This window comes from Rhyacophila brunnea, unplaced genomic scaffold (assembly GCF_057557595.1).
Source record: "Rhyacophila brunnea isolate RB1 unplaced genomic scaffold, BYU_Rbru_1.0 scaffold_4, whole genome shotgun sequence".
Classification (NCBI taxonomy): domain Eukaryota; kingdom Metazoa; phylum Arthropoda; class Insecta; order Trichoptera; family Rhyacophilidae; genus Rhyacophila; species Rhyacophila brunnea.
Window position 1 is genome coordinate 8828377 of NW_028233068.1, and position 1094305 is coordinate 9922681.

Genomic DNA, 1094305 nt, shown 5'->3' on the forward strand with positions numbered 1-1094305 from the left:
CATGCATAATTTATCTTCTGTCCATTAAATATCTAAAACCATGCCATTCAACCATACATTTAATTAAACCATATTTTTATTGATTATGGGGTTTGGTTCGGTAGGGTTTATTGAATGTTAAAAATCTAACCAACACCATCTGTAATATGTATTATTAGTTCAATGAAAATAAATATGATAAAAATAACTGAAGTTTAGTGTGCACTAGTCATGCCGAATCATAATAACCTACGTACACCCCTCGCACTGGCGAACACTTACCCATATGTGATTAATATTAATGAATTACTGTTATTTTACTAAATTTACAGATGTGCAGTGATCAAGCCAACAGGACCTCATTGAGACTGTTTCCAAACATAATAGCTTTCACCTTCGAGCTAAGACAGTGCTGGATGGGCCTCGTTTGGAGAGGTTTATATGACACCATCATCATAATATTTGTAATAGTCCGCGCAACTTTATCTGCATGAAATAGATGAACAGAATGAAGAAGTGTACACTGTTTGGTTTTGATTTTTTTTAAATAAATGAGATAGACAACAGTTGGATCCAGGCGCACGTCCATCTACCCACACCTCACCTCACGGCTACATCATTGCTATTTTAGGTACCACTGTACATAGTGAACCCTCTGTCCTATAACTTTGAAATCCTTTGAGATATCGAGATGAACTCTACTCTACTATTAGTACAAACAATGTAGTCCATACGATATGCAAATTTCCTCAATAGGTCTAGTGGTTTTTCTAATGAAAAAATAGGCAGACGGTAAAATAACAAAAAATCACAAACAACTACCTATATTGTGTGCTTATGTATCAGGCAAATAATTTGTATAAGTACCTATATGCATCAAGACATGTCTTGACATGTAAAAAACTTTCGTTTAATATGGGTGGTAATTGTTACCTGTAACTCATCAACTCAGAATATTAAAGCAAACATTAGATAGTTGCACCAATTTGTGTAGTAGGTATGCATTTTGTTATGTTGTATCATTACAATTAGGAAGCACACTGGTATGTTTTGCCCCAGAATATTTGATGATATATTCAAGTCATCCCTTTTAAGTATCAGCCAAGACATAATGAGTCAAACTACTAGTATTGTATTCAAGATACAGTTTCAACTATTTCCGTAGGTCGCAGTAACAACTCTCTGCACTATAACGAGTGCCATGCTGAGATTGAAGAGTCCCTCATGCGTCTATGCTTCGCCAGAAACGCCGGTGAAAGATTCATGTTGTTCAAGAAATGTCGGAAAGGCAACAGAAACTTCGTGATGGGGCACAACACTACCATGCGGCCGAAGAAGTTGAGTCTCTCTATCATGGTGGAATCGTTGGAAGCTGCCGCCATTGACAGGTTGCAGGAAAGGCTAGCGAAGGCTTACCGCGCTTCCTTCCCCCAATACGAAGAAATTGAATCTGATGACATAAGCATGCAGATTGATTTTTCTTGCCCGGCTGCTATAGATTGGGGTTGCGACAGAGTATTCGAGTACAAAGTCAACTAGGGTGGTCAAAATATATTCGTTCGATAAGCTATTAAACGTATTAAATTTTGCTGCAATTGCGGTTGGGAGATGAAAATTGCAAAACTTGACATTAAGGCTGGCCGCGCACTAGACAGCCAACATGATCTGCAAATTTGTATTAAAATGTGAAGCGCCTAGTTTCAAAAGTCCCTAAAACGATTTTAGGTAGTTCTGAGAAAAATGATAAAAACCGATTTTACGTAGTTTTGAGAAAAATGAGAAAAAATCATATCTATTAAATCTGTGAACTGCATGTATTTATTTTTAATTTGTTACATTCTAAAGAGTATTTTCGCTGTCCATTTTAGGGGTATTTGAAAAGCACACCCAACCATTTTAGCGGGTTTTGAAATTTACCCCAATTTTTGATCATACGTATTGACGGTTTTTTGGCGTTTTTTAAAGTTCAATCGTTGGCCATCGTAAAGGTTACAAAAATATCCATCTAAATACATATCTAACTCAAAATTTTTCAAAAACCGTTTTAGGGGCTTTTGAAACTAGGCGCTTCGTGTATTCAAGTGAACACACTAACTAGGCAGCCAAATATCGTCGGCTGCCGGAGCCAGTCGAAACATGCCGATTATACAGGCAGCCACGGCTGCGTGCAGCCAATACAATACGGTAAAATATATGTGACTGCCTCAATCTTCGCGCACATGACGTCATAGCCAGGGCTAGAAATGAACCGGAGCGCCGTTCCGGTTCGTGATATCGGTAAAATTATCGCTCCGTCTCGTGGAAAAAAATATTTTGACGTCTGAGCTAGATAGGCCATATTATAATAGAAAATCTAACACATTTATTTTTATAAAATACACATAAAATGTGATAACGATGTAAATATCTTCAGAATACTGTCGAGCGCTCCGGTTCGTAAACTTGTCCATTTCGAGCGCTGGTGACAGCAAGGTGTTTATCGTATAAGTGGAATATCGGGATATATACAATTTGTAAAATGATTAAAAAAAATCAAAGATATAAAATTTCATTTTATGTAAATAAATCTCAATGTGACAAATATTTTTTCTTCGGGAAAAAATATACAAGCTCGCACTCGAGTTATCAGTTCCTATGATTGATTTTCGAACAGTATCCAACAGCTTGTTACGACTGCACTGACATTATTGCATAGTTAAAAAAAGATTCTGGATGTTTTTTTAAGATCTTTAATGTAACTTTTGAACACACCTTTTGAGTGCCGTTCGAAAAGCGGGGGGTGAATCCAATAACGTTTCGTTTTTCTTCATTTTCCCCATATGTGAAGAGATAAATAATAACTGCATCTTCTATGTCCATCTCTCTCTTAGTGAATCAGTGCAAACTGGTGACATTGGCTTCTGGCTGCTTCAACTGCCACAATAAGCCCCTTATTGTGGCTGCTGCAGCCAGGCTTCCGCAGCCTGGCTGCCTAGTGCGCGGCCAGCCTAAATGAATGACTAACACTTGGTTTTGCCACCCGCGTTATTACATTATTTTGCACATATGGGAAGTGCCGGCTAGTTTGTTGCCAAAAGTGAAAGAGCGCAAGTCATGTAAATGTAATGTCTTTTTGTGTAATGTACAATTTTAACTTTTTTATATAAATGGAAATTTAAAGCAGTTTTGTGAATTTTATAATGTTTCAAAATTTTAATAAAAACAGATTAGAATAAAACCTTGACCTCTTTTTTTACTAAGTTATATTTACAAACGATTATGAGCTCTAAGCACATAGATAGATGAATCTATGGGAGAATTGATGCAACGGCATCTACTCACTTTATCAAGAAGTTCCAAATTCTTGTTATTTTTTTATCCTAACACACGTATATTAAAAAAAAATAGTAGGTACCTTGTGACTACTTGTCACAGTGTCTACATTCTACAAGAGTCCTCAAAATCAGTCAGTGCCTGGAGCTTTGATGTACCATAAACCGAAACTGGATGGATGCATACATATATAATATATATATATTATGGAATCAAGGGTTGAAATTTCAAAACCAGAATCACTTGAACAAAGTTTATACCCATTTCAATTAGTAAAAACCCACTCAGATACATTATTTTCGACTCGAGCAACGCTGGGTATATCTGCTAGTAATTAATAATATAAATTCTAATTAATGAGAGTTTTGTTTTATTCTATAGAAATCTTTGATCGTCTTTAGAATCTTTAGATACTATTTATTATTTGTTTATGTATTACTGAATAAGCTAACTAAACTAGCCTAAATGAAACATTAGCAGTCCCGTAAGGGTAAGTAGACCACGTACTGTTTACGAGCATCAGATAATATTATAAAATAAGATTTTTTAACCTGCGTCGCTGACAATCTTTGCCTACCATAATACGAGGGTGGGTCAATAATTCCTTAGAAAAAAGCATTAAAACAGTTTTTATTTTTGTATTTTTTTTTTATTTCTCAACATAATCTCCTTGGAGCTCAATACACTTGGTTAGACGTTTCTCAATTTTTTTTAAACCGTCAGAAAAATAAGTTTTCGGAAGGTCCTCAAAATAAGCATTTGTCCGATCGATGACTTCTTCATTTGAAAAAAAACGTTGTCCACTTAGCCATTTTTTTAAGTTTGGGAAAAGGAAAAAGTCACTGGGGGCTAAATCTGGCGAATACGGTGGGTGGTCGACCAATTCGAACTTCAATTCTTCAATTTTAGCCATTGATCGTAAACATGTGTGAACACGGGCATTGTCCTGATGAAAGAGGATTTTTTTCCTGTTTAAATGAGGCCGTTTTTCTTCAATTTCGTTTTTTAGCTGGTCCAATAAAGATGCATAATAATCCCCTGTTATTGTTTTTCCTTTTTCCAAATAGTCAACGAAAATAATTCCACGTGCATCCCAAAATACAGTAGCCATAACCTTACCAGCTGATTTTACGGTTTTCGCCTTCTTTGGACATGGTTCGCCTTTCGCAATCCACTGCTTTGACTGTTCTTTCGTCTCGGGAGTATAGTGGTGTATCCATGTTTCATCTACAGTCACAAAGCGACGAAAAAATTCATCCGGATTGCGTTGCATGAGCGACAACAGGGCTTTAGAGGCCACCACCCTATTGCGTTTATTGTCGACTGTGAGCAAACGCGGCACCCATCTTGCAGAAACTTTTTTCATGCCCAATTTGTCATGTAAAATAGAAATGACGCTACCTTTTGAGATCCCTGTAACCTCAATTATCTCACTCAACTTTAATCTTCGGTCAGTTAACACCATATCGTGGATTTTATTGATCATTTCTGGTGTAGTCACCTCTACAGGACGTCCTGAGCGTGGTTCATCCTTCGTTGACCACGTTTAAATTCATTTAACCAGTTATAAATAGTTGCAAGTGAAGGAGCAGATATGCTGTGAACTAAATCCAACTCATTTTTTATTTCCTTTGCTGTTAACCCTTTTATATTAAAATGTTTAATAACAGCTCTAAGCTCAATTTTCTCCATTTTTGTAAACAAGCAAATTTTTTTTTTAAATGTACGAAAATAAAAAACAACAACCCAACCAATCTGATTGAAACTTCGCAGCATACTGAATCGGTAGTGCCGCTGCATGAAAACAAACCGCTTACAGTACTAGTCGCGCCACCTGTCGGCTTTTCTAAGGACTTATTGACCCACCCTCGTACCATACATTGTAACGTTATTATTCACAATCTTGTGGATAATATACGTTTTTAAACACTAGCAACATTCGATGAGGATTTTTGAGACGTCGTTAAATTGGCGGTACTGCGCGGAGATTTTTTAAGTTGGCAGCTTGCCTACGCGTGATTAAAAGGCGTACGGATTACTGTGAAGTCAGTTCAGTGTGGATCGCAAAGAAGCCAGCACGCTTATCGGCAGGCCGATCGGCCAGCCGGCCAGCAAGAAGACGCCATGACTCTACGGTATTTATTGTATCGATTTGTGTTTAAAGGACTAGATTCCTGACTATTAAATTTGTATTAACCTTCCCCCCTTATTAGTACTAATAAATATGCTTAGTGTCCATTTTGGACCATCCTCAAATGATTTTATTATTTTTCTTGTCCTGATTTGTTCCTTATATAGAAATATGCCAGGAGAGGAGTCAGGCAAGATGGCGCCCTCTGAATTTGTAATTAATTGATTATTTTTCTTAATCCTAAATGCTGAAACCTGGAAGATTTATAACCAAAAGACCACGTGGAAGTCCACGACCTACTGTTTGTAGGAATTATAAACCTACGGGGATGGGATCCTCGTGTTTTACCGCTGTTTTGTATTGAGCTATTCCGGATGTTTTAAGCGAATGATCTATATCTATTTTAGCCATGGTAGATTCGAATCGGCAATCGTTACAACATGCATGACTGAATAGTCCAGTCATTTCATGTCAAAAAAGGGGTTTACCTTGAAAGTTTCGCGGGAAATCTTAAGCCTAGTACCCACGCACGTTCTTGCTCGACGGTTTTGCTCGATCGAGCATGTTGACTTGGAAGCATGCTCGTCGTTGCGTCCACACTGTCGAGCAACTCGACACAAGACGCTGTGAGGTCACCGTCGAACCGCCACGACTTCGACCACGACTGAGAGCGAGGCCACACGAGCCTTGCCGGTGCGTCCTCACTTCCTCACTCAATCTGCATCGAGCAAGAATTACGGACCTTCAATCTTTTTCAGATCGTGCAATCTGTTCGATGTCGAACAAAACACCATCGAGCCAGATGGTACACACGTTGAGACATGTTGGAATGAGAATAAAACCATCGAGCAAGAACGTGCGTGTGTATTTACTATTATACTTTACATTTTTATGTATTTAGGAGTGGTATTTTCAAATTATCAATTGCCATCTTGATTTTTTTCTGCTCACGCCATTATTGGATAAAAAGTTGGAAATAAATACTTTAAAACAGTTTTCTGATTATAATCAATGTTATATTATAAATTTTTTAAAAAATACATCCACTAAAGTAAAATGCAGGCATCATTTTTTTTAAATTTGATATCCTTATTTATTTATTATAATATATTCGACCATCACCGATCCTAATAAGATCATATTCGACTGCTCCATGTAAGACGGAAGTAACTCCCTTTTTTTGGGTTTTTGAGTAAGGTCCACTTTCTTATGCAACTTAGTCAACAGTGGTGACTCTAACGTAAATAGATTGTCTTTAAATTCAATTTAAAAATAGTCGTATGTCAAATACTAATATGTTTTCCATGTATTACAGAAGTAAGTTGAATTCCTGCCGTTTTCATGGGATATCATTTTTATGTACCGGCTGTAAGTCAGACATACGTCTGTTTTCACCGGAAGTATTATGTCTATGGGGCAAAACTTGTTGATTGACATTTCTTGAAGTGCGTACGTATCACTGCGATAATCAAGCGATATCATACCTTTCTATCAACAGTGAGTCTACTGACCGAGACAGACGTATCGTGCTAACAATTTATTTACTGCAAAGCGAATTAATTTGTTAACTAACGCTAACTACCAGACTAATTAATTTGTCGGACACGGCGGACCGTTATAATAATTTATTTATAATTTTTAATTAATTAACGCGTGCAAATAAAGTCAGTGCGAAAAAATAAAACAAAAAACTATTAGCATTTAAACTAAAATATTTATCAACTAAAAATAATATGGAGTGCTCCCGGTGCAATGAAATAATCGGAGAAACCGATGCTATTCAGTGTGCAATGTGCTTAAAATTCTCGCACATAAACTGTGTGGGAATTTCGGAGGCGAAATTTAGGAAGATTTCAAAGCCCAATAAAAGCCAATGGCAATATCGAAAAGTGGGACCGTCTTGAAAGTGTAGAAATTCTTGGAGTGCCCGAAGGAAAGTCAGAGGACCTCTCTGCCATAATCAGTAAACTGGGTAACGAGGTAGGAGTCAAAATTAGTGCCAGCGATATAGTTTTCGCGACGAGGGTGGCCCAACGCTCACCGACCCCCAGCCAGCCGACCTATTGTGGCGAAACTAGCCTGCAGGCAGCTGAAAACTGATCTTATCTCTGGCATGCGCAGATTGGCCTCTCAAAAGGGTGGTTGCCAATCATCAGCTCTAAAAATTCTAGGCCCATCGTTCCCGGTGTACGTGAACGAGCACCTCACGCAAAAAACTAAGGGTTTCCTCAGCAAAACCAAAGTCATCACGAAAGACCTGGGGTTCCGTTTTACTTGGGTGAGAAACAGGAACATATTCGTAAGGTAGCTGGAAACGTCTCCAACTATCCTTATAAATTCGAAGGGGGACCTAGAAAAGCTGGCCAAAGGATAACGGCGATTTTATGGACATGCATTTTTTTTCACTTATAATAATCATTTATGTTTTCTGTTTGCTTCATATTACGTTTCACATAACACACACATCAACACAACGATGTTATTACCCATTTAGTAAATATACCATTATAGATATTATCGTAAGCAACTTAGTGTCACTAATTATTATCTTTACATCAAATACTTATAATCCAATACTAATAAAACTAAACTTTAATGCTCATATTGATCACATTGCACAAAAATCCACAAAAGCATTAGGTTTTATTTTGCATACAGGTAAGCCATTCACCAACACACACGTCATAAAACTACTTTATTTCTCCTACGTACGCAGCATCTTAGAGTTCGCTTCTACTATTTGGTCACCCACCTATAAATCACAAAAAATCAAACTTGAAAAAGTACAAAAACGATTCATCAAGTACCTAAGATATCACAAATCATCACCTCCAACCCAAGTAACACAACATAATTCCATCAGCACACATAACTACAACATCAACTCCTAGGAATCACGACGCACTGTCCACGACATTAAATTCCTACACCAAATCATACATAACGCCATTGACTCTATCGAAATAGTGCAGTCCAGCATAATAATATGTTTAAATGTACCCCAGAAACGCACGCGCTATCAAAAATTATTCCATATACCTAAACACAACACTAAGGCTGCGGTTAGCGTACAGACGCTCATGCGACTCGCGTTGAAGTCTAGACTAATTATCCGCTCCAAATGTTTTGCCTGTCCAACGTAGGAGCGTCTTTTACCAGCGGCTTGAGCCAGTGGCACTTCACCTTTTCAATATAAATATTTATTTAATATATTTAATGAAATTGAGAACCTGAACAGACTTATTTGGATTATAACCAGAAGGTATTGTATGATCTTTTTGTAGAATACCCACTTTGTTTGTAAACTTATATCGCTTAACAAATGCACGTTACAAACATTTGGAAGTCTACGCACGTATTCACCTGCACACATTGTTATCAATTAAATGTAGTCTGGGCAGCCCGTATCATACAAATGTATGAGATTTAACCAAAACAACATTCGTCGAGACCACACGGCGTTACTTTTAGTGAAACAACATCTATAGACACGTCCACGCTCGCATGTTTCTTTGTGCGTTTGCATACGTTTTCTATTCGTGGCGAAATACAAAAAAGTGGACATTTGTTTAAAATATTATCTATGAATTATTGTTTTTATACAAATGTTTGCAAAGAATTGATATGCAACTTTAAAACTGTTTATATATTGTTTTTTTTTATTTATCTTGATTTGAGACTTGGCATAACTCGGCACTTGATGGCGGTTCCACAACGTTTTTAGTATTTGTGAATTTGTTATCAAGTAAGAATTATTGCACCATCCATTCTGCCCTGAGAGAAGCTGAAGATCGAGAAGGATGAAAAGTCTTGGTCGCTCAAAGGATGACGAAATTCAAATTTGGTCACGATCAAGAAGAAGAATTATTGAGACCATGTCGGCATATTGAAAGATCTCGACTATACACACGCCTACGTAAACAAGTGTAATTTTATAAAGTGTTCATTTTATTATACACGCAAAGTTAAATATTAAAAATATTATGTAAATAAACATAAATAATTTACATAGCCCGACAGTCACTAGATCAAAAGTGATATACAAAATAAGGTTAAAGTATATAATTTCCCACACAGAAGCCGGATTTTTTTTATTGTGTATGTAAAAATCCCGTATTTCACAAAAACAGTGAATTTTCAGCATACCAAACCAAACCAAACCATAAAAATGCCGAACTACTAAAAAAACAATAAGAATTGAAAATTTTGAAATGTTTAGTAACGCACAAGCGCATTTTTTGAAACGTGAATTATAATATTGTATGAAATCTGGTATAAGTTAATTAAATATTATTTTATTCAGAATTAAATAATATAATAAAATAATAAAAGGTTTCATAGAACTGACCACATATGGTTTTGAAAAGAAATATGACGCGCCGTGCAATAAAATAAGAAATTTATCGACGTGCCGCGTATTATTATTAGTCTGTATTATTATTATTTTATCCGTAACACAATAATTTTGTCGCGAACAATATAAAAAAATAATAATATTTCATTGTTTGTTCCGCATAATTAAAAAAATACACTGGATGAGGTAATATGATAATAATAATGTCTTCAATAACTTAATTATAGTAGGTAAGTATTTGTATTTACTAAAAAATAAACTTTTTCCGAGACCATTCAAAATCACAGTATTTTGGACGTACCTACTATACCTATAGACATTTTTTATATCGTACATAGTGCGCGGACCAAATACGCCAAATAGTTCGGCTGGCAAAGAAACTTGGTTACCTACGAGGAACGGTTATCAGCCATTCGCCGAATTTATTGGAACCTTGCTCTGTTAAATGTTTTACCTTGTTATCAGCTCGCATCCAATCATAAACATTTAAGTTATTAGCAGTTACTTATTTTTCGTTCTATTTCGCTCAGAATAGGTCAAATTTATTCAGAGATGCGAACGAACGACATATATTTTTAATTTACCACCAATTTCGTCCGATATTTGAAAACATGTCTCACAATAACTTTGTATTTTGTTGTTTTTCAAGAATATATTGCATTTTTATAATATTAAAAAGTTTTAACACTATTGTCTACACAGTTGTGGTCTGTGATACCAAACATTAGTTATAATATTTTTTCTTATGTTGGATGACGTTCCTATTATGTATGTATGTATGTGCCTACCTATGTGAAAAAGTGACGTCGAGACAGCCGTGTTTTCAGTTAGTATACATAATGACTTCAAACTAGAACTACGTATTTTCAGTACCTACCCAGTTAATAATATTAAATAGTATGTCTTTATCAAATCATTCTCGGATGTTATGTCATCTCGAAAGGAGTTCGTTTTTCACGTATGATATCTTAATGAACAGAACAAACATTCACGATTTGAACTGTGAAAGAAAAAGTGTAACATAAATACGTACCTACTTATGTACTTCCATAGTTACCTAGTATTTGAAGATTATTTGAATATCGAGCGTATTTTTTGCACTTCGTTCTTCCGTATTTTTTGATATAACTATACGAATGAAATCATAGTATATGTGCATACCTACTGTTATAACATTCCTTTGTATTTTTAATAATAATTCATTATACATATTGGAAACAATATGCACCACATACAATAAAATATGTTTTATTCAATTAATAATACACCTACACAAAGCGGTTGGACCGGGGATGATGGCGATGGGGCGAGGGAAATGGCGCGACCTTGTGCTTTCCTTGCACTACGATGATTGAGCCTGATAGTGTTAAAGTAAGAAATATTTATCACAGTTCAAAAACATAAAAAAATATATTTATTGGGAATTCTGTGCTCCGTGGCCATAACTCAAAAACTCCTGGATGGTGTAATGATTGATGAAAATCTTATAGAACACAACTTATAGAACAGCAGCTTATTGGTACCAATGTACTAAAGTTTCGTCTTCTTTTTGTGCTCCGAACATGTGGTCCCCAACCAACCTTCTTCCAAAAAACAACTTTATGTTTTTCATGCTTTGAAATCGTCTTCATAACATAAATAGATTTTTTGTACTAGTCAGTTTCCAGATATGAATTTCAAAAAACGATATTACGATTATTATTTCAATATAAATCAAATCAAGGTTAATGTGTATTTTAAATCTAAAACTAACTTAAATAAATTTCATCAGTCTACCTATATCAGTGGCGGGTTTAGAGACTTGAAAGGCCGATTCACTGACTGATGTTGAGGTCCCCCCACAATAAAGAATACTACCAACGTACCTAATAAAAATAACAATATATCTATTTCCCTATCCAATTATTATTGAAGATAACAGTGATGACACATACTATTAGTGGTTTATTTTTTGTATGTACAAGTACATGTGAGTTGGAGGAATTCTGCATCTCTGCATTCAACATCTTCAGGCAATATGTAGGTAATCTTGACTCAATAGGTAGGTAATAAGCTTTTTACCTACTTTGTTGTATTAATTTTATTAAGTATATAAGATATAATTAACTGCATTTGTTGATAATGTTTATTTACCTTTGGTGAGTGTGCATAGTACCTGAAGATGCCGTAAGTCAAAAACCGGGTCGCACAAAACGACTCAAATGGAATACATAGTACAAAACTTAAATGGATTAGATTATTTATACCTGTACATATTTAAAAAAAAAACTTAAAGTATAGGTACATGCTAGTGTAATTTATAATACTATGGGTTTAGTAGGTATTTTCCTTCAAATAAAAATGAATAGCAAACTAAGACGCGCGTAAAACACAAAATGTTTTGTGATCCGAATTAAATATAGCAGCGGCTTCCCAACGCTACCGATTGCAGACGTTTTTGGAAGTCGGGCAAACGAAGGGCGAGGGGAACAGTCAATTTTGTTTGACACACCGCTTATAAGCCGCTGGAAACGCTGCAAATTCGACGAGCGGCCAGACCGTCTACCGCTCACTCTCCGCGCTTTCATGGTGGTCCCCATACATTTTTCGGCTCCGCTCGACCTGGCCGCTTGTAGGCTAACCAAGGGCTAACTACGCTAGTAATGCTGTATTCGTTAGAATGATGACTACGTACAATAATCTTTTCAGCGATACAGACATTTTACACCTAACATTTGACACATTCACAAAATAAATTTGTGATAAATAGGGCCCGGATTTATATGCTAGTGCATGTTTTGTTAGGGTGTATACACAGCTATGAGAGTTGCACAGAAATCCATTTTGAAACACACAGAATCCAAAAATAAAATTTTATTGTGCATATAAATGCATATTTGAGACGTTAGAGCATATTTCGGAGATTAGTGCATATTTCACCAATAAATGCATATTTTAGGGCTTTTGCATTTAAATTTTTAGTTTCTTTAAAATATTATTATCGGAAACTAGGTAGGTAGGTAGTTTAGATGCACTTTTTTAATGGGATCCCCGAGTTTGTTCAGACAATAGACTCTACGGAATCAAACTGATAGCCGACAACATCGTCACATTATATTAGTCTATGATCGTCATTGTTTACGTATCAAAAGTGAGATTATACACAGTCGGCAAAGTTAAATCCCTACATTATTTGAAAATGCCAAAAGGGAAATCTAGTACTTGTGTTCTTTTAAGATAGTGGGTGGAAAATGAACAAGACTTATCTATTGATAGTGGATTTGTGTTTTGCAAGCCGTGTGGAAAACGAATAACATGTGAGAAAAAATTTCAAATCTCACAACACGTGAAAACCGCATTGCATTTGGATGCAAAACGACATTTGGATGCAAAAGTGTTCATTAAGGCACCACTTTGAGTCCAAGTTTATAAAAGAAGACCAGCCTAATCTACCACTCCCCCCAGAACCTGTGCTGACTAGTTGGGGAACGTGGCTGAACGCAGCTCATTTTTATTCAAAGAATTTTGAAGCAATAAAAAACAGTAAAAAAAGATTCAGTGTCCATAGAAATATGCCAAAACATAGTAGATTGCCCGACGATAGAACGGGACTTGGCTGTGATCGAGACTCATTTCTCTTTCTTACCTGAAGCAATCACAAAACTGGAGACACGAGGACTTCGTTTAACAGAGTCACTGAAAATGGTGGAAGATGACGTTAAAAGACGATTGTCTTCTATCCCAAGTGAGATGGGAGACATAAACGAAAAATTCACAAATATTTTATTGCAAATATTCAAAATCCTGATATAGAGAATCTATACAAAATTGATGCTTATATTAATGGAAAAGGCCTGGATTTACCAGAAAATATCAAGTCAACACACGCACCTTTATTTAAATTTTGCCCAATCACCTCTGTGGATGTTGAGAGGTCATTTTCTGCATTTAAACAAATACTGACAGATATGAGGAAAAGTTTTACGCCAGAACACATTGAAAAAAATATTATAACTTATTGTTTTGGACAAAAACAGCAATAAATAGTATTTAAGAATTAATTAAGTGTGTCGTTTCTGTTTTTGTTTTTGTAGTTTATATTGCATTTCTTATTCAATTGTAGGTAGGTACTTGTAAAAAAACTATTTTGAAAAGTAAGTAAGTTTAAAATTGTATGTAACTTTATATTGATTATTTGTGTTTTTTTTTGTTATTGTATATTATTTATAAAATTATTAATTTGTTATTCGATTTTTATCAGTAATATTGGGTATAGATAGAGGGTATCTAGAATTTTTTTCCATAAATAACTGACAATTTTTAAGTGCATATTTTTTAGTTTTTAGTGCATATTTTAATGGTTTTAAGCGCATATGTGCATGCATATATTCATGTTTTTTGGTGCATATAAATCCGGGCCCTAGTGTTAAAACATACAAAACTAACTTCACACTACCGCAATAAATTCTAAAGCCTACTCCCACGCACTCTCACCCACATATTATACACACGCACGCAAACACCTACCTTATATTATATACTTATTTTAAAGTTGTTTCTTCTCTCTCACTTTGTTTTAATTTAATATAAATGTAATAATAAATGTGGTAACCCATTATTGGTCCTTGTATATTATGTAAAATGTTGTAATATGTACGTGCATTTAAAACAAATCGCTCTCATTTACAGAGCTAAGAAGGGCGAGGAGGGCCTCGCAGGTTTTCTGGTGGACTATAAAAGGCTGCCACACCCGGCTAGACTATTTTCTGAAGTGGTTTCTTATCCTGCAACGTTGGAAAGCAACGAATGCAATAACATGCCGATTTTCACGGATGGGGGCAAAATTGATGGCGGTACGGGTGCAGATTTGTGGCATACATTAATGGCGGCGAGATAGCCGCTCGTAAGTACCGCCTTACCAGCTATTGTACGGTAATGCTCTATGCCATCCAATGCGCTCTGGAGTGGACAGGCTCAGATCCAATCCAACGAAAGCTCACCGAAAACCATAGTATTTGTATTTATTCGGACTCCAAAAGCTCAATCGAAACAATTGGAGATCCCTTGTCTACTAATCCGATTGTCTTTTCTATTCACAGTGAGTCCGCAATACTGAGACGGCGCCACCCCGAGGGGCACTTCAAGTGGATAAGGGGACACACCGGGATAGAAGGAAATGAAAGAGCCGACAAATTGACTCGGCATGGTGCCTCTGAACCCAAGACCGCGATAGCTTATGACAAATTTCCTCTGAGCTACGCGAAAATTACAATTTCAGATATGGTGAAAAACGAATGGAACTCACGATACATAAACTCATCGACAGGGGAGTTGACCCAAAAGTTTTTACCTTCAATTTTAGCAGCACGAGACTTCAGGGTGCATAAGGGGCTGTGTTTTGAGATGACTGAGATTCTTACAGGTCACGGAGTCATGCGAGCATACCTGCACCGGTTTAAAATACCATGCGACGACGGAAGCGACCAGGACGTCCTACATTTACTCCTAGATTGTCAAATCTTTAGCAAGGAGCGGCACAACCTGAAATTTTTATTACAGATGGCAGATGCGGACATTCGAGACCTTCCGGGGACCATGGCAAACGAGGCCAGAAGAGATGCACTTTTTAATTTCTGTATTGATGTAATAAAAAGAATAAAAATAATAAATGGTGACATGTAATGATGATTCATGCCTTTCAGATCCAGTGACTGCAATAATATAAGATAGGATAAGTATATGCTCAGAATATCAGTCCTATGCGACATTTCTTTTACCACGGGAAAAAACTCGACTACAAATCGCAGTCCTCAGTTCCCGATGAATACGACAAAATATTCATCAGAATCACCTCCGCCTTGCGCTACTAAGAATTTTCCAGGGTTTTTGCAGGGCGGTTTCGTAGGCCCTGGCCGAATTCAAATTAGCAATACCCGATGCGGGTAGAAGAATAGTTTTCAATAAGGCATATTCTCTCAGCCGGCACAATTTTCATTTGACTAGCATCAAGTAGAGTAGTTTGCGTGCCAAAGTCCTTAAGAAACCTCGATAGTAAATGCGAGGTATCCATAAAGGCATCTAGGGAAAATATATATATATGTACTTGCAATGTCGACTGTGAGGTTTCCCAAATAAAATAAAAATAAAATATAAAATAAAATATAAGTACTATTATACTATGCGATATAAATCAAAATGATATCTAACAGAACAAAAAAATAATAATAATGGAAATGGTAAGCGGGGGATCTTTGCCTACAGTGGATACTAGTAAATAGATTAATAAATCGAGCAATCACATTACAAAAAAATATAAGACACAAATGTATGCGACGAAGCACGAAGCTTTGCGGAAATTACCAGATCATGAAAAAACAGTGGAAATTTATCACTCAGTACGTAAAATTTGTTCCGAAGAAGCAAATAAGAGCTTCCGATGCCAGTAATAATTCTAGGCGAACCGTCTCACGACAATATTTCCTAAAAAATGTGAATAATGATTGTAATATTGCTGAGATGCGTGTTTGTCAAAAGATGTTAATAGAGACATTGGGAATCTCTGACAAAATGGTATCTACTGCGTGTAAAAAAAATTGATGAAGGAGGGTGCAATGGTGGCAGATATGCGAGGAAAACATGTAAACAGGGTAAATAAAGATTCTTCAGAAATTATAGAAACGGTTCGAGACCACATACTAAGTTTTCCAGTAGTCGAGTCTCATTATACCCGAAAATCGTCTAAAAAACTATACTTGGATAGCGACTTTTCGATTGCTAAAATGCATAGGCTCTATATAGAATGGCTGAAAGAAGACAACACCAAAACACCTGCCACTTTACGTTAGTACTCAGATGTTTTTAATAGTGAGTTCAACAATGCGTTCCAGAAACCGAAGAAGGACCAGTGTGAGATATGCGAGAAATATGTATAAAGTCGCAACAGAAAATGAAAAAGTAATTTTAAAAAAATGAGTAGGTATGAAACCCATTTAACCAATAAAACCGAAGTAAGAGCATTAAAAATGGTGACAAAGAGATATGCGTGACCGACCAACACAAAGAGATTGAAGACTGAGGAGTCCAATCTCTTTGGACCAACATCTTTGTGTGGCTGTATTCGACCTGCAGAAAGTTTTGCAGACCCTGCAGGCAGATGTTAATAGTTTTTACTATAAGAGAAAATATGCAACATACAACTTTACTGTGTATGATATTGGGAAGAAGTAGGGCTATTGTTTTATTTTGCATCAGTCAGAGGCAAAAATGGGAGCAAATGAAATTGCAACATACCTCTTAAAATTTGTACGTGCCGCACATGAAACAGGCATAAAAAATATTTTATATTCTGATAACTGCGGGGGGCAAACTCGGAACCGCATTGTATTCGCTATGTTAGAATATGCAGCAAACACTCTAAAGATTGACATTACCAATCGCTTTTTAGAGAAAGGACATAGTATTACACAAAATGAGAAAATGCGAGAAAACACAAAATTATCTATGTCCCTGAACAATGGGTCATGTTAATTCGCTGTGCAAAAGTGAAAGGTCACCCAAACAAAATAAATGAAAATAATGTCTTATGAAGACTGGACTTTAAGCCATTAGTTACAGCAAGAAATTGGAAAACGGCTAGTGATAATTCCACAGTGAACTGGAATAAAGTTCGCGAGGTGTCGGTGCAATATAAAAAACGGTCCGAAGTGTGTATTAATACACATACACGTAGGATCCATTGACCATCTTACTTCAAAGCGAACAAGACTGAAAGATTTGTCATCGTTATGCGAAAACTCTCATTCCGAAAGCTTGCCATATTTTTTATCGGTCACTTACTTTCAAACGATACTTTTCTTGAACATTCGTCATCGGATGAGTTAGAAAGTGATTAAACGATATTTTTTATTAATTTCACTATCATTTCCATAGTATCCTTTGAAGTAAGTGATCGTATATTAATTCAACAACTTGGTATTGATTTTGTTCTTCTATTTTGTATTGATATCCAATTCTCCGGCGGCTTATTCTGAGGATGGGATGGCTACACGAAACAGCTGTCACCAACATTGTTCTTTACCATTATTTGGTTTTGTCTTTTTTATTGATTTGTTTGCATTAACTGTGTATTGTGTTAATTAATATGGAAAAACCTATTGTTTGTGTTATTCTGGACTTTTTGCATGTATACATTAGGTATATTAATTGCCTTAATGTTTTCTTCTCATTTTTTTTATAATAATTGTGTCAATTTATTGATAAGTATTTTCTTTAATAAATATTTTTTTTTTCAATTCTTAGTTGTTTACATTTATTTAAAAATTATCAGGGAATAAGGAAGTAACTCAACATACTGCCTTGATATATTTAACTTATACTACCTTTATAATACCTTAGTATGAATACTTTTTTGGGGGCTCACATAGTCAAAATTCATAGTCATGTCGATAGATGGCGCCAAATATAAGGGGCATCCTCTTGTATCGAACTTACGAATCTATAATAGCAACACTGTGTCTTTAATTTTTTTGTAGGTACCTACTAGAGGTGAGTTGGAAATACTGTCATCAGTTTGTGTACTCAAGTCTCGGATGAAACTACCCATACTCAGTATGTGTGACCCAATAAACTTGTTCCTAAAAACTTGTGATGATATCATTGCGAGTCGCTCGCCAGTTGAACAATAGGTCATAAATTTTGTGTCGCAGCACATTACCTCATGGTGAGATGACGCACAGGCTTGTTATGAGTGTTATGACCGCTTAAAACATATTGTTTAAAATAAAAAAAAGCAGTGTTATTCATTTTATGAACAAGAATATTATAACGTAACAGAAAAAAACAACTCATAAATTTAAAATGTGTTAAAATTTTATAAATGGGACATTTCGAAAAGCAGAGCTTAGAGTATTTTTAGCGATTCTATTGAAGCTGATATTTCAAATACTAATTATTGGAGTTGGTTTTAGTTCCAGTTGAGTATGATATTTATGTCGCATACGCACGCCATACACTCTATATAGTATTCCAAATACTAGTACCTAAGTATTTTGGAACAAGTTTCGATACTAAGTATTTTTATACTGGTAGTAAATATACTAAAGCCGGCGCTCCATTGGCACGCAAGTCAGACGATTTACAGTCTTCGTAATTTTTTTTCGCGTGGAGCACCCCATATCTGCGGACTTTTTAATCCGCAGACCAGGCTCGTTGGATTTCAAACATGTTTGATATTTTTACTCTCCGAGTTGCCAGACTTCATCCGTCGATCGCTATAATACGCAATCATTCGGACCGCAAAAAACTGTAATTATTTAAAAAAATTTCATTGATTAATTTGTTAATTTACACGTCATTAGAAAATGAGAGATTTACCAATTATTTTTTTATTTGTATTTATGAAATTCATAAAAGAAAACGTAAAACTTATGTTGTTTTCGCTGCTATATTATTTTATGCAAGTCTACATCTAAAGAACACAAAATTATAGGATTATCGGAAGACATTACGATAATCGCAACTTTTGACTTTTGATAGCTCGACTTTTTTATTCGTTCGTTGATCAGTAGCAGAGCATAGACAAATCGGACGATTTATTGGCTCGCCAATGGAGCTCTGGCATTAGTTTTTAAAATCAACCAATTTTTCCACTTCTAGTAACTACACTATTTATTACCTTTGAATGATTCAAAATACATTTTTGGGATTAAATTTATAATCTAATTTAACGTGTAAGAGATATAAACTTAGCTTATTATTTTGATTGGACTAGTTCTAGTATCATATTGGGTCGAGTAATAAGAATACCAATCACTTTCATAAATAAGCCAAACGGGAGGTCTTGACAGCCATAAATTTACAAATGGGCGAAAATTGAAAAGTTGTTGGTTAAGTAAGGGAAAAGGAAAAGTGTGAAGAGGCGTCCTGTGGTTACATTATTCATACTAATTTTTGATCAATTTTGTCGATAAACGAACAAAAATAGCATTAAACGTTTCTCAAAATGATGAGCGGATTGTCTGGCGTGGTAAGCAAATGATTTTTTGTCATATTTAACGGATATTCACAGATTTTATATTTTGACATTTGAGATGCGTGATAAATTTGTCAACATGAGTGGCTCAAATTAAGCGTATTTATGAAGTTTTCATTTACTTTGAATGATAATAAAGACCTAGAACCTCACGAAAAGAAAATGCATTTTAAATTAGAGATTTAAGAGTTATGAATAAGTTAGTAGATATAATGTTTCTGTATTGAGCGTCGTTTGGTTCCCTAATATTTGACGTTAAAAATACCGCGCAACATGCCGGTTGCTGAGCGCGTTATGCTTCATTTTTTGGATACTCCTAATCAATCGCTTCTTCCTCATTGAGCTGAAGTGTTTCTTTCAGTATTCATTGTCACATAATATTGACAGCTGCATAAAAATTGAATGTTAATAGCTTGGTCTGGCAGCAGGTCTATTTCTAGCCATAACTGCTATCAACAAACATCCTCAATTGAAATGATACTAAAGGCCTTTAGGCAAGGCAATGGCTTTGCAAACCTGACCATATGATGCTGAAAAAAGACCATATAGGATGCAGATAGAGATACCAGCAGCAACGGCACAATATCAATCACATTGACTGCTGACGAGATAATTACTAATTAATTACCACATTTAAATAGCATGCTAATTATATCTAATGGCCACCCAATGGTGTTAACCTTTGCTTCTGCTGATGTACGTTGATATCGATTTCATTGTCCTTTCAATAAAATAATATAACCATTACTGCTATTTAGCCGCCAGAGCCGCCAGTAGCGTACGGTCCATAGATGCTGTAGATGCAGAGCACCCCCAGAAATAAATGACTCAGTAATATGTAATAATTTTGCAAAATTTTACTTCTTCTAAAGGTTGACGCCCACAATGACCGAGCGGCTAACGCATCAGCATAATTATAATGTGGGTCCCAGGTTCGAATCCTGGGTCTGGCAAATACACATATTGTTTATCAATGTGTGTATGGAGTCAGAGCATGGATCTAATAGGTTGAGCAAGTGGCTAACATTCATTTCTCGTAAAAACAATAATAATACAAACCTCCACTCTGTGTAGTCCCATATGATCTTCTTAGGATCGGACATGGTAAACAAAAAGGTTATATACTATAAATAGTGAGTATGTAAATATTTTTATAACAGCAATGCTATCATTTTGCAATACAAGTGACCATACTACGTCATTGGTCACCCGCTAAGATTCAATTAGTTACATACATTAAATGCCCTCTAAAATCAGGTATAATGCTAATTTCTTTGCGCTTTATATGCATGTGTTTATATATTGGATGGCCTTGATTTTTTTATGTAGCCTAGGTAGTACATATTTATATATAGACACATAATCCGTTGTTAACTCTAAATATCTATATTATCGACTTACCAAGTTTTGGCAGCAACCCCATGATGTAACAGGTAGTAACAGCATCCCCATAACCAAAAGTCACCTGACATCACTAGTAACAGCATACCACTGGGGTACAATCAACTTCTAGAAGTGAGGTTATCAATGTATACTACTTATTAACTTCTTTTTGATTTTTTTCTTCTTTAAAACCTATTGTGTAAATTTTGTTACTTCTTCAGTGAATTTGCCACACATTCATTAGTGAGGCTTTTCTTCAGACCATTTTCGTAGGCACCACAGTCGTAGTGAATGCAAATTCTGTACACCTCAGAGACATACGTATTAGAAAAAATATTGATGCCATGCGTGACTACAATAAAGAATGTTACATTTTTACTGAATTCAAACTTCCAACTGAAATTCTATGAAATAATATGGGATTATAATCCCATGGACACAACAGATTAATAAATAGAATTCCGCAGGGTTTTGAATGTGTGAGTGTCCTACGATAGTGAACCACACATTATAGACGTGCAATAGTGTGTGTTGCAATTTTCAAACACACCAATATTGAATGAGTGTCAGTGCATAAACCAAGAACAGTTGTCAGAACGAAATACAAGCATATTCTTGACACGTGTTCAAGTTCATCCCATATTCTTCCACACTCAAGATCGGCTGCCTGTTACTCCACACCCGTTAGGTATTTCAGTTCCCATTATTTCTGAGTTCCCTGCCCATGGACACTGGAGTTTCAGTATAGTCCAGCCGTGGGCAAATGCGGCTTCCAATATCTCTTGATAAAAATATAGGTATTTTCTTTTCCCATTAGGTATATTCGCGAGTTTTCCTTTCTAAATGTTATAAGTGATAAGATACGCGTATTAAATTTGAATTTGTGTATTTAATACACGTGAGAACGTGACTATGGTGTGGCTCTTAATATATAATATGAAAATCCAGAATGTGGCTCTCTTTGACCTCATGCATGCCCATCCCTGGTAGAGTCGATGGATATGGTGTATAAAATGTCATTTTTATTTTCATAACGTGTTTAATTTGTTTTGGATGACTTATTCTCTTTTAAACATTAATGAAAAAAGAATACCATTTCTTTCTTGAAGTAGTAATAATGGACCATTTGAAAACAACACCTCAGTTATAGTTGAATACATCTTATTTAGAATTTCACTTTGAAGTTGATTTACTCAACTCGGTCGCCGGTGCATTTGTATTCGTTGCGTCCTCAGCACCTCGATTATACTTGTACAATTGATCTTTTTGCAGATACCTGTTACAGAAGTGAACATGGCTGAGATGCAGTTGCCGGAACACCCACCGCCGCTTCCCGTGGAAATGAAAAATGATCTGGTGCCAGCCGAAGGTATCATTGGACGATGATTATTTGCTTAATATTTTTCCTCAAATGTTTTTTGTCTCAATTGACATATTTTGTTTATTTCACTCAACTTGTATCTGTTGTGAATGATGATAAAGGGCGTATCTTATGTACTCAAACACCCAAGTTGCATATGGAATGCACTTGATTAGGTTTCAATTGAATTATGGTCGATTAATTAATATAAATGGAGTATCATTGAAGTTATATGCATGACTGACAAATCAGGTCGGGTGTGCACCCACCATTAAATTAAAAAAAATAACAGTTAGGTACTCGTATCTTTTTCTGTTTCAAGAAAGTTACTCTGATGTATGAAAAATGGAAGATAGAACACATCCGTATGTTTTTTTTTTACAATGTTTCAATGTTTGCTAATAAATACCTTACCATATTGTACTTTGGTTGGCCATAATATATTAATTTTCTGTGTAAATGAAAATCAATCAAATTGTAGTTTTTTTAAAATTTTATTTACAGTTAATCCAAAGCAAGTCAACGATTTGTTTATACATTTGTTTTGATTCAATTTTTGTATTATTTATGCAGTATGTCCGCCGAATTCAGTAAAATATTGTCTCAAATGTCAAATAGTTAATACATTACACTCGTCTTTCAGTGTGTACTTAATTTGGTGTTGTTTTCATTGTTTATCTGGTGATGTTCGAGAGGTGTAATACTATTACTTAAGTTGGTATATTATAGATTTTAGTGAATGATTGTGGCTAGTTTTTAATACAGGCACTTTGTCCCGTCTGCTTGAGATGTTACAGCGAGTCCAGCCGCCCGCTTAGAGCCCGTCCCGGGGCCGCACCGGATTCCAAATCGACTGACACCATTATCTCACTTCACATCAATCTATCTTAAGACGAAAGCGTTTACAATTGTTTCCGTGTCTTCGTACTACAACTGGTCAATTTTTTACCGTCCTTGTATCGGTTAATTCATTCCCTGAGAAAGGTCATTTGATTTTTCAGATTTGTCGCCCCAAAGTAAAAAATCAATATCTCTTACACCAACACTACTTATTTGTATTATATAACTTTGTTTAATAATTATGTGTCTTGGCTACTGTAGTAATGTAATATACAAAAGACATAGTACAATCAAAAGTAGAAGTTGCACATGTACCTAACTCGTAACCAATTATCAAAGTTGTACTTGTCGATGTTAAGTTCAATGACTAGGTGGATAGACTCAATACTAGCGGTTATGTAATGTTTTCATTGATTAAAAATAATTTGAATATGGGAATTTTCTGAACTTGCAACAGCGCATGTCATGAATACAGTGAATTGATTTATTATTCAAACCGCTAGTAATGAAATTAAAACGTTAAAAACCAGCAATACCTTTAAATAACATGCAATCGTAAATAATACCCCGTTTACTCGTGCATGGATTTACTGCTGATAGTACGTAATCGCGGCTGTAACAGTAAAATGCACGTATTATCGTGCATATTGCAAGATTGCATGCATGGATTAAAAAAGTTCAGAAGCTTTTACACTAAAATTGGACTGTGCGATATCTGCGCTTACGCAGTAGAAAGATAGTGATGATCTGACGGTAAAAACCAAAGACTCATTTTGAGGTTACCCGATTTTCACAACCTGTCAAAAAGTATCTTACAATGACAACGTCGCATCTCGCTTACTCTTGAAGACTGCGATTGACGAGACAGTCAGCACTTTTATGTGTAAGTGTAAAATACACACTATTGGTGCAAGTAAATCCATGCACGTGTACAGGCGCCATGGTCCCCACATCCAGAAGCGGGCCCCCACACCAGGATGTTTGGTGGGCCTCCCTACCTATCGTTACGGTGAAAGGCAGTCTGATTTTTTACATTAGTATTCCCCAAATGGCATTCCGCGGAAACCCAGGGTTTGGGGTAAAATTAAGGGTGTTTCGTGAATTTTTAGCGATTTTTTTATTTTTAAATAAATCCAGTTGATTTATTGAGTTCTGGACATTTAGCATCATATTATGAAGCACTAATCGCGACCCCCTGTGTGTTGGCCAAGTAACCCTTCGACATATTGGATAAATAGCCATTTTTATAGTCAGGAAAGGAAACACACTAAAAATAATTATAAAATAAAATTATACACATGATTTATCATTTAACTACAGTCAAACTCGGTTATTACGATCACGGATATAGCGAGATCTCGGATGTAATGAAGGAACATTCCTTGACATTTTAGTTTATGATTTTCTCCATACATTTATTCACTGTTATAACGAGCAAAATTATCTTATCTTAAAACTGTTAGTTCAAAAACATTTTCCACCCTGAGCAATAAAATCCGGCCGTAGACGATGCCGCCGGGATGATTATTGGTGTTTTTGCCAACATCATTGAAAAAGTATCCACGCATTTGGTTGAAATTCCACGCATATGGTAAAAAATCCAAGCTGAAGTCAATAGGTACCTACCAACGTTCATTATAATAAACAACTTCTTTTGTAGATTATGAATGCCATGCTTGTTTCGGGGAATAATTCTAATTGTGTATTTTTGTTTGAATTGTGACTTTTTGTGTTGTGACCGCTCATTTAAAAATACCTATTCTCTGATATAACGAGTAATGCTTATAACAAGCAAATTCAGTCGGTCCCATCTTCCTCGTAATAACCAAGTTAGACTGTATTAATCTTCATATTATATCAAATTGCTTTGCACATTATTAGCGCCGCAGGTGAATTTTTTACTATTAAAGCAAATTTGTGGTGTATGTATATCTCACTTAACTTGCCAAGTCGGGCCCCCAGGCTAGAGCCCTGTCAGTCCCCCCCTTGTGTGGGCCATTTCAGGCGCTATAATATTATTTGTGTTAGCATAGATAATTAGTATCACATTTCGAAGAAATAAGAAACATTAATCCATTATTATATTATCCAAATAATAATGTTTAAAATAATCTATTGATTTAAAAATGTTTTATGTCCTTGTATTCACCACACAAGCTCATCGAAACATGCATATTTTTATACGTGGTGAATACCAACTGATAATAATTAATATTATGTTATTCACTATGTGAATTTGATATTGAATTTCTCTTGAAAAGATTGAATATACCTATTCAGTTTATTTTAAAATTTTGATGACACAAATCACCGCACGTTACTTGGCGTCACAGTATACTGCAGGTATAAATATCATAATACGTTGATCACATCGTGTTTACTGTTATTCTTTTCATTTGTGATAATTGTTTGTGTCCGCCCATCAGGGCACTTGTACGACTAATATACTTCCGTTTTATCTGGAAATGGTTAATAATACAATTGTAAAAATTAAACCTCTTAGTGGGTTACATACAACACTGTCATTTTTTATTCAATATTGCAAAACTATTTCTTAATAATTTAATGTAAAATATGATTCACGATATGTAAGGTTTGCAGATTTTGCATTCCACCTACCCAGACAAGTGTAATTTTATTTGTTATTGCTTCCAGTGGTGTATTTCATGATCATTGTGCTTTTCAATTCTGCGTCGTCCTTCTAAGCCGAGAGACGGCGATGCAGAGATCTTCAAACGTGACAGCTGCACCCCTGACATTTCATAATGCCCTATAATTATCTTCAATGTGGTTACGTGTCACATGAATTCATTGGAGCTATGACAAAAAAAGAGGCCTCTTTTGTTTAATGCGAATGCATCGCTGAGTAATTAATCAATTATGTACCGATTGATATAATTTGCAGTGGTTCATTTCAATTCTACGATATGTATAACTTGTACGCTTCCCGATGAATTTTATTTTTCTGTACAATCTCATCAAACATCATCACGATTATTCCAGAATATCAATTAAAACATTCAAAACTATGCAGTTATCAAAGTTTACAGATTACAATCATGCTGACATAATAGGAGTGATCTGTAAAAATAAAATAATAATTGTGGATCGCTTTTATAAATGTCAATTCACTGCCCAGTTAATTGTCATCATTAGGCCGGCTTGCTTCACAGCTGGATAAAGGCATCTTCTAGCTGATTCTATTTTACCCGGTCTTATGCGTTGCCACGTACTTCCACTGTACTTAACTATTTCATTAATCCAGTGGGCTTTAGGTCCAACTTTTGGACATTTTTTACATCGTGGGTACGATTTACCTCTATAGCCCTGTTGATTCGGCCCCAATAAATCATCGGTCCACTGTGTTCATATTATATACACATTGCTCGAGCTTTCTGCATATAATTTAATATATTTTGAGCTATCGTAACATATAATATATATATATGAGGCCTCTTTTACGTTGATCGCTTTAATTATCGTGTGATAGCTTTGAGTAATATGATATAAACGGATCCGTAATAAGTTTTAAGTTGAGAGTCATATTAAAATAGCTGCCCTAATAGTTGCTCTGAGTGATTGCAACAAAATCCTTGTATAATATTGCTCAAGGTGATAAAGTAACCACAATAGATGTACGGCTACAATGTAGCCATGGTCTGCTTTCTGTTTCAGGTTCACGTCGTAATAATTTAAAAAAAAATGTATTAACGTCTGAACTTTCTGTTAGATTTTTGTTTTGGTAACCCCATGATTATATTTTGGATGCAATACGTATGTTGTAGTTATCCATTGAGTATTGTCACGGTCATAACATTTTTGAAAAAATTTAACGCAAGTTCCAATGTATCATAATAATAATCAAAAGCCCTGATTAGTGTTCTTCCATGTCTTTTGCTTTCTGTTACAGGTTTTATTCTTAATCTTATGGTTAAGCTTATAAGTTTGTCTGTTTGTGACAAAATGCATTCAAACTAATTATGTTACGGTCCCATTAAACATTAAACCTATCAACATTACAATTTTAAAGAGATTTTTTTGTATTTAACACATTCTTCGATCTCAAGATGAAATGATCGACCTCAGAATTGATTTTGTCGGTCTCAATAAATGAATGTTTGGCTGGCAATTGATGGGTTAAAACTAAAAAAAAAATGTCTATTAGTAAAAGTCCACTGTATCATATCAAGAATAAATCAATCTACATATTGTACCTATTAACTAACTGTCAGATCAATTTTGGGTAACAGTAAATATGTCGAATAGACTGTTCTGTAGCATTGAAAGCAGTAATATTAATTATTGTATGTTGATAGTTTCTCAACAATTCGTAGACACTAGAATATTTTTTTTTATAAAATTACCGTAAATCATATCACATAATATGGAAATTTTGTAAATGTCTTCAACCGAAATGTAGTTTATAATTTTTCATAGTTTCTTTATAGCGTAAATACTATTAGTATTTTAAAATACTTTTGTTTGATCCTCCTTTAATTTTGAGCGTATTGGATGAACAATTGACCATGTTCAACAGTTCTGGTATCTCTCAACTTTATTATGAGCTACGTATTCGGAACGAAAGAATTATTTATTAATTATCTTTATTACATGTTTCCAAGTTTTAACATAACCTTTAATTGAACATTTTTTGAATTAGTACACTTACAGTTAGTAGACATTGTATAATATTATAATGATAGCCAACTGAAATAAAATATATATATGATAAAATCGCAGAAGTAAAATAGTTTTCTTGATAAATAAATTTGAAATGCGACCATTTTTTTGTAAAAAATGATCGTTCCTGAATCAAAGTTGTCTATCCTTATTCTGTTATGTCTCTTTCCTTTCACTAAACAGATGAAATTGTTTTGTCAACAAATTATTGATCAAACTTCCTTCCGCCTCTGCTCTTGTGTTGGTAGGCCCGTTGGTTGCTAGGCGACCGCTGCAACGCGCCGCAGACGAGGCCCGCGCTCTGGATCCGAATACATCGATCAAAAAAAATGTACAGACGATTTAACGCACGCTCAAAGATATACTGAACCGCCTTCAGCTGGTGCAAATTCATTGCCATTAGTTAGAAGGACGGGATGATTCGGCGCAGACCAACTTTGACAGCGCGTTTCTGTGAAACTTAGATTCTGAAAAAATATCTACATAATAAATACTTATAAAATCAGGCAATCCTGTTCCATATTCAACTTAATACAATAATCATTATACTGTTAAGAACTTTCAATTTGTAATCCTACGCCTCGCCTCACTCATAAAGTAAGAATAAAAAGAGATTTAGTTTATTATGTTTCTTGAATTTGAATGGTGAATTTTAAGTACAGACTGATTGTGCACGGGTTGGACAAAACAGTGTACTTGCGAACCTATGTTGTTTCATCAGACAACTTCTAAAATAAACCTGCTTTGTTTCCAATTTTTGCTATTACCATTTTATGTTATTCAAAATGTTGGTGCATTTTGAAATCATTTTTTTTTTCATTTAGTTTCGTCAATAATCAATAAATCACTAGAAAAATATATCTACCTTTTTTCTTGTGCACTGCAGATAGATGTCCACTCCAGCGGCCATGTTCTAATTATCACGGTTACTGTTAAAGTAGAATTTACTACCTGCACATAACTTCATAGAAAATAAAGTGGACATATTTCAGGAGTACGTCCACATGTGCTTAATTCTGGTTTAACAGTAAACACGGCTCTTAGAATAGGCACTGGGATGGAGTATATTTTCTTCATACCATATAATTTTATTTAGCAATCTTGCATTGAAACGTTTATTAAATTGCAAAGTCGGGTCAAAGTTGGTAGTGTGCACTGTTTCATCGGAATCAGACCGTTCTTAATTACATTTCCTTTTTGAAAAGTCATCATGTGAATAAATCCGCGCATGCCCAAGTTGCACGCTTGCTAACCGGTAGTTTGATTATTGTAGGTGGTGCCGGCGACGTGTTGGTCAATCACGGACTGACACCATTTGTGACCACACCCATCTATGACATCCAGCAGATAGGGGATGTTTACACTGGTAATATTTTATCTAATTATTGTACTCTTATGAAACTGACATTTATTTAAATATCTTTTTATAGAGATCAAACATAAAGTATATTATTATTTAGGTATGTTAATTCTAAAATTTGTTTTTATTAAAGAACCTTGTGAAACTGACTACAAATCATCAGTTAAAAAAAACCATGATTTCAATACACTATTATTATCGAAGGATGTTGTAATTATTGATAATACAGGAGGACCTCGACTTTCACAAATCATCAGTTAAAAAATACTATGATTTCAATACACTATTATTATCGAAGGATGTTGTAATTATTGATAATACAGGAGGACCTCGACTTTCGCACATAATTGGTTCCTGAAAATGTGTGCGATTGTTGAATGTTCGAAAGTAGAGGGAAGTAAATTTTTTTTTAAAATTGTGTGTATTTTAAAATATGTATTTATCAAGTAAATATAACATGTTTAAAAGGCGTTTAAGAGACATGTTTAAGTGGGGTTTGCGGGTGTTCCCTCAAAAAGTTATCAAGAGTTAACTGTTTGCCACTCTTCTTTTTCTTTTCTTCGTATAGTATTTTATAACATGCTATGTCTTTATTAATCGCCCTACGCACTTGAGATATGCGTTCTCCATTGGGATCACAATCTTTCATAATATTTAAAAATTTGTCAAGATGCATGAAGGCTTCATTCATATTTTTCATTGTTAAAGTCTTGATGATTTTATCAGCTTCTTCTTCCTCACTTTCATTATATATTTCATTTTCGTACACTTGTTGCTCAATTAAATATTCATTTGTTAGGGGTTCTGAGTGAGATTCTATCATCTCATTAACATCTTCATTGTTAACATCTAAGTTTAGTTCATTCATTAGGCGGACTATATCAATTGTGATAGTTTCTGGAGTTTCATCATAATTTATAAAATCACTCAATCATTTGTGGGCATAATTGTTTCCATGAACCTTTCATGGTTGACTCTTTTATTTCAGCCCACGCGTCTCCAATATTGTTTATTGCGTTCCATATATTATAGTTCTTCCAGAAATCTTTTAATGTAGGCCCACCTTCCCTGTCAGTTGCCTTGATAGCCTGAGTCATTATTGACCTCATAATATCGTTTAAACGTAGCTATCACCGTTTGGTCCATAGGCTGTATTGATTGGGAGGAAGAAATACAACATTGATTTCCGGGTATAAATTCTGTATAGATTTTGGGTGTCCTGGAGCAAAAGATTCGCCACTATCAGAAGTCTAATAATTTCCATCTTTGCCTGGATCGTGAGAAGTTTATGAGTCCTTGATTTCTTTTTGTTCGTATCAACACTGCAGTTTTTCCGTTTCTCACTCATGTTTATAAATTTTTAGGGTGAAATATTTCAAATGAATAAAATTAGCAAAACGCACAACATGACACGCCCGCACGCGCTCCTGCGCAAGACTAAACCTATCCTAGCTAGCTCACAAGCAAAGTGACGGGTGCGAGCAGGATGCAAGTGACGCAAGAAATGCACTTGCTTGTGAGCGAGTGAGAAGGGGATATCTTAACCCCACGGCCAGCGCGACGTTTTAAAAAAACAATTTTTTTTGAAATATGCGAAATAGCGAATTGTGCGAAAGTCGAACGTTCGTAAGTCGAGGTCCGCCTGTACATACAGCAGAACCACAATTATCCGCAGTGTTGCCAACCGTACTATAATTATAGTATTCGTACTATAATGTTGGCCTGCGTCAGTGTTGCCATCTTTTTCTATGCTGATAATAGTACAAAGGCGTAAAAATTATAGTATTTCTAAAAAATACAAAAAAACACGTAAATCATCTTCTTGTTTTCATAATGAAGCTAAAAGATTCTTTGTCAGTATTGTCAAAATATTTGAATAATAATTGAAAGGAATATGTTAGGTCCTGGAGCGAAATGTCCCACCCTACCGGCGATACTGGGCGGGTCTCTTCCGCGGCTGGGGTCGGAGCAGGGCGACTGCGTCTCCCGCGCCAAGAAGTATGCCATGGAGCAGAGCATCAAGATGGTGCTGATGAAGCAGACCCTTGCCCACCAGCAGCAGCAGATGGCCAGCCAGAGGACACAGGTGCAGCGGCAACAGGCTTTGGCTCTCATGTGCAGGTCCTGACCCTTCAGCATAAATTCAGTCAAATTTCAATTTTTAATGTACTGGTATTCAAAGTATGCATAATCCCAAAACAGTAATAATTACAGACAATGATAATTCAATGCACTGAAGCTGATGCACGATTCCAATAATAGATTTGCATGCTTCGGTGGTTGTTTTCATCAATTTAAAATAAAATGTAATGTCAACTGCTTTTCCCTTATTGCCATATATTGCAGCCTCGCAATTAAACCGCCACAAGTCAAAATTTACGTGTTTTGAGTTAATTACTACGTTTCATTGTCTATCGTTCATAGTATTTGTACCGAAAATTTCATATCTCTAAGTCATCAAATTCAAGTCAAAACTTCATTCAATATCTAAACATATTTCAAAAACACAGTACAAAAATGCGAAAGGTAAAAACTTCAAAGCTGATTTTGTTTTTTGGATTGTGGCAGTTTAGTTGCGATGGTGCGATATGTCCAGTTTAGTATGTTTTGAGTAAATCGAAAATTTGAGATGCATGAGAAATGGACATAATATGTATTGTGTATTTGAATGATATGATTGAAAGTATCTTCTAAAATATCCTATTTGGACGTATAATATTTTTACAGCATAAAGATATGGTGCAGACGAACATTTTGTGTATGTTAACTCAATTTCGACAAAAACTGGACATACAATATCATATTGACGACATCATATCATACGACATATAATATTCCATCCACGTGAGGATGAGTATAGGTGGAAATTATTTTATAAATTCTTAAAATAGGGTCTTCTTAACTCATCTGGTGTACTTCCTTGTACCTATATAATTTTTTGTATTTACACATTTATACTGTAGAATCTATCTCTTTTATTATGTACCTAATATTGTTTTAATAATATTTCGTTGTTTCTAAATGTCATGTTGTGAACGTCTTAAACTTATAATTTGTAATGTCCACAATATGTAAAATAAATGAATTGAATTGAATTGAATTGAATTTGCGAATTTGTTCTTTATTTTAAATGACAGTTCTTTTTTAGCGCTTTGTCCTTCAGATTTATTTCAAAAACCCACATCCTTCATATGCATATTTTATTTTTGTTGTAATATTGAGAAATGAAAAGTACATAACACCCAAAAAAATACTGTGCATAGTTTGACGGATAAAAAACATGCTACCTAATTCTGACACTTTCCATTGGTAGATCGGAAAGCGTTTATAACAAGATATGTTAACGTTGCAGGGTGTATGTTGGCAGCATCTCTTTCGAGCTGAAAGAAGATACAATCCGCCAATCATTCCTCCCATTCGGTCCCATCAAATCCATCAACATGTCGTGGGATCAAGTGACACAGAAGCACAAGGGTTTCGCGTTTGTGGAGTATGAGATCCCGGAGGCGGCTCAACTCAGTCTTGAACAAATGAACGGCGTGATGATCGGAGGCAGGAACATCAAAGTGGTCGGGCGGCCTTCCAACATGCCGCAGGCCCAGGCTGTCATCGACGAAATTCAGGAGGAGGCCAAAAACTACAACAGGATCTACATCGCCAGCGTGCATTCCGATCTCACTGAGGACGATATTAAAAGGTAACATTACTCCACGTTTGCTCCTAGAATCCCAGTCGATCTTGTGCCTTCCTAGGCTTTGCCAGCATCCACAACTAAGTCTTATACACTCAAGAAGAAGATAAAATGCTGACCTCTACAGTCTATATAAAGATTGCAGCGCAGTTCATCAATTGAGATTGGGAGACTGCATTGTCCAGGTTACATACACCATATGAACATCGATTAATAATTCAGATGATACTGTGTTCCTGCCATGTCCTGCATAAGGTTTTATTTCATTTCAGGTTGATTGATAGCATTATCTCACTGTTAGGTAGCAAACGATTAGTAAGAAAATATTGTATCTGCAAGCTTCAATGATGTGAAACCACGTTTACGTGAGCCCGAGCAGCACGTAGAGACGCCGGAGCATTTAACTGAGGCAGTTCTCCGTGTTGGCAGGCCGTGATGCACGTATCGTGTTTGCTGATAAGATCTGAGAAGCTTTTACTATAACATTTCATAATATATAATAACTATGTAATTTTGAATTTAAAATGAATGTCAAGTTTTTGTACAAGCATAGCGGACTCCAAACCATGATATAGCTTTACCATAAGTTAGTCAATATTTTCCCCTTGTTTTGAGATGCTCGAGATGAGATCGAAGAATTTTTTAAGCAAATACTATTTGCTACAAATGGATGTGTGTTATTGTTTTATTTAATTACTACATACAATTCAGTGGTTTCCAAACTTCATGTTTAAAATATTTAAAAAAAATATCTTGTATTAACAAATTTAGTTAACCACTTGCTCAACCTATTAGGTCCATACTCTTGACTCTAAACACATACTGAAAAATAATATGTGTTTTTGCTAGACCCAGGATTCCAACCTGGGACCCACGATATTATAAGCCAACGTGTAAGCCGCTCGGCCATCGTGGGTAGTTTCCAAACTTTACGTAGCTATGCTCCATACTTTCAAATATATAAAAATTTCATGTAAAAAATGTATTTAAATATATGACACAATTAAGGATCAAAGAAAATCAGACACATTATAATATATCTCAATCAACAATATTTCTGTGCATTACCCATCGATATATCTGAATGCAAGTTGAATATGAATACTTATAGTATTTGGTATTAAGAAATGTTTAATTGTAATTTGTAACGTTTTATCCTTTTTTGACAGTGTTTTTGAAGCATTTGGCCCCATCACATACTGCAAGCTTGCGTACGGTACATCGGCCCACAAGCACAAGGGATACGGCTTCATTGAGTACGACACGTTGCAGTCTGCCCTCGAGGCCATAGCATCTATGAATTTATTCGATCTTGGAGGGCAGTATCTCAGGTATTTACAACTATTCGTAGGCACTCTTATGTGTTTTAGATTTGTAATACATATTTTTGACTGTTCCCGCTATAACTTCAATGCAGTTGCATGGATTTGTATTTCGAAAATAGAATTCTCTTTTGATTAATTTGTATGACTGTATTGTTTTACATATTCAGCCAGTCTCAGAATAAAAAAAATGTATTCCAAATATAAATATTTAGATTCAAAACATCCATAAAACAGTAATAATTACAGACCCACAAACTTATTTGAAGAATGGGATGGGAGAGCCACTGTCGAAAACTACCCAATCAAAACTCATAACTGGACAGAATCTGACATTCGATTTTCAGAATGGCATCCTATGGTTGTTCATAGTTCCATTTTTGGCCATTCTACAGATAAGTTTGTAGGTCTGTACACAAATCTACCATAGACAAGGCAAACAATATCAATCACAAACAATCATTACATTACACAAAAAAATAGGGAAAAAAGTAAATAATATTAAAAATACTGCAGTATATATTATGTAAACTGGATATGTACCAAGTTTGTTCTTCTATTTTAGTGCAAGCACTGGGAGTATGTATTAATTTTGATTACATGTTGCAGAGTGGGCAGAGCGATTACACCACCCAATGCGCTGATGGGACCTTCCACTAATTCTATGATGCCGACAGCGGCTGCAGTAGCTGCTGCGGCAGCCACAGCTAAGATTCAGGCCATGGATGCTGTCGCTAGCAACGCAATGGCACTAGGCAAGTTATATTTCAATCTTTATGTACATTATGTAATACAAATACGTACATTCAAGAATGCCTTCCCTCTGAAACGGAGCCGATTGACTCGAATCCTAGGTATAAGGGCTTGAACAGACAGAGCGGTCAGGCTATCTGCATTCCGCGTTCAGAGTTCAGCGTTCTTTGTAGTTTGTGGACCGGCGCGGTCTGACTGTATGCTGTGTGCACAGTTTTGATGAAGTCCATACACTACAAAGAACTCTGAACGTGGAACGCAGAACGCCTGACCGGTCTCTGTTTGTTCAAGCCCTAATGTCTGATGTGTTTTCAAATTATGTATGTTCAATATAAAAACTTACATTTTCAAATCTTGTGAATTATTCATTGAAAAAAAAAATTTGACATAATTCCTTGTTTTTCGTCATGTCAAGTTGTGAATGTCTTGAATCTATAATTTGTAAAGTTCACTACATATCGTCGGTGTTTTGTAAAAAGGGCGAATTAACCAAAATGCTACTATACAGGAGGAGGATTTTTAACTTTTGACATTTATTTGTTTTTTACCTGTAGATGATTATAAATATCTAACAAGTTTATAATAAAGCTTAGAAAGAATACTGTCATTATAATACGAGGGTGGGTCAATAAGTCCTTAGAAAAGCCGACAGGTGGCGCGACTAGTACTGTAAGCGGTTTGTTTTCATGCAGCGGCACTACCGATTCAGTATACTGCGAAGTTTCAATCAGATTGGTCGGGTTGTTGTGTGTTTCTCGTACATTTAAAAAAAAAATTTGCTTGTGGAAAATGGAAAAATGGAAAATGGAGAAAATTGAGTTTAGAGCTGTTATTAAACATTTTAATATAAAAGGGTTAACAGCAAAGGAAATAAAAAATGAGTTGGATTTAGTTCACGGCATATCTGCTCCTTCACTTGCAACTATTTATAACTGGTTAAATTAATTTAAACGTGGTCGTACATCAACAAAGGATGAACCACGCTCAGGACGTCCTGTAGAGGTGACTACACCAGAAATGATCAATAAAATCCACGATATGGTGTTAAGTGACCGAAGATTAAAGTTGAGTGAGATAATTGAGGTTACAGGGATCTCAAAAGGTAGCGTCATTTCTATTTTACATGACAAATTGGGCATGAAAAAAATTTCTGCAAGATGGGTGCCGCGTTTGCTCACAGTCGACAATAAACGCAATAGGGTGGTGGCCTCTAAAGCCCTGTTGTCGCTCATGCAACGCAATCCGGATGAATTTTTTCGTCGCTTTGTGACTGTAGATGAAACATGGATACACCACTATACTCCCGAGACGAAAGAACAGTCAAAGCAGTGGATTGCGAAGGCAAACCATGTCCAAAGAAAGCGAAAACCGTAAAATCAGCTGGTAAGGTTATGGCTACTGTATTTTGGGATGCACGTGAAATTATTTTTGTTGACTATTTGGAAAAAGGAAAAACAATAACAGGGGATTATTATGCATCTTTATTGGACCAGCTAAAAAACAAAATTGAAGAAAAACGGCCTCATTTAAACAGGAAAAAAATCCTCTTTCATCAGGACAATGCCCGTGTTCACACATGTTTACGATCAATGGCTAAAATTGAAGAATTGAAGTTCGAATTGGTCGACCACCCACCGTATTCGCCAGATTTAGCCCCCAGTGACTTTTTCCTTTTCCCAAACTTAAAAAAATGGCTAAGTGGACAACGTTTTTTTTCAAATGAAGAAGTCATCGAAAAAAAATTGAGAAACGTCTAACCAAGTGTATTGAGCTCCAAGGAGATTATGTTGAGAAATAAAAAAAAAATACAAAAATAAAAACTGTTTTAATGCTTTTTTCTAAGGAATTATTGACCCACCCTCGTAGGTATTATTATATAATATTTTAAAAGGCTTAATATGTCACATTTGCTTTTTATTTCGTAATTTTAATTAATTATTAGTCGATTATCGTTTTTAAGTACTTTCCTGTGGAGATAAAAAATCGCCGTTTTTACACAACAAAGCTAGTGGGGTACATATTGTATTTTCATTAAAATCTCGATTTCGCGAAAATGGTTGATTCGCCCTTTTTACAAAACACCGACGATATATGCAAAAATAAATAAATTTTAATTTGAATTTGCTATGTCAGACCTGCAACAAATAGTAAGTAAAAATTTTAATATGCATTTTCAAATTATAGGTTTGACGAAATTAGTTAGCGCTACGCATCCTGGGATTGCGTCGATGCCGGTCGGTCTCGCCACATCTTTGCCCGCTTCTGTTGGACTACCAGTTGTGGCCAATATGGTAGGAATCCTACCAACCATTGCCACAATGCCCCTGGTATTGAGTAACCCCGTCACAACGACTGCCGGATTGCCACCGCCAGGTCTTGCCGGTAAGATTAATAGTGATTAACCCTTAACACTCGAGTGCCGCCATATCGGCGGCATTAGAAGCTTCCCGTATTACTCGAGTGCCGCCGTAGCGGCGGCACGCCTATAAAGTAATTTTTTGTAATATTTTCAGCAATTTTTATAATGCGATTTCAATCAACTTAGAATGAATAATAATAGGATATTACATTTATCTGAGAAAGAAGTCGGCAAAAGAATACTGCGTGCGTAATTTCAACATAGTATTTTTATCGGAATCTTTTTTTTTTTTTATTCGTAGGTCGTCGCTTGCAAGCAATGTTTTTTTGTCACATAAATTTTATTTATTGAACGTTCCCAGACTAGAATGAACTGAAGTGTTTGTCACGCATGATTTTGAAGTGTGTTTATATTTTTTATTGGTTTTCGCTTGCGCAAGGGCGTCTCGTATAGTTTACAGTTTTATATTTGAATAGACTGTTTTTGATGACAATACTTACTAGTAACGGAAAAAAGAGTTACGGAACCTTACAAATATAATGTGAAATACTCTAATGAGTCAAATGAAAATTATTACGTATCGATTTATTATTTTTTGAGAAATCTTTTGATAATGTGTACCGCACTGGGAATGAGTTGTTATGAGCCCGAAACTAATTTAGGAAATTTACGAGACGGCCGCTTATATTACAACTGTATCTGAAGGCAATTCATTTGGATCATATTTACAGTCATAACTATATGTATATATTACACGTGTAATTGAAGGCAATTCATTTGGATCATATTTACAGTCATAACTATATATATGGACGATTTACACTTTATATCCACTTCTCTACATACCGCTATTTCATTACGATTCTGTGATAAGCCAGGATTACATATTGGAGATTGCTTTGTGAAATACCACACAATGAAGAATTATAAATAAACTAAAAATAAGTACAGTATATTCATTATAAATCTATTTTACAGAAATAATAAAAAAAAAAAAAAAAAATTTTTACATTTTTTTTCACCAATTAAATGTTTTATATTGAAATTATGCTTTTTACGGAAAAAAGTCTCGAGTGGGTGGTATGTACCTATAAAAAAAATTTCGAGTGGAAAAGGTTAAAATACCTACAGTCGAACTTGGTTATTATGATCTCGGATATAATGAAGAAACATTCATTGACATTTTAGTTTATGATTTTCTCCATACATTTAATCACTTATAACGAGCTACATCTCGGGTATACCAAGCAAAACTGTTAATATGTCGATCGTTTAAAAACATTTTCGACCCTAAGCAATAAGATCCGACCGGGCAGTAAAATAGACCGATGCCGCTGGGCACTAGTTAAGTGTCTAAATACCTAATTGGTGTTTTCGCCGACAACATTGAAAAAGTATCTACGCATATGGTTGAAATTGCATGTAAAAAATCCAAGCTTTGTGAAGTCAGTAGGTACCTACCAGCGCCGGCGACTCAGCACTTCATTACAATAAACAACTTCTTTTGTAGTTTATGAATGCCATGCTATTTCGGTATACGCTGTGTCGGGGATTTTTACGATGGTTTTCAGATTTTTTATGTTCTATGCTTAAATAGAACGTGGCGCGAAAAATGTTATATAACGAGTAATGCTTATAACGAGCAAATTCAGTCGGTCCCATCTTCCTCGTAATAACGAAGTTCGACTGTATATTAGTATTAATTTTAATTTTTGTTTATGATTAATGATCCTATTGATCTGATACCTTCATTAAGACGATACATCAGTGAAACGGCAAATAATTTTCAACTATAGGCGCGATGAAATTTTGGACTCGCTGGCATTCGGAGAGAGAACGTCGAGCTGGGAACACGTCAATTTGTTTTGTGACGGCGACGGGGATATTAATTCTTAAATCGTGTAAAGATAACTAAAAACGTTACCTATTTACTTGAAAAAAGAAAACATGTCAATGAATATATTATTATTGTTACTAATAGAACAATAAACAGAACATTAAATGGACGCCTGTTGGATTTATATGACAAATGATATTTTGTACGGCATGCGTCATTTGCACCTGCGATCCTCAATCCGCGCATTGCCTAGCCACGATCTTTTTAGACCGTGCCTCAACTGAGGTATTGCTTTCTCGTGGACAGTTTTCAGATGGAAATGTAAAATACATGGGTATCAGCGATTTACTTTTCATGATAATGGAAGTTGAATAATGAATGCATTGTGCACTGAATTAATATTATTTCTGATTGTTTTTAGTATGGCGAAGACTGGTTTTTCGTCTGATGACATTTTGTTCAATGATTTTTATTTAACCAGTTTGAGTCGATATTGATCTACGCAATAAATCACGTTTGCGTGCGAGATCGGGAGAGTAATTAACCGCGAACTTTTCTGAGTTAATATTAATACGAGGTCACTGCAGTTTCTTTTGAGGATTTTGTCATTATGTATCTCTTTCTGTAAGATATATTGGAAAATACGTGATATTAACTTTTTGAAAATTCTTTACAGTTCCTGGGATTCTTCCATCAGTAGCACCGATAATACCTCCGCCAGGAATAGTAGTACCTGTAAGTATCCTCGGTTATTCTGTTTCAACATGTATCTCTGAACATCGAAAGGATATGGGCTAATACCTTCAGGAATTCGTATGAACCTTTTTGTACTACAGTACTTGATTGCGATTCTGGTGTAGAATTATATAATTATATATTATGTAGAAGAAAATAGTGGCTTGCTTTTGACATCTCCATTCGGTTACTATGTACTGTTATTTGTGAGTCGTGTAGTTTGACATTTTCATCTCTGCCGTGGCAAAATAAATGAAAATGTGATATCTGTGACGCTACATCAGCTGAATCTGATCTGATGCCATCAGTGGCGCACCCAGGATTTATTATTGGGGGGGGCCCAAGCAGGAGAATGTAAATTAGTCCCATAGGCTCTTTTTCTTCTTCACAGCCTAATTTCTCGTTTATCGGTCTTTTGTCTATTGCATTCGGTGTACCTACACTTATTGGCGATTTTTAATACATCTACTTTAATAATGGAGCTGTCGAGTATTGACACATAATAATCAAAAAATATATTGCACAAGTAATTGAAAATGTTCATGGGCATGAAGTATAATAGCGCCGCAGGCGACTTTTTTTTACTATTAAAGCTAATTTATGATGTGTGTTTATCTCACTTATCTGGTCAACCCGACACGCCAGGCCCCCCACAGCCCGGGCCCCCAGATTAGAGCCCTGTCAGCCCTCCCCAGTCATGACCTACACCACTTCGGAATTCGGGTGGACACCGAGAATTTTTTGACAGTTCCATTCGGGATTGAGTTTTTAAAAAAACCTGACATTAGCGTTTCGAAATGTTAGGAATTAAAATCTAAGAAATTTTTCAAAAAAGGGTGCTGGAGAATTGTTACAAATCATTTTTTGCCGTGTTTTTATTTGTGTAAGCCCAAAGGTATAGTTTATTGGCTTTCAATTTCAATGTTTAAAATCATTCAGATAATTTTCATTTTTGGGGGGTGCCAGGGCCCCTTGGCCCCCCCCCCTGGGTGCGCCACTGGATGCCATATCCATAATGGATGATAAGGAGAAAAACAGCTTTTTTGTTTCCTCGTGTACATGGTCATGAAGTTTATATTATTGCGATTATAGAATGTTTTAAATTAATAAGATCCACATTATTAGTCTTCATGTAATTTTCATAGATTCTTCAAAAAATGGATTTTTTATATGTTAGTTTGTCACAAAATAAACCAAGTCCGCATGGACTTGGTTTATTTTGATATTTCCGTGGCAGCCATTTTACTAGCTATAATAGTGTCATTCTTCTGGGCTGGACTTAGGAAATGAAAAAGGGCGAAATTATAAATAAATGTTGATGATAATTTATTTTTAGAAAATTTTCTCAATATAATATTGTTAACTTACCCTTAGAATGCTACGCAACGATATATCGTTGTTTTCGATTATGGCGAGGAATGCTAACAACGGTCGTCGTTTTGCTTTTGATGCCTGCAATGTAAAGTTAATTTGGGAACATACTACTGCCTCAGTGGTACGAAACATTCTATCTATTTAGTTTTATTGTTGTGCAATATACCCTAATTGATATATTATGTTTTGTGACTGGATAGGTTTAAAAATGATACTACTGTATTTTTTTCATAGCATCTGCATCTTTTTAATAAAAACATAAAGTTTCAAATACAAATTTCTATTACAATTACAATATAAACGTATTTCATTTTGTTTGCAGTCAAATTTTTGGTGGAAGGATATTGTTTTATTTTATTTTATACATTTGAAACAGTGGGAAAAGTATTTTAGAGCAATGTTCCCCTGAAAATACTAAAGATTATACTAACTTACTTATTTCATTTTATATATATATATATTTCTAATTTTACTATCCACAAATTCACTATCAGAATCGGTAGAGCTGCTAATTCTTCGAGTTTCTCTAAAAGCTGCCATTATTTCGCTCACTCTCTCATCACCCGTCCGTAATCATTTTGCAGGAATTAAAATTATAATCCAAATGAGGAATTATTTTCTCAATAAGATGTTATGGGGAGTACGTGTTGTTAGCTAATACAATCGAATGGAATTAAAATAATATTTTGAAGTAACAGATTGTTTCCAATAGCTGTTAAAAATCAAAACTAGATAGTTGGTTTCGCTCGCACATGTGATCGTCAGTATGATAGAGCGAGAACGAGAAGTTCAATTAATTTTAACAGCACATGAAGCGGGGGATATCTAATTGCCTCATTATCTATTCAAAACGTAAAATTAATTACAAAACGTGTTGTCATAATATTCCGATTTCGCAGAATCAATTAGAGTGGTAAGGTGTCTAAAAATAATACATTACTTTAATTTATCGACAATTATTGGTAAATGACGAGTGCCGAACAAAATATAATTTGTCGTAAAAATCCAACATGCGTCCATTTAATGTTTTGTTTATTGTTATATTACTAATAATAATAGTATATACACTGACTTCTTTTTTAAGTACACAAGTAAAGTTTTTTATTCATCTTTACATGATTTAAGAATATTTTCATCCGACGCCATGGCAAAACAAATCGACGTGCGGACACATCGCTGTCCGTCTCCGATTGGCGACTAGTGAGAAATTTTGTCGCACCTACTGTTGAAAATTATTTGCCATTTCACTGAAGTACGCTCTTAAATAAACATGCACGAATAATTATTATTAAAATCTTTAAATTAATTAAGGAGTAGGTACAAAGGGTTCTATAAGTCTACTAATATAGAATTGTATAAAACCAAATTTATATTCTCAGTACCATGACTAAAAATGTCAAATGCGACCCTGCTTGGGACCGGACGCTTTTTAGGATGCAGGTTAGATGGAATAAAACTTACCGATTTTCCCTATCTTTGGCGCGTTTTGTCGATTCTGCCTTAATTATTCGTTTTTTCGCCTTAGGGGGTGGGGTCACTTCTGATATTTGAAACATTATTTTTATTAATTATTTCTATTAAAAAATGTCGAAAAAGACCCTATTGACACTCACTCACTCAACGGTTCGTAAACAACTGACGGCCATGTTGTTGTAATCGCCTTCACTGATTGGCCTGAATGGACATGGTTGAGTGTGATATAATTACTTCAGTGGATATGGGTGAGTTTGAAAAAACTGTTCATCTTTAGCTTCCATTTACTTGTTATACAGACGGATTTGGATGGTTTTGATAATGCAGAAATGTTAAAATGCATTAGTTCTTCCGCAAATCACAAAAAAGTCAAAAATACCTAAAGGTGGACTTGGCTGATTTTGAAATCTAGCGACACATTTATAAATACACTATTATATTGTTTGCAGCAAATATCTCAGCCAATGCAAAACGTAAGTATGCTGGGCATGGCTCCGCAGTTACCACAGCAGCCCCCCGCGCTACCTCCCTCCCCGCCGCACCACAGCCCCGCCCACCAGAACCTTGGCCATCAGCAAATGCAGAACAATCAGCTAGCGCAGAATTCCATGCCTGTTCCCAGTTCAAACGGCGGACAGCAAGAGGCGCTTAGGTAATATTCACTGAGATAAATCCTTCTTTACTACAAAGCGATGGGTAAATTACCATTTTCGCTCAGGCCACGGCTTCAGAGACCTCTACCAACTACATCTTTAGAGGATAACACTTACAGTAAAACCTCGTTAATACAAATTCCATGGGACCGAAAATCAAAAAAAAAATTCGAATTACGAAATATGAAATATATGGGGAAAAATATTAAAATTTTGAAAATATTTATTTTTTTGATTTTCATTAATTTTGTTTGCGATAATAGATTTGCCTACCTAATTTGCGATACAATTCTTTAAAATTAAAATCTGTGTAAATAATTGTTTGGGATTAGTTCTCTAGTAGTCAAGTATATATATAAATGTTTAAAAAGACCGGGCAGAGTCTGGCCGTGTCTCGAAGGTGGTACGTTTCATGAACCACAAAATCTGTGTGACTTAAGGCAGAAATACACTATTATCACGTCACGAGCACACACGAGTTTATGGTAAGCTCGCACCACCGGAAAAGGGTTTCAATGTCATTTTACTTAGTATTTAAATGTATCAAAACCACACTAAAGTCACCACAATTTCAATTTTTGTTATTTTCTGCAAATTTACACATTGTCATCATGATGTAAGAACACATATCTTAATTTTTAGTGGTTTGGAAAAAAACTACAATTGATCGGTACGTAATTGACAGATGTTTTCGTAGTTAGGGCGAATCAACTATTTTGGAGAAATCGAGATTTTAATGAAAATACAATGTGTACCCCACTAGCGTTGTTCTGTAAAAACGGCGAATTTGTATCTCCACAGGAAAGTACTTAAAAACGATAATCGACTAAAATTAAATAAAATAAAATTACGAATAAAAAGCGAATGTGACATATTAGGCCTTTTAAAATATTATATAATAATGCCTATTATAATGACAGTATTCTTTCTAAGCTTTATTAAACTTGTTAGATATTTATAATCATCCACGGGTAATAAACAAATAAATGTCAAAAGTTAAAAATCCTCCTCCTGTAAAATAGCATTTTGGTTAATTTGCCATTTTTACAAAACACCGACGATATTTGCTACAATAAGCTACGATAAGTTTGTTACAAAAAAACAGGCCATCGCATATCTAAAGGATTTATTAATTTTGTAGACGAATGGAAGCAGCCAAGCAACAAGAACAACTGCAACTGAAATTGCTGGCTGGCGGAGAACCACAGACTCTGCAACAACAGGAACACATGAGCATCAAGGGGCAGAGCGCCCGTCACCTCGTCATGCAGAGACTCATGCGGGCCAAGGAGTCCAGGGTCGTTATACTTAACAATATGGTGAGTAGTGTAGTGGGACCGGAGCAAAGACTTTTCAGGCCAGTGTGCGCTCCGTCCTTCTTCAACAGTTCTCTTAAATATTATTTTACACATGGTAATTTTAAATCACTTGAATATAGGAAGCAGTCATTATTTTTAAAATCAAGTACATACCTAATGATGTAGGTATATTTGAAAGACAGAAGCTATTACAGTCAATTCGGGTAACTTTGGACAACTTTTAGGTGTTTTTAGTGATTGATTGGTTTATGGAAATAGTCAGCTACATCTATTTAGATTATTAGGTGTTCTTATAAGTTCGTTGAACTAATTTTTATATCAAAATTTTTCAAAATATAGAAAAACATAACGTCGCTTAAGAAACAACACCGCGGAAGTCAATGAATTAAAATTTTCAGGGGAAACAAAAAACGTCTCAAAAAATTGAAAATTGATACCTTTTAACTTTTTTTTTGTGTTTAGTTAAAAAAAAAACATTTTTTCATTGAAAAAGAATTTTTCCATAGAAGGAACACGGTGTACGATTTTTTTACCTACCGAATGTTATTCAAGACTCAAAACCGCCAAATGGGGACTTACGCAGAGACGATAACTAAAATGCTGTTTTTATGGGTGGTCCATTGTTAAATGAATAATTGGGTAACTTTGGTAATTTTCGATGATCAAATTCCCTGATTTTTAGCTGAATACGCTATCTGGGTAACATTAGAATGTATTTTATTTTATGTAAAAACTCTAGTCTAATAGAAAACATCAAAATGTCACAACTTAGTACCATACTTACTATAACAAGAGTGATGATGAATTGAAAATGACTTTTCAAAAAAGGAATACTGCTCTTGCTACAATAACGTTTGTTTTAAAATAGTTGGACATGTTAGTGTGGTTTGTTATGATATCCATAGAAAGAAAGTAGATTAGGTGTGGTTTTTCTGTCAATTGTATTAATGTCTCCTAATGCCGGCCACTAGAAAATAAATAAAATGCAGTTACTTAGGTTTTGTCCAATGTTACCCCAAATGACTGTAGTCAGTCCAATTATGAAATAATGAGAGAATGTATGCTAAATTTGAGATTTTTGGCTGCCTACCTGAATATTGAAGACAGCTTTTGAAAAATTGAGTTCGGGGAGTTATTAAGTGTCCTGGCACACCATTGCTAAGCATCTCGACATGTCTGATCTTCAGCACCTCAATTTGATCATGCGGAAGGTCGACAATTTGAAAATCCACACCGAGGTTCCTGTGATGTTAATTGATCATTCTTTGTGTCTTCTCAGTATGTACAGTCGAACTTGGTTATTACGCGGAAGATGGGACCGACTGAATTTCTTCGTTATAAGCATTACTTGTTATATCAGAGAATAGGTATTTTTAAATGAGCGGTCACATAACACAAAAAGTCGCAATTCAAACAAAAATACACGATTAGAATTTTTCTCCGAAACAAGCATGGCATTCATATACTACAAAAGAAGTTGTTTATTATAATGAAGGCTGGTAGGTACCTACTGACTTCAGCTTGGATTTTTTACTGAAATTTCAACCATATCCGTGGATACTTTTTCAATGAAGTCGGCGAAAACACCAATTAGGTACTTAGACACTTAACTAGTGTCATAAACATAATCCGATCCCGGTCTAAAGTCGGATTTTATTGCTTATGATATTTTTCCTCGGTATATCCGATAAGTAGCTCGTTATGAAAGTGAATAAATATATCGTCTCTGTTCTGGCGGAACACACTAACTGGAGAATACTAGTTTTGACTTTAAAGTTGTTAAAATGTTTGAAATGGTCTATCATGTGAGTTTATTAAGTAATCGTAAAAAGGATGACTTTAAAATAAAGACTGTTTATTTATTAAGAAGGTTTCCAGACGGTAAAGTTTGAAATAAGGAACATTTTGGCATAACTAACTCAATATGTAATTTTTTCGAATTAGTGTCTTCTGCCAGAACAATGACGATATGGAGAAAATCAAAAACTAAAATGTCAACGAATGTTTCCTCATTACATCCGAGATCTCGCTCTGTCCGTGATCGGAATAACCGAGTTCGACTCTATGTATATTATTGGTTTCAACTAACAACCAATTTTCGTAAACAAATCTGGTGAAAATTGTGGTATCCTTATATTTTGCTTGTAGCACACAGATTAATAAGGTATTCATGTGAAAACCATCGCCATAGACCGAGGTTTTAAAGATGGGTACTTTATGACGGTCAGGCCATAAATCGTAAGTAACATAGCGCGCCCGCCCGACTTTCGCATTGAAGAAATATTGAATGCGTGTTTCATTTACATGAGAAACTTTAATGCATATTATGATACAATTAAAAATAACATATTCGTTAACACGTGTTTAAGTTTTTTCCATCACCACACGACATCCGGTAGGTAAGCCATGGGTTGAAGCTAATATGGAGGAAAAAATACTTAACTGTTATGTTATTTTTGCTTCTCAGGTGGGCCCAGAAGATGTCGACCAAAGTCTCCAAGAAGAGATTCAGGAGGAGTGTGGCAAATTTGGCAACGTAGACAGAGTCATCATTTACAATGAGAGACAGGCACCAGACCCTCGGCACAGCAGTGAGCCTATCGTGATTGTCAAGATTTTTGTTGAATTTACGTCTATGGCTGGTGAGTAAAACTCACATTAATTATTTCTCATAGTCTGAAGTGACAAGATTATAAGACAAAAATTATGTATGCCAACAACATAATAATATGTTGGCATACTTAATTTTTGCAATCATCACAGTCATCACTAAAACCCAACATTGGTCATGGCCGCCCTCTAGCCTCAAGGATGCGTCTGGAGGCCCCGAGTTCGATCTCGGTGAGGTCGCAATATTTTTATGTGATTTTCTCAACGCCTGGATGTTTGTGGTTGTTTCTCTGCTTTTTCTAAATACATTACTGTTATTGGGCCTCTTGGCCCTGTTCTGGTGATTGGGTGTCTGATTGGAATTGCCCCACTTTCACATGTATCTACATGACTATCTTCCTCATCGTATACCATCTTCCACATATAGCCTTCCTTCTCAATATCTTCATTCCTAAGCGACGCAGGTGCGATTGATTTCTTTTTGCGTTTATTGTCTATGGTTACTATCGTCTTCTAGCAGCTGTGTCTAGATTGTGCCTGTTGTATCGCGTTTTGTCTCATTTAGGGCATCTCTCAATCTTTCTTGTTATCCGCCCTAACTATCGAACCTTACGGTAATGCGGCACGTTTATAAAAAACCTCATAATTGAGATCATTTTTGAATGCCTGGAAACAGTCACACCTGAGCTTTGATGAAAGGATAGTTGATTGTATTGGCAGCCACGGTGCTGATATAGAGAAGAATGTTTCGCTTAGGCCCTTCGCTCATGGAGAAACTAAAATCCGACAAACTGGTTGCTGATAGAACTTATAAACTACCCAATGACTGATGCTTCGCACACGGAGCTACTGAAACCCACTTACAATAATAATCTCATAACCTCAAACTGTCGAGCCAATTGACTTTCCTACTTCATTCTAAGCTCTTTCCGCAAAATCTTTACAGGAATATTCTGGCAGCCTGTAATTATACAGGCAGGAGTATTTTTCAACATCTGCCACATATTTTAAATTAAAAATCGGTTCGCATCACATCTTTAACTTTTGACGTCATCACTTGTTATTGCTTGTTCAGTTCAGTTCAGTGCTACCAATTTTGGTAAGAAATTTTTCATCGAATCTACTGATATTAGTACCACTGTTTTGTGTGTGACTGGAAACTGGGAGACTAGCATGTCGTGTCTCTTCGGTTTCTGTTTTTGAAACAGAGATTCCAGTCTAACCGTCAGCGAGCCGCCATTGAAGTACATTAGCTAGATACTGGCTGGAATTTTAGTTTCAGTCGCGTCTTTTTTGAGTATTCTCGTGAGCGGAAGGAAGGCCTTACAATTTGCATGGTTACATTTAGCTGAGTATTTAAACTCACAGCATGCGCACTATGCCTACAACGGGGGCACAATATTCAGCCCCCAACTAAACTAGGGCTTGCGACACTGTGCATATGAGTATGTAAGGCACTTCCTTACATTGTTCCTGTTATTTAATATTGATGTCAATTTACTCGAACTGGTCACCCCCCCACTTGGATCTCTTGTGTTACCTCCTCTGCGATTAGTTATGTATAATGAAATTGGCTGATATTTATTCGTAATACATTTAATTCAGTTCAGTAATGTATGCAAACATTTTTTACAGAGGCCGAGTCTGCAGTGGAGGCACTCAACGGGCGATATTTTGGAGGGCGAACCGTACGGGCGGCCATTTACGATCAGGACCTGTTTGATCACGGCGATCTCAGTGGATAAGCATCGCCCGCTCGGAAAATGGGACTCGTCAAGAGAAGAGATTAAAAATTGTGGTTTAATTTTATATACGTGACTGACAGCTATTATTAAGTGGACATTTAAAAATTTGTATTGTAAGTATTTTTTATAGGTTCTGTTCAACATCGCAAGTTGTTTTTTTTTTTTTTCGTAATATATACACTTGACTCTCGGTTAATGGAATTACTATACAAAACTCGATGTAAAGATTTATCTAAGGAGTCGTCCTTATAATGACATCATGTCACCTTTATGGGAGGAGGGGGTCTGATATAATGTGATGATTTGTGACAAAGGCGTTAGGAATAGTTGTAGAATATACAGTAAAACCCCGTTAATATGAACACGGATAATTCAAAATTCGCCGTAAATGAAAATTTTCGCGTGAATTCCTGAAGACTGTTTTTAGTGATTTTGAAATTAGAACAAAATTTACTTTGTGTTTGCTGTACATTTTTTATTTCGTAAATAATTTTTTTTTTTTATTTTCTGTCCTATCGATTTCGAATTAACGGAGTTTACTGTATGTCATTATTTTTTATGGATATGTGAAATGTGGACTAATATAGAAATTAGAAGGAATCAGAGATATATTTCGATTTACAGTTCAGTTTTCGCGAAACAAAATTTCACTTAAACGAGTGTTAGCTGTAATAGTTTCATGAAGATTGTGTGTGCATACGGACGGCATCCAACTATATCGGTTGAATAATAAAATATTTTATTACATTATTCTTGTGTTCATATTCTGAGTTGTATAGTTCTTATTGATCATACATGTCCAATTTATTTATATTATAATGTTATTAAAATTGAGCCATTCTCTGGAAAAAAAAGTGTTATCGTGATTACCCTAGTTTTCGGTAAATCAATTGAAATGACGCGTCATACATGTGTCTATGTACTGGTCAAAGAATATTAATTATAATTAACTATTTTTTTTATTCAACAAATAATTTACAAGATTTAAGAATGTAACATTCTGTTTTTGAACATACAAAAACCGATTGCGAAATAGTATCTCAATTTGGGAAGCGCTTCAGTGAGTATTAAAAAAGACCAATAGTTAAAAATTTTCATAATTAAGTACGACTCCTTTAACATAGTGGACTATGTGCGTGGGCGCGATACCCAAGAGATGCACGTTCGATTCTTTCCCTTCTTACTTTTTTCAAAAAGATTTTTTCTATTGGTCATATCATATCATATATTTTCTTAGAAGTGTTTTCAAAATTATGTATGTTGAATATTATTTAATTTCGACAACAGATGGCGATGGAAGTATTAAGTTAGCTGTTTGAATACCGCGATAAAGGACTGCATGCAGGGACAATATACAGTATTGCATAGAAATGTATGCTCAACCGGATACGTTGTGGTGCGAAATTCGACATCACTCCTCTGAGTGCAGTAATGCCATCTGTATCTGTCGCTGGGTTCGAAAAGCTAACTTTACTTTAGTTACTAAAACAAATATTTCGAGAGGGACTCGATTATAATAAGTAATTAAGATAGCATCTTTTATATTTAAACATGACATATTGGGTCCGGATACCGTTATGTCCACATTTTAATATGGTTAATTTTAACACACATAATTTACAATATCTCAAATATTTGTACAGTAAAACCTCGTTAATATGAATTCGACGGGACCGAAAATCGAAAAAAAATTCGAGTTACAAATTATGAAATGTATGGGGGGAAAATATTAAAGTTTAAAAGTTTTTTTTTTTGATTTTCTTCAATATCGTACCAAATTTACGGTTCCGTGTGTGTTAATGGGTCATAAAATGTCAGGATTATTTTTATTACCTTCTTAAAATAAGTAATTTATTATGTTTTACGAAAAGTCTCACAATTTTCAATGACTGGCTCATGAAATAATGTACTTTATTACGATTTATTGAATATTTTTATATGCCAGGACTCTGAAATAATTTTGAATTACGAAATTCGAATTAAAGGTATGGTTTTATATGAAAATAATGTTCAAGGGATTTTTTTTTCGCGAAAATTTCGAATTATCCGTGTTCTTATTAACGAGGTTCTACTGTATTAAACTAGATATGAATCTGCATTAATCACATTCCAGGCAGTGTGCTTTACCAATAATTATGCAATTGATCTAATATCAATCACTCCGAAATATCTTTACGTAATCTCAAATTTCATTTATATTAGCGACCATCTTTGTAATATATTGAATGAAGGTATTATTAACAATGAGTAATTATCTTGATTCCTGGATGGCGTCAGGATCTCTGATTTTTTTTTAGTGTCAACGCATTTGCGCTTGTTGATAATTTTTAATGAATAAGAATTATGCAAGATTTATGTTTTTTTGTATCATATTTTCGAATTAGAACAATATACCTATCCATTTATTATGAGTAAATTTTTGTGAGCGAAAGGAAGAGTGCAAATCGAGGGCTTAGTGTCAAACAACACTATCTACAAAAGTGCAACTTTACAGGAGAGCCAAAAATCGTTATTTTAGATTCTTGTAACTCAACAAGGGAAATGTTTATTTAAAACCTAATGTTAATATTTTATAATTTATTGTGTATTGTACATTTATCATGCTTATGATGATGTTAAAATTTATAGGGATAGTTTTAAAAAAATATGAAAACAAGGGTAACTTACGTAGTTAGCGTTAAACTTTACTGACGATTTAATAAGAAATTAGAAAAGATTGACATAACGTTGTTTGACTATCATGTAGCCGTAAATGTAAAATAACGTTATCTCAAAAAAAAAAAAAACACTTTTTTGTAGATAACGTTGTCTGACTTTAAGCACTCGAAATATTCTTATAAATTGAAAAATTATTTAAATAATATGTTATATTAACCATTAATGTTTACATTTATATGCACAAGTGTGAAAACGTCTCTGAATCACTGAATTCCACACAGAAACATTGCAATTTGACCCATTCAAAATGGTTCAAAAATCAATCTTCTTTTGACTCTTTGAAAAGTAGCTCATTTAGACCTAACGCCTACTTCGTTTCGCACATAGCTTTACTCATACTTATGTTTTTATCGTATAACAGATTCTATAAGAAAATAAATTCATAGAAAACAATGATACTGAATGTATTTTTTTGAATATGAATTTTCAAATAGAGACATGAAAATTATCATCATTCAATTAGACTGTATTTTAAAAATATTTTTGTATAATATCTTTGTCTAATTTCTGTGAATAATTTTTATGCATCGTATTTTAATTGTTATGAATAAACCTAGGATCAAATAAATAAATAAACACCTTGTGATATTAGAAATTTTCTTTTATTTTCAATGATTTGGTGACAAGTCCCCTAAGCTCTTAATGTTTCTAGCAGCGACCCTAAGGCATAAAGCCCATTGACGCAGCGAGTGCGGCGCTCGCACAAAATTTCTACAAGTGGCGCGTAAATCATCGAAAATACAACGTAATCAAATACGCGAGCGCACATTGGACTTGACGATGCCTTGTGCCCCGCCTGCCGCATGAGTCACCGTTTTTCGCTTCTCGGCGATACGATTTAATGAAAATACAAAGAAGTCCATTCATTGAACACGGCTACCAAAATCACGCTGCTCGAAGCGTCGTCGTTCGACGGGCGAGAAGTCATTATTTAATAACAGAGAAGTCATTGTTTAATTTTATTCCGTGTCCTATATTTCGCTGGTTGAATAATGTCGTCGTATATATTAATTACAAGCCCCGAAATAATATAATATTTTTATTGCTTTGTTATGAGAGACGCTGTAATAATAATTATTTTGTGCTGCTTGGGCCGCTTATTACATAGGTGAAGGGTAAAGCGCGGCAAGAGACGTGTGATTATGGTTATGTATAAACGCTTCATACGCCGACTTCGCCCGCTCGACGCGTTCTATGGGCACTATCGCTAAGCTCTGATTTGATTTTCGTCACAGCCTGATAACTATTTTTTTTTTGTTTTGACATGTCACTCTGCTTGTCATATTGTTTTCATAGAAAGAAAAGGTTGTCTAAACGGTTTGGAGCAGTGACGAATGGTGGAGGTAGGCTGGATCTGACATAAATAGTGCACACTAAATTTTGTCAGTCATATGTATTTATTTTCATTGAACTAAGACCACAAAATAAGAAAACAAGTCATAATAGATTTGTATCTATCAAATGTCGAAAATATCATACATAATTTTAGATATTAGTACATAGCAGTGGCGAAGGGTGGAGGTAGGCTGTTAAGATCCGCCATAAATAGTGCACATTAAACTTTTTCAGACATACATATTTGTTTTCATTGAAATAAGACTACAATTTACAGAAAGTGTTGGTTAGTTTTTAAAATTCAATTAAACCCTAAGAAACCAAGCCATAATAGATAATAGTCAAAAAATACATGTCTATCTATAAAATATCTAAAATTATGCAATTAAATCATACATAACTTTGAATATTTTATAGATAGAATAATATTTTTCATTTATTATAGTTTGGTTTAGGCAGGGCTTAATGCAATAAAAAAATGAACCAACAATATGTGTAATATGTACTTTTAATCCAACGAAAACAAATAACTATGAATGAAAAAGTGTGCACAATTTTGTCGTATCGCCCAAATTAGACCAAAACTATTATGGTTTCGTTTAGGCAGGGTTTAATAGATTTTTAAAAACTAACTAACACCATCTGTAAATTGTAGTCTTAGTTCAATAAAAACAAATACATATGACTAACAAAGTTTAGTGTGCACTATTTATAGCGAATCTTAACAGCCTACCTCCACCCTTCGCCACTGGTACATAGAAGGATATTTTTTATCTATTGTGGTTTGGCTTAGGCAGGGCTCCATCTGTATTATGTAGATAGAAGGTTTTCATCAACATCTTTGATTTTTATACATAATATACCTACTACTTTGGTATATCAACGGTGGAAAGTTAAGAATTATACAGTAAATTATTTCATGCAGTGAACGCAGGTGTGATATTGTCAAACTGTAAAACCAGCAGACTTGCACTCAAATCAAAATGAATTGATGCTATAATGTTGAGATAAATCTCATTTAATAGCCAGCAATGCGGAATGAGTCAATGGTTTCCCATTGCACGTTACTAAACTGACACGGAAGAATTATGTCACATGCAAGGAATAGATGTAGATGGTTAGGCCGGTAAACTGATGTGAAGGCTGTATGTATAAATTGTTTCATTATTGCATTAGGCCAGTTTACAAGCCTGTAGAGTCAAATGGCTAAGTTGGGAAGGTAATGAGGCCTGATCGTTAATTAAAAGTCAGTATTGCGGAAGAAAGGATCACAATAAGTGTTAAAAGGTAGAGTTACAGAGGAACTGCTGCGGCTATTGCCTGATTTCCACCTCCCTTTATAATTCGTTCGCGGGCTTGGTTGAGGGAAAAGCTGATTGTGAGTGGGAGGCAGCTGCTGTCTGTTTGTTCTATTATAACTTAAAAACCACTGGACCAATATTGATGATGCCGGTACATCTTATAGACTACATTGTTGGTACTGATTTAGTAAAGCTTCATCTCGATAGGTTCCAAAGTTAAAAACATGTACTTTCTAAGAATTCATGACTAGTAGGGAAAAGGTCAGGCTGTAGCGGAGTGGTGAGGTTCAGGTAGTGCGGCATGCATCTTGACCCAACTTTTGTCTATCTTATTGATTTAAAAAAAATCGATTGATTTATTTCCGCGTGGACTGTCAATAATACAAAATAAGGGCTAATGATTTTATGTAGGTACAACTGGATATAATATTGTCTAGAGTAGGTTCAAGTCGCAATATGGGGGATGGTAAGTTATGAACATGTCATTAGGCAGGTAATGCACTGCTAAGGGGCGGCAAATTAAAGAAGGAATGGGAATATTATAATTTTTGGCGTGAAGAACAGGCTGATGCTTTCGATGGATAGTGGGTATGGTATGACTTTCAGAAATGACAATATGATGGACAGCAGATCATGACACATCGCGACATTGGACCTGGGCCCGAAATGTATTACGAATTAATTTCTAGAGATTCTCAAAGTGACCTGCTTTTTATCCAAGCCAACTGTATTCCGGTGTCCTGTAGGGTTGCTAAATTCCAGAGCATTGGAGCAGAACCCCATTGCTCCACTGCTCTGCATTCCAGCTCCGATCTCTGCTCGAATACTCTGCTAAATATCAACCACAGAGTGTATGTGGTGGAGCTTCGGGATGCTGAGATGATTGCCTGGGAAGAAACAAGAAAATTGGAAAGCAACTGGGATTCTTGGAGGATTCTCTCCACCTGAAAAGCAGACACAAAACGAAGGTTTTGTGCTAATTTTTTCATCAGGGGAGCTGACATAGTGTCCATCCGCTCCGTGGGTGTTCCTGGTCTAGACTCCGGCCAGGAACGACGAAAAAAATAGAAATTATTTATGTGAATGGAATATTACTTCTTCGTCACGACCTCATGACCAGGATTATTTTGGTGCAACCATATAAGGCACCCATTGTTTGCTTTAATATTCTGACGCGGCATGTTTAAAATACAAGATAGCGCAGATGACACTAATAATTATATTATTGTAAGCGCATTCGACAAGCACACGGCAGGTCGCAATAGCTCGTAGGTGAGCACTTGTCGTTATAGCTGCAGGCCAGATCTTCTTCGCTATGCTTAAAACGCGGGTGTGTCTTGGTATTGGGAATGTACCTGAAAAAGTGCGAAGGTCCTCGGAGGTTGAAGCGACGAGAAGCTATAAGCAGTAGGTACATATGCAGGATAAATTTGGTAGTCAGTGATACATGCTTGATTTAGTTAAGAGCATACTTCAGTGAAACGGAAAATAATTTTCAACTATTATAGATGCGACGAAATTTCGGACTGGCTGCCAATCGGACAGCGAAAGCGAGCTGGGAACACGTCAATTTGTTTTGTGATGGCGTCGAGGGAATTAATTCTTAAATCTTTAAATCGATTAAAAGATGACTAAAAACGTTACCCATTTACTTGAAAAAGAAAACATGTCAATCAAAATATTATTATTATTACAAATAGAACAAAAAACATAACACTAAATGGACGCGTGTTGAATTTTATGACAAATTGTGTTTTGTTCTGCACGCGTCGTTTGCACATTCTTCGTTTCATCCATCGTTTTAGACCGTGCCCCAGCTGAAGTATAGCCTTAAGGCGAAGTCTTCACTGAGCCTTTTTTAAAGAGGCACCTAGCGGAAAAATACGAAGCTTGCAATTTGAGACATTTTTTTGATAATTTACAATTTCAACTGTATTAATGAATAAATATATATCTGAAAACATTAAAAAGAAAAATATTTTTTATTTTAAGTCAAAGATAAACTTACAATTGTAAATAATGTAATAAAATGTGAATTTGTTGAATCGGACTGCACCGTATTATTACATATATTTTATGGTCATATTTATTATTAAAATTTAGTTTATTAAGTTTTCTAAGCATCATCATCACCAGATTTTTGACTAATTTATAGTTTTAATATTTTTTATTTCTATTTTAAAAAACATCGATTTTTATAAACTGAAATCTGTATAACTTGAAATCATTTTTATTTATATCAAATTTTATTTATGTATGGTGCTAATATTGAAGCAAAAATTAGGTGATGCTTAGAAAACTTAATAAACTAAATTTTAATAGTAAATATAACCATAAAATATATGTAATAATAGTGCGGTCCGATTCAACAAATTCACATTTTATTACATTTTTTACAATTGTAAGTTTATCTTTGACTTAAAATAAAAAATATTTTTCTTTTTAGTGTTTTCAGATACATATTTATTCATTGATACAGTTGAAATTGTAAATTATCAAAAAAATGTCTCAAAATGCAAGCTTCGCATTTTTCCGCTAGGTGCCTCTTTAAAAAAGGCTCAGTGAAGACTTCGTCTTAACCCCGCCCCCTCGTGCCGCCTAAAATGTTGAAAATATATTATTATTACCGCAACCTAACCATTTTACTGTGTGCGCGCCTACCCTTAAGCAATGCATTGCATGCCTATCCCCACGGAACATTCACTGAAGAAGACACGTTCGACAAACCTCGAGTAGACTAGGTTTTGTGCATAGCTGACCTATTTTGATTTTGTGTTTATTATTAGTTTGTAGTCGTGAGAAAATTTCCTTATCGACTTCAATGTCAAACCAATTAAACGTGTGAAACCAGTTTGTCGGTGTAAAAATGGGAAAATTGCACACGTCCTCCCACTACTGCTGCTGTCATTGTTAGAAAATTATTCGTAACGATTTAATCGTCTAATGCAGTGTTTCCCAATCTTTCGACATCTATATACCCTTCTATAATTTTTGTAATACTGAGTACCCCTCGTCAAAAAAAATTGTATATTTACTTTGATAACAATCAAAATATATTTATTTTTTCCTTTTTTAGTAGGTAGGTACATAAACAAAATAATAATGAACGAAAAATAAAATTCATGCATAATAATATAAATAAAAGTTATATTTATAAATAACATTCATTATAATCAATTAGAATGATTTTATGTTGAGACAGATCATCATAATTTGGTTCCCTGGTTGATAATTTTAATCTGAGATGCGGATCCACATCCAAAAGCCTGATAATTTTTTAACATATATTTATAAAAAGCTGAAAAAGCAACTTCACATAGATATGAAGTTGGAAAAGGCAAGATGTATTTCAGGACTTTCTCTGTTAAAACTGGATACACATATTGCATTTGCAATCAGAATGATGTTAAAGTACACTCCTTATATTTATTTTTCAAGAATTCGTCTGAAGCTAATTCCAACAATAATTGCTCTTCTTCCGCATGCGATAAACCTTCTAGCATGAATGAGGTATTGATGACGTATTAGCTTGTTGCACCAGGCGCGGCCAAAGCCCGGCGCAGTACGTACCCCCACCAAATTCTTCCCGTACCCCAGGGGGTACGCGTACCACACTTTGGGAAACTCTAATGGTTTAAAAGTTAAAAATAATATGTGACAGCATTGAGGTTGTACAACATGCAATAATATCGCAGCACCATCCGAACTATGAACGAGAACACGTTTGTAAATACATAATAAATTAAATGAATGGGTACATACTCGACTAACAATGATTTGAGTTGCCCCATCTCCACCCGCCATGTAGGTATATGCAGCCACGGTTTGTGCACGGCCGCCTTCCATGACGCTATAAACGTGTCAGAATGAAAATATTTTAGTGCCACACTTCCTTGTCCCGAAGCGATGCTGCACGGGACTGATGTAGCAACCATGCACCTTAGTGCTTAAAGAAAGAGTTTTAGAAAATAAAAAGAATCTTGACTTGCTCTGCCGTCATTTATCTTTAATGACATGAAGTGTCCTCTGTACCCGTGTACTGAAACTCTGCCGAAACAGAGAAGTCAGGAGTTGAAAGTGATGAAGCTAAGGAGGGATCGGAATTATTCCGTCCTCCATATTATGACGCAGCAAATTCTTCAAATGCCTCAAAGTTGGGCTTGGTTGATATCAAGTCGGCGTGGCCAATCGGGTCCACGTGTGGACGGACCCTGGCAAACAGCTTCGCTCGGTCAGATCCCATCAACGGGTAGTCCCAGAGGACGTGTTCAACGTCTTGATGGTCATGTCCGCATGTGCATTCCCGCCCAAACGAAAACCATGCAGTTTGGCTGCGAAGTCACCATGGCTGGTTAGGAACTGGCTTACCAAAAAACAAAAAAAACAGATACGTTTGTCGTCCCTTTTTGGAAGCCTACCACCTCGACTGCCATGTGTCGAGTGCTATCTTGTAGACTAACGTGCTGTAAGGTACGTCTTCAGATCTCGGCGGAGGCGTCAGATGGACGCCCTCAAGAGAAGGGTGATCGATCGCCGTACTTGGACGTACAGGGCGAGGGGCAGCATCCCTGATAGTTGACCATCAATTAAATTAAGTTCATTCGTAGACTTGATGTCGGAGACCTATTCTTAATTTTACAATTACTACACTATAGCCCCTCCTACAGCCATTGTTAAATTAGGTAGAACCCACCGAATAATGGATGAACAATATTGAAATTATTATGAACCAGCAGTGACGTCCTTAGACAAAATGCCGCCCCTTTTTATACAGTATTTTTTACCACCCGTGCACGTGTCGTTACTGGTCACCATGGACGTCGAAGGGCAACGAAAGTAAACTGGACATCGCAAACCCGACAAAAAAAATACAGCCCTTGTAAATCTTTTATGGTAATTAATATATTTTGTTTCCAACTAAATAATATTTTTGTTACTAGGTACTAAGTTTCGGCAGCTATTTCTATATATACCAAATGATTCTCCTCGATTTGCCGCCCTTCGAGTAACTGCCGCCCCCAAGCGACGCTCAATCTGCCTACCCTTACGGGACATCACTGTGAACCAGCATAAAGCTGACATCTATATTATATACGGACGTGTCTAATGTAAAATAATAGATATTCATTGCCTAAAGAGTTTTTTTACCACTCCCAAGGAAAATTCCTTGCATGTGTAAAACTATTATTTCCACAATAATTATTTATAACTAAGTAAAGAAGTAGATATCCAATACCCATAATGTCTTTTAAAATCTTCCAAAAAAACTTTTTCATTCTTTGCAAAATGCTCCCCATTATTTTATGGAACTATTATTTTTTTTTCAGTGCTTCATTTTTTATTTACAGACCAATATGAGATTCTATCTAAAACGAAAATTAGACGGTTTTCACTGTATCCTGAAAAATAGAATATTATTTTGGACATACGAGGTTTACAAGATTAAACGACAATAATATAATTTAAACCTACATACCTCACTTATTTTACATTATTATTGCAATTTGCAATCGTACCGTTTTTGCACTTATGTCATTTCATATTCTATTCATTTATAAAAAGTATCGAAGGGAATAAATTTATTCATAAGAATGACATCATAATATCTGAATGCATTTTAATTATTGTTTATGTCTTATAGTCTATATCAATTTTACAATTTATTATGCATTGTTTACACCAACTTTATAAAGATTATTACAAAACATGTAATTGATGACTCAATATCACTTAAAAATCATACACCTGGAAATTAATTAAAATTAATTAAATTAATTAATCCTCGTATTAACACAGGGTGTTTAAGGGAGAACTAGTATTTTTTTAGTAAGTTAATATAATATTATAGCTGAATCTATAAAAATCCATTTACACAATATATACTCAGAACACGAAGAGTTGATGCCTTCGAGATGTGGTTGTATTGATGTATCCTCATTCATTGAACGGACATGATGTCAAATTGAATGTTGACGTCCTCGAACGAATGGGAAATGAGTCCAGCATTCGAAATGGAAAATTTTACAAACCGGAGCGCTTGTTAATTTTCTGAAAATATTAAAATAGTTATCTAATTTTATGTGTGATTTATAAAAATAAGTGTGTTTTATTTTTTGTTATCCATTGTCCATTGACGGAACGACAATGTAACCGATTTCACGACCCGGAACGGCGCTCCGGTTCATTTCGAGCCCTGGCAACACTCGAAATGGAAAATTTTACGAACCGGAGCGCTCGATAATTTTACGAAAATATTTACATTATATAAATATTATATACATACTTACCTAGTTTTCTAATTTTATGTGTGGAACGTTTTGATCCCTGCGTAGGCGAGGTAAATGCGGAAGTCAGTGGCACTTGGTGAATTTTGTTACCATGTTGCTTAAAAAATATTATGGAGGTTTTTTGGAAATGGACCTCAATTTCATTTTTGTGTGATTGCGCCTGTGTTATTATTATGCCTTCTCTTTTCTCATTTAAGAAACAAACATTTAATGGTCATAAAAGATAATACCTACCATAAGAGGGTATTAGACCCGTTTCACATCGGACACCTGTGTTCAGCCACCGGTGTGTCGAGATGCCGCATTTACACATAAATGAATGTGCGCGTTCAGACGGAGACACACGAGTGTCGCGTTCATTTATATGTAAATGCGGCATCTCGACACACCGGTGGCTGGACAGCTGTCCCGTGTAAAACGGTTCTTATCGTAAACGTCGTTAGTTGTCCGTGGCTATATAATAGTTACAGAAGTTAGAAACACACTTAATTACTGCATATCGAATTAAATACTTGGTCACTCAAAATGGATTTCAATTATTTTAAAATGTTTATGTTTTTCTGCAGAGATTATCTTTGTTAGTTTTATGGCTCTCTATAATTATATATGAGACTCAATTAGAAGCGCTATGTACTTGGGTATAATAAAGTATGTACCTCTATCTACAGATCTACACATATTGTTGATATTTGCATAGATTGTGACAACTATTAGTTAACACAATAAAATAAACTATAAGTGGTTTAACCGGTGGGGTAATGGGAAACATTTGTGTCTATTACACTGATGTTAGTAAAGCATTATCATATTTATCAATGAATCATTTTTTTGCGACTAGCATTTCGCCAATGATAATTGAAAATACATTGTAAAATATAAGCACCGGAAGAATTCTGGGTACTGTTCGGTTATCAGGAATACAGCGGAAAACACATTTTGAAAATAGCCGATAAACTGGATTATTTGTTAGGTTAACCTAACCAAACCAAACCTAACCTAACCTAACCCAACCCAACCTAAACTAACCCAAACTAACAAATAATCCAGTATATCGGGTATTTTCAAAATGTGTTTTCCGCTGTATTCCTGATAACCGAACAGTACCGAATTTTGAATGATAAGTAGGAATCGGAACTATTATACAATAATAAATTACTTCAAATTTTCTATTTCAATTTAATCGGAATGTCCTGAAAAACTAAGTATCTCAAGTACCTACCTATATAGCACGTGTTTGGAAAATTCGTACAAATGACCATTCAGGAAAATGTCATTCGTATTGATATTCTGCTATATATTGGAGTTTATATAAATGTTTTCGGCCATAATGTATTATTCTATCTTAAATATAATATGACGATTTTTCTTTCATTGGTTTAAATGTAAACTTTCGGTGATCTACAATGAATAATGTTGAATAGGTACTCAAATTAAGTTTAATAAAATCGACCAATGAACACATAAACTAGGTACATTTATACATTTAGTACAGTTTAAAATACTATACGTATATAGGCAGTTCATTCTTTGCTTAGTGGCGGCATAGGGCTCCAAGTGAAGGAATAAAATAAGATCATTAGAACTTTTACAAGCAGGTTGCTGTTTTCCATAAAGCGGACGATGCGATCACAAGGTGGCCTCCAAAATTTGGACGGGAAAAAATCCTGAAGTAAATGTACCGTAAAAATAAATTTGTCAACAATCAAATATTCTCAAATTCTCCAGAATCGAGAATCTAAAAAAGTCAAGAAATCACAAGCTATATATACACAATGATATGAACAGGGAGCACAAAATTAATGGGAACTGCCTGACCCTACTGGGTGTGGTATAACAGGGTAAATATCTCGAGTGTGGAAAAATATGGGATACACTTAAACAATATAAACGGGTGATTGGAAAAAGGATAATATTCCAAAAGAAAAATTAACTGAGATAGCCATTTTGTAGGTATTTGTATACCCTTTCTAATGAGTGTAAAACGGAGAATATTCCAGCCTCACTCCATTGTAAAAATCTACCACAAAATTTCAGATGAGTAGAAAAAGGATAATTTTCCGGGAATGTTACCATTTGACGACTACTACCCACGCTGGAGACAGTGACTCTTGACTTGTATTTTGTATTTTGTATTATTTTAATATTTTTTTTTGTAGTTTTGACTCATTAATAAATATGTTTTGTTATTATTAATGATATTTTATCCATTGTGAAGGCGTTTAGTAGAAAAAGGGTAACATTCCAGCACCTTCAATTAATAATACTTGATAAACTATTGACTATTTTAACTTATTTTTTGTAAGTATAATTAAATATTTATAGATTAGGCTTACAATTAAGTAACAGTAGCTTTTAAAAAAAAACTTTAAAAAAAGAGTTTTTTTTTTTTTTTACCAAAAACTAGGGTAACTGGAACATTATCCTTTTTACAATCACCCGTTCATATGTTCTGTGGATACGAACTTACGCTTCTTATGGCATTGGGGTAGTTAATTTCGGAGACTTTTAAAAATATGATTTCAGAATATTTTTTTTAATAATGCTTTTTGTTTTTTGTACGTAAAATCATGTACCATAGTAACTGAACTTAATTGATATCGGTAAATGGGGTTGCATAACTTTTTTTTAATTTTAGATACTCTGGAAATCAACCTTTTGGTAGAAAATTAAATTAACTCACAAGGTAGGGAAAGCGATTCGAACGTTTGGTAAGGTATTTAGAGTTAATGATTTTCTATCTTCTCTAGTCCTAGAAGTTCGCACACTTTTACAATTTTTCAAATAACTCAATAATACAATAACTAAGTAAGTATACTGCCAGGATTTGATGTTTAAATTATCTTAAACAATGATGTCGATTGTCTGCTTTGTGGAAAACCGCACTGCTTTCAAAAGTTGTAATATATTTTGTAATCGTTCCCTCGTCGCCGCTCTTTATAATGTGCCGCCCCTATACAGCACATGGCCTACCTAACCCCATGAGCATGGCCCCCACATCCTGAAGCACCCCACTAACATACCTACCCATGTATTCCATACCTATACATGGTAGGTATTTTTAGCAATTTTTTGTATTTTTTAAATAAATTCACTTGAATTATTGAGTTCTCGGCACTCATCATGTTATGGAGTATACATAATTTTGGAAAACACTTCTGAGAAAATATATTATAACCAATAGAAAAAATCTTTTTGAAAAACGTAAGCCATCCGGCAGGAATCGAACCTGCATCTCTTGGGTTTACGTCCCGTCCGCGCATTATCCTCTATGCTACGAGGTGACATATTATACCAAAGAAAAGATTTCAAAAAGATTTTTTCTATTGGCTATAATATATTTTCTCAGAAGTGTTTTTCAATATTGTGTATGTTCAATAATTGGAATGGTACATTCTTAAATCTTATATTAGTCAGGAAACATTAAAAACAATAATTACAAAATAAAATTCTATTGGTACATGCCTTGCGATTTAATTAAGTATATTAATCATCATATTATCACATCAAATTATATCGCATAGCCACATATTTTAAAATGTTAATATTCTGAAAGTATAATAACAGGCGACTTTTTATAACTATTAGACCAAATTTGTGGTGTTTGTTTATCTCACTTAACTGCTCGACCCAGTGACGTCCCGTGGGGGTGGCAGTTACTCGAAGGGCGTCAAATCGATGAGAATCGTCTGGTATATAATATAGAAATAGCAACCTAAACTTAGTAAAAACGAAAATATCGTGACACCGCTTGTGCTAAACAGTGACGTCGCTTGGGGGCGGCAGTTACTCGAAGGGCGGCAAATCGATGAGAATCGTCTGGTATATAATATAGAAATAGCAACCTAAACTTAGTAAAAACGAAAATATCGTGACACCGCTTGTGCTAAACAGTGACGTCGCTTGGGGGCGGCAGTTACTCGAAGGGCGGCAAATCGATGAGAATCGTCTGGTATATAATATAGAAATAGCAACCTAAACTTAGTAAAAACGAAAATATCGTGACACCGCTTGTGCTAAACAGTGACGTCGCTTGGGGGCGGCAGTTACTCGAAGGGCGGCAAATCGATGAGAATCGTCTGGTATATAATATAGAAATAGCAACCTAAACTTAGTAAAAACGAAAATATCGTGACACCGCTTGTGCTAAACAGTGACGTCGCTTGGGGGCGGCAGTTACTCGAAGGGCGGCAAATCGATGAGAATCGTCTGGTATATAATATAGAAATAGCAACCTAAACTTAGTAAAAACGAAAATATCGTGACACCGCTTGTGCTAAACAGTGACGTCGCTTGGGGGCGGCAGTTACTCGAAGGGCGGCAAATCGATGAGAATCGTCTGGTATATAATATAGAAATAGCAACCTAAACTTAGTAAAAACGAAAATATCGTGACACCGCTTGTGCTAAACAGTGACGTCGCTTGGGGGCGGCAGTTACTCGAAGGGCGGCAAATCGATGAGAATCGTCTGGTATATAATATAGAAATAGCAACCTAAACTTAGTAAAAACGAAAATATCTTTCCATTCAAAAAATTCAGCTCACTGGTTGGAAACAAAATGTATTAATTGACATAAAAGGTTTAACAGGACTGTAATTTTTTGTCGAGTTCGCGATGTCTAGTTTACTTCCGTTGCCCTTCGACGTCCTTGGTGACCGACGTATATTCATATGAAATGACACATGCACGGATGATTAAAAATACTGTATACAAAAATGGGGCGGCATTTTGGCGCTGTACAGGGGCGGCATTTTGTTTAGGGACGTCACTGGCTCGACCCACCACGCCGGGCCCCCAGGCTAGAGCCCTGTCAGCCCCCCCCTTGTATGGGCCATGGCCACTGGACGTCACTGGCTACCGAGTTCATATCGTCACTGTTCTGGCAGAAGACACTAATTCGAAAAAATGACATATTGAGTTAGTTATACCAAAATGTTCCTTATTTCAAACCTTACCGTCTGGAAACCTTCTTAATAAATAAACAGTCTTTATTTTAAAGTCATCCTTTTTACGATTACTTAAAAAACTCACATGATAGACCATTTCAAACATTTTAACAACTTCAAAGTCAAATTACTCAAAACTAGTATTCTCCAGTTAGTGTGTTCTGCCAGAACAGAGACGATATCATTCCCTTCATAGTAAATAATATATCAAATCATGAGTGTCCATGTTCATACTTTTGTAACATTGGAAAACGTAACAACTCACTGGAGACTCACTGATTAGTAGTTAGTAAGTACGTTCCACTGATTATGGAACAGGACAATTAATACTCATTCATAACAGCAATTTACTATAATTATCCTTTATCGCTAATTTGTTGTAAAGAAAACATCATTTTTTATTACTATTATTATGATATGACACGTAACTAAATAACTAACTATTTAACTCGAGAAGTGCCGAGTTTATATCGATTAGATAAATACAGTCAATTTTTAAAAATGGAACTACGAACTACCATATGGACGCCATTTTGAAATGTCAGATTCTGTCCAGTTAGTGACGTCCCTAGACAAAATGTCGCCTAATTTATATACAGTATTTTTTATCATACTTTCATGACTAAAATATTTAAGAAATGTGTTGTATGGATGCATTTATTAACAATAATAATATATACCATTAAATCTAATTTAACTGCCATCTCTGCTTCAATAAATATTGCGAGTCCACGGTTTCAGATACATTTAAGACTGGCAAAAATATTTAGATAAATTTTAAATTAGGTACTACCTACTTAAGTATGTACCTACCTATAATTCAAAAATCTGCACATGTCATTGCTGGTCATCGAGGACGTAATCTCCAAGGACAACGAAAGTAAAATATACATCGTGAACCCCACAAAAAATACAGTCCTGTTAAATTTAAACCTTGCATGTGAATTAATAAGTACATTTTGTTTCCAACCAGTGAGCTGATGTTTTAAATGGAAAGATATTTCCGTTATTACTAAGTTTAGGTAGCTATTTCTATATATTATGTATACCTAATGATTCTCCTCGATTTGCCGCCCTTCGAGTAACTGCCGCCCCCAAGCGACGCTCAATCTGCCTACCCCCACGGGACGTTACTGTGTCCAGTTGCGAGTCTTGATTGGGTAGTTTTCGACTGTGGCTCCTCCATCCATTCTTAAGATAATTTTGTAGGTCTGTAAGCAGTTAGCCGTAGCACAGTTCACCGTGAGCTGTCATATTGGAAAGTTAATATGGCCATATAGCAAAAAATTACGCGTTGTTCGCAGTGCAATGCAGACAGTAATATTCCAATTTTATTAGATTCAATAATAACATTAAATTGATTTTGATTGATGTCAAATATCTGATGCTAATACTGTCATTATTATCATCAGACACGACACGATATATACGACGTGATAGGTGCAAGCACCTACTTGCCAACCTACTTTTGAATCATTATAAATATAATATTACAAGATGATTCTGTTTTGCTTCTTCTTCTTCTTCTTCCACCCTGTCACGTCCCAACATTGGGGCATAGGGCAAGCACAAGTTGGCGCCACTTGGTCCATTGCTGCGCCTCCCGCCATGTCAGACCTGCAGCACGTAGGTCGCTTTTGTAGCACCGCTGCAGGGTGAGGGAGGGCCGGCCACGGCGACGGAACCCTTGATGCTGTGCCACAAGGGTACGAAGTGCCGCACTCTTTGGCGGCATCCGGAATACGTGTCCCAGCCACGTAAATCATCTCTTCGTGATAACTTTTTTTTCAATTCAATTTCAATTTAAATTTATTTATTTTTAACATATTGTAGACATTACAAATTATAAGTTTAAGACGTTCACAACATGACATTTAGAAACAAAGAAATATAAAACAGTATTACATAAAAAAAAGATAGATCAGTATAATAATAGAGATACATTAGATATATTATTAAACAGTAGAAATGTGTAAATACAAAAAAATATTGATTAGATAGGTACAAGAAAGTACACCGGATGAGTTAAGCAGACCATATTTTAAGAATTTATTAAACAACGTCCACCTATACCTACTCATCCTCACGTATGTGGGATATATCAACACCCGAAGCAATTTCGTTGAACATAGTTATCGCCCTCCCAATGGGCATTACCAGTGGCACTGAAGGCTGTTGTGTCTGCTCATGAACTCGGGTGTTTCCGTGCAGTGCTGCATGCATCCATGTGCATATCCATGTAATATATCATGCACATCCATGTGCAGTGCTGCATGCATCGACGCCGACACTCCTCTCCGGGTTTCCGGTCTGCCCGTCGAGCTGGTGTCCAGATTCAAATACTTGGGTGCCACGGTTTCCGATGATGGTGGTATTTCTGGTGAGCTTGGAATCCGCATGGGTGTGGCGGGCTCTTGGAGCTCGCGCTCGCGCGGCTCGAGCGGCTTGGAGTCGCATGGAGGTCAAGGCTGTATTCTGTGAGGACCAAATGTCGTTTTTTTAACGCGTGCGTGCTACCTGTGCTCCTGTATGGCTGTGAGACATGGCATCTTACTAAGCTTCAAGAGTCTCGGCTTTTGAGCTTTGGGAATCGATGTCTCCGCCGAATCTTAGTGGTACATTAGTACGATCGCGTCTATTTTACTTACATAATTATTTTATTCTGTTTTTCTATGTATTCCATTCAAATACACCAATATTGAATGAGCGTCAGAGCATAAACCGAAAGCAATAAAGTTGTCAGAACGAAGGACAGGCTTAGAATGACATATTCTTGACACGTTTTCCGTCTCATGGAAAATTATTTTGACTATCTGAGCTTGTTTAGCCATATATCACAAAATCGAACACACTTATTGTCATAAAACATATATAAAATTAGATAAATATGTTTTTTTTCTAGATGCCTTTATGGATACCTTGCATTTACTATCGAGGTTTCTTTAAGGACTTGGCACGCAAACTACTCTACTTGATGCTAGTTAAATGAAAATTGTGCCGGCTGAGATAATATGCCTTATTGAAAACTATTCTTCTACCCGCATCGGGTATTGCTAATTTGAATTCGGCCAGGGCCTATGAAACCGCCTTGCAAAAACCCTGGAAAAGTCTTTGTAGCGCAAGGCGGTGGTGATTCTGTAGACACTGGTATACTGGTTTGTATACATCAGTATATAGGTATGTGTCGGATTATGTTAATGAAATAGTTATATTCTGTTTCTGCCTGAAAAGTTGATTCGGCCCCAAAGGGTTACTAAAATGACGTGCATTAGTCATCAGATGCATACATATATAGGGTTAACTCTTTTGTTACATTGCAGTTTGATACTAGAACTAGTATTAACATAAGTTTTTCTAGTGTTGTTAATCTCTCGGTAAGTGTCAATACGTTAATATTATATTACAACGTTTCTATTTGCTCGTATTCTTATTTGTCCGGTGGTTGTTTGTCCGGTACAAATCTTGCAATCGATTTTTAACTAACTTCCCGACTATCTAGACATGTGAAACTTTTAGAATATATCAGAACACGATGCCAATGCATTCTTTTAATACTTTTAGCCATCTTTAAGTAGAATTGAATTCATTTTCAGTTAATTCTGTTTTGTATGAAAAGTTATTTCGGAAGAAATCCGTAATCCAATCCACTATTATTGGTTGCTAAGGGGGTGGTGCTAGCAACTAAATTATTAATATATACGTGCGTTACTATGGTAATCAATATGAAATGTCAAAATGACATTTCAGTATTATTTCTATCAAGTACAATTTTTTTTGATCGTTTAATATTATCTCATTCGACGCGGATGACACGGCTGCCGTGTCCCCGTTAAGCGGCCGATCGATCCAATTAGCATGTTATTTAAATACGGTAATTAAAAAGTAATTAAAATGTCCGCAGCGATTGTGTTAAGCTAGTCAAGTCAAGTGTATATGATTCAACAGAAATTTTAAAAACGTTGTAAGTAAAAAGTTCTTTTTATCTTATAATTATTTTCATACAAATAGCTTTAGCAAATAATAGCAAATGGCAAATAGCTTTATTGATAATTGGTCAAGTTTATGTATTCACAAGTTTATTAAAACAAAAAGCTATTATCTATTCACTGTCGTATAGGATAAAATTAATTCTCCGCAAAACAATATTAAATGCATACGTACCTACTTATAAACGATATTACTTCGTCAGAAGTAACGTTTAAGAATGCAGTTTTGGGTGTCATCTTTAACTTTTAAAAAGTCTAGTTTAGAACTTGCGCCCACTACGACGACTACGATGCAGCGGCGGGCAGGTACACATTGTTACTAGCACTATCATCGTAATTCGCAATTCGGTTGGAACGGCCTGAATATAGTCGGCCTTGCGATAACGTCTGGTCTACCAGTTGCCAAATTAATACATTTTCCGAAGCCATGCCCGAACAAGTAATTTACTTTGGTACTGTTCGGTTATACGGAATACAGCGGAAAACGCATTTTGAAAATAGCCGATAAACTGGATTATTTGTTAGTTTGGGTTAGGTTAGGTTAGGTTGGGTTAGGTTAGGTTAGGTTAGGTTAGGTTAGGTTAGGTTAGGTTAGGTTAGGTTTGGTTAGGTTAACCTAACAAATAATCCAGTTTATCGGCTATTTTCAAAATGTGTTTTCCGCTATATTCCGTCTAACCGAACAGTACCATTACTTTTAGCCATTATATAGATAGATCATAATATATGATTCTGGCATACTACGAGTACATTATTTACTTGCTTTTAAAATCACAATTTGCAAGGTTAGGTATATAGTACATAAATACACTTGTAAACAATGCTAATTGCTCGTTACCTTGGAAAAAGTTTCTGTCTACAAGTCTTATTTAATAAAATTACTGTAGGTATGTAGGTACTTATTGTATCACCTGTCTGTCTTTCCGTTTACGTTTGTTCCGTTATAATCAGAGCGTTGGAGTGGACCTCGGAGCAGGAGCATGGAGGAGTGGAGCAATGGGGTTTTACCCGGAGCACCGAAAATCTATAGTGTTCCACTGCTCCGGATGTTTTTTTAATATTATTAAATTTTCGTTCTAAAATCTTATGAAAATTTATTATACGTATTTGACACTTTACAACACTGGAAGTGAGAAAAGGTAGATAATGAGAGACGATTTGTTATCGGGTTTTCTTTAAGGCTATATACTTCAGCTTTTGACACCCACAGTGGCCGCGTGGCTTAAGCGTTGGACTATCACGCCGTGGGTCTCAGGTTCGAATCCTGGATCTGGCAAGTACACATATTGTTTTTCAATTTGTGTGTGAGTCAGGGTATGGACCTGATAGGTTGAGCAAGTGGCTGACATCCATTTCTCGTAAAAAACAAAAATCGCATATTATTATATTGTCTTTCAATGTGTATTTGGAGTCAGAATATGGACCTAATAGGTTGAACAAGTGGCTAACATCCATTTCTCGTAAAAACAGGAGGCCCATAATATTATGATCTTCTTAAGATTGGACATGGTCAAAAAAAGCGTAAAGCGGTCAGATAGTAGGGGTAAGGTGGTGAGGCAGGGTGCGGATATATCGCGGGCCAAGATCCAACCGTTGTCTATCATAAGATCAATGATGATTTGAAAAATTCAAACCTAATTAGTTTCTTTATTCCGTTTTAAATCTATATTTTACGCGGACCAAGGCGCAGTTTATTGATAGTGTTGCATACAATCAATATCATCAATATCAACAGTGTAATTTACCTTTCATTAATAGATTGCACTTTTTAAGTTTCAGATGATGTCTCGACTATTTCTCGTATTTTTGGTAGCAAGTCTTGCAGTCATGGCTAACGGAAAGCCAGCTGGTAAGTTCAGAAATCATACTTTTAAATATAGGAAGAAGTTTACACAAGTTGAAACGATGCTGGACGCAATGATGTAGCAATCATGTACATCGGTGCCTAAAGAAAGAGTTTTATAAAATAAAAAAGAATCTTGACTTGCTCTGTCGTCATTTATCTTTAATGATATGAGGTATCTTCTTTACCCGTTTACTTAAACTCTGCCAAAACAAAGGAGTCAAGAGTTGAAAGTTATGAATACAAAGAGGGATCGGAATTATTCCGTCCTCAATATGACGCAGCAACTTTTTCAAATGCCTCAAAGTTGGCCTTGGTCGATGTCAAGTCGGCGTGGCCAATCGGGCCCGTATGTGGACGGACCCTGGCAAACAGCTTCGCTCGGTTGGATCCCATCAGGGGGCAGAGGACGTGTTCAGCGTCTTGATATCTTGAAGTCCTAGATATGTATTAATATTTTAATTATCCAATGCGACTAATCTCGGTGGCGCCGCAGGCTTTTAGAAAAGTAGTCCCAGACAGTTATTTAATACGCTGATGAATGATAAAAATGTTAGATTTATATGTTTGGATACACGTTTTCGTCCAACAATAACATGATATAAACTGCTCTCGTACGCCAATTTGTGTCTGCGGGCGCACTCCTGATATACCAATACCTAAATACAATTATTTACAGATACTGAGAAAGCTGGAGCTGTTCCTGCAAAGACTCCAGCCTCGTCGAAGGAAAAGATGGAGACAGCAGAGACTAGCTGGGCCAACCCGCCTCAGGAGGACACGACGTTCGTCAATGGCCACGGGAGATACGAACTTCCAGGAGGAAATCCTTCTGCTCAACCTCCGACTGGAGGTGCAGGTCAGGATGCCCCGACTTTCGTGAACGCCCACGGCAGATACAAACTCTCCGAGGAAGAGTTGGCGAAATTTCAATTTTAAATGATTTTATACAAACCTAACACTTTTTGTAGAGCAATGTTTTAATATCCATGTCACCTGTGGAAAATATTTTTGAACTAATTTTCATGAAATAAACAAACACATTTTCAGAGTTTCTGTGTATTCATTTTAATTCAAGTATCTGATAGTATGTCAATTCACCTACAACCTGTCGTTAAACAAGTAACAGAGTTTACTGTGTATACATTAATTAAAAACTAGTACACGAAGTAAAAAACCCGCAGTGACAAAATAAAAAAAAAAACAATCGAAGGTACATTATGTAAGATTATTAAAAATAAACAAAAGAGAATCACAATCTGTAAAGCTGTATTGCGAATTCTAAACTTTCATATTGGTACACAATGTCGATTGTTTTAATTTACATTCGTATTTTTACCACGTTTTTACGATCTCGTATTCTTGTTTGTCCAGTAAATTTTTTTTCTTGTTTGTCCAAATCTTGCAATCGATTTTTAACTAACTTCCCGACTAGATAGACATTTGAAACTTTTAGAATATATCAGAACACGATGACAATGCATTCTTTTACTACTTTTAGCCAACGTTAAGCAGAATTGAATTCATTTTCAGTTAATTCTGTTTTGTATGGAAAGTTATTTCGGAAAAAAATCGTAAAAAGTAAAACACTATTATTGGTTGCTGAAGGGGTCCTAGCAACTAAATTATTAATATATACGTGCGTTACTATGGAAATCAATATGATATGTCAAAATGACATTTCAGTATTCTATATTTATTCAGTATTTCTATCAAGTACAAAAAAAGTATTTATTAATTACATAGAATTGTCAAGTTTATAATTGATTCAACAGAAAATTTAAAAAACGTGGTTTATAAAAAGTTCTTTTTATCTTGTAATTATTACGTATTTATCCAAAGCTGTTCCGCGTACATTTTTAAAGACAAAGTTTAGCATGGTATTTACTGTTATTTTACACGACGATATAAAATATGTAAGTTTAAAAATACGGATATAAAATAAGATTTTTCAGATACCTACTGACATAACTGACATACGAGTGGTTCGACAGCCAAGTGAACCAAGTCCATTCTGATTAGTTTTGAGTAAACTAGGTTTAAACATAATATTTTAGTATGATATGATTTATGTATTGAGGTATTATAATTGTTATAATAAGTCAGCCGTGTAAACTATTAAAACTATTTATCTAGCTTTATAAGTTAACACAGCCAAGAGAGGGACTGTAAAAACTTAGCACTTTTTGACAGTTTAGACCAGGGGCACCCAGTGCAAATCGTTTGGTGGGCAAAAAAAAAACATTACTGAGCTTAGGTGGGCCACACATATAAAAAAAATAAAACAAAGATTTTATATCTTGATACATTCTGTTGTTAATTTATTTTCACCTTGTACTTCTTAGCGTAGCTTCTATTTTAGCTTGATTTCGTTGTTATGTCTGTCAGAAAACATAAATCTAGAAACCATTGATCATCGTAAAATTCACATATATTATTGCCACTTTTGTTCATAAAAAATCGAATTTCTTCCCTCAATTTCCAAATCTTAATAAGCAGTTTCCACGACTCAGCCATCGAATTTTGGTATAAAAAATGAGATCGCCGTATTCAAATTCGAGTTCGCAAAGATATTCTTGAAATTGACGATGCTTCGAAAATACAGAAAGCTGCAAACTTCAAATGGACCTTGGGCCGCAAAAAGTCTTCATTTGGGCTTTAGGTTGCCCATGCGTGGTTTAGAACGTTAACTTAATTGTATCAATTAACCGCCTCAATACATAAATAAGATAAACTACCATCGATAGCCGCCGATTGCCGCCTTGTGCATTGAATAAACTCACAGGTTGGCAATATTCTGCGATATTGTGACAAATGATAACACCCTGACCAATACTCACATTGATTCAGTCCGGTGAACATACACGCCATAGGACATCGTCATAGGGGGTGGATTTAACCCTACTGGGTGTCATATATTTTTTTTTTTATATAGATGCAGTGATTTCATTCTTTCATTCTTTGAAAAGGATGGTTCTATTATTGTAAAAAACAGTATTTTCAGATAATGTTTGAGGCTTTCATGGCTGTTTGATATCGTAATATATTTTTGGGTTTTCACCACGTGTTCTTCCTAATATTTTCAGATCCTTCAGTCTCATCTCAGGATAAGATGGAGACAGATCAGCCAGATCACAAGATTTCTCAGGACCGCCGGCCGTTTGTCAACGGCCATGGGAGATACAAACTTTCCAAGGAAAAGTTGGCAAACTTTCAATTTTAAATGATTTTATACAAACCTAAAACTTTGTTTAAAGTCTATGTCACCGACTTTTGTGAAATGTTTTTTATTGAAATAAAAATGTTTGCAGAGTTTTATGTGCAATTCATTTTAACTCAACATATCTAGTACCTATTTATTACATATAAATGTAATTGTAGACACGAAGATAAAACATTAGGGTTCGTTTCTAGTTAGCGCAGTGGATGGTGTTAGGACCACTCATTCTATCGCAGGTGGGCTTGGCTTGCTGACCATTTTCGGTAGAAAGAATCGGACACAATCCTTTACTTAGTTCAACTATAATGTTGAATGTTCGAAGAAATCGAAAGGAATGTTTCCACATATCTACCACAAATACACAGACCTCATCAGGCGACGAGGAAACCGCGCCGTCACACTCGACCAATCGACCAATCGGGCAATTAAAAATAAAGACATTCAACCAACAAACCTTATGAAATTTATCGGCAGTCATTCAAAAAATTTAAACAGCTGCTTGTTATTTTGCGTCAAACATACGTAATTGCTAAAGATGGAAAACCGTTTAGTGATGGGAATATAATATTATTATGAAGAAATCGTGGTTGAAATGCTTCCACGATCTCTTTGAAGATTTTGAAAACAAGGAAAAAAATATTCAAAGAATAAAATATATGCTTTCTGCTAGAAACAGGGTGAACAATAAAATCACAAGAACTCAATTGTAATTTTAAACTTTTTAATAGCATTATCAAAAACTATTTTTTCACTTTTTCCCATGAAAACTGCACGTCAGACAGTCGAAAAATAATATTTGAGAAATTTTGGCACGCGTACTTAAAAAGGTTCGCTAACCCAGCGCAACTATTCAATACACAAGGCTGCTATCGGCGGCTATCGACAGTAGCTTATCATATTTATGTATTGAGGCGGTTAATTGTTATAATAAGTTAAACGTCTCAACTGTCAAAAAGTGCTATGTTTTAACTTCCCCTCTTTTGGCTGTGTTAACTTTTAGAGCGAGATAGACATTTTTGTGGCACAGCCTCAAGGGTTCCGTCGTCGTCGTCGGCCCTCCCTCATCCTGGAGCGATGCGATACGCGCTGCAGGTCTGGAATGACGAGAGGCACAAGAGTTGGCGATGGATCGAGGGAAGTGGTGCGAACTTGTGCTTGCCCTGTGGCCTAAGCACTAGTGCTAACAATGCTGGGTCATGACAGGGTGAAAGAAGAAGAAGAATATTGATAGACCAGAGAATCTGGAGTATAGTTGCTTTGAGTAATTTGTCCTCACCTCAGACGATGGCTGCATTTTGAAGTGGTCACGTTCATCAGATTTGAGAGAACGACCAAAAAGTATTCTCAATTTCTAATTGCAAAAAATGTCACCTTATCGCTATAGTCCGACAACATAAACGTTAACTTTTTGATGTTTGGTTGGATTCGGCCAATGACATTAACATGGACGAAGCATCTGGGAAAAAAAATGACACTCACTTTTTTGTCGGGTCTGCCGAATGGCATAATCTGTTCTAACGCCATTACAATAAAGGTTATATTGCTATAAATTCCCGATGATTTTTTTTGGGTCTGCCGAATGGTTCGGTTCGAACGGGTTCGCTCAAACGAACATTGATACTAGAAACACTGTTCTAACGCCATTACAATAAAGGTGATATTGCTATAAATTCCCGGTGCGTGATATCGCATAATGGATATTGCGTGACGTCTACCTTTGCACGTGCGAATGTCACTATGAGTGAATTTACTTGCTATCTACTGTACTGAGTGCGTCGTCCATTAATAATGTCATTGGATTCGGCGGTATTCGGCCAGCACGGCGGCAACTAAGACGGTAACGGCCCGTATTACAAGTAGCAAATCGTCAAAGTCAAATTAAATAATTGTAGTATTTTTTCACCATTTTTAAATAAGCTGTCACATTAAAAACCATAATTTTTGTGCTTGTCTTTGTAAAGGTTTTTGTAATACCCCGATCGAGATGGGGTACTCATTGTAAAACTGTAAATATACTGTTAATAGTATCGTATAAAACAGACTTTTCACACAGTGACGCAGCGTTTACACACCTACTTGATAGAGTCCGATTTCTATAAGCTGGCGTACACGTTATCACGGTTCTTTTATAAACTAGTGAAACTAAATTTCTAAATTCTCCCCGCTGCAGCATCTTAAGGCTATACCTCAGTTGAGGCATGGTCTAAAAAGATCGTGGCTAGTATCGTATGCGCGGATTGCGAGTCGCGGGTGCAAATGACACAAGCCGAACGAAATATATTTGTCATATAAATCCAACATGCGTCCATTTAATGTTCTGTTTATTGTTCTATCAGTAACAATAATAATATATTCATTGACATGTTTTCTTTTTAATGTAAATGGGTAACGGTTTTAGTCATCTTTATACGATTTAAGAATTAATACCCCCGTCGCCATTACGAAACAAATTGACCTATTCACACCTCGACGTTCGGTCTCCGAGTGCCAGCGAGTCGAAAATTTCGTCGCTTGAAAATTATTTGCCGTTTCACTGAAGTATCGCCTTAACACTGCATTACGTCCACCCCCCACCAACTCCATCGTCAATGCGACGCTAGCGACGCGATGACGTGTACGCCAGCTTATAGAAATCGGAGTCGATATGCGCACGAAATTAAGTCGTTTAGCTACAGTATGCAGCACGAATTTAATCTGCCAAAGCCATGGCAAAAGCAAATAATATCCTATTGGTTATAAATCATGCATGATTATTTCATACTACCGTTCATAAATAACTGATTAAAATCGCAATTTGCAAGATTCCTTACCGAGTACTCGTAATGCACACTGGTACAAAAGTAATTATTTGTTGTGACTTATAAACTAGTCGATGCATTGCTTAGATATATCGAGAGTATAATTAGTTTATTTTTCAGATGATGTCTCGACTGTTTCTTGTATTTTTGGTGGTAACTCTTGCAGTCGTGGCGAACGGAAATCCAGCTGGTAAGTTTAGTGTTTACACAGGCCGAGCCAGAGCCAGATAAATCTGACCTTATTTTGTAAACGTAATTACTCAGTTATTAATATAAAAAATACAATTTATTATTAAACAGAGATTTTAATGCCAGTCATTCATTCACTTTGTAAACACTTTTCCTATCTAATGTTTGAGGCTTTCACGGTTGTTTTTTTATCGTAATAGATTTTTGGGTTTCCACCGTGTGTTCATCTCTTGCTAATGGCCTCTGCAACGTGCCCGAAACGTCAAGGAAAGAAGGAAGAAGTACACACGCTGGAAACCCAAAAATCTATTACTATACACTTCCTATCTCCTTTCCAGCACATTTCGCGCAGTAACATTCGTTCTGGAATCAATTTTCTCCCGTATATATTGCTTCAATGGGTCTATTCTATACAAAAAGCTGCTATCGGCGGCTATCGATGGTAGTTTATCATATGTATGTATTGAGGTATTATAAAAGTTACAATAAGCTAGTAAACAATACTAATAAACACAGCCAAGGTAGGGGTTGTTAAAACATTTTTTGACAGTTTAGAGTGTTTAGAGTGTTTAGACCCATCCGGTATGTTTAGTGTATGTTTATACGTAGGTACAGGGTAAGCAAGAGAAACCTCACCTGATGTTACAACTATTATACAGAGACTTCAATGCCACCTCACTCTGTAAAAAATACATTTCCTATCTGTTTTCCAGATATCACATTTCTTGCAGTAACATTCGTTCTGGAATCGCATCAATTTCCTCCCGTATACTTACATTGTTTCAGTTTGTCAATATTATGCGATCTTGTCATGCGACGAGCTTAACCGTACTGCGTGTTATAATATGTATTATTTTGTTTTTATATTACGTAGGTGCAGAGCTTACTTGCAGTGGTACATACTGCGATTGTTCTTTGAAAAATATGGTCCTATACAGGGCTCGAAATAGACCAGAGCGCACCGGAGCGCCGTTCCGGTTCATAACCCCAAATTACCCTAAATTATCTATACATTAATTAAAAAAATAATTTGACCGTTTGAGTTAGATATGCCATATTAAAACAAAAAATCTAACACACTTTTTTTGGAAAATACACATAAAATTAGATACCTACTTACTTAACTATGTTAATATTTTCGTAATATTATCGAGCGCTCCGGTTCGTAAAAATTTCCATTTCGAGCGCTGGTCCTATATTAATGTAAAAATAGTATTGTTATAGTTTTGAAACTCTGTTTGTTGAAAATTTTGAATTCGGGGCTGTCCTCGTCACCGCGGGGCCCTACTCTTGCAGTGGGTACTAATAAATCACCGCCCTGATCGTCATTCTCTGAAATCTAGGGCTCGAAATGGACCGGAGCGCCGTTATTGTTCGTGAAATGCGTAAAGTTATCGCTCCGTCTCGTGGAAAAAATAATTTGACCATCTGAGCTAGATATTCCATATATAACAAAAAATCTAACACAACTATTTTTATAAAATACACATAAAATTTGATAACTATGTTAATATCTTTAGAAAATTGTCGAACGTTCCGGTTCTGGTTCTAACTCACATTTAACTCACAACTCAATGACCTACTTCGATTATTTATTATGTATATAAATAAATTTAATGTACTTATACATTTAGTACAACTGTTGATGAAAAACATGATGTATAAATTTGTGTATATGTTACACCGAATGTGTGAAATTGCATATTACACGAATATTATTCATGAATTAAGCAATTTATCTGCCGAGTGCGTGAATTTGGCAGAGTATGGAATTCTTAAATTTTCAACATGACAGTAGAAAAAGTAAATTTAATACAGATGGTTTTATTAGTTATAATTGGACATAATATAATGTTATTATTATTAGGTTAGGTTAGGTTATGTTTTTTAATTCTGAATTCTGAAGTGTCAACCAACTATCAAATTATACTATCACAAACAAACAATCGACCATTGCCTGATACCCAAGCACTGATCAAATCGCGAAAATACCTTTTAATAAAACTCTTCCGTTATCATATTATAGTTCTAGATTTTTTTTGGGCATAGTAAATAGATATGAACGTCATTGTAGTTATTGATCGGTATATTTATATACAAGTAATCAATGACATTTGACACATTTGGTTAGTTTGATTAGTTGCAAAAAAACACCACCGGAGCGCGACCATCTATTTTGACCAATGCATGAGCATTTGACACATTTAGTTTAGTTGCAAAAAACACCACCGTAGCGCTACTATTTAATTTGTCCAATGCATGAACTAGGCAGAAAAATTACTGCCGAATTCACACACTCGGCAGATATTTTGTCTAATTCATGAATGAGACAACGGGCTTGCATTTTTCATGAAATAGGCAAAATTTTGCCGATTTTATGTAATACGCAATTTCACACATTCGGTGTAACATATATAAGTAATAATTAACTTAAGTAGGCTGTTTCTTCTGTAAAATATTTCAAATGTGAGCTAGAACAGTTCTGCATTCAACTGAGTAATTGTTGAAAAACAGCCATTGTCACTATTATTGATGTAATATGGGAATTCGCCTATATTACCACGTCAATTATTTACTACCGACGTAAATGTGGTTCTGGAAAATTACGTTGCATTTCCACGTCGTGTGACTGCTGAAAAACATAAGACCGATTACTACAAACTGCGTTGCTCCGCACTAGTTACCTTTGTACTAAAGATGGGAAAACTGGTCGATTTTGAAGACTAAGTATATTTACTACCAGTATAAAAAAATACTTAGTATAAAAACTTGTTCCATAATACTTACTAGTATTTGGAATACTATATATAGCGTTTGGCGTGCGTATGTGACAAAAGTTTCATACTCAACTGAAACTAAAACCAACTCCATATTAGAATTTGAAATACGTGTCGGCTCAAGAAACTCAGACTGTGTATCGGCTTCAATAAAATCGCTAAAAATACGCTGAGCTCTGCTTGTCAAAAAGTCCCATTTATTATAAAAATTTAAACACATTTTAAAGTTATGAGTTGTTTTTTCTGTTTGGTTACAATATTCTTGTTAAAAAATGAATAACAGTGATTTTTTTTTAAATTTTAAACATGTTTTGAGCGGTCATATAACAAGCGTAAGCCTGTGCGTCATCTCACCACTATGCAGTGACACAAAATTTATGACATATTATTCATACATTCGAACGTAATAGACTAATAAATTAAAATATACCTATATTCAAGTGCTATCTTGTTCGCGCGTATTTAATGTCAATAGTGTTGAAAGTCTACCAACTGGCAAGTGCACAGAACAGAGATTCGCGTTGATATCATCACAAGTTTATTGGGCCACATATACTGAGTATGGGTAGTGTCATCCGAAACTTGAGTACACAAACTGGTGACAGTATTTCCAACTCACCCCTACGTTGTACTGTACATCATTCTTAGTTCTCTTGGGTTTTCAACAGACCGATAGTAAAAGTTTTGTTTATGTACGAAGCCAGACAACTCAATATTAGCTACATCCGACACAATAAAAAAAAATTGAGGACATGACATTTCCTGATATTAAGAAGCCGATGAGACAAGTTAAACCGAGTTATTATTGGTATAGGTTATCTTCGCGACCTCTCGAGAAAAAAATATAATAAAAGATGATTCTCGATTCAAGAGAAATAAAATTTCAGAAATCTTGGGAAAAAGTCAATGAGAATCTCTTGAATAATTTCGAGGCTTAAAAAAATGGGTTAGAATAGCATAAATAAACTTAAAATTTGGACAAGAACAGTTGAAAAGGCTCTCAAGTTTGATTACAAATGGAATTTGTTAAATACGTCAATATTTTCTCCAAAAAGCTAATCCAAAAAATTGAGTGATGACGTCATATTAAAAATTATTATAATAAAATGTATTTCCTTCCACACAGCACCTCCTTCAACACACACATGTGATGTTTGCATATACATTTATAAGTACCTACCTACAGTAGATACTAATTTGATTCAAGAACTTTTTATTGAATCATTATTTTCAAGCCCTCCGCAATAGCCGCTTTTAGTGAGTCATGTTTTAGCAAGTGCATAGCCAACACGCCACAAAAACGGCAGTCAGTCGATAAACTGACATTGTGCCGACAACATCCACACAAAAATCTGAAAATATGCCGTCTTGTTCTATAAAACGATGTCAAAACACATCTAGGAACCAAAAAAGGGAACATGGGATTACTTTTCACTTATAAGTACTTCATAAACAGTGATTAATCTATATTAATCTGTAATCTGAAATCATTTCCTTGCTTAGGTAACATTTCGTTGCGTACACGCCAGAATTCTGCAAGTGTGGGTAAAAATGTTGCCAGATTTGTGATTTTTGATTTCATCTGTTTTAAAATAATATTGCACATTTTACGATATTATACACATATTTTAATATTTCGTATTCAAGCTTATCTGTTGTATGAATAAATCAGCTACGGCTGCTGGTGTATAAAATATAGCGGTAGTTTTTAAATATCATTTATCACTTATTTATCGGATTCGTATCACCGTAATTAAGTACCACACTATATTTCGAAACGTCAGAGTTTGTTGAAAAACTTGTATACAAAACGACAATTTAAAAAAAAAACTAATCCAAAACCAAGGGCTATAGTTTCTTATTCCTTGAATGTCTATATGAATTTTCGTTTTATATTAAAATTCATGTTTAATTTTTAGAATTATTTTCTTAGCAAATTCCAGTACATATTTTATTCGCATTTAAACTAAATTTAGTCTCATTTTTAGTTTTAGCTACTCATAACGTGTTCTCCAGCATTTATCGAACGCGATACTTGCCTCTTTAAAACGCGCCATCTCCGATGTACCTACTATATGATTGTAAATTTACGTAAATGTGAATTATTGATTTTGTTTTATGTGTCTGATTTGACTAGGTTATTTTTTTAGATTTACTAGATTTGTGTAAACGTCCTTGTTCTTTCCGAATAGTATGTGGCGCATGGAGATAACCAAAAGACTCCAGACCATTGGACTTCTTAGTTCTTAACCGGTCACGGAGGCTTCGTCAACGAGCTCTGTCAGGTTGGCTTAATAAAATTCGATACATGCTTATGTGGCAAATCGCAGGGTGCCAATCACATCCTCTAGTAGTGTTCCCATTCATCGGTTGAAAGGGAATGCTCCCAGCACAATTTTGAAGGACGCTTCTCGTTCGTTACGCCATGGTATATGCCTGAAAGGGTGTTGAGACGTGGCGGGTGGTGGAGGGGAAAGCATGTATCCATAGATTTGTAATTCTTTTTTTTCCTAATATAATCATTACCTAATGTTTCGATATTTAAAATTCAGAATAAACCGATTTTTATCATAATGGATCTATTTTTAAAATCTTCATAAATTCTGGTATTTTGTGTTTACTTATGCGTTAATTTCATTGAGCTACTTTACGAGCTGCTTGTTGCCGAATTTACATTCTGCCTGTAAAGTCGCTTAGTGTCATCATCGAACAAGCAGATTGTAAACAATCTACCGAGAAAAGTTGAAAGCCGGTCAACTTTACACGCTACACGCCGGCGTGTGGGCCTACTGCGTCTGCGCAGTAGCAACCTCCCGGTGAAAAAACGAACTACGTTCTGTCAAAATAGTCGCTGGCTTGTGGCTTCTCAGCGAATGGAAAGTTTTGTCACAATCTCAGTAGCTGAATCACCCGCTTTTAAATTTGTTAACAAACAGCTCGTAAAGTAGCTCAATGTAATTGACGCTTTATATTTTTCTTTACTTATACTTCTAAGTAGGTAGGTACCTGCTACATAATTTATATAGCAAATATGTTTGAATCGTTAATTGAATGTATTATTTGATTAATAATAAATAAAATTTTATGAAAACATGTTTTTTTTATTTCTTCGAACACTATGGGAATGTAATAAATATTAATCGTATTTTTGAGATTGTGTGTTACCTAAATATATTTCGTATTACCAAAATTCACTCTGCTAATATTTATTAATATAATATAAAAATAAATCGCCTGTAAAATCATTCGAAATCTGGCAACACTACGCCAAGCTAATGTTCACGCACACTGTCACGTATTTCCGAAAAACCCTTGAAAGGGGCGTGAAGGACGCGTGGTGGGGTCGACCCAAGCGCGAGAAAAATTTCGTCATCTGTTCAGGAACAAACACTCACTGTCGCTCTATCTATATTTTTCTATAATCTAAGATTATTTTACAGTTTGACGTACGCAAATTTGTGTCCGCGCCAACTCCGCGGGTACATCGTTGATAGTTGTTGATAGATGATAATAGCAATGTATACCTAAGTAATATTATATTTTTTCAGTCTCGTCACAGGATAAGATGAATCCCGATAAGCCAGATCACAAGACTTCTCAGGGCCAGGAAAATGGCCCAAGTTTTGTGAACGCCCACGGGAGATACAAACTCTCCAAGGAAGAGATGGCAAAATTTCAATTTTAAATGATTTTATACAAATCTAAACCTTTTTTAGAGCAATGTTTTAAAATCCATGTCGCCGACGTGTTGTGAATTTTTTTTATTGAAATAAAAACGTTTGCAGGGCTATTTTGTGCAATTCATTTTAAATCAAAATATCTAGTACCTATTTATTACATATAAATGTTATTGTAGACACGAAGATAAAATATAAGGGTTCGTTTCTAGTTAACGCAGTGTATGGTGTTAGGACCACTCATTCTATCAGAGATAGGCTTGATATGCTGACCATTTTTGGTACAAAAAATCGGACGCAATTCTCTATAATTACATATTATTTGTTATTCAGACCGTTACCTACCAACAGTCCCCGATCCTTCACGTGGTCCAGTGGAAGGTGTATTTCAGTAATAAGGATGTTAATCTTCAGAGATGTTTATTCGTTATGCCTCAATAATTTACAGTTACATGGTGTATAAATAAAAGGGAACGAACTCAGAAGAGTTCGATCCGCTGTGAGACAACTCGGCGAGCAGAGCTGAGTACCTACAAGTTAAATGGTCCGAGTTGAATGATATTAGAATCATTTACAATTGTATACAATATGAAATAGTAAGTAAATAATATTAGTGACGCTTAGTTCACGTACAAGGGTTTATATTATGTCTGCTAAACACAGCTAGATAGGGTAGATAAGTTATTGGGGTTGATCAATAATATAATATTGAGTAGGTACATTGCAATAGTCGAAATCACACCGATTGGATATTATTAACAAGGTACATAATTAATTAGTAACTTAGGGTGCCGATGAATTAAACAAAAGACAATTTATTGTCATTGGGGAGATATCATAGAGAGGGAAGTTAATGATATATGACAAGACAGTGCAATTAAATTCACCCATATAATAATAATATATGTATATATAATATACACATTTATAACTTGTTCAGCGCTCGAAATGGAAAAGTTTACGAACCGGAGCGCTCTACCGTTTTCTGAAGATATTTACATATGTATCAAATTTTATGTGTATTTCATAAAAATAAGTGTGTTAGATTTTCTATTAAATGGCCTACTAGCTCAGATGGTCAATTATTTTTTTCCACGAGACGGAGCGATAATTTTACTGATATCACAAACAGGAACGGCGCTCCGATGCAATTTGTGTTTTATACCGCGTTCTCATGTGGCGATTTCTGTCATTCTGTTTGTTGAATATTGAACAAGAATGAAATGTTCCCACGTATCGATTTACTTTGATCCGATAGTGGTAATCAAGAGGGACATCACGTGAGTTATTTTGTTAGTTCGTGTGTTTCCTTAATTTCAGGAATTCAAGTAACGAATTAAAGAAAATTGTGTTGACAATGGTGACGTAGCATAAAAACGTATATAAACTAGGTACAACAGTGTGTGTATGCGTATGGAGGTATGTTTGTTTTTTTCAGCGAGTCTTAATAATAAGAGGCGTCTAATTACAAAAAGCGACAAGTCCACAATTCAATATTTTCGGGAAACAACGTTTTTATGTTTCAAGCTTCAATTATTTGTTTTAACGTGAGATTTTTTTTTCGGTTGTATTCTATGTCGAAATTAGAACCACATGGCAATTTGTTTCAGCCGATAAACTCTTAAATGTAATAAATATAGGCAAAATAAAATTGGACGTAGCGCTACTTGTACCTCACTTTTTAATTTATTCCGCATAAGGCACATATTTCCGTGGCACTGTCATGAGTTTACCAGATGCTACAGCATGGGAGACGCCCTTTTCAATATTGAATGTTCCTTTATTGGTTGACTTTAAAACGCGCGAAATCAACCAAGCTTTAAATATTGTGAAACACGGACTTGGCGCTTTTTATTCATGTCGGGGTTACTATTACGGGATCGGTTTAATATTTCACCAGTGAAACACGTGTTGATGCCTGATATCGTTTATTTGTGTTGATAGGTAAATATGAGGAGTCAATAAATGCATAGAAACGTCACAACTTATTATTATTTACATACCTATCGGTAATTAGATAGGCACTGATGACAATAATATCATATTGTAGTCAGTAAAAAAAGATAAATACGTACAAATAATATTAAACTTATTTATACCTCCCCTCCATCCTGAATTTAAATTCAAACTCCATCAAGTACCCTCGGTCGATAGTATTGATCAGACAAAGTTTATGATGATACATAATAGGCACAATAATAGGTAATTTTCAAAACGCTTTCGATATAAAACAGTCCAGCTCCAAAAGAAGCAATAGTGGGAAAATAAATGTAGGTATAATGCAGACATAGTCCAAATAAGCATTAAGCATTCAAGTGAATCTTTCTGTTTGCAAACAATTCATCATGATTGGGTTTTATTTTTACACTGCCCAGACACGTGGTATGACTTAGATGGTAACCGGACAAAACAGGACATGACAAAACAGAACATGACAAAACAAAACAACAACAATACAGAACATGATAAAACAGAACAGCCAGGTTTTTTCCGGGTGTTCTGTTTTGTCACATATTATAAATAAACATTTGAAATATCTCCCTTAAAATCTGTTCATCTAGATGATCTATATATATATACACTAAAATGTAAACGGGTACCAATAATAATATATTGTAGTGAGAATAATGAATACCTACCTACTACTATTGATAGGTATGTGCCTATGTACTTGTATAGGTATATGTATGTTTTTTAGTTTAGTTTAGTTTACCTTCTAGTTATGGCGAGCCTTTCTTCTGATGAAATACTTCTTCTCATAGCTGTGCTGTGTCAAAACTTTTTATTTTATTTTGTAAAACTGTTTACCTACCGAATGTATTAATAGTATTTACAACAAGTTTTTAGAAACAATGCAAGTATTCAAATTATTCACAATATTATGTTTTTATACTTCATCCTTTACTTAGTGGGTATCTAGGTAATAAGGTTTTTACCCTTTCTTCGTGTATTAACTTATAATCTTTTTTTTTATTGTATTAATAAATAATAATAGTACAAAACTTAAATCAATTAGAATTTAAATTCAAACTCCATCAAGTACCCTCGGTCGATAGTATTGATCAGACAAAGTTTATGATGATACATAATAGGCACAATAATAGGTAATTTTCAAAACGCTATCGATATAAAACAGTCCAGCTCCAAAAGAAGCAATAGTGGGAAAATAAATGTAGGTATAATGCAATATTATGTACTGATTTTATATTGATTTATTTACCCTTGTACACCACTGTAATGAGAGATAAATACTCTTGCAGCAGGGTGCAGTTTCAAAAAAGGCGTTTATGAATCTCCTTGAAAACTGTGTTTTCTCTGTCCAGATGTTTGGACAGCATCGTCGATATATCGCCGTAAACGAAACGCAAACAAAACGCATTCGACCCGAAAACGACGTTTGGCGGATGAATCCGAAACTTCGCTTTGCCGTGTGCGCGCAGCCTAATGTGTATATTTAGTGTTTTTTTGTATAGTTTAATACAGTCATTTGAATTATGGAGTTGTTGAGTATTGATACACAATTAAAAATTGTATCGAAGAACCACATACCTAATTTTAAATAGTAATACTAGGTATTGACTTTTGTTTACTAGTGAAGCAAATTTGTGATGTGTGTTTCTCTCACTTATCTGGCCGACCCACCTCGCTAGGGCGCCAGCGGCCCTGTTAGCCCCCTGTTATGGTCATGCCTACATATATCCGCGTACGGTAGATAACCATCAATAATTACAAAGGTATGAAACCATACTATAAATACGTGACAATAGATAATTTATAAGTACATAATCGCAAATCTAATACAAATACATCGTCGAAAAATAATGTTTTTATCATAAATGAAATTCTTAATTTAAATGATACTACTGAAAATCTAGAATATTTCGGTAGCTGTCTACAGGAAAACTGAAGCAGATATCACAATATTGAGATCAGAATAGTGGATTAAGAATTGGCAATAGGCACATTTGAAAAGGTTTTTTTTGTGATTTTACCGAGGCTTTGACTGCGACTCGCTGATATCGCCTCTTCTCTTCTAGAAGGGGATCCGTCGATCAGGTCCTCACTGTATAATATGTTGTGTCGGATGTAGCTAATATTGAGTTGTCTGGCTTCGTAAATAAACAAAACTTTTACTATCGGTCTGTTGAAAACCCAAGATAACTAAGAATGATGTACAGTACAAAGTAGAGGTGAGTTGGAAATACTGTCACCAGTTTGTGTACTCAAGTTTCGGATGAAACTACCCATACTCAGTATATGTGGCTCAATAAACTTGTGATGCATCACTAGTCTCTGTTCTGTGCACTTGCCAGTTGGTAGACTTTCAACACTATTGACATTAAATACGCGCCAACAAGATAGCACTTGAATATAGGTATATTTTAATTTATTAGTCTATTACGTATATTGTAATATAAATAATAATGTGTATTTAATAGGAGATTGCTGTTTCTGATAGTAAAGACTTAATGAATTGATTAGCGACATTTAAAATAGTAAAGCAAATAATCATGGCGTACGTATGGCCTTTCCGCTTCATAAATCTAATTAGTCAGCCAAATATGAAACTGCCGTAAAACGTATGATATCATGGTGGAATTACTTTGTTAAAAGTGCGAAGCATTGTTTTTTCCAATCTTTCCATTTTTAATAATTTATGTAAAAAAAATAAAACTAATCGGCAACCTACACATGGGTATAAATCAAACTTCATTCAAACTCAGTTTATTTCTAATATACTTAGTTATTTTTTATTAAAAGTATTTTATCTGTTATATTTTCGCTTTTATTTTATTTTCCATAAAAAATGATAAAAAAATCAATCCCGAAATTCCGGGATTATGTTTATCAATCCCAAATTACAACATTAAGTTTTTTACTTAACTAAAAATTTAAATTTATTAAAAATGTATCGCATAAAGTCACCAAGTTCGAAATTTGAAAAATAAAAATAATTACAAGATAAAAAGAACTTTTTATAAACCACGTTTTTAAATTTTCTGTTGAATCATAATATAAACTTGACAATTCTATGTATTAATAAAAACTTTTTATTGTACTTGATAGAAATACTGAATAAATATAGTATACTGAAATATCATTTTGACATTTCATATTGATTTCCATAGTAACGCACGTATATATTAATAATTTAGTTGCTAGGACCCCATAGCAACCAACAATAATAACTTTCCATACAAAACAGAATTAACTGAAAATGAATTCAATTCTGCTTAAAAATGGCTAAAAGTATTAAAATAATGTATTATCGTCGTGTTCTGATATATTCTAAAAGTTTCAAATGACTAGCTAGTCGGGAAGTTAGTTAACAATCTTCAATCGTCCAATACAAATCTTGGACAAACAAATGTACTGGATACACAAGAAAAAAATAGTACTGGACAAACAAGAATACGAGCTAATAAAAACGTGGTAATAAAACAAACCCTGCAAAATTATTATACAAATTTTATTTGGAAGCTTTTATTAATTTTACTGTCATCTGCTCACAAATTGTATGGATTTTTTTATTGATTGATTCTAAAATTATTATTCATAAACGTGTTAGGGGTGCAATAATAAATTATACACAGAAGCATTTTCGACTTTAGGGACATGGGGTGACCCGATTCACTGATTGATTTTGAAACACAACCATTACGATAAAAAATTAATAACCATAAATCACACCATTGAATAAAAACTAATTATAATTGAGGATTTCAGTTGAAGTTCGGCCAATAGAAATTAAATTTATTTATTTTACATAAATTATATTTGATTTTATGTGGTTGCAGAGATTTCGTTATGCTTTGACTAAAATGTTATAATTAAGTAGGTAGGTATTCAATTTATGAGAAATAAATTAAGAATACAATATTATTACAAATGATCTTGGTTAGTTTTTGTTTAATTCATTAAGCTCTGCCTAAATCAAACCATAATCGATAAAAAAATCTTCTATCTATGTATGAAAAAATGTAAAATTTTATAAGATTATTTAATGTCATAATTTTATTAAGTATATTTTTATAGATAAACAAATATTTTTTTACTGTTATCTACTTTGGCTTGGATTAGGCACGATTTAATTTAATTTTAGAAAGTAACAAATACCATCTACACATTGTACGTTTGACTGACAAAGTTTAGTGTGCACTATTTATATCATATATATATATAACAGTCCACCTGTACCCTTCGCCACTGGTACCTAACGAATTGTTAGACAATTTGAAACTAAACATTAAAGGGAACGAAATTCTAAGTTTAATTAAGGGCGCCACTTTGCCTAGGGACGTCACTGATTGTGACTAAAAAGTACCACGAAAAAATACCTTCATTATCACTTCGAAAAAAATATCGAATCAAATTTGACGTAGAAAATCTATTAACTATAATTATGCACGATTCTGGAATACTACCATCGCTAAAATTACCAAATTGGAAAGCGGCCACACTGGATAGGGACAGGTGGAGGGAGCTGTTGGAGGAGGCCAGGACCCACACCGGGTTGTCGCGCCCCTGATGATGATGATGACCATCGCTAAAATGTCGTATACAAATTGCAATTTCCGAGGTGAGGCATATGAGTACATAATACACTATGACGTACGCCGGTGCTCAATGCTAATTAGTTAAATTGTTACAATTGTGGCAAAGGTGATGTTTACATCAATCGACAGTTTGACCATTTTATTACTTATTTAATTAACATAGTGCACTTTTTAAGTTTCAGGTGATGTCTCGACTCTCTTGTATTTTTGGTAGTAACCCTTGCAGTCATGGCGGCCGGAAAGCCAGCTGGTATGTATATTGTTCATTCGTGATTAGGGATTGCAATACCGGTTTTTCTGTATTTATTATTGAATACCGGTATTAATACCAGTATTTCTTAAACATTAAAAAAACAAAAGTAGGTGCTTATCAATAAATATAGCTATTAAAATATTTTTAAAATACTATTTTATAGCAAAAACCTACATTCCTACATTTATTATGTTGATATTTAAAAATATGTGTTGATCATAATTGTAGAACTTACTTGTGAATTTTACAAATAATTTGAATATATTGATAATTTTAACTAAAGCCCTCAAAAGTTCATCAAATGCAAATAAGTCTCGGCTGCAGAAAAAGCTTCTTAAATTCAACGCTTGTAAAGTCATCAATAATTATTATAAAATAATTGAAAATTTTTGTCACGGATGTTTTCTATTTCGAAATAATATTATGATAATTAATTGCGACAATTACTTATATAAATATATTTGATGAAATTTGTTTTATTATTTTTTCACCTCTGTTGGATTCACTCAATATATTTGCATTTTAGCAGCACATAACTTATAATAAATTCATTTTCAAAAACGTAAACGAGTGTGCTCTCTAATATCGAAAATTCCGGTATTTTTGGTTTTTAAAACCGGTATTTCGGTATTGATAAATACTGGAACACCGGTTTTGAAATACCGGTATTGCAATCCCTATTCATGATGAGCCAGAGAGACTTTACACAGAGAAACGTAATGCATAGCTCAATGCTACATAATATGGCATTTTTTGTATGAAGGAATAGTCTGAATTTGACAGCTTAATAACTAGAATGTACCTACCTAGGTATATTTAGAAATAACACTGGTAGGAAAGTAATAATACATTTGATTTGGGATTTTTTTAGAATTCAAATCAAAACGAGAAAGGGCTTATAACTATGTGGTTTGCGAATCAATAATATGTCAGGCAATCTGATATCTGATTTTGACAGTAGGACCACTCGTTTGAAAAATATGTGTGCAAAAAGATATGCACAGGCTTTGTATCTAAAGATGGCGCTGAATTCATCACAGCATCCCTGTTATTATATAATTAAATTTCTATAATCATCTGATATAGTAAACACCTAAATAACATTATTTACAGATACCGATCAGCAGCCAGAAACCAAGACATCTCAGGAACGCGAGACTTTCGTAAACGCTCACGGGCCACGCTTACATACAGACCCTCCCCCCCAACCTACTGCAGACGATGCAGCTCAAGAAGGTCCGACTTTCATGAACGGCCACGGGAGATACGAGCTATCCAAGGAAGAGTTGGCGAAATTTCAGTTTTAAAAGATTCCATATAAATCTAAAATGTTTTTATCCATGTAGCCTGTGGAGATATTTTGTGAAATCATTTTATTGAAATAAATACATATTCAGGGTTTCTGTGTACCTAATCATTTTAATTTAAATATCTGTTAATAATATATGTCAATAAACTGTCGCCTATAACCTGCCGTCATATGAGTAAATTAATGTTATTAATTGAGTTAGTAGCATTTACTTGGTAGAATTCCATTTTACAAGAAATGAAAATGGTAAAATAGTATATATGCTAGTCTTGATAATGGTGTTACAACCGAAATAGATATCGACAAACCTTTTTAAAAACCTGTAGAATTTAATATTAATACATTTTCATTTCTTGTAAATTAATGTTGTCAATTAAAGCACTACAATAAGCAACAGCAGGGTTTCCGAAATTTGACGGTTGGCAATACTGCGAAGGACTGTGCGCATTTTTAACTTTCAAACTGCGTCATAACCTAAATATTTCAGTTATTATCGGCATACATTAAATACGACTAATATTTTTTATAAATATTATAAATAAATAATATCTCATCGCGATAATAATATATACATTTTACATATTATATTATAATATGTAATAGTAAGTCATCAGTCATCACTTATCAAACAGATATTATGGCGTGCTTTAAAAGGATCACGGAAAAAAATATATTACTAAAATAAAATTCTAGAAACAAAGTTGGTCTGAGTGAGACTCAAACTCACGTTTTTCATTTTCAGAGTACTTTCGCCTTTCAACTATTGATCCGTCATTGGTACATGACAGATGTGCACACAAGGTGGAGTTTAAACAAAAAATTACAAGATAAAAAGAACTTTTTATATACCACGTTTTTAAATTTTCTATTGAATCATATAAACTTGACAATTCTATGTATTAATAATTTGGGACAAATAATGCAATTGTCAACAAATCATTTTTTTGCTATTTTGCAACAAACAAACAAATATAGAATACTGAAATGTCATTTTGATTTCCATAGTAACGCACGTATATATTAATAATTCAGTTGTTAGGACCACTCCCTTAGCAATCAATAATAGTGGATTGGATTACGGATTTCTACCGAAATAACTTTTCATACAAAACAGAATTAACTGAAAATGAATTCAATTCTACTTAAAGATGGCTAAAAGTATTAAAATAATGCATTGACATTGTGTTCTAGTATATTCTAAAAGTTTCACATGTCTAGATAGTCGGGAAGTTAGTTAAAAATCGATTGCAAGATTTGTACCGGATAAACAACCACCGGACAAACAAGAATACGAGCTAAGAAAAACGCGGTAAAATACAAATCATATAGGTAAATATTTTTTTTCCGACCATGTCCGATCCTAATAAGATCAAATCGGCCTCCGCAGGGTGGAGGTTTGTATTAATAGATTTTGTTTTTACGAGAAAAGATGTCAGCCACTTGCTTAACCTATTAGGTCCATATTCTGGATACTAAGATTCTAGATACATAAGGACCCACGACGCTATAAGTCAACGCTTAAGCCGCGCGGCCATCGTGGGTGTTAAATATTACTTCTTCTTCTACATCATCAGGGCTTCATGACTGAGGATCGTAACGCGGTTGATTTGGCTGTTCGGCATTCTACGACGCGCAAGGGCGGTGGCCACTAGAAGACCCGACGCACTTAATTATGAATGCATCTATATGGGCCAGGCAATGTTTGCTTATTAGGATGAGGCATGAAAAACATGACGGCGCGGACGACACAAACTTACACTAACGATGGTAATAATTATGATCGTTACGCCAGGTGCATTCGATAACCATTTGTGAATGCTACAGCTCAACATAACTTGTAGGTGAATACCCTAAGTGGCCTAAGTTATACCTACAGGCTAGGTGTTTATAGACAAACTCAAAGTACGGAGAGTCTGGGTATGGAGCATATACCTGGGAAGTGCGAGGGTCGCATAACGGAATAAATGGTAAAGTCAGTAGCACCTGTTAGATTTTTTAACCCCACCCCTCTAGCCGCCTCTTAAATCTATAAAAAATATTATACCTAGATATTTAAAAAAAAAAATGGACCTCCCCAAACCATTTTTACATGACGTATGCGACTGATACAAGAGAATTATTTCTTATAACTACGTTTTAATTGAAGTAGTACTGTTAACTCGTCTTAGCAGGTCTTTCATTTTATTTTACGATTTCAGTAAAGGGTTGGGGTGTCGTTTGCAGGGATTTGGATCACATTGTTATTTTTCAGTAAAAGTGGAGAAAACTCGTAACTTGAAATTCGATACGTACCTTTACCCAAAGTTAGATTTATTATTATTAACATAATAACATTAAGGGTGCATTATTTTTTTATTATATCATCACCTTACTATTAAGACCTCGTAAGTCCGATATTATGGAAAAATGAAGTTTGTTCTAGACCAGTATGTTGTCCATCTATTGACAAATAAAAATAAAAAACTCGTAGGTCTCTTTATTTCAAACATGGAATTTAAACCACGTATTTCACAACCAGTATTGGCAGGTTCATCGATTATAGAGGTGTATAAAATATTGTTTTTTTTTTACGTTTTTTCCTTCCCCTCAACATTCTTCTCAAACCAGACTTATGAGGTTTTAATAGTAAGGTGACGAATTATTTATAATCAGACAATTAATTCCACTACAGACTTGGTATACTGTCGTAAGAGGTTATTACAGGGCCCTGGACTACAAGATATTTTGATGTTTACACTTTGATAATGTATCACTCTCTGAAAAAATTGTTAGTAGTTCGTATTGTTATTGTTTTTATATTAACAGTGCTTGAAATGGAAAATTTTACGAACCGGAGCGGTAAATAATTTTTCGAAAATATTAACATAGTTAGGTATCTAATTTTACGTAGGTATAAAAATAACTGACTGAATAATTGACGCTCACGGTGGCCGCGCGGCTTAAGCGTTGGACTATAACGCCGTGGGTCCCAGGTTCGAATCCTGGGTCTGGCAAGTGCACATATTGTTTTTCAATTTGTGTGTGTCAGGGTATGGACCTAATAGGTTGAGCAAGTGGCTGACATCCATTTCTCGTAAAAACCAAAATCTGTCAGTACAAACCTCTACTTTGTGGAGGCCCATATGATCCTATTAGGATCGGACATGGTCAAAAGAAAAGAAGATAAAAATAAGTGTTAGATTTTTAATTATAGTATGTCTTATCTAGCTCAGATGGTGAATTTAATATTTCCTCGAGAACTTCTAAGCAAAAACTAAACGAAGACACAATAGAGCTATGGAACCACAGATACACTACATCCGCCACAAGATCAATAACACAGCATAAAAATATCACACGAACTCACACAGATACTAACAGGCCACGGAGCGGTGCGAGCTTATCTAAAAAGATTTAAATTGAGGGATAATGACTGTTGTCCATGTGACGGCAACACATCTCAAACTGTGTGGCATGTCATCCTTGACTGCCATATACTAGAAAAGGAGCGATGTACTCTCAAGACTTGGTGTAGACAGCATAATCATGAAATTGACCTACAAAAACCTCACGAAGAACTAAGCATTAGAAACACCACAATAACACTACACAACATATTTAATCCTGGCCATAAAGAAAATTAAAGATATAAATGGAGGAACCTAATTAGCCCCACATCAATGCAACTAGCCCACCCAACTACCTTGAACGAAAAAAACAAAGATAAGGTTATTAATAAAAAAAAAAAAATATTCCTCGAGACGGAGCGACAATTTTGGGGATTTCATATAGGAACCAAAACGGCGCTGTAGCATTATAATAACGGTATTTTGGCGAAATAGCCACTGTGGGCGGTGCCGTTGGCCACCTTCGTTGTTCGGGGTGAATTTACAACTTACTGTTTTGTCATAAATAATATTCTATTGCATCCTTGATGCATCTTTTGTGGCCGTAGTGTGGGGAGGGGTAGCTTTCTAGAATCTTCTCTGACGTCCGTCATAAAATACCGTCAGGTGCAAGGCCTGAACAAAAACGATGCATGAGTGCGAGTGAGAAAGTATTCGGCACCCTTATAATCTCTTCGACTCGCGCTAGAGTAAGATAAAAGGTCTACATATTTTTAAGTTGGTTTCCAAAAATATCGCCGGCAAATCGTGCTGAATCGCTTCACGTAGCGTGTTGTTCGTGTTGCTAAATTTGCTATTTTTTGTGTTAAATATTTTTAGTGAATTAAGTAGGAAAGGTGGTTCTGCGTGTTGTATTAAAATATGGTAGCCGTACTGATAAGCAAGAAGATGGTATTACGTTTCATAGGTAAGTTGATACATGTTCGTGACAATTTATTTGTATATTATTATTTATTTTAATATCAGTGACCTAGTGTTTCTTTAAAATAACTTAAATTATGGATATATTTACCTAATTGGTTGCACTTTGACCGCTTAAAAATACTATATAACGTAAAAAAACAGAAAATTATATTTTAATTCTGAGCGTCTAGTGCGAGGATCTTGCGAGGACTTTGGGCGAGCACTAGCGAAATGGTCTATGGTCTCGAACATTTATAGGCGAATGCGTTCGCTCGCCCACAAACCAAACGCACGGCACGTAGCTTCATTTAGCAATGCAACGGGTGGCGTCTATATGTATCTATAGTCTATGGTCAGGTGCTAATTTTGAGCACGAGGGATTGTCATTGCATGAAGTCGGAATAATTTAGAGATTTGTATTATATTTTTTTGGCACTGTTCGGTTATACGGAATACAGCGGAAAACGCATTTTGAAAATAGCCGATAAACTGGATTATTTGTTAGTTTGGGTTAGTTTAGGTTGGGTTAGGTTAGGTTAGGTAAGGTTAGGTTAGGTTAGGTTTGGTTAGGTTAACCTAACAAATAATCCAGTTTATCGGCTATTTTCAAAATGCGTTTTCCGCTGTATTCCGTATAACCGAACAGTACCATTTTTTTTTACTTTGGTTGTAATTATTTTTAGGTTTATGATTGAGACTTTGGCATTAATTATAGAGTAGGATAGATTTGGTGTCAGTACCTACTTCAAATTCCACCAATCAGGAGGTACATGATAGATTTTTATCTAATAGTGTTTCTCAAATCTTTTGTACCTAGGTACATAATATCGTCATTGTTCTGGCAGAAGACACTAATTCGAAAAAATTACATATTGAGTTAGTTATACAGAAATGTTCCTTATTTCATCGTCTGGAAACCTTCTTAATAAATAAACAGTCTTTATTTTAAAGTCATCCTTTTTACGATTACTTAATTAACTCACATGATAGACCATTTCAAACATTTTAACAACTTAAAAGTCAAATTACTCAAAACTACTATTCTCCAGTTAGTGTCTTCTCCCAGAACAGAGACGATAATATGTTCAGTATCAAATAATAAAAAAATAACAATTTTATGACTAGTAGGTAAGGTATAAAAACGTCTGTTATGATTAAATTTGTAATTTCATCAACCACAAATCAGGTTTACGAGAATTCTCGAGACAAAAAATCTCTAGTGTTGATTATTATTCAAAATTAAATTTACATTATTCAAATTTATTCATTTTTAGATAGGTACAGTGACCATTACAAATTATAATTTTAAGACGTTCACAACATGACATTGAAAAACAAAGAAACAGTGTTAAGAAGAAATAAATATATGCAGAACTTATCACAAAAACAGTATGAAAAGTAAACACCGAATGAGCTATGTGGACCCTATTTTAAGAATTTATAAAACACACCTATTCTGATACTCACACTTTTATCGCCCACGGTGGTCGCGCGGCTTAAGCGTTGGACTTTAACGCCGTGGGTCCCAGGTTCGAATTCTGGGTCTGGCATTACACATATTGTTTTTCAATTTGTGTGTGAGTCAGGGTATGGACCTAATAGGTTGAGCAAGTGGCTGACATCAATTTCTCGTAAAAAACAAAATCTGTTAATACAAACCTCTACTCTGTGGAGGCCTATATGATCCTATTAGGATCGGACATGGTCGGAATGAATACTCATGTATGTACTCACGTATGTAGAATATATCAATATCCGAAGCGATTCGGTTGAACAGAGTTATTGCCCTCCCAATTGGCATCACCAATAGCAGGTTAGTTATGTTCCTCGGGAGACATTTAATGACATATGAACAAGCGAAGAAATACTTTAATATTACGTACAGTCAAATAGGTATTCAATTTGCTACTGCACGTCACTGATTTTGAACCCGACAAAAAATCGTATAATCAGCTCTAAAAAAATAGAAGATGGCTGGGTAGTTAGGTACATAATAATCTTTGGAAGTGTATAATTAAAATATTATACGTCTCTGACTAGGCAACGGAGTAACACGAAAAGGTATGTAATAAAAAAGATTTTTTTAAATTAAAATTTAATTTAAAAGAATCAATTTTTTTTTTGATGATCGCTGTAATTCGCCAATCAATCCCGAAATTTATAAGAAACCAGTGAAATTATCAGTGGCGAAGGGTGGAGGTAGGCTGTTGAGATCCTGCATAAATAGTGTGCATTAAACTTTATTATATTATAGTGTTAACTGTCAATTCATGGTAGAACTGTATTGTAGTTTGATTAATATTTTTTTGTTCATTTAAATAATTAATCGTACGTATTTGTTTTTATTAAACTAAGATTACAATTATTACAAATGTTGTAGGCTAGTTTTTAAAAATCAATTGAACCTTGCCTAAACGAAACCACAATAGTTTTGGTATATTTTGGCCAATCCGAAAAAATAATTGTGCACACTTTTTCATTCACACTTATTTGCCTTCGTTGAATTAAAAATACATATAATTACACATGTTGTTGGTTATTTTTTTAAATTCATTAAGCCCTGCCTAAACCAAACTACATTAGAAAAAATATTATTCCATCTATAAAATATCTAAAATTATGTATAATTTATTGGCATAATTTTAGATATTTAGAGTATTTTTTTTACTATTATCTATTATTTAATAGAATTTTAAAAGCTAACCAACACCATCTGTAAACTGAAGTTCAGCGAAAACAAACACGTATGACTGAGCAAGTTTAGTGTCCACTATTTATGGCGGATATTAACAGACTACCTCCACACTTCACCACTGGATAAGTTATATTTTTATCAACATAATTTATGAATTTATCCTAAACTGAAAACAATCAAAAGAATTAAATCATTTCGAAACGCATGTCCTTGTATAAGTAGGTAAATTTTCTTGCACTACCTATACGAATATGTTCGATTTTTACTTACGTAACGATTTTTAAATTCTCTTTTCAAATTCAAATAGGTATGTGATGTAATTTATATCTCTATAAACTTTTATTTAAGTATATAAAAAAATGCACTATTCTTAAAGTAATGGTTTTATAAAAAACATGTGAGAGTTTTTTTATTAGTATTCTTACAATGTCTTGTTTTTTTTCGTTCATAATCATTTCTAATGTATGGATATTTTTTCTAATATCATAATTATTTATATTCACATTTTATATGTTTAATATTCGTATATTACCATTATTCTTTGAACAAATTTTCAAACATTCTTATAAAAAGTAATACCTAAATCCCAGGGTCCATCATTTTATTTGCAATGATCCAAGAGGAATTATAATCCATTTTGGATCCATAATTCATGATAGATTTTCTAGCACTTATTATTCGACATATATAATAAATTATTTAATACAACACGTGCTTCACAAGTTGTTTAAGTATTGCCGATTTTTGAGTGGGGGGTCAGTGGCGAAGGGTGGAGATAGGCTGTTAAGATCAGCCATTCGAAGCAATCCAACACCATAAATAACTAATTTTCGGTATCACTCGGTATTTAATATAAAAACTTTATACGACACGTGTTTCCAATATTTTTGTAAACCTCTGTATCGAAAATAACCATAACATTAAATACAGTACTTTTGAAATTCTTCATTTCACCAATATAATATATTCATTGATTCTCCAATCCGGTGTAGATCACCCCAAGAAGAGGTTTTGTAACGCATTCTTTTTACGAGAAATGGGTGTTCACTTGGTCAACCTGCTAGGTCCAAAAACACATGTCCAGACCCGGGATTCTAACCCGAGACCCTCGACTTACCTACCACACAGCCATACTGGGCACTCAACCCCTGACATACAGCTTTGTATTGTTAGATCCACGATTGGCGAGCGGTAACGTGCCTTCAAAAATAATGTAGTGTGTCCCAGGTTCGAATCTGGCAAATTTAAATGTCATTTTTTGAATTTATACTTCATTAGGCGCGTTTGGAAAATCAGATCAGAGTGTATTTTTGGCGTGTGACATGTAACACATAATTTATTTTTTCACACGAAAAAAAATGCACTCGATTGGATTCGAACCACGACTGTTCGGTTATCAGCCGAACGCACTACGTTTACGCCACAGTATGATAATGCAATCGTGACGATTATACAGTATAAAACTATAGTTTAGAATTGTTCCGTTGCCTTGGCAGTGAATTTATTATTGTCGGCCATTTGCAATCCCTTACGTTAACAAACTATTAGACGTCATAGTGCCAGTTGTTACTTTAAAAATAAAAACAACGATAAATAATTACATGATTTAGTAATATAAGTTAAAATGTATAGAAATAATCTAACGGCGTTCCAATAAACGGTCCTTTTTCTTGAGTGTGTAATTTAACAAGATATATAAGAGTTAGTCGAAGAATCTAGGTTATCACAAGTTTTGTTTTTCTTTTGTTACGCCAAAGAAGTATAACTTCTAACGCGCGTACAATAAGTACACACACTGATTTTTTTACTTATTTTATTTTTGACTCATCATTCGTTTGTCCACCAAGTTCCTAACCGTTTATTTGTTATTTAATGTATAACTCAGAGTATGGACCTAATAAGCTGAGTAAGTGGCGTAGAGGGCTCGCACATCAGAACTCGCCGCATGCGTCTTACGACGAATTCGTCGATGTGACGTCATCGTAAACCAAGAAACAAACGTTATCAAATGGAGCTTCGCAGATTGGCCGATGCAACTGCAACTCTGCGACCCTGCGACATTCGTCTAGTTGCATTGGCCAAAGCCTGCATGTCGATGTCCGGCCAATATCGACTCCGCGCATGCACACAGCTGCAGAATCGGGCGAATCGGCCATTTCTCTCCAGACTGTCGCTGCGTTTGGTAGAGCTAGAGCTAGCAGCGCTTGGCAGATGTGCGAGGTTGTGATCGTGCAACATTCGCCGGCAGTCTCGAAGGTTTTAATTTATGGCCGTCAGGCACACAAGGCGAGTTGTGATGTGCGAGCCGGCTAACGTCTATTTCTCGTAAAACAAAAATCTGGTAATATTACGTGGATGCGTAAATGATCCTCTTAGAATTGAACATTGAGATGTAATTATTTTTCTTTTCCAGATGAAAGCCTTTGTGGTATTCCTTCTATTGGCAGCCCTGACCTTAAATGAAGTTTCGGCTCAGGTACAATGTGGTCTGGCGACGGATTTCCGTGGATATAGCCAATGCGTTGGTCAACAAACCTACGGGCCGATGTGCTCCGGAATAAGCTGTGCCCAAACGAGGCAACTGATTCAGCAACCCCAAATCATTAGCCAGCCCCAGCAAATAAGGTTGGCACCACAGCCACTCATCAGACAGCCGGTGCAGACCATGTCAATGCCGGTACAGACTGTCACAGCACCTGTCCAACAGCAGGCAATATATCAACAGCCAATACAGACTATTCAGATGCCAGTTCAACAACGGATGCAGACTATTCAAATGCCTGTTCAACAACCAATACAGACTATTCAAATGCCAGTCCAACAACCAATACAGACTATTCAGATGCCAGTCCAACAACCAATACAGACTATTCAGATGCCAGTCCAACAACCAATACAGACTATTCAGATGCCAGTCCAACAACCAATACAGACTATTCAGATGCCAGTCCAACAACCAATACAGACAATTCAGATGCAGATGCCAGTTCAACCACGGGTACAGACTATTGAAATGCCAGTTCAACAACCAGTTGTATATCAGCAACAACAGCCTGTTGTATACCAACAGCCACAGCAAGTTGTCTATCAGCAACCACAACCACAGATTATTTATCAGCAGCCACAGCAGATGATGACCGCTCCCGTGCAATCATGTGGGTGTGCAGCCACCAGTAAGTAGTATTTATTAAATCAATAAGTAAAGGTAAATAATTACAAGATAAAAAGAACTTTTTATGTACAACGTTTTTAAGTTTTCTGTTGAATCATATAAACTTGACTTGACTAGCTTAAACGATCAAAAAAATTTGTACTTGATAAAAATAATACTGAATTGTCATAATGATTTCCATAGTAACGCACGTATATATTAATATTAATAATTTAGCTGTAAGGACCCACTTAGCAACCAATAATAGTTTTACTTTTTACGGATTTCTTCCGAAATAACTTTCCATACAAAACAGAATTAACTGAAAATGAAATCAATTCTACTTAAAAATGGCTAAACGTATAGCACACGGTTCGAAATCGCATACGGCTTAGTCCATGGATGGCCTATAAAAGTATTAAAAATGCATTGGCATCGTGTTCTGATATATTCTAAAAGTTTCAAATGTCTAGCTAGTCGGGAAGTTAGTTACAAATCGATTGCAAGATATGTACCGGAAAAATAACCACCGGACAAATAAGAATACGAGCTAAGAAAAACGTTGTTAAATATACATAAATATTTATTGAAATGAAATTTGTCTCTCTTATACTCGTACCTATCAGCTGTGTGTAATTTTATTATAAGATAAAAAATAACATGACGTTTTCTGCTTCCGTGTCCGAAAAATTATATGTATACTGTTGACCGTATTACATTTCCCTGTGAGATGATGTATCAGAAAACGATGGCCGTGTAACATTGAGATCAAATTCATATCTAAATAAAACAAAAATACGTAATAAACCCACAGAAATACAGGGGAAAGAAGCTGAATTAGAAATACAATCATATTATATCAGATACCCTTTATAATATGTATCTATAAAATATTCTGAATAGGTGTCCATATACAACGTTATTATCGGATGTTTGATACTAATTAATTTCATATTATTGTTTTTATTGAATCTAACAAAATTTGAATATCACTACTTGCAATACTCCACGAACAACACGTCATTTTGTGATCTAAATGCTATACGGCCATCTCCTTACAATAAGGCCAACTATCAGTGGTGAAGGCTGGAGGTAGGCTGTTAAGATCCGACATAAATAGTGCACATACAATTATGTCAGTCATACGTATTTGTTTTTATTGGACCAAAACTACAATTTACAGATGGTTTTGATTAGTTTTTAAAAATCAAATAAGCCCTGCCTAACCAAACCATAATTGTCTTGGTATGTCATGGGCTATCCGACAAAATAGTGCACATTTTTTGGTTCACACTTGTTTGTTTTCTTTTAAAATTAGTTAGTTTTTTAAAATTCATTAAGCCCTGCCTAAAAAATAAAAAATATTATTGTATCTATAAAATATTTAAAATAAGTTATGATTTAACTACATAATTTTATATATTTTATAGATAGACGAATATTTTTCGAATATTGTCTATTATGGCTTGGTTTCGCAGAGTTTAATTAAATTTTAAAAGTAACAAACGCCATCGGTAAATTATAGTCTTTATTGACTGACAAAGTTTAGTGTGCACTATTTGTGTTGGATCTTAACAGCCTACCTCCACCCTTCACCACTTCCAACTACCTATATACAAGCCGTGTCACTGAATCTCGAATCACAATGGTAGTGTTAGTCATGGCCTCCACAAGGTGGGGTCTGACAGGGCTCTAGTCTGGGGGCCCGGCGAGGCGAGTCCACTAAATAATTAGTGAGATAAAAAGACATCACAAATTTGCTTTAATAGTAAAAAAGGTCGCCTGTTTCCTTCAATAATGTTATTATTTAAAATTATGTGGTTGTACGATACAATTTTTAATTGTGTATCGATACTCGACAACTCCATGATTCAAATGGATGAATTAAAATAAGCAAAAAAAAACACTAAATATACACATTAATTTTATCGCGTACACCATTTGGAAAACGCTACTGTAGAGCGTCACACCGCGTTTATCCTTAGCGATAGGTAGGGGGGCCCGCCATAGATCCTAGCCTGGGGGCCCGGTTCAGGATGTGGGGGTCATGGTGTTAGTTATTGATTATCATCGAATGCAGTGCGGTAACCTGTTTGCAATAAATAAAGATTTTCGATTGCATATTTTAGATTAGTACTTAATATTCGTCTTTGTTCTGGCAGAACACACTAACTGGAGAATACTAGTTTTAAGTAATTTGACTTTTAAGTTGTTAAAATGTTTGAAATGGTCTATCATGTGAGTTTATTAAGTAATCGTAAAAAGGACGACTTTAAAATAAAGACTGTTTATTTATTAAGAAGGTTTCCAGACGGTAAAGTTTGAAATAAGGAACATTTTGGTATAACTAACTCAATATGTAATTTTTTCGAATTAGTGTCTTCTGCCATAACAGTGACGATATTATGTACTTGAAAATTGCGATTTTAATAACGAATGATCTATCTATATATATACATAATGTCAAATGATAAATTATTTGTTTCGGGCATGGCTTCGGTAAATCTACTAATTTGGCAACTGGTAGCCCAGAAGTTATTGCAAGACCGTTTATATTCAAACCGTAGCGCTGAATTATGAATTACCATAGTAATGTTTGTTACTGATTATCTTCGAATGCACTGTGTTAACTTTTTCGCAATAAATGAAGATTTTCGATTGCATATTTCGTTCAAATTATTCTCATTTTTTGAATATGCAAAAACATCATTTTATACGAACAGTTAAGGATACACTTGAGCTGGGGCACGGTCTAAAACGATCGTGACTACGCGACGCGAAGATTGTGAAAACGACGCGTGCAGAACAAAACATAATTTGTCATAAAAAGTCAACATGCGTCCATTTAACGCTATGTTTATTGTTCTATTAGTAATAATAATAATAATATATTCATTGACATGTTTTCTTTTTCAAGTAAATGGGTAACGTTTTTTAGTCATCTTTAAACGATTTAACAATTAATTCCCCCGTCGCCGTCGCCAAATTGACGTGTTTACAGCTCGACGTTCGGTCTCCGATTGCCCACGAGTCCGAAATTTTGTCGCACCTATGGTTGAAAATTATTTAGTTAGGCACCTATTGTAGACGTAACCTTGCCATTGTACACAGTGACAATGAATAAATGTATTAGTAAAAGCCGGGCACCCGATTGGTTTACACACGTACGCCGTATAATTGTATTAGTAAATTCCAAGCATTCGATTGGTTTATTCACGTTTTCATTCAAAAACATCTATTCCAAATGGCAAGGTTACGTGACAGAGAGTCTAAGGACTTACGCGCCTAAATATGGTTGTGCATCGCGCTCTTAGTTTTGACTGACTTCCCGTTCCCGATCACCACTGTCGGTCCTGTAAGCTCCTTTCATACCTTCTACATCAATTATATTACAATAACATCTTTCATAAACTATACTTAATCTAGTTTTTAATTTGGTTTCTTCATATTTTTTTCAGATTGTATCTGCTGAGGATGGCTCTCACTCAATCGAACGAGATGAACAATTAACACAATCTACTTAAATTCTTGTATTTATTTTGGTTTTGCCAATTCAAATTTTAGGAATATTAAAAACAAACCAAAAAAAAAAAGTTTTTCATTTTCAATCAAAACATTGTAATGTATTTCCGACGTGTCCGATCTAAATAGGATCATATGGGCCTCCACATGGTAGAGGTTTGTATTAACAGATTTTGTTTTTTACGAGAAATGGATGTCAGCCACTTGCTCAACCTATTAGGTTCATACCCTGACTCACACACAAATTGAAAAATAATATGTGTACTTGCCAGATCCAGGATTCGAACCTGAGACCCACGGTGTGATAGTCCAACGCATAAGCCACGCGGCCACCGTGGGTGGGTGTGTAAAATATAATGTATTACCTACCCATTAATTTTAGGTAAACAATTAAACAATCTACCAATGAAATGTGTCGGAAAATATTTGAGAAATACAGTCGCACTTGGTTATTCCGATCACGGATATAGCGACATCTTGGATGTAACGAGGAAACATTCGTTAACATTTTAGTTTATGATTTTCTCCATATACTTATTCACTTTAATAACTAGCTACTTATCAGTTATACCGAGCTAAAATATCTCAAAAATTTTCTTAAAACTGTTAATGTGTCGATCGTTGAAAAACATTTCGACCCAAAGCAATAAAATCCGACCGGACAGGATGCCGCCGGAATCGGATTACGTTTATGACACTAGTTAAGTGTCTAATTACCTAATTGATGTTTTCGCCGACTACATTGAAAAAGTATCCACGGATATGGTTGAAATTATAGTAAAAAATCCAAGCTGAAGTCAGTAGGTACCTACCAGCCTTCATTACAATAAACAACTTCTTTTGTAGTTTATGAATGCCATGCTTGTTTCGGGAAAAATTCTAATCGTGTATTTTTGTTTGAATTGTGACTTTTTGTGTTATGTGACCGCCTCATTTAAAAATACCTATTCTCTGATATAACAAGTAATGATTATAACGAGCAAATTCAGTCGGTCCCATCTTCCGCGTAATAACCAAGTTCGACCGTACATACTGAGAAGACACAAAGAATGATCAATTAACATCACAGGAACCTCGGTGTGGATTTTCAAATTGTCGACCTTCCGCATGATCAAATTGAGGTGCTGAAAATCAGGCATGTCGAGATGCTTAGAAATGGTGTGCCAGAACACTTAATAACTCCCCAAACCCAATTTTTCAAAAGCTGTCTTCAATATTTAGGTAGGCAGCCAAAAATCTCAAATTTAGCATAAATTCTCTCATTATTTCATAATTTGACTGACTACAGTCATTTGGGGTCATTGGGCAAAACCTAAGCAACTGCATTTTATTTATTTTCTAGTGGCCGGCATTAGGAGACATTAAAATACAATTGATAGAAAAAGCACATCTAATCTACTTTCTTTCCATGGATATCATAACAAACCACACTAACCTCGCAACTATTTTAAAACAAACGTTATTGTAGCAAGAGCAGTATTCTGTTTTCGAAAGGTCATTTTCAATTCATCATCACTCTTGTTATAGGTACCTTCGCCTAAACCAGACATTAAGTATGGGTAATAGATAGGTACTAAGTTGTGACATTTTGATGTTTTCTATTAGATTAGAGATTTACATAAAAATACATTCCAATGTTACCCAGATATAGATTTTTGTTTGAATTGCAACTTTTTATGTTATGTAACCTCTCATTTAAAAATACCTAATCTCTTATATAACGAGCAAATTCAGTCGGTCCCATCTTCCACGTAATAACCGAGTTCGGCTGTATCTAGTTAACCTAACCAAGTTAGTTATCGATATGAAAATAATTCGACTGTAACTTTTACTATAATAATGAATTATTTAACAATTTTCTAGACAGAGGTCAGAAACCTTTTCCCCCATAGATAACGCAATACAATATTTGAAAATTAATTAACAAGCCTCGTACACGAAGGGGGGTTCAGGTCTGGACCCCTCTCCAGAAATAAAAAAAAATACAAATTATTTAGGTGTGTCTGTGTAAAATGCGGCGTATTTGGGTATGGGAAATATACACGGAAAGTGTGGTACTCCGCAAATGAAGCGACAAGAAGTTATAAGCCTAGTACCCACGCACGTTCTTACTCGACGGTTTTACTCGATCGAGCATGTTGACTTGGAAGCATGCTCGTCGTTGCGTCCACACAGTCGAGCAACTCGACAGAAGGCGCTGTGAGGCTATCGTCACACCGCCACGACTTCGACCACGAGTGAAAGCGAGGCCACAGTAGCCTTGCCGGTGCGTCCTCACTCTGTCACTCAAATCTCTTCGCGCAAGAATTGCAGACCTTCAACCTTTTTTGGATAGCGCAATTTGTTAGATGTCGAACAAAAAACCATCGAGCCAGATGGTACACACGTTGAGATATGTTGGAATCAGCGTAAAACCATCGAGCAAGAACGTGCGTGTGTACTTACTAATAAATTAGTAGGTAGGATAAGCAGCGGGGTAAATGTGGCAAGTCAGTGGCAGTCGTTAAAGAGAGTAGACATCACTGGTGAGGGCTTATCAAAATATTCTCCGAGGTTTTTGCTACTTTCTAGGACAATTACCAGGCGGAAAAAATGCGCTCCCCATATAAAAATAAAGTTCTTCAAATAAAATTTCATGGACAAAATTTGACAAAATAAATGATTTAAAAAGAATTTGATAATTTTTTTGAAATTGAATTTGAAATTGATTAAAAAAAATCGGTGTGTGTACTTATGTACACGCGTTAGAAGTTATATTTCCTTGGCGTAACAAAACTTGTGATAAACTATATTCTTTGACTAGCTCTTAATTATCTTGTTAAATTACACAGTCAAGAAAAAGGACCGCTTATTGGAACGCCGTTGGTTTATTTCTATACACTGTAACTTACATTACTAAATTATATAATGGTTTCTCGTTGTTTTTATTTTTAAAGTACTAAATGTCTCTCTGACATTTAATCCTTTGTTTACATAAGGAATTGCAAATGGCCGACAATAATAAATTGGCTGCCTAGGCAACGGAACAATTCTAAACTATAATATTATACTGCATAATCGTCACGATTGCAGTATCATACTGTGGCGTAAAGGTAGTGCGTTCGGCTGATAACCGGACAATCGGTGGTTTGAATCCAATCGAGTGCGTTTTTTTTCGTGTGAAAAAATAAATTATGTGTTAGATGTCACACGTGTTACATCCATTAAAACATTATGAATCACCTTAAACAACCGGTACGTTTCTTCAAATGTTTTTATTCCTATAATATGGCAATAAATACGCCAATTAAAAATAATTGACATATCTGTTGGCTGTTGGTCGCCACTGTTGAGGTCACTCGTGTGTGGTGTTCGATGCGTAGGTAGAGGATGAGAGTAATGACGAAGTCTTCGATGTCGTATGGTGAGATTTATTTAGCAGCGTATTTATACAATGATAGTTACTTGCTAATTACTCTGAGTCGAGTGACATTGAGTTGAATTGTCTTTCCTTATTTATACAATACAAAAGTAATACGTCAACACAAAATTACACAAGACACAATATAATAGGTATACAATTACATTAGATTAATTATTAGCATCAGCGTTTTAAATTGAATAGTGAAATGAAATATTATTTGTTATAAAATATGACACTACGAGAAAAATGATTATTCAACTAATATAGTAATGGTATAATGCGCTATGATATTATGTTATTATAGTTGTAAGCAAATACTATGGAAAACGTTTACTCGGCTCAATACGCCGTAATACTAACTAAGTATTGTTATATGTAATACTACACCGTCTCTAATTTCGCTGAAGATATGTATGTTGTTTACTAGAAAATACATTCAGTGGGAATGTATCGCTGCAAAGTAACTTGATATTTTTATAAACAATAGATGAATTTGATAGTTATTATTCGGCCACTACATATCTATTATCGATCAAAGAAACAAACTAAAAATAGAATCGAGTGTTGAATTAAGCTGTTATTGTTATTATTACATTATTTGAACATTATTTGAATAGTCAATTAGTATAACTTTTATTGATGGCAAGTCCATTAAGATTAATAACATCAGTGTTTTAGGCAATAGTTAGGCCCGTTTCAGACGGGACACCGGTGTCGCGGTCGATATAATATAGGAGGCCTTTGTATTTGAATAAAAGGCCTTTGTATTATTTTTATGAACGACTCAGAGCTAATGAGTCAACGCATAATTTTGCGTTATAAATTAGAACATAAAACTGGCTGCGGTAATAAAAACAAGTATATCGGCGGGCTGAAAATGTAGCGGCCGACGGAAAAGTGTACAAAACACGCGTTAGCTACATTAGCTCTGGGGCGTTCATAAACATAATAAAAAGGCCCTTTTATTCGAATACAAAGGCTTCCTTTATTAATACGAGCGCGACACCGGTGTCCCGTCTGAAACGGGCCTTATTGTGTCATCATATTACATTTCATATTTTATGGCTTCATACTAATTTAAGCATAAAATTGAGTCCACACTGGTTGAAAATATTATAAAAATTTTCTTTTTTTTTTATTTATTTATTTATTTTAAAAGTATTCTTTCTGTTATATTTTTTTCTTATTTTATTTTCCATAAAAATTTATAAAGTTTCCGGACTATGTTTACTAATCCCGGGATTCATAGGTATCGAAAATAGTTCGAGATCCCGGGATTGGAATCACTACTCTACAGTGCATTTTTACTAAAGGTTCATTCAAAAAACTTAGGATCAATGCAAGTATTTTAAGAATTTTGTGTGGTTTAATTTACGAGATAAATATGATCATTTAACATTTTACATACATTATCAAAAATTGAATTTATATACATTAATTAAATTAATTTTGTTGGTAATGTTATTTCAAGGTGATCACGATACTTAGCTAGAAGTCAACGACCAGGAAGAGAAGATAAATATAATATTAAAAAATACGCACAAAATCTTTAAAATTATATCGCTAACCAAAGTAAGAACATCGTTATTTCTGTTATTTTATTGCTAAATGATAAATAAACATTTACAAAATCTGTTAGTTTTAAAAAATAAAATAAATTATGACAATAACAATAACAATAAATTCAGTGGCGGTTTTTTTCATGAAGCAAATAATGAGGCAGAATAACAATACTCAATATTGGTAGCGAAGGGTGGCGGTAGGCTGTTAAGATTCGACATAAATAGTGCATACTAAGCTTTGTCAGTCATACGTATTTGTTTTCATTGAACTAAGACTACAATTTGCAGATTGTGCTGGTAAGGTGTTTAAAATTCAATGAAACCCTGTCTAAACTAAACTATAATAGTTTTGGTATGCTATTGGCGATCCGACGAAAATAGTGCACAATTTGCACAATTTATTTGTTTTCGTTAAATAGAATACATATTTATTTAAGAAAACAAAACATTGTAGTCATAACAAATCAAACTAAATCATAATAGATTAAAAAAATCTTCTATCCATAAAATATCCAAAATTATGTATCATTTAATGGCATAATTTTAGATAATTTATGGTTTAGGCAGGGTTTAATTGAATTTTAAATACTAACCAACGCTTAGTAGGTATCTGCAAATAATTGTAGTCTTAGTTCAATGAAAACAAATACGTATGACTTACAATGTTTAGTATGCACTATTTATGTCGGATCTTGTATTTTCTTTCATTTATATTTATTATATTTTTTTTATTTTAATTATTTATTTTAATTCAATAAATTGACATTTTTAATACCCATTCCATTATATCCATAAAAAACACGGTCTAGTCCCAGTCAATAATGGTAACATTGGAATATAAATTAAAACCGACCACCCACAGATGAAAGTTTGATTAACAATGCTCTATATTTTTAATATTACAAGTAAATGATGGCAATGATAATATTTTTATTGTATTTCTGAATATTTAGTTACTAATTTTGTACTAGATGTCATTTAGACAATGCTCGTGTACCTACGTCACTGATTTGACACTGAAAAACATATTTTATAATCAATGAATTATTGAAAAAAAGATAAGTGGTTACATAATATTTTTTTGGAAATATATAATATAAAATGAAATAAAGATTTGTTACATTTTAATTGAAGTCGCCAAGTCGATATCAGCAAGATAAGGTCAGTAAAGATATTTTACAAAGTTGAATAAAATTAGCACGTATGTAACTACATAACTACACAAGAAAAATAGAAAAGTATTGATTTATAATAAATATAATTTAATTCCAAATATTGATAATTTTAATCAATAAAATGTGACACAATATATTTGGTAATGTGATTAGTGAGTACTGTATTGCTGTATTTTAATTTTAGTATATTCTTATGTAATATGCTTGTTAAGTAGATAATCATAAAATACGTCTATAAATATAATGTTTTATTATTCATAACACTACATTTTTAAATAACTAAAAGCTAACTAGGTCACTGTTTTATTATTATTTGATATATTGAAAAACTGAATAATTGTAGACAATCGGCGCCAGTTTGGCGCCGCTGTTACAGGGCGCAGGACATGGTGAAAATCAAATAATTTTAATCATATTTTGATTTTTTTTAAAGTTGAAGTTACTTAATAATATATATAGCCATCATTTTATTGTGTTAGTTATACAAAGTCCCATATATTTTTAAATAATTATTAGAGTTATAAAATCTATTTTTATTTAAAATGTGTTATGTCAAAATAATGACCAGTTTGGTAGGTACGAGGTTTTTGAGTGAGTAAAAAACATATAACGGCCCTCCATCCTATAAATATCTTGAAGAGTATTATATTTAGCTCCAGTTTTAGTATATCGTTATTTTGTCATTTAATTCTATCATAGACTTTTTACCTTTGTCATTTTGTATAAAAAAAAAGCTAAAACAACACAAAAACCTATATTTGACATGTTTTCTTGATTCCACTGATACACAAAACTAACGAAGAATTCAATACCTACACATATTTAAAGGATTTATTTGAAATAAATGAATAATATTAATTTTAGTAATCAGTGTGAATTTTAAGTGATACTTCTGTATCTATTGTCTAAGGTGATACTCAAAAATTAACTGTCTCCAATGGGTAAATAATTTTCCTATTCTACGGCCCTATCCGCCCCTTGGAGCATATGGACACCACGCGGCGCTTCCAAGAATCCCTGTCGCTAGCCAGTCTTCTTGCGTCGTTCCAGGTCATCCCAACATCCCGCAGCTCCGCCGTATACACTCTACAATCACTAAGTTAAAATATAACTATTCTAAATAATCACTGATACTAATATGAAAAACTAACTCTTATTTCCAGATGAAGGCCTTCGTAGTATTCCTTTTATTTACAGCCTTGATCATAAATGAGGCTTCAGCGCAGATCCCATGCAGCCTGGCGACGGATTACCGAGGGTACAGCCAATGTATCGGCCGACAATCCTACGGGTCGATGTGCGTTGGCGTAAACTGCGTCCAACCGAAGCCCCTGATGCCGATTATTCGTCCACCCCTGCAGTTACGGATGCCTCCACAACCACTCATCAGTAAAATGGCGGTGCAGAGAATGCCAGTGCAGACCATGTCGATGCAGACAATGCCAGTGCAGACCATGTCGATGCAGACAATGCCAGTGCAGACAATGCCAGTGCAGACCATGTCGATGCAGACAATGCCAATGCAGACAATGCCAGTGCAGACAATGCCAGTGCAGACAATGCCAGTGCAGACCATGTCGATGCAGACAATGCCAGTGCAGACAATGCCAGTTCAGACAATGCCAGTGCAGACAATGCCAGTGCAGACCATGTCAGTACAGACCATGCCAGAACCGGTACAATCGGTCATCTATCAACAATCGCAGCCTATTGTGATGGAACAGCCACAGTCAGTTGTATTGGAACAACCACAGTCTGTTATATTAGAACAACCACAGTCAATTGTGTACCAACAACCACAACCAGTCGTCTATCAGCAACCACAAGCACAAATTATTTACCAGCAGCCCCCCCAAATCATCAGCGCCCCCATGCAATCATCCTGTGGGTGCGTCACCTCTGGTAAGAAGTATTAAATTTCTTAAATAGTGTTGTTATACCTGTCTATATTTAATAACTGTGGTAAGATGGAAAAACACGTAAGTATGTCCGTTTTTTTTTCTAAATTGTTCAGGAGAACAATTTTAAACTTCGATAGACATTTGAGCAATGGACATATCACATATTGACACAGCTTATTTCTCCCAACCTATAAGACCTAGACATAATTTGGTATCTTGTAGATCTCATTGAGATGAGGGATAATGGACATAACATAATATTTTGTCATCTTACTACAGATATTATGATTAAAGATTCTATAATACTTATTGGTATTAAATTTTTATTTCACACGTCATTATTATGACGTGTTATTATTTAGAAGCGTCTAATAATGAAAACCGATATGTCCACATAATAGCCAAAATTTGACAAAACATAACATGTCCATATTATTCAATGTGCAATTTCACACAATGTGTAATCGTCTATAACAAACGTCTAAAATACCCCGAAATCATACAAAAAAAATGTTTGATAACACCGATAATTTTAAGTGATATAATAATTATTTGACGTTGACACGTCTGATTTTATTTTTCATGGCTGTATTGCAAATATAGGTTAATAAGCTAATTGAAATATTATACATAATCTTCTAATTTGAAAATAAAATAGAATAGAAAAAAAAATTAAAATCAACTAGTCACGTCTGTCGCACAAAAACGTAATTTCCCACTAATATAGAATTGTGGTCTTATCAGTTTTTGTTATTAGACACCTATTATATAAAACCATGACATCGTGGAGTAATTTTATCCACCCCTCTCTCGTCACATCAAAGAAATACAATAGAACTATGAATTTTTCAAACATTATAATAATAATTGAACATACGATAGCCAAAATAGTAATTCAATTTAGAAACCCTTTCAGTGAGTATTAAAAGCCATTAGTTAAAATTTGTCATAATTAAGTATGACTCCTTTAGCATTGTGGTCAATGTGCGTGAGCGCGGTACCCGAGAGATGCAGGTTCGATTCCTGCGGGGTGTCTTAATTTTTTCAAAAATATTTTTTCTATTGGTTATAATATATTTCTCGCATGTTCACGTTTTTATTAGCTCGTATTCTTGTTTGTCCAGTACAAATTTTTCTTTGTTTGTCCAATACAAATCTTGCAATCGATTTTTAACTTCCCGACTAGCTGGACATTTGAAACTTTTATTTGTCCCAGAACACGATGACAATGCATTCTTTTAATACTTTTAGCCATCTTTAAGCAGAGTTGAATTCATTTCCAGTTAATTCTGTTTTGTATGGAAAGTTATTTCGGAAAAAAAATCGTAAAAAGTAAAACACTATTATTGGTTGCTAAGGGTGTCCTAGCAACTAAATTAATAATATATACGTGCGTTACTATGGAAATCAATATGAAGTGTCAAAATGACATTTCAGTATTCTATAATATTTATTCAGTATTTCTATCAAGTACAAAAAAAGTATTTATTAATACATAGTATAATTGTCAAGTTTATTTAACGTAGTTAACGTGGTTTATAAAAAGTTCTTTTTATCTTATAATTATTATATTACCAACATCGTTATCAGCCGAGGTGTATCCACTGGTGGATGAAGAGGTCCGTAGCTCCATCCACTTGTATCGGTACCTTTCTTCACTGCATCGTACATCCGTCTAGGCGAGTTCGTCGATCCGTGGGGTTTTAGGACGCCCTCGTTTTATGCACATTGGGTGCCACTGTATATGTATTTTTTCCATCGGTTATATTATTATACCGGCCGAGCGTCATGCCGTTCCATTTTCATTTCATCACCTTATTCCTTATTAACAAATACGTTTTTCACTTGGCATGTTTTTATCTTTTTCAGGCTGTATCTGCTAAGTGGTTACAATATGTAAATTGTACGTAAAACATTTCACCGTGGCACAGTTCGCCGTGAGCTTTCTTATCGGAAAGAGATGGCCATATCGTCGGTGTTTTGTAAAAAGGGCGAATTAACCAAAATGCTATTTTACAGGAGGAGGATTTTTAACTTTTGACATTTATTTGTTTATTACCTGTGGATGATTTCATAAATATCTAACAAGTTTATAATAAAGCTTAGAAAGAATACTGTCATTATAATAGGCATTATTATATAATATTTTAAAAGGCCTAATATGTCACATTCGGCCTTTTAATTTAATTTTAGTCGATTATCGTTTTTAAGTATTTTCCTGTAGAGATACAAATTCGCCGTTTTTACACAACAAAGCTAGTGGGGTACATATTGTATTTTCATTAAAATCTCGATTTCGCCAAAATGGTTGATTTGCCCTTTTTACAAAACACCGACGATATACTATACCGTCTTCAATTTTATTAGATTCGATATGAACATTGATTCAATTTTCATAGCTGATTTTAGCAAACTTCGTGAATTCAGGAATGAAAACCTAATCTAACTTAACCTAACAAATAATCCAGTCTATCGGCTATTTTCAAAATTTGTTTGCTGCTGGCTTCCTGTGAAGTGTAAACTGACAAGAACCGTGTTTTGTTTAGACATGCGTTGTATGTCAGTACTCTACGACCCAAAGAGGTTGGACGGTCTTTAATGCATTAAATATTTCACGGTGAAGTGTGATACGGCGAACTGCATACGTACTAATTTCCGGACACGCTGCTAAGAAAGGATCTCATCCGGGCAAGATGCAGAATCAATAAAATAATATTACATTTTGATGTCCCACTTAAAATTGTAGAAATATATTAATAAAATCATTCAAATATTATACTTTTTCTTTCATTTTATCAGAATCATTACTGTATTGTACCTATACTATTATCCACATATACCTACGCGATATTTTCACTCCTCTGGAGGATGCGGCGAAACGAATAAATCTGAAGTGATCAAGAGCTGACTAAGTGAACTAATCAGATGACCAAGTATTGTAAGTAAGAAGTGTTGAGAAAGAATGGACAGGAAACATTTTGATAGTACCTATTTGGGAACCAGCATCTCTCAAAAGAACGAGATGAACCTAAGGATTGCAATACCGAATGAACATTTCAATACCGGTTTCTCGGTATTTCTTATTGAATACCGGTATTTCTTAAAAAGTAAAAAAAACAGAACTAGGTGATTATCAATAAATATAGCTATTGAAATATTATTTTATAGCAAAAACCTACATTTATTATGTTGACATTTAAAAATATAGTATTGATCATAATAATGGTAGAACTAGTGATTTTTTACAAAAAAAATGAATATATTGATAATTTTAACTAAAGTCCTCAAAAGTTCATCAAATGCAAAAATGTCCGGCTGCAGGAAAAGCTTCTTAAATTTAACGCTTGTACAGTCATCAATAATTATAGAATAATTGAATATTTTTGTCACGGATGTTTTCTATTTCGAAAGAATATTATGATAATCTGTAAAATATATTTGAAGAAATTTGTTTTATTATTTTTAAACCTCTGTCGGATTCACTCAATATATTTGCATTTTAACAGCACATAACTTATAAGTCATTATCAAAAACGTAAACGAGTGTGCTTTCTTAAAACCTAAAATTCCGGTATTGATAAATACTGGAATACCGGTTTTGAAATACCGGTGTTGCAATCCCTAGATGAACCCATCATCAGCCAGCAGATGCATTCAGCAGACTGAAAAGTGGAAATGCAGCGTTCTTCGCACAAAAGAATCGACAAAGACGGAAAAGACAAAATTACGGGTATACAACGTGACCATGAAACCAATCGCTCCGTATAGCCAAGTTACAGTGGCGAAGGGTGTAGGTAGGCTGTTAACATCTAACATAAATAGTGCACACTAAGCTTTGTAAATCAAATATTGATACTCTAAAGCCCGTGTCAGACGGGATAGAAGGCCTTTGTATTCGAATAAACGGGCCTTTGTATTATGTTTATGGACGCCCCTGAGCTCATGGGTATAATAATAATAATAACGCATGGTACAGTTAGGTTATGAGGAATACAGCGGCAAACACATTTTGAAAATAGCCGATATACTGGATTATTTGTTAGTTTGGGTTAGTATAGGTTAGGTTAGGTTAGGTTTGGTTAGCCTAAGTTAACCTAACAAATAATCCAGTATATCGGCTATTTTCAATATGTGTTTGCCGCTGTATTCCTCATAACCGAACTGTGCCGAAATTATAAACCGCGTTATAAACTAGAACATAAAACTGGCTGCGGTAATATAAACAAGTGTATCGGCGGCTTGAGAATGTAGCGGCCGACGAAAAAGTGTACCGGACACGCGTTGATTCATTAGCTCTGGGGCGTTCATAAATATAATGCAATGGCCCCTTTATTCGAATACAAAGACCTCCTTATTATATACGAGCGCGACACCGGTGTCCCGTCTGAAACGGGCCTAATCGTCTAATCACCAATGGATATGTGCAAGTATATTTGCATAATACCTACATGACATTATTTATTGTAATGGAAATAACGAATGAATGGCATTCTATAAAATATTTTACCATCATTTTGTAATATAATAATTACTACATCATTTATTTGTATTAATTTTTTTTTTTTGGAAAATCGTTGAAGTAATTGTAGATTTATTTTTTTGTTTGTGTTTACTGTAAATTCTAGGTGAAAATACAGTGTATTAATTAAAATAATACCTACACAACGTGTCGTACGTATATCATAATATGTAGTTTAATATTAATTATGACCGGTTTTGTCCATTTCAATGGGATACAAAATATACAAACTTTGTTAGTATAAATAAGTGGCGAAGGGTGGAGCTAGGATGTTAAGATTCGACATAAATAGTGCACACTAAATTTTGTCAGCCATACGTATTTGTTTTCATTGAACTAAGATTACAACGTGTAGATAGTGTTTGTTAGTTTTTAAAATTCAATTAAACACTGCCTATTCCAAGCCATAGTGGATGATAGACAAAAAGTATTCTATTATCTATAAAATATCGAAAATTATGCAGATAGAGGCAGCGAGAAAGCTACCGATGAGTGAGAAGAGTGATGCTTTCATAGGTTACACGTAAATTGTTCGAATTACATTTCAATGTATCATAGTTCACCGTGAGCGGTTGTACCGTAAAAAAAGTTAGTTCTATAGCATTGACATCAAAAAATGACACATTGTTCGTAAATAATTGCAGGCAGTAAGTTACAATTTTATTAAATTCAATAAGAACAATAATTTGATACTTATTCCTACCAAATATCTGATAATTAGGTTGTCATTATCATCAGATTATTATCGCTGCTGATGAAAAAGAACTCACAGAGCTGCTACACCGGATAGAGGAAGAGAGTCGCAAATACGGCCTCCTTATTAATAGGAATAAGACCAAGTTAATGGTTAACCTTCTACCAACACCAAGTACACTCCAAAACCTCGAAACAGTCAACGAGTTTGTATATATTGGATCGACCATCAGTGGAAAGAGCGGATGCGAAGCGGAAATAAGAAGGCGCACACAGATTGCAAAAAGTGCGATGACACGCCTTACCACTACATGGAAGGATCGGGGAATTTCGATTGCCACAAAAATGATGCTTGTGCAAACATTAGTGTTCTCGATATTTCTATACGGAGTCGAGTCGTGGACCCTGAAGGCAAGAGAACGGAAGGCAATTGATGCCTTTGAGATGTGGTGTTGGCGCCGAATGCTTCGTATTTCTTGGACGGAGCACAGGACGAACCAGTCAATCATCCAGATACTGAAGATAAAGGAACGGCTCTCGACGATATGTCTGAGAAGAATTCTGCAATTTTTTGGACATATTGTCAGGCGCGGACCGGACAACCTGGAGAGACTGGTAGTTTTAAGTAGCCTCCAGGGAAGGCGAAGCAGAGGAAGAGCGTCTGCGCGTGATGGAGCGACCAAGTGAAAGCGCTGACTGGGGGGGGTACCATCTATTCTGCCCTGAGAGAAGCGGAATATCGGGAAGGATGGAAAGTCTTGGTCGCTCAAAGGATGGCGAAATTTAAACGTGGTCACAATCCTCAGCCATGAGTGCACGACCAAGAAGAGAGAGAGATCATCAGAAATTTGATAGATTCGAATTGATACTTACGAATACCTACTTGCTAACCCTTTTTGCTAACTTTTGAATCATTAATTTTTTTTTGTATGATATTTTTTCGGTTCTTCTGTTTGTATTCCGGTTCTTTTTATTGCGTAGTTTTATTTAGACTTGAATTTGATTTCAATACTATATGGCCGTGAGCCGTAATACGGCCAACTGCATACGTACAATTTTCCGGAATACTTATTGTCCTCACTTACCACCCAGTCACCGCCGCAGGTAACGTGTCAGACGGATCCTGTCTGATCTAAGCTATACGTATTGAGATAGCTGTAATTCCAAATATCATATTCCAAGCATATTAATATAATAATATGTGTAATATGTGGTATAATACACACTTACACATTATCAACAAATTGTGTGCAGAGTTGTTATGTTAGATTAGGTTAGGTTAGGTTAGGTTAGGTTAGGTTAGGTTAGGTTAGGTTAGGTTAGGTTAGGTTAAACTGTTAAACAGACAAATTAATGTACCAGAAATCTTAAAAAAATACGTATTACCTACTCAGGACTAAAGCATTTAGATCCACGGAGGTCTGCGGCATGGCCCCCACATTTTGAAGCGGGCCCCCAGGCCAGGATCTTAAGCGCCCCCCCCCTACCCATCGCTAGGGTTAATGGCAGTGGGACTTTTTACAGAATGTTTATTGTTAATGTACATGTTGTTTCAGGTAAAATTAAGGGTATTCGGTGTATTTTCAGCGATATTTTGTATTGAATAAATCCGTTTGAATTATGGAGTTGTCGAATATCGACACACAGTAATCAAAAGTTGCATCACACAACTAGACATTTTAAAATGTTAAGACTCCACAAATAAAGAAGCGCCAAAGGCGAGTTTTTTTCCCCATTAGGCCAAATTTGTGATGGGTGTTTATCTCACTTATCGGGTCGACCTGCCACGCAGGCCCGCCCCAAAACCCTGGCCCTCAGGCTAGAGCCCTGTGACCCCCCCCCTTTGTGGGGGCCATGGTATGCGGTGATAAGTTTGGAGGCCCCCTTGCGATTTAAAAATAACTAAAATGTCAGTAGGTACTTTCTAACGAAGTGACCGTATCGTCTACCGCTGCCTTCAACGAAAACGATCGTCACATCATTTGCCACACCTGAGCAACACATGATATTCCTACCCACACGGGACATCACTGGGTGTGTATTCGACATAAATAGTGCACACTAGGCCTTGTCAGTCACACGTATTTGTTTCCATTGAACTAAGAATACAATTTGCAGATGGTGCTGGTTAGTTTTTAAAAATCAATTAAATCCTGCTTAACCAAACCATAAATAGTTTAGGTAGGTATGCTATGGGCATGGCCCCCACATCCTGAAGCGGGCCCCTAGACCACGATATTTGGTGCCCCCCCCCCCCAACCTATCGCTAAGGTTAAGGTCACTGTAGTGTTTCCCAAATGATATTCCGCGGAACTCCAAGGTTCCGTGTAAAATAAATGGTATTCTGTGTATTGTTTTACCGATTTCTGGTATTTTTAAATAAATTAGCTTGAATTTTTGGCACTCAGCATCATACTATCAAGCACTGATCGCGACCCTCTTTTGTGATAAAAAAGTTACATGTGACCTTTCGCCATGTTAGATAATTTGTAATTTTGCTTAGCCGGGAAACACACTAAAAATAATTATAAAATAAAATTCTATTTGTCTTTATCATACTTAACTGGTTGATCTGCCACGCTGGGCCCATCCTAAGCCCGGGCCCCCAGGCTAGAGCCCTGTCAGCCCCCCCTTTGTGGGGGCCATGACTATGGCTGATCTGGAAAAATAGTGTACACCCAATTTAATATAACTACTACGCAAGTAATCGTCTTTTTTATATAAATACCTTGACATCTCAAGCTATTGTTTATTCAAATAGAATTCCGATAGGCTATATACCAATACAGTAAATTTTGACGCAGGGTTTTGAATGTGTCCTACGAAAATGAACCACGCATTATAGACGTGGAATAGTGTGCGTAATACATCAATATTAAATGAGCGTCAATGCATAAACCGAGAGCAGTTGTCAGTATTCGACGTATGACGTTGCATCTTGTTGCAGCGGCTGTGTATCGTAATGGAGATAGGCTCTAATCTCGACAGCCTCTGTTCAGCATTCCAAGCTCAATCATAACTAGACCATACCTAATATTCATTTCTCTAACCAGGACAAGCTCGAGAGTTTGCTCGAAATGAAACACACATTATAGACGAGCAATAGTCTGTGTTGCAACCCTAAAACTCATTTAGTGCTAACACTGCGACTGGCGCGTTTGGAGTACTTGGCCATTAGATATAATTAACGTGGTAATTAAAAGGTCAGCAGTGATTGTGTTAAAATACACCAATATTGAATAAGCGTGAGTTCGTAAACCGAGAGCAGTTGTCAGAAAGAATGTCATGCTTAGAATGACGTGTTCCTGACACGTGTTTAAATTTATCCCGTATTCTTCCTTATTCGAGATCGGTTGCCTGCTTCTCTTTACCTGTTAGGTATTTCAGTTCCCATTATTTCTGAGTTTCCCATGTTTATTGGATTCGCCACCCGCCAGCCTTAAAATGGCGTACCTATATAATATAATATATTATTAAATATTTCATGGCATACACTTTTTCGTATATATTAATAAACATATCTGCCAAAACAAAAGTTAATTTCCGTGAGTAAAAATAACCTTTTATCGAAATTAAATAATAATGTTGATAAAAAACCGAATAATGTTTTTTTTGTGATAGCTTGACATACTGTCGGTGTCAAAGTGCCGTAGGTTCAAGGCAATTAGATAATATTTATATAGATACAGACACTCAGGATATGCCATGGTTGGCTGCCGCACGGGTTCCAGTCCAAAATTGCCGCAATCCGCGCGTCGCCTAGCAACGATCTTTTTAGACCGTGCCTCAACTGATGTACGGCCAATAATATTTTCATAATATTTACATACAGTACACTACCGATTATCCGGGCTAATGGTGGGGAGAGGTGGCACGGATAAACGAAAATCACGGATAATCCGTATTATGTTTTTTTTCTTTTTAAAATACTACAAATAATACATTTTTCAAAGCAGACAATTATTATTTTAACATGTTTAAGGTAATGTAGCGAGCATAGAGGCATTAAATAAAAAGAGAGGCAAGAAATCGGCTTTTTCATACAACTGAATGAAGCAAGCCAACAATAGCTGACAACTTACGAGAAATAGCGACGCGATAAAAAAAATGCAGGGCATCACTGAGGATTTACTTTGGTCATTATAAAGTACCCATATAATACACTGTTAACGTGGAAATTTTGCCAAAATTGATTACCAGCCTGCCTCACCATACTTTTTCACCATACTTGCCTGCTTCACCATACTTTCATATAACCTGCCGGCCCTAGGTAGCAAGGCTCCTAGCGGAAAAATACGAAGCTTACAATTTGAGATATTTTTTGATAATTTACAATTTCAACTATCTGAAAACATTAAAAAGAATTTTTTTTTTTATTTTAAGTCAAACAACACCGGGAAACAATGCCGGCATCACCGATTAGACTCCCGTTTAATTAGGACTGTACTTCAGTGAAACGGCAAATAATTTTCAACTATAGGTGCGACGAAATTTTGTTCTCGCTGGCAATCGGAGAGCGAAAGTCTGGCTGTGGACAGGTCAATTTGTTTCGTGATGGCGACGGGGGTATTAATTCTTAAATCGTGTAAAGATGACTAAAAAACGTTACCCATTTAGGTACTTGAAAAAGAAAACATGTCAATGAATATATTATTATTGTTACTAATAGAACAACAAACAGAACATTAAATGGACGCATGTTGGATTTATATGACAAATTATATTTCTTTCAGCACGCGTCATTTGCACAATTCGTGCATCGCCCAGCCACGATCTTCTTAGACCATGCCTCAACTGAGGTATAGCCTTAAGGCTTTCCAACGATTAGGAATGCAGAAATTATATCATTTGATTTTTTTTACGGCGTATTGAAAACCGGTGTTATTAAAAATCTATACAACGTAATATAGAGATGGGTAGGTACACGACAATTTCAATATTAAATCTTATTTTTTCCTGAAATGTCATAGTTCTGTTTATTAGTGATTTGTTTTGTCACCGTTATATTTATTCGTGTTCTGTACCAGTACTGAAATAAAATGAATAGAAATAAGCTGCATTTTGGGTAAATAAATAAAGTCGTATTATATGGATATATCTACTGTGAATTAATTTTAATAAAAAATATTATAATCATGATAAAATCTATTTTTTATTATAAATAGGTTGATACATCGTATTTAATTTTAAATCATCACATACACTCTTTACTTTATTTTTGTTACAATTTAATGCTACGGGTATATTGTGAGCATAATAATTGAATAATAATAATTACTTAGTCACTATTATTAAATATTATAATATACATAATTATATTAAATCACCTTAATTAGGTACTTTTTTAGATATTTAATTTATAAAAAAAACTATATTATCTTTTACACACGGTTAGGGGCTGTTAGATTTTTTGTTATATGGAATATCTAGCTCAGATGGCCAAGTTATTTTTTCCAGGTGACGGAACGATAGTTTTGGGTATTTCATGAACCGGAACGGCACTCCGGTGCGCTTCGTTCCATTTCGAGCCCTGTGTAAAAGCTGAAAAGGGCGGACTATTTTAAATCCACGTATACATTACTTTATTATATGCTTTAGTATGCTCACGACAGGGGGTCTTGTGGATGCACCGAATTGCACCTATGAGATATTATGCTGATCTGTAACATAGTACAAGATAATTTTAATACACGGAATTACATGTGCGATAAATCAAATCAAAATCAAATTTAAAACATTTAAAAATGATGAAACGACAATAATATCTACTCTATTATAATAATAATAATAAAACTGACACAACTGGTTTGGCGAACATTGGTGAAATCCTTCATGTACCTATGTTTCCTTATTTATTTATTCTCTCCAGTATTATATCTTACTATATGGCCTAAATCGGCTGGTAACATGTAGAAGCCGATGTAAATCTATTTGCACCAGCGTATTTTGCAAATAATAATTGGACCTACTATGTGACTATACAGTTGTCAAAATCATATCCCAAATACTGTGACGTCCCTAGACAAAATGCCGCCCATAGGCAGCGCCAAAATGCAACCCCATTTTTATACAGTATTTTTCATTATCTTTTCATGACTAAAATATCTAAGAAATGTATTGTATAGATACATTACCGACAAAATATATACTACTTAATCCAATTTAAATCCTATGTCCACTTCAATAGAAATATTGTGCGTCAACGGTTTCAGATAGATTTAAAAATACACCTGGCAACTTCCGAAACTCGCGAGTGACTGGCAAAAATATTTGGATAAATTTTAATTTAGGCAAGTATGTACCTACCTATAATTCAAAGATCTGCACGTATCATTGCTGGTCATCAAGGACTGACCTCCAAGAACAACGGAAGTAAACTAGACATCGCGAACCCGACAAAAAATACAACCCTGTTAAACCTTGTATGTTAATTAATACATTTTGTTTCGAACCAGTGAAATGCTTTTTGAATGGAAAGATATTTCCATCATTATTAAGTTTAGGTAGCTATTTCTATATATACCTAATGATTCTAATCGATTTGCCGCCCTTCAAGTAACTGCCGCCCCCAAGCGACGCTCAATCTGCCTACCCCCACGGGACGCCACTGCCCAAATACAAGACCACTTCACATATAGATTTACAAAATTACATAATAAGAAACTTTCCCTGATTTGAAATTAATTATCAAACATTTCTCAAATTAAATACAATGTATTAGTTATCAGTGTTCAAGCCACCTGTCAAAATTAGACCATTTACGCATACAATGGCCGTTGGAAATATCGATTATTAAATGTTTTCTCATAGAGGTTGGTATTTATTTAAGAAAACAAAAAAAATGTTGACATAACAAATCTAAATTCAAGACGTACAAAACATGAGATTTACATTATAACAAATATTACCCTCACAAGAAAGAAGAAGACAATATATAAAATAATAAGAATAATAATAAAAAGTAAAAATAAAAACATAATTAGAGTCTGTCTTCTATAAGCTGGCGTGCGGTTCCCCCCCCCCCCCGCTTCAGCATTCAGCACTGCATTCCCTCTCATTCCCTCCCATTGAAAACTTGCAACAGTCGAACGCGATGGCACAATGCTTTCCGTCGTGACGTGAACGCCAGATTATAGATTAAAGACTCTAAGTACAATTTTATACAGAAAAAAAATTGAAAACACACAATTTTCGAATACAAAATACACAGCACGTCACCGAAAATGTCTACGTCTTTGGGGAGCGCATTGACTATTTTTGCACCCCTCGCTAATGGTGCCTGATAGGCTTGACACAAGGAGACGGTTTCGATCCAGAATAAATCATGGCTGCGACCATGTAGCTAATTGACAGGATGATGTAAATTCAAATTCATTAGGACACCAGGATTGGAAACCATCCCTCGCGATAACAGGCAAAAGTGTTTCAAGACCAAAAGAGACCTACGAGATTCAAGGGAGTGAAAAGTAAGCATGCCTTGTACTCTTGAATGGTTTGGATTGTCGCATGATGAATCCTAGAAGTTTACTCGCACGTAGAGCTGTAGAAGTTGTATGCGAGTGAAAAGATAATGAAGAATCAAAAATTATCCCAAGATCCTTCGCTTTAGATTACAAAAATGCATGATCGTGTTATTTATGTGCCAAAGTCAAACCATTCTGTACGTACAAGACAGCTGGAGATATCTATTTAAAATAGTATTTAATAAAAATCATTTTTTTTTATTACAAAACAAACGTAAGTACCTTAGTATTCTTATTTATAGTGTGTAGAAATAAATTGCTCTTTTGTGAATAGACTGGCTTATAAGATAATGAATGAAACCATAGATAATAATATAAAACTGAAAGCAAGACCATTATTATATTTGAAAAAAAATCTTCACATTTTCTCATTATTCCTAGTCCAGTGGCGAAGGGTGGAGATAAGCCGTTAACCGCCGTTAAACATAAATAGTACACATCAAACTTTGTTAGTCCAACGTATTTATTTTCATTGAACTAATACAGTTTACAGATGGTGGTTGTTAGTTTTTAAAATTCCATATTAAGGCGATGTCTTTACCTACCAGAGGCATCTAGCGGAAAAACACGAAGCTTGCAATTTGATACATTTTTCCGATCATTCCTTAGATTCATCACTTTCAACTCCTGACTCCTCTGTTTCGGCAGAGTTTCAGCACATGAGGACACCTTCATGTCATTAACTACTGACTACCCGTTGATGGGATCTGACCGAGCGAAGCTGTTTGCCAGGGTCCGTCCACACACGGACCCGATTGGCCACGCCGACTTGATATCAACCAAGCCCAACTTTGAGGCATTTGAAGAATTTGCTGCGTCATAATATGGAGGACGGAATAATTCCGATCCCTCCTTAGCTTCATCACTTTCAACTCCTGACTTCTCTGTTTCGGCAGAGTTTCAGTACACGGGTACAGAGGACACTTCATGTCATTAAAGATAAATGACGGCAGAGCAAGTCAAGATTCTTTTTATTTTCTAAAACTTTTTGTTTAAGCACTAAGGTGCACGGTTGCTACATCATTCCCGTGCAGCATCGTTTCGGGACAAGGAAGTGTGGCACTAAAATCTTTTTCATTCTGACACGTTTATAGCGTCATGGAAGGCAGCCGTGCACAAACCGCGGCTGCATATACATGGTGGGTGGAGATGGGGAAACTCAAATCATTGTATTAATTAATAAATATGTAAGTAGTATCTCAAAAAAAACATTAAAAATAAAAATATTTTTTTTTTCATTTTTAGTCAAAGATAAACTTAGAATTGTAAAAAAATGTGAATTTGTCGCACCCCTTCTTATTATTACATTATATTTTATGGTCATATTTATTATTAAAATTTAGTTTAGTAAGTTTTCTAAGCTTAATCTAAGAGATTGTTGACTAATTCATAGTTTTAATATTTTATATATTTATTTTAAAAACATCATTTTTTATAAAATTATAAATTTGAATAACTTGAAATCCATTTTAAAATTCTTAATAATACTACAGACGGCGATGGTTAGTTTTTTACAATTCGTTAAGCTCTGCGTAAGCCAAACCACAATCGATAAAAAAAATATGTATTCTTCTATCTATAAAATATTTAAAATAAAGCTCGATTATAAAAAATATATAAAAAAGCTTGATTTGATATAAATAAAAAGGATTTCAAGTTATACACATTTATACTTTTATAAAAATCGATGTTTTTAAAATAAATAAAAAATAATAAAACTATGAATTAGTCAAAAATCTCTTAGGAGATGCTTAGAAAACTTAATAAACTATATTTTAATAATAAATATGATCATAAAATATATTATGTAATTATAAGATAGGGTCCAATTCAACAAATTCACATTTGATTACATTTTTTACAATTGTAAGTTTATCTTTGACTTAAAATAAAAAATATTTTTCTTTTTAAGGTTTTCCGATACATATTTATTAATTAACACAATACACCCTCCTTCAACCGCCGTGTCTGTACAGCCGTGGATTATGCACGACCGCCTTCCACATCGCTGTGTTGCGACATAATGAATATGTAATTGCTCACATTTCGTCCCGAACGTAGCCGCACGGAACCGATTATTTGCAAACATGCACGTGAAATTGTAAATTATCAAAAAAAAATCTCAAATTGCTAGCTTCGTACTTTTCCGCTAGGTGCCTCCGGTAGGTAAAGACATCGCCTTAAATAATAATATGGAAAAATATACCTAGAATTGATAATACATTCCTAAATCTGGTTTCGACATAAGTATGATAAATAAAACTTACTTTAATATCAGGTGGGGTACGGCTGTTGCTTTGGAGATTGTAGTTTGAAGTTCCGCTCTCTTCCGTCTGCGACTTTATTTTTATGGCCAGACAATACTCTCAATCCACGGGATGTAGTGATCAACCCTTGTATAGACTGCTGGAAAGTTTGAGATTCCGCAGTCTACCCCTAACGATACAATTGCTACGACTGAGTATGTGCAGTATACAATATGATTGTTGTGGACTACGAGTGGCCCACCAGAATCACCCTAAATTCGAAAAAAAATATTGTTGTATGTATGGAACGCCATATTATTATGTAATACTAAATATTTATCAGCATATAGTGCACAGGTTACGTCAGCGTTCGAAATGGACAGAAACGCACCGGAGCGTAGCTGGGGCCCTATGTTAGAACTTGCGAGTGCCAGCTGCCCGGTCGACATGGCGTCATATGACATCATTGTGACGTACTACCGGAGTGATAATAGCATTCAAGAAAATAACGCTACTCAGACAGTGGCGCTATTCATTGTCACCATACACATATAGGTGTTTCATCGTAATAATATCTATGGGCGCTGGGCGGCATGCCTCGAGCATGTATTGGCTGACGTCGCAATTACGTCATGTCGTGTGGCACCAGACGACATGACGTAATTGTGACGTCGGCCAATACATGCTGCCCGCTCGAGCGTGTATTGGCTGACGTCACAATTACGTCATGTCGTCTGGTGCCACACGAGACGATAGTTTGGAAATCGCGGTGCTGTTCGTGTTTTTTTGTTATATTTATCGTACGCCAGGTGACGTCAATATTTTCATACATGCGCAATATATTACCGTATTAATTATTCCATATACCTAGCATAATACCTTTGTATTTATTAATAATGAACAATAGTTACCCAGCAGGAGTCATTTGTATCAGTACTGCCATAGCAGACTTGCCTGTCGTCCAAAATACCATAGGGCGCATTGAATTTGTCTATCTTATGATGTCGACTGCACACGTCGAATTGAAATAAATTCAATCTTGCCTGGTGGAAAAGGTATACAATAACAAAATATCAATGTCTGCCCTCAATTTTTAAAAAAAAATGCGATAGATGTCTTCTTTATCATTAGTCCATGTATGCTCTATGCGGCGCCCCGATGGCACCTTTGCGATGGACAGCGAAGAGTGTGCATCCATACTGCTGGAAGCTCTAATTCCACAGGACATACCTACGGCACATGAAGATGACAGAATCTGTCAACTAAGACTATCTGCAATCTTGCCGTTGGAGACTCACCATTCTCCTGAGCTTACCCAGTCGGAGGTGGGATTAATTTTTGATGGCCTCAGGGCAGGCAAAGCCCCCGGACCTGATGGGATCAGCAATAACAGTGGCTTCGAGCACCTCATGAGATAGTCGGGCTGTATGCTGACTGCATGAGCAGGGGCATCTTCCCGGACTGTTGGAAGAAGGGTCTCCTTAGGATTATACCAAAGATGAGCACACGACCACCACATGACCCAAAGGCGTACCGTCCAATCACTCTTCTGCCAGTGCTGGTTAAGATATTGGAGCGGTTAATCAGCAGAAGGCTGGAGGACCACCTTGAGAGAATCTACCCTATCTCGGAGAGGCAATTTGGTTTCAGACCCGGCAAGTCTACTGAGGACGCCATCAGATTTGCACAGAAATTTGTTGAGGACTCAGAAGGAGTCATTGTGGCAGGCTTCTTTTTGGACATAGCCGGTGCCTTCGACACCGCATGGTGGCCATTAATTCTATCTAAGCTTCGGCTCCGACAGATCCCGGGGGACCTCTTTGCCCTAGTGCAAAGCTATTTTAATAAAAGGGAAGTTATATACGACTCTAGCACTGAATTGATTTACAGGGAGACCACCATGGGGTGTCCGCAGGGTTCCGTGCTTGGCCCCTTGCTATGGAATATACTTTTTGACGATGTTTTGACGTTACCTCTGCCACCGGGCTGCGCGCTCGTCGCGTACGCTGATGACCTTCTTTTACTAGTTGGCTCGTCGAGCCGTCCGACACTCGAGCGCGTAGCTAAGGACGCATTATCGAGAATCCTTAACTGGGGTAAGCTTAATAAGCTTGCATTTGCACCTGGCAAAACGGAAGCTATCCTCCTCAAGGGCAGCTCAAGGATAAACATAAATAAGCGATCATCCGCAGTGCGCTTCGGCGACTCTGCTAGGTGACCTACTTGGGGGTCGTTCTGGACGAGAAGCAGGCCAACTCAGCCTATCAGAAGGTTGCTCGCCTGGCGGGCAACACTTGGGGCCTAAAGCCTCGGGCCCTGAGAATCGCCTACGAGGCTATATTCATGGGCATCGCTGGCTATGCCTTCAGCGTGTGGCAGACCAAAGCCTCGCTGACAATTGTGAAGAGGGCTCTGCTTAGCGGACAGAGGGCTGCTCTGATTGGCCTTACTAAGGCCTATAGGACCACATCTTCGGATGCCCTGGCGGTCTTTTCGGGGGTCTTTCCCCTCGACTTGCACGTTCAAATTAGAGGATCGATCACTCTCCTTATGAGGAGGATCAATACAACTCTTGCCGGTGTCCCTCTGATACCGCCATCGAGAGTGGAAGGCGTGAGCTACAAAATGACTGTATCTGAGCTGGTCTACAAGACCGCATATGCGGCATGGCAGGCGAGATGGGTGGCCTCCTCTAAGGGCCGCCAGACTTTTCTATACTTTCCAGATGTCTCGGTGAGACACATGACGAGGAAACTGGTGCCGACCCACTGGACTAGTCAATTCATGACTGGTCATGGAAACTTTGCGGCCAAACTGCAGGGGTTTGGTTTGGCAGGGCATGGGTCGGGTTGCTCATGTGGACACGACCAGCAGGACGCAGAGCACGTCCTGTGGGACTGTCCACTTATGGGCCCCAAACGAGCGGAGTTTTTTGCCCGGGTCCAACCCCATTCGGGCCCAATAGGACACGCGGACATGGTGGCAACCGAGGCCAATTTTGCGGCCTTTACTAAATTCGCCAGAGCGTACGGGGGGCGGGACATTCTCGACTCCCCTTGCGACTCTTCAAATTAAAGTCACTGATAGTTGCCATATAAATTAACATCATGCATTTCTTGCACTTCGGTGCAAGGTTGCATCACCAGTCCCGTGCGGCTCTGCTCGGGACAAAATGAGGGCTTAAATTCTTTGATCTGGCACACGTAAGGGTTATGTTAGCCGGCCGCGTATGACGTGGCTGCATATACATAACGGGAGCGGAGGTGGGAATTTACACACCATGTTCTAGTCCATGTATGCTCCTAAGTTGGAGCTTATTGACAAAATGCCCACGCGCCTCCAAAAATCCACTCGCCAGTTTTCTTGTGACTTCCCAGGTCATGCCATGCCAGCATTCCATGCATACCCTTGATGGTATTTTGCGGACTTCCAGGATGCTGGTATTCGATTGGCTTATAGTCAGTTAGGCTAGGTCCAGCGTCACTTCTTCTCTCCCAATGTGATGAGATGCTGCTTAGAGAAACTCAGTATATCACACTGAGCTTTCGTAACGTGGCGCAGAGAGATATCTAAATCTCTTAGATACAGGGCTAGTGCAAGTAAATCCTCTCAAATTAATGTAATTGGTGATCTACAGAACATTATAATTTAATACAATTAAAATGTGGAAGTCAGTCGCCATGAGCTAAGGCTCTGAAGCACGGTACGCTTTATTACTTTATGACGATCATGTTATAAAACCTGAATAACACAAAGTGCGACGAGTATTGCACCAATATGACTGTAATGCACAAACATGGCAAACTTGAACGCATATTATGATACAGACTTACCTGACTACTGAAAATAACATATTCATTATGAATAATATAAATGAATACGACAGTAATTAAATTTGTGTTATTCAAGACGACGAGCTATATGAGGTTAGAATTTCTTTACAAGTTGACATTTCAAAAATAATGTGTTGCTGTTTTAGAGACAAATACATAATATCTAATTGAATTATTTTTCTCCCAAATGGTCCAAGATCCAACCGTCCGGCTTGATTTGTTTGATTCAGTTTGGTTCGATTAGCTGTAACATAGCTTTTATAATATTATTATCCTCCTTTTAATAACTAGAGGTTCCGTACGAGAAATCTTGTCTTGAGAATTCTCGAGAAATTACCACATAATAAAAGAAAATTGCTACCTACCAGAAAATAAATATAACAAAAAATATCAAAAGTAATTTGAAACGGAAAAAGAAAGCCGCTGGTCCGCCGACTTTGATCTGAAATGGGAACTCTTAATTTTCCTGAGGAAAAAACATACGGGACTTTGAACCGGAGCGGAATTTTCTAAAATCTAAAATGTTCTTTAATTCGAGAATCCTCGAATCTCGATAAACGAAAAACATCGAGAAATCAAAAGATCTACTTTCAGGTCATATACTCAGCTTGCATGCGAAAATACTATCGTATGTGTGTATGTTTTTACCTTTTGTAGACGATTACTGGTCTTCTCTCCTCTTGGATGAGCAGCAGTTTTTTTACGAGTTTCACCCCATCCAGTTACAGTTACTGTGTCAAAATTCTTTTTTTCTACCTGAAGACATGCCGGAAATATTGAATTATCGAAGCGTACTCTGAAAACAACAAGAAAAACTGTTAAAAAAAAATTGTGAAACGTACATACCAGAGGCTGAACTGGGCAGGCCATGTCCAGCGCAAGCCTGAGTCACGGATACCGAATAAGATCCTCGAAGTTAATACAGGGGGAAAAAGGCCAGTGGGAAAGCCACGCACACGATAGGATGACAACATTACAAAGGATGCCAACCAGCTGCTAAAAACCATGAACTGGAAAAGACGTGCGGAGGACCGTTCCGGCTGGAGGACGGTGGTGGAGGGGGACAGGGCTCGACTTGAGCTGTAGCGCCATCGAAGAAGAAGAAACGTACATATCGCCAACATCTGATTAGCTCCACGTGGGCAGATTGATGCCAGTGCCCATAGCTAAATAACTGACCTTCTTAGCTCAGGGTTAACGAACTTTTTAACGTACACGTGCCAAAATTTCCCAAATATTATTTTAAAAATGAAAAACATGGTTTTAAAAAATTCTATTAAAAAAGTTTAAATGAGTTCTTGAGGTTCTATCTTTCACCGTGTTTCCAGCCGAAGGAATATCTTTTATTGTTTGAATAATTTTTTCCTGGTTTTCAAATGGTTTTGTGAATAACGATGACGCCACATCGACGTATTCGACACATTGCAGACGAGACGAGTTTTGATGTGTGAGCCGGCTAACGTAACTTAACGCAACCAATTCGTGAGAAAATTTAAAAGGGGGCCTCCGAAAAATTAAAACATGCCACTCAGTTTAGACTATGTATATTGAAATTTTAAAAAAAAGATACATATTTCTCACAAACTGAGTGGAACATAGGTATTGCCGGGTTTAGGTCGAAATCCCGAAGGCCGAAATCCCGAATGCTGAAATCCCGAATGGCCGAAATCCCGAAAGCCTAAATCCCGAAAGCCGAAATCCAGAAAGCCGAAATCCCGAATACCGAAATCCCGAACGCTGAAATCCCGAATGGCCGAAATCCCGAATGGCTGGAAGAACCGGAAAGACAGAATAATTAGACAGAAATGACAAATTTTACTCACATCTTTGATGCATTATGAAAATAGCCGATAAACTGGATTATTTGTTAGGTTAACCTAACCAAACCTAACCTAACCCAACCTAACCTAACCTAACCCAAACTAACAAATAATCCAGTTTATCGGCTATTTTCAAAATGCGTTTTCCGCTGTATTCCGTATAACCGAACAGTACCGTCCTAGTATTTTACGATACCGAAATATCGGTTTTAAAAATCAGACAATACCGATTAGGTATTGAAAGAGGAAACAAAATATATCAATTAACATAAAAGGCTTAACAGGACTGTATTTTTTTGTCGGGTTACGCGATTTCTGGTTTCCTTCCGTGGGCCTTCATCGTCCTTGGTGACCAACAATGACACATGCTATAATATATTAATATTTTAAAGAGATTTTCACATTATATATTATATTAATTGGTAGATCCTTCTGTTTTTTACAATTATTTTATGAATACCGGTATTCAATAGTAAATACCGAAATACCGGTGTTGGCATTATCAATGGGCATTGCAATCCCTAATGCTATCGAAGGCGCCTATGATGAGAATCACCTTCAAAATTTCATGATAATATATAAACAATATAACAAGTGTATACTTACTCTCTGTCAAGTTGCCACAGTGCAATGTCATGGTATTTCATACCACTATAATCTGGATGCCTACTGATGTTCGTAACACTGAACATATTCCGTGGATTGATAGGATCGTCAAGTGCAGGTGATCCTAGCAGCACCAGATAATTCACATTTCTGTAAGTAATGGAAACAAAATATAATAACTACGTAAAAATTAGTTTTGGTGACTGACTTTAATAATAATTTGCTGTCACCAAAGCTTATGTAGGTAGATCATCTCAGTAATGAAAACAAATATTACTGTATATAAATATGTATTAGGTATTGATACCAAAATAATACCACTTCGTAATTGCTTGTGAAGCGAATCTGTATGGTTTTTGATAGTATGAAACTGTCCGCTTGATTTTAATTGTATACAGTCGAACTTGGTTATTACGAGGAAGATGGGACCGACTGAATTTGCTCATTATAAGCGTTACTCTTATATCAGAGAATAGATACAGTCGAACTAGGTTATTACGATCACGGAAATAACGAGATCTCGGGTGTAATGAGGAAACATTCGTTGACATTTTAGTTTATGATTTTCTCCATACATTTATTCATTTTTATAACTAGCTACTTCTCGGGTATACCGAGCAAAACTGTTGATGTGTCGATCGTTTAAAAACAACATTTTCGACCCTAAGCAATAAAATCCGATCGATGCCGCCAGGATTGGATTATGTTTATGACCAGGGGCGGCTCTACCTTAAGGGTTCGTAGGGACCATCCCCACATCGTTATCATATCAAAATATAATATTGTCATAATATACCTACCTTCTTAATTACATAATTAAATGTACTATTTAATTTATTTTATCTATCTAAACCTGTCGCAATTTTATACATATATGTGTTGTTGGTATACAAATAAATTAAGTTATGATTGTTAATTATATAATAACTCAATGATGATGATTACATGGTATTAAAACAGTTAATTAATTTAAATCCGCTCTATTTCACCACGGTGCCACATATGTACAAATTAAAAAAGTTATGGCGTCTATTTTTCGATGACCGGGGTCACTCAGTCCCATCCCGTCGCCACGGTACAAATCCCGTTCTACAAAGAATGTGAATGCATTAGCGTTAGTATACGCATACTAGGGAGCGAATCAAATAACCCCTAGGTGAGTAAAAATTCTTGCCGTATGTGGTTGTTCAAAACTGATAATGATAAGTCTATAATAATAATTAAGTTTACATTTTTAAGCACGCTTTTTAGATGTGATTAGGTAACGACTCAGATAATCATATTATTTATTCTGAAAAATTACTCATTTCCTCATTTATAAAATTATATTATTATAAGTAGCTTGGTGCATAATGTATAATATGAAAAAGTAGGTAGGTATGTATATTAATAATGGCTAAACCCCACCACCTAGAAAGTCGTCGAGCCGCCACTGTTTATGACACTAGTTAAGTGTCTAAGTACCTAATTGGTGTTTTCGCCGACAACATTGAAAAAGTATCCACGCATATGGTTGAAATAGCATCTAAAAATTCAAGCTTTGTGAAGTCAGCAGGTACCTACCAGCGTCGACGGCTCAGCACTTCATTACAATAAACAACTTATTTTGTAGTTTATGAATGCCATGCTTGTTTCGGGGATTTTTACGATGTTTTTAGATGTTTTATGTTCTATGCTTAAATAGAACGTGGCGCGAAAAATGCTATATAAAGAGTAATGCTTATAACGAGCAAATTCAGTCGGTTCCATCTTCCTCGTAATAATCAAGTTCGACTGTATTTTTAAATGAGCCATTACATAACACAAAAAGTAAAAAAAAGTCAAAAATAACAAATCTGAAAACATAGTAAAAATCCCCGAAACAAGCATGTCATTCAGAAACGACAAAGGAAGTTGTTTATTGTACCTACTGACTTGACACAAACCTTGGATTTTTTACTTATTTCAACCATATGCGTGGATACCTTTTTCAATATTGTTGGCAAAACACCAATTAGGTAGGTACTTAGCACTTAACTAGTGTCATAAACGTAATCAGATTCCAGCGGCATCCTGTCCGGTTGGATTTTATTGCTTAGGGCGAAATGTTTTTAAACGATCGACATTTTAGCTCGGTGTAACCGATAAGTAGCTCGTTATAAAAGTGAATAAATGTATGGAGAAAATCATAAACTAAAATGTCAACGAATGTTTCCTCGTTACATCCGAGATCTCGCTTTATCCGTGATCGTAATAACCGAGTGCGACTATATTTCATATGGTTTTAGGACAATCAAGGTTTACTGTTTAATTGAAATCCAACATAATATGCCTCACTGATTACAGAGCGATTTATGGTGAAGAATGTAATTTTTTACCATTTATAACATTATATTGTAAATTTTATAAACAAATTATCAATCAAAATGTATCGTGTTATTAAATATTATTGACTACCTAATCAAATTTGAAATATTATATGGTGATATATTATTAAAATGTGTTAAACCTAATTTATTGTATTGATTTATTATATACGTTAGAGTTGAGAGTGTCCGTTGTCAGTGTGTGTTTGCCTTTGGTGAGTATACACAGCGCCTGAAGATACCAAAAGGCGAAACCCGGGTCGCAAAAAGCGACTCAAATGGAATAGTGCAAAAATAAATCCCATTAGAATTTATTTCATTTTTAATGTTAAAACTATCGACCGAATGTACTTGATGGAATTTGAATATAAATTCTAATATATTTAAGTTTTGTACTATTCCATGTGAGTCATTTTTTGCGACCCGGGTTTCACTTTACGGCATCTTCCAAGCACTATGTGCATTCGTCAAAAGATATATCATTAAAAATGTCTACGTCTCTCGGGAGTCGGGAGTGCATTGACCAGCGCCCAGCAGTACTGCCCTCGCTATTGGTGCTTAATAAGCCTGACATGAGGGAAACCGTTTTAATCCAAAAGAGGTTATGGCTGCGACCAACTATCTAATTGCTGGGTGCATATAATTTCAAATTTATAGAATATCAGGATTGGAAAGTATACCACGTGAGAGCAGAGAAAATGCTTTTAGAGCATAATAGCGCCTGTACACGTGCAAGGATTTACTGGCAGCAATAGTGCTTCTTTAAAACTATCATGCCAATAGGTAACTGTTTACACATAACAGTGCTGACTGTCTCTCCAATTCATTCTTTAAGAGTAAGCGAGACGAGATGTTGTAATTTTTATGATACTATTTTGACAGCTAGTGAAAATCGGTCAACCTGAAAATTCGTTTTTTTGCCGACAGGTTCGCCACTATCGTTCTACCGCGCAGAATTGTCACATGAAAATTCAGAAGCTTCCAATCTTCATGCATTCAAAGATTCGTGCATGCAATCTTGCCAACTGCAGGATAATACATGTTTACCCATACATTTTCTTACTGTCAACAGTAAATCCATGCATGTGTAAAGGAGGTTTAAGTGACCTACGAACTTCGATAGAACGAAAGGCGAGCAAGTCTTGAAGAAAGTTAGTTGGAAAATACATTATACACATTGAAATCAAGATGTGGATATTACCTCCTAATACAATGAGCTGCGGTAAGCACCCAACGTTCGTTGATGAGTGTGCCACCGCAAAGCAATTGCATTGCGCGATCTTGCATGTAACCCAGGATCGCCTACAAATAATAAAATATTATTTTTTATTATCGGCTATAATCTAGATCAGTGGTCTAAAAACTCAATAAGGATGAGAGCTACTTTCAGAAATTGAAATTGTCTGGTGAGCTACTTATACATTGTTGTTTTTATTTAATAAAACGCAATTTTTGTTGTACTTATTCCACTTTTAATCAAGAGATTAGGACCGGTTTCGTCCGCTTCAGAAGGACATTTTCAACTGAATACATTTTTTTAAAACAATATTTATCAAACAAAATTCAAAGCGATAGAAATAATATAACAATAGGTACATAAATAATTATCCGTCCAATAATACCTTCCCAATAACAGATTAATTTAAAACTAATGAGGTTGGACATTAATACGGACGAAACCGGCCCTAATCTCTTGATTAAAAGTGGAATAACTACTACAAAAATTGCGTTTTATTAAATAAAAACAACAATACAATGCAGTTCCACCATGAATTGACAGTTAACAAAATAAAAGAAACTACTTATACATATTCCTTTATATTTTTTATCATCGTCCTTTATCGTACCATACGTCATAATATTATTATATTACTTAAAATAAATTAGGACATCAGACTTCCAATAAAACATAAAATGCGTAAGTAATTTAATTATTTATTTATAGACAAATAATGATTGAAATTGAATTGAATTATCTTGAAATATGTGAGTAAAGGTAAAAATAATTTTTAAATAGAATGGCATTCCCCTTTCTCCACATTTGTTTCAATTATCGGTGAGTACCTTGTCACACCCTTCTGAGTGCAATTATCAAAATGTACCGACATCTGTGAGTCGGTTTCTACATTTAATTTTAACCACCTTCATAGTGGAAAACGTTGATTCACATAAGTAGGTGGAACAAAACAATGCCTTCATTTTGAGCGCAATTCTGACTAAAATTGGACACTAGGACGTAAGGCCATACAGATTTTACAGTTGACGCAACACTAAGCGACAAATCACATTTAAATTTACAAATATGATAAAATATCCTACGCGAGCTACCAAAAATGGCGCCGCTAGCGACCGTTTGGCGATCACTGATCTAGATGAAGATGTTATATCAGACCACGCGCACACGGTATATGTGCGTATGTACTGATGCGACAGGTCATAATAATCGGAAATTGACCACTACACCAGTAGTTTTAACCACAGGGCAGTTGTATAATTACTAGAATCAGGCGCACACACAAGGGTCCGGTCGCTAGTCTACTTGCATCTTCTCGGGTCATGTCAGCAACACGTATGTACTATTTAGTGGTCTTGGCTTGAAGAAAGGTTAGGTTAGGTTGAAACTATTTTAAGACATTCTTCACATGTGACCGATCAAGGTCCATTGTTGATTCTTCATCGTCTGTTCTTGAGGCTATACAGTCGCTGTTTCTCTTCGTAAGGTCACAGCCGTACTCCGAACATTACCATTCGGATTGCAAGTGCCAGCTTCCGTGGTATGTACCCTGGGTAATAAAGTTGTCGATGATCACTAATCAGACAGAAATCTGGACATTGCACAACACATTTCTTTTCTTCGTGTTTATCTTCAAGCCAAAGCAACACGACTTGTTATGCAGCCTGTTGATTCTCTGCAGTGTTTCCCAAACTTTCGACATCTGTGTACCAATAATTCTATAATTTTCGTAACACTACTCAGTGTCCTTAGCCAAAAAAAAAATCATATACTACTTACTTAACAATCAAAATATTTTTTTCCTTTTTTAGTAAGTACATAAACAAAATACCTAATAATAAACGAAAAATTAAATTCATTCATAATAAAATATAAATAAAAGTTATATTATAAAAATAACATTCACTATAATCAATGAGAAGAATGAAATTGTTTATATTGAGACAGATCATCACAATTTGGTTCCAGGTTGTTAATTTTAATATGAGGTGCGGTTCCACATCCAAAAGCCTGTTCCTTTTTTTGACTTAATATCTACAAATAATGCTGAAAAAGCAACTTCAACTGAAGTTGGAAAAGGCAAGATGTATTTCAGGACTTTTTGTGTTAAAACTGGATACATATGTTGCATTTGCAACCAGAATGATATTAAAGTACACTCCTTATATTTATTTTTCAAGAATCCGTCTGAAGCTTATTCCAACAATTGCTCTTCTTCCGCATGTGATAAACCTTCTAGCATGGATTTTGTATTGATGTCGTATTAATGCTTGTTGCACCAGGCGCAGCCAAAGCCGCTGCAGCGTGTACTCCCACCAAACTCTTCCCGTAACTTAGGGGGTACGCGTACCACACTTTGGGAAACACTGCCCATTGTATGCCCCGATTGATTTGTCACTTGTACTGTAGATCTCAAAGCTTCACCCTGAAGTTGACAGTTGTAACTGGAAGTCGAAGGGGAGGAAGTGGGTTGAAGAGAAACGAAACAAGAAACGCAATCCCGCGTAATTCCAGTCGTGGTTCCAAAAAATTTTATGGTAATGTCAACAATTCTGACACAACATTATTTGTTGTTACTTGATATTCTATACAAAAACATTGATGGTCAATATATGACGGGCCACATTCTGTATGTGGATTGCGCAATTATTTAAATATTGTACGTCCAATAGCCAAGTCAACACTCGGGACTTTTCCGTACGTCTCACGAATTGAACACAGGGCATGTGTCGTCGGCTCTCAAATCGGTTTCAAAATGGCCGCCATTTTGTGATGAAAGTACTAGCGCACCGCTATCCGACCGTTTTGGATTTCTGTTCAACACTCCAGCGACTTTGTATTTTTTCGGGAAGATTCGGGTTGTTCGTGGAGTTGCTAGTCGATTGATATATATTTTATTTTAGTCTGTAGGTAGTCGAAATAGACAATGGTTGATCATATTATATTATTGGTAATAAAATAATTTTTTTTTCGAATTTCAAAATGTCATCTGAGATGACATTATCTTTTATTGAACGAATGTCGACAGTAAAAGGGATTCATCTAATCTGCGTATGCACAAAACTTCTCGGTGTAAAACCAGAATTTAAAAGTTGAAGAGGAATTGGGTGATGAAATGACTAAATGTGGACTTAGCTATTGGCGCATTTAGTGATGTAGAGGCCCGACGCAACCCATGCGCTCACTCTTGGTGCATCAACATGCAGCATGTCCCGCGTCACGCAGAAATGCTGCGCTATGTTTCGGCGTCACGTAGACTCTATGTTGCGCGTCATGAAGCGGGACATTTTGTCCCCTAGTGAGTACGAGGCACAAGCGAAGTGACAACGTGCAACATGTCCCGCGTCACGTTGAAAAACCTCATATGTTGCGTGCAACGTTGGGAGACACCGCGAAACGCTGCGGCGGCATGTAGACTCAATGTTGCACGTCATGTTGCAGGAAATTTTGTCCCCTAGTGAGTACGAGGCACGAGCAAAGCGACAACGTGCAACATGTGCCGCGTCACGTTGAAAAGACGCATATGTTGCGCGGAACGTTGGGGGAGAGCACGCAACGTTGCGGCGGCATATACACTCAATGTTGCGCGTCATGTTGTAGGACATTTTGTTCCCTAGTGAATCCAAGGCGTAGAGCTTATTTTATTAGGGCCACTGCCATCAGGTATAAAATAAATAGCATCACTAACCATGTATGGGAATTCATTTTCCTCGGCGTCCACCCCATTAATCACAAGTGTGTTACCAGTACGAGTGCACGTGTCTTGTCGTTCTCTAGCAAAGTCCAGAATTTGCGGTGCGCATTTAAATATTTTATTTGCGAGGTCTATGCAATCTATAAAAAAACATTAAATCAATGAGTAATTAGTACCTACTATATTGGTTATATTGGTGAAAAAGTAAAACTATCGGGTGTGTTGGGTGTGCAACTACACTGGGAAGAAAGAAAGGAATGGCATTTTATTAAACAAATTGTTAACATAACCCAGCACAAATGTGCGAGAGAAGACAACAGTGGCGAAGAGTGGAGGTAGGCTATTAATATCCGATATAAATAGTGCACATTAAACTTTGTCAATTACACGTTTTTGTTTTCACTGAATTAACACTACAATTATTTACAGATGGTGTCGGTTAGTTTTTAAAATTAAATTATACCCTGTGAAAATCAAGCCATAATAGATAATAGTCAAAAAATATCCATAATTATGACATTAAATCATACATAATTTTGGATATTTTATAGATAGAATACTTAATATTTTTATATATGGCTTCGTTTAAGCAGGGTTTAATGGATTTTAAAAACTGACTAACAACATGTGTAATAATATTAAATTACTTAATTAAGAATATATATTTTATATTCTTAATTCAACGAAAACAAATAAATACGAATGAAAAAGTGTGCACAATTATGTCGGATTGCCCAAAGCATACCAAAACTATAATGGTTTGACTTAGGCAGGGCTTAATAATTGATGTTTTTAAATTAACCAACTCCATCTCTAAATTACTGTAGTCTTAGTTGAATAAAAACAAATACGTATAACTGACAAAGTTTAATATGCACTATTTATGTCAAATCTTAACATTCACTGGAAGACACCCATATGTCAGTAGCGAAGGATGGAGGTAGGCTGTTAAGATCCGTCATAAATAGTGCATTTAACACGCCATTGTATTGACATACATACACGCAATTAACATGCATATCGACAAGCCATTAATAATACACATTAAACTTTGTTAGGAATATGTATTTGTTTTTATTGAACATAGACTACAATTTACAGATGATGTTGGTTAGTTTTTAAAAATCTATTAAACCCTGCCTCACCCAACCCATAATAGTTTAGTGCACTTTGGGAGATACAACAAAATTGTGCACACTTTTTCATTCATAATTATTTGTTTGAATACATATTATTACACATATTGTTGGTTCATTTTTTTAATTCATTAAAACTCTGCCAAACTATAATAGATAAAAAATATTATTCTATCTATAAAAAATCCAAAGTTCTGTATGACTTAATTACATAATTTTAGATATTTTATAGATAGATGAGTATTTTTTGACTACTATTTATTATGGCTTGGTTTCGCAGGGTCTAATTGAATTTTAAAACCTAGCCTACACCTTTTATAAATTGTTGTCTTATTTCAATGAAATCAAATATGTATGGCTGACAAAGTTTAGTATGCACTAATTATGGCGGATCTTAATAGCTTACCTCCACCCTTTGTCACTGCTATATGTACATATACCGGTGCAACCACATGACGTCCCGTGAGGGTAGGCAGGTCATGCGTCATATAAGGTCGACGCGTTTGAAAGGGCGGTGAATAAAGTAACGAGTAATGGCGGTTTTCTTTGAAGCAGACAACATGGTCACTTTATTAAGCTCAAATTACACCAACAAACACTCAAGTCGATCGTCTGCGCCGATCGCCACCAATCATGAAATGTAAAAATGAAAACAGAGTAATAATATAAAGAGAGTGGGTATTTTTCGGCAAAATGAAGCCGTGTTTCTCGCGTTTAACGCACAGTAGAACCTTAATTTTATTATTATTAACTTAATTGTGGAACGTTATACCATCATGTTACTTCTCAGTACGGCTACCAAATTTAAACACAACATAGTTAAATATATATATTTTTTTACTAAATTAACTAAAAGTAATTAGGCACAAAAACAATAAATTTCAGCAAAACATGCTCGCAGTTTTTAAATGAATGTAATCATTCAAATCGATATTTACCGACAACGTTTATAAAAAATATTTAATTCAGCCGTAGAAATAATTCTATCTTAGGTACCTACTGTAACGCATCTTGCGGAGATATAAGCGTGCCGAATGCTTTCTCATTCGTACTTATGGTTTGTTTTTGTTCAGGCCTTGAATAATTCATATTTTTTGCTAACAACTCAATAGATCAGCGATTTCCAAACTGAGAGGCGCGAAAAGTTTAACACAATTAATGTAGCCACAGGTTTGCAGTTTGCAAATGCATAGTTTTTTAAACGGCCGCTAGTTATAAACTACATAAAAAAACAGTCATATGAAAGGTTGTTTGCAAACCTGTCTGAAAATATGGAGACAAATTTTATAACACCTCACTTCAATAATATTGTGAAGCGCGTTGGCTATCTCGTGAAAAAATTAAATAAAATGGTCAAATCATAATGTTAATAAATGTTGAAATTTGAGGCAAATTTGTTTAGGAACGACAATTTTGTTGTTAAACTTGTCTATTTGGTTGAAATTTCAAAAAAAAATGAGTGAATTAATTAATGCAAAGACCACTAATGCATTCACTGATTTAAAAAGACAAAGTGAAGGCATTCATAAAAATTGGAGCTTTGGAAAAAATTAGCTCGCCATGTTTCCACTTATGATTTCTGCGCCAGATATATTGAAGCAAACAAAAATATATTTACTGAGTTCTTGGTTAGTTGTAAAAAAAGTCGCCATCGGCGCTGCTTTGTTTCAGAATTAATAAATATTTTAAATATGTGGTTGTGCGTTGCAATTTGACGTGATACCTATATGATGATAACTCCCGTGTATAATGTGGGAAACACTACATTAGAGCACCATAGTGCCCTTAACCTCAGCGATAAGTAGGTGGGCCCACCAAAGTTCCTGGCCTGGGGGCCGGCTTCAGGATGTGGGGCCCATGATAGAATCCATTTGTCAATGAACGATGATGAATTTGGATTGACTACTATTGAAATTGATTGTGCTAATAAACAAGCACATTCATCGCATGAAAAACAAATTAATTTAAAAATGAATATACATAATATAAGTAGTTATTCAGTAAACCTTGTTTATTTTAATTTTTTATATATTTTTTTACATTAGTACATTGTTGACTATTTAAAAAGGTGACTGTATTATTTATTGAAATAAAGGGGGGGAGGCGCTTTAGATTTTTTTTTTAAAGGGAGGCGTAGTAACATAAAGTTTGGAAACCACTGCAATAGATGATGATCAGCGTGAGTATCTGCCAGTGTAATGAGACCATAGACCAGCGATTTCCAAACTGGAAGGCGCGCCTCCCTGGGGAGCTGCGGAGGGTTGCAAAGGGAAGCGCGAAAAGTACACAAAACACAATAATTAATGTAGCCACAGGTTTGCAGTTTGCAAATGCATAGTTTATAAAACGGCCGCTAGCTATAGACTACATAAAAAAGCAGTCCTATAAAAGGTTGTTTTCATTTTAGTATTAGTACATTGTTAACTATTTAAAAGGGAGTCTGTATTATTTATTGAAATAAATGTGGGGGAGGCGCCAAGATTATATATAATTTGAAGGGAGGCGTGGTAACATAAAGTTTGGGAACCACTGCAATAGATTATAATTGTTGATCGGCGTGAGTGTCTGCCAGTGTAATTTGACCTTTATCGGCGCGATTAAAAGATGTATAAGTCAGAGACATTGACTGATTTGGAGGCCTACCACGATTAAAAAAAATAATTTTCCAAATAAATTCAAATGATTTGATTTTTTATCTATAAATTACATACCTACTTACATGCATTACTTGATTGCATTTAACTGAATTTATTCGCGTATGTAAACTCATTTTTCACAAATAATCACAATACACACATACATCAGTATATATGCCAACTACAATTTGACAAATAGCCTTCATGAATAATTTATATTCTTTGGATAAATATGGTAAGTATATATATTGCTATTATTTAATAACTGTATTACTGTTATGAACTATTTATTTGGATGCTACCTTATTTTTTTCTGAAAGATTACCTACGTCATTTGCGTAAAAGAAAATCGCTGATAAACAAATGCATAGTAAGAGGGGTTGCGAATTCCAATATGGAGAAGTCGAAATACATAAAAATGTCATAGACAAAACCCTGGAAAATCTGAGTACAATCAGTGACGTCCTTAGATAAAATTCCGCCCCTGGGCAGCACCAACATTTCGCCCCATTTCTTTATACAGTATTTTGTATCATCCGTGCGCGGTGTCGTTTTTCGTCACCATGGATGTCGAAGAGCAACGGAAGTAAACTAGACATCGCGAACTCGACAACAGTCCTGTTAAACCTTTTATGTTAATTAATACATTTTTTTTCAACCTTTGTGTTGAATTTTTGAATGGAAAGATATTTTCGTTTTTACTAAGTTTATGTAGTTATTTCTATATATACCAAATGATACTCCTCGACTTGCCGCCCTTCGAGTAACTGCCGCCCCCAAGCGACGCTCAATCAGCCTACCCCCACGGGACGTCACTGGGTACAATCTCTAATATGCAATAAAAATCATTAAAATTCTTCATGAATATTATTATCTAATGAGTCGGACAGCGTCAGAGGTGAATCTCATTTTGAAGAGTTGTATTTTTTCATCCATTATTTACCAGCTTTCAGTATTGCATGGCTTGCTCACCCTCACCAAATATTTCTGTGTACAGGTGAGTATCTACTATAACTATCTAGTAGGTAAATGAAAATATATGGTGCAATTTGAAAATAGTAATCTTACAATCCCATGCTTTTCCACCACCCTTAGTCACTTTAACAGCATAGTCTGGTAGTGGCTGGCAGTTATCTTCCGGCACTGGTGCGTATCCACCGCCACCTCGAGGGCAGCATACAATGGGAGCATCACCGCAGAACTAGCATAAAAGGAAATTAATTTTATTATAAATGTATCACAAAAACCAAGCTAAATAATACGGACATACAAAAACAATTTGAAGAGATCTTAACGTTGCATTTTTTAAAAGCTATAAAGTTGGCCTTTGTGGCGACCACGTCGGATGGCCCGATAACATCAACAGCTGGTTGGATCGACTTGAGGATCTCTTCCCTCTCGGTGTACATTCTCGGATATTCCCAAAGGATGTGGCTTGCATCCTGTAGTTCGACTACACCAGTCAGTTTTTAACTGGCTACGGTGTATTCGCTGCCAAGTTCTTAGAGCTTGGACTTGTCACCCGACCAACATGTCTAAGGTAAAGACAGAAGAAAGTAAAGTGGGAGGGGCGTAGTAAAGTTGATAGTAGACGCAGAGGGGGGCAAACTTTTTGGATGGAGGGCCAAATTCAAGAATTCAAAATGAGCGGCGGGCCGCAAGTAAAATACCATATTTAGATATACACTATTTTTTATCACGAAAAATAAGCATTACAAAAAAAATAATGATAAGAATGAAACTGTTGTACATTTTTTTAATATTTTTTTTAAATTCAGGTGTTAATTTTGTAATTGATATTCTCAAAACTGCTTGTAAACGGGCATCGGAGATATTTGATCGTAAAGAATTTTTATTGAGGTTCATGATCGAAAATGTTTGTTCACATATATAGGTTGATCCAAAAATAACGAACATTTTTCTTGCATAATCTTTAAGTTGGTCGAATTTGTCTGAATTAAGTGCATTGTAAAATTTGGATATTTCTTCACGACGATGCAATTATCTTAAATCAGTGTCACACTGCAGATTAATAATCTCAAGTTGTAGCTCTGTCGGTACATTATCAATATCTATTGAAAATGGTTCACGTACTATTGCTAAACAAATTTTAATCTATTGTCAATATTTTTTAAAAATTTATAAAAAAGTTGTTCGTTATCAGAAGTACAATAATTAATAATGGCGGGCCGCAAAAAAATACCCGGCGGGCCACATGCGGCCCGCGGGCCGCAGTTTGCCCCCCTCTGTAGTAGAGTATATGCTTCATAACTTTGCACTCCGGCTCTCGGATGAAAATGATGTTATATATCTATTCTAAAAACATTTTTTACATATTATATTATCGACAGTCGAATTTGGTTATTACGAAGAAGATGGGACCGACTGAATTTGCTTGTTATAAGCATTACTCGTTATATCGTTATAAAACATTTTTCGCCCCACGTTCTATTTAAGCATAGAACATAAAACATCTGAAAACCATCGTAAAAATCCCCGAAACAAGCATGGCATTCATAAACTACAAAAGAAGTTGTTTATAAATTATAATGAAGTGCTGAGCCGCCGGCGCTGGTAGGTACCTGCTGACATCACAAAGCTTGGATTTTTTACATGCAATTTCAACCATATGCGTGGATACTTTTTCAATGTTGTCGGCGAAAACACCAATTAGGTACTTAGGCACTTAACTAGTGTCATAAACGTAATCCGATCCCGGTCTAGTTAACTGCCCGGTCGGATTCTATTGCTTAGGGTCTACTATATAGATGTCTGATTTTGTGTTGTTTGGTGTGAGTATCCAACATCTATTAATTTATGCAGAAGGTTGCGTTGTCTGTGTGTGATATTATTATTCTTCGGGACACGGTTGATAAAAGACGCAGCGTTGATATTGTTTGTTTTATATTGTGGTAAAACATTTAAGATTAGCACGGCATTAAGGAAAACTGTCACATTGATATTGATGATTGTTACGCAAGATTTACATTATGATTTTAATAATTGTATTGGATATTCACGGAGTTGCGCGTGAATATTTGACTGTACAGTTCAAGGCCGAAAATGCAACTGAATTGTTGACTGTCATTTTCGCATAGTATTATCGTATGTTCTACAAATGAACATAGACAATAATACCTCGGTTGTAGAGTTAGGTAAACCTTTACAGGTCAAAAATGTTGTTTTTAAACGATCGACACATTAACAGTTTTGCTCGGGATACCCGAGAAATAGCTCGTTATAAAAGTGAATAAATGTATGAAGAAAATCATAAACTAAAATGTCAACGAATGTTTCCTCATTACATCCAAGTTCGACTGTATTTATTTTCTTATTACTACATATATTATTATACAAGTGAATATCACTTGATCTAATTTTATGCAAGGTAATCAGGCAAGGAGGCGTATCAGTGTAGTAAAAAGTGCAAAGTTATAAAACGTATACTCTACCACCGCTGATGTAAGTGAAGGCTGATAATATTATCTGCTGAGATCTTCTTCGTCAACTATTGAATAAAGACGGATTTACAGAGAGAAGGGTGTATTTTATTTTCCAGATTATCTACTTAGATTACCATACTTTTAGTATACATGAATACGTGTATTTATTAAGGCGCTAAGTACCAAAAACATAAAAACTGTCATTTTTATAGAAAAATGTTCTACATACCAACACCAATAACGTCAACTATGGTCTAAGTGCCTCAAGCAAGTCAAAAAAATACAGCAAAATATTTAAATCTGGTGACGTTGTAAGTCCGTTGGCGTGTTTTATTTATAATGGTGTAAGTACCACTGCAGTGATCAACGGCATTCAATATAAAATGGCTGATGATGGTGTGTTGACACTTGCTAGTTCTTAATTCCTAAAATTATGGAAGCTGCCGAGATTGCTTCACACTGTGAAACCAAATTTTTCAAAATGTCTGCTTCATGCAATTTTACTGCAATGACTCAGTATTTTTTAACCACAGGCAATACTACTTTTTGGTACTTAGTGCCTTAATTAATACACGTATTCACATGTTAAAGTGTATAGGTACATGAATAAATACTTATAATCCAGCTTAAAATATAATACTAATAAACCGGCGAGCAGCCGTCCTGCCGAGGGACAGAAAATCGAATGTTATAACTAGGCTTAAGATTTTTAGGTGCTAAAAAATGAATAATAGGTAAATACCTAAAATATGTAGATATAATTGGAAAATATGTTATTAAAATTTCATAATTATGTGCTAAAAAACCAAAAACAGATGCTAAAACTTTAAGTATTACAATAAATTATGTATATTTCAACAGTTTAATTTATTATTTATTCACAAACAGAAAACGCTTTATTACGATAAAAAATAAAATAATGCTTCAAACTTTCGAAAGTGAACCTTTGACGATTTGATCTTAGCAAATTTTTATATATGGAAAAAACTTCTTTCCACTTCTACAGCTGATGTTATTATTGCGTATGTAAATGAAACTATTTCTGAAGTAGAAAAATTGAAACATCTGAGGCATCTGATGGATTTTCCTGGACAGCTTTAATATTCTGCAGCGTTTGAAGTCCAGTATTTTTTATTTAAAACACTATTTAATTTTGTACTTATTTTTATTCCAATTGGTCCAGGAACATTTTCTTATTTTAGCAGCAGTATTGTTTAAAATACTAATTTACTCCACTAGTGACTTTGTAGATGATTCTAACATTTCAATTGTGTTTACTAGAGTTATTGTGTTAATTAATTCTGTGTTTATGTGAAAATATGTGCTTAAATCTAAAATATGTAGTTATCCAAAAGTATTTAAAAATAGGGCTTAAATGTTTCAAAATTGTCTGTAACAGATGGATATTTTTTTGTGGGGCCATTCAAAAAAAGTATTTAAATAGGTACCTAAAAATCCTAAGCCTAGTTATAACTATAATAACAAGACAACATAAAGCATGACGTTTTTAAAGGGTCTATTCTATATCAAAGGCTGATTTCGTCCGCTAAAACCGCTAACTAGGATATGTTTGTATCAAATTATTAACACGTATTGTAACAATTATAATAAGCCGGTATTAATGGTTGCAATAAATGATATATGTTAACGGCATGCCCCCTGCCGGTGCTAAAATTTAGAGCATGAGCGATAGAGAGAGAGACAGTTTCGACTGATTAACTGATTACAATACAATTACAATTATAATATTTCAATATAAAATGTATGTAACAAATACTAACACATTATCACATTAGCACGTTAGCGGTCGATAGTCGCCTTTTGTATAGAATAGACCCGCAGGTGGATTCGCAAGTTTTCGGCCCATATTACAAGTAGCAATTCGTTAAAATTACTTTCAATATGAACTATTAAATTACTTACAATATAAATCGCGTATTACTAAGATACCTCATCTGATTTACTGTTTTGTTTTGAACATAATAATTATCGCTGTCATCCAATACCTCAACAATGTTTATTATCAAGTTTTTCATGTGTGTATATACCTAAATCACTTGCTCTATTATAGACTTATAAGAATCTTCGATTTTTATATTGTGTTTTTATTTGGAATGTAATTAAAGAAAAAACGAACAAAATTTTGATGTTTATGCCATATCTATCGATTCTTTGTCTTCCCGCATTTCTCTCTGAATGGTGCTAATAGGTACGTCAGTGGCTTCGTTTGCCGATTTAACTATATTATATTTCAAATTTTACTGTTTTTCATCAACAAACAAATATTTTAAATAAACATAAGCAAATATTTTATTTACAAGTCGTCAGATGAATGCAGAACTATTCTAACTTACATTTGAAATTTTTGAGGAGAGAGTTTTTTGAAACAAATAACTGAAATTATTTATTATCTTTATGGATAAATGGATGCACCATATTTTAGTAGGATTATTGATGAAAAAAATTGTTGCATACGCACCGACTGATTCTGACTACGGAGGCTACTTAGGCCCCCTACGATAAAAATTCAACAATCTAATTTCAATTTTTCAAATAAATCAATGCATTCAAACAATTTAAAAAAAAAATTATCTACGCGAATTGCTTAATATTTATCGGTAAATTCATATATACGTACCTGTCTAAATAACTAGAATTTAATTGCAAAGAAATCGATAGTAAAGATACAAATTTACATAGGGGGAGCTTTTTTTGTTTTGTTTACTATTCGTAGGTATCTTCCTACTTAATTAACCTTTTTTAAATTTTAATCATGGGCTATTAGAGCCCCTAATTTTATGCAGGGATTATGTTACACTTTGGGAAATACCTATTTTCAACTCGGTTTGTGAGTAATATGCTTCTTTTTATCAAATTTCAATATAATTTAATAACTGAGTGGCAGATTTTAACTATTCTATGGCCCCTTTGATTTTTTCTCATGAATCGGTTGCCTCATGTTACGTTAGGGAAACGCGCCTCTGACTCACAATCAGTGCTGTCTACATACTTACAGTTTAATCAATAGTACGTTACACGCAACAGTTTTGAGTCTCGTGAATAAAAAGAAATGTGTCGATGTTATTTTTAACTTCCAGTCGGTGATGAAGGTCCTAAAAAAGACTAAGAAGAACCAATTCCTTTTACCTGATTCATTTGTATTTATCCATTTCTGAGGGGGGGGGTTCAATTTCAATTTATTTATTTTTAACATATTGTGGACATTACAAATTATAAGTTTAAGACGTTCACAACATGACATTTAGAAACAAAGAAATATAAAACAGTATTACATAAAAAAAGAGATAGATCAGTATAGAGATAGATAGTATGTTATTAAACAGTAGAAATGTGTAAATACAACAAATATAAATTAGATAGGTACAAGGAAGTACACCGGATGAGTTAAGCAGACCCTATTTTAAGAATTTATAAAACAACGTACACCTATTCTCATCCTCACGTAGGTGGAATATATCAACACCCGAAGCAATTTCGTTGAACATAGTTATCACCCTCCCAATTGGAATTACCAGTGGCAGGTTGGTTCTGCACCTTGGCAGAATAAATAACTGATGGTCTCTATTTAAGATAGTTATCAGCGACACACAGGTCAACAAGGTTCCAAAATCGAAACCCTCCCTTGTACCTAATAACAATAAACACTGCCTAAATCAAACCATCGTAGCTTAGATATGATATGGGCGATCTAACAAAAATAATGCACACTTTTCCAGTCATACTTATTGATGTTTTACTTGAATTAATAATAAATATTACAGATGCTCCTGGTTAGTATTTTAAAATTCATTAAGCCCTGCCTAAAACTAAACCATAATCGATACAAAATAATCTTCTATCTATAAAATAACAAATTATTAAAACGAATATTTTTTTACTATTATATAATATGGCTTGGATTTGAATTTTAATAACTTACAAATACTATCTACACATTTTAGCCTAAGTTCAATGAAAACAAATAGGTATTCAGTGTGCACTATTTATGTCGGCTCTTAACAGCCTACCTCCACCCTCCGCCACTGATAATTTAGTATATGGTATAGAGCAGGGGTTCAGAAAGTGTGTCCCGCGTGATTTTTTGATGTATGCCTCAAAATTTATTTTAAATCTGTATTAATTTCAATATTTTTCAAGATCCCTTTTCATGAAAACCGGTCGCTGTTCCCGTAAATATGCAGTTTGAATCAATAGATTTTCAAACTTAAAAATAAAAAAAATATTACGAACGTGGAAACAAAAACATCTTATCGTGATAAAAATTTAATTCAATTCTGCGAAGGACTTTTACTTGAGGTATATCAAATACAGTTAAACATGCTCATCAAAATCTATCGACTGCTTAATCTCCAAACCAGCTAACTGCACTTTTGACCAAAAATTAGATTTTTGATGGCATGTTGTTATAAAGCAGGGGTGGCGAAACTATAGCACGTGTGCCACTGGTGGCACGCAAGATGATTTTGCATGGCACGCTTTTGATGAGAAAAAATACCTATAATAATAACAAATGACAGATCGCATTGTATAAAAAATAGCAGGTAAATACTCTTCAAGAATAAGCATTACGTTTAATGTAAATATATAATTGCATAAGTTGGTCCTTAGATTTTATGTGTCACAGATAATATTATCACACTAGCCTCATCAGGCCGCAGAGGATTTACGACGCTTTCTTTAGACAACTCTAACGAGAGAATGCCTCATCTGATCGGACCAATTCTCAATCTCAATGTCAATTTATGCGATAAGAACAAACCAATTAATACATTAACAAAAAAAATATTTCTATCACCAAATAAGAAACAAAAACTTGGTGAAGCAAGTAGTAGTAATTCTGGCAGACAGCTTCAAAATTGATGGACCGAAATGTATGGCGTAATTGAAAAAACGTGATAAAGCTATACGTTTGCTATGTTCTGCGAGTGTATCTATTTACTAGAATTGTTAAAAACTATTTTCCTCATGAAAAACTGCTCGGCACGTCAGACAGTTGAAAAATAATATTTGGGAAATTTTGGCACGCGTACTGTTATAAAGCATGTTTTCTATGCTCACACAAAATTACAAACTTATAAACCTATAAATAAATGCGCTATCGTTCTTAACACAAAACAGTTCAACATCGTTCAATTATTAAGTTTTCTTCCTGAATAATGGAGTTAGCCGGTTTATAGATTGAGCAGTCGCTATGTTGCTCGCCAGTCTACATACGTCTTGCTATGGCATACCAGCATCCATGAGTTTCGCATACACTCTGAATTGCCGTACAGAATTTACACAAATAAAATATAGTCACCAGACCAGGTGTCACTAGCCTCCCTTAATAGTTATTCTCTCAGGTAAGTTTAATTAATTTTCCTTACCTGATTCTCGTTTTCAAATTATTAAATATAAAAATAATTTCTCAGACGTCAATGAAACAGTTTAAAAAAGGTAATGAAGAAAGTTTTATCCAATCAAAAACAACAACGAATAGATCTCATTTCTCATTACGGGTAAGTTAGCAGCGCACCGTCAAAATTGATATCCAAAAAAATCACCGGTCACCACTGGTCTCGACATTCGATCTTGGCGGAAAATCTTCGAATTGTAGCACAGTATAGTCATCAGACTGCTACTAGCCTTCTCAGGTAAAATTATTAGTTATGCGGTTAATTAATTTCCCTTACCTGAACATCATTTCCTTTTTGCAATTCCATCTGAGCGTGTATGCAGTTTCTTATATGGACGCAGATTCCAGGTGATCGAGATCGCCTAAAAGTGCAGGTATTACCTGTAGATAGGTATCATAAAGAAGATATTTAATATTTGCGGTACTTAATTAATACAAAATTATGATAGGAACGATAATTGTATTCTTCTTGAAGTATGTGGGAATTACACTAAATTTAGTGTATTTGTATTATGCTTCCAAAACGCAAATACATTGACTGAAACCAACAAAATTTAAAAAACAAAATAAAATCCATCAAATATACTTATAGAATTGTCGCGATAAATTCGCATAATATGTTAATATAACAAATATTATTTCGAAAAAGAAAACATTCCTGGCAAATATTTCGAATTATTATATAAATATTGATCCAATGTAGCGCATCCAACAAGCGTTGAATTTTACAGAGATTTTCCTGCACCTGGACTTATAGTATTTGTGAAGATTGGCAGTTCTAAAATATTATGATCTATACATATTTATAAAGATCAACATAATAAATGTAGGTAGATACTTTCAGTTGCTATAAAATAATATATTAATATTCTTATGTACTACTTTTTCCATATGTTTTAATGAATACAGGTATCATGGCCCCCACAAAGGAGAGGCTGACAGGGCTTTAGTCTGGGGCCCGGCGTGGCAGGTTGACCAGATTAATGAGATAAAAACACATCATAAATTTGCTTTAATAGTAAAAAAAAGTCGCCTGCGGCGCTATTATACCTCGTGATCATTAATATTTAAAATTACATATATGATTGTGTGATGTCATTTTTGATTATTGTATGTCAATACTCCTCCATAATTCGAGGGCTTAGTGTCAAACAACACTATCTACAAAAGTGCAACTTTACAGGAGAGCCAAAAGTCGTTATTTTAGATTCTTGTAACTCAACAAGGGAAATGTTTATTTAAAACCTAATGTTAATATTTTATTGTACATTTATCCTGCTTATGATGATGTAAAAATTTATACGGATAGTTTTAAAAAAAATATGAAAACAAGGGTAACTTATATGTAGTTAGCGTTAAACTTTACTGACGATTTAATAAGAAATTAGAAAAGATTGACATAACGTTGTTTGACTATCGTGTAGCCGTAAATGTAAAATAACGTTATCTCAACAAAAAAAAACACTTTTTTGTAGATAACGTTGTCTGATTTTTTTTTTTTTTTCCACTCGAATTAAAGTAATATGTACTTATTAAAAATACAAAATATCGCTAGTAATACACTAAATAGGTAGTACCCTAAAACACAATTTGAAAATGTTTATGTAATACGTCACATTGCCTAGATAGCGATAGATAGGGGGGCCGCTAAAGATCCTAGCCTGAAGGCCCGCTTCAGGATGTGGGTGTTATGACAGGTATTCAATAAGAAATACCGAAATACCAGTATTGATATATTTATTCGGTATTGCAATCCCTAAGGTATATGATAGGTATATTAATTATTGTATTACCTTCATGTTGCGCCAATGTCAACGATATCATTAAAATGACAAAACAGAAAACCGTTTCTTTTACTTTCCCCATTTTACTTGAACCGATCGAAAATTAATTATATTGAAAACACACGCCTGACTATTTTTACAATAAAATGACGTCACTGTAAACCCAATATCTGATTTTTTTTTAAAAAAAAAACAGGTAGTAATGGCAACACATGGATATCATCTAGCAACTAGCTAGAAGACATCCGCACGACGCTACCTATTATGAATAAATGAATGACAACCGACTTTAAGGAAATAATTATAGAAAACTAATTACTAAATCAGTCATTTTTATTACACCTATACTGGGTATTGGCAAAGAATAAAACAATGTCAATATGTAGGGTTACCATATTATAATTATTATTCTCTTTTCTCCGGACACATTTTATGTTTTGGTTTATTTTACGTAACGTAAAGAAGCGAAAAAACGAAGAATAAGATCGGCGAGACAGTGAGCACTTTTACGTGTATACAGTTATTATCGCGATAGTTTAAAATACACACTATTGCTGCAAGTAAATCCATGCACGTTTACAGGCGCTATAAGGTTACAGTAGGTTACAGCACCATATACCAGTGGCGAAGACTCCATACTAGACGATTATTTAAAGCTTACCTTCTTAAGAAAAATATTTTTTATTTTCATTCTATTCATAATATATTGTGACGTTGCAGACGTCACCAACGGGCTAATTAACCATTGTAATTAGTGGAGAGGTTTTTCTCTCGCGGGCAACACAAAAATCCTGCGGTTGGTACTTCAAGCTTCCGGGTTGGATAAGTGGTGGGGGGAATCGATGTTAGGCGATCGAATTTTGTTTGGATCCATTCCCTTTCTGGTTGACCCTTGACACGAGTGGACGTGGGAGGAGTATATCCCGCATAGCGGAATCGCTATGCGGCTGTAAATACATTTCATTTTTATTATTAATTAATCTTAAGTATTTGTTATAATTATAACCTCACTCACATGTGGATATTTTGGTTTAAGTTTAAGTTAGTTGCTGAGAACTTATTGTGTTAAAATTTTAGTTTGCAGACGCTGATATTGTGTCTTTTGTATAACGTAAATATTTATGTATTATAACCTCGTCGTTTGTGAACGGTGGTGATTTTTCTATGGCGTCATGTCGCCATTTATGTACCATTGACTTTTAATTGCATTTTCTTTAAATACAGTGAGGTTAAAATTTATCACGGTGTTTCATTTAATTTAATTGTATCCCGTAATATTATGTTCTTTTATGTTCTTTTCTTTCATAGAAAAGGCTTTGGCGTCCAATAGAGTCAAGTTTTCAGTGCTCGCAATTGACTCCTGCAGCGGTATGGTAAACATTATCCATCGAATACCAATTGATTTCGATGGTCCTTTCCGTAACAGGATTGGAATTCATCAGAGAGATAGTGTGGAAACCCAGTACCCTGAGCTAGCGGTGTCTGTTATCCACATAGCTTGGATAACAGTGTTAAATGATGGTCGGATGTTATATTTTTCATTTAACAATATTCAATATGCCCAAAGACATCTATCGTATAATTGTCATAATTTTACGATCTTTTCCCATGTTTCAATAAGCACCGTCAATGGCATCTCTCGAAAATTTAAAAAAATAAAACAAACCGCGTTTCGCTTCACATATTGTATGGGATTATTTTTGCGCGAATCGTCGGGTTTTTTAATACTTTTTTATTTCTCATAATTTCAAAATGTCTGGCGTCCCGCATACAAATCCACAAGTTGTTTCGTTAGCGCTTACATCGCTAGAGCACTTTTATTCAAAATAATTAATAAAAAGATAATTTAAAAAGAAATTTCTATGGGATTCAATCATATAAATAATATGTATTGATTGTTGTTAAAATATAAAATAATTCTCGGGATTTTTATTTATCTATTAATTCACTCATTAGACAATTTAGATATCTGATATTGTACCTACTGTCTGTGTTTTAAATATAGTTTTAAAATTTCTAGTTTTACGGGTCAAATTATAAATTGTTATGAACATATTATTATTATACACAACAACGAACATATTCAAAGATGATAGGTAATATTATATTTTGAGCGTATGTTACGTTTATAAATGTTTAGGAAAATACATAAGTAATTCAAACTAATTGCTTATTTTTATAAACTAATTATAACAAACCAATTAAGCTTTTGAAATTTCTTCGATTTAGCGTACCTATTCATCAGTAGTAATATTGGGTTATCTTCTTATTTCCCGTAAATATATATGACAAGCATGGTTACTCCCACAGCCTACCTCTTTCCAAAAGTCACCCTTCGCCACTGCCATAATTATAATTAAACTTAAATCTCTTGGATAACACATTTTTTATTTGATACTTAAATCACTCGATATGATATTATCGTACTGTGCATCTCTCAAGCTATTGTCAGAGTTTCATTTGTTTTCTTTTATGACCTGATTAAAATATGTACACGATTCCTATTGAGATTCAAATTGAGATTTTTTATACGTGTATGTATGTTACGTCTTCTTCCCGTTTCTCTCTCTCTCTCTTAGATAATTACAGTAGAACCTCGATTATCCGGACTAATTAGGGATGAAGATCGTCCGGATAAGGAAAAATCCGGATAATCGAAAAAAACCATAATTGACAGGGAAAGACAATTTATATTTGTCTAGATTTACATATACATACATACACATAATAAATTATTTTTTATTTAAAAAATCAATTATCGATTTTCGTACTTCAGTGAAACGGCATTTTCAACAGTAGGTGCGACGAAATTTCTCACTAGTCGCCAATCGGAGATAGACAGTCGAGGTGTCCGCACGTCGATTTGTTTTGTCATGGCGTCGGATGAAAATATTCTTAAATCGTGTAAAGATGACTAAAAGACTTTACGTATGTAGCTACTTAAAAAAGAAAACGAGTCATTAATACTATTATTATTAGTAATACAACAATAAACATAGCATTAAATGGACGCATGTTGGATTTTTATGACAAATTATATTTCTTTCAGCACACGTCATTTGCACAATCCGCGCATCGCCTAGCCACGATCTTTTTAGAGCATGCCTCAACTGAAGTATAGCCTTAACGCTTAAAGCAGGTTCTACCGGGTTACTGGAACTTGTCTTTAATGGTCTTTTCAAAATTTTGTTCCATGATTTTTTCAAAGTTGACAAAAAGAATTCCAACTATCTGCTGCCAAGTAGCAACAATCTTTTAGCCGGCTCGCACATCACAACTCGCCTTGTGTGCCTGACGGCCATAAATCAAAACTTCCGAGACCGCCGCCGAATGTTGGATGCTACAACTTTGCACATCTGCCTAGCGGCAAACGTCGAACGTGAAAAAGGAGAAGTCTCTCGTCTGCAATTTTTATTGTGTTGATTGTATGAACAAACGTCAAACGCGGTGACCAGCGATGAGCGAGCAATGACAGTGTAGACAGAGACAGAGACAGAAATGGCCGATTGTGAAGCTGTGCGCATGCGCGGAGTCGACATTTTTCGAAATCGACATGCAGGCTCTAGCAAACGCAATTCGTCGCATGCAGGACCGTCGCAGTTGCATCGGCCAATCTGCGAAGCTCCATTTGATAACGTTTGTTTCTTGGTTTACGATGACGTCATATCGACGAATTCGTCTTAAGACGCATGCGGCGAGTTCTGATGTGCGAGCCTTCTTAGATTTATTTTCTTGTAGAAGCTGATAACTGTTTCTTCATTATTTTCGTCTGCTAGCAATAATCGTCGAAGCATATGTTTTCTATATAAACGTTTGTATGTTTCCATTACACCCTGATCCATCACTTGTAATAACTATTACCGACGTCACTCTTTCGTCTTTGTTTGAACCACATAAAAATACACTCTTAATTACTTCTTTATTTCCTGATTTTTTCATAACTTCCCGCGCTGAGCTTCCATCTTCTAGCATTAAACAATTAGTAAACTTCATAATAGTATCACTTTGTTTTTTTTATATCCGAGATATTAGTTGATGTTCCGACACCATATTTATTAGATAGATAACGTCCCGAGTTACCGCGTTCCAAAGCATCGATATCCATTTTATCTTTTAATAAAAATAGTCCGGATAATCGAGGCTCTACAGTAATATTATGTTATCTCTCTTACGGTAATTCTCATTGGATATGTACAAACATGGCCCCTAGGCTAGGATCTTTGGCGGACCCCCTACCTATCGTTAAGGATAAAGGCAGTGTTAACTCTACAGTTATATTAATATATTTAGTGTTTTTTGTATATTTTATTACCTACATCCATTTGAATTATGGAGTTGTCGGGTATCGATACACAATTAAAAATTGTATTGTCCAACCACATATTTTTTTTACTATTAGAGCAAATTTGTGATGTGTCTTTATCTTACTTATTTGGTTGACTTGCCACGCCGGGCCCTGTTAACTCCCCCCCCCCCCCCTTGTGGGGGCAATGAGTACGTACCCACACATATTTATTTAAGTCTAAAAACTCAATAAGTATATCATTAACCATGATGGATGTTCTTTTTAATTTATGACCAGAATATGGTTACCCTACATAAGGTAGATATTCTATCGTTATATTATTATAACTTGTGAGTAATCCAAATCAGGGATCGGCAACCTTTTCAAATCTATGTGCCACATTCAACTGTTAGTTTTTCGATTTGGCCGCTAGGGGGGACATGCTCGTCGAAGGTCAAAATTGAGTTTTTATTGTATTTTCAAACCATGATCCTGGACACTCCTTAAACGTTGTAGATAATCTATTTATATAATTTTGAAGCCTTATTATCCTTTATAGTTATTTTAAACATTTGATGACAGCATGAAGTATTTTTGTTACATAAAATAGTATTCTTTTAAACCTCTCGCTCTAATGTTTTAGAATATAGTCATATTTCGGTACATAACTGTGCAGTGGTGTTAAGATTTTTTACATTTATTAATTTTTAAACGCATTTACAAAACCATTATTATAATTTATTACGAGATAATTTTTGTAAAATATTCACGATAAAAAATTATTTTGATAATCTCTGTGATCCCAAATTTGACAAGAATTAGGCATTTTATTATTCAAAAAATCGGCAAGATTAACACATTTGAAGATGATTCTAAAGATACTTATTATAAGCTATGTCTTTGACCATTCAAGTGTGATAAAAATCTTATGAATAATGATTGCTTTATAATAATTATTGACATAAGAAGAAGGTAGTGTTTTTTTGAAATACGCCATTTCTTTTGTCATTCCCTAGTGGTTAAGCTACAACATACGGCCGTAGCCATAAAATGACAAACTATAATTAAAGTAGGGAGTAAAATTATGTTAACGCGCGTGTTTGACCATGTACCTAACCGAATTTTTTTTTTAATTTTTTTTAAACGGTACATGTTCAAACACGCGCGTCAATATTATTTTACTCCCTACTTCAATTATAGTTTGTCAATTTATGGCTACGGCCGTATGTTGTAGCTTAACCACTGGGGAATGACAAAAGAAATGGCGTATTTCAAAAAAACACTACCTTATTCTTAGGTCAATAATTATTATAAAGCAATCATTATTCATAAGATGTTTATCACACTTGAATGGTCAAAGACATAGTTTATAATAAGTATCTTTAGAATCATCTTCAAATGTGTTAATCTTGCCGATTTTTTGAATAATAAAATGCCTAATTCTTGTCAAATTTGGGATCACAGAGATTATCAATATAATTTTTTATCGTGAATATAATACAAAAATTATCTCGTAATAAATTATGCTAATTGTTTTATAAATGCGTTTAAAAATTAATAAATGTAAAAAATCTTAACACCACTGCACAGTTGTGTACCGAAATATGACTATATTCTAAAACATTAGAGCGAGAGGTTTAAAAGAATACTATTTTATGTAACAAAAATACTTCATGCAGTCATCAAATGTTTAAAATAACTATAAAGGATAATAAGGCTTCAAAATTATATAAATAGATCATCTACAACGTTTAAGGAGTGTCCAGAATCATGGTTTAAAAATACAATAAAAACTCAATTTTGACCTTCGACGAGCATGTCCCCCCTTAAGAGAAAATACTGAGTGGTAAAAATTCATAGTTAAATCAAACATATTTTATTAATATAATTTAACAAACGTATTCTTAATACTTGGCTCCGCTCCAGGGTCTGCTCCGCTCCAGGATTTGCTCCGCTCCGGGTTAAAAGTTTTAATAAGTATTATATGCATACAAATGTTAAAAAATTAAAAATAATTAGTTTTAAAATAATCGTCAATTTCATTATTAATTCTATTAAACAAAACCCACAGCAAATCGTCTCTCATTATTTTCCTCTTCTGTAAAAAAAAAAAAGTTATTTATCACTCGGCAGTGTTGCCATGTTTCAAATAACTCCAGTGTTGCAAAGTGTCAAAATACGCTATTTTAATTGGATTTTAGGACGCAAATTTAATAATAAAAAAACATCCGGAGCAGTGGAGCACTACAAATTTTCGGTGCTCCGGCTCCGCTCCTGCTCCAGGTAAAATCCCATTGCTCCAGTGCTCCGTGCTCCTGCTCCGTGCTCCTGCTCCGTGCTCCTGCTCCGAGCTCGGCTCCAACGCTCTGGCACTGATTACACTTTTATTAAATTCACAAAATTGTGAATGTTTTTGTCTTCTTTTCAATTGTTTAGTACTTAATGTAGGTATGTTTGTTTTATATTCTTTTAGTTGAAAATGTCCCTCTGAGGCGGACGAAACATGTCCACTTATATTTATTAAAAGTGGAATCAATACGATACAAGTTGAGTTTTAATTTTTTAGTTTTAAATAAATAATACTTCCATAAATAAAAATTATATTATGTATTAAGCTAAACATGAATATCAGGAAACTCAGAAATAATGGTAACTGAAATACCTAACGGGTGTGGAGAAGCAGGCAACCGATTTCGAGTGTGGAAGAATACGGGATAAACTTAAACACGATGTATCAAGAATATGTCATACGTCGAATACTAATAACTTACTGCTCTCGGTTTATGCAACGACGCTCATTGAATATTGGTGTGTTTGAAGGTTGCAACACACACTATTGCACGTATATAATGCGTGCTTTATTTTCGTAGGACACTCACACATTCAAAACCCTGCGTCAAAAAGTAGTGTATTGGGATATATTTTATATAGCCTATCGGAATTCTATTTATTAATCTATTCTGTGATGAATACAGCCTATGTATGAATCACTGATACATGTGACTTATATGATTCTGTTCTTTTACTAGGTAGATGTGCGCGGTCTTCACAAGCAACACTGGATCTCAGTTATCGGAAGCTTTGTTCGGCACACGAGACGAGTTTTAATGAGAGAGTCGGCTAAGATTCGGCGGAGACATCGATTCTCAAAGCTCAAAAGCCGAGACCTTTGAAGCTTAGTAAGATGCCATGTCCCACAGCCATACAGGAGCACAGGTAGCACGCACGCGTTTAACAAACGACATTTGGTTCTCACAGAATACAGCCTTGTACTCCAAACTACTCCCATGTACATTATAAGTTGTATCATAATATTATAATATTAAAAGAGTGTAGTGAACTACTTTGACCATTGTAGAAATTTAAAATTATTTGGTCCAATCTGAACATTCTAATGAGAGACTGTACTGCATTAAAAGAAATGGAGAGAAGCCCTTTGCTTCTTAGCTACTCAAATATTGTCGACCGTGTTTAGGAAAAAAAAGGCGTAACCCACACAAAACAAATTTTACAGGAGAGGCAAAATACGTTTTTTGAATGATTTTGGTTCAATATTAATAAAAAAAAAACACAGACATTGGGTGCATGATGATTGATGATTTGGTGTAATATATTTTTGATCTACCTATAATTAAATAAGTTATTACAGAAAAATCTTTGAAATTGAGGGTAAATGCTTTTTTCCTTAAATTAAAACCTTAATTTAGATAATAAATCAGCATTTGCGGATTACTTCTTTTTTACACAACGTGTATTTAGTTGTATACATTGTTAATATCTAATAAAAGCACTTTTCGAAAAATCGAGGGTTACGTCCTTTTTCCCAAACACACTCGTTGTACTACCAACATTTTTATAACTAGTTAGTTTAATGTGTCATCAAAAGGGTTTGAGTATCTACATAGTTCAGTATTTTTTTACCGAAAATCCATAAATCTAACTGCAGATAAATTTTTTTAACAATTACAACACCATGTAGATTATCTTATGAAAATATTATCGAAATAATTCCACATTACGTTGTGTGATCACTGATCTAAACTATTCTAGAATCAAGTTAAACTGGAATCTAGTCACTAGATTGTGATAATTATGTAAAATATAAAAAAAAAAATACATAACATCTGCGAAGAATGCAATTCTACACTAAGAATAAAAAAGTTTTCAAATAAATAACGGCCTAAGCGCCAAATGCATTACTTTAAGGAAAATACGGTTAAATAAATAACCACAAGTTTTTTTCAATGTCAGTTGGTATGAATAATATTAACATCAAATAATATAAACATTAAAACGAGTTTCTGAACGTTCTGTTGACTGTAAAACGAAATGTATCATTTGTTATTTATTTCGATATTATAGCAGTGGCGAAGGGTGGAGGTAAGCTGTTAAAATCTTGTAAAAATAGTTAGCTATTTTCATTGATTTAGTGTGACGTTGACATTAGTGTGTAGGTACCTATTCATCAGTAGTAATATCGTATTATCGTCTTATTTCCCGTGAGTATACCTGACAAGTGTGCTCTTTTTCTTTGATCTCCACAGCCTACCTCTTTCCAAAAGTTACCATTCGCCACTGGAGACCACTAGATTTTGTTTCAGATAAATTTAATTGTAGAAATAAACATGTTTTCATCACAACCGGTGATAGCGAAGAATAACTGATTATTATTAACTCTTCGATTGGTTAGTAGCTGCATAAGCCCGTATATCGTCTTGAAAAGAGAGATTAATAATAATATCGAAAAATAATTGTTCAATCATATAAGACAATTCTATGTATTTAATCATAGCAAACCTAGATTAGATAAAAAATAAAAAAAGATTTCAAGTCTTATACGTTTTTATTTTTTAGATAAAATCATATTTTTTTACATAAAATAGGTACTTTATTAAAAGTATGAATTATTAAAAAATCTTTTTGATATATTGGAATAAACTTATTAGATTTAATTTTAATTATAAACCTAACTATAAACTACGTAATAATAACATTATCCATTTTTGAAATGTACCTATGTTTATCTTTGACATAAAAATAGTTTTCTTTTAAATTTTTAATTGTAATGTTTCAATGACATTAATATGGACTAATCATCTGGAAAAAAAATGACACTCACTTTATTGTCGGGTCTGCCGAATGGCATAATCTGTTCTAACGCCATTACAATAAAGGTGATATTGCTATAAATTCCTGATGCTTTTTGTTGGGTCTGCCGAATGGTTCGGTTCGAACGGGTTCGCTCAAATGAACATTGACATTAGAAACACTGCTCTAACGCCATTACAATAAAGGTCATATTGCTATAAATTCCCGATGCGTGATATCGCATAATGGAAATTGCGCGACGTCTACCTACACATGCGAATTTATTTGCTAGCTACTGTATTGAGTGCGTCGTCCATTAATAATGTCATTGGATTGTTTATAATATTATATTGATTTATATAAACACTTAATATAAAATAAAATATAAATTACCAAAAATTTTATAAAATAACAAACTTTCTATTCTGCCGAGAAGTATTACATTGGCAGCGAGGGGTTATATTAAAAAATATTTTTGACAATTGGCACAATGTCACCTAATAATTAAAATTAGTAAGTACGTAAACAATAAGGTTAGAAACCAATTTATAAAATATTTTCTACGCATTTTTTTTTTTATTATTATTAGTATTACAAAAAAGTAGTAAACATCATATCTTTTTTACAACTGTGGCATGTTTACCTACGAAAATATTATTATTAGTGCTACTGGTGCTAGAGTTAATAGAAAAAAGAGAAACACCATGAAAACACAATCACTACTTACACAAAAACCATGTCAGTCAACGCAGTCAGGATCACGCGGTTATGTCACCGATAGAGCAACCAATCGACTACGTAATTAATCTGCAAACCAGTTAACTCCATTTGGGAAAATTGTTCAGGAAGGAGAAAAAACTTAATAATTTAACTATCGAGCAGAATTTAACTATTCCAAAAATACACTCGGATAGTTTTTGTTACTAATATACTGCACTATGAATTAATACACTATTTGAGCGTCCCTTTTATAATACATAAAGTGCTGAGTTGTTTCATTTACGATATTGAAAATTTGGCACCTGCAGTTAGTTGTTTTGTGTGAAGAATGTTAACGCGTTTATTTATAGGTCTAGGAGTTTTAAATTTTGTATGAGCATAGAAAACATTATTTATAACAAAATGCCATCAAAATATCATTGTTGGTCAAAAGTGCAGTTAGTTGGTTTACAGTTAAGCAGTTGCAATGTTATGCTCACAACAAGACGTATATCCCGAATACTGGACTTCGTAATAATATGCTGACCTGTAAAATGGTACAAAATAATTAGTTTAATATAATAATTTAGATAAGTAATTAATAACAATTGGAGTTACGTGAACAACGGGAACTATGGTTTTTGTCTGTTTAGTGGAAGCCAACGGCAAACAAATTTCGAAAATAGCCGATATACTGGATTATTTGTTAGGTTATGTTATATTAGGTTAAGTGAATTCATGAATTTTGCCAAAATCGGCTACGAAAATTGCCGCTGTTCCCGCCTGGCTTTCAGTAAGCAGACTTGCACCGAATCTACTCCTGTTCATAGTATAGTACCGTATAGGGCGTATAGTATACGGTCATCTCTTTCCTCAAAAGCTCTAAGCTCTAAGCTCTAAGCTCACGGCGAACTGTGCTACGGTGAAATGTAATACGTATAATTTACATGTAACCCACGCGGTTAGTCGAAACGAATGAAAAAATAGTATCTTCAAATGGGTCGATGCAACATTTTGATATTCTACCTGCGACCCATGTCGAGTGAAATATCGACGTTCGAAAAGATTGTGTGGGAATTTGAGTAACATTATTGCAGATTACACGTATAACGTAATGAAACTCCGGATACTTTTAATTCATTTAAAAGATATTTCCTCCTACTCGAACATGTTTGATCTTAATAAGATCATATTATGGGCCTCCACAGAGTGGAGGTTTGTATTAACAGATTTTGTTTTTACAAGAAATGGATGGTAGCCACTTTCTCAACCTATTATGTCCATACTCTACACAAATTGAAAAACAATATGTGTACTTGCTAGACTCAGAATTCGATCCCGGGACCCACGACGTCATAGGCCGACGCTTAAGCCGCGCGGCCATCGTGGGTTAACTAAAAGTAAACTTAGCTAAAAGATATATTACATCACACCAATATTCTAACTATCTTTTTATAATCATACATAATATATAGGTACAACTGAGACGGACTATTTTCAACCATGTATTATTTAAAATGCAAGGTAAAACATCGTTTAACTGAAACATAATAATATATAGGATTAAACTCCTTCAATATTAAGCCGTGAATAAAAAATTGACATAGAAAAACAATAAATATCTCACTAAATTGTGTAAAATATACAATTAAAAAAAAGCGATGTTGTCATGGTACGAATTTTGACAGGGGGATTTAGGAAGGATGGGATGGGGATGTAGGGAATAGGTGGGAATGGTGACAATTGATCGGATTGTCACGTAGGGAAAAGAGGAGTGGATATGGGATATGGAATGGGATAGGATAGGGATGAGCATGAGACTCGGGGAAAGGATGCAGGGTCGTGGGTAGATTGACTTTTACCTCTAGGACCTCAGTTACCTGTCCGGTTACTTCGCTCATTCGTGTGATGTTCCTAGATTAATAAAAAGGCATAATAAATGGAATAAATATAAATATCTCGGATTTGAGCGCCACTCTATGATGATGCATAGAGACAATAGTGACAAGGATAATTAAATGAAAAGCAAGTAGAGAAATTTCAACAAATGTATATTAATAAATGAGATAACTTGCGGGCTACAGTGTATAAAGATGTATAATTACTTAAGTGAATCACGAGCACCTAATGCGATATAATATTTAAACAAATAAGAACAAAAACCCAAAAGCTAGTTCGGTGGACCGTAGCATAAAAGAACAATGAATACCAATTACACAAAAGGCTCTTCAGCCTTTTCGCTGCCCTCGATTCCTTCCAGGACGGAATCGAGGAGTGCGTCTTCAAACGTGTGGGGACCGTTGAGTTCCTCCGATCTCCTGGCGTGGGGGGGACGTCCTTCGGATGGCCATCGCCCTCGTCTCCAAAACGTCAGGAAATCGAAAGCCCTGTGCCTCGGGTCCGAGGCTCGGAACTGGCCAAGACGTCTGCTTCCTTCGAACGATCAAGACTGAGAGATCGACTCCTGCTTCACCTTCATGTACAAAGCCCGCTATCTCGTTTAGCGCCGGAAATCGTATCACGAACTCCGTACAAACTATCCCGTGCGCAGGCGTGATCTGGTCGATCTTTTGCGTAGTGTTGCCTTTGTAAAAATAGTGTGTAATGTTATAAAATAACATGACAATGTGTGTACTTATGTACGCGCGTTAGCAGTTATACTTGTTTGGCGTAACAAAACAAAAACAAAACTTGTAATAACCTAAATTCTTCGACTAGCTCTTAATTATCTTGTTAAATTATACACTCAAGATAAATGGCCGGTTATTGGAGCGCCGTTGGTTTATTTCTATACACTTTAACTTATATTACTAAATTATATAATTATCTCTCGTTGTTTTAATTATTAAAGTAACAACTGTCACTCTGACTTTAATAGTTTGTTTACGTAAGGAATTGCAAATGGCCGACAATAATAAATTTGTTGCCTAGGCAACGGAACAATTCTACTAACAAACTTGCGTTTGTATACAGCTGACTAATTCGCAGCTAACTTCATACTGTCGCGCACTTTCGTAAAGGTGTGCGCGCGCAGTTCTCAATTTCACACTCTACCAAACGCCCCAGAAGTATAACTTCAAAAATGTATACTTACTACATGAAAATTTACAATGTGTAAAATTGTGTAAAACGAAAATATTTTGTAAGTATTTATTATTATTTTTCTGACACGCGACTATTTGTTTCAAGATTTTTGTATATAATTTGACACACATATAAAAAAAGGTTCGCCATCGCATTTGACATATAAATGTGCTAGTATTTTACAGTTAGATAACATCTACACAGCTCTTGCATGCATATGGACACGAAGGGGTTCCTCTGGAGTTTATGTCATTCGATATGGAGAACTTTTGTCGTAATAATGATAATGTGTTTTAGTCATGGTTACAATGTTTATACTTTATACAGGTACAGCATATATACCTATAAATATTTTTTTTATATAACAACCAGGAATTGCAATCTCAGTATTAAATTTGCATACATATACCATCATAAATCGTTAGGTGTTCGAATTTAGAACTAAGCTCACCACAGTACAAAAAGTATTGAATGATAATTTGTAAAATAATGTTAGCATGTGGCGCCTTCACTCAGCGGATACTGGTGGATCTATACCAGTGGTTCTTACGAGAAATTTAGGGCTTGCGCAGACAGAGAGCGGTCGGAGTTCTGCGTTCAACCGACCGTTGACCGCTAGCGTTCAGGGACAGCAGACAGGTGGCGGTCAACAATAAGCGTTCCATTTGTTTACAAACGTTGTAGTGACACAGGCGCTGCATAATGCGAGACCGCTATATTCCAACTGCGAGTGGAAGTGAGAAATAACCGCTGTTGCGTACTCACTCCCCCGTGTGGTTTCGCTCTATGTTGTGTGACTGCTCAAATTCCTATGACGGGACTGGACGGGAAGTACGGCGTTCTTTGTAATTCCGGGAATAGAACTCTAGAACGCTAGCGTTCCAATTGACCGGCGCGGTCTGACCGCCGGCTGTGTACCCATACAGTATGAAGTCCATACAGTACAAAGAACGCAGAACTCCGAACGCGGAACGCAGACCGCCTGACCGCTCTCTGTCTGCGCAAGCCCTTAACTGTGGCCACACAATTGACATCGACAGTTCTATGGTAACGTCTGGTGGCCGCACCAAACTTCACTTTTGTAATGATTGAAAAAATTGAAGCTAAATTTTATTTATTAAAAAAATAGATCAATTTATTTCAATACAAGTCCATTTAATAAAATACATTTTAACAGATTAGTCCATATCTATTTATTTATCAAATAATGCAAATGGAAATTCCTCAATACTCCTTTTTTCAATGAGAGCCGCATGGCTGCTTTTAAGTTTACATCTGTCAACTGGCTTCGATATATGTTTTTTTTATAAAGAGCATTACACTGAATGATATTTCACAGTATACAGTAGTAGGAAAAATCGACAATATTGATAAAGCAATTGTTGCCAATTCTTTGAATTGACTTGATTATTGGTCAACGTATAACTTCGACTAAAATTTTTCAACCGTCGTATTATTAAAATGGTTCTTAAGTACTTGGTCATGACTCATTTCCAATAACGCATATTTGACGTTAGCCCAGTTAATTAAATAAATACTGAAAATGATGTTGGTGGCCGCAGCAAAATCCTCTGGTGGCCGTACACGAGAACCACTGATCTATCTCTATATATATAAAAATCTCGTGTCACGATGTTTGTGGTCGAACTCCTCCGAAATGGCTCGACCGATTTTTATGATTTTTTTAATGTATATTTCATAGGTATGAGAATAGGTCAACAAGTATATTTCATACCGCTAGGTGATTAGGGTATCTCTATCCAGAAAAATTTTCTTTAATTTTTTTGAAAATTTTTTTTTGTATTTTTTTTATTATTTGGCATAAAAAATACATATAACCCCAAATTTTCACTCTCCTACCTCCACCCTCCCATTTTTTAATCGCGATTTTATTATTTTTGTATGAACAAATTTAACCGTCGTTCGTATTTCAAACAGAACGAAATTATTTATGTTGTTGAAAGACAGATGGCGCTACGTCCGAGAAGAATTCAAGAGAAGCGTCGCGTCATTTTGACATTTCATTCGGCATATCACAACGCAGTGCGTGCAAAATTTTGTACGATTTATTTTAATTTATATATTTTTATGTGCGTGTATTACAGTGCACAATTCCAGCAAGACGCAAGAGGGGCCATTTGAGCCGTCGAACGAATAAAGCAACAAACATGCAAAATAGTAGAGCAGAAAGAACAGACGAACAAATCCAACAAGATAACAAAAACGTGCGTGTAAGCATGTTGCAATTGCGTGCATCTCAATCACAAGAGGCACGAGCTGAACGAAATCAACAACGACAATTGGAACGGAGCCAAGCGCGCCGGTTCGTAGTTAAGACACGCAGAGCAAATGACCGACAACGCCAACAAGTACATCGAACATTTACATCCGCTTCCTTCCTTCGTCTCGCATTCGAGTACGAGCCAGACATTGAATATTCCGCTCATCCGAAAGTGCTGATTGGTGCTATGGACAAAGAATGTCCACATTGTCATGCGCTCAAATTCAAACATGAGTCAGCCGGGATGTGTTGCGCATCAGGAAACGTGCGACTACCAGAAATTGAGATACCACCAGAACCATTGAACGGCTTGCTCATCGGCACGGTTCCAGATTCAAACCTGTTCCTGAAGTCCATTCGCCCATTCGATTCATGCTTCCAAATGACTTCGTCCGGAGCAACAGAAATAGTTCACAATACTGGGGCAAATGGTCAACAATTCCATTCTTCGTTCAAAATCAAAAGACAAGTATACCACAAAGTAGGCTCATTGCTGCCAATGCCAAACGAACCACATACATTTTTACAAATCTACTTCATGGGCGCGGTGAGGACATCAATCATGTGGATGCACGTTGCGGCTACAATAGCCTCATTTCGCATAATGCCAGGCGCATCGTCGGCGAACTGGACGCCCTATTGAATGAGCACAATGAATTATTGAAATTCTTCTTAGCACACATGCACGAATTGCAAAGTGACAATCACTGAGATCCTGTCACAGGTAATTCATTCATTATGAACATCATTACTCATTTTGAATTGAGAAAATGAATGGTTGATGTTTTTTTGTTTTTAACGGCGGTCATCGTCTACAGCGCTCTATTCCTCTTTCTGTCATAGATCCCATCCCCACACACTTACGATAAATTCGTTATTTTTTATTTACCAACCAAAATATTCACTAGAAATAATTTATATGGCAGAACAACGTTTGCCGGGTCAGCTAGTACTACTTATATGGAATTTTAAATAGCGGTGTAGCAAAAACTAAAACATTCTGGAAATCTAATATAAGTAGTAGATCTCTCTTGATTTACGATGTAGTTTATTTCATTGTATTATAATAATAAGTATGGATTTATGCATATTATTTCCACAGTGAGGTCCCGTGGGGGTATGCAGGTAGTGCGTCGTTTAGGGGTGACAAATTATAAAGGGCGATAAATGAAAGAACTAAAGCAGTGGCTGTTTTCCACGAATTCGTTTCATGGAAAACAGTCACTTCGTAAGAAAGTATCGACATATTAGTTTTTTTAAACCATAATACAGCGATTTCCAAACTGGGAGGCGCGGAGTGTTGCAAAGGGAGGCGCGAAAAGTTTAACACAATTAATGTAGCCACAGGTTTGCAGTTTGCAAATGCATAATTTATAAAACGGCTGCTAGTTATAAACTACACAAAAAACTACATATAATAGGTTGTTTGCAAACCTGTCTGAAAATATGGAGACTAATTTTATAATACATACCTCACTTCTATACTATTGTGAAGCGCGCTGGCAAATGAAATAAAAGGGTCAAATCATAATGTTGAAATTTGAGGCAAATTTATTTAGGAACGATAATTTTGTTGTAAAGCTTGTCTATTTGGTTGAAATTAAAAAAAAAACTGACTGAATAAATCAATGCAAGGGTCACTAATCCATTCACTGATTTAAAAAGAAAAAGTGAAGACATTCATAAAAAAAATTGTGCTTTGGAAATCAAAATTATAAAAAAATAAGTTTGCCATGTCTCCACTTTTAAATGATTTCTACGCCAGATACAAAAATCTATTTCCTATGTTCTTGGTTAGTTTGCTAATGCACTTTTCACATTATTTTATTAATAGTAAAAAAAGTCGCCTACGGCGCTGCTTGGTTTCAGGACTGTTAAATATTTTAAATATGTGGTTGAAAGATCCTGGCCTGGTGGCTCGCTTCAGGATGTGGGGCCCATGATAGAATCCATTTGTCAATGAACGATGATGAATTTGATAGACTACTGTTGAAATGGATTGTGATAATAATCAAGCACATTCGTCGCATGAAAAATGTTTTTTTTTAAAAAGTAGTAAAACCTTGTTTATTTTTTAATTTTTGTATTAGTACATTGTTGACTATTTAAAAAGGTGTAAAAAATTATTTAATGAAATAAAAGGGGGGGAGGCGCCAAGATTAGATTTTTTTAAAAGGAAGGCGTAGTAACATAAAGTTTGGAAACCACTGCCATAAGAGGAGCATACAAACTTGTTAGTGCCAAGCGTATTTAAAACCATATGTATTGTAGAGAAGGTTTCATAGAAATGTTTTAATCCTCACTTGATGAAAATATACATTTTTTTTAAAATTTACAATTTCACCTGTATTAATTGATAAATAAATATCTGAAAACAATAAAAAGAAAAATATTTTTTATTTTAAGTCAAAGTTTGTCTAACTCTGTTTGTTAATCTTTGACTTAAAATAAAAAATATTCTTCTTTTTAATCTTTTCAGATGCATATTTATTAATAGAGGTGAAATTGTAAATTATCAAAAAAAAAATGTCTCAAATTGCAAGCTTCGTATTTTTCCGCTAGGTGCCTCTGGTAGGTAAACACACCGCCTTAAGAATATAGGTTAATAAAATGAATACGTATGCACGTAACAATTTGCATAGATTTATTTGAGAAAAGCATTAAAGGGGTAGCCGTTAAGTCTGCCTAGGGGCGTCACTGTATTTCCAATAAAGTCAATCACGAAGATAAATTATATATTATTAATAACCATGTCCTTGCTTTTTAGTACAAGGTGGTTGTTAGTAATTTTGAACAATCACAATTCACATAAATATATTGTTTCCCCATCGGGATCGAAACCAGATCTCCGGGATAGAAGGCAGGCGCATTACGCACTGCACCACGAGAGCCGCCCAATCGGGAAGATTGTAATGATTGAATAACCGTAAAATCAATAGAATTTTTTATAACTTTACTGTGAAAGCGTACTCAATGATTACAATTTAAGTTTTACTGGTTTGTATAAATCTTTCACATTTTTTACGTTTCGGTTCTACTATAAAAACGAAATGGGGTTCGGTTTCAGGGTTCTGTTCTATCAAGTCGAAAACCGGAACCCAAACTCCACGGTTCATATTCAAGTAGGTGTATAATAATAATTCATTTTTTATTTCCAATCTCAAAAGATTTATTATGTCTTCACTATTATTATTTTGATACCAAAAAAATAATGAAACTTCCAGAAGCACGTCATTTTTCCAGTTCCAGGTTTCGGTTAAAAGTTTGCAAGAGTTTCGGTCCAGATTCCGAAATAATTAATGGGTTCTTAGGGTTCACGGGCTCGGTTTCGGCTCAATTTCCTACTACACACGGCAGTGGGTGGTGTAGTGGGGACGCGAGGGGTCGGCGCTCCCACACTTTTTTCCAGACGATTTGGAAATGTTGCGTAATACAAATTGTACAATTTTTTATGACTCAAAAATGTAGGTATTCTCTTGAAAATATTGTTTATTTGAAACGTCCCAATTTTCATAATCATTTTTCAAATCACCAGTTAAGAACTCCCGCAGAAACATTTCACAATCTAACTGGGCGTCTAACGTGGGCGAAGTCGATGCGAATGCGTCGCGACGCGGCGCGGCAAGAAAATATCAAACACTCAAGGCTACAGGGCGGGGCTTCAGCGACGCGATCAGTACAGTTGGTTTGATATGTTTGCGCGAAGTGGACGCGGTAAAAGTGACGTTTATCATACATTCATCATCCAAGATGTAGAAATTTTAATCAGTTCCATTCAAGAACGTCCTGCATCGTAAGACAAAAGAAACAAAGATATCATAATCGTTTATTATCTCACCGTGAATGGGAGACAGTTGCGGACATAAGTGGTTCTACAAGTAATTACTTTTATTATATAATTTACATTTCGTTGTATAGGAAATTTCTCTCGATTAGCATTATTAACGCATATTATATCGAAAATATTTAAAACATAACAATTAACTAATTGTATTTAATATATATGAGTTTTCAAATAAAAAGCCCTTTCGTCCGTTCATGGCGAATGTGCGATGCCGACTAGTGACACGTACTGGCAACGTAGGATGACGTTGCCGCTTCGCATCGTATTGCTTTATATCGCTTCAAACCGCTTCGCGATTGCGTTCGCATCGACTTCGCCCACGTAAGACGCCTCATAACAAAATATGAAAAATTCGTAAAACTATATTATGTAAATTTGTTAAATAAAGCTTACTTTATTATGAAGTGGAGTATGGCTGTTGCTATGGTAATTGTAGTTTTGAGTTCCGCTGTCTTCCGTCTGCAACTACTATTTTATGGCCAGACGTGTTCCTCAATCCACTTGGTGTAGTGAGCAACCCTCGTATAGACTGCTGGAGTGTCTTGGTCTCCGCAGTCTATTCCGTACGATACAATCCCTACGATTGTGTATGTGCACTTCACTGCATTATTATACACTACGATTGGACCACCAGAATCACCCTAAGCATTTAAACAAAATATTAAAAATATTACTCACTTAAAATTTACAATTTTTCAGAGTTTTTCATCCAAGGACTCGGAGCCGCCTGCTGAGGAAAGATTGGCTTTGTGGAGCGAGTGTTAAGCTGCCATCTGACCAGACCACGCAAGACTTGGTGCCCAACTTTTGAACGAAGCACTACGAAACCCGCTGCGCGGCTACTTCGATTAAAGTACGTGGAATTTTTAGTATACAGCTTCGAATGGTATCGAGCCATGAACAAAAACAAACCATAAGTGCGAGTGACTAAGCATTCGGCACTCTTATATCTCAGATCTATGCGTTAGGCCCCGTACAGCGTAGGCGCGTTCGGCGGAGCGTTGAGCGGCGCGCGCAACTCAAACGTATAAACGTATAACCAAAAAAAAGACATTGTCTACGAACATTTTCACACACGGTTATACGTTTGGTCCGTCCTTGGTGACTGCGCATCAGTGGTGAAGACTCCATACTAGGCGATTATTTAAAGCCTCCATTCTTAAGAAAAATATTTTTTTATTTTTATATTGACATTAAATAATATAATCTCATAATAATATATTCAATATGCCCAACGACATCTATCGTATAATTGTCATAATAATTTTACGATCTTTTCCCCTATTTCAATAAGCACCATTTATGGCATATCTCGAAAGTTTTAAAAAAATAAGCGACATCTCGTTTCGCTTCACATATTGTATGGATTATGTTCGCGTGAATCGAAAATTTTGATATATGAAGTTTGTTTCTCATAATTTCAAGACGTCTGCGGCGGCCCATACAAATCGGTAAGCTATTTAAGGAGCGCTTAAATATTACGTAAGTGCACATTTTTTCCAAATAATTAAGATAATTTAAAAAATATATTTTCTATGGGATTCAATCACTTATAAATATTGATTGTTGTTAAAAATATAAACTAATTTATCACGTCATTTTTATTTATCAGTTAGTTAAGTTCATTCATGGACTAAGATAATTTATTCGGTCAGTTATGTCAGTTGAAATCTGATATTGTACACAAGTCTGTGTTTTTAATATAGAAGTATTTTAAAATGTCTAGTTTTACGGGTTAAATTATAAATTGGTATCTTGCTTTTATAAATGCTTAGGAAAATACGTAATTCAAATAAAATGCTTAATTTTATACCATCAGTGAGCTATCGAAATTTCATCGATTTTTGTGTACCTACCTATTCATCAGAAGTAATGTCGTATTATCTTCTTAATTACCGTAAATATATCTAACAAGTATGCTTTCTCCACAGCCTACCTGGTTCCAAAAGTCACTCTTCGCTACTGCTGCGCATAGTGCCTAATTATGTCTAAAGCCGAAACCCAGGTCGACACATATAATTCAAATGGAATATTACAAAAATGAAATCAATAAGAATATTAATAATTAACAATTGATACCTGGCAGGAGTCTTTTGAATCATCTTTACTGCCGTAGCAGACTTGTATGTTGTCCCAGAGACCGTATGGTGCTGAAATGGGATGTCTAGGATGTTTTTCAGTGCAGATGGAAAATGGATATCTTTCCAGTTTTGCCTGGTGGAAGAAAGTAAACAATAAAAAATAAAGTCATTCCCTCAAACTATTTTTGAAGTTATACTTCTTTATGCGCGTTTGGGAAAACAGATCAGAGTGTATTTTTGGCGTGTGACGAAGTTGCGCGCGCAAATGTAACACATTAATTTGGCATGGGACGGAAGTTTTGCCCGCCGATGCAACATAATTTATTTTGGGCGGCGACATTCGGGTGTTCTAAATGCTGGAGGTTTGTAATTTTCAGCTGTGATATTGAGGGCTGTGACTTGGGCCGGTTGGGTAAATACTGAATTTTGCAACTTTTATTATGATTATTCATTTTTCGTTTCTCTCTCAAGCGTACATTCGCATGCGCATGCGCATAGTCTTTCAATACAAGCAAGTAAACAGCACGTGTTGTAAACGTAACCAATATTGTGTCATAATAAATATATGTATATGTTTATAAACAAATTTCTGGAGACTAACATTTTACACCGTTAATTTATATGCATAACACTTTATTTATAGTATATATTTATATGTTTATATATTTATATGAGTGTATATTTATTTTTCATTGTAAAGATTGTGCATCAAGATTTGAGGCTATATTTATGTAACTAAGTATTATTTATGAGTAAAATTATATACTTACCTATCAATAAATAAATAAATTTTGTGAATGTTGAGTTGGTAATTAATTCAAAAAATATATTAAAATATGATTTTTTATTAATTCATCATTGGGACATCGGAATCGATTATAACCGCTGTATGGCAAAGATGAGTTTTGGTCCAATACAATAATTAAATTACAATTAGCATGTGCTATATAAGACACAGATGAATCGCGTACGTTTTCATCAACCTAATCCACTGTAATATTAATAGACGCAGGTAACGGCTTATTTTGTTTTGTTATGCCAAAGAAGTATAACTTCTAACGCGCGTACATAAGTACACACACCGATTTTTTTAATATGCGTAACATACGCGTGTGGCAGAAGTAAAACTTATTTGTTACGAAACAATCGGTTTATGACAACTCAAATATAATACACATAATATTCAATTTAATAATTGAAATTAATCCAAATGTCTCCGAAATTAATGGTTGCGCGCAACCTCGTTATCTAAAATTAACAGACGGGATAAGTCAGACGGATAAACGAATCAGACAACACATTTTATTTAGATCATTAAAATTTTGGCCACCATCTTGGAAGTTAGAGCACCTGCGGGTCTATTCTATACAAAAGGCGACTATCGACCGCTAAAGTGCTAACGTGATAATGTGTTTTTATATAATTATAATTTATTGCAACAATTAATACCGGCTTATTATAATTGTTACAATATGTGTTAATAATTTGATACAAACATACCCTAGTTAGCGGTTTTAGCGGATGAAAGCAGCCTTTTGTATAGAATAGACCTGCTGATTGAAATGAACCTGGCGAAAATTTTGAAGTGGCTCAATATCTTAAAAATGACTATCATTAGAAGTCTATCGAAACTATATTATATAGTCTATAGAAAAGGGAGAATGAAATAAAATACAGTGACGAAAACCAAACAGGTACATTAAATGTGTTAATTTAAGAATTAGAAAAAGAGACTTGTTCGTTTCTGACGCAAAAATGAGACTATATATTATAACAGTGGCAAAGGGTGGAGGTAGGCTTTTAAGATCCGCCATAAATAGTGCACATTAAACATTGTCAATCATATGTATGTGTTTTCATTGGTGTTTTCATTCGATTTTTCGATGGTGTTAGTTAGTTTTTAAAATTCAATCAAACCCTGCGAAACCAAGCTATATACTAGATAATAGTCAAAAAATACTCGTCTATCTAAAAATATATGCAATTAAATCATACATTCCTTTGGATATTTTATATGTTTTATCGTTTACTAAAGCCTCACGAGTATTGTTTTTTCCAGTATTCGATGCATGACAGAGTTTTCTCCCGAATATCATCTGTAAGAGATCTTGGCATTACGTTTCACAGTAAACTGACGTTTAGTGGTCATATAGATACCATTTGTAAAAAGGCGCTAGAGATGTTGAGGTTTGTCTTGCGTACTTCCCGGGTCTTTTCGGATGTTACGGTACTAAAAATTCTCTATAACTCCTTAGTTAGAAGTAGACTTGAGAGTGGGTCTATCGTTTGGGCCCCGCATCAGTTGAAGTACGGCCTTATAGTGGAGAGAGTCCAAAAGAAATTTTTGAGACTCCTTTACTATCGGCTGTATGGATATTATCCGTGGCTCTATCCGACTGACTTTCTCTTAGGTATGCTTACATACTGTAGCTTAAAATTTAGAAGGGATCTTTATTTAGCTACATATTTTTTCAGACTTATACGCGGCGTAAATGTGAACTCTGCAATTCTTGGTGGTGTTGGCTTGTGTGTCTCTAATAATTGCCTTAGGAATCGAGGGCATCCGTTATTTGTTCTCCCAAGGTGCAGAACTAACCTGCCATTAGTAATGCCAATTGGGAGGGAAATAACCATGTTTAATAAAATCGCTTCGGATATTGATATATTTCACTTACGTGAGGGTGAATTTAGGTGGACGTTGTTTTAAAAGTTTTTAAGATAGGGTCTATCAAAGTTTACTCTGTGTGCTTCCATCTACTTTTATTTTTATTTTATTTTATTTTTTTTCTTAGTATTATCAACTTAGTATTATCAACTCACATTTCTCTGTATTTTTATTTCAAAAATTGTTAACACTTATTTTATGTCATGTCGTGAACGCTTTAAATTTATAATTTGTTTTGTTCATTATATGTGAAATAAATAAATTTGAATTTGAAATTTGAATATTTATAGATAGAATAATATTTTTTTATTGGTTTAGGCAGGACTTAATGGATTTAAAAAAATGAACCAACAATATGTGCTATATGTATTCTTAATCCAACGAAAACAAATGCGTATGAATGAAAAAGTGTGCACAATTTTATCTTATCGCTCAAAATATACCAAAACTATTATGGCTTGGTTTAGGCAGTGTTTAATTGATTTTTAAAAACTAACCAACACCATCTGTAAATTGTAGTCTTAGTTGCATTATTAATGGCGTGTCTTAATAACCTACCTCCACCCTTCGCCACTGATATATAATTATGTCTGTCTGTTTTTTTACCTTTTGTAGACGATTACTAAGGACTTGAGATTTCGATTTGGTTCTTCCCCATCCGGCAACAATCACTTTTTCGAAATTCTCTTTTACTACCTGAAGACATGCTGGAATTATAGAAACACCAAAGCGTACACTGAAAAAAAACAAAGACAACAAACGCATTCATAATCATTCGTATTCTTACTTATGTGGAAATTCATATATGTATATGTTACGTCGAATGTGCGAAATTGACTATTACATGAAATGTGCAAAATTTTGCCTAAATCATGAAAAAAGCAAGCCCGTTGCCTTATTCATGAATTAGGCAAAATATCTGCCAACTGCGTGAATTCGTTAGTAATTTTTCTGCCTAGTTCATGCATTGGGAAAATTAGATAGTAGCGGTACGGTGGTGTTTTTTGCAACTAAACCAAATGTGTCAAATGCTCATGCATTGGTCAAAATAGATGGTCGCGCTCCGGTGGTATTTTTTGCAACTAATCAAACTAACCAAATGTGTCAAATGTCATTGATTATATAAAAATATACCAATCAATAACTACAATGACGTTCATATCCATTTACTATGTCCAAAAAAATCTAGAACTATAATATGATAACGGAAGAATTTTATTAAAAGGTATTTTCGCGATTTGATTCGTGATTGGCTGGAATATTGCCAGTCTATGGTTTCAGATAGGTACGTACATTTAAAAATACACCCGATAACTTCCAAAACTCGCTAGTGACTGGCAAACATATTTGGATAAATTTTAAATTAGGTATGCACGTGTCATTGATGTTCACCAAGAACGTGACGTCCAAGGACAACGGAAGTAAACTAGATATCGCGAACCGTAAAAAAAATAAAGTCCTTGTTGTTTTTATTTAATAAAACGCAATTTTTTTTATAGTACTTATTCCACTTTTAATTAATATATTAGGACCGGTTTCGTCCGCTTCAGTGGGACATTTTCATTTCAGTCGAAAATGTCCCACTGAAGCGGACGAAACCGGTCCTAATATATTAATTAAAAGTGGAATAAGTACTATAAAAAAAATTGCGTTTTATTAAATAAAAACAACAATACAATGCAGTTCCACCATGAATTGACAGTTAACAAAATAAAGGAAAATAAAGTCCTGTTAAAACTTTTATAGTACCTAATTAATATATTTTGTTTCCAACCAGTGAGCTGATTTTTTTAATGGAAAGATATTTCCGTTATTACTAAGTTTAGATAGCTTTCTATGTATACCTAATGATTCTCCTCGATTTGCCGCCCTTTGGGTAATTGCCGCCCCCGAGCGATGCTCACTATGCCTACCCCCACGGGACGTCTGTGACTCTATGTATCCTTGTAAATTATACCTATACTATTTTTTAACGTTTATATTAATAAAGAAGTTATGTATATTATAAGGGTAGATGTAGGTACTTCCTTAATAAATAAATTCGTAAGGGTTCGTTGTGTTGTTGAAGGCGAAACTATGGCAAAACCTGAGCTCGTACCTGGCTCACCACAATAGCTCACTGTACACTGATAGGGTTACGGGAAGACGTGTATACCATTTTCAGTGCAAGCAAGACTACTGTGTTGAGCAGGGTTTAGCAAGAATAGCTCACTATGGTCTGATAGAATTACGGAAAGCCGCATATATCGTTTTCAGACCAAGCAAGACTACTCTGCTGAGTCAAGGCCAAGCTGGCTTAATGTTAACTGATTTATTCAAGGCCGTGTGGCGCCTTATATTCCCAACCAGGCGACCCTCTCCTCGCCGTCCAGCTGACACGGCCGATGCGCGACGGTGGGGAACGCCTCGATAGCGGGGACGCGCTGTGGTGGGGGGCGCCCGCGTTGACTGTAGGCGACGGCCGCGGTGCGAGTGAGAAAATATTCGGAGGTCCCGCGCTATAATCTCCCCCTCTGGATCTGATAAGCGTCCCGCTGATGATCCAGAATCTGACTCTTAATGTTTGTTCTAAGCTGATCCTTTCTTCGGTCTTCCCCGTTTTCGTAGAGGAATTATACTGGTCCTGGTAATGGGGTTGCCGTCCCGTCATGGAGCAAGCTTGGACCTGAAGCCTTTTGATGCGTTGCTGAGTACATGCGACGCAATTCGTACGGCGTCTTCCGGGTGTGGGTCAGGGTCTGGCCTACGTTTGTGGTCGGCATATTGCTTCCTGATATCATGCTGATTGTGATGCACTGCCCTAGTGCGTCTAGGACTTCCGGTGAGTTGGAGTAGATTCGGCGTTATCTCGGGTATAACATTCTCTGACTCCGTTATCGAGTAGTTTCTCTCTGTGTGTGTGAGTAGACAACCAGCATATTCTACCGGTTGCTCTTCCTTACCCTCCCCCTGGAGTGAAACAGCCCCTGATGCATTTGATGTAACCAGTTTGGTGGTGGTGTTGAGGCAGTGTTCTGTTTGTCTGGCAGGTTGTGGACTGGCCTCAAATACCAACTTGTGATCTTTTAATAATTTTCCCAGACTTTCTTGCTGGTCGTTTGAGAGATTTCCTGTGGAAACCATTGCCAGGTCTATGCTTGAGAATCTCCTTCTATTAGCTTGTTGTGGAGTACCGATTATCGGGCTCAGGAGAATGTCCGGTCCGTTTACTCCAAACTCTTCACTCGGTATTGGTTGCTCTGTTGAGAGGTCGGCCATCGCCATCTGAGTGTCTGCGGTTGTTGGTCGGTAGCGGGCCTTGGTGTCACATGGTACTTGTACATTAACTGCACAAAAACTTAGCTTTATCGCTGATAATGGTTGCTTTTTTGGGCAACTCGGGCAGTTGGATCTCATTACGCCAGGCTTGCCGCATCCGTAACATGCAAACTTGTCGGCTATGCGTGTCTCGATGTTCTGTTCGGTTGGGTTACTGTTATGTTGTACCTTTTTCTGGCATGCCTCAGTTTGGTGTCCCTTCCTGTAGCATAACGAACAGAATAGAGCTGGCGTGTGGTGATTCTCATCCGGTTGCATTTTGTATGATTTTTCTCTCAGCTTGTCCTCGATCTCTTGACCCCTTTTGATGAGATCGTCGAAACTTTTGATAGTGTTTCGCGGCATTCCATCGCGTATTTGTATGTGCAGTTGACCAAATATCATGTCAATCTGCACTGATTCCGCGTGTGCCGGGGCTGGGAGTTCTGCTAACAGAGCTCTTTTCTGGTTGATAAATAAATCAGTCAGTTCGTTTGTTTTCTGACTGATTGTGCATAACTCCGTATACACCTTGTACGCATGCCTTTTGGGTGCAAAAGCGTGCTCACACCCCGCCATTGCATCCTCCCAAGAAGTGATGGTATCCTTCACTCCTATCCACCATGTAGCAGCATGGTTTTCCAATAGAAGCTGTAATCCTGTCAGTGAATCATTCTCGCTGATGTGTTCGATCGTCCTGAACACAGTCGCAGTTGCGATGAATGCTTCCACTTGGCTGTTATCGTATCTTGCCGTACATTGCGCAAAACTTCCATGTTTTACGTCTTTTATCAGCTCCTTTATCAAATATTTAAACTGTGCGTTTGTCAGATTCACGGTTGCCATTGTCACTTTCAGCCACTAGTTGGGGCGCCAATTTATAAGGGTGAAGTAGGTACTTCCTTAATAAATAAATTCGTAAGGGTTCGTTGTGTTGTTGAAGGCGAAACTATGGCGAAACCTGAGCTCGTACCTGGCTCACCACAATAGCTCACTGTACACTGATAGGGTTACAGGAAGCCGTGTATACCATTTTCAGTGCAAGCAAGACTACTGTGTTGAGCAGGGTTTAGCAAGAATTGCTCACTATAGTCTGATAGAGTTACGGAAAGCCGCGTATATCGTTTTCAGACCAAGCAAGACCTACTCTGCTGAGTCAAGGCCAAGCTGGCTTAATGTTAACTGATTTGTTCAAGGCCGTGTGGCGCCTTATATTCCCAACCAGGCGACCCTCTCCTCGCCGTCCAGCTGACACGGCCGATGCGCGACGGTGGGGAACGCCTCGATAGCGGGGACGCGCTGTGGTGGGGTCGCCCGCATTGACTGTAGGCGACGGCTGCGGTGCGAGTGAGAAAGTATTCGGAGGTCCCACGCTATAATATTTAATTTTTGGGGGGATATTTATTTGGTGTGCCACGACATAAATTCCAATTCCCCAGTGTGCCGTCAAATTAGAAAGTTTAGCAAATTCTGCTTTAAATGAAGAAATGAGACATCGGGAGCGCCTAGGATGGCTTTAAACATTACACAACAAAAATATTTTACTGTACTGTAATATTATGTACTTACTCTCGGTCAAGTTTCAACAATGCAATGTCATTGTATTTCATATTCGTGGCATATTTTGGATGCTTATTGACTTCCGTAACATTAAACATATTCTCTGGAATGATAGGATCGTCAAGTGCTGGTGATCCAAGACGCACAATATAATCCTGATCTCTGTAATGGAAACAAACATTATTACTACGTATTTACGACATTGAAGTTAAGCGCCCTCCACCGAAAGCCGCCCCGCACCACACTTGATCTTAGAGCAAAGCCACACAAGCGCTGCGTCCGTGTGGCTCGTGTGGGACCCTTCAATTGGTGATGTGAAGCATCTAAAACAATTGTACTGGGAGTGTCCTGGGAGAAGATGCCCAAGACTTAGTTTGCTTCGCTCAAAGTGAGCTCTGACTGAGTTTAATGAGCTTATTTTAATGCAAAGTCCCAGGAAAAGAAAAGCACACTAGGGAAATTACGAAAAAAAAATGAAGTTACGTTGTGTATATAGCAAAGAAAACGAAGCTAATCATACGGACAACAAAAATTATGTCGCCCGCAGTAAGACACCGCATTTTTTTAAAAGCAAGATAATTGGCCTTAGTAGCAACTAGGGAATCCAATCCCTAGCCAAATTTCGGGATTACAATTTGACGATCCCGGGATTGGCATTTTTTCCATTGTTAACATAAAATTTTTATATTTACAAAAAACATTGATAAAATAGGTCAAAAATAAATCTAGTATAATTTATACTATTTAAAACATTTATTGTTAATATTGTATACGTTCAATCTTGGAAATACGTAAGTTTAATGGAGTAAATAATATTGTAATATAAATAATAATGTGAATTTAATATGAAATTGCTGTTTCTGATAGTAAAAACTTAATGAATGGGTTAGCGAGATTTTAAATAGTAAAGCAAATCATGGTGTACTTATGGCCTTTCCGCTTCATAAATCTAATTAGTCAGCCAAATATGAAACTGCCGTAAAACGTATAAGATCATGGTGGAATTACTTTGTTAAAAGTGCGAAGCATTGTTTTTCCCAATCTTTCTCATTTTTATTAATTTATGTGAAAAAATAAAATGAATCGGCAACTTACACATGGGTATAAATCAAATTTTATTCAAACTCAGTTTATTTCTAATGTAGTTATTTGTTATTAAAAGTATTTTTTCTGTTGTACTTTCGTTTTTATTTTATTTACCATAAAAATTGATAAAAAAAAATAATCCCGAAAGCTTCGGGATTATGTTTATCAATCCCGGGATTCATAGGTATCAAAAATAGCTCGGGATTCTGGGATTGGAATCCCTAGTAGCAACCAAGTAGGACGGGCCGATGGGCCCAACAGCTGGTTGGACCGACTTGAGCATTTTCTGTCGTTCGGAGCACATACTAAGATACTCCCAGTGGATGTGGTTGGCATCCTGTATGTTCCCTCCGCATGGACATGTCACACGGCTTGTCAGTCCAAGCTCGAAGTGCTTGCCAGTGAAACCACCGCGTCCAGTCATAAATTGACCGGTGTGATGGTCAGGAGTCCGATATTTGGTTATCTCCAATCGCCATTTAATATTTGGAAAAAAAACACATATGTGTTCCAGCCCTTGGTTGATTCATCCCACCGTCGCTGCCAGGTCTTCCACACCGCGTCAAGCGTCATGAGACGTATTGTCCGCTTCAACGAGGATACTTTTTCAGCAACAAGCCGAGGAGGGAGCTAGGTGAAAGTCACCAACAACGGCCTCCTCGCCTTTGAAGAGCATCGTTGACATGCCGCTGACCTGTATGTGCAGATCTAGTGGGAGAATGCCGGCCAAGACCGGGAGCGCGACCGTAGAAGTTGTTCGGTAGGCCTTGGTTATGGAAAGCAGCGCCCTGCGCTGTCCGCTTAAAAGAGTGCTTCTAAGTATGACACTTTTCGGGATACGCAAGCACCACGCACTAGCAGCATAGGTTGGCGATCCCCATATAAATGGCGTCGTAGGCGATCTTAAGCGCTCTTATTTTTAAGCCCCATCCATCACCAGCCAGCCATACGGCCCACAATTGAAATTACCCCGGTGAAAGTCACAAACACAATTTGTAGTAAGCAGTTTAAGAGGGTTCGATGGTCCATTTAAGAACATGTCCGGTAAATGTTTGATAATAAACATTATCGCCGCGACCTTTTATACTGGTAAAAGATGGCTGTATAGCATTAAGACCAAACGACGCGTTGTTTGTGAGACTTTTGACCGAATAGAAATTTTGTACGCACGTGCATTTTTTCAGGTACAGCGTTTATTTAAGTGAGATGACTGATGCTCCAATTGAATTGAAATAAATAATTCCACATTCACTTTTAACAAACCTTCACAAACAACAATTTCAACGTGACGCGTCAAATCCTGGCGAGTGTAGACGAGTATGCAACATGTCGCTTAACATGAGTCACTTGCAATCTTTTCTTTCTCTTACGTTTCAATAAACTATTCATTAAAATACATAATATGAGTCGCTTAGAATCATAACTCACATTTTGCAATTTTGTCGTTTTTGAGTTAAATATGCCAAGTGATTTTAAATGCAGTAATCTATATACAGAAAATAGTTGGGTATCAAAAAACACTTAAATCTATGTGAAAATCGTTGACAAAGTTCACTGTTGGAGTCAAAACTCACATAATTCAAAGAATAATGTGAGTTTTGACTCCAAGGCCTTTCTAACCAATCAGAGAGCTCTATTCCTCAAAGTGTCATGGCGGATTTCGCATCTCAATAAGAAGTTGCTGTTCACTTGTGTAGTCATTGTGTTTGATAATTTCGGCGTTGTTTGTTAAAAATTGACTAAAAATAATATAGAAATATTCAATATGGATATAAGTGTATCCACAGTCACATGTGGAGTCGTAAGAAAGTGAGGAAAGTACATGAAAACTGAAAGAAAAATAAATCCAAGACTGACAGGTCAGTACCAAAATGTGATATTGAATTTCCATTGATAATAACTTGTATTTTGTCATTGTCATTACTTATACCTTCTGTATAAAATATAATGTTAAATAATTATTCTTAGCAGTCTCAGTAACTTAATTAAGCCTTTTAAAGAATTTGTCATTGGCTGTTGCCAGTCAATTTGCTCTGGATCTATAGGCTCTATTGTTTGACATGACATTACTCACATGAGTTTGTAAAAGTTGTTTTCAACTAGTATACACATTGAATGAAGTTATAATATTATGTTAAAATAATTTGGTATGTATTATTAGTTATTTTATTACTTTGCACAATGACACTATCAAATAAATTCAGCTCAGTGCTTTATTGATATATTATATATAGCCATGAATACCTATAAAAGATTCCATTGAGTTATCAAAATAAACTTTACAATGAGTGGACTTATTTTTTCCAAGAGCTAATAATATTTTAGTAGGTATCTACGTATTCCTTTTGTTCCACAATATAGGGCAAATACTTCCAAGGGTTTATTAAGTTGGTTTGTTTTATTTTGGTTTCAGATACAAGGCAAGTGGAATGTCTATAATATCCCTTATGTACACATCAGAAAGGAGCTAATCTTTGCAAATCGTTATCAATCATAAGAATGCAAGAATTTGATCATAAAAAAATGTAATATCAATAAAATTCAGTGTCTGGAGTCACATTAGGAAGATGATCTAATATTATTCAAAAAACAATTTATAATTACTGCTAATAATTACGTAAGAACAAAATAAAATATGACAGAATGTCCTACAATAATTAGTTTTTTTTCAAAATTCCAATCATTCCTACCAAATTTGTATAAAAACATGATGCATCTACAATCTACATGTATTAATATTTATGTAGCTTGGTATCAAAACTCACATTATTCCTACACATTGGGATCATAACTCACATATTCACAAAGTTGGTGTCAAAACTCACATTATAAAAATTTGAAATGCTTCCCGTAACCTTAGGAGTATTATATATATAAAAAAAATTATGTCAATCGACTCACTCACTCATTAATATTTAATGGTGTTCAATACTTTTCTTCTAATTACTAAAAATAGTGCTCTGGTGGTTTTTTGCGATTATCTCAAAACTCGATTTTTGGAATATGTGAGTTATGATTCTAGGCGACTCATATGTTCGCAGCACTGACCAACACATCCTCCTCTGGCAATATTCTTGTGACAACTGATGTGAGTCAGTGTTGCGTGTTGCCAACTAAAATTTTCAAAATTCAGTAGATTTTTTGATTTTTTCTTCAAAATATCAGTAGATTGACAAAAATGTATGAAATTCAACGATTGTGTTTGGTGAAAGCGTGCATATTGACATAATCTCACAAGTGTCTTTTAAAAAATCATGTAAAAAGTGACTTTTATTCATCACAAATATCATAATTTCTTCTTTTCTATCTACTGAAATTTCAGTAGACATGAACACTGATGTGAGTCCTTGTCGTGGTGTGTACTAGCAAAATGTTCAGCGTCTTTATTTCCAAGACATCGACGTAGATTTTGAGCGTCATGTCCCGCGACATGTTGCTCCGTTTATCCCCTAGTCATTAACACATGGTTTACCTCATCTAAACAATAAATAATTGTATTATTAGTTTACCCCACAACACAATGTGATGCAGTAAGCACCCAACGCTGGCTGATGAGAGTGCCACCGCAAGTATATTCCAATCTGCCGTCACTTTGGATGTAACCCAGAAGCGCCTAAAAATAATAAAATATTATTTTTTCTTATCGGCTAGGACTAGAATCTAGATGAAGATATTATATTAGACCACGCGCACGTGGTACATGGGCGCATGTGCTGATGCGACAGGTCATAACTATCAAAAATTGACCACCTAACCAGTAGTTCTAGCCAAGGGCAGTTGTCCATTACTAGAACAAGGCGCACACACAAGGGCGGAGGGGTTGGGTCCGTTCGCCACTCCGTTGTCCGTCTCTAGCATATTCTATTCCCGAAGCTCAAAATCAGCCGAACCGAAAACTGGTAATTTTGTCGGAATGAAAACCAGAACGGAATCGAAAAAAATATCGGTTTTTAGGTTAGGTACATATTGTAAAAACACGCGCGTTAATATGATCTTACTCCCCACTTCAGTTGTCGTTGTCATAGGCGCAGCACGTCTTGGGTCTTGGCCCTTGCACTCTTAGATTCTTGGGTCACTTACTACCATCCACTTGGAGCTGAACCGAAAACAGGAAAAATCGTTATTTTTTTCGGAACGAAAACCGGAGCCGCACCGATATATAGTTTTTTACTTGAATCGAAACAAAAAAATAATGTTTCGAAGCCCTGCTCAATATACAATTGCTAGATAAATCTATTTCATTCTCGCTCTGCTCCATACATGCGTCTCTGTTTGACCTCACCCCAGCGCTCGAAATGGAAAAGTTTACGAACCGGAGCGCTCGACAATTAGGATATTTACATCGAATTAAGTAACAAATTTTATGTGTACTTAATAAAAGTTATGTAGCCTTTATAGCTCAAACGGTCAAATTGTTTTTTCCACGAGACGGAGCAATAATTTTACCGAGTTCACGAACCGGAACGGCGCTCCGGTGCGCTCCAGTACATTTCGAGCCCTGCCTCACCCCTAGCAACAACAAAACATTGTGGTGACAGGCGATTCGACAATACCTACCTATTATAATTTTTCGATGTGTCGTTAATTATTATGGTATTATTTTATTACTAATCGTCAATTCATGTTTACGCAGTTACGTCAATGAATAAGTGGTCCAACGACAAGGTATTGAAGCTGATTAATGAGGTTTATTTATTTACATCCTGAGTTATGGAACGTGAAGCCAAACTATAGCATCATCATCATCATCATCATCATCATCATCATCATCATCATCATCATCATCATCATCTTGAACCTATTCACTGCTGGATGAAAGCCTCTTCAAGATACTTCCACTTCTCTCGGTCCTGTACATTGCATTGCCACGTACTTCCTCAGAACTTTATCATTTCATCGATCCAGCGGCCTCTAGGTCTACCTAGCGGACGTTTTGTACTTCTTGGATACCACTGGATGACTAGATTTGTCAAATGATTGTCTCTTCTTCGAGCTATGTGTCCAGCCCATCTCCATTTAAGGCTTTTAATAAACTCTATTACATCGCAAACCCTTGTCTGCTTCCTTATCCACTCATTCCTCTTTATGTCCTTTCGCGTTATGCCCAGCATGCACCTCTCCATACCACGTTGTGCTACTCTAAGTTTCTGGATCTCTCTTTTACTTAGGGTCCATGTTTCACACGCATATGTGATCACGGGAAGCACACACTGGTTGAACACTTTGCGCTTTAGGCACAGTGGAAGGTCACTTTTGAAGACATTATTCAGGCGGCCAAAAGCACTCCAGCCTAGCTTTACTCTGCGAACAATTTCATATAATGATACAAAATATGAAAAGGCTAACTATCAAAGCGGCACAAACCTCTGGAACTGGAACAATGCGAGCAATAATTGAAAAGTTAATTATTAATTAATTATTAGTTAGCAAAAATCAAAGAGTGATTGGCAGTATAGTAGTAATCGGTGTTGCTTTCTTCATAACTGTATTTACTTTTTTTCATTGCACTAATTATATTTAACAAATATTTTTGACATTCTTGTAAAGTTTTTAAATAAATAATTATTATTATCAATAACTAATTCCTGGTTTATATTACTTATTGTTTCACATTTGTTTAAGTAGGGCCCGATCAAAATCCTTCTTTTATTTTGGATTTGTTTATGTGATTATTTAGGACGAGATATCATACAGAAACATTATTGTCGACCGTTGTTGCTTTATCTCTAGTCATGTGTACGCACAAAATACATCGACACTGATGTCAGGCCAAACATTGCCCAGCAATTGGGCAATAGTTGCACCATTTTCTTGACAATTATATCGTCAATCAGCAATTTTCGATGCTCTTTTACGGGCCCCTTTATATAACACAGGAGCGCCTACAAAAACAATGTTATTATTTATCCATTGCACCAGTAGTTTTAATCGTAAGCCTTGGTTTGGTTTCCACTATCGTTTGTCCGTAGTGTGAATTGAAGATTAGTAATAACCCCACAATAATATTAAAAACGACTCAGCGAAAAATTATATTAATGTATTGCCGAATCGGCTGTCACTACGATGTTATTTTTGTTGCTAGAAGTGAGGCTGGCCGACGGCAGGTCAAACAGAGACGCACATATGGAGCAGAACGAGAAGGAAATAGATATATCTAGGAAATATTGCCGTTTTTTCGATTGCGTTCGATATGACCAATGATATTATTAATGGACAACGCACTCAATACAGTAGCTAGCAAGTAAATTCACGCACAGTGACATTCGCACATGTATAGGTAGACGTCACGCAGTTTCCATTATGCGATATCACGCATCGGGAATTTATAGCAATATTACTTTTATTGTAATGGCGTTATAACGGTGTGTCTAGTGTCAATGTTCATTTGAGCGAACCCGTTCGAGCCGAACCGTTGGGCAGAGCTGACAAAAAGCATCGGGAATTAATAGCAATATCACCTTTATTGTCATGGCGTTAGAACAGATTATGCCATTCGGCAGACCCGACAAAAAAGTGAGTGTCATTTTTATTCCTAGATGCTTCGTCCATATTATTGTCATTGGATATGACCAACCATTCTGCCAGAAAACATGGGCAATATGTGGAAAGTTTCGGCAACGTCGATTACTATTTTCATGTTTTACAAACGGCAGTACAATTTCTGTATCATATTGCCGTTAAAATGCTCGTTTTCGAGCCTTTTTACATTCATTGTTCAAATCAAACCACATGTCTGGGCATAGGGAATGCAAGAGGCGGGATACGAGCAGCAATCCATAGAAACAGCTGGCTATATATGCTTTGAAAGCCGTGGCAAGTTGCATCTGGTGAACACGCGGCTTGTGCGAACCTTGCATTTATGATATGTAATGTGTGTAATCCATTTATATAAACGGTGGCTCAGTTAATAAATAATGTGTAATTATTAACCGGTTATATGCCTTCAGTGAGTTATCTCGCTCTATGAGACCGTGATCGACAGGCCGCACATAAAAATGTTGCAAGTTTTCTTGCCCGACTTTAAACACCGATTATTAGCCACTGTCGATTGATTTGCATAATCTAAATAATTCAACACACAGTGACATCTGACATATGAAATACTAAGCCACACATTATCGGTATTACAGCGGTTGTAGTAAGCGCTTCGCTCTACATTCAACGCGTGTTGTTATACATCTGCAGCCTGGTTGAAAAGGTTTATATACTTTAATTACATAATATATAATACATAATCACTCACCATGTGGGGAAATTCATTTGTGTCAGCGTCTTCACCATTAATGACAAGTGGTGTACCCGTGTGTGAGCATAAGTTCTGTCGCTCTCGAGGAAGTCCTGGCAAACGCTCCTGTGTACATGTATGTATAGTCTTGGCCAAATCTATGCAATCTTTAAAAAAAATCAAATAAGTATGTGATTTATAATTAACTATTTCTTTTATTCAACGAATAATTCACAAGATTTAAGAATATATCATTCTGATTATTGAACATATATTATTTTGAAAAAAACACTTTCTGATAGAGTATATGATAACCAATAGAAAAAATCTTTTTTTGAAAAAAGTAAGTCACCCCGACGGGGAATCGAACCCTGTATCTCCCGAGTATACGCCTCATCCGTCGCATTACCATTATGCTACGGCGTGACATACTAATAGCGAACAAATTTTAACTATTTGTAGTCTTAGGACATCTTTCGGCAGCAGCCTCAAAATGATTCCATGTTCTAATTCGAAAGAGAGGTGATCTTCCTGTAACTCCTTTGATGTAGTTTGAGAAAATCGCTTCCTAAAAGGGTTCGGCATTACTCATACGGCATAAATCGACACTAATCCGCAGCAACTAAAGCCCACTGCAATAATCTCGATTGACATTTTGGCAATCATGCAGCTGCTAGATTTACCGTAGGTTAACACCATTTACTGTAAAACTACTCAAATGATTTAATTTGGGAAAATACAAGTTATGCAACGGATTATAAAATGCATTTATTTAATGGCATGCAAATAATTTGTATCCGCAAACTAAGCATAATAAAATTGTATATAATTATCTTTTTTGTCCATATTCAACGGAAAACCTGCTAAGGATTAAATTATCCATCCCTTTATATATGGAAACGTTTAATTACTCTATATATAAAAAAAATTATGTACGCGCGTTAGAAGTTATACTTCTTTGGCGTAACAAAACAAAAACAAAACTTGTGATAAACTAGATTCTTTGACTGGCTCTTAATTATCTTGTTAAATTACACACTCAAGAAAAAGGACCGCTTATTGGAACACCGTTGGTTTATTTCTATATACTTAACTTATATTACTAAAGTATATAATGGTTTCTCATTGTTTTTTTTAAAGTACCAACTGTCACACTGACTTTAATCGTTTGTTTACGTAAGGAATTGCAAATGGCCGACAATAATCAATTCGCTGCCTAGGCAACGGAAAAATTCTAAACTATAATATTATACTGTATAATCGTCACGATTGCAGTATCATTCTGTGGCGTAAAGGTAGTGCGTTGGGCTGATAACCGAACAATGTGTTACATGTCACACGCCAAAATACTGATTTTCCCAAACGCGCCAAAAGAAGTATTACTTCAAAAATGTATTATTTTCAAAATAACGGTATTTTTAAAAAATGTATATATACCTAATAAACATTCACTATTCAGTAAAACAAATATAATATAATAAAACAATACACTAAAAAATTGAAAAATTTTAAAACGTTAAATATTTATGTATATATTATTTAGTTTATAAACTTAAGTTTTATAATTAATTAATTAATAAATAGATTCCACAAAAATGAATGTTTTATTTTTCCCCTGGCTGTTCTGTTTTGTCATGGAACTAGAATTTTTTGGTCTGTCTTATTTCGTCTCATAATCTTACGAGTATTAAGCCGTATATTCATACATTTCTCTCATAAAGTTAATTTTTATATCTAAAACATCTCCTTTATGGGGGTTGTTCATCGCCAGACTCGTAGAAAGTGTGGAGTGTCTAGATATAGAGAATGCACCCAGATGCACAGCCATTACAACAGGGCTCGAAATGGAACGACACGCACCGGAGCGCCGTTCCGGCTCGTGAAATCTGTAAAATTATCGCTCCGTCTCGTGGAAAAAATATGTTGACCGTCTGAGCTAGATAGGCCATAGAATAGAAAATCTCACACACTTATTTTTATAAAATACACACGATTTGATGACTATGTAAATATCTTCAGAAAATTTGTCGAGCGCTCCGGTTCGTAAACTTTTCCATTTCGAGCGCTGCATTACAATCAATAGCAAAATGCCATATTATGGATATTTTTTGAAATGGACCCTCCCCCATACCATTTTTTTGTTAACGTATTAAGTGCATAATACGTATTTACCGACAGTACCAGAGGTAAAAAAAATCTCCTTTCAATTTCGTAATAATTCTACCATCAAAGGTTATATTATAATATTGGTTCATCCCTATATTTGCCATTGTTCAGCATTGTACATATTATAAAGGGGGTAAGTACCTATGTACCTACTGAAATGAAAATATTTGGTGCAATTTAAAAATAGTATTCTTACAATCCCATGCTTTTCTGCCATCCTTAGTCGCGTTAACAGCGTATCCTGGCAGTGGTTCGCAGTTAGCTTCTGGATCATCCACAATGTGGGGGCTTCGAATGGTTGTAGTTTTTGGGCGCAGTGGTGCATATCCACTACTACCTCGAGGGCAGCATACAATCGCAGTACTACCTTTGAATTCGCAGAACTGTAAAATAATAAAATTATTTATTAATAATTAATTCATTATTAAAAGAATTCATAATGATTCAAAAGTAAGTTAGCGAGTAAGTGCTCGTAATTATAAATTCGTGCCTCAAATATCTGATAATAATGACTGATGAAAATATCATGTAGCCACGACCTAAACCTGAGAATAAGAAAGGTTAGATGATAAAAAATATCGTTTAACTTCTGTTATATGGGAATGGGACAACTTGGCGTCAGGACAATTGGGCGCCGCACTGTCGAATGAAATAAATAGAAGGTCGTTGCGATTTCATACAGAAAATATATGAGGATTTTCAATCAGTTTCTATCTACTACTTGATGGTTTTAATTCATTTTGCTCTTAACATAATGTTTTTTATTGCGGATTGAAAATTATAATGCCTGAGATTTTATTTGAAACTAAAAGAACACTCTCTTCCGTTGGAACATAAACATATGCACAATGTAATCATTATTTACGTGTGAATATTTAAATTCTTCATAATAATATAATAACTTAAATATAAATAATAATATTAAATAGATATCTTAAAAATACCTATAACAAACACGTGGCGCCCAGTTGTCCCGGCGCCGAATCGTCTTAGACCAGGGTTCGCAAACCTTTTTACGTGCGCGTGATTTCCCAAATATTAATTTTCGACTGTCTGACGTGCCGAGCAGTTTTTCACGGGGGGAGGGAAGAGTTTTTAAAAATTCTATTAAAAAAATGATGATGTTCTAGATACTCGTACCACTCACAGAACATATAGCTTTATCACTTTTTTCAATTATGCCATACATTTCGGTCCCTCCAATTTTGAAAGTTTCTGCCGGAATTACTACTACAAGCTTCACCGAGTTTTTGTTTCTTATTTGGTGCAGTCATTTTGTTGTGGATAGAAATGAGATTTTTTATTAATGTATTAATTAGTTTAGTTATTTACGCACAAATTGACACCAGAATTGCTCCGATCATATGCATCTTAAAATGACGCCCGATTTTCAGCGACTCGGCCAGTGTTAAAACTTACTGTTTTAATATCAGCGGACTTAACTCGATATAAGCTCACTTAATATTTGTCTCGAAAACGACCTGGCAATAATTATGAGTAAGCCCGATCTAGCTTGCATCTTACTCTAACTAATAGTCAGCGCATGACGACTTGCTCTGTCCGCTCAGACATGAATTTTTGGTAGCTTGCAAGCTTTGGGTTGCAGCACCCTTAGAGTCACTATTCCAAGAACTTCAAATTTAGTTTTACAGCCAGGGCAATACGGTTGAATTTCGGGAATCCATGTTAACGGTCTTAACGCATTATACCTACAAGGAAATATTATAAGACGATATTCGTAATATCTTCTTTTGTGGTACATTTTTAAAATGACACTTGTATGGGAACTCCTCATCTAGTAGTATATAAATGATCACACGTAATGCTTATTTTTGAAGAGTACCTATTTGCCTGCTAATTTTTATACAATGCCATCTATCATTTATTATTATTATAGGTATTTTTTTTTCTCTTCCAACGCGTGCCATGCAAAATCATCTCACGTGCCACTGGTGGCCCGCGTGCTATAGGTTCGCCACCACTGTCCTTGACCCTGTTATAAAGTGGAAGCGTAAACAGAAACAACGCTCAGCATGCTCCGTGTTAGCCGGAAAGACAAAGTTACAAATGTCGAGGTTGAAAAAGTTACCAAAGTAACAATCAGAGAAACAATATCAAGAAAGTTGGTTGGTATACTTTGGTCACGTCATGCGTCATCCCGGAAGATATCAACATCTGCATCTTATCATTGTAGGGTCACCACTGGTCTCGACATTCGATCTCACCGGAAAATCTTTGAATTGTCGCACAGTATAGTCACCAGACTTATACTACGTGTTACCAGCCTTCTCAGGTAAAATTGTTAATTAGTTATATGCGGTTAATTAATGTCGTTTGTTTAACGCGTGCGTGCTACATGTGCTCCTGTATGGCTGTGAGACATGGCATCTTACTTACTAAGCTTCAAGAGTCTCGGCTTTTGAGCTTTGAAAATCGATGTCTCCGCCGAATCTTAGGGGTACATTACACGAGTTCGTGAGCAGACACAACAGCTTTTGGTGATTGAAGTTATCACGAAGAGACGATTAACGTGGCTGGGAAACGTATTCCGGATGCCGCCAAAGAGTGCGGCACTTCGTACCCTTGTGGCACAGCCTCAAGGGTTCCGTCGCCGTGGCCGGCCCTCCCTCACCCTGCAGCGGTGCTACAAAAGCGACCTACGTGCTGCAGGTCTGACATGGTGGGAGGCGCAGGAGTTGGCGATGGACCGAGGGAAGTGGCGCCAACTTGTGCTTGCCCTATGCCCCAATGTTGGGACGTGACAGGGTGGAAGAAGAAGAAGAAGAATTAATTTCTCTTACCTGAGGATCATTTCTTTTATTCAATTCCATCTGAGCGTGTATGCAGTTTCCTAGCGGAACACAGGTTCCAGCTGATCGAGATCGCATAAAAATGCACGCATCACCTGTGGATATGTAGCAGAAAGAAGATATTTTAGTATCTCGAATAATTTATACAAAATTCTTCTGTATAGCTCATGAGTCAAAAGAAGTACAGCCTGTTTTATTCTTTAATAACTTCTGTTTAGGCGTTGGTTAAATCACTAATCAAATCATACACTCTTTGTTTGCATTATTACCAAATTACACACGATGATTGGCCGAATGGTTCACACACACACTCAACGAACGCCACGTCGATGGGGTTTGCACGCTATATTATGTACAGGTAGTGTGTTCCGAAACTTTTGTTTTGTGCTGTTTTATTTTGTTGACTTTTTAAATAATTATTGGTACTAGTCGGTTATCCTGGATACAGCGGCAAACACATTTTGAAAATTGCCGATATACTGGATTATTTGTTAGGATAAACTAACTTAACCTAACCTAAACTAACCCAAACTAACAAATAATCCAGTTTATCGGCTATCTTCAAAATGTGTTTGCCGCTGTATCCAGGATAAACGTATTATAACCTAATTATTAAATCTACCTAAAAGCTGTTTTAATACAATGGTTTAATTTTTAATGTTTAATTATACATAAGTTTCTTTTTGTTTACTAAATACTCTTTTTACTTGTTTTATATTATAATCAATGACATTAATATGGACGAAGCATCTGGAAAAAAATGACACTCACTTTTTTTGTCGGGTCTGCCGAATGGCATAACCTGTTCTAACGCCATTACAATAAAGGTTATATTGCTATAAATTCCCGATGATTTTTTTAGGTCTGCCAAATGGTTCGGTTCGAACGGGTTCGCTCAAACGAACATTGATACTAGAAACACTGTTCTAACGCCATTACAATAAAGGTGATATTGCTATAAATTCCCGATGCGTGATATCGCATAATGGATATTGCGTGGCGTCTACCTATGCACGTACGAATGTCACTATGGGCGAATTTACTTGCTAGCTACTGTACTGAGTGCGTCGTCCATTAATAATGTCATTGATTATAATAGATACCTATAATAAATTTATTAATTTGATTTTTGTAAAAGCTAAACTTTTTTTACATACTTATTATATACATTATAGTGACATATTTTGATTTATTACCTATTATTATTGAATTAATAAATTAAATGAATGTTTAATGAATAAAATACATCTGCATAATATTTTCTTTCGAAACATCCAGTCACTAATGCACAAACAAAAGTTATTAAAGGCGTGAACAGGCTGTACTTACTGCAAATTCTGTGCCCATCTCTGTTGCAAAAAAACAACAAATAGTAGGTTACTACAGATTTAATTTACAATTTGAACAATATTTTTAAGGAAATATATGAACACGGGACGGGGCATATCGAAGACGTCAAAATATCAATTAAGTATCTGTGGGTCATAAACGTGACTACAAACAAAAAAAAACTCGATATTCCTGCGATTTAAAACATTTTGAGTATGCGCGGAAGAGATAGGTCGCCCACATGATGGTCCAACTCGTGTCCGGAAGCTTGTACGAATGCAGTTCACCGTATCACACTTCACCGTGAATATGAATATTATGGCCGTATATTAAAGACCGTCCAACCTCTTTGGGTCGTATAGCACCTACTGACATAAAAATTCATATCTAAATAAAAAACAGTTCTTGTCGATTTACAATTTACAGGAAGCCAGCAGCAAATATATTTTTTAAATAGCCGATATACTGCATTATTTGTTAGATTGGGTAAGGTTTACATTCTTGAATTCATGAATTTTGCCAAGATCAGCTATGAAAATTGAATTAATTTCCATGCTTAATCTAATAAAATTGGAGACCGTATAGTATACGGTCATCTCTTTCCGATAAGAAAGCTCACGAGGAATTGTGCTACGGTGAAATGTTGTGAAACGTACAATTTACATGTTATTGGTCGAACCAAGTAGATTTATTTATTTATTTAAAAACGACACGTTGAGTACATACATAACAAATTATTAATTCAGGACGTTCACAACATGACATTTAGAAAAAAAGTACAAGTAATCAGTTAGAGAAAAAAAAACAAAGCAAACAATTAATAGTTCTATACAAAACAAATAAAATAAAAAAACAACAATTTTTTTTTTTTAAATATAGATTAAACAATAAAATAGAATTTAAAAAACAGAATACATGACGCGTCGCTAAAAATATCTATATCTCTAGGGAGTGCATTGACCAGCCGCACAGCCCTCGCTATTGGTGCCTGATGAGCCTGACATGAGGAAACAGCTTTCACCCAAAATAGGCCATGGGTCCATATGATTGACGGGTGCATAAAAATTTAAATTTTCTAGAATACCGGGATTGGAAACTATACCACGCGAGAGCAGGGAAAAATGCTTTAAGAGCAGAAGTGACCTACGAGCTTCAAGAGAATGAAAGGCGAGCATGCCTTGAAGAAAGTTAGTCGGAAAATACTTGTTTCAGACGCTGTCAAAAGGAAAATAATTTTAAACTTTAAAATAAAGATGTCGAAGAATTTTTACGGATCTCTCAATAACTCTCACAAGGGGGGGTCTGACAGAGCTCTGGCCAGAGGGCCCAGTGTGGCGAGTCGACCAGATAAGTAGATAAATAATAATAATAAGGAGATAAACACACCACAAACTTCATTTAACAACAAAAAAAGTTGCCTGCGGCGTATTTTCCTATAACATTTTAAAACAAGACGTGGTCGTGCGATGATATTTTTGATAATTGTGCGTCGATACTTGACAACTCCATAATTCGAATGGATGTATTAAAAACACAGAAATTCGCTAAAAATACACTGAAAACCCTTAATTTTACATCAATCACCATTTGGAAAATGCTACTACGCCTTTATGCTTAGCAATAGGTAGGGGGGCGCCAAAGATAAGCTTGGGGGTCCGCTTCAGGATATGGGGGCCATGCCTTCAGGTATGCGGGTAGTGGAAAGCAGTAATCACTGGAGAGATAAAACTATGACATTTCACAATCATCCTCAACAGTGATGGATACGAAAACTGAGAATATGAACGAAAATTATTATTGGATAAAATATTTTTTTAAATTGAATTGCAACACAATATATTATAATATCTGTCAGTGGAGGTTTTCCATAAAGTAGCAAAGTCTTTACAATAGGTATTTTTTCGATTCGATTGTAAAATATCAATCAAAATATCCCCTTGTGATACCTATTTCTGACAGATACTTTTATTGGTATATTCTATTCAATAGATTAGATTTAAAAAGCAAGGAACTGTAGAGCAACAAATTCACAGATCTGACAAGCCGCTTGGAAGAACTCGAAAGAGATAAATCCAATTTAATTTCTCAGCACATGTGGACATCTATAAAACAATTGCCTAAAATAGAAACAATAATATTTGATACATGGAATAGGTAGCTTGCCTGAAACATATGACGCGTTAAAAAAAACTATTTTTTGGTATTCTCACAATCTTTGGCTCTACATATGCGAACAAACATTCTCATCTACGAACCAAATAAAAAATAATTACAAGATAAAAAGAACTTTTTATATACCCACCACTTTTTTAAATTTTTGAATTGTTGAATCATATAAACTTGACTTGACTAGCTTAAACGATCAAAAAAAATGTATTTGATAGAAATAATACTGAAATATCATTTTGGCACTCATATTGATTTCCATAGTAACGCACGTATGTAGTTTAGTTGTTAGGACCCTAGCAACCAGTAATAGTGAATTGGATTACGGATTTCTTCCGAAATAACTTTTCATACAAAACAGAATTTACTAAAAATGAATTTAATTCTACTTAAAAATGGCTTAAAAGTGTTTGAAAAAAATGCATTGGCATTGTGTTCTGATATATTCTAAAAGTTTCAGATGTCTAGCTAGTCGGGAAGTTAGTAAAAAATCGATTACGAGATTTGTACCGGACAAACAACCACCGGACAAATAAGAATACGACCTAATAAAAACGTTGTAATAAACTTTGAAGCAGAATAACGGAAGAAAATTGACAATCATGTATACAATTAAAAATAAGTAACTATTTGCCAGAAAAAGTAAAGTTATCAAAAGCGATGCACGGACGCCGTTCTCATTATTTTTTTTAATAAAAAATCTTGAACTTTTTTCCTCTAAAATCCATATACATAATTCAGTGGCGAAGGGTGGAGGTAGGCTGTTAAGATCTGATATAAATAGTGCACATTAAACTTTGTTGGTTGAGTTAGGGATACATATGTAGCTGCAGAATAATAAGCGATCAGATATCTATTGTTTATAAAAATATCAAATTACTTTGCAGTAAAATATTCCCAATCCATTTCCAGTAAACAACCCAGCTAGACCAGCAAGTCGATTAGGCGAAATAAGAGACGGTGTATTATTACATCATTACGGTGTATGAGCTGAATAAACATTTCTCATAGTATTTCCTTACAACTGTATTAACAAATAATATTTCTTTTCGCTACTCAATTTAAAACGCTGATTCTATATTTAGTTTAATATGATTATGTAACAGAATTTAATGTTAATGTACTAACTTTTATTGTATAAATAACGAAGAACAATTTATCTCAATGTCACTCGAATCAGAGTACTTAGCTAGTAACTACTCGTATCATGTATAGTATACTATTGTACCGATACGCTGCTAATAAATCTCACCCCGCTACATCGTAGACTTCGTCATTATCATCATCCTCTACCTACACATCGAACACCACACTAGAGGGACCCCAACACATATTATACATATTGTTGGTTCATTTTTTTAAATTCATTAAGCCCTGCCAAAACCAAACTATATTATTCTATCTATAAAATATCCAAAACTATTTATGATTTAATTGCAAAATTTAAGATATTTTATAGATAGACAAGTATTTTTTGACTATTATCTAATGGCAGGGTTTAGTTGAATTTTAAATACTAACCAACACCGTCTGTAAATTGTAGTATTATTATATCAATGAAAACAAATATTTATGAATGACAAAGTTTAATGTGCACTATGTATGGCCCTCCACCCTTCGCCACTGATACATATTATGTATACTACATAATATTATATGCGGCTCTCTGGTACTTTTGTTATCCTGTTTCCTTGACTCTTTTCACTTGCCAAACTGCCGACCCCTGGTCTATTGGACTCGTATAAGTATACCATAAGGTAAGACTTGTCAGTATGTTTAATAAACAAAATAAAAATTACATAGTTACATAGTCACAGAGGCATGGAAAAATGCCAGCATTGTCATTCTTCACAAAAAAGGTGACAGAGAAGACCTAGCAAATTATTGTCCAATAATTCTACTCCTTATTCTCTACAAGACGTTCACAAAAATTCTCTCAAACCGTCTGCAAAATGTACTAGACGATAACCAACCGAGAGAACAAGCTGGATTTAGAGGAGGATACAGCACTATGGACCATATCCTAAATATTTTGAAATTAAGAAATTAAGATAAAAGATAAAAGATTGCTTATGATAAAGGAACCTATTTATCCAAATATTCAGGTGGACAATATATTAATTATTATTGAATTACCTTCGTGTTGCGCCAATGTCGACGATATCATTAAGATGACAAAACAGAAAAACTTTTCTTTTGCTTGCCCCATTTTAGTTGCACCGATCTAAAATAAATTTTATTAAAAACACACGTCTGTCTATTTTGACAAAAAATGGCGTCACTGTAGATTCAATTTCTTATTAAAAGAAATAAAATGGGTGGTAATGGCAACTGATGGATATCATCTAGCTAGAAGACATCCACCCGATGCTATTATGAATAAATGAATGACGACCACCAACGTAAGTAACTATAAGGAAATAAATACGGAAAACTAACTACATAATCAAAGTCATTTTTAATACACCTCTACTAGGTATAAATAAAGAATAAAATAATGTCATTATGTAGGGTTACCATACATCCTCTTTAACCCGGATACATTTTATGTTTGGCTCATAAATTTTTGTCATCCGAATTTTTTTTAAATATTATGTAAAGACGTAGTATGTAACAAAAAATCTTGGAGTGATCCGTGACGTCGGTTAGTAATTAAAGTAATACCTACTTTGATTTAAAATACAAACACCGAGCTCAATAATTTAGAAAGCGCTTAAAAGAGTATTAAAAGCCATTAGTTAAAATTTGACGCCTTTAGCATAGTGGTCTATGCGCATGGGCACGATACCCGAGAGATGCCGGTTCGATTCCTGCTAAAAAGATATTTTCTATTGGTTATAATATATTTTCTCAAAATTATGTATGTATGTAAAGATGTTTAGATTTTTACTTTCCGCTTTGTTATTTGTAGTATAGACATCATGGCCCTCACATCCTGAAGCGAGACACCAGGCCAGAATCTTTGGCCGCCCCACTACTTATCACTAATGTAAAGTGTGACGCTCTATAGTATCATTTTCCAAATAATGTACCATATAAAGTTAAGGGTAAGTAATGTATTTATAGCGATTTTTATTGGGTATTTAATACACTCTCTTGACAACATCCAATATCAAAAATTTCAGCACCGCATGCGACTTTTCGTTATATACTAGTAGAACAAATTTATGATGTATGTTTAGCTCACTTATCTGGCCGACTTGCCACGCCGGGCCCCAGGCTAGAGCCCTGTGAGTCCCCCCTCCCCGTGTGGGGGCAATTATCTCAAAACCTGGGTGTTTTTGATTGTTCCAAATTACTAACAACCACCTTGGAAAAAGCAAGGATATGGTTATTCCAATATCTAAAACTTATTTTATAAATATTATATATTAAACAAACCTCTTGAAAGTTTTCGTGTCCGGAAACTTGTACGTATGCAGTTCGCCGTATCACACTTCACCGTGAAATATTGCATCGGAAATAATATATGGCCGTATATTAAAGACCGTCCAACTTCTTTGGGTCGTATATTACTGAGATAAATAAAACACGGTTCTTGTCGGTTTACAGGAAGACAGCGGCAAACAAATTTTGAAAATAACCGATCTACTGGTTGTTAGGTTCGGTTAGGTTGGGTTAGGTTTCCATTATTGTATTCACGAATTTTGCCAAAATCTGCGATGAAAATTGGCGCGGTTCCCGTCTGGCTTCCTGTAAACCGACTTGTTCGAAAAGATATTTTCGAAATAATTCCACATTACTGTTTAGTAAGATATTATATTCATATTATGTAAAATCAAGTTTAACTGGAATCTAGTCACTGGATTGTGATTTCATTGCAAAATAATTTAAAATACCTTATGTATCTACGCAGTACCTACGTAGAATATAATTCTGCAGTAAGAATAATTAAGTTTTATATAAACAAGGGCATAAGCGCCAAATGTATCACTTTAAGGAAAATGTAGCTAAATGAATTTATCTTTTCTTAATATCAGTTGGTACGAAGAACACGATATATTTTCATAATAACATCTATATCTATCTATTATAATAATATAAATTTATAATATCCAGCTGTCTCGCTAGGTCTTGCAGACAAATTGGCTTCCTAACAATGTAGTGGTGGATTTTATTATAATTTTGAAATAAATCTAAAAAAATATATATATATTTTGTGCGTTGATGGCACCGTAGTTCTTCCTTCGGGATGGACATTTACTTACCTCAGACAGTTAAACATTTGTCACTTTTAAGATTTGCAATATTTGTTACTGTCAATATCAATTTGGGGTCATTTATGCATAGTCATAGCGGGATTTTGACCTTCGGGATGTCGTCGGACTGTCGTAGGTTGCCAGGCCTAGCAGAACCGCTGGCAATTTCCCGTAGCTACCACTACTATGTTGATACAATTTATGTATAGCTACATAAATCTGTCGTTAAATCACGCCCATTTAATAAAGAAATAAATGTAATATGTAAATTAAAACATTTAATTTTGTAACACAATTTTAGTTTTATGTAAGTCAGTGAATTGGTCCACCGTGATTATCAAAAAATTACCAATTCGGATAAATATAGCAAATTCATAGGACTATGAAGAGTGGAATCATCCTAGAGAGGCTTTTTGTATAAAAAAAATATACAAATTTATATAATCGAGAGGAGCAGAAACAGGTTGGGCGGTAGGGTAAAAGTGTGGAAACGGACACGAGCTAAGCAAATGTAATCGTTAGCTGTTCAACACACATTTTAATCTTTTTTACTTGGGTATGACGTGCGGACGTCTTGCGGTGTAAATTATGAATAAATCTGTCAAATCCGTCGCAATATCTGTGTATTCTGATTTTTCAAACGCATGAGGTGCACAGAATAGGTATGTGGAAATATGGTGTTATAATATTTCTATTGTATATATTATATGCAACCAAAATTTCTTGGTAAAGCTTATAGAGTTTTTACATAATATTCAATGTAAACACATTATTTCAGCATTCTGTCACTCACTTTGATGCTTATTGCGACATCTCCTTTTTTTAATTCCCGACTATTTTTGTTTTTATTGCTTATACAGGGGATACGGACACGTTGCTTGGGGGCAAATGGACAGACGTATTAATTACTATTTCCAATTATTGTCTTACTTAGTAATGGTAAGAAATCGACTTAAAACAACGGATAATGTAACTGGAGTGAAGAAAATAGGATAAAACTATAGAAGCAGTGAAAAAAAAACAATTTTCCGATACTTTCATTTGTAAAATTATTTCTTATGCCATGAAATGAAAATATTTACAAGCCGGGTGAGGAATGGGTTCAATAGTTCAATGCGTTACATGCATAAAATGGTTTCAAAATGTTATTACTACGACATTAATGCTGACGATTCTGCACCACACCTGCGGGGCAAACGGACACATCAACCTTAGTGTATTTTTTCCTTAATAAGAGGTTTTTATTTTTTTCACGTTTTTTTGTCCGGATTCTATTAACTAATAATTAAGCTACTGAATGAAGTAAAATAATTTGATCCATCATTTCGTTTGAATTAAATATATCATAAAAACCCACTAGGGTGTCCGTTTGCCACACTATCACCCCATGCCTTCATCCAGCAGTGGATTAATCCAGGTTAAAATGCCTATAAATCATCAAGAAAAGAGAGATCAATGTCCAATCGTGTAAAAGATAACATGTCGAAAAATACTAGTTGAAACACACAAGTCAATAATCATTATAACCATACCGAATCTAAATTCGATTAAAATAAAACAGATTTCAAGTCTTTCAGGTTTATTTTTAAATTGATACATTAAACATAATATGAATAATTATTCAAAAATCTTTTTGACATCTTGAAATAAACTAGCGTGCGTTTTAATGACAAACATAACCATAAACTACCATGTAATGACAAGATTATAATAAGTACAAAAAATAAAAATAAATATATCTTTAGTTTTTAATTGTAATGTTTTTATAATATTATACCTATTGATTTATACAAACACTTTAAAATAAAGATTATCAATCAATTTTATAAAATTACAAGCTTTATATTCTGCCGAGAATAATATTTCCCAACCTTATTTCTGCCAAGCCCCATTTCAACCCTTCAAAAATCTCCATGTCCCCTATACAAATTTTATAGTTACCTAACTAATTCTGAAAAAAATGAATTGCTTCAAATAAAAAATGCACATTGATAATACTATTTTACCACGTTTTTATTAGCTCGTATTATTGTTTGTCCGGTACAGATTTTTTCTTGTGCAGTACAAATTTTTTCTTGTTTGTCCAAGATTTTTAACTAACTACCCGACTAGCTAGACATTTGAAACTTTTAGAATATATCATAACACGACGACAATGCATTCTTTTAATATTTTTGGCCATCTTTAAGCAGAATTGAATTCATTTTCAGTTAATTCTGTTTTGTATGTTTCGGAAAAAATTCGTTTAAAAGTAATATTTACTACTTACTATTATTGGTTGCTAAGTGGGTCATAGCGACTAAATTATTAATTTATACGTGCGTTACTATGGAAATCAATATGAAATGTAAAAATGACATTTCAGTATTCTATAATATTTATTCAGTATTTGTATCAAGTACAATAAAAAGTTTTTGTTAATTCATAGAATTCTCAAGTTTATATGATTCAACAGAAAATTTAAAAACGTGGTAAGTATTTACAAAAAATTTTATCTTGTAATTATTTAATTTTACTTTTGTAAGTAAATATGTATATTACGTTATATGTACAACTTTAAAAAAAATAGTGCGATATTTGTGCTATGCTTCGTCTTCAAATGATTTTCAAAATGATCTTTTTGCCCTCCCCAAAACATTCAAATTGCCCCCCGGTGGGACGTACGCCCCACGTTGGGAATCACTGGCCTAGAAGGACATTGGCAGCGAGGCACAATACCACCACGTTATTAAAATTAATACCTATGTTTCCGGAGCACCAGGACGCATCATCCAGCATGGGCGAGTTATCAATATAATAATAATTATAATATGTATTAAATATGAACCAGGAATTTCAATCTCAGGATTAAGAAAGTAAGGATTAAGAAAAAACAATACATGAATTTCGACGATGTTTCGAAATAATTAATGGGTGCTGAAGGTCAGCGGGCACGTGGTCGTAATGCCCCGTTTACACGTGCAAGGATTTACTGTTGACAGTTAGAAAATGTATGGGTAAACATGTATTATCCTGCAGTTGGCAAGATTGCATGCCCATCCATATCAAACAAGTTTGAAAGCTTCTGAAATTTCATGTGACAGTAAGATTATTTTCGATCTGCGTCTGTGCAGTAGAACGATAGTGGCGTGGCGGACCTGCCGGCAAAAAACGAATTTTCAGGATGACCGATTTTCAGTGGCTGTGAAATAGTCGGTGACGTCCCGTGTGGGTAGGCAGATTGAGCGTCGCTTGGGGGCGGCAGTTACTCGAAGGGCGGCAAATCGAGGAGAATCATTAGGTATAGGTATATAGAAATAGCTACCTAAACTTGGTAATAACGAAAATATATTTCCATTAGAAGAAAAGCAACACGGATCGCCCTTAATTCCTCATGACATAGCAAATTAATGTACAGCAAAAATGAAATGTAAGAAACTACCTACTGTATTAACAACGTCAAAAAATCCCCACTTTTAGGGGAAAATATTTATAAATTTAATTTTGTTAGTTTTAAGCGTCAATTACATTGAGCTTTTTTACGAGCTGATTATTGGCAAATTTATAATCTGCCTGTAAATTCGCCCAGTGTAATCATCGAACAAGCTAATAAGCAGGTTGTAAACACTCCACCGAGAAAAGTTGAAAGCCGGTCAACTTTATAAGCTACACGCCGGCTTGTGGGCGTATCGCGTCTGCGCAGTAGAGCGTGGTGGTGGAAAAACGAACTACTCATTTTGAAATTTACCTTTTTGACGTTTAATGGAAACATTATTATGGAGCGTAGCGACCTCCCGGCAAAAAAAAAGAACTACGTTCCGTCAAAATCGCTCGCTGGCTTGTGGGTTATCAGCGAATGGAAAATTTTGTGTGTAATCATGAAATCGCAGTAGCTGAACCGCCCGCTTTTAAATTTGCCAATAATCAGCTCATAAAAAAGCTCAATGTAATTGACGCTTTAGTGGTAGGTATATATTTTGTTAATAATGTACCCATACAATATATTTCTTAGATATTGGAGACATGAAAGGACGATAAAAATACTGTATAAAAAATGGGGCGGCATTTTGTCTAGGGACGCACTGGAAATAGTAACATAAAATGACAACATCGCGTCTCGCTCATTCACACAAAGAATGAATTGAAGAGACAGTCAGTACTTTTACGTGTTAACAGTTATTGTCACGATAGTTTAAAATAACCCCTATTGCCGCCGGTAAATCCATGCACGTGTACAGGCGCTATAACACTCGTATGCATGGCCCCCACAATTGGCGCGACAGGACTTGGGGGCCCTGATTCAGGAGAGGGTGGTGGGTCAACCAGATAAGTGAGATAAACACACATAATATCACAAATTTGCTGTAATAATAAAAAGTAGCCTGCGGCTACATACTATTATTATTATTAATATTAAAAAAATAAGTTGTTGTGCGATACAATTTTTGATAATTGTGCGTCGATATCCGATAATTTCATAATTCAAGTGAATGTATTAAAAATCACTAAAATTACACTGAATATCCTTAATTTTACATCGAACACCATTTGGAAAACGCCACTGTGATGCATCACGCCGCCTTTAACATTAGTGATAGGTAAGGGGACCTCCCAAAAATTCTAGCCTTAGAGCCCGCTTCAGGATGTGGGGGCCATGCTTGTAAACATGCGCTTGGACGCAGTCAAACAGACTCACAGAAACACGTTTTGTCGCTTCAATTGAAAGTATACGTCGGCTCGCACATCGGAACTCGTCATCGGCATTCGACATGTTGCATCCTTCTCGGGGTCCTAGTCGGAGGGTCGAAGTCACAAAGAAACACCTACGAATTGGTCATTCCTATACCGGCTCGCCGATCACCGCATTGAAATATCGATACGTTTCGAAGGCTACGTGCGACTGCCGCTAGATAGATGTGCGAGGTTGTGTCATGCAACACTGGCCAGCCGGTCTTGGAAGTTTTGGTTTATGGCTGTCAGGCACACGAGGCGAGTTGTGATGTGCGAGCCGGCTTAGCACCTAAACGCATTGACGCAATGACGTCCCGTAGATGTAGGCAGGTCATGCGTTGCATATGGGCGACACATCATAAAGGGCGGCGAATAAAGAAACAAATAAGTAAGAATATTATAAATTTTTGAGAGTAGTGGTGGTTTTCCATGAAGCAGACGATGCGGTCGCTTATCTTAAAAATAGTCGAAGCATAAAAAATCCTGACAACATAATTATTGTTGTATTATAATAAAATACCCTAGCAATATAATATAATATGCTGATGGCGGTTTATCGCCCAGGCTATTTTTACAAGGATGCCTCCAAACCTGTCAGCGCCACAGACCACCATTTACCTCAAACTACCACTGTTTAAGCGTATGTTTCGTGGAAATGGTCTAATTATCAGTACCTAGATAGTGTGTAGTATGTCATTTTAAGAAATTTGGTGTAGGTATTTGTCTGTTAAAGATGGCCGAAACTAAATAATCAAATAGATAAGTAGGTAGGTAGGTACCTACTTCAAATTTTCAGACAATTTGAAACTAAAAATAAAAGGGGGCGGCATTCTAAGTCTGCATAAGGGTTGAATTTTGTTTAGGGACGGCATTGCATTGACGTTCAACTTTTCATTATAATTATTTATGAAATTTTCACTTAAAAATATGGAAAAGTATGCTAATAGCTACGAATAAAAAAAAGAAGGAACGAGCACATGTACAAATCACTGGCAATTAGAAAGGCCGGCAAATATGGCCGACATTGCGTGATACACAAACATAAAATACACAACATTACAAACACATACGAAGTTTCTACGAACACGTACAGACCACGTGATATTTAGTTTACGCAAAATCGTCGCTCTCCAAAATGGCGAATTTGGTTGCCCGTTTTTATACTGCAATGAATCAATAATGTTCCTTCTTTTCTTTTTTTGTTCGTTGGCTAGTAGTTAAATAAATTCACAAAACTGGCTTCAAAATAAGTTTGTTAAATCAATCTTACTTTAATGTAAAGTGGAGTATGGTTGTTGCTTTGGTAAGTGTAGTTTTGAGTTACGCTGTCTTCAACTATATTTTATGTCCAGACGATACTCTCAATCCACTCGGTGTAGTAAGCAACCCTCGTATAGACTGCTGGAGTGTCTTGGTCTCCGCAGTCAAATCCGTACGATACAATCCCTACGATTGTGTATGTGCACTGCACTGCTTTATTATACACTACGATTGGACCACCAGAATCACCCTAAACATTTAAACAAAATATTAAAAATATTAATCACTTAAAATTTACAATACTTCTGAGTTTCTCATCCAAGGAGCTTTCGGAGCTGCCTGCGGTGGAAAGAATGCAGAGATAGAGCAGTAGATACTACTACGCAACCTTACTATTTAACCGACACCCACGGTGGCCGCTCGGCTTAAGCGTTGGACTATCACGCCGTGGGTCCCAGGTTCAAACCCGAGGTCTGGCAAGTACACATATTGTTTTCCAATTTGTGTGTGAGTCATGGTATGGACCTAATAGGATGAGCAAGTGGCTGACATCCATTTCTCGTAAAAAACAAAATCTCTTAATATAAACCTCTACTCTGTGGAGGGCCATATGATCCTATTAGGATCGGACATGGTCGGATGATGAACCTTCTTAATGGTGCCCTACGAGGAGCTGCCATCTGTGGGACCACGCAGGACTTGAAAAGATAATCCTGCAAACTTCGAATATGGTGCCGAGGAAACTACGAAAAATGTAATGGTCTGTCCGGTCTATGCAACCAGCTGCACTATGGATTATACAGGGTATTCGCCGGAAAGGTTTTTTACTTTGTTTGGCCGCCATTTTGATAAAAATTAATTTTGACAGTTCATATTTAGAAATAGAGAGGTATAAACGTGGAAAATTTATTATGGAAAAATATTCGCTAAACCAATGTGTTTTAATCGTAAAAATATTTTATGAAAATCAATCATCGATTATTGTGACGACTAGAAAATTATGTACTTACTTAATATTTTGAGTAGAAATAATGTGCCATCAAAACCAACTTTTTATCGTTTAGTGAATGATTTTGAAGAAAGAAGCTCTATAGCAGATAATTACATGCCAAATTATTCATTAGTCACCTTTGAATTCATTAAAAATGACTGTATGGTGCGCATCGCCTCCACATGCTGAAGCGCGCCCCCAGGCCAGGAATTTTGGTGGGCCCCCATACCTATCGTTAAGGTTAAGGACAGTGTAATGCTCTACATACACTTTATTGTTCCCTAAATTGTATCCTTAATGGAACCACAGGGTTCCGCAAGGTAAAATTTTTAACGATTTTTCTTACTTTCATATAAACACAATTGAATTATTGAGTTGTCGGCGCACTCGGCATTCAATTATGATGCATCGCGAGTCGCGACCATCTTTTGTGGTAGTCAGGTAACATGACACCCTTCAATATATTTGATAAATAGCCATTTCAGTAAGCACACACAATAATTAAAATAAATTTCTACATGTGAAATATCCTTTAATATCATATCACATAACATCACATAGCCACATATATGTAAATGTTAACATTTTTAAGTAAAATAGTTCCGCAGGCGACTTTTTTTACTATCAGAGAAAATATCTGGTGTGTGTTTATTTTACATAACTAGTCACTCTGCCACACCGGGCCCCCAGGCTAGAGCCCTGTCAGCCCCCCCCCCCCCCCCTTGTGGGGCCATGATGGTGCGCTATGTGGTCTGGATGAATCATTATCTAAACGTTTTTAAAGATGAACGTGGCGTTATGAGAACGTTATAGAAACATGATTGACAACTTTTTGACATCAGAATCTAATGCTCTGGGCTTGGTTGACATATTGTGGTTCCAACATAATGGTACAACTTTACATTCAGCCAATATTACAATGGCATTACTGAGAGATCTGTTTCCACAATAAATTGTCTCAAGAGATGGTGATGTCGATTGGCTTTCACGGTCGCTGGATTTAACAGCCCTGAACTTCTTTTTGTGAAGATATCTAAAGAGCAAAGTTTATCCCAAGAAACCAGAAACACTTAAAAAAAAATTCGTAGCTAAATTAATAGAACACTGGTTGAAATGACGTGTGCAAATGTGATGAAAAATGTTGTAAAAAGAACCAGCATTTTTGTGAGGAACATAGGTGTACATTTAGATGAAATTCTCTTCCATACGTAATTCCCAATATTTCATAAAACATTTATCAGCATTAAACCATTTTGTTTTCATTTTCCATAAAGTTATACAAAATTAAAGTAGTAAACCTTCCTGGCGATAACCCTGTATGTTTGAAGTCAACGACGCGGCCAAGGAACTCAGAAATAATTGGAACTAAAATACCTAACGGGTAAGGCGATAGCAGGTAACCGACTCGAGTAAGGAAGAATCCAGGTGAAACTTACACACGTGTTAAGAATACCTGAAGATCCTGGCAGCCTATATAGATATTTGAAAATGAAATGTAACAAATCATTGATTTTTTTATCGTGTCGTTAAAGGACACAATTTAACTGAAATATTACTCATGAGTTGATAGATAATTAACAGTACAGTGTAAATCAGATTATTTAATTTAATTAGTGGTGAAATATGGATTTATTTAAGGGTCTACGCCTATATCACGATTCAATTTTTGAATGATTTGCTCGAATGAAGGGCCATAATATAGAGAGTATTAAACGAAATTACAATTTATTAGTAACTGACGGAAAGGTATCAATAAGTATGATGCCAGATAGGAAACACCGTCTTAAAAATGATATATATTATCAAATGTCTGAAAATGATAATTTCTTTATGAATATGCTAGATTTAAATTTAATCCATTTCGGGGGTTCATAAATCGAAGTGGTGGTGGTAAAAATCAACAAATTGGCAATGATATTAGCACTCAATATAGTAGCTAGCAAGTAAATTCGTGCATAGCGATATTCGCACATGTATAGATAGACGTCACGCAATTTACGCATCGGGAATTTATAGCAATATCACCTTTATTGTAATGGCGTTAGAACAGTGTTTCTAGTGTCAATGTTCATTTGAGCGAACCCGTTCGAACCGAACCATTCGGCAGACCCGACAAAGAGCATCGGGAATTTATAGCAATATCACCTTTATTGTAATGGCGTTAGAACAGATTATGCCATTCGGCAGCCCCGACAAAAAAGTGAGTGTCATTTTTTTGTCTAGATGCTTCGTCCATATTAATGTCATTGTTTACGCTCATTTAATGTTGGTGTATTACACACACTATTGCACGTACATAATGCGTGCTTCATTTCCGTAGAACACTCGCACATTCAAAAACCCTGCATCAACATGCGGCGTATTGAATATAGCCTATCGGTACTCTATTTATTATCTGTTCTGTGGTCGCGGCCATCACGGTGGCCAAGGCATAGTTGGGAAGAAGGAGGGTTTCTACTACAAATTACTTATTACTTAATAATAATGTTTATCCAATATTTGAATGTATTATTTTTGGAATATAAACGAAAACAAACTATATTCTATTTCAGTGTGCAATAACTGAAACCCAGGTCGCAACAAATGACTCAAATAGAATATTACAAAAATTAAATCAATTAGAACAGTGGTTCCCAAAGTTGACTGGGCTCCGACTCATCTAACAAAAATTTCCAATCTTGGGACCCACCTCTTAGCTGTCTTAGAGAAAAGAGGGCATAAATATTGGTAATGCTCAGATTCCCCAGTGGCGAGTCGTGGAACTACTTAATGCTGTCTTATTTGTTTTAATTGAAATAAAAAAAATATTTTTTAAAAGTGTTACCAATATGAATGAAAGACTGTTGAAATAAGAAACACAACTTAAATAAAAAAAAATATTACTTAAATACCTACACCTGCAAGGTTTTTTTACAAAGTTATTTCAATGGGAAGGATGTAGGTATTTGTTTCTTATTTTTTTTTCATTACAGTTTTAGCATCAACTTCAACTTTAGTTACTTTTAATCGCAGTGAGTTTGATATATCCAATTTATTTCGGTATTTAGTTATAATGTTAACCATAGCCGAAAATCCGACCTCACATAGATATGAGGTAGTAAAGAGGAGGAGGACTTACATAGCTTCATCGAACAGGCAAGGATAATTATCAGCAACTGAGAGCCAGAATTTCGTTAACTGTTTACGATTGAAACTATTTTTCAGTGACGTATCTTCTGATAAACCAATGAGTTCTTCACTTGCTTTTGTTGACATACTAGTTGGTAAGTCGTCTTGAAATGGGTTACAAATCCAACGCTAAATAATATTTTCCGTAACTTAAGTTTATTTCAATTTTTAGGAATCATAAATAGCTGAATGAAATATCAAATTTATCACTTCCTATTTTTTTAAATTCATGTATACAGTGGCGAGGGCCCACTCAATATTCGCTCACCACCCACTAGTGGGTCGCGACCCATAGTTTGGGAAACCATGAATTAGAATATTAATAATTAACAATATATACCTGGCAGGAGTCTTTTGAATCATTTTTACTGCCGTAGCAAACTTGTATGTTGTCCCAGAGACCATGTGGTGCTGAAATGGGATGTCTAGGATTTTTTTCAGTGCAGATGGAAAATGGATATCTTTCCAATGTTGCCTGGTAAACAATAAAATAAAGTCATTCCCTCAAACATTTTTTTTAATATGCGAAACATGCATTGGAATAGGATCAAACACCTGGCTAGTCATGATGCCGCCCTGCAGCCCGATTTCCTAACTATCGTCTGGTGCCACACGAGACGATAGTTAGGAAATCGCGGTGCTGGGGCCTTAATATGTTCTAACTTGTGACATTAATTCACCCAACGACATGACGTAATTGTGACGTAAGCCAATACACGGTCGAGGCAAGCCGCCTAACGCACACGGCTCAAACATGCTAAAACACCTATTTGTGAATGGGGACAATGGATAACGCCCGTGTTTGAGCAGCGTTAATTTCTCGAATGCTATTATCACTCCGGTAGTACGTCACGATGATGTCATATGATGTCATATGACGTCATGTCGACCGGGCGACTGGGACTCGCAAGTTCTAACATAAGGCCCCTGATATTAGGTTCGTTGAACCGTGGTATCATTGAACCTGAATTGAACGAATCAAATGGCATCGGTGGATTTGTTTGATTTGGAACCGTTTGGTAGAATGTCCACGGAAACGCTTTTCTGATGACTAATTAGTATTGCCAGTACTTAAAATTAATTCATAACATATTAGTCTCTAAAACAGAAACATATTTATTGAAACGTCAACTTGTTATGAAATTCTAACCTCCTATCGTCGTCTACAATAATAAAAATTTAACAAACTGTCGTATTCATTCATTTTAAATGTACAAAATATAAAGAATTCTTCATGAATAGGTAGCCATCTAGTTAATTTATAAGATTTATAGGTACCTATGACAAAAGTTTTTAAAAATTACTTTTGATTAAAGATTTTCATAATTGACCACTTGTTTGATTGTTTTCATGTCGACAGTATGATATTGTGACTTAGACGACAATCGAACATATTAAATTGATAAAATTCGTTAGGTAATGTAAAGATCATTCCGGGTTGATTTAACACAGTTTGTAGCTTAGAATCTGCGTTACAAAATATAAATAAAATGAAAAAAAATCTTGGTCTGACATAATAACTATAGTAATGATATTAAATCGAACTCTTTGCATAGAAAGTATGGCTGAATTTTGGGATAATAAGACCAAAAGCGGCTTCTTGTCCGCGTATGGTTACTTATGAATAATAGGTATTGATTATTAATCTATAATATACAAAATTCAAGTAAACTCCTATGGTGTAAATGTCTAACATATTAATATGAACATCTCACGAAATATAAATGCCGAATAATGCTTATCAACACTTTGACAGAGATTGCCATTTATTAGTCTATGGATCGTCCGAATTGGTTTGACGTTATGTCAAACCATTTCTGATGATCCGAGAACGGTTTGTTTTTCAATGATACACTGAACCATACGTCAAATCTCAAACCATTTCCGGTCTACTTTCTACTCATACAATTTGTACGTATATTGTCTATGGTTTAATTTGATTTGTTTGATTCAGGTTGAAAGATACGCACCTATTATTTATGATGTTTTGGTTCCCTTCTTTCAGACGATTTTGCACTATGTAGGCTTAGAGATTGCAATACCGGTATTTCAAAATCGGTATTCCAGTATTTTTCAATACCGAAATACCGGTTTTAAAAATCAGACAATACCGATATATTCGGTATTGGAAGTAGAGAGATTTCACTTTGAAATAATAATCATATACTATAATTTAATGGACTTGCGTAAGTATCTAATTTTTTGATGTTTTCTACTGAAGAAATAGCTTATACAATAATGGAGAAATATATTTTTTTGAACAAATGGCATACCACAACGCAGTGCGTGCAAAATTTTGTACGATTTATTTTATTCATCTATTTTTATGTGCGTGTATTACAGTGCACAATGCCAGCAAGACGAAAAGGGGGCCATTTGGGCCGTAGAACGAATAAAGCAACAAACATGCGAAATAGTAGAGCAGAAAGAACAGACGAACAAATCCAACAAGATAACAAAAACGTGCGTGTAAGCATGTTGCAATTGCGTGCATCTCAATCACAAGAGGCACGAGCTGAACGAAATCAACAACGACAATTGGAACGGAGCCAAGCGCGCCGGTTCGTAGTTAACACACGCAGAGTAAATGACCGACAACGCCAACAAGTACATATTTTTTTACATCCGCTTCGTTCCTTCGTCTCACTTTCGAGTACGAGCCAGATATTGAATATTCCGCTCATCCGAAAGTGCTGATTGATGCTATGGACAAAGAATGTCCCCATTGTCATGCGCTCAAATTCAAACATGAGTCAGCCGGGATGTGTTGCGCATGAGGAAAAGTGCAACTACCAGAAATTGAGATACCACCAGAACCATTGAACGGCTTGCTCATCGGCACGGTTCCAGATTCAAACCTGTTCCTGAAGTCCATTCGCACATTCAATTCATGCTTCCAAATGACTTCGTCCAGAGCAACAGAAATAGTTCACAATACTGCGGCAAATGGTCAACAATTCCATTGTACGTTTAAAATCAAAGGCCAAGTATACCACAAAGTAGGCTCATTGCTGCCAATGCCAAACGAACCACATACATTTTTAAAAATCTACTTCATGGGCGCGGCGGTGAGGACATCAATCATGTGGATGCACGTTGCGGCTACAATAGCCTCAATTCGCCTAATGCCAGGCGCATCGTCGGCGAACTGGACGCCCTGTTGAATGAGCACAATGAATTATTGAAATTCTTCAAAGCACACATGCACGAATTGCAAAGTGATAATCACGCTATTGTCATCAATCCTGATAAAACACCAGCTGGAGAGCACGTACGTCGATTCAATGCGACTTTTGTTGACGACATTGCTGGAATCATGGTTGGCGACCGCACATCGACGCGAGAAATCATGATTCGAAGAAGGAACAATAATCTGGATTTCATCGCTGACACACACCGTTCATAGGACGCTCTCCAATATCCACTAATTTTCTGGAAGGGACAAGACGGATATTGCATAAACATTAAACAACGAGATCCTATCACAGGTAATTAATTCATTATGAACATCATTACTCATTTTGAATTGAGAAAATGAATGGTTGATGTTTTTTTTGTTTTTATCGGCGGTCATCGTCTACAGCGCTCTATTCCTCTTTCTGTCATAGATCTCATCTCCACACACTTATGATACATTCGTTATTTTTTTATTTAACAACCAAAATATTCACTAGAAATAATTTACATGGCAGAACAACGTTTGCCGGGTCAGCTAGTTATTATATAATACTAGCTGACCCGGCGAACTTCGTACCGCCTCAGAATCAATAATCTTGTGTTAACTTATTAGCTGAATTAAATTCATTTTTTTATTAAGTTAAAATGAATATTCAAAATGAATTAAGTTCAATAAATGTGCAAAAATCAAACCAAAATGAAATGGATTACATAGTTTTGGTTGGTAAAGATTTCGAAGCATGATGACTACCGAGCCAACCTTCAGTTGTAAATTATGCGGTGGCAAGCCAGGAAGATCTAATGAGTTTAAAAATTCAGTTGGCTAGTTGGTTGCTTCGTCTTCGTTTGTTAGTGCAAGAACGTAGTGGTCACGCGGGGGTGACGCGCCGGCATCTTGCGAAACTCAAACGTATAACCGTGTGTAAAATGTTCTTAGACAGTGTCTTTTTTCGGGCATAATACACATGGCTATACGTGTGAGTTTCGCAAGACGCCGCCGCACCACGCCCGCCAAATTACTACGGCCGAGCACTTACACAGTCGATAGATTTGAAGGAATGCAGTAGACCAACGATTTGATTTTGAATTGTGAAGTTTAAGTGATCCACATCTTTGTTCTTTGCCGCAAGAATTGCTCGTTCACTCAACCAATTGTTGACACAAAATTGCAAAAATTCAGCGGAAACGAAATCAATCCGTTTGATTCGTCGACAGGAACACGGCCGTTACCGATAGTCAGAAATTGCTTAGAGAAATTTTCGGCAGACGGATCGTTTAGCAATATAACTCGCATGTTTGTCGTCAGCTGAAGGTTCTTTACATAGCGCCACAGAGTCAATGATTTGAGGCAAGCATTTATTTCAACGGCAGCGGTCGATCTTGGAATGACTGGTAGTGTTTGGCAGAAATCGCCAGATAGTAGAATCATTTCGCCTCCAAAACATCTCTCACAATGCGCGTTTGTGCGCCATTCTAAATTCATCCCAGGTGATGATTTTACTTGCTACCAAAACTGTGGCCATTGCTGAATGTTTCGCAATATTGCATATCGGTTTTTCAGTCGTTTGAAGGTTTAACGGCAATTTCAACGCTGAATGAGCCGTTCGGCATCCTTTTAGCAACGTGGCCGCTATCCCGGAAGAAGCAACTGCTACAGCAATTTCGGATCTCGCACGAACAGTGGCCAAAATCAATGACATGAGGAATGTCTTTCCAGTTCCACTGGGCGCATCGAGGAAAAATAAGCCACCTTTTCCATCATCAATTGCCTTCATTAACGTATCGTGCACTACCTTCTGTTGGGGGTTCAACATTAGTACATTTGTTCGAACTAATTAGTTAAATGCATCTCGATCATTTTCACGTTCACGTTCCAATTCTAGATTGAAAGCGTAATTCACTCCACGATGTGGCATTGACATTCCTAACTTGACTAACAAACTGCCGCACATGAGGTAACACATATCTTCGATCAAAAGGAAAACCTGGTTATGTATCTCCTTATTCACCTCGAGATCAGGATTCCCTGAAATGACACGAATTCGATGTAAAATGTCTTCTGACATGTCATCCTTGTAGTTTTTCTACAGTTCAGGTGGATTCGATGGGAAGCATGTCGAAATAATGATAGCAAATAATGTGCGTATCTGACTTGGAGATGCAGAAACAAATGCTTTAGCGATTGTCATGTCCCAATGAGTATCATTTTCAAGCAAATTGAGCTTTTGACATGCAGCACGAAATGTTGGGCACACTAAACCATTGACAGTTCGAAGTGATTCAAATGATGTCGGCCCACGAACATTTACCAGCAACAACCGCAAGTTGAATCATTCGCCATTCTTCGGATGAACTGTGTAAATGCGACCAAGAGCATCAGTAGACTGCACATCCGGATGATCAGGAACCGCATCGCCTTACTTCCGACGTTGAAATTTCTACGATGAAGCGTTCCAAGTGTAATATCGTGGCATCTTAGAGTAGAACAACGTTCGTGCAAACGGATCGCTTTGGCAAATCGAAAAGAAACTGGTCAATGTTGGCGCTGGAGATATTTCAGCACGTTGAGCAACATTCGATGCGTTGCAATAAACTTGTTGACCATTCTTCAGATGCACCGCCAAATGTACAGCAGTGGGATGACGTTCATGAATGGGAAATGAGAGAATACGCCAAATTGCTTCATTGCAGCTCACATATCGACCAACTTGATAGTGCGTGATTTCATCGTTGGTATTGGGAGTTTGAACGCCAAAAACTACAATATCGCTGCCTTTGCTGACATATTTTCAGATGTATTTGATGGATTTCACTGAATTGCAAAACTCCACGTTGCAATTCGCCTTGAATGTTTTGGAAAAAAGTGGCGAATACGGAACAATCCAAGTGTTGTCGACCACGATATCGTTTCACTTCATTTTCGTTGTGATAGTTCTACCGTTATCATTGGGTGATCGACGCCGTTACAGTGGATAACCATAATTGGCAGTGATAGTCTCCGCCGATAAACTTCATGGATAACGCTTGGAACACTTGCCGTCGACCATGCACGCTGATTGGGGGGGGGGGGGGTTGATGGCGCCACACTGTCCATGAATCATTTAAGTAATTACAACATCATGCAGGTCTGGATCGGTTTCGGGATCAGGAATCTCGGCACATATGATGTCATCTTTTTGGTCTGGTCGAATTCTTTCGACTAACCAAATAAGAATGTGTGCATGCGGCAAGCTTCGTTTTTGTCATTCAATCGAATACATCCAGCATCGAGTTTCCCAAAGACGCGATGCTTAACAATGTAGTTTATCAGCGACAGGATTTTTTGTTTGAAGACACGTGCCGATCACTTGATGTTTGTCCGGGGAGTAGCAGTTGAACAATTTCTATTCATTTCGGATTTCATGTAAAGGTGATGAATAGATCTGGACGACCGTAATGACGAACATATTTCATTGCATCTAGCGCATATTCATGCGTATGACGTGGGCTGCCAATGTACATCGCCGATAAAATAGTCAATCGACCAACATTAGCTGCATATCCTACGGTGCTGATTGCATCGCGTAAATGAATATACTCCTCCGATCGCAGTTTGGCTTGGTTCAACCGAATGAAAGTGAGGCGCTCCGTCTCGATTTTAAGCAATCAACAAAATCGCAGCAAATAGTTGTCAGCATTTTGACGAATCATCAAATGATAAACACTGGAAAATTAATCACATAATTCAAAATTACATAATGAAGCAGTTATCGATGCACACACAATCACAAATTTGATAACCTCACAAAGTGACCATCTTCGAAGGCAACTTACCGTTTTAAAATCACGATCGAAATAGCTATTTGCGCACCTAGCTGGTAATCGGTTCGATTATTCACGTAGATCGATTGTCGAATGAAGTTCGAAGGATGGATTTTGAAATTGGTAGGTAAATAATGAGCAATACCAGCAATGAGATCATGTAATTTTATCCTTGGCTTTATTTTTGGACGCTGTCGAAGAAGTAAAAAAGATTCAGGCAGGACAACTTCCTCCAAAATTCACCGGGGTATACAACAAAGTCTTTCGGGATTATCTGAGGCTGAACTTAATCAACTGTCAAAGGATAGATAATGCACACAACGCCTTTCATTTGTTTCTTGTTTATTCTTTCTGTCATGTATCGTTGTATATGGATTAAAATTGTTTGTGATTTTCTTTTATTTTCGAATGCGCGAGGTCATTTTTCAAAATGTCAAAATGTATGAGAAAATGAATTGTCTTCATAATGTATTTTTTCGGTGATTTAACCGATATTTTAATAGTTATTCTGCTATTCCGAGCGGAGAAAAATCTAACAAATCAAAGATCATAAAAATCGGTCCAGCCGTTCTCGAGTTATAAATGGTGTAACTAACCCGACTTTGTTTTATATATATAGATTTAATAGACTATCTTTTCTCAAGTTTCAAAAAGATTCCTTATTTAAAATAAATTATCGTTTTCGCTACTCCTATGATTTAAGAATTCTCGAGATGAGATTTCTCGATCACAACCTCAGTTTTGGAGGATTATCTGATTTAAAGAGACGTGTTCACTCCTCAAAAGTGTAAATATGAGTAATATAATATGTAGGTACTCTAAGTGTAAATCAGTGTTGCCATGTTTCCAAAGTGGAGCCTACCGAGCCTCCAAAATTATAGTATTTCGGCAAAAAATATAGTACGCGTTGCAGTTATTGGTCACTTTTCTACATTTTTTTTTTTGACTAAAATTCAAATGTAAGGTAATTAACGTCTCATTTTGTTTAGACAAAATTTCAAAAGGTAGGTATTTTAGTTCTCCGGAGCAGCTTCAGAGCTATTTATTATCTATTGTCAACTTTTTTTCCGAATTTTGAAAATTATAGTAATTGAGCGAACTATACCTGTTTTATATCATACATAGTACTCAAACGAAAATTATAGTACAAATAATATAATTATAGTATGGTTGGCAACACTACTAAATTGTCAATGCCCGAAACTGGCGAAGGCCACATCTAGGGAACTCAGAAATAATGGGAACTGAAATACCTAACGGGTCTGGAGAAGCAGGCAACCGATCTCGAGTGTGGAAGAATACGGGATAAACTTAAACACGTGTCAAGAATGGGTCATACGTCGAATACTGATAACTCTATTGACGCTCATTTAATATTGGTGTATTGAAGGTTGCAACACGAATTATTGCACGTCTAAAATGCGGGGTTCATTTTCGTAGGACACTCACACATTCAAAACTCAAATGTCAAAATGTAGTGTATTGGAATGTAGCCTGTCGGAGTTCTATTATTTATTAATCTGTTCTGTGGACACATCAGACATTGTATGTTGTTTTTATTTTCAGGGCTTGAAACCCACTAAGCCCATCACAGCCATTAAAATCATATACGGGAAAGTCCCTCAAAATTAGATTGAAAATATGCTATAATTGCTAAATGAATCAGATAATATGTACTGGCAGACAATTAAAGAATTATTGCTTATCACACTGAGGTTTCCTTACCAAAATGAATTAAAAAAATAAACCACACATTGAAAGTGGTTTGTAAAGGTACACGAGTAAAATCAATATCTACCTAGGTATATCCTGTCTCCAATAATCAATAATATATAATTATTTATGATATTAAATAATTTATTTATTTATGTTCAAACATGAGATAAGATATAAACGGATTCTATATAGACCACAATAAAACCACAAAAACGTCGTATAAATATAAAAATAATTATAATATTATATCAGCATTTAAATAGGTAGATAATGAATGATATATTTATATGACTAAAAACCACTTAATATAATTCAACGTAATAAAACAGAGATCTGTTTATAAACAACAGGTAGGGGAAGATTGGGTATTACGAACACGTAAGGGCGATCAATAAGATCAAGTTTTAATAGGAAATAATTATATTTTGGATCAATATGTAACTACTAACCTAACCTAACCTAACCTAACCATTTTTTTTTATTAACTAAACCCTTATGCTGTTCTATAAAATAATGGATTTTTCCGTTTCACCGAATCATGATCATCGTCATTAAACAAATAGGTACACAAGTAACCTAACAATTTTTCTTACATTTTGAGACTGAAAGTGAAAGGGGTGGCATTTTAAGTCTGCCTAAAGACTTCCTGTCACTCCTCTTATAACTTTTCGATTCCATTTTTTATAAAATATTGTCAGTTTCGAAGTAAAACACCCAATTGAGGAAATTCTTCTTTTGGCGCGTTTGGGAAAACAGATCAGAGTGTATTTTTCGCGTGTGACCGGCCGCGATGTAACACATAATTTTTTATAATTTATATTGCATTCGGGTTGCGTAATACTTTAACATATTTATCGTTGTGTTAGGCTGATTCAAATTTGCTTCTGTTAACTTTCCTAATTAATAATTACGGAATGAAGCAATAACATAATTTTAAACCAGCGGAGCCTAAATTAGCGGCCCTTATTCTGAGGCGTAATTTAACAAGATAATTAAAATAGTAATAGTAAATAATATTAATAAATACGGAATGAAGCAACAAGATAATTTGAAACCAGCGGCACTCGATTTCAACTTCCTACCATTAGGAAAACAAATATTTTGGATAGTTCGATGAACCAAAGAAACACTTTTACTTATTTTGTGAACCTAATTCTAAATCACCACACCAGAGCTAGCCGAAGAATCTAGGTTATCACAAGTTTTGTTTTGTTACGCCAAAGAAGTATAACTTCTAACGCGCGTAGATAAGTACACACACCGATTTTTTTTTTAAATTGTCCACTTAACGTGTGTTCTTAAGACCTAAATAGAAAATAAGCCTAATGAACTTTATCGGGGTAACATGAAGGGTGTTATACAACCTATCATAACTTGATGAAGAATTATCCCATTCCAATTAATTATACATGACAATCTTTATAAGTTACTAAACTGAGAACTTCTATAATAATTCAACTATTGTTTGGTGCAGATCTGATTAATTTAGCGATTTTAGCATGTCGTCCTCTAATTTTGTGGACCGTTCACACTTCCTCATATACTTAGATTTTTAATGGACCTATGTCGATCTTACTGACTTCCACGTAGGGAATCCAATCCCGAGCCAAAATTCTGATCCCGGGATTTCGGGATTACAATTTGACAATCCCGGGATCCCGGGATCCCGGGACTGGTCCCGGGATCGGCATTTTTTCCATTGTTAATATAAAATTTTTATATTTACAAATAACATTGATAAAATCGGTCAAAAATAAATCTAGTATAATTTATACCATTTAAGACATTCTTATTATTGTATACGTTCAATCTTGGAAATACACAAGTTTAACGGAGTAAATAATATTGTAAATTTATTAAGAGATTTGCTGTTTCTGATAGTAAAGACTTAATGAATGGATTAGCGAGATTTAAAATAGTACAGCAAATAATCATGGCGTACTTATGGCCTTTTCGCTTCATAAATCTAATTAGTCTGACAAATATGAAACTGCCGTAAAACATATGATATCATGGTGGAATTACTTTGTTAAAAGTGCGAAGCATTGTTTTTTTCCAATCTTTCCATTTTTAATAATTAATGTTAAAAAATAAATAAATCGGCAACCTACACATGGGTATAAATCAAACTTCATTCAAACTCAGTTTATTTCTAATGTAGTTATTTTTTATTAAAAGTATTTTTTCTGTTATATTTTCGCTTTTATTTTATTTTCCATAAAAATTGATAAAAAAAATCAATCCCGAAATCCCGGGATTATGTTTATCAATCCCGGGATTCATAGGTATCGAAAATAGCTCGGGATCCCGGGATTGGAATCCCTACTTCCACGCCTTGATAAAAAAAACTCTCCAAAATACGTTCAAAAGCTCCGAAAATATTTTCAAATAATCAAGTATTTAAACTTTTGGGAGGAAAACGTGTCTTTTTAAATCAGATAATTCTCCAATACTCATTCTCAATTTTATTCATAATTAAATTAAAATAAGCAAGCATCTTCGAATGTATTTCACACAGAAGAGTATTTCATAAAGAATAATAATATCGACACCTATAATTGAAACTTCAATGCCATATAAGTAACAACTGATTTAAAAAATATATTATTAGTAATACAAAAACCTATTGAGTAATGTATTTCTTACAAAAATGTAAGTTTTCATTGTAAAAAAATATATTTAGGTATAATCTCTGTGATCCCAAATTTGACAAGAATTACGCATTTTATTATTCAAAAAATGGGCACGATTAACACATTTGAAGATAATTCTAAAGATACTGATTATAAGATATGTCTTTAACCATTCAAATGTGATAAAATAAAATATCCTACGAATAATGATTGTTTTTTTTTGTGATTTTACCGAGGCTTTGACTGCGTGAAATGATTGTTTTATAATAATTATTGACCTAAGAATAAGGTAGTATTTTTTTGAAATACGCCATTTCTATTGGCATTTCTCAGCACCCATGAATTATTGTCAAACGATAACTGAAGTAGGGAGTAAGATCATATTAACGGGCTTGTTTGAACATGTACCTAACCGAAAAAAACAATTTGGGATCACAGAGAATATAAATATATTTTTTTTTTATCGTAAATATTTCACTATATAATGTTAACAACAATTTTACTAATGGTTTTATAAGTGCGTTTAAAAATTAATAAATCTAAAAAATCTCCACACCATTGCACATGGATGTACTGAAACATGACTATATTCTAAAACATTAGATCGAGAGGTTTAAAAGAATACTATTTTATGTAATAAAAACACTTTATGCAGTCATCAAATGTTTAAAATAAATGTAAAGGATAATAAGGCTTCAAAAGTATATAAATAGATTATCTACAACGTTTAAAGAATGTCCAGGCTTATGCTCTGAAAATACCAAAAAATCTCCATTTTGACCTACGTGGCGCATGTGGGCCCTAAAACATTTCACGACATTGAAATAATTTATTAAATGTATAGATACTTGTCTTACTCTCTGTTAAGTTCCAACAGTGCAATATCATGGTATGTCACACCACTCTTAAAACATGGATGCTGTTTGACTTTCGCAACATTAAAAACATTCTGTTGAATGATAGGATCGTCACGTGCATGTGTTCCAAGACGCACCATATAATTCATATTTCTGAAATGGAAACAAAATAATATAATAACTACGTAAAATTTTAGTTTCGGTGACTGACTTTAATAACAATTTATTTGTCTATGAAAGCATTGACATCTTATGTAGGTAAATTATGCTCCTTTAAATTAGCTTGATTCCGCCATCTAATTCGATTTTTAAATAAATCCAGTTATTGAGTTATCGCACTTATTGTCACAGTGGCGCACCCAGGGGGGGCAAGGGGCCCTGGCACCCCCCAAAAATAAAAATTATCAGAATGATTTTAAACATTGAAATTGAAAGCCAATAAACTATACCTTTGGGCTTAGACAAATAAAGACACGGCAAAAAAATGATTTGTAATAATTCTCCAGCACCCTTTTTGGAAAAATTTCTTAGATTTTAATTTCTAACACAAAAATTTCGAAACACTTATGTCAGGTTTTTTTAGAAACACAATCCCTAATGGAACTGTTAAAAAATTCTCGGTGTCCACCCGAATTCCGGAGTAGTGTAGGTCATGGCTGGGGAGGGCTGACAGAGCTCTAGCCTGGGTGCTACTCAAAAATTATGTTTGAACCAAGCTTACTCAAAAATAACCAGAATGGACTTGGTTCAATATGCTTGTGAACCACTCAAATGTTAATAGTTTTAAGGTAAATAGCACCGCAAGTGACTTTTTTTTACTATTAATATGTGGTGTGTGTTTTTCTCACTTAACTAGTCGACCCGTCGCGCCGGGCCCCATTTCAGCTCCCCCTCCTTGTGGGGGCCATAGTTATAGGCTCAAGTCCCGGCGGGTTTCCTATTTTTTTCATAAAGATTTTTTCTAGTGGATATAGGCCAGAATAGGTATCATAGCCCTCACAAGGTGGGGGCCGACGAGGCGGTCACCAGATAAATGAGATAAACACACATCTTAAATTTGCTCTAAAAAGTAGTAAAAAAGTCGCCTGCGGCGCTATGTTACTTCGGATTTATTCCCATTTTAAAATATCTGGTTATACGATAGAACTGTTCGTTGTTGTGTGTTAAAAAATCTGCACAGAATTTTATTTGACCTCGAACACCATTTGGAAAACGCAACTGTAGAGCATCAGACTGCCTTTGACCTTATCAATAGGTGGGGGGGCTGCCAATGATCGAATGATCCTGGTCTGGGGACCGCTTCAGGATGTGGGGGCCATGATAGGTATACATGAGATGTTTTCAAATTATGTACGTTCTATATTTCCATTAGTGCCAATTCCATTTTCTCCCAACATTTCGATAATTTTGCGTCGCTTCGCTTTACGTTGTAAAATAATATTATATTTCAAATGAATATTATAGGTAGTGTATAAAATACTGGATAATTTTTCATTCATAATAAATTTTCATTGACAAACATTTAATGTCAATTAAATATTTTTAATTGGGGGGGGGGCGGCAAAAATTGGGCTCGGCTCTGGTTGACTCAACTTAATAAACCATCAATTATATTACCCGTTAATAACACAATGAGCTGCAGTAAGCACCCAACGCTGGCTGATAAGTGTACCAGCACAATTCCATTCCACGTTGCAGCTGCTTGTCCCATTACCCAGGAGCGCCTACAAAAATAATATACAGTCGAACTTGGTTATTACGATCACGGAAATAGCGTAATCTCGGATGTAATGAGGAAATATTTGTTGACATTTTAGTTTATGATTTTCTCCATACATTATTCACTTATATAACGAGCTACTTCTCGGGTATACCGAGCAAAACTGTTAATGTGTCGATCGTTTAAAAACAACATTTTCGACCCTAAGCAATAACATCCTACCGGACAGTTAACTAGACCGATGCTGCTGGAATCGGATTACGTTTATGACACTAGTTAAGTGTCGAAGTAGGTACCTAATTAATGTTTTCGCCGACAACACTGAAAAAGTATCCATGCATATGGTTGAAATTGCATGTAAAAATTCAAGCTTTGTGAAGCCAGTAGTTACCTACCAGTACCGGCGGCTCAGCGCTTCATTACAATAAACAACTTCTTTTGTAGTTTATGAATGCCATGCAATGACATTAATATGGACGAAGCATCTGGAAAAAAAATGACAATCACTTTTTTGTCGGGTCTGCCGAATGGCATAATCTGTTCTAACGCCATTACAATAAAAGTGATATTGCTATAAATTCCCAATGCTTGTTGTCGGGTCTGCCGCATGGTTCGGTTCTAACGGGTTCGCTCAAATGTACATTGATACTAGAAACACTGTTCTAACGCCATTACAATAAAGGTGATATTGCTATAAATTCCCGATGCGTGATATCGCATAATGGATGTTGCGTGACCTCTACATATGCACGTGCGAATGTTGCTATGGGCGAATTTATTTGCTATCTACTGTACTGAGTGCGTCGTCCATTAATAATGTCATTGATGCCATGCTTGTTTCGGGTATTTTTACGATGATTTTCAGATTTTTTATGTTCTATGCTTAAATAGAACGTGGCGCGAAAAATGTTATATAACGATATAACTAGTAATGCTTATAACGAACAAATTCAGTCGGTTTCATCATCCTCGTAATAACCAAGTTCGACTGTATTATTTTTCATTACTGGCTATATGAGTATATTAGGCCACTCTTACACGGTATGAGTATCTACATGGGCCCATTTACGGGCTTGGCGGGTCGTAACAATCTGAAACTGAACACCCACCAGTAGTTTTGACCGCAAGCTACTTGTTCATCGCTCGGATCAATAATCATGTAATGTCTGGACCATGGCCCCCCACAAAGGGGGGGCTGACAGGACTCTAGCCGGGGGGCTCGGGCTCAGGAAGGGCCCGGCGTGGCGAGTCGACAAGATAATTGAAATAAACACACATCACAAATTCCCTCTAATAGTAATGAAAAAGTCGCCTGCGGCGCTATTTTTCTTCAATAATGTTATTACATATTTAACATTATGTGGTTTTACAATACAATTTTTAATTGTGTATCTATACTCGACAACTCCATAATTCAAATGGATGTATTAAAATATATAAAAAAAACACACTAAATATAAACATTAATTTTACCGCGTACACCATTTGGAAAACGCTACTGTAGAGCGTCACACTGCCTTTGTCTGTAGCGATAGGTAGAGGGGCCCGCCAAAAATCTTAGCCTGGGGGCCCGCTTCAGGATGTGGGTCCATGGTCTGGACATATGGAATGCAAGAGTCGTGATGGTACGAGCAACAGTCCATGGAATCACAAAATTTTCCCCGTGGCAATTTAAATTTCAGAAAATATACTATTTTTATCGCCCTCGCATAAGTTTAGTTCACGTTACGTAAGTGAAACTAAAAAAATGGCGTTATAGTGCGACCGCAGACTAGATAGATAGATTTAACTTAACTACAGTAAGTTGTTTTATAAAGATTCATTATGCCAAACTTAGCGAAAGTCTGACATAAAGTATTTGGTAGGTAAGTAATTATTATTATATGCTTCAATTTGCTGTAACTCTGCTTTATAAATATTATAAAGTAAAGTTATTTCCTTACTTTATAAATCACCATTACTGTGGAACCAGTGGGCGGTTAGAAAATTTGACTACTAACAGAGATACACAAGTGGGCGGCGGGTATAAAAAGGTTGAGTACCTCTGATCTAGACTCTAGAGCAGTGATCGCCAAAAGGTAGCTCGCGTAGGATATTTTATCATATTTATAAATTTGACATGACATTGAAAAACTATCTATCTATCTATCTATCGTCGAAAATTTTCAAAAAGATGGAATTCCATCAGAAATAGAATTGATAGAATTTCAATATGATTTGTCACTTCATACTGTTACCTCAATTATAGAATCTGTATGGCCTTTCGTCCTAACAGGAAAGTATCCAATTTTAGTTCGAATTGCGCTCAAAATGAAGGCATTGTTTTGTTCTTCCTACTTTGTGAATCAACGTTTTCCACTATAAAGGTAAATAATATATAAAAGAAACGGACTCACAGATGTATATCTTGATAATTACATTCGGATGGGAGTTGCAAGGTGCTCAACGATAATTGAAAAAAATGTGGAGAAAAGTGAATGGCATTCTTTTCACTAATTATTTTAACTTTTACTCGCGCTTATTTCAAGATATTTTTCAATAATTATTTTATTTATAAATAAATAATTAAAGTACGCATTATATGTTTTATTGGAAGTCCAATGTCCTAATATATTTTAAGTAATATAATAATAGTATGTAGGTGTGGTACGATAAAGGACGATGATAAAAAAGTATAAAGAAGGAATATGTATAAGTAGCTCACCAGACAATTTCAATTTCTGAAAGTAGCTCACATTCTTATTGAGTTTGGAGACCACTGCTCTATAGTCTACACATTGTAATTTAGTCACAAAATCCGTAATCACTCACCAAGTGTGGAAATTCATTTTTATCAGCTTCCTCACCTTGAATGATAAGTTTTGTACTCATGTGTAAGCATGAGTTCTTTATTATCTGGCGATTAAGTCCTGGCAAATGCTCCAAATCTTTGCAATCTTTAAAAAAATCAAATATCTGTGAATGCTCTCTCGCGGTTTTGTGCCATGACATTTTTTTTCAACCATGTCCGATCCTAATAGGATCATATGGGCCTCTACAGAGTGGAGGTTTGTATTAACAGATTTTATTTTTACGAGAAATGGATGTCGGCCACTTGCTCAACCTATTAGGTCTATACTCTGACTCATACACAGATTGAAAAACAATATGTGTACTTACCAGACCCAAGTGGCTGACATCCATTTCTCGTGAAAAACAAAATCTGTTAATACAAACCTCTACTCTGTGGAGGCCCATATGATCCTATTAGGACCAGACATGGTCGAAGAAGAAGAAAAAGATATTCATAAAATAATATTGTTTATCAACAATTATAGTTTGGTTAGGCAGGGCTTAATGAATTTAAACAAATTAACCAACAACATGTGTAATATTAGATATGTATTCCCGAATCAACGAAAACAAAGTAGGTATGAATGGAAAAGTGTGCACAATTTTATCGGATCGCCCAAAGTGCATCAAAACTATTGTGGTTTGGTTTAGGCAGAATTTAATTGATTTTTAAAAACTAACCAATACCATATTAAATTGTAGTCTTAGTTAAATGAAAACAAATACGTATGACTGACAAAGTTTATTGTGCACTATTTATGGCAGATCTTAACAGCTTACCTCCACCATTCGCCACTTAATTTGACACAGTGTCGGTATTTCAACACGCATCAATGGGCGCCAACATTTGACTGACTGAACCATTGTGAAGCAGAATGATTGATTTTAATTTCAAATTAAATTCATGTAAATTCAGTCAAAGCACACTTGGGTGCATGGCGACTTACGTCTTGGTTAACTACTCCTGAGACATTCTCACACATAATGTGGCAACTCCGTCATTCTTGGTAGTATTGTGTGTCTCTGATATGTCCTTAGAAATAGGGAGCATCCGTTTTTTGTTCTGCCAAGATGCACAACTAACCTGCCGTTAGTTATGCCAATTGGGAGGGCAATAACTATATTCAATCAATTCGATTCGTTTATTGATATAATTGTTTATTAATCGAGCGTATCACGAGGCCATACGTTCGGATGTAAAGCACCAGCAGTTTTTTATGCGTGGGAACAGTGACATCTCTAGATAAAATGCCGCCCCTAAGCATCGCCAAAATGCCGCCTCATTTTTTTATACATTATTTTTATCATGCTTTCATGAGTCCAATATCTAAGAAATGTGTTGTATAAATACATTACTAATAAAATATCAGAATATGCACGTGTCGTTTCTGGTCACCAAGGACGTCGCATGGCAACGGAAGTAAACTAGACATCGCGAACCCGACAAAACCAGTGTGTTGATTTTTTTAATGGAAAGATATTTTCTTTATTACAAAGTTTAGGTAGCTATTTCAATATTTTCCAAATGATTTTCCTCGATTTGCCGCCCTTAGAGTAACTGCCGCCCCCAAGCGACGCTCAATCTGTCTACCCCCACGGCATGTCACTGCGTGGGAACGTCTCAGGAGGAGATACCTAATTACTGAGGTCGCCACGCACTCAAGTGTGCTTTGAGTTTACAGAGACTTTCTAATAAAAAGGGAGATAGGAGCATGGTGGGCTAACAAAAATAAAATATTCTAATTAATAAATATAAAGTACAAAAAAACAAAGCTAAAACAATACGGACATACAAAAGAAATCCTTACGTCCGCAATAGGACGCCGCAAGTTTTGACTGGTAATGCCACATACCCCTAAGTACCTAAAACCACCACTGTTTGAGGGTAGGTTTTGTGGACATGCTAAGTTCTCAGTAGCTGGTATGAAAACGGGAGGTGTTCTAAGTTTGTTTAAGTGCGGCACTTTGTCCAGGGACGTCACAGCTAGTACGCAAATGAAAATATTTAGTGCAATAATAATCTTACAATCCAATGCTTTTCTTCCTTTCTTGGCCACGTTACCCGCGTAGCTTGGTGAGCAGTCAGCATCTGGATCCCTCACAATGTAGGGGCTTCGACTGCTTGTAGTTATTGGTTGCAGTGGTGCACCTTTGAATCCGCAGGACTGAAAAATAATTCAATTCCAAATCACACTTTTTGTTTACAATCATAAGGAAAACCATTCTTTGGACTATACCTACTAGATCTGATAACTCGATAGTAAGCAATCAGTTAGCGTTTACCGTCACTTGTAACAATATTTGAAATGAATAGAGTAAACATGTGTAGATCGCAGAATTTCAAATCTTGGGTCTTAAAATTGATACTGAAGTAACATGTCAATTAATGTATAACGTACATAATAACAATTATTATAATAATAACTAATAATATGTAGGTATGTATACGCAGAGTCATTTTAAGTGATTCGTAGGCCCTATTATACCTGTATGTGTATATGTATGTATGTATATGTTACGCCGAATGTGCGAAATTGACTATTACATGAAATGGGCAAAATTTTGCCTAAATCATGAAAATGTAAGCCCGTTGCCTTATTCATGAATTAGGCCAAATGTCTGCCGAGTGCGTGAATTCGGCAGTAATTTTTCTGCCTAGTTCATGCATTGGGCAAATTAGATAGTAGCGGTACGGTGGTGTTTTTTGCAACTAAACCAAATGTGTCAAATGCTCATGCACTGGTCAAAATAAATGGTCGCGCTCCGGTGGTGTATTTGCAACTAACCAAATGTGTCAAATGTCATTGATTATATAAAAAATATACCAATCAATAACTACAATGACGTTCATATAAATTTACTATGCCCAAAAAAAATCTAGAACTATGATATGATTACGGAAGAATTTTATTAAAAGGTATTTTCGCGATTTGATTCGTGCTTGGGTATGAATCGTGCAATGGTCGATTATTTGTTTGTGATAGTATGATTTGATAGTTTGTTGACACTTGAATACGTGTATTAAATAAGGCTCTAAGTACCAAAAAGTAGTATTGCCTGTAGTTACAAAATACCGAATCATTGCAGTAAAATTTCATGAAGCAGAACTTTTGAAAAATGTAGTTTTACAGTGTGAAGCAATCACGGCAGCTTCTATAATTTTGGTATTAAGAACTCGCAAGTGTCAACACACCATCGTCAGCTATTTTATATTGAATGCCGTTGACCACTGCATTGCTATTTACACCATTATAAATAAAACACGCCAACGGACTTACAACGTCGACAGGTTTAATTATTTTGCTGTATTTTTTTGACTTGCTTGAGGCACTTAGACTTTAGTTGAAGTTATTGGCGTTGGTATGTAGAACATTTTTCTATAAAAATGTCAGTTTTTATTATTTTGGTACTTAGCGCCTTAATTAATACACGTATTCACTTGTTAGCTAACCTCAAAATGGACATTCAGTTGAATTCAGAATTAAAAAACCTAACCTAACCTAATAATAATAATATTATATTATGTCCAATTATAACTAATAAAACCATCCGTATTCAATTAACTTTTTCTACTATCATGTTGACAGTTTAAGAATTCCATACCCTGGCGAATTCATGCACTCGCCAGATAATTTAGCTAATTCATGAATAAGGCAACGGGCTTGACTATTTCATGAATTAGCTAAAATTTTGCCCATTTCATGTAACAGTCAATTTCGCACATTCGGCGTAACATATTTATGTATATGTACGAGAAATATTTTTAAAAAAATTATTAAATATATTGGTCACCAGAAAGTATACTCCTTGTCAATATCTCAATTAGCATTGTTAATAGTTATTTTATTAGTGTAAATATTAGTTATGATGCTAATTTAATGTATTTAACCTGAATATCGTTTTTCTTTTTCCAGTCCACCAGATCGTGTTTGAAGTTTCTCGATTCAGCACAGGTTTCAGGTGCAGGCAAAATGCAGGTATCGCCTGTTGATAGAGCAGTGGTTCTCACGTGAAATTTAACTGTGGCCGCACAATTGACATTGACAGTTCTGTGGAAACGTCTGGTGGCCGCACCAATTTTCACTTTCGTTGTGATTGTAAAAATTAAAGCTATTTTTTTTATAGACAAGTCCATTTAATAAAAGACATTATTAAAAATTTTAGTAAGTACATAATTAATATTATTTATTTATTTAAGAATGATGCAAATGGATTTTCTCCAATACTCCTTTTTTCAATGCGAGCCGCATCGCTGCTTCTAAGTCAACTAACTGGCTTCGATATTTATTTTTTATGAAGTGCATTATACTTAATGATCTTTCACAGTATACAGTAAAAGGAAAAACAACATCCATCCAGTATAATAACTAGACAAAAGTAATAAACAATAATTAAAAAAATAGATAATTAACACCAAAGCCATTTGCGTCACAGGCGAATTTTTTAAGCAATTCAACAACATTTTGTTTTTTGTATTTACAGAATTTACTATATTAAATTATGACTAGTTTTCAACATACGAAAATTTGCAATTTATATTTGAACGTTTGATGAAGCTCCATTTCTGCGCCCCCACCCGCACTACACCCGGAGCGGCCGCCTCGTTAGCCTGCCCCTTGCTATGATTGCCCTAAGTAAGCGTGTCCGGAAATGTGTACGAATTCAGTTCGCCGTATCACACTTCACCGTTAAATGTTGTATCGGAAATATTATGGTCGTATATTAAAGACCGTCCAACCTCATCACTGAGTTCCCTGGCTCTAATCCTCAGTAGATGTGTATTTAATTTAAAATAAATAAATAAAAGATTTTTGTTGCACCTATTGTCTGTTCAGGTAGGCAGCAAATGTTGATACAATATGAAACTAAAAATGAAAGGGGGCGGCGGATATGAAAACTCTTAAAGAATGGATTTCGGTATTTTACATCGTTACAACGTTTTTCTTAGCTCGTATTCTAATTTGTCCGGTAGTTCTTTGTCCGGAACAAATCTTGCAATCGATTTTTAACTAACTTCCCGACTAGCTAGACATTTGAAACTTTTAGAATATATCAGAACACGATGCCAATGCATTTTTTAATACTTTTAGCATATCTTTAAGTAGAATTGAATTCATTTTCAGTTAATTCTGTTTTGTATGAAAAGTTATTTTGACACCATTATTGGTTGCTAAGCGGATTGTTCTAGCAACTAAATTATTAATATATACGTGCGTTACTATGGAAATCAAAATGAAATGTCAACATGACATTTCAGTATTCTATGATCGTTTAAGATAGTCAAGTCAAGTTTATATGATTCAACAGAAAATTTAAAAACTGTATATAAAAAGTTCTTTTTATCTTGTAATTATTTTTATACAACTATGATGTACCATGAAATAAAATAATACAAGTACCTAATATTAATTAATATTCGATTTACTGCCTTGTGATAAGTACCGTACTTCGACAGTTAGGTGGCAACATACTAGGCAGGTTTTGCATAATATATTTTATCATGTTATTCAAGAACGTACATTTTTAATGGAATCATTATAAATGTTTTTTATGACTTTTTCCGCCCCCCCCCCCCCCCCGAATCCTGCCGTCCTGGTAGGTCACACCCCTAGCACCACCATGCGTCACTGATTGTCACTTAACTCCACGTATTGTTCAATATAAACGTTTTCGTCGTGAAGATGGGACATTTTTGTTTCGGCCACAGAACAGATTAATAAGTAAATAGAAATGTAAAAGGCATTACAATGGACCAAAGTTCTGAAGCAGGGTAGCTTATGGTCTGACCACCAAAAGATTAAATCCCAAAGATTAAAAGGACGTTATATCAACGTGACACACTAAAACACATTCGACTGTGGCAAGAAAAAAGGGCGTAATCCACACAACACAAATTTTACAGGAGGCACAAAAACGTTTTATAACATTAATATAACATTGAAGTGCATGGTAATTAATAATTTGGTTTTTATATACTTAATATTATTTTAATAATTATTGAATTATTAAAAAAAACCCCCTACAAAAGTGATGGTTAAGTCGTTTTTCCCACATCAATAAAATTTCTCCTCTTTCTTTAAAAAATGATAGTTAAATTAAGATAATAAATCGGCATATTTGTAGCTTACATTATTTGGATACAGCGTGTATTTAGTTAAGTACAACGTTATTATGCAATAAGACCTATTTTGAAAAACTGAGGGTTTCGCCCTTTTTCTTCTCTAAAGTCGATAATATTATTAACTATTAAAAATACCATATGCACGTGTTTAAGTTTATACCATATTTTTCCACACTAGACATATTTAGCCTGTTATACCACACCCAGTAGGGTGAGCCGGTTCTCATTGATTTTGTGCTCCCTGGTTCCGGCATTTGACATGCAATATTGTTTTAACTATGGTTGTAGTATTCAGATTGTTTATTACCTTCGTCTAGCGCCAATGTCGACGATATCATTAAAATGACAAAACACAAGAACATTTCTTTTACACCCCCCATTTCAGTTGGCCCCCCACTCGATATAAAATTTGACCAAAACCCGCGTCAGTCTATATTTACTTAAAATACAATTTCTGATTTTTAAATAATCCACATTAATGGCTAAATAACCAATGACAAGTTTAATTGACGGATATCATCTAACTAGAAGACATCTGTCCGATACTATTATGAATATTTGAATGGCCTATTTATGAGGAAATAATTATAGAAAATTAACTAATCAAAGTATTTTAATATTACACTATTTATAGTTAGGGTTACCATAAGTCAGTAGTGGCGAACCTATGGCACGCGTGCGACCAGTGGCACGCGAGATAATTTTGCATGTTAACGCGTTTGAAGGGGAAAAAATACTAATAATAATAATAAATGACAGATCGCATTGTATAACAAATAACACGCAAAAACTCTTCAAGAATAAGCATTACTTTTAATGTAAATATATAATTGCATAGGTCGTTCTTTAGGCTTTATGCGTCACATAAATTATTATCGCACTAACGTCATCAGGCAGTGGGGGATGTCGCGAACCGCTATTTTTGATCGATTAACAATGGCTTGAGACCACTGTAGCGAGAAAATGTCTAACCTGATCGGAGCAATTCTGGTGTCAATTTGTACGTAAAGAACTAAACTGATTTATTCATTAACAGAATGTTTCATTTTTACCAACAAAAAATGGCTGCACCAAATAAGAAACAAAGACGTGGTGGAGCTAGTAGTAATAATTTTGGCAGAGTTTAGAAATTGGTGGACCAAAATGTATGGCGTATATTGAAAAAGGCGATAACGCTATATGTGTGCTATGGTCTGTCAGTGGTATTTAGGAAATCATCATTTTATTAAATAGAATTCTTAAAAACTAGTTATTCCCCAGTTGAAAAATAATATTTGGGACATTTTGGCACGCGTATGTAAAAAATTTGGCCAACCCTGTACGTCGTCTTTTCTCAAATTGCTGCCTTTATCAGTGCATTTTCACAAATCTTCGCCCCGGGTGCAGCTCTAGTAGAAGCGCAGAATTGGAGTGTCATTGAATGTGCAAGAATTGAAAGTGAACGGAAAAGTTCACCCTAATATGACCAAATAATGCGGAAACGGTCCCTCTTAATCGGATTATATGTTTGATTCTTGACGGTTTAGGGAAGCCAGCGGCAAACAAAATTTGAAAATAGCCAATATAACTACTAGTATTTGTTAGGTTAGGTTAGGTTAGGTTAGGTTAGGTTAGGTTAGGTTAGGTTTTCATTCTTAAATTCATGATTTTTTCCAAAATCCACATCTAATGCACACTCGTTATAATAACACCATCATAGAACATTTATTTTAACTAATATTATTTTAAGATTTTACGGTTTAAATTTAAATTTTAAAATAAAAGTTATTTTTTGAAAACTTTCGGTATTGATACTTCACATAGCGAATGCACGCTTAGATAAAATGCACATAAAATCAGAGCGTTGGATCGGAGCTCGGAACAGGAGCACGGAGCAGTGGAGCAATGGGGTTTTACCCGGAGCACCAAAATTTGCAGTGCTCCTCTGCTTATGTAAAACTGCCATTGAAGTTTGATTAACAACAGTATTTTGAATAAGGACGTTCCCATTATATTTCAACATGTCATGCATTCACGTTATGTAATTACATTTTAATACTTATATTTTTTTTATAATTGACATAAAAAAATATTTGTTATTCGGATATTTTGCCGCCCCTAAATCCTACCGCTCGGCTGCTGTGCATTCATATGACGCCCCCTTCAAGTATAAGTACATATTTCATAGGCTGGCTGGTGGATGGGTGCATATTTTCTGGTTATGAAGAATGGGGAAGGAAACAAAATAATGGTGGGGGAGTTACCGCTGCGAAAGTAAAAAGGTGAGGTATTCGTAAGGTATGCATGAGAGTAAATGAGAGCGATGTTGACCCAGGTTCGGCCACGTGTTGCGGACGCCAGAAGATAACTAAACTTCTACCTGACGTGCCTGTTCTTCAAGCCAACCTGAGTGCTGGATTGACGCTAAATACTAACTTGAATGTATACGGCAGAGTTACAGGATGCTGTTATGACGCAAGAAGACTGGCGAATGACAGGGATTCTTGGAGGCGTCTTGTGGTGTCCACATCGGACATGGCCGAAGAAATCACAAATAAGATCGCACAGTGGTAAGAGGGGATCACTGTGTATTGACAACGTCTGGTGTTATCTGCATCTAGATGTAACGGCTGAGTATCGTAATGGAGACAGGCTCTAATCTCGACAGCCTCTGTACAGCATTCCAAGCTCAATCATAACTAGACCATAATATTTATTTCTCAAACCAGGAAAATTTCGCGAATTTGCTCGATATGAAACACACATTATAGAATAGTGTGTGTTATAACTATAGACCGAATTTATGCAACATAAAAAGCTTGAGATATGCATGAAAAATGCTTAAAATATGCGTGAAAAGTGTCAAAAACATTAAATAATAAAAAGATACTAATTTTTAGTTTTTTTATTTCAAAATCAAATCGAAGATAATTATTAATTACCAATTAACAATTATTTAACATTTTGTTACCCTTGTAAACGTTAACAATCAGGTACTGTTCCAAATGTTCGGTAGTAAGATTGTGTCTTCGATCACTCAAAATATGTTTATAAGTGGAAAAGGACCGTTCCACATCCACTGAGGTAACTGGGCAGTATTTGAATTTGGGTGCTATGTTAGCACTTATTGTTTCTGCCAAAAATTCACCCGTTCCATTAATAAAACTCTCAATTTGACACAAAGGCTTAAATTAAGTTATTGTTCAAAATGTTTTCAAACCTTTCTTTAAGTTTACGCGGGAATACCTCGGGCAATGCGGAGTTCATTCGGCGGATTTTATTCATTAACTGAATAGATTCAGTCAATGCCAAACCTTGAGTTTCTAGCTTTTTAATACTCGCAAGTATGCGGGAAAAATAAGTACTAATCACAGCTATGTTTTTTTATATAAGTACTAGAATCGTTAAATGCTTCCTTGGACTGAAAAAATGCCATAGCTTCTGCACTATCGAAATCATTTTACTACACCTTTGATGGCCTCGAAATATAAAATATAGCGATAATATTCATCATCACTAGATTTTAGGTAAAATATGCAATAACCAGTTGCAAATGCATATAATCCGGTCTCTAGTTATAACCTTCAAATACAACAATATTTAATAAGCGTCAGTGCATAAACCGAGAGCAATTGTCAGAACGAAAGACATGCTTAGAATGACGTATTTTTGACACGTGTTTAAGTTTATCCCATATTCTTCCACACTCGAGATCGGTTGCCTGTTCTCCACACCCGTAAGGTATTTCAGTTCCCATTATTTCTGAGTTCTCTGTCTAATTCCAATAGGATTATATCGGTCTCCACAGAGTGGAGATTTATATTATTAACATACTTTTTTTTGTTTTTATTAGAAAAAAATGATGTTTGCCACTTACTCAACCTATTGGGTCCAAACTCCGACTCCAAACATAAATTGAAAAATGACATTATAAGCATATGCGTAAGCCGCTCACCCATCGTGGGCGATATTATATTCGTGTACATTCTGTACTTTTTAATTTTTACTAAATAACCGGGACAAAATGATAAACTGACCATAACTTCAAACAGGGACGTGTGGTAAGCCTAACTATAACCATAAGTACTCGTACCTACATATAGTATCTAAAATAGTAAAAAATAATGTGCATTAACCATATAAATATATATCAGATAGCCAAGACAGCATTGTGGCTTTACAAAACCTTCATGTGGATGATATGACCTCTGATATGAACGAAAATATTATAAAAAATCTATGCACCCACATAAGGATAACCTGTGTCAGTGGTCAGATAACAACAAACATTATTCTTTTGGATACGTACAAAGCCACACTGGTATGACAAAAACAAAATGGCAGATAATCTGGATAAATAAGCCACAACACTTTAGTTACCTATGTCAAATTAGCGAATTCCTCACTGTGCCAAAGGGAACAAAGAAGATACTGGATTTGAATACCCATGGCACAAAATATACGGAAAGGCTACGTCGGTTCCCATGGCCCACATACCCTGAAGCGGGCCCCCAGGCTAGAATCTTAACGGGGCCCCCTACCTATCGCTAAAGTTAAAGGCAGAGTGACTATCTACAGTTGTGTATTCCAAATAGTGTTCGAGGTAAAAATTAGGGTATTTTTAGCGTTTTTTTTGTATTCTTAATACACTCATTTGAATTATGGAGTTATCGAATATTGACAAACAATAATCAAAAATTGCATCGCACAACCACATACGCGGGCGACATTTTTTTACAATTATTGCAATTTTGTGATGTGTGTCAATTCGCCAGGTCGGGCCCCCTTAAGCCAGGGCCCCCAGGCTAGAGCCCTGTCAGCCCCCCCCTTGTGAGGCTATGTCGGGTTCCATCAGTAAAATGTATGTCTCCAGTATTCACGCAACCAAATGCAGCCGATTTGGCGCTTTCATTCTGACGGTGCTGCCTTACGGTAGCGGGTCAGACATGTAGGATCTAAAACTCGGAGTAACCGTATACCGAGCTTCGACAACAGATGCTTGCGGCGGATACTGGGTATCGGAGGTAGAGGTTAACAACATCTAGTAGGGTCTACTACTTATAGCTTCTCGCCACTTCAATCTCAGACCCTTGCACTTTGTTGGTTACATTCCCCATACCCATACACCATAATTTTGTAGTCTAGGGATTAATATAATATGGCCTGCATCTGTAACTACGGGTGCTGACTTACAAGTTATTGCGACATGTCGCATCCGTAAGTGGCTATCGAATGCGCTTCATAATTATTAGTAAGTATCATTATTATTAGTGTGACATGCCGCGTCAGAATATTTTGCGTTTCGTAGAATGCCAATAGGAGAGGAGTCAACAAGTTGACAAGGCTATTCCACAGTCAAATCTACCAGGCCACGATCCTGTCATGAAGTCCTGACGAAAATTAGTAATGTTCCCGTAATCTAAATAATTTGTATTTTATCGCTCCTGCGTTAGTATCCGATGTTATAACCGGGACGCGCCAAGTGGGGGTGTTGGGGGTGCAAAGTACCAAGGCGGTGGGTTTTAGGGGGTGGCAAAATTCCCGGAATAAACATTTTTTAATAATATTAGGTACATAATATTAAAAAAATTAATTACAAGATGTGAATTTATGTTGAAATACATAAAGTACAACGAAGATCCGTGTCCGGAAATTTGTACGTATGCAGTTCGCCGTATCATACTTCACACCGTGAAAATAAATGTTGTATTAGAAATATATTATGGTCGTATATTAAAGACCGTCCGACCTCTTGGGTCGTATAGTACTGAGATTCAATACATGTCTAAATAAAACACGGTTCTTTTCAGTTTACAGGAAGCCAGCGGCAAGCAAATTTTGAAAACAGCCCATATACTGGATTATTTATTAGGGTAGGTTAGGTTTTCATTCTTTCGGCTATGAAAATGCTCCACGAACAACGAGTAATTTTTCCATCTTGGTGCTATAAAGAGCTATAATAGTATACGGCCATCTTTTTCCGATAGAAAGCTCTCTATAACAACGAAGGGCGGCACTTACCAAAAAGGTTGGGAAAAGTATTTCCAAAAATGTAATTATTTATACACCAAAAAAGACACGAAGAATTGGATGAATCATAAAGCTGAACCTAGAAGGAGCATTTTTTCTCACGATTTGGTTTCATGGTCAGACATTTCAAACACACCTATTTCATACATATGGCATTTACAAGATATTGTTTGTTAAAACTTATTTGATGAAAATACAACAAGTACCTATGTACCTATGTCATTTTTGTACATGTTTTATATTTTCCTTAAAAGATATTTATAATTTTGGAGGGCGGCAATTTTGGGTTGGCATTAGTGGTGTAGTGCTATATAAAAAAGTCTTGGAGCGCTGATTAACTATAATATTTTAATATTCCCTACCCGCAGTGATTTCATTTCCGCATCAACACATTTCCAATACAACGTTCTTCCAACACATAGTAGATAAAATCATTTTATTATATCACGCAAAATTTCCAAATCATCCAAAAAAAGTGTGGGAGGGCCGACCTCACGCACCCCCGCTCCACTACACCACTTGTAGGCACCCGGGCGGTAACCACCCTTCACGCGGACCAGGTTTCACCTCTGCTGTGTGATAAGACTGATAAGTCACCACTTAACATTTAGGCAATATTATACTAACAGACAAGGGTTTACGATATAATAGAGTCCGGTATAAACCTCAAAAGGAAATGGGCTGGACACATAGCTCGAAAAAGGGACAATCTGTGGATAAATCTAGTACGCAAGAGGTACAAACCGTCGGCAAGGTAGACCTAGAGGCCGCTGGATCGATGAAATGGTGAGTTCTGCGGAATTACGTGGCAACGCACAGGACCGAGAGAAGTGGAATCAGCTTGGATAGGTCTTCATCCAGCAGTGGATTACAGGCTGATTATGATGATGGTAGTTGTGCATACCTGTTACCCCCACGGTGAAGCTATGCGACCTAGAATACGCCGATGACGCTGTCCTATTCTACAACTCAATCGAGGGCATTCAAGAGACAAGAGAGGTTGCATAACAACTCCTCTCGCGTTGGTTTGAAAATCAACGCGAAGAAAACCAATGTCTTGTGTAATAGCACTTGTCCTGATCCAGATTTCCCTCTGATTAGCGACGGACAAAACATCGAGAGCGTCGACAGCTTCAAGTACCTGGGGGTACACATCACGGGAGATGGCATTTTGGAGAAAGAGCTCGCTATCCGAATGGGAATGGCTGGAGCAACATTCATCTCGATGCGGAATGTCTGGGACTCACGATTGTACTCGGTCAAAACCAGGGCTCGAAATGGAACGGAACGCACCGGAGCGCCGTTCCGGCTCGTGAAATTTGTAAAATTATCGCTCCGTCTCGTGGAAAAAATATGTTGACCGTCTGAGCTAGATAGGCCATAGAATAGAAAATCTGACACACTTATTTTTATAAAATACACATACGATTTGATGACTATGTAAATATCTTCAGAAAATTTGTCGAGCGCTCCGGTTCGTAAACTTTTCCATTTCAGCAAAACCAAATGCCGCCTATTCGACGCTTGCATTCTGACGGTGCTGCTTTACGGTAGCGAATCATGGCACCTTACGAAGGCTCAGAGCAACCGTATACTGAGCTTCGAAAACAGATGTTTGCGACGAATACTGGGTGTGCGGTGGTATGAGTTTAGGAGCAACGAGGAGATAATAGAACGCACCAAGCAGCCTCTCATCACGCTGAAAGTGAAGAGGCGACGTTGGACCTGGCTCGGCCATGTGCTGCGGTTGCCAGACGAGAACTTCAACCTGGCTTGCCTGTTCTTCAAGCCGACCGGATTCCGGCGTCCTGGAAGGCCGCTAAATACAATCTACAGAGCATATACGGCGGAGCTACGGGATGCTGGTTTGACCTGGAACGAAGCAAGAAGACTGGCGAGCGACAGGGATTCTTGGAGGCGCCGCGTGGTGTCCATATGCTCCAGTTAAGGGGCGGATATGGCAAAAGAAGAAGTTGTGCTGCAATATTTTTCCGGCTGGAATTCTTGGAGGTGGCCCGTGCCACGTGGTCTCCGCATACTCTAACTAGTCTAAACTCTAACTAAAGACGCGTATCCACTACGTTCACGAACGAGTAGCGCTCCGCGATCGTATCTAATGCGTCAATTACATTGAGCTACTTTACGAGCTGTTTTTTGGCGAAATTAAAAGCGGGCGATTCAGCTACTGCGATTGTGATGATGACACACAAAACTTTCCATTCGTTGAGAAGCCAATAAGCTAGCGACTATTTTGACAGAACGTAGTTCGTTTTTTATCGGGAGGTCGCTACTACGCTCTACTGCGCAGACGCAGTAGGCCCACACGCCGGCGTGTAGCGTGTAAAGTTGACCGGCTTTCAACTTTTCTCGGTAAATTGTTTACAATCTGCTTATTAGCTTGTTCGATGATAACACTGGGCGACTTTACAGGCAGATTTTAAATTCACCAACAAGCAGCTCGTAAAGTAGCTCAATGTCATTGACGCATAATGGATACGTCGCCGTGCTCGGAGCGTGTACAACGTGAAAAAAATAATTCTGTTATCGCAGCATTAAGAGCTTTTTCTTAGAAAGACTAACGTCGCTTTCCTGTTTCTGAATTCCTAAAACCTGTTGAGAAAAGCTTCCCTCTTATTTAAAATTTTGTTTTGAAATAGCAAATTTAATGTCAACATCAGAATGACTTTCTTGGCGATGTTTCAGCAGGCTTAGTTAGCAAAGATTCTCTTTCGAAATCTTGATTAAAAGGGGATTATTTGTTTTCGAATGAAATAACTTCTTCTACCATCGAAAAAAAGTGCTTTCTTCCCCCCGCAGTTTACGATTAAGCTGATTTAGATGAGACGTAACGTCTACCATGAAATATTTTTTTTGGGTCAACTGATCGTCCGTTATTTCTGGATAGTGAACATCCTTCTCAAGGAGAAATGCTTTAATTTTAATTTATGTTAATAAGAAAGCGAAACGTTGTAAAACGTTTCCTCTTGATAGCCAACGTACCTTGTTATGCAACAGAAGATCTGCGTACTCTCCGTACTCTCCGTTTCAACTAAAAAAAAACTTTAAATTGGCGATGATTAAGAGCTTTAGCTCTATATTGGAGTCGATAATCTTAATCACAAATTCTATAACTTTGCAAATTTCTTCTGAAAATGTTTGGGCACAAAGAGCTTCTTGGCGAATGATGCAATGGTAAGCAAGTATCTCGTGATTATTTTTTTCTTTCAAAACAATAACAAACTCTTTTCTTACGCCGGTCATACTTTTCGCCCTGTCTGTTGAAATTGACATAATCTTATCGAGTGGAATATGATGTTTTTCCATGCACTGAATTACAGCATTTGCAATAACCTCTCCACATGCTTGATCTTTGAGTGGCAATAATCCTAAGAGTTATTTTTCTTTTCTTAGTTCTTTTTACCAGTAGGTGAAAAGAATCGTACAAATTTGTGCTGTATCATTTATGTCACAAGACTCGTCAACTGCTATTGATAAAGCTCATACCAATTTAAAATCTTCGGCTTGCTGGTTGGTTATATTCGAGGACATTTTGACTATTCTATCTTTCACTGTTTTAGTCCGTACGTAGTCATTTGTGGTAGAGCCACATTCAAGTAGCCAAAGAGCCACATGTGGCTCGCGAGCCGCGGTTTGCCGACCACTGGCCTATCGGAATAATTTATTTTATTATTTGTCGCCCTTCCAATTTGGGGGAACTGGGCATATGGCCCCTTTGGTCCTTCAGTAAATTCAACCCTGGATTTCATTTTTATTTTTAGCTACCTATTTAGTTACATAATGTATATGTGTTTTTACAAAGTAGGCTTGAAAATAAATGTAACAAAGACGAAAGTTGTGTTCAACTGCTTTGCGGGCCAAAAAGAGATCCTGATCAATGGTACTCAGCTCGAACAGGTTAAAAACTACATCTAACTGGAACAACAAGTGTCTACAGATGGATGTATATTTGATGAAATTGTTCGCAGAGTAAAGCTAGGCTGGAGTGTTTTTGGCCGCCTGTATAGTGTCTTCAAAAGTGACCTTCCACTGTGCCTAAAGCGCATAGTGTTCAACCAGCATGTGCTTCCCGTAATCACATATGCGTGTGACTGGACACATTGTTAGAAGAAGAGACAATCGTTGGACGAATTTAGTCATCCAGTGGTACCTAAGAGGTACAAAACGTCCGCAAGGTAGACCTAGAGGCCGCTGGATCGATGAAATGATAAATTTCTGCGGAAGTACGTGGCAACGCAACGCACAGGACCGAGAGAAGTGGAAGCAGCTTGAAGAGGCCTTCATCCAGCAGTGGATAGATTCAGGCTGATGATGATCATGATATATGTTTTTATACGTTCGATTTAATTTATTGTCATTATGCAATGATAATTAAAACTTATCAATGTTGATAAATTAATTATCATTATATTGCAATAAAATAATAAATTAATTAATAATAATGAATTCATCGTAAATTTATGATTATGTACAACGGCATCTATTAATATTTTTTAAATTTAATATCATTATTTATTTTTGTTTCTAGCATTTCAAAACAAACTTCATAACTTATTTTCTGATAATAATATAGATGGCGGTAACCAGTAGTTTATAATAATATTTGTAGTGTAGTGATGAAGGGCATAGGTGACCAAATTCAATATCAATGTTGGTAATATTATTATCGGATCACAAACTAATGGGAACACCCACTGGGTGTGGTATAACTAGCTACCTACCGATCTCGAGTGTGGAAAAATATGGGATAAACTTAAATAGTTACGTTCCTATGTGTCATAATAATAATATTATGCATTAAAGTCTGTCGCGTAAATTTAACACTCATTCAATATTTGAGGGAAGTCGGCGCGCTTTGTTATACTTGGGTTTTATGGCCTTACCGTCATGAAGTACAGACCTACAAACATATCTGCCAGGGCTCGAAATGGACCGGAGCGCACCGGAGCGCCGTTCCGGTTCGTGGAATCTGTAAAGTTATCGCTCCGTCTCGTGGTTAAAATATGTTGACCGTCTGAGCTAGATATGCCATATAACAAAAAATCTAGCACACTTATGTTTATAAAATACCCATTAAATTTTATAACCATGTTAACATCCTCAGAAAATTTTCGAGCGCTCCGGTTCGTAATCTTTTCCATTTCGAGCGCTAATATCTGCAGAATGGCCAAAAATGGAGCTACGAACTACCATACAATGGTCCTATTAAGACGCCATTTTGAAAATGTCATTAGAATGTCAGATTTTATCCAGTTACGAGTCTTGATTGGGTAGTTTCGACAGTGGGGCTCCCCCATCCCATTTTTCAGATAAATATCTCTTTAATCTATTTCGATTCGGTGGTATATTTCACAGAATTTGCATCATGTGAAATAGGTGCTGGATGTAGGTATCTATAGTCTAAGTGCTGGATAAACAGTAGCGTCCTTAAGTGCCGCCCATAAACCCTCTTTCATTTTTCAGTCTCAAATCTGAATCAAACATCTGGAAACTACATGATTTCTCAGTGCCGCGGGCCAAAAAATATATTTTTCACATATTCTTAGGTTTTAATATTCGTATTCATTCCTTTTGATCGCCGCTAAGCAACGAATTGCCTGCCTCCATGGGACGTCACTGCCTGTAAATATTGTTTTATTTTATTTCATTAAACCTTTCCCTTAACAAGTTTAGTCATAAAATTCGTTAATGTTCATCTAAGAATGACATAAAATCACCGACCATATGGTTTTCACAAAGCCTGATTTGTACGAGTATGTTACCAAACATCCCACGTAATAATATTGAAACTGCGGTTTGGAAGTAGGTACTTATTAGTCAGAAAAACCTCTCTGGTGGGTAACCAGTTCAATGAAAGTGGATGCAGTCTGTCCTTTTAAGGATAAGCGAGAGACACCTATACGCTAGGTCAGCGATGGCTTTACTATGGCACGCGTACCTCCTTTGGCACGAGAAAGGTTTTTATTGTAGACATAATATGCAAAACCTCAACTATTAGCACGCAGAACGTCCCGGTCGATATTGATCGCGCATCTATTCTAAACACAAGACTGCTTTCAGCCTTTACGGCAGCTAACTATGGTAGGAATGTATCGAAATATTAATACTTTATTGTAACAGTTACTTACAATAAGTTAGCCGTCTGAACTGTTAAAACTATCTATCTCACTCTAAAATGTATCTCAGCCAAGAGAGGTGCTGTTAAAACATAGCACTTATTGTAACAATTGCAACTAACTTATTGTAATAATTGTTACAATGTAAGTGCTAATACTTGGATACTTTCCTACCTTAGATAGCGACCGAAAGGTGTCTTGTGTATACCTAACTAGAATAGATGCGCTTGTGAAGTGGACAACTTTGATAGATTTATGTTTGAAAAGAGCAAAAAAAGCTCGATCGATGTTAAAAATCTTTAGGTAGGTAAATACAATATTTTATTATTATCACAATTAATATTTTAGCTGTTTGACTTGTAATCATGAAAAGGTTCCAAACTCGTTAGAAATTATTTGTGTTCTATCGGACACGAAATCAATCAGCGTTCCGGAACCAATTTGTACTATTTTCCGGATAACCCTAAACACCCACGCTTATGAACGACTCGGCCTTGTATGTAATAATATTATTATCTCGTACATCCAACTAGAGGTTGTAATCGATACTCGTCTCATCGATAAATAATCAGAAAAGGGCAATGTCGAATCTCGAGAAATGAATTTTCAGAAGTTTCAATAGGTACCTACCTAATTCTCTTTGAGGAATTGTTACTAGGTAAAAATATCAATGGAAAAATTGAAACGGAAAAAGAGAGCTGTTGACCGCAATCGGAATTTAAAGCCCGTCGTTAAGAAAAACGATAAACTAATCTCAAATTCTCGAGAATAGAAATATTCTAGAAACTCGAGATATTATGTAAAAAGTCGCGAAATCACAAGCTCTACTGCTTCCGTCGCGGGCTGAATTTTGGCCAATGGTGGCAGCACCGTAGACAATGTTCTCAACTTTACTGTCAATGACAAAAAAAAAAAAAATGCGGAAAGAAAATAATTACTGCATGGCCAAGGCAGAAAAAAATGCTTGGTTTCCTCAAAATTGTCTAAAAACTACTATTTTTTCAAAAAAGTATTTGGAAAATATTGAAATCACTACGAATCAACTGTAATAAACACAATTATGAAACATGTACCTACGAATTAGTTTTTCGAAATTTTCTTTTGGTTTATTTTTGCTTCCACCGTCCCTTTATATAGATTCCCAAATTGAAATTACACCCAAGCTACTGCCGGCCCATGAATCGTTCCAGCGTCCCCAGAAGGCGACATCACCACTTTGGGAATCACTTACTGTCTAGTTTAGACCATAAAGATTATTAAAAAATATTTAACATTTACGTGAACCAGCATTAAGTTTTTCTCGGGTTCCGAACGAGTATTAGTCCATCCCTTCACTGATTTAATCTGTTGATTACATAGACTATAGATACATTGATTACGTAATAATTCTGCAAGATGCGAACGAGATTATTACCTACCTACTAAAAAAGGACACGTCTGCCACCATAGTAGCCATTGCAGTCGAACAACATTCGACCCATAGATTAATATTGTGGGCACGTTAAATATATTATTTTTATCGCGTTGCATCCTACTCAACACACTCAAACATCACTAATAATATAATTAATAATCATCTCTTGAAAATTTTGTATAAATTATATCGTCAATATTCTGGCAGAAGACACTAATTCGAATAAATGACATATTGAGTTAGTTATACCAAAATGTTCCTTATTTCCAATTTTACCGTCTGGAAACCTTCTTAATAAATAAACAGTCTTTATTTTAAAGTCATCCTTTTTACGATTACTTAATAAACTCACGTGATAGACCATTTCAAACATTTTAACAACTTCAAAGTCAAATTACTCAAAACTAGTATTCTCCAGTTAGTGTGTTCTGCTAGAACAGAGACGATATTTTGTGCCAGGGTGTGAAGGGCGAAAAATAAAAAAAAATGGGATAACTTCGTGTGTACCTACCTAACGGCCTGCTCAGCCTCACACAAGGGAGGGAGCTTTCGTGTCTAGACACCCCACCCCCTCCAGGAACGGAAAAAAAACAAATTATTTAGGCGAATGGAAAATTCATATTTTTTTCTACTACTACGTCAGTCGTCAGGACCTTGTGACCTTTTAATAATTGAGCTGTCAAGCAATGTTCTTAACGGGTTGACCCACTCCTCTCGGCATCATAATACATACGAAAACTCGGCATTCTACGACCCGCAAGGCTTGTGGGCACTGGAATACACGTGGCACTCCTGACAAATAGGTGCACCTACCTGCAACATCCAATGTTTGCATTAATACTCTGATGCGGCCAGGCACACAGAAATATGATTTTGAGGTGATCATTTTGTGTCACTCACTTCCACATTTACCTGCTAACTACTTATAGGTTCTCATCGCTTCTATCGCAGAATACTGCGCGTTTCCAGATTAATTCCCCATACCCAGACACTCCACACTTCGAGTATAGCTATAAACACCTGGCCTGCAGGTATAATGAAGGGTGTTCACTTACGGGTCATTGCGAATTGTCACATCCACAAGTGATTATCGATGAATGTTACCGGAAAAGTATGGGGTTTGTGAAGTGACGAAAGGCTATGTAGTAAATGTGGAAGTCAGTGGCGCCTGCTAGATTTGTTAACTCCACCCCTCCCCTCCTGCTGCTTTAAAAATCAATTAAATATTTTTATAAATGGACCACCCCGCACACATTTAAGGTGAAGCCTACTCTCTAGGTATAGGTAAAGTTGTTTTCATAACATAAAAGAAATAGGTACATACTAATAACATTAGTAACCACTCCAAAAAACATGTACCTATTACTTCTTCCAAGTTTTTTTAATTCAAAAAGTTCAAATTATATTCATAATTCAAAAAAATTCAGCACTCAAAAATAATAAGCACCCCAGAGGTTTTCTAAAATATAAAAAACAACAAAACTATGAATTGAATTAGCAGAAAATCTTTTCTATAGGTAGACTTAAGTTTTTCTTTATTCTAATAATTATCGAAACTAAACAAAACCATGTTTTTTTTTAATTAAGCACCTAGTTCATAATCTATTCAACAGCAATTATACTTACTTAAGACAATATCACTTATTCCATGTCACCATTACCAGTAAGCTGCATTCATATACTGCGTAATTGAAAATAAATCAAGCTTAGATCATACCCTGTAAGTCAGGAAACAAAAATCAATGCTTAATTTTGATGCTACTTTTAACATTTACAATATAAGTAATTTTGACCATAAGATCAAATTGGTTGTATACAATCATCAGTTAAGCTGGACTAAGGCATGAGAAATAAATGAAAGACATATTAGGTATCACGAATCGTTTATTTTTAATTTCCGTTCATTTCAGTCAAAATTGTTATTTCTTGTCGCTGGAATGTTTTCAAATAAATTATTTTTTCAGCATAAAAAAATTACAAAATATATATCAGCCTTAAAAATTGAGACTAAAAGAAAAATGCAGAGATTCAGACACGATTCGGTAGCAAAGCAGGCTGAGAAATTAATATTCCTCTGCGCCTTCACCTTCACCCTCTCCAGAGTCCATGCCGACTTCTTCGTAATCCTTCTCGAGAGCAGCGAGATCCTCACGAGCTTCGGAGAACTCTCCCTCCTCCATACCTTCTCCCACATACCAGTGGACGAAAGCACGTTTGGCATACATCAAGTCGAACTTGTGGTCCAACCTAGCCCAGGCTTCAGCGATGGCGGTGGTGTTAGACAACATGCACACGGCTCTTTGCACCTTGGCGAGATCTCCGCCGGGTACGACAGTTGGGGGCTGGTAGTTAATGCCGACCTTGAAACCGGTGGGGCACCAGTCCACGAACTGGATGGTGCGCTTGGTCTTGATGGTAGCAATGGCGGCGTTCACGTCCTTGGGGACGACATCACCTCGGTACAGCATGCAACAAGCCATGTACTTTCCGTGACGGGGATCGCACTTGACCATCTGGTTCGCAGGCTCAAAGCAGGCGTTGGTGATCTCAGCAACGGAGAGCTGTTCATGGTAAGCCTTCTCGGCAGAGATGACCGGAGCGTAGGTGACGAGGGGGAAGTGAATACGGGGGTAGGGCACCAAGTTGGTCTGGAACTCAGTAAGATCGACATTGAGGGCGCCGTCGAAACGCAGAGAGGCAGTGATGGAGGACACAATCTGGCCGATGAGTCTGTTGAGATTGGTGTAAGTGGGCCTTTCGATATCAAGGTTACGTCTGCAGATGTCATAGATGGCTTCATTGTCGACCATGAATGCGCAGTCGGAGTGTTCCAGAGTGGTGTGGGTGGTGAGGATTGAGTTGTAAGGCTCGACGACGGCGGTGGAAACCTGGGGGGCAGGGTAGATGGCGAACTCCAGCTTGGACTTCTTTCCGTAGTCCACGGAGAGACGCTCCATGAGCAGAGAGGTGAATCCTGAGCCGGTGCCTCCTCCGAAGGAGTGGAAGATGAGGAATCCTTGCAGACCGGTGCACTGGTCAGCCAATTTACGGATCCTGTCGAGGACAAGGTCCACGATTTCCTTTCCTATTGTGTAGTGACCGCGGGCGTAGTTGTTGGCGGCGTCTTCCTTGCCAGTGATAAGTTGTTCCGGATGAAACAACTGACGGTATGTTCCAGTACGTACCTCATCTGTGAAAAAAGAAAAGGTAGATAAATTAAAATGATTACCCAGTCATTATTCTTATAAATATTAAACTCAATTAGCCCATTCACTGACGACCCACCCTTTAATAACATGCTAATTATATCTAGTGGCCACCTGATAAGCAGCGCACCAGTCGAACGCAGTGAATGGGTTAAAATATATATTTTCTCATCGGTGAAACAGTGCATTTCTAGATTTCACCCATTAATATGTTAAGAAATATTGTTATTCTGTACTGACCTACGACAGTGGGTTCAAGATCAACGAAGACAGCCCTGGGCACGTGTTTGCCAGCGCCGGTCTCGCTGAAGAAGGTGTTGAAGGAATCATCTCCGCTTCCGATGCTCTTGTCTGACGGCATCTGACCGTCGGGCTGGATGCCATGTTCCAGGCAGTACAGTTCCCAGCAGGCGTTACCGATCTGGACTCCAGCCTGTCCAACATGTATGGAGATGCACTCACGCTGAAGAAAACAAAAATACATGATTACATTAACACTGAAATTTGAGTAAATTTAATCTGACAAGGATAAAACAGCGTTGACACGATCATGATGACTCATGAGACAGCTTCATACTAATTAGTCCTATACGAGCTAAAACATTAAAATGACCTTGATAACTACAAAAAGATGATACCATTCTTCTTTAGTTTAGTTAGTTTAATACCTATAAGGCCAGAAATCATTCAGATTGGAAACAATTTTAGTCATTTTTTACAAATAAAAATTTTGGTAAGGGAAAATTATTGAATAAATAATTAAACACACGTACCTACCTATGTATTGAGAATAAACAGATGGTAAAAAAAAATCGCTACAGGTACGCGCATGCAAACGATTGTCATTTTTCAAAAAGCCGTTGAAATGTTTGAAATAAAAACCGTTGTGACGTCTCGCAAATCAGCCAACGTGGCACGGTGAACTTTCAGAATAAATAAATTCAACGCACGAAATAATTTATGTATTAATTAATTGAGAAGAGACATCGATAATAATTGATCTGGAACATTCTTTGCGATGACGCCATCCCGTATGCAAAAACCGATCCGAATATTACAATATTCGAAACAATTGACATTGGTTTGCACGAAATTTTACATCAGAACTAGTTCTCGGCCTAGATATATAAAACTACATTTAAGGGCAAACAGTTTATAATAATTGGAAGAGAAATTTAGAAAGTTATCGAGAAAAATCTAGGTGCGGCCGGCATGACATGTTGCCGGTCCAACCTTGACACGGCGTCACCCATTTTACGAAACATGGCGCCGGTGCATCATGAAAATAACGGTACCGGGGAAGAAAATAATATTATCATAACCGAGAAGCATGTCAGAAACAGTAAATAAAACATGCATCGTTCGTATTCAGCTATTATAACTGCAACGGAATAATCGAATCAGCAAAATGGCGTCATCGTGCAGACGCCTGACTCACCGGGCGGAAACAAGATGAATCAACGAATCAATCTTAAATATAAAAATGATTCACGATAAAAATGGACATAACTAGGAACATCATACTATCAATCAAAATTTACTCACCATTTTGATAAACGAGGTTTTCTTTCACAAAAGTAAAAAGGCAAATGGTAGACTTTATAGCCGTTTAGCGGACCGACGAAGAGGGTTGCCAAACTAACAATGAAAAATGGCGGCCGTTTTCTCGTTATATATGAGACGTGACGTCATGGCTCCACGCCTAAACTACGAGCTTTGATTGGCTGATCGTCTGCCGCAGCAAGAGCTGCAACATTACTATTACAACGTTCTACTACGTATCAAGTTTATTTTATAAAATAGTCTACTAAAAATAATGTTCATACTCATTTGATGAATCTAAAACATGCCAACCTTTAGTATAGATTAATAGAACTTTGGGCATATACATAATAAGTCTGCATATATAAAAGATATCCAGATATTTTGTTTACGTACCATTATAATATGGAAACATAGAAGAAAGCATACGTAGGTAGGTACCCAATGTATTGAAAAAGAGCTCCTATAATTGGCATCTTGAAAATAGTTAATATTGATTAATATAGGTAATATTATACAGCAAAAAAATCTACCAAAAATATAGCTTTATAATACAAAATTAATGTGTCTGAAACCTATGCTATTTTGCTTGCAATTTATAAACAATATTGATCATTAATTTATGAATAATATTCTTACAATTATTGTTAATGCATTTTACATATTTATCACAAAATATCATATAAAACATTAATCGTTCTAGGTACCTACCTATTTTAATAAATGCCACACAGATGGTGGACATATTTCCGAGCGTAAAACTGACAAGATATTATCTGGATGGCATTGATCTATGCCAGAATCATTTTCTAAAGAAAACAATTGTATACATAATATTATATCAGATTTATTAGACATACTGAATTTATGCCGTTCAGAACCGATTTACATTTTTTAAATAAATATTTCTCAAATGTATTTTTGTATCAGTAATCACAAACCCAAAAAGTAACCCTTGTTACAACGTGCGTTCTATGCCAAAACATTTCGTTCATTTGGTCGAAAGCTTGATTGCAAATTTTAAAAACATTATTCTATAAAACTTTGTGTTTGCGCCTGAAATTCAAATTACAAACTCATTACAAATAATATCTGTCCCAGCACGCAACCGGTTCTGATCGCTGTCGATTTGTATGTTTCATTTACCTACTATATTATAAAATTAGAGTGAATAACAATATTTATCTTATTGCAATAACATTCTCAATCATTTATTTTAATTTTATTATTTTTACACAATAAATGAGCATTCAAGACCAGCTAATATTGAGGCATAATACTTACACCAATTTCCAAAAATATTCCAAAGCTTAAGATTTTATTGCGAATGAATGATTGCTTTAATGAACTCTCGTATGAAAAAATTAAACCGACTAGTGAATTGAGACATACCTATTTATATAAACATATTGTAATTAATCGATTAAATAATAGTTTTTCCTCTACTTAGTATTTATTTATATTTACTATTAATAATAATACGTTCATTCCCGTAAATATGAATTTGGAAAAATATATATTGATCCACAGACTTGCATTTGTAAGTTTTGTGGGATTTTTGAAGTAGAAGATTATTTAATAGTAAGCAGCTCGCTAAATGTATTGCATTTATGTTTTATTGTATCTATTTTGAGTACCCACATAGTATGGAAATATTTTGAGGAAAATACGTTATTTTATCATTATGTTTGTATAAAAATCACTTGCAACCAAATTATACCCAGTACGCCTACGTTCGCAGTTGCCAGTGTTGGCATGCTGGTTCGATGCGCAGTGGAGCGAGTGAGATGGAAATATTTTGTAGCCGGTCATTCGTTTTTTAAATTTAAATGTAAAAATTCAATTTTAAGTCTGATTGTGACCATATTTGTGATTAATATGGCAAATAATTTGAAATTATATCATTATGCGTGTTTATTCCGGATTAATTAATGTAAATACATATATTATATGTAGCGGGAATTATGCGATAGCGTGCGTTTTTCTATAATATAGACAGAAAGAGAGAGACATAGATATTGCAAGTGGTGTAGCTGAGCTCAAAAAATGTCTTTTTATGGTTGTTAAATTTTATTTATGTAAAATAATTTTCAACTTCCTCTGCTCATTTACTGGCCATGCGAATAAAATAATGTAGGTAGGTATCTAGGTAGATACTGTAGACATGCGATGACGTCATCATCGTTCAATAAATTTGATAACATATACCTACCTCAATAACACTGCCTTACATATTATTATTATTTATTTTATAATCAACCTTTTGAAATAAAGATTATCGAAACATCGAAACTTATCTATTCATAGATTATACACTCAGATTATAGGTAGGTACCTATGTACTTACATTCGGTACTTAAAAACTTTGAGCACCGTCCAACCATCCTGGATTATTTATTATTATTTATTACCTATGTACATACGTACCTAGGTACTTCATAAATAAACTCAGTAGGAAATCAAACTTACCTATAAATAAGGGCGTGGGGGAGCCAAGGGGTATTATTATCTAGCTGTTAAAACTCAGGAAGAGACTAAAAACTACGTAGGTAGGTACTTCCATTCAGGGCACGAAATGAAAAAGAGCGCACCGCAACGTAGCACTGGTTCATGAAATCCCCGAAATTATCGCTGTCTCGTGAAAAACATAAATATCGCGTTCCGTTTCGTGAATTCTTGAAAAGTAATTAAATTCACTTAATTTATACACCTATACTAACATAATATGTACTTAAAGTCTAATACAAAACTAGTCAGATATGGTAAAAAAAAACATATTTATGGCATAATCTCCGTTTTTCTTCTGACAACATTATTTGCATACCATATGTAATTTAAATACTTACTGGTATTCTTAACTAGGTAGATATATTATAACAAAACAATATGATAATGTTAACATTTTTCGGAAAATTATCGAGCGAATTTTTTATTTCGATTGCTGGTAGGAGCCCACCAAAGGTTTGAAACAACTAATGCCAATTTGGTACCAACCAAACTCTCTGCTTCTAAAAGGTCTACCTAGTATAATATTACATGAACCATGAACGAGATCATAATATCGTCGCTATAGGATTTGTTTCCCGAATATCCATTTTTGTCGAAATCGACATTTTAATGCAGTTCAATTTCTTTTATCGAACTATATCGAAATCATTTATAAAAAAAATATTTTTTTATCTAGGAACAGAGATATATTTTTGAAAAACCCGAATACGCCATGTTAAGTTACAATTACTCCGTGTTATTCTCCCGAATGTCCAACTATTCGTACCTGAATATCCAAGTTAATTTCGGTCGAAATAAATCTCTGGCTGAGTTTTTATTTCCCGAATATGACTTTTAGCCAATCAAACCGCGCTGACGCCATGCATCTCGCTCCCACATTCACGCTGTCTAGCTCTAAAACAATCACGCCCACTTTCATATTTTTCAGCCGTCTGGAATCCTCTTTCAAATTTCGTCTTATTGATATTGTTTTTAAAGTTACTATTGTTTTAATAGTGAATTCATCTAATTTGAAGAGATCGTTTATAGCTGATACATCACCAGTTTGCCCTGAACTTATAGTAAAGTTATGGAAGTGAGTATTTTAACCTAAATAACTGCATTTTGTTTTGATAAATGACACAAAATCCCAACGGTTATATGAATTCTACAGTATGACCCGGCAACTACTATGACGTAAAAAATAATTATTATTTCAAATATTATTAATCAAACATTGTTTGTCTTTATTTTACTTTTAATCTAGGTATTTCTATGAAAATAAAGGCGATGCTATGATTTATTTTTGAATGCGCTGATAGTTAATTTAATTTAATATGTATGTTAGTAACTATTTATTTGGTGAATATTATATACTTAGGATATTGGTACCTACCTAATATTAGCAGCCAATGGTAATTAATTTATAGATGCTATTATTTTGTGTTGTCATTCCAATAGTAAATATATAATATTTATTTGGTGGTTTGTAATAAGTTTAATTGTTAATTATAGAAATATATAGGTATAATAATATACAGATATATATGCATAGTTTTTTTTTTTTTTGAAAAAGTATTAATATAAAATTGTTAGCAAGTACGAGTAAGTAGGTACCATCATAAAATATTGGAGAAATCCGTGACGTCGGTTAGTAATTGAAGTAGTAGATACCTACTTTTATTTAATAAACAAAAACCGATCGCCAATAGTCGCTTGATTTTGAAGAATACTGATGAGCAGGTATTAACAGGCCAATAGTTAAAGTTTGTCGTCATAAGTATGTCACCTCGTAGCATAGTGGTTAATTCGTGGACTTGGTCGTAAACCCAGGAGATGCAGGGACGATTCCTGCCGGGTGTCTTACTTTTTTCAAAAAGATTTTTTCTATTGGTTTTAATATATTTTCTCAGAAGTGATTTTCAAAATTATGTAAGTATGTTCAATAATTAGAATGGTACATTCTTAAATCTTGTGAATTATTCGTTGAATAAAAAAAAAAGATTATTAAAAACTATTTTATTACTTATTACGAAAAAAACCGAAAAAAGCGAATGCTGCATGTTATTATTACCTACGAACTTGGGTTATTACGATCATTAGGTATTTAAATAGTAAAAGTAATCATTACCAATTATCGTGTAAATAAATATAACATTTGAGGTGCATACTTTTTAACCACTCAGTAATCCGTGGGCCGTGCAGCAATACGCTACGGTCTTAAGTCCCGAACGTCCATGTTTTGTCCCGAATATCCATTATTCTGAGAGAGCGCTAAAAATTTCCCGAATATCCACAACGAGTACTTGTAAATAAAACGCATTTTCTGTGCATTTACTGATTTATACCAGTATATTATTCTTGGAATCTATTGTTAGATAATGTTGCAATCATACAGTGTAGAAAGAATGATTGATACATCTACTGATATTTCAATATACGACAATGAAATTTGTTTTTCGTCTCCTGAAAAATTGACATTTGGTCTATTCGGGAAACAAATCCTATAGCGACGATATGTCATTGGTGTAGGCACATAGATGGGAGATGGCTGTATTTCATAGTATCATCCTCAAATTCTTTGAACTGGCAGTGTAGCCTGTAGGTGTAGGTAGTAACTAAAATATTGACATATCTACTCAAGCAATTGGAAAATGACCGAGAAGTTAAATAAATCAATAATTTCAACATAATAAACCTCGATCACACTATAAAAAAATGACAAATGAACCACAGCATACTCCAAATCAGAAGGCGCCGCTTTTTGCTGCTTACGAACCTCAGTGATGGTACGAATAGAGTTGGGTATTTCATGAGAAAATCCCAATCTCGAGATTCGGGATTTCCAGAAAAGAGTTCTCGAGATATCGGGAAATTAAAAAAAAACTGTAAAATTCTAAAATCAGTGTAAAAACAGACGGATTCCAAAAAATATGATTTTTAAATTCATATAAGAAGACAAACAAAACAGAAGTAGGAAAACAAAAATAAGTCAAAGCATTACTTATTAAAATAGGATTTTAAAAAGCACAGCCTGTCAATCGCTGCGTCTGGGTACGCTTTTGAGACACAAAATTCCCTGATGTTACAAAAGTTGCGATCATTTTGAGTCGACGTTGGCTTAATTGTGAAATGCCCCGATCAGTCTTTGAACGTTTTGTGTTTTTTGTCCACTTTTTACATATAATATATAAATATTTTTTTCAATTAATATTTGATCATACAGAAATCCCGAATCCCGAGAAAAGATTCTCGAGATCCGGAATTTCCCGAAATGTTAAAAATTTCAATTCTCGAGATTCAGGATGAAAAATCTCGAAAATTACTCGAGAATTCCCGTCGGGAAATTCCCGAAACCCAACTCTAGGTACGAGTAAAGTTTCACCGAAATATTCCGAGTTACAGATGATTTCCCTGATAGTGGGTGGCATAAGAAGAAGATGAACATTTATAGGTATATATGTGGGTCTATTCTATACTTATCGAACACTAAATTGATAAATATTATCAAACTTAGGGTAGGTTTGTATCAAAATATTAGCACTTATTGTAACAATTACACGAAGCCGGTTTTTATTGTTGCAATAAGTGCGATATTTTAACAGCAGCAAGATAGGTGCTGTTAAAATATAGCACTTATTGCAACAATAAAAACCGGCTTCGTGTAATTGTTACAATACGTGCTAATATTTTGATACAAACCTACCCTAAGTTTGATAATATTTTTCACTTTATCACTTTAGCGGTCGATAAGCATAGAATAGACCCAATGGTACCTATATTTAGGTACAATTCCGTCAATTCCTTTAACCCCATGAAGGCGCTTAACAGTTAGGTACTAGGTATATTGCCAACATGTCGCATCGGCATACGTGCAGAAGCTGCTATTTCATTCGTTTCGGCTAGCCGCGTGACGTCACTATCCGAGCATGACAGTTGCAACATTATACCCGATTTTGATTATCCCAGTTCAGAAGATTTCAATTTGCGACCGGGCTTACATCAACAACATTACATCGCTTTTCTCGCTCGGCGTCCCACTGAGAACATAATAATATACCTACTTACCTAGTTTTTTGTCAAAACTATCAAACATTTCGTTAGTTGTGTGGTATTTTCATAACGCCACAGCGAAATATACATACAATATTATTATGTATTATCATACCGCAGGCATTTTTTGACATCATTCCTCATTCCTCTACCTACTGCAATACCTAATTGCTTTGTCATGATAATATTCCTTAGAATTTGTGAATGCACGCCGATTGACTGACCACATTTTATTATTATTTTGTATTATTCACAAACCCAAGCCCGATGCTATACACCAGTACTTCTCAAACTGGAAGCGCGGCCTCCCAGGTGGCCCTGGAGCTCCTGCCAGAGAGCCGCAAAATATTTCAGTATTTGAAAAAAAAATCATAAAAACGTGATCACTCGACGATACCTGATACAAATTAGTCAAAATCTCGAGGTCTGTAATAAATTTGAAGTTAAGTATTTTTTTTTTATTTTTGCTTTACAAGCAAGTAGGTACTTAAATGAAATGCAATATTTTTTTAATACAATTTCTTAATACAAACTTCCACTCTGGAGGTCCATACGATCCTATTAGGATTGGACATGGTCGAAAGAAGAAAAGAAAAATACTGCATATAATAACTTCCTCCATATTTTTATAAATACCTACAGAGTTGGTATTTCATTTCCAAACATAACTTGCTTTACATTATTTCCTCTCTGTCTGTTCAGCATTCGTTGGTTCAACGAACGTTTCTTTGGTTTTCTTTTTTTATTATCTGGTCCTAAAATAAGATCTTCCGACTCAGTATAGCTACTCTTGCATTCAGTGATCAGTCCCACCGAGCAGTAGGCAACTACCTACCAATGGTAATTATTATAGCTGTATTAACAGTGGTGTACGTAAAAGATTATTCACTTTGTACAAGTAGAATAAAATGTGACTTGATAAGTCAATCTAATTTAGTTTTTTTTTTAAATGGTATCTCAAAATGTTCTCAAGATTCTAATATTATGTACATCATAAATTAATTAGTGGTATCCATACGGAAGCTCGATTCGATATTAAAAAAGGATGTCAAAGGATTGAAACGCATTTTATGTTATAGGTCGAATATTATTAACTTATGATTGTCAAGTAAATAACAAATACAATACATACAACTAATACAAGTATTGTATTTGATCCTTCATTTTGTCACTGCGTGTTCTTCCTTCTTCAACTTTCTTAATTCAACCTATTTCAACATTTTAATAAACATCAAACTCAAACTCAACCTCAACGAACGCACATTCTAATAATATTTCGTACAAGATTATCTTTGAATTTAACGAATACCTACCTATTTATTTTCTTTTAAATGTTTTAAGATTGGTACGTATGATGTACGTAAAACCGTGTCCGGAAACTTGTACGCATTCAGTTCGCCGTATCACACTTTACCGTGAAATGTTGTATCGGAAATATAATATGGCCGTATATTAAAGACCGTCCAACCGCTTCGGGTCGTATAGTACCTACTGAGATAAAATTCATGTCTAAATAAAACACGGTTCTTGTCGGTTTACACTTTACAGGAAGCCAGCAGCAAACAATTTTTGAAAATAACCTGATATAAGTACTGGATCTTAGGTTAGTTAGGTTAGGTTTTCATTCTTGAACTCGTGAATTTCGTGAAAATCGGATTAATGTTCATATTATTGAAACTAATAAAATTGGAGACCGTATAGTATACGGTCGTCTCTTTCCGATAAGGAACCTCACGGCGAACTGTGTCACGGTGAAATGTTTTACGTACAATTTATATGTAACCACGTAAAACAGCTGAACATGTAAATTATCAGTAAATTTGCATTCTTTGTATTAATATGTCACCGTAATGTCACTTGCTTTGAGATCATTAAGATTGTGACGGATAACGAGGAGATAAAAAGGCAGATCATGCATAAGAAGCGTTGGACATAGCTTGGCCACGTGCTACGACTGCTTCAAGAGAGTCTCAACCTGGCATGCCCTGTCAAGACGACAGAAAAGAAGAAGACTGCACTTTGCATTTATTCCCAATTATTAGAATATAGTCATTATTCATTAAATAAAATAAAACAAAATAATAATATAGGCAGGTATTAGATTGTATAAGTAAAATGTAAAAGTAAAGTATAGTAAGTATTGATAGTACACAAATTAGTAATGTGTTTCTTCCTTTCAGAGCATACCTGGTTATGGATTGAGGATTCAAATATTGATCATCCAATTCGAAACAACAAGTGCTAAAATCGCGATGTTCTGTTTTAAATAATGTAAAATAATTATAGGATAAAAAGAACTTTTTATATACAACGTTTTTAAATTTTCTGATGAATCATATAAACTTGACTTGACTAGCTTAAACGATCAAAAAAAAATTGTACTTGATAGAAATACTTACTAAATAATGAAATGTCATTTCATATTGATTTTCATAGTAACGCACGTATATATTAATAATTTAGTTGCTAGGACCCCCTAGCAACCAATAGTTTTATCGAAATAACTTTTCATACAAAACAGAATTAACTGAAAATGAATTATATTCTACTTAAATATGGCTAAAAGTATTAAAAAAATGCATTGTTATCGTGTTCTAATATATTCTAAAAGTTTCAAATGTCTAGCTAGTCGGGAAGTTAGTTAAAAATCGATTGCAAGATTTGTATCAGACAAATAAGAATACGACCTAAGAAAAACGATGTAAAATTGCGGCAATTTTAAATGATTGTACTGTGAAAACCTAGGAATAAAAAAAAAACTTCACATCACATAAATACAAATTTTGTAGGTCGTATGATGCCATCACAGCGATAGGTTGGTTTGTTTTTAATGAATTCAAAATATTTTAAATTTAAAATCAACACAACACATAGTGTAATATAATACAATAAATATAATTAAAGTGATACTGATATTATTTTCAATTAGATATTGTGTGCCTACGTCGCTGGTCTGCCATTTAAAATGTGCACCGAACCATTTTGATCCGGCCGTTAATAATTCTCAAGAAACTAATAAACTTCTGGCCTAGAAACTCAATTCACGACCGAAAACGATATCATACATATTGCCGATGTAATACAAAAGCAAGTAGGTATAGGTATTGTCAGATAGTGGAATAATAATTTAACCTTGAAGTTGCGCAGATTGCGATGTCTTCTAGTGCGCACGAATTGCACAGAGAACTTCGTGCTTGGATGGGATGCGCCAAGCGGGGGTGTTAAGGGTGCATAACACCCGGGCGGCAGTTTTCAGGGGGTAGCAAAGGTGCGACAAAACATTTGTATGACAATATTAAAAATATATGGTACTTATATCTTATATGTTATTTAATTAAGTAGGTAAAGATCTACCATCGTAAGTTGGCAGCCGGTCGAATTTGAAACTAAAATTGTCTATCGAGGATAAATTTGTTACAAATGCAATTTAATTTTACAACATGTTTCTCGAATTATGGATTGCATAATATTTGTACAGAAATCTACTACCAATAAATAATTATAAATTACCATTTTTTTGTTAGTTATGGTAATATTCTCAATGTCATACTAGCGCCCTCGCTGAAATGCCAATTTATGATGGTAGATCTATACCTATATAAATAATTAGCTCTATGATGAAAAAAGTTCTTTCATGTCATTGAATATTCATTTATAAAAATAATGCTTCCGTGCTCCAACGATACATATCTATTGATTTTTGATATAAATTCTTAAAATAAGGTCTCCTTAGCAAACTTGGTGTACTTCTTTGAACTTCTATAGATGTATAATAATTGTATTTTTACTGCTTTTGTATGTTTTTATTATGTTTTCTTTTTATATTTTCATTTTTATCGTTTTTATTAGGTACTTTCCTTCTTTATAATAATATTTCATGACATGTGGTGAACGTCTTAAACTTATAATTTGTAATGTCTACAATATGTTAAAAAAAATAATTAATTGAAATTGAAAAATTATTAAGCAATTAATAGGTAAAATAAGTCAATATTTTGATGACGATCAAAATAATAATTATTTTTTTATTTCTATCAAATTTCCAATAAAAAATAGTTGTTGTTTTGGAGGGAAGGCAGGGGGGAATTTAGAACAGGTTGCCGGGCGGCAGCACAGGGGCGAACGAGTTAGTTAGGGAGGGTCTGCCAGTAGGTACCTATACTTTTATTAGATTTAGACAATTTGCACTATTTACACTTTTTACAGCAGTATCTAGTAGGTAGCAAACAGAAAATTTTGCTGGAACTACCACAATGTAATGAATAACAATTACTAATAAAAACATGGTTTTAACACCTACTACATACGGCGTTTTGTGTATTTTTTCAAGACATTTAAGGCCATAGCTAAAAATAATATCGGCATTGACCAAACAATACACCGCCTTCGTGTTTTTTTATAAGGAGCGTGCAGAATAAGTGCAGATAGTTTATAATATAAATAGGTAGGTACCTACATAATATAATATCATAATATCTGTGTGCGACAGGAAGAAGGCACGAGTCTAAAATCGCTACTTTTCAGGAGAGCCAAAATATCCAAAAGAGAGTAAGAAATACACACATACACAATTGCATTGATTTGACTCGTCCCTTTTTTTCTTCATGGATTATGCATCAATTTTGGCATAAGTATTTGAATCCAGGCGCGCACTCAGAAAAAAGACCCATCGTGGAGTTGTGTAACAATGTAACATTTTTGTCCCCCGGAGAAGCTTCAACGATACACCAGGCCAAATCGGAAGCTATTGTGTGGATGTCTTGCTGATTTCAATGTGACCCTTTATATTACCAGTGTGACTTTGTTTTCAATGACTTTTTGAGCAAAATGTTTTACTTACTTATTTTTAATTTTTTACCTTTGCTATATGAATATATTTATATTATTATAATGATTAGGTTAAAATCAAAAGGATTTCTCTCCGTCACTAAGGTACACATTGAAAAAATATACGCAAGAAAATAATGACACAATTTCGAGGGGTTTCAGGTACATTATAAATTTTATAATCTTAGAGTGTACTGAGCTACTTTGACCATAATGGTAAAATTAAAAATAAAAAGTTATTTGGTCTAATTTCAACATATCAAAGCGTATTTAAAAAATAGAGAGAGCCCTTTTGCTATAACATTCTTAAATGACATCACTATCGCGTAATGTTTATGGATATTATCGTTAAAAACTAAAATCGTTGAAAATGATTGATATCAGTGTATTGCCATCTCGAAATATTTTATTTATTATTATAGTTTAAGTATGTTATTTGTTGGTATTGTGACGTGACATTTTTTACACCTTCCTAACCCTTTCGTCTTATATTGACTAATTTTACCAGATCCTCTCCCAGGGATCGAAATGGACCGGAGCGCCGTTCTGGTCCGTTAAATTGGTAAAAGTGTCGCTCCGTCTCGTGGAAAAGATATTTTGACCATCTTATACGACATTTAATACAAAATTTGGTACTGTTCGGTTATACCGGAGGCAGCGGAAAACGCATTTTGAAAATAGCCGATAAACTGGATTATTTGTTAGTTTGGGTTAGTTTAGGTTCGGTTAGGTTGGGTTAGGTTAGGTTAGGTTAGGTTAGGTTAGGTTTGGTTAGGTAAACCTAACAAATAATCCAGTTTATCGGCTATTTTCAAAATGCGTTTTCCGCTGCCTCCGGTATAACCGAACAGTACCCAAAATTTGATAAATATATAAATATCTTCAGAAAATTGTCGAGCGCTCCCGTTCGTAAAGTATTCCATTTCGAGCGCTGTCAGACCCCTCCCACATTAGGATGTAACGTCATAATATATAGACGACCCGTTATATTCCTTAATCATAAGTACCTACATAAAATGAATTATGAAGAATTTTAGGATTATTCCAACGACGAAAAAATTATGTAGGTAATATTTTAAAGCAGCCTATTTTATAGGAAAGTCTCTAAAGCCTTTATAATACGGATGCTACGTGGTTCGTGTGAGTCACGCGACACGCCATACTACCTAGTCATAAATACAACGGTATAATAAGTACACCCTACCCTCCCTGTCTGCGAGGGTGTTTCCCGTTGTTAGGGTATGACGTGGCCGTCGTAACCTTCTGCATAAATAACAATAATTCTTTAATTAAAATTCAATATTACAAAGTTTTTACAGTAAACCGGGCGATGGATAATCTGTAATGAATAGCATGCAAAAATAATACATGTTAATTATATTATATTATTCATAGTTGATACTTCGAATGATTAAGTTTGCGGTATAATAATAATTATGTATGAAATATACTATATTTCCGTGGTGGAAATAGTGGGCATACAGTACACTCTCAGTAATCCGCCGATCGATTATTCGACAACTACTATAATCAGCCGTTATTTTTACTAGTTGAAAGCACAACATCGAGCTCTATAATTCGCCGGAATAGTCAAATTCAATAGTCCGCCGCGCAGTGGCGCACCCAGGGGGGGGCAAGGGGCCCTGGCACCCCCCAAAAATGAAAATTATCAGAATGATTTTAAACATTGAAATTGAAAGCCAATAAACTATACCTTTGGGCTTAGACAAATAAAAACACGGCAAAAAAATGATTTGTAAAATTCTCCAGCACCCTTTTTAGAAAAATTTCTTAGATTTTAATTTCTAACACAAAAATTTCGAAACACTAATGTCAGGTTTTTTTAGAAACACAATCCCTAATGGAACTGTCAAATATTCTCGGTATCCACCCGAATTCCAGAGTGGTATAGGTCATGGCTGGGGAGGGCTGACAGAGCTCTAGCCTGGGGGCCCGGGCTGTGGGGGGCCCGGCGTGTCGGGTTGACCAGATAAGTGAGTTAAACACACATCATAAATTAGCTTTAATAGTAAAAAAAGTCGCCTGCGGCGGTATTAAACCTCATGGCCATGAACATTTTCAATTACTTATATAATTGTGCAATATATTTTTTGAATATTATGTGTCGATACTCAACAGCTCCATTAATAAAGTAGATTTATTACAAATCGCCAATAATTCACTGTATAAGTACCCTTAATTTGAACTGAAAAACAATATGAAAAACGTTAATGTAGTGTTTTACACTGCCTTTAATCTTAGCGGTAGGTAGGGAGCCCGCCAAATATCGTAGCCTGAGGGCCCGTTTCAGGATGTGTGGACCATGGTGTAGGTACACCGAGTGCAATAGACAAAAGACAGATAAACGAGAAATTAGGCTGTGAAGAAGAAAAAGATCATATGGGACTAATTTGCATTCTCCTCCTTGGGCCCCCCCAATATTAAATCCTGGGTGCGCCACTGCCGCCGCGTACGTAACGCAGATGAGACGGGCTTATTCTGTAAACTTCTCCTTCATAAAACGTATGTTCATCGCGAAGAAAGTAATGTACCTACACGGGAGGAAAGGAACCGCATCACAATAATTATGCCGTGCTCCAATGCAACCGGGACACACAAACTGAACCTTTTGGTCATACGGAAAGCCAGGAATCCTAAGCCATTCAAGAATATCTCCCTCACTGAACAACTGGTTGTGTCAAGTGATTTACTGTTTAATATTTAGTTATTACATGGTTTTAATTATAAATAAAACCGTAATTTGCTAGTAACAATTTCTTAAACCTGTTTTAATTCTTACCATATTTTGTATGTATGCACTATAATCCGCCGCTTTCACTAATTGGACACTTGTCTGGTTTTTGGGGTGGTGGATTACTGAGAGATTGGGTATTAGTATTGGGTTTTTAAATATTTTCTTAATTGTTTGTACGATTGTAAATTTTGAAATCTTAAATCTGAATAATTAGAATTTGAAATCGGAGTTGTTTTTATTCTTCTTCTTCACACATATTATTTCACGTACGTTTTGCCAAAAAGTGATGAGATGGATACGGCGGGATTGTGACAATAAATTAATAGTGTTCGCTATTGATTTTGTGGGCTGCATTGCTAGTGCCTCTGGAAACGTATCAAAACCCAACCAGGTACGACACGCAACACGTTCAGTGGACCGGAACAGTTAAATACATGTAAATTGTTCGTAAAATATTTCACCGTGGCACAGTTCGCCGTGAGCTTTCTTATCAGAAAGAGATGACCGTATACTATACGGTCTCCAATTTTATTAGATTCAATATGAACATTAATTCAATATTCATAGCTGATTTTGGCAAAATTCATGAATTCAAGAATGAAAACCTTACCTAACATAACAAATAATCCAGTAAGTATATAGGCTATCAAATTTTGTCTGCTGCTGGCTTCCTTTAATGTGTAAACCGACAAGAACTGTGCTTTATTTAGACATGTATTTTATATCAGTACTATACGACTCAAAGAGGTTGGACGGTCTTTCATATACGGCCATATATTTCCGATACAACATTTCACGGTGAAGTATGATTACGGCGAACTGCATACGTACAAGTTTCCGGACCCGAAGAAAAATTGAGTGCGGAACGACCGGAAGAAACATCTGCGAAACATAAAGATTTGCGAGCGCTGGGAGTAGGTAATCAACTTGAGTAGGAAAGAGGAAGACCGATAAGAATGGAGCAGTCTGCTTGAGGCGTCAATGGCCACTTGGACTGTAGCGACCAAGGCCTGAACAAAAACGATGCATGAGTGCGAGTGAGAAAGTATTCGGCACCCTTACAATATTTGCGACACGCGCTAGAGTAAGATAAAAGGTCTACATATCTGTGGGCTAGTTTCCAAAAGTATCGCCATCAAATCGGGGCGAAACGCGTCACATAGCGTCGATAACTTGCGAGCTCGAGTTGCTAAAAGTGGGGCCACACCGAAAACCAGTCGCGCGACAACTCGTTAAATTTTACGATAAACATGATAATTATCGTAAAATTTCTTAAGCAATTATGATAATTATCGTCAAATTTAACGAGTTGTCGCGCGACTTGTTGCCGGTGTGGCCCCACTTTAAAATTGATATTTTTTGTGTTAAACATAAAGTCAATGGTAAATATTTTTAGTTAATTAAGTAGAAAAGATGGTTATGTGTGTTGTCTTAAAATGTGGTATCCGTACTGATAAGCAAGAAGATGGTATTACGTTTCATAGGTAAGTTGATACCTGTTCGTGATAATTTATTTGTATTTTATTATATATTTTAATATCAGTGACCTAGTGATTCTTTAAAATAAGTTAAATTATGGATATCTTTACCTAATGGTTGCATTTTGACCGCTTAAAAATACTATATAACGTAAAAAAATAGAAAATTATATTTTAATTCTGAGCGTCTAGTGCGAGCACTAGCGAAATGGTCTATGGTCTCGAACATTTGTAGACGAATGCGTTCGCTCGCCCACAAACCAAACGCAAGGCACACGGCTTCATTTAGCAATGCAACGGGTGGCGTCTAGATGTATATATAGTCTAAGGCCTAAGGTAGCGACAGAAAAGATGAATGCTTTCGTGTACCTCCAAATGTTACCATAACAATAATACATCGGTAACATGTCATTGTGTGTACCGATTATTGTAGTCGTGCCTCGTGATTGATTGATCGAAGCAAAGCCAGTTTGTTTGAAATTCGCGCCTTTTGCAAGATGCGGTGTCGTACGGCGAAAGGGACGTAGGCACTTCCGATGTCATATTACACTTACCCGAGAAGAAAAGTGTGCAAAAAAAGAAGATAAATACACTGCCTTCTACATTTACCTCGCTTACAATTTATAGTTTGTCGTCGCTTCATGCGTGGGATAGTGCACTTTTCCCAATACATTCCCCATACCCAGACACTCCGAGTTCTGAGTCCAGCTATGAATATCTAGCCTGCCGCTATAACTACGCGTGCTCACTTAAGAGTTATCGCGACCCTTTCACATCTAGTGAATAGTGTGAGCGTTCAAGGGGCTATCGAATGCGTGTGGAGGTCCGGGTTCAATTCCCGGTGAGAACTATATATTTAGGTACCTAAGTAGGTATGTGATTTTCTCAAAGCTTGGGTGTTGATTGTTTCACTTATATTACTAAATACACTACTGTCATTGAGCTGTAGTGTTAAAAATATATATGAATATTTATTATGTCATAATTATTAGGATCGTTATTGACTTATTGTCCGTATTTGTCGTCCGCGCTGTCTTGTCCTACATGCCGCATTAGAATATAAAGCAAACATTGGATGCCCCAATAATGGTTGTACCAATTCATGAGTGTCACTGGCACGCGTTGTGTGTTGTAGAATGCCGAGAGGAGTGGGAATTAAACAATTCCAAAAATACACAAATAAGTTGCACTATGAATTAATTAATTAATACTTACACCATTTTGGCTTCCGTTTTATATTATATAAAGTAAATTTAGGTAGGTATATTATCAGGGAACTCAGGAATAATGGGAACTGAAATACTACATAACGGGTAAGGCGATAGCAGGTAACCGACTCAAGTAAGGAAGAATCCGGGTTAAACTTACACAATTAGTGTCAAGAATACGTTTTATGTCGAATACTGAAAACTGCTTTCGGTTTATGCATTTACGCTCATTTAATGTTGGTGTATTACACACACTATTGCACGTGCACAATGCGTGCTTCATTTTTTTGTAGGACTCTCACACATTCAAATCCTGCATCAAGATGCGGCGTATTGAATATAGCCTATCGGTATTCTATTTATTATTATTATCTGTTCTGTGTATATTATAAAGAGCGAAGTTATTCCATTATTTACGATATTGGAAATCGGTACCTGCGTTGGCTGTTGTGTTTTAAGAACAATAACGCATTTATTTATAGGTGTTTGAATTTTTTTCTGAGCATAGAAAACAATTGTCATGCTTTATAACAAAATGTTATCAAAATCTCATTTTTGGTGAAAAATGCAGGTAGCTGGATTGCAGATTATGCAGTCGATTTACCTAAATAATTTGTATTTTTCCAACCCCTGTGCGCGCGCCTGTTTTTGTCATATAGGTATACACAGGGAACTCAGAAATGATGGGAACTCAAATACATAACGGATAAGGCGATAGCAGGTAACCGACTCGAGTAAGGAAGAATCCGTGTTAAACTTACACACGTGGCAAGATAACGTTTTACGTCGAATACTGAAAACTGCTCTTGGTTTGACTTTTGAAATTGACTATTACATGAAATGGGCTAAATTTTGCCTAAATCATGAAAAAAGCAAGCCCGTTGCCTTATTCATGAATTAGACAAAATATCTGGTGAGTGCATGAATTCCGCAGTAATTTTTCTGCCTTGTTCATGCATTGGACAAATTAGATAGTAGCGCTACGGTGGTATTTTTTGCAACTAAACTAAATGTGTGAAATGCTCGTGGATTGGTCAAAATATACGTATATTATCTATGGTCAAAATAGGTGGTCGCGCTCCGGTGGTATTTTTTGCAACTAATCAAACTAACCAAATGAAATGTGTCAGATGTCATTGATTATAATATAAAAATATACCAATCAATAACTAAAATGACGTTCATATCCATTTACTATGCGCAAAAAAACTAGAACTATAATATGATAACGGATGAATTTTATTAAAAGGTATTTTCGCGATTTGATTCGTGCTTGGGTATCGTATGTTATGTGCCATTCAAATTTGTACCGTTAGTTAGTCACCCAGCGGGTTCGAGCGGCTGAAACATGTCGCATCTTGTTCATTTCTTTTGTTTGTTTTTATTGTTTCCTTCCTAGAAGTATTCCAGAATAACAAACCACTCGACAGCTGGACGTCTCACAAGAAAGACGCATTGTGTACCTTGTAATATTCAACTTTGTATTAAAACTTCAGTAATAATAATTGTATGTGATTTTGTGTTATAAATCGGAATAAAAGAAAACGTTAAATATAATTAATAATATCTTTTAATAAAACCAACCCATAACATAAAATTGGTGTCAGGAAGTGTGGATAAAGCTAAATAACGTGAAATAAATTAACGGTGAATTCAAATTCTTTAAAAATAGCAAGAATCCTAAAAATAAAACAAATAATAATATTACGTATAAACTAATTGTTTTTTAAAGTACATCGTTGTGAAAAACGAACGGAAATTAAAAATCTAATTAATAATATAAAGTTGTATATTCTCCTAAATCTTCAAAATCATTAAATCAAGAGTCTTTAAATATCTTCAAATTCCTAAATTCGACGAATAATCTCCAATTCTTCAAAATCAAAACTCGAATTCGTCGAACTCCAATCTCGAATTCTTCAAGCTCCAACTCCTTTTCTACAAGCTCCAACTCCAATTCTTCAAGCTCCAGCTTCAAATGCTTCAAGCTACAGCTTCATATTCTTCAAGCGTCCATCAGATCTTCAAGTCTCCAAGTTTTCAAATCTCCAATATCATCAAGACATAATCTCCGAGTGTCAAGTGCTTAGTGTATATAACAGTGACAGTGTAAAGTGTAGGTATTTATTCTCCACAACAGAACGGTAAATTAATTATTCATTCATTTATATGAAAATTATCAATAACTACAATAATACTATGTCGTCACTAAGCTTAGATACCCTGATGAAATTTATTTCAACCTTCGATGGAGAAAGGAAAAATCTATACCCATTTCTTAATGACTGTGATACGGCTTTTGAAATATGTCCGAATGAATTAAAACCCGTCCTGTTAAAATACATGATTCACTGCGTAGTAGGCAACGCCAAATATACAATTTCGAATTATAAATTTGAATCTTATGACAATTTCAAATCTTTTCTAAATACTACTTACGGTGAAAATAAACATACGTCTCAATTAGAATTAGAACTCAGAAATTGCAAACAGGATTATAAAGAACCTATTATCAAATTTATTCAGCGTGTAGAGAATTGCAGAAATAACCTCATCAATGCAATCAGACTTATACATAAAAATGACGACGAGTTAAAAGGTCGGATTAAACAAATCGAGGATAGTGCTCTAAATACCTTCATGCTAGGAATCCATCCTCAAACGTCTATGGTAGTTCGATTGTCTAAGCCAACAACATTAACAGAAGCAGCAAACGTGGCTATAGACGAGGATAAGATTTTAAATGATTTCAAAGGTATGCACATAAACTATAAAAATAATAATCATAATCAGTCACATCATTTCAATTACAACAATCAAAATATAAATCAGTTCAAAACTTCAGTAAATAAAGTGTGCAGGTATTGCAAAAAATCAGGACACTTAATCGAAGAGTGCAGAAAACGACAGTACAATAATCGTTTTAAAAATAATTCGAATCCTTCTCAGCTTCAAACTAATCAAACAAATCCAAATGTTTCTTTCGATCAATCTCCGCAAAATTCACAAAATTCGCAAAATTATCCAAACACTTTAAACTTCCAGCACTCCAGGAGACCTGCCTCCTCCCGGAACGTGCAAAGCATTCAGGCAGAATATTTTCATTAGAACCAAGTACAGCGTATGTTGAATTTCCATATACAGAAAAAAAAAATCTAAAATTATTGATTGATACTGGCGCCGACATCTCATTAGTAAAAATAAGTTCCCTAGATGGAAACGAACTTGTTAATGAAACTGAACTCGTCACGCTCAAAGGTATCGATAACTCTCCGAATCCAGTAAAAACTATCGGAACAGTTAATTTAACATTTCCTTTAAAATATATGCAAATTCGTCATACTATTCACATTATTCCAAACCATGTCACTAATGTTCCTTTAGACGGATTACTAGGTCATGACTTTTTCGTCAATAATAATGCGAAAATTGACTATGAAACTAATACATTACATATACACGATGAAATTATTCCTATATTTAATAAAATCAATAATCCTATGTATACCTTAAAGCCTAGATCTGAAACACTTATAGAATTAGTTGTTCGAAATCCTGAAATTAACCAAGGTATAATACCAGATGTTCAAATTCTTCCAGATGTATTCCTATCACGTGCTCTAACTAAGGTACGTCCTGGAAACAAGGTATATGCGACCGTTCTTAATAATAGTGAAAAGTCGGTTAATATATTGTCTAATCACATATACCTCGAACCTTTTAATGAACACGAAAGTTTTCTTTACTTTGCAAATACTTTAGAATCTTTAGATAATAATCCATCGCGCAATCAACGAATTCAAAATGAATTACGATTATCCCATTTAAATACGGAAGAAGCCAATTCAGTTTTAACATTATGTCAAGAATTCAATAATATATTTCATTTAGATGGTGATTTATTAACCCATACAAACACTACGCATCATGAAATACCTGTGACATCTCAAGTACCAATATATACTAAATCGTACAGGTATCCGGAAGTACATAAGACAGAAGTTAAAAATCAAATCGAGAAAATGCTTTCGCAAAATATAATAGAACACTCCAATTCACCATGGTCCTCGCCTCTTTGGATTGTACCTAAAAAAAATGACGCATCAGGTAAAAAGAAATGGAGAATCGTTATCGATTATAGAAAGCTTAATGACGTAACTGTTAATGATAGTTATCCGATTCCTAATATTACCGAAATATTAGATCAGTTGGGTCACTCGAAATATTTCACAATTCTAGATTTAGCCTCCGGTTTCCACCAAATCCCCATGTCTCCTAAAGATTCAGCTAAAACTGCTTTTTCCACTGATCAAGGACATTATCAGTTTTCTAAAATGGCTTTTGGGCTTAAAAATGCGGTATCGTGTTTTCAGAGACTAATGAATAATGTTCTCTCTGGTTTACAAGGAATTAAATGCTTTGTTTACTTGGATGATATTGTAATATACGCTGACTCCATAGAATCCCATTCTCAGAAACTACGCGAAATCTTTCAACGCCTTAACCAGCACAATCTTAAACTGCAACCGGATAAATGCGAATTTATGCGTCACGAAGTTGCGTACTTAGGACATATCATTTCCGAAGATGGAGTTAAACCAAACCCCTCAAAAGTCTTATCAATTACAAACTATCCCAAGCCTAAAAATACCAAAGATATAAAATCATTTCTTGGTCTCGTAGGATATTACAGAAAATTTATTCCAGAGTTTTCAAAAATTTCTCAAAATCTTACTTGTTTATTAAAAAAAGGATGTAATTTTCAAATGGACTAAGGTTCAAGATGATGCTTTCGAAACATTAAAAAATAAATTACTTACTGAACCAGTCTTACAATTTCCAGACTTCACGCAACCGTTTAACCTTACAACGGATGCTTCAAACTTTGCTATAGGGGCCGTATTATCACAAGGACCTATATCCAGAGATCTTCCTATAGCATATGCATCTCGTACACTAAATAGGGCTGAAACAAATTACTCTACGACTGAACGGGAGTTACTCGGGATCGTTTGGTCTTGTAAACACTTCAGACCCTATCTCTATGGCCGAAAATTTAAAATAATCACGGATCATCGTCCTCTCACATGGCTTTTTAATGTTAAGGATCCCGGTTCTAGACTCATTAGATGGCGATTAAAATTAGAGGAATACGATTACGAAATCATTTATAAACCAGGTAAATTAAACTCTAATGCTGACGCTTTGTCCCGAATCGAAAATCAAAATACTGTTCTTGTAAATAATCTTTTTACCGATAATCCTTCATATTCATACAATGACTTTCTCGAGAAACAAAATGAACGTTTCAATGTCAACTTAAATGAAATCGACGAATCCCTTCTAAATCAAAAACAATCAATTGCGCACTGTATTTCAAATGATAAATCAATGTCCAAAGGGATAGCTTTAGAAATAAGTACAATCATTACCAATCATGATGAATTAGTTAGTACGCATTCGAGAATAGGAGATGTACTCGAATCAAAATTTCGTAAAAATAATATTTACCACTTAATCACAAAACAAAATTTTTGGGAAAAACCAAACTATAATTCCGTTTTTCTGGCATTATCAAATTTAAAAAATATTCTTAAAAATAACAAAGAACCAAATATTTCATTTCCACGACTCGGTTGTGGTTTGGATAACCTCAATTGGGAAAAAATTAAAAAGATTATTCAATATGTTTTCAATAACTCAAATATAAATATCACTATTTGTCATAATACAATAATTAACCCTAATCACAATGAAATTCCACAAATACTTAAGGAATACCATGATTCTCCTTTAAGCGGACATTCAGGATATCACAGGACCTTGAACCGTATACGACTTAAATATCGATGGACTAATATGCAAAAGGATATTAAAATGTATATTAAACAATGTGAATCATGCCAAAAAAATAAAATATCCCGAAAAAACTTAAAACAACCCATAGAAATTACTACCACCAGTCTAAAACCATTTGAACGTATTGCTTTAGATATAGTAGGTCCTCTACCTTTAACCGAAAGTGGAAACAAATATATATTAACCCTCCAAGACGATTTAACAAAATACTCTCAATGTTACCCAATCCCGAATCATGAAGCAGTAACCATTGCAAAGGAACTAACTTCAAAATTTATTTGTCAATATGGAATTCCAGATAAAATACTTACCGATCAAGGAAAGGATTTTACTTCAAATATTCTCAAGGAAGTAGCCAAACTTTTTAAAATCGAACAGATACAAACTAGCGCATATACGCCTACCAGTAATGGATCCCTAGAACGAAGTCACGCTACTTTAGCTGATTATCTAAAACATTATATCTCTCCGAATCAAACCGATTGGGATGAATGGCTTCCATTCTCCATGTTTAGTTATAACACTACTCCGCATACCGCCACAAAATTTACACCATTCGAATTAGTTTTTGGAAATCCACCAAGTTTGCCGACAGCTCTAAAAACATCTGAATTCAAGTACACATACGATTCATTTATCGATAATCTTAAACTTAAATTAACGAAATCACATGAAATAGCTAGAAACAATTTGATAAAAGGAAAAGAAAAAACTCAGATAAGGTATAACAAGGACAAAACATTAAGAACATTTGAAATCGGTGATAAAATATACTTAACCAATAACGCCTCTAAAATAAATAAATCAAAAAAATTATCTCCTAATTTCCAAGGACCTTACGAAATTGTCAAGGTTAACAGTCCGTTAAATGTTACAATTAAGGTTCAGAATAAGTTAGTTAAGGTTCACACAAATAGAATTAAGCAAGCTAATTTAGATCCCTCACAGTAAATAATCTCATTCAAAGGATTATGTTATTATTTACTTTATTATAATATGTACTAATATTAAGAATTTTATTGTCTTTCTAAATGTAAAAAAAAATAAAAATATATATATATATATATATACCTGTATGTAATATGACTTCAATTGTTCTAAATCTATTTGTCACACATCACAATCTATTGTTCACAACAAAATCTATTTTCGAAAACCAATGTATTAATATGATTATAATTTCTTTAACCAAACTCATGGTAAAAAAATTGTGTACCATAAGTTTATTCTTTTGAAGGGAGGTGTTATGTGCCATTCAAATTTGTACCGTTAGTTAGTCACCCAGCGGGTTCGAGCGGCTGAAACATGTCGCATCTTGTTCATTTCTTTTGTTTGTTTTTATTGTTTCCTTCCTAGAAGTATTCCAGAATAACAAACCACTCGACAGCTGGACGTCTCACAAGAAAGACGCATTGTGTACCTTGTAATATTCAACTTTGTATTAAAACTTCAGTAATAATAATTGTATGTGATTTTGTGTTATAAATCGGAATAAAAGAAAACGTTAAATATAATTAATAATATCTTTTAATAAAAAAACCAACCCATAACACGTACATGCAATGGTCGATTGTACGTTTTTGATAGTTTGTTGACACTTGTTAGCTAACCTCAAAATGGACATTCAGTTGAATAATTCAGAATTTCAAAACCTAACCTAACCTAACCTAACCCAACCCAACCTAACCTAATAATATTATATTATGTCCAATTATAACTAATAAAATCATCCGTATTAAATTTACTTTTTCTGCTGTCATGTAGACAGTTTAAGAATTCCATGCCCTGGCGACTTCATGTACTCGGCAGAAAATTTACCTTATTCATGAATAAGGCAACAGGCTTGACTATTACATGAATTAGCCAAAATTTAGCCCATTTCATGTAATAGTCAAATTCGCACATTTGGCGTAACATATACATTTACGCTCATTTAATGTTGGTATATTACACACACTATTGCACGTGCATAATGCGTGCTTCATTTTCGTAGGACACTCAACAGTCAAAAGCCTGCATCAACATGCGGCGTATTGAATATAGCATATCGGTATTCTATTTATTATCTGTTCTGTGGGTATACATAACAGTTGATAATTAATATTCTGGATTCCTTGGTTAAGTTAACTTCGGCTGCTTAGCCTCTGATCGGATAAATCCTTTTTTGAATCAGAGCAGCCCACTTTAAGTCGAGTCATCAGTCGTCAGCCGTGGGAGGTATTCATGGATGTACCTTCAAAAGTAGGTGGGAGGTAATAACACAACATTGATATTCTCAGTGTGTATCTATTATAAAATCTCTTCGGGCACTGAGAGGAAACCCACGCTCACTTGACTATAGCATTGAATAATGAATGAATTACCTTCGCCAGTGTTACTCAAAAGTAATAATGTCTGTTAACATTGACAATAAACAAAAATCACCAGGCATCAGCGCTCGAAATGAAAAAGTGTACGAACCGGAGCGCTCGACAGTTTTCTGAAGATATTTACATATAGTGCGAAAACATCTTTTGGGCTACGTGTTAAAACTGTGAACTAACATGCTCCGCCTATTTTTAACCGCACTTCCTTTATAAACTAACAAGCTCCTCCCATTTAGTAAACAACCTAGAAGCGTAGCCAAGAAGATGTTTTCGCACAATAGTTACCAAATTTTATGTGTATTTCATAAAAATAAGTGTGTTAGATTTTCTATTATTATATGGCATATCTAGCTCAGATGGTCAAATTATTTTTTCCACGAGACGGAGCGATAATTTTACCGATTTCACGAACAGGAACGGCCCTCCGGTGTGCTCCAGCTATTTCGAGCCATGCCAAGCAAACACAAAAACAAGGGAAATTGGTTACTTTCTGGGTGTAGCTGTATGAAGATACCTACGATTTTCGAATGTGGATAAATATAGGATAAACACACAAAAATATATTTTCAATAATAATTATTAGAGTCTGTATTATAATATTATGCATTAGGTATATTATATAGTTTATTTTTATTATATTAATATATTTAACATTACAACAGTAGTATATTTAGTACCTAATAAATGTGAAACAATCACAGACACCCAGGCTTTAAGAAAATCACATGTCCTCATCAGGATCAAACCCGCAGCTCCTGGATAAAAGACCAGCTCATCATGCAATGCACCACGAGAGCCGCGTCACAACACGTTGGACAAATGTCTTCATCTATCGGTACCCAAGGGGACACTAAACCAGCGACGTCCCGTGGGGGTAGGCAGATTGAGCGTCGCTTGGGGGCGGCAAATTGAGAAGAATCATTACGAGGTATACGTAGAAATAGCTACCAAAACTTAGTAATAACGGAAATCTTTCCATTGAAAAAATCAACTCACTGGTTGGAAACAAAATGTATTAATTAACATAAATGGTTTAACAGGACTGTATTTTTTGTCAGGTTCGCGATGTCAAGTTTACTTCAGTTTTCCTTGGACGTAAGGCCCTTGATGACCAGCAATGACAAGTGCAAATTTGAGAATTATATTTGAATTATAGGTAGGTACATACTTACCTAATTTTAAATATACCCAAAGATATTTTTGCCAGTCACTCGCGAGTTTTTGATGTTATCAGGTGAATTTTTAAATCCATCTGAAACCGTGGACTCGCAATATTGTCTATTGAAGCAGAGATGGCATTTAAATAAAATTAGATTTAGTGGTAATTATATTTTCCTAATATTGTATCCATACAACAGACAACTTTGATATTCGAGTCATTCAAGGATGACATAAAATGGGGTGGCATTTTGGCCTTGCCTAGGGGCGGCATTTTGTCTAGGGACGTCACTGCACTAAACGACCACAAAGATGCCCTGAAACTCGCTGAATAGACGGACTCTTTCAGTTTGGTCTATGCACATGACAGCCAAATAACTAGGTACCGAGAAAAATGGAATAAACTAGGGTAGGCCTTCATCCAGTACTACTGGACTAGTTGTAAATCGACTCCAGCTGTGACTTCACGTAAGTAAACGAAACGCGCAATAAATATTCGTTTCTAATCAAAGGAATCAAAAATGTGGCTTGTATTGCTTGCATTTTTTTTTGCTTGACCGTCATTAAGTTATAAATCAAACAGGATTCAAAGTCTTGTGATATGACAGTGATGCACAATCTGCGGCCCAGATTACGTAAGTATACTTTTAAATTAAAAATAATTAAAAGGTAGTATAATACGTATGTATATCATTATTTTTCAACACTCGCACCCACTGCGGCCCTTCTGGCAAATTAGTTGTGTACCACTGGGCTATGGCAACTAGCTTTCGCATTTCTATCTTATTAATTTGATGTTCTTTCCGCCTCGTATGGTCGTATGGCCGTAAGTCGACTTGATAAGAACGAGGACACATTTTTTCTCTCAAGGCAATAAATGAATTCATGAATAATTTACTATTCGCTCTCCCATATTCCGGCGTTTTGTCAGATCAGTAAATTAATGTAAATACTATAATCTAAAGTAAATACCTATCATCTGCGGCCATATGTTAGAACTTGCGAGTGCAAGCTTCCCGGTCGACATGACGTCATATGACATCATTGTGACGTACTACCGGAGTGATAATAGCACTCGAGAAAATAACGCTACTCAGACAGCGGCGCTATTCATTGTCACCATACACATATAGGTGTTTCATCGTAATAATATCTACGGTGAGCACTGCGCGCTGGGCGGCATGCCTCGACCGTGTATTGGCTGACGTCACAATTACGTCATGTCATCTGGTGCCACACGAGTCGATAGTTACGAAATCGCGGTGCTGAAAAGTGTATACGGGGTAGGCCGTAGCCAGTCGCCATAGGAGATATTATTATAGGCTAGGGCAGGGTTCGGAAAACTCTTGGACCAAAAGAGCCAAATTAATATGAGTATCACATGTATTTTTATAAATATGATTTATTTAAGGGGGAGAGGCATGCCAGCAGGGAACCTAGCGGAAAATACGAAGCTTGCAATTTGAGATTTTTTTGATAATTAAACTCAATGACCTTCCTTGCATTTCTTTGGAGAGTTTCTGTATGTTTGGTATGTAGGTAACTTGTAGTTATATAGTTAATTTCAGGCGCGACTCCAAATTCTCATCGGTTATTTGGCTTCTCTAAATGCTATTTATATTGTTCATGTTTGAAAACGATTGTTCACATACACATTATGTATCTCGAATATGAGTTCGGAAAGCTATCCCATGTATTAAAAATCGTAGTATCTACCTTATTATTTAGATCTTTTAAAGCGCTCCGCTGTATTGTGAAATTAAATTGCATTTTTCTCTTTCCAAATCCTCAGTTTTGGTGGCGAGACCTACAAATTTATACTTAACTCTTTGCTTGTTAAATCTACCAAAAAAATGTATTTCAAAAGAGCTGGTGTCAATATGAAATGTAGAAAAATTTTATTTGTCGACTTTTGCAATGGGCGGATCTAAAACAACAACAATGATACATTTTTTTTGTAAAAATTGTGAATTTGGCAAAGAGACTCGCGAGCCGTGGTTTGCCGACCCCTGGGCTAGGGCATAGAGATAGACCAAGGGTTTGAAGCCAGATTCGGCTTATTGCAAAGCGCACCGAGTGTTCTCAAATATTACCAATATCGAATGTGCATTATTTAATTTGCGTGACAAATTTTGACGCATATTATGATACCGATATTTTTAACATAAAATTAAGTTTATCCAATATTTCTACACACTCGTTAAATTTAATATACTTACCTTGTTAAAACCTTACCCAGAAGGCAACCCACTTCACGTTATGTTTGATTAGCCAGAATGACACACTCGGGATCCAGTTATTATTTTTCGCATTCGGCGAAAGACCCAGTATTCGTACACTACCAAGGCCGTCTATTATCAAGCAGCGGCACTAAATGACGAGCTCCGATGGTAGTGCTAGTTATTGCTTAACTTCGAATGCGGTGCGGTAACTTTGAATGCGATTTAGATTTTATTGCATATTTCCGATTTTGTTCATATTAATTAGGTACCACGTATTAAGTACAACTTACGATTTTTTCAACATGAAATAATCATCATTTTCTACAAACACTTTACTGAGGTAGGTACGAGTAGGTACCATATTGCATTCAAAGAATAAGTACCTAATAAACAACACTACACTCAAAATTCACAGTGTTGTGCCGCGGCCCGCGACCTGAATTTAGTGAGCATTTTACCTATTATTGACACTTAACTTATCTACACGAAATCAGAATTCGAGTTTCGAAATGAAGCAATAATACCCTGAACATACCCTGAATTTATAATAATAATAAATTTGGAATTTATTCATAAAAGTACCTATTATTGGTGGGCCTCTTTCATATAATTCCAAGAAGGTGACACGGTTGGTCGGTTGGTCCTTAGTACCGATGTGTTTACATGGCAGTGGCATGATCATTGAACGACGATTAAAATTATTGAACGACGTAATAAGAAACCATTTGATGACAACCAACCTCAAACCTACTATAACTCGATTTCGTTATTTCAGATTATTTAGAAATAGTTGTAGATAACTACATAATTAATTATTGAATCAATTAATTTAGTTATTCACCTTGAATTTATCGTCGAAAGTTAAAGATCAAAAATTCGGTAAGAATAATTTCTACTAATCTCAATGCCCAAAATCTAGATAATAATAATATAATATCTGTATTTTTGTGATTGCGATAACGGATAAACGAATGCAAAAACCGAATAACAAAAAATAATAATATATTTTAAAAACTAGCATAGACATCTGTGAACATTTTTTAAAAATATATTTTATTATTTAAAGAAATCTTTACGTTATAAATGTTAGAGTTCGCTAAATAACCTTATTTTGAAATAAAATAACAATATGTTCAAATCAATGACATTAATATGGACGAATCATCTGGGGAAAAAATGACACTCACTTTATTGTCGGGTCTGCTGAATGGCATAATCTGTTCTAACGCCATTAGAATAAAGGTGATATTGCTATAAATTCCTGATGCTTTTTGTTGGGTCTGCCGAATGGTTCGGTTCGAACGGGTTCGCTCAAATGAACATTGACTTTAGAAACACTGCTCTAACGCCATTACAATAAAGGTCAGATTGCTATAAATTCCCGATGCGTGATATCGCATAATGGTATTAAATTCGCTACCTATACATGCGAATTTACTTGCTAGCTACTGTATTGTCATTGGTTCAAATAAATAAAAAAAATTATGGCTACCTCAGCTGAGGCATGGTAACTCATGGCACTCTAAAAAGATCGTGACTAGGGGATGCGCGGATTGTGCAAATGACGGGAGCCGAACGAAATATAATTTGTCATAAAAATACAACATGCGTCCATTTAATGTTATGTTTATTGTTATATTACTAATAATAATAGTATATTCATTGCCATGTTTTCTTTTTCAAGTACATGCGGAACGTTTTTTAGTCATCTTTACACGATTTAAGAATATATTCCTCCGACGCCATCACAAAACAAATTGACATGCTCACAGGTCGACTATCGCTCTCCGACTGGCAACGCGGCCGAAATTACGTCCCACATACTGTTGAAAAATATTTGCCGTTTCACTTATGTACGCTCTTAAAAGTATGTTACTGAGGATATAATATTGAAATATATTATTTGAAGTGTTTTAATAACCAAAATTCAATAATAACTATCCAAATAATTGATGATCGTTCATAGCCGGCTGAATACGTCGATGTGACATCATCGTTATTTACAAAATCCATGTTGCCAAAATAAATGGAGCTCCGCAACAATTTAGTTTGAAAACAATATCTAATACAAGTTGCATGCGATTCACGCTGCGAGTCGAAGCCGAGTGTTGCAGTCACGCATGCGCACAGGCTACGAATCGGTCATTTCTATACTGACGTCGAGCTCGCCGGTCACTAGTCAGAGTATATTTTGACTTTTTGAGAGGTTATGCGTGACTGTCGCCAAGTGCCTATGTGCGCGGTTTAATATGAAACATCGGTGCGATGTTCCTAGAAGGCGATGTCGAATTTAGATGTGCGAGCTGGCATAAAGTCAACCATCAAGTGCAGAAGTCACCCTTTTTAGTTTAAAATATATTATATAGATTTAATCATACCAGCAGACTCGCAGAGCCAACCAGATTCAACGATTGTCGTGAGCAATCGTCAAATTTAAAAAGAAATTACACGTGAAGATTCAGCTACCAACTCGATCGTGTTGACGCTTGATTTGATCGGTTCATAATATATGCTCAGTTGCTAGTGTTATTAATTATAAGTACCTAGATACAAAAAAATGTCTATTGGTCAGGTTGGCCTTGGTTGCTTGGTTTGCCCTTCATTAAGTCAATAGCCAAAGTTGTGGTCAATGTCTTGATCGATGGTAATAATTGGCTTTTGCATATTAATCTGTTCTATGGTTGGTACCAGCTATGTTTCAAAACCTTGATGTTAATTCTGTGCTTATTTAATTTTCTTAAATAATACGAAAGAATGGCACAAAATCCAATTCATTGATATTCAGCAAAAATCTGAGCGATCCGTTAGCAACAGTGAGGAACAAGCAACCAATAATTGGAGCCGCTAGTAGAGGATTAGGAGGTAGCACAATTCAAAACCTATTTCATGGACATGGGAGAGAACCCACGTAAGAAGGGATCAGATTCAATTTTCAGGCAAATTGAAAAAGAAGAAATCATCCAATGGCGAAAATCGTTAGGTGCTGTATCATCGTCTCTTTGGCACGGCATTATAGAATAGAAAGTTAATGCAAGGAAACGAAAGTGCTTAAAATTAGAAGACAAACATCATATTATTATGATTATTTTAATTGACTTCAAAATATTATATTTAAAATTTGTGAAATATTTATCAATCATCTTTCAAAAAATTATTCACTAAAAGATTATTTTTGAAATTTAAAAATTTAAGCTGTATGTGCGATGGTTCATCCTATTATTATAATTAGGTAAATATTTTCATTTTACAATATTATTATAAATAATTACAAGATAAAAAGAACTTATTATATACAACGTTTTTAAATTTTCTGTTGAATCATATAAACTTGACTTGACTAGCTTAAACGATAAAAAAAAAATGTATTTGATAGAAATAATAGTGAAATGTCATTTTGATACTCATATTGATTTCTATAGTAACGCCCATATATATTAATAATTTAGTTGTTAGGACCCTAGCAACCAATAATTGTGGATTCGATTCCGGATTTCTTCCGAAATAACTTTTCAGACAAAACAGAATTAACTGAAAATGAATTTAATTCTACTTAAAAATGGCTAAAAGTATTAAAAAATGTATTGGCATCGTGTTCTGATATATTCTAAAAGTTTCAAATGTCTAGCCAGTCGGGAAGTTAGTTAAAAATCGATTGCAAGATTTGTACCGGACAAACAACCACCGGACAAATAAGAATACGACCTAATAAAAACGTTGTAAAATTAATAACAATATATTTTGAAAACTGATACAGACATCTATGAGCATTTTTAAGAAGCATTAATGCATTATGATCATTATTATTATGATACAAAAAGCTTCAGCTAAAGGCCACGATTTAGCTTTATTTTAAAATAAATTAATTACTTCATTGAACTGGTGTTTACGTGGTATAGCTAGCTGTATTGTAATGGCTTTAATTTTTTTTTGTTAATAATTCTACATTTTTTTTTCTAAAATGGGCCAATAAATAGAATGCCTGTCAATGAAGGCAAAGTGCAGTAAGTTCTATAACAGCCTGCTGTAGTGCAGTCATCTAGCGATTAAATACAACACAATATTACAAATTCAAAGATAAACATATTAAAACAAATAAGTATTATATTATACATAAACAAGTATTAAAAAGAACTGCTAAGAGAATAAATAATTCGAAAGGTACCCCAAATTTAAATAAGGAAATAACTCAAAATTACAAGGTTTTGAGTTAATAATGCCATTCGCTATAAAAAAAGTCTTTTCTTTACAAGTCAGTAAAAAAGAGTCATAAATTTCTTCAATGTGTCATAAAATCGAAAAACCCTTTCTGAGATTAATCATTAATTCAGTTACAATATACTGCAATTCCTGGATCAATTCCCTACTAAATTGTAAAATTTTCCAATTCCACTAAACTAAATATTAAAAAAAAACATAAATTTTCCTCAAAATCAAGGCTATAAAATTAGAAAGAGAATTTCGCGAAAAATTCAAGCGCCATTGTCTTGGAACAAAGATTTTTGAGTTGTTTCCCTGCTGAAATATGGTATCGATGTGACATAAGAAGCGACATTACTTTTTTTTTTTAATCTTATTGTCATATACAAACGTAGATTGTATGCAAGTGACAGAAGACCTTCTTTTGTTTTTTTAAAGCTTGCTCAAAATGAGTGTCAGATTTTCGGATTTTGGCAATGTCTCCAAAATTATTATGCCTAATGACAAAGGCTAGACAAGAGGCTAGACGAAAATACCAATTACCACTTAATCTTGAGATGTTTATAGCTCAGCCAAATATCAATGTATATTCAAATATTTCTGAGAGAGTGTAAATTTTATTGTAATAGGGACCACCTAAATTGTAATATTATGTACCTAGCCATTTAATTAATATGTACTCACAAATGTGATAACAGTGTATCTATATGTCAAGGTAAATTAATAAGTCTCAGCTTTTCTTTTTAAAGATTTTCGGAATAATGAATTTAAAATTGGAATAACGGAAACGGAAGTGGTTACAAATATTGGAAATACCCCTTATGATTTTAATATAATATATGAGTATGAGAGTAGGTATTGTTCTATAATTTTGGTTCCACGTAAAATGTGATGTATATAATATCAACACTGCCTTTAGTTATGGTGGGATGCCCGGTTACATGTAAATTGTGCGTATGCAGTTCTCATAGTTCACTGTGAGCTATTGTACCTGAAACAAATGGCCGTATAGCATTGAGATCAAATTCATGTCTAAATAAAACATAAATAATTACAACATGTAAAGAACTTTTTATATAAGTACAACGTTTTTAAAGTTTCTGTTGAATCATTGACTTGACTAGCTTAAACGATCAAAAAAAATTGTACTTGATAGAAATAATACTGAAATGTCATTTTGACATTTCATATTGATTCCCATAGTAACGCACGTATATATTAATAATTTAGTTGCTAGGACCCCATATCCCTAGCAACCAATAATAGTGGATTGGATTACGGATTTCTTCCGAAATAACTTTTCATACAAAACAGAATTAACTGAAAATGAATTCAATTCTACTTAAAGATGGCTAAAAGTATTTAAAAAAATACATTGGCATCGTGTTCTGATATATTCTAAAAGTTTCAAATGTCTAGCTAGTCGGGAAGTTAGTTAAAATAGATTGCAACATTTTAACCAGATAAAAAACCACCGGACAAATAAGAATACGACCTAATAAAAACGTTGTTAAATATGTAATAAAAATCACTGGAAAACAAGACAAAGGTAGGTATAATATGTAGGTAAAATAGGTAGGTATGTAAATTATAAATACAATTATATCATATAGTTTAAACCCCCCCCCCCTCCCCATACGGGCATGCCTGCACAGGGAAAGGTGGAGAACTTGTCCAGGAGAAGGCTGATCCAGACCTTCACAGTGCATGTTCTGAGTGATCACAGGAGGGTTATGACGAGGTAGAGTGATTTTTTCAAGAAAAATGCTGATAATAATAATAATGTAGGTATGCTATAAATACTACCCTGCTAAGTAAAAAGATAGTGTTTTAAAAAAAATGAAAACCCATGTTTTAAGCTACATTTTCTCTTATATTATGTAAAATTATTCAATTGTTTTGACATAATCTTTAAATATACAGTGTCTATTTGGACAGTCTAAAGTGGGGTTCCCAATCTTTTTGTACCCTAGAGCACATTAAAATATCGGTAGGGCGTTGGATACCACTAATTTTTTTCAAAGCAAATCTATAGTTGGACATAGGTAATAAAAATAATACTATCATTCATTTCACTCAAACCAAAAACAATGTCTTTTTAACAGGGCAGTACCTATTAAGGCACCTCAGTTGAGGCATGGTCTAAAAAGACTATTGCTAGGCGATGCGCGGATTGCGGGTCGCGGGTGCAAATGAAATGGGGCCGAACGAAATATTATTTTTCATATAAATCCAACATGCGCCCATTTAATGTTCTGTTTATTGTTCTATTAGTAACAATAATAATATATTCATTGACATGTTTTCTTTTTCAAGTAAATGGGTAACGTTTTTAGTCATCTTTATACAATTTAAGAATTAATACCCACGTCGCCATAAGGAAACAAATTTATGTATTCACACCTCGACGTTCGCTCTCCGAATGCCGGCGAGTCCAAAATTTCGTCGCGCCTATAGTTGAAAATTATTTGCCGTTTCACTGAAGTATCGTCACACCAGTGTGCCACGAAAATTTTATCATTGTCGTGCCGTGTTATAGTGGCGTGGCTTAAAAAAGGTTGGGAATCGCTAGCGGACTCTACCGTGTATCGATACTCGCTTATACAAAGTTTTAATACTAGTAATAATACAGAACACGAATTAAATAACATTTTATAATATTAGTTAATATATTAATCTGTGCAAAAATTACTGAACATTGCTTCTTAATTGGTAAAATATTCAAAACCACTGTTAAATTAAGGTAAAAATTTCAACATAATTATTTATTAGTAGAAGAATTTTGTGTGTGGCCTCATTTAAAGGTTTCAAAATGAGTGATAATCATTTTGTCTTGCGAGGAATATTATAACGAGAATTTCCTTATTCCTTATTATTAAGATGCACACAGGGTCGCGTCAAGGGTGGTTGCCGCCCGGGTGTCTATCAAAAATTGTGAGCCCCTAAAATAAATATATTATAATAATATAACAGAAATGAAAAAGTTACATACAAAATGTAATAGCGTCGTGGGTCCCAGGTTCGAATCCTGGGTATGGAAAGTATACATACTCGTATTGTTTTTCAATTTGTGTAGGAGTCACAGTATGGACCTAATAGGTTGAGCAAGTGGCTGACATCCATTTCCCGTTAAAACAAAATCTGTTAATACAAACCTCCACTCTGTGGAGCCCCATATGATCATATTAGGATCGGACATGGTCCGAAAAAATGTGTATATATATATCGACCGTGTTTAGGAAAAAGGGAGTAACCCACACAGAATTTTTTTTACAGGAAAGGCAAATAACGTTTTTTGAATGGTTTTGGTTTAATAATAATTAAAAAATTAAGCATATACATTGGGTGCATGATGATTGATGATTTGGTGTAATATCTTTTCGATCTACTAATAATTAAAGAAGTTATTACAGAAAATTAATAAAATTAAGGGTAAATGCTTGTTTCCTTAAATTAAAACTTAATTAAAGCTCAATTAAAACCTGAATTTAGATAATAAATTGGCATTTTCGGCTTACTTCCTTGTTACAGAACGTGTATTTTGTTGTAATAATATCTAATAAAAGCACTTTTTTAAAAAATCGAGGGTTACGCCCTTTTTCTTAAACACAGTCGATATATTAATAACAGAAATGAAAGAGTTAAAAATTATTTATTAGGTATCTCGTATTTAGTTAATTATTAAATAGTATATTATAATAATATGTTTAATAGTACTTACCTATTAACGAAAATGCGCCTGTCGATTTTTGTAATATCCATCAAAAAGAACGCGAAAAATTCACATTTTTATAGCTTTACGACTCAGTTCATTTCGTGGTTCCCTTTGCCATATACAAATATATTTTATAGAACCTTTTCTGTCTATTATGGTATGATATTGATTGACCTGCTATATTGTCATTTTAAGAAAATGATTATCGTATACACCACGATGCATCCTAAACAGAATTATTATTATGTTTTAATAAAAAACATATTTTACTGTTAATACTTCAATTTGCCACCATTTGATGAGTGCAGTCCTTCATGGTACGCGACATATTTATATAATTTTCGACATAAGAATTATTTTCGATAGTTTTCATGGAATTAAGTCCCGAGATACTTGCCGCCTGCGTGGTGAGCACATGCAATACCCCCGCTTGGCGCGGCCCTGTGTGCACATCACAGGACTGTAGGTAGAGGGTCTACATTAGTGTTTCCAACGCTCAACAACAAACATACCTACGCCAGTAGTTCACAGAAAATGGTCTCGTCCATGTGAGTCAATTTTAAATAAATTGATAATTAAAACAAACGAAAAACTTGGTACCTATGTTATTTCAGGACTTCTTTTACTCAATTTATATTTATGTATCCATTTGAGAGTTGTGACATTATTTAGGAATGCATTAACAAATTTTCAAAAGTAAATTAATTCGATCCTTGTAATCAAAATAATAATATGTATTTTGTGATGAAACGAAGTGGCCAATCTGATCTAGACTGCGGCGTCTATATCGAGAGACATTACGTCACCGCGGTCGTTTTTGGAACTAAGACCATTGCAATTTACCAGCATGCAAAAAGCGCATGGCATAGTACTGTAATCGCATACAGCGCCATGACGTAGACGTCAATACGTATGTATAAGGCGCACAGTACCATAATATTAATAATAGGTACTATGGGTTATTTTGAAAGAAATATTCATAATTTTTTATCGATTTTTAAAGCGGCGAGAGGGTTAGGCTAAGAAAACCTAGCAAGTGCGACTGATTTCCACATTTACTCCGCCTACGACTACTTATAGCTTCTCACCGCTTGAACCGGAGGATACCGCAATTTTGGATACATTCCTCATACCCAGATATTTTTTACTATAAACTGCTATATTGATGCTACTGATTAGGGATTCCAATCCCGGGATCCCGAGCTTTTGATTTTTGATTTTGGGATTTGAGGGATTTATTTTTATGGAAAATAAAATAAAAACGAAAATATAACAGAAAAAATACTTTTAATAACAAACAACTAAATTAGAAATAAACTGAGTTTGAATGAAGTTTGATTTATACCCATATTATGTAAGTTGCCATTTTCATTGTTCATTTTATTTTTTCACATAAATTAATAAAAATGAGAATGATTGGAAAAAAACAAAGCTTCGCACTTTTAACAAAGTAATTCCGCCATGATCTCATACGTTTTACGGCAGTTTAATATTTGGCTGAGTAATTAGATTTATGAAGCGGAAATGCCTTTTGCTTTACTATTTTAAATCTCGCTAACCCATTCATTACTATCAGAAACAGCAATCTCATATTAAATTCACATTATTATTTATATTACAATATATTTACTCCATCAAACGTATGTATTTTCAAGATTGAACGTACACAATATTAACAATAAAAATGTCTTAAATAGTATAAATTATACTAGATTTATTTTTGACCGATTTATCAATGTTATTTTTAAATATAAAAAAATTGTATAAACTATGGAAAAAATGCCAATCCCGGGACCAGTCCCGGGATTGTCAAATTGTAATCCCGAAATCCCGGGATCAGAATTTTGGCTCGGGATTGGATTTCCTACTACTGTTGTATACTCTACAGTCTGTACAGGATCTGTCCACACTGTACAGGATCAGGTGCGCAAACAGAAAAATTGTAGGGAGGGGTCTATTTTGAAAAAATCTATAATATTTTTTTATTAGGGGTCGAGGTTAACAAAATCATAGTAGCTACATTCAATGTACATTCCCCGTACCCAGATACTTCACATTTTGAATCTAGTTACAAATATCCGGTTTACAGGTATAACTAAAGGTGATCAACTACGAGTTACTGCGAGCTGTCGCATCCACAACACTGGTTATCGTATGCACGTGGCTTAATGATCATAATTATTATTAGTGTCCTTTGTGTCGTCAGCGCTGCCATGTCTCTCAGACATGCCGCATCTGAATATTAAAGCAAGCATTGGATGCCCCAGATAGTTGTACCAATTTATGAGTAGTGCCACGGGTCTCCAGATCTCGCGTGTGGAAGAATGCAGAAAGGAGTAGGGCCAACCCGTTCACAGGCTGTTCGATGGCCAAATCATCCGGGTCATTATCTTCAGGCATGAGATCCTGATGAAGAATAAGAACAAGTCATATTCCATTTGGGTACCTACCTAAATAATTTGTCCTTGAACAGCCTTCTTTCAAAACAACACTCTAATTTTTAAAAAAGGGGGGACATGCTCGTCGAAGGTCAAAATTGAGTTTTTATAGTATTTTAAAACCATGATCCTGGACACTCCTTAAACGTTGTAGATAATCTATTTATATAATTTTGAAGCCTTATTATCCTTTATAGTTATTTTAAACATTTGATGACTGCATAAAGTATTTTTGTTACATAAAATAGTATTCTTTTAAACCTCTCGCTCTAATGTTTTAGAATATAGTCATATTTCGGTACATAACTGTGCAGTGGTGTTAGGATTTTTTACATTTATTAATTTTAAACGCATTTATAAAACCATTAGTATAATTTATTACGAGATAATTTTTGTAAAATATTCACGATAAAAAATTATATTGATAATCTCTGCGATCCCAAATTTGACAAGAATTAGGCATTTTATTATTCAAAAAATCGGCAAGATTAACACATTTGAAGATAATTCTAAAGATACTTATTATAAGTCATGTCTTTTTCCATTCAAGTGTGATAAACATCTTATGAATAATGATTGCTTTATAATAATTATTGACCTAAGAATAAGGTAGTGTTTTTTTGAAATACGCCATTTCTTTTATCATTCCCTAGTGGTTAAGCTACAATATACGGCCGTAGCCATAAATTGACAAACTATAATTAAAGTAGGGAGTAAAATCATGTTAACGCGCGTGTTTGAACATGTACCTAACCGATTTTTTTTTATTTTTTTTTAAACGGTACAAAAAAAACAGTACGGTTTAATAAAATAGTAAAGGGATCAATTTTCAACACTTCAATATGTAATTCACACCACCCATGCATGTAAAGTTATTTAACAAACTCTCCTCGGAACTAAGGCTGCTCGCCAATTAACGTCGTCTTGTGATATCGCGCCAACTGTTTCCTACATTTCCTACAGAGGTTCAGTGGTTCATGTTTGCGGAACGTCGAAGTTGAGAAGAGGAGGTATGACAGTGAGATATCCAGGGTTCCGTGACTATCTCGGGTGTTGATAGAACCCCAGATTCACAAAAATTAAATAAAAGAAATTAAAGAAAAAGTCTTTCTTGTTCGTACATGGTCTTATTTCATATATACTATAATGTATAAATGTAAAAAATCTTAACACCACTGCACAGTTATGTACCGAAATATGACTATATTCTAAAACATTAGAGCGAGAGGTTTAAAAGAATACTATTTTATGTAACAAAAATACTTTATGCAGTCATCAAATGTTTAAAATAACTATAAAGGATAATAAGGCTTCAAAATTATATAAATAGATTATCTACAACGTTTAAGGAGTGTCCAGGATCATGGTTTGAAAATACAATAAAAACTCAATTTTGACCTACGACGAGCACGTGGGCCGTTAATGACGAATTATCAATCTGAAACCTTCACCGATAGATTATTCATGGTCGATTTCCAAATAGAAATGTAAAAAAACGTGGGCGTCGTAGATAATTATATTATATACCTAGTAGGTATATAATATATTACCTACCCACTTTTGATAGATATAGGTATTACGTACTTTTATATGACACATCAAAATAAACTATACTATATTTATAGCAGCTCTGACCTCTGCCACATGGTGTGTCAAATGTGGTGTGATATGAGATTTCCTATTTAGTGAAAATTAACATTGGTATAGTAGAGAATTCAAATTTTGGTTTTCATATTACATAATAATGGAATAATAATATAACAGTGTCGAGGGGTCGAGGTAGGCTGTTAAGATTCGACATAAATAATGCACACTAAACTTTGTCAGCAATACTTATTAGTTTTCATTGAACTAAAAATACAATTTGCAGATAGTGCTGGTTAGTTTTTATAATTTAATTAAACCCTGCCTGAACCAAATTCTAATGGTTTATATATGCTATGGGCAACCCAACTAAAATAGTGCACACCTTTTCAGTCATACTTATTTGTTTTCGTTGATTTAAGAACACATTATTATTACAGATGGTGTTGGTTAGTTTTTTTTTTAAATCCATTGCCTTACCCAGGGTCCGGCAAACCACGGCTCGCGAGCCACATGCGGTTCTTTGGGTATTGGCGTGCGGCTCTTTGCCAAATTCCCAATTTCCAATGGATTTGTACACTTATCATATTATTTATAATGACATTATCGCGAGACTAATTTTTTTCCGTGATGGTTGATGTAGAAAGGTGTGATTGTTGTTGTTTTGGACACGAGCACTTTTGAAATACAATTTTATTGGTGGATTTAACAAGCAAAGAGTTATGGAGCTCCAAATTTGTAGGTTTTGCCACCAAAATTGAGGATTTGGAGAGAGAAAAATGCAATTTAATTTCACAACACAAGTGCAGCGCTCTAAAAGATCGACGTAAGATACTAAGATTTTAATACATGGAATAGCTTTCCTAACTCATATTCGAGTTTATATAATAAGTAAGTGAACAATCATTTTCAAACATGAACAATATAAATAGCATTTAGAGAAGCCAAATAACCGATGAAAATTTGGAGTCGCGCCTGAAATTAAAAACTACAAGTTACATACCAAACATACAGCAACTCTCCAAAGAAATGCAAAGAAGGTAGGTCATTGTTCACATTAGTTTTAAGGAATGCGTGAAAATTGTATGTAATTCATATTCTGTAAAAATTATATTTATAATTTCAACAATAAAAACATATATTTACGTTAGTTTTATTCGAGAAATCTTCTTCGCTTAATAAATAAACACTTATAAAATGTAATTAATTCATTTAAATAAATCATATTTATAAAAATATACGTATGGCTCTCGAATTTTTTTTTAACCGTTGTGCCACTCATATTTGGCTCCTTTGGTCCAAAAGTTTGCCGACCCCTGGCCTAACCAAACGATAATCGATAAAAATATTCTTCTATCTATGGAATAGGTATCTAAAATTGTGTACGGTTTAATGGTATAATTTTAGATATTTTATAGATAGATATACCTACGAATATTTTTTAACTATTATCTACTATGGCTTGGATTATGCAGTCGTTATTTGAATTTGAAAAACTAACAAACACTATCTACACATTGTAGTAGCCTTTCGCCACTGTAATATAATATAGGTATTTCTCCCACAGCCAGTATCTATGGCGCCCCCCCCCCACCCATCGCTGGAGTTAAAGGCAGTTGAAGGCTATATTATACAGAATCATTTTCTAAATGTTGTTTCAGGTAAAATTAAGGGTATTCGGTGTATTTTTAGCGTTTTTTATGTATTGTTGAATAAATCCACTTGAATATTAATGGAATAATCAAAAACTGCATCACACAGCTAGATATTTTAAAGTGTTAATAGTCTTCGAGTAAAATGCATCACACAACTAAACATTTAAGAAATTTTATACTCTTCAAGTAAAACAGCGCCGCTATTTCCTATTAGAGCAAATTTGTGATGTCTGTTTATTTCACTTATCAGGTCGACCCGCCACGCCGGGCCCCCAGGCTGGAGCCCTGTCAGCCCCCTCTTGTGGAGGCCATTGTCCAATCACTTCGATATAATTGAATATTGGTGTGTCTGTTTACCTTGCCCACTTCATATGCAATTTTGTCAGATAAGCAATAATTATTATTCTTAGATCTAATCGGAAAAAAAAAACTGAATGAAAATTTATCGTAAGTAGAAAAAAAAAATACATTTAAATCCTCAGGGAACCAGAGTTGTTCCGATAGGGTTTTAAATTCGTGGCAATCAATAAAGAAAAACACGTTTTAAAAAAGGACACTTCTGATATTAGAGAATAAATTGTCATATAAACATAGTTTGTATGCAAGTGACAGAAGATGGAATATTATGTACGTCACGTCAATATCACGTTAGATTACGTCGTTTTTACTTTGAATCTTGTTTAAAATGAGTGGATAGTACCATGGGCCCCACATCCTGAAGCGGACCCCCTACCTATCACCAAGGTTAATGGCAGTTTGGTGTTCTACAGTAAGTAGAGTTCTACAAATGGTATTCCGCGGAACCCCATGGTTCTGCAAGGTATAATTGAGTAGCTTAGTATCAAAGTGGGACATAAGCCAATTACAAAATTTTACAGGAGACTCACAAACATCTGTGAAAAGTGTCCGTTTTTTCATATAACATAGGTACCAACTTTAAACTCAAACATCTCTATGAAAACTACCGCTTTTTGACACTTTAGGTGGATTTTTTGAAAAGAGAATCACTTGCACTACTATAATCAATTAAAACATGAATTTAGTGGGAGGTGGCGTTTGTCCCACTTTGATACCAAGGTACTCAATTAAGGGTATTTGGTGTACTTTTAGAGATTTTTTCTATTTTTCAACCTAAATCCACTTGGATTATTGAGTTGTCGGCGATCGATACCTATCATATTATAAAGCATTGATCGCAATCCCCTTTTATGGTAGCCAAGTAACATGCGACCATTCGCTGTTATATTGGATAAATAGTCATTTTTTTATTAATCAGGAAACACACATTATTATAAAATAAAATTCTACACGTGTATTATTATTTAATTTTATCAATCATAATAATATGTCATCAAATTGTATCGCATAGCCACATATAATATTAAAATGCTAATATTTTAAAGTAAAATAGCGCCTTTTTTAGCTAGATTTTATTTTCCTATTAAAGGTGGTGTTTGTATATCTCAATCAACTGGTCGACCCCCCACGTCGGCCCCCCAGGCTAGAGTCCTGTCAGCATCCCCTTGTGGGGGCCATGAATAGTACACAGGTGGCATATTATTATTAAGATGAGGCTTTTTTTGTTTTTTTTTTAATCTTGTATAAAATGAGTCTACCTATATAATAATGCGTTTTGAATTTGGAATAGTTTTTTTAACTGTCTATATTGTCTACCTATATTGTTGATAGGTACATAATGTAGAATGAAATAATAATGTAGTAGAAGTAAATTTAATATACTTACAACTTAATACTACACTTCCAACAATTCATATCGAGTATGTAAAGTAAACAGATCCATACGGGCGGAGAGGTGAGGTGGAGTATGGGTAGAGGGCGCGAGCCTAGATCCAACCGTTGTCTATCTCATTGATTAAAATAAGAAAAAAAACAAACCGGAAATCAATTTTACTTTGTATTTCGTGGCTAGCGCTATTACACCATAATTTATTGTTTTGTGATATAATATAAATATCACAGTAGGTATGTCGAATAAGCTTGTAGAGAAAAATCGACAAAACGACTTAAATTTACACCAAAACACAATATAGGCAGTGAACTAATTTTTTGAAAATTAATTCTACAAAACCTTGCAATGTCAAAAACGTTATATTTAACGCCATATGCCAGACGCGATTTTTGTGGTTACATTTCAATTGTACGTAAAACATTTCACCGTGGCACTGTTCGCCGTGAGCTTTCTTATCGGAAAGAGATGACCGTATACTATGGTCTCCAATTTATTAGATTCAATATGAACATTAATTTAATTTTCATGGCCGATTTTAGCAAAATTCATGAATTCAAGAATAAAAACCTAATCTATCCTAATAAATAATCAAGTATATCGGCTATTTTCAAAATTTGTTTGCCGCTGGCTTCCTGTAAACCAGAGGTAGTCAATCTGCTCCCTACCGCCCGCTAGTGGGTGTTCCAGCTTTCGTGGTGGGCGGTAGAGGTTATAAAAACACTACAGTAAGTTGTTTTATGAAGATTTATTCTGCCAAACTTAGCAAACTTAGTCTGACATAAAGTATTTGGTAAGTAATTATTATTATAATATGCTTTAACTCGCTACAACTCTGTTTTATAAATATTATAAAGTAAAGTTACTTCCCTATTTTACAAATCACCATTACTGTGGAACCGGTGGGTGATTAGAAAATTTTACTATTAATAGAGATACAAAAGTGGGCGGTAGGTATAAAAAAGTTGACTACCCCTGCTGTAAACCGATTAGAATCGTCTTTTATTTAGACATGAATTTTATCTCATTACTATACGACCCAGAGAGGTTGGAGGGTCTTTAATATACAACAATATATTTCCGATATAACATTTCACCGTGAAGTGTGATACGGCGAACTGCATACGTAAAAATTTCCGGACACGGATTTTTGCAAGGTCGACAGTCGATGCGTACCAAAAATATTTACGAGAAAACTTCAAAGTAGGCAATGCTGGATGCTGGATGAAATATGTCTGTCAAGCCCATAAATTCTTCACGGAAGTGAAGTCACGTAATGACACATTTTATATAGGTACATAGCCATATATTATAATAAAAAAAGTGTTGTTTTAGCTTACAGGACGATTTGAAAAAAACTGGCCGTGGCCCACACGTAAAAAATCACGACTTATTGAGGAAAACCATTTAATATTATTGTTAAATTTAACAAATCGTTATCTTACTTTGAAAAGGTTCTAACTGACATTTTGGCCTAAAATGACTTTTTGGCAGTGACGTCCTTAGACAAAATGCCGCCCCATTTTTATACAGTATTTTTATCATCCTTTCATGACTTCTTCTTTCTTTGCCCATATCCGCCCCTTAGCTGGAGCATATGGACACCACGCGGCGCCTCCAAGAATCCCTGTCGCTCGCCAGTCTTTTTGCTTCATTCCAGGTCAAACCAGCATCCCGTAGTTCCGCCGTATACACTCTGTAGATTGTATTTAGTGGCCTTCCAGGACGCCGGAATCCAGTCGGCTTGAAGAACAGGCAAGTCAGGTTAAAGTTCTCTTCTGGCATCCGCAGCATGTGGCCGAGCCAGGTCCAACGTCGCCTCTTCACTTTCAGCGTGATGAGAGGCTGCTTGGTACGTTCTCTTATCTCATCGTTGCTCCTAAAGTCATACCACCGCACACCTAGTATTAGCTCTGAGCCTTCGTAAGGTGCCATGATTCGCTACCGTAAAGCAGCACTGTCAGAATGCAAGCGTCGAATAGGCGGCATTTGGTTTTGACCGAGTACAATCATGAGTCCCAGACATTTCGCATCGAGTTGAATGTTGCTCCAGCCATTCCCATTCGGATAGCGAGCTCTTTCTGCAAAATGCCATCTCCCGTGATGTGTACCCCCAGGTACTTGAAGCTGTCGACGCTCTCGATGTTTTGTCCATCGCTAATCAGAGGGAAATCTGGATCAGGACAGGTACTATTGCACAAGATTGACGTTGATTTTCAAACCAACGCGAGAGGAGTTGTTATGCAACCTGTCGATTGTCTCTTGAATGCCTTCGATTGACTTGTCGAATAGGACAGCATCATCGGCGTATTCCAGGTCGCATAGCTTCACCGTGGGGGTAACAGGTATGCCTCGGTCGGGTGGTATTGACTTCCGTAGTATAAAGTCAAAGAGAATGATAAAGAGAAACGGTGCAAGGACACAACCCTGTCTGACTCCGATCGCGACCCCGAACCATTCCGTGACAGTATCTCCAATTCTGACACAGCATTCGCTGTTCTCGTGCAGGCTTTTAATTATGGCAATGATCTTGGGAGGGATCCAGTATGCTCCCAGTATCATCCAGAGGGAGGGGTGGTGCGGACTGTCGAAAGCCTTCTCATTGACTATACGACCACATGACTACAATACCTAATAAATCTCTTGTATGGATAGAATACTAACAAAATATATAGGGACAACTAATACACACAAAATTAAATTAAGATATAAAAAGCGAATAAATATACCCAAATCATCAGAGTCTGAGGTTCTATGTGGTTTGTATTTTACACACATTTGGTTTGTACCATTAAATTCAGCAATACACAGATTAATTATCTCCACACCATTTTTAATAAGTATGCTTTTATTGTAGGCATGTCAACTAAATAATTTTAGCTACCTATGTTTATATATACCAAATGATTTTCCTCGATTTGTCGCCCTTCGAGTAACTGCCGCCCCCAAGCGACGCTCAATCTGCCTACCCACACGAGACGTCACTGCTTTTTGGTGTGAAAAGGTTCCATTAGCCATATTCTATCATATACGTTCATTTCAGAGTCATCTATTGTCAAATATGGAAATTAGCAGTATGTCAGAGTTCTATCTACATGTCTTTTTATATTGAAAATTTATGTTCATTCCAAATTTCAAACGCTCATAGCTTAAAACATGGTCAAGTGCAATTAGAACCTTTTCAAAGTAAAGTAACGAAATTTTAGCTAGCTTTATTATTTATTGCCAACCTAATCAACTAGTTATTTTTCACAAAAAATATAATACCTATATATTATGTTTTGTGATAATATACCATCTGCCTATTTCATTAAAAATAAATGCGTATTGTTGTTTTAATTTAATAAAACGCAATATTTTTTTTGTAGTACTTATTCCACTTTTAATCCATAAATTAGGACCGATTTCGTCAGCCTCAGCCCCGTTGAAAACGTCCCTCTGAGGCGGACGAAACCGGTCCTAATTTATTGATTAAAAGTGGAATAGAACAAAAAAAAATGCGATTTATTTAATTAAAACAACAATACAACGCAGTTTCACGATCAATCGACAGTTAACAAAATAAAAGAAATTAAATGCGTCCTCACGTCGCACAGTTATAATTCGTATTCATGTGAGTAATTTTTCACTGTGGACACAATTGATTTATAATGCAAGCAATACTATTTTTCATTTGTTTTGTAAATCTGTCATAGACTTTTTACTATAAATAATGTGGTTACATGTAAATTGTACATAAAACATTTCACCGTAGCACAGTTCACCGTGAGCTTTCTATCGGAAAGAGATGACCGTATACTATACGGTCTCCAATCTTATTAAATTCAATATGAACATTAATTCAATTTTCATAGCTGATTTTGGCAAAATTCATGAATTATTCAAGAATGAAAACCTAACCTAACCTAACAAAATAATATATCGAATATTTTCAAAATTTGTTTACTGCTGGCTTCCTGTAAAGTATAAACCGACAAGAACCGTGTTTTATTTACACGTGAATTTTATGTCAGTACTATACCTACGACCCAAAGAGGTTGGACGGTGTTTCATATACGGCCATATATTTCCGATACAGCATTTCACGGTGAAGTGTGATACGGCGAACTGCATACGTACAAGATTCCGGACACGTTGTCGAGTAACGCCGCTGTATGGATTATTCTTCCAACCAAAACAATAAAATTGCAATGATTTCTGCTTCCATGATAAGCCGCTTCGTCCACCAGCCGCATTTACTGTCAAAGCTAAATCCTATCTCTGATGACAAACTTTAAACTCATTTAGTGCTAACACCCTGATTGGCGCGTTTGGAGTACTTGGCCATTAGATATAATTAACGTGTTATTTAAATGTGGTAATTAAAAGGTCAGCAGTGATTGTGGACTTAAAATCAGTGACTGCTTTCGCGACATCTCCAGGCCCCAAACATGCCAAGCGTCTGCGTCTTGTGATCACCCGATTAGGAGTGGATCTGGATGTGATACGTGGTGGATTGGACGGTGAGTTTTATTAGGTCATAGTAATGGGTGTGGGCTACCTACCTACTTACCTACCGTATTGCTGTATACTCTGGAAATTTTTCGCCTGCGGCGTCAACATTTCTTGGATATTTGTCGAAGTGTATTATATTTTACAACGTTTTTCTTAGCTCGTATTCTTATTTGTTCGGTGGTTCTTTGTCCGGTACAAATCTTGCTTCTTTTGCCATATCCGCCCCTTAACTGGAGCATATGGACACCACGCGGCGCCTCCAAGAATCCCTGTCGCTTGCCAGTCTTCTTGCTTCATTCCAGGTCAAACCAGCATCCCGTAGCTCCGCCGTATACACTCTGTAGATTGTATTTAGCGGCCTTCCAGGACACCGGAATCCGGTCGGCTTGAAGAACAGGCAAGCCAGGTTGAAGTTCTCTTCTGGCATCCGCACCACGTGGCCGAGCCAGGTCCAACGTCGCCTCTTCACTTTCAGCGTGATGAGAGGCTGCTTGGTACGTTCTCTTATCTCCTCGTTGCTCCTAAAGTCATACCACCGCACACCCAGTATTCGTCGCAAACATCTGTTTTCGAAGCTCAGTATACGGTTGCTCTGAGCCTTCGTAAGGTGCCATGATTCACTACCGTAAAGCAGCACCGTCAGAATGCAAGCGTCGAATAGGCGGCATTTGGTTTTGACCGAGTACCTACAATCGTGAGTCCCAGACATTCCGCATCGAGTTGAATGTTGCTCCAGCCATTCCCATTCGGATAGCGAGCTCTTTCTGCAAAATGCCATCTCCCGTGATGTGTACCCCCAGGTACTTGAAGCTGTCGACGCTCTCGATGTTTTGTCCGTCGCTAATCAGAGGGAAATCTGGATCAGGACAGGTGCTATTACACAAAACATTGGTTTTCTTCGCGTTGATTTTCAAACCAACGCGAGAGGAGTTGTTATGCAACCTGTCGATTGTCTCTTGAATGCCCTCGATTGAGTTGTCGAATAGGACAGCGTCATCGGCGTATTCTAGGTCGCATAGCTTCACCGTGGGGGTAACAGGTATGCCTCGGTCGGGTGGTATTGACTTCCGTAGTATAAAGTCAAAGAGAATGATAAAGAGAAACGGTGCAAGGACACAACCCTGTCTGACTCCGGTCGTGACCCCGAACCATTCCGTGACAGTGTCTCCAATTCTGACACAGCATTCGCTATTCTCGTGCAGGCTTTTGATTATGGCAATGATCTTGGGAGGGATCCCGTATGCTCCCAGTATCGTCCAGAGGGAGGGGCGGTGCGGACTGTCGAAAGCCTTCTCATAATCCACAAAGCAGCAGGCCATCGGACTGTTCAGCTCATGTCTCTGCTGGAGAAGACATCGAAGGTTGTGGATTTGGTCTGCACACGCTCGACCAGGTAGAAACCCGGCTTGGTTTTTCCTGAGGACGTGCATTATTGGGTCCCTTACTCTCATCAAGAGGATGTTTGCCAAAATCTTTTCCGGAACACTGAGTAGCGTAATGCCTCGGTAATTGTCGCAGCTTAGAGGGTCACCTTTTTTGTGAAGTGTGATGATTTCACCGTTCACCCAGTCCCTTGGACAGCGCTCTTCTTCCCACACCTTTGTCATCAAATGAAACATAGGGTGCAGGATTGCGCTCAGGCTGTACTTGAGGAATTCAGGATGAATCCCGTCTCCCCCCGGTGCCTTTCCGTTCTTGAGCCTTTTCACAGCCGATTTTATCTCGGTGTGCGTGAGCGGGCAATCGGAAATGTCGGTCGCTCGGGGAATGTCCAAAAGTAAAGCTTCCGCAGATATGTCAAAGGGATCGAAAGGAGGTGGGCGGTTCAGCACTCCGCAGAAATGATTCTTCCAAATCTTCTTGACTCATTCTTTGTCAGACTCTATTGCTCCACTGGGACCACGAATGGCTCCGGGAGTCGGTGGTCGCCTGCCGCAGACTTCACGGGTGATTCGGAAGAGTTTCCTGGTGTCATTTCTGCTTGCTGCCTCCTCTGCCGCTTCAATTTGCCGGTTCATAAAATTGCGCTTGTCCAACCGCACGGATCGTTTGACTACCCTGTCTTGGGTTTGGTAGCCAGTCCGGCGGTCCTCGGTTCGGTCGGAGTCTGTCTCCTCGTCTCTCAGGGCTTTCAGCCTGGCTCGTTTTCCAATTTCAGCCCACGTTTTGTCAGACATTCACTTTGGCTGCTCACTCCTTCTGGTACCAAGGACGGTACGGGCGGACGACACAATCGCACTCTTTATGAGGCTCCAGTCCGCCTCAATGAGGTCGGATTCAGATGTGTGCCGCTCGTAGATACGATCTACACTATCTCGTACAGCAGTTTCGAAGTCGATCCGAATTCTGCGGCGTCGGAGCTTCTCAATGTCAATTTGTTCGCGCTTTGGAGGCCTCGCCTGGCAACTGAGTTTTACTCGGATGTTTCCAATGAGTAACTCATGATCGCTATGGATATCGGCGCCTCTGTAAGTACGCACGTCGATAAGTTCCTTTCGGTGCTTCAAGCTGTACAAGAAGTGGTCAATCTGCGTCCTAGTGCGTCCATCAGGAGACGTCCACGTATATTTGTGAATATCTTTGTGGGGAAAAACAGTGCCTCCGATGGCGAGCTCGTTCAGAGTGGCAAACTCTACGAGCCTCTCACCATTATTGATGGGGTCACCGAGGCCGTGTCGTCCCATCACCGTAGGGCCAAGCACCGGGTCTGCTCCTACTCTCGCATTATAATCCCCCATTACAATCACGCGGTCTCTTCGGGGGATGGCGGAGACTGCCGCGTGGAGAGAATCGTAGAAGGCATCCTTTATCTGCGCGTCGGCATCCTCAGTGGGGGCGTAGCACTGAAAGATGGTCACGGAGCTATCTGGCGTCTTGAAGGAAGCACGTATCAGTCTTTCCGAGATTGGTTCCCATTTCACGAGGCAACGGGCCGCTCTCTTTGACATCAATACTGCCACTCCGCGATACGCCATTGAAGTTAAAGTCCCTCCACCAAACCCGCCCCGTACCACCCTCGGTCTTAATCGAGAGTATCACGGGACCCATCAATTGGTGATGTGAAGCATCTAAGAATTGGCCTGGGAGTGTCCTGGGAGAAGATGCCCAAGACAGGCCAGGATCTTTGGCGGGCCCATCTACTTATCGCTGAGGTTAAGGTCAGTGTGGTGATCTAATGTAGTGTTTCCTAAATTATAGATGGGAGTCAATGGCGTCTGGCCCCTTTGGTCAAATGGTCAATGACCTCCCAAAAATAAATATCTTACAATCTATATACATTATACAATGTCAATTATCTCCTATATATTATTATCCTACGCCTTTTTCCGTTTTGGCGAGCGATTGTAACGTGACGCACGCTAATTTATATGTACATGTATCTTACTACCATACACACACACGTATCTCAACTCTCACAGTCGTTCGCTGCTTGGTCAATTTTGAGAATGCCAAGATTCATATTTCTTAATAATATTTCTTTCTCTCTCATTTGTCATATGTGAGACGGAAAGAAAGCACAAAACACGCCCTTTTTCATATTGTTTTATCGCTTGCATACACTAAATTTTGGTCATTGCCGAAAACGAGATGGCTATACTCTTTTCAATATATAAAATGAAACAGAATGATATAAAACGTCATACTTGTTTCAAAAGTTTTGTTCTGTGGTTTCAAGGTCTCATTTGAGCGGCAAACCTTTTTATTCTTATTTGTTATCGCTTATTATTTCAAACTGACCATTGTTGTCTGAAAGTTTTGTATGTTATTAATTGTAGTTCAGCTTAAATCCAACCTTTGAGTAAAACCCATCGACTGCATTCTCTGTATTAAACCATTGTAATTATATAAGTTACCGATTAAAATGTAATCTGCTATATTAATCATAAAAGTTACCTTCTAATAAGATCAGTGGAAATATAAAAAGTGTTTATATATAAATGATCCCGCCATTCCATAACACTAGGTATTATAACGGAGTTTTTATTAAATGTGTTTGATTGTTTTAGTCTTATGTACTTAAATAGTATTTGGTACAGTTATTAGGTATATAAATAGACACACAAAGTTTGGTTTTTGACCTAATTTACAAAAAATTATAACGTGTTGGGTGCAATTTCGGTTAACGATGGGTTGACAACGTGAAAAATGGACATTTTTTTAAAGGGTAAGTAACCTACCTATAACAATTTCCAGCACTTCTTCTATAATGTATAAAAAGCCAATTTGCAATACGTCTTTTAAGTATACAACGAAAAGGCAAATTAAAGTAATATATTCAAAATTGACCTACCCCGTTCTCGGGCTTAAAGCCGCCAGTGATGGGAGTTATCATTTAAGTATATCAATAATCATATAGGTATCACAGCAAATTGCAACGCACAACCACATATTTAAAATATTTAATAGCCCTGCAACAAAGCACCGCTTACTTTTAATAAAATAATGTGATAAGTGCATTATCAAACTAACCAAGAACTCAGTAAATAGATTTTTGTTTGGTTCAATATATCTGGCGTAGAAATCATTTAAAAGTGAAAACATGGCGAACTTATTTTTTTTGTAATTTTTATTTCCAAACCTCCAATTTTTATGAATGCCTTTACTTTGTCTTTTTAAATCAGTGAATGTATTATTGGTCCTTGCATTGATTTATTCACTCATTTTTTTTTAATTTCAACCAAATAGACAAGTTTAATAAGAAAATTATAATTCCTAAACAAATTTGCCTCAAATTTCAACATTATGATTTGACCCTTTTATTTCATTTTATCACGAGATAGCCAGCGCGCTATTAGTCTCCATATTTTCAGACATGTTTGCAAACAACCTTTTATAGGACTGTTTTTTTGTGTAGTTTATAACTAGCGGCCGTTTTATAAACTATGCATTTGCGAACTGCAAACCTTTGGCTTTAATCTAAGGTGGCTAGATTAATTGTGTTAAACTTTTTGCTCCTCCCTTTGCAACACTCCGCGCCTCCCAGTTTGGAAATCGCTGATATATAGTGAGCTTATTTTTATTATTCAAATATAACGAGCATGTATTATTTAAAAAAGTGGAAAAGATCGTAAGCTTGATGTAATAATTTTGTGGGTATTGCTCAGATAATAATTGTTTTTGAATAACATAGTAAAATTCAATTACACCTGGAGACTTACAGATCCACCAACTCACGCTAATCATCTACGTTAAAGTTCCCACCACCACCAGTCATATATGTACAGCCGTGGATATGCACGGCCGTCTTCCATGACGCTTTAAACGTGTCTGAAAGAAGTGATTTTAAGTGCTCATTCCGTCCCGAGACGGAGCCGCACGGGACTGATGCTGTAACCATGCACCGTAGTGCTTAACGCTAATCGGATCGTCCCCGATCGTGAAATATCATTTTGGATCGTTCCCCGGAGTCGTGACCAAAGTACATTGAATAATTACTATTATTCACACACGAATCAGTCGACGATCGGCGATTGTTGGGTCGATGGTTACCGTACCTTCTCGATTATTAAGAGCATACTTCAGTGAAACGGCAAATAATTTTCAACTATAGGTGCGACGAAATTTCGGACTCGCTGACAATCGGAGAGCGATAGTCGAGCTGTGAACACATTAATTTTTTTGTGTTGACGTCGGGGGAATGAATTCTTAAATAATGTAAAGATGACTAAAAAACGTTACCCATTTAATTGAAAAAGAAAACATGTCAATGGATATATTATTATAATTACTAATAGAACAATAAACATAACATTAAATGGACGCATGTTGAATTTTTATGACAAAAATTTGTTTTGTTCTGCACGCGTCGTTTGCACAATGTTCGCAGTGCGTAGTCACTATCGTTTTAGACCGTGCCCCAGCTGAAGTATAGCCTTAACGAAAAATAGGAATTAGATACGTATTATATTTTGGACACAACTCCGGGGAACGATGCAAAATGACATTTCACGATCGGGAGCGATTGACGTGATAGCTTGGGAGTGTAAATTGAGCACAGGATTTGTTCCGTAGTTCAGTTTAAGCTACCATATCGGAAAGAAATGCCGTATAGCATTGAGATAAAAAAATGCACTTTATTCATGGAGCATTACAGATAGTAATGTTACAACTTTATTTTATTAATTTGTTATTGATTATATGATAATAACGCTGTCATTATTACGACTTGATACTTTATTAATAATTTGGAATTTTATATGAGATATGATTGCATTTCTAATTTTCTTCTGTCTTACCCGTCTATTCCGGTGGATTTTATTGTGTATTTTTTACCACGTTTTTCTTAGCTCGTATTCTTGTTTGTCCGGTGGTTGTTTATCCAGTACAAATCTTGCAATCGATTTTTAACTAACTTACCGACTAGCTGGACATTTGAAACTCTTAGAATATATCAGAACAGGATGCCAATGCATTCTTTTAATACTTTTAGCCATCTTTAAGTATAATTAAATTCATTTTCAGTTAATTCTGTTTTGTATGAAAAGTTATTTCGGAAGAAATTCGTAATCCAATCCACTATTATTGGTTGATAAGGATGTGGTCCTAGCAACTAAATTATTAATATATACGTGCGTTACAATGGAAATCAAAATTACATTTCAGTATTATATATTTTTTTATATAAGTTTGTTGCAAAATAGCAAAAAAAAAATGATTTGCCTTATTTTTCTTAAATTATTAATACATAGAATTGTCAAGTTTGTATGATTCAACAGAAAATTTAAAAACGTGGTATATAAAAAGTTCTTTTTATCTTGTAATTTGTGTGGTTTACGTGTTTTATTTACACAAGCATTTGATCTCTATTCTATACGGCTAACTGCATGCTTACAAATTTCCGGTATGCACATATTATAACGTACACAATATTTTTTTACGGGAATAATAATTCTGTACCTCAGAGGCAGACGGATGCAACTCCGTTTTTGGGGAAAATGAGTTTTGTTAAGAATCGTCATGCTAAAGGCTTTATCTATTAGTGGCAGAGAGATGAAAGTCCTAGTCCAAGATATGCATAGCATAAAGATGCAAATGCCATACCTACCTTAGAAGCAGAAGGATGCAAATCCAATAATCCACTAACTAAGATAAAATTCTCTCAAACCGTCTGCAATATGTAGGTACTAGACGAGAACCAGCCAGGAGAACGAGCTTTAGAGGAGGATACAGCACTATGGACCATATTATCCAAGTCATCAGAGAAATCAGAGTGGTAACAGGAATACAAGCTGCCGCTAACCATGGGTATAGACTATGAGAAAGCGTTCGATTCCATAAAGAAATTTTCAATACTCGATGCACTCAGAAATCGAGGAATCCCCGGAAGCTATATAAATATTTTCAATAATATATACAGTAGCGCAACAGCATATCCATAAACTATCGCGCATTTCCTATCAGCAAAGGAGTCCGACAAGGTGATACAATCTCACCTAAACTATTTACAGCTACATTTGAAGACTTATTTAGACAACTTGACTGGAATGACACGGGTCCCCATAAATGGAGAATACGTGAGTCATCTACGCTTTGTCGATAACAATAAATAGTAGTTTGCAAGACTCAGAAGGCCTCCAAAGCAGAATGCAGTAACTCGCTGGAGTAAGTAACAAAGTAGGCTTGAAAATAAATGTATCAAAGAATAAAGTCATGTTCAACTGCTTTGCGGGCCAAAAAGAGATCCTCATCAATGGCATTCAGCTCGAACAGGTGAAAAACTACATCTATCTGGTACAATAAGTGTCTATAAATGGATGTATATTTGATGAAATTGTTCGCAGAGTAAAGCTAGGCTGGAGTGCTTTTGGCCGCCTGAATAATTTCTTCGAAAATGCCTAAAGTGCAAAGTGTTCAATCAGTGTGTACTTCCCGTAACCACGTGCGTGTGAAACATTGAGCCTAAGTAAAAGAAAGATCCAGAAACTTAGAGTAACACAACGTGGTATGGAAAGGTGCATGCTGGGCATAACGCAAAAGGACAAAAAAGGAATGAGTGGATAAGAGAACAGACAAGGATTAATGATGTGATAGAGTTTGCTAAAAACCTCAAATGGAAATGGGCTGGAACATGGCTCGAAGAAAGGACAATCGTTGGACAAATTTAGTCATCCAGTGGTATCCAAGAGGTAAAAAACATCCGCAAGGTAGACTTAGAGGCCGCTGGATCGATGAAATGATAAAGTTCTGCGGAAAAACTTGGCAACGCAACGCACAGGAACGAGAGAAGTGGAATCAGCTTGGAGATTAGCGAGGCCTTCATCCACCAGTGAATAGATTCAGGCTGGTGATGATGATGATGACATAATAAAATTAAAAAAAAAAAATGTGTTTTGCTTTGTTATATTTATACCTATAAATTTTTTTAACTTATAAATTGTTTTATTTTGGCTAGGTTAATAAGATACAAATCCACATTAACAAAATATCTTTAGAGGCAGAAGGATGCAAATCCACACTACGTTTTTTATTTTATTTTTTTTAGATATAAAATTGTATTATATTTATTCGTTTCTTACATATTACAGAAGTACTTTAATTGAATTAGAATAAAAAAAATAATGATCATTCTATGTATATTTTCTCAGAAGTTATGAGTATTCGTTTAAAATAAAAATTGTTTTTTGGCTCTCCTGAACAATTGGGTATTTGGATTTGTATCCGTCTGCCTCTGAGGTACAGATATTATGTACCTACTATCCCATATTTTTTTGTAATCTATGGTTCTTATAATTTTATGAAAGATTTGAATAAATTTATAATGTTCACATAAATAAATGAAAAAATTAAATATTGGACACAGTTTGAAGGTCAAGGTGTTGGTAACTATGGAACAGGTTCTAACTAAAGGAACTTTTATACATACCTACCTAAAATACACGACAAAACAATTAATTTATTGAGGACAAAGATGGGGTTTATAGAAAACAAAATCCAAATGTCAACGACCTACAATATACAACGCATAGTCACTGTAGGTATACATGACATAAGTAATAGGCAGACATTCAATAATAATCGATGTTTTCAATATATTAGAGATTTATGCATAAATAGAAAAATAATAAAATCGTTTTTTGTAATAATTCTCACATAATATTGTCGGCTATATTGTACAGGCCACGGCAAACTAGAAATTTCAGAAGACTTGTGACACCAACTAGGTATAAACATATTATAAGAAATCAAAAATGAAACCATTTTAGTGGCGTACAAAACAATAAACAATATCACATAAGAAATGTTTCATTTTTCGATTAGGAATATTTTGAATTTGTTTGGAATATTGATTTAAATTTAACTTTCTTTTGTTTGACTACGTTCATTTTGTATAATTTGTAATGACATTATTAATGGACGTCGCACTCAATACAGTAGCTAGCAAGTAAATTCGCGCATTTGCATGTATAGGTAGACGTCACGCAATTTCCATTATGCGATATCACGCATCGGAAATTTATAGCAATATGACCTTTATTGTAATGGCGTTAGAGCAGTGTTTCTAATGTCAATGTTCATTTGAGCGAACCCGTTCGAACCGAACCATTCGGCAGACCCAACAAAAAGCAACGGGAATTTATAGCAATATCACTTTTATTGTAGTGGCGTTAGAACAGATTATGCCATTCGGCAGACCCGAGAATAAAGTGAGTGTCATTTTCTTTTCCAGATGATTCGTTCATATTAATGTCATTGATAATTTTACATTACTGACCTACAAACTTATCTGTAGAATGGCCAAAAATGGAACTACGGACTGCTATATGACACCATTTTGAAAATTTCATTCTAATGTCAGATTTTGTCCAGTTACGAGTCTTGTTTGGGTAGTTTTCGACAGTGGCTCCCCCCATCCTATTCTTCAGATAAGTTTGTAGGTCTGTACATTGAGCTATAATATATTAAATTTGTTTTCCAAAATTAATAGACGTACCTACCTTAGCTCTTTGTCTGTTAGATTTTTTTCAATATTTTTATTTTATTTTCTGTGTTCGGTCAGCAAATCACTTGTTATCAACCTATTTATTGCATCAAAATACACGACGATATTATTTTAAAAACTTCATTGTTAATTATTTTAACTTTTTTTTTTCGACCATGGGCCCTATGTTAGGACTTGTGAGTGCAAGCCGCCCGGTCGACATGACGTCATATGATATCATTGTGACGTACTACCGGAGTGATAATAGCACTCGAGAAAATAACGCTGGTCAGACAGTGGCGTTATTCATTGTCACCATACACATATAGGTGTTTCATCATAATAATATCTATGGTGAGCATTGTGTGCTGGGCGGCATGCCTCGAGCGTGTATTGGCTGACGTCACAATTACGTCATGTCGTCGGCTGACACACGAGTCGATAGTTAGGAAATCGCGGTGCATGTCCGATCCTGATAGGATGGAGGTTTGTATTGACAGATTTTGTTTTTTACGAGAAATAGATGTCCGCCACTTGCTCAATCTATTAGATCCATACCCTGACACACACAAATTGAAAAACAATATGTGTACTTGCTAGACCCAGGATTCGAACCCGGGACCCACGGCTTTATAGTCCAACGCTTAAGCCGCGCGGCCACCGTGGGTGATTGTGGTGTATTTTAATTAGATGGTGATAATTTTCAAAGTTAAAATCCCGATTGCCAAAATCTCGAACGGCCGAAATAACGAAATCTAAAATTTCTAAATATAATACTATTAGTGGATCACTTAACACGTTTAAGGGAGACACTACAACCACTAGAAGTTACCACAAGTCAGTGACCAAGTGTACATTTCAGGGACAGGCAGCGTACTGCACATTCCCCGCATCTGCTCTGCCCGTTATCCGTATACCTACAACTTTCCTTGCTGGAGGGATGCGTGGACGGCTTTCCTATATCCTTTAAATTAACATTATGGCCTGCGACTTGTGGCAACAAAATGATTGTCGCGTCCTACGGCACTGGGACGTGTTTATTATATTGTTGGATGACATCAGGCACGCCACTGCGCGCCGGCAGGTAGGAAGATGAATCTTGTTTCTACTATTATTTCATTTCGAAACGCTTCTATCCATTTTTTGGTATAAATGTTATATTTCGTTAGGCGTAGGTCAGCGGTGGCGAACGCATGGCATTACAATATTCAAATATACAAATGGAAGGCAAAAAAAAGGCAATACAAATTTCAACAAAAAAATGTCAGTTTGTTAGTATAAATAGGTTTAGTAATGTATTTTTTGTATCAGTATTAAAATGTCCAATTAAAGCATACAATGTCGCTCCTAGCCTATTACGTGTTCGGAAAGTTGTACGTATGCAATTCGCCGTATCACACTTCATCGTGAAATGTTGTAAGTATATTAAAGACCGTCCAACCTCTTTGGGTCGTATACTACTGACATAAAATTCATGTCTAAATAAAACACGGTTATTGTCGGTTTACACTTTACTGGAAGCCAGCAGCAAACAAATTTTGAAAATAGCCGATATACTAGATTAGTTGTTAGGTTCTTATTCTTAAATTCATGAATTTTGCTAAAATCAGTCATGAAAATTGAATTAATGTTCATATTGAATCTAATAAAATTGGAGACCGTATAGTATACGGTCATCACTTTCCGAAAAGAAAGCTCTGCGAGAAAGAAATGCTTTACGCACAGCTTACATGTAACAGTACCGAATATGTGTGTGGTAAATGTTGTGTTTTCTTTTATTTAATGCATTTTTTTCGAATGTATTATAGCACCTGTACACGTGCATTGATTTACTTGCACCAATAGAGTGTATTTTAAATGATCGCAATAATAACTGTTTACACGTAAGCGAAACGCGATATTGTCATCGTTTTGGTGCTATTTGACAGATTCAGACTAGTTCGTAGATAATCGGTAGACGTCAAAATATTCTGTACGGTGCAGTACGTATTTCTTCTGGCAGGTTCGACACTATCGTTCTACTGCGCTTGCGCACCCACCATGCAAGTACCAATTATTGTGTGAAAATTCAGAAGCTTCATACCATGCATGCAATCTTTCGACTTGCAAGATACTACGTGTTGTATATACGTATCTACTGCCAGCAGTAGATACGTGCACGTGTAAACAGGGTATTATTAAAGAAAGTAATGATACTAGAAAAATAAGACTTGTTAGGTTAGGTTAGGTTTTCCTATTTATATCTATTTATTTGTTTTTAAATGTCATGTTGTGAACGTCTTAACTTTATAATTTCGTCAGCTGAATGCAGAACTATTCTCATTCATATTTGAAATATTTTGCAGAAGATTTTTTTGAAACAGCCTACTTCAGTTATTTATTATTTATATAGACAAGTTTATGCACCGATTTTCTCATCAATAATCCAACTAAAATAATATGATGTGTACATTTATCCATAAAGATAATAAACAATTTCAGTAAGTTGTTTCAAAACCTCTCTCTTGAAAATTTTCAAATGTAAGTTAGAATACTTATCTGCATTCAGCTGACGATTTGTGATGTTTACTGTATGTAAAATAATTTAAATTATTAGTTTGTATCACACTTGTAATACTGGATCCCATTTCATATTACGATAAGGACCGTCATATTGAAAGGAACAGTATTGGTATAAAATGATGCTCATTTGCTTGTTCGTTTATGGCTTAGGCGTTTATGGCAATAATTATTATGACTATGAGCAAACCTTCTACTTGTGAATGCACCCATCAACACATTTAAGTTCGGTTTCACCAGTTCGTCTGTCGTCTGAACGTCTAAATTTATATCATATTTTAATACGATAAAAATATTATATACTACTTTACATGATACATTCATACTGATATGTATATTATAATGTATTATTTTAGTTCCTAATTTTTAATTTTTCGCCAATATTAGCGGTTGGTAAATATTAAATTTTTTTTTTGGAACGTAAGCATAGAAAGGTTCACCATCGCTGGCGTAGGCATTGCGAGACAAACAGGAAAAAGGTTTGCTTTGCCGTACACTGTCGAATACATACATCCCCTGTCACACGCCAGTGCATTTTCGTCGACTGTAGACAGTGTATCCATCCATGTTGGATCCAGTGTATCCATTCAAAGTTTTTGACAGTTGTTAAAAAAGTAAGTTTGAACATTCAATAATAATAATAATAATAATAAACAACGATAGGTACCTAACATAAAAGGTACTCGACAATCGCCCGTACATACCTATTACCAGAAAAGCCACGAAAATTGGTAGAAAAATAAAATATATCTTTTCCGAAAAAAACACAGTGTTCTGAGTGAGGATAAACTTATATTAATATCAGTTTTATGGAAAGATGTTGATGAAAAAACCTTCCATTCAGATTGAGCCTACATAATATATATATATATATATTATATAATTTACGAAAGTGACGCAAAAAAGGAACCCTATTCCAATAATTTTCATACAAACTCTGAAGAGCTTAATTTTATTGCTGCTTATTGCATATACAAATAACACTTACGACAAACGAAAACAAGGTTCGGTGATTTTATTAGCGACACCACAGTAGGTTCCATCTGGCAGAATAATAGTTTCTTCAACATACATCCTATAAAACAACATAATTTGTGTAAAGTAAATAAACATTTCTTTATGAAACGATTTAATCAATTTTCGGCGGCGGCTCTCGTGGTGCAGTGGGTAAGGCGCTGGCATTCCACCCGAGAGTTCTGGGTTCGATCCCAGTCATGACAAAAAACATTTATTTGTTTAGTGTAGGCTTTGAGCCTGGGTGTTTGTGATTGTTCAAAATTACTAACAACCAAACCACCTTGTACGAAAAAGCAAGGACATGGTTATTAATAATACAAAAAAAAAACAATTTTCTTCACAAAGTAAGACAATCGATTTGAATTTATTTTATTTTTCTGAAAAAGGACATTTTCTTGTATTTCTCTGGGCATTATAAGAAATGTAAATTATTATTAGCTGTGTATCATTATGTAGGTAGGTACATATATAAAATAATTTTATTAGTACCTATTTATAAAAAATATTGTTATGTAGAGCTTTTAAAAATAAATCTAATTGCCTAACGAAGTAAAATGAGCTTATTTTATATACAAAAATATTTATGTACCTGTCTATTAGTTAAAAATATCGAAGTATTTGTTGTATTTATTTAGTCTCAATGATAAAACTTCACCATTTCAAAATATTGGAAATATACAGCTTTCTAATATTTCGTCCCATGTTTCCACTGTTTATATTACAAAATTGATAAGACGTTATTTTGTTGTCACACTTTTATGATAATTTTTTATCTAATATATAGCATGCAGCATTATAAATAGACAAAAACTACCCTGCTCTTAGAAATCTGGGTTTTCTAATATTAACTCCATTCATTCGTAAATCGATAGTTAATACATATGAATATTGCTGGAGAATGATCTCTAAGTACATTGTTAATTTTATCATTATTGTAAATCTGCGTTCATGTTATCTACTATTAGTACTATTACATTAATTAGTCCTGGCGCATAATTGTACGTAATGATTTTATTAATAGGTTTGAATGAAGATATTGAATAGTTAGTACACTTTTATTGTTTGCTCTACATTCATTCATGGTTTACCAGATAGTTTGCTTGAAATTGCGGCAGCGCACGAAATGGAATATTTTACGAACAGCAGCCCTATGTTCTAACTAGTGATATAAAGTCACCCGACGCCATGACGTAATTGTGACGTCAGCCAATACACGCTCGAGACAAGCCGTCCAACGCACACGGCTCACCATAGATATTATTATGCTGAAACACCTATTTGTGTATGGGGACAATGGATTACGCCACTATTTTAGAAGCGTTATATTCTCGAATGCTATTATCACTCCGGTAGTACGTCACAATGATGTCATATGACGTCATGTCGACCGGGCGAATACAACTTGCAAGTTCTAACATAAAGCCGCAGGAGCGCTCGATAATTTAATGACAATATTAACATATTTGTCTGATTGTATGCGTGTTTTATAAAATATCAGATTTTATATTATATGGGATATATAGTTAAGATAGTGTAATTAATATTTTCACAAGACGGAGCGATAATTTTGGGGATTTTATGAATCGGAACTACGCTCCGGTCCATTTTGAGCCCTGGATTGTGATTGGTGGCATTTTGTGTGAGGTCTTCAATCAAAGATGGCGGCCACCCCAGACATTGATAAGAAAAATCAATCACAGTTACTTTCGCAAGCGTTTTATGACAATTTTGTACTTAACCTTGTTTGTTTACAATACAAACACAGAAGGTCATTGTCTATTTTTTGATAGCATTTGTAGTTAAAGAGTTGGAACAAGCCAAACTTTTGTCGAACACGTAACGGATTTACGTTGCTTACTCAACACTAAACAATCTGTATGTATACGTTATAGAAAAGATGTGGCTATACGTCATTATATTGCCTATCTTTTTTTACTTAGAAGTCAAAATTGCGTATTTTTCGCAACATTTCGTATGCTGGGAGGTTTAATATTAGAAAGTATTATTTCAAACTAAATGTTGTCATTTGTGTTTCCTGACTATAAATAATTACAAGATAAAAAGAAATTTTTATATACCACGTTTTTAAATTTTCTGTTGAATCATATTATAAACTTGACAATTATTAATAAATACTTTTTTTTATACTCGATAGAAATACTGAATAAATATAGAATACTTACTGAAATGTCATTTTGACATTTCATATTGATTTTCATAGTAACGCACGTATATGTTAATAATTTAGTTGCTAAGACCCCCTTAGCAACCAAGAATAGTGTTTACTTTTAACGATTTTTTCCGAAACATACAAAACAGAATTAACTGAAAATGAATTCAATTCTGCTGAAAAATGGCCAAAAGTATTAAAAGAATGCATTGTCGTCGTGTTCTGATATAGTCTAAAAGTTTCAAATGTATAGCTAGTCGGGAAGTTAGTTAAAAAATTTGTACTGCACAAGAAAAATCTGTACCGGTCAAACAAGAATACGGGCTAATAAAAACGTGGTAAAATGGCTATTTATCCAATATGTCGAAGGGGTCGCGATTAATGCTTCATAATAAATAATGCTGGGTGCAGAGAACTCAATAAATCAACCGGATTCATTTAACAATACACGAAACAAATTAACTTTTACCGCAACGAACTATGGGTTTCCGCGGAATACCATTTGGGGTACACTGATGTAAACAAATCACACTGCCCTTCACCTTAGCGACAGGTAGGTGAGCTCACCAAACATTCTGGTATGGGAGCCCGCTTCCGGATGTGGGTGCCATGATAAAGTATAATTGTAAATATCTAATAAAACAATTGGTATTTACCTACCATTAACTTGCAACATAATAACATGTTTTGGTATATTTAGTAATAGTTTATGGAATCGACTAATTAAGTGAATATGAAATCGTGTTGAAATGCTTAATAGTTTTTGTCACATGCAGATAATAATAGTGGGAGATTTTCTAGGTATTAACATAAATTCGTAACATTTGCTTCAGTTTTACTTTCACGTATAATATAATATTATACTCCGTTTGAAACTTTTTATTTTAAAAGTGTAAAGAATAGGTAGGTACTGAGATATCCCGGGTCCTGTGGCTAGCTCGGGATGTTGGTGGAACCCGGGATTCACAAAAATTAATGGTTAAATTGCTATTAAAAGAGTTTCATGGTAGGATTACATGAAACTCGTTTTTTATGTTCGGTTTATATTCTTAGATCACTCATCTTAGTTACACTTCCAATGTTTTATGCACTAATTTTAGTTTCGTTATTAATAATTATTATCGTTCACAACGCTTTCACTCCGTATCCCATTTTACACTTCCATGCTCGATTATGTATTTTTTTTACTCCCGAGTCGTGAGGGCCGATGTTCCCTCTTTTAAATGGTGACCTTAGGCGTAAAACCCACTTAACGCAGCTCTCGCGCAAAATTTCACAAGTGGCGCGTAAATCATCGAAAATACAACGTAATCAAATACGCCAGTGCACACTGGATTTGACGACGCATTGTGCCCGCCTGCCCCATGATTCATCGTTTTTTGGCTTCTCAGCGATACGAATTAACGAAAATACAACGCAGTCCATTCATTGAACACGGCAAGCAAAATCACGCTCCTGGAAGCGTCGTCGATAGACGGGCGAGAAGGCATTATTTAATAACAGTGAAGTCATTGTTTAGTTATTACGTGTCCGATATTTCGCTGGTAGAATGATGTCATCGTGAATATTAATTACAAGCCCCGAGAAATTTAATAATATCTTTATTGCTTTGTTATGAGAGACGCTGATAATAATAATTATTTTGCGCTTCTTGAGCCCCTTATTACATAGGTGAAGGGTAATGCGCGGGTAGGAGGGGGCCTACTTCGTAGAGAGCGCACGAGCGCCGCTTTGGTGGGCTTCATGCTCTAGACTCACTTTTTTTATATCGAGCAGAGTTGCCATCCTTCCCTTAAATACTTATTATTATTCTTATTATTAAATTCCTTTGGCTTTCGTCTCTTCTATTCGGCAAATCACATTCTTCTCTGACATACTACTCGTATTATTATAATTATATACAATTCTTACGTGCTAAGTACCTGTTGAATATTTTGACAGTTAATCAAGGAATTTTGGTCGTACGTACGCCCATTGTTGACTAGGAGGTCAGGTAACATGGTTACACCTAGGGAATCCAATCCCGGGATCCCGAATCCCGGGATCCCGGGATCCCGAGCTATTTTCGATACCTATGAATCCCGGGATTGATAAACATAATCCCGGGATTTCGGGATTGATTTTTTTATCAATTTTTATGGAAAATATAACAGAAAAAATACTTTTAATACAAAATAACTACATTAGAAATAAACTGAGTTTGAATGAAGTTTGATGTGTAGGTTGCCGATTCATTTTATTTTTTCACATAGATTATTAAAAATGAGAAAGATTGGTAAAAAAACAATGCTTCGCACTTTTAACAAAGTAATTCCACCATGATATCATACGTTTTACGGCAGTTTCATATTTGGCTGACTAATTAGATTTATGAAGCGGAAAGGCCATAAGTACGCCATGATTATTTGCTTTACTATTTTAAATCTCGCTGATCTATTCATTATGTCTTTACTATCAGAAATAGCAATCTCATATTAAATTCACATTAATATTTATATAACAATATTATTTACTCCATTAAACTTGTGTATTTCCAAGATTTAACGTATACAATATTAACAATAAATGTCTTAAATAGTATAAATTATACTAGATTTATTTTTGACCGATTTTTTCAATATTATTTGTAAATATAAAAATTTTATATTAACAATGGAAAAAAATGCCAATCCCGGGATTGTCAAATTGTAATCCCGAAATCCCGGGATCAGAATTTTGGCTCGGGATTGGATTCCCTAGTTACACCTAATAATTACGTAATTTAGACTATCGGGAGAGGCCTAATAATCATGGGTGTAACAGTACCTACAATATTTACCATAAAATGACGTTTACGTTTTAAATTTTTGAAGCATTCCTTTCCGTAAGAGAATATTCCTAGAAGTTATATTTAATTTTCATTATCTTTTTACAGATTATTTGTGAAAAAGGCGGCGATTTTTAATACACATAACATAAAAACAGAAAAGGATATTTTTGACACGCTCGTGCAACAGGTACAAATTTCGCACGAATTTGCAAGTCGTATATATTATTTAGTTTAGATAATGTTTTATTCAACGTTCTGGTTATAATACTAATTATATTAGGTATTAAATTATCTTAAATAGATACTTACTTAGTGAAAGCAGTATAATTAAGTGTTTCACAAGCATAGTGAACCAAGTCCATTCTGGTTATTTTTGAGTAAGCTAGGTTTAAACATGAAACAGACAAATGTGAAAGCAGCTGAAATGGTGGATTGTTTGAGAGAAAGATCCTGAGACGGATATACGGACCCATGAATGATGGTGGGGAGTGAAGAATTAGGTACAACACGGAACAATACCGCTTATACCAAGATTCAAAACTCTCCACCTTCATAAAACTCCATAGGCTAAACTGGGCAGGCCATGTCCAGCGCATGCCTGAGTCACGGATACCGAAGAAGATCCTTGAAGGAAACCCAGGGGTGAAAAGGCCAGTGGGAAAGCCACGCACACGATGGGGTGACAACATTACAAAAGATGCCAACCAGCTGCTAAAAATCATGAACTGGAAAAGACGTGCAGAAGACCGTTCCGGCTGGAGGACGGCGGTGGAGGAGGCCAGGGCTCGACTTGAGCTGTAGCGCCATCAAAGATGAAGAAGGTTTAAACATAATTTTTGAGTATTTCTTATTCTATAAGGGTATGATTTCCCTTACACAATAACTTAAATGTACTCTAAATAACTTCAGAATTGCAATCACACCCTTACAGATTTATAAATACTCAAATATTATGTTTGAACCTAGCTTACCCAAAAATAACCAGAATGGACTTGGTTCACTATGCTTGTGAAACACTCATATTTAATATGTAAATAGCAATAATAAAGATGGCTCCTGACTGTCTCTTTCTATATAATAGTACATGTACACATGCACGGATTTACTGGCAGCAATAGTGCGTACTTAAAGGCACAATCTGCCATTTGATGGTGTGAATTTCAGTAGTTAAATCACACATCTACAGTAAAGTTATAGTTGTACTATGTCTTCATAGAAAATTTCTTGTTCCAAATTTTGAAAAAATATCTTTAAATACATACTGCGATTTTAATGCAATATATTATTTTCCAAAACAATTAACGTTGTTGCATGAATGGACAAATTGTGTTTAATTGTAAGGAGACTAGGTATATTTACAGTGGCGAAGCGTGGAGGTAGGCTGTTAAGATCTGCCATAAATAGTGCACATTAAACTTTGTCAATCATACATACGTATTTGTTTTCATTGAAATAATCGATTAAACCCTGCGAAACCAAGCTATAATAGATAATAGTCAACAAATACTCGACTATTTACAAAATATCTAAAATTATATAATTAAATCATTCATAACTTTTGATGTTTGGATATAAGAATACTATTTTTATCTATTATAGTTCGGTTTGGGCAGGGCTCGAAATGGACCGGAGCGTACCGGAGCGCCGTTCCGGTTCATTAAATCCCCAAAATTATCACTCCGTCTCGTGGAATAAAATATTTGACCGTCTAGATAGGCTATATAACAAAAATCTAACACAGTTATTTTTATAAAATCCACATAAAATTGGATAAATATGTTGATATTTTCGTAAACTTATCGAGCGCTCCGGTTCGTAAAATTGTCCATTTCGAGCGCTGGGTTTAGGCAGGGCTTAATGAATTTAAAAAAATGAACGTGTAATATGTATTCTTGATCCAATGAAAACAAATAAGTATGAATGATAAAGTGTGCACAATTTTGTCGTGTATCGTCAAAAATTTACCAAAACTATTATGGTTTGGTTTAGGCAGATTTTAATTGATTTTTAAAATCTAACCAACACCATCTGCAAATTGTAGTCTTAGTTCAATAAAAACAAATACGTATGACTAGCAAAGTTTAATGTGCACTATTTATAGCGGATCTTAACTGCCTAACTCGACCCTTCACTACTGGTATTTATACATGGTACTTGCATGCTGAAGTGTACACTGTATGAGTAGATAGTATTATTATGAACACCCTCAAATAAAAATCTATATGTACATTATTACCGTATCTATCCATAGAATTACCAATAAGTGCGACCCTGGGTTTTTTTTAATTCAGTTTGATATAATATTTCGGCTACGCCTTCTAGAGAGAGTTTTTTTAATCTCTTTGGACTTATTAAAATAATCGATAATAACGAAATTATTTCATAAAATTTAATATGCAATAAAATTTGCAAAATTATTCTGATTTTCGCAAATCGTTTCACATTAAAATGCCAGTTGTTATACCTATAATACTTAAGGCTTTTTTTATGACATCAAACAGGATTTTATATGTAAATTTTATTACTATATACCTAAATTCTATGCAGTTAATATATTTCGTCATTGTCTCTAACGTCTGAAAGTTTATTTATAAATGGCCAACGAGAAGAAAGTTGGGTATATTCTGAACAGTTTCGTAACATTTGTTATAAAATTAAATTCGACTAAAACACATTAAAATTACGTAAAGAATATTGCAAACTGTCTAATCTATACTGACAATAAAATTGATGTGATGACTGCCAATGATTTCAAAATATTTGCTTTTGTTCAATGTTTTGCATATTTCTATGATACAGAAAAAAATAGTTATTTTTTGTCATAATTTTTGCCGCATGTCAAAAACTGGTTGAGTTCAAACTTTTACAGTTCATAGACTATATATTATTGGAACCAATTTAGTAGAAATTCATTCCAAATAAAACAACCCACAAAAATGACGTGTTTCCAACAACTTCATCACGAGTATGTGATTTGGTCAGATACAATGACATTATTAATGGACAACGCACTCAGTACAGTAGCTATAAAGTAAATTCGCGCATAGCGACAATCGCACATGTATAGGTAGACGTCACGCAATTTCCATTATGCGATATCACGCATCGGGAATTTATAGAAATATCACCTTTATTGTTATGGCGTTAGAACAGTGTATCTAGTGCCAATGTTCATTTGAGCGAACCCGAACCTAACCATTCGGCAGACCCGACAAAAAGTATCGGGAATTTATAGCAATATCACCTTTATTGTAAATGGCGTTAGAACAGATTATGCCATTCGGCAGACCCGACAAAAAAGTGAGTATCATTTTTTTACCAGATGATTCATCCATATTAGATAGTAAATAAATGTTGAGGATATTGACGTCGCAGGCGATTTTATAAAATAATAAAACATTCATTTTTATCGTAGTCGTAAGAACGATCCCGTCCTCTCGTAATTTGGCCATTTCATGATTAAATATCCTCTTTTTTTCTTTTATTGTGTTAACTGTTAATTCATGGTGGAAATGCATTGCACGGCGCCCAATTGTCCTAGCGCCCAGTTGTTCCATTCCATTCAACGAAATTCCACTTCTACAACTAGGACGACTGTCCGCTCCCACGCGCCTTGCTACGCCACTGGTCAATAGTTATACTTATAACTTTAACATTTTTTTAGTACTTATTCCACTTTCATAAATAAATCTGGATCGGCTTCGTCCGCCTCAGACGGCTTTATATCTGAATGGTAAATAGTAGACACGTCAAGTTTTGACTCCATTTATTCGACTAGGGCGACTACTGTAAATAATGATTTAATTGTGCATATGTGCAAGTCCAATGAGATGAGAGTTATTTTATTTTTATATAAAGTCTCAGACATGATAATTCTCAATCCGCAATACAAAATACTATATTAAGAGCAAAATGAATTAAATGAACAGAAACTGATTAAAATTCAACATCTGCTTTCTGCATAAAATCGTAACGAACGTCTACTAATTTCATTCGAGAGTGCGGCGCCCAATTGTTCTAGCGCCCAGTTCCATTCCATTCAACGAAACTCCACTTCTACGACTAGGATGACTGTCCGCTCCCCCGTGCCTTGCTACGCCACTGGCCAATAGTTACAACTTTGTTTCAACCATAATCTCAAAAATATGTCTCTAGTCACTGCTTAATATTTGTATTTTCTGTTTCAGATATCTGCATACCAAATAAGCATCGACGTCATATAACACCGTAAAGAAGCACAAATAAACGCAATCAAAATGTTTGGTGCGATTTTAATTTTGTTGTTTATAGTTGCGTTACTGTTTGGGTTGACTCAAAAATACCCCGAACAGTGGATGACACTACAAGACATATTTTACGTATACGTCATTGCAACAAGCGCAACTGTAGCATTTGGCATTGGCGATAAGTTGTGCCACTTTCAAAATGTTCTAAAAAACCCTCAAAACAGGGATGGCCACATTGCTATTGTGACAGGCGGTGGACGAGGTATTGGACTAGAAGTCGTCAAAGGCTTAATGAAAAGTGGAATGACTGTCGTCATGGCTGTAAGAAATCCAGAAGCGTGCAAACGTGTACTGGGAGATCTGTCAGAGAAATACCCAAAAGGAAACGTATTGACAATGAAACTAGATGTATCATCGATGGAATCTGTCAAAGAATTCGTGAAGAATTTTTCAGCAGATTACTCAAAGCTGCACATCCTTGTTAATAATGCTGGTGCATTTCCTGGGGAATACAAAAAAACTGAAGAAGGGTTCGAGGAGAACTTTGCTACAAACTATTTAGGACACTTCTTATTGACGCATCTGTTGATGGACAAGATGAAAGCTGCAGGGGAAGAAAGTGAGCTGTTCTCGAGGGTTGTGAACGTGTCATCGTGCGCACACTTCTTTGGGCAGATGAATTGGGAAGATATCAACATGGAAAAGCATTATTGTAATACATCTGCCTACACCCAATCGAAGCTTGCACAGGTAACTAGTAATATAATATACCTATAATACAATAAACTTTTTAAGAGCACATTGAAAATCGATCAGTCTAATTAGTTGAGAGTTTCACAGTTATTTGTGATTATTTAATTTTTGGGCTGTCACCGTGCTTTATCTAATTTTCTTGACGTCCCACGCTCGTTATAGAGACCATTCTTAAAAGATTCTATCGTAAGTTGTATTGTTTGGCTTTACTAGCTAACATTTCTCGACACACGAAGCGGGATTCGTATTTACATTTAGAGTCTGTCTTCTATTAGCTGGAGCGCGGTTTCCTCTCCCCCCCGCTTCAGCATTCGGCACTGCATTTCCTCTCGTTCCCGCCCACTGAAAACTTGCAACAGTCGAACGCGATGGCAAAATGCTTTCCTTGTGACGTGAACGCCAGCTTATAGAATACAGACTCTAAGCTCATGACGATGTGATTTTGTAGGTATTCATAAAACATATGTACCGTAATGTAGCTCCGCACACATAGAAAAAAACAGCTGGTGTCGCAAGCAACGAATTTCACTCGACATGGGGCGCACGTATAATACCAAAATATCACATCGGTACATATTGTGTAGAAGCTGCATTCAACCAGCCGCATTACGTCACTGTCCTAGCATGTCCTCGCTTGAGCGCACGGAAGATAGTCGCAACATTGCACTCTATTATGACCATATACCAAATGTTTTTTGAATTTGATATTTATTCACTCTTATTAATCGTTCTCTCATGGCTGAATATCGTAATCACTTTGAAATTCCGCCAGCTTCTGAGCGACCAATACTTTCCACCCCTCTCGCTCCACTGATTCTCTCAGGGCAGAGTGAAGGCTGCTCACAGTAAACTCCTTCACTTGATTGCTCCAACGCGCTGACGCTATTCCTCTTATTCGCCTTCCTTGCAAGCTACGCAAAACCACCAGTGTTTTCCAGGTTATCCGGTCTACGCCGAATAACATGTCCAAACAACTTGAAAATGCGTCAACATATTGCCGAGAGCCGTTCCTTTATATGTAATATCTGGATGATTGACCGGTTTGTCATGAAGCATGCGGTGCCAAAACCACATTTCGAAGGCATCAATAATTGTCTTCCGTTCCCTTGCCCTCAGGGTCCATGACTCAACACCGTAAAAATATGGAAAACACTAAGTATCATTTACGTGGCAATTTAAATTCCCCGATCCTTCCATATTATAGTGAGTGGTAAGGCGTGTCATCGCATTATTCGCAATCTGTGTGCGCCTTCTTATTTCTGCTTCATATCTGCCTTTTCCACTAAAATGGTCGATCTCAGATATACAAAGTCGTCCACAGTTTTTAGGTTTAGGAGTATACTTGCTACTGGTAGACGGTTAGCTCGATCGATAACCATTAACTTAGTATTATTTCTATTAATAAGGAGGCAATATTTGTGACTTTCTTTCTCTATCTGGAGAAGCAGCTCTTTAAGCTTTCTTTCATCAGCAGCGATTAGTGTGGTATTATATGGAAATCTTAAGTTGTTTATTTTCTGGCCACAATTGTTATTCCGCCTTACTAATGATCTAGGGCAAATTGATATTTATTTCTACATAGTTGAAAAATACATTGTATTAGGATTTTTAATGCGATGGTTCTCTCTGTTAAATTATAATAAACAAAGTTTTTCAACATTCAAACTAAATTGTTTCGAAACCTGTTTACATTGACATTGACCGTTTTTTCCGTGCGCTCTATGGATGCGACGCGTTGTTTTTATTAGGTTTTTAATTTATAGGCTGGGTATTAAACATATACAAGTGACTAGTTAAGTACTGTTTTCACATCACCACATCTGTTGTGTGTTTAAAGACGTGCATGCTCGCAGCACTGCCTGATTTTGTACCCCACCCTTCACGATACAAAATAATATAAAAACCGTGGATTCCAGCAAACAAAAGCATTTGTAAAAATAACAATATACATATATATTTTTCTTAAAATCACACCATGTAGGTACATACCTAAAAATAATTATAATTTGAAGATGACAACGATGACACATGATAGTGTAGTGCCACTGTAGTGTAGTGTAGAATTGATGGGGGAGCCAAAGTCGAAAACTATCCAATCCAAGACTCGCAACCAACAGAATCTGACAGTCAAGTGACGTATTCAATATGGCGTCATAGTAATTCCATTTTTGTCCGGTTTACAGACAAGTTTGAGGTACTTAAGTGGTTATTTTATTGCGTACCTACAAGTAGGACTATAGCCACTAGAAAAATCATATTTGAAAAAAATACGATGCTCGACAGGATTTGAACCCGTATAACCACTGGTATCGCGTCAGCTGTGCATGTTCAGTATATGGAATGTTACATTCTGACAATCTTGTGAATTATTCGTTGAATAAAAGAAATGGTTTATTAAAAATTGTTAGCAAGTTAAAGTAGACGTTATAACCGAAATATTTGGCGAGAGCCGGGCGTCGGTTAGTAATTAAGGTAATTAATATTCATTGATTAAAAACACAAAAACCGCTAGTCAATAATAACGCCATTTGATAAGCATTTCATGTATGACCTACTAGTTTAAATTGTCGCAATTAGATAAGAGGCTCGTAGCATAATTGGTAAGTGCACAGCTGGCGCGATACCAGTGGTTATACGGGTTCAAATCCCGTCAAGCATCGTATTTTTTTCAAATATGATTACTTCTATCTGAAGTGTTTTCAAGTTATGTGTGTTAAATTTATTTAATTTGATCAATGGTGCACTTGTCTTCGTTCAATATTCAGCACTTCAATTACTATATCTAGATTTTTTCCTCATAGCTGCATTTTTTCGATAACGTATTATGTGTAATAATATCTAACGTCATAATTACGTAGGTAGCTATTATTATTATTATTATTATTATTTGAAGCATTTTTATAAATTTATTAATTCTGTGTTCCCTGAACGATACCTTGCCCTTTTTGTCATCAAGGTTGTTTGAGGCATTAAAAGTCAACCGCACAGAACAGATAATAAATATAAATCCGATAGGCTATATTTAATACGCTACATTTTGGGCAGGGTTTTGAATGTGTGAGTGTCCTACGAAAATGAAACACGCATTATGCGCACGCAATGGTGTGTGTAACAGTGGCGAAGACTCCATACTAGGCGATTATTCGAAGCCTACCTTCTTACGAAAAATATTTTTTAATTGCGTATTGACTTATTTATATAATCACTTGATTATATATTCTATAAAATAATTTATTTTGCCAACGAGAGATGCCGTAATATGTGTAGGAATATAATACAATCAGCAAAGGTTTTAATAAACATACCACAGCGCGCCATCTGTCTTGACGTAAATAAAGGTCAGATTATGTTTCAAATAATTCTCAATTTTTTTCATATGGACTTCACGTCACGTAGCCCTGCCCAGTCTGTCGAATTGTATGAACTAACGTAAGCTCCGATCGCATAGCCTAAAACTAAATAATTAATAATTAGGTAATTTAAAAAAATATTTTTTATGGTGTTTAATCGAATATTAATAAATATAGACTATTTTTTAAAATAAAAAGAACTTTTATCTAATGATTTTTGATATGTATAAATGTTTTGAAAAAATGCGTACCTAATTTAATCTGATCGCTTAATTTTATGTCGTCAGTGAGTTTTTGAAGTTTCATTAAATTAGTGTGTCGTTGTTATTAGTGTGTACCTATTCATTAGTAGTAATATTGTATTATCTTCTTATTTCTCGTAAGTATACCTGACAAGTGTGTTCTTTTTATCAGATCTCCACAGCCTACCTCTTTCCAAAAGTCACCCTTCACCACTGGTGTGTAATACACCAATATTAAATGAGCGTCAATGCATAAACCGAGAGCAGTTGTCAGTATTCGACGTATGACGCATTCTTGACACGTGCTTAAGTTTATACCAGATTCTTCCTTACTCAAGATCCGTTACCTGCTACTCCTTATCCGTTAGGTATTTCAGTTCCCATTATTTCTGTGTTCCCTGGTCAACAGTTTCACGCTAATAAAATATCTACTTTGCAGGGTTGTATGTAAATTATACGTATGATATTTGCACATATCACAGTGCAGGAAAAAGATAGCCGTAGGTATAGCATTGAGATAAAAAATAATCCGTTATTCAAAGAGCATTGCAGACAGTAATGTTCCAATTTTATTAGATTCAATAAGATCAATAAATTGATATTTGATAGGTACGACTTGATACGTAACCTAACCTAGCCCACTTTTGAATCATTCATGATTTTATATACCTATATATATATATATATAATAATTATATGATATGATTTTATTTTACGTACATATTATTATGTCCGTATTTCCCACAGAACAGATAATAAATAGAATACCGATAGGCTATAATATTCAATACGCCGCACGGTGAAGCAGGCTTTTGAATGTGTGAGTGTCCTACGAAAATGAAGCACGCATTATGCACGTGCAATAGTGTGTGTAAAACACAAACATTAAATGAGCGTAAATGCATAAACCGATAGCGGTTTTCAGTATTCGACGTAAAACGTATTCTAGACACGTGTGTAAGTTTAACCCGGATTCTTCCTTACTCGAGTCGGTTACCTGCTATCGCCTTACCCGTTGTGTATTTCAGTTCCCATTATTTCTGAGTTCCCTGGTATTTCCCCGGTATTCCAGTGTTTTTATTAATATTTTTTACAACGTTTTTATTAGGTCGTATTCTTTTTTATCCGGTGGTTGTTTATCCAGTACAAATCTTGCAATCGATTTTTAACTAAATTCCCGACTAGCTAGACATTTGAAACTTTTAGAATATATCAGAACACGATGCCAATGCATTCTTTTAATTTTAGCCACCTTTAAGTAGAATTGAATTCATTTTCAGTTATTTCTGTTTTGTATGAAAAGTTATTTCGGAAGAAATCCGTAAAAAGTAAAACACTATTATTGGTTGCTAGGAGAGTGGTCTGGGGTCCTAGCAACTAAATTATTAATATATACGTGCGTTAGTTCCGTTATGGAAATCAATATGAAATGTCAAAATGACATTTCAGTATTCTATGTTTATTCTGTATTTCTATCAAGTACACGTTTTTTTGATCGTTTAAGCTAGTCAATTTCAATACTATACTACATCTATTTCCGATACAACCTGTCACGATGAACTGCCGTACGGCCAACTGTATACGTACAAATTTCCGGAAACGATTTTGAAGTATAAGGTGCCCTGCCCTCTAGGCGTTGAAATATCCCACGGAATATTACATGTTGGAATATCGCGATTTTTGCACTTTTCCGAAAACATTGCCGTGCTCAAACACTTCACGCTTTCACTATGTATAGGTGAATACTTGAACTGCAGCTATAATCACTTGTGAGATGCTAATCTACGATCCTGATTCAAGAAATTAAATTAAAAGAAAAAAAAGAAATTAACAGAACAGTTAGTTTCAAAACCACTATAGAATAGTTTCACCACGTAAGCGCTAATTTAATTATGTAAGAACACAATTCGGTATTTTTTTTTTCGTTCGTGAGAAGCTGGATCCCACCTCGTGTGTGCGCCTGACCCACTCTCATTGAATGCATGTCGATTAAAAAAGTGTCGCGTGACACAATTCGAAACTCCTAGGATTCCGGTATTGCTAGATTTTTGCATATAATTTACAAGTATAGTGGTATTATTAGCATGGCTGATGAGCTCTGGGAGAAATAGACGTTTTATAGCAATAAACTGTATGTTTATTTTTTAATAACTATTGCCAATACAGTAGCAGTTTTTATGCTAATTTGCGGCCCCAAATGAAGATTCTGATGGTTTAATTAGGCCGTAAGAAGATCATATGGGCCTCCACAGAATGAAGATTGTATTAACAAGTTTTTCTTTTTTACGAGAAATGGATGTAAGCCACTTGATCAACATATTGGTGAATGGACCCCTCAATGGTCCAAATACACATTGAATCCATGATTTTTTTGGGTCTACAATCCGTCAGAGTCCATCCACACATGGCCCCAATTGGTCACGCCGACTTTATATCAAGTTCATGTTTGAAACAAGCTGCTGAATTCTTGGTTCCAATGACGTTACTCCAACACGGAGAGCCGTTTGTATTTCAAGTCGACTGTGGTACTTGGTTTTAATTGCCGTAACTGATGAGAACGTCTTTTCACACAAATATATAGTTCTAAATACAATCAAAATTTGTAAGGCCTTTTCATTCAAATTTATTCAATTTATTTATTCTTTGACACATTGAATAATATGTAAACCTCTAAACCATCACTGGGTAGTACATTTTATGTTTTTGGTGCTTACGAATCACTAGTTTATATTTTTTCCGACCATGTCCGATCCTAATAGGATCATATGGGCTTTCACAGAGTGGATGTTTGTATTAACAGATTTTGTTTTTACGAGAATTGGATGTCAGCCATTTGCTCAACTGTAATATTCCTCTTGTTTTTCAGGTCTTGTTCAGCCACCGCTTGGACACAAGTCTCGTGTATTATGAGATGCCGGTGAGGAGTAACGCCGTCAACCCTGGAATCGCAGGCAGCGAGTTGTTTGCATCTGTATTAAAAATACTTGGCTCTTGGTCGGCGAGTTTGAAATACATCGTGAGGACACCAAGGCAAGCGGCTACCTCAGTCCTGTATACCTGCCTCAGCCCTGTACTGGAGCGACAGGGAGGAAAATACATCAGCAGCTGCGGCGAGGGATACACGAACGCGATCACAAAGATAAGAATGGAACAAGACAGGTTCTTCAAGCAGACGATGACAATGCTGGACATTCAGCAGTTTGGGGCTCCGGTAGGATATTATAGTATGGCAAATCCTGAAAAGAAGAAACCTATCGCTGTTACTAGCACGGCGTATTCCCTATAAAGCATGAGCATACGTATCTACTTAGTAAATTTGAATTTAATTTTAAATATAGACGCTTACTATTTCTTTGTGGATCTATCAACCCTGACGTATTATTGCAATTTCGTTTGAATCAAAGTATTATTAATGGAAAGCTAATCCAAAGACGTTAGACAAAAACAGGGCCAAATTTACTATTGAAGGGGGCCATGGGTTAATTAAATATGTATTGGGAACCCAAAAAAATATTTGAAAATTACGTAAAAATGATAATTTTGTAATAATTATTTCATCAAAATACATTATTTTTAATAATTCAGGCTCTAATGCCATAAGAGAGAGTGCTAATTAACATTGATCGATTTTGGCCAATAGTGATGCGTTAATATATTTATATTTCGTGACAGTATGTAAAATGATATTTCGCCTTGGCTAATTACCTAGTCTAGATTTTTTTTAAATTATACACACTGATGCACGAAGACAATCTTTAAATACTCATAATATTTACAATAAAATTTATACAAGAAATTCAATTTTTTCTCCTATTTCCAGTATAAACATTATACTATAATTGATGTTTTTATTTAATAAAACGCAATTTTTTTATAGTACTTATTCCACTTTAATTAATATATTAGGACCGGTTTCGTCCGCCTCAGTGGGACATTTTCAACCACTGAGGCGGACGAAACCGGTCCTAATATATTAATTAAAGTGGAATAAGTACTATAAAAAAATTGCGTTTTATTAAATAAAAACAACAATACAATGCAGTTCCACCATGAATTGACATGTTAACAAAATAAAAGAAATTATACTATAAATTGATTTTGCCCAAATACATTGTATATATTTATATTCCACAGCTTTTTTTTTTTAAAATTCCTAATGTATAAAAAGTACTTCGATTCAGCTTTTGAAACCTTCTAATTCAGTGTCGTCCCGTGAGGGTAGGCAGGCCTTGCGTTGCTAAGGGGCGGCACATTGTAAATTGCAAAAAACAGATACGAATACTGCAACATCTGACCGAAAAGTTGGTTTTTCATGAACCAAATAATGTCATCTGATATTGTTAAAAATAATGAAAGCATAAAAAATCCTCGCGAGCTATGCTCTGTTTGTTTCTAACAGTTAATGGCGGTTTATCGTATAGGCAAAATTTTCACAAGGGGGCCTTTGACCTAGCAGAAAAAATGGGATGCCTCCACCAAAGGGAGGCACGCATATACGTTTTTTTTCAAATATCAAATGGCAAATGGAGATAACTGCTTTGACTCCAGATCATTACACCAGTCAAATCTTGACTGGACATGGTGGCGTCGCTGGCAGTCTCTTTGAGCTTGGTCTTGTTAGCCGTTCAACATGTCCATGTGGAGGAGAAATACTGGATGCAAACCACATCCTCTAAGAATCTCCTAAAATGTGTACGGAAAGGGAAAAGCTGGAGGATTTTCTATGTTTTTTTTTCACTTTCGTGAGTCGGGATTTAGCCGCTTTAACTCTATAGTAAATCCGCCACTGGACAACAATCCAAAATCCAAATGGTTATTGTACACACATACTTTTGAAAAACCTTAGAAACATACCATAATTAGAAAAAAATTGAATCAAGTGTGACTCGATCTCACGTATCATCCGGATAGTGAGTTCCACTTTATCCAACTTTTTTTATAATAATTAAATTAATATTGTAGTTAATCAACAGTCAAAGAGATATTTTTTTTATCTCTCAATAATTTGTATTCATGTAACTAATTTTTCACTGTGGACACAATTGATTTATAATGCAAGCAACACTATTTTTCATTTGTTTTGTAAATCTGTCATAGACTTTTTACTATATATAATGTGGTTACATGTAAATTGTACATAAAACATTTCACCGTAGCACAGTTCACCGTGAGCTTTCTATCGGAAAGAGATGACCGTATAGGTACCTACTATACGGTCTCCAATTTTATTAGATTCAAAATGAACATTTATTAATTCAATTTTCATAGCTGATTTTAGCAAAATTCATGAATTCAAGAATTAAAATCTAACCTAACCTAACAAATAATCCAGTATATCTGCTATTTTCAAAAAATGTTTGCCGCTGGCCTCCTTTAAACTGACAAGAACCGTGTTTTATTTAGACGTGAATTCTATCTCAGTAGGTACTATACAACCAAAAGAGGTTAGACGGTCTTTAATATACGACCACATTATATTTCCGATACAACATTTCACGGTGAAGTTGTGAAGAAGTGCATATTAGATATTACAAATGATATTATACTGTTATAAAAGACGTTATGTTTTTTTTTTTAAATTTAATATTTTGTTTTATTAAAACATTGACTACAAAATGTCCAGTGCTAAACAATGACACTTAATAAATAAAAATGTGATGACATTTTATGTTAAGTACGCCATCTATGAGAATCGCTTCTAATCTATTTGTCAAAAAAATGCCAAATTCGACTATACTATCCAAAAATATTTCCATACTAATTATCTTCAAATAAAATGCTACATAGTGAATACACGAGACAAATTTCAACATTATATTAATCTAACTGCTGCTTATGTGCATTGATCTATTTATGAACAAATTTTTAATTTATTTGATTTCTCTTGAAACTAACAATTTGATCAGGGGTGTAGCAAGGTATTTTAACGTCCGGGGCAGTAACGAAAAAGGCACGTGGTACAAAATTTGTAGGTACCTACATAATGTGCACAGTTACTATTAACCTATAAATATTTAATAAATTAAATTCGAAGGTGTCTGGTTACCATTGACAGAATTAAATAATACGGATTTAATAATTGATTAGTAGGGCCCTACACTTTTAAGCTGACTTCAAAACTTTGGTCCATGGCGGCTGGCTTTCATATTTATATCTAAGTGTCATGTGGTACGTGAGTATCCATGATAAAATATATCGCTTATCAGATAGATATACGTCATGTAGAAATAAGTAAGCAGTACTCACATCTCAGATACTTTTTTGTCATCTCGATTGAATTATTGAATTCATTAAATTTAGGCATTTGACATTTTGTGTTAAATAAAGATGATGATTTTATGAGACCCTCGTAGGAAAACTAACACTTGATTGGTAATTTTTTCATCGTAGGGAATGTCAAAATCAGTCCGCGCCTCGGGCCTCCGCGTCAGTAAAACCGCCACCGGTTCTTCTTCTTCGTCGGGAGCTCACGACTGAACCGGATGATTTGGCCGCCTAAGGCCTGGTGACGCTTGACTCCATCCCTCACGGCATTAGGTGGCCAGCGTTGCCAACATACCAATTTTGTGTTCCAACTTACCAATTTTATTGTCAAATCTTACCCATTTCAATAGGCCTCGTAAAATATGCATCTGTAGTACGGGGTCAAATATGGCGCTGTTTAACACCGTACACATTCCGTAAAATGCTGGAATATTACACACAGATGCGACTTTTTTTGACGCGAATGATGCAATCGATTCGTTAGAAGATTAATTAAAAGGGGCCTCGAAGCGTTTATTAAACTATATCAAAATCTAAAAGCGTACATATTTCTAATAAATTTAGTTTAAAATATTATTCAACACGTAACAAAATTCCCGCAACTAACATGAAATATAATATAATATCATCATCATCATCATCATCAGCCTGAATCTATCCACTGCTGGATGAAGGCCTCTTCAAGTTGCTTCCACTTCTCTCGGTCCTGTGCATTGCGTTGCCACGTACTTCCGCAGAACTTTATCATTTCATCGATCCAGCGGCCTCTAGGTCTACCTTGTGGACGTTTTGTACTTCTTGGATACCACTGGATGACTAGATTTGTCCAACGATTGTCTCTTCTTCGAGCTATGTGTCCAGCCCATCTCCATTTAAGGCTTTTAATAAACTTTATTACATCGCAAACCCTTGTCTGCTTCCTTATCCACTCATTCCTCTTTTTGTCCTTTCGCGTTATGCCCAGCATGCACCTCTCCATACCACGTTGTGCTACTCTAAGTTTCTGGATCTCTCTTTTACTTAGGGCCCATGTTTCACACGCATATGTCATCACGGGAAGCACACACTGGTTGAACACTTTGCGCTTTAGGCACAGTGGAAGGTCACTTTTGAAGACATTATTCAGGCGGCCAAAAGCACTCCAGCCTAGCTTTACTCTGCGAACAATTTCATCAAATATACATCCATCTATAGATACTTGTTGTCCCAGATAGATGTAGCTTTTCACCTGTTCGAGCTGAGTGCCATTGATGAGGATCTCTTTTTGGCCTGCAAAGCAGTTGAACATGACTTTCGTCTTTGTTACATTTATTTTCAAACCTACTTTGTTGCTTACTTCAGCGAGTTCCTGCATTCTGCTTTGGAGGTCTTCTGAGTCTTGCGAGAAAATTACTATGTCATCGGCAAAGCGCAGATGACTCAGGTATTCTCCATTTATGGGGATCCCTTTGTCATTCCAGTCAAGTTGCCTGAATAAGTCTTCAAGGGTAGCTGTAAATAGTTTAGGTGAGATTGTATCACCTTGTCGGACTCCTTTGCTGATAGGAAATCTGCGCGATGGTTTATGGAGATTTACAGATGCTGTTGCGCTACTGTATATATTATTGAAAATATTTATATAGCGTCCAGGGATTCCTTGTTTTCTGAGTGCGTCGAGTATTGAACATTTCTTTATCGAATCAAACGCCTTCTCATAGTCTATAAAACCCATGCATAGTGGCAGTTTGTATTCCTGGTACCGCTCTATGATTTCTCTGACGACTTGGATATGGTCCATAGTGCTGTATCCTCCTCTAAATCCGGCTTGTTCTCTCGGTTGGTTCTCGTCTAGTACATTTTGCAGACGGTTTGAGAGAATTTTTGTGAACGTCTTGTAGAGAATAGGGAGTAGACTTATTGGACGATAATTTGCTAGGTCTTCTCTGTCACCTTTTTTGTGAAGAATGACAATGCTGGCATTTTTCCATACCTCTGGGACATCCTCTTTGCATATGCAGGCTGTGAACAATTGTGCAAGTACTTCATTTGCATCCTTTCCTGCTTTTTTGAGGATATCTATCGTTAAACCGTCTTCCCCGGGGGCTTTCCCACTTTTCATGTAATTTAAAGCATGGGTTACTTCCCAGGATGTAATTTCGGGAGTATGGTCTTCCGAATTTCCATTTCTCTGAAGATCTAAGTCTATAGTCGTATTGTCAGTGTCATCACTGTAGAGATCGCTGTAGAACTTTTCAACTCGGCTTAACAAGTGTTCCCAATTTCTGACGATAGAACCATCTTTTGCTTTTAGTGCTGTGATTTGACGTTTTCCTATCGACAAGCATTGCTTGTTTTTGTTTAGACTTCTGCCTGCTTTCACAATTGCTTGTATGAGGTTTACATTGAATTTACGAAGGTCTTCTCTAATCTTCCTTCGAAGGGTTTTGCAAAGTGATGAAAACTCCATATCGTTTTGTGCCTGTCTATCGCTCTTGGTTTTCCTTCTCTGCTCCATAAGATTCAATGTTGCCTTCGAAAGCTTGGTGGAAAGTGTAACTTCTGAGTTTTTTACGCCTATTTTTTCTGCACATTGTAGAATAATATTCGTTATATCCTCCGCGTTGGATAGGGAAACGGTTTCGTTCTCATCTAAGAAAGCCGATAGTGCATTTTTGAGTTCATTTTGGAATTCAGTATTGTTCTGCAGGTATACGCGAGCATTTGACTTCTTCTGCAGTTTGGATCTTTCTGATTTGACGTTCAATCTTATCTTACATCTCACCATCCGGTGATCACTGCCGGTGTTAAACTGATTGATCACTTTACAGTTTAAAAATGTATATTTTCTGTCAGTGAGGATGTAATCGATTTCGCTGGTCCTTCCTGTCGGGCTTCTCCACGTCCATTTACGTGTAGGTTTATGTTGAAAAAAGGAATTCATGATGTGAAGATTGTTGGTTTCAGCAAACTCCACAAGCATGTCCCCTCTACCATCCCTTGAGCCATGTCCGAAATGTCCGACCGCTACGTCATCTCTTTGGTATGATCCAATACGTGCATTGAAATCTCCCATTATGATGTTGAAGTGGCATTTACTTTTATTTTTCAAGGATGTTATTTCCTCGTAAAACTCTTCCACTTTTTCATCAGGATAACTCTGTGTCGGAGCATATACTTGCAAAATCTGAATGCGGTACCTAGCATTGATTTTAAGTATCACGCTTGCGACCCTGTCAGAAATGCAGTTGAACTCGACTATGCGGTCCCTCCAGGCTTTGTTGACAACAAATCCAACACCGCTCGTGCGTCCTTCATCGGTTCCTTTGGAGTACAGCACATGTCCGCTTTGTAAAGTAATAATACTCTCACCTTTACGCCTTACTTCGCTGAGTCCGACAACATCCCAGTGGATATTCCGGAGCTCTTCTTGAAACTCTACAAGTTTGGCATCGCTGGACAATGTTCTTGCGTTATATGTAGCAATGGTCATCTGTTGGCAGCCTTTTCCGGGTCTCCGGGGATTTTTAGCACCCTCTGCCTTCCTTCGCTGATCGCTGCCGTGATCAGTATCAGGTTGGCCTCCGGAGAATGAAGGCCGGGTTCTAGAAGTTTTTGTTTTCATATGAAGGTTTTGGACATAACACACCACGCTGTCCAGACGGGTTGGTGTGTGGTTTTTCTGTCTGGGTGATCCTTCCCGTAGCCAAAGGTCTCTCGTTTTAAGGCGCCAGAGTTTCGCCTTGCACCCTTCTCTATTAGCTACAGATAGTATGTTGCGTTATACAGCACATTATCTGCATTGCCCGGGGGACGCCACGCGGAGGCTAGAGATAGGATTTGCTGACTTTCTTGGACAGTGGCGTCTCAACATTTTTTAGAAGTATACCTATTGGCATCGGTATACATCATTGAGGCCATAGCCAGCCAATCGACTAGTACACTAGTACACAATCGATTAGTACACGTGTGTCGTCACTGTTATCCTGAATAATAATTATTTTTAATGTCATTTATGAGTTTTATTTTAGTTTTTATCATTGGGGAGAGGGACAAAATTAGTTGGTGAATCGGGCCTCTACATTCCTAAATCCGTAACTGATTAAACTCGATTTATTTGAAAATTAATAATGTTTTCCATTATACGGTACATCATTTTAAAAATACAATAATAATAACATTGGGGTTCATAACCCTGTGCCCATACAGTGGCGAAGGGTGGAGGTAGGCTTTAAGATCCGCCATAAATAGTGCACACTTAACTTTGTCAGTCATAGGTATTTGTTTTCATTGGAATAAGACTACAATTTACAGATTGGTTAGTTTTTAAAATTCTTACGAGAGCCAAGCCATAATAGATAATAGTTCAAAATACTCGTCTATCTATAAAATATCTAAAATTATTCAATTAAATCATACATAACTCTGGATATTTTATAGATAGACTAATATTTGTTATCTATTATAGTTTGGTTAGGCAGGCCTTAATGAATTAAAATAAAAAATAAACAAACACTACCTATTTATAATAATATGTACCTATTCTTAAGCCAACGAAAACAAATAAGTATGAATGAAACATTGTGCACAATTTTGTCGTATCGCCCAAATTATACCAAAACTATTATGGTTTCGTTAGGCAGGGTTTAATTGTTTTTAAAAACGTACCAAGATTATCTGTAAATTGTAGTCTTAGTTCAATAAAAACAAATACGTATTGTTGTTTTTATTTAATAAAACGCATTTTTTTTATAGTACTTATTCCACTTTAATTAATATATTAGGACCAGTTTCGTCCGCCTCAGTGGGACATTTTCAACTGAATACCAATTCCTACTGAGGCGGACGAAACCGGTCCTAATATATTAATTAAAGTGGAATAAGTACTATAAAAAAAATTGCGTTTTATTAAATAAAAACAACAATACAATGCAGTTCCACCATGAATTGACAGTTAACAAAATAAAAGAAAACAAATACGTATGACTAACAAAGCTTTATGTGCATTATTTATGGCGGATCTTAACAGCCTAACTCCACCCTTCGCTACTGGTGCTCAACGGCGCACATACGCCCAATATATTATCAATAATTATTACTGATGGTGCTCCAGCAATGATGGCCTTCAAGAATGGAATCATTTCCCATTGCAAGGTTGGTGAAACCTTTACGTAATTTACATATTATCATTGTATCATTCATCAAGATGTGTCAAAATAATATCCCTTGAACATGTCATGAATGTCAATCTGAATTTAATTACAAGATAAAAAGAACTTTTTAAATACAACGTTTTTAAATTTTCTGTTGAATCATATAAACTTGACTTGACTAGCTTAAATGATCAAAAAAAATTGTACTTGATAGAAATACTGAATAATGAAATGTCATTTCATATTGATTTCCATTGTAACGCACGTATATATTATTTAATAATTTAGTTGCTAGGACCCCCTAGCAACCAATAATGATATCTAAATAACTTTTCATACAAAACAGAATTAACTGAAAATGAATTCAGTTCTACTTAAAGATGGCTAAAAGTTTTAAAAAACTTCATTGGCACCGTGTTCTGATATATTCTAAAAGTTTCAAATGTCTAGCTAGTCGGGATGTTAGTTAAAAATCGATTGCAAGATTTGTACCGGACAAACAACCACCGGACAAATAAGAATACGACATAAGAAAAACGTTGTAATAATCAACAATATTCGAACAAATCCGTTATCACAAATAATGTTTAAAGCCCTCGTAGAAAAAGATAATAATTACTAACACGCTGACCTTATTTAAAATACAGATAACGTGAGATAACTAAAGAATAAATATGGTAACATGAGGGCAAAGCTCTTGGGCGATGTTTTGATGTTTTGGAAGAGATTAAAGATATTCTAATTTAAAAACGCCAAACATTCAAACAATAATTACCTATTAGATAATACTAAGGTAGATACTAACCATAACTTCAGGCGAAAAATGGTACAAGTTTGTTTATCGGAAGCCAGGCGGGAACTGTGGCAATTTACATTCATTAATTCAAGAATGATAATCTAAGCTAACCTAACAAATCGAGGGCTTAGTGTCAAACAACACTATCTACAAAAGTGCAACTTTACAGGAGAGCCAAAAATCGTTATTTTAGATTCTTGTAACTCAACAAGGGAAATGTTTATTTAATACCTAATGTTAATATTTTATAATTTATTGTGTATTGTACATTTATCTTGCTTATGATGATGTTAAAATTAATAGGGATAGTTTTAAAAAAATATGAAAACAAGGGTAACTTATGTAGTCAGCGTTAAACTTTACTGACGATTTAATAAGAAATTAGAAAAGATTGACATAACGTTGTTTGACTACCATGTAGCCATAAATGTAAAATAACGTTATCTCAAAAAAAAAAACACTTTTTTGTAGATAGCGTTGTCTGACTTTAAGCACTCGAAATAATCCTGTATATCGGCTATTTTCAAAAATAGTGTTTGCCGCTGGGCTCCAATAAAGAGACAAGAAGCAAATAAACATTCTGATATAATTATATCACACATGATTAGCTCTATAAAATCTTTTAAAACTAGAATATTATAGTTTTGCATAAATAATTTGGCGATAAATTCTCTTATTCATTTTCCTAGGATGGTAAAAAAATGATTGGTGAAAAATGGTTTAGGCCTAAAATTATTTAACACTGATAATTTAACAAGTAACACAGTACTAATTATAACAATCTTGTTTATTTAGAAATCCGGCGTTCGTCCACTATTATTATCCTAAATCACAAATACGCCAGCGACCACAGTTAAGAATCCCTGATCTAATTTATTATGCCATTTGAGTCGCTTAGAGATATATCTCACATTTTGCATTTTTTTATTTTAAGGTTAATACCTATAATACCTATAATAGAATAATACACCAGACGCCAACACAAATTAGCAACGAACCAATCGAACGTGTGACTCATTATAAATATTTAAGTACATGGGTCAATGAGAAATGGGACCAGTCTCAGGAAATAAAAACTAGAATTGAGATCGCAAGGAGCGCCTTTCTCAAAATGAGAGGCCTCCTTAGCAATCAAGACCTTAACCTAGGTCTGAGACTGCGTATGGTACGTTGTTATGTTCTCTCAATTCTTTTCTATGGTATGGAAGTATGGACGCTAAACCAAGATGCCACGGAGACTTGAAGCTTTCGAGAAAGAAGTTCTACGTAGTATAAAAACCAGGAAACTACAGTACCTCAGCCACATTATAAGAGGACAAAAGTACAGCATTCCCCAACTTGTCATTCAAGGAAAGATCAATGGTAAGCGTAACAGAGGACGGCGCCGGTGGCTTAAGAACCTCCGTGGTTGGTACAAGTGCAGCTCCACTGAACTGTTCCGGGTAGCAGACAACAAAGCTAAGATCGCCTTGATGGTGGCCGACCTCCGCTAGGGGATGGCACAATAAGAAGATGAAGATATTAATCTATATAAATACAAATAGTTGGCTATCAAAAGTCACTTTAAGCCATGTGAAAATATTTGACAAAATTGACTGTTGGTGTCATAACTCACATTTTTTAATGAGTAATGTGAGTACTATCACCAAGGCCTTTCTAACGAATCAGGGAGCTCTATTTCTCATAGTGTGCTATGTGTCTGCAGCCTTATGACTCTTATGAGTATTATATATATTTAAAAAAAATGTAAATCGACTCACTGACTTATTCATATTCAAGGGAGTTCAATACTTTTCTACTGATTACAAAAAAACAGTGGTCTGGTGGTTTCAAAACTCGATTTTTGGAATATGTGCGTTATGACTCTAGAAAACTCATTTATCATAAATATCATCATCATCATCAGCCGTGGTCAATCCACTGCTGGATGAAGGCCTCCCCAAGCTTTCTCCAACTCTCTCGGTCCTGTGTCGTTCGCTGCCACGTATTTCCGCCGAACTTTACCAGTTCGTCAATCCAGCGGCTTTTAGGGCGACCCTGTGGCCGTTTCGTGCCCCTTGGGTGCCACTGGATGACGGCATTTGTCCAGCGGCCGTCCCTTCGGCGAGCGATGTGCCCCGCCCATCTCCATTTCGGCTGTTTGGTTCTAGACTGCACAGTCATTAACAGATTACATAAATATAATTCAGAACAACTCCGAAACATGCCTACCTAGATCAGTGAAAAGAATTTCACGAGGGCCAAATTAAATACCAAAAGCCGGCATTTGTATCTATCCAAATCCTATCTATCAAAATATCTATCAAAAATCCTATGCCGACATTTTGTTGATTAATTTTACTTAATAAAACAAAAAAATCTTAGATAATTCGAAACCACTTGTCAAACACTCCTTATCAGAAAATCAATGTCGTTTTTAGCGACAGTGTGTTATTTTTCATGAAGTAGTTGTTTTGTCAATGTTTTGGTTGTATTTATTTATTTTTAAAAACATCAAAACAGGTATCATCTAAAAATTATGTTAATAATATAAATAATACGTCACAAATAAATTATTTCGCGACAATCTTTTGTGATTTTGTTAAGTTAAAGTTATTAACTATAATGTAGGTAGGTACCTTTTTACCATAATTAAAGACGGTGTCAGATTATGTCGAATCTTGTATATTGTTATGGAATAATATCACTTATATGAATATATCTTGTAATATATAAATTTATTAATAAAGGCTGCGCCAAACCATTTTGTTAGCCAGTAAGTGCAGTAACATGAAGTATCTTAAATTATAAAAGATGTTGTGAGCCTTTTGTTCGGGGCTTGATATCCGGGAGGCGAAGGCAGGACCGTCTGTCCGCCGGAGCTCCCGCGATGATTGTCGATCTCTTTAAAATGCCGTATCGTTAATTAAACATTTAATTAATAAACTGCCGATGTCAATTATGTTAAAATAACTCTGAATAAATTCAACCAGTTTAAAACGTTATTGTTTAGAGTTCATTATTGCCGCGGTAGTTGGCATGCGGCGCGACCTCCACCTTTGCGTTGCCGTGTTGGGCTAAGGCTTCCCAATGAAGCCGTTCCCTAACACGATATTTGGTGTCAATGGCAGTCTGGTAAATCCGTGCTATAACAATATTATATTCAATTAACTATGGTGTTGTGTACATTTTTATCAACTGAATATTAAAAAAAATAGTTTTTATTAAAAATACGATAAGTCAAATAATGATATATTTAATTGTAATTTGAAACCATGTTGGCACATATCTGTCAATATTTATAATATGTAATTCACGGAAGACTGCCTAGACTTTTTTATAACGTTATCGTATTTTGTTTGTAAAAATAATATTTAAAAAAAAAAAACGATTAGATATCACTTCTTGTGGTGACTCTAATATAGCCAAAATTATTAGTTATATAAATAACTAATAATAATTCTTCCGCAATTTTTGGCCTTTGACATGCCGAGATAAAAAATAAAACTAAAACCTTGATAATAAATGGTGTAATAATTCCTGCTTGTCGCTACAGGCAGATAATTATTAGAATTAGAATAAATATGGTTAAATCAAAATATGTTCTTATAGTCTCCCTATAAAACAGAACAACGATAAAAATAACTATGAGCTTTCAGGAAAAATATAAATTTTATATTGATTTTTAATAGATCAGATTTTCATACGCCATAATAAATCAAATTATATACCTAATTTCTGCATTCCTAATCGCTAGAAAGCCTCAAATAAACGGGACTTAACTTGGTGTTGCCGGCAAGCTTAGGATATCTCATCTTAATCAATATAATATGTTCAATATGATTGGGTGACTAGGTACAACAAAATAATGACCTAAACTAACATAACCTAACATAAATAGATTCGACAAAAATTAATGTTTCATTTTTCCCCTGGCTGTTATGTTTTGTCTTCGCCACTGATCGGTATAAACTTTTGTTTTTTCAAAAAACAGCGTCAACTATACATTGTAATACTAAATGTAGAATTTTTCACAATAACAAAATAATACACAAAATATATGTCTCACATAACTTTAATTCGTCTGAGATAATGCACAATATACAAGATACACATCCAATTCTGATATAAAATGTATTGTTTCTTTATAGTATTCTTCAGGTACAACTCGTGATTATTGATTGCAATCCGGGCATCATTTTCATCCCGGGATTTAACAGAAAGAGGCGAATTTTTGGCTAACAAAACAATATACAATGTGAAATTTTAATATAATTTTTTTTAAATGATCGGTAAAAAATGTTTTATAATTTTTATGCACAGTTCTTGCGATCCCGTAATTATATTTTTCTGAGATATGAAAATATCTATTCTGTACCCGAGAGCCAGTGTAGTTTACAGAGCGTTGGAGCGGAGCTTGGAGCAGGAGCACTGGAGCAATGGGATTTTAATTAAAATTTGTAGTGCTCCACTGCTCCGGATGTTTTTTTTATTATTCAATTTTCGTCCTAAAATCCAATGAAAATACTATATTTTGACACTTTGCAACACTGGAATTATTTGAAATATGGCAACACTGCTGAGTGATACATAGCCTCACTTTTTTGACAGAAGAGGCAAATAATGAGAGACGATTTGATGTCGGTTTATTTTAATAGAATTAATAATGAAAATGACGATTATTTTAAAACTACTTATTTTTTTAATATTTGTATACATATAATACTTATTAAAACTTTTTTCCCGGAGCGGAGCCGGAGCAAGTATTACGTCCCGGAGCGGAGCAACTCAAAAAAAGGTCTGCTCCAACGCTCTGGTATTTTAAGTTAAAAAACATGTTAATGAACTTATGGTTTTACACCATCTTGTACGTAACTTTATGTCGGAATGAAACCAGATTTGAAAAACACTGGCTCTGTGCTAGGTACAGATATTTATATATAATATGTATTAACTAGCCATTTTCTTCAGTTAGGTAACAAAAATTAATCCAAAAATCCCGGCATTCAAATATTTTTAATCCGTGGATTTCGGGATTAAAGAATCGAGAAGAATTGAAAACTTACTTATGATAATAGTGTTCCACCCCAATGGTGACAAAGAAAACTTCATTCTATAGAGACAAGCTTACATATTATGAAAGTGAAGCAAATTTATTATTATCACGACCTCTAGTACACTGATTTTCATGCAAACTGAGTCAGTTCGGAAGGTTGTTTTATTGAAAAATCACACTTATATGTCAAAACTGGAACTTACTTCATCGATGTTGATAGGGAGACCACAGAGGGCTCCATATTATATAAGTACGCAACATTTTTGGCACTACCTCAACGACATTCTAATTATATACACTGAAAAATTATTTATATTGGTTATTTTAAGTAGGTAATTAAACTTTAATAATAATTTGTAAATTTCCTTAGCAAATTCCTGTCAATATTTGATTACACGGCCGCCGTTGTACAGTTTGCATAGGTTGTTGGTATACGTATGGCTGTTGTACAGCCGCTGACTGTTGATACATGACTGGTTGCTGTATAGCCGCCGACTGTTGGTACATGACAGGCTGCTGCACAGCAGCTGACTGTTGGTACACGATGGGTTGCTGTACAGCAACTGACTGTTGATATGGAATCGGCTGTTGGTATATCATCGGTTGTTGTATAGCGGCTTGCTGTTGATACATGACTCGCGGTTGGACAGCGATCCGTTGTTGTACAGCGATCGGTTGTTGTACAGTGATCGGTTGTTGTACAGTGATCGGTTGTTGTACAGTGATCGGTTGTTGTACAGCTATCGGTTGTTGTACAGCTATCGGTTGTTGGTATATTACTGGTTGTTGAACGGCAGGCGCTTGTTGGTAAACAATTTGTCGCTGGATCTGAGGAAGCGGTTGGGGCATCACCATTGATGCTTGTCGAATTATTGGTGGTTGTTGGAGAAGTATGGGAGGTTGTTGAACAGCTTGCGGAGGTGGCAGAGCTGGTTGTTGGACGGGGTATGGTTGCGGTATGTAAACAGGGTATGGGACGCGAAGCGGTTCTGGAGCAGAGGCGGGTGGCGGAGCAGGATGGTCAACCGTGATCGGTCGTATATACTGGTCAATATGACACTGTTCCCCGCAAACGTGATGTCTTCTCTCAGTGCAAGACCACTTACCATTCCTCTCCGTGCATTGATTAGGTTCTGTTATCATACAGCATTGTTCCTTTTCTTCAGAGTTTGAATTGGTATCACTTACAGTTTCAGCATTAGAAGTCGATCCTAAACTTATATTATTTACGTTTGTATTATTCACATTTGTCACTACATTATGAACGTTTGTACTATTGACAATGTTTGTTATGTTCACGACGTTTGTATAATTTGCTAGGTTCGTGTTTTCGATTACGCTAGGGGGAGGTGCAGGTGCATGGATTATGGTCGGTTGCATCTGTGGCATAGGATGATCGATTATTGGACTGCGTGGTTGCACTACTTGGATGATAGGCCGCGGCTGAGCCACCGGTTGAATTGCAGGCTGAATGGTCATCGGCTGAATGAAAGTTTGCTGCGGTACCTGCTGTATTATAGTCGGCCTTGGTGCTTGTTGTATTATAGTCGGCTGGGGTGCTTGTTGTATTATAGTCGGCTGGGGTACTTGTTGTATTATAGTCGGCTGGGGTGCTTGTTGTATTATAGTCGGCTGGGGTACTTGTTGTATTATAGTCGGCTGGGGTGCTTGTTGTATTATAGTCGGCTGAACCACTCGTTGTATTATATTCGGTTGTGGTGCTTGTATGACTGAATACTGTGTAGATCTACTGACACATCCGCCTTGTTGGCAGGTTGACACACCTGTCGACACGCATCCGTTTTGAGTGTACACCTGCCCCGGTCCGCAAGAGTATGTGATTGCTTGCGTTGGAACCGCGATCGGTTGAGCAGCTGATATAGTCTGCGGTTCGACGCTGACGTAGTAGTTTGCGGAGCAGCTTCCTCCAGCGCATTGCTGTGGATTGTTCAAGCACTGGGCGTACCGTCGGAAGTCTGTAACGCCGCTGCACGGGGACTGTTGGCCTGACACTTGATACAGGCCATTCGATGTCAGAAGTACGGCGATGAGGAATATATTCATCTGAAAATCAAAAAAGGAATATTGCAGTCACAGGAAAATAATTTAAAATTTATTTGGAAGTTAATGTATCTTAAAAATTCTAAGCAAGTAAAAACTGGAGATTTATTTGTCGTATGTACTTCGGTTTCATCTTTAATGTGTTATGTTCAATAATAAATATTATGGTGATGATAACACGATAAGCGTCCACAGAGCAGCGTTGCCAATTTAGCGTTTTACTTGCCAGATCCAGCATTTTTTGATGCTTTAAATGTGCTATAAATACGATAGATATTTAGTCAGGGCTCGATATGGAACGGAGCGTAACGGTGCGCCGTTCCGGTTCATAAAATCGATAAAATTATCGCTCCGTCTCGTCCGTCTGAACTAGATAGGTTATATAACAAAAAATCGAACACACTTTTTTATAAAATACACATAAAATTCAATAGGGTATTCGGGAGTTGTCCGGGCTTTCCGTCAATGTTCGTGATTTTTCGATACAGATAGGTTTTACTCTTCAAGCGATTTAGCTGTACAACGCGTAAAATAGCTCCACTCATTAATTGATTGACTATGTGCTCAGCCATAGTGGCTTGGCAGGCGCGGCGCGGCGGCGTCTTGCGAAACTCAAACGTATAACCGTGTGTGAAATGTTCGTAGACAGTGTCTTTTTGGGGCATAATACACACGGTTATACGTTTTAATTTTGCAAGGCACCGTCGCGCCGCGCCCGCCAGACCACTACGGCCGAGCACTAAGGCCCGTTTCAGACGGGACACCGGTGTCGCACTCGTTATAATATAGGAGGCCTTTGTATTCGAATAAACGGGCCTTTGTATTATGTTTATGAACTCCCCAGAGTTAATGAGTCAACGCATAGTTTCGCGTTATAAATTAGAACATAAAACTGGCTGCGGTAATAAAAACAAATGTATCGGCGGCTTGAGAATGTAACGACCGACAGAAAAGTGTACTAGACACGCGTTGACTCATTAACTCTGGGGCATTAATAAACATAATACAAAGGCCCCAATATCGAATACAAAGGCCTCTTATTATATACGAGCGCGACACCGGTGTACTGTCTGAAACGGGCCTAATTATGCACATCAGCACGTTTTTTCCAGTCAATATTTTAAAAAGATTCGTGGCGATTTTGAGAACTAAAATTTTTGCGATACTTAGACATCGATGTCCCCACGATGGTCGCGCGGCTTAAGCGTCGGACCATAGCGTCGTGGGTCCCAGGTTCGAATCCTGGGTCTGGCAAGTACACATATTGTTTTTCAATTTGTGTATGAGTATGGACCTGATAGGTTGAGCAAGTGGCTGACATCTATTTCTCGTAAAAACATGATCTGTTAATACGAAACCTCCACTCTGTGGAGGCCCATATGATTTTATTAGGATTGGACATGGTCGAAAGACATCGACTAAAGTGACTACACCAAAATTGTTCCTAAACGTTAAGAGCACTAAATTAATGACCAAGCCCTAATTAAAGGAGTACCTACCAGAACCATTATTATCCTAAAAATAGTGACAAAGGTATATCTTCCTCCTGAATGATGCATCAGATGATTTCTGGTACTATTCGTTATTCAAATATATTTTTGTTTATAATGTTGATCAGCCTGTAATTGTATTAAATCAAAGCTTAGACAATAGTTAAAAACAGGCTTATTTTAAAAACTTTTAAAGAGTTTTATAGTATTGTTATGTACCTTAATACTAATTTTAAGTGAACCATCAGTTGACGTTAGATTCTCGTCGGCAGGAAGCGGTCAACATTATTTTGTTCATATCCAGGGATCGAAATAGACCGGAACGCGCCGGAGCGCCGTTCCTGTTCGTGAAATTCTAAAAGATACCGTTCCGGCTCGTGGATTCTTTGAAAATTGCGTTCCGTTTCATGTTATTGAGATAATATTGGATGTAGGTATATAGTTTTTAAAGTTGTAAGAACTGATTCGTGAGAATATGTTATGTTATTTATTAACGATTAGTCCTACAAGGTCTATATTATAATATCGGCTGTTCGGATTTCAGATGTGCTCCAAATTTGTAATTATTTACCCTTACAAGCAGGGCTAAATTTACAAAAAGGGCTATAGGTCCGGGACCCAAAATTAGTAGGTCTACAGAACCCGAAAAATAGTGTGAAATCACAAAAGAACCTTGCAGCGAAAGAATACAAAAATATACGAGCTTCTAGAATTTTAAAGATAAGAGCCCAATTCTAAGAAAATTGATGAAAAATAAGTGATTTTTTAAAAAATTAGTAGGTACCTTTTAAAAAAAAACTATATTTTAATGTTGTATTGCTGAGGGGGGGGGGGGGTAATGTGTATTAGCTGAGGGCTCCTTCAAGCATAAATGAAACCCTGATTACTAGGCATATCTCCCTTATAATATCCGAAAAATATTTAACCCACTTTCATATTTTAGAATGATTATTCAGCGCTCCGGTTCGTAAGATTTTCTATTTCGAGCACTGTTCATATCACAACATCAACTCTCGCTAGAACTAAGTGATAGATTTATATTGAAAATTTTTATCAAAACTAGACATCTGAAGCTGACCAAGCTCTCACTTTACACATAATATAACTGACATATTAATATGTATATCAATAACAGAGAATTGAGTAAGTTTAAAAAACTACTAACTCCGCAATAAAGTAAAATTATAATAAAAATGCTATGATATTATAAATTCGTGATCTTGGGTCACGTCGAAGGTCGGAGGGGGCGAAGAAAAGTTCTATCCCGATGGACATACCAAATCAAGAGTGTCTACTACAAGTTTCATAATGAAATTGAAAAAAAATCCTGCGTGCTGCTGAATGCCGAGAGAGATGAAGCAAAGCCGTGGAGAAGGCTGTGAGAAAAGTTATCTGGGACACGATTCTCAAAAAATATTATATTATGGTAAATACAGAACGCAAAACGTTAGAATTTCTCTAAAATTAATAAACAATTATTACAAAGTCCATATATTTCATTACGTATATAATGTTATTTTGAAATGTATAATAGGTATACTATACCTATTGAAAAAAGAATAATTTTAAAATGTCCTATAACCACGGCCACCTGATGTACTTTTACAAGCAGATTGTAAATTCGCCAACAAGCAGCTCGTAAAGTAGCTCAATGTCATTGACGCATAAGTAAGTATATTTTATTGGTATGTGATTAAATGCTATAGAAATATATTTTTTAAATTAGCTATTAATTATATATTTAGGACAAAGTTTAGTCATGACAACAATATTATGTGCAAAGGTTTTAGGCTTAGTGATAGGAGCCTACCATATTTCATACAATGCGATAGACTAACTGAGGTCACGTGACATAAAGTCCATACGAAAAAACATCACTATTCCTTGACGAATAATCCGAAGTTTATTTACGTTCAAACAGATGGCGCGCTGTGGTATATTATATTTTTAAACATTTGCAGATTATTCTGACAATTCATGTTATACTTTATAATGCCACGTACGTATTAAAATTTTTATCATGGGCTGGACATGTAGCTCAGTGAGTAGACAACCTCTGGACAAATACAGTGGTGCCCACGGAAGGCTAAGCGATCAAAAGGACGCCCAAAAAACTCACTGGACAGATCATAATATTATTATGAACTCATAAATTTGTTGGATGTACGTGGCAGCAAATGACAAGGGAACGAGAAGAATTGAAGGAGCCATATACAACAGTAGATCGGCCTCCGATTTTTTTTAAAATATAAAGATTGTTCAGGTTAACGTCTCAAAATTACCCCAAATTCGTATTTTTTAAATTTACACTACACTCATACACTTAACGTGAGAAGAAAAAGCATAGAAAAATACATAATATTTATTTAATCAATTTAAATCAAGCGAAATGATTATATTGTGCCATACAGAAAATAAACTGTTTCTTTTATTCAACGGATAAGACACAAGATTCGAGAATGTAACATTTTATTGAACATACATAATTTGAAAACATCTCATGCATATACACACTAGAAACAATCTCTTTGTAGAAAAAAATACGACACCCAACGGGAGTTGAACCTGTATCTGCTGGATTCGCGCTAGTGTGCTTTTACTGCATCCTACTTAATAAAGACGATTTAAACTAGCAGTAGTTGTTACATAAAATGCTTATTGAATTGCGTTATAATGTTGGGTATTGGTTTTAGTATAATAAATAAAGGTATGTATCAATGAATTCCTTACTTAATTACTAACCGGCGTCGTGGATCACTCCCTTATTTAATTTTCATAACGTACTTAGACTTGCTAATAATTTAATATGATTTGATAACATGATTTGAGAATGTAACATTCTATTGAACATACATAATTTGAAACATTTCCTGAAAAAAAGATTTTTTATAGTGTGTATATGCATGAGATGTTTTCAAATTATGTATGTTCAATACAGAAAATTAAAAATCATATAAAATCACACGTGCGGTTTTGCATTTCAAGAGTTGACTTATTTATACATTTCAATAAGGTTCAATGAACGCTCGTGTTATGTTATATAACAATTAATTATTTTAAAACATACATAACGTTATTGATAAGTATTATAAAGCTTTAAGAGTTTTTTGATTGTAAATTTATCTTTTAAATGTTGTAATATAATGTATTTTTGTTGTTTTTCAGTTAATTAAAATACTTTATAAGTTTTGATTCGATAATAATTAATAATAATAAGATAACCATTTCCATGTTCTCTATATATAGCGATTTCGTGATTGCTCATTGTCAAATAACTGAATTTTAAAATCAGTCGAATTTGGTTATTACGAGGAAGATGGGACCGACTAAATTTGCTCGTTATAAGCGTTACTCGTTATATCAGAGAATATGTACTTTAAAATGAGCGGTCGCATTAACAAAAAGTCGAAAATAAAAAATCTGAACACCATCGTAAAAATCCCCGAAACAAGCATGGCATTCATAAACTATAAAATAAGTTGTTTATTGTAATGAACGCTGGAAGGTATCTATGGACTTCACAAACCTTGGATTTTTCAACCATATGCGTGGATACTTTTTCATTATTGTCGGCGAAACACCAATTAGGTAGGTACTTAGACACTTAACTAGTGTCATATTTGTAATCCGACCCTGGCGGCATCCTGTCCGATTGGATTTTATTGCTTACGGTCGAAATGTTTTTAAACTATCGACACATTAACAGTATTTTAGCTCGGTATATCCGATAAGTTGCTCTTTATAACAGTGAATAAATGTATGGAGAAAATCATAAACCAAAATGTCAACGAATGTTTCCTCATTACATCCGAGATCTCGCTATGTCCGAGATCGTAATAACCGAGTTCGACTGTATTACCGTCCATACATCACCGATATTATTTTTGTTATTTATTTATTTATACGTGCTTTCCCTCTCCTGTAACATTTTGGTTGTTGCATATAGACCTGTTTTCGGGGGATGCCTTCACGTAACTACGTTTTAAAACGGAAGTACCTACCGTAAAACAGGATGAATAATAAATGAATGACGTGTTGAATAAGAACAGCTCGCGGGAAAAGATTCAGAATGCTACGATTACTAAAATACTACTGTTTGCATTCCAATATAATTATTGTATGTATGTTTAATAAACTATTTCTTTTATTCAACGAATAGGACATAATATATACGATTTGAGAATGTAACATTCTATAATACTGAATATACATAATTTGAAAACATCCCATGTATATCCAGACCATATTCGATCCTAATAAGATCATATGGGCCTCCACAGAGTGGACATTTAACTATTAACAGATTTTGTTTTTACGCAAAATGGATGTTAGCCACTTTCTCTACATATTAGGTCCACACTCTGACTCAAACACAAATTGAAAAACAATAATTGTGTACTTGCCAGACCCAGGATTCTAATCTGGGACCCACGACGCTATAGGACTTGAACCTGTATCTGCTGGATTCGCGCCAGTATGCTTTTCCAATTAAGCTACGGACATCTTATTGAACTACGACGATTTTAACTAGTAGTTGTTACATGAAATGCTTATCGAATTGCGTTATAATGTTGGCTTTCGGTTTTAGTATATTAAATTAAATATAATAGATTTTTAATATATAATTTTATAATAGTTTTTCTTAGCTCGTATTCTTATTTTTCCGGTGGTTCTTTGTCCGGTACAAATCTTGCAATCGATTTTTAACTAACTTCCCGACTAGCTAGACTTTTGAAACTTTTAGGATATATCAGAACACGATGCCAATGCATTTTTTCAATACTTTTAGCCATATTTAAGTAGAATTGAATTCATTTTCAGTTAATTCTGTTTTGTATGAAAAGTTACTTCGACACCATTATTGGTTGCTAGGGGTCTGGGGTCCTAGCAACATATACGTTCGTTACTATGGAAATCAATATGACATGTCAAAATGACATTTCAGCATTATTTCTATCAGGTACAAATTTTTTTGATCGTTTAAGCTAGTCAAGTTTATATGATGGAACAGAAAATTTAAAAACGTTGTATATAATAAGTTCTTTTTATCTTGTAATTATTTTCTTCTATAAAATGATTTTTTATAGTATGTATATGCATGAGATGTTTTCAAATTATGTAGGTATATTGTATGTTATTAATTTTCTGCCTTATGGAAACTCCGATTGGAATAATTAATAATTAATAATACTATAATAATAATATAATAATAACATAATAATAATATAATAATAATATAATAATAATATAATAATAATATAATAATAATATAATAATAATATAATAATAATATAATAATAATATAATATAATTAATAATCTGTAATTGTGACCGTTTGTTATTTATCACTCATCAGACGTGGAAAGTTATGAAGGCGTCCCTATAAAAAGGGCCTATATGCAAAAACAAAAATGTTCAGGGGAAATATGAAAAACACTTAGCGAAAAAAATAAAACCATTTCATTGTTTTATGTGTTGGTACCTACCTATATTTTGAAAGATAAGCATTTTCTTGATTTAAAAATAATATTTTAAGATAACACGTAATAGAGCAATAAAAACGTTTAAAAAAATCTAAATAAAAGTATCAAATTGTACATCGCATGTACATGCACAATTTTGATAAGTGTGGCGATATTATGAAAATTAAATTCCCATGCTGTGTATTTATACTGTTATTATATACCTTTTAAATACAATAAAATCACTTTTGATACCAATGTATTATAAATAGAGATATAGACCCTTTTGCTGCGATCCCTACGTTTTGCATGTCTTATAAAACTTGTATAGGCCAAATAATTACAAGATAAAAAGAACTTTTTATATACTTACAACGTTTTTAAATTTTCTGTTGAATTATTATGCTCAATATGCTCAAACTTGTACTTGATATGAAGTAAATAAAAAAACAAACAAAATATAGAATACTGAAATTTCATTTTGCTTTCCATAGTAACGCACGTATATATTAATAATTTTGTTGCTAGAACCACCCCCTTAGTAACCAATAATAGTCTTTTACTTTTTACGGATTTTTCTGAAATAATTTTCCCTACAAAACAGAATTAACTGAAAATGAATTCAATTCTGATTAAAGGTGGCTAAAAGTATTAAAAGAATGCATTGGCATCGTGTTCTGATATATTCTAAAAGTTTCAAATGTCTAGCTAGTCGGCAGGTTAGTTAAAAATCTATTGCAAGATTTGTACTAGACAATCACCGGATAAACAAAAATACGAGCTAATAAAAACGTTGTAAAATGAATTCAACGCCATTAAATGGGTAAGTACCTACTTACTTTTATTCCAATTAATCAACTGATTAAAGAAATAATACAATTTCTATTTTCTGAATAAATATTTCTTTATTTTAATCATGTGTTTTTTTTTTATTAAAATTTGCAATTTTTCCTTCCCGTTCCTATTGATTTCGTTTCGCCATAAACTACCCTGCTTCAGAACTTTGGTCCATGGCGATGACCTTTATATTTCTATTTATTAATCTTTATTTTCAATATTTACGTTTATACCGTCTATATGAACGTATTCAATGTTGGTAATATTTGAATACATTTAGAGGGCTCTGCATTTCTTGCGTTTAATGATTTTCCTCTCATTCAGTCATAAACTAAAACTGCCGTCAAAGCTTAAAAAGTTAAACGTGGACTCAGTGACGGTTTTCCAGAATCATACGAAGTAATCGCTTAGTATTGTTTACAATCTGGGTGTAAAAAAAATAACTAAAGTGTAATAACATCCAGGCCAGATGACAATTAATAACTGAGTGATTAACAATAAATGAGAGTTTATAGCACATGCAATCTGTACAAGGTGACCTCACACCTGTCAGCTCCACGTAACGTATCTGAAACCGCCACTGAATGTCGTCAGATGACCTATTAATTATTTTCTCTACTTTTTTGAATGTGATGATTGTATCCGTACAGGCGCGCACACGAGGGGGTGTTTTCGCGTCCGGACAAGTAAATGTAATATTACGTCTTCTTCTTCTTCGTCAGGACCTCATGAGTGAGGATAGTGACCCGGGTGAATTGGATGTCGAACAGCCTTCTCCATGGGTTGGCCCCACGCCTCTAGGCACTCTACGACACACAAGACCTGTGGCCACTGTGGCATTCATAAATTGGTGAAAATATCTGAGCCATGCGATGTTTGCATTAATAATGTTGTCAAAAAGACAAGACAGTTTGGATGATAGAAACGGACACTAACGACCTAATAATTATGACCGTTATAGCGCCTGTACACGTGCATGGATTTACTGTCGGAAATAGTGTTTATTCTATCGTGACCATAACTGTTTACACGTAGAAGTGCTGACTGTCTCTCCAATCTCATTCTTCAAGAGTAAGCGGGGCGCGATGTTGTCATTTTATAGTACTATTTGACAGGACGTATTGAAAATCGGTTAACCTCAAAATGAAAGCCACGCGCATTCTACAACCACGTATGGATGTGACTTTACAACATTTATTGCTTGAATAAAAGCGCGTAGTATATGGATATGAAGAATGTACCTAGAAAATTGCGATATTCTGCGAATGAAGCGACTAAAATCTAATGGTAAATAATATGGTCAGTCGCAACTTTCAAGATTTTGTTAACCGCCTTAAAAATCAATAAAAAAATATTATTGTTTGATTTCAAAATGGACCCCCTCGAACGATTTTTTCGCGCTTGATCCTGTACAGTGTACAGTATATTATGTACATCAATGGCGTCAATATAATATTTTATATTAAGTACATAATATTTAGAAAAAAATGCCTATCTAAATGCAATTTATTTTAGGTTTTTTTTTTAAATATGGTAATAAGTAGTAATATGGTTACTAACCTTGAAATGTTTTAAGATATCAGGGAGGCTTAATATTAAAAAATAAATACCACCATAATAAAAATTTTAGCACAACACAAGTAGTTCAAACGACAGTTGTGTACTGACAGAAATCGAGAAGAAACCATACGGATATTTAATATTAATTATTATGTTAATTGATAAGATTATCATTGAAACATATTTTTTTTTTATATGGCAAGTCCTAACAACTTTGTCCAAAACAATCTTTACTCAACCATTATTGTCAAGTCACGGGGTCAATATTTAAATTGGCAGTTTATCTTTAATTTTGTAGTTTTATTTTAAAATAATAATAACATACCCACTAGCGGAAAGGTTAGCCTACGACAAATTTCAACATTAAGATAAAATAAAACTGTATAAAACAAAATATATATCTGGTCTTTATATTATTATATTATTTATTAATATATTATCAAAGGGCATGGTGTATTAAATCGAGGTGCGTCATACCTAGGGATTGCAATAGCGGTATGTATCCCAGTATTTGGTAAATATCCCAGTAAGTCGGAATACAAACTGCCACTATGCATGGGTTTTATAGACTATGAGAAGGCGTTCGATTCGATAAAGAAATGTTCAATACTCGACGCACTCAGAAAACAAGGAATCCCTGGGCACTATATAAATATTTTCAATAATATATACAGTAGCGCAACAGCATCTGTCAATCTCCATAAACCATCGCGCAGATTTCCTATCAGCAAAGGAGTCCGAAAAGGTGATACAATCTCACCTAAACTATTTACAGCTACCCTTGAAGACTTATTCAGGCAAATTGACTGGAATGACAAAGGGATCCCCATAAATGGAGAATACCTGAGTCATCTGCGCTTTACCGATGACATTGTAATTTTCTCGCAAGACTCAGAAGACCTCCAAAGCAGAATGCAGGAACTCACTGAAGTAAGCAACAAAGTAGGTTTGAAAATAAATGTAACAAACACGAAAGTCATGTTCAACTGCTTTGTGGGCCAAAAAGAGATCCTCGTCAATGGCACTCAGCTCGAACAGGTGAACAGCTACATCTATCTGGGACAACAAGTGTCTATAGATGGATGTATATTTGATGAAATTGTTCGCAGAGTAAAGCTAGGCTGGAGTGCTTTCGGCCGCCTGAATAATGTCTTCAAAAGTGACCTTCCACTGTGCCTAAAGCGCAAAGTGTTCAACCAGTGTGTGCTTCCCGTGATGACATATGCGTGTGAAACATGGACCCTAAGTAAAAGAGAGATCCAGAAAGAGTAGAGTAGCACAAAAAATGCAAGGTTGGTGACATAATAGCCAATATCTAATGAACAATATAAAATATGAATATTTTGAAAGATTTCGATACTTATATATTTTTAGAAACTAATTATTTGTCCAATTTTTCATTTACAATGCTTATTTTGAAAAGCCATGTTACGTGAAATGTATACACGATATGTATATCGATATGTGGCGAAGGGTGAAAATAGGCTATGGAATTCCGACATGAATAGAACACACTAAACTCTGTCAGTCATAGCTACATATTTGTTTTCATTGAATAAGTGGTAGAAATGGCAGATTTTATTGGATAGTTTTTAAAATCCACTTAAATTCTGACTAAAGCAAATTAATGTCAATTTACTTTAATCGGTACTATTAGGAAAATATAATTATAATAATTACAAGATAAAAAGAACTTTTTATAAACTTACCACGTTTTTAAATTTTCTGTTGAATCATATAAACTTGACAATTCTATGTGTTAATAAAAACTTTTATTGTACTTGATAGAAATACTGAATAAATATTATAGAATACAGAAATGTCAATTTGACATTTCATATTGATTTCCATAGTAACGCACGTATATATTAATAATTTAGTTGCTAGGACCCATTTAGCAAACAATAATAGTGAGTAGTAAACTAGTAAATATTACCGAAACATACAAAACAGAATTAACTGAAAATGAAAAAGTATTAAAAGACTGCATTGTCGCCGTGTTCTGATATATTCTAAAAGTTTCAAATGTCTAGCTGGTCGGGAAGTTAGTTAAAAATCTTGGAAAAACAAGAAAAAAATTGTATTGCTCAAGAAAAAATCTGTACCGGTCAAACAAGAATACGAGCTAATAAAAATGTGGTAATAAAATGACTAAGTTCAACATATACTTTTTATGTGAAAGACAATACGCCGTCTGATGGCAATACGTCAGATCATTTTGAGCCCAAAACGAAGATTACATATTTTTCAGTTAATAATATACAAATTTTATTTTAAATGTTTTTTTACCATGTTCGATCCTATGAAGTATCGACCGTGTTTAGGCAAAAGGAATTAACTACGAGGAAATACGACATGTAGGTAATCAGAAGTGGGGCGAAATGATTTGAGAAATCTCCCATGCCTTCCTTGCACACCCGTTGAAAGCAGTGTCCGGAAATTTGTACGTATGCAGTTCGCCGTATCACACTTCATCGTGAAATGTTGTACCGGAAATATGTGTATATTAAAGACCGTCCAACCTCTTTGGGTCGTATAGTGCCCCCATAAGCAAAAAGGCAGCTTTTCGCCAAAGTCACATTTTGAAATAATGAGACATTAATGTTTTTTCAACTTTTCTTAATATTTTTTTAAATATAATTTGTATGAATCATGGTATAAGCAAAAACCAGTATATTTTCAATCGATGCTGTGTTTTTGCTTATGAAACTCGTTATAATGTCTTTTTGTTTAGAATAACTACCGTTTTTGTGAAAAAAAACAAAAATCAATATGTCGATTATTATGTTGAAATAGATTTTATACCGCTTTTGATGTTATGTCAAATGGATCATAATTTCACGTAGAGCATTACTCTATACACTAACTCAATTTGTTATATTTGTCGAAAAGCTGCCCTTTTCCTTATGAGGGCAGTATAGTACCTACTGACATAAAATTCATGTCTAAATAAAACACGGTTCTTGTCTGTTTACACTTTACAGAAGCTAGCAGCAAATAAATAAAAAATAACTTTGTTGTTATGTTAGGTTAGGTTTTCATTCTTGAATTCATGAATTTTGCCAAAATCAGCTATGAAAATTGAATTAATGTTCATATTGAATCTAATAAAATTAGAGTCTGTATAGTATACGATCTTCTCTTTCCGATAGAAGCTCACGGCGAACTGTGCCACGGTGAAATGTTTTACGTATAATTTACATGTACTATAGATGCTCCTCTAAAATTAGAGCTTTATTTATTTCAGGTAGGTATTAAAATATGAACACGTCATGTTTAATAATTTTTGATTAAAAATAATTTCTTTGAAATAAAGTACAAAATATCCATAGAATAGGTTGCATTTTTTCTACTACTTGACCTTGTTTAATGCATACATAATATTATTATGTTATCACAACCACGATTTTAATTTCACGGCGTTAATTTAAAACTCTTTTATATTCAGTAGCTCCATGGTATATTTGAACAGCCTTTCTTGATTCTTTTCAGACTTGGAATACGACGTGGAGTATCCTTCGATGCAGTTGCTGATGTATCGTCCGCCGCCTTTCTTCTCCAACTCGGGACTCAGGCAAGCAAATAGGACTGTCAGTGCCCCGTCCGCCGGCGTCTTACAGATATTTATCATTGAGCTCCCTTCGCATCTGCTGGTCAGCATCTCCGTGGAGACGATTCCTGGATGAACTGCGTAACTTCTGATGGGTATATTCTGCTGTTCGAAGATCCTGTCCAGCACCCGACTCAGCATTAACTGGAAAATATAACGGATGTATTATTAAATTATAACTAAAAAAAAATAAAAAAACCTTTTTACTATTTCCGCAACAAAATTCATTATTTTCGACAATAGCAACACTTTTTATACACGGATTTCTTAGATTTCTCTACTTAAAGACATACGCTATGACGTATGCTATCAATGCAATCCTTCTCCACCCGAAAAGTGATTGCTTTTTTAAAGCATTTCTTTTTAATTCTTCGTGGGTTCATTTACAATCCGTATCTACTGGCAAATATTAATTTTACGGTCTTCATGACCTCGTCGCAGAACATATGTAATGTTTCATGATGCTTTGTATCGTGCGATTAACTTATTTGATGGCATCATTAAGGTTGATTTGTTTTTTTTGGTACTGTTCGGTTATCAGGAATACAGCGGAAAACACATTTTGAAAATAGCCGATAAACTGGATTATTTGTTAGGTTACCCTAACCAAACCTAACCTAATCTAACCTAACCCAACCTAACCTAACCTAACCTAAACTAACCCAAACTAACAAATAATTCAGTATATCGAGTATTTTCAAAATGTGTTTTCCGCTGTATTCCTGATAACCAAACAGTACCGTTTTTTTATATATCATGTTTGTGGACGTGTTTAATAGGTTAAATTTATAATTGTATTTATCATTTTACTCTAATATCTATATACATAAGCATTGTATTTTCTACTTTATTGTTATACTGGTTATTATTTTTTAATTAAGTCATTTTTATAATTTTGTATTAAGTAATTATGTATTATGGCGCATTGGCTAATCGCTGTAATGCCGTAATACTCTTCTCTAAATAAATACATGAAAATGAATATTGAAGGGCACTTAATGTTCGGTATGTCACAGTATACGTCCGGATAACGGGTATGGAGACGTGCCGGGTGGTAGAGGAAAAACAAAGTAATCACATTTAATTAGCTGATGGTGTTAAAACGATTACAAGCTTAGCGCTGTGATTGCCAATCTTTTATATTTGGCGGAACCCTGGAAAGAGTTTATAGATATTAGAAGAAACCCTACCTGGCCGATATACATATTATAGTATGGTCCAGATGGCAGTGGCGAAGGGTGGAGGTAGGCTGTTAAGATCCGCCATAAATAGTGCACATTAAACTTTTTCAGACATACATATTTGTTTTCATTGAAATAAGACTACAATTTACAGATAGTGTAGGTTAGATTTTAAAATTCAATTAAACCCTGAGAAACCAAGCCATAATAGATATTAGTCAAAAAATACATGTCTATCTATAAAATATCTAAAATTATGCAATTAAATCATACATAACTTTGAGTATTTTATAGATAGAATAATATTTTTTATTTATTATAGTTTGGTTTACGCAGGGCTTAATGAATCAAAAAAATGAACCAAAAATATGTGTAATATGTAGTTTTAATCCAACGAAAACAAATAACTATGAATGGAAAATTGTACACAATTTTGTCGTATTGCCCAAATTAGACCAAATCTATTATGGTTTCGTTTAGGCAGGGTTTAATTGATTTTTAAAAACTAACTAATACCATCTGTAAATTGTAGTCTTAGTTCAATAAAAACAAATACATATGACTAACAAAGTTTAGTGTGCACTATTTATAGCGAATCTTAACAGCCTACCTCCACCCTTCGCCACTGCCAGATGGGAACATTCTTGTTCAAATTTATAATTGCAAATTTTCGTATGTTGAAAACTAGTCATAATTTAATATAGTGTAGCTGCAGAATAATAGCGATCAGATATCTTTTGTTTAATGTATCAAATTTCTCTGCAGTAATATATTCCCAGCGAATCAATTTCCAGCAAACAACTCTTAGCTAGATCAGCAAGTTGATTGGCAATATTAGATACGGTATATTATTACATCATATCACATCACATTATATCATTACGGTGTATTAGCCGAATAATCATTTTTCATGGTATCATATTTTCTTACGACTGTAATAATAAATAATATTTCATTTAGCTACTCGATTTAAAACGCTGACTCTATAATTAGTCTAATATGATTATGTAACAGAATTTAATGTTAATGTGTTACCTTTTATTGTATAAATAACGAAGAATAATTTATCTAAATGTCACTCGAATCCAAGTACCTAGCTCGTAACTATCTCAGTAGATTATAATATGTACTATCATTGTATAATATACTATTGTACCGATACGCTGTTAATAACTCTCACCCTGCTACACCGTAGACTGCATTATCATCATCCTCAACCCACACATCGAATACCACAGTAGTGACCCAACAATAGTAAATACATAATTATTACAATACACATATTTATTTATTAACTACAAAATTAACTATTGATCTGTCTTATAATTTCGATAAAAAAATGTTGATGGGGTAAAATGTGGCGTAAATGGCTTTGGTGTTTATTATCTATTTTTTGAAACTATTGTTTATTACTTTTTACAACGTTTTTCTTAGCTCGTATTCTTATTTGTACGGTGGTTCTTTGTCCGGTACAAATCTTGCAATTGATTTGTAACTAACTTCCCGACTAGCTAGACATTTGAAACCTCATATGAAAAATCAAAACACGATGCCAATGCATTTTTTAATACTTTTAGCCATCTTTGAGTACAATTGGATTCATTTTCAGTTAATTCTGTTTTGTATGAAAAGTTATTTCGACACCATTATTGGTTGCTGGTCTGGGGTCCTAGCAACTACGTGCGTTACTATGGAAATCAATATGCATGTCAAGTACAAATTTTTTTTATCGTTTAAGCTAGTCAAGTCAAGTTTATAATATGGTTCAACAGAATTTAAAAATGTTGTGTATAAAAACTTCTTTTTATCTTGTAACTGTGTATATTTATTATTCTGGATGTTGAAAATTTACTTATCAGCAAAAAAAGATATTTAAATATGTTAATGGTGATCGAATGAATATGAACTTAATACTTATATGTATTAAAGATACAAGCAGGGAACTCAGAAATAATGGGAACTGAAATACCCAACGGGTAAGGAGAAGTAGGCATCCGATCTCGAGTAAGGAAGAATACGGGTTAAATTTAAACACGTGTCAAGAATACGTCATACGTCGAATACTGACAACTTCTCTCGGTTTATGCATTGGCGCTCATTTAATATTAGTGTATTACACACACTATTTCACGTCTATAATGGCATGGTTCATTTTCATAGGACACTCACAGATTCTAAATCCTGCGTAAAAATTTACTGTTTTGGTATATAGCCTATCGGAATTCTATTAAATAATCTGTTCTGTGCATACAAGTGTGCATTGTGTACAAATTTTGCATTACGGGGCCAAGGCCTGAACAAAAACGAACCATAAGTGCGAGTGAGTAAGCATTCGGCACGCTTGAATTTAAAAAAATTGAAAACGTCGCCGGAAAAAATGATTTGGCTGATTACATACATTTAAAAACCGCGAGCACGTGTTGCTGAAATTTATTGTTTTTGTGTTAAATATAAAGTAAGTGGTAATTATTTTTAGTTATTTTAATAGAATATATGGTTAACTATGTTGTGTTTAGATTTAATGGTTGTACTGAGAAGCAACACGATGGTATGACGTTTCATAGTTAAGTTGATAATAATATAATTGTTGTTCTACTGTGCGTTATATGCTAGAAACACGGCTGGTAATCATATTAATTTATTTACCTGGGCAAGTTTGGATTGTGAATATCCAGCCGCTTCGTTGTAACACTTCTTCATATTGATGTCATCAAAGAAAATGGGGGTGCTGACGTGCGCGCACGATGACACGTGGACAATCCTGGAGAACAATTCGCAATCCTTCGCGCCTGCCTTCAGACAGTTCATCATCAGATGCGTCAATAGGGCATGGCCCATATAATTAGTGGCCAGCTGATTCTCAAATCCGTCTTCTGTCAATTTATACTCTCCATGCAAGATACCTGCATTATTGACAAGGATATGCAGCTTCTTGTGCTGTGTTAAAAACGTCTCAGAAAATCTTTGTACGGAGCTCAAGGAAGATGTGTCCAGATGAAGAACAGAAACTTTACCTTGCGGGTATTCTAATTTCATGTCTTCTAGCAATTTTTGACATTCTTCTGGACGCCTTACTCCGATGACCACAGTCATTCCGCTGTTCATGAGGCCTTTCACGATTAGTGGACCCATTCCTCTTCCTCCGCCGGTTACTATCGCCACGTGGCCTGGTCTCCGCTGAGGGTTATCTAGCTTGTTCTGTTTTTTGTACGTGACATCTGCCCATAAGGACAGGGCTCCTATCAGTACGGAGACGCATTCGTATTTGACATAATACTGCCAACGTTTGGGCATAATTTTTGACAATGCAGTAGCAAATGCCATTAAAATCAAAACTGCTTTCAATGACATTGTCAAGTAAACTTTTTTCAAAGAAATTTTCTTTGTTACTATTCCGAATGACCTGTAATAAAAATAATGATTAAAAATATATTTCTGCATTGACTGAACTATGTCAAACAGTAAGTATTAATTATATTGAATTTAAAGTGACGGGCTTAGGGATGTGAATGCCAACAAATCGACTAATTTTAAATCCTCCCCCACCACTACGATATAAAAATAAATAGGTACTAGAAATCACACCCTTCAATTAAAATAATTATTACTAACGATAACTGTGATATTATAATATTAGTTATATTTTTTTTGTGCACAAGTACCTACTGTTTGATTGGTTATTAGGATTTTTAGGTATTTAAATATTTGTTTTGAGTAGCCCCACAACAATATCAAAAATATCTATATGTTTCAGACAATTTCATTTGTTAGCACCTATTTTTAAATATTTTTGGATAATTACATATTTTTACATAAATTCTAGGTTTAAGCACATATTTCCTCATAAACACAAAATTTCAATGTTCCTGGACCAATTGGAATAAAAATAAGTACAAAATTAAATAGTGTTTTAAATAAAACTACTGGACTTCAAACACTGCAGAATATTAAAGCTGTTTTGGAATATCCATCAGATGCCTCAGATGTTTCAATTTTTTCTACTTCAGAATTTATATACATTACGCAATAATGACATCTGTAGAATTGGAAAGAAGTTTTTCCATATATATTGTATAAAAATTTGCTAAGATCAAATCGACAAAGATTCACTTTTCGCACGCGTTTTCTGTTTGTCAATAAATAATAAATTAAACTGTTGAAATATTTATATGATTTATTGTAATAAAATTTTTAGCACCTATTTTTGTTTTTAGCACATAATTATGAAATTTCAACAACATATTTTCCAATTATATCTACATATTTTAGGTACATATTATTCATTTTTTAGCACCTAAAAATCCTAAGCCTAGTTATGAGTTATTATGGGTTCCTTTGACATTATTTGCAAAGATTTTGAACTGTTTCGAAGCCATAAATAAAATTATTCTTACCAAAATATGTAACTGACAGGGCCCTAACCCGAGGGCACGGGTTTAGAGGTGCCCGCCGTGGCGGGTTGACTTAGGTAGTTAAACTTGGGTAGTTAAATGAGATTCTAATAGTAAAAAAGTCGCATGCGGCGCTATTTGAATTCACATATATTAACATTCGGAAATATTATGTGGTTGTGCGATGATTGGTATACTTAAATCAGTGGTGCACAACCTATTTGAAAGAAGGGCCAATTTATGAATTTTCAAATTGTTTACGCGCCAAAGTGGATAAAAAGTGTTGAAAAATAATGATATATTTGTACTAGACGAGACATACAATATTTTATTATTTATTACATTTCACCAATCACTCTCCACTCTGCATTTTTTATTTGCACATTTAAGTCAAGTGCCCTCCACCGAAACCCGCCCAGCACCACACTCGTTCTCAATCGTGAAGCATCTGAAACAATTCGTCTGGGAGTGTCCTGGGAGAAGATGCCCAAGACTACGCTCAAAGTGAGCGCTGACTGAGTTTAATGAGTTTACTATAATGCAAAGTGGCAGAGTGAGAAAAGCACAAGGAAATTACGAAATGAAAATGAAATTACGTTGTGTATATAGCAAAGAAAACGAAGCTCATCGAAATCAATTGCTGTCCGTATGATTTATTTTCACAATTGAACTTAAATAATTTATATTTATTAATAACTTAAAGAACTTTAAAAAAAAATTGGTGATAAAGTACTTGTTATTTTGAGCCGCGGTTTATGCATCACTGACTTAAATGATAATATTAAATTATTTTCCTTATTTTCTGATTATAATAAAAATGGTTATTTATCCAATATGACGAAGGGTCGTACGTTAACTTGGCGACCACAAAATTGGGTCGCTATCAGTGATTCATATTAATATGATCCCGAGCGCTGACAACTCAATCATTCAAAAGGATTCATTTACAAATATAACTAAAAATCAGTAGAGTCAATTAATTGTCCAGGGGTACTTACTGGGGGACAGTGGTGTCTCCTTGATGATGCACTCACTAACTAAAAATGAACATATTTTTACAAAATTATAGTTACAAGTAACAAAAAAAAATGTTGGGTTGATAAGAATAACTGTCTTTATTAAATGCACTGCTAACGCAATTGCATTTAGAATATTATGTTAACCTACGTAGTATGAATGACAATGAATAATGTAGGTACCTACGACGAATACACTATTAACGGTTACAATACACATATTGCAAATATCAAAAGGGTCTATCATGACTTGGCGCAGCATTCTTGGCGCCGCCAACTTGACGACACCAATTTGGCATATAATTAAATTATTAATTATTTTATATTACCAAACGGTGTAATATTATAAAGCACTAAAAACTATAAGTGCAAGAACGTAGTGGTCGCGCGGGGACGGCGCGGCGGCGTCTTGCGAAACTCAAACGTATAACCGTGTGTAAAATGTATGTAGACAGTGTCTTTTTTGGGGCATAATACACACGGTTATACGTTTGAGTTTCGCAAGACGCCGCCGCGCCGCGCCCGCCAAATGACTACGGCCGAGCACTAACAGTTTGATAATATTTTGTATATTAAATTCTTTCTATTATCGATATGTTACCTATATTAGAGACATGTTAACGACATAATATGTATATTTTTTTATGTATTTCCCGCGGAACAGATTAATAAATATACATGTACAAGCCATCGCCATGGACCAAGGTTTTGAACTAGGGTAAGTTTTGATGACAGTTTCTCAAACGAGTATTTTCCGACTAACTTTCTTCAAGGTAAGCTCGCCTTTCATTCTCTTGAAGCTCGTAGGTCTCTTCTGCTCGTAAATCATTTTTTCCCTGCTCTCACGTGGTATAGTTTTCAATCCCGATATTCTGGAAAATTTGAAATTTTATGCACCCGTCAATTACATGCGTGGTTGCAGCAATGACCTATTTTGGGCGAAAGCTGTTCCTCATGAGGCTCACCAGGCACCAATAGCGAGGGCTGTGCGGCTGGTCAATGCACTCCCTAGAGATTTAGACATTTTTAGCGATACATTATGCATTCTGTTTTTAAAATTCTATTTTATTGTTTAATTTGTTTTTTTTTGAATTATTGTTTTTTTTTTTAATTTTATTTTCCATAAAATTATTTTTTGCTTTGTTTTTTTCTCCAACTTGTTTTTTCTTTAGTTGATTTACTTGTAATTTTTATTATAAATGTCATGCTGTGAACGTGTTGAATTAATAATTTGTTATGTGCTCAATGTGTCTCTTTTAAATAAATAAATAAAACTGAAATATGTATAATAGAGCGTACCCACTACCAGGGGTCTAAATGGACCGGAACGCACCGGAGCGCCGTTCCGGGTCATAAATGCTCAAAATTATCGCTCCGTCTCGTGAAAATATTAAATTGACCCTCTGAGCGAGATAATGTCATAATAAAAAAATCACACATTTTTTAAATAAATAAGAGTAGGTATACAATTAGATAACAACGTTAATATTATCGTAAAATAATCGAGCGCTCCGGTTCGTAGAATTTTCCATTTCCAGCGCTGACTACCCTTAATATTGAATGCACGTTACATTTACGTGACAACCTTTAGTGCATATTATTATTACACAGGCGTAAAAATAACATAAGTTTATCCCACATTTATTCACACTCTAGATCAGTAGCTCGTTATAGGTACTTAACCCACTAAGGTAAGCCAGTCCCCATTAATTTTGTGTTCCCTAGTATTTCCCTGTCCCCGAGGTGGCAGTCGTCCAGTTAGCAATCACGTAGTGGTGATAGTCTATGATATCGTCAACTTGACCACGTCAATTCGCCTTAGACGCGTAAAATATTATCGAAATACTGGTGTAATTAATATTTTGATTACATCAATTTGTTGCAAGTAGGTACCTATCTGATAGGTTTATTATTGCACATGCCTTATGTCACTATAGAACCTTTACTTTATACATATATTTTTTGTAGTGCAAAAAGAATTCTAACTTGTTTGATATAATATGCATACGACGTACGCGTTTATAATATGCATATATATTTTACTGACGCGACAAGACAATGAGTATTTTCGACAGGAAATTTGTGTCTCACTATTGGATCTTTTCTATATTTTTGCGGCGCCAAGTTGACATTCATACAGATATCAATAGTCGATCTATCTTGGAATCTAATCGGCGGCTCCAAGATAGCGAAGCCAAGTCGTCGTAGACGTAAATGCCTAAAATGTACCAGGTGAGTGCAGTGACGTCCCTGACAAAATGCCACCCCTGGGCAGCGCCAAAATGTCGTCCCATTTTTTTATACAGTATTTTGTATCATTCGTGCAATTGTAGTTTCTGGTCACCATGGACGTCGAAGGGCAACGGAAATAAACTAGACATCGCGAAATCGATAAAAAAATACAGTCCTATTAAACCTTGTATGTTAATTTATACATTTTGTTTCCAAACAGTGAATTGAATTGTTTAATGGAAAGATATTTTCGTTATTACTAAGCTTAGGTAGCTATTTACATATATACCGAATAATTTTCCACGATTTGCCGCCCTTCGAGTAACTGCCGCCCCCAAGCGACGCTCAATCTGCCTACCCCTACGGGACGTCACTGGGTGAGTGCACATATTCCCATTAATCAATGTTGTCGTCAAACATCATCTTAACTAAATGGCGTCGCCAAGTCGGTGGCGCCAAATTGGCGGCTCAAAATTATTTCATTCCCCTTTTAGAAGGCATATTTCAAAGATTTAAATAACGTTAAATTAAACAGTAAAGCAAAAAGTTTGACAACTAAAAAAAGCAACTGACAGACTGACAAGGCCATTTGTTTTTACGTTACATTGTGTTGAAATATGTTTTGATAGGGAAATAAAAACTATTAATGGCAGTGGTAGGTGACTCGATATTAGTACGCCTAGTAAATTTGATTGTAAAAAATGTCGAAACTTGTTTCAAAAGGTATAAGTAATATAATTTAATGTACTATTAAAAAGGATACATTATCAAATGACAGTATATGGGCCTCCACAATATGGAGGTTATCTTTACGTTTTTTTGAAAATGAGAAATGGTTTTTAGAATTATCTAATCGGTCCATACGTCCATACTTAGGATCCAGGCAGACATTAAAAAAAACAGCTTTTAGAATCCTCAGTTAAAAAGAAAGTTCGGTTCATGTCATTGATATACTACTAGATGAGCAGTTCCCATACAAGTGTCATTTTAAAAATGTACCACAAAAGATATAACGAATATCGTCTTATAATATTTACTTGTAGGTACAATGCGTTAAGACCGTTAACATGGATTCCCGAATTTCACCCGTATTGCCCTGGCTGTAAAACTAAATTTGCGTTCTTGGAATAGTGAACCTAAGGGTGGCTGCAACGCAAAACAGACAGAGCAAGTCGTCATGCGCTGACTATTAGTTAGAGTAAGATGCAAGCTAGACCGGGCTTACTCAGTAAGTTTTAACAAAGGCCGACTCGCTGAAAATCGGGCGTCATTTTAAGAAGCATATGATTCATCCAGTAGTATATCAATGGTTCATGTTGAAAAATCGAACCGCGTCCGGTTCGAGGTAGTTTTCAGTTAAAAAATATATTTACCTACTTACATAGTTATGTATTATGGATATTTTATTTGTATAGTCAGAATTTTTGACTAAGTCAAATTTTTATTTTTATTTTAAACATTACGCCGGAGCATAATATAATAATTAATAATAATAAAAACATTTCACCGTGGCACAGTTCGCCGTAAGCTTTCTTATCGGAAAGAGATGAACGTATACTATACGGTCTCCAGTTTTATTAGATTAAATATGAACATTAATTCAATTTTCATAACTGATTTTGGCAAAATTCATGAATTCAAGAATGAAACCTAACCTAACATAACAAATAATCCAGTACCTATACCGTTTTTTTTCCAAAATTTGTTTGTTGTTGACTTCCTGTAAAGTGTAAACTGACAAGAACCGTGTTTTATTTAGACATGAATTTTATGTCAGTACTATACGACCCATTGAAGTTGGACACAGATAATCTGTCATTGCTTTCAAAAGTTTTAAAATATTTATATTCGTTCCTTCATTTGCCGCCCTTTATTGAGTGCCGCCCTAAGTAACGCATGACATGCCTACCACCATGGGACGTCGCTGGCATTACGAGTGGGACAAAAAACGGATTCCCACCCAATAACAGCTTGTTTTAAAAGGACACCGTTTAAAGTAATGGATTTTTTGATAGATTTGTATCTAGGGATATATTATTACATACAAATTTTCGGCTACTCCTTAAGACTTCGTCTAAAATCTTTTTGAAGCGGGCGCCGCTGGAAAAATCGCCGATCACATTATACATTTACAATAACATACTTAGGTACTCGATGGAAGCCACTGCACACATTGTATACCTGTATAATTATTAGGCTGTTTTTTTATTCAATATAAAAGGTATTTTTATCGATTGCATCTGATAATATTGTGAATAATTTGTCCCATTTCAACACAAAAATAACGTTTTTTATAAGTATAGAAAACCTTTGGAACCTTGCCTCAGTCTTGTCTTGCTGTTATTCACGTGAATCAAATGACTCAAAATTGTTTGAAGAGAGCTTTATTCCCCATTTACACGTGCATGGTTTACTGCTGCTTACAGTACATATTATCGCGGTCATAACAAGAAAATGCACCTGTAAACACGTATTATCGTGAAAGTTGCATGCATGGATCAAAAAAGTTTGACGTTTACTAATTATCACGACCGATGAAATAGCATAATGCAAAGATGACAACGCGTCTCGCTTACGCTTGAAGAATGAGCTTGACGAATGGTGTACCTAGCACTATTAGGATTCAAATACATTATCATCACGCTATGTGCTGTCACGGCGACAAATTTAATCTATGGTTTCGTCACTACGCAGAATATTTTGAATGATCACTATCTTTATAAATTCAATGATGGGGAGGGCCAACTCTAATGTAATATGTAGTATTTTGAATTATTATTCATTATTCATGCTAATTTCAATTAATTTTAACAGTTGCTACGTGTGCGTACATAGATAATATTTTTAACAGAACCCAATCTGCAGACTATAGATACCTAATAGATAATAATGCAATAGAAAATCCATAGAAAAAACCACTAAAAACGAAGAACACGAGATTTTGACATGAGTCGAAAATGTGCTACGGGAAGAAAGTATCAGTTTGATGACATTTTAAATAAAAACGACATTACACACTTTTTTCTCGTAGCGGCAGCATACTGTGACTGCACGTGATAGCGTATAACGTGATCATAGTGTATTTGAACCTTAATGCGTTTGAAGCATTACGTGTAAACAGTTATGCGGGAATGATAGAGAATATGGAGAATCCGGGAATCGGAAATCGGGAATCAGGTATCGGGAATCCGGGGATGGGGGAATGGGACTGTTCGACAATCAACAACCGACAACCGGGAATCAGGAATCGAAAATCGGGAATGATGGAAAATCCGGGAATCGCTAGTAATGAGGAATTAGAGAATGGAGAAGAGTAGATTTAATATTATGTTAACTCATCTAGTGCTAACACCGCGACTGGCGCGTTTGGAGTACTTGGCCATTATATATAATTAACGTGTTATTTAAATGTGGTAATTAAAAGGTCAACAGTGATTGTATGGCATATAATATAGGGAATAAAGAATACGAAATATTAAATGAGGAATAGGATATTAAAATATAATACACTAATATACGTCTGGGTGAGGTTTTCATTTAGTTAATATCTTAAAGCCCACTAATTGGTGATTTTTTATGATTCTGCATCTATTCTTCTAATTAGAATGTTTTTTGATTTAAAGTTTTTAAATCTATAATTATTTGAAATGTGCATTTTATGTATAAAAAAAAATATTTCAATTAGGAAATTCCAAAAGAGAATAGGTAATATATACCTACCTAATAGAAAATCACTAATAGAAATTATGGAAATGGGTATAGTAGGTACTTATTAATTGTTCGTGATTTTCCAATAATATATACTCCGGATGCCCTGATCCCTATCCTATAATCATCATTCTCCATTATCCATTGCTTTTTCATGCCTTACTCACCAATTTCTATTAATTAATTCTTACATAATTTTCTCTTGATAATATATTTAGACAGTTCTAGCCTGTATATCTTTACGATAATATTATCAAATATTGTAATAACGTGGTTAATTATAAATAATAAAATTAAAAAACAAACACAAAAAAAGTATACCCACCTAATTATTATAATCTATATTATTTATTAAATTTGTTGTGACTTCAGCAAATTGTATTTGATTACTTGTCTCGTCAGCCATAAGTAACTATGTGGCTTTGCCTATAAAGTTTTAAATATATTTTTTTATTTCTATAAACAAATTTAGGTCATAATAATTCTCTTGAATATGAGATTGTTGTTCAAAAATTTAATGCATGGATGTATCTTTGACCAATGGTTGTATCTAGAACGGCAATAAATCAACGGTTGCTATTCATATCACACTACTATAAACCAGTGTTGTGCATATTTTTTCCACCCCGAGGGATGTTAGAATTTTGAAAACTAAATCGTCAATAAAAATGTAATAATTATGTTTTTTCTATTTTTACAGAAGCGCCATCTGCCGAAAGTATTTACTATAAACATACCACATGAGTTCAAGAGAGTTCAATAGTTTTGGCGGAAAATATGACGTAGTACAGCTACACTAAGCGAGAGTCTATAAAATGTGACCATCTAATTTTATCATATTAATATGTTGCCTGTCCCCTGGGTTTCGAGACATTTTGACCCTGTGGACCGTCTGCTTTGAAGACAGTGGATGAGATCGGTCGCCGCTTGACTGATAAAACAGGTGAGTGCTGTTCATATGAGTACCCGAGACAGCGAATAAGCATATACATCTAAAGAGGTAATGCAGTCGCTGTTTTAGGTATGTACTCTTGAGGTGTCCAGGGACTGGAGGAGATATTTTATATACTTGGGGAAACCTAGTAGGTATATCAATAGTTTTATAATTACTATTTTTATATCATTTAATTTTAGATCTTTTGACAGTTATTTTGTTAAACTTTTTATTATTATTGTTGTTTCTCTATATTTATAATTTATTAATTATCCGTATAATAGCACCTGTCTTGATCCAGATTTCCTTCTGATTAGCGACGGACAAAATATCGAGAGCGTCGACAGCTTCAAGTACCTGGGGGTACACATCACGGGAGATGGCATTTTACAGAAAGAGCTCGCTATCCGAATGGGAATGGCTAGAGCAACATTCAACTAAATGCGGAATGTCTGGGACTCACGATTGTACTCGTCAAAACCAAATGCCGTCTATTCGACACTTGCATTCTGACGGTGTTACTTTACGGTAGCGAATCATGGCGCCTTACGAAGGCTCAGAGCAACCGTATACTGAGCTACGAAAACAGATGTTTGCGACGAATACTGGGTGTGCGGTGGTATGACTTTAGGAGCAACGAGGAGATAAGTGAATGCACCATGCAGCCTCTCATCGCGCTGAAAGTGAAGAGGCGACGTTGGACCTGGCTCGGCCACGTGCTGCGGATGCTAGAAGAGAACCTCAACCTGGCTTGCCTGTTCTTCAAGCCGACCGGATTCCGGCGTCCTGGATGGCCCCTAAATCCTATCTACAGAGTGTATACGGTGGAGCTACGGGATGCTGGTTTGACCTGGAACGAAGCGAGAAGACTGGAGAGCGACAGGGATTCTTGGAGGCGCCGAGTGGTTTCCATATGCTCCAATTAAGGGGCGGATATGGCCAAAGAAGATAATTATCAATGCAATATAATATGTATTATATTGTAACAGTTGTTTGTAATAATAAAATACAAAATATTTATTGTATTAACATTCTTTTTATTTTTCATTGTTTTTTAGGATAATTATTAAAAATATTATAATCTTGTCTTTGTGTTGAATTAATTAATTAACAAACTTGTCCGTCATGTGTTTCCCCCCCCCTAATATATTAATATATGTATAAAGTATTGAAACTACATTATGATGCAAAAAATGGTTGACATATTAATATTTCCAGTGTTAGAAAGTATGCCAAAATATTTGTAGATATCATTCATTTACATTGAAAAATTGAGTATATTATAATATCGTATTGTTATGAATAAAATGTTTATAATTTTTCATTCATGGCTGTTATAAATTATGCATAAATACTGTAACACTACTCTTTAATATATTTTTTTTAAATATAAAACATATGCCACATGTTTTTTTTTCGATCTAGAACCCATTACGTCTACATGTCGCTGCGTTTTACCCCCTGTACACCACGCAGGTAATATTCTACCTCTACCTGATGGCGCATGTCGCGTTCAACCCCCTTCGACGCTTCCACCGTAGAGATTCTATGAGGCAGCAAGCGGAGTATACCCTGCGCGGCGTATAGAGGGGTTAAAACTCAGCGACATGTTGACGAAATGGATTCTGGCAGTAACCCGGCTCTCACATCAAAACTCGTCTCGTCTGCAACGTGTCGAATACGTCGATGTGACGTCATTGTTATTCGCAAAACACACGTTGCCAAATGGAGCTCCGCAGATTGTTCGAATGAGAGTTTTTAGTTTGAAAAAAAAAACATCTACTGTTGCAATCGACAAGTTGCATGCTTTTCGGTCTACGAGTAGAAACATCTACGAATTGGTCATTCCTTTATAGGTGCGCCGATCACTGCATCTAAATATCTATACGTTTCGAAGGTTACATGCGACTGTCGCTAGGTAGATGTGCGCGGTCTTCATAATATACAACACCGGATCGATGTTTTTTCGAAGGTTTGATTTATGGCTGTGCGGCAGACGAGGCGAGTTTATATGTGAGAGCCGGCTTAGTCATCAGCATCTCGATAGATAATGTTAAAAATTCACATACTTCTTAACAACTCCCATTGTTGTTTAATCAATCTTTTCATCAAAACTGTGCATGTTACAAACACCAATGATACAATAATTATCATTATAAGATACTATGTAACGAGATTAACTCGATATAATATAATAGAGAGGGTACTATTAAATGTTGATTACACTATATTCTCTACGTTGATAGCATTGCATACATTTTTTTTTATAAATACAAATGAAAGTGGATCTGCTATTTATTGACCTCATGGTTTAGTTACTCATTTTCATATTAAATATTATTTACCACTGTACCTACGCGATTGTTTATATCAATAATGATGCTTTATAAAACATAAACACTAGGGATTGCAATACTGGTATTCAATTATTTATCGATACCGAAATACCGGTTTCAAAAATCAAATATACCGGCATTTTCGGTATTAACGAAAACATACACGTTTATATATTTTTTTTATAATGAATTTAATGAAATTTTTTTATTACTTACTACTATATTATTGTATATTTAATTTAATGTATAAGTTTTAGGAATACTGCCAAAATGCAAATATATTGACTGAAACCAACAAAAGTTAAATAATATTAAAACAAAATCTGTCAAATATATAGAATTGTCGTGATGAATTAATTAATATAGGTATTTCAAAAAATAAAACATTTATGGCAAATATTTCCATTTATTCTATAAATTTACTATTGATCCAACGTTGGGTACATCCAACAAACGTTGAATTTTAGAGAGATTTTCCTTCACCCATACTTATAGTATGTATACAAATTAGTAGTTCTAAATTATTATGAACTTACATATTATTATATATAGGGGTCAACATAATAAATGTAGATAGGTTGCTATAAAACAGTATTTTTAATAGATTTTAATAGTTATATTTATTGACATGCACTTCTTTTTTCTATAATGTTTTGACAAATACCGGTATTTAATAATAAATACCGAAATACCGGTATTGATATATTCATTCGGTATTGCAATTCCTAATAAACACGAAATGAATGTGTTTTTATCGCATTTCGTTTAATTTTAAGTTAAATTTCAAATCTTAAGAGTGAATAATTCTGCTACAATTAAATATGTAATACCTACAGTCAATTTAATCAGTTGGTTTTATTAACCTTTTTCAACTTCACCTTTATATTATATAGGTATATCTTCATCTGCACCTAAGAATGATTTTCTTCAACATCCATTGTCTTCTGTTTATCGCATCGTCTCCCGGTGAAGAATTATTTTTTCTTCTTAAAGGAAAGAAACAGCAGGCTGTTCGACTATGTAACTCTTCATATGAACTTTAGTTGTAGTATAGTAATCAAAATAATATTATATGGTTTTAAGTTTGCAAATTGAATTACAGAATAGACACAGGATAGATAGATACAGGTAGAATGTCCACAATATAGTAAGCAAAATACATACTTTGAAAATCACATACGTTTTAAATTAATAATATAATACAATGGTGAAAATCCTATAGGTACGTGTCGTCGCTAGGGTTGTCAACCGTTTCAGTTTTCCCGGGATTTGATCCTGACCCAGACGACGGGTAGACCACAACCAGGGCGCACGATGATCCGAAATTTTAAAACCTACCAATTTTTTTTTCAAAAGAGGTAGATTAGATCGAAACGCAGGATCTGTAAAATTAAAAAAAGGTAAGTCTGGCGAGGGAAATACGTTATACGGGCACAGAAATTTTTGCACGATGGCCGAAGGCATGCCAGCAGAGGCACCTAGCGGAAAAATATGAAGCTTCCAATTTGAATTTTTTTTTTGATAATTTACAATTTCAACTGTATTTATTAATATATATGTATCTGAAAACATTAAAAAGATTTTTAAAGTCAAATATTATAAACTTACAATTGTAAAAAAATGTGAATTTTGTACATATTTATGTCACGTCTAACGTTATTATTACATTATATTTATGATCATATTAATTATTAAAATGTAGTTTATTAAGTTTTCAATTTTCGTGTAGATTTTTGACTAATTCATTGTTTTAATATTTTTTATATTTATTTTAAAAAACATCGATATTTATAAAAATATAAATGCGTATAACTTGAAATCCTTTTTATTTACATCAAATTTTATTTTGGGTATGTATGGTCCCAATATTGAAGCTTGATTTTTTTAAGTCAACGATATTTGACTTCAAAAAAAAACTTCTTAACGTTTTCAGAGACATATTTATTAATTAATACAGTTGAAATTGTAAATTATCAAAAAAAAATGTCTCAAATTGCAAGCTTCGAATTTTTCCGCTAGGTGCCTCAAGGTGTCAGCTTATAATGTCATGAGTCCCATGTTAGAATCCTGGATCTGGCAAATACAGGTTGTTTTTCAATTTGTATTTGGAGTCAGAGCATTCTTCTAATAGGTTGAGGAAGTGGCTAACATCCATGTCTCGTAAAAACAAATCTGTTAATACAACCTCCACTCTGTGGAGATCCATATGATCATCTAATATTTTTATACATATATTATTATCTGTATATTTATTTATTACTACATACAAAAGTGAATATCATTGTTGATATAATTTTATGCGAGGTATTCAGGCAAAGAGGAGTATCAGTATAGTAAAGATTGCAAAAAATTGCAAAGTTATAAAACGTATACTCTACCAAAGTAATGATAATTGGTAATACATACATCTCAAAGATTTCATAGAATTATTAAAATAATGGTTTTTACCTATCACAAATCAATATTGAAGTAATTTTTATAATTATATTATTATCTGCTTGAACGAAATCAATAATCTCAATCTTCAATCTTATTATTGTTAATTGTTGACGCATTTATTCCTTGTCATCATAGATTATCTACATTCAAAAAGGAATTGTATCATAAATACCTACAATTATTATTATTCTGTATTGTTTGATCAATTTATATTAAGCGAAAAATGATTAACTCGACATAGATGTACCTACGTACGTACTAGAGGTGGGAAAACTGGTCGATTTTGAAGACTAAGTATACTTATTACTTAGTATCGAAACTTGTTCCAAAATACTTACTAGTATTTGAGATATTATATAGAGCGTTTGGCGTGCAAAGCTGTGTCAGTGTTTTTTAGAAGTCATTTTTATTGTTTATATAATTATTATCCATTTAAACAATCACTCATAAAATTTGAATTCAGTTTATAAGTTCCAATTATAACACTAAAAAATCGAGAAACTCGACGTGACAAAACCGGATAGACGCGAAAATACTTATCAGTCTCATACTCAACTGGAACTAAAACTAGCTCCATATTATCACCATAAAACGAACTTGTCACCATTTCTGTCCTTCACTATACCAACTTTACAACTGGGGAGAAAGGAAGAGAAATGACGCCAATGACAGTTGAGTATATCACGGCTCGACTTACGTGTATTATGTTATCTCGCTCGCGCGCATTTAATGTCAATGGTATTGAAAGTCTACCAACAGTACCAACTAGCGAGTCGCGGCGATGATCTCATCGCATGCGTTCGAACTTCAAACAAGTTTTTTGGAATAAGTTTATTGGGCCACACGTACTGAGTATGTGTAGTAGCATGCCGAAACATGAGCACACAAACTGGTGTCAGTATTTTTAACTCACCTCTAGTACGTACACTCAGGAACGTCCAACCTCCAATCCGTCGATCGCGGGTTGGATTTTTGAAAGATTTAGGAATCGAGTATGACGCAGACGTAAATATAGAAAATAATAATATACTCTTTCACGTGTTTCGGTTTATCTTATATTTCTTCACACTTAAAAATCGAACCTTCTGAGAACCATACCTAGAAGGTAATGCACTTTGTTTCTGTTCCCTGTGCTGTGACGTCCCGTGGGGGTAGGCAGATTGAGCTTCGCTTGGAGGTGGCAGTTACTTGAAGGGCGGCAAACTGAGGGAAATCATTTGGTATATATATAAATAACTACCTAAACTGAGTAATTATTAACAAACATATGGTTCCTTTCAAAAATTCAGCTCATTGGTTTGAAACAAAATGTATAAATTAGCTTAAAAGGTTTAACAGGACTTTAATTTTTGTCGGTTTTGCGATGTCAAGTTTACTTCCGTTGCCCTTCGACGTCCTTGGTGACCAGAAACAACACAAGCACGGATATTAAAATATATTGTATAAAAAATTGGGACGGCATTTTGTCTAAGGACGTCACGTCTGGCTGAACAGTTGTAGCTGTCAGTATATTATTGATCATTATACCTATCTATTTTTAATGTATCAAATTATTCGACTGCAATAATAAATTCCCAGCGACTCATATACCGGTAAACAACTGTTTACCAGTATCAGCAGATTGATTGGCGATATTAAATACGGTATCGCAATGGAAAATTAGTCTTATAATTATTCCCATAGTATCATATTATATTATGACGGTAATAATCAATAAAATTCACAGCTACTTGTATTTAAACCGCTGACTCGTTCAATATAATGATAATATACTAGAATATAATGTTTAGGTATTACTTTCGACTGTATAAATTTCGAATAATGTTTTATCAAAATGTCACTCGAATATACCTTTCCAGTCTGTTACCATCGCAGTCTCTATATCACTTCGCCCAACATCTGATTGTACCGAGATGCGGACCTCGGATCCGTACCTATCATAAGTTTAGTATTGTTACATAACTGCTGTAACATACTATTGTACCAACCATTACGCCTAATAAAATTCGCTCCTGCAAACATCTTCGACTTCTTCATCCTCAACACCATAACCCACACATCGAACACTACATAGTAATAAAAATAAGTTTAATATGGACAATCTAATTCGCTGCAAATTATTGACGCATATAATTTTAAATCGTCTGCAAGGAGAAAAAACTGGATTCCATTTATAACATTGACAATGACATTAATAATTATAAGGAACATAATTGGGTCAAGATTTGATCTTTGGGGAAATTGAATAATATTATATTGAGATTTAAATTTAGTGTGACTTACAAGTTAACCGCCAGAAATACTCCTCACTGTTCCGTGATCCGCGAACAGAATATAAAACAATATAAACAGATAGGTACGTATAATATAAAGTGTTTTTATTTTAAATTGCATTACAATAGACCACATAGTCAAATTTTGTATTTTCGAGAAGTTTGCTTTTATTAATATTTGTTCGTGTAGACATGTTATAGGTGTGTATGTATATTAAATTATAATAAATAACATATTTTAATGGGACATACTAACATTATAATATAGTATAAGGGATGTCGACGATAAGAAAAGGGAAGTCTATAATGAGTTAAATATGCACAAATTAAAAATAATGCATATTATTTTAATATTACGTTTGAAATCGTCTGGAACGCACCGGCCTGCAGCTGCAGTTCGTAAAATCTTCGAGACTACTGCTCCTTCTCGTGGAAAAATTAAAAAAAATGCGCTCAGGGGCCTTATGTTGTAACTTGCGAGTTGAAGTCGCCCGGTCGACATGACGTCATATGACATCATTGTGACGTACTACCGGAGTGATGATAGCATTCGACAAATTAACGCTACTCAAATACTGGCGTTATTAATTGTCCTCATACACAAATAGGTGTTTCAGCATAATAATATCTACGGTGAACCGTGTGCTTGGGCGGCTCGCCTCGATGCGCGTATTGAGCTTACGTCACAATTACGTCATGTCGTCGGGTGACTTCATGTCACAAGTTATAACATAGGGCACCAGTTATTATGAATTATTATACTGGATTAATACTGGAATTATTATGAAAATCATTACATCTGTTTACATTTTTTAATAAAGTTTAATAAGAAACTTGAGATGTGGTATACGCTTAGACTATAGATACATCTAGACGCCACCCATTGCATTGCTAAATGAAGCTGCGTGCCATGCCTTTTGTTCGTAGGCGAGCGAACGCATTCGTATACAAACGTTTGAGACCATAGACCATTTCGCTAGTGCTCGCACTAGACGCTCAGAATTAAAATATAATTTTCTATTTTTTTTACGTTATATATTATTTTTAAGCGGTCAAAATGCAACCATTAGGTAAAGATGTCCATAATTTAAGTTATTTTAAAGAAACACTAGGTCACTTGATATTAAAATATATAATAATATACAAATAAATTATCACGAACATGTATCAACTTCCATATGAAACGTAATACCATCTTCTTGCTTGTCAGTACGGCTACCACATTTAAATACAGTACACACAACCATCTTTTCTACCTAGCAATTTTAGCAACACGCGCTCGCAGGTTATCGACACTTAGCTATGCAACAAACTAAGATTTGGTGGCGACACCATAGAAAACCATCTCACACATCTGTAAACCTTTTATCTTACTCTAGCGCGGGTCGCAGAGATTATAAGAATGCCGAATACTTTCTCACTCGCACTTATGCATCGTTGTTACAAACAATTATAACATTTTATGTTGTTTCGTTACAAAGTTTTAGGCGATGTTAATAATATATAAGTAACATAAATTCGGATTAGTGAGAGTTTTGTACTATTTCATAGGTTTCAGAATTCCAGGATTCGCTTTCCGACATGTTCAGTGTCTCTGAATATTGTATGATATTCAGTGCTCGAAATAGAATATTTTACGAACCGGATCGCTCGATAAGTTTACGAAAATATTAACATAGTTATCCAATTTATCTAGCTCAGATTGACAAATATTTTATTCCATGAGATGGGCTGATAATTTTGGGGATTGTATGAACCGGAACGGTCCATTTAGACCTCTGATGATATTACCAATTCAACTAAGTAAACGATCGTCAAATTATATATGATTAATAATTTTAGTACAAAGAAATGGCGTCCTGTGGGGGTAGACAAACCTTACACTGCAAGTTGAGTAGGTATATAAAAAAAAACTCGCATATGCAAGAAAAAAGGTTTAGCAGCTTCTGAATTTTATGACGTGTGCGCATGTGCAGTAGAACGATAGTGACAAACCTGCCGAAAAAAATACGAACTACACCGCGCCGAGCATTTTGACGTTTACCAATTTTTACAACTTGTCGAATAGCACCACACAATGACAACGACGTGTCTCGCATACGCTTGAAGAATGAGATTGGCGAGACAGTCAGCACTTTTGCATGTTAACAGGTTATTATCGAGATAGTTTAATTTACACATGGTTGGTGCCAGTAAAGTCATGCATGTGTACATGTGCTTTTACTTCCTTTCGATTCTTTATAATAATATGTAATAGCATTTATAATTCAATGTTTTATTATACTTACATAATATATAATAATATAATTCATGACCAAGTATATAATACTAAACTCCAGTTGATGGAAATTAAAATTAATACTACCCCAAACGCTGGTGGTCACTAGGAAAATCGCATGACGAAGAGAACACTGAAGAATTTCGACTCGCTGAAGTGACCAAGAGACACCAAAGGATTCTCTCTCCTATTATTTATCCCCAGAAGTGCGGAGTGCAGAAAATGATGACATAGGATTGTCAAAGGGGACGGAGCTGTTTTAGTCGGTTACCTTAGCAATACAAGCAAAAGGAATAAGAATACATAATTACAAGATAAAGAGAACTTTTTATATACAACGTTTTTAAATTTTCTGTTGAATTATTATGCTCAATATGCTCAAACTTGTACTTGACATGAAGTAAAGAAAAAACAAACAAACAAACAAACAAATATAGAATACTGAAATGTCATTTTGATTTCCATAGTAACGCATGTATATATTAATAATTTAGTTGCTAGGACCACCCCTTAGCAACCAACAATAGTCTTTTACTTTTTACGGATTTTCTGAAATAACTTTCCATACAAAACAGAATTAACTGAAAATGAATTCAATTCTACTTAAAGATGGCTAAAAGTATCAAAAGAATGCATTGGCATCGTTTTCTGATATATTCTAAAAGTTTCAAATGTTTAGCTAGTCAGGAAGTTAAAAATCGATTGCAAGATTTGTACTGGACAAACAACCACCGGACAAACAAGAATACGAGCTAATAAAAATATTGTAAAATACCATAGATTGAGGGTGCTTGATAGAAATTCAATTGACAAAATTGTCAGAATTTATGGATGTTTTGAATATTAAGTGCAGACTTTGAAAGATATTTCACTAGTAGCATTTTTGCACTGAGCCATCAATTTAAATATCACCTTTAGACTCTTCGGGGCTTAATTTTTTTTATCTATAATGAGCATGATCTAGCTCAGCGATGGTAAATACGTGACACGCGTGCTTAACTTGGCACGCTAAAAGTTTTCGACAGCGCGCCAAAAAAAAATCCTTTTATTTTTTAATATTCAAAACGTTTCCTAAATTCCATCAAACAACAATTTTTCTTTCAGGATTAAAAAAAAAGAAAAGTTAATAAAAATCATCAACTATCCAAGCATATTCGATATGGAAAATTTCTTTTCTTACCCTCTTGATTGGATGCAATTAGAAAATGCATATTTGGACTGTTAAAAATGGTTGGAAAATTATTTGTAAACGTACGAGCATGTATTGAAGAATTGGAATGTCATCAGCTTTCTCAAATCAATGAATCGGAATGCTGAATTGAAAACATAATAGTATTAAAAACATGGAGAAGCGTGCCTGATACTTTTACATCTTCATTTTGTGTGTATCATTTTTTTTATACATTCAATAAATGTGATTTAGATAATATCATATTGTGTACACCTAAAAAGAAATGGCGCCATGAATTTAAAAAGAAATCGGCTTATTTTGGCACGCCGGTCAAATCCTATTTGCCATCCCTGATCTAGCTGTATTTTTTGTACCTATAGAAAATAAAAACACCTTAGTGTGTAGAAAAATACAATATCTGCTGAAAAACGTATAGGTAAATAGTTTATTTTATTATTAATGAAAATGAATTCACTTAATAATTGTTTTTCAGTTACATATTATATTGAATATAAAGTTGAATTTTAATTTAAAACATTAACATTGAGAAGACCAAGTACCCACGTAAAAGTATCACCAATTAGACAGCCAGGAAACATTTTGGTATACATTAGTTAGAATTAACTGGATTTGTTGTCAGTGTGTATTTACCTTTTAGTGAGTGCACATAGTGCCTGAAGGTGCCAAAAGACGAAACCCGGGCGCAAAAAAACTACTCGAATGGAATAGAACAAAACTTATATACATTAGAATTTAAATTCAAATTCCATCAAGTACCCTCTGTCAATAGTAATAATATAATACAATTATTATTAATAAATTGACCGCTGGTTGGCCCAATTTGAAGTGTATATCTAAAGAACAGAATATTATTAAATATAATTCATATTGGCTATACCCTAATACACTACATTTTTAAGCAGGGTTTTGAATGTGTGACTGTCCTACGAAAATGAACCACACATTATAGACGTGCAATAGCGTGTGTTGTATCCTTCAAATACACCAATATTGAATTAGCGTCAGTGAAAAAACCGAGAGCAGTTATCAGACTAAGGGCAAGCGTATTCTTTACACGTCTGTTTATCCCATATTTTTCCATATTCGAGATCGGTTGCATGTTACTACACACCCGTTAAGTATTTCAGTTCCTATTGATTCTGTGTTACCTGTGTATATGTTTAGACTTCTTCTATTCATTTGTCAAAATCATCTCTTACAATCCGCGCGGAAACCAATTGGGAAAGCTGCACTAATGAGTGTGTACATGGCAAGAAACGCAGTGATGATTTTTAGTACCTACATTGAGTGATGTTACACATTCTTATGAAAACAAATTGAGAGCCACTATTGCATTCCTAGCTACAAATCTTTATTTCAATAATGGAATAATGCGCGATGCCTGACTACATTTTATATCGGGTGTTATCAATTAATTCTGAGAATTCGGCAAAAGTGTTGCCAATCCGAGTGCGTGGGTGGCGTGCGATAATATTAAATTTACAATAATGCTAGAGAGAACTCTTATGCCATATCCACATTGGCATCAAGTTTCTGACAAACACTTTAATATTATATACTTCTACTAATAAACACATGGCAGCATAAGCGCCGATGTATACTTTAATATTGGCACTATCTGCCTTAATTTTCTGCCCCTAAGCAGCGCGTGGCCGGCTTATTTCTACCTCTCTACCTACTAGTATTGCCTACCTACCTAAATAAACAAAAGCTCTTTATTAGTCTGCTTTTCAAAATTCGTCTTAAATTTTGATGACATTTCACAAAAAACCAATATTAACTGAATTAAATAATATCTACAAATGGATTAAAAATTAAAAAAAAACACTGCAATAAATAAACTATTAATAATTCTTTTAATTTAATTTAAATAAAATTTGAGAAAGTAATATGCTTTAAATTGAACATAGCTCTCAAAATAATGTTGCGAATAATAACTATTCGTTGAATAAACAAAAAATAGACAATTAAATTAGTAGCAAGTGCAATTACGTTATAACTAATATTTCGAGAAATCCAGTCGTCGGTTAGTAGTCAAAGTAATTGATACCTTGATTTTAAAAACAAAAGGCGATAGTTAAAAATTAACGCATTTCGAGATGTACCTAAAAACTACTAGCTAATTTCGTTCTAATTAAGGGGGGACATGCTCAGCTTACGTCAAAATGGAGCTTTTATGCTATTTTCAAACCATGATCCTGGACATTCCTTAAACGTTGTAGATAATCTATTTACATAATTTTGAAGCCTTATTATCCTTTATATTTATTTTAAAATTTGATGACTGCATAAAGTATTTTTATTACATAAAATAGTATTCTTTTAAACCTCTCGCTCTAATGTTTTAGAATATAGTAATATTTCAGTACATAAATGTGCAGTGGTGTTAAGATTTTTTACATTTATTAATTTTTAAAAGCATTTACAAAACTATTAGTAAAATTTATGTTGACATTATTATAGTGAAATATTTACAATAAAAAATTATATTGATTATCTCTGTGATCCCAAATTTGACAAGAATTAGGCATTTTATTATTCAAAAAATGGGCAAGATTTACACATTTAAAGATAATTTTAATGACATTGATTATAAGCTATGTCTTTGACCATTCAAATGTGATAAACATCTTACGAATAATGCTTGCTTTATATTAATTATTGACCTATGAATAAGGTAGTATTTTATGAAATACGCCATTTCTATTGGCATTTCCCAGTCGCTAAGCTACAAAATACGGCCGTAGCCATAAATTGACAAACGATAAATGAAGTAGGGAGTAAGATTATTTTAACGCGCGTGTTTGAACATGTACCGTTTTAAATAAAAATCGGTTAGGGATAGGGTAAGGGTTTAATGGATTCGCTAAGACTTGCGTCATGCGATAACAATTTAGCTGTAGACCATGGCCCCCACAAGAGGGAAAGGCTGACAGGGCTCTTGCCTAGGGGCCCAGGCTCAAGAGGGGCGTGGCGTGGCGGGTCGATCAGATATGCGAGATAAACACACATCACAAATTTGCTCTAATAGTAAAAAAAAGTCACCCGTGCGCTATTTCACGAAAGGGATATTCACATTTAAGAAATGAGGTTGTACGATGCAATTTGAGTGTTTTGTGTTGATACTCGACAACTCCATAATTAAAGTAGATGTATTAGAACTATATTATTATATAATCACTAAAAATAAACCGAACCTTACTTTTACCTCTAACACAATTTTGAAAACGTTTCTATTGTGCGTCACATATGCCGTTAAGCTTAGCGATAGGTAGGAAGGGGGGGGGGGGCGTTTTAGGATGTGGGGGCTATGCGCCATTCTCAAAAGAAGCAAAATAATTGTGTAGGTAGTACATCATAATATATAGTTCTACAAAAATAAATGCACAAGGAAATGTGTTTCGTCATCGGAGTCAAAGGAGCCAATCTGCACCGGTTTAAAATAACATCTGACGGTAAGTCCCCATGCGACGACAGAAGAACACCAGGGAGTCCGCCATCTAGAACCTCGATTGTCCATTTTTCACAATAGAGCATCAGAATTTGATCTTTTTTATTACAGATGGTAGACGCGGACATCAGAGACCTCTCTGGAACCATGGCAAACAAGGTGCATCTTTTAATCTATTTCATTACAATATGCCTGAATCAGATGGCTTATTAAATAAATCACCTCTACCAAACGCCTGCAATGATCATTCAGAATATTTGGGTAGCTACTCCAGTGATGTCTCTAGACAAAATGCCGCCACATTTTTTATACAGTAGTTTTTATCATCCTTCCATGACTCCAATATCTAAGAATTGTATTGTATGGATACATTACTAACAAGATATATTCCTACCACTAAATCTAATTTAAATGCCTTCTCTGCTTCAATAGACAATATTGCGAGTTTACGGTTTTAGATAAGTACATTTAAAAATACACCTGACAATTTCCAAAGTTTGCGAGTGACAAGCAAACATATTTGAATACATTTTAAATTAGGTACTTAAGTATTTGCCTACCTACCTATAATTTAAATATGATTCGCAAATCTGCACGTGTCATCGCTGTTCACCGAGGACGTGACATCCAAAGACAACGGAAGTAAACTAGACATCGCTAACCCAGAAAAAAATAAAGTCTTGTTAAAACTTTACAGTAACTAATACATTTTGTTTCCAACCAGTGAGCTGAATTTTTTAATGGAAAGATAATTCCGTTATTAAGTTCAGGTAGCTATTTTTATATATACCTAATGATTCTCTTCGATTTGCCGCCCTTTGGGTAACTCCCGCCCCAAAGCGACGCTCAATCTGCCTACCCCCACGGAACGTCACTGAGCTACTCCGTGGTCTGCGCATAGTCTTTTTTATGACTTACACCAAGGGAGATAAAGTTTGGTGACACAATATGAAAGCCGCAAGGAAGTGGTTCTGTAATATGAAATGACTTCTTCGAAATAAATTATCTGTAGACCACAATAAACGAGATAATTCTAATATTACACTAATTTTAGTTTTAAATAAAGATAAAATTGCTTATTCAGGACCACGACATTCGTTAGCTGGTACAAAGATGAAATATTATGAAGTTGACTAATTGAACTCAATTTTTGTCTTGTTTATTGATAAAAACTTATATTTTTCGTCAACTTTTGAAGCAGTCATAGAAATAAAACAATATAATGAAATGCCCTTTTCTGTGGAACTTTTTTTTTTTTTTTGTGATTTTACCGAGGCTTTGACTGCGACTCTCTGTCATATCGCCTCTTCTCTTCTAGAAGGGGATCCGTCGATCAGGTCCTCACTCCTATTCTGTTAAATAACTTTACAATTTTGCCTAGCTCTTCCGTCTTACCCACCGCCAGGACACCCTTCAATTCGTCGACATTCTCATAGATATCTGCAATTCGCAGCTGTACTCTGTGAACTTCATATTTGGGGCATTGCAGTGCCATATGTACAATGTCCTCTAAAACATGACATTCATCGCAGAGCTGCGATTCGCTTCTTCCCATGAGGACATCAAATCTTTTGCCCATGGTGTGCCCTGTTCTTAGCCTCAGTATTAACTTAAGCTCATTCCTCGTCAAAGAAGACTCTACAAACCAGGGCACCTCTCGTGTTGTTGGTAGAATCGACTTACTCCATTTCCCCTTTTCTAATGATGCCCTATGGTGAAAATCTATCCACATACTATGGCACATTTTCTTTATAGCCTCATTCCAGTCCAGGTTTTCTGGTATCCACTGATATGGTACCCCTGAATGGCCGGCTACCTTTGCCAGATCATCTGCCCTTTCATTTCCCTCAATGCCCATGTGCGATGGGATCCATTGAAGGCATAGATCTCCTCCTCTATTTTTCTTGGCGTCGATCTGGTCAAGAATGTGGTATGCTATGGTTTTACTGTTATGTGAGCGAGTTGCTGCGGCAAGATGTTGTAAAGCGCTTTTGGAGTCTGTTAAAATGACAGCGGATTGCGCCGAGAAATCATCGCTTAAAGTGTATTTAATTGCTTCGTTTATCGCGATGAGTTCCGCCGTCATTATTGGTCTTGCTGGGTTTAGCTTCCAGCTCTTGTTTATACCTACTTCTGGTATCACAAGAGCTGCTCCTGCTCTATTCTGATCTTTGGATCCATCTGTATAAAGGTGGCTCCATCCTGCGTACCTGTCTGTGGACCTTAAACTGCTTGACTTCAGAACTATATTTCATTGTTGGCATTTTTTAAAAATAATTTTATTATTCTGCTTACCTACTGGTAATCTTTTCGATGCGCGACAATTATATTATAATTTATTTAGATAAATAAATGCTTTTGCAAACCTTGCAATTTGAGAAACAAATCAAAGATTCACTTTTTAAAGTGGTATAATTAATCAATACGTATCTTAAAAACATTGAAAAGAAGTAATACTTACATAATATAAATAATATATTATATAAGTTAAAGATAAACTTACAATTAAAAAAACCTTTCAATTCAATTAAATTTAACTGGAAACTCTAAAAACGGATACGATAACTGATCGGAAAATCCATCTTGTCTCGTCTCCGTTTCGATTTCAAACTGCTTCAGATTATGTATCGTATAATACCGAGAAGAGTCAGGCCAGTATGTTGAGAAGGCTGAAGACAGAAATTTATTCGGGTCCCGATCAGGGCTCGAAATGGACCAAAACGCACCGGAGCGCCGTTTCGGTTCATAAACCCAAATTATCGTTCTGTCTCGTGGAAAAAATAATTTGACCAGTTGATTTAGATATGCCATATTAAAACAAGAAATCTAATACATTTTTTTTGGAAAATACACATAAAATTAGATACTTAACTATGTTAATATTTTCGTAATATTATCGAGCGTTTCGGTACGTAAAATTTTCCATTTCGAGCGCTGGTCCCGATCCTCAGTCATGCGGTTCTGACGAAAAAGAAGTAAGATAACATATATTTTTTTTCGTTTCTGAAGTCCGGACCCGAAACCTCTGGGCCCCCTTGTGTGCCCGCTTGTTGCTAAATTCTAGCTCTCTACATCAGACATCGCCCACGCCCGTGCAGTTTATCAATCTGACTAACTAAAAAAAATGATACAGTATTTTGGTAATAACACAGTCAACCAATTATCGCATTTTTTATATCGGATTAACACCACCACAATTTTGGTAATTTTAAGTAATGAGATTAGATATTCGGCTTAGTATAATATAAATAGTCACTGATCCATCATGTTAAATTAATTTGCGAATCATTTTTCCATTGCATACTAAATAATATCTTGAATTTAAATTACTTCAGTTAAATTTTATTTGGAAGAATTTATTTTGAACACGTCTTATTTAGAGTGATTAAAGTATTTTTATAATCGTAACATTTTTTACCTTTTTAATGTGATGTGATAATACAATGTAATCAATTAACGAATTGTCGAGGTGAGTAATCTTAAATTATAATTTTATAATGATCACTGCATTAGTTTATTAATATCTCACAAATGCCATCACTTCAACTACTCTTACTAGAGGGTGTTGTCGAGAAAATTCATCTTGAGAATTCTCGGAAAATAATTTTTACAAAATTTCACAAATTCTCAATCCTTGAGAAATACCTAATCTATGAACATCTCGAGAATTCGACAATTTCTTAATTACTATTTTAATTTAATTACCATATCATCAAGAAGATCATAATAATAGGCCTCCACAAAGTGAAAGTTGTATTAAGAGAATTTTGTTTTTTTAAGAACATTTTGCACCGGCCGAACGATTACGCGTCAGGCCCATAATATCGTGGGTCTCGAGTTCGAGGGTCTGGAAAATTCATATGTTGTTTTTAGACCAAGAGTATGAACATCCATTTCTCGTGAAAACAAAAAAAACTCTTAATATAAACCTCCACTCTGTGGAGACCTTTGCGATTTCATTAGGATCAGATAAGGTAAAAATATATATCACCTTCTTCCTAATATATATGTTGTTAATTTTATAAGCAAACATAGTTCATTTTCTTTGCGGGTATTTAAAGTATCTCAATAATAATCTGACTAAACAATTATGCCGGATGTCCTCTCTTGTACAGCAAACACCGACACGCTTTTAAAAAACATGCAATTTTTAAAGACAGTACACACACAAGTTGACAACATCATAAAAACTGGACTATATAGCTTTATCATAATACATATAATGTAAATTTCCTAGTCAAGTATGATTATTTTAATACTCGAGAGTATACTATCAATTTTCCATATCATATTGTTAATATTCATTTAGAATAAAAAAGTGTGTACTTGTCTTTAGCCTCCACATAAAAGGGAAGTTCTGAGATTTCCTAAATAACTAATTTTAAACAATCATGCACTACTTTAAAAACATGTAAAAAATTAACTTAAAGATATTCCAAATATTATGTTTTATTTTCAATTAAATATACTTTAGGCAGTTGCACGTAATATTCAAATAAAAAAAAATCATCCACAAATTGATTTACTATCCATGTAAATATAGTTTTAATTTTACCATTTTAATCATTTCAACAAAATATTCTTCAGAACCGCCTGGCGTTGCAGAGTTTTCCAGGGGTGCTTATAGGCCTTCGCCGAATTCAAATTAGCTATATCCGATGCGCGTAGATGCATTGTTTCCAATAAAGCATTTTTTCAGCCAGCATACGAATTTTATTTTGATTTAGCATTTTAATTAGTTCGCGCGTCTGTTCACAAAAAATGTCGTTGGTAAATTGAGTTTAAGCGCACTTAGAAAAAAAAACAATTTCGTCCATGATAGTATAATATTATGACGTGTGAATATGAGAGGTAAGCGTCCTGTCACATCTCTACTGCAGAATTGTTTAAGATACTGAAAATCAATTTCATATAGACGTGTATTAAATCAGGACTCGAAATGGAACGGAGCGCACCGGAGCGCTGTTCCGGTAGGTGCAAGAAATCCGCAAAATTATCGCTCCGTCTCGTCTATTTAACAATCTGAGCTAGATAGATCATATAACAGAAAATCTAACACATTTATTTTTATAAAATATACATAAAATTAGATAACTGTATTAATCTTTTCGGAAAATTATTTAGCGCTCCTGTTGGTAAAATTTTCTATTACAAACGCTGTATATCGTTCAAAATATTCTCCTAAATTAAACATCACTACGTATAGACCTGTGTACTATTTTTTTCGGTCACATTTTAGTTATTTCATTCATTCAGATATTCCTAATAAACTTCAAGAAACTGTGACCTAACATTTTTTTGGCTAATTCAAAAAAATATATATTTATTATAGAAGGGGGTGGCTTTTTCATCACATCGCAACTTGGCAGATGCACATGATTACTAGGAAGCCATTGATTTCGAGGAATACGGAATACGTAATAACAACACCAGAATGATAGTAATATAAAGATGACAAAATTATCATCAATAGAATGCATCCCCATAAATTAGAGTTACCCAACATTGTGTAGGGGCAAAGAAAATATACACATAACAGATTCAAAGATTTCAAGAAACAATAAACGATTTATCCAGGATATAGAGATGGGAGAGTTATCACCAATAACAGACAATTCATCAAAATCAAGTTTAACAACACACATTACAACTATTCACAAACAGTCTGACTTTGAGGTTGGAAATGAACAACCAGAAACGGAAGAGTCATTTTTGATAAATGATACGGTAAAACTCCGAATAGGTGATGAGTCAGAGAATGCAGGCGATGAATTAATTAATGTATCATATGTGAAAAAATATGACAATGGTGGTTTCGCCGAACAACAGCAATTTTACACCGACAAATCAGTTTTGAATAGAGCGATTGCCAATACTGATCTATTGGATAGTGTGCTCTTAAACGATATTGTACTCTCAAAAAAGTAAGTACCCTTTTTTAAAAAATATCAGATTCATAAGAAGTATTCCGCTTAAGGGGAAGAGGCATGCCAGCAAAGAACCTAGCGGAAAATACGAAGCTTGCAATTTGAGATTTTTTTTTGATAATTTACAATTTCAACTGTATTAATTAATAAATATGTAAGTATCTGAAAACATTAAAAAGATTTTAAATTTTTTTTTAAATTAAAAGATAAACTTACAATTGTAAAAAAATGTAATGAAATTTGAATTCATTCTTATTATTACATTATATTTTATGGTCATATTTATTATCAAAATTGAGTTTATTAAGTTTTCAATTTTTCGTCGTTTATATTTTTGACTAATTCATCGTTTTATTATTTTTTATATTTATTTTAAAAAACATCGATTTTTATAAAAATATAAATGTGTATAACTTGAAATCCTTTTTATTTATATCAAATTTAATTTTAGGTATGGTCCCAATTGAAGCTCGAAAAAAAATGTCTTTTTAATGTTTTCAGAAACATATTTATTAATTAATACAGTTGAAATTGTAAAATATCAACAAAAAAAATCTCAAATTGCAAGCTTCGTATTTTCCCGCTAGGTTCTCTGCTGGCGTGCCTCTCCCCCTTAGGGCTGCGCCAAAGGTAGTTGTGGTAGGCAAAAGTTAGAAATCAAAGAAAATATGAAATAATAATATTATTGTATTGTAATCAAAAATTCATAATATAACAAAAATCATGACTTTATTTTACTTGTTTAGATATAAGAATTATATTTTTGCGTAAAAGTTTTATTTATTAAGCTATGCCACCGACCTACCACCAAATAAAATTACCTTTTATATTTAATTATCTATAACCAGTGACGTCCCGTAGGGCAGGCAGATTGAGCGTCGCTTGGGGGCGGCAGTTACTCGAAGGGCGGCAAATCGAGGATAATTATTTGGTATACATAGAAATAGCTACCTAAACTGAGTACTTAATAACGAATATATCTTGCCTTTAAAAAATTCAGCTCACTGGTAGGAAACAAAATGTATTAATTAACATAAAAGGTTTAACAAGACTGTATTTTTTTGTCCGGTTTGCGATGTCTAGTTTACTTCTGTTGCCTTTCAAAGTTTTTTGTGACCAGAAACGACACGAGCACGGATAATAAAAAATATTGTATACAAAAATGGGGCAGCATTATGGCGCTGCCCATGGGTGGCATTTTGTCTAGGGACGTCACTGTCTGTAACGCATGAGAGAAAACATATTAAAATGTATAAGAGAGAGCAAATCAGGGAGAATATGTATTAAAATACACGTGAACACAAATTCTAAATTTGAAAAGTATAAGAATAAATCGTTTATGTTTATGTCTTGAAAGAAAACAAATGCTACCTACTATCATAATAATTGTTTGGCAGGTGCTTATAGTGTGGTGATAGCATAGCGAGTAGGTATATAGAAAGTTTCACACAATTACAATAATTAATTGGTGACATATTAACGGAAAGGCGTAAAATGATGTCAGATAAGAAAAACAATTTTTAAAATGACATATCTCTGAAAATGTAAATTTCTTTAAGAATATACTCGATTCAAATTTAAAAGATCTCGAGAGTGGAGAATCGATAAATAACAAAGTGGCGTTTAGATAAGAAATTAGTGTATTATTCAATATATAGTTAAAGGTTATTATAATAGGGATAGGGCGCTGTAACTATGGGCCCCCATGCCAGGATCTTTGGCGGGCCCCCCTACCCATCGATAGGGTTAAAGGCAGTGGGACGCTCTACATAAACATCTTTTTAAAAAGTGTTTTAGGTAAAAGTCGGTCGATTCGGTGTATTTAAACGATTATTTTGTATTATAGATTTGTCGATAATCGACATACAATAATAAAAATTGCATCACACAACTAGACATTTAAAAAAAATAATACTTTTTAATAATACACCCTCCTCCACCCGTCGTGTCTGTACAGCCGTGGATTATGATGTCATTATTGATGTCACATTTCGTCCCGAATGGAGCCGCACGGGACCGATTATTTGCAACCATGTACGTAAACTAGAGCCGCAGGCAACTTTTTTCCGATTAGGGCAACTTTGTGATCTCATTTATCAGGTTGACCCATCACGCCGGGGCCCTTCTTGTGGGGGCCATGGCTGTAACATAATGTAACTTTAGGCAACATTCACGATTAATTAAAAGATACATCAGCAAAGCGTCCCCGCTTGACAAATAAACAAGTTCAACGACGGTGTGCTTGGCATAAGTCAGGAAACTCTACAACGATTACGTCAAGCTTATGCACTAACTCAGATACAAAAAATTGAGTCTGAAACATTAGAATAAAGACAGTAATACAGAACATAGGCAATATTTTTATAATTCGCTAATATAACTCTTCGATTTGCTGCCCTTCGGTAGTAGGCGACGTACGTGCTTATTGTTAAGTGTTCAATAATACCAAACTAATCCTGAGATTTCTCAGTGTACATTTATTAGTCAAACACTGTGACATTTAAATTACAAGTGCAGGACCTTTATAGTGAATTTTAATTGTCAGGTGTCTTGCAAACGGGGCATCTCCGAATGCTACGTGTCGTTACAAATACGCATTGACGTCCGCCTGCCATCTGGCAGCAGCTTTAGATAATGTTCTGATCCTTAAACTACTTCTTCATCATGGAGCCGATCCCTTTAGACGAAATTATCTTGGTAGTACTCCACTTCACATTGCTGCTTGGAAAAGAAGCACAAATTGTCTACAAATACTCATCAACCATTTTAAAGATGATACCAAAAAGAAAGCGGCATTCATTAACACTGGACATGAGAAAATCGGCAAGTCTGATCCCTCGTGGTATGACATAGGCACTACCATTCCGCATTACGAGGTAAATAGTATATTAGTTTTTTTTTATTAATCGGAGTCCTATCAATTAATTGTCATATTAGGGTTTAAAAGTTTAAATTCTTTAAATATAAATAATTCACCTAAAAGGAAGACTTTGTATAATTATGTACCGATAGTGCTTGTACCCAGTAACATCATACCAAAAATCAAACACTCGTACTACCATATGGACGCCATTTTGAAGACGTCATTCGAATGTCAGATTCTGTCCAGTTGCGTGTCTTAATTGGGTAATTTTCGACTGTGGCTCCTCCCCATCAATTCTTCAGATAAGTTTTTAGGTCTATACATGATATGCTACAGCCGCCATCTTGGAAAATGGCGGACGATTTTCAGTTTTTCAACCATATTTCATTAACGGTTATACATATCGAAAAATATTTCAAATAAAAATTGAAGAAAATTCCGCAAAGGATACGATCTATAATCTATATGGTAAAAAAACAGATCTTGAATATAATTTTTGAAATTATTTATGTGAAGGTTATGTTCAAACATTAATTCTGTAATTTAAGCTGTGTATCTCAAAGATCGTTTAAAAAATGACTGATAAATTAAAATCAACCGCTTTTTCCAAAATAGCGGCACTAGCTCTTCCTGAAAACGAATGCTATGCATAACATACAGAACGTCCTCTTTAAGTAGATTACTTACAGATAAAAAATATTATAAAAAATATATATAACAAATAAACACCAATAAAATAAAAGTAGAAATGAAAACTTTTCATTACCCCATCATCTGTAGACGCGCACACATGAAAAGTCTTTTAGGGCAGTGGCGTTCGAAGGCGAATTTTCATGCCACCCTATTCCATTTTAGTCTCACATTGTCTATAGATTCATAATATATAGTATTTTTGATAAATTTTTTTCTACTACCTATTTCAAACGAAAAATGCAATAAAATAGTTTTGCTTTGTCTCTGGTCGTATTTTGAATTCGAAAGTCTCTACTCATTACCTATATGGGGTAATATTATTAAAATATTATTTAATATTATTTGTAGCTAATGGACCCAAACTTCAAACATCGTCCTAGCACACGTGAGGACACAGCATTACAATATGCTCTATCTATGCTAAACTTTGAATGCGCAAGTTGTTTGCTGGAAGCAGGAGCAAGATTATGCACGTGCCAAAATGTTGAGGCAGACCCTCAACATGACAGTGTCTGCTCATTTACAATGGATTGTTGTGGTTCACGTGTGTCCACGCAAATATTATCTGACGACTTACAATTTAGGTAAGTTTTAATTATAATTTTCATTGACGAAGCCATTATCTATTATAATTGAGCGTAGTTATACGCAAAGCAGCCAGTCCACACAAATCTCAAACAGAGAGAGAGAAGCACTTTTATGTAAAGTGTTTCTTTAAATCCACATAGCCTCTGTATACTGTTTAAACCTTTTGAGTGGTAGATAATTTATTATATATATATATATATATATATATATGATTTTGTGTAACTTTAAAGAGATAAAAGCATAAAATCTATGAAATTTTGGTGTTTTAGCAGTCCAGGCTGTCTTGTGCAAAATAGTTTTTTTAGAATCAATATTCATTCTGCAGAATGCAGCTAACTCTTATTTTTGTAAGAAAAATCTTTATTATTGCATCAATTTTCTTTAAAAAAAACCTTCTTTGTTACTTAAGCATTATGGGAATTACAAAGTTATGAAAATAATTCGAAAATCTTGTAAATTATAAATTAATATTTCGCAGCCTGGCACTATTTTTTACATGAAAAATCTATATATTATATTATATATAATAAAATGAAAAACATATAATGCCATTGAGAAAATAATGTTTATTAATTGAATGTAGAAAAACACACCTTGCACAGTCAGGATTTTAATATTTACATAATATTATCATGTGGTTGCTTTATTCAGATCGAAAATGACAGATTATGGCGATTCGTGAAATCTTTCAAACGCATTTATATGAGATATTTGTATCACAGCAGCTTGGCTGGTTTGCGCAGAATGTAAAACAAACGTGTGAAATTATGAAAATCTTCTTTTTTCTTCTTTCCGCCATGTCCGATCCTAATAGGATCATATGTGCCTCAACATAGTGGAGGTTTGTATTGACAGATTTTGTTTTTCGGGAAATGGATGTCAGCCACTTGCTCAACCTATTAGGTCCATACTCTGACGCATACACAAATTGAAAAACAGTATGTGTACTTGCTAGACCCAAGATTCGAACCTGGGACCCACGACGCAATAGGCCAACTCTGAAGCCGCGCGGCCATCGTGGGTGTTAATCACAATAACCTATTTTTTCAAAATTGTGGCCTGGCTGCTTTGTGTACGCTCAACTATTATAGTCTTATTAAAAACTCTATGTATTATAATAATATAACACTTAGATTTATAAATTTGGTATTTAAAACATCTTAATTATTGTTATAGGTACTGCTGTAGATTCCTCATCTCTGACCTAAAGGGAACTCTATATTTTACGATTTCAGATCATCTTCTTTGCGGGTTATGTGGCTAATACGACTATCCTAATAACTCATTTTATTATCTAATTAAAACATGTTTAAATATTCCAGGTTAAGAGAAACAATCAAAGTCGTCACAGGTCATATTAATAAATGGACTCATACTCGAAAAATTTGTACTTCACGCGACAACAGCAAGTCTATATACAATTTGGCCGCCATACTGGGTGAAGATGTGTCGATTAATCTCTTATTGAACGCTGGATTCCCAACAAATACTACAGCAATCCATTGTTGTATACGACAAGGAGAATTAAACTCCTTGAGACTCTTTGGCGAAGCGATTGACATAGAAGAAAATACGCTACATGCTGCTTTAAAATTTGCGATTCAAAACGATTGGTTCTCTGGTGTTTCCGTCATTATACGATGTCTCGTAAAGAAAAACTTCAATTTGAATCCACTTTATGAAAACGGAGATACCGTACTGCATTTGGCATATAAATTTGGTACGAAGTATTTAAAAGAATTTACAAAATGGGCTTATAATCCCGTTAATAATATTGAAGTGGTGAAAAATTGGGATGACGAAATACCTCAGGATAAAAGTGATTTTTACACTCTGGAAAACTCAGATAGATGTCCTAAAGAAAACTTTACTTTACCGACAAAAATACGCTGCAATCACCAGGTTTTAAAAGAATTTAAACGACGTAATGAGAATATAAAAAAAAATATTTTAGCGAATGAAAATGATATCATTGTTGCCATTAAAAATGACTGTTTGAAATGTTTGCAATTTCTTAAAGAGTTATGTTTTGGTATGAGCACACCACCAATTGAATACTACAAAAAAGCATGTGAAATTGCCATTAACAATAATTCTCATAGAGTTTCCTATATGCTCAATAAAACTTATCGCGAGAAAAACAGTTCAAATATCTTACGTGAATTTTGTAACAATATAGTTCGTAAAAAGTACGATATCGATAATAATTATAATCATCGCGAAATTCTGTCACGTTCTAATTTTTATTACAACATTTTCTGTAAGCCTCAAGCAGTGGAAACATTAGAACAAATATTCGATTCGCAATTAATTGGATATTCACGTGACAGTATTACTGGACAGATTAAAATTAGAATTTCTTATTATGAATGGTTACAAAAAGAAACTTATCTCAAAGGAAGAATGGCAAATATTAATTACATATATGGGCACGGTGCAAAGTTTGATCGGCTTTTGCTACATCCGTTTGTTGAGAGTTTTTTACATTTTGAATGGCGTAGACTAAGATTCGTATTCGCTGGAATGGTTTTTATACACTTTCTATTGTTATTCTTGACAACTTGTTTCATAATACGCATCTACGATAACGGTGCTGTATCCATTGGTTGGGACATTTGTTTATGGATGAATATCACTGTCATCGTTGCCATGGTGAGTAAAAATATACTTATAAGAAAGATACAAGTTGTTTTTAATGACTTACGAAAATATAATGTCGTTTTGTTTATAATTCCCTCATTTACATCCACTATGATTTTCAGAAAATATCTATATTCACTGCGTTTATCGCGTACTTTATTGCAGTTCAAAAAGTATTGGAGCGTAATGCTACTTGCGGTATCTACCGACATAATACGAAGCAGGCAATTTACACCATTTGTGTGTGTTTTAATTAATCAATACGAATGTATAAACATTTAAAACAAAAATAAATATTCCTAAAATTGCAAAAGAAATTTATAATTTTTGAATTAAAATGCAGAGCGTTGGAGTGGACCCTTTTTTGAGTTGCTCCGCTCCAGCTCCGCTCCGGGTAAAATGATTTAATAAGTATTATTTGTACTTATAAAAATGTTGTAAAAATAAAAAAATAAGTAGTTTTAAAATAATCGTCATTTTCATTATTAAGAAATTCTATTGAACAAATCGACAGCAAATCGTCTCTCATTATTTGCCTCTTCTGTCAAAAAAGTGAGGTTGTTTATTACTCGGCAGTGTTGCCATATTTCAAATAATTCCAGTGTTGCAAAGTGTCAAAATATACTATTTTCATTGGATGAAAGGAAATAAGGACGAAAATTTAATGATAAAAAAAAACATCTGGAGCAGAGGAGCACTACAAATTTTCGGTGCTCCGGGTAAAATCCCATGCTCCAGTGCTCCGTGCTCCTGCTCCGAGCTCCGCTCCAACGCTCTGTTAAAATGTATTAATATCGATGGCCCAGTATAATAATGAATTGACTATTTTACAATACACGAGATTTGACAAGTTTTAAAAGGAAACATATCGGAATGTACCTATCTATTCGAAATTGAAACGTATGGTCAATCGCCAGTTTTAAATAGAAACAATTCGAAATGGATCTGTACAAAACTGGTTTTATTTGAATGTTTGTAAAATTTCATATGGGTTTTTTGGCACTCAAGGTACGAGTATCTAAATTATTTTTTTCGAATTGTTTCTGTATAAAACTGGCAAGAGCTATGTATATGATATTTTAATACCAATATCGCGAAATGTCGATTTTTTGACTTGTTTCCGTTAAATACTGGGCCATCGGTAATATAATGTTCTTTCATAAATCATATAAAAATAGAAACTGTGTATTTTGTTCAATGTAAATACTATTAAATTTGACAAAACTTGGCAAAGTAGTCAAAAAAAATCTAAGTATGCATTTTCACGATTTCAGGAGATTGCAATTACAATGAAAATCCGCGATAGAAAAGAGTACATGTATCATCTGGAATGGTTTGCTAAACTGACATCGATAATTCTCTGTGTGTCTTTATTATTGAACCATCGCATATCCATGGGCAGCCATCCAGATCTTTCTCGAGCACTTTCAGCAGTCACCATTCTTTGGATCTGGGTCCATTTCGCCATTCAGATATCAATAATTGTTGGAGGATTCTATATCCAAACTTATATTTTGGCCGTACGCAGCTTTTTCAAGGTATGTAAACATGTGCTTTTTTGTTTCTGTTATTGTGATAGACTCATAAATAAACACAGGTACACATAACTATCTATTAAAATGAATTACATTCTTAAATAATATTTCGTCAACATCCACGTCATCCACAAGTCAATCGAAAATCGTATTTTTTCAGTTCAGAAAATATAAGAGATTGAATGGAGCATTATTAAAATTTCTTGATTGAAATATATTTTGTGATTAGATGTATATTGTACGTATTACATTTCGCCGTAACACAGTTTATCATGAGCTGTCTAACCGAAGAGATGACCGTGTAGTCGTATTATAGCATTTAGATTTAAAACAATAACGCGTTGTTCGTGGAGCAATTCAGACACAGACAGTTTGTAGTGTGAAATGGCGAAGGGTGGGGGTAGGCTGTTATAATCTGACATAAATAGTGCACACTATACGTCAGTAATAAGCTAATTCCACATCTAATCACTTCATCACCCACTTTCACTTCAACTTTAAAACTCTGGTTTTACACGAGAAGTTGTGTGCATGCGTCAAGCAGAGGCATTCGTTTCGCTGTCTACATGGTTTATCAAAGTTTTTACTTCGTCAAGTCCAGTATATGGTCAAATCGTAGACAATACACGTAAGCTTACTTTGCATCACACGAATGATGTCGTGAACGGTTTGAATTTATAATTTGTCATGTTCATTATATGTAAAATAAATAAATTTACATGCTACACTTTGTCAGTCATACGTATTGTTTTCATTGAACTAAGACTACAAATTGCAGATTAGTATTGGTTAGTTTTTAAAATTAAATTAAGCCCTGCGTAAACCACTGGAAGTGTCTGTCTTTGGCGAGTGTTCTGGCTAGTCTCACTATAACAGTGAAAGTATTTATAATAATTACATTGGTACTATTATTATGTATTTTGTGACCACTATCTTATATAAGTGGGACAGTCTAGTGTTTGAGCTTGGACTTATTACCCAACCAACATGTCCATATATAGCGCAAAGCCATAGGATGCAAATCAGATCCTCTGGGAAATAACTACAATGTTACAATCGATGAAAATAAATATAATAAATATAACGGTAGTTTGGTGCGATGTGTCATTGATGGAAACTTGTAATCAAGTGAGATGTCCAATCTTTTTTTCCCCCTACCCTTTCTTTTAACTGTGACTTGTAACTTGTAAGGTCTGAGAGGCAGAGCTCGGTTTCCTGACTATCATTTCTAGGGTTGGGTCTTGTGAGTACATCAATGCCTTTTCCTACATGTGATCTAGCTAAGTATTGAGCTGTTGAATTTACATTTACCTTCGCTTTTCAAACAAGTCTTTCGAGGGAAAACAGTTAAGAAAAACCCTCTTCCGAATATTGTCCTTATGGGTCCAACCTTAAACTATAGATACGGTCCAACATACAAAAATTTCATCGTTTAGAGGGATGTTCGGCTTGAAAATATGATCTTGTGTGGATCATTTTATAACATCAAAGGTGTTCGCCCAGTCCCCAGGGGGTATACACCGTTTTCTATTTTCTACAAGTTTAGCTCTCACCTGGGCTTTGAGCCCGAGTCTCATTCTGATATACATTCTAAAGCTACCTAGTTTAACTCTTAGTGCTTATAACCATTCTTATACCTCTACCGCTAAAACCTGGAAGGGATCCGGCGGGGTCAGAGTACTGCCAGCCGCATCCGCTGTAGAAGAGGTACCTGTAATTGAGTGAGGATGAGATGTCCAATCGATTCTGACCAGCTATTTATATATTTATTTACACTATGAAATAATATTTTGAAATTATGATGAAATAAGTAACGTTAATTCGTAATTTTGTGAAATTGCAGATCCGCTATCTCACAACATTACGAAATCAAATTATATACCTTTAGGTGCTGACTGATTGTACGTGAAAAAATAATAGGTATTTAATAAATAATATTATAATTGAGATCTGGTAATCCGATGACAACCACACCCGTACTGCCTTCGCTTTGTTTTTGTATTATAATATTATATTAATACAAAAACAAAGCGAATGCATAATAATATTATTATGATGATTATGTATTAGATACATTTCAGTGGCCAACTTTCAAAACTGGACATGTCCCATATATGCCGAAAATGAGTTATTATCGGAATATCAATCTATAACCTCATACACACTTTGTTGACTTTCAAATATAGCCACAAAACACCAATTTCATATTGAAAAGAGGTTTACAAAAGTAGGTTGACATTCTAATAGGGACACGTAAAACGTTGTTGACATTCGAAATGAGACATGTCACTTTCAGCTAATGACGGGACTGTATTGTGTCACGTGACCAAGTATGTTACGAGTATCATACAATCTGACAGTTTGGTTTTTGTCGCGTGCGTGTTTTCGCTCTGTGTTTTTATTTGAAAAGTTCATTTATTTCTGAGGAGTGAATAGTGGACATGTCCAGTTTTGAAAAGTAACCACTGATTTGTTTAACCCAAATTTTACGTTTACTAACGTCACAACTGATTCACTGTAAATTATGCCTAATGACCGGTTATACTAAAAAAAATATATTTGTATACTTGTATATTTAAGTATATGTTTTTATAATCTAAAAAAATTTTGTCAAAAATTGAGATGATCACCGTCGGTCTAATAACTCTGCAATGTAGAAAGTATGATCACAGAAGTGAGTGCTTATTAATATACTCTTCTAAATATCTAAATGCACTGAAGAATTTAATTTTACGTACATATTATCAGTGACGTCCCGTGGGGTAGGCAGATTGAGCGTCGCTTGGGGGCGGCAGTTACTTGAATGGCGGCAAATCGAGGAGAATCATTAGGTATATATACCTAGTAACGGTTACATATACCTAGTATTGATGGAAATATCTTTCCATTACTCACTGGTTGGAAACAAAATGTAATGATTAACACATCAGATTTAACAGGACTGTAGTCTGACTGTGTCGAGTTTGCGATGTCTAGTTTACTTCCATTTACCTTGGATGTCACATCCTTGGTGACCAGAAATGACACGTGCAGATTTGCGAATTATATGTAGGTACATACCTACTTAGGTAGGAAGGTACCTAATTTAAAAGTTATCGAAATATTTTTGCCAGTCACTCGTGAGTTTTGGAAGTTATCAAATGTATTATTAAATATATCTGAAACTGTGGACTCGTAATACTGTCTATTGAAGTAGAGATGTCATTTAAATTAGATTTCGATGACATAGTTACTGACTTTGCAACAAAAAAGGCCAGGAAAGTTTTTTTATTTATTTTAATAATTATATTGTATTTATGATTAAGAGTAAGATATTGGAGTCACGAAAGGATGATAAAAAATACTCTTAAAAAAATGGGGCGGCGTTTTTGCGCTGCCCAGGGGCGGCATTTTGTCTAGGGACGTCACTGCATAATATTATAATGGAAGGCTTTTGAAGTATTTTCTAAAAGCAATCATCAGAATGTTATTCATAACAATATGTTTTCAATTTTCAGATAATTTTACTCTTCGGCTGCTTTCCGATCATAGGATTTGCATTTGCCTTTCGGATTCTGTTTCAAGGAAGTGAGCCATTTGAATCGTGGATTGATTCCATCATGAAAACAACTGTCATGGCGACCGCAGAGTTCGACTATTCATTCCTGTTTGGTGGCAAGCCTTTCGATTTCAATTCGATAGTTGCGAGGATTGTCTTTATGTTGTTCATAACATGTGTCGCAGTAGTAATTATGAATCTAATTTTGGCGCTTGCCATCATTGATACGACCAATCTGGAAAGTAATTGGAAAATTCAAAGACTTCTTGAGCGCATGCGTCTTTTGATTTTATTTGACGACATTAGGTTTCCTGAATGGTTGCCTAAATGGATGGGATTGAACAATTTTACTAATGATATAGATCTGTACGTCTTCCAAGAACACACAAACGTGCAAATAACTGAACTGTTAGTGCAAAAACAAATTCCACGAAATATTGCAACTTATATTGCAAAACGTATTAAGAAGTTAATCAATAATAATGAACTGTTATAGCACGGTTTAACCAGACTTATATAAATTATCCAAAATTAGTAATGAATGAGCTTATCTTATTAAAATATTTTTCCGGGTTTAATTAATTGACAATTAATTGTAAATCAGGTATTTAAAATAACTTAGCGCTATGTATGCTGGTGCAAAAGTAAATCTTACATTGACTACTTGCCCGTTATATAGATCGACCAGTGGATATATTATTATATTATATGAATTAGATAAGGGATCATACCTTATTATTACATATTATTTTGTACTTATATTTATTATTATAATTTAGTTTATTAAACCCTCTATAACGTACAGAAAAAAATAATGATAAATTAATAAATTACTTAATGTTTTTTTATATTCATTTTAATAAACATCGATTTAAACAAAATAAAAATATGTGTAACTTGAAATCCTTTTTTTATTTATATCAAAACTAATTTCGATATGATCACAAAATTGAAGCTTAAGTTGTGTGTTAATCTTTGACTATTAATATTATTTGTACCATGTTCCATCTTAAGAATATCATAATATGAGCTTCCACAGGGTAAGGGTTGTATTGACAGATTATTGTGTTTTTTTACGAGAAATGAACGTTAGCCAATAGCCGTTGGCTCAGCCTATTTGGTTCAAACACACGTTAAAAAGCAACATGTGAATTCGACAGACCCGGGGTTTCGACCCGGGACCCGTGACACTATAACCCGACACAGTAACTGCTCAGCCATTTTGGGCGTACAACAATTACTTAATATATTAAATGATAAAAATCGGTGTGTGTACTTTGTACGCTGTACGCGCGTTAGAAGTTATACTTCTTTGGCGTAACAAATCAAAATAAGCCGTTACCTGAGTCTATTAATATTACAGTGGAATAGGTTTATGAAAACGTACGTGATTCATCTGTGTCTCATATAGCACATGATAATTATTGTATTGGACCAAAACTCATCTTTGCCATACAGCCGTTATAATCGATTCAGAAGTGCCCATGATGAATTAATAAAAAAACAAATTTTAATATATTTTTTGAAATATTTACCAACTCAACATTCACAAAATTTATTTATTTATTGATATATAATTTTACTCATAAATAATACTTACATAAATGTAGCCTCAAATCTTAATACACTATCTTTACAATGAAAAATAACTATACACTTCAATATAAATAAAGTTTTATGAATATAAATTAGCAGTGTAGAATGTTAGTCTCCAGAAATTTGTTTATAAACATAGGTATATATTTATCATAACACAATATTGGTTATGTTTACAACACGTGCTGTTTACTTTGTTGTATTGAACGACTAACTAAATGACACTATGCGCATGCGCATGTACTCCTGAGACCAAAATCAATATAATCATAATAATAAATAATTATGTGTTGCATCAGCGCGCGCAACTTCGCCAAAAATACACCCTGATCTGTTTTCCAAACGCGCCAAAAGAAGTAGGTATAACTTCAATAGTTAATTATTCTAATCAATTTTCAATGTCATCTTCATAGATGTCAAGGTCATCATCAATATTATGTAGACGCGTGGGTTTTCATCATTATCCAGCTATATACGAAACGCAGAAGACTCTTGTGCTATCTTAGCGAGATATTACAGCTTCTGTGGTATATTTTCTTGCTGATGGTTTTGTAATAATTTGCCAAAATAGCCAAAAGACGAAACATGGGTCGTAAAAAACGACTCAAATGGAATAGTACAAAACTTAAATACATTAGAATTTAAATTCAAATTCCATCAAGTACCCTCAGTCGATAGTATTAATATAATACAATTATTATTAATAAATTTACAACTGGATAGCCATATTTGAAGTGTATATCCACAGAACAGATTAATAAATAGAATTCAGATAGGCTATACCCTACATTTTGAAGCAGGGTTTTGAATGTGTGAGTTTCCTATGAAAATGAACACATTATAGACGTGCAATAGCATGTGTTGCATCCTTAAAATACACCAATATTGAATAAGCGTCAGTGCAGTTGTCAGACGAAATACAAGCGTATTATTTACACATGTGTTTATCCCATGTTTTTTCATATTCGAGATCGGTTGCATGTTACTCCACACGTAGTACTTCACAGATATTTCAGTCCTATTGATTTTGTGTTACCTGTGTATATTTTTAGCCTTATTCTATTCATTTGTCAAAATCATCTCTTACAATCCGCGCAGAAACCAATTGGGAAAGCTGCACTAATGAGTGTGTACATTGCAAGAAACGCAGTGATAAATTTTTAGTACCTACATTGAGTGATGTTACACATTCTTATGAAAACAATTTGAGAGCAACTGTCGCATACCTAGCTACGAATCTTTATTTCAATAATGAATAATGCGCGATGCCTTTTTAAATCGGGTGATTTCAATAATTGATTCTGAGAATTCGGCAAGTGTTGCCAATCGGAGTGCGTGGGTGGCTTGCGATAATATTTACAATAATGCTAGAGAGAACTCCTAGAGACTAGACCAGTGGTTCTCATGTGCGGCCACCAGCGCTTTACAGAATAATATTGTAAAAAAATATTTATAAAATTGGTTGCATATGTACACATGACTAAACTTGTCTTAAATTTTTTCTACGCTCAAATGATCCATAATTTGTTTTTGTGATAAGATCATGTGTGAAATAGTCCGTTTCTGAGAATAAAGTCAATTGAAAGAATTGGCAACGATTGCTTTATTAATATTGTCGATTTTCCTACTAATGTATACTGTGAAAGATCATTCAGTGTAATGCACGTCATAAAAAAATGATATCGAAGCCAGTTGACAGATGTAAACTTAGAAGCAGTCATGCGGCTCGCATTGGAAAAAAGGAGTATTGAGGAATATCCTAGCATTCCTATTTTCAAAGCACCTTAGTGCTTAAAGAAAGACTTCGTAAATTGATAAATTTTTTAAGTAAATAAAATTTAGCTCTTATTTTTCAATCACAACAAAAGTGAAATTTGGTGAGTCCACCAGACATTTCCATAGAACTGTCAATGTCAATTGTGCGGCAACAGTTAAATTTTACGTGAGAACCACTGGTCTAGACCGACAATTTTATTTTTTATATATTGTGTATTCTCACTATTTTACATTTTTCATTTTGCTGTATGATAAACACTTTACATTGTGATTATATTGAGATGCACGTCGCGTACTGTCAAGTTGTCACGGCGACAAAATATTTCGTATATGGCTTCGTCATTTTGCAGCGAACACGATCTCTGTAAATTCAATGATGGAGTAACCTAGTAACAAGTCTCTGTAAATTCAATAATCTTTTGAACAGAGCCTAACCTGCAGACCATAGATAATAGACAACATTCTTATAGAAAATACATAGTGCCAAATGTGTATCTCTGTACACCGTGTTAGCGTAACTTTTCTTCGTGGCTGATGTCTTTTTGAGAGGCAATTAATTCCTAATCCTGGATATATTATGAATTCATCAGTTTTCGCAGATTTAAAGCTATTAATAGTGAGTGGTGAGCTTGATACAGGGCGTCACTTGCGAGCATCTATGTATTTTGTTTTTGCTTTAAATTGTATGTACGATTTTTTTCTAAGAATAAAAACTCTATTTTATGAAAATCAAAACACTCCTTCACTAGTAGTGCTATCTGTACATTATCTACTGCGTAATTATATATATATATATATAACTACGCAGTAATGGGTATGGTAACATTGCAATTGATAAAAATTTAAACATATTTATATAGGTATACTTAAGTATTTTCCAGAAGCGCGATGTATACAATATATTATCCATAATTATATTTTTAGATGGCAGTGGAATTAAATCTAGAATTAACGATTGTACGAGGGTTGATGGTTTTTGTAAGATATCATTGTGGCAAAGGGGATACTATCTTCAAATAGACTGCGAAAATTTGGATAATTATCTCGTATTCATTTGGTTTTAACAATAGTTTTTCCATCGTATTGATTTTTCAAATTAAAACAATATACTTACCACTGTCTGTTATCTTTTAATTATTACTTTATTTCAATAAACAATAGACCAAATACAATTGGACATTTCAGTAATTTATTTGTGAAATTAAGTCAGTTTTTAAACATAACTTTTAGATGTATCGATTAATACATATTGGTGTATGTATGTATGTATGTATTATATGTATTGTATGTACTTACTTATATGTATTGTATGTACTTACTTATATTTCGTGTGACTTGTCGGTTTTTAAAATAGGCGGCTCGAACATGTTTATACAAAATTGCAGCTCTTATGCGTCAATTACATTGAGCTACTTTACGAGCTGTTTGTTGGCGAATTTACAATCTGCCTGTTAAGTCGCCCAGTGTCATCATCGAACAAGCTAACAAGCAGATTGTAAACAATCTACCGAGAAAATTGAAAGCTGGTCAACTTTACACGCTACACTCCGGCGTGTGGGCCTACTGCGTCTGCGCAGTAGAGCGTAGTAGCAACCTCCCGGTAAAAAACGAACTACGTTCTGTCAAAATAGTCGCTAGTTTTTTGGATTCTCAGCGAATGGAAAGTTTCGTGTGTCATCATCACAATCGCAGTAGTAGCTGAATCGCCCGCTTTTAAATTCGCCAACAAACAGCTCGTGAAGTAGCTCGATGTAATTGACGCATTACCAACATATTCGCGAAAATAAAAGAAGACAAGTACGTTTATCTCTCCAAGGAAATAACGTTTGCAATCCGAGAGATGTTTATACTGGATATTTTCATTTTAAATTATTGCAATATTGGATCTAAGCTGGGGGGAAAAAATATGAATCTTTTCCAATACTTTCATAATCTTGAACTTTCAGAAGAAGAAAAAATCGGCACTAGTACCTACCAACATGTTTCCATATGCAAAGATATTAAGGGCCTCCCAAAGGTGGTTGCTGCCTAGATTCCAACCCAAAAATATTTTATAAATGAAAAACAATATTCTGATGGTTTTGAAACAAAGTTATTTTTGTTAATTCTACTTTAATTGAGTCATTTGCGTCACCTATAATCACTATAGGTAAGTTAGCTGTAGTCTACCGTTCCGACAATGGGTTTATAGCCCGAAACAGCTGTCAACGCAAATAATTCGAGTACAATTAACAAAAATAACTCTGTTTCAAAACTATTATAATGGATAATACTAATCTGAATTACAAAATTGGATATTGTTATGTTGAACGATTTGAACCTATCGGAGGAGTGATACAATTGGTCAGAATATAAATGAGTCGCCTAGACTCTAGAGCAGGGGCTCCCAACCCCGTGCCCGCGGGCACCATGGCGCCCGCGGAACGATTCGTATGTGCACGCCACTATTCGACAGAGATAGAATTTTCACGCTAGCCTGACACACGCAGAAAACCCGAAGTGAACGAACGCCACAAACTGAGCCGATGAACGCCGAAGCACGTGACAGTAGTCAGGTGCTCGTACCGTCCCGATTGCTTCGGCGATCATCGGCTCAGTTCGAGTTTTCGGCGTGTACAAGGAGTGATGTGCAAATAGCATTCCGCGCCTGGAACCGCGTTGTTGTCATTGTGATTGCGATTGCTGCCCCGTTTGGGTCGCGACAGTTAGCTAGGAGACATCTTCATCTGACGAAACACGAATTAGGAGTTTTGATATTCCTTCTATATAGTTCTAAAATGAGTGGACCGAGTAAAAGACAACGAACCTATAATTTTACCACTGACTGGGAGGAATCATATTGTTTCTTTAATGTTAAAAATAAATGCGTCTGTTTGTTGTGTGGTAGTAGTATTGCAATGCCGAAAAAACATAATGTTGAACGACACTTTCAGACAATTCATGCCACTTTTGATGTGAGAAAGAAAAAAATATGTCAACTAAAATCAAGTCTAACTGCACAACAGACTCTTTTCACTAGACATGTGGAAAATTCTAGAAAGGCCACCATTGCTTCTTTCAAAATTTCTCACATGCTCGCAAAAATGAAGAAACCTTTCATTGATGGTGAGTTGTTTAAAAAACTAGTTTTGACTGGTGCCGATTGTTTGTTTGATTGATTTTCTAACATACGTAAGATTGTCTCAGCAATACAAGACTTACAGTTGTCAAATAACACCGTCACAAAAAGAATACATGCAATTTCAACAGACATACAAACTCAGTTAAAGACTGCCTTGGAAATATGTGACTGGTTCTCGCTACAATTTGACGAGTCAACAGATATATCAGACACCGCACAGTTAGCAGTTATGGTGAGAATGGTATTTAGTAACCTCACAGTAAAAGAGGATATGTTGCAAATATTACCTATGAAAGGACAGACAAGGGGTGAGGATGTTTATAATACATTCAGAACATACGCCAAGTCAATAAATATGCCTTTGCACAAGCTGTCTGCGATAACCATCGATGGGGCACCAGCAATGGTAGGTAAAAAAACTAGAGTTAGAAATTTTGGAGTTTAAGAATGATATTTTGCTTAAATCCTTAATATCAGAGGACTTTTGGATATCAGTGCACAGAGAAAAGTTCCCATTTTTGAAAAAAGCGGCATATAAAATTTAATCATTTTTCGGTTCGACATATTTATGCGAATCATTGTTTTCAAACATGAACTTAATAAAATCAAGATATAGATCTCGACTCACCGATGAGCATCTTTATGATTGTTTGCTAAAAGGATTATCGTCATACTATCCTAATTATGAGGCACTGGCCAATGATATGCAATGCCAAAGATCACATTGACATATTGATATTCTATTTTTTTATAAAATGTTTTCTTTGTATTTGTGTTTTTTGTTTACTTTGTTTACGTTTTGTAAATACATTTCTCTGTGTGTATGCAATTTGAATAATAGTTTTATTATTTTGAAACATTTTTGTTTATTATTTATTAATAAATTATGAATATAAGAAAATAAATTATGGGAAAATGAGAAGTTATGGAAGGAGTTTGTCGATTAAAAATAGGTGGTGCCCGCCACCCTACCGATATTTTAGAATGTGCTCTAGAGTACAAAAAGGTTGGGAACCCCTGCTCTAGAGTCATAACTCACATTTTGCGAGTTTGTCAATTTTGAGTTAAATATACCAAGTGATTCTAAATGCATTAATCTATATAAAGAAAAATAATTTAGTAGCAAAAGTCATTTTAAGCCAAATGAACATCCTTGACAAAGTTGACTGTTGGTGTCATAACTGACATTTTTCAATGAATAATGTGAGTTCTATCACCAAAGCCTTTCTAACCAATCAGGGAGCTCTATTTCTGATAGTGTGCTGTGGGCCTGCAGCCTTGGGAGTGTTATATATATTTAAAAAAAATAATGTAAATCAACTTAATCACTCATTAATATTCAAGGGAGTTCAATACCTTTCTTCTCATTATAAAAAAACAGTGCACTGGTGGTTTTTTGCGATTATCTCAAAACTCGATTTTTTTAATACTTATGTGAGTTATAACTCAAGGGCGTGCTTCTCAAACTTTTTCATACCACGGCCCCTGAAATCAGAAAATAAAAATCCAAGGCTCCCCTCCCCAAAAATGTTATTTTTTAGTAACCAACAGTCCTTTATTTACTATTAATTATAATTTTCGGGACATTTTTAGTAAAAATAATAGAACATTCATTATTTTCATTTACTTTCATTCAGCTTGTGAAGCAAAAATTAAAAAAAAAAATAGCTTAAAATTTATTACAGCTACGCCTACAGAAACAATTAATGAACGAGAGGGGAATGATCGCATATTTTTACGTCATAATAAATCAATATCCGGTACAATGTTTGAAATGATAATTCGCAGGGTTTGCTCCAAAGTCACCGTTGAAGGAGACGACCTGTGTTTATTTTGTATTACCAGTAATGATGAAAATGCTGTTTCGCATAGGTATGTGATCGCATGAAAATGCGCCCACGAGATTTTGACTGATTATCGTATCGTTCAGTGACCACATTTTTATGATATATTTAAAATACTGAAATATTTCGCGGCTCCCAGGCAGGAGCTCCAGGGCGCCCCTAGCTACTGCTCTATGCAACTCAAATATGGAAAAAATCGTATTGAAATAAGAGTGAGTACTGAGTACCTACCTAACTATGTATTGTAAGAAAAATCATGAGAAAATTATATTGGACTAGACCAGTGGTCGACAAACTCATTAGTCAACAGAGCCAAATATCAACAGTGCAACGATTGAGATTTCTTTTGAGAGCCAATTTTCTTAAACTGAAATTATATAATATGTACACTACCTATTTATTACCTCAATAAACTTTATTTTTTTGGTAAGTTTGTGTAAGTCACATTTGTATGTTGATGTTTTTAATTTTAAGCACGATTCCACGTTCTCATCAATAAGACGACTTCTCAATTTACTCTTGATTTTTTGTCTTAGAAATCTTTTAAGTTCCTCAACTGCTCTCTTCCTTGCATCACCGACAGGATATTTAGTGCTAAATGACGCGTGTTTAGTTGTAAAGTGTCCCTCTAAATTTGACTTCGTGTTATGCGCCAATTTTTCCCGACAAATAATACAGGTCGGTAAGCCATTTAAGTTTTGAATAAACGCGAAAGTCTCGGTCCATTCAACTTTAAATTCACGGTTTTCTTCATCTGTTTTTCTTTGCTTCTTCTTTGTAGCTATGTAGGGCCATGTAGCAAAATAGGGCAGATGGCATTTGTGGAAGAGCCGCACTCAAGGGACCAAAAAGCCACATGTGGCTCGCGAGCCGCGGTTTGCCGACCACTGGACTAGACAGAGAAAAATCTGTAATTTGGCATAACACGGGTCTCGCACCCATGACCGGTGGATGAAGAGGCGAACAATCTTACATTTAGGTAATCATTCTAGATAAGCGCAATTGATATCAATTTTTTTTTATTATCTATAAAAATATAATAAACACTTTATACAAAATAGTGGCCATTGTCAATAGAGATAAAGGTTGACACGGACACGAGAGTTTGAAACACATTGTAAAAAATCTCTACTTCGAATTTTGCAGGTTAGTACAAAAGTGTTATTTAAACTACTACACATCTACCGTAGTAGGTTTATTATTATATGTGGTGTGGGACTTGTTATTTAGTACTTAGTATGTTTTTAATGATTTACAAACCGTCGCTATAGGATTTGTTTCCCGAATATCCATTTTGTCGAAATCGACATTTTAATGCAGTTCAATTTCTTTTATCGAACTCTACCGAAATCATTTATAAAAACAATATATTTTTATCTAGGAACAGAGATATTTTTTTGAAAAACCCGAATACGCCATGTTAAGTTACAATTACTCCGTGTTGTTCTCCCGAATGTCCAACTATTCGTACCTGAATATCCAAGTTAATTTCGGTCGAAATAAATCTCTGGCTGAGTTTTTATTTCCCGAATATGACTTTTAGCCAATCAAACCGCGCTGACGCCGTGCATCTCGCTCCCACATTCACGCTGTCTAGCTCTAAAACAATCACGCCCACTTTCATATTTTTCGGCCGTCCGGAGTGCTCTTTCAAATTTCGTCTTATTGATATTGTTTTTAAAGTTACTATTGTTTTAATAGTGAATTCATCAAATTTGAAGAGATCATTTATAGCTGATACATCACCAGTTCGCCCTGAACTTATAGTAAAGTTATGGAAGTGAGTATTTTAACCTAAATAACTGCATTTTGTTTTGATAAATGACACAAAATCCCAACGGTTATATGAATTCTACAGTATGACCCGGCAACTACTATGACGTAAAAAATAATTATTATTTCAAATTATTTTTAATCAAACATTGTTTGTCTTTATTTTACTTTTAATCTAGGTATTTCTATGAAAATAAAGGCGATGCTATTATTTATTTTTGAATGCGCTGATAGTTAATTTAATTTAATATGTATATTAGTAATTATTTATTTGGTGAATATTATATACTTAGGATATTGGTATCTACCTAATATTAGCAGCCAATGGTAATTAATTTATAGATGCTATTATTTTGTGTTGTCATTCCAATAGTAAATATATAATATTTATTTGGTGGTTTGTAATAAGTTTAATTGTTAATTATAGAAATATATAGATATAATAATATACAGATATATTATATAGATAGTTTTTTTTTTTTTTGGAAAAGTATTAATATAAAATTGTTAGCAAGTACGAGTAAGTACCATCATAAAATATTGGAGAAATCCGTGACGTCGGTTAGTAATTGAAGTAGTAGATACCTACTTTTATTTAATAAACAAAAACCGATCGCCGATAGTCGCTTGATTTTGAAGAATACTGATGAGCAGGTATTAAAAGGCCAATAGTTAAAGTTTGTCGTCATAAGTATGTCACCTCGTAGCATAGTGGATAATTCGTGGACTGGGTCGTAAAGCCAGGAGATGCAGGGACGATTCCTGCCGGGTGTCTTACTTTTTTCAAAATTTTTTTTTCTATTGGTTATAATATATTTTCTCAGAAGTGTTTTTCAAAATTATGTATGTTCAATAATTAGAATGGTACATTCTTAAATCTTGTGAATTATTCGTTGAATAATAAAAAAAGATTATTAAAAACTATTTTATTACTTATTACGAAAAAAACCGAAAAAAACGAATGCCGCATGTTATTATTACCTATGAACATGGGTTATAACGATCATTAGGTATTTAAATAGTAAAAGTAATCATTAACAATTATCGTGTAAATAAAAATAACATTTGAGGTGCGTACTTTTTGACCACTCAGTAATCCGTGGGCCGTGCAGCAATACGCTACGGTCTTAAGTCCCGAACGTCCTTGTTTTGTCCCGAATATCCATTATTCTGAGAGAGCGCTAAATATTTCCCGAATATCCACAACGAGTACTTGTAAATAAAACGCATTTTCTGTGCATTTACTGATTTATACCAGTATATTATTCTTGGAATCTATTCTTAGATAATGTTGCAATCATACAGTGTAGAATGAATGATTGATACATCTACTGATATTTCAATATACGACAATGAAATTTGTTTTTCGTCTCCTGAAAAATTGACATTTGGTCTATTCGGGAAACAAATCCTAAAGCGACGAAACAGGTCCTCGTCATTTTAAGGATGCACTGTCAGCTTTGTGTGGTCATATCAGAAGAAAGTAGGCAGAATGGAGACACTAGTAGGTGCTCCAACTTGTGATGTGCTCAAAGGGTGGAATAATACGTTAGGCATTTATATCTAACGGTGGCGAGGGTGGAGGTAGGCTTTTAAGATTCGACATAAATAGTGCACACTAAACTTTGTCGGTCACACTCATTTGTTCTCATTGAACTAAGCATACAATTTTTAGATGGTGTTGGTTACTTTTTAAATTCAATTAAACCCTGCCTAAACCAAACCATAATGCTATGGGTGATCTGACAGAAATAGTGCACAATTTTTCAGTCATTTTCATATGTTTCGGTTAAATTAAAAATACATAATATTACAGATGGTGTTGGTTAGTTTTTTTTAACTTCATAAAGCCGTGCATAAACCAAACCATAATCGATTGAAAATAATATTAATCTGTCTATTATAGATAAACGAAGATTGTTTGACTATAATCTACTATGGCTTGGATTAGAAAGGGTTTAAGTAATTGAATATTTAAATCTAAAAAACACTATCTACACATTATAGTCGTAGGTACACTATTTATATTAGATCTGTCCTACCTCCACCTTTCGCCACTGATATGTAAGTACAGTGATGAAAAAATATATGCGGCATAAAACTTCGTTAGATATTAGCGCTAAAAAGCATTTTAATTATAAACAACAAAACTACTTTCTAAAAACAACAACATAGGTTAGTCAGTGCATTGATAAGTGATAAAGCATCTTCAATTATTGTAGTTTTATGGACACAAAACGACGAATTTATTAGTAAATCATAAAATGTAGCAGGATTTCAAGTCATATTCAACATACTGTCAGTGAAATCAATATTTTAACAATTCGTTCTTCGTTGACGTGAAATTAAAGCTAAGAAAACCAACACCACCATAATATGTGTAATATAACTTGTAACAACCCAGATTTGGCTATGATTAGCGATAATAAAGGAGTGATCATCATAGTATGGTTCTTGGTTTAGTCAACGCATCCTCAAAATTCCTTGGACTGACCTGGTAACAAATGTTGAAGTTCTCAATCGAATGGGAAATGAAATTCTGCGTAGTATCAAAATCAGAAAACTACAGTACCTCGACCACACTATGAGAGGTAAAAGTACAGCATTCCCCAACTTGTCATCTAAGGAAAGATCAACGATAAGCATAGCAAAGGACGATGCCATATTTCATCGCTTAAAAACCTCGGTTATTGGTACGAGTACAGCTCCACCGAAGTGTTCAGGATAGCAGATGACAAAGCTAAGATCGCCCTGATGGCCGCCAATCTCCGCTAGGGGATGGCACAATAAGAGGAAGATACAATTTGCGCCCCGTATATGAAGGCCTCGTGCACTTTCTCCAATCGACTATCGTACTTGTGATGATCGACCTTGTGTGGAGCTATGCTAGCATGAACTGGGAAATCGGACGAAAACTTGCGAGCACCAGGAAATATTATGGGAGGCATCCTATGGTGTAGGTCAGTGGTGGCGAATTTATGGCACGCGAGATGATTTTGCATGACACGCGTTTCAAGAGAACAAAAATACCTATTATAATAATAAATGGCAGATCGCGTTGTATAAAAAATAGGCAAATACTCTTCAAGAATAAATATTACGTTCAATGTAAATATATAATTTCATAGTTCGGTCCTTGGGCTTGATGCGTCATATATAATATTATCTCACTAATCTCATCAGGCGGCGGGGGAACCTCTGATTTTGATCGATTTACAATGCTTGAGACCACTGTAGCGAGAGAGTGCCTCATCTGATTGGAGCGATTCAGGTGTCAATTTGTGCGCAAAAAAAACAAAATAATTATAACATTAACAGATATATTTAATTCTACCCACAAAAAATGGCTGCACCAAATAAGAGACAAAATCTTGGTGGATTAATTGGTAGTAATTCTGGCAGACAGTTTCATAATTGGTAGACCGAAATGTATGGCGTAATTGAAAAAAATGATAAAGCTATAATATGTGTGATATCTTTTATGCGTGGTACCCAAAACATCATCATTATATATAAATAGAATTCGTAAAAACTATGTTTTTCCCATGACAAACTGCTCGACACGTCAGACAGTCGAAAAGGGAAATTTTGACATGCGCACGTAAAAAGGTTCGCCAACCCTGGTGTAGAAACATATTTAAAGAGCGGGCATAGACAAAGAAAAATAAAAAGAAAATGTAGCATATTATCGATGATTGATATGTATTTATTTATAAAAAGTGTTTGCCCCTTAATGTGCCATTTATAATCTTGTATTTTTATCACGTAGATTACGATATTATACTTTGTGATGTCTATCTCAGAATATGTTAAATTAAGATAAATATTATACACTGTTACTGATTAAATCAAAAACAATGTTGAACGTATCATAAATACGTCACCGTCATAGATAGATACGATTGTTTTCGTTGCTCATTGCATCAATCGTAATTTAAAATCACATCAAAAAAAAAATATAACTTACAGAAGAAAAAAAAATCGGCAGGATTTGAACCGGCGCCTTTGTGCCTAACCCTTAAGCTATGTGTATCCTATCTAATCGCGACGAAGTTAACTGGTATTTTTACAATTCTCACTGAAGCGCTTTCTAAATTTCGTTATCATTTGGCAGTCGGCTTCTGTATTTTAAATGAAAGTATTAATAATCAACTTAATAACTAACCGGTGTCAGGATCTCTCCAAATTTTTGTTATATTATCGTACTTACACTTGCTAATAATATTTTTTATTCATTGATTTATATTGACTGCATAGTTTCGTAAAATCCTCAATATTCCAAATAGGTATCTACCCCAAAAATAAAAATATAATTAATTATAGAAACCTCCGATGTAACATGTCTCATTACAATATTACCATAATACATACAACGTGCGTAGTTGTCACTTCGGATGATGATCATCCCCCTCCCCCCACTACCACTTATTAGGATAAAGTTAGGGAAGCCACAGACCTATGTTTAGCATCACCCCTCAAGATAAAACTTGAGCGACAGTCTTGCGTCCAGCATGCGAATTTGCGGAGAAAAAATCGCTGCGTTGCGACTTCCGTAAGTTGAAATTAATGGCGGAAAAGCTAATAGAATTGTTTCAAATTATTATAAGTATATATGTTATGAGTGATGACTATATAACAAATACTACGTGGGTATGTGAAATTTTGGACCAAATACCATTTAAAACGCATTTTTCTCACCGTCCTTGTTTCTGACAGTTGACGACAATGATTGGAGTTACCCCATCTCAACCCGCCATGTATATGTATACAGTCGAACTCGGTTATTACGATCTCCGACATAGCGAGATATCGGATGTAATGAGGAAACATTCATTGACATTTTCGTTTATGATTTTCTCTATACATCTATTCACTGTTATTACGAACTGCTTTTCGGATATACCGAGCTAAAATAATATTGTCAAAAATTTTCATAAAACTGTTAATGTGTGGATCATTCAAAAACATTTTGACCCTCAGCAATAAAATCCGATGGACAGGATGCCGCCGTGTTCGGATTACGTTTATGACACTAGATAAGCTACCTAATTGGTGTTTTCGCCGACAAGATTTGAAAAAACTAGAAAAAACACTTCACAAAACAAATACAAATTTTTTGAATAATAAAATGCCTAATTCTTGTCAAATTTGGGATCACAGAGATTATCAATATAATTGTTTATCGTAAATATTTTACAAAAAAAAACTCGTCATAAATTATAATAATAGTTTTATAAATGCGTTTAAAAATTAATAAATGTAAAAGATCTTAACACTGCTGCACATTCATGTACTAAAATATGACTTTATTCTAAAACATTAGAGCGAGAGGTTTAAAAGAACACTATTTTATGTAATAAAAATACTTTTTGCAGTCATCAAATGTTTAAAATAAATATAAAGGATAACAAGGCTTCAAAATTATATAAATAGATTACCTACAGCGTTTAAGGAATGTCCAGGATCATGGTTTGAAAATGCAATAAAAGTTCCATTTTGACCTACGCTGAGCATGTACCCCCTTAAGATAGTTTCAAATCAATCGGTGTACCTACGTCCGCATGACGCTCGAAAGCATGTAACTAGGCAACGGATAGAAAGAAGTATTGCATTTCTAAATAAGATTCAAAAATACATTTCCTGGAAAATCGCCTCGCCGATAAAAATTATTGCGCATTTATTTTTCTCTGCCTGTAGGTAGATACTTTAAATTTTTGTTCAAACAACACTGTCTGTATCAACTTGATTTCGAGACGCCTCACACACGGCAAACTATTTAGTTAGATGGACAAAAATATAATTAATTATAATTATACCTAGAACATAATAATATATTATGAAACCTGCATCTCCCGGGTTTCGCGCCCATGCACATAGATCACTATGCCAAAGCTTTTCTAAGAAGTGTTTTCAAAATTATGTAAGTTATGTTCAATAATTAGAATGTTACATTCTTTAAATCATGTGAATTATTCCTTGAATAAAACAAAAAGTTACCCAATACCTTACCTTAACACAGGGATTGCAATACCGGTATTCAATTATTTATCGATACCGAAATACCAGTATAATCGGTATTAAGAAAGCATTCACGGATATGTTATTTTTTCATTACTTACTACTGTATTGTATATTAAATTAAGTTTTATGCTGCCGAAATGCAAATATATTGACTGGAAACCAACAAAAGTTAAATAATATTATAACAAAATCTCTCAAATATACTTCTAGAATTGTCGCGATGAATTAACATATTTCAAAAAAGAAAGCATTCGTGGCAAATATTTCCAATTATTATTCTATAATATTGATACAACGTTTATTCTAACAAACGTTGAATTTCAGAGATTTTTCTGTGCCCGGGACTAATAGTATTTGTAAAAATTACCAGTTCTAAAATATTATGATCTATACATATTTACAAAAGTCAACATAATAAATGTAAGTAGGTAGGTACTTTATTATGTTGCTATAAAATAGTGTTTCAAAATAGATTTTAATAGTAAACTTATATTTATTCATAGGTACTTCTTTTTTCATTAATATGTTTTGACGAATACCGGTATTAATACCAGTATTCAATAAAAAATACCGAAATACCGGGATTAATACGAGGGTGGGTCAATAATTCCTTAGAAAAAAGCATTAAAACAGTTTTTATTTTTGTATTTTTTTTTTATTTCTCAACATAGTCTCCTTGGAGCTCAATACACTTGGTTAGACGTTTCTCAATTTTTTTTAAACCGTCAGAAAAATAAGTTTTCGGAAGGTCCTCAAAATAAGCATTTGTCCGATCGATGACTTCTTCATTTGAAAAAAAACGTTGTCCACTTAGCCATTTTTTTAAGTTTGGGAAAAGGAAAAAGTCACTGGGGGCTAAATCTGGCGAACACTGTGGGTGGTCGACCAATTCGAACTTCAATTCTTCAATTTTAGCCATTGATCGTAAACATGTGTGAACACGGGCATTGTCCTGATGAAAGAGGATTTTTTTCCTGTTTAAATGAGGCCGGTTTTCTTCAATTTTGTTTTTTAGCTGGTCCAATAAAGATGCATAATAATCCCCTGTTATTGTTTTTCCTTTTTCCAAATAGTCAACGAAAATAATTTCACGTGCATCCCAAAATACATTAGCCATAACCTTACCAGCTGATTTTACGGTTTTCGCCTTCTTTGGACATGGTTTACCTTCGCAATCCACTGCTTTGACTGTTCTTTCGTCTCGGGTGCATAGTGGTGTATCCATGTTTTATCTACAGTCACAAAGCGACGAAAAAATTCATCCGGATTGCGTTGCATGAGCGACAACAGGGCTTTAGAGGCCACCACCCTATTGCGTTTATTGTCGACTGTGAGAAAACGCGGCACCCATCTTGCAGAAATATTTTTCATGCCCAATTTGTCATGTAAAATAGAAATGACGCTACCTTTTGAGATCCCTGTAACCTCAATTATCTCACTCAACTTTAATCTTCGGTCACTTAACACCATATCGTGGATTTTATTGATCATTTCTGGTATAGTCACCTCTACAGGACGTCCTGAGCGTGGTTCATCCTTTGTTGATGTACGACCACGTTTAAATTCATTTAACCAGTTATAAATAGTTGCAAGTGAAGGAGCAGATATGCCGTGAACTAAATCCAACTCATTTTTTATTTCCTTTGCTGTTAACCCTTTTATATTAAAATGTTTAATAACAGCTCTAAACTCAATTTTCTCCATTTTCCATTTTTCCATTTTCCACAAGCAAGTTTTTTTTTAAATGTACGAGAAACACACAACAACCCGATCAATCTGATTGAAACTTCGCAGCATACTGAATCGGTAGTGCCGCTGCATGAAAACAAACCGCTTACAGTACTAGTCGCGCCACCTGTCGGCTTTTCTAAGGACTTATTGACCCACCCTCGTATATTCATTCAGTATTGCAATTCTTACCTAAGCACAGTGAAGTCCCTAGACAAAATGCCTCCCCTGGGTAGTGGCCATATTGCCGCCCCATTTTTGTTTACAATATATTTTACCATCCGTGTTCGTGTTGTTTCTGGTCACCAAGGACGTCGAAGGGCAACGGAAGTAAACTAGACATCGCGAACCCGACAAAAAAAATACAGTCCTGTTAAACCTGTTATGTTAATTAATGCATTTTGTTTCCAACCAGTGAGCTGATTTATTTAAAGAAAAAGTATTTTCGTTATTAAGTACTCAGTTTAGGTAGCCATTTCTATATATTCCAAATGATTCTCCTCGATTTGCCACCCTTGAAGTAACTGCCGCCCTCAAGCGACGCTCAACCTGCCTACCCCCACGGGACGTCACTGCCTAAACAGTATATTATAGCTTTATATTAGTTGGTATAATATTAATTATTATATTATTTAGAATGAAATGAAAAAAGCTGTATAGTATATCAGTGTATCTCAACATTTTTTTTATCAGTGCCGCAACGTTCAATTTTTCTGTGTACAATAATTAATAATAGTGTTGTGATCTACTTACCAGTTCTTATGACAGAAAAATGTAAATATTCTTACATTGTAAACCTCTAAGAAAAGTATTATATTATTTAACAAACGGATCTTTTCTTCTATAATTATTGTATTTCTTTATGTTTTTAAACATGCAAACCACTTAAAATGGATATACACGTGACCAACACATCAGATCGACCAAGCATTTGAAGCCGCTTTATGGGTTTATGGCTGTCATAACCTCATTAATTAAAAAAAAATTCGGCAACAAATCCATTCGTATTATTTGATGTTTGTTTGTTGATCTTACAACTGAGAAGCCGTGCTAATAGAAAATAAAATCAGCGCTCGAAATATAACAGTTTGTAAACCGGAGCACTCAATAATTTTATTTTCCGAACATTTTAAAGTGCGCTACCTATGACTTTAGAAGGACAAATGCAATAACAATTAATATTCAGTTATCTGATACGCAGTATTATTGAAGATATGAGCATGCAAGATTTTTTTTTACAAAATATACTGTCAAAACTGATATTATTATTTTTCCTTCGTTTACCTGCTACATACAATCAGTGCAGTGTTAGTCTACTTCCGCCGGACGTCATTGATTTGTACCTACTTATAAATAATGTATTGTTTACGATCGTTTAATTACATAGTTCAATTAATAATATCATACAATATCCTCAGCATGGCCCCCACATCTTGAAGCGGGCCCCCAGGCCAGGATCTTTGGCGGCCCCCCTACCTATCGCTAGGGTTAAAGGCAGTGGGACTTTTTAAAGAATCGTTTTCTAAATGTTGTTGCTGATAAAATTACGGGTATTCGGTGTATTTTAGCATTTTTTTTGTATTGTTGAGTAAAACCATTTGAATTATCGAGTTGTCGAATATCGACACACATTAATCAAATATTGCATCACACAACCAGACATACCAGACTCTACAAATAAAATAGTGCCACTTCTCAATCTCTCAGAATTTATATAATAATATCGCCTAAAAACTTTGTAAAAAAAACAACACAAAAACCTATTAAAGTTTATATAAATAGGTGTATACGATATTTCAAGTTTTTTAATAAATTTTATGAAAAAATGTATGTAATGATTTTAAAAATAATTCACGACCCGGAACGCTATTTTTAATTTATCCATGAGATGGAACGGTAGTGTCGAAGATTTGACGAAGAGGAGCTACGCTCCGGTGCGTTCCGGTCCATTTCAAGCAGTGAGTTTAGCATCTGATCGCCGTGAATAATGTCCGAAGGGACAAACAAACATTCGAATTCTATTTACAAGAAACTATTTAGTAGGTAATCAATTTTTTATTACGAATCCGTTTTGTAACAATATGTAATTATTATGAGACAACAGCTATGTACCCATACGTTTAAACGTGTGTTTTATCTTTTGTGCATTCCTTGCATTAATATACTACTGGATGAATCATATGCTTCTTAAAAATGACGCCCGATTTTCAGCGACTCGGCCAGTGTTAAAACTTACTGTTTTAATATCAGCGGACTTAACTCGATATAAGCTCACTTAATATTTGTCTCGAAAACGACCTGGCAATAATTATGAGTAAGCCCGATCTAGCTTGCATCTTACTCTAACTAATAGTCAGTGCATGACGACTTGCTCTGTCCGCTCAGACATGAATTTTTGGTAGCTTGCAAGCTTTGGGTTGCAGATACCCTTAGGGTCACTATTCCAAGAACGCAAATTTAGTTTTACAGCCATGGCAATACGGGTGAATTCGGGAATCCATGTTAACGGTCTTAACGCATTATACCTACAAGGAAATATATAAGACGATATTCGTAATATCTTCTTTTTTCTTTTGTGGTACATTTTTAAAATTACACTTGTATGGGAACTCCTCATCTAGTAGTATATCAATGAATCCTTGTTACGATAGTCAGGTATATTATGGTAGGTTTTGTTGATTCTTGTACAACTTTTTAAAAATACTTATGTACTTACTTGACATTAATTAAAAATAAAATCGAAAATATTATCAACCGTCCTTGTGCAATGCACATTTCATACATATGTTCATGTATGTGCCCAATTCTTGGAATTCCTATTTGTCCTATTTATACAGGTGACACTCAATTCGCAACATTGAAATTCTTATGCCGTGTCCACACTCGCAACCACATTAAATTTTACGATAATTATCATAATTGCTTAAGGCTGTACTTCAGCTGAGGCATGGTCTTAAAAATCGTGACTAGGCCATGCGCGGATTGTGCAAATGACGCGAGCTGAACGAAATATAATTTATCATAAAAATTCAACATGCGTCCTTTTAAGGTTATGTTTATTATTATATTCGTAATAATAAGAGTATATTCATTGACATGTTTTCTTTTTCAAGCACATGCGGAACGTTTTTTAGTCATCTTTACACAATTTAAGAATATATTCCTCCGACGCCATCACAAAACAAATTGACGCGCTCACACCTCGGCTTTCAGTCTCCGATTGGCGATGACTGCAAAATTTCGTTCCACCTACTGTTGAAAATTATTTGCCGTTTCACTTATGTATGCAACGAGGTTGCCAGTTGAGGCGGCTCTCGTGGTGCAGTTGGTAAGGCGCTGGCCTTCCGCCTGAGAGTTCTGGGTTCGATTCCCGGTGAGGACACAATACTTATGTGTTTTTCTCAAAACCTGGGTGTTTGTGATTGTCCAAAATTACTAACAACCACCTTGTATGATAAAGCAAGGACATAGTTATTAATAATTAAAAAAAAAAACTTGTTGCCAGTGTGGACACGGCATTATAAATTCCATTGTTAGGCAGCAGAGTCAATATGACGTATGTCATTCAATTTTGATTTTTCTATGGTGACCGTGACCAAATATATTACAAGCAATTGAAAAATTAAAATAAAGAAATACATACATACTTAACTATTTTTTTTCAACGAATACTTCACACGGTTTAGGAATGTAAAATTATTTTATTGAACATACATAATTTGAAAACACTTCTGAGAATTACTAACGCAGTTAAGAAAGCGCTTCAGTGGATCTCTTCTATACACAAGGCGGCTATCGATTGTAGTTTATCATATTTACATAAATTAGCCGTCTAAACCTAAACTCTCAAAAAGTGCTATGTTTTAACACCTCTTCTCGGTTGTGCTAACTTTTAGAGCCAGATAATCTGTCTTGACAGTTCAAACGGCTAACATAATTGTAACAATTATAACAAGTACCTCAATATGTACATAAATATGATAAACTATCGTCGATAGCCGCCGATAGCTGCCTTATGTATAGAATAGACCCACAGAGAGTATTGTAAGAAAAATTAGTTAAAATTCGTCGCAATTAGATAAGATACCTAAAGCATAGTGGTCAATGCACGTGGGCGCAATTCCCGAGAGACGCAGGTTCGATCCCTACTAGGGGTCGTATTTTTTGAAAAAGATTTTTTTTCTATTGGTTATATATTTCACAGAAGTGTTTTCAAATTATGCATGTTCAACAAATACAACTTACGTATATTATGTACCTACGTCTAATATATTAATTAGAAAAAAGTATATTTCTAATAAAACTAATTTAAGCTACTTTTTATTTTTCAGAGTGAGCAAGCGGCTACATTCAAGATTCTGAGAAAATAGGCAATAAAAACGATTAATCGAAATCGTTGTTGTGATCAAAATAAACATGGCGTCTCAACAGCGCGTGAGGTTTAGTGAGTGGAAAAATAAATGCGAATCACAACAACGTGTAATATCGAACCAGTTCCGTGACAGATTCTGGGACAGTTTTGATTGTTATGAGAAACATATTGCTCAGAAGATAGCTATTCCACTATTTAGCAAAATTATGGACGAGAGAAATGAGTGGGATTTGACTAAAGAACAGCGTGAGTTAGTCGATAATATCCGGCGGAAGTGTGTCAAGCATTGCTGGTCGTCCAACGTTCGTATTGCTGTCATCTTCGTTTTTGTTTACGTGGACGAAAGGACCCAACCCGTCGTCCCTTTGATACGGGTCATGAGCAGGTTGATTGAAGATGTAAGCAACATTCCCGAATGTGTATTAATAGATCACAAATGTCGTGTTTATAAGAACTGGGAAGATTATAAAAATAACAACACGTGGAATAACGCTTGGCTGTGCGTTCCGAGGAATGCCTATTACTCTCCGGATAATAATGACTTTGAATTGATAGACCAAAGTTCCCGCGGAAAACTCTGTCAAATTATTGACACAATGTCTAGTGTTGCGAATATTGTCACAAGCTTCAGTATAGTTGGAAGTATCGCTATTTCTCTTTTTCTGCCCAAGGTAACACTTGGTGCTGCTGTTGTCTTAAGCAGCACGATTGTAGGAGTCCCAGGAGCTGTTTATGGAGTCGGAAGAAGTGTGATGAATCTTATCGATAGAGTGCAACATGGACAGAGCATTGGTTTACAAGATTCTGAAGCAAGACAATGCTGGCTGATGACTGCGATGAGTCTTGCCTCCGTTGGAACGATAGCTGCTGGAAAGTTTCTGGCTAGTTCAGCAAAATATGGAAACTTGGTTTCCGGTAATATCAGAGGATTATATACAACCCTCAGTATTACGTATGTCTCCATGTCAGGAGTCGGAGTCGTCAATTCAATTTATGAATTGTCTCATAAGAAAGAAGTCAATACTTTGGATATCCTACAATTGACAACATCTCTTTTCTTCTTCTCGCACAGTATCGCATCCTTCAAAACAGCAAGCAGTATAATAATTGACGTACAAAAAGGTGTAATAAACAAAATGAGACAAGGTCTGTCTGAAGAAAACAAAGAAGTCTACGATGCATTTCTCCAAAATAAACAAGACCTGTTAAAAAATGGAAATATAGGAGAAATATACTGTCAAGCACAATTTATAAAAGAAATGAAGAAAATCGGTAACATTCCTGAGTATTATAGTCATTTTAAATTAACAACAGATGGGCAGATGTATATTAATGATGAATTAACAATTGACTTACTAGTTTACCTTCAAATGGATGAAGTCAGTAGAAATACTCTGTTAGACATTTCTGAACGCTTACATCATAATGATATAACTGTTGATCTTGGAATATGCTAATGTGAGCGGGCGAGAGCTCAAAGGTTTTTTTTATATTACGTTGTCAGTGTGGTGGTTATTGTCTTTGGAGCATCGCATTGCCGGCAGCGGTAAGATTGGTCAACAGATCGCTGTGCAGGGACCCTGGATCTCCACAGAGAAGTAGCCGCCGATGTACATCGAACAACCCAAATATGTGATGAAAGACACTCACTACATGGACATACATACACTGGTGGAATCAGTCTGATATCCAGGAAAAGCTTTCTTAGGTCACTAAAGGAGATTTTGGAGTCGCAAAAGAATAGCCAGATAGTGGAACGAGAAATTAATACCTGGGGAACACACAGATTCTGTTTGGAGGACGATGAATCCGGTAAACGGTACTTAAAACAATGTAAAAAAGTGAGGATACACAAATTTACCTCTTCATTAAAGACCTTTATTTTGTTTACACAACAAGTAAATAAGAATGTAATATCTGTAATGTATCAATACTTATATATTTAATATTTAATAATATATAAGTGATTTTGGTTAGATGTATGTACTGCCTTTACTTTGGTGTTAAAAATATTTCAATTATGTATATTTTATTCTTTATTAATCTATGGGTACCCACGATGGCCGAGCGGCTTACTCATCGGCTTATAATGCCGTAGGTCCTAGGTTCCAATCCTGTATTTGGAAAATACACATATTGTTTTTCAATTTGTGTTTGGAGTCAAGAGTATGGACCTAATAGGTTGAGCAAGTGGCCAACATCCATTTCTCGAAAAACCAAATCTCCTCTCTGTGGAGGCCCATATTATGATCATATTAGGATCTACCTAGAAATTAGAAATACTACCATACAAAGACATTAACTCTTGCAGTCTTTCGTTTAATTGAATTTAGTACTAAGTGTTAAAAGCTGATGATTTTAAGTTCTTACTCTACTAACAGCTGCAACTAATTAAATCTCAAATTACACTGTTTATCATAAGTAGGTATGTAAATTTCTATCGATACGCAATTCGAAAAACCAAAAAAGCACTTTTTTATATATATATTTTTTATTTTTTGCGGGCGGTTTTGTTTTATTATTCCTATTTTTAAATATTTTTGGATAATTACATATTTTTACATATTTTAGGTTTAAGCACATACTTTCACATAAACATAAAATTAATTAACCCAATTGAAATGTTAGAATCATCTACAAAATCACTAGTGGAGGAAATTAATATTTTAAACAGTAAAACTAACAAAAATAACAAAATATTCCTGGACCAATTTGTAATAAAAATAAGTACAAAATTAAATAGTGTTTTAAATAAAAAAAATACTGGACTTCAAACGCTGCAGAATATTAAATCTGTTTTGGAAAATCCATCAGATGCCTCAGATCACTCAGATGTTTCAATTTTTTCTACTTCAGAAATAGTTTCATTTACATACGCAATAATAACATCTGTATAAGTGGAAAGTTGAGTGGAGTTTTTCCATGTATAAAAATTTGCTAGGATCAAATCGATTCACTTTCGAAAATTTGAAGCAATATTTTATTATTAACTGTAATAAAGCGCTTTCTGTTTGTGAATAAATAATAAATTAAACTATTGAAATATATATGATTTATTGTAATACTTAAGTACTTAAATTTTTAGCACTTATTTTTGTTCTTTAGCACATAATTAGGAAATTTTAATCATATGTTTTCCAATTATGTCTACATACATTAACATCCATTTCTCGTAAAAATAAAACAAAATCTGTTAATACAAACCTTTACTATGTGGAGGCACATATGATCATATTAGGATCGGACATGGTCGAAAAAAAAAACTTTTTATATAATGAACATTTCTATAAATTTATTTTTCAACAAAATTTGAACAATAGTAATCGACATATGGAAATACATAAGTTTACAATGATCTTTACGAGTTACATATATCTAACATTTTTTTTTTTTAAAAATAAACTGCAATTTTGCAGAAACTTTTTTCTCGAATTTGAAAGAATATGGCAACATATTCACTGCGATTTCTGGCTTCCTGGATCCTGAGTGCGATGTGCTGTTGTGCATGCCTTAAAGGTAAGTACTTACTACATATTGTTATCAATTTTGCAATACCACTTACCTATTGAACTTTACAAATCTTAAGCTTTTAAATAAACAAGATATTAATATAACATGAATACTTACATACCTACCTATGTCAGGATTAGCGATTCCAATCCCGCACTATTTTCGATACCTATGAATCCCGGGATTAGTAAACATAATCCCGAAGTTTTCGGGATTGATTTTTTTATCAATTTTTATGGAAAATAAAATAAAAGCGGAAATATAACAGAAAAAATACTTTAAAATAAATAAATAAAAAAAAGAAAATTATTATAATATTTTCAAATAGTGTGGACTCAACTTTATGCTTAAATTAGTATGATGCCATAAAATATGAAGTGTAATATGAAGACACAATAACCCTAGCCGAAAAAAATCATTTCATTAATAAAAATTACACTAATTGACTATTCAAATAATGTAATAAAATAACAATAACAGCTGAATTCAACACTCGATTCTATTTTTAGTTTGTTTCTTCGATCTTTGTGTATTAATTAATGCTCGGTAATAGTTAACAGCTACTATTTTTAATTGACGTAACATCCGGGAGGTTAATGCATTTGTCATTAATAAAAACGTTATTTATTATTATTATCTCTCCTTTTAAAATAATAACAACAATTGAAATTTGAAAATATGCCTACTAAAATTAGATCCAGATCAAATTACGAAACACTAGAATCTAGATGCTTCGGTATTAATTCGGGCATATTCAGATTATTTTTTTATATTGTATTGCCAACGCAATAGGTTATTTTTTATTTTAATTTAACTTGTATTTGTTATGTTATCTTAAATAAATAAAACTGTTTTACTTTCACATTATTATTTATATAAGAATATTATTTACTCCATTAAACCTATGTATTTCCAAGATTGAACATAAACAGTATTAAACAAATGACTTAAATAGTATACATAATTTTACTAGATTTATTTTTTACCGATTTTATCAACGTTATTTGTACATATAAAAATTAAATATTAAGTATTGGAAAAAAATGCCAATCCCGGGACCAGTCCCGGGATCCCGGGATCGTCAAATTGTAATCCCGAAATCCCGGGATCAAGATTTTGGCTCGGGATTGGATTCCCTAGTCAGGATGAAAGCATTCAAAGACTCGCATACTTTTATCTAAAGTCAATAATTTAATTCAAGATACTATTTCAACTTAAGAGCGGACGTGCTAAGCGTGGGTCAAAATTGAGCTATTTTCTATTTTCAAAGCATGATCCTGGACATTCCTTAAACGTTGTAGATAATTTATTTATATAATTTTGAAGCCTTATTATCCTTTATATTTATTTTAAACATTTGATGACTGCATAAAGTATTTTTATTACATAAAATAGTATTCTTTTAAACCTCTCGCTCTAATGTTTTAGAATGTAGTCATATTTCAGTACATCCATGTGCAGTGGTGGAAATGGCGTATTTCAAAAAAATACTACCTTATTCTTAGGTCAATAATTATTATAAATCATTGATTATTCGTAGGATGTTTATAACACTTGAATGGTCAAAGATATAGCTTATAATAAGTATCTTTAGAATTATCTTCAAATGTATTAATCTTGCCCATTTTTTGAATAATAAAATGCCTAATTCTTGTCAAATTTGGGATCACAGAGATTATCAATTTAATTTTTTATCGTAAATATTTTACTATAATAATGTCGACATAAATTATACTGATGGTTTTATAAATGCGTTTAAAATTAATAAATGTAAAAAATCTTAACACCACTGCACATTTATGTACTGAAATATGACTATACTCTAAAACATTAGAGCAAGAGGTTTAAAAGAATACTATTTTATGTAATAAAAATACTTTATGCAGTCATCAAATGTTTAAAATAAATATAAAGGATAATAAGGCTTCAAAATCACATAAATAGATTATCTACATTGTTTAAGGAATGTCCAGGATCATGCTTTGAAAATAGAACAAAATCTGCATTTTGACCTACGTTGACCATGTCCCCCCTTAATGTAAGGACTTGTAAACAACTGTTACCTATGGATCCCGAAACCGTAGATCAATGCACTGAATCAAGATAAATACATATTTTATGTGAACAATATAACATTTATACCTTCCCTACAGTTTGTACTCAAGGTGAATAAACCATTATTGTTGTTGTTGTTATAAACCCACGCGCACGTAGGCACCCATTGGACGTTGTCCCGGTTCAAAAACCCATTAAGATTAATTATATAAAAGCACGGAATGCCCTGTTCCTAGTCCGTCCTCACACGGGCCCAATTGGTCATGGAGATCTGATAGCAACCGAGGCCAACTTTGCGGCATTCGAGAAATTTTCAGCGTCGTATGGGGAGCGGGATAGTCCCGACTCTTCTGTAGACTCATCCATTTCAATTCGTGATACTCAGTATGCGGGTACACAAAGCGCTTAACGTCAGCGGACAGTAGAGCCAGTCCAAAAAACAAAAAAAAATCTTTCTTAACTTTCTTCTTTAAGCACTACGGTGCATGGTTGCAGCATCAGTCTCGTGCGGCTCCGTCTCTTTCAGACACGTTTAAAGCGTCATAGAAAGCGGCCGTGCATATATGACGGGTGGTGGTGGGCACTTTAACGTATGTCCATTATTTTAAATCATTCATACCGTAAGCATCTCAAACTGTTAATATAAATTGTACTCTATAATATTACGTTGAAATAAACAGTAATATTTACTCTACGAAAATCTTATCTGTTTCCCGTATTCACGCCATCACATTGTAAAAGCTAAATTCGCCCACGGAGGTAACTGACCTGACAAGATTATCTTCACAACATACTTACGGTCTTTAAGCGTACAAACTGTGAGTAGATTACATTTAGGAGTTCACAGAGTGTCCCATTTCCAGTAAGAAACTTAAGGAAGATTAATACCACCAACCCGTACAGGATACCTGCCAGCTCAAATCACTCATCGGAAGTAGCGTGTAACAGTGCGTCAAAATTAAATTTAGTTTCATAATTTTATTCCTGCGCATACGTATCACACGCTCATTATCTACATTCTAATACTTCATTGATTTTACTGACACAAATATGTAGGCGTAATTACACTGTACCGGGGTTATTCCGCCTGTTTAAAAATCCTTATTAAATAAGTCATTATCACTGTTACAAGGGAACAGCAATGTAGTAGAATAATACTCATAACTTATTCTTAATAGAATTCTTAATAACCATGTCCTTGCTTTTTCGTACAAGGTGGTTGTTAGTAATTTTGAACAATCACAAACACCCAGGCTTTGAGAAAAACACATAAATATTGTGTCCTGACCGGGAATCGAACCCATAACTCTCGGGTGGAAGGCAAGCGCCTTACGTACTGCACCATGAGTGCCGCATATCTGCAAACATGTTAAATATCATAACCTATTTTCATTCATCTTTCTTGTGTGTTTTTTCATCGTCAAAATTTTCTAGGCGGAATTAAACTTGTTTCACTGACATGTGCATACATTTTGTAAATTGAACTTAGGTGTGTGCAAAAAATATAATTAATTATTTTTTGTACATAAACTATGTTCATAATATTACGATATGTTCTGACCATGTTCTAACAAATTAACGTGCATATTAATTAGGTAGGAATATAATGTATGAAACTATTGTTTTTTTATGCTTTTTTTTTTTTTTTAAGAAATATAACGAAAAGTATCTTTGTAACTGAATACAAAACTGATTTAATGGAGCCTCTTACATCTAATGACAAAATAGATACCAATACAATTATTATGATTATGTGTTAGTTTATATTTTAGTACTTTTTACGCAATTTTATAAGACGCCAATATCAATCTCATCATGTTTCCATCGAATTGGTTTATAAACGAACAAATAATATTAAGTATTTAATGATATTAAAAAGTAATACTATAAAAAAGTGTTTTGACGACCCTACCTCAGGCGGAATAACCCCAAAACTTCATATCGCTCTTCGGTACAAGTCCGCCTGGTGTATTTTAAGTCTTTAAAATTCAATTTATTTAAATATAGCTATGCATTTTAATTGCTAACATATACCTAATGGAATGGAGAGTAAAAATATCAATATCGTACCTTTTGTATTTCTGGAAGATAAATGATGATTTTTTCACAGTTGACGTAACTGTATATGCACACACCATTCACAAAAGTCAAGTTTTATATTAAATATTAGTTATTCCTAGATGCTTTAAATGTACAATATGACTGACTGACGATTAAGAATAAGGTTATAAAGAAATATTTTGTCTACCCGAGTGTAAAAATAACTAGTGGCCATACAAACAAAATATTTTTTACTGGGCTGAATTATAGTATTAGGCGGAATAACCCCATTTGCCGGTAATAAAATAACTGACGTCCGCTCCAAACGAAAGCAGACGAAGATTTAGTGCATAAATACGGCTTCAAATTATTGGGTAAGTATATATATGCATTACCAGCAAGTATTTTAACAAAAAAATCTAGCAAGTATTTTATTAAAAAGGTGGGAACTATTTAATATGAACAGCAAGTAAAAAATGATTATTGGTAAGTATTATAATATGACAATGGAAGTATTTAAAGTATTATAGGGAGTTATTTAAATATATTCGGGAATTATTTTAATAATTAATGGTAAGTATAAATATCAATTAGTCAGAATAAAATCTATTTTGGACAGATTTTTTCTTTTACAGAAATAACTAATTTAATAGCTTCCTTATTATGTTAAATTTAGTCAGATAGTATTGTTCTTTCTGTCTGGCTATCCAGAACAGATTGTACTATTAGAATAGTATTTCTCTATTATTTCATCCCTTACGCCCATTTAGTGTAGCAGCATTTGTGTATCTATAAAAAGGCTCAATGATGCAATGCGAGTCTCTTGAGCAAGCTTCTAGTGCCTTTAAGATACTATTTCATTTTAACTATCAGCTGTAACTTAACGGCTTCTAATTATTCGGTAAGTATAAATATTCAAAAATAGGAAGTATCTTAATAAAAGTATTTTATTAATCTTTGGGAATAATTTAAAATCAGCAGGAATTAAAAAATGCTCAATGGTAAGTATTCAAATAATATATGGGAAAGTATTTAAACAAGAACAGGGAATTATTAAAATGTATAATGTCAAGTATAAATATTTGTGTGTCAGAATAGATTAAAATTTGGGCAGAAATAATTTAATTGGCCGCTTTGTTAAATTTTCTAAGATAGAATTCTTCTCTGTCATTCCAACCAGGGTTATAACATAGACTAATATTCGAGTTAGTTGTATCATAGACTAATACCATAATCGTCTATGGTTATGCTGTACCTTGACAGACAGCGTTGCCATGTCTACTGAAATTTCAGTAGATCTACTGATAATTTTGGCAATATACTGAATCTACTGATATTTTCTGAAATCTACTGATATTTCTTAATTTCACAAAATTCCCACCAGCCGGGAAAAAAACTAGCCATCTTTGAAAACTTGGGAATCTGCGGCCCGCGGCGAAATATTTTTCCTAAAAAAAACAAGCCGACTATGAAAATCTGGGAACCTGCGGCCCGCGACGAAATATTTTTCCTAAAAAAAACTAGCCGACCATGAAAATCCGGGAACCTGCGGCCCGCGGCGAAATATTTTTCCTAAAAAAAACAAGCTGACCATGAAAAATTGGGAACCTGCGGCCCGCGGCGAAATTTTTTTCCGAATCTACTGAATTTTTTTTACACATTCTACTGAAATTAAAATTTTTTGACTTGGTAACACTGTTGACAGATGACAGTTGACTTCCTCAGCACTCGAAATCTAGAATAGTATCTTTTCTTTCTATTATAATGAATGTATCTAAAAAAAATGGCTCCACAATTCAATGTGGATCTTCTGAGCAGGTTTCTTAAGAAATTCGTTCTAGCCATCAGCTGTAACTGTTGTTTCTATGCTCTGGGTACAACAGAATTAGTTTGTAGTCAATTAGAAAGAATTAGAAACTGTTTTCAGTAGGTATCTACACTGGGCTAATGACCATTGAAAATACATCCTTCATTATAGAATTATGGGTTATGCCTAGTGTGTATTATAATATATTTTTAACATTTAAAAAAATAAGAAGACAGATAGTTAGGTACACCAGTGGGTCTATTCTATGCTTATCGACCGCTAAAGTGATAAAGTGAAACATATTATCAAACTTAGGGTAGGTTTGTATCAAAATATTAGCACTTATTGTAACAATTACACGAAGCCGGTTTTTATTGTTGCAATAAGTGCTATATTTTAACAGCACCTATCTTGCTGCTGTTAAAATATCGCACTTATTGCAACAATAAAAACCGGCTTCGTGTAATTGTTACAATAAGTGCTAATATTTTGATACAAACCTACCCTAAGTTTGATACTATTTATCAATTTAGTGTTCGATAAGTATAGAATAGACCCACAGATGTGTCTATTATAGGTTTATTTTTGACATAAAAAATAAAGAATAAGGCAGACTTCAGTTGTTTACAAAAAAAAATACATGGCAACTTGAAGGGTCGCTTGGTTTGTCATGTCAACGGTGAACGGTGTGACCAGGTTATTGTAAATTTTATAAAAATATATCAATATTTTCCTCACAGCAAAAAATGCCTAGCCATTGTCGATCAATAACATTCCTTTTATTTTAGAATAGACGCGTAGGTGTACCTACTCTATTATTTGAGAATATGTATTTAGGGATTGCAATACCGGTATACTAATATTTTTGAATACCGAAATACCGGTATGAAAAATCAGACAATACCGATATAATCGGTATTGAAAGTTGAAACAAAATATATTAATTACATAACATAAAAGATTTAACAAGGCTGTTAAATTAAATTTGTCGGGCTATGCGATGTCTAATTTTCTTCCGTTGCCCTTAGATGATGCACGTCCAGATTTTCGAAATACATTTGCAATATATGTAGTTATTTACCTAATTTTAAACTTAGTCTAATGTTTCCCCAGTGGCTCGCGGGTTTTAATAGTTGTCAGGTGTATTTTTAGATGTAGGTACTTATCTAAAATTGCAGTAAATATATACTATTCGTTTGTATAATCATCAGTAGGGATTCCAATCCCGGGATCCCGAGCTATTTTTGATACCTATAAATCCCGAATTTTTTTATCAGTTTTTATGGAAAATAAAATAAAAACGAAAATATAACAGAAAAAATACTTTTAATAACAAATAACTAAATTAAAAATAAACCAAGTTTGAATGAAGTTTGATTTATACCCATATGTAAGTTGTCGATTCATTTTATTTTTTCACATAAATTAATATAAATGAGAAAGATTGGAAAAAACAAAGCTTCGCACTTTTAACAAAGTAATTCCACCATGATCTCATACGTTTTACGTATCATATTTGGCTGACTAATTAGATTTATGAAGCGGAAGGGCCATACACCACGATTTGCTTTACTATTTTAAATCTCGCTAACCCATTCATTACTATCAGAAACAGCAATCTCATATAAAGTTCACATTATTTATATTACAATAATATTTACTCCATTAAACGTATGTATTTTCAAGATACAGAACAGTAAAAATGTCTTAAATAGTATAAATTTTACTAGATTTATTTTTACCGATTTTATCAATGTTATTTGTAAATATAAAAAAAATATATTAACTATGGAAAAAATACCAATCCCGGGACCATTCCCGGGATCCCGGGATTGTCAAATTGTAATACCGAAATCCCGGGATCAGAATTTCGGCTCGGGATTGGATTCCCTAATCATCATTAACCTCAGCCCTATTGGTGAATATTTCATGATGCTTGTGCCTAATTTTTCGATCTACTAAACTAAAGAATAGTTGAGCAGCATCAGCATCTCTACCATATCTTACCTTTACCTATTTTTTAAAGTATATACATAAATACATTATGTACATATTAAGAAATGTTGCTTAAAAGATTCATGGATATACCTAGTCGAATCTAATATTAGCAATTTAAATTCATTTAGGAATATCATTTACAGGTATAGATATGTAGATGATACGAGATCAGTTTTCCATGCTTTTATACATCGTATATCAATGGTTCCTATCAGTGGCGCACCCAGGATTTAATATTGGGGGGGGGGCAAGGAGGAGAATGTAAATTAGTCCCATAGGCTCTTTTCCTTCTTCACAGCCTAATTTCTCGTTTATCGGTCTTTTGTCTATTGCACTCGGTGTACCTATACCATGGTCCCCACATCCTGAAACGGGTCCTCAGGCTAGGATATTTGGCGGGCCTCTTACCTACCGCTAAGATTAAAGGCAGTGTGAAACACTACATTAACGTTTTTCAAATTGTGTTTTAGTTCAAATTAAGGGTACTTATACAGCGAATTATTGGCGATTTTTAATACATCTACTTTAATAATGAAGCTGTCGAGTATCGACACATAATAATCAAAAAATATATTGCACAATTATATAAGTAATTGAAAATGTTCATGGCTATCAAGTATAATAGCGCCGCAGGCGACTTTTTTTACTATTAAAGCGAATTTATGATGTGTGTTTATCTCACTTATCTGATCAACCCGACACGCCGGGCCCCCCACGGCCGGGCTCCCAGGCTAGAGCTCTGTCAGCCCTCCCCAGCCATGACCTACACCACTCCGGAATTCGGGTAGACACGAGAATTTTTTGACAGTTCCATTAGGGATTGGGTTTCTAAAAAAACCTGACATTAGTGTTTCGAAATTTTTGTGTTAGAAATTAAAATCTAAGAAATTTTTCTAAAAAGGGTGCTGGAGAATTATTACAAATCATTTTTTATGCCGTGTTTTTATTTGTCTAAGTCCAAAGGGTATAGTTTATTGGCTTTCAATTTCAATCTTGAAAATCATTCTGATAATTCCAATTCCGAATTTTCATTTTTGGGGGGTGCCAGGTTGCGTTTTATTAAATTAAAACAACAATTTATATTTTCTGCAATGATCTTATGTGAATTGTCATTTTTAGTAGATAAGTGATTGAAGTTGAATGTTCGTATTGCCTATATTAAATTTGAGTACCTATTAAAAACTTTTCAATTTCCTGCATACCCACTGTTACGATTGGCGGTGAGCGAATCTGATAATCAATAATAGTGACAGAGAAGTAGGTATTTATTTTTAAATACTTGCCGGCATGCTAAAAGGACATGCAAAGCTATTCTATACAAAAGGGGGCTATCGACGGTTGTTTATCATATTTATGTTACAATAAGTTTACCATATAAACTGTCAAAGGGAGCTATGTTTTAACAGCCCCTCTTGGCTGTACAATTTTTTTGAGCGAGATAAAGAGTTTTGACAGTTTAGACGGTTAACTTATTGTAACAATTATTATAAAACTTACCTCAATACATAAATATGAGGAAAAATCATTAAGTATATTAATAATTAGGCTTAGGATTCTTAAGTATCAAAAATATCTATCTGTTTCAGACAATTTTGAAACATTTAAGCTCTATTTGTTAGCACCTATTTTTAAATATTTTTGGATAATTACATATTTTTACATATTTTAGGTTTAAGCACATACTTTCACACAAACACAAAATTAATTAACCCAATTGAAATGTTAAAATCATCTACAAAATCACTAGTGGAGGAAATTAATATTTTAAACAATAAAACTAACAAAAATAAGAAAATGTTCCTGGACCAATTTGTAATAAAAATAAGTACAAATTAAATAGTGTTTTAAATAAAAAAAATACTGGACTTCAAACGCTGCGAATAGTAAAGCTGTTTTGGAAAATCCATCAATGCCTCAGATGTTTTAATTTTTTGTACTTCAGAAATAGTTTCATTTACATACGCAATAATAACATCTGTATAAGTGGAAAGAAGTTTTTCCAAGTATAAAAAATTGCTAGGATCAAATCGATTCACTTTCGAAAATTTGAAGCATTATTTTATTATTTACTGTAATAAATAATAAATTAAACTGTTGAAATATATATGATTTATTGTTACTTACTTAAATTTTTAGCACCTATTTTTGTTTTTTAGCACATAATTATGAAATTTGAATCACATGTTTTCCAATTATATCTACATATTTTAGGTATGTACCTATTATTCATTTTTTATCACCTAAAATCCTAAGCCTAATTATGACTATCAATCAAGCTTAAACTGATATAGGTAAGTACCTACTTATTATATTATGAACATTTCTATAAATTTATTTTTCAACAAAATTTGAACAATAGTAATCGACATGTGGAAATACATAAGTTTACAACGATCTTTACGAGTTTACATATAACATTTTTTTTAAGTAAACTGCAATTTTGCAGAAACTTTTTTCTCGAATTTGAAAGAATAATATGGCAACAGTGCGACGTTATCGCACGCCAGCAGAAAACCTAGCGGAAAAAAACGAAGCTTGCAATTTGAGATTTTTTTTTGATAATTTACAATTTCAACTGTATTAATTAATAAATATGTATCTGAAAACATTAAAAAGATTTTTTATTTTTTTTTAAATTTAAAGATAAACTTAAAATTGTAAAAAAATGTAATAAAATGTGAATTCGTTGCAGGGTCACATCTTATTATTGCATTATATTTTATGGTCATATTTATTATTAAAATGTAGTTTATTAAGTTTTAGATTTTTGACTAATTCATCGTTTTAATATTTTTTATATTTATTTTAAAAAACATCGATTTTTTATAAAAATATAAATGTGTATAACTTGAAATCCTTTTTATTTATATCAAATTTTATTTTAGGCATGGTCCCAATATTGAAGCTCGATTTGTTACATACATAAATACTATAATTTACTACTACAGTTGGCAACACTGGAGTCCAAGTTTTCTGTATTGATGTAATAAAAAGAATAAAAATAATAAATGGTGACATGTAATGATGATTCATGCCTTTCAGATCCAGTGACTGCAATCATATAAGATAGGATAAGTATATGCTCAGAATATCAGTCCTATGCGACATTTCTTTTACCACGGGAAAAAAACTCGGCTACAAATCGCAACCCTCACTTCCCAATGAATACGACAAAATATTCATCAGAATCACCACCGCCTTGCGCTACAAAGAATTTTCCAGGGTTTTTACAAGGCGGTTTCATAGGCCCTGGCCGAATTCAAATTAGCAATACCCGATGCGGGTAGAAGAATAGTTTTCAATAAGGCATATTCTCTCAGCCGGCACAATTCTCATTTGACTAGCATCAAGTAGAGTAGTTTGCGTGCCAAAGTCCTTAAGAAACCTCGATAGTAAATGCGAGGTATCCTTAAAGGCATCTAGGAAAAAAAACAAAAAGTTCTCCCAGTTGGGTGACACGTGACTATTATCTGTAAAAAATATTATCTATAATAAATAGTCATTGTCAATGAGATAAAGGTGACACGAACACGCGAGTTTGAAAATTCGTACGTCAAATTTTGCAGGTTAGTACAAAATTGTTAGATCTGATTGCAAGACTACTAGAGTCTGTATTCTATAAGCTGCGTTCAAGTCAAGTCATTCGCGGACGGAGAGCTTTGTGCCATCGCGTTCCACTGTTGCAAGTTTTCAATGGGAGGAAACGAGAGGGAATGCAGTGCTGAATACTGAAGCGAGGGAGGGGGACCGCATGCCAGCCTATAGAAGACATATCTCTACATACTCTACATATCCTCCGTGGTGGGTTTATTATTATATTATGTGGTGTGGGACTTGTTATTTAGTACCTACCTACTTAGTATTCGAACAATAATCGGCAAAACAACGTAAGCGACACTTTTTGGTGAATTGCGTTTTAAACCAACAACTGTTCAATACCAGTTAGACTTTAGAGTCTAGACCTAGAACGTAAGTGACAAATATATTATAGCGCGATGTCATTCGCGTGACATTTTTTTGGGTCTGTGCCGTTTAGCGTTTTATCCATAGAGGTATTAAATTAGTGTTATCCATTTGTAGACGAATGCGTTCGCTCGCCCACAAACCAAACGCACGGCACGCGGCTTCATTTAGCAATGCAACGGGTGGCGTCTAGATGTATCTATAGTCTATGGTTTTATCTTATTATCTCATTATAAAGTCGAGCAAAACAACGTAATCGACGTTATTTGATAGCGTAAGAGACAATATGGTCGGTACGGTTTATTCAGTGTTCTGTCTGATAGTGACTTGAGCGAATGCCAACTGGACGCCACGCAATTCGAAATAAATAGACGTTAGGTAGGTACTTATAGTTACTTTAAAAAAAATTACATTATTATTTATATTTAAATCATTATATTATGACTAAATAGTTGGTGAGAATTTCAATATGCACACCTAAATAATGATTTAATCGTGCATTATGTTTAAGTTCCAACGAAAAAGGAGTTTTTATTTTTATATAAAGCCTTTGGTATGGTAATTATCAATCCACAAGTAAAAACATTATGTTAAGAGTAAAATGAATTAGAACTAATAAGTAGTAGATAGAAACTGATTAAAATTCATCGGCTACGTTCTGTTTACGTGTTCTGTCGACAGTGCGGCGTCCAATTGTCCTGGCGTCCAGTTGTCTTATTCCCAATGCTGATATGAGAAAAAATCACGCACCGTCCAGTAAAACTAGCAGAGATAAAATAAACCTGGTAATGAAGCTTATTAAACAATTACCCGCGTTCCATCTCACTACTTTCGGAACAAATCTACGAAGAAGTCGTGCAAATTGTCGAAATGTTAAAAATGTATATAAAATATACTTAACTGCAAATTTGGATTCTTTGAATGAATCCACTAATGTCGTGAGTTTTCAAAAACCTATTTAATAGACATAGACAGTTCAAACATGGTTTTTCATCTATCAAAAAACGATATCTGTTATATTTATTTATTTAGAAAAGAGTATTATGGCATTACAGCGATTGGCCAATGCGCCATAATACATAATAAATACAAATTATAAAAATGACTTAATTACAAATAACAACTAATATAACGAGAAAGTATGTGCTTATGTAGATATTACAGTAAAATGATAAATTCAACCTATTTAACACGTCCACAAACATTATATAATTAATTAAAAATAAATCAACATTTATGGTGCTATCAAATAAGTTAAATCGCACGATACACAGCATCATGAAACATCACATCCGTCCTGCGACGAGGTATCATGAAGACCGAGTGATATTGTTGGGAACATGAAAATTAATATTTGCCAGTATATACGGATTATAAATGAACCCACGAAGAAGTAAAAAGAAATACTTTAAAAGAGCAACCACTCTTCGCTTGCACATGGATTGCGTTGATAGCATACCCAGAAGAAAACTAGTTGGAAAATTCATTTTATTAACATTATCATAAGGAAAGAATCCGTATGTCCTTAAGTAGAGAAATCTAAAAAAACTATTGCGGACTCGATCCAACTCAATTGCGTGGACGGACTTGTTAGGACTCCGATTAATAATGCTGGCATATTCAAGAATACTCAACACAAATGATCTGTTTGCGAGAAAGTAAAACATGTGTCTGGTGACGAGAGACTTGGGCCAATTGAATCAGATACTGTTTTATAAATTTAATGTCACCTTACATGACATTTTGTGCGCAATTTTGACCTCGAGAATGTGCTAAACACTCCCTACAATGAAAGCGTAAATTTATAATTATAGTCGAAAATACGCATACTATAATAGTGTACGAAAGTATCGAATTATTAACACTTATTGTAACAATTACAATAATTTAGCTATAATTAATTGTTACAATAAGTACTATGTTTTAACAGCACCTCTCGTGGCTGTGATAATTTTTAGACAGAGATAGACAGTTTTGACAATTCAGACGGTTAACTTATTGTAATTGTCATAATATCTAAGTGTTAATAATTCGACACTTTCCTACCCTATTTGGCTGCCGTAACGGACCCAAAGCAGGCTTGTGTAATAGAATAGACCCGCTGGTGACAAAATGTTAAAGTTCTCAATCGAATGACCGAGAAGTTCTGCGTCGTATCGAAAGCAGGAAACTACAGTATCTCGGCCACATTACGAGAGGACAAAAGTAGGTACATCATTCCTGAACTTGGCATCCAAGGAAAGATCAACGAAATGCGTAGCAGGGGACGACGCATTTCATCACTAATTGATGTTTATATTATTATTTATTTATAAACGGTGTTTGCGCCATTAATTGGAATTGATTATCTTGCATTTTCATTCCGTAGTCACCATCACGTGGATTAAGATATTATACTTTCTCAGAATATGTGAAATTAAGATAAATATTTTACACTGTTACTGATTAAATGATAAACAAATCGTAAATATGTTATCGTCGTAGATAGATAAGATTGTTTTCGTTGCTCGTTGCATCAATATACACTCCTAATTTGAAAACATATCAAGAGAAATTTATAACTAACAGAAAAAAATTTCGTGCCTAACCACTAAGCTATGTGTGTCCTATCTAATTGCGACGAAGTTAACTAGTGTTTTTACAATTCTCACTGAAGCAATTTTTAAATTCCGTTATCATTTGGCAGTCGGCTTCTGTATTTTAAATCAAAGTATTAATAATCACCTTAATTACTAACCGGAGTCAGGATCTCCCCAAATTGTTGTTATATTATCGTACTTACACTAATTGATAATAATTTAGTAAACTATTTTGATTGATTGATTAACTGAGTTGATTTATATCATGGGTGGCCAACCTTTTCAGCAGCCGGGCCAGATTCTAAAAATGAGATTTCCTACAGAGCCGCACAAACGATTTTTTTTTATTATGCAAAACAAAAATGAGAATTAAACATATTTATTAGATTAGACTTTTTTTTAAAATAATAGAAAATAAACAAAATAATATAAAAATAATTAGTGAGAAGTTTGATTTTGTGTGGCAGAACTAATCGCATCAATATCGATATCGGGTGAGGTTGTTCCTACACGCAAACAGTTTTCCAAATGCACATCAGTGATTCGTGTTCTCACTCGGGATTTGATATGCTTCATCCGACTAAAAAGTGCTAGTGTCGTGGTAACTACATAACTAGCTTTTACATAGCACGATGACTCTTGAACCGCTTTAGTAAATATCTGACGTCATACAGAATATTTCCTTTCTAGGTCATTTACTTGGTCTTGTCGGAATTGCCCATTGTACTTGTATTATGAAAATTATTTGCATGTTTAGACTCTTAATGCCGTTTATTATTATACTCTTTCAAGACAGAAACAGAATCATTACATATCAAGCATAAATGGGCTTTGTTTTAAATTCCACGTCAACATGGTTTATATTGACTGCATACCCTCAATACTCTAAATAGGTTTCTACCCTTAAAATAAAAATATAATTAATTATAGAAACATAGGTAGGTATACCCCGTTTATACGTGCATGAATTTATAGCTGACAGTGCGTATTATTGCGGCCATAACAAAAAAATGCACGTGTAAACACGTACTATCGTACTAGCAGGAGTGTGTAATTTTATTGTCTCGTGAACTAGTTCAGCTTTATTTTTATAAGTACAAAAAGTCTTTACACGCTTGATTTGTACATTATAATGGATATACAAAGGATATATTATATTATACGATAACTTTATAATATGTAAACTTTGTTGGTTGAAATTTAAAAAAAAAATGAATGAAAAACACTTTATCGAACATTTTTCCACTTTAACTTTTAGCGATCAAAACCGGTTTTGTCCATGGACGGATATTGTCAACTGATATCAAGAAATATAAAATTACCGCTATTTATAGAGACAAAATTTGTAAAATAAAAATAAAGAAGACATATTATATTAACAGTAATCATCTATAAAATTCTCAGAATAATTACATCAAACCATTTCAGAACTTAATAATGCATCAGGCGCACACGCTCCTGAGCACGCGGTAAAGAACGTACGTGTAAATGCTGCTATAAAACGATTCGATGCGTGGCACGCGTGGAAGATTGGACACGACTAACCCAATGACATTAATATGGACGAAGCATCTGGAAAAAAAATGACACTCACTTTTTGTCGGGTCTGCCGAATAGCATAATCTGTTCTAACGCAATTACAATAAATGATACAATTACAATAGATGCTTTTTGTCGGTCTGCCGAATGGTTCGATTCGAACGGGTTCGCTCAAATGCACATTGACACTAGAAATAATCTTCTAACGCCATTACAATAAAGGTGATATTGCTATAAATTCCCGATGCGTGATATCGCATAATGGAAATTGCGTGACGTCTACCTATACATGTGCGAATGTCGCTATGCGCGAATTTACTTGCTAGCTACTGTATTGAGTGCGTTGTTTATTAATAATGTCATTGGACTAACCTCACTCTTTCATTTGTTCGCTATGCGACTTTAGACGTACGATCTTTCTCGCGCAACATCACGCTCACTACGTTTTCACGCAGGAAAGATTGTGCGTGTGCAGGCCGCTAATCAAGAGCTTGCCATATGTTTAGCCAAACTAAGTAGAATCTGTCTTCTTTAAGCTGACGTGCCGGTTTCCAATCCCGCTTCAGCATACACCTCGTTCCCTCCCATTGAAAACTTGCAACAGTCGAACGCGATGGCAAAATGCATACCGTGTGATGTGTGCGCCAGTTTATAGAGTACAGACTCCAGCTTAATAATCACACATAAATCTCACCAAATTATTTTCCTTTTTCAGAGTGACCAACCGGTTTGAGCAGAAGAGAAATTAAAAAAAGAATCAATCAATCAGAACAAATTTTGTTTAAGAAAAACGAAACATCGAATAACTTACAATTGGAATTGTATTGTAATAATCTTTGGCGTTCAAAAATTGTGGTGACAATCATGGGATCTAAACAACGAGTGACTTTAAGTGAGTGGAAGAGAAGATGCGAATCGGAGCAACGTGCTTTATCGAACCAGCTGGGAGATAAAGTTTGGGACACTTTTTGTTGGCCAGGTGATGATGTATTTCTTGTCCGGAAGATAGCTATTCTACTATTTGGCACAATTATTACGAACGAGGGCTCATTAGAGGTGAATTTAACAAAAAAAAGGCGTGAATTAGTTTATGATATTCGGGATAAATGTGTCAAACACAGCTTCCACAGTAAGATTCACGTTGCCTTTATCTCCGTGTTTGTTTATAAGATAGATAGAGAAATCGAAGTTTCTTTGATACGGGTCCTGAGCGATTTGATTGAAGATGTACTAATAGATCATAAAGGCCATGTTTATGAAAACTGGGCAGACTTTAAAGATGACAATACGTGGGATGAGGCTTGGTTATGTGTTCCAAAGGACCCATATTACTCTTCGGAGAATAATGTTGAATTTATAGATCAAAGTTACCGCGGTAAACTTTTTAAGGATATCGACGAATTGGTTAGAGTATTAGGAATTTGCAATACTATAGCTATGACTGGAGGTGTAATCTTGACTTTATATCCGCCGACAGCTGCAGTCGGTAGTACGGTCCTCATTATCACCAAAAATGTAGAGATCGCAATTACTATTTATGTAGTCATAAGAAATGTAGCGAAGATTGTTGCTATGCGAAAACGTGACCAGGGCGATGGCGGCGATGAGGGTGGTGAAGGGGATGGGGAGGATGCAGGGGAATGTTGGTGGGCGATTGCGAAAGGTGCTCTCTTCCTTAATTTGAAGTGCACTGATGATGTACTAGTACGTACACTGCTCGAAGTTGCGACTCTCACCATGTCAGGAATCGAATTGTACAAAAAAGCAGAAAAAGTGGCAGTACAGGTGCATAGTACAGTTGAAAGCGTTTCCTACTTAGATTTAGGTAAATTGGTGTGTTCTTCTGCCTCTTTTTCATACAGTTTATTTAAATTAATGAGATCAAACGAATGAACAAAACTCGATTATTTTTAAATCGAATTGGGTGATATTTTTCTGAAGTAGGGATTTTTTTATACGTTGACAGCACTTCTATGACAAAAAAACTTTAAATGTCCCCTAAAATGAATGCATCATATTTGATGGACTACACCGACTTCGTTTGTTTTTCAAGGATAATATTTGAAGGAGTCCCAAGGAATCATGTCAAAAAGTGTTTACTAAGTTTACTAAAACTATTCTATTTGCTCACGATATTGAAAAGTTTTATTATTTTAACTGCCACACTTTTGAGATAATAGTAACACTAAATTCTTACCGTAGAAAATGGTCAATATGAATATTTTATTATCCAAAAAAAAAAACTGAGCAAGTGAAAGAGTGTTTTCATGAACATAATTATCACAGATATACTCCAAAAGTCCACATGATCGAATAAAACGCTTTTTTCCTCTCCTGAACAATTTTGTTTTTGAATATAGACCCCTTTTCCGTGGACGCCTTCATTTTTACTTTGAAATATCGAATCATTAGTATATTAGTCTATGATTTGAGCTGTCAGAATAATTCATAGATAATATAAAAAATTACGTCCATTCATAGACAAATGAAATGCATGTGAAATTGTGTAAGTATACATAATTAATTCAAAATTTGTATGTTAATCAATAATAATTAAATTGCAATAATGTTTTTTCTTATATAATTATGTAAATAGTGCCATTATGATACACATGCTGTTTGCTATTTTATCTTTTATTACCTCTAAGTAAAATACATGCTTATAGGCAACTGTATGGGCAATTATAACCATTTAATGCCATAATTAGGTACTATAAGTAACTATCTACTACATAATATACTAATTTTTAGAATACATTTTATAATATTATACAATACCGGAATAGTCCAACCAATAATGGCGGATTGTTTGAAGCCGGACATTCTGAGATAATGTCGTTGGTAATTTAAGTCAATTCAATTTTACAATTATGATGAGAATTTTATTTTATTTAAAAATATTATAATTTTTATTTCCTAACGAATTTATTCAGTAGTATATACATACTAATTTTAAAATAAAATACCATTTTTGGTCTTAAGGTGAAGCCTTTACTGAGCCTTTTTTAAAGAGGCACCTGGCGGAAAAATACGAAGCTTGCAATTTGAGACATTTTTTTGATAATTTACAATTTCAACTGTATTAATTAATAAATATGTATCTAAAAACAATAAAAAGAAAAATATTTTTTTTATTTTAAGTCAAAGATAAACCTACAATTTACGAAATTTTTTATAAAATGTGAATTTGGTGCAGGGTCTCACGTTATTATTACACATTATTTTATAGTCATATTTATTATTAAATTTAGTTTATTAAGTTTTCTATTTTTAAGAGTAGAGATTTTTGACTAATTCAAAGTTTTAATATTTTTTATTTTCATTTTAAAAAACATCGATTTTTATAAAAATATAAATGTGTATAACTTGAAATCCTTTTTATTTATATCAAATCGAGCTTCAATTTTGGGACCATACTTAATAAGATTAGTAGTATTTCATTCAATAAATAAAACGTATTATTGTATTGCTCTAGTATCCATAATACCCAGCGCTCGAAATGGAAAAAATTATGAACCGGAGCGCTCGACAGTTTTCTGAAGATTTTTACATATTAAAGTTATCAAAGTCGATGTTTTTTTTTCATAAAAATAAGATTTTCTATTATATGACCTATCCAGCTCAGACGGTTATATTATTTATTCCACGAGACGAAGCGATAATTTTACCGATTTCACGAACAGGAACGGCGCTCCGGTGCGTTCCGGTCCATTTCGAGCCTTGATAATACCATAAGTAGTGTACGTTAAATAAAACTATTTTCCTGAAGAATGAAATTATTTTTGATTAATTTTTTAAATACTATAATAATAATTATGTATATCGATCAATAAAACGACATCCTGCGAACCCGGATACTACGGCTATTTATTTCTAAAGAGAAATTAATCTTATTTTTATTGAAGAATGTGATAGTTTCTCATTATGTAATTATTGTGTTGAATGAATACATTGATTTATAAAGATATTAAAACAAACCTAAATGTGTTATCATTATTATTGAGTATTGAACTATAATTTCATAAAAAAACTTAATTATAGAGGTTTACACAGAAGATTACAAATTGAGGGCATTTTATAGATCAGAGTTCGACTATTTTGTTGTGAAAAGTCTATTTAAATATCAGAACAACGCCAGGCGATATCAGTGGGACTATTCTATACTTATCGAACGCTAAAGTGATAAATATTATCACTTTATCATATTTTATGTTTATAGGTATTATAATTTATTGTTACAAGTTAAATGTTAAGCCGTCTAAACAGTCAAAACTATTACCTCGCGCTAAAGTTAACGCAGCCAAGAGAGGTGCTGTTAAAACATAGCACTTATTGTAACAATAATTACAACTAATTTATTTTAATTGTTACAATAAGTGCCAATATTTCGATATAAACCTAGGTACCCTAGATAGCTGCCGTAGCAAGCGTAGAAAAGCAGTCTTGTGTATTTAATAAACGCGCAGGTGTACCTTATCTATTATTTGAGAATATGTATTTAGGGATTACAGTACCGCTATTTCAAAACCGGAAATACCTGTATGAAAAATTAGACAATACAGATATATTTGGAGTTGAAAGTTGAAACAAAATATATTAATTGCATAACACCGTGGGTCCCAGGTTCGAATCCTGGGTCTGGCAAGCTTACACATTGTTTTTCAATTTGTGTGAGTCAGGGTATAGACCTAATAGGTTAAGCAAGTGACTGACATCCATTTCTCGTAAAAAAAAAAACAAAATCTGTTAATACAAACCTCTACTCTGTAGAGGCCCATATGATCCCATTAGGATCGGACATGGTTGAATTTAAATTGAATAACATACAAGATTTAACAGGACTGTGATTTTTGTCGGGCTACGCGATGTCTAAATTACTTCCGTTGCCCTTAGATGATGCACGTGTAGATTTGCGTAATATATTTGCATTATAATGTAGTTATTTCCCTAATTTTAAATTTAGTCTAATGTTTCCCCAGTGGCTCGCGGGTTTTAGCAGTTGTCAGCTGGTGTATTTTTAGAAGTAGGTACTTATCTGAAATTGCAGTAAATAGATACTATTCGTTTGTATAATCATCAGTAACCTCAGCCCTATTGGTGAATATTTCATGATGCCTGTGCCTGATTTTTCGATCTACTAAAACTTAAGAAAAGCTAAGCAGCATCAGCATCTCTACCATATCTTAAATTTACCTATTTTTAAGCTATATACATTATGTACCTTTTAAGATATTTTTTCTTAAAAGATTTTTTTATATAAGTAATATATTTATTGGTAGATACTGATTTTTTCATATATTTCATGAATACCGGTATTCAATAGGCAATACCGAAATACCGGTATTGTTATTTTCATTCGGTATTGCAATCCTTAGTCATGCTATAACAACTCAAGACGTCAAAAGTAGGTACCACATAAGCAAAATTGAAATAACCTAATTGTATTCGAGTAAACGCAGCAGCGTGCGCGCGCGTTGTCGACTTTTGTACAAAACAGCTGATGGTACAGTTTCAGGTTATGTGATTATTATTTCATTTATTTCAAGTGGGTTCAGTAGCGCTGTGGGCGAAGCATCACATTGGTCAGTTTATGAGTTCCATCACCAACCAGATCCGTCAGATTCAGTTGCGCCGTGGGAGGACGGCCTTAGATCAAAAACTGACAACACGCACGCTGCTGCGTTTACTCGAATACAATTAGGTTATTTCACTGTTGCTTATCTTGTACATGGCTTGTACTTTTGACGTCTTGAGTTGTTATGGTTTTTATAGCATGACGTTTGTTACACAGTGCTACCAACTTTGGTAAGAAAATATGATTTTTCACTGAATCTACTGACATTGGTACCACTGTTTTACGGTGACTAGAAACTTGAGAGACCGCGCGACTAGCATGTCGCGTCTCTTCGCGACCGTTTTGAAAAGGAGAGATTCCAGTCTCGCCGTCAGCGAGCCGCCATTGAAACACATTAGCTAGATACCGGTTGGAATTTTAGTTTCAGTTCCGGCGGATTTCCGTTGCTTCGTGGGAGGAGGGCCGAAGGCCCACTCACATTGAGGTGCATGTCGCGGACTATCACGTGAACTCACGGCGATAAAAATGTCTATGGTTTCGTCATTTTGCAGCATATTTTGAACGTGCACCATCTCGTAAATTCACTAAATAATGACACTGGTGAAGAGTGTCTACTATAATGTAGTACTTAATTTGAATTATTATTAATTATTTATGCTAATTTAAATTAATTTTGATAGTTTCTACGTGTGCATACGTTAAAATACATCCGGCATGACATTCATAGATAATAGAACACAGCCTGCAGACCATAGATAGACAACATTCTCATAGAAAATACATAGTGCCAACTACTAAAAACAAAAAAGAACGTCAGTTTGACGTGACATTCGAAAAGTGCAGGCATGTGGAATATGATGAAAATATTCAAAACGTCATTCAGGTGCCGATGCATTGAAGTTCATTGTGAAGTGCGCTCATTCTTGTTTAAGGAACAATTACACTCTATGGCGATCGGGCACATATTATACTTATGTCAAGAGCGTTTTAGTGTTTATGATCATATCTATGCCATTCCGTTTACACATAAACGAATATATGTCAAAAAAACCGACAGAGGCGTGGCATAGATTCTATGACACCCGTGTGCCAATCCGTTTACACACGATGCCGTAAAATCTATTGTGTCACATATTTGCCACTGATAAATACTACCAACATGACGTTTGGCAAACTTTATGGTTGGTATGCCTTCGTAAACGTCAAGCAGATAATATAAAACGAAATAAATCAGTAGGCTTGTTAGTGAGATTTTAAATTTATTTATCTACTTATTTATTTAAATATTTGGTTCCTGTCCATATCATATTATAATGCCGCGGCAATGGCATATTAATTGGACGTAAGTATATATGCAGAAAAGATCCTAAGCTCATTGGATCTTTTTTAAAATTTATTCAATAATCCGATTGAGGATATCTCATATACGTATATGCAAAAAAGATCCAGCCCGTAAAGTTATTCCTTTCGCGTCAATCCATTTCTAAAATAATGCCAAAATGCAAATCTTCAATTTTACATTTTTTTTTACATTTTTTTACAATTTTACATTTACATAATTGGTCTTCATTCCAATGACATACATTTTTGTATAAAAGATCCAATTGGCTTTGGATCTTTCTTGAAACTAACTTTCGCAATGGCATCATTTTGTCTATGGCATTGGATCACTTTAACCAGGGAAAATTGTATAAAAAAGACCAACCCTTTTATATTTTCATAAAAATGGACGGTTCTGAAGCAGAAGTTTACTTAAAGCGAATGGTGAAGGGTAGGCTGGTAAACATCCATTTTGAGCATTTGATTCCACTGTGGCACAGGGAAAACTTATATTGTCTGCCAAACTTAAGGCGATACTTCAGTGAAACGGCAAATAATTTTCAACTATAGGTGCGACTAAATTTTGGACTCGGAGACCGAACGTCGAGGTGTGATTACGTCAATTTATTTCGTGATAGCGACGGGGGTATTAATTTTTAAATCGTGTAAAGGTGACTAAAAGCGTTACCCATGTACTTTAAAAAGAAAACATGTCAATGAATATATTATTATTGTTACTAAAAGAACATACGTTAAAGTGCCCACCACCACCCGTCATATATGCACAGCCGTGGATATGCACGGCCGCTTTCTATGACGCTTTAAACGTGTCTGAAAGAAGTGATTTTATGTGCTCATTCCGTTCTGAGACGGAGCCGCACGGGACTGATGCTGCAACCATGCACCGTAGTGCTTAAAGAAGGAAGCTAAGAAAGATTTTTTTTTTGTTTTTTGGACTGGCTCTGCTGTCCGCTGACGTTAAGCGCTTTGTGTACCCGCATACTGAGTGTCACGAATTGAAATGGATGAGTCTACAGAAGAGTCGGGATTATTCCGCTCCCCATACGATGCTGCAAATTTCTCGAATGCCGCAAAGTTGGCCTCGGTTGCTATCAGATCTCCATGACCAATTGGGCCCGTGTGAGGACGGATCCTGGCAAACAGCTCCGCTCGTTCGAGTTCCATAAGCGGGCAATCCCAGAGAATGTGTTCAACATCTTGGTGAAACAGAACATTAAATGGACGCATGTTGTATTTATATGACAAATTATATTTCGTTCGGCATGCGTCATTTGCACCCGCGACCACGTTATTTTTAGATAATGCCTCAACTGAGGTATAGCCTTAACGATATTAAGTCAATAATGTATCTGATACTTGCAGATGCTAAATCATTTTATGATAAATTAAATTGCGAAGAAACTATAATGATGACATCGGAGGTTATGGTGGTCCATTAGACTTTGTCCTAGAATATGAAGCATTCTGATATTTTTTAAATAAAACATTTTCATAGTTTGTTTACCAAATAAGTTTCATATAAATAAATCTCTTTTATTTTAAAGTTATACTTATTTTGGGGCGTTTGGTAGAGAGTGAAATTAAGAGCTGCGCGCGCACAACGTTACGAAAGTGCGCAACAGTATGAAGTTAGCTGTGAATCAGTCAGCTGTATACAAACGCAAGTTAGCAAGTAGAATTGTTCCGTTGCCTAGGCAACGAATTTATTATTGTCGGCCAGTTGCAATTCCTTACGTAAGCAATCGTTACTTGAACGACAGTTGTTACTTGAAAAATAAAAACAAAGAGTAATAATTATATAATTTAGTAATATAAGTTAAAGTGTATAGAAATAAACCAACGGCGTTCCAATAAGTGGCCCTTTTTCTTGAGTGTGTAATTTAACAAGATAATTAAGAGCTAGTCGAAGAATCTAGGTTATCACAAGTTTTGTTTGGTTACGCCAAAGAAATATAACTTCTAACGCGCTTACATAAGTACACACACTGATTTTTTTTTATTTTAATAATTGTTTTATTTTAAAATATCATGTTAAAAAAATTGTTGGATAACAGCAAAACAATTTTTTTACATAATATTAAAAAAATGATCGAGAATTTCTGTTGTTAGGTACTACATACAACAAAACGTAGGTTATGGATTGGATCTTTCACGCATGTTTCCAATCATAATAGGAATTCATAAAAGATCCAATTCTCATTGGATTATTTTTACATTTTAAATTCTAAAAACACATTTAAGCAATACTGATCCAACCCCATAAATTACTATATTCATTAACGAAACGTAAATTTCGAATAAACTGTACATCATTAGCAAGATAGATATTCATTCCATTATTTACGATAACTTTTGAAAGCTGGCAGTTTATTGTGATTTTTTATTTATCCAATCTTATATTTCCTCAATTATCTCAAAACTAGTAGGTTGTGGATTGGATCTTTTCTGCATATGAGTGTCCAATTTATTGTTGGTAGACAATAAAAAACCAAGACGCAGAAGAACTTGGGTGCGTGAGTGGATTGCAAGACGGGAGACTCTCGGATGCTACAGTAATTTAATAAGAGAGCTAAGAGCTGAGGATACGGCAATGTATAGGCTTGTCGCTGGAAGATTTCGATGCATTATTGTTAAAGGTTGAGCCGATTATAAAAAAAGACACCCAAATGCGTAAAATCGTCTATTCCGGGTGCGTGCCTGATGAGGTGCATCCGAATCCCTCGGCTAGCTCTGAGGGTGGGAGTGGAGGTTCATCGATGTAGGAGAGCAGGCAGTGGTCTCTTGGATTGGAGTATTCATGAAGGGGCTTCAAATGAAACTCGTCGAAAATTAATTAAGTCCTTATATTGTCCACATTCACACTTGATTAACAAGTTTTAGTTTAATTATAGTCAAAGGGTTGTTTATTGATACACAGAATTAATTATTATTTAGTTACACAAAGTCAAGTCAAGGTCCATGTTCATAATTGTTCACAATTTATCAAAGTTCACATAATTCAAACAAAACTGTCACCGATATTATACAATTATTATTGCAAAATGCACGGAGCCGTCACGGAGAAGCTTTGGAAACCGATGGCCAATAAAATAAAAGTTCGAAAAAAAAATTCAGGGCCTCCGTTGAAGAACCGCTGTTCAAAACTAAAACTTTTGCGTCCCCAAATGATAAAGTCCTGAAGAGGTATTTATCTTAAAAATTTCGCGTGAATCCGCTGAGTCCCGTTTAGGTATTTATAATTTTTCGAGTGAAGTTAGGTATTTAAACCTCAGTGGGTGATTTTGGGGTGGTAGATCTACTACGCACGGAGCCACTAGACTTGAAGATTATGATTTTGTATGGAAATTTTTTGAAATCAAAGACAGAAATAACACTTCCCGCGCGATCTATGACACATAAACAATAATATATGACAACATGTTTGGCATAGATGTCACAGACATGGAACGAGTGTCACACAAAATTACCGAGGTATTTACACTGAGCCGAAAATCTATGACATAGAAGGCTGTCATAGATCGTTTGACATATCCGTGGCAATCAGGAGAAGTGGTATATTATGTCATCAAAAATCCGAAAATGAGTTTAGTGTGAAGATGTCTAAAATTTTGATCATTCTATGAAGGAGAATAAACACAAGTCATGAAAAAAAATTGCTTATACCCTTTTTCGATATTTTAAAATGGTATATGTACAGAAATATACAGAAAGCTGTTAAGAAAACAGTGCTATGTGACTTATACCTCTACTCCCAATTCGCTGTAGCATGAATTAATAATGCAGTGCTGTTTGAATCAGCGACATATACCCAAATAGGTTGGACAGTGCCTATAGAGAAAGCATAAAAATGGCAGACTGATGGACTTTTGTCAAACAAAACTCTATTACAATGAAATTATATACAATTGGACATATTCTCTTTCTTTGTGACGTCAATGTTTTTCCCGGTAAAATCATAAATAATGACTGTTATGAGTGATATTTAAACACAGAAAACGTATCATAATAAGCGTGCATTCTACTTTACGTTGACATGTTATTGACATTTGTAAAAGTAAATTATTACAATGATTAATATACAAAAAGGTAAAAATAAAGATCTTCATTTTTAGCAGAATTAAAAAACCTCAAGAATCCGCTTAAGTTGCTTATGATACAAAAAAATAAGATAAAGAGGAAGCCAAGTTGGATCCAACCAAAAGGGTTTTTTCATTAGATCTCCGGCAGTGCCTACCAACCCTGATGTTAGCATTTAATGTTGCCTTCTATAAACGCCTACTTTGTACATTCAAATGAACCATCTACGATTATGATGATGGGCATTCATGGAGGGTAAATTGCACCTGTTTGTTTAATTTTTTAAACAATATTATACATCTACATTAAATTTGTATTTACTGATATTTTTTTCTGACATGATGATGTATAATGTGTCTAGGTATATAAATAATAAATAACATAAATAGGATGGTTCAAAAACTACTCCTGTAAAATATTTCAAATGTGAGTTAAAATAGTTCCCATTCAGCTAACGGAATGGTTTCATTACCGAAAAGAATTTGGAATGATTTATTTTAAAACAAATAAGAAGGTCTAATAGGGTAGTGCATGCGTACCGCACGATACTGTATCCTGATAGTGTCGCATAGCCTCTCCTACTCAATTCCTATCTCCACCTCCACGTGGTGAACCCTGGAAGCCTGAGCAACTACACCTAAGATCAGGTAGTCAACCCTGGTGGAAGGTGTGGTCAGGACTAACGGAGAAGGAAGAAATGGCCCTCCGAAAAGGGGGTTGAGCGTGGAGTTAATAACCCCACCTTGTAAAAACCCAACTGTTACGAATCCTCAACCAGAGCCTCGGAAGCCAGCAACATCTCCTCGATGACCTCGCAAACGAAACATGGACTTGATTTTTGGTACATGGAACACACGAACACTGTATAGAAGGAGAGCCCTCAAGGAACTGGTCTCCGAAATAGACAAATATAAAATTAATGTTCTGGCAGTCCAAGAAACTAGATGGATGGGCAGCGGGACGTTCGACCTAAAATCTCACACGGTATTACATAGTAGTAAGGAGAAGGGTCATCATGAATTTGGAGTTGCCTTTATCGTTGACAAAAAGATAAAAGGCAATATTCTCGATTTTACCCCAATTAATGAAAAAATATGTGTACTCAGACTAAAAACTAAATTTTTCAACCTATCGATCATCAATGTACACGCAGAAACAGAAGATAAAGATGACCTAATAAAAGATGCGTTCTACAATAAATTAGAAGATGTCTATGATAAAGCCCCCTCAAATGATATAAAAATTATAATCGGGGACCTAAATGCAAAAATCGGCAAAGAACAAATATAGCAGGGAACAATAGGCAAAAACAGTTTACACAATGAGAGCAATAATAACGGAATTCGGATCATAGACTTTGCTATATCCAAAAACATGGTTATAAGCTCAACCCAGTTCCCTAGAAAAGACATACAAAAGTGGACATGGACCTCTTCTGATGGCAAACACCATAATCAAATCGATCAAGTACTGATCGACAAAAGGAGTGCCTTTAGTGTAACAAAAGTCCGAAGCTATAGAGGCGCCAATTGCGAGTCTGACCATTATCTACTGTGCATGTCTTATAGATGCCGTATAACATGTAGAAAAACAGACAAGCACCAACGAGCGCCACAAATAAATATCGACAGCCTTGAAGACCCAGAAGTTATATGCCAATATCAGGACTCTCTAACCGACAATCTTCCTGAATCGGATGCAGCAATCTCCACTGAAGATGCCTGGAACAACATCAAAAATGCTATCGCACTCTCAGCTGAAAAGAGTATAGGCAGTAGCCCTAGAAGAACCAGAAGTAACTGGTTTGATGAAGACTGCTCAGCAGCCATACAGAAAAGAAATGAAGATAGACGAATATATTTAGAGAGACCAACGAGAGAGAAAAGAGCTAAGTACGAGCAGTCGCGAAGAGAGGCCAACAAGACTATAACAACAAAGAAGCGAGCATACCTAAACGCAACAGTGCTTAAAATGGAAAACGACTTTAGAAATAACAGATCGAGAGACGCATACAAAGGGGTCAACCTTTTCAAAAAAGGATTTATACCCACCACCAGCCTATGCCGGACGAAACCGGGAGAGATTATAGGTGATGAAGAAGGAATTAAACGAAGATGGATGGAATTCTTCAAGGAACTCCTGAACCCTAACTTACATGATGAAAATACTCCACCGGATCCGCGACTACAGCACCAGTGCAACGAACCATGCATCTCTCCACCCACGCTTAGTGAAACCGAAAGAGCTATTATGACACTAAAGAATTATAAAGCACCAGGAGCCGATAACATCCCTGCAAAACTTCTAAAGTATGGTGGACACCGATTAATAGCAGCAGTGCATGAGTTAATGCTTAAAATCTGGGAGTCCGAAAGCATTCCAGCGGATCGGCGGATCAGCATTATCTGTCCAATATATAAAAAAGGAGACAGACTGCGATGTGAAAATTTTAGAGGGATATCACTCCTGAGCACAAGTTATAAGGTATTCACAATGATCCTGAAGACAAAACTGGAAGGTTACGCGGAAAACATAGTAAGTGAATACCAAGCTAGCTTCAGGGCAGGAAGGTCTACAACGGATCAGCTCTTCACAGTTCGCCAAATCGCCGCTATAGGATTTGTTTCCCGAATAGACCAAATGTCAATTTTACAGGAGACGAAAAACAAATTTCACTGTCGTATATTTTAATATCAGTAGATGTAACAATCATTCTTTCTATACTGTATGATTGCAACATTATCTAAGAATAGATTCCAAGAATAATATACTGGTATAAATCATTAAATGAACAGAAAATGCGTTTTATTTACAAGTACTCACTGTGAATATTCGGGAATTTTTTAGCGCTCTCTCAGAATAATGGATATTCGGGACAAAACATGGACGTTCGGGATTTAAGACCGTAGCGTATTGCTGCACGGCCCACAGATTACTGAGTGGTCAAAAAGTACGCGCCTCAAATGTTATATTTATTTACACGATAATTGTTAATAATTACCTCTACTATTTAAATACTTAATGATCGTAATTACCCAAGTTCGTATGTAATAATAACACGCGGCAATCGCTTTTTTAGGTTTTTTTTCGGATTAAGTAATAAAATAGTTTTTAAGTAATTAACTATTTTTTTATTGAACGAATATTTCACAAGATTTAAGAATGTACCATTCTAATAATTGAACATACTTACATATTTTTTTAAATCACTTCTGAGAAAATATATTATAAGGTATCTACTACTTCAATTACTAACCGACGTCACGGTCATTTCTCCAATATTTTATGATGGTACTTACTCGTACTTGCTAACAATTTTATATTTATACTTTTTCCAAAAAAAAAAAATCTATTTATAAATATCTGTATATTATTATATATATATATATATTTCTATAATTGACAATTAAACTTATTACAAACCACCAAATAAATATTATATATTTACTATTGTAAGGAACAACAACACAAAATAATAGCATGTATAAATTAATTACCATTGGCTGCTAATATTAGGTAGGTACCAATATCCTAAGTATATAATATCCACCAAATAAATAGTTACTAACATACATATTAAATTAAAATATTAATTATCAGCGCATTCAAAAATAAATAATAGCATCGCCTTTATTTTCATAGAAATACCTAGATTAAAAGTAAAATAAAGACAAACAATGTTTGATTAATAATAATTTGAAATAATAATTATTTTTTACGTCATAGTAGTTGCCTGGTCATACTGTAGAATTCATATAAACGTTGGGATTTTGTGTCATTTATCAAAACAAAATGCAGTTATTTAGGTTGAAATACTCACTTCCACAACTCTATTGTAAGTTCAGGGCGAACTGGTGATGTATCAGCTATGAATGATCTCTTCAAATTTGATGAATTCACTATTAAAACAATAGTAACGTTAAAAACAATATCAATAAGACGAAATTTGAAAGAAGTCTCCAGACGGCGGAAAAATATGAAAGTGGGCGTGATTGTTTTAGAGCTAGACAGCGTGAATGTGGGAGCGAGATGCACGGCGTGAGCGCGGTTTGATTGGCTAAAGTCATATTCGGGAAATAAACACTCAGCCAGAGATATATTTCGACCGAAATTAACTTGGATATTCAGGTACGAATAGTTGGACATTCGGGAGAAAACCACGGAGTAATTGTAACTTAACATGGCGTATTCGGGTTTTTTAAAAAAAATATCTCTGTTCCTAGATAAAAATATATTGTTTTTATAAATGATTTCGGTAGAGTTCATTAAAAGAAATTGAACTGCATTAAAATGTCGATTTCGACAAAAATGGATATTCGGGAAACAAATCCTATAGCGACGAAATACTGGAAAAATGCTGAGAATTCAATGTGGACATTTATCAGCTCTTTATTGATTTTAAGCAGGCATATGACAGCATCGACCGGGAAAAACTATTCACTGTCCTTCCACCTCCACCAAAACTAGTCAGGCTTGTTAGAATCACACTGCAGAATACACTCTCCCAGGTGAAGGTGAATGGCCAACGGACGGAGTGCTTTGAAGTATCTCGGGGTCTTAAGCAAGGATACGGATTGGCTCCCATGCTGTTCAACTTAGCCCTCGAATCCGCTATCAGAAAGTCTCAAGTGAACAGGAGCGGTACTATATTAAACAGACCGAGCCAATTGGTTGGCTACGCAGACGACCTCAACATGATGGGTAGATCCATACAGATTGTGAAGAAAGAATTTGACCACCTCCAAAGGGCCGCACTAGAGATTGGCTTAAGAGTAAATGAAAACAAAACTAAAGTCATGGTACAAAGACGACAAAATCAGAGTAGGCTGGGCCAAAGTTCCAGTTTTGGAAACCATCAATTTGAGGTTGTCAACCAGTTCACATACCTGGGTTCCAATATTACAAAAGAGAACGAGGCACTGGAAGAAATAAAAGCCCGAATAACCAACCGCTGCAAATAAATCGTACTTCTCATTGCTGCCCATATTCAAATCCAGAAATGTCCACAGAAAAACTAAGACGCGGCTCTATAAAACCGTCATACGCACAGTCGTTGCATACGGGTGCGAGTCATGGACGCTAAAATGTGAAAGCAGCTGAAATGGTGGATTGCTTTGAGAGAAAGATCCTTAGGCGGATATACGGACCCATGAATGATGGTGGGGAGTGGAGAATTAGGTACAACACGGAACTATACCGCTTATACCAAGATTCAAAACTCTCCAACTTCATAAAACTCCAGAGGCTAAACTGGGCAGGCCATGTCCAGCGCATGCCTGAGTCACGGGTACCGAAGAAGATCCTCGAAGGAAACCCAGGGGGGAAAAGGCCAGTGGGAAAGCCACGCACACGATGGGGTGATAATGTTACAAAAGATGCCAACCAGATACTAAAAATTATGAACTGGAAAAGACGTGCGGAGGACCGTTCTGGCTGGAGGACAGCGGTGGAGGAGGCCAGGGCTCGACTTGAGCTGTAGCGCCATCGAAGAAGAAGAAGAATACGGAAACTGTATTTCGAAAAATTAGTTATATTCGATCCAGATTTTTGAAAAAAAGCCACTAGATTAATAAGATTTAATTTTACGATAAAATTAAGGTAAAACGGATGGTATTATATAGTGGATATGTAGGTACTTTATAGTATTCAATTTTATATTTCTTCTGAATATTTCAAATGTGTAAAATAGTAAAATATTAAATATCATTTTAGGTTTCATTATTTTCAGTCATATAAAAACTGTAACTGTAAGATGTAATAATTTTTTTTTTTGTTTTACTTAGGATATTGCATTGTTACTTCACGAATAAATTAAAACTTCAATGACACATAATTATCTTTTTATAAACTATCTATTTCACATTTATTTAAGTCCTAGTCCATACCAAATTATGAAAAAAACCTGATAATAATAGTATTATGTCAGCTAAGTGCTCGAATTTCATTCAGAAGCATAGGTATATGTCAATTTTTAGACAAATAATTACTAATAAAAATGCAAAAAATATGCAGATTACATAAAAATTATTTTTTTATAATATGTATAAAACAAAAATTCCATTAAAAATATTAATAACTGATTTGATATTTTAACCGTACTCTTTCCCGTAAGCCAATACGAGCTTGATTGGCGAATATTCGCTGTGAATCATTTTTATCCTAGAGCAGGCATGCAAAGTTATGAAGCGTAACACTCGAGCTTTGTTGATCAGTTGGTTATACATAATATGAAATCACATTTCATAATACCCATTAATAATTATTAACTTATTTTATTACTTATTATATATTCCTATTTACTTTATTAAATTTACAATTATTACTAATAAATATCATAAATCATAAAACGAATGCAGGTTAAAAAACTTTTGTATGTACCTAGCATTTATTTTATTTGTAATATTATGTAACATACAAAATGACCAGAATGTTGATTTTTAAGCAACTCTGATAGGTATAATAATTCTAGCTTTATTATGAAAAGTTTTAGTCTGTTTACGGTGTCGAAAAACGCTCGATTGAAGGCCATACACCAGATACGAATTGTGCAAGCTAGAGTCCGTATCATCAATCAATCTATGGCAAGTGATGGCAAACGGTTATAACCGCTATTTACATCATTTTACAAGAGAGTAAAAAAAAAATTGAAATCAAACTGATGAGTTAGTTTATAAACATTAAATACAAGCGAACAAAGTATTTTTGGTTTTTATGCCTATTTAGCCACATTTATTAAAAATCATTAATAACCAAGAGTATGTCATAATAATATGTTTGACCTAACTAAGTAGCTTAAGGGGGTACATGCTCGTCGAAGGTCAAAATTGAGTTTTTATTGTATTTTCAAACCATGATCCTGGACACTCCTTAAACGTTGTAGATAATATATTTATATAATTTTGAAGCCTTATTATCCTTTATAGTTATTTTAAACATTTGATGACTGCATGAAGTATTTTTGTTACATAAAATAGTATTCTTTTAAACCTCTCGCTCTAATGTTTTAGAATATAGTCATATCTCGGTACAGAACTGTGCAGTGGTGTTAAGATGTTTTACATTTATTAATTTTTAAACGCATTTATGAAACCATTAGTATAATTTATTACGAGATAAGTTTTGTAAAATATTCACGATAAAAAAATATTTTGATAATCTCTGTGATCCCAAATTTGATAAGAATTAGGCATTTTATTATTCAAAAAATCGGCAAGATTTACACATTTGAAGATGATTCTAAAGATACTTATTATAAGCTATGTCTTTGACCATTCAAGTGTGATAAAAATCTTATGAATAATGAATGCTTTATAATAATTATTGACCTAAGAATAAGGTAGTGTTTTTTTGAAATACGCCATTTCTTTTGTCATTCTCTAGTGGTTAAGCTACAACATACGGCCGTAGCCATAAAATGACAAACTATAATTAAAGTAGGGAGTAAAATAATATTGACGCGCGTGTTTGAACATGCTTACTCCCTACTTCAATTATAGTTTGTCAATTTATGGCTACGGCCGTCGTATGTTGTAGCTTAACCACTGGGGAATGCTAAAAGGAATGGCGTATTTCAAAAAAACACTACCTTATTCTTAGGTCAATAATTATTATAAAGCAATCATTATTCATAAGATGTTTATCACACTTGAATGGTCAAAGACATAGCTTATAATAAATATCTTTAGAATCATCTTGAAATGTGTTAATCTTGCCGATTTTTTGAATAATAAAATGCCTAATTCTTGTCAAATTTGGGATCACAGAGATTATCAATATAATTTTTTATCGTGAATATTTTACAAAAATTGTCTCGTAATAAATTATGCTAATAGTTTTATAAATGCGTTTAAAAATTAATAAATGTAAAAAATCTTAACACCACTGCACAGTTATGTACCGAAATATGACTATATTCTAAAACATTAGAGCGAGAGGTTTAAAAGAATACTATTTAATGTAACAAAAATACTTCATGCAGTCATCAAATGTTTAAAATAACTATAAAGGATATTAAGGCTTCAAAATTATATAAATAGATCATCTACAACGTTTAAGGAGTGTCCAGGATCATGGTTTGAATATACAATAAAAACTCAATTTTGACCTTCGACGAGCATGTCCCCCCTTAATAATCACAAATAAATCTCACCAAATTATTTTTCTTTTTCAGAGTGATCAACCGGTGTGACGACGGGAAAGGATTAAAAAGAAATCTGAAACAATAATTATTATACAAGAAAAACGATAAATCGAATAACTTACAATTGGAATTGTATTTTAATAGTCTTTGGTGTTCATAGTTGTGGTGACAATTATGGCACCTAAACAGATGACATTTAATGAATGGAAGAGAAGTTGTAAATTGGAGCAACGTGTTATAGCGAAACAGCTCGCAGATAGATACTGGGATAATTTTAATTGGCCACGTCATGATAAATATCTTATCCAGAAGATAGCTATTCCACTATTTGGCACAATTTTGGACGAGAAAAATCGGTTGAACTTGACAGAAAGTCAAAAAGACTAAACTTAGTCTACGATATACGAGATAAGTGTGTAGAACACAGTGCTTACTCTAATAGGATTAGGATTGCCATTATCTTCGTGTATGTTTATAATATAGACGAAAAAATCAATACCGTTGTTCCTTTGATACGGGTCATGAGCAGTACTGTGGAAAGGATATCAGAAATTACCGAATGTGTGTTAATTGATCATATAGGCCGTGTTTATAAAAACTGGGCAGATTATAAAGATAACAATACGTGGACTAAGTCTTGGCTATGTGTTCCACTTAACGCGCATTACTCTGTGTCCCATGGTTTTGTTATTATAGATCAAACATCCCGCGGTGTAGTCGACGAAGTCGTTACTGTATTAAGTGTAATCAATTATGTGGCTATGGCTGGAGGTGTAATATTGTATATTATTCCGTATACAGCAGCAATCGGTATTCGGTAGTACGGTCCTCTCCGTCACCAAAACAGCACAGATCCCATTATCTGGTTATGGAGTCGTAAGAGGTACGATGAAGATTGTTGATATGGTAAAACATGAACAGACCATTGGTTTTCATGACTCTAAAGCAAGGGAATGCTGGATTGCAATTGCGAAAGATACACTTTTCCTTGGCACAACAGCTGCAGGAAAGTTGTTGAATAGTACACTCTTGGATGGAATTTTAGATGTCAGTCGTATTGAATTAGTACATTTACCCATAAATGCTGTGTCTGTTGCCATGTCAGGAATCGCTATCATCAATTCAATACACACATTGGGTCAAAAAAAACATGTCTCCGCCATTAATATTTGTCAATTGATAACATCTTCGATCATTTTCTCACACAGTTTCTTGACTTTCAGTACAGCAAGGGCTATGATAAATAATGCACGGAATAATAGAATCACCAATATGAGAGAAGGTTTATCTGAAGAAATCCAGGGCACTTATGATGCAATGCTCTTTATAGCAAGAAGAGGTGGTCGCGGCGCAGTAGAGTTTATAAGACATTTGATAAGATAACATTTATAGTCATTTAAAATAAAAACAGGAGGTAGGTGCATATCTATAATGAATTACATATCCACCCACCAGTGAAAAAATCTGATTAACCATAATATTATTTTAATACCACCTACCTACCTACAGTGATTTCATTTCCGCACCAAATTTTCAAAAAAAACGTTCTTCCAATACATAGATACAAAAATCATTGTATTATCATCATCATCAGCCTGAATCTATCCACTGCTGGATGAAGGCCTCTCCAAGCTGATTCTGTTTCTCTCAGTCCTCAGAACTTCCGCAGAACTTTTTCATTTCATCGATCCAGCAGACTTTAGGTCTACCTTGCGGACGTTTTGTACCTCTTGGATACCGCTGCATGACTAATTTGTCCAACGATTGTCCCTTCTTCGGGCTGTGCCCAGTTGTATTGTATTTACTTTAAAATAAATATTTCAGAAACTAAAATAATGCATGTATGTGCTATAAAAATATAGTACAATATAACTCAAAATATGTATACTTTTTTTTTATGTTAATTATTTGGTGTAAATTTGTATTTTGAGTACATTGCTTTTGGCGGGTTGACTGCTCCGTGCTCGGCCAGACCCTGCCACCTAATTAATTATTTTATAAATATTTTTTAAGTATACGCTGTACTGTAAACAATATATTTCGTAAATAAAATACACTATTTTTTCATCTTGCATCCGCGTTGTCAATCACAAATGTCCCTGAAAGAGAAGCCAGCAGACGATTAAACACCATTACTACTTCACAGGGGGGGGGGGTACAGTGCAATATATCCCCCTCTCCTTGCGGAAGTGACAACATTGTTAACAGTGTGTTATTGCAGTAATCCCACTGTTGCTTCTAAATTCAAAAATCTCAGTAATTCATTATGTAGGTAGCAATCGATCGGCATACTTATCTCAAAATCAACTTTTTTTCAGTTTATTTCACTTGCTTTCAAGTAGTGATTTATATAACATTGTTTTTGCATCAATATAGCATATTATCAATGAAAAAAACTGAAATAAAGTATTTAAAAAAATGGTTTGCAAATCACTGTTTAAATCGTAACGTTTTAAAAATATGTTACCTACCTACTTCTTTTCTGGAATGTCATGTATGAAAGTAATTGGTTTTTATTTATATAATTATTTATCAATATGTAGATGATGAGGGTTGGATAAATAAGTTTAATAATATCGTCATCGTACAGGCCAATTGGCTTAACCCTCAAATATCAAATTGTTCAGGAAATGAAAAAAACTGTGGACATAGGAGTTACTTATTATTTTATAAACTTAATATTTTTTTTGAGATTTTTTTTTTATTAACACACCAGTGGCTTGCATTAAAGCCGCCTTGACACGGTCCAAGTACGATCCAAATACACTTGGACCAAGTGCCATCTAAGTGCACTCGTATGAGACATCTTCATACTAATTATTCCTATCCAAGCTACTTGGACCGCGTCCTACTCATCCAAGTTAACTTGGATAGGAATAATTAGTATGAAGCTGTCACTTGGATGGCACTCGATCCAAGTGTACTTGGATCGTACTTGGACCGTGTCAACGTGGCTTTAGGGGTTACAGCATTTGGCTGGAATATTTTTTGTCAAGTTACAAAAATGGCTTAAAAATAGTTTTGATTTATTTTGATAATATGAAATAATATTTTGGGATTTATGATACTTGGCCATCAAATTGTCACTTCGGTGAAAAGTGAGGTTTATGACAATTGGCCTGTACAGTGACAGTATGTTGATTTTATAGATTTTCGTTAATAGTGTTGTGACCATTCATGATACCCGTTGTTATGTTATTGTCTCTATTGTATTGAATTCAAATTGACAGTCAGAGTTGCTCATTTTTATGCGTTATGCTTACTAACTGATGGACCATATTATAATGATGTGCTGATAACTAATGTTGTCAAAGATGCATCGATTTTGCATTTATAATATTAAGTCTGAAAAAAGTGGTGTCTTTGGTAAGTCTTGTCTTCTTTTAGACACTCATTGCATTTATTGTCAAACTATTATCCTACTGGTCAAATAGCGCAACTGCAAATAAACGACGCCTCATTTTAAAGCACTGGGATTCTCATTCAGTCTCTCCTGCAGTACGCCATGAGTGATGCAATCCAAATTGAGTGATACGACTCGGTCACGTGGACTTTCTCATGGTTAATTAAAATTTGAAAGTTAATTAAAAAAAAAGAGCTGGCATATCATTAATATAATATGAAGACCACAAGCAAATATCATTCTATGTCACATCTGTATCATTTTGGTTAAATCGATTTTTAAAGTTTCAAACTCTGAATAATTGTTACAATAATTAATCTTTCACTATAATTTTAAATGATTTTTATTTGTTATTGTATTGCGTAATGCCATAATAGGATATTCACTTAAAAATATATTATATTTCCTGTTCCTGAAAAAAAAAATCTTTACCAGTCAAGTAATTTTTTTGTGGGAAAAAACATTCCATGTGCCATTGTTGTGGTCCAGTTACTTAGAGTAAATTTATTATTATAAATCTTAGACATCTCAATTTGCAGATCAAAATAATGGACAATCATGTCTAGATGTCCAAAACTGTATTTATGCATAAAAATCTATTTATTATGTAAAGTAAAGAAGTTGAAATTGGTCAAAAATTGCTATATTTCAATTGTTTATTATTCAATTATTATATTTTATTGAGACACTAATTAATGTATCATAATAATAATATTATTAGTATTATGATAGATTAATCTCTTAGACTATAGGTACATCTATAACGTCACCTATTGCATTGCTAAATGAAGCTGCGTGCCGTGCGTTTGGTTTGCGGGCGAGCGAACGCATTCGTATACAAATGTTTGAGACCACAGACCATTTCGCTAGTGCTCGCCCAAAGTGCTCGCACTAGACGCTCAGAATTAAAATATAATTTTCTATTTTTTTTACATTATACAGTATTTTTAAGCGGTCAAAATGCAACCGTTAGGTAAAAATATCCATAATATAAAAAAACACTAGGTCACTTGATATTAAAATATATAATAATATACAAATAAATTATCACGAACATGTATCAACTTACCTATGAAACCAAAGAGGTATTAAATTGAAAGAGGGGCAAGGAATCGGCTTTCTCATACAGCTGAATGAAGCAGGCTAACAATAGCTGATAACTTACGAGAAATAGCGACGCGATAAAAAAAATTCAGGGCATCACAGAGGATTTACTTTGGTCATTATAACGTACCCATATAATATAATGTTAACGTTCAAACTTTTTCGCCATGCTAGCCTGCTTCAGCATATTTTCATATAACCTGCCGCCCCTAGTATGAAACGTAATACCATCTTCTTGCTTATCAGTACGCCTACCACATTTTAATATAACACACGGAACCATCTTTTCTACTTAATTAACTAAAAATATTTACCACTGACTTTATGTTTAACACAAAAAATATCAATTTTAGCAACACGCGCTCGCAGGTTATCGACGTTTAGTTAATACTTTGGACGCTGAAGATGCACCTGATGCGTAATGACCAAGCAGCCGATCGATGTAATTAACGTGCATTTTAAAGGTGGTAATTAAAAAATCATTATCTAGTCAGCAGCGAATGAACGAGCAGCAACGAATGCATGAGCAGCAACAAACTATGATTTGCCGGCGACACCATAGCAAACTATCTCACACATCTGTAAACCTTTTATCTTACTCTAGCGTATGTCGCAGAGATTATAAGGGTGCCGAATACTTTCTCACTCTGCATTTTAAAGGTGGTAATTAAAAAATCATTATCTAGTCAGCAACGAATGAATGAGCAGCAACAAACTAAGATTTGGCAGCGACACCATAGCAAACTATCTCACACATCTGTAAACCTTTTATCTTACTCTAGCGTGTGTCGCAGAGATTATAAGGGTGCCGAATACTTTTGCACTCGCACTTATGCATCGTTTTTGTTCAGGCCTTGATTAATCTTCATCAATTATAAGGTAACATAAAATATGATTGGTAAACTACCATTTATTTGAAAATTTTACTCAATTGACAAAATACAATACAATATATTACCCAGTTTTCATGCACATGGAATGATCTTTCCCTGATCACCTTTATTAGAAACACGTTTTTATAGGACAAAGACTTATTTTTCCGAACATTTTTATACACACAAAAATACGTTAAGAAATTCTCCACAAGATGGCATTAACAGTTCATTTTATACAAAAAGTGAACTTAGAAGATATTTGCTTATGGTCTTCATATAGAAGGAAAAAAAACGATAAAAAAATATAATTGTATGCCGAAGGAGATGAACTAGAAAACGAATATTCCGCATTTTATAAATTTCGTGTAACTGTTATACGGTTGTGTTTCAAAAATTATTAAAAACAGAAGATCTGCATACTTATCTGTATGACTTTAATTTGGGTTACAATTAATTTATAATGGCATATCCGATTTATGTAGATATACGGGGGGAAAGCTCTAGTATTCTAGGTGATCTAGACTCTAGACTCAGGGGTCAGCAACCTTTTGCCACGAAGGGCGCAATACAAATTTTGAACATAGCCGGGGGCGCGTATTATATACATAGGTATATAATATATATTTTTCTTTAAGGCTGAGAACTATGAAAAATTCCAATAGAAAATCTTGATATACTTAATCCCGAAAATCACAGAAATGTGCATTATTAATAATGTGGAGTTCTATAAATTAAACACCATGTTAATCCTTTCTATGCCGCAATTAGTTAATTGATAGTAATTAACATAAGAATTGGTGTAATTAGGGCGTGCAAAGACGCTTTGGGCACCTAACTGGTTAATTAATCAATTCATATTTATTTAAGAGAATATACATACATATCAAGATAAATCAACAGGGATCACAATAAATATATAACTAATATTTCAAGCTTTAAAATACAAATACTAAAAAAGTTAAACAATAAACCATGATTCAAATTTTCAACATTATTATAATTTTAAATTATTGTTGATAATTGTTTTTAAATGTGTGTTATATTTAAATGTACATACATATGTATTTGCCTTCTATGCAAAAAAAAAATCAATGCGATACTTGGCACTATAAATCTTCAGCTTACTTATTATAATAGTCAGGTACATAATTAGAATTACCTGCCCTTAAGCAATAATAATAATTGTCCAAGTGAGGGTCTGTGAGTCTTGATCGATATTTTGATTTTAAGTATTTCTAGTTAGAAAACTGAGACTCAGAAGAATATGTCGTAGCACAGTATGAAGATATTCAACTTGTTAGTGGAGTGACAGTATTGTAATTTGACGGTATCTTGAGGGCGCCGCGTTGCCGATCCCTGGTCTAGACTCTAGAGATTGAGCCATAGTATAAGTTTGCATAATTTTATTAATTAATTCAAGTCGACGCTGAAACGTCAAAGATTTCACAAATATATGCAATATTTTTAAAATTTTAATTAACATTTTTATTTTAAATGTTTTTAATATTAAAATGTCTAAAAATTGCAGTTTCCTGCATTGAGGAGTTCTTTTTCGTATAGCACACTTGGCGGCAAAATATTGAAGTTCATTGAATTTTACTGGAAATTCATGGAATCTGATACCGCAAAATGCACGGTAGATGGCGTTAATAAGCCAACATAAATATAAAATGGTGATTATTACGTATTACTAATTAATTATTATTATGTAAATTGTAAAGTAAACAAATAGCATTGTTAGCAATTACTAGTAAAATTAAAATGTCCGCCGTATCAATAATAATATTTTTATTTTTCCTTATTTAATACACATGGGTATGCAATTCGCTAAAAACATTGTATTATATTTCAATTAAATTCTCCGAAGAACAAATACTGAAAACCGAAAGTGGCGCAACCAATACCCATTAAAGCTTATTTTGACATTGCATTACATTATTTGCATGGTTAAAAAATTTTCAAAATGGTCTCCACGTTAGCAAACATTGATTTTAGTTTTAGACTATCGATCAATATGTTATACATTTCATTGTTAGTGCACTAACAGAAGCCTACCAAATTTTACTGTAGCAAAAGTTCTATGGTTTAATTTTATGTCAATTTTATTAATCTATAGTTATGTATGTATTAGATCACTTCATCTTCCACTTCAAGTCAACTTTTTAATTTTTGCAACCCCAGTAGTTTTGCATGGGGCTTAGGTCAGCGATTTCCAAACTGGGTGGCGCGGAGTGTTGCAAAGGGAGGCGTGAAAAGTTTAACACAAATCATAATATTCAATTTGAGGCAAATTTGTTTAGGAACGATGACTTTGTTGTTAAACTTGCCTATTTGGTTGAAATTAAAAAAAAAATGAGTGAATAAATCAAGGACCACTAATGCATTCACTGATTTAAAAAGGCAATTCGGTGAAGGCATTCATAAAAAATTGGAGCTTTGGAAATTAAAATTACAAAAAAATAAGTTCATGTTTCCACTTTTAAATGATTTCTGCGCAGATATATTGAAGTAAACAAATATCTATTTACTGAGCACTTGGATAGTTTGCTAATGCTCTTTTCACATTATTTATTTATAAGATCTCGATTTTACAAAGTTCGCATGGATAATCCATGGCCCCCACAAGGGGATGGAGGATACAGGGCTCGGGCCTGGGGGCCCGGCGTGCCGGATCGACCAGGTAAGTGAGATTAACACATCACAAATTTACTGTAAGAGTAAAAAAAAGTCGCTACTTTGTTTCAGTGCTGTTAAATATTTTATTTATTAAATAAAATAAAATGTTAAATATTTATTATTGAGAGCGCTTCCATGAGTGATCACCGGTTGATCACTTTTGAGCTGGCCGCTGACTCCTCGCACGATGGCGTCTCTGATGTATCCCCGCCTACGCGACTTAGAACGCGTGACGGGAATTGGGAAAAGTTTGAAGAGGTGCTTTCCAAAAAGCTTGACAGGACATCTAGAACCCGTTTTCCGGACCTACACTCGGCCGCCTCACGACTGACTGCAGACATCACCGGATCAGCCGAAGCTTCACTCGGACGCTGCAAGCCCAAGCCACCAAGCCAGTCGCCGTGGTGGACGCAGCATGTTTCGCGCCTGCGTGACCTTTTCAGAAAAGCACGCAAGGCCCATCAACGTGCACGCCTGCGCAAGCAACCACCTGCCTCCATCGATCCCCTTGCAACCATGGCCAAATCCACCCGAATGGAATACAAGAAAGCAATCACTCAAGCCAAGAAAGACTACTGGCGTAACTTCGTCACCGTCGAGGGAGGTTCGGACCCCTGGGGTCCTCCATACCGCGCATTGAGGCTGGGACTCAGACCGACGAGCCTCTTGTGCGGTATCGAGAAACCGGGTGGCGGATTCACCAGTACTGAGTCTGAAACGGCTGCTTCGAGGCTTCTCTTCCCATCGACACGGATCACTCATCGTTGCCTTCCGAACAGGAGATCAACCACATCGTACGCACGTTGATTGTTGGCAAAGCCCCAGGCCCGGACTGCATTGACAATTTACTTGTCAAACGCACATGGGCCATCGCCGCGCCAGAGATTACAGCCCTCTTCAGTGACTGCATCAGGAGCGGCACGTTCCCCGACTACTGGAAGAGGGGCTTACTTAAGGTAATCCCCAAAGCTGGAAGCCGGGAACCGTCTAGCCCCAAAGCCTACCGCCCTCTAACACTTCTGCCCGCTCTGGGCAAAGTGCTGGAGAAGCTACTATGCCGCAGGATTGAAGCCCACCTGGAAACACACTCGCCGCTTTCCGATAAACAATTTGGATTCAGAAGAGGCAAATCAATAGTCGACGCCATAAGGAATGTGATTGCCATTGCTGAAAATTCCCGCCGTAAATACATCCTAGGAGTTTTCCTGGACATTGCAGGTGCGTTTGATAGTGCATCCTGGCCTCTTATACTTCAAAAGCTCCGGCTGAAGAGACTACCAGGAAATTTGTTCGCGTCAATTCAAAGTTATTTTACCAATAGATCGATCGAGTTTCGAGTTGGATTAACCACAATAGAGAGGAACACCAGCATGGGATGTCCCCAGGGCTCAGTCCTCGGGCCCCTTCTCTGGAACGTACTCTTCGATGATCTCCTTAGAATTCCGCTTCCAACCGACTGCACTGTCATCGCTTACACAGACGATGCGCTGCTGCTGGTCCAGGCCGACAGCAGGGCGAATATTGAGAGCACCGTTGGCAAAGCCTTAGCATCAATTGAGGCTTGGGGTAGATTAACTAGACTATCATTCGCACCTTCCAAGACAGAAGCCATTGTCCTGAAAGGACCGAGACGTCTTAGCTGTTCGAGACTACCCACAGTCCGATTCGGTGACACGAGAGTGAAAGTGTCGAAGATCGTCACCTATCTAGGCGTCAAAATGGACACAATGTTAAATTTCCTACACCATGCAGAAACCCAAGTCCACAAGGCTGGGGTGGCCTTCCAGAGGATCGGCCGCATGGCTGGTGAAGGATGGGGCTTAAAAGTAAGGGCGCTCAAGAACGCCTATGGTGCCATTTTTATGGGAATCGCGGCTTATGCCGCCAGTGCTTGGTGCCCGCGCATTCCCAAAAGTGTCAAACTTAGAATCTCTCTTTTAAGAGAACAGCGCATCGCGCTCCTGTCCATTACCAAGGCCTACCGTACTACCTCAACTGACGCGCTCCCGGTCCTGGCCGGCATTCTCCCACTTGACCTGCACATTCAGGTCAGCGGCGCTTCAATATTGCTCCTCAAGGGCGAGGAGGCCGACGTTGGTGATTTTCACCTCATCCCCCCCCCTCGGCTAGCTGGCGAAAGAGTAGCATTATATAGAAGCAGAATTAGACTCATGTCGCTCGATGCGGCCATTAAGACCTGGCAGCGAAAGTGGAACGAATCGACCAAGGGCCGGCACACATATACGTTTTTTTCCAGACATACAGTGGCGAATGGAGATAACCAAATACCTGACTCCAGACCATTACACCAGTCAATTTGTGACTGGTCATGGTGGATTCGCTGGCAAGCTCTTCGAGCTTGGACTTGCAAGCCATCCGACATATCCATGCGGAGGGGAAATACAGGATGCCAACCACATCCTATAGGAGTGTCTGAGTATGTGCTCCGAACGGGAGGAAATGCTCAGGTCGGTCCAACCAGCTGTTGGAACCATCGGCCCGTTCGACCTGGTTGCTACTAAGGCCAATTATCTTGCTTTCAAAAAATTTGCGGCGTCTTACTACGGGCGTGAAGATCTCTTCACATACATTTTGCTGCCTGTATGATTAGCTTCGTTCTTTAATTTAATAAACAAGTAGCTTCATTTTCTTTTTAGTAATTTCCATGTGCTTTTTCTCTCCCTGGCACTTTGCATTAGAGTAAACTCAGTCAGAGCTCACTTTGAGCGTAGCAATCTAAGTCTTGGGCATCTTCTCCCAGGACACTCCCAGGCCAATTCTTAGATGCTTCACATCACCAATTGATGGGTCCCGTCAGTGGCGCACCCAGGATTAATTATTGGGGGAGGCCCAAGCAGGAGAATGTAAATTAGTCCCATAGGCTCTTTTTCTTCTACATATAAATATTTTTAGATATTTTCACAATATACGGCGATATATCTGTACAGTTTCTCCTAGTTTTTATTAAATTGGAGGCATAGTGGCGGTAACCGTTGAGCGAGTCATCAGCGACTGGCGGATTGGAAGTGAACAGCGACCATGCTGGACATGTGTACCTAGTATGCTAAAAGATTACTTAAATAATATCGGCTATGCTACCCGCTTGGTCTAGAGCAGTGTTTCCCAAAGTGTGGTACGCGTACCCCCTGGGGTACGGGAAGAGTTTGGTGGGGGTATGCGCTGCAATACAATATCCATGCTAGAAGGTTTATCGCATGCGGAAGAATAGCAATTGTGGGAATTATTAGCTTCAGACGGATTCTTGCAAAATAAATATAAGGAGTGTACTTAAACATCATTTAGGTTGCAAATGCAACATGTGTATCCAGTTTTAACAGAGACATTCCTTAAATACATCTTGCCTTTTCCAACTTCATATCTATGTGAAGTTGCTTTTTCAGCATTTATAGACATTGCGTAAAAAAAAAGGAACAGCCTTTTGGGTATGGAACCGCACCTCAGATTAAAATTAATAACCAATGAATGTTATTTTTTATAAGATAACTTTTATTTATATTTTATTATGAATGAATTTTATTTTTCGTTTATTATTATTTTGTTTATGTACTACAAAAGGAATATATAAATATATTTTGATTGTTATTAAAGTACTTATATGCATTTTTCTTTGACGAGGAGTACTCAGTGTTACGAAAATTATAGAAGGGGTACACAGATGTCGAAAGTTTGGGGAACACTGGTCTAGAGAGCTACAATATTTATGCCGAATTCCACCGAAAAAAAATGTTATTTTGATTTACACCGCCACCATAGTGGGTGTAGTCGTTCTTTTCGCCGAATGTTTATCGTAGATTTTTGGTTTTTCAATATTGAGGTTCCAACATATTAATCGAAAATGAACAAAAAAGTATTATTGCATTTAAATTATACACAACCTACTCAATACAGCACAGCCTAATATCTCGTTTATCGGTCTTTTGTCTATTGCACTCGGTGTACTTACACCATGGCCCCCACATCCTGAAACAGGCAATAAGGGTAGGGCAGTGGTCGGCAAACTGCGGCTTTTTGGCCCTTTGAGTGCGGCTCTGCCACAGATGCTCTCTGCCATATTTCACATGGCTACAAAGAAGAAGCAAAGAAAATGGAAGAGGATAACCGTAAATGTAATGTTGAATAGACCGAGACTAGCGTTTATTCAAAACTTAAATGGCTTACCGACCTGTATTTATGTATCGGGAAAAATTGGCGCATTGAAATTTAGAAAGATACAACTAAAAACTCGTAATTTTGCGCTAAATATTCTGTCGATGATGCAAGGAAGAAAGCAGCTGAGGAGAAGAGTCAATAAAAATAAAGTTCTGTATTTACTTATTATTTTCCCATTAGTTCTGTACTGAATAAAATCTGTCAACAATGTTAATATTGCAAGTTTTGTGGTTAGTAAAAAGATTTCCAAGAGAGGAAATCAAGAGTAAATTAAGAAATCGATTTATTGATGAGAACCTGTAATCGTGCTTAAAATTAAATCAACAACATACGAACCTGACTTACCCAAACTTTACAAGGAGATGCAAGGCCATTATTCACATTGAGTTTGTCAGTCATTGTCATGATTCAATTTTATGGATACCTGACTTACAATTTAATTTTTAATAATAAATATGATCATTATTACGTATGATATTCAGTTTTATTAATTGTACATACCTATAATTTAATCAGGACTTAAAACTTTAACTAAAGTTTATTAAGTAAATTAGCAGTGTACCTACTTACTACCTACGCATATAATTTCAGTTTAAGAAATTTGGCTCTCAAAAGAAATCTCAATCGTTGTACTGTTGATATTTGGCTCTATTGACTAATGAGTTTGCCGACCACTGGGCTAGGGTATTTGACGGGCCCCCTATCCACCGCTTAGATTAAAGACAGTGTGAAACACTGCATTAACGTTTTTTAAATTGTGTTTTAATTCAAATTGAGGGTACTTATACAGTGAATTATTGGCGATTTTCAATACATCTACTTTAATAATGGAGCTGTCGAGTATCGACACATAATAATCTGAAAATATATTGGACAATTATATAATTTAAAATGTTCTTAGTCATGAAGTGTAATAGCGCCGCAGGCGACTTTTTTTACTATTAAAGATAATTTATGATGTGTGTTTATCTCACTTATCTGGTCAACCCGACACGCCAGGCCCCCCACAGCCCGGACCCCCAGGTTAGAGCCCTGTCAACCCTCCCCAGCCATGAACTATACCACTCCGGAATTCGGGTGGACACCGAGAATTTCATTAGGGAACGGGTTTCTAAAAAAACCTGACATTAGTGTTTCGAAATTTTTGTGTTAGAAATTAAATTCTAAGAAATTTTACTAAAAAGGGTGCTGGAGAATTACAAATCATTTTTTGCCGTGTTGTTTGTCTAAGCCCAAGGTATAGTTTATTGGCTTTCGATTTCAATGTGTAAAATCATTCTGATGATTTTAATATTTTGGGGGGGGGCAAGGCCCCCTGCCCCTCCCCCCTGGGTGCGCTACTGGGTCCCGTGATACTCTCGATTAAGACCGAGGGTGGTACGGGGCGGGTTTGGTGGAGGGACTTTAACTTCACTGTTAAATATTTTAAATATGTGGTTGTGCGTTGAAATTTGATGTGATACCTATATGATGATTGATATACCTACTTAAATGCTAATTCCCATGACGTATAATTTAGGAAACACTACTTTAGAGCACCACACTGCCCTTAACCTTAGCGATAGGTAGGTGGGCCCGCTTCGAGATGTGGGGTCCATGATAGAATCCATTTGTCAATGAACGATGATGAATTTGGATTGACTTCTTTTGAGAAAGAAAAATTTTATGGAAATATCATGCGATAATTCATTGAAACAAATCCCTAGTTCAATTTTGGTTGAATCGAAGTGAAGAATAATATAATACTTTGTCAAGAAAAGCAATGCAAGTTGTAAGTAAAGTAGGAACTGTTACCATTCGTAACATCACATTTATGCGAAACGGGATCTTCTGCATTAGCTGCAATGAAATCCAAATATCGAGCCCGTTTAGTAGAAAAAGAGCACTTTGTGCTAATAGACAAGCACATCAATCGCATGAAAAATAAATTAATTTATAAATGAATATAATATACGTAGTAAAACCTTGTTTATTTGATAATTAAGTTTTTTTCATTTTTGTATCGGTACATTTTTGACTATTTAAAAACGTGTCTATTATTTAATGAAATAAAGAGGGGAGGCGCCAAGATTACATTTTTTTAAAAGGGAGGCGTAGTAACGTAAAGCTTGGAAACTACTGCTTTAGCCACTACCACTGCCATCTGAACTTCAGGTTGAAAGTATGGTACGCACCACGTCAACATAATGCTAATTTTAATACAAGATGTAAAAAATACAGTTTTTTGAAAAAAACCTATAGTACTAACACTACACAGTTATCAAGGCGGCTCTCGTGGTGCAGTGGGTAAGGCACTGGCCTTCCGCCCCGGACTTCTGGGTTCGATCCCGGTGAGGACACAATATTTATGTGTTTTTCTCAAAGCCTGGGTGTTTGTGATTGTCCAAAATTACTAACAACCACCTTGTACGAGAAAGCAAGGACATGGTTATTGAGGCTATACCTCAGTTGAGGCATGGTCTAAAAAGATCGTGGCTAGGCGATGCGCGGATTGCGGGTCGCGGGTGCAAATGACGCATGCCGACCGAAATATAATTTGTCATATAAATCCAACATGCGTCCATTTAATGTTCTGTTTATTGTTCTACAATTTGGGTTTAGACCCGGAAAGTCCACCGAGGATGCGATTCGCTTTGTGATCGATTCTGTGGAGAGCTCTGGCAAGGGCCTCGTTGCCGGGATTTTTCTAGACATCGCGGGCGCGTTTGATACTGCGTGGTGGACCTTGGTTCTGGCAAAGCTTAGGCTGAAACAGATCCCCGGGGACCTCTTTGCCTTAGTTCAAAGCTACTTCAGCAATAGGGAGATAACCTACGACTCCGGCCCCAGCCTGATTCACAGGAGGACCACCATGGGGTGTCCCCAAGGCTCCGTCCTGGGACCCCTTCTGTGGAACATTCTGTTTGACGACGTTCTGTCCCTGCCACTGCCTCCGGGCTGCACGCTCGTTGCGTACGCCGACGACTTGCTCCTGCTTGTTGGGGCGACGAGCCGACCGGCACTTGAGCGTGCAGCCACGGACGCCTTGGGCAGAATCCTTAATTGGGGGTTGCTGAACAAGCTGACCTTTGCCCCGAGCAAGACGGAAGCTGTCCTCCTCAGGGGTAGTTCTCGGGTCAACATAACTCGACGGCCGCCCACGGTTCGTTTTGGCCAGACCTCAGTGCGTTTCTCCGAAAGGGATCTGGGAGTAATTCTTGATGACAAGCTGTCTTTCGTTCACCACGCCAAGACGGCCGTCTCTAAGGCCAATTCGGCCTATCAGAGAATGGCCCGAATGGCGGGCAACAATTGGGGACTTAAGCCTAGAGCCCTTAAGGTTGCATACGGCGCAATCTTCATGGGAATTGCCGGTTACGCCTCCAGCATTTGGCATTCCCGAGTAAACTCCTTAACTCTCGTGAGACGCGCACTATTAAGCGGGCAGCGACTTGCGCTGATCTCGCTTACCAAAGCCTACCGCACAACTTCTACTGACGCGCTTGCCGTACTCGCGGGGGTGCTACCCCTCGATCTGCACGTCCAAGTCAGAGGATCGATCACCCTCCTCTTGAGGGGGATCAGCACAATACTCGCCGGTGTCCATCTGACACCACCGCAGAGATCCGAGGACGTTCTTTACAGGAAGACTGTAAGTGACATTGTGTACAAGACCGCATTTGCGGCATGGCAGGCGAGGTGGACCGCCTCCCCCAAGAGGCGGCACACTTACCGTTTTTTTCCAGACGTATTCTGCAGGCACCAAACTAGAAGACTCCAACCTTCGCACTGGATTAGCCAGTTCCTCACCGGCCATGGCAACTTCGCCGCCAGACTCCACGAGTTTGGCTTGATAGTAGATGGCCCGGGTTGTACCTGCGGGCATGACCACCAAGATGTTGAACACATCCTCTGGGATTGCCCGCTTATGGAATTCGAACGAGCGGATCTGTTTTCCAGGGTCCGTCCTCATACGGGCCCAATTGGTCATGGAGATCTGGTAGCAACCGAGGCCAACTTTGCGGCATTTGAGAAATTTGCAGCGTCGTATGGGGAGCGGGATAGTCCCGACTCTTCTGTAGAATCATCCATTTCAATTCGTGACACTCAGTATGCGGGTACACAAAGCGCTTAACGTCAGCGGACAGCAGAGCCAGTCCAAAAACAAACATTTTCTTTCTTAACTTTCTTCTTTAAGCACTACGGTGCATGGTTGCAGCATCAGTCCCGTGCGGCTCCGTCTCGGGACGGAATGAGCACTTAAAATCACTTCTTTCAGACACGTTTAAAGCGTCATAGAAAGCGGCCGTGCATATCCACGGTTGTGCATATATGACGGGTGGTGGTGGGCACTTTAACGTATGTTCTATTAGTAACAATAATAATATATTCATCGACATGTTTTCTTTTTAAAATAAATGGGTAACGTTTTTAGTCATCTTTACACGATTTAAGAATTAATACCCCCGACGCCATCACGAAACAAATTGACGTATTCACACCTCGACGTTCGCTCTCAGACTGCCATCGAGTCCAAAATTTCGTCGCGCCTATAGTTGAAAATTGTTTGCCGTTTCACAGAAGTATCGCCTTAATAATTCTAAAAAAAAAATACACAGTTATCTAGGGAACGAAAAAATGCCCGAACGTAGAAAGGGCTTTTGAGAACGAGAAGACTGATGGGCCGGTCACAGTGTTAGATGCGGTAGATTTAGTCTCTAGAGCCCTCGATAAGGTTTATGAATGAATCCAGTAGGCTGTCGGCCTCTGGGTCCGTCCCCGGAAGAGATGGATGGAAAATGAGAAGAAGGGTGCGGGGCTGTATTGTCGACTCGAGGGAGATACATGGATAACTGTTGTGCATTTGGCCATGAACTTGTAAAGCAGTGATCGGCGAACGGTCGCTGGCGAGCTACCGGTAGCTCACGATGGCATTTTCTCGGAAGCTCGCGTAGGATATTTTATCATATTTATAAATTTACCTCTCAAATTTTATTATTGGACTATATTTCTCGAATTAAGTTTCGATGAAATGCTTAAGAGCGTACTTCAGTGAAACGGCAAATAATTTTCAACAGTAGGTGCGACGAAATTTTTCACTCGTCGCCAATCGGAGACCGATAGCGCGGTGTGCGCACGTCGATTTGTTTTGTCATGGCGTCGGATGAATATATTCTTAAATCGTGTAAAGATTACTAAAAAACTTTACGTATGTACTTGAAAAAGAAAAAAAGTCAATGAATATACTATTAGGTACTGTTCGGTTATCAGGAATACAGCGGAAAACACATTTTGAAAATACCCGATATACTGGATTATTTGTTAGTTTAGGTTAGTTTAGGTTAGGTTAGATTTTGTTAGGTTAACCTTACAAATAATCCAGTTTATCGGCTATTTTCAAAATGTGTTTTCCGCTGTATTCCTGATAACCGAACAGTACCTACTATTATTATTAGTCATATAACAATAAACATAAACTTTAAATGGACGCTTGTTAATTTTTTATGACAAATTATATTTCGTTCGGCACGCGTCATTTGCACAATCCGCGCATCGCCTAACCACGATCTTTTTAGACCATGCCTCAACTGAAGTATATTATATACCTTAACAAGTTGCCGTTGTAATATGAATTTTGTTCTCACATAATTATCTACATATTGATATTGCATTCGGGTGGGAGTGACAAGGAAGGTATTTACCGAGAATTGAAAAAAATATGGAGGGAAGTGAATGCCATTCTTTTCACTAATTATTTTTACTTTTGCTCACACTTGTTTCAAGATATTTGTTGTTGTTGTTGAGAAAATTTAAAAAAATAATTACAAGATAAAAAGAACTTTTTATATAGCTACAACGTTTTTAAATTTTCTGTTGAACTCAATGACATTTAATATGTCATTGGTTGAACCATATAAATTTGACTTCACTAGCTTAAACAGGGAACTCAGAAATAATGGGAACCGAAATACACAACGGGTAAGGCGATAGCAGGTAACCGACTCGAGTAAGGATGAATCCGGGTTAAACTTACACACGTGTCTAGAATACATTTAACGTCGAATACTGAAAACTGCTCTCGGTTTATGCATTTACGCTCATTTAATGTTGGTGTATTACACACACTATTGCACGTGCATAATGCGTGCATCCTTTTCGTAAGACACTCACACATTAAAAAGCCTGCTTCATCATGCGGCGTATTGAATATAGCATACTGGTATTCTATTTATTATCTGTTCTGTGAGCTTAAACAATCAAAAAAAATGTACTTGACATGTCATATTGATTTCCGTAGTAACGCACGTATATGTTAATAATTTAGTTGCTAGGACAATAATGCTGTCGAAATAACTTTTCATACAAAACAGAATTAACTGAAAATGAATTCAATTCTACTTAAAGATGGCTAAAAGTATTTTAAAAATGCATTGGCATCGTGTTCTGATGTATTCTAAATGTTTCAAATGTCTAGTTAGTTGGGAAGTTAGTTAAAAATCGATTGCAAGATTTGTACCGGACAAAGAACCACCGGACAAATAAGAATACGAGCTAAGAAAAATGTTGTAAAATCCATTTACTTTTGTCGTCCGTTACTGGTATACTGTTATTATTATTTCCATTTACCCGTTGTTTACCTCCGCCCATAGATACCTCCCGCCCAGAAGACAATCATAGCCAGTATTGTCAACTGTCATTCACAAAAATATTCCAGATAGAGTAAGAAAATACGAGATTTTCTCAAAACTGAAAAAGTGTCTAGAAACTAGCATTTCAAAAAAATATGTCGTAATTATTAAGACGATACTTCAGTGAAGCGGCAAATAATTTTCAACTATAGGCGCGACGAAATTTTGGACTCGCTGGCAGTCTGAGAGCGAACGTCGAGGTGTGAATACGTCAATTTGTTTCGTGATAGCGACGAGGGTATTAATTCTTAAATCGCGCAAAGATGACTAAAAACGTTACCCATTTACTTGAAAAAGAAAACATGTCAATGAATATATTATTATTGTTACTAATAGAACATACGTTAAAGTGCCCACCACCACCCGTCATATATGCACGGCCGCTTTCTATGACGCTTTAAACGTGTCTGAAAGAAGTGATTTAAAGTGCTCATTCCGTCCCGAGACGGAGCCGCACGGGACTGATGCTGCAACCATGCACCGTAGTGCTTAAAGAAGAAAGTTAAGAAAGACATTTTTTTTGTTTTTTGGACTGGCTCTGCTGTCCGCTGACGTTAAGCGCTTTGTGTACCCGCATACTGAGTGTCACTAATTGAAATGGATGAGTCTACAGAAGAGTCGGGACTACCCCGCTCCCCATACGACGCTGCAAATTTCTCGAATGCCGCAAAGTTGGCCTCGGTTGCTATCAGATCTCCATGACCAATTGGGCCCGTGTGAGGACGGACCCTGGCAAACAGCTCCGCTCGTTCGAGTTCCATAAGCGGGCAATCCCATGTGATAGAACAATAATCAGAACATTAAATGGACGCATGTTTGATTTATATGACAAATTATATTTCGTTCGGCATGCGTCATTTGCACCCGCGACCCGCAATCCGCGCATCGTCTAGCCACGGCCTTTTTAGACCATGCCTCAACTGAGGTATAGCCTAAACGTTCTTTTAACAAAACAAAGTTCGAAAAATAATTTCGGATTGAGCAACTACACATTCGCGGACATGACGTCTATAAACGTCGTATTTTGTGAGATGTGATATGACAGGAGTCTATAGACGTGCTGTACTGTGGAACGGAATACGACACGACGTTTATAAAAGTCGTATTTAGGATTAAAACAATAATATTATGTTCCCTGCTACTTGTGTCACGGTGAGAACATATTTCCATTTATAGTGTCCTATCTTAAGACTCAACTCATTTCTATATATATTATCTACATCGAAAATTGAAAAAAAATAATTTTTAATATAATATGTCATATCACTAACATATTGTATTAGCTAACATGTGTCCGCGAATGTGAATAGAATTCAAAATTAAAGCACATATAAAATCCGGTCATCATTTTGTATATCACATTCATAATATTATATAAGGTAAAAAGGCCAACATGTTGATTTTTATGCAAATCTGGTATACCTAATATTCTAACTTTATTATGAGAATCTTAAAGCTGTTTGAGATATCGAAAAACGCTAGATTTAACGCCATTCGCCAGATGTAATATTTGCCATCTAGATAGATAGATGCCTATGCTTGTTGGCAGTTTGTTGGCAACGCTAAGTTGGGATTGGGGATTGCAATACCGGTATTTCAGAACCGGTATCCCAGTATTTTCCGATACCGAAATACCGGTTTTAAAAATCAGACAATACCGATATATTCGATATTGAAATTGGAAATAAATCTATTAATTAATATAGGTTTAACAGGACTTCATTTTTTTAGGGTTACTTCGACGTCCTTCTAGACCAGCAATGATACGTGCAGGTTTGCGAAATACATTTGCATTATAGCCAGGTAGGTACCTACTTCACTGATTTTAAATTTATCAAAATATTTTCGCCAGCAACTTGCGGGTTTTCAAAGTTTTCAGGTGTATTTTTAGATGTATCTGAATCCACGGTTAACTACTGTATGTTTGCAGTGGCGGCTTGACGACTTTCTAGGTGGTGGGGTTTAGCCATTAATTATAAAATATATATACCTGCCTACTATCTCATATTATACATCATGTATACCAAGCTGCTTATAATAATATAATTTTATTAATGAGAAAATGAGTAATTTTTCAGAATAAATAATGTGATTATCTGAGTCGTTACTTAATCTCATCTAAAAAGCGTGCTTTAAAATATTAACTCAATTATTAATAAGAATTATTATTGACCTTCTGTTATCAGTTTTGAACAACGAAATACAGCGAACGTTTTTAATCACCATAGGGTTATTTGATTCGCTCCCCAGTATGTTTAGGTATACTAACGCTAATGCATTCACATCCTTTGTAGAACGCGATTTGTACCGCGGCGACGGGATGGGCAGTCACTGTGAAAGATTTAATATATATATATTTAATTAATTATTTGGTACTGTTCGGTTATCAGGAATACAGCGGAAAACACATTTTGAAAATACCCGATATACTTACTGGATTATTTGTTCGTTTGGGTTAGTTTAGGTTAGATTAGGTTAGGTTTGGTTAGGTTAACCTAACAAATAATCCAGTTTATCGGCTATTTTTAAAATGTGTTTTCCGCTGTATTCCTGATAACCGAACAGTACCAATTATTTTAATACCACGTAATCGTCATTATGTTATTACATAATTTACAATCATTGTTTTATTTATTTGTATAATATCTAATAAATATCTCTATAAAAAAGCGACGGGATTAGATGGATAAAATAAATTAAATTGTTTATTTAATCATCTATTAAGCGGGTATATTATGACAACGATAAAACTATCGGACGTGTGTTTTTTAGATGATAACGATGTGGGGATGGTCTCTACGAACCCTTAAGGCAGAGCCACCCCTGTGTGTTTGTGTAATCATTGGTAACCTCAGCTCTAGTGGCAATTATTTAATGATGAAATAATAATTATACACTATAATGGGTTGCCTGTGCATTGTGTGATGTTTATCTACTAAAGAGTAAAATATACCACAATGGATAATTAATATAATAATAATACAAATAAGTGAGCAATATTATGTTCCACATACACATCTAAGAACAATTCATAATATCAATTTATTGAAAGATCATTCGAAGAAGAAATTGCCACACCATCAACTACTAGATATTTGTAAACATAGTATTTCTACCATATCCAATCTTTGCATATTTTTAAAGGTTAACATATTATATATACCTATTTAAATACTTTTGCTATAAAATATTATTATTTAAAAAATATTTTTATGTCTATATCTACCAGTAGCGAAGGGTGAAGGTAGGCTGTTAAGTTCCGCCATACATAGTGCAGAGTAAACTTTGTTAGTCATACGTATTTGTTTTTATTGAATTCAGACTACAATTTACAAAATAAATGGTAGTTTTTAACAATCAATAATTAAACCTTGCCTAAACAAAACCATAATAGTTTTGGTATATTTTGGGCGATAAGACAAAATTGTGCACAGTTTTTCATTCATACTTATTTGTTTTCGTTGGATTAAGAATATATATTACACATGTTGTTGGTTCTTTTTTTAAATTCATTAAGCCCTACCTAAACCAAACTATAATAGACAAAAAATATTATTCTATCCATAAAATATCCAAAGTTATGTATGATTTAATTGCATAATTTTAGATATTTTATAGATAGACGAGTATTTTTTGACTATCATCTATTATGGCTTGGTTTCGCAGGGTTTAATTGAATTCAAAAATTAACTTACACCATCTGTAAATTGCAGTATTATGTCAATGAAAGCAAATACGTATGAATGACAAAATTTAGTGTGCACTATTTATGTCGGATCTTGACAACCTACCTCCACCAGTGGCGTACTCAGGATTTAATATTGAGGGGGGGGGGGGCAAGGAGGAGAATGTAAATTAGTCCCATAGGCTCTTTTTTACTTCATATAATTATTTTTACATATTTTCACAATACACGGCGGTATATTTGTACAGTTTCTCCTAGTTTTTTATTAAATTGGAGGCATAACGGCGGTAACCGTTGCTAACAGCGACCATGCTGGACATGTGCGCCTAAAACATTACTCAAATATTATCGGCTGTGCTACCTGCTTGGTCTCTAGAGAGCTACAATATTTATGCCGAATTCCACTGAAAAAAATGTTCTTTTGATTTACACCACCATCGACTAGTGGGTGTAGTCGTTCTTTTCGCCGAATGTTTATCGTCGAATTTTGGTTTTTTATATATTGAGGTTCCAAAATATTAATTGAAAATGGACAAAAAAAGTATTATTGCATTTAAGTTATACACAAACCTACTCAACACAACACAGCCTAATTTCTCGTTTATCGGTCTTTTGTCTATTGCACTCGGTGTACCTACACCATGGCCCCCACATCCTGAAACGGGCTCTCAGGCTAGGATATTTGGCGGCCCCCCTACCTACCACTAAGATTAAAGGCAGTATGAAACACTACATTAACGTTTTTCAAATTGTGTTTTAGTTCAAATTAAGGGTACTTAGGAGTAGTATTAGAGCTGTCAAGTATCGACACATAATAATCAGAAAATATATTGCACAATTATATAATCTATAATGTTCATGGCCATGAAGTATAATAGCACCGCAGGCGACTTTTTTTTACTGTTAAAGCTAATTTATGATGTGTGTTTATCTCACTTATCTGGTCAACCCGACACGCCGGGCCCCCTACAGCCCGGGCCCGCAGGCTAGAGTCCTGTCAGCCCTCCCCAGCCATGACCTACACCTCTCCGGAATTCGGGTGGACACCTAGATTTTTTGACAGTTCCATTAAGGATTGGGTGTTCCAAAAAAACATTAGTGTTTCGAAATTAAAATCTAAAGAAATTTTTCTAAAAAGGGTGCTGGAGAATTACAAATCATTTTTTTGCAGTGTTTTTATTTGTCTAAGCCCATGGTATAGTTTATTGACTTTCAATTTCAATGTTTAAAATCATTCTGATAAACTCATGTTTGGGGGGTGCCAGGGCCCCTTGCCCCCCCCCTGGGTGCGCCACTGGCCTCCACCCTTCGCCGCTGAATTATCTATTGATAGGTTTTTTCGTCACATGTTATCACGAATACCGGTATTAATACCATTATTCAATAGGTAATATCGGTATTGATATTTTTATGCGGTATTGAAATCCCTGGTTCGAACGTATTTAGCACTAATTGTAAGTATTTTAAATTATTTTAAAAATATTATTCATTTAAGAAAACACGTTGTGTGAAGTAATGTATTCTGCTTGCAACTGATGTGGTGAATTTTCATACATACACGAAAACTCCACTAGGTACCCATTCTTCACTAGACTGAAAGGGACTCGCTATTGTCACTCTGTTACGTTTGCATGACCAGTGTATCTGTTTCATACGCACAAACATAATAATAAAAATGTTACCGTACTACATCGATTAGGTATACAATGCACCATTTGATAATAATCAGTGACGTCCCGTGAGGGTGGACAGGCCATGCGTTTTATAGGGGCGGCGAATGAAGAATCAAAAGAATGTCAAGTTAATCACATTTATATATATTTTTTATATTGAAGCTAGATTTGATGTAAATAAAAAGAATTTCAAGTTAAACTTATATATTTATATTTTTTTTAAAATAAAAATCGATGTTTTTTAAAATAAATATAAAAAATATTAAAACTATGAATTAGTCAAAAATCTCTACGAAAAAAGAAAGAAAACTGAATAAACTAACTTTTGATAATAAATATGACCATAAAATATATGTAATAATTTGATAAATTCACATTTTTTTACAATCGTAAGTTTACCTTTGACTTAAAATAAAAAATATATTTTTTAATGTTTTCAGATACTTACCTACATTTTAATGATAAATAATTAATACAGTTTAAATTGTAATTTATCAAAAAATGTCTCAAATTGCAATCTTCGTATTTTATCGTTAGGTGCAGTGCGGTGGTAGGCAGTTAGTTCACAAATTATCGAAACATAAAAAATCCTGGAATCATACCCTATTTTTGTATTCTAATGCCCAATGCACGCTTAGCTCACAACCAAACTTCTCACAAGGGGTCATCCAAGCCTTTCAGTGCCTCAGACATCCAAGTACATAAATCACCGCTGTTTGAAAAAATATGTTTTGTGGGAATGCTCTAATCCGCAGTAGATTTGTTCGCTTAAGATGTCCGAAAGTAAAATGTTATTGGTTTATTTATTTGTATAATAATAATAAATATCTTTATAAAATTGCGACGGGTTTAGATACTAAATAAATTGTTTAATTATGTAATTAAGTAGGTATATTATGACAATGATAAAAATATCGGACGTGTATTTTTGACATGATAACGATTCGGGGATGGTCCCTACGAACCCTTAAGGTGGAGCCACCCCTGAGTAAATGTATACACTTTTTACATTTTAAGCGACTCAATTTTTGTCAGCCTAATATGATACGATTGACCACAATCCGGCATCGACGCGTTGGACATGCGTACTGTTATGTCCCTCAGGGAGGAAGGCAAAGGAAATGTGTAGCTTGGGTTGACAGGAACAAATAAATCTAGATTTAGTTAAAGAGAAAAAATATCGCTAATGTCATTCGAAAAAAAAATCACTGAAGAAAAAAAAAATTAGGCTTTTTTTTAGGTTTGTCGTACAAAAATCTGCAGTGTAATCCAAGTTTGTTTGAAGTTTCCTTTCAAGAAAGAATATACGAAGAGCTTTTTCAAGCTCTTACAATAAGCCTTTTTGTGACAGATTTTTGGAAGCATAAGCAAGAACTTTTACAATAATTTACGTAAATACATAGCTACATATTCAAATAAATATTTGTCACGTCACTTTCACTGTATGAAAATATGGATTCTGGTTTTAAGTGAATTGTGTTAAACTTCTCGCGCCTTCCAGTTTGGAAATCGCTGACATTTGATTTTGTCGCTCGGATTTTGAGTTAATTTACCGGACAACTGGACGCCACGGAATTCGAAAATAAATAGACGTTATGTACTTATAGGTACTTTAAAAAAAATTCGATATTATTATTTATATTTAAATGATTATATTATGATTTAATAGTTGGTGAGAATGTAAATATGCAGACGCAAACAATGATTTAATCGTGCATATGTTTAAGTTCCAACGAAAAAAAGAGTTTTTTATTTTATATGAAGCCTTAGGCATGGTAATTCTCAATCCGCGATAAAGAATACATTATGTTAAGAGTAAAATGAATTCAAACTACTAAGTAGTAGATAGAAACTGATTAAAATACCTCGTCTAGGTTCTGTATACGTGTCTACGATAGTGCGGCGTCCAATTGTTCGGAGGCCAGTCGCCCCATTCCCGATAAGAACGCTATATTTGACGCCACGTAGGTACCAGATGCGATTTTTATACAGCGCGGATTTACCTCTAATAATAATTAACAGTAACTCAAAAATAGCTAAATCCTTGGTTCTTACAATATTATAGATCGGTGTCTGTTTATGAGAAAGAAGAATAATAAAGTTAGTAAATTTCTGCAGTTAATATTAATGTGTGCATAATTACTATTATATCTCAAAACATATTTTATTGTCAAATAACAAAACGTTTTTTCGGGTATTGAAAAAGACGCACTATTTTTCACGGTGTTTATAATTGAAAGCGTCCCCGGAAAAGGGGTGTATATTATAATACATCATGTCAAAAAGTGATTTTATTGATTAAAACGGGTCTATATAACATTGCTCACGATATTGGATAGTTTTATTATTTTAACTTTTACACTTTTTGAGATATTCGCAACACTAAAATGCTCACCGTAGAAAAGGGGTCTATATGATTATTTTAGTATCCAAAAAAAATGTCAATGATAAAGACTGTTTTCATGAACATAATTATTATCACAGATATACTCCAAAAGTCCGCATGATCGAATAAAACGTTTTTTCCCTCTTCCGAACAATTTTGTTTTTGCATATAGACCCCTTTTTCGGGGACGCCTTCAATTAATAATCTCAATTAAGTTGTAGTTTATTTATCGTGGTAGTGCAGTTTCTTCTCACCGCTCTTTGCCAAGGGCCAGCATTCAGGGCTGGTGAGGATTTCGTATACCTAACGGCTCTCGAGGTGCAATGCGTAAGGTGCTGGTCTATCATCCGGGACCTCCGCGTTTGATTATACACAGTACATATTATATTTATGTTATTTTTCCAAAACCCTGGCATCTGTGATTGTTTCATTTTTATTACTAAATACACTATTGTTAGAGAGATTCAGAAACTTAGAGTAGGACAGCGTAATATGGAGAGGTGCATGCTGGGCATAACGCCAAGGACAAAAAGCGGAACGAGTGAATAAGGAAACAGACAACGGTTCGCGATGTAATAGACTTCGCTAAAAACTTCGAAACGGGCAGGACACATGGCTTAAAGAAGGGATAATCACTGGACAAATCTAGTCATCCAGTAGTACCCAAGAGGTACAAAACGTCTGCAAGGTTGACCTAGAGGCCGCTAGATCGATGAAATGGTTAAGTTCTGCGGAACTACGTGGAAGCGCAACGCACAGGACCGAAAGAAGTGGAATCAGCTTATAGAGGCCTTCATCCAGCAGTGGATAGATTCAGGCTGATGATGATGATTACAGTATTGTTAAACTACAGTAAGTACTGTCATTGGGCGTCTAGGCCTATTGTAGTGTTAAAAATAACATAATGTTACTGCGTGTGTAATCAGTGGAATGGTAGCACGCTATTTACTCCCTACGCAGTTTCTCAAATCTTGAAATCAAACTAGTGACATATCTAGGCAAAGTGCCGCTCTTCAAAATGCAGACCCATCTTATTTTTAGTCTCAAATTGTATCTACTACGTAAGTATTTCGCTATTTTAAACGTATAGGTATCTATCTACATGCAAAGATTTTTTTTAATTTGATATAGGCACTTACAAATTAAACAAATCGTTTGCGCCGCATGTGTCTTTTCCACAAAAAAAAATGTATTATGCGCATTCCTTTCTTAATTTTTGCCGCCAAGATACACATAACCTCCTAGCCCCATGGAAGGTCACTGCAGCTACATGCAATTATTTCAGATCTTGAATCTATATGACTGTAGTGTATCTACTGTACTATCTTCCTGGAGCATTGTGTTCTATAATAATTTACACCATTTTGTTTCGTACCACTCTTATTGTACGACAACATCTTCTTGGCTACGTGAAGGAGGGCGCTGTTATCGCCTAAATGGGAGGAGCTTGTTACTTTATAATTGTAGCATGTCAGTTCACAGTTTTAATACGTAGCCAAAAAGATGTTGTCATAGAGTAGTTGCTTGATGAATTCCCACTATGACACATTTGAAGTGGATTTAGTTTTAAAATAATCATATTAATTTAGTGTCCAGTTTGGATTAATAATAAATGTGCAGCGATTGGCGAACGTCGGAAAATGCCCGTCGAAAACCAGACCGACGTGATTACAGACAAGACCGAGAGGGAAAACTCAGGTCTCTGTGAGATAGTACACAGTGTTCCTCCGACCCCGGGGTCGGGCAGACGCGAAAATTGCGCGGCGCCGCTGAACACTGTATCAAGTCATTTTATATCACTTTAACCGGGAGAGGAAAAAATGGTCCGCGACAACTATAATTATCGTCATTCGTGTTTTATCAATTTGTGAAGCGATCGTATTAAGAAATACACCGCTATGTTATTATTTTGAATAATGATTTATATTTCATATAACTAGTTTCGTATGTAATAATATATTAAAATAAAAAGTGTTGTGATTCTGTCTCGCTGTGTCGAATTGGCAAGCCATGAAAATGAAAGCTACATAGGTGAATTAAACCTCAGGTGTGGATGTATAATATATTTTAGTGCGTTATTTAAATATATTTTTATATTAATTTAAATTCAAGAAAATTTCCACAGTACATTATTAATATCGATTTGTTTAGGAAAATATTATCTATTGGAATATGCGTTGGAACACACAGGAATGCCTGCGAGATCTTTTTATAGAACGCAGAGTGCGAATCATACGTTTGGACGTCAGTAGGAACGGTTACTATTTTAAAATTGCATTTATTTCAAAACAATATAACAAACAATTTTTTTTTATTCAACGAATAAGAGACAAGATTTCAGAATGTAACATTAGTAAAACATACTGGCGCGAATCCAGCAGATACAGGTTCAAGTCCCGCCGAGCGTCGTACTTTTGTTTCTACAAAAACGATTTTTTTCTAGTGTGTAGGTATAATGCATGAGATGTTTTCAAATTATGTATATTCAGTATATAGAACGTAAAAAAAATAGTTTATTAAAATTAATAGTAAGTCTAAATACGTTATAAAAATTAACTAATGGAGTAATCCGCGACATCGGTTAGTAATTGAGGAATTAATTGTACCTACCTTAATTTAATATATTAAAACCGATAGCCAACCTCATGGCCCCCACATTCTGAAGCGGGCCCCCGGGCTAGGATCTTAGGCGGCCCCCTATCTATCGCTAAGGGTAAAATCAGTGTGACGCTTTACAGTAGTGTTTTCTAAATGGTGTATTCGGTAAAATTAAGGTGTATTTTTAATACATCCATTTGAACTATGGAGTTGTCGAGTATCGACACACAATTAAAAATTGTATCATATAACTACATATTTTAATATTATAACACTATTTAAGTAAAATAGCGCCCACATGTGACTTTTTTCACTATTAAAGCTAATTTGTGATGTGTGTTTATCTCACATATCTGGTCTACTCGCCACACTGGGTCCCTTCTGAGCCCGGGCCCACAGGCTAGAGCCCTGTCAGCCCCCCCTTTGTGGGGGCCATGGCCAACCTTATATCGCAATTCGATAAGCATTTCATGTAACAACTACTAGTTAAAATCGTCGTAATTATATAAGGCGCTCGTAGTTTAATTGGTAAAACATACTGGCGCGAATCTAGTAAATACAGGTCAAGTCCCGTCGAGTGTCGTATTTTTTTCTTTTCTACAAAAACGATTTTTGAGATGTTTTCAAAATTATGTATATCTAAAATTATATTTTGAAAAAAAATGCAGAAAATTATTACCATAATATAACCTCTTGAGACCCGAGATAGAACCAGTCATGAGAAAAAATATTTGTGCATTTTACTGTTCAATAAATATTATTAAGATCACAAAAAAAAAATTTAAATATTTTTTTTACTATATATTAACTAAAATCCACTACGTGCACGTGAGTGCATCTCAGGTCACAATAGAGTACAATATTGGATACAGTACAAACAATGAAATGAAACAAAAACAATGTGATATCCATATAATGATACAATTTTATTAGAAAAATAATACAATAATCATAATAATATAATGGTGATTGGAAAATTATATTTATATAGATTAAAAATATAGTACATTAACGGTCAAAACCCTAAAATACTACACCTTAATTAGCGCACTTCAGGGAATAGGTTTAGGGACAACCATTCTTTGCTGTAGAAGTAGATCTGTGTTTACTCAGTGTGTTATTGAAGCTAATGGTGAAGAGTTTCTTGGATGACCTTGTATCGATGATGATACTGATGGCTAAGTGACTTTCATACCAAATCGTAGGGTTTGCAAGTCTGATTTTCCATGACTATGAAGTATTCCAATCACAGTGAATATTTTCTTTCCTATAAGTTTGCATGTACAATGAGCAAACAATTTCATGTCCATGTCCAACAAGTCCATGTCCCCAGTAAAAACTGGATACAAGACTGCGGGTCTTGGCGTCCTCCGGGATCATTCACCGTCCCAGATGATTTATTGCCCCCACTTTCCAATGATCTTCAAATCTCCCGTAGTGCAGTACAGTCATCTCATTTCAAATGATCTGTACGTCCCTGATAACTATAACATCAATTATTATACTGTTTATTATCCAGAGTAGGGATCCCAATCCCGGGATCCCGAACTATTTTTGATACCTATGAATCCCGGGATTGGTAAACATAATCCCGAAACTTTCGGGATTGAGTTTTGTTATCAATTTTTATGGAAAATAAAATAAAAACGAAAATATAACAGAAAAAATACTTTTAATAACATACAAATACATTAGAAATAAACTGAGTTTGAATGAAGTTTGATTTATTACCCATGTGTAAGTTGCCAATTCATTTTATTTTTTCACATAAATTAATAAAAATGAGAAAGATTTGAAAAAACAATGCTTCGCGCTTTGAACAAAGTGATTCCATCATGTTTTTTAATGCATTTGTCATTTTTTTATTTTAATTGAACTTGTATTTGTTATCTTTTTATAAATAAATAAAACTGTTTTACTCTCACATTATTATTTATATTACAATATTATTTACTCCATTGAACCTATGTATTTCCAAGATTGAACGTACACAATATTAACAATAAATGTCTTAAATAGTATAAATTATACTACATTTATTTTTCACCGAATTTATCAACGTTATTTGTATATATAAAAATTTTATATTAATTATGGAAAAAATGCCAATCCCGGGACCAGTCCCGGGATCCCGTGATCGTCAAATCGTAATCCCGAAATCCCGGAATTAAGAGTTTGGCTCGGGATTGGATTCACTAATCCAGAGGTATGCAACTGATTTATTATTGGTAATTCCGATTGGGAGGGCGATAGCTATATTCAACTAAATTTCTTCAGTTATCGGTGTATTTCACTAACGAGTGAATGTAGATGAATTTTGTTTTATAATAAGTTCTTCAAACGCCTCACTCTTCACCAGTGCCGAAGGATGAAGGTAGGCTGCTACGATCCGACATAAATACTCCGCAATAAACTTTGTCAGTCATACGTATTTGTTTTCATTGAACTAATAATACAATTATTTGCAGATGGTGCTGTTTAGTTTTTAAAAGTCAATTAAACCTTCCCTAAACCAAACCATAATAGATAATAGTAAAAAAATAATCGCCTATCTACAAAATATCAACAATTATGCCATAAACCTTATCACTGCCAGCCAATTTTTACTAGGTGGACACTTGTAGGCCAGCTATTTTCAAAATAAAATAAATCCTTTGAAAATATGAAATAGGAACGGAATGATACGTATTTGTAAAAACTTAGCAACACAACATATTTATCAAGTTTATCGTGAATATTTTCATACTAAAATGATAAATATTGTTTAGAAAATATACACAGAATGTGTATTCAGAAGTTATGACGTTTACAAGAACCCGCGAATATATTCGTCCGTGGCCTGACGCGACATACATGATTTAGCGAGTTAATTCGTCCGTGGCACGGATCAGGTTAAACCATACACAATTTTAGATATTTTATAGATAAAATAATATTTTTTATCTACTATGGCTTGGTTCGGCAGAGTTTAATGAATTTAAAAAAAAACTAACCAACAACATGTGTAATATGTATTTTTAATTCAACGAAAACAAAAAAGTATGAATGAAAAGGTGTGCACTATTTTGTCGAATCGCCCATAAATATTATGGTTTGGTTTAGGCAAGGTTTAATTAATTTATAAAAACTTACTAAAACCATCTGTAAATATGTAGTCTTAGTTCTTAGTTCAATAAAAATAAATACGAATGACTGACAAAGTTTAATGTGCATTACTTATGTCTGATCTTAACAGCCTACCTCCACCCTTCGCCACTGATCTTCACTCAGTTGACTTCTTACTGTTCCAATATATATAAATGTCTTGTGTATATTGTGTTGTATAATTTATAATGTCTCTAATTTTTTTAATGATAAATGAATTAATAAAAATTCTATCTCTAACCTCTAGCCTCGGTTCAACCTCGTTCTCGTGGGTTCTTTATGGTTTATTTCAGTATAGTAATATTTCAGCGGCTATTAGCTATGCATTTCTTATGTAGGTACCAAAAATTGGTAACTACACAAGATTATTGTGTTAAGCTCCAATTACATTGGCAGATTCTCAGACCGACCGTCTGGCTCGATCGCCAACCACGATCGCTCCCTATCGTGGAAAGTCACCTTTGAGTCATTTCATGGAGTCGTAACCAAATTTTAACATTTCCTATATGTGGGTACAATTTGCCTGACGATCGCGTCTTTAATTACCGAGAACGTACGAGAATATCCAAATAATTAACCGTGAGCTTCCGAGAGTGGCCGTACGTGACGTTTCCGGTCTTGCAAACAACACAAGTGTGACATTAATTCATAATTTTAACAGACAATAATAATACAAAACAAAAATAATATTCTATTAAATTGTCTAAATTGTCTAAATGTCATCTCTAATTGGCATTTAAAGTAGCATACGTAACATAATGAGGAAATACTGTTTACTTAATATTGTTTACACCAGCAAATGAGCTAATATTATAAACCAATCAAATTAAGCGTCAATACGATCGATTTGGGAGCTGAATCGTTCCGGCGACGATCGCTTACGACGATCGTTGAACGTGGTTGGGTCTGCGAATCTGCTAGTATAATTAGGCCTATACACATGTTAAGAACCGCTGGTCTTTTGATTTGTCATCACGACAACAATTATAGTGGCGTAATATAATATAAACAAAAATCACCACATCTAAATTTAATTTTTTACTTGTTTTCTTTTATAGTGTTAACACTGTTAACTGTCAATTCATGGTGAAACTGCGTTGTATTATTTGATTAATTATTTGTTTAATTAAATAAAACACAATTTTATAGTATGTACTTATTCTACTTTATTAATTAAATTTTCTACCGGTTTCGTACTCTTCAAAGGGACATTATCAACTCAAGAGTTGATATCAAGAGTTGATCAGTTGATAATGTTCCTTTGAAGAGAACGAAACCGGTACAAAATTTAATTAATAAAGTGGAATAAATACTAAAAATTTATTTAATTCAACAAATAATTAATCAAACAATTTACTTGTTTCCTATATTATAGTAAAAATATTAGGTATACGTCTTCACACAAAGCAGTAGGTACCTACTAAAAAGTAAAATTAACAATGTTCACTAAATAAAACAAACCATCACAATGAAGTTTTAAGAAAAAGACAAAAGTTCATAATATATTAATTGGTACGTGAAAGTTGTGTGTATCCAACGCAATATTGCAATTAAGTGTGGTGAGCTGGATGAAGCATGGCGACTCCACCGGACTCACCGTGCGAGGAGGTGGTGTACGAGCTGGAGCCGACGAGGGTTCCGAAGCCGATCCCCGTCGCTCTCGAGGACCTCTGCCGGCAGACCAAGTTCACCAAGCAGGAGATCAGGATCATGTACCGAGGGTTTAAAACGGTGAGCACGCATATTATTATTAATATTTTTTAATTTATTTAAATAATTATTTGTTATTAGAACTCCCTACATATGCTCTGATTTGGTCTGCCTGACAGCCAGCTTAACCAAATTAGGTATTGACAAAAAATTAGATTATATAAAAACGTTTTAGTTAAAGGGTAACTTATGTACTGGCAGTAGCGGCTGTACGAATTTATAGGTGGCGGGGTTTAGCTATTAATTATTAAATATACCTACCTACTTCCTCATATTATGCATTATGGATCAAACTATTCAATATAATAAGATGTTTTGTATTAATCGGTAATTTTATATCTGAGCCACTACTCAATCACATCTAGCAAGCTATTTTTACTCACTTCGGGGTTATTCGAATTGCTCCCTAGTCGGCGCGTATTAACGCTAATGTATTCGAATTATTTGTAGAACGAGATATACCGTGGAGATGGGATGGTTCAGAATCATCTCGGTCAGCGAGAAACAGACGCCATAACTGTCTTAATTTGTATATAGGTACTAACTATTTTATTGTCCGGATATCCGATATTATATTATTACATAATTTACAACAATTGCTTTATTTTATAGTCATAATAAATATTTCTACGAGTTGAGATGTATAGAATAAATTATGATTTAACCATACAATTAAGTATGTAGTTAGGTACATTATGTCCAATAATAAACATAATTAGACGTGGATTTTTGACATAATATGAATGTGGGGATGATCCCTACAAACACCTAAGGTAGAGCCGCCCCTGTGTACTGGTAATAACAGTTATTACGATACACGATGGCCACGCGGCTTACGCGTCGGCTTATAATTTCGTGGGAATCTGGTTAGAATCCTGGGTCTGGCAAATATACCTACAAATTGTTTTTCAATTTGTGTTTGGTTGTGGTGTTATGAATCTAATAGTTTAAGCAAATGGCTAACATTTATTTCTCTAAAAAAAAAAAATTTGTTAAATCAAACCTTCACTCTGTGGAGGCCCATAATATGATCCTATTATGATCGGACATGGTCAAAAGAAGAAAAAAAGAAGAAATGTAATGGTTTTGAAGCAAAGTTATTTTTTACCACGTTTTTATTACCTCGTATTCTCGTTTGTCCGGTACAGATTTTTTCTTGTGTGTCCAGTACAATTTTTTTCTTGTTTGTCCAAAATTTGTATTGGACGATTGAAGATTTTTAACTTACTTCCCGACTAGTTAGACATTTGAAACTTTTAGAATATATCAGAACACGACGACAATGTATTCTTTTAATACTGTTGAGTGTTGGCCATCTTTACAATCTTGACAATCAACGGGAACCAATAAGTGGTCAACATTATTTGTACAATTACATCCGCTATCAAAACTTATAAAGTAACAAATATGTGTCAAATAAAACAAAATACTCTGTAATCATTTATTTATGGATACACCTACACTTTTATGGATGCAAAGTGATAGCTACATTATAAAGGATGCGGTGCCTCTGGGTAGGGTTTTCAAAACCGGTATTAGATTATTTATCGATACCGAAATACCGGTATTTTCGGTATTAAGAAAGCATACACGTTTATGTTTTTCGAAAATGAATTAATTATTATTTGTTTATTACTACTATTATATTGTATAATTATATTAAATTTAGTGTATAAAAATAAATATACCTATAGAATTAAAATGTTTCCAAAAGAAAACATATTCTATAACTACTATTGATCCAACGTCGATAGTAGGTATATCCAACAAAATAAATGTTAAATTTTAAGAGAGATTTTCCTTTACTCGGACTTATCTATAAATATGAATAATTATCAACATTAAAAATGTAGGTAGGTAGGTACTTTAGGCTGCTATTCATAGTGTCTTAAATATATTCTAATAGCTACAATTATTCATAGGTACTTTTTTTTCTATAATATGTTTTACTGATACAGGTATTAATACCGGTATTCAATAATAAATACCGAAATACCGGTATTGATATATTTATTCAAAATTACAATCCCTACCTCACTACACTACTAATATACTAATATACCACTCCTTCCTTAATTTATCGTCCCTTTCGGATGTTCCAACCGTAAACAGCACATGTCTTGATTCCCACACGGCACGTCACTGTCCTTACGAATTAAATGAGCAAGACAGGGCTCCGCTGAAGGAATTTCGTAATATTGTTATTTATAGCTATCGTTGACCCTCCTCAAATGCAAATCAATCCCGCATTTCTACAATCAAAGTCAGTCTACTGCTGGATGAATAAGATTGCTAGGTCAGTCCTTCCACTCGTCTCGGTCCTTCGCTCTTCGTTTGTACGCGTTTCCATCAAACTAATACTAACTAAGAGATTGAATATTATATAGTTCATAAATGTCCCGCCAGTTTCGGCTATTTTCCGTGCGTTTGAAAGTGTTGGTGAGTTAAGGCTATACCTCAGCTGAGGCATGGTCTAAAAAAAGATCGTGACTAGGCGATGCGCGTATTGTGCAAATGACGCGAGCCGAACGAAATGTAATTTGTCATAAAAAATCAACATGCGTCCTTTTTATGTTATTTTTATTATTATATTCGTAATAATAATAGTATATTCATTGACATGACTTCTTTTTCAAGTAAATGCGGAACGTTTTTTAGTCATCTTTACACGATTTAAGAATATATTCTCCCGACGTCATCACAAAACAAATTGACGTGCAAACTCGTCGACGAAATTTCGTGCCACACAGTGTTGCCATCTTTTCAAAGTGGGATTATAGTACAGAGCCTCCTAAATTGTAGTATTTGGAGTAAAAATATAGTACGCGTTGTCATCTATTGAAAATGTATAGGTTTTTTGTTTCTCAGAAAAAAAATGGTGGAGAATTTGAGAAACTCCGAGACCCCTTTTTATTTAGGTACCTCTTCTGAGGGAATGGGACGATTTGGCACCGCGAACTGGCCTCCGCCGATTGGCCTCCGGTAATTGGCCGCCGGTACAATCGGACGCCGGCCCAATTGGACGCCGACCCAATTCGACGCCGACCCAACTGGCCTCCGGGAGATTGGACGCCGCACAGTTGAATTAAATGCGCAAAGGAATAGACGTACGTTACGATTTGTTGGAGTAAATAAGCAAGTCAGTTTAATATGCTTCTATCTTCTCAGTAGGTGTATCTTATACATTTCGCGCTTGACACATTTTTAATATAGATTGAGAAAAATTATTATGCCTGATGATGTTTATTAAAAGAAAATAATTCTTCCCTCGCTAAAGCTTAAAGATGTGCATAATCAATTAATTTATTGTCTATACATGGGTACTTATTTATATTTACAACAAATATTTAAAATAATAATAGATGTTAGAATGAAAATTACATTATATTTCAGCGTTTTATCGACTTAATATTATAATAAAGCTTAAATATGTATATTAATATGCATAAATGCGTATTTTAAGATAGTATGAAATTACAAACAAAATATTAAGTAAGTTATCTGCTAAGTATAAATGTTTCAGTAGTTTGATTGATAAACTACTTAGGTACTGGATGCCGGATGAAATCCCGAAGGCCAAAATCCCGAATGCTGAAATCGCGAATGGCCGAAATCCCGAAAAATGAAAAAATACAAACATCAATAATTGCGCAATTTTTGCAAGAGAGACAAAAACCCATTTTTTGTGGAAATATAAAAAATGTAAAATACAAACATCAATAGTTGCGCAATCGTGAGCGCAATTTTTGTAAGAGAGACAAATCCCATTTTTTCGGAAAATGGGTTTTTCTGATTGCGCAATTTTTTTCAGGAGAGACCATTTTGTAGAACGAATGGATTTTGTGCATCTTACAAAAATTGCGCAATTCACGATTGCGCAATTATTGGTGTTTGTATTTTACATTTTTTTTATATTTCCACAAAAAATGGGTTTTTGTGTCTCTTGCAAAAATTGCGCAATTATTGATGTTTGTATTTTTTTTATTTTTCGGGATTTCGGCCTTCGGGATTCCGGCCATTCGGGATTTCAGCGTTCGGGATTTCGATATTCGGGATTTCGGCTTTCGGGATTTAGGCTTTCGGGATTTCGGCCTTCGAGATTTCGTCCGGCACCCAGTACCTAAGTAGTTTATCAATCAAACTACTAAAACATTTATACTTAGCAGATAACTTACTTAATATTTTGTTTGTAATTTCATACTATCTTAAAATACGCATTTATGCATAATAATATACATGTTTAAGCTTTATTATAATATTAAGTCGATAAAACGCTGAAATATAATGTAATTTTCATTCTAACATCTAACATTATTTTAAATATTTGTTGTAAATATAAATAAGTACCCATGTATAGACAATAAATTAATTGATTATGCACATCTTTAAGCTTTAGCGAGGGAAGAATTATTTTCTTTTAATAAACATCATCAGGCATAATAATTTTTCTCAATCTATATTAAAAATGTGTCAAGCGCGAAATGTATAAGATACACCTACTGAGAAGATAGAAGCATATTAAACTGACTTGCTTATTTACTCCAACAAATCGTAACGTACGTCTATTCCTTTGCGCATTTAATTCAACTGTGCGGCGTCCAATCTCCCGGAGGCCAGTTGGGTCGGCGTCGAATTGGGTCGGCGTCCAATTGGGCCGGCGTCCGATTGTACCGGCGGCCAATTACCGGAGGCCAATCGGCGGAGGCCAGTTCGCGGTGCCAAATCGTCCTAGACCCCTCTTCTGACCAAAATTGCTTACCGATAAATTCATCAAATTTCATTTTAAACCAAAGTCAAGGGATTTTTTTACGTTTTTCGAGCATTTTTTTTCCCAAGTTCTACGAATTGCTTATATTGCGAAATTATAGTACTTTGCACCAATTTATCGAACGGAAATATCGAAATTTTAGTACTTTTTACATATTTTTTCCGATATTCAAAATTATAGTATTTTGGGCGTAGGTACTATACCTGTTTTATATCGTACATAGTACGCGGACCAAAATTATAGTACAATTACTATAATTATAGTACGCTTAGCAACACCGGTTCCACATACAGTTGGAAAATTATTTGCCGTTTCACTTATGTACGCTATTAACTTGTATGTATACAAAAATGGTTGATTCCATAGGCGTGCGGAGAAAACGCACCATTATTTTATTATTATAGACTACAATAGAAATAATTAGTGGATATTTCCATTTATGAAATGTATTTTATATAATCAATACTTACGCCAACGCCAAAAACATTATTGTTTAGTTATGATCAAATTCACAAAGTACAAAAGTATAAAAAAATATAAATAATATTACAGTTACACATTTATCCACGCAAGAAATGGTATCAAAACGATATTTTTTTGGCGGTAAATGAGGTGTGGAGATAGCATGGCCCCCACAAAGGGGGGACTGACAGGGCTCTAGCCTCGGGGCCCGGGCTCAGGAGGGGCCCGGCGTGGCGAGTCGACTAGATGAGTGATATAAACATACATCACAAACTCTCTCTAATAGTATAATGTTTTTAAAATTATGTGGTTGTACGACACAATTTTTAATTGTGTATCGATACTCGACAACTCCATAATTCAAATGGATGTATTAAAATATATAACAATACACTAAATATAAACATTAATTTTACCGCGTACACCGTTTGAAAAACGCTACTGTACAGCGTCACACTGCCATTATCTATAGCGATAGGTAGGGGGCCCGCCAAAAATCCTAGCCTAGCGGGCCCCCACCGCTTCAGGATGTGGGGGTCATGGGAGACAGTGTTGCCATCTTTTTGCAACCGAAGTATAGTACGCATTCCACGTAATTATAGTATTTCGGCAAAAATTAAAGTAGGTACGCGTGGTCACATGTTAAAAATGTATAGGATTTTTGCTTCTCACAAAAAAATAACGTAGAATTTGAGAAATTCCGAAACCCATTTTTATTTAGGTAGGTACCTCTTCTAACCAAAAACGCTTATCGACGAAATCAAGATATTTCATTTTAAACCAAAGTCAAGGGATTTTTTTACGAGTTTTTCGAGCATTTTTTCCAGGTTCTCCAAATTTTCATATATTGCAACATTATAGTACTTTACACCAATTTATAGTACGGAAATATCGAAATGTTATTACTTGTTAGGTATTTTTTCCAATGTTCAAAATTAAAGTATTTTGGGCGTACTATATCTGTTTTACAGTGACGTCCCGTGGGGATAGGCAGATTCAGCATCGCTTGGGGGCGGCAGTTACTCGAAGGGCGGCAAATCGAGGATAATCATTTGGTATACATAGACATAGCTAAAATTATTTTGTTTACATGTTGTATCTACCTACAATAATAGCATAGTAAAAATTGTGTGGAAATAATAAATCTGTGTATTGCTAAATGGTACAAACCAAATATGTCAGAATATCAACCATATAGATTCTATATATGGAACCTCAGTCTCTGATAATTTGAATATATTTATTCGCTTTTTTATATCTAAATTTAATTTTGTATGTTTTAGTGAAATAATAGGTATTTTGTTAGTAATGTTTATTTGATATTGGAGTCCTGAAAGGATGATAAAAAATACTGTATAAAAAATGGAGCGGCATTTTGGGTCTGCCTAGGGGCGGCATTTTGTCTAGGGACGTCACTGCTGTTTTATAACGTAAATAGTACGCAGACGAAAATTATAGTACAAAATATGCTATAATTATAGTACGGTTGGCAACACTTTGTGGAGAGATAAAGTCATTGTTGCTTGGATGTTGTGAGGGGAGAGTTTATTTATTACAGTTAGTAGGTACCTACAGCATATTTTATTTTCAAAAAAAACAATACCTATATAAATTTTGTTTATTTTATGACGTAGCACTTTCTACACCCCCCTCCTCCTTATACTCTCGTCACAACTCGTTATATTATAATATTATAGTAGACCCCCTTCGCACCATTAGGAGATGACGTCATATATGGACGACCCTCTATTGAATTTAGGTAGGTATTATTGTACCTTTCAGAAAACAGGAATTATGCCAACATAAACATCGAATTTAATATTTTATTTGCTTAGTCGTAGAATCGGGTAGGTTTTTTTCATTCAGAAGTCTTAGAAAAGTATTTTTTGTTATTAAACGGGGTTGGTTGTGCGTCATTTGGTAGGGGAGTTATTTTAAGTAAATAAAGCTATAAATTTTCTTTTTTTCCCTCTTATCAAAGGAATTCGTGAGATACCTATGTATATATCTATATTCATGTGTGTCTTTTGAAAGGATATACTTTCCCGTGTCCGAGAAAACATATTATACATGGCGACCCAGAAATAATGTTGTGATTATATTGCATTACAACAACAAAATTTAACAATCTTCATACGCTTCATTATAATATAAAAATAATTACAAGATAAAAAGAGCTTTTTATATACGACGTTTTTAAATTTTCTGTGGAATCATATAAACTAAACAATTCTATATATTAATAAAAACTTTTTATTGTACTTGATAGAAATACTGAATAAATATAGAATACTGAAATGTCATTTTGACATTTCATTTTGATTTCCATAGTAACGCACGTATATATTAATAATTTTGTTGCTAGGACCCCCTTAGCAACCAACAATAATAACTTTCAATACAAAACAGAATTAACTGAAAATTAATCCAATTCTGCTTAAAAATGGCTAAAAGTATTACAAGAATGCATTGTCGTTGTGTTCTGATATATTCTAAAAGTTTCAAATGTCTAGTTAGTTGGGAAGTTAGTTAAAAATCTTCAATGGTCCAATACAAATCTTGGACAAACAAATGTACTGGACACACAAGAAAAAATTAGTACTGGGCAAACAAGAATACGAGCTAATAAAAACGTGGTAATAAGGCGAGGATCTGCAACGATGATATTAGCTGGCGACGTATTTGGTGAGCCTGACGTCGTCAGATTTTCATACCCAACCCAATGTCTGCGATGGGGTAGCCACGTGACACGTATGGATGAACAGGCGCACCGACAAATCATCTTATTTTAAATGGTTCAGAAGAAAAACGGAATACGGGAAGATCACGACCATGCCAGCTTGATAGTATACAAAGAGACATGAAATAGCTAGGGCAGATTGGAGAAGAAAAATCCACCTTCATTTTAGTGTTTTAAATGCAGTTTTTTTAGAGCTTTAAATTTTGCCACATCGGGGATTTTAACAACTAAACGGCTGTATATTGGTTTGGATCAGGCATACCATAATACGAACAGAAATTAACAATATATTATATAATATTGGTACGCTGTTAAGTCTCTCAATTCTTTTATATGGTATGGAAGTATGGACGCTAAACCAAGAGATGTCATGGAGAGTTTTTAATTTATATTTTAACATATTGTGGACATTACAAATTCTAAGTTTAAGACGTTCACAACAAGACATGAAACATTTTTATAAAGAAAAAAAGTAATAAAAACGATAAAAATGATAATATAAAAAGAGAACATACAAAAGCAGTGAAAATACAATTATACATCTATAGAAGTTCAAAGAAGTACACCGAGATTGCTAGGGAGACTCTATTTTAAGAATTTATAAAATAGCGTCCACCTAAACCCACCCTCACGCAAGTGGAGTATATCAACACTCGAGGCAATTTGGTTGAACATAGTGAGAGTTGAAGTTTTTGATATGTGGCTGTATAGACGCATCCTAAAAATTCCTTGGACTGACCGGGTGACGAATGTTAAAGTTCTCAATCAAATGGGAAAGAACCGAGAAGTTATGTGTAGTATCAAAAACCAGGAAACTACAGTACCTCGGCCACATTATGAGAGGACAAAAGTACAGCATACCCCAACTTGTCATTTAAGGAAAAATCAACGGTAAGCGTAGCAGAGGACGACGCCGCATTTCGTGGCTTAAGAACCTCCGTGATTGATACGAGTGCAGCTCCACTGAACTGTTACGGGTAGCAGATGACAAATCTAAGATCGCCTTGATGGTAGCCGACTTCCGTTAGGGTATGGCACAATAAGAAGAAGAAGATATATCTACTTAATATTAACCTTGTACGAGTATGCAAAAGTAAAGCACACATGCAAAAAAAACTATGACATTTTTCATGATTAAAATAATGAAATACTTAGTTTTCCTGATCAGCCTGTACAATACAGTCAACGTCATAATCTAAATTTATGTAAGTTTCGGAAAATAGAGCGCCATATCTTCTTCAAAAATCTTTCTATGGTGAAATGGTCGGAAGTATTCACAAATAAGTATGGCGCCAGTCTGCTTCCGGGGAGTCTTCCTCGTTTATGCTGCAGAATGGTAACTATTATAGCCAAAGACGTAATCAGAATCAGCGCACCTTACCACACCATTGCTGTATGGAGGTCAATTAAAACTTTTATGGGTGAATTGGATCTGGATACGATAGCAGTGGCGAGTGCACAGAGGCCATACATGGACTGAAACCGTATGCGGTTTAGCATTGCGTGTGCCATACTAAACTTATGATTTTCGTTCATGAAAATATATTTTTACTAAATTTGTAAGTGCAAGTGTATGGTATAAACGGGTACGATCAAATGCTTATAATATACTTTGTGGAAATATATTTCCATAACCAGAAAAGATAAGCTTAGTATTGTACACGGTTCGAAACCGCATACGGTTTCAGTCCATGGATGGCCTATAAACTTTGTCAGTAAAACGTATTTGTCTTCATTAAACTAAGACTACAGTGTGTATAGTGTTTATTAAGGCTATACCTCAGCTGGGGCACGGTCTAAAACGATCGTGACTACGCGACGCGAAGATTGTGCAAACGACGCCTGCAGAACAAAAAAAAATTTGTGATAAAAATTCAACATGCGTCCATTTAATGTTCTGTTTATTGTTCCATTAGTAACAATAATAATATATTCATTGACATGTTTTCTTTTTCAAGTAAATGGGTAACGTTTTTTAGTCATCTTTACACGATTTAAGAATTAATACCCCCGTCACCATCACGAAACAATTTGACGTGTTCACAGCTCGACTTTCGCTCTCCGATTGCCAGCGAGTCCAAAATTTCGTCGCACCTATAGTTAAAAATTATTTGCCGTTTCACTGAAGTATGCTCTTAACAAGTGTATAAGTTATTGTTTAACGCATGAGAGTCCAAACTTTTGATTTCGCTGGGCCACATTGAGTGAAGAGAAATTCTCTTAAACAACAGCTTTTTAAAAATAAAATGGACGTTTTTTTATGAACCTATTATTATAATATGTTTAATGTGTCACCCCCGTGTAACGCATGACCTGCCTACCCCCATGGGACGCCACTGCCTACGGTATTGTCGAGCAGAAAGTACTTCAGTTTTTTTTGCGAAGTCTTAGCTAGCTGAATTTATAATCTATGGCATTTGTGAACTCCTATAATATATTTAAATTCAAACGTCACGAATCTTGATTTACTTCGTACTGCGGTGACAAAATTGGGCTTTATGGGCCCATATGGAATATGGGGTAGGTATGAGCCATAAGTGCTACATGGCTACGGGGCTGACAGGGCTCTATCTAGCCTGGGGGCCCGTAGTTAGGGGGGATGTGGTTAGAGGGGCCTGGTGAGGGGGATCGGCCAGCTAAATGAGGTAAACAGACGACAAAAAGCGACTTGATAAAATGTCGCTATTCTCATTTACATGAATTTTTCGTACATATTTGTTTCATTTAATTCAAGTTAATATTCGTATACTTATTACACATTTCTCGCTTGGGGCATTAATGGCGTAAACTATAAACTATAATATTGTGATTGTTTGTAGTGATTTATATCATAATTCCAATGATTTTCTATACTACCTATAATAAAATGTAGTAAATATGTAATGAATTTGCATAAAATTTGACTCAGGGAACTCAGAAATAATGGAAACTGAAATATATAACGGGTAAGGCGATAGCAGGTATAGGTTAATCATTCTACAGTGGCACCATAGGTGATTCGCGCGTGTATTGAATTGCTTGCGACGGTGCCTATTTCAATGCTAGCAAACAATACCACTACAACTGCTAGCCGCATTTGCCGTACACATGGTGCCACTGTAAAACGATTTACTTATAACCGACTCAAGTAAGGAAGAACCCGGGTTAAACTTACACACGTGTCAAGAATACGTTTTTCGTCGAATACTGAAAACTGCTCTCGTTTTATGCATTTACGCTCATTTAATGTTGGTGCATTAGTGTATTACACACACTATTTCACGTGCATAATGCGTAGGTACTTCATTTTCGTAGGACACTCACACATTCGAAACCCTGCATCAATATGCGGCGTATTGAATATAGCCTATCGGTATTCTATTTATTGTCTGTTCTGTGATCGGACTCTACAACTGGTGCATATTTTAACTTTATTTAAAAATGTGCTTCTTTATCCGACCATGTATGATCCTAATAAGATCATAAATGAGCCTCCACTGAGTGAAGATTTTGTATTAACAGATTTTTTTTTTTTTTTTACGAAAAATGGATGTCAGCCACTTGCTCAATCTATTATGTCCATACTCTGACTTATACACAAATTGAAAAACAATATGCGTACTTATCAGACCCAGGATTCGAACCTGGGATCCACGACGTTATAGGCCGATGCTTAAACCGCGCGGCAATCGTGGATCTACCATAATAATATGTAGATAGGTATAACTCACATAATATATAAGAAGTTCCGCGAGATTTTTTTAAAATGTGTCAAGAGTTCCGCCAAGCAAAAATGGTTGGGAATCATTGTTAATCTGAAAAGGTATCACTAGGATGCTCAACAGTGGAAGACAATAACGAAGAACAGTCACAAATGAATAAATTGTACCTAGGTATTTATCAATAGAAACTCCACGACTTCCTTAATTATGTATGTGTATCATCCATTTAACCTAACCTAACCTTAAAAGTGTCAACAATAGTTTGATTAGTTGATAATACTGACAGCTGAAATGGCGGGTAAAGTTTTTCCATATGGCATTCACTTTTACGCTCCTCTCGCATTATACGGTTTTGACCGTACGGCAAAAATCGAACGGCAACATTCTTTTAGTGGCGTGAAGAAGAGCATGGCCCTTTTCACATTAGGCGGCCACAGACGGACAGTTCTCGTAACAGGTTGAACATGGCACAGACAATAACTGTTCAATAACTGTACGTTAGTGGCCACACCACAGATCAGTTTAACTACCCCATTTAAATCTGTCGAACTGTCAACAGACGTGCCCATATACGTACAGTTATCAAAGTGTCAAAAACTATGGAGGTTATGTTCGCGGAGATAATACACAGGGGTATTGTTTAAATTAGTTTTAGGTAGGGTATACTTGAACGATGATACACGAATAATTTACTTTGAATTTATTATGATTATAATTGTTTTTATTAGAAACAAATTGACATAAATACACACCTATGACGTTGGTAAAATAAATCATGATTTCGCTAGTGGATTGTGTATTTTATCGATTCACCGAAACAATATTATACACATTCGTGTAAATATAAAATATAATCTTTTCTTTTGAATAAATTATTCCCTTTAATGGACAGTATTAATTAAGTAAGAAAACGGTAATATTTATAAAGGTATTGATTTTATATACAATAAGCCACAAAATTATATTTACATCAATCATCAGTATAATAATTAATTACTATGATATTATTAAAATATATACTTAAATTTTATTTAGATTTAGCGACATTGTCATTCACAATTAGGTATATTAATTTATGTTGTGAACGTCTTAAATTAATAATTTGTAATATTCACTACATACAATAAATAAAATTAGTCTATATTTTCACAATAACTTAATATTTATAATGCTCTCTAAAATTTTAACATTTATATTATATTGTATAAAATAATATGTTTACATAAATAACTATTACTTTGTTTTACTCTCGTAAAAATAAATAAAATATAATATTTGCGATCTCCGCGTACATAATATTATTATATTTTTAATAATAAATGAATTTGTATTTTATAACAAGCAACACCAGCAGTAGTTGTATCGCGCGGTATATTCTACTTTACGTTACGGACATCTAATGTCACTCGAGAACTTTCGACTAGTTGAAATTCCAACAGTTTTACAAAAACACGGGAGTGGGGGGTCGCTGGCAGTTTGAACATGGCACACATCTGAAAGGTCGAAAAGTGTCCGTCTATGGGCGCAGCAGATTATCTACCAAAGATAACTGTATGGTTATTAACTGGCATGTTCAACCTGTTACGAGAACTGTCCGTCTGTGGCCGGCAATTACACGGCGACGGTTAAAAACCGAAACGACACCGTATAGCAGCCGCTTATTCCACTGAATTTACGGTACCTGGACGGCCACCGATGACTCAGTGGTGTACGTGACCTAATGCATGCTTTCGTGTGAAAAGAGCGTGAACTTCTTGCCGATTCGGATTTTTACCGTTCGATTTTTTTCCGTACGGTTAAAACTGTGTAGTGTGAAATAAGCGTTATTGCTATGTAGACAAAGGTGACTCCCAGCAATCTAGCCGTGTGTCGTTTTTTGAAAAAGCCATTTTTCTCAATGCTGTGAGCGATATTGACTAGTAAACAAATGCAGAATGTTGCTCTATGAACTAGGGCAACTAGGCTATCATACATACCAGTGGCGAAGGGTGGAGGTAGGCTGTGAAGATCGGCCATAAATGGTACACACTAAATTTTGTCAATCAAACGTGTTTGTTTTCATTGAAATAAGACTATAATTTACATATGGTGTTGGTTAGTTTTTAAAATTCAATTAAGCCCTACGAAAACCACGCCATAATAGATAATAATAAAAAAAAAAAACAATTATCTACAAAATATATAAAATCATACCTAACTTTGTATATTTTATAGATAGAATAATATTTTTTTATCTAGTACTTATAGTTTGGTTCAGATAGGGCTTAATGAGTTTAAAAAAAATAACCATCAATATGTGCAATATGTATTCTTAATCCAATGAAAACAAATAAGTATGAATGAAAAAATGTGCACAATTTTGTCGTATTGCCCCAAATATACCAAAACTAACCAATACCATCTGTAAATTGTGGTCTTAGTTCAATAAAATCAAATACGTATGACTAACAAAGTTTAAGGTGCACTATTTATTGGGGATCTTAACAGCCTACTTCCACCATTCGCTACTGATACATACATAGGTAACTAAAAAATATATATATATATTGTAGCAGTGACGTCCCGTGGGGGTAGGCAGATTGAGCGTCGCTTAGGAGCGGCAGTTACTCAAAGGGCGGCAAATCGAGGAGAATCATTAGGTAATATACAGAAATAGCTACCTAAACTTAATAATAACGAAAATATCTTTCCATTAAAAAAATCATCTCACTGCACAAAAAAATGTATTAATTAACATAAAAGGTTTAACATGACTGATTTTTTTTGTCGAGTTCGCAATGTCTAGTTTACTTCCGTTGCCCTTCGACGTCCATGGTGATACACAATACTGTATGAAAATTGGGGTGACATTTTGGCGCTGCCCAGGGGCGGCTTTTTGTCTAGGGACGTCACTGTATTGTAGCATTCAACGGTCTTCCAGTGGGCCCTTCAATTATTTGACCTGCCTCTTCTTCTTGGTCATATCTACACGATTTGATTGATTGCTTACTATTTCGATTTCAATACTTGTACATAGTATTTTATTGACAGGAAACAAACAACTATCAATAATCCGTGACAGAAACGATATAATAAAAAAAGAAGTGTGTATTATAAAATAATAATTTATCGCTGTTGTATTTTCTAAAAGTAAATAATAATGCTCACGTTATTTCTTTGTTGAAAATCCGCAAAAACATGGCAATAAACTGAAAAACAAGGCGAAACTCTTCGGCGGTATTTTGTTATTTCCACTTGTTTATTATTCTGTTTGCGATTCTTACTTTTGAGTTTTGGAACTCTTATAATGTAATATTTTTCTTTGACCCCCTTTTCCCAGCTATTTCAAGAGGATGAGGGTATTATATGAAATACTAAGCAAACTATAATAATAGTAGGTATATCTTCTCGTATCCAGAAATTTGTACGTAAACAGTTCACCGCAGGATTCTGGTTTTCAATGGATTAGATTGAGTTGTAATATAGATAGGAACGACTGACTATCAATTCATCGCGAAAAAAACAGATTCTTAAACGTTTTTTTATCCACAACCCCTTTTCATAAGCCAACATTTTTATGCGAATGCTGGTAATGTAAACGCAAGGTTAAATGTTATGGCATACTTCCATAAGTACCTCTATAATTCCTACCTCCTTAATCTAAGAAAACGTTCACAGAAAATCTGTATAGAAGGTATAGCTACATGTAAGTTGGACGTAAGCAGTTCATCGTGGGACACTTATTCGTGCGCCGCAGTACGTGAAACATGAGTTCGTGTAACATTTACTCAAATGATGAGTTCTTCGTTGAAAATTTCACCGAGGAGTATTTTTGTACGTATGCTACAACATGTGGAGATGTCTTTACTAGGTTAGGTTAGGCTAGAGTTAATCTAATTGGAACAGTACTATTTGCAAACTATCGCCGCATTTTGTAAGATACGTACAAATGTAATCCACGGTGAAATATTCAACGAAGAACTCGTCACTTGATAAAATGTTATACGAACTCATGTTTCACGTACTGCGGCGCACGAATACGTGTCCCACGATGAACTACATACGTACAACTTACATGTAACCATATCTGCTATACTGATTTTCTGTGAACGTTTACTTAGATTAGGGAGGCAGGAATTATAAATGGACTTATGGAAGTATGCCATAACATTTAACCTTGCGTTTACATTATCAGCATCGCATAAAAATATTGGCTTATGAAAAGGGTTGGGATAAAAAAAAAGTTTAAGAATCTGTTTTTTCGCGATGAATGAAGGGCTTGATAGTCAGTCGTTCCTATCTATATTACAACTTGATCTAATCCATTGAAAACCAGAATTCTGATTTAAAATGTATCACTGGCAATTAATTATGTCATTTCACAGTAAATTACATCAATGCAATTTCATATAATGTAATTAATTCTTATTATCAGCATTAAATCATTAGATTATACGCCCTCAGTGGCCGCGCGGCTTAAGCGTCGGACAATCACGCCGTGGGTCCCAGGTTCGAATCCTGGATCTGGCAAGTACACATTTTGTTTTTCAATTTGTGTGTGAGTCAGGGTATCGACCTAATAGGTTGAGCAAGTGGCTGACATCCATTTCTCGTAAAAAACAAAATCTGTTAATACAAACCTCTACTCTGTGGAGGCCCATATGATCCTATTAGGATCGGACATGCTCGAAAGAAAGAAAATCATTAGATATTCAAACATCCTATGAGTACCAATGTAAATATTTCAACAGCGATGACAGATATATTATCAGACAATGCAGTATTATTAGATTACTTAATATTCGCGTATTAATTAGTAGGATATATGCATTTTTTATGTTAAAATATTCTATACTGGTCAGAGTTCTCTAGAATCAGTGTTTGCCAACCTTTTTTTACTCCTGTGGGGCGGTGAAATTACGAAAAACATTTCGCGGAACGCTGACGCAAAATTAAAAACTATTATTTAGTATTCTGTTTATTAGTTTTTAAATCTTGTATTATAAATTATAACTATATGATATAATAATATAACAGTCTGATTGTGAATAAACAAAATCATACATACCATGAAAACTTTATTGTTAATTAATAGAAGTGATCAGAAGCCGATCTATATAATGTTTGAGACTTTCATGGTTGTTTTTTATCGTAATAGATTTTTGGGTTTCCACCGTGTGTACTTCTTCCTTCTTTCATCTCTTGATAATGGCCTCTGCAACGAGCCCGAAACGTCGAGGAAAGAAGGAAGAAGAACACACAGTGGAAACCAAAAAATCGCTTACGAGAAGCCGATCTGTAAATAAACTGTTAATAATAGTGTGAAATCTGCTGCTTCTTTAGTAGAATAGTTGGAAACCGTACCTTTAGTATTGTTTCGAAGAGAAAAAGCGCTGCATTGATAATATCGATTCGGTTTTTTTAATTTGCTTTTTTATTTTATTTTTATTACTGACATGGCCATACAAAATCTTCTCACATGAAAAAATCCAGACAATAATTTTATTTATTTTAGAAGTGATTTTAATGATATCCAAAACTGATGCAATGTGTGTATTTTATTATTACAACGTTTTTATTAGCTCGTATTCTTGTTTGCCCGGTGGTTGTTTATCCAGTACAAACCTTTTAGAATATATCAGAACACGATGCCAATGCATTATTTTAATACTTTTAGCCATCTTTAAGTAGAATTGAAATCATGTTCAGTTAATTCTGTTTTGTATGAAAAGTTATTTCGGATGTAATCCGTAATCCAATCCACTATTATTGGTTTCTAAGGGGGTGGTCCCAGCAACAAAATTATTAATATATACTTGCGTTATTATGGAAATCAAAATGACATTTCAGTATTCTATATTTGTTTGGTTGTTTGTTTGTTTTTATTTACTTCATATAATATTATCAAGTACAAGTTTGAGCATGTTGAGCGTAATAATTCAACAGAAAATTTAAAAACGTTGTATGTAAAAAGTTATTTTTATCTTGTTATTATTATGTAAATATGTATCTGAAAACAATAAAAAGAAAAAGTTAAAGATAAACCTACAATTTAAGAAAAATGTTATAAAATGTGAATTTGGTGGATATTTATTATTAAATTTAGTTTATTAAGTTTTCTGTTTTTTGTGATAGAGATTTTTGACTAATTCATAGTTTTAATATTTTTATATTCATTTTAAAAAACATCGATTTTTATAAAAATATAAATGTGTATAACTTGAAATCCTTTTTATTTATATCAAATCGATCTTCAATATTGGGACCATACCTAAATAAGAAAAATGTGATGCTGTGACACAAAGCGCCGAGGTGAAAGTGAATGATCTATAGGTACATATAGTATCTATACGTTCTTTAAAATCTTTTAGAGTAGATTATAATCTGAGTGATACTATTGTAATTGAATAATAATTATCATATTTTTGAACTTGGTTAAATTTAAATAACATAACCCTTCCAAAAAAAAACTGTATTGGTACGCCACAGTTTATAAAACCTCTCAAATAAACGGTATGAATTAACCAACATACATGCCATCAACATATCTCTTATGTACTGTAAGTATATCAAACGAATATTGATTTTAATAATAACTATGTAGCTGAACGTATATTAAGCACGCTATCAAACGTGCAATATATTGTCTGAAAGATGAAATATTTTACATGATTAAAAAAATTACAAGATAAAAAGAACTTTTTATGTACAACGTTTTTAAATTTTCTATTGAATAATATAAACTTGACTTGACCAGCTTAAACGATCAAAAAAAATTGTACTTGATAGAAATAATACTGAAATATCATTTTGACATTCATATTGATTTCCATAGTAACGCACGTATATATTAATAATTTAGTTGCTAGGACCCCAGACCCCTAGCAACCAATAATGGTGTCGAAATAACTTTTCATTTAAAACAGAATTAACTGAAAATTTATTCAATTCTACTTAAAGATGGCTAAAAGTATTTAAAAAATGCATTATTATCGTGTTCTGATATATTCTAAAAATTTTAAATGTCTAGCTAGTCGGGAAGTTAGTTAAAAATCGATTGCAAGATCTGTACCGAACAAAAAACCACCTGACAAATAAGAATACGAGCTAAGAAAAACGTTGTAAAATATAATTCGCGCATAAATAGGTATGTGACGGTGTGATCAGTGCTCTAAATGGAATAGTTTAGGAACCGGACCGCTCGATAATTCTACGGAAATATTAACGTACCTATCTAATTGTATGTGTATGTTATAAAAATAAGTATGTTAGATTTTTTATTAATGTTAGGTATACCTAACTCAGACTGTCAAATTAATATTTCCACGGGACGTAGCAATAATTTTGGGGATTTTATAAGCCGAACGGCGCTCTTGTGCGCTCCGGTCCATTTCGAGCCCTGCATATTTATAAAACTCTGATTGTCTGGACGGATTGTGGATATAGGTAGTCCAGATAGTCCAGATAATTATTAATCCGGAGAGAAACTGAAAATTACAGTAAAATTCGGATAAGCATTTTTCTACAAACTGGAATTGTATGGTGGTGAATGATATTTTACTAGCACAATATAATCAAGAAACTTAGAAAAAATGGGAACTGAAATACTTAACGTGTGTGGGGTACATAACAGGCAACCGATCTTGAGTGTGGAAGAATATGGGATAAACTTAAACACGTATCAAGAATACGCTTGTATTTTGTTCTGACAACTGCTCTCGGTTTATGCACTGACGCTTATTCAATATTGGTGTATTTGAATGTTAGAACACATACTATTGCACATCTATAATGCATGGCTTATTTTCATTGGACATGCACACATTCAAAACCCTGCGTCAAAATTTAGTTTACCTATTGGGGTAAGTATAGCCTACCGGAATTCTATTTATTAATTTGTTCTGTGAATATAATATTATGCCATACTTAATTTTTTCTCAAAGTTTAGAAGAAATTAAAAAAACGGATATACCTATTCATGTTCCTATGTCAACCCATACACCCAGGGAACTCAGAAATAATGGGAACTGAAATACACAACGGGTAAGGCGATAGCAGGTAATCGACTCGAGTAAGGAAGAATCCGGGTTAAACTTACACACGTGTTAAGAATACGTTTTACGTCGATACTAAAAACTGCTCTCGGTTTATGCATTTACGCTCATTTATTGTTGGTGTATTACACACACTATTGCACGTGCATAATGCGTGCTTCATTTTCGTAGGACACTCACACCTTCAAAAGCCTGCTTCACCATGCGGCGTATTGAATATTGCCTATCGGTATTCTATTTATTATCTGTTCTGTGCATACACCTTACCGTTAAACTGGAAACGGTTTTTCATCCACTATGTACATAATAATATATCCAGAGACTTATACACCAGTGATTCCCAACCGCCGGTCCGCAGATATTTTCTGCCGGTCGGTTAATTATTATGCACATTTTCCAAATTGCGGAGACTTTTTCGGCCATGTCAGTGCCCAGTGGTAAAAACGAAACATAGCAATGGTTGCGTTCGTGCAGCGTTTTGTCTTTCCAAAACAACACAGAAGACACGGTTATCTACTATTATAGAAAATATGTATCGGCAGATTTCGCAAATTTTTTTTTAGAAATCAGAGATTGGTTACTCAAAATTTCAGAAAACAATTTATTTACTGATCGGTGCCTGATTATTTCAATTTACCATACATTTTTATTGTTATATTTTTTTGTATTCGTAATCAGACTAGTATGTCTGTTATAATATATAATTGTACTATTAATTTAATAATAAATTGATTTAATAATACATTTTTTTTTAAATATTTATTTATAAAATATTTAGATAATTATGTGTTAGCGGTTTGCGATAGTATTTTTACTGGTAGGTAGGTATAATAAGGCTGGGAAACACTGATATACACGATACTTTGAAAAATCAGATGTATGTACGATCTATCTTAAGTTTTATCATCATAATCGTAGGATATATTGATTCATTTTGGATTTGGATAAAAAAAAAACAACTTTTTTTTGTTATACTTTTTTGATCTTTTTTCTCTGTTTTCAACCATTATACCTAATAACAATAATCTAGTTTTTAAAATACAACTATTCATTAATATAAACAATGTCTAAGCATAAAATTCAAAACTGAAAAACAAAACACAATCGTCCTCCTCCTACAGAGCAACTGATGTCCGACGGAACTGAAACGAAAATTCCAACCAGTATCTAGCTAATGTATTTCAATGGTGGCTCGCTGACGGCGAGACTGGAATCTTTCAGTTTTAAAAAGGTCGCGAAGAGACTCGAAATGTTAGTCGCGCGGTCTCTGAAGTTTCCAGTCACCGTAAAACAGTGGTACCAACATCATCAGATTCGGTGAAAAATCATATTTTCTTACCAAAATTGGTAGCACTGCGAACAAGTATCATGATATAAAAATCATTAACAACCCAAAACGTAAAAAGTACAAGATAAGCAAAATTTAAATAACCTAATTGTATTCGAGTAAACAGTCCTGTTTGACAGTTTGAGGTTATGTGATTATTATTTCAAGTGGATTCAGTAGCGCCGTATGCGAAGCATCACATTGGTCAGCTTATGAGTACCATCACCAACCAGTTCCGCCAGATTTCAGTTGCGCCGTGGGAGGAGAACCTACAAACTTATCTGAAGAATGGGATGATGGAGCCACTGTCGAAAACTACCCAATCAAGACTTGTAACTGGACAAAATCTGACATTTTCAAAATGGCGTCCTATGGTAGTTCGCTGTTCCATGTTTGGCCATTCTACAGATAAGTTTGCAAGTCTGTAAATATAAAATCTACCATAGATAATTGGACTATATCGGCCATAAATAGACTAACTAATAATAATATACCGAAGAAGTAGCCGTAATAAAATATCTTAAAAAACCTCTGTACTGAAAAATTTGTGGCTAATACGAAAAACGTTTTCAACTCTCTAAAATATATTTATACCTACACTTGTATAATTAATTGACGAGACTTATCTAAATAACACTCTATTTAGCTGTACCTACTTACATGAATTATTATACCGTTTAAAATAAATTGCCCTAAAAAATACCCTGCGATATCCCACCACATTAACCAACCCGCATTATGTCGGTCAATTATTACGAGTTTATTGGAAAACCGATATTTCAGCAATTAAAAGTTTGCGCATAGATAATCTTAGTGCATTACATTATTTATCTAGCTTACATTATGAACCAAGCAGTAGTGAAGAGTTGGTTGTAAACGGTAATTTCAACATTTACCTTTACTTGTAAAAACTAATTTAATTATGACAACGTTGCAGTAGCAAATGGTGATGTAGGCTGTTATTATCCGCCATGAATAGTGTACATTGAACTTTGTTAGTCATACGTATTTGTTTTTATTGAACTAAGACTATAATTTAAATATGGTGTTGGTTAGTTTTTAAAAGTCAATTATTAAGCTCTGCCTAAACCAAACCCCCAAAAGGTAATTCACTTCTCATTATTGCTGTATTCCTTGATGATCTAATCGTCTGAAAGCCTTCTTCACGGTTTCTGCGGCACACAAAGCTTAATGTCATTGGAAACCCGTGGAACATTGATTTGCTCCCACCATCTTCTAAAGAGCTCTTTCTCATCCCCTCCTACCTTCGAGCTGACCAAGTATCACAAAACTCTCCATTGCGTTCATCCGCTTATATGTGCATAATTCATTATTATACAACATACATTCTTCGCTATTATTATCATAAATCAGAATAATCGATTATTATCAGTGTTCCTCAACATCCATTTATATATAAAAGCTTCTCCAACTACTCTCATGTATCAGATGTTTGCCTTTGTTAAACTCATTTAGTTCGCAAATCTAATAGAGTTTCGATCGGCAGTTAAATTCGACATTAATGATACGTTTACGTTGACGTTACGTTCAAAGTCATTTGAAGTTACGCGAGTCATTTTTAGGTTAAACCACAAAGCATCAATCGATATTTCATTCGCTTGAAGCTCGTAGGTCACTTCTGCTCTTAAAGCATTTGTCCCTGCTCTCACGTGGTATAGTTTCCAATCCCGATATTCTGGAAAATTTGAATTTTTATGCATCCGTCAATTACATGCGTGGTCGCGCAGCGATGGACTATTTTGCGTGAAAGCTGTTTCCTCATGTCAGGCTCACCAGCCACCAATAGCGAGGGATGTGCAGCTGGTCAATGCACTCCCTAGAGATGTAGACATTTTTAGCGATGCATTATGTATTCTGTTTTTTAAATTCTATTTTAATGTTTAATTTGTATTTTTTTTGAATTATTGTTGTTTTTTTCTCTACTAAATTGATTTACCTGGACCACGTTTTTTAGCTCGTATTCTTGTTTGTCCGGTGGTTGTTTATCCAGTAGAAATCTTGCAATCGATTTTTAACTAACTTTCCGACTGGCTAGACATTTGAAACTTTTAGAATATATTAGAACACGGCGCCAATGCATTCTTTTAATACTTTTAGCCACCTGTAAGTAGAATTGAATTCATTTTCAGTTAATTCTGTTTTGTATGAAAAGTTATTTCGGAAGAAATCCGTAATCCAATCCACTATTATTGGTTGCTAAGAGGGTGGTCGTAGCAACTAAATTATTAAGATATACGTGCGTTACTATGGAAATCAAAATGACATTTCAGTATTCTATATTTGTTTGTTTGTTGCAAAATGGCAAAAAAATGATTTGTTGACAATCGTCTTATTTGTCCTAAATTATTAATACATAGAATTGTCAACTTTATATGATTCAACAGAAAATTTAAAAACGTGGCATATAAAAAGTTCTTTTTATCTTGTAATTATTATTCTAAATGTCACGTTGTGAACGTCTTGAATTAATAATTTGTCATGTGCTCAATGCGTCTTTTTTAAATAAATAAAAAAACAAAATAAATAAATAAATAAATAACATGCTTTTCCATCTAGGTAGGTATTACTAGCTACCAGTGGCGAAGACTCCATACTAGGCGATTATTTAAAGCCTACCTTCTTAAGGGGGGACATGCTCGTCGAAGGTCAAAATTGAGTTTTTATTGTATATTCAAACCATGATCCTGGACACTCCTTAAACGTTGTAGATGATCTATTTATATATTTTTGAAGCCTTATTATCCTGTATAGTTATTTTAAACATTTGATGACTGCATGAAGTATTTTTGTTACATAAAATAGTATTCTTTTAAACCTCTCGCTCTAATGTTTTAGAATATAGTCATATTTCGGTACATAACTGTGCAGTAGTGTTAAGATTTTTTACATTTATTAATTTTAAAACGCATTTATAAAACCATTAGCATAATTTATTACGAGATAATTTTTGTAAAATATTCACGATAAAAAATTATATTGATAATCTCTGTGATCCCAAATTTGACAAGAATAAGGCATTTTATTATTCAAAAAATCGGCAAGATTAACACATTTCAAGATGATTCTAAAGATACTGATTATAAGCTATGTCTTTGACCATTCAAGTGTGATAAACATCTTATGAATAATGATTGCTTTATAATAATTATTGACCTAAGAATAAGGTAGTGTTTTTTTGAAATACGCCATTTCTTTTGTCATTCCCCAGTAGTTAAGCTACAACATACGGCCGTAGCCATAAATTGACAAACTATAATTGAAGTAAAGAGTAAAATGATATTGACGCGCGTGTTTGAACATGTACCGTTTAAAAAAAAATAAAAAAAATTCGGTTAGGTACATGTTCAAACACGCGCGTTAACATAATTTTACTCCCTACTTTAATTATAGTTTGTCATTTTATGGCTACGGCCGTATGTTGTAGCTTAACCACTAGGAAATGACAAAAGAAATGGCGTATTTCAAAAAAACACTACCTTATTCTTAGGTCAATAATTATTATAAAGCAATTATTATTCATAAGATTTTTATCACACTTAAATGGTCAAGGACATAGCTTATAATAAATATCTTTAGAATCATCTTCAAATGTGTTAATCTTGCCGATTTTTTGAATAATAAAATGCCTAATTCTTGTCAAATTTGGGATCACAGAGATTATCAAAATAATTTTTTATCGTGAATATTTTACAAAAATTATCTCGTAATAAATTATACTAATGGTTTTATAAATGCGTTTAAAAATTAATAAATGTAAAAAATCTTAACACCACTGCACAGTTCTGTACCGAAATATGACTATATTCTAAAACATTAGAGCGAGAGGTTTAAAAGAATACTATTTTATGTAACAAAAATACTTTATGCAGTCATCAAATGTTTAAAATAACTATAAAGGATAATAAGGCTTCATAATTATATAAATAGATTATCTACAACGTTTAAGGAGTGTCCAGGATCATGGTTTGAAAATACAATAAAAACTCAATTTTGACCTTCGACGAGCATGTCCCCCCTTAAGAAAAATATTTTTAATTGCATATTGACATAGGTAGGTGTATACTTAATCACTTCATTATTTTATGTTCTATAAAAATAATTTATTTTGCCAAGGAGAGATGTCGTATATGTAGGAATGTATTACAGTGTTACACAGTTACAAAACAATCTGCAAAGGTATTAAAAAATATACTACAGCGCGCCATCTATCTTGACGTAAATAAAGGTGCGATTATGTGTGAAATAATTCTGAATTTTTTTCGTATGGACTTTACGTCTCGTAACCTGCGCAAGTCTGTCGAATTGTATGAAATAAGGTAAGCTCCTCTCGCAGAGCCTAAAACATTCGCGCATAATATTGTTGTCATGACTGCGCACTTAATCATTAATAATTAGATAATTAAAAAAAAAGTCTACGGCGTTTAATCGAATATTAATAAATACGTATAGATTGTTTCTAAAAATAAAAAGAAATTTTATCTAATGATTTTTGATGGGTATAAATGTGTTGAATAATATGTAATTTAAACACATCGCTCATTTTAATGTCATCAGTGAGTTTTTGAAGTTTCATTGAATAAGTGAGTCGTTGTCATTTATTAATGTATTCATTAGTAGTAAATATCGTATTATCTTCTTATTTCTCTATAGTCTTATTAAAGTATACCTGAAAAGTGTGCTCTTTTTATCAGATGTCCACAGCCTACCTCTTTCCAAAAGTCACTCTTCGCCACTGCTAGCTACTACACATTTAGTGGCAGGTTTAAGGACTTCAAGGCCCGATTCACTGACTGATTTTGAGCCCCCCACGATAAAAAATAAAATAATCATCATGAATTCCAAAGTACCTAGTAAAAGTAACAACGTATCTATTCTCTATGATGATGACAGTGATAGAAAATAATATAGTTATGTGAGTAGCCTATTTTTTTCATAATACAAAGTGCGAATCTGTTTGTATGGTTATCATAGACCTTTTTGATTTTAGATGCATGTGTTTCGTTATGCTTTGGGTAATTGTGGTCTCAATTTGTGAGAAATACGCATCAATTGTATGACTGGTTTGAACATTTTCGAGCCCCCCTTTTAATTTTTGACTATTTTTTTTTTTTTTAATTTAAAATTTTGACGAATCGGTTGCGTCATCTACGTCAAAGAAACCGCCGCTGTACACATTATTGATCGGTAAAGGAAACTGGACAGTACTGTCAGAGAAAAATCTCGTTCGAATCATCTCTAAAGAGCATTTGTATATGAACAATGTATTCCATCCGCGTCGAAAAACAACAATACCTACATTTCAATCCTTTGTGTGTTCGGATACACTTCGGATTACAGTGACGTCCCTAGGCAAAGTACCGCCCTTAAAGGGACTTAGAATACCGCCCCCTTTCATTTTTTGTTTCAAATTGTCTGAAAAATCGTTAGGTTCCAATTCACATATTTTATTATTTATTTTTGGCTACCTTAAACAAACGAATACACTTTAACAATCTTTAAATCTACTGAGAATTAAAGCATTTCCCTTAAACAGTTTCCCCTAAAGGGTAGGCCCTTAAACAGTGGTGATCTTAGTTAGTTACGCGGAGGACAGGTTTGGAGGCACCCTTGTGGAATTTTTCGTGTGTGATAAACCACCTTTACAATATGTATTACAATTGGGGAATGGGACAGCTGGACGCCGCACTGTCGTAGACACATATACAGAACGTAGACGAAGAATTTTAATCAGTTTCTATCGACTACTCAGTAGTTTTAATTCATTTTACTCTTAAAATAATGTTTTTTTTATTGCGGATTGAGAATTACCATGCCTAAGGCTTTATATAAAAATAAAAAACTCTTTTTTCGTTCGAACTTAAACACATGCACGATTAAATCATTATTTACGTGTGCATATTTAAAATATCACCAACTATTAAATCAAAATATAATAATTTGAATATAAATAATGATATTATATATATATTTTTTAAAGTATCTACTTATGAGTACATAACGTGTATTTATTTTCGAATTGCATGGTGTCCAGTTGTCCCGGCGCCAAATCGTCATAGACCCTTACAGTTGGTATTATAATTTGCAGCGTCGTATGGGGAGCGGGATAGTCTCGACTCCTCTGTAGACTCATCCATTTCAATACGTGACACTCAATATGCGGATACAGGGCGCTTAATGTCAGTGGATAGCAGTCTGTCCATTTTTTTTTTCTTTCTTAACTTCTTTCTTTAAGCACTACGGTGCATGGTTGTCACACCAGTCCCGTGCGGCTCTATCTCGGGATGGAATGAGCACTTAAAATCTCCTTCTACTTATTTTATACACGTTTATAGCATCATGAAAGGCGACTGTGCATATACACGGCTGTACATACATGACGAGTGGTAGTGGGAACCTAGGCAGTACATCAATAGTTACGTTGTTCGGATTTGTAATGGTTAGGTTATTCTTAAACTAATAAGTTAATTAATACTTTCTAATGAAGCGACCGCATTGTCTGCTTCGTTAAAAATCACCACCACTCTTCAAAATTGTAATATTTGTATCCGTTCCTCCATTCGCCACCCTTTATAATGTACCGCCCCTATGTAACGTATGGCATGCCTACACCCTCGGGACGTCACTGCTTTTGAAACAACTTTCGAACAGTTTGTATATGGTCCACCATGGGCAAACACACATATTTGTTCCTTTTTTTTTGTTTTTTGTTTTGTTTTGTGATTTTACCGAGGCTTTGACTGCGACTCGCTGTCATATCGCCTCTTCTCTTCTAGAAGGGGATCCGTCGATCAGGTCCTCACTCCTATTCTGTTAAATAGCTTTATAATTATTTTGCCTAGCTCTTCCGTCTTTCTTTCTTTCTTCTTTAGACGCCAGTGTTTTATGCACCAGAATCGCTCTCCTCCGTATCCATCCCCTCTGTATTTTTGATACATCGTGTTATCATTGAATTTCAGATAGTCTAATTCAGACCTCAGCCAAGTCTCTGAGATTAATGTCATTGTTATTTTTTGTCTTATTTAGTAAAGTTCTATATCATTATTTTTTTTTGCTTCATACTTCTATATTTGTTCCTTCTTAATGTCCAATGGCGATTGGAGTTAACCTATCTGACTCCTGACTATCACACCAGTCAATTCTTGACAGAGCACGGTGGATTCGCTGCCAAACTTTTTGAGTTTGGACTTGTCACCTGACCAACATGTCCGTGTTGCGGAGAACTACAGGATGCAAACCACATCCTATGGGAATGTCCGAGAATGTGCTCCGAAATGGAAGAGATGTCAAGTCAGTCCAACCAGCTATTGGGCACATCGAGCCGTCCGACCTGGTCGCCACAAATGCCAACTATAATTATTAAAAAAAATTTGATCTTTTCACATTATTGTTGATCAGTTTAGTATGTCTGTATTGTTTTAGATTTGTTTTTAAATGTAGCTATGTAAATTAATTAGAATCATTCATTTTTGTTAATTGTTATCCACGGTCCTCTCTCCCATAGGCACTTTTATTAAAACTAAGAGTTAAGAACTAAGAGTAAACTCAGTCAAAGCAAACTAGACTTGGGCATCTGCTCCTGAGACATTCCCAGACGTAAACAACTGGTGATGCTTCATATACCAACGTAGGGCCTCTTGATACGCTCGATTAAGACCAAGTATGGTGTGGGGCTGATTGGTTTAGAGGAAACTATTAGATAGAGTATTCGTTTTATAACTTTGCACTTTTTACTACACTGATACGCCTCTTTGCTTGATTACATCGCATAAAATCAGATCAAATGATATTCACTTATGTATATATGTAATAATAAATAAATAAATAGATACTATATGTAAAAAAAATATATTTAGAAAATATTAGATCATTTTCAGCCTAGAGCCGGAGTGCAAAGTTATGAAGCGTATACTCTAGTTTGTATATGATGTTCAATTATTCACCGAACAGAATGATGTATTTCGGTTTGGACTAGGCACAACGCGACAAAAGTTGAAAGCTATTGTTCTTTTTTTTGATAGATTAATATTTCGTACTAAGCACTAAACTAGTCGATAATATCTTGTGTGGCAACAGGTGGCATTGCATGTATGGAACAAAAATGTTATCAAAGCGAAATAAAAATACACATCACGCTTTCGTCAATGGCGGGCAGTAAAATCATTATTGCCATATATGGGCATTATAACGGCATCGATTCGGCATCCGAATATTCCTCTAAAATCCTATTTTACCCTCTTATTCTTTGAAGAAACAATACTATGTATGTATATTATTATGGCTTATAAACACATCGCAAATCAAACTCTTTCATAAGCCTGTCTGGAAGTGCTCGAAATAGAAAAGTTTATGAACCTTACAAAAGTGTAGGTATATACATATTATATACCTCAGAGTAATGATATACAGAGAGTGCCTATTTTACGGCAAAATTAAGCCGTGTTTCTTGCGTATAATGCACAGTAGAACCTCGATTTTATTATTATCAATTTAACTATGAAAAGTTATACCATCGTGTTGCTTCTTAATACGGCTACCAAATTTAAACACAACATAGTTGCGCGTAGTTATGCAGAAAGCAGCCGAGCCACACAAACCTCAAATAGAGATAGAAGCACTTTTATGTAAATTGTGTTTCTTTAAATCAGCAAAGCCTCTGTATACTGTGTATACTTTTAGAATGATAGATATTATATATATATATATGATTTTGTATAACTTTTGAAGAGATAAAAGCATATAATCTATGAAATTTTGGTGTTTTAGCAGTCCAGGTGTTTTGAGTAAAATGATTTTTTTAGAATGTGCATTCTGCAGAATGCAGCCATCTCTTATTTTTATAAGAAAAGTCTTTATTTTTGATTATTTTCTTTAATAATAGCCTTCTAAGTTACTAAATTATTATGGGAATTTCAAAATTCTGAAAATAATTCGAAAAACTTGTAAATTATACATCAATATTTAGCTGCCTGGCACTATTTTTTATATGAAAAATCAGTATATTATATTATATATAATAAAATGAAAAACATAGTATGTTATATTATAATGTAATTGAGAAAATAATGTTTATTAATTGAATGTAGAAAAACACACCTTATAGTCACGATTTAAAAAAAATACGTATGTACATAATATTATCATTTGGCTGCTTTTTGCAAAACGAATATTGCATATTTTTAGAAGGCATTTATATGACATTTTTGTATGACAGCAGCTTGGTTGCTTTATGCAAATCGAAAATGTCATATTCTGCGATTTGCAAAATCTTTAAAACGCATTTATATGATATGTTTGTATGACAGCAGCTTGGCTGATTTGTGCAGAACGTAAAACAAACGTGTGAGATTATGGAAATCACAATAATTCATTTTTTTCAAAATTGTGGCTTGGCTGCTTTGTGCATAACTACGCTCAGTTAACTATATGTTTTACTAAAATAACTAAAAATAATTACCACTAACTTTATATTTAACACAAAAAATATAAATTTCAGCAACGCGTGCTCGCAGTTTTAATCCAGTTTTACCGGCGACGCTTACAAAAAATATTTAATTCAGCTGTAGAAATTCTATCTTACTTACACGCATAGAGCGGAGATATAAGCTTTCCGAATGCTTACTCACTCGCACTTATGGTTCGTTTTTGTTCAGGCCTTGGTATATACCTACCTACCTACCTACTTTAGACGGAAAAATGCAATAACTACTAGTTACCTACTAAAGATTAAGCGAGGAATGATTTTAAGACCTGCAGGCGAAAAAACTATTTTTTACTATTGTCAAAAATGATATTATTTTTCCTACCTTTATCTGCTATATATAAGCAGTGAATTGTATACCCACCCCTTGTAGAATGTTACTGCTTTAAGCTCATAAATATTGCATGGTTTACAATAGTTTAATCAATTAGTAATATAATACATACAATATCAACAAACATTGAATATGTAGGAAGGCGAATTTTGGAATACTTATCCAAATATCATGGAATGGTACATAAACCTCATTAACCAGAATTTATGTTTTATTAATATACTTACATGATTATAAGATAATTGCATGTGATATACACAGAATAAAATGTTAAACGATGACTAAACAGTATTTAAGCAATCAATTAGCTTTTAAAATGCCTTAAAATGCCAATTTTCTATACTTTCCACTGAGTGGACGGCATGGGAACGCGCGCTTTTTTTTTTTAGGATGGTAAGGAAAATGTTAAGATGGCTTAAAAACTTTATAACAAAACAACACAAAGTCTTTTTGTAAAAATATGTGTGTACGACAAAAACTATAAATTAATGAAATGATTTTTATAATAATTCCCGAACCGGTTTCTTCATGAAATGAGTCTTAAGGATTTCACGAACCGGAGCTACGTTCCGGTGCGTTCCTGTCCATTTCAAGCGCTGCAGTGTCTGACTATTTACGCTGCTAGAACTGCCAGAATTCAGGTGTCTTGAAGTGTGCTTTGTATATACTTTTTTAAAAAAGTTAAAGCTATTTTTAGAAAGATACATCTACGCAATGCCTAAATGCCCTAAATAGCTCAGCTGTCAACGTAGATGACTCAGTTAATTTAAAATTTAACAATAATTATTTTGTTTCAAAACCATTATAATGGAGTTCTACCACGTAAACGCCAGTTAAAATTATAAGTAATCATAGTAATAAAAAACAGAGCTACATGCAGCTACATTTGTTCCATTAATCACAATAGATTGTGGTTGGGCCTTTTATATTCCCATTCGACTCCTTATCTCCTCACCCACCTCCTAATCTCCAGTGTTATTGTCACCAGACAATAAATAAACAATTACGGGTTATGAGAGACGGTGTTACAAAGAACATTCAGTTGCATCTCGATAGCGGGCTTCTAATAGCTTTCAGTCGCTTAAGTGATTGACTCAATAGATACAGACTCATTCAGAATCTATCATCATAATTCATACACCCTCACGTATAATCCATAAAACTGACACAAAGTGCGTGAGTGTACGAACCGGGTGACCCAAAACAACAAAACCGCGAGTGAGAGTTGAAACCAGACCACGGAGCTATAATACATCATCACAAAGGTCAGTGTCTGCCATTCTGTTCCATCGCCCCCACCCCTAGGTCCGACCTTCTCATATTCCCTCAAAATAATTACAGTCCACTTAAAAAGCTCAACGAGATTGTATATAAAAAGCAAAATATGACATACATTTTTTATGGAAAATTAGTATCTCTGTTTAAATAATTAATTGTCGCTTAATTTGATTTACTCCCGAGCCCCCCAATTATGATAAGGCAAAAACACTATGTATAGATAAGCGACTAGACCAAAATGTAAATACCTCCCACCCCTGGGGCGTACAACAGTCTACACGATTTTTCCAGTCATCCAATCATCAATTATTTAAAAATTACCCTTAAAGCAGGGACGGATTTGACTGGCGGAACACCAGGAGAATTAATTTTAAAGTAGGTATGTATAGGTACAATAACACAAAATAACAATTTTTTAAATATATGACATCAGAGATTGTGAAACTTTTGCATGCCATCGAACATTCGCGATATGTCGTCTTGTGTTTATAACCGAATCGTTCGATAGTCGACAATAAGATTTTCAGTTCGGTTGTATAAGCTGATATTTTCCCTGTAGGAATAGCAGATGGGTTGGTACCTATAGAAAAGGATTTATTAAAACGTTTTATTAGGGTGATTATACACGAGCAAGTGAAACGCAGCGGGTTACCAGAATTATTGCTCTATAATAATTAGTGGTTAGGCCAAATGTGCTAGCCCTCATTCCTTTCTTCCCACCTACTTCCAAATCCTTTATTTGTTATTGTCACAAGACCAGACAACGAACAATTACGGGTCATCAGGCGACCGTGATTGAATGACATTCAGTTATCTCGAGGGACATCAAGAAAGCGGTCGTGTGCGGGCTTGTTAACCCGTCGTTAACTACCGAGTGACTCAAACGGCACATGTCCGACCTTCGTTGCGCTGAATCTGATATGGTTTGAGCGAACGTCGCGTCTATCATCCATCCTGAACTTACATTCATAAACCTCATATAATATCATCCATTAAAAGTGTACCGTCCGTTTATCAGTGCGTGAGTGCGAGAGGCTCCAGTGTGCGCCAGCCCTCTCAACATAAAGGTCAATGTCTGGCCACGAATCATCACCTTCAAATTACAGTCCACTGCAAAAGCGCCACCAATCAGATTATCTATACTAACGGGAGGAGGACTAATGACGGTCGGAACGCGTAGCGTGCAGTTGCCCTGTTGCACCGATTACGTCATGCCATTGCGTCATGCGTGATCGGTCACAGTGTTTGTATTCAACGTATTGACAGTCACTTGTATTTTGAGCCAGTCGGTAGCCGGTAACTTGAGGTGTTTATTTTAATCTTTTCGTTGATGGTGATTCCAGAATGTTTTGATATAGTTGAATTTGTATAAGTATATGGAAAAAATACTATTTTATGCGTACTATCTGTAATTTATATTTAGTTTAGAAACCTTCCAATGTCGGTGACAGGCAACCCATCTTCTTCTGCTTATAGTTACCAATATAGCAAGGGCGTGCGTTAAATTTTGCATATAGGGATACTTTTTTTTATATAAAATATAATATCTATTATTTGCCACATATCTATGTAGAATTGTGTAACAAATTGTATTTTGGCGAATTGTATGATGTGTGGTATTGCAGAGCAGTTTGTGATATTATAAATATTATTTACTTTAATACTCAAAATATAGAACGTTAATAGTATAAATAGTAAACCAATAATTGTTAAAGTATTCAGCAGTATATAGATCATTCAGGTGCAGTGACATCCCTAGACAAAAAACCGCCCCTAGGCAGCGCCAAAATGCCGTTCCATTTTTTATACAATATGTTTTATCACCCTTTCATGACTTCAATATCTAATAAATGACTGTTGTATGGAGACCAACAGAATATATACCTACCACTAAAACATACCAAATTAAATTAAGATATAAAAAGCGAATAAATAAGGTAATTATGTTAGACACTTGCCCAAATCATCAGTCTGAAGTCCTAATTGGTTGATACGTCTAACACATTTGGTTTGTACCATTTAGCAATACACAGATTTATTATGTTCACACCATTTTTACTATGCTATTATTGTACAACATATAAACAAAATACTTTTAGCTATTTCTATATATTATCAATTATACCAAATGATTCTCCTCGATTTGCCGCCCTTCTAGTAACTGCCGCCCCCAAGCGACGCTCAATCTGCCTACCCTCAAGGGACGTCACTGTTTAGGGGTAGTATACGTTTAGTAAAATTTAACATGCGCAATTAATACATATTAATAATTAATTATTACACATTATTTACGTAGCGTTTGATCAAATATCTCTGGGAGTGCTCTGCATGTACAAATTATTATATAGACTACACGCCACTGCTCTCTAGGTATAATATTATGTAATAAATGAATTAAAAAAATATTGAGACTCGGAGACTTGTTCTTCCGTACCAAAATTGAATGAATACAATTTCGATATGTTATTTTCATTTATCATCATATTCAAAAGGCTGAAAGGTCACGGTGTGTCTAATTTTAACCCTTTCAAGCATACTTTGAGGTACACCACTTAGTTCCTCAATTCATACCTCGCGTTGAAATTCGCACAGAGTAAAACAAAATGAATAAATACACTGGCAGTGACTTGCAAAAACGTCGATCAGCGACTCTTGAAGAAGTTAAATTGCGCGGGAAAATTTGAATAGATCGGGTCATCGCCATTTTGTAAGATTGCTTGCGTGAAATATTTAATTATCTCCGTTATTTGTCATCTTAAAAATTTTATCTCTAAATAAATTGTTAATGGTTAATAAAATATTCGACAGTCGGAACCGTTTGTTATTATGTCACCCACATAGCCGAGTGCTTTAGGTACTGGCCTTTGGTCCGGGGCTCCGGGTTCGATGAGGTTCAATGGTATATTTATCTGATTTTCTCAAAGTCTGGATGTTGTGATTTTCAATTCTACTTCATACTAACTACCAGTGGTGAGGGTGAAGGTAGGCTTCATTATTCGACATAAACAATGCACACTAAATTTTGTCAGTCATACTTAGGTATTTGTTTTCGTTGAACTAATAATACGATTTTCAGATGGTGCTGGTTCGTTTTTTTTAAATTCAATTAAACTCTGCCGAAACCAAACCATGTTACTGTTGTTTTTATTTAATAAAACACATTTTTTTTGTAGTACTTATTCCACTTTTGATCAAGAGATTAGGACCGGTTTCGTCCGCCTTATTACTAACCATATTAGTTTATGTATACCTATTACGGGCGATCCGACAAAAGTAGTGCACAGTCATACTTATATGTTAGGTTTTTAAAATTCATTAAGCTCTGCTTAAACCAAACAATTTTTAAAAACATTCTTCTATCTTTTATTTTCTTTTATTTTTTAACTGTCAATTCATGGTGGAACGCGTTGTATTCTTGTTTTATTGAATTAAAACAAGAATTCTTCTATCTATAAAATTATGTACGGTTTAATTGCAGAATTTTAGATATTTTATATATAAACGAATATTTTTTTACTATGATCTACTATGGCTTGAATTAGGCAGGTTTTAATTGAATTTTAAAAACTATTTACACAATGTAGTGTTAGTTCAATGAAAACAAATACGTTTGACTGAAAAAGTTTATTCTGCACTATTTATGTTGGATCTTAACAGCCTACCTCCACCCTTCGCCACTCCCAACTGCACTACTGTCATTTTGGCCCTATGGCCTGTTGTGATGTTAGACAGTATCGATCAATTTATAAACGACATTTAAAAACGAGTCTTTCGCACTTATGCACTTATGCATCTTCGAGACATCGACCATTTACGTGAATTTGATTGTGTATTAAATTTGAAATAATAACAAAATAAAAATAACTTTTTATGTACAACGTTTTTAAATTTTCTATTGAATCATATAAACTTGACTTGCTAGCTTAAACGATCAAAAAAATTTGTATTTGATAGAAATACTACTGAAATGTCATTTTGACATGTCATATTGATTTCCATAGTAACGCACGTATATATTAATAATTTAGTTGCTAGGACCCCAGACCCCTAGCAACCAATAATAATGGATTGGATTACGGATTTCTTTCGAAATAAATTTTCATACAAAATAGAATTAACTGAAAATTAATTCAATTCTACTTAAAGATGGCTGAAAGTATTAAAAGAATGCATTGGCATCGTGTTCTGATATATTTTTAAAGTTTCAAATGTCTAGCCGGGTCGAGAAGTTAGTTAAAAATCGATTGCAAGATTTGTACTGTATAAACAACCACCGGACAAATAAGAATACGATCTAATAAAAACGTTGTAAAATGGTTCCGGCCTCTCTAGACCCCCAGAGGAGACATCCCCAGAGGAGACAATTTGGGGATGTGACACTCTCCACATATCTACCTAAGACAACTACTAATTTTTGAGAGTAGATTTCATGAAAATGCTCTAATTATTTGTAAAATAGGTATACGAATTTAAAGATTTTTTTGTGTATTTGTCTGTTTAAGATAAATAAATAATTAAATAAGTACTTACTTGCGTACCTATCGATTTTTCAAAAAATTATACTAAAATGAAATGGGACACCATTTTAAATCTGCGTATGGGCGGCATTTTGTCTAGGGACGTCACTTGCCACCTCTAACAGTATGGCGTATAAGTACATTGAAAATCGTTTTACCCATTGAAAAACATATCAAGTTGTTGTGCAACAAATGAAAGAGCCCACATACAATGTCAAAGTATTTGCACAATAGCCAGTGATGTGCTATTAATTTGATTGATCGATTGATTGAACCAAGCGTATGCCAAAACAGTCTTTCGACACACTCACTAACAATTTATTGATAGGTATAATAAACACATTAGAACAGAAAAAAATAATTAACTTAGTTTTTTATTTGTGATATTGAAAGATGTTTAATTGGACAAGTTTCGATACATTTGGGTAATTAGTTAAACTGATGCATTTTGATATGAATTAGTAGATTGATTACAAATATGTATAAAAATAGATTAAAGAAAAGATATTGCAACCAGCAAAGTTTCCATATTATATAAATTATAATATAGTTAAGCCTAACAAGATATAAAGTAAGAAGAACATAAAATATAAAGAAATTACATTAGAACAATGTTATTTATAGACAAAAAAGTAACGTTTTTCTTTTTTAAATATATTGGTGGCGCTTTTAATAGTGGACTGTATATTTAAAGGTGATGGTGGTGGTGGATTGCAGATATAGGGGGGGGGTTATACAGGATGCCGGATACTGACCTATATGTTGTGAGGGCTGGCGCGCGCTGGGGCCGGTTCGGTGTTCACGCACTCACGCACTGGTAAACGGACGGTAGACTTTGGATGGATCATATACTATGAAGTTGATGAATGATGATGATCAGTTTAGGATGGATGATATAGACGCGACGTTCACTCAAACCGTAACAGACTTAGTGCAGCGAAGGTAGAACAGATATGTTTTTTATGAATCACTCTGTAGTTAACACGGCCTCGTTCGTATCGTATAAGATATAGCTTGTTAGCATTAGCAAGCCTACGCGCTTCGCTGTCTTGGAGTAACTAAATGTACATTGCAGTCACGGTCTACTCATGACCCGTTACTGCCGGTCGCCCTGTTAAAATATACACGCCAATAATAAATAAGGATTCGTGGGTAGGTGAGTAGAAAGAAGAAAAATTGCGACCACAATTTGGCCCAACCATATATACTTAAGTATAAGTACTCTAATTTAAGGAATTATTGAAAGTTATACATAATATTATGAGGAATCTAAGATAGAACAGAAAAGGAAAATAATAAGAAAGGGAAAAAACATACATTTAGAATTCAATTATACAAAATTTTGGAGATTGGGCGTTTAAACGAAATATGTGAATTATTGAAATGATCATCGGTGGAGAAATACATATTGTAATTTGAACAATAGCGCCGAATAAAAGAGTTTTTTGCATAATAAATTAGAATCACTACGACTGACATGGTACAAAGCTTGGTTTCGCGTAAATCTTGATGGAGAATGGAAACCCACCCTTTCGAGTAGGTTTGGCGAGTCAACAAAACCATTGATAATTTTGAAAAGAAAATACTGATCAGATAGAGTCAACTATCCTGTCATTTCTGTCATTATTCAAGTCATTAAAGTAAACTTTAAAATTCAGGTGCTTTCGAAATCGATTTTTTACTCCTTCAAGACGGTTTATATAATATGTAACATACTGTGGATTCCACATTACAGAAGCGAACTCAAATATGGATCGAACATAATTAAAGTATCTTCAGAACATTAGGTGATCTGAATGGTTTAGAGATCCGAAGAATAAAACCTAGTAATATTAATGCTTTATTGATAGTTGTGTTAACATGTGCGTGAAAATTCATCCTATTATCCATTATGACACCCAGGTCACGTATTTTTGAGCTGCTTTTCAAGGGTTCGAGCCTAGTTTGTATTTTGTGTTGATTTTTATTGGTCTTTGTTAATGTATGTTTGACCCATTGATGTATGTATTTACATGTGATAACTATTGAAATTACAAATATAATACGTTCACAACATATTATTATCATAGTATCTACTGTTTTATGAATAAATAAAACAAACTTGCAATGTGTACCTATCTACAGGTAAATAGTAAGGGGAAGTTTTACTTGACACCAACATCGGGTAGTTTTTGTATTTTCAAATGATCGATTTTATTTTAGATGGATGGCTTCATCGACAATCAATAGATCTTACATATAAAGTTCTTCGTGGTTGACGCATCTTCCAGCCCAATAATTTTAATAAAATGTATTGTTGAATTAATACAGTCACAAGTCAAGTTACACGGGCAATACTTTAGGTTTGTACACTTGATAAGATAAGTAAAAAACAAATAAGTGAATGATTTCATCATGTTTTTATAATACTCAATTAAACTAATTTATTGAACAAACATAATTTTGAAAAACATTTCTGAGAAAATTATAATATTATAACCAATAGAAAAAATCTTTTAGAAAAAGTAAGACACCCGGCAGGAATTGAACCTGCATCTCTTGGGTTTACACCCCGTCCGCGCGTCCGTCCACTATGCTACTAGGTGACATACTAATTACGACAAATTTTAACTATTGGCCTCTCAGAAGTGTTTTTCAAAATTATGTACGTTCAATAATTAGAATGGTACATTCTTAAATCTTGTGAATTATTTGTTGAATAATAGAAATAGTTAATAGTTATAAACTAATTTAAAAGAGAGTTTCAAATTTAATTATTTAAAGATGGCGACCATTGAACAGACGTTGCACTCATTCAAATGTGGGAAACAAATGAACACCACGCTTTTGTTCGAAATTTAAAATATTGAAATCGAAGAAAATTTTGACATTTTTGAGCAAACGTCAAAAAAATTAAATCCGTATGTACGTATCTTCGCTGGAAATAGATTAAAATGCCGAGATTCAAACGACATTTTTGCAGTGCTATTTATAACTGAACACTCTCGGAATTCAAATTGGAATCTACGTACCTACCTACTAAATAGTATCTGACTAAATAGGTAGGGATATTGTACAAATAAATATTATGTAAGTATGTATAATATATCTGTATGTCTATACTTATGACTTTCTCGTAATCGTTCTGATGCCGTCCACATCTCAGTAATTTTGAGAACGAAATTTTTCCAGTTTTGTAAAACATATAACCGGCGATTTTCCCCGAAATTCCCCGACCACCGTTCGTGTCGTCGATCGATACAGCTGCGATGAGAGGGACGGGCGCCTACGAGCGACAGGGACGGCTGGTGAAATTACTCTCAGCTGAAGGAAGGCAAACTATCACATCATTACGATTAAAATGTACCTACCTATAATAATAATTTGTCGATTATCAAGTAGCGACGAGGCGATTGAAGACAAACTTTCTTAGTCATTGTAGCGTAAACTTGCATGAAAGAAAGGAATATCATCAAATGTCAGGACATCGTGTTATGCAGAAGGTATTTATTTCATTCTGACGTAAGTATCTACCTAAAAAAGATACTTTTTAATGTAGAACATTCGAAATTAGTGAAATGAATTCTGTCAGATCAATTACACACATACAAACTTAAAATGGAACTACAAACTATCATAGGACACCATTTTGAAAATTTCATTCGAATATCAGATTTTATCCAGTTACGAGTCTTGATTGGGTAGTTTTCGACAGTGGCTACCCCATCCCATCCCAGACTACGTATTATTATAAAATTTGACTTTAGCCACGCGTGAATTTTCATTTATTTATTTTTAGCATGTGTAGATTACAAATTATCAGTTTAAGACGTTCACAACATGACATAAAACATTATTGTAAAGAAGAAAATAAAGTAATAAAAGCAATAAAAACTAAATTATAAAAAGAGAACATAATATAAACATACAAAAGCAGTGACAATACTGACAATACATATATATATATATATACATATATAGAAGTTCAAAGAAGTACACCGAGTTTGGTAAGGGTCCATATTTTAAGAATTTATAAAATAGCGCCCACTTAAACTCACCTCACGCAAGTTGAACATAGTTATCGCCCTCCCAATTATTGGCATTACCAGTGGCAGGTTGATTCTGCACCTTGGGAGAATAAACAACTAATGCTCTCTATTTCTAAAATTTTTATCCGGGACATACAGGTCAACACTGCCCAGAATGACAGAGTTCTCATTTATATTTCGTATAAGTCGAAAAAATACGTAGCTAAATAAATATCTCTTCTAAATTGCAGACTGCAGTATATAAGCATACCTAAGGCCAGGGCCACACAGGATTGCTTCGCTTAGTGCTAAGCTAGGTGCTATGCTTGTCTATTAAAAATACTACTGCCACATTGAACGCTACGTGCTTAGGTACAAATTCAGTAGTCATTTGGGAACGCTCAAGTCAACAACGATATCACTCACAAAACTAAACATAAAGCTACTTCTCACATAGAATTTAAGTTTAAAATTTCGAAAGTCTCAAATTCGAACTTGTTTGGTGCATAGTGTCAATTCGTCTGGAAGTATTCTTGGAGAGTTTCAACTTCTCTACAAAGAATTTCGGAAATACGATTAAAGGTTTTTTAGTTATTTGAGGATGAACCAAGAAACACTTGACGTATTGTTGGACAAATTAAAAGAGACATTACAAAATGATGATACAATGGCTCTGTTTTATAAATGGCTCCTATTAAAACTTCCTCCACCTTGCAAAATCACTAGGTGACAAAATAAAATTAACCAACACGTCTGTTCGCCGGGAGACTCACTAACTAGGTGACTAATAATCGCGTGTTTTTTGTTTTTAGCGGTTGGCATTATGTATTTTCTATAAGAATGTTGTCTATTATCTACGGTCTGCGGGTTGGGTTCCGTTCAAAATATTTTTGAATTTTACAGAGACTCGTTACTAGGTTACTCCATTATTAAATTTAGAAAGATCGTGTTCGCTGGAAAATGACGAAACCATAGACTAAATATTTTGTCGCCGTGATAGCGTGACAGTACGCGACATACATCTCAATATAATCACAACTTTAGATGTTGACAAATAAAAACCCGCGGTATTTTTGTTGTCTCATAAGGCAAAAAGGATATGTCGCCAATTGCCTATAATAAATGTGCTGTAATCAGGGATGTAGTAAATAATATTAATGTATTGTACTATTTTTTAAAGTCAATTAACTCCATCTCGGGTGAGATAGTATATAAATAAATTACGTGTTATAGTTTTGTTGCGGTTTACCATTCTCGTGATGTCATCCTGTCTTCCAAGCTTTCGGACGTCCATTTTGAAAGTAACCATAAGTCATTCAAATTGCATTATTTACCTAGATATCGAATAACAAGAATAAGTACCTACTGGTGCCCAATGTTATAACTTGTGACATGAAGTCATCTCAGTGCTCGAAATGAAAAAAAAATACGAACCGGAGCGCTCGACAGTTTTCTGAAAATTTTTACATAGTTAAAGTTATCAAAGTTTATGTGTTTTTTTCATAAAAATAAGTGTGTTCGATTTTCTATTATATGGTCTATCCAGCTCAGACGGTCAAATTATTTATTCCACGAGATGGAGCGATAATTTTACCGATTTCACGAACAGGAACGGCGCTCCAGTGCGTTCCGGTCCATTTCGAGCCACGATCGGATAACGCCAGTATTAGAGTACCGTTAATTTCTCGAATGGTATTGACTCACTCCGGTAGTACGTCACAATGATGTCATATGACGTCATGTCGACCGGGCGATTTCAACTCGCAAGTTACAACATAAGGCCCCTGAGCATATAGTTTTGATATGTAGTAACCCATTAACCCTGTTGAAAAATTTCATGTGTATGTACATAAATAAGTGACACCCCTTGTTCCAACTCGTTTCAAATTATATAATTAAACAAAACAAATTTAGAGTACTTTACAACCCTAGCCCACAGCAATTAATTATTCTTAGTGCTCGCTACTAATTGAGTGTACGGGTTCACGTATCCCATTATAATACCCCGTTTACACGTGCACGGATTTACAGGACGCATTATCGCAAGAAAATGCATGTGTAAAAACTTATTATCGTGCAAGCTGCAAGATTGCATGTATGGATCAAAAAAGTTCGAAAGCTTCTAAATTTTCACGCGACAATTGGATTTGTTCAACATATGCGCCTGCGCAGTAGAACGATAGTGGCGAACCTGCCGGTAAAAAACGACCTACACCGTGCAGACTCATTTTAAGGTTAACTGATTTTCACTACCTGTCAAATGAGATTGGCGAGTCGGTCAGCATTTTTACGTGTAAACCGTTATTATCGCGAAAGTTTAAAATATCCACTATTGCTGCAAGTAAATCCATTCGCCTTGCACATGCGCTATTAGATTTCAAACACTATAGTTTTGTTAAAATAAAAAATAACACCGAAACGAAGTGATAATAGAGCATCCACTTCAGCAAGAATTTGCTCACGGCGTTAGGGAGTCGAACACAAATCCACCTGTTGATGGCTTTCATTTAATTTTGCCATGGACGCTGGTGCGTGTCACGGCATAGCTAATATCGCAATAACGTGATTTGGCCATGCGTTATTCTGTGACCCAACATTATTTCAACCGACGAATATAGGAAATAGGGCGATAGTAATCAACAACAGTGTTACCTTGGTTACTACTGTATTTATTAGAGGTAGTATCAAAAATCAAAAGTCAAGCTTGTTTTTTCAACAGGACACATCATTGGGTTAAAGGTTAAAGACACAAGGGTTTCATAATTTATGAAGATGGAACGTCATGTAGTTTCCATATTATCGAAATCGATTTTGTGAGGACTAAAAATTAATGTCTTCTAAACTTTACATGGTCTGTGTGAAATTAATTGACGTCAGTAGTAAGGATTGCAATACCGGTATTTCAGTATTTTTAGATATCGAAATACCGGTTTTAAAAATCAGATACTACCGACATATTCAGCATTGAAAGCGAAAACAAAATCTATTAATTAACATAAAAGGTAGGACATGACTGTATTTTTGTTGGGTTACGCGATTACTGTTTACTTATACAGATATTCAATAGGAAATACCGGTAATAGTATTTCATTCGGTATTGCAATCTGCAATATTGCATCCCGAATCTCGAGAATTGAAATTTTTAACATTTCGCGAAATCCCGGATCTCGAGAATCTTTTCTCGTGATTCGTTCAATTTTGTGTCTCAAAAGCATACGCGATTGTCAGACGCAGCGATTGCCAGTCTTTTTTGTCTGTTTTTACACTGTTTTTTTTTTAAATTTCCCGATATCTCGAGAATTCTCGAGATTTTTTTTCTGGAAATCCCGAATCTCGAGAATTCAAAATTTCATCATTTCGGGAAATCTCGAATCTCGACTCTAAAACTACCGCTGTTTTAGAGTCGGTTTCGTAGAAACGCTCTAATTATCAGTAGATGGTGTGTATGTCAATTTATTAAAGATTTTATGTGTATTTTTAATCAAGAAACTATTTCTTTTATTCAACGAATAAGACACAAGATTTCAGAATGTAACATTCTAAATACTGAATATACATAATTTGAAAACATCTACAAAACGATTTTTATAGTGTGTACCTACATGCATGAGATGTTTTCAAATTATGTATATTTTTAAACAGTTACTAGGTATGTAGCTAAAAATAAATAATAAATAGGTATCTAACAAATTCGCAGACAAAAATTAAAGAGGACGGCACTCTAAGTCTACTTAAGGCTCTACCTCTGCTGAGGCATGGTCTAAAAAGATCGTGACTAGGCGATGCGCGGATTGTGCAAATGACGCGAGGCGAACGAAATATAATTTGTCATAAAAATTCAACATGCGTCCTTTTTATGTTATGTTTATTATTATATTCGTAATAATAATAGTATATTTATTGACATGTTTTCTTTTTTAAGTACATACGTAAAGTTTTTTAGTCATCTTTATACGATTTAAGAATATTTTCATTCGACTCCATGACAAAACGAATCGACGTGCAGACACCTCGACTATCACTCTCAGAATGGCAACGCGGCCGTAATTTCATTCCACATACAGTTGAAAATTATTTGCCGTTTCACTTATGTACGCTCAAGGGCGACACTGCCTAAGGACGCCAATGACGTCACATAATATCATACATTCTAGGGCCTACATTTTCTTTTTATTCGCTCCTCCGTGGCTATAATATGATATAAGCGTAATGAATATTTTTCTTTTCAACTAACCCATTGCGAGGGGATTTCTGCGAGGGCAAAAACAATGTATCAGAGTCAACACACTAATGAGAATTTTCCATAAAAAATACTGCATAATGGTTGAATGAAGTCTGAAATCTCGAAAGACGAAATCCCGAATGACCAATTTACCGAAAACCAAATTTTCGAAAGGAAAATCTAGAACAGCTCATTCCTTAATAATTGTATCTTATTTCTTACTAAAATTAATGTCAATTATAAAACTTTAATGCTTGCAAGAAGTGGTAACGTGTCCGCTTATGAAGTTGTGGATTTCGGGATCGAAACTCGGGTCAGGAAAATTCATATATTGTTTTCAATATGTGTTTGAACCCAGATCATTTACCTAAATATGCCGATCTACGTTGGATTGTAGAGCCATTAAAAAAATGTTAATTTACTTATGACTTTCATGTATATGTTATGAATATATTCAAAAGGTCAATTGGTTCTGAAAAATGCTATAAAATTCGTATTATTACAACGTTTTTATTAGCTCGTATTCTTATTTGCCCGGTGCAAATCTTGCAATCGATTTTTAACTAACTTCCCGACTAGCTAGACATTTGAAACTTTTAGAATATATCAGAACACGATGCCAATGCATTCTATTAATACTCGTAGCCATCTTTAAGTATAATTTAATTCATTTTCAGTTAATTCTGTTTTGTATGAAAAGTTATTTCGGAAGAAATCCGTAATCTAATCCACTATTATTGGTTGCTAAGGGGGTGGTCCTAGCAACTAAATTATTAATATATACGTGCGTTACTATGGAAATCAAAATGACATTTCAGTATTATATATTTGTTTGTTTGTTTGTTTTTTATTTACTTCATATCAAATTGTTTGAGCATATTGAGCATAATAATTCAAAATTTAAAAACGTTGTATATAAAAAGTTCTTTTTATCTTGTAATTATTGTCAATCATTTTTTAAAAAAAATGTACTTAAAACACACTGGTTCTGAGGTACACAAATACTTTCATTCAAAGCTTACTAGCGTTTCACAGATAAATTTTAATAAGCATTAAATGTTGGTATATTTTCTCTTCTTCATTTTTACACAATGATATTGTTGCCAAGATTTATTATTTGTTGATCAAGCATAAAAAGGAGACGATTATATTATATTACATATGGTAGGGTGAGGTTAATAGTGCCATATTGAACATTTTCTGCCGTAGCGTGAAACGTATTCAACTAATAAAATTCATGATCTTAGCAACTGAAGAATCACAAGATTCTTTAGCTAAAATGTTGACGTTGCAAATGCGCACATAAATCAATAACAACTAAACTTAATCATATAGTATACACATTTACCTTAAGGATCCAAATGTCCTATAAGTATATTAAATATTCGTAAGCTTAGTCTGAAAAATATGTACCTAGACTTAAAAGGAACTTTGTATATAAGTATATATACTACAAACCTCTCCCCTATCTTTTCTCATTCTATAAATCAATATTTCATGATCATAAAAAATATATATTAAACTATTAGAAATTACAATATATCGTTTAAAATACACAAGAAAAAATATTTCAATTACTCAAATGGAAGGTTTTTTTTTATTTCTCTATTTTTTTGTAAGCCATGTCTGATCCTAAGATGATCATATGGGGCTCCACAGAGTGGAGGTTTGTATTGACAGTTTTTTTTAGCAGAAATGGATGTTAACCACTTGCTCCATCTAATAGGTCCATACTCTGACTCAGATACAAATTGAAAAACAATATGTATACATATTTGCCACACCTAGGGTTCGAACCTGGGACTCACGACGTTATAAGCCGACACTTTAGCCGCCCGGCCATCGTGTATGTACTGTATATATTAATAAAACAAAAAATATAATGCACGTATTGAGAGAAGAATAATTTTAAAATGTCCTACAACCATTGACATTTACAGCTTTATACTAATATAACAACAAACTCTAAAATCAATGAAAATATGAGTTAAAATGGTAGTATAATATAACTCATTCCAAGAGTTATACTAACTGTCAAATGCGATTTTCCTTAACCGCTGGCAGTTGTGCTAACTAAATAGAGAAAAATGCAAGCCTTGCCATTTGACTATAGTACAGGGTTTCCCAAACTATGTTCCGCGGAACACCAGTGTTCCGCTGAACCTGTAAACCAGTAGGGTTAAGCGCAAGTGACTATGAAAATCTTATTGATTTAATTAGTGACTCTGATTTAAAGATCAGCCTTTAAATGATTTCTGGGCGAGTTTGTCAGAAGAGTACCCCAATTTTTCAAATCAAGCTATTATTGTTTTCATGGCACCCACAAGGGGGGGGGGGCTGACAGGGCTTTAGCCTAGGGGCACGGGCTCTGGGTAGGCCCAGCATGGCGGGATGATCAGATAAGTAAGATAAACACACATCACAAATTTGCTTTAATAATACGATACCACACCAGATATTAATTAGAATGCAATTCCAATATTGTGCCTGATATCAAGAAGATATGCAATTCAAGGACTGAAAATTATCAAAGTCATTACGTAAGTGCTTTATTTATTCATATTTTTTATGTTTATATTATATCATAGTTTTATATTTAAAAATATATAATTACTAAATAAATAATGTGTTTTAATCACATTTTTTTTAAAATTTTAACTAGTAGGAATCAATCTAGAAAATAAGTGTTCCGTTAAAATTTCCGAGTTTGCGAAGTGTTCCATTTCAGAAAAAGTTTGGAAAACCCTTCTATAGTAGATGAAAAATACTGCAGTTAACCTAATATAAATCTACACGGAAAATCACCCTTTCAAATTTATTACCTTTATAACTCCATTTGGCTTTCCTTCTGATGCTCTTTGCCCTACGAAGAATTACACGTTTGCAGTAACGTTTGATGCCTCTGTTCTGATAGAACTGGTCCATTCTATCGAAACTAGCGATTCCAATCCCGGGATCCCGTGCTATTTTCGATACCTATGAATCCCGGGATTGATAAACATAATCCTAAAACTTTCGGGATTGATTTTTTTATCAATTTTTATGGAAAATAAAATAAAAACGAAAATATAACAGAAATAACAAATAACTACATTAGAAATAAACTGAGTTTTAATGAAGTTTGATTTATACCCATGTGTAAGTTGACGATTCATTTTATTTTTTCACATAAATTAATAAAAATGAGAAAGATTGGAAAAAAACAATGCTTCGCACTATTAACAAAGTAATTCCACCATGATCTCATACGTTTTACGGCAGTTTCATATTTGGCTGACTAATTAGATTTATGAAGCGGAAAGGCCATAAGTACACCATGATTTACTTTACTATTTTAAATCTCGCTAACCCATTACTATCAAAAACAGCAATCTCATATAAAATTCAGATTATCATTTATATTACAATATTATTTGCTCCAATTAACTTATGTATTGCCAAGATTGAACGTATCAATATTAACAATAAATGTCTTAAATAGTATAAATTATACTAGATTTATTTTTGACCGATTTTATCAATGTTATTTGTAAATATACATATAAATATACATTAACAATGAAAAATGCCAATCCCGGGATTGTCAAATTGTAATCCCGAAATCCCGGGATCAGAATTTCGCCTCGGGATTGGATTCCCTAATCGAGACTGAAAACATGCTATGGTGATAAACAACTCAATCCGGGTCAGCATATTGATCGGCGATATTACATATTATCATATAACCGAAATTACAAATTCTCTAATAATATCCATTTCCCGGAGTGTCCAATTATTGTAAACTCTGTAAATAGCTTACTGCAGATTATTACCGCGATATACATTTTTCCACATAGTGAACGATATCCGATGACGCAAATTCCATATAGTAGCTGACTCAATTATATTAATTATTACCTAAATATTCTTTTCAAGATATTATTTTGATTGTGAGTGCGTCAATAAATAGCGGATCATAATTCATTGGACAGGTCACTCGAATATAAGTTCCCGGTCTGTTAGTATCTCAGTCTCGGAATCGTTCCGCATCACATCTCATTCTACCGAGATCGGACCTCAGAACAATATCATAAGTATTGTGACATAACTAATGTAACATACTCTTGTACCAACTGTTTACGCTGCACATAAAACTCGCTTCTCTCCATCCATCGGAGCAACCACCAAATCTCGACTTCTCATCTCTCCTTCTGACGACCTCTTCATCCACAACACCATGACTACCCACAGTGATGACCCCACAATGCTATTTGGTATTTTTCTATACCACTGTGATCGTTGTGATTTTTATAAATAACTAATAATATATGATATATATATATATATATATATATATATTAATTGTATGTATATTTGATAAGTGCCGTCCGTTGGCTGACTGGTTATGCACTTCACATAGTTATTTTAATATAACAATCACGTTGTGCAATTGAATTTGACGTTTTTCACAACAATAAATTAATGAAAAATATTTATTTTGGATATTTTGTCGATCTATAATTATTACCGTTAGCATGTTTTGCACCTCAGGCCTAGATTCCTCCGATCTACCCAACCAGTATATTATAGTCACATAACAGATAATAAACAGAATACCGATAGGCTATATTCAATACGCCGCATGTTGATGCTGGGTTTTGAATATGTGAGTGTCCTACGAAAATGAAGCACGCATTATGCACGTGCAATAGTGTGTGTAATACACCACATTAAATGAGCGTACATGGAGTACATGCATACACCGAGAGCAGTTTTCAGTATTCGACGTACAACGTATTCTTGACATGTGTGTAAGTTTAACCAGGATTCTTCCTTACTCGAGTCGGTAACCTGCTATCGCCTTACCCGTTGTGTATTTCAGTTCCCATTATTTCTGAGTTCCCTGATTATAGTATTTATTAAATTTCAATTGTGAGGAGTCACTAAACATTGGCAGGCGGTAAAATGTTTCTTTTCATTGATTCATTCACGCCACTCTCCCCTAAAATATTCATGCGTGACTTTGCAATGCTGGAAAGACCGGGCACGTACTTACTCCACACTACCCGCAAATTTGAGTAATGTTAAAATCACAGTTCATATATTCAGTTTTAAGCGGAAACTTGGCACGGTTTCCCACCCACGACTATTTATTGTCATATAATTTTCAGATGCCACCAAAACTCCAAGGATTATTTTGGAATCTATCAAACGCATTATCTTAAATTGAAATTGGCATTTCAATGAAGGTATAGGTCAAAGAGGGAATTCGTACAATATAAGCATATTATTATCTTCTTTTCCTTTTATTCGTCCTTTGACGTATCCCATGTATAGTAGAGAAGACTGCTGATTGAACGGAGGTAGGGTTCCCATATTACATGATGATAAAAAGAGGACATATTTCATATCAGCGGCCGCCCAATAGTTCAATGCCTTACGGCAGTGGTCCCCAACCCCCGGCTCGTGGATCAAATGGTACCGGGCCGCCCAAGGAACATTAAATTATTTCCATTTTTGCTTTTAAAAGAGTTCGAGCGCTACTTCTCAACTACAAAAGACCCACGAACTGGTAAGGAATGGATCCGAAACCCATTTGTCAACAAACCAGGCGAATTTAGCATGTCTGTGCAAGAAGAAAATCAACTGCTGGAGATTGCAAATGACGGCGGCCTTAAAACTACGTTCGAGACAACAACTCTGCCGGAGTTCTGGATTAAAGTCATGGCGGAATTTCTTGAGATTGCCACCTCAGCTCTTAAATCCCTATTGCCATATCCGACATCCTATCTGTGTGAAGCGGGGTTTTCTGCAATGACAGCAACCAAAACAAAACAACGGAAAAAACTGGATATAAGCAACACACATCGGGTCGGGTGTCATTGTCTCTTATTACCCCCAGATGGAACCGTCTCGTTGCAAAGAAACAATCTCAGGGTTCTCATTGATTCAGCGTTCTAGTGAGTTAAAATGTTAAATCACTTTACATTCATTTTTTGGTGTAACTCTATTTTATTTTGAAGGCATGTTTAAATACAATTAAATTAAAATTATTAAATCAAAACAATCTAAAATATATACAATCAACGTCCCCGCCTCAACGGGCCGGTGTAAAATTATCAAACGTTGACCGGTCCGCGGCGATAAAAAGGTTGGGGACCACTGCCTTACGGTGTCTCCGTTATGGAGTTTTGGCAGCACTCGAAATGGACCAAAGCGTACCGGAGCGCCGTTCCTGTTCGTGACAACGGTAAAATTATAGCTCCGTCTCGTGGAAAAAATAATTGCACCGCCTGAGCTAGATAGGCCATTATAAGTGTATAAATATATATAGAAAACTGTCGAGCGCTCCCAGCTTTCCATTTCGAGCGCTGAGTTCATGTGATTTTTACACTGTAATTGAACCCTTGAATTGAATATTTTTCATGTAAAAAAGTTGTGTGTCAAATACAATGATGTATCACAGAAGCAAATAGTAAATATATCGTCCAGACGTGTAACATTTTTTCATGAAAATATTGATTGTTTCACGGAATAACAACACTGGAAATACCTCAACATTTACAATTTGTAGCGGACAACCCATATCTTTAAAACAACCCAAGTGTCAATTTTAATGTTCAGATAACTTCCCAATTGAAACTCAATATACCTTTTTTGAATGATGATGCAGACCCTGCACGGCAACAGTCGTATACTATAATTTACAACATGGTTCATACAAATGAAGCGCCTAATTTCAAAAACCCATAAAACGATTTTAGGTAGTTCTGAGACAAATGAGAAAGACGATTTTAGGTAGTTTTGAGAAAAATGAGAAAATCTCGTAGGTATCTATTAAATCTGTGAACTTTATGTATTTTTTTTTTAATTCGTTACATTCTAAAGAGTATTTTGGCTTTCCATTTTTGGGGTATTTGAAAAGCACACCCAAACATTTTAGCGGGTTTTGAAATTTACCCTAATTTTTGATCATACGTATTGACGGTCTTTTAAGTTCAATCTTTGGCCATCATATTATAGGTGACAAAAGTATCCATCGAATTACATAATATTATCTAACTCAAATATTTTAAACCATTTTAGGGGCTTTTGAAACTAGGCGCTTCATTTGTGTCAACCAAAGATATTTTATATTATAGTAAGTATACGACTTTTGCCGTTCAGGGTCTGCATCATCATTCAAAAAAGGTATATTGAGTTTCAATTGGGAAGTTATCTGAACACTAAAATTGACACTTGGGTTGTTTTACAGACATGGGTTGGTCCTTTACAAATTGTTAAATAATTAATTAATATTGGTTACAATATTTCATTTAAATGTGTCACTGGTTTCTTGGTAAATATTTATTAACAAAGTAATTTCTCACATGGTGAGGCAAATTTAATTTACAAAAAAATTAAAAAAAAATTACAAGATAAAAAGAACTTTTTATATACCACGTTTTTAAATTTTCTGTTGAATCAAATACACTTGACAGTTCTATGTATTAATAATTAAGGACCAAATAAAGCAATTGTCAACAAATCATTTTTTTGCTATTTTGCAACAAACAAACAAATATAGTATACTGAAATATCATTTTGATTTCCATAGTAACGCACGTATATATTCATAATTTAGTTGCTAGGAACACCCCCTTAGCAACCAATAATAGTGGATTCGATTACGGATTTCTTCCGAAATAATTTTTCATACAAAACAGAATTACCTGAGAATGAGTTCAATTCTACCTAAAGATGGCTAAAAGTATTAAAAAAATGCATTGGCATCGTGTGTTGGTATATTCTAAAGGTTTCAATTGTCTAGCTAGTCGGGAAGTTGGTTAAAAATCGATTGCAAGATGTGTACTGGATAAACAACAACCGGACAAACAAGAATACGAGCTAAGAAAAACGTGGTACCTAATATATTTATCGTATCTACGGTGTAAAATGTAATGTTAACTCTTTATTTTCTTCTAAATAATATCATTGACTATTCAAAGGCACTTTGTTGTGGCATAGAGAAAGGAACACTTACTTAACTTTTATTGTAACATAGGTTAGTCCTGGGTACGTGTTTAGAGGCAATTGTGTTGTATACATAATATATTTTTAAAGTTCGAACGAGTGAGGTTTCAAAGAATATAAAGGATCTGGGGTGACTCATCGCCGACATTTGCAGTGTGGGAAGGAAATCGACTTTTACCGAAGGGCGGTTCAATGATAAGTACCGATTTATATTCGTTACAGTGATCTTAAAATCGTACAAAATTAAAAATCCAATTTTCTCAACTAAAACACGTCTTACGAGTGGCAGATAATTTATGTAGTTTTGTTAGATTTTTACTCTCTTTCAGTAAGTTTTATATTCTAACAATATCGTAATTCCAGATAATTATGTAGGTACCTAATAAATATATTTTATTCAATCGAATTATTCACTAAATTTGAGAATGTAACATTCTTTATCAAATACGTATTATTTGAAAACACCTCAGGAACAGGAACATACCTATTAGAAAAATCTTGTAAAAATATGACGCCGGACAACATTCATCAGATTCCACCCAACATGCTTTACAAATTTAGCTACCCGTGTTCTATCTAATTACGACGAAATTAACTTTTAGCATTCAACTAAGGCGCATGACCTTACGTTTGGTGTGAAACATTCGTATTTTTAAAACTAAGAATTTCTCAGAAGCAGTTACCAAAGACTGAGGTCGCCATCCATTGAAGTGTCATTTGAATGAATTTAAATGAACACGCCCGTGAAGGCCGAGTTGTAACGTGTCAGCTTAAAATGTCATAGATTCTAGGTTCAAATCTCGGTCCTAGAAAATTCAAAATATGTTGTTTACCGATGTGTGTTTAAACCTAGAGTACAGACCTAACAGGTTGAGCAAGTTGCTAACATTCAATACTCGTACAACCTCTATTCTGTGGTGGTTAAAGGAGGAAAAAGTTACTAGTTCCAATGGGAAAAATGAGCACGTATAAACAAAATTATCACCAGATTTTTAATCTATCCACAACTAGATGAAGGCTTTACAAGTTGATTCTATCTATCTCGTAGCATTGCGTGGTGTGAAACACGGCATGCTGGGTATAACGTGAAAGAAAAAAATGTAGTTATTCAATAAATGATCAAACAAATATATACGATGTAATTATAGTTCACTAAAACCTCGAATGAAAATGGGTTGGAGCTCTCAGAGGTGGGAGATTGCCAAACAGTAATTCATTATTAATCTAGTCATCCAATGCTAGCCAATAAAACTATAACCGAGATTCTTATAAATCGACAAATTAGTTAAGTTACTTAGAAGCAGGTATGTTATGGATTGCAGATATCAAAAGATATTGATACAATATATGAGTGTTACTAGTTTGAAATCCAACAAAATAGTGATTGGGTGAAACATATTTTATTCTACGAGTGCATGATTTTTACATATCTGGACTTACATTCATTTACACACAAAACAAACCAAAATTCATTTAACAAGATTTAACCTGACAAAAACTAAAATAATGAATTCTATTTCCAGCCAGAGTCGAAGGTTAGCGATAAGGTTGACTCACTTACAGTTAAGTAGTTTGGAGTGTACATATTAACAAGTACTTGGCAATGCAACGCGATGGCTTACAATAATAATAAATGCTATTTTTTTTCTTACGTGTGATTTTGAACTGCCCGATCGTGTTATATGGTTTGTCTCACGATAATCCGGAATTAACTTTAACCGAATTGCAAACAAGCACGCAAATGCCAAGCCAATCTCGTAAATAAAAAAAACAAACAAACAGAAAACCGCAAAAAACAGATTTCAATGACTCTAAATTTACCCATCGCATGATTTTATCAACGTTATTGACGCTGAACTAAATTTGCAGCTGTCAAAAATAGAACAAACTATATATTATTCGATGGTGGGTTTAGTTACTTGGAGGTCTAAGGCATTGACTGGTTTTGTGATTTTAAGGCCTGCCACAATAAAAAATTAAACAAAAATAATTAATTATTCTAACTAAGAACGTATTTAGTAAACATATTAATGTACGACTCTCTTAGAATCCTAATCTTTCAGAGATAATAAATTATTTTATAAATGCTGCTAGTCGGTATTAGTCAATGGAGCCGAATATATTAAAATCTCCCGCCTTTTATTGTAAAGAAATGAAAGATGAATATAACTAGTGATGAACACATTAGTATCAGAATTATTTTTTTTTGTTTACAAATAATACATATATTTGAGTGGTTATGATATAAACTCCTTTTTCAAAGGGGTCACCAATCACTACGTGGTAATCTAAAAAAAATATTGACCCTGATGCAAAATTCATTTTTAATCGATGCCTCGATGATTGAGTAACAAACTGTCCAATATTAACGTTTTTCGATGGAAAATCATATTTACATTTATTTATTGTGTTCATTTATATGCATATGTGTTCAACCCAGCGCTCGGAATGGACAGGAACGCACCGGAGCGCCGTTGTGGTTCGTGGAATTCCAAAATATACCGTTCCGGCTCGTGGATTCATTTAAAATTGCGTTGCGGTTCGTTAGATTGAGATAATTATATATGAATGTATCTTTTAAAGTTTTTCTCAAAATTAAAAATTAACGAAGTTATGTTATGCCGGGCGTGCAAGGGTTAAAAATAAAAATTATGACATCCCTAAATTTCTTTCAACCTTCTTATTTTGTGTCGATATGTCCATGCCTAAATGCATTGTCTAAATAACAAGAAACAACCAGCTGCAAGCGTAAATTACTTTATTACCCAAAAAAATGTGCCTTGCTGACACTATTTGAAAACTTAAAAAATAAAGTATACATTGTTTAATAATTTCTAAAGGATGAAACATTTCAAATCTCAATACAATCTTGCCTTTGACTTACGCATTGTTAATTTACTTACCTACTAATTTATTATATTATTTTATTCGGAGTGACAAAAATTATTACTTCGCCATTTATTTTCGGGTGAATGAATTGTGTTTTCGATGGTTAAATTAGTACAAAAAAGTTTGATAATTTGACTCGTGCAATCCGCTGTAATATTCCTATTAGTTGCCTTTTAAAATATTTTGTATTATTTAAGATATAAATACGTTTCTAAACAAAATTGTTTATATTATTAGTTTGGTGTTTTTTTGCTACATTCTAGTAAGTTTTGTGTTTTAATTTTAACTGTGTGTTTAACTTGATTTTTTAATAAAAAATTGTTCTAAAAGTTGGTCAAAAATGTCATCAGGCGAAACGTGTTAACCGAAACTATTGAAAAATATTTTGTCGCAGGTAACGTAACGCTGGCCACATACCTACACAATTTGATCATTTAAAAAATGATATTGAGTGGTTATTTATAAAAATAATGAAGGTATAATAAAGAAGTAGGTAATTCGTGTAAATCTGCTAAAACCACATTACATTACATTAGGAATTCACTCCAATAACCATTGAAGTGGCAACAGATGGTATTCATCTCAACAATTAACTTTTGTTAAAAAAAGCTTATGACGTGTCGTAAACCCCTCTTTTTACGATGTTTACATTTGTTTTGTAATTTACATTATTGTTGAATTGCGACTATAGTGCAATAAATCTTGTGATATAACTACTACATTCATTCATTTATTTGCCATAGGTCATGATGAGTATACTTTTTTGTAAGTGAATTTTGTTGCTTCTGGTAAGTTTTGTGTTTTAATTTTAACTTTGTGTTGAACATATTTTTTAATAACAATTTGTTATCTTAAAAGTTAGTTAAAATTCTCAGCAGGCGATACGAATACCTTTATATCGTCGGTGTATTGTAAAAATGGCGAATTAACCAAAATACTATTACAGGAGGAGAATTTTTAACCTTTGACATTTATTTATTAATTACCTGTGGATGAATGCTTTCCTTATAATAGGCTTTATAATATAATATTTTAAAAAGTCTATTATGTTAAATTCGCTTTTTCTTCGTAACACTAAGTGGATAATCACCCTTACAATTATCGTTTTTAATAAGTACTTTCCTGTGGGATACAAATTCGCCATTTTTACATAATTATATTATTACATATATACCTATATACTATTGTCGCTGGTATCCAAACTGATTTAAGATAATTCTGGCCACACGCACAATTTGATAATTTTGTGAATATTTTATAAAAATAATGAAGGCTTAATTACGTAGTAGGTACTTCGTGTAAATCTGCTAAAACATTAGGAATTCTTTCCGGTGGACAATACAGTGGCAACATCTGTTCTGTGATTCAATAATTATTATCATCTCAACAACTTGACTTGTGTTAAAAAAATATTTATGATAAGTCGTAAACCCCAATTTTCACAATGAATAATGAATGATTTTTTCTACAAAAATGTGTTTGGGCCATTGATGGTTTGGGCAGAAAATATTGAATAGCCTTCTGCAGAGTTTATTTATTTGGGACGTTCCTATTGTATTACAATTATTATTACATGCATTGTAGTTTGTGACTTTGAAAATAATAGAAATAATACATAGGTAGTGTGGAGAGAACTTTTACTTAATTTTTGTTTGTAAATTTGTTTAAAAAAAATATAGGAATATCCTTTAATAAAAATGTACGACTATCATAATATCTGTATTGTATGTAGGTACCTATTATCATTTCCATGGCAATAATAATGTGAGTAGGGAAGGAGAAACAACATAGATTGAATCGTTTAGAATAAGTAGGTACTAACAAATTAGGTACCTATCTGTCCAGTGCGGACATCTAATTATCTTAGGTGGTGTTAGTCATAGATTATTAAATAAATACGGTGGTAGATGTATATTACAATAATGGTAACCAAAGCATCACCATTGTAACATAACATGCATACAATACAATATAAGTCCTTATAATGTTGAATATAGTAGGTACTAATTAATGACAATTTTATATTATTCTATAAGAATCGCGCTTAGCAACCTGAGTTTCACCTTCCGTCATGTTTTATCTTATATAAATGAAAATGACACACCATTGGTAATTTAATTACAAATAATGCTATGTTTACGTTGTTTGGATGACTTGAAACTTTTATTAGATGTAGGTACGGCCTTATGCCCCTTATAGTGGAGAAGGTTCAAAATAAATCTTTGAGAATCCTTTAAAGCTGTGTGGATAGTGGATACTATCCATGGTTTTATCCGATTGATTTCTCAAGACGTATGCTTACATACTGTATTCTGAAAGTTAAAAAGAGAGCTAGGTATTTAGGCTACGTACTTTTTCCAACTTATATCTACCCAGTACAAATGAGAACTCTGCCATTATTGGTACTTAGTATTGATTTTATTATATATTATTTTATAACTTTCTTGATAATCTAAGTTGTTTGTTCTGCCAAGGTGCAATAATTGCTAATGATAATTGGGCAGGAAATAACTATGTTCAACCAAATCGCTTCGGATAATCGTATATTCCACCTGCGTGAGAACGAGTTTATGTGAACGCTATTTTATAAATTCTTGGTATAGGTAGGCACTTACTGTTTTTTCTAATACTATTTCTTTATTTTTTAAACACTATTTTAATACTATTTCTTGATGTTTGATATTCTGTGCTCGTATTTAAATGGAATTTGTAAAATTTTCTATAAGTACGTAAATATTTTTTTAATTTGAATCTATAAGGTACTTATGTGGATATGTTGTTTGTTATGACTAATTAATTACAAACTTATCTATCCCAAATGAGACAGTAAGTTATAATCAGTGACGAGTGGTGGTAGAGGTATCATGCACTGGTTATAGTGGTAGATAAAGTAAAAATAAAGAATAATACAATTTTTGACGGTATACTTTGTTAAAACAAGATTATTTCGCCTGCGGCGCTGACAATCCTTACCAACCTGCCCAATATAGATCCACGTAAGAAGTTTAAAGTTTATTGTTGCATTTTTATATCAAAAGTACGTACGTACGTAAAGAAAGGATTAGCATAAGTACTTAGTTTCGGAAAATTATACAGCGTTCCTGTTCGTGAAATTTTACATTTCGAGCACTGGTTCAACCAGTGCTTCCCGTAATCACATATGCGTGTGAAACATGGACCCTAAGTATAAGAGAGATCCAGAAATTTAGAGTAGCACAACGTGGTATGGAGAGGTGCATGCTGGGCATAACGCGAAAGGACAAAAAGAGGAATGGGTGGATAAGGAAGCAGGCAAGGGTTTGCGATGTGATAGAGTTCATTAAAAGCCTCAAATGGAGATGGGCTGGACACATTGCTAGAAGAAGAGACAATCGTTGGACGAATTTAGTCATCCAGTGCTATCCAAGAGGTAAAATACGTCCGCAAGGTAGACCTAGAGGCTGCTGGATCGATGAAATGATAAAGTTCTGCAGAAGTACGTGGCAACGCAATGCACAAGGCCGAGAGAAGTGGAAGCAGCTTGAAGAGGCCTTCATCCATCAGTGGATAGATTCAGGCTGATGGTGATGATGATCGATATGCATGCCATACGGGAAAGCGACGCCCGTTAACCACGTTGGTCGATTTTTTTTTTCTTTTTTAACCTCGTTGGTTATAACTTATAAGTATTGTGACTTTATCGGGAATCCAACCCGGCGCCCTCGGATGAGAAGCCAGTGCCGCATCGGACTACGAGGGTCAGAACAATTTCAGAATAAAATTTATAAAAATAAACCGTCGTAGGTACATACCAGGTTTTTTCCTGATGGATATTTTCAATTCGACCAATGGAAAATATCCGCTGTGATGAATCCAGTATTGGGTATAATATTATAAGAAGTACCTATTTAATTGTGGAATTTTTGACAGTACCACGATACCCGCGCGGCCTAAGCGTTGGCCTATATAGCATCGTAGGTCCCAGGTTCGAACATGGGTCTGACAAGTACACAATATTGTGTTTTTCAAATTGTGTATGAGTCAAAGTATGGACCTAATAGGTTGAGCAAGTGGCTGATATCCATTTCTCGCAAAAACCAAATCTGTTAATACAAACCTCCACCCTGTGGAGGCCCATATGATTTTAGGATCTATTAAGATCGGACATGGTCGGTTAATTGTGGAATAATTAGGTACCTACATACGAATATATAAATTAAACATTTTTAATTGTTTGGTTAATTATTTGTTATACAAAAGTCTTTCCATAAAAAAATAAGGCTGGAAAAAAAATATTTATTGTAGGTATACCTACATATCGCAAAAACATAATATAATAATTTTAAAATGAGTGTAGTTAGTAGTAAATAGTGAGTATTAAAATAATATTTTTTTACTTTCACTTTGTGACTGAACTGTTTGTAATTTTACTTGGTCACGAAAGCAGAACACGAAAGCAGTCTTTGATAAATGTACTTTTATATATATTTATATGTAACATTATTTGTATATCGTTATAATATTTTAATGACGAAATAAAGGTGAAGGACCGGCTCTCGAAAATATATCTTCAGCGAGTTCTACAGTACTTCTCTTCAAGCCATATCCATACAGATAACAATATAGAGAACACATAATAATATTATCTAGTAGTCTAGTCTAATGGTTATTGATTTTTAAAACTAGAAAGTTAGCATAATTTGGTCCTTTGGTGGTCACATCATGCAGTGACGTCCCTAGACAAAATGCCGCCCCTAAGCAGCGCCAAAATGCCGCCCCATTTTTTGAATACAATATTTTTCATTATCCTGCTGACAAGAATATTTAAGAAATGTGTGGTATAGCTACATTACCGACAACATATTATACTAATTCTAATTTAAATTTTATCTCTGATTCAATATAAATATTTCCACAGTTTCAGATACATTTAAAAATACACCTGGCAACTTCCTAAACTCGCGAGCGACTGGTATGTACCTACATATAATTCAAAAATCTGCACGTGTCATTGCTGGTCATCAAGGTCGTGACCTCCAAGGACAACGGAAGTAAACTAGACTTCGCGAACCCAACAAAAAATATAATCCTATTAAACCTGGTATGTAAGTTAATAATTAATACATTTTGTTTCCAACCAGTGAGCTGATTTTTTAATGGAAAGATATTTCCGTTATTGCTACGTTTAGGTAGCTAATTCCATATATACCTAATGATTCTCCTCGATTTGCCGCCCTTTGAGTAACTGCCGCCTCCAAGCGACGCTCTATCTGCCTACCCTCACGGGACGTCACTGACATCATGCGATATCAACTTTTGTGTCTTGCAATTCAAGGGAAGTTTTTACTAGAAATAACGTATCGGCTCATGAATCTCAGAGACTGGTATGAAATCAGCACTCAGTGGCGAAGGGTGGAGGTAAGCTGTTAAGATTCGAAATAAATAGTGCACAATAAACTTTGTGAGTCATATGTATTTGTTTTCATTGAACTAATACTACAATTTATAAGATGCTGTCGGTTATTTTTTAAAAATCAATTAAACCTTGCCTAAATGAAACCACAATAGTTTTGGTATGTTATTGGCTATTCGACAAAATAATGTGCACTTCTCATTCATACTTATTTGTTTTCGTTCATCATCAAGACCATCTGTAAATTATAGACTTAGTCTATAATTATTTAAAGATGCATATGACTCACAAAGTTTATTGTGGACTTTTATAGATATAATAATATTTTTATCTGCTATGGTTTGGTTTAGGAAGGGCTTAATGAATTTTAATAAAGTTTGGTTTGTTTTAATAAAGGGTGCGTTTCCACCGTCCATCAAGATTTACGCAAAACCAAGCTTTGTACCATGTTAGTCGTAGTGATTCAAATTATGGACAAAACTTCTTTCTTCGGCGCCCTTCTTTAAATTACAATATGTCTTTCTCCACCGTTGATCCTTTCAATGATACACCTGTTTCGTTTAAACGCGCTATCTCCAAAATTTTGTATAATGGATATTGACCAAATTTTAAATGTATATATGTATATATTATATATTATGGAGGCAAAACGAGGAGAATCATTAAATAGGTACCTAAATTTCGTAATAACGGAAATATCTTTCCATTAAAAATGCAGCTCACCGGTTGGAAACAAAATGTATTAATTAACATAAAAGTTTTAACAGGACTGTATTTTTTCCGTCGGGTTCGCGATGTCTAGTTTACTTCCGTTGTCCTTGGACGTATCGTTCTCGATGACCAGCAATGACACGTGCAGATTTTCTAATTGTGTCAAATTTATTTATTTTACATAAAATGAACAAAACAAATTATAAATTTAAAGCGTTCACAGCATGACATAAAATAAGTGTTAACAATTTTTAAAATAAAAAAACAAAGAGATGTGAGTTAATTATACAATAAGTAATAAGAAAAGAAATAAAATAAAATAACAAAAATAAATCTACCTATCTATTAATTACCTACCTAATTAATTTATCCAAATATTTTTGCCAGTCATTCGCGAGCTCTGAAAGTTGTCAGGTGTATTTAAAAATGTATCTGAAACCGTGGACTCGCAATATTGTCTATTGAAGTAGATATGGCATTTAAATTCGATTTAGTGGTAGGTATATATTTTGTTTGTAATGTATCCATACAACACATTTCTTAGATATTGAAGGCATGAAAGGATGATAAAAAATACTGTATAAAAATGGGCGGCATTTTGGCGCTGCCTACGGGCGGGAATTTGTCTAGGGATGGCACTGATTGTAATAGGTATCTACAATTCATATTATTATTTCGTGCGATGTCCGGTGTTAAGTTTTTTCTTTTTATGTCAAACGGAAAATATGGATTTAAATAATAAGTGCCCGCCTACTTACTTATTGTACATTGTACGGCTTCATGTTTTATTGAAACAATTGCATGTCATGTTTTATCGACTCAATCAGAAAATGGTGACATTTAAAGCTATGTAACATTATTTATGATCATCGCTAATACAGTGTTGTTAGCATTAACTACAAAATCACTATAAAAGTCATGTCGGCTGTGATAGTAATCCGATCAAAATCTCAATAATCAAATCCTGACATTTCAAAATCCCGATAATATCGAAATATCGGTCAGCTTAGGCAGTCACCCGCATCAATTTCCATATGCACCTTCTAATCGTACTATAACGTTTTACCCATGGATGTTTTAAATAAAAAGAGGGGCAATGAATCGGCTTTCTTATACAACTGAAAATAGCAGGCCAACGATAACCGACAAGTTACGAAAAATAGCGATGCGATAAAAAAAAATGCAGGGCATCACGGAGGATTTACTTTGGTCATTATAACATACCCATATAATTTTAACGTGGAAATTTTACTGCAACTTGATTACCAGCCCGCCTCACCATACTTTTTTTACTATACCAGCCTGCTTCACCATACTTTCATAATAATTATAACCTGCCGCACCAAGATTTTACCAGTAAAAAAAAGAAAGTCATCAAGAAAACACAATACAAGATTTTTCAGTCATTTTATTTATTTATTTAAAAGAACAAAACATTGTGCACATTACAAATTTAAACTCAATACGTTCACAACATGAGACTTACAATATAACAATTAATATTGGTAAATGTGCCGCAGATGCCATCATGAGATTTTATAACTTTATTTTTAGACCAAACCAAACCTAACCTAAGCTAACCTAACATAACCTAACCTAATCTAACCTACCCCAATCAAATATTACCTCATATAATCTTAGTTTGTGTTAATGGTGCATCAAAATGTATGAATGTTTCAAATTTTCAATTAACGACTATTGGATCGAAAAACCGATGCGCCGACAGAAAAAGGTATTTAATATAATTGTCTACATGGAATAAATTGTTTTCGTAAAAAAAAAATATCAAAGCTCATGACGGCATCTGCGGTACAATTACCTTAATATTACCCTCACAAGAGACAAGAAAATATTATTTATATAATAAAAAAAAATAGTACAATTTTATAAAGAAAAATAAAGTTTCGACAACAAATTTCATAGCATGTCACATGTCTATGTCTTTGGGGAGCGCATTGGCTAGTCTTGCACCCCTCGCTAATGGTGCCTGATAGGCTTGACATGAGGAAACGGCTCCGACCCAGAATAGATCATGGCTGCGACCATGTAGGCAATTGGTAGACGCCTGTGAATTCAATTTTTTTAGGACACCAGCTATGTGTATAGACACAATACTGCTATCGGCCGCTATCGGCGGTTATCGAGGGTATCTTATCATATGTTTGTATTGAGGTATTGAAGGCCTCCGACTTCCTGACTAGCTCAGGCACTTGGAAGTGGAGGTTCATTAATGTGGAGGAACAGGCAGGAACCTCATGGACGTGGAGTAACCAAGAAGTCACGGGGCACAAAGTCAATTAAACACCAGATGAAATCTTCAGAACTCGTATTTTATTGTTATTAGAATATGTTTGGCCTTATGGCATTCCTTCATCAAGGATTATAGTCCAAAGGTATCATTCACATTGGTATCGAAAGTCCCAAAGGTTATAATAATTAAAAGAAACTCGATTTATTGTTATTATCCATACACCACAATTAGTAAAAAAAAGAAAAAGTCAAATCAATTAATATTCGAAGTTCACAGTTCGAAGTCTCAATAAACAAGAGTCAACTAATATCCGAAGTCACAAAAATAACCACATTTATTACTGATTAATTAAAAATTAATTCGAATATTATTATTTAATTATTTCAAAATTAACTTGATTATTATTAACTAATTATTTAACATTAACTTAATTATTTCTAATTAGTTATGCAGACGTAATCGTGAGGGTCCCGGGACAACAAGCGTCGCCGAAGCGACCTCCGGAACCCACAAGTGACAAAACAGACTGCCTTTGGATTTAATAATCTTGCCTTTTTATCCGTTAGGGGTGGTTGTATTTCTTACAAATCCACACTGATCACCGATACCGCCATATGCTACACATTTATATAAGGTTGACGGATGTCAGACTATCAACCAAACATATAGCGATATCGATGTACATAATATGATTAATATTAATATTACTTAAATTACATTAATTCCTTAATTATCTTAATTATTTTAACTACTATATACTACTAACGCCCATCCATAAGTCCCCCTTTATTACCTCGTTAACCCTTGCATTACATATTAATTTACAATTTACATTACATATTATAATAACAAATCAAATCTTATATTATATCTAATCTAATTTTAATTCACCCCTTTATCCAATATACATTTAATCCAAATATAATCCTATGACACTTTACCTTATATATACATGGTCCGTGACCGACTTATACATCCACAGTTCACCCTGGGAAGTAGCGGGACCTGCCAGAGCAAACTGCGGGACTTATACATATATGTCATATTGTCTGTTTTTGTTCGGCTTTGTCGAGGGTCGTAATCATTACACCGGTGGCACATTGACTACCAGGGTCAGACCGAGCGGCTGGGAGGCACTACTCCCTATGGGAGTGCCCCCCACAGGGGCGGAAAATCATGTGTGTGTCAGTATGTATTATAATTGTTACAATAATTTAGCCGTCTAAACAGTCAAGACTGTCCATCTCGCTCTAAACAGTCAAGAGAGGTGCTGTTAAAACATAGTACTTATTGTAACAATCACAACTAATTTATTGTAAAAATTATAATATGTACTTCAATACAAAAATATGAAAAACTATCCTCGATAGCCGCCAATAGTAGCAGATGGCAGTCTTGTGTATATAAGAGATGCGCATGATTGTAAACCATCCTTCGCGATAACAGGCAAAAATGTCTCAAGAGCAGAAGTGACCTACGATATTCAAAATAGTGAATAATAAGCATGCCTTGTAGAAAGGCAATCGGAAAATAATCATTTCATAAATTGTCGAAAGGAAAATAGTTAAGTATATGTCAAAGACATCGAAGAAATATCTTTTGGACGCGTTCTAAAATAAGCTTATAGGAAACCTCATAAGGACACCAGATAATCACCTCATAACCAAGAAAGCTACGCACTAACGAGACGTAGAGTGTATGTATGACATTTGGATTCCTGTGGGTCTATCCTATACTTATCGAACCCTAAAGTGATAAAGTGATAAATATTATCAAACTTATAGTAGGTTTGTATCAAAATATTAGCACTTATTGTAACAATTACAATACGTGCTATTAATTTGATACAAACCTACCCTAAGTTTGATACTATTTATCACTTTATCACTTTAGCGGTCGATACGTATAGAATAGACCCACTGAATGGTTTGGCTTGTCGCAATATGATGAATCCTAGAAGCTTACTCGCACGTAGAGCTGTAGAAGTTATATGCGAGTCAAAAGATAATGAAAAATCAAAAATTATCCCAAGATCTTTTGCCTCAGATATATTATTGTCTATGGATTTTTTAGTTTTATAAATGTCATGTTTCTGTTATGAGAACGATAGTTTAGATATAAAATGTGTACTGACCTAACTCATATTTTGAAATATCGTACATGAATATTTATTATATCCGCAAAGAATATGCTTGTGAATAATTAAGACGATTATAATGTGTCGGGATTTTGACATGCTAGGATTTTGGGTTGTCAGGATTTTAATTGTTAGGATTATAAACACATACCCATATCATGAGAATCTACATAATATAAAATAGACATGATCCAAATTCGCGATATCTAAGTGTAGCACTACATTGGATCATAAAATACTGAGAACATATCGCATATGATAATAGCCGAATAAACATTAATAAAAAAACTGTCTAGACTCTAGAACAAGTTGGTGCAGTGACTCATAATAATAAACGTAAATTTGTGATAGATATTTGTACCACTCTGTGGAGGCCCATATGATCCTATCAGGATCGGACATGGTCGAAAAAAAAAAAAAAAAAAAAAAAATTTGTACCACAGTCTGGTCCCAAAGTGCCCATGACAGCAATATTGACACACAACAAAGCGTATGTATTATTAGTGGCACTCCTTTGCGCCACTACAAATGTTGGGCTTTGTCTTACCTACTTCTTGGGTCTTTTCGGATGTTACTGTATTATAAATCCTTTATAATTAATAAGCAGGGAACTCAGAAATAATGGAAATTGAAATACCTAACGGGTAAGGAGAAGCAGGTAACCGATCTCGAGTAAGGAAGAATACGTGATAAATTAAACACCTGTCAAGATAACGTTATACATGACAACTGCTCTCGGTTTATGCATCGATGTTCATTTAATATTTATGTATAACACACGCTATTGCATGTCTATAATTCGTGGTTCATTTTCATAGGACACTCACAGATTCAAAATCCTGCGTAAAAAAATACTGTATTGGTATATAACCTATCGGAACTCTATTTATTATCTGTTCTGTGTTCCTTAGTTACAACCCGGCTTGAGAGTGGGTCGATTGTTTGGGCCCCACATCAGTTGAAATACGACCTTATGGTAGAACGAATTCAGAAGAAATTTTTGAGACTCCTTTATTTGAGGTTATATGGTTACTATCCGTGGCTTTCTCTTAGGTATGCTTACAAACTGTAGTTTAAATGCTACAATATATCAATATTTGGCCATGTATTTGTTTCGACTTGAAGATAGGGTCCTGTGACAAATTCACAATTTATAACATTTTTACTTAAGTTTATCTTTGACTTAAAATAAAAAATATTTTTTTTTTAATGTTTTCAGATACATATTTATTAATTAATACAATTTTATTTAAATTGTAAATTATCAAAAAAAATGTCTCAAATTGCAAGCTTCGTATTTTCCCTCTAGGTGTCTCTGGTAGGTAAAGGCTTCGCCTTAAGTATATACACTTGCCAGTGAATGTATTTTGCTGCTACAATTATGTCATTATTGAATCTAATAATCTACTTACCTATAATATATTGTATTTAAATATTTTTCTCTGTTGTGAAATATAAAAAGAAAATGACAACGAATAACGCGATAGGTCTTAGCGCTCGTCCAGCGTACGCGTGTTCGGCGGAAGCGTTGAGCGGCGCGCGCAACTTAGCAACAAGCTTAGCCCCGAACTAAGAACATAATACTGTAATAAACTATTTCTTTTATTCATTGTTAAGACACATGATTTGAGAATGTAACATTCCATATTATTAAACATACATAATTTGAACACATCTCATGTATATACACACTAGAAAAAAATAAAAAATAGACTTGAACCTGTATCCGCTGGATTCGCGCCAGTGTGCTTTTCCAATTAAGCTATAGTCACACTCGAGTAGCTTCACAGTTACAGTTTGGATCGGATGAAATGAAGATAATTCCAGAAAACACTACCCTTAGAATTTTTCTGCTTTCTGTAAAAATATTAAAGGCGAGCTTTTAATACATGTTTTATTAAATTTGTCAACAGATATGTTTCTATTGTGACAACCGAGTGTCATGAAAATAGTACCTATGTAAACACACTGTTTTTCATTTATAGAATATTGTGACCCACCCCGTGACCTAAATTATGCCCTACTTTTAAAAACGTTATGATTACTACCATCTAGGCTTATTATAATAATTTCTCTGATAGTGAACATTGAATAATTTGAAAATTGAGCTACATCTTATTTTAATTTCTTGTTTTTAAATATGGAATATACCTACCTAGCGACGTATAATATTCTATGGGTAGTTATTTAGTTATGTAAGAAATTGAGACATTATCACAAAATGGTTCCGTGTCACAACCGGAGTCAGACAGGGTTGCATCTTTGCTCCAGTTCTTGTCATTATCTTCTACGACTTCATTCAACGAAATTCTACACCACTTTGCCATCTGGCTATTTAGAACAGTTCGGTGCCCAATCACCGAGCTTCTCAAGCCACAAAATGCGGCGTCGCTATCTGTTAACGTTGATCTTTTTTGGATGACAAGTTGTGTAATACTGTAATTTTCCCATAATGGCGTTGAGGTACTGTAGTTTTTTGGTGTTGATACTATGCATAAAGAACTTCTCAGTTTTTTCTCATTCGATTGAGCCCGAAGTGGATGGGTGGTATCTAGCAGCTTTCGAGGATACTGGAAACTGGTCAGCTTTCAGTTTTAAATTTATTATCTTGAGGTATCCGTACCACGTGGCCGAGCCAGATCCAATGTCGCTTCTTCACTCTCAGTATGATAGGACGCTGCTTGATCCGTTCTCTTATCTCCTCGTTACCCCTATAGTCATACCACTGCACAGCAATTATTCACAGCAAACAGTTGTTTTCGAAGCTCAGTGCACGGGCGCTATAAGCCTTCGTAAACGTAAGGTTTTAACCGTCTACTTTTGTTAGTCCCAGACATTCCACATAAAGTTGAATGTTGCTCCAGCCATTTCCATTCGAATAGCTAGCTCTCTTTGAAAAGTTCCATCTCCCGTGATATAAAACCCAGCTGTTTAAAGATGTCGATAGTCTTGATGGGTTTCCCGTCGCTAATTAGGAGAAAATCTGGATCAGGACAGATGGTATTGCATAAAACGTTGGTTTTCTTCGAGTTGATTTTCAACTGAAATGAGACGAATTAATTGTTCTCCAGCCTACCGATTGTCGAATATGCCGACTTAAAACAGCTATTGGCTTTGTGTGGTGTCCATATGCTGCACCTGCAAAGAGAAGATGTGAACAAAAATCGATTTTTTTTTAATAGTGGGATTGTTCGATATAATCATCATCATCAGCCTGAATCTATCCACTGCTGGATGAAGACCTCTTCAAGGTGCTTCCACTTCTCTTGGTCCTGTGCATTGCGTTGCCACGTACTTCCGCAGAACTTTATCATTTCATCGATCCAGCGGCCTCTAAGTCTACCTTGCGGACGTTTTGTACTTCTTAGATACCATTGGATGACTAGATTTGTCCAAAGGTTGTCTCTTCTTCGAGCTATGTGTCCAGCCCATCTCCATTTGAGGCTTTTAATAAACTCTATTACATCGCAAACCCTTGTCTGCTTCCTTATCCACTCATTTCTCTTTTTGTCCTTTCGCGTTATTCCCAGCATGCACCTCTTCATACCACGTTGTGCTACTCTAAGTTTCTGGATCTATCTTTTACTTAGGGTCCATGTTTCATACGCATATGTGATCACGGGAAGCACCAGTGACGTCCCTAGACAAAATGCCGCCCCTGGGCAGCGCCATAATGCCGCCCCATTTTTTTAATATAATATTTTTTAATACCCATGCTCGTGTCGTTTCTGGACGTCAAAGGGCAACGGAAGTAAACTAGACATCGCAAACCTAACAAAAATTAAAATCCTGTTAAACCTTTTATGCTTATAATTAATACATTTTGTTTCCAACCAGTGAGCTGAATTTTTGAAAGGAAAGATATTTTCGTTATTAAATACTTAGTTTAGGTAGTTATTTCTATATATTATACCAAATGATTTTCGTCGGTTTGCCGCCCTTCAAGTAATTGCCGCCCCCAAGCGACGCCCAATCTGCCTACCCCCACGGGACATCACTGGGAAGCACACACTGGTTGAACACTTTGCGCTTTAGGCACAGTGGAAGGTCACTTTTGAAGACATTATTCAGGCGGCCGTAATATCGACTACCTCATGGAATAGCACACCAACTCAAAATAGTGTCTTTTATGTTTTTTGAGCTATTGTTGCATAGAAAAAAATACCACCTGTAGTTGGTATCACAAGTTATTGTTATTATTTTTTAAGATATAAATTATAATTTAAATAATATTTGCATAAAATAAACGGATTTTGCTACACATTTTTTTGATTGGTTTTTTTGCTCTCCTGAAAAGCTGATAATTTTGAGTTAGTGTGTTATTCCATGAAGTAGTCGGTATGTATCTACGCTGTTAAATTATTCGATTGTGAATAAATTATTAATCACTCAAATTGAACTAATAAAATTTGGATACAAAACAAAAACCATTGGACATGCAACGTCATAAATTATGTCGATTTAACGGCACGGCACTCCTACCATTATTATTCCAGTGAGAAATCAAAAAAATGTATAGGTACCTACATTTCTTTAATGAACACAATTTATAGATGGATACCAACTTAAAAAGCTTTCAAATCATAACTGTCAACAGTGACGTTGAAGCGAACGTAAATAATGTGGAATATATATTTTTTTTCTTGAAAGTATGAAAGATAAGTATACCAATTCTACGGATTTAATGATATGTAGTATTTACGAAAAGTGAAATAGGTACCCGCCAAATGATAGCTCATACGAAAATGATTGATGAAAATGACAATGTATTCTACGGTACCTACTACATGGGTTATTACCGTTAGCAGTGACGTTCGAAAATTTTTGAATTTACATAATATTGAGATTTATTTGTTTTGACAGCAACTTTGGACTCTAATCTGTCAAATAGATTTGGTTAAATCACTTCGAATTCTCGTATTAACCGAACAATATAATTTTTAATTCCTTATTTCAACAGATTTAATACCGTGCTATATTGTAACAAATAAATAATAATGCAGCAGAGGTAAGGATGGATGTAGATGTTTATTGTGTCGATGCAGCGTACAGAGAGTTTCAATGGTTGGAGTAAAGTGTGGATTGATCGCGGTGAGCCAGATGCACAGACCGAGCCGCGATCTAGTAGCGACAAATACCGATCTACTGTTAAGCGGGTGACTGGATCGAGTGAAGGACTCGAGATGAGTGGTTACGAGTTATGGATCGTCCTTTCCATTTACACAAGTAAAATTAATACTTTACAAGATTCATTGTCGCAATTAAATAAATCATAATAAAAACTGTTGATCTAGGTTATGATTGAGGAAATACTGACAATGGGTTCCGCTACTCTGTTTTGTTTTGACAACAAAAAATAGTATTGAGGTGTGTCACCCTTATAATCCTGAGTGGTATAATTGCAAAAATACTAATACTGATTTTTCAAGACGTAGGTATTGACATATTGTAGAAACGATCTTTTTATACATTGTATATTGGCCAGAGGCGCGTTTCTCTAATGACACATGACGCAACTGATTTGTGAGAAAATTTAAAAGAGGGCCTCCGAAGATACATATTTCTCACAAACTAAAGCGTCAATTACATTGAGCTTCTTTACGAGCTGTTTGTTGGCGAATTTATAATCTGCCTGTAAAGTCGCCCAGTGTAATCATCGGACAAGCTAACAAGCAGGTTGTAAACACTCTACCGAGAAAAGTTGAAAGCCGGTCAACTTTACACGCTACACGCCGGCGTGTGGGCCTACTGCGTCTGCGCAAGTTTTGTGTGTAATCATCAAATCGCAGTAGCTGAATCGCCCGCTTTTAAATTCGTCAACAAACAGATCGTAAAGAAGCTCAATGTAATTGACGCTTAAGTGGAAAAAAATAAGCATAACAAAATCTCTTCTTAAAAGTAAGGGTTCTAACAGCTCTTGTTTAGAAGTTAAAATAGGGTAATTAAGTAGGTGGTTACGAACAGTACACAAAGCAAAAAAATGTACCCCTTATGTAACTTTGTATTTTTGATATCATTTTCTGTTCAATGTATGCATGTACCTATAAAATATTAAGTAATTAACAGAGATCGCCTAGTAAATTTGAAGGTATACGTACCTATTTATGGATTGTGATTTGTAAGAAAGGAGACTCTTACAATAATTAAACCACGTTTGTATGAAATAAAGATTTATAGAGCTATGAATGTTTTTATGTAGGAATGTGTTGTACCTATATATCTACAATGTTTATACAAAATAAAAATTGTATGAATACATGGATTTATTTGGAAAATTAAAATTTAATTGTTCATTTTTTATCGTAGAGGGCCTCAAAATCAGTCAGTGCGTCGGGGTTCAAAATAATACATTATCTGTCAAAAAAACAACCCTAGGATAGTTACATTTTTAGTGGAATGCCTGTTGGTGTCCGCAAGGGTGACGGTCAGGGAACTCAGAAATAATGGGAACTGAAATACCTAACGGATGTGGAGAAACAGGCAACCGATCTCGGGTATGAAAGAATATGGGATAAACTTCAACACGTGTCAAGAATATGTTTGTACTTCGTTCTTTATTTATTTTCCCACATTTTTCTTACCTCGTATTCTTGTTTGTCCGGTGGTTGTCTATCCAGTACAAATCTTGCAATCGATTTTTAATTAACTTCCCGACTAGCTAGACATTTGAAACTTTTAGAATATATCAGAACACGATGCCAATGCATTCTTTTAATACTTTTAGCCATCTTTAAGTAGAATGGAATTCATTTCTGTTTTGTATGAAAAGTTATTTCGGAAGAAATCCGTAATCCAATCCACTATTATTGGTTTGCTAAAGGCGTGGTTTTAGAAACTAAATTATTAATATATACGTGTGTTAATGTAAATCAAAATGACATTTCAGTATTCTATATTTGTTCGGTTGTTTGTTGCAAAATAGCAAAAAAATGATTTGTTGACAATTACCTTATTTGTCCTAAATTATTATTATATAGAATTGTCAAGTTTATATGATTCAACAGAAAATTTAAAAACGTGGTAAGTATATAAAAAGTTATTTTTATCTTGTTATTATTTTTAATTATTTTTATAATATATATATATATATATTTAAATTTACATAATAGTTATGACTTTATTCACTATCAAAGACGAAATAACTTGTAACCCCTTAACTTTCGATGCACGTCACTGAGCATAAGTGCTATCTTCTTTCTCCGTTGTTGGCGTTTCTGGCTCGTTACTGAACCCATTATCAATAGATTATGTAGTAAAATGTACTGTTGAATAACGACGAATGCTGCTCGAAGTAATGAATATGTCAAAAATTATTAGGGTGAGGCATTTACATATAAAAAAAAATGGACAAAACGACTGAAAAATAAGAGCGTTACGATTTCTCAAAAACCATGTTCGGTTGCCAAGTTTTTTTTTAAATATAAAATAAATGTCTGACTTGCAAATGTGCACGGATTGACAAGACTGGCAAATGTTTTCGTTTTGTTAGAGAATTAATAATTTAAGAGCGAAATCCCACGACTATTATAATACTTGATAAAAACGTGTTCTTCATTATTATTTCTTTGAGGTTTCGGGCTCGTTGCAGAGGCCGTTTATCTCATCTCTTAACAATGGCCTCTACAATGAACCCAAAACGTCAAGAAATTAAGTAGAAAGAACACGCGATGATAACCCAAAAATCTATTACGATAATTTATTGGTCAATGGTTATCAGCCATAGAATACTGTTTCTGACCTTAGTATGCAGTGCATGACATGCCTACCCTCACGCTATGTCACTGATATGTATCCAAACACCCGACGGTTACATGTAAATTGTACGTAAAACATTTCACCATTGCACAGTTCACCGTGAGCTTTCTTATCGGAAAGAGATGACCGCATACTATACGGTCTCCAATTTTATTAGATTCAATATGAACATTAATTCAATTTTCATATCTGATTTTGGCAAAATTCATGAATTCAAGAATTAAAACCTAAACTTACCTAAAAAATAATCGGCAAGTATATCGGCAATTTTCAAAATTTGTTTACTGCTGGCTTCCTGTAAAGTGTAAACTGACAAGAGCCGTGTTTTATTTAGACATGAATTTTATGTCAGTACTATACGACCCAAAAGATTTGGACGGTCTTTATATGGCCATATATTCTCGATACAACTTTTCACCGTGAAGTGTGATACGGCCAACTGCATTTACGTACAAGTTTTCGGACACGACACCCGACCTGTGACTTTTTCAGAGTAAATTGAACCCACTACTCACACATTCAGATGCAGACATTATGTCACTTCAACGGTTACATGTAAGTTGCACGTATGCAGTTCATCGTCGGACACTTATTCGTGCGCCGCAGTACGTGAAACATGAGTTTGTATAACATTTTATCAAACGACGAGCTCTACATTGAACATTTCACCGTGGAATACATTTGTACGTATCTTACAAAATGCAGCGATAGTTTGCAAATAGTACTGTTCCAATTAGATTAACCCTAACCTAATCTAACCTAACCTAGTAAAGACATCTCCACATGTTGTAGCACACGTACAAATATACTCAACGGTGAAATGTTCAACGAAAAACTCGTCATTTGATTAAATAAATGTTACACGAACTCATGTTTCACGTACTGCGGCGCACTAATAAGTGTCCTGCGGTGAACTGTTTACGTACAAATTTTCGGACACGTACTTCAACAACGCGTGCGCCATTCTGAAATAGCTAGCAACCCTTAATTAAAGTAAATTCATATATATATATATATATTTTATTACATTAAAAATATGTTAATGTGTTCGGTAAAGCGATTAAATTTTAACCTAACATAAATTTCTCGTTGTCAGACTAAAGTCTTCGGGATCAAATCCTTCCACAAAATAATCGTCCCGCATAAATTGCGATGAACAGTGTTCCTGATTTATGCAATAAATTGCTTTGAAACAGGTGACATTAAATATGCGGAATAAGTAATTTCTTCTCCTCCCATAGCACTCCCAAAATCCTTGGCATCCTACAATCGTCCAAGTCCTTTGCTACCTTTATCCAACCCTTCATATTTATATTTGTTTCATTTAGAAATACTAACAATCGTGAATCAAAACATTGTAAAAAGATACAATGGTTATACCTTTAGCACCATTCAGTGACGTCCCTGGACAAAATGCCGCCCCTAGGCAGCGCCAAAATATCGCCCTATTTGTTTATATGGTATTTTTTTTATCATACTTTCATGATTCCAATATCTAAAAAAAAATGTTGTATGGATACATTACTAACAAAATATATACCACTAAAACATATAAAACTAAATTTATAAATATTTTTTCCCGAAATGTGTGAAAATTTTTGACGTTGGTAATACAGTGGCTTTCTTCTTCGCAAAACTTGGCAACATTGATAACGATATTTTTAGCTTGAGATCGCAAAGGTTTAGTCATTATTAAATCGATAATCGATAATATAATGATGACGAAACTCTTCGATACAGAAAATCGTGGACCAGAAGCGGTCGGTGGGACGCTCTGTAATAAGGGGGTGCATATTTACTTTCGACAGCCAACGCAACTTCCGTGCGCACTGGTTAATGCGTCAGACTGTAATTATTCGCAAATCTGCACGTGTCGTTACCAAGGACGTCGAAAGGCAACGGAAGTAAACTAGATATCGCGAACCCGACAAAAAAATACAGTACTGTTAAACCTTTTATGTAAATTAATACATTGTGTTTCCAACCAGTGAGTTGATTTTTTTTAATGGATAGATATTTTCGTTAATACTAAGTTTATGTAGATATTGCTATATATATATATATATATCAAATGAATCTCTTCGATTATCCGCCCTCCGAGTAACTACCGCCTCCAAGCGACGCTCAATCTGCCATTGATATAATTAAATCAATGTTTAGCACAAACAAATAACTGTGATTAACTTCGCCATCTCTATCATCTATACCAGCGAGTCTATTCTATACACAAAGCGACTATCGACCGCTAAAGTGACAAAGTGATAGTATTTATTACATATTTGTATTGAGGTATTATAATTGCTACAATAAGTTAGCCATCGTATTTGTCACTTTATCACTTTAAGGGTCGATAAGTATAGAATAGACCCACAGGGATGTCAACTTATTTTTACATAATTAAGATCTACTTTGGAGAAGAAAATTTTTCGGCGAACTATTTTTTATGAAATTAAGGACATATTAAAATATATATATTATATTTATAAGTATAGTAGGTATATACATACACAATAGATATACTTTTAAACCAGAATAGAATCTTACTAATAAAATCAAATAAAGCATTGTACATAGATTTTTGAAGTTATACTTCTTTTAGGGCGTTTGTTAGAGAGTGAAATCACACTTATTTATTATTATTAAATTATTATATAATTAGTTACGAAAGTGCGCGGCAGTATGAAGTTAGCTGCGAATCAGTCAGCTGTATACAAACGCATGTTTGATAGTAAAATGGAATTTATTATTGTCGGCCATTTGCAATTCCTTTCGTAAACAAATGATTAAACGTCAGAGTGACAGTTGTTACTTTAAAAATTAAACTGTTCTGTGTAACTAATTAGATTCTTTTATTTTTATTTGGTCATCGTGCTCCTCTCTTCCATGGGCACTTTAACTAAACTAAAAGTAAACTCTGTCAAAGCACACTTAAGTGCGTGGTGACCTCAATCTTACAAAACTGCTTCACGTTCAAACGCCTCGTGATACGCTCGATTAAAACCGAGTGTGGGTTGGTCTGGAGGGGGTCTATGTTTGTGTTGTTCTGTGTTACTAACTTAAACTAACAATACATATTGTGCAGTAAGAAAGTCTAAATATATTCATGTCGACGTGTTCGGTGGTTCCATGGAAAAATAACGGTTACATGTGAGTTGTACGTATGCAGTTCATTGTGGCACACTTATTCGTGCGTCGCAGGGGCCCGATTTCCTAACTATCGTCTCGTGTGGCACCAGACGACATGACGTAATTGTGACGTCAGCCAATACATGCCGCCCGCTCGAGCGTGTATTGGCTGACGTAACAATTACGTCATGTCGTCTGGTGCCACACGAGACGATAGTTAGGAAATCGCGGTGCAGTACGTGAAACAAGAGTTCGTATAAAATTTTATAAAATGACGAGTTCTTCGTTGAACATTTCACCGTGGTATACATTTGTTCGTGTCTTACAAAATGCGGAGATAGTTTGGAAATAGTACTGTTCCGATTAGATTAACCCTAACCTAACCTAATCTAACCTAACTTAGTAAAGACATCACATAAAATTCGCCACATGTTGTAACATACTTACAAATACACTCCACGGTGAAATGTTCAACGAAGAACTCGTCATTTTATTAAATGTTACACGAACTCGTGTTTCACGTACTGCGGCGCACGAATAAGTGTCCTGCGGTGAACTGTTTACGTACAAATTTCCGGATACGAAAAATAACAACGCAATGAAATATTTCTAGTAGGCTACAAATTATTGCGAAAATATCGTAACTATTTACTCGGAAACAGCTAACGTAAACAGTTTGAGTGCGTACACATTTTACCCAATTACATTAATATTGTCAATAAAATTTTCAATGCTGTCTGCCTTACGCAAGTGTTTTTTATTTGGCGCTCGTAATTCGTAAATAATTCACCAACCCCTAACAAGTGGCAGGAAAAATAGTTTTAAATTCATAAACAATAATTTGGCATTCTTTGTGCGAAGGCAAAACGAAAGTAATATTATGAGTCTGAAAAAAAACAACAAATCTAAGTAGGTACTTTTGTATATATTCGTCCATTCTCTCGTTCGTTAGAGGAACGCATCGCAGGCATGCGCAACGTGCGCATTGACTGCCTCAAATCAGTTTTCAAATGACTGTTTTTGTGATGAAAGTGCTGCCACACGTAGTCTCATCAACAATGGATTTCTGTTCAACATAACGTCAATGTTACCTAACGAATAGTTCCGCGAAAAATTTATAATAGTATACTACAGAGGTTTTACCCTACACTACAACTGAGACGTAATTGTCTATGCTCATGTTTAGGGCATAGACAATAGCGAGTCAAAAAACGACAGTTCAGTTGTCTAGTGACCTTGAATCTTTGTAGAGTTTAAAGAGTGCTCAGCCCGTTTCTGAACAATCAAGTTAAAAGAGTCATGTTTTTCTTTTTCTTTTTCTAGATGCCTTTATGGATACCTCGCATTTACTATCGAGGTTTTTTTAAGGACTTTGGCACGCAAACTACTCTACTTGATGCTAGTCAAATGAAAATTGTGCCGGCTGATAGAATATGCCTTATTGAAAACTATTTTTCTACCCGCATCGGGTATTGCTAATTTGAATTCGGCCAGGCCACATGCAACCTTGCAAAAACTCTGGAAATTTCTTTGTAGCGCAAGGCGGTGGTGATTCTGATGAATATTTTGTCGTATTCATTGGGAACTGAGGACTGCGATTTGTAGCCGGGTTTTTCCCAGAATTCATATTCTGAGCATATACTTATCATATCTTATATGACTGCAGTCAGTGGATATGAAAGGCATGAATCATCATTACATGTCACCATTTATTATTTTTATTTTTTTATTACATCAATACAGAAATTAAATAATAATATAATTATGTAAAACATCATGCTATCTGCGTGTAATAACAACTAAAGAATTTGTGCCATATTATAAACGATACAAATACCAACTCGTGTTTTCCTTCAACGCTGCCCACCACATGTCACATACGACATAAACAAGCAACCTTATAATATAAAATAATAACAGGGGTACATGGTTGAACGAAACAATTATAATACTACCCATTTTAATACTAAAATGTTATGCCAAATAAAACAAAAATACTATAATTTTGAAGGATTCAAAACAAAAGTGGTGTGTATACTAAAGTTTATTCGAAATACAATAATTTTAACATATTTATATTATAATCAATATTTTATAAAAATATGGCAACACTACTTTCCGTGAAAAATTGAAACCTATTTGACGTACAAGCGTTTGAGTTGCGCACGCCGCTCAACGCTCCGCCGAACGCGTCCACCATGGACCTAAGTGGCGGAGCACATTGTAAAAAGCTATACGGTGCGAACTATGCTGTGTGAAAAGCAAGTGGTTTTACGCCACATCGCACGGCGACTCGCAGTATTCTTTGTCCCTAAAGCATGCGCAAAACTACTCGGTGTTAAAACCAAAATTAAAAAACTTCGCTTCGAAGTGGAAGATGAAGTGAACAAATGTATACATGGCTAATGAGTTGCATATTATATGTGTAAAAAATAGGTAGTTTATTCTGAAAATTAAAAATTATTTAAATGCCAAATTAATCATAACGCCTACTACTATTTACCGCCATATAATAAATAAATATCTTACAACTAATAGTCAAACATAATAACATCAAATTGTAAATGAAAATGCAAACGTTATCTTATAATAGAGATGGAGCCTAAATGTATGAAATTGAACCAGAAAATGGCATCTCTGCTCTACTGATTACGTTAGCCACGACTAGAGTTGGGTATTTCTCGAGAAAATCTCAATCTCAAGATTCGGAATTTCCCAAAAAGAATTCTCGAGATATCTGGAGATTTAAAAAAAACCTGTAAAAATTATAAAATCAGTGTAAAAACAGACAAATTCCTAAAAAATATGATTTTTTTTTATTTATGTAAGAAGACAAATAAAATAGGAGGAAAACAAAAATAATTAAAAACATTACTTATTAAAATGTAATTTCAAAAAACACAGACCATCAATTTATTATCGCTGCGTTTGCAAAAATTGCGCTCATTTTGAGTCGAAGTTGGCTTTTTTTCCGACCATGTCCGATCCTAATAGGATCATAATATGAGCTTCCACAGAGTAGAGATTTGTATTGACAGATTTTGTTTTTACGAAAAATGGATGTCAGCCACTTGCTCAACCTATTAAGTCCATACCCTGCCTCACACACAAATTGAAAAACAATATATTGTGTACTTGATAGACCATGGCGTTATAGTCCAACGCTTAAGCCGCTCGGCCACCGTGGGTAAAAACGTTGGCTGTTAAATGCCTCGATCAGACTTTGAACGTGTTGTGTTTTCTGTACACTTTTTTCATATAGAAAATCGTTTTTTCAATTAATATTTGATAATAAAGAAATCCCGAATCCCGAGAAAAGATTCTCGAGATCCGGGATTTCCCGAAATGTTGAAAATTTCAATTCTCGAGATTCGGGATGGAAAATCTCGAAAATTTCTCTAGAATTCCCGTCGGGAAATTCCCGAAACCCAACTCTAACCACGACTGACTTTGCATCGCAGTTTCATTTGAAGAGGCCTTCACACTTCTACTGTGATATACTCGTATGTTTGCCAAGTTGTAGGGCCGCCCTCGGGCTTAAAAACACCATGAAGAAAGATACTTCCTCGCCAATTTTATGTAAAGACCCTAAACCAATACTTCGGCCATTATTTTTAAGATGAATAATCATGTAATTGTAAATCATCAATAAAATAAAACCCAGTGAAAGCAAGCCATCATTTTGTTTTCGTTAAAAATAGTGAGTTCGATTCGAAAATCGAACTGCTTTCAAAATTCTTGATACAGCGGAATGTCCCCTGAATGAACACTCTTAGAATGTTTGATATATCTTTTATTACAACGTTTTTATTAGCTCGTATTCTTATTTGTCCGGTAGTTGTTTGTCCAGTACAAATCTTGCAATCGATTTTTAACTAACTTCCCGACTAGCTAGACATTTGAAACTTTTAGAATATATCGTCACTGTTCTGGCAGAAGACACTAATTCGAAAAAATGACATAATATTTAGTTAGTTATACCAAAATGTTCCTTATTTCAAACTTTACCGTCTGGAAAACTTCTTAATAAATAAACAGTCTTTATTTTAAAGTCATCCTTTCTACGATTACTTAATAAACTCACATGATATAGCATTTCAAACATTTTAACAACTTCAAAGTCAATTTACTCAAAACTAGTATTCTCCAGTTAGTGTGTTCTGCCAGAATACAGACGATATCAGAACACGATGCCAATGCATTCTTTAATACTTTTAGCCATCTTTAAGCAGAATTGAATTCATTTTCAGTTAATTCTGTTTTGTATGGAAAGTTATTTCAGAAAAATCCGTAGAAAGTAAAAGACTATTATTGGTTGCTAAGGGGGTGGTCATAGCAACTAAATTATTGATATATACGTGCGTTACTATGGAAATCAAAATGAAATGTCCAAATGACATTTCAGAATTCTATATTTGTTTGTTTGTTTGTTTTTTTATTTACTTCATATCAACTACAAGTTTGAACATATTGACCATAATAATTCAACGGAAGATTTAAAAACGTTGTATATAAAAAGTTCTTTTTATCTTGTAATTATGTATGTAGATTTTTCACTTAGTAAATTTATGTAGGTTTTTACCAATAATCTTAGGCATTCATACTTTGTTCGCCTGTAGACTCTTATTAGCGACTATTGCATGTATCGTATCCATTATAATTTTTAAACACATATCATAATTTATAAACGTTATTGTAAAGGGGAAAAATGTCGCGTAAATTCTTAAGAATTACCGATTATACATAGCTCGAAATTCCACCACAACGTGCTTAATTTAGGGAATTTGTCACCTTAGTGTGGTAAAATTCAGCATATTATATTTTCATGTCCAAATTATGATCTAAATCGACTTTATTTTTTGGGCACAATGCAGTGGCGGAGGATTCTGCCATTTTCGGATATTTTTATTATTTGTAAATTATATTATTATTTTATAATTATTATTACACTATAAAAGCTATATCGGGTATTTATATGGGCATTAAAAGCTCTCGGTAAAATTGCAACATATTTGCATACAACACAATTCCTTTTGGTGGTAATTTGAGCCCTTAGACTATATATACATCTTGAGCTTTATATTTATGTTATTCTTGATCGTATCCCTTGAGTGTTTTGTTTAAGGCTATACTTCAGCTGAGGCATGGTCTAAAAAGATCGTGACTACGCGACGCGCAGATTGTGCAAACGACACGTGATGAATAAAACATAATTTGTCACAAAAATTCAACATGCGTCTATTTAATGTTATGTTTATTGTTATATTAGTAGGTAATACTAATAATAAGTATATTCATTGACATGTTTTCTTTTTCGAGTAAATGTGTAACGTTTTTTAGATAATCATTACACGATTTAAGAATTAATTCCCCCGACGCCATCACAAAACCAATTGAAGTGTTCACAGCTCGACTTTCGCTCTCTGATTGGCAACGAGTGCAAAATGTAGTCCCACCTATCGTTGAAAATTATTTGCCGTTTCACTGCTGTATGCTTTTAACATATATTACCATATTAACCCCTAAGCGGATGATATGGACCACCTCAGAATGGAGGACTTAAGTGATGTCCGCTCCATCAACTAGACCAGTGAGTCCATAAATAAAGTCCCTCCTTTAGGCAGACGTCAAAGAATACTGCCCTCTCTCGTTTTTAGTCTCAAATTGTATGCAAATTTGTTTGGCACCTACATACCTAATTGGTCATTTATTTTAGGCAACCTATCTTTGGGATCATTGGTTGTTTGTTCTCCCAAGGTGCAGAACTAAACTGCCATTGGTAATTCCAATTGGAATGGGCAATCTTTCTGTTCAACCAAATCACTTCAAATATTGATATATTCCACCTGCGTGAGGATAAGTATAGTTGGGCATTGTTTTATAAATTCTTAAAATAGGATATGGTTAGCTCATTTGGTTCCGTATCTAATTTAAATATATATATATATTATGTATTTACACTTTTCTAGTGTTTAATAACATTTATACTTATAATAATGTTTAAATAATATTTATTTGTCATGTTGTGAACATCTTGAATTATTAATAATTTGTAATGTTCACTATATGTTTTTAAAAAATTGATTTTGAATCTTAAGCAGGCATGTGGACCTACAAAAAAATCTTTAAAAAATAACATAGGTACACGCCGTCCACTGAGGATTAGAGAATTTTCAGTAAACATGCTCTCAAACAGTGGTATTTTATGTATATACGTGAAGATCTAATGCACTGACAGGTTTGGAGGCACCCTAGTGAAAGTTTTGCCTCTGCGATAAATCGCGATTGGGCACAAAAGTAGAAAAAGTTATCAGATTTTTTTATGCTTGCTTCCATCAGCGCTCGAAATGAAAAAGTTTACGAACCGGAGCGCTCGACAATTTTCTGAAGATATTAACATAGTTATCAAATTTGTGTGTATTTTATAAAAATAAGTGTGTCAGATTTTTTGTTAAATTTTGACGATTTCACGAAACGTAATAGTACTCCGGTCGATTTCGAGCCCTGACTTACATGAATGTTTTAACTAAAATATCGGCACTTTTTAACGAAGATACCGTCGTCTGCTTCATGGGAAACCGTCACTGCTCTCAAAAGTTGTAATGTTCGTTTTTTCATTTGTCGCCCTTTTTAATGTGCTGCGCCTAAGCAAAGCACGACCTGTATACTTATACGGGACGTCACTGAATTAAGCCGCTGGGGGTGAGTGGGTGAGATAATTGTGATGACTGGTGGTGGATTGGTGAATGACATTTAACAATTTATGGGAAAGATAGATAACTAACTGTGAATTATAGACTCATGTTTTACAGAAACAAAATATCAATAATTACGAGCCGTTTTGAAAGTTTTGAAAGACGCGTAATTGATAAATGATTAAATGGTCATTGAAACAACATGAAGAAAACCAACTTGACGAATCTATCGATGACTATTTGTTTTTTTGGAAGACAGTTGTGTTGAAATTGAGGAATTGTTTCAAGGCCGACAGTATTCAGGCCTTAGCACTGAATTGTGAATTAATTCTTCTTATTATACCATCTCTTAGCGGAGGTCGGCCACCATCAAAGCTATCTTAGCTTTGTCATCAGCTGCTACCAGGAACAGTTCAGTAGAGCTGCACTCGTACCAATCGCGGAGATTCTTAAGCCACGAAATACGGTGTCGTCTGCTGTTGTCGATCTTTCCTCGAATGACAAGTTGGGGAATGCTGTCCTTTTGTCCTCACACAATGTGGCCGAGGTACTGTAGTTTCCTAGTTTTGATACTAAGTAGGACTTCTCGGTACTTTCCCATTCGATTGAGAACTTCAACATTTGTCACCCAGTCAGTTCGAGGAATTTTGAGGATGCGTCTAGATACAGCTACGTCTCGAAAGCTTCAACTCTCCGTGACATCTCTTGGCTTAGCGTCCATACTTAATATCGTACGCTAAAAATTTAGTATCTTTGACTACAAAGCTTTCGATTAAATACGTATATCATTAAAATTATTACCATTTAATTAAATAAGCGACAATCATCAATTTCTACAAACCGTTTTACTATATTGCATTCGTAGTATGAGCAATAACTAGCACTACCATCGAAGTTTACGGTTACATGTCACGACCTAATTGTAGTGGGCCTCGCGATTTTGGAGCGTCAGAAGAAGAGAAAAATCGACTCAATTGGTACCTACCAGTAATTTAGATTATACGCTGTCTTTATTTAATTTCTAGACTCACGTTTATATTGTTGCAAGGGTATTAATTTCTAGAAAATTATTTTGAGATTTAGAAAATCAATCTGAAAAATTGATTCCATTAATGTAATCTATATTCTATAAGTTATGCAAGTTTCATAAATATTTTGTATATATTATCTTGTAGTCTGAGCTATAAACGAACAAACGGAAACGGACAAACAGACACTCCAATTTTATTAGAAGGAAATATTATATTCTGTGGATGTTCCAATAAAACTACAATGTAAGTCGTTTTTAGTTGAAAATAAGCTATAAATACCGTTTAGTACGCGTTTTCCTCGCTCTACATTTGGGGTAAAGTTATAGCTGATATAACATAATATAAATGTTGAGAAACGCTGCCTTATGGGAGTAAAAATATGCTAACAACATTCATTTTCATATCAGCATAAGTATAATATGTGAATAGTCCGTGACTCCGAGATAAAGTATTAAGCCAATTCGTAAGTTTTATTTAGTAGGAGGTGCCCATATATTACGATTAGCTTCGCCATGCATTTTGGTTCTGGAAATCGATGGTTATCAACAGCTAGGAGTTTCAATCCCGGAAAGAATTTTGAATCCGGGAAAATAGGGTTGGTATTTTTCGGTTCCGGGATTAGACAAAAACAAACAATATTTTTATATTTTATAACACTAGAACCTCAGTATAACGAAATAATGCGGGTGAGTGGGTATCCGTTATATATATTCAAACAAAACCTTGTTTTATTAATACTATCGACTGAAGGTACTTGATGGAATTTGAATTTAAATTCTAATGGATTCAAGCTTTGTACTATTCTATTTAAGTCGTTTTTTGCGACCCGGGTTTCGCCTTTCGGCATCTTCAGGCGCCGTGTAAACTCACCAAAGGTAAATACACACTAACAACGAACTCTCTTTACTCTAACTTATATAATAAATCAATAAAATAAAGTAGGTAAAAACTCCATTACCTATCTATCAAGTCAAAGGTTACAAAAAATACAATAAACAACTTATGAATAATTAAAGTGTCATTAAAAAACCTAATTAGTAAAAACCCTATCTTATTAATAACAATACCCTCGATAGCATATTATAATAAATCGTCAAAACATAATAATAGATCATTACCCGGGTCGCAAAAAAAAAGCTTGAATCCATTAGAATTTAAAACCTTGTTTATTTGTCTTTGGATGATATATTCAGACACACCCGTAGTTAAGTGATGTTTATGTCCGTTGTCAACGCGCTTGCTTTTGGTAATCCTGTTTTGAAAAAAGAATTAAGTTTTGTTTGCACTTTTGAAGTTTGCTGTTTTTTTAATGATTGTTAATGAATGTTATATAGTTGAATTTCGTTTTCTGACGAATAGTCAATAAATGAAGCACTTGAGTTATTTTACCTAAAGCTGACTACAAACTTATCTTCATACATGAGCGATATACTTGCGCATTTGTTTGTAAAAGTACGGAAATAGAGTCTACAATGGAGCACAAGTTTACTAGAACAGTGTCGGCTTACGCTTGAAACATGTCACCGAAAACGCAATAAAAAGGCGCAATTGGTGTAGACTTGTTTAGAAAGCGATACTGCATAATTATGTTCAATTTTAGGCACCGGCTAGGCGCTCACGCTTTACCACAAGCTTACCTGCGCTAACCGGTTTGTATCGTGAAACCCGTGTATATGGACGGGAAAACTGTAGCTCGCGCAAACCGAAAAGAGCTGTAAAGTGTTCCATATTTTTTTCAGTAACTTTACCGCATATTAGTATTATTTTATACCGCTTGTACATTCAAATAACAATTATCACACTTACGGTCATATATACTGTATAGTATTTTATATATTTAACTTACCAAAAAAAAATACTTAAATATACCGCTTAAGTATGCCGTTTGTAGCCAGCTTAATGACGGCAGTGACTCCCATCATAATATGTAATAATAAATAAAACTATTGTGAGTATAACTAAATTATTAATATCATTATTTCTTATTCCGTAAAAGTTATGAGATACAAGGTGTTTTTTCTGAGATATCAACATTTTTATTATTTATAAACCAATCACAATCTTTAAATTACAGTTGAAAAACATATACGTTTTGCAAAACAAAAACACGTTCCAATATTTTAATTTCCGGGATTTTGGATTCAAAAAACCGAACGGGATTCCGGGCTCGCAAGCCCTGCTTTCAACTGCGTCGTTCCCTCAACACACAACGTTGTTGTTCCGGAATGCCGCGGAATCCAGTGGCGTGACTTTGGAGCCGCGTACTTGACCTGGATCGGTTATCTCTTCCGGCAATCCACATCACCATCGCACCCCCTCCCCCGTCAACCATCCCCGAGTCACGCAAGCTGTTTAACACGAATGATTTTTTTTAACGTACGGCATTCAAACACGATTTCGGGGAGGTTTTAACGGCGTTAATTCACCGAAAGGTAAGTAGCTGAAAAGGCGAACCTCGAATTTAAAAGTGAGACATTTTCCAGGGGTGTGGAGGTGGCGCCTGAAACAGAGCTCGTATTGTCTTTGCTACAACGGATTTAATTAATCATTTAATAATTTAATTAATCACGGGGCTCTAAGTTTTAAGAAATAATTGAGATTCATTTTTCTTCCAACTTCAATTTTCGATGTAAGTTAATATGTATCGCAAGACACAAAATCATTGTTTCTGCATCCAAATAAATTTGACAGGATGCGTTTTGATTGGGGTATTAAAATTTGAAGAATCAACCAATAGTTTTTTTTGTTATCGGCATTAATCAATGTCACGTAGGAACCATGCATAAATCTTCTTCTTTGACCATATCCGCTTCTCAGTTGCTGCCTCCAATATTACATATTCCATTAATTAATATTAATAAAAAAATATTCTTAAAAAATCAAAACAATTCGATGAGTTTAAATTTCTATTACAATTAGGGAATGAAATACTGAATGAAAATACCAATATCGGAATTCGGTATTTCCTATTCTATGCCGGTATTCCTGAAATATATGAAAAAAAGTATCTTCTTCTTCTTTCTTCTTTCACCCTGTCACGTCCCAACATTGGGGCATAGGGCAAGCACAAGTTGGCGCCACTTCCCTCGGTCCATCGCCAACTCCTGCGCCTCCCGCCATGTCAGACCTGCAGCACGTAGGTCGCTTTTGTAGCATCGCTGCAGGGTGAGGGAGGGCCGGCCACGGCGACGGAACCCTTGAGGCTGTGCAACAAGGGTACGAAGTGCCGCACTCTTTGGCGGCATCCGGAATACATGTCCCAGCCACGTAATAATTTCAATCACCGAAGGCTGTTGTGTCTGCTCACGAACTCGGGTGTTTGTAACGCGGTCGTACCAATGTACCCCTAAGATTCGGCGGAGACATCGATTCTCAAAGCTCAAAAGCCGAGACTCTTGACAGGAGCACAGGTAGCACGCACGCGTTAAACAAACGACATTTGGTCCTCACAGAATACAGTCTTGATCTCCATGCGACTCCAAGTTGGTTGAACGCAGAGTCCGCCACATCCATGCGGATTCCAAGCTCACTAGAAATACCACCATCATCGGCAACCGTGGCACCCAAGTATTTGAATCTGGACACCAGCTCGACGGGCAGACCAGAAACCCGCAGAGGAGTGTCGGCGTCGATGCATGCAGCACTGCACATGGATTTGGTCTTAGCGGCATTCAGATGAAGACCCACACGCATCGAGTTCGCGACTAGCCTGTTCACGGTTACCTCCAACCTCTCGATCGACGAGTCAAACACGACTACCTCGTCTGCATACTCCAAGTCGCACAGTCTTTCTTCGCATAGATCGGTTGTGTCATCATGATGTAGGCGTATCCCACTCTCGGGGCAAACCGTCTTACGCATTATGAAATCCATCATGATGATAAAAATAAAGGGCGCAAGTACACATCCTTGCTTGACTCCTGACGTGATTTCAAAGAGGTCAGAGGATGTTCCGGCTGCTCTCACGTGACACTCTGTATTGGTGTAGAGAGCACTTATCACGGCGACCAGTTTCCGTGGGACACCATAGCCTAGCAGAATTTGCCACAGAGATTCACGATCAGTATGAAAAAAAGTATCTATAGAAATAAAAATGATGTTTGTTCTCCCAACGTGCAGAACTAACCTGCCATTAGTGATGCCAATTGGGAGGGCAATAATCATGTTTAATGAAATCGCTTCGGATATTGATATATTCCACTTACGTGAGGTGAATTAGGTGGACGTTGTTTTATAAGTTTTTAAGATAGGGTCTATCGATAATTTACCCTGTGTGCTTCCATCTACTTTTATTTTTGTTGCTTTATTTTATTTCTTTACTTATTTTATTACTTATTGTATTATTATGTCACATCTCTCTGTATTTTTATTTTAAAAATTTTTAACACTTATTTTATGTCATGTCGTGAACGCTTTGTTCATTATTTGTAAAAAATAAATAAATTTGATTTGATTTGATTTGATTTGATAGCATCAAAAAGTTTTTTTCGTATCCGTTTTGTATTATTTGTTTTTATAATATCAATTATTTGTGGAACATTATAATATTATAGCACTGTGTATAATTATAGGTCAAGCTGTAGATAATTTATTTTCTTTCGTTCAATAAATACATAATAAAATTTACCGTAAAATGAGTTTAACACAACCAAATATTCATATAAAATAGTTCCCCACACCCCATTATAATATTATGGAATTTTATCAATAATCCCTTTCCCGAATTGCCTTGCTCCATTTCTACCCCCGTCTAACAAGATAAACAATACTTATTGTATTACATAAATTCAAATATAAATTTCGATACTCATACTTGTACTTGATAGTGGCGGCTCTCCAACTTTTTAGATGGTGAGGTTTAGCCATTAATTATTAAATATACCTACATACAACTTATCATATTATTATTAGGGTAATTTTTTATGTTACATATATTTTTCAGAATAAATAATATCTCTATTTCTTAAATGTTAAATTAATATGACGATGTAATCAAAATGCTGAACGAACATTACCATCTATTACCCTGATTTAATCAAGAATCGATTAAAGTATTTCCAAACAAAATAATAATACATAATATAGATTTGTATTTAGAAAATATTTAACATTTTTCTTTCAAATGCTTTGAGCAAAAGTGAAGCAAATTTTAAATATATTAAATACCACAGTGATAAGTTAAATGACCGAGCAGTTACACGCCAGGCTTATAATGTCGTGGGTTCCGGGTTCAAATCTAGGATCTGGCAAATTCATTTGTTGTTTTTCAATGTGTGTTTAGACCCAAAGTATGGACTTAATAGGTTGAGAAAGTTGCTAACGTTCATTTCTCGTAAAAACATAAAGCTGTTAAATACAACCTCCACTCCGCCGAGGACCAGGACGTGATATATATTAGGATCGGACATGACAAAAAAATAATTTTATAAATTATCGTGATTTTTTTTTCGGAATATCTACTAGGTACCTACTTATCCGTTTAATGAAAAATTCCAATTCAAGCACTGCGGTACTTTACCATCAATTTATCTTAATCTTTTAGACGTTGCTGATTGCCCTTATCTTAACTACACCGAATTACAATCTTAACAGCCAAAACACTTGCGCATTGTCGACAGTAGCGGGATTTGAAGGTCTTCACTTTTATGTCTACTATAGCCGCCCATCCCTTAGTACTGGGGGTTTTAAATACAATTATAATCTCCAAAAACTGAAGATCACTGAATTATGCTGAATGAACGCCGCTCTAAGTGTGTCAAAAGTTAGGGAAAGCGAACGTTGCTCGAAGTAAAAAGGGGGATGATTCTGTATTGTATCAGTTTCGTCGACCAGAGATACTGTTACTCATTTTGATTGTTACTGTCATATTGTGAACGTTTTAAATTTATAATTATTATAATGCTTCACCCATGTAAAATAAATAAATTTGACTTTAAATTGGCAGAGATTACAAAATAAAATAAATGTGATGCATTCATTGCAGTGAACGACAAACGTGTCCGTATTTTCGATCTGTTTTACTTCGTCTCTCGATACACAATTCATAATACGTTAGTATTGCTCATATGTACGATACTCAGTTCGGAGTCAAATGGACAAAGGTGTCCAGTCAAATCCCAATTAAATATCTTTAGCATTTGAATCGGTACCGATAACGATTTAAAATGACGATAAAATCGTGAATATGCTGCCATGAAGAGATTTTTTTACTAATTCATAGTCTTAATATTTTTTATATTTATTTTAAAAATTATAAATAAAAACTTGAAATCCTTTTCATTTAAAATTTTTAGTTTATCTTAGACTAAAAAATATTTTTCACCTACATGTTTATTATTTAATACAGTTTAAATTATAAATTATCAAAAAAATGTCTCAAATTGCAAGCATTCCCAAGATTCGCCAAATAAATTATGATACATATTTGATCAGGTTATCAACTTTTCTTTGTGCGTACACGGCTTAATGTTAAATAAATGTCACAGTTTATAATATCTATCATAGTTATTCAGTACACACTGATTCGATTCGTATTATAATGGGTGAAACAAATAAGTATGACTGACAAAAGTTTAGTGTGCACTGTTTATGTCGAATCTTAACAGCGTACACCCACCATTCGCCACTGATATATTATTATGGTTGGCTGGTAAGTAACACTATTCAAATGTTACTAATTATACTAATATACATAATTTGAAAACATCTCATGCATATACAGACTAGAAAAAATACGACGCCCGACGGGACTTGAACCTGTATCTTATGGATTCGCGCCACTATATTACCGCTGCGCCAGCAGATACAGGTTCAAGTCCAGTCGGGCGTCGTATTTTTTCTACAAAACGATTTTTTTCTAGTGTGTATATGCATGAGATGTTTTCAAAATTATGTGCATTCAGTATTATATAGAATGTTACATTCTGAAATCTTGTGTCTTATTCGTTGAATAAAAAAAAATAGCTTATTAAAATTATACTAATATAATAATAAAAATATATATTTGTATTAGTTAATAATATAGTACTTATATTTAATTTTTTCCAAGATTCTTTTTGGTGTGTCATGATACAAATTGCCCTCGTCCAATGTGCCATCAGGTAAAAACGTTTGGCAGACACTGCAATTAGATTCACAGTGGAGTAACTACTCTGATCTGTCTAGTTTTCTCATATCAAGTAGCGGTTCTATCTCGTAAATCTAACCCCAATTATTTCTCACTTATAGTTACAATAATTTGAGAGCAATGCAATTAAATTTATCTTGATAGCCAATTAAAGCTGGCTGCGTGCGAAATTTAGCCGACGATCTGTTTCAGTGACGCGAAGTTGGCAGAGGGCCATCTCGGTTTCCTGTATCGTCTACTTCCGTTATGGAAATGGATGATGGCGCGCTCAGAGAAGAGTAATATTAAATCTGAAACCACGCAAAACGTATTGCAGTATAACTGATTAATTATTCAGGAATTATTCAACATAATCATCATCAGCCTGAATCAATTCATTGATGGATATCGGATGAAGACCTCTTCAAGCTAATTCCGTTGCTTATAACAAAACTTAACTATTTCGTCACCACAATGGCCTTTAGGTCTACCTTTTGGACCCTTTCTACCTCTTGGGTACCACTGGATTACTAGATTGTCTTCTTCGAGCTATGTATCTCGTCCATTTCCAATATGTTACATCGTATATTTGCAGAGCGTTGGAGCGGAGCTCGTAGCAGGAGTGCGGAGCACTGGAGCAATGCGATTTTACCCGGAGCAGGAGCGGAGCCGGAGCACCGAAAATTTGTAGTTCTCCACTGCTCCGGATGTTTTTTTTTATTAATAAATTTTCGTCATAAAATCCAATGAAAATAGTATATTTTGACACTTTGCTAAACTGGAATTATTTGAAATACGACAACACTGCCGAGTGATAAATAACATCACTTTTTTGACAGAAAGGGAAAATAATGAGAGACGGTTTGCTGCCGAAATTTTGTTTAATAGAATTAATAATGAAAATGACTATTATTTTAAAACTACTTATTTTCTGTTTTTAAACATTTGTATACATAAATAATACTTATTAAAACGTTTTACCCGAAGCGGAGCAGACCCTGGAGTGGATTCGGATCAAGTATTAGGACCAGGAGCGGAGCTGGAGCGGAGCAACTCAAAAAAGGGTTCGCTCCAACGCTCTGCATATTATTTTGTTCTCTTATCCAATTAGTTCGTATTTATTTTGTCGCTACGCACACTCGTTATTGCCGTTATAATGCGACATGAAGCATAATAATATATAGCAAAATAAGTAATATCTACCTACAAGTGAAAATAATACACATATCGACTGTAAAAAGGAAAAAGGACGTAACCCGTAGTTTTTAAAAATAGGTTTTATTGGATAATACCGTTGTATACGACTAAATTAATATCGTTGTGTACAAATGATGAAAGCTGCTTTAGTATCTAAATTTAGCTGGCAATTTAAAAAGAAAAGAAAGAAGCGAAGCGGGAAAAACAACTTAAGTAACCATAATTTTTGTTTGTTTTTCTTTAATTAACACAATAATTAATATCAGATTACGAATATAAAAACCAAATTATTAATAGTCATGTAATTCACGGTTATGTCTATTTTGTATTTTAACTTTGACCGAAAACCATAAAAAACGTTTATGTGTCATATTATGTAAAATTTGATTTGTGTGGATTACGTCATTTTACCTTTCTACAGTCGATATATATTATATATAAAGCGGTTTAAAAATAAATATACAAAATTATAATATATAAGCATAAGGAAGTACACAGAGTGAGCCAATTAGACCTTATTTAAAATATACATTGGTATTATATAAAACAGCATCCACCTAAACTCGTCTCACACAAGTGTAACATTATATGATTCGAAGCGATATGCTGTAGCTCTATTTTACTTGTGGTTCTTGTTTCTTACACATAATCGATTACGAGAAGTACACACTATGGATCATGAGTTCCCAACCCATGGGTCGTGACCCCCGGGGGGTTGTGGGTTAATTTCTAGGGAGTCGGCACTAGTGCCGCCGAAAGGAATCCTGAATATCAGACCGGACGGTCGGAGGTAGATTGGCAGGCCCAGACTCCGGTGATTGGATAGTACGAGTATTAACAAAATATTATGCTAAAGCGTCCGGCACAGACACCTGGAAGACACTGGCTCAGGATAGGGGGAGATGAAGAATGTGGAGGAGGCTAGCACCAGTCCTGGGTTGTTGGGCCACTTATGATCAAACTGATGTTTTTGTGAGGAATAAAATACCTAGTATACATAAAAAACGACCCAATATTACAGCGTGTCCAACTTGCACGTATGCAGTTTACTGTATAACATTTCACCGTGAAATGTTGTATCGAAAATATATGGCAGTGTATTAAAGCTCTTTGGGTTGTATAAGTATTGACATAAAATTCATGTCTAAATAAAACACGGTTCTTGTCGGTTTACACTTTACAGGAAGCCAGCAGTAAACAATTTTAAAAAATAGCCGATATACTGGATTATTTGTTAGGTCAGGTTAGGTTTTCATTCTTGAATTCAAGAATTTTGCCAAAATTAGCTGTGAAAATTGAATTAATGTTCATATTGAATCTAATAAAATTGGAGACCGTATTACGGTCATCTCTTTCCGATAAGAAAGCTCACGGCGAACTGTGCCACGGTGAAATGTTTTACGTACAAATTACATGTACCCATATTACAGTGATACATTAACATAATATTTTGAGCGTGTCTGAGGTGTAAACTAATTTTTCCGTAAACTTTGAGTTACAACACTATTATTCAAAGTGACACATATAAAAATACAATGGTTCATTCATACTTAACCATGTAGTGGTAAGTAGATAGAAAAAAATAGTTGCACACGTTATGTAAATAATTTTATTTATTTATATATATATATATATATTGATAGTGTACCTACATAAGAAACTTTATAAGATCTTGAGAAACTTTATGTAGCTTTACAACTTTATGTTTAAACTTAATCACAATCTTATCTGAAGAAAAACTTCATCTGTAAACTTTAAAAAAAAGTTTATTTGCTTTCTAACTTCCTCACACCTTTATCGGTAATATTTACCAGGACATTACAGACTCTGCATTTGAAATAGTTTGAAATATGTAATGCATAGATCGCATTATAGCGATTGTACACGTGCATGTATTTACCTGCACCAATAGTGTGTATTTTAAACTATCGTGACAATAACTGTTTACACGTAAAAGTTAGGACTGTATCGCCTATCTCATTCTTCAAGAGTAAACGAAATGCGATGTTATCATTGTTTGGTGCTATTTGACAGGTCGGTTAACCTCAAAATGAGTCTCTACGCAGTGTAGTTAGTTTTTTTTACCGACAGGTTCGCTACTATCATTATACTGCCCAGGCGCAGATATTTTACGATCCAACTGACGCGTGAAAATTTAGAAGCTATTGAACTTCTTTGATTTATACATGCAATCTGGCAATTTGCACGATAATACGTGTTCACACGTTCGTTTTTTTATGACCGCGATATTACGTACCGTCAGCAGTAAATCCATTCTCGTGTAAACGGGATAATAGAATATATAATATGATATAATCTTACCGCTTTACGTTTAACCTATTCAGTGACGTTTCGGTACAAACTACCAACTTTATCAATGAATGATACATCCCAAATTATTCACATCCATTGCCATTAACTTAATTAACATCCCGTCGAGGATTAGTCCAGGACCAGCTTGTAGCAGTCCCATAACCAGGAGTTTACTTCAATTTAGTTAAGAATAGTGTAAGAGCCGTTTCACACGAGACACCGGTGTCCAGTCATCAGTAGCGAAGGTGAAGGTAAGCTGTTAAGATCCGCCATAAATAGTGCACATTAAACTTTGTTAGTCAGACGTTTTTGTTTTTATTGAACTAATACTACAATTTGCAGATGGTATTGGTTAGTTTTTAAAATTCAATTAAACCCTGCTTAAGCCGAACTATAATAGTTTTGGTATATTTTGGGCGATACGACAAAATTGTGTACACTTTTCCGTTCATACTTATTTGTTAGATTAAGAATACATATTACACATGTATTTTTGGTTCATTTTTTTTTTAAATTCATTAAGCCCTACCTAAACCAAACTATAATATATACAAAATATTATTCTATCTATAAAATTTTCATGTATGATTTATTTGCATAATTTTAGATAATTTCTATATAGGCGAGTATTTTTAGACTATAATCTATTATGGCTTGGTTTTCGCAGAGTTTAATTGAATTTAAAAAACTAACCAACACCACCAGCTGTAAATTGTAGTCTTATTTCAATAAAAATAAATACGTATGACTGACAAAGTTTAGTGTGCACTATTTATGGCGGATCTTAACAGCCTATCTCCACTCTTCGCCACTGCCAGACATCAATATCTCGAGACGCTGCATTTACACATAAATGAGTGTTTCACAAGCATAGTGAACCAAGTCCATTCTGGTTATTTTTGAGTAAGCTAGGTTCAAACATAAATTTGAGTATTTATTATTCTGTAAGGGTATGATTTCCTTTATATAATAACTTAAATTTAATGTACTCAAAATAATACGTCATAATTGCAATCATCCCTTACATAATTAGAAATACTCAAATATTATGTTTGAACCTAGCTTACTTTATAATAATCGGAATGGATTTGGTTCACTATGCTTGTGAAACACTCAAATGTAAAATACACTCATGTAACGAGGTGAAAGACACGAATAATCATGCACACGACAAGGAAGAAGTGTAGAATTTGTTATTAAACTTTCTTCTTCTTTCGACCATGCCCGATCCTAATTGGATCATATGGGCCTCCACAGAGTAGAGGTTTGTATTAACAGATTTTGTTTTTTACGAGAAATGGATGTCAGCCACTTGATCAACCTATTAGGTCCATACCCTGACTCATACACAAATTAAAAAACGATGTGTACTTGCCAGACCCAGGATTCGAACCTGGGACCCACGGCGTGATAGTCCAACGCTTAAGCCGCGCGGCCACCATGGGAGTGTTATTATACAATTTCACCAAACTAACTAATCCGATTTGACGTGTGTTATAATAAATTAGATCGGTAATAATTTTAAACCAAAAATAACCATGCCAGTGAAGATAATAAACCGCAATAAATTAGTATAATTTATTCATTTTCCAAATGGAGTCTGAGATAAACCGAAAATGTCAATTTCTGTTCCAATAAATCTTTGAATTATTTATGTGTGTACGCACTCGTAAATTTTCAAGTTTTTCCGGAAAATTATAGAGAATCAGATTACTCACTGGTGATTAATATTGTGGCTTAGTCAGGGGCGTACAAACACGCTCGCCAATGGGGTAACCGCTATACCACCCCATTACATTACTTTCGTGAATATAAAACACACGGATAGACACTATTAGCTTTGCGAACCAGAAATTTATTTATTATTTTTATTTTCACTGGTTCAGGAAATTACCCATAGATAGACTAAACTTTAAATCGTTTCTTAGTTTTCTTGAGTATAAAAGAACACCAATTGAGCACTTCTTACATCTAAAACAAAACCATATAATATTATTCGTATGTAATGTTAAAGGATAATTATTTACCTATTACCATATATATCTTGAATTATCTGTAACGCAGGAGAGAAAACATATATAAATGGGGTAGGGTGAAATAAAAGATACACGTCGACGCAAATTCTAAATTTGAAAAATAAACCGTTATAAAAAAGGGGAATCGTTTATTTTAATCGGGTCGAGAAAGAAAACAAATTATACGATACTCTCATTATAGTTTCACAGCTTCAAAACTAAGCCTGGCACAGTCACTTGTGGGTCTATTCTATACTTATCGAACACTAAATTGATAAATAGTATCAAACTTAGGGTAGGTTTGTATCAAAATATTAGCACTTATTGTAACAATTACACGAAGCCGGTTTTTATTGTTGCAATAAGTGCGATATTTTAACAGTAGCAAGATAGGTGCTGTTAAAATATAGCACTTATTGCAACAATAAAAACCGGCTTCGTGTAATTGTTACAATAAGTGCTAATATTTTGATACAAACCTACCCTAAGTTTGATAATATTTTTCACTTTATCACTTTAGCGGTCGATAAGCATAGAATAGACCCATTGGTATAATTTTCTAGTTCGAATAATATAGCTCATTATAATGAAAACGGTATGTCAATATTTTAGATACCTATACTAGTGTTTTAATTAGTTTAAAAATATGTTACCTCCATTTTTTTTAACATTTTTTATTAATAATTTTGTTACTTATATATTATAAATATTTTTCAATCATGCGTTAGTTTATTAACTAATCACTTTCTTTTGTAAAATTTGGTTATTATCGGAAGTTGCGGATGCTAATTGCCATATTAGAATATTGGTTCGAGCTACAAGGCACTATCTCGAGATATCGTGTTATAAAAATTCAAATAATTTGTATTGTAGATTTTTTTAAAAGGGTTAAATTTTGTTGAATTTTTGAAAGTTATTTAAAAGAAATACTATTGGTACCGTATTATTAATTATATCGTTTATTTTATGTACGTTTTTATATACCTACCTACTTATTACGTATGTAATAATAATTAACAAATTCGACACCATTTTTTATCTTGTCTAACCATTTTTTAAGCTTTTCTTGCCAAAAAATTTTTTTCGGTGAATTAAAAAAAAAATCGTTCCATTTCAAAGTCGGGAGCCTCTTTTCCCCCAGGGAATTTAAGAGACTACATTTCAGATCAAAGTCGGCAGCTTTCTTTTTCCGTTTCAAATTCCCTTTGAAAATCTTGATTTTTACTTGTGACAATTTTTTGAATTTTCGAGAGTTTCATTGACGACTTCTCTAGAAATGAAAAATGTCGACATTTGGGAAGATTAATTTCTCTAGATTCGAGATTTGTTTTTGGACAATTGTCAATCACAAACTCTATTGGTGATACATTATTTGACCAAAAGGTATACCACGGCCAAATTATTTAAATTCAATTTTTTTTTACATAGTGAACATTTCAAATTATTAATTTAAGACGTTCACAACATGATATTTAGAAGCAAATAAGTATTAATAAAACAATATTATATAAAAAGAAATAGATCAGCATTAAACAGTAGAAAAGTGTAAATACAAAAAAAATATAAATTAGATACAAGGAAGTACATCGAATGAGCTAAGCAGACCCTATTTTAAGAATTTATATAACAATGCCCACCAGCTCATCCTCACGCAGGTGGAATATGTCAATATCCGAAATGATGTAAGTATTTGTTTGAACAGAGTTATTGCCCTCCCAATTGGCATTACCAATGGCAAGTTAGTTCTGCACAAGGCCTGAACAAAAACGATGCATAAGTGCGAGTGAGAAAGTATTCGGTACCCTTATAATCTCTGCGACACGCGCTAGAGTACGCTTAACGGTTTACAGATCTGGGAAAAGCTTTGCTACGATGTATCCGGCAAATCTTAGCTTATTGCATAGCTAAGCGTCGATAACCGTGTTGCTAAAATTGCTATTTTTGTGTTAAACATAAAGTCAGTGGTAAATATTTTTAGTTAATTAAGTAGAAAAGATGGTTATGTGTGTTGTATAAAAATATGGTAGCCGTACTGATAAGCAAGAATATGGTATTATGTTTCATAGGTAAGTTGATACATGTTCGTGATAATTTATTTGTATATTTATTATATATTTTAATATCAGTGACCTAGTGTTTCTTTAAAATAACTTAAATTATGGATATCTTTACCTAATAGTTGCATTTTGACCGCTTAAAAATACTATATAACGTAAAAAAATAGAAAATTATGTTTTAATTCTGAGCGTCTAGTGTGAGCACTTTGGGCGAGCACTAGCGAAATGGTCTATGATCTCGAACATTATTTGTAGAAGAATGCGTTCGCTTGCCCACAAACCAAACGCACGGCACGCGGCTTCATTTAGCAATGCAACGGGTGGCGTCTAGATGTATCTATAGTCTATGGTTCTGCACCTTGAGAGAACAAACATCGGATGCCCTCGATTCCAAAGATAATTATCAGAGACGCACAAGCCTGAATACCACCAAGAATGGCAGAGTTTCCATTTAAGTAATTACGACTGACGTAAGGACAAAGGTACAGAATTCCCTAGCATATTATCTAATGAAAGATCAACGGTTTTTGGTAATAGGTAAATGAAGAATCTTTTCTAAACTTTGAGATAATGTGACTAATAATATGCCCAGCCATTTTTGATACTCACTTAGATTCAACGCCATTTTTACAACACTTACAACCATTTATGTTCTCTAATATGTAATTATTAATTGTTTAGGTACGTAATTCTATTGTGCCTTCTAGTACTCCTGTCAAAATATTTGTATGCCCCTCTGTTTTTTGCAGTAGTATCATTCTTCAACAGTTTTCGGAAACGATTTATTACAAGGGAGACCTGTCTCATTTTTCATCCGTTATATTTTTTGTATTATTTTCTTATTTTTAGTATCATAACAATATAACATCCCCCGGCTCATTAATAACGTGATATTTCAATAACGCGTAGGGGAGAGCAGGTAGGATTCGTACACAGGGAGCATTCGTACAGTGGCGATATCTTCACTATCCAATTCTTTGGCGTGCTCACGTTTGTGTGTAAGACTCCCGCTCATACGCATAGTGTAACCGCGGGGCAGGGCATCAGTGCGGCCAACAGCTTCGACGGAGCACGCCGATACGTGTTTTCGCTCTACGTAAGTATTTTTTGTATTCACTTTTGAACACGCTTAACTGTTATAAGTTTTGCACGAATGTTATAAGTGACTTAGTATAGTTTATGAAGTGATAACTTTGTTTAATATGTAAATAGTCATTTTAGGCTAACTATAGCGGTTATTTTTATTTTCAATTAATTTGTTGATTTCTCGGTTTGGGGTACCTTCGTGCAGTTATGAGTGGGGTAGATTCGTACTGTACGAATGATCCCCATTCCTAACTGCATGGCAGTAGAAAGATTGTCCACCAAAAATATTATTGTTACAGAACCATGCCGCGAATATATGTGAAAAGGGGGACAGGAACAGGAGACGTTGATGAAGATGCAATGATGCAAGATGCAGCCGTTAGAATCCACGTAAGGTGGACAATCAACTTCTACAGCGGGCCAAGATGCCAATGTGCCAGAAACTCTACCTGCAGAAACAGAGATTACTCAACAAGATCTTTCATGGAGCTCAGCGCCAGTATCACCCTCCTTGCTATCACCTACAACTGCACCTGCATCTTCATCAACTGTAGGATTAATAACTCCAGAAATTATCCGGCCCTATCCCAGAGTGGACAGAAATGCGTTAAAAAAGTCGAAGAAAGGAAAACTACCAGGAAAATCGAGAATATATACAGATACCCCTGAAAAAAATAGACTAGAAGAAATAGAAAAAGCAAAACAGTTGAAGAAGCAAGAGCAAGAGAGTAAACAAAGGGCTAAGGAGATGAAGCGAGCATTACATTTACTGTCAGATACAAGAACCAAAACAAAGAGAGAGAAGAAAACTTCAGGAACAACTAAACCAAAGAGGCAAAATAAAACTGTAAAGACTGATAGTCAGGATGAAACTGATCGTGAGGATGAGGCTAATATGAGTTTAAGAGAAAGTTCTTGTTCTCTCATCGAAGAGACGTCTGAAGGATCGGATACTGACAATGAAACTCCAGTTACGTCAGAGAACATCAAAGAAGAACGCTTTGTGATAGTAGAGTTTAAGAAAACAAAGGCCGTTTAAATTATCTTGGGCAGGTGCTTAAAACATATAGTCCCGTTGAATACAAAGTTTCATTTTTGAGGAAGAAGCCTCATACCTGGAAATTTGTCTTTCCCACTACCAAAGATGAAGGAACAGTTTACATATCAGATGTGGTATGTGTTTTCCCGCTATCAAAATCTGCTTTTACAGCAACAGCCCGGATAATATTTAGCTTCGAAAAAGACCTATCTATATATAATGTTGGATAGTACAACTATTAAATACGATTAAGACCTATTACTCTAATGGTTAATTTTATAATGTTGGTTTATTCGTTCCTTTATTAACAAAAAAATAAATAAAAGTGTTATGTTTTTATGACTAAGTAGTTATAAGCACTTTAAAAACAATAACTGTTAATTATTAATACATGAAGACTGATTCTGTGTTAGCTTTGATCCCAATACATGATTATATTACATTGAATAAATAGCATTTTCTTTGACTGTACGAAGGTTCCACATTATGTACGAATGTGCCCCACACTATGTACGAAGCTACCCCACGTGTGGGGTAGTTTCGTACGTTTTCCATTTTTCAGAAAAGTTACCGTAGCTTCGCCATGCTGATTTGTATTTTAACTATACTTCACTATTATTAAAGCCAAATATATTTGATATATAACAGCATTGAAGTTATTTAAAAATATCTTACAGTTTTGTTTTTATACGGCTTAGAGTAAAAAGTGTACGAATCCTACCTGCTCTCCCCTACATAATGAAGTTCATTTTCGCTATGGTCTTTCTAAGGAGCGTTTGTTTGACATTTCGATAAGGTCGCGCGGTCATTAACTGAACGAGTATTTCCTAAACTGTAACACAATAATAACCCACTAGCATAGATAGGATCATGTTTCCAAATATAATTAGCATGGAAAGTTTAGGTTATTTTTTTGTAATTCAGATGATATAACAACGCATCGCAAGTAGAAATCAAATCACTCCTGTCTTAGTCTATGTGCGCACACATATTTCCAACTTACGCACACAGAAAATTTGCAGAAAGTACTATGTATACTATACCAGATTTTTTATTAAGTTATACTTCTTTTGGCGCGTTTGGAAAATCAGATCAAAGTTTATTTTCGGTGTGACATGTAACACATAATTAATTTTTTCACACGAAAAAAACGCACTCGATTGGATTCGAACCACCGATTATTCGATTATCAGCCGAACGCACTACCTTTACGCCATAGTATGATACTGCAATCGTGACGATTATACAGTATAATATTATAGTTTAGAATTGTTCCGTTGCCTAGGTAGCGAATTTATTATTGTCGGCCATTTGTAATTCCTTTCGTAAACAAACGATTAAACGTCAGTTAGTAATATAAGTTAAAGTGTATAGAAATAAACCAACGGCGTTCCAATAAGCGGTCCTTTTTCTTGAGTGTGTAATTTAACAAGATAATTAATCCTTTCTATGACGCATTTAGTTAATTGATAGTAATTAACATAAGAATTGGTGTAATTAGGGCGTCCAAACACGCTTTGGGCACTTAACCGGTTAAGAGCTAGTCAAAGAATCTATTTTATCACAAGTTTTGTTTTTGTTTTGTTACGCCAAAGAAGTATAACTTCTAACGCGCGTACATAAGTACACAGAGTAGAAGAGAAAGTATGTTCTTATGTAAATAATTGTATTAAAGTATAATGATAAACAATTATCAATTTATCTACGAATATTATTTAGTTTTAAAAAAAATCAACCTGTGTGGTAGAATCAAACAAGTTGATCGCACGATATACAACAGCATGAAACATCACATCAGTCCTGCGACTGGGTATCATTAAGACCGCAGACTTACAAATGATATCGGTGGGAATATTAATATTAATATTTGCCAGTATAGACGGCTTGGGAATGAACCCACGAAGAAGTAAAAAGAAATGCTTTAAAAGAGTAATGACTCGGACTGACAGGGTAGTGCACATTGATGGCATACTCAGAAGAAAACGAGTCCATCATTATCATAAGGAAACAATACATATGTCCTTAAGTAGATAAATTTAAGAAATCTATTATGGACACGATTCAACTTCATAATGTGGACTCCAAATAATGCTGGCATATTCGAGAATACTCAACACAAATGATACATTATAAAATAATGTAAGTAACTCTCGGACATTTTCGAATGATCTTGAAACCCTCATAACAAAACCAATCATTTTGCTAGATCTAGTACTGATGTTAAAAGAAATGCTGAGTGAAGGTGAACTTTACACTCAATACCTTAATAAAGAAAACACATCAATGACCAACGTGTTATTACACCTATGAAATTTAATTTAGCATATTTTTCACAGAATGTATGTCTTCACCAATGACATTATTAATGGACAACGCACTCAATACAGTAGCTAGCAAGTAAATTCGCGGATAGCGACATTCACACATGTATAGGTAGACGTCACGCAATTCCCATTATGCGATATCACGCATCGGGAATTTATAGCAATATCACCTTTATTGTAATGGCGTTAGAATAGTCTTTCCAGTGTCAATGTTAATTTGAGCGAACCCGTTCGAACCGAACCATTCGGCAGACCCGAAAAAAGGCATCGGGAATTTATAGCAATATCACCTTTATTCTAATGGCATTAGAATAGCCTTTCTAGTGATAATGTTAATTTGATCGAACCCGTTCGAACCAAACCATTCGGCAGACCCGAAAAAGGGCATCGGGAATTTATAGCAATATCACCTTTATTGTAATGGCGTTAGAACAGATTATGCCATTCGGCAGACCCGACAAAAAAGTGAGTGCCATTTTTTTCCCAGATGCTTCGTCTATATTAGTTATTAATGTCATTGGTCTTCACATTGTTCTATAGGTCCACGTATTCTGTACGTTTCATTTTTACGATATAAAACGTATAAAATATTATATAGATTAGAAATAACAATCAGAGTTAATCTTTTTAAAAGCGAATGAAAAATATATTGCCTACGCGAAATGTCTACCAATTCTATTTTAATTTCCGTATACTATCTTTTGTCTACCGTACGTAGTACCTACGTAACCCAAAATATAATAGGTAGGTCATGGCTCCCTCATGGGGGGGGGGGGGCTGACAGGGCTCTAGCCTGGGGCCCGGCGTGGCTGAGCCAGATAAACACACTTCACAAATTTGCTCTAATAGTAAAAAATGTGTTGTTGTGTGTTGCACTTTTTGATTATTGACAACTTCAAGTGGATTTATTAAAAATACAAAAAATCGTTCAAAACACACTGAATATCCTTAATTTTACTTGGAACACTATCTGGAAAACGTTACTGTAAAGTGTAACTGTAAACCATCACAATATCTTTAATCCTAGCCAAATGTAGGGGAGGGGGCACCAAAGATCCTGGCCTGGGGGCCCGCTTCGGGATGTAGAGGCCATGGGGTAGGTACACAATACACTACACTATTATAATACGATTGATAATACTGGAAATAATACATATTATTTTATTTTGCGGCGCAATAATTTGACGAATTCACTTATATATTATGCAAAACATGGCGAATATAATATTATAAATAATAACGGAACGACTATTTTACAACGTTTTTATTAGCTCGTATTCTTGTTTGTCCGGTGGTTGTTTGTCCAGTACAAATCTTGCAATCGATTTTTAACTAGCTTCCCGACTAGCTAGACATTTGAAACTTTTAGAATATATCAGAACACGATGCCAATGCATTCTTTTAATACTTTTAGCCATCTTTAAGCAGAATTCAACTCATTTTCAGAAAAGTCGAATGGTATTTCAGAAAAATCCGTAAAAAGTAAAAGACTATTATTGGTTGCTAAGGGGGTAATCCTAGCAAATAAATTATGAATATATACGTGCGTTACTATGAAAATCAAAATGAAATGTCAAAATGACATTTCAGTATTCTATATTTGTTTGTTTGTTTGTTTTTTATTTACTTCATTACTATCAAGTACAAGTTTCAGCATATTGAGCATAATAATTCAACAGAAAATTTAAAAACGTTGTATATAAAAAGTTCTTTTTATCTTGTAATTATTTGCTTAATACTGTATTTTGAATTTATAGGGCACTTGACAGCACAAGATATTATTCCTGTTTATACTCAGATTATCGGTAAATCCACCCCTGCACGCGTCAACTATTTTTTTTAATACACTAACACTTACATTAAAATTTCGCTTCGTGACTTTCTGCCTGTGTAAAGTAACCCGAAGTCCAAGGTTACAAGGGATGTAGTATGTGTATACGAGATAATAAATAACGCAAGCGTGTTTGAAAGTTTAGGAAACCCTGGCATGAATAATCCGCCCAGCTGCGCGGAAGGTATAATGAACACAACAAAAACTCTTGAAGGGAAGTTTACGTTATTTATTTTTCTATGATTCACTCTTGGCATTTTGTTCACCTTTCACGTAACTACTTACATTTCGCACAACAGTTGGCATAATAATAATCATTAAGTAGGTATCACTATCACAATAAGTACTTATACTATTATTTTGAGTGTTTCACTATTATGTATGTACTAAGTACACACCAGTGGATAAGGGTAGAGGTAGGCTAATCCCTACATAGTTAGTTCAGACTTAATCTTTTCAGTCAAACGTATTTGTTTTCTTATGGATTTAAGTTTTGTACTATTCCATTTTAGTTTTTTTTGCGACCCGGGTTTCGCCATTCGGCATCTTCAGGCACTATGTGCACTCATCAAAAGGCAAATACACACTGACAACGAATACAGTTAACTCTAACTTATGTAACAGATTAATACAATAAAATAGGTAAAAACTTTATCACCTACCTATTAAGTTAAGGATCACAATAAAAATATATCAAACAAATTATGAACAGTTGAAATATTTGTAAAAAAATCATAATAATGCACTCGATAAGCGTATAAATCGTCAAACCCTAATAATAGATCATTAGTAATTATAAACAATAATTACAAGATAAAAATAACTTTTTATATACAACGTTTCTGTTGAATCATATAAACTTGACTTGACTAGCTTAAACGATCAAAAAAAATGTATTTGATAGAAATAATACTGAAATGTCATTTTGACACTCATATTGATTTCCATAGTAACGCACGTATATATTAATAATTTAGTTGTTAGGACCCTAGCAACCAATAATAGTGGATTGGATTACGGATTTCTTCCGAAATAACTTTTCATACAAAACAGAATTAACTGAAAATGAATTTAATTCTACTTAAAAATGGCTAAAAGTATTTAAAAAATGCATTGGCAACGTGTTCTGATATATTCTAAAAGTTTCAAATGTCTAGATAGTCGGGAAGTTAGTTAAAAATCGATTGCAAGATTTGTACCGGACATACAACCACCGGACAAATAAGAATATGACCTAATAAAAGCGTTGTAAAATACTACACTCAAGAGCTGTAAAATAGTCCATTCTGGGTATTCTACGTATTCGGAATATAAATCTACTATCTAATGAGATATATCTATGTTATATCAGTGTTTAAAACCTACTTTACTTTAGTTCCTACTTGTTTTTGTCACTAACTTGTTTTAAAAACTACAGTGCGTAGATAGTCTTTGTTATTTTTTTTAAATTCATTAAACCCCTAATCCAAACCATAGTACATAATAGTTTTAAAAAAAAAGTCGTTTATCTATAACAAATCTAAAAGTATGCCATTAAACCATACATACTTTTAGATAATTTATAGAGATATAAGGTTTAATGAATATAAAAAAATGTAACCAACCATTTGTAGGAAATATTATGTATTTTTAATTTAACGAAAATAAATAAAAATTACTGTAAAAGTGTACACAATTTTTTCGGAATTATTATGGTTTGGCTTAGGCAGGGTTTTATTGAATTTTAAAAACTAACCAGCACCATCTGCAAATTGTATTTGTTCAATGAAAACAAATACGTAGTATGACTGACAAAGTTTAGTGTTCACTATTTATGTCGAATACACACCCAGTGACGACCCGTATAGGTAGGAAGGTCATGCGTTGTTCAGAGGTTGCAAATGAAGTAACGAAAACGATCGTTACAACTTGCGAAAGCAGTGGTAGACGATGCGGTCGCTTCGTTAGAAATCACCGACATTTTAGTTTTTTTTTTACCACAAGGAAGCCTCCAAACTTGTCACCGCAGAGTTCCTTGGATCTAAATGCTTCAGTTCTTACGAGTTAATATTGGGAATGGGATAACTGGACTCCGGTCAATTGGACGCCGCACTGTTCTAGACACGTATACAGAACGTAGACGAGGAATTTTAATCAGTTTCTATCTACTACTTAGTAGTTTTAATTAATTTTACTCTTAATATAATGTATTCTTTATTGCGGATTGAGAATTACCATGCCTAAGGCTTTATATAAAATAAAAAACTCTTTTTTCGTTGGAACTTAAACATATGCACGATTAAATCATTTTTTACGTCTGCATATTTACATTCTCACAAACTATTAAATCATAATATAATCATTTAAATATAAATAATTATATTAAATATTTTTTTAAAGTACCTATAAGTACCTAACGTCTATTTAATTTCGAATTCCTTGGCGTCCAGTTGTCCCGGTGCCAAATCGTCCTAGACCCGTTAATATTATGTATTTTTATGTTACATTAATTAAATTTGTCTCTTTAACTCTAACATAACAAGTTTGCACACAATTTATTTATAATGTGTAATTGTGTAATATTCCACATATTATTATAATATTATGCTTAGATACTCTTACTGGTTATTTTGGCAATACGCCTGTCGATGCACCTTATTCATGTATCGCGTCGTAGATCCTCTACGCCGTAGAGGGTCTACGATATATCGGTACACTAAGGAGTCTGCTCCCAGACGCGGTGGTTTTGACATTTGTTTGGCCTAATAGATTCTTCTGCTAACTCCTTAATTTACTTAAAGTGCTGTCTTCACTTTGAGGGTTTGCAATCATTGAATCAATCTCAATCTTTGAGACCGTTGACTGGAACAACAAGGTTGTGCTCGTATCCTTAGATTCTATTGAATTGGCGAGTTGCATGACACCAGTGAGCATGGCCCCCACAAGAGGGGGGCTGACAGGGCTCTAAGGCCGGGGTAAAGAGGGGCCCGGCATGGCGGTAGACCAGATAAATGAGATAAACACAGATCTTAAATTTGCTCTAATAAATAGTAAAAAAAAAGTTGCCTGCTATTTTCCTTCGGGTTTCTTCCGATTTAAAAATATATGGTTGTGCGACGAACTTTTTAGTTGTGTGTTAAAAAATCTGCACTGAATTTTATTTGACCTCGAACACCATTTGGAAAACGCCACTGTATAGCATCAGACTATATTTAACCTTAGCGATAGGTAGGGGGGCCCACCAATGATCCTGGCTTGGGGGCCTGCTTCAGGATGTGGGGGCCATGCCAGTGAGTGTCTCCATATGCCGGTTGAAAGGGAATAGCTTCGTAACTGAATCTTATACAGGTCGGCCATTGCAGCTTGATTTCTAGAAGAGACAATTGTTGTCAGATATCATTAACCATAAAATACCTACATGATGACAATCCATTGATTTACATTAATACTTTTCAATCCTTAATATTATTATAATAATTAACAATGACACCTGTGAATAAACACTATAACTATTTTATAAGCATACTTTGCCAAATGCAAGTTTTTGAATAAAATTTTATTCGCACCAAAGAATAATACAGTTTGTTGAACCAACACGTTAACACCATGGAATTAAGGGTTAAATTATTGTTACGGTGAACGATAATGTCTCTTCTCATGAAGGCTCTAGATTTTAATTATGTGTATCTACGTCAACCAAAATTACAGGAGGTTACTCCTCGGACGCTATTGTCACAACGTTGGATGAATATGCTATGGTATGTGCCCGCGCATGGCTGCAGAAAAATTGTGGCTGGGTGATAATGACGTGAAAGTCAGCTTAGGTGATAACCCTTAACAAAAACTAGACGCGAAAAGACCATTCGTACCAAGAGGCATCCAACGTGCCAGACATGTAAATAAATTGAATGTCAGTAGTTGAATAGATGAATGGTCCCCATTTCAATGGCTTTCAAAGTGTGCGCAGCGACCAATCAAATGATTGAAAATGAACAATCACAATGATGGATTAATAATGTCATTGTTGCACCAACTGTGACCTCTAATATTTTACGATATATTTTTTTAACACTACCTATATCAACTTAATAACTGATTCCTTTTGAATATCGTAATATGGGGAGATTTATTTATACATAATCAAGATCAGAAATAAATAAGGGTAGCTTCAATCGAGCTTAAATATTGGGACCGTACCTAAATAAGATTTCATATAAATAAAAAGCATATCAAGTTATACACATGTATATTTTTATTAAAATCGATGTTTTTTTTTTAAATAAATATAAAAAATATAACTATAAAATAGTCAAAAATCTCTTAAGGACAGCATAGAAAACTTAATAAATTAAATTTTAATAATAAATATGAACATAAAATATATGTAATATTAAGAAGGAGTCCTGTGCCAAATTCACATTTTATAACATTTTTTTACAACAAATTATTGTAAGTTTATCTTTGACTTAAAATAAAAAATATTTTTCTTATTAGTGTTTTTAGATAAGTATATATTTATTAATTAACACATTTGAAATTTGAAATTATCAAAAAATGTCTCAAATTTCAAGCTTCGTATTTTTCCGCTAGGCCTCTGGTAGGTAAAGACATCGCCTTAAGGGTAACGCGAATAGGTAATCCAACTTTTGAAAGTACATTTACCAAGAATATAATATACCAATTTTAGAGATTCGGAAAGAGTTTGCTAACCTTTTTTTTATTTCCGATGTAGCTTGTAAAATTAAATTGTATTGTAATTTTTAATTGTAAAATACCATTTTTTTTTTGGAAAATGGGTTTTTGTCTTGCGTTTTGCGCAATTCAAGATAAGTGTTAAGATTGCGCAATTATTAATGTTTGTATTTTTTTTTATTTTTTGGGATTTCGGCGTTCGGGATTCCGGCCATTCGGGATTTCGGCCATTCGGGATTTCAGCATTCGGGATTTCGGCATTCGGGATTTCGGCCATTCGGGATTTCAGCATTCGGGATTTCGGCCTTCGGGATTTCGTCCGGCACCCGAGAAATACTCCTGCCTGCATAATTACAGGCTGCCAGGATATTCCCGTAAAGATATTACGGGAAAAGCTTAGAATGAAGTGGGAAAGACAATGGGTTTGACAGTTTGAGGTTATGGGATTATTAGGTTTCAGTAGCGCTGTGTGCGAAGCATCAGTCACTGACCAGTGTATGAGTTCCATCACCAATCAGTTCGTTAGATTTTAGTTTCTGTGTGAGCGGATGGCCTAAGATAATATATTTGAGAAATCCATCTCACTTACTGGTGTTTTTATGGCGCCGTAAAATGAAAAAGTTTGAAAACTACTGTCCTAGTGTGTGTATAGTCGTCGCCAGGTAAAGCACGTGCTATTTAATTACAATCTAGAATCAATTAATAACATAATCGGATTGTTAGGCATAATCGTCCAATTTTCTCTGCCATATCCGTTACATAATTCGACTTAAAAAGTTCTTTGTAAAATTCAATGCCTTGGCGTAGCGTGTCGGAGCATAAACATGCCTTAATACACTTTTTATAATATCGGCTTTACTGTGGCGGCCACTTTCACTTTTAGAAAAAAGGCTTTCTTTAGCCGTATGCTAATTTGACAGCGTAGGTCAGTGGTTTATAAATAACCTTATTCTTACGTCATGAATAAACTTAACCTAACTTTTTATTCGAAGAGGAACTGACGTATAGTAGAGAGAATAATATCAGCTCTAATAGACGACATCGTAATGCCATTATTTGAATCATCAGTTGGAACCAGGGAACTCAGAAATAATGGGAACAGCGGGTATATTCTATACACAAGGCTGCTTTCGGTCCGCTACGGCAGCTAAATAGGGTAGGAAAGTATCAAATTATTAACACTTATTGTAACAATTACAATAATTTAGTTATAATTGTTACAATAAGTGCTATGTTTTAACAGCACCTCTATAGGCTGTGATAAATTTTAGACCGAGATAGACAGTTTTGACTGTTCAGACGGCTAACTTATTGTAATTGTTACAATGAGTGTTAATAATACGATACTTTCCTACCCTATTTAGCTGCCGTAGCGGACCGAAAGCAGCCTTGTGTATAGAATAGACCCGCTGAAATACCTAACGGGTAAGGAGTAGCAGGTAACCGATCTCGAGTAAGGGATAATCCCGGATAAACTTAAACACGTGTCAAAAAAACGTCATACATCGAATACTAACAGCTCTCGGTTTATGCATTGACGCTCATTTAATATTGGTGTATTACACACACTATTGCACGTGCATAATGCGTGTTTCACTTTCGTAGGACACACACATTCAATACCCTGCATCAAAATGTAGTGTATTGAATATTGCCTATTGGAATTCTATTTATTATTTGTTATGTGGTTGAAACTATTATAAAGATGTTGAAAAAAATGTTCTTCTTCTATAATCAGATGAAAACTCATCGCACATTACGAGGGATAGAAAAAGGCATCAAAGCCAGCTTAACCCAAAATCGGTTAACCGAAAGTTTGTAAAATAAACGAAAACCGGGTATTTTGCTTGGTCAAGCGATTAAAAAAATATTAGAAATTTACGTTTTTTTTTTACTTGAGTTTTTTTTTAAATCTGGTGTTTTAAACCGATTAACCGGATAATATTTCTTAAAAAACAATAACCGGGTAATATTTATCCCCCGATTAGAGCTTATATGTGGATCGCTCGATTGAACGTGCTGTTATGTCACTCAGGGAGGGAGGCAAAGGAAACAGGTAGCTTGGGTTGACAGAAACCTGATGTGGTTTGATGGTGTTATCCTTCCTTCTTCTCCTTACCAAAGACTGGGCATCTGTGCAACTCCTGAGTAGTATTCACAGCTGTTACGTTTAAAGACCATCGACTTGAAGGTAATTGTCAGGTGATTTACCTTCAAGGATGTATTTAGACTAGATGGCGAGAAGATAATCGGGAAACAATAAGCTTTCACGAAAGCTAAAACATTAAAGTTTATTCAACGAAAATGTGAGTACATATACAGCGGACAAGATATACGCGTTACAAAGATTTAAAAATAATAGACGAAGGGCGCGAGGTGCGTGTCCCTTTTTATACATTTTTTGTGATATCATTTTAATTAGTTTATTGACGTCTTGTGTGTGATATCCGGCGTAGGTCCATAGTCATTATGACCGTGTGATGCCCCGCACTTGTGTTTATCAAGTTAGAGTAATTATGTATGTATTTCATCATATTACATGGCTATTGTTTATTAAGCCGTATTAACTTGCAAAGTTTGGTAGATATAACATAAAACGCATTTTTTTTCGTAGTACTTATTCCACATTTTATCAATAGATTAGGACCGGTTTCGTCCGTCTCAGAGGGACATTTTCAACTCAAAGTGTCAACTCAACTCAGTTGAAAATGTCCCTATGAGGCGGACGAAACCGTTTTTATTAAATTAAAACAACAATACAATGCAGTTCCACCATGAATTCACAGTTAACAAAATAAAAGGTATAACATACCTGTACCTCGACCGCGCGCGAGACGTGACACGTCGCGAGTGCTTGTGGACGGATCAATGAAGTCACCTGTGCTCTGAGCGCGCGAGTCAAATCGCGCCATCTGGACAAGGCCTTAATTATTGTTACACTTAGTTATCACAAATCTAGTAGCAGTCTAAGTTTACGTCTAATGAACGGTTCAAACATGGGGATATTGCGCGGGATGATACGACGGTACGAAGATTACGAATCGTTGTAACGTCTAGCTATAGCAATGTGTGACAAGTCTGAGGTTAACGATTAATTTAGCTGCAAGTCATTTCGTATTGTAGATTTATTTATAGTAAATTTTATTTTAACTTCTTCAATTTTATTCAACGACCAATGTATTACAAATAAAGGCCAGTAGCGTGTTTAAAAACTTGAAAACCCGAGGCACTAATTGATTTGAAGATCCTGCAACAAAAAAATTGGTACTGTTCGGTTATACGGAATACAGCGGAAAACGCATTTTAAAAATACCCGATATACTGGATTATTTGTTAGTTTGTGTTAGTTTAGGTTAGGTTAGGTTAGGTTTGGTTAGGTTAACCTAACAAATAATCCAGTTTATCAGCTATTTTCAAAATGTGTTTTCCGCTGTATTCCGTATAACCGAACAGTACCAAAAAAATAATTAAAAACATTGATACATAATCATATTATTACTAGTGGTTTATATTTTTATGTACAAGTAGGTACGTATATGTTTGAGTGATTATGACATGAACCATTATGGTATAGCTTTGACGTTAGTTTCAGGGATTTTTTATGCTTTGGTTACCTAATAATTATTTGATTGGTATATGTACTCGATTTGTAAAAGATTTTAGTATAATTTAATAATTGTATGACTGATTTGAACTATTTCCCTCTCCTCCCCTTTTAAATATTCTAATGAATCGAATGCGTCATCTGCGTCAAAGATAATCTCAGATCTCCGATTGAAAAACTGTAGTAAGATGAACATCAGATTAAATTGTATTTTTTTTCTTCCAGGAATGTCCAGAGGGAGTGGTCCACGAGGATTCTTTCAAAGACATCTACGCCAAGTTTTTTCCACACGGAAGTAAGTCTAAACCATATATATTTAGATCAGGTACATTACCACACCCGATAGAGTAAGCCATTTCTCATTAATTTTATGTTCCTTAGTCAAGATAGCTATTTTCGAAAATAACGACTGCAGCAGTGGAGTGGTGGTGTGAGATACGAGTAGAGCGCGGGCCTATATCCAACCATTGTCAATCTCACGGGCTCACTCTAGGTCTAGACCTCGGTGATGAGTGTGATAATGACGTACCTACGTGTCTAAAGGACTAAAGGAGAAAAGTAGAGTTGTCACTTCATAACTTTACTAAGATGAAAATTAATGATCTAAAACCACAGAACAGATTAATAAATATAATTTCGATAGGCTATACCCCAATACACTCCATTTTGACGCAGCGTTTTGAACGTGGGAGTGTCCAACGATAATGAACCACACATTATAGACTTGCAATAGCGTGTGTTGCAACCTTCAAATACACCAATATATCATCAGCTGGCGTCGATTGTTTGGGCCCCGCATCAGTTGAAATATGACCTTATGGTGGAGCGAGTTCAAAAGAAATTTTTGAGACTCCTTTATTTGAGGTTATATGGATACTATCCGTGGCTTTATCCAACTGACTTTCTCTTAGGTATGCTAACATACTGTAGTTTAAGTGCTAGAAGATATCAATATTTGGCCACGTATTTTTTCGACTAATACGTGGTGTGAATGAGAACTCTGCCATTCTTGGTAATATTGACTTGTTTGTCCCTGATAACTATCTTAGAAATCGGGAGCATCAGTTGTTTGTTCTCCCGAGGAGCAGAACTAACCTGCCATTGGTGATGCCAATTGGTAGAGCAATAACTCTGTTCAACCAAATTGCTTCGGATGTTGATATATTCAATCTACGTGAGAATGAGTATAGGTGGACGTTATTTTATAAATTCTTAAAATAGGGTCTGCTTAACTCATCCGGTGTACTTCCTTGTACCTATATACTTCATATTTTTTGTATTTACACATTTATACTATAGAATAACTTAATATTGCATAATTACAATATTACATAATACTTTTTTAATAATATTTATTTGTTTTTAAATGTCATGTTGTGAACGTCTTAAATTTATAATTTGTAATGTCCACAATATGTAAAATAAATTAAAATTGAAATTAAATTGAAATTAAATTGAAATTAAACCTTCAAATACACCAATATATCATCAGCCGGCACAATTTTCATTTGACTAGCATCAAGCAGAGTAGTTTACGTGCCAAAGTCTTTAAAGAAACTCGATAGTAAATGCGAGGTATCCATAAAGGCATCTAGAAAAAAAAATACCTGTAGGTATTCTAAAAATATTTTTTTACATACTTATATTATCTATTAATTTATTTATTACTACATAAATACACGTGAATATGATTTGATATAATTTTATGCGATGTAATTAGGCAAATAGGCATATCAGTGTAGTAAAAATTGCAAAAAACCACTAAGTTACAAAGTGTATATTCACTTCACGCGGATGAAGTCGCCAACGATTGCTAGTTAATAAATCGTCACTGTTCTGGCAGAAGACACTAATTCGAAAAAATGACATATTGAGTTAGTTATACCAAAATGTTCCTTATTTCAAACTTTACCGTCTGGACACCTTCTTAATAAATAAGCAGTCTTTATTTTAAAGTCATCCTTTTTACGATTACTTAATAAACTCACATGATAGACCATTTCAAACATTTTAACAACTTCAAAGTCAAATTACTCAAAACTAGTATTCTCCAGTTAGTGTGTTCTGCCAGAATAGAGACGAAATTATGTGTATTGATAATAAAATTTTTAGAATACGCAAAATATTTATAAAATTAAACGTTTATCGATTTTTTAACGATAAACAAATAACATTATTTCACGGATAGAATGCAATTTTTAAAATAAACAATATATTTTTATTAATATTATAATATATCTAGTTTTAAGTAGCCATCGTATTATAGCCATCTGCATTCCGTTTTAGTATGATTGATTACATTTTATCATAAAAATGAATGGCTTCCTCCATGAAACCACATTAACGTTAACATAAAAAGTCATAAAGATTTCGATCTTTACCGATTGCCTATCGATAAAATTACTTATTTTTTCCTCTTTTGACCATATCCGATCCTAATAGGATCATAATGGGCATCCGCGTAGTAGAGGTTTGTATCAACAGATTTTTGTTTTCACGATAAATGGATGTTGCCACTTGCTCAACCTATAATAATTAAGTACTTCTTTCTTTTGACCATGTTTGATCCTATTAGGATTATGTTGTGGGCCTTCATGGAGTGAAGGTTTGTAAGTATTAACAGACAGTGACGTCCCTAGACAAAATGCCGCCCCTAGGCAGCGCGACAATGCCGCCCCATTTTTTTATACAGTATTTTTTATCATCCTTTTATGACTCCAATATCTAAGAAATGTGTTGTATGGATACATTACTAACAAAATATATATCACTAAAACATAGAAATTAAATTTAGATATACAAAGAGAATACATATAATATAGGTAATTAATTATGTTAGACACTTCATCCAAATTCTTCACCAAATCATCAGAGTTTGAGGTTCTATTTGGTTGATATTTCTGACACATTTGGTTTGTACCAATCAACAATACACAAATTTATTATTTTCACACTAATTTTGCATACATGTAAACAAAATAAGTTAGCTATTTATATATTTCTTTAATGCTCTTTAATGCTTTTTTAATGAAAAGATATTCCCGTTATTACTAAGTTTAGGTACATATTTCTATATATACCTAATGATTCTACTCGATTTGCCGCCCTTCGAGTAACTGCCGTCCCCAAGCGACGCTCAATCTGCCTACCCCCACGGGACGTCACTGTTAACAGATTTTTGTTTTTACGAGAAATGGATGTTAGCCACTTGCTCAGCCTATCAGGTCCATACTCTGATTCCAATCACAAATGTAAAAACAATATGTGTATTTTTGCCAGACCCTAAATATTAAAAACCGACGCGTAAGCCGCTCGGCCATTGTGGGAGCCAAATTACTAATCATGTATAAATTTCATGAAGGTAGACCCACACACCGTGACCCGCTTTTCAATTACAGGCTGTTGCGTATTGTTATATACCTACAGATGTAGTCAAATTCAATTTTACAATCAAATGTCTTTATTTTATATTTAATGAACATGACAAATTATAAATTCAAAGCGTTCAGGACATGGCATAAAGTAAGACAGTGTTAACAATTTTTCAAATACAAATACAAGGTAGTGTGCGTAAATAATACAATAATAAAATAAAAGTACATGGAAGCACACAGATTGAACTAGTTTGATAGACCCGATCGTAAAAACTTATAAAACAACTTCAACCTAAATTTACTCTCACGTAAGTGGAATATATCAATATCCGAAGCGATTTGATTTCAAATTCAAAAAAAAACTTACTCTAATCAATCTACTGAGTCTACTCTATATATCTTTATACTTTTTTTTTTTTTTTTACGACTCCCGAAGACACTAATTAGATCGCAAGTCCCCATTGGGCCCAATAGGTCAAATGGCGCTAAGAACGGCTCTGTACCTACTTGTTATTTATTTATTTAATAAAAAATACTCAGTGACGTCCCGTGGGGGTAGGCAGATTGAGCGTCGCTTGGGGGCGGCAGTTGCTCGAAGGGCGGCAAATCTAGGAGAATCATTAGGTATATATAGAAATAGGTACCTAAACTTAGTAATAACGGGAATATCTTTTCATTAAAAAAATGAGCTCACTGGTTGGAAACAAAATGTATTAATTAACATGAAAGGTTTAACAGGAATGTATTTTTTTTGTCGAGTTTGCGATGTCTAGTTTACTTCCGTTGTTCTTGTACGTCACGTCCTTGATGACCAGCAACGACACGTGCAGATTTGCGAATTATTTTTTTTTTAATTATAGGTAGGTACACAATAACCTAATAAATTTATCCACATATTTTTGCCAGTCATTTTGAAAGTTGTCAGATGTATTTTTAAATGTATCAGAAACCGTGGACCCGCAATATTATCTACTGAAGTAGAGATGGCATTTAAATTAAATTTAGCGGTATATATTTTGTTACTAATGTATCCATACAACACATTTCTTAGATATTGGAGTCATGAAAGGATGGTAAAAAATACTGTATAAAAATGGGGCGGCATATTGGCGCTGCTTAGGGGCGGCATTTTGTCTAGGGACGTCACTGATACTACTTAATTTAAAATGTTCTATATCAGCATCGATATACTACTAGATGAGGAGTTCCCATACAAGTGTCATTTTAAAAATGTACCACAAAAGAAGATAATACGAATATCGTCTTATAATATTTCCTTGTAGGTATAATGCGTTAAGACCATTAACATGGATTCCCGAATTTCACCCGTATTGCACTGGCTGTAAAACTAAATTTGCGTGTTTGGAATAGTGACCCTAAGGGTGTATGCAACCCAAAGCTTGCAAGCTACCAAAAATTCATGTCTGAGCGGACAGAGCAAGTCGTCATGCGCTGACTATTAGTTAGAGTAAGATGCAAGCTAGATCGGGCTTACTCATAGTTATTGCCAGGTCGTTTTGGAGACTAATATTAAGTGAGCTTATATCGAGTTAAGTCCGCTGATATTAAAACAGTAAGTTTTAACACTGGCCGAGTCGCTGAAAATCGGACGTCATTTTAAGAAGCATATGATTCATCCAGTAGTATATCAATGTATATCAGTAAGTTGTATCTTGTATCCGTATGTCCATTATTCGATTTTGCTGCCACACCACACAAGATCAACATGAAACAGAGTCAGTGTGGCACGTCAACAATATTATTCTATTTATATCTCGCTCCATATGTTATTTTTAGACTAGTCGCAGACTTGGATCGGTCGGGACGCAAATAAATTGCATTCTATAAAGTTGCTTCATTTAATGCACCGAGAATTTATTGAATACAATATTATAAACGCTACATCAGATAAACCAAACCAGTAGCACTGCAACCATATTAGTTTTAAGGGCCCACATGCCCAACGTAGGTCAAAATGGAAATTTTATGGTATTTTCAGAGCATAATCCTGGACATTCCTTAAACGTTGTAGATTGTAGATAATCTATTTATATAATTTTAAAGCCTTATTATTCTTTATATTTATTTTAAACATTTTTTGATGACTGCATAAAGTATTTTTATTACATAAAATAGTATTCTTTTAAACCTCTCGATCTAATGTTTTAGAATATAGTCACATTTCAGCAGTGGCGCACCCAGGATTTATTATTGGGGGGGGGGCAAGGAGGAGAATGTAAATTAGTCCCATAGGCTCTTTTTCTTCTTCGTATAAATATTTTCACAATACACCGTGATATATTTGTACAGTTTCTCCTAGTTTTTATTAAATTGGAGGCATAGTGGCGGTAACCGTTGAGCGTGTCATCAGCGACTGGCGGATTGGAAGTGAACGGCGACCATGCTGGACATGTGTACCTAGTATGCTAAAAGATTACTTAAATAATATCGGCTGTGCTACCCGCTTGGTCTAGAGCAGTGTTTCCCAAAGTGTGGTACGCGTACCCCCTGGGGTACGGGAAGAGTTTGGTGGGGGTATGCGCTGCACCGGGTAATGGCTACGCCTGGTGCAACAAGCATTAATACAATATCCATGCTAGAAGATTTATCGCATGCGGAAGAAGAGCAATTGTTGGAATTATTAGCTTCAGACGGATTCTTGCAAAATAAATATAAGGAGTGTACTTAAACATCATTTAGGTTGCAAATGCAACATCTGTATCCAGTTTTAACAGAGACATTCCTGAAATATATCTTGCCTTTTCCAACTTCATATCTATGTGAAGTTGCTTTTTCAGCATTTGTAGACATTACGTAAAAAAACGGAACAGCCTTTTGGGTGTGGAACCGCACCTCAGATTAAAATTAATAACCAATGAATGTTATTTTTTATAAGATAACTTTTATTTATATTTTATTATGAATGAATTTTATTTTTCGTTTATTATTATTTTGTTTATGTACCTACTACAAAAGGAATATATTTTGATTGTTATTAAAGTACGTATATGCATTTTTCTTTGACGAGGAGTACTCAGTGTTACGAAAATTATAGAAGGGGTACACAGATGTCGAAAGTTTGGGGAACACTGGTCTAGAGAGCTACAATATTTATGCCGAATTCCACCGAAAAAATGTTCTTTTGATTTACACCACCACCGTAGTGGGTGTAGTCGTTCTTTTCGCCGAATGTTTATCGTAGATTTTTGGTTTTTCAATATTGAGGTTCCAACATATTAATCGAAAATGGACAAAAAAGTATTATTGCATTTAAATTATACACAACCTACTCAATACAACACAGCCTAATATCTCGTTTATCGGTCTTTAGTCTATTGCACTCGGTGTACCTACACCATGGCCCCCACATCCTGAAACGGGCCCTCAGGCTAGGGAAGTGGTCGGCAAACTGCGGCTCTTTGGCCCCTTGAGTGCGGCTCTGCCACAGATGCTCTCTGCAATATTTGATATGGCTACAAAGAAGAAGCAAAACAAATGGAAGAGGATAACCGTACATGTAATGTTGAATAGACCGAGACTTCGCGTTTATTCAAAACTTAAATGGCTTACCGACCTGTATTTAAGTGTCGAGAAAAATTGGCGCATTGAAATTTAGAAAGATACAGCTAAAACTCGTAATTTTGCGCTAAATATTCTGTCGATGATGCAAGGAAGAAAGCAGCTGAGGAGAAGAGTCAATAAAAATAAAGTTCTGTATTTAATTAGGTACTGAATAAAATCTGTCAACAATGTTAATATTGCAAGTTTTGTGGTTAGTAAAAAGATTTCTAAGAGAGGAAATCAAGAGTAATACGAGTATTATGAAATCGATTCATTGATGAGAACCTGGAATCGTGTTTAAAATTAAATCAACAACATACGAACCTGACTTACCCAAACTTTACAAGGAGGTGCAAGGCCATTATTCACATTGAGTTTGTCAGTCATTGTCATGATTCAATTTTATGGATACCTGACTTACAATTTAATTTTTATTAATAAATAAGATCATTATTACGTATGATATTCAGTTTTATTCAGTGTACCTACCTATAATTTAATTATGACTTCAAACTTTAACGGCCCACATGCTCAGCGTAGGTCAAAATTGAGTTTTTGTTCTATTTTCAAAGCATGATCCTGGACATATCTTAAACGTTGTAGATAATCTATTTATATAATTTTGAAGCCTTATTATTCTTTATATTTATTTTAAACATTTTATGACTGCATAAAGTATTTTGATTACATAAAATAGTATTCTTTTAAACCTCTCGCTCAAATATTTTAGAATATAGTCATATTTCGGTACATGAATGTGCAGTGGTGTTAAGATTTTTTACATTTATTAATTTTTAAACGCATTTATAAAACCATTCACACTTGAATGGTCAAAGACATAGCTTATAATGAGTATCTTTAGAATTATCTTCAAATGTGTTAATCTTGCCCATTTTTTGAATAATAAAATGCCTAATTCTTGTCCAATTTGGGATCACAGAGATTATCAATATATTATCGTAAATATTTTACTAAAATTATCTCATCATAAATTATACTAATAGTTTTATAAATGCGTTTAAAAATTATTAAATGTAAAAAATCTTAAAACCACTCCACAGTTATGTACCGAAATATGACTATATTCTAAAACATTAGAGCGAGAGGCTTAAAAGAATACTATTTTATGTAATAAAATACTTTATGCAGTCATCAAATGTTTAAAATAAATATAAAGGATAATGAGGCTTCAAAATTATACAAATAGATTATCTACAACGTTTAAGGTATGTCCAGGATCATGCTTTGAAAATAGAAAAAAAGCTTCATTTTGACCCACGCCTGAGCACGTCCGACCTTAACGTTTTTCAAATTGTGTTTTAGTTCAAATTGAGGGTACTTATACATTGAATTATTGGCGATTTTCAATACATCTACTTTAATAATGGAGCTGTCGAGTATCGACACATAATAATCAGAAAATATATTGGACAATTATATAAATTAAAATGTTCATAGTCATGAAGTATAATAGCGCCGCAGGTGACTTTTTTACTATTAAAGCTAATTTATGATGTGTGTTTATCTCACTTATCTGGTCAACCCGACACGCCAGGCCCCCCACAGCCCGGTCCCCAAGGTTAGAGCCCTGTCAACCCTCTCCAGCCATAACCTATACCACTCCGGAATTCGGGTGGACACCGAGAATTTCATTAGGGAACGGGTTTCTAAAAAAACCTGACATTAGTGTTTCGAAATTTTTGTGTTAGAAATTAAAATCTAAGAAATTTTACTAAAAAGGGTGCTGGAGTGGGTGCGCCACTGCATTTCAGTACATCCATTTGCAGTGGTGTTAAGATATTTTAGATTTATTAATTTTTAAACGCATTTATAAAACCATTAGTAAAATTGTGGTTAACATTATATAGTGAAATATTTACGATAAAAAATTATATTTATAATCCCTGATAAGAATTAATAAATCTAAAAAATCTTAACACCACTGCAGTAAGGCAGTTTAACCAAAACTGTCTATCTCGCTCTTAAGTTAACACAGCCAACGCAACTATTCTATACATAAGATTGCTTTCGGCCGCTACGGCAGATATCTAGGGTAGGTTTGTATCGAAGTATTAACACTTATTCTAAGAATTACAATAAGTTAGCCGTCTAAACAGTCAAAACTGTCTATCTCGCTCCAAAATTTACCACAGCCAAAAGAGGCGCTGTTAAAACGAAGCACTTATTGTAACAATTACAACTGACTTATTGTAATTGTTACAATAAATGCTAATACTTCGATACAAACTAACCCTAGATAGTTGTCGTAGCGGCCGATAGCAGTCGTGTGTATAGAATAGATGCGCAAGAGAGGTGCTGTTAAAACATGACACCTTTTAACTAACAGTTCAGACGGTTAACTTATTGTAACAATTAACCCGCAATACATAAATATGATAAACTACCCTCGATAATCGCCGATAGCAGCCTTATGTATGGAATTAGGGATTGCAATACCGGTATTCAATTATTTATCGGTACCGAAATACCGGTTTCAAAAATACAGTATACCGGTATTTTCGGTATTAAGAAAGCATACACATTTGTTTTACGAAATTTAAATTAATGTTGTTTTGACATTATTTACTACTATATTGTATATTAAATTTAATGTATAAGTTTTATGCTGTCAAAATGCAAATATGACTGAAATACTGTATTGAAACTAACAAAGGTTAAATAACATTAAAACAAAATCCCTCAAATATACTCATAGACTAATAATTGTCGCGATAAATTAACATATTTCGAAAAAGATAACATTCGTGGCTAATATTTCCTATTATTTTATAACTATTGATCCAACGTTGATAGTATATCCAACAAACGTTGAATTTCAGAGAGATTTTGCTGTGCCCGGACTTATTGTAAATTAGCAGTTGTAAAACATTATGATCTATTTACAAAGTACTTTATGTTGCTATGAAATAGTGTTTTAAATAAATTTTAATAGTCATATTTATTGATAGGTATTTATTTTTTTCTATAATATGTTTTGACGAATACCGGTATTCAATAAGAAATACCGAAATACCGGTATTGATATACTCATTCGGTATTGCAATCCCTATAATGGAATAGATGCGCCTGTACCTATATGCTTTCTTTCCGCATTTCACGCGGACAAAGTTGCGGCCGATGGCTGCTAAAGTTGTTTATATTTTTTTCAAATATCGCAACTTTGCCAGACATGAATTGCTCACTGTGGCAAAAGTTTGTATCATTTCCGTGAATAAGTTGTAGGGTGCATATTTTAGTATGTAGAGAATGACATTTCTGATCGCGTGTCCTTACCTAGGTACTATGAAACCCTTTGCACGGAACTTGATAACAAAGGAAAAGCGTACCTTACATCTTTATCGCACTAAATAAACTCATATATCTCAGTGTCAAAGGGTGGAGGTAGGCTGTTAAGATCAGACATAAATAGTGCACACTAAACTTCGTCAGTCAAACGTATTTATTTTCATTGAACTAAGACTACAATGTGTATTATTAAATTAAATAATTACAAGACAAAAAGAACTTTTTATCTTACAATGTTTTTAAATGTTCTGTTGAATTATTATGCTCAATATGCTCAAACTTATACTTGATATGAAGTAAATAAAAACAATATAGAATACTGAAATGTCATTTTGACATTTCATTTTGATTTCCATAGTAACGCACGTATATATTAATAATTTAGTTACTAGGACCACCCCCTTAGCAACCAATAATAGTGGATTGGATTACGGATTTCTTCCGAACCAATAATAGTCTTTTACTTTTTATGGATTTTTCTGAAATAAATTTCCATTCCAAAACAGAATTAACTGAAAATGAATTCAATTCTACTTAAAGATGGCTAAAAGTATTAAAAGAATGCATTGGCATCGTGTTCTGATATATTCTAAAAGTTTCAAATGTATATCTAGTCGGGAAGTTAGTGAAAATCGATTGCAAGATTTGTACTGGACAAATAAGAATACGAGCTAATAAAAACGTTGTAAAATAAATTAAAACTAATAAATATAGTATTTAATAAATAATAATAATTATTAAATAATAATAATTAATAAATTAATTAAATCAAATTAAATTAAACTTTTAAATAATTAAATTTGCCCAATCCATCCATAGTAGATGATAGTCAAAATATATCCGTTTATAAATATCTAAAATTATGCCATTAAACCAAATATTATTTTAGATATTTTATAGATAGAAGAATATTTGTTATTGATTATGGTGTGGTATAGGCAAGGCTTAATTAATTTTATAAAACTAACCAACACCATAATGAAAACAAATAAGTATGACTGAAAAATTGTGAACTATTTTTGTCGGATTTCCCTTGGCATAATTACGTAAACTATTATGGTTTGGTCAGGCAGGGTTCAATTGAATTTTAAAAACTAACCAACACCGTCTGCAAATTGTATCCTTAGTTCAATGAAAATCAATACGTGTGCCTGACAAAGTTTTCTGTGCACTATTTATGTCGAATCTTAACAGCCTACCTTCACCCCTCGCCACCAATACCTATGTATTATCTACTCATGGACCTAGGTTTCGATTTACAATAGGGCTCAAAGTCTCCACAAAATGGTCGTCGGCCTGGCAGTGATGTCCCTAAACAAAATGCCGCCCTGGGTAACGCCAAAATAACGCCCCACTTTTTATACAGTATTATCATCTGTGCACGTGTCGCTTCTAGACACCATGGACGTCGAATGGCAACGGAAGTAAACTAGACATCGCGTGCCCGACAAAAAATACGCTGATGTTTTTATGTTAATTAGTACGTCATTTTGTTTCCAGCCAGTGAGGTGAATTTTTTTATGGAAAGATATTTTCGTTACTAGGTACTAAGTTTAGGTAGGTACCTAGCTATTTATACGAAATTATTCTCTTCGATTTGCCGCCCTTCGAGTAACTGCCGCCCCAAAGCGACGCTCAATCTGCCAGAATATATGTCTTGCTAGATTTCAAAATCAGCCAAGTCCATAATAGATGAATAGGAGAAAAACAGCTTTTTGTTTTCTCAAATACACAGTCACAAGGGTGAAAGTTTATATTATGTCAAGTATAGAATATTTAAAATTAATAAATTCCACATTTTGATAGTGCAGAAATGTTAGAAAGCAGTAGTTCTTCAGCAATTCACAAAAAAGTAAAAAATACCTTAAGGTGGATTTGGCTGATTTTGAAATATAGCGACACATATATCTACGGAACGCAATGACATTGTCATTAATATGTCATTGACGGAACGTCACTGGGGCCTGGTGATGAGAAAAGTCTTTTACCAGATTGTCACGAATTTAATATCATTCACGTAACACTAATTCGTCCAGTTTCAACGGAGTCTGAAATGTTAAATTCATTAGATTTTAAGTTAATTATTTATAATATGGAATCATTCTAACAAAAAAGAGTAGAATTAATGATATTCTATTAAATATTTTAGTGCCTACGTTTAAAAAAGGTGCCTTCGATATTACTCCATGTTCTTTTCACGGGTAAATTCGATCTATGGACTTAGGTCCTAGTGCAGTGGTGCATAAACGCGGCCCGAAATGGCATTTGTTGCGGCCTAAATTAACAAGTACCTACTTCATCACCAAATTTTTCATTGAATATGATAAAAATTATGCTTGGCAGTGGTATATAATCTGAATCGTCACTGATAGAAAACTTAATGCTATTTTTTTATTATTTAATATGATTATATTTTCACGGGTATAGATTTGCGACCAAAATTCATATTTTTACAATGAGTCACACCGTCTGTGGTGCAGGTGCAGTCTATTTTTAGATTATTGTTTTCAAAACGCGCGTTTTAGTGTTTGTTCTCCAGGAATTTTGTCAGTGCACGACGTTTGTGAATCGATATTAAAACATCGCTTGTCTTAACAGAAAAAAAATCGGTTATGAAACATTTGTTTGTGTACATATGTATGTATTGAGCGCGTATACAGTTCTTTATGTACTTTTATTATTTTATAACAAATTAATCGTGTCTGAACTAATTTTCTTCGTGCAAATATGCACGTAATGCGGAGTGGAGGGTGATTGAAGTACAGTGACGTCCCGTGGGGGTAGGCAGATTAAGCATCGCTTGGGGGCGGCAATTACTCGAAGGGCGGCAAATCGAGGAGAATCATTAGGTGTAGCTATATAGAAATATGTATCTTAACTTAGTAATAACGGAAATATCTTTCTATTAAAAGATTGAGCTCACTGATTGGAAACAAAATTTATTATTTAACATAAAAGATTTAACAGGCCTGATTTTTTTATCGGGTTCGCGATGTCTAGTTTACTTTCGTTGTTCTTGAACGTCACATCGTTGATGACTGGCAATGGCACGCACATATTTGCGAATTATATTTGAATTATAGGTATGTACATACTACATACTGACCTAATTAAGTTATCTAAATATGTTTGCCAGTCATTCGCGAGTTTTGAAAGTTGTCAGGTGTATATTTAAATGTATCTGAAACCATGGACACGCAATATTGTCTGTTGAAGTATGTATGGCATTTAAATTAGATTTAGTGGTATATATTTTGTTAGTAATGGATCCATACAACACATTTCTTAGATATTGGAGTCATGAAAGGATGATAAAAAATACTGTATAAAAAATGGGGCGGAATTTTGGCGCTGCTTAGGGGCGGCATTTTGTCTTGGGATGTCACTGTTGAATATTTATGGTGTTCGTTATCCTGTTCATATAAAATTGTTAAATGTAAATTACGAACCATATCATCATTGTGATCGTGCATCAATGCATTGAATTAAGATCGCGTACACTCTATTCTAGCCACTACCATAATATTAAACTTTAAACATGGTCTTCCCAATAATATAATTAAGTACCTATATAAAACCAACTACAGTGAAAACCCCGAAGAACCCTTTGAAGGGATTGATCAAAAAACCGTAAATAAAAAGAAAACGTAAACGTGGTGGGGTGATCGGGCTTCAATATAGTGACCATACCTAAATGAGATTTGATATAAATAAAAAGGATTTCAAGTTAAACACTTTTATATTTTTATAAAAATCGATGTTTTTTAAAATTAATATAAAAAATATTAAAACTATGAATTAGTCAAAAATCTCGAACACAAAAAATAGAAAACTTAATAAACTAAATTTAATAATAAATTTGACTGTAATAAAAATTACTAAATGTAATAATAACGTGGGACCCTGCACCAAATTCACATTTTATAACATTTTTCTTAAATTTTAGGTTTTATCTTCGACTTAAAATAAAAAATATTTTACTTTTTAACGTTTTCAGATACTTATTTATTAATTAATACAGTTGACATTGTAAATTATCAAAAAAAAAAACTCAAATTGCAAGTTTCGTATTTTTCCACTAAGTGCCTCTTTAAAAAAAGACACTAACAGAAATACTACATAATATTTTCAAATAAATAATTATTGAAAATGATTTACTAAGTATGTGTTATTTTTGTTTCAGATTCCAGTGTGTACGCTCATTATGTGTTCAAGGCATTTGATGTAAACTGTAATGGAGCTATCAGTTTTCGGGTAAGCCACCATCTTCTTCTTTACTTCTACTTAGGTGGAGGTGGGACATATGGACACAACGCGGCGCGGCACCACCGTGAGATTCACTTTCACACTAACATACTACACCATATACACCATGTTGATAATATCTGGCATTCGTAGCAAGTCCTCGTCTTAAAAATGTCAGTTAACCCATCCACATACTTATAACTCTAATATTGGAGAGATTTATTATTATCGTCATTCACTACAAACCGTCCGTTTTGTGTCTTTTCATAGGACCTTAATGGCTGAGGAACGGCTGTTGACAATACGTTATATACAATTTATTATGGCCCAATCTCATATTTAATTTCTTAATTTAAATGGCCAGGCCATGCCGGTTAAAGCAAAGAACTAAATGACTTTTATTTAGAAAATTAATTTGTAGCATTCCAACTCAGTCAGTCCACACCAGGCCTCGGCACTGTCAACAACACAATCATACAAAATGCAATGCACACGTTCATAAATTAACATTATATAGATACTATCAAATCAAATAAACAAATATCAAAAGCAACCACACGTGTTTCACCGGGTCACCCTACAACCAATCCTACAGTGGTGACCCTAACGTCATTAATGATGGTTCAATAATGATATTTATATTTACAAAATATTCTAATCCCTATAGAGAACTTTCAGACTCTTTGTCTGAAGTGAAAATGGTGGGAAAATAATATATCTATGTTCAAAATTAAAATTATTTTCCAATGTTTATTCCAGGATCTTCTTGTCACTTTATCCACGCTGCTCAGAGGGTCAGTATATGAGCGATTACGCTGGACGTTTAGATTGTATGACTCGAACGGTGACGGTTGCATCTCCCGAGGGGAGCTTGCAGACATCGTTGGAGCCGTCCACGAGCTGATGGGGCGAAGGGCACACCAGGCCGAGGAAGATAGGAAAGCCAAAGAGCAGGTCATTTTCATTATAATCTACTTTTACCCCCGAGTTGTCAAATGAAGGCACCCCCCGAACAACGATAAGCGGCACATATTACGCATATTGAGTTAAGTATAGAACAATGATAATTAGATCCCTGTGAATGTTATAATGCATCGAAAAGGTTTATCCTTCACTCCTAGATGGTGCTGTAAGGTTTTGAAAACTGCCTAATCCAAGATCAACGAAAAGCAGAACAAAGATGGCGGATGTTATTGGTGTGAGCTTGTCATCTAGTGATATAAATAATCAATTAAATAAAGGCAGAAAAGGGAAGATTCTATGAAGTCTAGAAATATAGAATTCTATGTTTTCCATATTAATAGTATAATATGAATAAATAAAAAATGTTTGATTAAACTTTTTTCTTCATTCCTCAAATTTGTTGAAATGTGCCCCTTATCGTTGTTCGGGGGATGCCTTCAAATATCTAGTGGCTTGTAGCAGTTAGTAGTAACATAATATTATTATTTGTTTTATTCGAATTACATTTTGTGCTACAACCACAATGGCATGACTATTAAAATTGTAGGTTATGTTGATAATTATTATGTCTGACGTGTCAATACAAAATTCTTGTGTTCGGATGTATCCGCTTGGATTCGGCCGTATCGACCCGCAGGACTTAACTTGAGTTTTAATAATACAATTAAAAGATAATAATAATATTTTTATTTTTTTTACAGCAAGTGGATAGAGTATTTCGAAAGCTTGACCTAAACCAAGACGGAGTGATAACCATCGAGGAGTTTATGGAGTCATGCCTAAAGGACGACGTAATCACCAGGTCTCTACAAATGTTTGACGCGCCGCTGTGATGACAGCTAGCTGAAGATAAACTATTCCACACCATTGGTGGCCAATTTGACAGGGCCATAGAACACGCCACTGTCATTTTAATGAAGATTTCGGCTTTATTGTTGTATAAGTAACATTAATGGTTACAGACATAGGTTGAATATTATATTATTAAAACAATTATATTGTTATGGTTTAGTAGTAACCAAAAAGAAAAATATTTAACATTAAGTATTTCACAAATAAATAAATGTGTTGTGAAAACTGCTTCTAAAGTGCGAAATATATTGAGGTGCATGTCGCAGATCACATGACATCACAGTAAGCGTGTAATGTCATTTAAAATGTTATCAGACTGATGCTCCCATCCCGTAGCACATTTTGAACCTTTACAGTTTAAACGAACATTGTCAGTTAGCAAAATCTGCCAAAATCACCAGAACAACAATGAGGTCACCTCACGTTCTACTGCACTGCATCGACACCTGCATGACTCAATGAACGTTTTTTTATCATTTTCTACGTGCCTACACATTTTCGAATTATGTCAAGATCCTCAGTTGTTGAAATGTCAATATTTTATTCAACAATGTCTGAACCATAATTATTGCAATCGCAGTGAAGTTGGGTATTTTGATTTGTTATATTTAATGCAATTAGATAATATTATAATCAACCATTGCCATTATATTTAAATTGCCATGCAGTTGGTTATTGAAATATTGACAGCGATCGGTTAATTGCTGCGGCCATAATCGTAGATGTATGATGGATTTTAATCCAATATAAGCAAATTAAAATGGCTGCCATAAGATGTTTAATATTATGACACATTCTCTTGTATAATAGTTTTCAGCAATCAGACATGCCTTAGAAACAGGACAACCCAACAGCCAATCCTTTCAATACGAGAACATTAACATTGAGTGAAACTAATCTTTTAATATGTAATACTTATCAAACTAATCTACCATAGACAACTTTACTAACACACATGCTTTCCCTCTACCACCATTTTGGGCATATACCGTGGCATAACAATGAAAAGCATCCTTTAGCGCTCGTCCAGGGTAGGCGCGTTCGGCGGAGCATTGAGCGGCATGTGCAACTCAAACGTATAACCAAAAAAAGACTTTGTCTACGAACATTTTCACACACGGTTATACGTTTGAGTTACGCGCGCCGCTCAACGTTCCGCCGAACGCGCTTACGCTGGACGGGGCCTTAAAGTTATCCTGGCAGCGTACCAGCAAGATCATTTTCAAGATCCTGATTGTCAATTCTGTGCATTAGAGTGGATTTTTGGTAAAAAGAAATAACAACACAATAACCTACATACATATTATAATATTTATTTTGTATTTTTATTTATTGTAAATTTTTTAAATAGGTACTCAGTTCGTCTTACGACATTGTCCATTGAATCATCAGTCTTAGTTTTATTATAAAGTGTGAATAGTTTCTATAATTAAAAATAATATATTACACACAAAATTACCCACTGTGTTATCATTTCAACAATCACATCTATTTCTCACCAAAATTAACAATATTCCCATTCTAATTTCTATTGTTATCTCGGTCAAGCCTAAATGAGGAGAAACCTTCTCTATTGCCCTAAAATTCACTAAAAGGTAAACAATTCCACCTAATGGAAACCAGGTCTTTATCCAATAAGCCAAATTAAAGGTCGGACAGATTTAACATAATATAGGGACACTAAATAAGAAAATAAACAATATTATTATCAATCATTCATGAAGTTCATGATGTATTAGAATTAGAACATGTTCTGGAGCCTGCTTCTAATGCTTATATTGAATAAGAACCCATCATATCTCTAAGTTTGTTATCATTGTTTTGATAACAACAGAGAGAGATGCATAACTGTAATAATAATAATATTATCAGTGAAAAGCCTAGCGTCCTTAGCGAGAAATGACTCAGTTACCTAGTTATAATGGTTTTATAAAAAAAAAATTGACGATTCAGTTCCTCAATAACTCATATTTGGAAACTGAAGCTTATTGAATATGCCGCGAATTTAATATCATTATAATCGAATAAAATGACACAATATTTTTTTGATACACTGCAATTAAATTGATTTAAAGTTTGTGTTTGAATTGCTTTTGGTTAGTCCATGTTTTGTTAATATTTAAAATGGCTGCTCTAATGGATAAAATATGATATATTATAACATTTATAAACCGATTAATACCGATTTAATAAATTCTTTTTCACAATGAAATAAAATTCCATTATGTTTATGTTATATTATTTTATTTTTTTACAAAAAAAAATGTAGTTAGTGTTTTAATGATGGATGTTCACATATTAATTAATTAATTAAAAAAAGTGTACATAATTTTCTGCAACGATGTAAAAGATAGTACGATGATTATTGTGATTTTTATTATTAGTGGTATGTAATTATATTATATATTGTTGCTTTACATAATATTTGGCTTGTGTCTAATGGAATACGTGTTTCAGTCAGCACTATCCTCCAGTTATTAGCAATTGAAATTACAGTAGGCGCTCGGTAATCCGGTACCCATATTTTTTCACCTATGCCGGATTGTCGGAAATGCCGGATTATTGGATTTCTATAGGAAATAATTCTATCACAGATTTGCACAATAAAAATCGGGCACCGAACTGCTCTCCGCTCTGTAATCCGGGAGAGCTGAGTTGCAAAATGCCGGACTATTGGACGTGCCGGATTACTGAACACCGGATTACTGAGCGCCTACTGTATGTGTATTATTATTCCCAATATCAAAAGCTTGCTCCATTTGCTCGCTCTATAAGGCCGTGATCGACAGGCCGCACATACAAGTTTCATGAGATATCTCGCCCGACTTTAAACTTAAATTACTAGCCACTATTGATTGATTTGCACAATCTAAAAAATTAAACACACAGTGACATCTGTTTGCATAATTATTAATGTATTACAGAGATTATAGTAAGAGCTTCGCTCTACATTCAATATGTGCCGTTAAAAATCTGCGGCCTGTCAGATACTGCCATAGTAATATCGTGAGGCAAATGTTAAAAATATTGTGATGACAATGCCATGCTGATTTAAACATTTTTTCATAGTCACCAATTTAAGGGATACTTTGATATTATATTATATGTTATTATGAAGCAGGTGTTTAAATATTGTTTTTCTATGTTTATTGTGTAAATGAAAAAAAAATGATTTTATTTATTTTTAGACACTTTTAGCAATAATTGGGTGTGTGAAATATTGTTGATTTAATTAATAAATTATCGACATGTAGTAAAATAATGTTTAGTTACTAAAATTATAAGTTACACTGATAAGAAATATTTTAAACAATAAAAATAATATTTTATTGTAATTATACCATGGGAAATGACGTTATTGACATATTAATGTTTATTATAATAAAAACATCTGAATGGTACCCCCCCATAATAATGTAAACATCAAACATTATGAGGAAACCTTCTGATAATTAATTTGTTGTTATTGTGTTTAAAGCAGGGAAAATACAGTGTGGACATTTTGTGAAAAGTATGTTTAAGAATAACTTAATTGTATTTATAAAAAAAAATGTTTATTACAAATTTAATTAATTATTACCTGATATTTTAACATGATATTGTTACCAACTTTAATTTTTCATCTAATTATTGTATTATTATGAAAATACTGGTTTATGTAACCTATAAAGACGATGGGTCTTTAACAATATGAAACTAAAAAAAAAAAGAATGTGCTTTATAAAAAAAAATCTTATCACTTCTTGAATGAATGACTTTATAATTTTTTACATGCTTCTATTGGCTATGGTTGTCACAGTAAGAAAGTGTTGACACACTATTAAATATAAAAATATACAATATTTTTTATAAAAAAATACCTATTCTTCTTCACCCAGCACTAAAATATTCTAACCTGTATGTATATACAAGTCATACAACTTAATGAGTCTAACCATACTGTACGGTACAGTGTCTAATGAATTGATAAAGGACAGAATGTCTAAGTAGCAGATGCATAGTCATACTAACATACATAAGTTGTGTCAGTTTGGCCGTTTAGAAACTAGTGACATCATACTTACACGTGGCAGCAATCAAAATAATCAAGTATATTGTGCATAGAATTCTATAATGTGTTTTTAATTCGAAATATAGGTTCATTGTATTTTGTGTATTGATCCTGTATATCCTTGTTGCATCGTCTTTGAATTTTAATTGGTATTCAAACAAAATATGATAAGTACTATATTGTTTGAATTATGTGTATAATATATTTGGTTATTTTGACAGTTGCCAGTTGCGTTTTTCAATTCTGCCATGAAATGTATGCAGTGCTAGTCTCTAAAAGTAGCGATTAATGGAACTTAATGCCACTTGTCTACATCAATATGATCAAGTATCTGGGTTAGGTTAATTTAACGGTGAGATCTCTGCATCTGACCTTTAGATGCAAAGCCGTTATATTTCCTTTCGCCGACGTAACATACTATTGAGGTGATAGAGACATTGAGGTTTTACCATTGTGCAAAGTGCGGCAAGTCTATTATTATGTGAATATCAACAAAACGCAACGTATTTACTGATGGGACTTTTACGTTTCTGCAATTCAGCAGTTCCTCAATTCTTTATCTAACGTGGCCTGTAATCTAAGTGAGCGTGAAAGACATTACAACCAAGTTCTGTTTTGCACCGTACAGTATGGCCACATATAACAAAAAATTATGAGCAAAAATCGGAAGCATTAGAATTCTATGCTGTTCACACTGTCAAAACTATGTGACCAATGTTACTGTATTGTAACAATAAATTTACTAACACTTTATTTCTATAATTTTATGAAAGCATTTACAATGAACCTGCCTAGATGGTAATCTTTCGATCATGCTCATACGTTATCGACTTAAATTTGTTAGCGAAACAATGCTCACAGGTTGCTTTATTATGCTTTATCTTTTGCACATTCGCGAATAAAATTAACATTCTTTTAATTTTATAATAATATACGAAATCAATATTAGACGTGTAATATTAAATCTATAATTCAACCTAAAAAACAAACCCAACTGTTACCTAAGAAAAATTACTAATCATACATTGAACTTTTAAATTGAATAAAGACAATCGGGCAATGATTTTATATTCTACATGAATTCAGGAGGTTAGCGGAGAAGTGACATAAGCCGAAAATGATATTAAAGAGTTAAAAGTTTACTGGTAAGGAAATGATCCAAGCCTCATTTTTATCTAGAAATTTAAAAAAACCCACATTCTACACCTATCAGTTAATAAAATAAGCTGAAATCAATAAGTTTTCATTTCCAAAATCGCCATTTCAAAATTTAATATTATTGAATATAATGGAATCATTCGAGGGCTTAATGTCAAACAACACTATCTACAATAGTGCAACTTTACAGGAGAGCCAAAAAACGTTATTTTAGTTTCTTGTAACTCAACATAGGAGATGTTTATTTAAAACCTAATGTTCATTTTTTATAATTTATTGTGTATTGTACATTTATCTTGCTTATGGTGATGTTAAAACTTATAGGTATGGTTTTAAAAAAAATATGAAAACAAAGGTAATTTTATGTAGCTAACGTTAAGACGACTTGACTTGAAACTGACGATTTAAGGAGAAACTAGAAAAGATTGACATAAAGTTGTTTGACTATTATGTAGCCGAGAATTTAAAATAACATTATCTAAAAAAAAGTAGATAACATTGTTTGAATTTAAGCACTCACATTGATAATCAACTATTCGTAATTAAATGTGGAATAGCCCAGTAGAGCTTTACACGGCCTCATTATAGGATTAATTAAAAATATTTTTGTTTTTCTTTTAAATTGATAAATACTATTACTATTGGTAGACTGCGGCAGTTTTCAGTATGACATAAGTACTAATTTTGGCCCACAGAACCAAAAAAATATTACCCATGCCTGATATAAATAGGTACTGGAAGGATGATGGATGAAGGACTTCAACAGGAAGAGATGAATTCATTTACTTCTATTTTATAAAACAGAAACATCTTTGATTGCCTAGTCCATTTGTGTATTTTCGTAGGTTATGTCACTTCTCTACTGACCACCTCAAATATTGATAATTTGCAACTTTATATAATATAAGAGAAAAAAATACTTTAATAACAGCAGGAAATAATCAAATTAATTTAACATTGATATTTAATACAAATATTTTCAATGAAAGTCCTACAGCTTTGAGCGGTTACATGTAAATTGTACGTAAAACATTTCACCGTGGCACAGTTCACCGTGAGCTTTCTTATCCGAAAGAGACGATCGTTTACTATACTGTCTTTATTAGATTCAATATGAACATTAATTCAATTTTCATGGCTGATTTTGGCAAAATTCGTGAATTAGAGAATGAAAACCTAACCTAACCTAACAAATAATCCACAGTATATCGATTATTTTCAAAATTTGTTTGCTGCTGGCTTAGTGTAAAGTGTAAACCGACAAGAACCATGTTTAATTTAGACATGAATTTTATGTCAGTACTATACGACCCAAAAAGGTTGGACGGTCTTTAATATACGGCCATATATTTCCGATACAACATTTCACGGTGAAGTGTGATACGGTAAACTGCATACGTACAAGTTTCCGGACACAGCTTTGAGCTGGTACGAAATTAATTCAAAACAAATGAAAATTGTGACCCAATGGTATTTTTTCATAATGTTTTCTAATTTGTTACTTTTTATAAAACGCTTGTAACCTAATACGATTTTATTTTTACGACATAATATTTAAGGAACAGTCTTGAATTAATTAAACACATGAAAATAGCACACATAGTATAACATAATTATTACAACAGAATATTCCATGTTGTCATAGTAACAATAAAATTATTTTCATTCAATTTAATAATAAGAATGATTTTTAACATACAGTTACATAATAATATTTCAGTTTCTATTATATGAAATGTAAACAATTATTTATTATTTTCTTTGTATTACTTATTGTTAACATTCAGACAGAAGTCGCTGTCAACAGAAGCAGTATTGAAAAGATGGTTTTTGAAGTCTATCGAAAATAAAAATATTGGCATATTTGTCTTGTTTTGACCTTTTTAAAAAGTGATTACCTATTTCTAAATCAATTGAAATATTCATTTTAAACTACAATTTCAACTGTCAGTGACTATTATCTGAATTAAAGTCACCCGGGATGTCTCTCTTCCCTTCAAATTTAGCATTTAAATAATAAAATATTTTTGTAAAAAGTTTTAAACAAAATCCTTATAAAATCTTTACGTGAAAAATAAAGAAATTCGTATTCTCAATCAACATTTTTAACTATACATTTACAATATTTTATTTTAAAATTAATATACTAACTGGTATATTTTCGTGAATAATAATACCTACCTAATGAAAACATTTTATTAGGTACCTGTAATTTGAGCTGGATTTGATACTACTATTATTAAAAACTGGGTAAATAAAATGATGGTAAAAATTATAAGATCACTTTGAACTTGATAGAATTGTCAAAAAGAAAAATGGCTTTTTATTGCAAATCAATAGTGAAACAATTTACAGTTATTATATTATCAGAATACTTTAAAAATTGAAGCATGAAGGATCATCTGTACCTCATTCAACTCAAGCTTGAGTGAAATCACCCTGTTCTCTTCGAAATACCGTTGATACCCCGTTTACACGTGCATGGATTCACTGCTGGCAGTACATATTATCGCGGCCATAACAAGAAAATGAACGTGTAAACACGTATTATTATCATGTAAGTTGCAAGATTGCATACATGAATCAAAAAAGTTTACAAGCTTCTGAATTTTCGCGACACTTGGACCATGCAATAATATCAGTAAAACGATAGTAGTGAACCTGCCGGTAAAAAAACAGACTACACCGCGCAGAGACTCATTTTGAGGTTAACTGATTTTCATGACTATCAAATAGTACCATAAAATGACAAGATCGCATCTCGCTTACGTTTGAAGAATGAGATTTGAAAGACAGTCGGCACTTTTACATGTAAACATAGTTATTATCGCGATAGTTTAAAATACAAACTATTGTGACAGTAAATCCATGCACGTGTACAGGCGTTATTACTTTAAAGAATGTTGAAGGTTATTACAATGTTTGTACAGTGATTTATAAAATTTTTGATTCTGACAAATTTAATGTATTATTTTGTATCACAAAAACGTATTTTGACTTATGTCACTATTGATTTAAATGTGGTAGAGAAGTGAATGAATAATTATGTACAATAATAATTGAATTTTCATTGTGTATCAATAAATAATATTGTTTTTTGGAATTGAATCAGTGTCAAAAGCACTTTTGTAACATTGTATTGTATTAACGCACACGACAAATCTTTTTAAGGAATGGACTAAATGATAATTTTCCAAAATTAAAATAAAATATCGATAACTCACCTCTTTACAGTAACACATTTTAAAATAGGTTTATGTAAATGTTATAAATTTTTTATAAAATTAAACTATGTATTGACAGGTTTTTAAACACAAAAGTGTACGCAGTACAAACACCTAACATATTATATCATTACTGAAAAATAAAACAAGATTTATTCATTGTAGAAAATGTATTACATTCAAAAATATATAACTATCAATATAAACTTTTATATTATATAATATGTATCTGATAATGGTACGTAAAATATTAATTTCGCTACATGAAAATGTATTGTTATGATTTTACATATTTTTATTGATTATTTGCCTGAAATTATATTTGTGATATTCAGGCAAAACTACATAATTTATTGTCAAAAAGATCAGCTTCCCGGTAGACCATTATTAAAAACATTCATTCCTACATGAACCCTTATCCTCAACTAATACCTATAATATATGAGTTGAGAATGTGTTGAGACGTGACTTCACAGCATTATATTTATATAAATCATTAATTATTATTGCCATGGTATTTTAGCACGTGTTTATGTAATAAACTATGGTTTTTATAAGAAACCCCTAATAAAAAAATCAGCTCAGCTCATTGATGGCTGGAATTTAATATATATTGTCTAAAAATTACACAATTGCATTTAGAAATATAAATTTACAACATGGATTGGATAAACTTCATATTAAACTTAAAATTTTTTTTTTTTTTTTAATATTTAACAAACCAATTTCTTACATGACGGAGCGATAGTCTCCGCTCCGCTATGGTTAATTTCAAGCCTTGATTCTATTTCTTTATGCAGTATTTTACATTGATTTTAATACGTATTTTTACCCAAAGATAGAGCGTTTTTTATTTTGTTATCAAATGATTTTTAAAAGTGATTTTCGAAAAAAAAATGACATTATTATTATGTAGTTTTACCTGAACACTGCAGATGTATTGCTACACTCAACACAATCCCATTTCATTACGAGTCCATTTACGATAATGTGTACGTAAATTCACATTCATGCATTCGGAAGAACTGAAAATAAAAAACGTCCTTTCAAATTATGAATTGCTGCTACATAAAATAAAAAGAAAATATTTGATATTGTTGTATCGATCTTATACAAAACGAATTATCTACTTACTTAACTATTTCACTGTCTATTTTAGGGTGGATGAATAATATTTCAGTGATTTATTATTATACCACCCTAATCTATTAATAAATAAGTAATTATGTCTTTATTATATTATTATAAAATATAAATTATATCTAACATACTGTTTATAGTAGAGTGTAATCTAAATTCGAAAGTTTCACGTCATAAATGTGGATCTAAAAAACATATTTATTTAGTCCACTATCCGCACCTTAGTTGGAGAACGCCTCCAGAAAACCATATTGCTTGCCAGTATTCTTGTATCTTCCCAGGTTATGCTATATAACTTCACCGTACATATTCTGTGTATGGTATTTAGCAGCCTTTCAGGACGTCGGAATCTGCTGGGCTTAAATAACATGCAGGCTAGATTGAAACTCTATTGAAGTATCCATAGCACATTGCCAAGTCAGACCCAATGTCACTTTATCACTTTTAATGTGATGAAAGGTAGCATGGTTTGGTTTTTTATCTCTTTGTCTTTAAGTCATAAGTAGAGGTAAAATTATTGTCATTTCTAAATATGGAAAGCAGGGAAGAACATAAAACAGTTGACCCTTAATATACGGTGGGTACATGAGGACATCTATTCCCTGATTAATCGATTTACCGGTTAATCTAAAATACCAATGATTTATACATAAGTTGGAAAAGCCTGTGAAACATACTATTTTGAAATATCCTTAAAAAAATCCTCGACTGAATAGGATTTGTAGACACAATTTCCACTTGCCAGGTTTATCCATGTTTCAAACCCAAGTAAACCAAATTTTCTCGAAAGTATTAAAAATGAACAATAAAGTTCTCAGATAATATTTTATTCTTAGAACAAAATGAGTTTAAATTTTATTGGCGTTATGACAACACGTTTTTTACAAACCCCTCTGTCTCCTTCGTCACAAATCATTAAATACATCTAGACACCCCCCTACCTCATCAAGATATGACATCATATATAAACGAACCCTTAAGATACACTAACCATCAGGTAAAGACATGTATTCATGACTATGTTTTTTAGATTACACTCTTATGGCACTGAAAATCACACAAGATGTTCAAATTTTACATACAGTGACTGATTCATATCAGTGCAATAAAAATATTTAGTTTTTTTTATCTCAAAGAAGAAGACATTTTTTTCATTATGAATCATGGCTACGTTATAAAAATACCCTTATTGCATCTGCGTAGCAGATACCAGACTATTGTCATGATATACAACATAATGTCATTTGAATTCATAAAAAGTCTATATTGTGAAATATTCTATAAACCTTGTAAGTACTCTTTTGTTCGGCATACATTATTATTGTAACTTAATGACATTACAGGTATGTAATCTTATTATTAATTAATAACAAATGTTGAAGCATTCTTGTGGAATAGAACTTTTATTTTGTTTAAATTGCCTATTGTAAAACAAACACGTCAATGTCCATATTATAATATGCAGCATAAATAATTAAGTATAAAAAGATTAGTGAAGTCGTTTGAAATAAACTGATATACTATAAAATATCTAATTATATAATAAGATTGAAACACCAACCACTAGAAGTATTTTGAAATTTTTATCATTGAACGTTATGATTCTAATCTATAGAAGAGTGATTTTTTCAGCGAACAATCTGTGAAAGTGAATTTTTATGATCACCTAATTCTCTCATTATCCCCGTATTGAAATAAAGATTTGGGTTTATCTCTTTGATGCACGGATTCGTTATACCGTTAGCTTTCCCTTGCGAGAAAGGGACCTATTCATTCAAAAATTTCATTTCAAACATGGTGGGTGCACTGAAATGTGTTTTTAAAGGTAACCGGATAAAACAGAACATGATATGTATCGCTGAGTTTCAAAACCCGCTATAACACTTTTTCATTATGTTAAGAAAATCAACAAAAACTTTTTGAACTAAAATGTTTTAGTAGTGTTATAGCGGGATTTGATAGACACATTGATTTTGTTTCATAAATGACAGTTAATCGTAGCGGCTTTTGAAAGAGGCGATAAAATTTTCACGTAGAGATTTTAATAACGAATCCAACGATATATATATATCTTAATTATTTCAAAAAAGTGTTATAGCGGGTTTTGAAACTCAGTGACACATATAACAGAATATGAATAAACAGAACATGATATAACAGAATATGAATAAATAGAACATGATAAAATAGAATATGAATAAACAGAACATGATAAAACAGAATATGAATAAACAGAACATGATAAAACAAAACAGTGATAAAATAGAACAGCCAGGGGAGAAATAAAACATAAATTTTTGTCGTATCTATTTATTAATTAAATACTTAAATTTAAGTTTATAAACAAAATATTTATAAATATTTAATAATATATTATATAATCACTGTGTATGTTGGCCATTTGGTGTAAAAACTTCAATTTATCTGTTTGAGGCTTTACAGCGATTAGGAATGTAGAAATTATATAATTTGATTTTTTACGGTGTATTGAAAACCTGTTATTAAAAATCTATATAACATAATATAGAGATATGACAATTTCAATATTAAATATTATATTTTTCCTGGAAGGTCATAGTTATATTTATCGCAGTTCCGTTTTGTCACTGTTCAATATAAAAAAAAATCGCTGAAAAAATTCACAATTTAGTTTACTTGAAATTGATTCTAAAAGTAAATAATATGCATTGATTAAAAATGTATTTATAATGTATTTGCAATATATTTAATGTTTTAAATAAGATATTTTTGTTCATTGCTATCGATTTTCATTCTTATAGAGCTCACGATGACATATCATTTCTACGGATTGGTTGTGTGGATTAAACTTATTCATCAAGAAAGTATTTATGTATATTTACATAAGTAAAAAATAAACAGTCCTCTGTTATTATTTATTTATTACAAACAGCACTGGACAGTGCTGTAAATGTAAATAAATATCAATTCAATGATTATTATTAGTCAATTTTATAGTTTTGTTGGTGACTTATAAATTTAATATGATTTGGTAAATTATTTACTCTATAATTTTTCATTAAGAAAGTACATAATATTATCCATCAATAGGAATATATTATATTTTAAGATAAAATCTACATATTTTCATGTTTTAATATTACAATATTGTACGCTACTTTTCGAATAATTTGCAAATGTTTGACATCATTTCATTTGACAGTAAACACAATATTAATAACATACATGAAACCAGTAAGTTTTTGTTGATTAATACATACCATAATATTTTGTTTACATTCTTATTAAGAAAAATCAATTTTTAAAAATGAATTCAGTTTCTTAATTCGTAATTCTGGTTCACTGAATTTCGAATCAACTACGTATTTGGATTCATTTTACTTTTTAACATTTATGTATTTTCCGACTTCATCTTTAAACGGCCTAAAATCCGACAACCAAATTTTTAATTGTGATCACATGCACAGTATTGATTTATTTAAGTATTGCTTATTTGGCATATTATCCGTGACATAACAAATAGTGGGAGAAAAAATTGCACTCTAAGCCTGACCTATATTTAATTGTTCTTAATTTGAAGTAAATCATCTAAATATAGGTACATATTAATTATTTGCTATGTATTGATTTCAAATCTCGAGGCATTGTTTTTTATTATTTTTTAAAAACTCTCGTCAAAAAAACTCTTTGATTCATGAATATTTATTGTTTTGACTGTTTTAGAGGGATGAATAATAATTTATATATTTTTTTCAATTTTACAAAACATAAAGTTCGATGCTTTGTTTTTTTAAATTAAATCATTGTTAACAATATTATAATCAGAAATTTTATTATTAAACCACCTAATGTTTTATACAAGTGCTTTATTTAACTGGTGATGTTAATATTGCGGGAGTCGTTAATATGTTAATGTATATTTTATAAATTTTTATCGATTTAGTTTCCCTGTTTTATCCAAGACGAATTTTTTCTCGAAATTTTGTCCAGAGTATGTATTACTCAGTGGGAAATTCGAATTTTTAATATCACCATTCCCTCTGTTGAGATCATGATCGATTTCACTAACTGGTGTCGACATTATTCGTATTAATTTGCAATCGTATAAAAAATTAATAAAAGAATTATGCATTAACATTCAAGGACTCTCACAATATACATAACCCGTTAAAGCATTTGTGTAAAACATTAGGCGCTTACAAAATTACATGACAGGAATAAAATATTATTAATATAATATTAATTAGTATTAATATTATGTAACTGTTTTTAATCTTGTGTAATAATTTTTTAAATTACATAACTTATTACGGCAGCCCTCACCATCAATAGATATTTATGTAATAATTTATTTAATTACCAAGTCAATGTCTGATATTAAAAACTGTTTAATATAAAATTTAGGTAAGAAAACAATGTAATAATAATACAAATACCATTTTGGTTTCCGAAACAGGAATAAACAACAATCCATTTAGTTTTTTTATATTTTTTTTGTAGTGATCCGATGGTGATTGCAGCATTCTTTAATATAATAAAAAAAACAAATTGAAGAATACGGATTAATGAATGGGTAGATAATATAACTTATATAAGTAATGTTACCAAATATTAGAAATAAAACGTATTTTCAGGACGTCCTGCTTTCACTGGACTAACGGAATTCCTTCCTGTTTGTGATGAAAAAAATAAATAATGAAATCTGTAGATAGAATTTTTACCATGACTTACTACTGACAAAAACTTGGTACCTGTTAACCAAATCGACAGAAGTAGCTAAACGAACTACTCGACATGCATTCCTATTGCCACATCCAGTATGAAATTCGAACTGATGTATTTTTACAACTCAAAACAAGCTTGGCAGTACGTTTGTTCAGTGTTTGCGTGACGCGAAAATTCCTTCCATTGAATAATTAATTATTAATATTAGTAATAATGTAATATTATTAACATGTTTGATGACTGTGAAAGGCGAAATCTTATGTAAAATTATCAGATAAGGACAAAAAAAGCTGTTTCTTTTAAGTGTGTAAGTTTCAATAAACTTTGAGCGACAAATATGTCAAAAATCAGTTTGTCTTATTGTAGTCACCTAAACCACGAAATCACCACTCCCCAGTATTGATAAACACTAAGAGCCTGATGCAGAAACATTTGTCTTAACTAAGATTTCCACAGGACAAAACACTATGCACAAACATCATCCTTAGCTAAGATCATGTTGTCTATGGTTCACCTCGTCTTAAAGCTTCGGTCGTTTTTTCTATTGAAAATAATACCATATTGAAAAATTCTCTTTCCTATAGTTTAGGTAAATTATTTTATAATTGTTAAACGATGACAAAAATATGACAACTGCACTTTATAAATGCAATAACTATAAATACATATTAATATTTAATTATAATACTCTTATGTTTCCGTTGTAAGTCATTATACGTGATTATACAGGCACCGCAAGATATTTTTTTAACATGGTAACACTCTTGTTTCTTGCGCGGTATAAGGCAAACATAAGTTGAGCGGGGGAGCAAAAAAAAGAATAGGCCTGTCTATCCATTGAAAAAGTATCGATACATGGAATGGGTATCGTATCGAAAGAAAGTATCGTCCTTTAAGGAAAGGATGGCCCACACAACCTGAACCAGGCCCCCACTCCCCAGGCCAGGATTTTTAAGTTTACTTAGGGTTAAAAGCAATGTGATGCTCAATATTAGTGTTTTCAAAATGAATGCTGTATTTTGAAAATGTTACAAGTCACTATTGTGTTTTAGTCAAAATAGTGAAAACAATCCTATTGGTATACAAATAAATAGGTAGGTAGATGTAAAATATATTATTTTATAGCAAATGTTAACCGTTGTCTTTAAAATAAATTACTAACATTTGTGTATTTAGGTAATATGAAGATTTTGGCAACTTATGTCACTGTTTTTTAAAATGTGTCAAGCAACGTTTTCGAAATACAGCATTCAAATGGTGTTCGAGTTAAAATGAAGGATGTTCACTGTATTTTTAGTGATTTTGTGTATTTTTTAATATATCTCTATATGAAAAGGTCCGCAGTCCCCATTCACTGTGGACCATTTAATTATCACATTTAAATAACATGCTAATTATATCTAATGTCCACCTGATGGGCAACGCACCAGTTGCGTTGGACGCAGTAAATGGGTCATTTTTATACGACCCGGGTCGGGGTGTCAATTGTATTTACCATTGGTGAGTGTGCATAGTGCCCGAAGATGCCGAAAGGCGATACCCGTGTCGCAAAAAACGATTCAAATGGAATAGTACAAAACTTAAAACCATTAGAATTTATATCTATTTGAATTGCGGAGTTGTCAAGTATCGCGACATACGATAATAAAAAAATGCATCGTACTACTATTGTTAAAATGTTAAAATCTTTGAAATAAATAGTGCGCAGGCGACTTTTTTAGTATTAGAGCAAATTTGTGATGTGTGTTTATCTCACTTATCCGATTGACCCCAGGCTAGAGGCCTTGCGGGGGACATGTTTGTAAATATCGTTGTCAAATTATGGTTGTTTGCGAAGGATTATTTATAATTTTATTATATATCCATCGTTATCGAAAGAAATTATCAATAGCAAAATATCGACGTATCTTTCATAAAGTATTGATACTTCAAAATATCGATACTTTTGTTACGGTCCTGCACTCATGCGTAATACGGAAGGGGGCGTGTTCATAACAAAAGTAGTCTATGGTTAAGGATTCCTTAACTCTATACTCAGGATTGTCTATAGTTAAGTCATCCTTTTCGGCGACTTATCCTTAGGAACGATTTCTTAGATTCTGCATGCGGCTCTAAGAGCTGAATATAAAGGAGAATTTCAGCTAACCCCACAAGCAATCTGTTATGATTTCTAGAAAAGTGCTATTATGATGATCCACCTTTCTTTATCATATAAATCAATATTTTAAATCAATCAGTTTAACACGGAAACAACTCAAAAAAACTTTATTCTGAGATAACTATGTGTCAGTGAATTGAGTAACAATATGTGTTTGCTTAATGTTGACTAAATTACAATTTCACATAAAGTTCGGTGGATGTATGCGAAATTACAATTAAAAGTTAACATGTTCTTGAGTTTGTATGTAAATGACAGATTGAGTATTGGTTGTAAGCCATACACCCACACCCAACCCATTATATCCTTGGTAGGGATTGAAATACCGGTATCGCAGTATTTCTCGATACCGAAATACCGGTTTATAAATCAGACAATACCGATATATTCAGTATTGAAAGTTGAAACAAAATGTATTAATAATAATAAACATAAAAGGTTTAATATGACTGTATTTTTTGTCGGATTACTCAATGTCTGGTTAGATGGATAGATTAGATGGTAGACCAGCAATGGCACCTGCTATAAAATAATAATATTTCAAAGAATTTTAAATATCGTCGTTGCGCCTTCAAAATCGGCTATGTGCATAAATTTCACAAAACCGGTTTTTTGCACCAAAAATTTTATAATAATTCCTTCTATACCAAGGAAAAAGTATAATAATTATGATAAAAGATATTCTGGAATTGCTTTTAAAAAATATTTCGATGTAGGCGACAGGCATTGTGTAATTCGCATTGTCTTTAGCCTGTCCTGTAAAGTTTTGAAAAATACACATAGCCAATTTTGAAGGCGCAACGACGATATATAAATATTTTTAATAGATACTTCTGTTTTTTCCATATATTTCAAGAATACCGGTATTCAATAGAAAATATCAATATTCGTATTTTCATTCGGTTTTGCAATCCCTAGTCTTTGGTATGGAACAATACACCAAAGTGAATTTGTCAGACGCAGGATTCGAATCCACTACCCACAGTTTACAAGACTGACAGCCTGCACTACTCAACCGTTGAGTAATTATCTCACTTTATCAAAATGTCTCTTGATCTATTTAATCAACGAACCATTCAATCATAATATACTCCTTGTTTCTTGATACCAGTGGATGTTTAGCAAGATAATAGGATGACATTGTGTTAAATAAAATATGGTGTAATATTAAAGAAATATTTATTCTTAATTCTTTAAAAATATGATACACTTTTGTTATTAGATACATACAGGCTACTTTATAATAAATTATAAATAAATAATTATGTATTTCATTTTTTAATAATGGCACTTTATTATAAACTAAACGGTGAATAAGTGTAAAAAAAAAATCCAGGACAAATAATGATCATATGGAAACAAAACAAAATTCACACGGAACATACAAGGACAAAAATATAATACAAAATGTTAATAAAATAATCAAGACTGATATGAAAAATTGACTTACGCTACATTATTTTATAATGCAATCTCAAAATGCTATAATACAAATCAGGAAAATTAGTTGAATAATAAATTATAACAAAATGAAATTCTACATAGATATGTGTCAGTTATTAGCCTAATATCCCATCATTATAAGGAAATATGAGCAAAATGCTTTCACAGCAAATCACAACAACGATGAATGGTTACATATTTTTATTAATTGAAATGCCTAATTATAACGGATCGAGTGATTGTTTTGGCACAATTTTACCCCATACGTCAAGTGTTTTAAATCAGGTTAAATCCAGTATTCAGCATACAGATAAAAGTAATTTCTTGTAAACGGAAAATAAAAGCAATCTTTTGAAATGAGAATTGATCGATAGGTTTATTCCTGCTACACATCACAAACCTGACTTGAGCGAGATTAACATTTTGATGCTAGGACAAAATTATCATTCATGTATTGGCTGTTTTTATCATGATTATAAAAGGCTTTAATTTGATATCATTGCGTTAAACACTTCACCATAATGACTTCGGTTATGTCGCTTGCGACTTTGACCATTGGTTGGCAATATTCCATGTGATTTAAAGACAATTCATGAATCCCTGATTGTTACCAACTGTTGGCGTTGGGACTACGGGAACAATATTCCAATCGCTGTGAATTTAGACACAAACGAGAATTGCGCTTAGACCAAATATAACCAAACGTTAGCCGGGACAAATATTATATTATATCGCAGGCATTTTTTTCTTTTGACTTTCAATCAATTATTACAGTAAAACCTCGTTAATACGAATTCCACGGGACCGAAAATCGAAAAAAAATTCGAATTACGAATTATGAATTGTATGGGGGGAAATACTAAAATTAAAAAAAAAAATTTTTTTTCATTTTCATCAATATTGTTTACGACCATAGCTGCTGTGCCTACCAAAGTTCTGGTGCCGTGTGTGTTAATGGGTCATAAAATGTCAGGATTATTTTTATTACCTTCTTAAAATAAGTAATTTATGTTTTACGAAAAGTCTGTCACAATTTTCAATGACTGGCTCATGAAATAGTGAACTTTATTACGATTTATTGAATATTTTGATATGCCAGGAAATAATTTCGAATTACTAAATTTGATTTAAAGGTATGGTAAAAATTTTTTCACGAAAATTCCGAATTACGGCGAATATCGAATTATCTGTGTTCTTATTAACGAGGTTCTACTGAATTTTACTATTTAAAATGGAGAATTTTTCATCACAATAGATGTGCGACTTTGGTCATTAAATATCAATTTGACAAAATATCACATATTATTAGAATGCCCGTAATATACCAATATGATACATAGCTACAGTAAAACCAAAACAGTGTTTCGGTAGGTCAATGGTGTGCGTGCGGATGGGAAGCCGTACTAAATACCTGGCAGCCAATGAGCGCGTATTCGTAGGTATTAGTACGCATACAATCCACGAACCAAATCATTGTTTTGTTTTTACTGTACCTACCTCAATTATACAAAGTTGTATGTTGAACATTCATTACTTGAAAAGGTTTTTTATAAATTGATATTGTTTTGATCGTAATATCATCAAAAAATCAATAATGGTTACTTAAAGAATCAAAATTGTTATATACAACCCTGTAGTCTTGAAATAGTGATGTGAAAATGATTGCAAAAACAATAAGGCTTCACTCGATCCGTTCAGTACACGCTAATAATATAAGTACGGTATTTATAGAGGATTTAAAACAAATAACTGATTCTTAAGACGCAATCTACGAATGCTAAGTATGAAGGAGACTAGCCGATATTAAAAATTAAGCGAATCGCCAACTATGTGACCGTCAATTACCAAGTGAAGGAGTCAGGCATTTAATTAAGGCAATTTGGGGACGAAATAAGCATTAAGCATTATAGTATGTACAATTTAGTAATATATATATGAGAATGAAGAAACAATACAATCTTTATCAAATTTAACAGTAAATATTCATTCTTTACATTTGAGGCAATAAGAATCAAAATCTAATCGTATTCGTACATCTGAATAATTATATATTATAGAATGTCATATATATTTACGTATAGAAATTACTCTTGAAGCTATTAAAAGCAAAGTAAGTTCAAAACCAATGAAAATAGATTTTCAACTGTCTTTGATGGTTCTTAATTTTTTTCAACATGATTAATTCATATTTTAGTTTTCGAATGTCCTAAAGTCTCAGAAAATTCACAAGTTGGACGCAAAGAATCAATGATATTTGAATAGGTAATATGATAATATCAGTGAGTAAACAAGATTGACAATAATTCTGTGTAGATTTTGTCAGTACAAAGTTTTGCTGTTTTCCGAAGAACAATAAAGCGAGACTTCGTAGCGTTTGCTTCTAATAACTTCACTTGGTGTAATCGATTTTTAATAATCTTTTTATATTATAATTCTTTATTTCTTTAACATAGATAACCGTTCCGATAATTATTATATCAAGAAAAACAGAATGTAACACTCTTTTTTGAGCATACAAAATTTTGAAACACTAAAGAGTATTGGCTGGAATCCAATAGATGCTGATTTGAGTCTTTTCAAAAGTTTTTCTAATAGATAACATATTGACACCTCCTACGTATAAGGTCGGAACTGCAAAATGTAACTTTTCAATAGTACGATTTTAATAAATTTTAATGGCACCACGTTTAAATGTTGGAATCCATATTACATTTATGCCCATAAAGTATTGATTGAATTTTATTATTCTCTTTAAAATTATTTAAGAAAACGCAATGAAGTTAAAATAGCCAAAAACGCAGTTCCGACCTTTTACGTAGGTGACGATATATTTCTGAAGTCTTGCCAAATTATGTAAATTCATTCGCTTGCATGAAAACTAATTAAATCAGTTGTTGGCCGTATGAAATTAAAAATTCATTAAATACATGTAGGTTTGATTCCCACTGCCTCAATCGGTAATTAACATTCAGGAATTCATTAGAATAGGTCAGATTTCAACAGCCCCATTATTAAATCTATTAACACAAGTACGGTTAGACTTGATTGAATTTTTAATATTATTAGGCAGATATAAATAGGGAGTAAATTATAACCTAGAATAAATGTCCAAATGCAATTTTATAGGAATATTGCATAACTGTAGAAAATAATAAATAAAAAATAGACTGAAAAAAAATTCCGATGATCGAAATTTTTTTTAATTTAAAAAACATGTTATCATAAATAAAATTAATCTATTTAAAATACTGTATATACATCCCACTTATTTACAATAATATAATAATTAAAATAATAATACAATATCATACATAAGGAGAATTATAATGTAATTAATAAATTTGTGAAAAATAAAAATGTATCTGTAAAAAAAAATACTTCCATCATTTTAAGTAGGTACGCAAACAATTTTTTAATCATCGGGGTTAACCACTGCAAACTATTTTATTTTTCGATTGGCACATTTGAAGGGGCAGTGAATATTATTTTAGAAAAATACAATATACAAGTGAATTATTGCTCTAGTTTATTGGCAAAGAAATACGATTCAAAATAAAAATAACTAAATACATAAATTTAGCAAAGTGATAGTATCTCAATTTCACTATAAATTATGCCCTTTTATAGTAAAATACAAATTATATCATTTGAATTGACGATTAATAGTGTCTGAACACGTGCATGGATTTACTCGTGTATTTTAAACTATCGCGATAATAATAACTGTTTACACGTAAAAGTGGTGACTGTCTCTCTAACCTCATTCTTGAAGCGTAAGCGAGACACGAGGTTGTCATCGAATGGTGCTATTGGACAGATTCAGACAAGTTCGGACAAGTTCGTAGATAATCAGCAGACGTCAAAATATTCTGCACGGTGTAGATCGTATTTCTTCCGGCAGGTTCGCCACTATCATTCTAGTGCTAACTACCAATTATTGCGTGAAAATTCAGAAGCGTCTGAACTTTTTTGATACATGCATGCAATCTTGCAACTTTTTTGTTATGGTCGCGACGTACTGTCAGCAGTAAATCCATGCACGTGTAAACGTGGCATAACAACGAGGGTATTGAATACACTGTTATTCTTTATTGACGTATTTAAATGATTGGGTCGGTAGTTATTGGTATTTGGCATATCAATTCAAAAAAACGCCAGTATTATAAACATACCACATAAGTGTGAAGTTTATAGTTTTGAGAGTAAATATGTCATAGTTAGAGCGACGCCTAGAGAAAATGATGCAATACGCTCCATGTGAGAGCAGTCAGAAATAATAACGGTAACAATAATTTTATTTAGCCTATATAATTCGTGCGCAGTGGGAGAAATCAGAATCTGCGCAATTTTAAAGTTATGTTGTTCCACTATAATAGAGTATTTTTCTGCTGAAACTTTATTGATTGTATGTGTATTTACAAAACAAAAATCGGCTCTATATTACGACCGCTCACCCTGGATAAACATCAGATTTCTTATGTCAATACTTAAAAACATCTAAGCGACATTTTTTGAACATAGACAATCATGGAAAAAACCGCTATTATAAGCGTAGACAATAAGTACAAATATAAAAATCATTTACAATGTATAAAATTCAAACATTTTAAATTAATAAAATTTGCCGTTTTCAAAAATCAGTATAGCATAATTGAGTTCGCCAATACATTTCATAAAATTTAAATAATTATAAAGTTTAAATTTTATGAAATGCATTGGCGAACTCTAATAATATGCTATACTGATTTTTGAAAACGGCGAATTTTATTAGGTAATTGAAAATGTTTGAATTTTATTCATTGTAAAAGATTTTTATATTTGTACTTATTGTCTACGCTTATAATAGCGATTTAGCCATATAATAGCGATTTTTCCATGATTGTCTATGCTCAAAAAGTGTCGCTTAGATACTTTCAAGTGTTGACTAAAAAAATCTGACGTTTCTCTGCGGTGTATTCTCGGTAAATTGAGCCGAAACTAGTACGTATGCACTTTGCCGTATCGCACTTCACCGTGAAATGTTGAATCGGAAATATACGGTCATATATTAAAGACCGTCCAACCTCTTTGGGTCGTATAGTACAAACATAAAATTCTTGTATAAATAAAACACAGTTTACACTTTACAGGAAGCCAGCAGCAAACAAATTTTAAAAATAGCCAATATACTGGATTATTTGTTAGGTTAGATTAGCTTAGGTTTTCATTTTTGAATTCATGAATTTTGCCAGAATCAGCCATGAAAATAGGATTAATGTTCATAATGAATCTTGGAAATCTTGAAAAATTGGAGACCGTATAGTATACAGTCATCTCTTTCCGATAGAAAACTCACAGTGAACTGTGCCACGGTGAAATGTTTTACGTACAATTTAAACCAACAATTTAGTACCAAACACTTTCTTAATTGACGATTTTGTTTATACAAAGTTTAATAAATATTAATACTGATCCCGCACTTCTGTAATGTTGTTCTCCGAAGATTTCAATATTTTATTTACAAAACATATATTATTATTTTCCCAAAAATTTTCACTGCCATATTATATTCTTTTTAATTAATTTCACATTTCCTAATACTCATTTCCGGTTGACCAAGTTTTAAATTTTGTAATTGTTATTGCCTAATTATTATGCTCACTAATACGCCTACGCTAACGTTCATTCAATCTGAAAACAACTTTAATAATCAAAAAAACACCACTAATAATATTATAATAAGTATTTTACTACAAACGTGGCTAAAATAGGGCATTGAAAAGAGGTATCATACAATCAGTCTATATAGGATCATATTATTTGTTACTATCTACGTATCAGAACAAAAGTTAAATTTATATTATAGAGAAAAATAGTCATTTAAAACACGTATAAGTCTCATTTTACGCACCTTCAAGTTTATTCCGTCGATTGTATCAATTACGCTCTGCTAACGTTATTTGGTAATCACATTACGTATAAAAAAAAAACTCACTTCAAGTTTCACACACAAGCATGTTCAAAGTTAAACACATACAACTGCCCGATACACACATTGAGGAGATGATTAAAATGATCAGAGTGCATAGTTGAGTAAATCGGCTTCAAAATGAAATACTATGTAATTATAAAGATATTGATATTTCGAGTTAATTAGTCTTCGAAAAAAGACAGATCAGGCCAATTATGCAGTGAAATCTGAAGTTAGGAATAAAATACTTACAACTTTTGATACTAAGCAATTACATACTATATTATGTTATGTCGCGTAAATATGTGTGTGAAGTAAAGATCAACCCTACTCGCCTTCAACTTATGTCACGTGAATTCCTTTAATCTTCAGCCCCTCGATTATAATTGACATTCTACTTTACGATATATTAGAATCCCAGATCTGGCAAAATTCGCATATTGTTATTCAATATGTGTTTGGACCCATTCAAACGCAAGTGGCTAACATCCATTTCTCGTAAAAACAAAAATCTGTTAATACAACCTTCACTCTGTGGAGGTCAATATGATTTTAGGATCGAACATGGTAAAAATAAAAAAAAATTAAACAAATTTGTGAGGTACATACTGAGATTTTTAAATACCTAATCAAATATCAACTTTAGCATACAGATATCAAATACTTCTGTTTTACATAGCATAATTTAAAATTCAGTAGATTAAATTTAAGCCGCAGTAGCGCCCGATACAATCGATCTTTTACTGGAGCCGTCAACATGAATACTATCAATGTTTACATCCTTAATATTGCGATAACCCTCACACAACTTCCTCTCGATTACTATCCTAAAAACAGATTGAAAGGGTCGACAATTAAGTCTCTATAATTTAATAAGTGTCTATTAACATTTGGTTATTCTTATCTACAAACTGCTGGTGACATTTTACTACAACATTCAATAGTTTAGCACAAATGGAATTTTCAATACGGCAGCGCAAAACTGGCGACACAATCACTATAAAGCAACTAGAACATCCGCAAACAAATAAATGTACATATCGACACATTAATTAGATTTACATACTTGGCTTTTACATTTTTGTCTTTATATAATACCTATATACATTTGGCATGATGGTGCTCATCTTGCAACTTTTACAAAGTAACATGGATCACAATTTTTGGATGTTTAAATTTCTCTGCAAAAATTGCCGAAGATGTTGAGGACGGAAAGAGCACTAGACAATTACCACAATACTGCCCTGCTAAGTTAAAAGACAGTTAGTTCTAGTGCAATGAGAACTCAAGTTTTAAACTACCTTTTCTCTTATATTATGTAAAATTATTGGATTGTTTCAACATAATCTCTAAATATACACTTGTTAAAACAATCCAATAATTTTACATAAAATAAGAGAAAAGATAGTATGTATAAATCTCTTACAACAATTTCACTAAAACCAAAAACTGTTTTTTTACTTAGCAAGGCGGAATACTGCAGGAGCTTAAAATCATGAAAACTACTGTCTGCCTGCCTGTGACATTCATAACCACTTTTTTATAGATCAACGCATATCGCAATCTGGACACTAGTGTCAATATCGTATATTATGAACATAATATTTATGTTAGATTACCTTTTAGTTAGTTTCGAGACAAACCGAAGGTAGATCAAAAGGCCGCCGTATCAGTGGGATAATTGAGTTCGGCAAAAGTATGCATAACGCAATATACAGGACTCAGAAGAATAGAATCAGCTTGTAGACAGCGATATATCAGCGTATTTATTATTTATATAGTCAAAGACCAAAGCAAAAAACATTAATTTTATCTATGTCATCGTCACTTTTGCACTAGCCGAAAAGGATAATTTAAAAAAAATTACAATGAAATTACAAGACGTCACTTCACCATGCTTGTGAGAATACATTTGTATTAAATATCACCGATCTTGGTCCATAAGTAAATGAAGATTAGTAATTGATATAAAGTTTAATTACAACGAAATTGAAATAGAAAAGTTTGAATTCTGTGTACTTATATAGTGGTTTTACCCCCGTTTTGCGCCGCATTTATATACAATAAATTGGTTTATTATTATTTAGGTAGATAATAGATTGGTGTTTGCATTTCAATTGGATAATATTTAAAATTATCGATAATAATAATAGGTCTAAAATATTTAAATATAAATGTGCCTAGAGATATTTTAATACTAAAAACATATCCGTAGAGGAATGACGATATTAAATATTTTCATAAAATTAAGAAAAAGAAAAAAAAAACATAAATTATGTATTTATTATAAGCGATGATTTTCATTCATAGGCCATAATATAATAATTATTAATGAATATTGGTATGGCGAAGTATTGCCATCAAAGAAAATATTTATTTTAGAACTAATATAAATATTCTTTTATATTACAAATTAACAAACTAACAATGATGCATACGTTATTTATTAAACTATGCGGCCAGTCATATTTATTTCGATATCATTATTTAATTAATAATATTTTTTATTTGATTACAGACATCAAAGGCGATCGATTGATTAACATTTTTAAGGCAAATTTAAATTGTTTATAACACAAATCATTGAGCCCGATCATTCAAGGAATGGAGAACTACGACACTTAATTAAAATTAACGATAAAAATATCTTCACACTGAATTCGATTACGAATCGTTTAGTACCTTTTTGTTCTTCACCGTAGTGACCGCAATGAGCTAGCCCGCAATATAAAAATGACAATGAAATGATTGATGATTGACTGTACGGATCGAATCCGGGATTGACTTCACAATGTATGAACTGATCTCAAGATATCCCGTCGAGACAAAAAAAACAATGACTAATAGTACAGCGATTGAAATTACTTCACGGTATTTAAAAATAAATGCAAAAACATCAGTAAATAATATTTTAAAAATATATATTACAACATTTTAAAGATGTTTTTTTTTTTTTTAAATATTTAATACATGTACAAAAAATAATCTGTCAAATAAATAAACAAACACATTAGTCTTAGGCCTGTTTTAAATAGGACCAAACGAATTATGTCTTTTATTAAATATATATATTATATTGTCTCCAGTTTCCAAATAATTTACATAAATCTACACATGTTTTGGTAGGCTAGTTCACTTTACCGCCACCTAACCAATTCAACGATCTACCGCAGTCTATATTATCAGGCCAATGAGTTCGACTATCATACGACGAGCATTGCCGGGGCGGCAGTCACGACCCGTTCAGTATACTAGCGGGCACGGTACAGTGTGCCCCGCAATTTTGTTCGGCGCATCGCAAATGTTTATATTACAAAAAAATATATATTTTCAGTCACAATCGCAAAAGATATAAAAATCTGCGGCTCGGAAAAAAGGGATCCAAGTGATGTAATATCTACACATGTGCATCACATTTTGATGCAGCGTATACGTATAGCATTTTTACAATACAATTATGTACAAGTACAAATTTTATAATCATCATTGAAAAGTGAATAACTTAGAATACTTCCGTTTTCAGATTCTTCACCACCAATATTTTAATGTACAGATCAAAACTGTCTTATATGATGCTTAGCAGAATTCGTCTCATTGGCGATAATAAAATATGTCGACATAGATAAATATCAAATTACAACTTCTGCCAACGCAATTGTAACCGCGTCACAAAACGTTCGGTATATTAAAAAAATTCAAATATATTATTTGACTCCTTAGCTGTTACAAGATACACGTGGATCCCTTTCCTTTCGAAGATGGCAGAAATTATCAGTGTCTCGACAAATTTCCCTAACATAGTTAATGCACAATTGTTGGTGTGATGCTTTGGTCACTCGGTGTAAGAGGAGGCCAAGCTGTTGCTGGAGGAGTAGAGGTGCGGTCCTCCGATGGCGATGGAGGAGGTCCTCACCAGCCCGATGGGCCCGTACAGCTTCTCCTGCTCATCCAACTGGACGGTGAACTCTTCTTCCAAGGCCTGCAAAGGAAACAAGAATGATTTTAATACAATTCAATCGATTACATATTATTAAAACAGTATTCCGCAGTTAAAACTCACTAAGTAAATTATTACACTTGCAAACGATATTGATTCAAGTTTCATTCTTCACTTTAAAAACAAGTCTAAAAATGAACGTAAGAGTACCAACAGATATTTACATATTAAGTGATAAATTCCTGTTATAGAATTTGTGAATTGGTTATTACCACAATGTCATGTAGTGAATTTTTCTGGCATATATTAAACAGAGTTGTGTGAAGATTTTCAAATACCAATTCCACAGAAATCTTATTTACAAGAAAGGCGAAAGGCATTCATTACTCAGACAGTAAAACCTCGTTAATTCGAAGTTAACGGGACCGAAAATCGAAAGAAATACAAAATCTATAGCAAGTAGAAATTTTAAAAATAAATTCGTTGTTGCAATTTTGTAACATTGGTTCCGTTTCCAATACAATTTCTTTCAGAATAATATCAGTGTATTCATTCATCGAATTAACTGTGTTTGTTTCACTGTATAGCTAATATTGGAATATGAATGGATTGAATTAATATATTTATAAAGGTTAGACATAGTTCTGTGGCTTATAATAAATTGGGTACATAAGGCAATACTGAGGAAAAACTCAGTGCAAAATGTGAGCCTCTAATTATCTCAAAGAACGTTAGACAGTGATGCTGCATTAAAATGAAAACTTATTATATTTGCAGAAAAGCATGGAAACAGAGACGCGGGATATAAATTTGACATCAGTGAAACGAATATTTGTCATTGGTTGTAATTATTGTAATTTTATATTTTCTTGCAAAGTAACGATCCACTTTTTTTCATTTTATTTTTTTCATATTTGTATTTAAAAAACAAGGGTGTGTTATATAGTTTATGAAATAAGGTGTACAGTCTAAGAGGCCATTAATAGACTGAAACCGTATGCGGTTTAGAACCGTGTGCCATACTAAACTTATGATTTCTGTTCATGCAAATGTATTTTTACTTAGTTTGTAATTGTATGGTATACAAACGGACACGATAAGATGCTTACATCCACTTTGTGAAAATAAAATTCCATGAACAGAAATCATAAGTTTAGTATGGCACACGGTTCTAAACCGCATACAGTTTCAGTTTTCTGGATGGCCTGTAATATTGAGTCAACAAAATCTCTGTTTTATCTACTGTCATAAAATGCAGGTATTCCTCGACTCGAGAATAATACTTTGGTCGAAGGGCAAAAAAGTATCGAACGAACAAACATCATTTGACACCTATACATGAAAGTATCTATACTTTTTGAATGATACCTTGATAATATGTTTCTTCCAATACGATAGGACGGCTCACATTCATAATGCAAGAAATCAATCAATGACAATTTATTTGGTCAAATCGAGGTATACCTGTTATATTAAATTAGTCTTATATTAGATAATCTTACCTTGACAGCAGACGTATCCGACAATTGGCCCGAAACGCTCAGAGTGCGTGCAGCGTTGTCAAATGAAAAGTTTCGCTTGTTCATGCAGTTAGGAAGTTTGGATAGCACAGGAGAAAGAGAGGAAGAAAGAAAATACTACCACATACAGAGATAATGAAGAATATTAAAAAAAAAATTTCCAACAGCAAAATTGCTAGTTTGAAATAGTTAATTAAATTAATAAAGGATGTGTATTTTTATTTCCTGCGTAAAAACAACCATGACCAGCCTGTGTAAGTTGATTTTATAAAAAAATGACAACGTATATTATTATTTTCATCAGTCATTGTTTCTGTTATATTCAATTCACATATTAAAATGCAGAGCGTCGTATGTCAAAGAAGACTGACTATCGACTGATAAATTCAACAGGTCTTCCCACAATACATCTCCTTTCAAAGTAGAACTGTCTCATATAAAAAAATACAATGAAGTTTTAATCATCGGATATCACAATATCATCTGTAATATATATTTCTTAAAATAAACATAAAAGAAGGGACGAAATATTGAAAAAGCGAATACAGAAATTACACATGCGTGACAACTACCAACACCACAAATAAAAAGTAAAACCATGCTTAGAATAACAAATCACATAAAAAAGGTACACGATATTGAGGTAAAAGGGTAGAAGTCACATCGGGACACAATGGACTGATTCATTTATAATTGAAACTAAAATATTCTATTATATATTAACATACCATTTTTGAGGAGAAGCCATATTATATTACTTACGTGATATTAACAGGCCACCCATATAATAGCGTTCCGAATGGATAAATTACATGAAACAACTTGCCAACTCTATTGTCCACCATATATAGTAATTACACGCACGATTCAGGTACCAATTTTATTGTCTTGACGCTTTTTCTAAAAAATAATGTTTGATCAGATTGGTGTCTACACTTATCAGTCTTCCGTCATATTTCCTGACATCAAATGTAACCGCAAACTATTGGAGATTGTGTTTGTTTAGGTTACTGATATACTATACGTTTAACAATATTTATGTTTTGTCGTATTATGTCGTAGACGAATCGGGTCAAGGGATAATAGAAAATTTCAAAATAAAATTTCTCAACCATGCCAACAGTCAATAGGAGTCAGTGAGTCTGTTCGTATAATCAGAATATAACTGTCACCGATTGCCTGACTTCCGGCAGGAAGGCCATTGTGCTTGTTGTGTGTTCAGGTAACTATACATATTTTGTTAGAATGTGTGTTTAGGATAAAGCATTTGAGAGAAATACTGTACCATGTGTTTTGTTACAGTGTTAGAGCGTGTGAAAGTGATTGACGTGTGTTTACCGAATGGCGTGCCAATATCACAATAAGTATTATGTGGTGTTAATGGGTGGCTAAAGATTACGCTACATGATTATTGTGTGAATACATACTATGGACTATTAAAAGCGTTTTACCAGAGTATTTGTCAATGTGCACAGCATTTTACATCGTCGGGAGACAGGTGATAATATACAGAGAAAGACTGACATTGAAATCAACAGAACAGGACAACAAATGTGCGAATGGGACAGCAATACTGTGGCAGAGATATTATTCAAATTACACAGGACGATACACGATAAAAAAAGACAACCGGAAGTGCCATCTTTAATTTGAATTTTGTTCAAATTGAGATATAGGCCGAACGCAGCACAACTGCTAATAACAGCCAAGCACTGCAGACTACATAACGAATACTATTTATACAGGACATTCAAATATGCAGAGTTTCTGCCTAAAGTTGACAGTCACTAGTGCACTGCAGTAAGCCACAGGTCGTAGCCACAAATAGTTGTGTTGGGTTCAGGCCTTAGTAGTGTGAAGACAAGAATAAATCAGTCATCTACAAAGATGCCAAACAGATGGCGAATGATACTGTGATTGTGATCTTCTTATCAAGATGGAAGCAAAATAAAATATTATGTTGGGTTGTTAAAGATAACCATTAGAAAAATTTGATTTGGTTGTGGAAATATGTTGGAGCTATATCATGATAAATACTGCTCGCAGTAGCGTAGTGAACGAAATGCCCAACTTGCTGGCTGGATAAATTTAATATTGTTTTTTAAAAGAGCGTTTGGATACAGACCATGGGTAAAAAAAATAGATTGATCGAATGGCGAATAAACATTAATATAATCTAACATGATCATTCAGCGGAGGCCCATATGCTGCGCATCGGAATGGAAATCATAAAGTGCAGTTTTTTACAATACATGTTTGGTTTGAAATAGACGAGTAAAGGACATTAACACACAATAATTATTGCAACAATACAGAAATATCAGACGAGAATATAAAATTAATATACTATTGAAAATCGTATAATTAAAAGTATAATTAATAGGTATAATTTTATTGCATCTTTTAGTCAATCATTTGATCAACAAATTTACTACACCCTCAGGCAGCGGAATCATCATCGATTGATTTGCTCCTAGAACCATCTTTCTTCAGATGGAATCCGTAATTACTGGAATACCTCGAGTCTCCCCACGCACTGTCTCTTTCTTGTTGTCCTGAACCACCATCGAGTCTCAACACGGATGAGTCATCAGTCGGCTTTGTTGATAACGCGTCTGTGTCTTCAAAACCTACATCGTCATCGTCGTAATCGTTGCTTTCGTCTTGCAGTTCGTCTGCATTGAGCACAGTCGATTTGGAACCGGGCACGAAACTATTGACAGCTATGGCGGACGTCGAGCCAGCTGTATCGGAAGTCACTCGGACAGTGATGCCCGATTTATTAGCGACATCTCTGATTGAATTCGCATTACGAGAACCGAAAACAGAATCTGAAGATTCAATGGAAGCGTCAGAAATGATCGATGATTTCGAACGAATAGACGAATTAACTGATTTCTTAACAGCGTTCTGTTTGTTAGTTATAAGACTTTCCTCGTAAACAGTCTGTTTGGGGCGAGATGAAGAAGAATACGAGTACTCAGTCATCGGACGTGCAGCCCGTTTAGGAGTGATACTATCAAGATTCTCCATAGAATTAGAAACCCTAGCGTCCCGATAGATTACACCGGCTGTTTTGAGCTTATTGGAAATACTCGTGTCATCTTCGTAAACTCGACCGGGAGACATGGTGTTTTGCTTCAACTCTGCAAATGCAAATATTGGATTCAGACTGTGATTATCATCGTCGTTTAATTTTTTCCAGGGAGTGAACAGCGATAATCGCGACGAACTGCTGGCTTTGGACGTAATCGACAAGTCAGGGCTGATGCTTCTACGCCTCTGTTTCAAGCTTAGGGTATCTCCTGAGGTTAAGGTTGTCTTTGATCTGGTGAGGGTATTCAGCATGAAAGAGGGTCGGTGGCGAATAGGGGAGGATTGCAAGACAGAATGGAGAGCGTTGATGGGCCAAGGGGATTTCAAGAGTTCTTCTTTGACGGAAGGGGGGTTAATCGGGCCGTGGGCGGCCTCGTGTGTCGATATCTGCTCGTTCAGCCAATCCAGGAAGAGCTGTTAATGTTTCAGTGATGATTTAGAGAGTTAGCAGATGATGTAAAGAGTAGATACCATTCCTGATTTGTAATAATATGCAATTATGATGAATATAAATTTTATATACTTCAAGAAGAACATCGTAAATCGTTTTTAAAAGAGTTTAAAATAATAATTTTGTAAGTGAAAATTTATGACAATAAATATAAGTGTTAGAAAACTAATGAAACTATAGAATAAACAGAATTTTTCAAAGATATTACACAATCCTTTATATTTTTAGACATTGATTAACTAGCTGTCAGTGCCTGAGGATGATTAAACGAATAGAATAATAAATTGTGCACACTCTTACACTGGCGCACATACAGTGTTGGGTGACAAATTCGTTCAGATAAACTCGAGTTTCATATCTTTACGACACAGATTAGGGTTAGCTCATCCTACCAAAAAAAACCATATCAAATCAAATTTTCTACCCAAAAAGAGTTTTTAACTCATCTTTCCGAAAGTTTCTAAAATGATTTGTCCCAAAATTATCCCAAAATCTTTGTTATTGTTGAAAATGTTCTGCACTGAACACTAAATATGAAGTCAGCAAAATATCTTTTATATATTTAGATTTCTAAACATTATTTTACTATAGTGCGCCGACACTTGATTTTATACATTTTTAAGTTAGGATTCTAGGATAATAATTTCATATACGTAAGTATTCAAATTGTAACCACTGTACAATATACTGTATATATACAAATCAAGTATAAATTAATTTCCAACACTTGTTGGGTTTACAATCCTGGGATATCTTGATATTGTGGGATTAAAACTGTTTTAATTATTAACTTTTATAAGATTTTTTTCAACCCCTGTAATTGCAGAATTGGCCCAAAATACACACAAAACATTACCAAATTCTTGTATTAAAATTATTTCTATAGTCAGATTAAATAATCATTTAATACTGACTCTTCGCTACTCGAACTGTTCAATTTAATAAGAGATTGAGTGAAAAAATTCTGTAACTTACGAGCTGAAAGTACGGAAGTCACAATTTTATCGTTATTGTTTTTAAAACATATTCACATCCTGTTAATGCCAAATAGATGTGAGTGCAGAGCAGATTTTTTTATACTTCAAAACAAAAAGCTAAAGATGCTCTCCTGTAAAATTGTGACTGAAATAAGCAATATTATTTGAAAAATTCTGTTTAAAAATTATATATTTAACATATCCATTGACTACTTGCCTTTAAAAAAAACACCATGCAGAAATAAATAGATACTAATAATTTTGAATCAAAATATTAGAAAAGAATACATTTTATATATTACATAATAATATAATACAAAAGCCATTCTAAGAGTAGGCGTTGCATAAAAGAATGAGATTATTGAATATGAAAAGTAACATATTGAAGCAGTGATTTTTGGCTATAAAACATACCTGTTAGCTGAAATGCCATTTTTTATGTACATTAGGAATAAATAATTCCTGTTGAACTATAATTCAAATTATACACGATACACGTAAATTAATAATTTGTGAAGAAGTACGTCTACAGGAAATTGATAATCAGTACATCTATTCTATGCACAAGACTGATATCGGCAACTATCGAGGGTAGTTTTGTATCGAAGTTGTAATTGTTACAATAAGTGCTATGTTTTAACAGCACCTCTCTTGGGTGTATTAAATTTTGGAGCGAGATAGACATTTTGACTGTTTAAGACGGCTGACTTATTGTAACAATTATAATACTTCGATACAAACATATGAAAAACTACACTCAATAGCTGCCGATCGCAGTCTTGTGTATAGAATAGATGCGCAGGAGTCGAAATAATATTATATTAATCGATTTCAAACACTTTTTCTGAATATTATACCTGTTTCCTCGGTGCGAGGTGCCCCCTCCATTCCCTGAGTTCGGCAGCATACCGATCCTCAAGGGCGCGCAGTTTGGACGTCTCGTGCGCCATCAGTGCTCGTCTCTTCTCGTTTTGCAGCTGTTCCAGCTCCCTCATGGCGCCTTCACCCGCCGCTCGAAGTTCCTCGCGCTGGCGGTCCTGTTTCACTTGTAGTCGTAGCTGTTCCGCTCTGTAGCGTTTCTTTTCGTTCTCTTGGAACTAAAATTAATAACACAATATACCATGAACCTGGATGAATCGAAGCACACAATCTTCATAAAATAAATACAATTGACCGAACGGATTAATGGATCCCGTATGTTGACATTCTATCATACTTCCAGAATATTATCAGGTTTCGAGATCAGTAAGAATTATATTATAGCACAAGGCTACACATTGATTCGATTGTGCATAAGAAAGGGTTGTAAAGAAGCGGAAAGATTGGGTTACTACCTTCTTAAGCCTGTCCCGTTCCTCGTCAGGATCTCCAGGGGCTAGGCTGATGCGAAGGCTCTCTCTAAACATCATCTCTCGCGCTTTCATCTCTGTCCTAATGCGCTTCGGCAGCGATCTCTTTTCCAAGGCTTGCCCCTTCGCAAGCTCATCATCTTTGCGCTGATTCATTCTGTAAATCAAAATAATTATAAATTAAATTGAACCATTATTCTAACGATGTTAAAATGTACAAGTATGCATATCACATCAGTTGTTTGCCTGAATTAAAGTAATGAAAAGTGAAACGAAAGCACGGAAAGATGCGTTACCTTTTGATCTGTTCTAATTCTTTGTCATGCCTGACAAGCATCTGATGCCTTTGCAGGAAGAAGATTTCTTTGAGTTGTCTCTTGCCGAGTTGGAATTTCTCATGGATTTGTTTTTCTTCTAGCTCCCACAATGCCGCCTCTCCTGTTCTCATCACCTGGAAATCAGAACAATCAGAGCTGTTATCATATCATATACTCTCAAAATTCACCAACCAACTCAATTTCTCACACCGTGGATACGAAAAAACAATCAGATGTTAGCAGAAGAATGACGCACAGAAAAAAATAATACAAATATATATAGTCAAACTTGGTTATTACGAGGAAGATGGGACTGACTGAATTTGCTCGTTATAAGCATTACTCGTTATATCAGGGAATAGGTATTTTTAAATGAGCGGTCACATAACACAAAAAGTCGCAATTCAAACAAAAATACACAATTAGAATTTTTCCCCGAAACAAGCATGGCATTCATAAACTACAAAAGAAGTTGTTTTTTGTAATGAACGTTGGTAGGTACCTACTGACTTCAGTTTGGATTTTTTACATGAAATTTCAACCATATGCGTGGATACTTTTTCAATGTCAGCGAAAACACCAATTATGTACTTATAGACACTTAACTATTGTCATAAACGTAATCCGATCCAAGCGGCATCGGTCTATGGTAGGATTTTATTGCTTAGGATCGAAAATGTTTTTAAACGATCAACACAACAGTTTTAAGAAAAATTTCGATGATATTTTTGCTCGGTATATCCGATAAGTAGCTCGTTATAAAAGTGAACAAATGTATGGAGAAAATCATAAACTAAAATGTCAACGAATGTTTCCTCATTACATCCGAGATCTTGCTATGTCCGTTATCGTAATAACCGAGTTCGACTATATATATATGGACTGACAACTATAACTTGACACGTAACCTTGGCGCTTGATTTGCCGCTATGTGAGTATTGTTGGTGTATTGAGCGCTATCAATTCTTCAAAGCATTGCACTTCAAGTTATGACTGTTGGTCAATCCATATTATGTATATAATAAGAAACTGATAGGTACAACCATTGATATACTACTAGATGAGCAGTTCCCATACAAGTGTCATTTTAAAAATGTACCACAAAAGATATTACGAATATCGTCTTATAATATTTCCTTGTAGGTATAATGCGTTAAGACCGATAACATGGATTCCCGAATTTCACCCGTATTGCCCTGGCTGTAAAACTAAATTTGCATTCTTGGAATAGTGAACTTAAGGGTGCTGCAACGTAAAGCAGACAGAGCAAGTCGTCATGCGCTGACTATTAGTTAGAGTAAGATGCAAGCTAGATCGGGCTTAACAAAGGCCGAGTCACTGAAAATCGGGCGTCATTTTAAGAAGCATATGATTCATCCAGTAGTATATCAATGGGTACAACTAAATGTCAATACTATGTACAATTTTATTATGCTTACAGTTATTGCAATCAGCAAACCAAAATATAAACCAATATTTAAAAATATAACACAATCGAGAATAATCTTAAAACTTATAATTGATAAGTAACACAAATAATTATTGGTTATATCTTCAATATATAATATCTAAGAAAAGAGCACTCTTCCGTAAAGTGAAAGATGCGAGTTCGAGATACTCTCTCGATTCAACAACTTATGTTTTTTCTATATTAAAGAATCAAGCATTCTTAAAAGCTTGTTTACAACTTGTATTCAGTATTAAATAATATAATAATAATATAACCGCTCGGGTTAAAAACTCTTAACAGTGTCAAAACCTTCCTGTGTTCCACTGTTTCAATAAGAAAGAAAAATGCAAGGTATTGAAGTTGCAAACCTGCTGTCTCTGTTGCAAGTACTGTCGGTCGGAGAGGGCCTGGCGGTCTCTGTGCGAGTCGTGCAGTCGGGCATTGCAGAGCTCCTGCGCCTGTGTCAGCTGTTGCAGGAAGGCCTGTTCTCTCTCCTCCTGCTCCTCTTCCAGCCGCAGCTTGGCCGTTCGGAACGCTTCTTTGCGCCGCTCTTTGGGGAGGAGTTCCACTTCCTGGCGGCAACATTAAATAGACAATTCATAAGACATAGAAATCAATCACCGTACCTTTTGATAACCTCAAATATAAGAAATGTGTCCACAAATACCAATTATTCTCTTAACGATTGAAAAATTCCGATTGACACTATTCAAAATGTACTTGGTGATCACTTCAAATGTTGACAATGATCTGGTTAACATCATAGCTGGAAATGGAACCAGAATTGAACCACAGAACCATTTATTTATTTTAAAACTGAACCTATTGATTCAGAATCTTAAGATCATCAAATCGGAACTGGACCCTCTTAAAAATGATGTTGTGAGGGTTCTATTTGTTTTTAAATGTTAAATTTTATTCTATTAATTTTGATCATCTATTTTTTCCATGTGGTTGAATATCTACAAATTGTTGGGTCTATAAGCCAGGGAGGTTTTTTCCCCCCAAGAACTGAACCAATTAAAACATTGAAGCTTCAAATAACCCTAGCAGTAAACGTAGAAAAAATTCAGTACAGAATAATTTCTTTCTGACGTGTTGTGATCACGCTAAAGATGTCGATGCGTAAGTAATTACAGAAGTGTGGTGGTTTTGATTAGTGTATTAGACGGTTCACATGGTTGGAGGTTTAAACGCGACATCTGCTAATCGGTAACGTATAAAATAATGGTATAAATATATTGGATTTGGCACGTTCAGAAGATACACTGACAACAGAACTTCATATTCACCTTCTAAATTACAAAAAAGTATAAACCTGTTTGAGTAGGCGCATCTCTCGCTTGAGACCCTCTCGGAACTGTTTCTGATCCCGCTCCTGCTCGGCCTTCATCCTGCGCGATGCCTGTCGGGTGTCGGCCTCCTGTTGAGCGGCCGCCTTCTCCACCAGAGCCTTCTGCTGTCGAGCCAGGCCTTCTAGTTCAGCTTCTTGCGCCCGCGCCAGGTTCTGCATCTCATGTTCAAACCTAGACAGAAGTAAACGATTGTTTACTTATTTGTTTTTCATAATATTCTTTAACATTGTCATCGACATCCATGCCTTAATCACGCAGACAACTGAATACATTCACAAACTAATTTAAAAAAAAAACCATTACCAACTACTGCAATACAATTCTTTTTCTTTCGACCATGTCCGATCCTAATAGGATCATATGGGCCTCCACAGAGTAGAGGTTTGTATTAACACATTTTGTTTTTTACAAGAAATGGATGTCAGCCACTTGTTCAACCTATTAGGTCCATACCCTGACAGGCACAAATTGAAAAACAATATGTGTACTTGCCAGACCCAGGATTCTAACCTGGGACCCACGGCGTAATAGTCCAACGCTTAAGCCGCGCGGCCACCGTGGGTGTATATACAATACAAAACAATAAATATGTATTGACCACATTTTCCCCAATAATAACATTAAATTTGATAATAATTAGTGTTCAATTTTTAATTTTCAATAAGTGCACAGCCAATGAAATGGGTTTCACAAGTGGATTTGAAAAAAAAAAAAAAATAATGAAGCAGCGCCTTCGATGGATAAGTAGTGATGTGTCCATGTATGAAGACATGAGTCACGGGTTCAAATCCCGGGTCTGGCAAATTCACATATTGGTTTTCAATGTGTTTGAGTACAGAACAGGACCTAATAATAGGTTGAGCAAGTGGCCAACATCCATTTCTCGTAAGAAAAATCTTTTGAGAAACCTATTGATGAGACAGCCAAGATTCACTTTGTAAAGATAATGCAAACAAAAGGAAATTTAATGTTGAAGTTATAATTTAATGATATTTTTGTCAACAATCAATATTGTCCGCCTTGATTTTTCATGAATTCTTTTTCAGGTGCTCATGTGAAACTGATGATCACAATCGTAACACGATAAAGTTCAACTGAACATAACTGTATACTATAAAAATCAATGTTTTTCTTGTGTCATAAAATTGCAGACCATAAAATTAATACTCTTGTCTGCTACAATACGATTTCATATTTAATACTAAGATTGATGGACTTAGATCTTAAAACCGATTAAAAACAGGCAGTTACCAATTTTGGCAAAGTTGGTTGTACATTAGATAGAAAATCTATGACTAATCTGTACAAGGTAACCGATAATTTTAATATGAGTAAGTCACCTTTTGTCTTGCTGCTCTTTGAGCGCTGTCTCTTTGAGAGTCAAATCTTGGAATTCCTTCTGCTCCTGTTTCTGCAGCATCTTTAGTTCTCGTAGTTCCTGCTTGCGGAACACGTGGTCGTCATACGTCCGCCCATTCTCTTCGTCGCCCCATATTACCTGTTCAAAGCAAACAGGATATTTTTTATCGATGCTAAGGTATTTTCACATCATGATGACTCGTCCACACTCTTGCAGCCACATACCATGTATTTGTATTAACCTATTCCTCGCGCGCGTCATGTAGAGATGCCGGTGATCGCCGTATACGTGAGCCGCGAGCGTCGCCTAGAGGTGACAGTAAGTTTCTACTGCTGTATTTTCGTTATTTGGTAAGCAACAGAGACGAAATTTGTTTTACGAACTTGCTTCATTATTATTCTACTGACATCTGTTGATTTCTGTCATCCAAACATTATGAAATAGTTCGTAATATAGCAAAGACTCGACCCATATCGACTTCCTTCAAAATACAAATAATCAGTTTTGTCGATTCAAATATCTCCGCTAGTTGGTTGCGTAATATGCGCAGGCGCGTGATATCATTTCCGACTCCGGCTTTGTTTGGAATAGTGCGGTGATACTATTTCAACAGTGTGTGTCTGGTTTCGTACGGTTATCGATACCATTCAGTTTCGGCTTTTATAAAATTACGCGATTCTGTGATTAAGTGTAATTATTTTAATCATAATATTGGAGATTTCATGCATTTTACCCATTGAAATTAGTGTAAAATGTGATTAAGTAGTATTTTAAATTTCAATAATATAATTTCGAGTTCACAGATTCTTCATATATATTTTTATATACATTTGTAATAGTGACAATAAGTTCGTGTAGGTACATTGTGTAGTGAAATATTTAAAGTTAATTTTTGTACATTGCGATCAAAATGTCTGCGCGTGATAGTGTATCCGATGAGGAAGCCCAAGAATCCATTGAATACTTGGATTCCGATTATGAAATGGAAACTGATGATGAAGGAGAAACAGGGCTGGCAGAACCACACAATATTGACGACCCTTCTGATGTTGACCATAATGTGGGAGAGGCTTCCACTTCCACCTCTGGACATGAAGCACCAGAGGCTTCCACTTCCACCTCTGGACATGAAGCACTAGAGGCTTCCACTTCCACCTCTGGACATGAAGCACCAGAGGCTCCACGTCAACCGTGGACCGCGGGACCATTTGTGCCAATTGTGTATGACTTTGACAGTTTTAACACTGGTGTTAATCCAAGTGTAGGCTTGAATGAGAATTCAAGTGAAATGGAGTTTTTCACACACTTTTTAAATGAAGATATAATGGGTAAAATAGTGAACTTTACCAACGGCTATCACGATCATCTGACCAACACACAAGTCCACACACCTAACGCCCGAATTCATAACTGGTATGATACTTCCATAAGCGAATTGTACATATTTTACGCTGTTACCCTATTGATGACGAGAAACCGCCGTCTTACAATAGAGGAACACTGGAGTACCGACCCTTTGTTAAATGCAAAAATTTTTAGCCAAACGATGGTCAGAGATCGTTATGAGCTAATTTTGCAAATGCTTCACTACTCTGACAGTGAAACCCCTGCCGGTGATAGACTTTACAAAATTAGAACACTTCTCGACCACTGCAGAAATTTGTTCAAAGACTCGATGTTGCCGAATGAAAACCTCTGTATAGATGAAAGTATTATAGTATTTAAAGGACGACTTATATTTAAGCAGTTTATACCTTCAAAAAGACATAGGTTTGGGATTAAGTTATTTGTGATTTGTGATGTTGAAACTGGATATATTTTAGATTTTATAATTTATTGTGGCGACGGAACGGAAATTACCGATAGTGAAAAGTTGGGTGTGTCTGGGGCTGTTGTGACCACATTGATGAGGGACTATTTTGGCAAAGGCCATAAACTTTTTTGCGACAATTGGTACAGCAGCCCAGAATTATTTGAACATTTGTTTAAACAAAAAACAAATGCGTGCGGGACAGTTCGCAGCAATCGGAAGCAAATGCCGAAAATTCAAAAATTAAAAAAGGGTGAAATAAAATCTTTAAACCGACACCCTTTGCTTGTGTTGAAATGGCATGACAAAAGGGAGGTACACATGATAACTACCATGCACGACGACTCAATGGTGCCCACACATAAAACCAATAGAGCCACAGGACTACCCATTATAAAACCGAAGTGCGTTGTTGATTACAACAAAAACATGGGCTCTGTCGATAAAGTTGACATGATGTTGAGTAGTCTGTCGTGCATGCGAAAAACAATTAAGTGGTACAAAAAAGTTGGTTTCCACATCATTGATTTATTTTTATTAAATGCTAGTATTATTTACACAGTCATAACCGGTAAAAAAACTTCTTTGGCCGATTTTCAGATTAAAGTAATTCGTCAATTAATAGAAAAATATGGTAGTGCCTCAAAACCTTCAACATCATTAAATATACCTTCTTCCAGTAATAATCCAAAAAGAATGTTAAAAACCGAACTTTTAAAACATTTGCCACGTCAAGTTCCCCCAACTGAGAAAAAAGTCAAAGCATTTAGGCGGTGTCGGGTATGTTCCCAATCTACCATTAAAAATACAAAAAGGAAAATGACAAATATTATGTGTCGAGAATGTGATGTAGCTTTATGCCCTCAGCCCTGTTTTTACGATTACCATGAAACTATTAAATTTTAAATTCTTGTCCGATAAAATTTTATGTTAAGTGTTTTGAAATAACCCCTCAATAATAAATAAAGTGATTTCGTAATATTTTTTATGTGCTCTGTAAAATATTAATGTGTTCTGTGTTTGAAGTGGGGTTCCCACAAATCGTGCCCTAATAAACTTGTCATCGGCGCAAGTGTCCATGCCACTTGAAGTACGACAGTGGCCGCCTGGTATGTACCTATGCATGGTTTTTTTACTATGGGACGTGTTTGTTCAAGCTCTATCACCTCATTTAAGTCGTATTTGTTTATTTTTAGATGTCGTAAAATTATTAGGAATGTATATTTATCGGTTCTACTGCTTCTCGGATTTTTAATGACAGTTTTTAACGAGTTATGATATGATTTATGATTCGTAAAAATCACGCCGCCGACAAATGATATACATTGGGGCGACCATTGGCGCGACGAAAAGGTTAATAACAATATGAAAGGCAGAAATACAATACAGTCTATTACTCTAAGCATTAAAACACTTAATTGTGCATTGAGTGGAATTATTTTGTTACATAAAAATATTATACATACATAATTTAGTACAGTAAAACCTCGTTAATATGAATTCCAAGGGACCGAAAATCGAAAAAAAATTCGAATTATGAAATGTATGGGGAAAAATATTAAAATTTTGAAAAATTTTTTTTTTTTGATTTTCATTAATATCGCTTACGATCATAGATGTGCCTACCAAATTTCCGGTTCCGTGTGTGTTAATGGGTCATAAAATGTCAGGATTATTTTTATTACCTTCTTAAAATAAGTAATTGAATACGTGTATTAATTAAGGCGCTAAGTACCAAAATAATAAAAACTGTCATTTTTATAGAAAAATGTTCTACATGCCAACAACTTCAACTATAGTCTAAGTGCCTCAAGCAAGTCAAAAAAATACAGCAAAATAATTAAACCTGTCGACGTTGTAAGTCCGTTGGCGTGTTTTATTTATAATGGTGTAAGTAGCACTGCAGTGGTCAACGCCATTGAATATAAAATAGCTGACGATGGTGTGTTGGCACTTGAGAGTTCTTAATACCTAAAATTATAGAAGCTGCCGTGATTGCTTCACACTGTAATACTACATTTTTCAAAAGTCTGCTTCATGAAATTTTACTGCAATGACTCGGTATTTTGTAACTACAGGCAATACTACTTTTTGGTACTTAGAGCCTTATTTAATACACGTATTCAATTTATGATGTTTTAAGAAAAGCCTGTCACAATTTTCAATGACTGGCTCATGAAATAGTGTACTTTTTTACGATTTATTGAATGAACATACATAATTTTGAAAAACACTTTCTAAAACCAATAGAAAAAATCTTTTTAAACCCTGCATCTCCTGGATTTACGCCCCGTCCGTCGCATTTACCTCTATGCTACACAGTGACATACTAATTGCGACAAATTTCAACTATTGGCCTTTTTAATACCTACTCATCAGCGTCCTTCTAAATCAAGCTACTTTGGCAATCGGTTTTTGTTTTATTAAATCAAAGTAGATACCTATTACTTCAATTACTAACCAACGTCGTGGATTTCTCCAATATTTTTTATGATGTAACTTACTTGAACTAGCAAATTCAATGTAATGCCTTTTATCAAGAGACTGAATCCTAGGGATTTTAATTCTATACGAAAGCCTACAAACATTCAAAAGAATAAGTACTTCAAAAACCTGTATAGAATTTATTACAATCAACAGTTTTAAACATTTATAATGCGTAACATTTTAATTTACCTTGGAGGTAGTGGTTGTGACAACGACTCCGTCAATTTCGAACTTCCTCGTTCTCTTACGGGTCTTTTTCTTCAAATTGGCCAATTGGATGTCTTCTTTGGACCTGTTGACACACATTTGTTAGAATATCTTTTCTATCTTCTACTTATAGAGAAATTAATACATAATCATTATCACTGGTTTGGTATAATGAATTACCTACTCATCGCATGAGATGATACTGTTTTATAAATTGGTAAAAAAAGTCAACAGAGAATATTAATTGTGTAATACCTTTGCATTCGGTTGACGGCGGGGTGTTCTTGCTTTCTTCTGAGCACCACTTGCGAATCCCCGGAAGGTTGAGCCTGTCCCTCCGTCGTAGCCTGTCCTTGCGCCACGCCACCTTTTCCATTTGAGCCCCGAGAATCCTGCGAAATAACATAGATAATATTGAATTAATCCAAAAATAGCGGTGTGAAAACCTTTCGGCACTACCATAAATATCACTGACAAGAAACGAACTACTCCGTTAAAAGTTTCAGCTTCCAATCAATGTCTACCAACAAGCATTACTAAGGATGGCCTTTGAATCATTCACTCGAAACAAACTCGAATAATACAATGTGTTTGTGGGTGTCAAGCAACACAAGAAACTCAATCGTTCATCCAGTTGGTAATTAAAATTGCCCGCAGTCCATCTCTAAAGTCACGGGTCACAAGTCGCACCTGACAAATTTACATGTTGTTTTTCGATGTGTATTTGATCCAGAGCAAGGACCCAATGGGTTGGTTGGGAAAATGACCGACAACATTCCTCAAAAAAAAAAAGTAATTAAAGTGCGAAAATTATAAGTTTGAAGTGTCATGGCCGCCGTGCCACTGCGATATATTATGAAAGGCTTGTCAGTATTGTAGTTCTCTAAACGGCCACTCTTCACGTAAAACTTGCCGCAGTCTACTATGTTTGTTAGTAAGCGAACCAAATTGGCCTCCACATCGTGGAGGTTTTATTGACTGAGTATATTTGTCATGATAAATTGATGTTAGCCACTTATCATACTGTGTCCATATTCTTGGTCCAAACATACATATGAACTTGCCAGACTCTGGATTCAAACCAAAGAGAGTTTATAAACGGTTCCACTTGGCCATCGCGAGCTACAAAATACTCTAATAATAACCTTCACCTTCTGTAGGGCCAAACTATGCTCCGCTCAGAAGTAATTTACCTTTTTAATTAAATCTGGGACATTATACCATAGCCGTCCTGATGCTTCACCAAATTATCGACAATAGTCAAACGATATCGGAGGAAAATTTAATACACATCTCATCCTTTCTGTTGCACAATTAGTTAATTGGTGTCATTAACTTACAATTAGGGCGTGTCCCAATAGTAATCATTGTTATGTCATTACCTGACTAATGGTTGTGGATATGCTCTCTGCATCAGACCTATCCACGGTTCTCTCTTTGGGAGGAGTAAGGTGGCCTCCGGAAGACGATCTTATTGAGCCACTCTCTGAATGAGACCTAAGAAAAAATTATCATAATCTATCAATGCTATTAGTGGAGTCAAATTAATATTTATTTTAATAGTCTGACCATTCAATAGACTAACTTATGGGGAACATTATTTTGTTAGGTACTGTGAGTTGAACAAGTGATTAATGTTATTATCAAAAGAAAATTGCCCAAGATATGTCTTATCCGTGTCATAGAAAAGTGAAGGCAGGTGATTGTAGAAATGTTTCTATTTAATTAGAACATTCCAACTATAATATACCTGCAACTTCAAAAACGTGTTGTCAAGTAGCTCAGAAAATGAAAGCCTCTGGTGAATGATGGACATAAGACAAAAAGAATCCATTGTACGATACTTTTTGGAAGATCCATAAACATAAAGGGTTGAATTGTTTCGGATATAATATCAGTTGTCAATTAAATACCTAGAGTCGTGTGTTTGTGAACTGTCGGGTGATACCCTCACTCCAGAAGTATTGCGGCCGTTCATTTGACGATCCTTCGCACTGCTTCCAGACCAAGAACCATTTCCAACCGATGATTGTGATCCTGCAACGAGAGAATGGTTATTATCAATTAGCTTTTCTCAATTATTATATACATTATTCAACATCCATCAGACTTGTGGATTTATTGTAACAAAGACTCGTATTGGCCGAACAGTAATTGATAGTTATATGTAAGAATTAAAGTGGACAACACAAAATTTAACATCTATTATAAACCTAATATTATGTTACATTAGTTATAAATCATAGCATGTCTTAAGAACACAAGTAGTATGAAGCCCATTACACATTAACCTGCATTGTAAAAAAACTTAAGGCTATACTTTAGCTGAGGCATGGTCTAAAAAGATTGTGACTACGCAACGCGCAGATTGTGCAAACGACGCGTGACGAACAAAACATAATTTGTCATAAAAATTCAACATGCGTCCATTTAATGTTATGTTTATTGTTATATTAGTAAAAATAATAATAATACATATATTCATCGACATGTTTTCTTTTTCAGGTAAATGCATAACGTTTTTTAGTTATCTTTACACGATTTAAGAATATATTCCTCCGACGCCAAAACAAATTGATGTGCTCACAGCTCGACTATCGCTCTCCGATTGGCAACAAGTGCGAAATTACGTCCCACCTATTGTTGAAAATTATTTGCCGTTTCACTGAAGTATGCTCTTAAGAGCTAACTAACTTTAGTAATAATACAATAGCTCCCGTATAAAATTATGATAAATAAACACTATGAAAAACTAATGAAATTTAATAAGCTGGAGTAAATAGCACAGTAGACTAACCATCCAACAAAATATGCGTGGCTCCAGGCTGAGGACCTGACGAATCCTTAACTCGAACTCTGGTCTCGCCTACCGTCACCACTGACACATGACTAGTATCCTGGAAAAACCATAATTTACATTAATGAAATCTGACTGAAATAATTGTATATACATAATTTTGAAAGCACTTCAAAGAAAATATATTATAACCAATAGAAAAAATCTTTTGAAAAAAGTAAGACCCGCAGTTAAAAATTATTAGCAAGTTCAAGTAAGTTACAACAAAAAAGTGATCCGTGACGTCGGTTAGTAATTAAAGTAATACCTACTTCGATTTAAAATACAAAAGCCGATCGCCATTAGTAGCTCAATTTGGAAAGCGCTTAAGTGAATACTGCCGTACTAAGCACAGAGGCCGTAACTGACGTATTTAGGTATTTTCATGTTTTTAGATATTTGGATTCTGCAGAGTTTTTGTATAAGATCGGTGAATAAATCCAAGCCGTAACTGCTATAGTTACGGAGAAATCAAGGGTTTTAATAGCCGTATCTACGGAGTTTGAAAAATAAACTCGATAAATACTAAGCGATTTGGTTGTAACTATCATTTACTAAGGCATATTAGCCGTATCTGACATATATATGGCTAATATCAATACATAATAATAATAATAATAATAACATAAATCAAATTTTCAAGGTATGTAAACAAATCTTAAACCAAAATTAACTATTATAGGCAAATAAAATAAATAAAAAGTTCCCCAGTATTAGCAGGAAAAGTAAAATAATATGAAAGCTCAGATCTCCCACTTGCCTAAAATGCAGATACGGCCTCTGTGCTTAGTACGGCAGAATATTAAAAGCCATTAGTTAAAATTTGTCACAATTAAGTATGACTCCTTTAGCATAGTGGTATATGTGCGTGGGCATGATATCCGAGAGATGCGGGTTCGTTTTTTTTCTATTGGTTATAATATATTTTCTCAGAAGTGTTTTCAAAATTATGTATGTTCAGTAATTAGAATGTTACATTCCTAAATATTGTGAATTATTCGTTGAATAAAAAAAAATAGTTAATTAGAAATATTTGTACTTCAACAGGTTTTAACGATATTTTAATCTGCTAGTTGAACTGGTGTGGGGTAGAACTCCACAATATTATAATGGTTTTCAGTTATTTCTATGATATGTGAGTTATTTATGTTTACAGTTGTTCTTTAAGCACTACGGTGCATGGTTGCAGCATCAGTCCCGTGCCGCTCCGTCTCGGGACGGAATGAGCACTTAAAATCACTTCTTTCAGACACGTTTAAAGTGTCATAGAAAGCGGCCGTGCATATATGACGGGTGGTGGTGGGCACTTTAACGTAGTTGTTTCAGACTATAAACCCATCCTCAGAATGATCCAAATATAACTCAAACTAAAATTTTAAACAGCGAATGCTTACAAATGTGCAATATTATGTAAGTATGTACAGGTTTATTGAATTGGTATATAATGTTAACATTCAATCATAGATTGCCTATATATAAATGCAAAAGTACGTGACGTTACCTGATTATTTGTGCAGCTGTCGTCGAATACACCGGAATCTCCCGTAGCAGAAATAGGACTGCCCTCAACCGGAGACACAATGAGCACTTCACTGCTGTCAAGCCTTTGGACTGATCTACCCACTCCTGGAAATAATCCACGTTAATTGACTTTTATGTGTTAAACCAAATAATAGTTGTACTTAAAGGTGCTTTTGAACGTTTTAAACATTCTGTTTTCCGTTCAGTCGAGGTTTCCTTTTGGGTCCGATCAGTTTTGAAACAGCGGTGCATTTAGACGATCAGTTGTCCGATTAGTCAAGGTTTCAGTTGCCAGTTCTGTTCGGAATCGGCGGTGTATATTTACATTTTTTTTATCCACTAAAAATGAATATTATTATTATAATAACTTTCTAAACATATTGGTTGGTGATTGGTTAGGGATTCTAGTGAAACAAAACCAGACGTATTAATGCGGTGCTCTCTCCGCTCAATATGATCCCAGAAGGGAAGACAAGACAAATATTCTGGCACAACATCCACAACTGGGCCAGAATTCAGCTAGTAATTGATTGCAAAATGAATTGTGTATCAGGTAAAGGTGAAGCTTTGGTACGAGGGTGGGTCAATAATTCCTTAGAAAAAAGCATTAAAACAGGTTTTATTTTTGTATTTTTTTTTTATTTCTCAACATAATTTCCTTGGAGCTCAATACACTTGGTTAGACGTTTCTCAATTTTTTTTTAAACCGTCAGAAAAATAAGTTTTCGGAAGGTCCTCAAAATAAGCATTTGTCCGATCGATGACTTCTTCATTTGAAAAAAAACGTTGTTCACTTAGCCATTTTTTTAAGTTTGGGAAAAGGAAAAAGTCACTGGGGGCTAAATCTGGCGAATACGGTGGGTGGTCGACCAATTCGAACTTCAATTCTTCAATTTTAGCCATTGATCGTAAACATGTGTGAACACGGGCATTGTCCTGATGAAAGAGGATTTTTTTCTTGTTTAAATGAGGCCGTTTTTCTTCAGTTTTGTTTTTTAGCTGGTCCAATAAAGATGCATAATAATCCCCTGTTATTGTTTTTCCTTTTTCCAAATAGTCAACGAAAATAATTTCACGTGCATCCCAAAATACAGTAGCCATAACCTTACCAGCTGATTTTACGGTTTTCGCCTTCTTTGGACATGGTTTGCCTTCGCAATCCACTGCTTTGACTGTTCTTTCGTCTCGGGAGTATAGTGGTGTATCCATGTTTCATCCACAGTCACAAAGCGACGAAAAAATTCATCCGGATTGCGTTGCATAAGCGACAATAGGGCTTTAGAGGCCACCACCCTACTGCGTTTATTGTCGACTGTGAGCAAACGCGGCACCCATCTTGCAGAAATATTTTTCATGCCCAATTTGTCATGTAAAATAGAAATGACGCTACCTTTTGAGATCCCTGTAACCTCAATTATCTCACTCAACTTTAATCTTCGGTCACTTAACACCATATCGTGGATTTTATTGATCATTTCTGGTGTAGTCACCTCTACAGGACGTCCTGAGCGTGGTTCATCCTTTGTTGATGTACGACCACGTTTAAATTCATTTAACCAGTTATAAATAGTTGCAAGTGAAGGAGCAGATATGCCGTGAACTAAATCCAACTCATTTTTTATTTCCTTTGCTGTTAACCCTTTTATATTAAAATGTTTAATAACAGCTCTAAACTCAATTTTCTCCATTTTTGTAAACAAGCAAATTTTTTTTTTTAAATGTACGAGAAACACACAACAACCCGACCAATCTGATTGAAACTTCGCAGCATACTGAATCGGTAGTGCCGCTGCATGAAAACAAACCGCTTGCAGTACTAGTCGCGCCACCTGTCGGCTTTTCTAAAGACTTATTGACCCACCCTCGTATATTTGAAATTTTATCAATTACCTGAGATTGCCGCACTGCAGTCCAGTGAATCCAAAGAGGGGAAGCAGTCATCGTCGCTGGAAGATCCCTGTTGCGATGAGACTTGAGTTGTTTTGTTGGTGTCGTTTGCCACTATCACAACCTGGTCAGCGACGGCTGAAATAACCGGCGGTGAGGGTGTTGACGATGCTAAAGAATTGCCTCCAGATGATATAGTGACGGCTCCAGGTGGAATCTGAAAAAAAAATAAGCATGAATAACGAAAGTTTTGAAGATATAATAAATAAATCTTATTAAGTATTGTGAATTAGTCAAATGTGGTGGATCTTGGCCGCAAGAAATAGTTGTTGGTCACTCTTGCAATATATTAGGTCCATTCTCTGAATCCAAATAAATTTTAAAAAAAAAATGACATGCGAATTTTCTAGATGCGGGATTTGAACCTATCACATACAGCTTCAAGTTCAAAACTCAATGCATAGTATGTGTGATAACATGTATATAGTGGTTACATGTAAATTGTACGTAAAACATTTAACCGTGGCACAGTTCGCCGTGAGCTTTCTATCGGAAAGAGATGACCGTATAGTATACGGTCTCCAATTTTATTAGATTCAATATGAACATTAATTCAATTTTCATGGCTGACTTGGGCAAAATTCATGAATTCAAGAACGAAAACCTAACCTAACAAATAATCCAGTAAATCGGCTATTTTCAAAATTTGTTTGCTGCTGGCTTCATGTTAAGTGTAAACCGACAAGAATCGTGTTTCATTTAGACATGAATTTTAAATCAGTACTATACGACCCAAAGAGGTTGGACGGTCTTTAATATACGACCATATATTTCCGATACAACATTTCACCGTGAAGTGTGATACGGCGAACTGCATACGTACAAGTTTCCGGACACGGTATATCGTCAAACCTCGATTATCGAAAGATATTAGGGATAATGGTAGTTCGGATAACAAGAAATCCGGAATAAACTTTCTTTCACACCATTTTTTGAAATTTTCACCATTCATCAACCTGTTGATAATTGTGAAGTCCGGGATAATCGAGGTTCTATTATATGTACAAGAAAAATATTCAGGTGAAACCATCCATGTATGTAGGTTCAAAATTTACAGCACGAAATACCCACTTCAGCCATGGAAGAAAAATGAGAATATGACAATACTTAATCATTTATAAATCAAAACACTTATTTTGTATTATAAAATCAGCAATGTGACACCAAACATTAGTAAATGGCGTAGATCCACGTTTGTTCGATGACTTGAATTAGTGGAAAAATAAATTACATAACATTCGCACCTTTCGACTATCCATGAGGATTGGCGGATGCGTAGTGACCACGGTCACCTGACTGATATTGCTCGCCAGACTATTCGAAGAATCATCTCCGGTTCCTATGGTAATGGTGGATGTATTCAGATGGCTATCATCGATTGAAGGAGTTCTACTGCCGCTTTTAGTTCTATCGAGGGGTGGTTTTCCGGAACCCCCGCTGGTACTTCTGATGGGGATCAAACGTCCGGTGTTTTCATCTCGGATTTCGACGACGATTTGTGAATTGACTCTGGTTAAGTTACCGCTTCCATTTGTACTCCTGGGAGGCTGCATCTCCGCTGAACTCTTGCGTTTGAAGTCGCCATAGCCTCGTTTGTCAGGCTTGGCGTTGCGCGGGTCTCTAGCGTCTCTCGCATTCACATTTTCTTCCGAAGAATATCTTATAAGTCTATCTATGTTGAGTTTAGTGGGCTTTCTCATTTCTAGTATAGCGTTGTCGATTTCTCCCGAACGTCTCTCTGACACGACCTTTTCTGCTTCATCGCAGACCTGATCGACTAATCGCTTTCCGCTTTCTTGCGTCAGTTGGGCGTCTGCGTGCGAGTATCGTCTATTTCGGGCAGGGTCTTTGATTTCTTTGGGCGGTTTTGCATCACGGGGTTTGAGCTTAAGATCGCCTCCGCTGTCTCTCTTGCCTTCACCACTGGTGTTTGTAATATCTTTGACGATTTCATTTGAACTAGCGCTGTCTTTTCTGGATACTTTAATGTCTTCTACATTGGTTTCTATCTTAATCTTTTCACTGCTTCCCTTGATCTTGAGATCGTTGCCCCGGATCCTTGCTTCATTCTCCCGTATCTTAGCGCTGTTCTCTTTAATCTTGGAAGACTCCTCGACGCTCTTTCTTGCAGCTTCTTTCTTGGCAGGAGAGTTGTCGGCGGATTGCTTGGGCGGTTGTGGGGCTTGACTCTTGGTGACTTGGACATCTTGAGAATGATTGTGCACGGATGAGGATGAGCTTGAGGATATGGATGATGAGGAAGTGGAGGAAGATTGCGGCTGGGGTGCAGGGGTAGCGGTGATAGGGGGAGGAGGTGCGGGCCCCTTTTCTCTGTCGGGCGTTGATGGGGGACGCGGTGCCGGCCCTTTCTCTTTCTTTGGGGCCTAAAAGTCATGCAAAAAGATGGATTAAACATTAATCATTGTAATCATGGATTAGACATCAAATATCTTTCAGTCAAATCAATCATGCAATTTACTTCCTAAACAAGTATTAAATTATTCACCAAAGTTTCACCCCTATAATATTATAATCAGCACATTATTTTAAAGTTTGAAATCAGTTCAATCAATCAATCAATTAATATGAACATTTTTATATTATATATTCTATTTTATAAAATTCTAAGATTTTACTTTGGTTGAATTCATAACTATAGAAAAAATATACTCTAAATTTTATCAAAACGGCACAGCGGCTGACTGTTGCTTTCATTATTTATTTTTGTATTGTAATTTGTGATTTTGCAGGACTGTTCATTTAACTAGTTGTATTTCAATGCATAAAATAAATCTGTAACACCAATACAAAGCATTTTTATCTGTTACAAATGAATCTATCGTTCAGTGTCACTTCATAATTTATTCAGGCTAAATCTTAATAGAAGAATGTTTTCTTTTGACCTGGCGAGAAGTTACAATCGATACTAACGAATGTAGATATGTACATAACATACTTGAATAGATGACCTATTAAACACATTGATATTGAAATATTTCAAAGTATTGACCTGCTTCTTGTCTGGAGAGTGAGGTAGGGCGGCAGACGGGGGCGAAGCATCACCCGCTGACTCCGATTCTGCCACTGTAAATAAGACCAAAACACTTGTCAATAATATTAAAACATTGCACATGCACATCTGTAAATATGATTATCTAGTACGAGTATTCCTTATTTGATTTACATTAACAATACTTTTAATTAATAGTGTTGCGGCATCTCTTAAGGGGGGACATGCTCGTCGAAGGTCAAAATTGAGTTTTTATTGTATTTTCAAACCATGATCCTGGACACTCCTTAAACGTTGTAGATAATCTATTTATATAATTTTGAAGCTTTATTATCCTTTATAGTTATTTTAAACATTTGATGACTGCATGAAGTATTTTTGTTACATAAAATAGTATTCTTTTAAACCTCTCGCTCTAATGTTTTAGAATATAGTCATATTTCGGTACAGAACTGTGCAGTGGTGTTAAATTTTTTTACATTTATTAATTTTTAAACGCATTTATAAAACCATTAGCATAATTTATTACGAGATAATTTTTGTAAAATATTCACGATAAAAAATTATTTTGATAATCTCTGTGATCCCAAATTTGACAAGAATTAGGCATTTTATTATTCAAAAAATCGGCAAGATTAACACATTCGAAGATGATTCTAAAGATATTTATTATAAGTTATGTCTTTGACCATACAAGTGTGATAAAAATCTTATGAATAATGATTGCTTTATAATAATTATTGACCTAAGAATAAGGTAGTGTTTTTTTGAAATACGCCATTTCTTTTGTCATTCCCTAGTAGTTAAGCCACAACATAAAATGACAAACTATAATTAAAATAGGGAGTAAAATTATGTTAACGCGCGTGTTTGAACATGTACCTAACCGAATTTTTTTTAATTTTTTTTTAAACGGTACATGTTCAAACACGCGCGTCAATATCATTTTACTCCCTACTTCAATTATAGTTTGTTAATTTATGGCTACGGCCGTATGTTGTAGCTTAATTACTGGGGAATGACAAAAGAAATGGCGTATTTCAAAAAAACACTACCTTATTCTTAGGTCAATAATTATTATAAAGCAATCATTATTCATAAAATGTTTATCACACTTGAATGTTCAAAGACATAGCTTATAATAAGTATCTTTAGAATCATCTTGAAATGTGTTAATCTTGCCGATTTTTTGAATAATAAAATGCCTAATTCTTGTCAAATTTGGGATCACAGAGATTATCAACATAATTTTTTATCGTGAATATTTTACAAAAATTATCTCGTAATAAATTATGCTAATGGTTTTATAAATACGTTTAAAAATTAATACATGTAAAAAATCTTAACACCACTGCACATTTATGTACTGAAATATGACTATATTCTAAAACATTAGAGCGAGAGGTTTAAAAGAATACTATTTTATGTAATAAAAATACTTCATGCAGTCATCAAATGTTTAAAATAACTATAAAGGATAATAAGGCTTCAAAATTATATAAATAAATCATCTACAACGTTTAACCTTTCTAACGCGGCAACTGACTTTAGTCAGCCTATACGCGCGAGTCATCCGCGCGTCAGCTGACTAAAGTCATTTCGATTTTCGTTTGCCTAGTACTCCTTTCGGCCAGGCGCGAATAATTCGAACATTGATTTAATTTATTCAGAAATCATCCTTCTCTTGACATCTGTCAATGGATAGCCTAAACTTTTGTTCTATCTAATTTAAATAAATATTTTTCGGGAGCGTGTCTTGAATAAAAAAATATCAGTCATCGGGCCAATTCAAATTTGCCGCGTATATAGTGTCTTATCGCTTCTTAGTGCATGTGCGTCGAAGACATTTGACTGACGTGTTTGTAACGATACGAGTTTGCGATATAATAAGTTATATTGTTTTTTAATGATTGAAAAACTATTTGGTGCGTAAACTGTTAAATAGAATATTCGAAATTTACATTGATCAAAGTGAATTTACAAAATATTTTTACAAAAGGAATGCTTTTGGAGATTGCATTCATTCGCCTATCTGCTATTATATTATCCGCGAGTAAATAGTTTCGGAAAATAATTTGAACAAGGTGTCATTTAAATATACCTAGGAGTCCGCGATTCAATATGTCTCTTTGTTTATCATTGATTAACATTTTTAAATACTATTTTCTGGTTATAGAATTAGGTGAAACAGACAAAAATTATTTATTTACCCTAGTTATCAGCCATTTATAAAGAAAAGACACGAACAATCAGATGCCCGTTCCCGCATAAATGCGGAAATTGTCGTATTACGCTACACCAGGTCCCGCGCTACTGAATTTTTATACACTGCGCGGCAAATCATCGTCTGCTGGTGTGAGACAGACACTTGAGAATTATTTTTTTCGTAACACTATTCAAAAGGGTTTGATTCATGACTACTATTTTTTTTTATGGAGAATTCTTCTTATATTTATAGTCGAAAATAACTCGAGTTACTTACTATCATGTCATTATAATAAAATAAGAGATTACCTATTCTAGTACCAGTGGGTCTATTCTATACTTATCGACCGCTAAAGTGATAAAGTAATAAATATTATCATACTTAGGGTAGGTTTGTATCAAAATGTTAGCACTTATTGTAACAATTACACGAAGTTGGTTTTTATTGTTGCAATAAGTGCTATATTTTAACAGCACCTATCTTGCTGCTGTTGAAATATCGCACTTATTGCAACAATAAAAACCAACTTCGTGTAATTGTTACAATAAGTGCTAATATTTTGATACAAACCTACCCTAAGTTTGATACTATTTATCACTTTAGTGTTCGATAAGTATAGAATAGACCCACAGGTTATTGAAGTAATATAATAAAAAAAAAAACAAATGAACTTGAAAATAAAATTGTGGTGACTATAAAGCATTTAGAAGTGCAAAAAGTGTTTGAAATTTAATATTTTACGAATTGTAATAGCCTAATAGGTATTCGAAAAATAAACCGTTTTGTTATAAACTATGTGTCATTCGATTCCATTCAGTTCGGAGTCAATGGTAGGTACAAACCAGGCACTGGTGGTAAGTACATTACTCTCAAATAGCCAGTAGTTCTCAAGGATGATTTATTTATACTCGACCTGCAGTGCTGCAATGTGTATGGGAGTTCAAATAAAAGTTACACAGTTTGAGATGTCCTGGATGCTATAAAAATGAGCTATTTATGACTGATATTTTTTTAACACACTCAACAAAAATGCTCATAAAAGTCATAAACCATATTATTATTCATTATGTGTATGACATATTTGTCGAAATCGTAGCCGTAGACTATAATACTGAACTGTTCTTACACTTGTTAATCTGTCATCGACGCATTAGTCCAGCACCATTTCGTAAGTGTCATGGCGCCGCTCGAGTAAGCCGGCATTTTTTCAATGAAGAAATCTTGTTCGTGATTTCTTATCAGTTTTAGGCGACGAATGTTTATTTTTAGAGTCACATAAAATATTAGGTTCTGTCATAATCATTTTTGAACTTGACTCCGATTTTTTACTACTCTATTTGTGTATGTTTGACTGACATTTATTACGATTTATTGATGCTTGAAATAACAACGCGCACTGTTGTACTAAGTCGGGATTCGTAACGCTTAGAAAGGGTTAAGGAGTGTCCAGGATCATGGTTTGAATATACAATAAAAACTCAATTTTGACCTTCGACGAGCATGTCCCCCCTTAATGTCATGCAACTAAATTGTTAGCTTAACACATTTTTCTAAGCTTTGGAATGTGGGGTTTAGAGCAGTTACTCATTAATAGAACGGTCTTGATTTTGGAGGTCGTTTTGGTAATACATACATATGTTGTTGATGACTTACGTTTGAGGTCTGAGGGAGTGTCGCCCGACCTGACCGAGGTGGAGTCATCTTCCATCTCCAGCGGAAGGTGTGAACTGCGGTGTTCCTATTTAACAAAAAGGTGAACAATCATGAGTAAGAGCAAAATTGAACAATTACAAAGCAACTTGTAAACTATTGCTCGGCCTATAATCCTATGATATTGTGATTTTGTCAGTGATACTTAAAGTAAACAAATAATACGCAGAAAAAATTATATGAAATTGTTATGTTCGTTCATTTATGATGAGATCATTGGGTATAGCAGTGGCGAGGGGTGGAGGTAGGCTGTTAAGATCTGACATAAATAGTGCACACTAAGCTTTATCAGTCATACTTATTACTTACTAAAGAGTACAAACTGCAGATGATGCTGGTTAGTTTTTAAAATCAATTACCACGGGGGTATACCAATCATTAGAATTGAAATTTGGATCGGTTCCTCATTATTTTTACAAATAGAATTTGTCTTATGATAACCCAACTAAACAAGAGTTAATTTTTGAATGAAATTACACATGAACATCAATGGTTTAGTGCGCCGATTTTGCATGTTTTGAGAAAGTTCAATTATAAAGTTTCAAATTGATTTAAAATCAAAGGTAAAGAATACACATCCATTAGAATGAGGTACGTCTCAAATACATATGTACAATATTTTCACAGCATAAAGGTCTTTATGTATGATGCAGAGGGGCATTTTGTATAAAATAACTCAATTTCATTAAAAACTGGACATACATTATCTGTGTACCAACCAGTACCAACCCACCAATATATTATATTGCAATTAACAAGTGTTACAAAACTTTCCACCACCAAATACTTATTAATCCTAAATAACGAAGTTTCAATTTACTGTGATAACAGCCTGGTTCGTTTGTAGTAGTGGTAAATAGACATGTATTTTGACAAATAAATTGTTTTAAAAACACCATATGGTATGGTATAGAAAAATGGTATTTCAATATTTTATTTTCATGTATGTATATGTTTAGTAGAGATGAAATTTTCAAATGTAAATTGAAACTTCTAGTGTGGAGAAATCATTCATCGCTATCCACATCCACCACCCAGATGATAATACTCGAGATAAAAAACGTAAGGAAACATAATATATTCCACCACCATTAATAAAACCAAGAATTTAGAAGAGATTTCACCATCTATTTACAGGTCAAACGAGAATTTTATCAGAGATAAGTTAACCAAAAGTGTTGTTCTTTCGTAAATATATACTGTCTAAAAGAATTTTAGATCACTATTTTTGCCCGTTTAAATGGTTTTCATCTTGTTTTGAAGATTTTCGAAGATATTGATAGATTCAATTTTTGCTGGATATGTTGTTGCACAATCTGCTAATGCATAGAGCTGTCGAATTATAAGAAATCGGCATACCTTCGACGCACCATGATGTGCGTGATGCTGCTCAAGGTCGCCGCATGCAATTGCAAACAAATCAAATATATCACAAGAGGTTAGGTGTTAGTCATGTCATGTTAGGTGACGTTAGTTATGTAGATGGAGATTGTTTGGTTTATACAATACATATCAGGGATCGCTAACTTGTGGTTGCGATTAATTTTATATATTACAAAAATTGACAAATGCTACTTCTACTTACTTTCTACAAGACTTTCAGCATTGTTTGTTATCATATTTGGTTTTCAGCTTGTTATCATGGATCTTCCTCTTTCTTTATGGGCTCGGAATAAATGAAGAAAAACACATGATGCCAAAACCCAAAAACCAAATACAATGAACACTTCAAAAAAATTGTAAATTTATTCAAGTTCGGGTTTTAACATTTCCTGTTGAGCATACCTGATATAATATATTGAAGTAGATATATGTAAACTTAATATTACTTTTATATCTGACGAAATGATATCTTTAATAAATTCAAACTATTCCAAAGGGTGAAAACACATTGAAGTGATAAAGTAACAAAATAATTAAAATTCTGTTGTGATAAACTGCGTTTACCCTTTTCTATCAATTCTTAAAAAAGAATTATCAATCGGGAAAAAAACTATTTATATACATAATGTAGAACCTCGATATAACAGATTTCGGATATAACGGACAAAACATCCCGTCAAATGTGAAAATTGTTAAAAACATCCTGTTACTGCTATACATGTTTAAATCAAAGTATCACCGTTTGTAAACAATATTCTGCGCATGATAATCACGTAATACCTCTCGCACTCGAATTCAAGTCATAATGCTGTCATACTCGTAGACTAAACGTAGCTTACTGGCTGGCAGTTAATTAACACAGCTGCATTTATTATTCCATTCAATACGTTTACAATGGTTAGAAGATGAAGGTGATCCTGGGTTGATTTTTGTAATTTTAGAGTTGATTATAAAAATAAATAGCAGTCTTCAAAAGTGTAAATAAATCTTGATTTTTTTTTCAAAGCAGGATTACCAAAAACAAGCGCGTTGAGATTGAACATTAATATCACTCCATATCGGGTATGTCTGGATATATCATTCAAAGATGAAGGATTTTGTTTGTGAACGGAGTTTAGGTTTTAATAGACAACCCCTCACCCGCATTAGTCTGTAATATCGATGTTCTACTGTATGTATTCAATATTTTAAGAAAATGAACAATGGTGTACTAAAAATCAAATCAACAAAACATACCAACACTATAATCTACAAACAAAAATATTTCAAAAGGATAAGTAAATTGAATTGAGAAATACATATGCATTAACATCTAAATGAGTTTTTTTTCATCCATAACAAATTTGTTAAATGTCATATATGGATACCAAGCGGAAAGAAGAATCAGAATCCACCCAACCTCAAAACAATATGACGAATTATATTACGAACTAATGTAAAAATTTACATATTTTGCTAATATGTGACCATAAGTTGGCCTTAATAAATGATGTCGTCGGTGTTTTTAATCAACCATTTTGGCGAAATCGAGATTTTAATGAAAAAACAATATGTACCTCACTAGCTCTATTGTGTAAATTTGTGTCTCCACAGGAAAGTACTTAAAAACAACAATCGTAAGGGCGAATATCCACTTAGTATTACGAATAAAAAGCGAATGTAACATATTAGGCCTTTTAAAATACTATATTATAAGGACAGTATTCTTTCTAAGTTTTATTATAAACTTGTTATACATCCACAGGTAATTAATAAATAAATGTCAAAAGTTAAAAATCCTCCTGTAAAATAGCATTTTGGTTAATTCGCCCTTTTTACAAAACACCGATGATATATCAGCTAAGTCATTAAGTTTGTGACAGACTATGATCTTTCTTTTATCTACGCCTTTGAATGATATTTTTTAATGGGATTGTAAGAAATTGTAATTGAAATGAATGAAATTATATGGTAAATGTATGAGATAAATACATAACATGTATATTCGTAAAAAAATACTAACCAATTCTTTGATACTGTCCTTTGTTAAACTTCCTACTCTGTCTCTTGCTTCCGTTTCTCTGATTTTTAAACTTCTACACGCATCAATTTGCACGTGGCAACATCAACACGAAAATATGATGATTATAATGATAATCTCGCAAGCAAGGATTCAACATTTAGAAATTTCATACATGAGGAAATATGTTTTTGCAAATAGAATAACGATTACAGGGGTCATAGAAATATCAGAGTTTTTCAAGCGAAAGAGACAGAGGATGCGGCATTATGTTTTGTTAGGCAAGCGTGTAAAAGCAAAAGAGACAACAACACACGTGTTAGTAATATTATAATGTAAACAAATAGTTAGTAGTACAATAATTATATACATAATAGGTATATTATTATAATATACATGTGAAAATAATATGAAGTAGTCACTAACAATATATTATAAAAGAGAAATCATTACGCATAAAAATTAACTGATTATAATAATTATTGTCTAATCTAATCACTTCAAAAATCAATCGACGAAAACCTCACTAAGGCCTTCCTCCCACTGCGGAACTAAAATCTGACGGAACTAGTTGGTGATGGAACTCATCAACTGACCAATGTAATGCTTCGCACACGGCGTTACTGAAACCCACTTGAAATAATAATTAATCACATAACCTCAAACTGTCAAACTGGACCATCAGCTGTTTTGTACAAAAACCGACAACAACTGCTGCGTTTACTTGAATACATTAGGTTATTTCAATTTTGCTTATCTTGTACTTTTGACAGCTTGGGTTGTTATGGTTTTTATAGCATGACGCTCGTTACGCAGTGCTACCAAGTTTGGTAAGAAAATATGACTTTTCACCGAATCTACGGATATTAGTACCACTGTTTTACGGTGACTGGAAACTTGAGAGACCGTGCGACTAGCATGTCGCGTCCGTTATGAAACTGAGAGATTCCAGTCTCACCGTCAGCGAGCCGCCATTGAAATACATTAGCGTTGGAATTTTAATTTCAGTTCGGTCGGATTTCAGTTGCTCCGTTGGAGGAGGGCCTAACTCGTGTCCATACGATGAAAAAATTTACAAACTTTGAAAATACAGAGAATTTGATCATTGTATTCAATTTTGAACTTCTACTTGAAATGAAAACTGGATAATTTTTGGTGTATTATTTACATACAAAACACGCAAGGACAATTTCATATCTATGACATCTTGATTATTGCTAATTTTAGGAAATTAACACTGGTATATCATGTTCATTAAAAATAATTAACACAGCTTATGAGAAAATTGCGGTTTTGCTGTTATTCAAAAATTTATATTTTTCAGTAAGTTACACATTATATTTTTCAGTTTGTATCTTTATAAACACGATCTTTTAAATTACTATCCATAGATATGATAAATAATTCATAATATACCTACTATATTATAATAAAATTTATAGAATAGTATTTGTTTATGGTAGAGTTTAAATCACACAACTTTTCCCTATTTTACAACGTTTTCTTAGCTCGTATTCTTATTTGTCCGGTACAAATCTTGCAATCGATTTTTAACTAACTTCCCGACTAACTAGACATTTGAAACTTTTAGAATATATCAGAACACGATGCCAATGCATTTTTTTAATACTTTTAGCCATCTTTAAGTAGAATTTAATTCAGTTAATTCTGTTTTGTATGAAAAGTTATTTCGATACCATTAATGGTTGCTAGGGGGTCCTAGCAACTAAATTATTAATATATACATGCGTTACTATGGAAATCAATATGAACTGACATTTCATTATTCAGTATTTCTATCAAGTACAAATTGTTTGGATCGTTTAAGCTAGTCAAGTCAAGTTTATATGATTCAACAGAAAATTTAAAAACGTTGTATATAAAAAGTTCTTTTTATCTTGTAATTATTTTTTACTGAAATTAAAACATTCCTATGGATAATAAAATATTGCATGATATAGGCTCAAGTTGCATGATTGTAACATTTATATAAAATAATAAAATAACCATCACCACTTAATGGATAAATTAAATAGTATAACTGAACACAAACAAAATCAAACTCATTACAGAAATACAGTGAACAGATTCAGAAGATTTCTTGAATGTCAATATTCATACTACAATTATTTTTTTACATTAAGTCCGTAATAATTAAAATTGTCAAAATTTCACTGTATCTATGTATTGCATATTGTTTACGGGTGTTCATTCACAGTCGTTCCATTTGAACAGAGCATGGTGAGGCAATGGATCGCTCAACCCTGTGTTCGAATTGGACCGATCGTCAATGGCCACCTTAAAATAAAGCATTCAACCAACAACTTAAATGCGCATACCTCGGTATCGTCATCAACCAGCTCTTCCTCGACCACCTCAGCCCGGTACTCGAGGAGCAGATCCCGCAAAGGTTTTGAGTCCAGCTCACCCATTATGAAATTATGCTTCAAGAGGTCGTCCGCGGTCGGTCGGTGTAGAGGATCCTGCAAAATAATTCACAATTATTCAGTACTCATTTACAATATTGCATATTAATTATTCAGAATTGAGAAGAAAGTGCCTCTAGAGGTGATAATAAAGACTATCCATGCTTAGATACGCAGACACTATGCCCATTTAAAAATCAGAATTAAATGCATAGCGGTGGAAAGCAGAACCCTGGACATCCAAAATCATATTAGATAGAAGCAGTCAATTGTTCAATAATGACGCACTTCCAAAGATTACGGTTGATGAATTTGTATATCTTGGCACTTCCATTACAAACACAAGAGGTTACAAAAATTAGATTAATGACAGAATAGGCATTGCAAAAAGAGAGCAATGACAGACTTGAACAAAATACGGAAAAGCAGTGCCATAGCAAAATGAACCATAAATAATGATGCTTTGATGTATTCATCCTGTAGCTACATTTCCATTACAATATGAATGTTTTAGAGTCGGCACAAGTCAACGTAGATAGCAGTGGCGAGGGGTGTAGGTAGACTGTTCGACATACATAGTGCACACTAAACTTTATCAGTCATATTTAATTTTGTTATCATTGAACTAAGAATAAAATCTGCAGATGGTACTGGTTAGTTTCTAAAATTTAATTAAACAGCGCCTAAACCAAACTATAATAGTTTTGTATACAATGGGCGGTCTGGTAAAAATAGTGCACACTTTTTCAGTCATACTTATTTGTTTTCGTTGAATTAAGAATACATATTAAGGTGATGTCTCTAGGTAAAGTTGTTATCGAAAAATAGCTAGAAAAGTTTATTAATCGGTAAATATATATTCAAAAGTAATGAGAAAAATAAAATAAAAAATTAAGAAGTATCATGGAGTTCTATATACCAAAAATAAGTGTCAAATTCGGTACATTTCTATCGGGTGGTAAGAATGAATGACATAAGATTTATTATCAAAATTACGATAAAAATGTACGTAAATCTATTACCCAGGGAAACGCTAAGCGAAAATTGGAATTTATTATATCCTTATATCTCTTTTTTCAAATTTAAAAAACATCGATTTAGAGGTTAGAAAGCACGCAATTAAAATCGAAAAATCTCGGCTTACACGCAATTTATCGCGAATAACGCTTAGCGTTTCTATTAAAAATATTATTTATTAATTTTTACGGCAGTTATTTAAATTTAATCATGTATTTTTGTATATTAACGAATCGATAGAAATCGAAACCATAATAATTGCTCAAATTGGCAACATGTTTGTCTGTATGGTGCTGCCGTTGTGGAATTATTTGGAAACAAAATATCTCCATACAAAACACACATACCATAACATGACGTTGAAAATGAAACTCACACATAGACAAGACAAAATAACATTTCTCTGCATTTTGACAAAAATCAGTTTATCAGTTTGAGGCGAAATTGCCATATGAATAAAAATAACTTAATAATTGAAATTAGAATATTAACTTAATTTACGTATAAACCTGCCTATATTCAAAATTTGAAACTGCGAATTATTTGCAATTAGTATTTGCTTAAATTACAACTGTTTTTTTATCATTATTTATGATAAAAATAATCAACAAAATAAACAAATCTCGCATTTTAACATGTGGTAGCATTAGTCTATGGTAGCATTCGTGCTCTCGATCTAATATCGGATTTATGACAATTCTTTTTTATTTGGCCATTATTAGGTATATTGTTTGAAAACAGGAAGGAATCGACTCATCAGTAACATTTTTGTCAAGTAAGTAAACTTTTCAGTGTATAATAAATAATATTATTATCGTACATCAAAATGACAAACTATGTCACGCAGTTTTGATTGTCAAACAAACATTCAAAAATTATTGAAAAGAGTTACATATACTGTATTTTCAATCACCATCATGCATTTATCATCAATATATATTATTTTAGGCGTAGACTCATCGTTTTCGTAAAATTATAAATACTTTACGTTAGTTTGAGGTTATGTTTATGACAAATGTCATCGAGCCCATCTTGTACGTTTTGTAAATTATCTAATAGATAGTGAATTTCTTTCATTCGCATATTATGATTGTAGAACCGAATTTAATAAAATAAAATTTTAATTTCATTCAAAATTACTGAAACTTGTCTCGAAAATGTATCTCATAATCATCATTATAATTATTCACAATGCTACAGTGATAAGTTTGACACGAGTATATGAATGTAATTAGGTTATGTTTTTTTGTTTACATATAGATAAATCTTTTAATACTGATGAACTCGACGAAATATTGGACGACAGACTGCGAAGTCGGCGACGGTTACGAGTCCGACAACAGCGACGACATTTACATTCGACATTTACAACCTTCGACATCACAATCCAGGGTGCTTCCCTGGCTCACAAAATGGTAGGTTTACAATTTTCTTAATAATATATTTATTGGTTTTATATACCATCCGGTCATACACTAGATTCATTTTCATTACATGCTTTGGCAAAAAAACAAGAATTCATTACATCTTGTACACATGATGTAGCGATTGTCTCGAATGAGGAGTTGATGGTTTGAATAGTAAACTTCAATCAAAACATATTATTACCCATCATTATTTGTATTTTTACTGCTAAATACTTGAATTAATGAGGAAATATGGATTATGTAATAATATTTTTTTTCCTATTGTTTCAGTATGCCGAATGCTGGTCCGGAATTGGAGGAAGATTTGTTGGCGAGAGGGCATGTCGGCGATCGGATAATTGCTTATTACAGGACTGCGATGAAGACATGCAAATGGCCTGTGAGGGTTTTTAACCACTTTGTGGACTTGGCGGTAGTAAACTGTTGGCTAATGTATATGCGGAATTGTAAACTAGAAAATGTACCCCGAAAGGATATTATGAGACTGTTGTCGTACTGAATCAGATTAGCGAAAGCTATGATTCGGTATGAAGATCGGGTAGCCAACATTTTAACACTGCCAGCACGAGGTCGGCCAAGAAACATGTCGACATCGCAGGTAGACACAGAGCCACCAGCTCGCAGGAGAACGGTTTTCCCCCAACCGATCGCTGAGGTACGTTTGGACAGCGATGGCCACCATTCGGCATCCGTGTGCAGATACCCTGGATGCAAGTCCCGCACCAGGTATATTTGCATAAAATGCAATATATACGTGTGCACAAAATTTTGCTTTGAGCTGTATCACACAGTATAGGATGCAGCTCAAAGCAATTTTAAAGTACATATCGTCGTTGAAACTAGAAAATTGTGTAACTCCAAAAACACTACTTTACAGGAGAGACAAAAAACATTATGGTTTCCTATACAAATGTATGGTTTTGGAGTGAAATCATCCATGATTTAACAATGATACAATTTTTCTGGAATTACAAAATTTGCAAGACGGATAGATATTATCAACGGCCACTAGATGGCATTCAAAGTGAATTTTCGATTAAAACGGAGTTACACAATTTTCTAGTTTCAACGACGATATTTAGGGTTTTATTTCATAATTTTAACTAATTTTAAGTGTAAATATATTTAATTATCCTATTTATAATGTTTTTGTATTGTTTTTATTGTGTAATGTTCTATTAAAATTGACCATTCCTATGACAAGTTGTTTTCTTTACCTTCCCTAAGTTTATAGAGTAGGTAATATTCATCTGCAGTGTTACCTGGTATGTGCATATAGTATATTTTACTTTACAAAATAAAAAAAACGTAAAAAAAAATTTTTTGTCAATAGACTAATACTTCTCTTCCATAAAATCAAAGAAATATTTTTTTTGATGGCTGGTTCTCCCTCGGGTCTCAAGTGGTTATATTAGAATATATTATTATATTCTTAAATAATAATATGTAAATGAATTTTTGTCTAGCAATTTTATTCATCTAGAATTCCATTCCATTGGCAACTTTAATTTACTTTTAAAATTAGTTATGGTAACTCACTGCCATCTGATTGAAACTGACCAAAGTTTTTAGTAACAGATTTTTAGAAATTCATGGTAGATGCCTTTAAATATAAATAGATGGCGTAAAAGTCACATTATATGTGTTATTTAGGCCGAAGACATCGCCTTAAAGATGGTGTTTTTAATTCATTAAGCCCTACCGAACCTAACCATAAAATATCTAAAATTATGTATGGTTTAACGGCATAATTATAGATAAATGAACATTTTTTGATTATTCATTATGGATTGGAATAGGCAGGGTTTAATTGAATTTTTAAATCTAACACACACTATCTATACATTGTAGTCCAAGTTCAATGAAAACAAATACGTTTGACAGACAAAGTTTAGTATGCACCATTTATGTCGGATCTTAACAGACTACCTTCACCCTTCGCCACTGGTATATAGTAATAATTAATAAAACAATACCATCCACCCAAGCACAAATTCAAGTTCTATACATTTGATAATTTATGGAATTAACTTGATGAAAGAATCTAAAATTGTGTTAAGTTTGCTACAGATGAATCTGCAATGCATAATGACTTACAGATAATTTAATCATTATAGTACCCACAATGTAGCTTGTTACTTCGCAAACACGGATATCATTGTCACTTCCCTCCGCGGATTGTTCGACATAACATTTTATGGATGTAAAAAAATGTTATACAATATTATTTGAAAGCGCCTATAGTAGTTTAATATTTATAGATGCTCTCATTGTGGAAGAGAGAGATAGAACATTCGTTTCTGCAAAATTTGACTATATTGGTATTTTTTATTGTCTTAGGTTATTATAATTGATTTTTCTAAGCTAATTTTCATAGCACCCAATTCTGTTATTGCTTAGGCGTGGTAGTTTTGCAATTAGCATTAGTCTTCAAAGTAATGAATGAAAAGAATTATCACTCATTGTCAGTTTTGTTGTCAATCTGACTGATCAGCCAGTCATATAAATATAAAAATTACATTAATCTCTTACCTTGACTAGAGCCTTAGCGATGAAATCGTTGAACTTGAGCGACCACCGGGACGGCTGCTCAAGGGTTGGCGGATCCGATTTCTGGATCTTGAGGAGAACTCTCATCGGAGTCATCTCGTGGTTGGGCGGTTCTATTTGAGCCAGCTCAATCAGGGTGATGCCAAGAGACCAGATGTCCACCTACACATTAAACAGGTTACAAATGAACCTTTATTTACTCACATATTTTAAATATTGACAACGAACCATACAAATGCCTCACTCTGTGCTGAGATAACGTAAAAAAAACTTGTCCTAAAATAACAGCATGGATTAGTCCTTGGACAGTAGCTTAATAGGTAACAAGCATGCAACCCGCAATGTGATATATTTGAATTGGAACTGAGAATTTTCTAATCGTTTCTGAAGCTGTTCCAAATGTGTATTCAAAGAATGTCGCATTCTTAAATTAATCTTTTATATTTATTTAGTCTTCGACAAAAAATAATTAAACGTCCTTGTTATTGCGAGACTAAAAGTAGATAGCATAATATTCCACAAATCAAGTCAATAATTAATTGGCCAATGCCGATAATATTGATATTATATATTTTGTAAAGCTGCAAACATCGGACTCCGAACAAACGAAAGTACAACAAAATACATGCCAGTTTTTCACAGTGCACGAACTAATGATAATAGTAGCCTTATCATTGGTGGCGATGCTTTTAAAACTGTGGAGTCATTTGTTTATCTTGAATCCCTCGTCACAAACACAAGTAATGAAATAAATCACCAGATCGACATCAACAACAGGTACTATTTTAGTCTCCAAATGTTTGAAACTCTCTATAGGAAAACTAAAACAACTTGTCTATAAAACTCTCCTGCACCCAGTATCAATGTATGGATCAGAATCCTGAGCACTCAGCACGCGAGAAAGATGAGGTAAGAGTCCTGAGAATAAAATGTCATTTTGAGGTTGAGGTATAATAAACTGATCATTTTTTATGGGGGCGAAAAGATTACATGCATATAAAAATACACACTGCGTTGGATCAGTCAAGTGCATAAAAAACCAAAGGAGTTACCAGCATGCGGGCTGGGTTGTGTACGCATCCCCCGAGAGCAAGAGAATACCTGGATATTCAAAATTGAGACGGCTGGACTGCACCACAGGAAATTTAAAAATGCTCAGAAAAAGTAACTGGAAAGTGCTGGATTATCCAGGATGGAAAATGTTTTTGTAGTGCCATAAATGATGATATTTCAAGGTCATGGAGTACTTGATGTATTATGTGACAATTATATTAAATAATGAGGGTGAGTTTCTTTTACCTTAAAATCGTAAGGGTTGTCTCTGAAAGTCTCACAGAGAACTACTTCAGGGGCCATCCAGTAAGGAGTGCCGATAAATGTGTCGTGCTTCTGAAGGGTTGATTTATTTTTAGCAGATACACCGAAATCAGCTGAAAACAGAGTTTTAAATTATTATAACAACTTTAATTATAAAAAATAAAACATCAAACTATTTAATACGATCATGTTCTGAGTTCAACCGAAAATAATATTATACATATTATTCAAGCCTTTAAATTAAAAGTAGAGACCTCATTATTCGACCTTCTAAATTCGAACACCGGACGATTGACGGTAGATACATCAATACAAAAAGTAAATTCCTACCGAGCTTGACACCGCCTCCCATAGTCAGCAGAACATTCCCGGCCTTGAGATCCCGATGAATAACTTTGGCCGAATGCAGAAAGGCAAGCCCCCGGCACATCTGCTGGCAGACGTAGGCGATCTGTGTCTCCGTTAAGCCCTTCTCCAGCTCAGCCATCACAGAGTCTAACGCACCTCCATCGCAGTATTCTATCAGCATCTGAAAACAGGAAACGTCCATTATTATATCACCAATGGATCACGCAGACTTCTGTAATGGGAGAGGCAAATTGGTGCAGAATCCCATTTACAAATATGTGGCTTTATATTGTATTATTGCTACACAACAGACATTGTTCAAATCAATATCACACTGTTGAGGCCCTTTTAGATGTCATTTCTGTTGTCCATTCAGTCGAGGTTTCCGTTTTCGTCAGTTCAGTTGGGAAATGGTAATGTATTTTTTATCCACTAAAAATGAATATTATTTCTATAATAAATTTCTAAACATATTGGTTGTTATAATACGGTACCTATATTTGAAGAAATAATATTTCAATCGAAATTCGAAAAGTAGTACGAAAAATACGGCAACATTAAGGCCTGAACAAAAGCGATGCATAAGTGCGAGTGAGAAAGTATTCGGTACCCTTATAATCTCTGCGACACGCGCTGGAGTTAGATAAAAGGTTTACAGATGTGTGAGATGGTTTGCTATGGTGTCACCGCCAAATCTTAGTTTGTTGCATAGCTAAGTGTCGATAACCTGCGAACGCGTGTTGCTAAAATTGATATTTTTTGTGTTAAACATAAAGTCAGTGGTAAATATTTTTAGTTAATTAAGTAGAAAAGATGGTTCTGAGTTGTATTAAAATGTGGTAGCCGTACTGATAAGCAAGAAGATGGTATTACGATTCATAGGTAAATTGATACATGTTCGTGATAATTTATTTGTATATTATTATATATTTTAATATCAAGTGCCCTACTGTTTCTTTAAAATAACTGAAATTATGGATACCTAATGGTTGCATTTTGACCGCTTAAAAATACTATATAACGTAAAAAAAATAGAAAATTATATTTTAATTCTGAGCGTCTAGTGCGAACACTTTGGGCGAACACTAGCGAAATGGTCTATGGCAGTGGTTTCCAAACTTTATGTTACTACGCCTCCCTTTAAAAAAAATTTGATCTTGGCGCCTCCCCTCCTTTATTTCATTAAATAATACAGACTCCCTTTTAAATAGTCAACAATGTACTAATACTAAAATGAAAACAACCTTTTATAGGACTGGTTCTTCTATGTAGTTTATAACTAGCGGCCGTTTTATAAACTATGCATTTGCAAACTGCAAACCTGTGGCTACATTAATTATTGTGTTTTGTGTACTTTTCACGCCTCCCTTTGAAACCCTCCGCGGCTCCCCAGGGAGGCGCGCCTCCCAGTTTGGAAATCACTGGTCTATGCTCTCAAACATTTGTATACAAATGCGTTCGCTCGCCCACAAACCAAATGCACGGCACGCAGATTCATTTAGCAATGCAATAGGTGGCGTCTAGATGTATCTATAGTCTAAGGGCAACATAGTAATTTACACGTCAATTTAACTGGCAACTGATATGATGATTGATGGAAAATCCATCCTGTCTAGTCTCCGTTTTGGTTTCGGTCGGGCGCTTCAGTTTTGCATTTACATGACTGACAGATCGACTAAAATGGAGACTGATTAGACGGCAAAACAGATTGTATTTTTAAAAGCACCTTTTAAAGGACCTACGCATTTATTCTATAAACAAGGCTACTATCGGCCGCTATCGAGGGTAGTTTATCATATTCATGCATAGAGGTATTATAATTGTTACAACAAGTGAGCCGTCTAAACTGTCAAAACTGTCTATCTCTTTCAAAAAGTTAAGACAGCCAAGAGAGTAGCTGTTAAAAAAGGCACTTTTTGACAGTTCGGACGGTTAACTTATTGTTTCAATTAACCGCCTTAATACATAAATATGATAAACTACCCTCGATAGCCGCCGATAGCAGCCTTGTGTATAAAATAGATGCGCTGAAATGCCTACAAATACATATTTTACTACAATCTGGATGCGATAGATGAAAGTTATCTTCATTTGCAATGTAACAATTGGTATTTGCCCGGTTTTTCTGATAAATCGCTGTATCATACATCCTGCAACATAGATAGAATTCTGATGTTCTCTGGCATTTTAATAATAATATCGTGGGCAGAATACTGACATAATTTAAAATGAAAATCTGATTCATTAATAATACTGATATCGCTTCACTACTGTCCGTCCGATCAGTATGAACTTCACTGTATGAAAAATAGAATTTCTTCTTTTTGGCACTACACCCCGGGATGGACCTTGGCTGCCTTAAACACATTCCTTCAGTCGCCATCTCCGGTCGATCACTCCTGGCGCTCGTAAGCAGTTCTGTACACCGAAGTCGTGGTCTTCCCACACTCTATTTTCCATCTAGACAATAAAACGTGAGGCAGTTCGTCGGTGCTTGTTCGTACACTCATTAAAGTGCTCATAATAATAGCGACGTTGTCATATGAAATCCTCACAGATGGGGACAAGGATCTTTCGCAAGATTCTACACTCATCTGTAGCTTCTGGGAATAGGTTGATATTTTTGTTTTATAATGCGGAGTATTTAAGATGCCTATATAAACCATTATGGCATGGCAATGTTGGCACTTATGATTCTCTTTTAATACCCATATTACAACCGGTTTTGAACTGTGATCTGAGGTAGACAAAATCATCAAACGTCTTGAAGCATTCGTGAGTTTTATATGTGGGATTTTCCATGACTTAATTTAAGAAAGAATTCTACTTTCTGCTTGGCTGACGAACAAAGATCCTCATCAATGGTAGACAATTGGGTCAACAACTACACCTACACTTTGTAAATTAGACGAGACAAGCGTGCCAACGCGGTTTTAATAACCTATTTGGCCAAATCTAATTTAGCAAGCCCCGAAACACCACCATAGTCATGTTTTGAGGGTGTTCGCTTCCGGACTGCCATTTTTGACACCATTAAAGGCATGATGGATAGCAAGAAGTGTACACATTAAAGAAGTCAGCACAGTGACGGCAAATGATATATAGTTTTCTTTCTGAGAAATGTTTCAAATGGTATAGTAAGTATATTCTTTGATGGGTCAAAAGGACACAGCTGAAGGCGGTTTTGATTACAGAAGAGATTCATCTATACACCGATAAATTTGGAAGAGAGAGGAAAGATTTGAAAATGCAAAAAGAAAACCTCTATATAATTCGTGTCCAGAAATTTGTGCATATGCAGTTCGCTGTATCACACTACACCGTGAAATGTTATATCGGAAATATATGGTCGTATATTAAAGACCGTCCAACCTCTTTGGGTCATATAAAATTCATGTCTAAATAAAACACGGTTCCTGTCGGTTTACAGGAAGCCAGCGGCAAACAAATTTTGAAAATAGCTGATATACTGGATTATTTGTTAGGTTAGGTTAGGTTTTCATTCTTGAATTCATGAATTTTGCCAAAATTGGCCATGAAAATTGAATTAATATTCATAATTGAATCTAATAAAATTGGAGACCGTATACATAGTATACGGTCATGTATACGGTCATCGCTTTTCGATAGAAAGCTCACAGCGAACTGTGCTATGGTGAAATGTTTTACATACAATTTATATGTAACCATAAAATTAGATGAAAAATAATATGTCAATTACATACAAACTACAATTACATTTTCAACATGAAATACTTTAAATTTTGATTTAACGTTTTGCCCAATTGATCTGAAAGCTTAACTTTATTGTTATTATCATGTAAAATAGTGTTCCAGTCAGATATAACCATGTGCCATCATGGTACTGAAGATAAAACATTGAAGCTTGCAATGATAAGATCTAGACTTCAGTCTGGCAACACCAACATGACATTCGAATAATTTGACTAGTGGATATTTTTAAGTTGTCTCTACTAATGAGTTAAACCAACAAAGATTGGAGAGGAAAGGAAGAGAAATAATAATATTCGGCAGTAAAGGTGAGTCAGCCAGCTGTGCTGTTTGCTCGTCAATGTTAATATTTGCGCACACTCTAATAATAAAATCTTACGCTATCAAAATACTAACGTAGGAGGCAGACGCACAGATAAGGAAAATATTTCGGTTTCCCACAAACCACTTCCTGCGTAATATTTCATGCCTACATTTTAGTGCAATGTATTAGATCACACTATGTACTACAGATAGGACTGTTTGAATAGAACATTGTTATCCTACATAGAACCAATATATTATGTATTTAGTAATGACAATTTGGCAAGAATGCAACAATACAAACATTTAATTCATTTAAGAGAAACACGAGATGACCTACATTATTTTTAATACTGAATACAATTCAAAAAAATACTGCATAGTGAAACTATATATACCCATTAAGTGCCAGGAGGTTTTGTATGGCGGCAAGGCCGCGAATTTTTTAGCAAAATAACCCTTTCTTTTTTTAAATATATTGAAAGTTTATCACCAATCATGTCTCATTATTGGACCAGTATTCTTCCAAATTTTAAATTATTCAAAACAAACGCCAGAGACTGGCATTCTGTCTTCAAAGACAGGGCGAATAAGTCTGCGTTTTTTGTATGGCCGGCACTGTATGCCCGGCGATATCCGCGGACTAGTTCGCTTTGGCACAGAACCATGAATAAAATACATAGATACGATTTTGAACTTGCAGGAATTAAGCAGGGCTAATGTGATTGATTACTCAGACAATTGCTATTTTCAACTGTGTTTTCATAAAATTGCATTTATTTCTCTCGTCCGGCGCCACCTACGGCTTATGTCTTGTTTCGTGCCAAAACTATCGAATCTCAGGGTAATATGTCTATAAAAGATATATATATATGTTTATAAAAATCCAAACATAAAAATCCTGTGAATTTGATTGAGCATTTATATATTATGTGAAAATGAAGTTAGAAAAGGGACTAGGTAGCTGCACGCCATTTTGCATAACAGATTCATTTCTACTAAAAATCACACCTGTTCAGAGATTTATTTGTCAGGGTCGTACTGACATCAAAATGTCTTTTCTCTAAAAAAAAAGTTTTTAAACAATGAACCACCATAAAAAAAATGTTCGATCCTAAATTTTTAAGAGGAATAGTTATTAGCCATTCGCCCAACCCATTGGCTCCTTGTACTGGATCAAATGCATTTTGAAAAAGTTGCATGTTCTTGACCAAACACGGTTTCATATTTATACGATACACGCTGGCGAACGTTTGTGAACCTATAAAATTGCAACTAAAATGTACATAAGTAACCAATGAAAGATGTTGACACCACGTGACCAGTTTCCCTTTTTATTTACAAACAATGCTGCTAATATTTCTATAGTTATCAATTTAATCATAATAAATACTTTGCCATACAAAAAGTTCATAATAATATTACGACCTCTATAAGAATTGATCTTCCAATACAAAGTATTTTACCACGTTTCATTTTAAATATGCTATACCATCAATGACATATTGAAAGTCAACGACATGACCATAACAGTACCCAAGATGTAGACCTGAAAAATTTATGCGCATCTCAGACACAAAAAGAGGAAGAAGACGAAAACAATAATTTATTACTTTACGACACTAAACACTTTTGACATAGATCTGCATATTTGAGGGAATGTTCGAGGACATCATTCATTATCCAGCAACGCTCGTTGATAATATGATAATGATAAGACGGTAAAGCAATAACAGCTGATCACTTATTATGAGTAACTACGGACAGACATCATAAGTAGGAGTTATTAACCGCCATGTAAATTGACAATTGACACTTGGCCTTTTGGAATTGGACGGAATTGGAGAAAAAAAACTTTGCACATATTCTTTAGATCCACTGTCTCACGACCGGAGAGAGTTCAGTGAGAAATTCATACACTTTGACGTGTCATCGGCATCAGTAATTATGATGACTCCATCAGCATATTATAGATACGTATGCTTTTCCTACGGTTACCATATCGTGGTCATTATAAAATCGGACACATAACATAGTTTATATTATGTTAAGTTTTTAGGCTAAAAGAAAAATACTTAAATACAATTCAAATAATTTTTTTAATACCTATTAATCCTTTCAACGCGGACGGTACACCTGTACACTAATTAATTGGCCATTCGATATAATTAGCATGTTATTTAAATGCGGTAATCAAATAGTAATTAAATGCTCCGCGGTCAACAAAGTTAAGTAAATTCGTATTTTTACCTTTCTGGGCCTATTCATACTCCGATGATTATATTTTTTAGTAAAACTTTCTGGTCTGAATTGCTGCATATAGATCAGTTTACAACGACGAGTTTACCAGTTTATGGCCACATACAGAAATGTCAATGTTAAGTTAGCCAACTAAGACGTTCCTATTAAACACATCGCTTGGTTTTATTACCGCCGCTAAGTCGCCGATTTCAATAGCGTAATGTTAAGGTGTGTGAAACTCACCCATAGCTTCTGGTCAATAAAGAAGGCCTCGTGAAGCTCGACAACGTTGGGATGCTTGCATTCGCTGAGGATGTCGATCTCGATCATGAAGTCGGCCAGATCGTCTTCTCCCTCCAGCAGGCACATCTTGGCCGCTGCCAGTCTCCCACTCGCCCTGCCCTGTGCTTTGTATACCTGAAAATTTAAACATCATTGTTGTTAATCTTTCTTTAACTTGTTAGATGGGTTGGGGTCGGATTTGGAGTCGTTTTTTGTTTAAATAACTCCACAATTCTGGTTTAATTATACTAAAATAAGTTGAATGTTGCCAGTAAATTAAATAAACCTTTTATTAAAACCTTTTTATTTATATCAAATCGAGCTTCAATATTGGGACCATACCTAAATAAAATTTGATAGAAATAAAAAGGATTTCAAGTTATACACATTTATATTTTTATAAAAATCGATGTTTTTTAAAATAAATATGAAAAATAACAAAACTATAAATTAGTCAAAAATCTCTTAGACAATGCTTAGAAAACTTAAGGCCATGCATTAGTTGAGGCACGGTCTAAAAAGATCGTTGCTAGGCGATGTGCGGATTGCGGGTCGCGGGTGCAAAAGACGCCTGTCAAACGAAATATTATTTCTCATATAAATCCAACATACGTCCATTTTATGTTCTGTTTATTATTCTATTAGTAACAATAATAATATATTCATAGACATGTTTTCTTTTTAAAGTAAATGGGTAACGTTTTTAGTCATCTTTACACGATTTTAGAATTAATTGGCCCGTCGCCATCACGCAGCAAAGTGACGTATATCCGAGTCGACGTTCTCTCAATGAATGCGAAGCGAGTACAAAATTTCGTCGCGCGTACAGTTGAAAATTATTTGGCGTTTCACTGATGCGTCACCTTAATAAACTAAATTTTAATAATAAACATGACCATAAAATATATGCAATAATATAATAATAGTTTAACGATAACGACATTTAATTACATTTTTTACAATAAATTGTAAGTTTATCTTTGACTTGAAATAAAAAATATTTTTCTTTTTAATGTTTTCATGTACATATTTATTAACAAACACAGTTGAAAGTAAACTATCAAAAAAATGTTTCAAATTGCAAGCTTCGTATTTTTTCCGCTGGGTGCCTCTGGTAGGTAAAGACATCGCCTTAAACTAATGCACTTGCATGGATTTACTGGCAGCAATAGTGCGTATTTTAAACTATCGTGACAATAACACTGTTTAAACGTAAAAGTGCAGACCGTCTCTCCAATCTCATTCTTCAAAAGTAGGTGAGACGCTATGTTGTCATTTTATGGTACTATTTGACAAGTAGTGAAAATCGGTTAACCTCAAAATGAGTATAGTTCGTTTTTTTGCCGGCAAGTTCGCCACTATTGTTCTACTGCACTGGCGCAGATCGAAAAAATCCCTACTGTCACCTGAAAATTCAGAAGCTACTAAACTTTTTTGATTCATGCATGCAAGCTTGCAACTGCAGGATAATACATGTTTACCCGTACATTTTCTTGTCATGGCCGCGATAATAATTACTGTCAACAGTAGATCCATGCATGTGTAAATGGGGTATGACCATAAAATTAGTTGTAAGTCATTTTGAACTCCAGATTCATTTATAGAAAATTTCACACTGTTATCTTCCACATCTCAATACCATAGTTCAATAGTGAAATAACTCAAAAAACATTAAGACGGTACTTCAGTGAAACGGCTAATAATATTCAACTATAGGTGCGACGAAATTTTGGACTGACTGGCAATCGGAGAGCGAAAGTCGAGCTGTGAACACGTCAATTTGTTTTGTGATGGCGACGGGGGAATTAATTCTTAAATCGTGTAAAGATGAGTAAAAAACGTTACCCATTTACTTGGAAAAGAGAACATGTAAATGAATATATTTTTATTATTAGTAATAGAACAATAAACATAACATTAAATGGACGCATGTTGACTTTTTATGACAAATTATGTTTTATTCTACACGCGTCATTTGCACAATCTTCGCGTCGCGTAGTCACGATCGTTTTAGACCGTGCCCCAGCTGAAGTATACCCTTAATAATGGCATTAGAAATTTTTGTTCAAATTGAGGCATTCCAAAAATCTGCCGGCTATGTACTGCTACCAATGAATGCCGTATAATTGTGGTACTGAAATGGAAAGCGACCACTATGGTTAGGGTTTTGGAGAAACCCAAGACCCAAATCGAATTGTGATAAAAACTAGTACTTATTGAAGTTAACAAAAGATGCTTCAGTCCTAATTGACTAACTAAAATCACCAAGCAATCTAGTTTGATCTCTGCGTTATCAATGTTATCATTTAAATGATAAAGGCGAAGGTTTAAACCACTTTTTATCTTTGTCCCATCTCTCCAGAGTGAGTAAATAATATGTGATAATCTTTCAATAGAGAGATATACCTACAGAAAATGACTGACATATTGTTTCATTTAATTTGATTTCAAGTAAATTAATCCGAATATGGTACTCATGCATGATTGATACAAAACCATCCACGGATATACATTTCTACATTAAGGGGGGACATGCTCGTCGAAGGTCAAAATTGAGTTTTTATTGTATTTTCAAACCATGATCCTGGACACTCCTTAAACGTTGTAGATAATCTATTTATATAATTTTGAAGCCTTATTATCCTTTATAGTTATTTTAAACATTTGATGACTGCATAAAGTATTTTTGTTACATAAAATAGTATTCTTTTAAACCTCTCGCTCTAATGTTTTAGAATATAGTCATATTTCGGTACATAACTGTGCAGTGGTGTTAAGATTTTTTATATTTATTAATTTTTAAACGCATTTATAAAACCATTAGCATAATTTATTACGAGATAATTTTTGTAAAATATTCACGATAACAAATTATATTGATAATCTCTGTGATCCCAAATTTGACAAGAATTAGGCATTTTATTATTCAAAAAATCGGCAAGATTAACACATTTGAAGATGATTCTAAAGATATTTATTATAAGCTATGTTTTTGACCATTCAAGTGTGATAAACATCTTATGAATAATGATTGCTTTATAATAATTATTGACCTAAGAATAAGGTAGTGTTTTTTTGAAATACGCCATTTCTTTTGTCATTCCCCAGTGGTTAAGCTACAACATACGGCCGTAGCCATAAATTGACAAACTATAATTGAAGTAGGGAGTAAAATGATATTGACGCGCGTGTTTGAACATGAACCGTTTAAAAAAAAAATAAAAAAAAAATCGGTTAGGTACATGTTCAAACACGCGCGTTAACATAATTTTACTCCCTACTTCAATTATAGTTTGTCAATTTATGGCTACGGCCGTATGTTGTAGCTTAACCACTAGGGAATGACAAAAGAAATGGCGTATTTCAAAAAAACACTACCTTATTCTTAGGTCAATAATTATTATAAAGCAATCATTATTCATAAGATTTTTATCACACTTGAATGGTCAAAAACATAGCTTATAATAAGTATCTTTAGAATCATCTTCAAATGTGTTAATCTTGCCGATTTTTTGAATAATAAAATGCCTAATTCTTGTCAAATTTGGGATCACAGAGATTATCACTATAATTTTTTATCGTGAATATTTTACAAAAATTATCTCGTAATAAATTATACTAATGGTTTTATAAATGCGTTTAAAAATTAATAAATGTAAAAAATCTTAACACCACTGCACAGTTCTGTACCGAAATATGACTATATTCTAAAACATTAGAGCGAGAGGTTTAAAAGAATACTATTTTATGTAACAAAAATACTTCATGCAGTCATCAAATGTGTAAAATAACTATAAAGGATAATAAGGTTTCAAAATTATATAAATAGATTATCTACAACGTTTAAGGAGTGTCCAGGATCATGGTTTGAAAATACAATAAAAACTCAATTTTGACCTTCGACGAGCATGTCCCCCCTTAAGCGTCAATTACATTGAGCTTTTTTACGAGCTGCTTATTGGCGAATTTAAAAGCGGGCGGTTCAGCTACTGCGACTTCATGATTACACACAAAACTTTCCATTCGCTGATAAGCCACAAGCCAGCGAGCGATTTTGACGGAACGTAGTTCGTTTTTTTACCGGGAGGTCGCTACGCTCCATAACAATGTTTCCATTAAACGTCAAAAATGTAAATTTCAAAATGAGTAGTTCGTTTTTCCACCACCATCGCTCTACTGCGCAGACGCAGTAAGCCCACACGCCGGCGTGTAGTGTGAAAAGTTGACCGGCTTTCAACTTTTCTAGGTGGAGTGTTTACAACCTGCTTATTAGCTTATTCGATGATTACACTGGGCGAATTTACAGGCAGATTATAAATTTGCCAATAATCAGCTCATAAAAAAGCTCAATGTAATTGACGCTTTAGATATTATTATAGGTGTCGATAAATAAAACTCACTAAAAATTTATATTATGATAGATAACTTCTTAATTTCTGAGAAAACAGAATTAGCACTAGAATGTGTCTGAATGACAATGTGTTTTTAGATAGTGTATGGTCTAAAGATGTTGAAAAAAACCTTCTTTTTCCAGATGAAATCTTCTGTAGTTACCTATCAAATTACTGAAACAAATTTCAGTCAGTCATAAGCGCCATTTTTCTTCACAACACACAATGAATGCCTTTCTGATTCTTCGAAGTTTGTATAAAAATTAGTTGCCATGGAGTGCTTATTCAGCTTCACTTTTATGCATAGGCTCCATCTCTGTCAGGGAACACAAAAATAATGGCAAGTGTTTTACCTTGTAAGCATACATAAATATTGTACATAGAAAGTCAGCTAAATACCCATCACGGTCGTGACGAGACGGACGTCTACCTTATAGTGAGGGACACCTGTGTTTAATAGGACAACATACAATATGTGAAAGTATGGCTTTGATAAGTGAAAGAAACAAACCTTTCCAAAGGCTCCATCGCCGAGCTCGCCAATCATCTCCCAGTATTCATCAGGACTGCAGTCCATCCTGATGTTGTTGAAGACCCTCTTCTTCTTGGCGTCATGGCCCCCGCCGCCAAGGTGCAGGACCTTCTTCAAATTATTGAAAAAGGACATCCTGTCGCGCTTTAACTTAACATTCAACTTTAAAACGTACGTCAATTGCAACGAATACACGCCACTTCACAAAAACTAAAATAACAGGGACAATTTATTGGTTAGAGTTTGTAATATTTGAAAAATATCAACAGTATATCACACACAAGCCTTATTTTGCTAGTTAATTAAGTATCACTTGAACAATATATTAACACGATTTATCGGCGAGTACGTTTATCGTTTGAGGCCTCGCAGAATTGATTATCGGTAGAAGAACTTCGATTATAACACAAACAATATCGTTTTTTGTAGGTCAAATATCCACCACAAACTCCCGTTCGAGAGACCGCCTTCGAATGAAGACGGTAATTTATCGGTCTGTCGGTGCACCGGTTAAATGTGAAAGTGGCCCTAAGCGTCAGGGCCTGAGGCGGGCCTCCAAGCAAGGAGTTTGCGCCGCTTCATTGGAACACCATCACTCGAGGGGAATGAAGAACGGCATCTGTAACAAATAATCATAACAATGAGTATAATGCATGGCGTTGTAGGTAATTGTAAGCCCAGTCGCACATTGAAAATCGTCTAGACTGGGATAAATCATAAATCAAAACTGAACACAACATGCAACTTTCTGTGGATATAGGCAAGGCCTTGCGAGGACGCGAAAATGAATGACGAAGTGCGACGTATTATGTTTCATGTTATTATGTTTTGTAAATGCCAACAAAATTATATCGACATATTCAACATGCTGCAGTCGAGACGAATTAAGATATTATGCGAGCCGGCTAAACCAGACAGAGAGACAAAATCAAGAGTACCATTGATTTTCCACTGACAGGCTGTGACGCTGAATGCCAAGGGGGGTTAACCAAGCCGTAAAAAAATTGTTTAACGCCAAATCATCTGGATTATGATACAATCATCGAGGTCACACCGTCGACAAAGATGAGTTACATGTATGACACGGTGCACCATATAGCAATATCTAACAATCTATCAATCAAGAATGGCACTACACATGTCATATTATAACGGTCTCGATTAGTAGTAAGTAAGCAACCATCGTAGTCTGGTGTGCAAAGCAATGGCTTCTTTTCTCATCCAGGGGCTCCAGATTCAATTCCTAGTGGGGCCACAAAATGTCTATGTGATTGTCTCAAAGTCTTGATGTTTCGGTGATTATTTCGTACTACTGTCATTGAGTCTCATGGCCTGTTATAGTGGGAAAAAGAAGAAAAATCACTAATCATTCTTATTTTGACCATGTCTGATCCTAATAGGATCACAGAGTGGAACAGATTTTATTTTTACGAGAAATGGATGTTAGCCACTTGCTCAACCTATTGCGAGGGCTTAGTGTCAAACAACACTATCTACAAAAGTGCAACTTTACAGGAGAGCCAAAAATCGTTATTTTAGATTCTTGTAACTCAACAAGGGAAATGTTTATTTAAAACCTAATGTTAATATTTTATAATTTATTGTGTATTGTACATTTATCTTGCTTATGATGATGTTAAAATTTATAGGGATAGTTTTTAAAAAATATGAAAACAAGGGTAACTTATGTAGTTAGCGTTAAACTTTACTGACGATTTAATAAGAAATTAGAAAAGATTGACATAACGTTGTTTGACTATCATGTAGCCGTAAATGTAAAATATTGTTATCTCAAAAAAAAAAAAAAAAAACACTTTTTTGTAGATAACGTTGTCTGACTTTAAGCACTCGATTGGTTCCTAACTTCAAACACAAATTGAAAAACAATATGTGAATTTGTCAGACCCAGGATTCAAATTTGGGACTCACGATATTATAAGCTAACGCACAAGCCGCTCGGCCATCGTGGCGGCAATCATCATATTATACATTCTACCTATTCCATTAGGATTTGTCTGTCATGGGATAAAGCCAATAAACACAGCTCTTGCTACATCGTGTCTGGAAACTTGTACGTATGCAGTTCGCTGTATCACACTTCACCGTGAAATGTTGTATCGGAAATATATGGCCGTATATTAAAGACCATCCAACATCTCTGGGTTGTATAGTACTGACATAATATTCATGTCTAAATAAAACACGGTTCTTGTCGGTTTACACTTTACAGGAAGCCAGCAGCGAACAAATTTTGAAAATAGCCGATATACTGAATTATTTATTTGTTAGATTAGGATAGGTCTTCATTCTTGAATTCATGAATTTTACCAAAATCAGCTACGAAAATTGAATTAATGTTCATATTGAATATAGTAAAATTGGAGACCGTATGGTATACGGTCATCTCTTTCTGATAAGAAAGCTCACTGCGAACTGTGTCACTGAAATTTTTTACGTACAATTTACATGTAACCCTTGCCACATATTTAATTTTTTTTAGCAAATTATTAGAGGAATGGTTTTATTATAATAGTATAAAATATTAAACAGACATTTACATCACAGTTAGAGTGGGTCGTAATTCAATAAAATCGTTTCGAAAATCACTTAACTCGAGTTCTACGTCAGATGTTCTCCCATGCGACACGGTATTGAATATTTACCCAGACTATCTTCCAATAAGGAAGATTAAACGAGAGAATATTGCATATCCACGTCAAGTAAGCATTCTTTGAATCACTTTTATACAATTACGACCCACCGCAAACACACATTATAACATATCCGGGTAAGCATTCTTTAAAATTTAAATCAACCTACTGTACACGTCTTATATCCAGGTAAATAAAGTTGATTTACTCTTATTGAATTTGATTGTACATATTTTGATACACTATCAGAAATATTTTGATAACATCATGATAAGTTATGGCACAAAAAAATATTTAACTTAAAAAGTGTTTAAAACAGAACAGTCAGAGGAAAAATAAAACATTCATTTTTGTCATATCTATTTATTAATTAAATACCTACTTATAAAACTTAAACGAAATATATATAAGTAAATATCGTGGGTATTCTGCGAAAAAGCACTAAGTCAAATTTTTGCTGTTTTGACTTAATGATGAGGTAATCTTATTAAGAGTACGCTCTATAGTCTACAAAAACACACAGTCATATCTATAAAACTGGCGAAGATAATTTATGTTATAAGTCAAAAAGACATACATCAATTCAGAGAAAAGGCACTAAAGGGACTTAGTGCATTTGCTTCTCTCATTCTCAGGCTATATTCACAAAATTCTGCGTGCGAAACTGCACTAAGTCATACTCAAAGCAATATCGCAGAAAGGAATTTGCCTTTTATATGTATAAAACAAGTTAAGACCGTCCAAACTTTCAAACTCGATTATCTCAAAACTAGTATTTTTGACTTAATGCTTATTCGCAGAATACCCACGATATATAAGTAAATATTTAAGTAATATTTTTCAATTTTTAAGTGAAATCATCAACTGTTTATTAGACCAATACACAATTTTTTACAAAACCGACATTTTGGCAATTATGCAGCTGCTAGATTTACCATAGGTTAGCACCATTTCCAGTAAAACCATTTAAATGATTAAATTTGGGAAAATACAAGATATGCACAACGGTGACACTGTTCTGTTTTGTCGGGTTACCATTTCTGTTGACCCAAAGTGCGAAATAAGGTATGCTTCGTGATAAATTGCTATGATTTAAAAATATCAATAAAATCTCACATGCACTCAATGACAAATCTGCATGTTTATAATTATTATTAATGATTGTTATCATTTGATTCTTCTAAATCTATCCCATTAATAAGCCAATGATATATGTGGGTACATTGCACTAACTAAAATGTAGTGAGGAACAAGTTTAATAATAATAAACAAACGTCATGGCAATTGCTGTTCATTCTCTCCCACCCACATAAGATTTGCGTAGAAAGAAAAAGAAATAGTTGTATCACTTTATATGTAACTATCATTTTGTACTGACCGATACAAAGTTGATCACCTGATTAGAATCTGTCGATAATTGTCAAATTCAAGAAGGCTGTGATCTACTATCCAATATTAAAACTGGCAGCGATCTACCATAGTCTTCAACTTGGACAAACGTATTATATTTGGCTAAGGACACTGAGGCATTAGAAACTAAACAACACTTCACCATCACAAAGAAATACTTCATTTTTCATTCATCGTCAAATTACTAAATCTACCGTGCAAAGAGCCTACTGTGCAACGGTAAGGAGAACTAGGAAAGTACGCCCCAGTTTAAAGCGTGAGAATTCATATCTTCTTTCGTTCACTCTTGCCACAAGTGCTGCAATTCAAATCAAGTGATACGACAAAGTCACACGGGCTTCTCACGATTAATTAGGAATGATTAATGCTTTCCCTTTTTAAAATCTCAATGAAATCATATTATATCGCATGCTTTTTACATTTTCACTGCTCAATTCCACCAGTCTATGGTGCGATCAGCATAAATCCATCTCACTTTTGACACATGTTGGACAAGCCCGATCTAAGTGGATTCAAGATACTGCAATAATCTATGTCAGCTGCTGCATCAGTTTTACAAAAGTTGCACATTTAATTTTAGGAATAACACTTCCGGGCAGTTCCACACGTAAGATTCGCGTATCCGATACAAGTACTATGAATACAGAGCTTATGCTAGTGAAACAAATGGAACCCTTAACACGGAGATACTCATACTCCGTTTATATGGATTTTGCACAGATTTACTGCTGACAGTACGTATTATCGCGGCCATAACAAAAAAAAATGCATGTGTAAATACGTAATATCGTGCAAATTGTAAGATACCATGCATAGATCAAAAAAGTTCAGAAGCTTTAAATTTTCATGCTGATGACATTTGAAGTATGCGATATCTGTGCCTGCGCAGTAGAAGGATAGTGGTGAACCTGCTGGTAAAAAAAACTAACTACTCATTTTGACGTTAACCGATTTTCACAACCTGTCAAATAGTACCATACAAAGACGACATCAAGTCTCGCTTACTCTTGAAGAATGAGATTGGAGAGAGTCAGTATTTTTACATGTAAACAGTTATTATTGCGATAGTTTAAAATACACACTATTGATGCAAGTAAATCCATGCACGTGTACAGGCGCTATCATGCTCAGTATCAGAAACATGAATCATCCGTGGGAAACCATTCTTAGAATTGAAAATAAAATTAGTCACATTATAAGTTGCAAATCATCCAGATATGTAATAGAATGGTAAGTATGGAGAACACTGGTTTTTTTTTAATAGATTCTTCTTTTTCTATGCCATGATCCCATGGTGACTGGGGATGGACTCTTCTGCAACCTGGCATTGCAGAATACGGCACTTCACAATGTGCATGTCAAAATCAAAATCAAGGGAGATAATTCTAAAATCAATACCCTTCAGGAGAGTCAAAATCATTTTATATGGAATATTTATTTTGAGTCGAGAGTATCTGAAAAAGGTGGATGCGAGCTGTTATCAAAAGGAGAAAAGCAATGTCAAAAAATGTTATGACGTAATTACTGCAACCAATTTGGAAGGGCAAAAATATTACCAAAAACGACTAAAATGAGTATAGTAAGATCTCTCTTCTTTCTGATATGTGTATGCCTCTGAGACTTGGACACTAAAGGCAAAAGAAAGGCAGAGGCTAAACGCTTCTGAGTTGTAATGCTGGAGACGGATGCTGAGAATCTGATGTGTAAACCATAATCAGTGAACTTCACATTTAACACAGGTTTGCCTGTTAAAAAACCAGGAAAAACTCGTGATATTGGGCAATATCAAAGATTGGAACGGATGAGAAAGAGCTGCCTCCAGAGATAAACAGACCAAATCAAAAGTGGCACAGGTTTCACATTGACGTAGACCCTGAGTGCTGCTGAATGTCGAAAGCGATGGAGACGGCTGTCAGATGGCCAAATCATCAGGGTCACGAGTCACGATTGTCAGTTATGAGGTCCCGACGAAGTAGAGGTATGTAAACTTTTACATTTTTGTGTGAAATTGAGTAATTCAGAGATGTTGATTCGATTTATCCAGTTTCTCATTTATTCATAAAATGTGTATCAAGTAATATGGATAATCTTACATACTCAACTCATTTTTTCTTTCGCATGCAGATTTTAAATCCAGTTTTATTTGAGTCGTATAGTCGCAAATATATCGAAATTTAACCAAGTATGCCAAATCAAACTTTTGACCAAAATGTACGACTAGCAATATAATATTCGAATCAAAATCATATCTGTGTGGTATAAAATTGTGATGGAAAATAGGGCTTGGTATCAGAATTAGAACTGTTCAATACTTTGGAAACAAAAGTAGAACTGTCGAATTTGAATTGAATTTCTAATTTCTAAATGTAGAAACATATTTCATGCTATTATAACACTAAAAATCCCAACAAAACGTTTTTCGTCATTTTCTCTTTACCTTTGATACTGTACGACTCATTTTACCATTTATTTATTTACTTTGTATGGTATTTGCATTATTCAGGAATGAATAAAAAAATTAATCGATTTGTATAACTCATTCAGTTGGCAGTAAACTTGAATTATTTAAAATACTAAAGGAGATACTCCAATCGTATTATAAAACACCATTGGTGGTAAAACAAAGTAATCAATACAAAATTATTACTATTGTTGTGTGATGTCATAGTGATAATTAATTGTCTTCATTATCGCAGTGAGTTGATAATAGTTTCATGAATCAATCCTCCGTGTGTGATCTCATCTGGTAGGAAAAATTCCATGCGACTCTCAATTTGGTCCGCCCATCTCACGTAAGCTAAAAGCATGAGCTTTTTAAAAAGACCCAAATATGTGGTGTAAACCACCGTGTCCGGAAACTTGTACATATACAGTTCACCGTATCACACTTCACAGTGAAATGTTGTATCGGAAATATATGGCTGTATATTAAAGACCGTCCAACCTCTTTGGGTCGAATAGTGGTACAGACATAAGTTCTAAGTATAAGGTTCTTGTCGGTTTACACTTTCCAGGAAGCCAGCAGTAAACAAATTTTGAAAATAGGCAATATACTGGATTATTTGTTAGGTTAGCTTTTCATTCTTAAATTCATTCATTTGATCGACAGCTTATTTTAGTTGTGTATAACATTTTATTTGCAGTCTGATATTTGTGGACATTTTATTAACCTGGAGACTGGTGGTTTTGGGTAGCTTCTAGGGAAAGCGAAGCAGAGGAAAAGCGTCGGCGTGCTGGAACGACCACGTGAAGGAGGTCACTGTGGGCAGCCTTCATTCTACCCTGAGAGAAGCAGACGAACGAGGTGGATGGAAAGCATTAGTCGTTCAAATGATGACTGAATGTCAGAGTGGTCACGGTCCTCGGCCATGAGGGAAACAATCAAGAAGAGATTTACCAGCACGCAACCCATAGTAATAAAGATTGGATATACAAGTCTCCAGTGAGTGAAGCAGTGCAGTGGAGAAATTCTGTCAACTGTTAACCGGTTCTATGCCTTCAGCGAGTATTCTCACTCTGAGGCCATGATCGATAGGCCGCACATACAAATTACGCGAGCTATCTCGTCTGACTATAAACTCAGAATTAAAATTCAAATTCCATCAAGTCCCTTCGGTCGATAGTATTAATATTCAAATTACTAGCCACTGTCGATTGATTTGCATAATCTAATAAATTAAACACACAGTGACGTCTGTTTGAATGATTATGAAATACTAAGCCACAAATTATTGATATTACAGCCATTTTAGTGACAGCTTCGCTCTACATTCAACGTGTGTTAAAAATCTGCAGCCTGTCAGATACTGCCAAGTAAAATTGTGAGGCACAGAAAAGGTTAATTTTTCAGAGGCATACATACAAAATAGAAAATAAAAGAGATATGACACGTTTAATAGCATAGACCACATATATTTCTATAAAATCTATGGAGCAAAACTAAAATATGGCAAAGGAAACTTTCTTTAACAATATTTGTGTGTGAGAACTATGTGGGGGATGAAAACAGGTGTGCGGACACATTTTGGTAGGTGTGTGCGTGCACACGCGCACACCTTAGCCGGCTCTCACATCAAAACTCGTCTCGCCTAAAACGTGTCAATACGTTGATGTGACATCATCGTTATTTCTATATCATACGATGCCAAATGGAGTGCCGCAGATTGGTCGATTGTGACTGTTTCGTTTGAAAAAAACATCTGCTGTTGCAAATTGACAAGTTGCATCCTTCTCGGGCTCCGAGTCGAAGTCACATACAAACACCTACGAATCGGTCATTCCTATACCATCTATACATTTCGAATGCTACGCGTGACTGTTGCTAGGTAGATGCGCGCGGTCTTCACAAGCAACACTGGATCTCAGTTCTCGGAAGGTTTGTTTTATGACTTTGCAGCACACGAGACGAGTTTAGATGTGAGAGCCGGCTTACATAGAATATTGCACATGACCTAATCAGAGTAGTCTCCCAATCTTCATCGATTGAACTGCGTTCCAATTTTCAAACAGAGGTTTAGTTTGGTGAGTTAGTGGGCGAAATTTAAAAAGTCCCAATAGACGGAAGTAACATTCGACCGCCGACATGATCCTGTTGTTAATTTCCTATGTGATATCATTGTCGGTTCACGAGAGACCTATATTGTATGTTTCACATACTGCGTCCCCCTAATAAACTGCTATGGCACTTTCTTGCCATTTGAGTGTTCTAAGTGCTGCGATTTTGACTGAGTTTCCTGTAATAAGGATATAGGCTAAATAGTGATCAACAACCATTTAACATTTATTAATAAGCTCAGGCATTTGTGCCGTATGTAAATGCAATGATTGATGTTAAAGGGCTTCACTCGCTCAACTAATCCCATAATGATAATCTGTAACAATTTTCGTTGAATACTTTCAAATTGAACTTTTATTTACAACGATGCAACACTAATAAATGGCTTTGGACAGAAATGTATATGCCACTAATGATACATTCAAAATTTAAAGCCATCCTTTAGTAGCGGTTTCAAAACATAATACATACATAATACAAGAAATCATAAAATAAAAACAATTACTGTAGTTTTATAGGCATATTAATGTTTCCATTGTAGTAAAATATTTTAATAATTCGATGTTAAATTATGGCAATGTTGGTCAGACAGACAACCTTTTCATGCGGCTTTTAGCCCACTAATGAGCATCCTCGATTAGGCAAATTTTCAAACTCAAAACCTATATCCAAACATTTAGATTTGTTAGATAATATTATTCATAGCATGATAGCCAAGGGTTGCTAAGAGACCCAAACTCCAGCTGGATCAATGTGATACACAGATTTGGGTGAACTAGAAGAGCAGATGACGAACCGAGAAGAGGAGTTTTAAGGCTGAGACCTTCAAGCGGAATTATTATTACTTCCAGCATCTGTTCAGGAGATATGGTATTAAAACATAATTAATTAGTTCGAAGGAGGCCGAAGGGTAAATTATTGATTGTTTAGGTCCTGCATCAATAATAATTGAGCTACAGTTCTATGGTGCAGAAAAAATGAAACTTCTTTATACTAGGAATTTCGCGGCTTTAAGTCAACCTGTCAACCCGATTGTCAAATAGTATCAGAATGAAATAGCAAAATGTTTTATTTGGACCACGACTCAATGAAAGGATTCAAAATAACATTTCATTTCGTTGTTGAGTCTGTTCACTTCATTTTTTACTTTATACTAGAATTCTTTTAAAACATAATTTGATTGAAGACTGGACAAGTGTAAAATCTGTGTGGCCTTAATATTTCATATCAGATTTTGTACAGATGGAAAGCGTATTTAACGCTGATAGATATGGACAGCGCGTCATGTTGTACTGTATGATGATTCAGATATGACCATTTGGGTGAAGATTTAATAAAATACTTGATATTCACATGTTATGTAAAAATCAAAATAAACATAGGTAGGTATTACGCTACACCAAGTATTATTTATACTACGTGAGACAATCAAAAGTTATTGTTTGTCATGAAAACAAAACACGATTATTGATTATATCGGAAATACCTATATGACCGTATATTAAACCGTCCAACCTCTTTGGGTCGTATGGTAAATTCATGTTTAAATAAAACACAGTTCTTGTCGGTGTACCCTTTGCAGGAAGCCAGCAGCAAACAAATTTTGAAAATACCCCATATACTGGATTATTTGTTAGGTTAGGTTAGGTTTTCATTCTTGAATTCAAGAATTTTGCCAAAATCAGCTATGAAAATTGTATTAATGTTCATATTGAGACCGTATGGCGTATAGTAATACGGTCATCTCTTTCCGATAGAAAGCTCATGGCGAACTGTTTTAAGTACAATTTACATGTAACGGATTGAAGTAAGCGCAATGGCCGGTGGCAATAGATAGATTTCTCCATAAACAATCTTGTTCCACTGTCTTAACTCGACCTAATGAAGAAGCCCATAAACAAGTGAAAACCCTATGGCACAAAGCCCATTACAAGTGCAGAGGCGATGGACGTTCGCTATAGGTTTTCAATTGTTTCTGGGTTTGTACATAGTGTTATGTTTTGGATCTCAATTAAAATATGGCAATAGATCCGGCAATCGACATTCTCTCATTTTGATCTGTCATCGATAGCTCGAATTAAACTGTGTTTTGGTAATTGTGCCGCAGATGCTGCATGAGCTTTTATAATTTTTTTTAACGAAAACAGTTAATTGCATGTAGACCAATTTTATTATATTAAATACCTTTTTAGGTCGGTGCAGATGCTTTTCGATCCAATAATTGTTAAATTTAAAATTTGAAATTTTCATACATTTCGATGCATTATTATCACACACTAAGATTATAGGTATTAGGTTGGGGTAGGTCAGGTTAGGTTATGTTAGGTTTGGTTTGGTCTAATAAGAAAGTTATAAAATCTCATACGGGCATCTGCGGCATATTTACCTGTGTTTTTTATAGGAAATGATATACCTACATTTTTGTAATGTTTTATATTTCATAAGCTGACATGTTATACTTACGTTCATTGAGATTCCAAATATAAAAATAATGCGAATTACAGTTTGTTTTTCAAGGTTTTTTTCTATGATATAGAGTAGTGTATCTTTAACCACAATTTTATTTGTCATGAAGCTTTAAAATCAATACAAATATTTTTTTAAATATGCAGATTTGCTGAAGTTTATTTTGAAGGAAAGATGCTAAAAACCTTGGTATTTGTGGCCATCTATTTATTTTCCAAAACATTAATACTAATAATAGATTAGGCAAGCATTTAAAAAGAAACTAAGCATGTCGACTGTTAATTCTCAAAATAAAACAGACGTCTGGCAGAAATAGGATGTCTGGTAACCCCATAATAAAAATGACAACTCGATTAATTTATTCACTTAGCCTGCTATCACATCATCGATATTTACGATTTGAATAAACACATTAGGTTTCCCAGGCGCAGATGACTAAATAGAATGACTATTATGCTGCAAGTAACGTCCAACGTGGATTATCAAAACAATTTGGGTGCTGTGGGCGCGACAATTAGCAAATTAACATCGCGGAAGACCCCAAATGCCACCATGTCTTCAAGAAATTCAAAAACCAGTTTAGGTACAATTATTCACCTGCCAAACGATGACGAATTATGGCATCTCCACGTCAATAAGCCCGGTTTATTTACGTTTTAGGCGCGTGACAATAAGTATTCTAACATATCAATCGAAGACCGACACCGATAACAAAAATATAAACGATTTAATCTAATCGTGAAATCATCAAAGCGATTCCACGACAGGTGAAAGGAGAGCGATAATTTTTTGACTTACGTATATTTAAGGCTTCGTAACTCACTTATTGACGATATCAATGCACTAAACACAACATTTAAGTAATACACAATTATTGAACTTTCGGTTTTTTTGTAATAGCGGTGAACAAATTGGCCCACTTAAGCATTCTATTTAGAATCCGTTTTCGCGACAGATTTCCCTGGATGGGAAGCCATTTTAGTTTCGTCGTGTCGGTCCAATACAAGGCATACAATCTATACTCTTTCTCGCTCTACGCATGCGCAAACTGTTTAATTCATAAATTTTACTTCGTTTTATCTATGCCCCACAGATTTTTTGACGTATGTTGCCCCTCCTGATGACGTCACGGTGCTAATAAAACGAATAAATACAATTTAAATAACTACAAAAAATATATAGCTTTCAATCAAATATTTAAATAATAATTAAATTTAAATTACATGTTTGGTCACAAAAAGCTCTTTATTTCATCATAAATAACTGTAACTATTATTTATAAGATTTTAAAATATCATCCAACATTTTTACTTGTCAACAATATTCAAATCTTGTCGAAGAACAATATTTTAGATTGGTATCATAATATGATATTATAATAAAATAGTAGGTATAAAGTAGAATAGCTGCATTTTATTTGATAATGCACATTTTTTTACCACTACCTACTACCATAGCCAATAGTAAAAGACTTTTTGTTAATAGCGCCTCCGACAAAAAAACTTCAGAGGAACTATTAATAATATCACAACAATATTTAATAAGAATCGTTGAAAATAAAATCCTTAACGCTTATCTCGCTTTTTTATTTCTGTGTAGTTACATAGTAGCCAATTTTCACCAAAGATTGTAATATTAGTCGGATCCATCCAACAACATTGAATGGTGCGCTTTTTTCTGAGCTTAGAGAGAGTCTCCATATTATTTTTATACAGTGTCGTTCAGTAGTAGGTCCAATCGGCGCCCCCTAGATGGCGCTGTATCAACGTTTTTTTGAATTTACTAGCGTCTATGCCCCAAAAATTATTTTAGTTTATGACATAAAAATAAACAAAAATTCAAAAGTACGATCATAGACAAGTAGTAATGGATAAGTAGGTATTCCATAAAAATGAACATAATAATAGACATGTTTAGGGCTGTTTGGATGACATACTATGTGTTTCACCTAACAATACCTACATAATGAATCACTAATCTCCAATGTTTACTATTGATCCACTGTCAATCTAGGTAGGTACTACCGGATTAGATAATTTGAACGCATTGACCTAATGATCTCTGATAGTAATTTACGAACAGTAAATACAATTACATATATACCTACATTGATTAAATTTAAATAAATAACAGTTTAAAATGCGTATCCATAGGTAGGCTGCATTGATATATTAACATAATAATCAGTGACGTCTCGTGGGGGTAGGCAGATTGAGCGTCGTTTAGGGGCGGCAGCCACTCGAAGGGTGGCAAATCGTGGAGAATCATTTGGTATAATACATAGAAATAGGGTACCTAAACTTGGCAATAACGAAAATATCTTTCCACTAAAAAAATCACCTCAGTGGTTGGCAACAAAATGTATAAATTAACATAAAAGGTTTAACAGTTATCAGGTGTATCTTTTAAGGATCTCAAACTCTGGTGATTTATGTAAGTGTCTAACTTAGTTATATTATATTTATGCGCTTTTTATATCTAAATTTAATTTTGTATGTTTTAGTGGTATTATTTTGTTAGTAATGTATATGTTACACCGAATTTGCGAAATTGACTATTACATGAAATGGGCAAAATTTTGGCTAATTCATGTAATAGTCAAGCCTGTTGCCTTATTCATGAATTAGGTAAATTTTCTGCTGAGTACATGAATTCGCCAGGGTATGGAATTCTTGAACTGTCAACATGACAGAAGAAAAAGTAAATTTAATACGGATGGTTTTATTAGTTATAATTGGACATAATATAATATTATTAGGTTAGGTTAGGTTAGGTTAGGTTTTGTAATTCTGAATTAAAGTATTCAACTGAATGTCCATTTTGAGTTTAGCTATCAAGTGTCAACAAACTATCACAAACATTCAATCGACCAAGCACGAATCAAATCACGAAAATACTTTTCAATAAAATTCTTCCGTTATCATATTATAGTTCTAGATTTTTTTGCGCATAGTAAATGGATATGAACGTCATTGCAGTTATTGATTGGTATATTTTTATATTATAATCAATGACATTTGACACATTTTGTTTAGTTTGATTAGTTGCAAAAAATACCACCGGAGCGCGATCATCTATTTTGACCATAGATAATATATGTACATTTTGACCAATGCATGAGCATTTTGATGTATTTAGTTTAGGTGCAAAAAATACCACCGTAGCGCTACTATCTAATTTGTCCAACACATGAACTAGACAGAAAAATTACTGCCGAATTCACGCACTCTCCAGATATTTTGTCTAATTCATGAATAAGGTAACGGGCTTGCATTTTTCATGATTTAGGCAAATTTTGCCCATTTCATGTAATATTCAATTTCGCACATTCGGCGTAACATATACGTATACAACACGTTTTTTAGATATTGGAGTAATGAAAGTATGGTAAAAAATACTGCATAAGATAAAAAGAACTTTTTATATACAACTTTTAAAATTTTCTGTTGAATCATATAAACAAGTCAATTTCTTTTATTTTGTTAACTGTCAATTCATGGTGGAACTGCATTGTATTGTTGTTTTTATTTAATAAAACGCAATTTTTTTGTAGTACTTATTCCACTTTTATAATATATATATTATAATAGATTGGACCGGTTTCGTCCACCTCAGAGTCAGTTGAAAATGTCCCTCTGAGGAGGACGAAACCGGTCCAATCTATTATATAAAAGTGGAATAAGTACTACAAAAAAATTGCGTTTTATTAAATAAAAACAACAATTTAGGACAAATAAGGCAATTGTCAACAAATCATTTTTTTTTGCTATTTTGCATCAAACAAACAAATATAGAATACTGAAATGTCATTTTGATTTCCATAGTAACGCACGTATATATTAATAATTTAGTTGCTAGGACCACCTCCTTAGCAACCAATAATCTTCTTCAACGGCGCTACATCCCGGGGTGGGATTTGACCTCCTCCACAACCGCTCTCCACTCACTCCGGTCTCTCGCCACACTTCTCCAGTTACCGGGTCTTCCTATATGAAGCCAATCCACTTCTACGGCGTCAGCCCATCTCCTTCTTGGACGGCCTCTGTGTCTCTTCCGTTGGGGTAGCCACTTCGTCATGATCCTTGGCGCTCTAACTTCAGGCATTCTCTCCACATGTCCCGCCCATCGTAGTCTTTAGGACTTACAGTATCTTATGATTGTTTGCTGTTCAATCAGCTCTTCCAACTCGTGGTTCATTTTTATTCTGTAGTTCACATTTTCCAACGTGGGTCCAAAGATTTTGCGGAGTATTTTGCGCTCGAAGACAGCTAATTTGCTTTCCTCGTTTTGAGTTAAGCACCAAGTCACACGGCCATAAGTGACCACTGGCCTTATAATTGTTTTATAAATTAGAAGTTTACTTCTTCGGCCTAGAATTTTCGACCCCACCAGTCGCTTGCAGTCATGCCAGCATTTATTCCCGGAGATAAGGCGGATTTTTATCTCCTCTGCTGTCTTATTTTAGGTATTTAGGCTGGATCCGAGATACGTGAACTTGTCCACCCCTTCATATGCATGCTGCCCTATGTCTATATTCTGCAGCGGTACCTGATCGCGTGTGCTGACCATATATTTAGTTTTTGACTGGTTTATTTGCAGCCCAGCGTTTTCTGCTTTTATTTTCATAGTGCCACCATGGTCGATCATCCTCTGTTTGGATCTGCTTGTAATTACTATGTTGCCAGCATAAGCGCACATCTGCGTTGTACTGTTATCTACCCATCCTCTTATGTTGGTTTCACGAGCTATGGATTCCACCACAAGGTTAAATACCATAGTGGATAGCGCATCCCCTTGTCTCACACCTGATTCGATTTTGAAGCTTTCAGTTTGCTCATTTTGCACAGTGACAACTGCTTGAATATCCGTCAGTGTGGTCTTTAGTAGCCTTACTAGTTTTAAGGGAATTCCCAGTATTTTTAGGCTTTGCAGCATCTTATCCCTATTCACAATGTCGAAAGCTTGTTTAAAATCAATAAACAGGTGGTGGAGTGTAAGGTTGTATTCGTGCGCTTTCTCCATAGTTTGCCTCATGAGATGGATGTGATCTATGGTGGATCTATTTGGTCGGAAGCTGCATTGGTATTCTCCCAGGATTTCCTCACCATAGATCATTAACCTGCTATCCAGTTCAGATGAGAAAACTTTATAAGCTGTGTTTAGAATTGTGATCCCTCTGTAGTTATCGCACATTGTTTTGTTTCCCTTTTTTCAGAATAGGCACGATTATACCCATCTTCCATTCCTCAGATAGAATTTCTTTTTCCCAAATGTTGATAATTATCTTGTGAATATATGCTTCCAGTGTTGGGCCACCACTCTTTGTCAGCTCGGCTGTTATCCTGTCGGTTCCAGGTGCTTTATTGTTTTTCAGCGTTCTTAATGCTCTTCTTACTTCAGGCAGAGTAGGCTCATCAATAAATTCCTCAGCAGTATGGTACAATACTTCTTCCGTTTCCTCATGACCATTACTATAAGCCTGATTTAAATGTGTTGTGAAATAGCCTTTCCATCTTTCCATAAGGTCCTCCTTTTCGATCAGCATTTGTCCTTCACTATCCTTACAGGAGTTTAATCTGGGTTGATAGGATTTCGATAGATTTCGAAGAGTCTTGTAAAATTTTCTGGGATCATTGTTTCTTCTTTGACATTCCATGTTTTGGAGTATTCTCTTGAGCATCATTCGCTTTTTCTCTCGACAGAACTTTGTTGCAGTTTTTCTCTTTTCTTTATAAGTTTCGTATTTTTGGTGCGTTTCCCTTTGTAGGCATTTCTTCCTTGCTTCATTTTTTGTGCTTGCCTGTCATTTAATATGTTATTGTTGCCTGCTATCATCATCAAACCATCCTGCATCTATTTTTGCTTTTTCCCCCCAGAATTTCTGTGGCACTCGTGATAATACAGTTTTTTGTATTTTCCCAGTCCACATCCACATCATCGGTTATTAAAGCCATTTTTATGTTTGTTTCTATAGATTCCTGGTATTTATCCAATATTTCTTCATCCCTCAATTTTTCAGCTTTCCATTTAGTTCTTCTCTGGCCTTCTTTTTTCAGTATTAAGGAGATTTTTTGTTTTAATTTTGCTCTCACTAAGAAGTGATCAGAATCGCAATTGGCTCCTCTGCAGACGCGCACATCCTTCACTGTTGTCGCTCTTCTTTTCGATATAAGAATGTTATCTATTTGGTTGCATGTATTACTTCCAGGTATTTTCCAGGTTCATTTGTGGATATTTTTATGTTTAAGCCATGTACTACTAATTATTAAATTAATTGCAGCCGCTAAAAAGCATATACGTTCACCATTATCGCTTGTCGTTTCATGCAAACTGTGCTGCCCAGCTACTTAATGCTTCCTCTTTTCCAATTTTTGCATTGAAGTCTCCCAAGATAATTAGAGCATCATGTGGGGAGACTTTTTCGCAGGCTCTCTGCAGATCTTCATAGAAACTATCCTTAATTTCCTCGGTCGCATCGTCGGTTGGGGCATAAACGTTGATGAGTGTAATATTGAAAAGTGTACCTTTCAGTTTAAGTTTACATAATTTCTCACTAATTGCCTCAAATCCTAGTACTGCCCTGCAGATATTAGAGCTGATTAAGAACCCAGTTCCATGGCGACCCTGCATACCTGCAGATCCACTGTAATACAAAGTGTAGTTTCTCTTGTTTATGAAACCTGCGGCCTCCCATCTTATTTCCTGCAATGCAGTCACGCTCATTTTATACTTATGCAATTCAATTGCAACCTTCTCCATCTTTCCCGGCTGCAACATAGTGCGTACGTTCCATGTGCCACATTGTATATAATATAATCGTTTGTCCTTAATTCTTTGCTTGGGTCGTTGGTTTATGGGAAGTCCGGGGTCCAAGGCAGTTGTTTTGGTGTTCGTAATCAGGGTTTTTTTTACCGTGTTGGGTGATTAGCCCTACGACGAACCCTCCTCCTTTATCCAGGCTTGGGACCGGCCTTATCGTAGGTAGAGTCGTTCCCTATTACTATAGGTGGAGTTAGCAACCAATAATTGTGGATTGGATTAAGGATTTCTTCCGAAATAACTTTTCATACAAAACAGAATTAACTGAAAATGAATTCAATTCTACTTAAAAATGGCTGAAAGTATTAAAAGAATGCATTGGCATCGTATTCTGATATATTCTAAAAGATACAAATTGAATGTCTAGCTAGTCGAGAAGTTAGTTAAAAATCGATTGCAAGATTTGTTCTGGATAAACAACCACCGGAAAAACAAGAATACGAGCTAAGAAAAACGTGGAAAAAATGGGGCGGAATTTTGGCTCTGCCTAGGGGCGGCATTTTGTCTAGGGACGTCACTATTGATAAAAATACAAATACATAATAATATCTAAATATAAAATACCTACACTGATGTTTTTTTACAGGAAACTTTTAATATTATTAATCATTGTTTTATTGCTCTGCTGATATATTTTTCTTGAATTCAAATCGTAATAGATCATTTTTTATCATTCCAATATTGCTGCACAGTGCACTCCGTGGTTTTATCCGTTAATATAAATTAGCCCTCACTTTTTAAACACTTTCTATTCATTTTATAAGCATCCCATGCTCGCTTTAAATAATATGTAGGCCCAGCCAGTGACGGGATTAGAGACGTGGAGGCCCGAAGGACTGACTGAGGTCCCCCACGATAAAGAGTAAAATAAAAACCATAGATGTCAACTGCAAACGTGATCCCCCACACCCTACTTCACCCACTTCACAATCTTAACCCACTTTATCCACTTCATGCACTTGATCCACTTCACTCACTTCATCCACTTAATCCACTTCATCCACTTGATTCACTTCACTCATTTCATCCACTTCATCCAATTGACCCACTGCATCCATTTCACCCACTTCACCCACTTGATATACTTGGCTCACTTCATCCACTTCACACACTTCACTAACTTCGCCCATTTCACCCACTGCATTAAATGGATTAAGTGGATGTATTGGATCAAGTGGATTAATCAGTAAAGTGGATCAAGTGGATGAAGTGAATAAAGTAGGTGAAGTGGGTGAAGTTGGTGAAGTGGGCGAAGTGGGTGAAGTGGATCAAGTGGATGAGGTGGATAAAATGGGTGAAGTGGACGAAGCGAGTGAAGTGAGAGAAGTAGGTGAAGTGGGTGAAGTAGATCAAGTGGGTGAATAGTTTGTATAATAAAAATACTTAACGCAGTCATCAATAATGTTAAACATAAATACAAAGAAATAATAAGGCTTCAAATTTATATAAATCGATTTTATACAACATGGAATGTCCAGGCTTATGCTCTGAAAATACCATACAATCTCTATTTTGACTACGTGGCACATGTGAGCTCTTGAGTCTACGTCTACGACATCCGATTTCAGAAGCATTGGCCTAACCCTAAGCCCTAATGCATGCAATGGCACTTTTATTATTATCGACGCATTTTCCTTAATATTTTGGTAAGAAAAATGGGTAGGTACAAAATTATTTATTAATATATTTTTCAAAAACATTTCATTGATTAGTGATTCTTCTGTATACCTACCTATATATTAAATTATCATTAGTTTCCGACATACGAATTTTTATTTTTGCCCGAAAATCTATTTCTGTGCCCCCATCCGGACTACGCCAGGGGCAGTCGGCTCGCACACCCTCGTTGCTATCCTACTGCTCAAACAATGAAGGTTGCAGAAACTCTAATAAGATTGTACAAGTCATACTGAAATAAACCGCCAAAGAATCAAATCTCCACCGAAAAATAATTTTGAATCGTAGTTCGAAATAATTACAAGATAAAAAGAACTTTTTATATACAACGTTTTTAAATTTTCTGTTGAATCATATTATAAACTTGACTTGACTAGTTTCAACGATCAAAAAAATTTGTACTTGATAGAAATAATACTGAAATGTCATCTTGACATGTCATATTGGTTTCCATAGTAACGCACGTATTTATTAATAATGTTGCTAGGACCCCAGACCCCTAGCAACCAATAATGGTGTCGAAATAACTTTTCGTACAAAACAGAATTAACTGAAAATGAATTCAATTCTACTTAAAGATTGCTAAAATTATTTAAAAAAAATGCATTGGCATCGTGTTCTGATATATTCTAAAAGTTTCAAATGTTTAGCTAGTCAGAAAGTTAGTTAAAAATCGATTGCGAAATTTGTACCGGACAAAGAACCACTCAATGGTATACAAATTCGTATACAAATAAGAATACAAGCTAAGAAAAACGTTGTAAAATGTGCACACAATTATTTACTAACTAATATGTACTTCAAAAACGTTTCGTTGATTAGTGTTTCTGTATAATTATATTAAATTGTCATTAGTTTCCGACATACGAAAACTGTCAATTTTTATTTTTGCCAACAAATCCATTGATGTGCCCCCATCCGGACTACGCCAGAGGAAGTCGGCTCGCACACCCTCGTTGCTATCCTACTGCTCAAACAATGAAGGTTTCAGAAACTCTAATAAGATTATACAGTCATACTGGAATAAACCGCCAAAGAATCAAATCTCCACCGAAAAATAGTCTCGAATCTTAGTTCGAAAAATATTTTATTATATTGAACAGTTAACAGGTGAAAATAATATCGTTGTAATTATTTACGAATTTTTACGACTTAACAGCTGTTGTGATATTTTTTTGTAATATAAGGAGTCCCGTGTAAAATGTTTGTGAGGGAGGGGGTTGAAATTCTGCCGCTGAGGTACAGTCCTGACATCCTGACAATAACATTACCTACCCTCATAACCTGCACAATGTCATTTCCGAAATAGATACTTAGGTAAGACGTACTCAACTTTTACACGAGCATACGACCACAAGATTTTTATTATTATTTATTATTTATAAAAGTTGAAAATGTCCCTCTGAGGCGGACGAAACCGGTCATAATTTATTGATTAAAAGTGGAATAAGTATTACAAAAAAATGCGTTTTATTAAATTAAACAATAAAACACAAAAGGAGATCGCGATCAGTGCTTCATAATATGCTGTGCCCACAACTCAATAAATCAACTGGAATTATTTAAAAATCGCTATAATACATGGAATACCCAGAAAATCACACTACCCTTAATCTTAGCGATGGGTAGGGGGGCCGCCATAGATCATATCCTGGAGGCCCGCTTTAGGATGTGGGGGCCATGGGTACAGACTATTTGCTATATATTATATTGCTATCTACCTACATGTTTTGTTACTAATTCAATATTTAGTCATGGCGAGCAGCTGATGAAGTAGTGGGGTGTGTCATATTATAACGGATTGGTAGCTTTGTGATATTCTTAATATATATTTACGTAATATTCATAACAGCTATACACGCGCCTGTACACGTGCATCAATAATGTGTATTTTAAACTATCACGATTATCGTTATATATTTACACGTAAAAGTGCTGACTGTCTCTCAAATCTCATTCTTCAAGCTTAAGTGAGACGCGATTTTGTCATCGTATGGTGCTATTTAACAAGTTCGGACATTTTCGTAGATAATCGGTAAACGTCAACATATTCTGTACGGTGTAGTTCGTATTTCTTCCGGCAGTTTCGCCATTATCGCTCTACTGCGCATCCGCAACGCCATGCAAGTACGAATTATCGGGTGAAAATTTAGAAGCTTTTAAAGAAAAACAAAACTTTTTTTGATCCATGCATCAATGTTGCAACTTTCACGATAATACGTGTTTACACGTGTATTTTCTTTTTATAGCCGCGATAATACGTACTGTCAGCAATAAATCATTATGCTATGATTCTTAAAGTCAAAGAACCTGTCTGAACAAATATCTGTGTGGATTAGCGAGGAAATTAACATGCGTTGTAATCAGTAATATAAATGGATTTGTTTTGGCCTACAAAGTCGCACGTACCCTTATTATCTTTTATATTCATTTTAAACATTTTTGATGACTGCATAAAGTATTTTTATTACATAAAATAGTATTCTTTTAAACCTCTCGATTGATCTTGGTTTTATAAATGCGTTTAAAAATTAATAAATCTAAAAAATCTTAACACCATTGCACATGGATGTATTGATATGACTATATTCGAAAACGTTAGATCGAGAGGTTTAAAATACCACTATTTTATGTAAGTAATATAAATACTTTATGCAGTCATCAAATAATGTTTAAAATAAATATAAAGGATAATAAGGCTTCAAAATTATATAAATAGATTATCTACAACGTTTAAGGAATGTCCAGGCTTATGTTCTGAAAATACCATAAAACTCCATTTTGACCTACGTGGCGCATGTTTGCCCTAAGCCGGCTCGCACATCACAACTCGCCTCTTGTGCCTTACCGCCATAAATCAAATTTTCTGAGAACAGGCGGCCAGTGTTGCATGACACAACCTCGCACATCTATCTAGCGACAGTCGCGCGTAGCCTTCGAAACGTATTGATATTTCAATGCGGCGATCGGCGAGCCGGTATAGGAATGACCAATTCGTATGTGTTTCTTTGTAACTTCGACCCTCCGACTCGGAGCCCGACAGTTGCGGTCTTGCACCCGTCGCAAGCAGATGCGCTCCGATACCTGCCAAATACCGATACCTGCCTACAGCTGAGACCTTCACATATAACAAGACACCGCAAAGAAAGCAACCGACAAGAAAAAATATACCTACTTTCACCGCCGCAAGTGACCAGCCAATATACCTACCCGCTACCAATAGCGAGCCATCCACTCGCCAGCCGATCATCATACTTATTTGCCACCACAGCGCAAATGTACAGTAGACGACCATCCGCCGACTTCACTATGGAGAAAATCTCTAGCGAGATCGACAAACTCGCTACATACAAATCCTCCAGACTACGCGACTACATGACTCTACACTTCCTGCTCTTGACGGCCTACCAGGACGAGGCCGCGTCAAACATCCACGCCGCATCGCCCCCCCTACCTACCTGGAGGACTAATAACACCAACACCATTTCATCGCACACATGGACCAACAAGAGCAGGACGCACCACTACAGACCACCATCTCGCAACCACAGATCTCCAGCACACCCGTCGATCAAAGAGGCAGACCCCGCCAAACACACAGGATATGCAAGCGACCGGATGTCGGTCGTCATCAGGGGCCTCTCGATCGGCGTACACATGGAGGATATCACCAACGACCTCCTCCGCAAAGGCCTCCCGATCATCAACGTCAAGAGGATGACTCGGGGCAGGAGCCAGTATCCGATGCCTCTTGTCCTAGTCAGCCTCCTAGACAACGACAGAGGGAGCCAGATATACAACCTACAACACGCACTCAACCGCAGGATCAAGGTCGAACTGCCGAGATGGAACAGCCTCCCGCAGACCGAGCTCCCCACGCGAATTCACAGACAGGACCACACACGGAGCAGCCCAGTCTTCCCAGATACGCACTCACCAACCAGACCACACAAAGCCAGCGAGCACAAGGAAACACAGCACGCCGACATCCCGGCGCCACCAGCATCACCACAGACCACCAACAACGAAACACAGACGGACGCCCTTCCGCCTGACAGCCCCAAGACCACATCACTGCAAACCTCAACCACCAACGAGAAACCAGACGATCCAACGAATGCGCCACCCACGCCCATTCAACGTCAAGATGCCGACAAGACACCGGAAACACCGGAAATAGCCACAGACATCCCGGAGGCCGACTTGAGCAGCGAAGGCGACGAGAGCCTATTCACTCCGACAAGCTCTCCATACAAGTCACCTACCGGAAACCCTATAACATCCCCGGAATCAGACGACAGCCCCGTAGCAGACAGGAAAAGCCCAGATGCCAAAGAGACAGAAGAGGATTCGGAGGAATGCCTCGGCGTCATAATGGAACTAACGAATAAACACAATCTTGCTATTCAACACGACCCATCACAAGCAGAAGCCCTTACGAATCAATATGTCCAGGACGCATACGACTTCACGCAAAAATTCATATCTGATCACAACCTACAGGAACAATACCAACAACAATTTGCAACCATAGCAAATCAATTTAACACCACGACTAATACCGAACCAAGCACACCGACAAGAAAAAGGAAACCTAGAAGAAGCGCCAGGACTAATCGACATTAACCAGCCCCAACAACGAAGCTCATGATCTCCGCCCTTACCATAACTGACCATCAAACAAACGATATAACTACCAACCCGGACCCAGAAATAGACGCTGATCCGATGGAACCAAGAAGAAAGAAAAGCAGATGAAGAGGCCGCGAAGAAAAGAAGATGGAAGCGAACGCGGTGGCCGAATGGATTGTCGAGATCGAGGTCCGAATGGATTGTCGAGATCGCGAGTGCCCAGACTTAAATTTAAATTCAAATTGAAACAACAACACTGCCTTGGAGGCGGCAGCCTCGGGCCCTCCTCTTCAAGAAGGACCACATAGCATCACCACGTAGAAGCAGCCAGAATCTACAACACTTGACCTTGGAGGCATACAGCCTCTCCGGGACCTCCTCAAGAACCCGTAAAAACTATCATCACCACGTAGAAGCCGACAATTCCAATAATACAGATATTCATTACAAGATGCAGGGGATGTGGGAGTTCTCGGGTGCCCCGAAACTGTGGAATATCAAAAGTCAAAAGTCGGAGCCCGAGAAGGATGCACCATGTCGAATGCAACAGCCAGATGTTTTTTTCAGACGAAACAGTTGCATTCGGTCGATCTGCGAAGCTCCATTTGGCAACACGTGTTATGTTGTTTCGTTAAATAACGATGACGTCACATCGACGTATTCGACACGTTTTTAGGCGAGACGAGTTCCAATGTGCGAGCCGACTAAGTCGCAAAGGGCAAACATGCGCCACGTAGGTCAAAATGGAGTTTTATGGTATTTTCAGAACATAAGCCTGGACATTCCTTAAACGTTGTAGATAATCTATTTATATAATTTTGAAGCCTTATTATCCTTTATATTTATTTTAAACATTATTTGATGACTGCATAAAGTATTTATATTACTTACATAAAATAGTGTTATTTTAAACCTCTCGATCTAATGTTTTCGAATATAGTCATATCAATACATCCATGTGCAATGGTGTTAAGATTTTTTAGATTTATTAATTTTTAAACGCATTTATAAAACCAAGATCAATCGAGAGGTTTAAAAGAATACTATTTTATGTAATAAAAATACTTTATGCAGTCATCAAATGTTTAAAATGAATATAAAAGATAATAAGGTTTCAAATTTATATAAATAGATTATCTACAACGTTTAAGAGCATACTTCAGTGAAACGGCAAATAATTTTCAACTATAGGTGCGACAAAATTTTGGACTCGCTGGCAATCGGAGAGCGAAAGTCGAGCTGTGAACACGTCAAATTGTTTCGTGATGGCGACGAGGGTATTAATTCTTAAATCAAGTAAAGATTACTAAAAAACGTCACCCATTTACTTGAAAAAGAAAACATGTCAATGAATATATTATTATTGTTACTAATAAAACAAAATTAAAGTTCCCACCACCAATAGACGCATGTTGGATTTATATGAAAAATTATATTTCGTTCGGCATGCGTCATTTGAACCCGCGACCCGCAATCCGCGCATCGCCTAGCCACGATCTTTTTAGACCATGCCTCGACTGAGGTATTGCATTAAGGCAGAAGCAGATTCGCATACCTACAATAAATTCTAGGCTATATGTTGTAACATTGAATGCATACATTGAAAATAACTCAGTTTACGAAATCGCCCTTCAAGCGCCTTAATCCAGCACCTGAACGTATAGGAGAAACAAGAAAATAGTTTTCCTCCAATAGCCTCCGTGACAGTTCGTCTCTGCAGACGAGATGGTTTTTGCGGGGCGCTCTGTTTACATCGGTCAAACCAAAATGACTGTTTACTAATGCCAGTTACCAATTGCGAGTTCAGTTCATTCTCATCTATCGGGTCGGTTGGTCGTTTGCATTCATTTCCCTTCGTACAGCGTTTTAATTCGGTACCTTTTATCAACTCATGGATAATACATTTATTTTAATACAATAACATTGATTCGGTTCCAAAAAGTTATAAACAGTTAATAATCGAAAGACTTAGTCATTGTTAAGAATCAACAGTGCACATAATTATTTTAAGTAAGTATGTTTATTAATATTCAATGAAAAAAAAAAATATGTAACATGAATACTTTAAATTTGACCACGTAAATAGAGAATCTTTGACAATTTACAGTAAACTTATAAATAAATATAAACATCCAATATTATTTTTTCAAATTCCATCGAGTGAACTGTGTAGATTGCAGTAGCGAATGGTGGAGATAGGCTGTTAAATAGTGCACATGAAACTTTGTTAGTCATACGTATTTGTTTTTATTGAACTAATACTACAATTTACAGATGGTATTGGTTGGTTTTTAAAAATCAATAAAATCCTTCCTAAAACAAACGTAATAGTTTTGGTATATTTTGGGCGATTCGACAAAATTGTGCACACTTTTATATTCTAATTTGTTTTCGTTGGATTAAGAAATTAGGTACACATATTTTTCGTTCATTTTTTTGAATTAATTAAGCTTTGCCTGAATCAAACTATAATAGATAAAAAAATATTATTATATCTACATAATATTCAAAGGTATTTATGATTTAATTGCATAATTTTAGATATTTTATAGATAGGCTTGGTTTTCGCATTGTTTAATAGAATTTTAAAAACTAACCAACACCATCTGTAAATTGTAGTGTTATTTCAATGAAAACAAATACAGATTATCTCAGTGTTGTCATATCGCTCTGTCTTTAAGTTTATACAGCGGTCCGATTTCCAATCTAACCAAGTCAGTTCAAACATAATTGTAATTAGTTGTAGATTTCTTGCAAAAATTGCTTATTTTTCACAATCCACGTGTGTAGCACAAATCAAAGTGTAATCCCGGCAATGACATAAATAAGGACGAATCATATAGGGAAAAAAATGACACTCACTTTATTGTCGGGTCTGCCGAATGGCATAATCTGTTCTAACGTCATTACAATAAAGGTGATATTGCTATAAATTCCTGATGCTTTTTGTTGGGTCTGCCGGATGGTTCGGTTCGAACGGGTTCGCTCAAATTAACATTGACATTAGAGACACTGCTCTAACGCCATTACAATAAAGGTCATATTGCTATAAACTCCCGATGCGTGATATCGCATAATGGAATTGCGTGACGTCTACCTATACATGCGAATGCGCGAATTTACTTGCTAGCTACTGTATTGAGTGCGTCGTCCATTAATAATGTCATTGATTCCCGGTAACGTAACAATTGTATTATTTCTGTATAGAGGCTTAACGCATAGTCAAATTTATTGTTAACAAATAAGTAGTTTTAAAATAATCGTCAATTTCACTTTCATTCTATTAAACAAAACGACAGCAAATCGTCTCTCATTATTTGCCTCTTCTGTCAAAAAAGTAAGGTTATTTTTTATCACTCGGCAGTGTTGACATATTTCAAATAATTCCAGTGTTGCAAAGTGCCAAAATATACTATTTTCATTGGATTTTAGGACGAAAATTTAATAATAAAAAAAGCATCCGGAGCAGTGGAGCACTACAAATTTTCGGTGCTCCGGGAAAAATCCCATTGCTCCAGTGCTCCGTACTCCTGCTCCGTACTCCTGCTCCGTACTCCTGCTCCGAGCTCCGCTCAAACGGTCTGATTTGACATCTATTCCATTTTTCTTTTGTAAATCAGATAGTTTAAAAGCGTTATTATAAATGGGTAGGGAACTAAAAATCTAGAGATTATAAATGCTGGAAAATCCGCGATCCGTGGGTTTCCGGATTAATTTTAACATGTTTTTTTTTTTTTTTAAAGTAGTATTGACCTTTTTCGTGAACTAAAGAATTTATATAACGCGAAGAAAGTGAGAGTTTATCTAAAATAAGCGATGCATACAATTTATGTAAATTCTTATAATTTAATATTTATCGCAAAAATTATGTCGAAATTATCCAATTTAAGACTTTACGTGATGGTCGGTGTTCTCATTATATAAAACTCAGCTAAAGTCAATATTATTTGTTTCTATCAAAGATGTTTTGAATAAAACTTTTCTACTTAGAAATAGAGCTTGAACGAACCAAAGAGATTAGACTATCCCTTTGGCTTGAACATATTATTAAAATGAGACAACAAAATAAACCGCGAGGATAAGACTAGACTGACATATTGACAAATCAAACTGTTACTTGTTTCATAGATTTTTATAGGGGGAACCACGAAAGGTTCAATCTGGAAGAAGATTCCGTATATTTAGTCGCCATAGTAATAATTAGTACTTATATTAAAATGTTTTCCGAAGAAAATAATATGATATGCACAACTTTTATTTTCTTAAAACTACGGAATTGGCATTTTTTTACGAGGCCTAGAGATAATATTAAAATAATTACAAGATAAAAAGAACTTTTTCTGTTCAATCATAATATAAACTTGACTTGACTAGCTTAAACGATCAAAAAAATTTGTACTTGATAGAAATAATACTGAAATGTCATAATGACATTTCATATTGATTTCCATAGTAACGCACGTATATATTAATAATTTAGTTGATAGGACCACCCACTTAGCAACCAATAATAATAGTGGATTAGATTACGGATTTCTTCCGAAATAACTTTTCATGCAAAAAAGAATTAACTGAAAATTAATTCAATTCTGCTTAAAGATGGCTAAAAGTATTAAAAGAATGCATTGGCATCGTGTTCTGATATATTCTATATGTTTCAAATGTCTAGCTAGTCGGGGAGTTAGTTAAAAATCGATTGCAAGATTTGTACTGGATAAACAACCATCGGACAAATAAGAATACGAGCTAATAAAAACGTTGTAATATAATATTAACGTATTGACACTTACCGAGAGATTAACACCACTAGAAAAACTTATTCCTTGTTAATACTAGTTCTAGTATCAAACTGCAATGTAACAAAAGAGTTAACCCTATATATGTATGCATCTGATGACTAATGCACGTCATTTTTTCACAAGATTTGTACTGGATAAACAACCACCGGACAAATAAAAATACTAGCTAATAAAAACGTTGTAAAATTACAAATGATATTGGTTTGCTTTTTTCAATTAATAGATATTAACACAAAAAAATACTCTTTATAAATTTATAAATATAAAAGTATGCCATTAAATCATGCAATTTTATTTTATATTTTATAGATATAATAATATTTTTTATCTACTATGGTTTGGTTAAGCTAGGCTTTAATAATTTTTAAAAACTAGCCAACACCATTTGCAATTTGCATTATTAGTTTTAATGACAACAAATAAGTATGACTGACAATGTTTAGTGTTCACCATGTTGTGTGTTGGATATGCAGCCTACCTACACCCTTCGGCAATGCTATTTTACAACATTTTTCTTAGCTCGTATTCTTATTTGTCCGGTGGTTCTTTGTCCGGTACAAATCTTGTAATCGATTTTTAACTAACTTCCCGACTAGCCAAACATTTGAAACTTTTAGAATATATCAGAACACGACGCCAATGCATTTTTTAGCCATCTTTAAGTAGAATTAAATTCATTTTCAGTTAATTCTGTTTTGTATAAAAAGTTATTTCGACACCATTATTGGTTTCTAGGGCTCTGGGGTCCTAGCAACTAAATTATTAATATATATACGTCCTTTACTATGGAAATCAATATGAAATGTCAATATGACATTTCAGTATTCTATATTTATTCAGTATTTCTATCAAGTACAATTTTTTTTGATCGTTTAAGCTAATCAAGTCAAGTTTATATGATTCAACAGAAAATTTAAAAATGTCGTATAGTTCTTTTTATCTTGTAATTATTGTATATCATTTTAAACAATACATACATATCTAATACATTGATATAAGAAGTGTGCGCCCAATGGTGTCATTTTTTATTTTTTTTATTTTATTGTGAACTTCTTGTGATCTTACAATGTGATTCTGTTATTACGTATAATATTGAGATTTGCTTTAATACTATAATATTTCTTTTGACCATTTCCAATCCTAATAAGATCATATGGGCCTCCACAAAATGGAGGGTTGTATTAGCATATTTTTTAACGTGAAATAGATGTTAGCCACTAGCTTAACCTAATTACTCCATACTCTAACTCCAAACACGAATTGAAAAACAATATGTGTATTTGCCAGACCCAGGATTCGAACCTGGGACCGACGACATTATAAGACGACTCGTAAGCCGCTCGGCCAATCTTAGACTTGATACAATAATGAATAATGTTCTACATTTTATTATATAATAATAATTCCTTGTCGTATGCAGAAGAAGCATTTCAATATTTATTATGTTATTATTTGTGAGCCAACGTAGGAATTATTTACCCTTGACTGGACCATGTGCTTAATACATAGCAGTACAAATACATAAATTAAATATTCTTTAATTAAAATCTAGTATATGTTAACATAACGTAGACTGTATTGACATTAAGAGCGTACATAAGTGAAACGGCAAATAATTTTCAACAGTATGTGGGACGTAATTTCGGCCGCGTTGCTAGTCGGAGAGCGATAGTAGACCTGTGAGCATGTCAATTTGTTTTGTGATGGCATCGGAGGAATATATTCTCAAATCGTGTAAAAATTACTAAAAAACGTTCCGCATGTACTTGAAAAAGAAAACTTGTCAATGAATATACTATTATTATTACGAATATAATAATAAACATAACATTAAAAGGACGCATGTTGAATTTTTATGTCAAATTATATTTCGTTCGGCTCGCGTCATTTTCACAATCCGCGCATCGCCTGGTCATGATCTTTTTAGACCATGCCTCAGCTGAGGTATAGCCTTAAACGAAATGAAGCTAGTGTTAACTTATGATGATGCGTGAATGATTTTTAATTCATTTGATAATCTTCAAAAATACGTTTCCTTATGGAAATTATTTTATTCTTCTGGCCCACGATTCCCTACCAATTTGAGGACGCTAAAAAAGTATATAGTCCATAGACTATAGATACATCTAGACGCCACCCGTTGCATTGCTAAATGAAGCTGCGTGCCATGCGTTTGGTTTGTGAGCGAGCGAACGCATTCGTCTACAAATTAATGTTCGAGACCATAGACCATTTCGGTAGTGCTCGCACTAGACTCAGAATTAAAATATAATTTTCTATTTTTTTTACGTTATATAGTATTTTTAAGCGGTCAAAATGCAACCATTAGGTAAAGATATCCATAATTCAAGTTATTTTAAAGAAACACTAGGTCACTGATATTAAAATATATAATTATATACAAATAAATTATCGCGAACATGTATCAACTTACCTATGAATCGTAATACCATCTTCTTTAAGTAGTAATACAGTCCATTTAATGATAAAACTGTTGAATCCAGACCTGTCTTAATTAAATTAATTATTCAGATTTTTTTCCTGCGGTGCCTATTTTCCTTTCTATTTAATAACGTTTGAAAATATATATTTATTCAATCGTCAAAAAATGAATTCAAATTTATTATTAATTTACTGGTGATGTTTTGTTGACTCCAGAACAGTTATTCACATTGTTGAGAGACCGGTTTTTTTTTTACTTTCCATAATACTTAAGTAGAGTTTTGTTAAAAACAAGTTACTGATAGGTTTTATATCATCAAACATTTTTTTTTAAAACTATTTTTAAAATACGAAAGTGGTAATATTTGGTTGATTTCCTTTTTACAAAATCTTCGTTGCAAATTAAGGTAATGAGGTCACCTTGATAATGATATTACAACCGAAATAGCTATCGACTTATAAACGAACATTGTATACTTAAATTAGTGTTATTTTGTTTTTGCGATTTTACCGAGGCTTTGACTGCGACTCGCTGTCTATTTTACTACGCTAATATTAACACTTTAAGACATGTGATTGTAGGATACAATTTATTATTATTGTGTCAATACTCGACAAATAATTATTCCTAACTCAACAACTAACCATAATAATATTAATATAATATACCCATACAAAAAAATCGCTAAACATAAAATCAATACCATTAATTTTACCTCGAACACTATTTAAAAAACACTATTTTAGAGTATCACACTGTTCTTAACCATAGCGATAGGTAGAAGAAACCCGCCAAAGATCTTGGCCTGGGGTCCCCCTTCAGGATGTGGAGTCCATGTTTTGGTGTATAATCTGTTTTACGTATGGTATGTAAAATACGTACGGTATGTAATGCCGCGGAATTCTGGGAAGACCTTTGGTGTGCCGGGGGTAGGAAAAGGTTGCGGAGCACTGCTCTACAGTACCGTTGTCTAAAATGGTGAACGATCTAAAATTAATGTGTATTTTTAACGATTTTTAATACATCCATTGGAATTGTGGAGTTGTCGAGTAGCAACATACAATTAAAAATTTGCACCGTACAACCACATATCTTAATATATTAACATTATTGAAGTAAAATAGTGCTGCAGGCGACTTTTTTAAAATCAGTATTGGAGCACATTTGTGATGTGTATTTATTTTACTTATCTGGTGGATTCGGCACGCCGGGCCCCCAGACTAGAGCTCTGTAAGCCCCCTCCATGTGGGGGCCATACTCACAGTCGTCGATTGAGTTATGCTCGATTTATAAGCATTATCATTTATTTTGTCCATGGGGGCGATTAGCGCAGCCGACCGGTAAGATGAACTGAGCAGACTGTGGCGGGAAAATCTGACAATGTAATTTGGCCTTTTGACACATGCAAATTTCAAGGCTACACTCAGGTCAATAACTCCACATTAGATTAATATTTAATTCATGGAAAATTTGGGGTTCGAATGGATGTAAAATTGTGTTGAATTGCTAGTGGTTTTTGACCGACGCCAGCTGAATGCAGAACTATTCTAACTCACATTTGAAAGATTTTGCAGAAGAGTTTTTTAAACAGACTACTTCAGTTATTTATTATTTATTTATCCATAAAAACAATAAATAATTTTTGTTTCAAAGAACTCTCTCGTAAAAAAAAATCAAATGTAAGTTAGAATAGTTCTGCATTCAGCTGACGGCTGTGTACGAGGTTAGTATGAAGTTTGCTACGAATGACTTCAAAGGTAAATAACTTGCAGCCAACTTCATTTTTATAATCTATAAGTTTTATTTTCAGTTTCATTTTACATAATATTGATTAATAAATGAAGCTTCCTTCAACGCTTTGGGTTAAAGATATATTTGAAGAACACGGTAGAAAAACACCATTCGAATGGATTGGCAAATACTCAAAATTCATGCCGATTAATTTGTTATGTAATTAGATACAGGGCTCGAAATGGACCGGGGTGCCGTTCCGGTTCATAAAATTCCATAAGTTATCGCTCTGTCTCGTGAACATATTAATTTGAGCTAGATAGGCAATATAACAAAAAAATCAAACCTTTTTTTGTAAAATACACAGATAACTGCTATGTTAATATTTTTGTAAAACTATCGAGCGCTCTGGTTCGTAAAATGATCCATTTCGAGCGCCGATTAAGTACCTATACACAATAACGTAAAAATTTTACATCAACTAGAGCCAACTTAAAAATGAAAGGTTCGCTTAGTACTTTTAGGTAAGTGTAGGTATATATTATTTTCTTTTTTTTTTAACTTTTAGAAAGTCATCAACGTTGTTTATTTCAAAAGTAATTTGTGGTTTAAATCCGACTATCTATGTTTTAATGTTATTTATGAAACTTTACAACAATATAATTACAGCTTGCGTATTTTACTCGGATGCGTTGTATTTCTCTTTTCACTTGGGTTTGCATTAAATTTATGTAGATATTTGGAAATCATATTGTAAATGAAGAGTTATTGGTTTAACGTTAATAACACTGATATGCTCAAATTTACTATGTCATATAAAACACGACCGTGGGATGGGCAAGCCAGGTTTTATGGCGTTTGGACCGATTGGGCCTAATCGGGCCTCGCGACGTGCATCGCAATATTTTAGTTGTTTTTAAATTACCGTAAATTAATATTTGTGAAAGTTGAAAACGTTTAAAATTGAGACCGCTGTGTAGTATAATTATAGAATTATCAATAAATACTATCTAGAACTACGTGTTTCTAATAAAGCTGTTCAAAAACTAAATTGAAATTGGGGAAAAAATGTTGTAACACATTTAAAATGATCTCAATGCAGTTACAAAACAATATCGTTGGATGGTTAAAAGCGTCAGTAGCAAAATACTGTCACAATTGCGTAATTTTTACAACGTTTTTCTTAGCTCGTATTCTTATTTGTCCGGTGGTTCTTTGTCTGGTACAAATCTTTCAATCGATTTTTAACTAACTTCCCGACTAGCTAGACATTTTAAACTTTTAGAATATATCAGAACACGATGCCAATGCATTCTTTTAATATTTTTAGCCATCTTTACGTAGTAAACGTTACGTAGTAATTTTCAGTTAATTCTGTTTTGTATTGAAAGTTATTATTGTTGGTTGCTAAGGGGGTGGTCCTAGCAACAAAATTATTAATATATACGTGCGTAACTATGGAAATCAATATGAAATGTCAAAATGACATTTCAGTATTCTATATTTATTCAATATTTCTATCAAATACAATAAAAAGATTTTATTAATACATAGAATTGTCAAGTATATATGATTCAACAGAAAATTTAACAACGTTGTAAGTATATAAAAAGTTCTTTTTATCTTGTAAATATTTTTATTAAATAATATGTGCTTTTATGATAAAAAAAACAGTTATGACAGTTCCTACTTTTAATATTGAGAATAATTTATTTTTCTAAAATTGTTGAAGTTACAATACGAGCTTGATGGAAACCACTGCTTTAAATTTGCAAACTGACCGTTATAAAAGAAGAATGACACATATGTGCCTTATATACAAAATAATATAATATTATAAATTGTTTTTTTCGCAATGTTCTTTGTGGGTAGTAAGAATTGAATGCTTCGTCAAAATTATTTAACATAGTCATTCTTTGAATTGACTCAAGAAGTATGCAGGTAATTGGATATAAATATTCAATTAATTGACAATTTAAGGATTTCAATACCTAATGAAAATATCAATACCGGTTTCTCGGTATTTCTTATTGAATACCGGTATCCGTTAAAACATAAAAATCGAATTAGGTACCTATCAATATATATATTTAAATATCTTTTAAACATAATTTTATAGCAAAAAAACTATCTACATTTAGTATGTTGAGCGTTAAAAATATGTATTTATGTACCATAATATTATGGAGAACTGGTGATTTATGATAAATAATTTGAATATATTGATAATGTTAACTAAACCGCCAAAGTCTTAGATTAGCTTTATCCGGAAAAGTTTTCATAAATTCAATGCTTTTACAGTCATCAATAACATTTTAGAATAATGGAAAACATTTGTCAGAGATGTTTTCTATTTCGAAATAATTATGTTAATAATTCATCGCAACAATTTTATAATTAATCATATTTGTTGGATTTTGTTTTATTATTATATTTTGACCTCTGTTGGATTCAGTAAATATATTTTCGTTTTAGCATCACATATGTTATACACAGTGGCGGCCGGTGATTTTCTGGATTGTAATTTTTGAGGGTGCGCTGGAAACTTACCTTATTGAAAAATAAAATTAATTCGGCGTTGTTTTTGATTTGACAAAACATTATTGACGTTTGGGAAATTACCTGTATATTTTATGTTGCGATTTGGCTTTAGTTCATACTTAGCTTTGAGTTCATTTTAAAATTCAATTAAACGCTGCCCAAATCAAAGCATAATAGTTAAGGTATGCTATGGGCGATTTGACAAAAATAGTGCACACTTTTTCAGTCATACTTCTTATTTGTTTTTGTTGAATTAAGAATACATATCACAGATGGTGTTGATTAGTTTTTCTAATTCATTAAGCCCTGCCTATACTAAACCATAATCGATAAAAAATATTCTTCTATATATACAATGTTCAAAATGGTGTACATATTGTTAAATTGCATGATTTTAGATACGTTATTGATAGACGAGTATTTTTCACTATTATCTATTATGGCTTGGTTTTCGCAGGGTTTAATTGAATTTTAAAAACTAACTAACACCATCGGTTCTGTAAATTGCCTTATTTCAATGATGACAAATACGTATGACTGACAAAGTTTAATTTGCACTATTTATGGCGTATCTTAATAGTCTACCTCCATCCTTCGCCAATGCAATTTAATGGTAAATGCGTAAGTAATGACGAAATAACATAAAATTTATTTTTGAAAAACGTAAACGAGTTTGCTTTCTTAAAACCAGTATTTCGGTATTGATATAACCGATTTTGATGGAATTTTTAAATACCGGTATTTCAATCCTTATTTAACATAATATTTTATCATACTAGTATAGTGTTAAATTGACGTAAATATCACAGGAGTGTGTGGATTACTATATAATACTATTTGCGAATTTTTCTAAATATTTATTGTACATATTGTTTTTTACAATGTGCTAATGATTGCTAAACTCGTGAGCATACAAATAAAAAAATAGTGTTCCTCTCGTAATATTTATTTACTGCAAAAGAAGTTGTCTCCAAAAGGCTTTTGTAAATATAATAGACATTGATTTGTCCATTACCTATTCAAACAGTACAAAAGCAGCTGCCAAACGTATGTGTGATATTATGCAGTTCAGCGTTTTAGCTTGCGAAATACGCATCTGGCGTACATATAGAGCTTAGATTATAGAAAAATATAGATGGAGCTATTGCATATGTTTGTCCTTCAAAACATGACGAACTTTTTCATGCACTTGCCTCGCCCCCTCCGCGACCCTTTCCTGGGTTATTCGAAAATATGTGTGACAGTGTGCGTGTCGTAGTGATGCCAGATATCGGAATATTTATTCCAATGTTATAATTTTACAAGCGATGTTTTTATAAATTATATTATGGCAACACTGGCGTGTTGGCTATGCACTTGGTAAAACATTACTCACTAAAATTGACTCATGCGGAGGGCTTGATATAGAGTTAAAATCCACCATTTTCCGACATCGTAAACGGCTAAAAATCGCTCATAAACAAAACTAGAATAATATTACATCAGATATTTTGTTTCAAAATCAAAATTCGGTCGTTTTGTATTCGTATTATTTTTAACACTACAACAAGTCGTGAGGCCCACTGACAGTAGTGCAGTGATTCTGTAATGTAGTTGTAGAGGGGAAACAATCAAGCACCCATGCTTTGGGAGCATCACATAAATATATTGTGACCTCACTGGGAATCGAAGCCAGAGCCCCCGGATGAACTAAAAGTTCTTTACGCACTGTTTTAACTTATATGCTATCTGATTCATAAACCCCGCGATAAAACAATAATTCCAACCATCAACGTAGGTAGGTACCTAGTAAAAATATCAATGTGTGGTAATGCGTCTTTAGTAGAATCACATTCAGTAGGTAACTAAAATAAATAATTACAAGATAAAAAAACTTTTTATATAAGTACTTACACGTTTTTAAATTTTCTGTTGAATCATATAAACTTGACAATTCTATGTATTAATAAAAACTTTTTATTGTACTTGAGAGAAATACTGAATAAATATTACAGAATACAGAAATGTCATTTTGACTTTCATATTGATTTCCATAGTAACGCACGTAGGTAAATATTAATAATTTAGTTGCTAGGACCCCCTTGGCAACAGACCATAATAACTTTCCATACAAAACAGAAGTAACTGAAAATGAATTCAATTCTGCTTAAAATGGCTCAAAGTATTAAAAGAATGGATTGTCGTCGTATTCTGTTATATTCTAAAAGTTTCAAATGTCTAGCTAGTCGGGAAGCTAGTTAAAAATCTTGGAAAAACAAGAAAAAATTTGTACTGCACAAGAAAAAATCTGTACGAGCTAATAAAAACGTGGTAATAAAATAATTATTATTGTTTGAGAAGACAGTGATGACTAATGAGTCTTGTATTTGGCTCCCCCATCAATTATTCAGATAAGTTTGTAGGTCTGTACGTAAATATATGACCATCGTGACCCCCACATCCTGAAGCGGGTTCCCAGGCCAGGATCTTCAGGAAAGGCAGTCTGACGTCCTACAGTGGCGTTTTCCAAATGGAGTTCGAGGTCAAATAAAATTGAGTGTATTTTTAGCGATTTTTAAAACATTGAATTGTGGAGTTGTCGACTATCAACACATTACCAAAAACTATGGATTAAGTCGATAATGTTGGTACTCTGTGGAATTCCGTTAATTTTTGAATACGGCTGCCGTAATAATGAAAAGAAATACATAGTGTTTTTTAGTCATGGTTAAGTACCTACAATATCACAGAATTATTTATAATTTAATTATGAATGTATACATTTTATTATATTCCATTTTAAAATACGCATTTACCTATAATTTCAAAATGATTATTTTTACCAGAAATTTAAGGTGAAAATAATGTAATTGGTATTTGGTACAATTTTCTATTGTGTACAATATGTTACGCCGAATGTGCGAAATTGACTATTACATGAAATGGGCAAAATTTTGCCTAAATCATGAAAAATACAAGCCCGTTGCCTTATTCATGAATTAGGCAAATTATCTGCTGAGTGCGTGAATTCGGCAGTAATTTTTCTGCCTAGTTCATGCGTTGGGCAAATTAGATAGTAGCGCTACGGTGGTGTTTTTTGTAACTAAACCAAATGTGTCAAATCCTCATGCATTAGTCAAAATAGATGGTTGCGCTCCGGTGGTGTTTTTTGCAACTAATCAAACTAACCAAATGTGTCAAATGTCATTGATTATATAAAAATATACCAATCAATAACTACAATGACGTTCATATCCATTTACTATGCCCAAAAAAAAATCTAGAACTATAATAATGATAACGGAAGAATTTTATTAAAAGGTATTTTCGCGATTTGGTTCGTCTTGTTAGCTAACCTCAAAATGGACATTCAGTTGAATTAAGAATTTAAAAACCTAACCGAACCTTACCTAATAATAATAATATTATGTCCAATTATAACTAATAAAACCATCCGTATTAAATTTACTTTTTCTACTGTCATGTTGACAGTTTAAGAATTCCATACCCTGGCGAATTCACGTACTCGGCAGATAATTTACCTAATTCATGGATAAGGCAACGGGCTTGACTATTACATGAATTAAGCAAAATTTTGCCGATTTCATGACGTAATAGTCAATTTCGCACATTCGGCGTAATATACATACCAACATGTAAGAAAATATTTTTAATTTCTCCAGTAGATTTTATTACGACTTGGTGCCTACCTCCACCAATTAGTATAAAGATATTCAAACAGTTTGGCAACTGATATTAAAATTTGAGTGTCTGTCTATAATGTCGGTTATATCTAGAAAACTAGAAGACTAAGTTGATGTAACTTACACCTAGATTGTTGTTACCAACTAATTAAACTTTCATAATATAAATCAAAAGACTCTTCTCGAAAATAAAGCACTACGAGGTGAGGCATAGGTTAAGGAGCACTAATTTTTATTTCCGTTTTTCATGCGGACAAATTCGTGGGCGATCGCTATTATGTGTTGTTGACATACTATTTTCCATAAATTTAATAAAAAAACATTTAACATATTTTGATTTAAACGTTCATGTTTTTTTATTGCGCTGCAAATTGAAAACATAAGCAAACACTAGCGTGGCCATGTTTGTAGGCTTTTTTTTACTCAGTGCTCGAAATGACCGGAGTGTACCAAAACACAACTCCGGTTCGTGATTATTTCTCCGTCTCGACGAGAACTTACATAAACCGTTCGTCTTCGTTAATTATTTAAAAAAAAAAAACTATTTTTATATCTATATTATGTTTAAAAATTAATAAGAAACTTACGGCTATAAATACCCTTATCAATGACGTGTTTTTCCATTTCAATGTCAGAGCTAAATAAGTATTTATATATATAACAAAACAATCTTACAAACTTTTCAGAAATAATTACAAAATAAAAAGAACTTTTTATAAACAGCGGTTTTAAATTTTCTGTTGAATCATATAAACTTGACTTGACTAGCTTAAACGATAAAAAATTTTTACTTGATAGAAATAATACTGAAATGTCATTATGACATGTCATATTGATTTCCATAGTAATGCACGTTATGTATATATTTATATATTATACCACTTATATATTAATACTTTAGTTGTTAGGACCCCCTAGCAACCAATAATGGTGTCGAAATAACTTTTCATACAAAACAGAATTAACTGAAAATGAATTCAATTCCACTTAAATATGGCTGAAAGTATTTAAAAAATGCATTGGCATCGTATTCTGATATATTCTAAAAGTTTCAAATGTCTAGCTAGTAGTTAAAAATCGATTGCAAGATTTGTACCGGACAAATAAGAATACGAGCTAAGAAAAACGTTGTAAAATATCGACCGGTCCGGTTCGTAAAAATTTCCATTTCGAATGCTGTTTTAGTGCTTCTTCGGAATTAGCGATGCATGGTGTCGTGGAATGTTGTTTTGAATAAAGCACTTATATTTTTACGGCGTTTATTTATAATAATTATAAGAATGTTCTGTGTTCTCCTGGGGCTACTGGTTCGATTCCAAAACATATTAGATGCAACCGTGGTATTCATATAGGTATTTAAATAATTTCAGGAAACACATTTTTCTTGTGACATATCGAATGGGTCATAAATGTCTCCGAAATGTAATTTTGACATAAATCATTAATCATACGGATTGGGCAAACCGGTAATTATCAGTCATTCCAAGAAAAAAGCTTGTTGATATAACCTACACTGTAGACAGGCCCATAATAGGCATATTATGCTGTGCATCGCAATATAGTATTATATAAAAAATGATAATAATTATCAATGTACAATGGACTAACTAAAAATAAAATAATTGGATTGTGTAGATAGGATAATATCGCATATGATTTAATAAAAAAATACTCTAAATTATGATAGTTTTCCACGCGCACCCAACCACTAACAGAGGGTTACATGTAAATTGTACATAAAACATTTGACCGTGGCATAGTTCGCCATGAGCTTTCTTATCGGAAAGAGATGACCGTATAATATACGGTCTCCAATTTTATTAGATCCAATACGAACATTAATTCAATATATGAATTCATAGCTGATTTTGGCAAAATTCATGAATTCAAGAATGAAAACCTAACCTAACCTAGTTTATTATATTAACCTAACATAGTTTAACCAGTTTATCGGCTATTTTCAAAATTTGTTTGCTGCTGGCTTCCTGTAAAGCAGTGTTTCCCAACCTTATTTCTGCTAAGCCCCACTTCAACGTTTCAAAAATCTCCATGCACTCCCCTTATCAAAATTGTATAGTTACCTAACTAATTCTGAAAAAATAATGAATTGCTTCAAATAAAAAATACACATAGGCACTACTACTTTTAATTTTACTTTCGTAAGTAAATATAATATACTTAATATATTACGTTACATGTACAACTCGGAAGCAAATTATTGCGATCCTTGTGCTATGCTTCGACTTCAAATGATTTTCAAGATGACCTTTTTGGCGCCCAAAACATTCGAATTTCCCCCCGGTTGGGAATCACTGCTGTAAAGTATAAACCGACAAGAACCGTGTTTTATTTAGACATGAATTTTATCTCAGTACTATACAGTGTTGCCATCCTTTTATATGCTGTTTATAGTACAAAGCCGTAAAAATTATAGTATTTCTGATAAAAATATAGTACAGGAACATTTTTCGTCTTGAATCCCTTCAAATTATAGTATTTTGGCATATTTAGTATATACATATACATATACAAGTATTTTATATTTTTCGCCGAATCAAAATTATAGTATTGTATCTACTATAATTATAGTATGGTTGGCAACACTGGTACTATACAAACAAAAGAGGTTGGACGGTCTTTAATATACGGTCATATATTTCCGATACAACATTTCACGGTGATGTGTGATACAGCGAACTGCATACGTACAAATTTCCGGACACGTTAACAAAGCGGTCACCAAAAGCTACATGTAGGCACGAAAAATGCTTCTGCCTTGCTCTGTGATAAGTAGAATTTGGTAATACGCTGGCGGGTCCCTGTTTTAAAAAAAACCCCGTTTTTTTCTAAAGCACAATTTTCAATTTGTTGATGGATTGTACCCATAATTTCATGACTGTTTCGGTTATTAATTGCGATGTGCTGATTTTCGATGAGTAGGATTTGGAACTGTAGTTTATATGGGCGATATTGAAATGCGGTTGCCAAAACCTACATCGATGTAGGCGCTAAAATTGATACTGCCTTGCTTTCTGAAATAAGGTTTGGCAAAACGCGACCCGGCACAGCACTACACCACTGAAGAGCACCCAATATGCACCCACAAATCTAATGACACTGCTCACCGCCATATTTAGATTAATAAAGCCTGAGCATAACTTTTTCCACAAGCAACGAGTGATCCACTTTTCAGCTGTCAAAATCAGATCCCAGATTGCATGACATATTGATTCGCCCTTTCTCGTTTCAAATTGAATTATAAAAAAAATCTCAAATCAAATATATTAATTATCAGTGTTATTAATAAATAATATACATTCCTGGTATTCATCAGCTGTCAAAGTCAGACTAGTCCTTCACACAAAAATCGGTGGTAATATCGATTTCCAAAAAATATGTAGCATTGATCTATGCATTACATTTGTAGAAGGTTTGTTAATGCTAGTGTATTATTTTATCGTGTAACTTATCTATTCAAATCAAACCATTCTCTGTGTGAACACGACAGACGCGTCAGTATGAGCACTCTATAGAATAATGACAGGCAATGACAGTTCATACATAGACAACAACGGGAGGGGCGGAAAAAGTAGTACCAGTTGTTGTGAATGTATCGGCTTTCTACTTGAGTCGGAAATACACTGCTACATACCAGTTAAATAAAAATTTTGTTTTTTTTTTCAGAAGCCGAATAATTTGAAAGATATCCTGAATAAATTACACGGAGAAGTGATAATTTGATCGAATTTTGCAATTTATCCGCATAAAAATGTGGTTCTATGTTTTCGTTGTTGTGTGTATAATAATATTGTCCCTCACGGTGCACCGCGTGATTGATTTGTACAACAGAGTAAAGAATGCTCCCAAAAAAAGAGAAGCTCTCTACTATGAACATGTTTTCGCTTTCACCAGCGTTTGGTCTATTGCTGAAGATCTCATGAGGTGGCGAAACAAATTAACAACGGTACAAGAAAGACATGGTAAGATAGCCGTAATCACCGGCGGAGCCAGAGGGATTGGACTGCATGTATCCACGGGGCTATTAAAACACGGCATCGACTTGATAATTGGTGTCAGAAATATTGATAAAACCAAAGAAACCTTAGAAAATTTGAGACAGCAATTTCCGAATAGAAATATCACTGTATTAAAACTTGACGTGTCATCTATGAATTCTGTCAGAGATTTTGCTAAAATCGTATCAGATAAACACGAACAAATTCACATGTTGATCAACAATGCCGGTGTATTGTTTGGCGATTATAAAATAACTGAAGATGGCTTCGAAAATCAGTTGGCGACCAATTACTTGGGACACTTTCTGCTGACGCATCTGCTGATGGAGAATTTGAAGAGAGGCGGCGCTGCAGAGCCGCACTTTTCGAGGATAGTGAACGTTTCGTCTGCGACGCACTACGGCGCGGAGATCTTCCTCGACGACATCAACATGAAGAATAATTATTTCCCCGTCACTGCGTATTGTCACTCCAAACTGGCGCAGGTAAATAAATAATTTTAACTAAATTTTAATATGTGTCGCTAAATTTCAAAACCCGCTATAACACTTTTTTGAAATAATTAAGATAGGTATATATATATATATATATCTTTGGATTCGTTATTAAAATCTACATGAAAATTTTATCGCCTCTTTCAAATGCCGGTACGATTAACTGTCATTTATGAAACAACGTCACTGTGTCTATCAAATCCCGCTATAGCACTACTAAAACATTCAAAAACCTTTTTAGTTCAAAAAGTTTTTATTGATTTTCTCAACACAATGAAAAAGTGTTATATCGGGTTTTGAAACTCAGCGACACATATGCCAGGTTACAATCAGTTTGTATGCCCTGGGAAACATGGTAAGTACTGCGAGCCCATCCAGTAATGGCCGTCAAAAAAAATATTTCGATACGGTACTTTTTACATAGTTTGAATATTTAAAAGCTGACTGACGAAGACAATGCATTAAAATATTTTCAATACTTTATCCATATTTTCAGTGAAATAGAAATAATTTTTGTTTTAATATTTTTTGTTTGTTGTTCTCCGATAAATTTAATAATAACGTAAATAATATTATATCAATCAATAATGTTTTGAAGTTAATAAGATGACAGTAGTCGACGTGTTAAAACATCCAACCCCCGCAGTGTGATCAGTAATACTTCGTTTACACGTGCATGGATTTACTGTTCACAGTACGTATTATCGCGGTCAAAACAATACAATGTACGTTCGTGTAAGTTGTAAAATTGCATGCATGTATCAAAAAAGTTCAGAAGCTTCTGAATTTTCACGCTATAATTGGTACTTACATGGCATTGCGCATGCGACGCTCAGACGGTTAACTTATTTAACAATTATCCGCCTAAGTACATAAATATGATAAACTGGTTCCATGTCAAAACAGAACAGTGACAAAACAGAACATGACAAAACAGAAAATGACAAAACAGAACATGATAAAACAGAACATGACAAAACAGAACATGACAAAACAGAAAGTGAAAAAACAGAACAACGATAAATATAACTATGACCTTTCAGGAAAAATATAAATTTAATATTGAAATTGTCCTATCTCTATTATGTTGATAGATTTTTAATAGCACAGATTTTCAATACGCCATAATGAATCAAATTATATACTTACCTAATTTCTACATTCCTAATCGCTAGGAAGCCTCAAATAAACGGGACTTAACTCGGTGTTGCCGGCAAGCTTAGGATATCTCATCTTAATCGATATGTTCAAAATGATTGGGTGACTAGGTACAACGAAATAATGACCTAACCTAACCTAAAAAGATTCCACAAAAATTAATGTTTCATTTTTCTCCTGGCTGTTCTGTTTTGTCATGTTCTGTTTTGTCCGGTTAATAGTTATATTATAATATAAGTTAATATCTAATAATTACAAGATAAAAAGAACTTTTTATATGCAACGTTTTTAAATTTTCTGTTGAATCATATAAACTTGACTTGACTAACTTAAACGATCAAAAAAATTTGTACTTGATAGAAATAATACTGAAATGTCATTTTGACATTCATATTGATTTCCATAGTAACGCACGTATATATTAATAATTTAGTTGCTAGGACCCCAGACCCCTAGCAACCAATAATAGTGGATTGGATTACGGATTTATTCCGAAATAACTTTTCATACAAAACAGAATTAACTGAAAATGAATTCAATTCTACTTAAAGATGGCTAAAAGTATTAAAAAAATGCATTGGCATCGTGTTAAGATATAATCTAAAAGTTTCAAATGTCTAGCTAGTCGGGAAGTTAGTTAAAAATCGATTGCAAGATTTGTACTGGACAAAATAAATAAGAATACGAGCTAAGAAAAACGTTGTAGCGTTTATGCTTCCCAAAATGCTTTACGATAATTTAATAATGACTGATGACCTCCAGCTAGCGAATGCCTCTCACAAAGCACATACCTAATGCCCTTTTTGGCCCTTATTAAAATTGCAGCGGTTATAGATAAAGAAAAGTTTGTGGAGGTATTTATTTTACCATGCATTTTAGTGCTTCAATGGAATGAGAGACGCAAAACTAGGTAGTCATTTTGTCAGGTGTGAATGGTGGTAATATATAAAAAAAACTTTTGTTAGTTGTAAAAAAAATATTGTTAAAATTCAAATTACTTGTTTTATTGTGTGTTAGTCCACCACGTATTTTGAATATTGGTGTACATAGACGTATTTGTTTAATAGTAGGTATAGCATAGTTAGATTACAATATAATTGATTGCATGCACGTCTATTAATAAGCCATTGCTTAAAAGTAACCTTCAACTAAAGTTCAACAAAATAGGAAGCTTTGTTACGGCATTATGCAAAAATACAATGAAATAAAATAACATATTATTGTCAGTAGGTAAATATTTATTAATACTAAAAACATTAAAGGAAACCTCCTCTTTCAAAACATGTAATTATGTTAGTTATTAGTTAGTACCTATATTAATTTACTATACACCAGTGGCGAAGGGTGGCTTTTTGAAAGCGGTAGGCTGTGAAGATCTGATAAAATAAAAGAACACACTTGTCAGGTATACCTACTTACGAGAAATAAGAAGATAATACGATATTACTACCAATGAATACGTACACACTAATGACAACGACACACTAATTTAATGAAACTTGATAAACTCACTGACGACATAAAATTAAGCGATCAGTTTAAATTACGTATTTTTTCAAAGTATTTATACACATCAAAAATCATTAGATAAAAGTTCTTTTTATTTTTGAAAACCGTTTAACATTGTTAAAAACACCATAGAATTATTTTTTTCGGTTTTAGGCTCTGCGATAGGAGCTTAAATTAGTCCATACAATTTGATAGACTGGGCTGGGCTACGTGACGTAAGGTCCATATGAAAAAAATTGAGAATTATTTGAAACATAATCCGACCTTTATTTACGTCAAGACAGATGGCGCCCTGTGCTATATTTTTTAAAACCTTTTCAGATTGCATTGTAATCATCTGTCTATACTACATTCCTACACATACGGCATCACTCGTTGGCAAAATAAATTATTTTATAGAATATATAATCAAGTGATTATATAAATAAGTCAATGTGCAATTAAAAAATATTTTTCTTAAGAATGTAGGCTTCAAATAATCGCCTAGTATGGAGTCTTCGCCACTGCTATACACACAATTTTATATGACCGGCTTCAATTAGTACATAAATACGTAAACCGTTTTATTAAAACTTATATTATATTTTTTGACATGTTACACATCACATAGGTACATATTCTGTAAAGAATATACTCCATGAATTATTTTTAAAATAAAGGGGTCTCCAAACTACGGCTCGCGGGCCAAATGCGTGTCCTCAACCTTCATATTTTGTTTTAACTCACTTAAAAATAGACAAATACAAATTGGAAAAATATTATAAATGTTTATTAAAGTAGGTACACTTAAAAATCCAGAATAACAATAAATTGTTTAGTTTCTTTCAAAATATATTCAGATGTCTCCAATAAATCAATTTAAATAAAAATATTCAAGTACTTATATAAAAAAAACTCGGGTAACTTCAGTGAAACGGCAAATAATTTTCAACTATAGGTGCGTCGAAATTTTGGACTCGCTGGCAATCGGAGAGCGAAAGTTGAGCTGTGAACACGTCAATTTGTTCCGTGATGGCGACGGGGGTATTAATTCTTAAATCGTGTAAAGATGACTAAAAAACGTTTCCTATTTACTTGAAAAAAAACATGTCAATGAATATATTATTATTGTTACTAATAGAACAATAAACAGAACATTAAATGGACGCATGTTGGATGTATATGACAAATAATATTTCGTCCGGCACGCGTCATTTGCACAATCCGCGCATCGCCTAGCCAGGGTATGTTTAGACCATGCCTCAACTGAGGTATAGCCTTAATAAGAATTGTGAAATAGTTTTCAGTTGTAGTTCAACTTTATCATGTTTATCGATCAAATTGCATAATTTCCAACAAGACAGGTTTAAGTCGAACAGAACGTTATTTCGAGCAATATTTTTAACTAATATGTTAGTTTTAAATTAATGTAAAAAAGACTTCATTATATAATCTAATTCATAATATTATAATTTTTATTTATGTATAATCATTTTTTTTAATTATACTGAAAGTCGGGTCTTGGCCCGCGCGCTTTGGATACCCCTGGACTCTATGACATAGTAATTTACGAAACATGGTCGACATATACCGAAAAAGTCACATTAAAATATAAAATGTATAACTGGGCGTGTATGGACAAATCGCATCAACTATGTACAAAGATAGACAGATCAATTAATGGAACTACAGTCCACCGCTCTACTAACTACTGAGATATCGAAGGAATTGATTTAAGTTACCCCATCTCTACCTGTCATGTATATGCAGCCGCGATTTGTGCACGACCGCCTACCATCACGCTATAAAAGTGTCAGTATGAAAAGATTTTAGTGCCACACTTCCTTATCCTGAAACAAAATTATTGTTTTGTTAATATCAAAATACTGCCAAAGATGGCGGCTATAAACAAGAGTTTATCACTTTATATCCTTCTAACCCGCTAACGTACGTATTGAATCCTTTATGTATTATATTTTATAAAATTACGTATTGCATGATATTCACCACGTATTTATGTAGATAATGTTTCGCTTACATGGGTCGTTGTTGCAAATCTACGGTCATGTCTTACATATTCTGCTAATTAATGCATCTGCAGCTGTCATTTGTAAAAAGCTTTTTCTTACCATTTGTAAAAAGGCGCTAAAGATGTTAGGCTTTGTCTTGCGTGCTTCCCGGGTCTTTTCGGATGTTACGGTACTAAAAATTCTCTATAACCCCTTAGTTAGAAGCAGACTTGAGAGTGGGTCTATCGTTTAGGTCCCGCATAAGTTGAAGTACGGCCATGGTGGAGCGGCCATTTAACGCTGTTTGAAACAAAACCTGTCTGGATGTGTTTACTACCGAAAATGAGTCCCACATTTGTTAGGTTTTTTAAACGATGCGATGTTGACTTTGGCAAGTTCTGAAAATTATAACTTACATGTCAAACACTCTTTATAGTCCAGGATCCCATAGACTACACTGTTTAAGGCCTTCAGCACAAGTTTATTTATGGAAAAGCTCATCTGATCCACTATTGAGCTTATCGATTTCCTACAACTTAGCTATGAGTTACGAGTAAATAATTTGTATCCAAGACAAATGACGAAAGAACCTTTACCAAATTATTTAGTTAAACCATGCAAATGTAATTCTAACTACCGTACATTATCATGTAGTTATAAGAAATCGGCTTTGACATGTATATCATTGTGCAAATGTGTAAGTAGTGTTTGTAAAAACTGTGATCATGATACTTAAAGCAATTTGAACACTTGACTTTTGTTGCTTCTTTTTTTTTAACAAATGTGTATGTACTTACTGGTTATCGTTATTTCATTTATTCACCTATCTATATATGCAACCTACACGGTTTTTGGATTAACCATAATGCTAAAACTAATGGCATATGCATATATATAGAAAAGAAACCAATCTGGGTGATTCTATACAAAAATGCTACTAAATAAAATAATTTAAGCCAAGGACGATTCTACGAATCGATAATTTTGAACACATTGCACTACCCGCTATTTTAATTTTTTCAAATGGGACGAACCGTTCTTCGACCATGCCGATGGCATGGTACAATTATTGCATTTTCAATCAATCCCTGATTCGGTATTGGTTTATTGAAGAACTCAGAACATGGCGGGTTATAAGAAAAAAAATTAAAACCTCAATAAAAAAAAAATGATCACTAATATCGCCTGGCAACATCGACATTATATTATATCTTTGTGATCCTAGAACCTATTCCAATTGTCAGAATGCGTTCCGCATATTATGTATACGAAAAGTCTATGGAATCCTACACTATTATAAGATTTAGGAAAAAATAAGTTGACCTCTTTTGAAAATTATCTCCTGAGATAAGATGACAACAATGTTACAGTAATTGCGACGGTCGTTTTCTGCAAACGCCCATAAAACCGTCGTTTATTTTTGAATTCTTAAATGCTTCTTTACGAGTGTTCTCATCATTAAAACGTTTTTAGTCTTGCTTTGTATAATAATAACTCTATACAAATAGTTTAACATGGATATAATGAGACGTACAAAAACTAATTACCGTCACGACGTTTCTGAATAGCGGTTCGTGTGACTACACCGTAAATAGGTACCGACAATTGAGGGTATCAGTTGCAAAGTTGCCTTTACTTCCTACTTTTTTTGCCATCTGCTAGTATATAATTAAAAAGTGAGAAATCCAGCACATTTCACTATTAAAATTATGTTAACTGGCTAAGGCTATTATAACTACAGTGACCTGCATATACATAGTACGTAATTTATCAAAGAGTGTTTGCAGGCATGTTCAAATTGCCTATGATATATTTATATATATATATATTTTTTTCGACCATGTCCGATCCTAATAGGATCATGTGGGCCTAGCAGAGTAGAGGTTTGTATTAACAGATTTTGTTTTTTACGAAAAATGGATGTCAGCCACTTGCTCAACCTATTAGCTCCATACCCTGACTCATACACAAATTGAAAAACAATATGTGTACTTACCAGACCCAGGATTCAAACATGAGACCCACGGCGTGATAGTCCAACGCTTAAGCCGCGCGGCCACCGTGGGTGTTATATATTATTACCCAGTATCAAAACTGGCAGTTTGGCGTAGCAAAATCATACTTTCCCATTGCCAATCTTCAACAAACAGACTTTTTATGTATTATATTTGGCTGAGGATACTAGGGCGTCATAAATAAACATAATTCGGAAACACTTCAAGAATATATTCTTTAAAAAATCATGTTTTCTCTGATCACTCACGTATTAAATAGTCAATTTTCCATTCGTTGTGAAAATGATAAGTTTTGGTTTAATTTTACTATGCAAAGAGCCTACGGCGTGATAGTAAGCGCAATATCAAGTGCTATGACGAAGCCACCCTGGCTTCCTCATGGTTAATGTGAAAATGACTTTCGTGTAGGTATGTTGGCTACAAGTGAACTTAGAAGCTTTTTACATTTTCTCAACTCAATTCCTATAGGCCCTATGGTGCAATCGACAAAAACCCATCCCGCGATTGACGTCTTAAGACATGTCTGTTATAGAGGTTAAAACCTTTACGATTGGGGCGCTGTCCTTATTAAGGTTTATTTAACTCCCCATTTTTGTTCCAGTTTATTTACCTCCTTATCGGTTAAACCTTAAAGTAGGTATGATCATCAAAAATTCAACAAACTTTGTGATACTTACAAAAATTTTCCACAGATGTATTATATGATTTAAGAAACAACATTTCTTTTCACAAGGGCCAAATTAGATCAATATAGGTAATGTGTTTCGTATAATCCAAACCGATTATTTTCCAAACAAAAAAAGCTAATTGATTCGTCGGACGTCGATATATTTATCAAACAAAAATACTGTTTGCCTGGAGAAAACTATGTGATGGGCGGACGTTAGTATAAACATGAACCAATATTTTTTTATTTATTTATTAAAATATCTGTTTCTAATGAAACATAAAATAAGTATCTTTTTTAATGATTATGATGCGTTTATATAAAAGAAATTGAACAACATTAAAAAGTCCATTTCGTCAAAAATAGAGCTTCGACAAATCAACCCTAAGGCGACGATATGAATATAATATAGTAGGTATACAAGTTTATGGAGACTTTGCAACTAGTACCATCAATTAAGTTATTCATACTTTGTCTCACATACAGGTACTAAATAATATTTGCTCAATGTTTGAAGAAAGAATTTTGCAGAGTAATGATGTTTTGTGTGATGGTACACACTCATAATAAAATGCATATAAGCAGACAGGGGCGTAATGAGGTATTTTAGCGCCCGGGGCAGTAACGAAAAATTCGCCATTCACGTAAGTAATAAAAAAAACTTGTATGTACCTTATACACACTTATCATAAACTACATGTCTAGCTATCACTAACAGAATTAAATTATATGGATATTTAATAACAAATAAAAGTATTTTCGAAAACGTACGGCTACACTGAAAAAAATCAAGATCCACTTTTTTGTTAGTATAAAAATCATATAATTCATCATTATACTTGATTGTGTAGGAAAAGCAGTGAATTTTCAACATTGCATAGGTACATATTATGATAAATAACTTTTAAATATAATCATGAAAAGGTTCGGTTTCCCATAATTTAGTCATTTTAGGATACAATTTTCCATTCGATTTTTATTGTTACTTATCTTTATATAAACCGAAAGATCCTGTCATTGCATTATGTCTTATGTGTGATTTGGTCAGAATTGAGTTATGTATGTCATCTTATGAAGTAGTAATAATTACAAGATAAAAGGAACTTTTTATATACCACGTTTTTAAATTTTCTATAAACTTGACAATTCTATGTATTAATAATTTAGGACAAATAAGGCAATTGTCAACAAATCATTTTTTTGCTATTTTGCAACAAACAAATATAGAATACTGCAATGTCATTTTGATTTCCATAGTAGGTAACGCACGTATATATTAATAATTTAGTTGCTAGGACCACCTCCTTAGCAACCAATAATAGTGGATTGGATTACGGATTTCTTCCAAAATAGCTTTTCATACAAAACAGAATTAACTGAAAATTAATTCAATTCTACTTAAAGATGGCTAAAAGTATTAAAAGAATGCATTGGCATCTGATATATTCTAAAAGTTTCAAATGTCTAGCTAGTCGGAAAGTTTGTTAAAAATCGATTGCAAGATTTGTACTGGATAAACAACCACCGGACAAACAAGAATACGAGCTAAGAAAAACGTGGTAAAATATGTTTCACTTGTAAAAATTCGCATGAGAGTTATTTTAGCTGCATTATTTTTTAAAAACATAATAGGCTCAATAATCGTACTTGAAGATGTGCACGATAGTGTTATAGACATGCAGGTATTTTTTTCGTCGGTTTGTCTTAAATATGACATAAATTAATATATGGGAGAATTATTAGCAAAATTGGACCGTCTGCTAAAGTGGATAACCAATTCAGAAGGGATATTTTTACATAACGACGCGTGCCAACTGTTATAAATAATTGGGAAATGTTACCATTTATTTTTTATTACAACGATTTTATTAGATCGTATTCTTGTTTGTCTTGTGGTTGTTTATACAGTACAAATCTTGCAATCGATTTTTAACTAACTTCCCGACTAGCTGGACATTTGAAACGTTTAGAATATATCAGAACACGGTGCCAATGCTTTTTTTTAATACTTTTAGCCATCTTTAAGCAGAATTGAATTCATTTTCAGTTAATTCTGTTTTGTATAGAAAGTTATTTCAGAAAAATCTGTAACAAGTAAAAGACTATTATTGGTTGCTAAGTGGGTGATCCTAGCAACTAAATTATTAATATATACATGCGTTACTATGGAAATCAAAATGAAATGTCAAAATGACATTTCAGTAGGTATTCTATATTTTTTGTTTATTTGTTTTTTATTTAGTTCATATCAAGTACAAGTTTGAGCATATTGAGCATAATAATTCAACAGAAAATTTAAAAACGTTGTGTGTAAAAAGTTCTTTTTATCTTGTAATTATTTATGAAATAAAGTTCGAATTTGGTAATTTGAACTGGTGCCGGTTCGATAAATTGGACCACTGAAAAGGCATTTTGATTCTTTAAATATCTGCACGCAAATGGTTTTGAAACTTTGAAAAAGAAACCTAACGAGACCTACCATATTTTATTTAAAACTGAAGCAGGAATTAATTAATTATTGTTCGAACATATTTTAATAATCATTGTGAATTGTTTTTTTCACCATCTGTTCTTGGAATCACTAGATAAAAATATATTTGCATATTGTAGTTGCGGAAATCATGGATGTCAATTTTGTTATGAAAATTTTATTGAATATAATGTACAATTTTTCCTCATCAGTGCGTATTCCAATGGTCAACAACTTCAAAGAATTTGGTTCTTGAGAATTATGTTTTTCGAATTAGTCATTGGATTTGAAGTATATTTACACACTATTTTATGTCCACATTCCACTTGGATACAAACATAGACAATCATTGTACCTTAGAATTGTTTTTTTCAACCGAGCAACACTTGAGTGACGACTACTGATAAAGTTTACATAAACTGATATGTCCATTTATATAAAAATCGTACATGGTCTGAAAAGATTAATAATTGGTTCGACGTACCTACTCACAAAATTTTAGGCACCAGCTGAAACCCATCTTCATACGGTACCAGTTACAGCTTATAATGAGAACCTTTTTTTTTTTTTTTTTGCGGCGGGGGGAAATCTTCTTAAGACACCACCAGCAGTCAGCGGCGACTGACTGGTAGTAGTGTGGGATTCTTACCCACTAAAACCCCCCTCCTCTTCCCAGCTGCCCTCCCGGAATCCGCTTTTATGCATTGCTTCAGGAGGGCAGCTATGACCTTGCATTATATTATGCCGCTACTCTTTCTCCCCTCGCCGGGATCTTTCCTCTTCTTCCTTGCTCTGCATCACTGACGATGCAAACTCCACCCACGCCGACCATGATGCAGCGTTTTCCAGCATGGAAGGAACCATTTTTGTCAGCGTCATTGCTTCCTCGCCGACTTTGATTTTAAGACTGTTTCTGGCTTCCTCCCATGCAGGGCATGCAAACAGGGTGTGTTCGGCGTCATCTTTAATGCTTCCGCAGTGGTGGCACTCGCAGGTCACTTCTTTCCCTATTTTGTGAAGATAACTTCCAAAGCAACCGTGCCCTGTGAGTAGCTGCGTAAGGTGGTAACACAGCTTGCCGTGTTTCCGCTGACACCAAGCCATGAGCTCACCAATGAGCCGATGCGTCCACCGGCCTTTTGCGGAAACGTCCCACCTTTCTTGCCATTTTTGCATCGTCAGTTCCCTGGCATCGACTCTTTTCTGCCCATTGTACACTGCCTGCCTTTCGGCAGCGAGCAGGTCAATGGGCGGGATGGCAGTCAGCACCAGTATGGCATCTCCCGAGACCGTGCGGTATGCTGAGGCGACTCTCAGTGCGCTTCGTCTTTGCACCCTTGCCAGGGTGAGTTTCGTCCGTTCTTTTTTGGTGGCGTCGGCCCATATTGGGGCGCCGTACAGTAGGACAGAGTGGACCACCTCGGAGTAGAGCTTCCGTCTTTTATGTTTTGGTCCACCGGTGTTGGGCATCAGCCTGGCAAGGTCTTCTGCTATGGCGGTCGCTTTTGAGGCCGCCTTTTCAACGTGCTCGGTGAACCGCAGCTTGTCGTCGATCTGCACTCCGAGATACCGCAGTGACCTGGAAAACGGCACCACAAAGTTGTCGACTTCAAGTTTGGGTGGCAACAGTTTCCTTCGCCTGGTGAAGAAAACGGCTTCCGTTTTGTGGACTGCGAGCTGCAACCCGTTGCTATCCAGCCATCCCTTAACCCGCCTGATGGCTTCTTCTCCGGCGAGACGTAGGGATTCTGTCCTCTTGGCTGTGACGAGGATTGCCACATCGTCAGCGAAGGCCACCAGGCGCGCTTCTTCGGGCATGTTCACCTTCAGCAGGCCATCGTACATTGCATTCCACAGGGCTGGCCCAAGAACTGAGCCCTGTGGAACACCCGCCGATACACTTCGCTGGCACTTCTTGCCACTGCATTCATATTCAAGAACTCTCTCGGAGAAGTAGCTCTCAATTATTCTTATGAGGTTTGCTGGGACGTCGATTTCAACTAGGGACCTGAGGGTTTTTTCCCAGTTCGCCGTGTTAAAGGCGTTTTTGACGTCAAGCGTGACCAGCAAAGCGTGCTTGCTAGCCTTCACGCTTCCCTGCCAGGCAAGACGAATCGTTGAGACGACTTGCGCTATCGCATCGATGGTGGAACGCCCAGGCCGGAATCCATACTGGCTGTTCGATAGCCCTTTCTCGTCATTTTCCAGTGAATTCTGGAGGCGCTGCAGGATCAATCTTTCGAGAAGCTTTCCGGCTCCATCCAGCATACAAAGTGGCCTATACGAAGAAGGGCCGCTGGGCGTCGCTTTGCTTTTCGGTATTAGAACAAGTTTTTGCCTCTTCCAGGGTGAAGCAAAGGTTCCCTCGAGCAAGCACGTGTTAAAAACTGCCAGCAACAGTGCAGGATCGGTCTGTGCGATCCTTTTTATGACCGCATTTGGGACACAGTCTGGTCCTGGCGCTTTTGCGGTCTTGATGCGCTCAGCTGCTGCTAGCAGTTCTGCCTCGGAGAATGGTGAGACGGTTTCGTCCATCGTCGTCTGCAAGTGAACTTGCTCTCTTGCAGGGTGGTGTGGGAACAGGCCATTTATAACTGACTCCAGATTAGCTGGAATCTCCAGGTAGGGATCCGCAACTGCCGTCCGGAGCTTCTTCCTCACAATTTTGTATGGCATTCCCCAGGGATCTTCGTTGACCGAAGTGCAGAGCTCAGCCCAGCATCTTGCCTTGCTTTCTTTGATGGCGTTCCGAAGCGCTTTCCTTGTGTCCTGATAAATTTGTTGGTAGTCGTTGTTTCTGGGCTTTCGCTGTGCTCGGCGTCTAGAGAAAAGGCACTCGCGACGGAGGTCAGCAATAGTGTCGGTCCACCAGTAGACTGGCCTTCGCTGGTTTTTTTGGCTTCGTCTTACCATTGAGGCATCGCAGCTTTGTTTCAAGAGTCTGTTTAGGGAGCGAACAGCATCCTCAGTTCCAGCACCACCATCAATTGTGTCCATCACTGCTTTCCTTCCCTCAGCAACGGCCTCATCAAGAGCTGTCAAGTTGAGCTTTCGGACCCCCCAGCCAGAGTTGGCGGGATACGGCTGGGGTCTGGTGGCGTGTGCCCCCGCTTCGAAGCTGATGTAGCGGTGGTCACTGTGGGAGTATGTCTCGAGGACCTGCCAGTTTCTGATTCCTCCCACGACTTCTTCGTCTGCGAACGTGACATCGATGACTGAGCCACTGCCGCCCCGTACAAAGGTGAGGCTGCTTCCTACATTTGCTACATGTAGATGCAGATGAGACGCCAACTCAGAGAGCAAAACTCCTCTTCTATCTGTTTTAGAAGAACCCCATTCTGGAGCTTTCGCGTTAAAATCTCCAGCGAGAATCACAGGTAGGGATGATGTTTTCACATCGTCTTCGAGACGATTGAGATCGCTCGTGAACTCTGCAATAGAAGAGTTGGGGGAGAAGTAGCAGCTGTATATTCTGAGGGCCTGAAGTTCCACCCATGTCCAGATGCCTCCACTGTCAGTACCGAAGGCAGTTATGCGCAGTTGGGCAGACGGTGCGTAAATAGCAGACCTCGAGCCTGCGCCTCCTGAGTACCACCGGTTAAGAGCATTGCGGTACTGCTCGGAGATAATCACGAGATCCGCTCGTCGCTCTTCTGCTACTTGGGCCATCAGATCCTGGGCAGCCTGGCATCCATTCAGGTTAATCTGGAGGAAGCGGATCATTTTTGTTTCGTCTTTATCTTCAGAGCAGTTACAAACGCCACGCATTTTCGGCTCCCGGTTTGGTGCTCATGGCTCTTTTTGAGGCTAGCGCAAGTCCTGCAATGCGCACTATTTTGGCAGGAGGCAGCTTTGTGGCCTTCCTGCCCGCAACGGTTGCACTCTTTGCTTCTGTCTTCTGGACTTTTGCAATCATTTGCAATGTGCCCGAGTCCATGGCACCTGTAGCACCTTGGTAAATGGGCTCGAGGTCTGACTCTGCAGTTAACCCATCCTATGCGGATTTTTCCTGCCTTGATGATCCCTGCGGATGCCTCCCTCGGTAGCTTCACAATCGCCAGCTGGGTTCCACTGAAGGCAGGCTTCAGTGATATGATTTGGGACGCATGCGCAAGCCTTGGAGATGCGGTCTCCAGCGCAGCCATGACTTCCTTTGGATCTGTTGCGCCATCAATGTCGCGGATTTCTACAACGATGCTAGGGGTCAGCTTTCGCACTTTAGCACCGTCTCCCAGCACCTTAATGATGGAGCTGACCAGCTCCTCCGTCTGCTGCGTCCCGCGTTTCATTTGAAGGAGCAGGTCTCCAGCTTTTGTCTTCCGGATGGCAGAAACTTCGACGTTTGGAAGCACGACTTCGCTTCGGATGCGACGCAAAGTCTCCGCATACGAAGCCTTCCCCTCGTTCTTAATCTCTATAGCCTCATTTCGGGGTCCCGGGTGGGGTCGAGGTTTTGCGTGACTGGGCAGCTTCGGAGCGTTTAGGGCAGCGCTTTTGGTGCTCCTGTCTTTAGGTGTCTCGTTCGGCACCTCAATCTTCTTCTTCTTTTTTTTCTTGGCAACAATTTCGTGCCACTCTTCCTTCTTTGAGCTCTTTGGAGCCGTTCCGGTTTGGGTGCATTTATTATGCCTCCTCTCAGTTGCCTCCGCTTTGTCGCCGGTTTTTTTGAACTCAACCAATAGGCGGACCGTATTGGTGAGTCCCTGAATCCCTTCCTTAATGGGGATGTGGACATTCGTCTTCGTCTTTATTAGCTTCATCAGAGCCTCTACTTGCTCTTCAAGCATGCTCACGGTCTCCCACAAATCATTTTTTCCTTTTTTAATTGTTGTGATGTTCTCCAAAGTGTGTCCCACGAGTAGCTAGGGAAAGGAAGTCCATCCGACCAGAGCCCCGCGTGGCCGGACAAGCCATAATACTCAGGGGGGGTGGCAGGTTCCCCTGAGGGATCGTTTACGACCCGTTATTTGACGTCTACAGGCCACTCATCCATCAGCACGATTCCTCCCACTTTATCTTGGATTAAAGACGTTGTCTGTTCTTAGTTTGCTACCATGGCAGCGTAAGCCCTCCTACCACGACAAGGTGACAGACACAGGAGGGTTATAATGAGAACCTAACCTAACCTAACCTAACCTAACCTACCTATTTTTCATCCAATGTGATATGTACCTACCACTGCTTATACTTCCCGTGATGAATGATGATAGTATCTTCAATTAGCTCAGTGATATCCAACCTGTCTTGCATGGAACTCAAAGATCCCCTACCAAAATATATTAATATCCAGATAGAAAAAATATAACTTAACAGACCTTTATATAGAAAAAAATCGTCTTTTCCTGTCTTACAATATTGTTAGTCACATAGAAAATAGTTTTCTATTTGAGTTTGTAACCGTTACCATTTTTATGTTTTTTCTCAACCTGCTCTTCTATTGTAGCTCGTCACTGTTAACTTAAAGTTATGTAAGATTAATTGAATCACATTTACGTACGTAGTGACCTCAGTCTTGGATAACTGCTCCTGTTATTTAAAAATATGCTGATATTTCACATCCAATCTCGTAGTGCAGTGCGTAAGACGCTGGCCTTTCATCTGGGAACTCCGGGTTTGATCCCCGGCGAGGTCACAATATATTTATGTAATTTTCTCAAAGCCTTTGTGTTTGTTTCACTTATATTACTAAATATAGGTACTACACTTCACTACACTACTGTAATTGAACCTATTGGCATGTTGTAATGTTATAAAAGAATATTATATTGAATAGCAGGATTGCTGCCAAAAGTTGATTTAGGTATTTAGAGTTAAAAACGGATTATGTATCATATCATCAATATAAAAAAGTTAAGGTCATCTGATATATGAAGCGCCTACCGTTTACCTAAAACCGTTTTAGGGGCTTTTGAAATTTTTTGAGTTAGATATGTATTTAGATGGATATTTTTGTTGCCTATATTATGGCCAAATATTGAACTTTAAAAAACGTCAAAAACCGGCAATCTGTATGATCCAAAATTAGGGTAAATTTCAAAACCCGCTAAAATGGTTGGGCGTGCTTTTCAAATACCCCTAAAATGGAAAGCCAAAATACTTTTTAGAATGTAACGAATTAAAAAATAAATACATAAAATTCACAGATTTGATAGATATGATTTTTTCTCATTTTTATCAGAACTACCTAAAATCGTTTTAGGGGCTTTTGAAACTAGGCGCTTCATATATAACATGCACATAAAGCACAAAAAAATTACCATTATGCCTGATTTTAGAGGGCATGTCAAACTTCAAATTTCAATTACTCCATAACATGATTTAGAGACTTACCAACTTTTGGCAGTAACCCCATAATATTCGTATATATATATTCTTTATCAAAAAAAAATCTAAAAGGATGGTACCGTAATACATATAAGGTATGTGTCTACACACAGGGTGTGGTTTGGTGGGGCCATTAATTACGATCAATGTCGACACTTTCTTTCCATATACCAAGTATCAATAGTTTTCTTTATGAGTTATGACTAATCTAGATGTTTTGTTATATTACAGCTGATGTCCAGTCACTATTTGAACACATTGCTGAAAATCGACCAGGCGCCAGTCAGATGCTACTCCGTCCATCCAGGAATCGTGACGTCCGAGATGTTCTTCGAGGTCAACGGCCACTCCGACCTTGTCCAATACGTCGCCAAGAGCCCGGCCCAGGGTGCCGTGGTCATCCTGTACGCGTGCCTCAGTCCTGACCTGGAGAAGAGTACTGACCAAAAGCTATATTCCAACTGCCGCGAGGGCTTCTCCAGCGAATACTCAAAACAAAGACGAACCCAGAAGAAACTGTTCACCTTGACTTTGGACATGTTACAAATTCAAAAATTCGGCGAACCTAACGTAATATAGATTCTTATCCCATATATTTTTTTTATAATTCTATGATTTTTATGTCACTCTCTTGTCACTGTCAAGGTCTTCACGGCAGCTAACTAGGGTAGGAAAGTATCGAAATATTAACACTTATTGTAGCAATTACAATGAGTTAGTTAGCCATTATGAACTGTGGAAACTGTCTATGTCAATATGTTGATTATCAACATGCAACAGTTGAAAATATCCCTCTGAGGTGGACGAAGCCGGTCCTAATTTATTGATTAAAAGTGGAATAAGTACTACAAAAAATGCGTTTTATTAAATTAAAACAACAATACAATGCAGTTCCACCATGAATTGACAGTTAACAAAATAAAAAAAATTCTAAAATTTATCACAGCCAAGAGAGGTGTTATTAAAACATAGCACTTATTGTAACAATTACAACTAAATTATTGTAATTGTTAGAATAAGTGCCAATAGTTGGATACTTACCTACCATATATAGCGGCCGTAAGCAGTCTTGTGTATAGAATAGATGCGCAGGTACCTATTATACAATATTACTTAAAATACAAGTAACTTATAAGCACAGAACAGATAATAAATAGAATACCGATAGGCTATATTCAATACGCCGCATCTTGATGCAGGGTTTTGAATGTGTGAGAGTCCTACGAAAATGAAGCACGAATTATACACGTGCAATAGTGTGTGTAATACACCAACATTAAATGAGCGTAAATGCATAAACCGAGAGCAGTTTTCAATATTCGACGTAAATCGTATTCTTGACACGTGTGTAAGTTTAACCCGGATTCTTCCTTACTCGAGTCGGTTACCTGCTATCAGTTCCCATTATTCCTGAGTTCCCTGCTTATAAGTCATGATCAAATTCTAATTATTTAGACAAACAGACTTGGCGACTAGTGACTAGAGAAGAAGAGAATTCAGTGCTTCACAAACTTTCTCATGCCACGGTCCCCAAAATGTAAAAAAATAATCCACGGACCATTTTTTTATTTTTCAATGGTGGAAATATCATTTCATTAAAAAGATTAATTATTATTCATTTCGTATAACTTTGACTGAAAACGACCATTATTTGACTGAACATTGAGAATAGTAAAGTTGACTTACCATTATTCGCCTCTCTTCGAAAATTGTGCATATTTTAGAAAGAATTCGAAATTTCCTTCGACAATGTTAATACTTACCAAACATTATTTTAAATTCTAATGGATTTAATTTCAAACTCCATCAAGTACCTTCGGTCGACAGTATTAATATTATAAACATAATTTTTGTGAAACTTAGGTAATTTTCTTCTGTTATAATTAAGTTATGAATTAAATAACGCCACAAAATTCAGAAACTGAGTCAAGTACACAAAATATATGTCGATAACGTATTTTTTTAGAGTACGCTTCGTTGGCTTTTCATCCAGTGGCTTCGAATTCGATACTCGGTGAAGTCATAATATATTTGTGTCGCTAGATTTCAAAATCAGCCAAGTCCATAATGGGTGAATAGGAGAAAAACAGCTTTTTATTTTCTCAAATACACAGTCACAAGTGTGAAAGTTTATATTATTTCGGGTATAGAATATTTAAAATTAATAAATTCCACATTTTGATAATGCAGAAATGTTAGAAAGCAGTAGTTTTTCAGCAATTCCCAAAAAGTCTAAAATACCTAAAGGTGGACTTGGCTGATTTTGAAATGTAGCGACACATTTGTGATATTCCCAAAGCTTAGGCATTCATATTGTGATGTTTGATAAATGTTCTAGTACTGTATTCATAAATAAAGGCCTATGTGTATTTTCAAACATTTCAGCGATATTGTTGGGCCGTCTACGTTATGAATTTGTTTCTGTTTTTCCGAACGTTTGAAAAGTATCACTAAAAGAGGGTGAAGATAGGGATTGCAATATCGGTATTTCAAAACCGGAATCCTAGTGTTTTTGATACCGAAATACCGGTTTTAAAAATCAGACAATACCGATATATTCGGTATTACCAGTGGAAACAAAATGTATTAGTTACAGTTAACATGACTCTATTTTTCTGTGGCCCTTCCTTGGTGGAATGCAATGACATATGCCATAAAATATTAATAATATTTTTTCATATGTATTTTATTATATTCATTGGTAAAATACTTCTGTTTTTTTTTTTAAATTACTTTACGAATACCGGTATTAATACCGGTATTCAATAGGAAATACCGAAATATCGGTATTGGTATTTTCATTCTGTATTGATATCCCTAGGTGAAGGGTGTTTTCTCATGATCGTCAAAAATAAATTTTCAAAATAAACGACAAAAGAGGGTATTTCAGAATAGAATATATCTAAAAATATCATGTCCATATAAAGGACATTCTTTTTAATTAAAAAAAAACGGATTGTCACTGTAGTTATGAATGTTGCCAGTGGTCTAAATTATTTTTATTTTTATTGACCCTTTTCTTTATTTTTAAATAGTGTAATAGAGTGTATTTTATTACTTTTGTATATTGAATGTCTGCAAAAAATGTATTTTTTTAGTGAAAAATAAATTATCATGTTAGGTATTTAATTATAAATATTGTCTCGTATTCGTCAAAACAAAAAAATTCGGCCTTATTTCAAATAAATACAGCCCAAACGCCACATATTTATGCAATTAGCGAAATTGCGCTTCGTTCTTAATGCCTCAAAAAGAGCATGGTTATATTTTATATCTTTGGCTGTGAAATGTTTAAATTTTATTTAATGCTACATTATAAGTTATAATTATTCAATATATTTTTTTAATATGACGTTTGACTTACAAATGCATATCGTTGTCCAATTTAAAGAATTGATTTCATGCAAACATAATACAATTAGGAATATATTATATATTACGGAAGTTGTTTAGTATAGTAACTGTAAAGCAGTGGCGAAGAGTCGAGGTAGGCTGTTAAGATCCGCCATAGATAGAGCACATTAAGCTTTGTCAGTCATACGTATTTGTTTTCATTGAAATAAGACTACAATTTACAGATGGTGTTGGTTAGTTTTCAAAATTCATTTTAAGTAACCCTGAGTACACCAAGCCATAATAGATAATAGTAAAAAAAACACTCGTCTATCTATAAAATAGTTAAAATTATGCAAGTAGATCATACATAACTTTAGATATTTTATAGATAGAATAATATTTTTGTCTATTATAGTTTGGTTCAGGCAGGGCTTAATGAATTTAAAAAAGAACCAACAATACGTGTAAAATGACGTTTTCTTGAATTAAGAATGAAAAGTGTGTCCGATTTTGTTGTATCGCCCAAAACATACCAAAACTATTATGGTTTGGTTTAGGCAGAGTTTAATTGATTTTTAAAAACTAACCAACACCATCTGTAAATTTTAGTCTTAGTTCAATAAAAACGAATACGTATCCCTAACAAAGTTTAATGCGCACTATTTATGGCTGATCTTAACAGCCTACCTCTACCCTTCACTACTGCTGTGAAGGTGTGTGCGTGTGGTGGTTATGGCACTATTTATTATGTTTTCTTCTTCGTTCTGCGCTCTCTTCTATTGAAGGTTGGCGACAAAATTTCAGTACATCTCCCTATCCTGAGTCATGTCACAGAGTCACATAGTCAAGAGAATTTGCGTTTTCCAACGCATCTGCTCCAATCTATATTTACTTTCATTATAAGTTATAGGAGGTTGAAGTCTTTATACCTCTTATTCTAGATACTATGGCTGAAGTATGTAGGCACCTTTCTGAGATAATTTGTAAGCTAAATAACTAATTAATTGTAATTGTCTAAATAATTGTAAGATAAACTATAAGTTCTCTTGGCTTAAAGCCTCATTGTGGTAACGTGAACACAGCCTAGTCAATCCTAATTCACTTTTGATTGTTTTATATCCATGTATGAATTAATATGATTGACTGAGACTCAAACACAAATATGGGTGGTTCAAAATAATTATGGATCAAGTCCATCAAAATGGATCCTGAGATATCTGGACCTAAAGTTAAAACTCATTTTGTAAAATTCAGGAATGTTTTCACTGTTTATACTTACCATATTATGATAGTGCATGGATCAATTAAAGTATATAGTCAAACACAAAGTATATTCAGGCTTTATTAATATTAGCAAATTAATGTTAGCTGTTAGCAAATACCTCTTTATACTAAAACTGTCTGATTCACATTCAATTTGATGTTTTATCAATACTAGTATTGCCATTTATGCGGAAAATTGTAGAGCTACGATTATGATATTGACACACAATTCACACAAGCCACTGAAATTTAAAAAAAAGCGAATTTTATTAAAATTGGACTTGATCCATAATTATTGTGAACCACCCATATATTGCAAGCCTTGCAGTGCTTCAACCAACAAGCTGTTGACCCAATTAATGTTCTTGTGAATAATTCATAATATTCATATTCTAACATAACAAAGGGTGTTCTGAAATTACGTCACCATATGGCTAGGATCTTTATAATCTAAATGAAGTCAATAACTATATTTGATTTATAAATAGTGTCAGGATTGATATAACTGCTCTCAAACATAATAATTATTATATCGGCAAAACAAATTTGGGTATATATTTTATATATAATACGTATGTATTCAAAAAGTGTGCTATGTTACCATGAGATTGGATGTACAAAATATAGCACGGCCTATGCATGTCTTACTGCACTAATAGCTGATCTATTAGTCGTATAAAAAACATCAAAATTCTGCCATTCTGTACTTTTGTTATTCTGTGGGTGGGATATTTAGTATTAAAAAGATTTTGTAAAATAAATAATAGTAATTATTTTCACTCTTGTTGATTTTTTATTTAAAACTCACAAAAAAAAACTAGACAATATGTGAAATTGCTCGACTATTTTCATAACCGAATATTCGAGTATTTCAAGATGTAGGTACCTATTCATTGGTTAACTAAGAAATTTGTCTAAACTGGTATTATCTTGGAAATGATATCAAAGTCTCTCTAGTAATAAAATATATTAGTAAAATAAGTATACGTTTTATAACTTTGACCTTTTTTTCACTTGTACTACATTGATACGACTCTTTACCTGATTACCTCGCATAAAATTAGATCAAATGATATTCACTTGTATTAATATACTGTAGTAATAAATATATACATAGATAACACATGTAAAAAAATATTTTTAGAATATATATTACATCATTTTCATATAGAGCTGGAGTGCAAAGTTATGAATCATATACCTACTCCACCCAGGTTACATGTAAGTTGTACGTATGCAGTTCATCGTGGGGCACTTATTCGTGCGCCGCAGTACGTGAAACATGAATTCGTATAACATTTTATCAAATGACGAGTTCTTCGTTGAACATTTCATCGTGGAATACATTTGTACGTATCTTACAAAATGCGGCGATAGTTTGCAAATAGTACTGTTACAATTAGATTAACCCTAACCTAACCTAACCTAACCTAGTAAGGACATCTCCACATGTTGTAGCATACGTACAAATGTATTCCACGGTGAAATGTTCAACGAATAACTCGTCATTTGGTTAAATATTACACGAACTCGTGTTTCACGTATTGCGGCGCACGAATAAGTGTCCTGCGGTGAACTGTTTACGTACAAATTTCCGGATACGCTCTACCCACGGTAGCCCAGTTATTATAGGGACTGTTATTGAAGCCGTGGGTCGCGAGTTTGATTTCGCGTTTGGAAAAATCGTGTATTATTATTCAATAAAAATTCAAATGGATTTATTTATTTAGGCGCGTATATGAAGTGAATATAAGTATTTAAAACAATTATATTATTATGTGATATGCTCACAAGTATATCCTTTTTAATACTACAAAAGGCCATGAGGTTCAATGACAGTAGTGTAGTGAAACAGTACCTAGTGCTAACTTTGTGAAAACTACATACATATATTGTGACCTCACCGGGAATTCAACTCGGAGCCCCCCCTGGATCATCGGGGCCGACTACAATAATAACAATATTACAAAAATATCAAATTTATGATGTTAGCTCATTTAGTGCTAACACTGCGACTTGCGCGTTTGGAGCCGTTGGCCATTAGATATAATTAACGTGTTATTTAAATGTGGTAATTAAAAGGTTAGCAGTGATTCCATTAAAAGACCAATATAAGAAAACAAAGAAAATAAGTACCTACTACTTGATTGTCGTGGAAGTTATTAACAACAAAGCACAATGAGAAAAATATATTATATGAAATCTTTAAAAGTTCAGAGAAGGACCTAATTATAGCGAGTGAGTTAATTGTATGCTATTTTAAGAATTTTATAAAACAATATCCACTTAAACTCACCTCAAGCAAGTGGAATACATCAATATCCAGTGACGTCTCATTGGGGTAGATAGAGATCATGCGCTGCATAGGGGTGGTACATTATAAAGGGCGGGTAATGAAGGAACAAATACAAATATTACAACTTTTGTTATCAGTGGCGGTTTTCATGAAGCAGACGATGTCATCGCACCATTAGCAAGTATTGAAATTTCAGTTAAAAAATAAATAATCGAACCACACAAAATCCTGCCAACATATTTACTGTTGTACTATAATAACAATTCGTCGCTGTAGAATTGGTTTGTCGAATAGACCAAATGTTAAATATTCAGGAGACACAAACAAATTTCATTATCCTATATTTAAATACATGGATGTATTTAAATTGTTGTTTTTACAGCATATAAATGCTGTATTCATTACAATGTAATATAAAGAAAACGATGGTTCTGGTCCATTAAGATACAAAAAATCATTCTGCATTAAAAGGTCGACTTCGACAAAAACGGATATTCGACAAACCAATCCTATAGCGACGAATTATTGTAATCGCTGTTTATCACACGAATTTTAACAAGGGCGCCTCCAAACCTGTCAGCGCTACAGACCTCCACGTACATAAAAGCACTACTATTTGGTTTCGTGGAAATGCTCTGCTTCTCAGCAGTGTGTACGTCAATAATTTAAGAGTTTTGATTAGTATTTGAGTATTTGTTGTATAATTCAACATCTACTCTCATATTATAACTAACTTAACAAATTTGCAGAATATTTTAATCTAAAAATAAAAGGGAAGGGCACTCTAAATCTGCTTAAGGGCGATACTTTGACTAAGGATCTCATTGTCAATATCCAAAGCCATTTGAATGAACAACACAGTTTGCCCTACCAATTGGCATTGCAACTAACGAGATTTTCAAGTTCAAGACGTTCCACACATAAGTAAGTAGTGTGGTATTTACGTAACCTTATAGGCTTTATAGGTTGATATTTAACTGATTACTATAGAAGGTTATTCAAATTTGATACGCGTTATTACTAATGTACCATTAGTTATATACTTTACCTAATTCAAGGTTCAATCACATAATAATGTTATAATACAATCCTAATAAAACCAAACAATATATTATAATACTGCTTAAGTGGATTTTGTTTACATTAGCTTCGCTGGAACCGGTAAGATAGATAATAGGAAGCCAATAAAAAACATCATAGCCATCATGTAACCGCAAATCAGTGTTTTCTAAACGTGACTTAAGTATCTAAGTAAGGTTTACACTGAGTATGGTTATTAGTCGTAACTTGTATTCTTTTCAAATTTATTTATTTTACATATTGTAATGGACATGTTGTTTATTTTCCCAAGGTGCAGAAAAAAACTGCCACTGGTAATGCCAATTGGGAGGGCGATAACTATGTTCAACCAAATTGCTTCGGGTGTTGATATATTCCGCTTGCGTGAGGTGAGTTTAGGTGGACGATATTTTATAAATTCTTAAAATAGGGTCTCCGTCTCGTTGTACTTCTTTGAACTTCTATAATGTGTATAATTATTGTATTTTCACTGCTTTTATAGGTTTATAATATTATGTTCTCTTTTTATATTTTATCCCTTTTATTACTTTTCTTTTTCTCTCTTCTTTATAATAATGTTTCATGTCATGTTGTGAACGTCTTAAACTTATAATTTGTAATGTCCACAATACTGTTGTAATGTCCACAGAACTGAATTGAATTTTCAAATAAAATACAGGGTAATGTGAGTAAATAATACAATTAGAAAATAAGAAAAAAAGAAAGTAGGTAAGTTCATGTAAACAGAATGAACTAGGTTAATAGACCCTATCTTAAAAACTAATAAAACAACGTCAACCTAAATTGACCCTCACGTAAGTGGAATATATCAATATTCGAAGCGATTTGATTAAACATAGTTTTTGCACTCCCAATTGGCATTACTATTAATGACCAGTGGCGAAGGGTGGAGGTAGGCTGTTAAGATTCGCTATAAATAGTGCATACTAAACTTTTTTAGTCATATGTATTTGTTTTTATTGAACTAAGACTACAATTTACAGATGGTGTTAGTTGGTTTTTAAAAATCAATTAAACCATGCCTAAACGAAACCATAATAGTTTTGGTCTAATTTGGGCAATACGACAAAATTGTACACACTTTTTCATTCGTAGTTATTTGTTTTTGTTGGATTAAAAATATATATTACACATATTTTTGGTTAATTTTTTTAATTCATTAAGCCCTGCCTAAACCAAACTATAATAAATAAAAAATATTATTCTATTTATAAAATATTCAAAGTTATGTATGATTTAATTGCGTAATTTTAGATATTTTATAGATAGACATGTATTTTTTGACTATTATCTATTATGGCTTGGTTTCTCAGGGTTTAATTGAATTTTAAAAAACTAACCAACACTATCTTTAAATTGTAGTCTTATTTCAATGAAAACAAATATGTATGTCTGAAAAAGTTTAATTTGCACTGTTTATGGCAGATCTTAACAGCCTACCTCCACTGTTAATGACAGGTTAGTAATGCACCTTGGGAGAACAAACAACGGATGCCCTCGATTCCTAAGATCAGTTCTAAGATCATCAGAGAGACACAAGCCAATACCATCAACAATGGCAGAGTTTTCATTTACGCCACGTATAAGTCGGAAAAAATATGTAGCTAAATAAACCCAACCTGGATTTTATAGCTAAACGTTAGTGTAGTAGTAGTGGGAATGGTAGAAAGGGCCACATTCCAATACCCCCATCAGTACCGCTGGTGCCACGATACGAATCAGTAACACTTTTGTTTTAGTTTAGTCTCCATCGCACGCGCAATTATGTTTATTCTTTACATGTGTATTGTGTTAGGATACACAATTGAGTCGCTTAGAATCATAACTCAAATATTCCAACTTTACATGTGTATTGTGTTAGGATACAACAATTGAGTCGCTTAGAATCATAACTCAAATATTCCAAAAATCAAGTTTTGAGATAATCGCTAAAAACAGACAGAGCACTATTTTTTGTAATTAGAAGAACAGTATTGAACTCCCTAGAATATTAATGAGTGAGAGAGTCGAATAACTTTTTTTTTTAAAAATATATATACCTAATACTCCTGACGTTGCAGACATACAGCATACTATGAGAAATAGAGCTCCCCGATTGGTTAGGAAGGCGTTGGTGACAAAACTCTATTCTTTGAAATATACGACATATTACACCAACAATGAACTTTGTCAACGATTTTCACGTGGTTTAAATTGACTTTTAATACTCAACTATTTTTCGGTATATAGATTAATTCATTTAGAATCACTTGGCATATTTAACTAAAAAACGACAAAATTGCAATATGTGAGTTATGATTCTAAGCGACTCAATTGAACTTACCGAAGAAGAAGTAGCACTCCATCACCTTAATAGTAGTATTGATCGAACGGAGTTATCAAACGCTCATTCCAATGATACTCTCCTCAAAATGGTCATAAATAAATTTAAAAAAGCCATGTGTCAAAAAAAAAATTGCGGTTTTTTGCCCGCCAAAAGTTGTGCCGAAGGCATCCGAATTGGCAAACTCGTTTTTTTCTTACTCATTATTATATACAAGTAGGGACAAAAAATCTTCAACCCCACCTTTTGCAACCAAATAGTACAGATTGACTGGACTAATAGGAGCATTTGTCATGGAGATCGCCAGATAAAGGTGCCGTTCATCACAGAGAGACACAGTCCAGAGCGCAACCACATGTGAGAAGAAAATCCATTGAGGTAGGTTGTCAAACTTAACGTCAAATCTTCCCAGACAACTTTTGGTTCCGTCTACGAGAAAGTCATATGTTATTGTTATTCTGGCGATATCTTTATAACCATGAGATACACTCTGTATGGTGTAAAACCAAATTAAATTACTATTTTTCTCATATTAAGTAAAGCATATTCGCATACACAGAGCGGACGTTACATCAGCCAGAACTGGAAATGGAACCGGAACCGAACTGAGAACTCCTCAATTATTTTGAACCCTCAATTCCGTAAATCAAAAAGCCCAGAATAGAACTGAGAACCGTTAAAAATTACGGAGTTCAGGAGGTGCCATTGATCTATCGTTTTTTACCATGCTGGAAGAAGACGTTATTCCAAAAAATATTTTATCAGGTATAGGTACACTCAGACGAAATGTTTTACAAACTTTTTATAACTAATATGATTGAACATATACAAACATGTGTAATCAATCATATACCTACTTCATCAGGTAAATATGTCTTGAAGAAATAGTAAAGACACCTACTTTTTGAGTTTTGAAATGAAAATTAAATATCCATTATATTCCTATAACTAGGTAACTATATTCGTTTCGTAAAGAACTGCAACCGAACCCATGCGATTTGTTCACAGTATCGACTCTCGGAACAGAGCCGTTAAAACAAATGGGGGTTCTACAGGTTCTGATATTCACAGACATATTTTATTTTTGTGGATTTTTTTTTTCGACCGTGTCCGATCCTAATAGGATCATATTGTGGGCTTACAGGCAGAATTCACTAACTCCAAATACACAGTTCTGAGATAATCAATGTTTTGCGTTTTTGTTTTTCTTAAAATGATTGTAAAATCTTTATTTTTTGAATTCTTCATTACTTTTATTTTTTTGTATGTTCAATAATCTTAAATAGTGACTTATGCCAGTCAAGCAGCATTACTTTTTCTATATAATGACATTAAAATCTCAATTTCGTCAAAACTGGAGTTAGTGACTTCTGCCTATACGCCCACGATATGGGCGTCCACAGAGTAGAGGTTTGTATTAACAGATTTTGTTTTTTACGAGAAATGGATGTCTACCACTTGCTCAACCTATTAGGTCCATACCCTGACTCACACATAATTTGAAAAACAATATGTGTGCCAGACCCAGGATTCGAACCTGAGACCCACGGCGTGATAGTCCAACGCTTTCAGCCGCACGGACAAAACTTCAATTTTGGGACGAATCGCATTGCACTGACAGATTGTCCCCCCCGATCGTCTGAACCGAACGCCCCCGTTCTTGAAACGTCACTTTGTATCTTTCACGGGAGTCGTTACCAACATATAATAATTCGGTTCCATGATTAAACAGAACATGAATAAACAAAACATGAAAAAACAGAACGGTGGCAAAACAGAATAATATGAAAAAACAGAACAGTGACAAAAAAGAACAGCGATAAATATAACTATGACCTTTCAGGAAAAATATAACATTTAATAATAAAGTTGTCGTACATGGTATATAATTATGGTGTAAGGATTTTTAATAACACAGGTTTTCAGCACGCCGTTAAAATATATGTATATATATATATTCTGCATTCCTAATCGCTAGAAAACCTCAATTAAACGGGACACAACTCGGTGTTGCCATAAGCTATGTATATCTCGTCTTAATCAATCTAATAATAAGTTAAACATGCTTGTGTTACTAGGTACAATGAAATAATTAGTTTAATAATTCTATGAAGTTGTGCATGATTATCAAAATCAAGCAGATAAATTGAGGTTTTTACGCCGAATGGCCAACATGCAATGATTATAATATATATTTACTTATATATATATATATTTCGGTTATAAACTTAAGTTTTAAAAGTATTTAATTAATAAATAGATACGATAAAAATGAATGTTTTATTTTCCCTCAGGCTGTTCTGTTTTGTCACCGTTCTGTTTCTTCGTGTTCTGTTTATTCATGTTCTGTTTCGTCCGGTGTTTTTGATTACCCTTGTAATCAGATTTATCAAAAACCAAACGTCTGAAATGAGTTCAGCGGTTAGTTTACACCGACTAAATTACACCAATGCTTCTAAATCAACTGTTCCTGTCACGTATTTATTTATGTTGTTAGCATTGACAATACATTATACCTACATACGTATGTATAGTATATTGCAAATGCTAAGAAAATAAAATGTTTAACATTTAGCCGCACATGTCGTAAATTCATAACGAAATACATTATTTTACCATTGAGAATATGTACAGATCAAATATGCCTTATTGTCAAAGATTGGTTTAACCGCAGATTAACAGAGTATTCTCAAACTTTTCGACGACCAAACAAGATGTAGGTACACGAGATAACCATTTCAAATAAGCATACGTTGTTAGTAGATGTAAAATCAGAAAACCCTCGTTGCTATAGCAGTTCATCATACGAAACAACAAATCGAAGCTTTACAACAAAATATATGAAGAATACGTGAATGCCCCAAACATATATAGCTGACATATATATAGAAATATTATAATATAACAGTTAAGGCGATGTCTTCACCAACCAGAAGCACCTAGCGGAAAAATACGAAGCTTGCAATTTGAGACATTTTTTTGATAATTTACAAGTTCAACTGTATTAATTAAAAATATGTATCTGAAAAAAAAAAGAAAAATATTTTTTATTTTAAGTCAAAGGTAAACTTACAAATTGTAAAAAAATCTGAATTTGTCACAGGACCCATCTTATGTTTGCATATATTTTATGGTCACATTTATTATTAAAAGTAAGTTTTTTTTTATATTTATTTTAGAAAACATAGATTTTTTATAAAAATATAAATGTATATAACTTGAAATCCTTTTTATTATTTCCCAACCTTATTTGTGTCATGCCCCACTTCAACGCTTCAAAAATCTCCATGCCTATCAAAATTTCATAGTTAACTTACAAATTCTGAAAAAAAATGAATTGCTTCAAATAAAAAATCCTCATAGGATTTTTTTAAAATATAACTTTTGTAAGTAAGTACCTATGTTTATTATATTTGAATTAGATGTACAACTCGGCAGAAAATTAGTGCGATCCTTGTGCTCGACGTGAGCTGCAAAGAGTTTTTATGTGAGGTAGGTACTAAATTTGGTCAAATTTAATCTTAAATCTCCACAGTATGTGATATCAAAACGATTTCTTTATAAAAAATCATTTACAGCGCTAAAGCGCCGCATTTAACTAAATATTATGATAGGAATGTCAACATTTTCTCGGAAAGTCATGGTTGTAATATTAACAAATATTATCGAAAATGAGTTTTTTAACATTTTTTTTTTAAATATTAATGATTTGCACATTGCCTCTCAAAACATTCAAATTTCCCCTCGGTGGGGCGTACGTCCCACATTGGGTAACACTGGTTTATAGTATACCTACTCAGAAAAAATATAAATAAACAATTGGTGTAGAATTGTAACCTTCACGTTTTAGTTAAGGTACGACTCGTGCCATATAAAACAAGTAATTTATATTATTTACGCATATGTACTATTATAATATTATAACATTTAGTGGCACATAGCAATTATCAATTTATAGTTTGCCTTGACTTGTACAATATAATATTAAGTATTATTTTATTGGCCACACTTTTTTAAATAATTACTTACCACAGATGTTTCTGTACCACTGTTTTTCTTATTGTTAGTATGTATTTAAATTAGGAACGGTGGAGCGCTGGAAAACCACTGTCATCTAATAAGCTGGGTACTCATTAGCGAGTCGTAGAGTATACTTACGTTTTTTTTATTACAAAATTTTTAAATATAATAATGAAAAGTTATTGCAACCAGCAAAGTTTCCATGTATACATTATAATATAGTTAAACCTAACAAGATAGATAGTAAGAATAACATAAATATATAAAAATTACATAAGAATAATTACAAGATAAAAAGAACTTTTTATATACTTTCAACGTTTTTAAATTTTCTGTTGAATCATATAAACTTGGCTTGACAAGCTTAAGCGATCAAAAAAATTGTACTTGATAGAAATACTGAATAATGAAATGTCATTCCATATTGATTAATAATTTAGTTGCTAGGACCCCCTAGCAAACAATAATGGTATCGAAATAACTTTTCATACTAAATAGAATTAACTAAAAATGAATTCAATTCTACTTAAAGATGGCTAAAAATATTAAAAAATGCATTGGCATCGTGTTCTGATATATTCTAAAAGTTTCAAATGTCTAGCTAGTCGGGAAGTTAGTTAAAAATCGATTGCAAGATTTGTACCGGATAAACAACCACCGGACAAATAAGAATACGAGCTAAGAAAAACGTTGTAAAAAATGAGGAAGAATAATGAATAATTAATTTATATACAAAAAAAGAAACATAAAAAAATATATATTGTAACTATGCACTTGTTTTGCACTCTTTACTACACTGATATGCCTCTTTTCCTGATTACCTCGCATAAAATTAGATCAAATGATATGCACTTGTATTAATATTATGTATTTGGTAATAAATATGTAAATATTATATAAATAACATAATATATTAAAAAATATATTTATAATTTAGTACTTACACCATTTTTATCCTAGAGCCGGAATGAAAAGTTATGAATCATATACCTACTCTAAATGTAACCATTCCAATGGGTCTATTCCAAACGTGGGCAAATGCGGCTCTTCGTTGGGCTAAGTGCGACTCCCAATTTCATAAAAGTATATACCTATCTGAATTATTAATACTTGCTGAAAGAGGAGCTGCGGAATTAGAGTCATTTTGAAAGAAGATCAGGTAGGTACCTATTACTAATGCAGCACAAGTCAAATACCATAATTGAATTTTTGAAACTTGTGCCAAAATTCAAATATTCTAATTAAAAGAAAGCTACTTGCTGATTATTTTCAATTTTCGGTACGACATGTTGTGAATCATTACACCCACTCCTCTGTGAAGTATTTAAAATCAAAACATCGTAAACAAACGAGCATTTGACAGATTTGCTGCGAACGGCTGTAACAAATTGAACACCAAATTTTAGAAATTTAACTTTTTACATGTAACCATAATATCTACGGTGACCATTCGACCCTTATTGCAGAGTACGGTTCTTTATTTGGTCCATTGAAATTTTAAACCAGTTTTAGAAATCTTGCAAATTCGTACATAAAGGCGACAAATTACAGTCTTTTCATCCAATGAAATCATTGTAAGTATACTTTTTTGGATTTCGCCAGTAGTTGCCTTTTTAATATTTCAAGTGATTAAAGGTTCCCCTTGTATTAAAAAACATCGCAATTAAATTATTTTTAATCACCATATTAAATGTCATGTCATTATTTTTAAGTGGCCAAGCCAGATATTTGTATATAAACATACAACGCATTTAATTGTTTTTAAAAATAATTTTGCAATCTATTTTTTTCGTATGAACCAATTTACAATCCATTTAACTTTATTTAAATATAATATACAACATATATGGCAACCGTAAACCTAAACATACCTACATAGTAATATTAAACAAGTTTGGTAGACGTATGACCTTGCTTTCGCACTTATTGTTACTTGTATTGCGAAATTAGAATAAAATGAATTATTATGTTTTTTAGTCGGGTACCTATGTATAACTACTAATTATTTTGTTACTATTATCATTATTATGTAAGTACGAGTATAAGCAAAAGCAACATTGTAGTATTATTTATCAAAGTGCTCTAGCGTAATAAAGTACTAGAGTACTAGATTACTACAGTACTAGATTGTTAGAGTACTAGAGTACTAGAATGAAGATGTTGACGTTGACGAAGTAGGGAGAATTGCTTCATATTCACTTAATCCATAAATTATGTCGAAACAAACACTAGACAATATCACCAAACTTTTCAATATTCAACATATCCATCGTCAGTTTGAACAATCTGTCTTGATGCGTCTTGGATTTTGAATAGTCAGATGATGTAGCTTCCATGCAGTTGCTAAGGTATTTTCCACCTCCTTTTCCCTCAAGGGTGGGACTTAAGCAAGCAAAGGCCACGCTTGTGCCTCCCTCAGCAGGGGTCTTGACGTACTTTGCCAGGCCAACGAAGCAGGGTCCTATCAGCATTAGGCCATTCTTATACATGTCACTGCCGACCATTCCAGGGTGCACTGCATAGCTGCGAACATTTGCATTTTCTCTCTCCAGCAGATGGTCTAACGAGCGACTAAACATCAACTGTAATGTAAATGATAATAATAGTGAATAAACAAAAGAATCCGGACAACAATAGACAGTCTCTGTGCAAAATATGCTTGGGACGAGAGCAGTTGAATTTAAATGGCAGTCAACACATATTTTTGTTTTAATTTTATATCAATACCGTCACAACAATAATATGGTTTAGTATAGATAGACTATAGCTCATGGTTGGCAAACCTTTTTACCTACGCGTGCCAAAATTTCCCAAAAATATTATTTTTTGACTGCCTGACGTGCCGAGCAGTGTTTCATAGGGAAAAAATAGTCTATTCAAAAAGTTCAACAAATATAATTGAGTTCTTGCGTATTGCTGTATTGTTTAGGTTGGTTTTTTACGCACAATTTGACGGCAAAATTGTTCCGATCAGATGAGGCAGTGGCATTGAGGGTTTAATGGTTGTAAATCGATCAAACTCAGAGTTTCGCGGCACTGCTTCCCCCGCCGCCTGTTGAGATCAGTGTGATAATATTAGGTGTGACGCATAAAACCTTAGAACCGACATATGCAATTAAATTAAACGTAATACTTATTCTTGAAAAGTATCTGCCTGCTATTTTTTATACAATGCGATCTGTCATATTGTATACTTGAATTTCGTAGTTTCCGTTTGCGCATAGATTGGGAAATATGTAAGTATTGGTAAAATTTTTATTTAAAACTGAATAAAATACGCATGGCTATGTCTTCGTTATTATTTAATATTATTTATAATTTATCTATATTTATCTGTAAAACGTTTCTGTATTTTTTTTAAAATTACTATATCTATTTTTTCTTTCTCTTCAACATAAAACATTCGCGCGCCATGCAAAATCATCTCGCGTGCCATAAATTCGTTATTACTGATATAGCCATATTGCCTAAGCAAGAATAGCAAACTGCTTATCTACAAAAAAGTTATTCGACCAGTAGCTACTGAGGCCGAGAAGAATGGGTGAACTCACATGTATGCTGGCAGCATTCTTCATAAACATCACTTCGATGGGGGGATGTGTGTGACGTCATTACTGACAGGGTAATTTATAACACGGATTCTAGATTTATAATCCTGCGCAGGACAGCAATTTATTTAAGTTAAAACATAGGCAAACATCGATAATTTTATAATATAGGCTACAACAAGGGTCTTAAATTATTAAACACGACACTGGCGTTATATTTGGGGTCGGTTTATTATTGTCATCCCGCGCACTAACACTGGTTTGCTTTATTGGGTTCGCGGTTTGCTTTAAGGGCAACTATATAGATTATTATTCACACGACAACGGTAAGGGGTGTCACTTTTTCTAAGATATGATAACTTTCGATTGATTATTTTTAACGCGAGGATGAAACACGTGTTAAACGTATCCGCCGCGCCGCGAACGGGCGGGGGAATGTTTTTGTCAGCTTCACTGCCGGATTGGAACTGATCCTGACTTTCAAAAAAATATCAAAAAAATGTTGATGGCGAAAGGTACTTTCACGCCCTGAAGGCGCGATATCCAAGGGGTGCGGGCGGGTTGTTTGTCGCAGCTTGGAACTGTAAATTTTTGGGTGCGAATCGGCCCTTCTTAGAATTCGTCGGTCAAGCGGGAGCGCCATCTCGCACGGCAGAGAGTTCAAATCTTCGGCCGGGGCCCTCCTGTCTTTGATTAAATATTGGATTTGGAATTTGAAATTGTCGCGCCGGGGTCTTTTTTTTTGTCTGGTAGCACTACCTATGGCTGTGAGACATGGTCCTCATTCAAAGGGAAGAACATAAACTGGCCATATTCTAAAGTAAGATCCTCAGGAGAATTTTCGGGCCCACATTAGAAAATGGAAGTTACAGGATAAAAATGAACCACGAGTTAGAAGAGTTAATAAAACATGAAACGGTGGTGAAATTCTGTCGATCCCAAAGACTAAGGTGGGCTGGATACGTTGAGAGAATGCCTGAGCACAGGACGCCAAAAATCATGACCAAGTGGATCCCACAGTGGAAACGGTCTAGGGGCAGACCAAAGAAGAGGTGGGCTGACTGTATCAAAGAGGACTGGAGAAAGATGGGGAGGGCTGGAGACTGGAGAGGAGCAGCCAGGGAAAGGAGCGTGTGGAGGACAATTGTAAAGGAGGCCAAATCCCGCCCCGGGATGTAGTGCCGAGAAAGAAGAAGAAGAAGGTATAGCCTCTCCCCCTACATACCAACTCATGTACTTATGTTAGTTGACAATTAGTAGACTTCACAATACCATATTCACAGACAATTTTTTAATCTGGTGAAATATATTATTTACATAAAAATATTTGATTCTTGAAATTATCTATTTATTTAAATAAATATATTGGGAGGCAACTGTTTCGATCGGGAGTCCCATGTAGGGGGGCTGATCATATTTATAATCGACAACAACAGACTGAGAGGAAGTATGATTGCAGGATCTCAATTAAAGTTTTTGGACTCCGTAAATAAGGGTGACTAATAAGGTGCAAGCGGGTTTCTTTAAGACAGTGGTGCACCAGCTTTTTGAAAGAAGGGCCAATTTATCCATTTTCTAATTTTTCACGAGCCGCAAAGGGTAAAAGTGTTGAAAAATACTTAGTAAGTTAGTTTCATAATCGAACTCGATTTTTTAATATCGATTCACAAACAACGTCGTGCACTAACAAAATTCCTGGAGAGCTAACACTAAAATGCGCGTTTTGAAAACAATGATCTAAAAATAGACTGCACCTGCGCCACAGACGGTGTGACTCATTGTAAAAAGATGAATTTCGTTCGCAAATCTATACCCGTGAAAATATAATCATATTAAATAATAAAAAATAGCATTAAGTTTTCTATGAGTGACAATTCAAAGGATATACCGTGACTACTGCATAATTTTTATCATATTCAATGACAAATTTGGTGATGAAGTACTTGTTATTTTGGGCCGCAACAAATGCCATTTCGGGCCGCGTTTGTGCACCACTGCTTTATGAGAAACATTTTATGGTTTATTAATAAACACAGGTTCCTCTTTATAGATATCTGGCACTTCTGGATAACACAGATAAGTGTGGTGGAAAATTGAACCCTACCTATATTGCAAGTAAATAAATTGATTAAACCATATTTCTGGAAGCCATTTAAGGAATATATTAAATCCTAAATAAAATAAAAATCAGTTAACATTAAATCAACACCAATCATGTACGAAGTTATATCAATTACTTGCCGTTTTCCAAATATTATATTGCGATCAAGTTCCTAGTATTATTAATATTATTATATTATTTTATCTACAGCGGGAAATATTTTTAAATCGTACGGAATATAAGTCAACGGTGATTCTGTTTCATTTTGTATTCAAAGTTATTCATATTACCTGTGCAAGTTTTGTTTGGGCATATGACTTTCCGTCAGCATAATCTTCCTTCAGGTTGATATCATCAAAGCTCATTTTAGCATTAAAATGAAAGCACGACGAGACATGCACCACTCTTGAAAAGAATTGACATCCTTCCGCAGTTTTTTTCAATGTTTCCATCAGAAGATGCGTCAGCAGAAAATGCCCCAAATAATTAGTGGCCAACTTCTCTTCAAAACCATCACCCGTCAGTTTAAACTGACCAAAATATATTCCAGCATTGTTGACCAGAACGTGCAACTTGGAGTATTTAATCAGGAAACTTCTAGAGAAGTCTTTTACTGACTTCATAGAAGACACATCGAGAGCCATCGCGGATACTTTTCCTTCTGGGCATTCTTTTCTCATGTCTTCCATTAAGTCTTCACATTGCTCAGGATTTCTTACAGCAATTACAACATTCATTCCGTTTTTCATTAGTATCTTGACAATTTCTGGTCCAATCCCTCTTCCTCCACCTGTGACTATTGCAACATGGTTTTTTCTATTTTGAGGATTCTCCAATTTATTTTTGCTTTTGAATCGTGCATCAATGATAGAAAACACAATGTTTATCATGAGAGATCCTAAATCGTATTGAATTGGATTTCTAAATGCCCTCCATGGAAAGAATTTGGCACACATACCTATTATGGTGACAACGGTAATGATTGCTATTACAGACATTACTGCTTTATATACTAACTGGTTGTTTTAGTGAACTTCTCTCAATCCATCGACGACGGTTGGATCTGAAAATTAAAAGATTTTAATTATAGATAAAACTTTTTTATTTATATATTTTTTTTGTCATAATTCGTCACCTCAATACTACAATTAGATAACTTGATTTTCACTGTTTTTGAGATAAATTTATTGAAATTGATTCTACTCTAAAAAATGATGTCAATTTCAATTAAATTTGATTTATTTTTTAACATAATATTGTGGACATTACAAATTATAAGTTTAAGACGTTGACAACATGACATGAAATATTATTATAAAGAAGAAAGAGAAAAAAAGAAAAGTAATAAAGGGGATAAAAACGAAAATATTAAAAGAGAACATAATTAAACATACAAAAGTAAAATCAAAAGCAGTGGAAATACAATTATACATATATAGAAGTTCAAAGAAGTACCTACACCGAGTTTGCTAAGGAGACCCTATTTTAAAAATTTATAAAATATCGTCCACCTCAACTCACCCTCACGCAAGTGGAATATATCAACACCTGAAGCAATTTTGTTGAACATAGTTATCGCTCTCCCAATTGGCATTACTAGTGGCATGTTGGTTCTGCACCTTGGGAGAATAAACAACTGATGTTCCCTATTTCTAAGATCAGGGACACACAGGTCAACACTCCCCAGGCAGAGTTATCATTAAAACCAGGTAAGTCAGAAGTTAATGGGAACTGTATTAATTCTTTATATTTGAAAATATTAGACAACTTTAAAACCATAAATGCATTGAATAAATAAAATAATATATCTACAATATTTTTTCATGCAATTGAACATTATTTAATTGTTCCTAATTAGACAACCACAATTTTTATTTTAAATAATCATTACAGCCTAGATTTATGATAATCAAGTAAAGTTTAAATTTCATTTTCCTAACAATCCCCAAATCTTAGTTATCTAGATGTAGTATTCAGGTGACTATATAATGATGGCTGCTGACCTTATCTCATATTGTATTATTTTACATATTCCAAAAATTGTCTGCGTTTTTCTGCGCAGTTCCAATTTTGAAAACATCATTTTGCAGTCGATGACAGATGAACAAAACAAATAAAAATAGCGGTGCTGTCATTTGCATTTCGCACTGAGAAATCTTTATTAATTGAATACATGCTTATTATAATATAATATCAGTGCCGAAGGGTGGAGGTAGGCTCTTAAGATTTGAAGATTTATAAACACTCAGAATTGACAAAATCACATGTATGTATTGTGAGATCACCGGGAATTAAACCCTGAGACCCCGTATGATATCGAACTATGGAACGAGGTGCTGTCATTTGCATGTCGCACTGAGAAATCTTTCTCAATTGAATACATGCTTATTATAATATAATATCAGTGCCAAAGTGTGGAGGTAGGCTTTTAAGATTTGAAGATTTAGAAACACTCAGAATTGATAAAATCACATGTATGTATTGTGAGATCACCGGGAGTTGAACCCTGAGACCCCATACGATATCGAACTATGGAACGACTGCTGATTATGAAATATGCCCTCTTTTTATCATCGCCAAATTTATGGGAACACTAACTGTGTCCCATTTTTTTCTAATAGAAAATGTTATGTTCCTCAGGCTTTTCACCATTATTTCATAATACTATTGTGTTACCTAACCAAACCTAACCTAACCTAACCTAAACTAACCCAAACTATTAAATAATCCAGTATATCGGGTATTTTCAAAATGTGTTTTCCGTTGTATTCCTGATAACCGAACAGTACCAAAAAATTATACCTACTTTTAATACACAAGATAATGTATTGATTTGTCCAAGATATAATACTAATATATCCACATGCCGTTAAATCTTTCACAACATCGACACAAAACAGTCAATTATTTCAAATTTTATTTTCACTATTTACACAATAATAATATATTGAAATTCGTAACTCTCGAACACGTTAGATTCACTCAAGGTTTTGGTTTAATGATGATTTTGAATGCAATAGCAAAATCATAGAGAGAAGATACTTATTGGACATTTTTTTATATGTAGGTATATGAATTTTTCCTGTTGACGTAGACACTTGTGATTAATTCTGTCATTCGATGGCTGTGTTTTTTACTAATTCTGTTGATAAACACATACAATTGGCATAGAGTCACTTGTCAGTTGGCACCCATAAATTTACTACAACAGAACAAAAAGAAAACTTTTGGGAAAATGCAATTCTAGATTTCAGCTAAGATGTAAATAAAATTTCTGCTTTTTGGTTTTAGGAATTTCAGATTTCTGTGATGAACAGTTTCAACACGTGAATTAACTCTGACAGATATTGTATTTCAGGTCACAATCTGATTATTTTTTGCAATACCATCAGGGTTTGAAATGGACCGGAGCGCACCGTAACGCTATTTCGGTTAATGAAATCCCCAAAATTATCGCACCGTCTCGTGGAAAATCAATTTGACCATCAGTAGATAGACCATAATATAACAAAAAAAATAGGTAACACACTTATTTTTATGTAATATACATGCTTACATACGATTCTTCTTCTTCTTCTTCCACTATGTTACGTCCCAACATTGGGGCATAGGGCAAGCACAAGTTGGCGCCACTTCCCTGGGCCCATCGCCAACTCTTGCGCCTCCCGCCATGTCAGACCTGCAGCATGTAGGTCTCTCTTGTAGCACCGCTGCAGGGTGAGGGAGGGCCGGCCACGGCGACGGAACCCTTGAGGCTGTGCCACAAGGGTACGAAGTGCCGCACTCTTTGGCGGCATCCGGAATACGTACAATTACAAACAATTAAATGAATTTCATACAATTAAATAATGTTAATATTATTCGACCATGTCCGATCCTAATAACATCATCCACAGAGTAGAGGTTTTGTATTAACAGATTTTGTTTTTACGAGAAATGGATGTGAGCCACATGCTCTACCTATTAGGTCCATACTCTGACTCATACACAAATTGTAAAACAATAATGTGTACTTGCCAGACCCAGGATTCGAACCTGCGATCCACGACGTGATAGACCGACGCTCCGGTTCGTAAATTTTGCCATTTTAAGCGCTGAATGTCATACATAATATTATAATATACTGGTTTGAGGAACAGATATAATATTTGCATGTGAATTAAAACCAAACAAATTGAAGAAAACCGTATCTGCGCGTACCTGTGATACACGTTCAATTGTACCTACCTGCGCAAGTATACAGTATAGATTTACAAGTTCAAACATTTTCATGGCATTTGTTTAGTTAAAAGACTTGTACCATATTATCATACACAATAATACGCCCATGCATATATGTGCATGAAAAATCAATTCAAACACCACTTCGATTCGTATAAAATATAAATATTACTGGGTGGACAAGAATGCACGAAAAAATATTTAAATAGTTGTTAATTATTAAGAATTTTATGCTGGCAACTATAAATTAAGAACGTACATCATTTAAAATAACAGAACAATATTAAAACGAAGTCGAATAAAAAGAACGTTTTTGAATGAAAACATAAGTTATATGTCATCTAGTCAAAACAAAATGGACTTTTATGCATCAATATTAAAATTGTCGGTAATTGTGCCGCAGAGGTACCCATGAGGGTCAAGCGTGAACTGGAATTTCTGTGTGCTGTTTTTGGATTTTCCCAGTACAATGATATTCTTAACTCTAAAGGTGGACTTCTGGATAGGATTTTCAGTAACGCTATTTTATCAATTTTGCGATGTACATTACCTTTGATACGAGAGGATGTGTACCAACCCTACAATGGTTTTTTTACACGTATTTCATGCGATTCGCCCGCTACGAACAGAAATTCCCTCACACGGAGCTAATTGGTGCGGGGGATGGAAGTTTGATGGTGGAAATTTCAAGCTGCTTTACTCTTTAATAAGTGAAGTAGATTGGGTGAGTTGCATTATATTTTTGATGTGAATGAAGCGGTACAATACTTTTATAATGGTGTATATAATATGTTTAATAAATGTTTTTCGAGGAAGTCACTATGTCGAGGTGGAAGACGATATCCGAAGTGGTTTTCTCAGGAGATTATTAGAAACATTAGGGTCAAGCACTACTATCACACAGCCTGGAAGGCTAAGCATGGTCAGCATGACTATGAAATGTTTGGCCTTTGTCGTGTGAGGGTGAGACAAGCTGTTCGACTGGCCTATCGAACATATATGGAATCGGTAAAGGATTTCATTCGCGAAAATCCTAAATCGTTTTGGGATTATATAAAATCATTAAGAAAGGACGGTGGATTTGCTTATTCGATGACTTGGAAGGGCGAAGAGGTGACTGGACATAGAATGGAGAAGCATTTGCTGGTCATTTCAGGTCCGTCTACGCAAGTAGTATTCCGAATCTGGATGTCGCCTCAATGTCAAGAAAACGATCATGCGGTGCCCAATCCGTTGACATCTTCCCAATTGATGAGGGTGACGTGTTTAGATTTATTAAAAAACTTAAGAATACGCGCTCTTTGGGACCGGATAATGTCCCTACATTTTTTTAAAGGGGTGTGTTGATTTTGTCAAAGGCCCACTTGCATATATATATAATCTTACAATGGAGACAGGTATCTTTCCGGAAATATGGAAGATGTCGAAGGTGACTCCAATTCATAAGAGTGGTACAGAATCGTCAGTGGAAAACTACAGGCCGGTAGCTGTTCTCTCTGCACCAGCAAAAGTTCTGGAGATGATCATGCACAGCATGATTTCTCCAAAAATTGAGTCATTTATAATGAATGAACAACATGGATTTAGAGCAGGCCGATCAACGGAAACCAACCTGATGGTATTCATTGATTATGTGTCGTCAGTACTAGATAGAGGCAGCCAGATTGACTGTTCTTACAATGATTTCTCGAAGGCATTTGACAGAGTTGATCACGATATTCTAATGGAAAAACTCCAACTAATTGGATTGTCTGATCGATTTCTCAGGCTATTCTGGAGTTATTTTAAGAATCGTCAACAATACGTATCGTACGGCCTTTATCAGTCACAAACATTTGTAACATTTTCTGGTGTGCCTCAGGACTCAAACTTGGGGCCATTGCTGTTCACGATTTTTATAAATGACATAGCATTGGTAATTAAAAATGTTATGTTTTTATTGTTTGCTGACTACTTGAAACTCTTCATGGAAGTTGTCACCTTGGACGATTGTCGTCAACTCCAACTTGATATAGGTAATATATAAGATTGGGGCAGGCGTAACAAACTGGACTTCAATATTGATAAATGCAATGTTTTATCGTTTACTAAAGCCTCACGAGTATTGTTTTTCCAGTACTCGATGCATGGCAGAGTTCTCTCGCGAACATCATCTGTAAGAGATCTTGGAATTACGTTTGACGGTAAGCTGACGTTTAGTGGTCATATAGATACCATTTGTAAAAAGGCGCTAAAGATGTTGGGCTTTGTCTTGCGTACTTCCCGGGTCTTTTCGGATGTTACGGTACTAAAAATTCTCTATCACTCCTTAATTAGAAGCAGACTTGAGAGTGGGTCTATCATTTGGGCCCCGCACCAGTTGAAGTACGGCCTTATGGTGGAGAGAGTTCAAAAGAAATTTTTAAGACTCCTTTACTTTCGGCTGTATGGATATTATCCGTGGCTCTATCCGACTACTTTTCTTTTAGGAATGCTTACATACTGTAGCTTAATTAGCTAATTTAGAAGGGATCTTTATTTAGCTACATATTTTTTCAGACTTATACGCGGCGAAAATTTCAACTCTGCCACTCTTGGTGGTGTTGGCTTGTGTGTCTCTGATAATTACCCTAGGAATCGAGGGCATCCGTTGTTTGTTCTCCCACGGTGCAGAACTAACCTGCCATTAGTAATGCCAATTGGGAGGGCACTAACCATGTTTAATGAAATCGCTTCGGATATTGATATATTCCACTTACGTGAGGGTGAATTTAGGTGGACGTTGTTTTATAAGTTTTTAAGATAGGGTCTATCAAAGTTCACTCTGTGTGCTTCCATCTACTTTTATTTTGTTATTTATTTTCTTATATTATTTCTTACTTTAGTACTTATTGCATTAGTAACTCACACTTATCTGTATTTTTATTTTTTAAAATTATTAACACTTATTTTATGTCATGTCGTGAGTGAACGCTTTGAAATTATAATTTGTTATGTTCATTCTATGTAAAATAAATAAATAAATTGAAAATGAGCTTTTATATTTTTTTTACAAAAACAGTTTATTTCATGTAGACAATTATAATAAATACCCTTTTCTGTCGGCGCATCGGTTTTTCGATCCAATAATCGTTAATTGAAAATTTGAAATTTTCATACATGTTGATGCACCATTATCACAAACTAAGATTATTTGAGGTCATATTAGATTAGGTTAGATTAGGTTTGGTTTGGTCTAAAAAGAAAGTTGTAAAATCTCACGGCCACCTCTGCATCACATTCACCAAATTGTCTTTCTCCATGGAAAGCCCATCTTAGGAACTTATTCTGGCATTTACTTATAATTATTACCTATTTAGGAAGCTGTCCCATATACAATTACAGTCCTTTGTGTTTGTCTAAAGTTTCGTTATATTATAAAGTTGGTAAATAATCCCATGGTAATGTTTTTACGTCAAAATACGACCAGTTAATTACTTACTACATTTAAAATATCATGTTAATTATATCTAATGGCCAACTACTGCAAATGTGCCAGTCGCGTTGTTAGCACTAAATGAGTTACCACATTGACTGCTGACAAGATAATTAGTTTTTAATACCACATTTAAATATCTTGATAATTATATCAAATGACCACCTTAATCGTTACGCACTGGGCGCGTCTTTAGCGTCCAATGTATTACTTTAAAAATTGGAACTGTAAAAAAGACCAATGCGCATTTCAGGCTATATTTTTTAAACACTGTAAAATAATTATGTATAAGATTGTTGCATAGGTGTTCAATGTTTCTAGTAGAGGTGAGTTGGAAATACTGTCATCACTTTGTGTACTCAAGTTTCGGATGAAACTACCCATACTCAGTATGTGTGGCCCAATAAACTTAAGCCTCAATTACATTGAGCTTCTTTACGAGCTGTTTATTGGCGAATTTACAATCTGCCTGTAATTGTCGTAAAGTCGCCCATTGTAATCATCGAATAAGCTAATAAGCAGGTTGTAAACACTCTACCGAGAAAAGTTGAAAACCGGTCAACTTTACACGCTACACGCCGGCGTGTGGGCCTACTGCGTCTGCACAGTAGAGCGCAGTACCAACCTCCCGGTAAAAAAACGAGCTACGTTCTGTCAAAATAGTCACTGGCTTGTGGCTTCTCAGCGAATGGAAAGTTTTGTGTGTAATCATCAAATCGCAGTAGCTGAATCGCCCGCTTTTAAATTCGCCAATAAACAGCTCGTAAAGAAGCTCAATGAAATTGAGGCTTTATTCCAAAAAAATTTGTGATGATATCATCGCGATTCGTTGTTCTGTGCACTCGTCAGTTGGTAGACTTTCAACACTATTGACGTTAAATGCGCGCGAACGAAATAGCACTTGAATATAGGTATATTTTAATTTATTAGTCTATTGCGTTCGAATGTATGAATTTTGTGTCGCAGCACAGTGGTGAGATGACGCACAGGCTTGTTATATGACCGCTCAAAACATGTTTAAAAAAAAAACATCGTTATTCATTTTTGTTCACAAGAATATTGTAACCTAACAGACAAACAATTCATAAATTTAAAATGTGTTTAAAATTTTATAATAAATGGGACTTTTCGACAAGCGGAGCTCAGCGTATTTTTAGTGATTCTGTTAAAGCCGATACACAGTCTGAGTTCTCTGAGGAGATGGTTTGAGTTTCAGTTGACTATGAAACTTTACTTTAGCATACCCACGCCAAACGGTCTATATAGTATTCCAAATACTAGTAAGTATTTTGGAACATGTTTCCATACTAACTATTTTTTTATACTGGTAGTAAGTATACTTAGTCATCAAAATCGACCAGTTTTAACTCACTAAGTACAGCCGTACAAGTATAATATGTTCAACATATAAACACTTATAATATTGAGTAATTGGGCAGGTAATTATTCACAGACGAAAATAATTTAAGTACACATTTTTTGTCCAGTATTGAAATTCATTTAAGCGATAGAATATTATCAAAACTGTCAGATATTTTTAGTTTTCCTTTAGTGTAAAACGTAAATATGTTGCTAATACATAATAATATAGATATTTTTACGAAAAGTGAGTGGTAGACGTTTATTATAAATAAAATGATTTCATGTTTTTATTTTCTAAATACAGAGGTGTAAATTAAATAAAAACGAGATACATTAAAACTATGAATGCTTTAAAAATCTCTCCAACATAAAACGAAAAATGGAACTACGAGTAGGTATATTTCAATTATGAAAATGGATTTTAAAAAACATTCTTTTGAACATTTCTAATTTTCATCATTATGATTTTATTTTAATTTTGACAACAAAGATTTTTCTATAATATTCTATATACCTACCATGTGTCCTTTTTATCCATATAACTTTGAGTTTAGGTGTTTTGACCGCGTCAAACCTTGATTCGAAATACACAAAAAAATCAAGTTTGTTTATTTTTTGAATTAAAAAAAATACTTACGTAAAAAATCGAATTAGTTATTCAGAAATCTTTATTATACCTTCGAAATAACTTATCAAATCAAATGAAAAAATCGCATTTTCGATGAATGCACATTTTATATTAGGGGTTTTTTTTAATTGTCAGTTTATATTATACCTAATAGATTTTTTTTCGATACGCGTTGACTATTAAAAATAGCAACTATCAGTAAAATGTACCTCTCAAATTTCGATTTAACATATAAAAGTCACTTTTACTATTTTACCATGTTTTTCTAGCTCGTATTCTTGTTTGTCCCGTACAGATTTTTTCTTGTTTGTCCAAGATTTTTAACTAACTTCCCGACTAGCTAGACACTTGAAACTTTTAGAATATATCATAACACAACGACAATGCATTCTTTTAATACTTTTGGCCATCTTTAAGCAGAATTGAATTCACTTTCAGTTAATTCTGTTTTGTATGTTTCGGAAAAAATTCGTTAAAATAATATTTACTACTCACTATTATTGGTTGCTAAGTGGGTCCTAGCAACTAAATTATTAATACATAAGTGCGATACTATGGAAATCAATATGAAATGTCAAAAGGACATTTCAGTATTCTATACTATTGATTCAGTATTTCTATCAAGTACAATAAAAAGTTTTTTTATTAATACATAGAATTGTCAATTTTATAATATGATTAAACAGAAAATTTTAAAACGTAGTATATAACAAGTTCTTTTTATCTTGTAATTATTTCTGATATGGTTGACAACTTTGTCTACAAACAATCTCATAATACTTAAATTTAAAACAATGTACCAAAATGTAACCCATTGAGTTTAAATTTTATTTTTGTAGTCCATTAACACTATATACAATAGGCCAAGAGGCCTAAAATAATAGTGTATTTAGTAATAGAAGTGAAACAGTCACAAACGCCTAGGCTTTGAGAAAGTCACATAAATATATTGTGACCCCACGAGGTCGAGCCCGGAGCTCCCAGTTGAAATACCAGCGCCTTAGGAAGTGCACCACAAGAGATACCGCCGTAATTATATAAAACAAATTTAATAAATAATTTAGAAAAATTGGTTATTATTAGTACACATACATCACTCCATTATTCTGGAGAGAGCTGTAATATCTGATTCTGTAGGGTATTGTATAATTATAATATATGCATTTCCTTTTCATCTTCGTTCAATATTGATTTACTAGAAACACTTCAAACTTCTTACGTCATTATAAATTAACCTTACACAGTACAAAGGTAAAGTTGTGAATAATTGATGTACGTTTACATATTTTATTACCTGAACCAAAGTCATTCAAGAAAATATTCTCATATGGAGTTGGAGGCTAAACGTATAAAAGTAACGCAAAAAAAAACATCTGGTACTCGTACCTTTAATTTTTATACAGATTCTGAATACTGTCCAAGGTTCATGATTTCTTTGCATTTAAAAGTGTCATTTGCGTCCCAAACTGAAACTAATTGCTTCGGCGATTTTATGCGGGGAATCAACCACAGAAGGCTCCACGTGGAAGCAGATTCAACATCTTTGACCTGGGTCTTGGACACACTCAGGCTACAGGATAATGCTTCAAATACACTCTATGACAATCGGTCATATATATGTCGAAAACCCGTTTCTTATGTTGGCGGCCTGTGTCACAGGGTGTCACAGAGTGTAAATAGGATGTCATAGCTGTCATACAATATGTATGTATAATATGTCGGAATGGCATAGATTTGATCATAGACACTAAAACGCTCTTAGCATATATGTGCCCGATCGTCATATAGTCTATTTGAACCTTAAGTAAGTTGATGCATTAGGTCGGTGGTATACAACATATTTGAAAGAAGGGCCAATTTATCAATTTTCTAATTTTTCACGGGCTGCAGTGGGTAAAAGTGTACAATAATTGTTTATCTTTAAACAAATTCACATTTTTATAATTTACTGGATGCTGGTCAAACAACATTGATTCATAAACCGAAATGATTTTATTGATATATTTTAATTGGTTAATGATAATAATATAATATCAGTTATATAGCCAATTAAAAGGCATGAATAATTACTACATATTGTGATTTTAAATACTTTGTATAGAGCTTCGAGTTGGAGGAGAATTAGTTGTGATTCTCTTTGAAACATTTTCAATTTAATAGTAATAGCTCAATACATTTAATATAATAATTTCACGGCTTTACATAGTTATGGCATATTCTGCCAATGCAAGTCGCACATCATGTGTGACAACAATGAAATAATATCTACATTCAAACGTAAAAGATAATTTAAATCAACATATTATTATTTCTATTCCTACCTGGACATTGCACAAACTTATTATCAAGCTTATTCATAAAACTTAATAATTACCATGACATTACAAAACAATAAGTAATTTTGTACCTATGATCTTTGCTTCAAAATAATTTCAACTTGGCTTATCTGTTCTTTAAGCCAACCAGATGCTGGTGATTTGAAATCTGCTAAATAGCATCCACATACAGTACCTATTCAGTGGAGCTACGGGACGCTGGTATGACCTGGAAAATTCGAAAAGCCTCACGACAGGGATTATATGAATTTATGAATATTATATCAAACATTCACTGTAGCACAGTTCGCCAGGGGCTTTCTATACTATAAGGTCTCCAATTTTATTAGATACACTATGAACATTAATTTAATTTGCATAGCCGATTTTGGCAAATTCATTAATTCAAGAATGAAAACCTAACCTCACCCAACAAATAATCCAAAATATCGGCTATTTTCAAAATTTGTTTGCCACTGGCTCACTGTAAACCGACAAGAATCGTGTTGTATTTAGACATGAATTTTATCTCAGTACTACACGGCCCAAAGAGGTTGGACGCTCTTTAGTATACAACCATACATTTCCGATACAACATTTCACGGTGAAGTGAGATACGGCAAACTGCATACGTACAAATTTCCGGACACGTGGCTTGGAGAGGTATAATATGTTTATGTTTTGAATATTAGCAACTCACTGAAACGGAGCCTTAACCTCTATTCCATTTTGCCATATTGTCCAGTGTGAAGTTTGGGTCTGATGTAAACACCAAACGTGTCTAGGACGATTTGGCACCGGGACAACTGGACGCCACGCAATTCGAAATTAAATAGACGTTAGGTACCTTTAAAAAAATACTTAATATTATTACGTATATTTAAATTATTATATTATGATTTAATAGTTGGTGAGAATTTAACTATGCACACGTACATATGTTTAAGTTCCAACGAAAAAAGAGTTATTTATTTTATATAAATCCTTAGGCATGGTAATTCTCAATCCGCAATAAAAAAACATTATGTTAAGAGTAAAATGAATTAAAACTACTAAATAGTGTATAGAAACTGATAAAAATTCCTCGTCTACGTTCTGTATACGTGTCTACTATTATAGTGCGAAGTCCAATTGTCCTGGCGTCCAGTTGTCCCATTCCCCACCAAACTTAGCGGAAATTACGAGAGAACTGAACTATTCAACGTGAGCGTGTTGTCTTTAATTGTTCGTTCCGGATCAGGCGCTAGAATCGAAATGCATCCGTGGATAGATGCAGTTCAGATAGCCAAAACTCACGCAAATATAATTATTGACACCGCAAATTACTAACATCCAATAACACTGGCAATGATAATAAAAATAACCTGAATACATTATTATCATGATCTTTGCTTATCAAGCGTCATATTTTAATTAGTCGTGAAAGTGTAATAACTTCCTTTGTGATTGATTAATCAATATACACACTGGAAGACAATAATTAAAAAATTGCACACAACCTAAATAAGTAGATATTTACTATTGATTACAGCAAATAAACAGCATAGGATGTGGAATAATATCGTCACCTCAATACTACAACTGGATAACTTGATTTTCACTGTCTTTGAGTTAGCTATTGAATATGATTCTACATTTCCTTCATTAGAAAATGATACAACTACTTTTTCTGCAACATCTTCTTGACTACGCTTCTAGGTGCTGTTGTCTACTAAATGGGAGGAGCTTGTTAGTTTATAATGGAAGTGCGGTTAAAAATGAGCATGTTAGTTCACAGTTATAACACGTAGCCAAGAAGATGTTGCTGATGAGTAGGTACGTAAGTCAGAAGTTAATGGGAACTGTATTAATTTTGTGTTTTGTAAAAATATAATACAACTTTAAAACCATAAATGCATTAAATAAATAAAATAGTATAGTATAGTATGTCTTCAATACATTTCATGCAATTGAACATTATTTAATTGTTCCCAATTTAGACAAGCACAATTTTCCATTTTTATTTTAAATAAAAATTACAGCCTAGATTTATGTTAATCAAGCAAAGTTTAAATTTCATTTTCCCAACAATGGCCAAAATCAGAGTTATCTAGTTGTAGTAATAAGGTGGCGATATGTCACTAAGCCCGGTCGTATATATAGAAAATCATCTCGAGTCAAAGTTGCTGTTCATGAAAAAGCAGCGTTTGCAGGTGCACCGATGCAACATGTTGATACTCTACCCAGTGATGCCAACTGCCATTAACCAGAATATTATGCCAGATGGGGGGGAAAAGCTAAAAATGCCTAGAAACCAGCACTTCAAAAGTATAAGCCATAACTCATCACTTGCAATATAGTTTTGTGAGAACAAAACATATTGATGAAGAATGAATGGTTTTGCAACAGCTAATGAATACCTAAATCAACCATAGGAAAATTAATCAGTAACGAAATTTGGTTATAACTATTAAAAATGCGTACATTAGGACTTATGCCGTGATTACACTTAACGAAAACAGTGGCGAGACAGCAAAATGTCACTAGTCCGAGAGAGTGGTGTGGGTGAGAGAGTGTTTATACGTAGTTTTATCTTTTCGACTTTTGTGGAGAGTCAGTTCACTTTCGATCAAAAAGCTGACTAGTTTTGTGTACCGAAACATAGATCGTAAAACGTACATTAAAAATATACTAAGCTGTTCTTACAACTTCTGATAGAAGAATTGGATGAATTATTGCGCGAAGAAGATAAACGTCTTTGGACAAGACAATGGATTTTAAAGAGACCAGATCGTGGTGCAACATACAGTGAATTGGAGTTAGAAGACCCTGATGAATTTAGAGCGCTTCTGAGAATGGATGTAGAAAATTTTAATAAACTGTTAAAAAAATATTACTCCACTGATACAAATATACGAGTGGCGAATACGCAGGCGACTATTTTTACGATTATATCAAATGTGTGATGTGTGTTTATCTCACTTAACTGGTCGACCCACCACGTCACACCTCCTAAGCCCGGCCCCCAGGCTAGAGCCCCCTTGTGGGGGCCATGATACGACATATCATATTTATCACTTTGTTACTGATTTTGGAATTCAGTGACCTGTTTAATAAAAAATCGTCACTGTACTAGATTGCTTAGACCTCTTTTGGCCAGTTCATTGTAGTTCACACAATGCCAATTACCTAGTCAGCGAAGTTTCCCAATATTATTATTTATTGAATTGGACTGTATTCTATTAATTTATCCATGTAGTTTTTTTTTATAACATTAAATCTTGTTGCAACAGAATATTTGCATGCAATTATTATTAATTGATTTTATAACATCCTCTGACTCGTGAATTTTCAGAATGCACACCCTGGCGGTACTAATTGAACCTGTAAAAGTAATGTAATTGGCAACATGCAACGGATTTGTATGATATGGTCTATCTATATAAAGACATTAAATGCATGCAACACTGTAAAAGATAACGAATCGGAACATTCAGTGTTTATTTACGTGATTGCGTGCAATTGAATAAGAATTTTGATTTATCCTGTCAATACACAACATTTTTTGTCTATAATTAATATAGACAGACTATTGTGACAGCCATATGCGTGGGCAAGTGTGTGTTTTGTCCCTTCGCAGAATATTACCCATGATTGCCTTTGTAAATAACTAAAGATTAAGTTAATCTAAAAGTGATTACTTATATAAAACAGAAAAGCCACTATATTCTTCTTGTTATATTATATAGATCTAACTTTAAATAAAATTGGCCCGGTGGTTTTTCTACAAATTTAATGTCAAGTTTGGTCACAACTTCGGCTGTCAACATAATTTTAATATTATTTGGTTTGGGTTTGAATTTAGTTCCAAAATCAGTGTTATCAGAATCAAAAATGCTTCATGTAGGAATAATTTATATATTTTTTCACAGATTCATGGACAATATAATTAATATTTATATTATGTGATTGAATCCCATAGAAATATATTTTATTAAATTATCTTATTATTAATTTGAACAAATGTAAAGCCTATTAGTAACCCCTCCCCCTTAAAAATGAACTAACAAAGTATTATAGATTTTATTCAAAATGGTTCCCCCCAAATCATTACTCTGTGTGCGCGGCGCGGCTATCCTCGTGGCTTGGTTGGACCAGAAACTAAGTAACTCCATCTTTCTGATCGAACTTCGTTGTTTCCGCTGACGATTATTTCAAAATAATAAATTATAGTTTTATCATTCATTCCAGTAAAAAAACGTATGACCGAAAAGTGCAAAAACTTGGCCAGCCTCGTTTTATAATATACAATAAATTGTAATGTTGGTAAACATTAGCATAATATTTCCATTATACCAAAATAATTTCATGTAATTGCCTAAAATACAATTTATTATAACATTTATAACTATTCTAGTGATAAATAATACGTACATGCACGACTACCTCACAATATGTGCCTATAACCATTTTAAACTCTAATGGATTTAACGGCCCACATGCTCAGCGTAGGTCAAAATGGAGCTTTTATGTTATTTTCAGATCATGAATTGGACATTCCTTAAACGTTGTAAATAATATATTTATATAATTTTGAAGCCTTATTATCCTTTATATTTATTGTAAACAGTTGATGACTGCATAAAGTATTTTTATTACATAAAATAGTATTCTTTTAAACCTCTCGCTCTAATATTTTAGAATATAGTCATATTTCAGTACATCCATGTGCAGTGGTGTTAAGATTTTTTAGATTTATTAGTTTTTAAACGCATTTACAAAACCATTAGTAAACATTAATTTTACTAATGGTTTTGTAAATGCGTTTAAAAACTAATAAATCTACAAAATTTTAATACTACTGCACATGGATGTACTGAAATATGACTATATTCTAAAACTTTAAAGCGAGAGATTTAAAAGAATACTATTTTATGTAATAAAAGTACTTTATGCGGTCATCAAATGTTTAAAATAAATATAAAGGATAATAAAGCTTCAAAATGATATAAATAGATTATCTACAACGTTTAAGGAATGTCCAGGATCATGCTTTGAAAATAGCATAAAATCTTCATTTTGACCTACGCGGCGCACGGCCCCCCTTAAGTTTTGTATGTACTATTCTATTTGAGTAGTATGGAACAGTACAAAACTTAAATCCATTACAATTAAAATTCAAATTCCATCAAATACCCTCGGTCGATAGTACTAATATTCATGTCCGGAAACTTGTACATATATGCAGTTCACCGTATCACACTTCACCGTGAAATGTTGTATCGGAAATATATGGCCGGATATTAAAGACCGTCCAACTTCTTTGGGTCGTATAGTACTGATATAAAATTCATGTCTAAATAAAACACGGTTCTTGTCGGTTTACACTTTACAGGAAACCAGCAGCAAACACATTTTGAAAATAGTCAATATATTGGATTATCTGTTACGTTAGGTTAGGTTTTCATTCTTGAATTCATGAATTTTGCCAAAATCAGCAATGAAAATTGAATTAATGTTCATATTAAATCTAATACAATTGGAGACCGTATAGTATACGGTCATCTGACTGATGTAGATCTGGTCTCGGCGAACTGTTTTACGTACAATTTACATGTACCCATATAATATTAGCATGTTATTTAATTGGTTCTACAATCTACAAATGTTTACTAAAAGTGATAGTTAACTATTTGCTCAACCTATTATTAGGATCGTCCACATATTGAAACACGATAACGTAAAATTTCCAAAAGCGGGATTCTAAAAAATCATTCTGCCACAACACAAATTAGCGTTGACAACTTAGCGATATTCTTGCCAAATCTAGAATTTTTAGTGGGCATCAATAGCAAAATTCGGGAATAGGACAAATGGGCGCCAAGAGAATTGGGCGCCGCACTGTCGAATGAAATAAATGTACGTTCGTTACAATTATATGCAGAAAGTAGACGAGGAATTTTAAATAGTTTCTACCTACTACTTAGTAGTTTTGATTAATTTTGCTCTTAACACAATGTTTTTTATTGCGGATTGAGACTTATCATGCCTGAGGCTTTATGTAAAAATAAAAGAACTCTCTTCTCGTTGGAACTTAAAGATAATAAATGCACAATTAAGTCATTATTTACTTATTTACGTGTGCATATTTAAATTCTCACTAAATTTAAAATAATATTTTAAATATAAATAATGATATTAAATACATATTTTTAAAGTAAGTAAGTACCTATAATTTTATTTACGAACGTCTATTTATTTTCGAATTTCATTCGATTGCGTGGCGCTCAGTTGTCTCGGCGCCGAATCGTCCTAGACCCCAAAATTCGCATCCAGTGTACATCGTTAAATCTAGTCCTTTCGTTTTTTGATAGATACGAGTGAACAGTGGCATCCCAGACCAAAATGGCGCCCTTAAGCAAACTTAAAATGCCGACCCCTTTGATTTTTAGTTTCAAATTGTCTACAAATTTGTATATGTTGCCTACTTACATATTAATATTATTATATAAGAGACAAATACACCAAAAAATCTTAAAATTGAGATACACACCATCTAGTGAGAATTAGAGCATTTCTCTACTTACTCTCAAACAGTGGTGATTTTAGGTAAATGGATATCTGTGGTACTAACCCGTTATTTATGTATTTATTAATTTATTTAAAAGAACAAAAACATTGTGGACATAACAAATCTATACTCAAGACGTTCACAACATGAGATTTACAATATAACAAATATTACCCTCACAAGACAGAAGAAAATATATAATAAGTACAAAAAAAAACATAAGTACAATTTTATACATAAAAATAATATTTCGAAAACAAAATACATAGCATGTCACTGAAAATGTCTATGTCTTTGGGAAACGCATTGACTAGTCTGACTAGACCAGTGTCTGCCAAACTGTGTGCCGCAAAAAGTCTCAGGTGTACCGCGAAGGAAGAACCCTCCAAACTGCTCATTTTAAATAATGCCTATACTTACATTAAAATTTTCTTAAATTTTAAATAAATTCAACATCTACATATTCAAATAAATATTTGTCACTTCACTTTCACTGTATGAAAATATGGATTCTGATTTTAAGTGTTTGCTGCTTCATACTGAAGTACATTGGCTCTCAAAAGGAAAAGTACTATCGCAAAGCAGAAATAATTTCTTTCTTCGATGCTGAGAATATGGGTTATGATTTTCTTCACGAGGACAATAATTAGCGGCTGGAAGTACCATTTCTTCATGATCTTTTTGAGAAATTAAACATTTGAAATTTAAGCCTGTAAGGAGTGAACGAAAATATCATTACAATAATCACAGGAAAATTAAAATATTTCGCTGACAAGTTAGACCTGTGGATAAGAATAGAATAGTAATAAGAAACTCACATCTTGATTGCTTTCCAGGTGTAGCTCCTAAAATTTTGCCAGAAGTGCAGAGGACGTTAGAACTCCTTTCTGCATCATTTTCCAAGTATTTTCCATCACATTATCAAATAATATACCAGTGGGTCATCAATTCATTCCCAAGATTCTACGGTACACACCTGACACTAACAGAGAGAGTTTTCAGCATTTTGGATATCGCTTGGAGTCAATATCGTTGATTGGCTAGAATAGCAGCTAAATCTTTGTTGCCGTTTGGATCGTCGTATCTTTGCGAAATTGGTTTTTCAGCGCTCGTGAAAATTAAATTAAAAAAAAAAACGAGAGCGGTTGCAGATGGTAGATGAGGATTTTGTTTGTGTGGGAAGTGTGAAGGAATGTGTGTTTATCTAATTTAGAGCCACGTTTTGACAGAATTTCTAAAAATCAACTGCATCCTTCTCACTAATAAAATTATTACCACCTATGTAGGTACCTACATATAATATGTTGATACAATATTAAAATGACTTCCTTATTCATATAAATTAGGTAGGTACATTTCCTTTTTAAGGCATTTTTATTTGGTGTGCCACGGAACTATCCCCATTCACCAGTATGCCGTGAAGTAAAAAAAAATCGGTGTGTGTACCTATGTACGCGCGTTAGAAGTTATATTTCTTTGGCGTAACAAAACAAAAACAAAACTTGTGATAAACTAGATTCTTTGACTAGCTCTTAATTATCTTGTTAAATTACACATTCAAGAAAAAAGACCGCTTATTGGAACGCCGTTGGCTTATTTCAATACACTTTAATTTATATTATATTATAATATAATGGATTCTCGTTGTTTTTATTTTTAAAGTACCAATTGTCACTCGTTGAACTCGTTGAAACCGACGTTTAATCATTTGTTTACGTAAGGAATTGCAAATGGCCGACAATAATAAATTCGCAGCCTAGGCAACGGAACAATTCTAAACTATAATATTATACTGTATAATCGTCACGATTGCAGTATCATACTGTGGCGTAAAGGTAGTGCGTTCGGTGGTTCAAATCCAATCGAGTGCGTTTTTTTCTGTGAAAAAATTATGTGTTACATGGCACACGCCAAAAATACACTTTGATCTGATTTCCCAAGCGCGCCAAAAGAAGTATAACTTCAAAAAGTTTGGCAGATACTGGACTAGACTTATGCTAATAATGGCTGGTCAATAGCCCCATTGCCCAAAATTGTTAAAATCAAGAGATGTTAAAATACTTACAACGTACACAAATCAAGTGAGCGTTCAACTTTACTATTAGATAGGTATGCCTCAAGATAACAATCAAGGTTAAAATGAAATACAACTTTCTTTGCAAGAGATATTAAAATTTATTACAATAACCTAGAAATAAGTGATGTAATCTTTAACATTATTTTTTAAATATGCACTGGTAAATAGTGGGCTTACAAAATAAACTGAGCATAATTCTTAATTGCTTTGCTCATATCGAACAGGTTTGTATAATATTATATTGATGAACAGATCAAACCTAGTCTGAATAATAATTTATCTTCAAAAGTAACTAAACAAGACCCACATAATATTCAAACTCCGGTATGAAACTATGATATGCAGTACTAGTTATATTTCGAAAATTAATATTAAGATCGTGCAGTTGTCATTCCGATTTTTTCACAAACGCAATGGCGGCCGTTTTTTGATGTTCAGTGCAGTTATAAACAGTTTTACACAAATTTTACATGATTTTTCAATTGCGTAATAATGCAGAAGTGTATTTGTGTTTTTATTTGCCCTGAAAATTGTCAAATAAATGTAATAACAGTAGTGTGAAGTTCATTGCAAATAAACCTATAATGCGACGTCACTTATAGATATTAAATTTAATCAGTGGAGCAGTGGTCCTTTTTACAATGTTTTTCTTAGCTCGTAATCTTATTTGTCCGGTACAAATCTTGCAATCGATTTTTAACTAATTTCCCGACTAGCTAGACATTTGAAACTCTTAGAATATATCAGAACACGATGCCAATGCATTTTTTAATACTTTTAGCCATCTTTATAAGTATAATTGGTTTCATTTTCAGTTAATTCTGTTTTGTATGAAAAGTTATTTCGACACCATTATTGGTTGCTAGGTGTCTGGGGTCCTAGTAACTAAATTATTAATACATACGTGCGTTACTATGGAAATCAATATGATATGTCAAAATGACATTTCAGTATTCTATATTTAATAATACATAGAATTGTCAAGTTTATATGATTCAACAGAAAAATTAAAAACGTTGTATATAAAAAGTTATTTTTATCTTGTAAATATTTAGCTTCAATTTCATACATTTAGGCTCCATATCTAGGTATATTAGTTTTTTATATATATTTTTTATATTTTCATATTACAGTTAATGCAATAACTAGCACTATCGTCGGAATAATCATCAAAGCGATGCCACATGCCTTATTCTTATCACACATTAAATTATATCTGACACCGTTATATTATACGAGGGTGCGTCAATAATTCCTTAGAAAAAAGCATTAAAACAGTTTTTATTTTTGTATTTTTTTTTATTTCTCAACATAATCTCCTTGGAGCTCAATACACTTGGTTAGACATTTCTCAATTTTTTTTAAACCGTCAGAAAAATAAGTTTTCGGAAGGTCCTCAAAATAAGCATTTGTCCGATCGATGACTTCTTCATTTGAAAAAAAACGTTGTCCACTTAGCCATTTTTTTAAGTTTGGGAAAAGGAAAAAGTCACTGGGGGCTAAATCTGGCGAATACAGTGGGTGGTCGACCAATTCGAACTTCAATTCTTCAATTTTAGCCATTGATCGTAAACATGTGTGAACACGGGCACTGTCCTGATGAAAGAGGATTTTTTTTCCTGTTTAAATGAGGCCGTTTTTCTTCAATTTTGTTTTTTAGCTGGTCCAATAAAGATGCATAATAATCCCCTGTTATTGTTTTTCCTTTTTCCAAATAGTCAACGAAAATAATTTCACGTGCATCCCAAAATACAGTAGCCATAACCTTACTAGCTGATTTTACGGTTTTCGCCTTCTTTGGACATGGTTTGCCTTTGCAATCCACTGCTTTGACTGTTCTTTCGTCTCGGGAGTATAGTGGTGTATCCATGTTTCATCTACAGTCACAAAGCGACGAAAAAATTCATCCGGATTGCGTTGCATGAGCGACAACAGGGCTTTAGAGGCCACCACCCTATTGCGTTTATTGTCGACTGTGAGCAAACGCGGCACCCATCTTGCAGAAATATTTTTCATGCCCAATTTGTCATGTAAAATAGAAATGACGCTACCTTTTGAGATCCCTGTAACCTCAATTATCTCACTCAACTTTAATCTTCGGTCACTTAACACCATATCGTGGATTTTATTGATCATTTCAGGTGTAGTCACCTCTACAGGACGTCCTGAGCGTGGTTCATCCTTTGTTGATGTACGACCACGTTTAAATTCATTTAACCAGTTATAAATAGTTGCAAGTAAAGGAGCAGATATGCCGTGAACTAAATCCAACTCATTTTTTATTTCCTTTGCTGTTAACCCTTTTATATTAAAATGTTTAATAACAGCTCTAAACTCAATTTTCTCCATTTTCCATTTTTCCATTTTCCACAAGCAAATTTTTTTTTAAATGTACGAGAAACACACAACAACCCGACCAATCTGATTGAAACTTCGCAGCATACTGAATCGGTAGTGCCGCTGCATGAAAACAAACCGCTTACAGTACTAGTCGCGCCACCTGTCGGCTTTTCTAAGGACTTATTGACCCACCCTCGTACCTTTAAATCCATGAATACTGCTTTTGCTTCATTGTGTTGTTTTACTTATTATATCAGTTATCGATCTACTTTCATCAAGTATCTGATGGTAAGAAATTTGATATGGAATAAAATAAATAAACTAAAGATCTAGGTTATTTTCAGCACATTTAATGCTGTTGAAGGGATCAAAAAACACTGACAAAAACGCCATAAGCTAGGTGCGTGTTTTGCAAGCTAAATGCTAGATCTGGCAAAAAAAAACGCTAATTTGGCAACGCTGTTAGGTATATATATGTACAATTACAGCTTTTTGTACTCAATTAGCTATGCTGTATGGACCCTTAATAAATTAATGATGGAAGAATGCAAAGTCCGATGCAATGGCTAACTGTAGCTATTGGTTTCAAAGTCGGTAACCTCCACGTTTCAGGCCGCCATTTTATTTTTTATTTACATTAATTACAGCCAACACTTTGTCTCGACTCGACCCTAAGAATCAACGAATATTATCTTAGATTATATTATCTGGAACCGGCATAAGGGAAACTGTTTTAATCATGTCAACTGCAATGACATAACTAGATATAGCGAAGAAATACCTTTCATACACAATTTTAAACCACTGCAATTAACCATAATTGGCGGGATAATGAGTGCATACAATGATTGCAGAAACAGAGCTATGTGTAGGGTTGCTATATTATTTGTTCAGAGCAAAGTCCGGACACTTGGCCAACCTGAATTGTCGGCTGGAATTGGAATTTAAATGTCACTGATACACTCACTCATAAAAATGCATTACTTTGTTTGATAAGCAATTTAAGCAGCGAATTTAATCATTTGGGACAATAAACGCAACACCTATTCGGACATATTATATAGAAAAAATATACATATGTTTATTTAAAACAATTAAATCAACACCGTCAATACATAACTTCTAGCAGTAGGCTGTTAAGATCCGCCATAAATGGTGCACACTAAACTTTGTTAGTCATACGTATTTGTTTTCATTGAAATAAGACTACAATTTACAGATAATGTTGGCTATTTTTTTAAATTTCAATTAAACCCTGCGAAAGCCAAGCCATATTTTTATAGATAAAAATATTATTCTATTTATAAAATATTCAAAGTTATGTATGATTTAACTGCATAGTTTTAGATATTTTATAGATAGACGAGTACTATTTTACTATTATCTAGTATGGCTTGGTTTTCACAGGGTTTAATTTATTAATAAAAACTAACCAAAACCATTGTAGTCTTATTTCAGTAAAAACAAATACGTATTAGTAACAAAGTTTAATGTGCACTTTTTATGGCGGATCTTAACAGCCTACATTCACCCTTCGCTACTGACGTCTAGAAGCTAGGTACTAGAGGTGAGTTGGACATACTGTCACCAGTTTGTATACTCAAGTATCGGATGAAACTACTCATACTCAGTACGTGTGGCCCAATAAACTTGTTTTAAAAAACTTGTGATGATATCATCGCGAGTCGCTGGCTAGTTGGTAGACTTTCAATACTATCAACATTAAATGCGTGCGAGCGAGATAGCACTTGAATACAATTATATTTTAATTTATTAGTCTATGCATGCGAATGACATCATTCCCTCAGAAATGTGGTGAGTGACTGAGGTGATACAGTTTACAATAAAAACAATCATTGTCATTCATTTTTTGTTAACAATAATATTATAACATAACATAAAAACAACTCATAAATTTAAAATGTGTTTAAAATTTCATAATAAATGGGACATTTCGAAAAGACCAGGTCATTGTATTTTTAGCGATTCTATTGAAGCCGATATTTCAAATACTGATATGGAGTTAAGTTTTAGTTCCAGTTTAGTATGAGACTTATGTCGCATACGCACGCCAAATGCTCTATACAGTATTCCAAATACTAGTAAGTATTTTGGAACAAGTTTTGATACTAAGTATTTTTTTATACTGGTAGTAAGTATAGTCTCCAAAGTCGACCAGTTTCTCTACTAGGTACCTACCTACTCGTAAATTTTCATTGTTTTCATTTTTATCGCCTCATCAATTTTACACGTAAAATGACATGACTTCAATATCGATTTAATTGTTTCCTTCCATTAATCCAATTTCACAACTGTGACAGTATATAATATATCAGTATTCAGTATTACAGTACCATTTAATATCTTGTTAATTTGTAACACATTTGTCTTTTGAAATACATTTGAGATTTTCTAAAAACCATGTTATAGATAGTTTTTCTCAATTTTATTATTATCAGGAATTCAAAAGCTGCTCTCAAAAGATGATAATAATTTTCATAATTCGACACGCAACGTAATTCGCGTCGTTTCAGAAATCTTTCCTTCCGCACTGAGAAGATTGATCTATAGAGGGATGAGACACGTAGGTATCAAATGTGCGGAACACGGTTTAAATCCAAGAGAAGCTTTATGGTGACAATCGTACTTTTGACCATCTCAACGTATCAACGACTACCTGCATGGGAAGCGAATCTAGCGTTTGGGGATCTTGAAGAATGGATTAAGCCATAAGGGCACATTTTCCACGGGTCCAGTCTCGACTACTGAACATGGAACACCCTCAATAAATTGAGAACCGTAGTAGGGAGCACTCGAGACAAAATGGTGAATCTCTGGTGACCTCACCTGCAAGTGAGGCAAAAAGTACATGGTGATCACGAGGCAGACGTTTTTCACACGATCTCGATAAGCAAGCGAAATTTTGCGATCAACTGGGGATTTTAAAAACAAAAGTATTATAAATAATTACAAGATAAAAAGAACTTTTTATATACAACGTTTTTAAATTTTTTGTTAAATTATTATGCTCAATTTGCTCAAACTTGTACTTGATATGAAGTAAATAAAAAACAAACAAACAAACAAATATAGAATACTTACTGAAATGTCATTTTGACATTTCATTTTGATTTTCATAGTATCGCACGTATATATTAATACTTTAGTTGCTAGGACTACCCCCTTAGCAACCGATAATAGTCTTTTACTTTTTACGGATTTTTCTGAAATAACTTTCCATACAAAACAGAATTAACTGAAAATGAATTCAATTCTGCTTAAAGATGGCTAAAAGTTTTAAAAGAATGCATTGGCATCGTGTTTTGATATATTCTAAAAGTTTCAAATGTCTAGCTAGTCGGGAAGTTAGTTAAAAATAGATTGCAAGATTTGTACTGGATAAACAACCACCGGAAAAACAAGAATACGAGCTAATAAAAACGTTGTAAAATATAAAAATATATTTTTAATAACGTCATAAATAAAATAAAAGTAATATAATTTTGCAATAAACTGAAAAAAAAACCTAAATTTTTATCCACGTGGTAAAACAGAATCTACATAATTTACCCTGCTTGACTTGTCTGCACTTATTATATAAAAATTGTCGTCAAATAATCTGATCGTATGCGCGTGACGAAAAATATGATTAAAAATCGATCACGATATATTGAATTTATACTCGCCAGGGTTCTGATGAACGAGGGTTATCTTATACAAGACATATTATAGGTTATATCTACCGCATTTACACGTGTAAGGATTTAGTGCTGACAGTACGTTTTATCGCTGCCATAACAAGAAAATGCACGTGTAAACGTCATGTATTATCATGCAAGTTGAGAGATTGCATGCATGCTTGCAAACTTCATTGCAGAAAAATTCTACTGTGGTAATGTACTATGTTTGCTCATGTTAAATAACTTTTTAGATTTCGGACAAAATAAATATGGCTGACACAGATGCCAAGTCTAGACAAAAAATTATTCGCATTAAGTCCAAACATATTAAAACAACTTTAGCTATGTAATTTCATTAATATGCAATAAATCAACATAATAGATAACGAGATAAAAAATAACATGTCAATTTTTAGATATTATTTTCTCTCGGGGAAATGACCTGGTTTTATTCATTGTAAGTATTTAATTATAAAAATATGTCTAAAAATAACTGATACATATACCTACTCTCAGGGCTCGAAATGGACCAGAATGCACCGGAGCGCCGTTCCTGTTCGTGAAATCGGTAAAATTATCGCTCCGTCTCGTGGAATAAATAATTTGACCGTCTGAGCTGGATAGGCCATATAATAGAAAATCTAACACACTTATTTTTATGAAAAAAACACAAACTTTGAAAACTTTACTATGTAAAAATCTTCAGAAAACTGTCGAGCGCTCCGGTTCGTAAATTTTTCCATTTCGAGCACTGCCTACTCTGTTGAATCTGTTTTGCGTATTCACCACAAAATTTGAGCCTAGATTGCAGGATTTAGTTTCAAACGAACAATTGCATAAGTCACGTGGTGAAAAAATTAAAATTAAAATTTTTAGTTTATTAATAAGAGTAATAATAAGGTATGCTCTCCTTTCATTCTCTTGAAGTTCGTAGGTCTCTTCCCTTTCCCTACTCTCACGTGGTTATAGTTTCCATTCCCGATATTCCGGTAAATTTGAATTTTTATGCACCTGTCAATTACATGCGTGGTCACAGCCATGACCTATTTTGGGTGAAAGCTGTTCCTCATGTCAGGCTCACCAGGCACCAATAGCGAGGGCTGTGCGGCTGGTCAATACACTCCCTAAAGATGTAGACATTTTTAGCGACGCATTATGCATTCCCTTTTTAAAATTATATTTTATTGTTTAATTTGTATTTTTTTTTTGAATTATTGTTTTTTATTTTATTTTTTATTGGTTTTCTGTAAAAAAAAATCTTTGTTTGTTTTTTTCTAGTTGAAATACTTGTACTTTTTATTCTAAAAGTCATGTTGTGAACGTCTTGTTATAATAATTTGTTATGTGCTCAACGTGTCTTTTTTTAAAAAATATGAGTTTACAAAATGAAATATTTTTTTATTTTCAAAAACAGAAAATATTTACAAAATGCTAAATATTTTTGATTTCAAAATTGTCTCTTTGACGAAAAAGTTTGTGAACCCCTGCTCTAGAGTCTAGACGCCCATTCTTTTTATGTAAATATGAACATTAATAGATTTTTATTGATGGAATTTAATTTATTTAAATACTTTATTGCCAGCTGATCACACAGTTGAAAGTACATACTACATAGCGTGGACTCCAAATCTTTTTGAAGTAGTGCTCGCAAAAATGTTTGTATGTCATTAAGTCACCGAAATCATGGGCATCTCACAATCCATTTTCCTTATAGACTATTAGTGAGGTGATTTATTGCGGCTCTCAAAGTCCAATGCGTAAGGCGCTGGCGTCTCATCCGGGGGGGGGGGGGGGCATGGGTTCGATTCCCGATGAAGTCACAATACATTTATGTGATTTTCTCAAAGCCTGTGTGTTTATGTAATTGTTTCACTTCTTAGTAATCTGCAACTCTCCGTTATACTAAGATTTTTTCGTTTGGCAACATTTCTGTTCTGTGGCAATATTACACGATGGCAGAGCGGTAAGGTGTCGGCAATGATCGAATTCCAAGTCTGGGAAAACGAATATTCAAAATATTAAGGTTCAATTTCATAAATTTAATTATCATGGCTGATCCTTCCTTGCATTGTAACGATTCTACAACACGAAAGATATGTTGTAATTTGTAATGAAGAGTTGGCATGTTCTACCAATGGATGCTTATTGAATACCCGTGCTATCTCTTTTATAAGTAGCCTACTTGCATAGTTGATTTTTATTTATATTTTATCTCACTGGTATTGTACGAAATAATAATAATCACAGGGCCGTACTACAAATGAAAAACGTATAATTTCTCTTCTAATTTTATATTCGATGTGCAATAATTCCGGATGTTCACTATAACAAATTATTGTGCTGTAATCTAGGTAAGTACTAAAGAAAAATAACTTATACCAATTTAATGTTTAATTTAAAATATTTGTAATTCAATTGTGCGGTGTGTGGCAATTAATTTATCGTGTGGCGTGTGTGCGCACAGCTTAGACCCTAAAATTTAGTAACAGAACAGTATCAGTTAACAATTAATAGAATCAATATAAATATATTGCATTTTCTTTTATAAAAAGAAGTATTTTTTGATCTCGAGTTGGTAGTTGCTGAGAATTATTACTGTTTGTATTTTTTTTATTTTTTGGGATTTCGGCCTTCGGGATTCCGGCCATTCGGGATTTCAGCATTCGGGATTTCGGCATTCGGAATTTCGGCCTCCCGGATTGCGGCTTTCGGGATTTCAGTATTCGGGATTTCGGCCTTCCGGATTTCGGCCTTCGGGATTTTGACCCATACCCCGTCCCGAGTCACCGCGTTTCAAAGCATCGATTATATTCAATTTGTCTTTTAATGAAAATAATCCGGAAGGTCCGGATAATCAAGGTTTTACTGTATTTCATAAGTTAAACGTAAGAATAAAACAATGTTAACATGTTTTGTATCTATACAGTTAGAATTCTTTGTAACAGAATAATGAATGATAAATAATGTTTAGAAAATATTAAGAGGGGCGTTTCGTTCCCTACTACATCACTGTAAAGAAAATACTGAAAAGTTATAACCACGAACTGGAAAATATATCTCTATTCTGTGGTTTATAACTAACAATTACAATATTCACTGCTCCACATCAAAAACGTGTCATTTAACATTCGTCGCAACTTATCAAGAAAACTAAAATAGTAAATGATAACTTTTTTTATGATAAAAGAGAATTTATGCAGTCATTGAAGGATGACGGAAAACTGACCAGTTAACTGTGTACATTTAAGCGATTTTGAATTTATGAACAATTGTATTATTTACACAAATCACAAAAAAATATAATAGACATTAGTTATTTACAGTCTGACGCATTTTAAACGGGACTTTTGTTAAGTTAAATTATTTTGAATTAAACGTTTATAATTGTTTTTTTGAACACCCACGGTGGCCGCACGGCTTAAGCGTTGGACCATAACGCCGTGGGTCCCAGGTTCAAATCCTGGGTCTGGCAAGTACACATATTGTTTTTCAATTTGTGTGTGAGTCAGGGTATGGACCTAATAGGTTGAGCAAGTGGCTGACATCCATTTCTCGTAAAAACAAAATCTGTTAATACAACCTCTACTCTGTGGAGGCCCATATAATCCTATTGGGATCGGACATGGTCAAAAAAAATGTTTTATCGCTAAATAGTTTGAATACTACTAACTGTCGAACAAGATCTTCTTGTCAACGTGTTAAAACTGTGAACTAATAAGCCCCTCCTGTGTTTAACCGCTCTTCGACTGCAATGACTTCCGGTTATCGACGAGTTGTCCACGTATTAAAACTGTGTCCGCTACAACAGCTATCTAGGGTAGGTTTGTATCTAAGTATTAGCACATATTGTAACAATTACAATAAGTTAATTGTAATTGTTACAATAAGTGCTATTTTTTAACAGCACCTCTCTTGGCTGTGTTAAATTTTAGAACGAGATAGACAGTTGTGATTATTATATAATATAACGGCTAACTTATTCTAATTGTTACAGTAAGTGCTAATACTTCGATACAAATCTACCCTAGATAGCTGCCGTAGCGGCAGAAAGCAGTCCTGTGTATAGAATAGATGCGCTGGTCTACGTAGATCGGCAATCTAGGACGCGAACGACTAGTCGCAGTGGTCACGAAATGAAAACCCAAGCTAAATATAGCACGTCTTTTTTTTTTAGAATGCAAACGCATCTCGTACAAATAATTCATAGAATATTAAAAAAACAATACGTCATATACACAATACTTGTTTTTATCAAACAAAATAGAAACAAGTATGAGTGATTGCATCTTTCGCTATGATTTTGCTAAAAAATAGTCACAGTTGAGTTAAAAACGTTAGAATAATTTTAGATTTTTATTCTTAGAAAAACTTAAGGTGCTGCCGAAAAAAAACTCTTGAGGGCCACTTTTGATCCTCTTGGAAGGCCATAAGCATCACTTCCCTAATAGATTGAGAGTGAACGTAAAACAATCATTAATTTATAAAATTAATAGTATGGGTCCATTATCTGGGGTCCTTATGAGGTTTTCTATAAGCTTGTTTGAGAGCGTGTTCATAAAAAACTTCTTCGACATCTTTATTTTAATGTATATAATTACTTTCCTTTTGACAGCTTCTCAAACGAGTATTTTCCGACTAACTTTCTTCAAGGCATACTCGCCTTTCATTCTCTTGAAGCTCGTAGGTCACTTCTGCACTTAAAGCATTTTTCCCTGCTCTCACGTGGTATAGTTTCCAATCCCGATATTCTAGTAAATTTATTTTTTTATGCACCCGTAAATTACATGCGTAATTTTCGGACTTATACGCGGCGTAAATGTGAACTCTGCCATTCTTGGCGGTGTTGGCTTATGTGTCTCTGATAATTACCTTAAGAACCGAGGGCATCCGTTGTTTGTTCTCCCACGGTGCAGAACTAATCTGCCATTAGTAATGCCAATTGGGAGGGCAATAACCATGTTTAATGAAATCGCTTCGGATATTAATATATTCCACTTACGTGAGGGTGAATTTAAGTGAAGTTTTTAAGATAGGGTCTTTCAAAGTTCACTCTGTGTGCTTCCATCTACTTTTACTTTGTTATTTTATTTTATTTCTTATTTTATTACCTATTGTATTATTAACTCACACTTCTCGGTATTTTAATTTCTTTTTAATTATTAACACTTATTTTATGTCATGTCGTGAACGCTTTGAATTTATAATTTGTTATGTTCATTATATGTAAAATAAATAAATTTGATTTGATGAGTGGTCGCAGCCATGGCCTATTTTGGGTCAAAGCTGTTTCCCCATGTCAGGCTAACCAGGCAACCAACAGCGAGGGCTGATCAATGCATTCCCTAGAGATGTAGACATTTTTAGCGATGCATTATGCATTCTGTTTTTAAAATTCTTTTTTATTGTTTAATTTGTATTCTTTTCTTACTTTTTTTTTCTCTATCTTGTTTTTCCTCTAGTTGATTTGCCTGTACTTTTTTATTCTAAATGTCATATTGTGAACGTCTTGAATTAATAATTTGTTTTGTGCTCAACGTCTCTTTTTAAAATAAATAAATAAATAAAATATGTTAAAAATCATCCAAATGGCCAAGATCCACGGCGGAGTGCGGAACTAATGACGATGATGACTAATATGTAATAGCGGCTATAGTAAGCAATATCTATCAAGTCAATATTAATTAAATTAAGTAGTCGAGTTTCATTTCTGCATTTTACATTAATTATACTTTACAATTTACATACTTATTCATAATTATTAATAAGGCTTTCCTAACGCGATTGCGTAGCGACTTCACGATACCAGCGCCCTAGGCGCGCGCACAAGTTGCCCACTGTGACTCTGTAATTACTATCAACTTGTATTATTAAAACAAATGCTTGAGAAACTAACTTGCACCAAACGTGGTGATCGTATTACGTATTATAACTTGCATTTAAAATGTATATTATATTTGGCATTAAGAACTTGTTACACATATTATTATATATAGTAGGTGGGTTGGGTACAGTGACGTACCATGGGGGTTGGCAGATTGAGCATCGCTTGGGGGCGGAAGTTACTCGAACGGCGGCAAATCTCGGAGAATCATTTGGTATATGCACAAATAGCTAGGTACCTAAACTTAGTAATAATGAAAATATTTTTCCATTAAAAAATTCAGCGCCCTAGTTGGGACCAAAATGTATTAATTAACATAAAAGGTTCAACAGAACTGTAATTTTTTTGTCGGGTTCGCGATGTCTAGTTTACTTCCGTTGACCTTCGATGTCCATGGTGATCAGAAACGACATGTGCACGGATGATTCAAATTACTGTGTCGGCATTTTGTCTCGGGACGTCACTGGGTGGGTATTAGGATTTGCAATCCCGAGCAGAATTTTAAATCCCGATGCCGAAATTCAGGGATTGGAAACAACATGAAATGTTTCCCAAAATATATACTTTTTGATGGTTTAAACGTTAAATAATTCTACTAAAAGTAAGTATCAAAATCATATTATGCAGTAATTGGAATTTGAAAATTTAACATCTCTCTAAAACCAGGCATAGTGCTAATTTATTCGTGTTTTGTGTGCATGTTCTATATATCGGATGACCTTCAATTTTTTTTCTGGCATACATATGTATATATATATATATATACACACACATAATCCATTGTGAACTCTAAAACTAAATACCTAAATTATCGACTTACCAACATTTGGCGGCAACCCCACGATTTTTTTGGCGTGCATACATTTATTTGCCAGTAAAAAAAATCACCAATATTTCATTCACCAATAATTCTTTTTGTTTCTGTTATATATTTTCCGATCCTGCAACCACGAAATTATGTAAGTAATAATTGAAAGAAAGAAGAACAATGTTTTTAATTTAATTTATCGATATCGATTTATGGCTTAAGTTATATATGAAGGATATAATATTTTTTATGTATATATTTGCATACTGATTTAATAAGAAATAATAGCAGTATTAGATTACAAAAATAGTTTTATTTCACAGTCAAAAATCACGGGATTCCATTATTTTAATATCATAATTGAAAATCGTGTAATATCGGAATTTTTTATTCATGTTGCACGTCGTTTATTAGGAACCATGCCAGGAGAGGTTTAATATGTTAACAATCACTAGATTGGAGTTTTAGAGGAAATCTGTGGTGAGCTATGTTTAATGATAACAATTAGATATGAAGACACATAATTTTGAAAACACTTCTGAGAAAATATATTATAACCAATAGAAAAAATGTTTTTTGTAAAAGTAAGACACCCCACTCCGCAGGAATCAAATCTGCATATCTCCGGTTTCGCTACCATGCACATATACCAATATGCTAAAGGCCATAATTAATTACGTCAAATTTTAAGTAATGTCTCTTAATACTCTCTGCGGGTCTATTCTATATACAAGTCTGCTTTCGGTCCGCTACGACAGCTAAATAGGGTAGGAAATTATCGAATTATTAACACTTATTGTAAAAATTACAATAAGTTAACCGTCTGAACTTTCAAAACTGTCTATCTCGGTCTAAAATTTATCACAGCTAAGAGAGGTGCTGTTAAAACATAGTACTTATCGTAACAATTAAAACTAAATTATTGTAATTGTTACATTAAGTGTTAATAGTTCGATACTTTCCTACCCTATTTAGCTGCCGTAGCGGACCGAAAGTAGCCTAGTGTACTGAATAGACCCGCTGAAGCGCTTTCCAAATTGAGCGACTATTGGCGATCGGCTTTTATATTTTAAATCAAAGTAGGTATTACTTTAATTACTAACCGACGTCACGGATCACATTTTTTGTTGTAACTTACTTGAACTTACTAATAATTTTAATGACCTATTTCTTTTATTCAACGAATAATTCACAAGATTTAAGAATGTAACATTCCAATTATTGAACATACATAATTTTGAAAACACTTCTGACAAAATATATTAGATATAATAGAAAAACTCTTTTTTGAAAAAGTTAGACACCCAGCAGGAATCTAACCTGCATCTCTCGGGTTTCAAGATGTTTAGGGATTTCTTGGGGTAATTTATGAACGGACTTATATCTAGAGGGAATCATGTGATTCCATAACGAATATAGTATGGTTGAAGAGTTAACTGGTGGTACTCAAGCACCACATCTATATAACGCTGTAAGTTCAAGTTTGACAAAAATACGTGACGGTGAAAAACTAAGGACCGAGAAGAGTGAACGGAGCTTGGGGAGACCTACATTCAGCAATGGATCCATTACGGATGATGGTAGCAATGATATAAGTATACGCACGTCTGCTAAAAATAATAATTTTATGTACATTTGACAAACACCTCTACTAAGTCTACTCGAGTGTTACATTATGTTGACATTTCAAATTCTATACATATAAATCTTTGTATGCTTACCTGATTTCATTTAATACCATATTATTTATTTAAAAGCGATTTATTTACTCAGTATGTTAATACTTTTTAAATGTAGGTGTTTATTTTAGATGATTTTTTGCAGTGTTGTTATTCTAAGCAAATTTACAATAATGTAATCTATCCAAATACCTAAATAATAATAAAAAACAGAGAACGTCAACCTCGACGAGCCGTCAATCAAAGTTAATCTCTCCAAACCAAACCCGTCCGCACCACACTCGGTCTTAATCGAGCGTATCACGGGACACTTCGGTGGCGATGTGAGGTACCTATCTATTTAATGTATAACTGGATATGTCCTGAAAGCAGATCCCCAAGACTGAGGTTGTGAGCTCTGACTGAGTTTAAAGAATTTACTATAATGCAAAAAGTCGGGGAGAGAAGAGCACATGGAAATTACAAAAATAAAAAGAATTTAAGGTATGTGTACAAATGAAAACGAAGCTAATCATACGGACAGCAAACCTTATGTGAAGAGATCTTCACGTCCGCAGTAAGACGCGGCAATTTTTTTAAAGCAAGATTATTGCCTTTGTAACAACCAAGTCGGATGGCCCGATGGGCTCAACAGCTGGTTGGCATCTCTAACCGAGCCGCCAGTCAGTTCGAGATCAAGAAAACTAGAAAAATATCTAATCCATATCAGTGACGTTCTGTAGGCAAGACATGCGTTGCATAGGGACGGAACACACTAAAGGGCGGTGTCTTTCACAACATTTGAGACCAGTAGCATAGCAGTCTTTCACCACCACTAATCGGTAGTAGATTTCATGTAAATTCTCGGTAAATTGGGTGTATGGCAATTTACGATTTTTGGCGTTGTTGTCAGTTAAAGATAGGTAGTCGAAAATAAATAATAAAATAGGTAAGTAGGTACCTTACAAATTTGAAAAAATTTGAAACTAAAATTAAAATAGGGCGGCATTATGAGTCTGTTTAAGGGCGATACTTCGCTTAGGAGTGACATTGATCCATATTAATATGATTGACATAGTCCAGGGGCCTTCTGTTAGAACTTGCGAGTTGTGACGTACTACCGGAGTGATAATAGCATTCGAGAAAATAACGCTACTAAAATAGTGGCGTTATCCATTGTCCCCATACACAAATAGGTGTTTCAGCATAATAATATCTATGGTGAGCCGTGTGTGTTGGACGGTTTGCCTCGAGCGTGTATTGGCTGGCGTCACAATTACGTCATGTCGTCGGGTGACTTCATATCACTAGTTAGAACATAGGGCTGCAGTGCGTAATGCACTGCTCTTTCATCCATGGCCTCCAGGCTCTATTACCAATGAGGTCACAATATATTTATGTATTTTTTTAATGCCTGGGTTTTTGTGATTGTTTCACTTCCATTACTACACTACTGTCAGTAAGCCGAATGGCTTGTTGTAGTGCTAAAAAGAATATTATATTGTCAACTATGTCATTCCATTCAGAGGCGCCGCATCATCTGTAGGCATAAAGCCTACAGGAGGTGGCGTGGCAAAGCTCACTGTATTTTGATTGAGCGGTCGTGTCGCTCGTAATCGCTTGATCTCTTATGTAGGTATACTGTATGCAGAGTATATTCCACTTACGTGAAGTGGGTTTAGGTGTTTGTTCATTCGGTATACTTTCACGTAGGTACATTTCGTGATATTTATCCTTGCTTTTCGAATTACCATGTTCTTTTTGGTATAAATATTGTTATTGCCAGAGCGTTGGAGCGGAGCTCGGAGCAGGAACACGAATCAGGAACACGTAGCAGGAACACGGAACAATGGAGCAATGGGGCGTTACCTGGAGCAGGAGCGGAGCCAGAGCACTGAAAATTTGTAGTGCTCCAATGCTCCGGATGTTTTTTTTATTATTAAATTTTCATCTGAAAATCCAATGAAAATATTATGTTTTACACTTTGCAACACTGCAATTATTTGAAATACGGCAACACTGCCAAAAGATGCAAATAATGAAAGACGTTTTTCTCTACAATGTTGTTTAATATAATTAATAATGAAAATGACGATTTTAAAACTACTTATTTTAAAAAAATACTTTTGAATACATATTATAATACCCTTTTTATCTAGAGCGGAGCAGACCCTGGATCGGAACTGGATCAAGTATTAGGTCCCAGAGCGGAGCTGAGCAGCGCAACTCAAAAAAGGGTCCGCTCCAGCCCTCTGGTTATTACTGCTACATGACACGTTATTATTTTTCCCTACATCATGCTGTGAACGTATTAAATTTATAATTTGTATAGCTTACGATATCAAAAATAAATAAATTTTATTCTGAATATGGGCAAAATGGACAAGGTGAAACTAGAGGCCATTTTTAGACGTTGTCTCTCTGAAACGGCCACCCCTAATTTCATCGTTCTTCATAAGGCAAGTTGTATCTGGGAGAGTAGGCACCAATGGGAGTCCATGATGAAAACAGATGCCTTTTAAATAGGAAGTCTGATAAAAATGGAAATCTGTGCCATGGCTCTGGAGCTTCAGACTTTTTGGACTCCGCAGCGAATCGCACCCAATTCTCCTAAGAGCATACATAAGTGAACTGAAAAATAATTTTCAACAATAGGTGAAACGAAATTTCGCATTAGTCGCCTTTGAATTTGAACGCATTTTGAATATTTATGACAAATTATGTTCCGTTCGGCACGCGTCACTAGCACAATCCGCGCGTCGCATAGGTACGATCTTTTTAGACCATGTCTCAGCTGAGGTATAGCCTTACTTTTCTGTCTTCGCGCATGCTAGCAGTAATATAATATTTTCATCTACCCCTGGCAAGACGAAAAAGTAGCTTACCCCTGTACTATCACAATAAAGATGCTATTGACAAAACCGTTTCATTAAATATAATTATTAATAATTTATAGATGGGTACATAGTTACTCTATATGTACTTTCATTGGATAGAAATTTTAAATATCACTAAAATCAATATACAATAAATGGATTATAATCACATTGTTTTATAAATACAGCTCTATAAATATGATCCTAACCAGTTTAAGACATTACGTCGTGGATGTGATTTAGTTTTTTTTATATATTCAATTGTTCAACGCAAAGTACGAGTAACATTTCTCTCTACATTCAAAGTAATCCATTCGAATGGTGAGTTAATATAAAAATTATGACATATTATTTATGTAGCTATATTACTTATTATAAATAATTTTTCATGTAAATCCTCCGAATAATTATTGTGTAGGTAGCTCTATTTAAATCTTTTCTGGGTTAGTAAAAATATAATAAATGTCATTCAATATAATACAAGTTTTTGCATACAGACGACCTGAAGTGATCACAAAATTTTGACCGCATATTTTTTTGGATTTTTCCGTTATAATAATTATCGATGTCGTTGTCGATTACCATTTTAGATTGCTTTTTGGGTTGGGTTATGGTAAATTTAATTGCATGACCTGCTATGCCGTCATTAAACATTGTTATTATTACCTTCACGTCTTCACCTTAAAAAGTTAGAAACATTTTTTTACTACTTATCTCTGACATCCATTTCAAAATATATTATATATTCGACCATGTCCGATCCTAATAAGATCATATGGGCCTCTACAGAGTAGAGGTTTTTATTAACAGATTTTGTTTTTACGAGAAACGGATGTCAGCCACTTGCTGAAACTATGAAGTCCATACTCTGCTCATACACACATTGGAAGTCAATATGTGTACCAGTAGCGAAGGGTGGAGGTAGGCTGTTAAGATCCACAATAAATAATGCACAATAAACTGTTAGACAAATGTATTTATTTTTATTGAATACAATTTACAGATGGTATTGGTTAGTTTTTAAATATCAATTAAACCAAACCATATTAGTTTTGGAATATTTTGGGTGATACGACAAAATTGTGCACATTTTTTCATTCATACTTATTTGTTATCATTGGATTAAGAATACATATTACAAATATTGATGGTTTATTTTTTTTAATTCATTAAGCGCTGCCTAAACCAAACTATAGGTACAAGATTAAAATATTATTCTATTTATGAAATATCCAAAGTTATGTATGATTTAATTGCATATTTTTAGATATTTTATAGATAACGAATTTTGACTATTGTCTATTATGACTTGGTTTCGCAGTGTTTAATTGAGTTTTAAAAACTAACCAACACCGTCTGTAAATAAAAATAAATACGTATGACTGATAAAGTTTAGTGTGCACTATTTATGGTGCATCTTAACAGCCTACCTCCACCCTTCGTCACTGATGTGTACTTGTCAGACCCTGGGACCCACGACGTTATAAGCCGACCAGCCATCGGTATTTCAAAATATGCCAAATAATTTCATCAAAAGCCACATTTATTTAAAATAGAGTAAATCTAACTGACATATTTTTTAGTTATTTTTACTATGGCTACTAGTGAATTGTAACGTCATTATTCATACATGTTCGAAAAGGCTTAATCCATTGCAAATAACTTTTCAGTCATTTTGTATCATTATTTATTTTATTGACATTACTTGCTATAATATTACGAAAATACTTTTTTCAGCAATGGAGGTGTATAGCTTATATTCTCAACTTTTCTATGTAGTCTTATTGTCATTTGTCTTCATTCCTACGGGTAAGTGTATACTCATATTTAAGTTAACGATAATTATGTAATATTATCATGAATGATAATAATAAATGTATCAATAATAAGTCATCACAATCGAACTTGGTTATTACGATCACGGAAATAGCGAGATCTCGGATGTAATCAGGAAACATTCGTTGACATTTTTTAGTTTACGATTTTCTCCATACATTTATTCACTTTTCTAACGTACTACTTATCGGGTGTACCAAGCAAAAATATCGTCAAAATCTTTCTTAAAACTGTCGATCGTTTAAAAACATTTTCGACCCTAAGCAATAAAATCCGACCGGGCAGGATGCCGCCGGGATCGGATTACGTTTATGACACTAGTTAAGTGTCTATGTACCTAATTGGTGTTTTCGCCGACAACAATGAAAAAGTATCCACGCCTATAGTTGAAATTGCATGTAAAAATCCAAGCATTGTGAAGTCAGTAGGTACCTGCCAGTGCCGACGGGTCAGCACTTCATTACAATAAACAAATTATTTTGTAGTTTATGAATGCCATGAATGATTCGGGGATTTTTACGATGGTTTTCAGATTTTTTATGTTCTATGCTTCAATAGAACGTGCTGCAAAAAATGTTATATAACGATATAACAAGTATTGCTTATAACGAGCAAATTCAGTCGGTCCCATCATCCTCGTAATAACCAAGTTTGACTGTATTAACACATTGTCAGATTATTTGTCATTTTCATTTTCATTTGAACGGACGTCTGACGCTTACTAGTCAAATTTGAATATCGACTTTCTTGTACCTACTATGAATAATATTTTTATAATTATTCTTCAATACTGAATATTTCTTAAGAATAAAAGCGAAATAAAAAATAAAATATAAAAAGAGAACATAATATTATAAACATACAGAATCAGTGAAAATACAATTATACATCTTAGAAGTTAAAAGAAGTACACCGAGTTTGCTAAGGAAGCACTATTCTAAGAATTTATAAAATAACGTCCACCTGAATTCGCTCTCACGCAAGTGGAACATAGTTATCGCCCTCCCAATTGGCATTACCAGTGGCAGGTTGATTCTGCGCCTTGTAGAATAAACAACTGATGCTCTCTATTTCTAAGATAGTTATCAGGGGCACACAGGTCAACACTGCCCTGAATGGCAGAGTTCTCATTTATACCTCGTACCTATAACTCAAAAAATACCTAGCTAAATAAATGATTGTGTGCAATATTTATTATATGTAGTACCTACACAATTATATTTTTTACAGATATCAATGCAGCAACGCCTCGGTCTCTGACTGAAGTTATTGCAGGAATCAACCATATCTATACACGTCGTCACCGAACAACTGAAACAAATACCAAAGACAAGAATATCGAGGGAAAGATTGTTTTGTTGACAGAGCTACAGGTGAGGCGCCATTTCTATAAATTTTACGAAGCACAGCGCTCTATAATTTTTCTAAAATATAAATATGGTTAGGTATCTATATGTATATTTTAAAGTTATACTTATTTTGGGGCGTTTGGTAGACAGTGAAATTGAGAGCTGCGCGCGCACACCGTTACGAAAGTGCGCGACAGTATGAAGTTAGCTACGATCAGTCAGCTGTATATAGACGCAAGTTTGATAGTAAGATAGGCAACGAATTTATTATTGTCGGCTATTTGCAATTGCTTACGTAAACAAATGATTAATCGTCAGAGTGACAGTTCTTACTTTAAAAATAAAAACAACGAGAAATAATTATATAATTTAGTAATATACGTTAAAGTGTACAGAAATACACAAATGGCGCTCCAATAAGCGGCCCTTTTTCTTGAGAGTGTAATTTAACAAGATAATAATTAAGAGCTAGCGAAGAATCTAGGTTATCACAAGTTTTGTTTTTGTTTTGTTACGCCAAAAAAGTATAACGTCTAACGCGTGTAACCATTTTTTTTTTTAAACAAGTGTCTCCGATTTTTTTGTTATATTATGGCCTATATAGCTCAAATGGTCAAATATTTTTTTTCCACGAGACGGAGCAATAATTTTCGGAATTTCATGAACCGGGACGGCGCTCCGGTCCATTTCGAGCCCTGTTTGCTATGATAACTAAATTACCTATTTAATGTCAACCATGACCTGTTGCAAATAAGCAATGACTATTTTAATTTTGTTGTTCAGCTAGGAGTAGTCCAATAATGTCTCAACATCATTTAGTTAAATCCCATCGTCACATTTCACCCACTGTGGCCGAGCGGTTACGCGTCAGGCTTATAATGCCGTGAGTCCCGGGTTCAAATCTCGGCTCAGGGAAAATTTCACATGTTGTTTTTTCAGTTTATAGTCATCTAACACCACTAAGGGGACCCGCCAAAAATCCTAGCCTGGGGGCCCGCTTTAGAATGTGGGGGCCATGCCTAACCCTAACCTATTAACATGTTTTATTTATTTTTTTAGTTTAACTATTTACTTATTATTTCAGAAACTCAATCTTGCCCCCGTAGTAAAGCCTATCGGCAATTTAAATCTACATGATTCGATGAAACAGCTGATTGGTAAGCTTACTTCCAAAAATTTTAGATACTTATCCTTTTTTTTAAAGATTCTAACAGCCCTATGCAGAATCCAAGATTTCGATCCTAAGGATAAGTTGCCGAAAAGCATGACTTAACTATAGACTATACTGAGTATAGAATTAAGGAATCCTTAACCATAGACTACTTTTGTTATGAACACGCCCCCTTCTGTATTACCATTTACCACTGACAGCTGCTGTCAAAATAAATTCGCATGTCTATAAAACAGTCCATACACTCAAATTCATTTAACAATGTATCTCAATATGAATATTGAAAGTGTTAATTCGTTTGGCATGTACTTGCAGAATATTATTTTACTTTTATACGCCAGCCCGCAGAAATAAAAGATGCCAGATGATACAATGACACTTGACGCTAGTATTACCATGTTAAAAAAATATCTTGCGGTGCCTGTGGAATCACGTATAATGACTAATAACGGAAACATAAAGAGTATTATAATTAAATATTAGTATGTATTTATAGTTATTGCATGTATAAAATGCAGTTGTCATATTTTTGTCATCGTTTAACAATTATTATAAAATAATTTACCTAAACTATAGGAAAGAGAATTTTTAAATATGGTATTATTTTCAATAGAAATGATCTTAACTAAGGACAATGTTTCTGCATAGTGTTTTCTGCTAAGGAAATTTTAGTTATGACAAATGTTTCTGCATTCCGCTCTAAGACGCTAACTTTGTATGCATGCGGAAATCAAATTGAGATGTTCATTGACAAAATGATCGAAATCAGCGTTGCCAATATTTAATTTAGCCTTTTCTTGTCATATTTAGCATTTCGATACCAGAAACAGCTTAAAAATTCATATAAAAATTAACATATTCGTGTCCGGAAACTTTTACGTATGCAGTTCACTGTATCACATTTCACCGTGAAATGTTGTATCGTAAATATATGGCCGTATATTAAAGATCGTCCAACCTATTTGGGTTGTACAGTAGGTACTGACATAAAATTCATGTCTAAATAAAACACGGTTCTTCTCGGTTTACACTTTGCAGGAAGCCAACAGCAAACAAATTTTGAAAATAGCCGATATACTGGATTATTTGTTAGGTTGGGTTAGGTTACTGACTATACCAATAAAAATACTGTTATTTATTACATTACAACGTTTTTATTAGGTCGTATTCTTATTTGTCCGGTAGTTGTCTATCCAGTACGAATCTTGCAATCGATTTTTAACTAACTTACCGACAAGCTAGACATTTGAAACTTTTAGAATATATCAGAACACGATGCCAATGCATTCTTTTAATACTTTTAGCCATCTTTAAGTAGAATTGATTTCATTTTTAGTTAATTCTGTTTTGTATGAAAAGTAATTTCGGAAGAAATCCGTAATCCAATCCACTATAATTGGCTGCTAGGGGTCTGGGATCATAGCAACTAAATTATTAATATATATTCAAAATGACATTTCAGTATTATTTCTATCAAGTTGAAATTTTTTTGATCGTTGAAGGTAGTCAAGTCAAGTTTATATGATTCAACAGAAAATTTAAAAACGTTGTATATAAAAAGTTCTTTTTTTCTTGTAATTTTGTGTTTAGTCATGTTTTAGTGCTAACAAAAAATATAATCATTGCCCATTTATTGTATACTGAACCCTCCAGAAAAGTCGTGACGCTAGATTCACATTTTTATTAGTTTTATCTATGCCTTCTTCTAAGGTTCATGTATTTAATGCAACTCATAATATTACTACACATGTAATTTATCGCATATTGACGCCTATTAGTTATTTGTGATTACATTACTGAGGAAACTTCAGCAATCAATAATAATTATGTACTTACGACTTACGAGTAGGGAATCCAATCCCGAGCCAAAATTCTGATCCCGGGATTTCGGGATTACAATTTCACAATCCCGGAATCCCGGGACTGGTGCCGGGATTGGGATTTTTTTCCATTGTTAATACTAAATTTTTATATTTACAAATAACATTGATAAAATCGGTCAAAAATAAATCTAGTATAATTTATACTATTTAAGACATTTATTGTTAATATTGTATACGTCCAACCTTGGAAATACATAAGCTTAAGGCCATGCATTAGTTGAGACACGGTCTAAAAAGATCGTTGCTAGGCGATGTGCGGATTGCGGGTCGCGGGTGAAAATGACGCCTGTCAAACGAAATATTATTTCTCATATAAATCCAACATACGTCCATTTTACGTTCTGTTTATTATTCTATTAGTAACAATAATAATATATTCATTGACATGTTTTCTTTTTAAAGTAAATGGGTAAAGTTTTTAGTCATCCTTACACGATTTTAGAATTAATTGGCCCGTCGCCATCACGCAGCAAAGTGACGTGTGTCTGACTCCACGTTCTCTCAATGAATGCGAAGCAAGTACAAAATTTCGTCGTGCGTACAGTTGAAAATTATTTGGCGTTTCACTGATGCGTCACCTTAATGAAGTAAATAATATTATTATATAAATAATAATGTGAATTTAATATGAGATTGCTGTTTCTGATAGTAAAGACTTTCCGCTTCATAAATCTAATTAGTCATTCAAATATGAAACTGCCGTAAAACGTAAGAGATCATGGTGGAATTACTTTGTTAATAGTGCGAAGCATTGTTTTTTTCCAATCTTTCTTATTTTTATGAATTCATGTGAACAACATAAAATGAATCGGCAACTTACACATGGGTATAAATCAAACTTCATTCAAACTCTGTTTATTTCTAATGTAGTTATTTGTTATTAAAAGTATTTTTTTAGTTTTTATTTTATTTTCCATAAAAATTGATAAAAAAATCAATCCCGAAAGTTTCGGGTTTATGTTTATCAATCCCGGGATTCATAGGTATCGAAAATAGCTCGGGATCCCGGGATTGGAATCCCTACTTACGAGTATCTATACAATTTATAGTTATCTAATGTTATTAAAACGCCTATATAATTATGTTAGCTATGTATTTTAGTTCTTGATGGAAAAACGAATATTAAAAAATTCTTTTAACAATCTTGAAGCAAGTTGTATCACATACTTCAAAGTTTGCTTTGGGCAATGTTCGTAATTTGACTTCAATGGTCGTTATCCACTTGTCGCAAATCCACGTATTGTATCAATCAGTGATACAATACGCTGCAACTAGGAAATCCAATCCCGAGCCAAAATTTTGATCCCTGGATTTCGGGATTACAATTTTGAAGATCCCGGGATTAGAATTTTTTTCTATAGTTAATATTAAATTTATAGTATTGATAAAATCGGTCACAAGTGTCTAGTATAATTATATGTAGGTATAAGTACTATTTAAAATATTTTTTTGGTAATATTGTCGCACCGTGAGTGTAAAACCATAGCAAGTGCAAATTTTTCAATTTCGAGATTTAAATGCAAAACAACTGCAAAAGTCATAAACTTGATAATGTAAAATTGAAGTTACTGCAAACTTAAAAATTCTCATTAAAAAAGACAGATATTTGGGTTTTACAATACAAAGATTTACTTCCATTGTTAATGTAAAACCATAGTATCTGCAAATGATTATCCATGACTAATTGTGAAACCCGAGCATCAGACGCATTCTTTTGGTGAATGCAATGTGGCATTGTTTTTATTATTGTGATAGCAGGCAATTATTGAAATGATTCAGTGTTAAGACTTTGATAACGCATCCAGACGTATTCTACAACACATTATTGTTTCCTTTGATTCAAGTAATGTAGTGCAGTGTATTTTGTTTTTATCAAATATGAGTTTAAGGATTCGAATGATGGTGGAGTTAGCTTTAAAAGCTGAAAAACTTCTAAAAAGGTAAGACTTTGTGATAAATATTATACTAAAATGATATACAAAACTAACCTTAATATTATTATTGTTATGAAACTGATTATTTTCGACTTATCTTATGTACCTATGTATTTATTTTATGCACCTACAATAATAAACTCTTTCAATTAACACAACAGTATATCAATCAGATCTATGATATTTTTGTTTTTGCAATGTTACAGATTTTCAAAAATGTGACAAGTACATTTCCTGATGCTGAAGAACCCATGTTGGATATAGATAAGGATGCTGCTGGTTTGCAAGAGGAACAATACCCATTATAATATAGGCTTTTTTCAACCAAACAAGGAACTATGTGACTTTTGTGAAAAATATAAAAATTGCAGTAGCGAAGAGAAAAATATAATTCAAGTTAAATAATATATAACATTCATCAAAACAAATAAACAATTATCGAGAACACAGAAGGCGAAAGACGAATAAAATAGTATGTTGCTATAATCTGCAGGTCGTATTATCAACACCAAATGCCCAGATATCAGTGCTATATTATAAAAGAAAACTTTCAACCTATAATTTTACCATCTTGCACACATTAATAATAAAAATGGTTACTGTTTTGTTTAGCATAGAGAGACTACAAACAAAGGGGCCAATGCAATTGGTTCTTGTGTTGTAAAATTCCAAAAAAGACCAATCAATTGGGAAGGAAGTAATTTTTTATTCGGATAATTGTGCCGGACAGAATAAAAATAAAATTATTACACAATGTATTTGTGAGGCGTCCAGAATTTTAATATCCCGAAAATCACACACAACTTTTTGGTCGTAGGACACACCTTGAACGAGGGTGACTCTACAACACTCTTGCATAGAGAAACAAAAAAATAGTCTTGAAGTCAGGTCCAATTTATATACCAATACAGTGGATTCCAGTGATTCACTGGAAATTGGCACTGACGAGATTTTTGATTTTCACAAGTTAGCAAATGAAATGGGCAATAACTTTCAACTCAACGAAAATAGTAAAAAGGTTAGTTGGGTAGACATTTGCGTTATCGAAGTGAGGAAAAACAATCCTTATTGCCTGTTCTATAAACATAAGTATGAAACAGAAGTGTTTGATGTAATAAATATTAGAAAACGTCAGGGCGGACGTCAATCAGTACAACCTCAACTACACAAAGCAATTATAAAACCACCTCGGATCTCCGAAGCAAAATTAAATGACTTGATTTCCCTATGTTCATCAAAAGTGATACCAGAAATACACCACAATTTTTATAAAAAAAACTTTCATCTACACATTTAAATACAGATTCAGATAATAATTGACGTCGATAAAATTAACTATAAAAACATTACAATTATTGTAATTTGCTATTTTTATTTTGGTTTAAAATTGTATGCATATATTTTAATAAATTATAGTTAGTAAGCTTAAAATATCAAAATATTATAGGTAAATATCATTATTGATTTATTTAATAATAATATAATATATTATACTATAATGGTATTACCAAAGTTCCCAATAAAAATCTTACTGCAATTCAGGTAACTGCGAAATATCAACATTTTCTATGCATCATGAAAGTGTAAAACCATAGCAACTGCTAAAACTTGTAATCTTGATGGATTTAATAAAAGAACATGTCATAATGTATACATACACCAAATATTATGGTTTTATTTTAGAAACTCTATTTATCCTGACCAAATGAAAACTTCAAACCCTTATATCTCCAAACTATGTAATTTGCACATACGTTGGTTTTACACTCACGGTGCGTTGTGTACGTTCAATCGTAGAAATACATAGGTCCAACGGAGTAAATAATATTGTAATATAAATAATAATGAGAAAGTAAAACAGATTTATTTATTTAATTAAAGATAACAAATACAAACAAGTTCAATTAAAATAAATAATAACGCGAGGGATAGTTTCCAATCCTGGCATCCTGAAGAATTTGAATTTATATGCCCCTGTCAATTACCTACTAATTTATTCTGGATCGGAATCGTTTCCTCGTGTCGAGCCTATCAAGTACCATTAGCGAAGGGTTCAAGACTAATCAATGCGCTCCCCGAAGACGTAGACATTTTCGGTGACGTACTATGTATTTTGTATTCGAAATTCTATTTTTCTGTATAAAATTGTAGGTAACCTATGTTTTTTGTTTGCAATATTTTACTGAAGTATACTTCTTTTGGTGCGCTTAGGAAAACAGATCAGAGTGTATTTTTGGCGTGTGACGAAGTTGCGCTCGCCGATGTAACACGTTTGGTATGTGACGGAAGTTGCGCGCGCCGATGCGACACAAAATTTGTTATTATGATTATATTCATTTCGGTCTCAGGGGTACATGCGTATGCGCACAGTGTCATTCAGTTAGTTGACAGTTAACAAAATAAAAGAAATTTAGTTAGTCGTTCAATACAACCAAGTAAACAGCACGTATTGTAAACATAACCAATATTGTGTCATAATACATATATGTCTATAAACAAATTTCTGGAGAATAACATTCTACACTGTTAAGTAATATTCATAAAACTTTATTTATATTGGAGTATATATTTATTTTTCATTGTCAAGATTGTGTTTCAAGATTTGAAACTATATTTATGTTAGTATTATTCATGAATAAAATTATATATCAATAAATAAATAAATTTTGTGAATGTTAAGTTGGTAAATAATTCAAAAAAATATTAAAATTTAATTTAAATACATTATTTATAATGAATTTTAACAGCCTACCTCCACCCTTCTTCACTGATTCTCTTCTTCTCTCTTGTGAGATAATCACTCTCTTGTGTAATAATGATATTAATTTTCTTGAGGTCTTATAGCTATCAAGCAATCTTGCAATTATTGTATTATTTTTTGCGATATTGTCTAACTAAAAATATTTTTTTTCTTTCAGTTGAAAATGATCTTTCATGGACGCACGATGGTAATGTCACTTAAATATTATTTCAATAATAATGTAATGATTTCATCTTATTATTACATACCTACTACTTTATATGATAATGTTCAACTGTACCAAATTTAATAGGTTCGCTCAAAGGTCTCGAATATATTTTTGAATAATTCATAGTTTTAATATAATATCCTATGTATATTTAATTAAAAAAAAAAATTGTACCTATCGCACCATTCGTACTTTAGTGTATTAAGCCAAAAATTATCAATTTGTAGTTAATAATGCAGTTTTATTCAGAAAATTTTGATTTATTTATTGGTTTAACGTAGTAACTCAAACAAATTTATATTTGAGTTACTTCACTAAAGTATTTTGAAAATATTTTAAAAGTTGACCTTTTTTACTATATTATTAAGATATAGGTACTATGGTAATGCATTAATATGATGTATTTGGTACTATGGTAATGCATCAATGTGTTGTATATTTTGGTGCATTAGTGTCAGGGCTTGAAATGGACCGGAGCGCACCGGAGCGCCGTTCTGATTCGTGAAATCGATAAAATTATCGCTCCGTCTCGTGGAAAAAATATTTTGACCATCTGAACTAAATATGCTATAATAATAGAAAATATAACACACTTATTTTTATAACATACACATAAAATTTGTGTCTATGTACTTACCTAAATATCTTCAGAAAATTGTCGAGCGCTCCGGTTCGTAAACTTTTCCATTGCGAACGCCAATTAGCGTAATATTTTGATTTGATTCTAAAGTATTAAGCTCATATGAAGTTCTTAAACTTTCCGCAATATTACAGATATAAATGATTTGTAACTATAAACGTTGATATCTCAAAACTATAGGTACTTACGGAGCTAATACACTAAAGTACTCATGGTGCGCTATATAAAATCTTCTCTATTAGGTAGTATAAAATTAATCTACTTTTGGTGAGATCACAAAACGAACGCTTACATATTTTTAGAATTTTAGAAAGTTTTTCTTCAACATAAAAAATATTTATTTTCCTTTTTAATGTTTTAAATATGCGAAGGTAGACAACATTAAATGAAAATTATCAATGATTTTTATCAAATTTCATCTTTTGTATTACACCACTAGATGTCTTCAAGTAGATTGAACCTCCGCCTTGAATTCAAATTACTTAAAATGATTATTGTAATAGCTGCATTTCAATTTGAAGAAACACCAATTTTGGAAATAAAATTCATGTATATTTTTTGGACAATATATTTTAGAAATATATGAGTTCCAAATTCAAAATGTCCTGGCATAAATTAATTATTATTCGCCATCTGTTGACACAAATTTGACAATTGAAGTTTTTTTTTAATGTAACTTCATGTCTCATAATTAGATGTCGCTAATAACTCTAATCGCCACCTACTCAATAAGAGTGCAGTACGTTAAGGCCCGTCCTGACCAGAAACTTGTGTTGTCAACCTCATAAAATTTAACGATAATTATCATATTTTATTGGACCATAAATTACATCAATCGTTTGTTGAACTAAGTTGACAAATGTTGGGGTTGACAACATCGTCTTCACTGAAAGAAACTTGTGGCGACATTATAAAATGAGGTCAGCCATCATAAAAATAATCATTTTAGTCCGTAAGTTTTAATTGCTTTTATCGTATTGAGGATCGAATTTCTGTCGCTCGACACGAGTCACCACTTGTTTCGAGGCTGGCGGTAAAACTCAAAAGATTTAGCAACACACTTTAATGAAGGATCATTAATAATTTATTGTTAATCAAATTCGCATACCAGTTGATTTTAATACGAAGAGCTACGTAAGTAGGTAGGTACAGGAATTTAGTGATATCGACTATGTATTTTTTACTCTTTATTCTCCCGTGTAGGTAGCGATTGCCAATCAATTGGAGCATGTCTAGCACTTATTTTGATTATTATTTATTACGCATTTTGTGACATTTTTTACAGAATCAAAATAATAGTATTTTCGGACTCTCCGAAATCTCGAAAAAAAATCTGAGAAACAACGCGTACGTATTATAAAGCAGTGGTTTCCAAACTTCATATTACTACGCCTCCCTTTAAAAAAATCCAATCTTGGCGCCCCAGCCTTTATTTCATTAAATAATACAGACACCTTTTTAAATATTCAACAATGTACCAATACAAAAATGAAAAAAAAATATAAAAATAAACAATGTTTTAGGTACTACTACTTAGGTATATTATATTCATTTTTAAATTAATTTGTTTTTCACGCGATGAATGTGCTACACACACAACAGCACAATCAATTTCAATAGTAGTCAATCCGAATTCATCACCGTTCATTGACAAACGGATTCTATTATGGGCCGCACATCCTGAAGCGGGCCTTCAGGCCAGGATCTTTGGCGGGCCCAACTACCTATCGCTGAGGTTTATGGTAGTATGGTGCTCCAATGTAGTGTTTAATAAATTATACACGGGAGTTATCATTTAAGTATATCTATCATCATATAGGTATCACATGAAATTGCAACGCATAAGCGAATATTTAAAATATGTATTAGCCCTGAAACAAAGCACTACTTATAGCAATACAAAGCACACTTAACTATAAATAAAATAATGTGAAACATGCATTTGCAAACTAACCAAGAAATAGATTTTTGTTGCTTCAATATATCTGGCGCAGAAATCATTTAAAAGTGTTTCCACATGACGAACTTATTTTTTTTTTAATTTTGATTTCCAAAGCTCCAATTTTTTATGAATGCCTTTACTTTGTCTTTTTAAATCAGTGAATGCATTAGTGGTCCTTGCATTTATTTATTCACTCATTTTTTTTTATTATCGTCCGTTATTCCTAAAAAATTGCCTCATTATGATTTGATCCTTTTATTTTATTTTTTCACGAGATAGCTAGCGCGCTTCACAATAGTATGGAAGTGAGGTATTATAAAATTAGTCTCCATATTTTCAGACAGGTTTGCAAACAACCTTTTATGGGACTGTTTTTTATGTAGTTGATAACTAGCGGCTGATTTATAAACAATGCATTTGCAAACTGCAAACCTGTGGCTACATTGTGTTAAACTTTTCGCGCCTCCTTTTGCAACACCCCGCGCCTCCCAGTTTGAAAATCGGTGCTATAAAGGTTCAAATTAATCCATTATGATCACGTACTGTATCTGCTGATTCTACTGATCACAGCAAACTGCCGCTACGGGAAAAAAGTATGTAATGATGTTGTTTTTATTGGTATTTAAAATGTTATCAGACTGATAACATCCCATCCCGTAGCCATATGCCCATACCGGCAATATATCGATATCGGTACACAAAGTAGGTATCTATATTTTTTGGATGGATTTAGTTTTATTGTAGTGTCATTCATTTTATATATTTTATTGCGTGCACACGTGAAACAGCGGCGGTGGTTCTTTTGTTTTTTTGTTATTACATATTAGTCATATTACATACCTACACACTGGTAAATCATGGCACATTGGGACAATGATAAAATTATCACAGCTATTGAACATTACAGAGAAGAAAGGTGTGTATGGGTTCCCAAAACACCCCAATCACAAGTGCCGCAATTCCAACCACGACGAATACTGATTTGTTACAATGTTGCCAGATTCTAAACTCAGTAGATATTTCGATATTTTAAAAAAATATCAGTAGGTACCTAAGTATATTGACAAAAATGGGTACAAGTTAGTTATGGGGAATACAGCGGCAAACACATTTAGAAAATAGCCGATATAATGAATTATTTGATAGGTACCATATGATTTTATAAAAAAATGTTTGACGCATTACGAAATATATTTTAATAATAATAACAATAACTTATGCTTTAACATCTTTAAATAAATTATTAATGATAATCATCATATTCTCGTTCGTAAAATATGAGTGGAATGAAATCTTAAATTGTATGTGTACACGCGGTGCTTCGAAATCAATTGAATCTAGGGATTACCGAATGAATATATCAATACCGGTATTTCAGAATTTCTTATTGAATACCGGTATTCGTCAAAACATATTATAGAATAAAGAAGTACTTACCTATCAATAAATATAACTATTAACATCTATTTAAAACACTATTGTATAGCAACCTAAAGAACCTAACTACATTTTTTTATTATGATGACCTTTGTAATAATGTATAGATCATTAGTATAGATATTTTAGAACTGCTAATTTTTACAAATACCATAAGTCCGGGTACAGAAAACCTTGCTGAAATTCAACGTTTGCTGGATGTACTATCAACGTTGCATCAATAGAGTTATAGAATAATTGGAAATATTTACCATGAATATTTTCTTTTTTGAAATATGTTAATTCATCGCGACAATTATATAAGTATATTAATTGAGGGATTTTATTTTAATATTATTTTACTACATTGTCGTCCTATACATTAAATTTAATATAGTATGCAGTAGTAAGTAATGACAAAATAATATTACATTCATTTTCGAAAAACATAAACGTGTACTTACGGTTTCTTAATACCGAAAATACCGGTATATTGGATTTTTGAAACTGGTATTTCGGTATCGATAAATGATTGAATACCGGTTATGAAATATGTACCGGTATTGAAATCCCTAATTGCATCATTATTATAACACGCGACACGCGAGCAATAAAAAATATAACGATAATTCTTTGATAGGTAAGAACAATGGCATTGGGTAAGAATCATGTTACATGTACCTACCTACATCTGCATCGAGGTTTGATTTAAAATAATATGTCATGATTAAGACAATGCTATCGATTATTATCGTATTGGTATGGTTTATCTTTTTATTAAGAATTTATAGTAAAGTAAAATAATAATTTGGATGTCGTTTTTTCTCTAAGGTTTATATCGACCAAATTGAAGTAGGTACTATCCTATATCCACCTATTTTCGGTTAGCCGTGTCAGATCACCAACGCCTTTGAGATTGCAATATAGGTAGCTATAAGTACCTATAATATTTATTTCACTGTAATATGTACCTGTATAACGTGGTCATCAAGCCAATCGTCATGTATGGATGTGAAACGTGGGGTTTAACAGAAAAACAAGAAAAGGCGCTCCAAGTGTTTGAAAACAGAATCCTCCGGAGAATACTTGGACCCGTCAATGAGAACCACCGGTGGCGCATCCGCACAAACGCTGAGCTCTTCGACCGATACCAACCTAGAATCACTAATATTCTGAGGTCAAGAAGGCTCAGATGGGCGGGCCACGTTGTACGATCTGAACGATCTAGAACTCTCTATAGGATTTACAAAGGCACACCAGCTGGCACTCGACCTCTTGGCCGCCCTCGACGGAGATGGGCGGACAACATTCAAAGGGATGCGGAAAGGCTGGGGATAGTCAACTGGGAAGAGAGAGCGCTGGACAGAGATGCCTGGAAAAACGTTGTGCAGTCGGCCATGGACCTGAATGGCCCCTAGCGCCAGTTTAATAATAATAAGTAATATGTACCTACATTTCAAAGTGTGTATGAGTCCAGCCGCAAATATCGAGCGCGTTTTGATAGGTAGGTATAGCAGGTGGCCCGCACTCGCGACAAATGCGAATAAATAATAATAATCAGGCGAACGTTCCGGGGCTTACAAGAAAAAATGACGTTGCCGCGACATGTTGCCTCTCTGTGTGGACAAACGAGCATCCTCAACAAGTAGCAACACCTTCGATTTTATTACCCTATTCCGAGACATAGCCGTTAAATTTTATGAGGTTGGCGACAAAAGTTTCCGGTGTAGTTCCCGCTTTATGCGATGTACCTACTCGTTTATTGTCAAAAAATATAATGAGGATTGTTTCTAGAAAACGAAGATTTTATATGTCAACAGATGTTCATCTTGGTTTATTAATAAAATATAAATCTAAAATATAATAAATTTTATTAAAAATACAAATTAAAACTTTAAAACTTCATACATTTTTTTTAAATATACTTAGCATACTTACATTAAAACAATGAATTATTCAAAAATATTTTTAGTAGGTACATGAGAGGAAACTAAATCTAAATTGTAATGATAAAAATAAACAATAAAATAGTATTTATATAATAATAAAATGGGATCCTTTATCCTACCCATGTACATCTATAAAACTGTTTTTATCCCTCATAAAGATAATAAAACCGAATTAAATTCTAATTTTTAAATCCACTTCTTATAATAATGATTTTCTCGGAAACTTATAGAGCACTCCGGCTTGTAACAAAAATCCATTTCTGAGACGCACTATACTTTATTTTGACCATTTATCAAGTAAAACCGCAAATAACAGTACGGTAATTAAAACACGGTATTTGATACAATTTAAATTCTATGCTGCTAACCCAAAGAATATTGATTGCTCTGTACCTAATTACTTATTTAATCTAATTAACAATATTTTGGAAATACTATCAACCCATCCATTCTGTACACAAGGCTGTTATCGGTGGCTATCGAGGGTAGTTTATTTTAGGTATAGTTTAGCTCTAAAAGTTAACATACCCAAGAGAGGTGCTGTTAAAACATAGTACTTTTTGACAGTTCAGACGGTTAACTTATTGTAACCGTATCAATACATAAATATGATAAACTACCCTCGATAGCCGCCAATAGCAGCCTTGTGTACAGAATAAATGCACAAGTGTTATAATGAAATATTGTAATAGTAAAAAAACATTAGAAAAAACTTGGACCTCAATAATTCAATTCTCTCAATTCATTAATAAATTTTTCTTCTTCGCTCACTTCTGAATTAATATTGTTTACATGCAGTTTTGAATAATACAAACAAATTAAACTATTTTTTTTTATAATAGTGTCGCTAGATTTCAAAATCAGCCAAGTCCATAATGGATGAATAGGATAAGTACATAGTCACGAGGGTGAAAGTTTATATTATTTCGATTATAGAATATTTAAAATTAATATTATGTTCCTCATTTCGATAATGCAGAAATATTAGAATGCAGTGGTTCTTCATCAATTCACAAAAAGTCAAAAATTCCTAAAGGTGGACTCGGCTGATTTTAAAATCTAGCGACACATAAGCTGCTTTTCAATTGCAATTCCGCGATATGTCGATATCTATTAAAAACTATTTCACCACAGACCAGGGTGCTTGGGAAGATACCTATCCCATGTGCGCTGGAAACAATCAGTCTCCAATCAATCTACTAAGGCCTGAAATGAGCGAAACAGTACTGCAGTGCATGGCACCTCTTGTGTGGACGAATTACAATACAAGGCATCCTAATCTGCAAGTCGATATCACTACACATTCAGGTGAGCGAATTTCCACACTGTTTACAGCTGTCACATTATATTTAAACAGAAAATATGGAAAAAAGATCACCTTACATCCAGGGCTCGAAATGGACAGGAGCGCACCGGAGCGCCGTTCGGGTACGTGGAATCGGTAAATTTCTCCATCTCGTGAAAAAAAAATATATTTGGCTGTCTGAGCTAGGCAAGCCATAATCAAAAAATCTAGCACACATATTTTTATATATTTTTTTCCGGTTGCGCTCCGGTTCATAAACTTTTCCATTTCGAGCGCTGCTTACATCACGTATCTCTCAATATATCACGGATAAATTACCATATAGACATCCAGACTTACCTGAAGAATGGATGGAGTGGAGGAATGTAATGGAGGGAGCCACAGTCGAAAACTACCCAATCAAGACTCGTAACTGGACAAAATCTGACATTCGAATGACGTTGTCGAAATGGCGTCCATACGGCAATTCCATTTTTGACCGATAAGTTTGTAGGATTGTGTATAATGTGATCTTGAGTAAGGATTGCAATACCGAATGAAAATATCAATACCGGTATTTCCGTATTTTCTATTGGGTTCCGGGATTAATAATTCGTTATATATATGGAAAACACATAAGTGTCTACCAATAAATATTTATATGAAAACCCCTTTAAAATTTTAATGTTTTATAGTAAAAATATCTAAATAGTAGGTACACATTCTGTAAACCTTTAAAAATATGTAAAGATTATAATATGCTGATGTTTACAAATACATAGTAATTGAACTATTGGCACTTTCTTCTTCCTTTCAATAAATTTATATTATTTATTTTAGTGTTCTTATAGTAGAAAATTAATTGGTAATTTTACCTATGTTGTATTAGTTTATGGCACTTTTTAGATATAAAAATTGCTTTACTTTTATTCTGTAAGAGGTAACACCAAACACAATGTTACTCACTGTTTTGTTCAACAAAATTAAATTTGTCTATTATTGTACAAGCTATTATTTAGTAGTAGATAAAGACAAATAAAATTAGGCACGGCAAGTCTATTACCTTCACACTTCACCGTAAACCTTGGAAACATATGGCCGTACATTAAAGACCATCCAACTTCTTTGGGTCGTATAGTACTGGCATAAAATTCATATCTAAATAAAACACGGTTCTTCATGAATTTTGTCAAAATCAGCTATGAAAATTGAATCAATGTTCATATTGAATCTAATAAAATTGGAGACCGTATAGTATACGGTCATCTCTTTCCGATAGAAAGTTCACGGCGAACTGTGCCACGGTGAAATGTTTTACGTACAACTTACATGTAACCCTATTATAGTGTATAATATGTAATTATTATTTGATCATAAAATATTTGCCACTTATAGGACTGAGGTTACCAATGAAGTCTGAAAAGTTAAACCTTTTATGTTAATTAATACATTTTGTTTCCTCTTACAATGACAATACCGTATATATTCAGTATTGTCTGATTTTTAAAAGTGGTATTTTGGTATCGATAAATTAATACTGGGATACCGGTTTTGAAACACCCGTATTGCAAATCCGAAAAGGGAGAAAAGTCGAAAACACGAAACTACAGACCTACAAACTTATCTGAAGAATGGGACGGGGGAGCCACTCTCGAAAATACCCTATCAAGAATCGTAACTGACATTCGAATGAAATTTTCAAAACGGCGTCCTATGGTAGTTCGTGGTTCAGTGGCGCACCCAGGATTTAATATTGGGGGGGGGCAATTTAATTCTCTAATTTCTCGTTTATCGGTCTTTTGTCTATTGCACTCGGTGTACCTACACCATGGCCCCCACATCCTGAAACGGGCCCTCAGGCCAGGATATTTGGCGGCCCCCCTACCTACTGCTAAGATTAAAGGCAGTGTGAAATACTACATTAACGTTTTTCAAATTGTGTTTTAGTTCAAATTAAGGGTACTTATACAATGAATTATTGGCGATTTTTAATACATCTTTAATAATGGAGCTGTCAAATATCGACACATAATAATCAGAAAATATATTGCACTATTATATAATCTAGAATGTTCATGGCCATGAAGTATAATAGCGCCGCAGGCGACTTTTTTTACTTTTAAAGGTAATTTATGTTATTATGTTTATCTCACTTATCTGGTCAACCCGACACGCTGGGCCCCCAGGCTAGAGCCCTGTCAGCCCTCCCTAGCCATGACCTACACGACACCACTCCGGAATTCGGGTGGACACCAGGATTTTTTTGACAGTTCCATTAATGATTGGGTTTCTAAAAAACCCCGACATTAGTGTTTCGAAATTTTTATGTTAGAAGTTAAAATCATTTTTTGCCGTTTATTTTTTTATTTGTCTAAGCCCAAGGTATAGTATAGTTTAGTATAGTAGCAGTAGGTATAATTTATTGGCTTTCAATTTCAATGTTTAAAGTCATTGTGATAATTTTCATGTTTGGGGGGTGCCTAAGCTAAACTATAATAGATAAAAAATATTATTCTATCTTTAAAATATCAAATGTTATGTATGATTTAATTGCATAATTTTAGATAATTTATAGATAGACGAGTATTTTTTGACTATTATCTATTATGGCTTGGTTTTCGCATGGTTTAATTGAATTTTAAAAATTAACCAACACCATCTGTAAATTATAGGCTTAGTTCAATGATATAATACGTATGACTGACAAAGTTAAGTGTGTAACATTTATGGCGGATCTTAACAGCCTGCCTCCACCCTTTGCCACTGGTATCATGTCCACTACCTAAAAATACACTCAAAATAATCGAAAAAATACGTGCAAATCAAACTACATATTCATAGATTCATAGTTTTATCTTCAAATGTGTCTTGAAGAACTCCTACCGTCCACAATAATTAATTCATCGGCCGTAACTCTTCGATGCCACAACTTTTCGCCGAATATGTTAAAATTCATTAATTCTTTAATAATTGTAATGTCATTTTTACCGACGGTTTTACATTATTTTGTCATAGCTGTTTCGTCAAAAATTTTACTGCTTTTGAATTACCTAATGATGTTTAATATAATTAGCTACCTACATAAACTAATAGTATGTTTTGGATTATTTTAATATTGTTTTATATATGTTACATAGCGAAACACTTTTATAGAAATTACAACTCCAAAACATACTAGGTACATGGTACAGGTATTACATTTTCAGCATCATTTCAAAAGAACTAGAAACGTGCGTTTTCTAGATTTTCTCCAATCTCGGGTCTCGAGAGTTATCCATATCAAGAGATAGAGATTTTTTAATATCCAGATTCGTAGCCGAAAACTTTTTTTCAAAAATTCGTTCAAAATGAAAGTCGTGATTTTTTTAGGTCTTCGAGGAAATATTCCAAGTCGTCTGTCCAGAATCAATATCGAGTGGTTTTTTTTTCTATTCTTAGCTCTGTTGGCGAAAGTTTTCATCGGAGAATTACTCGAAAATGACATGAAAATAAAAATGCTAAGTTAGCTACGCAACTTTTATATTTTCCTGGTAAAGAAGTGTAAAGAATTCTCAAGATCCTCATTGCTAATTTTTCAAGAAATGAGTATTTAGAAATTTCTTATTATTTATAAGGAATTTTCGCATTATATCTCGAGAATTCTCGAGACTAGCAATCGACCTCTAACTAGACGTGTACATGAAACAGCTTTGATAAAATGACAATCCATCTACAAATTAAAAAATAGAAGTGACGAATAATAAAATTGTGGAAGGAGAATATTCCTAGATCCAAATAATATGTGAACCGCCATTATAAACAGGCGCCAATCAGTGACGTCCCTAGACAAAATGCCGCCCCTAGGCAGTGCCAAAATGCCGCCACATTTTTTTATACAGTACTTTTTATCATCTTTTCATGATTCCAATATATAAGAATTGTGTTGTATGGATACATTACTGACAAGATATAGGTACTTATACTACTAAATCTAGCTTAAATGCCATTTCTGCTTCAATAGACAACATTGCGAGTCTATACGAAAAATACACCTGACAACTTACATACCTCGCGAGTCACTGTGAAGAACGTGACGTCCAAGGACAACGGAAGTAAACTAGACATAGCAAACCTGACAAAACAATAAAGTCCTGTTGAAAATTGTATAATACTTATCTAATTAATAGATATATTTTGTTTCCAACCAGTGAGCTGATTTTTTATTGGAAAGATATTTCCGTTATTACTAACTTTAGGCAGCATTATATATATACCTAATGATTCTCCTCGATTTGCCGCTATTTGAGTAGCTGCCGCCCCCAAGCGACGCTCAACATGCCTACCCCCACGGGACATCACTGGCGCCAATATAATATGATCATTTTTTGTTACCAGTGGATGCATTAGCAGCGTGGAAATCCTCCCCAGTTCTGAAGGGTGGTTCCCTCACTACGACCTATATCCTGAATAGCCTCCGCTGGCACTGGGGAACGAACAATTTTAACGGAGCTGAACATGCTGTCCAGTATATGAAGGAACCTTTGGAGCTGCATGCGCTCCACTACAAGAGCCAATTCAGGTGATTATTAGACATTCGCCTTATGGTGTATATGTATAGAGACGGGGGAGAGGCATGTCAGCAGAGGGGTCTAGGACGATTTGGCACCGCGAACTGGCCTCCGGCGATTAGCCTCCGGTAATTGGCCGCCGGTACATCGGACGCCGACCCAATTTGACGCCGATCCAATTGGCCTTCGGGAGGATTGGACGCCGCACAGTTGAATTAAATGCGCAAAGGAATAAACGTACGTTACAATTTGTTGGAGTAAATAAGCAAGTCAGTTTAATATGCTTCTATCTTATCTCTATAAAAATCGATGTTTTTTTTTAAATAAAAATATTAAAACGATGAATTACTCAAAAATCTAAACGGTAAAAAATTGAAAACTTAATAAACTAAATCTTAATAATAAATATGGCCATAATAATATATAATGTAATAATAATATATGACCCTGCAACGAATTCACATTTTTTTACAATATTTTAAGTTTATCTTTGAATAAAAAAATAATCTTTTTATTGTTTTCAGATACATATTTATTAATTAATCAGCTGAAATTGTAAATTATCAAAAAAAAAAACTCAAATTGCAAGCTTCGTATTTTCCGGTAGGTTCTCTGCTGGCATGGCTCTCCCCCTTAACAATCCCGTATAATATCCGCTTTTGGTCCACATGTAATGTTTATTATTATGAAATTCTAGTATTAAGACGGGACCAATCTCAGTTCTTATGATCATACTTATAATCTTGGCTCCAATTCACTGTATTATAAAAAACAGATGTATATCCATTATAGTATTTTGTCTATATCTATGCTTTCTACTCAACTGACGATTCTAGGAACGCTGCAGAAGCACTTAATTCTGGAGACAGTGAAGCGATAGTCGTCGTGGCCATCATATTCAAGGTAACACATTAGTATTTAATTTAATTAATACAAAATGTATGTATAATATGTACACGTGCACATAGGGGAGGGGTTTTCAGATCCGTACCCCCCAAGAAACGGAAAAAATACAAATTATTTAGGTAAATGGAATATCACTTCTTCTTATTCTTCATCAAGACCTCATGACGTGGAATCATAACGCGGATGATTTGGTTATCTAACAAGTTGACCTTGCTCCTCTCGGCATTGTATGACTCGCAAGGTATGTGGCCACTGGAAGAACCGTGGTACTAAAAAAATGGCGCAACTATCTGGGACATCCAATGTTTGCTTTAATATTCGGATGCGGCATGTCTAAAAGATAAGACAGCGTGGACACAAACGGACACTAATGCTCCTTATAATAATTATGACCGTTAAGCCACGCGCATTCGATTTCCACTTGTGGATGCGACAGTTCGCAAAAAATCAATAAAAAAAATATATTATGAATATATTTTTAATGGACCCCCTCCCTTTTTCTGTGTGCGCTCTTGTATGCAATTTATTTCTAATTTATTAACATTCTCCTCAGTTCTCTATAATAACATGTTTTTTTTTATTTAATTAGATAATAAATGAATTAAAAGAGGCATGCTATATAGATGCTATAAATTATAGAATTTTGGCTTTAAGAAATTCATTCCGGGTCATTTTCTTTTAAAAACCACTCTCATGTGTGGCATTTTATTTAGACATGGATATTACCTATTTTGTTTCAGTTGTCCACCCAATCAAATCCAGGGATAGCAAACATAGTCAACGTGCTTCAGCGTGGAGGTAGGCCGACAGACAGTATACTCCTGACTGACTTTGGACTGGGCTTCAAACACGATTATTTCACATACCAGGGCTCGATCACAGCACCTCCTTGCTACGAAGTCGTCCGATGGATTGTATCAGATGTAAAACAACCCATAACCAATGCACAGGTAAGGACGGACTTTTTACCTGAAAAAACAATCCACAGAATCTACGTTTTAAAGAGTTACATTTTGTGTTCAATTACAATACATATCGACTGCTTAACCGGCTAACTCCATTTGGGCAAGGAAGGAGAAAAAACTTAATAATTTAACTATCGAGCGGAATTTAACAATTTCAAAAATACTCTTGGAATTTTTATTTTTAAAATAAGCTGCAGTATGAATACACTATTTTAGCTTCCTTTTTATATATCAAGAAAATTTATATAAAGAGAGAAGTCGTTTCAGCGCTCGAAATGGAAAAGTTTACGAACCAGAGCGCTGGACAGTTTTCTGAAGATATTTAAATAGTTATCAAAATAAATTGTATGTGTATTTCATAAAAATAAGTGTTTTTGATTTTCAATTATATGACCTATCTAGCTCAGACGGTCAAACTATTTTTTCCACGAGACGGAGCGATAATTTTACCGATTTCACGAACAGGAACGGCGCTCCGGTGCGCTCCGGTCCATTTCGAGCCCTGAGTTGTTTACGATATTGGAAATTTGACACCTGCAGTTGGTTGTTTTGTATGAAGAACGATAACGCATTTATTTATAGGTAGCTTAAAATTGTCTGTGAGCATATAAAACATGCTTTATAACAAAATTCCATCTCATTTTTGGTCAAAAGTTCAGTTATCTGATTTTCAGATTGCAGTCGATATTGCATATTATACGTATTATTTATATCTACACTGTTTTTTTCTTATGGATTACGTCGTATTATCGTAATATGCATAGTATAATAATGTTTATAATGAAACAGGATATAATTATTATTACAAAACTATCCTCCGACGAGCTTCGTGAAGGATCGGCAATATCCGGGGGGCGTCTTGCCAAAGTTTACTCACGCACAACCAAGCAAAATGAAATAATATTTAAAAAATTTTAAATGACCAAATTTAATAAAGTCTAAATTTATCAATTTTATGTACATATTTTTATAAAAATAAGAATGTAAGATTTTTTTGTTATATAACCTATTTAGATCAGATGGTCAAATTATTTTTTCGCGAGATGAAGTAATAATTTTGGGGATTTCATGAACCCTGGAACGATGCTCAGGTGCCCTCCGGTCCATTTCAAGCCCTGAAAAATTACGTATATTAATTCACAATGTTTTGGTTGAACCCCGAAGTTACACGATCGAATTCACGGTCGGGGTACAACTTTGCATATATATATATATGTGTATAAATTTTATTTAATTGGGACCAAGAACTAACAAAAACACAAGTTTGGAAGAAAAATATTTAATAAACTTGCAGATCTTTGTACATATTACTATGTACAAAATATTGAAAAAATAAATGAGTTACGTATAAAAGTTATTTCGATGTCGATGGCTTCATAAAATCTAACAAATTCGTTTGACAACTAAATGCTTTCTTTTTTTCATACAGAATTTTTTCATAGCAAGCTAATATTTTTCTATTCCTTGCTTTGCAGCTATAGCGCGTTCTTCGTTGGAGTCTATGTCGTCTTTGTTCTGGCAGAACACACTAACTGGAGAATACTAGTTTTGAGTAATTTGACTGATTGTTGTTTAAATGTATGAAATGGTCTATCATGTGAGTTTATTAACTAATCGTAAAAAAGATGACTTTATAATAAAGACTGCTTATTTATTAGGAAGGTTTCCAGACGGTAAAGTTTGAAATAAGGAAAATTTTGATTTAACTAACTCAATATGTAATTTTTTCGAATTAGTGTCTTCTGCCAGAACAGTGACGATGTTTTCTAAAATTTTAAGCTCTTTTCAATTGAGCTGAGACCTTGTGTCAAGTTTGCAATGTCATGTACTTTTCTGCTGGAACTGGGTCTGAAGTGTCGGATCAAAAACCACGTAATTCCGAGTTTGCGTAACTTGGGGTATCACTGTATATTATTTTAATGCAGATACAATAAATCTAGTAACAGCATTATTTTGTAAAAAATATTGTATATTATATACCACCAATTTTATTGAATATTCGTTGCAGGGTAGTTATAACAAGAAATGTCGAAAATATTTTTTTACTGATACCTACTTTAATACTTTGATACAGAGATAACAGCGTGTGGCAGCACTCGAGCCGAAGGCTGCTGCAATGTATTGATTTCTGATAAGTAGATATGGTTTGGAGTTGCAGTCAGTATAGACGACGTTGAAATGCGATCGCCAAAAGCTACATCGATATCGGCGCGAAAATTGAATCTCCTTGATTTTTGATAAAATAGGGTTTGGCAAGGCGCGCCCCGACGTGCAAATATATTATTATAAAATAGACCATTCTTAAAAAAATATATGCAGAATCCGTTTCAAAACTCTGGGTTTAATTACCTATTAGCATTAAATGTAACAATTGTCTAATCTTTTCATTTTTCATTGCAGTTGACTGTTTTCCGCAATCTACAAATTGAAGGTGCGCAAAATGGAGACGTATTCAGAGATGTGCAGCCAACCAACGGTAGGCTGGTCCAATACGCGAAGAAATGCTAACTGTGACAATGTAAGGGATCGGTTCACATGCCCCCCCAGTTATCATGAAAACGCTTATTATTATAACGAAGTGTCAAAACAGGTTATGTGCACCAAAACCACCACTTTGCATGCGAAATCAAGTCCGACCGCAAGCCGCTGCACGACACCGCGATTTTCCCGCAACTAACGGTGCGTCTGGGCTGACCCTTATGTACATATTTACTGCTGCTCTCATTGACTTTTTATTGACTTAATTAATTAACAACACATTATTTCCGCAAAAATAAATAATTACTAGGTTACATAATAATAATGACATTTTGTTTAAGTAGAAAAAATACCAGTGCCACCAACCTGTCAACATTAATATGGCGATATGATATTACTACATCGTAAGCATCTGTCAAACTATTATGAGAGTAACCTATATTTGTTTTCTTTCAAGACTCAACTCAACTAATATCCTCATATTGTGCACCCAGTAATATAATTGATTACTTTAAAATTACCAATTCTGTTGTAAATATTTGACTTATACTTATATGTTACCTAATAAATAATTTTATCAAAATGACTTGACAGAATACTTTTGCAAATCCTTTTTCCATCACCACTGAATCGGCGACTATTATCACAGATCAATATGGGATAATTTAACTCACAATTTTATTGATTCACCGTGGTAGTGCTACCTCCGTACATTTCGCCACATTTACATAATACTTTTTTTTTACTCCTTAACTCGGCTGGGAGTAGGGAAGAGTTCATAATAAATAACTCATAGCGTAAGTTAACTAATATATTATTTACTTAATCTCTTACAGTCACATATTACAATAACTTAATTTAAAAATAATGGCTTTATCTTATCACATTATCCTTTAATCCCAACTTAAGCATTTGCTCGCGTCCTTAGACGTCATCCCGCTCGAACGAATTTCTCCTACTACTATCGTTTTTGATTTTATTTCTCCTGTTTGCTTCCTGTCGATTTCAACCTTGAAGAGCCAACAGCAGCGCTCGAAATGGAAAAGTTTACGAACCGGAGCGCTCGACGGTTTTCTAAAGATATTTACATAGTTATCAAATTTTATGTGTATTTCATAAAAAAATATGAGTGTTAGATTTTCTATTATATGGCATATCTAGCTCAGACGGTCAAATTATTTTTTTCCACGAGACGGAGCGATAACTTTACGGATTTCACGAACAGGAACGGCGCTCCGGTGCGCTCCGGTCCATTTCGAGCCCTGGCCAACAGGCTGACCGAACGCATCGTACGAGGTCTCTCATCCAATACGGATCGACCTGCATGTCACGTCGACCCATTTTAATATTAATACAATTATTTGTTGTTTTTCAATTTGTGTATGAGTCAGAGTATGGACCTAATAGGTTGAGCAAGTGGCTGACATCAATTTCTCGTAAAAACAAAATCCGTTAATACAAACCTCTACTCTGTGGAGGCCCATATGATTCTATTTGGATCGGACATGGTCGGAGAAACAATTAATACTACTTACTTAATATTATTATAAATACATACTGAATATTTTCATTATATTTGAATGGTAGCTAGGAGGAGGGTTACTTAATTATTCAAGACCAGCTGACTAATATACTGGAGGGCGATGATCCGGTCTTTTCGTACCATAGAGGGGCCGTTTGCTGAAAGCAGACAGTTCTGTCGGTATTAGTAGGTACTATATCATATTATAACCCACTGTAAATCTTGGCCGCATCCAGTGAACGTCTACAAGTTGTCCCTCTCAGTCTGTTATAATCCTGAAATCTTCATCCTTCTCCTTAGCCTCAGAAATTTTGTTTCTTTTTACGTACTCCAAACTAGTTTACGTCTCCTGAACCTCCCTTCCACATTTTGTGTATCGAAATGTCTCCTCATCTCTACGCACCCCCAGACTACACCCACTGTAGTATGTCAAAATCAGCCATTTTCCAAGAGAACCGAAACAAACTTTTTCAACCATGTTTATGTACTTGATTTAATGTGTAATGGCTCTACAATGTCCATTTTTTTGTAGAATTGAAAAAAAATATATCTTTCCAGTGGCATTAATATACTTAATGATTAAAAAGACAGTATTTTTTGTAAAAAAAAAATATTTTTGAGTTACTTCCTTGTTCTTCAAGGAAATTAAAATAAACTTTGGGCTCAACTGTCAAGATCAGTATTGTAACTCAGCAGTGGCGCACCCGGGGGGGGAGATAAGGGGCCCTGGCACCCCCCAAAAACATTGAAATTGATAGCCATTAAACTATACATTAGACAAATAAAAACACGGCAAAAAATGATTTGTAATTCTCCAGCACCTTTTTTAGAAAAAAATCTTAGATTTTAATTTCTAACACAAAAATTTAGATACACTAACGTCGGGTTTTTTTAGAAACCCAATCCCTAATGGAACTGTCAAAAAAATCTCGGTGTCCACCCGAATTCCGGAGTGGTGTAACTCAGTTACCTCAGAAGGACACTGGAGCAACTCAGTTACCTCCGTGTTCTGCTAGGGACTTGTTTTTTTTGCTATAAAGATATTATAAGAAAGACAATGGAGTATCTGAGTTACTGGAGTGTTCTTATCGATGTTTGACTTAATTTATTTAAAAGAACACTAAAGTTAGGCGTAGGTATATCTTATTAAATATTTTTTTACAGATACGCTAGTGTTCTCCTGAGATAGAGAAAAAATGTAATTCAACTGCATTCATAACTCAAAACAGCCAAATTCAGACTTACGCCAGTGTATTTCTGGGGGTGCGTCTTATGTGGCGTTGAGTGACTTGAGACTTCTATCCTGGACACATGGCTGACCCAACAAAATTACACTGTTTTTACGTGTACAAAGATGGTGGAGCTCCTCGCCATCATCATTGCTTGCTCGTGAGACACATCTCAATATCTTCTATTAAAAGATATCTAGCTTTTCATAATTATCAAAGGTATTGTTGACTCGCTAAACTGTTATGGAACGGCGAGATCATTTTGATATGAACAACTTTTATATTTAAACTGATTTTATCAGAAGCTAATTTATATATTTCACCCTCACAAAATAGAAGTAGAGAATATAATATACAGTCGAACTTGGTTATAACGAGGAAGATGGGACCGACTGAATATGCTCGTTATAAGCATTACTCGTAATATCGTTATATAACATTTTTCGCGCCACGTTCTATTTAAACATAGAACCTAAAAAATCTGAAAACCATCGTAAAAATCTCCGAAACAAGCAGGGCATTCATAAACTACAAAATAAGTTGCTTATTGTATGAGCTGCCGGCGCTGGTAGGTACCTACTGACTTCACAAAGCATGGATTTTTACATGCAATTTCAACTATATCTTATATAGGCGTGGATACTTTTTCAATGTTGGCGGCGAAATCACCAATTAGGTACATATACACTTAACTAGTGTTATAAACGTAATCCGATCCCGGCGGCATCCTTCCCGGTCGGATTTTATTGCTTAGGGCCGAAAATATTTTTAAGCGATCGACAGTTTTAAGAAAAATTTTGACGATTTTTGCTTGGTATACCCGATAAGTAGCACGTTATAAAAGGGAATAAATTTATGGAGAAAATACTAAACTAAAATGTCAACGAATGTTTCTTCATTACATCCGATATCTCGTTATTTCCGTGATCGTAATAACCGAGTTCGACTGTATAATAATAATAAAAAAAACATACAACATTTTAGGAGGGAAAATAAAATTTTGAATACAAAATACATAGCACGTCATCGAAAATGTCTACGTCTTTCGAAAGAGTGTTGACTAGTCTTGCACCCCTCGCTAATGGTGCCTGATAGGCTTGACACGAAGAAACGGTTCCGATCCAGAATGAATCATGTTTGCGATCACGCAGGTAATTGACAGCCGCATGTAAATTCAAATTCATTAGGACACAAGGATTGGAAACTATCCTTCGCGATAACAGGAAAAAGTTTTTCAAGAGCAGAAGAGACCTGCGAGATTCAGGAGAGTGAAAAGTAAGCATGCCTTGTAGAAAGGCAGTCGGAAAATAATCATTTGACGAATTATCGAAAAAAAAATGAAAATAGTAAGTTATATGTCTTAAAATAAAGACATCGAAGAAATTTCTTCTGGGCGCGTTCTAAAATAAGCTTATAGGAAACCTCTTAAGGACACCAGATAATCGACCCATACCCATTCAATAATGCTACGCGAGAGACGTAGACTGAAGTAAGACATTTGGATTATTGAATGATTTGGATTGTCGCATGATGAATCCTAGAAGCTGACTCGCACGTAGAGCTGTAGAAGTTATGTGCGAGTGCGTCGTGGATCCCAGGTTCGAATCCTGGGTCTGGCAAGAACACTCATTGTTTTTCATGTTGTGTATGAGTCAGAGTATGGACCTAATAGGTTGAGCAAGTGGATGAATCCATTTCTCGTAATATCAAAATAATATGTGAATACAAACCTCGGTGGAGGCCCTGATCCCTGAGGCCTATGATCATATTAGGATCGGACATGGTCGAAAGAAGAAAATAAGAAAGAAAAGTAAATGAAGAACCAAAAATTATCCCAAGATCTTTCGCTACAGATTGACGCGTTAATGTACTTTTTGACATACTATAATTATATCTGATCGGGGTTCTTGACCTAGAAAAAGTAATACAGAAACATTTGTCAGTATTAAATTCTAATTTAAGATATAAGTACACCTACGTACGTCTACTCAAAATATTATGTACATTAATAACAACCACCTCTACAAGGTCTACTCAAGGGTTAGATTAAATTGACATTTAAAATACTATACATACATATAAATCTTTGTATGCTTACCTGATTTCATTTAAACACATATTTATTTAAAAGTGATTTATTTACTAAGTATAGTAATACTTTTTATAGGTAGCTGTTTATTTGAAAAGATTTTTAGCAGTATTATTCTAAGCAAATTTATAATTATAATCCATCCAAAATAACTGACACAGAGATCGGCAACCCCAATATGCCAGGCGGCTCTCGTGGTGCAGTGGGTAAGGCGCTGGCCTTCCACCCGAGAGTTCTGGGTTCGATTCCCGGTCATGACAAAAACATTAATGCGTTTTTCTCAAAGCATGGGTGTTTGTGATTGTTTAAAATTACTAACAACCACCTTGTACGAAAAAGCAAGGACATGGTTATTAATAATTCTAAAAAAAAAAAGAAAAAACCCCAATATGCCGTCACTCGGATAGAGATCGAGAAGAAAATCACAAATATCTAATCCATACCAGTGACGTCCTGTTAATGTGGAGGCAGGTAATGCGTTGTGTAGGGGCGGTACATAACAAAGGGCGCCTACTTTCAAAACATTTAAGAGCAGCGGCGGGTTTCTTATAACAGTACCTCTAAGGCCTACCGCGCATGGACGATTACATAACCGACCGGGAGCATTCGGACAATCGTTGGTTTGCTCGCGCATGATCCAAATTATTACCGGCCAGTATGTTTGAGCGCGCATGGCGTGATATAGATCGGAGGCAATGCGCGCGCACTGAAGATATGCGTCCGCACCAAAAAATAGCGGACGCAATATAAGAAACGTCAAAATGGATTTTGTAGAGCTTATATTATATAATATATAGAGGTTTTGTATAGATTATCAAACTGTTTTAAAATTTGGATGTATATATTATTAATTTATGAAGAAAGAAACTGAAAAAATGGGATTGGTACGCGCATGCAAAGCCAATAGGTACGCATCGATGAACTGTCAAGTCAAATGTGGATCTCATAACGGTTCGATGTATGCGTGCGCTCCATACGACCGCGTCACTTGTGCGTGCATGTATGAGTGCACTCTCGGCCGGCCATGACTTGTCATGCGCGGGCTCTCATTTAAAAGCATTGCCAATGGGACCCCGGCCGGTTCGAATCGGTGTAAAATTTTGTGTCTGAACACAGATTTTCAATTCGGCCGCTCGCTCGATCGTCCATGCGCGGGGTTGCATTGCAATACGATGGTTACAACTCCTCGATTGTTGACCGTACGATAGTAAATCGTTCATGCGCGGTAGGCCTAAACCTGTCCGTGCTAGATCTCCGCATACCTAAAACCTCACTGTTTAAGAGTAGGTCTCGTGTAAATTCTCAGTAGATTACGCGTATAGCATTTTTGTCTGTTTAAGATAGTCAGTGACGTCCCGTGGAGGTAGACAGATTGGGGGGCGGCAGTCACTCGAATGGCGGTAAATCGACGAGAATCATTTGGTATTTATAGAAATAGCTACCTAAACTTAGTAATAATGAAAATATCTTTCCATTAAAAAAATTATTAGAGCTGTAATTTTTTGTCGGGTTCGCGATCTCTAGTTTACTTCCGTTGCCTTTCGACATCCTTAGTGACCAGAAACGATACGTGCAGATTTGCGAATAAATTACAGTTTGACTTATTAACCAGTGTGTATAGAAGTTGTGTTGACCGTCGAAACTAAAGATGCACCCCCCTCTTACAGAGCGTCCAACCTACTGCTACTGATCCACGATTTTAGTCTGTATCGAAGAATCGCGCCGTCATTATATCGATTTAATAATGACTAAACCTTTGCAATCTCAGACTAAAAATATCACTACAAATCGTCGCTGTAGGATTGGTTTCCCGAATAGACCAAATGTTCAGGAGACGAAAAACAAATTTCATAATCTTATATTTAAATACATGGAGATATTTAAATTAATATTTTTACAGCACATGAATGATATATTTATTACCATTACAAAGCAATTTAAAGAAAGGGATGGTTCTAGTCCAATTAGATACAAAAAAACATTCTCCATTAAAAGGTCGATTTTGACAAAAACGGATATTCGGGAAACCAATCATATAGCGACGAAATGTTGCCTAGTTTTGTGAAGAAGAACAGCGACACGAATCGCCCTTAATTCCTCAAGATAAAGCAAAATGATGACATGTAAGAAGCCACTTACCAACGTCAAAAAATCCCCATTTTTACATATTTTTTAATTAATTTTTGTTAGTAATGTATCCCATACATTTCTTAGATATTGGAGTCATGAATGGATGATAAAAATACTGTATAAAAAATGGGGCAGCATTTTGTATAGTGACGTTACTGAAGATAGTCCAAATAAATAATAAAATAGGTACGAGTAAGTAGGTGGGTACCAGGGAACTCAGAAATAATGGGAACTGAAATACACAACGGGTAAGGCTATAGCAGGTAACCGACTCGAGTAAGAATGAATCCGGGTTAAACTTGTCGTGTGTAGAATACGTTTAACGTCCAATACTGAAACTGCTCTCGGCTTATGCATTTACGCTCGTTTAATGTTGGTGTATTACACACACTATTGCACGTGCATAATGCGTGCTTCATTTTCGTAGGACACTCACATATTCAAAAGCCTGCTTCACCATGCGGCGTATTGAATATAGCCTATTGGTATTCTATTTATTATCTGTTCTGTGGTGGGTACCTAACAAATCTGCAGACAATTTGCATCTAAACATAAAAGAAGGAAGGCATTCTGTTACTACGATTTTTAATCTATCATATTCGTACTAGACATGGTTCCGTGGGTAAGGCTCTGCCTTTCATCCAGGGCCTCCGGGTTCGACTACCAATGAGTTCACAATATATCCATATTTTTTTTTAGCCTGGGTGTTTGTGATTGTTCCACTTCCATTACTACACTACTTGTCATTAAGCCCCATGCACTTTTATAGTGCTAAAAAGAATATTGTATTGTCAAAACTGAGTTATTCCATTCAGAGGCACCGCATCATCCATATGCAGAAAGCTTACAGGAGGCGGGGTGTCGAGGTGTGGAATTTTCGAAGGGCATTGACAATTTTAGTACCCCATCCATACTTATTGGTTTCGACAGTATTAGATCTCTCAGTATTTTGTCTGAGTGGTTGCGTCGCTCGTAATCGCTTTGTGTCTTATGTATAATGTGTATATTCCACTTACGTGAGTTGAGTTTTGATGGATGTTGTTTTATAAATTCTTAAAATGGGGTCTACTTAGCTAAAGTATACATTTTATAACTTTGCACTTCTTTTTCTCTTTTTACTACACTGTTATGCCTCTTTACCTGATCCTGGTTACCTCGCATCAAATTTGATCAAATGAAATTCACTTGTATTAATATAATATTATGTAGTAACAAATAAATATATAATATAATACAGTCGAACTTGGGTATTACGAGGAAGATGGGATCGACTGAATTCGCTCGTTATAAGTATAACTCGTCATATCAGAGAATTGGTATTTTTAAATGAGCGGTCACATAACACAAAAAATCAAACATATAAAATCTGAAAACCATCAAAAAAATCCCCGAAACAAGCATGGCATTCATAAACTACAAAGAAGTTGCTTATTGTAATGAACGCTGGTAGGTACCTACGGAATTCACAAACCTTGGATTCTTCAACCATTTGCGTGGATACTTTTTCATTATTGTCGGCGAAAACACCAATCAGGTAGGTACTTAGACACTTAACTAGTGTCATAAACGTAATCCGACCCCGGTGGCATCCTGTCCGATCGGATTTTATTGCTTAGGGTCGAAATGTTTTTAAACGATCGAAACATTAACAGTATTTTAGCTCGTAATATCCGATAAGTTGCTCGTTATAACAGTGAATAGGGATAAATTCATTAACCAAAATGTCAACGAATGCTTCCTCATTACATCCGAGATCGTAATAACCGAGTTCGACTGCATGTAAAAAATATATTAACTACATCATTTTCATCCTAGAGCCGAATTGCAAAGTTATGAAACGTATTATACTGTAGGTAATTCTATATACATTTTATGATAATTCTCTTTATTTTCCTTGTGCTATTTTCGTTAAATATGTTTAATACTGGAACATAATACGTTATTATTTTTCCCCATATCATGCTGTGGATGTATTGAATGTAAGCAGAGTTTACAATATTATTAAAAATAAATTAATTTCATTTTGAATATGGACGTCAGGACCAAAGGGAGACTAATATGCCACTTTTAGACGTTGTTTCTCCGCAACATGGAAACATGAAAGCGGGAAACATTTGTAAATTTGTAATTGGGGAATTACCGACGACGAGGCCCGTTAAATAGAAAGTCTGGTAAGAGTGTAAATCAGTGGGATGGACTATACGCTAAACAACTTGAAAACGGACCTGCGCAGAAGCACACTTACTTTCGTGCACATAGTGTGTAAACGCTGCGTATGTGTGTGAAAAGTCTGTTTTACAATATACAAGTGGTGGGAAAACCGCGGCTCGCGAGCGACATGCAGCTCTTTGGCCCCTTGAGTGTGGCTCTGCCATATTTGACATGGCTACAAAGAAGAAGCAAAGAAAATCGGATAACGAAAATAAAGGGCCTACCGACCTGTATTATTTGTCGAATAACATGAAATTGGCGCATAACAAGAAGTCAAATTTTTAGGGACACTTTACAACTAAACACACGTCATTTAGCACAAAATATCTTATCGGTGATGCAAGAAAGAAAGCAGTTGAGGAACTTTAGAAGAGTTAAGAAAAATCAAGTTCTGTATTTAATTACTGAATACAATTTTCCAACAAAGTTAATATTTCATGTTTTGTGGTTAGTAAATGGATTTCTAAGAGAGGAAATCAAGAGTAAATTGAGAAGTCGTCTTATTGATGAGAACCTGGAATCATCAATAAGACTTAAAATTAAAAACATCAACTACAAACCTGACGTATCCATACTTTCCAAGGAGTTGCAAGGCCATAATTCACATTATGTGTTTGTCAGTCATTGTCATGATTTAATTTTATGGATACCTTACATACAATTAAATTTTTATCAATAAATAAGATCATTTTTAAGTATGCTATCAAGTTTTATTCAGTGTACCAATCGTTTAATTAAGACTTAAATCATTAACTAAAGTTTATTAAGTTAATAAACAGTGTACCTACAAAGTTATATAATTTTAGTTTAAGAAATTTGGCTCTCAAAAGAAATCTGAATCGTTGAATTGTTGATATTTGGCTCTGTTGACTAATGAGTTTGCCGACCACTGCTCTATACAATAGTATATTTACAGCTTACAGTGAATACCACATCTCGATCGGGGGATAACAAAATACCTTAGCAAAGACAAGCACGAGATATTATTGTATTTAATGTGACCGAATATTTAAAAGTGATGAAAAAAACAGTACAATTATAATTATAGGTACTTATATAAATATTTTTATAGAAAATGATTTTCACAGTATGCGTTTTATAACAACTTTACTAAAAATACCAATTAAAAGACATTATTTGAAAATTATAAAAAAATGTGATTGGGTCATCGATATATTTAATATGTATACTGTTCACTTCTTATTAAATCATAATTTGTGTTCTCCTAATTATTTAATTAATACATACCTACAGCAATATAATCAGTTAATGTGGATTTAATGATTAATTTCCTTCCAAACTCAATAATTACCCAGTATTAATTAACCTTACTATTATAATAGGTACTAATAATTAAGAGGTGAAATTATTTAAATTTATTTTTCTATTGTTAATTATCGAATAATAATAATTGGGCTTCTAAGCGAATTGCTGAGAATAGAATTATTGATGTAAATTAAAAATCTAACTTTGCCGGATTGGTTTTCTCAAAAAAATCTTCTACACGCGACTAAAGTGGCTTTTTGTTATCGCCGAAATCTTGTTGCGGACAGTAGTTTAATTATTTATTTATATTGAAAGTAAATTTGACGATTTTCTACGTGTAATATGGGCTGTTTCCTTATGAGACGCTCGTGTACTAGCCGACAATAGCCGAACACAACCGAACATCAAAAGGTTCAGTTTTATGTTGTCGGACTATAGCTGCAGACTGCATAGAGAATCAAATATCCAATTCTCTTATTCGCCCATATTATATTAATGTTTTCACGCCTACTACAAGCAGTAATATAATATTTCCACGAACACCTGGTTAGGGATTGCAATACCGAATGAAGTTATCAATACCCGTATTGTTTATTGAATACCGGTATTCGTCAAAACATATTATAGTAATAAAAAGAAGTAAGGTTCAAGAAAATCTCTCTCAAATTCAACATTAAAATTTGTTGGATGTGCTATCAACGTTGAATCAATAGTAAGTTATAGAATAATTGGAAATATTTGCGACGAATGTTTTCTTTTTCGAAATACGTTAATTCATCGCGACAATTCTAGGGATTTTGTTTTATTGTCATTTAACTTTTGTTGGTTTCAGTCCAATACATTTAGTAACAGCATTAATCTTATATACTAAATTTAATATGTATAGTAAGTAAGTAATGAAAAATAACATTCAATTTATTTACAAAAAAATATAAACGTTTATGCTTTAATACCGGTATTTTGGTATCGATAAATAATTGAATATTGGTTTTTAAATACCGGAATTGCAATCCATACCCCTGGCGAGACGAAAAGGTTGCCTACCCCTGTACTATCACGATTATAATTGCTCATCACAATAAAGATGTTATTGATGAAGCCGTTTCATTAAATATAATAAATCATAATATATATATATATAAGTAATTTACTTTGTAGGTTCATTGGATAGATATTTCAAATATCACTTAAATCACATTTTTCTATAAATACAGCTTTTTAAATAGTTATGATCATAACCAGTTTGATAAGTTGCGATTAAACATCGATGCGATTTGTTTTTCTTTTAATATTTAATTGTTCAACGCCAAGTAACATTTTTCTTACACATTCAAAGTACTTAATTCATTCGAATGGTAAGTTAACATAAAAAATATGACATATTTATGTGGCTATAAATATTTAAAATATTTTTTCATATAAAACCTTCGAATAATTGTGTAGGTCTGTTTAGTGTCTAGTTAGTTTAGTAACTTTTCTGGGTTAGTAAATAATATTATTATAATGAATGTCACTCAATCAAATCCAAATTGTTGCACACAAACAATGTGTCGGTCCAGAAGTTGGCGAAGGCAACACCATTTTCCTCGGCTTGTATGTAGGATCTCGTCGAAATTGCAGCTTACTGGGCAAGCTTTGCATGAAAATATGTGCTCCAGGCTTTTCTTTTCACTGTACTCGCAGGTTTGGTCATCGGAGAACCCCCACTTCACCATGTTGTCTCGGGTGAGCCCTACCATAGTTCTCAGTTCTCATGGTTCTCAGCCCGAGACTGGCTCTGGGTGGGAGATGCTCCCTTAGCTTTACCTAATCTTCGAGATTCTCAGAGACTAGGTTCGTCTCCCATGCTAAAATTAGCTAGGTACTACCTACCTACCATCATTTCTCCGAAGGCGAAAGTTGCTGTAAAGATTAAGTGAGATTAAAAATAGCAATAGCATAGCCCATCTGCATATAGTAAAAAGACAGTCATTGAATTAATTATTACATTGTCTGAAATTTAAGTTACTAGTAAATTGACGTTATTGAACATTTTCAATCTGACGGAAAATATATTATATGTTTGTTTTATGTCTATATTTTGCAAATGTAGACATATACAATATAGACATAAAACAAACATATAATATATTTTCCGTCAGATTGAAAATGTTCAATAACGTCAATTTACTAGTAACTTAAATTTCAGACAATGTAATAATTAATTCAATGACTGTCTTTTTACTATATGCAGATGGGCTATGCTATTGCTATTTTTAATTAACCTAACCTAACCTAACCTAACCTAACCTAACATATGTGGTAAGGTAAATAAGGTATTATTATAAGGTAAATAAGGTAGGTAAATAAGGTATTATTTATAATGTAAAGAAATTTTACTACATACCTAATTTATTTGTACCTACATACATAATTCTGAAAACACTGTAGAGAAAATATAGACAATAGAAATAAACGAAAAAATTAAGACACCCGGCAGGAATCGAAACTGCGTCTCTTGGGTATCGCGCCCTGTGCATTACCACTATGTTAAGACTGCCATGCTTAATTGTGACAAATTTTAACTTTTTGCCTTTTTAATACCTGCTCATAAGCGCTCTCCAAATTGAGTTACGGTAGGCGATCGGTTTTTGTACTCTAAATTATAAAGTATTTATTACTTTAATTACTAACCGACGTCACGGATCACTACAATATTTTCTGTTGTAACTTGCGAATAATTTTAATTAACTATTTCTTTTATTCAATGAATAATTCACAAGATTTAAGAATGTACCGGGTGTCTTACTTTTTTCGAAAAAGATTTTTTCTATTGGCTCTATTTTCTCATGATAATTATGTATGTTCAATAATAAATTAGAATGGTGCATTCTTAAATCTTGTGAATTATTCGTTGAATAAGATAAATAGTTAATTACTTAATTTATTTGTTGCCTATCTACTATATTCTATTTAATTGGCTTTTTCATACACATACCTACCTACTACGATATAAATCGGTGTAAAATTTCCCGGTTTTCGCTTATCCGGTTAGCCGGTTTTTGTTAAAACCGGTTTGGAAGTTCTAGTTGGCTACTAAAGTATTGAACCGCCAATATTCTTACATTTTCTAAGATGCTTAATTCTATGGAAATTTCCTTTTGTTTTTTTATTGTTAATTATTTTCAGTGACATTACTTGCTTATATTACGAAAATACTTTTTTCAGCAATGGAGGTGTATAGCTTAAATTCTCAACTTTTATATGTAGTCTTCTTGTCATTTGTCTTCATTTCTATGGGTAAGTGTATACAAATATACTCATATTTTTTAAGTTAACAAATACTTAGGTATGTAATATTATTATGAATGATAATATTAAGGCGAAGTCTTCACTGAGCCTTTTTTAAAGAGGCACCTAGCGGAAAAATACAAAGCTTGCAATTTGAGACATTTTTTTGATAATTTACAATTTCAACTGTATTAATGAATAAATATGTATCTGAAAACATTAAAAAGAAAAATATTTTTTATTTTAAGTCAAAGATAAACTTACAATTGTAAAAAATGTAATAAAATGTGAATTTGTTGAATCAGACCGCACCCTATTATTACATATATTTTATGGTCATATTTATTATTAAAATGTAGTTTATTAAGTTTTCTAAGCATCTGACTAATTCATAGTATTAATATGTTTTATATATATTTAAAAAACATCGATTTTTATAAAAAATATAAATGTGTATAACTTGAAATCTATATCTATAACAGTATCTAGTAATCTATAACAGGTGCCTCTGGTAGGTAAAGACATCGCCCTTTTATTGACAGTGTGAAAAAAACTAGTTTTGTTAAAGCATATGTTACACCGAATGTGCGAAATTGACTATTACATGAAATGGGCAAAATTTTGGCTAATTCATGTAATAATCAAGCCTGTTGCCTTATTCATGAATTAGGTACATTTTCTGCTGAGTACATGAATTCGCCAGGGTATGGAATTCTTGAACTGTCAACATGACAGAAGAAAAAGTAAATTTAATACGGATGGTTTTATTAGTTATAATTGGACATAATATAATATTTTTATTATTAGGTTAGGTTAGGTTAGGTTTTGTAATTCTGAATTAAATTATTCAACTGAATGTCCATTTTGAGGTTAGCTATCAAGTGTCAACAAACTATCACAAACATTCAATCGACCATTGCACGAATCAAATCGCGAAAATACTTTTCAATAAAAATTTTCCGTTATTATATTATAATTCTAGATTTCTTTTGTGCATAGTAAATGGATATGAACGTCATTGCAGTTATTGATTGGTATATTTTTATATTATAATCAATGACATTTGACACATTTGTTTAGTTTGATTAGTTGCAAAAAATACCACCGGAGCGCGATCATCTATTTTGACCATAGATAATATATGTACATTTTGACCAATGCATGAGCATTTTGATACATTTAGTTTAGTTGCAAAAAATACCACCGTAGCGCTACTATCTAATTTGTCCAATACATGAAGTAGGCAGAAAAATTACTGCCGAATTCACGCACTCTCCAGATATTTTGTCTAATTCATGAATAAGGCAACGGGCTTGCATTTTTCATGATTTAGACAAAATTTTGCCCATTTCATGTAATATTCAATTTCGCACATTCGGCGTAACACATACACCTAAATAATATTAAAATAACACATGCATAATAATATTATTATATAATTATTTATTACAAAATAAACTCTTGTGATGATACGAGTAGTATAAACCCATTTTAGTATGATTCTAAAAAATATTATGTTATGTGCACTAAAATCACTAAAATGACATAATTAAAATAAATAATGTGAGTTTTTACTACCACAGGTCGAGAATGACTAAAGCTTTTGGTAACGAAACCTGGTGTATTTATGAGAGATGGCATTAGATATAAATAGACGGCATTAATAGTCACATTTCGTAATGAATACCTATAGCTAATTCACCTTAATAAGTGATTATATTAACACATTGTCAGAATATTTTTTTAATTTCAACAGACGTCTGACGCTTGCTAGTCAAATTGGATTATCGGCTTTGTTGTACTTATGAATAATATTTTTATTATTATTCTTCAATACTGAATATTTTTTTAAGAATGCTAAATTATTTTATTATAGAAAAATCACAATTTTGAAAAACCTCAGAAATCACTCACCCGAAAAGTGAAAGACGTGAGTTCGAGTCCCACTCGGTTCAACTTGTGTTCTAGAATTGTTTTCTAATATTTTCTATATTAGATAATAGACTGAAGAAAGGAAAAAGTGCATAGTCCACACAAATCATATTTTACGGTGGCACAAAAACGTTTTTGATATGGTTTTCGGTCAAAGTTAAAATACAAAATATGTTATAACCTCGTAGAGTATGACGTGATAATTAATAATTTAGTTTTTATATTCCTAATCTGAAATTAATTATTGAGTTAATTAAAGAAAAACCAACAAAAATTATGGTTAAAAAGATAATAAACCACATTTCAGCTTGCATACTTTGGACACAACATGCATTTAGTCGTGTACAACGTTATTATCCATTAAAAAAAATTTAAAAAAACTGAGGGTTACGCCTTTTTCCTTTCTATAATCGATATGTATAATAGTGTTAATAAAAAAAATATTAATCTTAATAAGTATTAATTAAAATTGTTTGACCAGTTATAGCCCTGAACCATGCCTAATCCAGGCCAAAAACTTCTTTACATGAACAATTTTTTCTATCCATGTCGGAAAACAAAAATACATAGTAATTTGTATCAAGACACATAAAAATATTCCTAAATGTACGAAAACAATACGCTATGTTCATTTATTCACGAACCGATGTATCTTGGGTTGGACTATGCATTCGCAGTTCGATCACTGTTTTTTTCCGATTATTATTTAATTTAAATATTTTTTATAGAACAGATACCTAGTTATTTCACAGATATAGATCATGATAGTGTGAAATACTTAGTATATGTACCTAGTACATAATTATATTTTTTACAGATACCAATGCAGCAACGCCACGCTTCCTGAATGAAGTGATTGCAGGAATCAATTATATCTTTACTCGTCATCACCCAATAACTGAAAAAAATACCAAAGACAAGAATATGAAGGGAAAGATTGTTGTGTTGAAAGACCTACAGGTAAGACGCCAGTTCTATAAATTTTACACCCAAATAATACCAATCTTTGTACATACAATAAAACTAATACCACATTCGAATCATTTATTATCAGCGCTCGAAATGGTATTTTTTTACGAATTGTAGCTCTCTATAATTTTCGTAAAATATAAAAATAGTTATCTATATGTACCTATATTTTATAAAAAAAATAAGTGTCTTAGAATTTTTTCTAACGGTCAAATTGTTTTTTCAACGAGACGGAGCGATAATTTTCGGGATTTCATGAACCGGAACGGTGCTCCGGTGCACTCTGGTCCGTTTCGAGCCCTGTATGTTTTGATAACTAAATTATTTAATATCAACCATTTCAGACTTGCTCCAAATAAACAATGCCTTTTTAAATTTTAATGTTCAGCTAGGAGTAGTTCAAAAATGTAGATGTTATGCATCAGGCTTATAATTCGAACAGATTCGAATCATGGCTCTGGAAAAAATTCACAGGTTGTTGTGAAAAACTATTTGTGAGGAATTGGACTATCCGTCTAATAACGCTGGATGCGGCGTTAAAGACCTGACAGAAAAATGGGATGCCTCCACCAAAGGCAGACATACGGATATGTTTTTTTTTTTTTTTCAAATATCAAATGGCGAATGCAGATGACCGCTTTGACTCCAGATCATTACCCCAGTGAATTTTCGACTGGGCATGGTGGTTTCGTTGGCAGGCTCTTTCAGCTTGGTTTTGTTACCCGTTCAACATGTCCATGTGGCGGAGAAATACAGGATTCAAACCACATCCCCTAGGAATGATATAAAATGTGTACGGAAAGCTGCTCAAGTCAGTTCAACCAGCTGTTGGGCTCATCGGACCATCCGATCTGGTCGCCACAAAGGCCAATTTTGTTGTACTTAGAAAATTTGCGGAGTCATATTGCCAATGTGAAGATCCCTTCAATTAGATTTTTCGGCAGTTTTTTATTAACTTTTTTTGCCTACTACAATTTTAAGCCTCTACGTGCTCCTCTTTCCCATGGGTACCTACTCTTAATTATATACTTAAAGTCAAATAAATTCAGTCAAAGCACATTTTGAGTGCATTGCGGCCTCAGTCTTGGGTGACTTTCCCTGAAATATTCCCTGCTATAAAAAAAATATGCTACGTAGGGTACGCAGGGTACGTTGGGTAGCAAACGTAAGGTCCCGTGATACGCCCGATTAAGACCGGGTGTGTTTTGGTGGGGGCCATTAACTTCAATGTATGTTTGGGCCCAGAGTATGGACTTAATAAGTAGGGATTTCAATACCGAGTGAATATATCAAAACCGGTATTTCTTATTGAATACCGGTATTCGTCAAAACCTATTTTAGTAAAAAGAAATCTATCTATCAATAAATATAGCAATTAAAATCTATTGAAAACACTCATTTATGGCAACCTAAAGAACCTACCTACATTTATTATTTTAATCATAATATTTTAGACCTGCTAGTTTGTTGGATGTACTATCAATGTTGGATCAATAGTTATATAATAATTGGAAATATTTGCGACGAATGTTTTCTTTTTCGAAATATTATATTAACTCATCGCGACAATTCTATAAGTATATTTGAGGGATTTTGTTTTATTATTCTTTTTTAACTGTTATTGGTTCAGTCATATTTGCGTTTTGGCAGCATTAATCTTATACACTAAACGTAATATACAATATAGTAGTAAGTAATGAAAAATAACATTAATTTCATTTTCAAAAAAACACAAACGTGTGTGCTATCTTAATACCGAAAATACCGGTATTTTGGATTTTTGAAACCGGTATTGCGGTATCTAAAAATAAGTAAATACCGGTATTGCTATTCCTACTATAAGATTAACCAAGTGGCTAACATATATTTTTCGTAAAAAAAAAAACAAAAAAACATCACTGAACGCGCAGCTTCTACTCTGTGGAGGTCCATAATAATATGATCTTCGTAGATCGAACATGGTAAAAAAACATAATTAAAAACAACTTCACTAAGATGCTTTCATTTGATTTTGACTGATTTTGAGAGCTGTTTTTTATGGCAATAAAGTTCCCCATCCATACTGACAATTAATAGAGTGCCATCAAAATATTATCATCCTTTTGATATGACGACAAACTGTGTAGGTACATTTAGTTATTTAGATATACGGTCGAACTTGGTTATAATGATCACGGAAATAGCGAGATCTCGGATGTAATGAGGAAATATTCGTTGACATTTTAGTTTATGATTTTCTCCATACATTTATTCACTTCTATAAACGAGCGATTTCTCGGGTATACCGAGCAAAACTGTTAATATGTCGATCGTTTAAACAACATTTTCGACCCTAGTTAAGTGTATAAGTACCTAAGTTGTGTTTTCGCCGACAACATTGAAAAAGTATCCACGCATATTGTTGAAATTGCCTGTAAAAATCCAAGCTTTGCGAAATCAGTAGGTACCTACCAGCGCCGGCGGCTCAGCACTTCATTACAATTAATAGACAACTTCTTTTGTAGTTTATGAATGCCATGCTAGTTTCGGGGATTTTTACGATGGTTTTCAGATTTTTTTTATGTTGTATGCTTAAATAGAACGTGGCGCCAAAAATGTTATATAACGATATAACGAGTAATGCTTATAACGAGCAAATTCAGTCGGTCCCATCTTGTGTGACAGGTTAAACGTTAAACGTTACACCCAGGGAATAAACTTAATAATAGCAAGTGCGCTACCCTTTGAACTCCCCTCCCCCATCATTCCTTTAAAAAAAAAATCGTCGAAAATAATAATAATTGTCGATTTAAGTTGTATGTTCGCATGAAGTTTTTTAGACTTAAAAAAATGTAAATTTTGGACCATATATAGATGACTCAAATGTGTATAGTTTTGGTCACTCTTCAGTATATTATATAATTTCATCAATGAGCTGTCTCACAAACTCACTAATCTAATGCGACAGTTCCATGTTAAAAGTTAGCGCACTTCCAGATGCCAGTCACCTAACCTATATAATTATTATGATGCCTATTTACCTATTATTTCAGAAACTCAATCTCGCCCCCGCAGTAAAGCCTATTGGTAGTTTAATTCTGGACGATTCGATGAAACAGCTGATCGGTAAGCTTACTTCCAAAACTTTTATATATATATATATTTTTTAAGTTATACTTCTTTTGGGGCATTCGGTAGAGAGTGAAATTGAGAGCTGCGCGCGCACACCGTTACGAAAGTGCACGACAGTATGAAATTAGCTGCGAATCAGTCAGCTGTATACAAAGGCATGTTTGGTAGTAGAATTGTTCCATGGTAGTAGAATACCATTGTTGCCTAGGCAACGAATTTATTACTGTCGGCCATTTGCAATTCTTTACGTTAACAAGCGATTAAACGTCAGAGTGACAGATATTTCTTTAAAAATGAAAACAACGAGAAATAATTATATAATTTATTAATACAAGTTAAAGTGTATGGAAATAAACCAACGGTGCTCCAATAAGCGGCCCAATTTTCTTGAGTATATAAATTCACAAGATAATTAATACTTTGGACGCGGAAAACGCGCACGGCGCGTAATGGCCAGGCGGCCGATCGATGTAATTAACGTGCATTTTAAAGGGGGCAATTAAAATCTCATTATCTCTTCAGCAACGAAAGAGTTAAGAGCCAGTCGAAGAATCTAGGTTATCACAAGTTTCGTTTTTGTTTTGTTACGCCAAAGAAGTATTAGTTACATTTTTATATAATTATAGTTACAGACATACACTGATTTTTAGTATGGAACATGCTTTACTCCTCAACACCCCGGCAAAATCGTTACGAAAACAATTAAAGTAAATAATGAGTCATGAAAGTAGCGCAGTGCGCCCGCACCACCGGCAAACCACGCTCTCCACGCCACGCCCGCCCGCCCGTGCCGCAGCCTTTATTCTTCAGTCGGATTCAGTCATTTGTATACAACGCAACATACTGTTCGTCTGCCCCGGTCATCACCAGCGCCGCAGCCTAATATTATTTCACAAATAAATTTTCTTTTGAATTTGGAAACCCAGCGTTCAGGGCTTGAACAGACAGAGAGCGTTCTGCGTTCAACCGACAGCAGACATGTGGCGGTCAATAATAAATGCGTTACATTTGTATACAAACGTTGTAGTGACAAGGGCGCTGCGTATGCGAGACTGCTGTATTCCGACTGCAAGTGGGAGTGAGTACGCAACAGCGGTGCGTTCTCACTTCCACTCGCAGTCGGAATACAGCGGTCTTGCAGACGAAGCCCCCGTGTGGTTTTGCTCTATGTCGTTTGATAGCTCAAATTCCGAAGACAAACTATTGCTTTTGTGAAACTTAAAGGCGTCTCAAACAAAACGAAAGCACTGGATGCATCCGATAAATATGAAGCTAGAAGAAAGAGAATTTACTGTTCTTTTCCAGCTATTCATTAAAGATGAAAAACGACTTTTTAATTAACTTTCGCATGTCAATACAAAGCTTCGATGAATTATATAATTTGATTACATTTGACATTGACTTGTAAACTAAATATAATCTAGGTACTAAAATTACTGCTGTAATCAATGTATTTTATCAAACCGGATATTTAAAAACCTAATATCGATGATTTTAAACGAAGTGGCATATAAACTTATTTGTTTGTGTACCTACCTCTATCTATAATATTTGACATTTCGATTTTAACCTTTCAATTTTACCCATAACCTCACATGTCAAATTTATTCTATTATTGAACTATGAAAACTATAAATCTCGCCAAATTATCAAGTATTTATGCACGTAAATTAATCAAGTGTTGATTTAAAAACAATATGTTTGTATTAAAAACGATTTATATAATTTGCGTCACTTAAATCAAGTATCAATCTTCTCTCTATCCATTATTTTTTCTGATCCAGACATTGCAACGGTTGAGAGGTACGGAGTTCTTTGTAATTCCGGTAATAGAACTCTAGAACGCAAGCGTTCTCATTGACCGGCGCGGTCTGACTGCCTGCTGTGTGTACAGTCATGATGAAGTCCATACAGTACAAAAAACGCTGAACTCTGAACGCGGAACGCAGAACGCCTGACCGCTCTCTGTCTGCTCAAGCCCCCAGAGTTCGGTTCGGTGTTCACGCACTGGTAAACGGTCGGTTCGGATTGTCACTCTCACGGCTTTACTTGGTTTTTGATGATGAATGATGATGGCAAGTTCAGGATGGATGATAGACGCGACATTCGCTCAAACCGTATCAGATTTAGCGCAACGAAGGTTAATCAGCGCAGGAATCGAATATGGGATCGGCGACATTATAAGTCGACGCGTACTTATCACGTTTTTTATTGATTTTGGAGTTAAGTGATATGTAAAACTATTAACCATTATACCTACCCAGTTTACACGTGCATGAATTTACTGTTGACAGTAAGAAAATGTATGGGTAAGCATGTATTATCCTGCAGTTGCCAAGATTGCATGCAGGAACCAAAAAAGTTTGGAAGCTACTGAATTTTCATGCGACAGTAGGATTCTTTCGATATGCGCCTGCGCAGTAGAACGATAGTGGCAAACCTGCCGGCAAAAAAACGAATTACGAACGAATTTTCAGCGCAACCTAAAATTTTACTGACCCTTTCTACGAAATGCGGTCTCTAGAAAATGACTGACTCTTTAGTAGCGATGATATTCTTAACTTTCTTGCGGTCTAGTGTCTAATTATCTATCAAGCAATCTTGCAATTACTACTTACTATTTTTATTTTTTTACGAAAAATGAAATGTTTAAACTGACAATATTTTTTCTTTCAGTTCAAGATGATCTTTCATGGACGCACGATGGTAATGGGTTCAACTATTATTTTAATAATATTGTACATAATGATCTTCTATTATTATTACATAGGTACTACTTTATATTATTATGATAACATTCAACTGTACCTAATTTAATAGATTCACTCAAAGGTCTCAAATATATTTTTCAATAATTTATAGTTTTAATACATTTTATGTTAAAAACAATTAATATAAAAAAATGTGTATTAACAATCAATCTTCTATGTTTACATAAAACAATCCACTTTTGGTATGGTCACAATGCTAAGGCGTTGATTCAATTATAAGCTGGAATATCTGGGCTGATTTTTTTTATTGTGTATTGCCCAGGGCTCGAAATTGACCGGAACGCACCGGAGCGCCGTTCCGATTAATAAAATCTCGTAGGAAAATAATTTTACCGTCTGAGCTATATCGGCCATAAAACAAAAAAAAAACCTAACACTTATTTTTATAAAATACTCATAAATTTAGATAACTATGTTAATACTTTCGTAAAATCATCGAGCGCTCCGGTTCGTAAAATTGTCCATATTGCTAAGTTCATTTGGACCAAATAAAAAAAAACACATATTTATTTTAAAAAAATCAAGGCTTTGATATTGAAATGAGAGTGAGTTCAAAATTTTCAAACGCCTCGAAGGTATTTAGAGTTATTTTCCTGTAGAACTAAGGTATCGTTGTAATGATAGGTAACTCACTCTTTTTGGGGTTGAAGTAAATTCATTATTTAGAAAACGTAATTTTGAAAAAGAAACATTACAAAAAAAATGGATCTGGTGGGATTCAAACTCACATGATTCATTGTCTTCTTTACTCACATCTAAAATATTTTATTTGCCGTTTTGAATAAAAGTATAGACAAATAAAATTAATTATATTTAGTTTTTTCAATTGCAATACCACGACATGTTGATATATTGTATTAAAAACTATTTCACTACAGACCAGGACGTTTGGGAAGAAACCTATCCTATGTGTGGTGGAAACAGACAGTCTCCAATCAATCTACGAAGGCCTGGAATGAGTGAAACAGTAGTGCAATGCATGGCACCTCTTGTGTGGATTAATTACGATACAAGGCATCCTAATCTGCAAGTCGATATCACTACCCATTCAGGTGAGCGAATTTCCCAACTCTTTACAGCTGTCATATTATATTGAAACAGAAAACGTTGGAAAAAGATCACCTCACATCACGTACCTCTAATTATATCACGAATCAATTAAGGGGAAGGGAGAAAAGTCAAAAACATGAAACTATGTGATAAGTACGTAAGTTTGTAATAAATTACTCGACTTTTTTCAATAATTTTCAAGATTCAAGGAATTGTTTAACTGAGACTTAGAGCCTGTCCACATAGCGCGAGTACCAAAAATGCGTTGCGCCCAGATGACGCGTTTTACGCGCGAGTAACAAAAATGCTTTACGCTCAGTATTCAACATGGAAACCGAGATAACTGTGGCTTGCGTACCGTCAATGGTCATACAAGATGATCTAATGCAGCGGTCACCATCTTTTTTTTTTGAAAAGGGTCAACATGTAAATATTTTAGCCATTCGGTCCAAAAATCTAGGATATTTATGTACCTACCGAGCCTACTTAAATAACACGTAAAAAATACACTTTCACCAATTTATTTAACAAACTATTATTTTAATAATAAAAATAAAAAAAAGTAAATTTAATCTAAATACAGCTCTTGGTATTGAGAGTTACTCATTGTTAGAGCACCTAAATTTTTCTAAATAAAGTTTTTCACTTACCTAGAATTCTTTTGTTCTTCCGAATCACGAGGTTTCAAAAATATTTCTACGAGCTCTTCCCAGCTTTCGCGTTTTATGTTTCTATTAGAATAATCAGAAGATTCCATGTCTCGTATAGCCTTCCTTTTTTCGATTTCATAAATAAATAATTCTGTATCGAAGTATTCACGCTCCATTTTGAAAAAAATAAATAAGGAATATTTTAAAACGACCCGACAAATCACTTCCGCGCACGTTGGCGATCGCGTTGTTACTGGGCGCTATAATTGGCGGCATAGTACCTCGACTCGCGCACAACACGCGCTAGGTCGAGAGTTTGGCGTTTTCCCGGCGCATTCCGCGCGAGAGTCGTCACGCGCGAGCGCTTGTGGACAGTTGAATTGGGTCACATGTACCTGGAGAACGTGCGATTTATAAAAACGCGTAAAAACGCGCCATGTGGACAGGCACTTAAGAATTCATGTTTAATGATTTCTCGAAACTATCAACAATCGTCCTTTTATTTGAGGTATTATGCGAGTGAAATATTTGTTATGAAGAACGCTATGTATCTAGGGCCGTCAAACAAGGATCGATATGACGTCTACTAGGGATGGCGAACCTATGGCACGCGAATGTTTCTTTTTGAAAAGAAAATAAATTACCATTTTATAGGTATATATTTAAAAAATGGTTTACAAAATAAATATATAAGCATTTTCCTACATTTATAATGTTTAAAAATAATGACGACATGGCCATGCATATTTTCTTCGGTTTTTCATAATATTATGTTTACCAATCGATGCACAAACGGAAACAACGAAATTCATGCATAAATAATATGACAAATCGCATTGAATAAAAAAAATCAGGCAAATCCTTTTCAAGAATAATCATTATGTTTAGTATAAATATAAAATTGCATAGGTCGGTCCTTAGGATCGGGGAATTAAAAATAAAAATATTCAATCAACAAACTTTATGAAATTTATTAATCGGCAGTCATTAAAATAACTGCTTGTTATTTTGCCTCAAATATAATCTCTAAAAATGGAAAACCGTTAAGTGATGTGGGAATATAATAATATGAGAGAAGAGTGGTTTAAATGTTTCCACGATCTCTTTGACTAATTTGAAAACAAGGGAAAAAATCAAAGCATAAAAGATATCCCTTCGGCTAGAAATATGGTGAAAGATACTAGAATATCAAGAACTCAATTGTAATTTTTAAACTTTTTTAATAGAATGAAAACCATGAAAAACTGCTTGGCATGTCAAACAGTCGAAAAATATTATTTGGGAAATTTTGGCACGCGTACGTAAAATGGTTCGCCGACCCTGACCATTGATCTATATACAGTTTATTGATATATCACCATGCGAACTTGGTGCAGCAGCCAACTCTTGTCCTATAGATTTAAGGACAGATATGCTGTCCACTACCTAAAAAATACACCCGAAATAATCTAAAAAAGACGTGAAAGTCAAACTAGGTACATAATATTCATATTATTATCTTCACATGTGTCCGGGACATTTACCGCCCACTTTTCATTGCCGAATATGTTAAAGTATTTAATTACTACTTCATTTGTAATGTTAATTTTACCGACATATTTTTTTCAGAGCTGTTTAGTCTAAATTTCCACTGCTTTTGAAAATGATCTTTAAAATAACTAGCTACCTACATTAAATAGTATATTTAGGATGAATTTAGTCCTGCTATATAGCAAAGCATGATTGTATCAGGGCTCGAAATGGACCGGAACGCACCGGAGCGCTGTTCCGGTTCGTGAAATATGTAAAGTTATCGCTCCGTCTCACGGACAAAATAATTTGACCGTCTGAGCTAGATATGCCATAGATATAACAAAAAATCTAGTACATTTATTTTTATAATATACACATAAAATTTGATAACCTTGTTAATATCCTCAGAAAATTTTCGAGCGCTCCGGTTCCTAAACTTTTCCATTTCGAGGGGTGGATTATATGTATCCAAAACATACTATATGGATTACATTTTAACATCATTTTAAAAGAACTAAACTACTCTGCGTTTTCTAGATTTTTTTTAAATCTCGAGTCTTCAAATTGGAGAGATTTTTAATATCCAAATTCGTAGTAGAGAGTTTTTTTTTCAAAAATTCGTGGAATATGAAAGTCCAAATTCCGTCCAAAAATCAACATTGAAAGCTTTTTTAAATATTTTGAGCTCTTTTGGCAAAAGTTTCACCGTAAAATTAGTCTATTTTTTTATATTATATTCAGTGGGTCTATTCTATACTTATCGTCGGTAAAGTGATAAAGTAATAAATAAGTTTAACAAACTAAGGTAGGTTTGTATCAAAATATTAGCACTTATTGTACAGTTACAATATGTTGGTTGTAATTGTTGCAATAAGCGCTATATTTTAACAGCACCTCTCTTGGCTGTAATAAAATTTAGAGCGAGATATACAGTTTTGACTGTTTAGACGGCTAAATTATTGTAACAATTATAATACCTAATAATATGTATTAAATACTATCACTTTAGCGGTCGATAGTCGTCTTGTGTGTAGAATAGACTAGCTGATAAAGAATTTATCACCATTGATAATTTCTCAAGAAATGAGTAGGTATTTCGAAATTTCTGAGAGAATTTTCGCATTATTTCTCGAGAAGAAGAAAGTTTTCGATCATGACCTCTAACTAGACGTGTAACTTACTAGAAAGAGCTTTGACAAAATAATATGTAAAACAATTCACTAAAATCCAACTACAAATGATAACAATATAAGTGGCGAATAATTGTGAAGGAAAAATATTCCTAGTATCTACGTCCAAATATCCTAACTCACCGCTATAACTAGGCGTAATTTTTTGTTACCAGTGGAAGCATTAGCAGCATGGACATCTTACGTAGTTCTAAGAGGCGGTCCCCTCACCACTACCTATGTACTGGATAGCCTCCACTGGCACTGGGGAACACATAATTGCAACGGAGCTGAACATGCTATCCAGTGTAAGAAGGAACCTTTGGAGCTGCATGCACTCCACTACAAGAGCCAATTCAGGTGATTCTTAGACATTTGCCTAATCCTTACGGTATATATGACGTAACCCTTTGAGACGGGAGTAGATCTGGCCGATTAAAAAAACAACATATTGATTATTTTGTTATTATTATTTGTTTCTATATTAAACACCACAACAGGTAGTGAAGCTCAATAATAGTGGTAAAACTACCAGGCTTGAAGAATTTAAATAAATTATGTAAATATACTTTGAACACACTGCACCACGAGAGCCATTTAGGTAGTGCCATCAAAGATTAGGCCACTGTAACACCGTGTTTATGGTCATACTTTTAATCTCGGCTCCAATTGTGCACTGTATTGTAAAAACGATTGTACACCCATTCTAGTATTTTGTCTGTATCTATGCTGTCTTCTGACGATTCTAGGAATGCCGCAGAAGCACTTAATTCTGGACACAGTGAAGCGATAGTCGTCGTGGCCATCATATTCAAGGTAACATATTAGTATTTAATTTAATTAATACAATATGTATGTATATGTAGACGCGCGCACACGGGGGGGGGGGGCTCGTATCCGGACTAGAGGTGAGTTGGAAATACTGTCACCAGTTTGTGTACTCAAGTTTCGGATGAAACTATCCATACTCAGTATGTGTGGTCCAATAAACTTATTCCAAAAAACTTGTGATGATATCATCGCGAGTCGCTGTTCTGTGCACTCGCCACTTGGTAGCCTTTCAACACTATTGACATTAAATGCGCGCGAACGAGATAGCACTTGAATATAGGTACATTTTAATTTATTAGTCTATTGCGTTCGAATGTATGAATAATAGGTCATAAATTGTGTGTCGCAGCACAGTGGCGAGATGACGCACAGGTTTAGGCTTGTTATATTATGACCGCTGAAAGCATGTTTAAAATTTAAAAAAAATCACTGGTATTCATATTTGTTAACAAGAATATTGTAACCTAACAGAAAAACAGCTCAAAAATTTAAAATTTTATAATAAATGGGATTGTTCGACAAGCGGAGCTCAGCGTATTTTTAGCGATTCTATTGAAGCCGATACACAGTCTGAGTTCCCTGAGCCGATACGTATTTCAAATACTAATATGGAGTTGGTTTTAGTTTCAGTTGGGTATGAAACTTTTGTCGCATACGCACGCCAAACGCTCTATATAGTATTCCAAATACTAGTAAGTATTTTGGAACAAGTTTCTACACTAAGTATTTTTTTATACTGGTAGTAAGTATACCTAGTCTTCAAAATCGACCAGTTTTCCCATCTCTAATCCGGACCCTCCCCCAGAAACGAAAAAAATACCAATTATTTAGGTAAACGGAATATCACGTCATCTTATTCTTTGTCAGGACCTCTCAAATGAGGATCGTAACCTGGATGAATTAGTTGTCGAACAGGTTGACCTCACTCCTCCCGTAATTTTACGATACGAAAAATCTGTGGCCACTGCATGACCGTGGCACTCATAAATTGGCGCAACTGTCTGGGACATCCAATGTTTGCAAGATGGCGTGGATGACACAAATGGACACTAACTATCTTACAGACCAGGTGTTTGGTATGGGGATGTAAAAATGCTGTATTCCACGGTTGAAGCGACAAGAAATTATAAGTAGTACCACAGTAAATGTGGCTCCTGCTATAAGAGCTCTCTCCCACCGCCTTTAAAATCAATACAAAAATATTATGGATGGACCAAACCAATTTTCTGTGTGCGTGCTTGTATACATATGCATGCAAGTTATTTCAAATGTACTGATATTCTCCTGAATGGGCCAAGTGTGTACAAGATTTTTTGTATTTTCCTTGAAGTAGCAACTACGAAAATTGTTTATTGAACTTCATGTTAAAATTTAAACGATATTATTTTACATCTCGCTTATACTATTGCTAACATGATAAACCTACTTTAAAAAATATTGTCTCGCTCTCTCGTATTGCATTGTCGGAAAAAAAATCAACATTGAACGCGCGTAATTTTTGTTGTTGATAATTATGTTATTAAAAATCGATAAAATAGATAGATAGATAAAATTTGATAAAACAATTTAATTGCCAGCTATTTATAATATATTAATTCAATATAAAATCAGTAATACAACAGACCATATTATTTTCATGGATTCTATAGTCTTTTGTATTTTTATGACCCGACTTTCAGAAAAAAATGCAGACTAGTCACGGCTGATAATGAACTGGTTTCAAGATATCCGTTTCGAGTCTTGCATTTTCTGTTAAAACCGCTCTCATGTGTGGCATTTCCATTTTTTTTTGGCTTGGATATTGCCTATTTTGTTTCAGTTGTCCACCCAATCAAATCCAGGGATGGCAAACATAGTCAATGTGCTTCAGCGTGGAGGTAAGCCGACAGACAGTATACTCCTGACTGACTTTGGACTGGGCTTCAAGCATGATTATTTCACGTACCAGGGTTCACTCACAGTTCCTCCTTGCTACGAAGTCGTCCGATGGATTGTATCAGATGTAAAACAGCCCATAACCAATGCTCAGGTAAGGATGGATTCGGTGCCCGAAACAACTATCCATAGGATCTACGTTTTTAAAAGTTACTTTTTGTGTTCAATTACAATACATAATATGCATAATATTTATATTTACACTGTTTTTCTTCTGGATATACCAGTGCTTCGAACCGGAACTGAACCTAACCGAAAAAAATATCGTTTTTCGGTTCGGTACATGTTCAAACACGCGTATTAACATGATCTTACTCACCCACCACTTCAGTTGTCAGGTCTTGAAAACATTTAAAATTATTGAACCGGAAAAACCGTTATTTTTTTCGGAACGAAAACCGGAACCGAGCTGATATATATATATATGTGTCGCTAGATTTCAAACTCAGCCAAGTCCATAATAGATGAATAGGAGAAAAACAGCTTTTTGTTTTCTCAAATACACAGTCACAAGGGTGAAAGTTTATATTATTTCGAGTATAGAATATTTAAAATTAATAAATTCCACATTTTGATAATGCAGAAATGTTAGAAAGCAGTAGTTCTTCAGCAATTCACAAAAAAAGTCAAAAATACCTTAAAGTGGACTTGCCTAATTTTTAAATGTAGCGACACACATATATATATAGTACTTACTTAAACCGGAATGATAACCGAAACGAAAAAAAATAACGGTTCGATGCCCTGGGAGATACGCCATATCGTAATATACATAATATAATGTTTTTCGTTTTTGTAACATAAATGAAAAATATTTTTCTCGCAATGAAACAGGATATAATTACAAAAATGTCCGCTTCATGAAGTATATTCTGTAGTATCCGGTCGGCAACACCTTGCTAAACCCTATCGAAGTTATAGATATATTTATAGAATCTAGTGCCAAATCCTACTCACGCACAACGTAGCAAAATTTTATAATATTTACATAATATTGAAAACTAATATTTAAGTACCTACAGTGGCGCACCCAGGATTTAATATTGGGGGGGCCCAAATAGGAGAATGTAAATTAGTCACATAGGCTCTTTTTCTTCTTCACAGCCTAATTTCTTGTTTATCGGCCTTTTGTCTATTGCACTCGGTGTACCTACACCATGGTCCCCACATCCTGAAACGGACCCTCAGGCTAGGTTATTTGACGGCCCCCCTACCTACCGCTAAGATTAAAGGCAGTGTTTTTCAAATTGTGTTTTAGTTCAAATTAAGGGTACGCATACAGTGAATTATTGGCGATTTTTAATACATCTACTTTAATAATGGAGCTGTCGAGTATCGATACATAATAATCAAAAAATATATTGCACAATTATATAATTGAAAATGTTCATGACCATGAAGTATAATAGCACCGCAGGGGAATTTTTTTCCTATTAAAGCTAATTTATGGTGTGTGTTTATCTAACTTATCTGGTCCACCCGACACGCCGGGCCCCCCACAGCCCGGGCCCCCAGGCTAGAGCCCTGTCAGCCCTCCTCAGCTATGACCAACACCACTCTGGAATTCAGGTGGACACCGAGAATTTTTTGACAGTTTTGTTTCGAAATTTTTGTGTTAGAAATTAAAATCTAAGAAATTTTCTAAAAAAGGTGCTGGAGAATTACAAATCATTGCTTTGCCGTGTTTTTATTTGTCTAAGCCCAAAGGTATATTTTACTGGCTTTGAATTTCAATGTTTAAAATCATTCTGATAATTTTCATTTTTGGGGGGTGCCAGAGCCCCTTGCCCCCCCCCCACCCCTGGGTGCGCCACTGAGTACCTACATGACTAAATAAAGTCCAAAATTAACATAAGTTGCATTTTATGAGATCAGTTGTATGGACGAGGTGGAAAAATAATCAGAATTTAGAACGATTCGCAGGTAAGTATATCATTTTATATATAATAATATTATGTCAATGTTTCGGTTGTACTTATTTATTTTTAAATTTACCAAACAGGATTATTGTAATAATGTATTTATAAACGATTATCCTCGTTGTGGTGCAGTGCGAAAGGCACTGGCCTTTCGTCTGGGGGCTACGGGTTCGATCCCTGTGAGATTACAATTATTTATGTGAATTTTACTCAAAACCTGGGTGTTTACGATTGCTTTGCTTATATTACTAAATACACTACTGTTTCACTACACTATTGTCGCTAGGCCACATGGCCTGTTGTATTGTTATAAAGAATATAAATTATATTTATATTTTTAATTCATCTTTTCTTCCTTTTGACCATGCCCAATCCTAATAGGATCGTAGGTAATATGGGCCTCCACAGGATGGAGGTTTATATTAACAGATTTTTGTTTTTACGAGAAACGGATGTTAGCCATTTGTTCAACTTATTAGGTCCATCCTCTGATTCCAAACACAACATGAAAACCAATATTGATTCATATAGTTACAATAAATTATATACGCCATCCAAGGTTTTCGATGCAGGGTAGTAACAACTAGGAATGTTCAAAAGTGGATATCAATACTTTTTTACCGTTACTTATTCTAATGCTCTGCGCATCTATTCTACACACAAGGCTGCTATCAGCGGCTATCGTTGTTACAATAAGTTAGCCGTCTAAACTGTCAAAATTGTCAAAATTAAAGTTAACACAGCCGAGAGAGGTGCCGGTAAAACACTGTTTGACAGTTCAGACGGTTAATTTATTGTAACAATTAACCTCCGAAATACATAAATATGATAAACTACCGTCGATATCCGCTGATAGCCGCCGATAGCAACTTTGTGTATAGAATATATGCGTTGAGCAGCGTGTGGCAGCTCTCGCACCAAAGGCTGCTGCGAATAGGGAATCTAATCCCGGGATTTCGGATAATTTTCGATACCTATGAATCCCGGAATTAGTAAACATAATCCCGAAACCTTCGGGATTGATTTTTTTATCAATCACAATCAATTATTAGTATGTGTACCTGCACATGTCACAGGGGGAATCGTCGAATGCTCACGGATAATAAATAACCATTTTTTGTTGTCATACTATTACGCAATCGTAAGAACATCAGGAAATAATAAATTCGTTAATTTAACCAGCCAGACGCCACTAACGTTCTGGCACGCGAATGGCATCTAACCTACAGTGCCACGGACGTGCAGGCAGGCACTTGTTTGTACGCCGAATTTTATGAATGTTATCTTTTCTTAAATAAATATCTATTACCTACTATTGCTTTCACATTATTATCTATATTACAATATTATTATTTACTCTATTAAACCCATGTAGGTATTTCAAAGATTGAACGTACTAACACGTATTAACATTAAATATCTTAAATTAGTATAAATTGTACAAGACATTTTTGACCGATTTTTTCATCGGGATCAAAATTTTGGCTCGGGATTGGATTCACTAATTGCGATATATTGATGTCCGATAAGTAAAGTTTGGAGTTGTAATCTGGATGGGCGACTTTGAAATGCGGTCGCCAAAAACTACATCAATATCGGTGCGAAAGTGTCCTCTGCATTGCTTTCTGATAAGTAAGATTTTGCAAGAGGCCACAAAAAATAGACACTTCGTAAAAAAATAAAAAATAAACAACAACAACTCAGATTCCACTTCAAAACCCTGTGTTTATTTATTAACTATTATCATTATATTTAAAAAATATATTTAATTTGTTCATTTTTCATTGCAGTTGACTGTTTTCCGCAATCTTTTAATTGGAGGTGTGGAAAATGGAAATTTATTCAGAGATCTGCAACCAACCAACGGAAGGTTGGTCCAATACGCGCAAAAATGCTAACTGTGGCACTCAGTGACGTCCCGTGGGGTAGGAAAATTGAGAGTTGCTTGTGGGCGGCAATTACTCGAAGGGCTGCAAATCGAGGAGAATCATTTGGTATATTATATAGACGTAGCTAAAATTATTTTGTTTACATGCCTAAAATAATAGCATAGTAAAAATGGTTTGGAAATAATAAATATGTGTATTGCTAAATTTAATGGTACGAACTAGAGGTGAGTTGGAAACTGTCACCAGTTTGTGTGCTCAAGTATCGGATGAAACTACCCATACTCAATACGTGTGGCACAATAAACTTGTTCCAAAAAACTTTTGATGCATCGAGAGTCTTGCTCGCTAGTTGATAGACTTTCAATACTATACTATTGAGTGAGATAGCACTTGAATACAATTATATTTTAATTTATTAGTCTACATCATCTTATGTATGAACAATAAGTCATAAATTTTCTGTAGCAGCATATTCCCTCAGAAATGTGGTGAGGTGACTGAGATGAAGGCAGTTTAAAATTTAAAAAAAATCATTTTTATTCACTTTATGTTAACAAGAATATTATAACATAAAAACAACTCATAAATTTGAAATGTGTTTAAAATTTTATAATAAATGGGAGATTTCGAAAAGCCCAGCTCAGTATATTGTTAGCGATTCTATTGAAGCTGATATTTCAAATACTAATATAGAGTTAACATTTAGTTCCAGTTGAGTATGACTCTTATGTCGCATACGTACGCCAAACGCTCTATATAGTATTCAGAATACTAGGAAGTATTAGGAAGTACACGCTTTAAATCAAAAAACGACCTTTCACCTGACGCTTTTGATAAGGGGATTGTTAAAAAAAATCAATAATATTTTTACATTCAATTTCGGAATGTGCAAGACATTTCTTTGGCGGCTCGATAGATCTCTGGTGTGGTTTTAATAGTGTCCTTGTTTTCTTTAAGAAATATGAAAAAAAATGGTCAAATTCATCTTCAAAGGTACAACTTTTTTATCGCGTTCTTTTTTTCTTCCATTGATAGATTCCAATCAAAAAATATTCGAAAAGGCTCTATAACTATTTCATAAATGTTTGTGTTCTTTGCGATAGTTCTAGCTTGGTCTTATCACATATGACATAAAATTAATTTACTTTGAAATCTTCTCTAGTTGTAGATTCATGTCCGACTTCTTTGTTTTCAACAAAAAACATTTTTCTTTTTTGTTCTCTGCGAGTTTGTCCATATTCATCATTAAATGATAATCCTGATGAATCAGTTGCCTCTTTTTCAACTTTTTCATATTCTTCTCGGAAATTATTGATGAAATTTTCTAATGACTTCAGTAGGATAGATCCTTTCAACAGTTCGCATTTCACTGTTTAGTAGCGATACCATAATAAAGTACACAATGAACTGCACCCAATCACATAAATTATAAAAAAATATCAAAATCCGTTTGTAAGACAATAATTCTTTAGAGACATTTAAAGATCTCGGGGCCCCATGCGGCCGCTTAGTCCGCTTACCGCTAGACCCGTCCCTGTGCCTACCTATAGATTTTGTTGGTCATGTATACATACAAGAGATTTATTAGATATTGGAGTCATTAAAGGATGATAAAAATACTGTATAATAAAATGGGGCAGCATTTTGGCGCTGCCTAGAGGCGGCATTTTGTCTAGGGACATCACTGACTGGCACTGTAAGGGTTTGGTTCATATGCCCGCACAGTTGTGATTTTTTTCCCTACCCTTTCTTTTAACTGAGACCTTGTGAAGTCTGAGAGGCAGACCTCGGTTTCCTGACTATTATTTCTAGGGTTGGATCTTGTGAGTACATTAATGCCCTTTCCCACATGTAATCTAGCTATTGAGCTGTTGAATTTACACTTACCTTCTCTTTTCAAACAAGTCTTTCAAGGGAAAACAGATGAAAACGCTTATTAAAATAACCAGCGCATCTATTATATACACAAGACTGCCATGAACAGCTATCAAATGTAGTTTTTCTTTTGTTTTTATCGAAGTATTATAATTATTGTTGCAATAAGTCAGCCGTCTAAAAAGTCAAAACTGTCTCTCGCTCTAAAACTTACCACAGCCAAAAGAGGTGGTGTTAAAATATAGCACTTCTTGTAAGAATTACAACTAACTTATTGTAATTGTTACAATAAGTGCTAATACTTCGATTCAAAAATATAAAAAACTACCCTCGATAGCTGCCGACAGCGGCTGATAGCGGCCGATGGCAGTCTTTTGTATAGAATAGATGCGCAGGTGTGGAAACTTAGTGCACTGAAAGCATCACTTAGCAGGTGAAATTAAATTCGACGCAAGGCGCTACACGACACTGCGATTTTGTCGCAACTAGCGGTTCGTCTGGATCAGTGATGCCAACAGTACTATAATTATAGTATTTGTCATATAATTTAAGCCCGCGTACTATGTACGATATAAAAGTGACCCATATTATGTAAAAAAATAATACTGCTGCTCTCATATAGTGACAATTGATTCCATTGACTTTTTGATTGACTTTTAATTAATTAACAAGACATTATTTCCGTAACTAAAATAAATACTAAATTAAATAATTAGGATGACGTTATTTTTAAAAACTAGAAGAGGTAAGAATTACCAAATGTCAACATTGATATGGCAATAATATGATCGTACTACATCGTAAGCATCTGTCAAACTATAATAGTTTATATTTATTTAGAGTAGGTAAAAATATATATTTGTTTTCTTTTACCACTCGATTAAAATATATTATTATGCACCCAGAAATACAATTGCTTGTTACCCATGTCGTTGTAAACTTATGACTTATTTTAAATACTTAATAAATTATTTTATCATTTTTTTTCCTTTTTATCTATATTTTATCCTTTTCCCAATATCCATCACTGAATTGGTGACAATTATTATCACCGATCAATATGATACACTTATGGTGAAACAAGCTATTTGTGTAGGTCAATTGCAGTGGCGCACCCAGGGGGGGGGGGCAAGGGGCTCTGGCACCCCCCAAACATGAAAATTATCAGAATGATTTTAAACATTGAAATTGAAAGCCAATAAGTCTTTGGGCTTAGACAAATAAAAACACGGCAAAAAATGATTTGTAATTCTCCAGCACCCTTTTTAGAAAAATTTCTTAGATTTTAATTTCTAACACAATTTCGAGACACTAATGTCAGTTTTTTTTAGAAACCCAATCCCTAATGGAACTGTAAAAAAATTCTCGGTGTTCACCTGAATTCCGGAGTGGTGTAGGTCATGGCTGGGAGGGCTAATAGGGCTCTAGCCTGGGGGCCCGGGCTGTGGGGGGTTGACCAGATAAGTGAAATAAACACACATCATAAATTATCTTTAATAGTTTAAAAAAAAGTCACCTGCGGCGCTATTATACTTCTTGGCCTTGAACATTATCAATTATACAATTGTGCAATATATTTTTTGTTTATTATGTGTCGATACTCGACAGCTTCATTATTAAAGTAGATGTATTAAAAATCGCCAATAATTCACTGTCTTAGCGGTAGGTAGGGGGCCCGCCAAATATCCTAGCCTGAGGGCCCGTTCTAGGATGTGGGGACCATGGTGTAGGTACACCGAGTGCAATAGACAAAAGGGCGATAAACGAGAAATTAGGCTGTGATGAAGAAAAAGAGCCGATGGGACTAATTTACATTCTCCTCCTTGGGCCCACCCCAATATTAAATCCTGGGTGCGCCACTGGTCAATTGAATTTCAAAAGACAGCTGATTTAGCAAAAGTGATAATAATATTTATTTACAATTGACGAAACAAAAATACACACCTGACCAAGCAACTAAGAATCGAACACATTTCAAAATAGTAACACGATGCAGTTTTTTAATCTATAAAATGCTATACAAACGTGTACTTTTAGAGTATTTCACATATGTCACGTCACTCATCGTCATTTCATAGTAAAATTGAATCTGCTTGTATTACTACGACTATCGTATTTCTGTTATTAATTTCCTTTTTGTAATAATATTTATATTTATGGGGCAATATACTGGGTATTTTTTTCTCAATCACACGCATCCTATCTGATCTTCTCATTTCAATTCGCTACCCTCGTTCCTATTCATCAACCCCATATATATATATATATTGAACTCTGTGGTGCATAAAACCATTTATATGCATAATATAACAAGGGTGTCAATAAGGTCGATAGCGAAATGATTTTTGGTCGATCGCCAAAAATTATTTATTTATTTAGGTATTCATTATTTTGAAGTATAATGGGATTTTATTTTCACATGATTAGTGCTGTAAACGCTTTTAAAGAAAAACTGAATAATATGCTTGTATCCAAGCTTGAGAATAAAAATTTAATAATTTTCCGAACATGATGTAACAACTCAATAATTCGGTTTCTACAAATTATGATAAAAATAAATACATCGAAGAAGTTAAGAAATTAACCACGGAGTTTGAGTACCGTTTCCAAGATTTCAAAAACCTAGGTTTTATTAAAAAAAATAATTTAATTAAATCAAATTTAGATTTAAACCCTTAGTTTTATTTATGAGTTTTTCATTTGATACCAAAAACAAAGCAGAAATAATTTCAGGTAACCTTTCGACACTTTTTCATATGGATATGTTGAAACTTGAAGAGGAAATAATTGCATTGCAAAATTATATCTTTATTAAAGCAGCGATTTCCAAACTGGGAGGCGCGGAGTGTTGCAAAGGGAGGCGCGAAAAGTTTAACACAAATATAGCCACAAATTTGCAGTTTGCTAATGCATAGTTTATAAAACGGCCGCTAGTTATGAACTGCTAAAAAATCGCCCTATAAAAGTGTTGTTTGTAAATCTGTCTGAAGATATGGAGACTAATTTTATTATACGAGGGTGGGTCAATAATTCCTTAGAAAAAAGCATTAAAACAGTTTTTATTTTTGTATTTTTTTTTTATTTCTCAACATAATCTCCTTGGAGCTCAATATACTTGGTTAGACGTTTCTCAATTTTTTTTAAACCGTCAGAAAAATAAGTTTTCGGAAGGTCCTCAAAATAAGCATTTGTCCGATCGATGACTTCTTCATTTGAAAAAAAACGTTGTCCACTTAGCCATTTTTTTAAGTTTGGGAAAAGGAAAAAGTCACTGGGGGCTAAATCTGGCGAATACGGTGGGTGGTCGACCAATTCGAACTTCAATTCTTCAATTTTAGCCATTAATCGTAAACATGTGTGAACACGGGCATTGTCCTGATGAAAGAGGATTTTTTTCCTGTTTAAATGAGGCCGTTTTTCTTCAATTTTGTTTTTTAGCTGGTCCAATAAAGATGCATAATAATCCCCTGTTATTATTTTTCCTTTTTCCAAATAGTCAACGAAAATAATTCCACGTGCATCCCAAAATACAGTAGCCATAATCTTACCAGCTGATTTTACGGTTTTCGCCTTCTTTGGACATGGTTCGCCTTTCGCAATCCACTGCTTTGACTGTTCTTTCGTCTCGGGAGTATAGTGGTGTATCCATGTTTCATCTACAGTCACAAAGCGACGAAAAAAATCATCCAGATTGCGTTGCATGAGCGACAACAGGGCTTTAGAGGCCACCACCCTATTGCGTTTATTGTCGACTGTGAGCAAACGCGGCACCCATCTTGCAGAAATTTTTTTCATGCCCAATTTGTCATGTAAAATAGAAATGACGCTACCTTTTGAGATCCCTGTAACCTCAATTATCTCACTCAACTTTAATCTTCGGTCACTTAACACCATATCGTGGATTTTATTGATCATTTCTGGTGTAGTCACCTCTACAGGACGTCCTGAGCGTGGTTCATCCTTTGTTGATGTACGACCACGTTTAAATTCATTTAAACAGTTATAAATAGTTGCAAGTGAAGGAGCAGATATGCCGTGAACTAAATCCAACTCATTTTTTATTTCCTTTGCTGTTAACCCTTTTATATTAAAATGTTTAATAACAGCTCTAAACTCAATTTTCTCCATTTTCCATTTTTCCATTTTCCACAAGCAAATTTTTTTTTAAATGTACGAGAAACACACAACAACCCGACCAATCTGATTGAAACTTCGCAGCATACTGAATCGGTAGTGCCGCTGCATGAAAACAAACCGCTTACAGTACTAGTCGCGCCACCTGTCGGCTTTTCTAAGGACTTATTGACCCACCCTCGTACTTTACTTCTATACTATTAAGCGCGCTGGTTACCTCTTGAAAAATTATATAACAGGTTCTTATCATAATATTGAAATTTGAGGCAAATTTGTTTAGGAACAATAACTTTGTTGTTAAACTTGTCTATTTGGTTGAAATTTAAAAAAAAATCTGGGAATAAATCAATGCAAGAACTACTAATGCATTCACTTATTTAAAAATACAAAGTGAAGGCACTAATAAAAAATTGGAGCTCTGGAAATCAGAATTACAAAAAAAAATAAGTTGTCATGTTTCCATTTTTAAATGATTTCTGCGCCAGATCTATTGAAGCAAATTTTATGAAAATAAAGGTCGCTCAATAATTCCCGATAATTTTATATCGGTACCTACCTTGGACGGATAAATAATGTAAGCATGCATAATATCTATTGAAATTTTGGGTTCCTAGGCAAAATTTTCCAGAGCCGCAGACTAATAAACTCTCATTTCTACGAAATATACATAGGTACTGTTAAAATTGGTATAGGTAATCCTTTTTCATTTATTTATCTGCCCTTCATAAACTGTGCATGGCTTACCTTCTCCCCTAAAACTATTCTAAAATAATATTGTGTATAAGTACCAAACATAATTATGCATACAACATTTTAGAATACTTTGCTTAGAAGATATAATATCTACTAGAAATAAATTATACATGATAATTGTTGACTTGCCTATTTTACGTTAATTAATAGAAGCTGCTTTGTCTGTTTCTTACCAGGGACGTCTCTAGACAAAATGCCGCCCCTGGGCAGCGCCATAATGCCGCCCCATTTTTTTATATAATATTTTTTAATATCCGTGCTCGTATCGTTTCTGGTCATCAAGGACGTCGAATGGCAACGGAAGTAAACTAGACATCGCGAAACTGACAAAAATTAAAGTCCTGTTAAACCTTTTAAGCTAATTTATACATTTTGTCTCGACCAGTGAGCTGAATTTTTGAAAGGAACGTTATTTTCGTTATAAGTACTCAGTTTAGGTAGTTATTTATATGTAAACTAAATGATTTTCCTCGGTTTGCCGCCCTTCAAGTAACTGCCGCCCTTAAGCGACGCTCAATCTGCCTACCCCCACGGGACGTCACTGTTTCTAACAAATGATAAGTCGATAATCGTATAAGTGAAATCATACCATTACAAATTTAAAATAAAAGGTTTCAGGTAGTAACACCAGACGTACACTGTCCTATGAAAATACCCTAATTCTCCATCTAAAATATAAATAATATCAAAATATTTGTTTTTAAGGAACGGCGGGATCATTTTCATATAAATGTATTTTATATTTAAACTGATTTTATTAGAAGCTAATTAATACAATATAATACTCGTATATTATAGCAGATTATATTTAGTCAATAACTTGTTACAATCAGGTTTGATACAGTAAATGCAGTCGATGTGTCTTTCTCTAAGGTTGAATTTAAACTAAATTGTAAAGCTATTTTGATTAAGTAGGTATATTTGAAAACAAATATTGATATTACGTATGGAATTCTCAGACGACAATATCCGGTAGAGGGAAGTTTGAGATTCATTCAGAGAGACATTCGTTGTACTGCTTATTAACACTTGATAAGAATGATATAAAGATAAGCTTAAATTGCGGGGCTATAACACATCCCCTATTAAGAATAAACTTATGGCTCAACATTGATGTAAGTTTATAAGATACAAGGTTTTAAAATTAAGAAAATATTCATAAATTAGATTTTTCTTAATTGACAATGTCTGGATATGATTGTTTACATGATACTTATAGACTATTAAGGGGGGACATGCTCGTCGAAGGTCAAAATTGAGTTTTTATTGTATTTTCAAACCATGATCCTGGACACTCCTTAAACGTTGTAGATAATCTATTTATATAATTTTGAAGCCTTATTATCCTTTATAGTTTTTTTAAACATTTGATGACTGCATAAAGTATTTTTGTTACATAAAATAGTATTCTTTTAAACCTCTCGCTCTAATGTTTTAGAATATAGTCATATTTCGGTACATAACTGTGCAGTGGTGTTAACATTTTTTACATTTATTAATTTTTAAACGCATTTATAAAACCATTAGTATAATTTATTATGAGATAATTTTTGTAAAATATTTACGATAAAAAATTATATTGATAATCTCTGTGATCCCAAATTTGACAAGAATTAGGCATTTTATTATTCAAAAAATCGGGAAGATTAACACATTTGAAGATAATTCTAAAGATATTTATTATAAGCTTTGTCTTTGACCATTCAAGTGTGATAAACATCTTATGAATAATGATTGCTTTATAATAATTATTGACCTAAGAATAAGGTAGTGTTTTTTTGAAATACGTCATTTCTTTTGGCATTCCCCAGTGGTTAAGCTACAACATACGGCCGTAGCCATAAATTGACAAACTATAATTAAAGTAGGGAGTAAAATTATGTTAACGCGCGTGTTTGAACATGTACCTAACCGAATTTTTTTTAATTTTTTTTCAAACGGTTCTGCACCTTGGAGGATCAAACGACGGATTCCCTCGATTCCTAAGGTAATTATCAGAGACACACAAGCCAACACCAGAAGAATGGCAGAGTTCACATTTACGCCGCGTATAAGTCTGAAAAAATATGTAGCTAAATGAAGATCCCTTCTAAATTTTAAGCTACAGTTGATCAAGGAGATCGTCGATATTCTTGGAAAATGTGTTTATTCTATTTGATATAAGATGTAAGTCTTTTAAGCCTTTATTCGAAAAATGGATGAGGCTTAGTAATGGAATCGTTAAGTTTAGTTTTGTCGCAACAATTATCTTTAATGATATAGTGAAAATTTAATTGCTTTTTGTCTTGGGTCGTCCATTTAAGGAATATCTTTTACATCCAGCAGGAAGTTCTAGGATTTTGGTGTTTCATAATTTGATGTCGTTAGTATTATCATTGTATGCAAAGTATCATGATAGTTGGAAAGGATGGTTGAAACTAGTTTTTGCCAAATATCTAATGGTTGGTTAGTTTTTTGAATCATGCAAGATGCGAGGATTTTAGACGATGTGAGTAAGTCAATTTCACAAATTGGGTTACTATAATTGTGTTAAGTAAATGAAATGATTCTGTGAATACATGTATTCATGTTCCAGAATAATTTTACAATCAATTAAATCATGTCAAAGAGTCTAATGAGTTGTAGTACGAGGGTGGGTCAATAATTCCTTAGAAAAAAGCATTAAAACAGTTTTTATTTTTGTATTTTTTTTTATTTCTCAACATAATCTCCTTGGAGCTCAATACACTTGGTAAGACGTTTCTCAATTTTTTTTAAACCGTCAGAAAAATAAGTTTTCGGAAGGTCCTCAAAATAAGCATTTGTCCGATCGATGACTTCTTCATTTGAAAAAAAACGTTGTCCACTTAGCCATTTTTTTAAGTTTGGGAAAAGGAAAAAGTCACTGGGGGCTAAATCTGGCGAATACGGTGGGTGGTCGACCAATTCGAACTTCAATTCTTCAATTTTAGCCATTGATCGTAAACATGTGTGAACACGGGCATTGTCCTGATGAAAGAGGATTTTTTTCCTGTTTAAATGAGGCCGTTTTTCTTCAATTTTGTTTTTTAGCTGGTCCAATAAAGATGCATAATAATCCCCTGTTATTGTTTTTCCTTTTTCCAAATAGTCAACGAAAATAATTTCACGTGCATCCCAAAATACAGTAGCCATAACCTTACCAGCTGATTTTACGGTTTTCGCCTTCTTTGGACATGGTTTGCCTTCGCAATCCACTGCTTTGACTGTTCTTTCGTCTCGGGAGTATAGTGGTGTATCCATGTTTCATCCACAGTCACAAAGCGACGAAAAAATTCATCCGGATTGCGTTGCATGAGCGACAACAGGGCTTTAGAGGCCACCACCCTATTGCGTTTATTGTCGACTGTGAGCAAACGCGGCACCCATCTTGCAGAAATATTTTTCATGCCCAATTTGTCATGTAAAATAGAAATAACGCTACCTTTTGAGATCCCTGTAACCTCAATTATCTCACTCAACTTTAATCTTTGGTCACTTAACACCATATCGTGGATTTTATTGATCATTTCTGGTGTAGTTACCTCTACAGGACGTCCTGAGCGTGGTTCATCCTTTGTTGATGTACGACCACGTTTAAATTCATTTAACCAGTTATAAATAGTTGCAAGTGAAGGAGCAGATATGCCGTGAACTAAATCCAACTCATTTTTTATTTCCTTTGCTGTTAACCCTTTTATATTAAAATGTTTAATAACATTTCTAAACTCAATTTTCTCCATTTTCCATTTTTCCATTTTCCACAAGCAAATTTTTTTTTTAAATGTACGAGAAACACACAACAACCCGACCAATCTGATTGAAACTTCGCAGCATACTGAATCGGTAGTGCCGCTGCATGAAAACAAACCGCTTACAGTACTAGTCGCGCCACCTGTCGGCTTTTCTAAGGACTTATTGACCCACCCTCGTATCTAGTTGAATATGCTAAATATCTTTGTTTATGATGCATCGCATCGTCCTTTTAATACGCTAACCATATTGGTGACGACCGAGAAGAAATAGAAGGTTGTATGATACATTGGTCAAGCATTTTATTTATTTGATTACTGACTTCAGATGTATGTACTTCTGGAAATCGATAAGATTTAACGTCTATTGGATGTTGTAGAGAGAGTTTAATTGTGTGAAATTGAACTTGTTTGTGATAGCTTATCGTCATCTCAGAAAAATAGTTTGTTATATTGACTACAAAGTTTGATGATAGAATTACGTTCTATTTGATTTAAATGTGATAATTCTAATGAAGTTATTAATTTATCAATACGATTTACATCATTAAGAATTTTAGAATGTGGAGGATTGTGTTCAACTGAAAAGATATTTGAATCGATCAGCTCTAAATATACTTGATTTTTCAAGAACTTTACCGATTTTAAATTATAATTAAAATTCAATGTTGCACAAAATTGTGTTTTTGCTAATTGATTTTCAAATGCAAATAACACGTTAATTATAAAATTAATTAAAAGGGCCCGTAAGAATTGAATTAAGAAAAGTAGCATAATATGTTTTTCCTGATGATTGAACGAAAGTGAAGGCTTGAGATAGATATACTCCTGAAATGATTTCTACATTAGAAATAATACATTGCTTGATTTGTGGATTTAAGATATCAAGTTCAACAAGAGTTTCGGTCATGCCCCCCACATCCTGAAGCGGACCCCTAGGCCAGGATTTTTGGGGCGGGCCCCGCTACCTATCGCCAAGGTTAAGGGCAGTGTAATGTTCTACAGTAGTGTTATCCAACTGGTATTCCGTGTATTTAAGGGATTTTCTATGTTTTTAAATAAATCCCCTTGAATTATTGACTTACCAGCACTCGGCTTCATATTATGAACCATTGGTCGCGACCCCCTCTTTTGTTGGCCAAGAAGCATTCAACCCATTGGTATTGGATTAAAAGTCATTCTTATTATTCAGGAAACACTAAATATACAAAAATAGTTATAATATAAAATGATACACGTAAATTATCATATAGTTATATTATAAAACAACAAATTTCTGGTGTGTGCTTATCTCACAACTGGTCGACCCGCCACACCGGGTCCCCATAAGACGGAATAACAATGTTGCCGATTTTACGACCCGGAACGGCGCTCCAGTGCGCTCCGGCCCATTTCGAGCTCTGGCTTACAGTCCCGCTGGATAAACGAGCTCATAAAGTTTGGTGTAAGTGCGTGACAGCGAAGAACTCGGGACCAAGAAGAGTAGAAAGAGCTATGGGAGGCCTTCATCCAGTAGTGGATACCCCCTGGCTGATAATGACGTATATGGTGAAATAAAATAAAATGAATGCGGGACCGGCTTTTTGGATTTTGCAAAAGGCGGCCGAATCCCTTCGGGCGGGCCTGATATTCCGAAAGCCGCCCGAGAGTCTTATCACAACAATATGCATAATATAATGTGCACTCTTTTGTAATAGCTTTCTTTACTAATTATTTTAGATAAGAATATCGTTACGTTTAGGACGTTATTTTAAGTGGACTATCTATTTTTTAAATACGGCAACGTGTATTTTCACAATGACAATGATTTATGGTTTTACTATTATCTATTCCAATTTCAAAACTTGGCATGGATAAAAGGAATAAAAAGCGAATAAATATAACTTCAAAGTGTCATTCACTATTACTATAGGATAACTAGTTTACATACTACTTGTTAAACAGAATTCTCCGAGGAAGTTTTAATCAAACGTAAGTACATCATTTTTTCTGGTAATAATATTAATTGAATATTGTATAAAAACATTTACTAATTATTTTGAAGTTATACTTTTTTGGAGCGTTTGGTAGAAAGTAAAATTGAGAGCTGCGCGCGCACACCGTTACGAAAGTGCACGACAGTATGAAGTTAGCTGCGAATCAGTCAGCTGTTACAAACGCAAGTTTGATAGTAGAATTGTTTCGTTGCCTATGCAACAAATTTATTATTGTCGGCCATTTGCAATTCCTTACGTAAACAAACGATTAAACATCAGAGTAACAGTTGTTACTTTAAAAATCAAAACCACAGAAATAAGTATATAATTTAGTAACATAAGTTAAAATGAATAGAAATAATCCAACGGCGCTCCAATAAGCGGCTCTATAAAGGATTTCAAGTTATGCACATTTGTATTTTTATAAAAATCGATGTTTTTTAAAATAAATATAAACAATATTAAAACGACGAATTAGTCAAAAATCTACACGACATAAAATAGAAAACTTATCTTTGACTTAAAAAAAATATCTTTTTAATGTTTTCAGATACATATTTATTAATTTATTCGGTTTGTAATTGTAAATTATGAAAAAAATGTCTCAAATTGCAAGCTTCATATTTTTTCGCTAGGTGCCTCTGCTGGCATGCCTTTCCCCCTTAACTAAGTAATCAATATAACATCATAATGGTATGTGACGTAGTATAGTCGAATTTGTTATTGCGAATTAACCCATTAAATGCATTTCAATTGAAAACATACGTATAAACAAATGCATTATTCTTTTTTACCAGTGGTGCAGTGAGGGCGGAAAGCACCTGGCGGTGACCAGGGATTTATTTCCCAGCAGGCCTATTCTAACATATCACTTAACATCCAAAAAGAGCGAATTGTGATAAATAATATAACATTTATCACTTTACGTATTCAGGCAGTTGATTATATAAATAAGATAACCGTCTGAACATTCAAAAAGTTTTATCTTTTAAAAACCCCTCTCTTGGCTGTGTTAACTTGTAGAGCGAGACAAAGTATGTCAATTTTACATATTTAGAATTGCGATGCAAGATCTGACTGTCTTGAAATATGATACGTCACGGCCGCGGTCTTCCTTTACAGTTCCCCGAGAGCTGTTAAATATCGAGTGCCTAGTAGCAGCCAGTAGTAACTTAATATGTTTTTATTGCAATTACATTTTGTGCTGCGATCACAATGACATGTCTAATAAAATTGTGGGTTATGTTGATATGTCTGACGTGTCAATACAAAATTATTGTATTCCGTCGTATCCGCTTGAGTTCGGTCGAAACAGCCAGCACAAACATACCCGAATTTGACCGACATATCTACCAACCTAAATTTTCGCCATATTTTTACGAATTTACCAAGTATTTTAAATAACTGTAGATAACCGTCTTGGGTATGGAGTACTTCCCGTGTTAATTTGGAGCAATGAAAATAACGGAAACGTGCTAAAGTGATAACTGTTAAGAATATACGCGCAAAACCGAACGTACTCCGTACTTCTCCAGACAGTTTTTATCAATATAATGTAGTCTAGTGCAAAAGGCGCAAAGGGGCTCCGCGTTCGATGCTGGTGAGGTTACAATATATTTACGTGATTTTCTCAGAGCCTGGGTGCTTGTGATTGTTTCACTTCAACATATTACTAACATTAAGCCCTATCCCGGGAGAACGTTGTGTTCCACAGATTGTTCATTCTAAGATAATTTGAAAAAATGAAACGCTTAGTATTTGTTAACTTTTTATATTTAAAATACGAAACAGCAGTCAAGTTTTTAGTTATAACAAAAAAATGTAGAATAACATTGTATATCGATGACCTAATGTCAATATCCCGTATCCGACTGTTAATAGTTACACATGTTGTAACTACATAGCATGCCAATAACCCGTAACGTAAAAAGTGGTAAAGCAAAGCATATAACGCCTAATATAATGATAACATCCAATAAAATGTGACATATTATGTAAAGATAAACATCCAAATTCGTTATATTACTTACTGTTTAAATAATTCAAAAGTGACATTTTGAAGCTGAATTCAACACGCGCCATGCAACACGCTTCACAGCTTAGAGGCAAGATACGGGCTTTTCCATGTTTATTTCTGCAGTGTTCAGATACGGGAAATTACTAAAATGCCTGAACTATCATTTTTGTTAAAATAACTACTGATATGGGAATTTCGCTGTCGATGGGCAGTATTTTTGTTGTTTTTAGTACCTACAAGTCATTTTCGTCATATACTTAGGTCAGATACGGGGTATTTACATTAGACCATCGATATGCAAATTTCACAGACTACCTTTTTCCACAAAACAAAATTGTATTTAATTAAAATGAACATTTTAATTTAAATTTACTGCGGCCGCTTCTGCATCCTTTTTCAAAACTACGTAACTTTTCTCTGCATTGCGGTAGTGCAGATCACTCTAGTCCATTATCTTTTTATTTATTGTATTGGTCTCTGCATCTTGCAATTATTGAATATGGTACTTATTTTTAATTTACCGCCCCGGCTAACGGCCTGTCACTTATGGGTGACACCAACCCTAGTTACGCCACTGCTCTTATGCGTTGATGATCCGCACACACATTTGAAAAATTAGAGGGAACGTTGGATGTAACTAGGGCATATGGCATACCTTAATCCAGATATAAATCTTTAAAAAAAAATGATGCACCGCCTATTTTTAGAAAAGAACCGAAATGCCGATGTTAAATATTGGATGTAAAGAAACATATTCTGTTCAAAATATAAGCTGCGTTTTGGCAGTGCCATTTTTAGATTAATAAAGCCTGAGCATATCTTTTTGCACACGCAACGAATAGTCCACTGTTCAGCTGTCAAAATCAGATCCCAGATTGCTTGATATATTGATTCGCCCTTTCTCGTTTCAAATTGAATTATAAAAAAATCTCAAATCAAATATATTAACTATCAGTGTTATTTATAAATAATATACATTCCTGTTATTCATCAGCTGTCAAAGTCAGACTAGTCCTTCACACAAAAACCGGTGGGAATATCGATTTCCAAAAAATATGTTGCACTGTGGATAATAAATACTTACATTTTATTTTTTATAATAATATTATATTGTACACATGTGCCCCTGCCGTTTGCAGAAAAAACGTCGACCCCACAATCATTGTAATAATATTATCATTATTTTTTTATTGAAGAAAACATTTTAATTGGTAATTAATAATTATATACGTGCAAAGTAAAAGGTCGGATGTCACATAATATGTGGATAGAAATTGTTCATAAATGAGCAAAATTTAAATGAGTACTGTTTTCGCATATAGGTACATACTGAGTGGTTAATTTTCTATGTGCAATTCTATTTTCCAGTTTTTATGTATTTGAACTAGAGACCTTTCATATGTAAAATAATTTCGGACACCTGAGTTTATACCTAATACTCGAAGAGACGTTTTACGTGGCTGGGACATGTGTTCCGGATGCCGCCAAAGAGTGCGACACTTCATACCCTTGTGGCACAGCCTCAAGGGCTCCGTCGTCGTGGACGGCCCTCCCTCACCCTGCAGCTGTGCTATAAAAGAAATATACGCACTGCAGGCCTGGAGTGGCGGGGGGCCCAAGAGTTGGCGATGGATCGAGGGAAGTGGCGTGAACTTGTGCTTGCCCTATGCCCCAACGCTGGTTTGTGACAGGGTTTGTAGCTTCGTCGTTTTTTATTGTCGGACATCCATTCGTTTACCAATATGTAGAATAACTCAGTTTCGTAAAAAATAGACACCCGACCTTTTACTTTTATAATATTCATAATATAGGTAGAATTAGTTGAAGAGGTAGTGTAGGTACTACTTTCGTGTGGCAATGTGACTGAATTATTTTAAAACCTTTAACATTATAAATTATCAATCATGTATGTATTACTAAATACATACATTAAATATTTTAAGTATGTATAAACAGTATTATAAAATATATAGCACCTACTAGTTAGAATGACTTAGTCTGTCAGTGATATAGACTAATGTATTTTAATTCAGTCGTGATCAACTATGTTAATAAGTACTGGTTGAATTAAAGGAGGCTTGTCGTAAAATACAAAAGCATTAATTTAAATGGTTAGAATAAATACAAATTACATACATATTGTTTATATTGTGAATACCCGTAAATTATATGCGTTTAAAAGTTTAAAACATTGAATAGTTGTATACATGTATAATACGAACGAAGCAGTTTCTACCAATGGTTAACTCTTTCCTGGGTAAGTTCGGTTTTATATTGCAAGAAAACGCTTCGTATTTTTCTCACAAATTATATAATTTGTGATATTTATTTGTAAAGTGAATAATTGGTTTCAAATATAATAATATTTAGTGTCATATTTCCGAGTAATACAACTAAAAACTATGTACTGGAATCTGTAGAGTGTAGATATTAAAAATTAGTAAAAACAATAAAAACATAACGTCAAAATGTACCAATTAGGGTAAGAGGTACAATGATGGGCCAGTTAAGCGAATGGCTTGCTTTGATTGGTCAGAACAAGCTTATTAATGCGGTTTTATTGAAATGCAATTTTTTTTCGTGTTCACAAAGCATGTATATTGATATGTATGTGTACATATTTTATAATACCAAACATGGTTATTACAAAAAATATAAATGAAAAAAAAATCGCAAAAAGTACAGTGATGGGCCACGCTCAGATAGTGATCGGCCACTTTCCAGACAGTGATGGGCCACCCGTCTTTTTCTGCATAAATTAAATAACTAAGGCATAATTTTCAATAAAATAATAAATAAACGTGTCTAATCTTATGATATAATCAACAAACATACTCCTTTATCTCACCGTTGATGTAATAAAAGAGGATAGAGTGACAGAGAGTGTATTCTAAGGTCTTAGAAAATTATCGACCTATCTGTTGAATACTTCATCACCTGAGTCACTAAATAAAACATCAATCTCAATTGAGACATGGACCTGCTGAGATTTTGGAACGCAATTTGAATGGAAGCTATCTTTATACACTGAAAATTCTAATTTACTAAGATGTTTTATTATTATTTCACAAATCGCACAACGATTTTGGCCGCCATTTTTTAAACTATAATTTTTGATTGCCTCTACTTTCAATTGCCTCATTAAAATGTGTGGTTTTTGCCTTTATTCTTTTTATCTAATGTTTAAATTAGAATTGTAGATATATTAACCATATGTTCATTTATTTCTTCCATGCGTTCAGTATCTATTTCCATGTTGCATTCTCTGACGGCACTGACACGTTAGATACATTTAATTGGGTTATATTTTCTATGCTCTTGCTGTTGTCAGATAATGACTTAATTTGATTAAGTTTTTCCGCAATCGGTAAGTATGGTATAAAAATGTTTTATCTGTTTACCTCAGCTAGTATTTTGAATATTTTTAAGCTTTTCTTCAGTTTAATTGCCCACTACATTCGTTAAATCTTTAAGGATGAAAACAGCATTTTGCGATATTTTGCAGCTTTAACTGAAGGAAAAACAGTTATATCTATAAGCTGAAGAATCCTAGATGCATTAGGATTATAGTGCTATAAGATGTATTTCAAATAAAATTTTAGACAAAGCTCACTAACTTGGTAGATAAGATGTGACTTATGCCTTTCGATAAATAATATAGGAAACTCTATTCACAGAGTAACCAGATTCGGATAGAAAATATTTCCAATGTATTGTGTATTGATCATAGTGATCCCCCATTTTTATGAAAGTATGCAACAGCATCATCTATTGTTTTAACATCATATTTAAACTTAAATTATTCAGTATTTTGATATTCTGAAAGAAATGGGAAGTTAAATGTTTCTAAATACAGTGATCGGCCAGTACAAATTCAGTGATCGGCCACGTGGCCAACGACTGTCTAAAATTAAAATAACATAAAAATAAAAACAGCAGGTACCATAGTGCATTATAAATATTGTATTTAGCATAAAAAAGTTAACTAAAAGTAAAAAACCATTTTTTCAGTCATGGGCCAGCCCGGCCCATCATACAACTGCTATATATATTTAGTGCAGTAAATGGCCACCCAGCTAGATGTATCATTTTAATTTTAAATTGTCGTAGACTTAACATAATTATATGTTTGAATATCCAGCATAACGATTATTAAATAAAAAGTATAATTAGTAATATAGTAAAAGAGATCTTACCTTCCAAAGTATGTTATTTCCTTAACAAAAAGTTAAGCAATTGTCAGACAAAATACAAAACGTGTGACTTGGTATACAAAATGGTCAATTATAGGGTCAGTCCTGCTACCTATACAGGAAATAATGTGCTAGAACCAAAGTATATGATGTTGTGAGTCACATATAGGAACAAATACCCATAACTTAGGTTTTTAAATACCTATTTTTTGTGTTTTACTGCTGAGTGGCCCATCACTGGAGGGTGGCCCACGATTGTACCTCTTACCCTATAAGTTAATATAATATTATAAAATGTTTTTTTATAAATAAATTTTCGTGTGAATTTGAGTGAACGATGAGTCGTTAAATATTATTTATAATAATATGTACAAATGTAATGTTACAATATGAAATCTTCTTCTTCTTCTTCCACGACGCTACATCCCGGGGTAGGATTTGGCCTCCTCCACAACCGCTCTCCACTCACTCCAGCAGTGTTACCAAGTTAAAATTTTTAATTTCAGTAGAATGTGTAAAAAAAATTCAGTAGATTCGACAAAATATCAGTAGATTTCTGTTTTAGGAAAAAAATTTCGCCGCGGGCCGCAGGTTCCCAATTTTTCATGGTCGGCTCGTTTTAAGAGAAATATTTCACCGCAGGCCGCAGGTTCCCAAATTTTCAAAGACGACTTGTTTTTTCCCGGATGGTGGGAATTTTGTGGAATGAAGAAATATCAGTAGATTTCATAAAATATCAGTAGATTCAGTATATTGCCAAAAATATCAAAAAATATCAGTAGATCTACTGAAATTTCAGTAGACATGGCAACACTGCGACTCCAGTCTCTCGCCACACTTCTCCAGTTACCGGGTCTTCCTATATGAAGCCAGTCCACTTCTACGGCGTCAGCCCATCTCTTTCTTGTACGGCCTCTGGGTCACTTCCGTTGGGGTTAACTTCAGGCATACAATATGAAATACTATAAACAAAAGTACAGTGGAACCTCTGGAACACCGATTTTGAAGGCTATACTTCAGCTGGGGTACGGTCTAAAACGATCGTGCCTACGCGACGCGAAGATTGTGCAAATGACGCGTGCAGAACAAAACATAATTTGTCATAAAAAGTCAACATGCGTCCATTTAATGTTATGTTTATTATTATATTACCAATAATAATAATATATTCATTAACATATTTTCTTTTTCAAGTAAATGGGTAACGTTTTTTAGTCATCTTTACATGATTTAAGAATTAATTCCCCCGTCGGTCGCCATCACAAAACAAATTGACGTGTTCACAGCTCGACTTTCGCTCTCCGATTGCCAGCCAGTCCGAAAATCCAGTCCAGTCCGCACCTATAGTTGAAAATTACTTGCCGTTTCACTGAAGTACTGTTTTAAGCAGTTCGGTTTTGGATTATCAAGATTCAGAATTATAGACCTACAAACTTATTTGTAGAATGGCCAAAAATGGAGCTACGAACTAGCTACCGTAGAACACCATTTTGAAAATTTCAGATTTTGTCCAGTTACGAGTTTTGATTGGGTAGTTTTCGACAGTGGCTCCCCCATCCCATTCTTCAGATAAGTTTGTAGGTCTGTAAGGGCTTCGATTCCATTTTCAACTCTAATCAAGACAATATTATTTTTTTTCAGCATTAACCAGCTTTAAAGTTAAGCGATGAATAACAATGTTCAACTTTTCTACGCAGTCTGCCTGGCATCGGTGTTAATTTCTACAGGTAGGTAACATTTATTTTTATATTCTACCTTTGACAATCACTAATTATTGTGGGTGTAGGGTATTCAAAGAATGCTGCAAATTTCCGACCATGTCCGATCCTAATAAGATCATATTATGGGCCTCCACATAGTGGAGGTTTGTATTAACAAATTTTGTTTTTACGAGAAATGGATGTCAGCCACTTGCTCAACCTTTTAGGTCCATACTCTGACTCATACACAAATTGAAAAATAATCTGTGTAGGGGAGCAAGGAATAATGAGACTTGCGGGTAATGGGAGCGACTGCAAAACAGGTACCATCTAACACTAAAATGACTCGGAAATAACCAAAACATCTTCGTCAATCGTCGTCTAAGCCCGTTGATCGCTGTCGGCTGCTTAGTGGCACGTGCACGCGCGTGGCGAGTGGAAGTGTGTTTTGGGCTAGGTGCTTATATCAATTTACAATACATAAACATCAACGTAAGTACTTAAAATTTTACTTATTTCATCATATTTTGTGTCCATTGTATAGCCAGATACATGTTTTTTGTTTAGTAGTTTCAGAATCAATGTTTAAAATGGTTTGGTTACGTTATTTATCAACCTTCAAAGTGGTTGACATTCGGGTAATTGGAGCCTAGGTGGCTCCCATTACCCCTATATAGATTTCACACCTCTTTTACTATTAGACAAGATTTTAATTGTTCCAGATGCTCAGAAATAGAAAGCTGACGACTTTCAAGGCTGGTTGGACGGTGACTTCGTTGGAAAATGCCCTCCGAAACCAGAAAGATTATATTTGTGTTTTTTGCTTAGTTCCATAACATGACGTATTGATTCTTTTGATATTTTTAGTACTAGAACATATTTTTGTTGAAATACATCAGTAAATATTTAACATTTTATTGTACCTATGTCTGTTATAATGTGTATAAGTGTTTGTAAGCATATTAAAATATGAAGCTCCCATTACATATTTGGTAAATTTTTGGCTCTCATTACCCTACATGGGGGGTAATTGGAGCCAAATGTGTTTTTTGTGAAAACGTTTTTTTTGTTCCTTAGTTATAGAATTTTTGAGTGGAAATTGCAGTAATATTATTGCTATGTAACCAAAGGACTCATTTCAAGTCTAAATAATAAACGATTAGAACATGTTGTTACTTTTTTTCAACAATTTCCTTAGTAGGCTCCAATTCCCCTTTGCTCCTCTACTTGCCAGACCCAGGATTCGAACATGGGACCCATGACACTATAGTCCGACGCTTATGCCGCGCGGCTATCGTGGTATTACTAAAGGTGTATCCATGTATGTATAAGTTCCGAAACAAATACGTATTTTGCGACATCATTCAACTTAATACTAGGTAATTATTATGTGTGTATTTTTTTTTGCAGAGGGCAGTGTACTAAACAATGAAGTAACCAGTCAGCCACACTCTCTGCGCGAAGTGATTGCAGGAATTAATTATATAAATCATCGTCCACATTCAATAAATGATACACTTGCCGAAGAAAAAGATATCGAAGCAAAGGTTAAAGAGTTGAAAGACTTACAGGTCAGTCAAAATTTCTTGTATATTCTTATGTTCAACATTCAATATAAAAATTAGTCATTACCAGAGGCACCTAGCGGAAAATGCGAAGGTTGCAATTTCAGACATTTTTTTGATAATTTACAATTTAAACTGTATTCATTAAAAAATATGTATCTGAAAACATTATAAAGAAAAATATTTGTTATATATATATTTAAATAAAAAGGATTTCAAATTATACCCATTTATATTTTTTATAAAGATCGATGTTTTTTTTTTAAATAAATATAAAAAACTATGAATCGGTCGAAAATCTCTTTATTACAATATGAAAAACCTAAAAAACAAAATTTTAATAATACATATGACCATAAAATAATATGTAATAATAAGATGCGATCGCTTAACAAAATATTCATTACATTACTCACATGTACGCGAGGTCCCTGTACTAGATACTTATAGTCCCCACAAAAATGGTTGTTTGTTAGTTTATAAGAAAAATTATTTATTGTAAGTTTTTTTTTTTGACATTTTGACATAATTTAACTACCCAAGTATACTATAACGACAATATTTATCTTGTTTTGTATCGGAAAAATCATTAATTTAGGTTAATAACAGAGAAATTTGCCAGACCTCAAAATACAAACAATAACGTTTCATTTCAATTCTAATGAATTCATGTCGAATGTGTTTTCTGAATATTGTACTAGGTCGACGAACAATGGAGTTGAATTTTCCCAAGAATTCTTTAATTCTACTCATTAATTTTGCTGGCTTTTTAAAAATTTACAATCGAATCATTGTTTAAATTCGAAACTTTCCTCTTGCTGGCATTTTTTTTCGAGCCCCCTAAGCGCAAGGCTCGATTGGGCCGGACTTTCTATATAACTCAATGACATTATTAATGGACGACGCACTCAATACAGTAGCTAGCAAATAAATTCGCGCATTCGCATGTATAGGTAGGCGTCACGCAATTTCCATTATGCGATATCACGCATCGACAATTTATAGCAATATGACATTTATTGTAATGGCGTTAGAGCAGTGTTTCTAATGTCAATGTTCATTTGAGCGAACCCGTTCGAACCGAATCATTCAGCAGACCCAACAAAAAGCATCAGGAATTTATAGCAATATCACCTTTATTGTAATGGCGTTAGAGCAGTGTTTCTAATGTCAATGTTCATTTGAGCGAACCCATTCGAACCGAATCATTCAGCAGCCCAACAAAAAGCATCAGGAATTTATAGTAATATCACCTTTATTGTAATGGCGTTGGAACAGATTATGCCATTCGGCAGACCCGACAATAAAGTGAGTGTCATTTTCTTTTCCACATGATTCGTCCATATTAATGTCATTGATATAACTACACTAAAATAAACGCTTGAACCGGGGTTCCGAAATCTGACTTGTTGGAACTAAGCCATATTCAATTTTTTTCACCATAACCGAACCCGGTACGAAACTTTGAGTGGTTACGTGCCTTTAGTCCTTAGAACAGTATGGCCTGTTTAAGACGATACATCAGTGACACGGCAAATAATTTTCAACTATAGGTGCGACAAAATTTTGGACTCGCTGGCAATCGGAGAGCGAAAGTCGAGCTGTGGACACGTCAATTTGTTTCGTGATGGCGACGGGGGTATTAATTTTTAAATCATGTAAAGATGACTAAAAACGTTACCCATTTACTTGAAAAAGAAAACATCTCAATGAATATATTATTATTGTTAGTAATAGAACATACGTTAAAGTGCCCACCACCAACCGTCATATATGCACAATCGTGGATATGCACGGCCGCTTTCTATGACGCTTTAAACGTGTCTGAAAGAAGTGATTTTAAATGTTCATTCCGTCCCGAGACGGAGCCGCACGGGACTGATGCTGCAACCATGCAACGTAGTGCTTAAAGAAGAAAGTTAAGAAAGAAAATGTTTGTTTTTGGACTGGCTCTGCTGTCCGCTGACGTTAAGTTGCGTACCCGCAAACTGAGTGTCACGAATTGAAATGGATGAATCTACAGAAGAGTCGGGACTATTCGGCTCCCCATACGACGCTGTTACTAATAGAAAAATAAACAGAACATAAAATGGACGCATGTTTGATTTATATGACAAATTATATTTCGTTCGGCATGCGTCATTTGCACCCGCGACCCGCAATCCGCGCATCGCCTAGCCACGATCTTTTTAGACCATGCCTCAACTGAGCTATAGCCTTAAGTACACGGAATACCAGTTGGAGAACACTACTATAGAACCTCACACTGCCCTTAAGCTTGGCGATAGGTAGGGGGCCCGCCTTAAACATCTTGGCCTAGGGATCCGCTTCAGGGTGTGGGGGGCATGACCGAAACTCTTGTTGAGCTTGATATCTTAAATCCAGAAATGAAGCAATGTATTATTCCTGATGAAATCATTCCAGGAGTCTATCGCAAGCCTTCACTTCCGCGCAATAGCATAAGCAAAAGGATATCATGCAACTTTTCTTAACTCCAGCGAACCGAATCGAATCAAACTTGCGTATTAATAGTAATATGTATCTATTAACTTTTTTTCAGGCAATAAAACTTGCACCAGTACTAAAATCCGCCGGGAAATTATATAGGAACGCCACCCTAAAACAACTAATAGGTAAGAGTTACATAATATGACAAATGAGTTTTAATGACATTACCCTTTTGAAAGAACAAAAATTAAAAAAAAAATAAAGACATTAAACTAAGAACAAAGATTACTTATCGAATTGGTGCATATGTACGTAAGTAATATTGTGTCCGGAAACGTATGCAGTTCGTCGTATCACACTTCACCGTGAAATGTTGAATCGGAAATATATGGCCGTATATTAAAGACTATCAAACCTATTTGGGTCGTATAGTACTCAAATAACATTCATGTCTAAATAAAACATGGGTCTTGTCTGTTTACAGGAAGCCAGCGGCAAACAATTTTTGAAAATAGATTATATACTGGAATATTTGTTAGGTTAGGTTCGCTTAAGTTCGGTTAGGTTAGGTTAGGTTTTCATTCATGAATTGTAAAGTGTAAACCGACTAGAGCCGTGTTTTATTTAGACATGAATTTTATGTCAGTACTATACGACCTAAAGAGGTTGGACGTTCTTTAATATACGACCATATATTTCCGATACAACATTTCACCGTGAAGTGCGATACGGTGAACTGCATACGTACAAGTTTCCGGACACGGCAATAGTGTGAATTGCAACCTTCAAATATACCAATACTGAATGAGCGTCAATGCATAAACCGAGAGCAGTTGTCAGAACGAAGGACAAGCGTATTCTTGACACGTGTTTAAGTTTATCCCATATTCTTCCACACTCGAGATCATTTGCTTTTACTCCACACCCGTTGGGTATTTCAGTTCCCATTAATTCTATGTTCTCTGTAACTACACGACAACTGGTTGTATGGATAGTATAAACGAGGACGTATCTCAAGTGCCTGACATTGTCCTGACGACATCTCATTAAAATGTGAAACTCTTTATTTTCAGCTCGCCAGGCAAGTTCATGGAGCTTCTCAGGTAATAAATCAAATATTAAATTATTATTTTTAAATAGCGTTGCCAAATGGCTGAAGATTAATTGCCCCACAAATGAAATTCAATAAAAAAATTGCATTTTATCTACCAGTAGCGAATGGTGGAGGTAGGATGTTAAGATACGCCATAAATAGTGCACATTAAACTTTGTTAGTCATACGTATTTGTTTTTATTAAACTAACACTACAATTTACAGATGGTGTTGGTTAGCGTATCCGGAAATTTGTACGTAAACAGTTCACCGCAGGACACTTATTCTTGCGCCGCAGTACGTGAAACATGAGTTCGTGTAACATTTAATCAAATGATGAGTTCTTCGTTGAACATTTCACCGTGGAGTATATTTATACGTATGCTACAACATGTGGCGAATTTTATGAGATGTCTTTACTAAGCTAGGTTAGGTTAGGGTTAATCTAATTGGAACAGTACTATTTGCAAACTATCGCCGTATTTTGTAAGATACGTACTTACAAATGTATTCCGCGGTGAAATGTTCAACGAAGAACTCGTCATTTGATAAAATGTTATTCGAACTCATGTTTCACGTACCGCGGCGCACGAATAAGTGTCCCACGATGAACTGCATACGTACAACTTACATGTAACCATAGTTAGTTTTTAAAAATCAATTAAACCCTGCCTAAACGAAACCATAATTCGAGTGCTTAAAGTCAGACAACGTTATCTACAAAAAAGTGTTTTTTTTTTTGTTTTGAGATAACGTTATTTTACATTTACGGCTAGATGATAGTCAAACAACGTTATGTCAATCTTTTTTAATGTCTTATTAAATCGTCAGTAAAGTTTAACGCTAACAACATTAGTTACCATTGTTTTCATATTTTTTAAAAACTATCCCTATAAATTTTAACATCATCATAAGCAAGATAAATGTACAATACACAATAAATTATAAAATATTAACATTAGATTTTAAATAAACATTTCCCTTGTTAAGTTACAAGAATCTAAAATAACGATATTTGGCTCTCCTGTAAAGTTGCACTTTTGTAGATAGTATTGTTTGACACTAAGCCCTCGAATTATTTTGACATATTTTGAGCAATAAGACAAAATTGCACACACTTTTCATTCATACGTCTTTTGGATTAAGATTAGGTACATATTACACATATTGTTGGTTCATTTTTTTAATTCATTAAGCCCTGCCTAAACCAAACTATAATAGATAAAAAATGGTATTCTTACTATACAATATCCATATTTATGTATGATTTAATTGCATAATTTAATATATTTTATAGATAGACGAGTATTTTTTGACTATTACATATTTATTATGGCGTGGTTACGCAGGGTTTAATTTTATTGAATTTTAAAAACTATATAAATGTAAAATTCTAGTATTATTTCAATGTTTAGTGTGCACTATTTATGAATGATCTTAACAGCCTACCTCCACTCTTCGCCACTGATATCTACATGCTGATAGAAGTTCTCTCACGGTTGGGCATTGTCCATAATTTTATATTTTTTTTTAATTAGTATCTCATTAGTAAACTCGGTGTAATTCTTTGAACTTCTTTATAACATTGTGTATAATTGTATTTTCAGTGCTTTTGCATTTGTATGTTTATATTATGTTCTCTTTTAATATTTTCATTTCCATTTTTATCCCTTTCATAATTTTTCTTTTTTTTTTCTTTCTTCTTTATAATAATGTTTCATGTCATGTTGTGAACGTCTTTAACTTATAATTTGTAATGTCCACAATAAGTTTTAAAAAAAATTGAAATTGAATAACATTAAAAAAAAAAAAAAAATTATCGTGATATATCTACTACCTACATAATTAATTGTATTATCTTAAAAAAACATTTCATTATAGGTCAGGCATCATGGAGTCGAGACTTTGCAGCATGCGGAGGAATGAGGCAGTCCCCAGTCAATCTTAAAAAATCATGGGCAATACAGTGCATGGCACCTCTTCGGTGGACGAACTATAATATTAGACATCCTAATCTGCAAGTGGATGTAGGTGAACATTCAGGTGGGTGGATTTTACCAAGTTTAACCTTTAACATCCTGATTCACACACCAATGACTGTAGAGGCTTTGTATATAGCTCTACAACTGTCATATTGTTGTCTATGACCATTGATAGACCGTAGACAATAACGCAAACGGATGTGCAACAGTTGTCTTTCGTCCTTCCTACAATTTAGTCGACACGCCCCACTGTTCTGTGTCTCTCACCGTAGCTAAATTCCAAACTAATGTAGACCCTTTAACTCAAACTAAAGTCAATGTGACAGCCATTTCTTTGTGCCGTGTTTATCCAAACTTTATTACTACAATATAATACCAAGAAAATACCGACTCCGTGCATTATTCATCACTGCCCGAACATACCATGTCACACACAGCCATCAAGCAACGTTCTGAATTTAAATTTAACATCGGGGGTAAGAATAACACAACGTTCGTCCCTCCGATACGACGCACATGGCAGAAACATGGATCCCTCCAACATTTTTTTTTATGATGTTACCGAGACTTTGACTGCGATTCGCAATCTAGAAGAGGATCCGGCGATCAGGCCCTCACCCCATTTCTGTTAAAGAACTTTTCGATTCTGCCAAGCTCTTCCATCCTACCCACCGCCAGGGGACTTTTTAATCGTATCCGGAAATTTGTACTTAAACAGTTCACCGCAGGACACTTATTCGTGCGCCGCAGTACGTGAAACATGAGTTCGTGTAATATTTAATCGAATGACGAGTTCTTCGTTGAACATTTTACCGAGGAGTATATTTGTACGTATGCTACAACATCGTATTATCTTCTTATTTCCTGTAAGTATACCTGACAATTGTGTTCTTTTTCACTGATCTCCACAGCCTACTTCTTTCTGAATGTAACTCTTTAAGGGCGATATAGCGGAGGGATGTAGTAAAAACATCAGAATAATTAAAATAATAATAAAATGAATATTTTTGTTAACAGTGGACGTATTGGCAGGGTGGACATCCGTACCTACTCTGAGCGGTGGTCCTCTCCTTGAGAGCTACGTCCTGGCTGGCATCCACTGGCACTGGGGACAGGACAACAGCAATGGAGCTGAACATGGAATCTACTTCAAAAAGAAGCCAATGGAGCTGCACGCAGTTCATTACAAGAGCCGATTCGGGTGAATCATAAACATTTACCAAATTACCTTTAGTGTTAATAGTATGCTTTGGCGCCACCGTCTAGATTACATCTAACTGGACGTCTGACATCTTATGTAGTAGACTTCTTATGATTTGATAGAGTAAGTGAAAAACCGGAGTCTACTATTAATGTAGTGTATATACTTCTTCTTTCTCTATCGAAGGTCAGCGACTTATTTACAGTAAATCTTCTAATCCTGGGCCAGTGCATTTCACCAACGAGAAAACTGAGTCATTTACGAAGGTTGCAAAGCCATCATCGACAGCATACCCCGCCGTTGCGTTTCCCTGGATTATGAGCTGCAGTAAATCACACTTCTGATTGCGGATAATATGCCAACTAGGGATTGAAATACCGAATGAATGTATCAATACCGGTATTAATAACGATATTAGTCAAAACATATTATAGAAACAAGTAGTTATCAATAAATATAACTATTAAAATCTATTTAAAACAATATTTTATAGCTGAAAGCTATAGATGAGATATTAATTCATTGAGATACTTAATTCGATAAGTATAGATATTTGAGGGATTTTGTATTATTTTTATTTAATTTTTATTGGTTTCAGTCAATGTATATTTGCGTTTTGGCAGCATACAACTTATACAATTTTAATTCATTTTTGAAAAACACGTATATGTACCTACGTATGTGTATAAAACATGTATATGTACGTATATATACCAAAAATACCGGTATTTTGGATGTTTTAAACCAATATTTCGGTATCGATAAATAAAATAATACCGATTTCGAAATACCAGTATTGCCCTAATGCCAACAGTATGAAGCTTTTCTGCCATTGATAGTGGTTATATTATGTTATCTTAGATTATTCGGGTAATTTGATCAGGCTGGAAAACCCTCTTCGTACGATGATACAGCCACATCTCGAAAACCTCCAGTCTTCTGATGGTCCATTTCTTTATGGTCCAGGATCTTTGACTCCGTAGCCCAGCATCAGCTAATTGTTGAGAAATTATCATAGGTTTTCCTGTTTTATGTTTTGATTGTTTTCAGTAGGGTTAAGCAATAGCGAACGGTAGGCTGTTAAGGGGACGTTGTACAGAATTGGCCTTGAGAATTTAAATTATATGATTTTTTTACATGTGGTCCATAATATCTGGTCTACGAGTTAATATAAAAAGTTCGCGTCAAAGTTGTTTGTGTCAATAAACTTACTACACGACTCAATCGACTCATATTTCATATTTATTTCATCAGGGCTGTCGAAGACATAAAACATAAATATTTATAATTTAAAATTTTTATTTATAATATATATTATTTAAGTTTTGTGCATCTAATGCCGGGTCCACACTGGCAACAAATTTCTGGCAACCTCGTTAGATTTTACGATAATTATGATAATTATCGTAAAATTTCTTAAGCAATTATGGTAAGTATCGTAAAATTTAATGAGGTTGCCAGTGTGGAAATGGCTTAATATCCACTGTGGTTCACGTAGTGGCATGGACCTGGGGTTAACTAATTCAGGAAGTCAACACCCATGATAGATTTTTTTCCAGTTTTGGTTGCATTATATTCCAAAACTCTTCTGTAAAAATCGTTTCCGATTTTATAAATGGAAATTTCTCGGTGTACATAGTAAACAAACCTACGAATAAAAAAAGACAAGAAGGAACATACTGATTATCGCAGTAAAATCTGGCAATCAAATTCGCCATTTTGAAAAGCGACGATTTTGCGTAAACAAATATCACGTGGTCTGTACGTGTGCAGCAAACTTCGAATGTGTTTGTAATTTTGTGTATTTTATGTTTGTGTATCACGCATTGTCGGCCATATTTGCCGGCCTTTCTGATTGCCGTGATTTGTACACATCTTCCTTCCTGTCTTTTTTTATTCGTAGAAACAAACAGTATTTTTTATTAATTATATGAAGTTGGCCCTGAATCTATAATAAAATAATACAGAATTAAAAGATTTTGAAATAGAAAAAACACATTTCCGAGCTTTCAGCCGTGCTCACTCATGAATGTCATTCGTCATTTAGATAATTAAATACACATGTTGATGTTAATCTGCAAAGTAAACAGTTATCTGATCTTTACACTATATCTGTACATGCGAATGTAATGTTTTCAAATAATTGATATGGATTTATATACCATCGTATTATTTTCTCGAAATCATAAACACACTATAATATTATTTGAGTATCAACCTATGTTCAATTTGAATTGGGTTATAATAATAATATACCCGTATATATATCAATAGTATGTTTGCTACGAAATCTGTGTACTTGCACAGGTTTGATTAAAAACTATGATGAAAATAACATTTTTAAAATATTAATTCATATATTATTTTGACAGCCCTGTTTTCTGATCGGCGTACAACGTGCAGGTGTTTATAAAATAATAATCTTCAGCGGCCGACAATATCAATAATAATAATAATAATGTTTCTTGAAATAAAATCTTCGATGATTAGTGATTTTTGCGAAAAGATCGATTTAAATTAACGTGCTTACGACGCCGAGGTCCTTTTTATACTAAATTATAATTGAATATCGAGCTCTTCAGCCCCCCTTTAAGATCCGCCATAAATAGTGCACATTAAGTCATACGTATTAGTTTTCATTGAACTAAGGCTACGATTTACAGATGGTGTTGGTTTGTTTTTAATAATCAACTAAATCCTGCCTACCCAAACCTTAATAGTTTTAATATATTTTGGGCGATACGACAAAATCATGCACACTCTTCCATTCATACTTATTTGTTTTCGTTCGATTAAGGCGAAGTCTTCACTGAGCCTCTTTTAAAGAAGCACCTAGCGGAAAAATACGAAGCTTGCAATTTGAGACATTTTTTTGATAATTTACAATTTTAAGGGGGAGAGGCATAGAAATTCATTATCAAATTAAAGCTTTAAACATATTTTAATCGATCGATACCTATCTAAATACAATGGGAAAAATAAAATATATTTTTTTTATTTCAAAGAGAAAGCGACAAATTTGAAAAAATGGCTAAAAATAAGGGTTTTACTAAAATAAATATTTATTGTTCCAAGTAATTTCTTGAAACAAAATTATCGATTTAATGTTGTTTAATAAGTTTTCTTGGAACTAGTGAATCTCTCTTGTCAATTAATTATAGTTTTAATGGTTTTTTTTCAATCTAAAATCAATCGATTTTTACGAAAAATAAAAATGTTCAATTTTCAATAATTGCATCAAGCGAAAACGTGGGCCTGTTCAATATATTTTTCTTACTTTTTAGATATATTTAACGTAATATTTTAATTTATATTTATTATGTTATTTACTAATTTCAAATTAAATACAGTCGTCAAGGACGTGCTGCCTCTAGCGGCAACAACGTGCGATACCGAAATAACTGTCATCTGTATTAGATTCTAGTTCGCATGAATAATAGGTACCTACCTCGTATGTAGATACGTGCGGTTAGTATGCATGCACATGGTAATACATTTTATTACGAATGGTCTGAAACAATTTGAGAAATTAATTTTTTAATTTTGCTTATGTGTTCCTTTCTTTCATGGCCACTCTTGACTAGTCATATAAATTCGGTTAAAGCACACTTGAGTGCATGGCAACCTCAGTTTGGGTAACTGCTCCTGAGACATTCTCAGTTATAAAAAAGCAATTAGACGAAATAATGTTCGCGCTTACGTAGTAGGTAGGTACAAGTTAATTTTCCTGAATAATCTTATATGAAAAGACACACATATCCTGAAAAACTATCGCGTTTGATATATTATATGCATTGAATTCTATTACCATTACTTCAAGTGAATGTGAACGCGAATTTTCGCAAATGAATCTAATTATTACCCCAATAAGCAGTGGCGCACCCAGGATTTAATATTGGGGGGGGGCAAAGGAGGAGAATGTAAATTAGTCCCATAGGCTCTTTTTCTTCTTCACAGCCTAATTTATCGTTTATCGGTCTTTTGTCTATTGCACTCGGTGTACCTACACCATGGTCCCCACATCCTGAAACGGGCCCTCAGGCTAGGATATTTGGCGGGCCCCCTACCTACCGCTAAGATTAAAGGCAGTATTAAACACTACATTAACGTTTTTCAAATTGTGTTTTAGTTCAAATTAAGGGTACTTATACAGTGAATTATTGACGATTTTAATACATCTACTTTAATAATGGAGCTGTCGAGTATCGACACGTAATAATCAAAAAATATATTGCACAATTATATAAGTAATTGAAAATGTTCATGGCCATGAAGTGTAATAGCGCCGCAGGCGATTTTTTCTACTATTAAAGCTACTTTATGATGTGTGTTTATCTCACTTATCTGGTCAACCCGACACGCCGGGCCCCCCACAACCCGGGCCCCCAGACTAGAGCCCTGTCAGCCCTCCCCAGCCCTCCCCAGCCATGACCAACACCACTCCTGAATTAAGTTGGACACCGAGAATTTTTTGACAGTTCATTAGGGATTGGGTTTCTAAAATTTTGTTTGTTTTTTTCGTTTTTTTCAAAATTTTTGTGTTAGAAATTAAAATCTAAGAAATTTTTCTAAAAAGGGTGCTGGAGAATTATTACAAATCATTTTTTTGCCGTGTTTTTATTTGTCTAAGCCCAAAGGTATAGTTTATTGGCTTTCAATTTCAATGTTTAAAATCATTCTGATAATTTTCATATTTGGGGGATGCCAGGGCCCCTCGATCCAGGGCATATCGACTTGGACACTAAAGACGTACCTAGTGCGTAACGATTAGGTGGCCAATCGACATAATTAGCATACTATTTAAAAGTGGTAATTAAAAAGCAATTATCTAATCAGCAGTCAATGTGTTAAGTAATTAACATACCTACTTAATATATATTCATCGAAAATAAAATTGATACAATGTTTGTAAGTAGCTACATAAAAAAAAACATTACTTATAAAATATCTGCAAACTAAATAATGTCAAAATTAATTATAAAATTAATTTGGGATATACCTATTCAGATTTAAATAATTAGATCAGTCCTTATTTGGTTTCACTTAACCAGTTTCCAATATTTGTATAAGTAATCAGAAGTATTTACCTACCAAAAATAATCTCGACTGGCATATTTATACCTAGTCACAAATCAAAACTGGCGCAACGTTGCTTTTTTGCGATGGTCCGAGACCACAGAAAAGAAAAAAAAATATTTCTGAGTTCCCTGTCCAGCCAATTCAGCCAGCATTGATGGCAGCTAGCATTGATGTATGCACGACTGACAGATGCTTTCCAAATAAACCCTGCAGTGTGCCTGCCTACATTTATTATTATTACCTACGTTTTGTGAATGCCAGAAAAAATAAATTATCAACACATTTGACGTACTGTTTTGAGTCCGGTCTATTCTATTCAGATGTTAAGATGTTAGGTATATTTTCTTATGATGAGAATAAATTATTATTGTCAATGTTTTGGGTATATTTAATTATTTTCAAATCACCAAACCGGCTGTCATCTTCGGATTGTTCTAATAATGTATTGATAATATTTATATTTTTACTTAGGTAACCTAATCATTATTTTCTAAAAATGTGTTTATAAAATAGTCTATGACGCCATTTTTATGGAGATCGTGTGTATGGTCTAATGATTCCATACCTGAGGGCTTGCGCAGACAGAGCGCGGTCAGGCGGTCTGCGTTCCGCGTTCGGAGTTCGGCGTTCTTTGTACTATATGGACTTCATACTGTATGGGTACACAGCCGGCGGTCAGACCGCGCCGGTCAATTGGAACGCTAAAGTTCTGGAGTTCTGTGCCCGGAATTACAAAGAACGCCGTACCTCCCGTCCAGTCCCGTCATAGGAATTTGAGCAGTCACACAACATAGAGCGAAACCACACGGGGGAGTGAGTACGCAACAGCGGTGCTTTCTCACTTCCAATCGCAGTCGGAATATAGCTGTCTCGCATTATGCAGCGCTTGTGTCAGTACAACGTTTGTAAACAAATGGAACGCTTATTGTTGACCGCCACCTATCTGCTGTCCCTGAACGTTAGCGGTCAACGGTCGGTTGAACGCAGAACTCCGACCGCTCTCTGTCTGCGCAAGCCCTAATTAATTATCTTCATTACTATGAGAATGTCAATAATTCACAGATTGTTATCACATATAAATATCATTACACAATATTATTATATGTATATATTTTTTTAATATTACTATAAAATCCAAATTCTAATACAATCCAATCCATTCCAATTAAACTCACATAAGTAATTATTATAAGGTACTACCAGGTCGATGGTCCACGTATATTTTTATAATAATCTGACAAAATATAAAAAAGTCCGATTGAAATAAAATGCAAAAAATATATATACCATTGTTTAAATAATAACTGTAATTATATCACCTGTTTTTAGATTTTTTATTAATATATAATTACAGTGACATCTAGATAAGATGCCTCGAAGATTCATTCAAATTGGATTGTAATTGGAATTAGATTCTGATATAATTTTGACCTATATGCTTTGTAATTCGGGGAATAGATGGCTCTATAAAAACGAAACTTTTGATGACATCCCCCTTAACTATATTAATGAATAAATATGTATCTGAAAACATTAAAAAGAAAAATAATTTTTTAATTTTAGTCAAAGATAAACTTACAATTATTGTAAAAAATGTAATAAAATGTGAATTTGTTGAATCGGACCGCACCCTATTATTACATATATTTTATGGTCATATTTATGATTAAAATTTAGTTTATTAAGTTTTCTAAGCATCACCTTAGAGATTTTTGACTAATTCATAGTTTTAATATTTTTTATATTTATTTTAAAAAACATCGATTTTTATAAAAAAAAATATAAATGTGTATAACTTGAAATCCTTTTTATTTTTGTTATTTTTGATTGTCTACTAGCTTTTTCATCAATTTTTAATATTTATTTATATCATCATGCATTGTATTATTCTGTAGCGGCGCCCGGACGTCAGTCGCCTCGTGAGTGGCGCCAAATCATCTTATATATACGTCGTATAACACACACAAAAGTTGCAATCATGACCAATATTGATTTGATATATTCGCTGATAAACTGACAATACTTTGTTTCTTACTCTAGGAGTTTGCAAGAAGCACTCAATTCCGGCGACGGCGAAGCATTAACTGTTGTGGGCATTTTCATTAAGGTAAATAACTTATGTAACAATAACTATATTATGGCGATTCATACTGTTTGACAATCATCATCAATAATACCTACTATACAGAAATTAATAGAAAATATCATTCAAAGAATATACAATTCCGTAGCTACACGAAATTCTGCAAAAACACTTAAACAGATTTCGATGGTTATCACTAGGGATCCCGAGCTATTTTCGATACATGTGAATCCCGGGATTGATAAACATAATCCCGGGATTTCGGGATTGATTTTTTTATCAATTTTTATGGAAAATAAAATAAAAGCGAAAATATAACAGTAAAAATAATTTTGATAAAAGATAACTACATTAGAAATAAACTGAGTTTGAATGAAGTTTGATTTATACCCATGTGTAGGTTGCCATTTTATTTTTTCACGTAAATTATTAAAAATGGAAAGATTGGAAAAAAACGATGCTTCGCACTTTTAACAAAGCAATTCCAGCATGATATCATACGTTTTACGGCAGTTTCATATTTGTCTGACTAATTAGATTTATGAAGCGGAAAGGCCATAAGTACGCCATGATTATATGCTTTAATATCGCTAATCCATTCATTAAGTCTTTACTATTAGAAACAGCAATCTCCTATTAAATTCACATTATTATTTAAATTACAATATTATTTACTCCGTTAAACTTGTGTATTTCCAAGATTGAACGTATACAATATTAACATTAAATGTCTTAAATTGTATAAATTATATTAGATTTATTTTTGACCAATTTTATCAATGTTATTTGTGATTATAATTTTTTTATATTAACAATGGAAAAAATGCCAATCCCGGGATTGTAAAATTGTAATCCCGAAATCCCGGGATCAGAATTTTGGCTCGGGATTGGATTCCCTAGTTATCACTGATCCCAAAAATAGTGGGGAAAAAAATATTAATTAAGTACAGATAAATGGGGGAATTTTGTGTTTTTTCAACTTCTAGCAAAAACAACAAAACTTACATACAAATCTGTAGTAAGATGTCAAAACATGATATGTCCGTTTTTTTGGCAAATTGAGCTATATATACCTTCAGAATCGTCTCAGTGAAGTCTATAAGACATAAAAATATTGTTTGTCTAGGTCTAGGACCTAGGTCTTATAGGTTGGGAGGAATAAACTGTGTCAATATGTAATATGTCCATATTAAATATTGCTCTCCTGAACAATTTAGAAAAACGGACATATCGCGTTTTGTCATCTTACTACAGAAATAATATTTGAATTAGGATTCTTCTTTACACCAAGTAAAGCATAAATTCAAATGACGTCTCAACCTTAGATTATAGAAAAATGTCTCAACATAATAATCCATATTTGTAAATCGCATTATGTATTTATTTGTTGTCTAACACATTGTATCCATACAAGAGATGCATAAATTGTCGAATAAGTATATATTTGTATTTAGTATTATACTATTTACTTATAAATAATTACAAGATAAAAAGAACTTTTTATATACAACGTTTTTAAATTCTGTTGAAGCATATAAACTTGACTTGACTAGCTCAAACGAACAAAAAAATTGTACTTGACATGTCATATTGATTTCCATAGTAACGCACATAATGTATATTATTAATAATTTTGTTGCTAGGACCCCAGACCCAATAGCAACCAATAATGGTGTCGAAATAACTTTTCATACAAAACAGAATTAACTGAAAATTAATTCAATTATACTTAAAGATGGCTAAAAAAATGCATTGGCATCGTGTTCTGATATATTCTAAAAGTTTCAAATGTCTAGCTGGTCGGGACGTTAGTTAAAATCGATTGCAAGATTTGTACCGGACAAAGAACCACCAGAGAAATAAGAATACGAGCTAAGAAAAACGTTGTAAAATCAAAATCAATTAAAACCTGTGAGGTGTGTGAAATAATTCGGTTTCTCAACATGGGGGAGATCCACCCTGTTGAAATCCATCATCGTCTCACATCCAATTATGATAATGTGATTAACCAGCGGAATGTCAGGAAGTGGTGTACTGAGTTCTCAAGTGGTAGAACGAGTATTCATTATGAGGAGGGGAGAGGAAGGAGGTCCTCAATTGGTGAAGTTTTGTTGAAGAAAATCCATGATAAAGTTCGTGAAGATCGCCGTCTAACAGTCTGTGAGTTCGCAATTTAGATCCCAGACGTCAGTAAGTCTACCATACAAATGATTTAGAAAGGAAAATTGGGGTATGCAAAGGTGTGCTCGTTGGGTGCCCAAAATACTGACGAAAGCTCACAAAAAAATCGAGTGAAAAGCGCTTAGGTCTCTCATCAAATGGGATGTCCTCCGTCATCCTGTTCATAAACCCGACCTGGCGCCGAGTTAGTTTATTATTTTTCTTCACCCGAAGCAACATTTGGCCGGAAAACGACCGACGAGGACGTGGAGGAAGAAATCAGAACATTTTTGAGGTCGGCGGGGCCGGAGTTCTACTAGGCCCTAGGGAATCAAGAACCTAGTGCCACGGCTCACCAAGTGCATCGATCGTAACGGGGGCTACGTGAAAAAATGTAGGGTTGTACCTAAAATTTCGAATGCTTTTTTTGTAAAGTAAAAATTTTCTGATTTTTAAAATAATAAAAGTCTTTGATTTTTATGACAGTACGCGACGTGCATCATAATGTATTTGAACAATTATAATCATTCTGTAGATTTCTTACGAAATTGATGAAATTGGTTATATTTTTCTAGGTTGGGGTAAGAACAAATCCAGGAATGGCAACCATAGTCCAAGCTCTTCGGCGTGGAGTACAGCCGTCAGATACTCTACTCTTGTCCGACTTTGGAATGGGGTTCGCGAACAAATATTACACGTACCCCGGTTCACTCACAACCCCACCTTGCTACGAAGTCGTCCGATGGATTGTGTCAGATACACCACAGTACATAACTAATGCCGATGTAAGGATGGTCTTGTAGTTCTTACTCTTTTTGACTTCGACCCAAATCAGGGTAATAGTTTTAGTTTCACGACCCAATAAAAATAACACAGATAACATGACATGTCGGTATTGTAGAAAATATTTTGCGGGCGACTCAATAATCAAGAGAACTAGAGGTGAGTTGTAAATACTGTCACCAGTTTGTGTACGTAAGTCTCGGATGCAACTACCCGTACTCAGTACGTGTGGCCGCCCAATAACTTGTTCAAACTTCGAACACATGCGATGAGATCATCTGCATCGCGACTCGCTATTTGGTAGACTTCCAATACTATTGACATTAAATGCGCGCGAGCAAGATGGCATAATACCCGTATGTCGAGCCGTGGTACACTCAACTGTCATTGCTCTCTCTTTCTCCCCAGTTGTAAAGTTGATATAGTGAAGGACAGAAATTGTGACATCTGCCAATACTAAAAAGTTCGTTTTATAGTAATAATATGGAGTTATGTAGTTTTAGTTCCAGTTGAGTATGAGACTTATATCGAATTGACCTCAGTATCAAGTTCCGAAATAGGTGCTAGTGCTCGAGTAATTACGCGTTTATGTGGTTTCATCACGTTGAGTTTCTCAATTTTTTAGTGTTATAATTGGAACTTATGGATATCTAATAATTATAAAAATATTTTTTGTAAAAATGGCTTCTGAAAAATCAAGTAGGTACGCCAAACGCTCTTCATAATATCCTTATTAGTAAGTATTTTGGATCAAGTTTCGATACTAAGTATTTTTTATACTCGTAGTAAGTATGCTTGCTTAGTCTTCAAAATCGACCAGTTTTCCCACCTCTAAAGAGAACCATATTTTAGTTTGTTATATTCACATAACAGATAATAAATAGAATTTCGATAGGCTATATACCAATACAGTATATATTGACGCAGTTTTTTGAATGTGTGAGTGTCCTACGAAAATGAGCCACGTGATACATTATAGACATGCAAAAGTGTGTGTAATACACCAATATACAAATACACAAATAAGCGGCAATACATAAATCGAGAGCACTTGTCAGTATTCGACGTATGACGTGTTTAAATTTATCCCGTATTCTTCCTTACTCGAGATCGGTTGCCTGCTTCTCCTTACCCTTTAGGTATATCAGTTCCCATTATTTCTGAGTTCCCTGGTTATATTATATGTGGCGTGCGATGGGGTTAGCTCTTTGAAATGCTGTTGGAAACATCCATATTAACCGTAAGTAAATAAAATTATATTCAGTTCCATCATTTGGGAGATTTTTTTTCTAAAAAACATTAGTCACAAAAAATATACAACGTAACCTAAACAAAAATTATATGCATAGATTACCATTTGAATAATATAGTGAAATAAACTATACCATTCGATTGCACAGTAAATACATAAAATTGTTATCAATTTATTGATTATTTAGACATGCTCCGCAAATAGAAGGAACCTTAGGTAGGTAGTACATGTTATTTCTGTGATGATATTTTAGCAGGTTACATGTAAATTGTAAGTATTACATTTCACCGTAGTACAGTTCGCCGTGAGCTTTCTTATCGGAAAGAGATGGTCGTATAGTATAGCACCGAGATGAAAAAATTGCGCGTTGTTCGTGGAGCATTTTCATAGCCGATTTTGGCATAATTCATGAATTCCAGAATGAAAACCTAACCTAACAAATAATCCAGTTTATCGGCTATTTTCAAAATTTATTTGCCGCTGGCTTTCTGTAAACCGATAAGAACCAAGGTTGGATGGTATTTAATATACGACCATATTATATATATTTCACCGTAAAGTGTGATCCGGCGAACTCCATTTCCGTACACGATTTTAGCACACGCATAACCAGGGTTAAGTTGGTAGAGTATACGCTTTATAACTTTGCACTCCGGCTTTAGGATGAAAATGATGTAGGTAATAATATATTCTAAAAATATGTTTTTTATAAAATATTATTATCTTTTTATTTATTTATAACTACATATATGTAATACAAGTGAATATCATTTGATCTAATTTTATGAGAGGTGATCAGGCAATGAGGCTTATCAGTGTAGTAAAAAGTGCAAAGTTATAAAACGTATATTATAAATTCCATAAATATTAACATCACTAAATTGTCATTCCAATATGGGTATGGAATTCTTAAACTGCCAACATGAGAGTAGAAAAAGTGTACTGGTTTTATTATAATTGGACATAATATAATATTATTATTATTAGGTTAGGTTAGGTTTACTCACAAAATACCTGCCATTTTTATGTTCATTGTTATTTTAACTCGAGTGTTGTAAACGATTTAACGCACATCTTTAGTTTAAAAACATCGTGACGGATTGTCTTTTCATGTGCCGTGCATATTAGCAAATCAATCTTTAATACGAAGTCACATGTTTCTAGCTGTAGGTCAAAATGGAGCTTTTATGGTATTTTCAGAGCATAACCCTGAACATTCCTTAAACGCTATAGATAATCTATTTATGTAATTTTGAAGCCTTATTATCCTTTATATTTATTTTAACCATTTGATGACCATATAAAGTATTTTTATTACATAAAATGGTATTCTTTAAACTTCTCGATCTAATGTTTTAGAATATAGTCATATTTCAGTAAGATCGTGTTAACGCGCGTGTTTGAACATGTACCGTTTTTTTTTTTAATTCGGTTAGGTACATGTTCAAACACGCGCGTTAACATGATCTTACTCCCTACTTCATTTATCGTTTGTCAATTTATGGCTACGGCCGTATGTTGTAGCTTAGCCACTGGAAAATGCCAATAGAAATGGCGTATTTAAAAAAAATACTACCTTATTCTTAGGTCAATAATTATTATAAAGCAAACATTATTATTTTTTTGTTTATCACATTTGAACGGTCAAATACATAGCTTATAATCAGTATCTTTAGAATTATCTTCAAATGAGTTAATCGTGACCATTTTTTGAATAATAAAATGCCTAATTCTTGTCAAATTAGGGATCAAAAAGATTATAAAATATAAATTTTTATCGTAAATATGTCACTATATAATGTTAACATTAATTTTACTAATGATTTTGCAAATGCGTTTAAAAATTAATAAATCCTCAAAATCTTAATACTGCAACATGGACGTACTGAAATATGACTATATTCTAACAAAAACATTAGAGGGATAGATTTAAAAGAATACTATTTTATGTAATAAAAATACTTTATGCAGTCATCAAATGTTTAAAATAAATATAAAGGATAATAAGGGTTCAAAATTATATAAATAGATTATCTACAACGTTTAAGGAATGTCCAAGGTTATGCTTTGAAAATACCATAAAGCTCCATTTTGACCTACGCTGAGCATGTGGGCCGTTAATTAGTGGACTTATTTTACAGTAATTTTTGTTGCTTCAATTTTAAACATTTCGGCGCCTTCTCTATATAAGAAGGAGCTTTTCAACGTCAACTGCAAAATACCGCGCGGGATGTGCTTCCTTGTCCCGTCACGGCTTTATTCGAAATTCAAATTCAAACCGTAGCCTCATTCCGTGTTCAGTAGGTAATTTGTACCTTCTATCAACAGCAAGTACACTCAAAAACTTAGAAACTGTGGACGAGTTTGTATATCTGGGATCGACCATCAGTGGAAAGGGCGGATGTGAAGCGGAAATAAGAAGGCGCACACAGATTGCAAAAAATGCGATGACATGTCTTACCACTATATGGAAGGATCGAGGAATTTCGATTGCCTCAAAAATGATGCTTGTGCAAACATTAGTGTTCTCTATATTTCCATACGGAGTCGAGTCATGGACCTTGAAGGCAAGGGCAATTGATGCCTTTGAGATGTGGTGTTGGCACCGAATGCTTCGTATTTCTAGGACGAACCAGTCAGTCAATCATCCAGAGACTGCAGATAAAAGAACGGCTCTCGACAATATGTCTGAGACGAATTCTGCAGTTTTTTGGACATATTGTCCGGCGCGGACCGGACAACCTGGAGAGACTGGTGGTTTTTGATGGCCTCCAGGGAAGGCAAAGCAGAGGAAGCGCATCTGCGCGCTGGAGCGACCAAGTGAAAGAACTGACTGGAGGCACCATCCATTCTGTCCTGCGAGAAGAGGAAGATCGAGAAGGATGGAAAGTCTTGGTCGCTCAAAGGATGGCAAAATTAAAGAGTGATCACGATTCTCAGCCATGAGTCTACGACCAAAAAGAAGACTTGTGAGAATGATATTTGACCGACACCATCAAACCGATACACAAATAGCAGAAATCATTGCACAACGGAAATTTCTTCAATCACCAGTTTGGTGGAGCGGCGATTTTTAATAGGATAGAAGAAGTAAGATATACCTTATATAGGTGGTACGACCAGGGAACACATAATTCATGGGAAATGAACTACATAACGGGTGTGGAGTAACAGGCAACCGATCTCGAGTATGAAAGAATATGGGATAAACTCAGGGCTCGAAATAGACCGGAACGCCGTTCCGGTTCATCAAATCGGAAAAACTATCGCTCCGTCTCGTGAAAAGTTTAATTATACCATCTGAGATATATAGGCCATAATAACAATAATTATCACACTTATTTTATAAAATATACACAAAATTAGATAACAAGGTAGGTGTGTTAATATTTTCGAAAAATTATCGAGCACTCCGGTTTGTAATTTTTTTTATTTCGAGCGCTGGATAAAAACACGTGTCAATAATACGCCTGTCCTTCGTTCTGACAACTGCTCTCGGTTTATGCACTGACGCTTGTTCAATATTGGTGTATTTGAAGGTTGCAACACACACTATTGCACGTCTATAATGTGTGGTTGATTTTCGTAGGACACTCGCACATTCAAACCCCTGCGTCAAAATGTAGTGTATTGGGCCCATCGGAATTCTATTTATTAATCTGTTCTATGGATACGATATTATTTTATGATGCTTCACGTCGATTAAATTAGATTCTAACTGTTAAATATGGCATTGGCATGGCAAATTCACCATTCCGTATTATAAAGTAATGTACCTAATATTAAGGACTATAATATCGTGGGTTGCTGCCAAAAGTTGGTAATTCGATAATTTAGGTATTTAGAATTGACAACGAATTATGTGTCTATATATTATTATTTATACATACAAGAAAAAAAAATCAAGGTCATCCGATATATAGAACATACACATAAAGCACAAAGAAATTAGCACTATGCCTGAATAATTTAGGGTTACTTGTAAATTGTAGGTAAAACATTTTCACCATGGCACAGTTCGCCGTGAACTTTCTTATCGGAAAGAGATGACCGTACACTATACGGTTTCCAATTTTATTAGATTCAATATGAACATTAATTCAATTTTCATTGCTGATTTTGGCAAAACTCATGAATTCATGAATGAAACCCTAACCTAACCTAACAAATAATCCAGTAGGTATATCGGCTATTTTCAAATATTGTTTGCCACTGGCTTCCTGTAAAGTGTAAACCGACAAGAACCATGTTTTATTTAGACATGAATTTTATGTCAGTACTTTATGACCCAAAAAGGTTGGATGGTCTTTAATATACGGCATATTTCCGATACAATATTTCACGGTGAAGTGTGATACGGCGAACTGCATACGTGCAAGTTTCCGGATACTTGACTTTATAGGGCATGTCAATCTTTCAAATTGTAATTACTCCATAACATGATTTCGAGACTTACCAACTTTTGGCAGTAACCCCATTATATATGCTTCAATATTTTCTTTTTCATTACAGCTGAATGTCTTTCGTAACCTTGTCATTGAGGGTAAAACATTTGGAAATCTCTTCAGACAACTGCAGCCAATCAATGGAAGGGTGGTCCGATATGCTCACAAATGCTGACTGTAACAATATCATGACAACTGCTGATACAGTGGCAGTTATTTCTATATATTTTTTATTAACTTATACATAAATTAAAAACAAAGACTTACTTTCTATTAATAAACACTAAGTTACATCGCTACATAATTCTTCGTCAAATTGGTATTATGTATGTCGCAGTTATTCAACACTGACATCTATGAACACACAAGAAAGTTATAATCAAATCAACGGATGGCAAAGAAATTACTGTATAAATTTTCTAAAAAAATCGTTTATGAAGTGATGAATTACTAATATGTGTATAATTTTCCATTAATTAAAATAATATATCATACATAGAATCCTTCCAATCCAACCACATCGTCAACGACTATTATATGACGTATACAAATAGTTTTTTTTAATCACAAGTACATATAAACATTATAGCGCCTGTGCATGGATTTACTGGCAACAATACTGTGTAAATTAAATTATCGCGATAATAACTGTTTCCACGTAAAAGTTCTGACCGTCTCGCCAATATCATTCTTCAAGCGTAGGCGAGACGCTGTCAGTGTATGGTGCTATTTGTTGTAGTAAAAATTGGTAAACGTCAAAAATGGTCTACGCGGTGTAGTTCGTATTATTCCTTGCAAGTTCGCCACTTCCGTTCTACTGCGCATGTATATAGATACATCATGCAAGTTCCAACTATTACGTGGAAATTCAGAAGTTGCTGAACGTTTTTGATCCATGCATGCAATCTTGCAACTTGCACGATAATGTGCAACCTCTCAATCACTGTAACAAAAATGAGTAATAACCAACAATGCAACACATAATATCGTCACTGTTCTGGCAGAAGACACTAATTCGAAAAAATGACATATTTAGTTAGTTATACCAAAATACATATACCTTATTTCAAACTTTACCGTCTGGAAACCTTCTTAATAAATAAACAGTCTTTATTTTAAAGTCATCCTTTTTACTATTACTTAATAAACTCACATGATAGACCATTTCAAACATTTTAACAACTTCAAAGTCAAATTACTCAAAACTAGTATTCTCCAGTTAGTGTGTTCTGCCAGAACAGAGACGATATAGTATATCGTCATTCCACCCAATTGTTCTAATTGATTTCCTCTTTAGAACTCCGTTTCAACCGGGCCGCCGATCGATACAGTTTCTTGAAACTTTGCAATGGCGTAAGATAAATTCTAGTGTGTTCGTCGACATAATTATTTTTTTATCTTGCTACAATGTACCCTACTGACATGTCAATTTATACAAATATATACAAGTTTCAAACAAATACATTGATTTTTTCTTTATACCTAATCTTCATGATTCTTATAACACAAACGCTACATTCAAACTTTAATATTAACCATTTATTTTATTCAACGAATAATTCACAAGATTTGAGAATGTAACATTCCATATAATGAACACAAATAACTTAAAATACCTCAGATAATATACTTACCTACGAGAAAAAATTCACATTTGAAAAAAATACGACGCCCGACGGGATTTGAACCCATATATCCACTGGTTTCGCATCAATAGAGGCGTCGCTTCTTCAGCAATAAACGAATTTCATTATTTTCTAATACTACACGATACATAAAATAAGTTTTTAATTTTTCACGAGGCGGAGCAATAGTCTCGAGGGGTTCACGATCCGGAGCTGCGCTCCAGTCTGCTCCGCTCAATTTCGAGCCCTGCATAAAGTTTTAACAGGAAGACAAATTTACAATAATATTTTTTGTTATTGATTCATTTTCTTGAACAATTTACGCATTCATCAATTATGCTTTTGTACACGATGGCCATTGTATCATTATTAAAGTTCAATAATCAACATCGTTTTAGTTCATTACAGATCGACTCAGTTTATAAAATTGTTCCTAGTTGTTTAGTCCATTTTAGTGAGAGCGATTTCACCTTTTTATTTAACATTTAGGTACATTATAATACTCGTAAGATTCCATATTCAAAAATATTCATCAGTTAATATCACAACTCTGTTTATTACTTATAAAAAATGTTGTGAAACAATTTTGGATTTTGTCATCGGGCCAATAAAGATATTGACAGTTCATCTATTTCTTTCTAACTTGCCGTAAGTGACAAATTCTCTTTTTTAATATGCCACTATATATCACAAACGTATGCAAGCGAGCACACAGAAAAATGGTTTGGCGGGGGGAGCCCATTTTGAAAAAAATATCTTATATTTTTTGTTTTGAATCAATGTCAGTAAAAAAAATGTAAGAACCACTTCCTATTATTTTTGTGTTCCCTGGTGTGTACATATGGATTAAAAAATGTTTTCATTATTTTTCCAGCAATCGGCAATAAAAATGAATATTTATTCTGCTCTGGTTTTCTGTATAGTGAGTGTGTCTTCTGTCGTCGTGGCCGCTCGAGGTAATTTTAAGCAGTTATTGTAAACCAGGGGCCTTATGTTAGAACTTGCGAGTTGTAGTCGCCCGGTCGACATGACGTCATATGACATCATTGTGACATACTAATAGCATTCGAGAAAATAACGCTACTAAAATAGTGCCGTTATCCATTGTCCCCATACACAAATAGGTGTTTCAGCATAATAATATCTATGGTGAGCCGTGTGCGTTGGACGGTTTGCCTCGAGCGTGTATTGGCTGACGTCACAATTACGTCATGTCGTCGGGTGACTTCATATCACTACTTAGAACATAGGGCTGCAGTGCTATATAACAGGTGTGCCACGAGACATATAATAATGTGCATGCAATTTACCTCAAAATACAAAAATATATCGTTATGACTGTGACTGTACGTCAGTGGCGAAGGGTTACTTTTGGAAAGAGGTAGGCTGTGGAGATCAGAGAAAAAGAGCTCACTTATTAGGTATTCTTACAAGAAATATAGAAGAAGATAATACGATATTACACTCGCGTTTGAACTGACAATAATGACTGCATGATAACATGATATTAGAAAGTAACTTAAATAATACTCACGGGATACAAATATTTTTTATTTTTAAAAACAATTTGTATGAAATGCCATATAAAATAGACCTGGGATTATTTCTCCGTTAATTCGCTAGTTTAGTTGAGAACAGATGGCGCTTGTCACTTGTTTTTGATTCTAAGCTTAACTAAACTAAACGGTATTCTAAATTCTGACGATAGATATCTTAATTTTTTACACATTTCTTTGTTTATTTTAATTTAAATTAAATACTTGAAGATCTATATTTTTACAACGTTTTTCTTAGCTCGTATTCTTATTTGTCCGGTGGTTCTTTGTCCGGTACAAATCTTGCAATCGATTTTTAACTAACTTCCTGACTAGCTAGACATTTGAAACGTTTAGAATATATCAGAATACAATGCCAATGCATTTGTTAATACTTTTAGCCATCTTTAAGTAGAATTGAATTCATTTTCAGTTAATTCTGTTTTTTATGAAAAGTTATTTCGACACCATTATTTGTTGCCAGGGGGTCCTAGCAACTAAATTATTAATATATACGTGCGTTACTATGGAAATCAATATGAATGTCAAAATGACATTTCAGTAAGATTTCTATCAAGTACAAATTTTTTGATCGTTTATATGATTCAACAGAAAATTTAAAAACGTTGTATATAAAAAGTTCTTTTTATCTTGTAATTATTTCTTAGAAGTTAGGCTTTAAATAACCTCCTAGTATGGAGCCTTCGCCACTACTGTACGTACATCATAATATAATCGTATCTATTATTCTATAGTACATAGCTTCCCAATCGGTGTGCCGTGAGAGATTGGAAAGTGTACAATAGGATTGAATTCCACGTTACAAAGTCATGTAAAACGTTTAAACAATACCTATCTATATTCGTACACTTTTTCCACGCATTTAAAGGTATTCTAGTTGTAAGTAAATAAATAAAAAATCACACAATCTTTGGTATTCATAAGCATTTTTTTTAAATGTAAGGCATAAAGCCCATCAAGACGGACGAGCGGGCCTCTTGCCGCGCATTACCCTTCACCTATGTAATAAGGGGCCCAAGAAGCACAAAATAAGTATTATTACAGCGTCTCTCATAACAAAGCAATAAAAATATTATATTATTTCTCGGGGCTTGTAATTAAATATCGGACACGCAATAACTAAACAAAGCGTACACTAATAATGGCTTCTCGCCCGTCTTATCGACGACGCTTCGAGGAGCGTGATTTTGCTTGCTGTGTTCAATGAATGGACTCCATTGTATTTTCGTTAAATCGTATCGCTGAGAAGCGAGAAACGGTGACTCATGCGGCACGCGGGCACAAGGCATCGTCAAATCCAATGTGCGCTGGCGTATTTGATTACGTTGTATTTTCGACGATTTACGCGCCACTTGTAGAAATTTTGCGCGAGCGCCCCACTCGCTGCGTCAATGGGCGTTATGCCTAAGTATAACATATTTTTTAAGTTTTCAATTAGTATTGTGTACAGTTTTTTTTATTACGTTTTATCTGGTTCAATTAATATTGATGTTAGAAGTTACTGTTTTTTTTTATATTATTCTATTAAACTTATTTATGAAGATTAAGGCCCGTTTCAGACGGTACACCGGTGTCGCTCTCGATATAATATAGGAGACCTTTGTATTCGAATAAACGGGCCTTTGTATTATGTTTATGAACGCTCCAGAGCCAATGAGTCAACGCATAATTTCACGTTATAAATTAGAACATAAAACTGGCTGAGGTAATAAAAACAAGTATTTTGGCGGCTTGAGAATGTAGCGGCCGACGGAAACGTGTACCGGACACGCGTTGACTCATTATCTCTGGGGCGTTCATAAACATAATACAATGGCCCTTTCATTCGAATACAAAGGTCTCCTTATATACGAGCGCGACACCGGTATCCCGTCTGAAACGAGCCTAATCCTGTAACTTTTTATATAATTTATTATAATGTTGATTGAACAATCTTAAAATATCATAAATAATAATATTCCATACGTACTTATATTGTAACATAACGTCAATTTTACTGGTCTAAAATGACGATTACAAACAAGACTGTATAGTTACCATCTTGCTAATATAATGATATTATGATAATATAAAATGGATACATTGCACATTTGACTGGAGTAACTCACATTCTTCAATGTTTTGAGAAAAATGCAAAAAAAAACACTGTTAGACCGGATCGAGTTTACATAATGTGAGGGAGTATATAGCAAGATTTTTTGCAGACAGGGGTGCATTACATAATATCTCAAGCAGGTGGGGCAATATCCGTAACTCCCCCCTAGAAGTGATGGCAGCAATCAATTATTTCCACATTCCCCGCCATCGCCTAGATGACGTTAATGCAGCAATGAAAGACATAGAAGAAAAAGTACAAGAATATAAAGAATTAATGGTATGACATTTTTGTTTTATAAAAATAATAAGTAGGTACCTAATAGAGGTGAGTTAGAAATACTGTCACCAGTTTGTGTACTCAAGTCTCGGATGCAACTACCCATACCTCAGTAGGTGTGGCCTAATAAACTTGTTCCAAGAAACTTGTTCGTTGGAAGTTCGAACGCATGCGATGAGATCATCGGATCGCGACTCGCTAGTTAGTAGACTTTCAATACTATTGACATTAATACACGTAATTATGTCGAGCCGTCATACACTCAACTGTCATTGGCATCATTGCTCTCTCTTTCTCCCCAGTTGTAAAGTTGGCATAGTAAATGTCAGAAAAAAATGGTGACAAGTTCGTTTTGAGTATGAGACTTATGTCGGTTGACGTCAGTCTCAAGTCCCGGAATAGATACTAGTGCTCGAGTTCTGATAAGTATTTATGCGTTTATCTAGTTTCGTCAGGTTCAGTTTCTCGATTTTTTAATGTTATAATTGGAACTTATAAACAATTTGTGTAAAAATGGCTTCTAAAAAGTCAAGTACCCTATTCGCTCTATATAATATCCCAAATACTAGTAAGTATTTTCGAACAAGTTTCGAGACTAAGTATTTTTTATACTGGTAGTAAGTATAATTAGTCTTCAAAATAGACCAGTTTTCCCACCTCTAGTACCTAGCATATATTATAATTAGGAGAAAGACAGCTTTTCGACAAAACTCACAAATTGAGTTAGTATACGGATAATAATCTACGTAAAATTCTGAACCATTTTCTTTTATTGTGTTAACTATCAATTCATGGTAGAAACGCATTGTATTATTCATTTAATTTAATAAAGCGCAATTTTTTTAGTACTTTTTCTACTTTTAATAAATAAATATGGACCGGTTTCGTCTGCCTCACAGGGAAATTTTCAACTGAATAATCTTTACAAAACAGGCATCTATCAAAACAGATTCAAAATGCGACACAAATAATCTAACAATACATTTAATTGTCCGTCAATACTGCGTTGTTAAAAACAATTAAATTAAAATTAATGAAATTGGATATTAATATTTCATACCACATCATTAAACAAAATATTCTAAAGTATTAACATAAAACAAAATATGAAGCAGTACCTACGTAGGCACTTATAATAACATTTCAATTTTTCACCAAACAAATATTTATGACTAATCAATATTTAATAACACAATATATACTTCATATTTTGTTTAATGTTAATACTTAAGAATATTTTGTATACTAAATAAGAAAACAGTATAAAGAGATTCATAAGCAAAAACACAGCAATGATTGAAAATATACTGGTTTAAGTTTATACCACAAATCAAAAGATTCATCCACATTAATGAAAATTTTCTTTAGAAAAGTTGAAAATACGTGAATTTCGGGTCTAGGACGATTTGACGCCGGACAACTGGACGCCACGCAATTCTAAAATAAATATACGTTAGGTACTTATAGGTAAAAATATATTTAATATTATTATTTATGTTTAAATTATTATATTATGATTTAATAGTTGGTAAGAATTTAAATATGTACACATAAATAATGATTTAATCGTGTACTATATTATTATGTTTAAGTTCCAACGAAAAAAGAGTTTTTATTTTATATAAAGCATGGTAATTCTCAATCCGCAATAAAAAAAAACATTATGTTAAGAGTAAAATAAATTAAAACTACTAAGTAGTAGATAGAAACTGATTAAAAGTTCTCGTCTACGTTCTGTATACGTGTCTACGATAGTGCGGCGTCCAATTATTGTCCTGGCGTCTAGTTGTCCCATTCCCTGAATTTCTCATTCTCTCAAAATGTGACTGGCAAATAGTTTCTTTTTTGCTTATGAGGGCAGTATAGCCCTAGGTGGTATGTAATGATGGATGATAGTTGCCTATGGATAAAACATTATTAATGTACTCTCTATCTTCTTTCAGAGACTACATATTGCACCAAGACTTCAATACTCTAGAAGATACACCGAAGATAAGGCGATCAAAGCATTGATTAGTAAGCATCCTTATATCCATCTCAGTCTTTTTTTATATCCAGACCTCAAGATAGAAAATTGTACGTTCAATAATTTTCAGAAAATATCAAACTGTGTTAGATTTTTTTAAATATATACAAAGGTACCTTACTTTGGACGGATAACAACTTATAAAGTCTTTAAACTTCTGACATTATATCATTTTCAAAAACAAAGTCTTTCAGTGCCGCAGGCGAAAAACTTCACGTTTTTACTAAATATGCTATCACAGTAGGTCAAAATGGAGTTTTATGGTATTTTCAGAGCATAAGCCTGGACACACTGGACACTAGAAAAAATTGTTCTTTATTTTAAAGTTGAGAAAAAAAATATTTTCTGTGACACAGAATAGTATAAATGCTTATTAAGTCAGTCCACAAAGGGTTTTAAACGATCTATAGCAGCGATTTCCAAAATGGAAAGCGCGTCTCTGTGGGGAAGCGCGGAATGTTGCAAAGGGAGACGTGAAAGGTTATTTATTAACACAATTATTGTAGCCACAGGTTTGCAGTTTGCAAATGCATAGTTTATAAAACGGCCGCTAGTTATAAACTACTTAAAAAAACAGTCTTATAAAAGGTTGTTTGCAAACCTGTCTGAAGATGTGGAGACTAAATTTATTATACCTCACTTCTATACTATTGTGAAGCGCGCTGGCTATCTTGTGAAAAAATGAAATAAAAGGGTCAAATCATAATATTGAAATTTGAGGCAAATTTGTTTAGGAACGATAATTTTGTTGTTAAACTTGTCTATTTGGTTGAAATTTTAAAAAAAATGAGTGAAGAAATCAATGCAAGGACAACTAATGCATTCGCTGATTTAAAAAGACACAGTGAAGGCATTCATAAAAAATTGGAGCTTTGGAAATCAAAATTACAAAAAAAATAAGTTCGTCATGTTATGATTTCTGCGCCAGATATATTGAAGCAAACAAAAATCTATTTACCAAGTTCTTGGATAGTTTGATTTGCTAATGCACTTTTCACATTACTTTACCAATAGTAAAAAAAAGTCACCTGCGCGCTACTTGATTTCAGGGCTCTTAAATATTTTAAATATGAGGTTGTGCGTTGTAATTCGATGTGATACCTACATGATGATTGATGTACTTAAATGATAACTCCCGTGTATAATTTAGAAAACACTACTTTAGAGCACCACACTGCCCTTAACCTCAGCGATAAGTAGGTGGGCCTGCTTAAGGATGTGGGGCCCATAATAGAATCCATTTGGCAATGAACGATGATGAATTTGGATTGACTACTATTGAAAAGGAAAAATTGCTAGAATTATCACGCGATAATACATTGACGCAAAACCTTTGTTCAATTTTGATTGAATCAAAGTGAAGAATAATAATACTTTGTCAAGAAAGGCAATGCAAGTTGTAATTAGTAAAGTACCATTCGTAACATTATATTTATGTGAAACGGGATTTTACCGATAATACCGATCCCGTTTAGTAGATATATAAATGGGGGGAGGCGCAGAGATTACTTTTTTTTAAAGGGAGGCGTAGTAATATAAAGTTTGGAAACCACTGCTAAAGTAACATTTTCATGATCGCAATCGACGCAGATGAATCTGTCAGTATAATTTGGCCATTAAATATATTTCATTGTTTTTTTTTTCAGGAGCTGAAGCTCGCTCATGGAATCACAGAGGTAGGAATACTTTATATTATTGTCGACTTATAGACTATTTAGCAGGGACATGTGAATTAAGGAGTTATCAATTATCAATAAATGACGCATGTTTAGTTGTAAAGTGTCCCTCAAAATTTGACTTCGTGTTATGTGCCAATTTTTCCCGACAAATAATACAGGTCGGTAGGCAATTTAAGTTTCGAATAAACGCGAAAGTCTCGGTCCATTCAACTTTAAATTTACGGTTTTCGTCATCCATTTTTCTTTGCTTCTTCTTTGTAGCAATGTCAAATAGGATAGAGGGCATTTGTGGCAGAGCCGCACTCAATGAGCCAAAGACCCGTATGTGGCTCGCGAGCCGCGGCTTGCCTTGAAATTAATTTAGTAGAAAAGATAGAATAACATGTGTTGTGTTTAAATTTGTGGTAGCCATACTGAGAAGCAAGATGATGATAATTATTGTTTCATGGGTGAGTAAATAATAATAAAATTGAGGTTGACACACGCGTACACATTAATTAAAAACAGCTATGCCTGAGAATCGAATCTGAGATTCGAAATTTACCACAAAATGTAACCACTCATCCATTGCGGGCGTTGGACATAACTTTAATAATAAACCATTTTCTTTTATTCAAATAAATAATTCACAAGATTTTGAGAATGTAACATTCCATATAATGAACATACATAACATCTACAAATATATATCCCCCCCCCCCCCCCGACCATGTCCGATCCTAATAGGATCATATCGAGGGTATACTGACAGAACGCATTATTTCAGTTTTTGCTGTTTTTTTCTGTTTTATATGCCAAAATGTATACAATTTTACGCTCTACGTCCTGGTAAAACGCAAAAAGGTATAGGATATAAATAGTGAGAAAATAGAAACATTAATAAATCATATTGCTATTTTTTTATTCTGATAGAAAGCATGATAATGACCTAATGCGTTCTTCGTATACAAAATACAGGACTTGTAACATGTCATATATTGTGTTTGCCATAAAGGTAAGTCTTTATAATGTAGAAAAATGTTTTTAAATCATAAAAAAACTACGTGGGAGAACGCTTTGAAAAAAAATTAAAGTCCTTTTTGCGATTATCTCAGAACTTGTTTTAATGAGTTAATGCTTTCTGTCAGTATACCCTCGAAATGGGCCTCCACAGAATAGTGGTTTGTATTAACAGATTTTGTTTTTTACGAGAAATGGATTTCAGCCACTTGCTCAACCTATTAGGTCCATACCCTGATTCACACACAAATTGAAAAACAGTATGTACTTGCCAGACCCAGAATTCAAACCTGGCACCCACGGCGTGATAGTCCAACGCTTAAGCCGCGCGGCCACTGTGGGTGTCAGATATATAACCCACTAGAAAAAATTATATTTGAAAAAAATACGAAACTCTACGTCTGACGACCAACTAAGGGTACCCAGGGACGTAACATGACCTATTTTGGGTGAAAACTGTTTCGTCATATCAGGCTCACCAGGCACCAATAGCGAGAGCTGTGCGGCTGGTCAATGCACTCCCTAGAGATGTAGACATTTTTAGCGATGCGCTATGTATTTTGTTTTCAAAATTCTATTTAATTGTTTAATTTGTATTTTTCTTGAATTGTTGTTTTTTTTAATATTATGTCTTTTGCTATAAAAATATTAATTGGTTTGTTTTTTTCTCGACTAATTTGATTCACCTGTACTTTTTATTCTAAGTGTAATGTTAATGACGACAATTTAAACTAGTAGGTCATACATGAAATAAATGCTTATAAAATTGCGTTATTACTGACTATCGATTGTTTTGTATACTAACTGACGCCCGGCTTTCGCCGAATATTTTTAGTTATAACGTCTACTTGAACTTGCTGACAAGTTCTTTTATTCAAATGAATAATTCATAAGATTTTGTGAACGCAACATTCCATAATTATTATATTGAACATACATAACTTGAAAACATCTCAGATATATACCCACTCGAAAAAAAATTTTTTTAATAAAATACGAAACTCGACAGGATTTGAACCCGTATAACCATTGGTGTCGCACCAATCTGTGTATTAACCAATTGTCTATTTTTTATTTTTTTCTAGTGGGTACCTATATAATATCTGAGATGTTTTAAAGTTATGTACGTTCAATAACTTTAATAATTGTTTTATTCTGCGCAACTTCGAAAGTACCGATTATTTTTTATTTACACTGATTTTTTTGCTTTAACACGGTTTAAAAAAAAGTAAAAAGAATAAAAATACGTATGTATGTACATATTTATCAAAAAATTGCGTTGCATGGACCGCACGCCACTGGTGCATACATATGTTGTCACCGGATGCCGCCCAGACATCATGACGCCACTAGTCAGTCAATTCGGGTTCGACGCGCCGCGTGCTTCGGCATCAGCGTCATTAAATATTTTCAGCGCTGAAAGTGATTTTTCGCCAACGAAAAACAACAGTAAACGGGCACGTTTTTTGTCAAGTAGCGACACTGAATGAATATGTTTCTCTTTGCTAAATTTAATTTAAATCTAACACTATGTATTTTTATGTATATGTTACGCCGAATCTATCCGTATTAAATTTACTTTTTCTACTGTCATGTTGACAGTTTAAGAATTCCATACCCTGGCGAATTCACGCACTCGGCAGGTATTTTGTCTAATTCATGAATAAGGCAACGGGCTTGCTTTTTTCATGATTTAGGCAAAATTTTGCCCATTTCATGTAATAGTCAATTTCGCACATTCGGCGTAACATATACATAATAAATAAATTCGATTTATTTTTGAGTTCAATCATTTTGTATTTTAAGTTGATTTTAAGTAATGGAACCTATCTACTAATTTTGTATGGGCACCTTATCTTTTTTTACACGGTTTTGTTTTGCACGGTAGTCTTTGGAACGTATCCCACGTTCAAAAAGAGGATCGGATCTTAGACTATAGATACATCTAGACGCCACCCATTGCATTGCTAAATGAAGCTATGTGCCGTGCATTTGGTTTGTGGGCAAGCGAACGCATTCGTACACAAATGTTTGAGACGTTAGACCATTTCGCTAGTGCTCGCCCAAAGTGCTCGCACTCGACGCTCGGAATTAAAATATAATTTTCTATTTTTAGACGTCATATAGTATTTTTAAGCGGTCAAAATGCAACCATTAGGTAAAGATATCTATAATTTAAGTTATTTTAAAGAAACACTAGGTCACTGATAATAAAATATATAATACCTAATATACAAATAAATTATCACGAACATGTCGCCCATCCAGAACAAAACAACCATAAGTGCTAAAATTGTGATTTCCTGTTTTAAATGCAAAAATTTCCATCGGATTCACAAAATTGTAGTGTAAAAACATCACTACTGCAAGTCACTCCTATTCAATTTTGTTGCTTGATATATTTAACAAATTTGAAATATTTACAATAAAAAAACAACACATGTCGCGATATGTTCTTTTTTCACTCAAGTCAATGGGTAATGTTGAGTGCAAATGAACCAGAAGTGCAGTTGCGTTGTTTTTGATCTACGAAGTAACTGTTACGCGCGAAAAATCGCGCACAATATCTGAATTGTTAGTTGGTTAGCACACGGAACTGTATAATTCATTTACATTTATATTGCAATATCATCGTAATTATCAGAGAAAAATGATGTCCAGAGGACGATATATGGTAGAGCTAGTAATTGTATGCTATAATTGTAAACTAAAGTGTAAAACTAAGTTATCACATCAATGTCAAGTTGTTATCAACACAAAATTTTGGGAAATGGGAGAACATGTTAGACAACGTAATTTTATCGTGACCCATACTTCTGAAGTCTTAAGTCAAAATATAGACGCATAAGGAAGGCGTGCCCAACCGAAAACCAAATTTGTCATACCAATTGACATGGGACGGTAACATGATAAAGGTATGCAAGACATTCTTTTTTTGTATTTTTTTTGTAATGTTAATTGGTTATTTACATTAATAATATAAAAAAAATATGACATAAATTAACATATTTTTTGTATTAGCATTTAAGTAATTCCAATGTATATTTTTTTATAAAAATAAACACAACCTTTCTTTGTAAATATTTTTCATTGCAACACAAATGCATAAAATTGTAGGTCATTACCAAAATATCTAGTGTAAAAAGACCACACGTGCTAAAATAAGGCTTTAAAAACATATTTTCAGATTTTTTTGCTGAAAGTAGTTTGAAGCACATTATTTTACTGTGGAAACAAAAAAAAAATATCTTCATACCTGAGATAATTGATATGAAAAGAGTATTTTAAGTGGTTGAAAAACTTCAAATGCGATTTACTCAAAACTATGAATTTGCAGATATGGTTGTTTTGTTCTGGATGGGCGATGTATCAACTTACCTATGAAACGTAATACCATCTTCTTGCTTATCAGTATGGTTACCACATTTTAATACAACACACAGAACCATCTTTTCTAATTACATTAACTAAAAATATTTACCACTGACTTTATGTTTAACACAAACAATATAAATTTTAGCAACACGCGCTCGCAGGTTATCGACGCTTAGCTATGCAACAAACTAAGATTTGGCGGCGACACCACAGCAAATCATCTTACACATCTGTAAACCTTTTATCTTACTCTATCGCGTGTCGCAGAGATTATAAGGGTGCCAAATACTTTCTCACTCGCACTTATGCATCGTTTTTCTTCCGGCCTTGGACCGGATGTATTTTAAATGTTCATAAATTTTAAATGATCACCTGGTAACTGGAATTTTCCAATGAAGAGTTGAGTTATTTACTGAATGCGCGAATGACAAGCTGTGATTGTATTCTAGATCAGGATAGTTGGGCGAATAACTACCCCTCGTGCAATTTATCAAGGCAGTCTCCGATCAATCTGCATGGCTTCTGTTCGACTACTGATGAATGCATGCCGCTCCTTGAATGGAAATTTGAGCATACAAGGCACCCCAATCTGCGAGTGATTCCTACTGACCATTTAGGTAAGTGAGCTTTACTAACTATTCTAGAATGCCGTTAGTGATGGTTTTATGTATAAGTCAAGAGCTGAAATACGAAGCATATACGTAATTAAGGCGATATTTTTACCTACCGGGGGCTTTATGTTATAACTTGCGAGTTGAAGTCGCCCGGTCGACATGACGTCATATGACAAAATCGTGACGTACTACCGGAGTGATAATAGCATTCGAGAAATTAACGCTACTCAAATACTGGCGTTATTTATTGTCCCCATACACAAATAGGTGTTTCAGCATAATAATATATATGGTGAGCCGTGTGCGTTGGGCGGCTTGCCTCGAGCGTGTATTGGCTTACGTCACAATTACGTCATGTCGTCGGGTGACACACGAATCGATAGTTAAGAAATCGCAGGCCAGTGGGTCTATTCTATACTTATCGACCACTAAAGTGATAAAGTGATAAACATTATCCAACTTAGGGTAAGTTTGTATCAAAGTATTAGCACGTATTGTAATAATTACAATAAGTTGGTTGTATTGTTGCAATAAGTGCTATATTTTAACAGCAGCAAGAGAGGCGCTATCAAAATGTGGCGCTTATTGCAACAATTGCAACCAACGTATTGTAATTGTTACAATAAGTGCTAATACTTTGATACAAACCTAAATATTTATCACTTTAGCGGTCAATAAGACGTATAGAATAGACCCACTGATGCACCTAGCGGAAAAATACGAAGCTTGCAATTTGAGACATTTTTTTTATAATTTACAATTTCAACTGTATTAATTATTAATTAATAATTCTTATTACATATGTATTTTATGGTCATATTTATTATTAAAATTTAGTTTATTAAGTTTTCTATGCTATCCCTAAGAGATTTTTGACTAATTAATAGTTTTAATATTTTTTATATTTATTTAAAAAAACATCGATTTTTTATAAAAAATATAAATGTGTATAACATGAAATCTTTTTTATTTATATGATATCTTATTTAGGTATGGTCCCAATATTTAAGCTCGATTTGATACAAATTGGGAGTTGGGACCATACCAAAATAATATTTCATACTTATAAATAAAAAAGATTTCAAGTTATACACATATTTCATATTTTTTTTAAATCGATGTTTTTTAAAATAAATATAAAAAATATTACAACTATGAATTAGTCAAAAATCTCTTAGGGACAGCATAGAAAACTTAATAAACTAAATTATAATAATAAATATGACCGTAAAATATATGTAATAATAAGATCCTGTGACAAATTCCCATTTTTTTACAATTGTGAGTTTATCTTTGACTTAAAATAAAAAATATATAAAAATATAATTAAATTGCGACGATTAATAACGACATAATAATATGTATTTATTGCAAAAATATTACCTCATTGCATTCTTAGATAATCAATAACAAATACTACCATCGTAATTCGCAATTCAGTGCCACGGCCTTGTATATTATATCGTCACTGTACAGGCCAATTGTTGTAACTCTCAAATATCAAATTGTTCAGAAGTGAAAAAAACTGTGGGCATTGGATTTACTTATTATTTTGTATAATATTTATTCATATATATTATTTTATTACAAATTGAGTGGCTTATGTTTAGAGAGGATTACAGCATTCGACTAGAATATTTTTGTCAACTTACAAATGGCTTAAAAAATAGTTTTGAAATATTTTTTTGGTATTTATGATATTTGGCCAGTAACTGGAACGAACTGTTCGTGTAAGAGTATGCAATAAGTCCATTACCATCAAAATGTCACTTTGGTGAAAAGTGAGGGTTACGGCAATTGGCCTGTACAGTGACGATATAGTCGGACATGGTATTCGCTTATATAATATGACAAGATGTTTTCTTGTTATCAGTGCACGTAAAAGCAGATTGGGAATCGCAACCTCTGCTGAGTGGAGGTCCATTAAAAGGGACATACAAACTGAAGAGCATCCACTGGCATTGGGGGGATGACAGCAGCGTTGGATCCGAGCATGCTATTATATACAAGAAGACACCTTTAGAGATGCACGCGGTCTTCTATAGGCAAGAATATATGTGAGTCCCCTTAAGATACGTGTCCGAAAATTTGTACATATCCCCTGGAAGTAGGGATTGCAATACCGGTATTTAAAAATCAGACAATACCGATATTTTCGGTATTGAAAGTGGAAACAAAATGTATTAACTACAGTGACGTCCCTAAAGAAAAAGCCGCCCCTACGCAGCGCCAAAATACTGCCCATTTTTTATACACTATTTTTTTTATCATCCTTTCATGACTCCAATATCTAAGAAATGTGTTGTACGGATTCATTACTAACAAAATATATATATATACCACTAAATCTAATTTAAATGCCATCCTACTTCAATAGTCAATAGTCCACGGTTTCAGATACATTTAAAAATACACCTGACAACATTTAAAACTCGCGAATGACTGGCAAGAATATTTGGATAAATTAATTAGGTACTTGGGTACTTATGTACCTACCTATAATTCGCAAATCTGCACCTGTGGGTCTATTCTATACTTATCGAACACTAAATTGATAAATAGTATCAAACTTAGGGTAGGTTTGTATCAAAATATTAGCACTTATTGTAACAATTACACGAAGCCGGTTTTTATTGTTGCAATAAGTGCGATATTTTAACAGCAGCAAGATAGGTGCTGTTAAAATATAGCACTTATTGCAACAATAAAAACCGGCTTCGTGTAATTGTTACAATAAGTGCTAATATTTTGATACAAACCTACCCTAAGTTTGATAATATTTTTCACTTTATCACTTTAGCGGTCGATAAGCATAGAATAGACCCACTGTTATTGCTGGGACGTGACGTCCAAGGACAACGGAAGTAAACTAGACAACGCAAATCCGACAAAAAAAATACAGTCCTGTTCAACCTTTTATGTTAATTATTACATTTTGTTTCCAACCAGTGAGCTGAATTTTTTAATGGAAGGTTATTTCCGTTATTACTGAGTTTATGTATCTATTTTTATATATCTAATGGTTTTCCTTGATTTGCCGGCCTTCGAGTAACTGCCGCCCCCAAGCGACGCTCAATCTGCCTACCCCCACGGGGCGTCACTGATTAACTAACATAAAAGGTTTAAGATGACTGCACATTAAAATTTGTTGTTGGATTACGCGAAGTTTAGCTTACTTCCGTTGTCATTAGATGTGTAAGTGTAAAAAATACAAGAAACTAATAAGATTGAATTATCAGTGGGGCACATACACGTCATCTAAGATCACTAAAATATAAATTTATTGAAAGATCATTCGAAGAACTTCCAAACAAACATCAACTTCTCTACCATATCTTACCTTTACCTATTTTTAAAGGTTTAGATTATGTACGTATTTAAATACAGTCGAACTTGGTTATTACGAGGAAGATGGGACCGACTGAATTTGCTCGTTATAAGCATTACTCGTTATATCGTTATATAACATTTTTCGCGCCACGTTCTATTTAAGCATAGAACATAAAAAATCTGAAAACCATCGTAAAAATCTTCGAAACAAGCATGGCATTCATAATCTACAAAAGAAGTTATCTATTGTAATGAAGTGCTGAGCCGCCGGTGCTGGTCGGTACCTACTGACTTCACAAAGCTTGGATTTTTTACATGCAATTTCAATCATATGCGTGGATACTTTTTCAATGTTGTCGGCGAAAACACCAATTAGGTACTTAGACATTTAACTACTGTCATAAATGTAGTCCGATCCCGGCTGCATCGGTCTAGTTAACTACCCGGTCGGATTTTATTGCTCAGGGTCAAAAATGTTGTTTTTAAAAGATCGACACATTAACAGTTTTGCTTGGTATATCCGAGAAGTAGCTCGTTATGAAAGTGAAGGTATGGAGAAAATCATAAACTAAAATGTCAACGAATGTTTCCTCATTACATCCGAGATCTCGCTATTTCCGTGATCGTAATAACCAAGTTCGACTGTATTTCTATATCTATATTTTTATTGGTAGATACTTATATGTTTTCATATATTTCACGAATACCGGTGTTGTATTTTCATTCAGTATTGCAATCCCTAGTTTGAAGTATCACAGTTCCTCGTGTGATATCCTCTCGAAAATAGATGACCATGCCCCCCACATCTTGAAGCGGGCCCCTAGACCAGGTTGTTTGACAGGCCCCCCTACCTATCGCTAAGGCTGAGGGCAGTATGATGCTTTACATTTATGGTAAAGTTAGGGGTATTCTGTGTATTTTTAAATAAATCCACTTGAATTATTGAGTTGTCGCCACTCAGCATCATATTATGAAGCACTGATCGTAACCCTTTTGTGGTAACCAAGTAATATGCGACCCTTCGCCATATTGGATTAATAGCCATTTTTATTAGTCAATAAACACACTAAAAATAATTATAAAATAAATTTCTATGCGCGAATTACCATTTAATTAAATCAATCAAATTGCTTTGTATAGCCACATTTTTTGTAATATTAATAGTATTTAAGTAAGATAGCGCCGCAGGCGACTTTTTTACTATTATAGTAAATTTGTGGTGTCTATTTATCTCAGTTACCTGGTCGATCCACCACGCCGGGCCTCTCCTAAGCCCGGGTCTCCACGCTAGAGCCATGTCAGGCTCCACCCTCTTGTGGGGGCCATGTAGATGACCGTATAGTGTTGAGATTAAATACATGTATAAATAAAATACTTATAAAATACGTAATAAAAACCACCGGATTACAAAGTACATTAAAGACAAAATAAATTAATATGTAGGTAAGCATATTAAAAATACAAGTTCACCTAAGTATATATTCTTTCTTTCTTTCGACCATGTCCGATCCTAATAGGATCATATGGGCCTCCACAGAGTAGAGGTTTCTATTAACAGATTTTGTTGTTTACGAGAAATGGATGTTAGCCACTTGCTCAACCTATTAGGTCCATACCCTGACTCACACAAATTGAAAAACAATATGTATACTTGCCAGACCCAGGATTTGAACCTGGGACCCACGGCGTTATAGTCCAATGCTTAAGCCGCGCGGCCACCGTGGGCGTTATATATTCATATCTATCAAATTAATGTTCTTACCGAATGTAACAAAATTTGAACATTACTCTCTGTGATGCACCACGAACAATGCGTTATTTTTGTTAAATCTCAATGCTTTACGGCCATCTCTTTCCGGTAATAAAGCTGACTGTGAACCGTGCTACAGCGAAATGTAGTCGTGGATATATACAACAACAATATAATTAGCTAGCCACTTACACCTTCCTCATACGATTTCCATCTCTATGGAAACCATCCCCTCCCCCCACATAAAGTAATTCTGCCAAATTGATATTAATCTCTTAAGGTTCAAATTGACTATATGACGATCGGGCACATATATGCTAAGAGCGATTTAGTGTCTATGATCATATTATCTATACCATTCCGACATATTATACAAACATATTGTATGACAGAGCTATGACATCGTATTTACACTCTGTGACACCCTGTGACACAGGACGCCAACATAAGAAACGGATTTTTCGGCATTTATATGACCGATCATGGTCTATTTGAGCCATTACTGATACGATATTTATATCGTCAATCGTGTTGGTAACACTGCATACTGATTTTACAACGTTTTTATTAGGTTGTATTCTTATTTGCCCGGTGGTTGTTTGTCCGGTACAAATCTTGCAATCGATTTTTAACTAACTTCCCGACTAGCTAGACATTTGAAACTTTTAGAATATATCAGAACAAGATGACAATGCATTTTTTAATACTTTTAGCCATTTTTAAGTTGAATTAAATTCTTTTTCAGTTAATTCTGCTTTGTATGAAAAGTTATTTCGGAAGAAATCCGTTATACAATCCACTATTATTGGTTGCTAGGGTCCTAACAATTAAATTATTTATAATATATGTGTGTTACTATGGAAATCAATATGAGTGTCAAAATGACATTTCAGTATTATTTCTATCAAATACAATTTTTTTGATCTTTTAAGCTAGTCAAGTGAGATACCCGGGGTTCCAGCGGCTAGCTCAGGTATCCATCGAACCCCGGATTCACAAAAAAAAGATATAAACGATTGGAGTGTAAATAAAACACGGTCTTTCGTGCTCGTAACGTGGTCTTCTTATATTTTACATTTTCTTTAAACGTTTACATATTTTGTTTTAACAATAAGTTTCGCAGGTCCGTACATGTTGAAAAAGGGACGCTCACTAACTTTTTTTTCTTTTTCAAACTTCGCGTACCCACGCCATTCTACAAAAAGGACTCTCGTGATTGGCCAAATTTTATCGCGTGATGTTTTTTGATTTGACGAATCACGAGGACCACCCCGGCGCAGGCGCGTGGAAATTTGGACGTTGCCGACAAGCGCGGCAAAATTTATTATATGAATACTTATATTTAGTCTTAAAATTATCTCTTTCATCCATCATCATTTATACTGTTTAAATTAAATTAAATGTATCTTAATTGCACCTCCGCCCAATATGTGATCTTCACACACCGGACGAAGGCCTTTACTTATGAATAAAAAATACTTACGTGGTTGAGCAAGGAATCAAATTAGATGTTTTATGAAGCCGTTTCTAGAGGTCAGGGTTACGTTTCGACTTATGGCTACTAAATGATTATTTTACACCGGGAGAAGCCCGCCTGTAACAGGGGTGTATCACAAGTCAAGTTTATATGATTCAACAGAAAACTTAAAAACGTTGTTATAAAAAGTTCTTTTTATCTTGTAATTATTTATTTATGAATTTATTTAAATAATATTATATTGTTTCGAATTTTAGCAATCCTCATCAAGCATTCAAGTCTAGAGACAAGGAAGCATTGGTCGTTGTAGGCGTTTTCTTCGAGGTAAGTAATCATTTGTCTTTCATAATATTAACAATGTAGGTATAACTTAAATCACCTAGCTTAACAAATTAATGCATAAGAGAATACTTTATGTAAACATTATAGGTATAGGTTAATATCGTGAATACGCATCACAGTTCCGAGATAGGATACATAAATTAATATTGAACCTGTTCTTTGACTACAGTGCTCACAATATACAATTTTACGAATCGGAACGGAAATATTAAAGCGCGTTCGATTTTGCCTATATACCCATACATTTACGGATAAATGAAATAATAGTTTTTAAACTTCTGACATGCATTATAATATGTATATATTATATTATTATAATATACTGAAGATAATAAAAATTTTTAAATTTAAAAAAAAGACAATGTTCATATAACAGGAATTGAAGGTCGAATGTGATTTAAAATCAACAAATAAATCTTTTTAGCAAAATAACACAACATCATTTTATTACTTGTAGAAATAGGGGTTTACGCAAATAGTTAGAAATACAGCAGATACAGGTTCAAGTTCCATCGGGTGTCGTATTTTTTCTAGTGTGTATAATATGCATGAGATGTTTTCAAATTATGTATACATTGCCGTGTATTAAAGACCATCCAACCTCTTTGGGTCGTATAGTCATGGCCCCCACAGGGGGGGGGCGACAAGGCTCTAGCCTGGGGGCCCGGCGTGGTGAGTCGACCAGATATGTGAGATAAACACACATTACAAATTTGCTTTAATAATGAAAAAAGTCGGCTGCGGCGCTATTATTTTACTTCAACAGTGTTATTATATTAAAATATATGGTTGTGTGACATAATTTTTCATTGTGTCGATACTCGGCAACTCCATAATTCAAATTGATGTATTAAAAATACATCTTAATTTTACTGAATACACCATTTAGGAAACACTACTGTAAAGCGTCACACTGACTTTACCCTAAGCGATAGATAGGGGGGCCCGCCAAAGATCCTAGCCTGGGGGCCCACTTCAGGATGTGGGGGCCATGCGTATAATACTCAAATAAAATTCATGTCTAAATAAAACACGGTTACAGGAAGCCAGCGGCAGACAAATTTTGAAAATAGCCGATATTATACTGGATTATTTTTTTTAGGTTAGGTTAGGTTAGGATTTCATTCTTGAATTCATGAATTTTGCCAAAATCAGCTATGAATTAATGTTCATATTGAATTTATAAAAATTAGAGACCGTATAGTATACAAGCTCGATAGAAAGCTCACGGCGAACTGTGCCACGGTGAAATGTTTTACGTACCTACAATTTTATTACCCCTTCAGTGGTTTCAATGAAACAAGTTTCATTTGTCATAAATGCTATTCTAACTCTTCACAGTGTCTATGAAAATTAATGGATGATATTCAACAATTCCAGATGTCCCACAGATCAAGTCCAGGGATGCAAGTTATTGCCAACTCACTCCAGAACGGAAGTACCCCTACCGACTATCTACTCATGTCCGATATTGGACTGGGCTTCGCAGATCATTTTTACACGTACCTGGGCTCTCTCACACTCCCACCTTGCCACCAAGTGGTCCGATGGATTATATCAGACAAGCCTCAGTCGATAGCTGAACGAGAGGTAATAACGACTTCGTAATCCGATAGATTTATTATTAATTCTAATGATAACGTTAAACTTTTATGCTTCCCAGAGTAATAACTAGAGGTGAAAAATTGGTCGATTTTGAAGTATACTTACTACCAGTATAAAAAAAATACATAGTATCGAAACTGGTTCCAAAATACTTACTAGTATTTGGAATACTATATATTATAGACAAGCGTGCGTATGTAACATAAGTCTCATACTCAACTGGAACTAAAACCAACTCCATATTAGTATTTTAAATATCGGCTTCAATAGAATAGCTTAAAATACACTGAGCTCAGCTTTTCGAAATGTCCCATTTATTATAAAATTTTATACGCATTTTAAATTTATGAGTTCTTTTTCTGTTAGGTTATACCTGATATTCTTGTTAACAAAAATGAATAACAGTGATTTTTTTTCTTATTTTAAACATGTTTTGAACAGTCATATAATAACAAGCCTGTGCACTGTGACACAAAAATTATGACCTATTGTTGAAGTCTACCAACTGGCGAGGGACTAGCGATGATATGATCACAAGTTTTTTGGAACAAGTTTATTGGGCCACACATACTGAATATGGGTAGTTTCATCCGATACTTGAGTACACAAACTGGTGACAGTATTTCCAACTCACCTCTAGTAATAACCCGTTCACACGTGCATGGATTTACTGTTGACTTGAAGATTGCATACATTAATCAAACAAGTTTGGAAGCTTCTGAATTTTCATGTGACAGAAAGATATTTTCGATCTGCGCCCGCGCAGTAGAACGATAGTGGCGAACCTGCCAGCAAAAAATCGAATTTTCCGATTTTCACTAGCTGTCAATTAGTACCATAAAACGACAGCATCGCGTCTCGCTCACTCTTAAAGAATGAATTGGAGAGACAGTCAGCACTTTTACATGTAAACAGTTATTGTCATGATAGTTTAAAATAAGCACTAATGCCGCCAGTAAATCCATGCACGTGTACAGGCGCTATAATGGGTACGGAGCAGTGGCGAAGGGTGGAGGTAGGCTGTTAAGATCCCCTATAAATAGTACATACTAAGTTTTGTCAGTTATACGGATTTATTTTCATTGAAATAATGCTACAATTTACAGATGGTGTCGGTTAGTTTTTAAAATTCAGCTAAACCCTGCGAAAACCAAGCCATAATAGATAATAGACAAAAAATACTCGTCTATAAAATATCTAAAATTATGTAATTAAATCATACATAACTTTGAATATCTTATAGATAGAATATTTTTTATCTGTTATAGTTTGGTTAGGCAGGTCTTAATGAATTTAAAAAAAATGAATGAATGATAATATACCTATTGTATTGTATGTATTCTTAATCCAATGAAAACAAATAAGTATGAATGAAAAAGTGTGCACAATTTTGTAGTATCGCCCAAAATATACTGAAACTATTATGCTTAAGCTAGGCAGGGTTTAATTGATTTTTAAAAACTAACCAATACCAGCTGTGAATTGCAGTCTTAGTTCAATAAAAACAAATACGTATGACTAACAAAGTTTAATGTGCACTTTTTATAGCGGTACTTAATAGCCTACATCCACCCTTCGCTACTGGTGCAGGCCGATTCCGATTTTGATTGTGACAAGTCGGTGGGAGAATGGTCATTGCGAAAACATGTAAAGGAGTCGTCGTGCAAGGATCTGAAACATAATATTATATTAGGTTGAAAATCATTGTCCATTCCTGTTTCCGATTCAGTTTGAAAGCAGCCTGCTTGACTTGGAATCCTAACGAACAATTATTGTTATTGAAGATAATGGTGATGACACAATATTAATTAGTGGTTTTTTTGTGTAGGTACAAAAGCGCACGATGGCCGAGAGTCTTAAGCGTCGGCTTATAATGTCGTGGGTCCCAGGTTCGAATCCTGGGTCTGGCAAGTACACATATTGTTTTTCAATCTGTGTTTGAAGTCATAGTATGGACCTAATAGGTTGAGCAACTAGCTAACATTGATTTCTCGTAAAAACAAATATCTGATAATACAAACCTCTACTCTGTGGAGGCTCTTTTTGATCCTCTAAGGCATGGTTTCCCAAACTATGGGTCGCTACCCACCAGTGGGTCGCGAGCGAATATTGAGTGGGCCCTCGCCACTGTATACATGAATTTAAAAAAATACGAAGTGATAAATTTGATATTTCATTCAGCTATTTATAATTCCTAAAAATTGAAATAAACTTAAGATACGTCACTGAAAAATAGTTTCAATCGTAAACAGTAACAAAATTCTGGCTGTCAGTTGCTGATAATTATCCTTGCCTGTTCGACGAAGCTATGAAAGTCCTCCTCCTCTTTACTACCTCATATATATGTGAGGTCAGATTTTCGGCTATGGTTAACATTAAAACTAAATACCGAAATAAATTGGATTTATCAAACTCACTGCGATTAAAAGTAACTAAAGTTGAAGTTGATGCTAAAACTGTAATGAAGAAAAATAAGAAACAAATATATCCTTCCCATTGAAATAACTTTGTAAAAAAACCTTGCAGGTGTAGGTATTTAAGTAATAACTTTTTTTTATTTAACTTGTGTTTCTTATTTCAACAGTCTTTCATTCATATTGGTAACACTTATAATTTTTTTTTTTATTTCAATTAGAACAAATAAAACACATTAAGTAGTTCCACGACTCGCCACTAGGGAATCTGAGCATTACCAATATGTATGCCCTCTTTTCTCTAAGACAGCTAAGAGGTGGGTCCCAAGAATGGAAATTTTTGTTAGATGGGTCGGAGCCCAGTCAACTTTGGGAACCACTGCTCTAAGGATTGACCATGGTGGAGTAGTTGTGGTTTATTTATTAACTAGTTATGTTATGTTAGAGCTTCAATGTTAGTTGCAGGGATTTTGCTATGCATGGTAATATTAAATTTATACTCAAGTTTGCACTACAATCTTATTGCCGCTGACAGAGCCATTTAATAATAGCCCTCCTCAGTTTCATAGAAAACACACGTTGGCTGAATGCAGAACTATTCTAACTCACGTTTGAAATATTTTACAGATGAGTTTTTTGAAACAGCTTAAATCAGTTATTTATTATTTATATAGACAAGTGTATCCACCATTTTTCTCATGAGTCATCTTACTAAAATATGACGCATTTTTTTATCCTAATAAAATCATTTGGGCCTCCACAGAGTGGAGGTTTTATATTAACAGATTTTGTTTTTACGAGAAATGGATGTCAGCTACTTGCTCAACCTATTAGGTCCATACTCTGACTCACACACAAAATCGAAAAACAATATGTATACAGTGCCAGACCCAGGATTCAAACCTGGGACCCACGACATTATAACCTGACGCTAAACGCCTGTTTCAGACGGGACACCGGTGTCGCGCTCGATATAATATAGGAGGCCTTTGTATTCGAATAAAGAGACCTTTGTATTATGTTTATGAACGCCCAGAGCTAATAAGTCAACGCATAATTTCGCGTTATAAATTAGAACATAAAACTGGCTGCGGTAATAAAAACAAGACGTGTATCGGCGGCTTGAGAATGTAGCGGCCGACGGAAAAATGTACCGACACGCGTTGACTCATTAGATCTGGGGCGTTCATAAACATAATAAAAAGGCCATGTATTCGAATACAAAGGTCTCCTATGGTATATCGAGCGCGACACCGGTGTCCCGTCTGAAACGGGCCTAAGACTCTCGGCCACCGTGCTCTTTTGTACCTACACAAAAAAAAACACTAATTAATGTGTCATCATGATTCATCACCGTTGTCTTCAATAATAATGATTGTTAGTTAGGATTATGACGCATACATGTACCTATCCATATCAATTAACAACATGGCCATGTTATGGTACAAAATAAAAATATTGATTATCAATACGGAGCTTGTTGAAAAAACACGTTCATCGAAATTCAATTTCAAACAGATAAATTCAATTAAAACCAGGATTGAATTGGATGTTATGACTTATAATGTTATGGTGATAGGCGCCTACCTGAGTTTTAGCCTTGACTGCAATGCATCGAATGTGTTGATGTGATTTTGTTGACATTCACATACCTAACACAATATGAAACTAATTAATGTACGTACTGCCTCACATAATAGTGTCAGTGCAATATTTTAGTAGAACAAAACGTCTGCTTATCGCATGTAATTAGCCGGCTCGCACTTCAAAACTCGTCTCGTCATCGTTATTCACAAAACACACGTTGCCCAATGGAGCTCCGCAGATTAGTCGAATGCGATTTTTAGTAGTAAAAAAAAAACATTTAGTGCTGCTATAAACAAATCGCATGCATTTCGGGCTGCGAGTCGAAGATGCCAGAACGCATACATACACGTACGAATTAGTCATTCCTATACCGGTTCGCCGGTCGCCGCATCCATATGTTTATTGTATGTACGTTTTTAGAGGTGTCGCTAGGTAGATGTGCGCGGTCTTCATATGCAACACCGGAGCGACGTTCCTAGAAGGTTTGATTTATAGCTATGCGGCAGACGGACGAGTTTAGATGTGAGAGCCGGCTAACAAATTTCACTCGACATGAGGCGCAGGTAGCATAGAAAAATGTTGCATCAGCACATGTGCAGATACTGCTTTTTCATTATATATGTATAGCAGAAACAAATGATAACACTACTTCGGCATATGTGCCAGTGCAATATTTTGGAATTATACATGCGCCCCATGTCGGGTTAAATTTGTTTCTTGCGACACCAGCTGTATTTTTTTTTCAAAATAAAATATCGCATTAGAGCAGTTTGTAAATACCAACAACAAAATCAAATCGACATATTCGACGTGTTGCAGTCAAGTCAAGGCAAACTTACTTATAACCAAATCAGCGCATCTATTATATACACAAGACTGCGTTCGAACGCTATGGCAGTTATCTAGGGTAGGTTTGTATCGAAGTATTAGCACTAAAAACAGTCAAAACTGTCTATCTTGCTCTAAAATTTAGCATAGCCAAGATTTCATTGTTTATTCAATAAACAATGAAACCATTTTCACTCTTCGACATATTCTACAAAATCTTTTCCGACCCGTCGTCCTCACTCTGCGGGTTGTTCATTGCGGCTTTATAGTGTCAGTTAAATCAAACTGGTGTTTTTTTTGCAGTTTGCTGCTTTCAGGAATGCTACATTCAACGGGCGGCGATTGCCGAACAACTTCAGAGATTTGCAACCAATTAACTCGAGGAAAGTGGTGTTGGGCCATGAATGCCATGATGGATTCTTTGAAAAACAACCATAAGAAAAACGTTTTTGTGCCTTGTATAAAATTTGATTTGTGTGGATTACGGCCTTTTTCCTTTCCACAGCCGATATCCACACTATTATTTTTCCTTCGTCCGTATTCACTCCATATGCTAATGATTCTCAAACTTTTTTATTTGGCGGAACCCTTGACACACCCCTACCTGGCTAACACGTTTTATTGTTGCCAGTGACGTCCCTAATTGTCTTCTCCAATTATTGGTATTTTACATAATGAGAGAACTGGTTAGTGCTGCCGCCAAGCTGACCAATATAGTTTTTTGGTTAACTTATTAACCAATCAAATCAAATGTCAACTCAATCGAGTTGGTAGCTGAATCGTTCCGTGTAATTGCTATTCATATTCGACGATTGCTCACGATGATCGTTGGATCTGGTTGGGTCTGCGAGTCTGCTGGCTTAATTAAGCATTTAGTTACATGAGTTATCGTAACATACCTAATAATGTCGATATTGTCCAAAACTAATGGTCAACCAAATAAAACTTAATCATATTACTTAATTAATAATTTTTCCATGACCATGTCCGATCCTAAGAAAATCATAATATGGGTCTCCACACAGTGGCTCCATGCTATATGATATGTAACTAATGGGGAAAACACATTGCCATCACGTTACGTGCTGTCATTCCTCATTGTTGTTCTGGCCATTTCGGCAGATTTTACCAAGGAGCCGTCAATATATGACGTCACGCTGTAGGGGGGGGGTCAGAGCAAATGTGAGGTCACAAAGTAAAGAAAAAATATCTGAAAACACAGTATTGAGGATCGGGGATTTAAGGATAAATATTATTAAAAAAAAATCTGTTTTCAACGTCTATGGAGGGGGGTGTCAAAAATTTGACGTAATATATACAGGAGGGTAAAAAGTTATGTGACGAAATATAACGATGGGAGAGAGGGGAGGTTAAAATAGCCAAAATCATATGACGTCATATGTGGACCTAACTGGCAATATTCGTTTTTTGTTCAAAATTTGCTACGGGATCGGAACATCAGTCTGATATCATTTTAAATACGAAGAAAAACGACATTGCACACTTTTTACCGTAGCAAGAGCTTATTATGATGGCACATAACGTGATGGTTATGTGTTCACCCCATAAGAATCCATGATATTATGTAATAATAAGTTTCATTATACAAGATAACTAATTATAAGCTACCATATAATATAAAATAAGAATAGTGTGTAATTATAATGAATTGTGAACGTGTCATAAAATTAAAATGATGTTCTGACACAAAACAAAAAATAAACCTTTTCCGCTTATCTTAAGACGAATCCTTATTTAGGTATGGTCCCAATATTGAAACTCGATTTGATATACATTTAAAGGATTTCAAATTATACACGTTTTACATTTTTGTAAAAATCGATGTTTAGTTTTTAAATAAATATTAAAACTATAAATAAGTAAAAAATCACTTCAGTACAATATACTTAGAAAACTTAATAAACTAAATTTTAACAATAAATATGACCATCAAATAATAATATGTAATAAGATGAGATCCTTTATATCTATGACTTAAAATAAAAAATATTTTTCTATTTAATATTATCAGATAGGTACATATTTATTAGTTAATACAGTTTAAATTGTAAATTATCAAAAAAAAATTATGAATTACAAGCTTTGTATTTTTCGTAGGTAAAGGATTTGCCTTAACTTAAAGCTCAAGTAATAGCTGTTCCGCATGTTTAAATGAACATATTATAACTCAATTAGGGCCGGTGTATTCAGAGGGCCAAATAGGGTTTCGTCATGGGCCTCTGAGTTATTAGGAGCATGAATGCCGAAAAATTAAATTTCAACGTACATAAAGGAATGCGTAATAAAAATTAAGAGTGGGTAAATATATTATAATATTAAGTCCCTAGTTATTAGCCGGTTCTCACATCTAAACTCGCCTCGTCTGCCGCACAGCCATAAATCAAATCAATCAAAAAAATCCAAGAACGTCGATCCGGTGTTGCTTATGAAAACCATGCAGATCCACCTAGCGACCTTATAGATAACCTTATAAATCTATAAGTATTTGGATGCGCCGATCAGCGAGCCAGTGTAGGAATGACCAATTCGTAGGTGTTAATATGCGAAGCGTGCAACTTGTTGATTACAACAGCTTTTTTTTTTCAAACTAAATAGTCGCATTTGACCAATCTGTGGAGCACCATTTGGCAACATGTGTTTTGTGAATAACAATGACGTCACATCGAAGTATTCGACACGTTGCAGGCGAGACGAGTTTTGATAGAAGAGCCGGCTTAGCGGCATGCGTCAATCGAACAATTATTATTGTCATTAGACCAATAAAAATATTTTCTTTTTAATTTGTTTTAATAAGTTGAGTTCTTGGGGGCCCAATATGTATTAATCCAGGCCCTCCTCAACTGTAAATCCATCCCCGAATGCAATCAATGAATGGTTATTATAAATTTATGTTTCCATGTCTTATGTTATAATTACCTATATATAATAAATCGTCCGCACGGGCCTATAATCTAACTTACGTGTTTTAATAAATAACAGTACATAAATTATTATTGACTATGTATAAATTTGATATAATATTGTTTAATTTGGTTGAACAATTCAACACGCCCTTCATCATTTCTGTGGTCATTTCCATCTTCCGCCCAGCATGACCAGGTGCCTCTTAGAAGCTTGTAGAGGGTGTCAGTAAGTATAATTTAGGATATTTTAACTACAAATGTATGTAGGTACCTATTCTAATTTAAAATGAATACAAAAAAAATGCACACTATTTAAAATAGCCAAATCGTCGCTGTAGGATTGGTTTGTTGAATAGCCAGGAGATCAAAAACAAATTACATTATCCTATACTTAAATACATGGAGGTATTTAAATTGTTGTTTTTACAGCATATGAATGCTGTTTTCATTACAAAGCAATTTAAAGAAAAGGGTAGGTCTGGTTCATTTAAATACAAAAAATTATTCTGCATTAAAAGGTCGATTTCCACAAAAACGGATATTAGACAAACCAATCTTATAGCGACGAAATATAGAAACAAAAGTCATTAACTTAGTATATTATAGTTACCCAACGATATACTAAATTTAGTGGTTTCTAATTTTTTTCTTTAGTAGTACACTGAAAAAATGCCTACCTTTTAAATCAAGGGTACCCAATATTTTTTTAGGTTGGAACTCCTTTTTATTTCTATTTTCATGGCGACCGACTTCCAATATGAATCTTATTAGAATTTTTGTTGTTACTTTTTATTCTGTTCTCAAAGTTATATTCATTTTATAAGGTGGAATAATATTATTTAACCCATTCGCTGCGGACCTTTTAATTAATATTTAATTACCACATTTAAATAACATGCAAATTATATCTAATGGCCAATTGAGATAGGCAACTCACCAGTTGCGTTGGACATGGTGAATGGGTTAATATCTTTTGCAAAAACAAAGTAATTTTCATATTTTTTATAGCAAGCAAGAATAAAAAAATCTTCATGCAATTTTTCATTAATTCACATATATTTATTAATGTGTATAATTAGTGAAATACTTGACATAGTGTATGTAATCTTCAAATAATTCGGCTAATATTTATTTGTTGCAAAACGATCATCAAGGTGATCATCAGTCAAATGTGTTTGATATTTCGATTACTTATATACTGCCGTACTAAGCACAGAGGCCGTAACTGACGTATTTAGGTATTTTCATGTTTTTAGATATTTGGATTCTGCAGAGTTTTTGTATAAGATCCGTGAATAAATCCAAGCCGTAACTGCTATAGTTACGGAGAAATCAAGGGTTTTAATAGCCGTATCTACGGAGTTTGAGAAATAAACTCGATAAATACTAAGCGATTTGGTTGTAACTCTCATTTACTAAGGCATATTAGCCGTATCCGACATATATATGGCTAATATCAATACATAATAATAATGATAATAATAAAATCAATCAAATTTTCAAGGTATGTAAACAAATCTTAAACCAAAATTAACTATTATAGGCAAATAAAATAAATAAAAAGTTCCCCAGTATTAGCAGGAAAATTAAAATAATATGAAAGCTCAGATCTCCCACTTGCCTAAAATGCAGATACGGCCTCTGTGCTTAGTACGGCAGTATAAATTTCATGAGAAAAATATTGTGCTTCCAAAACATGATAAAATTTTAATACAGACGTTCTTTAAATACGAGTATTTTTATGGATATACTTTCCATAATATATCAGATTTCAATTCTGTCAAAGGAAAGACGTAATTTTTCAAATAAATCAATAATTATAATTCGAAATTCCCCACATCCATTGAAAGAGATAAATAGTGCACACTAAACTTTGTCAGTAATAGGTATTTGTTTTCATTGAAATAAGACGACAATTTACAGATGGTGTTGGTTAATTTTTTAAATTCAACTAAACCCTGCGAAACCAAACCGTAATAAATAGTCAAAAAATACTCGTCTATCTATAAAATATCTAAAATTATGCAATTAAATCATACATAACTTTGAATATTTTATAGATAGAATAATATTTTTTATCTGTTATACCTAGTTTGGTTAGGCAGGGCTTAATGAATTAAAAAAAAAATGAACCAATGATATATTGTGTAATATGTATTCTTAATCCAACGAAAACAAACAAGTATGAATGAACAAGTGTGCACAATTTTGTCATATCACCCAAAATAAAGCAAAACTATTATGGTTTCGTTTAGACATGGTTTAATTGATTTTTAAAAACTAACCAATACCGTCATTCTGTAAATTGTAGTCTTAGTTCAATAAAGACAAATACGTATGACTAACAAAGTTTAATGTGAACTATTTATGGCGTATCTTAATAGCCTACCTCCACCCTTCGCTACTGTTGTAAATATAGATTAACAAACACTATCTACACATTGTAGTGTTAGTTCAATGAAAACAAATACGTTTGACTGACAAAGTTTAGTGTGCACTATTTATGTCGGATACCTCCACCCTTCGCCACTGATGATGTAGACATGTCTGGAACAGGTAGAATGAGCTTATGCAAAATGAAACAAACAAGTATTGGGATTGATTAATCCTCGTATATTTATTAAATAAATAAACAAAATCTAGTCTTCTAACATACATTATTTTGAATCAGTGTAGACAGCGTAAAAATAATAAAAAATACATGCTTAAATATAATATAACATACATAGTTATTATTTAGATAGGTAGGCGGGACATTTTTTCTTCTATATTATTATCGTAACATTATATACAAAAATATAAATAAGGGAACACTATTAAAACACAACCGATTAGCAAGGGGAACGAAACAAAACAAAAAGATTATTTTGCAGAGGGGCATTCATAACCAATGTGGGCGATTAACTAAAGCACATCTAAATTCTTTCAGAAGCCACCTCACCGGTATTAATATTGTAGAAATATTTATAATTATTAATAAGGAACATAATGGTAGAGTTTTAAAAAATACATTCATCATTTAAAATAGTATTATGTACTTTACAACTCAGGCAAAAGACACTAACTATCAGCAGGTTTTAGTTTTAAGATACGAATACAGTATACCTTGAAGTTACGCGATATGTGGGTCTGACAAAAGTCGAATTCGCGTACGTCGTGGTACAACTTCGCATATAAATATATATAAATTTTGTATAATTGTGACCAAGAAATAACAAAAACAATAGTTTAGAAGAAAAATTTTAATAAAATTGCAGTTCTTTGTACATATTAATATGTAAAAATAAATGAGTTAAGTACGTAAAAAAATTATTTCAATGTTGATGGCTTCATAAAATTTAAAAAATTCGTCTGACAACACAATGCCTTCTTTTTTTCACGCATCCAGAATTCTTTCTTTATCTTTTTATGATTGTTCTTATTGTGGATTTCGGGTAGCTCAAACTTCTTTGCCAATTCACAAATTTTCATTCTGCTATCAAAATCTTTGATAGTGTAAGTTTCCATTCTAAAGATATTGACGAAAGGAAAAAATCAAGAACCGCTTAACTCTGAGCTCGCGTAAGTCGGGGTATTAATGTACTTAATTAATATTAATTGAAAGCTGGATGAACAAGGTCAAAGAAATAATCATATAAGAAATAACTAGAAAGCTATCATACTATGGCCACTGAGGAGGTACACAAAAATAATGGAAAGTGGGTTGCCTTCTAGATGAAACTTAGGCGTAAAACCCACTGAACGCAGCAAGTGGGGCTCTCGCGCAAAATTTCACAAGTGGCGCGTGAATCATCGAAAATACAACGTAATCAAATACGCCAGCGCACACTGGATTTGACGACGCATTGTGCCCGCCTGCCCCATGAGTCATCGTTTTTTGGCTTCTCAGCGATACGAATTAACGAAAATACAACGTAGTCCATTCATTGAACACGGCTAGCAAAATCAAGCTCCTGGCAGCGTCGTCGATAGACGGGCGAGAAGCTATTATTTAATAACAGTGAACTCTTTGTTTAGTTATTGCGTATCCGATATTTCGCTGGTATAATGATGTCATCGTGAATATTAATTACAAGCCCCGAGAAATTTAATAATATTTTTATTGCTTTGTTATGAGTGACGCTGATAATAATAATTATTTTGTGCTCCTTGAGCCCCTTATTACATAGGTGAAGGGTAATGCGCGGGTGGGAGGGGGCCTACTTCGTAGAGAGCGCACCGAGCGCCGCGTTGGTGGGATTTATGCCTTAAACACGTTTTATGTTATTTACCATGGTTACATCTGTATCAAAATATTTATTAAAGTTTGTCACGTAAGTGAAATACGTAATATTTGATGACATTCCGGAGTTTTTGTATTTATTGGGTTTAATGGCCGCTTCAAAGTCTTGCTCTATAATGACTGGCTTCACATTTTAATTTTTTTAATTTGTTCTGTGATCCTAAGGGAAGATATCCAATGACAATGTCTTGGGTACTTTATCATTGTTCCCAGTAACATCACAGAATAGATTGTCAAAATCTTCACTGAAAAATTAAATTTTTTACATGTTTGGTGAAGTTCAGTATTTTGTCTCATTTAGTGAACATGGTATTTGAAGAGCATACTTTTATGAATCCATTCGCATATTCAACTTAAAACTGCTGATAGTAAATTTTGCCAGAACATTGATGATTTTTGGGCCACACTACTATTTTTCAATGGAATTCGATACAGAATTCAATACCTACTATATCAAAATTTAATATCATGCATTTGTATTGACAAAACTGAAATATTATGTATACAATGCATTAAAAAATATATCTACACCTTTCCTTGTTTAAATGTGTTACATGATTTAATGGTTTTTTATCAATTGTCAATCATGACTCATTTTTTGGATTGTTCCTTAAATACATAAACGCAGTCCAATTCTACTACCACCAAATTTTCAACAACTTGAAACATTTTTTAGTCAATAAATAATATATTTGTTATTCGAGTATTCCTTGCACAAATTTAGCTGCCTGGAATTGTCAAAGTTCGCGGATATTCAATGAAATTTATAATTATTAATTTTCAGTGTTTCCTAAACTAAGGTACACATACCATTGGTTGTGTGTGAGACTTTAGGTGATTTCGCTTGAACTTTTTCCATGCTGCAGTATTTTATTAACTGCACGCAAGATAATAAATTATCATAACAAGTTACAAGTAAATTACATGACCTGTTGCACCAAACATCTAAAAATAAAATATTTTTGTCAAAATTTAAATATGAAAGAGGTACTAGCATGTTATAAGTTTGGGAAACACTGTATGCATAATTGATTCATCATTTTTTTCAATAAGTAAATTAACCTTTTCTATGCCTCACGATATTACTATGACAGTATCTGACAGACCGCAGATTTTTAACAACATACGTTGAATGTAGAGCGAAGCTATTACTAAAATCGCTGTAATACCGATAATTTATGGCTTAGTATATCATTATCATTCAAACAGATGTCACTGTGTTTAATTTTTTGGATTATGCAAATCAATCGACAGTGACTAGTAATTTAAGTTTAAAGTCGGACGACATAACTCGCGAAATTTGTATGTGCGCCCTGTCGATCACGCCCTCATAGAATCGGTTAAAATATGAGTATTATTAATATGTATTAGTTCAATTTTTAATTTAAAAACGATCAAAACCACTACAGAATTTATTTTAATGTCTATCAATATTAAATGAGGGGGGAGACAGCTAACTGGGAATTTTCATGAGCCATTAAAAGTTATAAAAAAATACATAATGATTTCAAAAAACCACGTTCGAAATTCGTGACTCGCTTATCCATCATATTATTTTTATTTAATAATAATATATGTATATAAATTGAGTTTTTCCTATATTTTCTAATATAATACGATTGAATGAATATACAAAGCGATAAATATTCCTACAAGTACGTTTAATAATATATATATAGACGATTTTATAATAAGAGACTATGTATTTTATGGCCTATGCTTCATATAAGCAGCAATGCCAGCCGCTAAAGCAAAATGACATATTAAATTTATTGTAACCTTTAAAACAATTGACAGAACAGTTTAATAAATATAACTACGATGATTAATTACATAATGTTCTGAATTATAATTAACAAAAAATATCAATTAATCAAAGTCATCTTCGTGAACATGTTTGTTTGGTCTATTTTTTTAACCAATAAAAATATCGCAGCTCAAAAAAATACAATAATGAGTGACAACCATATTCTTAAATTGCTCATCATATTATTCGTCTGACAAATGTGATTTTTTGTGACTCACAGTTATTTCGTGATTCAAATGCAGAACTATCCAGTCACATTTTACATATTATTTCTTTGTCAACTATTTATTTTTACATGCATCAAATTTGAAGGACAGCAAAAGCAGGCTAATCGCATTTTTTTCATTTTTGAGATTTAAATGCCAATTTGTTCAACAGAGAAAGTGCTCAAGAATGGCATCGTTAAAACCACCGAAATCAATTTCAATGCTTCATAAATTAATGGAGAAGAAAGTGTAGTCAAGGCGAAAATTATCTCAACTGCACAAAAACGTAAGATGTTTTTATGAATTTTCATTTTTATTATATTTCAGAATAATCAATATATAAATTCTTTAATTTAATATTAAACCCATTTTCCAACCAATAACGATTTCATTCTTCTCTTTGCTCTCCTGCACAATTGTAATTTTGTCGATGAACCTGTTTTTGCCATGTACCCTTCATTTGTCAACAATATATCGAAAAAAAATTATGCAAACATCTATTCATCTATGGATGCTGGCAATCTTAGGGTGAAGGGTGCAATATCACAAAATTTTAAAATCGCCAAGGACACAGATTATTATCTGAACGATTAAAAGCTTAAAAATATTGAGTATCACGGCGCAAGTAATTTTTTTTAAATATATGGCAATGATACAAAATTGCACCACGGGCGACTTTTTTATTGTATATAGAACAAATTTATTAGAAAAGTATAATAACATAAAAATACGGTAATTCGAAATTCGCCGTATTCCAAAATATTATTTACTAAAATTTATAAAATATATTTATAGCGATTTCCACTAACTCTATGAATGAATCATAATAGTCATCACTGATATTAATCCGGAAGAGATTGCATCTAAAATGGAAACAATGTTACAAAATTACAACAAAAAAAAATTTATATATTGATTGTGGATTTCGAACTAACGGGGTTTTACTGTATTATTTATAATCAGAATTATAAGAAAAGATTTAATTTGTAAGTCTTGCATTTTTTTAAATTTTAACAAAAGTTGACAAATCAAAAGCGTGTACCACACCACATTGTGGGATCCATGATCTATACAATAAAAAATAATGTTGATATGACTAGGATAGTTCTGGCTCGACTGACAAACAAAAATGTTATAAGATAATGGTTTCAAATTAACTATCTTCAAACAGTTAATAATTTTGTTATCACAAACAACTAAACTAAATCGTTGATATTCTTTTATAGGTTTTTAGATCTTAAATAGTAAAATAATATCAATAATATTCAAATATACATATTATATAAGTATTGTTAATTTTATTTATTACATGAATCGATAACGCTATTGCAAAACATTTAAATCTATATATTCAATTTCTTATTCTCTATTCCCTGTACACATAGTATTGTTTAGGATAAATAATAGAAGTTTACAAAAATGATAATATCACTAGATTCCGTTGTTAGCGATGCACTACAGAGAGAGCCGATTACATCATTAACGATTCGTTGAAATCCATTTAACCAAACCAATTAAAAAAAGATATACCTACAGAATTCTAGTGACATTTCCATAACATTAATTGAGACAATATGAGATTAGCTAATTTGTATACCGATCGTTCATAAGCAATATATTTTAAACGCATTCATTCATTTGAGGTTTTGTACAAGGGATTACATAGTATGACAGTGATGATAAAAACAATAATATATTACCTAATATAATTGGTAATATATTAGAAATTTAATCTACAGTAAAACCTCGATTACATGAAATAGTTTCGGACAAACGTAGTCCGCATAATAAATTTCTTGCAGCTGAAATAAACATTCAGAATAACTAATTCAAGCCTTTTTCTGATACTGATATTCAGATAATCGAGATTATGCTGTACTTGATTTTAAATATAATATATATGAGCTCGAAAGGTTAAGACTATTAATCCAAAAACGCAACTCTATCAATCGACATTAAAACATTGATTGAAGTGGCGTCTGTTTTAAATGAAATAATTTAATTTTTTACCTATGGAGTGAAAAGTTGTTTTTCGTATGACTCACTTTACCTCCTGAATCCAGTTCTGCTCTATAAAGAGTTAAAGCAACAGTATTTCAAAGCTCAATAATATGCCATGGAAATTAAACTGTGATTCACGTGACTTGTGTGTACTTCATTAATTTTATAAATCGTTACCACAGTTGTGTACTGACCTTTTCCACATTCGTAAATTTTAAAGATGTGAGGGTTTAAAAAAATTATAATTCACCAAACAAATAAAACCATTATTTGATTAATTATTTGTAATTAAATAAAACACAATTTTTTTAGTACTTATTCCACTTTTTAAATAAATTTTTGTACCGGTTGATAATGTCCCCTTGAAGAGGACGAAACCGGTACAAAAATTTAATTAAAAAGTGGAATAAGTACTAAAAAAATTGTGTTTTATTTAATTACAAATGATTAATCAAATAATACAATGCAGTTCCAACATGAATTGACAGTTAACACTATAAAAGAAATAAAACCATTTTTACCATTACATCCATGGGGCCTTAAACATACTATATTATTCATTATATTTTTTGCGTGAATGAAATTTCAGTTAAAACCTTGCAGTTCTCTGTAGTGGGCAAAGTGTGCTTACAAAATAGTTATAGTATTTATTCATAGGTGCCAGTGTTTCTTTACAATAATATAATATTAAATTTCACCGATTACTATTCTAAACGAAATTTCATTTGCAGAAAAATATATAATGCATTGTATTGTTGGTATAACACCATGCATTTAAGGGTTAAATATAATAATTTGTGGAGTAGATCAGTACATCGTGAAGGCAACGATATTTGAAACGGTTATATAGATACTTTTATAACGTGCATGCCAGTCAAAAATGAACCATAAAAACACACGACTATGCAAAATGATATGGTATAGGACTGCCAGAGGTAAGTATTAATTAATTTAAATCGAACCAAAGTATTTAACAGAGTACGATATGTCCATTCTGTTCTATCCCAAGCAAATTTTCTAATACGTTGTTATGTCAGAATATCAATACATCAATCAACGCATACAGAGAATATCATTATAATAATTATAATAAATTATAATAATCAGTAATAATTGATTTTAATAATAGTGTATTAACCGAATACGATCCAAAAAGAATACTTTCGGGAGAATGCAATAATTTTTCAGTCCTGTATCCCTTACGGCTTTATGGAATTTAAGGTTTCTGTTGGCCTGGTCACACATACAAGATTGTCTTGGCCATAAATCAACTCTTCTGCGCACACAGGTGAGACCATGCCGGGACAATGACATCAAATACGGGAAAATGACTTAACAAGAATAGCAGCATCTGCAGATCCTTTTTTCTACCATAAATGTCCCACTGGCACTTTATGGAGCAGCACAATTAAGTTACCTATATGTTTTATGAATTACAAAAATCACATCAACAAATTCAATATGTTGCAGTCAAAACGATTTTGTATGTGCGACCAGACCTATTAATAAACAAAGGTGTATTGCCTCTAGAAGATAATGTTAATTGAAGTACATATTCTGTACTTACATGTCCATATAATATAATGTCAATTATGGACGAACCCCTTAACTTATTTTCGGCAAAATCTGATTTAAACTTTTCTATGCCTCACAATATTACTATGGCAGTATCTGACAGGCCGCAGATTGTTAAAGACACACGTTGAATGTAGAGTGAAGCTCTTACCAAAATCGCTGTCATACCGATAATATGTGGCTTAGTATTTCATAATTATTCAAACGGTGGCTAGTAATTTGAGTTTAAAGTTGGACGAGATAACTCTTGAAATCTGTACGTCTGGCCTGTAGACCACGGCTTCATAAAGTGAGAAAACTCGCTTAAGGCATAGAACCGGTTAAGAAACACCGAATCTGCGGCACAGAATTATTATTATGTAGCCAATCGCCACAATACCGCCAAATTAAAAACTCTTTCAAAGGAACACAGATCTATATTTTTACAGCTGTTAAAATTTTTATTATTTAATTTTAATAATAAACAGTAACATATAAGTAAAATTAAAATGATATTCACTGGGAAAGTTGACAATATTAATGGATTTTCTTGTAAGTAATTGCCTTTAAGCATTTGGATATAGATGGTATTATTTAGATTATTTAAAAGCCTTTGAATATGTCAACGGAAAATGCAAATCATTTAACAATAACAACATACAATAATATTTCTACTAACAATGCAGTGCTACCAATAAAATTAAAACAATGACACATAGCGAATAGCCAATCTATATTATATATGTAAAATAAAAGCATTAGTAACGTAGATGTATAATATATACAAATATAATTTAATAATTCATTTATATAAATTTCATATAACTTAAACGTAATTCGTATGTTTAGTTTATAATACAATGAAGAGTGATGATAATAATAGTAATATTACAACATTCGACAATTATTTATTTGAATGAAAATGCTTTTAGACAATTTTAACGTATTTTAATATCTAAGATTGATGTATGTAAATAACAACTGTATGAAAAATGCTAAAACCACAGATAAATTACCTACACTGTGACTTTTCGTTAAGTATATCGTTTTAATTGCGGAAAAACAATGGGTAAACTTTTGTTTTTTAAAGATAGAGAATATATTATTATGCTTCAGATAACCTCACAATTTGAATGTTCAAGGATAACTACGATGGTCTTAGATGAGGCAAATGGGGGTCAATAGAATGATATAACATTCGTTATCTAAAAATGATCATTCAAGTATAATAATATGAAATCTCTCACATCTGAATCAGAAAGAAAAGCTTTAGATTGGCAACTCGGAAAAAATGGGGCCTTGAATCTGATTTTCAAGACAATCTGTCTCAAAAGAATAACTGGCATCTTATAAGTTGGGGAAACACTGACTTTTAGATAATGTATCAAATAATAAAGAATGTTATTGTATAGTATATATACACCAACCGTTTAAGGTGACGCATCAGTGAAACGCCAAATAATTTTCAACTGTAGGCGCGATGAAATTTTGGACTTGCTCGCATTCAGTGAGAGAATGTCGAGCCAGGAACACGTCACTTTGCTGCGTGATGGCGACGGGCCAATTAATTCTAAAATCGTGTAAAGATGACTAAAAACGTTACCCATTTACTTTAAAAAGAAAACATGTCAATGGATATATTATTATTGTTACTAATAGAGCAATGAACAGAACATAAAATGGACGTATGTTGGATTTATATGACAAATAATATTTCGTTTGACAGGCGTCATTTGCACCCGCGACCCGCAATCCGCGCATCGCCTAGCAACGATATTTTTAGACCGTGCCTCAACTAATGCATGGCCTTAATGATTGAATTGTCTATCTTTCAAATTTAATGCATATAGGAAGTAATTAATTTTCACAATTGAATCAATTATAATCAGCACCTTGCCTACAGAAATACCATTATAAGTTGTCGGCTGAGTGAGGGCGCTGCATGCTAACATTTGGTATAATATCAATGACCATTTTATATACTCTGAACAGCTTACTTGCAAAAAAATTTGTTAGCAAATGGTAAAATTGCATAAAAGCATTAACATAATAAAGTACTTACGACACCCATACTGACGGGATGCTAAATATTTCTTTTCTTTCTTCAATAATACATCTAATCTAGAAAATATCAATTATCAAATAATCTCACGTATACGTTTATAAAAGACCAGACACTCGGGTCGGTCGGTACATAATATATATTTCATTATTGTTAATTTACTTTGTTCGAAACTTATCGTTCAATTTATTAATTAATGCAATAGTCTCCCACGGTACCGGAATTCAATCAATCAGAATGTTTCAGCTAAAAACTACAGCTCGAGGTGCATAAATACATCTGCCTTTCCGTTACGTATTTCAAAAATATTTATCATAAAAAAGATTTGTGATCAAATTAAATTGTAAATAAACAATAAAAGTTTTTGAATAAACGTGTGATCAGAATTTTGTTATATCCCAATAAAGACCTGAGTTTACATAAACAAAGTAGTAAAAACTCCAGTTTGATGCACTTTGAATCTTATCTTTGGATTAAATAACATATTAATATGGCATCAATACATGTTATTTAAGATTATTTTACAGCTAGGCCATTTTTTTCTTGTAACTTGTTGGACAAGACCACATTTCTAATCAAGTGGTGAGCACAGATTATGAAGTCGCGGGGTCTCAGGTTCGATTCATAGATCCGGCAAATTCACATGTTATTTTTCAACGTGTGTTTGGATCCAGAGTGTATCCCCAATTGGTTAACACCGATTTCTCATCTCACACTAATGTAAAATGAAATCCTTCAAGAAACCTGAAACTGGAAGTATGCGTAATCGACATGTGATAATCTAGTCTTGATAACTTCAGTTCCCTACTTTATTTACGGTAATAAACACATTTCTTTACCGGGGCTAGCATAATAAATAATTATTTCTCATAGGCGTGGCGTGGCGTGTTCTCTAATAATTGTAAGCAAAATATTTTAAATATGCAAAACTTTGCGAACAAAACAGTCTTAGGCTTGTTCCATTCTCATTATTTTATCGATGATAGTGAATTGCTACCAACACTGAAGGAAGTACAGCGTGATGTATCCCATAGATAACATAGATCGGTAGCATTACTGAGAAGCATCAGATTTACCATGTTGGATTTAGCTTTGACAGAATTCATTTACTTGTTCGAAACAATATTAATTAAAAGAAGCACTCACAATGGAATGATTCTGACATAGAATTTCTCATCTTTTACACATTGATTGATGTTGGAGGTTTTTTCATAAGATAAATATAAAAAAACCAAATTAATGCCAGAATTTTGTGTTTCATTTGTTTAATATTTTCCATTTTTATTTTTAACTGTCAGTTTCATCCATTAGGACATTTTCGACCAATCAACTAGATCATCTAGATACGACTAGCTCCTGATTAATTCGTCACTTGAATGCACACATCTCAAATATTTTACGGTCACACTTTAAATATTTTATAAGAGAGTTGTTTGAAATGGTCAAACAAAAAATAATAAAAAATATGTACTCGCTGGGGGTTCAATACTTTGGTCACAGAAAACCCAATTTCTACTCAACTAAAGTCGCAGTCTAGTAGGGTGAGAAATATAAGTAATTTTACTAGCCAGGATGCCAAAGTATGTCTAATAAAAAGGACTTACCTACATATTCTATTTTTATGTATTTTTTAAAGTATTTCGAATGTCATAAGCGTTGTCAATATAAATAAATGCTATTGAAATACATAATATACGTCATGTTGTCTCAACAAATAATTGATTTTGACTATTTCAAGTAAAATATGTATAATGTGAATTAGGATAGTTCTACACTCGAGTGACGAATTGTTAAAAATGCAAGTGGAATGTACATAAAAGACAAAAGTGTGTCATTTATTTCATTAGTACCTACTATAGTCATTCACCAAGGATTAGCAGTAAAAAAATAATGACATAAGGCATCTAATAACAAAAACAGATAAATCCACATATAGTCAGTCTTACAAAAAAACGTCCATATTTTATGTGCAATTTCATACAAAATGTAATAGACTAAAACAGTCCGAAATCACACAAAATGTTTGAAAACCTCATAAGGTCATTAAACCATTATTCCAATTTTATTTTTCATAGTTGAAAGATGCATATTGTTCTAGTTTGAAAATAAAATACGATAGAAATAAGAAACTAACGCTAAAACAAACCAGTTACGCCTGATACATAAAAACTTAATTTCCCATTAACATTAATAACACCCACGATGGCCGCGTGGCTTAAACGCCGGCCTATAGAGTCGAGGGTCCCAGGTTCGAATCCTGGGTCTGGCAAGTACACATATTGTTTTTCAATTTGTGTATGAGTCAGAGTATGGACCTAATAGGTTGAGCAAGTGGCTGACATCCATTTCTCGTAAAAATAAAATCTGTTAATACAAACTTCCACTCTGTGGAGGCCCATATGATCCTATTAGGATCGGACATGGTTGAAAGAAGAATATTGAATTGTGGACTTGTCGGTTTTTGTTATTAGATGATCGCATTATTAAATGAATAAATGCCAATAGATACTAATCATAAAGATCATAATTGTTAGCTTTAAATGAAACCTTTAGAAGGTCATCAAATTGGTTCTGTAGCCATATTCTAGCCATGTTAACAATAAACACAAAAGGTATGTAAAAGTTGTAAATTACGGAGTCAGAAATCAGTAATTAGATTAGTATTAAAACTATCAATACCACGTAATCACAAAACTCATTTATGTAACTACTGTTCCGAGTTGAGTGCTTTAAAACAAAATCCAAACAACCGTTTGATGACAAATCCAATGCTATCCCTGGAACAAATATGCCGTTGTGGAAAAAAGTCTCAAATTGACGCCAGTGAACGCATTCACAGGAATATTACGGGTCGGGAGTGGTCGGGGGCGGTGGCCCGGTCGGAGCCGGAGCTTCGACTTCTTCTGCCTCCGGAGCTGGATCCCGTGCCGTTATTGTTTCCGTTGTTGCCCACCGTCGCCGCAGCCGACATCATTGGCGGGAGCGGTGGCTGACCGGCTTCCCCTTGGGAACCGCTGGAATTCGACTTCACGTCTTGATTACCTGAAAAGATTTTTTAATCAATTGAAATTTGTTCCTCAACCATAAATATTATGCAGGATGGTTTATAACAAATAACTACCAATGGCATGAATGATGTACTCAATACAAGATGGTTGCAATTGATCTTACCAATATGTTCTTTGGCTGTTAGATGATCCGACCCACTCGATCCTCCGCTGCCTGACAGGACACTTTCCTCCCGATTATACCTGTCCAATGAATAAACAAAACATTTACTAAGGACCGTTCATTTTAACTTCTTACACATGACATTTTATAACTCCCAATGTCCAACTACCGTTTCCCATAAAAAATGAAAAATAAAGCTTAATTACCACAGAGTGGAGGTTATATTTAGATGTTTTTACGAGAAACGGTTCATAGACATTTTCTCAACAAATCAACCGATTGGATCCATGATCTGAATGAAACAAACTCTTTGTCCATGTACGCTCATCAGGCAGAGCATATGAACACCATGCGACACCTTCATAGATTCTATTCATGTCACTTGCCAGCAGTCGCTAAGGGTGCCCACTATACTTTGTCAGTCAAACAAATTTGTTTTCATTGAACTAAGACTTGTTGGTTAGTGATCAAAATTCAATTATACCCAGCATAAACCATGCCCACATGATCTTGTTAGGATCGGACATGGTTGTATTATTATTATTATTATTATCGTAAACCAAGCCATAATAGATAATAGTCAAAAAATATTCATCCATCTATAAAATACCTAAAATTATGACATATTTTAGTAGTGTGCACAATTAATGTCAGATCTTAACAGCCTACCTCCACCCTTCGCCACTGCTTGCCAGTTATCTTGTGTCTTCCCAAGTCATTCAAGCATCTAATACTTCTACTGTTTACAGTCTGTGAATTTTATATAACAGCGTTCCAAGACGCCAGAATCCAGTTGGCCAGAAGTAAAAACAGGCCAGAATTAGAATGTGGCAAAAACTACACGGCACGGTACTAACCCATAAATAGTGGTGTGTTCACTAGCAGGACAAGCGGTGTATTTGAAGGGCATCGGCTGATATCCATGGGGGTTATATGAACCGCTGTACGGCATATAGCTCGGTGGACCCATCAAGCTGAAAACACAATTATGCAGTGTTAATATTTTTTAATTATTGACTATACAGAGATTTTGCAAACATAATTACACGATTCTAACGATTATTATTAGTACATACATGATATCTAAAAAGATGCAAAAACTAATTAGTTATAGTCGACTGTTCCGAATATGGGTTTATAGGCCGAAACAGGTGTCAATGAAAATCACTCAAAGTAGAATTTTTAATAAACCATTTCTTTTATTCAACGAATAATTCACAAGATTTGAGAATGCAACATTCCATATATCAAACATACATAACTTGAAAACACCTCAGAGATATACCTACTAGAAAAAATCACATCATTTGACAAAAATATGACACCTAACGGGATTTGAGCCAACATATCACCTAAACCGTTAATTAAATAACATAACATATCGTTTCATGTTTAATATCAATCGAAAGGTACATAATAAAAATTTCCATCAATACGGCACTTCAACGGATACGGAGGTCCAAATCAACCCACTCTCAAGCCTGCTTCAAACTAATGGAATATAAAAATATTTTATTACATTAACTTCTGCAAATACCCTGGAAGTACGCAAGATAAAGCCCAGCTACAGCCCCGCGTTACAAATGATAACGTACCTTGGATTAGGAAGAGGAGCAACGGTATCACTGTCTGCAGAGGGACTCCTGGCACCGAGCCGGAGACCGGCGAGTCCCGAACAGAGACCATCTCCCGCCACATAGTAACACTGCTCTGAGAATGTTATTTTGTTAACTGTGTGCCTAATAAAGCCCGCCTGGAAAGAATACATATATTGGTTACTTAGGTACAACAAAAACAATGATGCCAAGTAAAAAATATAAAAACAAAAAAGTACTCATGGTGGGCAGTGTTATGTTTAAAATAAACATCACATACAATATTCATTATTTCGACTGGTTACACCGACTTGTCTTTGGACGAGCTATTTTCGCGAGTCGTGTGGACAAATAAGGCGCTGTTGGAATTTCCGGAGACAATGTCAGATCACGTGGTGTGACAGAAGCAACAGGGCTTTTTGATTTTGGCTGCCGCCCAGAACAGTCGTGCTCTGGTTGGGTATACCCAATATTAATCATGAACGTCACCTAACGGAGCACGATGCAGCCATCGTGTCAAGAGTCTCTGATCGTTCCAATTTGGGTATTTTAAAACTATTTATTTGATTCACCATTCTTGCTTTATTTCTTTTCAAACTTAGCCGCTTGTATTTAAAGTTAGTATTTCAAATTTCAGTATCGAGCTGCTTAATATCCATTTAATGTGTTTTAAATTCTTGTCTTTGCGATAATATAGTTTCTGTCAAGTATAAATCGTTCTTTTATTTTATTTGTTCCCATATTCCACACTGTTAAATATTTATTATCTTTCACGGTCGTATGATCGTGTGATGCCCAGAAATTTATTATGTACATCCTAAACCCTGGATTGCACGAGCCTTCAGCCGTGCAATCCCCTCTTTTAATTCAAATTCAAATTATCAGTTGCGAGATTTCTGGAGGAATGGCGGAGTTTGGCTTGGAAAAGATCAGGTAACTTCACGACCCGGTTCTATGTTTCATGCTCATGCTTTACTATTAACTATTTTATAGACACCCTTTTATTTTGTAATTGTGACGTCAAAATTCACAATTACAAAATTTTATATAACAGTAGTTACCATGGGTACCATGCATGGGTGGCTGGCTGCTTGGGTCAAATAGTCAATGACCTCCCAAAAATAAATATCTTACAATCTATATACATTATACAATGTCAATTATCTCCTATATATTATTATCCTACGCCTCTTTCCGTTTTGGCGAGCGATTGTAACGTGACGCACGCTAATTTATATGTACATGTATCTAACCACCATACACACACACGTATCTCAAGCGTTTCTCGGTCAATTTCATGAACGCCAAGATTCATATTTCTTAATAATATTTCTTTCTCTCTCATTTCCCATATGTGAGACGGAAAGAAAGCACAAAACACGCCTTTTTTTTTCATATTGTTTTATCGCTTGCATACACTAAATTTTGGTCATTGCTGAAAACAAGACAGCTATACTATTTTCAATATATAAAATGAAACAGAATGATATAAATTTTTCCTTAAATGTTTCAAGAGTTTTGTTCTGTGGTTTCAAGGTTTCATTTGTGTGGCAAACCTTATTATTCTTATTTGTTGTCGCTTATTATTTCAAACTGACCATTGTTGTCTGAAAGTTTCATATGTTATTAATTGTAGTTCAGTTTAAATCCAACCTTTGAGTAAAACCCATCGACTGCATTTTCTGTATTAAACCATTGTATACAAGTTACCGATTAAAATGTAATCTGCTATATTAATCATAAAGTTACCTTCTAATAAGATCAGTGGAAATATCAAAAATGTTTATATATAAATGATCCCGCCATTCCATAATACTAGGTATTATAACGGAGTTTTTATTAAATGTGTTTGATTGTTTTAATCTTATGTTCTTAAATAGTATTAAGGTGACGCATCAGTGAAACGCCAAATAATTTCCAACTGTAGGGGCGACGAAATTTTGGACTCGCTGCCATTTACTGAGAGAATCTCGAGCCAGAAGCACGTCACTTTGCTGCGTGATGGCGACGGGTCAATTAATTCTAAAATCGTGTAAAGATGACTAAAAACGTTACTCATTTACTTTAAAAAGAAAACATGTCAATGAATATATTATTATTGTTACTAATAGAACAATAAACAGAACATAAAATGAACGTATGTTGGATTTATATGAAAAATAATATTTCGTTTGACAGGTGTCATTTGCACCCGCGACCCGCAGTCCACGCATCGCCTAGCAACGATCTTTTTAGACCGTGCCTCAACTAATGCATGGCCTTAAGTACAACAGTTATTAGGTGTATAAATACAAAAAGTTATAATTACAAAAAATTATAACGTGTTGGGAGCAATTTCGGTTAACGATGAGTTGACAACGTGAAAAATGGAAATTTTTTTAAGGGTAAGTAACCTACATATAAAAATTTCTAGTACTTCTTCTATAATGTATAAAAAGCTAATTTTCAATACGTCTTTTAGGTATACAACGAAAAGGCAAATTAAAATAATATATTCAAAATTGACCTACCCCGTTGTCAGGCTTAAGGCCGCTATTGGTACCATGTATAGTAAGTGGTTGCTGTCCAGGTTACCACTATGAACAACAATTTTTGAGATAATAAATAGTCTTCGAAAGTTTAAAAAAAAAGATGTATGAAAATCAAAATTTTGGCATGTTTGCGAACTGATAGGATTATGGACTTCACTAAGTCTGTTAGGATATTTAATAGCTGATAGCGTGACCCTGATCGGCTACGAAGCGTATCATCAAAACTAACCTTGAGCATGTGTGATGCATATTTCCTAGCATCCCTTCTGTCGGCGAGACCTGCCACTCTTCCGAGCACCCACTCCACAACGTCCGCCCCGATGAAAGCATTCGGGATGGTGATTTTAAGCCACATGCGGTCGCGGATTTCAAGACCTGTTAAAAAAGCAATCACTTTGTCATTCCGTTGGTTCTTGACATGACTATCACAAATAAGTGCAAATCACTGTCAAACATCAAAGCCTTGTTAATAGACACTGAAAGAGAAGGATGATTTAGAAGCAGTATAAAGGTAAAAATTACACAATTTGTATGGTTCCAATACGACAAAATTTCACTCACCCGAGTCTTGCCTGAGCATGGCCCTTACGATGAGCGCCATGTCCATGTTGATATTGAGCTGTGGAGGCTGATCAATCATAGTGCCCGAGGGTGCCATCATAGAGACGGAGGAGGGGGCCAGGACTGACGGGGGAGGGGGAGGGAAGGCAGAGTCTCGGAGGGCAGCTGTGTGCGCCACCCAAGCTCCTGCAAGTATAAATTTGCCATTTTATTCAGCTACTTACCTTTTCATCACAAGTTTGAATTCCACAGATGTGGCAAATTGACACATTGGTTTTTCATTCAATATATGAATTTGCATACAGTGCATGGACTCTGGACATGGATGTATAAAGCGAATGGCCAACAATCCAATCTCTGTGGTCTCTAAAAGTCTAAAACATCTCTGGGCAGAGTCTTGGAGCAAAAGTGATAGTGTACTTTACGAATAGATCAACAAATAATAGACATAGGGTGAATCCTACTTCTTACTGCATGTATAGATATGGTTTTAGAAACCCTTGGTCTGGATAAATTCACTGCTGGATGAAGGCCTTTCCAAGCTGATCCCATTCCTCTCAGTCCTGTGCATTACGTTACTACGTGCTTCCGTAGAACTTAACCAATCTAACAGGCGAATCACCCTTCGGACGCTTTCTACAACTTGGTTACCATTGTAAGATTAATCTGTCAAGCGATTGCATCTTCTTTAAAGTATTTTTGACAAATTCTATTACGTGCAGTATATTAAAATATTAGTACTAAGGATTCGATTTTTTGATTAGAATGTATGCGCACATACTGCACTAGATTAAATGCAAGCAAAAGAGAAACGCTGTCTTAAGCCACTTGGAAAGTGTGACATAGAAAATAATCAATACTGTAACATGTAAGCAATGATGTTGATATCTATCTCACCAGGATCAATTGGTCTGACGGGTTCCGTGCGTGGTATCGTGAAGTAGCCTTTGGGGTTGGGATCCCAACACTTGGCCACGACAAGTTTTATTGGGCCCGGCTTTTGGACGACTTCTCTCAACACTCGCACCGCCTCGTCGTTACTCATGTTCTCAAAGTTCACGTCATTAACCTGAAAAAAATTACCACATAAATAAACGTCATGTATCATAAATAAACGTCATGTATCTGTAAGACTACTGCACCAAACAATGTTTCATAATTCTACTACTGAATAATTTGTAGTTAATTTTAGCCGTGCCTTGAAACAACATTCCAGGATAACCGTAGAATGAAAGCAACTGGCATGAATAGGAGAGTAGAAGCAAAAGGACTGTTATGTGAGATCTTAATTAGATGCATGATGGTCAGGAACGGACATGATGCTAATGTAGAAGTAAACCCAATCCCTCACCTGCAAAATCATATCTCCGGGTTCTATCCTGCCGTCAAGTGCTACAGCGCCACCTTTCATGATGCTGCCGACATAGATGCCACCATCGCCGCCTTTGTTGGACTGGCCCACGATGGAGATGCCCAAGAAGTTTACTGTGTCCATGTTGAGCGAGACGGTAATAATGTTGAGGGACATGGTGGAATCCGAGATGCTACTGTAAGAACTGGTCCGGGACATCACCTGTGGTCGCAGCTTCCGCCGGCGCTGTGGTCGTTTTCTGTAATAATAAAAATTTTAATTTCCAAAACCACTTTTCAAATGAGGATCGAAATCTAGTGTTAAGTGAATTCTTTGAAAGAAAACTTTTCAGTTTTGAAATGATTAGATTTCATAACTAGGAAGAGAGAAGATCTTTGGTCCAATCTGCGAGGATGGCTTCTGGTGATATTGTTATATTCATGAGCTCTACGTGGTCACGGAATCTGCTTGAGGTGGCCAAGGTCCACTTCAGACTGTAGTGCCGAAGAAGAAAAATTAGGAAGAGGAATACAACGGACAATTAACTGCACAAGCCACTTCACAGAATTAATACAGGTGGAAAAATTCAGTTTTATTCAAAAAAAACTATTACCCACTCACAGTGATATTTTATTAATTTATTAATTAAAAAAAAAGAGTATTATGGCATTTAAGCATTTCGCCAATGTGCCATAATACATAATACAAATAATGTATTATGGCGCGATCATAATACATATATTGAAAAAAGTTTCATTACAAAACAATAATTTCGCATCGACCAATCTATTTCAGCACAAACAAAATTTGACAATACGCATTGGAATGGCACCTTTACCATTTTGAATGATTCGAGATTACAGCCAATGAAATGATATAGACTGGTGGATTTTCATTATCTCAATAATGCTGCAGCCAAAAATGTAAACAAAGAGATTGAAGTAATTACGAAGAGACCCTTCATGTGGTTGGGACATGTGTTCCGGGTGTCGCCAGAGAGTGCGACAGTCCGTGCCCTTGTGACACAGCTTCAAGGGTTCCATTGCCATGGCCAATCCTTGGTCACCTTGCAGCGGTGCCACAAAAGCGATCTATGCGCTGCAAGTCTCACATGGCGGTAGGCGTGAGATGTGCCAATGGACCAAGGGTAGTAGCGCGACTCTGTGCTTGCCTTATGCAGGGCGAAGTAAATAAGTAGTTAGTGAACAAACACTCAAATATGTTATGTCTTACCTATTAGAAACCTGTAGATGTGAAACGCTACTGCATTCAGTCAATGCCCTATCGACAGAGGCGTTAGTGTGCCTTCCCGTGGAGGTGGTGATCTCCGACTGGCTATCGAAGAGGCTGGTTGAGTCCAGATCTGAGCTGAGGACAGATGCCGTCTCGTATTCCATCGCTCGATTGTTGCCACCACTGTACTTTGAGTGTCCATTTATCCGGAGGCCACGGTATTTATATTTATCACATGACGATCTGTGGACAACAGGAACACACATATTATTTTAAACGTTTCATTTGCACCCACAGTAACAGAGCGGCTGTCTCTCAAACCGTGGGTCACAGATTCGATCCATCAACTGGACAAAAAATACTTTTGAATGTGCACTTGATCCAGTGCAAATACCTAATGAATTGGGAAAATGGCTAACAACTAAACCTCGTAAAAAAATATAAACATAACCTTTTAATTTCTTGTATAATATATAGAATTGACTTAGTGTGTAAATCTAAAATTGTGTTGAAATGCTTGCAGTTTTTGCAGGCAATAATAGTGTGAAGCTTGCTACAAACGAATATGCAATGCTAATAAATGACTTTCAGCTAATTAAACCATTAATGTAATATTTTTTTTCATTTTCATACATTTAGGGTTCATCCTCTAGAAGATTTCTTCTATAGTTTCTTTCATTTATGGCAATGTACGCTTAGAAGTGAAAATGGTACATAACGAATTTTTTCTTAAACTCTTGAATAGAAATAAATAAAATATAAAACGGTAACATTACCTACCCACAACGACTTCACTAAGGAAGAGAACATGGCATAAGTAAAAACAGGGGCGGCCCTACCCTAAGGCCTACCGCGCATGGACGATTACATAACCGGCCGGTAGCATTCGGACAATCGGTGGTTTGCTCGCGCATGATCCAAATTATTACCGGCCAGTATGTTTGAGCGCGCATGGCGTGATATAGATCGGAGGCAATGCGCGCGCACTGAAGATATGCTTCCGCACCGAAAAATGGCGGACGCAATATAAGAAACGTCAAAATGGATTTTGTAGAGCTTATATTATATAATATATAGAGGTTTTGTATAGATTATCAAACTGTTTTAAAATGTGGGTGTATATATTATTAATTTATGAAGAAAGAAACTGAAAAAATGGGACTGGTACGCGCATGCAAAGCCAATAGGTACGCATCGATAAACTGTCAAGTCAAATGTGGCGGTTCGATGTATGCGTGCGCTACATACGACCGCGTCACTTGTGCGTGCATGTATGAGTGCACTCTCGGCCGGCCATGACTTGTCATGTGCGGGCTCTCATTTAAAAGCATTGCCAATGGGACCCCGGCCGGTTCGAATCGGTGTAAAATTTTGTGTCTGAACACAGATTTTCAATTCGGCCGTTCGCTCGATCGTCCATGCGCGGGGTTGCATTGCAATACGATGGTTACAACTCCTCGATTGTTGACCGTACGATAGGAAATCGTTCATGCGCGGTAGGCCTTAGTGTTCATAGGGACCATCCCCACATCGTTATCAAAAATTCACGTCCAACATTTTTAACATTGTTATAATATACCTACTTAATTACATGACTAATTAATAAACTATTTAATTTATTTTATCCATCTAAACCAGTGTTTCTCAAAGTGGGCGATAATGCCCCTTTGTGGGCGCTGGAGGCTTTCGGGGGGGCAATAGACGGCTCAAAGAAAATAAGGGGGCGTTAAGGAAACCCAGAGGGGCGACGGCAGACAAATTTTATATATAAAAATCCGACGGAATCTAGACACGACACCACTTGAGACGCGAGAATCTCTCAACTGTACCCCAGGTTATGGTCGGTTGTTCAACGATTTCTGATAGCTTTCCCATCGTCGTATTTGTGTGAACGTGGATTTAGTGCTGTCGCAACGTTGCTAACTAAAAAGAGAAATTGGCTGCAAGTTACTTACGGCTGTTTTTAAGTGAATTCGAGCCCTTCGAATAATAATAAAATAAATAGAATAAAAATACTTCTAAATATGATTAAGTATGAGTTTTATTTCCTCTCATTGAAACATTATTTGATCTCAGAAATAGGATATGGGTCACACCATATCTATCCTATTCATATAATAATACATGTTTAAAATATATATTTGCAATAACTGTTTCTAAGATACGCAACAGATGGTAATATAAAAATGTAAGTTAAAAAATATAGGGGGCACTAGATTTTTTTTAAATCTCAAAGTGGACGGTGGTGGAAACAAGTTTGAGAACCTGTGATCTAAACCCTTCGCAACCTCATAGAGATATTTTTTATAATTATACAAATAAATAAAGCAATGATTGTAAATTATTAACATAATGATGATACACGGTATTAAAATAATTAATTAAATTAAATATGCCCTATTTCACAGTGACACATAAGTACAAATTAAGAAATATATGGTGTCTATTTTTCGCTGACCGGGATGGCCCAACCCGTCACCGCCATAGAAATCTCATTCTGCAAAGGATATGAATGAATTTGCATTAGTACATGCTTACTGGGGAGCGAATCAAATAACCCCTAGGTGAGTAAAAACCCTCGCTGTATGTCGTTCTTCAAAACTGATAATGGTAAGTCTATAATAATTATTATTATTAATTAAGTTAATATTTTTAAGCACGCTTTTTAGATGTGATTATGTAATGACTCAGATAATTAGATTATGTAATCTGGAAAATTACTCATTTTCTCATTAATATAATCATATTATTATAAGTAGCTTGGTATGTATATTTCATAATTAATGGCTAAGCCCCACCACTAGATAGTCGTGGAAGGCTGAGTAAAAACATATCTTTAGTAATGTAATATGATAGTGTAAACACATAAACAAAGTTGTATTTACATAACCATAATAATAATATAGTCTACAGCAGGATATTTCAAATAGCATCCATTTTTAAGAGTGACTTGATATTCACTACACATATAAGTCAAGGTCGCTTTTGATTAATATTCAGCATTGAAAGTATAATAATATGCAGAAGACGCATTAACTGATTTGGACATACAAGTAATTATATTCTAATTACATGCAATCAAATGACATAACCGCTAATAAAGATACTTTCCTCATCCAAATACAAGGCTATTCAAATAAATGAGACATACCGAAACAGGAGATGACACGGAGAATTTAGGCTTTCGAGATGTGGCTGTATAGCAGTGGCGAAGAGTGGAGGTAGGCTGTTAAGATCCGCACATAAATAGTGCATGTGACACCTTGTTAGTCATACGTATTAGTTTTTATTGAACTAAGACTACAATAATTTACAGATGGTATTGGTTAGTTTTTAAAAATCAATTAAGCCTTGCCTAACCAAACCATAATAGTTATGGTATATTTTGGGCGATATGACAAACTTGTGCACACTTTTTCATTCATACATATTTGTTTTCATTGGATTAAGAATACATATTACACATATTGTTGGTTCATTTTTTCAAATTTATTATACCCTGCCTAAACCAAACTAAATTAGATAAAAAATATTGTTCCATCTATATCATATTCACGTACGATTTAATTGTATAATTTTAGATATTTTATAGATAGACGAGTGTTTTTTCACTATTATCTATTATGGCTTTGTTTTCGCAGGGTTTAATTGGATTTTAAAAACTAACCAACACCATCTGTAAATTGTACTCCTATTTCAATGAAAACAAATACGTATGACTGACAAAGTTTAGTGTACACCATTTATGGCGGATCTTAACAGCCTAACTCCAACCTTCGCCACCACTGTATAGAAACATCCTCAAACGAATGGAGACGACCGAGTAGTTATGCGTAGCATCAAAACCAGAAAATACAGTACCTCGGTCACATTATGAGAAAACAAGAGTACAAGAAAAGATCAAGAGTAATTGTAGCAGTGAACGATGCCGCATTTCATGGCTTAAGAACCTTTGTCATTTGCATGAGTTCAGTTCCACCGAACTGTTCCGTGTAGCATATTATAGAGCAAAAGTCGTCCTGATGATAGCCGATCTCCGATAGTGGATGGCATAATAAGATACGGTACAGTTCGGTTATGAGGAATACAGCGGAAAACACATTTTGAAAATACCCTATATACTGTGAATGGCTTTACTGCCTCATAAGTTGCAATATTGGATCTCAGCGGTGGAAAAAAATAGCCGAACTTGAGCTTGAAGAAATAAAATATTTCTGTCATATTTTTTTATGCGCTATGCTACATAGCAGTTTCTAATGGGTTCCGTCATTGTTTACAATGTATAAAAGGGTGTCGCGACTGTGAAATTAATCAGGTAACGCTGGTTTAGATTGGTGCATGAGTCTTGCACATCATATTCAGGTCATGGAAGCTTACTTCGATAATGATTTAAGTGCTGATATAAACTATTATTCACTTTACGGTTTCGGCAAAAGCAGAGAACTACTTTTGTTTTAGTTTTTGTTAATTATTAAGATGTGCTCATGATTAAATTTGACTTTGTATGTATTTACATATATTATTTGCCGCAACTCATTCACGATTGAATATGATATACTTAAGTAGCAGTGGCGTGCAAGACTTTTGAAGCAAAGCATATACAGAGGTTGTCAACAACTCTACAACTGACATGTTATTAACTATGCTCATTTATAGAGCATAGACAATAACGCAACGGAAACGACACAGTTGTCAATTAGTTTCCAAAACGTAGGCGTTCCGAGCGGCTCGTCCGTTTCATTAAATAATCTAAATTCAAAAGTATTATTATAAACCTTTACACGTAAAACATAGTTTAATATCGTCTCTGTTCTGGCAGAACACACTAACTGGAGTTTGAAATGGTCTATCATGTGAGTTTATTAAGTAATCGTAAAAAGGATGACTTTAAAATAAAGACTGTTTATTTATTAAGAAGGTTTCCAGACGGTAAAGTTTGAAATAAGGAACATTTTGGTATAACTAACTCAATATGTCATTTTTTCGAATTAGTGTCTTCTGCCAGAACAGTGACGATATACTGTCATTTTATCTTGCCGTGTAATACGTAATTGTGCTTCAAACTAAATATAAAACAATATGAACGCCCACATGTGTTCCCATAAATGAATCCCATACTAGGTATATCACATCCCACATACGACGCAACTGTCTGAATAATATATATTATTGGGGGTAAGATTTCAACTTCATCCACCCCGATACAGGAGAAATACAAACAACATAATATTTAGTTTTTTAAATTCAATTTCCACGAAGATTTTAAACTCATTTTTATTGCTTTGCTGTTTATCCATATTGAGAGTTGTAACAAATAATATAAGTAATATAATCCAAAACAGAATACTATTTTTTTTTTTTTTTAATTTAGGTCAAGCAACGGAAGAAGAAGTACAATATGAGATATAAAATAAAAGAATAAGTGATTGTTCCAATAACAGGCGGAAAGCATAATTAAATCAAATTAAGTAAATTAAATATTAAATACAAATATGAAAAACACATAGGAGAGCTATTAAAAATGATTAAAAGAAAAAAATACATAGTACCTACTTTATAAGAGTGAAAAATAAAATATACTGAAAAACATAAAAAAAGTACCTATATATCGTCTATGTTCTGGCAGAACACACTAACTGGAGAATACTAGTTTTGAGTAATTTGACTTTGAAGTTGTTAAAATGTTTGAAATGGTCTATCATGTGAGTTTATTAAGTAATCGTAAAAAGGATGACTTTATTTATTATAAGGTTTCCAGACGGTAAAGTTTGAAATAAGGAACATTTTGGTATAACTAACTCAATATGTCATTTTTTCGAATTAGTGTCTTCTGCCAGAACAGTGACGATATTATTATGAAGAGAAGATAGACAATATAAGGGAAAAAATACAGTCGTGCAGTTACAATGAGTGGTAAATTTTAGAGAAACTTTATTTAAATGAGGCAAGAGAACAAAACAGTTCCACTTCGATCACTGTGATGAATGATGATTCATAGTTCTGCAGAGTCGAGCCACCAGACAATAGTAACCTAGATTAGTTTTATAGTATGTTTTTTGAGAGTGTAGAAGTGGAAAGATGTGAGGACTTTGACTCTGGCTACGTTGAACTTAATGTTTGACAGTAATCGTGTGCAATCTGAATGATTATTAATAATTAATTTAAGGTCAGAAATAGTGCGCGGGATTTCTAAGGATTGGATTTGTAAGTGTAATGTTTCGCTAATAAGTAACAATAGCGGAAACATACGTTAAAGTGCCCACCACCACCCGTCATATATGCACAACCGTGGATATGCACGGCCGCTTTCTATGACGCTTTAAACGTGTCTGAAAGAAGTGATTTTAAGTGCTCATTCCGTCCCGAGACGGAGCCGCACGAGACTGATGCTGCAACCATGCACCGTAGTGCTTAAAGAAGAAAGTTAAGAAAGAAAATTTTTGTTTTTTGGACTGGCTCTGCTGTCCGCTGACTTTAAGCGCTTAGTGTACCCGCATACTGAGTGTCACGAATTGAAATAGATGAGTCTACAGAAGAGTCGTGACTATCCCGCTCCCCATACGACGCTGCAAATTTCTCGAATAGCGGAAACAATGCGAATTAACAGTAGAAATTCGAAACATGAATTGCATGCATCCGCAGACGTGTGCGAACAATGTATCTCATATTTTGCATCGAGCACGAGTTTTACTAGCAACTGCTAGAAGCCGGTAGGTGAGGAGATGGTAGTGTCCCGTAGTGTAAACCAGGGTTCTTCAACCTTTTAACACCTGCGGCCCGGTGAACATAGAAATATTTCGCAAACCGGTATAAGCCAGAAATAAAAACCATTATAGATAGACTTTTATTTAGTTTTAAAATTACAACTTTTGGTTACTGTCACATATGCTGCTGCTTTTTTGTAAGCAAATTTGACATACATGGTTGCAGCATTGTTTCTGAGAGACAAGGCGCTGCATTAAAATCCATTTGATTTCTTTTTGGTTTTTATTACTGACATAGATGAAAAACTCTTTTCACATAAATAGGAAGTCGAAAAAATTACCAATAATCTGATCTTTATAACTCAGAGATGGATATTCTTTATCAAGGGATATCCAAAATTGAGACAATGATTGCATTTTATGTCTGGACACCAGAGTGACATCAGAAAATAGCTCGATCAGCTTTTCTTTCTCACGAGGATCAAGTGCGCATGATTTAATATCTTGCAAAAAGGGATTATTAATCCAGAGGTTAGAGGTCCACTTTTACGTAGGTCTTAATTTTCAAAGAAATGTTTATTCAAATTTTCAGCTAACGCTTTTAAATGTTGGCTTATGATGTTGAATATGACTTTCTGGTTAATATCAGCAGCATTCGAAAATTCTCCCAGCATTTCATCTAGTGCGAATTCCCCGAATCGTATAGCGATATAGTCGGTTGATAGCATGGTGAAAGCTTTCGCGGACCGGTAATAAATTCTTTGAGGACCGGAGCCGGTTGAAGAACACTGGTGTAAGCAACAACAGTCAGCATACGCGGATTATTCGAATATGGTTTGTGAATGTAGAGGTTTGAATAGGTTGTGCAAATTAAAAATTCAATAACAGCAAACATGAGCCTTCCCATTTTTGACCAGAACACCACTGTTAAGTAAGTAAGTACAAATATAATAAAATATGGTTCATGATTATAATATTCTACCTACTTTTTACCAATCTTTATCTATAATGCGTACATGAATGTTCCGTTTCATATTTGCTTCGATTGGCAATGTTGTAAACAATTTCCAAAATGGATGAATGTTATTGATAATGGATGTGAAACTAATATTTGATTGTACAAAAAACAATACAGCAATTTGCTAGATTACTAAGTAATTGGTTGATCCCATACATGAATCATGCTTAATTTATCGATTTCATCTATATTTGAACACCATATATCTTAATTAAATAATTTATTTATCCTTGTGTTCATACCTATATGTTGATATTTTTGCTAAAAAATAATAAATAAAAATAAATAAATCAACAAACTGAACTTTGACTAAACTCGATATGCTCTTTAATTCCAATCTTAATAAACTGAAAGGTACTCTTATTAATTATCCAAGACGATGGTGAGAATAAAACTCATGATCAAGATTGGTTGTTTTTTTTTTTAGAAACTACGTGAGTGACGTTTGATTTTGAAACTGTTTGAAATACGAAAATAAGATTTTTTAGGGTACCTGTGGCCAGGGCGGGAGCTCATTGTGCTATCCGTATCCGTAAAGGCATCCCTCGGCACTCCCTGGTGCCCACCAGCTGAATGAGAGCCAGCTTTATTTTTTCCTCCTGGGACAGAGTCCGTGCACTGCGAAGCACCGTCCGAGGGGTTCGATCCATCCGCCGAGACCAGCCAGGACACGACACGGCCGTTGAAGCAAGGCAGATGCGCGTGCTCATCAATGATTTCCTCTTTAACAACCCCAAAGTCATCATCCATTGACTTAAAAAAGAACTTGTGGTTGGGGCGGTTTAGTATATTTTTGAAATCGATCAATGTCACTTTCTCCGGCGGTATGGGAATTTTCACTAGATACGGCGTCTCCTCGTCGTCTATATAATATATCACTTTGGTTTCGTCCATTATTGTGTTTGTTTTGAAGAGTTCTCGCGTCAAATTAGCGTTGAAAACAACTCCCTGTCGGTCTATAAATATAGTCCGCCATCACTAATATGGCGATAGGTCCATTGAACTCCTGATTGATGTGTTTCGATTTTGATTGATGCCCGTTCAATTATGCAACATAAATTAAGATAAAACTTAATTTCAGATTTGTACGGTCTAATTAAAAACGCTTTTCAATTTATTAGTCTCTAAAGTACACACGCTTTTAATTTAACTAATTTCTTAAACAGGTTTGGTTTCATTCTCACAGAAATATATATATTTTTTAAAGAATACAAATGAATTTATTTGATGATAATTTGTGTGTGTGAATACACTACCTATCGTACTTTTCTCAGTAAACTTTTAGGAACTTGTTTATTAAATTTTAAAACTATACTAGCTGAGTAAGCACTATGTTGATTGCCATAATTCAAATGTCAAATTCAACTACTGCAGTGTTCATGGCAATATTGGCAATTCCTAACAGCCATTAAATGGCTTTTGAGGTTATGTTTGACTCACGTTGGAACTGTCAACAGTGCTGTCAAAATGGTTTGCGACACAATTAAATTAGATATATTTGTCGGATCCAGAATCGGGACATTCAAACGTAAGAAACGTGACAGATTTATTAGAATCCGTGTACAACCTTGATGTTATTGGCTTAGCCAAAAGTAGAAATTACCCAGCTATGCATATTATCAAATTCTACACCGGAATTTACTATCAAAATACTGTTTCAGATTCTAATTAAATGAATACCTAATCAACATATTGCACTGCAAATATGTATTTAACTCAAATTATCATTATTTCTATTGTAATTTTATAGTACTCCATATTATTATTATCATCATTATGGATGAGACCAAAAATCAATCCAAATCCTAACAACCTACTTGTTTTTAGGTTATAGTAGGTTGTGTTGGGTAAAAGTCAAAGATAGACTTACAATTTAAAAAAATATTTAAAATATGAATTCGTTAAAGGTTCCCATCTTATTATTACATATTATTTTATGGTTATGTTTATTAGTAATTAGTAAATTTAGTTTATTACGTTTTTTCTGACGTATTTAATTTGCATTTATTTAAAAATACGATTGATTCTTATAAAAAATAAAATGTGTATAACTTGAATTGTGATATTCATCAATTTGAGCTTCACTATTGTGACCATACCGAGACATAATCATAAAATAATATATTATAATTAGATGGGATCCTTTGACACATTTACCTTAATAGGTATAAATACTGTTGAAAGAAAGATTAATGTGATATTCTTTCTCTTCTAATGTAAAGTTAAATGAGTGAGTCTTGAATCCATAATAATTTCTCCGCATTATTATCTAGTATTTTTTTAAACCAGTTGCTTTTTATTTATTTCAGATGTAAAATATAATCCTTCTTCGAAGAAAAAACAGAAACACACTAGCCGCCAACTTCACAATGTGAACTCAATTCAAAAAGGTGAAGGTATTACTTGTGCATCATGGGGCAATCGTGAACAGACCGAGATTGTCATTGGGCGGCAAAACAGAACGATGCAGCATTACAGCCTGCTCACAGAACAGTACATAGACAAGAAGGAAATAGATTTTGGAGAGGGTCTCCTGCATAGTTTAGCGGTGCACGAAGATTTAACCATGGGGGCAGTGGAATCTGGTAATTAATATTGCGTTTAGTATTAATAACAATCGGGTAATTCTTTCATATTATCCAACTAACAGAAACTTAATTCTGGACCCTAAAAGTAAAGGAATCTTTTCATAGTATAATATCCCGTTTACACATGCATGGATTTACTGGTGACAGTACGTATTGTCGCGGTCATAACAAGAGAATAATTTTTCCTTTATAAAAATATATTGTAAATAACAACATAAAAACTCAAAAACCCAAATTTGTTGGAAACAACATTTTACCTCTGGGGTACAGAATTTAATCCACGTAATGTGCAATAGGTTATAACCTTCCAGAATTATAACAGTGACTATATAATACATAACTCCCATATCGGATGTATGTGTGTAAAACGCTGTCATTCATTCATTATAGCGCCTTTACACATGCATGGAATTACTGTCGGCAATAGTGCTTATTTTAAACTATCATGACAATAACTGTTTACACGTCAAAAGTGCTGACTGTCTCACCAACCACATTCTTCAAGAGTAAACGAGGCGCGATGTTGTCATTTTATAGTATTATCTGACAGGTCGTATTGAAAATCGGTTAAGTACTTCATTTTTTTACCGCCATGTTCGCCCCTATCGCTCTACTGCGCAAGCGCAGATCGAAAATAATCTTACTTGCGCGTTGAATTCGGATCCTTCCAAACTTGTTTGATTCATGCATGCAATCTTGCCAACTGCAGGATAATACATATTTCCCCATACATTTTCTTATTGTGCACAGTAAATCTATGCACGTGTAAACGGGGTATTACCTTAGGATTGCAATATTATTTCACTAAAGCCTCAATTCGATTGAGCTTTTTTACGAGCTGTTTATTGGCGAATTTAAAAGCAGGCGATACAGCTACTGCGATTTGATGATTACACACAAAACTTTCCATTCGCTGAGAAGTCACAAGCCAGCGACTATTTTGACAGAACGTAGTTCGTCTTTTTACCGGGATGTTGCTACTGCGCAGACGCAGTAGGCCCATACGCCGGCGTGTAGCGTGTAAAGTTGACCGGCTTTCAACTTTTCTCGGTAGAGTGTTTACAACCTGCTTATTAGCTTATTCGATGATTACACTGGGCGACTTTACAGGCAGATTGTAAATTCGCCAATAAACAGCTCGTAAAGAAGCTCAATCTAATTGAGGCTTAACACAGTATTAGGTAGAGATTATGCTAGACACTAAAATCTGACGAACCGGTTGGTGTTGGAACTCATAAACAGGCCAGTGACTGATGCCTCGTACACGGCACTACTGAAACCTTATAATCTCAAACTGTCAAACCCATTGTCTTTCCGACTTCACTCTAAGCCTTTTCCGTAAAATATTTACGTGAATATTCTGGCAGCCTGCAATTATACAGGCAGGAGTATTTCTCAACACCTGCCACATATAATATGAAATTAAAAATAGGTTCGCCCATCTTATAATTTTGACGTCTTGACTTGTTATTGCTTGTTTATTTCAGTTCAGTGCTACCAATTTTGGTAAGAAAATATGATTTTTCATCGAATCTACTGATATTGGTACCACTGTTTTATGGGTGACTGGAAACTGAGAGACTGGGAAACTAGTATGTCGCGTCTCATCAGTTTCGGTTGCGGACATTTTGAAACTGAGAGATTCCAGTCTTGCCGTCAACGAGCCGCTATTTAAATACATTAGCTAGATACTTGAGTTTCAGTCTCGTCATTTTTGAGTATTCACGTGAGCGGATGGCCTTAGTTTCTTATAGAGGAATTTTCTTGTATGTATATTTTCATTGTTTTATATACAAGACGCAACACTAAAATAATACCTTCTTCTTTTACAGGAATTGTAAAGATATGGAAATCGTCAGACAATACAGAAACCATGATTAACACAGGAGGTCCGTTAGACCGGATGAAACACTGCATCTACAATCCCGGCCTCATTGCCACGGGAGGCAAAGAACACGATTTGAAATTGTGGGACATGGAAAAGAATGTGACAGTCTTCGAGGCGAAGAATGTCCCTCACGACTGGTTGCAGCTCCGCGTTCCTGTCTGGATATCAGATCTGTGCTTTTTGCCCGAAGGAGATGGGAAAGTTATGGCAATTTGTTCACGATACGGTGTGGTCAGGTAATTATAATTATTTTGGTGTCTAAAATAAGTCCGAACACCGTATCTTATAATATATGGAACAGACTGGTTTAAAATTTTATAGCATAAAAGTATTTTATATGATCATGTAATAAAAAAAATATGGGAGTATTTTAACACAAATATCTTTCCTACACAGTTTATGGGTTGTTCAGACTTATATCTCAAATTTACTTTCCTTTTAGAGCACCATGTACCTTTACCAGTGGCGAAGGGTGGATGTAGACTGTTAGGATTCAACATAAATAGTGCACACTAAACTTTGTCAGTCATATGTATTTGTTTTCATTGAACTAAAACTACAATGTGTATATAGTGTTTGTTAGTTTTTAAAATTCAATTAAACCCTGCCTAATCCAAGCCAAAGTAGATAATAGTCAAAAACTATTCGTTTATCTATAAAGTATCTAAAATTATACCATTAAATCATGATTTTATAGATATATAGAATAATATTTTTTACCGATTATGATTTGGGTAATCAACACCGTAATAATATGTAATAATATGTCTTAATTCAACGAAAACAAGTAAATATGACTGACAAAGTTAAGTGTGCACTATTTATATTGAATCTTAACAGCCTACCTCTACCCCTCCCCTCGCCACTGCCATGTACAGTATTAAATTTCTTTTGTTATCAATTTGTATTACATTTTTATTGTTTTGTAGATTGTATGATGCGAGAGCTCAAAGAAGACCTATATGCTCGGTGGAATCTCCTGGTCAAGCCAACAGCTGCATATCTCTTGGACATAATGATCGGTAATAACATTGATACCATAACCATTTCAAGTTCTACTAGCATAGTTTTATCAAGCTTCATCAAGTTAGTCTCTCCTCTAACTAGACGTCTGTCATTTGTTTTCCATTTTACATTGGGTTGTTATGAACATACCACATAAGCGTGAAGTAATTTTGTCAGAAAATATTACATAGAGAAACGAATCCAATAGTCTTCATGTAAGAGCAGTCGGCAATAATAATGGGAACATTAATTAAATTTACCCTATGTAATTCGTGTGCAGTAGAAGAAATCACAATCTGTGCAATTTCAAGGTTAGGTTGTTCCACTATAGAGTATCGAACGAGCCACCCAAATGTATTATCCTGGCTCAATATCACATACAGTTATCTTTTTTTTTTAATTTATACTATATATCTAAATTTGTATTTTTCAGACACATGCTAGTGGGAACAGGCCGCGGCATATTGAATCTGGTCGACCTGAGAAATAAGGGAAAATTAGACAAATCATACAAGGGACACACTGGATCGGTAACCGACGCTCTTTGTATGAAAGACCATGGCCTTGTCGTATCAACATCTCTCGACAGACATCTCAGAATACATAATGCTGAAACAAAAGAACTCGTCCACAAGGTGAGATTCAATTTAAGTAATATTTACCATCTATTACCAAACGAAACACCTAGCACGAGAACGTTTCAAATTCCAAATCAGTAATCTAACCACAAATTTAAAAACATCATTAAAATATCCCTGACGAATGACCAGCCCTGCAAATTTTTGCTACCCCCGACAAATATGATTAAATAAGATATACTCCGCAAACGAAATACGCTCTCTCAACGTGACTTTGAACCTAGAAACAACTACCTGATCCCCCTTTTTCGGAAAGGATAGCTGGCCTTGAAGACTCCGGGCCAAAAATTACCGTAATATTTTCGAAAGTTTGTCAAGTGATTGTCTCTTATCCCGCTCCCCGAGGTGCAAAGATCCCCTTTGAAAAATAGTTTTGTGAGACAATTGCAGAAACCCCTCTGCCGGGTAAGGCGCGTTGCCTCGGATAATGTCTCTACAAAATGTTAATTTCCCGCGCACTTCGCCACGCAGCGCGAATAAAATACTCTACGTTAATAAAAGTGATACCCCTTTAATGTTATTGTGTTAATAATAATTCATATAACCACCCTTAAAGCGAACCGCGGACCTAACAAAGTGCTTCAGTGTTAATCCCGGTAATGTGTCCAAAAAAATTAATTAACCCCCAGTGTCAGTGCCGAATAAATTAAAAGCAGTTCAACAATGGCTACGTAATAATAATATGTCTTCGCTGTTGTAACCTACAATGTAACTATAATGATCGTTCTTCCCTTATGTTTGATTATCTAACCTCTATAATACTACCCGTAAAAAATCAATGCTTGTATAATTTAAAAAAATAAATCTAGCTCTGCGCGGAGTCTCTCTCGAATCCCCAAATTACCAGGACCTGAACAGAATCATCAAACGTGAGTTCATCGTCGTCCCTCGGTATTACTATCTATCTATTAGCTTTTGATAAAAAATGTCTTGATATATTTAACTGGAACAAATCGAAATTCTTACCAGCAGAGCCTTAACAGTTAACACGTTTCCGTTATTTCCATTGCTCAAAATGAACACAGAAGCAATTCCATAAACAAGGCGGTAACACAGTGATAATTAACACTGCGACAATTTAAATTGGTATCCATGTCATGTCAAATACATCTTTTTTTTGCGGAGCTCGGTCAAGATCATGTGCGCTCGTGTATGCTTACAAACATCAAACAATAATTGAACATAACCTACAATATTTGACAGCTCACGGGTAACAATAAGTTGAGTGCGGCGGCCGTGACGTAAGTAGTATTAAATCTCAAAATAGTTAAATACATCTCAATTCTCAATATATGATTTACATACTCTATCTCGCTCTCAAACAGTTTGTGTTTGAACTGTAAATGATTGGTTTTAATTTTTCTTTTTTTCAATGTTATGTATTTTCAAAATAAAACCCTTGATTGCAATAAATATAAGTAAAATTAAATTAGACATTTATATGTATCGGTATTAATTTATATATTTTTAATTTATAGCTTTCTGTAAGTTTTTTTTTCATAATATGTATGCTCTTGATGGATTTTGGAGGTTATAAACCATTACATGTTGTGTATTTTGGAAGTCATAAACCATTACATGTTGTGTATTTTGGAGGTTATAAACCATTACATGTTGTGTTGTGTACACAGAGACTGACTATATGAACATTTTGTTAGATTTTTACCTTATCTGAGCTTATCGGTTTTTTAAAACAAACGCCTCATATAATATTTTTAATTAGTGATCACACCCTATTACTTTTAGTCTTTGGATATATTTACAGTCCATTCACAATTATACATATATAATGTAAAACGAGAAACATTTGTCCACGGACCACGCGTACATTCCATTATCTGTAGCAATATAAATTCTGTATGATTTTATGAACTTATGGAATATGTAATTATGTACATATGTACACATTCCCCAAAATAAGTGATTTAATGTTTTTGATTATTTTTCTGACAAATATTATTTCTTTGACAGCAATACCTGACTTCAAAGTTGACTTGCTTCTTGGTGCGAACAGCAACGGAGAAGTTGCCTAATGATGAAGAGCCTGATGAAAAGACGGAGGTGAAAGAGGAACTTGTGGAAGGAATAGAAGAAGACTTGAAAGAAGAAGAATCAGACTCTGAATATGAAGACATGTTCCAGAACATGGAAGTTATCAGGTAAAGAAATGAAAATAATGTTTACCCAGAGACTTGAAATTTGGTACACCTGTGCTATTGCGGTGACAAAATATTATATTAAAATTTGAGGGCGGTTTGGTACTTCAGGTCCCCATACACTGTACTTCAAAAAAACCAACTGTGTGATGATGCTATTGATATATAAGGTTCACTTATATATTTCTCATGGACAGTTTCCTGATAATAGATGTAAAAAAAACATGTAATCTGTCACTGCTTAGTATTTCATCATCATTTTAAAAGATGTCTCTGTGTGTTCAATATAGATCATCGAAAACACACGATCTTGGCTAATATATTGATTTTAAAATCGACCTCCTACATGCACTAATTTGAACTGGCTTTCGCTTTGGAAGAAATGGAATGGGAATTGAACGACTCATTACCTATATCAAATACTAAGAAGAAGCTAATAAAATTCGTAATTTTAATACGCAATGTTTTTATTACAGCGACAGTGTGGATAAAAAGAAGAAGAAAAAGAAAAAACCCAAGGAAATCGATGAAGAATGTTCCGAGACAGCAAATGAGCCAGCTGTGCCAGCTGTTAAAAAGCGCAAAAATAAATTAGAAAATCTTGAAGTTGCTTCAGATGAAGGCCAAAGTACTCCGGTTACAAAGAAGAAGAAGAAATCTGTTGCTTCTGAAGACTCTAAGCCTGTTTCTTTAGATGAGAGCATCAAGCAGTTACTCAGGAGTACAGAAAAGGTTAAAAAGAAAATTGACAAGAAACGCAGGGAGAAAAAAGCAAGGAGTGTTTTCAGTAACTGACAGAAATTGTAATCAAAATAAATAAATAATATGTTAAATGTATGTCTTCTGTTTTATTCATCATTCAGCTAAGTATATAATAGTGTCCCAAAGTGTTTTTGCTCACCGTCTCTTTTTCAATGATAATTTTTTCAATATAGTCCCTCTGGGGATGGGGATCTTTTTTTATTTCAAAAGCTAGTTTGGAAATAAACAATTGAACTGAAATAACAATAATAAAATTAAAAATAATAACTCATGAGAAGGATGAATACTATTGTGCTATGAATTTTCCTATATGAGGCTATTACATAGTTTCAAAGTCGGTAACCTCCATTTTTATTTTTTTATTATTCTTGATTTTGATATTTTAAGTAATTTTTCATTGTGTGTGTATTCATAAAATATCAATAAATCTGACACCATTTTTAGTGAGATAGAAGAATTAAACCGGAGGTTAAATGCAAAGTCGTTTATATTCATTAGCCACCATTTTGTATATTTATCATGTTTTTTTTATTCATTTTAATGACATTATAGACACTATTTTGCTCTTCGTTATTTTATAATATTACGATTATCTCTCGGAGGTTCTCGATTTTGAAACTGATAGCCTCATATGTATTAGACTATATATTTGTAGCATCCTCAAATCTGCTGAAGTGTTTGTTTAAAGAATATTAAAAAATTAACATCTACACGTCTACAAGATCCCTGCATCACCCACAGGAGGCCAGTTAGTTGCGTCCACATTGGAAACCATCAGCTAAATCATCTTCATTTTCTCATACAGTTGAATGACATTATTTTCTCAAAAAATCAATAATTACAGTACATACAACACTGTAAATGGTATTTGATAATTTGTGCGGGTAACAAGAAAGGCCTTAAAGATGCAATTAAACACCATCGGCGATAGCATCCATAGACAATATATATATATATATTATTAGCTCTGCCTACTTGTAGATGGGAAGAAAAATAGTATCTGCATAATTTATTATGATATCTTCTGAGGTAATTACAATGTACTTGCACATATTGCAGCATAGTTTTGATTCTAAGTAAATAACACATACATGATAGAATGTGAAGACGTCCCTCCAATATCTATGAGGATATTAACTAGCATGTTTTGGATTATTATGGCTTGCAATATCTACATCTTAATTTTTGATAAGCATAATATTTAGTGAGCGTTACGATTTTTTTATAAGTAATAAATTTAATTATGTCACAGTATGATAGGTATATCAATAATATTATTTAGAAATATGTAGGTAATCTAATTTGAATTTATAATAAGCAAATAACTTTTCGAAGAGCCTCGAGGGATTTGACAGTGTGGAAACACCTAAAAAAAGCTAATGTGAATACAGCAATCTCCAAAAAATGTTCATTATATGAACATGCTACGGTTAAGTTGGTATCGAAATGTCACTTGTGCAAAATATACTTTTATACATTGTGTACAATAAATTTAATAATAAAGAAATTGGTACAATAAAAAATCGTCTTTAAAAGTGACTCGGTGTAATAATTAAAATCTTTGATAATTATTAAATATCGTGTAATTAATCACAATATTTTTATATCTAGTTTTATTGAGTAATATTATCGAAATGCTATTTTTATTGACAGCTGATTCGTTCAAATTATGTTATTACGGAACGGGTGCAATTTTCTCGGGATCATAAACGTCACTTATCACTATGACAACAATATAATTTCTTATTTTCAATGTATTATGAATGAAAGTGCAAGTATTTTGAACTGGAAAACATTCAGTAAATTCTAAAGTTTTAACCCCTAGACTTTCGTATGCAAAAAAACTTCTGTATGTAAATTGTCTACTAAAATCAAAATTACACATGAAACGTCACCTATATTTTACTGACGTATGCCTTACAAACAACGTGATATAGTATAGCCGGTAATAAATGTTAAATCTAAAAAGTAATCATTTAACCTCTTCATGCTGATAATTTTAATTATTGTTATAGCCTAGTAAAATTACCAACCTAACCTAAAGGAAAGACTTTGAATATTATTTTACCAGTCACCAGGACATTTATCAAAATTAGAACCACACTGATGGAGAAAACACAATACGGGCACTTAAAATAACTATGTAAGTACATAAATATTTGTTATTACTATGGTCAAACGTTTATAGTTCAGTTTATACGATTATCCAGTTATCCATTTGCATTCTGTGATCTCATTGTGTAGGTACTCAGATTCAAGCCGGTTTTAATGATAACTTCGTAAAGCAAGTTAGATGTTAGATATAGTAAAATCTAATCATTATGGATAATTAAACCCCCCCATAGTAATGCTATTTGTATTGGTAAAAGTTTCAATGCACTGCTTCAAATAATAATGAATGAATCTATGCTGGCAACACTCGAAAATTCCACTCACCAGCTCGCAACTGGTGAGTATAAAAGCCTCTTGAAGAGGGAACTACTATATAACATAATTACAATGATCGCCAACACGCTGTCGTATTACTATGAATGCTAGTTCACGCTGCTACATAGACTGTACTTTCATTACCAGAAGATAGGAAGTTGTCAATGTACAGTGGCGTTTATTTTACTCTTGTTTATAATATCAAAGATTCACATGGTTGCATAAGTTATGATGAAAGCAGTGGACTGTATTAGCGGATGTGGTGTAACCGCAACCATATAGAGTAGGGTTGGAGTGAAAGTGGAGTAACAGTGGTTGGCGGTGACTTTATTGATGAACTGTTGCTTCATGGCATAATCGATATCCTCATGATGTGAAGTAAAACGGATTATTATCTCGGACACTTAGCTATACGACATTACTTTGTTAATTAACACTTTGGTTCACATTGTTTGAATGTCTGAAGTACGCTGACTTTAAGTGAGTTCATTGGTGCTAAACTCAAGAGAAACCAGGATTTTGAAGGGTAGATAGGTATAAATAAAGTATTGATTTTCCAAAAATGCAGTCACAAAAATTGTTTTATTCAAACTAGAATTACTAATTTAAAGACCAGATTTAAAAGCATACTGATATGAGTGATTTAAAGAAACACAGTTATAACAGCGCACTTGCATGATTTAGAGCAGCCGTCAATGCATGGAAACAAGAACTGATAACGTCATCATTTTGTGATTAATATTTATTAGTGTCTGTGTCAACCGCAATTGATCGGAAGGCATATCCAACTTCAAGTAGGCTATGATCCAGTATTAAAACTGACAATGATCTAAAATGATAAGTTTTGGTCTTCTTTTGGACAGTCGTTGCTCTCATCGTCAAACAATCTACTGCCTACTAAACGATGGTAAAGGGTCGATGACATTGAGCTACTTTACACGCTACTTGTTGGCGAATTTACAATCTGCTCGTAAACTCGCCCAGTGTCATCATCGAACAAGCTAACAAGCAGATTATAAACAATCGAGAAAGTTGACAGCCGGTCAACTTTACACGCTTACACGCTGGCGTGTGGGCCTACTGCGTCTGCGCAGTAGAGCGATAGTAGCGACCTCCCAGTAAAAAAACGAACTACTCATTTTGACATTTACCGTTTTGACGTTTTAAAATCGAAACATTTTGCAAGCATTTTACGTTCATTTACGTTCCACTTCATAGCGCTAGAGCCCGATAAAAATAAACATTAACACAATATTATGATTTCAACTCGCTAGCTTGTGTATATTATCTATGCTTTTTTACGTATATTATATATTGTCTATGATCAGCAACTACGTTCTGTCAAAATAGTCGCTGGCTTGTGGCTTCTCAGCGAATGGAAAGTTTTGTGTGTAATCATCAAATCGCAGTAGCTGTATCGCCCGCTTTTAAATTCGCCAATAAACAGCTTGTAAAGTAGCTCAATGTCATTGACGCATAAGGGGAAACTTTGAAGTAGTTTAAAGCACAGCGATTTACAGCTTCTCTTCATGTGGCAGGCCGTGAGTCATGCAATACGAATCAAGTGATGCGATGTGAGGTCGTGGAGGGCTTGCTCGTGGTTATGACACGTTGGATATGCCTTGAATAGTAGTTTGTGAGAAATACGTGCCGAATTTCGCAAAACAATGGTTGATATTAGTAGGTATTGAAAAGTCGCATGTCGAGACCTACGAGTCTCTTTGTAAGCCGCCAGGACAATATTTATAGAGTTTTAAGTACTTCAGTGGAATATTCTGGTAAACAAACGGATGTTTTGTTGTAACTGATTTAGTCTAGTTGGCAGCCACACTTATTCTCATAATAACTATGAGCCCACGGTGGCCGCGCGGACTAAGCGTTGGACTATCACGCCGTGGGTCTCAGGTTCGAATCCTGGGTCTGGCAAGTACACATATTGTTTTTCAATTTGTGTAAGAGTCAGGGTATGGATCTAATAGGTTGAGCAAGTGGCTAACATCCATTTCTCGTAAAAAACAAAAATCTGTTAATACAAACCTCTACCCTGTGGAGGCCCATATGATCCTATTAGGATCGGACATGGTCGGAAAATGAGCCAGTGCATTTGCTAAATTTCAGTATACTTTTTTCATTCTATGTCGTTGCAAAGGTCAAGTAATGGAATTATTAAGCTGCACATTTTTTCTGGAGACCTGTTATATCAAGGGCGAATTAACCAAAATGCTATTTTACAGGAGGAGGATTTTTAACTTTTGACATTTATTTGTTTATTACCTGTAGATGATTATAAATATCTAACAAGTTTATAATAAAGCTTAGAAAAATTACTGTCATTATAATAGGTATTATTATATAATTTTTAAAAGGCCTAATATGTCACATTTTCTTTTTATTTCGTGATTTTAATTAATTTAATTTTAGCCGATTATCGTTTTTAAGTACTTTCCTGTGGAGATACAAATTCGCCATTTTTACACAACAAAGCTAGTGGGGTACATATTGTATTTTCATTAAATTCTCGATTTAGCCAATATGGTTGATTCGCCCTTTTTACAAAACACCGACGATATATTGTACCTTATATTTTAATCAGTCTAATTCTTCTTTTTAGAATGCTACAAGACTTATAATACAAATACTACTAAAAAAATTGCAATGGCACGTATCAGAAAAAACATAAGCGGGCACAATGATGCGTCGTGCAACAAAAACAGTAACGGTACGAGTAGTAGCTCTGCGGAGAGTGACAAACTGGAGACGGTGAAAAAGTCTGGTATCTTGAATCACTGGAAGTCTGCACTCGGCTTTGCGTGCTTCAGTATAGCCGCTTATATTGGATTTCTGGGATACCTAGAGACCAGGGTTAATACTCCATTTGATGAACACAAGGTAAATATATTTTTACTTAAAGTTGTACCATAGAGTCTAAGCCGACTCTCACATCTAAACTCGCCTCGTCTGCCGCACAGCCATAAATTAAACCTTCTAGGAACGTTCCTCCAATGTTGCATAATATGACCTAGCAGCAGTCGCGCGTAACCTCTCGAAACGTAGATACATTGGGATGCGGCAGTATAGGAATGACTAATTCGTAGGTGTGCGTCGACGTTCTGGCGGCTTCAACTCGCAGCCCAAGACGCATGCAATTTGTTGCTACCAAGCAGCACTAGATGTTTTTTAAAAGTAAAAAGTTGCATTCCACCAATGTGCAGAGCTCCATTTAGCAATGTGTGTTTTGTGAATAACGATGATGTCACATCGACGTATTTGACACGTTGCAGATGAGACGAGTTTTGATGTGCGAGCCGGCTTATGCTTCAGTGGCTGTTTTATTCAGGCAATAACAAAGTGTAAACTGCTCTTCCCTTAACCTTAAGATTTGTTATTATTTCAATAGCCTACATATGTCCATTATTTCAAAATTGAAAAAACAGAAAAAGAGTATTCAAGAAACGGAGAAAAACGTCGAATATGTCGATGTGACATAATCGTTATTCACAAAACACATGTAACCAAATCTACCGCCGCATACCGCATGATTGTAACCTTTTAGTTTGAACGAAACAGCCGGAGTCACATGCAACTATTTTGACCCGAAATGCAGAGCAGGTATAATGTCGCATTTCGTCATTCATTTTGGCTTGCCATGTGACGTCACTGTCCTCGCACGGTCTTGCCTATACGCACATAAGAAAGTTGCATGTTGCACTCAGTTTTGATTTATGACTATTATCCCAGTCGAGACGATTTTCAATGTACAACTGGGCTAAGGACAATATGAAATATATATTTTTTGAACCACTGGTATACTGAATATGTATTGTATGTACTGAGAAGTATGTGATATTCTAATCCATGTGAGCTATCGTCATTTCGAGCTGCAATTTGTTTATCAATTTTTTAAAGGTTTTCAAAAAGTTGAGTACCTATATCAAACAATAATGGCATATTTTTTACATAGTTGAATTCTTTACATATTAAAAAATAGTAAGGGCTTTCTAATGTTTCTAATGTAATGTTTAGAAAATCATACATTGCATTCTTATCAAGGGATATGACCTTGGTAGAATCAATCAGTCTTAGAAGTGATGTTTCAAATTTCACAAAATAAGTGTAAATAACTGTTATAGGTTGTACAGCGGGCTGGGTTGGATGATCCCGACCGCTTCTGGGGCTCTTACCGGCCTGGAAATTACTTTGGCCTTAGATGCCGCGACCCACATTCGCCGCTAATGGGCCTTATGTGGTACGCTCCGGCACGACTCAGGCCTGGCGGCGATGGTATCAGGTAAAATTATCCTCATTATACTGCAATTTTAGTAACATAATGGCCGAGCGGTTTACATGGTGGTTTATAATGTCATGGGTTTCAATTTATGTTTGGAGTCAGAGTATGGACCTATTAGATTGAGCAAGTGGCTAACATCTACTTCTAGTAAAAACAAAAATCTGTTGATACCAAACCTCTACTTTGTGGAGGCCCATAATATGAATACGTGTATTAAATAAGGCTCTAAGTACCAAAAAGTAGTATTGCCTGTAGTTAAAAAATACCGAGTCATTGCAGTAAAATTTCATGAAGCAGACCTTTTGAAAAATGCAGTTTTACAGTGTGAAGCAATCACGGCAGCTTCTATAATTTTAGGTATTAATAACTCGCAAGTGTCAACACACCATCGTCAGCTATTTTATATTGAATGCCGTTGACCACTGCAGTGCTACTTACACCATTATAAATAAAACACGCCAACGGACTTACAACGTCGACAGGTTTAATTATTTTGCTGTATTTTTTTGAATTGCTTGAGGCACTTAGACTATATTTGAAGTTATTGGTGTTGGTATGTAGAACATTTTTCTATAAAAATGTCAGTTTTTATTTTTTGGTACTTAGCGCCTTAATTAATACACGTGTTCATATGATCTTATTAGGATCGGACATGGTCAAAAAAAAAATGTCGGTGTAAATTGAAGAAATGTAAAACTTTGCTATCAATGAACCCACACTGCAAAATGGCTTGCAGCTAATTTAATCATTGACTTAGTAACCTCATTATCAACTTCAGTTTCAGATAATAATATGTTCCCATCTTCACAGAAGAAGATTTTTCTTCAAAATTTTTGGTTAAACATGTCTTTAATGCTATATAAATTAGACACTCATATAGATAAATCATGGGCGATTCGCATGTGTATTGGTATCATTAATTGCTACGATGCATGTTTCAATGCTAGCAAGAAATACCAACACATTTGTGAATCACTCTTGCCATACACCATGGTGCCACTGTAGAATCATTTACCTATCTATATCAATCTCAATTACTCCCAGACAAGAGTAAAAAAAAAACGAATTTTCATCACTGATGAATTTCTCTGTTTTATAAGGCATTGGTGCTCTCAATCAGATGGTCTAAGCCGGTATAGTTGGACACGACATGACGGAATGAACTTCGGCTCTCAAGAATTGTTTGATGGTCCACTCAAGCTGACCACAAGCTTTGTGAAGAAGCCTGGAGGAAGAAATGGTGGAGAATGGACCGCCAGAATTACCGTAGAGGCTGATAAGGTGAAAAAACTTTAATTCAATTAGTAATTTTTTTGATTGCGAAGATATCCCTACTAGATTATAATATGAAGATTGACTGGTAGTCATTCCTGTCTCATTTCTTCAAGGGAATGGGAGATAATATCACAGATAAACAATTCAAAAAATGCATTTAAAATATTTGATTCAGTCCGAGTTATAAACATTAGTTTTCAAGCGTGAAACAATATACATACATACTCGATACTGAGGCTAAGAACAGGGCACACAACGGGTAAAAGATTTGATGTCCTCATGGGAAGAAGCGATTCGCAGCTCTGCGATGAATGTGATGTTTTGGAGGACATTGTACATATAGCACTACCATGCCCTAAATATGAACGACACACAGTACATCTGCGAATTGCGGATATCTTTAAGAATGTCGACAAATTGAAAGGTGCCGTGGCGGTGGGTAAGATGGAAGAGCTTGGCAAAATGGTAAAGTTTTTTAACAAAATTGGAGTGAGGACCTGATTGACGGTTCCCCTTCTAGAAGAGAAGAGGCGATATGACATCGAGTCGCAGTCAAAGCCTCGGTAAAATCATTAAAAAAAAAATACATACATACTCAGTCATTGATGATAACCAAATAGTTTTCTTAACCTTCTTGGGACAACAAGCAAAGTGCCGTAAATTCCTATGCCATCCTCATTATCTTTCCAACATCCTGAAGGTTCTACCAAATTATTTGGGTGTTATCTAATCCAAATATAATATCACATACTGATAATTAACTATTTCTTTTATTCAACGAATAATTCATGAGATTTAAGAATATATCATTCTGATTATTGAAGATATATAATTTAGAAAAACACTTTCTGAGAGCATTAATATAACCAATAGAAAAAATCTTTTTTGAAAAAAAGTAAGCCGACCCGACGGGGAATCGAACTCCGTATCTCCCAAGTTTACGCCCTGATCCGCTGCATTACCATTATGCTACGAGGTGACAAACTAATAGCGACAAATTTTAACTATTGGTCAATTTTAATACCTACTCATCAGTGTTCTTCCAAATCAAGCTACTTTGGCAATCGATTTTTGTTTCTTAAATCAAAGTAGGTAACTATTTACTTATTACTTTGATTACTAATTGACGTCGTGGAATTTCCAATATTTTTTTAAAAGATTTTTTCTATTGGTTTTAATATAATATGCTCTCAGAAAGTGTTTTTCTAAATTATATATATACATACTGATAAGATTCGATGCAACGCCTTTATAGTCATAAAAACCGCAATAACTTGGGGTGTGTCTTGACTTCTTTTAACAGCTCTCCAATTGTCCTATCCAAATTTTTGCTTTCTATTTTTCTACCCCAACCATACGGCAGCCATCGGTAGCTATGTCTGGCCAGTACCTTTTTGGTTTTCCATTTCTGCTACTTGGATTACTTGACATTATTTTCTTTATTGGTTCATTATTATACATACAGCGCACATGACTTAGCCAGTGCAATCTCTCAATCTTCACTGATTGTATTGCTTTGGAACAGTACTCGTACAGACCATACGGCTCAGCAACGTAACTTTTCGTTCAATTGTTGCCATCTTGATTGCCCCACCAACACAACGGAGGATTTTTCATCTGTGATAATATCATTATACAAAAATACTAAAAATATAATTCCCATTATTTTGTTATGCTATTGGTTAGAAAAAAATCATCCGATTTAATGCCGTGTAAGTTTCCCAATACTATCATTAGTCAAAAATGATACATGGAGAATTTAATTAAACAGCATACATAAGTGAAACGGCAAATAATTTTCAACAATAGGTGGGATGAAATTTCGCATTAGTCGCCAATCGTCGAGCGTTATTCGAGGTGGAAACACGTCGATTTTTTTTGTGGGCGTCGTAAGAATATATTCTTATATCGTGTAAAGATGACTAAAAAACGTTATGCCTGTACTCGAAAAAGAAAACATGTCAATGAATATATTATTATTATCACTAATATAACAATGAACATAACACTAAATGGACGTATGTTGAATTTTTATGACAAATTATGTTCCGTTCGGCACGCGTCATTAGCACAATCCGCACGTCTCATAGTTACTTTTTAGACCATGCCTCAGCTGAGGTATAGCCTTAACTAAAAAAAATATTTTCTATGTGATGCACAATCAGTATGTAAATTGGCACCTACTGGTAACCAACCACTAAAATCCAATGTGTGTTCCTTGACATGCATAAAGCATACTTTAAAATATATAAAATGGTTCATACAGTTGAAAAATATCTGTATTCCAGCGTCCCTGGGAGGGCAATTTATGAATCACTTCCTTATTACATAGCGTCTCCTTTTCTGTATAGTTATCCCAGGAATACAACCCTCAAACTTCGGCCAACGAGACAGTATCGCTGATCTGGTACACCAGCTCTGAAGCGGCTCCGGGTAGTGAACTGAGGCCGTCACAGAGCAGCCCTGGCGAGGTAACCGGCCTAAGAGGATACACCCCGGCACTGGGAGACTTCTCATTGAAACTTATTCCCCATTCTGGTTTGTAGTCTTTGCATTATTATGCATTTATTGTTATTAATTGGTTAGCTAAGTTCTAAAGACTATAAAGCTATCTACATCAAGAGCCAGTGATCAAGACTGACCGTTTATACGAATATTCACGATGTACGATTTTTTGAAGGGCGATGTTATCGGTTCTGTGAGTGTGTGGTATCATTGTCGAGGAACAATCGAGAGTATGTCAGTATGTAATAATTATGTTATGTTTCCTTATATTCAGGAAAAATCCTCCATGAATCATACTTGAGCACTGTGTCTTTGGGTGTTCATCTTTTGAGAGAAACTGTGGTGTCGTCGTTGAGGTTAGCGAGAGATGCCAAAAGTGGAAAACAGTGGATCGCCTTGGCTGGTGAACTCCTCGGACAGGGGCCCTCTGATAAAGGACGAGTGAGTTTTTATTTTTATTTTAACTCATCGATTATCTTTGCCGATTTTGTGAAGACCTTGCTTTTCCCTTCTGAACTGCTTTTGAGTGATAATGATACTTTCCTCTCCTTACTAAAATGTCATCCTGTACGTCAGCCCTGGCAAACTTTTTGGATTAAGGGCCACATTAGGAATGTAAAATGAACGGCAGGCCGCAAGTAAAATACTATTTTAAGACATACATTGTAGGTATTTATTATCATGAAAAAGGAATTTGAACATAGAAAAATAAATGATTCTCTAATAAATAGCCAACAATTTAATAAGAATAATGAATGTTTTACAATTTTCAACATTTTTTAATTTCGGGTGTTAATTTTGTAGTTGAGATTCTTATAACTGATTGTAAATGTTCATCGGTGATGCTTGATCGTATAGAATTTTTATTGATATTCATAATTGAAAATGTTTGTTCGCATATTATGTAGTCTGCTCTATGTGATCAACATATTTTTTATTTAGTTCTTTATAACATTTTAAGTTTTTCTAGTTGAAAAATTTATAATAATATACTAAACCCTTGCTTGAAAGGGATGAATCACAGATTTTTAAAAATGTCTTTATTTTTAGCCTGAACCAAACTTGATTGCCACGCAGCTGACAGTCACCGTTCCTTTCGTGCTGGACATTGTGTACGAGTCCAACAGCGTTCTGAATCGAGATGGGGAGCTCAGCGGTGATACATATTCTCACGAACTGGCATATAAGGAAAAGCAGTTTGATTCTCGGTTCGAGGACACATTCCCCTTATCTGAAAAAGGGTGAGTGACTGATACATACATTGCAACAATCAATAATTGAGATATCATATAGAATATATAGAAGACGCCTTTTGGCAATAATATTTGGATGCATAAAGACGTCTTCAACAACTGTTGTAGTGAAATAAGAGCTCATTGCAACAAACCAAAATATGCATTTTCAAATAACCATTAAATAAACAGCTTGTATCATAGAGCACCATTTACCAGTGACTTTTATTGTCTTTTTTAGTTGCAAGAATGTTTACTGAACCACGATATGTGGAATGCGATGCCATCCTTCATAATGAAGTTGTTTTATATTTACAGTTACAATGCATCAGAGATTAGGTTTGCTCAGGCGGCATTCAGCAACCTGGTGGGGGGCATCGGATACTTCTATGGCTCCAGCAGGGTGATGTCCACTCGCACAACAGAGCCTGTCCCTTATTGGAAGGCCCCCTTATACACAGCAGTCCCTTCTAGGTTAGAAAATAAATTATCATAATTAATGTAGTATTAATAACAACTTGTTAGTTTATGAAATTTTATAACAGCATGATAACTTTTAATATGGATGATTTTTTATATGCACCAACATTTTTGCACATGTTCATTTTTTTAAATTTATCTTGTATTTATCTTCACAATTCTTGATCTCAGAGACGAATTTCTGGCTAACCCACTGATTTTCTCAAAGGGGGGGGCTGGAGGCAAGATTATTGGAAATCGGTAACAGCGTCAGAATGCTCAAAAGGAGCAAAGAATACTAATCGATACCACTCATCTTTACTTGTATGAATCATTTTATGTGTTTTGACAGAAGTCATGCAATGTTTATTGATGAAGAGAAGAAACATTACATTAAAATTCTTTTTCTCCAGTATGTGTCATTTTATGTGTTTTAAATAGTTTTTTTTTTGTGTTCTACTTTTATGAGAACAAATATTGCATTCTAAGTAGTTTTTGAAGTAATACTTCTTTTGACGCGTTTGGGAAATCAGATCAGAGTGTATTTTTGGCGTGTGACATGTAACACATGATTTATTGTTTCACACGAAAAAAACGCACTCGATTGGATTCAAACCATTTACCAACCGGTTATCAGCCGAACGCACTACCTTTACGCTACAGTATGATACTGCAATCGTGACGATTATACAGTATAATATTATAGTTTAGAATTGTTCCGTTACCTAGGCAGCGAATTTATTATTGTCGGCCACTTGCAATTCCATACGTAAACAAATGATTAAACGTCAGACTGACAGTTGGTACTTTAAAAATAAAAACAACGAGAAACCATTATATAATTTAGTAATATAAGTTAAAGTGTATAGAAATAAACCAACAGCGTTCCAATAAGCGGTCCTTTTTCTGGAGTGTGTAATTTAACAAGATAATTAAGAGCTAGTCAAAGAATCTAGTTTATCACAAGTTTTGTTTTTGTTTTGTTACGCCAAAGAAGTATAACTTTTAACGCGCGTACATAAGTACACACACCGATTTTTTTTTATTATAATTTTATTTTCAACTCACTATGGGATTTTTTTATCCAACTGGAGGTTCTAATCGGATGCATTTTGAATCAAGTTAAGACCTGTGTTGACTCACTGCAACTTCAATGCTGTGTGTCAGAGCCCTATGAAGAACTCTGATGAAATCCATGCTCTAAAAGTGGGTGGTAATCCGAAAATAAATGGGAAACTCTGGTCTAACCCAATTCAGAGCATCAAAGCACCACTGTGAGATTCTCCCGGGTTTTACTATAAACAAAGACTGGTGGTTTACTTTATAAGATTCTAACGTATCTTTCATTTTATTGTCTGGCTTGGTCTAGCTCAATTAATTGCAGTTAGTTATGGTCTTCTCCGAGAATGAATTTTAAAAATAATGATAAATCAAAAACCACTATATATTACTATTGTTATATATCCAGATCCCATTTTCCCCGTGGTTTCCTGTGGGATGAAGGCTTCCACGGCTTGCTGGTGGCTCGGTGGGACCGAACCATTGAATTGGACATCATGGCGCATTGGTTCGACCTGATGAACGCTGAAGGGTGGATACCGAGAGAACAGATACTAGGTATATACTGATATACATGTAGTCTTATTATTGAATCCCAGGTTGATGTTGCTGTATCCCCTGCCACCTGTGGTAGGATTAATTATTACTTATACAATGAAAAATAAAATCACCCAAAACTTCTTTATTTCACAGTGCACTATATACATATTAGGTCTTTTAATCTACATAGTTTCACTAAAAGGAACCAAAGGGAACCATAAATGAACTATAAATGAAACCAAAAAGGAAATATAAATAGAACTGAAATGGCTTGTAGGTAATCTAATCATTCTCTAATCCTACAACTAGCTAGTTTCAGCTTTGCTTTCATATCTTAAGAGAGTTTTTTTCAACATCTTTTTATACAACTGTCTAATAGTGTACCATCTACATGAAGGCATCTTAATTTTATAATTCATAAGGAAAAATATCTAAACAGATTTCCTTTGTCAGGCTCGGAGGCGCTTGCTCGCGTTCCTGAAGAGTTTGTGACGCAGCGCAACACCAACGCCAATCCACCCACCTTCTTCTTGACACTGCTACAGCTGTTAGGAGACCAGCCACGCGAGCTGGACACGCTCTCTCACGAATATCAGACTCTCAATCGGATGTTTCCCAGGTTGCAGGTATGAATTAATGCATTATTATATTATATCTTATGAACTTATCAACAGTATACATATTTCACTAATATCTCGCTTTACAGATAATAATATGTTACTGGTATTTTAGCCATATAGCTTAATATCCCGTTTTACATATTTTCATGACCATAACAATAAAATGTAAATGTAAACACGTCCAGGATCAAAAACTTTAGCTGCTTCTGAATTATCACACGATAGTTGAAACTTTCGCGATATTAACGCCTGCGCAATAGAACGATAGTGGCGAACCGGCCGGAAAAAATACGAACTACACCGCGCAGAGCATTTTGACATTTACCAATTTTCACAACCAGTCAAAAAGCCCCATGAAATGACAACCACACGTCTCGATAAATGAGATTGGCGAGACAGTCAGCATACGTATAAACAGTTATTATCGTGATAGTTGACTGGTGCCAGTAAATCCATGCATGAGTATAAGCGCTATTAGGTCTACTAACAAGGAATCAAATCAATAAGTCATAAAATCAATTTGCTTTACAAAAAATATAGGTACACTTTCTAACATAATCTTACTTTTTAAACTTACACAAGGGAATTTGACTTGTCAGTCTAGAATCTAGATTGACCCCCCCATATATTTGTATCGTCTACAATCTGATTTTTTTTTCATATTATGTAATGTTGTGAGAATATTTTTGATGGTTTGCGAAGCATATTAGTTTACCTTCTACTCTACGGATGCCCATATGCTCTGCAGATAAGCATACATGGTAGAGTATATGCTTCATAACTTTGCACAGGCTCTAGGATGAAAATGATGTAATATATTCCAAAATTTTTTTTTTTACATATTATATTATGTTTATTTATTTATTACTACATATATTAATACAAGTAAATATCATTTGATCTAATTTTATGCGTGGTAATCAGGCAAAAAGGCGTATCAGTACAGTAAAGAGTGAAAAGTTATAAAACGTGTAATCTAATCAACCTGTTTTTTTTTAATATAAATGAATTGTCACTGTAATTAATCGATACAGGCATGGTACAGCTGGTTCAATACGACTCAAGCCGGTGAACTGCCCGGATCGTACAGATGGCGAGGCAGAGACTCCGAAACCAATACGGAATTAAATCCTAAAACTCTCACGTCTGGCCTTGATGACTATCCAAGGTAAAGTTTTCATAAATTCATTTCAATATTTCATTCATGTGACGGCAGGATGTAGACAACAATGTAGAAGTATCCACAATCACCAAAAGGCAATCACAATGTCAAGAAATTTAAAATTAAATAAAGTTACCACTAGAAAGATATCAGCTTGATGGATAACAGAAGTCCCCAGGAATGGCATACAGGACACAAGTCACAATATACTCAAAAGTTTGGAGATATTAGCACGCACACAAAGGAGATAGATTTAATCCCCATCTATGCAGGCCAGTGGCAAGGGATGGAGGTAGGCTGTTAGATTAGACAGGGTTTCATTGAATTTTAAAAACTAACAAACACTATCCAGACATTGTTGTCTTAGTTCAATAAAAACAAATACGTTTGACTAGCAAAGTTTTGTGTGCAGTATTTATGTCAGATCTTAACAACGTACCTTCACCCTTCGCCACTGCTATCACCAGATGGAAGTTCCTTCCTCCAGATTCCTACTGTTAACAGTCTAGACTTCTTCAGGTTCTTGGAATAAGCTCCTCTCGTTTCATGATTATAACTATATTGGCGATCATGTCAGTGTGAAGCGGGATTTTAAAGTTTTGGAAATCTAGTAATAGGAAGACATGGATGGGATGGAAACTTTAAAATATAAACGAAAGCAAGACCGGAAAGAAACCTAGCTGATATTTCGATGTTTGTCTCTAGAGCATCTCATCCAAGTGTGTTGGAGCGTCACGTAGACCTGCGCTGTTGGATGCACGCTGGTGCTCTGGCGTTGTCGTCAGTGGCCACCGCCCTGGGCAGAATCCCAGCCGCCATCAAGTATTCCGAGGCGGCTGCTGTATTGGCCAATCAGCAAATCCTGGCAGACTTGCATTGGAGTGCCTACACTGGCACATTTAGTGACTATGGTAATAATCATTCACTCTCCGTTATAGCCAAGTTCTACCTGTGTACTCAACTGTAACTCAAAAAAATATTGACGACCAAAGAGTTTGTACCATTCACGTATTAAATGAAAAATAAATAGGCTCTCATAAACAGCCTTGGTAAACAAATGTGAACAAGTGTGAAGCTTGCTTCAAATGAAACTGCAATGTATAATCACTTACTATATACAGCTAATTTAATTATTAACCTTGGTAACTTTAAAATCAGCTTCATTTTCTTATATAAAAGCTTCATCTTTATGGAATGTTTTTCTTCAACATTTTTCTGGATTGCAACTCATTTCTCTCATTTCTCAATTGACAGGCCTTCACTCTGACGCAGTGGAGCTCCGAAGGCCACCGCCGCCGTCAGGTTCCTCTCGGCGAGGAGGCGGAACGTCTCAACCACCCAGGAGAGTCGCCTTACGAGCGCCCGAGGTGCGGTTGGTGGATTCAGCCTTTGGATACGTCAGCCTCTTCCCCATGCTTCTGAAGCTGCTGCCTGCAGACTGTCCTCGGCTTGGCCAGCTCCTGCAGAAGTTGACCAGAACTGATTTGTTATGGACACCATACGGCCTAAGGTCAGTCGTTATAGATGTATTTCATAGCGGAAAGCTCTCAGTAATTTGTTTAAATATCGTCTCACGTTTTAAAATAAAACAAATCCGCTGGGAAGGATGTTGAAGTTCCAGGATTAAAAATGTTGGAATCCAAGATTTTCGGTTTATTTTGTATTTATGACTTTCAACCAAAATGATAGTGAAAGAAGTGGTTTAGAAGCAGTTTGACAAATCCTTCAAGCTTAACTGTTAGCCGAGTAGTTCCGTCACTTGTCACTCTTCGAATTTTATAATGCAGATGTCCATGACTTGTTTTTGTTCTGTATCCGGTCCAAATAATTCCACCCCCAACAATAATTGTTCATGTGGCCAAATTTTTTATGTATAATATTATATACATATATTTTTTTATGACTACGATGGCCGAACAGTAACGTATCAGCCTATAATGTTGTGGGTCCCGGGTTCTGATCCCAAGTTGGTTGGACATATAAATTACATGTTTTTCAATTTGTATGTGTTTTTAGGTTGAGCAAGTAGCTAACATCCATTTCTCGTAAAAAAATCTGTTATTGGTTATTAAATGGTTATTGGTTAAAAATACATATGTTTTTAGCCAATTTCTAAAATATATCAAAGAGTATTTATTTGGCAGTATATCTAATGATTGCAATACCGGTATTACGATACCGAAATACCGGTTTTAAAAATCAAATAATACCGATATATTCAGTATAGAAAGTGGAAACAAAATGTATTAATTAACGTAAAAGGTTCAACATGACTGTTTTTTTTTTGTCGGGTTACGCGATATCTGGTTTACTTCCATTTCCCTTCAATGCCCTTGAAGTCCAGCAATGGCATGTGTTATAATATTAATATGTTAAAGAGATTTCTTTAAAGAAATCTTTCTTTTAGAAAAGAGAAGATACTTCTGTTTTTTTTCCCATATATTTCACGAATACCGGTATTAGTATTTTCATTTGGTATTGCAATCCCTAAGTGTATCCAAAAAAAAATGGACCATAAATCAAAATTGCACCATAATTTTAAAAAGGCTATTATTCTAAAAAGCCTTATGAAAATTATTAAAAATGAACAATGAAGATTGAAAAAATATGCATAATTATAATATGTACTCCTTTCAATTGGGTCCTTGCTCTGGATCAAAATCACAACATAAAAACAACATGTGAATTATGCAGAAATAGGATTCGACGACCCTGAAGCTTCAGAGGCACCACTGTCAATGCTCCTCTACCTTTAAAGAGACTTAACTTTATTACGTAAATAACAGAATAAAACGGTTACTATTCTCCCATTTTTTCCTTTCAGGTCGCTAGCAAAGTCTTCTCCGATGTACATGAAGCGCAACACAGAGCACGACCCGCCATATTGGCGCGGCCAGATCTGGATGAACATAAACTACCTTGCCGTGGCGTCTCTGCACCACTACGGCAGCCTGCCGGGACCCAATCAGGAAGCAGCAATCACCATCTACAAAAGACTCCGGAAGAATCTAATTGGTAATCTTTTTTCAAATTTTCCAACCAGTATATTCATCAATGTGAATGTTTATTTCACCGTTTAATATTATGCAATTAACTTAATTCCCGCGCAATTGAGTGAGTAAGCAATCTACATTACTCGTTTTACATAAATCATCAATGTTCTTGACTCTACAATCTTAAGCGGTATGTATTTGTCCCCCTCTATAAACTTCTCAGACAATTCAGTATCACCGTCTTCCAATTCTTTTGAATGTGCATCTTTAAATCTCTTGTGTCACAGTCCACCAGCGTTGCCAGACGTTCTGCTTTTTAAGCAAAAATAGATTATCCCGCACGGACAGCTAAATTCTCGATTATTCAACAAATACAAATATGACGTTTAGGTTAAGATAAAAGAGCGCGATGGATGCATAATTGCACATAATGTTTTCAAGCTAATATAATTTATTTCAACATCTAATTGCTATACCAAACGGGTATTTTTTCTCAGATGAGTTTAAAATGGTCGGATGCAAGAAACAGAATTGATGAAATCGGAATTACTTGTGCAATTCACCATGATATACCTACCCATATGCTGAATTTTGCCATTACATTAAGCAGCGGAAAGAAACTCTTCTTTAAGTAAAACCTTCATCCAAGTACAAATAGGCGAGTGTCGAGAAAAAGTATAGTTAAATATTATTATTTTGATAGATCAAGAGTTTTGTAGTTTGTGTTGTGTTATTCATGATTGATATTATAGAAATAAACATTAGAAATATTGAACTATGTGTTTTTTAGGTTGTCCCGCTTTATGCTCCTAAATCACAATTTTTTTTATTTCACATAGTAAAAATCCCGATTCGGTAAAATAATTATATTGCAACGCTGCAGTCCACCCACCTTCAGCACCTCAATTGATACTATTATCTAAAGGTAGATCATAATCTTTATTTTATGAAGAACCAGCGTTTTTGTACACAGCTTCGCTTAGAGGTTTTCCTTGGTATTTGTGTATTTTTACTGTTTCATAATATTCCATATGATGCCCACCCCATGATGGCAGAGCGGCTAACGCGTCGGCTTCTAGTGTTGTTGGTCTTAGGTTCGAATCCTGGGTCTAGCAAATACGAACAGATTAATAAATAGAATTTAGATAGACTATAAGCGAGGTTTTAAATGTGTGAGTGTCTTACGAAAATGAAACACATGTTATAGACGTGCAATAGTGTGTGTTGCAACCTTCAAATCCACCAATATTGAATGAGTGTCAGTCATTGTCAAAACGAATGACAAACTTAGAATGATTTATGCTTGACTCAAGATCGGTTGCCTGTTACTCCACACCCGTTAGGTATATCTTCTTCTTCGATGGCGCTACAGCTCAAGTCGAGCCCTGGCCTCCTCCACCGCCGTCCTCCAGCCGGAACGGTCCTCCGCACGTCTTTTCCAGTTCATGATTTTTAGCAGCTGGTTGGCATCTTTTGTAATGTTGTCACCCCAACGTGTGCGTGGCTTTCCCGTTTGGTATATCAGTTCCAATTAATTCAGTGTTTCCTAAAAAACACATTGTTTTCAATTGTTCAATGGAAATAATATGTTGAGCAAGTGGCTAACATCCATTTCTCTTAAAAACAATATTCTGTAAAGGGGGGACATGCTCAGCGTAGGTCAAAATGGAGCTTTTGTTCTATTTTCAAAGCATGATCCTGGACACACCTTAAATGTTGTAGATAATCTATTTATATAATTTTGAAGCCTTATTATCCTTTATATTTATTTTAAACATTTGATGACTGCATAAAGTATTTTTATTACATAAAATAGTATTCTTTTAAACCTCTCACTCTAATGTTTTAGAATATAGTCATATTTCAGTACATAAATGTGCAGTGGTGTTAAGATTTTTTACATTTATTAATTTTTAAACGCATTTATAAAACTATCAGTATAATTTATATCGACATTATTATAGTGAAATATTTACGATAAAAAATTATATTGATAATCTCTGTGATCCCAAATTTGACAAGAATTAGGCATTTTATTATTCAAAAAATGGGCAAGATTCACACATTTGTTGATAATTCTAAAGATACTCATTATTAGCTATGTCTTTGACCATTCAAGTGTGATAAACATCCTACAAATAATGATTGCTTTATAATAATTATTGACCTAAGAATAAGGTAGTATTTTTTTGAAATACGCCATTTCTTTTGGCATTCCCCAGTGGTTAAGCTACAACATACGGCCGTAGCCATAAATTGACAAACTATAATTGAAGTAGGGAGTAAAATGATGTTAACGCGCGTGTCTTAACACCACTGCACATTTATGTACTGAAATATGACTATATTCTAAAACATTAGAGCGAGAGGTTTAAAAGAATACTATTTTATGTAATAAAAATACTTTATGCAGTCATCAAATGTTTAAAATAAATATAAAGGATAATAAGGCTTCAAAATTATATAAATAGATTATCTACAACGTTTAAGGTATGTCCAGGATCATGCTTTGAAAATAGAAAAAAGTTCAATTTTGACCCACGCTGAGCACGTCCGCCCTTAATACAAACGTCCACTCTGTGGAGGCTCATATGATCTTAATAGGATTATTAGAAGAAAGAAAGAAAATTATATCTTGCATTTCCCACACTTGATGTTCCTAATACTACATACTTACACTCCCCCTGCATTTATTTGTTTTCTAGATTAGTATATTTCTCTATAATAATGGTAACCTTTTTTTCAGGCAATGTGATGAAACAATATCAAAGAACAGGCTATTTGTGGGAGCAATACTCCGACAAGAACGGCGAAGGATCCGGATGCAAACCGTTCACCGGATGGACCAGCTTGGTCGTCCTCATCATGTCGGAACAATATTGAGCGCATAATTTTCGACTTCAATATAATATATATATATATATATATATTATAATTATATTTGTATATATGATTTTTATACACTTCATAACTGGGCGGGCATATAATTATTCTTCTTTCACGCACATTATCTTTTGTGCAGGATAACTAAAGGGTTGCCATACTGCCATCATGGTGACGCCAGACTTATGATTTTTATGGATGAAATTAAATAGGCACCGATTACATGCATACTAATTAAGAATATTCAAAACTTCTATGTTGTTTATTTTAGTTTAATAAAAACCTAACTTTGTCTACAAACGCATAATGCAATCAAATCGATATCATGTGGACTCCGTAACCAAGGATATAAATGAATCAGTGATACGGACTGCGAAGAGATGTCACATCAAAAATATCAAAAGTCTGGCGTCTCTCTATAGGCCAAGAATGCTATATAATGGTTGAAAATAAAAAAAATATTAGGAGACAATGCTTGAATAATCCGTACACTTTATAGGAAAGTCAATTATGTCATTATGTTGCCCTATCATTTCTCACGGAGCGGATTAAAATATTTTAACGATCACATTTTTATACCATAATATAGTATTATTTCAAATGCCTTTGTTCTAAAGTTAACATTTTTAACGTGTTATCAGCGGTTATAGCAGTTTTTCGAATTACTCTTTTATCAACATGTACACTACACATTTAATTTAATTTCAAGCCTATCGGGCACTATTTGCGAGGAGTACATGACTAGTCAATGCGCTCCCCAAAGACAGACATTTTCAGTGACGTAGTGTATTTTGTTTTCTAAATTTTATTTTACTGTATAAAATTGTATGTTTTTTTTTCTTCTCTCTTGTGAGGTAATATCTGTTATAATGTATATCTCATGTTGTGAACGTCTTAAATTTAGATTTGGTATGTCCACAATGTTTTGTTTTCTTAAATAAATAACTTAATATAGTAAAATATATTCGATAAACTTCCTGTTAGGATTGACTCTTCTATTTTTCTTCGGCCTTATCCGCCGCTTATTTGGAGTGTACAGACACCACGCGTTGCCTCCAAGAATCCCTCTCGCCAGCCAGACTTCTTACATCGTTTCAAGTCATACCGGGACCGCCTAGTTCCGCCGTATACACTCTGTAAATAGTATTTAGCAGCCTTCCGGGACACCGGAACCCGGTTGGTTTGAAGAACAGGCAAGCCAGATTGAGGTTCTCTTCTGGCATACGCAGCACGTAACCAAGTCAGGTTGCTTCTTCACTGTCAGTGTGATTAGAAGCAGACTATTGACACGTAATAATGGATAAATAATTGCAACATTTTCAGCAGAGGGTTGGAGCGGACCCTTTTTTATGTTGCTCCACTCGGGGACCTAATACTTGCTCCAACTCCGCTCCGAGTAATTTTTTTTTAATAGGTATTACATGTTTATAAATAAATGTCAAAAAATTTTAAAAATAAGTAGGTAGTTTTGAAATAAGGTTTATTATTCATCTTTTTCATTATTAATTCTATTAAACAAAATTCTCGTCAACAAATCATCTTTTATTATCTGCCTCTTCTGTCAAAATAAGTGAGGTTATTTAATACTCGGCAGTGTTTCCGTATTTCAAATAATTCTAGTGTTGCAATGTATCAAATATAATATTTTCATTGGGTTTAAGGGCGAAAATTTAATAATAAAAAAAACATCCGGAGCAGTGGAGCAATAGAAATTTTCAGTGCTCCGGCTCCACTGCTCTGACCTCTGCTCCAACGTAATTATCTTCAATAAAAATATTAAAATAACATCAGAATATGATTTTATGGTATTAAAATTTATTATGTAACCATTGATTGAGGAATGACGAATTTGATGAGGATTGATAAGGCATTGTAATGACACAAATATCTTTCTTACAATATTCAGGTTTACACACCTAACCTAACCTGACTAGTTGTACTTAATATTTTTCAACCTTAATACAGCACTCGTGACCGTTATAATTAATCATTAATATACAAGGTTGTGGAGTCGACAGACTGACAATTTAGATACACATTGAACTCGAGATGAGATATCCAGAGTTCAATCATAAATAAATGGATACTTATAATATTATTGTTTTTTTATTATTTGTCCTATATTTTTTAATCTTCTGTTATGCTGCAGCTGATATCGAACCTTGGCTTCCTCCTCAGCAGATTTCTTCTGACTGTCAATGTCATTTGTAAACGACTTTCCTGACGATTCAATTTAGTTCAACATAATATCAGATCGTGTATTTATAGGGGTGTCAGGTGACGTAATTCTTTTGGGTAGCCATGCTATTACTATATCTACAGAATATCTGAACAGAAAAATGGATACTTCAGAATCACCCTTTTTGCAATGTAGGTGGAGTTCAATTTCAAGTACATACAATATTTATAACAATTCTCTTAAAACATATTCCATAAAATTATTTTGTTTTATTTTAAACTGGTATTGACATTTTCATTTGGTATTGCAATCCCTATATTTAGATTAGAAAGTAATATATATTTAAGTCAGAGATTCTTCTCTTGACAATCAATATTTATATCCTTTCATGTGAAATCGGCGACAGGTGCCGGTTTCTACGCCTTATTGAAATCCTTAATAATAGGTTAATATTTCACTAGTTAAGTATTCTTACGTAGCATAAAACTAGTCATATTAGAACATACAATAATATTGTACAAAGTCTTGTAGATATGTAACTAGAGTTATGGTTTCGAATGTCGAAGTTGTTGGTTTTTCAATGACAATTTGGACAAGTATGTAAAATACATATTATTACTGAATTAACATTGATTTACTTGATCCGAATTTACTCTAATGCTTTAAATACATTATCATTATGTTATAAGCTGTCACAGTGACAAATTTAGTGTATGGTTTCGTCATTCCGCAGAATATTTTGAATAGTCACTATCTCTATAATTTTAATGATAGAGAGTGCCAACTCTCACGTATTAGTATTTTGAATTATTATTCATGCTAATTTCAATTAATTTTGACAGTTTCCACGTGTGCGTACATTAAAATAACTTGCGATAATGCATCCATAGATAATAATTTAATGGAAAACCACTAAAAACAAAGAACGACGCGAGTATAGATAATAGAAAAAAAGGTACAGTTCGGTTATGAGGAATACAGCGGCAAACACATTTTGAAAATAGCCGATATACTGGATTATTTGTTAGGTTAACCTAACCTAACCTAATGAGATACCCGGGGTTCCAGCGGCTAGCTCAGGTGTCCATCGAACCCCGGATTCACAAAAAAAAAAGGAACGATATAGTTATGTTTGTGGTTAAATAAAACACTAAGACTTTCTTGTGCGTAACTTGGTATTAGGTATATATTTTAATCTTGAGTTTGACAAGGTTATTTTGTAGTTTTTTACAGTTACAGTCGACAGTCCGTATCGTTTGAAAACCGGACGCTCACTTACTTTTTTTTCTTTTTTAAATCTCGCGTACCCACGCCGTTCAGCAAAAAGGACTCTCGTGATTGGCCAAATTTTATCGCGTGATCCTTTCGATTTGACGAATCACGAGGACCACCTCGGCGCAGGCGCGCGGAGACTTCAACGTTGCCGGCAAAATTTATTAGATTTGAATAAGTACTTATATTTAGTCTTAAAATTATCGCTTTCATCCATCATCATTTATACTTTTTAAATTAAATTAAATGTATCTTAATTACACCTCCGCCCAATATGTGATTTTCACACACCGGACGAAGGCCTTTACTTATGAATAAAAAAAATACTTACGTGGTTGAGCAAGGAATCAGATTAGATGTTTTACGAAGCCGTTTCTAGAGGTCAGGGTTACGTTTCGACTTGATAGCTACTAAATGATTATTTTACACCGGGAGAAGCCCGCCTGTAACAGGGGTGTATCACTAAACTAACAAATAATCCAGTATATCGGGTATTTTTTCCGCTGTATTCCTCATAACCGAACTGTACCGAAAAAAATGATCACTGATTAGTGCGGTTCATGATGTAGCGCGATACGCGTGCGATGACCTCATTGTTGTTCTGACGATTTCGGCAGATTTTGCTAACTGACAATGTTCATTTAAAAGTCCAAAATGTGCTACGGGATGGGAGCATCAGTCAAATACCAAGAAAAACGACATTACACATTACTTTCCAGTGGCGGCAGCTTGGTGTGATAGCATATAAAGTGATGATAATGTATTTGAAGCATAAATCTCCCAATTGTTATCATTTTATAGTTATGAATATTATATAATTTCGTCGTTTCCATTGCAAAATTGTATATTTGCAAAATATTCGTTTTTGACATTTTTGTATACAGTAAAACCTCGTTAATACGAATTCCACGGGACCGAAAATCAAAAAAAAAATCGAATTACGAATTATGAAATGTGTGGGGGAAAAATATTAAATTAAAAAATTTTTTTTTTTGATTTTCATCAATATCATTTACGATCATAGATGTGCCTACCAAATTTCCGGTTCCGTGTGTGTTAATGGGTCATAAAATGTCAGGATTATTTTTATTAGGTACCTTCTTAAAATAAGTAATTTATGATGTTTTACGAAAAGTATGTCACAATTTTCAATGACTGGCTCATGAAATAGTGTACTTTATTACGATATATTGAATATTTTTACATGCCAGGAAATAATTTAGAATTATGAAATTCAAATTAAAGGTATGGTTTTATATGAAAATAATGTTCAAGGGACTTTTTTTTCGTGAAAATTTCGAATTATCTGTGTTCTTATTAACGAGGTTCTACTGTAATTAAAACCGCAAAAATCGCCATTACACACATGCAAAATGACACAATTTACTGTTTTTATGCTCCCCTGAAAACTTGAGATTTTGCAGATATACAATTTTGCAATGGAAAGGATGATATTATAATTGTTTTTAATCTATTATTATAACAATAAAAAGGGGACCGTTTTAGATGACTTATGTAGATAAGAAAGTGCAATGTTCAATGATATATAATACCAATATAGAATATTATGATAAATAACTAGATGATCATTTGAGTCGTCTACTTCCAATACCCGCTAAATCCACGGCGTATATATTTTGAATAAACAACCATTTTCTATTTTCTAGCTCTTAACTCTTGAATCATTTTTGGTGCTGGTTTGGCATATTTAGAAAAGAAGTACAGAGATAGGCTGTATTCTGCCCTCTTAGAGCATAAATAGTTTTAAGGTAACTGAATAATATTAAGTGGACAGAAAATAAATTACTCGTAAAATTTTAGAATAGAGAAAGCTCAAAATTCAAGTAAGTAGTTTAATAAAGTAGTGAAATAAGATGTAATAATTAAAATGAAATAATAGTTCTGTGTCTGTCGATGGTTCCAGCGCATCTATTCAATCCAAAAGACTACTATCGGCGGTTATCGAGGGTAGTTTATCATATTGACCGTGTTTAGGAAAAAGGGCGTAACCCTCACAGAAAAAATTTTACAGAAGACACAAAAAACGTTTTTTTGAGAGATTTTAGTTTAATATTCTTTAAAAAATAAGTACAGACATTGGGTGCATGATGATTGATGATGTATTGATGAATATGTTTGTATTGAAGTATTATAATTGTTACAATAAGTTAGCCGTCTAAACTATCTAACTCTCTCTAAAATTTAGCACAGACAAGAGAGGTGTCGTTAAAACATAGCACTCATTGTAACAATTACAACTAACTTATTGTAATTGTTAAAATAAGTGCTAATACTTCGATACAAAAATATGAAAAACTACCCTCAACAGCTGCTGATAGCGGCCGATGGCAGTCTTGTGTAGAATGATGCGCTGGAGAACCATACAGGGTCAGCAGAATCCACGACATACAAATCGCTTTCAAATTAATGGTATTCATTTAAATATTGTTTAGTAAATGCAATTGCTTTGTATACATTTTTCACACAATCGAATTACTACTTGGTAAGCACTTTGTTTACCTCAGCGATATTTATTAATGTTTATTATATTCAAAATGTTTTTTCTCACCAAACGCCTGGGATACTGAGTGTAAGCATTTTCCATAGTGACGGGTTCGATAAAAGGCTTTCGTGATGGAACAAATCACTCATTCGTAATTCTCGCTTGTAATATTCGCTTTGTAAACTTACTTCACATTGTATCTTGCTAGGGAACTTAGTGCCTCGGACAATAATACCTACCTCTCTATTATATTGTACCATTGTATAACTAACTGTACTTGTTAAACTCGCAAATAAACACGCAATCTACATCAACATTGGACTTCTTCACTCCTCCATCGTCAATATCCAGCATCATCACTTACATCCAAAGTGGTAAACCGGACGTGAGTCAAACAAGCCAGAAGTAAACAACACCAACGTAGCAAGCGGATGCATCAGTGGATTCAGATCTTCAAGACCTAACAATGGCCAGCACGAGTAAAGAGGAGGTCATCGAAGAGCTCCGAGCCATTCCCTCTGCTTAGCCTGGTTACATGTAAATTGTACGTATTAAATATCACCGTAGCACAGTTCGCCGTAAACTTTCTTATCAGAAAGAGATGACCGTATACTATACAGTCACCAATTTTATTAGATTCAATATGAACATTAATCCAATTTTCATAGCCGATTTTGGCAAAATTCAAGAATGAAAACCTAACCTAACCTAACCTAACCCAACAAATAATCCAGTATATTGACTATTTTCAAAATTTGTTTGCTGGCTTCCTGTACACCAACAAGAACCGTGTTTTAATTAGACATAAATTTTATCTCAGTACTATACAACAAAAAGAGGTTGGACGGTCTTATACGACCATATATTTCTGATACATTTCACGGTGAAGTGTGATACGGCGAACTGCATACGTAAAAATTTCCGGACACGATTTCACATAACTGAATAATGATTAGAAAAGGTTTGTTAACGTAAAAGGATATTGCCAACAACTGTTTAATAGCCATGCCATTAGCCATAAGTTATAGAAAACAAATAAATCGCCAGATTATCCTCGAAAATAGGTGTGATTTTGGTCTCCAAAGGCTTCTGAAAAATGAGGCATTTTCAAGGATAACCAAAACGAATCTATATAAAAGAGTAATGTATGGATCAGAATACTGGGCACTCAACAAACAAGATGAGAAAAATATGGATATCTTTGAGAGAAGAATTTTTGAGACTGTTGGCAGTATTGTAGGTTTATAACGAAGGGTGAAAAGATCATTTATGTCATATGAAAATGTGAGAGACTGCGCTGGATCGGCCACATGCATAGAATGTCAGAGGAGCTGCCAGCAAGGCAGGCTATGTTAGTTTTCCCTGAGGCCACGAGAAGGCCTAGACGGCCAAAACTAATATGATTGGACTGCACCACAAGAGATTTAAAATCAACTAGAGAGTGTCTGTGATCATCCATGTTGGAGGAAGTAGCTGACCCGTCAAGAATTGTTGTGTCATAAATCATGATAGTGATAGATAAATAACAACATCTATAAGGGTGGAGTCCTCTTCCTTACTCTATTTATAAATGATAAGTTGTGGGTGTCTCGAAGAGTATACAATTTTATACGGTAACAATACAATAATTTGATATGCGCGAGTATAATAAGCTCGAGGTAATTTATACTGGAACTACGGCGTAGTCAGACCATGTATCTAGGTCATTCGAATAGCTCACTTGACTCTGATAGAGCTTACGGCTAACCATTTATCTATTTTCAGAATGTAAGCAAGACTAATGTAATGAACTAAGTGAATTAGGTCTCTTGACGAAGACAAGCTTGACTCAATTCTAATTGATAACTGAAGGCCAAATAATGTTGCCTTATATAATCAAATAGGCGACCCCTTCTCTGTCATATATGTGATAACGTCTGAGCGCTATGGTGGGAGCGCCTGGACAGTGCGGTATGCAACGTCCGATGTGTGAAAGAGAAAGTATTCGAAGATCCCGCGCTATACACACATCCTAATTAATTTTGATAAAAATGTGATTCAAAGTTATTTATTTTATGATGGCACTATTTCTGCCTGTCCATAGACATGAAACAAAACCAAGGTGTTATTTTTTGACATGTGGAGATAGCGGGAATTGGAAATATACGACTCAATGATCGACGGGTTATCTTAATATAATAAGCTCCAATCAAATCAAAGTAGATAACATTTTGTCTCGATACAGATGTTTACTTAAAGCGTCAATTACATTGAGCTTTTTTATGAGCTGATTATTGGCAAATTTATAATCTGCCTGTAAATTCGCCCAGTGTAATCATCGAATAAGCTAATAAGCAGGTTGTAAACACTCCACCTAGAAAAGTTGAAAGCCAGTCAAAATTTCACACTACACGCCGGCGTGTGGGCTTACTGCGTCTGCGCAGTAGAGCGATGGTGGTGGAAAAACGAACTACTCATTTTGAAATTTACATTTTTGACGTTTAATGGAAACATTGTTATGGAGCGTAGCGACCTCCCGGTAAAAAAACGAACTACGTTCCGTCAAAATCGCTCGCTGGCTTGTGGCTTATCAGCAAATGGAAAGTTTTGTGTGTAATCATGAAGTCGCAGTAGCTGAACCGCCCGCTTTTAAATTCGCCAATAAGCAGCTCGTAAAAAAGCTCAATGTAATTGACGCTTTAGTTGTAGAAATAATAGATTGACTTTTGTGTCTTCATATTTTTGTTGTTAAGTAAATAAATCAAGGATTCCAGCGAATATGACTGTAAATATTTTTTTAAGCCTCGCATGAATCTACTCTAATGTATGAAATTTATCTCATTCTATATGTGTAGAATCATTGGCAATGATGCATAACAGCGCCTGTACACATGCATGTATTTACTTGCACCAATAGTGTGTATTTTAAACTATCGCGATAATAACTGTCTACAGTAAAAGTGCTGACTATCTTACCAATCTCATTCTTCAAGAGTAAGTGAGACGCGATGTTGTCATTTTATAGTATTATTTGACAGGTTGTGAAAATCGGTTAACCACAAAATGTGTTTTATTACAGGCAGGTTCGCCACTATCGTTCTAATACGCAGGTGCAGATATTGAACAATCCCAACTGTCATGTGAAAATTCAGAAGCTTCCAAACTTTTTTGATTCATGCATGCAATCTTGCAACTTGTAATACATGTTTATATGTGCATTTTCTTGTTTTGGCCGTTATACTACGTACTGTCAGCAGTAAATCCATGCATGTGTAAACAGGTTATAACTTTTGTTATTAATAGTATCATGATTAATAATTGAAGTATTGACAATGCTGTTCACGCTTTCGGTGTCTTCGAACATACATTTTCGAAGCGAAAAGGGAGCAAAAAATAAATCACAATTTGACGCACATTCAACATTACATACTCCGCACACAAAACTAGTATAATACCCCGTTTACACGTGCATGGATTTACTGCCGACAGTAAGTACGTATTATCGTGGCCATAACAAAAAAATGCACGTGTAAACACGTATTATCGCGCAAGATTGCATTGCATGAATCATAAAAGTTCAGAAGCTTCTGAATTTTCACGTGACAATTAGACCGAGCAATATCTATGCCTGCACAGTAGAATGATAGTAGCAAACCTGCCGGTAAAAAAACGAACTACACGGCCCAGACTCAATTTGAGGTTAACCGATTTTCACGACCTGTCAAATAGTATCAAACAATGATAACATCGCGTCTCCCATACTCTTGAAGAATGATATTGGCGAGACAGTCGGCACTTTTACGTGTAAACAGTTATTATCGTGATAGCTTAAAATACACACTGTTGGTCCAAGTAAATCCATGCACGTATACAGGCGCTATATCTCTACACTAGTGCATAACATACATGTATGTTCAATGAATTGTTGCAGCATAATAAACTAAAAGTTGTAATTAACAGAAAAAAGCATTTTATCTGTTTAACTGTAAACCTCTAGTCTAGACAGGTAATTATTAGAATTAGCTAGAATATTTTATTTTGTAAAAATAGCATGACGAGCCACAAGCTGAGCACCATTTAGCACACTGCATTATAATATAGTCTCAATATTTAAGTGGACATATTGGCAGAATAGAATAAGTAGATAATGAATGTATCCTGCTGTCATTACCCGGTCACCTTTTTTTCCGATATTCGATCCGAGATCTTATTATTATGGACCTCCAGAGTGGAGGTTGTATTAACAGATTTTTGTACTTCGAAGATTGTATTAACAGACTCAAGAAGTAAAACGCATTATTTGAAAATAATTGCAACCAGAGTTTTAGTTTATCTACGTTGAAAATATTCCCATACATTAAATTTCGTGTCCGGAAACTTATACATACTATGCAGTTTGAAGTATCACACTTCACCATGAAATGTTGTATCGGAAATATATGGCCGTATATTAAAGACCGTCCAACCTCTTTGGGTCGTATAGTACCTCCCGACATAAAATTTATGTCTTATGCGTCAATGACATTGAGCTACTTTACGAGCTGCTTGTTGGCGAATTTACAATCTGCCTGTAAACCCGCCCAGTGTCATCATCGAACAAGCTAACAAACAGATTGTAAACAATCTACTGAGAAAAGTTGAAAGCCGGTCAACTTTACACGCAACACGCCGGCGTGTGGGCCTACTGCGTCTGCGCAGTAGAGCGTAGTAGCGACCTCCCGGTAAAAAACGAACTATGTTCTGTCAAAATAGTCACTAGCTTGTTGGCTTCTCAGCGAATGGAAAGTTTTGTGTGTCATCATCACAATCGCAGTAGCTGAATCGTCCGCTTTTAAATTCGCCAACAAACAGCTCGTAAAGTAGCTCAATGTAATTGACACATAAATAAAATTATTTGATTAATTAAATGAAACACAATTTTATGGTACTTATTCCACTTTTTAATTAAATTCTTTACCGGTTTCGTCCTCTTCAAGGGGACATTATCATAAATAAATAAGGGGACTAAATGAAACACGGTTCTTGTCGGTTTACACTTAACAGGAAGCCAGCAGCAAACAAATTTTGAAAATAGCCGATATACTTGATTATTTGTTAGGTTTTCATTCTTGAATTCATGAATTTTGCCAAAATTCATATTGAATATAATAAAATTGGAGACCATATGGTATACGGTCATCTCTTTCCAATAAGACAGCTCGCGGCGAACTGTGCCACGGTGAAATGTTTTACGTACAATTTACATGTAACCATTCAATTTTGCCATAATATTCTCTTGGTCTTGTGTGTGAAAGTAAAAGTCTAAAATCACCAATTTTGAGGACATCTAAAAGATCACTGAGCTTTTGACATTTTTGAATGAGACCTATGTTTCTGTGAGGAATTTAGAAATTCATACGCGTTGATCTGACTCGTCCTTTTTCTTATTTATTATCAACTCATTTTTACCACGTTTTTATTAGCTCGTATTCTTGTCTGTCCAGTACACATTTTTTCTTGTGTGTCCAGTCCTAGCAACTAAATTATTAATATATACATGCGTTACTATGGAAATCAATATAAAATGTCAAAATGACATTTCAGTATTTCTATCAAGTACAAAAAAAAGTATTTATTAATACATAGAATTATTGTCAAGTTTATATGATTCAACAGAAAATTTAAAAACGAGGTATATAAAAAGTTCTTTTTATCTTGTAATTATTAAGATTTCTAGAATAGAATTTTCTCTTTTCCTTTCGCACACAATATTTATTTTATCTTGCAGTAAAAACTCATGATTATAATAGACACATTTCTAAAATAATATTTTAAAAAAAAGAACAATAGAATTTTCATGAAGGTATTATTTATGATAGATGTATTTTTTTGAACAGGCAAAATAAGCTTTAGATAATTATCAAATTTGAACAGGATAAAGATAAGTAAATTTATATATACCTACTTCTAATTATATTTTTATCTTCTTTTGGATGTATTTTTTTCAAGCTATTTAAGACAATGATGATTGTAATGTATAATATAATTAATATAACGAAACTCGAATTATTAGAAATATGTTTTTATTATTACGCCTTACTGTTTCAATTGTAGCGTTACCCCGCTTTCAGACAGGACACCGGTGTCGCGCTCGTATATAATAAGGAGGCCTTTGTATTTGAATAAAGGGGACTTTGTATTATGTTTATGAACGCCCAGAGCTAATGAGTCAACGCATAATTTCGCGATATAAATTAGAACATAAAACTGGCTGCGATCATAAAAACATGTGTATCGGCGGCTTGAGAATGTAGCGGCCGACGGAAAAGTGTACACATACACGCTTTGACTCATTTGTTCAGGGCGTTCATAAACATAATACAAATACCCTTTTGTTCGAATACAAAGACCTCCTTATTATATACGAGCGCGACACCGGTATCCCGTCTGAAACCGGGGTTACTTTCCTAAAGAACTTCCCTAGTCTCTTACCATTCACACATGCCATTCCCAGTTATCTATGTTCAAAATTTGCCGACACTATTCTAGTCAAAGAGTTTCGACTATTACTTGCAACTGTCACTAGTTTCTCACATTATAATTACACGCTGTCCTGATCCAGATTTCACCTGAAAAAGACGGGCTAAATATTGAGTGTTGACAATTTTTAATACCTAGCGTTCACATCATGGGCGCTGGCCTTTCATCCAGAGACTCCGGGCTAGATTCCCGGTGAGAGCACAATATAATATTTATGTGATTTTCTCAAAGCCTGGGTGTTTGTGATTGTTTCACTTCTATTACTAAATACCAGTAGCGAAGGGTGGAGGTAGGCTGTTAAGATCCGCTATAAATAGTGCACATTAAACTTTGTCAGTCATATGTATTTGTTTTTATTGAAGTAAGACTACAATTTACAGATGGTGTTGGTTAGTTTTTAAAAACCAATTAAACCCTGCCAACCAGACCATGATAGTTTTGGTATATTTTGGGCAATAAGACATATTATTTATTTTTTTAATCTTTTATATTTATCATTCATACTTATTTGTTTTCGTTGGATTAAGAATACATATTACACATTTTGTTGGTTCATTTTTTAAATTCATTAAGCCCTGCCTAACCAAACTATAATTGATAAAAATATTATTCTATCTACAAAATATCCAAAGTTATGTATGATTTAATTGCATAACTTTAGATAGTTTATAGATAAATGAGTAATTTTTTACTTTTATCTATTATGGCTTGGTTTTCGGAGGGTTTCATTGAATTTTAAAAACTAACCAACACCATCTGTAAACTGCCTTATTTCAATGAAAACAAATATGTATGATGACAAAATTTAGTGTAAGTGTAACTATTTATAGCGGATCTTAACAGCCTACCTCCACCCTTCTCCGCTGCTAAATACACTACTGCCATTAGGGCTCATGGCCTGTTGTAGTGTTAAAATAATATATATGTATACCTATTAATACAAATAATATTGTATTTCATAAAAAAAAATGAGATACAGAATGTCCGAGACTCACGACTGTGCTCGGTTAAACGAATCTTGCTTTTTATAAAATAAAACAACCTGGGTACAGGAAAAAGGAATTTATTACAGAATAATATTTTACAAAGTTTTTAAATATTGCCAATGGTTTGAATGACATTTCTGGGGAAAAAAAAATTACACAAAAATCTTTATATTAATAATTATAATGTTACATAATGAGTAATATATCCTATAGGGGGGGGATAAAATAGAAAAAAAACCTAAATGTAATAACATATTATCCACATGACTATACCTAACAACATAGATTTAAAGAATCCATAGTTTATTATATGAAAAATTTCAAGATTAAAATAGGAACAAAAAATATGTCTGAATTATTTACCAATAAATCTGGTAACCCCTCTTACAAAATTAATCCAACAATTGAAACCTTTTCCAAAAACTACCAAATTTGTTTTATTATTTCAATTTATTTTTTATTCAGTGTGAATTTTATACAAAATATCAAAACAAACTGTAGACTATAAAATTGATTTGTGACTTTATGCTTTAGTAAGGTATTCATCAAACAAGAAGGTAGCCAAAGAGATGTCGTTCTGACTCTTGTACAGATTCTTGAGGTCGTTGGTGTATCCGGAGAGCTTGCGGATTTCTTCGGCTTGCTTCTCCATGAAGTCCTCCTCCAAATAATGGGCGATCTACACAACACAAAGAGGTTAAATTGAATAAGCGTATTTATTTTATTTAAACCCAGGAGTTTTGACTAATAAAAATCCAAAATAATATAAAAATATCCACCATTTTTGTTCTTAACTGGAGCATATTGGTTTCCATACATTATTACTATTGATTAACAACTCTTCTAGAACCTTTATTCCCTTGAAATCAATATTGATAATGATTATTGACTTATTTTTTTGAAATGCCAGTTTCTACTTTTTTTTAATTTTGAAAAATCTAACATTATTGCATCATCTTATTTTATCGCCCTATTTGGCATATTTTTGTGAATAACAGTTCGTAACTATAGGATTGGTTTGTCGAAAATCGAGATTGAGCCGATAACAATACAGTAAAATAAAAATATCTCTTTTAGTCAGAGGGTTGTATTAGAACTCACCTCAGGCTCATGGGTCTTGGCGGAGTTCCTGCTGGCTTGTTCGTGGATGTCATTAGCCTGCTTGGCCAATTCCTTCTCTGTATCAAGAGCGTAAGCCATGGCGCCGATTTCGGTCAACTCAATCACGGGTTGCTTATCAAATGCGACACCATTACGGATTGTGAAGTCCATGCTGCCACCTGTTGAGCGAAATTATCACAAATTGATATCAAAACGTTAAATAATAAAAAACGATAAAAAATTTGCGTAACATAACATTAACCATTCCAATTTTAATTTTCCTAATCAGCCTACATGAGTCATTTTCAAATTAACCATGAGGAAACCCGCGTGACGCCATCGTATCACTTGATTCGTATTGAATCACTCACAACCTGTCGCAGGAGTGAGAGGAAAGAGAAGATTTGAATCCTCATGCATAGTTTTTCCTCACCATTTACTACCCAGTATTGACTAAAAATGCTATACTCTCTGTCGACCATGTCCGATCCTAATAGGATCATAAATGGGCCTCCACGGAGTGGAGGTTTGTATTAACAGATTTTGTTTTTACGAGAAATGGATGTCAGCCACTTGCTCAACTTATTAGGTCCATACCCTGACTCATACAAAAATTGAAAAACAATATATGTACTTGCCAGACTGAAGATTCAAACCTGGGATCAACGACGCTATAGGCCAGTTGTGACATTCATATGAAAGTTGATAGCATCACAAACAAAAAGTTAGAAAATGCAGAACAGAGTTTTTACAGGGAACGGTTGTAACCCTAACTATAGACTCCTTGCTTTTGATCAAACATACATTAAAAAAACAATGTGATTTTTACCATTGAAACCACATTCACGGTTTCAGAGAAAGGGTTTATTAACTACGCCACCATGGGATAAGTTGTTAAATAAAATGTAACTGACTTTGCAATCAATAGATCAATAATAATTGTCAGTTTATCAGTTGCAAATTAATTTGTATCTTACCTCTCTTGGTGATGTGCTTGATGAGACTGATGGTGTTGTCCCAAAGCTTGTCACTGAGCTCCCTGAATACCTTCTGGAATCCGGGTCGGGCCCTCTGGTAGTTGCTGAAGTAGGAGGACATAAGAAGGTAGTCGTACGACTGTTTCAGGTTGGCGCTTGTATATTCCTGCATCATCCCGGACAAGTGATCAAAGCCACCGTACAACGCATTGCATTCCATATGGCGCTCTGAAATTTAAACCATTAAATACTAAGTTTTCCATACGTTAATGTTTTAGTTCGTTCTAAGAAAGGTTTTAAATCACATAAAACTTTGTAGGTTAAGCCTGATCACACATCCATGTATTGTTGATATTAAAACGGTACTAATGATAAACGCTGTGTAAGTTGTGTTTTCAACAGTATGTAACAGGAGTGTCAATTAATCGTATACAGTTGCATATACAGTACACTCTGAGTAATCCGCCGCTCGATTATCTGACAACTACTATAATCCGCCGTTATTTTTACTAGTTGAAAGCACAAAATCAAGCTTTATAATTTGCCGGTATTCGATTGTCAAATTCAGTAGTCCGCCGTGTACAAGTATACAACGCAGATGAGACGGGTTTATTTTGGAAACTTCTCCTTCGTAAAACGTACGTTCATCGCGAAGAAAGTAATGCACCAGGGAGGAAAGTGCCCAAAGACCGCATCACAATTATGCCGTGCTCCAATGCAACCTGGACGCACAAGCTGAAGCTTCTGGTCATAGGAAAAGCCAGGAATCTTAGACCATTCAAGAATATCTGCCTCACTGAACAACTGGTTGTGTCAAATGATATACTGTTTGATATGCAGTTAAAAAACATAGTTTATAAATATGTATAATTTAATACATAATTGATTTTGATTATAAATAAAACTGAGTTGCTAGTACAAATTTCTCAATGAAACCTATTGCGAAATACCTGTTATAATTTTTACCATATTTTGTATGTATGCACTATAATCCAGCGCTTTCACTAATTGGACACTTGTCTGGTTCTTGGGGTGGCGGATTACTGAAAGAGTACTGTAGTATCAAAAGTTTTATGTTACAAACTAATACTAATGTGAATAGTAACCCTGTTTTTAGTTTTACTTTCATATAATACATAAGCTAAATATTTGTAATAAAGTAATCAATAAATCAATGGCTGGAACATACCTGAACCAACACTGCTGTCCGAGCACGCATCCTTGGTGCCTTTATGGCAGACATCGTCGGCAGAGCACGCAGCCACCAAACACGCTGCTATCAGGAAAAACGAGAAACCCTTCATCTTCACGCTGCAAAGAAATAAATAAAATCTTTAAAAAAATTAATTCAATATTATTTCTGTGATGTTCGGGTAAAACTCAATAGAGCAAGTTGAAATAAATAAATACATTGTAAAAAATCTTCACAGATGACCTAATTGATGTAGACATCATTCTGTTCAAAAGTTATCTCTTAAAACTATTTTAATAGGTAGGTACTCAAAGATAATTTACAAATAAATAAACCTTTCATGACATAGTATTCGCTGTTTGAATTTTAACATTAATTATATTTGTATGGTTGTGAGGATGGGTTTCGTAGCATGATCGTAGCGTCGATATAAATATCGTAAGCCATAATTTTTTCAAAAATGAGGTTGAAAACCAATTTGAGAGAATTTTTTTCACTCAACCTACGGGGGGGTAAAAGTACGCAAGTCATCAGTGGATTTTATACTGTTTTAACTTTACTAACCTTACCTTCCAAAACTGTATATATAATATCCAAATAACCATCGCTTACTGCAGTGGTATTCAAAATCCACCCATCTTACGATGTTTTTGAACAGGGCCTTTCTTAGGTTAGCAACTGGTTTCGAAAATTCCTTCAACATGAGAAAGGAGAAGTGCACATGGACACAAGATCTGAGACTCATACGGAACAGAATTTTATAAATATTCTTTGCGTAAATCCGTCTGATTCAACATAATATTTGAGAATAAAAATCATAACCCTAAGGCAGCATTTGAGCAAGTGGCTGACATCCATTTCTCGTAAAAAACAAAATCTGTCAATACAAACCTCCACTTTGTGGAGGCCCATATGATCCTATCAGGATCGGACATGGTCGGAAAAAAAAAAAAAAAAAAGGCAGCATTTGCCTAATATGTTATGTGACTGGGTAACTGTGTCTAATATGATTCCAAGATTTGAGAAAACGGATAGTTTAGTAAAATGCTCACCAATCACACTGACCGTATGTTTTAAACGGTGTTTAAATAAAAATATTTAATAACCAGTCTCACTCTGCGTCATGTTAAGTCCAGATCAAGATACATCATTCAATGAACATTTTATACAAACTGTTCAAATGTTGTTTCAAAATCGGTTCCGAACATTTAATATGTTTGATAACGTTCATGTATTTTTGCTATCCTACGCTGCTGCAAAACATTGGTCATATACTGAACATATCGTCTCTGTTCTGGCAGAACACACTAACTGGAGAATACTAGTTTTGAGTAGTTTGACTTTGAAGTTGTTAAAAAGTTTGAAATAATGGTCTATCATGTGAGTTTATTAAGTAATCATAAAAAGGATGACTTTAAAATAAAGACTGTTTGTTTATTAAGAAAGTTGCCAGACGGTAAAGTTTGAAATAAGCAAGGCCTGAACAAAAACGATGCATGAGTGCGAGTGAGAAAGTATTCGGCACCCTTATAATCTCTGCGACACGCGCTAGAGTAAGATAAAAGGTCTACATATTTTTGAGTCAGTTTCCAAAAGTATCGCTAGCAAATCGTGGTGAATCGCTTCACGTAGCATCGATAATCTGCGAGTTCGTGTTGATAAATTTGCTATTTTTTGTGTTAAACATAAAGTCAGTGGTATATATTTTTAGTTAATTAAGTAGGAAAGGTGGTTCTGCGTGTTGTATTAAAATATGGTAGCCGTACTGATAAGCAAGAAGATTGTATTACGTTTCATATGTAAGTTGATACATGTTCGTGACAATTTATTTGTATATTATTATTTATTTTAATATCAGTGACCTAGTGTTTCTTTAAAATAACTTAAATTATGGATATCTTTACCTAATGGTTGAATTTTGACCGCTTAAAAATACTATATAACGGAAAAAAAATAGAAAATTATATTTTAATTCTGAGCGTCTAGTGCGAGCACTTTGGGCGAGCACTAGCGAAATGGTCTATGGTCTCGAACATTTGTCGGCGAATGCGTTCGCTCGCCCACAAACCAAACGCACGGCACGTAGCTTCATTTAGCAATGCAACGGGTGGCGTCTAGATGTATCTATAGTTTATGGAAATAAGGAACATTTTGGTACTAACTCAATATGTCATTTTTTCGAATTAGTGTCTTCTGCCAGAACAGTGACGATCTTGATCTGAGATGCATTTATAGGAGAAACATTTTACATATAACGAGCCGAATTCTGTTCTTCAAACTAATGACATTGCAAAAGTGATTAATCAAACAATAATATTATTTTATCTATGCAGATACTGAATGGCAGCAGTGTAAATTTTTTTCCTCCCATTATATTTATTTTTTATCTATTAAGTGACGTAATTGGAATTTTTCATCCTAGATCGGTACAATATTAAGTGCTCAATGATCTGTTGTCAATTATAATTAATATCTAATTTTTCCTGTGTTAAACGTTGCTATACTGCAATAGCGACGTGTGGAGGTAGGCTAATAAGATCCGACACAAATAGTTCACATTTACACATTTAGTGCTGACACCGTGACTGGCGCGTTTGGAGTCGTTGGCCATTAGGTATAATTAACGTGTTATTTATTTAAATGTGGTAATTTAAAGGTTAGCAGTGATTGTGTTAAACTTTGTTATTCATGTGTATTTGTTTTTATTTAACTAAGACTACAATTTACAAATGTTGTTGGTTAGTTTTTAAAAATCAATTAAAGCCTGCCGAAGTCAAACCATAAAAGTTTAGGTATGTTATAGGCGATCTGACACAATATTGCACACTTTTTCGGTAATACTTATTTGTTTTCGTTGAATTAAGACATACCATAGACGGTGTGGATTAGTTTTTTAAAATTTATTAAGCCCTGCCTACCAAACCATAATCGATAAAAAAATATTCTTCAATCTATAAAATATCCAAAATTATGTATGGCATTCATGGATCATATGGCACTCTGTGGAGGCCCATATGATCCTATCAGGATCGGACATGGTCGAAAAAAAAAAAAAAAATTATATATGTTATAGATAAACGAATATTATTTGACTATTATCTACCATGTTTTGGATTAGGTGAGGTTTAATTGAATTTTATATCAATTGTCAGAATGCGTTCCGCGTATTATTTCTAGGAGACCTCGGTCAGATCCTGGTCTAATGAGGTCATGCAGTATTTTTTTTAAAGTCTTTCTCATTTTTATTAATTTATGTAAAAATATAAAATAAACTTGCATCACGTGGGTAATAATTGTAAATCAACCTTCATTCAAACTAATTATTGGACTACATTATTTCTAATGTATTTATGTAATTAAAAGTATTTTTCTCATATATTATCGTTCTTATTTAATTTTCAGCTACAACTTACTACTCATGTATTGCCGTTGTGTTTCTTTATTATATTGAATGAAGGGATTAGAAACAACAATGGCAGTTTCTATTTTCGTAAAATGTTGGTGACTTATTAAAAATCTCTCATATTATCTTTCTTCTAGGTACAATTTCTGAATAAAGTTATTATAAATATTGTTTATATAGTAATAATATACTTATGATATTTTATAATACATTTTTTATAAATCATAACTATAAAAGAGATATAAGACAATTTTATTAACTTGCCAACATTGTTATAAAATAGGAACTGGCATTTTTGTTTCTACAGCCCTCAATTTAGTTCGCCGATCTAAACTGTCGTAAAAAAATGCTACACAAAACGCCACTATAGTAAGACAGAATCACTGTCTAAGTAATTTTATAATGCCCTCAGAGTAATCTTATGCAAACTGAAAATCGTATTGAGATCGGAATCGCTTTGCGCACATGAAAGGAGTATGGTTCATAATAATGCTATGTATTTTACTTCACGAAGGATGTCTTAAAAAATGCAGGCAGTGTGTTGCACTTGCATGGTATTAGAGGAGCCGCCACTGTATATAATATATTGTTGTTGAGCTAAACTAAATGTTTTCATGTCTGGAATAGATAAGGATATACCAACTTGAATACAGAGTAATACACAATATGTAGTTATCTTTATATAATCGCATTAGTAGCCAAAGATAATTTTCTATCCCATTGTCAAATGGAAAATGAACACAATAATTGATGGTTAAAAATCATATGAATAGATAAGAAAAACTTTCAATTTACTAATGCTAATTAAAATTTTTACAATGGCAAAAAAATAAAACAAATCTATAAGGGAACACAAAAATAATGGGAAGTGGATGTGATCATAAGGTATGATTGTCGAGTGTGAAGAAATATGGGCATTAAACATGTGTTGAAGAACTTGTTATTTTCAATATTTACGCCAATATATACACTTACTTATTATAAGTTTGTCATGTAAATGCAATGCACATTCAATATGGGTAATATTTGAGGACATTCTTTGGGGAATTTTATAAAATTTATACGATGTGATTGTATTTATAATTTACTTGTTTATCCATTTTCTTTTGCCTTTCCCTTAAAGTCCTGTGGTTTTTATTATGTATTTTGTATGTTTTATTTATAGATGAATTTGATCTTTTTACTGTACAACCATCTATTTCCGATACTTCTCATGGTGAAATGTGATACGGCTAATAACTTAATACATACAAATTTTCGGACACGTATTTTAACACCGTTGAGGTCATTGGATGACCTTTTAAGGTAACACAAATAGTCGCCATTGAAACTTGATTCAACGGTGATAAAGTGTTATCTCCCATCACCTCTTTTATATGACCTCTGGTTTTTCTTATTTGATGGTAAACATGATTTAGGGTACTGTTCGGTTAAACCGGACACAGCGGAAAACGCATTTTTTAAATTGCCGATAAACTGGATTATTTGTTAGTTTGGGTTAGTTTAGGTTAAGTTAGGTTGGGTTAGGTTAGGTTAGGTTTGGTTAGGTTAACCTAACAAATAATCCAGTTTATCGGCAATTTTAAAAATGCGTTTTCCGCTGTGTCCGGTTTAACCGAACAGTACCAAAATACAAAATATTACTATAAACATTTTGACGTGGCAGTAAACGTTGACTACTTACTTACCTACTTAATTTCATAATATATTATAATATATATAGGTAATTAAAAAATTCCAAGAAAAAAATTAACCAATTTTGAGAGGTGCGGTCTGTGTAAATTATCAAATAATATCCTTTTTCGATGCCTAGAAAACTGTTTTACCATAAACATCCTACTTTACCGATTTTGTTTGGACAGTTCAAGAAATAAAGCATTTCTGTATTATAGTCTCTGCATTTCTGCTTTGACAGTTGACGAATTCGTATGTACGCGAAAATCCGCATTTTTAAATAAATAAAAAAAAATGTACGGAAGATTGAAATTGGTTGAATAAAAATATATACACATCAAATAAGGTGTGTACATTAGTTTTTTATAATTGTTATCATTTGGTTTTGGATTTTGTCACACTGAAATGTAAGATTACAAAATGTCGTAAATCTGCGACACCACGCAGTAACATGCAAAATTTAATGGAATTTTCGAAAAAAAAAAATATTATTTTTCCTTCATTCACAAGGCATTTTGACACCAAGAAAAAATAAAAATTTTGAAAAAAAAAAATCATGCAGTGAAGGGTTAAGGGAAGCAAAACTTACAATTATTTCAATCTGTACTTACAGAGATTTAAGTGCAATCAATATTCTTGACAACTATTATGAAAAAATTATTATTCCCGAAGAATAAAGAAAAAATATCGAATGTTTATCCATATTTATTCAGTTGGGAAGATTCTGATGTTTATGTGTGGATGTCATATTTAACTGCCAACTAGTATCATCATGAATAAAGACCCAAGAAACAAACTAATCGACAGCCTGAAACCCTATTGGTCGGATAGTGTCACTATGGATGCCAGGGTCATCAGAATAACCTAGTGGTGATGAATAAAAGGAAAGAAGCTGAAGATTGTCGTACAGTAGAACCTCGATATAACGGACTAATGCAGATGAGGGGCTGTGTTAAAGCCGAAATTCCGTTATATAAACACACAAACAAAATCCTGTTTTTAATAAACCATTTATTTTATTCAATGAATAATTCACAATATTTGAGAATGTAACATTCCATATTATATTGAACATACATAACTTTAAAACATCTCAGGATTTCAACCCTATGTATGATTAACTGGCATAATTTTAGATATTTTATAGATAGACCAATATTTTTTGACTATTGTCTGTTATGGCTTGGTTTTCGCAAGTTTTTATTGAATTTTAAAAAACTAACAAACAATATCTGCAATTTGTAGTCTTAATTCAATGAAAACAAATACATGTCTGACAAAGTTTAGTGTGCACTGTTTATATTGGATCTTAACAGCCTACCTCCACCCTTTGCTACTGCTGTCGAACTTCATGCTAACGTGATAAGTACGTTTATTGACAATGTGCAACTAATGAGGTATCGCCTGATCGGTATGGAACAGCTTGCAGCCAATGAGATTTATATCACCAAGGTGCAGGTGAGCCCAAACTGAATTTGAATGCTGTATGATTTTGGATCGTAAAGGCTCTGAAAATGAAAAATTTTAAACTCATTTGTTCGACATAAAAACAGGATACATTCATAAGCAAATATGTATAGTTTCATATTATTATCGAATATTGCACTTTAATCAATGACTACATAGTTGATTAATAATTGCATGACTACATTATTATGACAAGAAATCGTTTGTCATAAAAAAAGGATTTTCTGCAACTGCGACTTAACATCAATCATAATGAACTATGACCCAATTTAGATATTGACGATACATAAAGGAAAACAATATTGACAATATTAGTGCATGTATAGTGCGATATCAATTATTAAACAATAATATTATGCATAACACTATATAATGCGCCTTCTATATTCTGGCCGATATATTATCACTGCCATCTAGGGAAATAAAATTCCCCTGATTATTCATGAACATTCCCATGCCCTGCACCCCCACTTATATCCTTTACAACGTACTGCACTCTAGAATATCGAATTGTATGTTTTAAGTTTTGGCTGACATAGAAAAGGAGTAGGAACGCAAGCCCACTTCATAATTCTTATCAGGCCGTGAGTCAACACAGTATAGTAGCAGTGAAACAATCACAGGCTTTGAAAAAATCGCACAGATGTATTAATTATTGCGATCTCATTGTGAGCCTTAATTTTTTTTCAGTTTAAGAGGCTGTACATAAAAAGTTTGAGAAGCACTTGTTTAGAGCATACCCACCTGTCAATGAAAAGTTAAAATATCTAAGTTATAAAAGTCTCCTATCTGATAACAAGCAAAAACATCTCGCAGATGAATATTTCTTGCAGCAAAAAAAATGTTATTTTTCAGAGGTTTACGGGCCTGAGTGTTTAAATTCATTTTTATTATGCTTTCCTTAACTTTCAATGTTATAAAACATATCTTGAATTTGTGTCTCTCTTCCTTCGGTGGAAGCTCGACAATTTGTGGGCCCAATTGGTCCAATCTTATCTTAAACCGACCCTGATCAACTGCCATTAATTCTATCATATAGATTGAAAAATATAACTTATAGCGCCTGTACACGTGCATGGACTTACTGTCGGCAATTAATAGTGCTTATTTTAAACTATAGTGACCATAACTGTTTACACATAAAAGTGCTGACTGTCTCTCCAATCTCATTCTTCAAGAGTAAGCGAGGCGCGATGTTGTCATTTTGTAGTACTATTTGACAGGACGTATTGAAAACGGGTTATCCTCAAAATGAGTAAGTAGTTAGCCATTATCGCTCTACTGCGCAGGCGCAGATCTTACTTGCGCGTTAAAATTCAGAAGCTTCCAAACTTGTTTGATTCATGCACGAATCTTGCCAACCGCAGGATACAATGACATATTAAATGGACGACTCACTTCATACCCGGCGCGCACGAGAAATTGTGCATGAAAGTCATTCACAGATGTATAGGTAGATGTCACGTGACCACTGACGTATCCGTTTCCATTATGCGATACAAGCTTCGAGAATTTATAGTAATATAACCTTTATTGTAATGGCGTATTAGTGTCATGACTCATTGCGTTAGAAACAGATTCTCGGTTACTTACGACTTCTCGGAGATTAGACGCAAGTGAACCCAGCGAATCACAGGCGACTGACTGTCCAATGGTTCCTGTCATTCAATTGCATTGAATAAACATTCATCAATATCTTAAAATGGCATTTTATAAATAATAAATAATACTAACACATGCAAAGTGATATCCCATCTTTCTTGGAGTGTTTAGTAGATTTTTTTACAATTTTTAACTAGGCACATTGGCATTTTGTAACACAATAATAACGGTGGAGTCGAAACCTGACAGTCAGAAATTTTGTATGGGCAGACCCAGCGGTGTCGCCAGACCGCTTGCAAGCAGAATGTTCATTTGAGCGTAGGATACCGATATTAAAATATGAATTTCGCCATCCGGCAGACCCGACACAAAGTGAGTGTCATTTTATTTTCTAGATGCTTCGTCCATATTAGGGGAACTGTACCGAATATGGGATACGTTCCTAGGATACCAGACTTCCTAGATGATACTGCTTTCGCTAGATGATACTGCTTAAGTTTACATAACGTTTGCTATTTGGTAAATAACACGACTTGCTGAGATATATCGAAGTATTTGTGAGAAATGGTGACACGAGGTGATTTACAGATTTTTGTCGTCAGCAGAGTTTTTGAAATAGTGGCCTTTTAGATACGATTTGATACAGGTAAGGTCTTAATTTAGTACTATTATGATTTTGTTGCTATAGTATACATATGTTGGATGGATTTAGGGTATATTATAAGTATGGAAACGTATTCATAAAAAAAACCAATGACAGTTGCATTTAGGCGTACTTGGTTCTCAATATTGGATACTAGGTGCGTCCTAATATTGGATATCCAGTATTAGGATACAGCATTATGGGGATTTAATTTGGTCTACAAAGCTTATTTTTTGTTGTTGTTAAGTTGCTTGTTTCCAAACCAAAGAAAAAAGTGGAGCACTGAGGCAATGGAAAGCGCTTATAATGCCATTAAAAAAAGGAAATGGGCCATCTAAAAACATCGCTGTACCTCGCTCGGCATTAAAAAGTTATGTTAAAAAGAAAACAATGACTGTTAATCAATTGATAAACGCAAAGTTGGGACGTAAACCAACATTCAATGCAGAGCTAGAGCCTTTGCTCTTGGAACATTGTATAAATGATTCTGACTTCGCCGTGCAAGAGTTTCAAAACCAATATAATTTGGGCACGAGCAATCTTGATGTGGACGATGCAATTGATGCTGGTTCAGCCAGCTCAAACTTAGAAGAAAAACAAATCGAAGGAGCAACAGTAGCATCACCTAAATTATTACCACCAGGACCTTTTTCGGCTTTCATTACTCCTGCAGATATCAGTCCAGTGCCTCAACTCAAATCTCATACTGCAGCAGGCAGATCCAGATACAGACCAGCAACCTTGAGTTCATCATACAAACATGAACTTGAAATACAAATAACAAAAAAAAGCCCTAGTGAAGATAGACGAAGGAAAGCCTTTAAGAGGGAAGCTATTAAAAAACCTAAACGGAAACGTACAGACTAATTTTTCTCAACAGTGGTGACGAAGACACTAATGATGAGGACGTTGAATGTATTTTTTGTAGTAGTTCGTACTCAAGTGACGTTGCCGAAGAGAAATGGATAAGATGCATTGCTTTTTTAAATTGTGTCATGAGTTATGTGCTGGGGTAGACAACAATGTGATTGACTTCATTTGTGAAATATGTCTGATCCAGTAAGCATTTTCATTGCTTTATCACCAAATCATTCTTATAAGATAACATATTGTGTATGTGAAACATGTTCTCTGATAAATAAATAAATAAATATAGTAACATGTTTTCTTATTTTTGTGAAAACGTTGTTTCCTAATATTGGATATCCAGTATTAGGAACACAGCTCCCTAATACTGGATATCCAATATTGGGACACATTTTTTTCTGACAAGTTTATCCTACAAATGCCTTAAATAAATAACAATAAATCTAAGCCTCTTATTAACACTTTGATTGATGTAACATGTGATTATAGGTTAAATTCCTAACATGTATGCAAAAATTCAAGGTTTAATAATATCTACTACTATTTTTAATTATTTTTCAACAAAAAGTATCCAGTATTCGGTACAGTTCCCCTAATGTCATTGGCAGGATAATACATGTTTACCCATACATTTTCTTACTGTGAACAGTAAATCCATGTACGTCTAACGAGGTATTGAGGCGTGACCTTGGCGCTAGTGTTGCAATGTAAGTATTGCCGGTGTATTAAATTCTTCAAACCGTGGCACCTCAAATTATAGTTGCCAGTATCTAGCGTGATGTCTCAGATGGCACATAAAAACACAGTCATATTACCTATTTATTATATGAGAAAAAGGTTTACATGCAAAACAAATGAAAAAAAAACGTCATTGAAAACTGTGCTTTAAAAAATATCGAGGATGGAAGAATTGTTTAGAATATTATACAGCAACTCGGCACTATTATTTATTTAGCTGTACACCACTGGAAAATACAAATATTCTTTATAAAAATAATATGTCAAAGATAGTAAGGAATTTAGACCCAAATTACTGTGACTTTCGTGGATTGTTAATGATTTACAATGAATAGCCTTGATAAGAAGTCAAACAATAACATCTCTGTGCAAATAGTTATATTTCTGGTAAAAAAAAATACCAAATTATCAGATACCTACTAAAAGTGAGATACTAATATTTCCATACAAGGCAATGTTTTTATTTGTATAAAAACAATGTCATTACTCAATTAGGTTACCTAAGTACTGTACGAAAAAATAAAATAGTTCAAGCTTAGTATTGATGCATTTCAACAAAGCATTATGCATACCGCGATCGTAATTAATTTATTATTTTTGTCATTTCCTGGCAGATAAGAGTTGCTATTACGACTTATCCACAATAAATAACAAAACGTCATCCGCATAAAGGGCAATAGCGTATATTATAATATTTCACAACCGCATTGAAAATTGCAATTATATTGTAGAATATAATATTATTACGTAGATACCAACAATAGTAAAAGAGGCTATGCGCTTACCTTGATTAACTCGGGTAGGTACTGTAAAAACGAATATAGAAGTATCACTGAAATATCACAAAAAGGTCTAGGCCTTCAACGGAATTGTTCTGAATATTGACACGATTGATAACGCCAAAGAGGAACCTTTACACGCACTGGTGTAGAAGGTGTATGCCTTTTTGGCTTGTGTTTGACGATTAACTGATATATAATTATTATCTCAAATAGCGGCCAACAAAGGACCGATTAAAAACAAACACGACTCTCTAACGAAGTTGAAAATGACTTATCTCGATTCTCGACGTGTTGTTGCCACAGCATTAGTGATGGGCTTCACTCGAATTACTTGTCATAATAAAAAACAAATATTTTGCAATAGGTATTAAAATAGTACCTACACTTTGTAAGTTTTAAGTTTTAACGAAATGAATAAAACACAATATAAAAGAATAATAATGTTACTATGAATTTCAATATGTCAATGCGTAAATTGGTGTCAGATTATTGTGGCAGTGCAGACGACTCATTTAGACGTTCATGGTTGTTACTTTCAAAAATGCCAGCGCTCCATTGGCGAGCCAAAAGTCCGACGACAATAAGTCTTCAGATTTTTCTACGTTCTGCTACTGGCCAACAGACGTTCAACGAAACGAGTATATAATTAATTTGACGAGTAAAACAGTCGACTTTGACAGCATAGATAATATACGTATATCTGACAGTTAAATCGTGATGGCGTTAAATGATACCGACGTTTTATGTTTTTTGGGTTATTGGGTGGCAGATAATGTAATAACGAAGCAAAGGGTACACAAATACTGGGTGAAACATTGGATAAGGAAACGAACGACATTATCCCACACAAATTTAATACGAGAATTGCGTTTGCAACCGAGCGATTTCCGCAATTATTTGCGAATGTCGGAGGATGTATACACAGAACTGTATAATTTGGTCTCCCCATTTATTAAAAAAAAAAATACTATGATGAGGGAAGCTATTTCTCCTCATGATAGATTATGTGCAACCCTGCGATTTTTGGCTGCCGGCGGAACATTCACTGACTTGCATTATAGAACTGCGATTGGAAGACAAACTCTGGGCAAGATAATTCCCGAAACTTGCCAAGTCATCATTGACGTTTTGAAAGGAGAATATTTCAAGGTGTGTATTATATTATACGTCATCTAATAAAGTTGGGCAAATTTACAAATATATCATTAACAAGTAGACATTGGTTGGTCTTATAAAGTGAACGTTTAGTGGATTGTTTTACCTATATAAATCATAGACGGCAACATCATAAGAATGGCAGACAAGATGCATTTGAGATAGGTATATATATAGTCACAAATAAGGCCATCGTTGACATGCTAAATATTCAATAGACCATTAGAATGCTGTACCTAGCCAGGACTCTCCATATAGGCTGTAAGCAAGCTGCTTAATTATTCCTGTTGAATGTATTGTAATACTAGTCATATTCTTCGAAAAGCAAGCATGGAATTTGATTTCTAAATGAGGCCACATAATAATATAGGTTTGCTAACATAGCTCAAATACTTACCATTTGTTGTATCGCTTAAGCTAAGGTTTATAGGCATAAAAACAAACAAAAAAACAAATATTTTTACAAGATATTTATTCATACAAAAAACATTAATTTATTATACCGGCTTTTGTACATTTTTGCTTAATATACGATAAACTGGTTGAGTATGAACAGTAGTTGCTGGCATTATTTTGTCACTTTGTCCCATAAAGGCAACTTCATGCATCAGCTTCTCGGCCAGCAATCTTTGTCCCTGTGACATCGATCGTAGTTTCATGGCCATCATTTTGCCAAAAACATCAAATTCATCTTCAGTCTTGCTTAGTTTGTCGGTGATTAATTCTAACACTTTGTTGGCGCTATCATTCGATTTTTTTCGTTTGAACGATGGGGGTTTTGGTGCTCTATTGAGATTCGACCTTGGAGTAGTCGACAACGTGGATGTTGAAGGCGAATATTCTATCTGTAAATAAAATGTTGATTATTTTTTGTTGCAGTTCCCTGATACGCACGAAGAAATGGAGACGATTGCAGAAGAATTTAATAGTAAATGGCAATTTCCAAATTGCCTGGGCGCAGTTGATGGGAAACACATTGCAATCGTGCCACCTGCAGGCGCCGGCTCCCACTTTTATAATTACAAACATTTCCACAGCATTGTTTTGATGGCGATTGCAAATGCTAATTATGAATTTATTTATGTTGATGTTGGAACAAATGGACGTATTTCTGATGGAGGCGTACTGAGAAAATCTGATTTTTTCAAACGTTTAGACGAAGGCAGATTAAAAATACCTGCACCAAAAAAATATTTTAATACTACCGGGGCTGTCACATGGCAAGAAAGTATGATAAGCAATAGATAAATTAAACCAATGTAACAATTTAGTTAAAATGTTTTACCTCAATACAATCTTCGTTGTTTAACGAGTTGGAGTAACTCTCATCAGGAGACATGTTTTCCAAATCGTCCACCATGCTGGATATTGAGCTCGATTCTGTAAAACAAAATGTAAATTGTTAAAATACAACATAATACTCAAACTTGTTTTTTATTATCTCTCCCCTAAGTACCCATTCCTTCATACGGTTAATATTGATATTGGTATAATTGGTGTAATCCAGTATATCGGGTATTTTCAAAATGTGTTTTCCGCTGTATTCCTCATAACCAAACTGTACCATTAATTTTGATTGATGATTGACGATTTATTGATTGTCTCTGAAGGAACCTAACTCGAGCGATTTTTGATTTTATGATCATTTCTTTTCTTCTTCTTTCGACCATGTCCGATCATAATATGGACCTCCACGGAGTGGAGGTTTGTATTGACAGATTTTGTTTTTACGAGAAATGGATGTCAGCCACTTGCTCAACATATTAGGTCCATACTCTGACTCATACACAAATTGAAATTCAATGTGTACTTGTCAGACCCAGGATTTGAACCTGGGACCCGACCACGACTCAATAAGCCGCGCTTCCACCGCCATGATCGTACCTATATATTATTATTTCTTACCTACCTCAGCAAAGAATAAATAATTTTATTGTGACTAGAAATGATTCATAGCTGTATGTTTTAATTGCTTAATAGTAGCTAATCTAATGCGATGTCACTTTCAGAGATACGACAATGTCATAGTCTGCACGTGTATAATAAATAGCTTTAAAGCATTCCCTCGTACCTATATATTATTATTATTTATTACCTACCTCGGCAAAGAATAAGAAATTTTATTGTGACTAGAAATGATTCATAGCTGTATGTTTTAATTGCTTAATAGTAGCTAATCTAATGCGATGTCACTTTCAGAGCTAGGTACGACAATTTCATAATCTGCACGTGTATAATAAATAGCTTTAAAGCATTCCTACGTACCTTCCATTTGGTCGTTCAAGAACTCCAAATTTTTATAGTACCACAGTTTGGGTAGATAAACTGCGTCTGTGCCGGCTCCGCTTCGATATGATGTCCTTACTTTATTTCTCTCCTTTCTGTAACCCGACCTCAATGTCTGTATTTTCTTTTTAACATCGTCGACCCTTGCCTGCGGCTCCACCTTGATTAAAATCTCCAAAAGTTCCGCATACGCCAAGGACTTGGCATCACGATTCTTGTATAGTGGGCTGGTCGTCTTCCACAACGATGGGTTGTCTTTAAAACAACTAATTAAATCTTCCAAGAAACTTTTCGAATGCACCCGTAGATCTACCATTGTTGTTATCGATGTGAGATGTCCGAACACTTTGAATGACAGTTGATGGCGCTGTCGTCCGTCGGCATAGATATAAATAATGTGACGGTAAAGCGTGGTGAACGTACGAATTTCAGCGGCTCGGCGAGTAAAATATCAAACATGTTTGAAATCCAACGAGCCTGGTCTGCGGATTAAAAAGTCCGCAGACCTGGGGTGCTCCACGCGAAAAAAAAGTCCGAAGACTGTAAATCGTCTGACTTGCGTGCCAATGGAGCGCCGGCATAACACTAACACCGTTCCAAAATGATTTTGTCGTGGCCGCAATGCCAGAATAATCTGTCCTTCCTCTGCTATGAAACCTCAGAATTGTTTAATTGATAAAAAAATAAACCTATTTGCACGGTTCGCTGCAAAGTTTGGTACTGTTCGGTTATACGGAATAGAGTGGAAAACACATTTTGAAAATAGCCGATAAACTGGATTATTTGTTAGTTTGGGTTAGTTTAGGTTAGGTTAGTGACACGGCCCCAAAATGTAGGCCCTCAGCCGGCATTTTTCCTTAATAAATTAGTGACGTCACAACTTTTCGATCCGACCGTGAATGTCGATTTTACTTGCAAAATACGTGCCTAATCTCTAAACAAAGCTATAGTTATTGTGTATTGAGTCCCGTAGTGCAGTCTGAGTGACTTATAGCCCCTCAGAATGAACTACGGATGAATTCTCTTTCAAGGGGACCAAATGGTCTTATAAGGTGAAATGTAAGTAATTGAAATGTATAGGATTAAGGTTAAAAATAGATAATAAATTGTAAACGACTTATGGGATATCATTTGCTAAACATTGTAAATAAATGTTCATTTGTATTTAATCTGATTTTGAATTATATAAAAATAAATTTTATTTTTCTAAATTAAGTCGCGATGTTTTCGCCGCGGCCAAAGTAAAATAACTTAAATAAATAAATTATGATATCAAATATTGTCGTATTTAAAATCTAATGATTACGTTTTGTAAGTACTGATTACGCACCCTTAATTTAAATAACAAATTAATATTTCGAATTATAATAAAAAGGGTACCAATTTAAGTACCTACTTTTGTAAAAGTTAAATGAAGGAATTTCGAAAATAGAAATTCTGACAATGTAAGTCTAAGGACTCGGTTGCTCTCTTAATTTACGAATAAAAATTATTCTTTAGATCTGTCAATTAACCTCGACAGATCAATATTAAATTACCCAAAGTAGGTAATTTTCAAACTTAATAAATGAAGGCTTGTCATAGAAATTTTGATTGAAACTAATGTTATACCTTTAAGTTGAAGTGTTCTATAAATATAATTGAATAAATTTTAACCGCAACCCTTTCCGATCATCCATAATTAGCCCGCAAAAGTTCTGCATAAAAGAAACGGACAAGTTTGTTTTTCTGCCATTCTCTTTGCAAATACGTAGCCAGTCGGTAGTCTTAATGATTCACGCCTCTGTTGCGTATTATTTTTAGCGAAAATATTTTCATTTTTCTTTTCCGTTAGCTCGATAAATGAACTAACAGATATTTGGACAATTTGTGCCAAAAGCCCTATAAGGACTTTCACGATTGTTATCAAACTTGTACCGCCTATAAGTATTAATTAATTATATATTTTTATTCTATTGAATGTTCATAATTTTCCGGAAAAGCCGGGAAATAAACGACTTTTCTGTGATTGGTCCAAAACTTTGGCCATTAGCTCTGTGGAGGAGGTAGAACGATCTCCCATTGGTCCATATTTCAAATGACGTCAAAATCTCGGGTTTTTCCCGCTGTGAATCTATATAACGGCCTGTATTTTATGTACCGTTAGTAGTCGATCTTCTCATATCACCGTGAGGTTGTGCCTGAGGGTCCACCAAATTCACATAGTTTTAATTATTTTCGCGAAGTAATTCGTTCACGAGGATTACGTCCGACGTGTCACGAGTTGATACGTCATCGTAAGTGACACGTGTTCGGGCTGTCAGATGGTATAGTAAACATATCGCCACAGTACGCGTCACCTATTCGCGATCTATTATATATATAAAAGGAGCATAGCTTCTTAAAGTTTACGGTCGGCGACTCTTAGTTATAAGTGTGTAATCGTACATTAATTAAACATAAAATAATTATAATTGATTAACTTTATTTAATAATTAATCTAAATAAGAGTATAAAATAATTATGTAATTATTCGAAATTAAACTAAAGTGTATAATTGTCGATTATAATTAATTAAGAAAAGAAATTAAATTTGTTATCGAGAATAATTTAATAAATAATTTGAATTGAATTACCAAAAGGAGTTTTCATTTTCATTTTGAAAAACAACTAACGAAACATTTCGTGAAAAACATCTAATACTAAGGGAAGTGACAGATAGTCAACTGTCTTTGACGTTTACGTAAATATTTACGAAAATAAGTTCGATCTGAAAGACAATCGGATAATTAATGATCTAGGTGCTAACCTATCACTAGGTAGTGGTCCTAAATAATATAAAGTTAAATAATAATGATCAAGTGTATTCCAAAAGTGTCAATCGAGAACTTTAGTTGATCACCCTCTCCCCGAATACTATCGAGCTAGCCGAACAAAGGTTCTTGATCGGTCCGAGGGCAGGACCGGTTGTAGATAAAGTACCTTTGAGACTATTCCCGGACCGGGGTGAACGTCATTAGGTTGGGTTAGGTTAGGTTAGGTTAGGTTAGGTTAGGTTTGGTTTGGTTAACCTAACAAATAATCCAGTTTATCGGCTATTTTCAAAATGTGTTTTCCGCTGTATTCCGTATAACCGAACAGTACCCATTTTTATATTGTAAAAAGTGAATTATCGTCGTTATACTATTTTGCCCACCACTAATAAGGAATATTCCAACTGGAATGTTCTGTTTCCATGACATGTGATCATGACGCCTGCGCTGTCATGAAATACGCAGTAAACTTTGATCTATTTGTATGGCTCATTTATAATAAGGTAGTGTATTTCAAATACTGTTTTCATTTTTTCCAAAACTGCTTTAAAACATAGTTTTCGAATAGAAAAAATTTAAAATAGTTGTTAATAATACAATTAATAATTAAATAATAGTAAAATAAGTGTTATTTATGAATTTCAAATAAATAAAATACATTGAATACATCACCCCGTTGGCTATGAGTGATGCGAGGCTAACTTCATTCTATTGACAGTAAAATAATCAAATCGCAGCATAGCGGATGGGTTTTGTTATCAATAAATTTTCTATAATATTATAATCAATCTGTATGTGTTGCGGCACGTAAGATATAGTTCTCGATTAATAAGCTTATATTCTCGTTGACACGGGTCGCCTTCTACTCCAGTGCGTGTAAAGGTTGACTAAAAACCTTCTACCAGTTACGAAAAAACTGCAAAGCGAACAATCAATCTTCAATATTACCTCAAGGAAAGAAGTACAATAATAAATCTAACAATGAAAGTCCTATTGTGTGTATCGGCTCTCTTGGCTGTCATCGGATCTTCCGTGGCCCTTGAATGTGAGTATTAAATATTTTAACATAATTTAACCTAATACAATGACATACTTTCATGTTTAACGTGCTTAGTTTTTTTGACAGCTCTATTTGGATTCCCCGTCACAAATTTATATTGTTTTTGTTTTGTTAAGTTTTATGAAATTATGGTCGCCTGATTTATTATTGGCATAATAAGAATGTCAAATACTTATAAAATACATGAGGGAAATGTTCAATTAAGGCCATTGATGATGGCTTTTATTATTCTAAACAGCTATTTTTTCTGTAGCATTCATTGACAGGTTAGATCGCCTTTCCCATTCTGCAAATGGAAATATTTCTTTGTTGTTTTTGTTTGAAACTGGCACTTTTCCAGGGGGCGTCATACATTTTGCTAAATATATTGCTAATTGCTAAATTTATTCGTTTCTCGATAATCATGCGACGTTGCAATGCTAAAATTATTAATATCCATTATCTGTTAAGTTTAGATTTGACCTCGTGACGCCATGTCAATTTTTTGCAAACGCAATTATGATTTTGTTTATTAAATAAATTCATAAACAAAGAGATCGATAACATTATTGCACAACAGTAAAATTGTATGTATCATTATTCCAATCTCGAAAATTCCTATGACACATTTTATTACAATCATATTACAAGTACCTAGGTACAATGTACGAAGAATCCTTTATGCCAGGGGGGGGCAAACTTTTTGGATGGAGGGCCAAATTCAAGAATTCAAAATGAGCGGCGGGCCGCAAGTAAAATACCATTTTTAGATATACACTATTTATTATCACGAAAAATAAACATTACAAAAAAAATAATGAGAAGAATGAAAGAGTTGTACATTTTTGAATATTTTTTTTTAAATTTAGGTGTTAATTTTGTATTTGATATTCTTAAAACTGCTTGTAAATGGGCATCGGAGATATTTGATCGTAAAGAATTTTTATTGAGATTCATGATCGAAAATGTTTGTTCACATATATAGGTTGATCCACCAGATTTCTTCACGACGATGCAATTCTCTTAAATCAGTGTCACACTGCAGATCAATAATCTCAAGTTGTAGCTCTGTGTGGTAACATAGTGTGAGACAAGACGCAAGGAAGACGTACCTACTGAGATAATACATTTACGAAACAACAAATTCTTCAAATTTTAATCAATTGTCAATATTTTTTTTAAAAATATAAAAAAGTTATTCGTAATCAGAAGTACAATTAATTATGGTGGGCCGCAAAAAAATACGCGGCGGGCCGCAGTTTGCCCACCCCTGCTTTATGCCATTGTATCTCAAACTTACAAAATTGTATCTACCCCTTTAAATACATAGACATGATTTTACTGCCGTACCCCACTTGATGATGAAATTTAAGGTTACATGTAAATTGTACGTAAAACATTTCACCGTGGCACAGTTCTCCATGAGCTTTCTATCGGAAAGAGATAATACGTATACTATACGGTGTCCAATTTTATTAGATTCAATATTAATTCAATTTTCATAGCTGATTTTGGCAAAATTCATGAATTCAAGAATGAAAACCTAACCTAACCTAACCTAACAAATAATCCAGTGTATGGGCTATTTTCAAAATTTGTTTGCTGCTGGCTTCCTGTAAAGTGTAAACCGACAAGAACTGTGTTTTATATTTAGACATGAATTTTATGTCAGTACTATACGACCCAAAGAGGTTGGACAGTCTTTAATATACCAATATTTCCGATACACGGTGAAGTGTAATAAGGCGAACTGCATTAAACCCTAAATTTACACCCTTTTTTAACATTTTTAGCAGCCAGTTTGCAATTTTCCTTCAGAGTAAATTTCGAGATCCTTTTTTTAGGACTTGCTGATTGATAATTTTACTTTCAGGTTTTATTTGTTAGAGTTTCTTTTTCTATCAATGACATCCATGAGGAATATATCTTTTTATTCATATTACTTTTTCGATTATCTAAATTTTATATAATTAATAGTACGGTTTCTAACACACCTCGGGCAACCCACTTAGTATTCGAATAGTTTTATGAACAAAGTTTTACCACGTACTTCTTCAAATCTTGCATATTATGAGTGGCGATATGTGTACTACAGTTTTGAGCATTTTTTTTTACCCTATGCAAGGAATCAAAATAAATGAGGTTCAAAAATCACCTGATTTTTCCACACTCTGCTACTGACCAACAGACTATCAATGAACGACAAATGACTAATCTTTTTACCAGTCGTGATAGTCAAACATACTGTAATATCTTCTAATAATCTGAAATATTACATCAAATAATAGAGCAAAGAAAACATCACAAATATTGCATTATATTTTATGAATATTATCAAGAGTCGATCGTTACATCTCCCATTTTTTAATATCTATGTAAATTAATGAAATTGCCAATAAAATATTAAAGATCAGTAGGTACTATATGTTTTTTTGTATTTCAAATGAGTATTTACCAATAGTATTTCGACCTCACGGTTGTGTTAAACAGACATATTTTGGCTGTTCGGCGAGCAAAATATCAAACATGTTTTTAATTTAACGGACAGTGGACTTCGGTCGTCTAAATTATACTCCGCAGATTCGAGGTGATCCATGCAAAATAACTGAACCATCTTTGTTCCTGCTCTGACGATTGCAGTCTTTAAAATAGGTACTAGTCCCTAACGCGTAAAAAAAATCATCACTATTGTTCATATCTTTTCGCGCTACCTTTTGTGAATTGGCTTCGCAATTCCATCAATGTCGTGGTGCCAAATATTGCGTGAATTTACAGTGTTGTATGTCTTCTTAGGGTGTGACATAAATAATATGAACGACCCTTAATTAGTCTAATTGACCCCTTAGATTCGGTTGGAACAATGTTGAAAACTTTTGGTCCTGACAAAGTAAAAACAAAATACAAATACGTAATATGCTTGTACGTATTGTGTAAGGAATAATATTATGCTTTTTAAGCATAGCCAGGATAAATTCAGTATCCGTGTCAAAAATAAAATATGCGTTTATTAGATAACGGCTTATCTTCCAATCTGTGGGAGCTACCTCAACAAAATTATTGTAATCTTGTAATAGTGCTGTCTGAAGTGGAATGGCGCATATCTTTCCCGAAACCACTCAAAATTAACAAAAGAAAGACATTGAGTGTTCAAAAGCCCTATCGGTTTATAATCATAACGTGCCGAATATAAACCGATAAGATAAGCCGTATGTGATCTTAAAAAGTACAACTACGTGTGAGAGCGTATTGATTGTTTCGGCCAACGTGCGTGCGATCTTGTAGATTAGTCTAACGTGCATTTAAAATCGATAGCAGAAACACTTCAATCATTTTCTAATCATAATGTCACTTCAAATTTCTTGGTCAGATAAAGCTGTATGTGATCTAAAAAACATACAATTACGTGGAGCGAAGGATCAATAATTATTTTGGGAAACATGCCAGTGATCTTGTAGATTACAACAGTTGTAAATTTTAAATCAATAACAGAAACACTTCAACATTACATGCATTATCATTTACTAATCAATGTCGTGCCAAATTTATTGATCGGATAAGCTACATCATCTTGACACCTTACCTATTGTGCAAAATTACTCAAACTAGGTACGCCAAATACCGGTAATCGTTGATAAAAATCACCATATTCCATCGCTAATTTATGAGTTATGTAACTTTTAAACATATCAATATATTTCCATCAAATTTTCAAAAAATATTTTAAATTTATCATTATCAGCCCTACAACCCAGTGTGGGATTTGACCGTCTCCAGAGAACATCTCCACTACCGTCTGTCTATCGCAAGCTCCCTTGAGTCTATTTCTACGTAGTCCAACTACTGCAGTCTATGTCTTCTGACCCACATTTTCACTCCTTGTTTATGGAAGAAGAGCCTCTTTGGTGTTTGGGTGTCATTTATCCTTTGGACATGACCTTCCCAATGGAGCTACTCCACTTTCACATGTGAGATGACGTGGGGATCATTGTACAACGCGATCAGTTCATGGTTGTACATCAATGCATTGAATAATATTTCAATGATATCACTCTGGGGTTGAAGTCCATCAAATGAATTTTGTGATTTAAACCAGTTTATTTAAATAGGTTTTTATCCACCGTACAATAAGTATTGGAATCACTAATCCATGACACAGTTGGTCGCTACGACATATATTAGGGTGATAAAACTCCAGATGTTTCAAAACACTCATGACTCAAACGTTGGGCCGGGTTAAGCAGTCAGCAACATGTCTAAACACGGCACTTTCACGTATGCAGCTTGTAACCATTAGCTACTATGTGTTTAAAATGTACACCTACACTTACATTATTTAAATATATTTTAACACTACAACAGGCCATGAGGCCCAATGACAGTAGTGTAGTGAAACAGTAGTCTAATCAGTATTATAAGTGAGACAATCACAAACCCCTAGGCTTTGAGAAATTCACATAAGTATATTGTGACTTCACCAGAATTGAACCCGGAGCCCCTGGATGAAAGGCTAACTAACACTTTACCCACTGGACTACGAGGGCCAGTTGTAATGCCGATTAATTGTTTTGGCAAATGTGTACGATTTTGTAGATTAGACAAACGTGCATTTTAAATCAATAACGGAAACACTTCAGCCACTATCATTTTATAATCGTAACATCATGTTAGAATTTTTGATCAGATAGGCTCTATTAGATCTAATAAATGTAAAATTACGTGTAAAGAGCTTTGATTATTTGATAAAAACGTGCATGTGATCGTAATATAGATTGCAAAGACAGGATCAGATGATCTTTAAGGGTCATAAGTTTTTTGATTATTTTTGTACATCAGTTGTAATAATGATCTGAAAGATTAGGCAAACGTGTCAATCTCAATCGCATGAATTTTTTTTATCAATATTACATGTGCATAATCTACCATATAGTCAGTGCAATTCTGCATTGAACTATTCCTGAAAATGTTCAAGAGACGCAAAAACCTTGTTACTGAGCAGGTTTCTTTTTGCATAATTTTAATATGACTCTTCCGTTAGATGATTCATATACCGTATTGTTTAAGCATCAAGCAACAAAGTAGATATATTAATGTAATTAACTTTAAAACACATTATTATATTATTGTTAATAACATTTCCTGACATTAGTGAAATATTTAAATAAAAACGACAGAATCAAAATTGAAAACTGATGTTAATTGTATCATCAGTATTATACAGTAGTTGTGAACTGAATAAGTTTGGTGGAAATATGTGGCAGCCGGGATTGAGGATTGAGAAGAGTAGGAGAGCCACAGGGAAGCCAAATACATGATCATGATAATACCACTGAATGCTCAATTGGTTGAATAATTTTTTTTTATTTTTTTCTTAGGCGCTTCATCGCCTCACGAACCTCTGGCGGCATGGAAGTCCATGAAGAGTAGCTGTATCAAGAAGATGAGGGAGCAGGTTCGGCACGAGGTTGCTGCTTCTATGCAGTACCTCGCAATGGCGGCGCACTTCTCCAAGGACACGGTGAGTGCCTGAAAACTATTTCATGTCAATGAACAGCTAACAAAATAATTTGTTGAAGTGGCATTGTAGTGGTTTGATATATCGTCGGTGTTTTGTAAAAAGGGCGAATCAACCATTTTGGCAAAATCAAGATTTTAATGAAAATACAATATGTACCCCACTAGCTTTGTTGTGTAAAAACGGCGAATTTTTATCTCCACAGGAAAGTACTTAAAAACGATAATCGACTAAAATTAAATTAATTAAAATTACGAAATAAAAAGCAAATGTGACATATTAGGCCTTTTAAAATATTATACAATAATACCTATTATAATGACAATATTCTTTTTAAGCTTTATTATAAACTTGTTAGATATTTATAATCATCTACAGGTAAAAAACAAATAAATGTCAAAAGTTAAAAATCCTCTTCCTGTAAAGTAGCATTTTGGTTAATTCGCCCTTTTTACAAAACACCGACGATATACATACATAATTTTGAAAAACACTTCTGAGAAATATATTATATAACCAATAGAAAAAATCTTTTTGAAAAAAGTAAGACACCCAGCAGGAATCGAACCTGCATCTCTTGGGTTTACTCCCCGTCCGCGCATTGTCCACTATGCTACTAGGTGACATACTAATTACGACAAATTTTAACTATTGGCCTTTTAATACCTGTTCATCAACGCTCTTCCAAATCAAGCTATTATTGACAAAAGTTTTTGTTCATTCTACAGTTTTTCAGACAACTGTTTCAGACTACATACCCTACGAGCGATCTATCGCTAACCAAAGTTATAAACCCGAACAGCAAACATCAATAAATTATTCTCCGCTCGGATGTTGAGTGATGATGTAGGTATGTGGAAGGATAAGTGCCTTACCTACTTCACCTTATCACTCTCCAAAGTCATGCCTCCTGCACCATATCCCGCATTTCTTGCCACATATGTATGTAGATCGTTCTTGTAGCAATTCTTGTGGGGTCAGCCATAACTCAGGAATCCGAGCGGCTGTGCTATAAAGATGCAGATTATTACACTCTCAGATGATATCCGGAAACACCGGTCCGTGATCATAGAATCGTCTCAAAGATGGGTTTACAGACCTGCTAATCCAAAATTTTAGAATCAATAGAATGCTAGCTACAAAATTATGATAATGTTAAACAAAATAATTTTGATATGTATATTAAATAAATTATTGTTATGGCATTGATTAATTGTTTAGCGCTTTTTAGTTATGATTTACCTACCCTACCTAATGCAACTGTAGTGGCATGAAACTTATAAAAATGATATCATAATGACTAATCAACAGATTAATCGGCCAGGATTCGCGAAGATCTTCTTCGAGTCAGCCGGTGAGGAACGTCAGCACGCCATCAAGATCATCGAATACCTGCTCATGAGAGGAGAACTCATCAAGGACCTTTCTGACCTCATCAAAATTGAGGTATTTAACCGATTGCACATATTCTAATATCTTCTCCTTTTTCGGGACCTATTTATGTACTCCGTGTCATGTATGGTAAAGAAAATACTGCGGCGCTCTTAATTCAGTCCTGGGATGAAATTTTCCACATTTTACCCTGTCATTCAATTTTACCAGTTCCATATTATTACGCAAATGCTTAAAGTGTTTGAATGGAACGTTATCTTAGTTGCAACTATCGGTCGATTTCTTGTTCAACATTCAACAGACAGTTGAACAACAAAAATCGCCCTGTGAGAATTTTGCATAAGTCATCTAGGTTGTGCCTTATTTTTATGTTGCATGTAGGTACAATTTTTGGGCACGAATACACATAAAATCAGGGGGAACATTGCGTCAGCTGAATGCAGAACTATTCTAACTCACATTTGAATTATTTTAGATGGGAGTTCTTTGAAACAACTTACCTAAATTATTTGTTATTTGTAAACTAGATAAATAAATATAACATATTTTAATGGAACTATATATGAAAAAAATATAAATAATATGCATTCAGCTTGACGATTGGTTATGACTAAAATATTAACCGGATGGCTGCCAATGACGTCTTAAGACGCGAACTTTTCCGTGAACGGAACGCCACGTCCCACTTTAAATGAGATTTTACTAACGTAAATCAATTATTTTAAATATACAAATATATTGAACACTCAACGACATATATTGGGATCATCACATACTCAGAATTGAAACAGAAATCATTTTTACCACTTGAAACGTAAATTGATTTTAATTTTTTATTTTTGCAATAAAATTCGCAGCGTGCAAGGTACCGCCATACATACACCTAGGCAGTAAAAAGGTTTATAATAGCCTTTGGTTGTAATTTTTGTCTTTTTATGTCTTATTATTAGCATGGAATACAACAATTGGAGATATTAATCATGCTATTATATTGTAAACATTTCGTTATTTGCAGCCCCATAACATAATCAGCTCATTTGACTCTGGACTGGCGGCATTACAAGAGGCTCTGATCTTGGAGTCTAAGGTCACCAACAACATTCTCGATGTGATCAAGGCTTGCGAGGTGAGCATGGATGCACCAACAGGAGGAGCGCCCAAGAAAGTCAAGGAGCCCTTCAATGACTACCATGTAAGTTCTACAATTTCAATTATTACTTTAGGTTAATTTTTCACCAGCCGGGGTCGATCCACTGCTGGATGAAGGTCTCCCCTAACTCCTACACTTCTAGTTCTTCGCAGTCACATACGTCCACCGAACATTATGAGTCCGTCAATACAGCAGATTTTAGGGTATCCATATGGTCGTTTAGTGCCCCTTGGGCACCACCGTCTGACGGCATTTGTCCAGCAGTTGCCCACTCAACGAGCGAGATATCCATCGCCATTTCATTTATTTGGCATCGCGTAATCTTGTCTGCCTCCTTATCGATTGTTTCTATTGTCTTTGGATTTCTCTTACATTAACGGTCAATGTTTCACATGCATCTGCTTATGCACATGTAAAATTTGGGTAATGGGTAATAATGTATAAAGAAGTATGAATCATTTTACGTGTCATCGGAGATCATATGATGTTTTTTCTTTTCATGAACAAACATCGCATTAACTTAAATGGTTTTCTCAAGAATGTGCCATTACATATATCTGTTTTCAAGTGGTCAGACTTTCTGCTTAAATAATATGAAAATGAATACCATTTTAAAAGTACTTTTAATCAAATTTTATATGTAATGTCTCCTTATGGGATTGATGAAATATCTACTCTAAAAGTGGCAGTCTAATAAAACTTAGGAAACTACTCTTGAACCTCGCAGGGTAAATTATTCATTTGCCATTCATTCAACGCATCGGTATATGCCGTGAATCCAAACACACATGTCATTGGCATAAGCGAAGTAAGAGACAGATACTGATTGCCTATTACTTTACAGCTGGTGGATTATTTGACCGGTGACTTCTTGGAGGAGCAATACCATGGCCAGAAGGTGTTCGCCGACAGGATCTCCACTCTGGGCAAGATGAGGACGGCCTACGGAGACCTCTCAGAGTTCCTCTTCGACAAGCAACTGCTCAGCAGCGAGTAAAACACGACTGCAAGTCAGCGTCACCGTCATACGAACATCTTCCCGGTGACGAGTAATTGTCGACGGTTTCAATAATCTGGGTACACTTAATAGTAATTATTGCCGACTGCGATCAAAACGGCACGTTCAATTTACAACAAAGTGACTAGGTGTTAAAGTAGTCTTGTCACAAATGGTCGGTGGTTGTCGATAGTTGTGTGAGTTGTTTATGGAATTCTCTGTGTTCAGCGTTGCTAATCATCTTTTGAACCTGCATTACCTTCTTATGAAATGCGACTAAGTTGCATATTGAAGAAGAAGTCGTGCTAACGTTGTTTGTACAACGGATTAATTCAAATGATTCTTAACTTATTATTGACAAACATCAATCTGTAAATAAATTATGTTGTAAAAAATACTTACAACATAACCTCACATTTTTAATTCTTTTAGATTTCTATTTCAGTGTATATATTGTATTTTAATGATATTTACCTAGATTATTACTGCCTAGTATATACGTCAATTTAATCGGTTTTCTTTGTGTACGATATAGTGTAGTAGTTTGTTTTTAATGTTTTTTGAAAAAATTTTGGTTTTCAATCTGGTGTTGACTAAATTACTATATAAAAGAGTTTCATTATATGCATAAAACTAATCGATAAAAGCAACACCATTTTTTTGATCAGTCTCTATTGATATTCATTCCTTTCTTATTTAATGATAGTAATATTATATTATAACGTTTTGTTTGGAGCTTTTCCTTCATTCGTGTGACATATTTTTTTCTTTCCTATATTATATAATTATAAAACTGTGATTAAAATTTTTCCTTTTAGGTCACATTTATTATTACTTTGTTGGCCTCTAGATTATTGGCTCCATAAATATTTACGGATTTATAAAAATATTTTTAAAATAATAAAAAATTTAGTGATTACTAAACTGTTTTTTGTTTGTTATTCTTCCCATTATTTTGAACCTGTATTTTTACACTCGATTGTGCAATTTATATTAACACAATGCTTACGGGCCCTTTTAATTAATTTTGTAATTAACGTGTTAATTTGCATTTGAAAAGTAATTAGCAAAAACACAATTTTGTCCGGCCCGTAAGCTATGGGTTAATAAACTCAAATGATTAATTAATTAAATAATGGCAGTTTAATGTGAAACCTGCCGGATTATAGAGCAGGAGAGCTGAGTTGCAAAATGCCGGACTATTGGATGTGCCGATCGGTAAACGCCGGATTACCGAGCGCATACTGTAATTAAAAGTGCCTGTAGTCATTGTGTGAATTTTGGACATTACAGTTTGAAGACATTGTTGACATTACCAGTTATACAGATTACAATTTGTTGACATTTATAATTATCAATTCGATACATTTACAACATTATATAATTATAAGTATTTATCTAAATACAAAACACTACTATTTAATTAAAAAGAAGAAAGAATTCATAAAGCAATATCTATTAATATATTTAGATAGATATCACCTTTCCTCGATGTTTCGGGTCGCTGTAGGGGCGTTGTCAAGAGACTATGGTAAAGTCTACTGTTAGATATATGAATATCGGTGCCGCACTAAGTGTTGAAAAATGTAAGAGTTAGTAACTACAGAGAGCGTTACTCAAGAATAAAAACCGTGATGCAGGGAGCTAAGCAGAAAAAGGAATACTGACTGCCCAAAATGGAAAAATAACTGTTAAAAGTCTCCAATAATTTACATAAACGGGTAGGTACTCAAATTTATAAATCCAATATTCCTGTTGAGAATAGTGTTCATCTAATATTAGGGGTATTGAAATATGCAAATAAGTCATTTTCAAAACTCAGTACAATAATGACACTAATAATTAATTATAGTATTAAAATGTTGTTTGTAATCTATAACTATAATTCATCACTTATGATAAACAATAAATTGTTGTGTAAATTATTTTATCTGCACATTGTTGTAACATGTAATTAGTAAATGATAAAAGTATCATCAAATGATCCTATTCAGAGAAAAAAGAAATAATAATTGATTACATTAATAATTATATAACAAAACTAAATATGCCAATGACTAAACAGCGGTCCGCAACATTTCTGTCATCGAGTTGCGTGAAAATTCAGAAGCCGGTAAACTCTTTTGATCCATGCTTGCAGTGTTGCTACTTGCACGACAATTACATTTGCATTTTAATGTCATGGTCCCGGCAATACGTACTGACAGGGGAAAAGCAATGCATTTGTAAACGGGCTATTAGATCGTATTTAAAATTCTGGTTCCAATTTGGAATAAATGAAATCTCACACTAACTAAATAGAAGAGGTGAACATAGGGCCTAATATTACCAACTACTAGAGATGGGAAAACTGGTCGATTTTGAAGACTAAGAATACTTACTACCACTATAAAAAAATACTTAGTATAGAAACTTGTTCCAAAATACTTAGTAGTATTTGGAATACTATATAGAGCATTTGGCGTGCGTAAAAGTTTCATACTCATCTGAAACTAAAACCAACTCCATATTATTAATATTTGAAATACGTATCGGCTCAGGGAACTCAGACTGTGTATCAGCTTCAATAGAATCGCCAAAAATACGCTGAGCTCCGCTTGTCGAATAGTCTCATTTATTATAAAATTTTAAACACATTTTAAATTTATGAGCTGTTTTTCTGTTAGGTTACGATTTTTTTTAAATTTTAAACATGTTTTGAGCGGTCATATAACAAGCCTAAGCCCATGCGTCATCTCACCACCGTACTCTGACACAAAATTTATGACCTATTATTCATACATTCGAACGCAATAGACTAGTAAATTAAAATATACTTATATTCAAGTGCTATTTCGTTCGCGCGCATTTAATGTCAATAGTGTTGAAAGTCTAACAACTGGCGAGTGCACAGAACAGCGACTTGCGATGATATCATCACAAGTTTTTTGGAATAAGTTTATTGGGCCACACATACTGAGTATCGGTAGTTTCATCCGAAACTTGAGTACACAAACTGGTGACAGTATTTCCAACTCACCTCTACCAACTACGGCACTGGTTTTCAACCAAAAAAGATTTTAAATCACCGATCCATGGAATAGGACAAGAAAGGTGAAAACATCACAAATATAAATACTGTAGAATAGACTAGTTACACGATGGTCTTGATAAAACATTTTAATATTAAGAAATTGCTGAACAGCAGAATATTAAAAAGGAATACCGGATGTAACTGGAAAATGTACTGAAGATTTTAAAATTTTATGGTTTCAGCAGAATATAATATATAAGCACCTTCTTTTTCTGGACCTCATGACAAACAATAGTGGCCCGGATGTTTCGGATAGGCAGAAAGAATGGCCCATGCAAACCGAGAAATTTCTATCTTCTAAGTCAAGTTAATAGAAGCATATTATCGTTACTTATCTCTCCATTTCTAACTTACCGTAAGGGGGAAATAAAACTATTATAGAAACGAATGCACCAAATGTAAAACATGCGTTTTAGCGAACTCATTTCGTAGTAAATTTTATAACATATACCAACATTTAAAATAAACAGCCTCGGGTAGATATATCTGTTAAACTCATTTTACCGTCCCCCATTTACCAACCAATGTGATTATTTTAATTTACAACAACTACACTTCTCAATTCAACAATATAATACCTACTTTAGCACAGTTGTAATTGATTAAAATTCTTATCGGCAGAAATAATTTAAAATTGGTAGAATTAGAATTTTTTTTCTTGAAATTTGCGTGTATTTTTTATTGGAGATTATGGGGTGAGGAGGCAATTTTCCTGATTAATTCATACATGGTTTTCTACTCCCACAGGACATCACTGTTTTGTACTATTTAAATGTATTATTTACGCTTATTTAATTATATCAATTACAACAGCGTTCGAAATGAACCAGAGCGCCGTTCCAGTTCGTGAAATTGGTAAAATTATCACTCTGTCTCGTGGAAAAAGTATTTTTACCGTCTGAGCTAGATAGGCCATATAATAGAAAATCCAACACACTTATTTTTATAAAATACACAAACAATTTGATTACTATGTCTATAATAATATTTTCAGAAAATTGTCGAGCGCTCCGGTTCGTAAACTTTTCCATTTCGAGCACTGAATTACAATTAGTAATATCATTCAATATTTACAGACATTGAAGATGTCGGAAGGCGAATCCTACGATACTAAATTCAAATCTTATGGAATGGTACGAAACTCTTATTAGGTATCCAGAATTTATGTTATATTAAGATCACCCAAAAGCTTTGTAACAAAACAACACAAAATCGTATTATTGTTTGTAAAATATGTGTGTAGAACATGTCAAGCTTCTTATTAAACTCTATTTTTGAACCGGAGCGGCATTTTTAATTTTTCCACAAATGGAGCGGTAGAGCCGTTTCACACGAGACACCAGTGTCTCGAGTGTCGGCATTTACTGTCCAACAAGAAGATTTAGGCACAAGCCAAAGGCGCTGTCATCGACTAATTGGGAGGAGCTTGTTAGTTTATAATGGAAGTGCGGTTAAAAATGAGAGGAGCTTGTTAGTTCACAGTTTTAACACGTAGCCAAGAAGTTCTTGTTGGACAGTACATATAAATGAATAGGCGTATTCAGATGGAGACACACGTGTATCGCATTCGTTTATATGTACATTTATATGCAGTGTCCAGAGATACCGGTGTCTCGTGTGAAACAGCTCGTAGTCTCGAGGATTTCACGTTCCGGTCCATTTGCTCAACCGGTTAAAATTTAAAAAAAAAACATGACATTATAAGCCGACGCGCTAGCCGCTCGGACATCGTGGGCATCTTAGGATCAGACATGGTAAAAAAAAAGTTTCATCATAATGTTTTCTTCGTGTACTACCTAGCGCCACACGAGCTAATGAATGATAATCAGAGATTCTATTTTGTTACACTGTGCCAATCAATGACATAGCATTACTCTGATAAGGAAACCCGTCTTGAAAGGTTATCATGTCTCTTGGCAACATATTAATAATAATAATCGAATTATATATACTAGCACACTTAATAATGTTAATGGTATGTAATCGACATTACATTCAATCAATATTGATCGGCTGATATTAAAACCGTTGTCCAATGTACGCAAACTGTAGGTATTAACTTGATAAGCAACATTGTGAGCAGCTGTTTGATAACATTATAGTACCTAATGCTTATTTGAAAAACCCACAAAAGATTCAAATAAATAATTATATATGTACCTCAGTGAGTGTCAAAGGGTGGAGGTAGGGTGTTAAGATCCGCCATAAATAGTGCACACTAAACGCGCGGATTAAGCGCCGGCCTATAACGTCGTGGGTCCCAGGTTTGAATCCTAGATGTGGCAAGTACACATATTGCTTTTCAATTTGTGTATCAGTCAGAGTATGGACCTAATAGGTTGAACAAGTGGCTGACATCAATTTCTCGTAAAAACAAAATCTCTACTCTGTGGAGGCCCATATAATATTATTAGGATCCATCATGGTCGAAAAAAAAAGTATGTCATGCGTATTTATTTTCATTAAAATAAGACTACCTACAATATTTATAGATGGTGTTGGTTAGTTTTTAAAATTTAATTAAACCCTGCAAAACTATGCCATAATAGATAATAGTAAAAAGAATACTCGTCTATCTATAAAATATCTAAAATTATGCAATTAAATCAAACATAACTTTGGATATTTTATAGATAGAATAATATTTTTTTATAGTTTGGTTTAGGCAGGGCTTAATGAATTTATAAAAATGAACCAACAATATGACGTCTAACAAGTATTCTTAATTCAACGAAAACAAATAAGTATGATTGAAAAAGTGTGCGCAATTTTGTCGTATCGCCCAAACCCAAAACCAAAACTATTATGGTTTGGTTAGGCAGGGCTTAATTGATTTTTAAAAACTAACCAATACCATCTGTAAATAATTGTAGTCTTAGTTCAATAAAAACAAATACGTATGACTGACAAAGTTTAGTGTGCACTATTTATAGCGGATCTTAACAGCCTACCTCCAACCTTCGCCACTGAGGTACCTATAATGATTTTATTAGGAACATATAGCTGATAGTAATGTAATTATGATAAACAGAATATGTTTAGTACCTATACGTACATTGAAATTTATATTGTTTTACGCATATTATGTGCCATATTGCTTTTCCTTCAACCACTCGCCCAAACGATATGCGTGGTTTCCTCCCAGGACATTGGTTAGCGTACACGTACACGATTCCTATTTAAGGGCGGACGTGCTCAGCGTGGGTAAAAATGGATCTTTTTTTCTATTTTCAAAGCATGATCCTGGACATACCTGAAACGTTGTAGTTAATCTATTTATATAATTTTGAAGCCTTATTATCCGTTATATTTATTTTGCATAAAGTATTTTTATTACATAAAATAGTATTCTTTTAAACCTCTCGCTCTAATGTTTTAGAATATAGTCATATTTAGTACATAAATGTGCAGTGGTGTTAAGATTTTTTACATTTATTAATTTTTAAACGCATTTATAATACCATCAGTATAATTTATATCGACATTATTATAGTGAAATATTTACGATAAAAAATTATATTGATAATCTCTGTGATCCCAAATTTGACAAGAATTAGGCATTTTATTATTCAAAAAATGGGCAAGATTAACACATTTTAAAATAATTCTAAAGATACTCATTATAAGCTATGTCTTTGACCATTCAAGTGTGATAAACATCCTACGAATAATGATTGTTTTATAATAATTATTGACCTAAGAATAAGGTAGTGTTTTTTTTGAAATACGCCATTTCTTTTGGCATTCCCCAGTGGTTAAGCTACAACATAGGCCGTAGCCATAAATTAAAAAAACTATAATTGAAGAAGGGAGTAAAATGATGTTAACGCGCGTGTTTGAACATGTACCGTGGGAAGAAATCTTTGAAAGGAACCTAAACATTATCCATCGTAGTAGAAACCCAGTCACAACGGCGGACCGGTCCCATTAAGTTTCGGACTAAGTGGATGGTGAAGAGTTCCCTTTCAACCGACATGTGGGAACACCTCCATAGGATCTAATCGGCAGTAATGTAGTACTAAATAAAATATTGCCGGATCGCTATCTTTAAACCCCCTCCCACCTGACTTTTTCTAAAGCACATTTTATAATACAGTCGAACTCGGTTATTACGATCTCGGACATAGCGAGATCTCGGATGTAATGAGGAAACATTCGTAGACATTTTGGTTTATGATTTTCTCCATACATTTATTCACTGTTATAATGAGCAACTTAACGGATATACCGAGCTAAAATACTGTAAATGTGTCGATGGTTTATAAACATTTCGACCCTAAGCAATAAAATCTGATCGTACAGGATGCCGCCGGGGACGGATTGCGTTTATGATACTAGTTAAGTGTCTAAGTGCCTATCTAATTGTTGTTTTCGCCGACAATAATGAAAAAGTATCCACGCATATGGTTGAAAAATCCAAGGTTTGTGAATTCCGTAGGTACGTACCAGTATTCATTATAATAAACAAGTTATTTTGTAGTTTATGAAGGCCATGTTTATTTCGGGGATTTTTACGATGGTTTCTTTGTTATGTGACTGCTCATTTAAAAATACATATTCTCTGATATAACGAGTACCGCTTATAACGGGCAAATTCAGTCGGTCTCACCTTCCTCGTAATAACCAAGTTCGACTGTATTTAAGGCTATACCTCAGTTGAGACATGGTCTAAAAAGATCGTGGCTAGGCGATGCGCGGATTGCAGGTCGCGGGTGCAAATGACGCATGCCGAACGAAATATAATTTGTCATATAAATCCAACATGCGTCCGTTTAATGTTCTGTTTATTGTTCTATTAGTAACAATAATAATATATTCATTGACATGTTTTCTTTTTCAAGTAAATGGGTAACGTTTTTAGTCATCTTTACACGATTTAAGAATATTAATACACCCGTCGCCATCACGAAGCAAATTGACGTATTCACACCTCGACGTTCGCTCTCCGACTGCCAGCGAGTCCGAAATTTCGTCGCGCCCATAGTTGAAAATTATTTGCCGCTTCACTGAAGTATCGTCTCAAACGGATAGTAACCGAAAATTTTGTAACAGCAATGACAATTACCAAAAACTAGGAAACTAGGAAAAATATCATAGCGAGGTTGTTGTTTTTTTCCAAGTCAATAAAAACAATGACGTAATTTTCTATACCTATTCAAGTGCATCAAAATTGTAATTATTATTATAGGAAGGACAGATTTGTTTGGCATTGCGGTCACGAGGAAATCACTTTGGTAATGACCTTAGTATAATTTGAAAATTATTCAATGTAACATTACAAACACCAATGAGTTTTTTTATAATTAATTAAGTTAAGTTAATTTATAAAAAAAAAAACAATAATAATTATTGTTTATTTAGATATTCGGAAGCATGTATGATAAAATTTCTCGCAGAACAAAGCTGGGATAGAATGCTTTCGGACGTCTAAATAGTATCTTCAAGAATGACCTACCATTATGTCTTAAGCTTAGGGTATTCAAGTGTAGGGTGCTCTCACGAGAGACCCTCAACACGAGAGATGTCCAAAGGCTAAGAGTCGCATAGCAAGGCATGGCGAGGTGTATGTTGGGCATGACGCGAAAGGACCGTGTGAGAAACGAATGGGTTAGGAAGCAGACAGGAGCACGCGATGTAACATACGCTTTGCCAAACAGCTGAAATAGAGATGGGCAGGGCACATTGCTCGTCGATAGGACGGCCGCTGGACAAATTCCGTCATCCAATGGCACTCAAGGGGCACGAAACGGCCACAGGGTCGCCCTAAAAGCCACCGGATTGACGAACTGATAAAGTTCGGCGGAAATATGTGGCAGCGAACGACACAGGATCGAGAGAGTTGGAGGAAACTTGGGGAGGCCTTAGTGCCAGTAGTGGATTGACCCCGGGTGATGATGATTTAGATATTATTTTTAAAACATAACACATGAATTAAATGTGAATGTAGTTCTTAATGTCAAAAAATGATGTTGGGTCTTTTTTAATTGCAAATCTTCTTGATATCAGGCACAATTTGGTGCGGCGTCGAGCCTGTTCCTGGACTCTTATTTCGTTGCAGCATAATGAAAAAATCATGCTTTCACATAAACTAAGTAGCACTAGATCAAGGCCCCCACAAGGGAGGAGACTAACAGTGCTCTATCTAGCCTGGGATCCGGGCTTAGGAGCGGCCCGGTGTAGTGGATGAACCAGTTAAGTGAGATAAATACTCACCACAAATTTACGCTAACAGTAAAAAAAGTCGCATGCTCTGATATTTTGCTTATGGAGTGTTGATTTAATTACATGATAATTCACAATTATTCACGCGGCTTAAGCGTCGGCCAATAGTGTCGTGGGTCCCAGGTTCGAATCCCGGGTCTGGCAAGTACACAAATTGTTTTTCAATGTGTGCATGAGTCAGAGTATGGACATAATAGGTTGAGCAAGTGGCTGTCCATTTCTCGTAAAAACAAAATCTGTTAATACAAACATCCACTCTGTGGAGGCCCATATGATCCTATTAGGATCGGACATAGTCGAAAAGAAGAAATTTATTATTTTATAATTAGCATTAGACTGTTTCCTGAATACTAAAAATGGCTATTTATCCAATATGTCGAAGGGTATAAGGACATCAAAATATGATGCCGATAACTCAATAATTCAAGTGAATTTATTTAAAAATATAAAAACCGTTAAAAATACACGGAATACCCCTAATTTTACCATCTGGGAAACACTAATGTAGAACATCATACTGCCTTTAACCTTAGCGGTAGGTAGAGGCTGACAGAGCTTTAGCCTGGGGGCCTGGGCTTAAGAGAGGGCTAGCGTGGCGGGTCGGCCACTTAAGTGAGATAAACACACACTACAAATTCGCTCTAGTAGTTTTAAAAAAAGTCGCCTGCAGCGCTATTTCACGGGTAGAATTTAATTTAATAATTATTTTTAGTGTGTTCGCTGACTGATAAAAATGAATATCCGATATGGCGAAGGGTCGCATGTTACTTAGCTATCACAAAAAGGGGTCGCAATCGGTGCTTTATAATAATATGGTACCGAGTGCCGAAAATTTAAGTGGATTTATTTAAGACTGCCAAAAATTTCGAAAATACACGGAATACCCTTTATTTTACACGGAATCCTGGAGTTCCTGTTATAGAACATTACACTGCCCTTAAGGCTATACCTCAGTTGAGGCATTGTCTAAAAAGATCGTGACTAGGCGATGCGCGGATTGTGCAAATGACGCGAGCCGAACGAAATATAATTTGTCATAAAAATTCAACATGCGTCCATTTAATGTTCTGTTTATTGTTCTATTAGTAACAATAATAATATATTCATTGACATGTTTTCTTTTTCAAGTAAATGGGTAACGTTTTTAACTGGGTAACCCCCGTCGCCATCACGAAACAAATTGACGTGTTCACAGCTCGACTTTCGCTCTCCGATTGCCAGCGAGTCCAAAATTTCATCGCACCTATAGTTGAAAATTATTTGCCGTTTCACTGGAGTATGCTCTTAACCGTATCGATAATTTGGGGGCCCTCTTCAGGATGTGGGGCCATGCTGCAGGGATATTATTTGTTTATTGTTCTGTCAGTTGTGAATTTTCTTTAAACTCAGGTTTGGGTCATTTTGTTTTTACGATGTTAATTTAACGTGTATGTACTTACATGATTTTTTTATCGACAGTCGTGACTCCAAATCATTCCTTGTACCGACGCAATTCTCGAAATCAAGATTAAATCTATAGGCTCGATATCGATCTGTATGCACTTACGGAATAATCGTAAATCTATTGATTTTATCTAATGTACGTTATTTAATTTCTTCGGTGCAATAAATGTATTGGATAACCCAATGCACATTTTTCAATGTTAATTGGTCACGAGAATTTGTAAGATTGTTGTGACTGTGTTGATAAATGTTAACAGAACCGGAATATATCCTTATAAGATATTTAGAAGGCTATTCTGAGCCGTTTGCGATGATGATTGCGGTTACATGCACACTGAGATATATAAGGTCATAACTGCAAAATAACCCAAAAATAACTAAATACGATAGAAAAAAAAATCTATTTTTTAATGCTCATCATCATCAGGGGTACGACAACCCGGTGTGGGTCCTGGCCTCCTCCAACAGCTCCCTCACCTGTCCCTATCCAGTGTGGCCGCTTTCCGATTCGGTACGCCCAGAATACGGCAGTCACTGGCAGCTCCATCCAACCAGCGAATCTTTGGCCTGCCTCTTCTTCTACGCCCTATTGGATTGCTGGACATCACTCTCTTTGCCGGTGCATTGTCATTCATACGGTGCACATGACCTAGCCATCGCAGTCTCCCAATTGATTGAACTGCGCTGCAATCTTCGTACAGCCCGTAGAGCTCAGCATTATATCTTCTCCTCCAATTGGTGGCGTCCCTGATCGGTCCATATATACGGCGGAGAAATTTTCTTTCAAAGATGTTCAGGGCTCGTTCATTTCGCAGAGTTAATGTCCAGGTTTCCGATGCGTAGGTGAGCACTGGCTTTACAAGTGTCTCGTAAAGAGTGCTTTTAGTTCGGCGGGATAGTATGCGGGACTTAAATGTCTTAACAGGCCAAAGTAGCATTTATTCGCAGACATGTTTCTCTTGTTGATTTCTTCTGTAATATCATTATGTCGAGTTACAAGAGAACCAAGGTATAAGAAACTGTCGACCGTATTTTTAATGCTGTATGGCATTAACTGCTACTTGGAAAAAGTGGCCTCCTACACAATTGTGTCCATGGTTATTTTATATTTAAAATTTTAATTTAGAGCTATAAGGCATTATCTTACGTGAGACCCTTTTGTCTAAAAATATTTCATCTTTGGTACAATATTTATTGTGCTAGACCGCCGTATTTTTCAGAAGTCTACTGCAATTAATTAAATTGTAGTTAATTATTTAACATTCAAACTAGAATTACTCAAGATCATGTTATTTGCAGTTATGACCCTATAGATCTCAGTGTGCGACATGTAAATTGTACTTAAAACATTTCAATGTGGCACAGTTCGCCGTCAGCTTTCTTATCGGAAAGAGATGATCGTATACTATACGGTCTCCAATTTTATTAGATTTAATATGAACATTAATTAAATTTTCATAGCTGATTTTGGCAAAACTCACGAATTCAAAAATGAAAACCTAACCTAACCTAACAAATAATCCAGCATATCGGCTATTTTCAAAATTTGTTTGCTGCTGGCTTCCTGTAAAGTGTACACCGACAAGAACCGTGTTTTATTTAGATAGGTAGATCCGTAGATTTCCGATACAAATTTCATGATGAAGTGTGATACGGTGATCTGCATACGTACAAGTTTCCGGACACGCTCTTCATTACTCTCTACTTTGCACCTCAGGGTGAAGTAGTGCTTCAGTGTCCATCTTTGAAGCATTGTATGCAATGTTGCCAACTCGTCGCTGTAGGATTGGTTTGTCGAATAGGCCAAATGTCAAATGTTAAGAGACGAAAAACAAATTTCATTATCCTATATTGAAATACATGGAGGTATTTTAATTGTTGTTTTTACAGCATATAAATGCTGTATTCATTACAAAGTAATTAATAATCATTAATAAGTAATGGATGTTGGCATGTGGCGAGGAAAGTACAATCACGAACTACGAGAATTGTATAATGACTGTGACCCCACTGTCGTCTCACACGTGAAAATGGGGCCATTGGGCAAGCCATGTCTCAAATATAGAAGACACCCAAGCACAAAAGAGTTAGACCTGTAGGGATTGACACATCATCCCTGTGGCTAAAGCAGTGGAGGGAGAATGCGGCAAAGAGAGGTAAGTCGAGATATTTTCGAGATGTGGGTTATAGTACCGATGATCAATGAATGGAATACATAATATAGTGGGTCTATTGCATGGTAAGGGGGGCTGACAGGGCTCCAAATTTGCTCTATTATTAAAAAAAGTTGCCTGCGACCTGCGACACTATTTTGCTTAAAAGTATTGTCATTTTTGAATATGTGGCTGTGCGATGCAATTTGATGTGATATGATTCACGTTAAGAATTTTATTTTATAACTATTTTTAGTGTGTTTCCTGACTATTTATCCAATATGTATAGAGAAGGGAAGAAGTTTATATTTTATAAGATGATGCTGAGTACCGATAACTCAATAATTATTCAGATGGATTTATTTAAAATTACGATAAATACTTACCCTTCATTTTAACTCACGGACCCCATGGGTTCCACGGAATACCATTTGTAGAACACTACTTTAGGACATCACACTGCCCATAACCTTAGTGATAGGTAGGGGGGCCCTCCAAAGATCCTGGCCTGGGGGGACGCTTCAGGGTGTAGGGGCCATGGTCTATTCTATACACATGGCGGATATCGACAGCTAAGGTGATACATATTATCATATTTATGTATTGAGGTATTATAATTGTTACAATACGTTAGATACTGTCAAAACCGTCTATCTCGCTCTAAAAGTTAACACTACCAAGAGAGGGGCTGTTAAAACATAGCAATTTTTGACAGTTTCGACGGTTAACTTATTAACCGCCTCAATATATACATGTGATAAACTACCGTCGATAGCCGCCTTGTGTATAGAATAGCTCCGCGGGGCCCCAAAACAATAATATTAAAACGCGCCCAAATAGGTACCTACCTACCTGATAATATCTCATCTTTTTGTAAAAATGACTTGTAATCAAAAAAGTGAAAATGATCGATGTTGACCAACGTGTGTGTTAATTTGTTGCAATCTGGAAAATATGTTTACTTTCCATTTTAGTAATCAGTAGCGGTGCTCAGATGCCCGGCATCCAGTAAGGTAATAAGGCGATACATCGGTGAAACGGCAAATAATTTTCAACTATAGAAAATACTTCTGAAAAAATGTATAATCAATAGAAAAATCTTTTTTGAAAAAAATACGATACCTAGCAGTAATCGAACCTGCGTCTTTCGGGTATCGCGCCCTCGCACATTGACCACAATGCTATAGGTATCCTATCTAATTGCCACAGATTTTAACTAATGGTCCTTACAATACTCTAAAACGCTTTCCAAATTGTTCGATTGAAGGTTCGATTTGAAAAGATTTGTTCTATTGGTTATATTATTATATTTTCTCAGAAGTGTTTTCAAAATTACATATGTTAAATAAAGGAACGTTACATTCTTAAATCTTGTTAAATGAAAACAAATACGTTTGACTGACAAAGTTTAGTGTGCACTATTTATGTCAGATACAGCCTACTTTCACCCTTCACCACTTCTTCACCAATTCGTATTCTACAAAAAAATTGTCTTTCCACACAGCAAGTGAAGAACGATAATCGATCTTATCTTGGTATATATATTATTATAGATTTCTAATAGCAACACCACCACTGCGCTACTGAGCCCAGTGAATTATTAAAAATAATATAAAGTTTATCAGAAACAGTTAAATACCTACTTATTCATTATCCATGTATCTTCTGACGATCAAATAAAAACCACCACACACGTACTCGTATATACATAATATATGAATATAATTTTTCTATTAACCTTGTTTCGATATACTTACCTATTATGTATTTATACTTACAATAAAGTGCTCTTTTGTAATATCTAAAAGGTTTGATTTTCCTCGATGATAAAAATTGACAGAGTCAAAATCGGGATATAAAGCTACCAGTTCAAATCATGGAACATTATGACGTCACACGATTCTGACTTTTTACACCTAAACTTGAAAAACATAAAAAATGTTTTTTTTTTTAATATTTATCATTAAATTCCCTTAAATTTTTTGTGTACTTTGTGACGTCACATTTTTTCGGATAAGTATATCCCAATACAGTACATTTTGACACAGGGTCCTACAGAGTCCTACGAAAATGAGCCACGCATTATAGACGTGCAATAGTGTGTTGCAACCTTCAATATACCAATATTAAATGAGCGTCATCGCATAAACCGAGAGCAGTTATCAGTATTAGACATATGAAGCGCCTAGTTTCAAAAGCCCCTAAAGCGGTTTTTGAAAATTTTGATTTAGATATATAGTTAGATGGATATTTTTGTGACCTATATGATGGCCAAAGATTGAACTAACCGCTTTAGGGGCTTTTGAAACTAGGCGCTTCAATGACGTATTCTTGACACGTGTTTAAGTTTATCCCGTATTCTTCCACACTCGAGATCGGTTGCCTGCTTCTCCACACCTGTTAGGTAGTTCAGTTCCTATTATTTCTGAGCTCCCTGTGTCAGATACTTCTTGCAGTGCAATCGACTCATTTAGGTGTTGGTATCGTTACTTTCAAATTACACTAACACCGTTCCAAATTGATTTTGTCGTGTCCGCAATGCCAGAAAAATCTTTCCTTCATCTACCTACCTACAAAACACTGGTATCTTTTAACGTAAGTGGTAAGTATGATAACATTGTATGTATTGTATCAAAATAATTAAACTTGTTAGCAAGACCTTTCGTTATCCACAAAAAATCAGATCCACTAGATAGAAATAAAAGTATTGATATTTTTTTCACATCATTACATAAGTAAGATTTACACGTGTCCGGAAACTTGTACCTATGCACTTCATCTTGAAATGTTGTATCGGAAATATACGGCCGTATATTAAAGACCGTCCAACCTTTTTGGGTCGTATGCATGGCCCCCACATCTTGAACCGGGCCCCCATGCTAGGATCTTTGGCGGGCCCCCTACTTATATCTAAGGACAGTGTGATGCTCTACAGTAGCGTCTTCCAAACTGTGTACGAGGTAAAATTAATGTGTATATTTAGTGTTTTTTGTTGTATATTTTAATACATCCATTTGAATTAAGGAGTTGTCGAATGTCGAAACACAATTAAAATTTTTATTGTACAACCACATAATTTTAAGTAATAATATCATTGAAGGAAAATAGCGCCGCAGGCGACTTTTTTCACTATTAAAGCAAAGTTGTGTTGTGTGTTTATCTCACTTATCTGATCGACTAGCCTCGCCGGGGCCCTCAGGCTAGAGCCCTGTCAGCCCTCCCCTTGTGGGGGCCATGATCGTAGGTATAGTACTGACATAAAATTCATGTCTAAATAAAACACGGTTCTTGTCAGTTTACACTTTATAGGAAGCTAGCAGCAAACAAATTTTGAAAATAGCCGATATACTGGTTATTTATTAGGTTAGGTTAGGTTTTCATTCTTGAATTCATGGATTTTGCCAAAATCAGCTATGAAAATTGAATTAACGTCCACATTGAATCTAATAAAATTGGAGACCGTATAGTATGCCGTCATCTCTTTACGATAAGGAAGCTCACGACGAACTGTGCCACGGTGAAATGTTTTGCGTACAATTTACATGTAACCAGATTTACATAAAAAAAAAAATTGTTATCTGTTATTAGTGAATTTGACAATTTCTCAACGCTCTTCCTTCACCAGTTCCCAGTTCCCCAAAAGCGCCAGTTTTTTCAAGATTTCTCTGGAATTTAAAGTGCATTTTAGTCGTCATATTGTCGACGGTCATTTTGTATTGTTTTAGTAGGTAATATGTTTATCTGTTAATGGACATAATTCGTCACTATACAGGCCCATTGGCGTGACCCTAACTTTTCACCGAAGTGACATTTTGATGGCAATGTTCCTATACACTAACTGGCCAAGTATCATAAATCCCAAAAAAATATTTCATACCAAAATAATTCAAAATTATTTTCTAAGCCATTTGTAACTTGACAAAAAATATTCCAACCAAATGATGTAACCATGGGCCCCACAATGGGGGGGCTGACAGGGCTCTAGCCTAGGGGCCCGGGCTCAGGAAGGGCCGGGCGTGACGAGTCGACCAGATGAGTGAGATAAACACAGACCACAAATTTACTCTAATAATTATTAATAATTTAAATATTTGATTGTACGATGCAATTTTTAACTGTGCACCGATACTCGACAACTCCATAATACAAATGGATGGGGAAAATACAAAAAATCGCTAAAAATACACCTTAATTTTACCGCGTACTTACCCATAGTGATAGGTAGAGGGCCCGCCAAACATCCTAGCCTGGGGGCCAGCTTCAGGATGTGGGGGCCATGGCTGTAACCCTCTAAATGCAAGCCACTGGTGTGTCAATAAAAGAAAATTCTCAATTTGTAATAAAATAATAAGTAAATAAAAATTATATAAAATAATAAGTAAATCCATACCCACAGTTATTTTTTACTTATTGGACAATTTGATATGTAAGGGTTACGCCACAGTGACGATATTACAAGAAACGCACAATTTTGCATTACATCATAAACAATTAAGGAGGAGTGTGATAATGTGTAAATGCACAATTTTTATAAATATTTTTTTCCATCCCCTAAATGCGATCCTGGTTTAGTGGCAAATTATTAACCCCTAATAGTTTTCCACAAATATTTTTATGTAGGCGGTTGTTTCATTGAAAACAAACCTAGTAGTTCATCAAAGATGGGCGTTTTCAAAAAATGCTTCTCATGCATATTATGCAGACGAAAGAAACATAAAAAGACGAAAAATGGAGCCAGGTTTAAAGCTATAGCTGCTTGGTTCAACGTGGTAAAGGATTACTTTGTCACGTTTGCAAATGACACAAACATGCACGGATTTCGCCATGTTGTGACACCGGATCGTCATTTTCTCGAGAGGTAAGCAGTTCTTGTTTCTTCAAAAATAATGATATCAGCGGTCGAGATGGACCGGAACGCACCGTAGCCCAGTTCCGATTTGCGAAATAAAAATTGTATTCCGGTTTGTGAATAATAATTGGTTGCCTGCTTCTCCACACGCGTTTTGGTAGTTCAGTTCGCATTATTTCTGAGTTCCCCGTGTGAATATTTTTAGTAAATTACCGAGCGTTCCGGTTTGTAAAATCTTACATTTCGAACGCTGAATGATACATTATTATTATTATTATTATTAAATTTCTTCTTTGCTGCATTCACATTCTCGTTGAAGATCGTGCATCTATTTAGATGACATCGAAACGACTGCCACATTATCTGAGAGCGTCCCCATATGGTTACATGTAAATTGTACGCAAAACATTTCACCGTGGCACAGTTCACCGTGAGCTTTCTTATCGGAAAGAAATGACCGTATACTATACGGTCTCCAATTTTATTAGATTCAATATGAACATTAATTCAATTTCATAGCTGATTTTGTGAATTCAA

General features: G+C 34.6%; 21 protein-coding genes and 2 long non-coding RNA genes across 31 annotated transcripts; 14 read left to right on the top strand and 9 right to left on the bottom strand.

Annotated features, from left to right (window-relative positions):
- The first annotated feature begins 19635 nt into the window (after positions 1–19635).
- On the top strand, positions 19636–51976 carry hfp (Poly(U)-binding-splicing factor hfp). 2 transcript variants are annotated; one of them, XM_085954864.1, is made up of 14 exons: positions 19636–19779; positions 22441–22537; positions 28297–28379; positions 29322–29414; positions 31310–31529; positions 32761–33105; positions 34269–34430; positions 35031–35176; positions 37359–37556; positions 40047–40105; positions 43402–43604; positions 44747–44924; positions 47392–47566; positions 49170–51976. In XM_085954864.1, the coding sequence occupies exons 5-14, from the start codon at positions 31414–31416 to the stop codon at positions 49277–49279; spliced, it is 1692 nt and encodes a 563-aa protein (XP_085810990.1). In that variant the 5' UTR covers positions 19636–19779; positions 22441–22537; positions 28297–28379; positions 29322–29414; positions 31310–31413; the 3' UTR covers positions 49280–51976. The 2 variants fall into 2 exon arrangements, with proteins under 2 accessions (XP_085810990.1, XP_085810989.1); XM_085954863.1 differs by lacking the exon at positions 28297–28379.
- Positions 51977–71630: 19654 nt separating this feature from the next.
- LOC147066819 (uncharacterized) lies at positions 71631–72672 on the top strand. Its single transcript, XM_085954374.1, has 2 exons — positions 71631–71700; positions 72374–72672. The coding sequence occupies exons 1-2, from the start codon at positions 71631–71633 to the stop codon at positions 72631–72633; spliced, it is 330 nt and encodes a 109-aa protein (XP_085810500.1). The 3' UTR covers positions 72634–72672.
- A 28892-nt stretch (positions 72673–101564) lies between these two features.
- Positions 101565–106202, top strand: LOC147066820 (uncharacterized). The gene is made up of 3 exons (XM_085953681.1): positions 101565–101744; positions 101872–102631; positions 106068–106202. The coding sequence occupies exons 1-3, from the start codon at positions 101580–101582 to the stop codon at positions 106079–106081; spliced, it is 939 nt and encodes a 312-aa protein (XP_085809807.1). The 5' UTR covers positions 101565–101579; the 3' UTR covers positions 106082–106202.
- A 6436-nt stretch (positions 106203–112638) lies between these two features.
- Positions 112639–116948, top strand: LOC147066821 (uncharacterized). The gene is made up of 4 exons (XM_085954867.1): positions 112639–112660; positions 113435–114173; positions 116042–116086; positions 116499–116948. Exons 1-3 carry the CDS (start codon positions 112658–112660, stop codon positions 116053–116055), a joined length of 756 nt encoding a protein of 251 aa, XP_085810993.1. The 5' UTR covers positions 112639–112657; the 3' UTR covers positions 116056–116086; positions 116499–116948.
- Positions 116949–124799: 7851 nt separating this feature from the next.
- LOC147066822 (chymotrypsin-like elastase family member 1) lies at positions 124800–157375 on the bottom strand. The gene is made up of 10 exons (XM_085954494.1): positions 157110–157375; positions 155594–155697; positions 147526–147658; positions 142680–142825; positions 138959–139059; positions 135413–135562; positions 133635–133782; positions 130065–130196; positions 129175–129425; positions 124800–125044 (listed from the first exon to the last, which is right to left on the bottom strand). Exons 1-9 carry the CDS (start codon positions 157180–157182, stop codon positions 129255–129257), a joined length of 1158 nt encoding a protein of 385 aa, XP_085810620.1. The 5' UTR covers positions 157183–157375; the 3' UTR covers positions 124800–125044; positions 129175–129254.
- Positions 157376–255374: 97999 nt separating this feature from the next.
- Positions 255375–258360, bottom strand: LOC147066823 (tubulin alpha-1 chain). Its single transcript, XM_085953827.1, has 3 exons — positions 258260–258360; positions 256955–257177; positions 255375–256698 (listed from the first exon to the last, which is right to left on the bottom strand). Exons 1-3 carry the CDS (start codon positions 258260–258262, stop codon positions 255572–255574), a joined length of 1353 nt encoding a protein of 450 aa, XP_085809953.1. The 5' UTR covers positions 258263–258360; the 3' UTR covers positions 255375–255571.
- A 10925-nt stretch (positions 258361–269285) lies between these two features.
- On the top strand, positions 269286–926165 carry LOC147066824 (polyprenol dehydrogenase-like). 5 transcript variants are annotated; one of them, XM_085953831.1, is made up of 4 exons: positions 269286–269344; positions 329161–329949; positions 336411–336755; positions 339935–340156. In XM_085953831.1, the coding sequence occupies exons 2-4, from the start codon at positions 329230–329232 to the stop codon at positions 340019–340021; spliced, it is 1152 nt and encodes a 383-aa protein (XP_085809957.1). In that variant the 5' UTR covers positions 269286–269344; positions 329161–329229; the 3' UTR covers positions 340022–340156. The 5 variants fall into 5 exon arrangements, 3 of the variants coding, with proteins under 3 accessions (XP_085809957.1, XP_085809958.1, XP_085809955.1); XR_015071460.1 differs by lacking the exons at positions 269286–269344; positions 339935–340156 and adding exons at positions 319506–319591; positions 926035–926165 and having other exon boundaries at positions 336411–337188; XR_015071461.1 differs by lacking the exons at positions 269286–269344; positions 339935–340156 and adding exons at positions 319506–319591; positions 337537–337674 and having other exon boundaries at positions 336411–337406.
- LOC147066825 (uncharacterized) lies at positions 349769–362283 on the bottom strand. Its single transcript, XM_085953828.1, has 2 exons — positions 362179–362283; positions 349769–352832 (listed from the first exon to the last, which is right to left on the bottom strand). The coding sequence occupies exon 2, from the start codon at positions 352830–352832 to the stop codon at positions 351135–351137; it is 1698 nt and encodes a 565-aa protein (XP_085809954.1). The 5' UTR covers positions 362179–362283; the 3' UTR covers positions 349769–351134.
- LOC147066826 (polyprenol dehydrogenase-like) lies at positions 365459–441105 on the bottom strand. Of its 2 annotated transcripts, XM_085953834.1 has the most exons (4): positions 440870–441105; positions 382767–382968; positions 369616–370372; positions 365459–365932 (listed from the first exon to the last, which is right to left on the bottom strand). In XM_085953834.1, exons 3-4 carry the CDS (start codon positions 370318–370320, stop codon positions 365606–365608), a joined length of 1032 nt encoding a protein of 343 aa, XP_085809960.1. In that variant the 5' UTR covers positions 370321–370372; positions 382767–382968; positions 440870–441105; the 3' UTR covers positions 365459–365605. The 2 variants fall into 2 exon arrangements, with proteins under 2 accessions (XP_085809960.1, XP_085809959.1); XM_085953833.1 differs by lacking the exons at positions 382767–382968; positions 440870–441105 and adding an exon at positions 372359–372544.
- LOC147066827 (A-type potassium channel modulatory protein KCNIP1) lies at positions 500217–636528 on the top strand. The gene is made up of 6 exons (XM_085953774.1): positions 500217–500529; positions 505616–505971; positions 620285–620354; positions 634484–634554; positions 635305–635499; positions 636210–636528. Exons 2-6 carry the CDS (start codon positions 505816–505818, stop codon positions 636339–636341), a joined length of 624 nt encoding a protein of 207 aa, XP_085809900.1. The 5' UTR covers positions 500217–500529; positions 505616–505815; the 3' UTR covers positions 636342–636528.
- On the bottom strand, positions 663872–729814 carry Slik (Sterile20-like kinase). 2 transcript variants are annotated; one of them, XM_085953626.1, is made up of 24 exons: positions 729563–729814; positions 717662–718301; positions 712721–712894; positions 706184–706382; positions 705836–705966; positions 704519–704698; positions 699456–699599; positions 693678–693762; positions 689819–689892; positions 688053–689192; positions 686752–686965; positions 684842–684966; positions 683302–683401; positions 682418–682541; positions 681887–682001; positions 680760–680896; positions 680487–680589; positions 675981–676138; positions 674604–674811; positions 673654–673857; positions 671815–671969; positions 671504–671675; positions 671027–671266; positions 663872–664167 (listed from the first exon to the last, which is right to left on the bottom strand). In XM_085953626.1, exons 2-24 carry the CDS (start codon positions 717815–717817, stop codon positions 664021–664023), a joined length of 4485 nt encoding a protein of 1494 aa, XP_085809752.1. In that variant the 5' UTR covers positions 717818–718301; positions 729563–729814; the 3' UTR covers positions 663872–664020. The 2 variants fall into 2 exon arrangements, with proteins under 2 accessions (XP_085809752.1, XP_085809751.1); XM_085953625.1 differs by lacking the exon at positions 663872–664167 and adding an exon at positions 667951–669155.
- On the top strand, positions 701205–702670 carry LOC147066829 (uncharacterized). Its single transcript, XR_015071516.1, has 3 exons — positions 701205–701334; positions 701820–701974; positions 702257–702670. It is a non-coding gene; the product is annotated as an uncharacterized LOC147066829 (long non-coding RNA).
- On the top strand, positions 743697–779342 carry LOC147066830 (polyprenol dehydrogenase-like). The gene is made up of 3 exons (XM_085953775.1): positions 743697–743902; positions 760774–761590; positions 777962–779342. Exons 2-3 carry the CDS (start codon positions 760859–760861, stop codon positions 778307–778309), a joined length of 1080 nt encoding a protein of 359 aa, XP_085809901.1. The 5' UTR covers positions 743697–743902; positions 760774–760858; the 3' UTR covers positions 778310–779342.
- On the bottom strand, positions 793851–800733 carry LOC147066831 (uncharacterized). The gene is made up of 3 exons (XM_085954296.1): positions 800504–800733; positions 797988–798760; positions 793851–794630 (listed from the first exon to the last, which is right to left on the bottom strand). Exons 2-3 carry the CDS (start codon positions 798693–798695, stop codon positions 794277–794279), a joined length of 1062 nt encoding a protein of 353 aa, XP_085810422.1. The 5' UTR covers positions 798696–798760; positions 800504–800733; the 3' UTR covers positions 793851–794276.
- Positions 835788–862847, top strand: LOC147066832 (carbonic anhydrase 1-like). The gene is made up of 9 exons (XM_085954753.1): positions 835788–835868; positions 837285–837356; positions 838614–838756; positions 839817–839889; positions 846639–846668; positions 858296–858479; positions 859305–859371; positions 860115–860324; positions 862740–862847. The coding sequence occupies exons 2-9, from the start codon at positions 837287–837289 to the stop codon at positions 862845–862847; spliced, it is 885 nt and encodes a 294-aa protein (XP_085810879.1). The 5' UTR covers positions 835788–835868; positions 837285–837286.
- Positions 924182–968779, top strand: LOC147066833 (carbonic anhydrase 2-like). The gene is made up of 5 exons (XM_085954754.1): positions 924182–924233; positions 924775–924958; positions 961823–961889; positions 963288–963497; positions 968645–968779. The coding sequence occupies exons 1-5, from the start codon at positions 924182–924184 to the stop codon at positions 968777–968779; spliced, it is 648 nt and encodes a 215-aa protein (XP_085810880.1).
- A 14209-nt stretch (positions 968780–982988) lies between these two features.
- Positions 982989–1002338, bottom strand: dsh (Segment polarity protein dishevelled). Its single transcript, XM_085954438.1, has 10 exons — positions 1001835–1002338; positions 993620–993862; positions 992387–992645; positions 991933–992104; positions 991036–991221; positions 990704–990849; positions 987944–988101; positions 987206–987322; positions 986349–986428; positions 982989–986219 (listed from the first exon to the last, which is right to left on the bottom strand). The coding sequence occupies exons 1-10, from the start codon at positions 1002233–1002235 to the stop codon at positions 986011–986013; spliced, it is 1971 nt and encodes a 656-aa protein (XP_085810564.1). The 5' UTR covers positions 1002236–1002338; the 3' UTR covers positions 982989–986010.
- Positions 1002339–1002774: 436 nt separating this feature from the next.
- Positions 1002775–1010453, top strand: l(2)k09848 (WD repeat domain 74 lethal (2) k09848). The gene is made up of 7 exons (XM_085954459.1): positions 1002775–1002869; positions 1003651–1003926; positions 1005762–1006053; positions 1006747–1006839; positions 1007256–1007457; positions 1009432–1009619; positions 1010093–1010453. The coding sequence occupies exons 1-7, from the start codon at positions 1002809–1002811 to the stop codon at positions 1010409–1010411; spliced, it is 1431 nt and encodes a 476-aa protein (XP_085810585.1). The 5' UTR covers positions 1002775–1002808; the 3' UTR covers positions 1010412–1010453.
- A 1427-nt stretch (positions 1010454–1011880) lies between these two features.
- GCS1 (mannosyl-oligosaccharide glucosidase) lies at positions 1011881–1031969 on the top strand. Of its 2 annotated transcripts, XM_085954461.1 has the most exons (16): positions 1011881–1011960; positions 1012394–1012521; positions 1015417–1015694; positions 1016936–1017093; positions 1018194–1018374; positions 1020720–1020906; positions 1021148–1021314; positions 1021924–1022114; positions 1022424–1022579; positions 1024033–1024181; positions 1024617–1024789; positions 1025818–1025951; positions 1026651–1026856; positions 1027200–1027455; positions 1028770–1028960; positions 1031685–1031969. In XM_085954461.1, exons 3-16 carry the CDS (start codon positions 1015461–1015463, stop codon positions 1031819–1031821), a joined length of 2520 nt encoding a protein of 839 aa, XP_085810587.1. In that variant the 5' UTR covers positions 1011881–1011960; positions 1012394–1012521; positions 1015417–1015460; the 3' UTR covers positions 1031822–1031969. The 2 variants fall into 2 exon arrangements, with proteins under 2 accessions (XP_085810587.1, XP_085810586.1); XM_085954460.1 differs by lacking the exon at positions 1011881–1011960 and having other exon boundaries at positions 1012078–1012521.
- A 13351-nt stretch (positions 1031970–1045320) lies between these two features.
- Positions 1045321–1060015, bottom strand: Fer2LCH (ferritin 2 light chain). The gene is made up of 5 exons (XM_085954462.1): positions 1059709–1060015; positions 1048527–1048648; positions 1047338–1047565; positions 1046361–1046539; positions 1045321–1045938 (listed from the first exon to the last, which is right to left on the bottom strand). The coding sequence occupies exons 2-5, from the start codon at positions 1048639–1048641 to the stop codon at positions 1045783–1045785; spliced, it is 678 nt and encodes a 225-aa protein (XP_085810588.1). The 5' UTR covers positions 1048642–1048648; positions 1059709–1060015; the 3' UTR covers positions 1045321–1045782.
- Positions 1060016–1060410: 395 nt separating this feature from the next.
- On the top strand, positions 1060411–1062286 carry LOC147066838 (uncharacterized). The gene is made up of 2 exons (XR_015071467.1): positions 1060411–1060854; positions 1061740–1062286. It is a non-coding gene; the product is annotated as an uncharacterized LOC147066838 (long non-coding RNA).
- LOC147066839 (uncharacterized) lies at positions 1061323–1063592 on the bottom strand. Its single transcript, XM_085953927.1, has 3 exons — positions 1063126–1063592; positions 1062146–1062240; positions 1061323–1061705 (listed from the first exon to the last, which is right to left on the bottom strand). The coding sequence occupies exons 1-3, from the start codon at positions 1063460–1063462 to the stop codon at positions 1061358–1061360; spliced, it is 780 nt and encodes a 259-aa protein (XP_085810053.1). The 5' UTR covers positions 1063463–1063592; the 3' UTR covers positions 1061323–1061357.
- Positions 1063593–1066648: 3056 nt separating this feature from the next.
- Fer1HCH (ferritin 1 heavy chain) lies at positions 1066649–1076956 on the top strand. Its single transcript, XM_085954463.1, has 5 exons — positions 1066649–1066983; positions 1072350–1072492; positions 1073801–1073935; positions 1074897–1075073; positions 1075876–1076956. Exons 1-5 carry the CDS (start codon positions 1066920–1066922, stop codon positions 1076026–1076028), a joined length of 672 nt encoding a protein of 223 aa, XP_085810589.1. The 5' UTR covers positions 1066649–1066919; the 3' UTR covers positions 1076029–1076956.
- Positions 1076957–1094305: the final 17349 nt, after the last annotated feature.

What these genes read in the sequence shown, in the direction of transcription:
- hfp (XM_085954863.1), top strand. Translation starts at nt 19,756, where the DNA reads ATGATGAGCGGATTGTCTGGCGTG. An exon ending in GCTTTGGCTCTCATGTGCAG is followed by an intron (nt 31,530 to 32,760) that starts GTCCTGACCCTT and finishes TTAACGTTGCAG; the next exon opens with GGTGTATGTTGGCAGCATCT. An exon ending in TCGTTATACTTAACAATATG is followed by an intron (nt 44,925 to 47,391) that starts GTGAGTAGTGTA and finishes TTTGCTTCTCAG; the next exon opens with GTGGGCCCAGAAGATGTCGA.
- LOC147066819 (XM_085954374.1), top strand. Translation starts at nt 71,631, where the DNA reads ATGATGTCTCGACTATTTCTCGTATTTTTGGTAGCAAGTCTTGCAGTC. An exon ending in GGCTAACGGAAAGCCAGCTG is followed by an intron (nt 71,701 to 72,373) that starts GTAAGTTCAGAA and finishes AATTATTTACAG; the next exon opens with ATACTGAGAAAGCTGGAGCT.
- LOC147066820 (XM_085953681.1), top strand. Translation starts at nt 101,580, where the DNA reads ATGCACACAGCTGCAGAATCGGGCGAATCGGCCATTTCTCTCCAGACT. An exon ending in ATGGCCGTCAGGCACACAAG is followed by an intron (nt 101,745 to 101,871) that starts GCGAGTTGTGAT and finishes TTTCTTTTCCAG; the next exon opens with ATGAAAGCCTTTGTGGTATT.
- LOC147066822 (XM_085954494.1), bottom strand. Translation starts at nt 157,182, where the DNA reads ATGGGGAAAGTAAAAGAAACGGTTTTCTGTTTTGTCATTTTAATGATA. An exon ending in TGGTGGAAAAGCATGGGATT is followed by an intron (nt 142,826 to 147,525) that starts GTAAGATTACTA and finishes GTTTTTTTATAG; the next exon opens with ATTGCATAGACCTCGCAAAT. An exon ending in CTGTGGCAACTTGACAGAGA is followed by an intron (nt 133,783 to 135,412) that starts GTAAGTATACAC and finishes TGTTGTTTTCAG; the next exon opens with AGTACGCTTCGATAATTCAA.
- LOC147066823 (XM_085953827.1), bottom strand. An exon ending in TCTTGAACCCACTGTCGTAG is followed by an intron (nt 256,699 to 256,954) that starts GTCAGTACAGAA and finishes CTTTTTTCACAG; the next exon opens with ATGAGGTACGTACTGGAACA.
- LOC147066824 (XM_085953831.1), top strand. Translation starts at nt 329,230, where the DNA reads ATGTTTGGTGCGATTTTAATTTTGTTGTTTATAGTTGCGTTACTGTTT. An exon ending in CCCAATCGAAGCTTGCACAG is followed by an intron (nt 329,950 to 336,410) that starts GTAACTAGTAAT and finishes CTTGTTTTTCAG; the next exon opens with GTCTTGTTCAGCCACCGCTT. An exon ending in TTCAGCAGTTTGGGGCTCCG is followed by an intron (nt 336,756 to 339,934) that starts GTAGGATATTAT and finishes TTTTCATCGTAG; the next exon opens with GGAATGTCAAAATCAGTCCG.
- LOC147066825 (XM_085953828.1), bottom strand. Translation starts at nt 352,832, where the DNA reads ATGAATATATTCCTCATCGCCGTACTTCTGACATCGAATGGCCTGTAT.
- LOC147066826 (XM_085953834.1), bottom strand. Translation starts at nt 370,320, where the DNA reads ATGTCATTGAAAGCAGTTTTGATTTTAATGGCATTTGCTACTGCATTG. An exon ending in CACAATCCAAACTTGCCCAG is followed by an intron (nt 365,933 to 369,615) that starts GTAAATAAATTA and finishes TATATTTTCCAG; the next exon opens with TTAATGCTGAGTCGGGTGCT.
- LOC147066827 (XM_085953774.1), top strand. Translation starts at nt 505,816, where the DNA reads ATGGCGACTCCACCGGACTCACCGTGCGAGGAGGTGGTGTACGAGCTG. An exon ending in CAAGTTTTTTCCACACGGAA is followed by an intron (nt 620,355 to 634,483) that starts GTAAGTCTAAAC and finishes TTTTTGTTTCAG; the next exon opens with ATTCCAGTGTGTACGCTCAT. An exon ending in ATGGAGCTATCAGTTTTCGG is followed by an intron (nt 634,555 to 635,304) that starts GTAAGCCACCAT and finishes TGTTTATTCCAG; the next exon opens with GATCTTCTTGTCACTTTATC.
- Slik (XM_085953625.1), bottom strand. Translation starts at nt 717,817, where the DNA reads ATGTCCTTTTTCAATAATTTGAAGAAGGTCCTGCACCTTGGCGGCGGG. An exon ending in TCGCTAAGGCTCTAGTCAAG is followed by an intron (nt 699,600 to 704,518) that starts GTAAGAGATTAA and finishes ATTATTTTGCAG; the next exon opens with GATCCTCTACACCGACCGAC. An exon ending in TCACAAACACACGACTCTAG is followed by an intron (nt 682,002 to 682,417) that starts GTATTTAATTGA and finishes ATTTTTTCTTAG; the next exon opens with GTCTCATTCAGAGAGTGGCT.
- LOC147066830 (XM_085953775.1), top strand. Translation starts at nt 760,859, where the DNA reads ATGTGGTTCTATGTTTTCGTTGTTGTGTGTATAATAATATTGTCCCTC. An exon ending in GTCACTCCAAACTGGCGCAG is followed by an intron (nt 761,591 to 777,961) that starts GTAAATAAATAA and finishes GTTATATTACAG; the next exon opens with CTGATGTCCAGTCACTATTT.
- LOC147066831 (XM_085954296.1), bottom strand. Translation starts at nt 798,695, where the DNA reads ATGTCTGTAATAGCAATCATTACCGTTGTCACCATAATAGGTATGTGT. An exon ending in CCCAAACAAAACTTGCACAG is followed by an intron (nt 794,631 to 797,987) that starts GTAATATGAATA and finishes TTTACATTACAG; the next exon opens with TTGATGTTTAGTCGCTCGTT.
- LOC147066832 (XM_085954753.1), top strand. Translation starts at nt 837,287, where the DNA reads ATGGAGGTGTATAGCTTATATTCTCAACTTTTCTATGTAGTCTTATTG. An exon ending in ATTTGTCTTCATTCCTACGG is followed by an intron (nt 837,357 to 838,613) that starts GTAAGTGTATAC and finishes TATTTTTTACAG; the next exon opens with ATATCAATGCAGCAACGCCT. An exon ending in TTCGATGAAACAGCTGATTG is followed by an intron (nt 839,890 to 846,638) that starts GTAAGCTTACTT and finishes TTTTTCTTTCAG; the next exon opens with TTGAAAATGATCTTTCATGG.
- LOC147066833 (XM_085954754.1), top strand. Translation starts at nt 924,182, where the DNA reads ATGTCACACACAGCCATCAAGCAACGTTCTGAATTTAAATTTAACATC. An exon ending in CATTACAAGAGCCGATTCGG is followed by an intron (nt 924,959 to 961,822) that starts GTGAATCATAAA and finishes TTCGAATTTTAG; the next exon opens with CAATCCTCATCAAGCATTCA. An exon ending in AGTCGATAGCTGAACGAGAG is followed by an intron (nt 963,498 to 968,644) that starts GTAATAACGACT and finishes TTTTTTTTGCAG; the next exon opens with TTTGCTGCTTTCAGGAATGC.
- dsh (XM_085954438.1), bottom strand. Translation starts at nt 1,002,235, where the DNA reads ATGGACGAAACCAAAGTGATATATTATATAGACGACGAGGAGACGCCG. An exon ending in CATGCTCAGGCAAGACTCGG is followed by an intron (nt 990,850 to 991,035) that starts GTGAGTGAAATT and finishes CTTTTTTAACAG; the next exon opens with GTCTTGAAATCCGCGACCGC. An exon ending in ATGCATCACACATGCTCAAG is followed by an intron (nt 988,102 to 990,703) that starts GTTAGTTTTGAT and finishes TATTCTTTCCAG; the next exon opens with GCGGGCTTTATTAGGCACAC.
- GCS1 (XM_085954461.1), top strand. Translation starts at nt 1,015,461, where the DNA reads ATGGCACGTATCAGAAAAAACATAAGCGGGCACAATGATGCGTCGTGC. An exon ending in TTCCCCTTATCTGAAAAAGG is followed by an intron (nt 1,022,115 to 1,022,423) that starts GTGAGTGACTGA and finishes TTATATTTACAG; the next exon opens with TTACAATGCATCAGAGATTA. An exon ending in ACCGAGAGAACAGATACTAG is followed by an intron (nt 1,024,182 to 1,024,616) that starts GTATATACTGAT and finishes TTCCTTTGTCAG; the next exon opens with GCTCGGAGGCGCTTGCTCGC.
- Fer2LCH (XM_085954462.1), bottom strand. Translation starts at nt 1,048,641, where the DNA reads ATGAAGGGTTTCTCGTTTTTCCTGATAGCAGCGTGTTTGGTGGCTGCG. An exon ending in CAAGCACATCACCAAGAGAG is followed by an intron (nt 1,046,540 to 1,047,337) that starts GTAAGATACAAA and finishes TTCGCTCAACAG; the next exon opens with GTGGCAGCATGGACTTCACA. An exon ending in CCAAGACCCATGAGCCTGAG is followed by an intron (nt 1,045,939 to 1,046,360) that starts GTGAGTTCTAAT and finishes TGTGTTGTGTAG; the next exon opens with ATCGCCCATTATTTGGAGGA.
- LOC147066839 (XM_085953927.1), bottom strand. Translation starts at nt 1,063,462, where the DNA reads ATGGTAGATCTACGGGTGCATTCGAAAAGTTTCTTGGAAGATTTAATT. An exon ending in CTTGAACGACCAAATGGAAG is followed by an intron (nt 1,062,241 to 1,063,125) that starts GTACGTAGGAAT and finishes TTTGTTTTACAG; the next exon opens with AATCGAGCTCAATATCCAGC. An exon ending in ACAACGAAGATTGTATTGAG is followed by an intron (nt 1,061,706 to 1,062,145) that starts GTAAAACATTTT and finishes TTTTATTTACAG; the next exon opens with ATAGAATATTCGCCTTCAAC.
- Fer1HCH (XM_085954463.1), top strand. Translation starts at nt 1,066,920, where the DNA reads ATGAAAGTCCTATTGTGTGTATCGGCTCTCTTGGCTGTCATCGGATCT. An exon ending in CGCACTTCTCCAAGGACACG is followed by an intron (nt 1,072,493 to 1,073,800) that starts GTGAGTGCCTGA and finishes ACTAATCAACAG; the next exon opens with ATTAATCGGCCAGGATTCGC. An exon ending in AGCCCTTCAATGACTACCAT is followed by an intron (nt 1,075,074 to 1,075,875) that starts GTAAGTTCTACA and finishes ATTACTTTACAG; the next exon opens with CTGGTGGATTATTTGACCGG.